Source organism: Homo sapiens, chromosome 21 (genome assembly GCF_000001405.40).
Source record: "Homo sapiens chromosome 21, GRCh38.p14 Primary Assembly".
Taxonomy (NCBI): Eukaryota; Metazoa; Chordata; class Mammalia; order Primates; family Hominidae; genus Homo; species Homo sapiens.
The window spans coordinates 17,738,717-18,892,149 of NC_000021.9; the positions used below are offsets into that span (position 1 = coordinate 17,738,717).

General features: G+C 36.5%; 3 protein-coding genes, 5 long non-coding RNA genes, 1 other non-coding gene and 2 pseudogenes across 28 annotated transcripts, besides 19 other annotated features; 3 read left to right on the forward strand and 8 right to left on the reverse strand.

Annotated features, from left to right (window-relative positions):
• The first annotated feature begins 6,578 nt into the window (after positions 1-6,578).
• LOC124900465 (uncharacterized) lies at positions 6,579-152,408 on the forward strand. 2 transcript variants are annotated; one of them, XR_007067823.1, is made up of 3 exons: positions 6,579-6,652; positions 16,543-18,073; positions 150,535-152,408. It is a non-coding gene; the product is annotated as an uncharacterized LOC124900465 (long non-coding RNA). The 2 variants fall into 2 exon arrangements; XR_007067822.1 differs by lacking the exon at positions 150,535-152,408 and adding an exon at positions 42,659-45,869.
• Positions 36,966-37,015: an enhancer, noted in NCBI's record as "active region_18294". NCBI's record gives its function as "activates an Ori minimal core promoter by ATAC-STARR-seq in GM12878 lymphoblastoid cells {active_cell/tissue: GM12878}" and the evidence as "EXISTENCE:reporter gene assay evidence [ECO:0000049][PMID:35858748]".
• On the reverse strand, positions 38,688-53,793 carry C21orf91-OT1 (C21orf91 overlapping transcript 1). Of its 2 annotated transcripts, NR_038871.1 has the most exons (4): positions 53,761-53,793; positions 48,312-48,494; positions 46,832-46,896; positions 38,688-38,903 (listed from the first exon to the last, which is right to left on the reverse strand). It is a non-coding gene; the product is annotated as a C21orf91 overlapping transcript 1 (long non-coding RNA). The 2 variants fall into 2 exon arrangements; NR_038870.1 differs by lacking the exon at positions 46,832-46,896.
• Positions 41,751-41,970: an enhancer, noted in NCBI's record as "active region_18295". NCBI's record gives its function as "activates an Ori minimal core promoter by ATAC-STARR-seq in GM12878 lymphoblastoid cells {active_cell/tissue: GM12878}" and the evidence as "EXISTENCE:reporter gene assay evidence [ECO:0000049][PMID:35858748]".
• Positions 43,825-43,874: an enhancer, noted in NCBI's record as "active region_18296". NCBI's record gives its function as "activates an Ori minimal core promoter by ATAC-STARR-seq in GM12878 lymphoblastoid cells {active_cell/tissue: GM12878}" and the evidence as "EXISTENCE:reporter gene assay evidence [ECO:0000049][PMID:35858748]".
• Positions 45,843-45,912: an enhancer, noted in NCBI's record as "active region_18297". NCBI's record gives its function as "activates an Ori minimal core promoter by ATAC-STARR-seq in GM12878 lymphoblastoid cells {active_cell/tissue: GM12878}" and the evidence as "EXISTENCE:reporter gene assay evidence [ECO:0000049][PMID:35858748]".
• Positions 45,943-46,032: an enhancer, noted in NCBI's record as "active region_18298". NCBI's record gives its function as "activates an Ori minimal core promoter by ATAC-STARR-seq in GM12878 lymphoblastoid cells {active_cell/tissue: GM12878}" and the evidence as "EXISTENCE:reporter gene assay evidence [ECO:0000049][PMID:35858748]".
• Positions 46,443-46,502: an enhancer, noted in NCBI's record as "active region_18299". NCBI's record gives its function as "activates an Ori minimal core promoter by ATAC-STARR-seq in GM12878 lymphoblastoid cells {active_cell/tissue: GM12878}" and the evidence as "EXISTENCE:reporter gene assay evidence [ECO:0000049][PMID:35858748]".
• C21orf91 (chromosome 21 open reading frame 91) lies at positions 50,258-80,640 on the reverse strand. 3 transcript variants are annotated; one of them, NM_017447.4, is made up of 5 exons: positions 80,587-80,640; positions 79,476-79,609; positions 57,866-58,402; positions 56,492-56,554; positions 50,258-54,862 (listed from the first exon to the last, which is right to left on the reverse strand). In NM_017447.4, the coding sequence occupies exons 2-5, from the start codon at positions 79,600-79,602 to the stop codon at positions 54,699-54,701; spliced, it is 891 nt and encodes a 296-aa protein (NP_059143.3). In that variant the 5' UTR covers positions 79,603-79,609; positions 80,587-80,640; the 3' UTR covers positions 50,258-54,698. The 3 variants fall into 3 exon arrangements, with proteins under 3 accessions (NP_059143.3, NP_001093890.1, NP_001093891.1); NM_001100420.2 differs by having other exon boundaries at positions 50,258-54,865; NM_001100421.2 differs by lacking the exon at positions 56,492-56,554 and having other exon boundaries at positions 50,258-54,865.
• Positions 55,244-55,413: an enhancer, noted in NCBI's record as "active region_18300". NCBI's record gives its function as "activates an Ori minimal core promoter by ATAC-STARR-seq in GM12878 lymphoblastoid cells {active_cell/tissue: GM12878}" and the evidence as "EXISTENCE:reporter gene assay evidence [ECO:0000049][PMID:35858748]".
• Positions 80,255-81,034: a silencer, noted in NCBI's record as "silent region_13223". NCBI's record gives its function as "represses an Ori minimal core promoter by ATAC-STARR-seq in GM12878 lymphoblastoid cells {active_cell/tissue: GM12878}" and the evidence as "EXISTENCE:reporter gene assay evidence [ECO:0000049][PMID:35858748]".
• Positions 81,285-81,334: an enhancer, noted in NCBI's record as "active region_18301". NCBI's record gives its function as "activates an Ori minimal core promoter by ATAC-STARR-seq in GM12878 lymphoblastoid cells {active_cell/tissue: GM12878}" and the evidence as "EXISTENCE:reporter gene assay evidence [ECO:0000049][PMID:35858748]".
• LINC03147 (long intergenic non-protein coding RNA 3147) lies at positions 96,956-146,892 on the reverse strand. Its single transcript, NR_024354.1, has 3 exons — positions 146,746-146,892; positions 101,779-101,937; positions 96,956-97,110 (listed from the first exon to the last, which is right to left on the reverse strand). It is a non-coding gene; the product is annotated as a long intergenic non-protein coding RNA 3147 (long non-coding RNA).
• On the reverse strand, positions 155,432-155,803 carry RPL37P3 (ribosomal protein L37 pseudogene 3; annotated as a pseudogene).
• Positions 164,528-165,086: an enhancer, noted in NCBI's record as "OCT4-NANOG hESC enhancer chr21:19275561-19276119 (GRCh37/hg19 assembly coordinates)". NCBI's record gives its function as "activates a minimal SCP1, AML or CMV promoter by ChIP-STARR-seq in primed H9 embryonic stem cells {active_cell/tissue: H9 hESC(primed)}" and the evidence as "EXISTENCE:reporter gene assay evidence [ECO:0000049][PMID:30033119]".
• On the forward strand, positions 178,624-528,654 carry CHODL (chondrolectin). Of its 9 annotated transcripts, NM_001204176.2 has the most exons (7): positions 178,624-178,684; positions 289,156-289,255; positions 517,793-518,102; positions 518,254-518,411; positions 521,484-521,570; positions 524,075-524,177; positions 527,238-528,654. In NM_001204176.2, exons 3-7 carry the CDS (start codon positions 517,837-517,839, stop codon positions 527,320-527,322), a joined length of 699 nt encoding a protein of 232 aa, NP_001191105.1. In that variant the 5' UTR covers positions 178,624-178,684; positions 289,156-289,255; positions 517,793-517,836; the 3' UTR covers positions 527,323-528,654. The 9 variants fall into 9 exon arrangements, with proteins under 9 accessions (NP_001191105.1, NP_001191107.1, NP_001191104.1 ...); NM_001204178.2 differs by lacking the exon at positions 524,075-524,177; NM_001204175.2 differs by lacking the exon at positions 289,156-289,255.
• LOC124905000 (uncharacterized) lies at positions 190,373-192,492 on the reverse strand. Its single transcript, XR_007067824.1, has 2 exons — positions 192,067-192,492; positions 190,373-190,755 (listed from the first exon to the last, which is right to left on the reverse strand). It is a non-coding gene; the product is annotated as an uncharacterized LOC124905000 (long non-coding RNA).
• Positions 255,485-255,985: an enhancer, noted in NCBI's record as "H3K4me1 hESC enhancer chr21:19366518-19367018 (GRCh37/hg19 assembly coordinates)". NCBI's record gives its function as "activates a minimal SCP1, AML or CMV promoter by ChIP-STARR-seq in naive H9 embryonic stem cells {active_cell/tissue: H9 hESC(naive)}" and the evidence as "EXISTENCE:reporter gene assay evidence [ECO:0000049][PMID:30033119]".
• Positions 255,986-256,486: an enhancer, noted in NCBI's record as "H3K4me1 hESC enhancer chr21:19367019-19367519 (GRCh37/hg19 assembly coordinates)". NCBI's record gives its function as "activates a minimal SCP1, AML or CMV promoter by ChIP-STARR-seq in naive H9 embryonic stem cells {active_cell/tissue: H9 hESC(naive)}" and the evidence as "EXISTENCE:reporter gene assay evidence [ECO:0000049][PMID:30033119]".
• Positions 416,776-417,308: an enhancer, noted in NCBI's record as "OCT4-NANOG hESC enhancer chr21:19527809-19528341 (GRCh37/hg19 assembly coordinates)". NCBI's record gives its function as "activates a minimal SCP1, AML or CMV promoter by ChIP-STARR-seq in primed H9 embryonic stem cells {active_cell/tissue: H9 hESC(primed)}" and the evidence as "EXISTENCE:reporter gene assay evidence [ECO:0000049][PMID:30033119]".
• Positions 522,563-523,064: an enhancer, noted in NCBI's record as "NANOG hESC enhancer chr21:19633596-19634097 (GRCh37/hg19 assembly coordinates)". NCBI's record gives its function as "activates a minimal SCP1, AML or CMV promoter by ChIP-STARR-seq in naive H9 embryonic stem cells {active_cell/tissue: H9 hESC(naive)}" and the evidence as "EXISTENCE:reporter gene assay evidence [ECO:0000049][PMID:30033119]".
• On the reverse strand, positions 530,400-747,168 carry TMPRSS15 (transmembrane serine protease 15). Of its 8 annotated transcripts, none has more exons than NM_001428056.1 (29): positions 747,083-747,168; positions 667,350-667,490; positions 664,762-664,937; positions 659,483-659,613; positions 659,163-659,230; positions 655,880-655,969; positions 644,911-645,062; positions 641,824-641,868; positions 640,567-640,602; positions 633,477-633,608; positions 626,424-626,532; positions 621,041-621,147; positions 615,007-615,147; positions 614,187-614,336; positions 605,239-605,344; positions 604,790-604,940; positions 602,697-602,832; positions 593,368-593,457; positions 590,453-590,578; positions 587,716-587,856; positions 576,430-576,540; positions 574,229-574,361; positions 559,018-559,113; positions 555,887-555,936; positions 555,554-555,728; positions 542,324-542,505; positions 540,248-540,343; positions 536,481-536,620; positions 530,400-531,408 (listed from the first exon to the last, which is right to left on the reverse strand). In NM_001428056.1, the coding sequence occupies exons 3-29, from the start codon at positions 664,904-664,906 to the stop codon at positions 531,253-531,255; spliced, it is 3,195 nt and encodes a 1,064-aa protein (NP_001414985.1). In that variant the 5' UTR covers positions 664,907-664,937; positions 667,350-667,490; positions 747,083-747,168; the 3' UTR covers positions 530,400-531,252. The 8 variants fall into 8 exon arrangements, with proteins under 8 accessions (NP_001414985.1, XP_047296868.1, XP_011527957.1 ...); XM_047440912.1 differs by lacking the exon at positions 747,083-747,168 and adding an exon at positions 721,856-721,960; XM_011529655.2 differs by lacking the exons at positions 667,350-667,490; positions 747,083-747,168 and adding an exon at positions 665,034-665,069.
• Positions 559,503-560,330: an enhancer, noted in NCBI's record as "NANOG hESC enhancer chr21:19670536-19671363 (GRCh37/hg19 assembly coordinates)". NCBI's record gives its function as "activates a minimal SCP1, AML or CMV promoter by ChIP-STARR-seq in naive H9 embryonic stem cells {active_cell/tissue: H9 hESC(naive)}" and the evidence as "EXISTENCE:reporter gene assay evidence [ECO:0000049][PMID:30033119]".
• Positions 747,169-822,548: 75,380 nt separating the features above from the next.
• On the reverse strand, positions 822,549-1,021,096 carry MIR548XHG (MIR548X host gene). Its single transcript, NR_109925.1, has 4 exons — positions 1,021,058-1,021,096; positions 999,208-999,309; positions 850,811-850,904; positions 822,549-822,975 (listed from the first exon to the last, which is right to left on the reverse strand). It is a non-coding gene; the product is annotated as an MIR548X host gene (long non-coding RNA).
• Positions 829,561-830,280: an enhancer, noted in NCBI's record as "OCT4-NANOG-H3K27ac hESC enhancer chr21:19940595-19941314 (GRCh37/hg19 assembly coordinates)". NCBI's record gives its function as "activates a minimal SCP1, AML or CMV promoter by ChIP-STARR-seq in naive H9 embryonic stem cells {active_cell/tissue: H9 hESC(naive)}" and the evidence as "EXISTENCE:reporter gene assay evidence [ECO:0000049][PMID:30033119]".
• Positions 830,281-830,998: an enhancer, noted in NCBI's record as "OCT4-NANOG-H3K27ac hESC enhancer chr21:19941315-19942032 (GRCh37/hg19 assembly coordinates)". NCBI's record gives its function as "activates a minimal SCP1, AML or CMV promoter by ChIP-STARR-seq in naive H9 embryonic stem cells {active_cell/tissue: H9 hESC(naive)}" and the evidence as "EXISTENCE:reporter gene assay evidence [ECO:0000049][PMID:30033119]".
• MIR548X (microRNA 548x) lies at positions 947,374-947,448 on the reverse strand. Its single transcript, NR_036166.1, has one exon. It is a non-coding gene; the product is annotated as a microRNA 548x (primary transcript).
• Positions 1,006,022-1,006,222: a silencer, noted in NCBI's record as "peak4355 fragment used in MPRA reporter construct". NCBI's record gives its function as "represses an SCP1 promoter by STARR-seq MPRAs in K562 erythroleukemia cells {active_cell/tissue: K562}" and the evidence as "EXISTENCE:reporter gene assay evidence [ECO:0000049][PMID:32103011]".
• Positions 1,052,402-1,052,602: a silencer, noted in NCBI's record as "peak4356 fragment used in MPRA reporter construct". NCBI's record gives its function as "represses an SCP1 promoter by STARR-seq MPRAs in K562 erythroleukemia cells {active_cell/tissue: K562}" and the evidence as "EXISTENCE:reporter gene assay evidence [ECO:0000049][PMID:32103011]".
• On the forward strand, positions 1,119,021-1,119,760 carry PPIAP22 (peptidylprolyl isomerase A pseudogene 22; annotated as a pseudogene).
• The last annotated feature ends 33,673 nt before the right edge of the window (positions 1,119,761-1,153,433 follow it).

The window sequence follows — 1,153,433 nt, forward strand, 5'->3', positions numbered from 1 at the left end:
AGGGATACAGACGGCTCAGCCAGTTAAAGCTTGGTATTTGCCTGTTGAACCTGGTTTGAATAGCTGGCCACCTGTGATTGACTGAAGCTCTGCTGCCGTGATTGGCCGAGACTCAGCTATTTGTTACAAAGGCAAATTCCTAAGTCAGGTTTTCAGTTGGTTTCCCTATTAAGTTAAGTTGCAGGTTGTCATGTAGGGCTCATATGGAGACTTCTAAAGCTTAAATTTAGTTTGATTTAACATATCTCTTATGTGCACTTTCCTGTTGCTGCTGCCATGGTGCTCCCCTCCCTCCCTGGTGTTGGGGACTTTCTTATTCTGTTGGTCCAGCTGACAAAATCCTGTGGCTGTTCATACCCTTCACACATGCCTGCCACCTCCCCCTTTCCTAGTGCCACTGCTGGCGCTAATTGGTCTTGTCACCCCTCTTTTCTTGATGCTGGAGCAGAGTTGAGTTTCATAACTCTGGGCTTATGGACATTCCAGATAGAGCATGAACTGGAACTCTAAACGTGTTTTCCTTTGGGAATTCACATGGTAAACCACCTTATTCATTGTGGAGGGTTGAATGGGTTTTTTCCTCTGCCTTAGAACTAAATCGTCACATGATAATGGTTGTGTGGAAAGTGTGTTAAACACTGACTTAGGAAGGTTGGATAGTAATTTGTGAAAAACTGGAATTGCCTGGGCCTCCAGCACTATTCATATTTATGTAGTATCTATATTAATATAGTAACAAAATGGATTATGATTTTAAGAAATGTATCAGTTTTGAAACAAGCAAAACTACTATTGTATGAGTAGTGTAGGGGCAGAAAGATGTGATCCCTTTTTTTTTAAATCAATTATAAGGGTAACAATCAACAGTCCTATAACAAAAACAGGTTTACAAGAGAAAAGCATAACAAATTTATTTAACCCAAGTTTTATGTGACACAGGACACTTCAGAAATGATGACTCATTGAGCTGGGGAAAATGGCCTACTTTTATGCTTAGGTTTGATGAAGAATGGACAGCCACGTAGAAATGTGATTGAACAAAAAGAGTACATCTAGTGGTAATAGACTGAGAGAGGAAACATAGCAAGATCTGTCTGTTCAGATTCTTCTAGATGTCTCTGGGTAGCATTTCCCCTGAACCCCACTGTATGGGGCAGAACTCCTCTGGAATGAGGGTCTTCAAGGAAGAAAGGAGAAGGCAGAGAGTAACCTTTCTGGGTTTTATGGTTTGCTTTGAAGAGAGGTTCTAGTTTCTATGACACACCTTAAGTAAGAGAAAAATCCTGGGGTTGGTGTGATGGCTCATGCTTGTAATCCCAACACTTTGGGAGGCTAAGGCAGGAGGATCACTTGAGGCCAATAGTTTAGAACCAGCCGAGCAACATGGTGAGATCCTTTCTCTATTTAAGTATATTTTTTAAAATTAAAGATTAAAAAAAGGAAAGAGGAATTCTGGTTTCTATTACTTGCTTTGAAGCAGAAAGAGGGATGGGAGACAGGAGGTCAGAGAGATTTTTGGTTCTGCGCTGCTTCTGAGGTCTTTCCATTTTCTTTAGTTCAAAGTACTCAGCATACCACAATGCCATACTTTGGGGCATCATTGTCTGAGTTTGCGAAATAGTATAGCAATCAACTCAAAAGTAAAACACAAGGTTCGGTCGACTGGCATTTGAGTAGCCCTGTCCCATGTTTACAAAAGTGTTGGAATTCTAGAATTTTGCCAAAGGATACTCATGTGACAAATGCAGAATCAAGATGACTGGGAATAATTTTCAGTTTGACCTTTCCCTTTTACCACTCCCATCTCTAAAACACACACATTTGGAAAGCAGATTTAGAAATATTCAATGTTTTGTCAGGTTATCTATGCTTAAAAATTTATTTTTAAAGGAAATGTTGTCTATTGAGCCTGAATCACTATGCTCTTCAGGAATTTAGTAAGAAGTAATTGGATGTGAAACAGAAGGTACAGGTGGTTGGGGAGTTCCTGTGACTTCAGGAATGAAGATGAATTTCATTAATTAAAATGAAATACTCAAAGTGGAAATCACACAGGAAATAAATTGTTAGAGGAAATAGAAACTTCTTTGGTAAGAATTAAGTGATTAAGTGACTGAAAATGGTCTATCATATAACCATATAATTATATGGATATTTTTTCTTTGATGAAAGGAAAACTGGTGATTTGGGGACTAAAAATGGGGGAACAGAGTGGGGAGAACAAGCTAGGTATAGGAAGGATTTTTATTCTGCAGCCAAAATCTTCCAATTGATGCCTTATCCTTTTGAAAGAATTATGAGGATTACATTTTCTCTAAAAGATGAAGTTTCAGTACATGATTCATGTCTTTTACTATTCGACTTTTACACTCTAAATTTATTCACTTAATAAAAGCAGCTCTACAGAAGGGTACCTTCAAAAGTATCAGGAGAATTATAAGTAGCAAGAAGATGGGACAAACTGAGAAGAAGCAGGGCAGGGAGGGAACGAGAGGAGCTGAGTGCAGAAAAGAAATTACTTCTTAGTACAGAAACGTCTGTTCACAGAAGAGAAAAAAGCGGGAGGGGCACCAAGCTTACAGAAAGGAAATCAAAGTCAAAATACCATGCCAAGCTAAAGAGAAGGCATGATTCAGAATCCAGGAAACTAAGTCTGGATTTAATGAATTTAATTTTCAAAGATTCAAGTGTGTATCAAGAGACTCCCACAGAAAAAGGCCAGGAAGGGTAACCAGAATTCCAGGCTAGCAGAACTCAGTTCCAATTATGGAGTGCCTGAAAAACACACCATGGGCCAAAAACTCTTCTGGGTTCATAGTGCAGAAGACACAGTCAGAGAGGTAAGTTGGCATGTGTGGGTGTCTAAAGGTTTAAGTGACAGAAGGGACAAACAGGCTAAGGTGTGAGTAGGCGGAGGGGAAGAAAATATCTCTTTTTCTACTCATCTTAGGTTCATGGGTGAGGCCCCTATAAGGCCCTTGGCTCCAAAAAGTTTTGCTGAAAATTATCAACATAAGGCAAATTGATTAATAAAAGAAAAGGCATACAAATTTATTTAACATGTATACAAGAGAGCTTTCAGAATGAAGACCAAAAGATACAGAAGAAATTGTCCATTTTTACGCTTAGGTTTAACAAATTATGGACAGCCATACAGAAACAGGATGGAACAAAAAGAGTAGATTCTAATGTTAGTAGACAGAGCAGAAAACCCGGCAAGCCCTGTATAGATTCTTCTCAGCCTCTCTGAGCAAGCATTCCGTTCTTCTCAGTATGGGGAAGGGCCCTCTCTGGAATGGGATCTTATGACCTACAGTCAAACAAGGTAGGTCAGATAGTTTCTTTATGGCTAGTTTTACATAGAAAGGTGGAGGGAATATTAGAATAATAGTTTTAGGTTTTATGACTAATTTGGGGGAGAAGGGTTCTGGTTCTAAGACCCACCGGAAGGACGAAGGATTCTAGTTTCTATGGCTAGCCTTGGGAAAGAATGGGACTGAGAGATAGCAGGGCAGGAGAAGGTCAGAGAAAAACTTGCCTCTGAGGCTGCTGCTGAGGCCTTCATTTTGGGCTGTTGTTTTCTGATCCACAACATTCCCCATTGTGAAACTTTCCCAAGAAGTTTCATAGTTCAGAAATAGAGTTGCTGGATTGTCTTATAAGCTGTTAAACCAGTTTTTCAGCCCAGAGAATAGGCCAGTCCAGTTAAATAGTTAACAGTGAATCAGGCAGTGCTGTTGTTGATGGGCTTTCCCCAAAGTCAGTCCTCTATGTGATTTGAGCAATTGGATATTTAGTAAGAAGAACTTCTGTGCATATCAAAGAAAAACCAGAGTTAATGGTTAGAACAAACTATAAACTCAGTTTTTTAGTCCAGAGGTCAGCCAGTTGAGAGGATTTTTAGATGTTGAGCTTGAAGCATGTTCAGATGAAGTCAGAGAAGATAGTGGCAATCTAGTTTGCAGTTTACATCAGATATTCCAGGAAACTTTCTGTGCAGTCAATACATCAACAAGCATGAAGACTGTTCAGATATTTAGTTGCTATAGTGATTTCTCTTAAAATTTATATCAAGTTGTCTAGCTTCAGCTCGTGGGGCTTTAGGAAAAAGCAGTTTTAATTTCAGTGATTCCAAGTCAGACATATGGGGAAAAATGAGAAATATTAGGTATAGACTTGTAACTACAGGAGAGTTCAGGATTGAGTCCAAATTGTAGATAAACAATAAAAACTGAAAAGCAATAGATGAGGTTATAATCTAATAATAGCTGTACTATAGTTTTTTTCTGAAACATAATTTCTTTCTCTCTGGTTTCCCATTTTTACTAAGGATGAATCACAATACAACCAATTTATTTGTAAAACAAGTTTTACTCTTATTATACTTGGCCTGATGATTTGCATAAAGTGCAGCAAGAATAGTGATTGGTCATATAGGCTCCTTTAAATTGGCTTTGCTGAAACTTTTAAAATATGAAACCTCAAATTAGACTTTTAAAAGACCCTCTAGGTCAGCCAAGCTGATAATTTATTTGTGCCTGCAGATACCCGTATAAATTGGGTAAATTCTTCTCTTCTTGAGTTCCCAAAATAACTTGAGGTTCCTGGGCCGGTCAAGAAAGTGACATTCTTTACTTACCACAGGTCAGAAATTTTGTAAAGAAATTGCTTAGGCAAGGTAAGAGGCCAGTATTTTGAAGGGGTTTTTTATCAGTTCTATTAATTCACTTCAGTTCCTCAAAGCAGTCTGGTCATATGCCACTCCAGTCAAAGCCTTGGTAAAATAACCAGTGTTTCCAATTGTGTCCTGTTACAAAAGAAAACAGATTCTTATTGAATTTATGCAAATAACTATATTGCCTTAAATTAAGAATACTCACAAATCATTTCAAATTCTGGAGAAATCTGGTAGAGAGAAAGAAAAATGCTTTCATTTTGCTTGCAAAAGTATATTTTACCCAATTTGTTGTAAGTTATAAATAGCTTCAAAGAAAAAAAAGTTCTCTTTACCCTGGAAAACCAAACATTAATAGAATCAGCAATGTTTCTAACAAAAAAAGTCATTAAATTTATTTCAGACAATATGAATAATCATACCACAAAGTACCAAAAGGTATACCAGAGTCACTACACCAAGACCAGTCATATGCAAATGTTTTTCTTCCACTAATGAAAACTTTGCAGAGGAGACAAGTGGTCATTTTCATTGGCTGCCCAACCAGATTATACATAGAGAAAGGCTGGGAGTCTGACTGGTAGAAAAATTCTTATCTTTTTGCTGGCTTGTCAGGTTCTTGGGTTCTCATCTTTGTAGCTTCTAGAAGAGCAGAGCAGGTTTGATGATCCCGTTTGTAACACCAAACTACAGGAGCCAAGGCCGTTGGCCCCCTAAATTTTTGCTCGAAATCTCTGACGTGAGGCAGACTGATTAATAAAATAAAAATTTATTTATTTTTTAAGACAGTGTCTTGCTCTGTTGTCCAGGTTGGAGTGCAATGGCATGATCTTGGCTCACTGCAGCCTCAACCTCCTGGGCTTCAGTGATCCTCTCACCTCAGCCTCCCAAGTAGCTCAGGCCACAGGGACCATGCCTGACTAATTGTTTATATTTTTTCTAGATATGGGGTGTCCCTATGCTGCCCAGGCTAGTCTTGAACTTCTGGGCTCAAGGGATCCTCCTGCTTCGGCCTCCCAAAAGTGGTGGCAATACAGGTGTGACCCACTGTGCCCCGCTTCAAATTTACTTAATGGGTATAAATGAATCTTCAGAATGAAGAGCCAAAGATAGAGGAGAAATTGTCCATTTTTATGTTTAGATTTAACAGTTAGATAGCCATGTAGAAATGTGATTGGATGGCCAGGCGTGGTGGCTCACGCCTGTAATCCCAGAAATTTGGGAGGCCGAGGCGGGCGGATCACTTGAGGTCAGGAGTTCGGGGCCAGGCACTGTGGCTCATGCCTGTAATCCCAGCACTTTGGGAGGCCAAGGTGGGTGGATCACGAGGTCAGGGGATCAAGACCATCCTTGCTAACACGGTGAAACTCTGTCTCTACTAAAAATACAAAAAAAAAAAAATTAGCCGGGCGTGGCGGTGTGTACCTGCAGTAACAGCCGCTGGGGAGGCTGAGGCAGGAGAATGGTGTGAACCCGGGAGGTGGAGCTTGCAGTGAGCTGAGATCGCACCACTGCATTCCAGCCTGTGCGACAGAGTGAGACTCCGTCTCAAAGAAAAAAAAAAAAAAAAAAAAAAAGGAGTTCGGGACCAGGCTAGCCAAAATAGTGAAATCCCTACTAAAAATACAAAAATTAGCCGGGTGTGGTGGTGGGCACCTATAATCCCAGCTACTTGGGAGGCTGAGGCAGAAGGATTGCTTGAACCTGGGAGGTGGAGGTTGCAGTGAGCTGAGATTGTGCCACTGCACTCCAGCCTGGGTGACAGAGTGAGTTTGTCTCAAAAAAAAAAAAAAAAAAAAAAAGAAATGTGACTCGACAAAAAGGATAGAATCTAATGTAAATAGGCTGAGTGGGGAAACCCAGCCAGCCCCGTCTGTCTAGATTCTTCTCAGCCTGTCCGAGCACACATTCCTTTCTTCTGGATATGGGGCAGGATCCTTTCTGGAACGGGGATCTTATGACCTGTAGTCAAACAAGGTAGGTCGGATAATTTCTTTGTGGTCAGTTTTTACACAGAAAGGCAGAGGGAAAATTAGAATAATCGTTTGAGGCTTTGTAACTAACTCTGGGGAGAAGGGGTTCTGGTTTCTTTTTTTTTTTTTTTTTTTTGAGACGGAGTCTCGCTCTGTCACGCAGGCTGGAGTGCAGTGGCGTGATCTTGGCTCACTGCAAGCTCCGTCTCCCGGGTTCACGCCATTCTCCTGCCTCAGCCTCCTAAATAGCTGGGGCTACAGGTGCCCACCACCATACCCGGCTAATTATTTTGTATTTTTAGTAGAGACGGGGTTTCTCCGTGTTAGCCAGGATGGTCTCGATCTCCTGACCTCGTGATCTGCCCGCCTCGGCCTCCCAAAGTGCTGGGATTACAGGCGTGAGCCACCGCGCCTGGCCAGGGGTTCTGGTTTCTAAGACCCACCGTGGGGAAGAGGGATTCTAGTTTCTATGGCTAGTCTCCAGGGAAGATGGGACTGAGAGATAGTAGGGCAGAGAAAAACTTTTGCTTCTGAGGCTGCTGTTGAGGCCCTTATTTGGGGGTGTTGTATTCTGAGCCCTAACATTAATAAGAGAAAAGCCATACCAATTAAAGTTTTACATGACGTGGGAGCCTTCATAAGGAAATGAAGACCCGAAGAAACAAACCTGAAGCTTTTTACAGTAGGTTTGATCAAGAGTAGACAATCATGGAGAAATATGATAGGACAAAGATGGTTTAAACTAAATGTAATCAATGGAGGAAAACTTAGTAAAGTCTATTTGTTCAGATTCTTTTTTGTGTCTCTGTGTCTTCAGATATAAGGATGTTCCTTCCTGTGGGTATGGGGAGGGTGTTACGACCTGTTCCAGGGAAAAAGGGTAGGGCAAGATCAGAGTGACCTTTCTACTTCTGTGGTTTTCTTAAATTCCTTCAGCTTTGGGGTAACATGTGTTTAACCCCACCATGGGAAAGTGGACAACAGTATCAATGGCTTCTAATTCTTACAGTAAAAATGTCTCATAAATATTACATAAAATCTGGCTTTAAGGAAGGTAAAATTGGATTTATCCAACACTGTTACAGGGAAGCATTTCTAATGATTCAAGGGGACAGGAAACTGAACAAATGATATTGGCAATGTTGAATATGTGTCCAGGAGCTCACTGAGGAGGGAACTTGGCTTAGTCATCTCGGGGTCTTTAGGACCTAGAGCTTAGCCCTGACTTATAGCTTCATAAAGTGTTTACTGTTCCTTATAAGATCCTTTAAAATTCTTCCTTAGTGACCATGAGAAGGCAGTTTTTATCTTCCCAGAAACAGATTTGAATAATTTAAAACCAGTTGTAGCCACCGTGGGGTTGTAGAGTATCGAAGTTAACAGTTGAGGGGCTGAATTCAAGCTGCAGACAAATTAATTTTTTTGGTCTTTATCAGCTCAGATTGTAAAACATTAAATTTAGATTCCCTTGGAAGAGAAGTACACTCTCCAGTTTTAAACTTTCCCTGCACTCTCTTAAGGTTCAATAATTTGGATCCCTGGAACAAACTGATAGTAGGCAGATTCACAGAAGGAAAAGCATACAGTTCATTACTTGCAATTGAACAGAAGCCTCACAAAATATAAGAGTCAAAGAAAGACCAGATGACTAAAGTTGTTATGCCACACAGAAAGGAATTGAAGCTAGGGTGCCCTGGAGGGTGGTGGCAACAAGCTATGGGGGCAAGAGGAGGAACTGTACAGCGAGTAAAAGCTGTCTTATTATGCAGATCAAGTCTCTATGGCAGCAGCCCTCAGAAGAATAGATGATAGCCAGTGGTACAAGTTTCTCTGAAGGAGGTATCAGACTATTATTCTCTTTCTGTGAGTTAATCTTTCGTGGTTGCTATTTTTCTGGGGGAACTTCCCTGAGTCAGATAAGGCAAGATCAGAGAAAACCCTTACCTGCATTTGCTGCTTTCCAGGTGCTCTCAGTTTGAGTTTTAAAGCGGCATATTTGAGGGTATCATTTTCTGAGCTGCAACACAAGTGTTTCTTATTATATGACAATTGTTTTGCTAGCCTTATGCCTGAAGGCACTGGAGTTTGACCCTTTCTCAATACCTGAGAAACGAAGAAGCGCAGCTAGCTGAGTGAGCTGATGTAAAAAACCCAAAATCAGTGTTTTCAAGCTTGCATCGCTACATCAAGTGGCTTCCTAAACTAGGGGAAGATACTTGCATCTTCTTATTTGTTCAATTTGCCTCTCTGGTTTCCAGTTGCCCTATTAGCAGGCAATCTAGAACCTCCTTCTTAATGACCCGCTCCAGCCAGGTAGGTCCTATTTGCAAACACCAGATTTTCCAGGCACCGTTAGACACTGATGGCACCACTGGCTTACAAAATTCTTTTGGTGCACCTCCCAGGCTTAGGGATTATTTTCCAAACACAACTGCTGAGGCCAGATTCTGGGCCTGGCCTGTGTGTCTAGCATCAATTTCCCACTGTGCTCAAACCAGTGTTTCCCTCTCACCCAACAACAACTTCCTATACCTTTGTCTGGGGAGCTCAGACTTGGAGTATATCAGGAAGGGAACAGGCATATGATTTGGATACAGCACCACATTCTTTCTTGGACCCTGGTCCCCAGCTAGACTGACCTTGCCTCCAGGTGACTGTTTTTTGTTTTTTATTTTTTCTCTTTTTCTTTTCTTTTTTATTTTATTTATTTATTTATTATTATACTTTAAGTTTTAGGGTACATGTGCACATTGTGCAGGTTAGTTACATATGTATACATGTGCCATGCTGGTGTGCTGCACCCATTAACTCGTCATTTAACATTAGGTATATCTCCTAATGCTGTCCCTCCCCCCTCCCGCCACCCCACAACAGGCCCCGGTGTGTGATGTTCCCCTTCCTGTGTCCATGTGTTCTCATTGTTCAATTCTCACCTATGAGTGAGAACATGCAGTATTTGGTTTTTTGTCCTTGCGATAGTTTGCTGAGAATGATGGTTTCCAGCTTCATCCATGTCCCTACAAAGGACATGAACTCATCATTTTTTATGGCTGCATAGTATTCCATGGTGTATATGTGCCACATTTTCTTAATCCAGTCTATCATCGTTGGACATTTGGGTTGGTTCCAAGTCTTTGCTATTGTGAATAATGCCGCAATAAACCTACATGTGCATGTGTCTCTATAGCAGCATGATTTATAATCCTTTGGGTATATACCCAGTAATGGGATGGCTGGGTCAAGTGGTATTTCTAGTTCTAGATCCCTGAGGAATCGCCACACTGACTTCCACAATGGTTGAACTAGTTTACAGTCCCACCAACAGTGTAAGAATGTTCCTATTTCTCCACATCCTCTCCAGCACTTGTTGTTTCCTGACTTTTTAATGATCGCCATTCTAACTGGTGTGAGATGATATCTCATTGTGGTTTTGATTTGCATTTCTCTGATGGCCAGTGATGATGAGCATTTTTTCATGTGTCTTTTGGCTGCATAAATGTCTTCTTTTGAGAAGTGTCTGTTCATATCCTTCGCCCACTTTTTGATGGGGTTGATTTTTTTTTCTTGTAAATTTGTTGGAGTTCATTGTAGATTCTGGATATTAGCCCTTTGTCAGATGAGTAGATTGCAAAAATTTTCTCCCATTCTGTAGGTTGCCTGTTCACTCTGATGGTAGTTTCCTTTGCTGTGCAGAAGCTCTTTAGTTTAATTAGATCCCATTTGTCAATTTTGGCTTTTGTTCCCATTGCTTTTGGTGTTTTAGACCTGAAGTCCTTGCTGGTGCCTATGTCCTGAATGGTATTGCCTAGGTTTTCTTCTAGGGTTTTTATGATTTTAGGTCTAACATTTAAGTCTTTAATCCATCTTGAATTAATTTTTGTATAAGGCGTAAGGAAGGCATCCAGTTTCAGCTTTCTGCATATGGCTAGCCAGTTTTCCCAGAACCATTTATCAAATAGGGAATCCTTTCCCCATTTCTTGTTTTTGTCAGGTTTGTCAAAGATCAGATGGTTGCAGATATGCAGCATTACTTCTGAGGGCTCTGTTCTGTTTCATTGGTCTGTATCTCTGTTTTGGTACCAGTACCATGCTGTTTTGGTTACTGTAGCCTTGTAGTATAGTTTGAAGTCAGGTAGCGTGATGCCTCCAGCTTTGTTCTTTTGGCTTAGGATTGGCTTGGCAATGCGGGCTCTTTTTTTGGTTCCATATGAACTTTAAAGTAGTTTTTTCCAATTCTATGAAGAAAGTCATTGATAGCTTGATGGGGATGGCATTGAATCATCTATAAATTACCTTGGGCAATATGGCCATTTTCACAATATTGATTCTTCCTACCCATGAGCATGGAATGTTCTTCCATTTGTTTGTATCCCCTTTTGTTTCATTGAGCAGTGGTTTGTAGTTCTCCTTGAAGAGTTCCTTTGCCAACCTTGTAAGTTGGATTCCTAGGTATTTTATTCTCTTTGAAGCAGTTGTGAATGGGAGTTCACTCATGATTTGGCTTTCTGTTTGTCTGTTATTGGTGTATAAGAATGCTTGTGATTTTTGCACATTGATTTTATAACCTGAGACTTTGCTGAAGTTGCCTATCAGCTTAAGGAGATTTTGGGCTGAGACGATGGGGTTTTATAGATATACAATCATGTCATCTGCAAACAGGGACAATCTGACTTCCTCTTTTCCTAATTGAATACCCTTTATTTCCTTCTCCTGCCTGATTGCCCTGGCCAGAACTTCCAACACCATGTTGAATAGGAGTGGTGAGAGAGGGCATCCCTGTCTCGTGCCAGTTTTCAAAGGAAATGCTTCCAGTTTTTGCCCATGCAGTATGATGTTGGCTGTGGGTTGGTTCTAGATAGCTCTTATTATTTTGAGATACGTCCCATCAATACCTAATTCATTGAGAGTTTTTAGCATCAAGGGTTGTTGAATTTTGTCAAAGGCCTTTTCTGCATCTATTGAGATAATCATATGGTTTTTGTTGTTGGTTCTGTTTATATGCTGGATTATGTTTATTGATTTGCGTATGTTGAACCAGCCTTGCATCCCAGGGATGAAGCCCACTTGATCATGGTGGATAAGCTTTTTGATGTGCTGCTGGATTCGGTTTGCCAGTATTTTATTGAGGATTTTTGCATCGATGTTCATCAGGGATATTGGTCTGAAATTCTCTTTTTTTGTTGTGTCTCTGCCAGGCTTTGGTATCAGGATGATGCTGGCCTCATAAAATGAGTTAGGGAGGATTCCCTCTTTTTCTATTGATTGGAATAGTTTCAGAAGGAATGGTACCAGCTCCTCCTTGTACCTCTGGTAGAATTTGGCTGTGAATCCATCTGGTCCTGGACTTTTTTTGGTTGGTAAGCTATTAATTATTGCCTCAATTTCAGAGCCTGTTATTGGTCTATTCGGAGATTCAACTTCTTCCTGGTTTAGTCTTGGGAGGGTGTATGTGTCGAGGAATGTATCCATTTCTTCTAGATTTTCTAGTTTATTTGCGTAGAGGTGCTTATAGTATTCTCTGATGGTAGTTTGTATTTCTGTGGGATCGGTGGTGATACCCCCTTTATCATTTTTTATTGCGTCTATTTGATTCTTCTCTCTTTTCTTCTTCATTAGTCTTGCTAGTGGTCTATCAAATTTGTTGATCTTTTCAAAAAACCAGCCCCTGGATTCATTGATTTTTTTGAAGGGTTTTTTTGTGTCTCCATTTCCTTCAGTTCTGCTCTGATCTTAGTTATTTCTTGCCTTCTGCTAGCTTTTGAATGTGTTTGCTCTTGCTTCTCTAGTTCTTTTAATTGTGATGTTAGGGTGTCAATTTTAGATCTTTCCTGCTTTCTTTTGTGGGCATTTAGTGCTATAAATTTCCCTCTACACTCTGCTTTGAATGTGTCCCAGAGATTCTGGTATGTTGTGTCTTTGTTCTCGTTGGTTTCAAAGAACATCTTTATTTCTGCCTTCATTTCGTTATGTACCCAGTAGTCATTCAGGAGCAGGTTGTTCAGTTTCCATGTAGTTGAGCGGTTTGGAGTCAGTTTCTTAATCTTGAGTTCTAGTTTGATTGCACTGTGGTCTGAGAGATAGTTTGTTATAATTTCTGTTCTTTTACAATTGCTGAGGAGTGCTTTACTTCCAACTATGTGGTCAATTTTGGAATAAGTGAGGTGTGATGCTGAGAAGAAGGTATATTCTGTTGATTTGGGGTGGAGAGTTCTGTAGATGTCTATTAGGTCCGCTTGGTGCAGAGCTGAGTTCAATTCCTGGATATCCTTGTTAACTTTCTGTCTCGTTGATCTGTCTAATGTTGACAGTGGGGTGTTAAAGTCTCCCATTATCATTGTGTGGGAGTCTAAGTCTCTTTGTAGGTCTCTAAGGACTTGCTTTATGAATCTGGGTGCTCCTGTATTGGGTGCATATATATTTAGGATAGTTAGCTCTTCTTGTTGAATTGATCCCTTTACCATTATGTAATGACCTTCTCTCTTTTGATCTTTGTTGGTTTAAAGTCTGTTTTATCAGAGACTAGGATTGCAACCCCTACCTTTTTTTGTTTTCCATTTGCTTGGTAGATCTTCCTCCATCACTTTATTTTGAGCCTATGTGTGTCTGTGCACGTGAGATGGGTTTCCTGAATACAGCACACTGATGGGTCTTGACTCTTTATCCAATTTGCCAGTCTGTGTCTTTTAACTGGAGCATTTAGCCCATTGACATTTAAGGTTAATATTGTTATGTGTGAATTTGATCCTGTCATTATGATGTTAGCTGGTTATTTTGCTCGTTAGTTGATGCAGTTTCTTCCTAGCCTCGACGGTCTTTACAATTTGGCATGTTTTTGCAGTGGCTTGTACTGGTTGTTCCTTTCCATGTTTAGTGATTCCTTCAGGAGCTCTTGCAGGGCAGGCCTACCTCCAGGTGACTGTTGACCCTGACAGAATTTTCCTAACTTCAAGGTTCTGGGAACAGAGTGGGACTGTTGATATCTTCCTTCCCAGAAGGCTCTAGATTCTTTATGTAAGCCAATCCATTTCCTCCCAAGAGACAGCTTGGTTACCTTGTGTTTCCTTGAATCACTAGACCTTTGCTGGAATAACAAAAACTCTTTTTCATGCTCTGGAGCCCTGCACCCACGCCATCAGGCCTATTCTCTCCACATTTACTAATTAAGAAAGATCACTCAAATCCTTCCTGCAATGGAGAAGACTTGCTTGCTTCCTGGTGACTTTCCCTAATTTATTTTTAAACCACGTCAAGCATCCTGTTGGCTCCTGCACAGGGATCCTACTGCATTCACATTTTTCACATGGAACTTTGTGTGGACTTAGAAGACAGAAACTCGTACATAAATAATTCACAAAGAAAGACGATAGGATCTAGTAATGTGGGCAAATTCTGTGAAATGGTTACCTGAATTATAAATTATAAGGGTCTATAAAGTCTCAGTTTTCAGAAGGCTTTTACCAAATCCAATAATTAAGTGCATTGCCAGAACTTTCTAGATTCTGAGCTGCTTTCCAACAGGGTCCCATTTATGCTCCTTTCTATTTCATACATAATTTAAAAATCTCAAAGAATGTACCCTGGGAATATTCTAAATACGAGTGGCCAGATCCTGTCCAATAAAAAAAAATGATTTTAAGATCGGTTCTACCAATGTGACTCCATCTGATTGAATTGAGAAAGTGATCACATTTGGTAGTAGGGCAGCCCTTTTACTAAATTATAAATATGTTAACTAAATGGTACTGCATCCAAATACTGCATCCAAATCATATGCCTGTTCCCTTCCTGATATACTCCAAATCTGAGCTTCCCAGATAAATATTCAATGAAAAGGCTTTAAGCACAGAGCTTCTCCTACTGGCCATTTAAACAATGAGGTGTAGGAATGTTTCAGGAGAAATGTAGGCATTTATGATTTTAATTGACTGTTTTTCAATTTTAACTCATAGCAGACTTAATTGTGGCCTAAGTTGCATGTGCCCACTGGAGACACTTCCTGTTTTTTAAAATTTTTGTTACTTTAAAAATATTAATGAATCCACCTGGCTAGAAACACCTATACAATCTATCCAGTGAGCAGGCTCCTTTCCACCCCTGTCCTACGCTGCCTTAGTTGTCACCATCTTTCCAATAGGGTAACATTTATTCCATTAACTTAAGAGATTTTAAATTTATGTGTGTGTATATGCATGCATGTATGTATATATGTAGATTGTTGGGAGTTCAAAACACAATACCCCAAAGTATGGTGTTTTGGCATGCTCAATACTTTAAACTGAAGGACATTGGAAAGGCCTCAGAACCAAGGTCTCTCTGACCCTCTGCTGCTCTCCTGTCTTCCACCCCTCTTCCTCCCCCAAACTGAGTTATAGTAACCAGAATTTCTCTTGCCCAAGGTGGATCATAGAAACTAGAACCCCTCTCTTCCAAATCAAGCCATAAAACCTAGGAAGGTCACTTTATCCCTTTTCTCCTGAGACCCTCATTCCAGAAAGGTCCTGCCCCATACCCAGGAGGATGGATTGCTACGTGGAGAAGTCAAGAAGAATCTGGACAGACAGGCCGGGCTGGGTTTCCTTCCTCCATCTACTACCATTAAATCATACCCTTTTGTGCAATCACATTTCCACACTGCTGTCCACACTTCATCAAAACTAAGCATAAAAAGAAACAGTTTTCCCTGGGTCTTTGGGTTTTCATTTCTGAAGACTCTCATGTCATATAAAACTTTGATTAATGCACCTGTTATGCCTTTTCCTTGTTAACCTGTCTTTTGTTATAGAAATGTCAGCCTGATAATTGGTGAGAAAATGTATCATACCTTTCTGCTTCTACAACATACACATATGTGAACATATATACATGTGCCTTGTATGTATGTAGGTACATATGTTGTGTGTGTGTGTCTGGAGGAGGTGAGGGAGGGAGACAGGAATACAAATAGGGAGTGGGAGAGAAATAGAAATGAACTCGGTTAATATATAAGCAGATACTAATGTTACTTTTCTGCCCTTTTTACGCAAATGGCAGGCAGCATCCTATACCGATTATTCTACATCTTGTTTTATTTCATATTTATTACTATATCTTGAAGATAATTATATAACAGTACATAAATGGCCTCTGTATTCTTTTTATAGCTGCATAGAATTTTGAGTTGTTTCCAATTTTACATAATTACAAATAATGCTTTATATGACGTAATAACTGTGACATATATTATTTGACATATGCTCAAGTACTTCTGTAGAATAAAATTTTGAAATTGGAATTGCTAATTCCAAAGGTATATTATGAACGTTTTTATTCTTGTAGATGTCTAATTACATTCTATTAGTAAATATGCCAAGTTACAGCCCCACTAGCATTGTGGGAGTGTTGACTTTTTCCACAGTTTAATCAACACAATGTATGTTCAAACTTTTGAGTTTTTATCCATTTAGCAGGAAAAAGTGAGCAACCTAATGTAGTTTTAATCTGTATCACTTATGGGTGAGATTATACAAGTTTTTCATATAGTTAAGATCCTTTTATATTTCCTTTTTTGTGAATTATTCTTTATCGTTTATTTATCACTTTAAATAGCATTTTTCTTATTTGTTGAAACATACTTTATATTTTAGAGATATTGATTCTTTGTCTACAATATAAACTTGCAATATCCTTTCCAATTTGTCATTTAGTTTTCTTTTTGCTTATAGGTGTTTATTTTTTATTTTTTGGTTCGTTTTGGTTTTTACACAAAAGTTTTGATTATAGAGTTGAGTTTATCCATTTTGTATAGCTTCTCGATAATGGATTCACAGTTGGAAATGTCTGCCTATTTTTATTTTTATTTATTTATTTTTTTAGTACGTTGATGGCCTCCTTTTTTTTTTTTTTTTTTTGATACAGGATCTTGCTGCGTCACTCAGGCTGGAGTGCAGTGGCACAATCACGGCTCATTGCAACCTCGACTCCCCAGGTTCAAGCAATCCTCCCACTTCAACCTCCAAAGTAGCTAGGACTACAGGTGTGGCCATGCCTAGCTAACTTTTAAAATTTGTTCTAGAGATGGGGTCTCACTCTATTGCCCAGGCTGGTCTTGAACTCCTGAGCTCAAATGTCCCACCAACCTTGTGCTCCCAAAGTGCTGGGATTATGAGTGTGAGCCACTGCATCTGGTGGCTTCCTTTTTTTAATCCCAATTTTTTATTCCTTAAAAATTTTTCCAGGTGTACATTGTAAAATTTGTTTTCTATTTTACCATTTTTCCAAATGGCTACCCAGTTGTCCCAACAGCATATATTAAATATTCTATCTTCTCTATTGATGTGAATTGCCATCCTTAACATTTACTAAATTTGCTTATTATTGATTGATTTTGGAGAAGGGGTCTCACTTTGTCATACAGGCTGAAGTGCAGAGGTGTAATTACAACCCACTGCAGCCTCTACCTTCTGGGCTCAAGTGATCCTCCCCACTCAGCCTCCTGAGTAGCTGGGACCACAGGCATGTGCCACCATGACTGGCTAATTTTTAAATTTTTTGTAGTGATAAGGTCTCTCTATGTTGCTCCAGCTGGTCTCCAACTCCTGGGTTCAAGGAATGCTCCCACCTCTGCCTCCCAAAGTGCTGGGATTACAGACATGACCCACCGTGCCCAGGCTGCTTATTTTTATTTTTATTTTTTTGAGACAAGATTTTGCTCTGTCACCCAGCCTGGAGTGTGTAGTGGCATGATCTCAGCTCACTGCACCCTCGACTTCCTGAGCTCAGGTGATTCTCCCACCTCAGCCTTCTAAGTAGCTGGGACTACAGGCCCACATCACCACGCCAGGCTAACTTTTGTATTTTTAGTAGAGACAGGATTTCAGCGTGTTACCCACGCTGGTCTCAAACTCCTGGGCTCAAGCAATCCTCCCACCTCGGGCTCCAAAAATGCTAGGATTACAGGCGTGAGCCACCCAGCCTGGCCTGCTTATGAATTTTGGTCTAGTTTTAGACATCCTATTCTACAACTTGGCTAGTCTGTTTATTCATGTATCAGCTGTTTTAACTATTAAGGTGTTATATGTCCTATCTAGAAGGGCCAATCCTCCTGTGTTGCTCTTCATTGTTATAATTTTCCTGGTTGTTTTTGCTTATTTATCTTTTCAAATGAATGTCAGTGTTAACTTGCCTGGTTTAAAAAACCGTATTTTATTGAAGTTGTATTAAGAGAATAAAAAACTGTGGATAATTAAAATTTTTATGGTATCAATTTTTTTCTCATTCTAACAAAAAGTATGACTTTCCTTTTTTTTTTTTTTTGTCTTGCGATGGAGTCTCACTCTGTCGCCCAGGCTGGAGTGCAGTGGCTCGATCTCAGCTCGCTGCAGCTGTGTCCAGAACTGGTGGGTTCTTGGTCTCACTGACTTCAAGAATGAAGCCGCGGACCCTTGTGGTGAGTGTTACAGTTCTTAAAGGCGGCGTGTCTGGAGTTTGTTCCTTCTGATGTTCGGATGTGTTTGGAGTTTCTTCCTTCTGGTGGGTTCGTGGTCTCACTGGCTCAGGAGTGAAGCTGCAGACCTTTGCGGTGAGTGTTACAGCTCTTAAGGTGGCGTGTCTGGAGTTGTTCGTTCCTCCCTGTGGGTTCATGGTCTTGCTGGCTTCAGAAGTGAAGCTGCAGACCTTCACGATGAATGTTACAGCTCATAAAGGCAGTGTGGACCCAAAGATTGAGCAGTAGCAAGATTTATTGCAAAGAGCAAAAGAACAAAGCTTCCATGGTGTGGAAGGGGACCGGAGCCACTGCTAGCCTGGGCAGCCTGCTTTTATTCTCTTATCTGGCCCCACCCACATCCTGCTGATTGGTCCATTTTACAAAGAGCTGATTGGTCCGTTTTGACAAGGTGCTGATTGGTGCGTTTACAATCCCTGAGCTAGACACAAAAGTTCTCCACCACCCCACTAGATGATAATAGATACAGAGTGTTGATTGGTGTATTTACAAACCTTGAGCTAGATATAGAGTGCCAATTGGTGCATTCACAAACCCTGAGCTAGACACAGGGTGCTGATTGGTGTGTTTGCAAACCTTGAGCTAGATACGGAGTGCTGATTGGTGTATTTACAATCCCTTAGCTAGACATAAAGGTTCTCCAAGTCCCCATCAGACTCAGGAGCCCAGCTGGCTTCACCCAGTGGATCTGGCACTGGGGTCGCAGGTGGAGCTGCCTGCCAGTCCCGTGCCGTGTGCCTGCACTCCTCAGCTCTTGGGTGGTCGATGGGACTGGGCACTGTGGAGCAGGGGGTGGTGCTCCTAGGGGAGGCTCGGGCCCCACAGGAGCCCACTGAGAGAGGGGGAGGCTCAGGCATGGCGTGCTGCAGGTCCCGAGCCCTGCCCGGCAGGGTGGCAGCTAAGACCCGGCGAGAAATCCAGTGCAGCGCCGGTGGGCCAGCACTGCTGGGGGACCCAGCCCACCCTCCGCAGCCTCCTGGCCCAGGTGCTAAGCCCCTCATTGCCCGGGCTGGCCTGCCAGCCCGCTGCTCCAAGTGCAGGGCCCACGGAGCCCACGCCCACCCAGAACTCGCACTGGCCCGCAAGCATGGCATGCAGCCCTGGTTCCCTCCTGCGCCCCTCCCTCCACACCTCCCCGCAAGCTGAGGGAGTCGGCTCCGGCCTTGGCCAGCCCAGAAAGGGGCCCCCACAGTGCAGCGGCGGGCTGAAGGGCTCCTCAAGCACAGGCAGAGTGGGCGCCAAGGCCGAGGAGGCACCGAGAGCGAGTGAGGGCTGTGAGGGCTGCCAGCACGCTGTCACCTCTCACAGCCTCTGCCTCCCAGGTACAAGTGATTCTCCTGCCTCAGCCTCCTGAGTAGCTGGGATTACAGGTATGCACCACCATAACTGGTTTTGATCGATTCTTTTTTTGTGTCCTTGAGAGGGTTTTAAAATTGTCTACCTTTAGCTCTTGTTCATTTCTTATTAAGATAATTTCTAAGTATTCTATAATTTTTGTTGCTATTGCTGGGGCTTGGAATGCAATACCCCATAGTATGGCACCTTGGCAGGCTGAATACTTTGGACTGAAGGAAATTGGAAAGGCCTCAGAAGCAAGCTCTTTCTGACCTTCTCCCATCCTCCTGTTCCTCTGTCTCCCCTAAATCTAAGTGAGTCTTAAAAACCAGAATTCCTCTTCCCCAAGGTAGGTCATAAAAACTTGAACCCCTCTACCCCAAATCAAATCATAAAACCTATAAATGTCACACTCTCCCTTCTCCCTTAAGACCCTTATTAGATGCAGGTCCTCCCCTATATCTGGGAAAAAGGCATCCTTCACAGAGAAATCAAGAAGTATCTGAACAGAGAGGCCTGCTGGTGTCCCCCCTGCTGTGGTTTGGATATGGTTTGTTTGGCCCCACTGAGTCTTATGTTGAAATTTGATTCCAATGTTGCAAGTGGGGTGTGGTAAGAGATGTTTGGGCCATGAGGGTGGATCCCTCATGAGTGACTTGGTTCCATTCTCACAGGAGTGAGTTCTCACTCTTAGCTCCCAAAACAACTGTTTGTTGAAAAGAGCCTGATACCGCCTCCTGTCTCCCTCTTGCTTCCTGTCCTGGTGTGTGACCTCTGTACACTTCGGGTTCCCTTTGCCTTCTGCCGTGAGTAGAAGCAGCCTGACGCTCTTGCCAGAGCAGATGCTAGTGCTATGCTTCTGGCATGGCCAGCAGAACTGTGAGCCACATTTTCTTTATAAATTACCCAGCCTCAGGTATTTCTTTATTGCAACACAAATGAATTAAGGCACCCTCTCATTCTATTACCATTGGATCGTGTCCATTGTCTAATCACATTTCTCCACAGCTGTCCAATCTTCATTGGACCTAAGCCCTGGGTCTTTGGGTCTTCAATTCTGAAGTTTCCTGTGTTACCTAAAACTTCGGTTAAATACATTTGTTATGCTTTTCTCTTGTTAACCTGCCTTTTGTTAGAGGAGTGTCAGCTGTGACCCTTATGATGGGTGAGAAAATGTATCACATCTTTCTGACCCTACACTATTGTAAATGGGACGATCACTGGTTACTAATGTCAATAGAAGTGACTCCTATGTAGCACAGCAGTAAGAATGGCCTCTTACTGGGTCAGCTAATCCCACACAGTAGATTAAAACAAGTTCATTTCTAGGAAAACATTCTCTCCATCACATTAAAAAATTTATTTTTTAAAATTCGCAAACAAAATTGTATATATTTATCATGTATGACATGATGTCTTGAAATATATAATCCCAAAGGGCTGGGATTACAGATGTGAGCCGCCGTGCCTGGCCAAAGGGAAATTTTTATGTGAGGTTTCTAAAAATGTTCCTTAAAGGGAATTGACTCATCTTAGACAAATACAGACTAAAGAGTCTTAGCTTCTCCCTCTTAAAAGTAAGGGAAGATAACATCACTCTCCTCCTTTTCCTTAGAGTGTTTATTTTGGAAATTTATAACTGCAAGTACTTTCTGCTCTCTTAGAAATGTATGTAAATTGTTTTGAAAAGTAGATAGGCCCTTTGTCAACTTGACCCTAGAATGCCTTTCTCAAGAACTCAGGAAGGAACCATCTTCTTTGAATGTAAACATTCAAGGAAGATAGCTTCCTATCTCCTAGTTTCAGTAGGAGAGTAGGGGAGTAATTTTAGCCTGACTCCAAGTTGTAAAACTACCTCCTGTCCAAACAATATGAGAAGTTTATTTTTCCTTTGTATAAAGTCAGTTAACTTACGCAGATGGTCACCACAATTACCAGGTAAATTTAGGATAAACTTAAGTGTAATGAAATGGTGCTGTCAAGACCTCTCACTTGAAGACTAGTTATGATTTATCTTGAGAACGTGTATGCAACAGGTTGTATGTGCTTGGGTGTATGAAGGGTGAGAGTTCTCTCTGTGCAATCTCTTATCAAATTGCCTGTGATGTGCATTACCTTCTGGTTTCACGCTTATTCAAAAATAAAAGGGCTTTCTTCCTCTATCACTTTCGTGGAGAGGATTTCTGGATTGAGAGAATATTTGTTTTTTAAATTATAGTTCCCCAACACTCAGTTGAGAGTCGTGCCCACTTTCTTCTCCCCTCTTCATACTTGTGAAGCAGGTATGTTTGCAAAGGCCATGGCTGCCATCTTGGACCATGTAGGTGACCTTGAAGATGGAAACCAACCAGCACGTTCAGAAAAAGGGGAGGACGAACCTTAGTCCCTGATAATTATGGAGCCATTGCACCAGTCCTGAATGGCCTACCTTTAGACTTCTTTTATATAAGAGAGAGATAAAATTCTCTTGTTTCAGCCACTGTTATTTTGGTTCTTCTGTTAAATGAGGGTGAAGCTTATTCTAACTGATATATTGCCAGAAAGAATAACTTCAGCTAAAATATAGCCAAATCAGGTTTCTTATTTAAGCATCCACTAACATTTAACTGTTTTTTTGCTTACACCCATGTACTGCAAGTCAACTGATTTAGTTATCAAGACATACATTTTGTAACCAGTTTATTTTTACTCCTTCACCATAAAGTCATTTGCTCAAATCTAAATGTTCTCTGGGTGCTGTTCTGGCTTTGAAAAGGTGACTAAGGTGGACTTCTGATAACACTTGCTTGGCTTTATTTATTTCAGGCAAAAATATTAAACTTTGGTCAAATTTTGATCAATTTCTCATTTATGCATATGTTGAAATGAGCCTAAAATGTTCTTAAGGGAAAGCTTGGCCCTCTCATCAGTTCACTTTTATGCAGAAGTAGCTACATCTTCTATTCCCAGGTCAGACAGAAAGGCTCTTCAGCTTTTGTTAAAGGATGTTAATTCAGTGCTAACTTTGCTGATGATTAAAACCCATCATTCTGTCTGACAGCAGCACCTGATAATACCTCCAGGCACTTGTCGGGAAGTAGAACATTAATTCACAGCCACTCAGTATCATGCAAAAGTCTGCTGAGAAGAGTAATATTTATGGAGGACAGTTTAAAAGAATATGTAGTCCTTTATTTTCTCAGATGATCTGAAATCCATCCTTAAACAGATAATCACAGGGCTGCTCATTTGAATTCCTTTGTTTTGGTCCCTTGTACAGTGGCTTTTACTCAGTTATGTTCTGTTATTATGACCTCTGCCTACATTTAAACATATTCTAAGTAACCTCTCTGGGAACTTATAATCATTAGTGTGAAGATGTTGTTTATTCATTACAGGGCATGTGTCTTCTTTACAAGGTCACATGTGCTGACTTTCTCTTTGATTTCATTATAAAAATATTGTGTATCCACTTAGTGAATAATTTTTATTGAGCAACTGGTTTATTTTTAGAGACATTGCATTTTTGTGTTGCATATAATTTACTAAGTCCAATGACTATTTTTCTGAAACAAGGGAAATAAAAATAAATAACTGGGCTTAATGTACCCTTCCCTTTCACGCTTTTACATATTGTCCTCCTTTTTCGTGATCACTATGTCAGTGATTTTCTACCTTGACTGCTGTGGTCTAAAAGTTTGTGTCCCCCTAAAATTCATATGCCAATCTTAACCTCCAAGGTATCTGAAGGTGGGGAACTTTGGGAGGTGATTAGGTCATGGGGGTGGAGACCTCACAAATGGAATTGATACTCATATAAAAAGAGTCAGAGAGAGACTCTTCACCCCTTCCACCATGTGAGGATGTTGTGCAAAGATGCAGTTTCTGAACTAGGAAGCAGACCCCCATCAATACAAAATCTGCCAACATCTCGCTCTTGGACTGGCCAGCCTCCAGAAATACATTTCTGTAGTTTAAAAACCACAGAGTTTATTGTATTTTGTTGTAGCAGCCCAAATGAACTAAGGAACTGGCTTATGGCTTTGTCTCTTTGGGGTAAAGGTAAAGAAGGATATTTGGATCATCCCATTTTTCTTAGGATCATCCCATTTTTTTTTTTTTTTAGAATGTAAAAGTTATGCTGAGCTTTTAGGAAAAACAACTTCAAAACTGAAGTCCTTCAGAATGATTAAGAGAAATTAGAATTTCTAGTTTATATTTTAGGCAATTTATTTAGAGTTGGGGTCTTGTTCTGTTGCCCAGGTTATTTTAAAAAATCTGTTTAAACTTATCATTTTAATACACTTACTTTTTAATAGATAATACATTTATGCAGCTCTAAATCTAAAAGAATAAAAAAGGTATGCAATGTAGTCTTTCCGAACTCATGTCCTAGCCCCTTAGTTGTCTTCCTTGGAAGCTGCCAAGGTTATGTTTCTTTTGTAGCCATATATTTTGGTGTATTTTTTTGTAAATAAAAATACGTATAAACTCTTTTTTTTCTGATTTGTCTTCTTTTTGAGATAGGGTCTCACTCTGTCACCCAGGCTGGAGTGCAGCAGTGCAGTCATAGCTCATTGTAGCTTCGAACTCCTGGACTCAAGTGATCCTCCCACCTTGGCCTCCCAGAATACTGAGATTACAGACATTTTTTTCTGATTTTTTAATTGTAAAATACTGATCACATTGTGCTGTCATTTTCATTTGTCACAAACTGTATATTATGAAGCTTTCTCCATATCGAAGGGGATAAAGTCCTTCCTTATTCTTTGCTCTGATCACCAAGTACTCTATGGCTATACTTTACTTAACCAGTTCCCTATTCACATCATTCTTGTTGCTTCTAATTCTTTTTAAAAATTGTTATTACAAACAATACTTTATTGGCTAACCTTTTACAGAGCCAAGTTTCCAGTATGATAAAGCCCTATAAGTTTAACTTTTGGCTCACATTTTACTGGATTTTAGGTTTTGATGGGTATTGCCAACTTGCTGTCCATAGAAGTAGCACTATTTTACAATCTCCTGGCTATTTTTGTATTGCTTTTTAAATGAGGCCTTCAAAGCTTCAAATTACTTTATGTCATTTGAGTGCTGTACAGCATCATAGATGGTTTTGCCCTCAAGAACTAACATTCAAAAGAAATCAATTTTTTTCCAAGCACATACATATTTTTTAATGGGCTGTTTTGCTTATTGTAATCTATTTGTCCATATTTCTTTGCGAAAGAGTGAGTGTAATGAATCAGGCAGACATAGCTAGAAAGGTAGTTAACAAATGACATTCCTCCCTTGCCTCAGGGCCCATCGTGTTGTCATAGATGGCTCTTGTCCCTGGATTTAGACAGGCTGGCAGCTGCCTATTACCCCATCCATAACACCGTGCAGGAGATGAGGGTGGAGAGAGATGAGCTGGAAGTCTGGTGGCTAAAAGCAGAAGATTAAACACACCCTTGCTCAGGAAAACTTTCCAAACTACACATTACTCTTGACTTAAAAAAAAATGAACAAAATATATCACCCAAAAAATCCTGTCCTCAAGAAGGAGTCTGATGTGAAAGAATAAAACGTCGATTTATGAATAGCATGCTATGCATCACCTGGCAAAGGCCTGAAGAATCCTCTAGTCTCACGAGGTGGGCCAGCAACGTGGATCTGTCTCCAAATGACTGTAAACTTGTTTCTGCCTGTCTCACTTTACCTGTGAAATAAATGGACGAATACATTTTTCTCTTTGTCAGAATGGCATCACAGATTGCTCAGATGCTTTTCCCTGGAATCACACAGTCAAAATGTGGCCAAAACTGAACAGGAAGCTGAGACCCGCCCCCAAACAGGGCTCAGAACACAGCTCTCACTCTCATTCTGGGAAGTCCAAATTCTGCCTCACACTCAAGGCCCTTACTCCAGAAGCTGGCCCCACACTGTTATTCTGGTTTATTCCCAGATTAATCCTTCCCACAGAATCCACACTCCAAGGCAATGGAATTATATGCTTATCTGGAAACACGCTCTATTCTTTTCCACCTCATGCCTTTATGCTCTTTCTGTGCCTGTACGTTTCTCTTCACCATGTCTATTCATCAAAATCCTAGTTGTAGAATAACTAGAATTGTAGAATAATCAGTAGTTGTAGAAGAAAACTTTCCTTAAGTTTTCCCTAACTATGCTTCAACAAATTCTATGTAATCTCTTCCCTGGGTCAAACACATATTATATTTTCTGGTACTTCTCACCCAGAATTCCAGGCAGTTATTCATGTTTTTTATGAATTTGACTCTTTCATTCCCCTGCATTGGATTATAAACCCTTTTATGACACATACCATCAACCTTATATCCATTGCAGTGCCTGGCTCACTTCTGAGGCTTAAACACACACACACACACACACTCACACACACACTCCTACATGTGTTTAATATATGGATAAAAAGAATTTTGATGGAAGTAAATGACTGAATGAATCAATATGTGTTTCTTCAGTAGGTCAAATGGTGAAGGACATTAATCGTAATTGATACTACATATTTGCAGCTGGAAACTCTTGTTTGTTTCATGCATAAGCCAGTGGTTCTTAGTGACATCAGAATCACCTTGGTAGCTTGGTAAAATACAGGTCGTTAGGCCTCATCCCCAGAATTTGATTTGATAGATCTGAGATTGTACTTTTCTAACAAATTCCCAGGGGGTGTTGATGCTGCAGGTTCAGCCACCAGATTTTGAGAGCCGTTGTGATTGTATAGCAGTCTATTGTAATTGTGTGTGTGCTAACAGGATTGTTGCCAAGTCACTTTTGTTTAATTAGCTCTGATCTGTTTACCCAGGAGGATGTTTGATAGACCTCAGGAACAGATCCGACTCTGCCAATGTATCAATGGACTGTGATTGACAGGAAGACCAGCCTTCATGGCTGGCATTGTTTGGAAATTGTTGCTCCCTTGAACCTGTGATGGAATCCAAAAAAAATTCTTTCATCATGGTCCTTAACTCTCAGAGGAAGAAGAGTAGCACCTGCAGCTCAGCCGCTATTTGGACTTCAGTACTCTGCTGTGATAATGCCTGGGATAGCGAAAACCACATACAGCTCAGGCGCTGTGCTGATATAAAACCTGTGCAGTCCCGATGCCTAGATTTCAAAAGGCTGGGGTCATTAGAACATAATTTGTGGATCATCATGGAAAATAAAAATGAGGGGAAAATAATAGTTATAATTAAATTATAAATAATTAAAAAATATCTAATTTATAATTAATTTATAAAGAATATATTTATAAAATAAATACATTATAATTAAAATCATAATAAAAACATGATTAAGAATTTCAAGATGGCAACAGGAGAACGTTAAGCATGGGGCCTACTGAGCACAGGACTCTGTGTGGCTGCCCAGGTTGCGTTCCATGAATTTGCTCTGAACTTGGCTGTGTAGGGCTTTCAGCCATTCTGGAAGAGACAGTAGATGGCAGGGAAAGGGACTGGGCAAAGGCAGGAGGAGTTGGATGGTGCATGAGTAGAGAGAGAAGGAGGAAGATGGTGTTAAAGATGGCTTTCCTGGCTCTTCTTTCTCTCCACATTGTGAGAGTGTTGCTTTTTTGGGGTGGGGTAGGAGGGTGCCTCAACATCTGGTGTCTGAACCTGTAGCATCAGCATCAGCTGGGAATTTGGGAGTTTCCTGGAACACAAAGCAGGAAACACCCCCTGAAGTTTTGGCATGTCGCTCAGCACATGGGGGATATGATGGTTTAAGAAAGAATGACAAGGACAAGGACACTGACAACACCCCCATTTGTCCCAAAGCAATGAAGAGCACTTGACAAGCTCCAGGCTGCCCGAGAGCAGCAAGGCCCCCCTAGGTAGGGTACCAGAACTTGGAATCACTCTTGTTCTCTTCCTTTAGTGTGTCTTCTTCTTCAACTTCTCTTTAACTTTTCAAAAAATAAATTATATCGGCCGGGTGCGGTGGCCCACGCCTCTAATCCCAGCACTTTGGGAGGCCAAGGTGGGAGGATCACGAGGTCAGGAGATCAAGACCATCCTGGCTAACACGGTGAAACCCCATCTCTACTAAAAATACAAAAAATTTAGGCGGGCGTGGTGGCGGGTGCCTGTAGTCCCAGCTACTCAGGAGTCTGAGGCAGGAGAATGGTGTGAACCCGGGAGGCGGAGCTTGCAGTGAGCCGAGATCGCGCCACTGCACTCCAGCCTGGGCGACAGAGCGAGAGTCTGTCTCAAAAAAAAAAACAAAAAGAAAAGAAAAGAAAAAATAAATAAATTATATCTCTTATTTTTCTGTGGAAAATTTTTTTCTTGAAAAATTGTATTTATTTTAAAAAATAAAGGAATCCCTGGCTTCTGCATTAAGTGCTTAGTAGATGACAAGCTCCTCAGGGCCCAAGATCCACCTCATTCATCTTTGTGTCCTTGTTCACAGGACACAAAGTGGTACGCACATGTTGAAACACTGAATGGAATTGCTTTTTGCATTCGCTCAGAAGCTTCAAATTCTCTCCGCATTGTTGAGCACAGTGAGCGCAGGGTTATTGTTTAAATATTAAAAGAGAACACAGCTAATTTGAAGCACACATTTGGGTTCTGGACTATGGTTATGCCAGCTTCATTATGAAGTTTTTCATCACTTTTTGGCCTTTTGGCTAAGATTGAATGTATTATGTTGTTTTTCTTGTTAGGATAAAACCTTTTGCTGGATTATATATCCAGAAATTTTTTAAGGCTTTTGAGGAGATTTAATTTGATACACAGCTGCATGCTCTAGGTAAGTCAATTAACACGTCTGGATCTTATTTTCCTCATGCATTAATGTAACATCTAATTGAGCAATCCATGTACTGACACCCATTTACGAGTCAGGATCATAACACCCACTATTTTAGCTTGAACGGCTGTAACCAAGTACCATAGACTGGCGGGGCTTCTAAACAACAAATTTATGTCCCACGGTTCTGGAGGCTGGAAGTTGAGATCAGGGTGCCATCAAGGCGGCGTTCCAGCGAGGATGCTCTTCTGGGTTACAGACTGCCAACTTCTGGCTGTATCCTCACATGGCAGAAAGAGGAGAGAGCTCTCTGGGGTCATTTTTATAAGGGCACTATTCTTATTCATAAGGGCTCCACCCTCATGACCTAATCACCTCCCAAAGGCCCTACCTCCTAATACAACCATATCAAGGATTAGGATTTCAACATAAGAATTTTGGAGAGTGGGTCACAAACATTCAGTCCATTGCAATACATTGGCAAACGGTTCTTGTCGTCTTATCAACTAGTGCTCATGGACATGTAAAAAATAATAATGCAATTGCGGCACATAGCAAAAGAGCTCTGGGAAGAAGGGCTCTGGAACATAGAGGAGGAGCCCCTGCTCTCTGCCTGGGGAGCTGAGACAGATTCCACAAAGACGGTGCACCTGAAAAGCGAGTGTCTCCAGAAGTGGTGGATGGGCTCCCTGAAAACAGCTTCACACTGCTTCTTCTGAGCGTGTTGGTCAGAATGGAAGAATCTCTAATGTCCCCTCCAGACCTGGTGAATGAAAATACTGGGATTTAGGAGATGGCCTAAGAAATGTTTGGGAGCAGCACATGTTTCTATTTCTCTGCTTTTTTTTTTTTTCCTTACAGATGCTTGGTTGTCTCCCATTTCAAGACATGTCTGTTTTGACTGCATAGTTACATTTGTTGTGGTGAGCAGACTGCTCATTAATATTTTAATTAAGGAACACAATTTCTGTCCTCACTGTCCCCATATACTAGTTTCTGCTTTTTTTCCACTTTCTTTAAAGAAAAAATTCTTGGAAAAGCTTTGTTTTATAGAACTCTCTTGAGCAAGAGCAAATTTGTTTTCTCCGCAAAATTAAAGGTGAGCTATCTTGGAAACATATAGACCTTTCCATATCTCTGATTTCCTGAATTTCTAGTGAGATTCCCTTGTCTTCTGATGAAAATATTTGCTGGTAGTCATTTGTAATGCAAACAGCTTCCCTAACAATCTCTCTAGAGGGTGGAAGGGAATCTGTTTCTAAAGAAACCATGTGACATTGAGGACTTCTATGACTGTTACAATTTTAAGAAAATTTTAATTTGACCTTTTTTAAAGAAAAAAATTAGGTGTAAAGTTTAATCCTTCCAATTCTTCAGAGTCTGAGAACTTGTTAAAGAGGGAGGCTCCCTAAGATCTAGAATTCTTGAAATGAATGTCCATAACCTTGAACAACTTTTCTATGTTCTCAAAATCGCTACAACAGAACCCCTGAAGGACTTGAACTTCTGTGAACTTGAAAACAGCAAGTTCTTAGAACCTCAAGTTCTCTGTCTACCAAATTAAAACATTAATTCCCATCTCATGATGACATTGCTTCCATTTTATTCCCTCAATATTATTTTGAATATTAGGGAGTGGGTGGGTAGGTCTGGGAATATCACAGGGATGGGTTTATTGTTTGTTTCCGTAACATGACACATGCAATGGTGGAGAGCTTGTGTCATTATCAAAGAAAGCAAGAAAACTACTGAGTTCTGTACTTTCCTATTTGGTACAAAGATGCTGTGGACTTCGTCTGCCAAATTCTGCTCCCATTTTGGGAGAAGGAGTGGGTTGGAAAAACCATAGAAATAGGTTTGATGGGAGGCAAACACTCTCAGTGTCCCCAAGAACCATCATTGGTCACCCCCCAAATGGGGCAAAGACTGATTTTTGTCTATTTTATAGCATTGCTCTGCCTCCCTCCTTCCTCACTGCCTCCCCCTGAAAAATTTGAAGCACATGTTGCTGAAAAAATGATGCTGCCAACACTCCACAGTCTCAGGAACACTGAGAATGTTGAAATATTTGAGTTTGATTCTCTCCTCTGCATGTTTGTCCATGGATTTAAAAAAATCCGTAGTTACTGAAACAGGTTTCATTTGGCAACTCTTACAACTCCTAGGCTACTATTGTCCTGTCAACTTACTTTCCCCCATGTGGAAACTATTTCTTTCAAATACTCCTTTTATTGCTAAACTAAAGGCAAAACAAAAATGAACTAGGATGACAAATTCTTAAGAAATGTTTCACTATTTTATTTGCTTACTCAGAATAAGGTACAATCATTCACATAAAAAAAATCTTCCTACTCAGCAGAATTTGCTTTTGTTTTCCTCCCTGTAATTTACTGCCTGGTTAGGGTTTAATAGCACAATATACTCTCATTCACTGTCCCCATAAAATCTGCAGGCAGAGAAACAGCTACAGTCGGATATGTTCCCGCTCTGGGTTAAGAAATGGAATACTGAAGTTGAATCTTGGTGGAAGTGGAGCTATGAAATTATAAGGCAAATTGACTTTACAGGCATTTTTGCTGAGAATAGGGTGCTAGACACTCAAGCTCTGCAAACCTCCTGGGGCCTGTCTCATTCAGCACACTCCACTGCTTTCACTCGGTTTAATTTCTGAATATTATTTGTGTTGATTGTTAATGTCACGTGATACAATATTGCAAGAGTTATGATTGAGTTGAACAGTGTTTCTAGAGCTTACTCAAAGAAGAGAAAACACTCTTGGATACCAGTGGGGTTAAGTATACAGTGATTTCAGCATAGTTTTTTTTTTTAAATTATACTTTTAGTTCTGGAACACATGTGCAGAATGTACAGGTTTGTTACATAGGTATACACGTGCCATGGTGGTTTGCTGCACCCATCGACCTCATCATCTACATTAGCTATTTCTCCTAATGCTATCCCTCCCCTAGCTCCCCACCCTCTGACAGGCCCTGGTGTGTGATGTTCCCCTCCCTGTGTCTATGTGTTCTCATTGTTCAACTCCCACTTAGGAGTGAGAACATGCAGTGTTTGGTTTTCTGTTCCTGTGTTAGTTTGCTGAGAATGGTGGTTTCCAGCTTCATCAATGTCCCTGCAAAGGACATGAACTCATCCTTTTATACAGCTGCATAGTATTCACATATACACATAGTGTATATGTGCCACATTTTCTTTATCCAGTCTATTATTGATGGGCATTTGGGTTGGTTCCAAGTCCTTGCTATTGTGAATAGTGCCGCAGTAAACATACGTGTGCATGTGTCTTTATAGTAGAATGATTTATAATCCTTTCAGTATATACCCAGTAATGGGATTCCTGGGTCAAATGGTATTTCTGGTTCTAGATCCTTGAGGAGTCACCACTGTTTTCCACAATGGTTGAACTAATTTACACTCCCACCAACAATGTAAAAGTGTTCCTATTTCTCCACATCCTCTCCAGCATCTGTTGTTTCCTTTTTAAAGATCGCCATTCTAATTTGAGTGAGATGCTATCTCATTGTGGTTTTGATTTGCATTTCTCTAATGACCAGTGATGATGTGCTTTTTTTATATGTTTATTGGCCGCATAAATATGTTCTTTTGAGAAGCATCTGTTCATATCCTTCACCCATGTTTTGATGGGGTTGTTTGTTTTTTTCTTAAAATTTGTTTAAATTCTTTGTAGATTCTGGATATTAGCCCTTTGTCAGATGGATAGATTGCAAAAATTTTCTCCCATTCTGTGGGTTGCCTGTTCACTCTGATGATAGTTTCTTTTGCTATGCAGAAGCTCTTTAGTTTAATTAGATCCCATTTGTCAATTTTGGCTTTTGTTGCCATTGCTTTTGGTGTTTTAGTCATGAAGTCTTTCCCCATGCCTATGTCCTGAATGGTATTGCCTAGGTTTTCTTCTAGGGTTTTTATGGTTTTAGGTCTTATGTTTAAGTCTTTAATCCATCTTGAGTTAATTTTCGTATAAGGTGTAAGGAAGGGGTCCAGTTTCAGCTTTCTGCTTATGGCTAGCCAGTTTTCCCAACACCATTTATTAAATAGGGGATCCTTTCCCCATTGCTTGTTTTTATCAGCTTTGTCAAAGATCAGATGGTTGTAGATGTGTGGCATTACTTTTGAGGCCTCTGTTCTGTTCCGTTGGTCTACATCTCTGTTTTGGTACCAGTACCATGCTGTTTTGGTTATTGTAGCCTTGTAGTATAGTTTGAAGTCAGGTAGCGTGATGCCTCCAGCTTTGTTCTTTTTGCCTAGGATTGTCTAGGCTATGTGGGCTCTCTTTTGGTTCCGTATGGAATTTAAAGTAGCTTTTTCTAATTCTTTGAAGAAAGTCAATGGTAGCTTGATGGGGATGGCATTAAATCTGTAAATTACTTTGGGCAGTATGGCCATTTTCACGATATTGATTCTTCCTATCCATGAGCATGCAATGTTTTTCCATTTGTTTGTGTCCTCTCATTTCCTTGAGCAGTGGTTCATAGTTCTCCTGGAAGAGGTCCTTCACATCCCTTGTAAGCTGTATTCTCAGGTATTTTATTCACTTTGTAGCAATTGTGAATAGGAGTTCACTCATGATTTGGCTCTGTTTTTCTATTATTGGTGTATAGGAATGCTTGTGATTTTTTATTTTTGCACGTTGATTTTGTATCCTGAGACTTTGCTGAAGTTGCTTATCAGCTTCAGGAGATTTGGGCTGAGATGATGGGGTTTTCTAAATAGACAATCATGTCATCTGCAAACAGAGATAATTTGACTTCCTTTCTTCCTATTTGAATACCCTTTATTTCTTTCTCTTGCCTGATTGCCCTGGCCAGAACTTCCAATATTATGTTGAATAGGAGTGGTGAGAGAGGGCATCCTTGTCTTGTGCCAGTTTTCAGAGGGAATGCTTCCAGCTTTTGCCCATTCAGTATGATATTATCTGTGGGTTTGTCATAAATAGTTCTTATTATTTTGAGATTCTTTTCATCAATACCTAAGTTTTTAGCATGAACAGGTGTTGAATTTTATCAAAGGCCTTTTCTGCATCTATTGAGATAATCATGTGGTTTTTGTCATTGGTTCTGTTTATGTGATGGATTACATTGATTCATTTGCATATGTTGAACCAGCCTTGCATCCCAGGGATGAAGCCGATTCGATCATGGTGGATAAGCTTTTTGATCTGTTGCTGGATTCAGTTTGCCAGTATTTTATTGAGGATTTTCGTGTCGATGTTCATTAGGGATATTGGCGTGAAATTTTCTTTTTTTGTTGTGTCTCTGTCAGGTTTTGGTATCAGGATGACACTTACCTCATAAAATTAGTTAGGGAGGAGTCCTTCTTTTTCTATTGTTTGGAATAGTCTCAGAAGGAATGGTACTAGCTCCTCTTTGTACCTCTGGTAGAATTCAGCCGTGAATCCGTCTGGTTGGTCCTGGGCTTGTTTTGGTTGGTAGGCTATTAATTGCTGCCTCAATTTCAGAACTTGTTATTGGTCTATTCAGGGATTTGACTTCTTCCTGGTTTAGTCTTGGGAGGGTGTATGTGTCCAGGAATTTATCCATTTCTTCTAAATTTTCTAGTTTATTTGCATAGAGGTGTTTATCGTATTCTCTGATGGTAGTTTGTATTTCTGTGGGATCAGTGGTGATATCCCCTTTATCATTTCTTATTGTGTTTATTTGATTCTTCTCTCTTTTCTTTATTAGTCTGGCTAGCAGTCTATTTTGTTAATCTTTTCATAAAACCAGCTCCTGGATTCATTGATTTTTTTGAAGGGCTTTTCATGAATCTATCTCCTTCAGTTCTGCTCTGATCTTAGTTATTTCTTGTCTTCTGCTAGCTTTCGAATGTGTTTGCTCTTGCTTCTCTAGTTCTTTTAATTGCAATGTTAGGGTGTTGATTTTAGTTCTTTTCTGCTTTCTCTTGTGGGCATTTGGTGCTATAAATTCCCCTCTAAACAGTGCTTTAGCTGTGTCCCAGAGATTCTGGTACATTGTGTCTTTGTTCTCATTGGTTTCAAAGAACTTATTTATTTCTGCCTTAATTTTGTTATTTACCCAGTAGTCATTCAGGAGCTGGTGGTTCAGTGTCCATGTAGTTGTGTGGTTTTGAGTGAGTTTCTTAATCCTGAGTTCTAATTTGATTGCACTGTGGTCTGAGACACTATTTGTTATGATTTCCATTCTTCTGCATTTCCTGAGGAGGGTTTTACTTCCAATTATGTGGTCAATTTTAGAATAAGTGTGATGTGGTGCTGAGAAGAATGTATATTCTGTTGATTTGGGGTGGAGAGTTCTGTAGATGTCTATTAGGTCTGCTTGGTCCAGGGCTGAGTTCAAGTCCTGAATATCCTTGTTAATTTTCTGTCTCATTGATCTAATATTGACAGTGGGGTGTTGAAGTCTCCCACCATTATTATGTGGCAGTCTAAGTCTCTTTGTATTTCTTTAAGAAGCTGCTTTATGAACCTGAATGCTCCTGTATTGGGTGCCTATATATTTAGGATAGTTACTTCTTGTTGTTGCATTGATGCCTTTATCATTATGTAATGCCTTTCTTTGTCATTTTTTTAAATCTTTGTTGGTTTAAAGTCTGTTTTATCAGAGACTAGGATTGCAACCTCTGCTGTCTTTTTTTTCATTTGCTTGGTAAATATTCCTCCATCCCTTTATTTTGAGCCTATGTGCGTCTTTGCACATGAGATGGGTCTCCTGAATACACCACACTGATGGGTCTTGACTTTTTATCCAATTTGCCAGTCTGTGTCTTTTAATTGGGGCAGTTAGCCTGTTTATATTTAAGGTCAATATTGTTATGTATGAATTTGATCTTGTCATTATGATGCTAGCTGGTTATTTTGCCCGTTAGTTGATGCAGTTTCTTCATAGTGTCAATGGTCTTTACAATTTGGTATGTTTTTGCAGTAGCTGGTACCGGTTTTTCCTTTCCATATTTAGCGCTTCCTTTAGGAGCTCCTGTAAGGCAGGCCAGGTGGTGACAAAATATTTCAGCATTTGCTTGTCTGTAAAGGATTTTATTTCTCCTTCACTTATGAAGCTTAGTTTGGCTGGATATGAAATTCTGGGTTGAAAATTCTTTTCTTTAAGAATGTTGAATATTGGCCCCCACTCTCTTCTGGCTTGTAGGGTTTCTGCAGAGAAATCCGCTGTTAGTCTGATGGGCTTCCCTTTGTGGGCAACCTGACCTTTCTCTCTGGCTACCCTTAACATTTTTTCCTTCATCTCAACCTTGGTGAATCTGATAATTATGTGTCTTGGGGTTGCTCTTCTCGAGGAGTATCTTTGTGGTGTTCTCTGTATATCCTGAATTTGAATGTTGGCCTGCCTTGCTAGGTTGAGGAAGTTCTCCTGGATAATATCCTGAAGAGTGTTTTCCAACTTGGTTCCATTTTCCCCGTCACTTTCAGGTACACCAATCAAATGTAGGTTTGGTCTTTTCACATAGTCCCATATTTCTTGGAGTCTTTGTTCGTTCCTTTTCATTCCTTTTTCTCTAATCTTGTCTTCACACTTTATTTCATTAAGTTGATCTTCAGTCTCATATCTTTTCTTCTGCTTGATGGATTTGGCTATTGATACTTGTGTATGCTCACAAAGTTCTCGTGCTGTGTTTTTCAGGTCCATCACGTCATTTATGTTCTTCTCTTAACTGGTTATTCTAGTTAGCGATTCCTCTAACCTTTTTTCAAGGTTCTCAGCTTCCTTGCATTGGGTTAGAACATGCTCCTTTAGCTTGGAGGAGTTTGTTATTACCCACCTTCTGAAGCCTACTTCTGTCAATTCGTCAAACTCATTCTCTGTCCAGTTTTGTTCCTTTGCTAGAGAGGAGTTGTGATCCTTTGGAGGAGAAGAGGCGTTCTGGTTTTTGGAATTTTCAGCCTTTTTGCACTGGTTTTTCCTCATCTTCATGGATTTATCTACCTTTGGTCTTTAATGTTGGTGACCTTCAGATGGGGTTTCCGTGTGGATGTCCTTTTTGTTGATGCTATTCCTTTCTGTTTGTTAGTTTTCCTTTTAACAGTCAGCCCCTCTGCTGCAGGTCTGCTGGAGTTTGCTGGGGGTCCACTCCAGACCCTGTTTGCCTGGGTATCACCAGCAGAGGCTGCAGAAGAGCAAAGATTGCTGCCTGCTTCTTCCTCTGGAAGCACTGTCCCAGAGGGGCACCCGCCAGATACCAGCCGGAGCTCTCCTGTATGAGGTGTCTGTCTTCCCCTGCTGGGAGGTGTCTTCCAGTCAGGAGGCAAAGGGGTCAGGGACCCACTTGAGGAGGGCATCTGTTCCTTAGCAGAGCTCGAGCACTGTGCTGGGAGGTCCGCCGCTTTCTTGAGAGCCAGCAGGCAGTAACGTTTAAGTCTGCTGAAGCTGTGCCCACAGCCGCCCCTTCCCCCAGATGCTCTGTCCCAGGGAGATGGGAGTTTTATTTATAAGCTCCTGACTGGGGCTGCTGCCTTTCTTTCGAGATGCCCTGCTCAGAGAGGAGGAATCTAGAGAGGCAGGCTGGCAGTATCAGCTTTGCCGAGATGTGGTGGGCTCCGCCCAGTTTGAACTTCTGAGAGGCTTTGTTTACACTATGAGGGGAAAACCACCTACTGAACCCTCAGTAATGGCAGACGCCCCTCCCTCCACCAAGCTCTAGTGTCCCAGGTCGACTTCAGACTGCTGTGCTGGCAGCGAGAATTTCAAGCCAGTGGATCTTAGCTTGCTGGGCTCTGTGGGAGTGGGATCTGCTAACCTAGACCACTTGGCTTCCTGGTTTCAGCCCCCTTTCCAGGGGAGCGAATGGTTCTGCCTCGCTGGCATTCCAGATGCCACTGGGGTATGAAAAACTACTCCTGCAGCTAGCTTGGTGTCTGCCCAAACGGCCGCCCAGTTTTGTGCTTGAAACCCTGGGGCCTGGTGGTATAGGTACCAGAGGGAATCTCCTGGTCTTCAGGTTGCGAAGATCATGGGGAAAGCGTAGCATCTGGGCCAGAGTGCACCGTTACTCATGGTACAGTCCTTCATGACTTCCTGTGGCTAGGGGAGGGAGTTCCCCGACCCGTTGCACTTCCCAGCTGAGGTGATGCCCCACCCTGCTTCAGCTCGCCCTCCGTGGGCTGCACCCACTGTCTAACTAGTCTTAATGAGATGAGCCGTGTACCTCAGTTGGAAATGCAGAAATCACCTGCCTTCTGCACTGATCTCTCTGGGAGCTGCAGACCAGAGCTGTTCCTGTTTGGCCATCTTGCCAGCCACTCCTGTTGTCTGTTTTTTAAGAGGAGCATTTTACACTTTGTTGGTAATGAATAGAATGGGGTGCAGAATCATTGAATTATGGGAGGCATCTGTTTATGTGCCTGTTATAAAATAGGAGTTTTTATGACCCAGGGATAGATTGATGAATAGGCCTTTGAATGATAGCTGAAGAAACAGCACTTTTATAGTCTCCTACTTTTTAAACTAAAAGATCATCTATGAACAGCAAATTCGATCTATGATCTGGTTCATTTAATTAATATCACATGACTATTTGAATGTATAATTTCTCCTTTCATATAGATAACTCTTAAGCACAAGAGCAGCTTGCAAGGCAAATTTGCTGATGCTTAAAAACCCAAACAAATGGGGTAAGTCATAAGAGGCGATAAGAACAGTACATTTTGTCAATAGATACTAGACTTACTGAAAGTTGGAGCAAGACTCTGGTAGCCAGAAGGGCTGTCTCAAATCCCAGCTCCACCCCTTATAATAGAATAATTTCGTCAATGCAAATGTGTGCCTTCGTTTCCCATCTGTAAAGTAATAGTTCCCACTTTTTAGGTTTGTTAAGAGGATGAACTCATTTAATGATTGTAAAGTATTAGAACAACTCATGGCACTTGGTGGTTTTTGTATAGCATTTTATTATTATGTATTATTATTATTTATTCCCATGTCCTTTGGACTTTTAGTCTAGTTGCTCCTTCTTTTGTACTACTGCCACCCAGAAAAGCAAAAAAAGAACCTAATATGCTGGCTCAAATACATCATTTTGGCAAATGTATGTACGTATGTATGTATGTGTGTATGTCTACATATGGGCAGTCTCACTTCACAGAAATGTCTCTGCCTCCCTTCATTGAGGAGGGGCCATTTAGACCATTGTAGATGGCTCCCAAGTAATCTCTCCTTAGCGACCACTCTCACCACACTGTCCCAAAGTGACCTCTCATTGAAATGTTGAAGCCTCTACTAGTGAAAGTTTCAAGATCACTGGTGCTATAGTTAGCAGTTTAAAACCTTCTCAAAGAAATGTCTCTACAGGATAGCTTATTACAGGCTCTGTTTACACAAACCATCTGTGGGGGACTTTGGAATTTGGTAACTCATCAGTAGTTATAATGATCACAATCACCAGCCCCAAGACCAGGAAAACACCTCCAGAAGCTGTACATTTTTGCAAGTGACACAAGGTATTCATCATTGATCACAATCAGCATTGGATTTATTGTTTTAGTTTTCAAGAATCTTACTCTGTTCTGAAAACCATGAAGTTTCCTCACTTAAAAGCCAAAATGTAAATGTGTGACATGTATTTTTCCCCAAGGCAAGTGAGTCACTGCAGATGCAGTGACAAGCTATCCTTCAGTTTGATAGTTGATCAGTGAACTGGATGTAAAACTGCAGCAAGTCTGCAATATGAGGAAATTAGATAAGCAAGATTATCTCTAAAATAAACCTCTACTTTAAAAAATAATCTATTACTCCAGCCAAAGTACACAGGGACTGAGATGATTTGGGGGACAACATTAATAGATCATAGATGATTGATTCAATGTGAGAAGGAATAGAACTAAGGGTTAGAATTAAGGATTAAAACAGTCAGTGCAATGATTAAATACACAGGCATACGAGTTAAACTACCCGGGTTCACCCCTCTAATAGTATGACGGGCTAGGTTCTTAAATTCTCTGCACCTGTTTCCTCATCTGTAGAATGGAGATAATTGTACCTACCTCATAAAGAAATTGTGAAAACTAAATGTGATGATGTCTATAAAACTTAAGAACAATGCTTGCCTTTGAGTAAAACTCCACAAATGCTAGATAGTATTTTATCACTTATAATAACTAATGATTTCAAACTGCTAACATTTGAAACTTTGATGATCAAGGATCAAGAATTTGTGAATACTAATGATAGTATTTATTTTAGCAATTTAAAGTAGCTTCTTTCAACTTGCTAACATTTGAAACTCTAAGGATCAATGATTTGATGAAGGATCAAGGATTTCTCAATTTGGGAGCCATTATATGATTTTTTTTCTTAGTAAAAGCATTTCCATTTATATTTTGTTTCAAGCACTGTGTTATGATTGGATAGTCTTAATTGATAATATTTGTTATTTGTTTTCTTTCAATGAGTAAGCTTTCAATGAGTAAGACCTAAGAATAACAAAGATTTAAAAAAATTTTTCAATATTTTATATATATATATATAAATTACCACAGTTATACATTCATATTGTCTTTAAAGGTCAAATTGTATTTTCTTTTTTGTTGTTGTTTCTTTTTTTTTTGAGATGGAGTTTTGCTCTTGTCGCCCAGGCTGGAGTGCAATGGCTCAATCTTGGCTCACTACAACCTCCCTCTCCCGGGTTCAAGCGATTCTCCTGCCTCAGCCTTCCAAGTAGCTGGGATTACAGGCACCCACTACCACGCCCAGCTACTTTTGTATTTTTAGTAGAGACGAGGTTTCACCATGTTGGCCAGGCTGGTCTTGAACTTCTGACCTCAGGTGATCTGCCTGCCTTGGCCTCCCAAAGTGCTGGGATTACAGGCATGAGCCACCATGCCCAGCCCAAATTGTATTTTCTTAAGGAAAATATTCAGCAGTCTCACATCTTTTCTTACCCCCTCCTCATCCTCACTGCCTGACATCAACGTTGATCACTTGATTAGAGTCGAGTCTGTTAGGCTTCTCCACCAAAAAGTAATTCTTTCCCTTTTGTAATTAATAATTATTTGGAAGGATGTATTTTGAGATTATGTAAATAGTTCATCTCTTATGAAAAACTCAATTTATGTATTCATTTCATCACACAGATTTTCCTATTTCATTCAATGGATTCACTAAGTATTTGGGTGCTTACATTGCCTCTGATTTGGCTAGTGGGGACTCCTTCAATATAGTTCTCTGTTATTTTGTCATGTCCCCATCTTTTTTTAGTATTTCTGTACTTTCTGGAACAAAAATATATTCGACTTATCTTGTACCCTAAAGTCAATCATTTCTCCAAAAGGGGCCCGGATTTAGTGAACAGTTTTTAGAAAGCAGTATTTGGGTTCTAGTTGTTACTCATCGCTTTTGTTGGGGGTCACTCTCCCAGACCCCCTTCTCAATGGCCAAGCACAAAAGCACATTTACATCTGTGTGTATCTAGATTTGTATCTTATCTATCTATTGAAAATCATGCATTTACCCCATTATCTTCAATTGCAACCAGACTCACAGGGTTCATTCTGGTTCTCTTCTTTCATATTTGTAACTCTTTGAGGAATGAGAAACCGAACTGCTCAATTTCTTAATATATTTACTTATTTAAATTCCTTCCTATATAACCAACCCTGTGTTGCCACTTTGTCCCTGTAAAAGAAATCAGAATCTTGGGACCTCAAACTCACTACGCCAAAAGGAAAGTTAAGCCTGGGAACTGAGTCATGCAAATATTGCCTTCCTTCTTCCTGAAACAGATAGCTGTCATTTCACAATCCTATGTCATAACATTGTATGTAAGCCAGGTTCCCAACACGGCAAAAGGCCATATACATCCCCAGATGGCCCCCTTCACAGATTGCTCTCAAGGAAATTCCTTGTTAGCTCCAAAATCTTTCAGGATACATATTCCCCTATAAAAGCAACACATGCCAATTGTAACCTTGGTCCTGCCACCTAAGTTTAACTCCTAAAACCGAGTTCTGTTAAATCTCACCCTGACCATGTCAATTACGAGCTTATCTTCCAAGGTACAGAACAAGTACAAGACACGAACCACTCCTGCGCCTACTCTTGAGATGGATGCATAATTGTCTCTTTCCTTTCTCTTTTCAAGTGTTCACCTTCTTTTATGTAAAACATAGATTCCTTTAGTGCTAGTTACAGCCTCACAAGGATGTAACTATTTGTTTCACTGCCTACCCTCCTTCCCTTTCCCCCACTGCTTGCTTTTTCCCCTTAAGTAATGAGTTCCCCAAACCCTCTTCGGAAAGCCCAGGTTACAGATGCTCCTGTGACTTGTGTTTTTCCTGGGTCGTCCTCAAACTTTGGCTTAATAAACCTCTACTAATTGAGACATCTGCCTCATTTTTGTTTAATAACCTTTCCCCCTGCTGATGTTTCCTCTGCCCACTGAGGCTCTGGCACCCCACCCCCAATCTCCTGCTCCCCACTGCCCCCATGGGTGCCCTCCTCCTCCCACTCTAGATCTGATAGCCTGCATCAGACCTCCCCACCCACCCCATGCTAGGCCCTCCTGGTTTGCTCCAGCTCAAACACACCTCACTATGCCCCTGTGAATGAGGACTAACCCTAACCTTGCTTGTTGCACCTGATAGTTCTAGGATGGAATTGTTCCAAAGGAAAGAGGAAGGAATAGCATAAACTTCATTTTGGGGTTTTCTTAGGGGATTTTGCTGGTGCTATTTCTGGCATCTACCAGTAATGAGAGTTTACCTAAGTTGACTGATCAGAACAATTCGGCATACCCAGACATGTGGCTAAGCCGCTGGCTGCTCAGAGGCATGAATTCTTTCGTAGCGGTAGTCTGTTTTCCTGTTCATTAGCGCAACAGGAAACCAAGCACTGGTAATTGGATAAGTCCTCCTTTTACTTGTAATGAGCACCAAGTTAGTGGTAATGACTAAGAGGGCTACTTAACTGAGTTTCAGATCTTGTTCTAAAATTCTTTGTATCTAAGTGAGCTTCCATTTCAAATTCGTTCAGGTATGAGATTGGAATTTGGCTTCTTATGAGCTCATCTGCTATTCCATTTACCTTAGCCTTCTCTTTGGTTCCAGGATATGGTGCCAAAAAATATATTTCTGCACAAGAGATGCTAATATGATAAGGGACATCTGGGGGCTTTTGTACACATTGCTGTGATTTTCTTCTGTTGACCAGAAAATCCTAGCCACACAGTACCCACAGGCCCTTGAACATATGACTACAATATATAACTTGAGCTGCTTTAGTTTGAAGATCTAGTGAGGAGCAGCAGGGTAAGCGATTTCCCCCACCTCCAACCAGGTAATCACAATAGACGTGTGTAAGCTTTGAAATTTCCTATAAACAAATTTTGCTGAAACTGGCTTTTTGATGTAAAGCAGCATTTGTTATGCAAGTTCTACTGCTATTACTCTTCCCATAGTCTATTCTGGTTGACTTTCAGGATGAAGACATCTAAGCTACTTCTGGATTCCCTAGAAAACTTGTGCTGCCTATTCTTTTCCAACTGTGTAGTCCTCTCCTGGCTGTTTCTGTGGTCCAGCAGACTGTGGAGAAATAGCTTACTATTCCATTAGAAAGAAGATCTTGTGTAATAAAAATAAGAAGTGGTATCAGGTCATGGGAGCTTTGGAAATGGAATCGAGATTTGGTGCTTGTCTTTGCCTCTGTGGCTAACAAGGTATAGAACGTTTGGAAGTTTCTTAACTGACTTAGGCCACCTAAAGGTATTAGAGTAGACAAGCAGTTTGTAAAAGGTGCTTTGCAGGTAACCAGGGGCCTGCTGGTCTCTCATAGCTGCCTCAGAGGCTCATGATAGAAGGTTTGAGAAACTAGGGGATTGTCACTGAGAGGGATACAATGGGGACTTCGGTCGAATAATCTCCATTGTCTTTCGAGCAGAACAGCAGCAGCTCTATTTCCTATACATTTCACATTTTGTAATTCTTGAAGGATTTTTTTTAAAACAAAGACCTCTGCTAAAACCAAACCAAACCAAATCAAATCAAATAAAAGCTGCAAGACTCCTGAAGGTCCCTCTAGCTCTACATTTTTAGTACTTTCCTATGATATTTATATATCCCACATGCTGGTTCACTTTGTCATCTGAGATGAGACTAATCTGTGTCCATCTGGGATAGAAATTTCTTCCGTACTTTGATGAAAAGCAGTGTAGTCCTGCAAGATGTGAGTCTATTTCCCCATACTTTATTGACACAGGTATGAAGATGAGAAGAGATGGAGGCAGCAAAGGAAATGTGGTTTTGCATGTCACTAGCTCAACTCCCTCTGCATTTTCTTTTAAGCAAGGGAGGTGCTCCATTGTCTCTATAGGGCAACAGCAGTTCACTGGGTCCCCACATTTTTCTGGGGCTTTTGTGAGAAGCAGTAGGCAGGAACAGTGAAGAGAAACTTAGCAGGAGGCCCAGGTGCTGTCTTTTCTAGTTTCAGAGCTATCTGATCAGGACAAAAAGGAACAAGCTTGTCCACAGCAAGATGGCCAGCAACTTGGTTATTTACCCAGTTAGTCTTGGGGAACACTAGAGCTCTTCCAATAGCTGGGACTATTTAAATTTTTTCAAGGAAACATATGCTGTGGGTTGGTGGTAGATGGGATTCAGGAGGATCCTTCTCTTATACAAGATGACTTTCTGGATAGGTGTTTGTGGGGTACAGAGGGAGGGAGCAAGGAGAATAAGAGAGGAACAAACCAAATGTTCAACATTCTAACACTCTTTAATAATTTATCTAAAATTATTGGATATTGAATTATTAGAGGCATTGAATCTTTTACTTTTTGTATGACACTCACTCAGTCTTCAAATAATTTCTGATTGAACACTAGATTAAGAGGAAAAAATACCACAAATGAAATAACTTGTATTTTTGTTACGCAAAGGATTATTCTAAAAAATAATAAGCTGTTCCTCTAAGCCCTTTTAGAACACATGGAAAACTTCAGAATAGTGTGAGGGCGTCTTACATGCACTTCTTTCTTTGGAGATTGTGATAACCCAAGTAGAGGATTTAGGATTGTGCTGCTCAGAGACAACTGTTTGGATAAAATAATGCCAGATTCATCGTTTCCAGACTTGTTAAATTCATGGAGTATTAAAATAAAATTGAAATAAAATGGAAAATATGATGCCCAGTTGTTTTGTCAAAACCAGTCTAGGTGTTGCTTTGAAAGTAGTTTTTAGATATGATTAACATTTAAATCAGTAGGCTTTGAGTAAAGCAGATTACTCTCTGTAATGTGGGTGGGCCTTGTCCTATCAGTCGAAGGTCTGAAAAGAGTGAGGTCCCCTGAAGAGGAAGGAATTCTGCCTCTGACCTGCCTTCAGACTCAAGACTGCAGCATCAACTCTCGGAGTTTCCACCCATCCAGGCTGCCCTGCAGGTTTCAGACTTGCCAGCCCCCAGAGCTGGTTTAGGGAATTAAACCAATCTTTCTCTCTCCACATATATACATACTTTGTTTTGTTTCTCTGGAGAACCCTGACTAATAGACCAATACAAGATTGTGGTTTTAATTCCACCAAGTAAGGACTGAAAACTAAACAAATAAACAAAAATGAAAATCTACCATCTATTGTCATCACTTCATGAAAGAAAGAAAAATTTACTATTCCCATAGGAAAGACATACTCTCAGAACAAAGAACAATTTTATTGATGAATAAATTCTATCCTATTAACTAGCTTACCACATTGCCTTTACGTGTCTCATTTTCCACACACAGGAGCCAGCCTTTAGGAACTGTGCTGGAGGTGACCCAACTTCTGATTGTGTGGGAGAACTATCCCACTGTTACTCCTAAGAGAACATTCTCTCCCAATAGCTCCCCCGATATGGAATGTGACAGAGTAACAAGATGCCAAAATATATAGACCTCTTTTTCTTTCTACAACATAGGTGCTCTTAAACAGTATGCAGAGGATTGTGTAGCTGCTTATAATAGGAGCCAGGCTGACACAGCTCTCTTTTCTCTTTTGTCACAGGTGATCACAGAAATAGCTTGCTGTAACAGCACCTCACAGTTTCCTCTTAAAATGAAACCACATTTTCTTTGTGCCCTTTCAGCTCAGTTCTGCTGTTCATAGAGGGGCTTGGGAGATTTTCCACTGTAGGTTTCTTAAAATTCATTATACTTGTAGAATGTTAGAGCTAGAAGGTCCCCTAAAGATCATAAAGTTCAATTTCATTTTTTACAGATGAGAAAACAGAGGCTAAGAGAGGTAAAGAGGTGCTTAGTTGTGGCAGAAGATTAGAAGAGAAGTTCCTGCATGTCGGTTTAGCAATCATCTTGCTCATTACAACTTCCTCTTCTGCCTTAATCACTTTTCAGTTCAGTAGCCTCTTTCCTCTAGAATAGCCCTTCTGTATTCACACTGCCTTTTCTTTGCTTTGAAGTTACAGATCTGAAACTCTTGCGTTAGCTATGCTATGGTTTTCTTCCACATTCTGTACACTGTACTGACCATCCTCTTATAAACCTCTTCTCTTCTAGGTTAAAGATTTCTTGACTTCCCTCTGGTGAAGCTTGATACCAACTGACCTATAAGGGCTTGGTTTTCACAACAGAGTCTTAGTCCACCCTCGCCATCGCACCAAATACTGAGAGAACAAATAAAATTATTGCTTGAAGAAACGAAGTAAAGACTATAGTATTCATATTTTTCCCACATGCCATTTGCAGTAGCTTTTCATATTTCTCATCTATCCCACACTAGAAATTTCATCTATTGGCTTTTGTAAATTTTCTTTTTGAGCCACAAATTTATCTCAGTTTCAGATTCTAATCTATTTTCAGTAGTGCTTTCAGTTTAGTTTACTCCCATTTCAAAAATACTCCGTCTTGTTCTTTACAGCAATAAAATCCAAATGCAAATTCCGACAACCTCAGCCAATGGTGAGTCATGGTCCCTCATTTCCACCTCTTCTAAACGGTCATGGTTGCTCATTTTCACTCTTCTAAGCACCTCTTCTTTACAGCAACAAAATCAGAAAGCAAATTCAGGCAACCTTAACCAATGGTGAGTCATGGTTCCTCATTTCCACCTCTTCTAAACCCCTCCTCTGATGGTCAGGACCCTTCTCATTCCTCAAGTAGTAACTATTCAGCACTTTACCACTTCCCTTGAATCTCTGACCCATTATCTTTTTCGTCTTTCTCACAGAAAATAGAGGCAGCCATTTAAGTACTTTCTCAACTTACTCTCCAACAAATCTGATTCAAATACTTTCATCTGTAGTTTTACCTTCTCTCTAGTGTCAAAACCTGAGGTAATCCTAAACCTCTTCAAAGACAAGTCATTCTCGGTGTGCTACTCTGTTCTGTGTCTTCAAACTGGGCTCCTTTGATTATTGCTACCTCTCTATCGTTAGCCTTTCTACTGGCTCTGTCCTCTTAGTATTTATTCATGTTCAAGTACTTCCCAACCTTAAAAAAATAACCTTGACCCAACATCCTCTTTACCTCAACTTCACTTCATAAAATTTTAAAGACATCATACCTCAAATCCACTATCCTACCTGTCTTAGTCTATTTTATGTTGCTATCACAGAGTACTACAGAATGGATAATTAATAACAAACAGTTATTGATTTGGCTTACAATCCTGGAGGTTGGGAAGTCCAAGGGCATGGTGATAGCATCTGGCAAGGTAGCAAGACTTCATGCTGTGTGATAACATGGTGGAAAGAGCAAGAGGATGTGAGCAAGCAAACAAGAGGGGGCTGAACTTGCTTTTATAACAAAGGCACTCTCATGATAACTAACCCACTCCGTCCATAACATTAATTCATCCGTGAGGGTAGAGTCTTCATGACTTAATCACCTCTTAGTAGACTCCACCTCTCGATGCTGTTGCTTTTGGGATTAAGTTTCCAACACATGAACTTCAGGGAACACATTCAAATCATGGTACTACGTTGCATCCATATTACAATCTGTTGTGATCTACTTTTGCTCCCACAGGTCCATTAAAACTGTACTCCATGAATTTCTGGTTGCTAAATACAATGAACATTATTCAATCCTTATTCTTTCAATCTCTTGGCAGAATACTTTCCAGTTGACCAACAGAGTCTTGTTGGCTTTTATATCCCTTAGACCCAAAGACTTACAGGGCTTGGCAGAGTTTCTGGCAACATAACGAAATCTGAAAATTGACGAAAGATTTAGAATGGAAAATAAGTGGATGCCAAATGGTGAAGGCTTTAAATGCTAAACTGTGGGGACTGGCTTTTGTTTTGTAGGCAGTGATAATCTAGAAAGGTCTCTTAGCAGGAAAGTAGCATTACCACATCTTTTGGGAAGTAAATTCTGGGGCAGTTTATGGTTTGGAGCAGTGGTTTCCTTTTTCTCTTTTTTTTTTTTTTTTTTTTTTTGAGACAAAGTCTTGCTCTGTCACTCAGGCTAGACTGCAGTGGCACAATCACGGCTCACTGCAGCGTTGACCTCCTGGGCTCAAGCAATCCTCCCACCTCAGTCTCTGCCCCACCAAGTAGCCAGGACTACAGGCCTATGCCATCATGCCAGGCTAATTTTTATATTTTTTGTACATACAGAGTCTTGCTACATCGCTCAGGCTGGTCTTGAACTCCTGGACTTAAGCAATCTACCGGCCTTGGCCTCCCAAAGTGCTGGGATTATAGGCATGCGCCAACGTGCCCATCCTAAAGCACATTCTTAACAGGAAAACTGACATCTGCATTACCAAGAGGTTTAATTTCTCTTCAGAATCTTCCCAGCAGATTCAGTTGACTCAAAAGGCAGCCCATGTGGCTGAGGGTTAGTTTAGATATGCATTGGCTCTTAGCAGTTCACCTCTGGAAATGAATTTCATAAGATCTCAGAGTAGAACACAGGACATAGACCCAGTGGAAGAGGTTAGGTTTAACAAGAGTTCTGAGTTGCAAGCTAGAGAAAGCAACTAGTTGACTTAGGCTATAAAGGAATTTATTCAATGGGGAGAGATCACCCAGAAGGCTGGGAAACCACGCAGGAACAAAGGTGATGTAATCAACTACTAGGATCACAGTCTAATGTACACAAGGCAATGGCTATTCAAACACCAATGTCAGGAACTTACCTGTTGTACTCACTGGATATGGGATAATGGCTGTTGTCCCTGCTGACAGTTAGCCATTGATGCCCTCAACACAGGCCTTCTCCTATCCAGTTTCTTTGCTTTACCAGTCAGGGCGAGGTGCCTCAGATACACAGGAGGTTGAAGTTTTTGCTTCTAGAGGTGGTGACTTGTGCCATCCAAACACTAGAAAGGGATTCAGACGTGGAAGAACAGCAGAAAACCACAAAACCAAAATCAAAAATAGAAAATAAAACCCAAAGACATAAACTTGCAAGGATCCAATGCATCACTTTTATCAGATTCTAAAAGCAAAACCTTTCGAACAGGTTTTTATGAATTTAGAGTATCAATATATAAAACAGGCCTTGTTCTGCCTGCAGCTCCCCTTCCTATTCTATCCATCATCCACGTATGACTTGTCGGCCTCTAAGACACCTGCAAAGAATTTCTGGTCCTATGATACATTAAAAATTAGGGGAGAACAAACCATTTTACAAATAGTTTGAAAATTCCCAAGAAGGCTGGGAAACTGAGCATGAGCAAAGCCTAACAAATTCAGGCTTAGAAAAGTTAGTTTCTCTTAATGTCAGTTAGTTAAAGCTAAACAGGAGCACTTCATTTGTAGTCTGGTACTCTTTCCAAACCAGACTCTTGGTCTCCATTTCCTCTCCTGAAAAACAAAGCAGTATGACTATTAGACTTTGAAGAGACTTTCAAAAACGACAGATTCTTCTAGTACCCCACGAAATGTTTCAATTCTCCAGCAGTCCTTATTTTGTAATTTGCCTCTGAGCTTTTGTAAAATCATCTGTTTCCTAGTTTTAAACTGCTTGTTGCCATAAAAGCATCATATAAATGACTTTAAAAATCATTTGTGGAAAAAAAACTGGTAATGTAATATTCAGATTCGTAATGCTAACTAAAAGTGACCTTGAATATTTTGTTGTATTCCTATTTTAATATTTTTAAAGCCGATTTAAAAATATTCATATTCATATAAGCCCCAAACTAAAAACAACTCAAATGTCCATCAACAGGTGAATAATTAAATTATGATATATTCATACAAAGGAGCAGTACTCAGCCAAAAAAAGAAAAAAAAAAGGAAATGAACTATGAACTATTACTGATCTTTGAGCTAACATGGATGAATTTTAAGAACATCCAGTGGAATGAAAAAAGCCTGGAGCAAATGAGCATATGCTGTATCACTACATTTATGTAAAGTTTTTAATGCAGGCAAATGCAAAGTACAGTAATAAAGATCAGAACAATCAGGCCAGGCGCAGTGGCTCACACCTGTAATCCGAGCACTTTGGGAGGCTGAGGCGGGCAGATCACCTGAGGTCAGGAGTTCAAGACCAGCCTGGGCAACAAGGCAAAACCCCGTCTCTAGTAAAAATGCAAAAATTAGCCGGGCATGGTGGTGTGCACCTGTAATCCTAGCTACTCAGGAGGATGAGGCAGGAGAATCGCTTGAACCTGGAGGTGGAGGTTGCAGTGAGTTGAAATCGTGCCACTGCACTCCAGCCTGGACAACAGAGTGAGACTCCATCTCAAAAAAAAAAAGGATCAGAACAATCAGTGGAAGGGAAATAAAAAGTGAAGTGACTGTGAGGGGAACCAAAGGGAGTGATGGCTCTACAGTTGCATACATTTGTTAAAATTCAAACAATACAGTAAAATGTTTGTGCTTACTGTATATAAATTACACCCCAATTAAAAAAAATTGCATACACATCTAGTAAGTCACAGGCAACTTATTTCCTGCTTCTGTATTGTTGGGAAACAGAGAATATTAAGTATCAGAGATAAGGTAAGATTATTACAAGAAATTGTCAGATAAGATCATTTATAGACTCCCTAAACCTGCAAAGCAAAACCATATAGACCCACTATTTAAAAAAATATAGCTACTTTTCAAAGCATCCACTCAAGCTAGCAGATAACAAAATACTTATTTTATTGTTGTAAAATTAAAAATAGTAGACAAGCATATATACAGTTCCCAAGCAGAGCAATACAAATATATAAATTATTGCAGTTTTCAAAGAAAATATAACAGCCAAATAATTGCCTACTTTTTTGAAACAAACTTGGTTTTTACCACAGCAGTTTCATTTTCTTTTTCCAAAAGTCTTAACACAATTTTGTAAAGTAAATTTCTAACACCAGAGAGATTAAGTTCAATGACCATAGTATACGCTACTGTTTTAAAGCAAGGTTCACACACACACACACACACACACACACACACACAAAATGGAACTGAACAAAAGTCACTACTTAATACTTTCTAAATTGCCTCTTTTGGAGGTACGGTGAAAGAAAAACATTCTAGATGCGTCTGAAAGAAACAAGGTACACACACTTACTAAAATTCCCCTTTGCTTTAGGTGTAGTTGAGGGAAGTTCAACTAATCTTTAAACCTTTTTTGGGAGAGGGCAATACTCATCTTCATGAATTTTTGTTTACTTTGGTAAACTTAAAATTGTGAAATAATTAAATATTATTAAAATGTATTAGTAATGTGGACTCAAACTAAAAAGAACAGGGAAAGTGTATGTTAACAAACTAGATGTTTTGGAGACTTGATATAATATGGTTCATATCAATGTTACCATAGCCAGAAGTTGCTTAATAGGTTAGACTGCACCATAATCAAGGCAATTATGAAAGGATGAAGTGAAATGAAAATACTGAGATGCAAGCATTATAGCCCTCCTCCAAGTTACCTTTATTTTGTGTGAGGGCTCTAGTATTCTGGTAAATAAACTCTTCCCTGCCCCATGACCACAAAACTTTACTTGGTAAGAATAAACTGTTGGGGGTTTTATCTCTTACTAATTCTCACCACAAATTTCCTCAAATAGTTACTCCCACCAACGTAAAAGTTAAAAATACAATCATACACTGAAACGGCATCAATTATCTTTGCCTTACATCTGAACAAAAAGTATTAACTTTTTTATAGCGTATTACACTTCTTAATAAGCACTTAGTAACAACATTTGTCAGTAAATGAACTGGCATACATCAGAAAAAGTTGACAATAGAAGAATTTTACATGGTACCATTTCAAATTTTCATGTACAAGTAACCCACTTTATGGTCACTAACCTGAACCTCCTAATAAGCTACACAAATAATTTACTCTTTAAAAATTCCTACTTTAGAGCATTTACATTTTATAATTTAATAATGAAAGCAGATTCTTCCAAAACAAAACAAAACCCAAACTGGGAAACATTAAAACACAAATAGATCTAAAAGCTTACTTTAAAAAAACTACAAAAATGGACTAACAAGCCTTACCAGTGTAAACACTAAGGTAAAAAATATATAAACAACATAAAGAAAACACAAAACCATTTTCAGTCATAAATATAGTAAAATGAAAAACCAAATCTCAAGATGCCTGTCAAGATATATTTGACTATATATTTTGACTATATTTCTGAAATCACTAACATGAACTTGACATTGAAAAAATAATCCTTAAATGTATATAAAAATGGGCACTTTGTGGTAAAATGAACATGTGTTTTGAAAAACTAAGAATGTGTCTTTGCTCCACCATTGTGCATAGTCAACGACACAACAAAACACTATTCTGCTGCCTGAATCATCTATTACTGGAGTCTCAAGTGCATGCCTTTTAAAAAAGACTAATTTAGATATTAATATGAGGATCAAAGGATAAGATGATAATCTCAAAGTAAAACATAATTGATTTTTAGCTTCATTATAAGGCTGAACTTTAAAGAGAACAACCTGTGTGGTCAAAAACACTTTTCTAATTTTTAAAACTCAATTTAACGTGTCAAATTATAAAACTGAACGTGAAAAAGATTTGTCTTATCTCACTCCCCTTAATCATATAAGCTCTGAAAATTTAGTAATGGATGACTGGCAGTCTGTTTTGCCACTTTTTAAACAGTAGTACATGAGATATGCTTCAAAACATTCTCAAAAATTACTAACAACTGTAGAGAATAGCCAAGTGTGGAAAACAATATTTGTGATATTTCATGTTCTCTTGTTAGAACTCAACTCTGTACCTGATACTTATATTTGCATACACAGTAATTGCATATTTGATTAAGAAAACTAACATAGGACTAAATTATAAGTTTACCAAACATTTGGATAAACTGCTGTGCAAAATACTTCAACAAAAAGTTTTTTTTACTAGGAACTCATCCAAATAAAGTAGTGTGAGTACCAGCACCACAAAGTTTTTTTTAAGAGCACCTCTCCTTTTTAGAGCTTAAGTAGAAATATCTAAATGGAATAAATCAGAGTCCCACTTAAGACCTTAGCACATGCACACGTTCATCCACTTGTTCCGTACTCATTAGCAAAGCTATGTATATTTGTCAGAAAACTCCTTTCTTTGGATAACACTGTTGTATTCAGGACTGCAACTTATGGCTCATATTCTGGAAATATGCTACTATTGATATCAAATGCAACATATCCCCAACTTTTATGACTGTCCCTAACTCATCTAAACACAAACCCAAATGTGTGCAAACACACTGGCTGGTAACAATCTTACTGAATTACGCCAAAAAAGAGTAAAGTCAAATTTGAAAATGTGGGAACAATTAAGCACTAAGATATTAATCAGGAAATGTATTTACCCAGCTTGTAAGTTTGAATATTTTGATATTGCACACATTTAATTTAAAGCTCATCAAAACTAAGGCAATGCATCCATACTCCCTGGATTTTAAATTCATTTTGCATGACTTAAAGAATTGAGAGAAATCGAAAGCATCTTTCAAAAATTCCCTCCAAAAAGTAATGTTATACTTCAAAGAAAAACAAAATCAACAGATATCAATTAATACCCTCAGGCCAATTTAACACGTCAGCATTACAAAAAGTTGTTTTCAATTAAACTGAAGTGTTTCTTTGCTTAAATACTTTCTTGTGTTCAACAACAAAATCTGACCCAAGCCAGGGTAGGCTGCCAAATTTAAGGCAAATGTCATTTATATCTTTATGCATGAAGCTGCCACGTTACTGGGCTTTTCAGCAGATACTTTCAAGCAAGGATCTACCTCATAAGTACATTCTAAACATGAGTTAAAAACAGAATTTAGAGCCCATTTTAATTCTGCATTGGTTATAGCCTTTACTGTAATACATTATTAAAATTTATCTAGCTGTTTGGCACAATCTGTTAGATAAAAACTCTTTGGAAGCATCATAGGCAACTTACGAGAACATTCTCTTAATACATAGGTTTATTTTTTTTTAATTAGGAGTTTTGCTTTTCTTCTGTAGAACAATCCTATATTTCTCTATAGAGTCTAAAGTTTAGAAAAATACCTCACAATGCTTTCTTTGAGCACTAAGTTCAATGATGGTGATAATACAATTTGGACAGTTTAAGTATTCTTGAAACTTTACCCAAAGTGGCACACAAAATAATCTTACTTTTTTTTTTCAAAGACAGAACAATTTCACAGCACACTCAATTTGAAGATAGACATTATATTTGAATTGGAAGTGAGGCTTGACTTACTCTGTCCAAATTCTAATGCATCACAGTCACTGGTGTGAAGCTAATAATGAAAGAAGCAAGAGGAGGCTTTCATTTCTATGGAGACAAATTGACATAGAAGCCAGATTAGTCTTTTCTTCCTGAACTAAGAACTGCTTTTGTTAGAAAACAAAATAATGTATTGTATTTACCTGAATACTGCTTTAAAAAGTTATTAATTCTTCTTTTACAAGAGGTATTAGAAATTAAAACAACTCAGATTTCTAATCCAAAATATATTTATCTTTGGAAAGCAAGGTAACCGTTGTGAAAACATTGTATTAAGAGAATAAAATGCAGTGACCTGAAATATGGGTGAACATATTCACACATGATAATGTAAATAAATATACAGAACCACTCAAATACACATTTATAAAGAGAATGGCAAAGTACCTAAAATAGCATTTTCACATATAAAATTTTTATATTAAAATATTGCTCATAATAAATAAGAGGTGATATGAATTCCATTTCCCTCTTAAAAATTATCTCTAGTAGTTTACACTAAGGAGTTAATCTGTTGTTTTGACAGGTGAATTAAAATGTTTAATAAAATGACACTGTAACAGTATATTTAAGTAGTCACATGTGATAAAATTTGTTTAGTAATTCTGGGAAAAAAGAGTCCCCAAATGAGCCAAAATGATTAGCCCTAGAAGACTAGAGTATAATGATCTGCTTTATTTGACAAAGATGTTAAATACTGCCTTATGTTTGGCAAATTTAATGACCATAAAAAAACGGACCACAACTTTCTTCAAACTTCTTCAAAGTTTGCATGTCTGGGAGACCAATAAAGGGCAGGGCATACGAAGTAAGTCTGTTTAGGTCAGTTGTTTATGGGTAGGTGCGACTTCATTCCTGTTCGCCCTACTTGCAGACATGGTAACTTAGAACAGTTCTTCAGAAGCTGTTCGATGGCAACGTGGCGGACATGGAGCTGTGAGGCCAAAGAATCTTTTTCTTGCACTTGGTGAGTTAACTCTTCAAAAACTTCTGTAAAAGATTTAAAAACTTTCATTTTTAGTATGCAGAAAGCCGGTGCTATGATTTATATTTCAAGAACTCTAACTGAAATCTATGCATTGGGCAAAGTGTCACAATGAAACTGATTTGATACCAAGGAAACAGTTCTGTTCTCTACAAAGCATATCAGTTCTGATCATCCTAGGCATCTGTATACTTTACATAGCCAAATGGAATTTGGCTCTTCTCCATCAAGTGACTACAGAGATACACAGCAAAAATGGTGGTTGCTACTGTAGCTGAGCTACTTTTCTCAATTAGAATCTATAAACAGATTCAATTAGTACATAATGTGATTTATGGACAAGAAGTGCCTGTTAGTATTCAGGTCTGGAACCCCCTCTAAGAGGCTTTGGAATCAGACTACTAAGAGTTTTGAATCCTTGTTCCTACTCTTACGTGCCTCAGGCAAGCAACTTTTGGTTTCAATTTCCTTTTCTGTGTAACATTAATAATGATAGTAAGCACTTCACCAGGCTACTGTAAAAATTAAATGAGATCATATTTGTAAAGTACTCATAAATTTCTACTACAACTATTATTGTGATTATTTTTATTATTCTGAGAGGCTGTGTGGTTAAGCTTTGGAGTTTAAATCCTTGATCTGCTACTGATTGGATGCATGATCTCTGTAAGCAACTTAACATCTCTGAAGTACAATTTTCTCATCTAAAAGGAAATAAATTGAAAAGGAGACAACTGCGGAATCTGAACATTACTTGTTAGTGTTAGCATTATACTTGATGACGTTAAGGAATTATTAACTTTAAATGGTGTGATAATGAGACTGTGACTGTTTTTTAAAAAGTTATCTCTTTTAGAGGAAATCCTAAACTATTTATGGACAAAAAACAGTGTGTTAGCTAGGATTTGTTTGAAAATAATCCATGCTACTGGTAGTGCAATGGGAATGGATGCAAGTAGAGATACTGATTATTATGCCTTTGCTAACAGTTGAAGCTGGTGAAAATGGCTTAAAGGGTTCACTATACTAGTCTCACTACTTTTATATATGTTTGAAATTGTTTATAATTTAACAAAAAAGACTAATATCACATGCCTTAAAGAACTGTTTGGGAGGACTCCCACATAGTGCCTGGTGCAATAGTGGGTAGTCAATAAAATGTTAGTAAGAGGTGGTAGTTTCCATTTTCACTTAGAAAAGAAAAATGTGGCTGGGCGCAGTGGCTCACACCTGTAATGCCAGCTCTTTGGGAGGCTGAGGCAGGAGGACTGTTTGAGCCCAGGAGCTCGAGATCAGCCTGGGCAACATGATGAAACCCCCTCCCTATAAAAAATAGAAAATTAGCTGGGTGTAATGACAGTAAGTCCCAGCTACTCGGGAGGATCACCACTGCACTGCAGCTAGGGTGATGAAGCAAGATTCTGTCGCAAAAAAAAAAAAAAAAGGAAAAATGTATTTCCTCTGCAGTTGAAAGTTGTTTCTTTCTTATTCTTTTTGCTCTGGAAACTCTAACAGGTTTGAATATCTCATTTCCAAATTTAAATGTAGATAAAGCCAGTGGTGTCCTATCATAGATGATTTTCTATGTCAAAATTTGTCACACACAAAAAAGTACTGACAGTGATTCTTACCCTGGATTTGCTGTAGGAGCTTTGCATTCAGTTGCTCTACCTCACCAAGAGTCATCGAATTCACTGAAACATGAAAATGTATTCACTATTACCACAACAACCTAGGAAAACATGCTGCTTACATCACCAACACAATATCCTATTTTTAAAAATCAGCACTTAACTGCCAACACAACATTCAGCAGTACTCCAGTATTCAACCATTAACGCTCGTAAGTGTGGAGTAGAAGTTTTCAAACCCTGACCACAACCCATGGTAAGAAAATTTTATTTTTATTCTTTTTTGAGACAGGGTCTCACTTTGTCACCCAGGTGGCAGTGCAGTGGTGCGATCAATGGCTCACTGTTGCCTCAACCTCCTGGGCTCAAGTGATTCCTCCCACCTCAGCCTCCCTAGGAGCTGGAATCATAGGCGTGTGCCACCACACCTAATTTTTTTATTTTTTGTAGAGATGGGGTCTCCCTGTGTTGTCTAGGCTGGTCTTGAACTCCTGGGCTCCAGTGATCCTCCCACCTTGGCCTCCCAAAGTGCTGGGATTATAGGTGTGAGCCACTGTGCCTGGCCAGAAACATATTTTTTATCACTCCCAGTACATCACCACCCTCCAATGAAATAAAAGTTTCACCAAAAAATAGTAGTAGGTCCAATGAATTCTGGTATCTCCTATTCGGTTTCAGTTTTTAAAAAGTGTTAGTCACTACCCATTAAGCTTATTTTGATTAAGCATTAGATAGTTTATAACCTGCAGTTTGAAAAATAAATTTGTCTGTCTAGATGTAGAATCTTAAATAATTCACATTTAGAATCAAGAAGTTGTATAACAAGATAGCAGAGGTCCCTTCTGGCTCTGAAAACATGATTTCAAGACAATTAAAATCACCTCAGCTTCTGTAAATTTTTGTAGAAATAGATGTAGAGAGAATGAGTCACCCTTTCTAACTTTACAATAAGTGCACACATTACCTTTGGCCTTTAGTAAAATGTCACATTTTTGCTTCTGAAATGCCACCACCAGTCAATTAGTCTTACAGGGATCAGCAACATGACAATGTGTATTAGCCAACAGATGAAGCTGTACTTCTAAACTATACGAGTCCTAGATGTTCCAATTCACAGTTTGTTGATTCCATTTAGTGTAATCATTTTAAATGGCAAAACAAACATGGAAATTGCTTAACTTCAATGCTTAGAAGACAGAATCCCAGTGAATGAAAAATTTTAAGATGTCTCATTTTTGCTAAGGTGAACCTGTTAAATACAATGTTTCCCAAATCTATGATTCCACAGCAAAATTCTTGACCCATTACACATCTATACAAATGTACAAAAATCCCAAACCACCCAACTTTTACTTTTCTCCCCATTTTACTTACATTCCTCTCTGCTGTAATGTGGATGCTGGGTCTGGACATTAGCCTCTGGACTAGAGATTGTCTCTTCTTTTTTCTGTGCCTGGTTGTGACTATGAGGCCACAATACACTGTTACGACATAAAGTGGCACCTGAATCTTGTAACATAGAAAGTCCAAAGTCTGTATTTTCCCTCTGCTCCAAAATTCTTTGTGTACAGTTAGAGATGCCACCTGCACTTCCATCTATCCATTTTGCAGAATATTTTGGTACTTGGGAGTCAAACTGTGGGAGTAATTTTTCTTCTGGCTTATGCCTGAAATTAAACAGATGATGCTGGGGGTTTTTAGAACATTCAGAATCTGAATCCAGATCCTTATTTTGTGCATACTGCACAATCCAGTTTATCTTCTTACTCAAAATGGTTTTAACTTCTTCATAAGTACTTTTTGAAAGCTTAGATCGAGGACAACCCTGGTTTGCAATTAAATGGTATTTTTCAAAGCAGTCTTTATGGCCCCTTAATGATTTGGTGTGCAAGAGATCAGACTTTGGTACCCCTATGGAAAAAAAAGAGAAACAAAAGACTTGAGAAATTTTGTTTTCTATAAGTCACTTTAAGAACATACAAATCTTAGTAAAATCAGAGTCCCTGATAGTCTGTGAATTAGAGGAAAAATGCTAAAGAATATTAGTATTAATATACAATGTGGCCTAATAATTTCTGCTTCAATATTCAGTAATATTAAATTCTTATGGATAGCAAAATCTTTCTAAGAACTTAATTATTCAATTTTAATCCTAGTCTAGAGATGTTACTGCACGATATAAAAAAATACTACTGAACCCAGCAATTTACCTTTACAGATTCTTGGCCTTTACATTATAGTGCTTTCTTCATGAAACCTTCTGAAGTACACACTTGCAAAAATATCTATAATATTATGAGGTTCAATAACAGAAATACTGAACAAGTTTTCCTCCCTAAAACACAGTAAATCATGTTCTTAAATTATGTTTATTGAAAAAAAAAAAACCAGAACCAGAAAAATGCAAATAAAAGTCAAAAATTCAATAAACTATTTAGATTTATTTTTAAAGAAAATCAAAGCATCTAACATTTTTCACATTTCCATTTTATAGTTACTAAAACCTTATCAAGATAATTTTATTTTCTAGAAGAAATGCATTATACTCAATCATTTTCCATACAGCAGTAAATTCAATCTGCCAAGATCCAACAGCCAGTAATTCCTCAACTCACAAATGTTCATTATATACCATAAATAACAGAAATATTACTTTTATATCTCTCAACTTAGTAGAGTATAAGTATGCTACCTCAATTGTTTTTTAAAAATATAAAAATTATAAAAATATAAAACATTTTCAAATATCTAATACATTTCAAAATACAGAATATATTCACACATTTTTATAAGTTCAAGCCATGTTATTAAAGTTAAACAGCGCTACTTTTATGCTGAAGGTGAATTAGGAATGTGGACCTGAAAATTTATGTCTGCCAGAATTAACCAGTTTAAATCTGCTTAGCTTTTCAAATGGAGTAAGCGGAGAGCCACTCAGGAGCTAGTTTAAAAAAAAGTTTTAGCTGATTCATCAGAAAAAAATACATTTTGTAATTCCTCCTTTCCTTTAAAAATTGAACTCATAGTTATTTTATTTGAACTCCAAAGTCTGGCTAAAAGAAAGATAATGAAGCATTTGTACTTTAATGGTATGAAATAAAGTATTAGCATACTTGTGAATATTAATGTTTTTAAAAATATATATAGTATCAGCCAATGGTGGGACTTGATGAGACTGTCAAAACCAAGTGTTAAATTGGTTATCAGTTCCCTCAACAGTTACTGTAAGCTATGTGAACACACCTCTAAAACATTAATATTGTAAGCACATGTAAACAACTGCTCTCATGAGGTAAACTCAAATATCTGAGCCTTGTTTTTTCCAATGAGTACAAAAATTGCTGGAAACTTAAACAGAATTTAATATACATCTTATTTATCACTTTGCTCCTTGTACTGCAATTGTGAGCACGTATACATTTCTACCAGTTATTATCTGATTAGGTCAAATTTCCAGCAACATTAGAATATGTGAATTATAAATCTCAAAGCTTTATTTGATAATAGAGTATACATCTTTAAAAATGGGAAACTGACATAAAAAGGAAGCTCACGAGCTCTGCTTTATTAAGTTTTATTATTACGCATTTTAGATAATAAGACAAAACAGTAGTTATCACAAGTTATACACCAAAGGAAAAATGGTTCCATTCTGCTATCTGATTCCAATGCTTAGTTTTCTGGGAAACACTGGTATGCAGAGAGAACCTGAAGCTTGCCTATTACTAACTGAAACATTTATTAAAGAGCTCCCCTACCCTCTGCAAACTCTTTTAGGTCTTGTTGCCAACAGATGGTTAGCTAATCCCTCAAAACCGTAAATGGTCTCATTCTCAGTGCACTGCCTCAGCTCTATGTAGCAATGAAATTCTTTAGCATATAAAAAAGGTTGTGAACTAGGCTATGGAAAGTAATTAATATTTATTGTTATATTTTGTGGGTTTTTTAGTATTTATACAGAAACTCCGATAAAAAAGTACATTAAATAACTAATTTTCTGATGTACTCTAGAGCTTCAACAATAGGTCAATATAATAGATATCTATTTGAAGAATAATGAGGACTTGTAATGTTTATCTACTGTTTCTTCTTAATGATTCATATAATATAATTTCCACTTAGATGTACCTATTGGCTCCTCGAACTCACCTTACTGAACACTTAACTCCTTTATCTCTCTCACCACACAACTCCAAAACTGATCCCCTTACTGAATCTGGCATCACCAACTAACTGCTCAAGGAAGAAACCTGGGTGTCCTCCTTGAAAGCTCTTCACTCCCCGCAATCCCAGAGGTTTTGCTGACCGTCTTAACAGATTTCTCCCCCATAAAATCTAGCACCTACAACATCTGAAATCCTTCTGCTTCACTCAAGCACCACTCCCACTACAAATGTGGGTCATGATCATCATCACCTCCTGTCTAGTTCTCATTTCCCCTAAGAAGCCTTGTCTAACCCAAATGTCTGGGTTAGTTTATCACACTAGATTTTACAATTGCCTCTTTCGCGGCCTGTATCTCCTGACAAAATGTAGGTTCTGTGAAAAATATGGACCATGTCTATCTTACTCATATATTCTCAGTGTCAAAATGCCGGGCACATAGTGGGTACTCAAAAGTAGTTAAATGCATAAAAGAAAATTAAAAATATATTTTAAAACACCAAAAACAAATCAATTATCACTCAAGGTCCCTTGCAAGGTCCCTCCTAGCAAGGGAACTAGAATTTGCAGTTCTGCCAGGCTACTCAGCGGGTAATTAAAGGTGTCTTTCAGTGAAGTTACTCCTATATTTAGTCTAATGGGCTATTAGTCTAAAGAACATATCAGTGGCACTGATACAGAAATGGCATTCCTGTGGCATCATTCAATCTGTCAAAGAAAATAATGAATTTCTACTCAAATATATATTTTTAAATAGAAATTTACATACAGAAAATATACAAGAAGATGGTTTTATGTTAACTGTAGCTCATTCATCTAGATATATACCTCTAATTTCTTTAGTTACATCAGTCGTACTAAAATTTAAAAACCTGACTGAGTTTTAAAGTTCAATTAGAAACATTTGTTTTATAAACATATTTAAAAATATCCTGTGCAGCAGTAGCATAGGAAACAAAAACTTCTATAAAACACTGACTACTTCATATACTTGAAAAAAATTACTTTTTAATCTAGAAAATAATGTGAGTAGCTCACTTAATTTGCATCAGTAATACACATATCATTTTATAAATTCTTGAAGTGATTTGTTGTTTCTACCTCATCAGTTCAAATTATTATAGCAGAAACAACCATTGCTATTTCAAGAGATCCCAGTGAGTTTCCCAACTGACTTATCAATTTTAAATGCATTTACAAGCGTAAACAGCTCTGAGCACTAATTTGTTTCCTAAGCAGCTTTTGAAAGGGAATAAATCTAAATGCAACACAATCAGGTGATACTTTTGAGGAGCTGAGTTATAATAATTTCCAAACCAGTCCAACCAAGATTGTACTACAACTTGCTTGCTAATACAAGTTTTGAAGGCCAACGTAATTGACTTCCTATTATAAAAACATCTTTAAGATACTTCAAAGATATCCATGTCACTTTTTTTTAAATCATAAAGTCATTATTAGAGAACCAAGACCTTAATTGGCAACCAAAAGTCTTAATCTTATTTTTTTTTAAAGTATGGGTTTCTTAACAGATGCTGGAGAGGATGTGGAGAAATAGGAATGCTTTTACACTGTTGGTGGGATTGTAAATTAGTTTAACCATTGTGGAAGACAGTGTTGTGACTCCTCAAGGATCTAGAACCAGAAATACCATTTGACCCAGCAATCTCATTACTGGGTATATACCCAAAGGATTAAAAATCATTCTACTATAAAGACACATGCATATGTATGTTTACTGCAGCACTAGTCACAATAGCAAAGACATGGAACCAACACAAATGCCCATGAAAGATAGATTGGATAAAGAAAATGTGGCACATATACACCATGGAATATTATGCAGCCATAAAAAAGGATGAGTTCATGTCTAACACAGGAACAGAAAACCAAACACCGTATGTTTTTTTTTTTTTTTAGACGGAGTCTCGCTCTGTCACCCAGGCTGGAGTGCAGTGGTGCGATCTCGGCTTACTGCAAGCTCCGCCTCCCAGGTTCATGTCATTCTCCTGCCTCAGCCTCCCGAGTAGCTGGGACTACAGGTGCCCGCCACCACGCCTGGCTAAGTTTTTGTATTTTTAGTAGAGACGGGGTTTCACCGTGTTAGCCAGGATGGTCTCGATCTCCTGACCTTGTGATCCGCCCGCCTCGGCCTCCTAAAGTGCTGGGATTACAGGCTTGAGCCACCGTGCCCGGCCCGTATGTTCTTATTCATAAGTGGGAGTTGAACAATGAGAACACATGGACACATGGAAAGGAACATAACACACTGGGGCCTGTCAGGAAGTAGGGGGCTAGAAACATCACAAACTGGGGCCTGTTGGGGGTGGGGGGCTAGGGGAGGGATAACATTAGGAGAAATACCTAATGTAGGTGACGGGTTGATAGGTGCAGCAAACCACCACGGCATGTGTATACCTATGTAACAAACCTGCATGTTCTGCATGTATATCCCAGAACTTAAAGTATTAAAAAAAAAAAAGGGTTTCTTCTCACTAGAGGCTATTTAGAAATGTATATAGGCTGTATTTCTGTATGAATAGTAGTATTTTAAAAAGCTGTTCCTATTCAATAATTTTATTTTTCTTTTATCTTTTCCCATTTTATCTGAGTTTTTATACTATTATTCTGTACTTTGAAACCCTCCCTCTAACCCATCTGGCATGCTATCCCCATCTCTATCCTTTAAGTTCCTCTTTAAAATAAATTGCTTTAAGAAAACTTGGTTAAATCCATCCTAAAAGTGCAAAGACTACTCAAATGTTTAGATGTTTAGCTCTAGTTGCCATCATTACTCTTATTTTTTTGAGACGGAGTCTCGCCTTGTTGCCCGGGCTGAAGTGCAGTGGTACAATCTCAGCTCACTGCAACCTCTGCCTCCTGGGTTCAAGCTATCATCATACCCCAGCCCCCCAAGTAGCTGGGACTATAGGCACGCACCACCACACGTGGTTAATTTTTGTGTTTTTAGTAGAGATGGAGTTTCACCATGTCAGCCAGGCTGGTCTCAAACTCCCCACCTCAGGTGACCCACCTGCCTCAGCCTAGCAAAGTGCTGGGATTACATGTGGCGTGTAATCCTGGGATCACAGTGGCGTGAGCCACTGTGCCTGGCCCACTGTTACCCTTTTAAAAGAATGATTAGATTGTGTTTAATTCACCAATTGTAGGAACAATTTTTTTTCGTAACAAAAATAATACTCCAAATGGCACTAAAAAACCCCACGAATATCAAAATGCTTAAAGTTCTACCACATGTCCCATGATCCTCTGCTTTTACCCCTAGCCTCTTGAGGAAGACTTGATTTATAACTTGGTAGTAATAAGTAAGCTAGGCAATCTTTTCCTGATGATTCACCAGCTGGTCCTGTCAAATAGCACTGTCTCTCAGCTGTCTATGCTGATGCTGAATGCCTTTATACTTCACACATTCTTGAATCATGTCATCTGACTCCCTCACACTTTTTGTGGTCAATTAGACTATATGTTGAATTGGATTACATATTCCATTTCCCAACCAAAGGACTGGCTTTACATAACTTGGTGCTCCACAGGGAGAGCAAATATAATACAACCATCAGTGGATGTGAAGTTGTAATATGCATTATCACATCAGTAGGAGATTGGAAAGCACTAAGAAAGCAAGCACTCCAACCTTTACCTCAAACTTAGAGCAGAATTAGGGAACTGGGAGTATGGGTTTGCTAAATGGTGGGCTTATGTGTTCTTTCTTGATGTTTAAATAAGGCAAAAAAATTAAGTGTCCAGTTGTTAACATGCTGTGAAAAAATTTTAAGCACACTGCCTTAAAACATGATAAATGTATTTGTGCAACAATACATGCAGTATTGCTTCAAAATATTTTTTGGCCAGGTGTGGTGGCTCATGCCTATAATCCCAGCACTTTGGGAGGCCAAGCCAGGTGGACTGCCTGACCCCAGGAATTTGAGAGTCGTCTGGGCAACATTGTGAAACCTGGTCTCTAGAAAAAATACAAAAATTAGCCCAGCATGGTGCATGCACCTGTAGTCCCAGCTACTTAGGTGGGAGGATCGCTTGGGCCAGAGAGGCACAGGCTGCGATGAGCCACGACTGCGCCTCTACACTCTATCTAGCCTGGGCAACAGAGTGAGACCCTGTGTCTTAAAAAAAAGAAAAAAAAGTTTTTTATGGAGGCTCACATTTGGCACAGCCTAAGTAATTTTCCAAGAGTAAAGGTGTTTTTCTTTTTGTGATGATCTTATCTTGGATGCTAAGAAACGGGGTACAGGTACTTGAATATGTATGTGTTGTCCATATTAAGAAACAGTAATCTTGTGCTTCAAGCAAGTGTTCACTGTAAAAATGGGAGGGTAGCCAAATTCCATGTTATTAGGAAAGACAATGGATGAAAATGTTACTTGTTTCTGAGGCGCAGACAACCATTCCTGATAAAAGGAATAAAGGAAAAGCCCTGTGGGTAGAAGTGGCACTCCCACGGACTGAAAGCTGGATCCACACTACAGGTAAGTTTTGTTTAGCCCACAAATATTTTAAAGAGAAAAATTAAAAACAAAATGAGAGGATCTGACAGGAACTGGCTGCTGAACTGGGTATGTGCTCTTCAATTCCAAATAGTTCTTATTATTTCCTTAATGAAAGCACTTGTACCTGTGACCCTGCAGGCTCCAAATCCATGTCCGGTCACCTGTACTGTACTGAGACTAGGCTGGATTGCTGCAGTGTAAATACTACTTGCCCCAGTGATGATTTTGTGCTCAATTCGACTAGACTACCATGCATTTGATGAGCAAGCAGTAGCCAAGCCATAATTCAGGAAGTTATTACCATTATTATCTATTGCCAAGCACTGCCACTGAGTGGGAGGATGCTCAGTTTGTCTATCCTGTCATGTGACCAAGGCAGAAGATTAGACTAAAAGTGGGAAGGCAAGGATGAATAGTTGGAGTATCTACTTCCCACAAAAGGACAGGCTTCTGCCTCTTAAAATTTTTATCAGTTGTCCTAGGTGTCTTAGAAAGTACTGTGATAAAGAGTACCTCATTTCCTCACCCTCATGCCTTTAGCTAAATCAGGAGCCACTTAAATGACTAAATAGTCTGCCATATTCAAGTACCCAACATACCGTTTAAAAGTAAAAGGTAACTGCTTATCTCTGCCTTGGTAGCAGATAGAATATTGGCAACCACATGAAGCCAACATACAGATGGGTTCAGAAACTTGCTTCCGCACATTTTGAGAATTACTGCCCTAAAGAAAGATTTATCAACAGGTGGCCTTTAGATGGCAGATTTCAGCTTAGAGATGTGCATGCCATTTTAAAGTTCCTGTGTGTGCTAAGGATTAAAACAGTTAATCAAAGCAGCTTAATCTAATAAATGAATTGTAAAGGAAAATTTCAATGAGCTAAGAGTTCAGAGAGACAATGATAAACCTCACCCTCAACCTAGGAGGCCAGAGCAGAACTGAGATCTTTTACTGATAGATGTATACATTGCAAATGACTTGTCAAAAATAAAACCTCTCTCAGTGAATTCTACTTTTTCATTCTAACAGTTGGAAAGTTGGGGAAACACACCTACATAACAACTGTTTATTACTAAAAAGGCACAAAACTAATCCAAACTCAATTCTACTCCTTAATGTAGCTACCTGTTTTTTAACAGCAACGCCCAACAGAACTTTCTGTGATGATGGACAAGTTGTATGTATAACTGAGCTATGCAATAAGGTAGCCAGTAGCCACAAATGGCTATTTAGCATCTGAAATGTAGCTAGTCTGACTGAAGAACTAAAGTTTTAATTTTAATTTAAATGAATTCAATGTGGCTAGGCTACTGAATTGGACAAGGCAGCTTGTCCATAGGTAACTAAGCAAAAGGGTACTTGGAAAGAGAACATGGATAGAAGCTATCACCATTTCTTTTAAAACCGTAATGACTGACTGATTGATTGATTTTAGATGGAGTTTTGCTTTTGTCACCCAGGCTGGAGTACAATGGTGCAATCTTGGCTCACTGCAACCTCTGCCTCCCAGGTTCAAGCGATTCTCCTGCCTCAGCCTCCCGGGTAGCCAGGATTACAGGCGCCTACCACCACACCTGGGTAGTTTTTGTATTTTTAGTAAAGACAGGGTTTCACCATGTTGGCCAGGCTGGTCTCAAACTCCTGATATCAGGTGACCCACTCACCTCGGCCTCCCAAAGTGCTGGGATTACAGGCGTGAGCCACCACACCCAGCTAGCGTACTGATATATTAATATGGGATATTACACTCACAACAGTACGATATAGAAAGGTAAATTTGTTTTTCTGGTAAAGTAAATCAAATTTGGACTATAAGGTTTAATTAACATTATGTTACAAAAAATTTTAAGCCAATAATCCAATGGACCCAAGTAACCCTCTACTTGTTCCATATTCCCCTAAAGGATTTAAGTGAATGTACTGACATTTATTCTAAAAAAATTTTTCTGCATAAAATTGTCATAAGACATCTAAAAAGCTATTCAAATTAACTGTAATTGAATTACTAGTTTTAAATATCCACTTACATGGGGCATATGGAGACACCAACTTACAGCAAAACAAAAACACAACAAAGTTTCCTATGATAGACAAGGGTAAAAAGATGTTACTTAAACAAAAGATAGCCTTAAAAATGCCTTCATAATAATAACCAGATGAATGAGGGCACACTATTATGACAAAGCAAATTTAAGGTTTGAAAGCAAGAAATGTGATAACTCTGTCTCTCTGCCTTTCATCTCCTCAACTGCCGCCTGCTCCACTTAAGTTCTGAGAAAGTGATCTATGTTCTTACAAACAAGACATCAGACTTTGAAAATTACCATAACACGAACCTGCTTACTGCCTAGATAGCTAGGTGATCGCTGGTGAGAGCAAAAGAGGGTGGCAAATTAGAGGGCACGAAGAATAGTTGGGAGGAGAAATAAGAGACCCTAAATGAACTGCTCTTTAAAGAACTATGGCTTAAGGAAAAAAGGGAAAAGTTTTTTTCCTTGACTTTTTCTTTTAAAATGGGAGACATGAACATTTCTGATATGCTAATCATTCTTTTGGCCAATCTGCCAGGTTACATAGAAAATAACTGTAGGTTGCCAAGCTGATGAGTTAGTAAAAAAAAAATGGAGGAGAGGGTAAATAGATGAATTAAGAGGGGGAGGCTGGGCACAGTGGCTCATGCCTGTAATCCCAACACTTTGGGAGGCCAAGGCAGGTGGATCACCCTGAGGTCAGGAGTTTGAGTTCAGCCTGGCCAACATGGTGAAATCTCATCTCTACTAAAAATACAAAAATTAGCTGGGCATGGTGGCAGGTACCTGTAATCCCAGCTACTCGGGAGGCTGAGGCAGAAGAATCACTTGAACCTGGGAGGCAGAGGTTGCAGTGAGTCAAGATCCTGTCACTGCACTCCAGCCTGGGCAACAAAGCGACACTGCACTCCAGCCCAGGCAACAAAGCCTGGGCACTCCATCCAAAAAAAAAAGAAGAGTGGGAGGTAGAAAAGACAGAGGCTGTAAGAAGTGTGAAAGAAATTAAGCTGGTCTATATTCACTCTCAACTGAGAATTGAGATCTCCCAGAATATCTATGACTGATATTTATCCAATACACTTTGTTAATAAATAACCTGGTAATCTAAAACTGACTTTTCTGGAGAACTTTCTAATATGTAGGAATTATATTTTATCTATACTGTATTTATTCTACTGTGTAGTAGAAATAAAATTGATATGGTTTCGATTTGTGTTCCCACCCAAGTATCATGTCAAATTGTAATACGCAATGTTGGAGGAGGGCGCTGGTAGGAGGTAACTGGATCATGGGAGCAAACTTCCCCCCTTGCTGTTCTCATGATAGTGAATCTCACAAAATCTGGTTGTTTAAAAGTGTGTAACACCTCCCCCTTCTCTCACCATGTAAGATGTGCCTGCTCCCCCTTCACCTTCTGTCATGATTGTAAGTTTTCTGAGGCCTCCCCAGCTATGCTTCCTATACAGCCTGTGGAACTGTGACCCAATCTCAGGTAGTTCTTTATAGCAATGCAAGAACCAATACAGAAAATCAGTACTGGGAATGGGGCATTGCTATAAAGATACCTGAAAATGTGGAAGCGACTTTGTAACAGGATAATGCGCAGAGGTTGGAACAGTTTGGAGGGCTCAGAAGAAGATAGGATGATAAGGGAAACTTCGGAACTTCCTAGACACTTGTTAAATTGTTGTGCCTAAAATGCTGACAGTGATATGGACAATGAAGTCCAGTAGTAGGTAGTCTCAGATGGAGATGATAAATTTATTGGGAACTGGGGTAAAGGTCACTCTTGCTATGCTTTACCAAAGAGACTGGTGGCATTATACCCCGGTCAAGGGATCTGTGGACCTTTGAACTTGAGAGTGATGATTTAGGCTATCTGGTGGAAGAAATTTCTAAGCAGTAAAGTGTTCAAGATGTGGCCTGGCTGCTTCCAACAGAGTATGGTCATATATGTGAACAAAGAGATGATCTGAAACTGGAACTTATATTTAAAAGGGTATAAGACTTCAGAAAATTTGCAGCCTGACCGTGTGGTAGAAAAGAAAAGCTCATTTTCTGGGGAGGAATTCAAGCCAGCTGCAGTAAAGAGGAGCTAAATAGCCAAAACAATGGGGAAAATGCCTTGAAGGCATTTCAGAGACCTTTGTTGCAGCCCTTCCCATCACAGGCCCAGAGGCCTAGGAGGAAAGAATGGTTTCATGGCCTGGGCCCAGGGCCCTGCTGCCCTGCGCAACCTTGAGACACTGCTCATGTCCCAGCCACTTCAGCTCCAGCCATGGCTAAAAGGGCCCAGGATATGTCTCAGGCCTCTGCTCCAGAGAGTGCAAGCTGTAAGCCTTGGGGGCTTCCACGTGGTGTTAACCCTGCAGGTGTGCAGAGGGCAAGAGTTGAGGCTTGGGAGCCTCTACCTAGATTTCAGAGGATGTATGGAAATGCCTGGATGTCCAGGCAGAAGTCTGCTGCAGGGGTGGAGCCCTCATGGAGACCATCTACTAAGGCAGTGCAGATGGGAAATGTGGGGTTGGAGCCCCCACAAAGAGTCCCCATTGTGGCACTGCCTAGTGGAGCTGTGGGAAGAGGGTCACCGTCCTCCAGACTCCAGAATGCTAGGCTAGATTCACTGACAGCTTTCACTGTGCACCTGGAAAAGCTGCAGGCACATAACCCCAGTTTGTGATGTAACCTCACTGTATCTTGGAAGTAACTAACTTGTTTTTTAGAGGCTTATAGACAGAAAGGACTTGCTGTCTCTCAGATGAGACTTTGGACTGTGGACTTTTGAGTTAATGCTAAAATGAATTAAGTCTATGAGGGACTGTTCATAAGGGTGATTGTATTTTGCAATGTGAGGAGGACATGAGATTTGGGAGGGGCCAGGGACAGAATGATATGGTTTGGATTTGTGTCTCCACCCAAATCTCAGGTTAAATTGTAATCCCTAATATTGGAGGAGGGGCTTGGTGGGAGGTGATTAGATCACGGGGGCAGACATCTCCCTTGCAGTTCTCATGATAGTGACTTCTCACAAGATATGGTTGTTTAAAAGTATGTAGCACCTTCTTCTTCTCTCTCTCTTCCTCCTTCTTTGGCCATTAAGACATTCCTTCACCTTCTGGTATAATTGTTAAGTTTTCTGCGGCCTCCCCAGCCACGCTTCCTGTACAGCCTGCAGAGCTGTGAGAAGATTAAACCTCTTTCTTCATAAATTACCCAGTCTCAGGTAGTTCTTTATAGCAGTGTGAGAACTAACACAATAATGAAAATGTTGATTTATCAGGATAAATGGAAAATAATTTGTTCAGCCAAATTAACATGGTCAAAATTATGAAGGATATTAAGTAAAAGAAATGTTCTCAAAGTAAACAGTAATATAAAAACTTTAAAGTATTTTCTACTGTCTAAAATACTTAAAGATACTGAAGATCCTCTTTAATATTTGAAGATAGCAGTATAGAAGTATGAATGAAGGAGTATTCCATGTTAATCTTGAAACACTCCTCCCAAATAACACAACCAGATTTCCTCAATGTATGGGCTCTAATTTTCAAAACAGAGTAGCAATTATCATTCATTAAGTTCATGGTAGATATTATTCCACCAGTATACGTTTAGGACAGATATTAAAAATGTCATTAAGTATATTTGTATAGCACTTCAGAAACTGGAAGGTGCTTTTAGTGTCTATTATACTTCATAGTGGCAAATAATCCTTTATTACATTCCAATATGCTATATAATTTATTTATTCTATTGTCTTTTTCCTCCTCTCATGTAAGCCTCATGATTTTGGGGATTTGTTTATTTTTGCTAACTCCATTATCTCTAGCTACTAGAGAATTTCTGACACTTAGTAGTTGCTCAGTTAGTATTTATTGAAGGAATATGTTTAAAATTATGGTGAAATCAACCACAGCGCTTTCATTTTGAGATTCAGATTTATGGGTACACACAAATCATTATTTTGCCTTACTGTTGTACAACTCAGACAGTAACAGCAAAGAGCTACCAGAAATAAGATACATTAATTGAAAATTATTTATAAACAGCAGACACTGTCCCCTTGTTAAAACGATAAATCCAAAGCTCAGAGTTTAATGGGTTTATTCTCCTTATCAAATTCCTAACAGATGGTATGACAAATTGAATTAGAATAATGTAAATTCACTCCAACCAGAACTGTGGTTAACATTTTGATAACTCTGCAACTTTACTTAGCTACTTTGATTTCAATCACTCATACATTTTTCATGTCTTGCCTTATTTAAAATTCACATTTAATGCTCATTTCCCATAATATAGTGATTAAATGTAACAGCAAAATCACCTTCCAACCTCTAAGTGCTATACAAATATAATTATAGTTTTTAATTTATATTCGGTAATAAACATGGAAAAATTTTTCTTAAGTTTTAATTTTGAACTGTAAACAGAGGAACAGTATTTCTAAATATGTTCTAAATATTTCTAAAATGTTCTATTGACATAGTTAGTTTAATGCTCCTTATCTTCTAAAATTCAGAAACTAGGAAGTTCAACATTAATGAACACTTTCTTTTCTCTCAGGTTGTCCCAGCATCAGCTATTGAGGCTGATAAGCAAAAGGGAGCTGCTATGCAATTTCAGGATTGGTGCCGACATCTTCACCTGTGCTCACACTGTCTGCTTCCACTCACTCATAATCCTGTTCTCTCTCTTGAAAGAAAGGCTAATTAGGATAAATATGCTAGTCTGCCTTACTTGGATGGTGGAAGAACAGAGAGCAGTGTTAGAATCACTGTTTCATTACCAGCTGACATCTGCATGGTTCTTCTGGGTAAGGACCAGCAACAAGACTGTCTTGTGTGTGTCCTTTTTCTTCCTAGCTCCTCCCATCTCTCTGATTAACACCAATCCAATAAAAATTTCTCAAAACTATATTATGTTGGCATATTATTGTTTGTTTAGATTACAATCTATATGGAAATTGCATCACCCCACTCTCTTAGGTCATCAGAAATGAGTATTTTTGGCTATTCCACAGAATGTGTATTCATTAAATATCGTGAGTAGAAATTATTTAAAAATTAAGCATGTCTTAGGACCTAAACTTTAGTCCTTGCTTGAATATTCACATTTGTGTAATTCATTTCCAATCTTGCCTAAAAGTTACTTAATAGCTCCTAAATTCCTAAGAGTCCATGTCATTTTCTTTGGAAGCATAAATTTAGGCACCTGGACATTTTGGAATCAGAGACCCTTGGTCTCTAACCTTTGTGATTTTTGGAATAGTTACCCAGACTCTCTACTCACTTTCCTTATTCATCAAACTGGGATAACACAGAACCTACTTCATATAGTTGTATTAAGAATAAAATTAAAAACTGTATGTAAAGTGTACAATACCTGGTAAATAATATCCAACTATTATTTAGATAAGAGACTTACCTAAAAGTATAAATTCCCTAAATATTTACTGAGCATAAGGTGGACTAGTTTCTTCCAACTAGAGGGTGACACTTCACTTCCTCTAAAGTAGAGATAAATCTATCTTTGTCTTCTTTCTTCACAGGCCATTATTATTTGCATGTAATAAGAAAAATTACACTTTTAGCGTCTATTATACTTCATAAAGGCAAATAATCGTTTCTGGAGAGGTGATGTCTCTTTATCAGTTTTCCAGTAACAGTTACTGTAAGTTATTTCAACATAAAAACTGTATCTTTGAGAATATTTTTGATCCAAGTAGTAGAGACTTTCAATCTAGATTTAAGCTGTTTTCATATAGCTGATAAAACATTTCTTTTCATCTCTGTTAGACTATTGGGATAAATGAACTATGACTCTGAAACAGAAAGTCATTTCTATGTATTCTAATAAATCATTTTAATTTATAATTATGATATTCTTATTAACAGGATATTCTGGGTTATATACTCTGCTTGTTTTCAACTTTAAATCACTGATTTAAAAGAACACATTTTTATCAATGACTTAAAAAGCACTCAAGATCATCATTATGAACATATATATACTCCTCTGTTGCAGAGGAAATATCCTCACAACCAAAATTTATGTGTGATCTAAATTTTAAACGCACCCTAGACACCCTAATAAAGTTAGGCAGGAGGAAAAAAAAATGAGGCTACCATCAATAGGACAGGTATAAAAGTCTGGAAACCAGCTCCTCATATATGGGTTGTTAGTTAAATCACAAGTCTTTACCAGATATTGTTAGCCTAGTTTCAATGATTTTTCTTTAAAAATATTCTATTATTTAAACTTATCACCAATTAAGCCTACTTTCACTCTCACCCATCCCTACTCCTGTTCAAATAAAGTATTACTACCAGAGCCATTTTTAAAGTGTTCAAACTAAATGATATTAAAAGGAAGTTAAGAAAAAAAAATAACCTTGAGCTTTTATTTTCAAGTTGCTATGGTGTGAATGTGTCCCTCAAAGTTCATGTTTTGGAAACAATCCTTAAAGCAACAGTGTTGGGAGGTGGGGTCTAATAGGTGATTAGGTAATGAGGGCTCTGACCAAATGAATGAAGCAATGTCATTATTGTAGGAGTGGGTTAGTTATCTTCAGATAACTTTTGTAAGAAACCACTGTTGGCCGGGCGCGGTGGCTCACGCCTGTAATCCCAGCACTTCGGGAGGCCGAGGTGGGTGCATCACGAGCTCAGGAGATCGAGACCATCCTGGCTAACACGGTGAAACCCCGTCTCTACTAAAACTACAAAAAATTAGCCAGGCATGGTGGTGGGCGCCTGTAGTCCCAGCTACTCAGGAGGCTGAAGCAGGAGAATGGTGTGAACCTGGGAGGCGGAGCTTGCAGTGAGCCGAGACTGCACCACTGTACTCCAGCCTGGGTGACAGAGCGAGACTCCATCTTGGAAAAAAACAAAAAAAAACAAACAAAAAAAATCCACTTTTGTTATAAAAGTGAGTTTAGCTCTCTCTTGACTTCCTGCCTTCTGCCATGGGATGATGCAGCATGAAGACCCTTGCCCAAATGCAGGGCCCTCAACCGCCAGAACTAAGAAATAAATCTGTGTTCTTTATAAATTACCCAGTCTCAGCTATTCTGTTATAGCAGCTCAAAATAGACTAAGATAAGTATATTAAAGATCACCAAGCTAAAGTTCAGAATTCCCATTAGGCTTTATACTTCAAAGTGCAACTTTTAGTTAATACATGATGTTTGCCATTACAGGATGGGAAATGAGAAAGAGGCTAATGCCAGATTGAATTAGCTCTTTACAGCTTCCTGATCACAAGTGGTGGGGCCCCTTACTTAAGTGGAAAAAAGTTAGTGTCAGAAGCAGGACATAGAGGAACAGTTTATGTTCCCTTCGAGTAATAAACAACCAGTTCTAACTTCCAAACCAAATCAAGAATTTCATATTGAGATTCAAATTGGTCCCTGACTACTGACCACAAACAGTATATGGTAAAGACACGGAGAATCAAGGAACAGTAAGATTAAACATAGACACTAATTCATCTACGACTTAACCAAGATTACAGATTTTTCTTGTTGGAAAGATTGCTAAGGAGCTGACTTTGGGTCTCCTTCTAGAATGGTTCTAGAAAGAACTAACTGAAAGTAATCCAAGAGGCTCTACACAGAGAGCAGCCAGATACATACTTACTCATCAACTAGCAAGGTCAACTTACACTGAAAACTTTGTTTGGTACAGACTGAATGTCTCTTATCTGAAATACTTGAGACCAGAACTGTTTCAAATTTCAGATTTTGGAATATTTGTATTATACTTACTGGTTGAGCATTCCAAATAACAAAAATCTGAAATCTGAAATGCTCCAATGAGCATCTCCTTTGAGCATCATGTAGGTGTTCAAAAAGTTTTAGATTTTTGATTTTGAATGCTCAACCTGTGTAACAGGAATTGGTCCAATCTTATAAAAAAGTTTTAGCTAGGTGTAAGGTGATACACACCTGTAATCTCAGCTTCCTGGGAGACTGAGGTGGGAGAATTGCTCAAGGTCAGCCTAAGCAACATAGTGAAACCCTTATTTTAATAAAATGAAGAAAGGAAAAAAAGCTAAACAAAGCTAAGCTAGCTTAAAAAAAAAAGGTTTTTTTTCCTCTATGGAAAAGAAAGCAAGCCAATTATAGGAAGAGAGAAATGCTCTAAGAATTATTTGTACACTATTTTGGCACAAGATGAAAACTGATAGTATGAACCAACAGTATTGAAACCCTGGATCTCTTCCTGCTTAGGTCTCACTTTGGGCTTTGTTACCTTACAGTTGAGTTTCATTACTAGCTCCTGACCACCCTGGGCTGCCTTCCTCTTTGCCATTCCTTAGGGAATGGTAGTGAGTTGGTCATTAAATATCTTTAGAGATTTTAGCAGTTTGAACTATGATGCATATTAGAGTATTTGATCACTAATATGTATGAAAAAGTTCATAGTGTCTTAGGGTCAAGGCTGTAAGTATTTAGGAAGTTTATGCACCTGTCTTCTAATCTGAGAAGCAGACAATTTATTTTAATGGTGAATTAGTCCATTCTTGCACTGCTATAAAGAAATACCTGAGACAGGGTAATTTATAAAGAAAAGGGGTTTAACTGGCTCACAATTCCGCAGGCTGTACAAGAAGCATGGTAGCATCAGCCTCTGCGGAGGCCTCAGGGAACTCACAATCAGGGCAGAAGGCAAAGAGGGAGCCAGCACCTCAACTGACTAGAGTAGGAGGAAGAGAGTGAGGGGGGGAGGTGCTACACACTTTTAAACAACCAGATCTCATGATAACTCACTCACTGACTATCATGAGAACAGCACTGAGGGGATGGTGCTAACCCATTCATGTGAATTCCGCCTCCATGATCCGATCACCTAATACCAGTCTCTGCCTAGAACACTGGGGATTACATTTCAACATGAGATTTAGGTGGGGACACAGATCCAAACCATATCAAATGGTGAAGCATAGGTTAAAAAAAAATCAACCTTGTGAACATTAAAAAATATCTGAGTCCTCAAAGTGTGTTTCTCAGGTCCTTAAAGCATATCACCTGTGGCTTGGAAGTACATAAAATGTAGGCTCCTCTTTCTTTTTCATTATTGTAAAGTCAGAGAAAAAGCCAACTTAGAGCCATGCCCACAGTACAAAATCTGTTCAACAAGATTAGATTGTCTTTTGTTATTTCTTCCTTCCTTTGTCTTCATTTTATAAACGTATGCATGCACACAGCTTTTAAACAAGAGGCTAATTGATTAGGAAACCAGTGTTGATTTGATGTAAGCAACAATCCAAAAAGTAGAAAATATTATTATTGTTTACTACAAATGTATGGACTCAAAACTAGCTTAACTGTTATTATTCCTCAAGAGAATTTATTTTTACTCAGCCTCTTCTCGGAGAAGAGTGCTTTAGACCAAAGCTAGCAATTATAAAGCTAAGAAATCAGGCAACTGCAATACTACCAAACTACAAAAAATTTACACTAAACTAGTAAAGTTAAATGTCATTTTTAAAAAGCCCCTCTTACATTCTAGTCTATTGACAGGCATTGTGTTGGGAACTTGGTAGAGGAAAGAAAACTTCAAAAATATTTTAAAAGATTTACCGACAACAAATATACCTTGTTATTTTTCTAGTATGTAATTATTATTATGACTTTTTTCCCCCACTGATTTCTAAAGACCCGTATACTGATATAAAAACTAAAATTTTGTGCAATTCAAGATCCTCATTTCCCTCCTCTTTTCTAAAATAATTTTTTTTTTTTTGAGACAGAGTTTTGCTCTTGATGCCCAGGATGGAGTGCGATGGCACAATCTCAGCTCACTGCAACCTCCACCTCCTGGGTTCAAGCGATTCTCTTGCCTCAGCCTCCTGAGTAGCTGAGATTACAGGCATGTGCCACCATGCCTGGTTAATTTTGTATTTTTAGTAGAGACGGGGTTTCTCCATGTTGGTCAGGCTGGTACCGAACTCCCAACCTCAGGTGATCCGCCTGCCTTGGCCTCCCAAAATGTTGGGATTACAGGCATGAGCTACTGTGCCGGCCTACAAAAATCTTAAACAAAAAAGTTGTAATACACTAGCTGATCACTGTAGTGAAAATGAAAATGCGTATTTGTGAGAGCTGAGAAATGACACCAGATAGAGAAGAAATTATTTGACTCTAATTTTTCTTACAAAGATTAAATTGGGATTTTAATATATAAAACCTTGAATATACATAGAATATTAAACGAAATAGTTCTAATTCAAATTGAGAATTGTCTTTTACACTGAAGGGAACTATGATTTCAAAAACAAAGGACTTATTCCATGCTTACATGCTGAGATATTATCAGAGCTGAAATGTTAAGAGATGGTACCTAAGGTAATATTTGTATATTCTCTATATAATGACTGAGAACCAGTTAAAAGGCTTATTTTAAAAAGCTAGAAAAGCAATTACGAAAATTTAGGGTTCTGTGGAAAAATTCGATCATGGCATGAACTCCATTAATGATGATTTGCCAGCAAACACTGGTTAGAAAAAGCTGGCTGAGAGAATAGCAAGGATAACCAATTAGGATTAGAACATCAGCCCTATTGCTATAAAATAACTATTGACAGTAGATCAATGGTATTAAGATCACATATACTAGAACCAGACTGCCAGGCTTTAAAGTCCAGGACCAACAGTTATGAGCTGTGTGACTTCAAACTGTATTTCTTAGGTCGCCAAGGTTCAGTTCTATCACATTTAAAATAGAAAATGACAGTAGTCATTCCAAAGCTATCTTGAGTTAAATAAGATAATCCACATAAGGGGTTTAGCACAGTGCCTGGCACATAACAACAGCTTGCCATCACCACTACAGCAACCCTGGGCAGTCCAACTTTTTGGCTGTTTCCTTAAATGTAAAATACAGGGTTTGGACTAGATAATTTCTAATGTCTTTACTCATCTAAAATTAAAATTCTACAATGTATCAACAATATACAAGCCAACTCTATTTCCAAAGAACATAAATTTGGATTTTCACCCCAGCATGATTTAAGTACTGTAAAAGAAACTTATTTTTAAGATATCCTTTTATTTTTATTTAATTTTTTAGAGATGGGGTCTTGCTATGTTGCCCAAACTGGACTTGAACTCCTAGGCTCAAGCAATCCTCTCACCTTAACCTCTGGAGTAGCTGAGATTGTAGGAACACACCACTGTTCCTGTTATGTCATCTTTTGAAATTAGCTATAATCACTACATTTATTAAAGCTGAAGTTATAGATATTCTATGTAATCCACAAGAAATCCATAATCTTCCATCACATACTGTTTGGTGACCATAATAATTTCTGAATAACAAGTCCTAACAGGAATTTCAAGGTATATAATCCCCCACTATATTTTTTTAAACAATAAGAACATTTCATACCCCATACTTAGTAAACAGAAAATAAAGATCATGAAAAATTTCAAATATATAATACAGAAAAAAGGAAAGAACTATTTTGAAACTGTCCAAAATCTAGAGGTTTAATAAAGTCTCTCTACTGATATGTTACAACTCAAAACTCAAATTACAGGCCAAATTTTTTTTGCAGGAATATTAAGGTTTTTTTTAGTATGACTCATAAATATCTAAACCAAAAATCAATTGTAATATGACAACACTAACTGCACCAACCCAAATAAATCCTTCCAATAGGGCTTTTTTTTGGGGTTTCTTTTTGGATTTGGAGAATTTTTCTTCATATATCTTAGGGACATTATTAAAAAAATTTTAAAAACCTTTTCAGGTTTTAAAAATTACCAACAGTGTGTGTGATCACTGAAAAGAGGTTAATCTAAAAATTTTAAAGTATTTTTCCAGATAATAAGATCATACTGGTGAGAAAAGAGTTCGGGCTCATCTCACTCAAATACTTGCATAATAGGCTCGAAAGAATAAAAAAATTGTTATGTTACTTCTTAATATAAAAAACACACAGGTCTGTTAAAATCTGACAATTCAATAAGCTCTCAAACCAGAAAACACGTTTCCCAGTCAACACTCATACTTATTTCTGTATTAGGAAAAATGGGGTTGTTGCAGGGGTCTTTAAAAAAAAAAGATTTCTCTTAAATTCGTAACTCTGTTAACTGCACCTTCATTTCCAGAAACCTTATCTTTAACAAATCTCTACACTATTCATACTTAGCACAATTTCCAATCATTGAAGACATTTTAGTTTTACCTTACAATCAGTACAAAGCAGCTGTGTTAAATTCATTCCATAAGATCAAAACTATACTGTGTCCTTACCCTCAATATTTAGCTCAAAACAAATGTGGCAGAAGGAGAGTGTTTCTTTGTCTGTTCCCAGTTTACAAACACTGCAAATGTTGTCATCATTCAAATCAATGTTTACAAACTGCTCCTCTTCGTTCATAGTGCCCCTATTAAGAAACAGAAAAGGAAAGTTACACAATTTCATGAACCTGCCTTTGGGGTAGTTCCCTTTACTGGGAACTTCTAGGAAATAAGGATGCTGTTCAGCTCATTTAAAGCAAAAGCTCCATCAAACAAGCATCGCCATACTTGCACTCCAACATTGCACTTTTCCTGTGGAAAGACACAAAGCTAGTAAAACTTAAAGCCAGGCCATAGGTGACACTATGTCCGTGTCTTTTTTGTCCTATAGTTGATTGGGTTAGTGGCACCTGAAGGAAAGAGATTTGCCGGCATTCTAGTCCTCCTCCTTCGTCCCCCAACCTCGAATAATCAGAGGGCTTAGCAGCGAGGCCTTTTCAGCTACCAGGTTCTGTCAACCTAGTTAACGCTGTGAGAAACAGGAAAAACGACCTGCACGGGACACTGCTTTGCTAACTTCATTGGGGGAACCTCAGATGCGCCTCGCGAACTCGGAGTTGCGAAGCTTCGCATCGAACGGAGATCGGCGGCAGCAAAATGCACGTGGGTACCGAATACCCGGGGAGGGCGTCCCGCCGTGTCCGGGGCAACTACACCGAAGGCCGAGCGGCGGCTTCACGGTACCGGCCGGGCACCGCCGGAGGGGCCCAAGCCGGAGCTGGGAGAGCCGCGGCATCCTGGAGCCCGGCGGGCGGGAGAGCCTCGTCCCATCGCTCCGGGATTCCTCCCAGAGGGAAGAAAGCGTCCGAGGGCCACGGCGGCCGGTCCGCCCAGCCTCAGCGTCTCGGGGAGCCGGGTCCTGGCCCGGCCTTCGGCGTTGGGGGCGCGCGGCCGCCCCCAGGGAGTCGCGGACCCAAGTCCGTCTTTCCGTCGGTCTGTCCGTCGGGGCGCCTGGCGCGCAGCAGCGCGAGGGGCCACGGGGCTCGGAACTCGAAGGAGGCGGAACGATGGGACTGGGGGTCGGGGCTCAGGTGGGATGGGAGCAGGGCTGCGGGGTCTTTACCGTCCGGCTCCGCGGGCCACCACCGCCGTTCCGTGCGGCTCGGGTTCCTCCACTATTGTTTCCGGCCGCAGCAGAGGCGGCCGCCGCGCGCCTGGCCCCGCCCTCTCCCGCCGGCTCCATCCCGTAAAGGCTGCGGGGAGGGTGGCGCGGCCGCGGGCACACCTGCGCGCTCGCCGGGCTGCTGTGGGTCCGCCCCTCCGCTCCTGCACCGACGCCGCACCTTCGCCTCGAGTTCTCCTGTGATCCCGTGTTTCCTGGCCGGAGTTTCTTACCGTTCTCTGGAACGTAGCTCCTCACACACCCCTCCTCGAGGTGCGTAGATAGACGAATCCGTTCCACCTCTCCCTTCAGCCTAGTGCAAACTACTGCCCCGGGGCGGGGGCCGCAGGCGGCGGGGGTAGGAAAGCCGCGGGTGGATGGCAGAACGGGAGAGGTGCGTGGGTGGCACTTTGACTTCAGGAGAAAGAAGCAGAATACTGTCACTGAACTTATAGTTAAGTGCCAGTTGAAGTATCTAACGAAGGAAAAGTTCATATTCAGGTGTCATGATAGAGGCATAATTTCAAATACAGAATCTTTTCAAATACATTATTTGTTGTGGGGCGCCCCTGCCCCCAATATGGTACATCCCTCAACGCCCACGGGAAAAATCCCGAAGCCCCACCTCTTATTTTTAGGTCCTGCTTGGTTCTCAAATTCTTTGCTTGACTTTTGTTTAAGCTATTCTGTTTTTTTTAGGGTATGGTTCTTGCAGTACTTTCACTTACATTTTCCATTGTAGTCCTCACAGTAACCTACAGAGGAGAAACAGGAACTGTTCTCTCATGTTGCAGCCTACGAGTAATTGACCCAGGTTATCACAGTTGGTTAGAAAAAGGCTGGGACTTGAACCGAAGGCTACTGACCTAAGATCAATGTTATTTTCTACAGCATCATATGTATGTGTTCTGGTTGCACTCACATAGAAAGAGGGCTAGCCTGTCAATCTACATGTAGGCATTCTTGAACTGATGGTTAGGAATGGACTGTCTAGATCTTGGAAACTTCTGGGCCAAATTAGCACTCCAGTTATGGCATTTGTGCCTCGCAGGAGCGATCTGTGTCCTTGCCACCTAAATTGTAGTAGATGAACAAACAACATTGACATTACTTGGTTTCCTGTTAGAAATGTAGAATCTCAGGCCCCACTCGAGATTTCCTAAATCAATACTTGCACTTTAACAAGACCGCCAGGAGATTCCTATGTTCATCGAAGTTTGAGATGCACTAATTGAAATGAAAAGCCTGTGCTTTTTCTCTTCGAATTTCTCATTCTAGGTAACTACGACTAAGATACCTTGCATGTTGGATTCTACCCATCTTTTCAATAAAAAGCATTCTTTTAAAAAGGACTCTTTTAAAGTGATTCAATAAAAGTGTTCTAAAATCACTAAAATTTAAAAATTGAAACAAGTTATTTTCACTTCTCAGAATTGTCTTCCTTCCTATGGCATTTCACATTGTTTACTTGCTATTCTTAAAACTCTTCTCTCTTGTTGTTGGCTTTTTAAAAAAAATCAAGGAATAATTTACAGAAATAAAATGCTTCCATTTTAAAAGCATTATTTGATGAGTTTTGGCAAATACATACACTTGAGTAACCACCACCCCAGTGAGGATACAGAACATTTCCACAGCCCCGACATTTCTTTCTGTTCCTTTCTGGTCAAGCTCCTTCAACATGGGATCTAATTTATATGACGAAGTGTTTTAGTTTTGTCTGTTATAGGAATTCATATACATAGAATTAAGCAGTGTGTGTTCATTTGTGATTGGCTATTGTCATGCAGCATGTTTTTGAGATTCACGATGGTATTTTGTAACAGTGGTTTCTTTTCACTGCTCGTCTTAGTCAGTTTGTGTTCCTATAAAGGAATACCCAAGGCTGGATAATTTATATAGAAAACAGGTTTATTTGGCTCATGGTTCTGGAGGCTGTACAAGAAGCATGGTGCCAGCATCTGTTTCTGGTGATGGCCTCAGGCTGATTCCATTCATGATAGGAGGCAAAGGAGAGCCAGTATGTGCAGAGATCATGTGGCCTGAGAGTGAGCAAGAGAGAGAGGGGAGGAAATTCCAAGCTTGCTCTCTCTTTATTTATTTTTTATTTTTTATTTTATTTTATTTAAAAACGAGTTCCACTGGGAATTAAGAGTGGGAATTGATTCACACCCTAGAGAATGGCACCAAGCCATTCATCAGGGATCCATAACTAAGCTCCAACCCCTTGCTCTCCACTCCCCAACCAAGCTTCACCTCCAACGCTGGGGATCAGTGGGGCATGGGGGCTCATACCTGTAATCTTAGCACTTTGGGAGGCTGTGGTGGGCTGATCGTTTGTGTCTAGGTGTTCGAGACCAGCCTGGGCAACATCGTGAAACCCCATCTCTACCAAAAAACCCCACAAAAATTAGCCAGGCAGGGTGGTGCATGCCTGTAGTCCCATCTACTCAGAAGGCTGAGGTGGGAGACTGGCTTGAGTCCTAGAGGTGGATGTTGTGTGAGCTGAGATTGTGCCACTTCACTCCAGCCTGGGTGACAGAGTAAGACTCTGTCTCAAAAAAAAAAAAAAAGAGAAAAAGATGTCCACACGCTAATTCTTGGATATTTTGAATATGTATGTAACATAGCAAAAGAGACTTTGTAGATATAATTAAGGTTATAAACTTTAAAATAGGTTTTCCTGGATTATTGCGCTGAGCCCAATCTAATCACATGAACCCTTATAACCAGAGATCTTTCTCCAAGTAAGCTCAGAGAAATGTAGCAAAGAGAAAGTCAAAGTGATTAGAAGCATGAGAGGGACTTGACCCACCATTGCTCTAGGAGCAAACACTGGTCTCCAGCTGGTAGCCAGCAAGGAAATGGGAGCTACAGTCTTTAAACTGCAAGGAACAGAATTCAGCCAACAGCCTGCATAGATTGAGAAGCTCATTTGAACAATCTTCCAACACTTTGATTTCAGCCTTATGAGATTCTAAATAGAGGAGTCAACTGAATCATGCTGTACTGGAATTTTTACCTACAGAACTGTGAGATAATAAATGGGTGTTGTTTCAAGCCATTAAACTTGTGTTAGTTATGCCAGCATTACAAAGATTGAATGTCGAAATTTTTAAAGAAGGTTGAGATTTATTTTGGGAAGATGTTACTCTAGTGGCTGATCAGCTTGCTTCTTTAGAGACTTGTTTGTAAACCTTGTGAGGGTCTACACTATCATTTTGTAATATGGATATCTTAGTCCAGTCCTTGAAGAGTGGCTTCTTAGACCCTCTATTGTATGTCATGGGTATTTAATAAAGATTCTGCACTCTAGTTGATTAAAACTCAAATGACTCCTGTCCCTGTGAGTTCCAGCAGGTGTTCAGTTTGTAGTTCCCCAGTAATTGTTCTTTCGGTGATAGTTATTTTTTTGCCCTGGTATTTAAATTTTCTGTAAAGTCTCGCCCTATACATGCACAGCTTAGTATTCAGCCAAAGACTTAAAGAAAGAGTATTCTGAAACTCTATAGTTTTTCCTTTCTGCCAGTTTTTATTGCAAATTCCAGCCCGTCTTAGACTCCCCAAACTCAAATCTTTTTCTCCCCAGAGCAACTTTGCTTGGATTTCCTTATGTGGACCATGGTCTGAAAGTACTTCCATGCATAAAATCAGGGTAATTATAGGTCTCCTCTCATTTGTTTCTTTCCTATTATGGATCACATGTTTGTACTGTCTGTGTTTCAGTGTCCTAGAATTCATATTTTCTAGATTTTGGTTGTCTGCTGCCATGTGAGATGTGCTTTTCACCTTCCACCATGATTGTGAGGCCTCCCTGGCCAATTGGAACTGTAAGTCCATTAAACCTCTTTCTTTTGTAAATTGCCCAGTCTCAGGTATGTCTTTATCAGCAGTGTGAGAACAGATTAATACAGATTCCTAACTAAGCCTAAAGTCAAAGTAATGTCTGTTTTAGGCCAAGAGCTAATTACAAAACTAGTTATTGTATATCGCTTTATAGTTTATAACACATTTTTGCACACTTCACTGAGTTACTAAATTAGTAAGAATTGTAGTTAGTTAAAGGTAAAATCCTTGACTATTCAAAGACCTAGGCTTTGAACCTGTACAGCATATGACTGTACTGAATACTATAGGCAATTATAAGGCAATGTATTTGTGTATCTGGACATACTAAAGGTATAGTAAAAATACTGTATAAAAGAAAAAAATGGTATATCAGGCACTGATTGTGAATGGAGCCTGCAGGAGTAAAAGTTGCTCTGAGTGGGTCAGTGAGTAAATGGTGACTGAATGTGAAGGCCTAGGACATTACTAAAAATCACTGTAGACTTTATAAACACTGCACATGTATACTACACTGTTTATTTTATAAATTTTTCTTTCATCAATAATTAACCTTAGCTTACTATAAATTTTTTACTGAATAAACTTTAATTTTTTAAATATTTTGACTATTTTGTAATAACAGCTATATTAGTCCATTTTCACACTGCTCTAAAGAACTACCTGAGACTAGATAATTTATGAAGAAAAGAGGTTTAATTGACTCACAGTTCCACAGGCTGCACAGGAAGCATGGATAGAATAGGAGGCCGTAGGAAACTTACAACCATGGCAGAAGGCAAAGGGGAAGAAAGCATGTCTTATCATGGTGGAGAAGGGGAGAGAGACAGAGCAAGGGAGGAAGTGCCACCCACTTTCAAATAACCAGATCTCGTGAGAACTCACTCACTATAACGAGAACGGCAAGGGAAAAGTCTACCCTCATGATTCAATCACCTCCCACCAGGCCCCTCCCCCGACATGTGAGGATGACAATTCAAGATGAAATTTGTGTGAGCACACAGAGCCAAACCATATCATTCCACCCTGGCCCCTCCCAAATCTCACGTCCTTTTCACATCTAAAATCACAACCATGCCTTCCCAACAGTCCCCCAAAGTCTTAACTCATTCCAGCATTAATTCAAAAGCCCAAGTCCAAAGTTTCATCTGAGACAAGTCCCTTCTGCCTATGAGCCTGTAAAATCAAAAGCAAGTTAGTTGTTTCCAACATACAATGCGGATATAGACTTTGGATAAATACTTCCATTGCAAAAGGGAGAAATTGGCCAAAATAAAGGGGTTACAGGCCCCATGCAAGTCTGAAATCCAGTGGGGCAGCCATTAAATCTTAAAGTTCCAAAATAAACTCCTTTGACTCCATGTCTCACATCCAGGGCACACTGATGCAAGAGGTGGGCTCCCAAGGTCTTGGGCAGCTCTGCCTACATGGCTCTGCAAGGTACAGCCCCTGAGGCTGCTTTCATGAGCTGGCTTTGAGTGCCTACGGCTTTTCCAGGTGCAAGGTGAAAGCCGTCAGTGGATCTACCATTCTGGGGTCTGGAGGACAGTGGCCCTCTTATCACAACTCCACTAGGCAGTATCACAGAGGGGACTCTGTGTGGGTGCTCCAACCCCACGTTTCCCATCTGCACTGCCCTAGTAGGTCTCCATGAGGGAGACCAACAATATCTGTTAGAGAGATCGCATAATGTTTTTTTCTGAAAATCATTGCATTTCCTCTACAATGGTGAAAATTTTTCTCATCATTTAAAGTCCAATTCAAATGAATGTCTGCTACAAAAATATCTCTAGTCCTTTTACTTTCCTGAATTCCCACAATGCTTGCTCATAGCACTACTATTTTTAGTATGTTTTTCTGACATGGCCCCATTTTTAAAATAAAGGATTTAGTATATTCAATATATCCATCCACCCATCTCTCACCTATTTGTTTCTCCTCCTATGTTATCTAATTCTCTCCAATTAGAGAGGTGCTTTTTCCATTTAGCCAGGAAGATTGGCATATGTAGCCCCAGGCTCAAAGCCTTCTGGTACCATGATCCTGAAGGTACTGGAAATTCAAGATGGTGTGACTGATTGACTGAATTATTATTTCTACTTCTTCACCCCCTTTCACTTACATGTGACCTTATAGTTCACTGTAGTGAGCAGAATATATTTCCCCATCCCAATGAGATATTAATGAACATGACAGTGAGCAGAGACCTTAAATGTGCTTGTGTGCCTTAGCTTGGCTTCTTTATCTCTGTCATATGTCACAAGAAGACCTTCATCCAGGTATTTGCTGGTCCAAGAAAGATGAGAGAGATGTAGAGATCAAACAGATTGAAGGGTCCAACTTGCAGCCTAGCTCTGGGTTGCCCCAGCTGACCTATAGATCCATGATGTTGGTTATTAAAGTACTGATATGGTTTGTCTCTGTGTCCCCACCCAAATCTCATGTTGAATTCTAATCCCCAATGTTGGGGAAAGGACCTTGTGGGAGGTGATTAGATCATGGAGGTGGATTTCCCCCTTGCTATTCTGGTGATAGTGAGTTCTCATGATATATGGTTGAAAGTGTGTAGCATTTTCCCCTTTGCACTCTCTCTTTCCTGTCACTATGTGAAGATGTGCTTGCTTCCCCTTCACCTTCCACCATGATTGTAAGTTTCTTGTGGCCTCTCCAGCCATGCTTCCTGTACAGCCTGTGGTACTGAGTCAATTAAACATCTTTTCTTTATAAACTACCCAGTCTCAGGTAGTTTTTAATAGCAATGTGAGAACAGATTAATACAAGTACTGGGGGTTGTACAATTATGCAACATTTTGCAGTGATAGCTGATTAATACAGCGGGATTCTGAATGGCCAAATGTGATTCATATGCTTGTCTCTGAATCAAACACAATTGCTAGTACTTTAATTGGCCAGGCTCTATTACATTTCCAGCTCTTCCTCCATTCCCAAATGATTGAAGTTGGCTCAGGAGTGGGGGTGTAGGAATTAAAATTTGATCTCAAGATATGGAAGACAAGTTTCCCAAAAGGAAAGTGGTTGCTCTTACCAGAGGAAGGGAATTGGTTTGAAACCTATTAAGCAGGAAAAATCTATCTGTCATAATCTAGTCTGGTACTCTTTCTACATCATTATTTATTGCTAAATTTTAAGCTGATTTGTATGCAGAAACTCTGCCTTACTCATCTTGTGTTTAACACTTACAAATTATAATGTCTTATAATTTGTGTTTGAATCCAGTAGGATTAAGTTTCACTGCAAGTAATATAAAAATCCCCAAGTAACAGTGACATAAAAAGTTGGACATGGGCAGACATGCTGGCTCATGCCTGTAATCCCACCACTTTGGAAGCCTGAGGCAGGAGGGTCACTTGAGTCCAAGAATTCATGACCAGCCTGGGCAACATGGTGAAACCCCATCTCTACAAAAAAATACCAAAAAAATTAGCCGGGTGTGGTGGCGCAGGCCTGTAGTACCAACTACTCAGGAGGCTGAGGTGGGAGGATTGCTTGAGTATGGGAGGTCAAGGCTGCAATTAGCTGGGATTGTGCCACTGAACTCCAGCCTGGGCAACAGAGTGAGACCTTGTCTCAAAAAAAAAAAAAAAAAGTTGTACTTTATTTTTTTCTCTTATGTTGAAGACTAGAATTGAGCAGCCAGGGTGAGTGTGGTGACTCTGATTTTCAAAGTTCTTAAGCATGCATTTTGCTTTGTTTTTTTTTTCCATGAGACAGAGTTGCTCCGTCACCCAGGCTTGAGTTTAGTGGTGCAATCTTGATTTACTGCAATCTCCGTCTTCTAGACTCAAACTGAGGTGGGGGCTTGGGGACCACATCTTTATTCCAGATGACCATATGGCCAGCTAAAAGTCAGGGCTTCTAAAAGAGGGAGCATAGATATTGCAATTTCAGCAAGCAATCTCTACTGCAGTGCTCAATATTTATTAAATGAATGAATCACATTAAAAATTAAAACTGATTAATAAACACTAACAATTAAATTTTTAATCTTAGATGAAATGCTGGATTAAAGAATATATTTGAGGCTGGGCATGTTGGCTTACACCTGTAATCCTAGTACTTTGGGAGGCTGAGCCAGGTAGATCACCAGGTCAGGAGATGGAGACCATCTTGGCCAACATGGTGAAACCCCGTCTCTATTAAAATACAAAAAATTAGCTGGGTGTGGTGGCGCACACCTGTAGTCCTAGCTACTTGGGCGGCTGAAGCAGAGGAATCTATTAAACCTGGGAGGCAGAGGCTGCAGTGAGCCGAGATCATGCCACTGCACTCCAGCCTGGTGGCAGAGCAAGACTCTTTCTCAAAAATAATAATAATAATAATAATTTGCTTAAAAATTATTTTTGATTTCCACTGAAATTGAACAATTTGGCAGGCTTATTTCAGTTTTATTCATCCATTTTCTAAAAGTGTAATCCTTATAAGATTCTACACAGGGAGTCTAGCGCTGCTCTTTTGGAATCTTTAACCCTGAAGAAAATATCACTCTTAAAATTATGGCTCCTCTAAAGCTTAGACAAGCATCCCTCTGAAAGTTTGAGATACAGATATTTGCATTAAAGGGATTTATTACCTATAGTTTTAGTAATGCTGACATTATGGGTAAGCTGTCTGCTGATCCATTGTCTTGTTTTGCAAGCAGAACAAAGCAAACCTATTTCTAGTCTATGGATAAATTCTGTGTTGGCATTTCTGGGAGAAGATTGGGAGTTAACTACCAAGCTATTGATTTTTTTTGTGTCTGCTGTGAGCCAAATCCAGTCTTCAGTAATGTGCACAGTCCCCCCTGTTAAATTCAAGGTGATAAAAGGAAAGTTTAGTATTGATGTCTGAAGTTAGAAAAGTCTGTTTCATAATTTACCAGAGGTTTATTTTTATATTCCATTGTGTAAGTATCAGTCTTTGGGTATAGAATACTCAAGCTAGAAATTAAAATCCAGACGTGTTTCTGAGTTTACTATTGGTGTACCCATTGAATGAGATACAATTTTGAAGTTTGATGCTGAGAGAAATATAGCATTGTTAAAAGAAAAACCTTAGACAAATTAAATTTAACAGAGTTGAATTGAGCAAGAAGAAAATGATTCGCAAATCAGGCAGCCTCCAGAATCACAGCAGATTCATAGAGATTCCAGGGATGCCTCGTGGTCAGAGCAATTTATAGAAAAAAAAAAAAAGGAAAGAAAAGAAAGTGACATACAGAAAATGGAAGTGAGGTACAGAAACAGCTGGATTGGTTACAGCTTGGCATTTGCCTTATTTGAACACAGTTGGAACACTGAGCAGTGTGTGAGTGGCCAAAGTATGGCTCCTGGGATTGGCTGAGATTCAGTTATTGCCACAGAAGCATTCTCCTAAGTTAGGTTTTCAGTCTTGTCTACCTGCTACGTTAGGTTATGGTTTGTCCAATAGGACTCAAGTATGGAAATAGAGAGGCTTTCTCAGGCCATATTTAGTTCCATTTAACAGCATTAAGGGTAGTAAAAAAAAGTACAACTTTTTTGCTTTTCTGCTTTTTTAATTTCTACTAAACACTATTTTTTTCACAAAAGTTAAAACCAATGAAAAATGAAATTCCTTCATTCAATCAATCATTGATTTATTCATTCAATAATTATTTATTAAATGCACATTATATGTGAGATACTGTGCCGGGTATTAGTTACACAGTAGAGAGCAAAACAAAGTTCTTCCTCTTGAGAAATTTACTGCTTAGTATAAGCAAAAGGCATTAAGTAATTGCATTTGGAAAGGAGTTTTTAATGGCAATAGAATACGTTTGCATTTCAATTGCTGTAGCACCATGAAGATGTCTAAGTACCACATTGGCAAATAACTTTTATTTCTTGCTTTTTTCATTATTTTGCTAAATCTTATATGTTAAGCATATTAATAATTCATTATCTATAGTCTGTAATAAGGGATCCCACCATAGTATTTGTTTTCAAAATAACTGGAAAATGTAGGTTTCAAAACTGAAAACATTTTAGCTATTTTGAAAGAAAGGCTTCCAAAGTGTATTATATTCTTTTTTGCCATCTTAAAATATATAGGAGATAATTTATACATTAGCAAAATGTTTGTGTTAGCGGAGGGTAAATTGTTATAAACCCTGACTTAGAAATTCAGTGACTTAATAAACAAGAAAATGGTTTTTCCCTCATGTAATAACTGAAGGTAGGTACCCCAGGTTGGTAGTAGCTCTCCTTCACATGGTGATTTAAGGACCCAGGTTTCTTCCATCCTCTAGGACCTTGTCATCTGGTGCAAGGTCAGGATTGCATCCAGATTTCAGCCACTGGAAAGGGGGGTAGTGTGGAGGAAGCACACCTCTCTTAAAAGGCCCATTCCTGAAGAGGCAGGCACATACCACATCTACTCGTATTTCACATTTCATTACTGAGAATTTAGTCACATGGTTACATCAGTCTGTGAGGGAGATGGGGAAATGTAACCTATTTTTGTGCCTAGGAATAACGAGTGGATAATTTTTAGTAGATGACGAGCTGTCTCTCCCACAGCCTGAAACTCTGGCTGCCAAGTTTCTGTGTATATCCTTCTCATACTCATCCTCTCTCTGGGCAAGCCCCAAGGAGCACATTCACCCCTTCAGCCAGGGAGACAATTCAAGGTTATAGTCAGCTGCTGCATCCAGCTCAGCATCCATAGGTATGTTGATTGGTGATGATCAGTCCTCTCACTCACATCCATAGGTAGCTCCTAGTTATCTGGTGACCTATAAGTTGAAGGTAAAATACATCCTCTCTTTCTGTCACTCCTTCTTCCCACCAGAATAAATGGTGGACCAGAGACAGGATAACTGCAGTTAAAACTCCTATTCAGAAAAGGGAAGAAGGAGAAACACAGCAGTCACTGGTCCATAGCACTGATAGAAACCAGCTAGACACGGTGGGGGTCAAAGACCTCTGTCTTAGTAGTGAAGGAACTTCCTTGATTGGGCCTTATTTCTGCTTTATGGGAGTAAATTCTTGTCCATTGGTCTCTGGCCCCCTGCTGTGCTATCTGGAAGTAACTTCTTTGCCTATTATTCTTCTTGATCAGATCTAAGAGGGCTTTGGGGAATTTGTTCCTCTTGAAAGCTGCATATATTTTACAGCTTAGTTTGTAGGCCCATAGAGTCACAAGGCTATTTGGTTCTTAGGCTCATAGATTCTTTAGCAACACAGTTTCCTCAGTCTTAGTAAATTCTAAGTTTATTTGCTTCCAAGGTGCCTGTAAGCACAACCAAAACATTTTCTGGATGTATTCTAGATAGTACTTCAGCTTTTGCTTTTTTGCTCTTTCTCTGACATGTTCTTTCACGTTAATAGCAGCTATCTTGAGGCTATCTGAATAATTAGGCTTTACTGGGGAGGCAATAATCTGACCTTTTGCCATTTAGAATCCAGAATCAGTCAGCTTTTCAGGTGAGAGGGTGTTTTTGGCCCCTTCTCCTTGAAATTATTGTCACTTTTCAAGGAGGTCTTCTCTGATCACCCTATTTGAAACTTCCACCTGGACCCATCTTACTGTGATTTTTTTAAAACACTACTTGTCACTTTCATATATTTATATATATATACATATATATAAATATATGAAATGATATATAACATATAATTATTTATTATACTAATTGTTTATCATCTGTCTTCCTCCTTTGGCATGTAAACTCCATGAGGTTTAGAAGTTACATTATATTCTCTGATATCTGTCAGGTATAGAGAACAGTGCCTGCTGCATGGTAGGTGCTCAACAAATCTATGTTATGTGAGTGAATGAATAATTTGAGAGTATGTTGACTTTTCAGGATCTGCTATATATCATGCTATATGTCAGCTATGCAAATACTGCAGGTTACAGTTATTCTTTCCTATTGCACATAGATAGAATTTTTACTTTGCTCATTTCGCAGTGTAGGGCAGGATGAGTGCATCTGTTTTTTCTCTGTTCTCTCCATAGAGACCTAGTCTATGCCAATTATGGAAATTCCATTATTCTTGTTGGTGATCAATCTAACAATGGACAAGTGAAGCATGTTGGCCAGTGAGGGATAAGCAAAAATATGGTAGCATGAAGGATCTCTAGAAAAAATTTTGTTTTCCTTTCACTTCCTTCCTTTCTGCTGTGGGTTTTGTTTTTGTTTTTGTTTTTGGTAGAGACAGGGTCTCACTCTGTCACCCAGGCTGGAATGCAGAGGCACATCACTGTAGCTCACTGTAGCCCCAAAATCCTGGGCTAAAGTGATCCTCCTGCCTCAACCTCCCGAGTAGCTGGGACCACAGGTGTGCATCACCACACCAAGCTAATTTTTGTATTTTGTGTAGAGATGGGGTTTCGCCACATTGCCTAGGCTGGTCTCGAACTCCTGAGCTCAGGCAATTCACCCACCTCAGCCTCCCAAAGTGCTGGGATTCTGTGAGTATTTTTTATTCTCATGATGATACGATGTTGGAACTTCAGCACCTGTCTTATGATCATGAAGGCAGACATTGCTAACATTCCGAGATTTAATGACGGGAAAGACAGAAAGAATCTCAACCCATATGACATAATTGAATCCCTGTTCCGATGTTGGAATAATTTTCTTTTTAAATGAGATAATACGCTTCTACTTTATTTAACCCATTTGGGTCTACTGTACTGTCATTTGTTGATGTACCTGTAAACATCCTAACTGATACAGCAGCAGTATCTTCAGTAGCTACTGAGACTAATTTGCTACCACACTGCAACTCATTCAACCATTTGTCCATTCATTCATTTATTGAGTAAATTTTCTATATACTAGGCTCTATGCAAAACCTAGAGGTAAAAAGATAAAGATGCAGTTTGTGCATGTCCTCATGGAACTGACAATAGTGGAACAATTACAAATTCAGTAAAAAAGTAGTAGTTGTACAGGAGTTCCACTAGTTCTACTGAATTTGAATGATGGTAAGCATTTGCTCTGTGATAAGTGTCCTAGACAGATAATTTGTCTTCTAGACATATGAAGATGGATTTCACCTATCCATCCTTCACCATTTGAGGGAGGTTCTCTTCTGTTGCCACAGAAGAAGTGGCACCAATGTAGGCAATTGTGACCATATTATTTAGTTCCTATCTATTGAGACATAAACTCATAGGTGGAGAAGATTATATAGCGTTAAATGTGAGATAGCTTGCTAGTTTGCTTCTTTCTTCTCTATGCCCACTTATAGGTTTTTCTTAAATACTTAGAAAAGTAGAACTCTGACTGTGGTTAGAATGCATACATCAAATTGTAGCTGTTTAAATATGCTCCTATAGGCTCTTGGTCAATTTTGCGTGTATGCCTGGAAAATAAATTAGAATTGCAGATCGTTAAATATTTTAGTTTTATCCTCTGGGAAACTAGTTTTGTGTGTGTATGTCTTTTTTTTAAAAAAAAAAACCCTACAGCTCTATCAATCTAAGCCAGCTATCTAGTCATTGATATATTGAACAATTTTATTTGCAAAGCTGTTCAATATCTGCAAATGGTGTTAGTGGCCAAATGAGTATATGGGCTTTATAACTCAAACTCAGTAAGAGATGTTGTGTATTCCCCACTCCTTTTTGATAATTTGAATTCAAATGACAAATACATGTATGCTTAGGATGAAAAAGTATGTCATAAAATACTAGGTTCACTGGACTACTTTTCACATTAGGCTCATTGAAAGTTTATCTAGAGAAGTCTAGGCACAGTGGCTCACGCCTGTAATCCCAGCACTTTGGGAGGCTGAGGCAGGTAGATCATTTGGGGTCAGGAGTTTGAGACCAGCCTGGCCAACATGGTGAAACTCCGTCTCTACTCAAAATACAAAAATTATCTGGGCATGGTAGCACACACCTGTAGTCCTAGCTACTTGGGAGCCTGAGGCAGGAGAATCCCTTGAACTTGGGGGGTGGAGATGGCAGTGAGCTGAGATCGTGCCATATAATTGGCTATAATTTGTAAGAATGTTGTCATCGAGTGTGTCACTTAAGGTCTTAGACTGTGAATCTAACCATATTTAGTGAAATGGCTTACTGTACAAAAAGTCTAAACCAAAGGTTCTCAGGGAACAAAGCACATGTGCAGTTTTAAAACAAAGCAGTGTTTTGTCCCATTGCTGTGATTTGTAGTAATACTTTACCCACTCTGAAATCCAATTAACACTAAAGGATTAAGTGTGAGATTTTGGTTTATGCTATTTCTGTATCTCATACTACTCCCTCTTTTTTTTTTTTTTTTGAGATGGAGTCTCGCTCTGTCGCCCAGGCTGGAGTGCAGTGGCGCGATCTCGGCTCACTGCAAGCTCCGCCTCCCGGGTTCACGCCATTCTCCTGCCTCAGCCTCCCGAGTAGCTGGGACTATAGGCGCCCGCCATCATGCCCGGCTAATTTTTTGTATTTTTAGTAGAGATGGGGTTTCACAGTGTTTAGCCAGGATGGTCTCGATCTCGTGACCTCATGATCCGCCCTCTTCGGCCTCCCAAAGTGCTGGGATTACAGGCGTGAGCCACCACGCCCGGCCCCCATACTACTCCCTCTTAATAAACAGTTTCCACTGATAATATAAAGGGCTGGTATAAAAATGTCTTTAAATGAGTAAGCTTTCTTTGGTAAAATTAAATCATACAAATTATTTTTAAAACCTTCTGATATATACAATATTTAGCCCAGTTTTCTAATTTTCTGGATGTAAAACAAAAGGTTTAACATACATTCCTTGAGCTGTTAGTGCTATTGAAATCTTTTGTCCCATTTAAGTCCTAAACACTTTTGGTTGGTTGAGTAGCATGTGAGTTTTTTTGGGTCTCATAGCATGCTTTTTGGCTTAATTTCAGGTTTATATATATAAATAAAGGAATTAAGTAAAAATAAAATTTGAGTTACTTTTTGAAAGCACCTGAAATCTTGGATTGGAATACGTTGTCTATTTCAAGTCTAAAGCTGTGGTTTTCCCCTTCTGCTTTACCCTTCTTCAAATGTTGTTGTAATGTAATTCTTTCCTGAGCTTTCCCTGTTTCCTTAATAATGCATAGGATGGCAATAAAAATAGTTTTAAATCTCATCCCTCCATGAGAGGTTAGCTCCCCAAGTATAAGCTCCTTTTGTATTGTACTTGTAATTGCTCATTCAATGTTGGTATTGCCCGGTAGACTGTAAGTTTCCTGAGGGCCAAGAATGCTTTTGCCTCTTCCATTGCTGCTTCCCGAGTACCTTCTGTATATTTCATAACCAAATAATGAAAATGATATATTCCATTTAAAGGGTCAAAAAAAGTTTGGAAAGAAAGTTTATGTGGGAAGAAAAGGTAATATACTGTTTTCCCACAGACATAACAGGAGAATTAATTTATATGCATGTGGAAGCTGTTCAGGAGCTACTCTTAGTTTGCTTTATGTATTTAAAGTTTGTTTTAAGTATCTTTAAGTCTTAAGTATCCCTATTTTTTTCCTCTTTTCTAGAATGATTTTGGAATTTCCACTTTTTGTTCTTGTCTACTTTGTGATTACCAAGTTCTCTAATGGTATTTGACAGTTCCCTTTGTTTTGATTTGTGACATATGATGGATAAATATAGTTAACAGATATAGAGGGGAAATTGTCACATTTAATACATGTAAACCTGTGATTTTAAAAAGAGGAACTACTCATATATATGTCTGTGATGAAACAAAAAATAGATTATCTCATATCTAGAAATAAGAAAAGGTTATTAAAATTCAGAGGAAATAAAGCTAGCAACCCTGCCTATACCAAAGAATATTTTGATTTTCATAGTGCCTTTCGTCAACTAAAGAAAGAAACTGAGGCAAATTAACATAAGTCGAGAATTTATTTGGGCCAAATTTGGGGACTGCAACCAAGGAGACACAGATTCAAGTTGCCATGAATATATGCTTTGATTAGCAGTAGTTACAAGTTGGCTTTCAATACTCATGTCTCTCTGGATCTGATACATTTTGCATACCTCACATAGCTCAGACATCTCTGAGCTACTTTTCTTCTCATTTCCCCTTTTTGATTGAGATCTTCCTCTTCTGAAAGCATTGATAATCAACATTTTAAACGTAGCTTTTCCCCATATTGCTAGGAAGGCTCATTCCCGGGTAATCTCTCTCTACATTGGAGGGAAAGAGGAGAGGCACTACAGCTTAAGAATTTAGTGAAGTCTTAGGCTAAATTAACTGGCAACACAAAGGGGCAGAGGAATTGGGTCTCAGGATTTCATCCACTTACAAAGGAAGTATGGCGTGTTGAATAATTTCTATGCATCTAGCTATCATGAGTTTAGTTTCTGTCAACAAACACTTTAGATAGAGAAATGCAAAGCATAATTGATTTAAGAATCAAAAATATGACACAAATAAGGACAATTACTAATTAAACAATTTGAAATCCAAATGTGAGAAATATTCCAATACCTGAAGGTAACCAGTCAAATAAATCATATAAGGGGTCTGTCTTTCCAACCATGGGTCATCTTGTAGCCATTTAGCCTTTTGAGTGATCTTTTTAAACTGAGTTTCAATTTCTTGTCCTGGTCTGAAGAACCAGGTGACTGGCTGCAGGTCAGCTTCAGTTGGAGATCTCTGATGATGGAAGATGCCTACTCACGCAGGGCTACCTTTTTAAAATGAGAAATGTAAATCCATGAGTCAATGCCTTTGAGTTTAGCTGCACAAGTATTGATAAGTAATACTTGATATAGCTTCTTCCAACATGATTACAGGGAATCCAAAAATCTCAAAGTTGGAAGCCATGATATTTGATGTCATAAACTCCCAAGAGCTTGCTGTTAAAAGAATCCTCAATTAATTTAGAATTTTTAGTGAAATGCTTTTTAATGCCTTGGCAATAATGAAGACTATCATCTTTAAAGAGAGCTGGTTTATAGACTCCTTCATCCAGGCACATGGGGCTTCCTGGTATCATTTCAAAGGGAAAAAGCTGATGTTTTCCAATTGGGTAGAATGTAAGTTAAGCAATAACAATGGAAGAGCCTTAGGCCAGGGAAAGTTAAATGTTTCTATAAGCTTTGTCAATTTATTTTCTTATTATCCCATTTGTGTGTTCTACTAGTCTGGAAGATGGAGGGTAGTATGTCCAATGGAAATGCTGAAAAATTGACCATATGTTACAAATAGACTGAGTTATTTGTCTAGTGAAATGGGTTCCTTGGTCACTGGGAAGACTGGAAGGAACTTTCCAAGATAGAAAAAGACAAGTATTAAAATGGCCATGGTTAAAGATGCAATTGACAAGGAAATTTGTGCATTTTCTTTTTTTGTTGCCTACAATTCAACATACTAATCATAATTATGACTGATAACATATACCAAGATATATTAGATTTTTAGTAATCTCATACAATTTTGGGACACACACATTTATACATATATAACTCAAAGCTAAATGCCATTTCTTATTTGACAGTTTTTTCTGTATGATTTTTTACATACTGAATAAGCCCAGTATCTCTCTTTGGAACTTCCAGGGGTTCTTTTTGGGATGTCCAAAAGTTAGTTCCTGATGAAATGACTTAATTTAGAATTTGAAATTTGATTTTGAGAAGTTTATTAAATATTAAAGGTTTAAAACCCTGGAGCAAAATGGAATAATTTATTTAGCCAAAGTGATGATTAAAATATTTCAAAAAGCAAAAAAACAAAATGAAACAACAATTCCTTATCTTTGATAGAGAGATTCAGTTTTCTAAACATCAAGACTTAATAAAGACAGCATGAGACCAATAGAATCTCTCTCTCCTTCTCTCCCTATTTTTTTTTTTTTGCAGTTTACTCAAAAGATGAAATCCTTTTACTACTTCTTATTAATACTACACAAAAATCTTATTCACAAGAGAAAACCAAATTCTACCTTTGTATTATTAATGGTGAAAGTAATTTTAATAAAACCCTACAAACAGATCTATCCAATCTCAATCAGCTTTAACCACACAAGATAAGATTTCTATAAAACTTTTATAACCTCTTACAATTTAATTCCTTCTTTCCCAGACTTTCTATATCCATTTAGTTTTTTTATTCCTTTAATTTAAAATAACCTTCAAATAACCTGTAAGCAAAATTACTTTTCCTTTAACCAAAACCATATTCTCCTGCCTTTCTTATAACCTTCTTTACCAAAAAACACATCCTTCTTTTCTTATGTACTCTGTGTACAAAAGAATTCTTTTGTATCTAGTAGTTTTAGTTACATATTAACTATAATTTTACCTCTTAGTGACTCTAATTTTCATTGAACAACCTAGTAAGTAAGAAATTTTAATTATGTATCAGGTGCAGAAGCTAGGACAAAGGACATAGCTGTGAAGACAATACCTAGAGACTCTTACCCTGCTCCAGCATGGTTATAAGGCACAACTGGGCCAGGGAAGACACATTGGGTTTGGCTCTGACATGCAGCTGGTGGCCTAAGTGCTGTCAACATACACATGTTTTCAGGCATCACCATGGCCACCTGTCTAGATGTCAGAATCTAAAGGCTCAAAACCAAAGACATAGGCTCACAAACAATTAAGCAGGTATAAAAAAAAATCATGGAAGCAACCATTTTAGGATGTTTAAAACATCTAGCAAAGACAGTATAAATTTGTCTTACCTGTAGACCCAGGTAAAAATATCTAAAATTAAATTTAATTTCGTCAATCTTGAAGACATTTCTATTCTGTTTTGCCAACAATTTAAAGACTAGTTTTGTTTACAAAGATTACTAAAGTCTTACGAATTTGAAAAGTGTTTAGTCTTATTTACTTAATTTATGAACACTCATTTCTTTATAAGTCAGTTTGGTACCATGTGGACAACATGCAAACACAGACATGTGCACATGTACACATAAAAATACAGATACACACAAATAAAATCTCATAACTTTGATTTTAAAATTCCAGCCATGAGACTGGTAAAATTCTCTAGTTTAAAAGAACAGTTAGATTAAACTATACCTCTGTAAATGGAACAGTTAATCAGTCCCCAGGGTAGCAAGTTTACATCTCAAAGCACAGGGAAAGAATTTAAGCTTTATTATTATTATTTAAGGAGTTTGGATGTATTACTTAGAGGAAGATTAAAAATGGATACCAAGGTAACACAAAAGCATAAGCATTCACCACAGGACTTTATAAGAGAACAATTTCATTTAGATAGGTAGCTTCTAATTTAGTCTCCATTTTCTAACTGGACCACTGAGCTCCGGGAGGAGCCCATTAACAAACAGTCCTGACAAAAAATTAGCAGTTTGCAGGAGGCAGAGCATCAAGGTCTTTAAAAATCAAGGATCTCATCTTTACACGAAATCCTGGGTCCCCCTAAAGAGGGAAATGCCTTGGGACGGGGCTACACAATGTTTCCACAGTGCTACTCACTACAAAGACATTCTCCTGGGGCTGGGGCGGTGGGTGACCCAATGCCATCAGCCCCCTCTGTGATCAGCCCATTTCCCAAGAGAGTTTTATCCCTTGGTGATGAGGGTTGCTATATCCTCCAAATGTTCAAACTGCACCTTTCTTATCTAAAGACACAAAGAAATGAGTGGCCCTCTGCAGTAATAACCATTCATCGTAACTGCTGTCAGCCCCTTCCAAAACTTCAGTTCTCGCCAGTGACTTGCCAGCTACAAAGAGGTCACAGAAAGATCAAGTTTCAGCTGATAGTACAAGGTAATCCCTGTTACTCCAAAAGCCAAAAAAAAATCAGGTAACTCAATGCAGAAGAGAACAAAGCTTTAGACCTGAGAGGAGCCTTCGTATGACTCTCAGAACTCCACAAGGATGACAGAAAACCTCCAAGCGAGGGGTGTGCATGGCACCTTTTTCTGTGTTTCTCAAGGGGTATCGGGATGTTAGAAGGCTCTTCTAGACTTCTTCATGTGGCACTGAAGATGGTAAAGGGAAGGAGGAGCAGAGTAGAAGGAAATGGAAGAGCAAGTCTTAGAGGAGCCAATTTGGGGAGAACTTTCTAAAAGGCCAATGAAGTTTTATATTTTTCTCAGCAAAAATCATGCCAGCAAGAAAGGAAGCAAACAGAGGGAGCAAGCATCCAATTAAAAAGGAGTTTTAGGAGTTTTAGTTGACTGGAAAAATTCCTGGAAATGGATCTAAAAGGGAGCAGAAATGCCTTGCTTTTAAACCATAGATGTTTTAACAAACAAAAACCTTCAAATCCCTTATAATCAGATTTCAGCCAGGACAAACAAAAAGTAGGCCTCTCATTCAATTTGTTTGGTTCTAAAATGTGATTTATTTTTCAATTGTGTGTGCAAATATATTAATTTAGGAATTTTAAATCACCCTCATTTTTGCCATTGTGATGGCCATTTGGGGGTCATCTTGAGTCATGTGGGTCCATTTACATAGGTATTTGCCAGATGGAGCTTCATAGGTATTACATGAAAACCCAGCTAGTGTTTCCAAGGGGGATTGTCCCTTCAGGGAAAGCTCAGTTTTGATGAGCAGTTTCCCATAATTTTAGAAATTCCTTTTCAAATATGACCAAGGCCAGGACAGTGTATCAGGTTGAAGTGTGCTGTTTTGTGAGTGTCACTTCTCAAAGAGTCACCAGAGAGTCATGACTTGCTTTTCATGTGTCTTGTAATCTCTGATCACCTTATGGTGGCAGAGTGTTCAAGACGCCAGGCAACCAGCCCTCGCACGTACCTTCTGGCTGAGCTGAAAGTCATCACAGGTATTCTTGCAGACAGGACCTATGATACTATGATACATCTTGAACAGATGTTCTGTATCTTCATAAAGTCTTTAGTCACCTACAGCACCCAATTGAGTTTGGAGGTAGCAAGTTTCTCTCAAATTTCAGGGTGAGAGAGCTCAACCTCATGCACCTTTTGGCTTAAAACTAGCAGGAATTGGTCACAAATAAAATGACAATTGTGAATCACAAGCAGTAAGAAGCAGCTACAATTTTAAAAGAATGTAATTTATGTAATTTCAGGCCAAAAAAGGGAAACTGGCAGTGTTAGACTGCCAATGCCATAACCTGAACCTCTTGCCATGAGCGGAGGCAGAGAAGGCAGAAATTTTCTGCAGAGTGGTGTGCTGCACCATGACCTGAACCTCCTACCATGGGGCAGAGGTAGGGAAGGTATTTCTCTGCAGAGGTTTTCACCTGAAGCTCCCATTCAGAGACGGAGACCAAAGCCTTCAGTCTTTAAAAACAAAAACAAAAACAAAAAAAAAAACAACAAAAAAACCCCAGCCCAAATAAAGCCTAGACCTCAACTGAGAAGAAAGAGGTTCAGATTCAGTAGGACTCACCTTTTGTACTCAGGGAAAGATGTGGAGACAGAGAAACACAGTAGGTTTGTGCTGGTGCTGAGTGCTGAGTCCAGGAGGGATCACTAGGTGGTCCAGGGTGTGAGGAGGTTGCTCTGAATCCTGACAGCTACACCAGATATGTTGACCTAAAGAAAGAAACTGGGGCAAAATTAATATAAGTAGAGAATTTATTTGGGCCAAATTTGGGGACTGTAACCCAGGAGTCACAGATTCAAGCTGCCCTGATGGTATGCTTTCATTAGCAGCAGTTACAACTGGATTTTAAAAGAAAAAAGGAGTGGTTTTTACATTGGTTCATTAAAATAACATAAGCTAGTGATTGGCTATACATATTATTCTTTGTATCACAAATTCTAGAACCATAAAGATAATGAGTGAGGGTCACATTGTGCAACTTGTGATAACATTTTAGGTAATTTATCAACTAGTCTGGAAACTGCAGAGAAGCAAAGAAAGAACAAAATGCCTTTAAATAATTGCCCCTGGGAATGGGTGCACCAGGAGTGTGCTGAAGTTTCATACTCATGTCTCTCTGGGCCTGATTAATTTTACATACCTCACATAGCACAGACCGCTCTGAGCTACTTTTCTTTCTCACTTTCTTCTAAGGAGATCACAAGTATTTCATGTATTACCTTATGTTCATGACATTCTTACTATTGTATATCTGCTTTATATTGTGGCATTGAAGGTTCATCTCCATGGTGGCAGAGATGAACATGACTCTGAGAGCAATGACTTTCCCATCAATCATGAAAGACATATTTATTCACCACCATTCTGTATTAGGGATCCTATTGTGTACTGAGTTACTGCAGTACCCACAAGGGAGTCTCTGAAAATTCTGACCCCCAGGACCTCTATAGGGCACACTTGGCATCAGATTTAATTGGAAAAGCATAAGGCAAGCCATGCAGCATGCCAGAATGACAGCATCAGGCACCCCTTTTTAATAAGACTTCTTGCAGAAGTCCTCACACCAATCAAAAAGCAAATCTCTGGCTTTTAAGTTGACAGTTAAGGTGCAAGGAGATGAGACATGTACATATGGTCCATCTTGGCTTAGAAGCCTTGTGTCTCCAATAAGATCCTGTATTTCTTACAATGTTTGAGGCATCAATTCCAGAGTCCCTGCAGTGAGCCTGCCCAGCTGTGAGAGTCATCACACTTAGGGATCCCAAAGCTATGGTTTCCCACTAAGTATTTATAGTTTATATATAGTTTCTCTCCTGTCAGATGCAATTTGTCATTTTTTTAATCATAAGAAATATTGCCTAGTAGCAATATTTTCATCCTACCCTTTGCAGATCTCCAGGGAAACAGTGCTATAAAGTTAACCCAAGGTCAAGTTTGTTCATATAGGACAAAAGATTTTGTTAATGCTTTAACCACAGATAATGCAGTCTTTTTTATACTATTAGGACTAGGTCACAGGTTTAGCAGATCTTATTAGTTACTGATCAATTGACACATTTTCTTTGGTTCTTGATAAAATGAAGTCAGTTACGTTTAATTTACTAGCTAACAAAAATATTTTCCAACCTTTTTGTCTTATAAATAAAATCCTGTTGTACTGTATTTTGTATTTACGACTATAGGAAGAGATAGAATTAGCTCTTGGCATTTGTCTGATAGAACAGATCAAATGCAGGGCAGAATGCAGCCCCACTGTTAGGAATTCCTAGTGAGTTAAAATGTAATCCAGAGTGAAACAACCTCCAATGTATAATCTTGACTCTCCATTTACATCTAAAAAGGCGCAGATGACGACAGATCTTTCCAGGCATACAGAAAATACAGACATACCCCAACAGTATTTCTCTCAGTTTAACATTTTTCCATCAGAATGCCTTGTGACTTTTTATATCTGAACTTCATAAAGCGTACGCATCTCTTAGCCGATGCACGTTTAGGACAAATTTATATTTGTGCCTATAAAATGTGATATGGTATGTATTTTTTAATGTATAATTTTCATGTGATAAAATGTGTAGATTTTAAGTATATTGTTCAATAACAAAATGAATATACCATAACATTATAATAGCAACATAACCCTACACCATTGTCAATAACAATGTAAGCTACATCATTGTTGAGATATGAAACATTTCCAACACTTTATAGTAAATTCCCTTATGCCTCTTCCTGGGCTCTTTTCTCCTCATCCTGAGATAACAACTCTTAATTTCCATCAATATCAATTAGTTTTACCTATTCTGAGCTTCATGTAAATGGAATCAAAGTGTATGGTCTTTTCTGTGTCTGTCTTCTTTTGCTCAACATGTTTTTGTGATTGATCTATTGTATACATCAGTAGTTCATTCATCAATGTATGAATATACCACAATTTGTTAATCTCCTACCTATTGTTGGACCATTGTGCTATTTCCAGTTTTAAGCTATTATGAATATGGCTGTGATAAATATTTTTGTATGAGCTTTTTGTGGACATGTTTTCACTTCTCTTGAGTAAATACCTAGAGTGAAATTTCTGGGTCATAGAGTAGGTACATGATTAACATTGTAAGAACCTTCCAAACAATTTTCTGAAGTAATTTCCATTTACCTATATCATTTTGTGCACTAATACACACATCTTTGCTTGCATTAGGTGTTGTCAAACTTTATTTTTAGCCATTCTAGTATGTAAAGCTTCAGAAGAAAGAAACACGGCGATAACTTTGTGACCTTGAGGTAGGAAAATATTTCTTAAACAGGACATAGAAATCACTAACCATGAAAGAAACAATTGAATTATTGGATTATAAAATTCAAAACTTCTATTCCTTGAAACACATGGTTAAAATAATGAAAAGCAAATCACAAACTGAAGAAAAATGTTCACAATACATATGCTTGACAAAGGACTTGTATCCAGTGTCTAGAAAGAACTCATCTCTCAGTAATAAAAATACTTGCAATTGGGCTGGGCACAGTGGCTCACGCCTGTAATCCCAGCACTGTGGGAGGCCGAGGCAGGTGAATCACAAGGTCAGGAGATCGAGACCATCCTGGCTAACATAGTGAAACCCTGTCTCTACTAAAAATACAAAAAATTAGCTGGGCGTGGTGGCGGGCGCCTGTAGTCCCAGCTGCTCTGGAGGCTGAGGCAGGACAATGGCATGAACCCAGGAGGTGGAGCTTGCAGTGAGCCGAGATCGAGTCACTGCACTCCAGCCTGGGTGACAGAGGGAGACTCCGTCTCAGAAACAAACAAACAAAAAAAACCATGCAATTGAATTTAAAAAAAGTTCAAATTACTTGAATAGACATTTAACAAAAGAGGATATACAAATACATGACAGGCACATAAAAAGATGTGTGACATTATTATCAGTGAAGTTAACAATTAATAATAAAATAATTTCAGTGAAACAATGGGAGTTTTTAAGTAATTTCAGCCACAGCATCCAAGTCACATGTTGATATTTTGAAAAATTCTTGAGGCTTCAAAAAGAAGATGTTTAGTATTTTGTTATATACCACATAAGCGATTATGAGGTATATTAATTTATTGGTTATTAAGAAGTATGTTCCTCTTGAGCATTTTACCCCCTAACAAGATGTTTTATTGAGTTTTAGTTATGTTTGAGGAAATTGGCTGTCGGTTATGGTTGACATATTCTGCATTATAATTTTTCCCATGTAAAATCATGATAATTAGGCTCCCAGTTAGCATTTTTTCAATAGAACTAACCAAGAACAGATTACTGAAATTAAGACAGAGATGACGTATTGATTGATTGATTAATTGAATTGTACATTTTAAAGGAAGAAAGTATTTAAAGAATTCCAATGCTTTTTTTTAGGTGTTAAATATTTCTTAAAATAATCTAATAAACAATCTAAGTTTTGTCTAAGGCTTCTCCAGAAAAAAAAGAGCCTGTGTACACTAAATGTCTTCTATTAAATAAAAGTGGTTGGTCAACTTGAAGAGGCCGCCAGGATTCAGGAAATGGGTAGGCTTCTAATTTACCTCTAGAGTAGGTTTCTCAATCCTGGTATTAATGACATTTTGGCCCACATAATTCCTTGTTGTGGGGGTTGTCTGGCATCGAGTGATGTTTAGCAGCATCTTTGGCTTCTACCTACTAGTTGCTAGTTGTGACACCCTCACTTGTGACAACCAAAACTATCTCCAGACTTTGCTAACTGTCATATGGGGAGGAGACCCCCTATACCCAAACCCCATTGAGTAAAACTACTCTAGAGTTTATCTTAACTATAGGTCCATTTTGTATTAATCCATTCTCACACTGCTATAAAGAACTACCCGAGGCTGGATAATCCATAAAGAAAAGAGGTTTTATTGACTCACTGCCCTGCAGGCTGTACAGGAAGCATGACTGGGAGGCCTCAGGAAACTTACAATTTTAAACCATTAGAACTTGTGAGAACTCACTATCACAAGAAGAGCAAGGGGGAAATCTGCCCCCATGATCCAATTACCTCCTACCAGGTCCCTCCTTCAACACTGGGAATTACAATTCAACATGAGATTTGAGGGGGAACACAGAGCCAAACCATATCACACATCAATGGCTAATAAATCTGTTCTGAGTCCTCTAGACTTTGATTGACTCATGAGTGGACTAGAAATCTTTGGATTGTACTGAAGAATATTGACTGGAATCACCTTGGTGACCCAAACCAATTAGAATTAAATTTAATCTAATTTAATTAGAATTCAATTAGAATCAGAACATGCCTCAGAGGGAGGGCCAGGCATGGGGAAAGTAGCAATTCACTTTAATTTCAACTTAGAGTTGAAACATTTCAGCCAATAATTTGTTATTTTTTTAATGAAACCTGTTATAGTTCCACAAAAAGAACTCTCAATCCTCTTACAAATGGAGTAAACTCCTTTGTACCTATTGTAAGTGTAATTTTCATAGGCCTTAAAGTCATACATACAAACTAGGTAATATTTTATTTTTGGGTAATTGAACTTAGTTTCTATTATATGCCCTATTTCCCCTGATATTGTAATGCAAAATCTAGTCATTTCTAGATGGATTTAGCCTTTGTCATACTTTTGTCATGTCATCCTTTGTCTTGTAACTTCAAGTTTAAAATCATGTCATTTCTGGACTTTGCCTTTGCCTCCTGCTCTTCAGGGTGGTATTCCTGTTCCCTAGTTTATTCTAGACAGGATGGAGGTAGGGAGTCAGGGAAAAGGGACCTGTTCTTCCGTGGTCATGGTATTTGTCAGTCTTCCAGAAGGCCACCTCCTGAAATCTCTGCAACTGTGAGCGCCTCAGCTGCATAATGCCCACTTGCATTTGGGTTAAAAATTCTAGACCCTTGGGTCCTAAGCTGTCTCTTTCAAGTACCTTCTGAGCCCTGCTTGGGGAAGTGGGAGGTTTATTTGTCCACTTCTCACGGGTGACCTTAAGGTAGGATCAGAGCCGTCATCAGAGTCTCTTTGCCCCTCGATGTCACACCGAGCCACATCTAACTGTTGGCCCAATGTAACTGACCATTTTTGCTCTGATGCTGGGGTACTAAGTTGATGTGGTAGATCTAGAACACACTTTTTCCAACCTTCTCTCTCCTCAAACTATACACTAGGGAAGAGTAAGGTTTCAGTCTTCCCTCATGTGCATTTAACCCTTTTGCTGCTCCTCCATGAATTATTTTCATCCTATCAGGACGCTTTCACCTACTGGGCACCTAAACTTGCGTGGAGATGAAGGGTGTAACTTCTTTCTGTAAGTACTCTTCCAAAGTCTTTGCTGTTCTACAACATTGCTGTTTGAAGCTAAAAGCAAAAAACATGACATCCCTTTTATTCTGTTCTGCAGTAATTTTTCCTTTCCTGAGTTTGAAAATACCTTAGAATAAACAGGATGAAGGAAAGGTCTTTGGGAAACAAGAAAATTATCATAATTAAAAAAAACACATTTCAATTTTTTTGTCATGATATATGAACATACTCCTTCCTCTCCCTCCATCCCAGAACCAGTCAGATGCCAACATCTTCTTAATTTTATTTCATGCAGCTGGCTCTTCTCTTGCATTAGTGTGGCTAGCCCCTTCCACTCTCAACCTACTACATTTTGCAGTAGGTTGCTGGCTAGGCTCTGGCCTCACACTCTTATTTGCATCCTACACACTGAATATAGGTGAATCTTTCTAATAAATAGTACAAAAACCTTTAATGACATTATGTTGCCTCTGAGCTAGGTTGCATTTATATCCTGCATAATCTGACACCAACCTGTTTTATAAGAGTGACCTCTCATTTCATGAATCTCTAGTTTATTTATGTAGAAATAAACACTGAGGTCTTAATATGTTTCAGACACCATGCCAGGCACTGGGGAATGAATGAAAGATTTCAGTCACTCAGGTCGAAAGATTCTTGATGATAAGAACCAGTGAGGAACTGAGGAAACAATGGGAATCCTAATTACTTTGCTAGGTTTCATGCCTCTGTGCATTTTTCTAATATAACCAGGGCTGGGGAAGGCAGAAGTCAGAGAAAATTTCCCAGGGAAGATGAAGAGGAATTATTAAAATAGAGAAAGATAAGGAGTGTGTTCAGGCATGGTTCTCAGCAACAGTAAACAATGAAGGTATGAAATATTATAGTTTACATAATAGCATTTGTTTTTTGGTTTGATGACCCAGCATCTGAACATCCTTCCTGCATTGGATAATTCTCTATTTTATTAAAGGGAAACGATTTCCACTGTAGAAACCGAAGATACCAATGTGAAACTAGGGCATGAGCACACGACTTAGGTTCCATGAATTAGATGGAGACTCCCTAGACTTTGAATTGAGGGTAGTGATACCAAAAAAATCAAAACAAAACACAATCCATTCTGGTGAGCTTGGCAGCCGTGGTGGGAGGTACATGCCCTTTCCAGAGACCCTAGTAGTGGTGCCATGTTTGGTATCAGTAGGTCAGCCACGCAAGCTGCAGTTTCTGGGTCTAGCAGGAGGGGTGGTGGGGTTTCCAATGCACCAGTTCTGTGGTGTGATTTGAAAAATGATATTATTTAGATTTTGCTGCATAACTGATCATCCCATAACTAAGTGGTAAGTCGCAAAGACTCTCTTCTTGACTGAACTTTAGATAAGCTCTTCTGAGTTCTGTTTTTGACCATGCCCCAGTGTAGGCTTATAAAAACTGCAGACTCTCAGCATAAATGATTTTTGTCTATTTTCCATACTCCACTCCCACACTAAAATTTTTGAGCAAAAATTAATATAGTTTCTAGCAGCTCAAAGCTACATTCCTAGAATGACCCTAGCCCCTTAAACTGCTCACCTTGGAAAGCTCAAGACTGATCCAGTCCAAACCAGTAATAAACAGGCCCCTGAACCCTCCCCTCTTAGAGCAGTTGTAGTTTAGGAAGCTTGCAGTTGTAATTCCTTTCTCTTCCCCTTTGCGATGTAGATCTTCTACCACCCAAAATTAACATTCAGGGAAATAATTCCCCCTCTGGTGCCCAGCCCCGTGGCACCTTGCCTCTAATTTACACCACTGCCTTCTGCCATATAAATATAAGAAGTTTGCTTCTCCTTTAGATAAGCACCAATTAACAAGATCAGTTTCTGCTTAAGCCCCTGCTCATTCCCCCTTCCTTAGTCCCTCATTGTCCCTTTAACATGCCCAGTCACCTCTGCACAAATCAAAGTTCAGTTCATGTTGGAACCTCTTTCCCTTTGCAGTGATAATTACGGAATAAAGTTTATTCTTAGTGCTTTAACCAGTGTCTAACCAGTGTCTGGATTTATCTTTGACACAAGTCATCTCAGAACTTAGTAACTTATATTTAGCTTATTTATGATCTTGTGAAAACAGCAGTTTGAATTGGGTTTAACTGAACAGCTCTGGGCTCATTCATGTGTTTGGAGTTGGCTGCTGGTCGATGAGGCAGCTCTGTTTCTGTGGTTTGGCTGACTGTCAGCTGAGGCTATGGGGATGACTGGACCGCATGTCTCTATCACCGAACAGTCCAGCCCAGGGTTGTTCACATGACAGGTCAGCAGGGTTCCAAGAAGTAGAGCTCCTGTGAAGTCTACATTCAGAACTGATATAACCATCACTTCTGCCACATTCTTTTGGCCAAAGCAAGTCACAAGGCCAGCACCAAATCAAAGGGTAAAGAAACACCCTACCTCCTGATGGGAGGAACTTCAAAGTCACATTGTTAAGGGATGTGGATACAGGAAGAAAAATGATGGCAGGTATTTTGCAGACTATCTCTATACAATTGTACCCGCTGTGCAGCCTCCAAGCTTGATTCTTTGGGCCAGGTTTTGGAGCCTCCTTTAATCTTTAATGAAGTCTTTCTTACATCCGCCTAAATTGTTTCTGTGGCTTACAATTAAACATCTTGTTGAATATTCTGAGTCGCACATACATTCTCTCTCTCTCTTCACACCATGACTCTTTCCTATAATGTTTAGAGCAGCGCTGTCCAATAGATGTATACAAGCCTTAATATAACTTAAAAAATTTGGGTAGCCATATTTGAAAACATGAGAAGAAACAAGTGGAATTAATATTAATACTATATTTTATTTCACCCAATATATCCACAGTGTTATTTCAACTAATCAATCTACAAATTATTATATCATGAGATACTTTACTTTTTTTTATTCTAAGTTTTTGAAATCTCTTGTAAAGCTTACACTGTCAGCACCTCTCAATTTGAATTGGCTGCATTTCAAGTCCTCAGTGGCCTCTACAGGCTACCATATTTAGGACATTGTTTTTCCCCAGAGTGAGTCATTGCTTAGATCTGGATATCTGATTCACAAGTAAAGAATGACACTACTGAAGAGGCATAGGAAACGAAACCATCATATACTAACCATGAATTTTATACTGGACTCTTTTTTTTTTTTTGAGACAGAGTCTTGCTCTGTCGCCAGGCTGGAAGGCTGGAGTGCAGTGGCGCGACCTCAGCTCACTGCAACCTCTGCCTCCTGAGTTCAAGTGATTCTCCTGCCTCAGCCTCCCAAGTAGCTGGGACTACAGGCGTGCACCACCACGCCCAGCTAATTTTTGTATTTTTCTTAGAGATGGGGTTTGACCACGTTGGCCAAGATGGTCTCGATCTCTTGACCTCGTGATCCACCTGCCTTGGCCTCCCAAAGTGCTGGGATTACAGGCGTGAGCCACTACACCTGGCCACAGGGCGCTATTAAAAGCACTTTAACTAATATCTTAGTTTGGGTTCTACCCCTAGCAGAGCTTGAGACACGCATTTGGGTGAAAATAATTTATTTGAGGAATGATTCCAGGAAGCCAATTAAAGATATATTATTGAGCCAGTTATTGCTATGGAGAACTGGCTCAATTCCATGGACCCCTCAGGGAGCCATATAGAATGAATTTCAGAATTGTTCCTCTGAAGAACAGAAGACTGAGGCATTTATTTACTGACCCCCATTTCTCACTGGCTGAGGGTTGTGCCCATGGATGTTAGTGCCCCAACGTTTCTGGACTGTCCTATATAAGGCTGAGGAATCTTATAGCTTCAGAACGAGTCCTGAGGCAGAAAAGCTGAGCAATAAGGCAAACATCTGGCATAAGGTTTTTCCAGTATGTATGGGAATTGTCTGCCACCAGTTGGAACTGGAATCAGTGATGGGGCAGGCACATGGCAAAGCCTCTGCTATGCATACATTGTACAATTGTCTTCTTTTGTTCAGGCTGCTATAACAGAATCCCATAAATTGGGTGGTTTATAAACAACATGAATTCATTTTTTACAGTTCTAGAGGCTGGGAAGTCCAAGAGCAAGGCACCAGCATATTTGATATATGGTGAAGGTTCATTTCCTGGTTCATAGAATGGTACCTTCTTGCTGTTTTCTCACATGGTGGAAGGGAAGAACTCTGGTCTCTTCAGACCCTTAAAAGGGCATAATCCCCCTATGAGGGCTCCAACCTTATGACCTAATCACCTTCCAAAGGCCCCACATCCTAATGCCTTCACATTGGGAATTACTTTTTAACATATAAATTTGGGGGGAACCCAAACATATTTTTCAACAATACTTGTAAAACAGACATTATAATTTCCAATTTAAAGAGGAAACTGAGTATAATAAAAATTCCAATAGTATTCAAGATGATATACTCTTAAGTGACAGAGTGTGTTTCTTCACAAATATGACTTATTACAAGGTCCACAAAGAACATATTTTTTGGGATTTTTTTTTCCTTTTGGGGGAAATGTCCAGAGATTTTTTTTGGCTTGTGTATTTATTTATTATTTCAGAAATTTAGACAAATCTACAAAGTAGGCTTTGTTTGAGTTATCTTTAATCAGTTTTTTTTTGAAAGGGTACTGCCATAAAACAGGGTCTCATAAGAATGTGGTATATATATTTAAAAAAATACACATTTGCTATTGTGCTTGTTATATTTTCTGACCTTCAAAAAGAAATTTCCAATAAATTTTGTAAGCTCACTTATTTCCGTCATTCACTGCTGAATTTCTAGTGCGGAGCTCATTTTCAAGTCGATATTACGTACAGCAGATTCTCCCTAAATGAAAGGGACTGAACACACCACAGACTGGACAGCTCCCATTATCTGAAATAGCCATAAGCGGCTTTAATGCTGGAGATTTAGTTTAAAGGATTGTCCTCCTGGAAGACTGGCTGCAGTTGTTTGTGAGGCAGAACAAATTATAAAATGATTATGGCTTCAGAGATGTATGTTTCTAAATGATTGCTTCGCCAGTCCATAAAATGTCTGCTTTTAAAAAACAGGTGAAATCTGAGAGCCTTAAGAGATTGGATCTTTGGGATATTATTAAAAATGTCTTTATAGGGTCTGGATGCAACGCCACCGGAGTATATAACTTACCAAGAATGCTGACAGGAAGTCATCAGCATAAAGAAAGAAAAGCAAATTTAAAGATGAAAAAGAAAAGCCTTAAGAATGAACTTAGAATATAAACCTAAGCTAGAAAAACAGTTGGAAAAGTTCAGCCCAAACTGTTAACCATATTTTCCTCTGCAAAGTCTTTAGAATTGGGGATAGTCATGGGTGTTTGCTTCTGTATTTACTTGAATTTTTCAATACACAAACATGTATCGTGTACAATTTGTGCAATTAAAAATAATCTTAAAAGAAGATGCCAGCCAGGTGTGTGGCTCATGCCTGTAATCTCAGCATTTTGGGAGGCCAAGGTGGGCAGATCACTTGAGCTCAGGAGTTCAAGACCAGCCTGGGGCAACATGGTGAAACCCTGTCTCTACAAAAAATACAAAAATTAGCCAGGCATGGTGGTACACACCTGTAGTCCCAGCTACTTGGGAGGCCGAGGTAGGAGGATTGCTTGAGCCTGGGAGGCAGATGTTGCAGTGAGTCAAGATCATGCCACTGCACTCCAGCCTGGGTGACAAAGTGACACTCTGTCTTAATAAAAAAATAAGAAAATAAAAAAATAAATATAAAGAAAGAGCCATTAATAGACTGAGTTTTCAGTTTTATCATGTTATTTTGCCTCCAATCTAACTTACAAGTCTAATAACACATAGTAAGTATTCACTAGACATTCACTGAAGAGGGAATCCTCAGAATTTTTGATGTCATCAACAGTTTCATTTTGCAGTCAGGGATATATTTCAGCTTCTCAGTGTTTTCTAAAAATGTAAATTTTACTGTTAAATATGATTTTATGCCTGCCAGACTCCTTCTATGCAATGAAAGATACGGTGCCTTGTACTAACAGTCCCTTATCAGAAGCTTTCTAGAAATCACAATTATGAAAAGCTACCTGAAACAGAGAATAAATATTTGACCAGAGGAAACTAAGTTTTTAATATTTTGTTATCTCCCCTGATCTATTCATGTATTTAAAAATACTTGTTCTTATTATGAAAGTCATAATAAGACTTTTTTGGGGGTCTTGCTTGGCCTGTTTTATTGGAATTGCCTCTCTCTCCCCAATATTTGGCTGAAGTAATGGGGTTGGGTGGCCAGTGGCTGCCATATTTTGATTAGTTGACTTCCTACTCCTGTTTCCAGCTAATTGAACAAAACAGGGAATCTTGATCCAAGCTGAGCCAACTAGCTTGTCTCTTGTGGATTCTATCTAAGAAGAATAAAGATTCAGTCAGGCGATGGTGGTTTCTGGGAATATGGGCTAAGATAAGAGCAGCCATATTGGGGGCCATGCGTTGTTTGTCAAGCACAAGGACTCAAGGGAATGCAGATGCCCAGAAGGAAACATACACAGGAGACAACACACTCAGTGAGAGAAAAGATGAAGAGAATTGCCATGTTTTATTGCTTTCAGATTTAAATTTCTTGTGGGACCTGGCTCTACTACTTTCTCTTTAGTTATATGGGATGGTCCTGAATACTAATTGACTTAAGATAGGTTAATTTTGAGTTTTGCAAAAAAATTTAGAGAATATGGATATGGAAGAAAATAAAAACTGCCCATAAAAACATAGCCACCCATACATGTCTTTAGTGTGTTTTTATTCTATAGGAATGCTATAATATGCTTCTATGTAAAATTTCCTATCTTTTTAAAATAAAATTATGAACATGTTCATATTTTGTTAATTCCAATCTTGGTAAATCTCGCTCTTAGTTTATTAAGGTCTGTCTCTGTGTGGCTAAATGTGCCTGGGAAAAAATATTACCTTGCTGACTGGTTGAATTTTGAATTCATTGTTATTAATCACAAGTGGATGCCTGGCACCATACTGCAATTTCCTAGTCCTCCACTTGCCCATCGCCCAGAGACTATTTTCTTTTCTTTTCTTCTTATTTTTTTTGAGACAGAGTCACACTCTGTCACCCAGGCTGGCATGCAGTGGTGCGATCTCAGCTCACTGCAACTTTCCCTCCCAGGTCAAGCGATTCTGGGCCTCAGCCTCCCCAATAGTGTGACTACAGGCAAGTGCCATCATGCCTGGCTAATTTTTGTATTTTTAGTAGAGACAGGGTCTCACCATGTTGGCCAAGCTGGCCTCGATCTCTTGGTCTCAAGTGATCTGCCCACCTTGACCTTCCAAAGTGCTGGGATTGCAAGCGTGAGCCATTGCGCCCGGCTGGAGGCTATTTTCTTCTTGTTCCTCTTTCCTCAGTACCTCCTCCCTGTTCCTTATTCTTTGCTGTGACCTTGTTTCCCGTTTTACTGGGATAATAAAAGCCACTAGAAAACATGTCCTGCATTTTGCTGCCAGCATTGCTACCCACCCGCTTGCTCTGTGCCCACATACTCTGCTTTTCACTAGCAGCAAGCTCTCTACACTCCAGCCCTCTCCACTCCTTCACCAGTTTCTATTCTCTCTCATGTATTCGAGGACATCACATCAGCAGCAGGCATCTCTCTTCTTGTAACATCATGTTTTCTCTATTGCTTCATCATTTCCATGAGCTTATAAATGCTATTATTTTTCCTATCTTAAGAGAGAAGACAATTTTCCAGACTCTTTATTCCCCTGCAGTTACTGGATCACTTCTCTGCTCCTGTAAAAGGCAACTCTTCTCAATAGTTATATCTACTTGATATCTGCAATTTGCTTGTCTCTCATTTTCTAATCAGGCATTCATTCTCGTGCCTCTTACAAAACAGCTCTTGTCAAATTGCTATTGACTTTCACATAGCTAAAACCAGCGATGGTTGTTAGTTTTCATCTTACTTGAACTGTTGGCAGCATTTGACAGAGGTGATCTCTGTCAAGGTCTTGCTTTACTGGCCCCCTCCTTTTAAGGCTTATTTGCTTGTCCTTTTATCTATTTCTAACCTCTAACCATTGGTGTGCCCTGAACAATGTCTCAGGTCTCTTCTATTTATTTTCTACACTCACTTTCTAGGTGATGTCAGCTAGTACAATGGTTTTAAATACTATCCATATATTAAGGACTCTCAAATTGATTTCTTATGCCCAGACCTCTCTCCTGAACTTCAAATTTACATACTCAAACTCCTATTCAGAATTTCATCTTGGATGTTTAATAAGTATCACAAATCTCTAAATAGTCAATGGCCCTAGGACTCAAATCTTAGAACTTTCCTCTTTAAAATGATATTATTGAGATGTAATTCACATGGCATACAAATCAACCATTTGAATTGTACAATTCAAGGGCTTTTAGTGCATTTCAGAGTTATTCAACCATTACCATAATCAATTTTAGAACATTCTCATTATCCCCCTTAAACCCATCTTGGACATTTCATATATATGTAATCATATAATATGTGGTCTTTTGTGTAAAGACTTTAGAGTGTTCTAATTTGTTTTATGCAATTTTTTTTTTTTGCAAATTTGACTGCATGAAAGTGCATTATCACAATGTTGACCTTGTGTGTGAGACATTGCACATGTACATAAAAACATTGAAACTTCCTCAATAAATGAAGGGATGTCCTTTTTGTACATCTGCATTTGTGAAAGATAAAACTTCTTGAGATCTCAACTCTCTAGGCGATTACATATGTAGTGGTGACACATTGTGGTTTCTTATCGATCTCATCAAAAGACATAGGTCATCTGTCATGGTATTTCAGATGACCACAGTTATAAAACTGGATGCACACAATTACCAACCATAGTGATATGCGTTTATACATTTTCTTTTGGACCTATTTATGAATATGGTTCATCTGCTTATAACTGTTATACCCATGTTTCTGTTGTTAGTATATCTGAGTTCTTATGCTTATAAAAATGTTATTGTTGCCTATTTTATTGTATAAAGTGGCAACTTTATACAACTTTATCATGTATTTTATTGTATACTATGAAGTATTCTGTCATGTTTTTATATGTTGCTCAAATAAATCTTTTTTACAAGCATAAATAATTTTCTTTTAAAGAAAATTAAATTTTTTTCCAGAATTATATTTTTAGAATTTTCAATTTTTAAGATTGTGATTTCTGATATTATGGTGTTTAGAATTATGTCTTTTGGTATTATGGCCCAACTCTAGTTTTTGTGACTGGCTTCTTTTGTTTAACGTGTTTTCAAGGTTCATCCACATTGTAGTATGTACAAGTACTTCATTCCTTTTAATTACCAAATAATATTCTATTGAACAGCTATACCATACTTTATCCATTCACCAGTTGATGATAATTTGGATTGTTTCCATCTTTTAGCTACTGTGAATTCTTCTTCTGTAAACATTCATGCACAAGATTTTGTGTGGACACATGTTTTCACTTGTCCTGGATATATACCTAGGAGGGGAATTGCCAAATCATATGGTAACTCTGTGTATAGAGGAATTGCCAGACTATTTTCCAAAGTGGCTTGGAATTCTTCTATTGGTGCTCACTGCATTGGTGCATGGCATCTAGGCCATGGTTTTAAATATCATCTCTATACTGAAGTCTCACAAACTTGCCTCTGAACTCGAGATCCACATGACCCATTCATTGCCCACCCACATATCCATCACCTAACTCCTGACTTTCCCCTTCACCTCACACCCCTGACCTCAAGCCTGCTTCTCCTCTTATCTTCTTCTCAATTAATGGATTCCCTTCTTCCAGTTGCTCAGGACAAAAACCTCAGAGTTGCTCTTGACTCCTCTCATTCTATCCCATCCCATATCTAATCTGTCAGCAAATCCTGTTTGCTCTACTTTCAAAATACTGTCCCCACTCCCTGTCTGCAGTAGCTCCTCTGCTACCACCCTCATCCAAATCACTCTCACTTCTTTATCACATTGTTGCAACAGCCTCCTAACTTGCCTTCCAGCTCCAGCTTGATTACCCTTCAGTCTATTCTCAACAGAGTATTCTGGATGAACTTTAAATAACTCTAATTGCTTTCCATTTGAGACTATGGCATTGGGGATCGTGTCTTTCGGGATTATTATTGGCTCTGACATGCGCACGCAGGTTGAAAGTGCCAGGAAGTTAACATTCCCAGGATTAACCTTCCCTCTATTATCTTCATCCTCAGGGTAGCACAACACTGAAGTGTCTTGTAAACAGTGTCCCAAAGGTCCCAGAGGGACCAAACCCCAGTTGCTCTCTTCATTAATGCATCTTTGAATGGATTTTCTTTCCTGTTTTGCTTTCCACAACTCCCTACTGATGCTTCTGGGATAATCTCACAAATAAACTACCTATTTCTGTGTCTACTTTTGGAGGAATCCAGCTAAGATAAAAATCTTTATAAAGAAATCTTGCCTATATTTCTGTTTCTTAGAGTCGTGAAAAAGGAAATACTAGTTCAAAAAGTGATTTTTTTAAAAAACTGAGATTTGAGTTCTCTGTGTCAAAACCACCATCTGTATTTGGGGAATTCCACTTTATAAGTCTTGGTGGGAGGGAAGAGTTTGTCTCTTTCTTAGAAGATAGAAACACCATATATTCACTCTGTTAGCGTCTCGAAACTATATTATTAACATATGACTCAGGTTTGGCTAAGCAGATGGATCTTTCCTAGATTATGCTTGGGAGGTAGAAATGCAAAGAAGACAAGATAGGGAAGACTCTTCCCTGTTGGGGTTAGTTGTTTTAACAACTTCCAGTTTTTGGAGACCACATTGGTGGTGGTGACCATGGCAATTACTAGAATCCAGTGCCCACGGGGTGAGCAACACAAGCTGCGGCGTGAAGGGCAGCGCTGCCCAATAGAAATGTAATATAAGGCCAGGAGTGGTGGCTCAAGCCTGTAATCCCAGCACTTTGGGAGGCCGAGGCGGGTGGATCATGTGAGGTTAGGAGTTCAAGAGCAGCCTGGCCAATGTGGTGAAACCCCATCTGTACTAAAAATACAAAAATTAGCCAGGCGTGGTGGCTTATCCCTGTAATCCCAGCTACTGGGGAGGCTGAGGCAGGAGAATCACTTGAAGTCGGGAAGCAGAGGTTGTGGTGAGCCAGGATCGCACCACTGCACTCCAGCCTGGGTGACAAGAGTGAAACTCTGTCTCAATTAAAAAAATAAATAAATAAAAAAAAAGAAATGTAATATAAGCCACACATGCCATTGAAAACTTTCTAGTAGTATAATTTTTAAAAAAAAAAAGTAAAAAAAGAAACAAGTAGAATTAATTTTAAGAATGTATTTTTCTTAACCCAAATATCCCAAATGCTATCAGTTTAGCCTGTAATCCATTTAATAAATTATTGAGCTATTTTATAATTATTTCTTTTGCACTTTAGTAATCTGGTGTGTATTTTGCACTTAGAGTACATCTGAATTTGGATTAGCCATATTTCAAATGCTCAGTAGCTGGTTGTGGCTGGGGACTCCCATATCGGGCAGTGTAGGCCTAGAGCTGAGAGGCAGTGGGCAGCCATGTCTTCACACAAGACTAGATCTGTACTGTGCTGTGATTTATGCACTGTTACTTTTTGAGTCTCTAAGCCTAGTGTTTCAATTCCCTGGTTGCATTTGTTAGCAATTTAACATATTTTCATTTCTACCTAAATCAGCCTTAGTTAAGTTTCTGTTGTTTGCAACTAAGAACCGTATTGTTATAGAAATTTCAATGAGAAGCTTTGTAGGCACAGACATTCAAAGAAATGAGGAGATCTGGGATTGTGTATCTGGCCTTGTTAGAAATTATGATAGTTTAGATTACTGTTCAGCAAATATTCATTTTCTTTTTCCTCCTCCTGTGGGTAGAATATATTACCCTGCCTCATGATGTTGGAGTTGACCATGTGACTTGCTTTGGCTAGTAAGATGTCAGTGGATATAATGTGGGCAAAGTGCTGAGATGTGTTTGTGCAATGGTTTCCTGGCCTCTTGTACTTCTGCTGTCACCATGAGGAAAATATGCCCCTGTTAGCTGGTGGGTAAAGGAAAATGAAAGGTATGTGAAATAATTTGAAGACCTAGTTAAACTCAAGCTAGGTTAGCCAACTTCTGTCAATCTGAAGTTAAAAGAAAAAGCATAAGTGATTATATTAAGCCATCTAGTTATGTTATGTAGCATTATTGTTGGAATGACTGAAACAGAACTAAAGGTAGCAAAAGTTACAGCTAGTAAACAATGAGTCTCTAACATACGGTATGCAGAGGAGACACAGTATATTAATTTATTCACCCTGGAATGTAGTGCTAACGAAGCAAAGTTTTGAGGAAGGAATTAGCTTGTTAGAGTATAGTAAAATGACTTATATAAGACTTGTAGTAAATAGTATTTATTGTTAAAATTTCCAAATACTTTAAAGAAATAGATTTATAGTTGTACAATTTGCAGTTGTACTGTTTCCTGCTTAAGGCATTGATTGAAAATCAGTGACTTTTTTTTTTTTTTGGCTAAAGAAACATCACATTTCTTTCAGTCACTGGGTTGAGAGAGCCAAAATATACACACAGAAAAACTGAGTCTTTGGTTTGCCAAAATTCAATGTCAGTTGAATTTACAGCCTTGCCATGTGTCTGATACAAAGTTTGGGCATTGATGTTATCCTCAGCCAACTAACACAGGAACAGAAAACCAAATGCCTCATGTTCTGCCTTGTAAGTGGGAGCTGAACAATGAGAACACATGGACAGAGGGAGGGGAACAATGAACACTGGGGCCTGTGGGTCAGAGGAACAACGGGGACAGGGAGAGCATCAGGATAAATAGCTAATGCTTGTGGGGCTTAATAGCTAATGCATGTGGGTGCAGCAAATCACCATGGCACACGTTAACCTATGTAACAAACCTGCACGTCCTGCACATGTATCCTGGAACTCAAAATCAAATTAAATTAAAAAAAATCTATTACTTTGTCTTGTTTAAAAAAATGAGTTACAAGTTACATACAATAAAATATGCCCTTTTGAATGTGTAGTCCTATGAGTTTTGACAAGCACTCGTGGTTATGTAATGATCACTACTACCATGATCAAGATATAGAATATTTTTATCACCTCTCAAAAAAAAAAAAATAAAGTTTGGGCATTGATCCAGAAGAAATAGAATGCCGAGAATGAAAGTCTTATATGGGAGGAACTTCAACTCCTCCATGAGTTTTATTGGCAACTGAAGCCACCTTTCTCTTTCTGATGATGCTCTTTCCCCTTTGCTTGAAGACTCTTAACAAGCCCTCAAACAGGCTCATCTAAGAGATTTACCTGACCAGAGACCCTAATTTGTCTTTTGTTCCATCCATACCCTCTTCTTTGTCTCTAAGGCCTTAAATGTTGTCAGATCCCAACATGTTCTGGGAGCCAATTTAAAGGCAAATTTGCAAGATGACAGAATAGCCACAAAAAATGGCAAAACTTTGTTAATTTATATCAGACTTGTGGGTTTGTGTGTATGTGTGTGTATTTTGAATGAGTAGGCCAAAGAGGGAACTGATGAGTTTAGATTAGGCTGATTTTAGCATCATGGGGACAACTCACTGAGATTCTGGATTCAATGTGCCTCTTCGAGCTGAGAGTAATTCTAATTGTTTGTTTGGTTGACTTGTCTTGGAAACAAAGCCTTACTTTGTGTTTGAATCAGAAACAACCAGTGGCATTATTATTCTAAAAAACAACAGATGTTGGAAAAGAAGAGCAAATTGAACCAATTTCTCCTCACTCAAAAGTTTTTTGTAGTAGATATAGATTGGAAAGATATAGAAAAGTGGAGAAGAAAATAAATTGGGAATGTTCAACAGTGTAAGTGAATAAGATCAGGCATATAATTCATGAAGCAATATTGTTGGTTTTTCACGCAATGGAATACTCTTAAATCAAATTTAAAATCTGGTAGGATGTTGAAGAGAAAATTTCATTCGTTCATTCATTCATTCATTCAAATGTTCATTAAATGTCTAATATGTTCACACACAGTATTTTAGGTACTGGAGATATAGCAATAAACTAGGGAAATTAAAATTTTCTCATGTAACTTATATTCTAGTGGAGAAAGAGAATGAACAAATGCATTAAAATATACAGTATTTTAGAAGGTTATCTATGTAATATGAACCCCAAAGTATCTGAGACAGGTCTCGATTTAGCCAAAGTTAGGCATGCACTTGTGATACAGCCTCAGGAGATCCTGATGACATGTACTCAAGGTTATTGGGGGTACAGCTTGCTTTTATACATTTTAGGGAGAAATAGTACATCAATCAATACATGTATGATTTACATTGGTTCGACCTGGAAAGGTGGGAAAACTCGGAGCCATGGCTTCCAGGTCATAGGTAGATTTAAAAATTTTCTGATTGGCAATTGGTTGAAAGAGTTATTATCAATAAAAAGGAATGTCTGGTTTATGATAAGGGATTGTGGAGACCAAGGTTTTATCATGCAGCATGACATCTCCAGGTAGCAGGCTTCAGAGAGAGAATCAATTGTATATATTTCTTACCAGACTTAAGATCTGTGTGGATGTTAATTCTGGTTGGCTCTTCCTGAATTCCAAAAGGGAGGAAGAACTAATGAGGCATGTTCGAACCCTGCTTCCCGTCATGGCCTGAACTAGTTTTTCAGGTTAATTTTGGAATGCCCTTGGCCAAGAGGAGAGGTCTATTCAAATAGTTGGGGGTGGGTCTTAGAATTTTATTTTTGTTTACAGTAAGAAGAAAATAAATCTGCTTAAATCAGGATTGCCAGGGTGTAGAAGAGTACAATTTAAAAAATGGTTGTCAGGGATGATGTCAATGAGAATGTCACATTTGAGTAATAGCCTGAAAGGAGGCATTAAAGTAGCCTTGTGCATCTCCAAGGGAAGACTATTCTAGGCAGAAAGGACCAGGGGAAAGATTGGGACCTTAACTGGCCCCATGGAGTGGAGTGAACCAGGGTGATACTAGTAGGAGATGAAGTCAGAGGTATAGAGTGGAGCCTGATTGGATTATTTCCCACAAAGATGAAAGATAGAGAATTATAAGCAGTGGAAAATTAGAAACCAACATTGAAGTTAGACACGGTCAGAAGTCCTTCATCAGCAAGTGGAAGTGGATTCCACTAATATCCAGGATTAGGTCCACGTCAATTGTGAAGGCAGAAATAAGTTGCATAAATAACTTTATGAACACCCACCTTGCCTCCTCCTGCTGCCACTGTGCTCTTGTGGGGGAATTTCTTCATATCAGTTGACTGAAGAGGAAAACATTTGATTCTTTTAAAAGGATGGCTCTGCATATTTGTGTACCAACCAGAAATAGATTGCTGAGGCATTACTTTCACCCTCAGGAGTGGTCCTGAAGGACAGTCAAAATGGAAATTCTCCCAGTGAAAAGAAATGTAAACAATTTATCTTATTGTCCACTTTGTCAGTTAGTAGAAAGCCCCAGGTAGGTATCTGTACTGATTGATGGGCAGTGGTTAATGGTATAATCAGATTGTCAGGGAACTAAAAGAAGCAGAATTGTAAGATTGATCACAAAGTGTTTGGGGAAGACACTTACGTATGGACCCCTCTGAATGGGGTTTCTAAGTGTGACTAAATATAGCCTATGCAACTGACCAACAAAAGGCTACAGTGAATGAGGGTTTTAATTATCAGGTGGACAAGATGACTCACTATTTATGTCAGTCGGCTTTTTTCTGATTTCCTTAGTACTTGATTAAAGTGGATATGGTGACAGACATTAACACATGGACTTTTTCTAAAAAATCTGACCTTGTGTACTTTCCAGAAACAGCAATTAACCCTGAGCTTGTAATACAATACCATGCCCTAGGGAGGGCAGCGAGACTTCTATCAAGGAGGAGGCTATGACACTTTAGATTTTAATTTGCCTTTCTTCCTAATTTTGCTTCAGTACCACTATACATGGAATGACTATTTTATACACAGTTATGATATTCCACCCAGCCTTTCTCTGATCAAGGAAGTCTATTTTACAGTGAAAAAAAAAGTGAGGCAAAGGGTGATTGACAAGTCTAAGATACCCAAGGCTCAGAAACAGCTATGGCCGATCGGAGTCTCACATATAGGAGAGCTTAGACACAACACCTTGTGACTAGAGGACTGTCTCGTAATATCCTTTTAGCCAAGGATCAGTATACAGTATTATATCTCCCACAAACTGAATACATGCATTTGGAGACAATAGGCTGGAAGTGAGAGTAGAGTTTCTCCCTAAATAGGAGAAAGTGAAATCATTTAATAATCTATTTACAAATGTTTTACCTCCCATCCTCACTCTTTCAGACTTTGAAGATTTTAGTATTGAAGAGAAGAATGTTTCCTTCTGGGATATTTGGCAAATGATTCCTTTAAATTTGAAGCTTAGACTATAGCTTACCCATTCAGAGTTCTTCATGCCACTGAGTAAATGAGCAAAAGGAAGTTATGTTGTTAACTAATTAATCCTGTCAAGGGTTTTACTACACAGTGGGCACAGAGAGAGGCATGATAGTGCTAAAATAATAATCTGAATTTCCTCCTAGTACAGCCATGCCCAATAGTAAAATTTAACAAAAGCTAAAACATCACTTTATAAGCAGAATAATCTATGGCTCAGGTATTATACTTTAGGACTAAGATTCTGAGTCACCTATTGGTTGAAGGGCCACGACTATCTGGAGTGCTGGTTAAAGACAAAGGCACATGGAATAAGTAATGGAGAAGGGCAGTCATAAGTACCTTATTTTATCAACTGAAAGCTTTGGAGTTTATCAAAGCATCCAAGCCTCCCTTTCTTTGTGTGTGTGTGTGTGTGTGTGTGTGTGTGTGTGTGTGTGTTTTAAATTTTTTTATTTTTTATTTATTAATTTATTGTTTTTAGAGATCGTGGGTCACTGCATCCTCCACCTCCTAGGCTCAAGCGATCCTCCACCTCAGCCTCCTGAGTTCCTGGGACTACAGGCACTTGCCAACATGCCTGGCTAATTCTTGTTTTCTTTTTTTAATAGAGACTAGGTTTTGCCATATGGTCTAGTCTGGTCTCCAGCTCCTGGGCTCAAGGGATCCTCCCACCTTGGCCTCCCAAAATGTTGGGATTATAGGGGTGAGCCAGTGTGCCTAGCCACTTCATGAGTCTTTAACTTTTATTCCCCAGCTCTTATCACTCTATAGCAAGCTGTGCTCATCTTCTGAACTTACAACTAGAATTAGCAAATGCCCTAAGAGGAAAAGTCATCCTGACTGTCGGGTTCACCTCTCAGCAATATCCTCCTTTCTTGGATTTTGGCCCATCAAGAGCTCTCAATCTTGGTAGCTTTATGACACATTCAAACATTTTTTTTTTAAATCCTTTTTTTTTTTTTTTTAGTTTTCTCAGTAAGATGGTTAGTCTAAAACAATCTAGTCTGCATTTAGCAAACTCATAAAACCATATTTCTTTTTCTTCATAGCACTTGTCTCAGTTTGCAATTAGAAACTCATTTCTGTGATTATTTGCTAAATATCTGTCTCCCCCACAACACATAATTAGAAACTGTACCCATTTTTGCTCACTGGATTATCTATGGCCTAGCACAGTGCTAGGCACATAGTAGATACTTAATATTTACTGAGCCAATTAATGAATGAACCTTGGGCAAGTTGCTTATTATTAACAATAGCAAGCACCTGTTAAGTGCAAAACACTAGGGTCAAGTTATGGCACTTAGAGTCTAAAGACTTTTGCTCTTATATCCTACCATTTATCCTTATCAGTGAAACAACACAAAATGTTTTGCCTTCAGGATCAAGGCTTTTTCAGATATAGATTTTAAATGGCTCAGAAAGGAATGAATATTTGAAGAAAGAATTGTACATAGATTTAACTGGAAGGGAGGAGCCCAAGGAATTTAACACAGAAATGGTTAGTGGCACAGACCCTAAATCACAGTCACTCAGAGAATGGGCACTGATGATGTGAAAAAGTTAGGGTTGGCCAGGTGCGGTGGTTCACGCCTGTAATCCCAGCACTTTGAGAAGCCAAAGTGGGTGGATCGCTTGAGTTTAGGGGTTCAAGACCAGCCTGGGTAACATGGCAAAAACCTCTTCTCTACTAAAAATACAAAAAATTAGCCAGGTGTAGTGGCACACACCTGAAGTCCTAGCTACTTGGGTGGCTGAGGTGGGAGAATTGATTGAGCCTGGGGAAGTAAAGGCTGCACAAGTGCGCCATGATTGTACCACTGCACTCCAGCTTGGATTAGGGGACTGAGACCCTGTGTCCAAAAAAAGAAAAAGTTAGCGTTAAGTGCCTGGAAAAAGGCTACATGGTGTCAGCGTCTAAGTATCAACTGAATAGAGTTTAAACTGAGTCAATACAGTGGGAAAATGGCCTGTGATGGCCCTAAAGAGGGGATAAGGTGGCCAGGTGTGGTGGCTCATGCCTGTAATCCTAGCACTTTGGGAGGCCGAGGCGGGCGGATTGCCTGAGCTCAGGAGTTCAAGACCAGCCTAGGCAATACAGTGAAACCCTGTCTCTACTAAAATACAAAGAAAAAATCAGCCAATTGTGGCGGCATGCACCTGTAGTCCCAGCTACTCTGGAGGCTGAGACAGAAGAATTGCTTGAACCTGGAAGGCGGAGGTTGCAGTGAGCCGAGATTGTGCCACTGCACTCCAGCCTGGGCAACAGAGTGAGACTCCATCTCAAAAAAAAAAAAAAAAAAAAAAGAGGGGATAAGGTAAACAAGTCAATAGTTAGAAACACAAAATACGAAAACTGTTAAGTCACAGACCTGAAATCCTGTGTATTCTTGAAATTTGCGCATGTGTATTTTGTTTTTTATCATTTTATTTCATACTTTATAGACAGACTAACTTAATAATTTATGTTTGCTGTCTTCATAAGTATTTATATCTGTGCATACATATAGATACATGTAATTTAGAGTATATATAGGATGTTTTATTAATGCTTTCTTGGTTGTAAATCCTTGAAAGAATGCTAATTACTCTGTCTTTATTTCTTAATTAGGCACTATGCAGCCTCCATAATAACTACTAGCTGTGAACGAGAGCACTATAAAAGTTACTCAAGTAATTGCCTTACAAACTACAACTCTACTTAAGTGACAAGTCATATGAGTTAAATAAAAATTGTAAAAACAAAGTAGCCTCCTATCATATTAAAAGTCCTTCAGCATTTCAGTTCCTGGATGATGGTGAAAGGAGCTATACATTTAGAAATAGAAGAATATCCATCTTAGATGATCCCAAAGAAGCATCTTTTCATGCTTTTTTTTTTTTTTTTTTCTTAAGATACTGGATCTCACTGTGTTGGCCAGACTGGAGTGCAGTGGTGTGATCATAGCTCACTGCAGTCTCTGAACTCCTGGGCTAAAGTGATCCTCCTACCTCAGCTTCCGGAGTAGCTGGGACTACAGGCACGTGACACTATGCCTGACTAATTTTTCAAATTTCTTGTAGAGATAGAGTCTTGTTTTGTTGCCCAGGCTGGTCTCGAACTCCTGCCCTGAAGTGATCCTCCTGCCTCAGCCTTCCAAAGTGTTAGGATTAAAAGTGTGAGCCACCAAGCCCTGCCCATGATCAATTTTAACTTGCAATTGCATCATTTAAGAAAAAAGTTTTATTCAGAGCTAGTAGCTACAGCTAGCAGTACATTCAGTTGCTGGTAACAAAATCCAGACAGACTGAACAAAGTAGGGATCATATTCTCTCATGTAAGGACAAACTAAAATAAAGCTGTCCTGGGCTGGTATGAAAGCTCAAAGGTTAATAGAGAACCAGACTCCCATCTTTCTTTAGGGCATGGCTTTGCATCTTCAAGCACACATATGATGTTTCCTAGAACTCCAGACATTGTGAACATGTTTTAGGAAGAAAGGGGAAAAAATAATGACAAAATTTAGTCAGCCTCCTTTAAAGCAGTTTCCAAAAAGCCATCCGTGACTTCTTTTACCTCATTGGTTTTCAGTCCCGCAAGGGAGGATGGGAAATATAGTCATTGAGCTGGGCACATTATCACTGGAAAAAAATTTGAATTCTGTTAAGAAGAAAGGGCAAAACAGATTGAGTTGTGTCACAGAGATTCAAAATGTTCTAAAAAATTTCAGGGCAAGAAGCTATTTTTAGATACCTAATATATGCCAGGCTGTCTACTACATCCCAGGGGACAAAGACAAATATGAGATTGGGCCTTCTCTCAAGGAGCTGACTGTTTAGTGGGGGTGGCAGACTGTAAAAAACATATCTCAATTTATGTCTTGATAATGATATTCCAGGACTTTTCCTTAGTTCAGCTAAAGAGGGGGTCTTTTCCCCACAGCCACAAAAATTTAGGCTCGCAGACGATTTGAAGGGAGAGAATAATGGGATTTATAGGGCAAAAAGGAAAAAAGGGGGAACAGGGGCTCTCTGCAAGGTCAGAGTTCCTGCTAGTGTGCTCACCACCTCACAGCTTGAATTCCAGCCACCCAGGAAGCCTGGCTGTCTCAATGAGAGGTTTGATGGGGTGTTGTGGGAGAGCAGAGATAAATTCAATCAAACCTGGAAGTCTTGGCTTCTGGGAAGTGATATTCTTAGAATCTAATCTTGAAGGATGAATAAGAGCCAGATGACATTCCAGGCTTAGGAAACATCACAAAGAGAGCTAGGATAAGGAAAACTTCATTGTTTACCAAGAATTGCTAGCAGCTAGGGATTATTAGAAGGTAAAATAGAGGGTAGTTGCAGACGGCATGATTTTATATTTTAAAAAACCCATCATCTGAGCCCAAAAACTTCTTGAACTGATAAGCAACTTCAGCAAAATCTCAGGATATAACATCAATGTGTAAAAATCACAAGCATTCCTTTACACCAACAATTGGCAAGCAGAGAGCCAAATCACGAATGAACTCCCATTCATAATCTCTACAACGAAAAACAGTATCTAAGGAATACAGCTAACAAGGGATGTGAAGGACCTCTTCAAGAAGAACTACATACCACTGCTCAAGGAAATAAGAGAGGACAAAAACAAATGGGAAAACATTCCATCCTCATGGACAGGAAGAATCAATATCGTGAAAATGGTTATACTGCCCAAAGTAATTTATAGATTCAATGCCATTCCCATCAAACTATCATTGGCATTCTTCATAGAGTTAGAAAAAACTATTTAAAACTTCATATGGAATCAGAGAAGACCCCATATAGCCAAGAGAGTCCTAAGCAAAAAGAACAAAGCTGGAGGAATCATGCTACCTGACTTCAAACTATACTGCAGGGCTACAGTAACCAAAACAGCATGGTACTGGTACCAAAACAGACTTATAGACCAATGGAACAGAACAGAGACCTCAGAAATAACACTGCACATCTACAACCATCTGATCTTTGACAAACCTGACAAAAACAAGCAATGGGGAAAGGATCTCCTATTCAGTAAATGGTGCTGGGAAGACTGGCTAGCCATATGCAGAAAACTGAAACTGGACCCCTTCCTTACATATTATACAAAAATTAACTCAAGATGGATTAAAGACTTAAAATCCAAAATCATAAAACCCTAAAAGAAAACCCAGGCAATACCATTCAGGACATAGGCATGGGCAAAGACTTCATGACAAAAATGCCAAAAGCAATTGCGGCAAAAGCCAAAAATGACAAATGGACCTAATTAAACTAAAGAGCTTCTGTACAGCAAAAGAAACTATCATCAGAGTGAACAGGCTATCAACAGAGTGGGAGAAAATTTTTGCAATCTATCCATCTGACAAAGGGCTAATATCCAGAATTTACAAGGAACTTAAACATATTTATAAGAAAAAAACAACCCCATCAAAAAGTGGATAAAGGATACGAACAAACATTCTCAAAACAAGACATTTACGTGGCTGACAAACATATGAAAAAAGCTCAATATCATGATCATCAGAGAAATGAAAATCAAAACTACAATGGAATACTATCTCATGCCAGTCAGAATGGCGATTACTAAAGAGTCAGGAAACAATAGATGCTGGCGAGGCTGTGGAGAAATAGGAATGCTTTTACACTGTTGGTGGGAATGTAAATTAATTCAATCATTGTGGAAGACAGTATGGCAATTCCTCAAGGATCTAGAACCAGAAATACCATTTGACCCAGCAATCCCATTATTGGGTATATACCCAAAGGTGTATAAATCATTCTACTATAAAGATACATGCACAAGTATGTTTATTGCAGCACCATTTACAGTAGCAAAGACATGGAACCAACCCAAATGCCCATCAATGATAGACTGGATAAAGAAAATGTGGTACATATACATCATGGAATACTACGCAGCCATAAAAAGAAATGAGATCGTGTCCTTTGCAGGGACATGGATGAAGCTGGAAGCCGTCATCCTCAGCAGACTAACACAGGAACAGAAAACCAAACACCGCATGTTCTCACTCATAAGTGGGAGTCAAACATTGAGAACACATGTACACAGAGAGGGGAACAACATGCACTAGGGTCTACTGGGGGGGTGGGGGGTGAGGGAAGAGAACTCAGAGGATGGGTCAATAGGTGCAGCAAACCACCATGGCACACGTATACCTATGTAACAAACCTGCACATTCTGCGCATGTATCCTTTTTTTTTCTTTAGAAATTAAAAAAAAAGAAGGTAAAATGGAGCATAGAGGTGAAGAAGTAAATATGTTACAAAAGGCCCAGTTTTCTAGTTGAGTAACCAGGCTATGGAAAGCCTTGGAAGAGATTTCAACCTGGTAATTCCACCATCGAGCAGAATTTTAGATGTCTCATTGTGGATGTTCTGTGGAGGAAGCATCAAAGGAGGGAAAAGTTGAGAGACAGAGAGTCGTTAGGAGGCTATTTCAGTAGTCAAGGTAAGAAAGAATGGAATCCTAATTAGGCAGTAGTAGTAGGAATGGGGAGAAAAAAAGGATTACAGAACCATGTAGGAGGAATAATTAGTGAATGAAAAGATGTGGGTAGAAGGGGAGAAAGGAATTTAGAATGACTACAAGATTTCTGCTTTAGGAAACTAGGTGGATGATGGCACCATTAATTGTCATTATAAATGCAAGAGTGGGAGGAGCAGGTGGGATGGGGATGGAGGAGTGGGAGAAATATTAGCTCAGTTGGAACATGTTGAGTTTGAAGTGTCTCTGTAGAAATACTTAGTAGGCAATTAGATATAAAACTCTTAATCTTGTGATTAAGGTGTGTATTAATCAGGGTTTGCCAGAGAAACAGAATCAATAGGAGACATATATATGAGGAGATTTTTAATGGGAATTGGTTTAAGTGATTATGAAGGCCAAGGAGTCCCGCCATCTGCCATCCGCAAGCTGGGGGACCAGGAAAGCCAGTGGTGTAATTCAGACGGAGTCCAAAGGCATTAGAGCTAGGGGAGCCTACGATAGAAGTCTTGATCTGAGTCTGAAGACCTGAGAACAGTGGGGTTGGGGGCAATGGTGTAAGGTCAGTCTGAGTCCCAAGGCCTGAGAACCAGGAGCACTGATGTCCAAGGGCAGGAAAAGATGGCTATCCTGGCTCAAACAGAAGGAGTGAGTTTGCACTTCACCACTTTTTTGTTCTATTCTGGCTCTCAACAGATTGGATAATTCATATTCACATTGGGGAGGGTGGATCTTCTTCACTTAGTTTACTGGTTTAAATGTTAATCTCTTCCAGAAACACCCTCACAGACACACCCAGAAATAATGTTCACCAGCTATCTAGGCATCCCTCAGCCCAGTCAAGTTGACACATAAAATTAACCATCACAAGTCCACCCCTTGTCAACTTGGCACCAGTACCTATCTCCTTAAACCATACTTAACCTCCAGATAAAGGCAATAACAGGGTAATAAGCACCTAACATGACACAGATATTTTGTGTGTAACTCTCATCTCTTCCCCAGATGAGAAATAAAGTCTTTGAGTGATGTTTACTCATCTTCTCATATTCTATAACTTAAATATTATGATGTAAAATTAACAATATTAAAACACTAATACTGTTAACATATATGTTACATAATAAAGGAATAAGAGAGGAAATAAGACAATGATATTTACTTAATATATCTATGTCTACATACAAATGTATTTCTAACAAAATAAGGGGGGACATCTTCATAATAGTCTGTTTCTGTAACTGGTCTTGTGGTCATAGCAGGTATTTATAATGACCATATTTACTATTTATTCTTTTTTCTCTTTGCTTTCATTGAGCATCTTGACTGGTGCTTCTGCTTAGTAGTCCAGATCAATCACTCCAGCTAATACTATGACTCTGTTATAGACTCATAGGCATGAGAAGCTCAAAGTGGCCAGATGACAGTCTTAACTTCCAGTTCAATGGGATCATTGTTGTGCTTCTTGGTGGAAGCTGGAACTAAGATTTTTAGGCCAGCAGAGCATAAGGTTGTGGGAACAGGAAGAAAACATTTTGGGTAATATTGAGTAGTGCCACTCCCATTTCCACCCCTTGATTCCTGTAAACCCCGGCTATCAGAGAAACAGAACTGTATGTTGTACATGCTCAATTTTGTGGCTTAGCAGGTCAGATAACACCTGGTTTATGATGGAGGTCTCAGGTTGTGTGGTAACTTGATAGCCCATGGTCAAGTGTTTGGCTTCTCCTAACTCCCAGTAGCAGTCAAAGAGCTGTCTCTCAAAAGGAGAGTACTTATCTGCAGATGATGGCAGAGCTGTGCTCCAAAATCCTAAAGGTCTGTGCTGCAGTTCATCTATGGCAGCTTGCAAATGTCTCCAAATGGCATTCCTATCTGTCACTGAAACTGCAAGCACCACTGGATCTGCTAGATCCTATGTTCCAAGTGGCATAGCAGCCTAGACCTGTTATAGAGCTTTCTTTTATTCCAGAGCCCACCCACAACTAGCAGCTTTTTGGTCACCTGATAGATGAACTGGAGGAACACACCCAAATGAAGAGATGTTGCCTTTAAAATCCCAATAGGCTCTTTAGTTATTGTACCGCTTTCTTGATTGGGAGGGGTCAAATGCAACAACTTCTCCTCGACCTTAAAAGGGATATCTTGATAGGCCCCACACCACTGGACCCTTAGAAATTTCACTAAGATAGAAAGCCTCTGAATTTTAGTTGGCTTTATTTTTTATCCTCTAACGTACACTCTGTTAACAATATGTCTAGAATAGTTGTGACTTTTTGCTCACTAGATCCAATAAGCATAATGGCATCGATGTAATGAACCAGTTGATATCTTGTTGAAGGGAAAGGCAGTCAAGATGCCTGTTAACTAAATTATGACATAGGGCTGGGGAGTTGATATAATTTTGAGGACAGAGAAGGTATATTGCTGGCCTTGCCAGCTGAAGGAAAACTACTTCTGGTGGGCCCTATGGACAGATAGAGAAAAAGACGTGCCAGATCAATAGCTGAATACCAGCTATCAGAGGATGTGTTAATTTGCTCAGTGAATGAAACCAAATCTTGTACAGCAGCTATAATTGGAGTTGTTACATGGCTAAGCTTATGATAATCATACTGTCATTCTCCAAGATCAGTCTGTGTCTTTTGCACAGGCCAAATAAGAGTTTTGAATGGGGATGTGGTGAGAATCACCACCTCTGCATCTTTCAAGTCTTTGATGGTGGCATTAATCTCTGCAATCCCTCTAGGAATGTAGTATTGCTTTTGATTTACTATTTTCCTAGGTAGAGGCAGTTCTAATGGCTTCCATTTGGCCTTTCTTACCATTATAGCCATTATTTTACAGATCAGGGAACTAGTGTGGCAGTTCTGCCAGCTGCTAAGTATGTCTATTTCAATTATGCATTTGGAAGTGGGAAAATAACCACAGATTGGGCTCAGGAACCCACTGGACCCACCGTGAGACAGACCAGAGCTAAAACCCTATTGATCACCTGAACTTTATAAGCCACTACTCTGATAAAGGCCCACAGTGACATCTTGGGTCTCCTGTAATTACTGTCATTTCAGAGCCAGTGTCCAGTAGTCTCCTAAATGTCTGATTATTTTCTTTTATCCCAGTGCACAGTTACAATGATAAAAGGTCCTATGTCTCTTTAGGGAAGGTTAGGAGAAAGATTAACAGTATAAGTTTCAGGTAATGTACTGTGTTTTTCCTTGAGGGGAGGTTGCCTCCACTTCATTCAAGGAGTTCTAGGTCTGTAAACTGGCCCAAGTCTAGAAATTGATTGAAGGGCAATGTCTGTCTGTTTTTGAAATACACTTGACTTAGAACTTTTCTGCTTGTTCAGATCAAGTAAGAATTTGTAGGCTTTCTATTTCATTTGTAGGAACACTGTGATTAGCCAATGTCATTGCTCTGCAAGGGTCGGAATATTCTGACTGCTGCTTTGACTCTACTGACCGTTAGGGTAACTACATCCATCTTGCCTTTGGTGGTTGAGTGCCAGACTTGGCCCTGGCCACCCAAGATTGAATTACTCCCATTACGTTAGGTGTTGTCAAGGAGGCTGGGGCTTCCTTCACAAACTTATTTCTGAAAGTATTGGTGAAGGGTATGTTTTCTGGACCCTCCTAGTGTGGGTGAGTAGGTCTACTCTAATATACTTTAATATTTTGCTCTCCCTAAGCCTTTGAATACCTTCCTCTCCATTAAACCAAGGGCGGTCAAGCATCTCCAATTCACTTATGGTGGGCGGTGGGGCATGGGCCATCTTTTGGCTCATGTTTCAGTCAACCAGCCCAACAAACTGTTAAGCCCTTCTTTTTAAATTAAATTAAAATTTTTGATTGTGAATGGTGTAAAACAAAACTCTAAATTCATCACTCCCACCCGTATAAATAGCCAGGTATTCCTAGAACTCTTTACAGAGTAATCCATCTTTTCCTCACTATAGTCAGCATTGCAGTATTTGTCATACATCATATTCTACGTAGAGTCTGTTTGGGGGCTCTTTACTCTTCCGTTAGCCTGTTTGCCTGCACTGCACTACTACAATTGCTATAACAATTTTAATTACTGTTATAATGGCTACAATTTAAAAATATTTAAAATTTTTAAATATCTATTTTAAAATTGTAGCCATTATAACAGCTGTATAATTATAATGTAACAATTAAAATTATAGCGGTTATAGGACAAATCTGATATCCCATTTTTCTTCCTTAAAATTGCCTTAGCTATCTTGGATTTTCCTCTTCTTTAGTATGTATAATCTTTTAAACTCTGGGAAAAAAACCTGTCAAGACTGGGATTAATCGAAGTAAAATTATAATCTGGGTGAGAATTAATCTTTATGGAGTCTTCCTAACATGAAGATGGTATGTCTATTCATTTATTTAGGTTTTCTTTAATGTTTTCATTTTACATAAGTTTCATAATTTTCTACATAAAAGTTCACACAGATCTTTTATTACATTTGTTTTTAGGTACCATTTTTTATCTGTTTCGTTTGTATATATATTTTTAAAAGTAAATCTTCACTTATGGCTCCTATCTAGAAATAAAATTGATTTTTATATATTGATCTAATATCTAAAAAATTAAATCAAGCCTTTTATTAAAAGATTTTTTTTTGAAGTAGATCTCGCTCTGTCACCCAGGTTGGAGTGCAGTGGCATGGTCCTGGCTAACTGCAGCCTCTACTTCCCAAGGTCGACTGATCCTCCCACCTCACCCTCCTGAATAGCTGGGACTACATAGCATGCCACCAAGCCTGGCTAATTTAAATTTTTTTTTTTTGTAGAGACACTATCTATCTTGTTATGTTGCTTAGGCTGGTTTCAAGCTCCTGGGCTCAAGCAATTCTCCTGCCTTGGTCTCTCAAACTATTGGGATTACAGGTGTAAGCCATGACGTCAGGCCTAGAGTCCTTTCTATCACTCTTAGCTGCAACATTAACTGCAGAATTTCTGCCTAGTGAGCTTATATCAATAAATTTAGCCTGATTCAACATTTTGTTCCTTCCACCATTATCCCACATTCATAATAAGCGTTCCCACACATGTTCCCCAGATTTCTGCTTGTATAAATTAGAAAGCTCAAGCAGTGCTTTTAAAGTGTATTGCATCTCCTCTTGGCTCACACTTTGTATATCACCTTTAGGAATCTCCTGGGACTTCAGTCTAGTTAGAGGTCTAGAAGCAAAAAGTGGGGGTGGGTCCTGAGGAGAATCAGCATTGTCTTGCATGGCAACTGCCTCAGGGAAGGCCATTACCATTTCTTCAGTCAACAGAAGCTAGCTCCTCAGATGGAGTTGAGAAGGTCACTATCACTGTGGATGGGAAGGCCACTTTTGCTGCGATGAGGGAGGCTAATTCCACTAAGGATGAGAAGGCTGCTTCCAGTGACACTGGGAAGACCTCTTTCACTAGCAAAGAAGAATCATTAGAATGTAGGGACTTAATGTCTCCAGCTTCATCAGTCTTTCCACGCAGCCCCATCCCAATTCATAGAATCCCACTTTTTTCCCAAACGATGGCCTCACTTTAACAGTAGACATTCTGCGAGACTGCAAGTTCAACTTGTATTATAATTCAGCCAACTGAAGGATGAGGTCCTATGTTTGATTTTCAGCAATTTCAGCCCTGTGACTACAGGAGATAAGGAACTCCTTCTGAGCACACATAGAAGCTCTTAGGCCATTTATTCAGCACTTGAGTTGGGAACTGGAATCCCTGAGGTCATCCTTTAAAAAACAAGGCAAACAAAACAAAACACACTTCTAGACATTAGGAGCAAAGAACCAACATCCTTATATTCCTTAGTTTTCAAAAAATGTTGGATGTTATGATATACAGTCATTTAGCTCTTTGATTCTCATAAATGGTTGATTAGGACTATCCACTGCAGATATTTTGCATATCATAGCCATTTACTATTAGTGCTCTCTTTACTACTAGAAATAGAATTTAAAAACCTGATCAGATTAGTAATCCAATTCCATAAACCCCAGAACAAATTCACAACAGTTATTCATAAAATTATGTTCCTCTAGAACTACTCTTAGTACAAAAGTCTATGCTAGTCAGGGTTCTCCAGAGAAATAGAACCAATAGAACTCAAAATATATGAAGATATTTATTGTGGAAATTGGCTCAAGCAATTATGGAGACCAAGAAAGTCTTACAGTTTTCTGTTTGAGAGCTGGAGAACCAGGAAAGCAGGTGGTGTAAGTCCTGGTCTCACTCTGAAGACCTCAGAACTGAGGATAAAAAAGTGGAGAGGTTTAAGTCACTGTCCCCGTCCCAAGGCCCAAGAACCAGGGCCATGAATGTCTAAGGGGAAAGAAGGATGGATATCCAGGCTCAAACAAAAAGTGTAAGTTTATCCTTTCTCTGCCTTTTCATTCTATTCAGGCTTTCAGAAGATTGGATCATGTGTACCCACATTGGTGAGAGTCATCTCTACTCAGTCTACTTACTCAAATGTTACTCTCTTCCAGAAATACTCTCACTGACATACCCAGAAATAATGTTTCACCAGCTAGCTGGACATCCCTTAGCCCAGTCAAGATAACACATAAAATTAACCATCACAGGGTGAAGAAGTTGATTTTTAAGTTATAGCATATAGCTGGTAGTTGAATGCATGTGAATAGATGAGACTGCCTTTGGGTAGAGGGTATCCAGAGAAGACCATGAAGTTAAGGCAAAAACTCTGCTAACACCAACATTTAAGGAAGAAACGCCTGTTAAGGGCAATGAGAAATTATTAAACTGAGTGGTTATTAAGTTAATCAAAATAAAACAAAATAGATTTACTAAGGGCTTCCCATGGACCAGGCACTGTGCTGTGGCTTATAATTCTGCCATGAACAAGGCAGACTTAGTCCTTTTTCTTCCTGGAGCTTAGAGTATAGAGATGCATATATTTAAGAGAACTTTAATTGAGAATGGAACAAATGAAAATAATCGGTTTTTTGGAGCTCAAAAGGTAGTGAATAGAGCTAGTTTGGAAAAGCCTTCTCTACAGAAGTAATACTTAAGCTAATACCTAATAAGAAGATAATTTGGTGTGGGGAGGTGGTTAAGAATCAAGACAAAAGTATACAGGGTATGCAACAGTACCACATGACTAAACACTCTGAATTTGGTGAGAACTTGGTGCATTTGAATTGTGATATCAACATGGTAGAGTACAAAAAAGAGGAGAGAGAAGTATGTGACAAACCTAGAGAGATGGGGGTGGGGCTAGTTCACATGAGACCAAATAGTCCATGTTTATTCCATATTCCAAGGGAAATAGAGGCCATATGCAATGACCATTAAATTTTCTTTTTGTCGGGCTAGCTTCCCACTGCTTCATTTTTAAACATTTCCTCTTCTACCCCATGAGATCTTGGTTGAATTTCCAGTTACCTGGATCAGTTTGCCCCCCAGGATAGCTAATAAGAGGACTCCATCCCTTTGGAGACCAAAGATTAGGTTAGTGGAAATATATAATTTAAGCAGGGCTAATCATAGTCTAATTTATGTGGATCCTTGGATGAAAAATTTTATTTTCCTCTCCTTAGATTTGCCAGCAGACATCTTGATACAACATAAAGAAAGCTTGTTTGAGACAAAAGCCAAGTGGAGGCAAAGTAGCCAAGAGATGGGGAGACAGTAGTACAGATCCCAGTTATCTCATTTGATTCTTGAATTCATCCAGAGTACCTCTTGGACTTTTCATTTTCTAAATGCCATTGAATTTATTTTTGATTAATCTAATTTAAATTGGGTCTCTGCCATGTAAAGTTAAAACAACATAGATATCAAAGGATACAATGTAAATATATAGAAATAAATTTTATATCTTAAAAAGATCATTTATAATAACACCAAAAATAAAATACATAGAATAAATCTAATGAGAGATAGGCAGGAACTCAACAAAAAAACTATACATTTAAACCAAGAGAAATTAAAGACCTAAATAAATGGAGGACTCCAACAAGTTCAAGGGTTAGAAACATTATTATTCTAAATATTTCTGTTTTAAAAATTGATCTATAAAAGCCATGCAATCCCAATCAAAATTTCAATCTATGTATGTATGTGTATATTTATACAAAATATATAAAATATATATATACACACACACATGCACACACACATATACGCACATATATGTGTGTGTGTAGAGCTGATTCTACAATTTATAGATTTTTTTTTTTAAGCCAAGCATAGCCAAGACGATCTTGAAGAAAAAAGAAGAAGTCATGTTAAATAGCTACAGCAATTAAGGTAGTGTGGTATTGGCACAAGGATATACACATAAACTAATGGAACAAAATAGGGAGTTTAGAAATAGCCTCAGACATATAAGGTCACATGAAATTACAAAAGTGTCACACTGTTTTGCAGTGGGAAAAAATATTGTCCTTAAATAATGATTCTGGGTAAATTGGGTAAACATATGAAAAAAATGGAGGTTGACTACCAATGTACATGATACAGTACAATCAGTTTTAGGTGGATTGTATCTAAATGGAAATGGTAAAATAATAAAACTTTGAGAAAATAACACAGAATACTTCATGGCATTCTGGTAGGCAAGTTTTTTTTTCTTTTTTGAGAATATAAAAAGTATTAACCATAAAGGAAAAAATTGATAATTTAGACTACTTTAAAATTAGGAATTTCAATCATCAAAAGACCTCATTAAGAAGTGGAAAAGACAAGTCAAAGGATGGAAGGAAGGAGATAATTGAAATATATATGTTATATATATATAGGTTTGATAAAGGACTATTAGAAATCAAAAAGAAGGCAGAAACCTAATAGAAAAATGACAAATGACTTTAACAAACACTTCACAAAAAGTACATCCGAATAGCAAATAAGCACATGAAAAGGTATCTTATTCATCAGGGCAATGCAAATCAAAACACAGTAAGATGCCACTACACAATCATGAGAACAGCTATCATTAAAAAAACTGACATTATGGCCAGCGCGGTGGCTCACTTCTGTAATCCCAGCGCTTTGGGATACCAAGGCAGGTGGATCATGAGGTCAGGAGTTTGAGACCAGCCTGGCCAAAATACAAAAATTAGCTGAACATGGTGGCGGGCTCCTGTAGTCCCAACTACTCGGGAGGGTGAGGCAGAAGAATTGCTTGAACCTGAGAGGTGGAGGTTGCAGTGAGCCAAGATCGTGCCACTGTACTCTAGCCTGGGTGACAGAGCGAGACTCTGTCTCAAAAAACAAAGCAAAACAAAACAAAAACTGACAATATTAAGTGTTAATGCAAACAGGGAGTAATTGGAATTCTCAAACGTTAATGAGAGTTCAAATTGGTAAAACCACTTCAAAAAATTGTGTGGCAATATCTACTCTATAGCTAAACACATAATCCTATGATTTAGTAGTACTATTCCTAGGTGTATTACTAACAGAAATACAAACATATGCATACCAAAAGGCATGCATAAGAATGTTCTTAGTATCTTTGTTTACAATAGCCTTAAACTGGAAACAATTAAAATGTCCACCAGCAGTAGAATGGGTAAATACATTTTATACAGGGGAAATCCACAGAGCAATAAAAATGAATAAGCTATTGCCGTGTGCAACACTGAGGGATGAGTCTCGCATATGTAATTTGAGAGAAAAAACCCAGATCCAAAAAGCACAGTGTGTGATACCACTTACATGAAGTTAAAAAACTAGTAAAGTTGATGAATAATGATGGAAGTCAGCATAGTAAGTTCTTTTGGGGTGCGGCTGGGAGACTGTTCGCATTCTACTTCCTGACCTGTGGCAGTGACAAGGGTAGATTTCACACGGTGAACATTCATGAAGCTGTACATTCATAATCTGTGTGCTTTTCTGTTTGTACGTGATACATCGGTAAAAAGGTTACTTAAAGAGAAATAGAGTTTCAAGAGGGAATGCATGTATTGGACTGGGTACTTAATTATATTTGAATTTGTTTCCGAATAAAATTTCAAGATAATTAAAACTGAGATTTTTTCTTTTCCGCATTTTTTTCTTAATGTTGCATGGTCTTTACCCTTTCAGTCAGTGGCATCTGGTATTTAAGAGGAAAAACAGATTCAGCCAAGCAAAGAAGACAGTTTATTATTTGGAAATCATGGAAGTAATAAAGATCTTAAAAGCCTAAGTTTTGGCCGGGTGCAGTGGCTCACGCCTGTAATCCCAGCAATTTGGGAGGCCGAGGCGGGTGGATCACCTGAGGTCAGAAGTTCGAGACCAGCCTGGCCAACATTGTGAAACCCCCATCTCTACTAAAAATACAAAAATCAGCCAGGTGTGGTGGCACGTGCCTGTAATCTCAGCTACTCGGGAGGATAAGGCAGGAGAATCGCTTGAACCTGGGAGGCGGAGGTTGCAGTGAGTCAAGATCATGCCACTGCACTCCAGCCTCCTGGGCGACAGAGCAAGACTCCATCTCAAAAAAAAAAAAAAAAAAAAAGAAAGCCTAAATTTTGAATGAAGAGCCTAATTTTTGAGCCAGAAAAAGTTTTTATAAATCTCCCCAAAGCAAGATTTTTAGCATCAGTTTTCAAAGCTTGCAGAAAGAATACATCAAATTTATCCATAAACAACACAGCAGGGTGAGAATAGATTCAAAGCCAGTTTTTCTGACACACGGAGATTTTTTTTGTCTTTTTAATTTTTAAAATATTCTTGGCATGTGAGTGGAGCTTCAGAATTAGGAAAAGGAAGCGAGATAGTTAGCAGCTGGTGTGAGTTTCTAAAGCTGGTAGGGCACCATTTTGTCTCTTAAGATTTAGGTCTCGGTAGGGTTGGGGTTGGAGGAATTATAGGAATGTCTGACCCACTGGGTGAATCTGAGAGCAGAGTGGCCTATATCTTGCTCTGTTGGGAGTAGCCTGGGGAGACTACAATTATTGTAGAGAAGTCTTATGCCCGCTGTGGTCCTGGAGTGACAGAAGAGCAGTGGTTCAGTGAGATGTTGGGCTGACCGGGTTTATGGGCAGACTGACAGTTCAGCACACACATGCAGTGTGGTGTGGAAAAAACAACAACATGGAATACAAAAATTAGCCGGGCGTGGTGGCCTGCACTTGTAGTCCCAGCTACTCAGGAGGCTGAGGTGGTAGGGTTGCTTGAGGCTGGGAGGTTGAGGTTGCAGTGGGCTATGGTCATGCCACTGCAGTCCATTCTGGATGAAACTGTGTCTCAAAAAACAAAAAAAAAAAAAAAGGGAAAAGCAACATGGGCTCTGAACTCTGAATGTCCTAAGAGGGGGAAGAAAGGTGCGTGCAACTGCTAGGAGATGCCAGTCACATCCAAAGGGCTATGGAGGAAACGAACTGATACATGTAAAGGCCTTAGAATAAAAGCCAGTTGTTGTTGATGTAGTTTTTCACTTCTGAGTGCATATGGGGCTTTAGAACTAAGTTGTTAATAATAAAGAGCTGAAAACAAGTGCACTCATTAAGAATATGATGCCACTCACAGCTGCATACTTCACCCTCTCTCTGCCTCAGCAGGGCAAGGATTTTGAGAGACTAAAGGTCCATTTACAAAAATAAGACCAGAACTTTGGGACCCTTAACCTTTGTAAGGCAAGGACTGTGCTTTATTTGGTTTTGTACACCCTCTGCCCCAGTGACTGGGCATGGAAAGCTATTTGTGTTTGTTGAGATGAATAAATAGATGCAGTTTCCATTGGGAAAATTACACAAGCAATAATGTTACCCCTCCAACAATTTCTGCAAAATAGTTACACTACAAGGTATCACATGCAAGGGGCCCTTCAGATCAGCAGATAATTGTGCCTTTGGAAAATGAAAATCAAAATCAACACTCCTGGTATAGCTTCCCCATCTCTATAGATTCTAGTACTTACTCTCTGCCTGCTGGTTTCTCAGGCATGAGAAAAGGCTTTTTGACTCCAAGTCATAACACTAAAATACTCATAGTTCTGGCTACTATTGGATAATAAAGTTGGCAGTGCTATTCAGGAATCATATCTGAGTGTGGTTTCTATGATGGGACCAATCAACTGTATATTTACTACACGTTTTGGAGCCCTCTGTAAAACAAATGCTTGTCCTGCAATTTCTCCTTATTACAGAATGTATTCTGAATAGGTAATTTGGGGTTTCCCCTTCAAATTCACTCCTCCTTACCCAAACACATTCGCTGAGTATGTGTTTGTGTTTGGGTATGTGTGTGTGTATGTGTGTTTATCTACTCTCTGAGTCATGTCTCATCCTAACTTTGCCTTATTAGCAAATCTGTTGTTTTCAGCAGAATGGGTTAACAGACTCGTAGCCCTCTGCAGATCCGCAAAGGAGACAGTCTCTCTTAGATGTTACCTCCTAAGTTCTCTGGCCTGTCCCTGGTGTGTGCTCACTGACTGTTCTGAGGTTATTCCTCAGCCTATCTGCAATGGAATTCCTTCAACACAAGCAGTGATGAGAGCTGGCAGCCTTAACCTGTGCACAGTATCTTTGCCATACATTTTGATAAGAAGCATGTCTCCTTGGAGATCTTGATAAGGTAAATATTATCTTGAACTCATGGCCTGAGTATAGCTGCCTGATTATTAGGGATTGCAGGCATGAGCCACTGTGCCCAGCTATGAGGTAAATATTATCAAGAACACTTCTTCACTTAGAAATATTAAAAATTATTAGGTGTCTGCATGTTCTCATAAGTGGGAGTTGAACAATGAGAACACATGGACACCGGGAGAAGAGCATCACACACGGGGGGCCTGTTAGGGGGTCAGGAGCTAGGGGAGGGATAGCATTAGGGGAAATACCTAATGTAGATGACGGGTTGATGGGTGCAACAAACCACCATGGCATGTGTAGACCTGTATAACAAACCTGCACATTCTGCACATGTATCCCAGAACTTAAAGTATAATAAAAAAAAAATTATTAGGTGTCAACGATATACCAGGCCCCATGTAAGGTACTGGTGGTGTGTTACATACAGATACAGGAGCCAGTCATTTCTGTTTGTCTTTTTTTTTTTTTTTTCAGAGATGGAGTCTCGCTTTGTTGCCCAGGCTGGAGTGCAGTGGCACAATCTGGGCTCACTGCCAGCTCTACCTACCTGATTCATGCCATTCTCCTGCCTCAGCCTCCTGAGTAACTGGGACTACAGGTGCCTGCCACTATGCCTGGCTAATTTTTTTGTATTTTTAGTAGAGACAGGGTTTCACCATGTTAGCCAGGATGGTCTCGATCTCCTGACCTTGTGATCTGCCCGCCTTGGCCTCCCATAGCGCTGGGATTACAGGCGTGAGCCACCGCGCCTGGCCTCTGTTTGTCTTTTATAATCTTTCCATCTTCTCACCTATCCTCCCTCACCTTTCTGAATGGGATTGCAATGATTTATGACAAGCACACACAACAAACAAATGGAGACTGAGAAACTCAGTCATGACCAAAGGAGGCATTAATAAGAGTACGGAGTCAAGAAAAAACTTTTGGCCCAGCGTGGTGGCTCACACCTGTAATTCCAGCACTTTGGGAGGCCAAGGTGGGTGGATCACTTGAGCTCAGGAGTTCAAGACCAGCCTGGGCACTATGGAGAAACCCTGTCACTACAAAAATACAAAAATTAGCCAGATGTGGTGGTGCACACCTGTAGTCCCAGCTACTCGGGAGGCTAAGGTGGGGTGATTGCTTGAGTCCAACAGGTGAGGCTTCAGTGAGTCAAGATCGCTCCACTGCACTCCGGCTTGAGTGACAGAGGGAGATCTTTCTCAAAAAAAAAAAAAAAAAAAAAGCAAATAGCAAGAAAGAAAGAAAAAATCTTTCAGACCGTAAAGGCCTATGTGGTTATTATACTTGTGCTGACATTAGGCTTTGGGTTTCCTGGCAATCAAAGCAAGCAGAAAGACCTATTGCTCTTTTTCAGAAAGGAAAGAGGATTTCAGTTCCTCAGGGAAGGCAAAACTGTTTGTTTTTAGCACTAAGTTCTGAAAAGCATTTTCAATGTGGTGCTTTATATAAGGGGCACTGAACAAGATAATAGACAACATGCTTGACTTCTTCCAAATAGCAAGCACATGAATGGAATCTATATGACGACTTCTTGTGTTGTCTTTAGATAATAGTGATATAACCTTAAAATGCATCTCAATGGATGCGATTATGTGGGGACTTGGCTCTGACGAAACGAAGCTGCCTAGACAAGATGAATTTTATCCATAGATAAAATTCCAAGAACCAGTCCAAGAAAAAGAGTTGAACAAATCCAGTTTTTCCTTGGGAAACGTTCATCTTCACTATCAGCAGTTTCTTAGCCATTTGAGTGCCCCTTTCTGGCTCCAATACAGTTGGCGGTCTTTTGTTTAATTTTGGCATCTTGCTCTCAGCTAGCTGTTATTATAATTCTCATAGCAGTCATAAATGCCATTGGAGCCCTAAGAGTTAAGAGTTTTGGACTTGCTGAGTTTTGAAAAGTTTAAAATTCCTTTAAAAAATAATCGTTGAACTCTTCAGAGTTTTTTATATGCTAATATATATTGTGACTCTGTAAGAGAGAAAAATAATGTTCAGTATTTCTTCATCATATTTGATCATGGAACCCCTTAGTCATGTATCAGATACCTGTTGGGAAATGCTGTTGAAAGTTATTCTTTGTTAATGACTTTTAATGTAGACATTACAAGATCCCTTGCAGGGATATTGGCACTTTAGTATAGGATTAATGATGGTCAACAAATGTTTGAAATTGAAAGCTATGAATTTTTAGTAAAGCATCCTTGGTGCCCTGGCAAGTAGATGAAATATATTTGGGCAGGTGGAACTTTCTAGAATCCTCATGTCATACCACGTATTTATAAGACCAGCCCTCACAATCTTGGTCATGGCCTAAAAGTCTTTCTTCATCTATAAAATCAAGATTGTATTCTTCAGCTTAATCTTTGAATATCAACTGAATAAAATAATCAAAATACTGTTGAGACATTTGAAATGTAATCATTTTAAACTACCACTTAAAAAGAATAGAGCATAATAATAATCTTTGGGCAAAATTTATAAAGAATACGCTAGAGAATGGCTTTCTTTTTTTTTTTTTGAGACGGAGTCTCGCTCTGTCGCCCAGGCTGGAGTGCAGTGGCGTGATCTCGGCTCACTGCAACCTCCGCCTCCCGGGTTCAAAAGCGATTCTCCTGCCTCAGCCTTCCGAATAGCTGGAATTACAGGCACACGGACGCCACCACGCCCGGCTAATTTTTTTGTATTTTTAGTAGAGACGGGGTTTCACTGTGTTAGCCAGGATGGTCTCAATCTCCTGACCTTGTGATCTGCCTGCCTCGGCCTCCCAAAGTGCTGGGATTACAGGCGTGAGCCACCGCGCCTGGCCGATAATGGCTTTCAAAAATGCACGTTACTCTCACTATGACACAAAATAATGTGAATAAACATTTTAATAGCAAAGGCATTTTAAAACAAAACAGTTAATTAGGGGCATCACGCATGGTATAATTCTTTAAAGGTAGACATTGCTTAAGACCTTGAGACTGGATAGAGTGAAAAGATATCTCATCTTTTACATCTTAGAAATAAATATTTGTAACCATCTGGAGTCTATTTTCTGGATTAAAGAGAAGAGCAATAATCACACAAATTTATCTTTGAAATGTCACTTCTAACATTTGCTAGTTGAACAATACTATACCTTCCCCCCTCCATTACATGGTCAAATATATTCTCCCTAAAAATATAATTTTAACATCTTGAAACAAAAGCAGTTTCTATTCTCTAAGCTAAAACATTAGTCACCAGAGAATGGAATTCTGTCTGAAGATTAGGTTTCTCTATCATGCTCCAGTGAGACTAAACTGAACATTCTTAACTCTTCTACTCTTCTGTGCATTTGCCTGATTATTATGTTTACCTGCAGGGAATTCTTCCCAACACATGATGAACTCTTATTCATCCTCTAAAACCCAACATGCTTTCCTTTTCCAAGAACGCTTATCTTCCTCCCATTTTATCCATTTCTCCTGTATGCTACCTGCTGCATATACCTATTTCTATTTTTTCATTTATCATATGGAAAAAATTCCATAAGAACATTAAAATATGTTCTTAGAGTATGAGTTCAAGGGAGGCATGAACTACCTCTAATTTGTTTCTGTCTTTTGGGGTTAAAGTATACACTACAATACAGATCTGCACAAAATATGCTGCCTCTTTTATTTGCTATAGTTGATTGCATCTAGCTCTGCATACCCCAGTTCTGCTGCCGGTGGAAGCATGAACGTGGTAGAAAACACTTACCTTGTCTGTGAGAGGTAACAGCCTTTTCTGGTTTAACAAACATTTTCTTCTGATTGGTTTAACATTTGTGATTAATTAGCCTTTAGATGGGTGGTAGAATAAAATATTATTTCAAAGTTCAAACTTCCTATCAAGATTGTCTCCTCACTTCTCACAAGCTCTCTCTTCTCCTCTTTCCCCCAAGATGGCATGTTTGTTCCAAGAGAAGATTGGATTGTTTAATTCAGTGTGCAGGAGTCTTCTGGTGTGGGGCTGCCTTCTCGGCACTGAGGAATGATTAACCTGTTCAGTGCCTGGTTCCCTTGGGTTGGTGTTCACTAAGGCATAGATAATCCCACCAATCTATCTGGGCTTCTTGCTGGGACCACCTCTTGATGTGATAGTCCTTTCAGTTTGGGTTTTCTAGGGTCCTGTGTTTTATGGTCTCATTCTCCCAGTACCAGCTCCTTCAAATTTCTCAACATCAAGTCTCTCAAGTTCCTCATCTTGGGTCATGAGAACTCCAAGATCTCCTACATACCAAATGTTGCTCGTGGGGAATATGCTGCTCACTACTGTCTGTTTGTGTCTAATCTTTCACACCCACTTCATGATGGATTCAGTGGAGAAAGGGGGAACAACCCTGGACATTTTGATCCTCTCTCAAATAATCTAGAGTCTCTATCAAGGTCTCTATCTATCTCTGTCATTTTTGTTTTTCTTTATTGGAACTTGAGTTTGGGAAACCAAGTTCCTTCTCAAAGACCCAGGCTATATTCTCATCCTAGTGAAATTCCTTCCAGATATTTCTTTCTTTTTTACTGAATTAGATGAATGTCATTTACATTGAATCCTTACTCTATCCTAGAGCTTTTAGTAAAACTCTATGATTCAAGTCAAGTCATCTAGGTTTGGCTCCTGACATGAGAATGAAGCTTTTATAGTTTAGAGACCACCTTTCTTTATCACAATAGGCTGGCTTGCAAGACTAATGCTTCACTGTGGACTCAAGAGTTTCTTTGGGTTTTTTTGGTAGTCAAAAGCTGAATATTAGATATATCCTTCTTTTTTTGCATTCCTACTTTCATGTGTAAATTCACACAGCTGGCAAGAGGAAGGTTGATATTTTTTATCACCAGCACCTTAATGTTGACTTGGGTTTTTCTCATTTGTCAAACCTACTCCTTTTCTGCCTCTCCACAGACTTTGTGGTTCTGCTATATTTGGCCCTATGTGATTATGCTGTATTGACCCAGTTGCCCCTAATCATGCTGTCTGTGCTCAGTACCTGCAGAAAAGATAAGATATTTCTTTTTCCTCTTTTCTTCAGAGCTAAACAACAGTTTAGAGCTTCCTTGCAGATAGGTGGGACTCTATGTCTAAGTTCTGGCCAGGGAATATGTGTGGAAATGACACACCCTACTTCCAAGGCTGCCTTCTAACACTTCTTTTGCAGTCCTCCATAAACTTTTTTATAGTTTGTCAGTTGGCCAGAGGGAGAGGATTCACTGAAGGAAGGGCCCTGAGGTCCTAGGGGATGACAGGTCTACCCAATCAACTTTCCGGGTCTATTATTCACTGACCTCTAATTAAAATTTAAGATCTCTTTTAATTGTGAATATAGTCTTAATTTGAAGAGTATTTCCAGTATCTCTTACTTTGTCACTTATAGAATTATAGATATTTTTATATTGCTTTACAGATATCTCAAAATATTAATTACACTCATTTCTAGTTTGACATTGAACTAGTTATTATTAGACTTGCCACTGAATCTTGTTATTTAATATACTAAAAACAAGTACATAATTAGCTTATTTGAAGTTTAAAAGATATATTTAGGGCTGGCCACAATGGCTTACACCTGTAATCCCAGCATTTTGGGAGGCTGAGGGAGGAGGATTGCTTGAGACCAGGAGTTTGAGACTAGCCTGGGTAACATAGTGAGACACAGTCTTTACAAAAAATTTAAAACCTAGCTGGGCGTGGTGGCATGTGCCTGTAGTCTTAGCTACTCGGGAGGCTGAGGCAGGAGGATCACTTGAACCCAAGAGTTAGAGGCTGTGGAGAGCAATGATTATGCTACTGTGCCACAGAACAAGACCTTGTCTCTTAAAAAAAGTATATATAAAACTGTATTTAAATATACTTGCTTTCATTTTCATCTTATGTATTTTATCTGTGTTTTTTTTCGCTTGATTTTTGGCCCTCTGTGGTGTCTCTCACCATATCTGGTAATTTTTGATTAAGTGATGGATATTACCATGGTATTTTTGGTTAAATGCAGAAGGAAAGCCATTTAAGAAAGTCACTGGGCCAGGATGTGTATCTTAAATATATTATACTGTTTTACCCCCTTACTCTTATCAATGTTTCTCAATTTGGCTTTATTAAAAGGATTAAACCCTAGAGAAGATGAAATCATTGTGTGACCATTTTCCATAGGTGGTCTTTAGCTGGTATCATTTTAGATGCACAGGGACACAGTCAATTCATTATACCTATAGTAGTTGCCTCATGGCATTGAGTTTGATTCTCTCTCAGAACCCTGGTTGAGAAAGGCTGCTCTGGATGACAGGAAAATTTTAAGAGACAGGGCAGCTTCAATTCATCTGATCCCTGCAAAGGAGTGACCAGCAAGAAAATTATGGTCCTAAGACAGTTTAGGGGAATCAGCAAAAATGGAGTAGATTTTGCCATTCTTATTTGTGGAAAGAGGGCATTCAGTTAGCCTCTGTTGGGCTATGAAGCCTCTAGAAAACGGTGGTCTGATCAGCTCAGAGTGTTGATCTAGAATTACTGTAAAAGCAAAAATTAAAGAAAGATAATGTGCTTTCAGCTGTAGGCACTTTGATAACCTTGAGACTGTTTGGGATTGATGCCTTCAAGAAATATTAGGGAGATATTGTCAGACTTTTGCATAATAATTTCTATTATTAGTTCACAGTAAAAACTGCTATCAAGGTTGGCCAATGGGATTGCTTACACACCATTGCCTAATCCTTGGGGGAAGTAAATGAACGTGACATTCTTCTTTGTACCTCTTCCATTAAAACGCTATCTGTGAAAGAATAGAATCTGATGGGTAATGCGCAGAAACTAAAGCAGTGAATAATACTCATTACTCTCAGAGACTATTCAGCTTGGCATTATTTGCTTTTCCTCTTCTGATGAAAATCTCTAAAAATTTTTCAGAAGCTATGAATATAAAAATTATAACCTAAGGATTCCCAGCAGGTTGAATTATTTGCTGAAACACTTACGAACAGCAGGTGTTTAGAGAATATGTGGCATCAAAAGCCATTTTCTCTCAGCCAAAGCATTCTTTTCACATGGAGGCATAAAATGCTATCAAGATTCAGATTTAAAAATGCTGAGGCATCTGTTATTTTTTCTCTCCCATCTCTGTATTTGAGTTTTTTTTTCATTTTTAGGTTATTTTAGGCATTTTATCTTTTGTATCTTTTGGTAGTAAACAAAATATTATTTATTTATTATTTTTTCTGTAATTCTTTGGACTTAATCACTTGTAGACAAATTAAACATATTCATTATACAATTTTTAGTCAGTAGTTCTCTGAATACTCCCAATCTGAGGTTAATAGGAATTATAGGCATTATCATTTAATTTAGCACTAAATTATAGGATTTTGTCATTTTTTACTATTATTTGTTGTTTATCTTATTTCTTCCCTAAATAATTTTTTTAATGTGTATATATGGGTACGATGGTTAGTTTCATGTGTCACTTTGACTGGGTACAAGTGCCCTGACATTCAGCTAAACATTATTCTGGGTGTGTCTTTGCAGGTGTTTCTGGGTGAGATTAACCTGATTGGTAAAGTGAGTCAAGCAGATGGCCCTCTCTAATGTAGGTGTGACTCAACCAATCAGTTGAAAACCTGAACACAACAAAAGGCTGAGTAAGAGGGAAGTCCTCCTGCCTGACTGCTTTGAGCTGAAACATTGGCTCTCCCCACGTCTTGAGCCTGCCAGCCTTCAGACTGGAACCAGCACTATTGACTCTCCTGGGTCTCCAGCTTACTGACTGAAGAACTTGGGAACTTACTGACTGAAGCCTCCATAATGAAATGAGTCAATTTCTGAGAGAGAGAGTGTGAGAGGGAGACTTTCATCCTATTGGTTCTGTTTTTCTGCAGAACTCTGACTAATCCAGTGGATCATGTCTTTGATATTAATTTTGTATATCCATAGCACATAGTAGTACATCACGAGTATGTTAGAAACTTAAAATAGACGTTTAGAAGCAGAGTGTTCCTTGATCAAATGATTCATGAAACCTAAAGTCAGTTACTCTGACATAAAAATTGACTACACATTTGCTAAATCCTTGAGTGCAGGTACTGTTGCACTTGTTGGGTTTGATATAGGTGGAAATAAAGGCAGTGAGAAATGCAGTATTGATCTTGATTAGGTGGTATGCTGAGTCACTATATTTGAATGAGGAATTGTAATTATAGCACATAATACAGCATGATTTTCATAAAAAAAGGTATTATTTAAATGACAGGTTAAACTCATTTACCTTTGTCAAAAGCCCATGTATATCTTCTGAAAATTCATAATATTGTAAGTGACAGAAGAAGGGTTCTATTTATCAATGCTACCATAAGATTTGTAAACCAGTTAAAGCATGTCATCTTTCCTGCAGCGATTAGTGCTTTTGATCCAAGTCAGGGCATGCATTTAGAGTTGTTTTTCAAATTGTGGTGATGAATATCTTGTCTGATTTCACCTATAACCCTTGAAATGGATATGCAGGAAGACTAATCAAGATAAAAGTTTTAATGCGTTGTTATAAAACAGAGTGAAATTATGACTGGTTCATGCTCAATTTTAACTCCACAGCCTTAGCCTCATTGGGTTGTGTAGTAACCAAATTAATGGATTAAAGTTAGAAAATGTGCCAAACCATAAACCAGAGATAAGTAAGCAGAAAACTGCACTGTCATGAATGGACATCGTTCTAGTCACTTCTGAGTGTGATGGCATGAGTATTCTCACATGAAAGACTATTGTAAACTCTTACATTTGTTAAAACCAAACACTTACAGTCTTTACATGAACATTATAAACACAATTTATAAAAATATATAATGTTGCTTTTCTCTTGAGATGTTTCAGCTGAGAAATCTGAGAAGGTAGAAACATTGAACTGCAAAATGCAACTATCCTCTAAAATACCTGGTAGTCTAGATTTGCTACCGATGTAATTTTTATACACATTTCAGAAAGTAATTTTTTCCCCAATACTTTGCTGGATTGCCCATAGGAATATAAAAAAAAACACACATGCTAATGTTGCCCACCTGATATTGAGCAGCACGATAGAGTTAGACTCCTGAGCTGCAACTTCTGGGTCAAAAGTTGATGCTATTTCAGGGTAGTAAGCACAGCATCCCTGTTGCCAGGAGGAAATGTATTTTCAGCTCTGCTCTCATTAGGTGGTTTTTTGTCCTCTTCAAATATGAGGAAAATAAAATCCTCTTCATCACCTCAACACAGTGGGGACTCAAAGTGCATACTCCCCAAGGGACACAGAGGGCTCAGAATAGAGACAAATGGGGATGACATTTTGCAGGTATATTGGAGAACAGTGAAGACAACCACTTTAGCAGAGTAACTTTTTTTTTTTTTTTTGAGATGGAGTCTTGCTCTGTCACCCAGGCTGGAGTACAGCAGTGTGATCTCAGCTCACTGCAACCTCTGTCTCCTGGGTTCAAGCGAGACAGCCACCTGAGTAGCTGGAATTAAAGGACCGCTTAAGTTTTGCATTTTTATTAGAGACAGGGTTTCGCCATGTTGGACAGGCTGGTCTCGAACTCCTGGCCTCAAGTGATCCACTGGCCTCGGCCTCCCAAAGTGCTGGGATTACAGGCGTGAGCCACTGCGCCCAGCCCAGAGTAACTATTAAGAGTGGATATTAAATGGAACATTGCACAAGCTCATGAGCAGATAGTAAGAATGCCAACTCTGCTAGAAGGTAGTGACCTGTAAAACCTGTAAAACCATGAACAGTGTGTGGCTTTCAACAGAAGAGATGCCACAGTTGGATAAAGATAGAGACAGAGAAATTGTATCTGGATTAAACTGAAATAGTGATGATTTTCTGAATCATCCTTGATTAAGGATTTTCACCAAAGACTTATTGAGGAATACTGTAAATTAATATGATAATTTATCTGCATGTATGCCATTTATTGTTTGTATTCTGTATATAATTATGATTCATTAACTATATAGTAAAATGTATTAGGTGGATGCAAAAGTAATTGCGGTTTTTGCCATGACTTTCAATGGCAAAAACCCCAATTACTTTTGCACCAACCTATATGTAATTTTCATTTTCCAGTGCAGATCCATTCGGTCTAAATTAATCTTTTTATCGTCACAAAGTTCTTGAGTTTAAGAATATTTCACATGTTGTTGTAGGTGACTGGACTGGGAAGACACTACCTGAAAACAGCAGTCTACATCTGGGCCCAGAAGATCCAAATCTGGAAATCAGCCCATTGTCTAGAATGCTACCTTTGCCATACTCGTTTCAGTCTAGGATACTAGACATATCCATTTTTTTTTAGAGATCATCAGGATTTTTGTAAGAGGGCTTGTGGGGGCAGGGGTGGGGTGTGATGGGGAGGTGAACGGGATGACAAAGAATGCCTTTAGAACTTCATTCAAAACACTGTGCTCTATCACTTACTAAGCATGACTAGTCTTTGTTTGTGAGAGTATGCGGAGGAGAATTCAGACATTTATGATTCCCAACTAAGACCATGAATTTGAAGGAGGCATGCTTCCTATCCAACTTCAGAAATGGAAGCAAATCAAGTAACAAATATTTTTTTATCCCTTTTTATGGGCCCATCACTGAGCTAACTGCAAGGTATACTAAAGAGAGACTAACTGTACTCATTACCCTTAAATAATTACTGTAATTACATAAAAATACAAAAGAAAGAATTGTCACAGTCTAAAACATTTCATATTAGCTAGAGAGGCAATAGGAGACAAATTGTAAAAAATTAACTGGTTCTGGAACAAATAGGTTTTATAGAAGAAACATACTTAGTGACGTTCCTTGACGGAGTAGAAGGGCGGGGAGGGGAACAGGTAGGAGACAGGAGAAGCAAGTCCACAGCACTAACAAACCCATTCCTGGACTTGTGCACATCCTTGAGCTTCAGCCCAGCTTTTGCAGGCAGCAGTGACCCTGTATTTCAATTGTTAATGCCATGATACCCCTATATAGAAGAAATTCCATGACTGCTTTCTTAAAACTGTTTTTGATATTCAGTTCCTTCCTAATTTCATTTTAGTTTATCCTCTTGGCTATTTGTCCTCCTTGAGAAGAAAGAGTCCGAGAGAGAGAGACATGGTCTTTGGTATCAAGATTTGCATGTATAATTTTCTGAGCTAGCTTTTCTCAGGAGGAGTTATTCCTTCTGTCTGTAAGTGTCCCCAAATCTTTATGAAATAACATACTAATTGTGGCCAAGATGCTAGTGCTCACGAGCACCTGTATTCTCTTCTTTATCCTGAGCCCCCAGGTAGACCACACTTTCTAGGCTCCCTTGCAGATTGGTGTAGCTATGTGAGAGTTCTCGTAAATGGCAAGCAGAAATGATGGGACCATTTTCAGACTGACACACAGAGAACCTCCCACATGCAATTCTCTAAGCTCTTGGCTGATTAGAGAGGACTCTGGGACACCAAAAGAGAATGGAGCCTCTGGTGGGAAAGACCCTGGGCCCCTAAACTGTGGGTATAAGACAGAGCCTTCCCTTCCTCCCAGTGCCTCAGATTGGACTGTGATGTGATGTGAGCTACAAATAACAATGATTGCATTAGCTGAATCTCCAGTTGGTTGCTCATTGATTCATTTAACGTATATTATTGGACCACTTCTCATGTTCAATACCATAATCCTATTGATTTTCCAAAGCAATGTCACTATCAATTTAAAGCACATGAATAAATTTATTATAATAGAGCATAGCCATTTTGGACAAATGTTTAAAAAACTTTTTATTTAGAAGAATTTCAAGGTAACACTTGTGAGAACAGCACAAAGAACACTTGTATGCTCTTCACCCACATTCACCTACATTTTGTTCCATCGGCTTCATCTCTTGTTCTTTCTTCACGTATACACATATTTTTCATATTTTTCTGAACCTGATCACTGTATAAAAACAAGGACACTCACCTACACAACAGCAGTACAGTTGTCAAACTAAAGGAAATTTCTCACATCTATTCAATCGACTGTGTGTATTCCAGTTTATGAATTGACCCCAACCTGTCCTTCATAACATTTTTTTCTCACTTATAGAGTAGCCCAGTCTAGGAGCATGCACTGATTTTAATGGTTGTATCTTTTTAGTCTCCCTTAATCTTTGTCTTTACCTTTAATTTCTGTCTTTTGTGACATTGACATTTTAAAAGAATACAGTCCTATCTTTCTAATAGAATGTTTTTCATTTTGGCTTTGTCTCATTTGTCAGCATTGGAGTTGGGATATGGATTCTTTTTAAAAATCTTTTTATTGAAGTACAATAAGCAAACATTTTGAACCAAAACTTTGATAGCTCATTGAACAAGGGTGAGGGATTGAGGTATCCAATTGTAGTTGTTTCATTGCTAGGTTATGAGGTAGATGCCATTTCTTCTTCTTTTAAAAAAATTTTAAAAACCAGAACATTTATTGCGTGACTAATCATTGAAATTCTTAAGATGAACTGGATGCTGCAACAGTTGTCTTTCTGGATTTAGCTGTTGTTCCTTCACGGAATCTATGGCTGAATCTGCAGTACCCAATTTTTAGGTGCCTCACTTCACCAGTCCCAGTGGTATTTTGTCTTTTAGACTTGACACTCGAGTTATACTTCCTCTTGCACTTGGCAGAGTAGCCACATTTGCCACAGGTCACTTCTGAAGGTGGTAGGCCTTAGACCCACAGCAGGGACACAGTATGTGCATCTTATTGTGGGGCTTTCCAAACTATGACATTCCCTTTGTCATCTCGCTTCTGTGGCTAAGACCAAAGAGCAGTAGATGCAATTTCTTGTTTTCTTTTTAATTTTTCCATAAGTTATTGGGATGCAGGTGGTGTTTGGTTATATGAGTAAGTTCTTTAGTGAGATTTTGATGCACCCATTACCTGAGTAGTATACACTGCACCCAATTCATGGTCTTTTATCCCTCATCCCCTTCCCACTCTTTCCCCCTGAGTCCCCAAAGTCCATCGTGTCATTCTTATGCCTTTGGATCGTCAAAACTTAGCTCCCACATATCAGTGAGAACATACAATGTTTGGTTTTCCATTCCCGAGTTACTTCACTTAGAATAATAGTACTCGATCTCATCCAGGTCTCTGCAAATGCCATTAATTCATTCCTTTTTATGGCTGAGTAGTATTCCACTGTATAAATATACCAAAGTTTCTTTATCCGCTCGTTGATTGATAGGCATTTGGGTTGGTTCCATGATTTTGCAGTTGCAAATTGTGCTGCTATAAATATGCATGTGGAAGTATCTTTTTTGTATAATGACTTATTTTCCTCAGGGTAGATATCCAGTAGTACGATTGCTGGATCAAATGGTAGTTCTACTTTTAGTTCTTTAAGGAATCTCCACACTATTTTCCATAGTGGCTGTGGTATACTTTACATTCCCACTTGCAGTGTAGAAGTTCCCTGTTCACCACATCCATGCCAACATCTACTGTTTTTGTTTTTGTTTTTTTTAATGGCCATTCTTGCTGGAGTAAGGTGGTATCCCATTGTGGTTTTGATTTGCGTTTCTCTGATCATTAGTGATATTGAGCATTTTTTCATATATTTGTTGGCCATTCGATATCTTCTTCTTTTTTTTTTTTGAGACAGAGTCTTGCTCTGTCGCCCAGGCTGGAGTGCAGTGGCGCAATCTCGGCTCACTGTAAGCAACACCTGCCGGGTTCACACCATTCTCCTGTCTCAGCCTCCTGAGTACCTGGGACTACAGGTGCCCGCCACCACGCCCGGCTAAGGTTTTGTATTTTTAGTAGAGATGGGGTTTTACTGTGTTAGCCAGGATGGGCTCGATCTCCTGACCTCATGATCTGCCTGCCTCAGTCTCTCAAAGTGCTAGGATTACAGGCATGAGCCACCACGCCCAGCCTGTATATCTTCTTTTGAGAATTGTCTATTCATGTCCTTAGCCCACTTTTTGATGGGACTGTTTGTTTTTTTTCTTACTGATTTGTTTGAGTTTGTTGTAGATTCTGCGTATTAGTCCTTTGTCAGATGTATAGATTGTGAAGATCTTCTCCCACTCTGTGGGTTGTCTGTGTACTCTGTTGACTGTTCCTTTTGCTGTGCAAAAGCTCTTTAGTTTAATTAAGTTCCAACTATTTATCTTTGTTTTTATTGCATTTACTTTTGGGTTCTTGGTCATGAAATCCTTGCCTAAGCCAATGTCTAGAAGGGTTTTCCAATGTTATCTTGTAGAATTTTTACCATTTCATGTTTTAGATTTAAGTCCTTAATCCATCTTGAGTTGAGGATCCAGTTTCATTCTCCTACACATGGCTAGCCAATTATTCCAGCACCATTTGTTGAAAAGGGTGTCCTTTCCCCACTTTATGTTTTTGTTTGCTTTGTGGAAGGTCAGTTGGCTGTGTTTGAGTTTATTTCTGGGTTCTCTATTCTGTTCCATTGGTCTATGTGCCTATTTTTATACCAGTACTATGCTGTTTCGGTGACTATGGGCTTGTAGTATAGTTTGAAATCAGGTAGTGTGATGCCTCCAGATTTGTTCTTTTTGCCTAGTGTTGCTTTGGCTATGAGGGCCTTTTTTGGTTCCATATGAATTTTAGAATTGTTTTTTTCTAATTCTGTGAAGAATGATGGTGGTATTTTGATGAGGATTGTGTTGAATTTGTAAACTGCTTCTGGCAGTATGGTCATTTTCACAATATTGATTCTATCCATCTATGAGCATGGGATATATTTCCATTTGTTTGCATTGTCTATGATTTCTTTCAGCAGTGTTTTGAATTTTTCCTTGTAGAGGTCTTTCACCTCATTGGTTAGGTAGATTCCCAAGTATTTTTTTTTTTTCAGCTATTGTAAAAGGGGTTGAATTCTTCATTTGATTCTCCACTTGGTTTGTGTTGCTGTATAGAAGAGCTACTGATTTGTGTATGTTAATTTTGTATTCAGAAACTTTGCTGAATTATTTTATCAGTCCTAGGAACTTTCTGGAGGAGTCTTAATAATGTTTTCTAGGTAAATGATCATACTGTCAGCAAACAGTGACAGTTTGACTTCCTCTTTACTGATTTGGATGCCCTTTATTTCTTTCTCTTGTCTGATTGCTCTGGCTAGGATTTCCAGTACTGTGTTGAAGAGGAGTGGTGAGTGAGAGTGGACATCCTTGTCTTGTTCCAGTTCTCGGAGGGAATCCTTTCAACTTTTCCCCATTCAGTACTATGTTGGCTGTGGGTTTGTCATAGATGGCTTTTATTACATTTAGGTATGATGTCCCTTGTATGCTGATTTTGCTGAGAGTTTTAATCATAAAGTGATGCTGGATTTTGTACAATGCTTTTTCTGCATCTATTGAGATGAGTATGTGATTTTTGTTTTTAATTTTGTTTGTGTGGCGTATCACATTTATTGACTTGCGTATGTTAAACCATTCCTGTTTCTCTGGTATGAAACCCACTTGATCATGGTGGATTATCTTTCTGACATGTTGTTGGGTTCAGTTAGCTAGTATTTAGTTAAGGATTTTAACATCTAAGTTCATCAAGGATATTGGTCTGTAGTTTTCTTTTTGGTTATGTCCTTTCCTGGTTTTGGTATTAGGGTTATGCTGGCTTCATAGAATGAATTTGGGTGGGTTCCTTCTTTCTTTATCTTATGGAATAGTGTCAATAGGACTGGAACCAACTCTTCTTTGGTAGAATTCTGCTGTGAATCCGTCTGGTCCTGGACTTTTTTGTGTTGGTAATTTTTTAATTACCATTTCAGTCTCACTGCTTGTTATTGGTCTGTTCAGGGTATCTAATTCTTCCTGATTTAAGCTAGGGGGTTGTGTTTTTTTTAGGATTATCCATCTCTTCTAGGTTTGCTAGTTTATGTGTGTAAGGATGTTCATAGTAGCCTTGAATAATCTTTTGTATTTCTGTGGTGTCTGTTGTAATATCTCCTGTTTTGTTTCTTAATGAGGTTATTTGGATTTTCTTTCTTCTTTTCTTGGGTTAATCTTGTTAATGGTCTATCAATTTTATTTATCTTTTCAAGGAAGCAGCTTTTTGTTTCATTTATCTTTTGATATTCTTTCTGTTTGTTTCAATTTCAGTTAGCTCTGCTCTGATCTTGGTTGTTTCCTTTTCTGCTGGGTTTGGGTTTGGTTTGTTCTTGTTTCTCTTATTCCTTGAGGTATGGCCTTAGAGTGTCAGTTTGTACTCTTTCTTTTTGATGTAGGCATGTAGGCCTATTAACTTTCCTCTTAGCACTGCCTTTGCCATATCCCAGAGGTTTTGATAGGTTGTATCATTATTGTTGTTCAGTTTGAAGAATTTTTTAATTTCCATTTGGATTTTGTTTTTGACCCAAAGTTCATTCAGGAGCAGGTTATTTAATTTCCATGTATTTGCATGGTTTCAAAAGTTCCTTTTGGAGATGATTTCCAATTTTATTACACTGTGGTCTGAGAGTGATTGATATAATTTCAAGTTTCTTAATTTTACTGAGGCTCCTTTTTCGGCTTATCATACAGTCTATCTTGGAGAAAGTTCCATGCGCTATTGAATAGAATGTGTATTCTGCAGTTGTTGGATGAAATGTTCTGTATATATCTGTTAAGTCCATTTGTTCCAAGATATAGTTTAAATCCATTGTTTCTTTGTTGACTTTCTGGCTTGATGCCCTGTCTAGTGCTGTCACTGGAGTATTGATGTCCCCACTATTATTGTGTTGCTTTATATCTCATTTCCTAGGTCTATTAGTAATTGTTTTATAAATTTGGGAGCTCCAGTGTTAGGTGCATATATGTTTAGGCTTGTGATATTTTCCTGTTGGACAAGGCCTTTTACCATTATATAATGTCCCTCTTTGTCACTTTTAACTGCTGTTGCTTTAAAGTTTGTTTTGTCTGATATAAGAATAGCTACCCCTACTTGCTTTTGTTGTTCTTTTGCATGAAATGCCTTTTTCACCTCTTTAATTTAAGTTTATGTGAGTCCTTATGTGTCAGGTGAGTCTCTGGAAGGCAGCAGATGGCTGGTGAGTTCTTATCCATTCTGCAGTTCTGTATCTTTTAAGTGGAGCACTTAGGCCATTTACACTCAATGTTAGTATTGAGATGTGAGGTACCATTGCTTTCATCTTGCTATTTGTTGCCTTTGTACCTTGTTTTTTGTTTTCACTTTTCCACTTGTATTTTTGTTTTATAGGTCCTGTGTGATTTATGCTTTAAAGAGGTTCTATTTAATGTGTTTCCAGGATTCATTTCAAGATTTAGAGCTACTTTTAGCAGTTCTTGTAGTGGTGGCTTGGAAGTGGCAAATTCTCTCAGCATTTGTTTGTTTGAAAAAGACTGTATCTTTCCTTCATATATGATGCTTAGTTTTGCTGGATACAAGATTCTTGGCTGATAATTGTTTTGTTTGAGGAGGCTGAAGATAGGGCCCCAATCCCTTCTAGCTTTTAGGGTTTCTGCTGAGAAATCTGCTGTTAATCTGATAGGTTTTCCTTTATAGGTTACCTGGTGCTTCTGTCTCACAGCTCTTAAGATTCTTTCCTTTGTCTTAACTTTAGATAACCCGATGACAATGGGCCTAGGTGGTGATCTTTTTGTGATGAAGTTCCCAAGTGTTCTTTGTGCTTCTTGTATTTCGATGTCTAGATCTCTAGCAAGGCTGGGGAAGTTTTCCCTGATTATTCTGCAAAATATGTTTTCTAAACTTTTAGATTTCTTGTCTTCCTTAGGAACAGCAACTATTCTTAGGTTTAGTTGTTTAACATAATCCCAAACTTCCTGGAGGCTTTGTTCATATTTTCTTATTCTTTGTTCGTTGGATTTGGTTAATTCAAAGACCTTATTTTCGAGCTCTGAAGTTCAGAGCATTTTGCATTTCTATAAGTGTATCCAATGTTTTCTGAATTTTTTATTGTTTTTTCTTTATGCTATCTAGTTCCTTGGATATGTCTCCCTTCACTTCGTTCACTCGCGTCTGTGTGAAGAGACCACCAAACAGGCTTTGTGTGAGCAACAAGGCTGTTTATTGCACCTGGGTGCAGGCAGGCTGAGTCTGAAAAGAGAGTCAGCGAAGGGAGATAGGGGTAGGGCCATTTTATAAGATTTGGGTAGATAAAGGAAAATTACAGTCAAAGGGGGGTTGTTCTCTGGCGGGCAGGAGTGGGGGTCACAAGGTGCTCAGTGGGGGAGCTTTTGAGTCAGATGAGCCAGGAGAAGGAATTTCACAAGATAATGCCATCAGTTAAGGCAGGAACAGGCCATTTTCACTTCTTTTGTGGTGGAATGTCATCAGTTAAGGCAGGAACCGGCCATCTGGATGTGTACGTGCAGGTCAAAGGGGATATGATGGCTTAGCTTGGGCTCAGAGGCCTGACAACTTCTTTTATCAGTTTTTGGATTTCCTTGCATTGGTCTTTCCCTTTCTCTGGTGCCTCCCTGATTAGCTTAATAACTGATCTCCTGAATTCTTTTTCATGTAAATCAGGGATTTCTTCTTGGTTGGGATCCATTGCTGGTAAACTAATGTGATTTTTTAGGGGTGTTAAAGAGCCTTGTTTTGTCATATTACCAGAGTTGATTTTCTGGTTTCTTCTCTTTTGGGTAGCCTCTGTCAGAGGGAAGATCTAGGGCTGAAGGCTGTTGTTCAGATTCTTTTGTCCCACAAGGTGTTCCCTCGATGTAGTACTCTCCGCCTTTTCCTATGCATGTGGCTTCCTGTGAGCCAATCTGCAATGATTGCTGTCTTTCTTTTGTGTCTAGCCAGCCAGTGAGTCTACAGGGCTCCAGTCTGGTACAGGGGGTTGTCTGCACAGAGTCCTGCGATGTGAACTGTTTATGGGTCTCTCAGCCGTGGATCCCAGCACCTGTTTCCAGTGGAGGTGGCAGGGGTGTGAAATGGACTCTGTGAGGGTTCTTAGCCTTGGTGGTTTAATGGTCTATTTTTGTGCTGGTTGGCCTCCTGCCAGGAGGTGGCGCTTTCCAGAGAGCATCAGCTGTGGTAGTGTGGAGAGGAACCGGCAGTGGGTGCGGCCCCAGAACTCCCAAGATTATATCTCCTTTGTCTTCTGCTACCAGGGTGGGTAGGGAAGGGCCATCAGGTTGGGGTGGGGCTAGGGGGTGTCTGAGTTCAGACTCTCTTTGTGTGGGTCTTGCTGCAGCTGCTGTGGGGGATGGGCATGACATTCCCAAGTCAATGGGGTTGTGTACCTAGGAGGATTATGGCTGCCTCTGCTGAGTCATGCAGGTTGTCAGGGAAGTCGGGGAAAGCTGGCAGTCACAGGCCTCACCCACCTCCCATGCAAACTGAAGGGTCAGTCTCACTCCCACCATTGCCCCCCAAACAGCCTTGAGTCTGTTTCCAGGTGGTGGGTAAGCTGAGCTTGAGAACTTGCCCCAGGCTACCCACCTCCCAGCTGGGAACGAAAAGGGCTTGGTTCTTCCCCCACCTGTGGGAGTGTGCGCACGGGATTCATGCCCTCCCCCCAGTTCTGGCCAGGAGGCTTCTCACATGGTTCCAATTGTTAAAAAATTCAGCTGGAGATTTCCTTCTCCCTGTGGTGTTTTTCCCCCGCTCCTCTGGCTGCCTTCCTGATGGATCTCTGTGGTCCCAGGCAGGAATGGCCTGCTTGGGGACCCAGCGAGCTCCCAAGGCCTTTCCTGCTGCTTCCTCTATCCCTGTGTTTTGCTTGGCTCTCTAAATTGACTCAGCTCCAGGTAAGGTTGGAAACTTCTCCCACAAACAGACCTTCAGTTTCTCCAGTGGGGGTGTGTGTTTGGGAGAGGAGGGTCTCCCTTTCCCACTTTTGCAGTTGGGGCACTCACAGTATTTGAGGCATCTCCCAGGTCCTGCAGGAGCAGTCGGCTTCCTTCAGAGGGGCTGTGGGTCCTCTCGGTATTTCTGGTTTGTTCTTGTAGTCGATCTGGGGCTAAAATTCACAGTGCCAGCCTCAGCATGCTGCTCTGTCGGAGTCAAAGCTACAGCCTAGTCCTGCCTCCCTTCTGCCATGAGCTCCTCATTTTCTCAGTAGATGCAATTTCGAACAGCAATAACAACATTGTAGTTTTTTACAACAAGCATAAATGATTGTACTTTTGGGCAGCGGAATTTTATGTAAAATGAGGAAATGGGTGGTTTCCAGCCTGCTTGCCTCTTGGTGGTGACTCGCAGCTTTCAGCATTTAGAATCTCTTGCTACTCATTGCTTTCAGGATGCCACAGATTCTCTTTTGTCTGGAGAAATGTATGTGATAACCTGGCACTCACGCCTTGGTGTCTAGGTAGGTATATTAACCTACCAAGGATGTATGCATTTTAGAGACGTTATCTGGAAAGATCAATTCATGACTCAGAGCATGTTTTTCCAAGTGCGGCATTTCTAGGATACAGCATCTGGACAGGGAAAATGTTTCTGAGCAGTGGAGTAGTTAATTTTTTTTTGTTTTTTTTTTTTGTTTTTTTGTTTTGTTTTGTTTTGTTTTTTTTTTGAGGCGGAGTCTCGCTCTGTCTCCCAGGCTGGAGCGCAGTGGCGCGATCTCGGCTCACTGCAAGCTCCGCCTCCCGGGTTCACGCCATTCTCCTGCCTCAGCCTCCGGAGTAGCTGGGACTACAGGCGCCCGCCACCACGCCCGGCTAATTTTTTGTATTTTTAGTAGAGACGGGGTTTCACCGTGTCAGCCGGGATGGTCTCAATCTCCTGACCTCGTGATCCGCCCGCCTCGGCCTCCCAAAGTGCTGGGATTAAAGGCGTGAGCCACCGCGCCCAGCCTGGAGTGTTTAATTTTATGTGTCAACTTGTCTGGGCTGTAGTACTCAGTTACGTAACCAAACACCAATCCAGGTGTCACTGTGAAGGTATTTCGTAGATGCAATTAACATCTACGGTCGGTTGATTTTAAGTAAAAGATACTAACTTTCATAATGTGGGTGGGCCTCATCCCAACAGATGAAGTCCTTCAGAGCAAAAAACAGGTTTCACTGAAAAGAAAATCTGCCTGAAGACCATAGCATCCTCTCCTGACTGCATTTCCAGCCTGCTTGTCTGTCTCTACAAGTTTCAGACTTGCCAGCCCGCATAATTTCATGAGCCAATTCCTTAGAATAAATCTTTTAATGTACACACTCACACACACACATCCAAATGCTTCTATGTCTCTGGAGAATCCTGACTGATATATAAACAACTGCACAGGCAGGCAGTTGTTTTTGTATTCCTCGAATCATGCCTCACTGTGGTCATTACTAGCACAATGCTTTGAATATGAGAAGTGTTTAAATAATATATATTAAACGGATCAATGAGTAACTAACTGGAGATTAACCTAATATGAAAGTTAGTATTGAGGCTTTAAAGTAAAAAATAAATTTTAGCCTTGTGATCATATTTCTCCATAATATTGAAAGCCTTTATTGGGACTCGAATGGTTTCCTGTTTATCATCAAGTAATGATGGAGGTTTGCTCTTAATTCTGTATTGAGTAAATACATGTCCCATATAAAATTTTTTGCTGCCCTCTGGTGGATATAGTTCAATAAATAAACATTATACAATTATATATCAAATTCCATATATTAAGCAGTTTCTCATTTGTGTATGTTCCCAAAGTTGCTTTCTCAGTTTAGAAATTGGAATGCATTTTTCACATCAGAAGAGAGGTTAGTATCTCAGATCTGCTTGTAAATCCCTATTATAATAAATGGTACTTAAAATATGGCACAAAAAATAGTGTAGAGCCTAACAAGTAGGTAGTTGCAATGATTTCATGAGGAAATCCATTGAAAGTGATCACTTGGGAACACAGTTAGCCATCTTCCCTGCTGTGGCCTTGATTACTGAGGAAGGCGAAGTGGAATTTCCTGGATCCCATCCCTGGGGGTGCTTCTATGGCCTGCCATGGGGTGTGTGTATTGGGAGGTGGGGGTGGGAGGATGGTGAAGGACAGAATCGAAAGCTTTCCAGGAATGGGGTGAGGCTTGGGGGTGTAGTGAAAGGGAATGAGGCAGAGCATAGCCCGGAGGAACAGAAGTAGCTGAGTTCTAAAGAAATGAAAGATCTGGAAATAAAATACATATGGGACTGAAGGGACAAGAGTGACACTAAAGACAGGCAGAGAGGAGTGAAGAACAGTGGTAAAGAGTGTCCTGTGCCCGCTCACAAGAGCCAATTGTTAAATTTTCAAGAATTTTGTGAGCCACTTATTAAACACAGACATTATTAAAAACTAAGTCAAGGCCGGCCAAAGTGCCTCACACCTGTAATCCCAGAGCTTTGGAAGGCCAAAGTGGGATGATTGCCTGAGGTCAGGAGTTTGAGACCAGCCTGGACAACATAGTGAGGCCCCCGTCTCTACAAAAAATAAAACGAAAAATAAATTAGCTGGGCATGGTAGTGCACGCCTGCAGTCTCAGCTGCTTGGGAAGCTGAGGTGGGAGGATCACGTGAGCCCAGGAGTTCAGGCTGCAGTGAGCTATGATTGCACCACTACACTCCAGCCTGGGCAAAAGAGCAAGGCCCTGTCTCGAAAAAATTAGTCGTATAAACTTACAATGAAGTAAACTGTCTTTAAAACTAAACTAATATGTACTCAAGACTCACCGCTTCCTAAGTATTTTACTATTTAGTAAAGTCACCTTTTGAGATGATTTACGTTTTGCATTCATATGGTGGGAATATTCCACAATGATGTGTTGTCCAGCATCTCTCCCCAGCTCTGCATTCCGAGATATCAGTAACTTCTTGTTGGTTACAGTGTGAATACTTTTGCCAAGAAAACTGAAAAATGCTACAAATCAAATCAGCTCTCCTCTATCCCCAAGAGCTGAATGTTAAACAGTTGCCAGCATTCCACTGGGTAAGGACATCTCTTCAGTAACAAAAGAAGGTTTTCTTTCTTTTTTAAAAAATAGTTTCACTACCTGTGCTAGATTGGTGTTCTAGTTCATTTATTCATTAAATAAAAAATATTATTTTTTGATTCTCTACTTGTTAGGAGATAATTTTCCATGGGTTTCTTATGTTTCTGCATACCTTATAAGAAAGACACAGATTACCCTTTGTCCCAGAAAATCTTTTCAGTGATGTTCATACAGTGAATGGCCTTGGAAGCTAGGGATTGGGTCTCCCTTTGGAGCAAAGGGCAGACATGCTTGCTGCCCATTATAAAATTTTTGCATCCCCTAAACTCAGCATTCCTCTCCTGTATCACAACCCACTATGTATTCAGGTATCTTTCGGTTCTTTTGTGTCACCCTGTAGACTTGGGCCTCGAGATACTGTCCCCAAAATGCCAAAATCCTGGCTGTTGCTATTGTTGTGATTAATAAGCTGTTCTTCTTCTCTGACCCTGAGTCTCCTGTCTTCTACTGGCATCAATGAAACTGTAGCAGGCAAACTTATTGGCTTGTGAGTAGGGCAAAATTCAGTCCCTTCCCAGTTCTTTACAGTATTATGTGTCAGGCAGTGAGCAAGGAACTGAAATGCAGGGGTGAGTACGGCAAAAAGATCCTTGTGGAGCTCAATATGTCTTGTAGGATTATAAACAAAAAGCATTAAAAATAAATGATGAATATTTAAAATTTATATTAGGATAAGAATTAAGAAAGAGTAGAACAGTGGTGCGATAGAGTAATGGAGCTGTCTAGAGGGAAATCTGCATGAGTTGTTGGGGAAGGTCTCTCTGGTAGGTGGTTAAGCCAGGAGAAAGAAGTTACGGCTGAAGAGTGAAGAGAGGGAGTATGTAAAAATACCATAAAGGAGGCCAGCCAGGTGCGAAGGCTCTCGCCTGTAATCCCAGCACTTTGGGAGGCCAAAGGCAGGAGGATGGCTTGAGCCCAGGTGTTACAGACCAGCCTGGGTAACATAGTGAGACCCTCTCTCTACAAAAAAAAAAAGGAGTCATGAAGTAGCATTTTTTGGTTGATTAATAAAGGGGATTTTTTTTTATGGGAAAAGATATGTTTTCTTCCATTTTCCTCTTTTCATTAAGGTAAATACGTGGGAGGGGAGGTTTCCAGACAGTGTGATAGAAATGGCAGGAGATTGCACTTTTCCTGCATTGGAATCACATGAAATTCCAAATATTGTATAAAGACTTGTGATTTGAGGAAATCCCTGGAAATAACACTTGGGGGCTGAATAAGAGTAGTATTAGTACAGACGGTGGAAGGCAGCGAGGAGGACAGAAAACGTGGCTGTAGTGAGAGGAATGAAATGACTGTCTTTGTACCCTCCCTGAGCAGTGCTCCCAAGGTGAGAGCTGATGAACTGGGGATGGATTGCCTGGAGTTTTAATGTTTTCTGTCAACGTTAGGTAGCAAAATCCACGGAGTATGATTCCAACAAACAATTGAGAGTTAGAGTGAAGTGAAGCTACCTAAAGGACAGAGAAAAAGGGTTTGGAAACTCAGTTCCTGACTCTTGATTGCTCTATGACCTCTCTGATATCTTTATTAGGTATGGCACTTTCTTATAAGAGGTTGCTGTAACTACCCTACTGAAGATCTGAGATGGGAAAGCAAAGGCAGAACAGCAAACTATAAAAGTCCCCTTCTTACATCTTCCACCAATGTGGCGTTTGAATACTTCTGTGAATTTTTAGAAATATGGGTTAGAAGTTACACTCAAGGCAATTTAAAAGTAATATTTTTTACACTTCCTAGAAGTTACAGTCTAGTCAATTTACAAATAATATTTTTTAGGTCGGGTACGGTGGCTCATGCCCGTAATCCCAGCACTCTGGGAGGCCGAGGTGGGCAGATCACTTGAGTCAGGAGTTCGAGACCAGCCTGGCCAACACGGTGAAACCTTGTCTCTAGTAAAATACAAAAAAAAGAAAAAAAAAGAAAAAAAATACATATATGTATATATATTACTTGGGCGTGGTGGCAGGTGCCTGTAATCCCAGCTAATCCGGAGGCTGAGGCAGGAGAATTGCTTGAACCTGGGAGGGAGAGGTTGCAGTGAGCTGAGATTGTGCCACTGCACTCCAGCCTGGGTGACACAGCGAGACTCTGTCTCAAAAAAAAAAAATTTTTTTTTTATACTTCAATATCTTTATTGACATAAATGGATATTGTATAACGTCTGTTCTAGATGCAATCTGTAAGTTGGTTTTATTTGCTTTTTTCTTTTAGTACCAGGTATTAGATAACCTAAAGGTATGCACAAAGTTTTGTCCTTGGATAATAAAGTGCTGGCTGCTGGGTTTATCGGTTTTCACTGTAAAATGCCAAAAAAAAAAACAATCTAGAAAACATCCAAATTATTTTACTGTGAAATTTTGTTAAAATGAATATATTGCTGTAATCACATACCCTTACATTTTACCAAGCACTTAACGTAGTCCTATAAGAATGCCCAAAACTAGTTGTTGATATACTGGTTTTTTTTTTGCAGATGAAAAAGCAGGCTCAGAGTGGTGGCGTGAGCTGCTTCAAGTCACATAGTAACTAGCCAATGTCTTAAATGAGCCCTTGGAGCATCTACACGGTGTTCTGTGATCAAAGGCCTCAGGGAGTTTTTACAGATTTCCTTTCTGTTGCTTCCCTTTTTGTTTATGAGACTATCCTTGCTGCACGCCTCCGTTCTCAGTGTCAGTTTTTTTGCTGGCCCAGGCTTCTTCTATTCATAGCCAGAATGGAAGTCCCAGCACCAGTTCCTGCCCTGTGTGTAAAGCAGGGTCGTTTCTTGTCTGAATAAAATTTGCTGGTGGTTTTGCATATCTTAAAGTTTTGGAAAATGTATCCAAAGAGAATGCTCTTTTTTTTGAGATCGGGCCATCAGAAACACTGATCCCAGCATCATTTAATTTAACATCCTATTGGAGAGAAGAATAAAACACATCCATTCATATTCAAGGAAATCAGACCTAAATGTATCTACTTCTTAAAAAAATTCGAAGATATTGTCTTTAAAATAATAACCCGGCTGGGCACAGTGGCTCATGCCTCTGATCCCAGCACTTTGGGAGGTCGAGGTGGGCGGATCACGAGGTCAGGAGATCGAGCCCATCCTGGCTAACACCGTGAAATCCTGTCTCTACTAAAAGTACAAAAAATTAGCCGGGCGTGGTGGCGGGTGCCTGTAGTCCCAGCTACTCAGGAGGCTGAGGCAGGAGAATGGCGTGAACCCGGCAGGCGGAGCTTGCAGTGAGCCGAGATGGTGCCACTGCGCTCCAGCCTGGGCGACAGAGCAAGACTCCGTCTGAAAACAAACAAACAAAGAAACCAATAACCCTCAGGAATATTAAAAACCATCTCAACTTGCTGAGGAACCTAGAATAAGATATGTGTAGGGCTGAGAATATGAGCGATGAAAAAAAATTTCTTGACATAGTCAAATGGTGAAAACACTTATTTATTTATTTTTGCTCTATTTTTTATTTTTATTTTTATTATTATTATACTTTAAGCTTTAGGGTACATGTGCACAATGTGCAGGTTAGTTATATATGTATGCATGTGCCATGCTGGTGTGCTGCACCCATTAACTCATCATTTAGCATTAGGTATATCTCCTAATGCTATCCCTCCCCCCCCACCCGACTGCACAACAGTCCCCAGAGTGTGATGTTCCCCTTCCTGTGTCCATGTGTTCTCATTGTTCAGTTCCCACCTATGAGTGAGAACATGCGGTGTTTGGTTTTTTTGTCCTTGCGATAGTTTACTGAGAATGATGATTTCCAATTTCATCCATGTCCCTACAAAGGACATGAACTCATCATTTTTTATGGCTGCATAGGATTCCATGGTGTGTATGTGCCACATTTTCTTAATCCAGTCTGTCATTGTTGGACATTTGGGTTGGTTCCAAGTCTTTGCTATTGTGAATAGTGCTGCAGTAAACATACATGTGCGTGTGTCTTTATAGCAGCATGATTTATAATCCTTTGGGCACATACCCAGTAATGGGATGGCTGGGTCAAATGGTATTTCTAGTTCTAGATCCCTGAGGAATCGCCACACCTGCTTCCACAATGGTTGAACTAGTTTACAGTCCCACCAACAGTGTAAAAGTGTTCCTATTTCTCCACATCCTCTCCAGCACCTGTCGTTTCCTGATTTTTTAATGATTGCCATTCTAACTGGTGTGAGATGGTATCTCATTGTGGTTTTGATTTGCATTTCTCTGATGGCCAGTGATGATGAGCATTTTTTCATGTGTTTTTTGGCTGCATAAATGTCTTCTTTTGAGAAGTGTCTGTTCATATCCTTTGCCCACTTTTTGATGGGGTTGTTTGTTTTTTTCTTGTAAATTTGTTTGAGTTCATTGTAGATTCTGGATACTAGCCCTTTGTCAGATGAGCAGGTTGCGAAAATTTTCTCCCATTTTGTAGGTTGCCTGTTCACTCTGATGGTAGTTTCTTTTGCTGTGCAGAAGCTCTTTAGTTTAATTAGATCCCATTTGTCAATTTTGGCTTTTGTTCCCATTGCTTTTGTTGTTTTAGACATGAAGTCCTTGCCCATGCCTATGTCCTGAATGGTAATGCCTAGGTTTTCTTCTAGGGTTTTTATGGTTTTAGGTCTAACGTTTAAGTCTTTAATCCATCTTGAATTAATTTTTGTATAAGGTGTAAGGAAGGGATCCAGTTTCAGCTTTCTACATATGGCTAGCCAGTTTTCCCAGCACCATTTATTAAATAGGGAATCCTTTCCCCATTGCTTGTTTTTCTCAGGTTTGTCAAAGATCAGATAGGTGTAGATATGTGGCATTATTTCTGAGGGCTCTGTTCTGTTCCATTGATCTATATCTCTGTTATATATACCATGCTGTTTTGGTTACTGTAGCCTTGTATTTGAAGTCAGGTAGTGTGATGCCTCCAGCTTTGTTCTTTTGGCTTAGGATTGACTTGGCGACGTGGGCTCTTTTTTGGTTCCATATGAACTTTAAAGTAGTTTTTTCCAATTCTGTGAAGAAAGTCATTGGTAGCTTGATGAGGATGGCATTGAATCTATAAATTACCTTGGGCAGTATGGCCATTTTCACGATATTGATTCTTCCTACCCATGAGCATGGAATGTTCTTCCATTTGTTTGTATCCTCTTTTATTTCATTGAGCAGTGGTTTGTAGTTCTCCTTGAAGAGGTCCTTCACATCCCTTGTAAGTTGGATTCCTAGGTATTTTATTCTCTTTGAAGCAATTGTGAAGGGGAGTTCACTCATGATTTGGCTCTCTGTTTGTCTGTTATTGGTGTGTAAGAATGCTTGTGATTTTTGTACATTGATTTTGTATTCTGAGACTTTGCTGAAGTTGCTTATCAGCTTAAGGAGATTTTGGGCTGAGACAAGGGGGTTTTCTAGATATACAATCATGTCATCTGCAAACAGGGACAATTTGACTTCCTCTTTTCCTAATTGAATACCCTTTATTTCCTTCTCCTGCCTAATTGCCCTGGCCAGAACTTCCAACACTATGTTGAATAGGAGTGGTGAGAGGGGGCGTCCCTGTCTTGTGCCAGTTTTCAAAGGGAATGCTTCCAGTTTTTGCCCATTCAGTATGATATTGGCTGTGGGTTTGTCATAGATAGCTCTTATTATTTTGAGATATGTCCCATCAATACCTAATTTATTGAGATATTTTAGCATGAAGCGTTATTGAATTTTGTCAAAGGCCTTTTGTGCATCTATTGAGATAATCATGTGGTTTTTGTCTTTGGTTCTGTTTATATGCTGGATTACATTTATTGATTTGTGTATATTGAACCAGCCTTGCATCCCAGGGATGAAGCCCACTTGATCATGGTGGATAAGCTTTTCGATGTGCTGCTGGATTCGGAAACCACTTATTTTAAAATAAAACAATATGATAAGCATTATATTAAATCGACAATTAATATAATATGTTAAAAAATAATTAAAAGCATTATTTAAAATAGAATAATAAACTATTTCCTCCATAAGGTCAATTAGGTATTCTGCCTTCATTGCCTTAAGGAAGGGACAATACAGACAAATCTGATCACAAAAGTTAAATTCTTGGTTAATCTATTTCTACTTCTAGAATTTAGCAGTAAATGATAGATTTTGAAGATGAGATAAAGAGTTGTTTTTCCTGCTTCTGATTTACTGAACCTAGGAAGAAAGAAAGTGAGAAGGTGAACAAGAGGCTAGATATGGTGTTACTAAAAATTGGAGGCTGACACTTGATTTCTCTCCTTTGTTGACTGCCACTGCCATCTTAAAGGAAGACAGCAACCTCAGATACGTTGGAGTCTCAGATAATTAATTGAAGGGAACTATGCTGCTGTTTGCTGAACTTAATTTGTCCCATTGCTAGAGCCAATTGTTAAGTTTTTAGGAGTTTCGTGAACTTGCTAGTATCACATTGGTAACTTGAAATCAGCCATGGTGAGAGTTTTAATCTACAGAAATGGGCAGATGCTCAGCACTTTGGGAGGCCAAGGTGGGCAGATCACAAGGTCAGGAGATCGATACCATCCTGGCTAACACGGTGAAACCCCGTCTCTACTAAAAATACAAAAAATTAGCCGGGCGTGGTGGCGGGCGCCTGTAGTCCCAGCTGCTCGGGAGGCTGAGGCAGGAGAATGGAGTGAACCCGAGAGGTGGAGCTTGCAGTGAGCCGAGATTGCGCCACTGCACTCCAGCCTGGGCGACAGAGCAAGACTCCGTCTCAAAAAAAAAAAAAAAAAAAAAAAAGGAAAAGAAATGGGCAGATAGATGCTACAAGCCCGTCCCCCACCACATCCTGGAGAGCTGTTGTTAAACACTTACCAGCACCCCACTGGATCTGTGCCTCCCTTCCCAGGTGGAGCCTGGAGAAATAGACAGACTGCTGAGGACCCAGCGACTTCTTATATACCACATCAAGTGTAAAATTTGCAGTGTGATGCATCCAGGAGGATGGGCTTCTGTCATCCTTTTAGGGTTCCTGCTTGTCTCTTTGTACTCTGAGGAGGAGTAGAACAATTTCTCATGTATCTAAGAGCAGCACAGAGTGGGAAAGTATCTCAGACAATATTGATAATTGACCTGAAGCCTCAGAGTGGTATGGGAGAGCAGATCAGTTTTTGCGAGCTCCTTGAAATGGGCATAGCAGTGATTCAATATGACCAAGTTTGAAGATTCCTGAGGTTGAGGCCAAATGATGTGTCAGCAACCTGTGTGGTTTAGGGTTAGGATTTGGATAAAGCAAGTGAGTCACGAACCCTGGGTGCAACATTTAATGGTGTGCCAAAAAACTCAGTATTTTATTTATTTTGTTAGTTTTAAAAAATTTTATTTTTATTTCCGTAGTTTTTGGAATACATGTGGTTTTGGTTACATGGATAAGTTCTTTAGTGGTGATTTCTGAGACTTTAGTGCATCTGTCACCCGAGCAGCCTACACTGGACCCACTATGCAGTGCTTTATCCCTTATCCCCCTCCCAACCAGCCCCCACCCCAGTCTCCAGGGTCTGTTATATCACTCTTTTTTTTTTTTTTTTTTTTTTTGAGACGGAGGAGTCTTGCTCTGTCGCCCAGGCTGGAGTGCAGTGGCGCCATCTCAGCTCACTGCAAGCTCCACCTCCTGGCTTCACACCATTCTCCTGCCTCAGCCTCCCGAGTAGCTGGGACTACAGGCATCCGCCACCTCGCCCAGCTAATTTTTTGTATTTTTAGTAGAGACGGGGTTTCACCGTGTTAGCCAGGATGGTCTCGATCTCCTGACCTCGTGATCCGCCCACCTCGGCCTCCCAAAGTGCTGGGATTACAGGCGTGAGCCACCGTGCCCTGCCTGTTATATCATTCTTATGCCTTTGTGTTATCATATCTTAGCTTTCACTTATAAGTTAGAATATACCGTATTTGGTTCTCCATTCCTGAAAACTCAATATTTTAATGCCATATTTGAAATATCAAAATTAAGCAAAAGTACATTATGAATAAAATATTAATATATTAAGTAAAGCCAGTATCGATATCAGTGAGTTTTTCTTCTGCCTCAGGCTGTGATGGACTACAAGGGGTACTGTTACTGATCCTGCTTCACTTCTTGTTGATCCTGCTTCACTCCTCTCATCCTGGTCTAGGGGAGGGAGTCGGCTGGATCAGGGGTGGGAGGCAGGGTGCCTTGAATAGCTTGCAACTTAGTTCCTGAATGGGAGTTTGAAATGGACAGACAATGTATTGAATTTCAGAAAAATAAAGCTGTAATTCTTGCACATGTGACTTGTAGGCTCAGATTTGAACTTCCTGCACATGAGTTTGGCTGCAAGTTATTCTTGTATCTATAATGAAATAATTTATAAACATTGTTTTTTATCTTCATGTGGGATTAAATATTTCGTTACTTGTTGGTAACAGCTGTAGTCAGGTATGACTTATAGAAATCATGTTGCCATTTTCTTAGATGGTTTCAAATCTGTAGGGATATCTGTATGTATGTATATATATCTCTGTCTATATATATTCTGAACTTCATTACAGTGTGCCATCTTTTCTAGTGCTAATATTAGAGTCATTGGTATATAGTTCTCAAGATCCTTCCAGTGATTTATCAAAAATAACAGAAAAATATTTTGACCAACAATTTCAATAAATTCACCCTTGACTTATTTTCTAATATCTTGGTTAATGTCAGCTTTCATCTCATCTCCTAGTCTCTGCCATTTCCAATAAAAATAAAACAAAAATAGCTGACATTTTATCAGTCTGACTATGCACCAGAAACTTTGGAAATTGCATTACATGCATTATCTTATTTACTATGACAGCTCTGTAAGAGATGGACGATTAAAATGTCTATTTACAGATGAAGAAACTATACCTTAAGATAGTCACGGGACTGGCAAATGGCAAACTCAAACCCTTGTCTGCCTGGTTCCAAAGCTTGTTCATATACTCACTGTGCCAAACCACCAAATCCAATGTTCTTATACCTCAAGATGAGGTCCACTGATCCCCTTACCCCAAGTGGCAACGGTGTTTTCCTTTTTCTTAGAGCTAGAATATCGTGTAGCATCTCCAGTTTACAGGGGCTGTATTATCTCTTTTTATTCCTAGAACATAATGATTGATGAAGTATTAAGACTATGTTTCCTTATGAAAAATAACTGCGAAAATAATGTCAACAGATAGTACTGGTGATGGAATTGAATAGAAAATTTAGCACAAGATGGAAAATTTATAAAACAAATGACAGACCATGTTGATATTTGTGAATTGGATCAGTATTGTTTTATTTACAAATGACAGAAAACCTTCTCAAGCAAGATCGTGGGAGCTGGGCTGGTGGCTTTGTGAGGGTGGACTGGGATCTGGATTTGGAATGGAAGGAAGCACTCACGATGTGGGGATGTGAAGGCCACCTGAGCCAAGACCAGAACAGGGAATAGGGTAAAGGTTAGGGTTTTAGGGCAAGAGTGAGACTGCAGAAAGAAAACAAGACAGCGGTACAGTAATGGAGGTCAGTCCATTCAGGCTGCTGTAACAAAACACCAGAAACCAGGGGGTTTACAAAAGCTTGCATTTATTTCTCATGGTTCTGGAGACGGGAGAGTTCAAGATCAAGGTGCCAGCTGTGTTTGGTGAGGGCCCGCTTCTTTACTGATGGTATCTCTTCACCCTCCTCTCACATGGCAGAAGAGTAATGGGTCTCTCTAGGGCCTCTTTTATAAGGGCACTAATCCCAAACATGGGGGCTTCACTTCCATGGTCTAATCGCTTCTCAAATGCTTGAGTCACCAGAAACACCAAGGCATGATTAGAGGTCTGGAACTTTCACCCTAACACTCAACCTATAGGAAGAGGGGCTGAACTTGAGTTCAGTCACCAATGGTCAGTGATTTAATCAATCATGCCTACATAGTGAAACCTTCATAACAGACCCTAAACAATGGTATTAGAAGAACTTTCTGGCTGGTGTACACATTGAGGTGCTGGGACGGAGACTGGCCTGGAGGAAGCATGGAAACTCTGTGCTCCTCAGCCCTCTATACCTCACCCTATGCATAGGGCAAATAGACGTATCACAATATTACAGATGTGCAGAGTGGTTTCTGATTCCAGGTTGGAGCCTGACTTACACACTGTGCTGCTCATCTTTGATCTTCATAGGCCTATAATCTAATACTACTTTAGTAATACATATATGGGACCACAAGAACACTTAGCACAACCATTCTCTTTAAGTGCCATATTTTGGAGAGCTTCAATTCCAAAGCAAAAGATGTCTATCAAATTTTACAGTTAAAAAAAAAAAGAATGAGGTTTTGGTAAAGGCAGGAAGATAAATCGAGAATACACATGTGGGAGGGGTTGAAAGTAGGTGTAAGACAAGTGGCCTGCACATTTTGGCGTGAGGAGGGGAAGGAACTGGTAGAGATGGTGGGTGGGTCATTGACTGAATGGCCTAGTGGTGGCATCTTCAGGTGAGGCACATATATGAGGAGGAGAGGAGAGTTCTTCCTAAGGGGCAAGTAAAGAGAAGGTGAATAAAAGGAAGGCTGCTATTCGAGAATGGTGCAGTGGAGAGGAAACAGGAAAAAAAATTGAGGAAGATTTCTCCCATTTAATGAAGTACTTCAGTATGTCTAATTGGAAGTATACATTATTAGTGGAAGTCTTTGAAATGAATTCCTCAGCAAAGCCTAAGGTAGTTTAAGAATTTAATCTCTGTTTTTCCTCTTTCACTCATGGATATGCTTATGTATTATTATCAAGTGGACCAGTTGATTCTCTAGTTGGTTTTGTTGTGACATAAAATGTCTGTTTAAGTGATCTTTTTACGTGGTAAATATGGTACTTTATAGATTTTTGAAATCTCAACTTTTTCTGTCCTGATATTTGCCTTCATCCTTTTTCCCTTTCCTCTCTTCAAGAAGCTGTGCTGTTTGTGGTCATTTCCTATAGAGGAATGTGGAGCATGAAGGTTTGGTGAAAACATATATGTTTCCATTCTTTCTCAGGCTTTTCTTTTCCAGAATGCTAAGCCTCAAAGAGAATAAAAAGCCAGAGCTGAGGTTTTGAGGAGGTTAAAGCTTTTCCAGGCAGAGAGAAAAATTCAGATGAATTTGTGAAATTTGTGAGTAAAGTGATCTGTGCCTTGCTCCCTAGGAATAACACTGGAGAGATGAGAAGATCCCATCTGCCTCTGTCGCCTGGATGAATCTTGACTTACCCGCTGTGCTGCCTGTCTTTGAGCTTATAAGCCTATAACCTAACAATGCTTCAGTCATTAGAGATATACATTCCGGTATATAGGACTATTAAGAACGCTTAACCATTCTCCTTAAGTGTCATATTTGGCAATAAATGACCGCATGGCATGTCTAGGTACCTGGTACACCTTAGACAATCATACAGATGTTCTGTACCCCCAGCATGGTATGAATGTAGAGTGAGTCTTAATCGCCAGTAGTCTCCCAGAAGCAGCAGAGATTGTGTTGGACCTGAAGGAGCCATGCAGACAGGGATGAGGCATGTCTCCTTCAGAGGAGGCAATGGGTATACCAGTGTGTGTCCCCAGGCTCAGATTACACACAGAGCCAGATGGTCTCCTTCTGATGCTTGGATACCGCAAATAGCCCCAGAACTTAAATGCAACCTCAGAGGAAAGTGGCAAGGGAGCCCAGATTAACCGAGATTAAGAAAAAGAACCTTATTTTTTTCCAGTTTATATCCAGATTGTCTCCAAGTCATTTATTACAAATTCATCTTTTTTTCAACTGATTGAAAACAACATCACATGATATACTAAAAATTATTTTATATATTTAGGTCTATATTTGGGCTTTCTTTTCTATCCCAGTGAATTATTTATCTATTTTTGAACAGGCACTGTATTTTCTTAATGTTGTAGCTTTATAATATATTTTATGACTTGTAGAGCTACTTCCTCCTTGTTACTGTTTTTTTTTTAGATTTTTTAAAATTATTTTTGCTCATATTTTTATAGAAACTTTAAGATTAGCTTCAGTAGTTCAAATTATTGCTAGTATTTTTACTAGAATCAATTTAAAGTTATGAATTAATGGAGGTTTCCAGCTTTATCATGTTGATTTTTCCTATTCAGAAACATGGTATGCTTTTTTTATTCGTTCATACCTATTTTTGTTGTTGTTGTTCATTACTAGTGTTACATAGTTTCTTCACATACATTTTGCACATTTCTTATTAGGTTTCCTGTGTATAAGTCAGAGTCCCAGCAAGAAAGGTATAGCAAATATTCCAATGGGCTAATGGAGGGGAGTTTGATGAAGGGATTATTTTCAAAGGTGAGGAAAGGGTTAAGGAGACTCAACAAGGGACAGTGTAAAGGCTAATTTTAGGTGTACACTTGACTGCATTAAGTAATATCCAGAGAGCCGGTAAAGCATTATTTCTGGGTCTATGAGGGCGATTTTGGAAAAGATTGACATTTGAGCCAGCAGACTACGTAAGGAAGATCCACTCTCACTGAATGTGAGCGAGCACCATCCAATCAGCTGAGGGCCCAGATAGAACAAAAAGGCAGAAGAAAATCAGATTCACTCTCTCTCTTCTGGAGCTGAAACAACTTTCTTTTCCTGCCATAGGACATCAGGACCCCAGGTTCTCTGGTCTTGGGACTCTGAGACTTGCACCAGGAATCCTGCCCAGGCTCTCAGGCCTTTGGACTCAGACTGAGCTACTTCACTGGCTTTCCTGGTTCTCCAGCTTGAAGATGGCAGATCGTGGGACTTCTCAGCCTCCATAATTGAGTGAGCCAATTCCCTGGTAAGTCCCCTCTCACGTATTTATATCTATATCCTTATACTATTTGTTCTGTTTCTCTGAAAAACCCTGAAGAACACAGCAGTAAAATAACCTGGGGCTAGCGACCACAGAGAGTAACAAGAAGGTGGAAGGAGTGTACCAGACTCTGGAGGGGACACTTGGAAGAGATTCATGCCCTACCCAAGGTGGGGCCATCTGTAGAGGGATGCAGACAACCCAGGGAAGGACACACCCTGACCTCACTCTTCTCTTGCCATCTGATTACCTGGCAGTGCCTTCTATTGGCCAAACCCAACAGAAGCCAGAGAAGAAAGGTGACCATTGATGTGGTTCACAAATGTCTATCTGCTGGGACACAGAGAAGAGTAAAGAGTAGATCTACAGGAGGTAAATGAATGATATTTAGCACACTGCATGTTTTATCTTTTTGTTAACAGTGTAAAAATGAAGTCTTCTGTTGTCTCTCTCTGATATGCGTGTGTGTGTGTGTATGTGTGTGTGTGTGTAGTTCTGCCGTTCTTGAAGCTAAACTCTAAAGGAGGTGATGAACAATTAGACAAGTAGTTATAATAAATGTGCTACTATATGGGAAATAAAAGATCTCATGAAAGTTTTAGTAGGTAAACCTTGTGAAGTCTGTGGAGTCATAAATGGCTCCTGAAACAAGACAGGTTTAAATAGATATCCTGAGGATAAGGAAGGTGTTAGGCAGATGAAGAGGCTGATACTGGTGGGGTATGGCAAAGAGAAACTGGGGGTGAGGGGGGTTTTCAAGTTTGATGAGGGGTTGAAATATTTTATTTCATATATTTTATTTTTTACTGTTTACTTGCTCTCTGACCTTGGGTGAATTACCTAACTTTTCTGTGCCACAATTTTCCATCTGTAAAGTAGTTATTATACTGTATTAGTCCGTTTTCACACTGCTGATAAAGACATGTGTGAGACTGGCCAATTTACAAAAGAAAGAGATTTAATGGACTTACAGTTTCACATGGCGGGGGGTTGAGGGGCTCACAATCATGGTGGAAGGCAAGAAGGAGCAAGTCATGTCTTACATGGATGGCAGCAGGCAAAGAAAGAGCTTGTGTAGGGAAACTCCCATTTTTAAAAACATCAAATGTCTTGAGATTCAGAACTGCCCCCATAATTTAATCACTTCCCCCCGGGTTCCTCCTAGGACACATGGGAATTGTGGGAGTTGCAATTTAAGATGAGATATGGGTGGGGACACAGACAAAGCATATCATTCTACCCCAGCCCCTCCCAAATCTCATGTCCTCACATTTTAAAACCAATCATGCCTTCCCAACAGTCCCCCAAAGGCTTAACTCATTTCAGCATTAACTCAGAAGTCTACAGTCCTAAGTCTTATCTGCGGTAAGGCAAGTCACTTCTGCCTACGAGCCTGTAAAATCAAAAGCAGGTTAGTTACTTCCTAGATACAATGGCGGTACAGGAATTGGGTAAATGCAGCCATTCCAAATGGGTGAAATTGACCAAAACGAAGGGGCTACAGGCCCCGTGCAAATCAGAAATCCAGCAGGGCAGTCAAATCTTAAGGCCCCAAAATGATCTCCTTTAACTCCATGCCTCACACCCAGGTCATGCTGATGTGAGAGGTGGGCTCCCATCCCCTTGGGCAGCTCTGCCCCTGTGGCTTTGCAGGGTAAAGTCCCGCTCCTGGCTGCCTTCATGGGCTGGTGTTGAGTGTCTGCGGCTTTTACAGGTGCGCAGTGCAAGCTGTCAGTGGATCTACCATTCTGGGGTCTGGAGGATGATGGCCCTCTTCTCACAGCTGCACTAGGTGGTGCCCCCATAGGGACTCTGTGTTGGAGCTCTGACCCCACATTTCCCTTCTGTACTGCCCTAGCAGAGGTTCTCCATGAGCACTCTGCCCCTGCAGCAAACTTCTGCCCGGGCATCCAGGCATTTCCATACATCCTCTGACATCTAGGCAGAGGTTCTCAAACTTCAATTCTTGACCTCTGTGCACCTGCAGACTCAATACCACGTGGAAGCTACCAAGGTTTGGGATTCCACCCTCTGAAGCAACAGCCCAAGCTGTTACTTTTAGTCATGGCTGGAGCAGCTGGGACACAGGGCACCAAGTCCCTAAACTGTACACAGCAGAGGGACCCTAGGTCTGGCCCACGAAACCATTTTTTCCTCCTAAATCTCCAAGCCTATGATAAGAGGGGCTGCCACAAACCACAAAGGTCTCTGACATGCCCTGGAGACATTTTTCCCACTGTCTCGGGGATTAACATTTGGCTCCTTGTTACTTATGCAAATTTATGCAGCCAGCTTGAATTTCTCCTCAGAAAATGGGATTTTCTTTTCTATAGCATTGTTAGGCTGCAAATTTTTCAAACTTTTATGCTGTTTCCCTTATAAAACTGAATGATTTTAACAGCACCCAAGTCACCTCTTGAATGCTTTGCTGCTTATAAATTTCTTTTGCCAGATACCCTAAATCATCTTTCTCAAGTTCAGAGTCCTGCAAATCTCTAGGGCAGGGACAAAATGCTGCCAGCCTCTTTGCTAAAACATAACAAGAGTCACCTTTGCTCCAGTTTCCAGCAAGTTCCTCATCTCCATCTGAGATCACCTTAGCCTGGATTTCATTGTCCATATCATTATCAGCATTTTATTCAAAGCCATTCAACAAGTCTCTAGGGAGTTCCAAACTTTCCCACATTTTTCTGTTTTCTTCTGAACCCTCCAGACTGTTCCAACCTCTGTCTGTTACCCAGTTCCAAAGTTGCTTCCACATTTTCGGGTATCTTTTCAGCAGCACCCCACTTTACTGGTACCAATTTACTGTATTATTCAGTTTTCATGCTTCTGATAAAGACATACCCAAGACTGGGCAATTTACAAAAGAAAGAAGTTTAATGGACTTACAGTTTCACATAGCTGGGGAGGCCTCACAATTATGGCAGAAGGCAAGGAGGAGCAAGTCATGTCTTACATGGATGGCAGCAGGCAAAGAGAGAGCTTGTGCAGGGAAACTCTCATTTTTAAAACCATCAAATCTTGTGAGACTCATTCACTATCACAAGAACAGCCCAGAAAAGATCTGCCCCCATAATTTAATCACCTCCCACTGGGTTCCTCCCATGACATATGAGAATTATGGGAGTTACAATTCAAGATGGGATTTGGGTGGGGACACAGAACAACCATATCATATACTAAACTCACAAGTTGTTGTAAGGATTAAACAAGAAAATACATTTACATTTTTGAGACGGTGCTTGGCAGATAGCACATGCTCAATAAATGGTAGCTATTATTATTAACATTGTATGAGGATTAGCTGCAGTCAGTAGAGAGTGAGATCTATCGGAGTAAATACATCTGACTGTATACTGCTAGTGAGGTAGTCAGAGGCCCCACTGAAGACAAAGATAAGGATCTGAAGAACTGACAGCTTGAGAATAAGTTTTCATATTGTTCCAAGGACAATAAAAAGATGGATTTAATACAGGGAAGTTATATGATCACTTGCCTATTTTAGAAAGTTTTGCTGCCACTGTTCATGTCTTGCCTGTTCTTCTACAAGGTACATTTCCAAGCTCCCTTGCAGTTAGGGGCCATATACCTAACTTTTGGCCAAGGGTTTGTATTAGTCTGGACTCACAAGAGAAACAGGACCAATAGGATGGATGGATAGATAGATAGACAGAAACAGATTTATTATAAGAAATTGTTTCCTGTGATTATAGAGGCTGGGAAGTCCAAAATCTGCAGTGTGAACTGGCAGGCAGAGGCTCAGGAGAGTCTATGATGCCAATGAAATGTGAAGGTAGTTTGCTGAAGAATTCCCTCTTGCTTGAGGAGGCTGGTCTTTTTGTTCTATTCAGGCCTTCAACTGATCGGATGAGCCTCATCTATATTATGGAGGGCAATCTTCTTTATGCAAAGTTCACTGTTTTAAATGTTAATGCCATTCAGAAACATCATCTAAGTTAACACATAAAATTAACCACCAAGGGTGTGTTGGGCAGAAGTGATGTGTGCCCCTTATAGGCAGGGGGTCTAACCCTCTTGTGTACAATCTTCCATGCTTTCTTCCTTTGCTACTTGGCAGGTGAGAGGTACAGTATCTAGAATAGGATGTAAACTCTAGGGGGATGAAGGAGCCACTAGGAAGAAGGAAGCAAGTCCTTAAAAGATTAGGTGGAATAGACATTTATCCACCTTTGTCTCTCATTGAATTGAGACGTGTGAGAAATAGGCAGATGTTGTGTTAAGCTTTGGGACTTAGGGGTTGTTTATTACAGCAGTTAGTATATCCTGACTGATGAATCATTCTGGCAGCAGGGAGGGCAATGTGTTGACACAGGTTAAGGCTACAGTCAGGAAGGCCAGCTAGGAATTTTTGGTACAAGTCCAGGCAAGAGATAATGCTGAGCTGGACTAGGTTGATGCAGCATGTGGACAGCAGATGTTTAAATTAATCATACTGTGAGTAGTAATAAGCATTTAGTGCTTTACCAAATTATCTCAGTGAACACTCCAAATTTCTATTTTTTCCAAGAAAAAGAATAAATTGACAGATTGTCCAGATTTATTCCACAATAAAGGAAAGTTATGAAATATGATGCTATTTCTGGTTTCTTATTTACAGTTAAGTTCATGTTCAACTTAACCAAAAGAATCTTAGGGAAAGTTGAAGTGATAATGCTTAATTAGGAGGTACATGGCAGTACAGTTAGAGTGAAGAAAAGAAGAAGTGAGACAGAGAAGTCTAAGAAGCAAATTCAAGGTGATATACCAAGTGGGCCACTGCTTATGGCTCTAAAAAAAAAAAAACACTGTACCTCAGAACAACCCAACAGATGGAAAATTGTGGGGGAAATTTATCTGTGAGCTCACTCATGTCTCCTGTCTCCTGTTGGCTAAAGGTCATTCCAGAGAAAATTTACAACATTGTTCCACTGCTTTAGAGGTGGAGCGAGGCCCAGAGATTCTGGATGTCTGGACAGCCTAGTATGACTTGCTGTGGCTGCAATTACTACAGAGAAAGCAGCCAATGGCCCACAAAATAGATGAGGCTGAAGAATCAGAGGAGACACTCAAGATGGGTTGATAAATCTGGTTTGGAACTCATCAGTGGTAGCTCTGATAAGGTTGTTAGCACACTTATCTATGAAGTACTTTAATTAAATAAAGGGTTATTTAATTGCCCATGTAGTGTGATAGTATTACTGCTATTTATGTGGAAATTAAACACAATAACAACAGCAATGTTTTACATTAGATTTCAGGAATGTGGGGTGACATTCCTTATGAGGTCTTAGCTTTAAGTTTATTCTTTTACTGAATGCACTGAGATGTAGCTCCTAAAGGTTGCGAACTCTGAATATCTGAGACAGGTCTCAGTTAATTTAGAGAGTTTATTTTGCCAAGTTTGAGGACATGCAGCCGTGACAGCCTCAGGAGTCCTGAAGACACGTGCCCAAGGTGGTCAGAGCACAGCTTGCTTTTATTCATTTTAGGGAGACGGGAGACATCAGTCAACATATGAAAGATGAACATTGGTTCCTTCTGGAAAAGTGGGACAATTGGAAGCAAAGGTGGGACAACTTCAAGCAGGGAGGGGACTTCCAGCTCATAGGTAGATAAGAAACAAATGGTTACATTCTTTTGAGTTTCTGATTAGCCCCTCCAAAGAAGGCAATGAGATATGCATTTATCTCAGTGAGCAGGGGTGGGGGTTGGCTTTGAATAGAATGGGAGGCAGGTTTGCCCTAAGTAGTCCCAGCTTGACTTTTCCCTTTAGCTTAGTGATTTGGGGGCCTCAAGATTTATTTTCCTTTCACAAGCTTTTCCATTATTTACAGCAGACTTTGTCTTTTTCTGCCTCTTTTTTTTTTTCCTGCCAAAGTCTGCATTATCACCATAAATGCTGACAACTGCCCTATGAGGTAGGTGTAAGCATGGGCTCAATTTTACAGATTTGTAAAATAAATTAAAAAAAGTAAAAAGATGTTAACAACTTTCCCACAAGATCTCAGAGGACATTTTATATAACATTTTCCCTAATTCTTCAGTTTTTTTTTTTTTTTTTGAGACGAAGTCTCGCATTGTTGCCCAGGCTGGAGTGTGGGGTCACAATCTCGGCTCACTGCAACCTCCGCCTCCTGGGTTCAAGCAATTCTCCTGCCTCAGCCTCTGGAGTAGCTGGGACTACAGGTGCCCGCCACTATGTCCAGCTAATTTTTTGTATTTTTAGTAGAGACGGGGTTTCACCATGTTGGTCAGGCTGGTCTCAAACTCCTGACCTCGTGATTCGCCCACCTCAGCCTCCCAAAGTACTGGGATTACAGGCCTGAGCCACTGTGCCTGGCCAGTTCTTCAGTTTTATACAAGTCCCAAAGGCCAGGAACAAAATACTTGTTCTTAAGTAGCCCTATAATTTAGAAAAGGTGCCAAACTACTCATGTGGAACTAGAAAGATGGCAACACAAAGATAGCTTTAAACAATCACTTACTTGAGTTTTGAAACAGGTTGAAGTCAAAGAAGCTGAGAGTCAGGAATTCTTTGGAGAGTGTTGTTGACATGCTGTTCTTCCCCTCTCCCTTTCTTTGGAAGAGAAGGATGTTGAGGAACGTGAGGGTCTCTTGGAGTTTGAGGGATAGAGTGTCTGATATTTGGCTCATGCCTGAGGAAGCTAAAGGTGAGAGGCTGTGGCTGGAGGTGCCTCTGCCCGGTAGCACCATACAAAGTGCTAAACAGGGAGCAAAGGCATGTACACAAGGGGGAGAATAAAAGTAGCATTTCCTGTGAAAGCTGTGTGAATGCAGAAAAGAGAGCTGGTCAGCATCCTCCGCTGGAGTATAGCTGATGGTGAAGGGACTTGAGGAGAGAAATGGGCAGCCAGAAGCCCAAGGGCCAGCAGGAGGGAGCAGTAAGTAGCCTGTGGGAGGAGAGGCAGTTGGTGCACTCTAGTGCAAAGGTGTCCGAGGGCTGTCTCCAAAAACCCTTTATTGGAGAATCAGCCTTGGAGACCGGAGAGAAATGATGTGAGATCACAACTGTGTCACCATGGAGCAGCTGTGCACTTTCCTGCCAACTCCTCTTCCCTGGGCCTGACCTAGCAGGAGAGGAGGTGAACAAGGAAGAGAAAGGAAGCCAGCTTCATCCTATTTGCCCATTGCAGGCTTCCAAGTCTGAAGCTGGGAGAGAAGAGAAGTTTTAACTTGAAATGAGATTGTCATTATACAATTAGTCGGGACTGTTCTGACCTGGACTTTTTATTATCTGAAATCTCTAGACTGAAGGACTTTTTAGCTGAACATAACATAAAAATCAATAATACATGCTTGATATTGCATTCAGGGTAGAAATTAATAAGTCTACAGAAATAAGTTTTTCTTTTTTGTACATTGTCATCATATCCACCTTGTAAAACCAAATAGGTGCACTGCTAATCATTCTGTTATATTACCACAGAGCTTGTCCTTATCTGGCTCTGTTAAAAAAATGCTACATAAGAAGACAAAGACACCAATCAATGATCACTCATTAAGCCTGTGGTCTGAATTAGTTAATACAGTTGGGAATCAGGATTAAGACATTCTAAAGGCAAATATTATAAAAAGAATAGTCTGGAACATAAGTCACTGGAAGTTTAGGTTAAAGAGTGCATTAGTGAGCAATCTGGGCAGCCAAGCTCAAGGGAGGGGGCACTAGTGGCCGTGTGGGGTGGAAGAAAGGAAAGGACACACCCCTGAGGAGAATCCAATCTGCGTATGAGCAGCCTCTGTAAATTCCACCTGATGCGACCTCTAGTGGTCACTCTAGTACCATGCTACAGTGTGCATATCCAAAATTGTGACCAGTCCATAACATGAAAGTTGACTCTCAGTTTTCACAGGTTTAAAATTTTAGAACTGTGCAGGCAGAGAGCTCTTAATACATATTAATGGTTTGATTGCTCAGGTGGAGAATGGGTGAAGATGTATGCACCTGGGCCAGTTTCCTGATAGCTGACTTTCATGCTGAGTGTAAATTTGGCCACACATTTGAAGTGTCAGAGGGCAAATAGGAAAGAATTAAATAACTCATTGATTTCTCAACTGACCTTTGGCATTATTCATAAAGAGTACATAGAAGGCTTTGAATAAATGCTTGTTGAATAAATAAACAAGGAGCTACTCCTTATGGAGTTTGCTTTTTCATTGTCATGAATTGGGAGATTTAAATTATAGGAACTTAGTATGTTAACATCCACAAATTTTAAATTCGCCTGCGAGTAAAAGGATAAATTTATTTATAATAGATTTGGATGATTCCTATTTTTGTTATTTTATTCATTACATTTTATACAGGCAATCCAGGACTATAAGTGAGCCACACACTTTCTGAGTTCCTTTGAGTAAATGACTATTCCATGTTGGTTGTCCAGAAAGGTCAAATAGTGGACCCAATATCTTTTATTGGTTATTTTCAAAGTTTAGTAATGTAGTGATTATAAGTTTCTTTGAGATGTTTATTCTTTTTCTTTGTTTACTCATGAGGATATAATTTGAGATGTTTAATAGACAATTAGTATTTCAAAACTTATTTTAATTTGTGGTTTAATTAATAGTAATTTAATTAGTTCCAATAAGCATAATGAGAACATAAAAACTCTAAATTAGTAGGTGTAATGATTCTTGTCTTTCCTCAAGAGGGCAGCAAAACCGCACTGCTCAGTTCTCAAAGATCAGGATGAAAATCTTAAAAAGCTGATACACAGACAGCTTTCATATTAGTCCAACTAATTAAACATAACATGTGTTGATATTTGTATTGCCATTTTACAAAAGTTTAGCTTTTCCTTTATGAAATGAAAAAAAAATTTAATTCTTTGTTTTAGGTTAGACAACAGAATTATACTTGCCTAGGGTCTCAACACACATTGTTTACACAAGGACAAATGATTAAGTAAGCTACTGAGGGTAACAAATAAATAAGGTGGGTTTTTTTTTTTTTTTTCCTGAAGTGTATTAGTCCATTCTCATACTTCTATGAAGAAATACCTGAGATTGGATAGTTTATAAAGGAAAGAAGTTTAATTAACTCACAGTTCCTCATTGCTGGGGAGGCCTCAGGAAACTTATAATCATGGCAGAAGGCAAAGGAGAAGCAAACACCTTCTTCACAGGGCCTCAGCATGGAGAGATGCAAGCAGGGGAAATGCCAGATGGTGATAAAACTATCAGATCTTGTGATACTCACTCACTGTCACGAGAACAACATGACAGAAACCGCCCCCACGATTCATTTACCTCCACCTGGTCCCGCCCTTGACACGTGGATTATAGGGATTACAATTCAAGATGAGATTTTGGGTGGGGACACAGCCAAACCATATCACCAAGTTACTAAAGTGATCGTACTTGAATACAGTTGGGAATCAGGATTAAGACTTTCTAAAGGCAAATATTATAAAAAGAATACTCTGGAACATAAGTCACTGGGAAGTTTAGGATAAAGAGTGCATTAGTGGGCAATCTGGGCCATTTTGGAAATTGCCTTTCTATAATCTATCCTAGGTAGAAAGACCTTTTAAATACACAGACACACACACACACACGCACACACACACAGACATACACACATATGTGTATGCATATATGTATATGTATGCATATATGTGTATATGTATGTATATGTATATCTGTGTGTATGTATGTATATCTGTGTGTATGTATATATGTATATATGTATATATATGTATATATGTATATATGTATATATATGTATATATGTATATATGTATATATATGTATATGTATGTATGTGTGTGTGTATATATATATATCCCAGAGTTGAAGAAAACTTGAATATTGGCTCCAGAAAAATAGGGAAATGAGAGGGAGTTGAATATACCCCTGCCCACACGTATAGAATGGAATTTGGGCATTTCCTAGGCAGATTATAGATGAGGTTTGTCTTTAGCGCTTATAACATTGTCTTTGATATCCTCTCTGTTCCTGGCTTGCTACGTGCTGTTCTTATATTTAGAAGGTGGTCATATGGTCCTGACAGTTGTTGCCTAATAGTGGTTCAAAACATTTCTTTTCTGTGGTATATTTGCATTTAATAGAGGACAGGAGAAGGCTGGAAGATTTTCAAGGCATAAAGGAATGGACTATAATGGATCCTCAGAGGCCTGCATCCTGCCCTGGGGCTCCTGCTTTCATTTTAATAGCAGCAGCTGTAGGGTGGGAACAGGGAGACCAGCACCTACATGTGCCACAATGACCAAATCCACCACTGTTTCTGCCAGAGGGAGGTACGAGTGGGCCATTCACCTTATAGCTGCCTGCCTCCACTGCTCATGCTGATAGAATATTCTGATGGACCATAGAGTTGGAGCATTTGGTCCATAGTAGGTTTATCTTTTATATATAGTAGGCTTCCAATAAATAGTTGTTAAATGAATAAAGACCTCAAATGATAAATGAAAGATGTAGCTGCTCTTCCACCTACGCAACACACAGAATAAAAATCCTCTTCCTTTTTGTGAGGTTAACTAACTTTGATGGAGAAAAATTTATATTGTTACTGGAAAGGGTACAGGTATATTCAGCTGGAAGCATTTGATGATTCTTTGTTCCATTATATTGAATAGGTTCACTAGGGTTCAAAACAGGTTCAATGGCATGGTGGCCATCATAAACAAATTTAAAGTTCGAATTTAAGGGTTGTTCTCATCTTTCAAATATTTAAAGATCTTGTAAGAATTAATATTTATCAAGCACTTATTCTTTGCAAATCCCTATGCTAGTTTTGTTTTGACATTTACTGCACAGTATAAAAAGAATAAACTATACTCTTGTCTTCAATGAATTTATAGTCTCCCTGGAGTTCCAAGACTAGCACACATGAAAACATCACTAAAGAAGGTACAGTATAGATCATTAATGCAAATGAGTAAGTGCCATGTCCCGGGATTAAAAGGGTTCTGAAAAGGGAAAGTCAATAAGAGGTAGAGATGCTGGGGGAAGGCTACCCAAAGAAAAAGGACCTTGAGGTGACTCCTAAAGTACAGGTAGAGTTTGGATACAGAGACAAAGCGGGGTGTCCTAGGAATAACAGCTGTATAAAGATGTAAGAAGTGCTGAGCATGGTACGTTTTAGAAAACAGATTAGAAAATAACTGCAAATTGGGTAACAGTGGGGGCCAAAGTTGGAAAAGTGATTAGGTTTTTAGAATTGAATCTAAAAAAAAAGATGAATTCTATAACATTATTGAGTAGGAGAACAATGAAAGGATAGCCATGTTTCCAGATAATTAACCTCCTTACTTCCCCTGCTGTGGAAACCAAGTCTGTAGAATAATTGGAAGGGGAGAAATGTTTGGGGTGATTAGAGGATGGTGGGACCAGTTTACTTCTTAACTGTGAATACTGTACTTATTGAGCTGAATTATATTTTCAAACGTATACAATAACATTTTAATAATTTAGGCTTAGAAATAATAAATCTGTATTTCAATTTTTATTCTAGGATAGTATTAGTGATAGATTCCAATCCCTGAACTTCATGCAAGTATCATAGTCACTAGAAATCCACTTAAGAGCTGAGATCCATTGGTGGTACATTTTTATTTTTTAGTAAGGAGCTGTTTCTAATGTCAACACTGGTAAACTAATGGTTTGTTGGAAGAAAAGACAGCCAACATATTCAGTCAAGAACATTTTACTTGTTCCATGTGAAAATCCATTATAGAAACAATTTCTTTTTTTATCCTGAAATAAACATATATTGCAGAAACAGACACAGGATATTTTCATGCCTCAAAGTAATGTCTTTGGCTAGTTGCTATTGAGTACTTTCATGATGTGAATATCATCACTAACAATTCATCAATTCTAAACTAGATTTCACTTAAACTTGCAAATTTACCATTTTAATGACATATTTAAAAAGTTTTTTGAAAGAAAAAGTACAAATAAAAGTAAAATAAGGGCTTCTGGTTCAAGATGGCTGACTAGAAGCAGCTAGTGGGTTCCTCTTCCATGGAGATGAATCAAAATAGTAAATATTCACACTTTGAATAGATCATCTAAAAGAGAGAGCACAACGGAATTCATCAGAGAAGTGATGGGAATTATGGAAAGCAAAGAAAGGTGAAGCCATGCAGCCTGCTGAGCTGGGATTGGTATGGAGCCAGGAGTAGCTCCCTGACATGGGGAAGGGCTGAGTGAGCAACCCCTGGGGCCCCACTCCCAGTGTGGATTTTCACAATCCTAGCGATGGGAGAGCTCCCTGAACCCCCCGGGGCCTCCAGTCTAACACAGGGAACTTGCCCGGAGATTGCGCAGAGGCACTGCTTCGGCCCACATGGAATTCCACAGGCTTTTCATTCCTGAAACGCTGCAGCCTGGTACCAGCTGCTGTTGCAGTGCCAGGAGGGAGTGGGGAGGGAGTGGGGAGGCCAAGTACTTTTGCACACCCCAAAGATGTGTATCACGGCTGCTGCTGCTGCAGGGTAGAGGAGCAAGCACATTGAGCACCCTTGCTTTCACTGTTCCCGCTAAGGGGGACCTGCCTTCCCTAGGCTCACAGTACAGCCACCTTGCTTCTGCCTGAGCATTTTGGCTGTGGCCTGGCACCCTTCTGAGAGCCCAGCCCCCAGAGGCCTGCAGTCTGCCCTGGGGATCCTGCTGCTGTTGCTGCAACTGCCACCACCACTGCCAGGCCAAGGAGGGAGTGGGAAGACAGGACACCTTTGCACACCTCAGTGGTGGATACCACCACTGTTTCTGTGGGAGGAAGGTGTGAGTGGGCCAAAGGCCCCACAGCTGTTAGCTTTCACTGCTCTCACTGAGCAGGGCTACCCCTGCCTGTGCATTTTGCTGTTGCCTAGCACCCTTTTGAAAGCCTAGCCCTCAGAGGCCTGCATTCTGCCCTGGGGCTCCTGCTTTCATCTTATTAGCAGCAGTTGTAGGGAGGGAACAGGGAGACCAGCACCTGCATGTGCCACAATGACCAGATCCACCACTGTTTATGCCAGAGGGAGGTATGAGTGGGCCATGCACCTTGTAGCTGCCTGCCTCCACTGCTCATGCTGATGGAATATTCCGCAGCTGCCTGAGTGGTCTGCCTGCCCTTTCCAAAGCATTCTGCCAGCAGCCTGGGGGCCAGCCCACCCCTTCCTATCACAGCCAATACCTGAACTGTGGGAATTTGAAGACATGTTTGCTGGTCCGGTCCTGGTTTAGTCCCTCCAGGACTCATGCACATTGTCCAGAGAGCCATTTAGGAACCTGAGGATTAGGGGATTGCCTAGCCCAGTGATGGCACCTGTTCATTCCCTCTGGGGTCTGAGGTTGAACTAATCCAATCACCTGACACCACCACAGAGGACTCCCACCTGCATGTACTGTAAGGCAGAACCATTCCCCCTCTCTCTATGAAGCAGCAGTGTTCCTACACTGGAGAACAGGAGAGCCACAAAGTTGTCTGTATTGAGCTGAGGGAAGAGATTCCATGCTGAAGCCATTCCAGTGAAGAATCACGGGACAGGTGTTTTCCCTGGCTTTCGGTGACATTGTGGCCTGGCGTTAGATGACAGTGTCTGCCTGAACTGAGAGTCATCAGCCCTGGCACAAGGGTGTGATACAGAAAGAGACTGTGTTCCTGTCTGCCCAGGATGTGGAGCTGGTGGAGCCCCCTCTCCAACTGCAGCAACCTTGGCACATTTCACCAGGAGCTCCCTCAGTCACTCCCGTCAGAGCTGGTGCCTGTGCTCCTCATTGAAGTATTCATGGGTGAGCTTGGTGTTTCTGTTCCTCCCAATAAACCGAGATCAAGCAAATACCCATCTGCTTCTGTGACAGACAGCTTTTTCCCATAAGCACCACCTACTGGTCTGGAGGTTGAACTGCAAAGCCCGATACAAAACATGCTAACAAGAAGTACACAAGGCTAAAGAATAAAAGCTAAAGGACGCTACTCAACTTATACTATAGTCACACTGTCATGGGGAAAATAATCCCATCTAAATGAAAGTAAATAAAAAACAAGAAGTGACAGCTTCTCCAGATGAGAAGAAACCAGTATAAGAACTCTGGCACCATGAAGAAGCAGTGTTGAGACATCCCCAAAGGATCGTACTAGCTTGCTAGCAATGGATTCTAACCAGAATGAAAATTCTGAAATTACAGATAAATAATTAAAAATATGGATTATAAGGAAGCTCAATGAGGTCCAAGAGAAAGTTGAAAACCAATGAAACAAAATCAGGAAAACAATGTAGCATATGAAAGAAGAAATAGATATCTTAAAAAAAGACAGGCAGAACTTCTGGAAATGAAAAATTCACTGAAGGAATTACAAAATACAGGCATGAATGAAACTGGGCCTCTATCTCTCACCATATACAAAAATTAACTCAATGTGAGTTAAAGACTTAAATATAAGACATGAAACTATGAAAATCCTCGAAGAAAACATGGGGAAAACTGTTCAGAATATTGGCCTAGGCAAAACATTTATGACTAAGAACTCAAAAGTAAATGCAACAAGAACAAAAATAGACAAATGGGACTTAATTAAACTAAAAAGCATCTGCCAGCAAAAGAAGTAATCAGTGGAGTAAGCAGACAGCCTACAGAGTGGGAGAAAATATTTGCAGACTATGCATCTGACAAACAACTAATATCCAGAATCTACAAGGAACTCAAGCAACTCTACAACAACAACAATGACAAACAACCATATTAAAAAGTGGGTAAGGGATACAAATAGACACTGCTCAAAAGAATACAAGTGACCAACAAAGATATGAAAAAAAGGCTCAACATTACTGATCATCAGAAAAGTGCAAACTAAAACCATAGTGAGATACCATCTCACATCAGTCAGAATGGCCATTATTAAAAAACTGAAAAACAGCAGATGTTTGTGAGGATGAAGAGAAAAGGGAACACTTATACACTGTTTGTGGGAATGTAAATTAGTACAACCTCTGTGGAAGACAGGATGGGTATTTCTCAAAGAACTGAAAGTAGGATCTACCATTTGACCCAGCAATCCCACTGTTGAGTATCTACCCAAAGGAAAATAAATCATTTTATCAAAAAGACACCTGCACTTGTATGTTTATTGTGACACTATTCACAATAGCAAAGTCGTGAAATCAGCCTAAGTGTCCATCAATGAATGATTGGATAAAGAAAACGTGGTATATATACTCCCGTGAAATGCCACTCACTCATAAGAAAGAATAAAATCATGTCTTTGCAGCAGCATGGATGGATTTGGAGGCCATTATTCTAAGTGAAAAACTGCAATGGAAAATCAAATACTGAAGGGGTGCGTTGCCCCTCCACACCTGTGGGTGTTTCTCATTAGGTGGAATGAGAGACTTGGAAAAGAAAAAGACACAGAGACAAAGTATGGAGAAAGAAATAAGGGGGCCCAGGGGACCAGCGTTCAGCATACGGAGGATCCCGCTGGCCTCTTGAGTTCCCTTAGTATTTATTGATCATTCTTGGGTGTTTCTCGGAGAGGGGGATGTGGCAGGGTCATAGGATAATAGTGGAGAGAAGGTCAGCAGATAAACACGTGAGGGAAGGTCTCTGCATCATAGACAAGGTAAAGAATTAAGTGCTGTGCTTTAGATATGCATACACATAAACATCTCAATGCCTTAAAGAGCAGTATTGCTGCCCGCCTGTCCCACCTCCAGCCCTAAGGTGGTTTTCCCCTATCTCAGTAGATGGAACATACAATCGGGTTTTACACTGAGACATTCCATTGCCCAGGGACGGGCAGGAGACAGATGCCTTCCTCTTGTTTCAACTGCAAAGAGGTGTTCCTTCCTCTTATACTAATCCTCCTCAGCACAGACCATTTATGGGTGTCGGGCTGGGGGACGGTCAGGTCTTTCCCTTCCCACAAGGCCATATTTCAGACTATCATATGGGGAGAAACCTTGGACAATACCTGGCTTTCCTAGGCAGAGGTCCCTGCGGCCTTCCGCAGTGTTTGAGTCCCTGGGTACTTGAGATTAGGGAGTGGTGATGACTCTTAAAGAGCATGCTGACTTCAAGCATCTGTTTAACAAAGCACATCTTGCATAGCCCTTAATCCATTTAACCCTGAGTTGACACAGCACATGTTTCAGAGAGCACGGGGTTGGGGTAAGGTCATAGATTAACAGCATCTCAAGGCAGAAGAATTTTTCTTAGTACAGAACAAAATGGAGACTCCTATGTCTACTTCTTTCTACACAGACACAGTAACAATCCGATCTCTCTTTCTTTTCCCCACAAATACTACATGTTCTCACTTATAAGTGGGAGCTAAACAACAGGCCCACAAGAACATACAGAAAGAAATAGTAGGCCGGGCGTGGTGGCTCACACCTGTAACCCCAGCACTTTGGGAGGCCAAGGTGGGTGCATCATGAGGTCAAGAGATTGAGACCATCCTGGCCAACATGGTGAAATCCCATCTCTACTAAAAATACAAAAATTAGCTGGGCATGGTGGCATGCACCTGTAGTCCCAGCTACTCGGGAGGCTGAGACGAGAATCACTTGAACTGGGGAGGCAGAGGTTGCAGTGAGCCGAGATCGAGTCACTGCACTCCAGTCTAAGTAACAAGAGTGAAACTTTGTCTCAAAAAAGAAAAAAAAAAAAAGAAATAGTAGTCACTGGAGACTCCAAAAGTTGAGAGAGAGAGTGAGGGTCGAAAAATTACCTATTGGATACAATGTTCACTGATTAGGTAATGGGTACATCAGAAGCCCAAACCCCACCACTATGCAATATATCCATGTAGCAAACCTGCACATGTACCCCCTGAATCTATAAAAATAAAAAAAAAAAACACATTCTCAAAAAACAGTAAAATAAAGTAGAACACATGAAAGAAAATATATCACAAAGTGCTGAGAATAGAAAAAATAACATCCGAAAGCTCTAGAATTTGGGGTATTTCACCACTTAACACAATTTGGTAAATGACAATGGAGAGCTTTTTAATACTCAGTTCACATTTTGTCTGTCTTTCACTCTCTCTCTCTCTCTCCCTATTAGTATAGAGTGTTTTCATAAATGTTTTAAGCTTGGGCTTATCCTCAGTCAGGGTTCTTTCTTCCTTCTTTCCTCCATTGTTATTCAAGCCATTGTTATAATTTGATTTTGTTTTCTCTCTGTGTCTTAAAGTGTATTATTTTTGCTTTTCCAACTGCAAAACAATAGTTGCATATTTTTTGGTCCCTTTAAGTTTTTATTATAACGTTTTTCATCCCACCTCTTCCTTTTATAATGTTAAATGGCAAAATGTCTATAATATTTAAAAATTTGCTTCCTCCCATCATCCTAAATATCTTATTTTTTATTATAAATAGACAAATTTATGTGCATATGTTTTGTTTGATTTTGTTTTCTGAAACAAATTAAAATTTGTATGTTCAAAATAATGTTGTGATATGAATACTGCAGGTGTTATTTCTATTTTGGGACTGAGAAGTTAGGCCAATAGACACCTATTTATTGAACTTCTTGAAGGATTCCTGGGCAGCCCGCAGTGCTAAGGGGAACAAAAATATAATAAGTACTAGGGATATTTTAGGAATATTTCCTGGCACCTTTTTAAATTCTAGTATTTGCAAATATCATGAGAGAATATTAATTTCCTCATATACTTTATTCCTGGCAGCCAGGAGAGTTGAAAACAATAAAGCTCTATTGAGAGACTGGACTGTCCAAATTGTTAGATTTTGGACCTGGCAACACCCACACCACCACCTAGTATTTCTTGAGGGTTTCATATATGGCAGGTACTGTTATAAGGACTTTTCATTTATATACTTATTTATTCATTAAAATAGCTATATGATATACACAGATTATCATAATCATTGTCATTTTATAAATAATAGGTAATGTAGGAAAAAATGGTTAAGTAACTGCTAGTGGCCACTCAGTTGGTAAGTGGTAGAGCCATGAATTTGAATCCAGGTATTCTAGCTTGAGAACCCACAGTCTTAACCACATATACCTTCCATTACTCCGTATTTCTTTTCCACAGCTCACAAGCACACTCTGATTAGGGGATGACTCTCTTCTGGTGTGCGTTTAGACAAATTGTACATTGTTTCATGGCAGAGACATTTGGGATTGTTTTGAAATAAAAATGAATAATTTAAGTGACAAATGTCAAGAATTATCTTTTTTAACAAAATACATTCAATATAGTTGGATAAATTAGATATATAGATGACATAATTGATGCACAAAGTAGAAATATCTATACCAGCAGTGTATCCTGATATATTAAATCTCTAAAGAGTGTAGCATGGAGAATAATTAGGAAAGAAAGGATTGGAGAGAGATTTGGAATATATGCAGAGAAAGATTGTATCTTCTGAGGATGTTGAAGAGTGTGTAGGTTTTGAAGAAGTGATGGGTGCTGATTGAGGTGATGTAAGGGATAGAGAGAAGAGCACGAAGACAGGAGTGCATACACTATTTGAAAGCAATAAAAAGTGATGAGTGCCACATCTAAGCAAGGTGTTAAGCTCTGAATTGCAGTTTGCCATGCTTTCTTTTCCCCTTTCTGTGAGCCTGGCAATTTTTTAGACAGGGGCTGCTTTATCAGCTTGAATTGCAGGGTGAAGAAACATGAAGCAGAGTCTTCTGACAACTCATTATCATATCGTAGAAATAGAACTTTCTTATTGTTAGCCAGGAAGATTTTTGTGGAACTTATTAATGTAGCATTTTCTACCTTATAACACTGGTTGGCAGGCAATTTCAGTATCCCAGGCATAAAGGGCTAAGGATTCAGGCAATGAAGGACAGGAGCAAAATCTAAAAGTCATTGGGAAGGAAGGCTTGAAAGACCTTGGTGACTGATGGGTTACGAGGTACAAAGATTTAGAAGAAACTGTGACATAACCTTAATGATTTTGGTTTGAGAAAATAAATCATCAAAATGAGGAAGCAAGGGTGGAAACAAGTGTGGAAGGTAGATTTTTAATAGGTGGGAGAGAGACCCTTAAATCCTTTTTATGAAATTAAAGATAGTATAAGATGATGTTAAAAAAAAAAAAAAGAATCATCAGAAAGAGTCCATTTGGAAAATGTGGTAGTTTAGAGAAATTTCATAGTACTTAGAATGTGAAACAGATCCAATGGAAAGCTGTTGTTTCATTATGTTTTGTTTTAAAGTTTGGCTATACATTTGCATACTTAAAATAATAAAAACATATAGGAATCCAGCAGTGCAGGAAAGATGCCGTGGACATAAGTGGTAAAATATGAGTTCTAAGGTCCACAGAAATTAGGAAGGGATGTGACTGAGAACATACACGGAGGGGTAATCTTTGGAGAAAGGAGAGTAAATATCTATTAAAATTTTAGAAGGAAGGGCCGGGCGTGGTGGCTCACGCCTTTAATCTCGGCAACGTGGGAGGCTGAGGCGGGCAGATCATGAGGTCAGGAGTTTGAGACCAGCCTGGCCAACATGGTGAATCTCTTTCTCTACTAAAAATACAAAAATTAGCTGGGCGTGGTGGTGGGCTTCTGTAATCCCAGCTACTCAGGAGGCTGAGGCAGGAGAATCACTTGAACCCTGGAGGCAGAGGTTGCAGTGAGCCGAGATCCTGAGATTGTGCCATTGCACTCCAGCCTGGGTGACAGGGTGAGACTCCATCTCAAAAAAAAAAAAAAAAAAATTAGGAGGAAGAGGATAAATGTAGAAATGGATATGCACTGAGATGAAATCAGACACTGGTAAAGTTCAAGATCTTGATGATCCCAGAGCATCAGTTTTCCACTAAAGTCAGTGAAGTTATCTGCTAAGTGGGACAGAAGGAGAGGGGCAGGTGAGAGCAGAGAAAAGAGAAGTTTTGAAATTGCCACAGAGAGGAGAATACCTGGTTGTGATTACAGGATTGCCAAACACAGAGGGCCCGTTTGAAGTTAGACTGTATGAATTCATAATGCTCCAATTCTGAATAATCCTCTGTCTTCTCTCAGTAGTGTTCAGTGTCCTGGGAACAGGCAGATCAAGCTCACAGTGAACAGGCAGAGAAAGCTCACGTTGAGGGTGATCCAGGTTTGTGATTCTTACAGATTAGGTTATTTGCACAGGTCATACTTATAGTTCTCTTTAATCTGTTCTCATTGTTTCTTCATAAAAATACAGTGTCTTTTCACAGATACATTTTATATTCCTGTGGTTCTGATGATCTTCACACTAGCTTGAAATTCATCTCTTTAACCACTGGAGCCTAGATTTCTTTTTTACACTTGGCTCTTTATAAACTATGATATTAATTTTTGGATAATTTTTCTACCTTCTCATTTTTTTCACTTTGATAGGCTTTTTCAAATAACTTTTATTGGTGAAAAAGTTATCTATAGTTTTTAATAAAATTTTGTCATCTCATTTAATTCATCTGTCAGTTACTTAATCATTATTTCATGCTGAATATGTGCCAGGTGCTATGTTAAGGGCCAAGGATACAAAGATAAAGAAAACAAGGTACCTGTCTTTGATGTGTTTATAGAGATCAAAAGTCTACTGGGCAAGTTCCTAAACTTTGTATAACTTGTGTTACAATGGCTTCTGTTCTCATTTGGTATTGGGCAAGTTCCCCTCACCCCACATACTTTTCATTAAATTTGTAATATTTGCGAATTTGAAAAGTAAATTTTCATTACATTTGGTTTATTAATACGTAGTTCCCCACTGCTGGGGCTGATATTTATTGTTACGACCACCTTATCCCACTAGGCACCACAGTCCCCACTGGGTTTTGCCATGTTTGTGCAAAAACGCTGCCATTTCTACAGACTGTCCCAATTTCTGTTGCTGTACTAGAACGCTTAAATGTTAATGATGATTGCTGACCTATTTGGACACAAAGGCAAGGTTCTGTTTTCCTATTTCAAGTTACACTTATTGAGAGGACAAGAAATGCAGTAGATACAGTTGAATAAAAACAGCTACTGCATATATATAGATATATATATATCTGTATATAGTGCTTATGAACTCCGATTTTAAATAAAATTAGTGGAAACCCACATTCTTTTTTTTTTTTTTTTTTTTTTTTTTTTTTTAAGGAAAGGGAGTCTCGCTCCATCGCCCAGGCTGGAGTGCAGTGGCTCGATCTCGGCTCACTGCAAGCTCCGCCTCCCGGGTTCGCGCCATTCTCCTGCCTCAGCCTCCTGAGTAGCTGGGACTACAGGCGCCCGCCACCGCGCCTGGCTAATGTTTTGTATTTTTAGTAGAGACGGGGTTTCACGGTGTTAGCCAGGATGGTCTCGATCTCCTGACCTCGTGATCTACCTGCCTGTGCCTCCCAAAGTGCTGGGATTACAGGTGTGAGCCACGGCGCCCGGCCGAAACCCACATTCTTTGCTTTCTAAAGGTCCAAGCTCTTCTGCAAATTCCCAGGGGCATACAAACATGTGGGCACTTCTGATTTCAATTTACTGCCTCTGCTGGATTTTTTTTCGTTTCTATCCTGTCTAATCTTGTTTCCACATAGGTATTATTTAAATATTGCTCCTTATCAATATCTACAAATAAATTATCCCTACACTATTCTGAAAATCTATTGGTGGGAAATGGGGAGAAATGTTTATAATTTGAAAATGCAAACACATTAAAATTGAAGATTTAAAATTTTATCTTATTTTTTGGTGGTAAAAACACTTAACATGAGATCCACCCTCTTAACAAATTTCTAAGTGTATAATACATTATTTTGACTATAGGTACAATGTTGTACAGCAGATCTTTAGAGCTTATTTGTCTTGCTTCACTGAAGCTTTATGCCTGCTGATTAGTAACTCCTCATTTCTCCTCCCCCCACCTCAGTAACTGCCATTCCACTCTCTGATGATATGGATTTGACTATTTTAGACACTGAATATAAGAAGAATCATGCAGTATTTGTCTTTCTGTGGTTGGTTTATTTCATTCAGTATAATGCCCTTAAGTTTCATCCATGTTGTCACATATTGCTGAATTTCCTTCTTTTTAAAGCTAAACAGTATTGCATTATATGTACACAACACATTTTCTTTATCCATTTCATCTGTCAGTGAACATTAAAAACAATAAAGTAATTCACAATTAAATAATAATTAAACAATAAATATAAATGTTGATAAATAAAAAATTAAACATTACAAATCCTTATTCATAAAAGTCTGAGAATGGGCATTTCTCACTAACCAAACATCTACCATCCTCTCAATTCCTTTCCTTCTCTGCCTCTTCTCTCTTACCTCTTTTACTCCATTCCAAAGTATTTACACTCCTCACATTGTCCGTGAATAAAATCCAGTATTAATTTGGGTTGCTTTGGATCTTCCTTCAGAATCTTTCCCTTTCTTTACCCTATGAGCTTTATCAAACAAGGTAGTTTCTCATGCAGTTTTCTTCTGAAGTAGAATTCCGGAACCCACTCTTAAGGCAATAAAACGTTCAATTTTATTACGTGTCTTATAATTTCATGAATCCAAGTGAAAAAGTGGAGGGTGTACATTGATGCAACCACTTTGGCAAACAGTTTGGCAGGACTAGATTCATGGGTGTGTAACCTGTGCTGTCATAGAGGTTTGTGAACTTAGAAGGGCCCACACTTCTTTTAGTGTTTGCTGTTGCTGTCTTGAAATTTTAATAATTTTAAAACAAGGAGCCCTGTGTTTTCATATTTCATTGGCCCAGAAAGTTCTATATGTGGTTCCACGGTCTGGCATTATTTAACACAGCTGAGCAAACTCAATGTTTCAGGGATTTCACTTCTAGATAAAAACCCAACTGCAGCTCATATCTATATTCACCAAAAGATATTACAGAAATATTTATCTCAACATATTGTCTATTATTCATAACAGGCAAAAATCTGGAAACAATCCCATTTTCATCACCAATGAAGAAACAAATGAATTGAGCTATATTCATACAAAGAAATACTACACAGTGAAGAAAATTCATAGTCTAGTGCTATAAATTATAGTGAACTAATATCACCAACATAATATTAGAAAAAAAGACAAAAAGAACAGTTCAATTTACCATGAAGTCTGAGATGAAGCAATCTTATAAAGCTAGAGGAGATTATATAGTGGTAGACTTTATGGAAGAAAGGCTTATAAATAGTAACTGGGAGGAAACATGATGGAGGCCCCTGGGATTCTGCTAATAGCTTTTCTTGACCTGGAGGGGAGTTACAAGTATGTTAGTTTATAAAGCTATACATTTATATTTTATGCACTTAAAACGTTTCTTATATGCACAAAAATTTAAAAGAATGCGTAGCATGGTGTTGTTACCAAGAGAAATCAGGGTGTATCTATCTGTTGTGAGCAGGGTAGAAGCTCTTCTAAACAATCTCTGATTAAGAAACTCATTGTATTAATAGACGCTCTTCATCCCCTCTATGAGCACACTGTCAGATTCTTGAAACTCACTGAATGGTCGTATCTGTAAACTTCTCTCTTACATACCATTTCGATAAACCATCTGATTTCCACTTGGATAAGTGAACATCTATGGTAATAGAAATATATTCATGATACTTAATTTTAAAGTAAACTATTAATAAGAATTTAAGAGAATTTTCAAGGTCCAGAGTGAGACTATGCCTCAGTAGGAGTCTGGTATAAAGAAACAGAAAGCCAACATGAATTGCTTGCCATCTCTTATCTCTAAATCTTTATGTGCCCTGTTTCATTCTTGTCAGTCTTACTTTTCTAATACTCATCTACTTGGTAAAATATGGCCATGCCAAGGTTTTCAAACTCTTATGTTCCTTTAGTTCAAAAGACAAGGCAGATTGATATATTCTCAAACTGAATTCTAAATTTTGGGGAAGAAAATCCCAAAACTTAACTTGCCTCTTTTTTTTTTTTTTTTTTTTTTTCATCCCTGGGCCACTTTCCAAGGCTAGAAGAGAGTCACACAGCAATAATATATTTATTGCAGTCCACTCTGTATAACCCCCAAAGCTTGTTTCTTAGTGCTTAAAATACACATGCATGCATAAATTCAGGAGCTGGGCTTTTTTTTTTTTTTTTTCTGAATGTTCAAGTACAACCACCCTGGCTTTCTGGCCAATGAATTGGCCTTGATTTATAGCACAAAGGGAACATTGACTAGTATTTTATTGAAACATAAAAAACAGAGGGATAATGTTCTTATCAAATCTCCACTTATAAGAAACATGACATCAAATGAATGGATAAAATATTAATTTTTCAAAAAATTATTTTGTGATATTTGGCTATCTATTTTTGGGAAAAATTATTTTTCTACTACATACCTGTCTTAGTTCGCTCAGGCTACTATAACAAAATACCATAAACTGGGTAGCTTATAAACAACAGAAATTTATTTCTCACAGTTCTAGAGGCTGGGAAGTGAAATGAAAGATCAGGGTGCTGGCAGATTTGTTGTATGGTGAGGGCCCTCTTCTGGGTCATAGACTGCTGACTTCTAGCTGCACCTTTACATTGGTGGAAGGGTGATGCCACTCTCTGGGGCCACTTTTGTAATGGCACTAAACCCATTCATGACGCCTTCACTCTTATGACCTTATCTTCCAACAGCCCCATTTCCTAAAACCATCACCTTGGGGATTAAGACTTCAACATATACATTTTGGGGGGAATACAAACATTCAGATCATAACAACACTAGCCATTAAACAATGCAGATAGAAAAAGTATGTAATAGTAAAAAAGTGTAAAAAACAAGCAAAGAAACCCTCATGACCATAAAATATAAGATAATTTGTTTGGAAACATGGGCAAAAGAAGTGATGTTTAAACATAGTATAATATGGTTTGGCTGTGTCCCCACTCAAATCTCATCTTGAATTGTAACTCCCACAATTCCCACATGTTGTGGGAGGGACCCAGTGGGAGGTAATTGAATCATGGGGGTGGGTCTTTTCTGGGCTAAACTCATGATAGTGAATAAGTTTTATGAGATCTGATGGTTGTATAAAGGGGAGTTTCCCTGCACAAGCTCTCTTGTTTGCTGCCATGTGAGATGTGCCTTTCACCTTCCACCAGGATTGTGAGGCCTCCCTGGCCACATGGAACTGTGAGTCCATTAAACTTCTTTCTTTTGTAAATTGCCCAGTCTCAGGTATGTCTTTATCAGGAGTGTGAAAGTGGACTAATAATATATAGTACAAAAGAAAAAAAGTAATGGGAAAAATTAATACATTTGATTATATCAGAATTTAAAACTTAAAGATACCACAAAAATTTAAAGGTTAATGTGGTAGTCAGTTTTATATGTCCATGTGGGTAAGCAATGGTTTCGTATTAGTCAATAAAACCCAAATAGGTGTTACTGTGAAGATATTTGGAAGATGATGTGGTTTGGCTCCATGTCCCCACCCAAATCTCATGTTGAATTTTAATTCCCAGTGTTAGAGGAGGGACCCGGTAGAAGGTGATTGGATCATGGGGGTGGAATTCCCTCTTGCTGTTCTTCTTATAGTGAGTGAGTTCTCATGAGATCTGGTTATTTAAAAGTGCATAGCACTTCTACCTTCACTCTCTCTCATCCCCATGTGAAGATGTGCTTGCTTCCTCTTCACTTTTTGCCACGATTGTAAGTTTCCTGAGGCCTCCCCAGCCATGCCCCTGGTACAGCTTGCAGAACTGTGAGTCTATTAAACCTCTTTTCTTTATAAATTACCCAGTTTCATTTAGTTCTTTTTGGCAGTGTGAGAACAGACTAATATAGAAGATTTGATTAAAGTCCATAGTAAGTTGACTTTAGTAATGAAGATTATTCTAGGTAATATAAGTGAAGTGGGCCTGATTTAATCTGTTGAAAGGGCATAAAAGAATAATTTAGGTTTTCCTAGGGGGAAGAAATTCTGCTCTATGGATAGCAGCTTTAGTTTATGTCAAGAGCCCCAGCCTGCTCCTCCTCAAAGCCTGCCCTACAGATTTTGGACTTGCCTAAAAAGTTCCCACAGTTGCATAGGCCAATTAGTTGCAATAACTCTTTTAATATATATCTTCTGGAGGTTATTTTTCTCTTGATGAATATTGAGTGATACAACAAGTGATAGCTTGAAAGAAAATATTTTTGTGTGTTATCAAAAAGGAGTAGATTTCAGACCAGGATGGTGAAGTAAGAAGTCTTGGGCCCCAATTCCCCTTACAGAAAGTTCAACTACCAACTATTTGTGGACTAGAACATTCTTTCAAAAACCGGAACACCTGGAAACAAGTCTGAGACACCAGCGTGCTATGTAGAAATGAACAATATCTGAATTAGAAAGGTAAGAGGACTAGTCTCACTCTGACCATGCTCTCTGTCCCCCAAGTCAGCATAGTGTCAGACAGAGAGGATTTTCCTGGACTCAGTTTCTACAATGGGGAAAGAGGACTGGGGCAAGTCACTCAGCTTCCTTAGCATTCCAAGGTACTTCTAGGAAGCCAAGTCTGATCTCACTCCATGGGGAACACTAAGATAAATAGCATGGCTTACCTGTCCTTGGATTAAATAGAAACAAAGAAATGTGACCAGTGCACAAATCTTGGTGGTAGCTCGGTGTTCCTGCCAACTGAAGCACTCAGAGATATCAGCTAAACTTATAGTACACTGGCAAAGCTGAGCTGCTTGACTTTAGAAGGATGATGGAAATCATAATCTAGCGTGAGCCACTAGACTGTTATTCTTCCTAGCTTAAGAACCCACCCCAACTACCCTGCCCAATTAGGGAGACTCCCACTTCCATGGATCTCAGCAAAGCAAAGGGCTACATTGGCTTTATCCAGGAAGGTAGACAGCAACTCTGCATAGCCAAAAAGCCTGCCCTATAACCCTGCATAGACAGGGAGATTCTCGCCTCTGCAGATCTCAGAAAAGTTAAGTGGCTCTACACCAGCCTAACCCAGAAAGGCAAGCAGTGGCTCTGAGCAGTTAAAAAATCGACCCAACAATCCTGCCCAGGTAGAAAGATTCTCACCTCTGTATTTTTTGGAGAAATGTAACAGCTAGTCCTGCTTGATCTGAAATGTCAAACAGCCACTTATCTAAGCCAAAAGCTCACCCTACAGCTCCACCCAGACAGCGGGACAATCCCCAATTACACATTTCTAAGGAGCATAGCCTCAGGTCTCACCTGCCCAGATAAGTGTCTCCATCTAACTTTAGGGCCCAACCTGCAGCCATGCCCAACTGCAGATTCCAAATAGTGGAAATGCCCAAGCAGGGGGTATATCTTGTGGCCAGCCTGACCAGAAGCCATCACAATACCCAGTAGCTCCACTTGATATCAAAGCAATGGCAGTGGCCCAGCCAGCTAGAGATCGCATAACAAGCTCTGCTTCCCTGAGGTCATCAGCTGGCACTTCCAGAATCACAGCTAGACTAAACAGTAAAACATTATCCCTTCCAAAGAACTTGTAAGGACCAGGAGAAGGGGCTGTCTTTTCAGATGCACAGACAACAACATAAGGGAACAAATATTACAAAGAATTAGGAAATCATGACGCTTCAGAAAGAAACTAGGCCAGGCGCGGTGGCTTACGCCTGGAATCCCAGCACTTTGGAGGGCCAAGGCGGGTGGATCACAGGGTCCGGAGATCGAGACCATCCTGGCTAACAGGGTGAAACCCCGTCTCTACTAAAAATACAAAAAAAATTAGCCGGGCATGGTGGCAGGTGCCTATAGTCCCAGCTACTCGGGAGGCTGAGGTAGGAGAATGGCGTGAACCTGGGAGGCGGAGCTTGCAGTGAGCCGAGATCGCTCCACTGCACTCCAGCCTGGGCAATGGAGCGAGACTCTGTTAAAAAAAAAAAAAAAATTACTAAAGCTCCAATAATGGAACCCAAAGAAATGGGGATCTATAAAATGACTAAAAAAAATTTAGAATAATACTCATAAACAAGTTTATTGAATTACAAAAATACACAGATAGATTTCTAAAATTTCTAAAATTTGGAAAATAATACCCAAAAAGTGAGAATATTGACAAGAAAATAGAAACAGTAAAAAAGAACCACATAGAAATCTTAGAGATGAAGAATACAATGATTAAACAGAAATATTCAATAGAAAGTTTAAACAGCAGAATTAATCAGGTGGAAAAAAGGGTCAATGAGCTGGAAGATAGAACATTGAAATTTTTCAGTAAGAGGAGTTAAAGAATGAAAAAGAATGACAAAAGTCTATGGGAATTATGGAATTCAATCAAGAAACTAAACCTTTCAATCACAGGAATTCCAGAAGGAGAACAAAGAGAGAAAGGGCCAGAAAGCATATTTAATAAAATGATGGCTAAAATTTTCCTAATCTAGGAAAGATACCAACACCCAGGTGCAGAAAGCATGGAAGTCCTTGTCAAAATTAATTCAAAGAGGAGTATACTAAGACATCTAATAATCAAACTATCAAAAATTAAAGACTAATAACAAATTCTAAAAGCAGCAAGAGATGAGAAACATATCACACACAAAGGAAGGCTGATACAACTGTCAGTGGATTTCTTAGCAAACTCTACAAGCCTGGAGAGAGTAGAATGATATATTCAAAGTGCTGAATGAAAAAAAAGTCAACAAAGAGTACTTTATCCAGCAGAGCTGTTCTTTAGAAATGAAGAAGACAGAGAGTTAGCAAGGTTGTTGAATTCAAGTTCATCTTAAAAAAAAAACCTATTAGCATTCCTATACATCAGTAATAACAAATTAGAAAAGGTAATAGAAAAAGAGATTCTAGGTTGGGCGCGGTGGCTCACGCTTGTAATCCCAGCACTTTGGGAGGCCAAGGCGGGCGGATCACGAGGGCAGGAGATTGAGACCATCCTGGCTAACATGGTGAAACCCCGTCTCTACTAAAAATACATAAAAAATTAGCCAGGTGTGGTGGCGGGTGCCTGTGGTCCCAGCTACTCGGGAGGCTGAGGCAGGAGAATGGCGTGAACCCCCGGGGGCGGAGCCTGCAGTGAGCCGAGATGGCGCCACTGCACTCCAGCCTGGGCGACAAAGCGAGACAGAGATTTTCCCAGACAAAGAAAAGCTGAGAGGGTTCATTGCCAGATCTGACTTACAAGAAATGTTAAAAGGAGTTTTCAAGCTGAAAAGAGGTATTGAAGTCCCCTGCTATATTATATTTCAGTTAATTTATTCCTTTAGATTTATTAATATTTGCTTTGTATATGTAGGTTCTTTGATATTGAGTGAATGTGTATTTATGATGGTTATATTCTTTTACTGGATTGACTGCTTTATCATTATGTAATGATCTTCTTTGTTTCTTTTAATGGTGTTTAAAGTCTATTTTACCTGGTACAAGTAAAGCTACCCCTGCTTTCTTGATTTCCATTTGTATGAAATATTTTTCTATCCCTTTACTTTCAGTCTATGTGTGTCCTTACCAGTGAAGTGAGTCTCTTATACGCAGTATATAGTTGGGTCTGATTATTTTATCCATTCAGCCTTTCAATGTCTTTTAATTGGAGAATTTAATCCATTTATTTTCATTTGTTTTATTTCTATTGGTTTTATAGATCCTTTCTTCCTATCTTCCTATCTTCCTTTGTGGTGAAATTATTTTCTCTAGTAGTATGTTGATTTCTTGCTTTTTATTTTTGTATATATATTACAGATTTTTGCTATGTTGTAATTACAGATAAATTATTAATACTAGTAAGAGAGTTAGCAACATTCCAGGATACATCATCTATTAGACCACAAAATAAGTCTTAACAAATTTAAAATGTTTTAAATCATGTCTAGTACTTGTTCTGATCATAATGGTTTAAAACTAGATATCAGTAATAGGAGGAACTTCAGAAACTTTACAAATACCTTATAATTAAAGAACATGCTCCTTAACAACCAACAGGTCAATGAAGATATTAAAAAGAAAATTTTAAAAATTCCTGAGACAAATGAAATGGAAACACAGCATACCAAAACCCATGGAATACAGTAAAAGCAGCTCTAATAAGGAAGTTTATAGCAGTAAACACCTAATACAAAGCTCCCAAACAGCAAAAGAAATAATCAACAGAGTAAACAGACAACCTACAGAAGGGAGAAAATATTTGCAAACTGTGCATCTGACAAAGTGCTAATATCCAGAATCTACAAGAAATTCAACCTAATAAGAAACACACACACAGACACACACACACACACACACACATAACTTCATTAAAAAGTAGTCAAAGGAGACAGACATTTTTGAAAAGAAGACATACAGACGGCCAAAAAGCACATGAAAAATAAAAAATATAAAAACACAGATGTTGGCAAGGATTTGGGAAAAAGAGAAAGTTTATACACTCTGGGAATGTACCAGCTCTTTGGAAAACAGGATATGGATTGCTCAAAAAGTTAAAAATAGAACTACCATTTGACCCAGTAATCCCACTCCTAGATATCTGTCCAAAGGAAAAAAAATCATTACATAAAAACCGTGCCTCCACTCATATATTTTTGCAGCACTATTTATAATAGCAAAGTCCTGGAATCAATCTAAGTGTGCATCAGCAGATGATTGGATAAAGAAAATGTGGCATATATATACTATGGAATACTACTTAGCCATAACAAACAATGAAAATGTGTCTTTTACAGCAACATGGATGAAACTGGAAGCCATTATTTACGTGCAACAACTGAGAAACAGAAAGTCAAATATGCATCTTCTCACTTATAAGTAGTAGCTAAATAAGGGTAGACACAGACATACAGAGTGGAATAACAAACATTGGAAACTACAAAAGGTTGAAGTATGGGAGAGGGATGAGAACTGAGAAATTACCTATTCTGTACAGTTTACATTTTTAGGTAATGGTACTCGAAAAACCCAGACTTTACCTCTACATAATAATCCATGTAACAAAAATGCACTTGTTCCCCTAAATCTACAAAGATAAAAAGAAGAAAAAAGAAAAAAAAAGTTTATGTTAAAAGAAGAAAGATCTTAAATAAACAAGCTAACATTACACTTCAAGAAATAAAAAAAACAAGAACTAATTAAACCCACAATTAATAGAAGGGTGGAAATAATAAAGATCAGAGCAGAAATAAATGAAATAGACACTAAAAATCAACAAAATTAAGAGTTTGTTTTTTGAAAAGATAAATTGACATTTAGCTAGACTAAATAAGAAAAAAAGAGGAAATAAAATAGCAGGTAAAAAAGAAGACATTACAACTACAGAAATATAAAGGATCATAGGAGTCTATAACAAACAATTATATGCCAACAAATTGAATAACCCTAGAAGAAATGGATAAATTGCTGGACACATACAATCTATCAAGACTGAATCATGAAGAAATAGGAAGTCTGAATGGACCAATAATGAGTAATAAAATTGAATCAGTAATAAAAAATCTCCAATCAAAGAAAAGCCCCAAACTTGATTGCTTTACTGCTGAATTCTAATAAACATTTAAAGAGGAGCTAATACCAGTTCTAATCAAACTACTCCAAAAAAATCGAAGAGGTAGAAGTTCTTCGAGACTCATTCTACCAGGCCAGCATTATTCTGTTGTCAAACCCAGACAAGGATGCAACAAAAATCAAAATCAGGGCAGTCATGGGATACATGTAACTATGGAATGCAAAATTTGGATATGGAGTTAGAATACCTAACTATGCAACACTTTGATTACTTTCAGCTGACCTCTTTTGTTTACACCAGTTTTATGGGCCCCTGAGTGTGGTGTTAGTGGTGGTTACAATATTGACCTGCTAGCTACATGAAGCTGCTCAACAGCTACCCAGTCTTCATGTCCTTTTGTGAACTATTTCTAGAAAGAAATGGATTCCCAGCTCTCAGTTGTAATCTAACTGCAGAGTAATGTTGGATAATACATCAGCCTCAAGAAATTTTCCAGATTAAATTGTCTGAGTGAGAAGTATAAAAGTGTATCTACTGGAAATGCAAGCTAATTATGTCACATTCTTGGCTTTTCAGTTTTAAGTTACATGTTAAATGTGTATTTGAAGAAAGAGCTTCTAGTTAAAGACTGTGAAAAAAAAGACATTTTGTCTCCATTTCATTCACTCAGAAATTGTTAAAGAAATAAATTCAGTCAAAAGCTGTGTCTATGTGGGAGGGGGTAAAAAAGTGGGGAAGAGATGAAGTTCCTCTTCACTTTCAATGAAAGAGGAAATGGCTGTGTTCCCATATCCTGAATTTGTCATAAACCTGCCAAATATATGGAATGTGGCCTGGAATGAGAGAGACCATGCTCAGTACTGACCTATCTCCTCTGATCTTTAGCAGGAAATTGTAAAAGTAAATGTTATAGTCTTGAAAGGGCTAGCCAACTATTATTTGATTAAAGTGAAGTGAGCCAGAGAGATGGATGGGCAACCAGAGAATATAATAAAGATCTAAAGTAAAGGGGGTAAATATGATAGCAAATTGTTTCTTATATCTGAGATCTAGCTCCTAGTTAAGGGAAAATGCTTGGGGGAGGAGGAAAGTAAAGATGGAATATTTCCAGATAACAACCAAGAGAACTTGTGGATTGAGGAACATCTGCAATTTCTTAAACAGAGAAACTGCAGATACTTTTTCAGACCAAAAATAAAATAGAAAAAAATACCAAAAACCAAAATCAAAACAAAAGAATAGATTTTGTAAAAGAATGATTAAGACAATACCCTAATCAAAATTCAAAATTCTCAAGTGCTTCACTTCATTCTGTCTTTGCCACAATAATTTTAAACAACAATATTGAACTTATTAAAACAAAGCTATGAGAAGAAATAGACCAGTTTGAGATACATTTCTAAAAAGGGCACAAATGACATACATTATAAGAAGAAAAACCCAAGGAAAAGCAGACTTGTTAAGGGAAACGTTTTCTATATTAAAAAAATTACAAATAAAAGGAGCTTTTAAGAACTCAAAAAAGGTATATAATAATTCAAGGAAGAAATTGTACAAAATAGATGGAGATTAAGACCAAACTAGTAGTGCTTGAGAATAAAATGAGAGAGAGAGAAAAAAAATAGACATATTACAGAGATGATGCTACTGTCTCTGGTTAGAATGTAGAAAGAAGTAAAAAGCCTATGGTCCCATCATAACAAGAAATCCTAGATACACAACACACACACACACACACACACACACACACACACACACTTCTTTAAAGCCATCTAAGAACTGTGGATATAAAGTACAATAAAGGAGTCTATAGAAGTCTAAAGATTTTTATGTTCCAATGTCAGGTAGAACTAGAGGATACTTCCATACTTTGGAGCAATTGCAGAGATTGCGGGCTGGGTAGGCAGAGGAGCAAGTCTATCATTGGTTGGAGAGAAACCAATCAGCTTTTGACAAAGTATAAGGATAGCATGCCAGACATAAAACTGGAAGAGCCCCAATTGCCAAGTAAGTCCTCTCTGGACAGTCATTTTTTCACATGTAAATTTTGCCAAGTAAGTGCAGACTGGAAAAAAGTCTGAAAAAGAGAAACAGATTTACAGTCGTGAAATATCACAATTTTGAAGTCTCACTGTCTTGCTTCTTATGGTCTTGCAACCTCACAGTCACAAATTCCTGTGGTCTGAGGTCTTAAAGTATTTCATTGGTTGGAGAGAAACCAATCAAATTTTGATGAACTAAAACATACTTACGTATAACTATATACATATACATTAATAAGTGTATATATTCTTATATAAGAATATGTGTGTGTATATATTACTCTATACGTGTGTGTGTGTGTGTGTGTGTGTGTGTGTGTACAAATCAATGGTTAAGTTGTTTAGTGGCATGATTACTTTGGTGGGGCCTTAGAATTTAAGCACCAAAAGTCTAATAAGACTTCTATTTTCTTTCAGCCTAGGATCCAATTTCCTGTGTTGCCACAGGGCTGATATCTTTGATCTATTAAAATCTGCATTGGTATAGGTAGGTGGCAGGTATGGTTGGATTCTGTTCAACTGTGTCTTTAATCACTTTGAATATAAGGCAAGGCTTTCTCTCTAGGAGGGCGTAAGGACAGAGCGTCATCAAACTTCAATACTGAGAGTCTTTAAGACTAAGAGACCATGAGATCTCAATATTGCAAGACTGTGAGACTGTAAGGCAGCATGCTGCTATGATTTTGAATAACAAAAGACTGTATCCACACAAACAGACACACACACAATCCACATGTTAGATTTAGCAGGCAGACTTTAACTTATAGCTATATTAAAAAATTCATAGGGTAAAGAGTCAATTTCAAGAGATATTTGAATGTATAAAATAGAACAAAATTGAAATCTAATTTGGAACTGAAAAGTAAAATATACTTAAAATTAAAAAATTGATAGATTTGCATTAGCTTGGACATTGCAGAAGAAATTACAAGTAAATAACACATCAAAATAAACTATTCAACATAAAGCACAGAGAGAAATAAATTGATCAAATTGAACAGAGCCTCAATGAGCTGTGGGAAGTTACAAGTAGTCTCACATTCATATGATAGAAATATTGGATAGAAAAGAGAAAATGAGAGAATAATATTTAAAGAGATAATGATTATATGTCTTTAAAAATTTTAAGAAAGGCCAGGTACAGTGGCTTGTGCATGTAATCTCAGCACTTTGGGAGGCTGAGGCAGGAGGACTGCTTGAGCCTAGGAGTTTGAGACCAGCCTGGGCAACATAGGGAGACCCCATCTCTAGCCAGGCACATGGTGGTGCACACCTGTGGTCCCAGCTACTCAGAAGGCTGAGTTGGGAGGATCATTTGCACCTGGGAGGTCAGTGCTTCAGTGAGCCATGATTGTGCAGAGCAATACTATGTCTCAAAAAAAAAAAAAAAAAAAAAGAAATAAACCTACAAATCCAAGAACGATGACCAACACAGCAAGATAATTACAAGGAAAACTATTTTTAGGTACTTCATGATCAAAATGCTGACAACCACAGGTTTATAGAAAATTTTCAAAGTATTCAGAAAAATAAGACACTTTACATGTAGGGTTACCATGATAAGGATGATGGCTGTCTTTTCCTCTGCAATAATGAATGCCAGAAGATAATGGAAAAACATCTTTTAAGTGCTGAACGAAAAATTACTTACCGTTAACCAAAGAAAAAAAATCCTTAAAAATGAAGAAAATAGAGTTTAGGATAAATGAAACCCACGCTAATATATTGCCAATAGAACTGCCCTACAAAAAAATTCTAAAGGAATTTTTTCAGGTTGAGGAGAAATGATACCAGATATAAACTTGAACCTAGAGGAGAAGAGATTATGTGCATTTGAAAATAGTCAACATGTGGGGGACATAAATAATTATGTTTTTAAAATGTTCTTATTTTCTATTTAAGAAAATGGATTATTTAAAGCAAGGTATTTGTCCATTCTCTCACTGCTATAAAGACACTACCCAAGACTGGATAATTTATGAAGAAAAGAGGTTTAATCGCCTCTCAGTCCCGCATGGCTGGGGAGGCCTCAGAAAACTTACAATCATGGCGGAAGGCGAAAGGGAAGCAAGGGACATCTTACATGGCAGCAGGAGAGAAAGACAGTAGGAGTAACTGCCACTTTTAAACCATCAGATCTTGTGAGAACTCCCTCACTATCATGAGAACAGCTTGGAAAAAATTGCCCCCATGATCCAGTCACCTCCCACCAGGTCCCTCCCTTGACACATGGGGATTACAATTTGAGATGAGATTTGGGTGGGGACACAGAGCCAAAACATATCAAGCAATAATAAAATAATATAAGATTTACATACTGAAGTAAAATATTTGACCACAGTGCCCCAGATAATACCAAGTAAATAATGGAATTGTAAATAATATTCACTAAGTATATAATATTAACTCAAAGCAGACTGTAATAAGTTAAGGATGCATATTATAATCCCTAGAGCAAGAATTAGAACATACAAATTAGCATAGCTAGAAATTCAGTTGAAGCCTGGTATAATGTTGCATGCCTGTAGTCCTAGCTATTCAGGAGGCTGAGGCAAGAGTATTGCCCAAGTCCAGGAGTTAGAGACTACAGTGAGCCACGATTGTGCCACTGCACTCCCGCCTGGGTGACAGAATGAGATTCTGTCTCTAAAAAAATAAGAAAATAATAAAAATTCAATTGAGAAAATAAAATACTTTAAAAACTCAATACTCAAACCAAAAGAAGAGAGAAAATGAGTACAAAATGTAAGAAATACAATGAGCAAGAAAATCAAATTGCAAATGGTAGGCTAAAACCTGACTACATAAATAATTACATTAAAGTAATGGATTCAAATCTGAAATTATAATATAGAGATAGAGATTAAACAAAGTAAGACCATACTATAAACTATTTAAATATAAAGACTAGTCTGGGTGTGGTGGCTCACGCCTGTAATTCCAGCACTTTGGGAGCCTGAGGTGAAAGGATCATGAGGTCAGGAGTCCAAGACCAGCCTGACCAACATGGTGAAACCTTGTCTCTACTAAAAATACAAACATTAGCTGGGTGTGGTGGTGCGTGCCTGTAATCCTAGCTACTCAGGAGGCTGAGGCAGGACAATCACTTGAACCCGGGAGGTGGAGGTTGCATGAGCTGAGACTGTGCCACTGCACTCCAGCCTGGGCGACAGAGCGAGACTCTGTCTCAAAAAAAATTTTTTTAAATAAATAAATGTATAAATGTAAAGACTAAGAAGTTGAAATTAAGGATGAAAGCAGATTTAACATATAAACATTAAGCAAAAAGAAAAAAATTTGTGTTGTGGCCATAATATCAGAAAAAGTAGATTTTAAGACAAGGAGTATTACAAGAGATAATGAGTGATATTTTGCAATAAGTGGTTAATTTATTGGGAAGGCATAAAAGTCTTAAGTATATACAAGAAAACTTCAAAATACACGATGTAAAAGGTGTCAGAAATAAAGGAAAGAAGAGATAAACCCAAGAACATAGTTGCAAATTTTAACATCCTTGTGAAGGTTAATTTTATGTATAAGCTTGACTGGGCCACTAGATATTCAGATATCTAGTTAAACATTATTTCTGGGTGTGTCTGTGAGTGTTTCTGGAAGAGATCAGCATTTGAATCAGTGAACTGAGTAAAGAAGGTTGTCCTCTCCAATGTGGGTGGGCAACCAATCTGTTGATGGCCTAACTAGAACAAAGAGACAGAGGAAGGGAGAATTTGTTCTCTCTGCCTGACTGAGCTTGGACATCAGTCTTCTCCTGCATTGGACTGTGTTTATACCATCAGTGCAGCTGGTCCTCAGGCCTTTGGACTTGGATTGGAACTTGAAGTAAAGGTTCTGTTGTTTCTCAGGCTTCAGACTCAGGCTGGAAGTACACCACCAGCTTTCCTGAATCTCCAGCTTGCAGATACATATTGCAAGACACATGTTACAGCTCAGCCTCCATAATTCATAAGCCAATTCCTCCAATTATTCATAATTCTCTCTCTGTATATATTTATAAATATATATTTAAAATATAAATATATAATTCTTATATATTTATATTTTAAATTAAATCATATATTTTATATAATATCTATAATTTTATGTAATGTATAATTTTTAAAAAATATTTATAATCTGGGTCTGTTTAGGCTACTGTCATAAACTTTTACTACCATCAACTGGATAGCTTATAGACAAGAGGAATTTATTTCTCACAGTTCTGGAGGCTGGAAAGTCCAAGATGAAGGCACAGGCAGATTCAGTGTCTGGTGAGAGCATGTCCATTAAGGTGTTCTAAGCAAAAGAGCAGTTCTTTTCTAAGAAATTTTTACCTTCAATGTTGACCAACTGAATAAAAATTCAGCCACCTTAAAAATGATAATTTCTTTTTTCACTGAAATAATCTTACCTGCCTGAAGTCATGGGATTAAATATTATCCTGGAGATTCATCTCATGATTGCAGGTGGCATTAAGTGAATGATTAAATGGCTATTCTTAATCTCCTATTGTCCATTTCTGAAAAAGTTTTCCTGAGAAAAACCCTGACTTCTTTAGTAGGGGTTGTGCTATTATTGTCATAGATGTAAATACTGTACAATTGTTCTACTCCTTTCTCTTGAAATCTTACAACCTGACTTTAAGCTCCGCTGTTTTATTACTTTTTTTTCCTCTTGGAAACACCTTTAGTTTTCAGGAGAGTCCTAGGAATATTCAATTAAAATTCTGCATAATGACTCTTTAGACAGTCACCAGGGGAGTACTAATGCAGAAACCATGAGACCAGCTTATCTTAGAGTTGCCAAATATACCTGAAAATCATATAATGAGTGGATTGATATTGCACATAAGAGTCAGAGTAGTGGGAATTTTGATTTGCCCTCAGAAATGATGTGCTTTAGGGAAAAAAATTGCTTGCTTTTTTGGGAATAGACTTTTATAAAAACCTGAAGTGCTGTGAAGCAAGTCAGGGGATTTGGGTTCCAGGGCTTGCATGGTCACTTACTAATTCTGTGGTTAGATGTCTTCAATCCTTTATTTGTCAATAATTTGTGAGGCTGTTTTGAGGATTAAACAAGGATGTCTCAGAAAAGAGCTTCAGAAATATATTAAAGCCCATCTATCTGTTTGACTGAATGCCTTGATCCCGGAAGAAAAAGATTTTGAGGAGTTCATATAACTTTCAGGGAGTCTTTTCATATGTTCTATGGGGATTGCAGGCTAGGAGTATCGAGTCAAAAGAGAAGCATCTCCATCTGATATAGTTTGAATATTTGTCTGCATCCAAATCTCATGTTGAGATGTAATCCCCAGTGTTGGAGATGGGGCCCAGTGGGAGGTGTTGGAATCACGGGGGTGGGTCCTTCATGAATGATTTGGGTCATCTCCTTGATGACAAGTGAACTCTTGCACTGAATTCACATGAGATCTGGTCTTTTAAAAATGTGTGACACCTCCCCTCACTCTCTCTCTCATGCTTCTCCTGCCATGACACGCCTGCTCCACCTTTATCTTATGCCATAATTGAAAGCCTCCTGAGGCCCCCCCAGAAGCAGATGCTAGCACTATGCTTCCTGCACAGCCTCCAGAACTGTGAGCTAATTAAACCTCTTTTCTTATAAATTACCTAGTCTCAGATATTTCTTTATTGCAATGCAAGAACAACCTAAGATACCATCCTTCCAATCTTTATATCAGTTTCTTAGTCTGTTTGGGCTGGCATAACAAAAATATCAAAGACTAGATGGCTTATAAACAACATAAATTTATTTATCACAGTTCTGGAGGCTGAGAGGTCCAAGATCAAGGCACCAGCATATTCAGTGTCTGGTGAGGGCCCACTTCTGGTACCTTAGAGAGCTATCTTCTCACTGTGTTTTCATATGGCAGAAGGGGCCAGAAAATTATCTGGAGTTTTTTCTATGAGTGCACTAATCCCATTCATGAGAGCTGTGTCCTTATGACCTTAACCCCTCAAAGGAAAGAAGAGATAAACCCAAGAACATAGTTGCAAATTTTAACATCCTTGTGAAGGTTAATTTTATGTATAAGCTTGACTGGGCCACTAGATATTCAGATATCTAGTTAAACATTATTTCTGGGTGTGTCTGTGAGTGTTTCTGGAAGAGATCAGCATTTGAATCAGTGAACTGAGTAAAGAAGGTTGTCCTCTCCAATGTGGGTGGGCAACCAATCTGTTGATGGCCTAACTAGATGAGGCCCTCAAAGGCCTCATCCCAAATATATCACATTGGGGATTAGGTTTCAACATATGAATTAAATCAGATAGTTGATAATTGTCCTGGATTTTTCTCTCTTATTCACTAACTCTATCTAATCAATCATTATGCTTTATCAACTGTGCCTCTTAGATATCTCTGGAGTCTACTTGAAATGCTCCACCTTGACCACCACCAACATGTTTAGGCCACAACCGTGTCTCATATCTAGTTTCATGTCAGTCTATTCTTCGGTTGCAGAATGATTTTAATAAAATGAACATTGGATTATATAACTTTTTTACTTAAAATCTTTTACTGCTCCCTCCCTCCATCAAGATAGAGTTTAAACTTCGTACTCTTCCTACATGTTTCCTGATCTTGCTCTTGCTTCCTTTGTATCTTCACCTCTATTCTCCTCCATGTTTTGTTCATCAGGCACTAGGAAACCACACAGGGTAGGTTGTTGTAATGTTATGAAGAAAATCCACTGTGATGGGACCATGAATAGTGGAAATTGGAGGTCTTTTTGTACCTTTTTTATATAAGCCTTTTGTATTGCTCATATTCTATAAACCAGAATCTTTATCTTCTGTTCAATAACCACAAAGTGCTAAAGGATCCAAGATATTAAAAGAGATGATGGTTCAAGAAATAGAGACAAAGCCACATTATAAAAATAATAAAATATAAAATAAAATATAAAAATAATAAAAATAATCTCTTAGTGCAAATTAGTTCTCAAATCTAATCAAATAAAACAAGAGGTATCGGAGTCCTAAATATTGTTTATAAAGAAAATGTTTTGGACTTGGGAGTGTCTGTTTGACCTTACCTTTTAGGCAGCCTTTTTTTTTTCTTTATAAATACCCCTCAGAACTGGAACTTCAAAAAATATTGATTTAAACTTTTTCTTCAGAGGGAAATGTCTTCATCAATTAGTACAGATTGTTATTGATGTTTCCAAGAAATTTTACAACTTTTTGTTTGGCAGAATACTTCAGTCTCAACATCAAGGCCAAGAGTTTTTTTCTTACGCCTAACCAAGCCCTCCCTCCCTCTTTCTAATTTAGGCACATTTCCTGTCATTGTTTCCTTGGTCAAGATGAAGAATAATTTGGTTTATTTTTTTACTCACTGTAACATTTGTCATTAAATTTCCTCATGGGCTTTTCTTCTCCAGAGGAAATGATCCCAGTGCCTTTATTCTTTTCTCCAAATGATAGTTTTCTATTTTTCTCATTATATTTTATGTTTTTTGCCTTTCTGATCCCCTCTCAAATTTCTTCACATTCATGTAAACTGTAAAGACAAACACTGGGCACAGTATTCTATTAGGGTCAGACCATTGCCAAAAAAGAAGTGGAAGGTTGCTTCCTAGCTCTAGGCAAGTGACACTACTGTTAATATATCCTGGTATCATACTACTTCTCCCAACCCCCTTCTAATAACATTATCTTCAAAAGCATTTGTTCAATGTCTGTGTGCAAAGCCAGCTTTTAGAAGTATCAGAAGAAATTCAGATGCTCATCTGTTTCCATCAGACACTTGGTAGGAACAGGCATCCAGTGTTGGAAGCCAGAGGGATACAAAGAAGGAAGATTGTAAAACCAAAGTTAAGATTTTCTCAGTGGAAGTTAGTGAGAAAGTAGGAGTCTAAGATGGTAGTTTTGTCTAAAATTTCTGGAAATATCAGGAGAGAGCAGTACAACAAAGGCAGGTTTACTTTGCAGTAAGCCTTTGATAATAGAATTCCGTTCATTCTCTGTATGGAGGGGAAATGCACATGATATTTCAATGCAAACTTGATGGCCCTTTCTTGGTCCAGAGTGGTTCAGTGTATTCTTTCTGTTTTGTTGCAAGATTGGGGGACTCAGCCTGATTTCCTTGTCTTCTCTGGCTGACACTACACTGTCCCATGGATATTTTTCCTCTCCTTAGGTTTCTTCAGCTTGCTCTTTCTTTTTTGCCTCTAAAGACAAAACTACACAAGTTCCTTCTATGTTAAGGATATAATTACCCCCGCTAAAAGGAAATAAGGAAAAAGGGAGATTTTTTAGAAAGCAGGAGGAAGGTACATAGTTCACAAAAAGTGGCCACCAAGATGAACTATGTGCTACAAAATATTTCTGCCCCCAGCTTAAGTCCTGGGTGTCAAGTATTCTAAACCTATTGAATCTTTCTGACTGTGTTCTTAGAAGTGATCAAGGCCAGGTCATGAAGTAAAAATAACATGGTAATGAATCCATCCCTAATGTCTCTGAGGCTTTCCAATCAAGTTTACTCTGTCCACTACGTTTTTGGTGTTTAATTTCCTCAGTATTTCTCAATGTCTGTTGTGAGTATACAGTTTGATATTGTGAGGACATAGTTTAAAATTAAAACTCTAAATTAACAAGCCATTTGGGATCCAGAAAAGATCTGGAAATTCTATACTCTGACTTTTGATGAAAATCATGGATTCTGATCATCAATATTAACTTGAGAAAATTCTCATTTTCCAAATACATATGAAGTAAATAAAAAAGGAAACGGGCAGAGAGCGCTCATAGGCTATAACATTTATTACAAGTAAGAAAAACAACTGTTGTTATAAGGAATACATCTAGCTTGCTCCTAGGAAATTAATCTTATTTTTCTTTTTTACTTTCCAAAAGTTCACAGACTGAGTCAGTTGGCATTTATATTTGTAATTTAGAGAAAGTAGGTCTTATCATGAAAAAGAGAAAATTATTTTCCTGCATTTCCATACTTAGGACAGTTTGGATGTTACTTTAAAATGTTAAATTTAAAAAGTGATTCAATGTTCTAACAAATACACTCAGTGTAATTATATTTATAATTTTCAGGAAATTAAAATGTAATTACTGCCCTTTAGAAGATATTAGTTGCTGTGCTATGAAATATTATCTAACACTTCAGTGGTATCAGTATTGATATGGGCATTGGTGAACAGTGCGGGGGTGATAGAGGAGCAGATGATTATGAGATGAAGAGTTGACAGAGAAGCCTGTCTTGTGTTGGATGACGTAGCTGGGTATAATGTATGTATTTGCCCCTCAAGATGCCTCAGGGATACACTAGGCTTCTCCATGATACAGCAAATGAGGGGTTAATGCCTAGAAACAGGGTCTTCCTAAAACCCTGCACACACTTGGTATCCAAGCTTATTGGATTGAGAGTATTTTCGGCAAGTTGACAGAAACTCCATCTCTTATAGCTGGCCTGAATTTTCTTGTGTAAAAGTTGAGAATAATTATTAAATAAATATTCTAGTTTCTCAGCTAGTATGATTTATTAAATCCTTCAGTCAAGGGTATGTTAGATGATAGATTAAATGACTCCTCAAACACCAACATGCCTAGCATGCAGTGTTGCTTTCAAGGCTCTGTTGAGCACCCTGGCCAAATTCAATAACATGTCCCTAATTTTCAGATCCGAGGAAGATTTTTTTCAGTTCTCATCTTAACTTTCCAGAGACATTTGATACCATTGAGTGCTCCTTGTTTTGAAACCTTTCTTGGCATTCCAGAAGCCAAGTTTTGGTCTCTTTGCTCACCAACTGTCATTCCTGTCTCCTTCACCAGATTCTCTTATTCTGTTATCTCCTCAAATTTGGTGTTTTTCAGAATCTGTTCTTGATCTTTTCCTTTTCTTACAGGATAATGGACTATTATCTGTTTCCATGATTTTAACCCATTCCTACACATCGATGGCTCCCCGGTCATTCTCTCTTCTCCAGGACTCTCTTGATCAACATTCCTCCTCAATTCCCTATTCAGTCCCCCAAACCTGAAAGCTTTTCTCTACATGCCTCCCACATTCAATTAGTCTTCAAAAAATAATACTTGTTTTTATTTCTCAAGTTTGTACTCTCTGCTGTGTTTACTTCTCACTGGAGTTAGTTCAGGTCTTCATCTTTTTTTATGTTTTAGTTTCTTTATTTCAATAACATTCAAACTCAACTACATTATATTTGCTTCTTCGTCTCTCTCCTAAGACATACAAAGACGTGCCTTTGTCATCCCCTATATTCCGAGTGCCTAATAGTATCTGCTACATAGTAGGTGTTCTATAAATGCTTACTGACTGAACAGTACACTGTATCTGGATGTTCACCTTCTTTGGGGAACATTGTTTTACCTCTCTCCCTATGCGTAAGACTTCAGTGTTATTGTAGCATGTTCTCTTACCTCTTCTTTATGCCTGAGAATTAAGCTCATGACCATTGAAGTGTCAATTGTCCATATGCATATCAGTTCAGCTAGTGCTACCTAAAAGCAAGTTTGGCCCGCAGTGAGCATCTTGTTGTCAATGATCAGTTTTGAAAGGTTCCTCTGGGAATCTCATTAATCTCTGTTAGTAGGGACATCTTGCACTGCTGCTTTCCAAGAAGCTGCCAGATGGCTCAGAGAAAAGCTTCATTATTTAAAATCTTTTCAGAGGCATCCAGGGAAAATGTTGTGGGCAAATATTCAAACAAGATCAGTAAGTGAAGCAGTGGCTAGGGGAAGGATATCATTTAACTTACCTATCCCCAGCTGATGCTTACTTGCTTCTGAGCAGAGAGAAAAAGTCTGATTTACTGACTCATCACAGTTCCTGAATGGTGATTGTTAATCCTTAAGAGCCATCTCCAGTGAGCAGGCTGCAAACAAATCCTTTAACAAAACCTTTAAAAGATGTCTTAGAGATGGGATTAAATTGCTAATATGATTTTTGTTAAAGACTAATATACGGTAAAAAAGTGGCTCTCAAATATTAACAAGCTTTGGATGATAAATGCTCAGTACAAGAGAGGTCACAAAAAGAATGGACAACAGTGAATGGGCTCATTTGGAGAAGAAAGGGTCTAGTATTTGCTACCCTAAGGTTTTCATTGTTTCTTCTTCAGTCTTTAATGTGGCCACATCAAAAGGGCTTGAGATGTTAGAAAGAATTGGAAGCAAGACAAATTCAATTTCATGAAGAGAAGTTTCTAAGAATTTTCCTTGTCCTGGGTAGATCAGACTACACCAGTAAAATTCAAGTTCTTCCAAATATGCAGCTGGATTACACCAGAAGTCAGGGGCTAAATGTTTAGGGACCTATTTTCAGGGGTGTGGGAAAGCAGGAATACTTGCATTTCTTTATACTTTTCTCAAACATATGGAATCAAGACCATTTATCCTCTTAAAGATGTAACCTAAACTTATCCTAAAAGCTCTGGTTGATGCATTTTGGAGCATATAAATAGCTAAATAGCTTATTTTTAACCTTGATAAATAGGACCATTCTCTAATATGAAGCATTGAGGGTGTAATCAATGCTATTTCATTGTGCTAGATGAGAGGTCAGGTTTTAATGTATACACAGTTTTGGTCTGAAAGGCAGTTTTATCATGAGCTGAAGGTAGATTTGGGCAGTGATTCTGAAACAGATTCTCTTGAGTTCTCTTCCAGGAGTCTGATACAGATGGACAAGCTGACCCCGAGGATGTGTCTGTGCTGTCTGGGGTAGGGTGGCTCCGTGACCATCTGTGAGTAATTACACATAATATCCATACCTGGGAACAAGGAGTTATTTTATTACCAGATGTGACCATTAAAAAGATACTTTTAGAAAAACTGGTGGGAAGCCAGCTAGCTGATAAAGTGATATTCTTTTCCCTACAATATAAAAGGCTTTGAGAAAATAAATTACATTATCAAAAATATAGTGAATGGTTAATACATCTAGTGAGAATTATTAAGAAGTAATACTTCCAGGCCAGGCGCGGTGGCTCATGCCTGTAATCCCAGCACTTTGGGAGGCTGAGGCGGGTGGATCATGAGGTCAGGAGATCGAGACCATCCTGGCTAACACGGTGAAAACCTGTCTCTACTAAAAACACAAAAAAATTAGCCAGGCGTGGTGGCGGGCACCTGTAGTCCCAGCTACTCAGGAGGATGAGGCAGGAGAATGGCATGAACCCGGGAGGCGGAGCTTGCAGTGAGCTGAGATCGCACCACTGCACTCCAGCCTGAGTGAAAGAGCGAGACTATGTCTCAAAAAAAAAAAATAATAATAATAATAATAATAACTTCCTTCATGGAAAGATAGTCAAGTAATTCTTCCCAAAAAGGTTGACAGTGAAAAAAGTTTTCTTCATTCTCTTATTCCATTTGGATACACCAGAGATTCCATTCTAGCCATCCATGGGTGTTCACTTTGTAGAACATATCCCAAAATAGAGTTAGTTGAAACCCTTCTGTTTTGCCGGTAATTACGTAGAAAAATGTTAGATTGGAAAAATGATACTAGAAGAAGGCACCATCATAGTTGTATTGTCCATTTTCGTACTGCTCTGAAGAAATACCTGAGACTAGGTAATTTATAAAGAAAAAGAGGTTTAATAGACTCATAGTTCCACATGGCTAGGGTGGCCTTACAATCGTGGCTGAAGGTGAAGAGGGGCAAAGGCACATCTTACATGGTGGCAGGCAAGATAGCATATGCAGGGGAACTGCCCTTTATTAAACCATCAGATCTCATGAGACTTATTCACTATCATGAGAACAGCATGAGGGTAACTGTGCCCATGATTAAATTACCTCCCACTGGGTCCCTCCCATGACATGTAGGGATTATAGGAACTACAATTCAAGATGAGATTTGGATGGGGATGTAGCCAAACCATATCAATTATCATTTTTCTGACAAGAAAACAACCTTTTTTTTTTTCTGTGCCATTGGTTTCTGTATCTTTTTAAAGCTTCTCTCTATTATCTAGCTGAAGGCATGCCATGATTCTCCTCTGTCTCTCTTATATTCTTGGAATCATTTTAGCCATTTATAACCCTTTACATTAATGATCACAGAAAAGCACAAGAAAAACAAAAGGATTTGGCTAAAATGAAATCACCTTATATTTAATCTGTTAATGGCTTTTTTTTCTTCCATCAATAGAAACAACTTGCCAAAAAATCACAAATATACACAGTTATGGGAAAATGTATTCAGAGTACATAATCATACCCTATTATTTGTCTTTGACTGTGAAACTATTTAATCAAGAGACTTGTTAAATCAGAGATTATACAAGTTAACATAACATTCATGCTTTGAAATTTCTTCAAGAAAGAAAAGCTACCTTTGAAGCCGAAATGAAATAAAATAATTGTCTTTTATGTATCAAATCCATCTTATTTAATGATCGATACATGTGTTTCATATTTTACATGTGAATGACCCACAAAAAGCCATAAAACTTATGTAAGCAGAGTAAAAGGAAATTAAAAGTAGAGAAAGAATATTCATAGAATGAATTCATATACATAGAAACAAGCACACAGTCACACACACACACGCACACATGCGTGCACGTGCTGAACATGAAAATGCCAAAACGAAGGAGAATTCATTTATTTAAGTTTAAATAATAGAGAAGCCAATTTAATTTGGCAGAGGCTTCAGTGGATGTTACTGTGGCTATGCTGTAAAATACTTTTCTTTTTCAGAGTAAGTGGGTATATATATTTGTGGGTAGTGTTGCCTTTTACTTAAGAATTGGTTCCAGTATATTTCAGTATTTGTTTTAGAAAGGTTTGTTTTGAATCTTTGTTTCTAACAGGTTAAGGATTATTTCCCAGACAAATAATTCCTGGTTTAATGATTCCTGGTTTCCTGAGTGTCCATAAACATTGCCAAATTCTCACTTTACTTTGTGATCTAACATAATCAATGTTAACTGTCCATCTGGATGTCTTAGATTACTTTTGATTTGCTTGATTTATTTCTGGTTTGCTTGATCTATTTTGATCAAGTTAACCAGATAGCTGCCAATAGCCATTTTTAATATGTGTCACAGTGCCACAGATGTGTTGGGGCAGCAACTGCTGGTTTCCCCATGTCCTGTTTAGTACTTTCCTTTGTTGCATATAGACAAATAAAATAGAAGCCAAGAACATCTGGAAACCATCAGTAAATAACAGTTTGGAAATTTCTGCTTCATTTGGACTTGTCATACTTCAGAAAAGACTATTCATAATATAATTAAATTTACATTTTAATTTCTTCTGGAAAGTTCATCTACTTGATAATCTCTTAAACCATTTATTTTTAATTTTCATTGTCATCATCCCAATTTAGCAATAACTGCACTTAACCCTCTCTACCTCCTCAAATGTACACATCTGGTCTCCAGTTATAATAGGTTTCTTCCTAAAACTTAGAATGGAGAATCTTATTCCCTACATTATAAGCCTCTAAAGTCTTCCAATGGTGTATTGAAAAAATATTCAAGCTCATTAGTTATAAATTCAAAATTCACCATATGCTGGAAACTGTTTGTTCTTACCTCTATCTCATCTTTTCACAATATATAGTGCAGTCATATTTTTCTATTTCACCATTAGTGCTTTTCCTTTGCTTCCTTCATTCCTTCCATCCTCCTCCTCCTCCTCTTCCTCTTCCTCCTTCTTATTATTATTGTTTTAATTTTTATTGATGGAGTATTCAACTTTGAAATGCCACCTCTGCCACTCCCTGCTCCATTACAATAAATTGCTACTTCCGTGGGCTTCTGTAAGCACGTGTTTATACTCTTATAATGCATTTGTTTTAATTCTTGTCTTATAGATGATTTCACGTCACTTTCTTCTGCTAGATTGTGAGTTTCTTGAGCAGAGGGTCCACATTTCATTCACCATGGTATCTCACAGCACATATAATAATGGCCTTTTTACTAACACAATAAAAGTTAGTAAAGGGGAAAAAGAATGAATGCATAGATGACTCAGTGTCACCTTGCCATAAAAAGAAAAACTAGAGTTACATGACCAAGATATCTCAAATTTAAAATTACTTAATTGTTCTATTGAATGACAGCGTTATAAATACCTATCAAGAGAAGGTAATTTTTTTTTTTTTTTTAAACAGGGGACTTATTTTGGCAATAGAAAACTGAGCTGGATGGATTGTGGTTATGATACAACATGCAAATTCCTATGTTCTTGTATATATCACTATTGAAATATAATTTCTTAAATATTTTAATATTATATGTCTAACGGAATCCACCTCTGCATATGCAGAGGCATCTGTCAGGTTCAGATTTGATAAGAAATGATGGAGAGATGGCATTCATGTCATCAGCCAATATATTTAGGATTTGAGCTCAAGAGCCTAATCCTAAATTAAATCTAGGGAATCCCAATGAAGGTTTTGCTTAGTTCTGGCAGTTGTAAACACAGTTTAGAAAAATACAGTTTTTTCTTTCTAACAGATTGTGGATTATTTCCCAGATGAAGAATTCCTGGTTTAACGATCAGTTAAAACACAGTTCCACATTTGGGCGGCAGTAGGTATTACTAAGAAAACAGAAATTGAAGGGGCATGCAAGAAATGGGTTGTGAAAGATAGAAAGAAAAATTGTTTGCCTTGCAATCTTTCTTAGAGTTTAAACAGGCTTTTCAATTGGCCCACCTAGATGGAAATGGATTGAGTCCGCACTTGTCTAGTTCTTATTTCCCAGGTCAACTTAACTACAGGGAAACACACTAAAAGCATGGATTGTAATCAAGAAATACAAGGCAGGGTGTAAGCCTCTGCACTTGTTGCTTTGCTCAGTTGTTTTCATGTATCTGCAGCTACAGAATTGTCTTCCAGGATTTTCCCATCAAATTTTGTAGAGTTGGGGTCATTAACTTCATTGGGAGGAGAAAAGGGCTTAAAGTAGGGTGATTCCTTGGGTACTAGTCTCCCTTTTAGTAATTCCCTTGAATGACTTGCCTGGGCCTCTAGTTACTACTGATTTCCATTAGCTCCAGTGTTTGGTGATACAGAAAGCCTCAATGAAATCTTTGCTTTCAAGAGTGATATGATTATTTTCCTGAGCTTTTTTTTTTTTTGAGACGAGTCTTGCTCTGTTGCCCAGGTTGGAGTGCAGTGGCGCGATCTTGGCTCCCTGCAACCTCCGCATCCGGGTTCAAGTGATTCTTCTGCCTCAGCCTCCCAAGTAGCTGGGATTACAGGCACCCACCACCATGCCTGGCTAATTTTTGTATTTTTAGTAGAGATGGGGTTTCACCATGTTGACCATGCTAGTCTCGAACTCTTGACCTCTAGTGATGTGCCCACCTCGACCTCTCAAACTGCTGGGATTATAGGAATGAGTTATGCACCTGGCCCCTCTGAGCTTCTTTATGGCCATCAGATAATTGTATTTTATTTTAACAGTAGTTTTATTTCTCTGATTATTGAGGTATTTATGTCAAAAAATTGGACTTGGACACTACTAGTATGCTACACTTGTTGATGACACAAGTGAGTCTTTTTTCAGTGACTACAAATGTATCATCTAAAGGAGAATCATATCCTTTTACTTAAAAACACATTCTTTTTCTTTCTGGCATCCCTATGATATCCTCTTCTTTGTGAGAAGTCTTAATTCTAGCTTCAGAGTGTTTTTATTTTCAGTTTCTCCCTAAGAGCTTGGTTTTTCTTATGCAAATTGGGACTCTAGATTTACCTCAAGCTCTATGATTTCCTGAACTGAATGAGTCCAGTAGGTTCTACTGTGGTCTTCAAAATGCCTCCTATGTAGTAACATGTTACCTCAAAATGTCTTTACTGCTTTCTACTTGGCAATGTACATCTTCTTTCAACAGGAGATACATGGTTTGGATTTGAGGAAAGGAGGAGTGCAAAAAAGTGCAAGGAGAGTGTACATACTTTCCGTAACTAGGGTCTTTTTTCAAGCAGTCTCTGACATATTTCTATTGGTTCAGGGTCAATCGATTAATCAATCAACAGATTCATGAAATGTTTGTTGCATACCTACTATGTGCCCAACAATATCCCTTTCCTTAAAGGGCAGAATCATGTCAGGACCAATGCCTACCTTGTTGGTTGATACGTCGGATGGTCACTTAACTGTGTAGTTCAATCTTGGTCCCTTCAGAACCCATGAGTGGAACAATGGTCTCTATTAAAACAATGTTTATCTTGCATCATTGCGGAAGTTGTGCTGAAACACTCCAAATACTCCAGTGGTAAAGTTAAGCAGCATTCATGGCTAAATTCCTTCATCCTTAGGCCATCTGCCTTTTGCCTAGGTCTGTTGAGAACCTGCACATTTTCTCTCAAGCTTTGGCAACTGTGTGTCTTGGGTGGGAGAGAATGATAGGGCCTCCTCCTCCATAGTCATGCCAACTATCAGGAACCTCTCCATAGTTTTGTCCTGTCAGTTTCCTGTTACTAAAAGCCAGGGGCTTATCCATGTTTCAGGTCATGCTTGTTTGGTGTTACTAGCATGTCTTTTTCCGATTATTTACTGTTTTCCCTCTGTACCTTGAATGGCTTTGTGTAGAACTCAGAAATACAACACATAGTATTTTCTTGGCACCTGGTTTCCTCATCTTTTGCACGAAAGTGGCTGGAACTGATGTGCTTGTTTGGAGTTGGTCTCTGTTAAAATAAATTTCTCAGTCTCTGATAAATAAAAAATTATTTTACCTTATTTCCCCCTTTAATTAGATTCTGCCCTAATGGTTTCTTTTTTTTCAGAAACAATTTTACTTTTCTTTCACCAAAGAAAGTACAAACCTGATGAAGGAAAATTCATGCCTTGTTAGTCTTCCAATTCCCCTTCCCTCTCCCTAGTCTCTAGCACAGTGACAATCACATGGTGGACACCTGACAAACATTTACCAAATGCTAACCAATGGGATCAATGCAGAGTTCATCTGGAATTTCTCACCATGCAGGGTATTTCTCTTAGTTGGATGGAAGAATCTTTATTTTATTCTTACTGTTGATTCCCCTGTACTTGGAACATATGCCATTTCAGAACTCAGTGGTTGTATTACTGAATATCTTTTAACTGTAGAAATCAAAGGGCCCTTGGGAATAAGAATTTCTTTATGCAACAGAGTTAGGAGCTTGCTAGGAACCATCAATGGTTTTCTTGTAACTTTTAAGAAAATGATATATTTCAAGAATGTGGACACCTGGGGTAACTGCTTAAGTTCCTTTTAAGAATATCAATTTATTATTTTACTCAACATGACTAAATGAAGCTGTTGCTCACCTGAATTCTTCCAATTTATTAGTTGAGAGCATAAATAAGTTGCTTCAAATGCCAAAGTCCTGGGTAATTTTCTTCTCATATTCACTTTATATTAAATATTCATTGGTGAGTTTTTTAAGGGTCAAAAGCCAAAATAGTTCATTCTGTTGCACAAATTATAGCCATATGGCATTTTATGTTCATATAGAAATTAAATGGTAAAGATTCATATTGATATCTTGAATTTTGCAATTTGTTTTTGACACAAGGAGGGAATAAATATATAGAAGAAAAGAAAAGAGAAAGATGTAAGATATAGAGGAGAATAAATGCTAACATTGTATTATGAATGCCATTTTAAATAACAGGTATCCATATAAAAATGTTAAATGAAACAAATTTGTAAGCAGGTAACAGAACTAGTGGCTTTATAGCCTAAATGCTGAATTAAGTTTTCATTAGGAAATGAATATTGGGTTATATTACATTTTGAGAAAGTCATATTTTTCTGTTAGTGACAGTGTATACCATTTTTATGAGAAGGTAAAAGTTAGCTATTTAAAGAAAGCAATTATTTTGTGAGCAGTTTGGAATAAGTGTGAAAGTGGCTTGTCCTCTCTTCTTTCTGAATCCTGGAGATACAGTGTGGTATTTTAAACAACAGCATGTAGTATAATGCCTAAGAGAGTACTTTGAGGCATTACTATGATATTAAATATAGATTATAAGCTTCAATGTCCTAAAGGTGTATATGACTTTAAGGCTTCTTAATATTTTAATACATGAATAATTATTGGGCTCTTCTCTTTGGGCCTCAGATAATAATCTTACTGAATGGGGGAACCATCTTTCTATTTGCTTCATGTTTTAATGTAGAAGAATATCTGTTAGAGTAACACTCCTGGCCTCTTTCCCACCCATTACTCATTTCAAACCATGAGAAGAAGTATGTCCTGATTGACAGGTGACATCTGGGTGCAGCTTCTCTATTGGATCCTGGGTATTCACTCTCGTTTCTTTCTCACATTGCCCTGGACCGATATTAGTAACCAAAGTTGAATAAGTGCATCTATTCTGTGGTATCAAAATTTTCTTTGGTGGACTTCCTGAAGAATATAGTGTGTGTGTTTGGGGGTTGGGTGGTGGGAGTTTGGGAGCAGGGAAGGTAGTAAGCCCTTTGACCACAAAACTCTATTTACATTTCTTAATCAGCTTACAAAAATAAGGCCACTATTTTAATTTTTATCTTTCTGTCTTCGCCATCTTATTTCTCAATTTGTTCCAAAATTGACAGGCAAAGAAAGGAGTGTTATATCTCTAATTCTGCCAAACCTCAACACTTACTGTAATAAGGAAGGTGTTTGGGGTGTAACCATTCATTTCATGAATGATGTATGGAATAATGCCTTAACTAAAGAGAAGAAGGTTTTTTCTAGAATATTACTCCACCTAGACTGAGATGTATCTGCCCAATGGCATTATTGATACTTATTAGAAGCTTGAGACATCATTACTATGCATTTTTTGTTTTTTAATTTTTTTTTATTTTAATAGGTTTTTGGTGAACTAGTGGTATTTGGTTGCATGAATAAGTCCTTTAGTGGTGATTTCTGAGATTTTGCTACACCCATCACTTGAGCAGTGTACATTGTACCCAATGTGTAGTCTGTCTTTAATTTTTTTAAATTATACTTTAAGTTCTGGGATACATGTGCAGAACGTGTAGGTTTGTTACATAGGTATACACATGCCATGGTGGTTTGCTACATCCATCAACCGGTCATCTACATTAGGTTTTCTCCTAATGCTATCCCTCCCCTAGCCCCCACCCCCCAACAGGCCCTGGTGTGTGATGTTTCCCTCCATGTGTCCATGTGTTTTCATTGTTCAATTCCCACTTATGAGTGAGAAGATGTGCTGTTCGGTTTTCTGTTGGTGTGTTAGTTTGCTGAGAATGATGGTTTCCAGCTTCATCCATGTCCCTACAAAGGACATGAATGCATCATTTTTTATGGCTACATAGTATTCCATGATGTGTATGTGTCACATTTTCTTTATCCAGTCTATCACTGATGGGCATTTGGGTTGGTTCCAAGTCTTTGCTCTTATGAACAGTGCTGCAATAAACATACGTGTGCATATGTCTTTATAGTAGAATGATTTATAATCCTTTGCGTGTATACCCAGTAATGGGATTGCTGGGTCAAATGGTATTTCTAGTTATAGATGCTTGAGGAATCACCACACTGTCTTCCACAATAGTTGAACTAATTTACACTCCCACCAACAGTGTAAAAGTGTTTCTATTTCTCCACATCCTCTCCAGCATCTGTTGTTTCCTGACTTTTTAATGATCGCCATTCTAACTGGCATGAGACGTTATCTCATTGTGGTTTTGTATTGCATTTCTCTAATGACCAGTGATGATGACCTTTTTTTCATATGTTTGTTGGCCACATACATGTCTTCTTTTGAGAAGTGTCTGTTCATATCCTTTACCTACTTTTTGATGGGTTGTTTGTTTTTTTCTTGTAAATTTGTTTAAGATCTTTGTAGATTCTGGATATTAACAAGTTCTAAAATTGAGGCAGTAATTAATAGCCTACCAGCCAAAAAAAGCCCAGGACCAGACGGATTCACAGCCAAATTCTACCAGAGGTACAGAGAGGAGCTGGTACCATTCCTTCTGAAATGGTTCCAAACAATAGAAAAAGAGCAACTCCTCCCCAACACATTTTATGAGGCCAGCATCATCCTGATACCAAAACCTGGCAGAGACACAGCAACAACAACAAAAAAGAAAATTTCAGGCCAATATTTCTGATGAACATTGATGTGAAAATCCTCAATAAAATACTGGCAAACTGAATCCAGCAGCTCATCAAAAAGCTTATCTACCACGAACAAGTCGGCTTCATCCCTGGGATGCAAGGCTGGTTCAACACGTGCAAATCAAGAAACGTAATCCATCACATAAACTGAACCAGTGACAAAGACCACATGATTATCTCAATAGATGCAGAAAAATTCAACACCCCTTCATGCTAAAAACTCTCAATAAACTAGTTATTGATGGAATGTATCTCAAAATAATAAGAGCTATTTATGACAAACCCATATCATAATGAATGGGCAAAAGCTGGAAGCATTCCCTTTGAAAACTGGCACAAGACAAGAATGCCCTCTTTCACCACTTCTCTTCAATGTAGCATTGGAAATTCTGGCCAGGGCAATCAGGCAAGAGAAAGAAATAAAGGGTATTCAAATAGGAAAAGAGGAAGTCAAATTGTCTCTCTTTGCAGATGACATGATTGTATATTTAGAAAACCCCATTGTCTCAGCCCAAAATCTCCTTAAGCTGATAAGCAACTTCAGCAAAGTCTCAGGATACAAAATCAATGTGCAAAAATCACAAGCATTCCTATACACCAATAATAGACAAACTGAGAGCCAAATCATGAGTGAACTCCCATTCACAATTGCTACAAAGAGGATAAAACACCTAGGAATCCGACTTACAAGGGATGTGAAGGACCTCTTCAAGGAGAACTACAAACCACTGCTCAAGGAAATAACAGAGGTCACAAACAAATGGAAAAACATTTCATGCTCGTGGATAGGAAGAATCAATATCGTGAAAATGTCCATACTACCCAAAGTAATTTATAGATTCAATGCCATCCCCATCAAGCTACCATTGGCTGTTTTCACAGAATTAGAAAAAACTACTTCAAATTTCATATGGAACCAAAAAAGAGCCCATATAGCCAAGACAATTGTAAGCAAAAAGAACAAAGCTGGAGCCATCATACTACGTGACTTCAACTATACTACAATGTGACAGTAACCAAAACAACATGATACTGGTACCAAAACAGATATATAGATCAATGAAACAAAACAGAGGCCCCAGAAATAACACCACATATCTACCACCATCTGATCTTTGACAAACCTGACAAAAACAAGCAATGGGGAAAGAATTCCTTATTTAATAAATGGTGCTGGGAAAACTGGCTAGCCATATGTAGAAAACTGAAACTGGACCCCTTCCTTACCCCTTATACAAAAATTAACTCAAGATGGTTAAAGACTTAAATGTAAGACCTAAAACCATAAAAACCCTAGAAGAAAACCTAGGCAATACCATTCAGAACATAGGCATGGGGAAAGACTTCATGACTAAAACACCAAAAGCAATGGCAACAAAAGCCAAAATTGACAAATGGGATCTAATTAAACTAAAGAGCTCCTGCACAGCAAAAGAAACTATCATCAGAGTGAACAGGAAACCTACAGAGTGGGAGACAATTTTTGCAATCTACTATGCATTTTCTTTTCTTTTCTTTCTTTCTTTTTTTTTTTTTTTTTTGAGACAGTCTCACTCTTGTCACCCAGGCTGGAGTGCAATGGCTCAATCTCGGCTCACTGCGAGCTCTGCCTTCCGAGTTCACGCCATTCTCCTGCCTCAGCCTCCCAAGTAGCTGGGACTACAGGCGCCCACCACCATGCCCAGCTAATTTTTTGTATTTTTTTTTAGTAGAGACGGAGTTTCACCGTGTTAGCCGGGATGGTCTCGATCTCCTGACCTCGTGATCCGCCCACCTCAGCCTCCCAGCGTGCTGGGATCATAGGCGTGAGCCACCGCGCCCAGACTGCTATGCATTCTCTAAGGATTCTGTTCTAAGAAATCCACAGACTTCTTACTAAGTTGCCTTGTTAGGTTACTATCTTTCAGGAAAAAAAAAAAAAAAGGACCTCAGAAAAGGGACTACTTAGGAATTAGTAACACTATTCTTTTTATTTTTATGCTCTTCTCCTTCTCTTCCCCTTCCTCCTTGCTCAGCTTAAGCCATGGAGAGATCAAATAAATGTATGTACTGGGGAAATAGGTGTAGGGTAGATTAAGGTAAAATCCAGATTAAATTAATGTAGTGAAAAATGACAATGGCTTATCTACTTCTCTGTGCCAGAGTGAGATTCCTCCAGGAAGGGATGCCCCTTGTTTCTATTTTCACTTCTCATTCTGGTTGTCTTACAATGGGGATTTTGAATCCAACATGAAGTCTTTGGAAACTAAGCAACGTTTTGCAAAACCACACAGATATGATGAACCAAAATGACATTGATAATAAATAACCTGGTTAGTGGGGAATCAAGTTTGTTGGATATTAAATGCCTCTCCAATTTTTAGAATTTTTTGTTTGTTTATTTATTTATTTATTTTGAGATAGAGTCTCACTCTGTTGCCCGGGCTGGAGTGCAATGGTGCGGTCTTGGCTCACTGCAACCTCCGCCTCCTGGGTTCAAACAATTCTCCTGCCTCAGCCTCCCAAGTAGCTGGGATTACAGGCTCGTGCCACCACATGCTGCTGATTTTTGTATTTTTAGTGGAGATGGGTTTCACTATGTTGGCCAGGCTAGTCTTGAACTCCTGACCTCATGATCTGTCTGCCTTGGCCTCCTGAAGTGCTGCGAGTACAAGCGTGAACCACCATGCCCTGCCAGAATTTTTAGTTTAAATACAGTTTTATTCAAATAACCAATGTCTTTTAACTATTGAAAAACGAAGTAAAAGAAAAAATACTTTTTGATAAAGTTGTCTTTAAAATTGATTTTAAAGTCTTGAAATTTGGGTTATTTTATATTGTATAGTATAATTTGAAAATTATTTTAGTTAAACAGTACATCAAAGAGGATAATTCTTTGCAAAACAAAACATCTTTAATCACTAACAAAAGGCTCATTAATGAATCAATAAATATGGAAAATGAACTATGTCAGGAGAATAGAGATTGCCAAATGTCAAACAATTTTATAAAAAGACATTAATTCTGAGGCAGTCAAAATGTACTTTATATATATATATAAAATATATAAATTTAAAATAATATATATTATAGACATATATAAAATATATGTAAAACCTATTGTATTGTTCAAGATAGCTATTTGAAGTTGCGTTTAAAAAGACCAGTGACAGGCCTGGTGCAGTGGCTCATGCCTGTAATCCCAGCACTTTGGAAGGCCAAGCCAGGTGGAACACGAGGTCAGGAGTTCAAGACGAGCCTGGCCAAGATGGTGAAAGATTATGTCCTTTTCAGCAACATGGAGGAAGCTGGAGGCCATTGTCCTAAGCAAACTAACATAGGAACAGAAAACCTAATAATGCATGTTCTCACAAGTGGGAGCTAAACACTGAGTACATATGGACACGTGTACTTGAGAGTGAAGGGCGGGAGGAGGGAGAGGATTGAAAAACTACTTATCGAGTAGTATGTTTATTACCTGGGTGACAAAATAATCTACACACCAAATCCCTGTGACACAAATTTTCTATATAACAAACCTGCACATGTATCCCTGAGCCTAAAACAAAAATTTTTAAAAAAGAAGAAATCTAACTACTTTAAAATGTTTTATAAAGCCTTGCAATGGCTGATTCCTGCCTATTTTTCTACATCATACCATGTTATTTTCTTTCCTCACACACGCCACATTCCTGGTACACTAGCCACATTTCAGTTCCTCAAACCCACTCTTTTTCTTGACCTTGAGGCTTTTAATTCGATGTTTCTTAACAGTATTCTGCCAGAAGTATTCCTTCTGTACTATTTACTGGAAAACTCCCCTTCCTTCAAGGACTGCTGTCCTCTTAAATGTGGTTTCCTCAATAAGACCTTCCATGCCCATCCTCATGTCTCCCCACCCCTGCCCACTCTGCAACATCCCAGAATCTATGATACTTAAATTGCATTATTGTCAGTCATTAATAAATACAAGGACCACAAGGGCCCTCAAGATGTATGTTCCTTATTAGAACCCAAAACAACAAACCAACAGATATTTTAACTATGAAAGTCCAGTACAGATTTCAAAATAATTTTGAATAATCAAATTTAATATAAAGAGTTATAGTTTCACAAAGACTATATGCTATATTTTATCACCTTAAGTTTCTGTGAGAAATAGGCTTTGTTAATATGACGAAACTCTAAAATTAATGGATTAAAAGACACAATTTCTGTGAAACCCCATCTCTACCCAAAATCCTCAAATTAGCCAGGCATGGTGGCTCATGCATGTAGTCCTAGTTACTTGGGGGGCTAAGGCAGGAGGATTGCTTGAGCCCAGGAGGCGGATATTGCAGTGAGCCGAGATTGCACCATTGCACTCCAACCTGGGTGACACAGTGAGACCATCTCAGAAAAAAAAAAAAAAAAAAAAAAAAAAAAGACATTGTTTCTTATTGTTTTTCAAGTTTCTATTCTTTTAGTTGAATGTACAGACAAGGAGTGGGTAGATAATGGATTCTTTTCATTTGAATCATAATGTGTCATTCTAGGAATCTCAGAGCTAAATTTAAGGTCAAACATAATACTTATATTCACCATTCCTTCAAGAAATAGCTGTTGGGCATCTTTCATGTGACAATGAGAAGTTGGCTAAGTCTCTGAGAATCAATTAATCAATTCATTTAATAGTTCACCAAATTCAAAATCATTATTGGTAATTATTTTCTAACAGCCCTTTAACTATAAAATTGTCAGCGTACACTTGACACTGTAATCTTCTAAATTAGAATTGGGCAGATTATTGATATTTGTTCAGCTCTTACTACAGTGCCCTTTGTCCTTAATTATTTTTTGCTTTTTATATTTTGTTTTTTAAATATATTCTTTGTTTCTAATTTACTAAGATAATTTCAAATTTTATTTTTGTTATTCAGGCTGCAAGTAGGTCAGTATCAACCTGAAATAACAAGACACCCTCTTCTTTCATGTGAGTCATTGGTAAGCACAGTGGTGGTGTGACATCAGTCCTGATTTCTATGGGATGGTTCTTGGAAATGCTTTCCAGACAGATTTAAATAATTGTTGTCAGTTTCATCATATAAACCTTTATTGCTTTCTGCAGCCAACTAGCCACACTGTAGTAGAAACAGTGTTTCTCTGAACCTGGGGTTGCAAGCTCCATAACACTTTAAAGGAGGCCATGGCAGAAGGGATCAAGGTGGATTCAGCATTTCCTACGTGCTTTTATATTTATGGAACCATTCATGATTCATAACAATCTTGTCAGAAAGTTAATATTCTTCCCATTTATAGATGAGGAAATTAATGCCTGAAGAGATTAAGGAATTTCTCATGTTGTTTGCCCCTTTAGTTCTTTATACTCTGCCATCTTGCCACTGTCAGAAAAAGCAGGACATGTTTTTCAAGATTAGATGTCTGGTACTCTGTTCATTGCAGAAATAACATGCTTTGGGATTACATGTTAAGGTGTTGTTGGCTGTTTTACTTTTTTTTTTTTTTTTGAGATGGAGTCTCTCTCGCTCTGTCACCAGGCTGGAGTGCAGTGGCGTGATCTCGGCTCACTGCAACCTCCGCCTTCGGAGTTCAAGCGATTCTCCTGCCTCAGCCTCCCAAGTAGCTGGGAATATGCGCCACTGCGCCCAGCTAATTTTTTTGTATTTTTAGTAGAGAGGGGATTTCACCATGTTGGCCAGGATGGTCTCGATCTCTTGACCTCGTGATTCACCTGCCTCGGCCTCCCAAAGTGCTGGGATGACAGGTGTGAATCACCGTGCCAGGCCAGATTTCTTAAAAAGATAAATGGCTGAGGCAGGCGAATCCCGAGGTCAAGAGATCGAGACCATCCTGGCCAACATGGTGAAACTCTGTCTCTACTAAAAATACAAAAAAGTTAGCTGGGCATGGTGGCCGGCACCTGTATTCCCAGCTACTCAGGAGGCTGAGGCAGGAAAATCACTTGAACCTGGGAGGTGGAGGTTGCAGTGAGCCGAGATCGCGCCACTGCATTCCAGCTTGGCAACAGAGCAACACTCCCATCTCAAAAAAAAAAAAAAAAGAAAAAGATACATGGAAGGTAACAGGTGGAGGGAAAACAGGTTTTGGTAGGGGAATATATTTGTTTTCTATTGTTGGCATAATAAATTAGCCCAAACAGTGGCTTAAATCAAACCCATCTGTTATCCCACAGTTCTGTAGGTCAGAAATCCTAGTTGGTTTGTTTGGGGTCTCTTCACTGGGTATTACCAAGCCAAAAAAACACGTCGGCCAGGCGTGGTGGCTCACGCCTGTGATCCCAGCACTTTGGGAGGCTGAGGCAGGTGCATTACGAGGTCAGGAGTTTGAGACCAGCCTGGCCAGCATGGTGAAACCCTGTCTCTACTAAAAATACAAAAATTAGCTGGGTGTGGTGGCGCATGCCTGTAGTCCCAGCTACTTGGGAGGCTGAGGCAGGAGAATGGTGTGAACCTGGCAGGCGGAGCTTGCAATGAGCCAAGATGGCGCCACTGCACTCCAGCCTGGGGCACAGAGCGAGACTCCGTATCAAAAAAAAAAAAAAAGGCCGGGCGCGGTGGCGCACGCCTGTAATCCCAGCACTTTGGGAGGCCGAGGTGGGCGGATCATAAGGTCAGGAGATCGAGACGATCCTGGCTAACACGATGAAACCCCGTCTCTACTAAAAATACAAAAAATTAGCTGGGCGTGGTGGCGGGTGCCTGTAGTTCCAGCTACTCGGGAGGCGGAGGCAGGAGAATGGCGTGAACCCAGAAGGCGGAGCTTGCAGTGAGCCGAGATCATGCCACTGCCCTCCAGCCCGGGTGACTGATGAGACTCCATCTCAAAAAAGAAAAAAAAAGAAAAAAAAAAAAACAAACAAACAGAAAAAAGATGTCAACCTCTGGACTCTTAATGGGGGGCTCTGGGAAGATTCCACTTCCAGGCCCATTCATATTGTTGACAGAATTAAGTTCTTTGTGGTTGAAATGCTAAGGTTCTTTTTTTTCTTGTTGGCTGTCAGCGAAGGCCTGCCCTTAGTTGCAATAGGCCCCTCTCTGTCCATGCACATGAGTTCCTGCATCTCAGCAGCAGCAAGGGTGCATTGAATCCTTCTCATGCTTGAACTTTCCTTTGCTTTCCTCTTCTTTTTCCAGCTGGAGAACATTCTCTGCGTTTAAGGACTCATGAAATTGGATTGGGCCCATCTGGATAATTCAGAATATTCTTTCTTATTTAAGGTCCATAACCTTGATTACATCTGCAAAGTCCCTTTTGCCACGTAATGTAGCATATTCTTAAATTTCAGAGATTAGCCATGGACATCTTTGGGGGACCATTTTGCCTACCACAGACAGAAAAGAAGTGGAAGAAGGAAAAACTTTTCTCAATTTAGAAGTCTATTTGAGAGAGTTCTTGATAATTTTTGTTAGATCAAATTTGCTGTAAGTAAAAGATTCCCTCTTTAATAATTGTTTATCTGTTTTGTTGAAAATTGTGGGTAAATAAATATACAGAATCTTAGTTTAGGGTTTTTAAAAGCTTCCATTTGTGGTGTAGGCTGATTTTATTTTGAATTTTTGGTTCTAATTTATAACTTTTCAAGTATAATTAAATGTAAGTTTTGAAAAATTTTTTGCTTGTTCATTTGGAATGCATTTTCTTGATTACTGCTAATTTTTGGTTTATTGTAGCTTTATTTGGATTACTGTAGTGATTAACATTATGGCTGAGTAAAGAGCGTTGGAAATTCTAAGTATGATTTCTGAAGATCTCAAAATTGAAGGAGCAGACAGCAGTAATGAGTTACAAATGGAAACTTGTATTTTGTTTGGAAAATCGTTTCTTTCCTTGAGGAATTATGTTTTGTATTGGTTTCAGAGTGTTTGGTCTTTGGAGAGGTACTTGGGGTTTTAGGAAACACAGCAGTTGTATCTTCAAATTAAATGTCACTTAGGCCTTTATGCCATGTTTCCTAAGGTCTTTACATCTGGAATAACTTTATCTCTATTCCAAAGAATCCAAGTAGTTCAAGGTTAAACAGTGTGTCATCGTGATGTCAGGGGTGCCTCAGTTTCATTTCTTCAAAAATGTTCTATTCCATGAGGTTTCTTTTCCTACTTCAATAGAAAAATGTTGACATAAATTAAAAGTGAGCACTGAGTTGTTGTTTTGGGAATTGTCCCCTTCTTTTCTTCCTGTATTGACATTAAATTCATCCTTTTTTTTTTTTTTTTGGTCTGGAGACAAAAATCTGTTATATCAGTTTTCCATCTACATTTTGCCTGAGAAAAAATGTGGAAGACAGCTGTTTTAATGTTGAAATGGATCCAGTTTCTCCCTAAGCATGTCCTCAGAGCTTTTGGGCATTTATTTTTAACTCTGATAGAATTAATTTGGAATAAGACATAAATGACCATTATTTACCCTATCTAATTTCCTGAAACAAACAATGTGTGGTTACTTATGCCTTTGATTTAGCAGTAGAAATGTACGCTCTCCAGTAAATGAGAATAATAGGATCACTGGGTAAAATATTGCATTTCCTAAATTCCTGCTGTGGTCATTTGACTGGACTAATATTTTCATCAACTGATAAAGAATTTAAAATAAGTTATTCATCCATTTGAATCAGCAACCTGTGTAATTTTTCAGGCCTGTACTTGAAAACGTTGTAGTTTAAGTGCCAGGTTGTAGTTGGAGGAGAGAGAGTGAGATGTGAAGAGGAAAATGATGTTGCATTGAATTCCACTGAGGGACTGCCACCCTGGGAGACCAGCTTCTGTTCTTGGGTTTCACGGGTACCTGGACATTCTTTGTATGACTGGTCTGAGAAAGAACTTACAGTTAAATACTTCTGAGGAGTCTGCCTCCCTCACACCTCATCCACTCTATGAGTCTCTGAAATGCACCGTGTGTGCATGTGATCATGTGTGCACATGCCTGTGTTGGGATGAGGATAGGAGAAAATTGTTCTTTCTCTGTTCCACTCTTCACTTTGAAAAAGATGAGAGAAGAGTCTGGGCTCCAGTGTAGGCCAGAACTGGGTTTGAATCACAGCTCCATCCCTTGTTAATACCTGTGTGACCTTCAGTGAATCTCAGTTTCCATGAAATGCAGACAATAATGCCAAGGATTGGAGATAATTTATGTAAAGCTTACCCTGCACATTTTGGTCCCATTGTAACCAGTTAATAAATAGTGGTTACTGTCACTATACAAACCCTGATGTCACTATATTTAGCTAGTGTTATTCCATCTATGGAAAACATATGAATAGAAACAAAGTAGTTATTTTTTGTTATTGTTTAAAAAAACCTGTTTAGAGCCCCAGCTTCATGAGCACAGTAGGCTCTGACGTGTAGGTGCTGCTAGAAGGAACTTTCAGAGCTCAGCTCTATCTTTGTAGTTTATTAATCTGCTACCATGGAAACAGGTATTTAATCCTTATGAAACAGGAAAACAGCTTTAAACAAAGAACTGTTTCAAACAATGTGTTGTTCATGGGCAGCGTTTGTTTCTTTTTTTAAAAAAATATAATTTCTAAGTGACTAACCTCATTTTTGGCAATCTGATTTGAGTTTCCATGGAAACAGAAGTGACAGCTGAGGCCTCCAAACTCTTGTAACTGATGGGGCTCAGGTTAAGTCTTGCAAATGTCAGTTGTCCCAAGGTACCTAAAAGAGCCAACAGAAATAAGAGTCGGACAATGTCCAGGGAAAAAGAAGGAATAATACGTCAAACATTTACAAAATTCACAATGCTGTGGGTTTGTGAAAAAGCATGTGTAATGGATAGACAGAGAGAAACTCATGGATGTAATTCACAGTTAGGGGTTATGTGGCCTGGCCTCATATTAAACACCTTTTTCTGAGTGGCTAACTTACCTAGTTCCTATATATTTTTGTTACACTTAGTACAAGAATATAGGGAAAGGGTGAAAGCTTAGAGGATTAATAAAATATCACATAATGGGCCTATTAAATATTAGCATGAGAACTAAATGTAAAAGAAGACAAATGAAAATGTATGAAAGCCAAACTTTCAAAGATAGATGTGTTCAATTGGCATAGGCCCAAATATTTATTTGTAGGCCCCCACTATTGGTCTTTGTAGAGATTTTTCTAATTCCTAATATTTAACAATGATATTACTACATCCTAGGATTGTTGGTGTAAAAGTAGTTTTCACTGTTTTTAGAAAGACTTTCCAGTAATTCTACATCACATCAGAGGGAGAAAAATCAGAATATCACCTGAGTTTCTAACACGGATTTTAAAACAACAGGCCTCTCTTATCCCCAACTTAAGTATATTGTGAGTATGCACATGTTTCTTTGTCAGCTACATCCTTCTGAGAAGAGCTGTACCTTTCAATTGTTTTGTGATTGGTGAAATCATCCAGTCTAGGCCACTCTGACCAGCAGATCTTTGACTAAGTTTTACTTGGGTCCTGCAGGTGTTTACAAATTTTCTTTATAAATATCTAAAGGGGTTTTCATAAATGAAGATTTTATAAATAAAACAAAAAGGTTTAGTTGAGGACTGAGTTTGCTTTGGGCACGAACAATATACAGTTTCTCAACATAAGCATAATATTGAGAAGTGATACCCAGTTAAAAAAGTAACCTCATTTTTATCCCATGAAAAATTATTTTATTATAGGAACATTTCATTAATTATTTTCCTGATTATGAAAATATTGTGTACTCTTTTAAAAAAAATTTTATAAGCTAAGCAAATGAAAAATAAGTCACCCACAATTTCTCTATCTAGTTAGTATTTACAGATAAAGCATGCACTATAAAAATCCCCTTATATATATTCTTTTTTTTTTTTTTTTTTTTTTTTTGAGATGGAGTCTCCCTTACTCTGTCACCCAGGCTGGAGTGCAGTGGCAGGATCTTGGCTCACTGCAACCTCCGCCTCCCAGGTTCATGTGATTCTCCTGCCTCCTCAGCCTTCTGAGTACCTGGGATTACAGCCATGAACCACCCACTCCCTCCAACCCCCCCCAGCTAATTTTTGTATTTTTAGTAGAGATGGGGTTTCACCATGTTGGCCAGGCTGGCCTCGAACTCCTGACCTTAAGTGATCTGCCCACCTTGGCTTCCCAAACTTCTGGGATTATAGGTGTGAGCCACCGCATTCATCGCCTACATATGTAGTGTTACATAATTTTTGACTTAAATGTAATCATAATATCCTTTAACATACGCATTCCTAGGTGTAGACTTATGTAAATTTGTAACATTCATCACAATATGCATACTCTTTCTAATCTGCTTTATTTCTAACCTCAAATATGTCATAAATATCATTCCATGCCTATAGCCATAAAATCAATATTAAATTTAGTAATGGCTTTGCAATAATCCACTGTGTGGACATAGTATATGGCACTTAACAACGTCCCTATTTTTAGAGCATTTACATCATTTAAAAAATATTATTTGTAGATGTTTTGAAAAATATCCTCATACATACATCTTGTGACCTTGGTGATTTCTTCGGGATACAGTTCTAAAAATGGTATTTTTCTAATTAGGGGCTATGTATTTAAGTGTTAAGTAAAAATTGTATACTTTCCTCAAGAATTCTTGTAGCAGTTTTCATCACTTCCTCAGTACTTGAGACAGCTAAATTCCCCATATATTCACCCAAACTAAGTCTTGTCATTAGTTTTTCATCTTTGTTAATCAGGTAGTCAAAACATAGTATCTTAATTATTGCTTAATTTGTATTTCCTTTACTACAGATTGAATTTATTTCATATATTAAATGCAAATTTTTGTTTCATAATTTATGAAATACTAGCTTATTTTGTTTGCCTGTTTCTTTGGAATTCTTTGTTTTGTATATATTTGTGACATCTCTATTGAGGTATAATTGATATAATAACCGCACATATTTAATGGGTACAATTAGACGAGTTTGGACATAGGCATATGCCCATAATATCATCACCAAAATTAATAAAATAGACATGTGCAACACCTCCCAGTTTCCTTTATGTTCCTTTCCTGTGTGCAAGTGTGTGTGTGGGGGGGGTGGGGGCAAGAACACTTAACAGGAGTTTTACCGTCTTAACAAATTTTAAGTTGCACAAGTCTGGATTGTTAACTGTGGGTACTATGTTGTAGAGCAGATCTTTAGAATTTATTTATCTAGCATAAACTTAAGACTTTAATCCCACTGAACAATAATCCCCCATTTCTCCCTCTCCACAGCTCTTCTATGATTTTGACTATTTTAGATACCCGATGTAAGTGGAATCATGCAGTGGTTATCCTTCCGTGACTGGCTTATTTCATTTAGCATAGTGGTCTTCGGCGTCATCTATGTTGTCAGTTTTAAGGCTGAATAAAATTCCATTATATGGGTAGACCAAATTTCCTTTATCTATTTATCTGTCAATGGACACTATATCTTGGCTATTATAAATAATTGTACCGTGAACATGGGAGTGCAGAAATCTCTTTATGATTCTGATTTTAAATCCTTTGGATCCACACCCAGAATTGGGATTGCGGGATCATATGGCAGTTCTACTTCTAATTTTTTTGAGAACCTCCATTCCATTTTTTATAGCTGTTGCCTCATTCTCTTTATATAGGATAGATATTAACCCTTTATGAAAATATAATTAAAATACTTTCTAGTTTGGTGTTTGTCTTTTGTACATGACTTTTTTTAATTAAAATACTTTCTAGTTTGGTGTTTGTCTTTTGTACATGACTTTTTTTAATTTAAGACATTTATTTTTTAATATAGTCATACCAGTCTTTTTCTTTATGGATTTTGCCTTTCGTATCATGTGTGGAAAGGCTTTCCCCAGCATAAATTTGTATCAGTAGACTCAGATTTTCTTCTGGTCTTTTCATTTATACTTTAATTGATTTGTAATTTGTTTTGGCCTAAGATTGGAGGTTTGAATATAACTTTATTTTCAGGAAATTGAATTTATTTACTTTCACATTATTTTCTTCACTAATTTGAAGTACTTATATTGTCACTTATTGGATTTTTAAATTCTTATATATGGAATCTGTCCCTTCTATTGATAAATTGTGTAGTTTTGCAGGAATATCGCAATATTATAACTTCACAATACATCTTAATATCTCAATAAGGAAAGTTTCTGTTTATTAGTCTTCGTTGTCACAAATTTCCAGGTGAAATTGAGTCATTTAATGTAGTTCCAAAGAAAAATTCTTATTCAGATTTTGATTGGGATTGCATTAAGTTTATAGATTATTTTGGAGAAAACGGATGTATCTATAATATAGATACTTCCTGTCCAGAAACATGGATATTACTATATTTTTTCAACTCTTCTTTTATGTCCTTTAGTAAAACCTGTAGTTCTCGTCCCATAAACTTAGCTTTTTACTTTATTGCACTTTTATCAGACTTTCTTCATTGTATCAAGAGTATTAATTTATGGACAATTCCTGTAGCCAACATTGAGTTATCTGCTTCTCAACTCCACCTCTCGCATGTATCACTCTGGAATTTAGTATTTATTTACCTGTTTCAATTTCTGCAATTAGTAGTGAATCTGGTAATGTCTGCATTAATTGGAAGTTGTCATAGAGTCACAAGGTCATGGGATAATGACATTTATACAGCAAGAGAGGAAAAATTCTAGTTGGTTTTCCTTCTTTGTATGTCTACTTTTCAATTAGTTCCTGAGATAACTTGTTCTGGTTTGTGTATTTGCAATTTTATGGTGACTACAGAGTGTGAATTGAGGAACAAAAAGGAAGTCTCTTATGACCTAAAATATACTTTCCACTTGTCTCCCAGGAGAAGCTACATTCCACCATTACGGGTCAATTTTTTTGGGTTAAGGTGCTCTCTTCAACAAAATGAAAATAGCTCTTGGGGAAATAACCACTTAAACTAGCCACTTAGCTCTGGCTGCTATAACAAATGACCTTATTCTGGGTAGCTTAAATAGCAAATATTTATTTCTCATGGTTCTGGAGGCTGGGAGGTCCAAGATCAAGGTACCAGCAGATTCACTGTCTGATGAGGGCCTACTTTCTGGTTTGAAGATGGTGCTTTCTTGCTGTGTTTTCACATGACACAGCACAAGCCCTCCCACTCATGAGGGTTCTACCTTCATGACCTAATTATCTTCCAAAAGCCTCACCTTCTAATACCATCACATTGGAGGTTAGGATTTCAACATAGGAATTTTGGAAGGGCACAAGTATTTAGATCATAATGAGTATTGTACCCCAGTAGTACTTAATTTTTTTATTTTATTTTTTTCTCTGTTTTTATTTTATTTATTCATTTTTATTATACTTTAAGTTCTGGGTTACATGTGCAGAAACTGCAGTTTTGTTACATAGGTATACACATGCCATGGTGGTTTGCTGCACCCATCAACCCGTCACCTAAATTAGGTATTTCTCTTAATGCTATCCCTCCCCTAGCCCCCCACCCCTGACAGGCCCTGGTGTGTGATGTTCCCCTCCCTGTGTCCATGTGTTCTCATTGTTCAACTCCCACTTATGAGTGAGAACATGAGGTGTTTGGTTTTCGGATCTTGTGATGGTTTGCTGAGAATGATGGTTTGCAGCTTCATCCATGTCCCTGCAGAGGACATGAACTCATCCTTTTTTATGGGTGCATAGTATTCCACAGCATATACATGCCACCCTTTCTTAATCCAGTCTGTCATGGACGGACATTTGGGTTGGTTCCAAGTCTTTGCTATTGTGAATAGTGCCACAGTAAACATACGTGTGCATGTGTCTTTATCACAGAATGATTTATAATCGTTTGTGTATATACCCAGTAATGGGATTGCTGATCAAATGGTATTTCTAGTTCTAGGTCCTTGAGGAATCGCCACACTGTCTTCCACAATGGTTGAACTAATTTACACTTCCACCAACAGTGTAAAAGCGTTCCTATTTTTCCCAGCAGTACTTTAATTAATCAGATTATTTCCATCTAGATTGCTATGTAAGGGCAAGACCTTAGCATTATGATATAGATACATACGTTTTAATAGTGGGATGGTGCCGAAAATAGGTGCCTGGAAGAGTAGACCATGGTAGATGGCCATGGGTGGCGAGAGGACATCACAAAATGACAAAATTGGAGGAAAACATGTGTACTTTGAGAATAGAGAAGAAATTAACAAAAAGTTAGGAGAGCTCAGAAAAGAAAAGTTAATTTTTTCTGTGGTTTGTCCTGCCTGGTTCTATAGAAAAATTGCACAAGGAATAGAGAAATAGATGGGGAGGAGGTTATAGCTGCTTTCACAGTAAGATCTATTAATTTTTCTTCCCACTAGCCCAATCTCAGCCAACAGGAGGCAGGGTTATTATTCCTAAAAACTAAGCCAGGGACAGGGTTTCTACCACAGATAGAATTCTACTGACATCAGTATAATCATTTTTAGTGACATATAGAAACAAATATCCAGGCCAGAATTACTTCTTCAAAATATCTTTTTCTCAGCTGTAATCATCAGAATATTGAATACTTATTCAATACTGCATTTTCTAAAAAATATAGCCACTTATTCTACCTAGTAGTGTGTTTGGCATCATTAGTGATGTGGTAAATAAAAAGAATCACTTTCAAACTGCTACCTTTTATGTGCAGCACTCACAGCTGCCACTTGAAGCTCAGTTTGAAGCAATCAATTGGATAAGTCAATCAATTTTCATTTTGTCCTCATCTCCTAGGTAACCAGAGCATTTATACAGACCCTTGCCAAGGAAGAACATTTAAAAAGTAATATATATTCATGACCTGTTTTCTTTGAACACTGACTTAATAGAAAAGCAAAGAGCTACCCATGCAATATTTTAAATAACAGTAACACAAATTTTATTTGATTCTGGTGAGAAAGTATGAGGGGAAACATACTATAGAATATAACATCATTATATTTCAGTCTCTTATGATCTATCAGGAATGAAAACTGCACCACCTGCTATGTCTATTATGTATTTAATGTGAATAACAAGCATCCCACTGCTGGTTATTAAAACAAATCATAAGCCATCTGACATTATACTCATAACCCATTCCCTGCTTCATGGCTCTGAGAAAGGCACAAATTGAGGGTGGATGCATTGGAGCAGATTTTTTGATGTGAGTACAAGGCATTTGGCCTCAAAGTAAGTCATTTATCTACTTCAAAAAAATCCCATAAAAAAGTCATTATGAAAATATAATCATAAAACAGTATTATTGGCACAACATAGAGGATGAAAAATTCCAGCAGTTGCAAAACGCATTAAGTTTTGCCTTACCTGAATCTTCTTGGCATGTGAAGCCATGAGAAAAATGAAACATTTGGTGTTTGTAGAAATGACTCACATTGAGGAAGTCATAGATCTTGCTTGCCTTGTTGATACAATGTGGCATTCAAATCCCACTGATTGCACAGGCTTCAAGTTTAGCTGGGCCAACCTCATCTACCTGGACACAGCTAACTGGTTTATTGGTTATTGTTTCCTGTGGGAAGTTTTTTTTTTTTTTCCCTTTTTTCCTTTTTTTTTATTATTATTATACTTTAAGTTTTAGGGTACATGTGCACAATGTGCAGGTTAGTTACATATGTATACATGTGCCATGCTGGTGTGCTGCACCCATTAACTCGTCATTTAGCATTAGGTATATCTCCTAAAGCTATCCCTCCCCCCTCCCCCCACCCCACAACAGTCCCCAGAGTGTGATGTTCCCCTTCCTGTGTCCATGTGTTCTCATTGTTCAATTCCCACCTATGAGTGAGAATATGCAGTGTTTGGTTTTTTGTTCTTGCGATAGTTTACTGAGAATGATGATTTCCAATTTCATCCATGTCCCTACAAAGGACATGAACTCAACATTTTTTGTGGCTGCATAGTATTCCATGGTGTATATGTGCCACATTTTCTTAATCCAGTCTGTCATTGTTGGACATTTGGGTTGGTTCAAAGTCTTTGCTATTGTGAATAATGCCGCAATAAACATACATGTGCATGTGTCTTTATAGCAGCATGATTTATAATCCTTTGGGTATATACCCAGTAATGGGATGGCTGGGTCAAATGGTATTTCTAGTTCTAGATCCCTGAGGAATCGCCACACTGACTTCCACAATGGTTGAACTACCCTGTAAAGGTTCAATGCCAAATGTGTCTACACATTGGAGAAAAGTAATGTTTGCCAAATGCTTACTAGAATTGAGATAAGGAATAATTTGGAAATAAAATAGTGTAAATGGGATTCTTAGTCCATGATGTACTATGTTATAAATATTCTTTTGCTGGAAACTATATCCTGGTTCTGGATCCCTGAACAAGATATAGGCAAAGACTGGATGCAGAATACTGTTTGGGGGAAGATCACTTACCTGCAAATCATCCTGGCTCTCTTTGAGTCCTTCAGTGGGAACTTGAAGAGATCACTGATTTCAGTTTGGGTCTCATTTGTAAAATAAAAAGTGTTGATAAAGAGGACATTAAGTTTCTTTTAAATCCAAAATTTCATAGTTTTATCTAATAGGATATGAGCATCTTAGGAGATTCTTCCTATCCTCACATATATCCACATAGACTATATTCATTTAAAATGCCCCCAAACTCCAGGGAGCACAAAATTAGATATTACTGAAGAAGATTTATATTAGAGTTCTAAAATGTGATTTGACTGGCTGTCTGTAGCCTTTTCTTAATATCAGAATAACCAAAATGTAACAAAACAAAAATGAAGTAACACCATGTGTTTGTATTTAAATCTGCTCAAGACAATTTTATTTTATACCAACCTGCAATTAGAATCCAACCCCAGAGATTCTGGGACCTTTTCAGCTAATGATGAGCCGACCATGTTTCAATTAATGCAAGGCTTGTGAGGTTATTTACAATCCACGTAAACACATTCCGGTTTTCAAAAATAAATTGGTACTACGGACTAAACAGTATTTGTCAAACTCGTTGATTGAATGTCCCATTTCCGAGGAGTTAAACAAGAACTTGGATGTAAACAGTTAAACATTTTTGGAAACTTCTTGATTCTTATTGGTAAACATAACAAGAGACAGAGCTTCTTTGCTTAACATAACAAGAGACAGAGTGCAGATTTAAATTTCACAAGACCTTTGTCTCCTACAGAGCTGTTTGAGGCTCTCCTGTGGTCCCTGCTGAGAAGAATAATAATCAGTATATAGGACTTTGAAAAGTCCTTTGTCACAAGGATTCAGGTCTCCTAAAACTGCTCATGAGATGTCATTGTTACCTATAGTTGATTTTAATTTTAAATATAGCCAAACCAAAGTGTGTGTATAATATATTAAAATATAAAAACATTATAATATAAAATAATGTTCTATCTGTATATATATCTCCTCTCTTTGCTTTTCTCTCCTCTGAGTCTCTGTTTCTGTCTTTGACTCTCTGACTCTGTCTTCACACTGTACACACACTTCCCAACATTAGCTACAATGTTTGGGAAAAGGCACAGTGAGAACCACAGTAAGTTTCATTTCTTAAAAGCTGAAGATATTTTCCTGTCAATTCTGCCATATAAATCTTTTTTATATCGTTCTTTCCTGTATAGAAAATGAGAGAGTTGCCTTTAGCCAAAATACTGGGATGTTAGAATATTTGGTTACATTGTTATACTATATATACTAACATTTCCACTACGGTTTCAAGTAGTTTAGGCAATTTTCAGTGCTGAATTTAAGCATGTTAGAAATATCAATTAAATACAAAGTTGAGCATTAAAACTAACAATGTTAAATGTTCGTGTTCTTGAAGGAATAACATTTTTTCCATGTGTAAAATATTTTTATGTTTTATTAATACAAAATAATTGTACATATTTATAGGATACATGTAATATTTTGATATATACATACAATGTATAATAATCAAATCAGTAATTAGGATATCTGTTACCTAAAACATTTATTATTTGTGTTGGTTACAATTTAAAATGACTCTTCCAGCTATTTTGAAATATACAACAAATTATTATTAATTAAAGTCACCCTACTGTGCTATTGAATACTAGAACTTATTCCTTCTATCTAATGATATGTTTGGACCTAATAAATAACCTCTCTTCACCTTCCACCTTTTTTCCGAGGCTCAAGTAACCATTGTCTAACTCTCTCCCTTTATGAGATCAACTGTTTAAGCTCCCATCTGTGAGTGAGAACGTTTGATATTTGTCTGTGTGTAGTTTATTTCATTTAACATAATGACCCCCAGTTCTATCCATGTTGCTACAGTTGACAGAATTTCTTTCTTTTCCATGGCTGAGTACTATTCCATTGTGTATATATATCACATTTTCTTTATCCATTCATCATTGATGGACACTGGGATTGATTTCTTGTCTTGGCTTTTGTGAATAATGCAGCAATAAATGCTGGGGTGCAGGTATATCTTTGATATACTGATTTCCTTTTCTTTTGATAAATACCCAGTAGTGTGATTTCTGTATTATACAGTGGTCTTATTTTTAGCTTTTTGAGAAACTTTCATACCGTTTTCTATAATGGATGTATTAATTTACATTCCCACCAACAATGTATAAGAGTTCCCTTTTCTCCATATTCTCACTAGCATCTATTATTTTTTGTCTTTTTGATAGTAGCCATGCCAACTATGGTGAGATGGTATTTCATTGTGGCTTTTATTTGTATTCCTCTAATGATTAGTGATTTTGAGCATTTTTTAATATACCTATTGGCCATTTGTATGCATCCTTTTGGGAAATGCCTATTCATGTCTTTTGCTCACTTTTAAATGAGATTATTTGATTTTTTTTTTTTTTTTTTGGTGTGGGGAGGTGTTGAGTTGTTTGCATTTCTTATATATTCTGAATATCAATCTCTTGTCCAATAAACAGTTTGTGAATATTTGCTCCCATTTAACAGGTTGTCTCTTTATGCTGTTGTATCCTTTGCTGTACAGAGGCTTTATAGTTTAATATAGTACCATTTGTTTATTTGAAGTCATAGCCATTTGCTTTTGAAGTCATAGCCATAAAACCTTTGCCTTAATCAATGTCATGATGCATTTCCCCTATGTTTTCTTTTAGTAGTTTTATAGTTTCAGATCTTACATTTAAGCATTTAATCCATTTTCAGTTGATGTTTGTATATGGTGAGAGCTAGGGGCCTAGTTTCATTCCTCTGCATATTGATATCCAGTTTTCCCAGCACCAGTTATTGAAGAGACTGTCCTTTCTTCAGTGTATGTTCTTGGTGCCTTTGTTGAAAATAAGTTGGCTATGAATATATGGATTTATTTCTGGGTTCTCTATTATTTTCCATTGGCCTATATGTCTGTTTTTTATACCAATACCATGCTGTTTTGGTTACTATAGCTTTGTAATATATTTCAAAGTCAGGTAGTGTGATGCCTCTAGTTCTTTTTGTTTAGTATTGCTTTGGCTATTTGGCATCTTTTTGTGGTTCCATACAAATTTTCTATTTCTATGAAGACTATCATTGATATTTTGATAGTGATTACATTGAATCTGTAGATTGCTTTGGGCAGTGGTGGTCATTTTAACAATGTTAATTCTTCCAATCCATGAGCATGGGGTGTCTTTCCATTTGTTTGTGCTTTCAATTTCTTTCATCAGTGTTTTGCAGTTTTCACTGTAGAGATATTTCACCTCCTTGTTGAAACTTACCCTAGGTAATTTATTTATTTATTTTTGTACCTACTGTAAATGGGATTGCTTTCTTGATGTCTTTTTTTAGATAGTTTGCTATTGGTGTATAGAAATGCTTCTGATTTTTGAACATTGATTTTGTGTCCTACAACTTTCTTGAATTTGTTTATCAGTTCTCAGAGTTTCTGGTGGAGTTGTTTTTTTTTTTTTTTTTTTTTTTTTCCAGACAGAGTTTCACTTCTGTTGCTTCAGCCTCCCGAGTAGCCGGGATTACAGGCATGCACCACCACTCCCAACTAATTTTGTATTTTTAGTAGAGACGGGGTTTCTCCATGTTGGTCAGACTGGTCTGAAACTCCCGACCTCAGGTGATCGCTTGCCTCAGCCTCCGAAAGTCCTGGGACCACAGGTGTGAGCCACGGCGCCCGGCCGAGGGTTTTTATTTGTATATAAAATCATGTCATCTGCAAAGAGGGACAATTTTACTTCCTCTTTTGCAATTTGAACACCTTTAATTTCCTTCCATTTCCTCGTCTGGTTAGGACTTCTAGTACCATGTTGAATAAAAGTGGTGAAAGTGGGCATCCTTGTCTTGTTCCAGTTCTTAGTATTTTCATTTTTTTCCCATTCAGTATGATATTAGCTGCAGGTATTTCATACATGGCTTTTATTATTTTGAGGTATGTTCTTTCTTTTTTAAAATTTAAATTTTAAGTTCAGGGATACATGTGCAGGTTTGTTATATGGGTTAACCTTTGTCATGGGGGTTTGTTGTACAGATTATTTCATCACCCAGGCATTAAGCCTAGTACCCATTTGTTATTTTTCTTGATCTTCTCCCTCCTCTCACCCATCACCCTCTGATAGGCCCCAGTGTCTGTTGTTCTCCTCTGTGTGTCCCTGTGTTCTCATCAATTAGCTCTCACTTGTAAGTGAGGACATGTAATATTTGTTTTCTGTTCCTGTGCTAGTTTGCTAAGGATAATGGCCTCCAGTGCCATCATGTTCCTGCAAAGGACATGATCTCATTCTTTTTTATGGTTACATAATATTCCATGGCAAATATGTACCACATTTTCTTTATCCAGTCTATCATTGATGGGCATTTAGGTTCATTCTATGTCTTTGCTATTGAGAATAGTGCCACAATGAACATACGTGTGCATATGTCTTCAGGAAAGAATGATTAATATTCCTTTGGGAATATATCCAGTAATGGGATGGATAGGTAGAATAGTATTTCTGTTTTTATGTCTTTGAATAATCTCCACACTGTTTTCAACAATGATTGAACTAGCTTACACTCCCACCAACAGTGTATGATCATTCCTCTTTCTCCAGAACCTTTTTCTAGACTTTCCAATTTGTTAGCATATAGCTTTTCATAATAGTTTCTAGTGATCCTTTGCTTTTCTGTGGTATCAGTTATAATGTCTCCTTTTTCATTTCTGATTTTATTTTTTTGAGTCTTCTTTCTTTTTTTCTTGGTTAGTTCAGCTATTGCCTTATTGATTTTGATTATTTTTTCAGAACACTAGCTTTTCATTTTGTTAATCCTTTATATTGTGTTTTAGGTCTCTATTGAGTTCTGCTCTGATCTTTACTATTTGTTTTCTTCCTCTAATTTTGGGTTTTGTTCTTCTTGTTTATCTAGTTCCTTGAGGTGCTTTGTTAAATTGTTTATTTGAAATCTTGGGCTCTGGCAGTGTTAGTTCTGTGTGAACCAGTCCTCAGGCCTGCAGCAGCATGCTTGGGTACAGGTGGTGACAGCGATGGGCTGGGGTGGGCTGCTACTTAGGCCTTCTGGTGGTGTGTATGTCTTCAGTAATGGCAGTAGAGGGAGCAGGCCAATCCTCAAGTCCTCCAGCAGCATGTGTGGTCACCAGTGCAATGTCATGCTAGGAGGACCAATTCCCAGGCACTTGGGTGGGTCATGTGAGAGGGCACTGGTGGCAGTAGAGGCAGGCTTGGTGGGTTAGTCCTTGGGGCTCTGGGAGGCATGCATGTGTGCCCACAGGCCTGTGGATGGCCCACACGTGTCCTGATGGTAGTGGACTGAGAGGTCTAATTTCCAGGCCCGTGGAGGTTGTGTGTGTATGCACTGGCAACGGTAGTCAGGGCAGCTTGATTTCTAGGCTTCTGGATGATGTGCGTCAGTGACAGCAGTGGCAGTGGCAGGTGGGACAGACCTGTCCTCAGGCTTCCAGATGGTGTGTGTGGGTGCCGATGGCAGAAGGCAGGGTTCAACCCCCCAGGTAATGTGTGTGGTATGTGGGTGCCAGCAGTGGCAGTTAGTAGATTGAGCCTGTTTGTAGGTCCTGGGACAGCACATGTAGGTATGCGAGGACCCTGCCACTGGAGGGGGATGGGGTTACTGGAGTAGGTGGGTTTGCTGTCAGTGTCAGTGGACCCAGGCTCTGGGGAGCAAATACTTTGGCTTCCTTTGTTTGTGGGGCAACCTCGCTGGTGCACTGTACTGCCCATTCTCCAGGATGTAGGGCACTGCATGGGCCAGAGTGCTAGGGACCTGATCGCACCCCTTGATCCAGACAGCGTCATGATGCTGCAGCCCTCTGGGTAGCCACAGAGGGATGTCACCAAAGCTCCCAAGATTTGGAAATTCAGGGCCTGTTGGGACGCAGGGCAGGATATGGTCTGGTGGGGACTGGGCTCTCAAAATGGTGCCGTGCTGTAGCTGCTTGGGTCATGGCACAAACTTCCTCTGGAAAAATGTCTTCTCATGGATTCCAGGCAACTGTCTATATTAGTCTCAGGATATGTGAGGGCCATGGGGCTCTCCTGTGGCTAGGATTACAGGAGTCTGCCATGGGAATGTAGACTGCTGGGGCCTTTTTGCTTACATTTTCCCCAAAATGGGGAGTGCTTTCTCACTCTGAGCTTATGCCAGCCAGGCTGGCTATTTCACTTTCCTCTCCTTCTGTGCTTCAAGCACTCCCTGTCACTTCCCTGCTGAATTCCAGTGTTCTCTCTCAGGTGCTCTATTCAGCATGTGGTTATCTACTTGCTGTTTTGGTCCTTCTTTGTGGTGGAGGCAAGTGCCAGATGTCTCTTATCAGCCATCTTGAAGCTGGTCTCCATATTCTTAAATGATACTAAACAACAATCCCATCTCTTGTGCAGTTAGGTTCCTGCCTTTGCTGTCACCACCACCTTAATTATCTCTAACTGTACCTACATCTTTAGGTCACTTCCTTCATATTTAGAGTCTTGCTGAAGAACACTGGATCAGTCAGAACTGGGTTTAATGCCTGTGGCCTAACTGCTGGAGTATTGAGAGAAGGAATCAGTTCTTTCAACCTCTGGAGTAAAAAGTGTAGCCCCAAATCTCATTTACTTTTGCAGACCTCCAGGTGAGATGAAAGTATCTCCTACATCTGTATTTGATCCATTTTGTATTCTGGCTAAACCTACTTTTTCAATATGATCACTCAATTATCTCACCCATGTATCCTGGGCTTCTGTTGAACTGAATGACTTGCTATTTCTTGTATATGTTATGTGGCATCTGATTGAGTGACTTTTGACTCATCATTTATTTTTTTTTTTGCAAAGGCTCATTTTACCTATGGTCACATGCTTCCCATCCTTGAGCGTCTAACTCAAATGCAGTCAGTTATATTAAGGTTATCATGTTCCCCAAGACAGAACATTATTCTTTTTGATAAGATCAAATACCTCCTGTTGGTAAATTGAAGTTTCAATGTAAATTATAGTCTAAAGAATAGGGAAAACATGAGGCTACAGTGAAGGTACTCAACCAAGAGAGGAAGAAAAACTAAATAATAATGTTTCTCCTTCAGAAATCTGCACCTTTCTTAGGTACTTGTGAACATGCTGTATCCTTGCCTCTGGACTTATACAGCTTGAGGGCATGAACTGTGTCTGATTATCTTGGACTCCTCTGCAGGTCTCAGTAGAGTGGGTTAACAACTGCTCAGTCTAGTGAAGAAGGCAGCCAAATATATGAAGATGGAAAACAGTCTGCTAAGTGGCATCACATAAGTAAGAAACTCAGTGGGGATGCCAAAAAGGGGAATCAAATGGACTCTCCGGAAAATCATCTCAGAGGGATTTGACCTGGAAATTAAAGGATAAATGTATTTTTGCCAAGCTGCCAAGGTAGTAGAGGGGCTAAGTGTTTGGATTTTATCTTGAATATGAAAAGGAACTTTTTAATAATAAACACTCTTCAACAAAGACTGAAGTACTTCATGAATTTATAGACCTGAAGGTGTTTAATCAGAGGCTGGTTGACTATTTTTGCAGAATTTATGGAAGAAATTCATAAACTCTTTGGATGAAACCTATGAGAAACCTGAAAATTTTAAATTTATATGATTCCTATCATAAAATTCTATGAGGGTAAAGATTAAACATGATTAGAGAATTTTTATTAGCTAAATACATATTACTTTAAAAATTAAAACCATTTATTTAACTAGTAGAGAAACATACATTTTATTCTGATTTTAAAAAAAACATGAAAAATCACTTTTGTCACCAGAACATTGAACAAATAAGACTACCAATGATAATTATAAAGCAACTTTAATTTTATTTCCCACCTTTCTTTTAAGTTCATAATATGCGATTAGTTACTCTGCTTCTCCTGGAGAAATTCTCATGTTGCATTTGTCTTCCAAATAATCTCTTGAATAACTGGTATGTCTAGATATGTGGAATAATCAAAACTTTAATCTTAATATAAAGTCAAAGCTGCAATCCAAAACCTGTATGGAGGGAGACAGGGCATGGCCAGCTTTCCTTCCTCCTCACTTTGGCTTCTGCCTTTTCTCTGTCTTCTTGCTGTGTGTGTTTCTGATTCCTCCAGGGACTTGCCAAAGATGGGAGCAAGAAAGGCCATACTAGGCTAGTACTGCTACGAGCCAACATCAACATTCCCTGGGCTTGGCAGATATTGGAAAATGACTCTTTTGTTGTATTATATGGAGATGGGTAGTAGATTCTATGTAGACCTTGTGTATTAGTTCATTTTCATGCTGCTGATAAAGACATACCTGAAACTGAGAAGAAAAAAAGGTTTAGTTGAACTTACAGCTCTACATGGCTGGGGATGCCATGCCTCAGAATCATAGCGGGAGATGAAAGGCACTTCTTACATGGTGGTGGCAAGAGAAAAATGAGGAAAAAGTGAAAACGGAAACCCCTGATATGCCCATCGGATCTCCTGAGACTTTTTCACTATCATGAGAATAGCACAGGAAAGACCAGCCTCCATGATTCAATTATCTCCCCCACCCCTCCAGCCCCTCCCACAACACGTGGGAATTCTGGGAGATACAATTCAAGTTGAGATTTGGATGGGGACACAGCCAAGCCGTATAATTCCACCCCTGGCCCCTCCAAATCTCATGTCCTCACATTTCAAAACTAATTATGCCTTCCCAACAGTCCCCCAAAGTCTTAACTCATTTCAGCATTAACTTAAAAGTCCACAGTCCAAAGTCTCATCTGAGACAAGGCAAGTCCCTTCCACCTATGAGCCTATCAAATGAAAAGCAAGCTAGTTACTTCCTAGATACAATGGGAGTACAGGTATTGGGTAAATAGAGCTGTTCCAAATGGGAGAAATTGGCCAAAGCAAAGTGGTTACAGGGCCATGCAAGTCTGAAATCCAGTGGGACAGTCAAATTTTAAAGCTCCAAAATGATCTCCTTTGACTTCAGGTCTCACACCCAGGTCATGCTGATGCAAGAGGTGAGTTCTGATGGTCTTGGGCAGCTCCACCCCTGTGGCTTTTCAGGGTACAGTCTCTCTCCTGGCTGCTTTCATGGGCTGGCATTTAGTGTCTGTGGCTTTTCCAGGTGTATGGTGCAAGCTGTTGGTGGATCTATCATTTTAGGGTCTGGAGGACTGTGGCCCTCTTCTCACAGCTCCATTAGGTGGTGCCCCAGTAGGGAACCTGTGTGGGAGCTCTGACCCCACATTTCTCTTCTGGACTGCCCTAGCAGATGTTCTTCATGAGGGCTCTGCCCCTGCAGCAAACTTTTGCCTGGGCATCCAGGCATTTCCATACATCTTCTAAAATCTAGCCGGAGGTTCCTAAACCTCAATCCTTTACTTCTGTGCACCCACAGGCTCAACACTACATGGAAGCTGCCAAGGCTTGGGGCTTCCACCCTCTGAAGCCACAGCCCAAGCTCTACGTTGGCCCCTTTCAGCCATGGCTGGAGCCTTGAACATAGAGCACCATGTCTCTAGGCTGCATACAGCTTGGGGACCCCGGGCCCAGCCCACAAAACCACTTTTTCCTCCTAGGCCTCCAGGCCTGTAATGTGAGGGGCTGCGGTGAAGGTCTCTGACATGGGCTGGAGATGTTTTCCCCATGGTATTGGTGATTAACATTAGGCTCCTTGCTACTTATGCAAATTTCTGCAGCCGGCTTGAATTTCTCCTCAAAAAATGGGTTTTTCATTCCTACTGCATTGTCAGGCTGCAAATTTTCTGAACCTTTATGCTGTTTCCCTTTTAAAACAGAATGCTTTTGACAGCACCCAAGTCACCTTTGAATGTTTTGCTGCTTAGAAATTTATTCTGCTAGATAGCCTAAATCATCTCTCTCAAGTTCAAAGTTCCACAAATCTTCAGGGCAGGGCAAAATGCCACCAGTCTCTTTGCTAAAACATAACAAGAATCACCTTTGCTGCAGTTCCCAGCAAGTTCCTCATCTCCATCTGAGACCACCTCAGCCTGGACCTTATTGTTCATATCACTTTCCGCATTTTTGTCAAAGCCATTCAGCAAGTCTCTAGGAGGTTCCTAACTTTTCCACATTTTTCTGTCTGCTTCTCAGCTCTCCAAACTGTTCCAACCTCTGCCTGTTACCCAGTTCCAAAGTCACTTCCACAGTTTTGGGTATCTTTTCAGCAACACCCCACTTTACTGTTACCAATTTACTGTATTAGTTTGTCTTCACACTGCTAATAAACACATACGTGAAACTGTGGAAAAAAAAAGGTTTAATTGCATTTTCAGTTCCCCATGGCTGGCGATGCCTCACAATCATGGTGGGAGATGAAAGGCACTTCTTACGTGATGGCAGCAAGAGAAAAATGAGGAAGAAGCAAAAACAGAAACCCCTGATAAAAGCCATCAGATCTCATGAGACTTATTCACTATCACGAGAATAGCATGGGAAAGACCAGCCCCCATATTCAATTACCTCCCACTGGGTCCCTCCCACAACACATGGGAATTCTAGGAGATACAATTCAAGCTGAGATTTGGGTGGGGACACAGCCAAACCACATCACCTTCCTTCAGCCAGAAAATCTCTCATCTGCAGTTTCTTGACATGGTTTGTCAGTCTCCAGCTTGGTCGTGTGTGAAGATGTACACCAACCTCTCTGAGCCTTTTAAAGTTAATTTTTTTTAAATCATGCTCAAGATGAGGAGAGAAATACTCTTCTTTCTCCATAGTAAAGAAGAAATAAACAGCTGCAGCACTCCAACAATATTTTTCCAAAGAAATTCTCTCTCAAATATCTAGTTTCAACTTCTTAAACACTTAAAGCGATTGCTAAAATAAGAGTTGCAAAATTGGGCTTTCGCTGTCTGTTTTTCAAATATTGTTATATTTTGATGGTCTGGCAATTCACTTCAGAACATGACTGTAATCAATATTTCTGACTTAGGGCCTCAGTCATAACTGAGGCTGAGTTCTAATTTAATAGCTGTTTATGTTAGGACCATCCTAACTTTGTAGTGAAAGGATGATCCTTTCACTACAAAGGTGAGATTCCCTAGATGCTTGCTAAATGCAAAGAATAATGTCACAGGCTTGTTCCTTGCCTTGCATAAAATATGTAACTATGATAACACTTTAATGGTGTTATAATTGTAAGATATTTTGGAGTTGGGAGTGCTCTTCTGCCCATCTTCCTAGTTTCCTGAAGTCCTGTATGAGCTTTGATGACGATAAGTTGCTTAACTGGGCCAGATATCTAATTAGCTATTAATTGCCACTCCTGTTTGTGTCTCTTGTTCTAGTAAGTCACTTTTCTTCCCCCACCTATACTTTTACCATGACATTGTTTAAATAATGGAAACACATTAGTTCTTCGTCTCTTGTGAACTTTAAAAACTTCCTTGGGTCATAAGAAAAAAGGCTTACCTGATTTTCCAAAAAGTGTTTCTCCTTGTTCCATGCAGGAAGGGCTTCTTTAGCATCCCCACACTGGTAATAAATTATTAAAGGGGTCTCATATGGACCTGCTGACAGCACTGTGATAAATACTCATATTAATTATAAAAAATAACAGTGGTCAAAAATTCAAAGTTCAACATGACTTTCAGAACAGCTTTTTCTTTTTCTTTTTTTTTCCTGAGATAGGTTTCAAATTTCAACACTGAACTTTCCGAAAAACAGACTGCAACTTGATCCTAAAGATTAGTTTAGCACACTCTACTTTTTACCTTTGTTTTTAAGGAGAAAAAAATGGAAGAAGCTCATCATAATCATGATCATCTAGTGTGAGATATACTCAGAGTCCAGGATAGGCCAGGTAGGAAACCAGGGACTATTTCAAACACTGGGCATGGGCCATCCTATGTAACATGGGATGTGGGTGTGGAACCACAGGACTTGAGGCCAGAGACCACAGAACAACTGCAGGGTTAAGATAGGGCAGGGTCAAAAAAGAAAGCAAGAAAAAGAGCCAAATGACTTCTAGACTATAGCTGAATTGAAAACCAGAAGACATTTTCAGTTAATGAGGGCGGAGTGTATGAGAACAAGGGTCACCCATTTCAGGGAATTTTGAAAACAAGTTGATAACATGCCAGACTTTGGTCTTATTGGTCTTGCTGCTTCCATGGGGATGTTTCCTGTGAGTGTGTTTAAAGGGCCCACAGGGCTCTAGACAAATGGTCCATAAGGATGCCTTTCTTTTTGTTATAAATACAGTGTAATGGCATGCCTCATTTGCCAGTTAAAAGTCATAATGGCTTATTCAGATCCATCATGCTAAGGATTACTCAGGGACTGTTGAATAGACACATGTTTCTGCTGCCAGAAAATACATTTAGTCCCCGTTTACACTATATTACATTGTTATATGTTGCTTCTTCGTGAGTTTTTTTAAAAAGCCTAGGTAAGGAAGAGAGAGAATTCATGCATATTACATTGTTACATGTTGCTTCTTCACAAGTTGTTAAAAAGGCCTAGGTAAGGAAGAGAGAGAATTCATGCCATACGTTGGCCTCATCCTCTTTTTTTTTTTTTTTTTTTTTTTAATTTCCCACAATCCTGTTACCATAGTCCATGTCGTCACAAAAGAAAAGCCTAGGCAAAGTTAGTAAATATAAAATAGGTTACTTTTGAAGAAAATATCTGGATATAGTCTATTTTCCATGTGTAGAATAATAAATCAATGGGTACCAATTTTCACAGTAAAGCTATCTGAATAATTAAAGTTTAGCTTTTCTAAACTGGGCCACATATCTAATCAGCTGTTTATTGCTGCCCGTGTTTGTGTCTGTTCCAGTAACTCACTTTTTATTCACCTGTACTTTTGTCATGGTATTGTTCAAATAAGGGAAAATAAAACTTTAAAAACTTCCTTTGGGCATAAGAAAAAGGCTGGAAAACAATACATCATAAACATAATGCATCAGTTTATGATTCTATCCACTTGTTTTATGGACATGTCAAGTTATGTGAATTAAATGATTAAAACTTAATACTGACCCTAGCTATTTATTCTTCTTTAAAAATTATATTTGCAAGCTGCTACTGAAGCCAGTGTAGAAATGATTCCTAACAGATAGAATCCCAGTCTTAAAAGATGTCACAAAGAACTGGGTTCTAATTTCCTTCCATTTTCTCTTAGTTCTAACCTCATTATAATTTTTATATTTCAAACATACTTCTCTCTTTAATTTTTTAAAAACATTTACTTTTAATTTTAAACCTTTTTGTCACATGCTGGCTTTGAATGGATTCCAGTGAGATAGCTGCTCTGAGACATACGAAGTATATGATTCATCCTGATTTTGAAGCAGGATATCTCCAGGTGGTGTTGAGCTAGTTCTCTATGAGCATATCATGAGTAGTTTAGCCCTCAGGAGTACATATCTCCACCTTAGCCCTAGCCCTAGCAGACCTCATCAAGCCCCATAGCCTCATGGAGTGGAAGACGCCTCCTCACTTCCACTCTGAGCTGTTTACAGGGATCATGGAAATATGGTTTGATGGACAGAGAGGCCTTCTGGGAATTAATGACACTGGTGCTTGTAGGATGGATACACTCTTCACCTGGGGACAGAGTCCAAGAGCCCGGCCGGGCGCTGTGGCTCACGCCTGTAATCCCAGCACTTTGGGAGGCCGAGGCGGGCGGATCATAAGGTCAGGAGATCGAGACCATCCGGGCTAACACGGTGAAACCCCGTCTCTACTAAAAATACAAAAAATTAGCCGGGCGAGGTGGCGGGCGCCTGTAGTCCCAGCTACTCGGGAGGCTGAGGCAGGAGAATGGCGTGAACCCCGGGGGGCGGAGTGTGCAGTGAGCCGAGATCGCGCCACTGCACTCCAGCCTGGGCGACAGCGAGACTCCGTCTCAAAAAAAAAAAAAACAAAAAAAAAACCCAAGAGCCCTGGAGGCGTTCAACTTCACTAGCTTTATCTAGTTTCTCGTGCATTTCTCTTTTCTCCCTTAATGTTGTCAGGAGAATTGCTGCTCAGTACATGTCAAACTTTCCCCAAGTGATGGATCATATATAGTGACACACCTCTTAGTAAAAAACCTTTTCACTTAAATTAAGCATTTTTGATATCTTCCACACTGGCAGATTATAAGACTTCAGAAAAATAATAATATATTACATTATTTTATTTTATTAATTATAAAAATTAATATATTAATCTAAAATATAATATTAAAAATGAAAACCAATACTGACTGATTGCTTTCTAAGTGATAGGCAGACTGTTAAGCACTTCACATGTATTGTTTCACTGAATAATGCGTGTTCATTTAACAGTATATTGAAGGGATGTTAATTATTCTATAAATAACTCAAAATGCAGATGCACAATTTCTTTAATTCTGCCTTGTGGAAGTGCACACACATTAGTGGCTAAGAGAAACATTTTATTTGTGTCCTTTTTTTTCCTGTTTCTTTCTGTCTGTCTCTCTCTCTTTTTTAAAGAATTGAAGTTAGTTTTATTCAAAAGTCCTACTGAGGACTGAGACCTAGAACCCAAGAGCAGTTCTGTCAGATCGTTCCAGCACAGGGCTTCAGCTCACTGCTTAGCGACCTGTGTTAGGGGTTCAGTATGTACAAAATCACATCACACTTGCTCAGAAGTTATATTAAAGCAGAATCACATCTAGGTTTGGGCATAAGAATAATTCTCATTATATATTACAGAGGTATAATCACTAACCCCATCAGACATTATTTTATGTGTAGGAAAAGGCAAAAACAAGGGTCATTCGTCTTTCAAGGAATATAGTGACTCAGGCAAAAGACATGGAAGGTCATGTGCTCAGGCCTATTTTGTCTTCAAAGTGTTTGCCTTTTTCTTAGAAACAATAATTAATAAAGTAAAAATTTTTAGTAGCTAAACCTAAGCAAAACATTACTGGCCTTAAAAGAGTCAAATGGGTAAAAATTTTGTTTTCATTAGTTTGAGGAGACCTGTAATTATATATGTTCTTAATTACTTATTGTATTTATTGGATAATGTAATAGACAACACTCTGTTGCGATCAAGAATAATATGTAAATTGGTTTTTAGCACAAAGAAGGTTTTAGCCTCTATAAGTGGTGTCAAAGGTCTAAATCAATATGTATTAGCATACTGTACTTATACTACATTAAATCTTTCTCAAGGATTAATAAAGAAAGCACGTACACATCAGTTACAACAGAAATACTCTTGGGAAAATAAAGTGATGTGAATATTTTGCTTGTTGACATACCTGAAATACGTACCCGTGGCTTTTAGGAAATCGAGCATACAATCATCTGAATTAAATGGGAAGAGGTCAAATGAGGACAATTCAATTTTTACAGCTTATCTTTTTGTTTGTTTGCTTCAGCTCACTCACTCACACACACAGATGCAGCTATGTCCCTGCCCCATGGCTTATATTTTTTTCTCACAAAGCTCATGCAAACTCTTACATACCCATACACTACTTTATAGATATGAGGTCTCACACTTATTACTTGACTTTGATGTCTTATGTATTTTAAATATGTAAAACAGAAATGATATCTTCCTTGCAACATTGTTGCAAAGATTAAATGAGGTAAAAAATTGCAAAAAAAAAAAAACAACAACAGTTAAAGGTCTTAAACATAGTAGCTATTGTTATTTTTATGTGTGTGATGATATCCTGTTACCACTATTGCCAATGATGTGATAAAACTAGCAACAGCCAGTGTGGTATGCTTATTAGTTGCCAAATACTATGCTGAATGTAGCTTTATATACCTCAGCCCATTTAATTTGAGTAGACGATATTATCCCCATTTTACAGATAGAGAATATGGACTTAAATACAGGTGTGTACGCCATTTGTTAAAAAAAGATTCACTTCTGAGAGCTCATAACAGAGTAGTTAAGAGCCTGAACGCTGTGGCCAGATCCTCTGGGTTCTAACCCTGGGCTCTGCCACTTCCTTGCACCATGACTTGGGCCAGCTGCCAATTTACTCTGTTGTCTCAATTTCTTTATTTGTGAAGTAGGAATAATATTCTTACCTATAATTCATAAGGCTGTTACAACTATTAAAGGAGGAATGTTTATGAGGCACTCTAGAATTGTGTCTGGCACATAGTAAGTGCTATAAAAGTGTTTGCTTAATAAAATAAAGAGACTTTAAATTACATTTGACTGGTAGGACAATTTCAAAAGCAATTTTTAATCATCTTGTTTAGGAAATTTTTTTCTTCTTTTTAAAATCAACTCCCAAGCACTTGGAAGGAATTTCTGTGAGTTTGTTATAACCCACAGATCTAAAAAGGTTTGTGTTAAAGTTATTTGGAAGCAATATTAGGTTCAGAAGAGGGCAAATGACGTGACATTCTCAGATCATAAACATCTTTTGTGTAAGTCATGTCCACATAATTTACTTGCAAGTTATGTTCCATCCCACTGAGGTTCCTCCAAGAGCTTGACTATCACTGGTTCCAGTTTGAGGAGCTAGGCCCCTTTTGTAGTTAACCAGAATCCATATCCACCTAGAAAACATGTAGCTCCCGAACAATGAGCACACATGGACACATGGGGGGAAACAGCACACACTGGGGCCTGTGGGATGGAGGAAGGGAGAGCATCAGGCAGAATAGCTAATGGATGCTGGGTGATATGGTTTGGCTATGTCCCCACCCAAATCTCATCTTGAATTGTAACTCCCACAATTTCCACGTTTCATGGGGGGAACCCACGGGGAAGTGACTGAATTATGGGGGCGGGTCTTTCCTGTGCTGTTCTCAAGATAGTGAATGAGTCTCACAGGATCTGATGGTTTGATAAGGGGAAACCCATTTTGCTTGGCCGTCATTCTCTCTGCCTGCCGCCATCCACGCAAGATGTGACTTGCTCCTCCTTGCCTTCCACCGTGATTGCTGAGGCTTCCCCAGCCACGTTGAACTGTGAGTTCTCCATTACACCTCTTTCCTTTGTAAATTGCCCAGCCTAGTGTATGTCTTTATCAGCAGCATGAAAATGGACTGATACACTGGGCTTAATACCAAGATGATGGGTTGATAGGTGCAGCAAACCACCATTGCACACGTACCTATGTAAGAAACCTGCACATGCCTGGAACTTAAAATAAAAGAAAAAAAAAAAAGAAAAAAAAATGTAGCTCCTTTCCTGATCCTATCTTCCACCCCAGATGGAAACTAACAAAGATCTTCTCACCTATCTACATTACTGCCACTTCTGTTGCTTGTGTGTGATACCTTTCCTCCCTCACAGGAGCATTGAGGGACAAATAAACCAAAAGAAGAAAACACAATTATCTTTACACTGATATTTAGATTCCTTACAGGGACTTAGTGTTTATAAGTGATGTAAGTATTATTCTAATGCAAAACATTCTTTTCATTCTGATCTTGGAGTCAGAGCAAGTGGTATTTTGGTTTAAAGTGATGAGATTACCCCTAGACCATCTCACTAAGGGTTATCTTTCTATTGAGAAATATCTTTTGAAGAGATTTCATGCACATCCTTTGTAACTCTTCCCAGTACTTAAAACTTCACTACCAGGAAACTAGTGGCAGAATTATAATGTTGCCTCCGGTCCACTCTGCCACCCTTTTGCAATTTGGCAGCTTCTTGAAGCACTTAAGCAGCTTGGTGCCTTCAGTCTGACACTTCAGATGTGGCCATCAGCTAATGATTCTTGGCTTGATGTTGCAGATGCAACTGTGAGCCTATAAATGAGTAACAAAGGACTTTTCTTTTTTCTAATTTGGGGTTCAGTTGCATCATTAAACGTAAGTATATTGTGTTGATGAAATGAGATTGAAAAATCAAAACATTCAGATTTCTATAGCAAATGTGTACTTAGGAGAGGTTCAAAGAATACGTGTGGAATTGAATTTTAAAAAAAACTACTTCAAGAAAAAAAGAAAAAAACTAACTTATTATGCAGTTGTCTGAAGGGCCAAATGAAGGCAACCTGGTCAGGCACTGCAAAACCCAGAAGTGTCCTAAATGTAGAGGTGGGCACAGGATTTGTTGTACTCTTTTCAATAACTATTTTCTAAGAGCTGACAATGCAAATATGTGCATCTGTTATGAAAAATTGGCACATTTCCCAGTGAACTGTTTTCTGTGTTTATCCAATATGTATTTACTATACATTACTTATGAGCAGACAGAGGAATAAGTACTTGGGATATAAAACTCTCGTCAAACTGATAGTCTGGTATTTGCACTGTTTTTTTCTAAACACTTTGGGTTCAAATCTGCATCTATTACATCTTGAGGTTTTGATTAGGTGCATGCATTATGAGTAATGTTTTATAAATATAGTTGTGAAGAAATACAGGCATTTAATGATTGGACACACAGTCTAAGTTACATAAGGCATTCTGTAATCTCCTCAAAGAACCCCAGGAACTCCCTAAATCGAACTGCTATTTGTTTTCTTCAGACTAAAATACAGCAAATAAATGAACTATGTAACAGAGGTTATATTGAAAAAGAAACTTCCTGGAAGGTTTTTCACTATATGGAAAATATGTTATAGTAGCAAACATAGGACTGAACTAGAATTTTTAAGTCTGCAAAGTTTTTATATTTTTCATATAGAAATTGTCAGTAAACATACTTTGGGTCAATTATTGATTCAGGTAGAATCTTAATATGGAGTTTGGAACAGTTGAAAACTGAGTGAGAAAACAGAGGGATATTTTCTTGAATTTTCAAGGTCAAAATCCATGCATAAATCTATGATTATACTATGTAGCTTTGAATAAGTGCATTTGTTTTGAACAAAACAAAACAATCATGGGAGTTATTGTTTTAGTGAAAGATGCTTTGCTAGAAGTAAAATGTGTTAAGTTGAAAAACATTTACTTTTTTTTTACTGTGGTGAATTTATTTAAATATTTTTCTTCTTTTTTTTAAAAAAAAGCTTTATTGAAGTATATACTTGATATACAGAAAAGTGCACACGTTGAGTGTATATACATCTTGATGTATTTGTATGTATGCGTATACCCATGATACCGTCATCACAACCAAGACACTAAACGTTTTTATAATCTCCAAAAATTTCTTTGTTTGTGTGTGTGTGTGTGTGTGTGTTGTAACAATAGTTAACATTAAATCTACCCTCTTAACATATCATAAAGTGCACAATATTGTTAATTGTGGGTACTATACAGTAGATCTCTAGAACTCGTTCATTTTGCATAAAGAAATTCTATAGCTGAAGAACAACTCTCCATTTCCCCCTCCCCTCACAACTCTCCATTTCCCCTTCCCCTCAGCTTCTGGCAACCACCATTTTATTCTCTGCTTCTATGAGTTTCACTGTTTTAGAGATCTCATGTAAGTGGAATCCTGCAGTATTTGTCCTTTGTGGCTGACTTATTTTACTTAGCATAATATCCTCTAGGTTTATCCATATCTTTGCAAATGGCAGAATTTCCTTCTTTTTCAAGGCTGAATAATAAGGAAACATTTACTATTTAAGTATTGTAATTTCCCTTGTGTAAATTGTTCCAATTTTTGTAATGATAGGGACAGACAAATCATATTTAATTTTATGTTACTCCGTTGGCATATTGGTTCCAGATAAATGGCTCAGAATTAGCCTCGTCTAGTTGTTCTTTGAAAAACTTCATTCAAATAGATAAAATGTCCCAGAAATACACTCTGATTACTGATGTTTTAAAGTGGGTTTGTTTATTTCAAAAACAATATTGAGTTTCAGACATATTTATTTTAAGACAATACTGGGTTTCAGATATATTCACCACAAAGAATTCTGTGACAAGTAAAAGAGAAAAATATTGGCAAACTATATGGTACATTGATTTTCTAATTTTTAGTATATTGAAGCATTGCATTCTCATCATTCTTCCGTCATAGACAATTGAGTCCAAACTGTACTTATGATTTTTTTCATGAATACAATTCCGTTCAGTTGAATAGCTTAGATTCAGTAGTCATTTTTATTCATTCATATACTTTAGCCTATATAGCTAAAAATGTAGAAGTTGTATTATATGTGTGGTGATTGTTACTCTAATCACCTTAATTTTGAATTAGTACTCAACACATATTTTTTCATTTTTAAAGGAAACGAAAAATAAAACAAAGAAATACACTTTCTTTTCTGAAAGTACAAACCCAGGAGTTGAAGAATGGTTAATATATGCCTAGTGAGCACAGTTAATTGGGCTATAAAATAGAAGTTACACAAAGCACATTTTATTTAGATAATGTTATATATAATTTAATTATATAGTAAAGCATAAAATGAGGATAATGTTAAAAAGAATCTATAATTTAAGACTCCACATTTTCTCTTAATGCTATACAACCTAATTGAAATTAACAATACATTGAAATTGTTGACTGACTTGCTTTTCAAAAGAATAACATTTGGTTGGCAGGCCAAGGCGGGAGGATCACAAGGTCAGGAAATCGAGAACACCCTGGCTAACATGGTGAAACCCCGTCTCTAATAAAAATACAAAAAATTAGCCGGGCGTGGTGGTAGGTGCCTGTAGTCCCAGCTACTCGGGAGGCTGAGACAGGAGAATGGCGTGAACCTGGGAAGCGGAGCTTGCAGTGAGCTGAGATCGAGCCACTGCACTCCAGCCTGGGCGACAGAGCCAGACTCCGTCTCAAAAAAAAAAAAATAACATTTGGGTATCAATCAGGAAGGCTGGAGATATGGACACAGGGCAAATAAAGCCAAACAGACACAGAGATATGATTTACACTGTTTTGAAATCACTGCCATGTTCAAATTTTCATATGGCCAACTTCTGCTCATAATTAGAATTATTAAAAAGAAAACTGGTTCAATCGAGACCATCCTGGCTAACAGGGTGAAACCCCGTCTCTACTAAAATACAAAAAAAAAAAAAAAAAAAAAAAAAAAAAATTAGCCGGGCGTGGTGGCGGGCCCTGTAGTCCCAGCTACCCAGGAGGCTGAGACAGGAGAATGGCGGGAACCCGGGAGGTGGAGCTTGCAGTGAGCCGAGATCGCGCCACTGGACTCCAGCCTGGGCGACAGAGCAAGACTCCCGTCTCAAAAAAAAAAAAAAAAAAAAAAAAAGAAGAAAAAGGAAAAAAAAAGAAAACTGGTTCAACTCAGGAAAGTCTCCTGGTGGGTCAAATGTTAGCAAATGACTGGAGAAGTTTCACCTGGCTGTGAAGATCTGTAGCCAGAACTCTTGACAAATTATCACAGCAACTTACTTGCGGCTTTATCTGTGTCCCATGTTTAAACACTTCATAATAGTCTCATTGATCTTTTCACAAAATCCCAGCCTTCTACATCCTCTTTTACAAATTTGTTTTATTTAATCAGGGACCCACTTTTCCACAAGTGTGGTTTGCTTGTGCTGTTCTTTGTCTTCCTCATGTAAGGTTTTATAAAATAATGCAACTTATTCATGGGTTATAACTAGAAAAAAAATGTGGCATTCAAATCCCAGCTTTTGTGAGAGACAAAAACAAACCACTTAAAAACAAACTTGAGTTTTTAGGAAAGTCTGAAATTTCTGCAATTTTCCAATGATTCCATTTAAGCTTTTTAGCATTGCATTATGAAAGATCCATCAAGTTTTGACACAGCTTTGTTTGTTTAAGCAAGGTAAAATGTAAAACATAACAATTTTGTTAAGCTTTCAGGAAGGAAGTTTCTCCCTTGACAGTATAAGAAAAGTATTAACAAGGACCACTTTCTAATACTCTTAGAAGACATTCTTACTTCTGAATATTTACTCAAATGTTTCAACAATGGGGTTTTTTGAAGTTGGTTGAATTTTTTGTGTGGCAAATATTTAAATGGTCCCGATTCCCTATGTATGCTGTATGTAATACTACCATTTTCCTATTTACTCTGTACTGGGGCAAGTGTATGGTAGTAAGGATATGTAGATGGGTAGAAACACACTATTATATGTCTTTGTCCAAATATTTAATGTTTGTATTAAATATTAATAAAGTGTTAAATATCAGAGTTTTTGGCTAATAACTTAGCTGAGAAAAAAGTCGAACATTACTTTCAGTTGCCCCCATTTTTTTAAAGGAATAAGTACACATAAATAGTTTGTTGTAATCAGTGCTATGGTCTGAGTAGACAGCAAGGCAAGAAAAGATCAGTGCATGGGAGATAAATGAGTATTTTAAAGCAAAATCTGAAGCTTGGGTTTTGAAGATGCAGTGATAAAAAGGGATATTTTCTTCCTTTGTTTTTTAGGGGAAAGAATATAAAGTATAACTTGGCATAAATATTATTTTCTCTTATTGAAAATGTCATCCTCTCTATAACAAAAAGAGAGGAAATGTTTGTCTCAAATAGTTGTAAGTTCACTACAGCTCTTGCTGAAGGGCAATATTTTTATTTTTAAGGGCCCCACTGTTTTCATTCTCTCAAGCTGAAGTTTAGTCCTTAGCACTACAGTTTTGCTATGAATAAATCATCTACTTTCTTAGTGTGTGTCAGAAAGTTTTAAAGCTCAGGTAATAATAAAAGGTTATTTTTCTTCTTTCTTTTGAACTGTTGATAGTGGCCAAAGACAATGACACTTTGGTGAAGCAGATTTGCCAAGAGAGACTTTGCAGACTCCACAGATGTTGTGTACTGCAGAGTATTCTGTTCTGCAAAATCATTCTACAGGGCTTCTTAGGGATTTCCTGTTTCTTTTTCAGAGAAGACTACAAATCAACTTAGTTCATTCAACAAATACTGAGTGCCTACTATGTGCAGGACATTGTTCTATGTGCATCTTTAATATTCTGTTTTTAAGTGAAAGTGATGTCTTTTAATCTGACAAGCCCATTTAACTATTTGAAGTTTATGCATGTTGCATCCCCTCTGTTTTGACATGTGAAGACTTAAAGGACACTGACATGAATGAGGATTGGTGGATGGGCATTTGAAGGCTGATGGTGTGAGTGTTTGGGCATTCAGCCAGTGGCATTATGATCTTCCCAGACAACAAAACTAAATGACATGGTGATTTCTGCTCCCTTGCTCTCATTTGTCATCACAATCATTCTTCCTTTAATACATAATTGTCCTCTGTCTTTACTTTTAAGTTCTACTGACAATCTCTATGTCAGGCCTTTCTTTTGTCCTTAGATTATTGCAAGAGCCTCTGACTTTGTCTGAATGGTAATCTAGATTAATATTTCCAATGCATTCCTATGAGTCTGCCCGTTGCCAGCTGAAAAATGGTAAAGAATAATCTTAAAGCACTCCAAATTGCTACTATTAATGTATATAGAAGTATAAAATAACTGGAATCTTCCAGCAGATAGTTGGACATGTGAGTAAATGGAGGCCCAAGAAGCTTAAGTGATTAAGTTCGGGTTTATTAATTATTAGGAAGAAATATTGGAACGAAAACAGAGTTCTATTAAGTTTCAGGTCTGTGTACTCTCTCTTCTTACAAAATATCTTGCATTAAATTTAGTGTTTTCTTCCACCATGTAAGACCTCCCAAGATCAGGGATTATGAAGAAGAAGGATTATGTTTCCCAGAAGAAACAGAAGAGAATTCGTGAACATGGTCACCATGCTGAAATATATGGTGAAAATACAAATGTAAAAGAAAATAGTTCAATTATGCTGGTGTATCTGTTGTTTAATCTTAATTACATATAAAATATGGCTGGAGTGGTATTGCTGTCGTTCAGTAAATGGATAAATAAATGCGTAAAAAAATAGTATGTAGAACATGATATTTAGCATAAAATTTTAGTGTAAAATCTTGTTGGAAGTTCTGGTAATTATCTCAAGGATTAGAAACTATCTGGATCATAAACATACCAGTAACTACGTGGGAATCTGATTGGCTTTTAAAATTTTTGTTTTAAAATTTTATTATTTGTTTAATTTTTCCAATTACTTGCCCAGATAGGTAACTTGATTAATAATGCACTCTCTATTGACTCATTTTCATTTTGTATCTCATGTTCTCACTCTCTTACCAGTGTTTATTGGGGTCACCTCTCAAATAAACTTTTCACTCAAATCTGTGTTTCAGTTTCTTCTCTGGGAGAACCCAAAATAAGACAATTTTTTTTTTCTAGGATACAACTTTATCTCTAGTTGTCTGCCCGTGGTCATTCAAAAGGAGGTCTAATGCTCATCTCTAGGAATTTCCCAATTGTACAGTGCTGCCATTTGGTCATATATCCCTGTAACTGCTTCAACTTCTCTCTGTCTCAGGGACTTGGTCCTTCCATCTTAGGTTCTTGCCAAAATTAGGGGTAATCTCTGCCTACTTTGATGAAATTTTTAAGACAATAAGTTTTAGAGGCTGAAGGAGTATTATTTTGTTTTCTTTATTGTGTACCCAAGACAATGATAAGTGATAGACAAATATTACAGATCATTGATTTTCTGCTGCTGCTGCTTTTTTTTTTTTTTTTTGAGACAGAGTCTTGCTCTGTTGCCCAGGCTGGAGTGCAGTGGTGTGATCTCGGTTCACTGCAACCTCTGCCGCCTGGGTTCAAGCAATTCTCCTCTCTCAGCCTCCTGAGTAGCTGGGACTACAGGCGTGTGCCACCACACCTGGCTAATTTTTGTATTTTTAGTAGAGATGGGGTTTCACCATATTGGTCAGGCTGGTCTCGAACTCCTGACCTCAGGTGATCCACCCACCTCAGCCTCCCAAAGTGCTGGGATTACCGGCGTGAGCCACCGCGCCTGGCTATTTTCTGCTTCTTCTGATAAGACTGTTAGGACCACTTACTAGCACTGGATCTTCATTTAGTTGGCTTTTGGGGATGGATATGAAGGGATTTGTAGAAAACACACATCCAGGCTTTGTGGGCACAAGCTGATAGGTTACTACTTCAAGCTGGTAGGTTACTCCCTTCAAAGAAGGGAGGTATCAGTGTTGAGGGTGACAGAGTCATGTGGAAGAGAGCAAAGGAAACCACATGTAGGGAATGCTAATGGTTGGTTCAACAGGAGATTGTATATCAAAGACATGGAATTAACTTAGGTGCCCATCAATGGTGGAATGGATAAAGAAAATGTGGTACATATATACCATGGAATACTACACAGCCATTAAAAAGGATGAAATCATGTCCTTCACAGCAACATGGATGAAGCTGGAGGCCACAGTCCTAAGTGAATTAATGCAGGAACAGAAAATGAAATACCACACATTCTCACTTATAAGTGGTAGCTAAATATTGAGCACACATGCACATAAACTGGAAACAATAGATACTATGGACTACTACACAGAAGGGAGATGATATAGTTTGGATATTTGTCCCTACCCAAATCTCATGTTGAATTGTAATCCCCAGTGCTGGAAGTGGGGCCTGGTGGAGGTCTTTGGGTCATCAGGGTGGATCCTTCATGGCTTGGTGCTGTCCTTGCAATAGTGAGTAAGCTCTCACAAGATCTGGTCATTTTGAAGCAGTGGCACCTTCACCTCTACTCTCTCTCGTTCCTGCTCTTGCCATATGATGTGCTTACTCCTGCTTTGTCTTCTGCCATGAATAAAAGCTTCCTGAGGTCTCTTCAGAAGGCGAGCAGAGGCTAATTTCATGCCTCCTGTAAGTCCTGTAGAACTATGTGCCAATTAAACCACTTTTCTTTATAAATTGCCAAGGCTGAGGTATTTCTTTATAACAGTGCAAAAATGGCCTAATACAGAAAATTGGTACACAGAGTGGGATGTTGCTATAAAGATACCTGAAAATATGGAAACAACTTTGGAACTGGGTAATGGGCAGATGTTGGAAGAGTTCGGAAGGCTTAGAAGACAGGCATATGAGGAGAAGTTTGAAACTTCTTAGAGACTGGTTAAATCGTTGTATACAAAATGCTGATAGTGACATGGACAATGAAGTCCAGTCTGATGAGATCTCAGATGGTGATATGGTTTGGCTCTGTGTCCCCACCCAAATCTCCCATTGATTTATGATCTTTAGTGTTGGAGGAGGGGTCTGATGGGAGGTGATTGGATCATGGGGGTGGATTTCCCCCTTGCTGTTCCCATGATAGTGAGTGAGTTCTCAGGAGATCTGGTTGTTTAAAAGTGTGTAGCACTTCCCCCTTTGCCTTCTCTCTCTCCTGTCACTGTGTGAAGATGTGCTTGCTTCCTCTTTGCCTTCCACCATGATCGTAGGTTTTCTGAGGCCTCCCCAGCCATGCTTCCTATATAGCTTGTGGGACTGTGAGTCAATTAGACCTCTTGTCTTCATAAATTAGCCAGTCTCAGGTAGTTCTTTATAGCAGTGCAAGAATGGACTAATACCGAGAATTGGTACCAGAGAAGTGGGGCATTGCTATAAAGATCCCTGAAAATGGGGAAGTGACCTTGGAATTGGATAATGGGCAGAGGGTTGAACAACTTGAGGGCTCAGAAGAAGACAGGAAAATGAGGGAAAGTTTGGAATGTCCTGGAGACTCATTGAATGGTTGTGACCAAAATGATGATAGTGATATGGACAGTGAAGTTCCAGCTGAAAAGGACTCAGATGGAGATAAGGAAGTTACTGGGAACTGGAGCAAAGATCATGTTGCTATGCTTTAGCAAGGAGACTGGCAGCATTGTGCCCCTGGTCTAAGTATCTGTGGAGCTTTGAACTTGAGAGAGATGATTTAGGGTATCTTGTGGAAGAAATTTCTAAGCAGCAAAGCTTAGAAATGATGTGGCCCAGCTGCTTCTAAAACATATGCTCGTTTGCATAAACAAAGGAATGACCTGAAACTAGAACTCATATTTAAAAGGGAAGCAGAGCGTAGAAGTTTGGAAAATTTGCAGCCTGACTATGGTAGGAAAGAAAAACCCATCTTTCTGGGGAGGAATCAAGGCTGCAGAAATTTGCATAAGTAAAGAACAGCCGAATATTATTGGCCAAGACAATGGGGAAAATCCCTCCAGGGCATTTAAGAGACCTTCATGGCAGCCCATCCTGTAACAGGCCTGGAGGCCTAGGAGGGAAAAATAGTTTTGTGGGCCAGATCCAGGGCCTTGCTGCTCTGTGCAGCCCTGGGACATGGCACCCTGCATCCTAGCTGCTTCAGCTATGGCCATGGCTAAAAGGGGCCAAGGTGGAGCTCAGGCTGTTACTTTAGAGGATGCAAGCCGCAAGCCTTGGTGGCTTCCATGTGGTATTGGTCCTGTGGGTGCGAAGAAGGCAAGAGTTGAAGCTTGGAAGCCTCCACCTAGATTTCAGAGGATATATGAAAATGCCTTGATGTCCAGGCAGAAGAAAAAAAGAATGGTTTCATGGGCCAGGACCAGGCCCAAGCCCAGGCGCATGACCTTGCTACCCTACAAAGCCTCAGGACACTGCTACCTGCAGGGGTAGAGCCCTCATGGAGGACCTGTACTTGGGCAGTGCAGAGGGGAAATGTGAGGTTGTAGTCCCCACATAGAGTTTTCACTGGGACACTGCCTAGTGGACCTATGAAAAGAGGGCCACCATTCTTCAGAACCCAGGATGGTAGATCCACTGACAGCTTGCACTGTGCACTTCAAAAAGCTGCAGGTACTCTATGCCAGCCCATGAAAGCAGCCAAGGGATCTGTACCCTGCAGAGCCACAGAGGCAGAGCTGCCCAAGACCTTGGAAACCCACCACTTGCATCAGTGTGGCTTGGATGTGAGTCATGGAGGTCAAAGGAGATTATTTTGGAGCTTTAAGATTTAATGAGTGCCCTGGCAGATTTTGGACTTGCATGGGGCCTGCGGCCCCATTGTTTTGGCCAATTTATCCCATTTGGAAGAGGAGCATTTACTTAATGTCTGTATCCCCATTGTATCTTGGAAGTAACTAACTTGCTTTTGATTTTACAGGCTCGTAGTTGGAAGGGACTTGTCTTGTCTCAGATGAGACTTTGCAATTGGACTTTTGAGTTAATGCTGAAATGAGTTAAGACTTTGCGGGATTGTTGGAAAGGCATGATTGTGTTTTGAAATGTGAGAAGGCCATGAGATTTGGAAGGGGGCAGGGGTGGAGTGATATGGTTTGGCTCTGTGTCCCTACTCAAATCTCATGTTGAATTATGATCTTCTGTGTTGGAGGTGGGGCCTCGTGGGAGGTAAGTTGATCATGGGGGTGGATTTTCTCCTTGCTGTTCTTGTGATAGTGAGGGAGTTTTCACATTGGTTGTTTAAAAGTGTGTAGCACTTCCTTTGCTCTTTCTCCTTTCACCATGTGAAGATGTGCTTGCTTCCCCTTTGCCTTCCAGCCACTCTGGCTTCAGCCTTGGCTCAAAGAACCCCAGAGACATCTCAGGCTGACGCTTCAGAGGGCATGAGCCATAAGCCTTGGTGGCTTCTGTGTGGTGTTAAGCCTGTAAGCATGCAGATTGCAAGAGTGAGTGAGGCTTGGCAGTCTCATAGATTTCAGAGGACGTATGAAAAGCCTAGGTTTTCAGGCGGAAGCTTGTTGCAGAGGCAGAGCCCTCACAGAGAATCTTTACTAGGACAATGCAGAGGGGAAATGTGGGGTTGGAGGCCCCACACAGTGTGCCCACTGGGCCACTCCCTAGTGGAGCTGTGGGAAGGGGGCTGCCACCTTCCAGAACCCAGAATGATAGATCTACTCACAGCTTGCACCCTGCACCTAGAAAATTCACAGGCACTCAACAACCTATGGGAGAAGCTGTGGAGCCTGAACACTGCAACGCCAGAGCGGTATTGCTGCTCAAGGCCTTGGGAGCCTACCCCTTGCACCACTGTGCCCTGGATGTGGGACATGGAGTCAAAGGAGATTACCTTGGAGCTTTGTGATTTAATGGCTGCCCTGCTGGGTTTCAAGCTTGCACATAGGCCCCTTTCTGTTGGCTGATTTCTCCCTTTTGGAACAGCAATGTTTATGCAGTGCCTGTACCCACACTGTATCTTGGAAGTAACTAACTTGTTTTTTATTTTACAGGCTTATGGGTGGAAAGTACTTGCCTTGTCTCAGATGAGACTTGAGACTTTGGACTTTGAACTTTTGGGTTAATACTTGAATGAGTTAAGACTTTGGGGGACTATTGGGAAGGTATGATTATATTTTGCAGTGTGAGAAGGATATGATTTTTGGGAGAGGTCAAGGGTGGAATTATATAGTATGGATATTTGTCTCTGCTCAAATCTCATGTTGAATTGTAATCCCCAATGCTGGAGGTGGGGCCTAGTGGGAGGTATTTGGGTCATGGGGGTGAATCCCTCATGGCTTGGTGCTGTCTTTGCAACAGTGAGTGAGTTCTCACAAAATCTGGTCATTTAGAAGTGTGTGGCACCTTCACCCCCACTCTCTCTTGCTCCTGCTTTTGCCATATGACATGCTTACTCTTGCTTTGTCTTCTGCCGTGAGTAAAAGCTTCCTGAGGTCTCCCCATAAGCTGAGCAAATGCTGGAACTGAGTTTCCTGCACAGCCTGCAGAACTGTGAGCCAATTAAACCTATTTTCTTTATAAATTACCCAGTTTCAGGTGTTTCTTTATGGTAACAGGAGAATGGCCTAATACGGGAGTGTGGGAGAGGGTGTGGATTGAAAAACTGCCATTAAAAGTAATGGGAAAAGCCCCAATTATTTTTGCACCAGCCTACAGTCCTACACGTGTGCTCCTTGTATCTAAAATAAAAACTGAAGTTTATAAAGCGGGGAATTGCAGTTATGCCAAATACTCTCAGATTTCCTGGAAGAGTCAACGAATAGGCACACACCTTGCTTGGTTGATCTATTATTGCAACCTTCTAATACCCTCCATGACTTGATTATTATCTGCCTGTCCAGTCCTAATTACACCACTTGTTAAGTTCATGACTTAGAAAAATCTACTGAGCTATTTCACATGTTAGTAATCTTATGTAAACAATAAAGATAAAAATGATTATTTGTAGAGTTTTTGTGAGAATGATATAATCTGTGCTCAAGTTCTTAACCATGCTTGCTACATATTAAGATATCAAAAATGCTAGTTATTATCACTATTATTTTAAGCTATTTCTTTCTAGCTAATGTTCAAAACAAGAATAAAAGCAGGTATTCTTGGATGTTACTTGAAATTAGTATTGTGTGCTATGGAAAGACCTATATAGAGAATGCAAAGTTAATATTACAAAAATTTTAAATCTGTCTTTTAAGGATAGTGGGGAGGAAGTGAGGATGGTTAATGGATTTGAAAACATAGATAGAATGAATAAGATCTAATATTTGATAGCACAATAGAGAGATAATATTAAAAATAATTTATTTGTACATTTTAAAATAATTAAGAGTATAATTCAGTTGTTTGTAATACAAAGAAAGGATAAATGCTTAAGATGATGAGTACCTCCATTTACCCTGATGTGATTATTATACATTGTATGCCTGTATCAAAATATCTCATGTACCTCATAATTATATATAACTACTATATATCCACAAATTTAAAAAAAACTTTAAAATTTCCTTTTACATCTTTAAAATATCTTTGTTTTTTAAAAAATAATTTTAGTGATGTATTAACTAATTTTTCTCTAGTAACAAACAATCTCTGACTTACAAACAAGAGTTCATCTCTTACGCACATTACATGTATGGGGCAGCTGTAGCCTGTCCTCCATATGTCTCCTGCCATATCACACTGAGGAATCAGCCCGTATGTGGACCTACCCATTCTTGATCAGAAGAAAAGCAATAGAGCAGGGAGAAGCTCATAAGACTCTAAAAGCTTCTGCTTGGATACGGTGTGTGTCACATTTACCCACATTCTATTGACCAAAACATGTCACATGGCTAAGCCCAAACTCCGTGAGTCCAGGGACTCTTCTCTTTCTCTACTGGAAGGACTGGCAGGTCATATGGAAATAGATGGCATTGAATGATCCTTTTAAGGGAAGGATGATAGTGAATAATTACAAAGAATTACATGATATGAAGCAAATGGACTTCAAAGGTACTTTTTGGTTTTGCCCAAATTTTCTATTTTCCCCGAAGAACCAGTTTTGAAATTGTTTAGTTGGCTCAGACAATTACTCATTTGAAGTTTCACAGAGAATTTAAGAGAAAACTGTGGGTTGCTGGCCATCTAGGGCATCAATCTGCATCAGTTTAATTAAATTAATATGAAAAATTGTAGTCTAAGTCAAGGAAATTGAGGAGGTAAAAAGATACCTGTAAAATGACTGAAAGCTGCAAGCACATGTCAAATTATTTGTTTTGAAGTCATTTCAAATTGCAGTGGTACCTTCATATATTAAGCATAGTCTATTTGAACCACTATATTTAATTGCTATCCATCATTTACACCAAGTAATATGTGGTAAGGCTGAATTCCTCCTTTTTCTTTTGGCCTAATTTTGAGAGATGAAAACAATTTAATCTCTCAAAATAAATTTACACCTTTTATTCTTTAAACCCTTCAGTTCTTCTTCGCATAGAAAACACTGGTTTCCTCTTCAGTTTCAGTTGCCTCATTTTACTGCATTTGTTATAGACTGAATGTTTGGGTCTCTACAAAATATAGATGTTGAGGTCCTAACCCCTAGCTATATTTGGAGATGGGGCCTCTAAGGAAATAATTAATGTTTAAATAAGGTCATAAGGGTAAGGCCCTGATCTGAAAGAATCATGTCTTTATAAGATAAGATGGCTGGGCATGGTGGCACATACCTGTAATCCCAGCATTTTGGGAGGCTGAGATGGGAGGATCACTTGAGTCCAAGAGTTCAAGACCAGCCTGGCAAGATAGCAAGACCCCCTTCTCTCTATATTTATATGATGAGACACCAGAGAGCTTGCTTTCTCTTTCTTTTTGCATTAGGATGGAGAATTATAGAGAACTGTTTGGATCTGTCCGTTTTGAAATACTGACTTCTCCACTATAGACCCCTAGTTGAATATTAAGTGATTGGCTAGAGATATATATTTGGAAGTTGTCAGCATAAAAGAGCCTGTTAATACCATGGCCTTGGATGACATTGGTTAGGTCTGACTACTTAGGGAAGAGTTCTGAACCCAGAGATACTCTGAAATGTAGAAGTCAGCCACAGGAGGAAGTTCCAGTAAATGAGACCAAGAAGCAGCAGCCAGGGTAGTAAAGGGAAAATAAGCGTGTGTAATTCTTGAGGCTAAGTGACAATCAAGAGAGCTCTCATCCTGGTTTCAGTAACCCAGACATATGCATCGTAATTTGAGCTTTACTGCCCCCATACTCCTGATTATGTATTTTCTGATTCCAACTCTAGTCTACCTTGTCCAGCAAACAGTTTCCTTCCAGACTGAGAAAAGGTAACATGGGGCTTGTTCTTCTTTCCCCACTGGAGTGAAGTAGACTAGTTCACCTTAGCTCAAAGGACTTCAGATTCTGGATTGTATGTTAATAAATCATCTACATATTTCTTCACTTTGATCATCAGCGATATCAACTAAAAGTATCTTAATATATATTTTATATAGCTTAGCTGAGTGAGTAAATATGTAGATTTCAGAGTGACAGTATTAATAACCACAGTGATAATTAAAAATGTTTAGATGTTGTATAGTAAGTCTGTGTTTTTCCTACCACCTCATAGTGGAGAACATAAAAACAGCCCTTCATGAGTGGAAAAAGGGTAGGAGAATGTATGATATTGGAGGAAAAGAGAACCCAAGTCATTCCCCACAAAGGAATTTGTGTTCCTAAAACATCACTGCAAGAGTGTTATTATCTGAATATTTGTGTCCTCTCCACCTTAAATTCATATGTTGAAAAGGTAACTCCTAACATGATGTTACTTAGAGGTGAGGCCTTTGGGAGGCAATTAGGTTTAGGGGAGGTCATGAGGGTGAAGCCCCCGCCACCAATGCCCCAGGAAATTAGTGCTATTATAAGAAGTGATACCAGAGAGCTTGCTTCTCTCAGGATCACTGTATTATTTTCCTGGGACTGCTGTAACAAATCATCACAAACTTGAGGGTGTTAAACAGCAGACACTTATTCACTCACATTTTTACAGGCTAGAATCTAAAATCATGGTGTCAGCTGGGTTGTGCTTTCTTCAAAGGGTCCGGGAAAGATTTCCTCCCTTGAATCTTTCGGCTTCTGCTAGCTACAGGCTTTCCTTGGCCTGTGGTTGCATCACTCCAGTATCTGCCTCCATGGCCACATTGCCTCCTCTTCTGTCTCATATTTTCTTGTCTTTCTCATATAAGAATATTTTTCTTTGGATATAGGACACACTTGGATAATCCAGAATGATTTCATCTTGAGATTCTTGATTTAATTACATCTGCAAATGGGACAAGTTTTCAAATAAGATAACATTCACAGGCTCCAGGCATTTGATGTAAATATCTTTGAGGGGCTATTTTTTTGGTCTGCTACATTTCCTCTTTGAGATTTGGGTATCTCGAAATTAATCAATAGGAAGGTTTTAAGGAGAAAAATAGGCATTAGGGAGTCTAATTTTCCATTCCCCCAGCCACAAGTGTCTAGTTACTTTTGAGTAGTTAGATTGGTTGACTTTTCCAAGAAATCCTTCATGCCCATTATTTCACTCTTATTCCTTTATTCTTTTGTCATGGGAATGCTTTTCTAAACTCAATTCAACATGCAGTTAACTCATACAGAGAAACTCCTAGATGTTGTGTATTGTTCTAAACTCCAATGAGCATTATCTTGTTTAGTCTTCACAATAAACAGAGACACTTAGAGGTTACTTGCTCAAGTTCCTTTGGAACCCAATCTCTTGATTCCAACTTTAATGCTTTCTCCACTCCTCTTAAGAGATAAGCATGAAAGGGCAAGTTTTGGGAAGGAGAAAGGCAGGCACATGTTAAGCTGGTAACGGCTGTTGCCTAAATGCCTAATGAAAGATTTCATAGGAATGATCTCATAGTTATATGAGAGCAAGAATGGGTCATGGCCAGCACTGGAGTGTCTGTCTAAGAACACTTAAAGGAGAGATAACCCACCTACTTCACTAGTGTCCTTGGGTTTGGCCTATGTCAGGATACAGGTGGGTCTGATTGCTTAGCTGTAGCAACTGGCTGACACTAGCTGGGGATAAGGGGGTGGGGACTGGCTCACTACAAAGAGATTCCCCAGCTGGAGCTGCTCTCAAGGGGAGGTGGTGTGGGGGCTTAGCTGCTGTGAAAAACTGGGTGGCCAGTTGGTTGTGGTATGAGCCAGACTGAGAGGGATGTTATTTACGGGAGCCAGTTCCAGCTGGTAGTCATACAGGATGAGGCCACCCTGCAGAGATGGTAGCAGGCAGGGGTGGGAAAAGCGTGGGCCAGGGACCAGTGCTGAGCTTGGGTAACAAAAAGGATGTCGCGAACCCAATCAGGAATGAAGGGCAACTGAGTGTCAAATGTGTGGAGTTGTTGGCTGTGCATCTGGGTCCACTCTTGTTGGTAAAGAGGAGCCTGGCTGGGGCAGGCACGGTGCCTCATACTGTTCTGAGTTTGTCCCCTGGATTATCTTTGGCACAAATGCTTTAATTTGTTTTCTCCCCTTAACCAATTACATTGGTAGGAAAGTCATAGGCAGGTTTTATAGCAGTATTTACCCTTTACCCTGTATATGACCTTAATATTTTTGATCTACAAAATGTAAATATTTTTACATTCCACCTCTCTTTCTCATACAGAAAATGTGAGGATCAATAAAACAGTATACATATGGCTTTCCTGGAAAGAATTGCTATGGAATATAAACGCTTCTTGGAAAGGAGATGAAACGGCACAGAGTATCTGATTCTCAAAGCATGCAAAACTAGTGATTAGTTATGGTAAAAGAGAAGGCAAGAGACAGTCCCCCTATGAGAATAACTTTGGTTGACTTACACTGTTTTTACAATGTATTTGTTTACTGTGTTGAAATTATTGGCCAGAGATTCTGACATGAGTGTTTTTTATTTCCTGCATCTCCAACTAAAACTCCTCATTTCTTTTTCTTTTTTAAAAATTTTTTGCTGCAAGGACAAAAAAATGCTCCCCATTTCTTTTTTAATTAACTTAGTTGCTAACGAGGAGATTCAAAACCTAAATGTTTAGAATATATTTTGGAAATCCTTCTAACCATGATAATAAAGACGAGGTCTCACTTGTTTGCCTATACACTACTGGTATCCTATTCTTTCTTTGATTTTGAATGTTATATCCTGGTATAGATAGACCCGTGGGCATAACAGTGATGGAGAAAAGGTAGGGCAGGGCGCAAGTCCTGAACTTTGACCTAGAAATTCAGATGAAATAAAAATTCTAAACTGGTTTATTTAGGATCATATACATATGAAAACATAAAAAATGGGTATAATGAAATTTCTGCCTGATTCGTGAGCAAATCCAAGGATGTTCTCAAGTGGGAGCATTTTGCTTCTTTGCTTTCCTGCCTGACTGAAAAGAGGAAGTTCTGAAGATGGGAAGTCTATGGATGGCACTTTTCTGGAACTGGCAGGGTGTACCTGACATAGTGGGAAGGAGGGTAAAGAGTAGTGGCCAAATCCACTGAATCAATCCTTACCTCATTCTTTGATGATATCATGAAGCATTTCGCCAGTCTTTAGAAGTCCTGTTGTATTGAGTATCATCCTCCTAGAAAAGTCCACGCAGAACTGTAATGCCATGGGAGTTTATTTGGCTAATCCATAGAGGATGGTGGAGTTGCATTCTCTTATCAGAAATATACCTTCTGCACTCCCACCACTCATCGACCCAGAGAATTTTATATTATTAAATAGAATACAAGCCAGAACTATTTGCATTTACATTACTTAATTAATGTCGAGCAATCACAAGAACTGTGACTATATCTTGGGACTTATACCTGCTTGACCTAGCCTGCACACCAAAGTGATACCTTCCAGAACCAAAAGAACAAAATAATTTATGTTTCAATAGTTACAGAAAAAAGTGATTCTCAGTTTTTAAGGAGCTGTGTTGTTCTTGATTCTGCTAATCAGGTTCAGAAGTACTGAGTTTTAGATTCAAAACACCTAGCAATAAATTTAAAAAAACCAAAGATTTAAAAGTAGACATTTATGTTTCTTCTAAAAAATTATCAAATAAAATGCTAAAATATCAGACAGTCTGTGTCACTACTGGTCACTTGGCTAGCTTAACCTTATATATTAAACACATTAAACAATGTTAGTGGTATAAAACATATGCATACATTGTCATATTTTGCTCTATGATTATTAAGAAAAATAGAATGATAGAGGAAAATAATTGATGTGGTAGAGTCTTTATGAAAATATTTCTTTTTCTTCCAAAGCCCCTCTGGCTATCATCTTATTTTTATAGAAATGGCAGGTATCCATATTTTACAATAATTTTCTCAGAGATGGAAGTAAATCTATGTCCCTCTACTTCTTCGTTCGGTTTCAATACATATTTCATAGCATTCTTAATTTTCAAGATATGACATAATTTATTTTTTTATTTTTAGTTATTTTTGTTGCGTTAATTGGCATATTAGATTGCTAGGGCTGCCGTAACAAAATACCCCCAGACTGGATGTCTTTAACAACAGAAATTTAGTTTCTCACAGATCGGGGAGCTAGAAGGCTGCGATCAAAGTGTAGGCACGTTGATTTGATTCTGAGGCTTTAACTCTTTGACTCGAATATGGCTGCCTTCTCCCTTCATCTTCCACGGTCTTTCCTCAGTCTCAGTGTGTGTGTGTCTGTGTCCAAATTTCCTGTTCTTATAAGGACCCGAGTCATATTGGACTAGGGCCTACCCTACAGACCTCATTGTAACTTAAATACCTCTTTAAATACCTTATCTTCAAATGCTGTTACATTCTGACATACTGGGGATTGGGACTTCAACATATAAATTTTGGGTGACACGATTCAGCCCCTAACAATTGGTTTATTTCCAGCCACTGTAATATAGGTTTGGTGAGGTAAAGGATTTTTGTCTATTTTGATATACTAAGCACCTATATCAGTTCCTGGGACATAATAGACATGAAATTAGTATTTGCTGAATGAATAGATAAATGAATCGGTCAATGGATAAAACCAGTAAGTTGAGTGACAAATACGTCAACCTCAGAGCTCTCTACATCTAACAGATGCCACATTTGCTACTAAAGATCATTTGAACTTGAATTAGTAAGATTTGAACAGCCTTAGTTCTGCTTAGGCATATCAGTAACATTTGTGGGTAAAGCCTGTAATTAGAAATAAGTACCAAATAAAATGCATTAATAATTTCAAAATGAAGAATAAAAAGCACATCAACTGTGGAGGAGAAACAGAACAGTAGGGGTTCGACAAGCTTGGATCACTTTAAGGACAAAGATTTGTAATTAAAAATGAAGTGAATTTAATCTTTGCTGCTAATCACTCCTGCACTGTTAGCCTGTTTTCATCAAACTAATTGATGGCATATGGAACAGATGCATGGTGAGATTACAGCTCCACTTTATGGGAGAGTTATAACAAATGTGACTTTCCCTCTATTACATGCATTAACATTCAGAAAATGCACTCCTTTGCTTTCTTCACATGCCAAAATTGGTTCTTTTGTGCAAAGCTGATTAAAAGGAATCAAAAGATGTTTAATACACATGCAATCCATTTGATTATCCTAAGTCGTTTCTGGAATGCTATGTGCACTGTAATGTGGAGGGCGCACATTCTTAACTTCAACTCCACATGAAAGTTTGTAGACAAAGGTTAAACACAATCTTTACTTTTTTTTGACATATTTCAAAATTCATTTTTGAAGGATGTGATAGTTAAAGTTTTATAAAATTTGCGTCTTCTGTTTTTAGAAAGATAATTTAAGAAAGAAGCAAGTAATACCTTTAAATTTATCTGTCCAGGCTGGGCGCAGTGGCTCATGTCTGTGATCCTAGTGCTTTGGGAGGCAGAAGTGGGTCGATTGCTGAAAGCCAGGAGTTTGAAACCAGCCTGGACAACATAGTGAGACCCCTATTACTATGAAAAAAAAATTAGCTGAGTGTGGTGGCACATGCCTCTCATTCTAGCTACTTGGGAGGCTGAGGTGGAAGGATCACTTAAGGCCAGGAATTTGAGGCTGCAGTGAGCCATGATGGTGCCACTGTACGCCAGCCTCTGTGACAGAGTAAGACCCTGTCTCTAAAAAGCAATCGTAACAATAAATAAAAAAAACTCTCCAGAAATAACATGTCCTTTCATTAGTTTTTTAATAGCAATTATTAAACTAAATAGGTATGGATCTAAATAATTCTCTTCTAATTATAGATTTTGAAGTCATTGAAGGAAAGCAAAATACAAATTATTAATGATGATAATATTGCTCTGTAGTTACACAGAAGAATCACATGTGAATGACTTAAACTTTGGCATGATTCATGTATGTTAGATTTAACGTAGGTAATGAGCATTTCACCTTGAAATGAGTGCTAGGAAACAGGAACTTAGGTAAAGTGCGATGCCTTTTAATATTAAGCACTTCTCTGTTCTTTTTAGCTTGCTTCTCAATTTTGTACCTTGCTGTGACCCCCAGAGTGATTTCAGTTTGCTATAGACTGAATGCTTGTATCCCTTCTCAAATTCATATGTTGAAATTCTAACGCATAACGTGGTGGTACTAAGAGGTGGGGCTTTTGGGAGGTAATTAGATCATGAGAGGAGAGCCCTCATGAATGGGCTTAGTGCCCTGATAAAGCAATACAAGAGAGCTTGCTTCCTCTCTCTGTTCTCTACCAAAGGAGAATACAACAAGAAGATGCCCATCTGTAGACCAGGAGGTGGTCCCTCCCCAGAAACTGGATGGGCCAGCACGTTGATTCTGAACTTCTAGCCTCCAGAACTGTAAGAAATAAATTTCTATTGTTTAAGCCACCTGGTCATGACATACTGTTATAGGAGCTCAAACTGACTAAGACACAGTTCCTTTAAACAGTATCAATACAAATACAACAATGAAAGAAACCTCATATTTCAGTGTGAATTTAAATGTCATCTCTTTGTTGGGAATTTTTTTGAACAAGTAAATTAGCTATCTCTGTTATTCCTTATCACAGCACCTTATTATTTCCTTTAGCTCTTCCTCCCCTCCCCTCCCCTCCCCTCCCCTTCCCCTTCCCCTTTTCCTTTTCTTTTTCTTTTTCCTTTTCCCCTTCCTTCCTTCCTTCCTTCCTTCCTTCCTTCCTTCCTTCCTTCCTTCCTTCCTCTCTGTTTCTTTCTTCTATCTGTGTAACTTATTATCTATTTTTACAGGTAAGTTTCATAAGATCAAGAACTAGACTTGTTTTGGTTGGGCACGGTGGCTCACGCCTGTAATCCCAGCACTTTGGGAGGCCAAGGTGGGTAGATCACCTGAGGTCAGGAGTTCAAGACCAGCCTGACCAAACATGGTGAAACCCCATCTCTACTAAAAATACAAAAAATTAGCTGGGCGTGGTGGCAGGTGCTTGTAATCCCAGCTATTTGGGAGGCTGAGGCAGAAGAATCTGTTGAACCTGGGAGGCGGAGGTTGCAATGAACCAAGATCCTGTCACTGCACTCCAGCCTGGGCAACAAGAGCAAAACTCCATCTAAAAAAAAAAAAAAAAAAAAAAAAGAACTAGTCTTGTTAACTACTTTATCTCCAGTGGCTGGACAGTTACTACTGCATAATATACATCCAGCAAATATTTGTTGAATATTGTTGAATAAGTGATTTCAAAGTCACTTATTTAGCCCAGCCTGGTTCATAGACAGATATATGTTTTGTCAGTTAAGGTAAATAATAGCTGGCATACCTATTTTCAATGATAAAAATGAAAGTAGATTTTATAAATTCATTGTCTCTTTTTATTCCCTGAACATGGTCTGGTTTAGAATTGCACATGAAAAATTATGAAGTGAGCTTAGCATCTCATGTTACCCATTATGCTTTCTCTTTCTCACCTTCTTTAATTTCTTAGAGTTCTTATGGCCTCTTTAATTTTTTTCTAATCAAAGAAAATGAGGTGAGAAGTCACTTTCACTTGGGTGCGGATGAACCAATATCATCTCTCCTAAAGCAATAGATCTATTTATAGGAATCTCAGCTTTAAATAGCATGAGTGATAATAATTCATAAATCAGTCAGACTCTAGGCAATGTGTTAAACATATATATTGATGTGGGGGATGTACAAATTCCTACTTTAATTTATGGCATTAGAATCACACCTTGCTTGCAGGCAGACATTTTGGCCACATGTCTGACATTGTTTGAATATATTATGAAGCCAGATTAAACAATCCTTGTGTATATTTTAAATTTTTTAGAAACAGAAGAATGAAATGAGTTTCACTGAAGATAGATGTGTTATGAAAACATAAACATTTTGAAACTTTGATCAAAATAGTAATCTTTACTTGTTTTTATGTGCAAAAAGGCAACAATTTAGGAAACTTTGTATATATTTAACATGTATCAGGGATATTTTATCTATCTATAAATTTAGCTAAGTCTCTATCTGATTGTTTATTTCTAGTCATCTAGAATCTGGAACCTTCCTGTTTTGGGGGGAATCTCAGGGAGGCTCCACTTCCCACAAAGAGACAAAGGAGGTAGGCATTCCTGTCTCAATGCCCTAGCAGCTAGGGCTCAGGTAAGTGAGCCTCAAGCAAATGGATGTTCAAGCCCAGGACACTGAATCTTATAATTAATTAAAAGATTTTCAAGTTAGTGGGAACTATGGAGTAAAGTCCAGGCGTGCAGTAGTGCTAGTGAGAACAACAGGAAGTGTCCTGTGATAGCATTGCAGCCACATCATCTCTGGGACATGACCTGGCTGTGTTATTAGCTTTTATCCTCTCTTGGATCCTGGGGCTTTCTGAGAGGCTTCTCTAGCCCCCTTGTCAATTATGTAAGGTACTGGAGATCTGTGGCAGGCAGGCTCTAACATAGCCCCCAGTGATCCCTCCCCACTGATTCTTGTGCCCTCGAGTAATCTTCTCTCTTTGAGAGTGGGCTGGACCTAATGGCTAACTTCTAACTAATAGGATATGGCAAAAGTGATGGGATGTTACTCTTGAGATTAGGCTACAAAGAGACTGTGACTTCTGTCATCGGTGTACGCATTCTCTTGCCTACTCTAAGGAAAGCCAAATGACAATTTGGAAACGACCTTACAAAGAGACCTGCATGGCAAGGAACTACCTGGTTGCCAGTCCATGTCTGGACAACGAGCAGCATGGACCTGAGGTTTGTTAACTCATGTGAGTGAGCTTGGAAACAGATCCTCCTTCAGTTGAGCCAGTAGGCTGGCTAGACCTGCTAGGAGTCTTGTGAGAGACCTTTTGTCAGAAACACCCAGCTGAGCCATTACCCACAGAAACTGATGTCATTAACCACAGAAACTGTGACATACTATAACTGCTCGTCGTTTTCCATTGTTAAGCATTGGATAATCTGTTACATAGAAATACATAAGTAATTAAATGTCCTTCCAGAAAATCTCTCTTCTGTTTAAGTAAACTAGATTAGGTTTCTGTTGGTTGCAATGAAGAATGCAGAAATTGTTACTAGGAATAGAAATGGATGGGATCGGACTGAAGACAGTGGAAATCTCTTTAGGATTCTGGAAAAAAATCCTGAAATTTATTGTATTCAATAAGAAAACACTTATTTAAAATTTTAATCTGTGGTCAATTTATAATAAAGTACCCTTTGAAGGCAAAATTTGGGTAAATCCAGTGTTTGCTACCTTAGAAAAATAGTAGAGGTATGTGGAATTTAAAGTCATGTAGCAGGGTGGCTTTTTCTAATAATATTGGGCAGATCAGAGGAGAATAACCAAGGGTAAGTTTCTAGATTTTCAGCAAGGCATAGATGTTTTATGACTTTGCCAAAGATTCAACAACTGTTTGAAGCCATAGGGCTGAGTCAGTCAAGAACCAAATGAATAGTTTGATCTAATTAGTTACTAAATTAGAATGCAGTCAAAATTTTGGTTCATAATGGCTCTTATATGAAAACGGAAACTCAGAATTGGTCTGGCAATATCTAGGAAGATGTGAAGCCCCTGGTGAAGCTGAAACTGCCAACTCCACTGAACTTCTCATGGCAACCAATGCAGACCCACTTCCCCTATCTGGAAAAGTTGTTCTCTCTTTGCCTAAAGATGTCATAAGTCTTTAACCTGTGGGAGATTCCTTACTAGGGCAACTTGCCTCATTTTCACTCTGAAAATACTTTTAATTGTTTACTTAGTTAGCTGATTGGAACCTATATTTAACAGTGGCCCATATTTAATAAAAGAGATGTCAGAAATTCCTTGGTAATAATAGAGAAGAAGAAGCTAAAGAATTTCAGAAGGCTTAAGAAATTGGGGTAATTTTATCTAATATGACCCAGCTGGGGCAGGACAGACTTTATTTGCCAAAATTATGAAAAATAGATTTTTTTGGGGGGGAGAAAAATGCCATTACATTTGCCATTGGAAAGGGGCTTTGGAGATTGTTCTCTGTAGATCAGCATACTATTAAATGCTACAGGTATAACTGGTTCCTTGGTTGCAGTGGGGATGGTTGAATCCTGGAGAGGCAGAGGCCAGGCTTACTTGCATTTTGTATTAGGTAGAGGGGGATAAAATAGCTGTTGAGTCCACTAAGATTCTACTTGAGGCCCAATAAATTACACTATTAGAGAATCCATAGCCTTTTTCCTAATTACCAAAGGGATCGATCCAATGACTCAGCATCTATGAATGAAGAGAGTTCAAATTACCTTTGAGAAAAAACAAGTATATGCTGTGAACCTTCATCCTAGGATTCTCCAAATTATTCTATTTCTACTTGCCATCACAGTTGTATCATTTATATGATTTTTTGGCACTGCCTGTGAATAGACACTAATTTACAATGCTACTGCAGATTACCAGTCATAGTATGGGCTTATGGAGAGTCAGCTGATAAACAGAACTCAAACCAGGTAGGGGGAACTTGGGAAGATGTTAGCAAAGGATAAAACATTTAGTTAGAGAGGAGAAATAAGGTCAAGATATATATTGTACAACATGGCAACTGTGGTTAATAACAATGAATTGAATACTTGAAAATTGCTAGGAGAGTAGATCTTAGGTGTTCACACCAGAAAAATGATAAGTGTATGAAATAATGCATATTTTAATTAGCTGTATTTATCCGTTATTCAATATATACATGTTTCAAAATATGTATATCATAAATGTATACAATTTTTATGTATCATTTAAAAACATTTTTAAAAATAACATTAAGAAGTTAGGAAAATACAGAATGCATACAATAAAGTTCTGAAGGGGAGAAAATAGATTTTTGACCCAAACAATGCTGAATCACTAGGGAGTCATTGGAGATTAGTGCCACAATACAATATTTGAAAGATTCGGGGGAATTGATTCCTACCCCTTTCTCATTTATCTCTCCAATATGACTGGTGCTGAAGATAGATGACTTCAGGAAAATGACAGGTGGTTACCTGAAATGAAACTTCTGTTTCAAATGTGATCCCCTTACTGGAGCAAATCAATGTACCCTAACATCTGGTGTGCAATTACTTACTTGAAAATATTTTTCTCTTATTTCCTTTTTTTTCCCCACTGAACAGAAGATACCAGAACTTTTAAAAGCTAGCACTGTCTCTCCAAACTGTGGCCCAGAATTCCATCGACATGTAGTTTCACTCTATTGTTCACCTGGTGCTGATAGAACCTGGAAAGCAGTTCTCTTAAAGGTGACGGCATGACATTTGCATGGCATTCATTCACTTGAAAATAGCTATTGAGTGCTTATTTTGTGTTAGTTTCCTTTTTAGTATTTAAAACGTAGCAGTGAACAAAAGGGAACAAATTCTTGTTCTCATAAGCTTACATCATGGAAGGGAGAGAGTAAGTATAAACAAGCATGTGTATGCATCACATATTAAATTCTGATGAATGCTATGCAAAGAACAAAAACGGGAGTAAACGAGGTCAGAGGATGATACTTAATATTGGGGGTTAGGGAAGGCTGAACTGATAGGATGATATACCAATGGAGACCTGATGGAACAGAGAAAATGCAACACAAAATATTTTGGACAAGAAAGTTCAAAATTTAAGGAATAGGTAATGCAAAGACAATAAAAGCGGTGACCTGCATTTCACTGTGAACATAGCAGCTGGTACACTGAGTGAGGTAGGGATAAGGACAGAGGCAGGAGATCATATAGGTCATTGTAGTCTGTCTCTGAGTGAATTGGGAAATGGCTGGTTTTGTGCAGAAGTATGACATTATCTGACATATATTTAAAAAGAACCATTTATTTATTATTCTCTTCAGGTGGTATCAGAAACTGATTCCTCCCATAGCATCCTGCCACAAAATAATATTGCAACTTTAATTAATATCAATGTTTGGATTTATTTATGGTAAGATACCACTGGGTGACAGTCCTGTGACCTCTGACTGCAGGGACCAAATCATTATCACTTAGAGAATGAGTGGAACTTAATAGTTTACACCCAGCAGCAGAAATGTGGGAGTAACAGCCCATTGGCCTTTTTCAGTTGTCAAAGTTATGTTATGGGTATAGTAGGGTATAGCCTTGGATCTGTATAACTCTATGTTTCTGAAGAACTAGTGAGACAGAACCATTGAGAACATATTTACATGAGGGATCATTAAAATACCTGGGAAAGAACTCAACATAAGGGAAGAGAATCAAGACGCTCACACACAATGTGACTTCAGAGACCTCTCATTTAAAATAACATAGCTTAAGTTTGGCTGATATAGTCTGTACTATATTCTCACAAAAATACTTTAAAAATAGAAAAAAGAAAAAACCTTATAACATCTTAAGATAAGTTTGAGTATCAGCGTGATTTCAGAATCTGAAAGGAATTTCCACTGACTCTAAGGTATATGAAATTGAATTGAGAACCCTATGAGTGGCCCATCCAAACAATGACTTGGCAAGCTTGCCCACTGTTTCTCTTGTTCATATTATGACTGTGCTTTATTCTGGGAATGGCTATGCTTCTCAGTCATGTGTAGGAAATCATCTTATAAGATGATTTCTATAATATGTAATAATGGAAATGTTAGGAAACAAAATTTGTTGCATTATGTCATGCAAACTTTGCCTCCTTGGCACTTTGAAATCTGTTAGAAAACATAAGAGTTTCTCTTCTCTGTGCACCAGGTGACCTGAAATACATAGTAATTGATGTCGTCATCTTGAATATAAAAGACAAAGTGTGGTGCAAGTGTAGCCCTTCCAGGTCACCACCACCTGTCAGGCAGCAGGGCTTGGGAAGTCTTCCACAATCCACAGAATATGGACTAAGATTTATGGAATAGGATTTACTGGGGAAAGTCTACAAATTAAGAGCCAATAGGAAGGAAAGAAGCATACAGTACCTGCATTTTCTTCATGTCATGGAGTTAATGCCATGGCCTGGGTGGTCTAATAGAAGTGGAATATATTTGTATTAGCGTGGAGGGTCTCCATTCTCCTGTGATTCTTTCTTCTATTGGGTAAATGTGAGAACAACAATTGTCAGCGGGCATGCAATAGACTACTGGGTCAGCAGGCAATCTGAATTTAGAAGACAGCTTTCTATATAAATTGTCTGGGTAATCTTGAACCCCAGTACTTAGATAGTATGTGAGGTCTGTAGGAGACTGAAGTTCTTTCTCCAGGGAGGAAAAAGCCACCAGTAACATGAAAATTTGACTTTAGGTATATTCTCTTTGACTAGAGAAGGAGAGAAAGCCTCAGGCTCGCCACTTGTTAAGGGAGTTCAGAGAGACCTGGTTGCTGTACCACAGTAGGTCATCTCAGATGAGAGAAACAGTTATCAGACTCCCAGTGCATGACTCCAGACAGACCTCTTTTTGTCCACTCCCATTAAGATGGATTGCAGAGAACCTTAAGTTCTGTTTGGTCCTTTGCAACATTTCAGGGAGAGAGGTCTTACTAGCAGAAGATTGAAAAATCTGTTTTTAGATGAGCCTTTATATATGTCTGTATGTTTACTATTTTCTGTGTTCTTCGTTTCCTTGTGTAGACCCATTTCTCCATTTAGTATCGCTTTTCCTTCATTCTGAAGGACTTGCTTCATTTTGAAAGATAATTTGGCTGGGTATAGAACACCAGGTTGTGAGTTTTCTTTCTTTCAGTATTTTAAATACGTTTTATCACTTGCATTGTTTTTGATAAGAAAACTGTTTTCATTCTTACCTTTGTTTCCCTGCACATAGTGTTTTTTTCTCTGCTTTTAAGACTTCCTCTTTATAACTGGTTTTAAGCAATTCGAATATCATCTGCCTTGGTGTCTTGATATTTCTTGTGCTTGAAGTTTGTTGAACGTTTTGGATCAATAATTTGCAGTGTTCCTCGAATTTGGAATATTTTAGGCCACTATTTCTTCAAACAGTTTTTTCTTTTCCCTCACTTCTCCTTTGGATACTTCAATTTCATATATACTAGTCTACTTGAAGTTGTCCCACAGTTTGTTAATGTTGTATTACTTCTTCTTTTTCAGTCTTTGTTTACGTTGCAGATAGTCTCTAGTGCTATGTTTTCATATTCACTAATCTTTATTCTTCAAAACCTAATCTGCTATTAATTTTGTTCAGTGCATTTTTAATCTCAGATGTTAAAGTTTTATCTTGAAAATTCAATTTGGATCTTCTTCTTTCATGTCTCTGCCTAAAATGCTCAATCTTTTCTTTATTTTCTTGAATATATGAATTATGGTGTGTATTAATGTCCTTATGTACAAATCATAGCATCTGTGTCATTTTTGATCTGTTTCTATTGATTGATTTCTTTCTCTTCATCCCACATCATATTTTCCTCCTTTGCATATTTGGTAATTCTTACTTGGCTGACAGACATTATACATTTTATCTTGATTATTTTTATATTCCTATAAGTATTCTTGAACTTTATTCTGGGATGCAGTTAAGTTACTTGGAAACTGTTTTATCTATTAGAGTCTTGCTTTTGAGCTTTGTTAGGTGAGATCATAGAAGCCTGTAGTCTAGGGCCAATTATCCTTTATTACTAAGGCAATACCTTTCTGAGTACTCTACCTAATGACCTGTGAATTCTGAGATTTTTTTCAGTCTAGCTAGTAGGAACACAAACTATTCCTGGTTATGTGTCAGTTCTGGGGAATATTACCTGTAATCCTTTTGGCATTTTATCCTTGGCTTTGTGTAGTTTCCTCACACACATGCAAAGATTAACACTCTGCTGAAGGCTCAAGAGGTATCCTCTGCATATTTCAGGGGCTTGCTTTGTGTATAGGACTGTACGCTCTGGCACTCTGCCCTGTGAACTCTAGCTACCTTGGCCTCCTTGGAATCCTAACTCAGTTCAACTCAGGAAGACCACTGGGTTCTGCCTGAGCTTCCTTTCCCTGCACTGTGGCCTGGAAACTCTGCCTAGGCACTAGAGTGGGACAGCGATAGGTCTTCTTTTGTTTATTTTCTCTTTATCAGAAATCAGTCTTCTTTCCATCTTGATTGAAAACAGTTCTATTATATATATTATCATGAAGAAAAATTTAAGGCAGTATTGGAAAGCTTTTCTAATTTTTTTCTGTTACTTGATGTTATAATTGTTTCTTTTCCTTGTAAAATTAAACTTTTTTTTGATTTGGGCAGATATGAGTGACTTCAGTAAAATTCCCATAAAATAATTAGAACTCTAATATTAGCCAGGAAACTGGGTGGAGTTCTTTCTATTGTAAAGATTTTACTATTTATGGCAGCTTGAATAGCATTGCCCTGCCATATTCAATCATTAACCAATAATATTTTATCCATGCAGATTTTGTACCTATTTTAATATCTAAAACCACACCTGAAAACCAAAACAATTTTGAGGAGACTGATATCTAGAAGGTTAGTATGCCCAATAAAGGTATGAAGAATTCTGGTAGCATTACCTTCTGGAGATTTTAGATTTCCATATATAACATATTTTCACAATATCAGACAATGGGGATGAGTAAGAATTATATTTTAACTCCAACAGACCTACATTGAATTAAATCCTGCTAGTTCTGATACTAATAATTAGAAAACTTATACAGCAAGCGATCCTATGTCTTGGAAGGAGATTTAATTGGCATCCAAGTAAACAGAAAGTTGGGCTAAGTGAAATGTATATATTCTGACTTTTAAAAAATTTTAGGTGTGGAAAATTCTTATTTTGTTAGTAGGAGTAGACAATGTAAATGGAGGAACTCTCAAAAGTCTTCTAAAATGAAGATGGGATAGATCCTAAAATGGTAGAGTAAGAACAATCTTTTAAAATTATCCATAGCAGGAAACAGGAAAAATTATTAGACTCCTACCATCTTTTATAGCACTATGAAGTTCTGGCCTCTATGAAATAGAAGCAGAAAGTCATTAGGAAGACAGAGGTTGAGATGGAAAGGTAACATAATGATAGAAGTAGTAATGAGAAGTGTTAAGTGTGTAGTGAAGGGTAGAGCTGATACCATCAAAGAATTAAATCAGTGATGGAGGATCACTTGCAGAAGCTCTCCAAGATCAGAGAGAATAAAGAGAGACCAATAAAAAGAATAAGTGGGTAAATAATACATATAGAGGAAAAGAACTTGTAGAATGTTTGATGGTTTTAGGGTATCTGACATAAACATTAGAACACTTAGCAGCAATAACCAGTGTTAAGAGAGGGGAATATACAAACTTTAAAAAAAATCAGCATACAGATTTAACATTTTCCTCTCATTTATGCAGAATCAATTCTACAAGTCTTGCATTGTTTTTGATAAGAAAACTGTTTGCATTCTTACCTTTGTTTCCCTGCACATAATGTTTTTTTCCGTGCTTTTAAGACTTCCTCTTTATAACTGGTTTTAAGCAATTTGATTATCATCTGCCTTACAAATACAGCTTTACAATTTTTTTTAATCAGAAAAACATCTGGTACTTTCTCTTTTGGTGAAAAGTTTACTAAGTTGCTTCCAAAAGAATGATTTTTTTAGAAAAGACTAGCCTCAGACTTCTCTTTAGTACTAAATGTCATAATGAAATGACATTAAAATGGAGAATTTTGAGGGAAGAAATTTGAAATGCTAAATTGTGCATTTCCCCAAGGTGTCTTTTACGTTTCTGAGCAATAGAAAGACATTCCCAATGTATAAGGGCTCAGAAGATATATTCCACATGTAAATCAAACAAAAGTAGACAATAAATTAACCTCAGGCATTTGAATGATCATCAAAAATTATAAATTCAAGAGAAGTGGTAATTATGAAAGACATTGATTATGAATGATTTTTTACACAATTTGACACGAATTCAGGAATCCAGTTAAATATAGTTTTAGCTGGACTCTATGTCATGATAGTTAAAGTCGTTTCTGAGATAGTTTGCTGAATTTTTATTTTTTTGCTTTCACTGTATTTCCATTGACAGTGACAAGTGTTTCTTATGCTTTATTATTGAAACTAAGTTTAGATAGAAGCTCTTCCCATATTTGATGACCACTTAAAGTAAGTGGGAAAAATACTTGCCAACAATCACTAAATTACTTGCACTTGGAAAATTACTAAACACATACTTCAGAGTAGAGGTGCATAGAAAACTTAATGACCATGAGATATGAGTGGATAGTTTCTGTATCATTAAAAATCAAGTAAAATGACTTGATGTAAGATTTGGGGTATTTTAGATATTGGGAATGCCTGACAAATAATCTAGTGGCAAACATTAATTGTAAGTCCCTTTTCAATGTCATCTTACATGTAGAATTTTTGAATATTTCATCCATGGTACTTAAAAATAAGAATCTAAAATATGATCCCAGATATGTAAACAAAATATGCTTGGATAAAAAGAAGATAAAGACTTACCTAGATAAGTCCATGGGGATCGCAAGATGTCTTTCTTCTTATGAATTGATGGTCCAAACTGAAATTTTCATTCCATCCCATTTTGGGATGGAAGCTATTTAGTTTAGTGATAATTCTGAATCGAGGGATTCTTAATGGTCAGGATTTATGCTGCCTCAATGTCAAGTCTGTACTAACTCCTCTGTGTTAACACATTACAAATAAATCTGAGAGATATATATCTGTTATTTATCAACTCTTAGATATTCATTAAGTTTGCTATTCTAATATTTTAAGAAGAAATCTATTTTGATTGTTCATGATAATGTAATAGAAAGTGTTAAGTTTGTAGCTTTAGTAGTTAGGGGTAGGGATTGTGGTAGGGAGTAAAGGCCTTAAGGTCAAAGAGTCATATCCCATGCTGTTCTCTAAATCTTGTATGAAATCTTGGACATCATGGATAAAAACCTTAGACATCATGTGTGAAATGTGTTCCTTGCCTATTCCTACCTCTCTTCAATGGATCTTAGAATATTTGACCTGAATTTCTTATTTGGGAACACTTTTATATTGTTTTCTATATTCTAAATCTAGAAATATTGGCCAACTTTTCATTCGACATCTAAGGAACTCTAGAGCCTTGAACTTGCTTTGACAATATGGCTTCTGGTTCTAATTTGGGGCTCCTTAGAGATCCTGAATATAAATTACTCCCTATCCTCTATTACTTATTGGAAAAACCTAACCCCTAATCCTTATGTAACTCATCTTGATGCTACCAAAACCTCAACTCTGGCACCATGCCTTTTTTAAAAAAATTAAATAAAAGTTAAAATAACAATTAAAGCCTTTGCAAATTACCCTTTAAGAGATTTATGGATTGCTATTTTTTCTGCTTAACTCCAGTAAAAGGAATTTGACATTTATATAGATATTAGTTTTCATTTAACACATGTTGAGACTTTAATCCTTATTGGGTCTTGCTGAGCCTCCAAACATGGACTAAGTTCACAGGATAGTTTTTCACAGATGGATCACATCACATAAATAAGAATGTAACTTCACTCAGAACATTCTTTCAAAAGAAATATGTTATTTAACTATTCAAACCTCTTATCATAATTGAGTCTTATAATTTATTTGTTAAAGGCCCTATTTATCTTTGCTCATGAAATAAAATATTCAAAAACAGATTACAAAGTAGCATGGTCATGCAAACTTTGGTAAAAGACTCAGAACACTTTATGTCCACTACATGTGGACAATTCTTTCTGCATATGAACTGCCCTTTCCTGCATCCACAGCTCTTATCCCTTCACTCTGTATTATCTTTACAAAAGAGAAGGAGACGACATACAAAATTAATTTAAGTAAAGGTCTGCATTACAACTGAAAGCCATTAACTGGCAGTGGCTCACCAAAGTACAGGCAAAAATCAATTTTAATTAGTATTTTTGGCTTTAATGAAAAGTGATTACAAAATTGGCATTTTAGCTAATACTGTTGAGATTTATGGTGAGCTGATGCTAATTAATTTTCTGTTGAATTGCTGTAGGCCTTAGTGTCTTCAATAAAATGGTATATTTGCTGATACTAGGGCTGCATCAGCAGTTCAGTTTTGTAACAAAAAGCTTCTTAATGGTTTACAGGTGTATTTTACACTATTGCTCTAAGCTACAGTGCATTATTATTTTTTCCATAAAAAGACTGTTATAGGTAATCAAATTTCATACCATTTTATTAATTGGGACCATTTTATTTTAGTGTATCTTGAGTGTTATCCACAGAACTCTTTACTTCAAATATAGCTTTCTTTTGTCTACTCGCAGGTGGTAAAAAAATCAGATGATATACTTTAATTAGAGAACATTTCATGACTGATTTCTCTTTATTTCTTCATTTTTCCTCTTCCCTTGATTGTATTGGTAATAAATTGGCTTCTGAACCTAGTTACATGCTTTAGATCCATTTTAAGTCAGGAAATAAAAAAAGAATTAAGCTTTACAATTTACTCTTGTCATATGATTTGAGTTTTAAATGCTCTTTAGCTTGCTTTTATTGTGATTATTTCCTCCCTTTTTTAGAAAAGTGAAACAGTCCTTACTGAAGACTAAAAATTATATGATGATTTCTGTAAGCTGAAAATTTGTATCCTGGCATTGATTTGGTTGGACCTATGAAAGTCATTTTGTTCATTTGTTATCGGTGTTATTGGCCTGTCATAGACAGACACAAGGTGGCGTTATCCACACTCAAAAGGATGGCCTATGGAGAAAGAGAGATAGTGTTGGAGTCTTAACTGACCGTGATTGGCTTTGGGGACTTGGGTAAGTTACTTAACCTCTCTAAGCTTCTGTTTACTCAACTGTGTGATGAAAATAACTATGCCCATGTCAAAATATATTTTGAGCATTAAAATTAAAAATGACTTAAAGCAAAACATTCAACAAACAATAGCTATTTTTTTTTAAATGAAAGCCATTTTATTTTGAAACAATGTTTTGTTAAACATCATTTTATTACCTACTGAAATATATATAAAATTGGGTTACAGATTTTTATAATATTTAGGATTCACGTCATGCAGATGCATTTTGTGATCGAAAAAGTCTAAGCACAATATATGATTAAATCATTAATTAGTAAAACCAAAATGATAGAAAATTTAACTGAGAACTATAAGTCTTAGAATTTTGTAGTAGACTGAATGGAATAGGCTCAATTTAAAATAACTGAGATGTCTAGTTCAGTTCTTTTTCTTTTAAAATGAGTACATAGAGGCTCATATTACAAGTTAAATGACTTGATTAATAAATTACAGGTGAGTCTTAGGAAGGGCTTGATCAATTCTACTCTAGTGGCAAATTTTATGGCTTTTATATGTGCTAAAGGGAGCCAAATTCAAATTGATCCACTAGAGATTAGCAATAACTATATGAGAAAGCGTTTGTAGTCCAGATTTAGGATGATATGGGAAGCTGAATATATTTTTTTTAATTTTTAGGTAGAATTTGGAGAGGTGAAAAAATCTTGCTTCTTCTCATTGTTGCCTAAAACATTAAACAGCTTATCACATGAGCTGATGAACGGTGTCCTGTAGGCTTTTAGAAAGTATACTCTTCAATATCCCACTTAAAATTTGAAAAAAAATGTAAATGTTCCACTGAAAAGACTCTGGGAATATTTTCTGTTTAAAAATTTTTAATTTTAATATTTTAGAAGGGGAGACAATTTGTTTTCCAGGAGCACAGCACAGATTTAAATACACATTTGCTAGTCAGGTCTTGGATGAATGGACCCCCTTCTCCCCACCCCCTTCTGCAAACCTTCTTACAGCCTGATTGAGATGGCCCCATTTTGGGGCCCACAAATTGTATAAAATATATCCTCATACCTCAGAGCTATGGCAATAAGAGACATGCTTGGTTTTCATTTTCCAGGTACAATAGAATTATAGAATTATAAATCAGAAAGAAGCCTTAGGGAATATTTATTCTAAAATTCTCATTTTGTAGATAAGGAACTTAAAGCACAGAGGAGTTATAAAACTTGCTCTTGTCACCCAGCCAGTGTGAAGCAGATCTGGGAACTACAGTTCAGGTGCTCTAAACCATAGCTTAGTGACCTCTCCTTTATTCTATATATCCAGTGGTTTAGAAATAAGTTAACCATTTTGTTCAAAATGTGCTTCATTTTATGTTTCTCACATCACTTGATGTGCATAAACTTTCAGGTAAAATATTTTAAGAGAGAAATTCTCTTGCGCAGAAGGTGAAATAATAGAGATACATATCTGGGATAGTTGCTGGGACACGAATATGCAAAATTGTTGAATTTTCAATGTGTCAGCTTTGGTCATTACTTAGTCTTCACCTTTGTATGTCCAGAAAACTTGATTTTGGGGCTGTATTTAAGAATGGTCATGTTCTGGCCATTTTTTTTTTGTTAACTAATTCAAAATACCTTTATGCAAAATGACAATATTGAACTACAGTGAGAAATTTAACTTCTGAGTGAATGAATGAATTATTATTTGCTGTTCTGGAGAAAAGTCTACATTAGGAAGACAAATTATAACTGCAAGATTGCTAATGAATCATAGACACAGAGAAGGGAAATTGGTTGTATGCTCTTAATGATCCTGGTCAGCAAGATGATTGCTAAATGAGTCTATCTCTACTATAGGGGTGTATTGGCCTAGAATACCAGAAAACTCATTGCAGGGCTAGCCTCAAGGGTGTGCAACCTGTGCAGTCGCACTGGGCCAACACACAGAAGGAACCCACTCTTGGTTTAATGCTCTGCTGTTGTTGTCCTGATGTTTTTAATAACATTATCTTTGGACTTGTGGTTTGTAAGTGAAGTCTGTTGGGACAAAGGAGCATGCCTGTGAATGAATAGAGGATATATATGCAGTATGTGAATCTGTCATTTCTTGCTGCCTTATTTTCATTGAGCATCTCGAACACAATAAGATGTTCCATGAACACAGAATTCCAGTAGACCCAGGATGTGTGGGAGTTCAGAGAGACTCAAAGTGTGTTACTTGTACTAAGTAAGCACAGAGCTGACAGCCCAAGTGGCCATTCTTTCCATTCTCACTAGAACGTGCTTAGGTTCCAGAAGGATGACATGATGCTATGAGAAACACTTCTATTCTTTCATACTCATGCTACTTTCCTGTATTAGTTACCCACCTAGGCTGAAAATGATGACATGGGAGGAAAAAGAGAGCAACCTTGTATTAGTCCATTTTCACACTGCTGATAAAGGCATACCAGAGACTGTAATTTATAAAGAAAAAGAGGTTTAATGGACCCACAGTTCCACAGGGCTGGAGAGGCCTTACAATCTTGGCGGAAGGCGAAAGGCATGTCTTCCATGGATGGTGGCAGACAAGAGAACGAGGGCCAAGCAAAAGGGGAAACCCCTTATTAAACCATCAGATCTTGTGAGACTTATTCACTATCACAGAACAGTATGTGGAAACCATCTCCATGATTCAGTTATCTCCCCGCCACAACACATGGGGATTATGGGAGCTACAATTCAAGATGAGATTTGGGTAGGGACACAGCCAAACCATATCAGACCTATAGTTTCTTTTCCTTTCAGTCCTTTTGAATTCTTCAGTAAACTGAAGGTAGAAAGTATTGGTAAAATGTGCACGTAATCAAGAAGTGAAATAAAAACAGTTGATTTAGTTTTGTGCTGTGTTTCTCCTTTGCTGGTAAGAATGAAATATATATGCATGTATGAGCTACAAAATGTGAATTGTGTGATTTCAATAATTTCACATACAAATGCTCTTGTATTTACATTTAAAACTAACATTGAACAATATAAATAGTGAAGTTCATGCTAATAATTTAAAATATTAATTTTTCTTCAGTTAGGAAGAGATTAAATAGTGAATAAAAAACACCACATCGTTGAGACTGCAGAAAAAAGAAAAATCTTTATTTTTTTAACACTTTTACTGGCACATTTTCCTGCTGTTTTAACTAACAACATTGAATTTTCACTTTGCGCTGTAACCTACAAATTTTGGAGTCAGTACTGACTCATTGTGGTCCATAAGAGAGCATTCTATATCATTCTCCAGACACACTGCCATTTTCTGAATTTCAAGCAGATAATCTTCTCTCTTTTGGTAGAAGGAAAAAGAAATACCTTTTTTTTCCTTTAGATCGATTACAATATAGTTGATTATATACTCTTTTATGATATCAATAATAATTCAGTCATGCCTTCTTGAGATTGTATCCTGGTCCTCTTGATTAAATTTTGATTTGATTTGCAAGCTAGCCTAAATTTACTCCAAGTTTACTCTTCAGATGGCTAATTTCATCCTACTTCACAGAGTTGTAAGGGCTTAATTTATGTATTCAATAAATATGTACTGAGCAGCTATTTCCAGCAGGGCACTGTGCGAGGTGCTGGGACTCAGCAGTGAGTAAGATAGACAGGGTCTATGTCGTTATGCAGATGCATGTGGGTGAGGGAGACAGACAATAACAAGTACATAAAAAGGGCAAACTTCCCAGATTTAGATGAATCGGTGATAAGAAAAAAGCAGTGTGATGGAAAAAACAGTAACAAGGAAAGGCCATTTTAAATAGTGTAATCAAGGAAGGACTAAGAACAATGTATAATATCTGATCTGGGACCTGAATAATGAGTCAAAGTTCTAGAAAGAGAACGTTTCAAACAGAGGGAGCTAGAATTATCAAAGCCTAAAGATAAAATACCCTGAGTGTGGTGAGTTGAATGATGGCCTCCAAAAAGATATAAACATGCCCCAGACCTTGTGAATGTGAGCTTATTTGGAAAAAATTACATTTGCAGATGTAATTAAGGATCTCAAAATGAGATAATCCTTGATTAACCAGGTGAGCCCTAAATCCGGTGAAAACTGTCTTTACAACAGATAGAAGAGAACAAGACAGACACAAAGGAGGAGGCCATATGAAGGCAGAGGTACAGATTGGAGTTCAGTTGCCATAAGCCAAGGAATACCTGGAACTCCCAGAAGCTAGGAAGAGGCAAGGAAGAATTTTGCCTTAGAGTCTTTGGAGAAAGCATGGCCCTGTGACACCTTATTTCAAGTTTATGTCCTCTAAAACTGTGAGAGAATACATTTTTGATGTTTTAATTCACCTGCTATGGTTTTAATATTTGTGTACACTCCAAAGTTCATGTTGAAACTGAATCCCCAATGCATCAGTATTAAGAGGTGTGACCTTTGGGAGGTAATTAGGTCAAGAGCACTTATGAATGAACTAGTAATCTTACAATTGACTAGAAGGAACTAGCTAGGCCCCCATTTTTTGCCTTTCCCTCCCTTCTGCCATGTGAGGACACAGCATTTGTCTCCTCCAGCGGATGCAGTAACAAGGTGCCATCTGAGAAGCAGAGAGAAGGCCATCACCAGACACTGAACCTGCCAGTGCTTTCATCTTGAACTTCCCAATCTCCAGAACTATGAAAAATAAATTTCTGTTCTTTATAAATTATTCCATCTTAGGTATCTTGTTATAGAAGCACAAATGAACTAAGCCACCACCCAACTGGTGGTAATTTGTTGTGGCATCCTCAGAACACTAATACACCTGATATTTTTTAAAGAAATAAAAGGGGGTCAGTGTGAGTAAGATAAAGTGAGAAGGTGGAGGAGACCGAGAGGATATCAGAAAAGCAGGCCAACGCCAGATTCCAAAAGGCCACGTAGACATGGGAAAGAGCTGGGATTTTTATTATGAGTCATGGGAAGCGGTTAATGGATATTAAGCTAGAGAATTCTTTGGTGTACATTTAAGCTGCAGTGCAAAGAGTGGGCTGTCAGAAAGTCAGAGTGCAGCAATACTGTAGCAAAAAGTAGGAAAAATACTATGGTAGTTGACCAACTGAGAGATGATGGTGGCACACACCCGCCTTGTTGTCTCAGAAATACATTACGGGGACCAGATTGAGATATATTTTGAGATTAGAATGACAGGACCTGGCGAGATTGGATGTAAGGAATCAAAGATAACTTCTGACATTTGTAGAGCAAACAAGTAGGTAATGGTAATGTCATTTATTCAAATGGCAATGACTAGTAGAGGAACAGGTACCCACTGTTGATAGTGGAAATCAGAAGATTCTGTAGAACATAATTAAGGTTTAGAAATCCAAATGGAAATTTTAGATAGCATTACTTGAGATAATGTATGCTAAAAGCCTAATTAGTTACACATATGTAATTGCTCAAAAAATGAATATATCCTTTAACATTTTATGATGACTTGGTTTTCTTACTTTAGTTGTCACAAAATAGCTATTTTACTGTTTGGGGATATCACTCCATCAATTTATCACTGCGGTCGTTAGTTCTTGCCTTCATTTATTGTTAGACCAGACTAATGGCCTTTGTGGGCAAAGTTCCATAAGCCAAGCTAATTTTCACGTCTCCATATTTGCTATTTCTACACCAATCCACAGGTCATAGAGTGTAATGTCAGTTTAGGGCTAAAATTGCATCACAAATTAGCAAGTGATTCCTCCAAAGTAAGCAGTTCCCTGACACTGGTGATTTGCAAATATTAAATCCACCAAGTAGAAGAAATGCAAGAATCAACTTTTTGTCCAAACTCTACTTTAATCTTGGCTCAAAAAGCCTGAAAATCTGGACTTATGGATGCTCTTTCTAACCCTTCTCCATTTAATTATTATGACTCTGGCAGAAAGAGAAAGTATATATTTTTTCCCTAACAAAGGTAATTGAATATTGCCTAATTAGATTAACTGCACTGCTTTGAAGCCACAGTGATAGATGATATATAGGAGGCCTGGCATTGATAATTGTGAGAGAGAAATTATTTAATGTGAAATGAAGACTACAGAGTGCAGAGGCCACAGCTTTGACCTGGGTGTCCCCTTCCCCTCTCAAACTTTGGATATATATTTTTATATTAAAAATGGAATCTTTTCAACTATTAAAATACATTCAATTCCTTTTTATGGCTTGTAACTGTATATGCTAATTTAATAAGTTTAGATTGCCTGAATTATTTCTGGCTGAGCAGAGCACAGCAGTTTAGCCGTTTTCTGATTAGAGAAGGGAGGAACACACCATTGGCGCTCCCCACATTCACCGTTGCAATAAATATAAAAACAACAGTACTGGGAAACCCCAGAGTGCCACATACAGTGGTCCTTCTGATCTCATTTTCATTGGATTCAGCCTCAATGTAGTAAGAGTATAGATAGCTGTCTGCCTTTCAGGGTAAACAGATATGCATGTTATAGAGAATGACTTGGGAAAAAGCTACCATCTTAGATGTCATACCACCTGCTCTGACCTAAAGCACTTTGGCAGATATTGACTATGAGAAAAACTTGTGACGCTTCACAGTGTGGGTGGTGAGGACAAGAGGCCATTTTTTAATGTTCCATAACCAAAACTTTAACTAACCATCTTGGGAAAATGGCCACCAACTTTTTCTTTGTATTGCTTGTGCTGTATCTCTTCAGTCTACAGAACGTTATACATTTTCCACTTACCCATTCAGGACTTGTCGAGCACCTACTATGTCCTGTGCTTGTGAGAAGTATGTTGCTTTATTTGATGATATGGAAACTGTTAATGAAGGAAGGAGTTAACATTGGTAACTGACAAATAGTGAAAGAGGCCAAACTAAAAATCTCTTTCTTCCTGAGAAAAAGAGGAGGAATTGATTTGCTTTTCTCAAAAATGATGGCGTTCTCATTTGTTTCCCTAAAACTTAAAGTAGAAGAAGTTATGAAGGAATTTCAATGTTTCTTGGTGTCTCTTCAACTCTGAGACTTTTGTGAAAATAATATGGAGTCCCAGAAGTTTTAAAATATTTATTTCTTTGTGAAATGAGATAATTCCTGACTAAGCAATTTGGGTGGAATTAAAAAACAATGAGACATGGTTGGAGGAACTAGGTGTGGGTATATAAGACTTTTTATATTTGCATCTTGTTCGGTGCATAGTTTTTACATCCATGAATTTAGAAAATCATTGCATTTAATACTGGGAAATAATAAAGCTGAAAATATGTAGCAGCAAAAGAAAGAAAGAAAGAAAAATTCTGAAACCCATTAAACCCTATCAGCAAAAAAACTTGGCAAGATTTTGAAAATTTGTTTATGATCTTTGAACTTCAAAATGAATGGCATGCGAGGTAACTGAATAATGCTTTCAATTGAGGAATAATTATAAGCACTGGAACTGCCCAAACATATTGATAATACTATATGCTGAAAATTTTTTTTGGATCTATTTTGCATTTACAGTTGTTAGTACAACAAAACCATATGCAAGCCTCTGTCTGACATCCATCCTTCTGGGGGGCAGAAATGCAACCTACTCTCCAGCCACTTTAGACCTATCGAATATTATTGGTTATAGATTTGTTTTAATGTTCAGAACTTCACATTTTTTTAAAAAAAATAGAATTTTGGTTTACAATGATTTTCAGATGACACTAAAGAACACTTTAGTATTGATTAATCATTTTAAATTTGTAAATTGAGATGAACACAATTACAAAACAATACAAAATTAGTATTTTCTGTTTGGGAAATTATTTTTATCTCCTACATTGTTCTTGTACAGTGTATTCAATATAAACAGACACAGTGTTTAAGCTTCAGCTTCAATAATGGCTGATGGTGATACATTTGAGTAATTCTATTACCAGTTGAATGAGGGAAGCTGCTGTGAATGCGTTACTGAAGTAGGATATTAGCCAAAATTGTGACTTATGGTGATCAAAATAGATAGATGTTTGACAAATAATTGATAAACTTTTTAGAAGTTTGCCAAACTCATGGGAAAATTTTAGAATGTATCTGTCTTTACCAGATTAACTATATAATGAACAGATCTGGAATTTGCTCTACACTGTTTCATAATTATGAATTCAAGATCAAACATGACTCAGATGTATAACAATACTACTTAGGAAAGTAGTGGGATCTGTTTTTCTATTACATTTTAATTTCAATTATATTAGTTTGCTAGGGTTACCATAACAAAATACCAGAGACTGTGTAGTTTAAACAACAGAAATTTATCTTCTCACAGTTCTGGAGGCTGGTAAGTCTGAGGTCAAGTGAGATTTGGTTTCTGCTGAGGCCTCTCTCCTTGGCTGGCAGATGGCTGCCTCCTTACTGTGTCCTCACATGGCCTTTGCTCTGTGTGCTCTCATCCCTGGTGTCTAAATTTCCTCCTCTTATAAGAACATCAGTCGGATTGGATTAGGACCAACACTAACAGCCTCATTTTAACATAATCATCTCATTAAAGACCTTTTCTTCAAATACGGCTGCATTATGGGGTCCTGGGGGTTAGGACTTCAACACATGAATTTTTTGGGAAACGTAATTCAGCACATAACACCAATGTAATTTGTCCATCTGCCCGTGTTTGTTGAGCTTCTCTTAGTCATCAGCACTGAGCTAAGCACAGGTGATACCATGGAGGCAGGGTTTCTGCTTTCCTGGAGCTAACAGCCTAATGGAGTAGAAAGTCAGTTAAGAGTTATGCAGACAAAAAATGAGGTAATTGCAGATGGTGATAATTGCTGTGAAGGCAGTGAAAAGAGTATGTGGTGGAGATCAAAGGAGTGAGGGTGGGAGAAAAAGGGTGTGAAACCTGCTTCGTGTGATCCTTAGGAAACACTCCACAGAGGGACATTTTCCTCAAGGTGTGACAGGTGGCTGTGTTTAAAAAACTGGAAGAAAGGGAGGCTGAGGCACAACAGATAAGAAGTCAAATGAGATCCTTGAAGGGGGCATCAGGTGTTTGGATTTATATGGCCTTTTAGGCTTAGGGAAGAGTTGGGTATTATTTGAATTGCATTATAAAGTCCTTGAACACGTTTAAGCAAGAAAGGCATTTCTGTTTGACAACTCTTACTCTTACTGCTGTGCTGTAGCTTGGAAGGGACAGAGTAGATACAGGGATCCCATTTAAAGGGCTGTGGCTGTAGTGCAGGGCAGTAGCAACAGCAGATTGGACGAAGGTGGTAGCAGTACAGATGAGTGACATAGATAAACGTAAGATACATTTGAAGGGTAGGAATGACAAGACTTGAAGTTAGATGTGCAGAGCAAGGAGAGAATAGAACCAACGATGACTCCCAGGTTTGAACACCTGAGATGTTAGTGCTAGTGTGAAGGAGAAAACTGGGAGGGGACACACTTACGTAAGGATCATGATTAAGAAGGGGTGTTGAGATCCAAGAGTGTAGGTTGGGTCATGTTGACTTTGTGGTGCCTATTAGGTTATCCTAGAAGAATTGTAGACTTGTTGGTGTAGGAACATGTTATGAAGGTTAGAAAAGAAAAACTGAAGTTGGAGTAAAAATATATTCATTTACTAATGATTACTAGTGGTCCCCAGTTAAAACAGTATCTGTGAGCTTAAGTAACTTGCTTTTTTTTTTTTATTATTATACTTTAAGTTCTGGGGTACATGTGCAGAACGTGTAGGTTTGTTACATAGGTATACACGTGCCATGGTGGTTTGCTGCACTCATCAACCCGTCATTTACATTAGATATTTCTCCTAATGCTATCCCTTCCCTAGTCCCCCAGCCCCTGACAGGACCTGGTGTGTGATGTTCCCCTCCCTGTGTCCATGTGTTCTCATTGTTCAACTCCCACTTATGAGTGAGAACATGGCGGTGTTGGGTTTTCTGTTCCTGTGTTAGTTTGCTGAGCATGATGGTTTCCAGCTTCATCCATGTCCCTGCAAAGGACGTGAACTCATCCTTTTTTATGGATGCATATTATTCCATGGTGTATATGTGCCACATTTTCTTTATCCAGTCTGTCATTGATGGGCATTTGGGTTGGTTCCAAGTCTTGCTTTTAAATTAAGGTTTGACTAAAGGTTAGGTACAGCTTTGTCTTTTTTTTTTTTTTATTTTTTCCGTAGATGTTGGACATTTATATGTGACACATTCTGGGCTTATAGGGTTTCATATTTGTGTTCCTATCTCATTTGCTGATGCTACTAGTAAAGGCAGGTTAAGGGGGCAATGTGAAGTTATTTGAAACTGAAGACTGTCATGCTAGATTTTTAGAGTGTAATAAAAGAGCAGTTTAGAACTTAAATGAAAGTGCCAAACAAAATGCTTTTAGTGTGGCTTTGCAAATTGTAAATTTGGCAGGAATTTTAAGAAATGTTTGGTTCCTCTGGCTTTAGTAATTTAGTGAGTTTAGTGATTTAGTAAAGACTTCCCGTTAACTACTTCTTAAATATTTAATGATCTAGGCAGAATGGTAGGATGATAAAAAGTTTGCTGTTGATGAAGAAAATAAATCATTTGGCCCCAAACTATTGGAACCTGAAAAAGAATCTTGTTTTTATATAAGTTTTTCTTATTTTTAATGAAAGTAATTGTTAATGGAAAAGAGAGGTCAGGAAAATAAATTGTGCACATGAAAAGGCAAAACATATGACAGAGCATCTTATGTAAATTTGATAAAGAATTGAGTATGATTTTAAAGGTAGGAAAAAAATCAGATTAGCTGTTTTGTCATTATCCGCCTCTTTAGAAGTTTGTTTTGCGGGAAGGATTCTATTTTCAGTGTTTAAATTGCTCCCAAGAATAAAGAAAGATTTACCAGGAGAAGTTTATTACTAAATAGATCCGGAGAAATCTTGGTATTTACGTATACTAAAGGCTAATCTTCATTTACTCACATTAGGACAGTGATAAACAGCAGGGCATACATCTGAATTTTTTTTAAGTAGTGATTAATTTTATAGGGTGCTATGAACAAATCTTAGGCATTAATTTTTTCCAATGTCTTTATTTTACTGATGAGGAAGCTATGACCTATACAGGTGAAATGTGACTGGCCACAGCTTGTTATTGGAAAGCCTGGTTCTAACCCAGAGATTCTGACTTCTAGGCTAGTACCTTTCAACTCCATAAAGCTTCATTTTATAGCCTGGCATCTTCTTTTGTTAAATAACAAAACATTTTGATAGTTCCTTTGTTAAAAGTATAAGTCTGTACTTTGTTAGAAGAAAAGTATTAATTGGGTAGGAAATCAGTTACTTTTTGTTGGGTATTTTTACCATAGCTAGAAAAAGGTTTCCTAGCAAGGATATACTAGGTTTAAAGCAGATTGGGTTTCCATGTGCCTCTACTCAAACATATTGGCATCTTTTGAGTAGTACTGACACGTCTTTCCTGTTTAGCAAAGGCTTAGTTGTCCCTTATATCACACAGTTTTGCTACCACTCTCCAGAATGAGGGAAACATCTCTGACCAATATTTGGAAAGACACTTCCTGAAATATGTGAATTGAGTTTGTCACTTTTGATTTTGTTAACATGAGTTTCAGGCTAACTATTCTGGCTGACATGTTTAAGCGAAGGGGTAAATGTTTTAGATCCCCACAAATATATTTATTTTTCTCTAACCTGTGTCTAGATAGGTTTTCAAACATTGAGGAAATAGAAACATACTGTGGAGTATATTTAATTTCTCATTAGGTACACTGTGTGCATTTCAATAAGTTTAATATTTATTTTCATGTTTGATAGAGCAGTTTTCAAGCCCAAGCTCTTTATGGATTGTCTATGTGACATAGAAACTATACAGTATTATCAGCTGTGAATGCAGGAAGAGACCAATTCTGAAGGAGTTAAAGCAATTATGCCCAAAAATTTAAGAAAGAGAATAAAGACTATTATGGACAGCTAAAAATGTAAGAGGAAAGATGTAATACTGTAAAGCAAAATTTGGCAAATAAATATTTTTTCTCTTGCCAAAGAACCATAGGATCTTTACATCATTGTAATTGGCATTGCTAGCTTAAAGCACTATTTATTGAAATGCTGATGTAGCATTCTGCATTGACCTCAGAAGACATTTTGTTGCCTGCAGAATTGCCAATACCAGAGGTAGCCAAAACAGTTTTTGGTTTCCATTAAAATATGGAATTGGTCTAGCATGATTAATTTGTCATGGCTGAAAAGACTAAAATTTTACAGCGACTTCATTGCAAATGACATTAATATTTTAGAAATGGAACCTCCATTTGATCATTGATTCTATCAAACTTTCAAGTAGTCTTACAAAGGTAGATCAACAGGAGCATATTTTGGGAGAAAAACGGAAAATCTAGTTGTCTATATTTATTTCTTAATATTTATTTTGAAAAGTTTTTTCTGCTTCATTTGAAATCAGAGTTAGTGAGAAGTACAAAGAGTTGGTAATAAATTGTACAGGAGGCAATAGATTGCTTTTCAGTTATTGCAGTTCTGAGGACTGAAAAGAAGGCAGCCTCATGTAAGACTGTACCAGGATAACTGTACTAACCACTACACATTTTCAGCACTGATTATATCTATATTTATCTCTATTTATATAACATATATAGTATGTGTGATATGACATATGATATATGACATAAATGTGTATAATTTATATATATCACATATAAAATCACATATATCACACCTTATATGACATATATGACATGTATATATATCACATGTGAGAGTAAGATATATATCTGTGATGCAAATGTGTAGCTGTGAGTATGGTTTTCCTGGTACAGGCTAATATTAAGCTGTTTTCTTCTTTGTGATTTTCAGTTTTTCAGAATTGCAGTAATTCTGCTATGTTTATACATCCATATATCTTTATCCATATATCCATGTATATATCCATATATCCATATACATATACAGAGAGAGAGGGAGGAAGAGATCACAGAGGCAGAAAACTTAACTAACTGATGTGTGATAGAGAACCTGTTCTAATAAAATATCAAATTCAAGACCACATGCAAATTCTACAAACATTTTTTTCTCCAATTTTTTATATGGCTTATGACTGTCATACCAACTTGGCCTTAGTACATTATCCATGTTTAAAGCTGGATGATGTAGTAAGTTAGATATAACAAAATACTATACAGCCTTAAGAAAGAAGGAAATCTTGTCATGGATGAACCTGGAGGACATTTGCTAAGTAAAATAAGACAGGCACAGAAGGATAAATACTGTATGATTTCACCTATATGTGGAATCTACAAATGTTAAATTCATAGAAGTAGAGAGTAGAATGGTAGTTACCAGGGCATAGGGTGTAAGGATGGATAAAAAGATGTTGGTCAAAGGGTATGAAGTTTCAGTGAGACAGGAGGAATATGTTTTTGAGATCTGGAGAGTGGAATTTTAAATGTTCCCATCACAATGCTGAGTGTGTGAGATGCTGGATATATTAATTCATTTGATCTAATCATTCCACTATGTATATCAAGACATCACATTGTGCCCCACAAATATATATATAATTTTTGTATGTCAATTAAAAAGAGAAAAGAAAACCAGCCACTAATATCAAAACAATACTTGCTATGTCCCCGATTTCTTAACGAATTAGGCAACAAGCCTCTGTTTTTCCAGCTCATTTGTCCAGGGCTGTCACCATGACCATACTCCCAAGTAGGTGAGACTGGTCGTCCATTGATCACTCTTCTTTCACAGTTCATTGACCCTGTTTTAAATTTACTTTCTTCTCTATCCAGTTTAGATCCTAAAATCTATCCTTTTTATAACACTCAACAATAATAGACTGATTGTGGCATCTCTCCTCACTTTCCCTCCTTCCCATCCTTCCATTTTACTCACGGTGTTCCCTCCATTTCTTAATTTTGTTCTTGTTAGTTGGCAAATATGTAACTGGAACTGAAGAGCTTATATAGAGAATTTAAATAGTAACGAAGAATGAAGAATTATGACAAAATGAACCCACCCTTATGTCCCCCTACTGAGGTTAAGAAACACCAGTTCTCTTCCTCAATTGTGTTTCCACTCTACCCTCTCCTGAGATTATCAATATCCTGACTTCGTATAAGTTATTTCCTTGCCTTTTAGTTTTGAAAACTGAGTAGCAAATGTGAACCTGTATAAAGAAGGAGCAATCTTCCACTACTACAAAAAGCTTCCAAGTAAAAGATAGGTTGAACAGGGTTTGAGGTTCATAGTCTCATGCCTTTAGCTTCCTTGAGAACTACAGCAACCTCTCTTTGGAAAGTTAGCGACAGATCACGAGTAAAGTATGAGAAAAACAGGGCTCACCACAGTTAGCATATCCGGCAGGGCTAAAGTGTGGACTAGGTTCTATGTCTATGAAAAAAATGTGGTCAGAGAGAGTGGGGCATTGTGTTTTCTGCTTTTGAATTTCTGGTGTCATACCTGAAGCTCTCAGGGCTAAGTCAATACCAAGGTGGGGAAGAATGAACATCTTTATCTGGTCCACAGTGACAGAACATAGGGGGAGAGTAGAAATTTTATAGAATATGTTCATAAGAATTCAAGTACCAAAAGATTCTTGGTCATCGTTACCTGAACATTCTATCCTTAGGTTAAAAAGACAGTTTAATGGTGACATGATGATATCTCTCTCTTTCTGTCTCTTTTTGTCATAATGTTTCAATTAGAATGATTGCTTTTTCTGCTGGATGTAGGGCTGGCATCTTAGGACCTTCCTTCCCATCTTCCCCAGAACTCTGATTTCTTTCCTGTCTTGAAGCACTATCTTAGATTTTTTTGGTTGTTTCTTGATAAAGGATTCATGGGAAGTAAAATATTTGAGACTCCTCATGTCTGAAGTTGTTTTTATTCAATCTCATACTTTAATGATCATTTGGAGGGATGTAGAAATATCACTGGCAGACCATTAACCTTCAAGATTTTGAAGGCATTTCTCCAGTGTTTATTGTTTCTTGTGTTGCTGTTTATCAAGTCATTTCAAATCTTGTTTATGTAGGTCACTTGATTTATTTATCTTTTAATAAAAGAGAAATAATTTTTTATCTTAAAATAAATTTTTATCTTAAAAATAAAGAATTATTTATCTTTTAATATCTTTTTGAAATTTGTAGAATCTTTTCTTTGTCCTCTGTGTTCTGAAAATTTACAATGATGTGCATTGGCATGGGCCTATTTTCCTTCTTTTTTTTTTTTTGTGGTGAGTGGGGCATTCCCTAAGGTGTTATAATTCAAAAACTTCTGTTCTTCAATTCTGGAAATATTGCTTCAGCTATATCATTAATAAGTTTCTGTTCTTTCCTTGGAGATCGTTTTGTTCCAAATGTGAGACATCCTGCACTGTACTCTTTTTTAAATTCCTCCTATTTTTCATCTCTTTAACTTCTTGGTCTACTTCTGAGAGATTTCTTCAACTTTTATCTCACATATCTGTTGTTGTGTTTTTCCTTTCTGTTATTATGCTTTTAATCATGCTCCATGAATGTAATATCTTCTCTAATTTTTCTGAGGAGATTAATGGTAGGTATTTTATAGTTTGTTTTCTTTTCTCCTCCCCATGGTTTTTTCCTTCAAGTTGCAGGGAGTTGTTTTCCTGTTTGTTAGTTTTGTTTCTAGCTTTCATTTCAGAAGTCTTCCCCAATATCTGGTATTTCTGCTCATGATTTAGAAGAATGAAAAATCAGGTTTAGTGTTCTAAATGTATAGGTAGGGACTGCAATGTAGAGTTTTACTGTAGGATGATATGGGAGAGTCTTACACTGAGGAACTTCCATGTCATTATCTTCAGATATTTCCGCTTAAGCTAATTACAGTCTCCAGCAAATTGTGTTCCAATTTCATCCTTGAGGGTAAGATCCTGATTCCAGCATTCTGGGAGTGGAGTGGGGAAAGACGCTGAGATTTTCTGCCTTCAGCATCTAGCATTCATGTGGCTATTTATTTTCTTTTTTATAAAATACCATACCCACTTTCTCAGGTATATTTAATCTCTCTCTCCCTCCTCTCTGTCTCTATCTGAAGTGAATAGTTTTCATCTTTTTTTCTATATTTTATTTTTTAGAGCAGTTTTAGGTTCATAGCAAAATTGAGCAAAAATGTACATACAGAGAGTTCCCGTATACCTCTCGACCCCACACATTCACAGCCTCATTCCATATCAACATTCTGCCTTAGAGTGGTTTTTGTTACAATCAATGAACCTGACACATCATTATCACCCAGAGTTCATAGTTTACATAGGGTTCACTTTTGATGATGTACATTTTATGGGTTTTGTCAAATGTATAATGACAGGTATCCACTGTTATTATATCATGCACAATGGTTTTGCTGCCCTAAAAAACCCCCTGTGCCCTGCCTATTCCATAATCTTCAACACATATTTAAGCTTCCTCCATTAAAAAAAATCTTATATAACCCTGAAAGTCTGCCGCTGTATCTCTTGTCTCTTTCACAGGCAAACTTCTTCTTTTCCTTGCTTTCTTATCAACCTGCTTTAGTCTACCATTCAGCACTAGTTTTAATTTTTTTCTTTAAAAAAAACTTAAAAATTGACATATAATAATTGTACATATTCATGGAGTACAAAATGATATTTTGATATATGTATATAGTTAGCAATGATTAAATCAGGGTAATTATTACATTATCACCTCAAATATTTATTATTTCAATGTATTGAGAACTTCAAAATCCTCTTGTCTAGCTATTTGGAAAGATTCTATACATTATTGTTAACTATAGTCATCCTACAGTTCTGTAGAACACTAGAACTTATTCCTCCTATCCATCTGTAACTTTGTATTCATTACCCAACTTCTCATTTTCCTCCCCTATCCACTATCCTTCTCACAATGAGAGATCATCTCACCAGAGTTAGAATGGCTATTAAAAAAAGACAAAAAATAACAAATACTGGTGATGATAGGGAGAAAAGGGAACTCTTATACACTGTTGATGAGAATATACATTAGTACAGCCATATGGAAATCAGTATGGAGGTTCCTCAAAAAACCAGAAATAGAACTACCCTATGATCCAGCAATCCAACTATTAGGTGTTTAACCAAAGGAAAGAAAATCAGTGTATCAAAGAGATAGCTGCATCCCCATGCTTATTGCAGCACTATTCACATAGCCAAGATCTGGAATCAACCTGAGTTCATCAGCAGATGAATGGATAAAGAAAATGTGGCATATATACACAATGGCCATAAAAAATAATGAAATCCTGTCATTCATGGCAACACGGATGAGCTTGGAGGACATTATGTCAAGTGAAATAAGCCAGGCAGAGAAAGACAAATAAATACCACAAGTTCTCACTCATATGTGGGAGAAAAAAGTTGAACTATTTGTGAAATATCTCTAGCTAAGGCCATTTCTGTGTCACAAAATACAAAATGGACTTTTTTTGGTTATAATCTTTCTTGGCCTTTCATGAGCTCATGAGCATCTAACATTCTCTTTCTTTGATTTCAGCCTTATGGTTTTCATTATACCTGCTATACAACTCCCTTTTTGCCTCCTTTACAGGATAATTCTCCCATAATCATTCATTAACTCAGAATGGGCAAGATTCAGTGCCTGATTGTCTTTTTCCCCTTGTTTTGTACTCTCCCAAGGCAGTCTTATCAGTGCTCCTTGCTTTAATTAGCGCCTATATGAAGACAATTTATGAAGTTACATCCCTGACCTGGTGTTATGGACTAAATTTTGTGTCTCCCCCAAATTCATAGGTTAAAGCCCTTATACCCTAGTGTGGCTATATTTCCAGATAGAGCCTTTAGGAAATTAATTAAGGTTAAATGAGGTTTTAAGAGTGAGATCATGATCTGATAGGATTGGTGTTGTTATAAGAAGTGACACCGGAAAGCTGTCCCTCTCTCTCTCTGTACACACACAGAGAAAGGTCATGTGAGGACACATGAAAGCGGCCATCTACAGGCCAGAAAGGGAGACTTTATCAGAAACCAAATTTGCCATCAAACCTTGATTATGAACTCCTGGGCTCCAGAGGTTTGGGGAAAAATAATGTCTGTTTTTTTAAACTGTCCAGTCTGTGGTATTTTGTTATGGCAGCCTGAGCAGACCAGCAAACCTGGTCATCAAATGGGGCGAAGAGCCTTTATTCAGATGTCAGCTTTTTCATTTGTATCCTTAAAAGGTCCATCTAACTGCCTAAAACTCAAACTCATGATCTTTTTTTTTTTTTTTTCCAACTTTTATTAAGTTCTGGGGTTACATATGCAGGATGTGCAGGTTTGTTACATGGGTAAACGTGCTGCACAGATCAACCCATCACCTTGGTATTAAGCCCAGCATCCATTAGCTATTCTTCCTGATGCTCTCCCTCCCCAGCACCCCCAATAGGGCCCAGTGTGAGTTGTTCCCCCTGACGTGTCTGTGTATTCTCATCATTCAGCTCTGTTAGCCTCACCAAACTGACATAGGAACAGAAAACCAAACACGGCATGTTCTCACTTATAAGCGGGGAGTGAACAATGAGAACAAACTCAGATTTTACACTTTGCTGTTCATTCTCAATTTGCAGAACCTGGTTTCTTTCCAATATTCTTTTTCTCTGTTAATGACACTCCCTTCTGTAATCTGAGTCAGAGCCCTAGGAGTCATTCTTGACACCTCCCTCTTTTCTTCACCCCACATTCCGTTCATTATTCCACTGACCCATTATCTTTTACTTTCTTAAGATTTTTAAAATCTGTCCACATTTCTCCTTCCCCATTTCAAACACTTTCTTCCAAGGTGCCATCATTTATTTGATGTGGAAGTCCCCCCACTGATCGCTTCGTATCAATTTTTGCCTCCTTCTAACCAGTTCTCTCCTGAAGCCACGGGGACACCTTTAAAATGTCAAACTAGCCAGGCATGGTGGCTCATGCCTGTAATCCCAGAACTTTGGGAGACCAAAGCAGGCAGATCGCTTGAGTTCAGGAGTTTGAGACCAGCCTGGGCAACATGGCAAAACCTTGTCTCTACAAAAAATACAAAAATTGGCCTAGCATGGTGGTGCACGTCTGTGGTCCCAGCTACTTGGGAGGCTGATGCGGGAGGATCACTTGAAAAGGTCGAGGCTGCAGCGAGCCGTGTTTGCACCACTGCACTCCAGCCTGGGCCACAGAGTGAGACTCTGTCTCAAATAAATAAATAAATAAATAAATAAAATTATCAAACTCCTCAAATACCTTAATCTAGAGGTAGTGATGCTCCAGGAAACTGGAAGCCTGGATATAGTACCCATCAGGGCAGTCCACAGACCAAGGCATGGCAGCTGAATTCATGCTGAATCATCATAAATAGGAATATACATTAATCAAAAGCAGAAAAACTGGGAATTTGAAGACCTAGGTACCTCTGAAGCTCAGGCCATACAGTAGTAAATCTTACTCCTCGGACCAAAAAAAAAAAAAAGAAAGCAAGCAGAAAAGGGAGTTTGTTGTTACCAAGGTTGATTAAACTGTTTGTTGATGAAGAAACCTCTGAAATGGAGTCAACTTGTTTCTGTGTCTGTGCTTCAGAGACTCACCTGAGGGGTAAGTCTGTGAAAAGAGATAATAGCTTATTCACTACAGGGTCAAGCGACTAGGAAAGATAGTAAACAACTACCATAAATGAGTGTCATAGGGAAGAAATCTCCGAAGCTCGGTGTCAGGTTTCAGGTGTTCCAGCGTTGTATTTCCCACAGTAAGAACTATAATGACCAAAAGAAGTGAGGCCGAAGTTCTTTCAGGTACAAAATGAGACGCAAATAACATTTCTGTGGCTAAGTCAGTCATTTCTTCATTTTGGGTACTATAACTAGGAGAACAACTAAATTGGCAAAGGAAGCTGCAGGAATGGACTGAGAAGGTAGATACTAACACTATGCCAGAAAGCGAAAAGCAAATTCCTTTTCAGCAGCAACCATCTCAAAATGTGTATTTGTGGAAATCCATGGTTCAGACGCTTAGCAAATTTCTGAACTTCGGAAGTTCAGGATGACTTTGATGATAAGTCCTTCAATGGAAACTGACAGGAAATACTAGCTGTACAAATATATATAAGCAGTAATGTAAGGGAAAAAAACTAAATATTATGTCTCATAGGAAAATAACAAAGCACTTGAGTTTAGATGAAGAGGCTGAATAACTGATAGATGACAGAGATGAAATGAATGAAAATATTTCTCAAGGAACAGTCATTCTCAAGGGAAAGTCATTGTCAATTTCAGTACTGTATCCTTTACAAATAATGTCTCAAAGACAATCAAACTCAAAATAGCAAAATTATGGTAGAGCCCTTAAATATGGGTCTAGAGACTATAATGATATCTTTAGCCCAAACAATTGCACTTGTCAACATGGATGGGAGGAAAACAGAGGGAACACCAACAAAAGACTCTCCACAATTTCGTGGTGGTGGTGGCAATGATGATGATGAAGATGAATGCAAAAGTAGGCATCAGCAAAGATATTGCCATCTGAGAGATCGAGATTTTGAATGTGATACTCAACTATGCAAGTTTAAACTTGACACAACTTGGGATAAAGGTGATTCTGTTTTATTGGTTCTCAGCAGCTGTGTAAGTGAGTTATCTGAAACAATGAAAATGACAAAGATACAGTGTTTTGCAGAAAATAGTCATCAAAAAGTCCTTGAATATAGACTCATCGGATAAGATGCCATGTGACATTGTATTGTTTGCAATTGATGTAAGGCCTGGATTAAATCTGGTTAGGAGACATAGAAGACAAGGCAAGTGAAGTTGCCATAGAGCAACAGATAGGAGAATAGGAGGAAGAATATAAAAAGTAAAGAACCACCAGACAGTAAAAAGGGATAAAGTACGTGAGTTCAGTGACAAGACTAACCAAGAAGCACAAAGTTTAAACTTTTGAGAATGACAGGCAACAGCCCAGACCTTAATTTGAGTATTGCTGAGCTTTGAGGTTGGAATATTAATTTTTTTATACAGGCGCCATCTCAGCTCACTGCAACCTCTGCTTCCTGTGTTGAAGTGATTCTCCATGCCTCAGCTTCCTGAGTACCCGAGATTACAGGTACACACCACCACAGCCAGCTAATTTTTTTATTTTTTGTAGAGATGGGGTGTCACAAGGTTGGCCACGCTGGTCTCGAATTCCTGGGCTCAAGTGATCCTCCCACCCTGGCCTCTCTCAAAGTGTAGACATTGAGGGGCGTGGTGGCTCACGACTGTAATCCCAGCACTTTGGGAAGCCGAGGTGGGCTGATCACTTGAGGTCAGGAGTTTGAGACCAGCCTGGCCAACATGGTGAAACCCCATCTCTACTAAAAATATAAAAATTAGCCCGATGTGGTGGTGCCCACCTGTAGTCCCAGCTACTCGGGAGGCTGAGGCAGGAGAATTGCTTGAACCCAGGAGACGGAGGTTGCAGTGAGCCGAGATAGCACCACTTCTCTCCAGCCTGGGAAACAGAGCAAGACTTTGTCTCAAACAAAACAAAGTGTGGAGATTACAGACATGAGCCACCACACCTGGCCCTGGAATATTAATTCTGATGCGGGAAAACTACACTGTAAAAGAAAAATTTGTGTCTAGGTCAGAGAAAGAGAGAAAAGGAGAAAGAGAGGGAAAGGACAAAAATGAGCCTTTTTTAAAAAACCATCAATTCTTCTGATTTTAAAAAAGAATGCTATCCTATGATATATGAAAACTTCAGAAAAACTCAAAGAAACGTGAGAAAAAAGCAGAATATGGCTGGTTTGATGAGTGTTCCAAAAATGATGGCTGAGCTAAAACATCGTTTCAAATAACTGAAGATCAGAATTAGCATATATCCAACAAAGTTTACAAGAAAAGTGATAGAGATTGTTTTCATAATAGACTTTTGCTGATAATATCACTGTGTTTATCATTCATGAATCCCTGAGGAACAAAGGAACAGAACCAATGTAGAAGAACTGCTGGTTGACTTTAAGTTCAGAGAAAAGAATACAGAAAAAATGGCAGAAAATGCTGGAAGGTTGTGTCAATGAACACATTATAAAGAATGAACTTTGAACTTTGTAATTAAGATTCAGTAAGCATACTGCCACACTTTAGTGACTTCCTTTCATTTATTACTGAGGACATATTGAAGACGAACAGCATGACATTAATTAATTTAAAGTGGAATGTTCTCATTTGTGTACAGATTTTTCTCTAGGAAAAAAATTGATTGAAGAGAAAATCGGTCATGTGCCCTTGGGGTACAAATAGGTGTGTTTGCAAGAAACCCACCCAGGCTCATACTGTTTGAGAAAAAAGAAAAATAACTGCAACCATTTTCAAATAAATTAAAATTTTATGAAGATTTTAGTTCTTCATTGGTTAAAGAATGATGAATTAACAAATATTCAGGAGATTTACAATTTGTAAACATTCAAAGAATTCTTTTTTGTATGATTGAATAATTATGTAAAGAATACTATTTAAAAATACTTTAAGGAATTTTCATTGCTTTTAAGATAAAACCAAAAATGTTTAACATGGCCTCTAATGCCAAACTTAGCTGGTATCTACCTTCTTTCTCTGCATCCTTTCTCTCACTCACTCTCTCTTTTTCTCACATTTCTCACTCCTACTTTCTGCCTGCTTTCTACTCTGTTCCTCAGTGTGACTAGCTGCTTGTCACTAAAGTTCATTCTGTCTTCCTAGATGATGTCCCTGTTTCCTAACCAAACTTGCTTTCACCTCATACATCTATTCTTCCTTGATATTGTAGATAAATCTTCACTTCTAAGAATCCTTTATTCGCCTCCTCACTTGGGTCAGAGGTTCTTTTAAGAGCCTTTCTTTGTTAGCACTCATCACAATTACAATATATTTTAAATTGTGTCATATCCATAAGTCATACCCTTAAGTTATACCCATCTCTCCCATGTCATAGCCATTTCAATTGTGTCATACCCATTTCAATTGTGTCATACCCATGAGTCATACTCTTAAGTCATACCCATCTCTTCCATGTCAGCTCCAAGAAGACTGGGACTTTGTCAGTGTTTTTACTGAGCAATTTATTTTCAGTGCCTTATACTGTGCCCTACACAAACCTATGTACTTAATATTTTTTGCTAAATTAATAAAAATGAATCCAAATTAAACAGGTATACTAAGTGTCTGCCCCATTAATATTTCAGTAGTTGTTTATAGTTGTGTTGGTTAAAGGCTGTGTAAAAGGAATTCCTGCTGTCTGATTGCTTTGAACTGGGACATTGGTCTTTTCCTGCCTTTGTACTTGAACTGAAATATTGGCTTATGAGCCTGCCAGCTTTCAGACTGGAACTTGCACCATTGGTTCTCCAGTTTCTCAGGCCCTTGGACTTGGCCTGGAACCATACCATCCATGTGCTTGAGTTTCCATCTTGCCAACTACAGATTTTGTGAGTTCTCAGCTTCTATAATTGCATCAGCCAATTCCTTATACTCTCTCTCTCCGCACACACACATGCGCGCACACACACGTATGTAAATATATGTATGTATGCACCTCAGTTATATGTTTGTATCTCCTATAGGTTCTGTTTCTCTGGATAACTCTAATACAATAATTAGTTAAATTAAGTTAAAACAGAATAAACAAGAATATTGCTGTTAGCACAAATGGAATCATGGCTTCAAATGATTTGTGTCAGTGGGACTAGTAATTATTCTATCTTTGTGTGTAGTTTAAACGAAGGAAGGCTATTTGTGAATCAGACTCCAATCATGCTTCTGATAATGGTGGTTGCACTACCATCTGAAGGATAGCATTCATGGGTAGGCTCTGTGGAAAGGACTGGTGCTTGTACACACTAATAGTTATTTTGCCAGCACTTGCTCTTGAAACACAAATGGCACATACATACACAAATGTACTCACACACACAGAGATTCTCTTTTTGTAGCCAGTAATGCCTGCTTTTAAATTCAAGCAACAATTAGCAGTCCTGCATTGGAATAGGCATTATAAGGTACTATATGCCTTCTGTGGATGTAAACCATCTTTTTCATCTTTGTATCTCTAAACCCTAACAGACTGCTTGGACCATAACATGCACCAAAAAATATTGTATGATGAATGGATTTAATGCATAAATGAGTGCATAAAATACATGCTCGTCTGTGATTAACGGAATGCACATAGTTCACGCAAGGAGTTTTGAGCATTGAGAATACTACATGTGTTTGAATACTTGAAACTTGTGCCATTAGTGATATTTCTTCCCTGAAAAGTACAGTATTATTTAATAAGAAGGGAAGGATTTTACCCAAAACATTACAATCCTGGAGATTGCAATCAAGTTGCTGATGAAGCCTCAGAAAAGAACCAGACAGAGCATCATCATATTAAAATTTTGAAGAAGCTCCGGAGAAGAACATCAGTGTTTTAGCAAAGCAAGTGATCATTCATCATTCAGAGGCACTCATTAAGTGCAGTATTGGAAACAAATTTGATAGAATATGAAAGACTATGGCACTTTTGGTTTCCTTGGCAGGAAAAGCTCAAATGAAGTTTTGGTAAATTGTTCGAGGGTATTAGGAAATGCATCTAAAAAAATGCTTTTAACAGGAATGCTGTGATGGCACATTTGAGAAGGAGGAAGCCCACAGCTGATAGTGATGCATGGCTATTTAACATAAACAACCAAATCCAATTTAGCTGCTTCATCAGAAAATTTGAAAGGCAAGTATTTGTTAAGTTTCAATGACCTCCCAATATATAAATCTATAGCAAATTCTACCAGAGAGATTATGGAGGATTTTGGTACTGGTTGCTGATCTAAGATTGAGTTAAATTTACTGGAATTTCTTTTTCATGGCCCCAAATTATAATTTATGCTACTAAATTATGTTTTCTGTCAAATATAAGGCTATATATTTTACTATATGTTATTGAAAGCTAGGAAATTATGTACCTGATTTGCAATCTTGTTCCATAAATAAGGAACATTTCTTTTCCTGTAAACTGAGATTCTCAGGCTGGAAATTGCTCAATTTTAATGGATACTCTAGCAATTTATTTTCTCCTAATTACATAGTTTTATATCTGGTTTTTAAACCTCAATATGGGAATGTCTCATGATTGTTTAATTCATATTTGAATATTTTATTTCAGTGATGCTGCAGGTTTGAATGACCGTCTCTAGGAATAAATGGCTAGTGAGAGATCCCACTCCGTTTTCTGCATGAATAAGAGATCTTATCACAACTTTGTGGAACAAACCTTGGGACAGGGATAGAGAAAATCATGTAGGGAGAAAAGGAAACAAATCACTGCCATTACCCAAACAGAAATATGCTGGCTTCCTGCTACCACATTTTCTGGAAAGTATAACTTAGGGGGGTGTTATGGCCTGAATTCTCTTCCCCTCCCTCCAAATTCATATATTGGAAATCCTAATCCTTAGTACCTCCGAATGTGACTTTATTTAGAGATAGGGTCTTTAAAGGGGCAATTAAATTGAAATGAGGCTTTTATGGTGGGACCTAATCCAATCTAACTGGTATCCTTATAAGAAGACGAAATTTGGACACACAAATAGGTACCAGGAAAGAATGTGCACAGAGAAATGATTATGGGAAGTGACACAATAGGTTGGCCACCTACAAGCAAGGAGAGAGGCCTCAGAAGAAACCAGACCTGATGACACCTTGATCTTGACCCTCCTAAGCCTCCAGAACTATGAGAAAATAAACTTCTGTTATTTAAGTTACCCAGTCTGCGGTATTTTGTTCTGGCAGCTCTAGTGAACTAATACAGGGAGGTAGAAGAATCTTCATGGGTTATGTTTTATGCCAGATGGTGTGAGAGGCTCCTTGCAGGCATTCGCCTCAGCACATTTTCACAACACTTTTAAGCAGTATAGAAAGATGTCTGAGCTAGTGGGAAAGAGCTTATCTTTGGGAGATGAGTATAAACTTACAGGTTGAATTGTGTTCCTCCAAAAAGGTATGTTGAAATCCAAAAACCCAATGCCTCAGAATGTGATCTTATTTGACAATAGGATCATTGCAGATGTAGTCAAGTTAAGATGAAGTCATTAGTGTGAGTGTTCATCCAATATGACTGGTTTCCTCAAAAAACAAGTAGAAATTTGAATGTAGACATGTACAAAAGAATGTCATGTGAAGATAAAGGGAGAAACCGGGGTGATGTTTCCACCAGCCCAGGGATGTCAGAGATTGGCAGCAAACCACTGAAGCTTGGAGAGAGACATGGAACAGATTCTTCCTCGCAGCCCTTTGAAAGAACCAATCCTGAAACAGCCCTTTGAAAGAACACCTTGATTTTTGACTTCTAGTCGTTAGACTATGAAACAATCAGTTTCTTCTGTTTAAGCCACTCAGTTTGTGGTACTTAGTTACAGCAGTTCTAGGGAACCAATACTTGCCTTAGTTCCTTTTTCCTTCATATTTGAGAAATAAGGATGCCTGAATCCTAACTGGCAATCATAGAGTGTTTATAAGGTTCTCTGAGCATTACTTACCATTGCTATTCCAAACAATTTTTCTCCTCTCTTTTGTTCTACTTGTGATATTATCACGCAACAGTCTAGCCAGAAAGGTCATTTGTGATGGATTCCCCAGCTTGTATTTCTCCATGCCCAAAGAGTTGCTGGGCAGATTAAAAAATATATGTGCTCATTTCAGCATTTACTTAATTTTAATTGTTGCTCTGTTTTATTTTTCCTTCCTCCAAGTCTTCCATCTTTCTCTTTTCATCTAAATACTTTTTTTCTCTTATTGGTTTTTATTATTTTTCTCACTTATTTTTATAAATAAAATAAATGCACAACAATTTTTATTAATTTTGTTCTTCCTTCAAACTATGGCCCCAAATAATTTACTTCTCTTCAAACATAAACTTCTATTCAAGAGCAAACTTCTTTATTCATTTTTCTTTTTTTCTTTTTTTTTTGAGATGGAGTCTTGCTTTTGTAGCCCAGGCTGGAGTGCAGTGGTGCGGTCTCAGCTCACTGCAACCTCCACCTCCCAGGTTCAAGTGATTCTCCTGCCTCAGCCTACCAAGTAGCTGGGTTTACAGGCACCCGCCACTACGCCCTGCTAATTTTTGTATTTTTAGTAGGAACAGGGTTTCACCCTGTTGGCCAGGCAGGTCTCAAACTCCTGATCTCAGGTGATCCACCCGCCTTGGCCTCTCAAAGTGCTGGGATTACAGGTGTGAGCCACTGTGCCCCGCCAAGAGTAAACTTCTTTAAATCTCTAAAATTCTTCTCACCAAGTCCTTCCCTAAACTTTACCCCTTAATCCAACTGGGCCTCATTCTTGCACCCTATTCTCACCTGGAAAGTGCTCTCGTAGATGTTCCCAAGTTGAATCGACCTTTTGAAGTCCTCATCTTACTTGCATCTGTGCATTGTTGAAAATTTCCTTCTTACATATTCTGTCCGCTCTTGGTTATGTATGAAGCAACATTTCATTTTGCTTAATTGGCTAGCTCTACTCAATATTATAAGGAAATTTCTTTTTTTTTTTTTTAACCCTAAACCCTGAGGTTTTCCAGGTGTCAATCAATAACTGAAGGATCTGAGGTTTTACTTTATTCGCAAGTTAATCTGCTACAGTTTCTTATGACTCCTGGGTAAGAGACAAAGAATCATTTTACTCACAACAGTGGCAGCCAGAGAATTTAGCATTTGCATCATTTTCCAAGCTCCAGTTCCCAGAAGGTTACCTGAAGAGAGCCAGATGAGGCCAACACATTCAGTAAGTTGTGTTATTGAAGAGGAACCTTGAGGTTAGAGTAAGCAAATTTTTTTATCTCAATTTTATTAGTAAAAACATGCAGAGAAAAATTTCTAGAATAATTATAAGAAAATGTTAATATTAATTATCTTTCGGGGGAAACATAATGAAATTTCAGAATAATAATAAAAGGTTTCTAAGACCTACAGATGACAATTCCTTCTGAGCAATGTTGAATACAACACACTACCAGAAAGGAATTGGACAAACCACAGGAGTGTGCTGCCTAAAAGAGGACCTTTGCATTCAACTTGGTCATTCCTTTACTCGAAAATCCCATTTCGTATTCTATCATTTTATTGCTGTTTTTGCCTATAAATACCACCAAATACACTAGTGGATATCAGCTTTTAAAAATAATTTTCCAACAATGTCATTGGTAATTGTTATACTTTTATAGTCCATTGATTGAGAATATACATATATAAAGTCTGTATAGTGTCCAGGGATATAAGGGGATTATATATATATATGTGGAATATATATATATATATATGGATTATTTGATCCCTGGACACTGTACCTGCTCTATGACCCATGCGTCCAAGAGTGGTTTGGGAACTGCTATTCTATATCTTTTAGTGTTTGATACATAAAGTTGACTTAGTACATTGTGCAATGACAAAGATGGTGGTAAAATTACTTTTTCCTAAAACAGTGACTACTAAAATTTACAACTACAAAATATGTTCTACGGCTTAGAACATACTTTTTATTTTTAAATTTTTTGTAAAGACAGAGTCTTGCTGTGTTGCCCAGGCTGGTCTCAAACTCCTGGGCTCAAGTGATCGTCCCTCCTCAGCCTCCCAAAGTGCTGAGATTACAGACATGAGCCTCTGCACCAGCCCAAACTTTTCTTTTCCTCCCTCTCTCCCTCCCTCACTTCTTCCTCCCTTCCCTTCCTTTTCTTTCCCTCCTTTTCTTTCCCTTCCCTTCCCTTCCCTTCCCTTCCCTTCCCTTCCCTCCCCCCCCCCACCCATTTCCTTTGCTTTCCTGTTTGTTCTTTTTGTTCTTTTCTTTTCTTTCGTTCTCTGGCTAGTCTGGAACTCCTGGGCTACAAATTGGGTATACTGCTCAGGTGATGGGTGCACCAAAATCTCACACATCACCACTAAAGAACTTACTCATGTAACCAAACACCACCTGTTCCCCAGAAACCTATGGAAAAAAAACTTTTTTTAAAAAAGTTCTCCTTGTGTTAATTTTAAGTAGAAAAATAACATTAATGTATTGAGTCTACTTTGAGCTGCAACTTTGAAGACAAAAGAGCAAGTTCTAAAGCTAATTTCTTTTCTTCTGTATTCTCTAGATCCATGTTTCAAAAAGAGGGATTTCACAAAATTCACCAGCAGTCCTTAGGATTACATTGGTACTGAAGTATAGCTAGGGAAAAAAAAAAGTAAAATTGGAGATGAGATAAAACTGTACTAAGTTCGAGAGTAAGCAAATATTTCATAATGGGCATTAAGCCTGCCTGCCTTTTGCTCAGCAGGAAGGCATTATTTTAATTACACTGGGCAATAAACAAATCTTCTTATCTTCTCTAATCTCCAAGCTTGTTCACTATAAAAACATCATTGAAAAGATCAGAATAAACGCTGTTAGTGCTTCTATAGATATGCAGAAACCAAGACACCCATGTAGAACTGACTCCCAATCAAAGAAGTGCGTTACATACCCCGTCCTCCACATGTCCTTCCTGGATGACCTCAACTCCCCATAACTTCAACTACTGCTTGTACCCTAGTGACTTCTAAATCTGTCTCTCTCAACTCTAAGTAACTATGGAAACTTGGGTGCTATAACCAAAATAGTATTATAGTATCCTTTTTTTTTTTGTTTACTCCAATTATGTTCTCTTCCTGCATTACTCAGTTCAGTAAGTCTTGTCAATATTTATTTGTTATTCTAAACTAGTAAATCGCAGATATTATTTGAATATTTGTTTCTTATACTAAGTCATTAAAGCCCTGTTGATTTTCTTGAATATATATATTTTTTCAATTTTTACTCCTCTTGCCCATTTCTGTCTCAGTCCAGACCCTCAAAATCCTACTCTTCCTACTTTGGACTATAACTACAGCATTTTTTTTTTTTTTTTTTTGAGAGGTAGTCTCACCCTGTCCCCCAGGCTGGAGTACAATGGTGCAGTGCAGCTCACTGCAACCTCTGCTTTCCGGGTTCAAATGATTCTCCCGCCACAGCCTCCGGAGTAGCTAGGACTACAGGTGCATGCCACCACACCTGGCTAATTTTTGTATTTTTAGTAGAGATGGGTTTTCACTATGGTGGCCAGGCTGGTCTCGAACCCCTGACCTCATGATCCGCCCACCTCAGCCTCCCAAAGTGCTAGGATTACAGGCATGAGTCACCGCACCCGGCCAGCTACAGCTCTTTCAGTTGGTCTCCCTGTTTCTATGATCACCCCTTCAGTTCTACCCTCTACATGATTCCCTATGTGATTTTTCTAAGAGACAATTATTTCATTTCTACCCTCTACACAGCTCCCCACGTGATTTTTCTAAGAGACAATTATTTCATTTCAGGCTCAGAAAACTTAATTCTCCTATCAATAGTACTTAGAATTTCCCCTGAACTCCAAGGTGCAGATGGATTCCTAGCCAAGTAGAAAGTGATTATACATTTCTATTTCATTTCTATTTCTATTACATTTCTATTTCTATTACATTTCTATTTCATTCTATTTCCATAAATCATACATGCCTATATTTTATGTAATATTTAATATTCGAATTAAGTTTTACACTTACCAATACATACTACAAATATCACAACCGTCTTCAAATATCAGGCTTACTTTTGTCTTAATCTTTCCACTCTGCTGGTCTGTGCATTGTAAAAATTTTGTTATGGGCTTTATAAATAAAGTTCTTTCAGTTCTTTTATAGAATAGTGTAGTAACCTATTTAAATAAATCTTTTTTAAATAGTTTGCATTACAGAAGTATATGGCTGAGCTGCTAGCAGATCTTAACATTCTTAATTCTAAAACTATTAATAGTAAATGTAAAAAATATATAATTCTGATTAAAAACAACGTTCTTAATTCTAAAACTATTAATAGTAAACATAAAAATATATAATTCTGATTAAAAACAACGTTAATTCTAAAACTATTAATAGTAATCATAAAAATATATAATTCTGATTGAAAAACAATTTTAAACATCTCTCTTTAGTTGAAAGCTCTCCCTCCTTATGGCTTCAATGTGAATTCTGTCACAATGCACTTAGTGATGAGCATTAAAAAGCCCACTTATAATTTGTCATTAGAAATTATAGTGAGAAATATTTTTTAAGACACAATGCTAGTTACATGGATGAAGCCCTCTCCCATCCCTCCCCTTTGTTATAAAGGAGTTGACATTATCAAGTGCAAGGGCTTCAGATTTAAGACGGGAATTTAGGAGAAGACTCTAGTTAAAATAAGTATTTGAAGTTATATTGAATATAGGAATTTCAATAAAGAGAAATTTTGATGTTATTGCAATGAGAGTAAAATTAAACTGTAGGGTACAGTCCTAATTTTGTGTATGTGTAGTAACAATTCTGCAAGTATTAAGAGAAATAACTTGTTATTTAAGATAAAAAAAAAACCCATGGATGAGGTAATACAATCTTTACTGACCATCTAGACACAAGCTTGTTACAAGAACATAACCTTGGCAGATGGATCTCCAATTGCTGCATGTCAAAAAGTCAGTCTGCCACCTCACCTGAGGGTGGAGAACCTCTTATACCAAATATACCTATAAAAAAGTTTTCTTTTTTCTATATTCAATGGACTTTTAATTTCAAACTATTTTATATTAGAGTTCATTACAATGACATTTGAAAAATGTTAATATCTCCATGTATTTTGATGTCTCATTTATTATTAAAGTTTATATTTTGATACATAAAAGCTAAGCCTTTGGAAGGCTTCTTATCAATGTGTAACTTCTTCAGTAACAATAACATTTAGATAAGGAATATTTTGGAGATGGGAAATATTACAAACCATCTCAGTGAATCCTTGTGACATTTATCTCATTTATAATGACTTTAGTGGGTGTTGATAATGAAGTGTCTATTATTAATACTCCTACATAGGAAAACTTTTTGAAATAGACAAAACGTTAGCAACTTTAATCTGGAATACAAGGTTAGTACTAGCTTAAAAGTTTTTAAATTAAGGTGAAAATCTGAAAGTAATGCCAGGCAACAAGTTTTAAAAATGACATCCATAAGGTGAATAAAAAATTCAGCAGCAAGTGAAATTGGTTGCATTTTGAGTAGATTTCAGACTGTAGTTTTACCTTAATAAATACATCAATTGCAGTCTTTCTGAGTGATTAGCTTTAATCATCATCCATCTTTTGCATCAGTAATGTATGGCATGGCATGAAGCCTTTTTATACTTCTAATGATTACATTAAATTGACTTAAACTTTCAGGAAGATTCTATGAGTTTTTCTATTTTAAATTATTAACCTGAAAAAAATTTCCACCTTATCTTTTTACTGCATGAATTCTAATGATTATTCAACCGGCATTATTTATCTGAATTAAAAAGTGCAATATTCACATTGAGATTTCAGTTCATTTTTTTTCTAAATCTATCTTTCAGGAAGGAAAAAATAGCTAAGAATAAAAAGATTAGCTTTATATTTTACCTGGCTTACCTCCCAATCTCAGACACCTCAAAATATATAATGTGTTTATTAGTGATTAATTATTTTTATTAGGTATTCACAATCATTTATGTAACTTATTACATACTATGTTATTTTCAGACTATATGTAGATTATATTTATCTTGATGTAATTTAATAAAATAAACTTTATTTTTAAAAAACAGTTAAAAATAAATTTCATAACATTTAGCTTGGGATAGAAGGTCATTTTTTTTCTTATAATTCTGATTTTGCATCACTTAGACATGGAATTAAACAGATGTGTGAGCTGAAATGTCGAAAGAATACTTTGATTATTTTAGTGGCTGAGACATGAATCTAATGGATTACTGCTGAATAAATTGCTGAGCTATTGACATCATAATGGCTGATGGAATTGATTATATAGAAAATAGCCACTGTTTTTCTAGTGATTGAGTGATGGAAAAGATCTCATTTTGCCTGTCAGCCTTTATGAAATTATCCCTGGAAAGAACAGGCTATGTGCATGTCTGTTAGAACAATGAGAATTGCTAAATAACTTCTGACTTAGACACAAGTCACTTGTCACATGAGCAAAATTTAATAACAGACTTTAAGCAATAGTCTTGGATATGGGGCACTCTAAGAATTTCTAAATTAGACTGTTATTACTTGCTGGTGTTTGCTGTTCTGAAGAACATTACACAGGCTTTATGTAAGTTTCTTTTGAAGACAAAGTAGTAATGTATATGAGGTAATAACATACATATCGAGACATTGCTATAAAGAATAGATGATATAGAGAGGGATGGATGCATTGTATTTTCCCCTGTGCTTTTAAAAGTTTTCGCTTGACTAATTGATTCAAATACTTGAAGAGGAACTTGTGGTGGGCTGTCCTTTTTGATATGTTTAAAATTTCCCCTAAAATTTTTTCTTACTTTTTTCTTCCACATTCTGTTATTAGGTTTTCTAAGTTTATTTTCTATGGAAAAAGAATTAAGAGAAAAATTAATCCACTCCTGGGAAAGACTAGAATATGGAAGTCTTCAGGCTGAGTCAGAGAAAATTTCTTTTCAAAGTTTAGATTAAAAATGTTGCTGATTGTGGAGACTGAGAAGAAAAGGAGAGAGATTTGAGGAGCCCGTAGAAAGAATGGGGAGTTGATACATTTGCAGGGACAATGACTAAGGACCAGATGTAACGAAGGATGTCTGGGCAGGGGCCACAGTAGTTTGATAAAGAGATAGTTACTAATGGCCTATTTCCAAGCCAGCTTCTCAAACTTAAATGTAATCACAAAGAAAAGGGGGTAGTAAATTGATTGAGTTTGAAAAATTAAGATGTCTTTTTTGATATTTGAATTTTTGAATGTATATTCAGAGTCACTTCTATTTCAGAATGACAACTTCTATTATCCACTCAGAAAATGCAGGAAATTCATTCTTTAATTATAACTACATGGACTAAAGAATGCTCTCAGCCTCATGCCACCTTCTTTGGGTTGATGGAACTTCTGAGAAAATGGGTTATGAGTTATAGAGCGTCACGCTTTGCCAACCTCTGAAAATGCCAATATTCATGTCTGTGGTTTCAGGCAAAAATATTCTAGTACTGTAATTCTAGAAAGAGAACAAATTAGAAAGATTGCTCTGCAAATGTCAAAATAAATTCCAAGACATCTCTTTCCCCATGTTTACCATACAATTCCCTGTGACCGTAATTGAAACTATAAAGTCAGACACTCTTGGATTGACCCTTCATCACCACTCCTTACTACCTATGGGAACTTGGGCAAGATACTTAACCTCTCTTGGTCTCAGTTTCATTATATTTAAAATTAGGATTATTATTTGTATCTCACAGGTTGTAGTAAGAATATACGGAAAACTGGTACATGGTATTTAATCAATGGTAGCTATTTTTATAATGATAACTTCCACATTGCTCATTTCCATCATCTGCCTGCTAATAGGCACTGTTCTATTTTGTGTCCATCTGTACATGATCTCTATGTCTGCCTTTGCTATGGTCTAAATGTTATTGTACCCCCAAAATGCATACAACAAAATCCTGACCTATAAGATAATGGCGTTAGGAGGTGGATATTTGAAAGGTGATTAGGTAACAGGAGCAGGACTGTCGTGAGTAGGATTAGTGCCTTTATAAAAGAGTCTCTAGAGAGATCTCTCCTCTTTTCTACCACCCGAGGACACAGCAAAAAGACAGCTGTTTACAAGTCAGGACGTGAGCCCTTCCCAGACACTGAATCTGGAAGCATCTCGATCTTGGACTTCTCAGCTTCCAGAACTGAGAAAGATAAATTTCTGTTGTTTATATGCCACCTAGTTTATGGCATTTTGTTATAGTAGCCTGCATGGACTAAGACAGAGAACTGGTACCAAGAAGTGGGGGCACTGCCATAACAAATACCTAAAAATGTGGAAGTGGCTTTGGAATAGGATAATGGATAGAGATTGGAAGAGTTGTGAAGTGCATGCTAGAACAAACTTCTTAGAGAATACCTGAACAGATGTTGGTAGAAATATGGAAGGTAAAGGCCATGCTGATGAGATCTCAAATGGAAATGAGGAACATGTTATTGGAGGAAAGACCATCTTGTTGTGAAGTGGCAAAAAACTTTGTTCAAATTGTGTTCATGTCCAAGTATTTTGTAGAAGATAGAACTTGTGTAAGATGAAATTGGATATTTGAGAAAATATCTAAGCAAAATGTTGAAGGTATGGCTTGGCTTCTCTTGATGGCTTTTAGTAAAAGGCAAGAAGAGAAAAATGATTTAAAGATGAAGTTGTTTATTAAAAAAGAAGCAGAACTTGAAGATTTGGAATATTCTGAGCCTATTCATTCTGAAAAGAATGAGAGAGCCTATCTGGGAGAGAACACAAAGGATGTGGTCAAGATTAACTGATAGGGAGATTAGTTAGTTATTTAAACAGAAGCCAGGAACTATTGTCTAAGACAATAGAAGAATGATCCAGAGTCAATTTGCATTACAGGTCTAGGGTGCAAGAGCCCCAGCAAGGGTGGAGCCACTGGAGAGAGCCCTCATTAGGGCAATGCCTAGTGGATTCATGGGGCCAGGGCCACTTTTGTGATCTCAGACAGGTAGAGCCACCAAAGTGAAATTCCATCCCCAGGGAGCTGTGGTCTCCAGACAGAGGAACAGAGCTGCCACACAGATTGGGCCACTTCAGAGAACTGCTACAAGAATGGGACCACCTAAAGTTGTGGGATTAGGGTTGTTTGGAACCTTGGCGGCCTATTTACTGACCTGAAAAGCTGTTGGGGAGCCACCCCAGTGGGGCCAGAATGTGAGACTCCTGGCTCAGTGAGTCTGGAAGGCAGGATTCCCACCTCAGTGTGCATGGAGGGTAGAGCATTAAGTCAAAGAATACCTTCAAACCCTAAGGCTTTGGAGCTACTTGGGATCTGTCACTCATTTCTTCTTTCCTATTTTCCCTTTTGGAATGGGATTGTCTGTCCTGTGCCTGTCACACCATTGTTTCTTGGAAATGTATAACTTCTTTGATTTCATAAGTTTGCAGGTGAATGGGAATTTGCCTCCTGAGGCAAATCATACCTTAAGTCTCACCCATATCTGATTTAAGTAATATTTATATGAGACTTTGGACTTTAGACTTTTGAGTTAATGCTGGAGCAAGTTAAGATTTTGGAGCTATTGGGATGGGATGAATATATTTTGCAGGATTGAAGGATATAAATTTTGGGGGCCAAGGGACAGAGGGCTATGGTCCAAATGTTTGTGTCCCTCTAAAATTTATATGTAGAAATCCTTACCTCTAAGGTGATTGTATTAGGAGGTGGAATCTTTGGGAAGTAATTAGGTCATGGGGATGAAGCTTTCACGGATGAGATTAGTGCCCTTACAATAGAGACTCCAGAGAGCTCCTTTGCCCATTTTGCAATGTGAGGACACATTGAAAGAGTGTGAAAGAGTGCTGTTTAGGACGCAAACCCTCACCAAACGCTGAATCTGCCAACACCTTGATCTTGGACTTCCAAGCCTCCCGAATTGTGAGAAATAAATTTCTGTGTTTCTAAGCCACTAAGTCTATGATATTTTTGTAGCAGTCTGAATGGACTATTGGAATAAGACAACCTTATTACCATCATCAGTAATCAACTTTCTCCTTCTTTTCCCAACCCCTGCTAGGGATGGACTCTGCCATATGTTATGTACAATGGCCTTGAAGAAGAAGGGGAGATTTAAGAGTAATTTCAGTATAACGTGTGGTTAGAAGTATGGACTTGAGTCAAACTATTGGGTTTATAATTCAGGGTCTGCCATTTACACGATATCTCTTTCTCTGGATAAGTGGATTATTCTTTCTGTGCCTAGCCTTCTTCATTTGTAAAACGGTGTATTAGTCTGTTCTCATGCTGCTAATAAAGACATACCCAAGACTGGGTAATGAGACTGGGTAATTTATAAAGGAAAGAGGGTTGAGGGACTCACAGTTCCACATGGCTGGGGAGGGCTCACAATCATGGCAAAAGGCAAAGGAGAAGGAAAGGCACCTCCTATATGGCAGCAGGCAAGAAAGTGTGTGCAGGGGAACTCCCCTTTATAAAACCATCAGATCTTGTGAGACGTATTCACTATCACAAGAACATCATGGGAAAACCTGTCCCCATGATTAAATTATCTCTCACCAGGTCCCTCCCACGACATGTGGGGATTATGGGAGCTACAATTCAAGATGAAATTTGAGTGGGGACACAGCTAAACCATGTCAAATGGTTTAGAATATTAAATGTACTAAAAAGCAGTTAACAGATATTATTGCAGATACATCGACTTTTGAATTAATCTTTCTTTTCTCATACTTAGAACTTATTTCATTTCTGTTTATATTTTTATCAGTTAATATTCCCTATATGGCTATGAGTTTCTCAAAGATAAGAATGCCTTATTCATGTAACACAAATGACCATAGATTTCCACTCTTCTTTACTACATATTACTTGCTTAGTGGTGTTTTGTTGTCATTTATATTCTTTTTTACATATTAGGGAGTTTATGGATGTTGTCTCATTTAGTTCTCAAAGAGCTTTATGAGCTAGGTAATATTTTCCACAACTCAAGAAGAAATGGAGGCTCAGAAATGTAGGTAACTTGTCTAAGGTCCTACAGCTAACATGAATCAGACACAAGATTTGCACCCAGTTTGAATCACAGCCCATGTTCATATCCACTATGCTACATGGCTTCTTTTTATTTGTTTATTTGCATATATTTAGGAGGTATAAGTGCAGATTTCTTACTTGCATATATTGTATAGTGGTAAAGCCTGGGCTTTTAGTATACCCATCACCTAAATAGTGAATATTGTACCCAATAGGTATTTATTTTAACCCTCATTTCCCTCCAAACCTTTTGTGGACTCCAGTGTCTATTATTCTTCTCTGTATGTCCATGTGTACTGATTGTTTAGCTCCCATTTATAAGTGAGAACATGTGGTCTTTAACTTTCTGTCTGAGTTATTTCACTTAAGAGAATGACTTCTAGTTCCAACTTTGTTGCTGCAAAAACACATGATTTTATTTTTCTTATGCCATAAAACACATGATTTTACGGTATATATATACCATAGAATATTATATATATATCACAGATATATACCATAGAATATTATATATATATCACATATATATACCATAGAATATTATATATCACACATATACCATAGAATATTATATATATATCACATATATATACCATATTACCATAGAATATATGTATCACACATATATACCATAGAATATTATATATATACCATATGTATGTGATAAATATAAAACTTGTATATATACACACATATACCATAGAATATTATATATAATCACATATATATACCATATGTATATCACATTTTCTTTATACAATCATCTGTTAATGGACACTTTAGTTGATTCTGTGACTTTACTATTATGAATAGTGCTGTGACAAACCATACAAGGGCAGGTATCTTTCTGATGTAATAATACCTACTCGTGTATGCTTATCACAGTACTATTCACAATAGCAAAATAATAGAATTTGCTATAATCACAATAGCAAAATAATAGAATTTGCTATAATCCTACACAGTAGTGGGATTGCTAGATTGAATGGCAGTCCTATATTCAGTTCTTTAAGACATAGTCATACTGTTTTTCATAAATTTGCTACTAATTTACATTCTTACCAACAGTGTATAAGCATTCTCTTTTTCTCTGCATCCCTGCCAACATCTATTGTTTTCTGACTTTTTAATGACAGCCATTCTGACCGGTCTAAGATGGTATCTCTTGTGGTTTTGACTTGCATTTCTCTGTTGATTAGTTATGTTGAGCCCTTTTTCATGTTTGTTAGCTGCTTATATGTCTTCTTTTGAAAATTATTAGTTCATGTTCTTTGCTCCCTTTTTAATTGGGTTATTTGTTTATTTCTTGTTGAACTATTTGAGTTCTTTGTAGATTCTGAATATTAGCCCTTTGTTGGACGCATAGTTTGTAAATATCTTCTTCCATTCTGTAGCTTTTCTGTTTGTTCTGTTGATTGTTTTGCTTGTCAGAAGCTTTTAGGTTTAATTAAGTCTCATTTGTTTATCTTCATTTTTGTAGCATTTGTTTTTGAAGACTTGGTTATAAATATTTTGCCAAGGCCAATGTCCAGAAGAGTTCTTCCCAGATTTTCTTCAAGGATATTGATAGTTTCAAGTTCTATATTTAGGTCTTTAATTAATCTTGAGTTGATTTTTGTATATGGTGAGAGGTATGGGTTCAAGTTTATTCTTCTGCAGATGGTTATCCAACTTTCCCGGCATCATTTATTGAATAGAATGTTCTTTCCTGAGCATATATTTTTGTTGACTTCATCAAAGATCAGTTGGTTGTAGGTATGTGGCTCTATTTCTGGGTTCTCCATTGTGTTCCATTGATCTATGTGACTATTTTTATTTTTATACTAGTACCTTCTGTTTTAGTCACTATAGCTTAGTAGTATAATTTGAAGTCAGGTAATATAATGCCTCCAGCATTGTTCTTTTTGCTTAGGATTGCTTTGACTATTTAAGCTCTTTTTTGGTTCCATATTAATTTTATGATTTATTCCCCTAATTCTGTGAAAAATGACATTGGTAACTCGATAGGGATTGCCTTGAATCTATGAATTGCTTTGGGCAGTATGGTCATTTTAACTACATTTATCCTTGCAATCTATGAGCATGGGATGTTTTCCCATTTGTTTATGTCATCTGCAATTTATTTTACTAGTGTTTTATAGTTCTCCTTATAGAGATACTTTACCTCCTTTGTTAAATATATTCCTAGCTATTTTATTTGTTTTATAACTAGTGTAAATGGAATTGCCTTCGGATTTTGTCGTTGGCTGGATCATTATTAGTGTATAGAAATGCCACTGATTTCTGTACATAGTTTCATGTCCTGAAACTACTCAATTCATTTATCAAATCTAAGAGTTTTTTGGTGGAGTCTCCAGATGTTACTAGATATAAGATCATATATCATCAGTGAACAAGGATCATTTGACTTACTCTTTTCCAATTTGGATGCTTTTTACTTTTATTTTTTTCTTGCCTGATTACTCCAGTGAGAACTTACAGTACTATGTTGAATAAGAGTGGTGAAAGTGGGGCTGGGTGCGGTGGCTCACATCTGTAATCCCAGCAATTTGGGAGGCTGAGATGGGTGGATCACCTGAGGTCAGGAGTTCAAGACCAGCCTGGCCAACATGGTAAAACCCTGTCTCAACTAAAAGTACAAAAATTAGCCAGGCATGGTGATGCGTGCCTGTAATCCCAGCTGCTTGGGAGGCTGAGGCAAGAGAATCGCTTGAACCCAGGAGGCGGAGGTTGCAGTGAGCTGAGATTGTACCATTGCACTCCAGCCTGGGCAAGAAGAGAGAAACTCCATCTCAAAAAGAAAAAAAAAAAAAAGAGGGTGAAAGTGGGCATCTTCTCTTGTTCCAGTTCTTAGAGGGAATGCTTTTAACTTTTCTCGTTAAGTATGATGTTGGCTGTGGGTTTGTCATATATTGCCTTTTTTACATTGAGATATGTTTCTTCTGTGGCTAGTTTGTTGAGGAATTTTATCACAAAGCAATGCTGAATTTTATTTACTACTTTTTCTGCATCTATTGAGATGATCATTTGGTTTTTGTCCTCAACCCTGTTTATATAATGTATCACATTTATTGATTTGCATATGTTTAACCATCCGTACATCTCTGGAATAAATCCCACCTGATCCTGGTGATATGTTTTGACTCTGTGTCCCCACCCAAATCTCATCTGAATTTGTAATTCCCATGTGTCAGGGAAGGGCCCTGGTGGGAGATGATTGAATCGTGGGAGCAGACTTCTCCTTTGCTGTTCTTGTATTAGTGAGTTCTCACAAGATCTGGTTGTTTCAAAGTGTGTGGCACTTCCCCCTTCACTCCCTCTTTCTCTCCTGCTATGCCATGGTAAGACATGCTTACTTCCCCTTCACCTTCTCCCTTGATTGTAAATTTCCTGAGGCTTCCCAGTCATGCTTCCCATTAAGCCTGTGGAACTGTGAGTCAATTAAACCTCCTTTCTTCACAAATTACCCAGTCTCAGGTAGTTCTTTATAGAAGTGTGAAAATTGACTAATACAGAAAATTGGTGCCCAAGTGACCTATTGCTATAAAGATACTGAAAATGTGGAAGTGACTTTGGAAGTGGGTAATGGGTAGAGGTTGCAAGAGTTTAGAGGGTTAAGATAGGAAGATGGGGGAAAGTTTGGAAGTTCCTAAAGACTTGTTGAGTGGTTATGACCAAAATGCTGATAGTGATATGAACAGTGAAGTCCAGGCTGAAGTGGTCTCAAATGGAGATAAGAAACCTATTGAGAACTGTAGTAAAGGTCACTCTTGCTATGCTTTAGCAAAGAGACTGGTGGCATTTTGCTCCTGCTGTAGAAATCTATGGAACTTTGAACTTGAGAGAGAGAATTTAAGGTATCTGGCAGAAGAAATTTCGAAGTGGCAAAGCATTCAAGATGTGGCCTGGCTGCTCCTAACAGTGTACAGTCATATGTATTCACAAAGAGATGGTCTGAAATTGAAACTTACATTTCAAAAGGAAGCAGAGTATAAAAGTTTGAAAAATTTGCAGCCTGACCATGTAGGAGGAAAAAAAAAAAAAAACTTTTCTGAAGAGAAATTCAAGCCACTGGCTGCAAAAATTTGCGTTAGTAAAAATGAACCAAATGTTAATTGCCAAGACAATGGAGAAAATGTCTCCAGGGCATATCAGAGATCTTGACAGCAGTCCATCTTATCACAGGTCCAGAGGCCTAGGAGGAAAAAATTGTTTCATGGGCTGGGCCCAGGGCCTTGCTGCTCTTTGCAGTCTTGGGACATGGCACCCTGTATCCAAGCCACTCCAGCTCCAGCCATGGCTGTTGCTTCAGAGGGTGCAAGCCCCAAGCCTTGGCAGCTTCCATGTGGTGTTGGGCCTGTGGGTGCACAGAAGGCAAGAATTTGGGAACCTCTGCCTAGATTTTAGAGGATGTACGGAAAAGCCTGTATGTCCAGGCAGAAGTCTACTGCAGGGGTAGAACCTTCATGGAGAGCCTCTGCTAGGGCAGTCTGGAATGAAAATGTGGGGTTAAAGCCCCCACAGATTCCCCACTGGCACACTGCCTAGTGGAGCTGTGAGAAGAGGGCCACTGTCCTCCAGAACCCAGAATGGTAGATCCACCAACAGCTTGCACCATGGGCCTGGAAAAGCCTCAGTCACTCAACACCAACCCATGAAAGCAGCCAGGAGGGGGGCTGTACACTGAAAAGCCACATGCGCAGAGCTTCCCAAGACCATGAGAACCCATCTGTTACATCAGTGTGCCCTGGATGTGAGACATGGAGTCCAAGGAGATTATTCTGGAGCTTTAATATTTAATGACTGCCCTGCTGGGCTTTGGACTTGCATGGGGCATGTGGCCCTTTGTTTTGACCAGTTCCTCCTATTTGAAATGCAAGCATTTATCCAATGCCTGTATTCCCATTGTATCATGGAATTAACTAACTAGCTTTTGATTTTATAGGCTCATGGACAGAAGGGACTTGCCTTGCCTCAGGTTAGACTTTGGACTTGGACATTTAGGTTAATGCTGGAATGAGTTAAGACTTTGGGAGACTGCTGGAAAGACATGACTGCATTTTGAAATGTGAGAAGAACATGAGATTTGGGAGAGGCAATGTGGTTTCGCTCTGTGTCCCCACTCAAATCTCATCTTGAATTGTAATCCACATGTGTCAGGAAAGGGGCTTGGTGCTAGGTGATTAAATCATGGGGGTGGACTTTCCCCTTACTGTTCTTGTGATAATGAGTGAGTTGTCATGAGATATGGTTATTTGAAAGTGTGTGGCACAGCTCCTTTCTCTAACTTTCTCTTGCTCTCTCATGGTAAAATATGCTTCTTTCCCTTTCATCTTCTACCATGATTGTAAGTTACCTGAGGCTTCCCAGTCATGCTTCCTGTTAAACCTGTGAGTTATTTGTTATTTTTTTCCCTTCAAACTATAGGTTTAGTTCTTGTTTTTTGTAGTTCCTTGAAATGTGATGTTAGGTTTTTAATTACTGATCTTTCTACTTTTTTGACGTAGGTATTTAATGCTAAAAACGTCCCTTTTAGCACTGCTTTTGCTGTATCCCACAGGTGTTGGTATATTGTGTTGTCAATTTAACTCACAGAGAAAAATTTTAAAATTTGCAGCCTAATTTCTTCATTGACCCAGTGATCATTCAGGAAAATAATGCTTAATTTCTATGTATTTGTATAGTTTGTGAAGGTCTTCATTGTATTGATTTCTGGCTTTATTCCACTGTGGTCTGAGAAGATATTTGATACAATTTTGATTTTAAAAAAAAACTTTAAGACTTGTTTTATGGCCTAATACATGGTCTATCTTGGAGAATGTTCCATGTGCTGATGAGAAGAATGTGTATTCTGTAGTTGTTGGATATAATTTTCTGTAAATGTCTGTTAAGTTTATTTAGTCTAAAATCCAATCTAAGCCTAATGCTTACTTGCTTATTTTTTGTCTCGATGATCTGTCTAGTGCTATGAGAGAGGTGTTAAAGTCCCCCACTATTATTGTATTGCTATCTCTTTTGTTAGGTCTAGTAATAGTGTGTGTGTGTGTGTGTGTGTGTGTGTGTGTGTGTGTGTGAATCTGAGTGCTCCAATGTTGGGTGCATGTACACTTAGAATTATTAGAATCTGTTTTTGGATTGATCACTTTGTCATTATATAATGATCTTCTTTTTTATTTTTTTAATTTAAAATGTTCTATTTATTTAAATATAGGTAGTCCTGTTTGCTTTTGGTTTCCATTTGTGTGGAATATCTTTTTCCACCCCTTTACTTTTAGTTTATATGTGTCTTTACAGGTAAGGTAAATTTCTTGTAGGCAGCATATAGTTAGATCATGTTTTTTTGATTCATCTTCCAATCTGTATCTTTTAAGTGGAGAATTTAATCCATTTACATTCAAGGTTAATATTAACAGGTGAGGCTTTGTTTCTGTCATATTGCTAATTATTTTAAAGTTGTTTTATAAATTCATTTCTTTTTTCTGTCTTTTTGTCTTTGTGGTTTGATGAAATTCTATCTTATTGACATTTGATTCTTTTCCTTCTTTGTGTGATTGTATTATGAATATTGTGAGTTTTATATTTTCATGTGTTTTTATGATGGTGAATAGCAACCTTTCATTTCCATGTTTAAGACGCCTCTGAGCATTTCTTCTAGGTCTGGTCTAGTGCTGACAAATTCCTTCAGCATTTGTTGGTATGGGAAAGACTTTATTTCATTTATGAAGCTTTATTTGGCAAGATACGCAATTCTTGGTGGACAGTTTTTACTTCCAACAATTTGAAAATGTCATTCCATTCTCTTCTAGCCTGGAGGTTTTCTGCTAAAAAGTCCACTGTTAGTCTGATGGGATTTCCTTTATAGGTGACTATATGCTTTTCTCTTTTTAATTTTAAAAATCTTTTATTCACTTTGACTTTAGACATTTCAAATATAGTATGCTGTGGTGAATTCCTTTTAGAATATATTTGACTGGGGATTGGTGGGCCTTCTATGTCTGGATTTCTGACTCTCTTGCAAGACATGGGAAGTTTTCATTGATTATTTTCTTAAATAGATTTTCTGAGCTTTTTATTCTCTCTTTCCCCTAGGGAATATCAATAATTTGTAACTCTGATTGTTTTATGTGATTCCAGATGTCTTGAAGACTTTGTTCTTTTTTTTTTTTTTTTTTTTTTTTTTGCCTGCTTGGATTAGTTTTAAAAAAACTGTCTTTAAGTTCTGAGATTATTTCTTCTTCTTGCTCTGGTCTATAATTAAAGCTTTTGAATGTCTTTTGTATTTCTTTCAATGAATTTATTTCCAGAATTTCTGCTTTTGTTTTCCTAAAGTTATCTATCTTCTTGGTAAATTTCTTACTTATATTCTGAATTGATTTTCTGATTTCTTTGTATTGGTTTTCAGATTTCTCTTGCATCTGATTGAGCTCCTTTTAAATCAATATTTTAAATTTTTATCTGGCATTTCAAGGAATTCTTTTTAAACGGAATATGTTGCTAAATAATCATTGTAGTCCTTTGGTAGTGTCATATTTCTCTTTTTTTCATGTTTTCTGTATTCTTCCATTGATATCTGTGCATCTGGTATAGCAGTTACAAGTTTTAATTGTAGGGCAGAATTTTTTCCTGAAAATGTACATATGTTGTTGATTCAGTAGTATACTTTGGCTTTAATTTTGTGTGACTTATGATAGTATAATCTTTGTATGACTACTTTGGTTGTACACAGGGTCAGTGGTATCTGTAATTTCTTCAGTGGTTTAGGGTACAGTTATTAGATGAGGTTGTGGTGAAGTTTTTCTGGGAACTTTATCACCAACTGACCCAGTCTTTTGGCCCCAGTGGTGGAAGCAGTTGGGCAAATGTGTCTGTTTTTCGGCCCCAGAGCAGCAACCACTAACACACTGGCTCTGGTGTTAGTGGCTTCTGAAGGGCTGATTCTTGGGCCTCCAGATAGCTTGCTTATAAGCCAGTAGTGAAAGTGGTGAGCCAAGTGTGTGGGTGGGTTCTCAGACCCTTGGGCAGCTGGTGTCATGCAGGTGATTGCAGTGGCAGTGGTTAGAGCAATCCAGTGGGACCCAAGCAGTCCATGTGGGTGTTCCTGGTAGCTGTGATAGGTTGGGTGAGCTAGTCCCCAATCCTACAGTGGCCTATGGCAGAGCACTGGGTATTGTTCTAAGTGTGCTTATGAGAGCTTGGTCTTCCCTGTCGATCCCCCAGCTGGGTGGTGGCCTCAGCTGCATCACCTTGAACTTGGCCCATGTTAAAATGGTGCCAGTCATGGACTTGTGACCAGAGAGGGCCCCACACTCAGGTGAGCAGCCTGGGTAAGAAGCTGTATAAGCAGTGTGGTCTGCTCAAATATCAGTTTCACAGGAGCCCATAGCAGGGAAATGGATATTGTCTGAGGTACTCATAGGAGAGTCCACTTTCCTTGCCCCTCTTTGGCTGGGTGGTGGCTGCTGCTGCATCACCCTGAACTCAGTCTGAGGGTGAGGTGCAGCCCAGTGTTAAACTCTGAAAATGGCACCTTGGGCATGTGACAAGAGATGGAAAGGCCCCTCAAGCAAGCAGGGGGGCACGAAGCTGTGGGGAATGTAGTCCATTTGCATCTCAGTCTCACGGCAGCCCATTGCAGGGCAGTGAATATTGTCCTAGATATATGCATAGGAGAGCTGGGCCCCCTGTCCTTCCTTGGCTAAGTGGGAGCTGCAGACATGTCAGCTTAAACTCAGCCTGAGGGTAGAGGGCAGCCTGGAATTAAACTCTCAAAATGACACCTCGAGGGGCAGGGATCCTCCCAGGTAAGCAGTGTGGGAAGAAGTTTTGTGGAATGTGGCCTGCTCACAACTCAGTCTCACAGCAGCCTATTGCAGGGTATTATCCTAGATGTGTTTAGGAGGGCCTGTGTGTTAATCCATTCTCCTACTACTACAAAGACATACCTGAGACTGGGTAGTTTATGGAGAAAAGAGGTTTAATTGACTCATAGTTTTGCAGGCTGTACAGGAGGCTTGGCTGCAGAGGCCTCAGGAAACTTAGAATCATGGCAGAAGGGGAAGAGGAAGGAGGCACGATCTTCACATGATGGAGCAGGAGAGAGAGGACAAGCGAAGGGGGAAGTGCTATACACTTTAAACCAGATCTTATGAGAACTCACTCACTATCATGAGAACAGTAAGGGGTATGTTCACCCCCAGGATCCAGTCACCTACCAGGCCCCTCCTCCAACAGTGATGATTACAATTTATCATGAGATTTGGGCAGTGACACGAGCCAAACCATATCAGCCTGGTTTCCCTGAGGACCGGAGAGGGTGAGGTCTCTCCTAGGCATGTAGTATGGGCAAGAAGATGTGGGAAGTGCAGTCTTCTCATGTCTCAGTCTCAACAGCAGCTCATATCAGGGCAGCAGGGTCACTTCCAGGGGTGTGTGAGAGTCTCACTCTCCCTCGTTGGAGCAGTGCAGTGGTCACAGCCATGTCTGTAGATCCTGATATCTAGCCTTTCAAAATTGCACCCTGCTGAGGCTGCTCTAGGTCTGGGTGCCCATGGGATTCTCTGTGGGCTCCCTTTCTGGAGCAACATCTGTGTGCAATCTTTAGGCAACACCATGTGTCAGACCCAGTGGGTCAAGGGTTTTTCTTGTACCCAAGATCATAAAAGCCAAGCCCTGTGGTTTTCTCTCTTACTGTTTCCCTGCATCTAGGAATCTCTCCTGGCTATCTGTCAATTTCCAGATGGGCAAGCTGCCTCAAACCCTTCCCTTACTTCTGTTGATTTCCATCTCTTCTCTGGTGAATGTTAGCATTCTCTCATAGACAATCTGTTTGAAATGTGAGTATCTACTTACTATTCTGATTCTTCTCCATGGAGGAGGCACATACTACCTGCATCCAGTAAGCCACCTTGATCCAAAATCTGGCTTCTTTTTGCTATTGTACAGGAGCAGCAATGGATTTGTCAAAGTGACTAGATTGCCAGTGAGTTAAATACGCATGACTGAAAATCAGCACTCCTTACCTAGCCTGTTCTCAGTAAGGTCTCGGTTCTCAGTAAAGTCTGCCAAATGGGTTAATTTATATTAGAGGAGGCTGCACCTGCTCATCCCATCTCATGTGCATTCACCTCCTCCTGATGGGTACTCTCTTTTCCAACTTTCCATGGCCACCTTTGCCTGAAGATTCAGCTATAAATCCTTTTTCAAACTTGACAAGCACAGCCTTTCAAAACATAACCCTAACTTATTTTACCAATCTTGTTGCTCACATAACTCTGTATTATGTGCTTTAGCTAGTAAATAATTTGATGCTTCCTTTTCAAATCTTTTGTTTATCCTGTTCTTACAGTTAGCAGTTTCCTCTCTCTAGCTATCCTGCCTCTTCTCTCTTATCTTTCTTTTATTTTCTCGTTATTTTTGAATATATAGATATTATTTATTAATTTATCTGTTTTCTTCAGCTTCATAACATTTATGTGTCATTTATAAACTTTAGAACTTTGTTAGAAGTTTAATTTCTCTTCTGTTTTTATAGTGAGTAGAGAGAATTATTTTCACATTTATATTGCTCTAAATCATGCTAGCCAAGGAATAATTTATCTCATTAATTTATAACAAAATCTGTTTGTCACAGCATGTGAAATATGAAAACACCATATAGAATTACACAGTATATTCTGTTTTCTAAATAAACATATGGATGCATTTTATTTTACAACTTGAATTATATTATCTCTATTACTTATTCAAGGATATGGAATAATTTTTACTTTCTGCTTCAAGACTACAGATTGAGCTCATGAGGTGCATATCTTTTCTTTCTGAGACACCATTAAAATGACAATAAAGAAATAAAAAGCTTTTAAACTTACAACAAAGAAGAGGATAGGAGAATTCTACAGGAAACAGGATATTTCAACACACTTATTGCAAATAGAAATGAGATAGATGAGTTTATCTTGATAAGCCAAAGCACAGGAAGCTTCCACTGTAAATATTTATGAAAAGTTTTATAGCGGAAGAGGGTTACAGACTAAGAGATTGCAAGATAAATGAATAGCAAGAGTGAAAAATGAGTCCTAAAATAGTGGCATTAATTGGTGGTTTTCTGGGGTCATGATGAAAGTACTCAACAACTGATACAATAAACAATATTAATTAGTCAGCTGGATATTCACAAGAAACATCAAACAATAACCCTATCAGTGCATACTGACTAATTACAACTCTTGTATGCTTAGACATGTAACAGTTTACTTGAGCATAGAATGGCTAGAAGCTTAGTATTTTACCCTGGCCAAACAAACAGAAAGACAAAAACATAAAACATGGGCAAAACCCAAAACCAGTAGATATTTCTTCTTTACAGTAATGTTAGGAGCTGAATAGGGGTACCTAGAGTGGATAATATGTCTTTTGTCTATTTAGGAGACCCTGGTTCTGTGCCAAGGATGCCTATTTATAGTGGATCCAAGAGCCTGCTGGTCAAGAAGCCCTGCCAGGGTGCTAAAAACATTAGGCATTTGAGAAAGGCTTGAAACATAAAAGAGAAAGATGAAGATGATTGAACAGGATAACCATGTCCTAGGGGAAATAGAGATATTTCAGGTAATAGAAGATAACTTAAAAAATATTTCAGTTGAGAAGTTCAAAATAATTGAAATATATTACATCCCTAAAATAACAACAGTGTGCAAAGAAATTCAGAAAAGAATCTAAACTAAAGTGGAGGAAGTCTGCCACAGAGAGAATGAAAGAGGAATATAGAAAATATGAAAAGGAAAATAAAAAAATGTAGAGTATAACTTTAAGAGTTTCAGAAACTTGCTATTATAATTTCCAGAAAAAAAAAAAAAAAAAAAACTAAGGCAGGTTACAGTATATTAAAGCTATAGGGGCACAGCAAGATGGCAGAGTAGAAGCCTACATTGTATGTCTCCACTGATGGAACACCAAATTTTAACAACTATCTGCACACAGTAAAGCACCACCACAAGAACCCCAAATCAGGTGAGCAGTCACAGGACCTGGTTTTAACTTCATATCATTAAAAAAGACATTGAGGACAAAACAGGCATCTTGAATCACAGAAACCACCACTTCTCCATTTCCTGGCAGTGACCGTCTGGCCTGCAGAGAGACTCTGCTCACTTTGGGGAGGGAAAGCACAGCACCTGGGGGACTTTGCATTGATCTCAATGTTTCCCTGTCACAGCAGAGAATAAAGCCATGCTTGGCTTAGCCAGTCCCCACATACAGAGGGAACATTTGGACCAGCCCTAGCTAGAGGTAATTGCCCATCCCAGCAATTGGAACTTCAGTTTCTCAGCAAGCCTTGGCACCATGAGCTGAAGTGCTCTGGGATCCCAGGTAAACCTGAAAAGCAGTCGAGGACACGTAGGACACAAGGACTGCAATGACTAGGCAACTCAGTGCTAGGCTGGGCTTAGAGCCAGTGAACTAAGGTGGCACGTGACCTAGGGAGACTCCAGTAGGTATGGTTAAGGAAGGGCTTGCACCGTCTTTCCCTCAACCCCAGGCAGTACAGCTTATAGCAATGAAAGTGACTCCCTTGCTTCTGCTTAAGGAGAGGAGAGCAAAGTGTATGGAGGACTTTGTCTTGTCTCTTTAGGTACCAGTGCAGCCACAGTAGGATAGGGCACTGAGCAGACTCATGAGCCCCCCTCTCCAAACCCTAGCTCCCAGACAACGTGCATCTTAGATACCACCTCAACCACAGTGAGGTAGAGAAACAAGCTGGGCATTTGGGTCCTCAAATTCAGGCCTAGACTCGTGGACAACATTTCTGATCCTGTCCTGGGCAAGAAAGGAGCCCACTGCCCTGAAGAGTGAGTCCCAGGCAGCATTCACCACAAGCTGATGAAAGAGCCCTTGGGCTTTAAGCAAACATTGCCAGTAGCCTGGCAGAATGCCCCGTGGACCAGTAGTGGTGGTGATGGCCACAGGGAGAGGCTCCTCTGCCTGTGGAAAGGGGAAGGAAAAGTGGGAAGGACTTTGTATTGTGGTTTGAGTGCCAGCTTAGCTACAGTAGAATAGAGCAACTGGTAAATTGCGGATATTTTTGACTTCAATCTCTGGCTCCCAGGCAGCATCTCTGGACACATTCAGGCCCTGGGGGAAATTGCCATCCTGAAGAGAAGGGCCTTGGGCAAGGTCCAGTGCTGTGCTGGTTTCAGGTCTAAGCCAGAGCAGTTCCAATGTTGGTGGCCACGGAAATGCTTACATCATCACACCCCCAGTTCCAAGTGGCTCAGTAGATGGAGAATCTATATGTTTGTGAGAAAGTAAGGGGAAAAAAAAATCCCAAAGTCTCTGCCTGGTAATCCAGAGAATTCCTTTGAGTCTTATGCAAGACCACCAAGGTGGTACCTCTGTGAATGTGCAAAAACCACAGCATTATTAGGCTTGGGGCCTAAGTCCCCTTAAATACTTGGAAAGCCTTCCCAAGAAAGACAGGCACAAACAAGCCCCGACTGTGAAGACTACCATAAATAGCTAACTCTTCAATACCCAGACAATGAAGAATATATACAAGTATCAAAACCATCCAGGAAAACAAGACCTCACCAAATGATCTAAATAAGGCACCAGGGACTAATTCTGGTAAAACAGAGATATCTGGCCTTTCAGACAGAGAATTCAAAATAGCTGTGTTGAGGAAACTTGAAGATAACACAGAAAATGAATTCAGGATTCTATCAGATACAGTTAAAAAGATTGAAATAATTAAAAAGAATCAAGAAGGAATTCTAGAGTTAAAAAATGCAATTGACATTCCCAAGAAGGCATGCCTTTTAGTAGCAGAATAGATTATGCAGAAGAAAGAGAGTGAACTTGAAGACAGGCTATTTGAAAATACAAAGTCAGAGGAGACAAAGAAAAAAGAATACAAAACAGTAAAGCTCACCTGTAAGATCTAGAAAATAGCCTCAAAAGGTCAAACCATAGAGTTCTTGGCCTTAAGGCCTCTTCTTCTTTAAAGAAGAGGTAAAGAAAGAGATGGGGTGGGAAATTTATTCAAAGGGATAATAACAGAAAACTCCCCAAACCTAGAGAAAGATATCAACATTCAAGTACGAGAAGGTTATAGAACACCAAGCAGATTGATCCCAAAGAAGACTACATATAGGAATTTAATCAAACCCCAAAGGTCAAGTATCAAAAAGGGATCCTAAAAGCAGCAAGAGAAAAGAAACAAATAACATACAATGGTGCTTCAACGCATCTGGTAGCAGACTTTTCAATAGAAACCTTACAGGCCAGGAGAGAGTGGCATGACATATTTAAAGTTATGAAAGAAAAAACACTCTTACCCTAGAATAATGTATTAAGTGAAATATCCTTTAAGCATGAATGAGGTGTAAAGACCTTCCCAGGCAAACAAAAGCTGAAGGATTTTATCAACACCAGACCTGTCCTACAAGAAATCTAAAGGGAGTTCTTTAATCTGAAAGAAAAGAATGATAATGAGTAAGAAGAAATCATTTAAAGATACAAAAGTCCTGGTAATAATAAACACACAGAAAACCACAGAATAGTATAATACTGTAGTTGTGGTATGTAAATTTCTCTTAAGTAGAAAGAATAAATTATGAACCAATCAAAAAGAATAACTACAACACATTTTCAATAAGTAGACAGTACAATGAGATATAAAGATAAGCAATAACAAAATTAAAATGCAAGAAAATAAAGTTAGAGTTTTATTAGTTTTCTTTTTGCATGTTTGTTTATGCAATCAGTGTTAAGTTGTCATCAGTTTAAAATAATAGATTATATGACAGTATTTGGAAGTCTTGTAGTAACATCAAATTGAAAATCATACAATGGATACACAAAAAATAAAAAGCAAGAAATTAAAGCATACCACCAGAGAAAATCACCTTCACTAAAAGACAGGAAGGAAGGAAAGAAGAAAGAGACGACTGGGAAACAACCTGAAAACACATAACAAATGGCAGGAGTAATTCCCTACTTATCAATAATAACATTGCATGTAAATGGACTAAACTCTCCAATAAAAAGACATACACTTGCTGAATGGAAGATCCAATGATCTATGCTTACAGGAAACACACTTCACCTATAAAGATACACATAGACTGAAAATAAAGACATGGAAAAAAGATATTCTATTCCAATGGAAACAAAAAAAGCAATAGTGTTATACTTATTCAGACAAAACAGATTTCAAGACAAAAACTGTAAGAAGAGACAAAAAAGGTCACTATATAATGATAAAAGGATCAATTCAGCAACAGAATATAACAACTTTAAATATATATGCACCAAACACTGGAGCACCCAGATATATAAAACAAATATTATAGCTAAAGAGAGAGATATATCTCAATACAATAATAGCTAGAGACTTCAACACCTACATTCCACATTGGACAGATCTAGACAGAAAATAACAAAGAAGCTTTGGACTTAATCTGCACTATAGAACAAATTGGCCTAAGAGATATTTACAGAACATTTTATCCAATGGCTACAGAATACACATTCTTCTCCTCAGCACGTAGATTATTCTCAAGGATAAACCATATGTTAGGTCACAAAACAAGTGTCAAAACATTCAAAAATTGAAATAAGCATCTTCTCTAACGATAATGGAATAAAACTAGACACCAATAAAGAGGAATTTTGGAAATGATGAAAACACATGAAAATTAAACAATATGCTTCTGAATAACCAGGGGGTCAATGAATAAATTAAGAAGGAAATCGAAAACTTTCTGGTAACAAATTATAATGGAAACACAACATACCAAAACCTATGGGATACAGCAAAAGCAGTACTAAGAGAAATTTATAGCTATAAATGTCTACATCAAAAAAAAAAAAAAAGCTTAAATAACCTAATAGCACATCTTAATAAACTGGAAAAACAAGAGGGAACCAAACACAAAATTAGTAACAGAAAAAAATAATAACCAGGGGTGGTGTCTCACTCCTCTAATCCCAGCACTTTGAGAGGCTGAAGCAGGCAGATCTCCTGAGGTTAGGAGTTCAAGACCAGGCTGGCCAAAATGGTGAAACCCCATCTCTACTAAAAATAAAAAAATTAGCTGGGTGTGGTGATGCATGCCTGTAGCCCCAGCTACTCAGGAGGCTGAGGCAGGAGAATCACTTGAACCTGGGAAGCAGAGGTTGCAGTGAGTCAAGATCACACCACTGCACTCTAGCCTGGATGACAGATTGAGACTTTGTCTCAAAAAAAAAAAAGAAGGAAAGAAAAATAATAAAAGAGCATAAATAAATAAATTTGAAATGAAGAAAACAATACAAAAGATCAATGGACCAAAAATTTGGCTTTTTGAAAGTTAAACAAAATTGACAAACCTTTAGACAGACAAACTGAGAGAAAAGGAGAGAAGATCCAAATATATAAAATCAGAGATGAGAAAGGAGACATTACAGCTGATACCACAGAAATTCAAAGAATCATTAATGGCTACATTGAGCAACTATATGCCAGTATATTTAAAAAAACTAAAAGAAATGGGTAAATTCCCTGACAGCTATAACCTATTAAGATTGAACCATTAAGAAATCCAAAACCTGAACATACCAATAACAAGTAATGAGATTGAACCCATATTAAAATGTCTTTCAGTAAAGTAAGCCTAGGACCCAATGGCTTCACTGTGAATCCTATCAAACATTTAAAGAAAAGCTAATACCAGTCCTACTCAAACATTCTGAAAAATAGAGAAAGAGGGAGTATTTCCAAACTCATTCTACAAGGCCAGTATTATCCTAATACCAAAAGCAGACAAGACAGATTCAAAAAAGAAAACTGTAGGCCAATATCTCTGATGAATATTAATGCAATGATTCTCAAGAAAATACTAGCAAACTGAATCCAACAATACTTTGTAAAGATTATTTATCATGACCCAGTGGGATTTATCCCAGGGATGCAAGGATGGTTCAACATATGCGAAACAATGAATGTAATATATCATCTCAAGAGAATGAGGAACAAAAACCATATGATCGTTTCAGTTGATACTAAAACAGAATCTGATAAAGTTTAATACCCTTTCATGATAAATGTTTCGGGAAGTCAGGGACCCTGAATGGAGGGACTGGCTGAAGCTGCAGCAGAAGAACATAAATTGTGAAGATTTCATGGACATTAATTAGTTCCCCAAATTAATACTTTTATAATTTCTTACGACTGTCTTTACTGCAATCTCTGAACATAAATTGTGAAGATTTCATGGACATTGATCACTTCCCCAATCAATACTCTTGTAATTTCCTATCCCTGTCTTTAATCTCTTAATCCTGTCATCTTAAGCTAAGGATGTATGTCACCTCAGGACCCTGTGATGATTGTGTTATCTGTACAAATTGTTTGTAAAACGTGTGTTTGAACAATATGAAATCTGGGCATTCTAAAAAAGAACAGGATAATACGATTTTCAGGGAACAAGGGAGATAACCATGAGGTCTGACTGCCTGCGGGGCCGGGCAGAACAGAGTCATATTTCTCTTCTTGCAGAAAGCGAATAGGAGAAATATTGCTGAATTATTTTCCCAGCAAGGAATAACCCTGGGAAAGGAATGTATTCCCAGGGGAGGTCTATAAATGGCCACTCTGGGAGTGTCTGTCTTATGTGGTTGAAGATAAGGGATGAAATATGCCCTGGTCTCCTGCAGTGCCCTCAGGCTTGCTAGGATTAGGAAATTCCAGACTGGTGAATTCTAGTCAGACCGGTTGTCTGCTCTCAAACCCTGTTTCCTGTTAAGATGTTTATCAGTGACAATGCTTGCCCAGTGGGACATGAAACCTCATCAGTAATTCTAATTTTGCTCTGGCCTTGTGATCTTGCTCTGCCATTTGCCTTGTGATCTTTTATTGCCTTTTGAAGCATGTGATCTCTGTGACCCACTCTCTATTCGTTCACTCCCTCCCCTTCTAAAATCCCTAATAAAAACTCACTGGTTTTGCAGCTCCAGGTGGTCCTACCAATATGTGATGGCACCCTCGGAGGCCCAGCTATAAAATTTCTCTGTTTGTGCTCTTTCTCTTTATTTCTCAGACCTGCCGACACTTAGCGAAAATAGAAAAGAACCCACGTTGAAATATTGGGGGCTGGTTCCCCTGATAGATTAAAAACCCTAAAAAATTGGGTATAGAAGGAATATATCTCAACATAATCAAAGCTGTATATGACAGACCCAAAGCTAGTATCATATTGCAAGAGGAAAAATAAAAAGCCATTTCTTTCAAATCTAGAACATGACAAGGATGCCTTCTTTCATAACTGTTATTTAAGACAGTACTGGAAGTCTTAGCTAGAACAATCAGACAAGAGAAAGGAATACAGGGCACTCAAATTGAAAAGGAAAAAGTCAAATCATCCTTGTTTGCAGATGATATAATCTTATATTTGGAAAAACCTAAAGAATCCACAAGAAAACTATTAAAACTGGTAAAACAAATTGAGTAAAGTTGCAGGATATAAAATCAATACACAAAAATCATTAGCATTTCTACATGCCAACAGTGAACAAACTGAAAAACAGAAATAAAAAGGTAATCCCATTTACAATAGCCACAAATAAAATTAAATACCTAGGAATTAGCCATGAAAGTGAAAGATCTTTACAAATGAAACGTATAAAACACTGATGAAAGAAATTGAAGAGATACCAAAAATGAAAAGACATTTCATGTTCATGGATTGGAAGAATTAATATTATTAAAATATCCATACTACTCAAAGCAGTCTACAGAGTCAATGCAATCTCCATCAAAATACCAATGACATTCTTCACAGAAATAGGAAAAACCATCATAAAATTTATATGGAATCACAAAAGACCATAACAGCAAAAGATACCTTGAGCAAAAAGAACAAAACTAGTGGAATCACATTACTTGACTTAAAATTATGCTATAGAGCTATAAAGAGTAAAACAGCATGGTACTGACATAAAAACAGACACATAGACCAAAGGACCAGAATAGAGAACCCAGATACAAATTCACACACCTGCAGTAAATTAATTTTTGACAAACATGCCAAGAAAATTAACTGGGGAAAAGACAGTCACTTCAATAAGTGGTACTTGGAAAACTGGCTATGCAAAAAATTGAAACTAGACCCCTATGTCTCACCACATACAAAAATAAAATCTAAATGGATTAAAAACATAGAAATCTAAGACCTCAGACTATAAAAATACTACAAAAAATTGAGGACACTCTTAGGACTTTGGTCTGGGCAAAAAATTATTGAGTAATACCCCACAAGCACAGGCAACCAGAGCAAAAAGGAACAAATGGGATCATATCAAGTTAAAAAGCTTTTTTAGAGCAAATTAAATAATTAAGAAAGTGAAGAGACAACCCACAGAATGGGAGAAATATTTGCAGACTACCCATATGATAAGGAATTAATAACCAGAATATATAGGGGCCTCAATAACTCTATAGGAAAAAAAAATAATAATTCAATTAAAAATGGGCAAAAGAGTTAAATAGAAATTTTTCAAAAAAAGACATACAAATGGCAAACAGGCATGTAAAAAAGTGCTCAATTTCTTTTTAGAGAAAAGTGCTCACTTCTCATCAGAGAAATGTAAATCAAAACTACAATGAGACATCTTACTCGGCTAAAATAGCTTTTATTCAAAATTTAGGCAATAACAAATGCTGGTGAGAATGTGGAGAGAAGAGAACCCTCATATACTGTTGGTGGCAATGTAAATTATTACAACCATTATGGAAAACAGTTTGGAGGTCCCTCAAAAAACTAAAACTAGAAATAACATATAATCCAGCAATCCCACTGCTGGGTATATACCAAAAAGAAAGCAAATCAGTATATCAAAGAGATATTTGTATTCCCATGTTTGTTACAGCACTGCTCACAGTAGCCAAGACTTGGAACCAACCTTATTGTCCATCAAGAGATGAATGGAAAAGGAACACGTGGTACATACACCCAATGGAGTCCTATTCAGCCATAAAAATGAATGATATTCTGTTATTTGCAACAACATGGATGGAACTGGAGGTCATTATGTTATGTAAAACAAGTCAGGCATGGAAAGACAAACATCGTATATTCTCACATATTTGTGGGTTCTAAAAACTAAAACAATTGAACCCATGAAGATAGAGGGTACAAAGATGGTTACAGCTGCTTGGAAGGGTAGTGGGGTGGAAGGACTGTAGGGGTTGGGGTTGGTTAGTGGATAAAAAAAGATGGTTAGAAAGAATGAATAAGAACTAGTATGTGACAGCACAACCGGGAGACTATAGTCAATAATAATTTAATTGTACATTTTAAAATAACTAAGAGTATAATTGGATTGTTTGTAACACAAAGGATAAATGCTTGATGAGATGGATACTTAATTTTCCATGATGTGGTTATTCTGCATTGCATGCCTTTACCAAAACACCTCATGTACCCTGTAAATATGTATACCTACTGAGTACCCACAAAAATTAAAAGTAAAAAAATTTAAAAATAATAATATATATTACAATATAAATCTTGTAACTAAAAAGGAATATAGTTTATATTTTCCAAAGTCCAGCAAATACCTAATATGATTTAAAAAATAAAAAGAACTACCTCTGACTTATTCTTGTGAAGTTTCAGAAAATAAAGATAAAAAGATAGTCCTAAATCTTTCAAAAAGCCATCCAATAAAGAGATCAAAATCAGTTGGAATCAGAACTTTACCCATAATGCTGAATGCTGGAAGCCAAGCAACAATTTTTAAATTCTAACGGAAAACAGTTTCAAGCCAAAACCTCAATACCAATCAAATTATTCAATAAACATATGTATATTTTTATGCAACTCAGAAAACTACTTCTCCACACCATTTTTTGAAGTAGTTACTTTGGATGCGCTTAAATAAAGTGGGTGGGTTAACTAAGAAACGACACATGTATTCCAGGACACTAATTGAGATCCAACTCTGAAGAACAATGACATGAAGCCCCCAGACAATTTCATCGAAGCAGGATTAGAAAGCATTTTTACTTACTGGCACAGGTAGATGGAGGGGTCCAGATGTTATCCACATATAAAGGTGCATTGCACAATTGGAGTACTGTGCTAGACTGGATAAATCTAAGGATATGACAAAGCAAAGAAGGAAAGGAAAAATAAAGACAATTAAACAATCCACGACAAATAAAAATAAAAATAAATAAGTTACATAAGAGAAGAAAACAATAACACCCTAAGTAGACAAGTGAAAAATATTTACATAGTTTAAATAAAGTGAAGGTTGTTTTTAAAAAAATATCTAACATGTTGAATCAACCTACTGACAAACTGTGGAAAGATACATTGTCAATCTTAAAACTTAAAAATAGTAAAGGTCCTGATAATAGATGTTGAAGGTGGAAGGCAAACAGAAGTGAGCAGGTAGACAGGATGATAATGTCTTTATAAGGATAGAGCTAAGATTGACTACATGTGGTTGGTGGAGTAAATAACAGAGGAACTAAAAGTAGGAATATAACTAGACTGGGTGGTTAGCATGGGGAAGGGAAGAAAGGGGATGGTGACTGTTTGGTTTGTGAATGAGCTAAAACATTTTCTTGTGTAGTAAGAATTCCATATGCAATTCCTAATGTTCATAGATAAGTATTGGTTTAAGGATATTATTTAGAGACTCAAGGACACCTGAAGAACTACAAAAAGAAACAGTTTGAATTTGCTGCCTTTAGAGGAACAGAGGTGGATGGGTAGAAGTAGGGTAGAAATTATTTAACATTTTAATTTTGTGCATGTATTGATTTGATAGGCACAAAAAGGTAAAGTGGAAACAACTGAAAAGAGTCATTCAGGAATGATTTTATTAAGATTTTTGCTTAAGCTTGTTGAGTGTGTGTACATTCAAATGATCTGTGAGAGTATTTATATACTGTATGTGAAAAAATACTTTTGTGAATTCCATCTCATACAGAGATGCTGGTCTTAAGATTTTTTTCCCCCAGTTTGGTAACTTCAGGCAAGTCAATGAGTATTTCAAAATCTCTGTCTACTCAGCAGTAAATTGGGGGTATCAGATCAGAGATGGTTCTGTAAGTTTTGTGTGTGTTTGAAATAGTGATATGGTTTGGCTCTGTGTCCCCACCCAAATCTCATCTTGTAGCTCAATGATTCCCACGTGTTGTGGGAGGGACCCAGTGGGAGATGATTGAATAATGGGGGTGGGTCTTTCCTTTGCTGTTCTCATGATAGTGAATGGGTCTCACAAGATCTGATGGTTTTTAAAAACGGGAGTTTCTCTGCACTAGCTCTCTTTTTGCCTGCTGTCTTCCGTGTAAGACGTGACTTGCTCCTCTTTGTCTTCTGCCATGATTGTGAGACCTCCCTAGCCATGTGGAACTGTAAGTCCAATAAACGTCTTTCTTTTGTAAATTTCCTGGTCTCGAGTTTGTCTTTATCAGCAACGTGAAAATGGACCAATACAAATAGTAAATCTTTATTGCAGTTTTAAAGGTGTGCTTTATTTCTTAATTAGAATCCCTGTGGTGTCTTAATTTCTACCTTGTTTCTATTTTCTTATTCCTATCCTTAAGTCAGTTGTAGAAACTTTTTAATACAAAATGTGTAGAGATATTCATTTAATACTCAAAAAGGTATAAGATAAATTCTTGAATTTTTTTGAGACAGTCAAAAAAGATGTCTAACCTACATTTTAAATGTGTCATTATAACATAATTGAAAATATGACAATACTAGAAAAAAGAAAGGTAAGTGTTGAAGCCAGTAGCTGCATTTTCAGTATGACAATCTATTTCCATTTACAACATTTTTTTTTTTTTTTGCTGATGTCTGTACTTGTGAGTGTATAAGAAAGTTTCTCATCCATGGTAAAGAGCATTAATGAAATTACTGTGTGACACTCCTTGAAAAATGAGAGAAATATATATTTAGTTTCCATAATGAAATCCATATTTGCTTGGTCATGGCCCAAATTGGTTTTGAAAAGTATATATTTCACTGAGGCAGATGAAGTGTCCAAAATTAATAAGGATAAAAAATAAGAAAAATTTAAGGAGAAAATTTTCAATTAAAGATGAGTAACTGTTGATTACTCAGGTCCAAGAATCAATACTGATTAATGTTATGTAATGTAGCAGATCTTGCCAGGATGAAGATATTTGAGTGTAAGCTCAGAATCATAAGAAACAGCTTCTTTGTAACTTGCATTTTATAGCTGCCCACATCATCCTATTCTATATCCATAGGCTAGAACTTCAGTCAAACTGAGTTTGCCATTCTTGGGAGATCTCAGGAGATTATTCCTTACAACATCTTGGTTATCATTTTGTCAATCATCCAGGGAACGCCCAACACTTCCTTTTGTCATTTCAGGATTCCTACTTATGTCCTTTAACCTGAATACTTTCCAGATCTGCTGTTCCCAGTAAGTTACTACAGTCCACTGCTGACTGAATGTTAGTAAGTTTTGATTGGATTTTAATTGTACAAGGTGACTGAGCAAATTTGTTAGCTACATCAACATCATGAGGCAGGACTTAAGAGGGTAGTGAGCAAGGTCAATTCAATTATCTGTATAAAAATATGTCAGTGAAAGCCTGCTTTTATTCTGCTTAATTTAGAATTTATTCTTTCACTTATTTTTGAGGAAGTTTTAAAGCAATTAATGATAACTATAAAAGTGCTGTTTAACAAAAAATCACTGGTGAGTACAGTGTATATAATGCATAGCTCTAAAGAAATACCTATTGCTCTTTATAATTGTCTAACCCTTTAATTGATTTCATAAATCAAAGTTTTTAGGCAAGTATGGCCTATATTAAAAATGAACACTTGAGCCTAATGAATATTTTGTTGATAGAAATAATTTCTGAATTTCTCTGCTGAGTAGCAAGATAGCACTCTTTAGTACAGGAAGGGAAACTTTAGAAAAATGGGATGCTATAAAACTTAAAGTAAGAATTGGAACTGAAAGTAACACATTAATTTCCTTGGCATAAATTTCTGCTTTATCATCCTGAAGCTTTATTTTGGCACAAAGGTAGCAATAACACTAATCTCTCTTCTGGAATCCAAACCAAAGATAGATTATTTTGTCTCTAAAAATTTCATTATGAATGACTAAGTAGAGAATAGATGAAAAAGTATTTTAATTTAATGTTAAGAATATGCATTTTAGAGCAGGGAACCTAAAGTTGAGATACCATTTCATTTGTTTGTAGCCTCTTCTCTTATAAAATAGAAATAATAAGATTTAATTCAATGGATGGTTGTAAGAATGAAAGAAATGAGAAAATGTGAAATCTTTTTAAACTATGTTTTTCTACAAAAATGAGATGTTAAGATAATAAAGAAACTGACCCTTTGTCATTTAAAAAATAGTTTTAAATATAAACATCCTAGTCTCTCAGTAGAGGTACTAAGAAATAAGGAGAAGATTATAGGCCTTGATATTAAAACAATCAGAGTTTGACTCCTGATTTGAACACACATTACCTAAAGGAGCCAATCAATGTATTTCACATATTTTTGATTATATACTGCCAAATAAAGAATTGCCCTAAAACTCAGTGTCTTAAAACAACCATGATTTCGTTACATTTCATGATTTTTTGGGTCAGGAATTCAAATGGCATAGCTGGTGTTTCCTCAGCTGTATGTGGCATTGCCTGTCTCTCAGTGTATTCAGGCGATGGATGGGCTGCTATGGGCTGGCTAGGATGACTTCTCTCATGTGTCTGGAGCCATGGTGGAGATGGCTGGAAGGCTGGGCTCAGCTAGAGCTGTGGAATGACATGCCAATTCCTGACATCTCCAGCATGACTATCTCCTCTTCCATAGAAGCTGGCTTTTTTCAGAGTGAACATCCCACTGGACCCAGGCAGGAGTAGCAATGCTTTGTGTGACTTAGCCTTAGAAGTTCCAAACATCCTTTCTGTCACATTCTTTTTATCAAGAGAGATATACAGTCTAACCACTATTCCAGAGGAAGGGGATTAGACCTCACCTCTTAATCTATCACAATACCTCTGAGCTTCAGTTTTGCCCTTTTATAAAACCTACTCCAGTACAGTTGTTGTGAAGACACAATGAGACAATGTCTGTTAGGTTCCTCACATAGAGCCTCGCACAAAATATTTCTCTCCTCTTTTATTTTTCATGTATAAGGAAATCATATTTCCCAATGTCACTAAGACACTGGACAGGTGGGAAACACTGAAGTAAGCACAACTTCTCAGTCTCTGAGCATTCAAAATAGCAGTGAAGTGGGTTTATGCATGGTATGGTTAGGCTTTGTGTCCCTACCCAAATCTCATCTTGAATTGTAATCACCATACACGTGTCAAGGTAATTGAATCATGGGGGCAGTTTCCCCCATGTTGCTCTCATGATAGTGAGTTCTCATGAAAATCTGATGGTTTTATAAGGGGCCCTTCCCCCTTCGCTTGGCATTTCTCCTTCCTGCTGTCTTGTGAGGAAGATGCCTTGCTTCCCCTTCGCCTTCCGCCATGATTCTGAGTTTCCTGAGGCCTCCCCAGCCATGCTGAAGTGTGAGTCAATTAAACCTCACTTTCCTTTATAAATTTCCCAGTCTCAGGCACTTCTTTACAGTAGTATGAAAACAAACTAATAAAATATACCATAGTCATAGAAAATACCCAAGGCTCAAACCATATGGGATCTTCAACTTACTGTAGGCCAATATAGGACTGGACTACTAAAAAGTGACATACTTGAAGAACCTAGACACAAGATGCTAGTACTCTACCACTCTGAGCTTTTAAATGTGATAATAGGAGTGTATCAGCATCTCAGCAACTATTGTTTTACAGCCTATTTACCAATTGCTCTTCCTAATGATTCCAGCAACACATGTTTAAATTCTGTTTTGTGTGTCCTTTAAGTATAGAGGATGTAAAATCTATTTTAAAAGATTTCTAACCATAATGGTTACCATTAAGTGTGGTCTCATGTGAAGTAGTAAGTTTCAAGATTTTCTCCTTCCCTAATGGTGCTAATTGATGTGTTCTCTAGAATGCTATGACATGATTTGGAAAATATGTCATTGTTTGGCTGCCCAGCAGCTGACCTCTTGTTTTATGTTTGTGGAATTATTTATCTTGAATCCTGGTAAGACTAAGGGAATATCTTTCAATAGGAAGCTGGAAAGGGTAGATATTTTTTCTCCTTTTTGGCAACTAGAGTACACCCATGAGATAGGCTTAAATAGTCATGGCTATTTCATATGAGGAATCATGAAGTAGTGATATAAAGAATCAGAGCCTTGAAAAATACAGTCTGGAGACGGGAGGTCACAGCTGCATGCCAGTGTGCAAGAGTAGGGGGTGAGGCAGAGACTGGGACAGCAGTAGTCTGTAGCATTCAGGACCAGCTGTAGCAGAGCAAGCTGTGGTATTCATACTAGACTTGCTTTGTTGCAGGATTTTATCCCAATTGTGGCTGACACCTGACTTATGTGCCTTTTCAAAGCCAGGTCCTTCAGTCTTCCCTGCAACTCTGTGACTCATTTCATTTCATATCTTTGTCTGCTTAAGTCAGTCAAAGTTGGATTTTGTTGCTTGAAATTAAGGATCCTGATCATTATGGAGCTTACTATCAAGAGTGCTTATAGGCCATGGACCCACAGGGAAGTGGTAGCAGTGGTTCTCAATTTTGGCTGCACATTCGAGTACCCTAGAAGGTTTGAAAACTGCCAATGCCTCAAGCCAACCCATATCAATCACATTGAATGGCCATAGCTAGGAAACCAGGTACAGATACCTAAAAAGTTATTTAGGTGATTCTAATGTGAGAATTAATACAGAGAAAGAAATACAATGCTTTCTGAAGATGGGGATGTTGACGTGGATTAATAATATGTAACCTGCTCACCCATTCCCAAGTTATGTTCCCTGAGAGGGTCCAGAATGTACTTTTTTCACCAAGGTTTGGGTGATTCCAATAATCCTGGAAAATCACTTCTGTGTCTGTTCTCTTTAAGCCAGAGACAGTGAAACATTGCCCTTAAAACTGGCTTCTCAGATGCCAATGGAGACAACAGGATCTCAGGTAGCAGTGGCCAACCAGCCACACCTAAATTCTAGGAGCAAAGGAGGGCACACTTATTGCAATAGTGTTCAGGGCTTACCTGATAATCATGATGATTGGTCCAGTTGGGGTCTTTGGCATTCTGCAATTAACAATGGGTTGGTAGGACTAAAATGGATGAGAAACCCACAAAGTTCTTCCTTGATTTGTTTAACTGGAACATTTCCAAGTCTGGCAAATGGAAGTCTGACTTGGTTTAACTTTGGAGAGTCATAAATCCATATAAAATTTTCAGACCTAAGTCATTTCCAACACCCCAGAGCCCTTGAATAAAAAACAGACAGTACCCTTGAGGATGGAACCTGTGAAAACCTAAAATGTACTGACCGAGGCTGTGAGTCCTACCCTTCCTTGAAGGCCCTTGGTCGGTCACCAAATAGCTCAGTGGTCCTTCCTTCACTGGCACAGCATAAAGAGCAATATACATACTTTTGAAATATTTTTTGTTACTAGATCTTTCTTTTTTCTTTTTTCTTTTTCTTTTTCTTTTTTTTTTTTGAGATGGAGTCTTGCTCTGTCGCCCAGGCTGGAGTGCAGTGGCTTGATCTTGGCTCACTGCAAGCTCCGCCTCCTGGGTTCCCACCATTCTCCTGCCTCAGCCTCCAAATAGCTGGGACTACAGTTGCCCACCACCACACCTGGCCAATTTTTTCTATTTTTATGTAGAGACGCGGTTTCACCATGTTAGCCAGGATGGTCTCAATCTCCTGACCTTGTGATCCACCTGCCTTGGCCTCCCAAAGTGCTGGGATTACAGGCGTGAGCCACCACACCCAGCCTAGATCTTTCTTAATTCTAATTCCTGGGAACTCAGAACACCACTAGGAGTTAGAACACCAAAGGAGTCTTGGTTTATCTGCCATATACCAGGCCTTATGGGACCCTGACACCACCCTGTGGTTGTTGTCCCTGCACCCAAGTGTACAGAAGGAAAGAGTATGCTTGAAAACTGACAGAATCTGTCCTTTTATTTCCTGCCCTAGAGAGCCATAACTATTATGATAAGAAGGACTAAGTGGAGACCTCTGGAGAACCCTCTCCCTAATAAATAGTCCATCTAAGGGAAGTACGAATAGCAATGCCATTTTCAGACTTGAAAGAAATAGGGGTAATGAGTTCTTTATATTTCCTTTTAATCTGCCAGTTTGCCTATTGTTTACAGGGATCAGATATGAAGTTTGAGAATGATAATGAATTGCTGGAAGCTTAATCAGATGGTTGCTCTTATAGCAGCTGTAGTTTCCAGATGTGGTCTCTTCATGGGAGCAAATAAACAGAGCACCTAGTTCCTGGTACACAGATAGCAGTCTGGCTGAACTTTTTGTCTCTACTCAAACAGCAGAGAACATCAGAAGCATTCTGCTTTTCCCTTGGAAAGACAAATGCACAGCAGGGGGGAAAGGCAAATCTCACAAAAATACAGGGGCCTATCAACTCAGTGGCAACTATACCAGGCCATAGCAGGCCTTGAAAGCACTAGTTGTGCAAGAACTTAGTCGCATCTGTCCATTTTGCTATAGTGTCGTCCTACCTATGACTTACATCTTTAGCCTTGTGAAGAGTTTCCTGGAAGAAATGGGCCTAGTATGATCAGGAACATAACTGCTGCAGCATAATAACTAGCATCAGGGTTTGCTGTGTGGGAAATGAAGTTTCCTCCCACTGGGTAGAACCTTGAGCATGATACCCTATTGTCTATAAGACCTGGACAGAGAAATGGCCTGAGCTCAGTAGCTACATTGCTTCCTGAGCATGTAATAATGTGGTGGTGAAGTTAAAGAAATTAAAGGAAGAATTTTTTTAAAAAGTGAGAAGTACAATGACTATGTGTGTGGATGTAAGACTGTTTGATTCCCACATGACATCTCATCAGAAGGTTCCTAGTGGAGAAAACTTTCAATAAGCATGTGGAAAAGATGACCTTTGCATAGAAAGATAATTACAGGTTATGTTCGTACCATCTACAGTGTAGAATAGTTAATTATTCCAGGCTGGGATTTGCTTGCCCTGTCTTTCATGCATTTGGCAATCTGTGAACTTCCTGATTTCCATTTACACCATTGTGGGATTGTACACAATCTTGTTCTTGACCAAGAAACTCACTTTACAAGGCAGTTGCTCATCAGATTCACTTTTTTTTTTTTTTATCATTTACTGTATGATCTATTAGCTCTTGGCCTTTGGGAATACTAGTTATGTCTGCTGGAAGGTCACGGTTGCATATTTAGGATATGGTCCTTTAAATGCATAATATGCTCTGAACCAGCAACCAATTTAGGGTATTGGATCTCCCATGAATAGATGGAATTGGGAGTGACATGCCCTCAATGACGTCTTACTATATGCTAGAAATATTTTCTTTCTTATCCCTAAAACACTAGGCTCTACTAGAGAGAAATGTTTCCATCAGGGAATACAGCAAGTTCTATGTTGAATTAGAAGGTAAGATTTATTCTTAGCCATTTTGGGCTTCACAAACCACTGAATGATCAGCCCCAGATGAGGGTTAGTGTTGACTCTAATGACTGATCTGACAATACAGGTGCAACACATTACAGGATGGGAAGTATATGAAGGGAACACACCTGATACCTTGGCTGCCCCCCAGTACTGCCTTGTCAAGTGGTATACATAAATCCTATACAGATAGGATCCTTTATGAATTAAAATTTGGTCATTCCACTGGAAAAACCCTAGCCAGCTAGATAATAGAAAAAGAATTATGAGAATGGAGTGAGAGTAAGGGAGTCACACAAAGACGCCTTTATGAATAGCTATGGAGACGATTATAGTTTTTTCTCAGATTCTCTTCTTTGCAATGTTGTGTGTGTGTGTGTGTGTGTGTGTGTGTGTGTGTTTCTTCTAACTTTTTCTTTCTCGCACTATTTTGTATCATGTAGTGTGGTGGTGGTTAAATTTATAATGTAATTCACATATCACAGAATATTGAAATAGGATTATGACAGACTGACAGCTATAAGAGATCCAGAACTTATAGCAGAATGTTGACTAAAATTTGGGTCACCTTTTTGTAAGGAAGGATAAACGTATTTTCAGCATACAGCTTTTGCATTAATTATGTAGCAGCAGTTTTTTAAGCCTTAACAATTTAAATAAAGTTATATGTGAATCTTGTGCAGTTGTAGGGATGACTTATATTATTTATTTTTCTTTTTCATGAAAATCATCTCAATCTCCTTAATATTTGGGAATTGCCCACCTCAAAAGTTATGGTAGAGGGTAGAGCATCCCTTCATCTCGCCACAGAATCTGAAAATCAGATGCTTAGTAGCTTAGCTTTTCTCCCAGTGAGAATGAGAATATATGATGTAGGTTTGGACTATGGGATCTAATCACCATGGGGCTGCATGAATAATAAATGACTTGAACAAGCAGAGAGAATGGAGACTCTATTTTGAAGGTGATGAGCCATAGAAACAGTAGGACTACCAAGTTTCCAGAGGGCAGCTGTGGCAATGGCTCAGGAGTGGCCTCAGGTGTCCAAGGTTGGCATTATGTTTTGGGGGTACTTAATTTTGGTCAAGACTTCAGCTGTAGTCCTGTCTGCTGTTTTACCTCTTTCATTCTTGTCTTTTTTACATGCTTGTTTTTTTTCCCCTCATCTTTCTGGAGATTCAGCAAATCTTTATATATGTTCAGGGCTGCATTGTAAGTGTTAAATAAATAATTTTTTTAAGTCAGCAAGAGATTATTTCTCTTGCATGCAACAAAAATGGACAGAGAATGGATGAAAAGCAGGGAGGAGGAAGATAAAATAAGTATTCTTTTCCTAAGTAACCCAAGACAGAGTACCTGGAAAGAGCTCAAAATCTAAGCATAAAAAGGTTAGAGGAATAGAACACATTCAGTGTCTCAAGGTAGTGTTTTCTAGCAGTCAAGAAGACATGTGCTCTCTTACAGGTACAATATAAAAGGAGAAAGGAAAAAACTATAGTTATACCTACAAAGCCAACAAGGGGAAAAAATAATGTGCTTTGCTGACAAGTCCTGGGCTGGGAGTGTTGTGCTGAGGATGGGGACTGAGATGGGCACCGGGGATGCTGTGCAACTTTATGGCATGTTGGAAATAGCTTTGCTATTATTTGAATTTTCCTAGACTTTACTAGCTACAAACATATTTACAACAACAAGAGTATTACAGTTCCACTAACTTTTGCTTCCTCTTTCTAATGTATGGCATTGGCCTCATATCATGTGTTTTTATGAATTTCCAGGAGTCTCTTGGGTTTGTTCACATCATGGTGATGTAAAGAGGAATATGTGAATTTTTTGCCACACTTTTCATTGAGAGGTGATTCACTTTTCCTTCTCCTTGATTCTGAGTTGGCCCTGGGACTTATTGTCACCAACAGAATGCAGCAAAAGTGGTGTTGTCTAGCATATGAGGCTGGGCCTTAAGAGACTGCAATTTCTGCCTTTGCCTCTTGGAATGCTCCTTTTTGGGACCCAGTGGCTATGCTTAAAGGAAGCCATTTGGAGAGAGAAGAACCCAGCCATTCCACCCATACCTGCCAACACCTACAGCTGATACCTGCCAACACCTACAGCTGATGTCTGCCAGGCACCATCACAGAAGACTGGGGTCTTCATGACAAAAACCACAAAATAGGTTGTTATTTCATAACATACTTTAGAATGAGAGTGGGAAAAGCACTGCATTTGCTCAAAAGCATTTGGAAAAACTTAAAATTTCCCACTTTGTAAGTATAAATCACAAGTCACAATGCACTGGAACATGGGACAGTTCTAAGTAACAGACATGCAGTGTGCTCAAGATTCTCCCTGTCCAATCCACCAAGGATTTTCATTTTCATATTTTTCTTTATTGTGGTAAGCTCATTGTGCTTGACTTTTTTTTTCTTTGTTAGGGTTTATTCTTCCAAATAAGCCTCCTCAGTTACTCTGTAAATAGGGATCTCTTGTCTTGCCCTATATGTTCTCCAGACATGTGAAAGAAAGTGCTGTATCTTATGTAGATTCAAACTGGGACAGCTTCCACACTAGGGGAATATTAGAGTGTAATATTCTAGAATTAGAATGACAGACTTCTATTGAGTTTTCACTCACACTCTCCATGTATGAGAGAGATACCAGAAAGTGAATTTCTGCAACAGGACATACATGAGCTCCTGGAGATTCTTCAGAGTGACTAATAATATATTCCCGTTTGTGTAAGGAGACCATCACAACTCAGACAGATCTTTTCATGATAAAATCAAAACACCTGAAGATGGAGGCAGGCGAACTGATACACATTCAATTCACATTTCTTTTTTAATTTAGTGACTTCAACTAACCTCATATCATCATAGAGAAGTTACATATATTATTCAGGGGTTACCATTTGTTACTTACATGCCAAATCTCAATGATGAGATTGTCGGCTACGCCAGCATGGGGATGGGACTCTACTAGTATTTGATGGTACAGATTTTCCTTAGCGAAGAGCTAACTTCTCTTATTTTATGTCACCTGGACTCAGTCCAATTATTGCATCAGTTTTCTTAACCTTTACACAATGACAGGTTGGCTGTCATTTCCTTAAGCCATATAGTCTGGCTCAGACACTTTAATCACAAAGTGGGTATGCCATTTTCTCCCACTTTTGCTTTTAGGTAGTATGTTATAGTTCATAATACACTTTCTGTCCACTGGCAAATGTTTCTTTATCAATTACTTACTTATACTACAACTTCAGTCGATTTCAAACAACTTGATTTATATTCACAATTATAAAGAAATTTTACCATTGCTACCAATATATCTTAGCTTAGCCTATTCAGTATTTTTCAGATTCTTTGGCTGCAACCAAGGGATGTGATCTGTTCAACACTGTAGGGGAACTCAGGTGGAAATTCATGTTTACTCTAGGAGCAAAACTCACTCAGCAAAGGTCTCTCCTATCAGTGCTTCCGAAACCTAGAAAATGTGAAAGCCAACTATATAATCATATATTCCTTTATGCAAAAACATTTATTGAACATCACTATGATGCAAGCAAGTACTGTAATAGATAAATGCAATGTGAAAAATATGTCAGTGCCCTCAACAGATTGGTGAGGACATGTGGACTATAATAGTAATGATAATACATTGAAATAATTGCTAGTCGAGGTATGTGTAATGGATTGTGAAAGTGCAGAGGATTGGCATGAATAACAGTTGTGAAGAGTCAGTTAAGGCTTTATAAAAAAGTGATGTCTAACACTGATGAAGGAAATTGAAGGGGAAACCAAAAAATTAAAAAATATTCCATGTTCATGGGTTGGAAGAATCAATATTGTTAAAATATCTATACTACTCAAAGCAATATATATTTTTTAATGCAATCTCTATCAAAATACCAATGACATTCTTGACAAAAATTGAAAAAAAAATCCAAAAATTTATATGGAACCACAAAAGACCCAGAATAGCCAAAGCTATCCTGAGCAAGAAGAACAAAATTGGAGGAATCACATTATCTGACTTCAAATTATATTACAGAGCTATAGTAACCAAAACAGCATGCTGCTGGCATAAAAACAGACACATAGACCAATGGAACAGAATAGAGAACTCAGAAACAAATTCTCACATCTACAGTGAACTCATTTGCAACAAAAATGCCAAGAACATACATTGGGGAAAAAACACTGTCTTTGATAAATGGTGCTGGGAAAACTGGATATCCATAGGCAAAAGAATTAAACTAGACCCCTATCTCTCACCATATACAAAAATCAAATCTAAATGCACCAAAGACTTAAGTCTAAGACCTCAAAGTATGAAACTACTACAAGAAAACATTGGGGAAACTTTCTAGGACATTGGTCTGGGCAAAGGTTTCTTGAACAATACCCTAAGAGCACAGGCAACCAAAGCAAAAATGGACAAATGAGATCACATCAAGTCAAAAAGCCTCTATACAGCAAAGGAAGCAATCAACAAAGTGAAGAGACAACCCACAGAATGAGAGAAAATATTTGCAAACTATCCCCTCTGACAGGGTATAAATAACCAGAGTATATAAGGAGCTCAAACAACTCTATAGGAAAAAAATCTAATAATCTGATCAACCAATGGGCAAAAAATTTGAATGGACATTTCTCAAAAGAAGACATACAGATGGCAAATAGGCATATGAAAAGATGCTCAATAACATTCACCATCAGAGAAATGCAAATTAAAACTACAGTGAGATATCATCTCACCTCAGTTATAAAAGACAGGCAATAACAAATGCTGGCGAGGATGCGGAGAAAAGTGAATTCTTGCACACTGTTGGTGGGAATGTAAATTAGTACAACCACTATGGAGGACAGTCTGGGGGACCTCAAAAAACTAAAAATTGAGCTACTATATGTGTATTAGTTTGTTCTCACATTGCTAAAAATAACTACCTGAGATTGGGTGATTGATAAAATAAGTTTAATTGGCTCACAGTTCTGCAAGCTGTACAGGAAGCATGGCTGGAGAGGCTTCAAGAAACTTACAATCATGGCAAAAGGTGAAGGGGAAGCAGGCACATCCCGCATGGCTGGAGCAGGAGGAAGAGAGAGAGTGGGGAAGTGCTACTGCTATACACACTTTTAAACAACGAGATCTTGTGAGAACTTACTATCACCAGAATAGCAAGGGGGGAATCCACCCATGATCCAGTCACCTCTCACCAGGTCTCTCCTCCAACATTGGGAATTATAATTAAACACGAGATTTGGGTGGGGACACAAATCCAAGCTATATCCACATGATTCAGCAATTCCACTGCAGAGTATATACTCATAAGAAAGGAAAGCAGTATATTGAAGAGATATCTGTACTCCTGTGTTTGTTGCAGCACTGTTTACAATAGCTAAGACTTGGAAGCAACCTAAGTGTCCATCAACAGATGACTAGATAAACAAAATGTGGTCCATATACACAATAGAATACTGTTCAGCCATGAAAAGAATGAGATCCAGTTATTTACAACAACGTGGATGGAACTGGAGATCATTATGTTAAGTGAAATAAGCCAGGCAGAGAAATACAAACATCACATGTTCTCATTTATTTGTGGGATCTAAAAATCAAAGGAATTTAATGGACACAGAAAGTAGAAGGATGGTTACCAGATGCTGGGAAGAATAGTGGGGAGTTGGGGAGGAGGTAGGGATGGTTAACAGATACAAAAATAAAGAAAGAATGAATAAGACCTACTATTTGATAGCACAGTAGGGTGATTATCATCAATGATAACTTACTTGCATATTTTAAAATAAAGAATGTAATTGGATTGTTTGTAACTCAAAGAATAAATGCTTGAGGGGATGGATACCCCATTCTCCATAATGTGCTGATTTCATATTGCATATCTGTATCAAAATATCTCATGTACCCCAAAAATATATATACTATGTACCCACAACAGTTTAAAAAATAATTTAAAAAACTTATTTATTATTTTTTTTTGAGATGGAATTTCGCTCTTGTTGCCCAGGCTGGAGTGCAATGGTGCGATCTTGGCTCACTGCAACCTCTGTCTCCTCGGTTTAAGCAATTCTCCTGCCTCAGCCTCCCGAGTAGCTTAGCTGCCTGGCTAATTTTTTTGTATTTTTACTAGAGACACGGTTTCACCATGTTGGCCAAGCTGGTCTCGACCTCCTGACCTCAGGTGATCCACCTGCCTTGGCCTCCCAGAGTGCTGGGATTACAGGCATGGGCCACCACGGCCGGCATAAAAAACTTTTTAAACAAGTGATTTCTTACCTTGGTATTGAAGGTACGGCAGGATTTCATGAATTAAACCTGGAAGAAGAGGAACCCCAGTTGTTCCAGTCATACAGGCAAGGCCAACACAAAGCAGCCAGCTGCAGGCAATAGCCAGACAATTGCAGATGTGTGAGTGAGGCCACCAGTGTTCAGCAGACAGCAAATATCTGAGTGAGTTCAGCTGACACTAGCAGAAGAATTGCCAGACTTAACCCAGCCTAAACTGCTTCTTATGTATTCATGAGCTAAATAAATGCTGTTGCTTCAGGCACTAGGTTTCAGGGTTGTATGTTACATGGCAACATATTACTGATGTAATCATATTTACTTTTTAGAAAGATTAATAGAAAAGTTGTAGAGAACAGATTACAGGAGATGAGAGTGACTCAGTGAATTTAGGAAACAATTGCAAGATTGTGGGAAACGCCAGTTGCTGTAAATCAGGAGCCTATGTGCCGGAATCCTGGAACTCAGCTTCTTCCTGAGGACTTGTGAAAATAATCAGGATCCTGTCTGACTGATTCCAAAGTACAGCATCTCCTCTGCCATCAAAGGCTGCTTATTTTTGCAATGTTAAGTGACTGTGCAAAATAATCCTACTGCTAGCTTGCTTACCAGGACTTGCATCCTCTTAGAAGAACTTCCCACAAAGCTATGGCAGACTTATTCTGTAACTCCAGGGAATCTCTCTGCCCTCCCTTCTTTTTTCCACACCTCCATCCATTTGAATTTCCCTGTGAATTACTCCTTTGGAAAACTTGTAGACAGCCAAACACACAAAGTCTTTCTTATATGTCATTATTTTCTATTGCTCCAAATTTTAATCCCTGATTCACCTTCTCCCATAGTGCTGTTCTTCTGCCTTCCTCTCTAATGACTTACCTCTGCCCAAACGTTTTCACTGTGCACTTAATTATCCCGATCCATGGTAAAGGTAAGTCCTCTGTCTCTTTATTGAGTGTTTCTTCTGTTGTCCCAAACTTAAAGCTGATTTTATCATGTGGACACTCCTTATCCTGCGGATTTCTCAAATGTATCCTGCTTCATCTTCTACACCTGAGAAATCCTAGAATTTGGAGATGATCCCTGTGTCTTTTTTCCCACTCTGCTACAACTGCTCTTCAAAGGATCAATGACTTGCTAAATGATCAAATCCAGTGGACACGTTCAGTGGCATTGGATTTTTTTTTTTAATTACTGCCTTTTTTGTTGTTGTTGAACTGCTTTTTTACTTTAGATTTCTTAATACATTTCCTACTTTTCTCCTTGAGAATATTTTGTTTTTTCATCTTCTTCAATTTATTTCTTGAATTTTAGTGTTATTTAGGGGTACATGCAAAGTCCTCTTTTCTTTTTACATAATATACAAAACTTCCTTGAATGATCTAATCTTCTCATGGCTTCAGTGACCAACTCTATGTCAATACCTTAAGTTTTAAAGCAAAGTTTTCTCCTGAGATCTGACCCATATGGCCCCTTCTGTTGGAAATTCCAAATTTAAGTCAAGTCAATATGCCCTTTAAACTTATTTCTCTCTCTCTCTCTTTCTCTTTTCTCTTTTATCTCATTTAGAGGTTCCAATACCTAACAGTAACCTAAATGAAGACTTGGCTCCCATACCTCTACCTCCACCAGTCACCAGGTCTTACTGTTTCTAAATGTCTCTGTGATCTGTTCACTTATATTTGTCTGTTTGCATTGCTATTATTCTAGTTCAAATCAACGCCATCTCATTTCTATGTTAATTGAAGATTGGGTCCTTTCCTTTTATTTTCTTTTTTGTTTGAGCTTGAAAGGTAGAGAAATGCAGCTGATAGACTAAAGGATCCCTAACCAAGGCCAGATTTTCAGTAAAGGGAAATCGCAGAGAGGAGTCTGAGACTGAAGAGCAGGCCTGAGGCCACTAGAGGAAGTGATGATCCCAGCACCATCTAAGTGCCACCACGCAGTTGACATGGGTGCTTCTTATAGAGAAGGGTGTGGGTGAATCAGAAGACGTCACCTGCTAGGGAGTTGAAGCCTTTGGGGCTCAGACAGTTTTGCTCTGGGACATCTCTGAGTGAGTCACATTGAGAGAAAGATCATCCTTCTCTGCATGTTGGAATCACTGTGGCCCAGATGAATGAGCAAGGATGCTAACAAGTTGGAGCACCAAGGGAAGCCAGGCCAGGTTACTCCATTGCGCCCACATTTTTGTAGATAGCCAGAGCTTCAGCAAGTAGTGACACTGATAGAGCTTTCCAGAAGGGGTCAGCCAGCAAGGCATTAGCTGCCATTGGGAATGGAAACCTGATCAGGTTATAGCGGTGTTCCACTATCAATAGCAAAGCAGGATGTTAAACGGCAGAGTACAGTAGCTGATGCTATCTGGGTTACCTCATGAGCTGTCATAATAGTAGAAGCTTTAAGTCCAAACTTCCCAACCTGTGGCAAGCATTTATTGATGGGCTATTAATCCCCTCAGCCCTTGGGATGGCTGGGCAGAAACTTGGACAGCTGGAGCCCCCAGGCCTGTTGTGTTAGATCATTTATCCTAACAGGGTAAACAGTATAATTTTCCACAGTGGTATGACGAGATAAATATTGGGAAGTACTGTGGTTTAAGGATCTGCTAACCATCTGCTAGATGAAGTGACAGTTCTATTCCCTCTGTGTTGCAAACTGACTGAAAGTTCACAGTTCAGAGGCTTCTCCTGCCTCCTTGGTAGTTAGCTTAATGTGTACAATATACAGCTGTGTCTGCTTCAATTCTGTCCTAAGCCAGTATTTTACTCATTCATAAAAAAATTACTCCCTTCACCCCTAGGAAATAGATTAATGAACAAGACTGATTAATTTTGTGCCTTCGTGTAGCTTATATTTTAGTGGGGGAGAAATACAATAAAAAATGAGTTATTGTCATTGTGACTTTAATTAAATAAGAATAAATAAATAAGATAAAATAAATAAATAAATAAGAAGAAATAAATAAATAAAACAATGAAATAGACATTTTAAAAGGGAGGTAGTTGTTATTTTAAAATTGAATTGAATTTGGAAAGCTTGATAAAGGTGAATTGTTTAAACATTGCTATTAAATTAGCTTTAAGCAAGCATCCTTAAAAAGTTAAAGAAAAATTCTCATTCTATTTCCACATTTGGCTTGCTGTGCAGGGCTCTTTAAGTTTTCAGGTAACTCTAAAGAAACAGAAACCTGAAATCATAAACCATTTTTGTTATGGTGGTGTATACATAAAAGACAACAGGGAAAAATCCTGAGCAGATCTGTGATCAAGTAGACCTCAAGTTGAATTGGGAAATTAATGTACCTTTACATGTTTTCAATTAAAACACAATGTTTAAAGTACATTTTAATATTTTTCAGATTTAACTGGTTTTTTAAAATTAACAAACTGCATAAATTGCTTTGAATAGGAGAGCTTCTGTCTTAATTCGCTCAGTAAATGTTTATTGAGCCTCAATCATGCCATCAAAACTCTGTTTAGGTACTCTGAGAGATGCAAAAATGAGACAAGAATCTCATTCTTGACAGGCTAGCAGTTTGAATGAGATGAATGCAAAACACTCAAAGACAGTAGGTAATGAGACAGACAATGCATTCCAACCACTAGTCTCTCCTCAAAAATACTAATTAACATCCTCAAACACTTCTCAAAAGTCTTACTTTTAAGAACCTAAAAATTATGAACCTCTGTATATTGTCTGAATTAGCTTTATCCATCATTATCATCTAATCATAAATCACTCTTCCAATAAAAGTATAAAGCAGTAGCCAATACTGTAATGTTTCTAAGATGTTAACAAATGCATCTTAAATGGGTCCTATATTTCATGTAATTATCTTGACACTATGTCTGTATGGGACTGACAATTCTATTCTAAATAATTAACTAAGGAAGGAATGGGCCAGCTTCTAAGGCCACTCAACATCAAAACAACTCATTTTGAATTCCCCTAGCCCTTGTCTCTAATGACACTTCACTCTCCTTAATTATGTGCTTCCTTTCATAGCTCTTCTGTCTTGAAAGGGCAGTTACCATACTTTAAATACAAAAACTCATGACTACTATAGATTTCTTTTTTTGTTTGTTTTTTACAGTTTTCAAAATGCTTTCACATACATTTTTCACTTCAAACTTCTGTCTTCCTTCCATCTCCTAGTTCTCCAAGCCAGATGGAAGAGTCAGCCGGCCTTGCTCCACTCCCAGCAGTCAGTTTTAACTCATAAATCTCTTTCCCCTCTTTCCTTTTATATGATATATCCTTTTATTTTTTAAAAACCACGACTCTTTAAAAAGAAGCTTTAGTGAGGTGTAATTTGCATATGATAAACTGAGCATGTTTAATGAGTACAATTTGATAAGCTTCAGCTGAGGTATATGCTGGTGACAGCATCATCACTCTCAACATAAGGAACATACCCATCATTCTCAAAGTGTCTTTGTGCCCTTTCAACCCCTTCCTCACACTTCACATCCCCAGTCATCCGCTGATCTAGTATCTGTTCCAGATCCCAAAGTCAGGCTGAGAGGTAGTAGACAAAGAACTGTGGAATGTTCCATTAACTCCCCGTTTGCTTACCCTATGAGGTTATCTAACTAGTTGGGGGCTAAATCAGGGATCAGCTTCCTATTTTCTGTGCAAACCTCACAAGCTGCATGTACTGTAGTGTTCACAGTGCTAACCGTGGGAGAAAGAAACTCCAATAAAGGGGTTGCTTATCAAATGGTCCAGGAATGTGCCACAAAGGAAGAGGGTACAATTGGCTTAAGATCTACATGAAGGGACAATGAGGAGCATTTCTGAATGGGTAGGTCAAGCCAGAGGAACATATGTCTAAGCTTTGGGACTTGAAATAGAGTTCTTTTTCAATTAAGAAGTTGCCCTGTGAAAGCTGCCAATAACTCAGGGTAGGGGGTTTATGGAGATTATATAATAGCAGTGGAGGAAAGAGAACATAAAGTAGGGATGGAAATAAATAGAAATTTATTAGCTTGTAAAATTATATATGAGCATTGGAAGGAACCTCAAGAATCATCTAGTCAATGCTCTGATTTTTGTGTCATAAAAACAAAGTATGCAGGTCATCCAGTTCACTTGTGGCAGATCTAGAGCTAGGATCCAAGCCTCCGATTTTGATTTTGTAGGATTATTTTTCCTTGCAGAATTAATATTACTATAGATAATGCCTAAGAATATTAGGCTCTGCTAAAATTAGCTGCTCTGTTTGGTGGTGAGATGCAGAAATTTGTATCTTGGGATGGTGGTTGCAAGTCCTTGTGACTAGGCGAAAAATATTCCCCAGTAGCTCTTGATTAGTCCCCATATCACTGGAGCAAGGGGCTAAAGATATATATTTGTAGATCTTTGAGATAAGAATTGTTTCACATTGTGCTGATGATATTATTAGAAGTATAAATTATTGAGCTATGTCCAACATAAAGTTATTTTCTGACTTGTGCAGACACAGAGTTAAATCATAAACCATGTATGTTATAATGGTGTATGCATAAAAGACAACAGGGAAAACTGAACATACCTGGGACCAAGCAGACCTCGAGTTGAACTGGGAAATTAATGTGCATACCCTGTGTATGGGGTAGAAAATGGAGAAATAATATTGTCTAAGTTTATTTGTTTCCTATGGCTGTTTTTCTGTCCACATCCCTGTCATTTCTAATCTGACCTCAGGCCTGTGAGCTGAAATTCACAGTTTTATCGTGTTTTACCTTTCCCTTTTCAGCTTAATTTGTCTCCTTTCCTGACAATAGGTCACACTGATTCACACAAAACATTTATTGGAAACCAAGAGGAACCTGTTTATTGTTTATATCTTTTTGTTTTAAAAATGTGTGTGTACATATATACAAAATATGTGTCTCTATGTCTATCTATACATATACACATATTTAAATGTTTTCCTATGCTGTCCATAGCTAATTTTGTTGTTTACTTTGGTATGATACTTATTTGCAAAATACCTCTGTGAATATCCTGATAATGGACTTCTCTTGTAACCATTCATTTTAATCCTATCATATGTAGAAAACCAAAAATCCTGTGTTCAAATTGCCTGTGCCTTTCCATGTGTACTCACATCCCAATATAGTCACCACCAAGAATAATGAAATACAAATCCTACATTTTTTCAAGCTTAGGGAAGATGGCATGACAAATAGCTACTTTTCTTTCAGTTACCTCTAGTTATAAGGCTCGGATTGCATTTGTAAAGCATTAAAACATTTCCAAGTTTTCCAGATGCTCTCATTTTGTACCCTGGCTGTCTGTTTTCTGTGTTCTCTGGTGATTTTTCATCTCAAACTCATACTTTTCAAGTTCCTCAGGGCTTCTCTTCTTTCTACACATTCTCTTGTGATTTCATCTATTTCTGTGGTTCTAAATAAGATCTTTTAGACTCAGCAGGGGTGTCCAATCTTTTGACTTCCCTGGGCCACAGTGGAAGAAGAACTGTCTTGGGCCATACATAAAATACATTAACACTAATGATAGCTGATGAGCTAAAAAGAAAATCACGAAACAACCTCATAATGTTTCAAGAAAGTTTACAAATTTATGTTGGGCTGCATTCAAAGTCATTCTGGGCCGCAGGTTGGACAAGCATGTTTTAGAGGATAACTCCAGTACTGACTATGCCTACAATTCCAGACTTATAGAGCCAACTGGTCACTTGACATTTCTATTTAGATATCAAAGAGGCATCTCAAACTTAACATGGCCCAAACGCTTACTTTCTTGTTCTTCAAATCTCCTCACTCATCTTCATTTCAGTAAATACTATAGTGCATTACTTCCCCAAATAACTTAAACTAAAAATCAAGTTATTGTTTGTGTCTCTACTTTTATCATAATCACTTATCAGGTCCTTTGGACACAACCTCCTGAGTGAGGGGTGTTCGTTCTTTGATGCTTAAAGTTGTACAATCCTTTTTTCTTGTAGAGCCAGTATGATCATATCACACCTGTTTTTAACTCTCTAACCACTGCTAATCACAATTAGAATAAAATTCACTCCTTGCCCTGGTTTATCAAGCGCCTTTAGATCCAGGCTATCTTTACGTCATCAACTAATCTCATAGTGCTGGTCACTAGTTAATATTTTTCTTATTTATTGTCCCCTTTTCCCATTTTTCGAAGTGTAAATTCCATGAATGCAGATTTTTATTATCAGTGCCAGGCACTTTGTAAATGCTCTATTTATCTATCTATCCATATTAAATAAATGAATGGTGTGTTAAGCTAAGTGAATTATAGCCCCTAAAGAGCAACTATACTCTTAAATTTTCTAAAAATGATTACCTTGCTTTAATCTCTATTCATGAAGAATTTAGTTTTATGATGATAAAACAACTATAGGGTTCTAAAGGCCTAAGTGATTCCAGTTGAAATGATTATGCTTTTTCATTTTTTTATTGATTTATTAAACAACTCTGATCAAAATAATATACGTCAGATGGGATAAATTCAAAACTACCAATGGATGACATACATTCTTTTTAAAACCTTTTAATATCTTTTAATATTATATACTTTCTTACGGTCACTGGATGAGGTCCATAGACTGCATTAAATTCTTATAAAATATGGCTTTTCTACTGAAGGAGGATAATTAATTTGAGCAGTGTAAGGGGAAAGTTAGCATATTGTTGCGCCATTTTCTGGAAGAAATTATCTGTGTGCTCAAATGGCTGATTAAAAGCTGTGACAATGTCTGGCACCTAAAAAACAAGGAAAAATCCCTACCAACATATTTCTGCTCAATTTTTTTTTTTACTATTTTAATGGGCTCTTCCAATGCCAGAGAGCCCTACCACATCAATGTGGATACAGAAGTAACATCACCAAAGAATAGAACACATTTGAAAATAGACTTGCCTAGGAATGAAGGTGGTTTAGAAAAAAAGATAATACATGTAGATTACAAATAAAGCACTACTAAAGCTAATGGCTGGATATTTAAAAAATGCGTTCATCAAATAAATCCTGTAATCTTGAACAGTGATGTTTCCATTAGACGCTTATTTATCTACCTAGTTTGTCCGTCAGTTTAAAGTGATTTCATTAATCATTTTATGTTTATCGTTTGATGTAAAGCAACATATTCTCTCCCATCGTTATATGTTAATTTAATCATCAGTTTATGTTTGTGTACGTTTACACAATTCTATTTGGATGGTTATTTTACTTCCTATTTGAGATTATTGAGATAAACAAGCAGCTTTCGATGCTAAAGATTTAGGGCTTAACATCAAAACGTCTGACTGAGCAATACAGTAAGTAGCCGAAACTCTTTCATGCACAAGACTGCTTATGGGAGTATATCACAGGCAGCATGGACTTATGCAAAAGAGTGAATGAGAGGTCTCCCCGAGGAGCTTCTTCAGATGTTCCTATCCTCAGGCACATACCCTCACTGGATGCTGTGGTATAAGACCTAAAAGTAAAGCCCAATATTATGTGCTGCTTTGACGTTTGGTGAAATCAGGAATGATCATTTGGCTTAACCCCAAGTTCCACTTCCCACTCTGCTCCTGTAGATACGGTTCCCCAGACAAACAAACCTTCTTATTAAGGAGACTAGGTGCAATTTCTGCTTATTCCTAAGTAGTAGGTTTCAATTCTATACCAGTTGTCTTAGTCCATTTGCTGCTATAACAGAATAGTATAAATAGGCTAATTTATAAAGAAAATAAACATATTCCTCATTGTTTTGGAGGCTGGAAGTCTAAGAGCATGGCCCTAGAATCTAGTGAGGGTCATTCTGTGGCAGAAGGGCAGGCAGCAGAAATGAGCATGCATGGCAGAGAGAGGAAATGAGGGCTGAATTTCATTATTTTATCAGGAACTCATTCCCACAATAACTAACCTGCTCCGTAAATAATGGCATTAATTTATTTATAATGGAGGAGCCCTATGACCTAATAACTTCTTAAGGCCTCACCTCCCAATACTGTTACATAGGCAATTAAATTTTGGCATGAAATTTTTTTTGTGCGGGGCGGGTGGCATTCAAACCACAGCCCCAGCCCATGGAATTATTATTCAAGCAAGCCATTTCTGTCTTCCCAGCAAGAACGCAGGGTACCTCACCCTTTTGATACTATAAAGCCTGCAACCCGGCGCGGTGGCTCACGCCTGTAATCCCAGCATTTTGGGAGGCCGAGGCGGGCGGATCATCTGAGGTCAGGAGTTTGAGACCAGCCTGGCCAACGTGGTGAAATCCCGTCTCTACTAAAAAATACAAAAATTAGCTGGACTTGGTGGCAGGCGCCTTAATTCCAGCTACTTGGAAGGCAGAAAAAAAAATACTACAAAGTCTGCTTTCCATAGCCCTAGGCTGTTCACTCTATTCATGAATGACCTTGCGTGGCATGTGACGTTCTGTTCCTCTGGACTGTAAGTATTTGTGACTAATAAATGATTGTCAATATCGTAAGTCCAGTTTCAGTTATTGTATGTCTGGTCATCCCATTACCCTAAAGTGGGAATCGCTCCCTCATCAGTGGGTGAATAGGAGGTGATTAAAACAGACCCTCCCCTGCCACTCCCACCCACCATGTGCTTGGCCCTACACCAGTATATTGCTACTCAATGTCTTCGGACATTCTGATATGTCACTGCTGACCTTGTGCTTAGAAATATGTCTTCTTGTATCTGTGCTCTGAGGGTAAGACATGGCATTCAGAAAATAGCATAAATCATCTGGTTCCATATGCTCAAATATATTTTAACTGTGACAATCTATTTGACTATCTATAGAAAAGATAACTACCTTAGTTCTAAGACAATAGTAGGTTAAAATTTTAAGATTTAAAAAATTTTCGTGGTGAGAATGTTATACTATCAAACAAGTCATTGACAGAAGTCTGGATCATGTGAAACACATAAATGGCCTGCTTTGCACATAAATAAACCTCTGAAGAAGTTTAGGACGTTTGAACTGGTAGAAGAAAGGTAGAAAAAAGAAAGTGAATAGTGTTCTGAATAAATAACAATAGCTGGTATTTACTAAGCACTTACTATATCCGGTGATTTCCATGCATTTTCTCACTTAGTTCTCACAATAAACTTATGAAACTATTATCATAGATTACAAACAAAGCGAAAATAAAACTCCAAGATGTAGCAAGTTAAATAAGTTAGCCAGGGCTAGAAAGTGGGGAATATAAGGTAGGAGTCTACCAATCTGTCTAAATCCAGGTCTAGGATCTCAAAAAAACTTCCTACCTTTCAGTAAATATACATGCATCAGTAGTGAGTCACATAAATCAAGAATGGTACACTAATTTGCAGCTCCAACACTCGCTAGCTGTTTAGTCTTAAGCCAGGTGTGTCTGATCTCCTTAAAATTGTTTTCTCTTTTATGATAAACAAAAAGCTAGCAAACAAAAAGTACTTTAGAGCACTGCTATAAGGATTTACTGAAATAATGTAACTTAAAACACATGGAATGTTTGTTGTGCTTATTTCTAATCACTGTTTTATTCAGTCACCCATTCAGTAAATATTTTCTGATCTGCTAACATGTGCTAGCTACTGTTATGGATACTTGGATTATGTCAACAAAAAAAGCAAATAGTCCTACCTTCATTCACATCTTACTCCATTCATCAGATAAATTCCAAATGAATCAGAGTCAAATATAGAATATAAAATCATACAACAACTAGAAGAAAATATAAGTAAGTAGCTCTAAAACCTAAAAGTGAGGAAAACGTTTCTCACTGTGACTTAATATTCACAAGCAATATAGAAAATTGATTACATTATTTTTAAATTTAATTAATTGTATTAATTACATTTAATTAATTAATTAATTAATTTTTGAGATGGAGTCTCCCTCTGTCACCCAGGCTGGAGTGCAGTGGTACGATCTCAGCTCACTGCAACCTCCGCCTCACGGGTTCATGCGATTCTTCTGCCTCAGCCTCCCAAGTAGCTGGGATTACAGTCATGTGCTAATTTAAAGATTAAAAAAACCTGAAAACTTTTGTATGGAAAAAGGCACCAAAAACAGCATAAAAAGAAAAACAGCTCACAAAAATATTGGTGAGGAGAATATTATGTATTAAAATTGATAAAGCAGCAGCAGGTTTAGAGAGGATTCACTCCAATTTTGAAAGAATTTCCAATACAGGTAAAATGCTATCAAACAGTATCACATGCTACAGGGAAATCTTTCATGAAATGAAGAGTAAATTGATGCAACAAACTTCATTGTTGTCTTATTTTTAAAAAAATGCAACAGTCTATAGTCCCAGCTATGCAGGAGGCTAAGGCAGAAAGATCCCTTGAGCCCAAAAGCTTGAAGCTGCAGTGAGCTATAATTATGCCACTGCACAAGACATAGCAGGATTCTATCTCTTAAAAAAATTGCCACAGCTATTCCAACCTTCAGCAACCACCACTCTGATTAGTCACTAGCCATCTACATCGAGGAAAGATGCTTCACCAGCAAAAGGATTATGACTCTATGAAGGCTTAGATGATTATTAATGGGTTTTAGCAATAAAGTATTTTAAATTATGGCATGTACATTTTTTAAGAAACAATGCTGTTGCATACTTAATAGACTATAGTGTACTGTAAATATAACTTTTATATACACTGGGAAAACAAAAAAATTGTGCAACTTGCTTTATTGCTATATTCACTTTATTACGGTTGTCTACAACCAAACCCACAATATTTTTGAGATGTGCTTTCATTCTGATAGGGATTGCATTGACTCTATAGATTGCTTTGAATAGTAATGGTCATCTTGACAATATTTATTCTTCTAATCCATGAACACGGGATATCTTTTCATTTTTTTTTTTTTGCATCTTCTTCAGGGGCACTTCATTTTATCACACACAATGATATATTACTAGGGCTTAATATCCTCGTATGACAGCAGAAAACTCCAATTAGTTATCTCTTAAAGAGTTGAAAATGGCATTTAAAAAATCTTTCATAAATTAAGAGGATTATTAAATTTACAGATATTAATGCAAATCATTCTTCAACTCAATGCTAGTAAAAAATCCATGATGCTCCGGTGGGAAAATATCAGGTAAGAAAGAAGACTGACTCCTAACAGAAATGACAATAGATTAAGGAACTCTCACCAGACTCTACAGAAATCCTGGAATACTCAGCTCTTACACAACAATGCCCTGTGCAGATAAATTGATGGCCAAATGAACTCTCACAATGCCACTTCTACTCCAATAGACTTCTATACCATAAACATGTTATCCTTCGCGTCAGTCATCAAGTGACTGAGTCACATTTGCCAGGATTTAAATCAAAGATATGTACAGGATATTGAAGAGATACCAAGGGAACAGTTAATTTAAACACAAGTTAACTGGGGAAAGAGAGAATGAGGAATAATGATGATGGATATATGTTTTTTTTTAAGGAATAATGAAAATGTTCTAAAAATACAGTGTAATGATGATTGAACAACTCTGGATATACTAAACGCCACTGAATTGTGTGGCTTTTAATCACTTTAAAAGGATGATTCATATGGTATTTGTGGTGTCTATATACATATGAATAAATCTGTTATCAAAAAAGTAAAGCAGAGATCTATAGGAAAATGGTTGATTTTCTGTCTGGGGCAGAAAATGTGTGAGATGAGCCTGGATCCATTGGTCATGTCAGAAAGTGAGAAATCTATTAAAAATCTGTATGTTGTACCATCAATATTTAGAAACCAGCTTGAATATGCTCACAGTGATCAAAGATGGGGCAACTTACACATCAATAAGAAAGTAATTGACATAAAGTAAAACACATAAAACATGTCCAAGAATTGGCAAGGCAACTAAAAAAATTCCTCATCAATCATCGAATAAATCTTTTGTGGTTACATAACCAGTTGCGTTGCCATTGTTTTTTTTTTTTTTTTTTTTTTTTTTTTTAGCTTAAAACAGCAGTATTTACTACTGCACAGTCTCCATGAGTCAGAAGTTTGGGCACAGCTTATCTTTATCTTCTGCTCAGAGTCTCACAAAACTGCAGTTGAGGTGCCAGTCAGGCCTGGCTCTCATCTATCTTGGTCAGTGCTACTGTCATTTGAGACCTGTGGGACACCGTCAAACAGACCAACATAAACCTGATGGGAGTTCCTGAAGGAGAGGAGACAGAGAAAGTGGTGGAAAGGGTAACTGAAGAAATAATGGCTGAAAACTTTCCAAATTTTGTGAGAGATAAATCTACACATTCAAGAATCTAAACAGGCAGGGCGTATTGGCTCATGCTTGTAATCCCAGCATTTTGGGAGGCGGAGGTGGGCGGATCACGAGGTCAGGATATCGAGACCATCCTGGCTAACACGGTGAAACCCCGTCTCTACTAAAAATACAAAAAAATTAGCTGGGCGTGGTGGCGGGCGCCTGTAGTCCCGGCTACTAGGGAGGCCGAGGCAGGAGAATGGTGTGAACCTGGGAGGTGGAGCTTGCAGTGAGCCCAGATCGCGCCACTGCACTCCAGCCTGGGTGACAGAGCAAGAGTCTCAAAAAAAAAAAAAAAAAAAAAAAAAAAAAAAAAAAAAAAAAAAAAGAAGAAGAAGAAGAAGAACCTAAACAAACTACAAATAGAATAAACTTAAAGATTTCCACAGCTCAACACTATATGATCAAATTGTTGGAAGTCAAAGCAAAGGTAACCTCAAAAGCACAAGACAAAAATGACTCATTCCATTAAGGAAACTTCAATAAAATTAACAGTCTATGGTATATTTGTTATGAAAATCCAAAGAAAGTACAATTGTATACTTACAATTTTAGAAAGGATTAAATGTTATTGGAAAGTGGATGGTGTATGGTGAGGATGTGCAGTATTCAGTAAAATGATCAATAAAATGTGTAATTTACATATCAGAATACATTCTGGAGCAAGGAGCAAGGAGAAGGAATAGAGAGTAAGTTGATATCTATGTCTTAATCTGTTTTTTTTCTCCGTTTTGGTTTCTGTTCATGATGGTATATCATAATCTCTTATACGTGTGTCTACTTACATGCATATATTACATATTCATAAAACATTTATTTGTAAAATTAATAGTTTCATGTTTAGTAATGGCAATGCTATAGAATTTATTGTAGACGTATGAAACTGTATATAGTTCTTTTATCTCTCTAAAATCAAAGTGAAACCTTTTCTTTATCTAAATAATTATACCCCACTTTGTAGTTTTATGCCGTTTACTTTTTCTATGTGGAGCCAAATATAGCCATATAAGATGTATGTACTAAGATTTTTGAAATATATTTAATTTTTTAAAAACCTATTTTATATTTTATTGGATTTTTTTGTCACTTGCTGTATATTCTGTAGCAATAATTTCTATTAAAAAGAGTTTAATGATAAAAATGATGATGGGTTATTTTAATGAAGTTCTACCATATAAAACATACTCAGAATAATTTTTATTTTAATAAGACTAGATATCTTATTGAAATTCACCACAAACTTGACAAAGAAGAGATTTTTTTTTTTTAACCATTTACCATTACTTTGTGGGATTGCTTTTGGTTTATTGTCCTGTTATTCTAATACTGAATTGATATTTTGCATGACAAGCCTTATTAATTTGCCAGAATTATTCCTCCTGGCAACATCTATTCAGAATGCATTGTAGAAGCAGGTAGAGGGTTAGTGGGGAAGGATGGAAGTAAATAATTTAATGTATTAGAGAGGAAAATGTGATGCAAGAGCCGCAGAGGAAATTCTATCAATTTGAATAATAGACAGTGAGAGTTCTTGAGTTCTTCAAAACATTAGTATCTTTGTAGTAGGGCTTTGAGAATTAGGGTTGAGTGATCCTAACATCATCTGGCATTGGTTTACCTTCAACAGATCCTCAACTAAAGCAGTTTAGACAGAAGTAGAAATCCATTAAAAATTATTTGCAGGAGGATATTTATCAAATTCTCCCTGTGGACCACTTATCCGGGGGAAATCATATTTGGACAAGTTCTGATAATACAAAAATGGTGTGATGTTCCTGGAATGAGGCTGATAAATTGCTTGGCAGTTGCAGTGCAAAAAATATATGCATGGTGTTGGGTAATAAATACATCTTTAGTATTCTCTCTCTCTGTCTTTCTCTGTGTGTGTGTGTGTGTGTGTGTGTGTGTGTGTGTGTCTGTGTGTGTGTATGAGCAATTCTAAAAGAAACTATATCTGTATGACAGATAATTTTTTAAGCCAAACATATTTTGGAAGGCCAAGAAGCTTGTTTCTTTCCAGATTTTCACCGGAGCAAGGAGAAGGAATAGGGGGCAAGTTGATATCTATGTCTTAATCTGTTTTTTTCCCCCCAGTTTTGGTTTCTGGTTCATGTGGTCATGGCTATGATGATTAGTCAATAATGCAGATATTTACTTAATCTCTGTATATTACAGTTTCCTTACTTGTAAAGTGGTAATAATCGTATCTTTGTTATGGGGTTATTTTGAAGACAAAATTAGATAATTATTACAAAATGCTTAACGCCAGCCTGGCAAATAAGAAGTGCTCAATGAATGTTAGGTATTATTATTATTCCTAGTGCTCATTGTCATCCACATAGGTGGCTGGTAGAACTGACTCTATCTTCTCTCAGCCTTTGTGCATAGTTAAAACAATTCTTGGCCAGTGAAATGGATATTAAAATAGCTTGAGGTGTTTTAATACTTTAAATAGAGTATAGAGTGGGTCTGTGTCAATACAAATAGTTTTAGAAAGTCAGAGGGATAACAGGGCTGATTCCTGGGAATGAACAGTGCACCCTTAAATGACAACAAAGTCAAACATTCAGCACTCAGTGGAAATAGCATGAGTAGTCATAATAAATTGGCCATAGTAACAGGCATTAACCAATCTGCTTGAAAAAAATCTGTTCTTTAAATCAGCTGATGGAAGTGCAAAGTCAATAGGTAAAAAGATGTAGGATATTACCCCCAAATTTTAGTTTGGCAAATGCTTTTTTCCATTATTCGAAATCGATAGATATGTCATGGTTTCCACTAAAGAATGTTATTTATTCAATTACTTACATTCATATTGAATCCTTTCAAATACTGAAACATGTTGAAGTGGTCTTTTTGATATGCTACATCTGTACCCTTATTTATTTTGTTAAAGAATCTGAGTCAGCTTGGGCAACCATAAATATACTATAGACTGGGTGGCTTAAACAACAGAAATTTATTTATTGTCTTACAATTCTGGAGGCTGGAAGTCTGAGATCAAGGTGCCAGAATGGTCAGTTTCTGGTGAGGTCCCTTTTCTTGGCTTGCAAATGGCCGCCTGGCTTGCAAATGGCAGGGGAAAAGAGAGGAAGACAGAGAGAGAAAGAGAGAGCAGAGAGAGAGAGACAGAGAGAGCAGAGAGAGAGAGAGAGATTGAAAACAATCTCTCTGGTGTCTCATCTTATAAGTGCCTTTATAAGGGAATAGTAAAGGGCCCTGCCTTCATGACCTAATTCCTCTCAATGGCCCCAGCTTCCTACATACTGGGGGTTAGGGTCTCAACATATAAATCTGGGGGGGACACAAATATTCAGTCCATTCAATATCTTAATGAGGTAGAAAACGTTTCATAAATAAGCAATATCACAAATTATTTGAAACATTTCAATGTAAATCTATTCTCATCACTTTGGTATACATTTCAATTTACGAACATTTTGTTTAATGTAACAATAAATTAGAATGTTGAAAGTTGACTTTGGGTAAATATTTAATTTTTCTCACAAGGAAAATTTACTCCTGGCCCCATTTTCCCCAGTTATTTTCATCCTGTAATTTAAGTATGCAATATTTGATCTTCCCATTATCTTTGCTTTAAAACTTATTTTGGACACTGGTTTTTTAATAATGATGAAAGTCATAGCACCACAGTCCCTATATCATTCCTGGGTATGCCTCCTTGCAGTCACTCATTGCTTGTTGTATAGATGACAGAAAGAGCCTTGTAGCTGGTCTTTCTGTTTTCAGTCTGATCCATGTTAAAATTATTACCAACACAACAGTTAAATTCTCCTTCCCTTTTTCCTGCTCTTCTTTTTTTAAACCTTTTTTCTGCCCTTATTTCATTCTTCCATTATTTTTTAAAAGAATTATCTTTTTTAAAAAGTTACATGGGGTACAACTTATTTTTCCTAATTCTTTACCTTCCTATTCTGAAAATAAGTTATGTAACTGATTTTACTTGTGATCATAAGACTTGCTTTACATCAATACAGAAAGAGCATTTTTCATTTAAAAGGTTGATTAAAAATATAGCCATTGTTTAATATTTCTCTTTGTCAAAGTTCTTTTTTTATTATTATACTTTAAGTTTTAGGGTATATGTGCACAATATGCAGGTTTGTTACATATATATACATGTGCCGTGTGGGGTTTTGACCATTAATTTTAAATTTATGAGTTCATTTTATTATCTCTTTAGTTAACAAGAAAATAGAAAAAAAATGGCATGGGGAAAATTGTGAGGAAAATGTTTCTAAAAAGCTATTGTCAAAGTTCTCCTTACTAGAAAAAAGGATTGTGAATTCTTCCCACTTCTCACTTATCATCTGATTAAGCATTTTGCAGATATGACATCTAGATATGGGAAAACATAAGAAAAATATTCCAATTACTTAGGTGTCCTCCAATCCTTGGAAGGCACTCAGCCTGATAAAAGTGAGTTCTTTGACATAATATTTTGCATAACTAAAGTTCAAACTTTATTGTTTTAACATCTATACATCTATATGTAAGCAATACCGTATGCCAGGAACAAGTTTCTATTATAGATCTGAATTTGTCCTCCCTTAGCTAGAAAGATCATTTTATCTAGGCCAGAAGAGAATTGCTGTTACATTCTCAGCATAGGAGCACCTTACCTGATTCATGAATTATAAGTTGAATTCCATATCCAACTGTATTTGCGTTCTTATCTATTCAGATCTTTGTTGTTTTTGTATATTAACATGTTTTCTCTCACTGTACTAGAAATCTTTTTGTTCCCTTTTTTATTAAAGGCATTTGTTGCACTCTCCTTGGCTGGCCCTCCTCCCACCTCCATCCCGTCCAATTATGTTTGTAACTTCCTGACATATAAATGTTGATAGTAGTATGAAAAGAGATTATCTAGTATAATACACTGTCAAATATGAGTTTTTTTGCTACTGCTTTCTTACAACCTATGACTCTCGAGTCTTTGAAAGCCTAATGAAACTATTGGCAATTCTGTAATTCATTACTTTGTACTCTACAGTGCTTGTTTAACTCTTATGGGGTTTGTTCTATTAAATTACACTCCATAATAATAAAAAAAAAGACTTGCTTTGGCTATTGAAATGTTAGAAAAAGCGGTGTATGTCTATGCAGAAACTTTAAGGGCTTTCTGGCAGTTTTCTGATTGTCAAAACAAAATATAAAAGCCCTTTGTGTGCAATCCCTTCTGGATTCCTCTGTATTGGTAACCACTGCCAATTGTTCGATGTTCATTATTTCTTGTCTCTTTTCTATGCCTGCATGTACACCTAGATATATAATTATGTAACTTAAGTGGTCCAATTCTCTGTTTCATTTAGGATGCTTTTGCTATACCTAATAGAAAATTTCTTCTGAGACCTTACATATAAATAAAGTCCTTATGGATTAAAGAACTAACATGAAAAATTGTGAAATAATTAGAAGAAAATTCACATACCCATGCACACACACATACTATTTGCATGGGTTTCATGCATTTCTGCATATCTTGTATCCACTTTTATTCTGGACAATCTTTACAGGAAGTTTGTACAGCAAACAGAGTTCCCTTGTGGCAGAAAGCAAGTAAATTTACTGTCCAGGATAATAAAGATAATATCTGCTTACAGGAGAAAGGTTAGGCAGATTTGCGTATAGCCCCCTTTAGAAGGTTGCCATTTCTTAAGCTCAGGGCTCATCAACTCAAACATAAGCCAACTATATGTATAACATATATGTGTAAGCATCACTCTGTAGGGCACGGGGGTGATAGGAATCTTTATGAACATGAAGCTCACACTCATACTGCCTATTGTGTGGCTAATAAATTCTTTTGTCACTGAACTGGGAGTCCCATCTCTTCTGCCAGCATCTATAAAACTGTGTCAGAATAACTTAGTTTGCAAGTAGTTCAAAATCTCAGATATTTCTTAGTTCCTGAATATATCTGTGTCTACTATTATATCATCTGTATCAATTACCTATCTATCTCTCTATCATCTATCTATCTAGAGATATATCTGAGCAATTTGCTTTGGCAATAGTAATAATTTTTCTAAGCACGATATACACATTTACACAATGATGAACAAAAGTCTAGGCAGGGAGGCGGGTATAACTCTCTCATGCCCCTTTTTATATATTCACATCTATGTTCTACTTAAATCTTTCAGTGATTCTTCAGCACCTTCATGATGAGGTTACCACTCTTTTGTTATCTAGGTGTGCATATGCCTCTGCCTGATCTTGCCATTTTTATACTTGGATGATCTCTTTTGCCACTGTTAACTTGTGGATCTCTCTGATGCTATTGATAAACAGTGGTGACTTCACTTTTTAGTCCACTGAGTGAAAGGTGGAGGTGTTTTAAGTCAAGCTGGCATCTCACTCTTGTAGGTGGATCTCTAAGTTTGCTATCATTTCTGTGGCTCATCTTTCTTTGCTCCTTTCCTTCAGACTGAATACATTGAACTGTATACAATATAGGTAATATAGACCTGCAACCGAAGGGCCACAAGCTCTCAGAATGTTAGTACGTGGGCTGAGGAACAATGAAAGATGGTATGGGCTTAACGTATTATGCAAATGAAAGTCTTTTCAAACTGAGTTTAATAAATACTCCTTCTACCATTTCTTCCCTTTTCAGCTATCCATTTAAATCCATCATGCTGAGGCACTTCCTCCCTTCCTGAAGGTACTTTCACCTCTCTCACAAGAGGAGGAGATTGCAACTTAAGTTTTGCACATTTGGGTGACACTTTAAGATTCAGCCAAATACTAATAGATCTTTCCTTTGATCAAGCCATAAAGGATTTAGAATGAGAAGTGGCATTAATTCCAATCTATCTGTTACTAGAGAGAGCTATGTTAGTCTTTATTGGCTTACCTATGATGTAAATAAACCACACCAAGGTGAAAGTTCATATAAAAAATTAAGTTAACAAAGATGTGCTTTTTCTTATTAGCCTGACTTTGATCTTGCTCATTGGGAATAGTAAATTTTACCACTGATATGACTATGAAAAGTTTTGCTTTTTCTTGACTCACTTGAGCCATGTTTGCATTATAAGAAAAACTACACTTACCGTAAGTAAATGGCACTCTCTATCTCTCTTTCTCCTATTGAAGTGTAATGGTGCCAATCCTGATTACAGTCTTTTATTATTATATACGAGGAAAATTCTATTTCATCCTGTTACACTTGAGTTTTCATTTAATCAGTTTACAGGTTGCCCTTTGCCAATTCTGTTAATTTAATTTCCTAACATTTTCATTTATGCGCTCTCAGTTCCAACTGTTTCAAACTCTTCAGGTTCCCTACTATGAGTTATTGATTTTTTTTTTCATTTTCATGAAGCTTCATTCAAGCAAAATCTTACATGAAACTCAAAAATACAGAATACATAAGAACACAGTTGCTTCGATGGAAGCAATTGAGTAGCCTCAGCGTTCCATCCAATTATCTTTTTCCAGCTCCAATCCACAGACTGCCATATTTCTCACAACTTCTGTCCACTGTCTCCCACTCCTTCATCTGGTCAATCCCTTCTCCTATATCAATTTTTAATTCTTGGAAGTCTTTTCTACCCTGCCATTATCTCTGAGATGTCACAGCAGTCAAATCTACCTCTATCATAGTACATCACATCTATCTGTTAGAGTGGGGTATCTCTCACTGACAAAGGGTCAGATACTGTTTGAAACCAAATATGACTCTTGCATTTTGTGTTCCTAATGCCAATAATAGTACCCAAGCCATGGTAGTTGTTCAATATAAGTGTTTTCTGAGTGAATGTATGGATAAATAAGAATTTCTGGCCAGGCGCAGTGGCTCATGCCTGTAATTTCAGCACTTTGGGAGGCCAAGGCGGATGGATCATGAGGTCAGGAGATCAAGACAATCCCGGCCGACATGGTGAAACCCCGTCTCTACTAAAAACACAAAAATTACCTGGGCATGGTGGCACGTGCCTGTAGTCCCAGCTGCTTGGGAGGCTGAGACAGAAGAATCACTTGAACCTGGGAGACGGAGGTTGCAGCGAGCTGAGCTTGCGCCACTGAACTCCAGCCTAGCGACAGAGCAAGATTATGTCTCAAAAAAAAAAAAAGAAAAAGAAAAAAAAGAAAAAATGAATTTCTACAGTGACATCTCTGCCTTAAAGCATTTGTTTTTTGTATGTTCATTTTACTCAACAAATATAACCAACTGTTAGTTCTCCATCATCAAGGAAAAAGAGGAATGAAATGCACAATATTAAAATACTTCAGTTTGGGATTAGGATTACTTCTATTTTTAATGGATACTATTTCCTTTGATTTTCTGGGCAGTCTCATGTTTTTCTCAAAATCATTGAGCACCACGATAAAGTTGACTTAGACAGAAATTGAACAGTGCCTAAGTTTGACTGTTTCTATTCCCTTTTAAAATGCTTCCCATGTACCACACAGCCCAGGAATGGGGATCATCATCTCTCAGGTGAATGCAAATTGACATCCTAAAATGAGGCACCACTGAGTGTTTTATATACCTTGCCACTTCCCTAGGAGAAGTAATTATTTGGTACAAATTACATTTTTACTTAGTAGCTTATCCTGTGGGAGTGTGTGTGTGCGTGCGCACACACATATACACGTTGGGGCCAAAAGAATCTTAAGTGTAGACTATTTACAGAGTAGCAGATACTCTCAATGAAGAAGGTAAATCAAAGCATATATATATATATATATATATATATATATATATGTATACACATACATACACACACATATGCTCACATATATGATATACATCATATATCCATATATATATAAATATATAAATAGTTTTTGTTAGGAGCCATATTATATAATCTGCTTTGGTGTGATAATCCCATAAGATGTGCTTAATTTAAAGTCCAATGCCCTATACCATGACATACAGAAAAAAGATTACTTTCTGCTCATCTCATTTCACATTTGCAACACACTAAATTATCAGTTTTTACAATGCAGCAGTGGTTTGGGCTTGCCATCCCTAACTATTACTAAAGGTGAATGACAACAGATATTTTGGGCATCCTGAGTAGCCTGAAGTCTTCCTCTTCTATCCACTTAAAATGACTTAAATCCTTGGCCTGTGTGCAATGTAAAACCAACACCCTCTTCCTTATTTCTGAGGGTTTTAAAGGAATTGATGTTGTCCAGATACCTCCCATTCTGCATTCCTTCTCCTCCTGATTTCTGATTTACTCACCTTCCTATCATTGCTCCTGGGATTGTTTGCCCTCCTCCAATTTCTTTAAGTGTTAACAACTTTTTTTTATGATCCTTCTTCAAAGAAATCAACTAAACATAACTATCATAATTAGCATTTTTAATGGAAAGATTCAGGATAATGGACAAGAATTACAACACAGTCAACAACTTCAACTTGAATATGTTAAATATCAGGTATTTCCTCATTTACCTACTTAGAGCGTTTTTCAACAGGTGCCTTTCTCCCAGTTGCCAAGATCTTCCTAACTTCTCTTAAGTTACATCTTCCAAACCCCAGATTCTTTAGTCTGCAGAGCAATATCACTCTCAACCTTTATGCTATACCAGGCCATGGAACTAACTTTGAGAAGCTAAAATATTCATTAACAACTTTCTTAAACAAAATTGTCATTTACCTCTGAAGCAGATGCTGCCTTTGCCTGGAAAGTGAAAACACATTTTATTTTTTAAAAATAACAACGATGGTATATAGATGCATGCGTATGTGTATATATGCTTTCTTTTATACCTAGAGGTGCTGCCCTTACTGTGAGAAATTGTTCATTCAGGTAGCTGTGTCTTTACCATTATGATAGCTTATATGGATGTACATCTAACTGTATTATATACACATGTATAACACATGTATATACAGTGTATGTTTTGATGTTTACCCACAATAAGAACACTTTCTTGCTGAATACAATTTTAAAAACTCAATTTGTCTCTGGAAATTTAGGGACCAAAAAAAACCTCCAAAAATCAGTACTTTTGTCTGAAAATTACCCAGGAATTAAAATATGTATTGTCAGGTTCATTTTGCCCTTCCTATGAAACAGCATTTTGTTACACAACTTCATTATTAAAACATTATTTTTTATGTGTCCAACAACTTATATCCTGACTTATCTTTTTTTTTTTTATGTATAGTAGGTCCAGAGCCCCTTACTCTATTTTCCACTGTAAAATCTTTGTTGATTCCATTTATTTCATATCATTATATATTTTGGAATTTGATCATATTTAAGCCAAAATTGGGGAAAATTTCAATGCATCTTTAACTTAAAAATATGGAATCTTAAAAATATTTAAATGAACTTTAATGTAACACTCCAGTTTATTATTTTCATAGTGTTTACAACATTTTCCTAAAGTAAAAGTGGATGACCATGATAGAATTCCTACTCACCTCCTGTTTTCTGGTTTAAATAACTATCAATTAAAATGTGACAGCTTTTTCTGTTATCATATTTATAGTCATATTGATGGAGATTCCTTTTATTTACAGAATTTTATTGATTTTGCAAGTTCCTAAAAGGTACTTGGAAGGAACAGTAATGGAATGGATGGATGCATTGCCTTGTAGATCAATCAAAGAGAATTTCACGGATTGTAAAGTGAGAACACATTTACTGAGGTCAGCATTTTTGTTCCTGCTGCTCTTTCTGGAACTGCAGCCAGCGACTTATTAGTACTGGTTGCATACTTTCTGGAATAGCAAGCGAATAAGAGCACAATACAGCAGAGTTTCTTGGCAGGGAGTTGCATTTTCTTAACTGCTTTAATTCTCATGATTGCATTAGGTGCAGTTCATCTCTGATGAAATGCTCTCAGCCAAGACTTAGGAATATATCAAATAGGAGCTGATGTTTCATTTCTTGGAGCAGGGCACTCAGTTGTAGATACAGGCATGGATGAACTCAAGTGCAGTTGCAGTAGAAATGAAAAAGCTAACAAATAGTTTGGGTAATATTATATTTTATTTTCTTCTATGTCATTTCATAAAAGATAATGCTGCAATCAGGTTGGTGTGTGAATGTGCGCATGAGTATGTGTAAAAGCCTATGAGTATGTTTGTGAATTTGTGTATATATGTATGTTTATACTCCAATAAAAACCGTGTCTATTTGAGTCATGAATAGACTTTACATAAGCACAGTTGAATCTCACGTTCAGCAGTGTAGGTAGAAATTTTTACATTGTCTGGAAATTGCAAGCGGAAGACTGTGATTTAGGGATGGGATATAAAGAGGTTCAGCAATGAAGGACTACGTAGAGAGAAGGGCCACTGGAGAACCCATTGGAGGTAAAATTGACCTCATGTTTTGAAAAAGTGATAAAAATAAGTGAACAAATGGCAACCATCAACAAAAATGACACAATTCCTTCCTTTGGAGTGTCATTAGGGAGTTATGTGTTATAAAATTCATTATTGAAATTCGAGGCATGAAAGCTCATGGCCCAAGTAAAGTGGGGGCAGAGACTGAGTTAATGGAAGGGCTATGTAACCATTAATGGCTCATCCCAAGCATAGCTGACCATGACCTCCTAGCTGACCACGACCTCCACTGTGTGCAGTGGAATCCTGGGAAATTTAAGAGCTACTCTCTGATATGCTGAGACTTTGCAGGCCCATTCAGAGAGCTAAATAAAACAACATGGTTGCAGGTAATGGCAACAAGCTAAATAGCTAAAATCACCCACGACATTTAGATGTGTATTCCAGGCTGTTAGTTTAATGTTTGCTGTATGTACTATGTAGTCTTTTCTGTTAATTATATTTCTTAACTAATTTTTAGAAAGAGTACTCTACTTGAAGTTCATAACTGATAGGGAGAAAGGTGGGAATGGGAATGGGAAACTGTACAAATATTTAATGACTCTAAATATTTGAGAGAACTGAGGAAATATCACATGGATTATGGTGCTAAAAAGGACTGTTATCTAACTGAGTTTTTGTCCTGATCCACTTCCTGTTCCTTATCTTATTGTACTATTCCATCTTCTGCCACTTAAATTCACAGAAACAAAATGCAAGTAAATGCATCTCTTTTTCTTGCCTTCCCAGACTGATTTAATAAAAATGGCTAGATTTCTAGGAAGAGAACATCTTTTTGGAGTCCACTCCCTGAGCTGCGAATAAATGGAAAGCTTACACAGGAATTGAAGAATTTGAAAACGTGGATAATTTGCTCCTTGACCTTTGGACAATTTACTTAACCTCTTTAAATGTCAACAGCTTTCTTACAAAATGGGAGGCAAACTTGATAATCCCTAAAATTTAAAAATGTATAACATTATACAGAGAGGACAGTGGTAAACTTAGGACTGCTGCCCTTTCTATATGATGTAATTTTATATAAGACAAACCTATAACAGGTCTAATGGACCACTGTTTACAGTTTGAGTCACCAGTGCCTTACCCATATTTCCTTTTAACTATATCTCATAAATTCATATGAAAAACCCTTATAGACCTATTCCACATAAGGGGAAGGAAAACTAGGAAGCATGAAAAATGAATATTAATTTAATTAAACTTTTCTATAATGGCTCACTGTCTGTTCCAGAATCTGAAAAGTCCCAGGTACCAGAAAGCTGGAAAAAAATAGAGCCAGAAAATGGGACTAAGAAGGACTCTGCTTTCATAGTAAAATACTCAACATCCTTGCTGTTTTTAATAATGTGGAAAGTTGATAATGGTGGTGGTATGGCTGGTGGGTTTGTGTGTACGTGCATGTGGTGTATATAATTATATACATATAATTACTTTTAGAGCTCTTGCATCTTGAAAAACACCCATCTGTTTGGTAACATTTTATGTTGTGGCACTTTCCTCACATTTGAAAATGCGAATTTTGATACAAAGACGTGTATTGTTTTTTTTTCCACACTAAGATTCAGAATGTTCTGGCACAGATATTTCTCATTCATGTTAGATATCTACATTCAGTATAACATTAGCTATTTAGATATCAATAAGTAGAATTCTTTTTATATGGGAGTTACTGGGTGAGTCCAACTTGAAGTTGAGGATATTTTAGACAAAGACAAAAGCATAATGTAGATAAATGCATCAAGCATAAAAAGGAAAAGATCAAAGTGAAGAAAAGAAAAGTAATGGAGATAAACCCAGAAAGGTGGACTTGGAGTAATCATGGGGACCCTTGAGCTTTATTTGGCAAGTAAAGGCTAAACTTACTGAAGGTTTATATGCAGGAAGTTTGCATGATCATTGCTGAGCTTTATAAATAATTTAGTAGAAGTATATAAAATTAAATAAAATATATAAATACTAACAATGGGGAGTAAAATTAGGAAGACCATTTTCATAACCTTCTCAAACATGTGAAAAAAGAAAAAATGTGCCACTCCACACACTGGAGTGAAATGAATGGAATGAACAGCAGTAGAGAAAAGACATTCTGAGTGTCCAAATCTTAGTGTCTGAGACATAGTATTATCATTAGAAATGGGCAACACAGAAGATGATTGGATTTGCTTAGGTTTTTAAAGGAGGATGATGAAATTTTGCTGGAAACTGAGAATTGGAGTTGACAGCATGCTATACACATGACACTTCCCTAGCGGCATTTGGAAATGCCTAGAGAAGTTAAAGCTTGAAATAGAGATTTGTGTGGTGGCTTCGCAGGTGTGGTGGCTGTAACCCTGGAGGAGATCCCCTTGAGAAAGAACAGGAAAAAAAAAAAAAAAAGAAAATGATAATGTGTTGTTGGGAGAAACTCCTACATTTGTAGATCAGCAGGAGAAATAAGCCAGAGAAGCAAACAAGCTGAAGGTAAGAATCAGGAAGCGTGTCAAGAAACTACATTGACTCTGACTAGGCAATGTGAAAGTTTTGATGGTAGTCGCCCAGGTATTATTGATTACTGTGAACTGACCGGTGCTTCACTTAAAACTTGAATTCCTGTCCAAATTTAAATGTTGAACAGATCATACAATGGAGACTGTTTAATGAGTGTTATAAGGAGGTGCCCCCAAAGAATTCGGAAATTACAGAAATATGTTTGCTTTTTGTCAATAAAACAAAACAAAAATCAAACCTATTGAAAATCGAGATCATATTCTTTGACCTAGCTAGAAAATTGTAATTAAAGGGGAAATGGATTGGTTTGTACAGAAAAGGTCCTTTTAGAGAAGCAAGCTTTGGAATTTTAGTTCCAGCATTGTCCCGGGAGAGAGATGCAACACTTGAGGGACTCAGCTCATTCATGAGAAAAATGTTCTCTTCTGTGGGCGGAAATACTTCTTTAGGCTTCATCAGAACAAAATAACCCCCATTTAAATCCTTGAGCTTTGCTTTAATTCTGTGCCATCGATCAACCTACTTATCCAATTATTGGCTATGAATATTAAAGAAAGCATGGGAATTAGAAGTGGTATTTTCTACAGTGTTAGTTTTCTACAATGTTGGTATTCTTAATTATACAACTATTTTATGAGAATTAGTTAGAGTCATTTTATCACCTATTTCTGGGTGCAGTGTTAAGTCCCAGTTTCTGGTTTCAAGTTGAAGAGAAGACTGCAGATTACGGTAGACCAGCTTGGGTCACGTTACCCTGAGAGACCACTTCAGATCCATTTCCACTGGACTTACCTTTCTTCTCAACTTTTTACCATTCATTTTCTATTCCAAGAATTTTCAAATCTGCAGTTCCCTGGTGATCAAATGGTCTTTTCTTACAAAACTTGTATTCAGATCTGCCAGGAGAACCATCAGGTGTTATACTGTTTTCTGACAAATATATGCAGACAATAGCTGGCTGCATGCCTAGATTAGTGTGTGGTAAACACAGTTGACTGATTGACTGGGATCTACTTTGCATTTGATGGTTGCAGAGTACTTAAGTGCTTTGTGTATTTCTATCTTTGGGTTGCTTAGAGATAGAAAGCCCTAAGGTTTTAGAATCCCAGGATAATTATATTTCAGAATGAGAAGACATAATGAGCTATAGTTTAGATTCCACTAAAACCAGAGTATTCAGTAATTTTTATAGACCAGTTAATTTACTCATCTTCCTTACTATATTTGTTTTCTCTTTCAGTGACTGGAACTATTGTTTTCCAGTAAATCCTAGAGGGAAACACTCTGTAAATGAATTGATAGTTACATAAATATAATATTTGTCAAGGCACGAAGTGCTAGGAGCATATTTTCCAGGTTAAGCACCATAAATTAATCCATACATACTGAGAAATTAAGAAGTAGGAACACTATAACCATGTATATACACATATTCTGCTTAAACATTTGTGTCGATTGATTTGACTTTTCTTTAAATCCAATATTTCTCCAATATCTATTTTTCTAACATCTTTAACACCATAAATAATAAAATGTTTCATGATTTTAATTATTATGACAAGTATGCTTTTTATACAGAGAGATTAATTTCCTTGTCTATTTCTGTCAATGGGTACCGTTGAAAATAAATTGTGTTTAAAAAGTTTTTGTATGATTATAGGCATGAATTCTGTGGCAAGATGGTCTGAATTTGAACCCTAGCTTCCTCAAATATTAACTGTGTTACTTTCGGCAATTTACTTAAACTCTATGAGTCTCACTTTTCTCATCTATAAGACGGGAGAGTAATAGCTCCTAGTCCCTAGTGTTGTTTTGTGAATGATTTAAAATATATAAATCACTTAGCATAGTGTCCAGAACATATTAATGCTAGGTGATAGTTGGCCATTATTATAACTCAATGTGCATTTATTTAGGTATTCAGATATCTTACAGAGATTTTTCAGAATAATAACATCCTAATTTATGAAAAATTACTTCCTGCTACTGAAAATTAATTAGGCTATCCTTTTATAAAATTATATATTCGACATTTATTCAATATAATTGAATATTTCTTTCCCCAACCTTCTACATTGGGGTACTATAATTTCATTAACTTTTCTAACAAAACCAAGTGATTATATTGAGACAGTAACATAACCAACATTTTCAGAACTTGCAACATTGGTCTAGTAATTTACAGCTACCCAGATTAATTTGAAAGCTATTTACATGTAATTAGTAGGATTTCTTGTATTCGGTCAATAATATTATCTTTGATTGGATAATAGTAACCAAGGCTTGATATACATGTTTATACATAAAGCTTATTTTACTTTAAATTTCTGGGGTCATTTATTGTAAAGGGAATCATATCAGTTATTTGATACCTGAGAGGATAATTCTTTATATTTGAAAATTATTATATTTTATTGTGGCACTTATAGAACATTTTTTCTGTTAGCCTCTTAGCCTAAAGCACTGAAATATTATGTAGAATATTGTGTTAGGGTACAACAATAAGGGAATTTGATTTTACAATTAGGAGAATTTGTACAGCTTGTTCCAATTATCACTCTTCATTTTATATATACAACTAACCTTAAGGCCTCATTTACATGAAAGTTGGTTCACTTTCAACCGGTGTGCATGTCACTTGTGATGATTTCTAGTCTACTTCATGCAAAGCAATTTCAGTAAGTGCTTACCTTGAAGTGATTTATGTTCACACAAAGACCACGGGGATCCCACTTACTGATTCCATCATACGACAAGCTCTCATAACTCTCTATTTCTCTAGAAATAATATTTTATATAATTGCATCAGGTTATATTGTTTAAAATGTTGAATCTGTTTCTTACCTCTTCCCTGGAGGTTATAAAAAAAATCACTTTTTTTCCTCCATTGTAAGAAGATTTTAAAATTTTTCTTTCTATGGTATCATTGAATTCAGGAGGGCGGGGCAAGTGAGTTTAGGAAGAAGTAAATACTGATAAATTCTATAAGGTAAACATGAAAAGCCTTAAAGAAAGCAGGTTATATTCAGAATCACATTAACAAAGTAAAGGTTCAAAACAGTATTATTTTTATATAAGAATTACAACTTTGATGCTTTGAAAATAAATTATTTGTATGTCAATTATACATGACTAATTTCAATTTTAAGTTGTTATTCTTTGTAGTAACAAATCTAGAATATTAATCTTTACCTTGTTAAAAGCCTGCTTTTATTTACTACAAATACATTGTGTAGTAAACAAGATGTTCAAGTCAGTAAAGCAGAACACTTCAACATCTCTGCTCATTAGAAAGTGGCATTTGGGCCGGGCGCGGTGGCTCAGGCCTGTAATCCCAGCACTTTGGGAGGCCGAGACTGGCGGATCATGAGGTCAGGAGATCGAGACCATCCTGGCTAACAAGGTGAAACCCCCGTCTCTACTAAAAATACAAAAAATTAGCCGGGCGCGGTGGCGGGCGCCTGTAGTCCCAGCTACTCGGGAGGCTGAGGCAGGAGAATGGCGTGAACCCGGGAGGCGGAGCTGGCAGTGAGCCAAGATCGCGCCACTGCACTCCAGCCTAGGGGACGAGTGAGACTACCTTTCAAAAAAAAAAAAAAAAAAAAAAGCGGCATTCAATATGATATTGAATTCATCTTTAACCTATATGTGAAAAGATGACCTGATAGGCATTAAAAAGTTGTTTTTTCTGAATGCTTGCTTATATAGCATAGAATGGAGGGTGGGCTGTTAAAATGAGGCAATAACCTGTTTCATTCGGGGTCAATGTGTTCAAGAAAGAAAGCTTGATATCCTGTCAAGTGTTTATGAAATATATTACTGTGTTTCTAAGACTTCATAAAGAATCTCAGAAGCTTCCAGTTTGAAGCCTGAGAATATGGCTTGAGTTTGTTTAAGGGACAAAGAAACCAGATTATGGTTATTTTTCCTTTCACTTTGTGATGATTTCACTGATGACTGGGAAAGATTCAGATCTTTTACATAGATGCATGTATATACTCACACATGTGGAACAACTTTCTCATGCCTGTAGCTCAATACGGAGTTAAATTGTGCACATCAAGAAAGAATCCTCTGCACATCAGGAAAAGTTTATTTTTTGGTTTTGTTTTTTGTTGTTGTTGTTGTTGTTTTTTGAGACGGAGTCTCACTCTGTCACCCAGGCTGGAGTGCAGTGGAGCAATCTCGGATCATTGCAACCTCTGCCTCCCAGGTTCAAGCAATTCTCCTGCCCCAGCCTCCCGAGTAGCTGAGACTACATTGCCCGCCACCACGCCCGGTTAATTTTTTTTTTTTTTTTGTATTTTTAGTAGAGACGGGCTTTCACCGTGTTAGCCAGGATGGTCTCAATCTCCTGACATCGTTATCCGCCCACCTCGGCCTCCCAAAGTGCTGGGATTACAGGCGTGAGCCACACCTTGGCCTGGAAAAGTTTTAAAAATGAGTCTGAAATTTCATTACTGCACCGTACCTGATATGGTTTAGCTTGTGTTTCCACCCAAATCTCATCTTGAATTGTAATCTGAATTGTAATACCCACATAGTGGGGGCGGGACATTTTGGGAGGTGATTGGGTCATGGAGGTGGTTCCCCCATGCTGTTCTCATGAGAATGAGTGAGTTCTCATGAGACCTGATGGCTTCATAATGGCCTCTGACCCCTTTGCTCAGCACTTCTCTCTCCTGCTGCCTTGTGAAGAGGGACGTTGTTTGCTTCCCCTTCCATCATAATTGTAAGTTTCCTGAGGCCTCCCCAGCCATGTGGAACTGTGGGTCAATTAAACTTCTTCCCTTTATAAATTACCCAGTCTCAGCTATTTCTTTATAGCAGTGTGAAAACAAACTAATACAGTACTTACACATTTTTTACCGATATCTCTCATCTCTTTTATTTCAAGAGAAGTGGCTAATCTGAGCTCTTAGTATCCCCTTGTAACCAGTATTGTAAAGAAGAATATTTTGGCATCCACTCTTTTTTATTTAGCCCCATAAAAACTATTTCCAGCTTATTGGCTTTTCTAGTGTTTCTGACTAATGTTATTTTGATCAAACCTGAAATGTCTACCTTCTTCTCTCATTGCTACTGTGTTGAGATCTTGGAAGAGGGTGAAAAGTGACTCATTACTTTTTCCAATTCTCTTTTAATCCTTTTAGCTTTACCTTCTTGGCCTTATGTACTCTGCTTGGCAAAGAGAAAGGAGCTTCATGTTCTGACCATTGGAAAAGAGTCTTAATATTTTTTAAATGTGCTACTATTCTCTAGGGCTATTTTGCTAGAAAGGTTTTGACAGTTGTTTGAGTTGCTCCTCTTCCTCCTGTGTTTGGGCTTAAAAATCACATGGAAGAGTACACTTGGTTAGTAATGTTCTGGTTTGGTTATGTGTGTACAGAGAAGAGGAATGGCCTGCTCCGCAGACTCAGCAAACTATTCTCTGGAAGATTCCTGGTCATTGTGGAAGTAGCTAGAATCTACCACATTCGAAGTAGCACCCTTCCCCTCTCCAAGCGCTGGTGGTCCCCCTGCTGCTTCCTGTTCTTTGGTTCTTCCCTATTCTAGTTGTGTTCCCAAGCCTTGTCTCTGTCAAACAGCTGCCTAAAATGTGGCTAAATCTGCTAAATAAAAAGACAAGATCTTAGAGAAAGCAATTCTTTTCATGTGTGGCTTATAGACATAATTTCTATTATTTTCTTATAATCACAGGGAGTTCTCAACTTTGTCATATAAATTGTGGAAGATAATGTTGATTGTTTTATTTCAGGGATTGGCAGTCTTTTTCTGCAAAGGGCCAGGTAGCAAATATTTTAGGCTTTGTAGGCATCTGGTCTCTGTCACTTCTACTCAACTCTGCTGTTACAGTGTGGAAGGAGCCATAGACAGTATGTAAACAAATTAACAAGTGTGGCTGGAGTGTGTGCTAACACAGAACTTATCTAATAGTTTCTCCCTTCATTGTTTTGAAATCCAGTTTTGCTCAGCTAGTAAGTTGATGAACACATCGTCAGGGAAGTAGGTTCCTCCCTAAGCTCAAGGTGATGAATCATGACTGATTTAAACCAGTCACGCCAAGGGTCACCAGTTGCCAGTGATTGGTTTAGGGGTAATTGTACATCTTATTTCAGGCTGTTAAAACATAAAAGGAAATCCGATGGGTCCTTCTGGTTTATGTTATGTGGGAGAAGTCCACATAAGGAAAGCAGGTCTTTAGGCAGCTACATCAAGAGGATGTGACTATATCACATCTATTATCACAGGATGATAATAGCAATGATTTGTGTGAACTTCAAGTAACTCGTCATGACATCTCCCAAACTGCAGCACACATTAGTACCACCTTTATTTTTGGTAGAGATTTTTATATTGAAGAATGAATATTTTTTATTTTTTAAGCAATCACAACTCACAGCAAAGATAAACCTTATGTCTTTGGAAACTTAATTAAAAATGCCATAAAACCATAAATATTTTAAAATGCTATCTTTTGAAAAGATATCATTGCAAAATAACTAAACACTTCTTTCAAAATCTCTTGGGAGTACAGCACTTCCATTTAATGTAGTTTATATGTATGATTTTTTTAAGATTGAAGAGAAATGATAGAATACAATTTAATTAAAAAGTTGGGGACTTGGGGGAGAATTTGTAGGTTTTATAGAAGTTTAATGTACTTATGCACACACACACAATATTCTTTTTTTAGAAATGGATACAGTACAACCCATATTGAGTCATTTATGAGGTGTGAGGTCACATAAGCCAGCCTTCAAATATTCATATTTATGAAAATTATTTCCTTCTCCATGATTCCTTCCTTATATGAAAAGTGTTACTATACATTTTACACTGTATACATTTACACTGTACACATTTCATTGTGTCTTGAAACTCCATACAAGTAGGCAGTTTAGTTGCTGATATAAGAAATCTTTCTATTAACCCAGAAGTATATTTGTCTTTCCACTTATTATCAACATTCAAATGGAAATTTATTTCAAATATACCCCACATTTGAATCTTAATTCAAAATATTGGCTGTCAAAAAAAAAAAAAAAGGTCTGATGGAGCCCTTTTTTTAAACTTGTTTGCTAACCATGGGATAAAGATACCAGTTTGGCTGTTTTGCCTGGAGTAGCTTTGCCCTTAAGAACTGGCCTTCCTGCTTTCTAATTAGAGAACTTATTTTTTCCCTTGCTGAACATTCTGTTTGAATTTGTTTTCCTGTCCTGTTTAAATTCTTTCTGATTTGTAAAAGTAAAACATAACCATCAGAGGTAGGTTTTGGATTAGGCTTTAATGACATTTGAAGGGAAAAACAAAAGGAAAACTGTGCTTTTCAGATGAATCACTCTCTTGCCTTCTTTTAATACTATTCCATCTGACAATAATTGGCAGGCGTGAGCAGTCTCAGGAAAAGGGGGCTCACACTGAATGGACCATCCTCACACACACACTCCTGATGCCTAATCGCTGTTTCTCCATGAGATGAAAGCGACTGACTGTCCTTGAGAAATACACACAATTGCTCTTGTAGCACTGGTAGTCAGGGCAATGGATGTCATAGAGTCCTCATAACCGTATCTATCAAATATTTACAAGAAATTTGGGGGGGTTCTTTTTTAAAGGAAGGAACCTCATGGGTCTGTCTATGTGAACATCCTTCTTTTGCATGTAGAGAACACCCAAGGCATAGTCTTTCAACTTTCCAGAGCTGTTTTAACTCTCTGCAGTCTAAATAGGCAAGAGGAGTCTCAAACTTCTATATGTCAAGCTACATCTCAATGATAATATCAAATTAATTTCACATATCAAAACATTTAAAGTTCCTTGAGGAGAATTGCACCTGTCTTGTAAAAGTTAATTTGACTAAGTGGCCTATGTGGCTGTCCAATAAGTTAAGTTGTCCTTTGATAGGACACTGGCTAACTGGGATGAGTCAATGCCTTAGTCAGTTCAGGCTACTATAGCAAACTACCGTAGACTGGACGGCGCATAAACAATAGAAAGGTATTTTGTACTGTCAACAAAAAGAGTCAAACTCTGTAAAATATTTGAAGAGATTTATTCTGAGCCAAATATGAGTGACCATGGCCCATGACACAACCCTCAGGAGGTCGTGAGAACATGTGCCCAAGGTGGTTGAGATGCAGCTTGATTTTATACATTTTAGGGAGATATGAGATTTCAATCAAATACATTAAAGAAATATATTGGTTTGGTCCAGAAAGGTGGGACAACTTGAAGCAGGGGCTTCCAGGTTATAGGTAGATTTAAAAATTTTCTGGCTGACAATTGGTTGAGTTTATCTAATGACCTGGGATCAATAGAAAGGAAACGTCTGGGTTAAGATAAAAGATTGTGGAGACCAAAGTTCTTATTGTACATAGGAAGCCTTCAGGTAGCAGGCCTCAGAGAGGATGGATTGTAAATGCTTCTTAACAGGCTAAGGTCTGTGTTGCTGTTAATGCTGGAGAGGTATAGTGAGGCATGTCTGACCCCACTCCCCACTATGGCCTGAACCAGTCTCTCAGGTTAAATTGTAAGAGTGCCCTGGCCAAGGAGAAAGTCCATTCAGATAGTTGGGAAGCCTTAGAATTTCATTTTTGGTTTGCAGTACAGTTCCGGAGGCCGGTATCCCAAGATCACAATGCCATCACGATTGGGTTCTGCTGATGGGCCTTTTCCGGGTTGCAGATTGATGACAACTCATTGCACTTTCATGCGGGAAAAAGGGGGCCAGGGAGCTCTCTGATGTCCCTTGTATAAGGGCACTGCTCCCATTCAGGGGAACTCCACCTGCGTGACCTAATTACCTCCTATGATACGCATACACTGTTCCTGGCTCATAACTGCCACACCCTTATTATTTCTCCCCAAGACAGGCCATAGAAACTAAAAATGTATTCTAATCATTTTCACCTTTCTGTCTTGGGACTGGCCATAAAGAAATTCTCTGACCTGGCCGGCATGGTGGCTCACTTCTGTAATCCCAGCACTTTGGGAGGCCGAGGCGGGTGGATCATGAGGTCAGGAGTTCAAGACCAGCCTGGCCAAGATGGTGAAACCCCGTCTCTACCAAAAATTCAAAAATTAGCTGGGCATGATGGCAGGCACCTGTAATCCTAGCTACTCAGGAGGCTGAGGCAGCAAATTGCTTGAACCTGGGAGATGGAGCTTGCAGTGAGCCGAGATCGCACCACTGCACTCCAGACTGGGCGACAGAGCGAGACTCTGTGTCAAAAAAAAAAAAAAAAAAAAAAAGAAAGAAATTCTCTGACCTACCTTGTCTTATGGTAGGTCATAAGATTCCCCATTTCAGAAATTCTTCCTCATATCCAGGAGGAAGACATGCTGCACAGAGAGGCCAAGAAGAATCTGAACAGACAGGCCTTGCCGGGTTTCCCGCTTAGCCTAGTATTAGATCATACTCTTTTTATCCAGTCACGTTTGTACACAGTTGTCCATGCTGCAGTCATGCCTATCCAGCAAAGTTTCCCTAAAAGGCCCAAAAGATAGTGTTCAGAGGGCTTCTATATAGCTGGACACACAGAGGTTCCTAGAGCATGTCATGCCCAGGGAAGGCATGAAAGCTCTCCACCCCTTCCTCCATAACTCACCCTTACATCTCCTCATCTGTATCCTTTGTAATATTCTTTACAGTAAACTGGTAAATGTGTTTCCCTGAGTTATGTGAGACACTTTAGCAATTTAATCAAATCCAAAAAACGGGTCATGAGAACTCCAGTTTTAAAATGGTCGATCAGAAGTTCTGGAGGTCCCGAATTACAACTGATATCGGCAGACGGGGAATAGTCATGTGGGACTGAGCCCTCAGTCTGTGGGATTTGATGCTATTTCTAGGTAGATAGTATCAAAACTGAATTGGAGGACACCCAGCTGGGGTCCACTACAGAAGTGATTGCTTGCTTGGTATGTGGAGAAAATGCTCCATACATTTGGTCACTGAAGTCTTCTGTGTTGACTGTTGTGGTTGAGAGCAGAGGAAAAACAGTTTGAGGTTTTTTCTTCAGCTCACACCTCCAAATGCCTTACCTTCTAATACCATCACATTGAGGGTTAGGATTTTAACATGTGGTTTTGAGGGGATACATTCAGTCCATGTTAGGCAATATGTATATAACTCTGTGTGTGTGTGTGTGTGTGTGTGTGTGTGTGTGTGTTTGTGTGTGTGTGAATTTGTGTATAACCTATCAGTATTAGAGTATAGGAATTATTTCAGTCGAGTTTAGTAAAAGAGGTTGTGGAATAGTTTGGGAAATGTTAACAATTCATTGAACAGAGAAATGTTATATAATATGCAGAAGCACAAAGCCAAACCAGGGTTTTAGTCTGAACACCACAATTCACTGGTGGTTATGCATCTGAAGGGTGACTACTTTCTATAGTGTCATCTACAAAATAATAGACTTGGAAGAATTGAATAAATCGATATTTGTTTTATATTGTTGCATATCAAATTAACTATCACAAACTTCATGGTTTAAAACACATCTATTCATTTCCACATGGTTCTGAGGTAAGAAATCTGAGTACTGCTTAGCTGGGTCCTCAGGACCTCACGAGGCTCAACTCAAGGAGTTAGCCAGGGCTGGGTTCTCATCTGAAGCTCAGGGTCCTCTTTCAAGCTCATTGAAGTTGTTGGAATAATTTTTTCTTTGCATTTGTAAAACAGAAGTCTTTAGTCTTCCTGGCTACAGGCCAGGAGTTGTTCTCAGCTCTTAGAGGCCTTTTTCAGATCCTGGCCACATGGCTCTCTCAAAACATGGCAGTTACTTCTTCAAAGCCAACAGGAAAATCCAACTCCAGTTTGCTAAGATGAATCTTACATGATATAACATAACCAAGAGAGCAGCTATCCCACCATGTTCAGATCCCTCAAGAAGAAGGATCGTTCATGGTATATGCACCAGGGAGTGGGGATCTTCTGGACCATCTTAGAATTCTGCCCACTATATGAACATAGCTAGATTTGTGTTGCCAGCCTGTAACTATTAGACTCCAAATAAATCTTCTGACAGAAGTTAAGAGAAGGAATAGCCACCATCATCAGCAAAGATGTAAAGCCTTGATTTGGGACTATCTCATGGTCTTGACATGTCTTAGAGATTTCTATTATTTGTCTTGTTAAGTGTCCTCTTGAATGCAGCAGCCTAGACATAACTGGTTAATTATCATTATGATCAATACACTCTATATTAGTTTCTATCGCTGCCATAATAAATTATAACAAACTCCAACAGCTTGAAAAACCCCACCTGTTTATTGTCTAAGAGTTTAGTAGGCCAGAAATCCAGGCACAGCTTAGCTCAGCTGATTTTCTGCTCTGAGTTTCATGCAGCCAAAATCAAGGTGTCAGCAGAGCTGATTTCCTGTCTGGAGGCTCTGGGGATAAGTCCACCTCAGAGCTCATTCAGAATGTTGGCAGGATTCCGTTCCATGTGACTGTAGGACTGAGGGCCCCTTCTCCTTGTTGGCTATAGGCTGAGGGTTTATTTTTAGATCCCAGAAGCTGTCAAATTTCCTGGCTCATGGTCACTTTTCTCCATCTTCAAAACCTGAAATGACAGGATGAGTCATTCTTATGCTTCAAATATCTTTGACCTCCCTTTTTGCCTCGTAACTTCTCTGTCTCCCTCTCCTGCTGTATCTCTTTTAATGGCTCTTCTGCCTTTTTCCCTGCTTTTAAGGACTTACATGATTATATCGAGTTCATCTGGGTAAATCTATAATAATTTCTCTATTTTAAGGGCATCAAACTAAGCCACCCCCAAAATATGCCACTTTGGCATAAGGATTATTTTGAGCTGAAAGCAGTTGAAAATCAACTGATAGAGAAAGAGTTCTTTCTCACCCTCTTATCTGCCTAAAAGCAGGACTATGTTTTATATATATATACATATATATTTACCCTTTTCTATGAATAATATTAAGATACCATAACTACTAAAACAGATTTCCTCTAAAATATCAGTGGCTTAACATGATAGAATCTTATTTCTCTCTCAGGAGGGGATTGCCAGTGGTGGGATGGGGTTCAGGTGGGGCAGTGCAGTGACATTCTGCTTCACGTAGTCATTCAGTGCAGTGCCACTAACACCTCTTACTGGAGTTTCTTGGCCATCGACCTCCAGCCAGAAGGAAGAGAGAGAGGGATGGCAAGTGAGATGTTTATGTGTCTCAGACCACAAGATAGTGAATATAATTTCCCTTTATACTAGAAAATGTAATTTAGCTATGTGCCCAGCCTGGAGAGGAAACAGGTTTAATTGCACATAATTTTATTCGGTATAGGAAATATGTATGTAAAAAGGCTTATGTATTATACATATTTTGTAATATTGTTTATTTACTCAGCAATATATCTCAAAGTTTTACTTCTTATTTATATCGTTGTTATTTGACTACATCTTTTTTTTAGGAAGATGTCCCCACTCCTCACACCTGTAACAGGGACACAAGAACTCTTATCATCAAAGATGGGAGCTGACACCAGGATTAGTTTGCATGAACAGATCTTATCTTCCTCTAGTTCAAATTTAGTCCTTAGCTTTCATTAGTTTCCCCGTATGTTTCCTAGTTGCTTCTCCGCAATTTATCATTCATGTAAATATTAATAAAATGGTGTGCCTTTTCTTCTGTTAATCCATCTAATTTTAGTTTAATTCAAAAGCCCCCAGATACAGAATTCAGAGGATAGAGGAAAAATTTTTCTGTCTCAAAAAAAGGTTACCTGTTTAATTATCATAATTCCATCTGCCGTCCTAAATTCTAGAACTTCCCTTCATAGAAATACTCAGATTAACATTTGATTGAATAACTAAAGGAAGGAAATCTTGGGGAAGCAGCATCTTTAGAATTCTTCCTACCACAGCTTCCTAAAATTAATGAACAAATGTTTATGGTGTGTTCTGTAAGTGTATTTAATGTTATGCATTAAATATGGGTGACAACAAAATGAGAATGATGGGTTCACTGCTCTCTAACAGCTTAAAGTTGGTAGGAGAAAATTTCAAGTCTGTATAAGATGATGGAGATATGTAGAGATCGTATCTGGGAAGGCTGAGAGAAGCAGATGGAATAATAATAGTGGACAGGCACAAGGTCATCACCATGTAGGGCATAGCTTGGTTGTGACCTGAAAGACAAACTTGAATTAATGCCACAGGGAATTAGGGAATTGAGCGGGGCTTCTAGCAAATCTGTACTGTAAATTAGCTTATAATATAGGGTTAGACAGACATATTTATTCATCCTGTTAGTACTAGAGGTGACTATTTTTTCATATCTTTGTTTCCCATCATAATTGGGAAACAAATGAGAGATGTGTAAAAGTCAGGTTGAAGAAAGCAAAGTGTCACTGATATTCCTGATAAATCTGATATAAGAAAACAGGCTAACAGGTCAGCCTTACCCAATCCCAGTCCCCAACGTTGCCAAGCCCTCAGTTCTCCCTTGAAAGAACCTGTCCTTGCAAACTCAATGGCATGGAGGAACCCAGAATTCATGTGCCTTGTGGATTCATTGTTTCCCTCCAAAGTTTCTTACAAATTACCCTCTGGAGAGAAGGAAATGAATAGATGGTGCAACAGGCCTACAGTGAAATATGAGCTAGGAAAGAAGAGGTTCTTCCCTCTAATTCTGCAAACTTGTGGCTTCAAGTAGAGAGAACAGTATTCACTCTCAACACATCTTCCAAGAAGAATGTGAATTCAAATATGACAAAACAGAGGGCAGAATTTCGAGGTTGTTAGAGAAACCTTGTGGTAGAAATACAAGGCCATTGAGTTTAGCTAAATCATGTTATTTATATAACACTTTAGTCAGGAAGTGGTTTCTCTCACTGAGGTTATCAGCATTAGAAAGGCAGTCACGGAAACAATAACCCTGAATGGAATGTTGTTTTGAAAGGGAGGCTTTAGACAGCAGGTCCTTCAGTCTAGTGAGGAGGCTACTGATTTAATTCTAGTCTTTTGCAGTCTAGCATAAATTGCTAAGCAATGCTAGATAAAGGCCACTTACAGTAAATAGCTTTAAAGTCTCAGGGTCATCATTTTGCTAAAAGGAAATCCTGGAACCAAGCAATTTAAAGGCCCTGTGGACATGGAATACTTATACTCAAGTCAGAAGCCAAGTGCTACTGCTGTTTAACTGTCTGTAGTGTGAGATACTCAACAGCAATGGGAAATTCTCTGCTGAAGTATGACCTGACGTATTTCTTTTGACCTTGGACGTGGGTAGAAAGGAAAATCAAAGTGACTTGCCCTACCTGGGATAATTTTTTGATGAAAATTTTTCTGAAGAAATTTTGCACGGGTAAAAAGATACTCTTAAAGGCAACTTACGTTCAATCAATTGATCTTGGAAAGAAGAAAAGTAGCTACAGTTGAAAATTAGCATTGGCCTACAGATTCAGGATTTAAAAGTTTTATTTTATTTTTTCAGTGTGATTCAATCTCACTTGTTCATTTTCGTTTTTGTTGGCTGTTGACTTTTGGAGTCACATTCAAGGAATCTTTGCCCAGCCCAATGTCGTGAAGTATACATGAATACAAACATATATACACACATATATAGTTATCATTTGTCAATTAAAAATAAAATTTAAAAATTAACGTTTTAAAAAATAATTTTAAAAAATAAAAATGATCGTTCATATAACTGTCAATGCAAAATTTGGAGGAACCTGATTTTAAAGTCTACTTTCTGGGTCAATACGGTATCAATGAAGCTCAATATTGCTTATGGGTTTGTTGCTGTTATTCCTGTTAAATTTAATATGAACATCAAATTAAAATATGTTTGCTTATGGTGAGCCTGTTTCTTCCACGACGATTGCCATGAAACAAACCAACCCAAACTTGGGGGCATAAAAAGAGCTTTAATTGTGCTCATTGCTTCTGTGGGTCAGGAGTTTCTGAAACGGACAGTGGGCATGGCTCTTCTCTGCTCTACATGTCTGGGCCTTCAGTTAGAAGATTCGATAGCTAGGAGGGAAGTCTGGGTCCTAGTGTCAGCTGATACTTGTTCACTCTCATGTTGATCCTTGGCTGGCAAGACCCAGAGTCTAGGAGTGACAGCAAGTATGCCTATCCTTGCCCTCTCTGAGTGGCTTAAGTTCCTCACAACATGGCAGCTTACATGCAAGTTCAAAGTTCCAAGTTTAAGTGTTGCGGCGAAGAAGGCAGAAGTTACCTTAGAAGCTATGTGGTACCACTCCCTTCATTGTCACCCCTTCTGTTGATTACAGGCGAGTCACACACCTGCTTACATGCACAGGGACTGTGTTCATATACACCTCTCAGTTGGAGGAGTGCCAAGTTTAGCTTGCAGAAGCAAGGATCTGTGAGATGGAAGATACGTTGTGGGTATCTCTGGAAACACAATCTGTCATGATGTTTATGGTGTATTTATTTATTATCCAATTGAGAGTATCTTCCTAACTACCATCAATATTGCCATTATTACCGTTATGCACTTGGTAACTATACAGAAAAACATTTTTATTTGTGGTCAAAAAAGAAATGAGATTACATATTCTGATAACAGTGATGAGAAGAACAAATGTTAAATTGAAAAGTGCAATGACACTGTTGTTATTTAGTTCACTCGTAACATTATAGATATATTCCATTTGTACATATTCTCCATGAAGGCTTTATTTCTCTTCATTAAGGCAGGTTGTGTCAGCCAAACAGCAGATGGCCTAACCATAATGCCTTTAGGCAGATGTTCTCATTTGGGTCATAACATGTGAGCAAAAAATGCCATATTCCAAACTGTCTCATCATCTCTAGTAATTACTGGATAACATCCAATGTTTACACAAGTCTTTTATAGCTGTGTATTATATTGGCTAGACCTAAGTACTGAAGGCTTGGTTTATAGTAACACTATTTTGCTAAATTTTGGGATAGATTATACAACTCTATTCAATTTGACATATACCAAATGGTCATAATCTATATAATATAATCTAGGCATAGGATTAATACAATAATTATTAATTCTAACTTTCTGGGTTTACCATTTTTAAAGACGATATTGCCAAAATAGATAAAAAACTGAAAATAAATCTATTCCAGAAAAGAAGTAAAAAAAAAAGAGACAGAAAAGGAAAGGCAATAATAAATTGGGCAATAAGAAACATTAAGATGGTTTTATAGCGTGCTTTGAGGATTCATTTCAATCTTGCAAGATTCCAAAAGGTTTTTTTTTTTTTTTTAATTCAGGTGCTTGCCATTAGTGGAACTTCTAGGACACTAGAAGCAAGCTGTTTTGAGTAGTTGTAGTGAAAATGGAAGACAATTACTGCATTTCATGAACAAGAAAAATATTCAGAGCCTGGTATACAATAGGTTTTGTGCAGATCATTTTTTCTCTTTCAATCTTGAGTACTATTAAATCATTCATCCTTTCTTTAGTCAAACTTCAGTTTTATGAAGATGGCCCCTTTTAGCATCTGCCTGAAACTTTAAAAGTGGTAACAGAAGGTGCTTCACATAAAAAGTCATTATTGATGTTGCTTTGCGAGGTGTAACACAGAAGCATAGATTATTCAAAAGACTTAATTAGAAGACAGACCTTCATGTTAATTAGCACCTGCATCTTCCATTTACATTTTCTATTCATTTTACCTATATTCTTAAGAAATATTATTGCTGAGAAAAATGACATTTCAAGAAAAGCATGCGGCCTGGCACGGTGGCTCATGCCTGTAATCCCAGCACTTTGGGAGGCCGAGGCGGGTGGATCACCTGAGGTCAGGAGTTCAAGACCAGACTGGCCAACATGGCGAGATCTTGTCTCTACTAAAAATACAAAAATCAGCTGGGTGTGGTGGCAGGTGCCTGTAATCCCAGCTACTCGGGAGGCTGAGGCAGGAAAATCGCTTGAACCCGGGAGGCGGAAGTTGCGGTGAGCCGAGGTGCTGCCATTGTACTCCAGCCTGGGCAACGAGAGTGAAACTCCGTCTTAAAAAAAAAAAAAAAAAGAAGAAGAAAAGAAAGGCATGCATCAGAATGTATATTTACTCTTCAATTTTCTTAGTGTATTGTGCATGTAGGCAAATAAAAATGTGCCATATATCACAAGTAGATTCGGTTTTTACCAACATTTGACAGCACTTTCTGGTTTTTGTTTTCAGTGGAATTCCTTAAATGTGACTCCATTAACCAGACAGTTAATACATTTTAGTTTGGAGCAGTGGTTCTTAAATGCAGACACTTTTTACCCCGGGGATATTTGGCACTATCTGGAGACATTTTTGTCACCAGCTTGTGGGTAGAGGCCAGGGAGGCTGCCACACAATGCAATGCACAGGACAAGAAAGGCCTCCCGCCAACAAAGAATTATCCAGCACAAAATGTCAATATCATCAAGGTTGACAAACCCTGGCATAAGGTAAGAAAACTTTCAAAGTATGTTTAAACACAAACGTTTGGCAGAGATTTAACTGGTATATAAAGTTGCAAATAGTGATGATTTAATATGGGAACTATTTTGTTCCCCTCCACCACTATTAATTGAAAAGTTTTCTGCTGTTTGAGATTTTTTTTTCTAAAGATGCGGTATTAAATATTGAAACCCTCAGTTTTATAGGAGAACTTGAAATATTATTGGAGTGAATTTGTTATACGAACTCATGACTTAATTGTCAAAAAAGGAAAGAATTTAAAAACAAGCTGATGATTTTCGAGAACTTTCTACATTTGCGGATTGTGTTTAGTATTTTGGGAAGCAGAATCATTCCCCAACCTTGCCCATGCCCTAATCCTCAGAACCTGTGAATACTACTTTAAATGGCCAAAGGGGCTTTGCAGGTGTGATTGGTTTTAAGGACTTTGGGATACAAATGATCTATAAGTGGGCCAAATCTAACCATGTGAGTCCTTAAAAATGGAGCACTTTTCCCAGCTGTGGTCAGAGAATCAGATAGATGGCAGCATGAGAAGGATTCGACCTGCTGGTGCTGTTGGCTTTGAAGACAGAGGAAGAGGACCATGAGCCAAGGACTGTGGGCAGCCTCTAGAACACAGAAAAGGCAAGGAACTGGATTCTAAGAGTCTTCGGAAAGGAACACATTTTTGCTAACACTTTGCTTTTAACCTGAAAAGATCCTCATCAGAATGTAGATCTAGATAGCTGTAAGATATAAAAATGTTTGTGTTCTTTTAAACTATTAAATTTGTGATAATCTGTTATAGTAGCAACAGTAAACTCATACAAGTATTTATTGCATATCTCATTTAATCCTTTCAACAATCTTAGAAGAAAGGAACTATCATTTTCTTTAAATCACAGATGGGAAATTAATGTCTGGAGAGATAAAGTGATCTACACAGGGTTACATAACTGGTAAGTTAAGGGACAAGGTCTCAAAGGAAGAAGAATTTAAAAACCAGTGCTCTTAGAACTGATCCCTAAATTATTTTGGGGGTAAAAGAGTATTATTCCTTTTCTTTTTTCTCTTCTTTTTTTTAACTTTTATTTTAAGTTCAGGGGTACAAGTGCAGGTTTGTTACATAGGTAAACTTGTGTCATGGGGGTTTGTTGTACAGATTATTTCATCACCCAGGTATTAAACCTAGTACCCATTAGTTATTTTTCCTTCTCCTCCTCCTCCTCCCACCCTCCCCCTTCCAAAAGGCCCCAGGGTACAACCCTCTATGTGTCCAAGTGTTCTCAACATTTAGCGTCCACGTATAAGTAAGAACATTCAGTGTTTGGTTTTCTGTTCTTGTGTTAGTTTGCTAAGGATAATGGCTTCCAGCTCCATCCATGTCCCTGCAAGGACATAATCTTCTGTTTTTATGGATTCATAATATTCCATTGTGTATATATACTACATTTTCTTTATCCAGTCTATCATTGATGGACATTTATGTTGATTCCATGTCTTTCCTATTGTGGATAGTGCTGTAATGAACATACACATGCATGTGTCTTTATAACAGATGATTTATATTCATATGGGTAGATACTCAGTAATGGGATTGCTGGGTTGGATGGTATTTCTGTCTTTAGGTCTTTGAGAAATCGCCAAACTGTCTTCCACAATGACTGAACTAATTTACATTCCCACCAACTGTGTATAAGTGTTCCTTTTTCTCCACAACCTTGCCAGTATCTGCTATTTTTTGACTTTTTAATAATAGCCATTCTGATTGGTGTGAGATGGTATCTCATTGTGGTTTTGATTTACGTTTCTTAAGTGATGTTGAGCTTTTTTTCATATGCTTGTTGGCTGCATGTATGTTTTCTTTTGGAAAGTGTCTGTTCATGTCCTTTGCCCACTTTTTAATGGGGTAGTTTGTGGGATTTTTTTGGTAAATTTGTTTAAGTTCCTTATAGATGTAAAGGCATAAAACACATACCCTGTCTTTGGTACTGGTTTTTTGTAAAACGTGAACACTATGATTAGCTTGAACGAAGAATCTTTTCCTGATATTTGCAGAGTTTAATTCCATCTTGTAAAGGGAAAGACATGTTTTCATACATTTATACATGTTCTTTCATAAACACCTTAAGATATAATATTTGATTTCCAATTAAGTTGTAATCATGCCTACAATGCTTTCCAGCTTCTTTCTTTCAAAGCTCCCCATTTACTAGCTGTTGTCCATTTCTCCCGCTTTCTCTTTTCACACTTCACACCTTCCACTCTGAGAGTCAGCCAAATGGAACAACTTTTTGTTCCTTAAATGGGTCATGCTTTCTCTTACTTTTTACTTTTTATTTTTTTCCTTAGTCTTGTGCATGCTGTTTGCTCTGATAGAACACATTGTTCACTTCTCTGTTTCTACTCATTTTTCAAGTCTTAGATTTTTGTCATTAACTTTTTCGGGGAATTTTATTCTTCTAATCCTCCCTACACCCCAGCACAGGCTGCGAGTATTTCTATTGCATTTGTACTGAAACTTTCATCAGAATTTATTTCACTCTTGCCTTGTCTACATCTCTCTCTGGGCTGAAAGCTCCTAAGGGTAGGACTGTGTTCGTTCACTGGTAAATATTTCCTTTTTAAACAAATGCATGTATTCAAGTATAACCTACAAACTGAAAAGTATGTGAATCCTAAGTGTACAGCTGGTTGAGCTTTCACAAAATGACATACACATGTTATTACCACCCACAAGATATTGTCAGTTCCCTAGAAGCGCACTACCACCCTCCACCTGTAATTTATGCTCTCTGCAAGTCACTAACCACTAACCCCTCTTTCTCCTCCTGTATGTACCCAAAGATAGTCACTATCCTGACCTCTAATGCCATGAAATGATTTTGCCTGTTGTATTAGTTTGTTAAGGCTGTCATAACAAAGCACCACAAAATGGGTGGCATAAACAACAGAAATTTATTGTCTCATGGTTACGGAGGCTAAAAGCCCAACATCAAGGTGTTAGCAGAGACAGTTCCTTCTGAGGGCCGTGAGGAAGAATTTGTTTCATCCCTCTTCCCTAATTCTTGGTGGTTTGCTGACAATTTTGGTATTTGTTGGCTTGTAGAAGTATCAGCCTGATCTGTGCCTTCATATTCACGTGGTGTTTTCTCTCTCTCTCTCTCTCTCTCTCTTTCTCTTTCTCTCTCTCTCTCTGTGTATGTAAGTGTGTGTGTCTGTGTCTGTGTCCAAATTTACCCATTTAATAAGGACACTTGTCACGTTGGATTAGGGTCACACACTATTCCACTATAACTTCATATTACTTAATTACATCTGCAATGACCCTATTTCCAACAAAGGTCACATTTTGAGGTGCTGAAAGTGCGGTCTTCAACATTTGAATGTGAAGTAGAAGAGATAATTCCACCCATAATAACTATTTTTAAACTTCAATTAAATAGAATTATATACCATATATTCTTCTGTGTCATCTTCTTTGATTTGCTATTACATTAATGCAACTTGTACATATTGTGTTATTAGTCTTCCATTTCTTTCTTTATTTTTGTTTTTCTTTTCAAGATAGAGTCTCACTATGTTGCTTAGGCTAGACTGAAACTCCTGGGCTCAAGAGACCCTTCTGCCTCAGCCTCCTGAGCAGCTGGGACTGCAGGTGTACACCAACATGCTCAGTTCCATTCATTCATTTTGATTGCTATACTGTGTTCCACTGAATGTTTATGCCATATATATCTATGTGTCTATGTCTACATTTGTAGCTATCTATACCTATGTCTATATCATCTATATCTATATAGCCATTCTACTGGAAAGGATACTAGAGTGTTTACAGTTTGGGGCTATTAACATATAGTGCTACTATAAAAATTTTTGTACATGGATTTTGGTACATATATGTAAGTGAATATTTATTGAACAATTGAATTATGATAAGGCAGGAAAGTGATTTATTTATACTTTAATAGCATTCCTAAATGAACAAGTGTCAAAGTTTGGGTGGAGGAATCAAGTGTTTCTCTAAACTTGCTTCTTAGAATATTAGTTTTGTAGCATCTTAATGGGTGTCACTTTCTAAAAAAGTTACATGACTGAAAACATTTGGAAATATTGGACTGAACAAATTAAACCATTTTGTTTGTTCTTCTTATACTGCAGGATTTTTTCAATTGCCTTTTTTTTCCCCTAGAGAGTAAATGTGAAAGACAGTTCTCATATTTGACAGGGAAGCTCTTTTTGTTTTGAGGAAGATATAGCTAGGACCAAAATTCTAGTAGGTTCTATACTTTGTTACTAAATGGGTACTGGGTTATTATCTTTTTAAATTTTATATTACAAAATATTTGGTAAATTACTTAAACCTAAGAGTGTCAGGAGGATGAAAAGATGGTTTGCATTATAGTACATTTGCTAACTTAAGTTTTCACGTTTTTGCTTGTTTGGGGGCTATTTTAAGTTTCTTGAGGTATTGTTTATATTTCATTGATAATCTGCATTTTTAGAGGGGAATCTCTCATGTACAGGTTTTCTGTGTTAAAAAAAAGGCTTTCACTATAAAGAGAAGCCTCAAAACTTAGCAAGAGTACTGATCAATCAACCACAGCTAAACACATGTTATCATTTTACTGATCCCCAGTGTGATTAATGCTTAAAAAAAGAACAACCCCATTTAAATTCCCTTTGCAACTTCATTTGTTGTAGCACAATAGATTAAAGGCTTACAAAAGGAGTTGTTTCTATTGTCTATCTTAAAAGAATTTTAATTACCAAATGCATTAAACTTTTATATTAATTAAGTGGTTTTGGGTTGTAGTCATCCAGGCATCAGCACTATTCCTGATGTCTCATTTTGCTGACTGCAGGCTGAAGGAAAGCTTGCCCCAGACACAGCAACAGGACCCAGGCTGCCAAGCAGCACAGGGCCAAACAAAAGGGCTTGCACCTCAATTAAATTGAAAGTCTCTGAGCTGCTCTTGCAATCCAGATGGCAAGTAAATTCATATCTTCAGGAGGGATTTAATTAAGATATATTCATTGCAAGCATGAAGCCAGGAATTCAATCTCAAGAAAGCTTAAAAAATTGCAGTGGCACTTTAAAAATAACTACAATATAAGTAGGATCTAGACCACTCAAAAGTCAAGGGTTCTGTTCTAGACAACTTAGGAGTCTGGTGCTTTAGGCTAGTGTAGTCAACTTCAGTTTTTTTTATTGGTGGTTAAAAGCAAAGGCTTTGGAATTAGACAAATTTAGTTTCAAAGGTTAGCCTTGGCAATCACTAATTCTATGACTTAACTTTTCCTGTAGCTTCTGTTTCTTCAACTGTTGGATGAGTATAACACCTACATCATAAGATTTTTGTGAGGATTAAACGAGAAATATCCTAATGATTCTCAAGTTTGTGTCATTAGCCCTGGTCATTTCCTCATCTAGTCATTTCCTCATCTCCAAAACTGTCTAACCACTTATTTGACATCTCTACTTGGATTTATGATAGACATCTCAGACTTAAATTAGCTAAAACAAAACTGTCGATTACCCCAAACCCAGAACATGTGTGTCCCAGTTCTTCTCACTTGGAATGCTTCCGCTATCCAGCCAGCTGCTCAAGCCAAAAAGCCAGGAGTTACTGTTCTCTTTCCATGTTCTCCCTCAAACAATTCTGTTAACTCCACCTCTGATATATATCTTGAATATCTGGAACATGTCCTCTTTTTTTCTATCTCTATTGCCATCACATTGGTACAGTGTTTTCCAAGCTTAGTGGTACTGATATTTTGGAACGGATAGTTCTTTATCATGGGGCTTGTCTTGTGCATTGTGCGATGTTTAGCAGCATCTCTGACCTCTATTCACTAGATGTCAGTAGTGTTCCCCAAGTTGTGAAACAAAAACGCCTCCAGACATTGACAATCGTCATTTGGGAGAAACAAGTCTACTCTAGTTGAGAACTGCTGTACTCATACAAGCCATCATCCCCTCTTGACAGAAAAAATCACCATCACAAAACTCACTTGTGGTATTTTATATTTGTTTTTATTTCGTCGATCCACTTAAGTTTTTCTGTTTTATAATCATGTGATTCATCATTTTAAATAAAGATAATTTTGCCTCCTTTTAATCTTTAAAATGTTTTTCCTTTGACATTTATTATACATTCTGGTATCTATTGCTGCATATAGAAACTCAGACATATGGTTTGAAACAGCAATAATATTTATTTGGCTCACAAATCTGCAATTTGAGCAGCAGTTGGTAAGGACAGATCATCTCTGCTCTGCTCAGGGCAGCAGGGATGGCTAAAACTCTGGACAATGGGCTGCTTTGCAACATGGTAGCTAGCTTCCAAGACACAGTCCCTCAAAAAGGAGGGAGCCACGTGGAGCCAAATTGCTCCTCAGAACCTAACTTCAGAATTCAAACGGTGTCACTTCTGTTGTAGTTTTATTTATCAAGAGAGTCACAAAAATATTCTATCTTTCAGTGGCAGGGTAAATAATCTCCACCTTTTAATGAGAGAATGACAAAGTCCTAGACAAGTGTATTGAATCTAAATGACTCCTGTGGCCATTTTTAGAAAATACTACCTGCTACACTATTATTTTAAGATGAATTTTAAGTTGGAAGTTTTTGTTTTGTTCTTAACTTAGAATGTATACTGGCTTTCTGTTCTATATTACAAGTTATTACAGACTTGAGGCTTAAAACAGTAAAAATTTATTCTGTGGTTTCTGTAGATCAGAAATCTGGGCTCACCTTAGCTGAATTCTCTACTCAGGGTTTCGTAAAGCTGGAATTAAGCTGTCAGCCAGGCCGCACCCTTTCTGGAGATAGGAGTCCTTATTTAAGCTCTCATGATTAGTGGTAAAAATCAGTTCTGTGTGGCTCGGGGCTGAGGACCCTGTTCTCTTGCTGTTTGTCAGCTGGTGGATCTCCTAGTTCCTAGGATCTGCCTATAGCTCCTTGCCACATGTGCCCCACAAGCTCTCCATTAGACCCTCTTACGCTTCAAATGTATCTTCCAGGGAAGTTCCAGGTGCTCTTATGATTAGGACAGCCTCATTTGGAGGATCTTCCTTTTGATTAACTTAAAATCAACTGACTAGTAACCTTAATTATACATACAAAATCCCTTTTGCCATGTAACATGGTACAATCAAGGGAGTGATACCCCTTATCATTACAGGTTTTGACTACACTCAAAGGGAGGCAGTTGTATGAGGTATGAACATTAGGAAGTAGAAATCTTGGGGTCCGTCTTAAAATTCTGCCTTCCAGAGAATGTTTATAACATTTCTCCATTAAACAATGCTAATTCGGGGTTTGAGATGTATGTGAGTACGTCTGTCTGATATAAAGGGTATCTATTTCTATTTCACAATACATCTTTGTCTTGTGAATTATTATGTTAAATTATATTAATATATTTTCAAATTTTATCAACTTGATATTCTTGAAATTACCTTACTTGATATTACTGAATTCTTTTGTACTATAATTTTATTTAGGAGTTTAAATCATAATTTGTGGATATCCTTGATCCCATAGATTCCTTTTATTGTCCTGTCTTTTAGTTTGGGGACCAATGTCATGTGGAACTGTGAAGAATTTCCCATCTTATACTTTGAGTGTTTTAAACAGCAATGGAGTTTTCTGTTCCATGAATGCTTGCTAATATGTACCTATGAAAATATTTAAGCCTAGTAATTCTGTGGAATTTTTTGTAGGAATGGAAGTAGATTTCTTAATTTTTTTTAGATTCTCCTCTGGTAAAACAACTTGTTTTGTTTTTCTATTTCAGAGTCAGTTTGGTAATTCATGTTTTAAAAATATGTTTATTTAATCAGATTTTTAAATATAGTTGTATACAGGTGAGACAAATATCCAATTTTAGAATTGTTTAATCTTTTAAAATAAAAAGTTATTTCACCATTCCCATTTCTCTCTCTCTGTGTGTGTGTGTGTGTGTGTGTGTGTGTGTGTGTGTGTGTGTGTATTTTGGAAGAAGGGGCAGGAAAGAGTTTTTACTGAAGTGTTTTCTATTAAGATTTTTTTTTTTTTTTTTTGAGACGGAGTCTTGCTCTGTCACCCAGGCTGGAGTGCAGTGGTGTGATCTCAGCTCACTGCAAGCTCCGCCTCCCAGGTTCACCCCATTCTCCTGCCTCAGCCTCCAGAGTAGCTGGGACTACAGGCGACCACCACCACGCCCGGCTAATTTTTTGTATTTGTAGTACAGATGGGGTTTCACCGTGTTAGCCAAGATGGTCTCAATCTCCTGACCTCATGATCCACCCATCTTGGCCTCCCAAAATGCTGGGTTTACAGGCGTGAGCCACCGTGCCCGGCCTTTATTAAGATTTTTGAAGGATCAGCTCTTTGATTTATTTCTACCATTTTAAAATTCACCACTTTATCTTTGTATCTGTTTATTTTTTTCTTTTATTTTTGTTATTTAAACTAACATTAAAACAAGCCTATGATGTAAGTAGGCTATTTGTACCCTTTTGCAAATGAGAAACCTGAGACCTGGTGTGATGGTTGATATTGAGTGTCAACTTGATCAGATTGAAAAATGCAAAGTATTGTTCCTGGGTTTGTCTGTGTGGGTGTTTCCAAAAAAGATTAATATTTGAGTCAGTGGACTGGGAGAGGCAGACTCACCCTCAATCTGGGCAGGCACCATCTAATCAGCTGCCAGTGTGGCTAGGATAAAAGCAGGCAGAGGAACATGAAAAGACCAGACTGGCTGAGTCTTCTGGCCTCCATCTTTCTCCTGTGATGAATTCTTCCTGCCCTCAAATATCGGACTCCAAGTTCTTCAACTTTTGGACTCCTGGACCTATACCAGTGGTTTGCCAGGGTCTCTCAGACCTTCCCACCGCAAACTGAAGGCTGCCCTGTTGGCTTCACTACTTTTGAGGTTTTGGGACTCAGATTGGCTTCCTTGCTCCTCAGCTTGCAGATGGTGGGACTTCACCTTGTGATCGTGTGAGTCAATATGCCTTAATAAAGTCTCTTTTATGTGTACAACTATCCTATTAGGTCTGTCCCTCTAGAAAACCCTGACTAATACATCTGGGGAGGCTGACTAACGTGCCTATGGTCATAGTCAGTGGGTGGCAGAGCTTAAATTTAAATCCAAGCATTTTTGCTCCAGAACTTGAGTTGTCAACACTAATGTCTGTCTTTTTTGTTTTAGCCATTCTAGTGCATGTGAAGTGGAATCTCATTGTGGTTTTGATATGCATTTCCCTAATGATTAATGATATTAGACATCTTATCTTGTGCCTATTGGCCATTTGTATGTCTTCTATGGAGAAATATCTATATTCAAATAGTTTGCATATTTTAAAATGTGGTTGTCTTTTTATTGTTGAATTGTAAGAGTTCTTTATATATTCTGGATACCAGTTCCTTATCAAATGTATGCTTTGCAAATATTTTTTTCCATTACATGGGTTGTCTTTTGACTTTCTTGATGTCTTTTGAATCTATGCTTTAATATTGATGAAGTAAATGTCTTGCTTTTTTCTTTTGTTATTTGCACTTTTATGTAATGTCTAAGAAACATTGACTAATATAAGACCACAAATATTTATGTATGTATATTTTTCTAAGAATTCTATAGGTTTAGCTCTTACATGTAAATCTATGGTTTATTTTGAACCACTTCTTTTATATGATGTAAGATTGGGGTTCAACTTCTTTCTTTTACTTGTGGATATCTAGTTGTTCTAGTCTTTGGTGTTGGAATTCTGGTAATACAGGCCTTAGAGAGTAAGTTGGGAAGTGTTTCCTCTTCATCTTTTTTTGCAAGAGTTTGTGAAGAATTGGTCTTACTTCTTTAAATGTTTGACAGAATTCACCAGTAGAACCATCAAAGGCTGTGCTTTTCTTTGTAAAAAATTTTTTGATTACTAATTTAATCCTTACTTGTTGGAGGTTGATTCAGATGTTTTATTTTTTCTTGAGTCAGTTTTGGTACATTTTTGTGTCTTTCTAGAATATTGTCCATTTCATTTAATTCATTAATATATAATTGTGAATTATATTCTTTAATTCTCCTTATTTTTGTAAGGTAACTAGTAATGTTCCGTCTTTCATTACTGGTTTAGTAATTTGAGTCTTCTCTTTCTTGATTAATCTAGCTAAAGTTTTGCCATTTTCTTGATCTTTTTTTTTTATCTTGATCTATTTATCTATCTTTATGCCAAGACCACAGTATCTTGAGCACTGTAACTTTGTAGTAAGTTTTGAAGTCAGGAAATGTCAGTCTTTGGAACCACATGATTCAAAATACAACTTCTTTTTAAAAATTGTTTCTATTGTTTTTCTATTCTTCATTTATTTCTGCTGTAATCTTTACTTTCTTTTGCTTATTTTTGTTTATTTCCACTGATTTATCTAATTTTTTAAACGGATAAGTTTAGGTTTTTGATTTTAGGTTTTCTTTTAAAATACGATTAAAATATGATCATTTTTTAGATATCAGTTTCTCTCTAAGCACCACATTAGCTGTATTCCATAAATTTTGCTAGATTAGTTTTTATTTTCACCCATCTCAAAGTTTTTCTGAATTTTCTTGTGATTGATTCTTTGGCTGGTTTGTTATTTGGGAGTGTGTTAATTTTCACATAAATGTAAATTTTCCAAATTTCCTTCTGTTATTGATCTCTAGCTATTAAATCCAGTTATTTTATGGTGTTGTTCGATTCTCGCATTTCAGTTTTGAATTTTGTACTAGTTGTGCCCATTATTGAAAATGAGGCATTGGATTTTGCATTTTCTTTAATTGTCTATGTCTCTCTTCAATCCTATCAGTTTTAATTTCTTGCATTTTGGGGCTTTTTTGGTGCATGTATATTTTCATTTTTTTATGTCTTTCTGATGGAACGACTCCTTTACTGTCATAAAATATCTTTTTTTCTAGAAATAAGTTTTTGTTTTAAAGCCTATTTCGATATAAGTATACCCACTGCTGTTCTCCTTTGGTTGCTCTTTGTATAGTATATATTTTTTCATCTTTTATTTTCAATTAGTTTGTGTCTTTCAAACTAAACTTGTGGACAGAATATAGTTAGATGTCACTTTTTTCCTTCTGCTAGTCTGTGTGTTGATTGGCATATTTCAAGCATTTACATTTAATATAATTGCTGATTAAACAGAATCTACATCTGCCACTTTAATTTTTATTTTCTATAAGTTTTATGTCTCTTTTGTACTTCTCTATTACTGGCTTATTTGGGGTTAAACAGGTATTTTCTGTGTACTGTCTTAATTCCTTGTAATTTCCGTATTATTTTATCTTTTTATTGGTTGTCCTGGGGATTACAATTAACGTCTTAATTTATAACACTCTATTTCAGTTAATACCAACTTAATTTCAATTGTATATCAAAATTTCACTCTTACATAACCTCATTTTCTCTCTATCCTCTGAACTATTGTCATTCATGTGAGACTTTATACATTATAAATCCACCAAAATAGTTATCTATGATGTTTTATGCAGTTGTCTTTTAAATTAGTTAGAAGAAAATAATTACAAACAACAAATACATTTATATTGTCTTTAACTGAGACAGTTAACTTTACTAGTACACTTTATTTTCTTCATTTGGATTTGAGTTATTGTTTAGCATCCTTTTATTTTAGCTTGACACTCTTTCTTTAGTGTTTGTCGTAGGGCAGTTGTACTAGTGTTAATTCTGTTAATTTATGTTTACCTGGAGATATATAAATTTCTCCTTTGTTTTTGAAGGATAATTTTGCTGAGTGTGGTATTTTTCTTTGGCAGTCTTATTTTAGGATTATTATTTCAATTATTTTGGTAATTTATAACTCCAGAATTTGTTTTTTTTTTTAATTGATAGTCTGTTTTATGAGACATTGTTCTCATACTTTTTTTTTTTGTTCTTCAGACATGGTTTTCTTTAGTTTTTTTTTTTTTTTTTTTGAGACGGAGTCTCGCTCTGTCGCCCAGGCCAGACTGCGGACTGCAGCGGCGCAATCTCGGCTCACTGCAAGCTCCGCCTCCCGGGTTCACGCCATTCTCCTGCCTCAGCCTCCCGAGTAGCTGGGACTACAGGCGCCCGCCACCGCGCCCGGCTAATTTTTTGTATTTTTAGTAGAGACGGGGGTTTCACCTTGTTAGCCAGGATGGTCTCGATCTCCTGACCTCATGATCCACCCGCCTCGGCCTCCCAAAGTGCTGGGATTACAGGCGTGAGCCACCGCGCCCGGCCTTCTTTAGTTCTTTCAACATGTTTATAAGAGCCAATTTAAAATCTTTGTTTAGCAACTTCAGTGTTTGGATATCATTAGGGACAGTTTCTACTGATTCATTCTTTTTCCTGGTATTGGGCCATTCGTCCTATTTCTTTGCATGTCTTACAATTCTTTGGTGGAAAATTGGACATATTAGATAATATGGCATCTCTGAAAATTAGATACTTCTCCCCCATATTCTCTTCAGTTTTTTTTTTTTTCTTTTTTTTGCTCTTGTAGTTGCTGCTGCTGTTGCTGGTCTGTATTCTTTGTCATATGTGTCCACTAGGTCTCTTCTCAGTTAGCTTACTGGCCAGCTAATGATTGAATTGGACAGAGTTTTCCTTAAAAGCCTTGAAAGTATGTCTCCTTCCTTATTCCAAGGGACTCTTTAAGAGTGTTGGTGCATACCTTCAATGCTCCAGCAATTTACAACTGTGCCTTAATCTTCACTTTCTACCTGTACAGATCCTCAAGATTAGCCACATGTGAGAAGATAGGGACTTTCCATGTCTTTCCTAGGCAGGGGCACAGCCTTACATATTTTCATGACCATTTAAATTCCTAAGAATATGTCAGAGTTTTTCAAATTCCCCTATGAGCATCTCATCCCACAGCTTTTCCTTTTATTTTTTTTTCTTTTGAGCCTCTTATTTGCTCCAGTTATTATCCCTGCTTTAAGCAGGTGTTGTGTTAGACAGTTGCCACTGTTTTACTTTTCTGACAAACCTTAGGAAAATGTTATTCACAGTGAGTGAGCTCTGAACCAGGTTAAATAAAGACAAGTCCTGTGAGTGGAGGTTTCCGGAGAGCAGCCAGACAGGTCCAATAATGATATTTCTCTGGGAATAAGACTTTTGGGTTTAAAACAGTTCTAAACCTCTTTTGCCCCAATCAGTGGCTGCTAGGCTAGAGTTCTTATATCTAACTTTATTGTACACCTATTTATTTTTTCAGGGTCACTTCAGAGGTAGAGAGATAGCTATGGGATTAATTCACATTGAAATACAACAAAGACAGCTTTCCTTACCCAGATTCAGCCATTTTTTTTTTAATGGAATAAACATTCTTCAAATTGGTACTATTTTGGTTACTTACAGAGTTTTGAAAAAGTTGATTCTGACAATTTTTACTAGTGTTCTTATCATTTTTACAGAAGAGTGGATCTTCAGAAGTCCTTGTTCCCTCATTGCAGAAGTCCCATCTTCTATTTGGTTTTCTATGCTGTGTAACAACCAAAAATTTTGACTTAAAACAACACCCATTTATTGCCTCTCAGTTAATAAAGGTCAGAAATGTGAGTACTGCTCAGGAGGGTTCTTTGCTCAGAGTTTCTGAAAAGCTGAAATCAGGGTGTCATCTTGGGGTAGGTTCTCATCTGGAGCTGTGGTCCTCTCCCAAGCCCATTCAGTTTACTGGCAGAATTTAGTTTACTGGTGGAATTCAGTTCCTTGCAGTTTTAGATCTGAGGCTCTCAGCTCCTAGAGGCCACTCCACGCTATAGGCAGTTAAGAACATGGCTGCTTGCTTTTTTAAAACCAGAAATATAATATCCCTCTCACTTCTTACGTCTCTGACCTCTATACCCTTTGTTAAAAAGCTTATCTGCTTATGCAGCTTCATCCAGGATAATATCTCCATTAGTTAACCTAAATTCAATTGATTAGAGACTTTAATTACACCTTCTGAATCTCTTCATCTTTGTCACTTAACACGATATGATCACAGGAGGAATATTTCATCACCTTTGTCATATTCATTTTTCAGGAGCAAGTTATAGGTCCCATACATACTCATGAAGAAGGCATTATCCAAGGTCACGGGCCATTGAGATTGTCATAGCATCCTGTCTACCTCCTATAGTAAATTATAAGAAGTTTTTATTTTGTTAATCGGTTCAGTCATTTTAATTTATATTTTTGTATCTTCATAATGTAATAATCACATCAAGCATTACTATAGAGTAATAGCATACTGACTATATTCCAAATGACAAATGTAGTCAAAATCTAATGCTCAGTGTGACAAGAGCAAGTTCTTGTAAAGTATGGTCTTTTCAGGGCTTGCTTAGGTTGGGGATTTGCTATTGATTACACAAATATATTTTGCTGCTTTAATTCTGCTCTCAAGGCCTTAGTCAATAATCAAAAGTCTATGCTATCTACATTGGTCTTCTTCCAATGTAAATATATTTTCTTGCTACGGGATGAGAAAATATTTATATTGTTAATACCAAGTTTCCCATGAATGGGTTATTTTCTCAGAGTGTTTTATATGAGGAGCAATGTTGAGCTTCACAGGATAAAGGTATCCCTTTTAGATGTAAGTAAAGGCTAAATTAAAAAAAAATTATGCAACCAAATGAAAATTATAATGTACATGTTTGACCCAATCTTGACTTGTTTGTAAGGTACTTATAACACTACTATTTATCCCTGATAAAAATTTTAAAAACGAGTTTCTAAAATGAAATGCCAAAATACCTTCAAACAGAAAAAAATCTAAATAACCATCCGTACTGTTCATAAATAGTTTTTTGGCAGGGAGGTAGAAGGGGAAACAAATACAGGATATATATATATATATATCTTGGTGTATATATATATATATATATATATATATATATATATATAAAATCAAGTCTCTCAGAGTAGTGGTGTTTCAGTTATTTTCATTTACATTATCAAAGGAAATCCTGTGTTCAAAAACAAACTTAAAAAATAATGTAACGCTAGATATGGAGATTGTATTTGAAAATCATATATACATAGCACACAAAATAATTTTTTCTTGCAATTTTTTTATACTAGGTAAAGTGCTATTCCAAGAATTGGATTCGATATCTACTAGTTTTCTTTGAAATTTAATGCTAAAGTTTGAATTAAATGAAATTTTTATGACATCAATAATTCTAAAATTCTTTAAGGACTACATTGGATTATAAAACACAGTCACTCTTAGCCATTAACTTTCATACTTAAGGCCAAGTTTATAAGCTTTTCTTAATTTGTCATTTTTTGAAGATACAATTATTGCTGACAGGGCTTTTGGAGATAACTAATGGATGAATGTATGAGTGTGCAAAAAATATGTTAAAATGATTAAATTGATTTTTTTTAATCAGAAAGAACTGGACCAGAAAGTTCCACTTGAATCAATTAGGGAAACATACACTCACTTTCTAACCTGGCAGAGCTTGTTTGTCAGGCCTGGACAAGGATAAAATTGTACCTTATTTTGTGCCACAGATGTAGTTCTGAGGGTTTACTTGTGCTTTGTGGTTTTGCAGATCAAACCAAATTTAAAATAGTAAGATAGATGCCTAGATATAAAGGCATTTTAGCAAATTCTTAGAGTAAATCATTGTGGTTTAGCATGCAGACTCTGAAAAAGTATCTGTGCTCAAATCCTTGATTTTCCACTTTCAGCTATGTTTCTTTTAGCAAGACAAACTTCCCCCTTGTTTCTTTATTTGTGAAATGCATATAATACTAGTTGATATCCCATACATTTGTAGACAGGATTGAGTTAATTCTGTGAAGCACTTAGACTAATGTGAATATTGTATGAACTGGTTATTATCTTCTGTTAAAACATTTACTTTATAGTGTGATTTTTCTGCTTTTATGTATTGAGGCTCTCTAAATTGCAGTACAGATGCATTAATGATACCCAGTAAAGGAATCCTCATTTACCATGGTATCTTACATACCCATCCAGTGTCTTTTTGTCTTTTTCATCTATTCATTCATTTGGCAAATATTTTCAGAGATGCCACTGTGTACCAGGTAGTGGTGGCTCATGCCTGTAATCTCAGCACTTTGGGAGACCAAGGTGGATGGATCACGAGGTCAGGAGTTTGAGACCAGCCTGGCCAACATAGTGAAATCCCATATCTACTAAAAATACAAAAAATTAGCTGGGCGTGGTGGTGTGTGCCTATAATCCCAGCTACTCGGGAGGCTGAGGCAGGAGAATTGCGTGAACCTGGGAGGCGGAGGTTGCAGTGAGCCGAGATGGCGCCATTGCACTCCAGCCCGGGCGACAGTGCGAGACTGTCTGGAGAAAAAAAAAAAAAGAAAGATATTGTTCCTTCCCTCCTGGAATTTATAATCAGATAAAGGAGACAGATGAAAAAGTAACCAATAAATGGAATACAGCTTGTAACAAATTATATGGAACAAGCAAACGGTACTGAGATAGAGAGTATCAAAAGAGAGGCTGTTACTGGATAATCTGGAAAGTCCTCTTTGAGGAGATGACATTCAAACTAACCTTGAATTTTTAAGAGCCAGAGAGTGGCTGGCAAAGGATTCTAGACATGTGAAAGAAAGGCATGAAAGAAAGACCCTGGCTTGTGAAAAGAGCTAAAGACAACATCATTGTGGCAATGGAGAAAACAAACCTTTTCTTTTGGTGAAGGGATTAGAAGTTCAGTTTTACAAATACTAATTTTGTTAAGTGTTTTAGACATCCAAAGAGATTTATAGTAGTAATTAAATATATAGATCTAAAACTCAAAAGAGTCTGAGGATGGAGAAATAATTGGAAAATAAAGACATGCCGGTTATATTTAAATCCATATGACTGAATAAGATCACCTAAGGAACAAGTTTATAAAAAGAAGATCAAGGACTGAAAAAACAGGAACAAAAACATTTAGAGATAAGTTAGAAGAATTGGCAAAGAAATATGTGAAAAAGAAGCTTAATGAGATTAAGAAAATCTGGAGAGTGTGAGGTCAGCTACTCTAGGTCCATTATTAGGGATACAGTTAAGACCTTCATGTAGTCTGTTAGTTATATCTGTTTCATAAAATCAAAGGCTAGAGCCTCTTAAAACAGTATGGTAAGATTTCATGTTCATTGTGCATATCTATATACTATAGCTAAAGACATCAATAGTTACTATAAACAACAGATAAAAATGAACACATATAAATGAACTTCATGATTTACTCTTGTTCTAAGATATGCATAACAAAATGTACCATTGCCTCCCTTGTGTTGGCAAATACAATTAATTCCTTCAGAGTAGCGAAGTTTTGTTTGAGTTTTTTGAAGCTTGTTTATCTAATGCTATCTATTGTCCTTGAGTTCAAGCAAAATTAGTATTTTTTCCAAAGATTAAAAACTATTGCAGAAAAGTATGCTTGAACTAAATGTATTTTCAGCCCAAGGATAAGTAGATTCAACTTTAGTGGCAATTTGAAACCAAAAAGGGTTTATTGAAATGGAGGAATGTTATGATCAAAGATGTAATTTAGGAAAATTATTTTATAGATAGGATGAAGGAGGGGTAGGAGAAGAGAAATTGGAGGCAAGAGTACAAGGATGATCAAGAGGGGATGAACATGTGACCCATGAGACAGGCAACATAAGGAAGACAAAAAGGAAAATAAACACAACATTCATTGCAGAAAGAAGATAAAACTTAATTATAGGTTGTTGGGGTAAGGGATTAGAAGGAATCCATTATTTGCAGAGAGTCTTGAGCTATGAGGTTAATAACAAAATGTTATTAAAATTATATTAAAAAATAAAGAATTTAAATCAAGAATACACCACAATTTCTGACTTCTTCATCAAAAAAGTCCAAAGTGTGATAATAATTATACAAATAATAACACTAACAAGGGCAGAAATTGCTATAGTATTCAGTATATACTAAGTACCACATTAAGAGAATTAAATATATTATGGTAAATCCTACAAATGCAAGGCAGGCATTAGTAAACCTATTTTGTGGTTTAGTAAACAGGTTGAAAAAGTTTATGTAAATTGTTTAACATTCTTAAACAGCAAATAAACTGAATAACTGAGATTTAAATAATCCAGTTTCTTCTTACTCTAGAGTCTAGCTCTTTCCTTTATATAGATATTTATTGTTTGCTTCTTTTATATTTTTCTGTGTATGTAGCTTCAGCATAATTCATGGCACACAAAATTTACAAAATTATATTTTGACTTTATCTCAATGGAATCCATGATGATCTGACACATTGGGCAATTTAGTATCAATCTACTTCACAAACAAATTATCTTTTGACCCAAAATTGAAATGCACAGATACTTCATAGACAGAGGGATAATGCCAGAAAATGTGCCAACATTTGTGAACAAAATCGTACCAGTCTAGTCAATGAGTTAGGTTTCTTTAGGTTAAACTAATTATCAAAATTTTGTTCACTTTAAGATTTACTTAATGTTATATTATCTACTTGACAACATTAATGAATTATTTAAGATACACTTTGAAGAAAAATTAACTGAGTTTATTCCATTGGTTTAGAGTGGCACATCACTGGTAAATTATTTATAATACATTTTCAGGAATAAACTTGAGTTTATTCAACTGGTTTAGAATAAACAAATTTGTTAATCTTTGAGAAAGCTATTTACTTGGTCCAAATAAAAATATCTATTTTCATTGAGAGCACTGCTGTGATGTTTCTCAATATTTTCATTTCCTCTCCAATTTCCACAGTAGATCTAACCTTGAGAAATTCGCTTGGGATAAGTATTAGGCATCAGTCTCATGGTTGCTAATAATTAGCTTAGAGGTCTCCTAGTTGATTAAGTGTAAAGCCACCACTTTTACAATATAATTTTCTAATATAGTTCAAATTATACTTTGTGATATAAATTTCCTAACTATATACCAGACACAAGTTAATTATTTTCATGAGGCTGTTTGAAAAGTCCGTATTCTACAGTATTTCCTTAGATTTTATGAGTTTTAGTGACATGAGGTGACAGTGGTAACTACAGGTACTATTTTCTGCTTTGCAGTAGTTTGCTTTATCTTTTTCCTTTCCATGTCCAAAAGTAAGTTTTTATTTCAGATTATCACAATTCATATCACACTCATAACTACAGTTGACCACTGAACAATGTGGTATTCATTGCTGGCCCCCCTTCCAGTTAAAATTTATGTATAACTTTTGACTCCCCAAAAACTTAACTAATGAAAGTCTACTGTTGACTGGAAACCTTAGTGATAACATAAACTATTGATTAACACATATTTTATCTGTTACATGTATTATATACTGTATTCTTGCAATAAAGTACACTAGAGAAAAGAAAATGTTAAGAAAATCATAAGGAAGAGGAAATACATTAACTATTCATTAAGTGGAAGTGAGTCATCCTACAGGTCTTCATCCCCACCCTCTTCATGCTGAGTAGGCTGAGGAGGAAGAAGAGGAGAAGGGGTTGGTCTTGCTCTCTCAGGGGTGGCAGAGGTGGAAGAAAATCTGTATATAAATGGCCTGTGCAGTTCAAATCTGTGTTGTTTAAGCATCAACCATAGAGTTTAGTCATGTATGTTAGAAAGTGTTGTGGTTATCAATTGTTTTTGTTACTGTTGAGTTTCAGCTTTGATACACATACCCTATTTGTTTACTATGGGATTGCATCAGAGGATGGAGCCAATAGAGTAATGTCTTCTGGAAGTTTATCTTGTTTCTTGCCAGTTTTCCAAAACCCTTTCTTCTGTTGATAAGAATTAAATATTGTTAAAAAGAAAGCTAACCACCCCCAAGCACATAAACTTATCCTTGATATTGCTTTCAAACCTTTGAAACCTCAAGAAACTTGAGGCCTCAAGTTGAAAACCGCCATTTGTGGAGTTTTGAGGTGGTGCAGGACTTACCCATTTGCTTTGGAAAAAATCTCGGTCAGGTTTCTCCTTTGGTCTCTATTTGTTCCACTTGCCCTTTGACCCACTTGACCCATTTCTGTCTTTAGTCCAAACACTTGGGAGTCAGCCTCTGTTCGTCGATTCCTGTCTTAATTACTTTGTTTTTCAGAATACCACCTTGAAATCATTTCTGTCATTCTACTCACCATTTTGAATTGATTCTATGTGGTTTCTGGTTTCAGATTTGCTAGCACCAACCTAAGCCAGTTACGGCTCTTGCTTTAGTATTTCTCATCAGCCTACTCTCAATTGGTAGAAACTTTTGCAAGTCCTCTTATTTCTACCACTCTAGAGTTGTGGCAGTTTTACCCTTTAGTCAAAGAACAGCTTTTGGGGATAAGTAAATCAAGAGGCCTTCACTTTATCTTGATTCTCCTGTTCTTGTTGGTATGTAGGGACCAATTATGTCTGATAATGACCTTTCTTTTTCCTCCACTCTCCTTTTCCTTGTACTTCACAGAGGACTCATGAGATTTCTAAATGTAAACTCTTTACACAAGCAACATCAGGAATGTTTAGATATATATTTATGAATAAATTAAAATGTCTAAAATATTTCCATTTTTTGTCAACGTACCTGTCTTAACACTGTAATTTTTAATTTTTGTTGACAACATATGACCTTCTTATTTATGTATTTTAATTGTGACATTGTTTAATAATTTTTATTAACTGAAACAAATTTGAAGCATTTGGAGTGACTATAGGGTAGATATTAAGGGTATGGGCTCTAGTGATACCATAGCTCTGCTACTTTATTCTGCTTCATATTTCACATCTATAAGAAGATAATAATAGTACCTAGTTTATAGTATTGTTGTAGGGATTAAATGAGCTGACTCATGTAAAGCACCAATGCCTAGGTTATAGTTAGCATTTTGATGAATGTTAACTTCTATTATTAGTATTGGTAACATCCTTTTTGTTTGTTTGTTTTTGAGATGGGCTTTTGCTGTGTCACCAAGGCTGGAGTACAGTGGCATAATTACGGATCACTGCAGCCTTGACCTCCCAAGCTCAAGTGACCCTCTCACCTCAGCCTCCCAAGTAGCTGGGACCACAGGCACGCACCACCACATCCAACTAATTTTTATGTAGAGATGGGGTCCACTATGTTGCCCAGGATGGACTCAAACACGTGGGCTCAAGCAATCCTCCTGCTGGGCCTCCCAAAGTGCTGGGATTATAGGCATGAGCTACTGCTCCTGGTCAATTATTGGTAACATCTTAAGACAAAGCTGTACTTTGAGAAACTGCATGTTTCCTGTTACAGAAATTTTTTAAAATCCACAGCTCAAAGTAGAAGTAACCTTGTATCTTCTTACGGTACATTATTACGTAGTTATTAATTTGCCTACACAATATTATCTCAGAAGGACTCCTGCCAATGTGGATGAGGCATTGTGTGTTGCTCAAGATCCCAGTGTTCACCCAGTTGGTGCAAATAAATACTGGAGCAAATTCTAAACGTGTGATCAAACAGGGTGTTTTAAAACTAGTTACACATATTTATCAGGCTACTGCAGGGGAGGCCAAATATTGTTTAGGAGTTTCGCATATGGAATCAGCTAGAATTACCTTCATCTTTTCTGCTCTTTACTAGGCTTATAAATTGGGGCAATTAATCAAAACTTTTTGAACTTCAATTTCTCCATGTGTAAACATATTAATAACACTTATTTGTCAGAGGATTGTTAGGAGTATTAAATTAATTTGAATACAAAATGCTAAGCCTAGAACATAGTAAATGCTAAATAAATTATAATCAATAGCAACAGATTTTTATTAGTAGTGTCATTACTAGTCAATGTTACTAATATTATTTAGGCATTTAAATAGTACTTAGAGTACTTGTTATTATTTCTTTTATTCCTATTCCTATTTATTCTCAGGTAGGGTGAAGTGTTATGAATAGGAATGTGAAGGGAAGGGTGATATGTAATTTAACCTGGCACAAATGAATTGTGAACTGTTATGTATATGTTCATACATTATCACATTGTGAAAGTGTTGCACTGGAATATAACTCACATATAAAAATCACCCATTTGAAGTATATAATTTAATGGTTTTTAGTAGAGTTGTGCAACCATCACCACAATGTAGTTTTAGAGCATTACAGTGCATACAAAAGAAGCCCTGTAACTATTAATCACTTTTTTGTTTGTTTTTGTTTTTGTTTCTGTTTGAGACGGAGTCTCGCTCTGTCGCCTAGGCTGGAGTGCACTGGCGGGATCTCGGCTCACTGCAAGCTCCGCCTCCTGGGTTCCCGCCATTCTCCTGCCTCAGCCTCCCGAGTAGCTGGAACTACAGGCGCCCGCCACCACGCCCGGCTAATTTTTTGTATTTTTAGTAGAGACGGGGTTTCACCGTGGTCTGGATATCCTGACCTCGTGATCCGACTGCCTTGGCTTCCCAAAGTGCTAGGATTACAGGCGTGAGCCACCGCGCCCAGCCAAGAATCACATCTTATTCTCCCTCCTCCTAGGCAACCACTAATCTTCATTCTGCCTCTACACATTGACCATTCTGGACATTTTATATGAATGGAATCATATAGTAGATGGTCTCTTGTGACTGACTTCTTTCACTTAGGCTAATTCATTCCAAGGCTCCTCCATGTTGTAACATATATCAATACTTTATTTCAACACTTCATTTGTTTTTATTGCTAAATAATATTCCATTAATATTCCATCATGTGCATATATCACATTTTTTAATCCATTCTTCAGCTGATGGGAATATGAGTTATTTTCACTTTTTGAATATTATTAATAATGCTGCTATGAACATTTGTGTGTACATTTTTGTGTGGAAATATGTTTTCAATCCTTTTGAGCCTATACCCTAGGAACAGAATTGCTGGGTAATATGTTCATGCTGTTTATTTAACCTTTTGAGGAAGTGCTGATGGGAGAGTACTACTTTACCCTCCCATCAGCAACATACGGTATCAATTTGAATTGATATCAGCATTACTTTGAAGACTACTCTTGAAATTTAATATGAGTAAAAAATTTGAGGTTCAGACAATTTAAGATGATCATCCATGGCTGTATCAAAAGAATAAAGTGAAGGCAGAAGTCAGGGTTTGAGCCTGGCTCTAGCTGGCTCTAAGGCCTGTGCTCTTTCTCCACTGGCATAAAAAGTCTTCAAGAAACATTAGCCGGTAACTATGTCTGGTGATGAATGTGTTAACTGACTTGATTGTGGTAATCATTTCAGAATGCATGAGTGTGTAAAATCATCACACTATACATCTTAAATATGTACAATTTTGTCAGTTCTATCTCAATAAAGCTGGAAAAAAAGGATCTGTTGGTCCTTAATTTTCTGTTTAAAACACACTTTGCTTTTTATGATTTTATGTCCCATAGTTTAATAAAGCCTAATAAAAATACACTTATGGAAAGATGTAAAAATTCTATTTTAATAAATCCCATATCTCAGTGGGAAAAAAATTTATGCCCAATCAGTTTTATGTAAACTGACTCCAAAGTAAAAGTAAGTGCATTAGTCCTTCCTAGAACTACTTTATTCTTATTTTTTAAAAAAATACAAGGTGCAAAAAAAATCCCTGTTTATTCTGTCATTCTGTGGAACTTAGTCACAATGAAGTATTCTGGGTGCTGCTGCCTGCCACCCACTCTCTCCACATTTGTGCTACAAGAGTTAGTACAACCCAAAGTATATGGAGGTAGGCCAAGAGGGTAGCTTCCTGCCACTGTAATTCTGAGGTCATAAAGCCTATATCATACAAGGCTTATCATGCAGAAAAGAAGGAAATTCTCCCTTATTGATTAAATACAAAAGCCACTTTGAAAAGAGGACAACCACTAAAAACCTCATTCCTTTTAAAATACACTTTAAAAATGTATTTAGAATAGGTGCATTTGGGGATCCCTTTCTCCAAGAACACACTTCACTCTCCCCCACATCTGTCATCAGGTTTTTTGGGGGGTGGCCCCTAAAATACTTGTTTATATTATATGCCTATGTTTATATGATGCTATTATCTTCTAATAGGAGATTGAACCAGGGCTTGGCTCAACCTATGCCAAACTGTCCTGCTTTCCGGAAATTTAAAATCAGGTTTAAGGGATTCTAGCTGCCATTTGGGATAAATTGTGCAAATTAAGAATTGTGGCAAACTGTCTTCTACCATGTCATCTAAGTGCCTCTGCACCTTGTACATGAAGATGTACAAAGTAGAGGATTTGAAGAGATTCCAGTCCTCCTTGAGAAGCTGAATCTCAAAGCTGCCTTTGATGTTTGTGAGATGTCCTTGATTTTTCTTAATAATTTTCTCTTTTTTTCCCTGGGATACCTTGAATTTCTGTTACTTATAAGCAAAAAACATTGATTCAAGTTGCCTAGATCCAGAAAAAGAAGGAAGTAAGGCTTTTCCCCATTTTGTTGTGGATTTGCAGATAGATTTGTGCCACAAAATGTCATAATTTTATACACACTAATGTAACAAAGAGAAATCTTAACGAGATCGAGTGTTTTTCATGGTTCACTTAAGTAACTGGGGGAAGAGGCCACAGAGTAAGGTTGGAACTCTGTGTTCAATATTCGAATCTGAAGAAAAAGAAACGATCAGTTGAATGTTGTGGTGATCTGTATCATTTGAATGTGAACTTTCTTTTGCAACAGCGAAGTTCTAGCTTTTTGAAAGTCTGATTGTTTTTTAGCCTGAAAACACATTCCCCATGACTTTTTTCTTTTTTTAAAAAAACCTCATTAAAAGTGTAGTATTAAAGGTTTACTTTTCAAATGCTTATTTTTACTTTGGACTCAAAATGAGATTTAATTACATGAATTGTGATTTGAAATTAGTTTACTCTTTCTAATAATAGACTTACAGTTTCACGTACTTTTCTAATTTTGTATTGCTAAAAATAGCATACAAAGCATCCTAAGAAAATCAGTAATTTGATGATTTGGGGAAGAAAAGCGATTTTGAGTAAAGTAGGTAACTGGAAATGATATTTCTGCAGAGGTGACTAATTTCAGTGTTTGAAAGTTTCTTTTATATAAATACATATCTGTAATTTTGAAAATGTTTGAAAAATATTGACCTTATGTTTTGAAACACAGAATGTATGTAAATTCTTTCAGTATAATACTAAGTGAAATTTAGACTGATGAGGAATTTGAGAAAAATCAAGTTAAAATGCTTATATTATTAATATCATATTTTTGAAGAATTAAATGATGATAGGAATAAGCACATTTGGTTTCAGTTTTAGAGAGTCTGAAATAGGCATTGGTTTAAAAATATGTGTTTGATATAAAATTTCTACATAATCCCCAAGTATATAAAACAATAAAACAATGTGGTATTCTAAGTTGAAAGAAGTCTGACTCTTAAGTTCTAAGTCATCAGGGCTGGACAATGCCCAGTATTGAACACCATGGAGGGAGAAACTTCTGTAAAGTTTGCAAGTCCCCAGATTTGAAGGAATTTTTGGTTTTTAGTACATCAGGGGCAGAGGTGGGCCAACCTTCTTCTATGTCAACTGGAGACAGGGATTTTCACCAAGATTTCTAAAGCCCAGTAACTGGTATACAGATTCCCTAGGCACAGCTTGAAAACCATTCCTATCTGGAGAGCTGCAAACAAATGGGACCTAGTTCTTCGTTATTTATGGAAACTTTCAAACCTTTTTTATCACCCCAAGTTGCAAATACTACTCACAGCCTCTTTTCTTGGTTGAGTCACTTTTCTATTGTTCAGGGAACTGCCAGCAACAACTTGTCTCTCTCTTTTTTTGTTTTATTTTTATTTTTATTTTCTTTTTATACTTTAGGTTCTGGGATACATGTGCAGAACGTGCAGGTTTGTTACATAGGTATACACGTGCCATGGTGGTTTGCTGCACCCATCAACCTGTCATCTACATTAGGTATTTCTCCTAATGCTATCCCTCCCCTAGCCCCCTACCCCTGGCAGGCACTAGTGTGTGATGTTCCCCTCCCTGTGTCTATGTGTTCTCATTGTTCAACTCCCACTTATGAGTGACAACATGCAGTGTTTGCTTTTCTGTTCCTGTGTTAGTTTGCTGAGAATGATGGTTTCCAGCTTCGTTCATGTCCCTGAAAAGGACATGAACTCATTCTTTTTTATGGCTGCATAGTATCCCATGGTGTATATGTGCCACATTTTCTTTATCCAGCCTATCATTGATGAGCATCTGGGTTGGGTCCAAGTCTTTTCTACCTGTGAACACTGCTGCAATAAACATACGGGTGCTTGTGTCTTTATAGTAGAATGACTTACAATCCTTTGGGATCCCTCTTTTGTCAGTAGATCTCCACCTTCCAAATAATCCTGGTGGTGGCTTGTGTGAGTCAGGCTCCTTCAGTTGCACAGTACAAGATCAAAACTCAAACTTGTTTAGGCACATAAAGGGAGTTTAGGTGTTTCATCTGTTTGGGATCCTGTAATAAAATATCACAGACTGGATACCTTGTAAATAGCAATTTATTTCTCACAGTTTTGAAGGCTGGAAAGTCCAAGATCAAGGCACCAACAGATTTGGTGTCTGGTGAGGGCTTGCTTCCTGGTTTGTAGATGGCTGTCTTTTCACTAACCTTATATGGTAGAAAAAGACTAGCTAGCTGTCTAGGGTCTCTCATAAAATTACTAATCCCATTCATGAGTGTGTAACCCTAATGACTTAATCATCTCCCAAAGGTCCCACCTTCTAATACCATCGCCTTAGTGATTAGGTTTTAACATATGAATTTTGAGGGTGAGGAGGACAAGCACATTCAGACCATAGCAATTGCCTTAATAAAGTAGGAGCTCCCTAAGTACCCCTGGCTTTAGGCATGTTTGTAACTAAAGGTTGACACAACATCCATTTCTTTCTGCTCTTTGACCTCATTTTCTCTATGTGGGCTTTCTTCTCCAGCAGAACGACCCTACCGACTGCAGAGGTGGCTCTAGCAGCACTTAGCTCACTTTACTTTTAGTTTTTGCAAAAGTCTCAGAAAATGTTCTGATTGGTCTAGAATATAAGCTCATTCCTGAAGTGACCGCTGAGACCAGGGAGAAAAACGTTTGGATTGGCCAGGCCAGGAGACACGGCATAGGACAAATTCCATCAGAATGATCTGAATAAGGAAAGAAGTTGCTCCTTAGGGAAGAAAAGTTAAAAAAAAAAATTAAAAAAAAAAAGTCATGTTCACTGCTGCAGGGCTTTCTTTAGCAGGGTCCCAGAAATATAAATCATCTGCTTATGTCCCTTTGCTTAGACCAAAGGCTTTAAATTTAGAGCACAAGTGTTTTTGGCTGCTTGCATAGGATATGGAGGGGCAAAATACCACTGATTCTTTGTCTCTTTTAGTAGTAAAATCAAAACACATATTTACATTTCACTTGGTTACCTTGTAGTTTTAAAGTGAAGTGCATACTTTAGGAGTCTCAATAATACCAAACATTGAAAGCATTCGATTTGTTATCATTTTGCTTAGAGTCATATTAAATCCACACAATAATATTTCTAGGTTAGGTTAGAATCTTAATCTCCCCAAGACTTATGAAATCACCTTCTACCTGGTGGATATTTTTCTAGTGACTCATTTTTCAAATTGTGTTTGAATGGTTGCTGCTATTTTAGATAAGTCCTAATAATGTCCAGCTTTAATTGTGAATAAAATAAAATTTATCTTGCATTTATTATATTCCAAAAACATTCAATGCTCTAGGGCTATTGGTAGATGGTACCATGCTTTTGAAAAGTTTTCAATCTGTTGAAAACAATAGATTTATGATCATATAACTAACAGTAAAAGTTACTGTACTATAATACAGCAAAAGTCAGCAAGTACTGTAAGCAAGGTAAAAATGCAAAGTTTGGGCAGAATAGAGTGGAGGATTATCTGAGGGTTCTCATTTTCAATTAAATAGTATTCAGAATTTTTAAATGACATTTCTAGGCTTCATTCAAATCTTCATTTTGAGTTTGCCACTCCTTTGTATACACCCAGTGTTCTAGCCAGATAAGATAGCTGGCATTGAACTACCATCCTAAACTGTACTCCTCCTTGTTCATTCTTCTCTTCATTCTGTTCCTTCATCCTGGACTGTATGTCCCATGTCAAGCCCACTCTGATACCTTCCTTTAATATTCAGCTCAAGCACTTTCTCCTCCTTTAAGGTTTCCATTTTACATTTTGGATTTGATTTCTCTCTCTCATGACACCGTCACATTTTCTGCTATTTCCCATGGCATTTATCCTGTCATTTTTGCGTTATAATTATTGTGATATTATAGTTTACTGTTTCCTTCTTCTTCCATCCACTTAGACCTCTTACATGGTTCCTTCTTTAATAATAGCTCTCAAGGCTGCCTCTTTTTATTGAGAAAATAGAAGTTGATGGATGTTTTCTTATATTCCCAGAAGAAAATGGCCATCTATACTCCACCTTTCTTTCTATTACCTGAGATGAAATTATCTCTGTTCTATTGCAAATCTCATTCCTCTATGACTTAAGTGCTCTGAATATGAAATCATCTCTGCTGCCCTTTTATCATTGGTTCCTTCCTCTCTGTATTGTTTTATTTCCATTAGCATATAAACATTTTTGTTATTCTTATCTTGAATAAAAGATGCCTCCTTGACTTGAAGTCTCATTTAAGCTATCATCTTTTTTCTTTGTTTACCTTCAGGCAAAACTTCTTGAAAGGGTTCACCATAATCTTTTTCTGTACTTCCTCATTACCAAACTCAGATTAGTGAGTTTGGAATGACCCCAGCACTACACGAAGATTATGCTTGTCTAGGTTGCCTATGGTTCTAAATCCAACATACTTTTCCCTTTCCTTTTCTTGATATTTTAGCAGCCTTTATTAAAATTGATCATTTTTTTTTTCCTTTTGGAAGCATACTTTTCTCTTGGATTTCATCACAATACCCTAAACTTTCTTATTGGCTACCCCATGTAAGTCTACTTTGTTTCTTGCCCTCATTTCATCCCAAAAGTTACTGTAATCCCTTGATCTTAATTCTTGAACATTTTTTACCCTGTTTTATTTAATTCATTTTTATACTCATCTATATTCATCTCTGACTTACACTAGAACTCTAGGCTTGCAAATGCATATACCTATTTGATATTTCTACATGGATGTTCAATAGGCATTTCAAACTTAACAAGACCAAAATAAAACATTTAATTTCCCCCAGAATTACCACAAGTGACCAAATTATATTTGAGAGGAAAATAGATGGTTTATAATCTATATGATTCAAACAAAATAGAAATCTTTATTGATGATTAACGAAAGATAAAAGAAGGAAGTAGTGCTACATGCCACATTGCTGTCTGGGATGTTTCCCACCATCAGAAGCAACTTCCTGAATAGTGTTTTCAAATTGGGATATGTTGACGTTTTGGTCTTGGATCCCCAAAGAACACAATCTGAATGATTTACAAGTCACTGGGAAAAGCCATTGTGTTATGGACACCCAACTTTCATATTTGTTATTGTGTGTCAACCTAAATAATAGACAGAGAGAGGCTCTCTAAGAAAATGACATTTGTTTAGGAATGGGGCATTGCAAGGAATGGGGAATAGGCATGCCGTAGTAAACGATGTGCGTGTTCAGAGAGATAAAGAAAAGTAATGAGGATTACATAATTGTTTTGAGATAATTATGCTTGGCTACCAAGACCAATAACGAGGGTGATGCCAGTTCAAGATTGGACAGACATTGCTGGGCAGATGTCCTTGCAGTACTATTTTTTTGTATAAGGTTGCAATAGCCCTTGTGCGCAATAATGGTTTTTGCAAAGTCATATTTTATAGTTTGTTGTCAGGCATACAAGTGTGAGGACTTTCTCTTTATGGCTTTTCCTGGCTCTATTTATCAGAATTCTCTCTCTCTTTTTTGTTTAATTTAACACAAGTGACTCCATTTTGAGTTGCACAATTTTCACACATGACTAACTTTCATTTCTCAGTGTAGCGGAATCCCTTAAATCCAGAAATTTTACATTTATAAAGTTTTGTTCAAAATGATAGTCAATTTATATTTTAGCTTCTTAACCAGGGTCTCCAAGAAACTTAGAATTGTACAAGCAAGTGAGATTTAAAAAATCATTTTTTTGAATTGTGTATGCCATATGTTGTTTGTGCTCAAATTGCTGGACATGACAATTTCACTGGTGGCCTTTCAGTCCTATATCACAGCATGAAGACCATTTTCATTTAACTTAGTCTAGTCTCAACCTTTGATATAAGATTGGGGAGGACATTGATAATTGTTAAGAGCTGAATTGCATGGGAGGGAGTTTTATGAGATAATGTCAGCCTGTCACTCATTAATTACTTTGCACAACCTACCCTATGCACTTCAGATCAACTAATAGAAGTGGGCAATTTTTTTTTTTTTTTTTTTTTTTGAGATAGAGTCTCGCTCTGTCACCTCGGCTGGAGTGCAGTGGTGCGATCTCAGCTCACTGCAACCTCCGCCTCCCTGGTTCAAGCGATTCTCCTGTCTCAGCCTCCTGAATAGCTGGGATTACAGGTGCATGCCACCATGCCCGGCTAATTTTTGTATTTTTAGTAGAGACGGGGTTTCACTATGTTGGCCAGGCTGGTCTTGAACTTGTGACCTCAGAAGATCTGCCCACCTTGGCCTCCCAAAGTGCTGGGATTACAGGCATGAGCCACCACTCCTGGCTGAAGTGGACAAATTTTAAAGTGCAATAGAAAATAAGAAGGATATTTTCATTCCAATAATAATTTTTTTCTTCATGGCTGAGCTGCTCCCATACCACTGTTGTCAAAAACATTGCAAAATATGAATAAGTTAGAAATTATTTATGTCATGAAATTTTCATATAATTGGCATTTTTCTCATTTATGTATTTATTATGCCCTTCTATCTTACATTTTGTTAACTTCTGTATTTTATGTGTCTGGTAGTCCAAGGCAATGATTTTTAAAAATATGTGAGATGAGAGAGGAAGATTCTAGGCCTAGGTGTACACACAATCTTAGGAATAATTTTGCTGCACCAGTGCAACAAGGGAAACAACACAAATCCTTTTGAATGAAAGCTACTTATAGGTAGATTTTTTGTTGTCTAGAAATCCAGTTCCATTGAATTCCATTCCTATTCCATCATGCTCTGTTTGTGGGAAAAAAATTGATGAACGTAGCAATGGCTTCTGCACAATTAAAAAAGACACTTCACGGCAAATCCTAATCATCTGAAAAGTAAAAGTGCTGATTATTTTAAGTCATTGGGTTCTCAAGAGAGAGTAAAGATTTTGCTGAAAATGTCTTACTCAGTAAAAAGGCTCAGGAAGCACATTATTTAGTAGCAGAAGCAGAATTTATTTCTTAGAAAACTTTATGTTGGTGAGAACCCACTAATGGTAGTGTGTACAATTATGGGGAGTGAAATTCTAGGGAAAGTTGAGACATTTCCTCTCTGCAGTGGTTTGATATGTCATCATATCACGTAAGGCTGAAGAGATTTTGTATAGCAATCTGATAAAAACAATAAGAAGTTTTCTATTTAGGTTGTTGTGTCAACAGATTTCACCAATAATTGTCATATTGTAGTATTTGTAAGATTTGTAATATGATGGTGAAATCCAAGAAAAATATTTTGCTGGGAAGAGTTACTTGATATTCGTGAAGTCCAAGATAGATTTAATTTTCTTTCGTGTCTGGAAATAAAAGGCCTGTTTTGGAGGTTCCTTGCTTACATCAGTACAAATGGTAGGTCATCAATACTGGCTCCATGAGATATTTGTGTCAACCCAGTAATAACCCCCTGATTTCTTCAGAGAAGAGTTTGTATAAAAACTCTTAGAGATAAAAGTTTTTAAAAATTTTAGATGAATGTACAAAATTATCAACTTCATCAACCATCAAATGGTTGGCTTTATTAATTTGTATTAATTAATTTTATTATCATTCAAGGGTGATTTAAAAACTCTAGAAACCTGAACTCAGAGCACATAAATGTCCTCCTGGTGCTGTAGCAATTTGTTATCTTAGCAGAGGCAGAGGTCTGAAAAGTAAGTGTAGGAGTGCTTTCAAGAAAAGCATAGGCCAAATTTTGCTGAGTCAGTTGAAGATAAAAAAAATGGTTATAGAACATAACCTACTCAGCTAACACACTTTTCCTCATATGAAACAGTTGCCAGGGCTCTGCAAGGTTCTGGGGAAAATGTTTTGACCTCAAGTAGCAAGAATCTTGCACTTAAAGCTGATAATAGCCATCCTCATAGATGTGAGGTAATATGTCATTGTGATTTTAACTTGTCTTTCTCTGATGATTAATGTTGCTGCGTATCTTTTTGTAGAACCTATTGGTCATTTGTATGTCATCTTTGGAAAAATGTTTACTACAGTGTTTAGCCCAGGTTTTCATCACGTTGTTAGATTTTTGTGATTGAGGTGTAGAAGTACTTAAGTCAAAGAAGTCAGAGTCACAGAAGTATGAATGCTGCAAGATTTCGCTTATATATGAGGTATCTAAAATAGTCACACTCACAAAATCAGGGAGTAGCATTGTGATTTCCAGGAGGTTGGGGGCAGGGAGAAATAGGGAGTTGTTTTTCAAAAGGTATGAAGTTTCATTTGTGCTACGTTAGTAAGTTCTAGAGATCTGCTGTGTAACACTCTCCCTATAGTTAACAGTATTGTATTGTATACTTAAAATTTTGTTGAGTGTTTAAAAAAGGAAACTTGTGAAAATCATGTTGCAAATGAAAGTCTTTAGATGTTTCCTTGGCTGCTTGGGTTTGAGAAAGAGGAAGGCAAGTATTGAGAGAAGGCATGTGTTATGTGTAAGGTGTCATTGAAACCCTCTGGAAGAACTACATAACATTGAATACCCCTGTCCCTCCTTCTCAACACAAGCTTATGGCAAGGGAGGATCCTTTCTCTGCTTCTCCCACTCAGCCTTGGAACTTGACTTTAAGAGAAGGATGGTAATCTGATCATACAGTCAGTATGAGATATACTGATCTGACTCCAGACAAGTTCTGGATTTTTATGAAGGGTATCCAGACATTCACAGGACAGTAATGAACTTTTTTTTGCTGCAGTTTCCAACTTGTTAGATGCATGAGCAAGAGTTTTCTTCTTTTATAAGCATCATGAACAAGGAAGAAAATCACTTCATTTCTGTTGAAAAAGAAATGTGTATGCATCTCAAGTTTGGTTTCAAATGAGTATTTTTGCAGCAAAATAAACATAAGTTTCGCATGAAAGGCAAAAGTCCTATCTTTAGTTTAAAACACAATACTTGTTACGGTTATATAGCTTAATTCAAAAAGTCACAACATCAACACATTTACATAGGTTTACTAGTGCTATATTTTAACTTGGACATATCATTTTGAAAATGTATTTCCAAAGTCTTGTATAAAAAGAGACATTAGGCTATATTTTTGTTTGTATTGCTTTGGCTAAAGGTTTTAGTAGCTTTATTATTCAACATGGTCAATAAAATTTTATTTATGTAAATAAAATTATTTAAAACCCATTTTATATCTTTATTAAAATTAAATCTACTCACTTCATCTTTAGAACAAAGTAATCCCATTTTGGCTCAAGCTAGTTGTTATGTTGTCCTCATGAGCCTTTAAAATTTATGAAAAGAAAAGAAAGAGATTAATTTCAAGAATCATAAAATAAGCTCTACTACTTTTTTAAAAAGAGTAGGCATTAACTTTAAAGCTATTTAAGTTGGAAGAAAAATTACTTTTATACCACATAGCATTGCTCTTTAGCATCTTGTATAGTAGCAAATTGTGGTGAGACATTTAGGTCTACGTAGATACACTAAAAATATAGTCAAATGTGAACTAAATAAAGGAAAATATGAAGTTTTCTTTGGCTAAATACTGACTAGCATTAGAATTAATAGTATCTGTGAGAAGGGATAACCACAGAAAAACAGAAGGACAAGTTGGCTAAAGTCAATAAATGAAATTATTATTGAATTATTATACTCATTATGTAATTATACAAGATATTGAAATGACTATATTTATGTAGGGGTTCCCTGAGATCCACAATGTTTTTTAAGGGTTCTTCCAGTGTACAAATTTGAGAAAGGCTGATCTAGGCATATCAGGATTATTTTACTCAAAGCATTTCGTAGAAATCACTACACAGCAACCTTAACAAATCCTTTGGCTAGGTGCGGTGGCTCACACCTGTAATCCCAGCATTTTGGGAGGCTGAGGCGGGCGGATCACGAGGTCAGGAGTTTGAGACCATCCTGCCCAACATGGTGAAACCCAGTCTCTACTAAAAAAATACAAAAATTAGCCACACATGGTGGCCCATGCCTGTAATCCCAGCTACTTGAGAGGCTGAGGCAGGAGATTTGTTTGAACCCAGGAGGCAGAGGTTGCAGTGAGCTGAGATTATGCCACTGCACTCCAGCCTGGGCAACAGAGCAAGACTCTGTCTCAGAAAAAAAAAAAAATAAAATAAATAAATAAATAAATAAATAAATAAATAAAAAATAAACTTAAAAAAAAGTCCTTTGTTTATCCTCCAGCTAGTAAACTCATCATTCAAGATTTACAATGGTTCCAAACTTTCTCAGTTTTCTGAGAAGGGAATTCAGTATTCAGACCTACCGATAGTGATTTTCTTTCTCGCCCTAGAAACCTGCCCCCCCTTGGTAAATGACACCATTATCCATCGTCATTCAATTTTCAGTTTGAAATGTCTCCTTTCCTCACTCTCTCCTGCCATTTAGTAGAGCAAGTCCAATCCAATCTACCTTTGTAGCATATCCTGAATCCTCACACACCTCTTTCCATTGCCACTGCTACCCCCCTGTGAAAAACACAACGATCTTTTGCCCTGATTATCAAAATAGCTACCTAACTAGCCTCCCTCCGTTCACTGTTTCCTTCTGCCTGTCCAATCTTCTCTGTAAAGAAACTGTGAAAAATTATCAAAATCTCAAATCATCATATCCTTTCAGTTTCCCCATCCTTCTCCCCAAATTGAGATTCTTCAATGGTTTCCAATCGTGTTTAAAATAAAATAGATTTCCTATCCCCAAGGCCTGTAATCAGCCCCCTGCCCACATCTGTGGCTTCATCCTGTTTGATTCCCCTGACTCTAGGTCTCCATGCTTCAGCCCCCTTGCCCTTTCTGTTCTCTGAAGGAGCCAAGCTCATCCCCAGCTTTCTCCTTTGCACTAGCTGGTTCATTTTCCTCGAGATGTCTCGCTCCTGATTTTCTCACGGCTATTTATTTTATTTACGTAAATAAAACTTCTTGTGTTTCAAGTCATCTCTTAAAGTCATTTATCAGAGAGCCCTTCCCTGAGCCTCAATTTAAATTAGTCACTGAGTTACTCTTAAAAAAAAAAAAAAAACTAATGCGTATTTGACAAATAAAAATTGTATGCATGTATTTACAGTGTATAAGGTGACATTTTCACATAGGTATACATTGAAATAGTTAAATCAAGCTAATTGACATATCTATCACCTTACATACTTATCATTTTTCGTTGTGGGAAATTTAAGATCTATTCCTTAGGAATTTTCGAGTATTCAATACATTATTTTTTCTCTCTTTTTTTAAAATGACAAAAAATTGCACTTATTTGTTGTGTACAGCATGTTGTTTTGAAGTATGTATATATTGTGGAATGACTACACTGAGCTTAAGTTAACATATGCATTACTTCACATGCTTATCATTTTCTGTGGGGAGAAAACCTAAAATCTACTCATTTTGCAATTTTCAAGAATACAATACATTGTTATTAATACAATACATTATTTATTTATTTATTTATTTATTTATTTATTTATTTATTTTTGACATGGAGTCTCTCTCTGTCGCCCAGGCTGGAGTGCAGTGGTGTGATCTCCACTCACTGCAGGCTCTGCCTCCCAGGTTCACACCATTCTCCTGCCTCAGCCTCCTGAGTAGCTGGGACTACAGGTGCCTGCCACCACACCTGGCTAATTTTTTGTATTTTTAGTAGAGATGGGGATTCAATGTGTTAGCCAGGATGGTCTCGATCTCCTGACCTCGTGATCTGCCTGCCTCGGCCTCCCAAAGTGCTGGGATTACAGGCGTGAGCCACCGCACCCAGCCCAATGCATTATTATTAACTATAGTCACCATGCTATATAGTAGATCTCCTGAACTCATTTCTCCTTTCTAACTGAAACTTTGTACCCTTTGAACAACATCTCCTCATTTCCTCACCATCACCCGCAGTCCTCAGCAACCGCCATTCTACTCCCTGCTTCTATGAGTTCAGCTTTTTCTGATTTCACATGTAATTGGGATCATGTGGTATTTGTCTTTCTGTGCCTGGCTTATTCCACTTAGCATAATGTCCTCCACGTTTATCCATGTTTCATATGACAGAATTTCTGTATTATATCTGTTTCAATTATCTGCAGGGCACTTGGCATTTTTGCAGGTTTCTGATTTATGTATAATTTATTTACTTGTTTTGGGTTTCTTCCCAATAGAAAGCAAACTTAATGAAAGCAGGGAGGTTATATATTACCTGTATTGTTCACCACTGTATCCCCAGCCAGTAATACTACCTGGCACAGAAAAGTATTTAAATAATAAATAAATCAGTCTTTTTTTATGGCCACACTAATGAAAATACAGATTGTTAGTGACTGGCATATTATCTCCCTTCCAAGTGGGTTATGAGGAGAAGGTCAGAGGCATGTGACAACCCTTCTGACCATGGTGAACATCATGTGACATACACAAGTTATATGGATATCCTCATCACCTTAGTTTCCTCGTGTGTAATATAAGAGTGTTGGATCAGAATTATGTCCAAGGTGCTTTCCAGCTCTACATATGTACATTTCATAAATAAATGTGAACTGTACCTTAAGATTCCAGTAGCTGTAATTACTAAGTATCTGTATCAATCTCTATTTTGAACTGTAACAGCAAGAATATCATGCATATCAACACAGAGATCCTTCATGTGCCTGAGATATTCTAATAAGCTCTTATAACATGGTATGTTATACACTATATCTCAAACAACTCTTACTATTGCTATAAAATTTTCAACATGGAACTTTGATTAAGATAAAGTGAAGAGATAATAATGTTTCTAAATCTTAGGAAATTTTTTCCTGTTACTGAGGTGGGGGACTTTTCAAAAATGTATTTCTGTCTTTTGCTGGAAATATTTATTTCAGTTTCCTACAGCATTGCTATAGCATTGCTGTAGGAAATTAACAGTAATTGGTGACTGGCAGTTCAACTGACAGAAACACATTATTTTGCGGGGAGGCGGAGGAAAAGCATTCGCAAACTCAATATGAATCCATTTCGGAAAGTAGAGTTGTTTAGAGAAATACAAATATCTTCACTCAGTTTTTGCCCACTTACTGAAAACACAGTGTGAAACTAAAATTGAAAAAGCAATGTTCTTCTGAACATCTTTCCATTAAATATTGCATCATATAAAAATAGGATTTTATGGTTATTATTACACATATTTTCTTCCCTTTCATATGCAGAATCTAAAAAAGTCAAAGTTAATAGAAGCAGAGACTAGAATGGTGGTTGCTGGGGGTGGGAGCAATGGGGTGATGTTAGTGAAAGGTTACAAAGTTTCAGTTATGCCAATGAATTGTTCTGGAGACCTAATGTACAGCATAGTGATTGCAGTTAATAATAATGTATACTTGACATTTGCTAAGAAAATAGATCCTATATGTTCTCACGACACACACCCGTGCGTACACACAAGCACACACACAAATAGTAACAATGTGAGGTAATTAATATGTTAGGTAGCTTGATCATAGTAATAATTTCACAATGTATATGTACATCAAAATATTACATTTGACCCATGAATTATGTATAGTTTTATTTGTCAATTGCACCTCAATAAAGGTGAAAATATAAATGTGTGCTTTTATAAATATAACTAATATACTGAAGTAAATATAAATTTAAGTATATACTTTAATAAAATTTGAGAATGATGTGTTAAATAGCTGTAATATGAAGGATAATGTATGAAACCATTATTCTCAATTTAACATAGTGCCAATTAGCTTAAAAAATTTATCGTGGCTGAGCGCAGTGGCTCATGCCTCTAATCCCAGCTCTTTGGGAGGCCAAGGTGGACAAATCACTTGAGGTCAGGAGTTCGAGACCAACCTGGCCAACATGGTGAAACCCTGTCTCTACCAAAAAATACAAAAGATTAGCCGGGCGTGGTGGTGGTGCATGCCTGTAATCCCAACTAATCTGGAGGCTGCAGTGGGAGAATTGCTTGAACCCGGGATGCGGAGGTTGCGGTGAGCCAGGATTGCACCACTGCACTCAACCTGGGTGATAGAGCTAGACTCCATCTCAAAAAACCAAACAAAACAAAAATTTATTGTAACTCTTCAAGAAACTGTGAAGAGATGAAACAGACAGATGAGGTTTGAAGAGTAAAACCGAGGGAGAAAATAGCCAACTTGATAGCACACTGGGTGCCATTTTGAATTCCAAAACTGGGGTCCCAAGAAAGCCCAGGAAATGATATACAGGCAAAAGTCACCTGGGCAAAGGACCATCAAATGGGAGGAAGAAGAAGAAACTGTAAAAGCCAAAAGGAAAGCTTTGTCAACCTTACGATTACTCACATGAGCATATAATTTGCAAATGCAACCAAATAAATATTTCACGATAGTTTAAACTTACCTAAGCATTTCAAGTCATCATTAAAGAGAGAGACATACAGTTGAGTTGGCCATCACAAAGCATTTAGTTAATGAAAAGCCATTGTTATTAGTAGCTTTATTATTTATTTGAAAATAGCAAGCTGAAAATTATCTACAGGTCAGCAAATAGCACAGACAATTGAAAGCACATAGATTCCTTTAGCATCTACAGTTTTACCTAATTAGATTTTTCAATTAGATGCTATACAGTGCATTATACAAAGAACTTCCATATTCCCTAGGTAGATACAATAGTTTATGGATGCCTTACATTCTGTTAATCTTGATAAAATGGGAAATCAACAGCAAGATTATACTCTTTGTTCCCAAAGATCATGTAAATATTTTCAACCATATTAAAACAGACTGTATTTCCATCAACTATTTGTACTTTTTCCTCCTTTGTGTCTCAAATGGTAACATATAATTTATAAAGTTTTATTGTAAAACAGTGATTTTTTAACTAAAAATAGAAGGCAGCATTATAGTTATTCAAAATAAAGAATAATATAACATCCTATGATACCATAATAAATTTAACCCATATGATTCGACATTGTTATTTGGGATAATTTGTCTCTATACAAAACAAAATATAATCTCCAAACTCCCAAAGAGCAGAATTTCTCAATGTTTTGCAACTTTTAGATTTCTGGTGGTGTTTTGTGGTAGAATAGTAGAAGGGTAAAAGACATTCCTGAGATAGAATTAATTTTTCTCTGTGACTCCAGGATGTGCCCATTATATTAATATGTCATATTTTTACTACATAAACATGGAAAACTTCGAATAAAGGAAGTAATTACATCATTAAAAGGAAAAGTTACATTCTGTGGCTCTGGACAGCCATGTTGTATGACCACCCAAAGTAAGAGAGTGGAAATCAAAAATTAAGCATATATTAGAATTTCGATATTGTCATTTAACACAAACAATTGTTCTTAAATATACAATATTATAAAATTACTAGGAAACAGCATTTTGGTTTAAAAGTAAACTTTTCAGTCCCTGTCTACTACCATTTTAAATATATTGAAAGAGATACTACAGGCCAAGGAATTAAAATAAGTTGATTAAGTAATTTCCTGCTGGATAGAAAACTTAAAATGCTAATAAGTTTACATTCAGAGATTTAGTTCTCAAATAACAGATTTGATTTATTTGTCAGCTTTTAGATATCATAGTAACAGAACTCCAGAAAATATGCAAAAGAGGAAAATAAAGTGACTGCTCATAAACCAGGCAGCATGGTCTCAGGAGGATAATCCACAGTAACTTTTAAGGGCGGTATCGTTTCAATCAAACTTGATTTAGGATAAAAGAAACAAAACTTATTACTTTTTAATAGACTTATTTTTTAGAACAGTTTTAGATTTATGGAAAATTGAGCAGATAGCACAGAGAGAGTTTCCTTCCCATATACTCCCTCTGCCCAGACAGTTTCCTCTATTATTAACATCTTGATTAATGTGATAATTTTTTACAATTGACATATCAATACTGATACATTACTATGAACTAAAATCCATAGCTGATGTCAGGATTCACTCTGTATTGTGTAGTGTGTAGTTTTTGATGAATGTATAGTGTCATATATATCATATATCCACCATTACCTAAAAAATCCCCTTTGTTCCACCTATTTATCCATCCTCTCCTATCCTAAATCTCTGCCAATCACTGAACTTTTTCCTATAACTATGGTTTTGTCTATTACATAATGTCATATAGTTGGAATCCTACAATATATAGTCTTTTCAGGCTGGCTTCTTTATCCGTTTAAGTTTCTCCTACATCTCTTCATGGCTTAAGAGCTTGTTTCTTTTTATTACTGAATAATATTCCATCCTATGGATATACCAGTTTGTTTGTCCATTCACTGTTTGAAAGACATCTTGGTTGTTTCCAGATTGGGGCAGTCATGAACAAAGCCGCTGTAATCAATCATTCATACACAGATTTCTATGCAGATGTAAACCTTCAACTCATTTAGGTAAGTATACAGGAAGGAGATCTCTTGATCTTCTGGAAAGACTATGTTTAGCTTTGTAAGAAACTTTCAAACTCTTGAAAAGTGGCTGTACCATTTTTCATCCCCATCAGCAATGAATGATAGTTCTATTTGTTCTGCATTCTTGCAGCATTTGATATTGTAATTTTTTTTTTATTTCAGCCATTAGAGATTTGGGCTTAGTGTTGATTTGGGTATTTTTAAAAATCTGTTTTAATTTGCATAGTTATAATATCATGAAGGCAGTGAAATCTATTGACTCAAATACAAAAAGTAAAAATTGTAGACATAGTTATATCTAAAGAATTATACTGACAAAATGTATAAAATTTGCAATATAAATTCAATAATCTATTAAATTGAGCTTTCAAGTAAGTTGTTTACCTCAAGATAATAACCTTAAAGCTGAATATTTCCACCAGTTTTTTTGTTTCTTTCACAAGGAAAGTACTTTTATCTGTGGAAGTCTTTCTCTTTTTATCCCGTTAGAAATATAATTTATTTCAGAGGAAGTTATGTGAACATGAGAAGTAATTATAAACAAAGATAACTGGTTTTCCTCTTAATATCTCCTATCTCATTTCTCACAGATTGCATACATTTGATACATTTCACAAAACCTTAACAATTCTTAGAATGGAAAAAAAGATTGAAGCAGCTCAATTTTTTATTCCAATTACTTAATTGGAACCGGTAGTGAGTTGAATTGTGCATTCAAGTCCTAACCCCTGGAAACTATGAATGTGATCTTCGTTGGAAATAGTGTCTTTGAAATTTAATTAGTTAAGCATCTTGAGATGGCCTTAAATCCGATGACTTGTATACTTATAAGAGGAGGACAGGACAATCAAAAAGAGAGAGAAGGTCGTGTGAAGACAGAGGGAGAGATTGGAGTGATGCAGATACAAGTTAGGGAACTGGAAGGATTGCTGGGAGTCACCAAAAGCTAGGAAGAAACAGGAAGGAATTATTCCCCAGAACCGTCAGAAGGAACAGAGCCCTGCCAACTCCTTGATTGCAGACTTCTGGCCTTCAGAATCGTGAATAAATAAATTTCTGTTGTCTTAAGCCACCCAGTTTGTGGCAATATGTTATGCAGTCGTACTAAAAAAAATAGGTAATATTTAATATCTGAATAATATCTGGTTAACATCTTATTCTCAGGAACACAAAGATATGAACCAGGCTATCGGATTAATGAAGCTGAGTTTATTCCTTAACTATAAATGTTACTTATTTTTTGTTATTGGCAATTATTTTTTATTTCACTACTGTAAGCATGTTATTGCCTAAAAATTTTAGGGCTTAGATTTTATAAATGGGGAATTGTTAAAATGTTCATATAAATTTTTATTTTAATAAACTCTTATATGGTACAAAATCATTTACTTGCTTCAGAATAGGTAATCAAAATGTAGCCTCATTATATTTAAACTCAGTTCCCATAGGGTACTTTGCTTATTAATTTGGTGTTAATTTAATAACAAAAAAAAAAGACTTCTAGTTTGAAGGCCAGAAGATAAGTGAATTTCCTTGGCTAGGGAAAAGTACAACCAAACATTTCATAGAGACTTATTTTGAAGGTTTTTTTCTTTCCTTGGTATATTAAACTAGGACAGGAAACATTTCTAATAAAACAGTGAACAACTGACATAATGAATTGTTTGACTTAATCTGTAATCTAAAAGTAGACTTCTTTAAATGCAGAAAATATTTTGGATTTTAGAGGTTGTGTCCTGAAAGAATTTGAGTTACGTGTTGTGACTTATAGACCAGCAAAAGACAGAAGCACATTTGAATAAAGTTCATATTTTTAAAAACTTTTTTTTTTTTTTTTTTTTTTGAGAGGGAGTCTCACTCTGTCGCCCAGGCTGGAGTGCAGTGGCGCGATCTCGGCTCACTGGAAGCTCCGCCTCCCGGGTTCCCGCCATTCTCCTGCCTCAGCCTCCTGAGTAGTTGGGACTACAGGCGACCGCCACCACACTCGACTAATTTTTTGTATTTTTTAGTAGAGACGGGGCTTCACCATGTTAGCCAGGATGATCTCAATCTCCTGACCTCGTGATCTGCCTGCCTCGGTCTCCCAAAGTGCTGGGATTACAGGCATCAGCCACGGCGCCCGGCCTACAGACATTTTTTATTAAAGTCCACAAGGTTACCATGTAAGCTTCTTTCAATTGTTATAAAAAGAAAATTGTATTCAAATAATTTCTGAGAAAATGAAATGGATAGTTTCTGAAATTAATCATTTAATACATTTTAAGTTAGAATGTTTTATTGATAATGTGGATGAAAAAAGGAGAGCATATATTATGGACTGAATGCATGTGTTCCCCAAAATTGACTTCTAGTGTGCTGTATTTGGAGTAAGGAAATCACTAACATTAAATAAGTTCACAGGGTAGAACCCTAACTCAATAGAATTAGTTTCCTTATGAAAAGAGGCACCAGGAAGCTCTCACCCCTTCTCCACCCTTGGCACATGCATCAAGGAAAGGTCATGCCTTTCTTCATACATACGTCTTCAGACATAGAAAGAAGGTGGCTGTCTACAAGCAAGGAAGAGAGCCCTCACCAAAAATCAAATTAGTCTGCCCTTTTGTCGTGGGCTCCTAGCCTCTAGAACTGTGAGAAAATAAATTTCTGTTGTTTAAGCCATCCAGTCTGTGGTGTCTTGTTACAGCAGCCCAAACAGACTAAAACAGCATGTAACCACAAAATTAGTCCTTAACTGATCATGTTTCTTAGTGATTTTATATAAATTTCACTTTTAACCAAATGAACTGAAGACAATGGAAAAACCATTTGGTTTTTAATACAGTGACATCAAATTTTCATATTGGTGCATCTTTGACCTTAAAAGTGTAATATTCTGCACAGTTTAACATAGACAGTAAATATGCTGGCTACGTCTACATCTACCAAAGCCAGCTTATCGTTCAATGTCAGTTCTTAGCGTGAATAATTTAAAAGGAAGATCCATCTCGAAAAATCTTTGTTAGAGAATGCTGTCTGATATACATAAAAAATAGTAGTTTAGATGGTAAAGAATGATCCAATTATTAAATGAAACTCTGTTTAAAATTCAGTGTTTTTTTGTATTTGCAAACCAAACTAATTTTAAAATTGTCAAAATTATTCACTTACATTATTTAGTGTTTCTGGGTTTACAAGAACTTTGTTTTGCTTAAATCTGAGACGATTCTGGCTCAGATAAAGTTTTCATGATAAGGGAAATAGCTAAGAGACAAGCAAAGATCTGTAGGAACCATTTGAGTATTCACTAGCTTTTGACATATGAGGAAGATGTCAGCTTAGAGGGCTAATATATAACTTTTAAAATCAAGTTTTGAAAGAATTTCTGCAGTATTCATAAGTGATTAATAAAAAGCTTACATGTAAAAATGTGTGCATAAATAGGCATGCAGTTCGTTCTAAAACTTCAAACACTGTTTCTTCTAAGTTGCATTTAAATCTCCATCAAAACATTATTAATTTATAATTTTAAGTTTTGTTTCTAGCTACACATTCCATTTTCTTGTTACAATTGAAAGTATAAAGAAGCTTTCAGTTATATTAATTTGGGTCTGTAATTATACTTACAACACTGTCTGTCATTCCCAAGTTTTTCACCACAAGAGTATTTTTTTACTACTTTCTCTCATTTACCTCACACTTGGTAAGATTTTGTTCACCGAATATATAGTATTTAGAAAATAAAGCCTAACTAATTTGACATTAATCAAAGGAACATATTAATGTGCTTCTGATCAACATAAGATATTCAGTCTGGCCACTGGGCTGATATAATTTCAGTTAAAAGAAAAGCAGTCTGGTGTTTTAGATAACCTGGGAAGTTTGAACCAAAGCAAAGGTAAGCAAATACATGGCTGTGATTGATCATTATGAAATATTAATCTGTGGACTCCATTCTTATCTTAAGTGATTCCCTCAAGGAAAAATGCCACCTTGAAAACAACTGATACAAATCTTCAAATTCTATTTCTGTTCTTTATATGCTAAAATAACCTAACATAGTGTCTTTTATTACCTAACATCTCATTTTTACTCAAAAGCTGTTATAACATTTGGTATCTTGGAAATGAAGTAAAACACATTTCTATTAAAAGTAACAAATTAATTAAAGTCTATTGTTATACATTTTTAATACTGCTTAACGTGATAGCTAAGAGAACATATTTTGAAATGAAAGAACTCATAGCAATACTTTGAGCAAGGCATAATTATTTAGCGAGTCTGTGACTAAAAAAACCTTAAATACATCAGCTTATTGAAAATATCTTTTAAAAACCCTGCATCTTCTTTTTTGTGTTTTATTGACAAATTAATTTTTAAAACTTTAGGATAATATCTCGAAGCATCTCTGCAGCTTACCAATTAAGATGTTGTATATTTTAAGAAACTAGTATAACTATTGAAATGGAACAGAAACCCTTACCGGCAACTATTTAAGATGCCATGATGGATGCTTATCTCTAGGTCATACCATAGGTCATACCATAGACCTATAACCTTGTTTTCAAATGAGTACTGCAGTTATCCGGGAAATAGGTAAATAAATGTCAGTAATGATACTAATACTTCCACAAATGGATTGCAACTACATTAAATGTCAGATTCTGTCATTCTATGATACTTGGCATATTTTTGATATGAAACATAGCTCATGTTACCCACTGTAGTTTCTTACTTCCATCTGAGTTTCTGTATCTGGAAAATCACTTAACACCCCTGAGTATAACCCTGGAGTGAATTTCAAATGATGAAACACTAGAGTTTGGCCTACTTAATGTAATAACATAGATATTCAATTTTTCAAAATATATACCATATTAAATATTTTTCTTCTTCATTCATTTATGGGTACAAACAAAGGAACCCCTGAAAACTATTTTTCTGGGATCATAACGAGCCTGTAATTTTTAGAAAGAAAACTCTAGTGTCACGTATATTTTATACCTTCACAAAAGAATCCTGGCTATAAGTCCATTGAGAAAACCACATTGCTTAATTCTAGTGAGACTGAAACTTTGTAGAAAGGGTGTAGTTTACCTAACAGGTGCCACTAGGATGCCCTTTCTTTCTCTTGTGTGATTGCTCTAGCTAGGACTTCCAGTACTATGTTGAATAATAGCAATGAAAGTGGGCCTCCTTGTGGTGTTCCAGATATTGGGGAAAAGGCTTTCAGCTTTTCCCCATTCAGTATGATACTAGCTGTGGATCTGTTGTACATGGTTTGTATTATGATGAGGTATGTTCTTTCTATACCCAGTTTTTCAGTTTTTATCATGAAGGGATGTTGAATTTTATCAAATGCTTTTTCAGCATGAATTGAAATGATCATATGGTTTTTTGACCTTCATTCTGTTGATATGATGTATGACATTGACTGATTTGTATATGTTGAACCATCCTTGTATCCCTGGGATAATTCTCACTAGATCGTGATAATGATTTATTTATTTCTGCCTGATCTTTATTATTTCTTTTCTTCTACTAAGTTTGCATTTGGCTTGCTCTTCTTTTCCTAATTCTTTAAGATGCATTGTTAGGTTGTTTATTTGAAGTTTTTCTAGTCTTTTGATGTAGATGCTTATAGCAAAAACTTTCCTCTAAGTACTGATTTTACTATATCCCATCATTTTTGGTCCATTGTTTCCTTCATCATTTGTTTTAAGAATTTTTAAAATTTCTCTCTTAATTTCTTCATTGACCTACTAATCATTAAGGAGTATACTTTTTTTTTTTTTTTTTGAGATAGAGTCTCACTCTGTTGCCCAGGCTGGAGTGCAGTGGTGCGATCTCAGCTCACTGCAACCTCAGCCTCCCACGTTCAAGTGATTCTTCTGCCTCAACGTCCCATGTAGCTTGGATTACAGGAATGTGCCACCATGCCTGGCTAATTTAGGAGCATACTTTTAATTTCCATGTATTTGTATAGTTTTCAAAATTCCTCTTGTTACTGATTTTTAGTTTTATTCCACTCTGGTCAGATAAGATACTTGATATAATTTCAATTTTTAAAAGTTTAACACTAGTTTTGTGGCCTAACATGTAGTCTATCCTTGATAATAATACATGCGCTGAAGAGAAAAATGTGTAACCTGGAATCACTGGATAAAATGTTCCGTAAATATCTGATTGGTCTATTTTGGTCTGTAGTGCAGATTAAGTCCAATGTTTCTTTGTTGACTTTCTGTCTGGATGACTTGTTCAATGCTAAAAGTAGGGTGTTGAAATCTCTAACTATTATTGTATTGAAGTTGATCTCTCTCATTAGCTTTAATAATATTTGCTTTGTATATCAGAATACTGCAGTAGTAGGTACATATATATTTACAATTCTTGTGTCCTCTTGCTGAATTGACCCCTTTATCATTTTATAGTAACCTTTCTTGTCTCTTTTTATAGTTTTTATCTTGAAATCTATTTTGTCTGATTTAAGTATATCTACTTCTGCTCTTTTTTGGTTTCCACTTGTGTGAAATACCTTTTTCCATTTCTTTATTTTTAGTCTCTGTGTGTCTTCATAGGTGTTGTGTGTTTCTTTTAGGGAACAGATTGTTGGCTCTTGTGTTTTTTTCTTTGTATTTTTTTTTAATTCAGTCACTCTCTGTGTTTTGCTTGAGGAATCTAGTCCATTTACATTCATTGTTATTATTGATAAGTGAGAACTTACTCCTGCCATTTTGTTGTTTGTTTTCTGGTTGTTTTGTGGTCTCCTCTTCCTTCTTTACTTCTTTTTAGTAAAGGTGTTTTTCTCTGGTGGTGTTCTACTTTCTTACTTTTAATTTTTTGTCTATACATTGTATGTTTTTTGATTTGAGGTTGTCATAAGGCTTGCAAATAATATCTTATAACCCATTATTATTATTATTATTATTATTATTATTATTTTATTATACTTTGAGTTCTAGGGTACATGTGCACAAGGTGCAGGTTTGTTACATAGGTATACATGTGCCATGTTGGTTTGCTGCACCCATCAACTCGTCATTTACATTAGGTATTTCTCCTAACACTATCCCTCCTCCAGCCCCCAACCCCTGACAGGCCCTGGTGTGTGATGTTCCCCGCCCTGTGTCCAAGTGTTCTCATTGTTCAATTCCCACCTATGTGTGAGAACATGCCGTGTTTGGTTTTCTGTCCTTGTGATACTTTGCTGAGAATGATGGTTTCCAGCTTCATCTATGTCCCTGCAAAGGACATGAACTCATCCTTTTTTATGGCTGCATAGTATTTCATGGTGTATGTGTGCCACATTTTCTTAATCCAGTCTATCATATAACCCATTATTTTAAATTGATGACAACACTGATTGCATAAACAAAGATAAAACGAATAAAAACTCAACATTTTAATTTTATCTACCCACTTTTTAACCTTTTGCTGTTTGTGTCTTATTATACTGTGTTTCAAAAAGTGGTCATACTTCTTATTTTTGATTGGTTCAACTTTTAGTGTTTCTACTTAAGATATGATTAGTTTACATATAACAATTACAGTGCTATAATATTCTGTGTTTTCCTGTGTACTTACTGGTGAGTTTGATACCTTCAGATAATTTTTTATTGCTCATTAATGTCATTTTCTCTTGGACTGAAGAACTCCCTTCAGTATTGTAGGACAGGTCTGGTGGTGGTGATGAAATCTCTCAGCTTTTTTTTTTTTTTTTTTTTTGCGGGGAAAGTCTTTATTTATCTTTCATGTTTAAAGGATATTACCATGGGATATAGTATTATAGGATAAAATTTTTTTCCTCTAATACTTTAAATATCTCATGCCACTCTCTCCTGGCCTGTAAGGAAAAGTCTACTGCCAGATGTATTGCAGATATATTTTATTTTATTTGTTTCTTTTATCTTGCTGCTTTTAGGATTCTTTCTTGATCTTTAACTTTTAGAAGTTTGACTATTAAAACTTTGTTTATTGAGGGAGTCTTCTTCGGGTTATATCTGCTTAGTGTTCTATAACCTTCTTGTACTTGAACATTATCTTTCTCTAGGTTTGGGAAGTTCTGTGTTATTATCCTTTTGAATAAACTTTCTATCCCTATCTGTTTCTCTATCTCCTCTTTAAGGTGTATAACTTGAATTAGATTAAGATTTACTGTTTTGAGTTTATTTCTAGATTTTGCAGGTGTGTTTCATTCTTTTTAATTCTTCTTCTTCTTTTTTTTTTTTGGTCTGCTCTGACTGTGCAATTTCAAATAGCCTGTCTTCAAGCTTACCAATTCTTTCTTCTGCTTGATCAATTCTATTAAGACTCTGAAACATTCTTCAGTATGTCAATTGTATTTTTCGACTCCAGAATTTAGGCTTGAATCTTTTTGATTATTTTAATCTCTTTGTTAAAGTAATGTGATAGGATTCTGAATTCCTTCTCTGTGTTATCTTTAATTTCATTGAGTTTCCTTAAAAACAGCTACTTTGAATTCTGTATCTGAAAGATCACATATCTCTGTCTTTTCAGAATTGGTCCCTTATGTCTTATTTAGTTTGTTTGGTGAGGTCATGTTTTCATGGATGATCTTGATGCTTGTGAATGTTTGTCGGTGTCTTTCTGGGCATTGAATAGCTAAGCATTTATTGCAGTCTTCATACTCTGGGCTTGTGTGTATCCATTCATCTTGTGAAGGCTTTCCAGGCATTCAAAGGGACTTGGGTATTATAATCTATCTTTTTGGTCACTGCAGCCATATCTGCATTAGGAGACACCCCAAGCCCAGTAATGACATGGCTCTTGCAGACTCAGAGGTACAAATTTGGTTGTCTTTGGTAAGATACAGAAGAATTCTCTGAGACTCTTGTTCTCTTCCCTTACTTTCTCCCAAACAGAGTCATTCTCTCTCTTTCTCTCTCTCTGTCCCCCCCACCCCCGCCCCTCTGTGCTGAGCTGCCTGGAGCTGTGAAGGGGTTACACTAGCAGCTCTGTGGCCTCCACCACCGGAACTGTGCTGGATCATACCTGAAGCCAGTACAGTACTGGCTGTCACCTGAGGCCCATGGTAACCATTGCCTGTCTACTGCCTATGTTTGCTCAAGGCCCTAGGGCTCTACAATCAGCAGGTGTCAAAGTCAGCCAGGCTTGTATTCTTTTCTTCAGGATGGCAAGATCTCCCTGGCCCTGGGCAGATCCAGAGATGCTGTCCAGGAGCCAGGGCCAAGAGTTGGAAACCTTAGAAATCTCTGTGGTGCTCTATTCTACTGTGGCTCAGCTGGCACTCAAGCCACAAGACAAAAAGTTCTTCCTGCTCATTCTTCCCTTTTCTACAAGGAGGGGAGTCTCTTCTCGTGGCCACTACTGACCCAGGCCCACAGTGAGTACTTCCTGGCTACAGCTGATGTTCACTCAAGGTTCAAGGGCTCTTCAGCCAGCTTATGGTAAATTTTACCAGGCTTCTGACTCTCTCTTTGGGACAGTGGGCTCCCCTCTGGCCTAGGAGAGGTCCAGAAATGCTATCCCAGAGCCAAGGCCTAGAACTGGCAACCTCAAGAGGCTACTTTGTGCTTTACCCCACGTGGCTGAGCTTGTACCTAAGTTGTAAGACAAAGTTTCCTTTACTCTTTCCACTCCTTTTCTCAAGCTGAAGGACACTCTCCACATAACCATGACAGCTGGGACTGTGCTGGGTCACATCTGAAGCCAGCACAGCTCTGAGTCTCACTCAAGGCTGACAAGTACAACCTGGGTATTGCTGCTCATTATTCAGGGACCAGGGGCTCTTTAGTCAGCAGATGAGGAATCTTTCCAGGACTGGGTTCTTCCCTTCAAGGCAGTAGGTTCCCTTCTGGCCCAGTGTGTGTCTAGAAATGTTGTCCAGGAGCTAGGACCTGGAATGGGAGGACTTAGGACTCTGCCTGGTGCCCTATTCTACTGTGGCTGAGATAGTATCCAAGTTCCAAGTCCTCTTTATTCTTCTCTCTCCTTTTCTCAAGTGGAAGATAGAATTTTCTCCTGGAGCTGCAAGCTGCAAGCTGAACTGCCTTGGGTTGGGGTATAAGTGGTGCAAGGACTCCTAAGTCCACTGGCTCTGAGCCCCGCACAACACCAGGACTTGCCAGGAATTACAGTCCTTGTGAACTATACTGCCTTTCAAGTTTATTTAGCATCCCAGAGTACTTCATCCCAGGATGGTGAAGCTTGCCAGAACTCAGGTTCTGATTGCTGGAATGGGTCATTCTCCTCTGGCTAGGGCTGGTCTAAACACTCCCTTTGTGGTCTCTAGCTGAGTTATCCTCCATGTTGCTTTCTGCTGTGACAGAGCAGCACTGAGTTCCAGTGCAATGTCCCACAATCACGGCACTTCCCCTCCCCGATGTGCACAGATTCTCTCTCTGTGCGACATGGCCACTGCCTGGGGGATGGGATGCAGGTGGTGTTGGCAATTTAAGACTCTTTCCTACTCTCTTCAGTGACTCCTTCAGCGATATGAGGTCAAAACCAGGTATGTGATTGCTCACCTAGCTTGGTTCTTATGAAGGTGCTTTTTTGTGTGTATAGTTGTTCAGTGTGATGTTCTTGTGGGGAGGACAACTGGTGAAGTCTTGTATTCAATTATCTTGCTCTGCCTGCTCAGGTTAAAAACTCTGACTCCTCTTTTCGCATCTCCAGTAGACCCATCCAGTCCAATCCATTTATTGTACATAAAAACATCTAGAAATTTATTCCTCCTTATCACTTCCATAGCTACTACCTTGGTTAGGCTGCTATCATTTCTTACATGGTCTACTGCAAAGTCTCCTAATCATGAACTACTAAACAGAAGCAAAAGCAACTTTTGCTCTTGACCCCTCACAGTCTTATTTCAACACAGTAGCCAGAATGTCAGAGTAACTCTATCAAAACTCACATTACTTCTCCAAAGTTGTTCCATCACATTCAGAATAAAAGTTAAAGTCATTAAAATGGCCTTCAAAGTTTACACTGTTTGGCACTTGTTACCTCTCTGAACCACCTCCTACTATCATCCCTGATTGAATTTTGTTCCAGCTACACATTACTTTTGACTTGCCTCAAAATAACCAGGCATGCCTCTGCCTCAAAGACTCCCACCCAAGCCTCACCACTCCTGTTCATACACCTGCCTCTTTTCCTTTAAATATTTATATATTTTATTCCCTTGCATCCTACACATGGATACACACACACACACACACACACACACACTCACACTCACACCCTGGCCGCATTCCTGCTGTATTTTGTTCCATAGCACTTGTCATTCAGTAGCATAAAATGTGTTTTAATTACATAGTCTCTTCATTTACTGTATATTCCCCCTCTCTGGTTTTGAGCTCTAGAAGGCAGGGATTTTCTGTTTTGTTCAGATCTGTACCTGTATTTAGGACACTGAACAGCATATAGGTGATACTCAATAACTATTGAATGAATGAGTTACTTAAGCTAGAGGAAAGCATGTCAAATTAAAAACAATCAATGGCCCAGCAATGAGTCCAAAAGGAAAAAGTTAGCATCAGAATCTCAACAGGTCAGGAAGAGGTTTGGTGGTCTTGGGACATTGTGAGTTAGACTAGGACATTCTGGAAATTCTATGCCTGAGACCCACAGGTTTCAAGATGGATTGATAAGTCACTGCTTTTCAGTTGCCAACCATATTGGCCATTACTATCTTTCACATTTACTTTACTTTTTTTCCCCCACTTCTGGGGCTTACTAATTAATCATGATGGCAAAAGTCATCAATTTTGAAGAATTCATATATCAAGTGTGCAATAGTCACATATGGTTAGTGGTTCCTGTATTAGACAGAACCGACCTGGAACTTTTCAATCATTGCACAAAGTTTTATTGATCGTGCCTCTCTAGGCTTGTTTTTGCTAGTTGCATTTTTTTATTTGTTTGTCCACCATAAATTTATTCATTTGAAAACAGTTATTCCATGATGAATATATGAGAGTCTATCTATTAAGAGTGGTAGTGAAATTTAAAGAACTTAGAATCCATGCAGAAAAATAAATCATAATTGTTACACAATAAATGTTCCATTAGAAGCATATGCAGAGTACTAAATGGACAAAAATAAAGCAGTAATTAATTTTGCTTTGGGGATGGGAATGGTCATTTAATACATGCTTTGAGTCTTTCTTTTTGCTATGGTTATAACTGTCAGAAAGAAATAGCTGAACACTGATGTCTAATATGTTTATTGTTGAAAAAAATCCAATCGATATCAGTCTGAATGTTAACGAATAGCATGACTTTTCCACTGCCCAAACAATATCATAGTTAATAGCAATTTTGATGTCTGAAGCCACCATAATTGCTCTCAGAAATCAATAGATCAATAAGAGACTCTTTTTGGTTTTAGATACAAGTATTGAACCACACATCATAGTTTGAAAAGGTTACTTTTGATCATGACAACCCAGACAAATTTAGAATTAGTTTGAAAAACAAATAGAAACAAGTGAATTCTTATTTTTAAAGCCTATACCTTTAGACTTAAAGCAGTACAAACATGCATTTACAATTTTATTATATATTATTTAAATTTCATGAGGCTTTGGGTGTTTTCATTGGATGTACAAATTTATTAAACTACAATAATTAATAAAGCCACAGCTAAACAATTTTCTAAACACACTCAGAATTTATCTACATTATAGTTTAAAAAGTAAATTATAAAAAATTAACTGGGACAATATTTAATACCTGAAATTTAATCAGGAAAAGTTTTATAGAAAGCTTTCTGTAAATATTCACTTGAATTGAGAATTTCTAAATTCATCTCTTTCTTTGATTCTTTCTTCATCTATATAAAAATTGTGTGTTGATATTCTTCTATGACAATGTCATGTTTGAAACATTTCTCTCCAAGGGAAATAATCCCGCAATGAGATGTGTAAATACCATGCTTATCTTAGCTGGAACTACAAACAAAGATGAAAGCAAAAAGCCTATGTCCATCATGTTATTTGGAGGAAGTGATGGCATTATCATTTAAAGAGCAATTGCTTGTATTGATTGCATTCAGCATTTAGGAAACACTAATAGAGATGGAGATGTGATGGTTTGTTTGTTTTCGAAGAAGTTAGGTAATGTCAAACAAATGATCTGGGTCCAAATCTGACATATGAACAATTCTTCTTTCAGCATATGTTACTGGAATTGCAAGTAATGATTTGATCGAAGATACATCTTTTGAGACACTCTTATAATTTAGTCAGCTTTACTGGTTTAGATTGTTATTTGGACATTTTCAACCTTTAATAACTGTAAGGCTTGTACCAGTACAGATTACTTATTGCTTATAAAATGATTATTAGCAAGTTAAAATGCCTACATTTTCTAAGGAGGTAGAAAGAAATCTTTCCTGACCTAGAATCCAAACAAAATGTCCCAAAGGTACTGAACATTTTCTCTTATTTAGTATACACCAACTAAACAACCGAATGCTATTATTGCCCAGTTCTGTTTTGCCTGTGTTGGGACACAAAAAACACTTTTCAGTTATTGCAACTAACATTGTTTGAGTACAGTAGCATGCTTCTAGTCATTCACTGGGAATGAAATTGGGGTGGATGAAATTAATGGAAAGATAGAAGAAAAGAAAATACTCTGAGGTAGACTTGGGTGTAAAGGATGCCCAGCTGAGATTGGAGTATAAACTTGAACAAGGATGGAGAAAATAAGACTAGATACTAAGAACTTGGGGTCATCTGATTGAATTATGGCTGGGTATCTTCAAAGCCACCTAGCATAGTCAATGGAGATTTCAATTAGGACTGTATACAAGTATAGGGGTTTTTATCTATAAAATTGAGGCAGCAGGAAAAAGAGCTGAGACCAGCAAATAGGAAATGAGTCAAGTCAAAATGAGTTTATTTATCAAATGTTAGAGTTCAGGCAGTCACTATCCCCACCAGTTTTTTCCAGTGATCTGGATTGACAAGTGGGAAGGAGGGAAAGACCCTTAATAACTTTTTCATCTTAATAACTATTTCTTCTATACTGGGAAGGTGCAAGCCAGAAATTCTAAAATATGTGGGGAACAATGCCAAGTCTTTTCTCAAGAAGTTCAATGAGTCTAAAGTCACTTTTTTTCTATCCGTAGACTCTAATAAATTTGCAATGCCAACTTTGTCATCCACCTATTTCTTCCCTGTATCCAATTTCCTTATTACTGGTTTAAATTTTGACTTGTATTATTACATTAGCCTGATATTCTCCCCTCTTGACCTTCATAAGTCTTATTTATCCATTAAGAAATGTTGAAAGTCACCTCAGTTCTAAAGCTTTATCATGTCTGTTCATTATATTGGATCACACCTTCCTCTGACCTTTCTCGTTACTTTAAGTAGTAATTATTTTATAATATGGTTCAGTTTGTTCCATATTTTTCCTACTAGACTGCATGCTTAGAATGGATAAGACTAGTGTTTTAATTATCTTTCAATCGCTCTAGCACCTAGCGAAATTCTTCCCATACAGTACACGCCAATAAATGTCTATTCAATCAGATTATAACCTATCTACACATATTATAAGCCTGGTTCAATCACTTATTGTCTTCAGAGAGATTTTTTGCCTGTCTTGCCATTAGCTCTTCATTTGCAAATTGAGGAAGCAATCTACTTTCACTGAATATGTAAAATAATTTTAGACTTAAGGAATGCATATATGGAAGAACCAGGAACAGCAGTTATAGACTCATCACGTACGTCTCGAACATCTAAAATTTGACAAGCACTCTTCTAGGTACTGTTAATTACTAGAAGAGTCTTATCAGGGCCAACTTAGTACAGAGAACATTTGAACTGAGCCAGAATCACTTAGGCGATAGTCACCTTATGTCCCTAACTTACAGCGTAGACCAATCTCACACACAGCTGCATTGTTTGAAAGATTCTTTAAAAAATAGTATAGAAATAATAAGAGTGTAAAATTAACAACATACATACATACAGTTAGAGGAAAACATAGCATCCAAAAGGATAAAAATGGTAAACCAAAATGATATTTAACAAGAAAATATAAGCAAAGATATTCATGATAAAACAACTGTAATAAATCTAAGAAAAATTAAATAAATAATTTTCACAAAGAAGGTACTTTGTTCTGTGACTGTCCATGATTGGCAGCCGTCTTGCCTCATAATTGTCTCCCAGTTTGAACTCACTTTAGGTAATCCATAAAAGGAAGAGAGAACTCAGGCTTATTTGCTTTCTCAAACATGAAAAAAAAAAAAAGGTTTTATCAGAATCTCCTGCTTTGGGAACTCCTCTTCTTTCATTCTATGATAATCTTGTGCAGTCCAGGTAGGGCTAGTCCTCCTACCTACAAACTTCCACCTCAGGAGATAGGCAATTGATCTTCTCCAGCATGAAAGCAGGAGCAATCAGGTTTGCAGGAATTTATTTTATGTGGAAGGAATACGTCTAATAATAAGATCAAACATAGCAGAGAGATATATAAAGAGGCATGGTCTTGACGATATCTTTTGAATCCCTTCATTCAGCCTTCTTCAAATTTAGTTCAATTCCTTGACTCCCAGGTATGTTGGGCTACTGTATTGTCTTTGGCCTTAAGTTAGTTTGAGTTGAAATATATACTTACATCTGAACAGCAATCCAGATTAATGCTTTTTCTTTCAGTCTTATATTTAGCATATTTAGCTTGTCCTTAAGTCATCGATGATTCAGGGACCAAGTTAATTCTTGAATTTGCCATTTGATTTGGGTTTCCTCCTAATGGTTATTCTGAAGGATTTGGTTGGTTCTGGAATTTGGAGCCCTAACTATTATGAAACACTGGTTAATCCTGAAGAGGCATACATCTGGAGAACTCGCTACTTCTATCTATGAGTTTACTCTCAAACTTCTTGGGAAATCTTAACTAAATTGGTCTCTCTGCATGGGGAGGATACAGTGACATTTTTATCTGGGTGAAATTACCATTAAACTCCATTTAAGCAATTAACAAAGAGGTTTTTAATATTGTTTAGCTTTGGAGTCAAATAATTTTTTTCCTTTGGTATTATTTATCTTTTTCCTTTTTTTGCAATGCTAAGATATGCAAAATATACATTTACATTATTTCTTCTCTTATATGTTAATTTCTTACTTTATGTTCCCTTTTCTTATTTCCTTCCTTTCTTTCTTGTTTTTTTATGGTTTGTTGGATTGATTGATACATAACAATTGTACATATTTATGGGGTACGTGTAATATTTTGATATATGCATATGAAGTATAATGATTAAATCAGGGTGATTGGAATATCCATTACTTCAAATATTTATCATTTCTTTGTGATGAGAACATACCAAATCTTTTCTTCTAGCTATTTTAAAATAGACGATAAATTTTTGATAACTATAGTCCTCGCATTATGCTATAAACCACTACAACACATTTCTTCTATCTAACTGTGTTTTTGTACCCATTAACAAGCCTCTCTTCATTTATTCTTCCCCATTACACTTCCCACTCATAGGTAACAACAATTCTACTCTCTACTTCTAGGAGATTCATTTTTTTAGCTTCCAAATGTGAGTGAGAACATGCTGTATTTGTGTTTTTGTGCCTGGCTTGTTTCATTCACATAATGTCCTCCAAGCTCATTCATGTTGTTGCAAATGACAAGCGTATTAGTCAGTTTTCGCACTGCTATAAAAAATACCTGAGACTGGGTAATTTATAAAGGAAAGAGGTTTAATTGACTCACAGTTCCACATGGCTGGGGAGGAATCAGGAAACTTACAATTATGGTGGAAGGCAAAAAGGAAGCAAGCACCTTCTTCATGAGGTGGCAGGTGAGAGAAAAAGAGAAGCGGGGAAGTCCCAGACACTTATCACACAACCAGATCTCGTGAGAACTCCCTTAATATCATAAGAACAGCATGGGGGAAACCGCCCCCATGATCCCATCACCTCCCAACAGGTTCCTCCCATGACACGTGGAGATTACAATTCAAGATGAGATTTGGGTGGGGACACAGATCCAAACCATATCAGCAGGATTTCATCCTTTTTTATTGCTGAAAAATATTACAATATATACCACATTTTCTTTATTCGTTAGTCTGTTTATAGACAAGTAATTTAGTTCCATATCTTGGCTTTTGTTAACAGTGCTGGCATAAATGTGGAAGTGCATATATCTTTTTGATATACTGATTTTCTTTCTTTTGCATATATACTCAGCAATGGGGGTGCTGGATCACATGGTAGTTTTATTTTTAGTTTTCTAAGGAATCTTTGTGTTAGTCCATTCTCATGCTGCTATAAAGAACTGGCTGAGACTGAGTAATTCATATGGGAAAGAGGTTTAATTGGCTTACAGTTTTGCAGGGCTGGGGAGGCCTCAGGAAACTTACAATCATGTCAGAAGGGGAACCAAACAGATCCTTACCCACATGATGGCAGGAAGGAGAAGTGCCAAGCAAAAGGGGGAAAAGCCCCTTACAAAACCATCAGATCTCAGGAGAACTCACTTATTATGAGAACAGCAGCATGAGGGTAACTGCCCCCCCGACTCAATAACCTCCCATTGCGTCCTTCCCAGCAGAGGTGGGGATTATAGGAACTACGATTCAAGATGAGATTTGGGTGGGGACACAGCCAAACCATATCATGTCACCCTGGCCCCTCTCAAATATCATATCCTTACATTTCAAAACCAATTATGCCTTCCCAACAGTCCCCCAAAGTCTTAACTTATTCCAGCATTAACCCAAAAGTCCAAGTCCAAAGTCTCATCTGAGACAAGTCAAGTCCCTTTCACCTATGAGCCTGCAAGTTAGTTACTTCCTAGATACAATGGGGTACAGGCATTGGGTAAATACACCCATTTAAAATGGGGAAATATTGGCCAAAACAAAGGGGCTACAGACCCCATATAAGTACAAAATTCAGTGGGGCAGTCACATCATAAAGCTCCAAAATTATCTCCTTTGACTCCATGTCCCACATCCAAGTCACACTGATGCAAGAGGTGGGCTCCCAGGGCCTTGGGCAGCTTCACACATGTAGCTTTACTGTGTACAGTCCCACTCTGGGCTGCTTTCACAGGCTGGCATTGAGTGTGGCTTTTCCAGGTACACTGTGCAAGCTGTCAGTGGATCTACCATTTGAGGTCTGGAGGATGGTGGCCCTCTTCTCACAGCTCCACCAGGCAGCGCCCCAGTGGGGACTCTGTATGGGGGCTGTGATCCTACATTTCCCTTCCACACTGACCTAGCAGAGGTTCTCCATGAGGGTTCTGCCCTGCAGCAGACTTCTGTCTGGACATCCTCTGAAATCTAGGCAGAAGTTCCCAAACCTCAGTTCTTAACTTCTGTGTACCTGCAGGCTCAACAGCATGTGGAAGCTGCTAAGGCTTGGGGCTTGCACCCTCTGAAGCCATGGCCTGAACTGTACCTTGTCCACTTTCAGCCACAGCTTGAGTGGCTGGGATGTAGGACACCAAGTCCCTAGGCTGCACACAGTAGGGGGGATTTGGGCCTGGCCCACAAAACCATTTTTTCATCCTAGACCTCTAGGTTCATGATGAGAGAGGCTGCCACAAAGGTCCCTGACATACCCTGGAGACATCCCCATTGTCTTGGTGATTAACATTGGGCTCCTCATTACTTATGCAAATTTCTGCAGTCAGCTTGAATTTCTCCCCAGAGAATGGGTTTTTCTTTCCTATTTCGTTGCCAGGCTGCAAAAATTCCAAACTTTTGTGCTCTGTTTCCTCTTGAACACTTCACTGCTTAGAAATTTCTTCCACCGGTCAAGTTCAAAATTCCACAGATCTCTGGGGCAGGGACAAAATGCCACCAGTCTCTTTGCATAGCAAGAGCAACCTTTACTTCAGTTCCCGGCAAGTTTCTCATCTCCATCTGAGACCACCTCAGCCTGGACTTCATTGTCCATATTAGTATCAGCATTTTGGTCAAAGCTATTTAACAAGTCTCTAGGAAGTTTCAAACTTTCTCACATCTTCCTGTCTTCCTAGCCCTCAAAGTCTCTTAGAAGTTCCAAACTTTCCCACATTTTTGTCTTTTGAGCCCTCTAAACTGTTCCAACCTCTGCCTGTTACCCAGTTCCAAAGTCGCTTCCACATTTTTGGGTATCTTTATAGCAACACCCCACTCTGCAGTATCAATTTACTGTATTAGTCCAATCTCATGCTACTGTAAAGAACTGCCTGAGACTTGGTAATTTATAAGGGAAAGAAGTTTTATTGACTCACAGTTCCACAGGGCTGGGGAGTCCTCAGGAAACTTACAGTCATGGCAGAACTGAAAGCAAACATGTCTTTCACATGATGACAGGAAGGAGAAGTGCCAAATAAAAGGGAAAATGCCCCTTGTAAAACCATCAGATCTCAAGAGAGCTCACTCACTATCAGGAGAACAGCAACATGGGGGTAATTGCCCCCATGATTTAATTACCTCCCACAGGGTCCCTCCCAAGACACATGGATATTATGGGAACTACAATTAAAGGTGAGATTTGGGTGGGGACACAGCCAAACCATATCAACCTTCATACTGTTTTATATAGTGGCTATACAAATTTACATTCTCACCAACAGAGTATGAGAGTTCCCCTTTCTCCACATCCTCCCAAACTCTGTTATTTTTTGTCTTTTTGATAATAGACATTTTAATTGGGATAAGTTTATGTCTTATTGTGGTGTTGATTTGTATTTCCATGATTATTAGGGATATCCAGCATTTTTTATATACCTGTTGGCCATTTGTATGTCTTCTTTTGAGATATTTCTATTCAGTTCATTTGCCCATTTTTAATTGGTTAGTTGTATTTTTTTTTTTGCTGATGCATTATTTGAGTTCCTTATATATTAAAATTATTAGTCCCCTGTCAAATAGATAGTTTGCAAATATTTTCTCCCATTCTGTAAGTTGTCTCTTCACTCTGTTGATTGTTGCTGTACTGTGCTGAAGCATTTTAGCTTGATGTAATCCCATTTGTCTATTTTTACTTTTGTATCCTGTGTTTTTGACATCTTAGCCCCCAAAATATTTGTCCAGACTAATGTCCTGAAGTGCTGTCCCAATATTTTCATTTAGTAGTTACAGAGCTTCAGGTCTTACATTTAAGTTATTAATCATTTAAATTTGATTTTTGTATATGATAGTCCATTTCCTCTTATGTAAGCATAACTACTCTTGCATGCTTTTGGTTTCCACTTGCATGGAATATCTTTTTTTCATCCCTTCACTTGCAGTCTATGTGTGTCTTTACAAGTGAAGTCAGATTTTCGTAGGTAGCATATAGTTCAGTCACTTTTAAGTCCATTCAGCCAGTGTACATCTTCTAATTGAGGAATTTAAACTATTTACATTCAAACTTATTATTGATAGGTAAGGACTTACTCTTGTCATTTAAAAATTGTTTTCTTCTTGTTTTATATATTTTTGTTTGTTTCTTTCTTTCTCTCTTATTTCTTATCTTAATGATTTGGTGGCTTTCTGTACTAACAATGTTTGATTTCTTTTTCATTTATTTATCTGATCTTCCAATGATGTTTATACTTACATGTATTTTACAATGGTAGATATTGTTCTTTCATTTCCAGATATAGGACTCCCTTAAGCATTTCTTGTAGGCCTGATCTAGTCATGAATTCTCATAATTTTTGTTTGTTCATGGAAAACTTTATTTCTCTTTCATTTTTGAATAATAGCTTTGATGGATATAGTATTCTTGGCTCACAGTTTTTTTTTTTCTTTCAGCACTTTGACTATATCATCCCATTCTCTTTCTGCTGAGATATCTGTGATTAGTCTGATGATAATCCTTTTGTATGTGATTTGATGCTTTTCTTTTGCTGTTTTTAGAATTATCTTTGTCTTTGGTTTTTGACAGTTTGACTATAATGTGCCTTGGAGAGGATCTTTTTGGGTTCAATTCATTTGTGGTTCTTTGAGCTTCCTGTATCTGGATGTCAATATCTCTTGCAAGACTTATGAAGTTTTCAGCCATTATTTTGTTAAATAGGTTTTCTTTGCTTTTTTCCATCATTTCTCCTTCTGGAACTACCAAAATTGAAATATTTGTTCACTTGAGGGTGTCCCATGTGTCACATAGGTTTTCTTCATGCTTTTTAATTCTTTTTTTTAGTCTAATTGGATTATTCCAAAACGCTTGTCTTCAAGTTTAGAAATTCTTTCTTCTGCTTAATCTAGTCTTTTGTTGAAGCTCTCAATTGTATTTTTAAATTTTGTTTGTTGAATTCTACAGTTCTGTGATTTATGTTTGGTCCCTTTTTATATCTCTTTATTGAATTTCTCATTGAGATCATTGTTTTCCTGATTTTTAAATATTGTTTATCTGCATTCTCTTATATCTTGCTGAGTTTCTTTAACATCATGATTTTGAATTCCTTCTCAGGCATTTTATGGATTTCCTTTTCTTTAGGATTTCTTACTGAAAAACTATTGTGTTCTCTTGGAGATACCATGTTTCCTTAATTTTTAATGTTTCTTACTTCCTTATGTTGATATGTGCACATCTTGTGTAATTGTCACTTCTTTTAGTTTTATGGAGTGGGTTCTGTAGAGACTTCTCTCTTTCAATCATCTCAATTAGATAGAATGCTTTCATTTTCTTCCTGGTTAGGTACCATAGTATAGTCTTAGTATGATTTATTTGGCTATAAGCAACACACGTTATGTCTGTGAATTCTTTAGTGTCTCAGGCTGCGGTTGTTTGGATACTCTGGTAAGGCTTTGCTGTCAATGGGTGTGCCAAATGAGCTGGTCCTCAGGACCCTAGATGGCACTTACAGGTATCAGCATTAGTGGTGGCAGGCCCCTGTTGGTCTCATATTTGAGCCTCTGAGCAGGGTGCACAGACACCATTAGGGGCAGCAGGACAGTTGTGCCAGTCCTCAGGATCCAGAGTGATGTGCATGGGCACTGGTAGTGTCAATGAATGGTGGGTCTATCCTTGGGTTTATGAGAGGTACCCATAAGCACTGGTAGTATTGGCAGTGGGGGAGTGGGGTTGCTCTGTCAGCCTCTGTGTAGGGTGCATCAGCACCAATGGGATGGGTGGCAAGGTGGACAGACTGCTCCTCAAGACCCCAAGTGGGATGCATAAGCCTGCAGTGACTCCAGTGCTGGAGGGAGGTAGGTTTGCTTTTGGTGGTAGTGGCCTCAGGTTGGTGGCTTTCAGGCTTTGAGGAGCTCATGCTTCAGTTTAGTTATCTATGTTCTCAGGAGAGCCTCCCTGATGTGCTGGACTGTCTCTATCCTGGGTTATAGGGTACTGCGTGGGCTCAGGTGCTGGTGGTGTGGTTGCAATCCTGAGGCTCTCTGCACTAATGTGGGGGGATCTTTGTGGGTCCCTGAGGATTTGGAAATGCAAGAGCTATTTGGCTTCAGGGCAGGATGTAGTCTAGTATGGGCTTTACTCAGAAAATAGTGGTGTGCTACAGCAACTTGGACACTGAAAGGTGGGAACCTGCACTAATTCCTTCTCTGAAACAATGCAGTTGTGTGATGTCCTGGCAGCTCCTTATACTATCCTCAGGGCCTGTGAGAGCTGAGGGGCTTTTTTTGTGGCTTGGGCTGCAGCTGTCTGTGGTGGGAATGTGGACTGCTGAAGACCTCTTACTGACCTAATTCCTGCAAGGGGGAGTCTCTCCTGGCTTCGAGTTGATTTGGCCAGCTGCCTTGCTTCCCTCACTGTGCTGCAATCTTAAGCTTCTGAACTTCAGAGGGTCTCTGTTGCTACCCTGCTGGATTCTAGAATTTTCCCATAGAGGCTCTGTTTGACATTTAGTTATGTACTTGATGTTTAGGTCTTTTTTTGTGGAGGAGGCAAGTCTGCTGTGTGTCTCAAGTCAGTCATCTTGAGGATATCTCTCCCCAAATAATGAATTTTGAATGCAATAAGTCAAGATAAAATTTCTAAGACTACTATAAACACAAGGATGCAAGGAGATTCTCCGCCAGTACAGTCCCATATTAGAGATATGAAACTATTATAAATTTCACTTGAGGAATTAAGTAGAAAAAATATGAAAAAGTAAAAAGAGCCAATGACTGAAAGGTATATAATCACCTAAGTGGGAAAAACTGATCAGAAAATATTAAAAAGTAAAATGATCCAGTGACTAGGAGGTATGTAATAACATAAGTGGGAAAAACTGATCAGAAATTATGGAGTGGTAATCAGTAAAAGTCATGGAAATTTAGAACCAAAGCATTTTGTTGGAAGAATTCAATCAGTGTATTTTCCAGGCTACTGTATCTCCAACAGCTATAATATTTTATCACTGGCATCAGAAGAAAATGATGGAAAAGATGTTCCCAGCTCTCTGAATTATAAAATTAAATTAATTTAAATTACATTAAAGTGTAGCTTTTTTGCAGAAGGTCATGTCCATAGCATTCCCTACGAGAAATACAACTTGTATAAGAGCTCAGAGGCCTCCTAGGAGAAATGGTCCATGAAATTCGAGACTTACGATTTACCAACCAGAATGCTAAGATCAATACTCCAGAATAAGTAAGGGTAACAGGAATTTCCTTATCTTTTGAAGGGTCAGACTGCATGTGGTAGGCAGATACGATTTACTAAATATATGCCTCTATATTTCTCAGCTTAAACTGCAGTTAGGACTTAGAGCACAAGGTGATTTGCAGTAGGTGTGTTTCTCCCGTCGTTCTCTCATTCTTTCATGGTGACCTCAAACCCACCAGCACCAAATGGCATAATTAAAAAAAGGAGAAAGGCTACTTTACCCACATCTGATTCTATGATAATAAAATAAACTTCTGTTGTCTAAAGCCACTGAAATATAAGGGTTTGTTACTCGAACCAACGTTGACTAATACAAGAAGGCAGGGAATGATCTCCTCCAATAGGAAAGGGTATATTCATTAGTCAATTTAGAATAATACTTCAGTAGCAAGAATCATGAAAATAAATGGAGCCGATTATTACCAAGAGCCCAGTGTTAGCGATAGAGTAAGAGAATACTAGTTGCTGGAGGGAAATAGCTTCAATCAGGGAGACTCTCTGTATCTAAAACTACTTTAAAGGGAAATCACAATGGAATAAATGAGGAAGAGCCCAATACGGCTCTTGCTGAATCTTCTTGGGACTCTGAATACTGATTTGTACTCCAGTTCCCTGAACCCTTCAGTCTGGAGCTCTGTCATAAGCTGTTACCAAATTGACTGAGGTCTCTCATATATTCCACCACTTTTTGTAAGGCTGATTCTTGGAATTTTTAGACCCCCTTGACAGACACTTTCTGAGCCACTGATCGGCTAGAATAAGACTGATTGGTTTTGAATCCTGGCTTTTCCAAGCTGGATGACACACTTTTAATTGTTTTATATAACTAGCTCCTCTCTGCCTTACTTTCTTGTCTTTAAAATTTGAATAATAATTATTCTTACCTCAAAGAGTTGACACAAAGATTAAATAAGATTATCATGTAAAGTGCTTAAAACAGTTTGCATAAAACTACAATATTCAGTGTGGTTAAGTTCCCTCATTATTATTGTTATTTTTGCACAGGTGTCCAAAAGATGCTGAGGGATGGTACCCACCAGAAGCCTTGACACTATTCCTGGATCTCTATTTAGGGTATAGTCTCTGGGATTTAAATTCTGAGCACAAATTAGTATAGAGCTTATTCCTCTTGGGAATGGGAATATGGATTTATGTGTTCTTCCCATATATATTCCATTGTTGAAAATTGCAATTTCCTTGGTTTTAAACATAAATTGTTTTTATAGCATTTAGTATGAAAGCTGAGAAGGTAGTAGGGTATAGCCAGAGAATGAAGTATTAGAGTTAATATTTCAGGATTATAGTAGTTTTTTTTTTCCTTCAACTTCTTATAAGAAATATTTGTTCTGTTTTCAGTCAGTATAATACCACTGCTTGTTCTTTTCATCAGGGCGGCCTTAGGGAGGCTGGTATTATTCATTCATTTCTTTATTAGAATGCTGGTTATACAGATGTGTTCACTTTGTGACGGTAAATTTATAGACTAGACATTTATAGAGAAGGTGATTTTTCAATAGGTGTGTTTCCTGTGTGTACAGTATGTTATAATTCATAAGAAAGTTTGAATGGAATTGCAGGCTGGTGTTCCTTACATTGTAGTGCTGACTTTTCTTCTAGATTGGAAAGTTTAAGCACATCTACACATTATTTTATAACTTGTGTTATTACATAAAATAGCCGTTATCATGAATGTAGTAACCATAAGGATGCAATTGTTAAGAGGTGATATATTTAACTTGAATAAAACTTAGATTATCTTAGCTGAAAATGTAACCATTCTCAAAAAATAGCCATTATCTTTTGTTTACTTCTGAGTGTGTAACAAAAGTGTTTGGTCTTGCATTTAAGGACGATTGCTTTTCACTTATAGTTGTCACCTTATAGACTCAAATTTGCTCACCATTAGAAAAAAATCTGATAAAACTGTGTAACTTAATTATGTATTATTATTCTATTTGACATTTAAACTAATTTGGAGACATATCCACCTTTTATATTGTTAACATAAATAAAGTAAATATGTAGCAATTTAAAAGAAAAATCTATTATGTAGTTCATTGTAAAATATCCAAAGCATGTTGTGAACTTTTAAGAAAGACAACATAAAAAACTTTATATATGGTACTCTATTATTTTAGTAAAAAATAATGGGTAAGGAGAGAGAATACATATTTATTTTTTCTTACATATGCTTATAATATATCTAAAAGAAAACATAAGAGAGTAATAAAAATGAGCTTTTTTTGGTGGGATGGATGGGAACAGGAGAAATTGGGAACAAGGTAGAAACCAGACACATAACAGTAAATATCTTTATGATTCCCAGTTATTGAAAAATATAAATAGACTGCCTACTCCAAATTAAATAAAAAACATACAAGTCTATAATAAACCTCTTAAAATATGAATTCTCTAGGTCTGGGGGGCCTTTATGCTCAAGACTCATATCAAATCATAGACATACAGAGATAATATACACCTCCTGGAGGAATGACCCTGTAAGCAAAGGAATCTAGCCCGTTGGGGAGAAAAATTGAGGGGAGGAAGGAGGAATCTAAAAAAGATGTCAGACAGGAGCCAAAAGAGAATCTTGTTGCCTTGTAAGGTAGCTCTTGTTACAATAGCTGTGATGGCTACCAACTTTGAGAAAAAACTGAAGTGTATAATTTTCACAGACTTTTCCTTCACACTTGGGAGGATATATTATGTATTTCTCCCAGAGTTCCAAGGAATAGATTTATGATTTTAAGTTATAGATAAAATGAGTCATGATTGAAAAGGAAATGTTTTATTAGTATTTTTTCTTTTGAGACAGAGTCTTGCTTGCTCTCTCAGGCTGGAGTGTAGTGGCGTGATCTCAGCTCACTGCAACCTTCACCTCCCAGGTTCAAGGGATTCTCCTGCCTCAGCCTCCCAAGTAGCTGGCATTATAGGTGCATGCCACCATGCCCAGCCAATTTTTCTGTTCAGTAGAGACAGGGTTTCTTCATGTTGGCCAGGCTGGTCTTGAACTTGTGACCTCAATTGGTCTGCCCGCCTCGGCTTCCCAAAGTACTGGGATTACAGGTGTGAGCCACCACGTTTGGCCATGTTTTACATTTTATATACTAAGTAGAAAATACTCTTCCTGTCTCTTAGCAATACTCATTGAAGTATTATTATATTATCTTTTATTTTTATATAAATTGATCTTTTATAATCACAGCCCTCTAGAACATCATGTTTTCTGTCATTTTGAATAAAGTAAATATATGGATTAATATATTTAAACCAGTTGATTAAAGTAGTAGTAATTTTTTTCTCCAGAAGAGAGAGAGAGAAATGATGGTTACACAGAAAAAGCTTACATTTTCTGAAACATTGCTAAGCTATTCTGTTTTATTTATCTGCATCTTTCTGCCAAACAAATTTTAAGTGAAATAGCTGTCTTAGTCCATTCCGGCTGCGATAACAAAATATCATAAACTGAGTAGAAATAGACATTTCTCACAGTTTTGGAGGCTAGAAAGTCCATGACCAAGGCTCCTGCAGATTTGGTGTCTGGTTAGGGCCCATATTCTCACAGATGGCACCTTCTTACTGTGTCCTCACATAGTGGAAGGGGCAAGGCAACTTTTTGGGGCTTGTTTTGTAAGGACATTGATTCTATTCATGAGGGCTTTGGCCTCATGACCTAATCACCTCCAAAAAGGCCTCACCTCCTAATACCAAGATCTTGGGGGTTAGGATTTCAACATATGAATTTTGGGGAGACACAGACATTCAGACTGTAGCAATAATTGTCTTAAATACTATAGAATTTTCTAATTGCAATAAGTTTTAACATAAATAGCTCTGCTATGAAACCAAGATTCTAAACATAAAAACTGTCAAGATTTCCTTTGTCTGATATGTACATTTTAAAACATTGTTTAAACACCTCGTTTAAAACTTTACAACATATATGTTGTGTGTAGTGGGTATTTAATTTTGCCTTGTCTATGTAATACTCATATGAAGAAGACAAACATGATCATTAAACTAGTAAATAAAATCTTCTCTTCACATAGTGGAAAGTCAATTTGATTAGAAAATACATATATTCAAGTTTAGCCTCTTCCAGTTACCATCTATGCAATGACATGGGAGGACAGGGAAATTGATATGTCCAGGTCTTGGGTGCCTCATGGTTAAGTGCAGATGACATTATCTAATACACACAGGATAGTTAATGGAATTAAATAATAAAATTGTATAAAACATTTAATAAATTGTAATAATTTATAAAACATTCACTTGCTTATGGTATAGATAAAATAAATCTCTGCAATACTTTGTTGGGAATATTTTTCTGCAGGGAAAAATTATAGCAACAATATCTAAATGAAAATATTGCTTTGCAATAAATACAAATAAAATTCTAACTTTCTAGAAGAACAAGACTTTTGTTTTGAAATCACTATTATATAACTGACAACTAACAATAATAAGTTGGCTATGGTTGGACCACACTAATTTTTCAGTTTTTTATCTTTTGACTGGATGGGAACCAACCTAGCCATTTGTGTGATACTGCCATTTGTCCACTGTTTTTAAAAACTATTGACATTAATCTAAGATTGACTTCCCTGAAGTCCTCTTATGTACTGCATCAATATTTCACACTAAAAATTAATTAATTTGATAGCTTACTCATTGCTGCCAATGGTTTAATTTTTTAAGCTACTGGGGTCACACACACAAGAGTGTGGATGTTGCAACATGAGACAGCAGAGTGATAGAGAGTTTCAAATTTCTGGACAAGTAGTCATTAGGCCATGTCTACGTACTAATAAACTTCTCATGTAAATCGCTTTCTCTGTCATGTTTTTTTTCTTAATGTACATCTATAAGTGACAAAATGGTGAATAAATAAACCCACAGATGGTTTTATCTTAATGGCTGCATCATGGGATGCATCGTTAGTTTCATGTCTGTGCTACGCAAGGAACACTGGCTTTACTGCAGGCATCTGGCTGGCAGTTCCTCGGGGGTTTGTCACACACATAATCCAAGCATCCCAGCTGTGTTTTCAGTTCTCTGCTGTATAATTTGGCATGGAAAGATGCTCTTGGGCCAGCCTGATCCTTTAGGCAATTCTGTGAGCAGCTAGAAGAGAACTTGTACATCCCAAAACTCTATTATCTGCCCTGACTCCCTTCTTTCATTTAGATTGATTGATTTATCAACAATTTTCTCTTCTTAGTTTTGATTAGTGATATTTAGAATTATTGTAAAACAGAAGATGCTTCATCTTAACTAAAAGTGTTGACATAATGAGATAAAATATATAGTGGAATAATAATTAAATAACGAGAGCCCTACTAAATTCAATTACAAGTATTGTTGTTTTGTATTTTAGCTCACCAACTTAAAATAGCAGCTAGTGTGCAGTTTTTACCAATGCCTTCCTAATTTACCATACAAAGACAAATCCTCTCAGATTAAATGTCTATAAAGTATGTCTGGGAGAATTTCTAGGTTGAACTCATGAGGTCAATAATTTATTTATGAATCTTCTGTAGCTTCTTGGATGTTGTAGGGACATATAGTAAAAACAACAGACAATAGCAAAAGTATGCCTTTGCAATATATGATGGAGCATATAAAATATATAAAAATGGAAGAAAGTATAAAGAGGGCAGTATCAGATGAAATCAGGTGAAATATGACTTTTGCCTTCTTATATGTGCAGATTGCTGATTTGATGCTCATGAACTTGTGTATTCGTAAGATTTTCTGTGATAATTTTGAATAGCAAACAACCCACAATACTTCAATGGCTTACATCACAAAGTTTTTATTGCTTATTCACAGGTCTGTGGGATGGCAGAGGCATCTCTTCTCCAGGCCCTGAGTGCATTAGGTGTGTTCGATATATCTGGCATTCTGAGATCCAGGCTGAAGAAACACTGGTTAACAGGGTCATATTTTTCTCATGGTAGCAGGGAATAAATAAGAGACCAAACCAAAATGTGTAAGCATGTTTAAAGCTGCTGTGTGAAAAAAGTGTATGCCATGTCCTATCTCATTTCCTTGGTCAAAACAAATCACATAATCAAGCCAGTATCAATGGGATGGACGCTCATAATTCTTCAGTGTTAGGGTGGGGGAGAATGGATATTTGTGGAATAATAATACAAACTACCCACAATTTGTTTTCTGGGCAACAAATATTAACTTCTTTTTCTTCTGCCCACAGAATGTATTCACCCCTACTCCAAACAACACGTCCATCCCCTCAAAGTTGTACACTTTTACAGCATCAGACTTAAGTCTTAAATCTTGTGATAATCGCTACATCATGTTTTCTCTTCAGTCCCAGAATTCAATCATGGAACACGAAAGGATAATCTTCGCAAAGAAGAAGTTTCCTGGTCACCTACATTTGGCCCCAAAGCCAATACCATGAATTTTAGATTTTCTTTCAAGCAGCGACTTGACTGTCAAATCAATTAATTGGGGAATTATACTCCTCCCAAAGAAGGTGTGAGGAAAAAGTAAATTTTTTTGCGCAGTCATACAGTGTACCTCAAATGATTAAGTAGGTTGTAGTTGTGGAACTCAGGGGAAAAAAGTTTCTGTACTTACCCTGAGAAAACTGTTACCGTTAAAATGGTCTCGTTTCCTTTGATAATTTTCTCAGTGCCATTCAGGGTCCTCTTAGTCCTGGCTCCACATGAAGTTTGCTTTGCTAAAAAATTTCTTGCTGAAAAGAGCTGGGAAGACCTGAAACCACATGATATAAATCATTCAAATTTTAGGCCACAGACAGTTATTCTTTTATTACATGGAAGACATAGAAGAGATGATTTTCAATGAAGCAATCATGCAAGATTCAGGATTACATTCAGAATCACAAAATTAGCATTATTAGTTACTTGTTGTGAAATTGTGATTTTTAAATTAAATATTCTTACATTCCTGTGATTATTAAGAAGGGGAAAGAGGAATAAAAACTAAAAAGAATGTCAGCTATTGAGAGTTGTGATTACTTGGATTTTGTTATTTGAGATGCTTGTTGATACCATATAATATGGTTTCATAATTTTTTATGGAATATTAGAAACAAAGTGAAGGAAATACGAATGCAAAGAAGAACTTAACAGAAAATTTATGTCTAGTGGCATTTCATAAATATAAAGCTTGTTTAAAGAGGATTGTATGGAGTCAAAAGGTGGGCTAATATGTCTCTTAATAGCATCATTATGTGTTAAAATACCAATCAAAAGGTAAAATGTATGACTAAGAATCACTAAGCAATCATAGTTATAATGCTTTTGGCGTAATTTTTGTCATTATAGACTAAAATTATTTTTATGCTAATGACTTTCTCAAAAGATGATTATAAAAGAAGTAAATATAAACTGCTAGAAATACAAATGCTTTTCTATTTTATGATTTTTTTTCTTTCATTCGTACTTAGATGATTTTCATTTATCCCTGCACAGGTGTTTCAACCCTTATAATGAATTTGATTCAATTCAACCAATGTTTATGTAGCCCCGACCATGGGCGGAACACCTTAAGGACAAAAGTGGCCTTTTAATTTAGTGATACTATAGTCCATTGGGGAGAATATGGGCATTGTAGCTTGCTTTTGAAGAAACCATCTTACTCAGCTTTTAAGTTGAAGAAAGAACTAGTCAATGTTATAACAAAGTAGCGGTATTCCAATAAACATTTTGACAAGGTAAATTTCAGCTCCTTTCCCTGCCAGCCCACTAAAATGCTCAGGGTTTTGGATCCGACGTCATGAAATGACACTGCTCAGAGAGTGTCCTGCAGTCGCCTATTTATTTTATAACCTATTCAGCAGAAATTATTTCCATGATTGCCAGCCACTGTGCGTGTGCTATATCTGTGACTTGGCACAGCAGTGCTTCCATCTGACTTAATTTAAACATGCCTCTTTTCCAACTATAACTTCCATTAAAGCCTGAAGCCTTTCCAAAAATGGGGCTAGACAGAGCATTGAACTGGCCATTCAAATATCCAGGTTGTAGTTCAGGGTTCATGACTATGTGGCTTGCCTTGCATTGTTTTTTAACCTATTGAAAAGAGTATCTGATACATACCTTTTCAAGGTTCTTGCACCCTTTTTTCATCCACGCTGTATCACTTCCCTTCTTCAGTATCTACAGTAAAGTGCAAAAGTCATCCAGCTTCAGAGTCTTTTCATCTGTCCTTTCTTTTCCGTCTGTTTGCTCCTCAGGCCTTAACCAAAGGGCCTGGTTAGGTGTTCTGAGGATGGCAGAGACTAGTCCTACTGTGCTTTGTATGGGGTTATGGATAATGGCTTCCCAAGCCACGGCACAGTAATGGGGATAACTGTCTTGGTGGTCCTGGGTAGTTACCGCTGGAGAAACTTGTATATAGTTTTATATAATAAAATGATGGGGAGGGCCAGCCATACTATAACACAGATCTAGTGATCCTGCCCCAGTTTCACTGGAACACTCCAGGCCTGGTCTATGCGGAAATTTAGCTCAGAGAGAAGAGCACTGTTGAACTTGATGTTTGGCAAGCTTCCATCAGACACATGCTGTCTTCAACATTTCTACCATTAATTCTTAACTTAGCATTTGTTCAATTTGTTTACCATTAGTTCTATTATTTACTTAATAGTTTTTCTTTAAAATGATATAAATTATTCACTATTTTATTGTCTTATTCAAGCAGTAATATTTATAAAATCATCATTTTCGATGTGCTAATTATACTGATTTCTTAATACATATAAAATAAATATATAACTATTTGTCTTATTCCATTTGGCTGTTATAACAAAAATATCATAACCTGGGTCACTGAATGACAGAAATTTATTTCTCACAGTTCTGGAGGCAGGGAAGTCCAAGATCAAGAGGCTGAAAGATTTAGTGTCTAGTGAGGGCCTCTTCCTCATACATGGCACCTTCTGACTGTGTCTCCACATGGTGGAAGGAATGAACAAATGCCTCTTTAACGAGGGCACTAATCCCATTCATGAGAGGGGAGCTCCCTGACCTAATCATCTTCCAAAGTCCCCACCTCTTAGGTACCCACAATATTGTGGATTTGGTTTCAACATGTAAGTTTTGTGGGGAGCAAACATTCAGACGATAGCAGTATTAAATTTTTAAAAATCTATATCTAACCTTAAACCATCTCAGTCACCTTTGGGAAACATTGGTTTAGTCTTGGTGATATTTGGCTGTGTGATGGCTGAAGAATTAGGTGTCTGAAGGAGGAAATAAATAATGGTTAGTGGAGTCTCCAGTCTTACTAGTTCTGTAGCACAGCAGGATATATTATGTTTTTATGCTTTACATTGTTTTAAAAATGTTTTTGACAAATTATATAGTCAAAATAATTATGGGGTCCATATAATTATAATGGTCCATATAATTATGGGGTCCACATGATGTTATGATATATATATATATATATATATATATATATGTATATATATGACCTATCTATCCATCTATATATACACACACAGTGTGGAATGATTGAATCAAGCTAATTAACATATCAATAACCTTAAATACTTATAATTTATTCCTCCTGTCTAAGTGCAACTTTGTACCCTTTGACCAACATCTTCCCATTGTTCCCACTCTCCAGCCTCTGATAACCACTGTTCTACTTTCTGCTTCTATGAGATGGATTGCTTTAGATTCCACATAGAAGTGAGAACATATGGTTTTTGTCTTTCCGTGCCTGGCTTATTTCATTCATCATAAAGAAAGGCACATTCTTAAGAGGTGGTTTGACATTGTGTTTAAGAACACAGATGCTAGAGCCAGACTGCCTGGGTTGAAATACCAGCTGTCCACCCTTTTGCTGTGTGTATGACCTTGGGCAAGGTACTTAACATCCTTTTGCTGCAATTTCCTTATCTTTAAAACTGGGGATGGCTATAGTATCATAAGACATTCATGAGGATGAAACAAGTTAATATATTAAATGTTTCAAAACAGTGCCAGATACATGGTAACTATTAATTGTTGTTATTATTGTTATAGTTACTCTCCTAAGAGCAGGAAGGCCAAATTAAGTCCCAGAGTTTTCGATAACATTATCCAGTGTGAAGATCTAAGTTTAGCTTTAACAGTTCAGCTTTCATTTTGCTAAAACACCGGAGCCAATATTTGGGGCCTTTTTTTAAAAAAAATAAGATAATTTGGCCTTATTTCATAATGGTTAGGCTGCTTCTGGTAAGACTTTATGCATTCCCTTTTCTTCTCCTCTAAAGAGCCAATTAAAAGATTTCATATCTGAAATTTTATCATTTATTACTTTACAGTGTGACTTACAACAATAAATATAATCAAGGTTTAAAAGTTTAAGCCAATAAAATACTGTCTATATTCCAACCGTAACTTCTTAAAACATATAATGCAGAATGCATAATATTTTAATTTTTTGATGACATACTGAAGAATGATATTCCAGATTATATTATTCACACAATGAATCAATAGAGCATTAACTTCTTAAAATGCTGGAATAAAGAAAGAAATTTACCATGTCCAAGGCTTTTTGGTTAATTGTGCACATTAATATAAGTGCAATAAAACAAATCATACCTTATTATTTTAACCTTAAAGACAATAAATACTACTTGGCGTGAAAACAAATATGTTCTCTCGTTCGAATGCGCTACTTTTACTCTGTGACCGCCATCAGAGTCCCCTCTGTGAGCGGAAGTGATGTTTGCCGGATGAATGTAGCCTATTCCCTACAGAGCGTTACTTGCTGAGGTAGGCCCTCTCTTGGAAGGTTATCAGGTGACTTCCTTAGGTGTGCAGGAAATGGAAGCAGAGTGTGGACTATTTTCTTGCCCTCTACTGGCCGTGAAGCCTCAAAATGGCACAGCTGGCGTTTAAGCCAGAAAGAAACACCTGTTTCTCTCTGGTACATGTTTTTTTCCTACCTTTTCAGTCCTCTTCAAAGCTTTCATTATGCATATTTTGAGTGTATGTTAAGGTCTCTTATGGGTAACTCATGAAAGAAATGGTTCTTTGTAACATTTACGCAATATCTGGGGTAAAAGAGGATAATGCAACTAAAAGGGGAGGCAGGGAACAATCCACCCCTTTACCTTTGATTACCAGAAGTGGTCCCATGAGGCTGCTGATGTATGGGCACAAAGTGGGTTATCCACACATGTCACTGGAACATAAGAAGGGGGTAGAACAAAACTTCTGCACTGAAGGCTCTGCGAAGAAACTTTATTAAATAAAATAGACATCTTTGGCGTTGAGTCGGAAAATGATGTACCAGACATGGTTCTGGTTCTGGGTTAACTTACCTTCTTGTTGAGAAGGTAAAATAAGTACATGTAAGCAGCTAAGTAATTTGAAAAATTAAATAGTATGAAAAGTTCCAGAAGGTAGATTTTCTTCAAGTACTAAATGAATTAGTTTTATCCATCTGGAAAAGGAAAGAAATAAAGTGGCCTGATGTGGCTTATTTGAGAAAAGAAGAGACAATTTTAGGAGAATAATAACATAAGAGCCAGGCATTGCAAAGGCAGAGAAAATTATGGAGGTGCCCAGTGTGGTAAGATAACATAAGACAGTCACTTGGTGTTGCTGGCTGATTTGTGAAAGCAGAATGTGGACATGAAGTACAAAAGATAAAGAGGGTCAGAATTTGAAGGGCCACAAATGAGGGACAAAGAAGCCCAAAATTTGTTCTGTAGTCTAGAGTGTAATTAAAAGCTTTAGAGCAGATGAATATGTAAAAGCCTGTGCATGTTTTTTTAATAGGACCTTCTGATGGTAGCATTATGCATTTTTTTCTAATTTTGTACTAGATTTTCTGCAAGTATATTCATATTAACATTGGAAGAAAATTTAAAAAATTAAAATACTGAATATATGATTAATCTATATTTTAGACAAAACAATGTGTTGATTATTAAGATTGTCTGTACTGGGCTGGAGGAGACTAAACCTAAACCCCAGTTAACTCTTTGGATTGGCTACAGGCATATCTTCAGTGAAGTAATTCCTGTTATTGTCTATAAAATTTAAGGGTTATTTTTGTTATAAAAGAGTTAAGAAGTAGTAGTCACCAAGGATAATATGATCAAATAATTTCTTATAAAATAGAAGAATCTGTCACACATGCAGCCAACTGAATGCATTCCACTTATAATAAATTACGTGTTCCAAACAGGTTTTCTACTAAAACTTATTGAAAATAGCATTTGGTTGCTATGACAACCTGGAACAGCAATTGGAAACTAGAACATTAAAGGTGAGACAGAAAAGACAGACAAATAGTTCATATTTAGCTAAATTGTATTCCTTTTTAATTCTTATAAATCCAGGGAGGAAAGGAAATTCTTATCATGTTCAGAAATGAATAGTTTTCTACCTTAGCATCATATAGATTTAGAATGTCCAGTGTATTTACATCATCTGTTGGTTATTAAGTAAGATGAATCAATTGTCCTCCTTTTTGTTCTGAATCTCAGAAGTCTTCTCATCTATGAGTTTTGTATTAGTACATTATCACGCTGCTGTAAAGAACTGCCCAGGACTGGGTAATTTACAAGCGAAAGAGGTTTAATTGATTCACAGTTCCACGTGGCTGGGAAGGCCTCAGGAAACTTACTATCATGGCAAAAGGAGAAGCAAACACGTCCTTTTTCACAGGGCAGCAGAAAGAGAAGAATGAAAGCCAAGTGAAGTGGGAAGCCCCTTATAAAACCATTAGAGCTTGTGAGAACTTACTTACATCATGAGACTAGCATAAGGGAAAACCGCCTCCATGATTCAATTACGTCCTATAGGGTCCTTTCCATAGCACATGGGGATTATGGGAACTACAATTCAAGATGAGACTTCGGTGGGGACACAGCCAAACCATATCAAGCTTTGATTACTTTTTGTAGCTTTTGAGCATTTAGACCCTTATCTCAGGATATTATAGCTATTTATTGATTGAAACTCTGACTTTCAAAGTGTGTTCTATGAATCCTAAGAATTTCACAAATTATCTCTAAGGTTTCTTTGGAAGGAAGTACGGTCATATGGCCACTTGACTCCAGTATTTTCCATGTCTTTTAGGTTTTACCTCAACACCACACTAGAAATTATAATGATGCAGCTCAGAAAGTGAGCAGGCAGTTTCATAATTCAAAAAATTTTGCAAAATTTGATTAAAAATCTGTAAAATATTTTAAATCTCAATAATTTTGACATGAATTTCAGATAACCACTTGAACAATACATGACAAGTTTTCTACTTATATTTATAAGATATCCTCAATGAAAATGTGCTTTTATTAACAGATAGATAAAATTTTATTTTGTGTTGTAATTTGTAGTCTTTTTAAAAATCTTAAAAATCAAAAAGTCACTTATTGACTTCCTAGTGTGCAAGACACTGTTAGGCATGGAGGATACAGAATATGTTATAGTATAGTATTTTTCCTATAGGAGACTGGTGTGTCCACATAAAGAGGCATAATTTATACAGCTAACTATTGGAGAAGAAATATGCTGTGGTTTTAAAAAATCAGAGCAAGAAAATTATTTTTGTGGAAATTAAAAAGTAAGCTTCATGTAGGATGTGAAAATCAACCACATGTTAAATATCAGGGTATGAACTGCACTGTTCTGGGCAAATTAGTACTTTGTCAGGCAACACAAGATGTGTGGTTACCATATTCTTGGAAGATGTTACTGGTGGGAGCATATAGCAGTGTGGAAGTAGAAAAGCAAAATTTAGACTATCTATCTAGGAATATACATCTGAATTTTGCATTTATCTCCACTCTCAGAAGAAATTACGTATAGCGAAAGTAAGGGCTACTCAGTGACTTCTGCAGAATAGGAAGCAAACATTAACCTAAGATTCTAGAATGCAGGTTACATGGATTACTCTTGAAAACCTCCCCCTTTGCAAGCCTGACATCCTTGAGTGTTAGCAAAGGAAAGGAAGGTACTGGGGAGCTTTTCAGAATTGCCAAAGCCTTCTTTCATCTCCTTTACAGGAGTAAGGAAGTGTGGAAGAAAGGAGAATATCCTTCCTGTGTTGGTTGCAGTTCTTATTATACATCCCTCTTCTCTCCGACCCTTGTCACTCTAGAGAGTAGACAGGGGAAAAATCTTTAAAACCTGGATGCAGGTGAAGATTAAAAAACATTAATTCAGAGATTCAGTTTTGGATAAATATTTACCAAATACATAGCAAGTATTCTCCACCTACTGTTTGTTAATTAAAATTAACCCAAATTTCCCACCTACTGTTTATTTATTGAATAAACATAAAAATTTCCCATCTACTGTTTATTTACAGTAGGTGAAGAATAAAACCACCTACTGGTGGAGAATAAACTAGCTCAGAGCTTACAACCTAGTAGAGATGGACAAACATTAAATAAATACGCCCACAATTTTAACAGAATAAGTGCAATATGTGCTCAATAAATGTTTGTTAAATTATAGATGCAGTCATAGAAAAAACTGGGGGAGGATAAGCAGAGGTGGACTTAGATCATTAGTCAGGGAAAGCCTTTCTGTAGATGGAGGCAAGGACAGAAAGACAGTATCTTCACTTCCTTTATGATTGTCCTAAAGCTTCTCAGCACTCTGAACTATTAACTTGGGTTAGAGAAAACCAGTATAGAGTCTGGGAAGAGACACCAGAGTTCTAGTGGTCCTTAACATGTTAGAATAAGCCATGTAAACTGATGCGCATATTAGTCCATTTTCATGCTGCTGATAAAGACATACCCGAGACTGGGAAGAGAAAGAGGTTTCATTGGACTTACAGTTTCACAAGGCTGGGGATGCCTCAGAATCATGGTGGGAGGCAAAAGGCACTTCTTACATGGTGGTGGCAAGAGAAAATGAGAAAGATGCAAAACAGGAAACCCCAGATAAAACCATCAGATCTTGTGAGACTCATTCACTACCTTGAGGACAATATGGGGAAAGTGCTCCCATGATTCAAGTTATCTCCCAGTGGGTCCCTCCCACAACATGCGGGAATTATGGGAGTACAATTCAAGATGAGATTTGGGTGGGGACACAGAGCCAAACCATACCAATGTGGTTATGTGAAAGTTCAGGGAGGGGTTGCTGTGGATGGGTGGTGGAATTGATTAGAGTATTAAGATTGTGAGGTCTAGCTTTATGCTCCATTTTATTCCCAGTAAGTAATATTTTTTCCAGAAGTCTTTACAGTCACAAGTAAATGAGTCTCAGCACAGACGGGCCTGAGTCCACTATGATTATCCTAGTCTTGTATGAAGAACTTTATATACATATTTTTGTAATTGTTGTATTATTCAACATCATAAATATTTAAACATCAAAAACATTACTTCTGATTTTTTAGTGCCAGATTAAATGACTCTTACCTATTAGAGAAGACAGGAAGTACATGACTAAGACATTCATGATAATTTTGTAGCTCTCTGATGTTCTTTAACACTCTAGAAAATTAAGACTACCTTATGAATTTTTGTGTCCATTCTTTGGAGAGAAATATTATAGCACAAATTTCTTACTGTAACATGCTCCGTTAAATTTTTCTGCTGTAAAGGATCAAGCAATAGAAATACACTTACTTTTGTTGTTTTTCCCTTTCTGTTCATGTTTATTTTATAGGAGTTTCTTTGGAATGTAGAATATGTATACCTTATTGCAGATAAATAATAACTTTTCCTTTTTAAAAGGTAACCTAGAGGATAAAGAAAGGTTTACGGGTGCTGATATCTATGGCTTATCTGACAGAGTATTCCTTATTATTTCCAAAATTTCTATATTGCTGTCCTGCATTATACACATGTATTTGGCATGTGAGCTACTTACGCTTAGAAACGATGTATGAAAGAGCAGCAGAGTGACAGATGTACCTCCAGAAGGATATTTAAATTGATTTTTTTCTTAATACCTTTGGTTTTTTTCCGTTAAATTCCCTCTAACTTTATATGTCAGCTCACATAATACAGTTTATTGCTATTATGGCTGGCTTTGGCACTATTGTTTCCTAGTCATTTGATATATTTGGAGAAACATTTAATATTTATGAATGCCACAAAGGAATATTTTACATTTTTTTAGGTCTTTAGCTATTCCTTTTCTTTACACCCTTTCCCTTTTAGTAAAATAAAACACTTTTATAGAAAATATCTTGCTTTATCAAAAATTCATTTACAGTTTTATGGCCTCTTAGTTGGATTATCTTTTACTCAACTTGGCCCTCAATTTTATTTTGCTTTATTTGGATTTTTCATTTTTTGTGGCATCTGTGATATGTTGATTTATTAGTCAAAGGACCATAGAAAATTTTCAGAACTCCCATTTTCTGAACAATTTTGAAATTAAATGAGGATATAGCCATTTATTATAAATCAAACCATTGTCATTTTTATAGGAAAAAATAGAAGAGAAAGAAAGAGGGAGGGAGGAAGGGAAGAAAATAAAAAGAGATGGAAGATGTTAAGCTTTTTTTTCTTTAGTGAAATAAATTGTAAAGCTGAAAAGGACTCTAGAAATATCTAGCATAGCGATTTCCAACTTCTTTGAGTATGAAGCCCTATTTTTAACATACGTATTGTTTTTCAGACCCCGCATAATAGCAATTGTTATTTTGGTAAATATTGATCAGAATATATGGGAAAAGATTTATAAATTAAGTGACATTTTACAATTAAATTTACATTTCATTAGAAGCATAGCATCTATATATATTTGGAAAATTAGTGCATATATGCAAATAACATATGACATTCTGGCTGGGTAGAATAAAGATGAACATTAGGAAAGTTTATGAAATAACAGTATTTCTGCAGTAGAATCTCATTCAGTCAGGAAACACAGAACTTCTCCAATTCATTCTTTTTATATTTATAAAGTGAAAACCAAACAGAAGAGGAAAGTTGACCAAGATCAGATTAATGAAAAATTTAGATTAATGTTTCTGCTAGCCAAATAATCTTACCGTAGTACAATATCACCCCCAATAAGGAGTTAGTCAATTATGTATCTAATAACTCAGATCAGACCCTTGAGGCAAAGATGACTTTAGCTTACACATTTTTTGTTTGATTATCTCAATTTTGTTTGGTTGTATTAACATATATTAAGGCAAGATTTAGTAATTAAGCTGTGATTAGAATAAAAAGTATTGGTTTATACCAGATTACCAGCAATAGAAACAGATTTCATTACTTTAAATTAATAAAGAAGCATTAAAAAGAAATTTTAATTGAGTTGATAGTTAAACATGCACATATATTTATATGATTCTTTAGATCTGATAGGATATATTACTAGTAATGGAGTTCTATAAATATTTTTAACTGATCACCTGAATGATCAGAGCATGCAACAGACTGAACAGTTATGAAATTTTAACTTCAAGTTATAGAAAATCATGTGTATTAATGTGTATAATTCTTCATTATATTTCTGATATCGTTATGAACAATGAAATTCCCCTAGACAGCCCTGCAAAAACTGACTTCTGGGATTATGAGGAAGGTGGAACTGGCTCCTGAATGAGGTAGGTCATGTATTCTACAGCATAGACATGTTTTGAAAAGAGCAAGTAAATCTCAGGTGAATTTGGCCAACTGCTTATCCTTACATTTAAGCCAGTTACACACCCACACAGATGCCAAGGTGTCATCTCTAAAATATTGGGAGGGAAAACCTTGGATTCAATGCTGTCTTACTGGAAGTGATAACCAAGCATTACTCAGATAAAAAAAAAAAAACTTTTTGCCTATTGCTGAAGTGGTTATATAGTAATGATTTTACTTTTAAACTTTCAAATATTTATTTTTCTATATCCTGGCAATACTATTGATAGTGCTCAGGAGAATCATTAACTGTTATTAGATAAAGTATAATAGAATAAATAATATTGGTTAGTTAATGTTGGATTCTGAAAACATCTCAAATGTATTAATGTAAAGTTGTAATAATTTTAAACATTGTAACAAATCTCCTTTGAAGATCCTATTTGTCACTGTTCGATCTGGAGCGCAAATGAATGAAGCCTGCTGTGACTTAGGCTGAAGCCACTGTATGGAGTTGCCCATGTGAAGAGCCACTGAGTGCAGATCAGTGGCTGGAATTTAGGCTGTCCTTCCTTGAGACGTATTGATGGGCGCATGAAGCAGATGCTCACTGGGAATTGCAGACATTTGAAAGTGAATGGTGAGAGTGAAGGAGTTCGTGATATATTTGGGATATTATATAGATTCCATAGTATACCCTTAAGAGTCCTGATATCACTTTTGAAAACGTTGGATTCCAAATAGTGTTTCTCTATTGATGTTTCAGAGCCTCTGGAGATTCAGCGATCGACTTATTCCTGAAATTCCTTTGTGGCCACTTTTACTGAGATCATCCTTCTATTTGGGGGCTTGAAGAAAGTGATGCATTTTAGGTGTTGAATAGATGCTGAGCTCCTTAGCCTAATCAGTTTGAAGTTCTCATTTGAGTCTTTTTTTTTTTTAATGGACAAAGACCCTTAACTTGTGGGGGACCTCTCTCCTGACTGCCAGTCATATGGTCTTGTTTGGTATGAGCTGACCTGGAGCCCAGCTCCAGACATACACAATTCCTCACATAACCCTAAAGTCTCTTCTCGCTTGCCCTAGAAAGAGCCCTTAATTTCTGGATCAATTTGCAAACAATTCTTAAACTTCTAATTTTGTTTAGTTAATTTGGAACTAAAATGTGTCATCAGAAAACCATGTGTCTTCTATGACACCTTATGCATATCCACAAGAGGGAAAAATTAAAATCCTTTGTTAATAAAATTATTGAATATTTGTTGCTTTCCCCCAACTCCCAATAACCTTGTAACATTTTTCCAAAATACAATTTTGTTGAAAAATTTTAATTCATAGCCCCTACTTTTTTCCATATTGTATGGGAAAAAAAAGGAAGCCAAGAGAAGCTTCCATCAGGGCTCTCCAAAGAGCATGCCTAGTAACACTCAGATTTTATATTTAAGACAACTCAAACTGTGATCTCTGAACTCAGTGATGACCCATCCAGATGTTTTGAAGTGACGGAGACACAAACAAAAAAAGCTGTTCTTGTCAGCCAGTCACCTTAAAAAACATCATATCTAAAAAGAACCTGTAAGAATTTATTTTCCTGATAAGTCAAACAACATCCAGAATAACTGCTGAACAGCCTTAGTTAATGAATGTGGCCAACTTAAACTGATATAATTCTAGCCTAAAGATAAGAAACTGTATGTTAGGAAGTCTGTGCAAACATATTGAGGATACAGTTATTATTATAGTTTGGGCTTCCTGAATTACTAATACCATGAAGATCCTTCCTGACAAAAAATGCCTTCATTCTTGCTAGCTTTGTAGGCATGAGAGACATTTGGGCCTACTGATATATAGGAATATCTATCTAGTGCTTATGTTGTAATTTACTGGTATTCTTTCCCAAAGAAGGACCTGTTTACAGTAGCTCTGGGCATGAGTAACTGAGAGTAGGGTGGCATGAAAGGGGAAAGGAGATCCCCTTCAGAACCCTAGTTCTACAGGTATTTGGAGAAGCCATGGGTATCACCACCATCAACCTTGACTGCTGCTAAAGAATTCCTGCAAATATGCCTCCAAATGAATTTCTTATCTATGCTAGCCATGACACTTGATTCATCCTTCCATTACAGCATTTATACACAGAGTTATTATTTTATTTCTTTCTCTACACTGGACTCTGAGCCCCTGGAGGACAGCTCTCCTACCATGGCTATGCCCAGTGATGCTCTTTGACATGGTTTCCGGGGCTGAGCTATAGCTCTGTTGCCTGGAGGCGTATCAGTTTTCCATTTTTCATTCAGAATCCCAGCAGTGTCTGTTTCTCGTGAATAATTAGCTAGTGTGAAAGTCACAGAATCCATAGCCTCTACAAGGTGCAAATTTATTAACTGCCCATGATTCTGCAATGAATTAGTGTTTTTAAAGGGAATATAAGAAAAAGGAAGTGATAGAATAGACATTATTGTAGTTATTTTAGAATTCTATTTTTTTTTTTTTTGAGACAGGATTTTGCATGTCCCCAAAACTGGAATGCAGTGGCTGGATTGTAGCTCACTGCAGCGTCAAACTCCTACCTCAGCCTCTGGAATAGCTGGGACTCCAGACGGAGCTAGAATTCTACTGTCACGAGTAGGGTGCATTTAATAATCTTTAAGGTCTTTCCAAGTGCTAAAATTTCTGATTCTGGAAGATTTGTCCTTATTGTATCAGTATTTACTTCCTTTTTCCAATAAAACAGTCCAACAGATGCTTACAGTGTACCCGTGGCTTATGAAACCAAAGACAGGAGGAAGTTAGAGGAAAGTGTACTTCCTATAAGACAAGTAATGTTATTTAACAAATTCTCATGCATTTAAAGCAACATAATGAGAAAATACCAATTCTACTGAAGCTCATTATGAGAACATTTTCAGAGTTCATACTATGGACTTGATATACATTAAATTCTTAAGAACTTCTCTCCAGTATTCCTGGAAACTAGGTATCACAGTCCTTGGGTAGACTGTTTTAATAAAGAGAGCAGGTCAGGTTATGAAAAATGCAGGTTTTCCAATGAGCTTTACTTCTAATGTATATCGTAGATCACTGATAGATGATTGCAAAGAAATACATACATTTCATTTTACCTCCAGGAAATTCCCAAGAATTCAGAATGCCTACTTTGTGTTGACGGTTTTCTCTGGAGTTGCAAACACTGAGAGTGAAATCAGTTTCGAAAACCATGCTTCAAATATTCCTTTCAATTTGCTCTTGTGGCAGTTTTCGTCAAACAACCTGCTTGGAGATAATCTATTTGCAGAACCTAGGTGGGGACAAACCTGCCACATTATATAATTCACTGAGCAGGTTTTGGCTCTCACTTCACCAATCCATCTTAAATAGTGGCTAGTGCCCTGCATCTAGCAATACATATGATTAAGCAATTTAGCACAGAAAGAGAAAGGCCACACAACTTGGCAACCCCGTAGACATTTATCTTTGAGAAAACTAAACGGATCCAACTTTTTGCCAGAGTTTAATAGCAAAGCTGTCACATTTTACACAAAGAGTATCCAGTCCGCTAGCGAATGGAAAGAGGGGACAGGGAGGAGGGGACCAGAGGAGGCGGGCTGCTGACTGGACTGTTTTCAAAGGGGCTCCCGTGTTTAGGGGAGGTGCTGGGATGCTCCACATGGCTGGAGAGACGAAGTAGTTAAAAATTATTACTAGGGAGGGGGCCGGAACCTCGGGACGTGGGTATATAAGACGGTGCCTGAGCGCAGAGCGGCTGCTGCTGCTGTGATCCAGGACCAGGGCGCACCGGCTCAGCCTCTCACTTGTCAGAGGCCGGGGAAGAGAAGCAAAGCGCAACGGTGTGGTCCAAGCCGGGGCTTCTGCTTCGCCTCTAGGACATACACGGGACCCCCTAACTTCAGTCCCCCAAACGCGCACCCTCGAAGTCTTGAACTCCAGCCCCGCACATCCACGCGCGGCACAGGCGCGGCAGGCGGCAGGTCCCGGCCGAAGGCGATGCGCGCAGGGGGTCGGGCAGCTGGGCTCGGGCGGCGGGAGTAGGGCCCGGCAGGGAGGCAGGGAGGCTGCAGAGTCAGAGTCGCGGGCTGCGCCCTGGGCAGAGGCCGCCCTCGCTCCACGCAACACCTGCTGCTGCCACCGCGCCGCGATGAGCCGCGTGGTCTCGCTGCTGCTGGGCGCCGCGCTGCTCTGCGGCCACGGAGCCTTCTGCCGCCGCGTGGTCAGCGGTGAGTCAGGGGCCGTCTCCCCGAAGAACGAGCGGGGAGAGGGGACCACGGGGCGCGGCGGGCAGCCTGTTCTCGGGCGGAGGCTCTCCGGGGCGTTGGAAACCTGCATGGTGTAAGGACCCGGGAGGAGGCGGGGAGAAATTGATTGTGCTGTTCTCCTCCCTCTCTTCTCTAACACACACGCAGAAAAGTTTAAATTTTTGTGAAGCGCTTGCTTACGTAGCTGCGGAGCGAGCCTCTGCTTCATTACGAGCGGCATAGCCTTTTTCAGGAGTGATTTCCACTTTCTTTGTGAGAGAGTTGACCACACGGCCGGGCTCAGCACCTGCCAAAGGGGTGGGGTAGGGCGGAGGCAGAGGGAACCCAGAGACAGAAGAGCCACCGCAGAAATGCCACCCTCTGTCGCTCTGACTGGACTTTGGTCCCAGCACCGTGTTCACTCGGATGCTTTCTGTGACCAGATCAGTTCGCTGTGGGTCGCCTCCGGATGCCTGGGCATTCGGTCTTTGTTCTCAGCAGGACTACTGGCAAGGAACTGAAGTGTGGTCATTGCGTGTAGATGCCTTTCCTTTGCACACTGCGTTCCAAGTTGGGGACTTCCCAGAAAATGAAGTCAGCTGGAGTTGGGCCGAGGTATACTTGGTAATGACTGCAGGTTCGGCACACAGTAGGTGCACAATTAAGTCGGTCGAGTCAGTGCATGGGAAATCGATCAAAATTGGCAAGCTTCCCAGGTTGTCTTTGATTTTTCTTTTTTTGACTCTCACTGTCCTGTCGTTGAGCGATTTATATTGCAATTACTCTCCCTTACTTTTTGGGACGGTCTCTTCAAAAGGATACAGATTCTCGACAACCTAGGGTGAATGTGCTTAGGGCCTTACATAAAGGCTGATCATAGCTACACTTTATTGAAATCTCTTACTATGCTCATTGAAACATTGCAATAAGTATTTGTTGGATATATGTGTTTTGAGGGTGAAAAGTTTTTTTAAAACATAAAAAGCACAAATAGCCCTTTTCACTTTTGTACACCTATACAACAGGTGTCACTAGATGTAGAAATAGATGACAGATGACAGCAAGTAATTCAGCTGTGAAGCCAGACCTTTAGACATTGGCATATTAAGCTTAATTGTCACTGATCTTCCCCTTAGCAATTTGTGATGTTCTACAGCTTCAGAATATAGTTCTTACATGTGTAGTTACCGATCACTCTACACTTTTTTCAGAATTTTCAGAATCTGTGACATTAGATCCTTTTCCTCCCTAAGTTAGCTGCAAAGAAAAAATTCATTATATAGACTCATCTGATTTTGTGAATTACTTATCTGTCTTTGTATTTATCAGAATTATTCATGCAACTGAATGAAAAGCAGAGACCATGCTTTGAACATAAGATGTTTTTTACTCATTGACCTAAATAATATCCTTTAGATATGCTCTTGTTCCTAGGCCTCAACATTTTAAAGGGAGGAAAAATAATATCTAAAGTAAAAACAGAGCTTAAAAAATTGTTGAAGAGGTGTATTTTGCGTTCTATGAGTACATAATTTTTTCCAAATCTTTTGTTAGGTTTTCTTATTAAGCATTTATAGGCATCTTGTAGGTGACATCTGGAAAATTTCTAATTAACTGAACATGATCTATTTGATTTAGCATAAATGATGATGTTTATTTGATATTAAAATAATTAGTTATGTTTTCCTTATGAATAATTCAATTGTCTTTGGTCATAAAATTCACATTGAAATTTAACCATCTATAAATTGATTTGTGACTTTTATTATTTGAAGACTAATTTCTTAAAAAGATATATTTTGACCACAATGGCCAGAGAACAGAGCAGCCTGAAGCCTGACATTTTTGTAGCAATAGTTTCTAATGGATCTATTGTCTACCTGGTCAATGTAAGTTTTGAATTGGTGCATCAATTTTTCGTGCCACTTGGGACCATTCACCAAATCTTTATTGAAGAGTAAGAGCCTCTTTGGGGCTGTTATTAGGAACATACTTGCAACGTATGGAATATATTTCTATTTGTTAAATTTCAGTACAACAATTTATAATTTCTATGTAGGATACTCAAATAATCACTGACCGCAGAAAAATAGACACTCACAAAATAATTCTCCACATAAATTATATTTAATACCTTAAAATATTCAATAAGGTACTTTCCAATACTTTTAAATACATCACCTTTTCTAAAGTTTAGAGCATTACCTAAAAATAAAGTGGATATATTTTAGCAAGAAATGACATTTCAAACAACTTCGTCATCGTAATCTGACCCATGAGATTTAGTGGCATCTAGTAGTAATAAGAAAGTATTTTTTCTAGGTCAGTGGTCATGATTATTTTGATGTACGAATATGCAAAACAAGATGTGATATGATGATAGTAATCAAAGCCTATTTATTGAATTTATGATGCTAATTTGGAAACTACCTTTAGGAGCTTAGACCTGTACTGATTTCTTACTACACACAGATGTGTAGAGAATATCTATGGGAGCTGCAATCATTTAATTTTGTGAAGTGACTGGTGAGTAGTGATGTCTTCTTTAGGACAAAGGTAAAAGGATTTTACTTGTAGGCATAAGGATAAATATGAAGGATTCCAAATTCAGGTCTCTAAGTTGGGAGGATATGTTTGAAGAGCAAGTGATACTTTTAAACATTTGAAGTGTTTTGAAGTAATGTGTTTCTTTTTTTTTTTTCCTTTTTTCTTTCTAGTGTGCATAGCAGTGATCCCCAACCTATTTTTGCTGCAAAATGACATTAGGAATATTTCATGGTGCTTCCAGATTTCTCCAGGACACTTTAATATATATCAGTTTAACTTTATTAAAACTGGCACATGTTTTATTTAGGAGACTGGGTGATTTAGAGGCCTCTCTTCTTATCCTGTGGATACCATAGAATATTGCAAATTCATGGGTGGTGAACAGTAGCACATACATTAATACAATATGATATAATATATACCAAGGGAGATACAAGAAAAACTGCTGAGCCTTTCTCAGCCTATGGAACTAATCTATGACATCATCAAAAGCATAAAATGATGACAGTGCAGTTTTCAGAGATGCAATTACTTTAAGTATCTCTCGGGCATGAAAGGAACAAATTAATCTTATTACCAGTCATTTAATGAACTAACCATTTATCATAGCCATTATTCTTCAACTGCTGTTTGTCATCATTTTATGGTTTTGTTTTATAACTCTTTCCCAAAGATGGCAGTATCTGTTACATTACCTTTATAAAAGGTAATGTATTTTATATATATATATAAAATATATGTATAATACATATATAATATATATAATACATATATGTATATATTATATACATATATATGTATAATACATATATGTATATATTATATACATATATATGTATATAATATATACATATATATGTATATAATATATATGTATAATATATATGTATATATGTTATATATAATATATGTGTGTATATATGTATATGTGTGTATATATGTATGTATATTATATATGTATGTATATTGTATATGTATGTATATATACATTGTATATGTGTATATATATGTATTGTACCTATAATATAATACATATATATGTATAATACATATATATGTATACATATATATTATGTATACATATATATGTAATATATACATATATGTAAATATATATTATACATATATGTATTTATATATAATATATATTATACATAATATTAATATATATAATATTATATATATTATATATAATTTACTATATATAATATATATATAATAAAATATATATATATAATAATATATATATAATAAAATACATATATAATAATATATATATATATAAAGGAGTCCAAGGTTAAAATTCAGAAGATGCACTCACAAACAATTTTTACTATTTACAACAACTTTCTGTGTCAGGAATTCATATACAAGTAGATGGATGTGTGCGACTCTAGGATGAGAGTGTTTCTTTTACTATTTTAACATATTCCTCATGATATAACACAGGATGACAACTTGGCTAAAGTTATACTCTTTGTAATGTGGAATGCATTCAATTTGGATCTAGTTTGTTTTATTTGGAAAATAAAAAGACTAGATAAAAATTTATTAAAGGCATATATGGTTTGAAAATCTGAGACAGAGGCAACATTAATTCTTATTTAAATATTTGTAACAGAAAATCTAATTCTGTTTAGAAACAAGCTCTCAATGCACAAGCCTTGCTTATATTAGCCACCCAATAATCAATAACAGATTAATGCTTATGATTCTGACATAGATAACATGCACAGTGTTTGTGTTCATCAATCCCTTTTGTTCATGAAATATTTCACCTTTATATTAGGTTTGAGACATATGGAGACAGCATAGAAACCTGGTAAAAGCATGGAGTGTAGAGCCAGATGGCCTGGTTTCACAACCCAGCTTCAGCACTTGTGAGCTGTGTGAACTGCCCTCTTTGCCTCATTTTGAAAACAGATAAGAGCACCTATGTCATAGGATTGCTAGGAATATTAAAAAGGTTCAAACACAGTTATGCAGATTGTGCACTGTGTCGAGGTACAAGCCAAAGAGACAGGAGAAGGAGCTCAGCTTGGCAAGCCCAGTGCCTGTAGCTCAAGCTACCTAGAGGCAAAATCAACTTTTTCTAGTTGAACAGTCTATAAGAGGGACCTTTCTGCCATCTCTCACCAGGAGAGGTCGTCTTTTCCCAATTTATCCCAAAGCATGGATTGTGGTAGAAATGAGGTGCTACATTCTAAATTATTGCTAAATTTGAGGCTTTTATTATTAGAATCATTACTTCTATAAAACTCATAACTGGTCTCATTATTTAAGTAAGAAGACTGAGGCCAGGGGTGATTAAATAATCTCAAGTACCCAAAGTTCAAGTGTAGAGTTTGGTTTCAAAGCTAATTCATTTTGATTGGCTACATGAACTCTTAAGTCACAATGATACTTGGTTTACTACTTATTATTCTAATCTCCATTGTAAATATTCTGATTTTTTAAAAAAATAGTCTCATGCTCTTCTCAGAAAGCTTACGCATTTTCCAACTGGAAAAGTAGGGCTTGCTGCTGCTGCCACCATCCAGAAAATGACCACAACCTACATTTATAAACTTAATTTAAAATTATAAATAAAATTATAAATAAATTTGTTTATTAATGTAAGAAAATAGACTCCAGCTATAGTGCACTATGCAATTAAGTACATTATAAAATCTCTGTTGTAAAAATAAAAGTTTATTATAATAAAACTCTTTATAAGAAAAAATTTTAAGAAGTTGGTGTAACATTGAATGCTGAACGCAGAACACTTGAACACCAGTCATTTTCTTTTTAGTTCAAAAGTGTTGGCACTGGTATCACAGTCCTTGCTGCACTGTGTATGGTAGTATCAACATATTTATCAGTGTGATTGTGAGGGGGGTAAGAAGAAATTATGAAAAAGAAAAAAATATCTTGTGTGATTCTAATAAAACATTCTAAGTTAATTCAGTCTGGTTTGGGGAATATTTACCATGTGGATGCTCTTTTTTACTTTTTTTTGCAACTAATGGTAGATCATAATTGAACAGCAGGAATTTGTAATATGTCTTTTATATTTTTATTGAAAAAGTGATATAAATTCAATATTCATCTAATATTAATAATATATAATTATAGCGTGAGATATTAGAAAATATTTATTATTTTCATAACTAACTGAGCACTCAACTATCAGAAAATAAACAAATATAAGCAAAAAGAAAACCAAATTATAGATCCTTTCTGCTCAGAAAGAAAAAGCAAACTACCCTGACTTCATGAGTTTGGCCCCACTTTATATCATTGCCAAGAGCATTTAAACCTCTGCCAATAGTTAGCTCTATAGAAATTTTAATGGCTAAGGAAAAAGACAAAAATCATCTACTTATTCATGGAAAGAGTGATGAAATCTTTGTTGTGACAGTGATAGGAGTGTTAATAATAATAACTTTCTCTAAATAAAAGGGCCTGTTTATTTATGTAGCTGTGTGTGAAACTAATAAGGATGAATATTTCTTTTATATAAAATAAATGTATTTTATTTGTTTTAATATATAAAATATGTATTTTATTTATTTTATTTATTTATTTTAATATATAAAAATACATATTTATTTTATTTATTTTAATTATTTATTTTAATATATAAAATAAATATTTATTTTAATATATAAAATATTTATTTTATTTATTATTTTAATATATAAATATTTATTTTATTTATTTATTTTAATATATAAAATATTTATTTTATTTATTTATTTTAATATATAAAATATTTATTTTATTTATTTATTTTAATATATAAAATATTTATTTTATTTATTTATTTTAATATATAAAATAAATATTTTATTTATTTATTTTAATATATAAAATAAATATTTATTTTATTTATTTTATTTATTTATTTTAATATATAAAATAAATATTTATATACTTTATATAAAGAAGCCTCTTTTATATAAAAGAAATATTCTATAAAATATTTCTGTAAAAATTCAGTGCAATCTATACGACAAACCTCCATGACACACATTTACCTATGTAATAAACCTGCACATCCTACATATGTACCCATGAACTTAAAATAAATGCTTAAAAATCCAGTGCAGAAAAACTTACATATTTAAATACTTTTTAGATTTAAAAATTAATTAGCTCCTAGTGCACATCTAGCAAATAAATTATCTTGGATTTTATTTTCTCAATATGTTTGTAGAGAAATTATCTTGAATTTTATTTTCTCAATATGTTTGTAGAATCCTGGGCAGATCTTTTCTCTCTCTTGTAGATAAGCCCACAGTAAAAGGATGTCTTCAATTGCAGATGCTAGTTGACATTTAGTAATTTATAGTTCGACGGCATAAATGTAAGCTTAGTGTAATAGAACCCGTTATATGGTTCTCTGAATCCTTATCTATCCCATAAAATGTTGATGGAAGATTTTATCTGAACATAACATTTGAAAATAAGAGACAGAGAAATTCTCCACGTTATCTCACAGAATGAGACGAGAGGTAATTGTAATTGTTCTCTAGGAAAATTGGCTTTTACAGAAGTGGGAAAGTTGCTTCCAGAAGATCTGCATTAACAAAACTTTTCTGGGAATTAGGGCAACATTTGTTTCCCAGCTGTTGGAGTTTCACTGCATTAGTAGCCAAATGTGATCAGCTGAAAGAGTGGTGAGACGTTCAATAGCTGCTGCTTCTGATGATTTTGCTGCAACTTGGACCAAATTTGCACGATAAGGTGGAAGTCAGTAATAAAATAGAATTGAATGTAAAGAAATTCAGTGTCAGCTTTAACTGACTGTATATAAACCCATAAAAATTGTGCAATATATTTATAATTTCCTGAAAACTGCCTTGCTAGATCTGAACTGTTAGTGACTTTTCAGTTCAAACTCTGTAGACACAGCTGATGATCAAACTTTAGAGTTAATAGATCTGTTCCAGTTGACGGTGGGCTGCTGTCTTGATGCCCTGAGAGTCTCCCGACCGTGCAGCCATCACAAGCTCCACTCCCTCAAGCAGGACCGGAGGACTGCTCTATTATCCACAACCAGAGACACAGCCTGGCACAGAGAGTGTCAAGCTGTCTATCGTCCAGGGTCTGGACAGCACTGATTGTTAGTTATTTTAAATATAATCTCTCTCCCTAGGTTTTTTTCTTTCATTATTATTATATCTGTATGAACTAACATAATGGTGTTAGAAATTTCCACATGAAACCTAAAGCTCTCATGCATTTAATTAGAAGTACTATCTTAATTTTATGAGTTAATTTACATCACCATTTCTGTATGCTCATCATGAGTAAATCTGTGCTGCATTTATTTTTTAATATATCAGGGATAATGAACAGTGACTTTTAGCATATGCATCATACCCAGGAATTCCCTGAATGTTTGGGGCTTTGTTACATATAACAAACTTTTTACTCACTGAAAGGTCTGGCTATTCTGTTTTGTTTTTTTTTAATATGACATTTTTTGACATCTTGCAAAACAATCTTCTTAGGGAAATTTAATATTTCAAAAGTGCTGGGATAAAATCCAAGGCAGAAAGTTCTTGGAGTGAAAAATCGAACAAGTTAAAAACTCAAGGGAATGTAATTAAGATATATTTGGACACTTAGAACTATGTAAAGGATGTAGTAGATGAAAATGGAAACCGCATGCTTCTAAATACAGTCATGAAAATACAAGCTTAATGGCATTGTTAGGCTCTGACTGAGAACAACCATTTTAAATGATGAAATCATCACAAAACTTAGTAATATATTAGGAGAAATTTTAAAATAATACATTAATTTTCAGAGTCAACCATTGGGGCTTTCTGTTAATTTGGGACTTTCATGATCATCTCTCAAAGAATATTTATTTTCAGGCTGATTTGTCCTCCTGAAGTTTCTCTAACTTATTTCCCATGGTCATTCATACTAATATGTTCTTTTTCATTAACAATTTGGGCAGCCTGTTAATTTGTTCAGATTTTTTAGTGTGTTGCTGCTGGGTCCAGATCACGGTCACGAAACAGAGGGAACAACTCTTGGCTTGCTTGCATTGCCAGAACTACTATTTTATGATTGGTTGTTCTCAGTTTGTGTCAAGATATTGAATGCCTATCACTCAAACACTGTTGAGAAGTTAATGACCTTCCACTGATTTCTGTGCCTTTCTCCCTCTGAGTGTCATCATAGGTCATTAACTGCTGACTCCAGAAAGGAATGGATATGATACACTGGCTCAGTGTGATGTACTGTAATTAAAGTACAAAGTTTGAATGCTTTTTTTTTTTGCCAGTATTTAAATACAAGAATCTCCCCCACCCCCAGAAATCCCTGACTACTGACAACTTTTATTGATAGGCTACACAATTAAATACATAGTAGAAAAGGCCATAAATACCAACAGGAATAATGTTAATGGAGATGAATTGTAAGAAAGTAGAGAAACTATTTCCTAATTTCTTAGCATAAAGTAATTTGTCTAAATTTTACATAAAGTAATTGACAGTCTATTTTCCAGGTCCAAATCTAAGCTAAAATAGGGCAAGACTCAGAAAGTAGAAGAGGCTATGGACTATGGAAAGCAGTCTGGGCATAAGAAATAGTAACAGAGAGGGATCCTTGGCGGTTTTAAAAGTTGACAGCAGAGAGCAGAGGTGAACAAAAGCAGAAGCAGTGAAAATCAAAACAAGACAGAATGACCATTCTGGAGATTGTTTATAATCTTGCCATACATTCTTAGTGGTAAACAAGGGTGAGTGTAGACAATAGAACAATAGAAAGTCCATTGCTTATAGAACTAGCTAAATCCTATACACCGTAATATCCTTGACATCAATCTATTTATATCTGTTTATCGTCTGTCTATCTATCTATCTAATCTGGCATATATATGTAAATATAAATATATACGACTTTATTATGACCTGATATGCATATTTGCAGTTATTTCACTTGATAATTAGGAAAATTAGCACTGCTTAACATGTAGAGGTATGCGAAATTTAATTTTGAGATTTTTTTTTCAAACTCTTTTTGCCTATGTGTTTAAGACTTCACAGATGTTATTAGAGCAGAATTTCATTATGACGTCTCAAAAATTCTTTTAAGCTTGTTTGTGATTCTGGCCAATATCTTGAAATAAATTGATTTTCAGTATACTACAAATAATGACTTTATTGGGTATAGTATAGACTGTACATAATCAATAGATGTCAGGATAGGTGGTTAGGTGGTTAAATGGAATGCTGTAACATGAAAACCTTTAAGATACAGGTTTAAGATAAAAAATAGATTTTAAACTTCCCTTCCAAATTCAGAGTATTCTATGTATGTATTTATAGATTTTAGATATTTGGTTGGTCCTAATCTTTATTCCTGAAGAAATATGTAATAAAACCACCAGTAGTAAGATTAACTACAGAAAAAGGTGAATTTAAATGAATTTGTATTTAAGTTTAACAAAATTCTGAGTTAGGGAAGGTTTAAAAAATGTAATACTATTACTTTCAAACTCATAAACGAATGAATGGAACATTTCTAAGGTTAAATTAGAGGAAGACATTGTTATTTCATATGTGTTTAATATATAAGTAGAGCCTCTAAAGCTGAGAGAAATAATTTGTTTTCAAGTCTGCTAAATGTTTATTACCTTAATTGTTTTGAGCTAATAATTTAACTGTCTTTGAAAGACCAGTTTGGCCAAATTTCAGCCTACTCAGGTCTCCATCCAAATTGTAAGAAATTGACAACAACCATTGATAAGATTTTACTAGCTCTTTTATTTCATGATATATTCATTCCACTGTTCTCTAAGCCATCATTTTTTTCACATTTAAAGTATATTCCTTTTTTTAAAAAAGTACTTAATTCTTTAAGTTCATAGTTGGGAGATTTTAATTTGCAATTTATCACTTATCAGAGATGTCTCTGTAAAATGAGAGAAGACATTGGCCTAGGAATTGGAGTTTACACACAATATCTCCCCAAAGACCCCAGAAAATACTCAAAAAATTGGTAATGAGATTTTTTCAGAGATAGTGAGTACTTTAGAACTCTATCTTGTCACTTCCAATGTAATATTATATTAATTAATCGTTTATTACTACCAATTACCTTCATTCTGTCCCCTTTTAACTTTCAATTTTAATAGATTTGTTTCGGGTATAAAAAATGAAAGCAAATATTTATACCTTAAATCTGCCACTTTGTATCTTCTTCAGAACACCTTACATAAAATTGTTTCATTATATATTACTTGTTTTTGATAATTAATTTGCTTTATGAATTGTTATTCTTCTTTCATTAAGTTTTAGCTCACTTTACTATACACTCCTGAAATTCCTTTAGCTATTTTCATTTGCTTTGTTAATTGGTTTATAAAATCTAAGCCAGAAGAGTTATAACTTCCCTTACAAACCTTGCTTGAAGTACTGGGTTTAAAAGTTTATGTTGCAAGTTTACGAGGGAATAAATTTGCTTTTACAAATTGCAAGCAATAGGCTAGAAAATAAACTTTATGAAATAATTCAGTGGGAGAAGCATTTCTGGTAATGTATTTTCTGCTTTGACTGGTTCTTACATTTTGATTCTTAGTGTTGTTACAAATAGAGTTCCGATTATCAATATATGGGCATCTTTTTTTTTTTTTCAGGCCAAAAGGTGTGTTTTGCTGACTTCAAGCATCCCTGCTACAAAATGGCCTACTTCCATGAACTGTCCAGCCGAGTGAGCTTTCAGGAGGCACGCCTGGCTTGTGAGAGTGAGGGAGGAGTCCTCCTCAGCCTTGAGAATGAAGCAGAACAGAAGTTAATAGAGAGCATGTTGCAAAACCTGACAAAACCCGGGACAGGGATTTCTGATGGTGATTTCTGGATAGGGCTTTGGAGGAATGGAGATGGGCAAACATCTGGTGCCTGCCCAGATCTCTACCAGTGGTCTGATGGAAGCAATTCCCAGTACCGGTGAGTATGGATCTTGAGCAGTTGGCAGGTGCTCTGGGGAACTCCAAAGATAGAGGGAGGACTCTGTTACCTGTAGAGGATGTCAGAGTAGGACAGGCAGAATCATTTAGTAGGCATGTATCTGAGTGTTCCTATTACTCTCTGTTTGCAGAAACTGGTACACAGATGAACCTTCCTGCGGAAGTGAAAAGTGTGTTGTGATGTATCACCAACCAACTGCCAATCCTGGCCTTGGGGGTCCCTACCTTTACCAGTGGAATGATGACAGGTGTAACATGAAGCACAATTATATTTGCAAGTATGAACCAGGTAAGCAGTAGCAAAAGAAGGTATAGAAGATTTTGTGCATGTTTAATTGTATTAAGTTTTGTCTTTAATTTTGACTACCTGTGGCTCTTTTTGTTTTTCTGCTGTGAAATAGAAAATTACCTTGCAGTTTCTCATATCACTCGTGTAATGAAGCATATCATATGCTGTAGAGCAAACTGTCCAATGAGCTCAAAGAAGAGAGTAAATAAAAACAGCTGGAGAGATGTCTTTAAGAAAAAATAATCATTTCTTACAATAAAACCAAATATTTTTGTAAATAGATTTTATAAACAATAAATATTTTAAAATATTTTAAACATTACTATAATATGTGGGAAGTAGATGTAAGTTACCAAAGCACCTATAGACTTACACATGTGAGCAGCACTTCTTTATCTGACTTTAAGAGAACAAAGCACTTTCTCCTGGATCATTTGCTTATCATTTTATGGTATAATACTTGACATGTGGTACTCAGTAAAAAGAAGACTGTCATAGCTCATTGCCCCATAGTGGAAAAAAGTAGGAAGATGTGACTCGTTCTCCCTATGATTCCTATTCTTGAAATATGTCTCCTCAGTTAGCTTTCTTTTGAAATCTCCCACTACTTGTCATATGCAGCAAATGGGAATCTTACATTGACTTGAGCTATACTGGCATGGGTTCTGGATTTAAAAAATAGTCCATTTGAATTACTTTAACTAGGACGGATCGTCTGAATTCATATTTGACTGAAAGAGGGACTAATACAAACTCTGTGGACTCATTTTTTAAAATCATCTAGAAAGTCAAGTTAGATCCTTAGGCTTTGAGATTTTTTTTGCTGTTTTTCTCCTCCTCAGTGTTTGGAAGTGTCATTTTAACTCTTCTGAAGAGGTGTCTGCTTGAACTCATAATACGTGTTCACAGAAGGCAATTATAGTTGAGTACTGCTGCTTCCATTATTCTCCTGAAATTACATGATTCTTTTTCTCATAATACCAGAAAACACAAGGGATTATTTGGATTAGACTTACCCTTCTCTTACATTTATCCTGCTCTTGAGTGTATTAGCCACCTTTTTTTTTATCCCTGGTGAGTTTATTCTTTAACCATCTTGGTTGCTAAACCCGTCATTACCCTCCTGGAAGTCTTTGCAAAGCTGAATCTGTTATGCGCTTATGTCCTCTATTTTTCTCTTGGAGAAATATAAAGTTGAAATCCTCTGATATTTTAAATTTGTGACATTCTATGTACTTAAGACTACTGGATAATACAAGTACAATATTATGCATTATTCTTAATATTACATTATCGCCTTCTCCTTTCTTTTGAGTTCAAAGGTCAACTATTTGACCCTTCATTGTATTATATTTATTTTATTTTTGCATCAAAATTTATGCCATTATTTAGGACACTGTAAATCTTACAATCTTCTTTACTTGTTTATGTATTAGGTAATCTAGGTTTACATTACTCATGCAAGAGCATTTATGATATAAAATTATTCTTTCTTTATCTTCTCCATTCTACCCAAATCTTCAAATAATCTATATTTATTAAAATATTATTTTATGTAGTTTTTGTTTTGAAGCACATTCACGGGTTTACTGTTGGCCTTATTAATGTGCTCAGGATTTTTATTTTTTATTTCATGATTTAATCTTTTTTGTCTTTTTATTTATATTTAGTTAACCCTCCTTGAGCTTAGTGTCTGCTTAGTAAAGGATGTTGGTTTGATTAAATTCCTTGGTTATGTAATCAGTGCTTGATTTTTAGTGATATTTTGCATAATATTTATATTATTTGTTTAAAAATACCAGTTGACTAGGCATAGAGTGACTAAGTTCTCTAGAAGAGTAGGTATAGTCTAGGACTGAATCTGAAACCCAGAGGAGGCTATTAAAATGTCAGAGTTAAATCTGTGTACAAGAGTAACAAATATTTCTACAGAATGGATTATGATTAAACTTCCAACAAAGGGGGACTCTGTGACATTTTAAGGCAATGTAAGAATGGTAAACATTAAATTAAAATTCTTCTCTATCCTGAAGACTATATAAGAACATGGGTTCTTATTTCAATTGATAAAAGTAGAGAGTTACACTTTTGGAACAAATGGAAACAAATTTACAGGCTTTTTTTTAAATAATTCAATTTATTTTCATTGAATTATTGATTTAACAAATAGTTCCTTAAGGAAAAGAAAAATAGAAAATAGAGCAATACGAAATCATGACAATAAACTTCAACAATTTTAAAGTGTGTAGCAAGAGAAAAAAAAGCCAGGAATAATAGTTAATGGATGCTGGGCTTCATACTTAGGTGATGGAATGATCTGTGCAGCACCGCACCATGGCACACGTTTACCCACGTAACAAACCTGCACATTCTGCACATGTACCCCTGAACTTAAAAGTTAGAAGAACAATAAAAAATAAAGTGTGTGGAAATTGAAGAGACATCTATAAAACTAGGGAAAGAAACAACTTGCAAGCTTTAATTTAGTGTTATTATTATTATTTTTAAAAGTAGACACTATTGGAAAGCAAATCTAAGGATGGCATTGTATATGCAGAACAGAAATGTGGCTTAGAACGTTGTTACTTGAATCATCAATTCCAAATGCAATCCACATACAGTCATCTGCTGATTATTATTGCAAGGGGAAACCCAAATAATACACTGATATTAGTAAAGAAATTATCTTGCTTGTCTCTGAACTGCATTTAATATATCACACTCTTACGTTTGCCAATTCTTGGTTATCCTTGCTTAACTTTGTGACTGGTCCGCCATTATTGCCTGCAGCAGGCTATCATCAGCACAGACCCACTGTTGATTGCTAATTGCAATTTGGAGTTTTAAGGGAGAACATATCAACTCCATCTTTTATTCAAAGAGAATTAAATGTTGACTTTATAGTTAGATAATTTCATGTAAATTTAAATTCAGAATGTATTTTATTAGCTGTAAGCTGTTCAGAAATCAAAATTGTGATGTTTTTATTTTATAATATAATTTCATATTTATATATATTTTCAATTCTCTTGTTTAATCATTATATATGATGGTGGTTCTTATTATTTACAGAGATTAATCCAACAGCCCCTGTAGAAAAGCCTTATCTTACAAATCAACCAGGAGACACCCATCAGAATGTGGTTGTTACTGAAGCAGGTAATTACTTCATGTGTCTTTAACTTCATCAAGAACTGAACTGTACTTTCAAACGCTGCTTCATGTTGACCCCAGTGAAACTTGTCTTGCCTGGGGAAGTGGTTCACTAAGTATGGTCCTATGGACATTTACTTTTGAACTAGGTTAGAAAAAATTATGCTAAGCTAGTATTTGAATAGAAAAACCTGTTTTGTTTTCTTCAGAGTGGTACTAAACTAAGTGATCCACATTAAAATTTGGATCTGGCCAGGCACAGGGGCTCACACCTGTAATCCCAAGAATTTGGGAGGCTGAGGCAGGTGGATCACTTGAGCCCAGGAGTTTGAGACCATCCTGAGCAACCTGGTGAGACCCCATCTCTGCAAAAAATACAAAAAACTAGCCTGGCGTGGAGGTACACACCTGCAGTCCCAGCTACTGGGAAGCTGAGGTGGGAGAATCACCTGAGTCTGGGAAGTCGAGGCTGCAGTGAGCAGTGATCATGCACTACAGTCCAGTTTGGTCAACAAAGTGAGACCCTGTCTCAAAAAAGCAAACAACAACAACAACAACAACAACAACAAAAAAACACCACCAACAACAACAAAAGAACTTTGGATCTACAAGAAATTTCTCTAACAACATGTAGGCGTCATGATGCAAATTGGCACATTCAGTGGAGAGCAAACAGGGGTGGGCTGGTAAATGTTTAGGGATTGGTTGGATCCTTAAATTGCTTGAAGTCAAACAGGAGTGGGAGGAAACAGCAAATTATCGCTCAGATACCCTATTGCTCATGAGTTTGTCTTCTGTTAACAAATGAAGTGATGCGCAGTTAAATGTAGATAAAAGCTTTATCTACATCTGGTCCACTTTGACCAGAATTATTCAGATTAGTCATGATGATGACTTTTAATTTACAAGCTAAATGCATAGTTCTTGAATTTGCTTTTTTTGCATAGACATGATATTAAGGCTTAGTGCTTTTCACTTTTCAGGTGCCTGGTTTTAAAACCATTCAGAACATCTAAACCTAATTACATATGTAACTAACCTGCACAATGTGCACATGTACACTAAAACTTAAAGTATGATAAAAAAAAAAAAAAAGATCAGTAGGCTGGGCGCAGTGGCTCACACCTGTAATCCCAGCACTTTGGGAGGCTGAGGCAGGTGGGTCACCTGAGGTCAGGAGTTCGAGACCAGCTTGGCCAACATGGCAAAACCCTGTCTCTACTAAAAAATACAAAAATTAGCTGGGCGTGGTGGCAGGTCCCTGTAATTCCAGCTATTTGGGAGGCTGAGGCAGGAGAATCACTGGAAACTGGGAGGCAGAGGTTACAGTGAGCCAAGATTGCGCCATGCACTCTGGCCTGGGAGACAGAGCAAGACTCTGTCCCTCCACAAAAAAAAAATATTCAGTAATCACATTAGAAATACTTTTTTCTCTTTTGAAATTGAGCAGATGTTTATTAATTTTAAGTTGTATGGAATTACAGTGTCACGGTTTTTTAATTTTACTAAGAATACCTAGCATTATCAAATGTGATGGAACAGGATTAAAAAATGATTCATTTTAGAATTTAATTAAGATCAAGTCTTTGTGCCGCTGGAGTCTCGTGTCTCTGAGTCGTGACTGTATCATCAGTTAATATTTATATATTTCATTTTAATCCCAGTGACTTGTATGGAATCGTGACACTAAGCTTATTGGCTAGGTAATTACTTACCCAATATATTTACAATAATCTTAATAATTATTATTTTTAATAATAAGTACTTATTTTTGTAAGTAATGATTGAGAAGGAGTAATGAAATGAGTTAGCTAAGGTTCTTAATGAAAGCTAGTCCATGTCTGAATTGTAGATTTAATAATAGTTTTGGAAGTATGGATATCAAATTGGAACAGTTTGATATCACTACAGATCAGTACAATTCAATTTTCCGTTCAGTAAAATTTTGTTTTTAACTTTTACCAAAACATGAATACAGTCATGTGCCACTTAACAATGGGGACATGTTCTGAGAAATGCACCATTAGGCAATTTTGTCATTGTGCGAACATCATAGAGTGTACTTGAACCTAGGTCATATAGCTTACTACACATCTAGGCTGTTTGATATGGCCTATTACTTCTAGGCTACAAACCCCTGCACCATGTTACTATACTGAATGCTGTAGACAACTGTAACATAATGGAATTTGTATATCAAAACCTATCTAAACATAGAAATCTATAAAATAGGATATCAAATATAAAAGATGGTATACCTATGTAGGGCAGCTCCATTATAATCTTATGGGACCACTGTCACATATGTGATGCATCGTTGACTGAAATGTCACTATGTGGTGCATGACTGTATATTATTTCATTAGATTTTTCAATATTTTGAGAAGAACTTTGGGGTCAATTTATTGAAAATTCTATTTCACCTGAATTTTTTGAAACATTCTTACATATTTTTGCTTTAGAATTCTTCCTCAACTATCTTTTCACATGAAGACTGTTTTATTTTGTAGGTATAATTCCCAATCTAATTTATGTTGTTATACCAACAATACCCCTGCTCTTACTGATACTGGTTGCTTTTGGAACCTGTTGTTTCCAGATGCTGCATAAAAGGTAAATAACTCATATATGTAGAGACAATTTGAAAAACTTTAAATAGGTTTTCAGAAATGTTTTAAAACTATTAGCATAAAGTTAATTATATTTTAATTTTCCTTAAGAAATCCTATACATACAATCTAATAAGATATACATTGAGGATAGAATTAATGTAATATATTATTTAATCCTTACAGGACTTATTAAGCAGTTACCCTTCTGTTTGTATTTCTCAGTTGAGAAGATGGTGTCTTAGATGGGTTACCTAGTCTGCCTTGGGTACCATAGTTAGTGTCCACGGTGAATCTGAAATTTGGATGTTTGTAAACTTCCAACATATGCACTATATTATACTGTTTTTTGTTTATGAAGTATAAGAATTAATGCTAAACTTTTCAATCTAGACATCAAGCTATATGTAAGACTTGATATTTGTAGGTTCATTTTGTATTACTTTTCAAAATTCAAGTCACAGGTTTCTGTTTTATTTCAAAAAGATCTTTTAAGAACAGGAAATAAAATACAGCGGTTCAAACAGGCCACTTTTTGGCAGGTATCTTGAAATAAAATCCTATATTTTACCAGCAAGATTTCTGGGGGAATATTATGACTTTTTATCTGCTTTCCTGTACCCTTGGGTTAGAGAAGTTTTTCCATGTGTGCCAATTTTTTAATAAAAATGAAACAAAATTCAATATAATGAAAATGTATTTCATTGTCAAATAAAAAATGAAATATAAATATGTATCAAAAGGAAAAAAGGAAAAGCTATTCTGTTTATATAAGAGCATGTTTGCTAGAATAAACTAGACATCTTTGTCTGCATGGTTTAAATAAGAACTGATCAAGGGGATGCCTCCATCAGGAAGGACCTGCAAACAAATTCATTTTCCTCTTTTGACCTTACTTCATCTTCTTCTTTTTCTGAAATAAACCCTACCATTAAGCAACAAAAGACCCAGAAAAAAATTAAGTAATTCTGAAATGAAATACTAATTCTACACAAAAGCCACATTAATAACCTTTTTTTTTTTTTTTACCATTTAGACCACTTTTGTGCTTTTTATAAACTTTCTTGGCTTATTTTCCATACATGTTAGATGACTGTAGAATAAAGTTGTGCTGATCTTACTTATTTGGATGAAAATCTACAAACCATACAATTTGGACATAATATTTTATTAGTAACCAAAACAGCTAAATCTAAGTGAATTAAGTAATATTTTAAAAGGGTAATGGTCAGGTGTGTTTAGAAATAGTTCTTTTTTCTCTTTGAGGGAATTCTGCAATGTCTGGTAGATGGAGGAGGGGATGGGGAGACGCCTGTGAGGACTGAGGCAGATGCTGGGAACTGGGGCTGGGATGGTCAGGGAGCAAGTAAGTGCACAACACAGTGAACCGGGACAAACACTTTTGGTCCAGGCAGGAGATTATCTTGAGGAAACCAGCCCAAAGAAATCTACTTTTGACAGGGCATCCAGTAGAGAATGACTTGGGTGGATCATCTGAGGTCGGGAGTTTGATACCACCCTGACTAACATGGCAAAACCCCATCTCTACTAAAAATACAAAAAATAGCCAGGCGTGGTGGCGGGCGCCGATAATCCCAGCTACTTGGGAGGCTGAGGCAGGAGAATTGCTTGAACCGGGGAGGCGGAGGTTGCAGTGAGCCGAGATCAGGCCACTGTACTCCAGCCTGGGCGACAGAGTGAGGGTCTGTCTCAAAAAAAAAAAAAAAAAAAAAAAGAGAGAGAGAATGACTTGGATAAACTCAGGAACAGGGAACTTCTGCAGGTGCCTGAAAAGTTATCGTGTTGTGGAAAGACAGAAGATAGCAGAACCCTAGGCACAGGCTGGAAATGTGGGCCAGAATTCCAAATGTGACAAGGGTGAAGTTGTATCTCAAATCTGGAGGAACTCAGAAACTGTTATGTTACCAAAGCATGAATCTGCTATTGAACCACATTGGTTTCAGAGACTGAGGCACCAGTAAGCTTCCAGAAATCAAGTGACTTAGGTGCAGAGCCGGAGAAGCGATGGGAGGAGGGGAATAGGCACATCCATACACATAGTATAATAGCATTGTTTTGATGATTTGACATTAAATTCAGCATCCATTAGTGACAGGGGACTCAAGGAGCAAAATGATTTCCAAAATAATTGATCAAAGAAAATAAAGGTATTTATTGGTGAATAAAACGGAAATGTTTAATATAGTGTCAGGCACATGTTTGTAGGTGTGGAACCAACCCAAATGCCCATCAATCAATGCGTGGATAAAGAATCTGTGGTATATATATGTATATATATATATACACACACACACACATATATGTATGTGTATATATATATGTGTGTATATATATATGTGTATATATATGTGTATATATATATGTGTGTGTATATATATACACACACACACACACACACACATATATATATATGATGGAATACTACTCATCCATACAAAGGAGTGAATTAACGGCATTCACAGCGACCTGGGTAATACTGGAGACTGTTATTCTAAGTGAAGTAATACAGGAATGAAAAACTAAGCATCGTACATTCTCACTCACAAGTGGGAGCTAAGCTATGATGATGCAAAGGCATCAGAATGACACAGTGGACTTTGGGGACTCAGAGGGAAAGAGTAGGAAGGGGGTGAGGGATAAAAGAATACAAATTGGGTACAGTGTATACTACTCAAGTGATGGGTGCACCAAAATTTCACAAATCACCACTAAAGAACTTACTCATGTAACCAAACACCACCCGTTCCCCCATAACCTATGGAAATAAAAAATTAAAATAACAACAGCAACAACAAAAATGAACTCTAAATTAGGAAATGTCAAACAGGAAAAGATATGTTTTGTTTTCTCTATCATTCACAAGAACTGTTTGCCATCTTCACATATTTGAATAATCTAGAAGTTTTTGGAAGAATGGGAAAATATACTGCTGAGAGGGGGAGTCTTTCATAAATAACTGTCTGAGATATCTCCCTTTGGACGTAGACATGCTTAGTTTAATAAGAAATTTTAGGCACTAAACATTTTTTCTTATGTTTTTCAGTAAAGGAAGAACAAAAACTAGTCCAAACCAGTCTACACTGTGGATTTCAAAGAGTACCAGAAAAGAAAGTGGCATGGAAGTATAATAACTCATTGACTTGGTTCCAGAATTTTGTAATTCTGGATCTGTATAAGGAATGGCATCAGAACAATAGCTTGGAATGGCTTGAAATCACAAAGGATCTGCAAGATGAACTGTAAGCTCCCCCTTGAGGCAAATATTAAAGTAATTTTTATATGTCTATTATTTCATTTAAAGAATATGCTGTGCTAATAATGGAGTGAGACATGCTTATTTTGCTAAAGGATGCACCCAAACTTCAAACTTCAAGCAAATGAAATGGACAATGCAGATAAAGTTGTTATCAACACGTCGGGAGTATGTGTGTTAGAAGCAATTCCTTTTATTTCTTTCACCTTTCATAAGTTGTTATCTAGTCAATGTAATGTATATTGTATTGAAATTTACAGTGTGCAAAAGTATTTTACCTTTGCATAAGTGTTTGATAAAAATGAACTGTTCTAATATTTATTTTTATGGCATCTCATTTTTCAATACATGCTCTTTTGATTAAAGAAACTTATTACTGTTGTCAACTGAATTCACACACACACAAATATAGTACCATAGAAAAAGTTTGTTTTCTCGAAATAATTCATCTTTCAGCTTCTCTGCTTTTGGTCAATGTCTAGGAAATCTCTTCAGAAATAAGAAGCTATTTCATTAAGTGTGATATAAACCTCCTCAAACATTTTACTTAGAGGCAAGGATTGTCTAATTTCAATTGTGCAAGACATGTGCCTTATAATTATTTTTAGCTTAAAATTAAACAGATTTTGTAATAATGTAACTTTGTTAATAGGTGCATAAACACTAATGCAGTCAATTTGAACAAAAGAAGTGACATACACAATATAAATCATATGTCTTCACACGTTGCCTATATAATGAGAAGCAGCTCTCTGAGGGTTCTGAAATCAATGTGGTCCCTCTCTTGCCCACTAAACAAAGATGGTTGTTCGGGGTTTGGGATTGACACTGGAGGCAGATAGTTGCAAAGTTAGTCTAAGGTTTCCCTAGCTGTATTTAGCCTCTGACTATATTAGTATACAAAGAGGTCATGTGGTTGAGACCAGGTGAATAGTCACTATCAGTGTGGAGACAAGCACAGCACACAGACATTTTAGGAAGGAAAGGAACTACGAAATCGTGTGAAAATGGGTTGGAACCCATCAGTGATCGCATATTCATTGATGAGGGTTTGCTTGAGATAGAAAATGGTGGCTCCTTTCTGTCTTATCTCCTAGTTTCTTCAATGCTTACGCCTTGTTCTTCTCAAGAGAAAGTTGTAACTCTCTGGTCTTCATATGTCCCTGTGCTCCTTTTAACCAAATAAAGAGTTCTTGTTTCTGAAGAATGATGACTAGTCCTGTCTAAACCTCTTTTATGTGAAACAAGTACAGATATGTTTGCATCGACGTATAAAGTTGAAAACAAATTACTCTTTAAGTAAGTGTGGTAATAATGGAAGGCGTGATTATGTCTAATGTTTTTCCTGTCAATTCTTTTCAGTTAAATAATATTTTCCTCAACACAGTTCACAACTAGCATTGGTTGGCAAAGCTAGGAGGCAAAAGAGAAATCAATGGGCATTGCCCATTTTCAGCTGCTCAGAGACTGAGAGAATGAGCAGCTGCATTTGAAGCTGAGATCTGCCAACATGCAGCACTCCTCTTTCTTTTCTTGGCTACCTATATCATCTATCATCTTTCTGGGTAGAACTGGAGACCAGTTGCTGGGACGTAACCTTTTTCCTCCAAACTACTATCATGTAGTTCTGCCTCTAGTGTGAACATACTGGAGGAAAACTGGGTGTTCCCCCTTGTCTTTGCCACCATGGACTATAACAGCTGCAAGGCAAAAGCAGCAAATAATCAATGGAGAAATGCCTGGCTTTTGCCTTTGGTCTTTATCTAGGTCTGGGTAACTCTTCTGGTATCACCAACTAAACCTATAAGCTACTGGAGGTGGAAAATGAACTTCTCTTTTATTAGAAAATGGTAGTAATCCTAGCTTCTTAACAGTTTCCTAAAATTTTAGCTAACCTTTGGGAAATGAAAAATACATGGTGTATCTGTTGCGTTAGCATTTTTAGAATATATTTTTGCTATATGTTTTGAAATGCAGAAGAAATGTGGAACAATCTTCAGGTACTAAAAAACAAATAATACCCTGCTGGTCAGTCTATCTTTCCCAACTGTTGTTAGAATCAGACCATTGGAAAGGTATTAAAAGGAATCGTGTGTTTAGTGGTGATACGATTTGGCTGTTTCCCCACCCACATCTCACCTTGAATTGTAATAATCCCCATGTGTCAAGGGTGGGGCCAGGTGGAGATAATTGAATCATGGGGGTGGTTTCCCCCATACTGTTCTGATGGTAGTGGATAAGGAAAGTGGAAAGGAAATGGAAGAAGTTCTCCTGCATACGCTCTCTTGCCTGTCTCCATGTAAGACATGCCTTTGCTCCTCCTTTGCCTTCCACCATGATTGTGAGGCCTCTCCAGCTATGTGGAACTGTGAGTTCATTAAATGATGTCTTTCTTTCCTTTATAAATTACCCAGTCTTGGGTATGTCTTTATTAGCAGTAAGAAAATGGACTAAAACACGTGGCTCCTAATTTTTGTCCAAAGAATGAATTCTACAATTTCTTAACAGGAATTTGCATTCGTCCATCATCTGGCCACACCTTCTTCATATAAAACATTTTTTCCCCTTTATCTGACTGTTTCCCAGAGAGAGAGTCTTTTGGTATGACAACACATTATTCTCTATTTAACTGACCCCCACCTGCACAGTAGATCCTCAATATCCTCTTCAATGCCTCTGTAATAATTATTCTTTCCAGGTGTAGTTCAAATCTCCTTTATTCCATAAGGCCAAGCCATACAATTGGTCCCTTCCTTCAATTCCTTTTAACCTTACTCTCTCTCTCTTCTATTAAATAATTGTCCCATGCAAGCATGTGTGTGAAGGTGCGTATGTGTGTGTGTTTTTTATTAACTATGAATTTTTTCTCCCCAGATACATCAAAAGATTCTGTGTGGTGAGCTAAATTGAAGTCAGCACTTATTCTGGAAATGATCCAAGGGATTAAACAAGTGAAGCAAATTCATTTATTACACATATTTGACCTTCTCATGGGTGATTCAGCTGTGTCTAAATAAGTTTTCATATATTAGAAATATCCACTGTAACACACATAAACCAAGACCAGGATTTGCAATAGGTGCATTTCTTTGGTATGTCTGATTATTTTCTTGAGACTTAAAAATACTTGCTTGAAATAAATAGGTAAAATTTATCTAATATACAATGACTATATCAGTTAATTTATCTTTTATTTAATTAACTTATTTAAGAGGAACGTAAAATCAATTTAGTCCAGGCCTGTGACATAAGCTTACAATAAATAGTTTCTATTGGTTGGGAAAATACTAAGGTTATGCATATGTTGAAAATTTTGATAGAAAAGACAGAGAAACAATTGAGTTTCTGCTAATAGCAGCAAACTAAACTGGAACTAGAAAATTTATGGCAGTTTATTTCCAACAGTGACATACTTTGGGAAAAACAATTTATTTTCTTTCTTTTTTAAATTCTGCTCAAATTTCTTAAGTGTATGGTATATGCTTTAAAATAACATCCCTTTAAACAACAGTAAGTAATAAAAATAATCATTAAGAATTTTAAAAATGAGATCTGTGAAGAAATACCTGTTCACAATGAAATACAAATGTATTTAATGGTATTTTAAAGTTATTCTGTATTGCTATGGTGAATTTTATTATTTTTAAAATTTTGTTTCCCTGGCCCCCTAGCATTTCATTGACATAGGTAAGAATAAAAACCTTTGGTAACTTTTTAAAATTTTTGTACGAAACACTTAATTTCCATGCTTTCTAGAGTAGAATGGGAAAATAATGCGACTTTCCTGTTTAGTTTAAGAAATGCGCTAATGTAGAAAACTTTGTATCCATTCGGTAAACCTTGAGACCCTGGCATACACTCCGGGGCGATTAGGCAGGGCACACTTGTATCCAAATGAGGTCACACCAGCAAGGAACCACCTGTTGTTTTCTTGGCACATTAATGGTCCTCCTGAATCCCCCTAAAGAGTGAATTGCAAAACAAAATTGTAGATATGTGGTCAATTGATCGAAACATATAAAATTATTTGTATCAAATAAATTAAAAAATAAAAATTAATTAAAAAATATGATTTAATTGCAAGTCATCTGTATATATTCTCACTTTCACTCTAAGTCAGGAATGAGAACCTCAGTAAGGAGACAGAGAAACTATAACAACTAAGACATCATTTATAATTTTTACAGTGCACCTTTTTAGTAAAAGTTTCTCCACTTTAATTAGGCATTTTGGTGGCTACTAAGAAGTTCTTTAAAGCACAACTATGAAAAGCATCCCAAACAAAATATTTATTAACAGCCAATCACTTTATTTAAGGAGATCTGCTGTAAGTGCCACAAAGGACACTATGGAAAAGACAAATTATTTCACAATATACTTTTTGGAAAAATTAGGAACTCACACATAAAGTAGATTTTAGTTCTCTTGGGTAGTATTATCTTTTTGGGGCTCAACAAACACCATCCGATTTGAAAAACATTTCAACTGAAATAAGGAAGTCTGTGATATAATTTTTAGTGATAATTGCTCATGTTTTCATCTGAGATTTCAAACTAAGAAATATTTTTAATTTTTATGAATATTAATCACAGCAGATCCTAGTAAAGTAAATTTCATAGATTTTATTTGCACGTGATTCCTGTGTAATGCAATGATAATACAAACATATAATATCATTATTTAATGACATAAAATTGACAAGTATTTTTCCTGTATTAATTGGGCAAATCTTTTTGATTAATTTGTTTTTTATATTTATGAAGACATTTAAAGTTTTATGTGTTTTGAAATCACTGGTATAATAGAATATTTCAATCCCAGCTCGATGCTAGAAATTATCCTGAGAGACTTTTTGTCTGATCCTTTTTATCATCTTTGGGCCCTATATTTAAAGAAAAAAATGTAATCTATCAATGCACCCTTTTTTCCCCTCCATACACAGGAACATAAATTGCACTGGCGACCATAGGTTACCAACATTCTAGTGTAACAAATGTGTGCAAGGTGTTTGAAAGCAGGGACTGTGATTTCTATTTCTGCATCCCAAACCCTTAATCTGTAATTATAGGTTCTGAAATATTTATGGAACAGTTTATATTCAAGGATCAAAGTACATTTTATATGACTTGGAAATTATTAAAAATAAACTTCAGCTGTTTGGATATTTTTAAAAGGAGTAACTTGTTTTTTTACATATCTTCTAAAACAATTTAATTTTTTAATAGACAAGAGGATCCAGACAGAATAAGGATTTTACCCAGAACATACTGGGTCGGTTGCAGTTACTCAAGGATCCTGCGGCAGACTTGTTGCCTATCGGCTGGGTGGTCTACCTGATTGGGAGACCTCAGTCTGTTTCCATTACTTCTTGTCATCTAACTATAACACATCAGTTTAGTTATGTAACTTCTCCTTACCTTAATTTTCTTTTCTTTTCTTTTTTTTTTACATTTTACTTTAAGGTCTGGGATACACATCCAGAATGTGCAGGTTTGTTACATAGGTATACGTGTGCCATGGTGCTTTGCTGAACCTATTGACCCGCCCTCTAAGTTCCTTCCCCTCACCTCCTAGTCCCCAACAGGCCCTGGTGTGTGTTGTTCCCTGTCCTGTGTCCATGTGTTCTCATTGTTCAACTCCCACTCATGAGTGAGAACATGCAGTGTTTGGTTTTCTGTTCCTGTGTTAGTCTGCTGAGGATGATGGCTTCCAGCTTCATCCATGTCCCTGCAAATGACGTGATCTCATTCCCTTTTATGGCTGCATAGTATCCCATGGTGTATATGTGCCACATTTTCTTTATTCAGTCTATCATTGATGATGGGCATTTGGGTTGGTTCCAAGTCTTTGCTATTGTAAATAGTGCTGCAATAAATACACGTGTGCATATGTCTTTACAGTACAATGATTTAATCCCAGTAAAGGGATTGCTGGGTCAAATGGTATTTCTGGTTCTATATCCTTGAGGAATTGCCACGCTGTCTTCCACAATGGTTGAACTAATTTACATTCCCACCAACACTGTAAAAGTGTTCCTAGTTCTTCACAACCTTGCCAGCATCTATTGTTTCTTGACTTTTTAATAATCGCCATTCTGACTGGCATGAGATGGTATCTCATTGTGGTTTTGATTTGCATTTCTCTAATGATCAGTGATGTTGAGTTTTTTTTTCACATTTGTTGCCTTTCCTTAATTTTCTGATTTGTTCAGTGAAGATATTAATATTTCATTCTTCCACTGTCTTGGAGATATATGAGTACTTCAAAAATATGCATGGGACCCGGTGCGGTGGCTCACACCTGTGATCACAGCACTTTGGGAGGCCGAGACGGGTGGATCACCTGAGATCAGGAGTTCGAGATCAGCCTGGCCAACATGGTGAAACCCGGTCTCTACTAAAAATACAAAAAATTAGCCAGGTGTGGTGATGGGTGCCTGTAATCCCAGCTACTCGGGAGGCTGAGGCAGGAGAATCACTTGAATCCGGCAGGTGGAGGTTGCAGTGAGTGGAGATCATGCCACTGCACTCCAGCCTGGGCAATAAGAGCAAAACTCTGACTCAAAAATAAATAAATAAATAATAAATAAATACATACGTAAATAAATATTTTTAAAAATATGCATGAATTTACAGAACATAAAGTATTAACCTTAAATTTATGTTTCTAGTGAGATGCTATATTTATAAGTAAACATAAAAATCAGTACCTTCTTTGAGTGTCTGAGTGCAAGGGTTGGTGACCATTTTTGTTGAGAACATTACTTCTCATACTTTAGTGTGCATCAGAATCTCCTGGAAGATGTGACAAACACACATAGCTGGCCCCACCCTCATAGTTTCTGATTCAGCAGATATGTGATGAGCCCTGATAATTTGCATTTCTAGCAGGTTCTCAGGTGGTGCTGCTGGACTGGAGGCCACGCATTGAAAGCCATTGGAATAGAATATGGCTTGGAATGGTAGGTAGAGTGTCAGTCACTAAATTTTAGGTAGAGAAGATATTCTTCAGCCATTGGTGTTGCCTTGAAATCCAAACTACTACCACTAAAAGGCAAGCCTTTGGTAAGTCAGAAGTTGTGGATGACTAATAAGGCACATTCTTTGCCACTGTAAGGCTAAAAAATGATGCTTCAAAGAACTTAAATAATGTATCAGTAATAACGTGTTCACAATTTTAAAGAATGCATTCTTATTTAATCAGTTAATCCTGTTATAAAACATAGTATTAAAGTTGAACAAAGAAAATCATGTGACAGTCTAGTGTATTAATTACTCAATTATGATAACATTTTATTATACAAGGTATTACCTTATGTGGGAGACTTCTTGCTTACCAAGGAATAACATGCTTAGACTGTGTAGAATCAGAGCTAGCTATAAGATTTCAGAGACCTGGCATGAGTTAATGACTTAATGTAACCCTAAAATCAATAGCATCAGCCGTCATATTTTCTGCCTAGTGCGTGAGGTGTCTGCCACACAATCCCCATTAGCTGTAATTGAAGTTGTCCAGCTGATTTCCCTTCTGCGCAAGAATTCTATAGATCTCCTTCTAAGTGGCAATATATCTTACCTTTAGCACACTTTTCATTTTAAAAAAGAAGTATAAGACCCGAAGATAAATTTTAAACAAGAAAAAAGCCATCCTATTTGTCTTGAATTTGCAAGCATTTATCAAAGCAGAATAAATGTAAAACTAAGCTGGAAGTTTAACACAACTGAAGATATTGATTTAACTAGAGGACTTACATACAGATGATCTGAATAAGCGTCAATTTAGATGGCTCGTCATGTATTGATAGTATGACATATATGTGTTAATATATAAAATAAGTTGCTACACTTTAACACAGTGAAACCATTTTCCTATGACATAAACTGCTATTTCTTCATTTAGTAATTATTCGTTTGGTCAGTAATGCTAGCAGGTTTAATCCAGCAGACATTAAAGCATTGATATGTTATTAATTTTCAAATATAGAAAATATGCCAGAAAATTTATTTACTAAGCTTCATAATAAAAACTGTTAACATTTTTGAGTAATTGCTCGATGCCTTACATGGGTTATCTCATTTAAACCTCTCCATAAACCCTAAGTCACTTGCCCAAAGTCTCACCAATAAGTGTTAAAGCCAGGATCAAACAAGAGTAGTCTGAACATAGAATCCATGCTCTTCATGACTACCCCATGCTGTACCTAAAAATTAATTACAATTCTAAAATCTAGCAGAACTTCCCTTTTTATTTATTGTGTGTACTTGGATTTCATGGCGCTAATAGGAACATTACTCTTAGGTGGCAAGATATTTCAGTGAAGTTACTACGTGGGTAAGAGTTTTTTCCTAATGTCACACAGGTCAAGAGCCATTGACACTTCAAATTTATTGCAATATTGACATTAGCACTACAGCAAGTTCAAGTTACTACATTTCTAATATACAGTGTAAACGATAATATAAAAGCCAGAGCCAGGGTTATGCCAGTCTATTAAGTTATTTACTTCCCCTTTGGTTAGCTGTAAATTGACTCTAACGAGGCTATGCAGGTTTTCATCAAGAAATTACTTCAGGTTACTGCACGCCTGGATGATATTCTAAATTCAGGGTTGAAATTTAGAGGCCCACAGACTAAACTGGCCCTCAAGCCCTGTTTTTGTTTGTTTGTTTGTTTTAAGTTTGCATGGGGTTTAAAATAATTGGAAATTTGAAAAGAAACTGCTTTTAGATAAGGTGCACACTTTCTGGCTCAACCCAGGTCCACTGCTCATTTTAGCTGGCTGCCTCACACATTCAAGTATTATGTCTAGTCTCCAAAAGCATCGATTTGTAACCTATTTTCTTAAAAAATAATTTTTGTTTCCAGTGCTCAGGTCTACCCAAGAGGATTACGCAAATAGGCAAAAAGTAACAGTTTTGTAAAAGAGAAATGAAAGAAGCTTATTTCTTTACTCCCTAATTATTGTTAAGCAATGAAATAACTATAACACCAGTGCTTTCTGAAAAGGTACAGTGAGCAGTTTTACATCTTTACCTGACAAGAATCTATTCCTCCTTCTTCATAGCCTGCACATATCATATTTTCAGTAATGTTATATTCTGGCATCTGCTGTTGGCATCTCTCATTTGATAGAAGAGGAACATCAGCTTCTTGCAATATGTTTGCAGTAGTACCTGCTCAAAATGGAGAATGCAGCCAGCCAGTCAGAAGTGATCAACATGCATCCTTGAATGAACTACCATCAGTCCTATTTATTCCAACATTTCACTCTCATTATCAAGTACTGTGTATATATAATGGAACTAAATACTAAACCTTGCACACTAAAGCACATAATAAAGCCCATCTGTGGATTGTGCCAAATGGATAACAGGAAAGCTCTTCTTTTTTACCGAAGGGCTAGTAGGAGCGATGGATTAGACTAGATGGTCTTTGGGCATCTTCTGTGATTTTAAACAGTTACAGGATTGCTCATGGGGGAAAACGCTCCCCAACACAAAGTGTTTCATTCATGGAAATTAGCAACAGCTCAGAAATCCAGAAGTGCTTTTCATTTGGCACCTGAGGAGGTGCTCGCTTCTGTATAATAGCATTCAGCTTCTTTGTGGTGCTATGTGAGTGAGCAGGTGCACATCGAGCAGAGGACAAAGCTCAGATGAACTATGCCCTGGTCTAGGGGCAATCAGCTTGTCATGCATACCCAGGTGAAGAGAAAGGAGGCATTTAAAAAAATAAAGCAGAGTGTACTTACCTGCTTTTTACAAAATGATTCATCCACTAGAAGTACGAATCTCTGCTGAAATACTAATCCCAAGAGAGATGTGAAACAAGCAGGTGTCTAGTGCCCCAGAAAAGGTACATGATAAGCACTTTCTAATAATTAGCATTTCTATTTTGTTCCTCAAGAGAGGCAGAACGTTGAAGAGAAGTTAGTACATTTGACAGCCATTGATGCTGAAAAAATTTATGTGACCTCATTTCTAGCTAAATTTAATTCATGCACTAAAAAGATGAAGGAAGCAAAAAAAGTGTGTTCGTGCACACGTGCACGTGTGTGTGTAGTTAAATGCAAAACAGATATATATGACTCAGTAGTGCATTGGTAAATGTATATCAATTTTCTCTCCAGAAAAATGAAAGCCCCATGGGCCTTCCTCTCATTTTACTGATGTAAACACTTCCACAATGATCAATTTCAAGGTACCAGCATGGCAGTGAACATGGAGTAAACATTACTAGATAACTTTTCAAGTTTGACAATGGACTATAAGAAAATGAATTGCAGAGATTAAAATGGAGGAGAAAATTTGGCATCTCACTGTTATCCATTCTATGAGGATCAAGGATGGCTTGGCAGACTTTAATTTTACAATAAAAACCAAGGCCACTTCTGCTGCTTGTCAATGATTTAAAATTTGTTTGGTAGATGATAAAACTGTTTGGTAAAGGAACATTTGAGCAGTGTCTGTTTACTGATTGCCTTGATTTAACCAACTAGTATCACCTCATTTCTTCCTAGTGAACAATATGTTCATGGTTTTCCTAGCTAATCAATTAGTATAATATACTCAAAAGATTGAAAACTGGGATTCTTTTTTTTTTTTTTTTTTTTTGAGACGAAGCCTAGCTCTTGTCCTCCAGGCTGGAGTGCAATGGCGCAATCTCGGCTCACTGCAACCTCCGCCTCCTGGGTTCAAGTGATTCTCCTGCCTCAGCCTCCCGAGTAGCCTGGGATTACAGGTGTGTACCACCACGCCTGGCTAATTTTTTTTTTGTATTTTAAGTAGAGACGGGGTTTCACCATGTTGGCCAGGCTGGTCTCAAACTCCTGACCTCAGGTGATCTGCCCGGCTCAGCCTCCCAAAGTGTTGGGTTTACAGGCATGAGCCACCGCACCCGGCCAGAAAACTGGGATTTTATGAAATTAAGTAGATGGAAGTCATAAAGCAAAGTTCATAAACTACGTGAAACTTACCATCACTCAAGAAATATTTAAACATGATCTAGCTGTTTATTCCTAAATGAAATTGATCTCAGATACAGTTTATTTCCTGGCTCCATACCACTCTTAGAGACTTTCTTAAGTTAATCAGACATATATCTTTAGTAACAATAAGTAAACGTAAGTCACATTTACTCAGCTTTTAAAAAAAATCCAAAAACAAAAAAAACTTCCTATGAAATAAAGAGTTTCAAATTTTGTTATTGGTTAATTTGTTTTTGAAGAGCCTACACTGTGGTCATAAAATGTCTTTTAGCTTGAAGTCTGAAAAGAGAAAATATCTATCTAGGAATCATTTTTACTGTTTAAATTTGAAGTTTAATAAATCATAATATTTTTCAAGAGGGAGAAATATATGAATATACAGTCTTTGACTTCAATATACTTGATGGACAGCAGACATGAGGCATTTTCAGCAATACAGTGTCATTGCTGTGAAGAACTTTTGTAGGAGTTATCAGAAAAGCATTTGACTTAGAACTTTGTGCTTTCTCTTATAATAGGTAACGACATTTTAAATGTGAGTACTTTGATTCTGAGACCCTCTACCTTTCCACAAGATTTTCTGCATTTTCATCTTAAATACATTTAGGACTTTTAAACATCATGGCTATAATTTGTTGTGACTGCAGGGATCAGGTTCTCTTATCAGACTACAGAGCCTTTTCTGGTGCTTTATTATTTATGAGTGGTTAAAACTCTGTCCCAGCTAGGGCACTCCTATTAGAAATTCCACAGCCAATGAGCCTTGTGGTTACATTTAGAGGGTATGAAGTACGAGAATACTTTTCAAAAAAAAGTATGATTATTTTTAATATGTATGATTTCTGTGTTTGGAAAACATGCAGTTGATGCTGGGGGTGAATGGTGTATCAACTGATGGATACAATGTAAGATTCATGTCAAATCTGAGCCCTCTTGTCAGTAAGCAGAATTAGCATGTTCAAGTTACAAGAGATTCCATTCTCATTTTAAGAAAATGTTGAGTGTGAGGCCTTCACATTATAAATAAAGATAGTTTTATTAGTTTGGAAAATGTGACAGGTAATAATTTGGCTTTTGATGAGACTTTATCATGTGCTTTACAAAAATAAATTTTTGTAACCCTAGTTTATATTCATTTTAATGAGGCTTTTAAGTTTATCAGAGTGTTTATAATACTAAAACTAGATATTGAGGTTGGGGACACTTGAATTCCCCGTCAAAAGAATATAGTTTTATAATATCTTCTATGCAATCTGAAGAAATTTTTAAAAACTCTACAAATATATAGGCTGGGCGCGGTGGCTCACGACTATAATCCCAGCACTTTGGGAGGCTAAGGCAGGCGGATCACGAGGTCAGGAGATCGAGACCATCCTGACCAACATGGTGAAACCCCGTTTCTACTAAAAATACAAAAAAAATTAGCCAGGCATGGTGGCAGGCGCCTGTGGTCCCAGCTACTTTGGGAGGCTGAGACAGGAGAATGGCGTGAACCCGGGAGGTGGAGTTTGCAGTGTGTCAAGATGGCGCCACTGCACTCCAGCCCGGGCCACATTGCGAGACTCCGTCTCAAAAACAAACAAACAAAATCCTACAAATATAAAAACTCTGCAAGTATATCTTTGAAAGCTCTACAGATACACAACTCTAAATATATATATGTACATGCTTGACGGTACTTTTAGGAGATATTGAAAAAACTGTTATATAAGAATTGCAAAGATGTTGAAAGCATTCACAGGATATTATGACAGTCTGTTTTTCACCAGTAAGGTTTTTTTTTTTTTTTTTTTTTTTGAGTCTGATAATTTACCTTGATATACAACCGTCCCCCAACCAGCAATAGAACAATTTCTTCCTGGAGGAAAAACTTGATTTTCTTCCGGTAAACAAATAGGTTGTATGTAATCTGGAAAAACAAGCAAACAGCAAAACGAACAAACGAAGAAAAAGAAAGAACAGATTTACAAGCATTTCTAACAAGTTTTAAAAATCAATAACAGTTAATCTAAAAAACATGTATTTTTTTTTTTAATCCTACCTGTAAAAATTTTAGACATCGGTCTTAGGGGAAATAGGCATTTCAGAGCAGCACTTTTTGACAATAGATCGGCTACCACTGGTGGCCCTTTAGGGTCTTTTACTAGTCTCCTCGTTACTCTTTTTTTTTTTTTTTTTTTTTTTTTTTTTTTTGAGACGGAGTCTCACTCGGTCGCCCAGGCTGGAGTGCAGTGGTGCGATCTCAGCTCACTGCAAGCTCCACCTCCCAGGTTCACGCCATTCTCCTGCCTCAGCTTCCCGAGTAGCTGGGACTACAGGCGCCCGCCACCACGCCTGGCTAATTTTTTTGTATTTTTTTTTTTTTAGTAGAGATGGCGTTTCACTGTGTTAGCCAGGATGGTCTCGATTTCCTGACCTCGTGATCTGCCCACCTCGGCCTCCCAAAGTGCTGGGATTACAGGTGTGAGCCACCGCACCCGGCCCTCATTTCTCTTTTATAGTGTAAAAAATGTCTTAGTTCTGGAGGTAATCATTTATATTTTATTTTTAAATAAAATTATGGTGCTCAATAGAAAGTGGTGCCAGTTCTCTGAAAATTATGGTAAGGATGATTTTCAGCATCAATTAATAGAAATTTGGGCAAATGTTCTGAGACTTTTTTATTTTCCCCAATTATCACCATGTTAAAAAAGCTTTTAGGAGATTGTTTTACAGGGCAATTATGGAAGCATTGACATTGGTCACTGACTTTTAAAGCCCTTCTTGCATCAATTTACAAGCCAACTGGCACCCTTAAGCACCCACTGCATGTAAGACCTAGGGCAGACACAAAAATGAATAAGACACAGTGCTTATCCTTAAGGACAGGGATATACAACTAACCGTAGCAATAGTCTGCTTTTGATAAGTGCTGTAATGCATGTATAAATCAAACCCCATGAAAACACAGAGATGGCAGCACTTTCTCCTAACCGGGCACTGAAAAAGACTTAGGAATAAAAGTCAGAATTGAGCAGAGCCCTTCATGATAAAATTCACTTTATCAGGGGATTTCTTGCACATTTTCCAGGCATTTGGAGGAAGTCCTTCATTTGTCACTCAGATAATATTATCGAATCTCCATTAAAAACTTCATCCTATGAAGGCCGGGCACGGTGGCTCACGCCTGTAATCCCAGCACTTTGGGAGGGCAAGGTGGGTGGATCACAAGGTCAAGAGATCGAGATCATCCTGGCCAACATGGTGAAACCCCATCTCTACTAAAAATACAAGAAAAAAAATTAGCTGGGCATCATGGCATGCACCCGTAGTCTACCTGGGAGGCTGAGACAGGAGAATTGCTTGAACCTGGGAGGCAGAGGTTGCAGCGAGCCAAGACTGTGCCACTGCACTCCAGCCTGGGCAACAGAGCGAGACTCCGTCTCAAAAAAAAAAAAAAAAAAAACAACAAAACAACAAAAAACCAAACTTCCTTCTATGAATAACTTAATTCTTGCTCACTTTCCCCACAGAACATGTGTTCTTCTCTCAGTTTATGTCTTACTCTGCTTTTTGGTAGATGAACCTACCTTTCTTTTACATGAAAAATAGAGAGGGCATGCATAATAACATCATCTATTTATCTGAGCTTCTCCTTTGAGTTTACTGTTATACAGGGCTCAGAGAGTTTTATTCTACTGGTTCTTTCTGGAAAGTTGAATTTAAACATCCTGATGAAAGAAATTTAATATATTTCTCTCTACTCCCTAATCCCATTTAAGTTCCAATGATTTATGTAACAAATTATCTAGCTTTTATGAATTAATGCATTGACATTGATAATATTTGAAATCTAGTTTTGAATTAATTTTGGCAGATAAGATGACTAAGAGTGATTTTTTTTTTTTACCTGTGTAATTCACTTTAAATTCCAGATGCATCATGGCAATGTCGTTGTCCTTTCTTCGCCTATTGTAATGAGGGTTTATGACAATTTCATCTATTAATCGAGGGACTGTTTGAGGAGAGGTCAGATTTGATTTCATATGCAGGCCTAGGATTGCTGTCCACTTGGATGGCTCTAAGTTTCTCCTGAAAATTGTAATGAAGAAATATGAGACACTCTCCATCCAAAGCAGTTCCTTTCTAGAAGATCTTCATCATGACATTTCAGAATATGTTTCTATCCTGAAATGTTCTTTAATTTCTCTGAAGAATCATCCTTTAAAAATATTCTCAAATCTTTATTTTTCTGATCACAACATAAAGAAAACCCTAATTAGTGCTAATCTCTCTGTTTCACTCCTCTTAAGTTATATGCTGAGCTCTAGTTCTAGATTGTGGTTCTCAACTGTGGTTGTACATTGCAATCTCGTGAGGTGCTTTTAAATAATGCTGACACCTACTTCCCCTCCTCCCCCGATTCTAATGTACTGGGTCTGGAATAGTCCACCAGACAATTTAAAAAATACTTCTAAAATTAAATCTCCAAATTTGTGCTACTATATATAATATATGGCTAGGTTGGAGAACCTCTGCCTTAGGTCACATTTCACTGTGGAAATTGTGTCCCTGTTAAGGGCTTTTTCAGACAACTGTAGCTAGCAACTGTAGTATAATGGAAGGAAGTTCAGATGCATTTCCCATTTAGAGAGTCATTGAATTCACATATAGTTAAAGTAAACAAGCCAGGCGCGGTGGCTCACGCCTGTAATCCCAGCACTTTGGGAGGCCGAGGCGGGCGGATCACAAGGTCAGGGGATCGAGACCATCTTGGTTAACACGGTGAAACCCCGTCTCTACTAAAAATACAAAAAATCAGCCGGGCGTGGTGGTGGGCGCCTGTAGTCCCAGCTACTTCGGGGGGCAGAGGCAGGAGAATGGCGTGAACCCGGGGGGCGGAGCTTGCAGTGAGCCGAGATTGCGCCACTGCACTCCAGCCTGGGAGACAAAGCAAGACTCCGCCTCAAAAAAAAAAAAAAAAAAAAAAAAAAAAGTAAACAGTATGCCTTATTATAATTTTTATAATCTAACATATAAACTTGAATAATCTCCATATACAATGTTGGCCATCTATAATAATTGGTAAAGGATAACACTTGTGTTGTAGAACAGATTAAATTGGGTAGTATATTATAATTTGAAAGTGTGCAAGGACTTTTAAATGTGCTATTGGCCTGCGATTTCTTCACACAAAGGAATTATCAGCTGGAATTAAGCCAGTTAAGCCATATTCACAATGAAGGTAAAATTCAATGGTTGCAATCCTAGGCAGAGCTATTGATTCAATTCTTAACAGTCGCAAATGCCTCGTTTAATGTGGTATTTAAATATTAAAGTCCAAGTCACTTCCAGATGTATAAAGGGCATGAAGTTACTTACATCTATCTATCACTTTGTTTTATTTACCAAATTACTATGTTTGGTCAGGTAGCAGTCATCAGTAAAGCCAGTGAGCGTCCAAGCATTCAGTAAAGCATCCACTGACAACCACATTGCATTAGAACTTGAAGAAATACACCTAAGTGCTCTGTAGCAACAAAATACTACTTGGTGCCAAGTGCAATACCGAGAACTTTTGTATCTCTTCATTTAATCCTCATCATAATTTTACAATGGGAACAAACTAGGCGCTGATTATCTAAATGGTAGGAGGTGACTTTAATTGGAGCTGTCTGACTTTAGAGCCTGCACTTAACACCAGTGACTGGGGTGCCTCATACAGCTCTGAGTGGGGTGCCATGGGAGGGATTGAGAACTAGAAGGAAGGACTGGAGATGTGGGGGGCAAGAGGGAGAGATAAGCTCTGCTGTTGCTTTCCCTGCTCCCACATAGGGGAAGTTATCTCTGCTCCTAGTGGTTGGTGGCAGCTCCTTAAGTGGCTTAGAGACTGGGCCAGGAGGTCATTATGGTGCTGTACAGGCTTGACAAGAGGTCTTCGTGCTTTCTCTTCTCCAGGTCAGAGGAATCTGTACTTCAGCCATGCTTGGCATCTTGATAATTTCAGACAGCACCCCACTTCCACTGTACCCTGGGATTCCCGTGTCTACTTTAGCCTATGTAGGGAGAGTGAACAGAGCCAAATCTCTTCCCTGGTGTTCTGTTTCTGAACTTCTTTCTCTATCACATGTTAAGTATATTTCCTAAAGCTCAACTGGTCAGTTTTCACTTGAGTAGCCTGCCTGTTAAGACTGACAGGTAACAAGTAGTTACTTTATTTTAAAAATTGTATGATTTTTTTTTTACTCAACATTTACCTCACACATTCACTCAATATTTACAAAAAATTAATCTTACAATTACTATACCGTATGTTTTGTGTTTGGCATTTTATTAAATTTATTTATACATCATATTCTCTGTTATATTCATATAACCAATGTATTGTAATAGTATTTATAATTTATAGTGTATGTATATAAATTATCTATATAAATATTACCTATATTAATGAACTATTAATATTTGCTCACAGTGTATGAGATCATTATATATAAGTTGGAGTTAACAGAGGACATGTCATTATTAAAAATTATAGGATTGTCTCCTCAGGTGTTTTATACATATTTTATCTTCAGAATTTTTCATATAGAAGTTCAGAGAGGTGCATGCAGTTTATTTGATATAGATTTAAATAAATGTTAAATTAAGGTATTTCAGAGAAAGAGCATCTAAACTCCCAAATTCTTCTTTGTAAATACTATACTTTATCTGAGAACTAATCAACATAATCACTGATATGAGAGAGCTTGTAGGTAACATAGTTTAGTAATCATCACTTCCTTTCATTATTTTAAGGACTTGAGTAGAAAACCAATATATGAACCAGGAACGTGCAGATTAAATATACGTGCTTCAAGCTACTCATCTAATTTAATACAATTTACAACAATATTAATCTGACACATTCTTGATAATTTCCAAAATTGTTTATTGTGCCACATAGAAAATAGCCTCTCTTTCATGTTTTTATTACTTCAGTATCTATGAGCAGCACCATGGATAGGAAAAATTCCGCCGCCATGTATCATTTACATCTTTCCTTCAAAGAGAAAGGCTGCTCCACAAACCTTTCTGTCATGCACTTAACTTCCCCACCACAAAACCAACACTAGCACAAGCACCACCAGTACTACTCCATCTGGCAGTAATTTTAGAGCTTTTCCTCGGTGGAAAATGACTGGAGAATACAGAGCTTACAGCCAATAGTTCTTAAGTTCTAGAGCCACTTGAGGAAGTTTCTAAAACTTTAGATTTCTAGTTTCCATTTCCAGAAATTCTAATTTGGAAAGTTGGAGTGGCACTCAACAATCTGTACTTTGTAATCACTGTTGGGATACTGAGCAATGCAGAAAACTTCCTAGCTTTTTTATATACCCAAATCTGAGGGGCAGGTGAAGACAGCCTTCAGAAAAATCATTTTAGATGAAGAGATGGGACTTTTTATGTTTTTAAAATCTGGTCTCAAAGCATCTCTTTTCTAGTAAAGGAAGGAAGAGCTATAGCGCTGAAGATAGATGGGCATAGGAGAAGGTGAGAACCACCTGGAATAGGAAATCCCCAATCCGGTGGAGGATAAAGATCGCAAAGATAGGGCATCTTCAGATAGAAGTTGGCTGAATTTACTTTCGGAGGCCGAGGCAGGTGGATCACCTGAGGTCAGGAGTTCGAGACCGTCCTGGCCAACATGGTGAAACCCCGTCTCTACTAAAAATACAAAAATTAGCCAGGCGTGGTGGTGCACGCCTGTAATCCCAGCTACTCAGGAGGCTGGGGCAGGAGAATTGCTTGAACCCGGGAGGCAGAGGTTCCAGGGAGCTGAATTTGTGCCATTGCACTCCAGCCTGGGTGACAAGAGCAAAACTCTGCCCAAAAAAAAAAAAGAGAAAAAAAAGAAGTTGGCTGAATTTTTGCTGCATTTCACCATCTGTCCTGCACAAGCAAGACATTTATCATAGTAGCAAGAGAAAGAGAAGCACAGCAGGTTGGAGAGGGCAGAAAAACATACACTCCTGGTCTCTGTAACCCCAAAGATGCTTCTTTGAAAAAAAGATGCTTTTTTCCCATTTCCTGAGATGCAGAAGCAGCACCAGATAAGATGAACTAGTGGTACCTCAGATATATGTGGCAATGTGCTGATGTGAAAATAACTTCACCACTCTAGGCATCAGGATGTCCATTTGTAAGTGGGACTTTCAATGCAGTAGAAAGCAAATATGGTAAGACAGCTATGATAGAGCATCACAACAGGCTGAAGGGAAAATAAAATCAATGGGAATCCAAAACTGTAAATTAAAACCTTTTTCCTGTTTTACTATTACTAAAGGTGGCACAACAGCAACCTCAACAACTTTGCACCATGCCAACACTGATGTTTACACCCAGCACAGCATTTTTGGTCTCTATTTTTATTCTCCTCTGAATGTAATGAGGATTCCTAGATGGCTAGCCAATTCGAATATTTAAGGCAACTGAAAGTTAGAATGTTTCTGAAACATAGTGTTGTTGCCAGAGAGTACGAAAGTTTTCAAGAATATCGGGCAATTCTGAAAGTACAAAGAAGCCAGATTAAATGAAATAACACTGGCGAAGTTTTAGCAAGGTGACTCTCATATAATGATCATTATCATTACCACAGTTAAAAGAAAAGAGTTGTTTATGAAAGGCCATGTGTCTGCAATGAAACTCAAAAGAGAAAAGTTAACAGGTGCAAAAGGTAGTTTTATTATAAAAGGAGGGTAGGCAACAAGAATATGTTTAATTTTTCTTCCTTTTCATGAGTAAGGACAAGAGTTTCATATATGTGAATATTTTTATTTAATTTTAAGTAGAAATCTGTTTTTAAAATATGGGTATATGCTTATTTGTGTAAGTGTAAGAAACAGAAGTAAGTACAGCAAACCAGAAATAGGCCAAACACTCCTGAGCATAATTTTACTTGGTAGATTATTCCTGAAACTTAAGGAATCATCTTTGAACTCTTTTCCTCACTTGACTTCCAGGATTCACCATGCACTTGTGATTTTCCTTTCATTTCACTCTCCGTTCCTCCTCAGTCTTTTTTTCTCCCCCAGGTCTTTTTTGTTCATCTTAAACTCTAAATTTTAGAATATCCCAGGGGTCTGCCTTCGGCCTTCTCTTTTATATCTACACTGGCCTCATACATAATCTTAACCAAGTCATTATTTTAAATACCTACAATATACTGAAAACTTCTAAATTTGTATTTTAATTCTTGACTTCTTCCATACAGTCTAGATTTGTATGTCCATAGGCTGACATCATTGGCTGATACCAACTTGGATGTCTAATAGGCAGTCCCAAGCTTAATATATAAAAATCAGAACTCTCACTCTCTTTCCAATCTGATTTCTTCCTGTTTTCCTCATCTCAGTAAATGATATCAACACTCACTCCATTCTCTTTTCCTTACTCCATATCTGTGATCATTAATAAATGCAGATGACTCTAACCATCAGAACTTACTAAAAAGATCCAGCCACTTCCTCAGCTTCTTCAGCTATGGTCCTAACTGGTGTCCCTGATTTCACGTTTGCTCCTCCCAGCAGTCCCATCTTCACACATTAGCCTGATTGGATAAGGTCACTCTTTGGTCCTCCACATGGTCCCTCATCCTATTTACCTATTTAGCCTCCTGAGACCTCTCCAGGGCTCGATCCATAGTTCCAGTCTCGTCACTGCCGCTCTGCCAATCCCCTTCTGGGCAACAGCAGCAGGGCTTTTTGAGGTGTCTGGAGTAAGTCTACCTCACTTCTACCCCAGAGCATCAGAGTTTGCTGTTACCTTCAAAGAAATTTGTGTAACATTCTCCTTCATTTCTTTAGATTTTCCTTCCATTTTCAATTGGTCTGTGACACTTTCTCCAACCACTGTATCGAAAACAACCTTCTTGCTCTTATCATATTTTCTGTTCATACTACTTTTCTTTACTGCATGTATCACTGCTAAAGTATTTATTTAAATGTTTTTCAGCCTTAACATGTCATATAAACCTTATCAGAGGAAAGATTTTGTTGGTCTGTACAGCACTATCATCTCCAAACTTAGAAAACTACTTAGCACAGGATAAGTGCTCAGCAAATGTCATCTGATTGAATGGATATATAAAAAACAGTAAGCAATCCAAGAGCAGGAAGGAATGAATATTACCAGTGGTTCCTCATAACAGCCAGGTAACGGGCAGAGTTGCGTATCAATCCACATAATTTCACTCTCTGTTCTTCCTCAGTCTTCTCCCACCCCACCCAGCTCTTTTTTCTTTTTAATGTTTAGAGTCTCAAACTCTAAATATTAAAATATTCCTTCTTTGTGTAACAAGTGGTTATGCAAAATAACTAAGAAAAAAGGTGGCTCAACAATGTGATCCAAGATGATGAATTAATTATCAAAGTAGAGGTAACTTGAGAGATACGATAGAAACTTTTAGGAAATGAAATTTCTGAGTGCACTAATAATTATAATGAGATACATGCCAAAGAGACATATGTTATTAAATAGTGGTAATAGAATGGTGTCAAGGAAATGGATTGCACGATATAGGTCAAGAGAGACTTACAGGAAACACAATTTTACAGGGAAACACAAGGTTGGAAGTTGATATAACCTCTAATAAAGACATAAATCTAAAAAGTCTTAGTGATACAGTAAGATAGTATTAACTTTTAGGAAGATGACTAGCACTCAAACTTGAAATATTTTGGAAAAGGATCCAAGACCTAAGCTCTAACCAAAGTCAATATTACTAACCTACCCTTGAAATCTCTACTGTCTATGACTATTTATCAGAGAACTAAGAATAGAGCTACCATTTGATCTAGTACTCCCACTGCTAGGAATCAATCCAAAGGAAAAGAAATCAGTGTATCAAAAAGATACCTGCATTTGTGTGTTTATAACAGCACTATTCACAATAGAAAAGATACTGAATCAACATAAGTGTTCATCAACAGACGACTGGATAAAGAAATGTGGTATATATATGCAATGAAATACTATTCAGCCAGGAGAAAGAATAAAATCATGTCTTTTGCAGCAACATGGATGGAACTGGAGGCCATTATCTTAAGTGAAACAACTCACATGCAGAAAGACAAATTTCAAATATTCCCACTTATAAGTGGGAGCCAAATAATGTATAGTGGACATAAAGTGTGGAATGATAGATCAGAGAGAGTTAGAAGGATGGCGCTGTGGGAGGCGGGTGGATATTAAGAAATTAATGTGTAGAGTGTACATTATTCAGGTGATGGATACCCTAAAAGCCCTGACTTCCTCACTATGCAATCCACCCATGTAACAAAATTACACTTGTACCCCATACATTTACACAAATAGCATTTAAAAGAGAAGTCTCTATTGTCCTAAGAAAATGCTCTTCCTTTTTTTTTTTTTTTTTTTTTTTTTGAGATGGAGTGTTGTGTTGCTCTGTCTCCCAGGCTGGAGTGCAGTGGTGCGATCTCGGCTCACCACAACCTTCGCCTCCCGGGTTCAAGCAATTCTCTTGCCTCAGCCTCCCGAGTAGCTGGGACTACAGGCGCATGCTGCCACACCTGGCTAATTTCTTTTGTATTTTAGTAGAGACGGGGTTTCACTGTGTTGTCCAGGCTGGTCTCAAACTCCCGAGCTCAGGCCCGCCTCGGCCTCCCAAAGTGCTAGGATTACAGGCATGAGCCACCACACCCGGCCGCTCTTCCTCTTTTTTATCTGCAAATATTACCATAATCTTAAAATGATATTATAGTATTTCTTCAATCTGAAGAACATTATATATTACAAGCCTAACTCCCTAGAACAATAAGACTAGGTAGATAAACAGAAAAATAAAATTAAACTAATTATATGTATATTTTAGGATAAGTTTAAGAAGAAATTAAGTATTTAAAAATTATTGAATTGATATATGTCCTGTGTTCTGCTTAAAGCATGAGACATTCAAAAAAATCCAAATTTTAAGTGGTAATTATGGTATCAATTAAGTAATGTTATTTTATTATAAATGCTTAACTGTTTAAAAAGTTGATTTTCAAAGTTTTATTAGTTATATCAGTTTACTAAATGGAGTACTAAATAAATTATAAATAGGCCGGGCACAGTGACTCACACCTGTAATCCCAGCACTTTGAGAGGCTGAGGTGGGCGGATCACCTGAGGTTGGGCTTTCAAGACCAGCCTGACCAACATGGAGAAACCCCGTCTCTACTAAAAATGCAAAAGTAGCCGGGTGTGGTGGTGCATGCCTGTAATCCCAGCTACTCGGGAGGCTGAGGCAGGAAAATCGCTTGAACCCGGGAGGCGGAGGTTGCAGTGAGCCAAGATCGTGCCATTGCACTCCAGCCTGGGCAACAAGAGTGAAACTCTGTCTCAATAAATAAATAAATGAAGTATAAATAGTAGTCTGTATTTCTTACCATGCCCCAAATACCTCATATATGAAATTATTTATTTCAGGAGTGTTAACACATATTTTAAGGAATTGTTTCAATAAGAAATCAGGTAATCCCTGTGATGTCTCTGGTCTGCTCTGAAAAGCTAAATTAAAGAATGAGATCTTGGCAAGAGGCTCCCTGTCACTAATTTCATCTTTAATAGATGTCCGTTCAATGACTGTGATCCAGACTGTAAATCTATATATGATTGCCCACCCACGTGACTGCATATTTGCTTCTGGAAGCTGGGATGTGAGTGACTAGAAAGAGGTAATGGAGAAACTTTTTGGGTGATTGGAATGTTTTATATCTTCAGAGGAATGTCAGTTTAACAGGTGCATGCATTTAAAAAATGCATCGATTTGTATACTTAAGTTTATGCATTTTCCTATATGTCAGCAGGAAAAAAGAATGGAAAACAAATATGAAACCTTGGTTGATGCGTGTGCTTTATGCAGTAGTATGAGTCAGCAATTCTCAAACTCCTTTTTGTGTTCCAGGCTTTCCAGACTTCAGCAAATACATCAATAGCTTGTGGATAATAGGAACAATGTTTTTTGTTATTGGAATCAAGATGTAAAAATACAGAAGACAAGGTTAGGATTTATCCTGTAGTATTCTATTGGAGTTGGAGTCATTGTTTTGAGTATATATTTGTAGGTATATAATAGAGCTTTGTTCACTGTATAGTTTTAGGAACAGGACACAACATCAGTAGCCATAAGCACACAAGATCATGTTTACCAAAATACAGAAATAACTGAAATTAGTTAAATAGAAATAAGGTTTCTTACAGAAAAGTTGACTTCAGGACTAGGATAGAAAACACACAAGATTAACCTGGAACATCTTATTTTGACAGAAAATAAAAGAAGTTCTCAAAGAGTAGGACTATATTAAGGCTGATAAAGGAGCAAGCTTGAGGGTTTTTTTTTTTCAAATAGAAGAATTTTCCTACCTAATAACTGACCTGTATTCAAAAATATTAAAAACAAGAAATACAGAAAGGGGCTACTCTACACTAAAGGAGATGAAAAAAGTGTAGCATCCAGATGCAATACACTATCCTGAATTGGTTCTAACATGGCAAACATGCAAACAAAATAAAGAGCATATTTGTGAAATTAATTAGGATTGTATTTCATTAATGTTAAATTTCCATGATTTGCTGTGATTCTGTAGGAAGTGTCCTGTTTTTAGTAAAAATACTCTGAGTACTTAAGAGTATAAAAATACATCTAACCTACTACGAAATTGTTCAGAAAAAAAAGTCTCCTGACTTAGAAAGAGATGATAATAAAATATACAGAGGAAAATGTAAGCAATTGGTGAGTCTGAGTAAAGGTATAAAGAGCTCTGCACTATTTTTGCAATTTTTATGCATGTTTGAAATTATATCAATATAAAAATTTCATAAAATAAATATGTTGAATATCTATTGTGCAAGACTTGGCGTCTTCTTTCATAGAGCTTTCCTATGCAGGAACTGCAACACAATCAACATTTTATTGCACATTCTTGCATGAATCGCAGTAGGCAAAAGCATTGCAGCATCTTATTGTTGTCCTGACAAGCAAGATAGATATCCTTATGAGCTTCCTACAGATGAGGAAACGGAAACTTAGAGATACTAAGTTGCTTGTCCATAATCACACATGTGATTTGTTGGACATACAGGATTAAAATCCTCTCCTTTGGTTCAAAGTCAAACTTGCCCTTTAAGCCACAGGAAGGTTGGCCCACACTTCCAAATCCTTCTTTTAAGGTTGTGAAAGGACAATACCACGATAGAGAAACCGAACAGGCACAGGGTTATTTAGAATCACTCAGGAGAACTTAGCCTGAGGAATGCAAATGAAGTGTTGATGATAAGATTAAACAGAAGAGCTGTTCAATTAAACCATTTAACCACCTGCAGGTTAAAATACCTGGAACAGGTTTACACTGAGGGCAAGCCACTTGTGTGGCATGAGTTTAATAACTTGCTTGATCTGAGTTATTCTTTTTATTAGGAAATTAAGCTTTCCATAGCACAATTAGGCTTTTAAAGAGACAGATAAGAGCCAGTATTAACATACTGATAAAACAGTTTTTGATTAAACTATCTAAAACAATATCAGAAACTTTCTTTGTTAGAGACATGAAGTAGAAAGCAAGAAAACTCTTAGGCATTAGAGAAAAAAAAAATAATTCCATTGAATGCCTAAGGAGAGTAAAATGCGTGGTTGGTAAGGATAATTTTGAATTTATCAGAATTCTAGTACAACTTACCTTTGCTTGTGCTTAAGTTGAAACTGAAAAGACATTTTATTGTCCTATGTGATTGTGTGAGAGAAGCAGGAGCCTAGGAGAGCCAAAGTAACACCATTTTAAGTTCAGCCCCATCTTGAGACTAACAAGACACATTCCTTGCTGGTCATGACCCATAGTCATAAAATGTTTATTGTTGAGGAAGCAGCCTAAAGATACCTACGAGGACACATTCCTACAATGGAAAGTCCAAATGTATCAACACCCATAACAATATATGCTTTCAAGATAATTATGCTTTGATGTACTTACACACTGCAATGTCAAGGATTGTTTTCTCCAAATCAATGGAATAATAAATTTTGTCAAGGTTACTCTCATGTAGACACAGCCTAGTTTAGTATTTACATAGACAAGACCCCCATAGAAGAAAAACTTAAAGACAGGGCGTTCCTTCTCTTGCTTTCTAAGGATGCCCTACTTTGTGACTCAGGAGCTTTCAATAAACGATCTTTTTGCACTGCACTCTGCGACTGGCCTTGAATTCCTTCCTGTGTGAGATCCAAGAATCCTCTCTTGGCACCTGGATCTGGATTCCTTTTCTCTGGTAACAATTGGACATGTGTTTATACTAGGTAAAACTGCCTTTCTATTTTCTACACATATTTGTTGTTTGAAAAGCTATGAGATTGGTATCATTAACCTATTAGAAGTACATCTGTAAAATAGATAATTGAAAGACATCACTAATATTACTGCGAGCCTGATTGATGTTTAGACAGCATATGTTTGGCAAGAACATTAAACAGGAATTTGCCAAATTCAAGGTTGATATAGCAAGGTTGCTAACTTATTAAGATCTACCTATGTGCAACAGAAAACACTGACTTTTTAGCTAAAACTAGCTTTAATTTGCATCACAGTTAGGATACAGATGTTATGCTATCCGTGACATGTCCAACGCAAACAACATGTGTAAAGATTAAAGCCATGTTTAGAAGGGGATGGAAAAATTGCCTCTACAGACGCTTGTTATAGTATGAAAATAAATTACAATATGATTATTAGGAGGCAGCAAAGTCAAGAGGGTGCACTTTAGTTAAGGGAGAGGCTGCAATTTAGTCTCCAGGATGTAACACTCAATGGATAGAATCAGAGAGAGCTTTAGATGTAGATGGGATGGTGCTGTCGGTAGCTCCTTTGGAGACCAGCTATTTGGCAAACCTGAGAGCTAGTTGAGGGTCCTTTTTCTCCAAAGTCCTGGGATTATGCATTTGAGTCTACTTTCACTCTGATATAATGGGTATTTAGGCATAAGTGCAATCTTTTAATGTTCATTCTACCTGGCATTCCCCATCTCCTTTAAAATTTTCACAATCTCTGTGTCTGACAGTTGGTCTTCATTTACCCAAGGATCTTAAATATCTATGTGGGTAAGGAAAGTTGAGTCTTGTAACCTGATTAACTACGGCTGCCTCGTCCATGCCCGGTTCTTTCCTCGTCAATGCCTGGTTCTTTCTAACATGGTTCTTTCCTCTGAGGTTCTGGATCCTGGCTACAGAGAGGCTTACTCTAATCCTCATGGGTAAGGTCATTCACTGGACACCTCACTGACATAGGGACAGGAGATGAGTCCTAGATCAAGCTCATACGTATTATATGAGGAAGCTCCCTTTTCTCCTGACTGAATTCAGAACCATGTGACTATCTAGAGAGGTGGCATCTTTGATGTGGAAGAGGAGCATGAACATGTTCTTGGGTCCAGGATCATTTAGCTTTTCCTCCTTTACTCCCACCCCCTTCCATCCACTCTGTTCTCTCCTCTAGGACTGCAAAATAAATGTCAAAATTCAACATTATCTTGTCCTATTATAGTATAAAACAGAGTCAGATACGGTTGATATTAGTTCTAAATTTCAGTTAATAGGTAGCAATCAAAATAGATCTGACTTAAGAACTAAATACTTTTATCTTAATTCACAACAAAGTGCTTATCCATGAACTTCCAGAGCACAGTATAATTGTAATTTGAGGGCTACCTAAGAATACTGATACTGACAATTTGCTAGCAATAAATATTGGACAAATTGAATGGTAACCAGTACAATTTATACAATAAATACTAATTTCACGCTCTTAAAAATGCTTACCTTTTGAATTGGCAAAAGTTTCCATTTTTATGTATGTAAAAGTGTAAAAAGATCTAATGATGTAATATCTAATGTAGAAGAATTAATATTCATATCTAATGCAGGATAATTTTTTAAAATGTATCTCTATTTTCATACATGACATTAATGGGAAAATAATTGGAATGTTTATAATGTCATAAACAGCAGGATTTCCCTGGTGGGATGGTTTTGTGATGCTGCATGAAATGGGACGCTTGGCAGTGTCTGCTGTGGTGACCTAGTTTGGGAAGGGACACTTGACATCACACTCACCCATACACGCAGTGTGCGGCGGACACCAGCCAGTCACTGCTGACGAGAGATGCGCCGCAGAGCAGTCGGCCGCCATAATACAGACCCACAACCCAGGGCCAGGCCCCTTCTTTGGCATTACTTCCTCCAACAATCTTTGGGGTGATGTCTTGAGCTGCCAGTTTTTTTCCACAAGCTATTAAAATAATTGGAGAAAGAGCATCTATTTCATTTTTGGCATTTCTTCTGATGGTGAAAATTGAGTGGTAACAAAATAACTTCAGGTGACATAAAACTCTATTCAGAATTTTAAACAGAATGCTTGAAGTGGGATATGACAACATATTTACTTACATTTATGGTTACACTGTAACCGAATCAAGGAATCCTGTAAACACTGTTGACTGTAATAGAAGAACAATCATATTTTTAAAATTATGCATTTAATATTTTCAAGTCAAACATCATATAGGTTATCCTACTTTTGCTTTAGTAAAATGGACATCTTAATGTCTCATATATGAAATGTAGGGAGACTGAATTGTAAGCCGAAGAAGCCCCAGTTTAATGTCAAATAGAGGTGAGTTTGCATCCTTATTCTACCATTTCTATGTGACTTCAGGGAAGTTACTCAATATCCCTGAGACCCAGTTTCTTCTTCCATAAAATGGGGGTAATAATACTTTATTGGAGTGTTGTGAGAATAAAAAGCAATATTTGCAATAAAACTATTACAGGGCCTTATACACAATGAAATTCTATAAATGATAGATATTGTTATGTTACTTGAACCGACATTGGTTTTCATCATTCTATAACACAGAGTATGCCTCAGTATTGCCAATCTGACAACTATTCCGTGCCCAACACCGTGTATGAGGCTGTGTGCTTCATTCAGGGAATTGAATGATGAATGCGTCACAGGTGCTGCTTTCAAGGAAGGCAGACACGTAAGAAGCACATATAAAAGAAAGCACAGGCAAAAATTACTGAAAACTCATCACCTGCTTAGAAATTTAAATACCAACTTTTTTCAGTGTCAAGAATTCCATTTTAAACAAAAACTAAGCAAATTTGTTTTACAGTGCATTATACTTATCAGCCACTAGAGATCAGTATAACACAAGAAATTAGAGTACTTGCTCCCACTATTTCCAAATGCAACCACTGCAGATATCGGCTACATTAAAACACACACATTATACATGCAGATACACAAATAATTGTAATGACTTACTTACATTTATATACTTAGCTACAGCTAATTGTGCATGCTGTTTAGATCTTTAAAAATGCAACGTAAATAAGACCTAAGATCCACACGTCTAATCAAAGCAATTCAGTGTTTCAGGAAAATATATGATAAAGTTTATTTGAAATCATATGTATACGTATTGAATGACTGGCATATTCTTTACAACACAGAATGATTTTAGTTGAAATATAAGGAAGTCTATCTTTTTAGTAACTAGTGTGCATGCATGTATATCAATCTAGATATATTGACATGTATTTCTAACACCCCAAGGAAGTCTCAATTAACTCCCCTTTTTTTCACCCTGTGGTGGGAGGTGGTGGTCTGAGTCTGCATATATCTCACAATAGGTTACAGAATCAGAATAGGCCGGGCGCGGTGGCTCACGCCTGTAACTCCAGCACTTTGGGAGGCGGAGGCGGGCGGATCACGAGGTCAGGAGATCGAGACCATCCTGGCTAACACGGTGAAACCCCGTCTCTACTAAAAATACACAAAAATTAGCCAGGCGTGGTGGCGGGCACCTGTAGCCCCAGCTACTTGGGAGGCTGAGGCAGGAGAATGGTGGGAACTTGGGAGGTGGAGCTTGCAGTGAGCCGAGATCACGCCACTGCACTCCAGCCTGGGCAACAGAGCGAGACTCCGTCTCAAAAAAAGAAAAAAAATAAAGAATCAGCATATAGGTCAGTAGATTTTTATAGTTGGCTGAATCATTTTCCCTGACATCCTCTTCTTTTACCTATTTTTTATTACAACCACTAGCGCAAGGGCATTTTCAAAAACACCAGTTTTCATAGGGATACAAACATAATCATCTATGCAATAAATAATAAATGCATAAATAAATTAACCAAATAAATAAATGAACATATGTCTGATTTTCTGCCAACCCAATATAATGTGGCTAATTAAGGAAGGGATTAAGGACATTTAATTAACTGGCTTGTTGATGTGATGAAAGGTTAAAATATGTCTATAAATGATGTCTCTCTCAAATAGCACACACATACATTATAATAGTGACGTCAATGGAAAATGATACTGGCATTTCGTTGATAAGCATAGAATAAGCTAGTTTTGATCTCAAGCATGCATATAATTAACATAAATGATTTTAAATAATTTTTTCTTACAAATTTTTAAATGCCTCTAAGACGTGAAAAGAAGAAATTCTCAATGTTCAAACTGCTTCAGGATCTATATGGTAATATAAATTTAGACACGCCTTACAGGAAAGGAAATCTAGAAGCCTGCTTTCTCATTTGCAGATGCTTTGCTTCATATCCGATGAGACTCATAATATCAGTCAAGGCCCAGCAAACATTGATATAAAACATTCAACTGCAAAGTTCTTTTTTTGGTACTCAAAATACTCCTTTACCATTTTTATTTTTTTACTGGTTAAGCTCACAGAAATGTTAACTTTTCATGAAAAACTGAATAATTATCTAATTTCATTTTTTACCATGAAACAAAATATACCAGCAAAGCATCTTAAATCCTTGTTTGTAGTTATGGCTTCTTGCAGTTACATTCTTCCCACCCACAGCTGTTCTTTAATGGAACTGTAAAATTCAGAAGCCAATTTCAACAAAAATTACCATTAATACCCAAATAGGAGAAATGACTTAATTTAGCTAAAACAGATCTTTGAATACAGGAAAGATGCTGCTTTTTAATACCTTAGTAAAGGCTATAAAAGTAAACCTAATATCAAAAAGTAAAAGAGAATATGTAGACACGATGAAAGGTCTAGACTTCTTCATTTAATATTCATGATCTATTTGCCAAGGAAGAGAAAAGAATATCAAGATATTCCCCTCTTTCTTCTCTTTTAGTGGTAGCTAATTTGGTCTGCCTCCAGTCTGATCAACACTGGACCTGTTTTATCCCAGTTCTCACAATTTCTTTCCAAGTGATTTAATTATTTATTAATCTGAGGCTAATGATAAAAAAGGGTATAAAATTAAAACATGTCAAATCCCTATGAGTGTGCCAGAAATTTACATACAGAATATTTCTTTTGACCATCTTATATGTATTAGGGTTAGAAACTGTTATCAGATATTAAATAGATACTGTTTGAGATTACTTAAATAATAATATAAGTCAAATAACTTTCAAGATTATATGACCAGTATGTAATAGCATTCAAATCTGACTGGCTTCAACAATCTATCTTCTGCCATGTCTATGTACAACTAGTCTAAGAACAGATTTAGGGACCCACCTGGGTGTTAGTATTAAGTGGCCATCAGGTGCTGTGTTTAATTTGACAAATGGTCCACCATCGGTAGGGAAGATTGGCTTTGATGAGTTTCCACTCCTAGAGAAAAAAGAAAAAAGCATACAGACAAAACAAAAGCATAAAGAAAAGACCATAAGTTAGACTTTCAGTTCCTTAATGCTATGGACATTAAAACAAATTATGGGATACCAGCCAAAAAAATGAACGTTTTAATATAAAACTTCATGTGTTTTCCTATCTAAAGGATGATGCAAATGAGTAGAATTACCCATAATCCCATGAAATGTCATTTTAACTTTAATGTAATATCTTTAGTCTTTGTTTGCATTCTTATGTATTATTTTACAAAGTTAAATCATTACATATATCACTTAGTTACCTGTTTTATAAATGTGATTTTTTCTATGTTGTCAAATAGTTTCCATAAAAACCGCTTTGAATGACAATTTCCCAGCATTGCTGCACTGTAATTTATTAAGCTTTTCTCCTGTTGTATAGCTCATCTTTTTTTTGGCTCATCTTTTTAAAAGTGCATGTAGATAACAACATAGACAGAGACTATCTTCAGTGTTTAATTTTGCTTTGTTCTTGATATTTCATTCAATTCAAAGGCTAACAAGCCCTAATTTAAAGGAAGTCATGTGACTGCACTAAAGGAGAGACTATGCAGCTTTGGCCTGCAAGTGTCAATTGGCGAGGCACCACAGGGTGGAGAGAGACACCTCTGTGTGATCAAAGACATTGAGGCCCCAGGCTTTCTTTTCCCTGAAAACCTATAATTCCCATGCTCTCAACTGTGAGCTCTAATTGAAGATTTCTCTTAATTATCCTGACACTCTTTTTTAGACTTAGCTGGAGACTTTTAGCTTTTAATTCTTAATCTTGTTTCTTGCCTTTTATTTCAGATTTTAATCATCATATAAAAATATGCCTTTAGGCTGGAAACATCCTGATTTCTGCTCTCTTCTACCAGTGAGCAGGGAGATGATGTGGTTCTACCTTTTGGAGTACTGTGATGGACCCACCCATTGCCTCTTTAAAAGAAGCCCCAATGTCTTCCCCAGGCTATTGCCAACACTGACCCTTTTCTGTCTGTTTCCAGGGAACTTCCAAGTAACATTCAAAGCTTTTCTGATCAATTAGAAGATACGAACTATTTAGAAAGTGGTTCTTCTCTCTTTTAATGTTTTCATCAAGCTGAAAGAATGTTTAGTAACTTTCATCTACTGAACGTAGAGCTGGGACAATAGATGTCTATTTAATGTTCCAGAATTTAAATCTTGCACTTTTATTTTGTAAACAGATAAAAGTAACTGAAACACACAAAGCCATTACCATACTTTAATAAAGCCTGAAATGGATTTACCAAGGGAAAGATGAGCCTTGGAATTCCTATTGTTAAAGATTATGCTATTCCACCAAGTGGGCAGAAGGAAAATCTCATTTAAATATTTACATAAAATGTATTTGCTATGGCTTAGAAAACAAAACAGGTGTGAAGATGTCAAAGGGTAGCTGAGAATGTAGAAAGTCTGGAATGCTCCAGATCATGAAGAACTTCACAGATGCAGAACACTTGTATTTAAGGACTCACACATTTAGAGCAGACCGAATCTAGATAAACACAGATGTTAGAGGACCTTGAATTTCACCATTCTTGCAGGTTTTGGTAGAAATCCTCACAGTAATCTCAGCTTTCAAAAATATCAAGGGATGCCATTTCAAATTAAAGAGGTTTTAGTTGTGTTTTGCTGTCTGCAGGCTCCAGAAACGTCACTGGAATTCGTTGATTCGTGAACATCACTGCTGCCAGAGTAAAGTTGGTTGGTTGGGAGAGTCATTCTCCAGCCTGTCTTCTAGACATCTCTCTTCTTTTCTTGTGTTTGATCATTTCTAGTTTCCTCATTCAGCTGAATGCCTGCCCTGTGTTTAACATTCTTCTAGGTAGTTTTCCACGTTCTTGACTCCCCATGACACATTCTCAAAGTGATGCTCTTTCCAGACAAGCAGCACCAGCCTCAGGAGAGAACATAGGTCCAAAGGCAAATTCTCCACCCTCACTCGAGGCCGACTTAGCCAGTAGTCTTAGGCCTGCTCTAGGGTAGGGTCCGGCTATCTGTATTTCACCAAGCCCTCCAGGTGATCCTGGTGCCTGCTACAGTCAGGAAATCATGTTATAGCCAAATATAGCATCTTTTTCTGCTACTGGCATGAGGCTCTGCTTTTTGACATACAAAGTGACTTCTAGTTACCCAATAATCTGTTTTACGGCACTCATGTCTAAATGAGGAAACCTTTTGAAAGGTGTATCATTAAAAATAGATGTTAGAGAGGTGGATTTTAGACTCTTCACTTATCTATAGCTCGTCTCTTGGATATATCCCCCGTCTCTTGGATATCTCTTTTAAGACAGAGCCCGAAGGGATACATTCCTTTTTCTTTCTTTCTCTTTCTTTCTTTTTCTTTCTCTCTTTTTCTTTCTTTCTTTCTTTGTTTTTCTTCTTTCTCTCTTTCTTTCTCTCTTCTTTCTCTCTCTCTTTCTTTCTCTCTCTCTCTCTTTCTTTCTCCTTCCTTCCTTCTTGCCTTCCTGCCTTCTTTCTTTCTCTTTTTTTTTTTTGGATACTCTGTTGCCTAGGCTGGAGTGCAGTGGCTCAATCTCGACTCACTGCAACCTCTGCCTCCCAGGTTTAAGTGATTCTCCTGACTCAGCCTCCCGAGTATCTGGGACTATAGGCGTGTGCCACCACACCTGGCTAATTTTTTTTGTATTTTTAGTAGAGAGGGTGTTTCACTATGTTGGCCAGGCTAGTCGTGAACTCCTGACCTCAAGCAATCCACCTGCCTTGGCCTCCCAAAGTGCTGGGATTACAGGTGTGAGCCACCACACCTGGCCAGATACATTAATTTCTCTGGAAATTCACACCAAAATTTGGAGAAAAACTAAATTGAACAAGTATTTAAAAATTATTTGTAAATATTTTTTAAGCAAGCCTATTTATGACACATCTACTTCTGGCATGCATTTGGATAGGATTGACAGTGATTTTTTTTTAAACATATGCCTATTCTAGAAGGAAAGATGACTAGAGCCAAATTTTTAAGAATAATGGGTATTCAGTAAATGCCACTTGTTCCACCCCGAGATTTTCAAATGCTGCTCCAGGGTGGCACTTTCACTATCCAGCAGAGAAAATTGGAGATACATATACACATGGATAAAAGATGTGTAATCTTATTTTCTGAGATGATCTTTTCAACATTTTTAGTCTCAAATTTAACATGAGAAAACAAATATAAATATGTCGTCTTGGGTTATTTAGAGTAGTTGAACAAAATACTCCTTCAAAAATAGTTACAAAATTATCACATAATTACATTTTTGTACTAAATATTGTTACCAGTAACATAAGAGTAGGGTATAGGGCCCTCAGTTCATACCAATGTTTCTCCAGATGTCAGTTCTACATGTTAAATTTGGGATTTGTGATGGACTACCTGCATTTCAAATCCTGTCAAGTCAAACTCATTCTTTTTCTGACTAAACACAATTTATTTCTTTGTAAGCACAGTAAACAGATTAAAAAGCAGCAGAAGTTTACAACAAACTATTCCTTATTTTAAGAAATCACGAGGCAATAAATATACATTAAAAATCTTCTTCACAGAAGAAAAGATTACCCTATGTGAAGTCACCATTTACTTTTGAAAGACAAAAATCTCAGAACTACTAAAAAATTGAATTCAGAGGAAATGTATTATATTAAGTTCTGTAATATTTAAGCACGCACCTGAGGCTCTTACTGCCTCAGTTTTCTTTTCTTGCAAGGAAATTAGTTGTTGATTTTTAGAGAGGCACTCTGCGAAGATTAAAACTAGACTGTACATTTTCTAAATCTTTAAAATGTTCCATATTTGCAGATTTAGATAACTTCATTACACATTCACATAGCTGTTTGAAATCAGAAGTTTAGTATCACATAGAAACTCCATATAGCATTACCTTGTTGACATACTAATGCCTCCCGGAAACCTATTTCTAAGCTTTTATTGCCATTTTTATAGGTTATATAACCTCAAAGAGCTCTCCTTACTTTAGGAAAACTTTATTCCATGTGAGAAAAGAAGCATATAGATGCAACCATTATTATTTTTGAGGTCATAGATGGCGTATAAAAATATACTCATAGATGAATTCTAGGGAGTAAAAAAGGATATCTCAAGGATACTTGCATGGTATTAAATCTTCTGCTCTGTTCTTAGCCCCTGACTAGGTTTCTTCTCTTTTGTCTCACTTCTCAGGCTGAATTTGCTGTGATAAGAATTCTTCCCTGGAGCAGGAGCTTAGGCGGGGATGTTTTAAGGCCTTTGGACACACTAAAGCTAAAAAGAATAATAATGCATGCTGCAAATACTGCAACTAGGCACTGTAGCTCATTTCACACCCCAAAAGGTTTAAGTAATGAATAGAGCCAGGTGGGATTAGCCCGAAAAGGCTTTTGGAGAAGGACGGTTGTTTCTTTTCAGATTGGAGGGAAAGAAGGGGATTGATTTAGCAGGACAGAAGGCAGGGGGACCATTTTACAGGCAGAGGCTTGGTGGATAGAAGAGATTCGATGGCAAATCATCCCACTAGGAAAGTAAAGGCATGTGGGCAGGTAGGTAGAAATGCCATTTCTGAGCTGGACACATTTCCACTACAATTATTTAACCATGTATTGCATTTATAACAATACACCTAGCACACACCTAGCCCAGTGATAGCTCTTAGCAAACAGGTAAGTTTAATTAATTTTAGATTTTCTGACTTCCACCCTTAGGAGTTGATGGCATTTACTCAGAAGTAAAGAAATGTCAATAAAAACAATTATCTTAACCTAATCAATTTCTACTTTTGTGCAAGCTACTGTATTAAGAGCAAGAGGTAAATTGATGGGTTAGTCTGGTAGCTATTCTCTGTTATCTTACAGATGCAATGGTATTACAAAGGAAAGAAACTGCTGGTACCTCCTTCCTACCAAAAATACGTCTGAGAGAAGTGATACTTCTAGGAGATTGTCAAAGAGGCAGAATCTCTTCATGGGCAACATCTTGGAAACCTTGGGCAACGTGAACCACTTTAACATTATTTCCTTAGCTGCTGCTGCTGTTGGAGTTCCTTTTGTTTGTTTGTTTGTTTGTTTGGAGTAGAGGGCATATGACACACACCTCTACATTTCTTATTAAGTTTTCTCAGTGCATTATCACTTTCTAAGTACACATGAGTGAAATTTCCTTTAGAATTTAGTGTCCTTTAGAACTTGTCATCCCTTTGGAACTGTTAGCATTTATCTTATTTCGTCAGGAAAATTACATGGTTTTTTAATGTTTTCCTTTTTGCGTGGGTCTCCAGGAATCTCAGACATAAGTGTTAGTAATTACACCGACCTTTCATGTTTTGTAGATTTGCCTCTTTATTTCTTTGGATCTTATTTTTCTGTAGTATTCTATTAACTTTACTGCATATGTTCTTTGTTATATAGACCTCAGTTCCTTTTTGGAAAACAGATAATGGAAGAAAATCATGGGGGAAAAAAGAAAGAATAGAAGCATATGAGGAAAGAAGAAAGAAAATGAGGAAAGGAGAAAGAGGAAGGAAAAATTAAAGGGAGGGAGGAAAAAGGGGATATTATTTCATTGGATTTTATCGATTTTATTCAAAAATTGTTCTTCATCTCATAGAATATATAGCGTTAATTACAAGTTGAGCAGTTGGAAGCACTTTTTAGAATAAAAGCAGAATGAATAAGGAAGGTTTTGTTATAAGCTTCATAGGGCTGAGGTTTTCTGTCCTTACCTATTTCTGTTTTAGAATATAGAAACCTCCTCTTTTCCAAATAACAGGATCTAAGGAAATGATAAAGGACATTGTCTTGGGTGAAAACATACTCTCTTGTTTTTATATAACAAAATAAATACCTATACATTACAGATAATTTTTGGCAGATGATTTGTAATTGTGCCAAAACATAAAAGATGTTCTCCCTCTTTTGTGTGTGTAATTATATTCTTAGTAATTTCCTGACAACAAAGAATCTCTTTGGTGACAAAATACATATTAAAAAGTGTAAGCCAAAATACGAATGAAAGACAAAGAAGATTCTCCCTGAATGGTGGTGGTGCAAAGAAACGACATTTCACAAAAGTCTTGATTTCCAATAAAATATTTTCAAATGCTTAGTAGGAGAAAGGAGGAATAATGTTTTTCCAAGTAAGAAGTAATACCCGTCTGTGGGTGGTGAAAACCTTGCTATGGATATTTTTCACTCTGTTGATGATATCCTTCTCAGATTTCTGATGCAGGTTTTAAAAAATTCTCCATTTGATTTCATCTATGCCAGGGTTCGTGGGGGTCTGGGGTGGTTCTAACAAAGTCAAAGTACGCTAGGACAAACTAAGAAATGTCCTGGATTAAGTCAGATGATTCTCAATAGGGTGTTTAAACCTGGTACGGTAGAAAAAAGTTGTTTGATATGTGTGTGTGTGTGTATCTTTATTTTGTTTTTATTACCAGGTGAAATCAAACTGTCAAAGTTTGGGGATGCTTTGTATAACTTCTATGTTGTTTTCTACTGAAATGAGTATATGAAGGATCGTGCGTGTCTTGACTACTCTGTCAGAATGACCTCGGCCTTTTAAAGAACTAAGACCTCTGGGTCTCACTCCAGCCAGGGTCCTTCACCTCTTTGGAATCCATGGAAGTTCATGATAACATGTAGGAGGTTGGTAGTTGGCAAAGAAATAATTACATCTTTATTTTTACTAACTTTAATCTCTTCTTCTGATACAAATGTAGGTGATTAACCACAAAATTATTAGCAACATCTATAATATGGTCACCAAAATGAACTGCAGATATATTCATATCATATTGCAGTTGCTAGATACATATAAAATATCATTTATGTTCACCTTTGATATTACAGTGGTCATTAGAGCCACCAGTGTATCTTATTAAATATGTTAATAAAGAAATATATATTTCCATGGATTTAAAAATTTTTGATAATTATTTTTAATGTAATAAATTTCCTTTGTAGTTCTGTGTGTTTTAGTTTATATACTTAAAAATACTCTTTTTTGTGTGTAATTATATTCTTATTAATTTCCTGGCAACAAAGTCTCACTTGGGTGACAAAATACATATTAAAAAGTGTAAGCCGAAGTAGGAGCGACAGACAAAGAAGATTCTCCAAATTAAGTTTCCCCAGACTGACAAAAGTACCTATGACACATAAACAAAGGTTGAGAGCACTTACCCTAGGTGGTGGTTCTCAACTCTAGAATGCACCTGAATTACCTGAAGGACTTATTAAATCACAGACTGCTGGGCCTTACGCTAGACTTTTGGGTTCAATAGGCCAGAGGTAGGATTCCAGGATTTGAATTTCCGTACTTTTTTTTTTTTTTTTTTTTTTTGAGACGGAGTCTCCCTCTGTCGCCCAGGCTGGAGTGCAGTGGCGCGATCTCGGCTCACTGCAAGCTCCGCCTCCCGGGTTCACGCCATTCTCCTGCCTCAGCCTCCCGAGTAGCTGGGACTACAGGCGCCCGCCACCGCGCCCGGCTAATTTTTTGTATTTTTAGTAGAGACGGGGTTTCACCGGGTTAGCCAGGATGGTCTCCATCTCCTGACCTCGTGATCCGCCCTTCTCGGCCTCCCAAAGTGCTGGGATTACAGGCGTGAGCCACCACGCCCGGCCCCTTGAATTTCTATAAATTTATCCCAGGTGATTCCATGCTGGGATGGAATTTGGTCCTAAAACCACACATTGAGATCCACTGACCTAGACCATTCTGAATCTAAGAGTCTGAGGCTGAGACTAGGTGATTCTTATGTATAACCAGGCTGTACCTTCAAGAGCTGGTGTAGCTGCTGTATTACAAGTCAGTGGTACACCTATTGTCACTCCCTTGCCCAGAGCAGACATAATTATCTTATCACTGTGCCTTCCCCCACCCTGCTAGATATTAAACCTATTAAGTATTAATGTTAAAAAGTATCAAATTATGGTAGTTTGCTATTAATGATTTGCTCTTTAATTATTTTTAATTAATGCATTTCTAATTTTAAAATGGAGAAAACATCAGAGTTATAATTTGTGCTTCAAGTAAATGATGGACTTTGTAGTTAAGTCAATTAAACCAAATTAAAATAAGATTTCTTCCACAACCTTGCCCAAAGCTTTTCTCACCCACCCCACCACAGTAACATAGCTAAGAATAAAAGTACCTTCTGTGCTGAAGTTGCAAATCAAAAAATTTTAAAAATGTAAAATATTATTTATTTCTGTGTAAAGTTAGCGAATTAAGTAGAAATCATCTAAAGCCAAAGGTTACATTTTTTTTTTACTGTTCCCATATCTGTGTTGTTGTTTTGTGTCTGAGTTGTAATAAGTCAAGGTTTTCCCCACATACTTGAAAATTTTGGGACATTGGCAGAAAATATGAACAAGGGCAGAAGCACTATATGTCTACCACCTCCTTAAACTAGGATGAAACATAGGTTCTATTTCCAGTGTTCCGGAACTCAGTGCTAAGTTGTATAAACAAATTCATTGCGGTGGTTACATCAGAATTTAAATGATTATGCTCTATGTTTTTGAAAGGCTTATTGAAAAACATTTTAATCTCTTCCCCCAGTATTTTCAAAACACCGCTGCAATGGAAGAACCTTGGGGTAATTCTGTTTCTTATTAGCATTTGAGAATGTAAGGCTCAATTTGATGTTCCTGATATTTAGAAGTATCTTGGACAGGACTAATATGGGATTTAAAAATTAACACCAATTCCTCATAGGCCACCTTATTAGAACACAAATAACTAACTCCACTTTTGAGATATTAGTATTTCCTAAATTCTCTAAAGTTTTACAGAAATGATGTTTTTTTCTAGATTTTAATGATTTAGCAGGGTAAATCAGCTATATCATTTATATATTGGGTTAGTAACAGGGAAATGCTATTTGCTAGGAAATACCATTAAAAAAACACTACCCTAAGTTTTTTTAACCTTTATTGTTGCATCAGTATAAAATGTTTTCTTTCATACTTTGATCAAAGACATGAAAATGTTATTCAAGGTACTTTTTATTTATGCATGTAATGAATGATAGGAAATGAAAAGGTTTAATATAAAAAAAGGAAAGGCTAATGAAATAGGCCTCATAGGATTTACTAGAATCTGAGGGGAATTGCATTTTGTACCCTATCTGCATAAATAATCTTGAGAGACTACAGTGGCTTTTTAATAAATTGACTATCAAATTACTTTCTACTGCAGCAAACACACATCATTTTAAACTCACTAAGTTTTCTTTCAGTTACCATGCACCAGTCTAGACAAATTCTCATTAAGGATGTAACTTTCTTTCAATTACTAGAGCACTATGGAGACTATTTAATAAGCACAGGCTCAAAGATTAAAGTCTTTGCAGAGATTACCTAACTCATTTACGAAGAAAGCAAGCACCTGACCTTCATCAAAAATATTGTATCTAAGGCAGTGGGATGTACTACTTGTGTTACAGACACTAAAAAATCTGGTTATTTGTCTCTCTGTATCTGGTTAGAAGGACTACGATTCGTGGGAAATGGGATCAGTGAACTAGAGAGTAAAATCTGGCTGGGGAAACCACGTAAGTAAATGGAACAGAGCTGTGTGTCATCCACTCAGCTCAGGCCATTTTCTAGAAAGCCTTCCTTGACATGCCTTTATTGACTTAAGTTCTGCTACAGCACATTGCATTTATCACATTATATTGTAATGATCTATTATGTGTCTATCATCACCACATAAGCATGTAAAGCCATGTCTTATTTATTCATGGAACACATACAATATCATCACCTGTGCTTAGATTTCTGACCCAGGAATAATAATAATATATTTACATGATATACTGTTAAAATGTAATAAAGATGTATGTTTCCTTCCAATTCATTGGAAGGAACGTAAATGTAGGGATCCACATTTTGCTATCAGCCAACTAACAGGTTTCATTCAAATTAATTGAAAAAAACTTCTGTCAAAGTAAAGTGTTGATCATTTTGACCTTTGTGAATAACTCATCTTAACCCAATACATCCTCCAGGAAACAATGTAGTTAAAATTCACAAACCACAATAGAAAGAACTCCTCTTTTTATAATCACATGGTGATCTGCGAAAAGTGATGAATTGAGACACAAATCTGGGCAGGGAAAGCCCAGTCATCCGGGGCACTTGGGCGCATCAATTGTGGAAGCAAGGTCAAGTCCCCAGTCTCCTTAGCTTAATCTTTAGAAACTAAGTTCCTGAGTCTATACAGCAGCTCCTGAGCAATTGAAGCTAATGGCTTCCTAGGACCTCACCTCTTTGAATTCACTATTGAACTAAAATTAGTGTTTAAAGTAGGAACTTGGAATGAATGCCACTTACCCAGTTCTTTACTTGAAATGAAAATAAACAACTGTCACTTTCTGGGTTTTGTTGACTCTTTATCAACAAAAATTGTTTCTCCTACAACTTGCCCTCTTCCAAGACTTTATGTCTGAAAGCTCCCCATGTTTAAAGAGTTTTTGTTGAAGTTTATACTGTAGAATAAAAAGAATTACACACACACACACACACACACACACACATTTAAAGTACAGGAAGGCTCTGACTAATATGCATAAACCAAATCGATTTTTTTAACACATACTATTTATAAAAAATATGCTCAATAAAAGTAGGAATAGAAAGAAATCACAAAAGAATGTGGTTTGACCCCATTTTATAAAAAGTTTAAAAGTACATATATGAACAAAGATCTAGAAAACTATACACTGAGACTTTTTTTTTTTTTTTAAAGTTCTGGGACACATGTGCAGAACATGCAGTTTTGTTACATAGGTATACATGTGCCATGGTAGTTTGCTGCACCCATCAACCCATCATCTACATTAGATATTTCTCCTAATGCTATCCCTCCCCTAGTCCCCCACCCACTGACAGGCCCTGGTGTGTGATGTTCCCCTCCTTGTGTCCATGTGTTCTCATTGTTCAACTCCCACTTATGAGTGAGAATATGCAGTGTTTGGTTTTCTGTTCCTGTGTTAGTTTGCTGAGAATGATGGTTTTCCAGCTTCATCCATGTGCCTGCAAAGGACATGAACTTATCCTTTTTTATTGCTGCGTAGTATTCCATGGTGTATATGTGCTACATTTTCTTTATCCAGTCTATCACTGATGGACATTTGGGTTGGTTTCAAGTCTTTGCTGTTGTGAACAGTGCTGCAATAAACATACGTGTGCATGTGTCTTTATAGTAGAATGATTTATAATCCTTTGGGTATATACCCAGTAATGGGATTGCTGGGTCAAATGGTATTTCTGGTCTAGATCCTTGAGGAATTGCCACACTGTCTTCCACAATGTTGGGAAAACTGGCTAGCCATATGCAGAAAACTGAAACTGGACCCCTTTCTTACACCTTATACAAAAATTAACTCAAGATGGATTAAAGACTTAAACGTAAGACCTAAAACCACAAAAACCCTAGGAGAAAACCTAGGCGATATCATTCAGGACATAGGCATGGGCAAAGACTTCATGACTAAAACACTAAAAGCAATGGCAACAAAAGCCAAAATTGACAAATGGGATGTAATTAAACTAAAGATCTTCTGCACAGCAAAAGAAACTATCATTAGAGTGAACAGGCAACCTACAGAATGGGAGAAAATTTTTGCAATCTAGCCATCTGACAAAGGGCTAATATCCAGTATCTACAAAGAAGTAACAAATTTACAAGAAAAAAACAAACAAATTTACAAGAAAAAAACAAACAACCCCATCAAAAAGTGGGTGAAGGATGCGAACAGACAATTCTCAAAAGAAGACATTTATGCAGCCAACAAATATATGAAAAAAAGTTCATCATCACTGGTCATTGGAGAAATGCAAATCAAAATCACAATGAGATACCATCTCACGCCAGTTAGAACGGTGATCATCAAAAAGTCAGGAAACAACAGATGCTGGAGAGGATGTGGAGAAATAGGAACGCTTTTACACTGTTGGTGGGAGCGTAAATTAGTTCAACTAAACTGATTATTTATATAATGAATAATGAAATTCATTTCCTCTCTTTGCTCTTGATAGGAATTTCGTTCCTGATGAGGCTGACATCACTTGGATGAGGCTTGGAGCTGGGAAGTTTCCATTCTAAATGCACAGCTTTTGAGAATATAACAGGAACTGGAAGCTCTCAGTCCAACTGTAAGAAGCTAAGTTAGGTATAGAAGGAACGTACCTCAACACAATAAAGATTACATATGACAAAGCCATAGTTAACAATATATTAACAGGAAAAAGTTGAAATCTTTTCTTCTAAGAACTGGAACAAGACAAAGATACCTACTCTCACCACTCTTATTCAGTATAACACTGAAAGTCCTAGACAAAGCAATTAGAATAAAGAGAGAAATAAAGGGCATCCAAATTGGAAAGAAGGCAGTCAAATTGTCTCTTTTCATAGATGACATGATCTTATCTACAGAAAAACCTAAATACTCCACCAATAAAGAGAATTGATCATTGAATTTAGTAAAGTTTCAGGATACAAAATAAACAAAACAAAATCATTACAGTTTCTTTACATCAACAACCAACTAGCTGAAAAAGAAATCAAGAAAGTAATCCCATCTACAACAATCACAAAAAAAAACAAACACCTAGAAATAAATTTAACCAAGGAGTTGAAAGACCTCTTCAAGGAAAACTGTAAAACACTGATGAAAGAAATTGAAAAGGACACAAACAAATGAAAAGCATCCTATACTCACGGATTGGAAGACTTAATATTGTTAAAATAACAATACTACCCAATCCCTATTTAATGATAGGGATTTAATGCAATCCCTATCAAAACACCAAAGACATTCTTCACAGGAATAGAAAAAAAATCCTAAAATTTGTATGGAACCACAAAACACACCAAATAGCCAAAGCAATCCTGAGCAAAAAGAACAAAACTGGAGGCTTCACACTACCAGATTTCAAAATATTCTACAAAATTATAGTAACCAAGATAACTGGCATAAAAATGGACAACAGACCAATGGAACAGAATAGAGAACAAGATAGAGAACCCTGAAATAAATCTATGTTTACAGCCCACTGATTCTTTTTTTTTTTTTTTTTTTTTAACAAAGGCACCAAGAACATTCACTGGGGGGGAAGAACAATCGCTTCAGTAGATGATGCTGGGAAAACTGGATAACTATATGAAGTATGAAACTAGACCCTTATCTCTCACCATATAGAAAAATCATATCAAAATGGATTAAAGAGTTAAATCTAATACCTAAAATGTTGAAACCACTAGAATAAAACATTGGGGGAAACACTCCAGGACATCGGTCTGGACAAAGATGGCTTGAGTAAGCCCATAAAAGCACAGGCAACCAAAGCCAAAATGGACAAATGGGATCACATCACGCTAAAAAGCTTCTACACAGCAAAGGGAATAACCAACGAAGTGAAGAGCAAATCCACAGAATGGGAGAAAATATCTGCAAACTATCCATTTGACAAGCACATATTAACCAGAATATATAAAGAGCTCAAACAAATCGACAAGAAATAAAAACATATATTCCGACTTTAAAAATAGGCAAATTATCTGAATAGACATTTCTCAAAAAAAGACATACAAATAGCCAACAGAATATGAAAAAATGCTCAACATCACTAATTACTAGAGAAATGCAAATCAAAACCACAATGAGATATCTCTCACCCCTGTTATAATAGCTTTTATCAAAAGAGAGGCAGTAAGGGATACTGGTGAAGACATGGAGGAAGAAGAACACCCATAGACTGTTGGGGAAAATATAAATTAGTACAGCCACTATTCAGAACATTATGGAAGTTTCTTAAAAAACTAAAAATAGAACTACCATATAATCCAGCACTTCCACTGCTGGGCATATATTCAAAAGAAAGGAACTCAGTATATCAAAGAGGATATCTGCCCTCCCATGTTTATTGCAGCACTATTCACAATAGCCAACATTTGGAATCAACCTAAGAGAAAAGCATATGTTTTATAATTAGAAAACTTTGGGCATATGTTTTTATAGATTGGTATATGGATATTTACATATACATAGAGTGTATATATAATGTATTGCTTAAGTATTTGGCACTGCTTTTTAAAGACAAGGATTAGCCTAGAGTTTAGCATTACAATAATACAAAATAGACATGGTTCTTCCCTTTATAGACCTCATAGTTTAATATGACAAACAAACTTTAAATGATATAGTGTTATAAGTTATAAAGATAACCACATGTGAGCCAACATGGTTAGTAATCACTAAATCTTCAAAATCATTAAGGATCAGAATGGTGGGTTAGAGTTGCCAGGTTGTAAAATGCAAAATAAGTATGTTATTACTGCTCATTACTTTCATTTTCTACCTAATTACTTAATTACTTTTAAGACTTGATGGGAAGGTAAAAAACAAATATGGCGAAATTACATATTTGATGCAAGCTATTAATGCATTAGACTGGGAGGTATAATACATTTTTGATGAGTTATTAATTGGAATTTTTACTTGCATCATCCTTGCTGAGAATATCTTTCTTTATCCTTCTGTAATATAAAATTTATAGAAATACTGTAGCGGGAGAGGTTATGCAAAATTTTTAATTTTAAAGATATTTTACAAATTTTGCATAACCTCTCCCACTACAATTGTACTTCTATAAATTTTCCAAAAAAACTATTGTAAATGTGTTGCAAAGATATAGCAAAAGCATATTCTCTGTAGTACCCTTGTGATTATTTATCTATATTATGATATAGGATAAAATGAAATATTTCATTAAAAAATCATCAAAAAATATAAAATCATGAGAAATGCCCACACATAAGTATTTTGTATAACAGAGTATATTGTATTTTATATAATATTTACATGTACTTTATACAGTATTCATACAAAGGTTATTAACAGTGGTTATTACTTGAAAATGGGGTTAATCAAGATTTTTATTTTCTCCCTTTTGCTAATGTGTATTTTCTAAATTCATAACTTTATAAATTTTAAAGCTCTTATTAAACCTAATTTGATAGTAATAAAAAGGTTTGCAAATCTCTTAAAAAGGAACTCAGTAGAATTACTTACCCTAGTCCCAGCAGTTGACAAACATCATTTGAAATCTGGGTGGTCCAGTTCTCAGCACAAGCTGTATGCCATATGCTCTGGATTCTGAACCGCACTAAACCATTGTTGTTCGTTGTGCCATTGAAAAAACGCACTAAAGACACAGAGAGCATAATGGTAGTTACCAGAGACTGAAGGGTGCGGAGTATGGGAAGACATCGTTCAAAGAGTACAGAGCTTCATTTAGACAGGAGGAATAAGTTCATGAGATCTCTTGCACAGCACTGTGACTATAGTTAATAATAATGTATTGTATATTTCAAAATTTTGCAAAATTTCAAATTTTCTCATCATGAAATATGGTATTTAAGGTGATGGATAGGTTGATTAGCATAATTCAATCATTCCTCAATCTCTCTCTCTCTCTATATATATATACACACTTTTTAAATATGTATATACACATTCTCTGTATATACATTCTCTCTCCATACTTTCTATTAATATATATTATATATAATAACATCACATTGTAACCCATAAATATATAGAATTAAATTTTTCAAATATACAGCAAATTTTTTGGAAAAATTAACAAAAAAAGAGACATTAAAGAGATTAGATTACACATGTGGTCATTTTGACCTAAATTGATAGGAGTAAATTATGGCCTCTAAACTAAATGTGCAATGTTCTTAATATTTCGAGTTTAGAGATTGATTGTAGTTTTTCTTAAGAGCATGATGGAAGGTCTAATTTGAAAAATATAAATTTAGTAGACAATTTTGCTCTTTTATGTAACCATAAAAATGGAAAATGCAGAGATATGCAAGTTTATTACAAATCTATACAGCAAATAAACAGAAAATAAAGTTATCTGTGAAGAGTATATATAAGAGTATATATAAACTTAGTTTCTGAAAGAAGGAAACTCAAGTTTAGGGATTACTTTAGGAATTCCCTCCCCACCAAAAAAAAAAAAAAAACCACTTTCTTTGTACTTGCTTTTATACCATTTGATTTCTATCAACTTACTTATCATTTTACAACCATTTTGAACAGAATTTTAAGGCCATTAGTGGCCAGGTAGGGACTGGACCAAGCTAAGCGCGTTCATCAAGGGAGGAAAACATCAGTAATTGTAGTCTTACCTACAAACACTATGTTGTAATTCTATAAAATAATGCTACATTGTTTACCTTTTTTTTCCTATTATGACAAGAGCTAAGAGCAGTGACTACAGAATTATACAAACGTAGGTTCAAAAACAGCTATGGCCCTTACTGGGTGTGCAACCTTTGGCAGCCACTTATCATTTCCAAGCTGTAGTTTCCTCATGGGTAAACTATAGCCGATTATTTTTTTCTTTTTTGAGATGGAGTTTCGCTCTTGTAACAAAGGCTGGAGTGCAATGGCATGATCTGGGCTCACTGCAACCTCCGCCTCCCAGGTTCAAGCGATTCTCCTGCCTCAGCCTCCGGAGTAGCTGGGATTACAGGCACCCACCACCACGCCTGGCAAATTTCGTATTTTTAGTAGAGACAGGGTTTCACCATGTTGGTCAGGCTGGTCATGAACTCCTGACCTCAGATGATCTGCCCACCTCGGCCTCCCAAAGTGCTGGGATTATAGGCGTGAGCCACTGCGCCTGACCAGCTATACCTAATTCTTGTTGTGGATTTTTTTTTTAACTTAGTTACAGTGCATGGTACATAGTACGTAAGTGTTAAATATTTGCTTAGAAATAAAAAGACATAATAAAAGTATCCATTACTCATAATGTTATTGAGGTGTGGAAGGGGAGCTGGAATGAAAACTCAGCAGGGCAGGGGGAGAAAGTGAACTATAAGTAAGCACACAGGTGCCTCTGAATGTGGGCAACAAACAGAAAACAGTAGCCAATATGAGTGGTGCTAGCCTGCTTGGTTTGGAATATTGTCTCTGTGGTATTCTCGGCTTCCTATATGGATATTTGTTGCTCTAGAATTACAGTTAATAAGTGTGACCAAATTGAAACAAACAATAAACTGAGGCCTGCGTATTAACTTTTCTTCTATCCAGATGGGGACAGAGGTGCTAAAATCATCTCAGAGATGAGATGTTCTCGTTCCAAAGCATCAAAACAGGTCCTAATAGACACAGTTATAATCTTTCTTTGACACTGTAGAGTCCAAATGCAGAGGCTAAAGTCATAAAAGTATTTTCCTAAAAATAAGACATACCACAATCTGCTTCATCTGAGCCATCCTCACAGTGCAGATGACCGTCACAGAGATTCACCAGTGGAACACACTCTCCATTTTTACATTGAAAATGGTCTGCCTTGCATGGCTCTATGGGGAAAGAATGTTTATTGTATAGGATAAAGAAAACACAAATGGATGATTCTGGAGTACAAATCCCATTTGCTCCCCTTTAAACATGAGTCCTTTGCCACAGCTCAAGGTGGAACCAGCTTTGATACTGAGTAAATGAGAGTTAATGGGTGCAGCACACCAACATGGCACATGTATACACAATAACAAACCTGCACGTTGTGCACATGTACCGTAGAACTTAAAGTATAATAAAATATATATATATAAAATAATAAACATGAGTCCTTTGCCACAGCTCAAGGTGGAGCTAGCTTTGATACTGAGTAAATGACGAGTTAGTGGGTGCAGCACACCAACATGGCACATGTATACACATATAACAAACCTGCACGTTGTGCACATGTACCGTAGAACTTAAAGTATAATAAAATATATATATATAAAATAATAAACATGAGTCCTTTGCCACAGCTCAAGGTGGAGCTAGCTTTGATACTGAGTAAATGACGAGTTAGTGGGTGCAGCACACCAACATGGCACATGTATACACATGTAACAAACCTGCACGTTGTGCACGTGTACCCTAGAACTTAAAGTATAATAAAATATATATATATATAAAATAATAAACATGAGTCCTTTGCCACAGCTCAAGGTGGAGCTAGCTTTGATACTGAGCAAATGACGAGTTAATGGGTGCAGCACACCAGCATGGCACATGTATACACATGTAACAAACCTGCATGTTGTGTACGTGTACCCTAGAACTTAAAGTATAATAAAATATATATATATATATAAAATAATAAACATGAGTCCTTTGCCACAGCTCAAGGTGGAGCCAGTTTTGATACTGAGCAACACCATCTACTTGTTTGCTCAGAAAGCCTCAGAAATAGTTTCCAAGCTGATGTGTATGTAGCTTTAGAAGAGTGTGGATGAAACCTCAGACATCTCTTTTGCAGCAAAACTCAGGGAATTTCTAAGAGGTGGCTGAGAGGTTGTCAACTCACCTCTTCCTCGTAATTTCGTTAGTATCTCTTCAATAAACAAACTCCTCCACCCCAAACGAACATACAAGCAACAACCATTGAACTGTTACTCAAGCACAGAGAGGTCCCCTGGCCTCACCATCCAAATGATACTTCCAAAACTTTGTAAGAAAGAAATGTGGAAGTTGTCTGTTGGTGAGATCAAAGTTGGATTGGGTCGGAAACAGAAGGCTCAATTAAAGCTTGGTCAGGCAGGAAAGGGTAGTTACAAAGAAATGGAAACTTTGCCGTATCGGTAATGTGAAAAGAAGTTGAGGATAGAGCTCCAAACAAGTACAGCAGTGTTGGAGGCATGGGCATGTGCTTGGCACATGGAGACACAAAAGGAAAATGAAAAACCTGGGCAAAGAAGAAACTGGGTAGATCTGGAGGCCGTTGGTGGTGGTTTCCAGAGTTTGGGTTGTGCAAAAAGAGGCCTAGTGGAAACATTCCTTATTTAGAAGCAGCTACTGCTGTTTCCTGAGATTGTTCGGTCTTTAAAAGTTTTGTTCTGGGAGAGCCCTCATATCACTGGGAGAGAGGGGTTTGCTTCCCTCTTCCAGTGCTTTCTGATTATGGCTTAGGAGGTACAGTTATGTGCTGGAAGGAGAGTAGGAACTCCATGAGGGCCACTTGGAATTTGGTTCCCTAACAATGGTGATGGCTGTCAGGTGTGGAGAGGCTCAATGTCTTATCCCCTACATGGCACGTGAACAATCATATGGGGAAGCAAAAGCACTTGATAAAAATAAGAAACAGGGAAGCTTCTATTTTGAAAACTATTAGTGACTATTAGTCAATATAATAACATTACTATTACATTGCTTTCAAGGAGACTCAGTTCAGGTTAATATGATTTCAGAAACAAATTATAAAAATATCCATGGAGACTTTCTGAATTTATGATGACCAAACATAAAGCCACTTGAAAGGAATTATTCCTGTTGTTTTAGAATCTAAGTTGTAGACTCACATCTGAGAGTACTGAAAAATACCATTACACTTCTAAAGAGAGGGACTCAGTATAGCCATACTATACTTATTGAAAAAAATACCAAAAGTAGTCCAGCAACTATCAATATCCATCATCTATTTTCAGCTTTTTAATAAAAGGGCATTAGAGTATTTTTCTAAAAAATATATTGAATAGAGTATTTGAGGGGGGGTGTTTTTATGGGGGTAAGGGGAGGGTGGTGCTATCCAGCAAACCAAGTGTGGGATGCCCTAAGAGAATCAATTCCTAATTGAGTTGCCTGAAAGAAGCAAGGTCAGCATCTAACTCCCTGGCCAAAAGTTGACTACACTGCATAACCACAAGGACCAGGCTTTCATGGGACTAGTGTAAGGGCTTTCAGATTTTTTAAAACTCTGACATTAGTATGAAACAGATTTTAAGTAATAACTCTAGGATACACATCAATGTGTGTGTTTGTGTGTGTGTGTGTAACTAAATTAAAATTTGCTTTTACTCTGTTCTATTATTTCCCATCCCATCCCATCCCATCCCATCCCATCCCATCCCATCCCATCCCATCCCATCCCATTCTATCCTATCCCATCCTATTCCATCCCATCCCATCCCATCCCATCCCATCCCATCCCATCCCATCCCATCCCATCCCATCCCATCCCATCCTATCCCAACCCATTCTATTCCATAACAAGGCATAAAATTTGTTGGGTAGTGAAACCAAATAAATTCATTTCACTACCCTGGTTTTTGATAAATACCAGGATAAACTGAAGTATACTGAAAATATTAATGAGACAGTGACATTATTTTCCTGAAGTTTGTGGGCAGATAGCTGTGTAAATAAAGATTGGTATCAATTCCTATGAAATGAAATCAGAAGTTAGGAAGTTGGCAAGGTGGACACTGGAAAGATGATCAGATGACAACTGCCTGGCAGGGAAGCCCGGCTCTAGCACAAAAAGTGGAGGAATGGAACCTGGGGATTAGGGATTCGGAGCTGAACCAGTTTATAAGAGATTATTGTACTATAAGAGGTGTATTGTCTATAGTGCAATATTCCAGGGCTGGTGGAACAATGCTCTGAAGAGCTCACAAGTCTGTTTCACAACAGAGCTGGCATTTGGCCAGAAGCTGGTGTTTGCCAAATGAAAACTACAATGGTAAAAATAAATAAATAAATAAAAATAAAAACTTCCTATCTTCCAACATTGGAACGATGGGAAGATGGGGAAAAAAGGGAAGTGGAAACTAAAACAAAGACAATATTTCCACCCTCCTCTGCCTTAAGTTATTAAGCCAAGGTCTGTGCCTGAGTTGAGGGATAAAAGAAGCTTTGAATTAGATGATATAAAAGTGTTGATATTATACTTGACTGTTCATTTTAACACTTACAAGTGAGTGTAAGTTACTCAGATAAAATGATTTAACACCGGAAGTAACTGAAAAAGTGTAGAGATCTGCCTGAAATATTCAGAGCCGAAAAAGGAGATTTGAATTAAAATAGAGACAAATGAACCTTTTGTTTTGCTTATATGGTCATTGAGGTCAGTCATTCTGTAAACTGAATATACAATATGCCAGCTGTAATACCCATAAAGCCATGTTTTCTCATCTTTGTATGTCCAGGTCTTGGTGAAATGTCTTTCACAAAGCAGGGAATAAGTAGATATTTTTAAAACATAAAGTAAATTAATGTATGTTAAAAGATTGATATGCCTCAAAATAAGTATGAAGCTTAGTAATAGAGTCAACGTAATATAAAGCAATTTTTAAAACTATGATTTCAAATAAAGTTTAAAATTTAAGATAATTGGCTGACGGTAATTCTAGTGATTTGAAAAAAAGAAACAATTTTATGAATTATGAAGATATAATTTACTTAGTTAAATTTCAATAGTGGTTAAGACACAGGACTTAAAGTAATATGACCTTGGTTGAAGGTGCAATTTAGCCATTTCTTTTAATATTTCTTTGACCTTGGGCAAAGAAATTAGCCTGAGGCTCAGTTTCTTTGTCAATAGGAGTAAATACTACTTTTGTCTTTGGTGTGTCAGGAGAACAAATTTTATAAGATAATGAAGTGTATTTATCATACCAATACATATACAGAGAATACGCAGTAGATAATATTTTTAACAGTAAAAACAGTAACAGTAAAAAAAAATCTTCTTCACCGATTTTTTTTTTTTTTTTTTTTTTTGAGACAGAGTTTTGCTCTTGTTGCCCAGGCTGGAGTACAATGGCGCCATCTCGGCTCACTGAAACCTCCGCCTCCCGGGTTCAAGTGATTCTCCTGCCTCAGCCTCCCAAGTAGCTGGGATTGCAGGCATGTGCCACCACGCTGGGCTAATTTTGTATTTTTAGGTGAGACGGGGTTTTCTCAATGTTGGTCAGGCTGGTCTCAAACTCCCGACCTCAGGTGATCTGGCCGCCTCGGCCTCCCAAAGTGCTGGGATTACAGGCGTGAGCCACCGCGCCCGGCCTTTCACTATTTTTCAAGTTAACATTTTTACTCCATGTGCTAGTTGTGCTGTTTCTCCCTACGAATAACAAAATAAATAAGAAAACATACCTAATCCTTTCCTCTCAGTATCTTACAACAATAATTGGAGCTATTTGTATACTCTACTTTAAGCTTTGAAGAAATCTGTATTTTTTCATCTGAAATCTAAGTTACCTTAACAAGAAAATATTTTTAGAAAGCCATGGCTGGTTGTTTCTACAAACCTTTATACCATGAGAAAATCTGGTTACATATCTCAAAATATAATGCTATTACGGAGGTTCTTGAAAATGTAATTATCAATTTGTTTCACAAACATATTTTTAAACCAGATTAGTGAGATGACAAATGGGCAGAGATAATTACAGATTCTAAAGACAGCATTAATACTTTGACTATATATTTTATCTTTCTGGTATTAATTTTCCTTTAGAAAATTGGAAGTCTTAAATGTAGGTAGAAGTGTTTGTATTCATATATTCTGTCTTAAATATATATTTTAATATACTTTATTTAAAAAGTTGACAGCATGAATTACATGTCCATGATCAATTATATTGATATACTTACAGAATGTTAGTCACCACCCTTTATTTTTAAATTATCTTATTACTTTTTTCATAGCTTACTGAAATCACTATGTAAAAAATGAATTCTCAATGACAATAATTTAATCTTATATACATTTACTGATAATTTTACCCTTTTACTAATGTAGATAGGCAACATTTAATTTGAAAATCACATACGAGTTGAATGGAAACAGACAAATATCTGAATTAAAATTTAAATGATAACATAAAAATGTTTTAAAAATGTAATTCATTTTTGTGCTCTAGCTGAAGCTGTTAGGGTTATATTCTATGAATCCAGAAAAATAATAACTTGTTTCTATAAGCTGAATGAACTGGATGAAAAAATGCTGAATGGGGAAAACTGATCTATTGTTACTGAACTGAACAGAAATTTTAAAATCTGAGAAGTATAAATAAGCTCTTTCAAAATTTTCCTTACACGCATAAACTGGATTCTGATTTTTTGCAACATACAATAGTTCAGCTTCATTAAGCAGTCTTTAATCCAACAGTTTAACTCTCTCTGGACTCTTGAAATCTTATTTCTGATAGTTTTATGCCCATGGTGAGAGAAAGAAAAAGAAATATTGCTAAGAATTGAATTTCCCCATCTCCTTTTTATGAAGTCTCCAGTAGCGTTGCCTCATTTAGTAACATACGCTTGGTTTAAAATGGAACGAAATTGATCTCTAAGCACATGCCACACAATCTGGGGAGGGCTCAAACCCCCTAAATGTAATCAGCTGCTACTTCCACAGTTGCCTGATAAACACTGTTGAATTCCATCGTTAAGACTCTGAGTATCAGAAAAGAGGAATAAGGGGACATTTATAGGAGACAGATCTTAATAAATCTATATTACATATACTTTATTACAGTAGAAATGGAAATGTTAGGAACATAGTACAAAGAAAATAAGATACAAAAATACACTATACAATTGTGTTAAATTTCAACTGGATGCTTGGAAGGTGGCCCTAAAATAGCTCCAGAAGACAAGTGAAGCAAAAACGATTTTTTTCCTTCTTTTTTTTTTTTTTTTTTTTTGAGACGGAGTCTCACTCTGTCGCCCAGGCTGGAGTGCTGTGGCGCGATCTCGGCTCACCGCAAGCTCCACCTCCCGGGTTCACGCCATTCTCCTGCCTCAGCCTTCCCAGTAGCTGGGACTACAGGTGCCTGCCACCACGCCCAGCTAATATTTTGTATTATTAGTAGAGACGGGGTTTCACCGTGTTAGCCAGGATGGTCTCAATCTCCTGCCTCTCGATCCGCCCGCCTTGGCCTCCCAAAGTGCTGGGGTTACGGGCGTGAGCCACGTGCCCGGCCGCAAAAACGATTTTTGTTGCCCATTTATAATTTTTTCTAAAAGAACCACCAAAGTAAAGTGCCAGGATGTGTGTCCAATCTCGCTTTCCCTTACCAGCTTAATTAGCCTCCACAGCCAAGTCCCTGTTTCTGTAATTGCTTTTCAGTCTTTGGGTATAAAAAATCTCGACGGAAGCAGACGGTGCTGATGAAAACTCAATCATTCCATTACTCACTTCCCAGCAGCATCTGTCCTATGTCTAGGAGGAATGTGAAACCACACTCCCCATGTATTTATCATGCAGTGATGGGCATTGAAGACTCCATTCTAGCTTCAATCAGGGGGATTTTCCCTTAAAAATAACTTCATACATTACATACTAATTTAACAGTATAAATGAAATCTAGCTATAGGCAAAAGAAATCTAAAGAATCTATACACCATAAAATTGGTGTCTTTTGCGTTGAGAGAAATACATTGTACTCTGTTTTTGAGTTTGATCTTGAATCAAAGTTGCTGATATTGTTTTTCAAAATCTTTGACATTGTGTTAGTTTCATTATAAGAATCTGAGACAGGAAATAAATGCTGATGAGGATGCAGAGAAAGGGGAACATTTATACACCTTTGGTAGAAATGTAAAATAGTACAGCCATTATGAAAACCAATATGAGGCTCCTCAAAGAACTAAGAAATATAAAAACTAAAAATATAACTACCATATAATTCAGGAGCCCCTCTGCTGGATATTTATCCAAAAGAAAGAAAAGCAGTATATCAAAGAGATATCTGCTCATCTATGTTTACTGCAGCACTATTCTTAATAGCCAAGTTATGCAGTCAACGTAAGAGTCCATCAACAGATGAAAAGAGAGAGAGAAAATGGTATCTTTGCATAATGGAATATTATGCAGTCATAATAAATAATGAAATCCTGTCATTTGCAACAACATGGAGGAAACTGGAGGACATTATGTTAAGTGAAATTGCCAGGCACAGAAGGACAAATGTTGCATGTTCTCATTCATATGTGGGAGCTAAATTAATTGATTTCATGAAGATAGTAAATAGAATGGTGGTCACCAGAGGCTGAGAAGGGTAGTGGGGAGGGAGGATAAAGAAGGGTTTCAATGGGTACCAAAATAGAGTTACATAGAAGGAATAAGATCTAGTGTTTGGTAACACAATAAAATGACTATAGTTAACAATAATTTATGGTACATTTCAAAATAACTAGAGAAGACAATTTGGAATATTCCTAACACTTAGAAATAATAAATGTTTGAAGTGAAGAATATTTCGGTTTCCCAGATTCGATGATTATAAATTGTATGCTTGTATTAAAATATTACATATACTCCATAAACATGTGTAATTATTATGAGTCCATAAAACACAATTTAAACAAACTGTAACTGTAACTTTTGATGGAAGAGATTTGTCTCTGTCTTCCTTTTGACAATCCATTTTCCTCTTTTCAAGTCTTTTCTCCTTTCTCATTTTCAACTTAAAATAGGGGTTTAAAGACCTACTTTTTCTTAAAAATTTTGTTTCAAGATGCTTTAACTTTTGCAGATGGTGGAATGCCATGTGCTGTTAGTTTGTTCTCATGCTGCTAATAAAGACATACCTGAGACTAGGTAATTTATATGAAAAAGGAGAATTAATGGACTTGCTGTTCCACAGGGCTGGGAGAGCTTCATAATCATGGCAGGCAAAAGAGGAGAAAGGCACATCTTACATGGCAGCAGGCAAGAGAGAGCATGTGCAGGGAAACTCCTTTTTATAAAACCATCAGATCTCATGAGACTTACTCATTATCATGAGAACAGCACAGGAAAAACCCACCCCCATTACTCAATTACCTCCCACCAGGTCCCTCCCACAACACATGGGGATCATTACAATTCAAGGTGAGATCTGGGTGGGGACACAGCTAAACCAAATCACCTATAATTATTTCAATTGTTTGGATACCTCAATAAATCTAATCCCTTATCTGTTAGAGCACAGTATTTTTTTAAAAAATCTCAATTACTTCAGGTTTTACTATTTATCTCAGTTTCTTTAAAAGTATAATACTTCTTTCAAAAATCCTTTCCTTGACAGAATTCTTGAAAAAAATTTAGGATGGCCTCCAGTAGAATAGTATTAGGCATTAGGTATTTACTTGCTCTATTTTATGATATTTTGCAGAAGAGAGTACATAATTTTACTGCATTTAAACAAGCAGTTATTGAACCTTGTATATTTTTTAGTTGTGGGATTTTCTCCTTAAAACATGAGAAATATTACTTCATTGTTTTAATGTTCATAATTGAGAGAAATATAAAGCTGATCTTATTTTCAATACTTACAAAAATAATTTTACTTTTTCTGCTAAGAATTTTCAGAAAAATTTCCCTCTTGAAATTTAAAACTTCACACAGAAAATGTTATAACACTGATTCTTGCTCATTAATTTTTTTTTTATTGAACACACTAAGACTTCACGATTTTTCAGGTAATTTTATTCAGATCCAGAAAGCGTATAATTTTTCTTTCATTGTATCTTTCACTATTAGTTTTGATCTGCTTTTATGTTTTCAATTTCAGGAATGTTTATTGTTTTCAAATTTGGTTTGGTGTTTTTTCCTGCATGCCCATTACAGACTCTCATATGTTTCTGTCTCTCTTTACTTATCATTTTTTCATTCTTCATCATGCTTTCCTGCAGCAATTTTTGTGGAAATGTGTGTGTTCTGCACAAGAGGTTTTGAATTGTTGTGCATTAGACCAGAAAACTAGGTGGTTCACACTGCTAACAAAGGCCTCTAGTCAAATCAGAAAGATTTTATTATGGCAGAGTTTCACAGAAAATTGCTATGGCCAAAGACGGCCATCTTCTTCCAAATTTCTTGAAAGGAGACTTTATTGTAACGTCACTTGTGGGAGCTGGTACTGTGCAAAGACTATTCTATCAGGAGCCAAATATTATATAATAATTTAAAAAATTAGGGTCATAATTTTACATATAAAAGTATTGGTGGTAACATTTTGTGTTTTTCTGTCAACTAAAGTTTGCTATTAACTAATTTACTTTCTATATAACAGTAAGAAAGATTTAGCTTTTCTCCAACATTACATAACCAAAGTCTGCTGTATCTTAAATGTGCTCAGTATTAACTACCAAAATGTCCTCAGCTATGTCCATCACCCTTCTATACTTTAAAAGTGTAACTCAAATGTTGAATTAAATTAAAATAATAGGTACACCACAAACAGAAGGAAACTGAAATAGCAGATAAAATAATTGGCAAACAAACATGGTTATAGTATAATCATCAGCAACAAAATAATCAAGAAACAAAATCAGTGATTCAATTCAAGATGACATTTTCAAAATTATCTTGATTAACATTTTCCAAAGCAATGATCAAATTTTCTTCTAAGTTAAATTCTCGCCACACACACACACACACACGCTTATGTAAATACATATCTATTGATATTTGCATCTCAATGTATTTTGTTCTTTACCTAACAAAATCATGTCATTTTCTGTATTTCTTCTTTTTAGTGTACTCTAAGATAAATTATAATTTTGTGTAGATCTCAAAGTATTTACTCATTGTTTTTTATTGATCCATGTCACTGTTGCTTGTAAGTAAACAGATTGGCTTCTAAAATCAGTCACAAAATCCAGATTAATCGATTGAGCTACCACTTACTTCTACCTAAGTAGCATGCATAATATCAGTTGTGCTTCATTTTCAGGGCCAGATGGTAGACCTCTTTATCTGCCATAAAGATTAAGGCAGGCAGCTTTCTGGGATGGTGTCAAAAGCCCTGGTCAGTTGTGAGTGGAGGAACAAAGATAAACATAACCTAATAGTAACTGGATTTTGTATTAGATAATAGGCCAGATGAAGATGAACTATCCAACCCTACCTCTTTTCTAGATATTCAAGTGAAATACATCAATTCCATAAATATTTCTCTTCCTATGGAAGAGAAAGAGAGATGTAGGAAGTAGCATATATTCTGTTTTTCTGACATATTTGCACCTGGAAAGAACCACTGAGTTGCCGGGCAGTTCTATGAGACAATTCATAGTCCAAGTGAAGTATCAAGTTACAAAAAAATTCTCTGCAGATTGTTGAATGCAAATATATGCAAATACTAGATATATGAATATATATATCCATATTCACATATATCCATATATATACACACACATATATACATATATCCATGATGAACATGCCGCTATTTTGTTTGCTCCTGTTGATTATTTTATGGATATACTAAAACACCTAGTGTCGGAGGGTTGGGCACGTCAGCAAATAGCATTAAATTCCTACACTGTGGTGCTTTACTCTGGTTGTCTCCAATAAGTTAATGATGTTAATTATTTAATTGAATGTTGTTGGCATGCCAACAGCTCTCTTGCCTGTTTCCTTCTTTGCTCTCTGAAAATGTTCTTGATATGGGAAACATGACAGTCTTCTTTCCTTAGAGGGTCAAGTATCCTACTTTTAACATTTAACATGGCCCTCTTCAATGAACAAAATTCAACACTCCTTACACATCAGAGAAATCCAAGTAGGTCTGCTTAAAAACTTTTGTGGCTGCCTACTTTGAACGAACTCAGGTAACGGTACTACAGATGTAAAGGAGGAAAAATCATCTTCATTAAGATGAGGAAGAATAAGTGTCACAGAAGGAAAGCATTAAAATCATGATTTTGGCCTTGAAATTCTGTACACCTTTGCTGTTTTGCTCCAAAAGTTATGATGCAATGTGTGATTTATGGGCTCCTACCTGGAATCCCCAAGTGATAGCCAGTAGTAAAGTTTGCTTTAAACCCTCCTCTTGCCAACACATCGTTAGTGATGAGAAGCACAGTCATTCTGTTGGTGGTAGAGAACACATCCTTTACTGGGCCAGGCCCTGTGTACACAGCTGTTCCAAAGGAAAACGAGATAATCAGTGAGATGATCCTTTGGATCTAGAAGGAAATGTACCCCACATCTCAGTTCCCTCTGCCAGACGTAGGGCTACATGTTACATGGCTCGCTCATAGAGCAGCCACAAGTAAATGAACACACACATTCTCTTACATTTTGAACACTTCTCAACAAAGCAAACTTCTCTTTAAATTTTGATATTTCTTGAGGTTTGTGCAACTCTATAATGTAATGATGAATTACTTATAATATATCTGACTTAGTACCACTGCTATTCAAAGCTCATGTTATCCCAGACAAATGACTGACTACTTATAAAGACCTTTATAAAACAATGGAGTTTATAGTCACCTTTACTAAATTTTTGACCAAACATATTCAGTATTTTTTTGTATGTGGAATCATAAACCTAATCTGAAGGATGGATTATTTGGAGATTGGGAATATTAACTACATGGTGGCTTTTAAACCTTTTGCCCTTAATCCCTCAGCTTTGGGGATTTCATAAACAATAAAACATTCTTTACTATATTTCAGCTAATTAAAAAATACATTTATTAAGAAAGTTTTATATGTTGGAAGCCCTGAAAGTGATTCAGTTTCAAAAGACCTTCCTGCCTACAAATTTTAAAACAATAAATCAGAGATCTTTCTGGAATTCTTATTTACTTTTCAATGATTTGTTTAACTATTAACAGATGAAATGATACGTTTTAATTTTTTAGATGATGAGAACTCTGAAGTTTTTATTTGAAGAATAATTTGATCTAAAATAGAAAAACTATTTAAAATTTTTTATAGGTGTATAAAAGAACCAAATTTCAGATTCCTCAGTTCTTGCCACTCTTCTAGTCCCAACAAAATTTTCTTTATTTGTTCTATGTGTGGCTCCCAAAATCCTCTCCCAGGAAGCTCACACTCTAGAACTTTGTGAGATTTTGCTGTAGAATTCTACATAAGGGTTGACTGATGAAAAGGTTGGGGAACCCTCCCCACCACACTGTCCCTTGATGTGCTCTAGAAAATTTTCTCTGGAGTATTCATTGATTAGTTGCAGCATTCATGTGATTGTATCCTGACTGCATATCTATTAGATCAGATTTTACAATACATGATGAATACAAGTCCAAAGCACAGTTAGATAAAACACTTTTTTTGTGTGTGGGAGGGCGATAAAACACTTTTTAGTTGTGCCATGTCATTCATCAAAATTGATCATTTGAGCATCTTTATTTAATGTGTGACTTATCAAGAGACACCTTTTTCTTAAAAATGACCAGTGTGGCCAACATGGTGAAACCCCGTCTCTACTAAAAATACAAAAAATTAGCCGGGCGAGGTGGTGGGCGCCTGTAATCCAATCTACTCTGGAGGCTGAGGCAGGAGGATCGCTTAAACCAAGGAGATAGAGGTTTCAGTGAGCTGAGATCGCACCACTGCACTCCAGCCTGGGTGACAGAGCGAGGCTCCATCTCAACAACAACAGCAACAGCAAAAAATAGTGGTAGTTAGATAACATATTAGCTATTATGTTTGACTGATAGCTTTTTAGTGTGTCAGCATGTATTCTATTATCTATAGAATACACAAAATTTCCTCTATAATAGTACACTCTGTAATAGCACAAAAATTTCCTCTACAAGAGTACACTCTCCCTAGCCTTATTTTAAAATAATCAATAAATAAAAAAGAAAAATAAACTGGTCAATTTTTTGAAGCATTCTCAGGTACCTACACAGAAGCAGCTAGTACTAGAGACACAGCCAAAGTAATAATAAAATGTAAAGTAAAACTCATTAAAAATTTTGTATAACACAATTTGAATAGTTTGAAGTAAAATAAAAACTGATTTAAGAGCTATCTTTGGACATCCGATGTACACATAAAGAGAACTACATAATGGGTGTCCTTAGCTTCTAGTCTCCAATGGGTAGTGCTTGTGGTAGTCAATTAATACCAGCTGGTAGGAACTGATGACTCAAAAATATTGTCCAAAATAGTTAAACTCATGGAGATAGAGAGTAGAATGATGGTTACAAGTGGCTGGAAAGGCTACTGGGAGGGGTGGTGGAGTGAGGATGATCAATGGATACAAAAATATAGTTAGAATGAATAAGATCTAGTATTTGATAGCACAATAGGGTGACCACAGCCAATAATAAGTTACTGCATATTTAAAAATAACTAAAAGAATATAATTGGGTTGTAACACAAAGACAGGAAAAATGCTTGAGGTGATGGATACAGTATTCACACTGATGTGATTATTATGCATTGTAGGCCTGTATCAAAATATCTCATGTATCCCATAAATACACACACCTACTATGTACCCATGAAAATTAAGAACAAATTTAAAAAGTAAAAATAATTAGTCCTGCTTTGTGAAGAACGTTCAAGAAAAATATTCCGTTGTCACTATTTTAAATATACCCTATATTGTAAGTTCCACATAAACTCATGTCACTTTACTATTGTATTTTCATTTTGCAAGTTGTAAAAGAGTGATTACATTAATTAAGAAACGCTCTTTCCATCAGCACAACATCTTGAGCTTTACAACCTTTACAATATTCAGATTGCAGACTTACCTAAGAGCAAGGAATCAGCTTCTTCACCATCTCTTATTTCAACTACATCGTTAATATTTTCTAAGTCAAATTCTTGAAAATGAAGTTGTATATTCTTTCCTTTTTGTGCATTTAAAATCCAAACACCTAAAAAGTAAGAAGTAACATTTAATTTGGAACACACTTGGTGATTTCTCTTAAAAGCTTCACTCTCTTGAGAATTTCAAATAACTTAAAAAAAAATCAATTTTTTTTCCACTTCATGAAAATCAGTGTTTCAAGGTGTTTCTTTTTTCTTTTCATTATTTTTTTTTTGGTAAGAAAATATATTGGTTTAGTCAATTATATTTATAGTAACATTTCAATTAAATTTGAAATTAGTATAATTGATATTTTTATGAAATGGAATACTTTAATCAAAGTTTACAAATATTATTTTACCTCTACAATATAACATTTATGAATATCAAAGGATACTAAAATTATAGTTTCATTTATTTAATTTTCCATGATCAAATTTAGAAGAAAATTAGGTAATTAAAATCCACTTTATAGGACAAGTAAGCTTTAATATTTATTTTAAAATTTTTGCATTTATTTACATTTAGTTCATTAAAAAAACAAAATAAAACAAGACTACCAGCATCAATAAACACTTCTTGTTTTTATTGATTTTGTAAATAATTCAACCTTCAGATTTTTTTCTAGGCTATTCTTCTCTCATTCTGTATTAGTTTTCTCATTCACTCTTAAGAAATATAATTATATTTATATAGTAAAATTTCTGTCTTTATTTTCTGCTCTTTTCTCAGATGCAGGCAAATTTATTGACTTATTTACTGTATATGGCTGTACATATTTCAAATCCAACATGTTCTAAAGAAAAAGCAGAATTATCTCTTTTGCAAACTCATTTATCTTATTCTTCCTATCTCAGTGGCACTACTAATCATCCACTCATAGTTCTCTATGCTTGAAACCTCAGCACCTTCCTTGACCTCCTTTCTCCTACCACATCCGATCAATCACCTAAGCCTGTTATTACTACCTCCAACATCCTTTGAACCCCATTTACTTCTCAACGTCCCTTGCCACCACAACAGGAGTTCAAATCACTATAGTTTCTCATCTCCTAATTGGCGATGCTGATGATTCTCATCCCTTACCATCGATCTCTGATCTAAAATGCAAGCTCGTTTTTATCGCCATTTTCCTGTAAACCATTCAAAGACTCTCCAGTGCTCTCAGAATAAATTCAAACTTCATAACATGGTGTAAAATTCTTTCACACTTCTAATTTTACCCATTACCATTATTTAATTTTTCTTGGAGATTCAAGAAACAGTTGTCTCCTACTTTGGTATGTCAAGGACTCTCCACAGAGTCCTGCCTTTACCCTTATTATAACAGTATTTTGGACATTTTGTGCCTGACAACATATCTGAGTCACCATCTATACTGTGCTACATTTGTGTCTTCTTTACTTACTTCAGATTAAGGAAATAAAGTATTGAATACACATTCGTCAAATAAACAAACATTTTTAAATTTAATAAATTTCTCCAAATTGTTTAAATGTTCCACTTCTTGTTGGATTTTTCAGATTATCACTTTGTTCAAATGATGTTTAAAAGATGTCTTCAGGCCGGGCACGGTGGCTCAAGCCTGTAATCCCAGCACTTTGGGAGGCCGAGAAGGGCAGATCATGAAGTCAGCAGATCGAGACCATCCTGGCTAACACGGTGAAACCCCGTCTCTACTAAAAATACAAAAAAATTAGCGGGGCCTGGTGGCGGGCGCCTGTAGTCCCAGCTACTCGGGAGGCCAAGGCAGGAGAATGGCGTGAACCCGGGAGGCGGAGCTTGCAGTGAGCCGAGATCGCACCACTGCACTCCAGCCTGGGCGACAGAGCGAGACTCCATCTCAAAAAAAAAAAAAAAAAAAGATGTCTTCAGTGTGAAGCAGAGATAACTCTGTTTCCCCAAAGAAGTCAAATTAGATTAGTTGCTGTTTATTTTTTGGGGATGAGGTATTTGTCTACAATATTGGCCCTATATGCACCTATGAAAGTGATGCTCTCTTATCTCTTGATCATCTGAAGGAGCAAGGTTGGCTTTTTCTGAAGACACATTTTTCCCACCACTGAGGCATTTCTTTCATTGACAGAATTTTCCATTTAGCTTAGTGGCCTTAACAAGGCACGACCATGGAAAGATGTTTGTTACCCAGTCCAGACTCCTGAAGTGGAACCTTTGTAGGATGGGCTAGGGAATCTGCATCTCCAACACAATCTTTATGTATCTTTATATGAGTTTATCTATTTAGGAACATTGATGTAGAGGTAGTCTTTATGCAGTTTTAGCAAACTATTTTCTCTAGACAAATTTTTTAGTGATCTTTCTTATAATTTTATTTTTTATACTGGAAATAATTACATTACTGTAGCTATCTGCTTTATTGGCTCTAGTGTATATTTGCAAAAAGTGTGAATGCTACAACTGGTTCTTTACTTTTTAATACTTTCCATTGTCTTTGTCCTATGAAATTGCAAACTTGTTAAACACACTATAGACATTATATGCACAAACAAGGAGAGTGATTTAGAAAGCGGTGTCTGGAGTAACACTGGTTCTCTCACTGTTGTTATTCAACTTCTAAATTTGGAATTATAATAATGACACCTGCTTCAAGAAGTTCTTGTGGGAAATGAATGAAATAATGTATATTGGGCATTAACACAGTGCCTGGCATGAAACAAATGCTATATATATTTAGCAATTATTGTTATTTTTGTTGTTATATTAAGCAATCTTATAGGTAGACATGATAGGCGTACCCATGTTTGACAAATTTATAATCTACTTTGCTGCGTCAAGGGGAGATCTACATTTCATATGGACATTTGTTTCTGATGACCTGGAAAAGAAATGACTCACAGAAAGCCAGATTAGGGTAGCTGTTTGGAAAGTTCGTAGAACTGAATGTTGTATTTGGCTCCCACAGCTCAAAAGGTCCTCCACAGTCCGCTGAAAAGGAAAGCAATGGGAAATCATCAGTAATACAATGTTTATTTCAGAGAGATAATACCATATGCCAGCGAATTTTCAATTACATTTCTTAGAATACAAATTTTGGCAAGTAAATTTTAGAGTCATGTTAGGGTAAATGCTGCAGTTTAAGTAAAGGAAAAATACAGTTAAGTAGATAAGAGCTCTAATGATCAGTGATGTTGAGCTTTTTTTCATGTGATTGTTGGCCGCATGTATGTCACCTTTTGAAAAGTGTTCATGTCCTTTGCCCACTTTTTTGTGGGGTTGTTTATTCTTTTTCTTATAAATTTAAGTTCTTTATAGAAGCTGGATATTGGATCTTTGTCAGATGCATAATTTGCAAAAGGTACCATCTGACACCAGTCAGAATGGCTATTAGTAAAAAGTCAAAAAATAACAGATATTGGACAGTTTGTGGGAAAAAATGAACACTTATAGACTGTTGGTGGGAATGTAAATTAGTTAAACTATGTGGAAGACAGTGTGGTAATTTCTCAAAGACCTAAAGACAGAAATACAATTTGACCCAGCAATTCCGCTACTCGGTATATACCCAAAGGAATATAAATCATTCTATTATAAAGACACATGCACACGTTTTTTCATTGCAGCGCTATTCAAAATAGGAAAGACATTGAATCAACCTAAATGTCCATCAATGATAGACTGACTAAAGAAAAGGTGGTACATATATACCATAGAATACTATGCAGTAACAAAAAATAATAAGATCATGACATTTGCAGGGACATGGATGGAGCTGGAGACCATTAACCTTAGCAAACTAACACAAGAACAGAAAATCAAATTCTGTATGTTCTCACTTATAAGTGAAAGCTAAATGATGAGAGCACATGGACACACAGAGGGAAACAACACACACTGGGGCCTTTCGGAGGGTGGAGAGTGGTAGGAGGGAGGGGAATCAGGAAAAATCACTTGTGAGTACTAGGCTTAATAGCTGGGTGATAAAATAATCTGTACAACCAACCTCCATGACACGAGTTTACCTGTGTAACAAACCTGCACTTGTTCCCCTGAACGTAAAAGTAAAAAAGAAAATTGGAAAAAAAAATAGATAAGAACTTCTCAAAATTTCTTTAGCATTCTTATGGCCTTTGTGAATCTTCAAGAAAGCAAGATAGTGCACAGCACTTCCCTAAAATTATTTGTACAAAGGAAATTTTTTTGTCAAATATCTTTTATAAATAGGTTTCATAAACTAAGATATAAAATCCCTACTGTAGAAAATGTTTACTTAAAATAAAACAAATTCAATATTTACCACTCTCTAACAAGAAAGGCTAGTAAATCATTTAATTCTGCAATTCTTGATTTTCCTTTTTTTTTCATTTTATTTATTTATTTTTTGGTAGTCTTAAGGGGAAGCTTCACTATTCTGCACATGGATAGTAAGGAAAGGGAGACAAAATGAAACTTCATTTGCTTAATAAATGCTTAATCAATGCCCCGATCTGGTAGCCAACATTGCGCAGAAGCCAGGTTGAGACGGGTAATGATTAAGGCAAATTTATTAAAACAACAGAGCAGAGGTCTTCCAGCTCAGAGTCTGACACTTTAAGTAGGTAGATTAACTTTATAAAATTCTTAACATACTTTGTTGTTTCATTTATTAGAAACAAATTCTAAAGTAATGTAAAAAATCAACTATTTTAAGCATTCTAATTGTATCTAATTCTTGTTACCATTATTATGTTTTAAAACAAGACCAAAAGAAGAAAAGTAATCTCATTTGAAGAATGCAGAAAACTGGAATAAATATATTCTTTTCTATTATGAAAGGCATATAATACTGAGATTATTTACCCCCAATAAACTAGAAATCAGATTTTGGGAGGGATAATTAAGTGTCTCTACATCTATGACAGTGTTGATAGCCATACCCTCTTCCTTAATCTCTCTTTCATATATGTTCTGCCTTATTTATGTAAGTCACTTGAAATTCATGTGCATCTTCAAAGTTTATATGTAACACACTGCTTAGATTTGGGTTTCATGATGCATATGATGGGACAGGAAGGCAATTACTCTGACTCAGTGTTGGGATCTTTGCCAACCTGTCCTGTTCTGTAAAGAGATAGGGCATGGTCCTGTTCTTCATGCCTTTCAGGGCCAGGTTTGTCTAGACCCAGATGAACTTATCAAAATAATAAAATGTTTTACCAAATCTTGCAAAGTGCTTCCATGCATGTTATCTCATATGGGGAGAGAACGCAATGTATAAGAGGAGGATTTGTTGGAGCTGGTGGATGAAAATTGTGGCTCTGAGTTAGTTGTCTTGGAGACAACTAGATATATATTAAGGATTTTTTGGATTGTTGTAAAATTAGACATAATTTAAGAAATGTTCCTTTGCATTACCTGCCATACTTAGTACTGGTTTTCAAGGCAATCTTGTGGATTGGGTAATTACTATTATTACTTCAGTTTTACATGGAAAATCTGAGAATTACAGATATTCACTTGCTTTTTAATGCCATACACAGCCACCTAGTGTCAAAGTCAAGACCTCATCATGGTTAATCTCGAGCTCATCCCACAGTAATTTACTGTCTCCTATTGGGTTGATTAAACTTTGGATAATTTCCACCATCTGGTTCACACTGCCATAGGCAGGGTTTAAATTGAGTCTCTATAATTGGCACTTGATACGTACATAACAAAAAAAGGAGGGCAGTGGATGAAAGCACTGACAAGTAAGGTCAAGGATGGCTAAACCTAGAAGGAAGAAGAGAGTGTACATGGGGTGCCGAGGAAGGCATGTGAACCAAAGAAGGAACAACAATGGAGAACAAGGGCAAGTTCTCAACAGGAAATCATGACTAATTTACAAAGATTTCAGAAGAAGGGTCTACCACAATCCTATAACCTCTACATACACATGGCACATTTAATTTCAATAATTCTACATTGCTATGAAATACTTCTTTTAAACCTTAATGAGACCAGTGAAGGAGGGAATGTCTAACTAACTTCAGGGACAAATATTACACTCAGATATAAGACTGGGAAAAATTAACTTCCTATTTCACAAATTTAGCAGTGGCCAATACTGGGTTTTTAAAAAAATCTTTTTGTGTTTTTGTTTTTTACCATTATTCTTATTTTATCCTCAAGTAACAGGAAAAATGTAAAACCTTATATTCCTGATAGAGTAAATAGCTGAGATTTGGAAAATGCATTGGATTTTGACATAATTGAACACTTAGTGTGCTATACTTAAAGATGAGTATGTAGGATGTTAATGAGCACATAACAAGAACTCCAACGTTGTCAAGTGTAATAGTTAAGCCTGTCAAGGCAGGCAGTTTACTTAGGATTTCGCCACTAAACACAAGTCTTGGAAAATGCATCCCTTTAAAATACTTAAGTACTTTTTGAAATGCATTTAAATCATAATTATCAAATAACTGACCAATAAGACATCTCTGATCCCTGGCCTGATAAAATAGATCAGTTACTCTCTGCATATAAATGACTGTAAAGAATTGGTAAAAACACTTTAAGTCATTCTAAATATGACACAATTTATTTTAATGGTGATGTTGTTCTAGCAGAGATGTGGCATGTGCTTCTAATAGAGAAACAAAAGATTCATGAAATGTAATTCCAAATATCACAGTCATGCTGTGCCATTAGGTAAAACATCCTCAGCCAGGGAATGAGAGTAAAATAGCCTGTCTGGTATAGGGAATTATATTCATTTATAGTGTTAAATTCCTTTTTTTTTTTTTTTCTGGGAGCTGTTCTCTCAAACACTTGTGTTCTGATTAATTTCTTACTATGCCAATAGGGATTTCCACTGCATATACTATGTAAATAACATGCAGTATTTGGCAAAGTGGTTGCCAAGGATAGATATTTTCCTTGATGCATGTCATTTTTTACTCCATGCTTAAGCTTCTGATGTCCGTGAAATGTGTGTTAATGCAGAGGTGTTTACTGAGGGGTGGAAAAGAGAAGAGCCTAGCTTTCATCTACAATAAGAGGGTTTTAATTAAAGATATTTATGGCAAAACAAGAAATGAGAATATGGGAAAAATAGATTTTTGATTGATACTTTATGTGATAGAATTAATAGATGTAGCTTGAGAAATAATACCTCCTATTGATCGATGTTTGAATATATAAAAAGTGGCTAATTTTCAAAATTGGCTATTGTTTTTCATCATTATTGTAATAGATACACAAATCTTTTGGTATCACAAATAGCATTTTAAAAGTTTAGGTTGTAATTTAAAGTAAAATGTTCCATAAAATTTTGTGTTCATTTGATCAAAATTTATGTTTTCATTAACAAGTTATAGTGATCATTCCTGATATAAATATTTTTATTAAATGTGTAACAATAAAGTTCAGATTTTTATTCTCTGTACTCTAAATTTGGTTATCAATAAAAATCCAGACAATGAGAGCTCAAAAACGTAGGCTATTAGTTTGCTTTGTTTTGTCTTGTTTTGAGATTGAGTCTTACTCTGTTGCCCAGACTGGAGTGCTGTGGCTATTCACAAGCATGATCGTAGTGCACCCGAGCCTTGAACTCCTGGCTTCAAAGCATCATCCTGCCTCAGGCTTCCGAGTAGCTTGGACAACAGGTATGTGCCACTGTGCCTGGCTCAGGCTATTAGTTTTAGAGGTAAAATAATTAAATCAAAATAGAACAACCCAAAACACACTGATCAACTAAGCAAGCAGTTCTGCTGAATATGGCCATCAATTTCAAGAGAGGTAGAGAGGTAGACAGGTACTGATTGATTCATATCTACATGAAGAACTAAAGTTAGATTATTTAGCTCTAAGTATTAGGTCACATCTACAAAACTTTCCAAATTAACTTTTTTTTCTTTCTTTTCCCCAGAGAGACAGGGTTTCGCCATGTTGGCGAGGCTGGTCTTGAATTATTGGCCTCAAGTGACCTGCCCCCCTCAGCCTCCCAAAGTGCTGGGATTACAGGTGTGAGGTACTGCACCCGGCCATGCCAAATTACCTTTAATTTACATTTGGAAGTAGAAAATGGCTTTAAAAATGGTGAAATAAAGAAAAACTGTGGAAATAAAGAGTGAATATTGAAATATTTAATACTATAGCTAGGTGTTTTGTTTTTGTTTTTCTTTTTAATTAGTTTTAAAAGCCCCAGAAATAAGCCAGGGGCCTGAAATGTGGATTTTGTTTTGTATACACCTATTTCTATTCAGTAGGTATCTTGTCATGAATCATCAAAATTGTTTTAAATTGGCTTGATCATCACGTAATGGAATGTTTATTCTCTTAAAGTGTACTCAGCGCAATCCCCACATTTAAATTCATTTGTACCAACATCACAGAGCAACAATTGTAGAATCAATGCAGCAGAAAGTTATTAAAGTCATGAAATGGAATAATCTCTGTGGTTATGAAAGCCGAACTTACATTTCCTCAGACTAGGCACAATGTGGGTTCCCAGGAAAGAGGGAGGAAACTGAGCGTTATTACTCAGTCACTGATCTGGGACTGTTTTCTTCTTTAAGTGCTCTATACGAACCCAAAGAAAGGCTATTAGCCAGTCAGCCATGGTTTCCTTTTATTACTGCTTAAACAAGTCATTGATCTGGAACCAAAAAAGCTCTACTCAAATAAGAATTTCACTGAACCAATTGCAAATGGCATTAGAATGAAATTTTTCAGAATACATTTGATGGTAATTAATGTTTTCTGCTGTGAAAAATATTGTCTTGAAGTGAACCATTTGGAAACTGGAACAAATAGACTCCGGGCAGATTCTAAAGTTTATATTTTCAAATCAGATGGGTTATTCTTTCATTATAATTTCCCTATTGTTAAAATAGACAGGGACACCAAGCTTGACATAAAGGTGCTATCTTTTTCTCTTTCTGATTGGAATATAAATATGAAGACTATAAGGGTCATATAGATACATTTTTAACTTAAGAAATCATATTTAAAATTTTGTTTCTATGTATGATATGATGTAAAAAAGTTACCTCAAATTTTCTATTTTAGGTAATGGTGAGATGGTGCTACATTTTAAATATCAGGTCTAAGAAACTATATTACTTCCTCCTAGAAAATTTTTCTTCTTTATTATTTATGAATAAATAGGGGAACAAACTAGCAAAAAGAATTATCAAGAAAATCTATCATGTTAAATGATTGAAATATCAAAATAGCAAAATGTTGCTGATATTTGGTATCTGTAGGAATAATTACTATTTATCAAGCAAGCCATGATTTTAATGATGCTGAATGTTGTTCTTGCAAAAAAACTCTTCCATATAATAAATAGGTAGGGTGTGGGTCACCTACACAAAATGAAGTGAGACAATTATTTTTAAACAATGCCCCAAATCCAAAATTACTGCATTTATGTGGGTATTTTTTCCTACACCCATCCCTACCATCATTTCCAAACTTTAGTTTTGGTACCAAAATTTTGTTTAACAAAAGTTTCATGTCACCAAAATAAGAGTATATCCAAAAGAGAGAGAGACAGAGACAGACAGAGAGAGAGATAAAGAGAGAGAAAGAGAGAGAGAGGCTTAGTCTGTCTCTAATAGTATTTACTGATCACCAATTATTGTGATGTTAGGAATCAGTCATACACTGGTAAAGCAAAGGTAAATTTGACCTAGAGTTTGCTGTGAAGGAACTCACTTCTTGTCACAATTTTATGACCAATATTATTCCATGAGAATGTATGGTACTTTCCTGCTTTTGCATCCATTTTATGAGTATCATTCCGTCTTTTATCTGCACGCTTCCTTAAAGCCTTCTTCTGCTCACATTTTTTTTTTCTCCAAAGTCCTCTATCACTTACTTCTCTCATGTATTACTTTTAGGGGCATATAATTATACATTGCTTCAAATATTTATTTATATATTTTTTCATGTAGTAATGGTTATTGCTACATCTTACATTTCATCTGCAGTGTTTAGCAGATGGCAGATATTTATAAAATTTGAATGAATGATTAAATATTGAGTAACATATATATCTCATATAAGCATCTAAACATGTTAATACACAAGATAGTAAAAGCAAACCGATCTTTTGGAGGAATGTAAGTGCTCATTCAATATGGTGGCATGGGATCAATATGACAATATAACTACTGTCTTCAACCTAATGGTAGCTCATTTGTTACATGTTCTTAAATACCCATAATTAACCTTTAGATCCTTTTCATTGTTAAAGCCACTCATCTGAAAAGTCTGCTTTTTTTCCTTGAAGATTGGAAGCAGAAAAAGATATAGTTTTGGAAGTAAACCAAATTTGGATAGGCTCTCCAAACTGATTTGCTGATATAATTTGGTAAAAGTATTAAGTGTGCTTCAAAGAAAATGAGAAATGGAAAAAGTACTGCGTTTGTGGGATCAGATCCATGCAGAACAAAACACACATGAGGTTTAACCCAAGCAAAGCCGTAGAGCTAAGTCAGCTTCCAACCACCACAATCCAAAGAAAAAAGCATTGTTTTTTTTGCATAAAAACAAGTGTAGTGAAAAAATCCCTATAGAAAGTCAGTGGATGTTTGTAATTATTTATTATCATAGGCATTTTTCTTTTTCTTTGTTTATCTGTCAAACCCCTAATCTGAAAGTAGTATGAAGTGATTGTCTTCTTTGACATGGATAATTTGAATGGTAATGGGTTTTGTTCTGAAATGTCACGCTTCCAATTTGACTTAAGAGCACAAGTAGACACAGGCTCGATTTGGTTCTTTTGACTTAAAAGATCTTATAGGACATTGTGAACCTTGGTCACTTCTCAGGAGTAACACATGAGTGGATCCATGAAAGAAACATATGCCAAAGCCTTACAAAGGTACTGTGATAGTTAATATTGAATGCCAGCTTGATTGGATTGAAGGATGCAAAGTATTGTTCCTGGGTGTGTCTATGAGGGTGTTGCCAAAGAAGATTAACATTTGAGTCAGGGGACTGGGAAAGGCCGACCCACTCTCAGTCTGGGTAGGCACAATATAATCAGCTGCCAGCACAGCTAGAATAAAAGCAGGCAGAAGAACATGGAAGGATTAGACTGGCTGAATTTTCTGGCCTTCATCTTTCCCCCATGCTGGATGCTTCCTGCCCTCAAACATCAGACTCCAAGTTCTTCAGCTTTCAGACTCTTGGACCTACACCTGGTTGCCAGAGGCTCTCAGGCCTTTGGCCACAGACTGAAGGCTGCACAATCAGCTTTCCTACTTTTGAGGTTTGGGGACTTGGACTGGCTTTTTTGCTCTAAGCTTGCAGATGGCCTATTATGAAATTTCACCTTGTGATCATGTGAGTCAATACTCCTTAAAAACTCTGTTTCATATACACATCTATCCTATGAGTTCTGTCCCTCTAGAGAACGCTGACTAATACCGCCACTATTTAGGACAAAAATATTTTAGGTGATCTATGTCTGTATGTTCAAAGTCCAGGCTTGATTAGTCATTGTTATTAAATTATTTTAAAAATAGACACAGTAGGTTTCAGATTTAACTAAACTCTTAAAATTACTCCTTAAGAAGCCCACAAAAACCTCAAGGCACCCTCCCCAAAGACTACAGACCATGCCACGTGGCCAGTACAACATTTGTTTGTATTCCAGTGAAAACAAAATGGAAACCAGCTCCTTTATTACTTTCAAATATAAGAAAGATACTAAAATGATCATTAATATGCTCAATAACGAAGAGTGGTTTTCATTGTGGATTTATGTGTAACATGTAATATTTTGCTAGCCTCCATTTGGTTTATATTTTGAAGTCTTTGATTTTCAGGAAAAATAAATAACAGTAGGTTGAGATAATAAGCCAAAGGAAGATCTACCTGAAAATAATTATTGTTTTTTGTTTTGTTTTGATTTTCTAGAGACAGAGTCTTACTCTGTTGCCCAGGCTGGAGTGCAGTGACATGATTACAGCTCACAACAGCCTCAATCTCTCAGGCTCAAGAGTCCCTCCTGCCTCAGCCTCTCCGGTAGCTGGGACTACAGGTATGCACCACTGTGCCCAGCTAATTTGTGTTTGTTTGTTTTGTTTTGTAGAGACAGAGTCTCGCTGTAATCCTCAGGCTGGTCTCAAACTCCTGGCTTCAAGCAATCCTCCTGCTTCAGCCTCCCGAAGTGCTGGAATTATAGCTGTGAGCCTCCACACCTGACGTTAATGATTTAATAAGACAAAATACACATGAAGGTTACTTACTAGGAAGTTCTGGTGGAGGAGTTGGCACCAAAGTTGGTTCTGGATAAAGACTCCCATTGCAAATCCCATATGTTAGGCTAATGTCATCCAACGCAATATCACTCAGGATCTTGTTTTTAAAAGCATTAAAAGCAACCTGCAATTCAGAGAGGCATATGAAACGATTTGATTCCATTCTAATCTTCTCTGACTTGATTCTTCTTGTGAGCCCAAGAGATTCAATATTGTCTAGAGATTCAATATTGTCACCTTGAACTATATGGTGACCGTTACTACATAGTGAAATCTTGACAGATCATGCTTTTTAAATTCTTCTGCTGAACCCAACCCCCTTATTATGTGTTCACACTGGCTAAATTTCCAATGATGTCTTCCTTCTGAATTAGTCAATATTGTTACAGTTTCTATATCTCTGTCTGTGTCTCTCTTATGATATTGTCATATTCCATTGTACTCTGTCATGCATATATATCATCTGGCAGGAGAAAGCAATTTTCTCCCAAATTTCTTCTTTCAGCAATATTAAACATTCAGGTAGTTTTCTTCCTTCTTAGAGCATACAAAGCCTGAAGAGAAAACACACTGGGGGTGAAGGGGACGAGAGAGAGTATGAGTGTAAAACGATCATTCAGGGCCAGCTGTTACTGGTCACAGTTCACCCAGGGTGTTGATGTGGGATACTGTGCAAGGGTGGTGCCCGGAGGACACAGAACGAGATTTGGAAGAAAGGTCCAGTGGCCAGAGGTAACATATTAGGTTCTCAGGAACAGTGGGTATTTTAGCTGTACTTTCCTGGATCCTGTGCTATGTAGAAGAGGAAAGACATAAATTGAATGTCTGCTATATGCTATTTGCTATGCTAGGCACATGGTATACATTGATCTTATTTAATTTTCAACACTCATTCATTCACTCATTTGTTTATTCATTCCACCTACTTCATGCCAGACATTATTCCAGTAGGTATTATTTTCTTCCTTACACATATGACCTAATTAAATTTCAAGGAGACTATGGTGACTTGCTCATGATTTCACAACAAAATGGCAAAGCCAAAGTGCACGTATCTGTAGAACTTGACTCTCTCGCACCACCTCATGAGCTGTGAGAAACTGGATCCAATTATATTACTTTAGAAAAGACGCTCAATGAGTATAGCCACATCTGGCCACTGCAATACTGACTTCCCCTTCTGCTGTCTCTTTTCTCCCTGGCCTTTCCATTTTCCCTTACCCTTCTCTGAATTATCAGAAAACAAAATTGGAGAGGAAACGTCCCATAAAAGGATCAAAGAAGAAGAAAGAAGGAAAAAGGAAGAGAAGGAAAGAAAGAATGATGGGAGGAAAACGGTTGAGAGTCATTAATTATTGCCTTACACCAAGTCACGGGGAAAATCTGAAGCCTTTGATGATGGCAGTGTCTGTCCAAATATACATCTTCTGAAAGTGATACTCTTGTGTTTGAAATTACCCATTTAAAACATTATTAATTTGGTCAAACTAATAGCCTCTATTATGCCATATTTTAATTGCAAAGACCCTCAGGAAGAGAACACATTAAAGTGTTATTTGAAAAATTAATTCACCTTAATGTGAAATAAATGATCAGAGACTTCCCAATGCTACAGCTCATATAATTTGTTTCTAAAGGAAATACATGGAGATTAAATCAGAGTGGGGCAGGGTGGGTGGATGCCTATGGGCATAGGCATAGAAAAGGGCAGGGTTGACCTAGGTGGTATTTGTGAAAAGCTGAAAATTGTAGGTAGGCAGAGGGCTTAGAGATAAATGGTTGGCCTATGCTAGAAAGTTGCTGAAGGAAGCTGAAATATTCTAAAAGACTTCGATGTATTTTATGGACCATTATAAGCTGTATTTTCATTAGTACATTGTTCCTCAATGATGGTTTTTAATAGGCTATTGAATAAATAAAAATAAAATACTCCAAGGTAAAATGTGAGGTAGATTGGGCAAGTAGAGAAAGTGACTTGATTATCTTCAGAAAATACATTAATTTTTTCACTGTATCATTCTAAATATAATTGTTCCACCACAAAAAGGATACAAATATAAATAATAAAGTATTTTGCAAACCTTAAATTTAACTGTTTCATTTAGGGTTACTTGTCCATAATTCCAATTGTCTCCATAATTTCCTTCCTTTTGGAAAACTGTCTTCTCCATATTTTGGTCATTGCTGATATTAATGCTTAATTTATGGACATTTTCACCATACATATGATACCTAGTTTGGAAAGAAGCAAAAATGTTTGGATTCCTACAACATTAGAATAAGTCCTTTTCAGAGCTTTTCTACATTTTTTACTTTCTTTGAAATAATCTTTTTTTCCTTCTGGGTTTTGGAGTTGCTGGGGATGGGGAGAGGTGTCTATCAATGTTTTATTGCTTATCAGTTGGGAAAAGTAATAGTATATGCATTAAAACTTTAGCCAACATCTTAGTGAAATATGAGCCTGGTGGCCTGAGCAAGGCAATGTTACCCATTAAAAAAGACAGCGTTTAAACAGGTGTCTACAACATACCAGAAACTAAGGCAAGCTGGCTCCAAAGTGGGGTCCAAAGGGAGGCTTAAAAGCCCCACTCGTTCTTGTCTCCCTCCTGGTCCAGTTGGGGTAGAAATGTAAAATCCTGTAAAAATATCAAAAAAAATTTATTTCACTTAAATATTGCATTTTCATTGTGTGACAAGTAGACTTTGTAAGCAGGAAAGAAAAACTTTAAGAAGAAAGGTTAAGGAAATATATTTTAATATAGTGGACAGGACACTAGACTCGAGCTCAGAAAGCAGTATTTTTGCCATAACAGATTGTTATTGACAAAAATAGCTTAACACTGGGCCTCCCACTTTATTAAACAAGAGTCTTGAAGTGGAGTACCACCAAGGATATATAAAATTCTGACTTATTATGAGTCACTAAATTATCCAGTCCAATTCCTGACTTAATTCTAGTTTACTAGATATTTTGATTAATTCACATGAGGATATCTAGAGATGCTGGTGGACTAACTCAGAATATACACATATATTTAAATACAAATTTGAAGGCAAATTTAAGAGTTTCTAAGATTTTCAGTTTTATATTTCACTGAACACTTCATATCTCTAAATAAGAACCTGCCTTATTTTAAAACAGTCTTATCTTTCTTTATTCCTATGAACGATAAGTAATCAGATCACTGAGAAGCAGAAAGCATGCTAATCCGTATAAAACTTTCAAAATAGCACAAGCCACTGCATAAAGTGCTTGCTGGTCTGAAATTCATTATTCCAACCAATGATTTCAGTCATTTGAAGTTTGTGAAGGGTTGTTGGGATAACATTTTGAACATTTTCTTAGGGGAATTTATTTTATTCTTAGTTTCCTGCTCACATATTATGACAGGAAGCGAGAATCATGTAACTAAATATTATATAAAGCAAATGTGATGTTGGATTAATCTAATTTGATTGGAATGCAATTTTTTATGAGATGATGAAATTTAGTGTTTACTTGAAATCAAGCATCTTCTCTCTTGTGCTTTGCAACAGAAAAATATAGGCAATGTTGCATATAAACTTTAAACTCATTCATTTATGAGATGCAAAGTAAGAACAAGGCATAAAGAAAAGAAGCTAGTAGAACTGCCTATAGGTATATCAATGCATATTTAGACCAGTGAGGCAAAAATTATTCAGAATAAATGAGTGTTTTATCAAGGTGAAATTATGGTCAAGTGGCTTAATAAATGTAATATGTACACATTCATTTGCTTTGTATGACAAACTGTTAATAATGTGTTTAAAATTTTATATTATTAACACATTACTCCTATTTTATATAATGCTGTAATATTTCATGAGTACATATCTTAGCTATTTTGTTAGTGTTCTAATTATATGACTGCATGGAGAAGAGTGGCCTAGATACAGAAGAGAGGTCCCAGAATCTACTCTTTAAATGCACAACTCCAAATCGCTTTTGAATTTACCTTACTTTTGATTACTTAGAACATAACTGGGGAAGAAATAATTAAAATACCACTGAATGGCTGGGAGCGGTGGCTCACTCCTGTAATCCCAGCACTTTGGGAGGCCGAGGCGGGCGGATCACGAGGTCAGGAGATCCAGACCATCCTGGCTAACACGGCGAAACCCCGTCTCTACAAAAAATACAAAAAATTAGCTGGGCGTGGTGGCGGGCGCCTGTAGTCCCAGCTACTCGGGACACTGAGGCAGGAGAATGACGTGAACCCGGGAGGTGGAGCTTGCAGTGAGCCGAGGTCGTGCCACTGCACTCCAGCCTAGGCGACAGAGTGAGACTCCGTCTCAAAAAAAAAAAAAAAAAAAAAATCCACTGAATATCATGAATAAATACTCAAATGGTTAGCCTATTCAGAAAAATTTCTAATTAGCTACAATTATATAAACACACATCATGCTCCTATTTATGTTTGGCCATGTTCACAGTCAATAGTTATAATTAATTTGAAATAGTTTGAATCTGTTTTTCACTTAGTAAGCAGTGATATATTTGGAGTTTTCAGTATGATCAAAATATGATGCTATGATTTCTTTTGTCAGTGATCAAGTAAAACATAATTAATTATGTAGACTATAGTACCTTATAAATCTTGCCTAGAGTAAATATCATATAGAATTGCATATTATTGAATATAGTAAAATAATATATAACATTAAATTGCTATTTTTGTGATATCAGCTACATTCTTTAGTTAACAAATTAGAAGATGAATAAAAGCCTTCATAAAATGCTAAAGTTTAAGAGTAGAGATTTGCAGTTTACATAAAACTGTACTTAGTCTAACCACTAATTGTCCTTAAATTTCATCTATAACATTTTGCCCTAAGGGATCACTTGATCTCTGGTTAACAGATGCCAGATGCAGAAGAAATTATTCTATTCCAAGGCATCCCATTCCGTTTCAACATGATTAGAAAATTATTTTCTTTTTTAAAAAAATAAGCTTATACGCACCTATTATAACTAATTTTGCCTTGTGGGACTATTTACAATATAACATATTTGTTAGCTCTACAGAAGTTTAAAGGCCACTATTACATCTCTCCTAAGTCTTCTCAAGATTATCCATCACTTTTTTTTCCTTAAATAATTTTATTAAGGCAGTTTCAGTTTGCTTCTTTAATTTGAGAAGCCGTCAATTAGCTGTACATTCAGTTGCTTCCACTTAAAGTATGGAAACTCACATTCACACAACATGTCTGTTGCGCTATCTCACCAGGGAGCAGAGTAGAAACATCCCAACGCATGGAACTATTACTGAAGACAGACCATCATTGTCACTATTTCCAAGTGCATCTCACTTCTAGCTCTCTGAGTCTTCTTGGGAATCATCTCTTACACCATTGCTCAATAATACTTTCTTATGCACAATCAAATTAGCCCCTTATTCAAGATCTTTTATTATCTCTTTATTTCTTATTAAACCAAATACAAATACAGTCTGATATTTGAGGCCCCTGTGTTATGACCTCAATGTCATTTTCCGGCTATTGCACCTATACTTCATCTATTTCCATAGAGCACTTCTGCAAAATTAGATAATTTTAATATTTCCAAACACCTAGAAATTTTTTGACACTTTGTGTCTTCTTTTTTCTCTTTTACCTCCTTCCACTTCCCCTTCCAATTGTACCTTGTTAAAATCGTATCAATTTTTTGAGGTCATTTAAATCAAACTGTCATCTCCTTCAGAAAGCCTCCCAATTAAAAGTAACCACTTTTTCTTTTGAATTCTCGGTGGCACTTTGTACTTCTCTGATGTCATTCGGCATATTCTGTCATGTATATATTTTTTTTCTTGAGATGATGTTTCACTCCATCATTCAGGCTGGAGTGCGGTAGCCAATCTTGGTTCATTGCAACCTCTGCCTCCGGTGGTTCAAGTGAATCTCCTGCCTCAGCCTCCAGAGTAGCTGGGACTACAGGCTCACGCCACCATGGCTGGCTAATTTTTGTATTTTTAGTAGAGATGGAGTTTCGCCATGTTAGCCAGGCTGCTTTCAAACTCCTGATCTCAGGTGATCCGCCTGCCTTGGATGTGTTGGGATTACAGGCATCAGCCACTGCACCTGGCCTGTTGTATATTTTATTTATGTTTATATGTGACTTTTTAAACTTGCTAGAACTTTTGGAAACAAGAAAGACACTTTGTTCATTTTTTTTCTGTCTTGATATGAATTAGCTGTCTGTTGTTTAACATATTTTTGTTACAGATTTGCTTTGCTTTTAAATTTATTAAATTTCTACATAAAAGGAACAACTGAAGAGATTTTTTCATAACCACATGGGAATTTATATGGTCAAAAATAATTTCTTCTAAAACCCTTTGACTTCCTTGAAATGTTTTCTAGAGCTCTTAGAATCAATCTCAGTCAACTTAAAACCCAGGATATTGGCCAGCCATAGTGGCTCCCATCTGTAATCCCAGCAATTTGGGAGTCCAAGGCAGGAAGATCTCTTAATTTAAAAAAAGAGGCCACCTTATACTAATAATAATGATAGCTGTGGCTGTTTTTACAAAAAAGAGAAGGGGGAGTTTGACAACATAATGAGGCCCCATCTCTATAAAAAATTTAAAAAAATTGCTGGGTGTGGTAGAATGCACCTGTGATCCCAGCTACTCAGGAGGCTGAGGTGGGAGTATCTCTTGAGCCCAGGAGTTTGAGGCTGCAGTGAGTTATGATTATGCCACTGTACTCCAGTCTGGGAGACAGAGTGATCCTGTCTCTAAACAAATAAATAAGCCCCAGAAAATTGAATACACTTTGTTTACTTAAGCTTGTAATGATCTCTTTTTTGAACTATTAGGTTTTTCTTAAAACTCCTTTCCATCACTTTTTCCTGCTTATCTCTTCATGAATTGAACCTAGTCTCTCTCCACCCAACATCCTAATTAAAAAGCAAAACTTCTGAGCATGTGCTGATCTGATATAGAGATAGCAGAAACTGGAGAGATAGTAGAACTTCCTGAGATCCTAGAAATCCCTCTCAAGAAGGAAATAGGCTGATGCAAATTGTTTCATGATTTGTAAATACATATGTAAAATTAGCTGAACCTAGTAGATAAATATTATTAAAAGCTTAAACTGATGCATGGCCTAAATTCAGTCAGATTTTATCAATTTTAGAAAGTAATATTATTTTCTAAAATTCAACATCACAGGAAAGATAGGAAAATAAAAATGTTACTTTTAAAACATTAAAGTTACACTTATTTTAGAAAAAGTTTATATGCTAAGTTAAATGAAGATATCTGAAAGAACTAATATGATTTTGAAAATTGAGCAGAGTGACTATTTTCCTCCCCAACATATGACTTAGAACAGTACCACAGCCAATGTATGTTTCTCGAATACTTTTGCAGTATGAAAAGAAAGTAGTTATAATACCTAACATTTATATAGCACTTCCTATGTGTCAGCCATTTTTCAGAGTTTTTTTCTAAACATAGCAATCAATTTAATGTTTATTACATGCCTTTAATGGCAGGTCCTATTGTCCTCAACCTCACTTTCCAGATAAGGGAATTGGGACAGAAATAGAAGATAGGAAACTTGCCTAAATGGCAGGGCTAAGATTTAAACCTGGCTAAGACTCCAGGGTCTGTATTTCAATGGTTTTTACTACTAAACTATACTACCTCCCACAGTATTACAAACAATTGCAATTTCACTGGTAAAGGAAACGAAAGAAACATTTTATTTGAGCTATGTAGTCCTCTGCGATCCCTATATTTCTGAAGTTTCCACATATTATGAACCTCATTTGTCCTGAGCCTTCTAAATGAATGGGCCACTTCTGAGCACCTCAAGATGCTGTCCTGCCTCAACACCACCTTCTTGACCAATTCCTTTTGCTTCTAAGAGGTACAGAGAAACCCTGACTGCTGACAATACAGAGATTTAGAAGCCATTGCTTCACCAGAAGAGAGTTCTTCAGAAGGACTAGAAAAATTAAGAGGCTTAGGTGTTCTTACCTAAAGCAGTATTAATTCAAAGTTTATCTGTTTCATTTAGTCTTTTCTGTCACTTAAGGTAAAGGCAAAGAACAAAACAACAATACAAACAACAAACCTGCCTGGATAAGAGGAACATCCAGAAATATTTAATTCTCTTTCATTTCAGAGATAGGATGTTCTGACACATAAAAAAGCAGGCTAGAAGAAAAACGCCCTTTGGAGAGGAATGACTGGTTGATTATGAAATCACAGGTATGGGAGTTGGAGAGGACCTATTAAATCCTATCATCTGTCCTCATTATATGACTTGTCTAATTTTAAAAAACTCCTGCTACTACGCTTTCTCCTGAGACTTCATTTCAGACCCGACTATTTAAAACCTCCACTTGACATTCAACCCGTTTCACTTTGGTCAGTTTCATCTTATTTCCTTAGTTATTTAATCTGTTGGCAAGCCGAAAACATTTTCCCCTTTAATGTACTTATGCTCTTCAAATATCAGTGGAGTTACTTTATCTCTTATTAGGATGACATAAGAGCAGAAAAATGATAATTTGAACATCAGAGATTTCAACCACATAAAAGGTATCTGTCATAGTCAATAGATATAAATGCTTTTTGCACTTTCCTCTAACTACTCTTGTCCAAGTGTGGTAGAAACTTTTTTTTAATTACAGTAAAGAGAAAAAAAAAGATCAGATTATTTGACTGTTTTAGGCCAGACCCCTTCAGAGAGTTGGGGTGATTATCATGTAGGGGTTAGTTTTCAGCTGTGTAATTAGTGATTTTTCCATGGAGAATCAGGCACTGGGAAATAACTTATTCAAAGAAGATTAATTATGTATGAGAGTATTCATGTCATCATTTTCAACACTAAACTTTTTTTGTCTTACGGGGTTGGCAATTTACATAAAGAACATTTTTTATGTGAAGGCCCACACTGGTGACTCATTTAGCTGGATCCTGTTGGCTTCAGTTAAAAACTATATTCAGAATCTGACCTTTTCTCACCACATCTGCTCCCACTGATCTGAGTCTCATGACCTCTTCTCTAGTTAGGCAATGGCCTTCCACCAGTCTCTTTTCAACACTCTTGCCCTCGCACAAACTATCTTTCAACAGATCAGTCATGTTCCCTCTGCCTGGAATAATCTGTGTGGCTAATTCTTTCAATTCCTTACAGTTTTGATTCAAATGTCACTTTTTCAATGAGACTTACTGCTCATCTTCTTCTAATTTGTAACAGCATCTTAGCCCCACCCTCCCCATCCTCTTACAAAGCTTCATATTTTCCCAAAGTACCTATTCACATTTAACACACCAAGGAACAATTAATTATATATATACATATATATATAATTTCCTATTCTCTGTTTTTTCTTGCTAGAATTTGTGTTTCATGAGAGCAGAAAATTTGGTTTATTTTGTTCACAGATATATTCTGAATGACTTGAATAAGGCCTGGAGCTCAATAAATGCTTCTTAAATAAAAGAACAAAATAATACATTTGAAGGGGCTTTTACTGATGACTCTGAAATATATTAAAGTAGTCACTTTTTACTAAAATCTATTTTTATTAAGTTGAAATAGTGTGATGAACCATATTTTGATATTCTAGGGATATCATTCTCTAAAGAAGTAGGATTAGTCAGATATATTTCTATCTTGAAAAAAATTAACTCTTTAAAGTCCTTTAACTAAATGTCACTCACAATTTATGTTAAATCAACCACTTAATTTTCAGGTCTTAAAATCAGGAATATTAATCTTCGTAATTGGTCATTAATACCAAATTGCAATGCCAATTTGCTTAGAATTTTTGTTAACTTTAGAAACTATTTTATTCAGTCAATAACTTATTCAGAAATTACTTGAGTCAAAGTTGTAGATATTTATTTACATATTCAAAAATAATTTTGCATGTTAATTACATTCATGCACTGAGAATACCTGATATGGTTTGGCTCTGTGTCCCCACCCAAATCTCATCTCCAATTGTAATCTACATAGTCCCCATGTGCTGAGGGCAGGACCTGGTGGGAGTGATGGGATCACGGGGGCAATTTTTTCAATGCCGTTCTCATAATGGTGAGTTCCCACAAGATCTGGTGGTTTTATATGTGTTTGACATTTCTTCCTAAACACACTCACTGTCTCTTGCCTGCAGCCACGTAAGACGTGTCTGCTTTGCCTTCTGCCATGATTATAAGTGTCCTGAGACCTCCCCAGCCATGCAGAACTATGAGTCAATGAAACCTCTTTCCTTTATAAATTACCCAGTCTCAGGTATTTCTTTATGGCAGTGTGAAAATGGACTAATACATGCCCTATTAATTCAAAGTTAAAAGAGACTAGGTTTTTGTTCCTGAAAAGAATACTGTGGTAAAAAGAAACAAATAAGTGAGTAAATATAATGCTATATAATAGGAAAAATGGAAGAGGTGCTTAGAATATTTAAGGGAAAAAAAATTTCAACTTGGAAGTTTTGGACAGACTTTGTGGAAGTTACTGTATATGACCTGTATCCTTAATGCCTAGAACCATAGCTGGTTAGAGGTGGCTTTTAACGTTTGTTTGAATGAGATAGTATTCTTATCAGCAAGTCATATTATAAGATGAATTTTGACTAAGAAAATTATATAAATTCACAACTTTTCACTGTTTTTTTGTAATTTTCCTTATACATTCCTTCTAAGATTTGTAACTCTCACTTCAGTGATTATATTTGGTATTATGAATATGTGTTCCAAGACTTTCATGATTGATCTTCCCACTACAAGTTCCTTAGCTTCTAATATTTCACCACGATTTCTGGTTTCTCAGCAAAATATTATTGTCTCTAATATTTCCACCTGGCATCAATTCTAATATCTCATTCAGATGAAAAATGTACTTAGAAATCACAACCTTGCCCTATTAGCATGCTTTAGAATCAGACTTCCATAGGGCTTCTCAGAAGAAGCAAGTCTATCTTTGTTTCAAGATTATGCAATCTTGTATGTTGAAAATGCTAAGGAATTCTTTAAAGGAACATCGGAGATAACAAACAAATTCAGCAGGACTGCTGTTGGGTCTAAGATCAATATGCAAAAATCCATTTTATTTCTGTGCATTAGCAATGTACAATCAGAAAACGAAATTAAGACAAATAGACCAAACTTCAGAAAAGCTAATTGCCTCACTCAAATCTACTTAGTTAATAATAAGTGGCAAGTCTAGGATGACAACCTAGTCTTGTCTCTAATGACCTCTGTGTACTTTTCAACATTTTGCAAATATATAGGGTAAACCAATATATTTCTTGAAACACACTCACTTTTACTTGCCTGTTTGATTACCATTTTTCATTTAATTAATTGAATTTTTAAAAAACCCAAAAAGACTTTTGCATTTAATACTGCTCACTTTACACTGCAGTACAACACATACCTCTTTCCTTTTGATTTATGAATTAAAATCCTTTTGACTTCTGAATTAAATGAATTATACCTGAAGCATTGCCAAAAGTGTGGTCAAAATTGGGTCCAGTAAAAGGAGAAAAGGTGCTTCCCTGAATCCTTTCCCATTCATTATCATCATTTAGATCCTGGACCCAGAAACAAAAGCCATCCTCAAAGTTACAATTAATTTTCTCATAATCTGTGAATGAAAAAAAAGAAGGAATAAAAAAAATTTAGTCCATAATGTGAGTAGTTATATTAGATTGTATTGAAAATAATCTAACCTTATACAGCTTATACTTCAGTGGTATGTACAAAATCATTATTTTTTATTGATCTTAACTCTGTTGCATTCTATTTATTTTTTTTAAAGCAGCTTTTTGTTGCCAACTGTGTTAAATTAATACATTTCCTATACTCTGTCAGGGTATTAGCAAATATAAGTTTCTCATTTTTTAAGTTTTACATCTTGTTTCCATTGGTTCACCCACAGAAACTTTGTTCCATATTTTTCTCTCTCCTGTTACTAAATTTAATACCTTGATCCAAATTAAGTTTATGTAGAATTTTCTCTGAATTAGTTTTATGCTAGTATTTTCTAACTTGCAATGCTTGCAGCAAATAAAATTTTAATTTGATTTTATAGTGATTTATAAGTTTTCTCAAATTGGTTATTTGATTCCTTTGAAAAATGTAAACCATTGTCCAATTTCTCATTTCTTTTTAAGTTCTAAGAAGAGAAAGATGCACATACAAGATACTCATTATAAAATTACATCATGAAAATTTTAGATTCTGCTACCTTTAAAATTCCATCATAACATTAAAGCATCTAAAAATTAAAAAGCCAAAAAATAAATAATACTTACTATTAAGCTCACTGCTGTTAAATGCAGTATATGTTGCATTAAAGCCAACATAATCACTTTCATCAGATTCTATAAGAAAGGTGGCAGTAACTTGGTTGGAAAAAATTCTTATTGTGCCAGGATTAGTTTCCCAAATAGAAGCTACAAAATAAAATAAACAACTGTTATATGTATATATCTATCTGTTCATCTCTCTATCCATCCATCAGTCCATCTACTGAACTATCAGTTTGTCAGTTGATCTATACAAATATCTATCTGATACCACTTAGTTAACTAAAAGCATTAGTCTTACATTTGTTTTAATTAAAATATCTCTTCTCTCAAACATTAGAAAGCCTCAAATTATTATACATATTTATGGTTTGATAAAAAAGGTATTTTTAATTTTTAATTGTTAGCTCTATGCACTATATATACATAGAAAAGATGCATTCATTTACTGGCAAAGTTCATCTAAGAAACATTAGTTAAGCAGTTTTGAAAATTAAAGTCAACTTAGCTTTATCAGGTATTTACTGTGTCCCACTCACAGGGGCTTAATCTGGGTAAAATAACAGAAACAAAAGAGTATTCTTTGGCTCTTTACGCTTGTAACTATACGACCTCAAAATAATACCAGGTGACTTAAGATTGTTTCTACAGCATTTTATATTGATGTAACATTTGTCTGTCTTGAGTATAAACTGCTTAGAGGATTTTTTTTTTCATTTTTGATTGTCAAGAGTTAGTATAATACTAGGATTATAAAAAGCTTCCATATGATGCTTTACAAAATCATTGTTACATAAAATTTGCTTTTATGAAAATGTACAGCACATACATTTTCAAAGGGGGTGGTCTTGCCTTTAGCGGAGTGAAAATTGGTTTTGAGGGAGAAAAACAGTTTTAATTTTTAAATGTGTAAAGCTCAGATATACCCACAGTCCACGAACAGATACACAGAATATAGTGCATATGAAATATTAGACTTTCACGAGGAGCTGTTAGAAAAAAACAAGGCCTGAAATGGTCTCTTAGTGGAGGTGATAATGAAAAAAAGTGTTAACAAACAATGCATTAGCATTTTAGTTTGACAATCTGAGCATGGCATTAGATTCAGGCCTATAAAAAATACCATACTTGCAGATAGGAGACAATGAACCACTGTGAAATAACAGTGAGTTATTTAACATTGAGTTCTGAAAAGAGATACTTTTATGAACTATTAGATATCTTGTGATTATGTAGTAATTAGGAAACAATGTGATACATACAATGGAATTTCAACATAATCTAATAGAAAGGACATCATGAACAAGCATTGATTCACATCTTAATGTTTTTCCCCAAAATGTGTGTCATGCATTCAATGTTTTTTATGAAGAACTATTATTTAGACTGTTGCTACGGCAGCATGCATACCTGTGTAATTTTAATACTTCTCATACTGAAAACCTTTGGAGTTCATAAGTGTTAGTCACTTAAGGGATGTGAACATTCTAGAAACTTTAAACCTATCTGCCTCTTTTTTCCTTTTTATTCCATGGCAATGGAATTCTCTTGGACAATGGCCTCTGGCTGGCTTTGAATGTGGTTGGTGGTTCAACCACACCCTTAGTGTGTTGGATTTCATAGTGTGTTGGATTCTCACGATATCTAATAGAACTGTGCTAGTCTAAAAAGTCCAGGAGCTTACCTTGAATTCCATTAACCTGCTTCAGAGATACATGAAAATCTCCTAAAATGGTGTAGAATATGTGTCTGTAGAGATTTTACAAAACTTTCATAAGATAGTCTTAAAGTCTCCTTGCCTAATAAGAGTCCCAGGACTACAGATCTAGTGAAAGCCATGTATTTCACAAATCCAGGGAGTAGTGGAGGGTAGTGGTTAAGAGCAGGGGCTCCAGCATCAGTATTTGATTGAGTCTTGGTTCCATGTCTTACTAGACTACTCTGTGCCTTTCTTCTGTAGTGTTACAACTTTTTCCCATAAAGATTTGTGATAAGGAGTAAAAGTAATTCTCATGTAAGACAGTGACTGGTATATACTAAATGCTTAGTGAATTCTGTCTTTTGCTTCTCTATCTCACCAACTAGGTTGTAAACCTTGAAAAGGATGAGATCATGACTTAATGCTTTCTGTGCCTCTGTCATTGTACCAAAGCATAGGAGATTTTTAATCAATATTTGAGGGCATATATCATGATGTGAGTAAACAGAGTAATAGAATTTGCCTACATAAACGAGACAGGGTTTGTGTTGAAAGAAAAAGAAAACAATTACCTAATATCTTTTAAAGGATGACTTTTTTCCTATATCACAACTGATAAATTTTTAGACATTCCTTAAGAAAATCCAATGTCTTCTACTAAAAATCCAAAACTTTTATGGATGTTAATTTGCATAGACTGATCAAGCAGTCACTCTTAAATGTGAATTAACTCATCATTTGTCTACTAACAGCAAAGGCTCTGGTGAATAGGTTTTGTGAAAGAAGAAAGAAGTATGATACAGATGTGGGGAATTTGGAAAGACGGCAATGGACGGGGAAGACCAACTTTCTACAGAATAGGATTCAACAGATCTAGTTCAAACTACTTATATTATCCAATTTATAAGAGTGAAAATGCGGCAACTAGAGTACCATCTTTATTATAAAATAATTTCTAATATATTCAACACGTCTTAGTGAGTGCCCACTATGAATTTAGTCTGGGGCCAAGTGCTGATGACATAGAAAAGAAGTAACCAGTTTCCTCTATTAGAAGAATTTATATTGGTGAGTTATTAAAAATAACCATAAAATTATTATATAAGGGAAAAATGCTATGGGGGTACCAAAGAAGGAATCTTTAATTTTGCCAGGCACTATGATTGGCGAATCTTTGAGAATTTCTGGAAGGGATGACTTAAGCAAACTTAGTGCTTGCTAAAATAAACTTTTCCACATAACATACCCCTATCAACAGAAGTGAATTAATGGGTACTTCTGAGTATACATAAAAGTGTCCTAATAAAAGCACAAAATGTGTTGAAAATGCTTTACTTTGAATAATATTTGCCTATATTGTTTAATTCCATAATGCAGTGTGATTATTTTTGTTGTAGGATAAGTTGACAATTCAGGAATATACACTATGTTTATTGCATAGCTTTGGCTATAGCTATGCACACTTCTGTGTGCCTCAGGATAAGCATGGCCTTACACAATGTTAAGCTACAGTATTAGAAATATATTGTCAGCAGTCCTGTGGGAATGGAATACCAGCTAAGCACTTGAGATATAAAGAATGGCATAACAACTATGCACTCAGAGACACAATTCCTGGGCTAAGCATTTTGAAACCGTTTTCAGTGTGCTAACCTAGGCATTTTTGTTGTCTTTCTTTGAAGATGCATAAAAACATTTATAGATTTTTGTGACCACTAAATTAAGTAAGCTCACTCACCGTCTTCTACCCCTTTCATATGAAGTATTAATAATTATTACAACCATTGAATTCAATATTATACCTTCATCATTGCAACTTAAAGAAAACACTTTTGAAATAACTTTCCCAGCACTCTATTTTGATTTACTTCAATTTTCATAATTATTTGAAGACTGCACTATCACTTTACACAATGTCTGTATTTCTCTGATGCTTTTTAGCAGTTAGAGAACTTTTGCATCACAATTGTAGATTAAAATGATGGAAAAAAATGCCTTTAGGATTTGTTTATGCTGATTTCCCCCTAATCAGGTATATAACAACTATTTTATGATGATAATTCCTTACATTGTCTCTATATAATCCCACTTACCCTAAGTAAAAAATTTATATATTTCCAATATTGTACAAATAATAACTATTTGAGATTGTATATTTTGAATTGGAATTTAATGAAAGCAAACCTTGTAAGCATCTTTCACATAAAGAAATTGCTAAAACATTTAGGGAAAGATGAGCTTGTGACTTGAGAATGAAAGTATCTGCATTATTACCATACAAATTAACTTTACACTTATGGGAAATACTGCTTGTTTCCATTGATTATACACTATAATACCATATGATAGAAATATATCCCAGTTGGTGTAAATTCAAATAAACAAACCTTGAGTTTCTACAATACACCAGACTTTGTGCTAGATGCCAGTTGTAAGATAATATTAGTTTTCTTAGAAAAAATTAGAATTTTTAATTGTAAAATTTAACACCCAATACACTTTCTCACATTTTTAGATTATAATTAAAATATTTAATTTTCAAAACTTTAAAATAAATGATTATTCTGAATATCTTAAAATTAAGCAACTACCTATTATAATATAACTACATATTCATTGATGTTTTCTGCTTGGATATTCAGTTTCTTATTATATTTTTATGGCAATTAATTGCATATTAGTCACATCTCTATGGCTAAACATTTTAAAATTTATTCACAAATTGCTGATACCCTAACCATGTGAAAATAATATTTAGACAGACCATGGTATTTGAAGAGTTAAGAAACATGAGAATATCTTATGCCTACCACTTATTCAGCCCTCAACCTCTACCAATTTAGATTTTATCTTCTGTATAATAGGGATGATAATATCACCTACATAATTGGTTTGGAAGAGCATTTAGTCAGTCAACTCAAAGTGCTGACAACACTCCTTTACACAGTGTAGGTGAAAATATATGGTAAAGTTTATTAATGTCACATTAGTCTTTGGAAATATTTATATGAAGTAACCTATTTGTCCACCTATGTAAATATTTATGTTGATCATAATTTTAAAAAACTGCATCTATCAGCTATAGAAATAGATTATGAAATGGTTGGCCCATTTTTTTTTAAGAGCAAATGTGACTTACCATGAGTTCACATGTTTTATATATACTCATTATGATATTTTTACTTGGGCTTTTAAGGCACAAAGAATAATGGTATTATGTTTCAAGTCAGAGAGTTTGGGCTTTGATTTCTGCCTCCAACACTGTGAACTTATGGTAATTTAATATATTATACCTCATTTTACTGTTCTGTAAAACATATTTTGCAGGTTTGTTGAAAATATTAAAGAAGAAAATGCACATTGATTATTCAGTAGAGTATCACACAACAATACCTAATAAAAATGAGATATTATTAGCATATGCTTAAATATTTCTCAAATCATTAAATCTGTAAAAAATTATTCAATAGGATTCACTTTTCATTACGTATAAATACAATTTGAGAGGCAAGGTTCTTAAAATAAAGTTATTATATAAAATTTAATCACAGGTGTCACCAACCTTATCTTAGCTCTAGAACAGTTAACTATTTCTCCAACATGCGAGGAAAACTAGTTATTCCCTTGGCTTCGTTTCCACATTCTCTACCTCATCCTCACTTTATTTCCCCGTGGAATTTTGCCCCTAATTTCACTGGTTACTGTGAATAGATCTGTGCATTTTGGGGCCCGGTGGAATAAAGGGGCATGAATAGAAACATATTACTAGGGCATTCCCTGCCCTCTTTTCAGCTTCCAGCCCCGTCCATGTGTAACGATAAATGGTTATATAGTAACAATACCATCCATCCACATCTATCATTTACTTAGCCTACCTCCTTGGCTAGACAGTGTTTTAGCCACTTTATTAGTAATAGCCTGCAGGAGACCGAGGAGCAGGATGAACATAAAAAATGACAGAACCTCTGTGAGTTTATAACCTACGCAATGCAGAGAAAACAGAATAGTAATTTTCAGGGATTGTGTGAATTTGGTTAATAGGGACTAACATTTAAACAATGTATGGTAACCAAATATATAATTATAATCCTTTGACAAATTTCACATAATTTTTAAGATATTAATTAGGAGAGGACAATGTTAAAACGTAACTGCTTTATTATGAAGACCACATAGAGCACTAATTTTCTAATTTTTATAATGAGAAGCAATTGTTTTTTTTTTAGTTTTATAAGTTTCAAGTCCATATTCACTTCAAAATCAAAGGGAAAACATACCACTCCAAAAATTTACCCACATATTTTCATTTTCATAAGTAATTGTATATTTGTTTCAACTTACCTCTTAAAATCTTGCTTGATCCTACACCTTCATAAATATCTAATATATCTGTATAATATGTATTAAAATCATCGAAGCTCAGTTTAATGGAAAGTCCTTGGTTTACACTAAATTAAAAGCAAAAAATAGATTACCAAATTTTTAACAGTTGTCATATTTCTTAATGCATTCTAGAATTTGTATGTGTTTTCTTGTGGTGAACACCACATAATATGATATCTACTCTCTTAAATTTTTAAGTGTACAGTGCAGTATTGCCGGTTATGAACACAATGATGTACAGCAGATCTCTAGAACTCTTTCAGGACTGAAACTCTGTATCACTGAATGACAACTTCCCATTGCTTAGTCCTCCCAGCCCCTGGCAATCACCATTCTCCTTTCATTTCCATGAGTTTAACTACTTTCTATGCTTCATGTAAATGAATTCATGCAGTATTTATCTCTCTGTGACTGGCTTATTTCACTTAGCATAATGTTCTCAAGGTTCTTCTATGTTGTATGATATACAAGATTTCCTTCTTTATGACTGAGTAATATTCATATATATATCACATTTCCTTTGTTCAATCATCGGATTATGGACACTCACGTTCTTTTTACCTTTTGTTTATTGTAACTAATGCTGAAATGAACATGGGAGTGCAGATATTTCATTCAGATAAATATTCAGAATTGGGAATGCTGGATCAGGTGGGAATTCTATTTTTAATTTTTTGAGGAACCTGCACACTGTTCTCCATAGCAGCTGCACCATTTCAGGTCTTCTCGATATCATTTGTGGAAAAAGACTATCCTTTCCCCTTTGTGTTGTCTTAGCACCCTCGTGGAAGATCATTTGATCATATATGTGAGGCTTTATAGTGGGCTTTCTATTCTGTCTATGTGTTTGTCTTTTTGCCAGTACGTTACAGTTTTGATTACTATAGCTCTGTAATATATTTTGAAATCAGGAAGTGTGAGACCCCAGGTTTGTTATTTTTTCAGTTTGTTCTGGCTATTCAGGTTTTGTTGTGATTCCATATACATTTTTGGATTTTTTTTCTATTTCTGTAAAAAACCTCCATTGGTATTTTACAGGGCTTGCATTTGATCTGTACATCACTTTCGGTAGTATGAACATTTTAATTATGTTAAATTGTCCAATTCATGTATATTGTTCATACCATCAAGATGACAGCTATCATATTCTATAATTGTTATTTACATACTTAAATGTCTTTCCTAACAGAATTTATATGACTCAAGGACAGGGATTAATTCATTCATTCCTGTATTATCTAATACTTTGTAGAAACTAGTGCATGCTATTGATATAAAAAAATAATGTATCTAGCTGCTGGTATAAGAGCATAGAAGGAAAAGTGTGACAGGTTCATCAGAAAATTTAAATTAGATATTTAAACTATTTTCATTTTCAGATAATAGTTTCAGAGAGGGGAGACTTAGTGGAACCTCTATTTACAACTCCACTGTCTCATTAAAGTGTTATAATCAGAAATGTAAATAACTCCTCCAAGTGCTTTGTAAGTACCAAGTTTCTCTGAACTCCTTGGAAGGGAGATGGCTAAAAGAAATAAAAGTGTGTACGGGAGAAAACATCTAAGGCTCCTTGGGCATGAGTTTGGCTAGATCATCTGCAAATGGACCCAGGAAAGGATTAAAAAGGCTAGTAATACTTAAGAGATTTAGTTTCCAAGGCCAAGCAGGAGCCCTGAGAAGTGGTCTGGCCTCTGACTCTGGCCATGGAGGATACTGAGTGAACAAGGCCTACAGGCAGGGACATGGCAAGATTGGCTTTTAGGTTCACCACCAGCAGTAATGTGGCCAATAAGGCAATCAAGGACATTCTTCACAGAGTTAGTTAATTTTTGAAAGTCTAAAAGTCATTGTTGAGAACTGTTCATTTGTGGCAAGACCTCAGGTTGATCAAACACCATACTATAATTATGGCCAGTGGGGTGGAGTTCAGGGCTGAAGTTTAGTCTTCAAGTAGTGGGGTTGGTGTTAGTGCAATGGCAGCTACTAGCAGGGCAGCATTAAAAGACAACTAAGCAGAAACTCAGATTTTTGGACCTACTGGTGTTTGCTGTAAGGGAGATAAAGTTAGAGTGGTGGTAGGTTATTAAAAAAAAAACAAACCCAAAGCATAAACCTATAGACTTCAGCCCTGAGTATCAGATTCAGCAGTTCCAGAGTGTATTTTGGAATGTATATTTTGAGAAGCTCCAAGGGCGATTATGATGAGCTCTTAGGTTTGAGGGCCCTTGAAGTATGATAGGTAAATGCAGGAGATGCTACACTCATGGCTACTCTAAGACATGTCTGGTAACCACCGGCAGAGGTAAGGGGATCAAGGTGAGAGAGCAGAAGATCATCCCAGAGTAGACAGAGAAGGAAAGTAAAGCTAAGTTTGAAGCTGTTTAAATTCTGCCTCTGTTATGTCAGTTCAAGGACTGGGGGAGTGAGCCTGCTGGTGAGACCTTTAGAGAATCTGGAGTCAAGCTGGAATAGACAGAGATGGAAGAAAGAGGCAGACTTGAGAGATGATTTCTTAACTAAAGTTCTGGTGTGCCTGGGCAAGAATATGGTGAGTGTTTTTTCATCTGATGTTTTCAAGCTGTCAATCTAAGGAACGCAAGCATGAGGAGCCCCCTAGGACGCTTTGCTTTCAGAGGACCTCTGCTTTTCCAAAATAGATATTTGGAGGTAGAAGAGACAAAAAAGTGCAGACGATTTTCCACCTCCTTCTGATTCAGAAAATTCAACTCACTTCCAATAAAACCACAGGGATTTATAAAAGTAAGATTAATTGGAGAACATAATCAGATTTTGTTATAATATTAGATATTTCAGTTACCTTCTGATTTTTTGAAGGGATTAAATTAAATTTCTTTAAATTTAATTTATACACTTTGTATTATTGTGTCAGTAGTTAATATTTTTATAGACCACTTTTATTGAGCATTTAATATGTGGCTAAGCACTTTACATTCATTATCATATTTAATAATGACTTCTTTGAACATAGTATTTAGAGATGTGGAATTCTACAGACACAGAAATTTGGAGTCAAAGAGGTTTACTCATTTGCCTGAGATCACACATCTTGATCTGATGATGTGTGAAGATCTTGATCTGAAGATCTTAATCTGAAGAAGTTAGATTTGAACCCACACAAACTGTCTCCAATAACTATATTCTTAACTATTGGCTGTATGCTAACTGTGGTCTTAATGTAATTCAAAGGATGAGCTGGTCCTGCTCAAAATATAGTTTAATTGCATCTTAAACATTTCTCCTATATTTAATTGATCTTAAACCTTATAGAAAAATTATTGTCTTTAGTCTCATCTGATCACTATTGGGAAAGAAAACAACTATTTGATACAATGCATCACTAATATAATAATCAACTTTGAGAAAAAATAGATTATTTGTGTGATTAATTAAATCATCATTTTAGCATAAAGTACACTGTTTTGGGGTAACATCTTAGGTTCTTCAGGTTTTTAAAATAATCCATTTATCAATCATAGATTTCTTAAAATAGTTTCAAAAATTAAGTAATGGAAAGAAACTAAAAACAATAGGGCCATAACATTTTTAATTAATATAGGATAATTTTTGCGTAAAGGACATTATCATTACAGCAGAAGTTTATTGTGTGTTCTGCTCATAAACCCTCTAAATGTGACCTGTCTTTATTAAGAAGTGAACTTAGCAATTAAATTATTTTTATTTGGTATTAATAAAATTTCAAAGATTGCATAAAAAATAGTTGTGTACCCAATTATGCAGATTAGTTACAGTCTTTCCATTTTCAGTGAAAGATATTTAAGATTTTCTACAGCTTTCTATTGACATTTTAAATAAGTGCTAGAGTTAATATTTTATTTTCCTAATGACCAATGCTAATAGACATTTATAAATGCTTCTTTTAAGTTTGAAGTGATTATGTGTGTGTGTGTGTTTCTGCATCAGAAAAATGCTTTATATAGATATATAAACACATACAAATGTAGGTTGAAAACAATATTCTCCAACTTGGTTAATTTTTCAATTGGCAAGAATTACTTAGAACTGCCATTTTTAATTCATAGTCTTATTTTTGACACACCAATAGCATGTTATCTAGAGCAGGAAACAAAGGAAATTGTGTTTTTAGTTGTATTACATATCTCTCAAGGGGCTGCACTCCAAATCGAAATAAAAAATAAAGGGATACTCTTCTTTCCTTGAACAATGCCAAGTAAGTGTGTATAGAACAATCTTTTTCTCACATCTCCTCTCTGGGATATGTCTACCTGGGTGATTAGTTATTGGGCCATTTCATACTGTTTGGCAAGAACCTGAGGCTCTGACTTTTAACTTTCTTTAATCAGCTATTATATGTCAATATAATGTATCATAAATATAATCATCAATATCAATCATCATCAATATAATATAATCACAATGATTAAAATTATACTATAGGTCAGACTGGTAAACCATAATCCCATCTAGCTATTAATAGAAATGAACTAATTAGAATATAATTTTTCATAGTGAATTCTATGGAGCACTTATTCTGCATGCTCTGTTGGGGAAATATTCAGTATTTTAACAAGAAAGTTTTCATTGGAGACTTACATCGCATGTTAACATATTTAAGGCTATAAGAAGTCCTACTTTTAAGAGTTTTAATAAGTTTATTTCAGGATCTCTTATATTTATGTGAGTACAAATTCTTTTTATCCTTGGAATATCCGGAAGGAACTTAAGGTGTTCCTTGTCTATGAAAATGCTTAGGTAAACTTTAAGGTAGATCAGCTATCAGCAGCCTAATTATTTTGATTATCTTCATGATTGGGTTGGTTAATTGAATTAAGAATGTGGAGGTGAAATACATATTGACTGATCCAAATGTCTTTCAAGATATAGTAAGAAAGACATGTATAGAGGCTGTTCCCTGCTCTTAATCTGCTGTAACTGAATCACACCTTTAGAGATTTCCACATGGTAAGCAGCAAAATGAGAAAGAAAATATTTTATAGACAAATGCAGAAGATGCGAAATTCTACTTCTCACGATACACAGACATACATGTATGTTGTTTGCCTGGCCGCACATGAATAATGTCCACCACAGAAAAATAAACTTGCTTCAGAACCCAATGAGATGACCCCACTTATTAGACAGTATTGTTCATAGCACAGAATAGCTTTTTAAAAGGTTAAAAATGATAGTATAGTTTTTTGTACAGTTTTTCAGTTGGGAGGTTTTTGCTTCATAGTTAATGAAAACAATGATTCTTTAAAAAACTACTGAAAGCAATAAGACGTTGCATCAGAAAAACGCTTTATGACTTAAGAACAGAAAATATAAGATCTTGTATTACCGTATGATCCACTGGCAGACAACACTTGTTTCAGAAGGTTTTGGATAATGAGTAGCCTGGAAAGACCCAGATGATCCAGTTAACAAAAATCTTCCATCACAAACTGTGGCTGCAAAACGATGCCAATTAATGTTAGACAAAAACAATCTTGGGATTCAAATTGGCTGCAAAACATTTCACAGAATATTCATGGCAAAACCTGTACAAGGTTATTTTATGAAACTGAAATGATAGTAAGATTTCATGTTTGAAACCTATTAGCCATGTTCAAATACTCATACACATCCTATCGTGAAATATTTTGGAAAAATTCTTTCTTTCTCTCTCTCTCTTTCTCTCTTTCTTTCTCCTTCCTTTTCCCTTGCTTCCTTCCTTCCTTCCCTCCCTCCCTCCCTTCCTTCTTTCCTTCCTTTTCTCTCTTTCTTTCTCTCTCTTTCTCTCTTTTTCCTTCCTTCCTTCCTTCTTTCCTTCCTTTTCTCTCTTTCTTTCTCTTTCTCTCTCTTTTTCCTCCCTTCCTTCCTTCCTTCCTTCCTTCCTTCCTTCCTTCCTTCCTTCCTTCCTACCTTCTCTCTCTCTCTTTCTTTCTCTTCTTTCTCTTTTTTCCTTTTTTTTTTTTTTTTTGAGACAGAGTTTCGCTCTTGTTGCGTGTGCTGGAATGCAACGGCGCGATCTCGGCTCACTGCCTCCTGTGTTCAAGTGATTCTCCTGCCTCAGCCTCCGGAGTAGCTGGGATTACAGGCGGCGGTCACCACGCCCGGATAATTTTTGTATTTTTAGTAGAGACGGGGTTTCACCATGTTGGCCAGGCTGGTCTCGATCTCCTGACCATAGGTGATCTGCACTCCTAGGACTCCCAAAATGCTGGGATTACAGGCGTGAGCCACTGCGCCATGCCCAAAAGCATTGTCTTTCTAAACACCCTTCCCTAAGCTGCACTTTAAGTGTATTCTTCCATATTTGCAAGGAAATAAATATATCTGAATTGAAAACTGCCAGTTCAGACAAATAACCAGTCATTTTTTGTCTTATTTTTATAATTAAATTGGAGCTAGGTGAATTTCAAATATATGTACAAAGTGCTATGTTTTCTTGAAAAAGATTAGAATAAGGCCAGGAAAATGTTAGTACTAGTGGCCTATACAGAATTCCATCCAACAAATCTGTTAGTCCATCTTTTAAAGCTCATTACTCTTGCTCCTTTGGGAGATAACTAGTTCAATGTTTTCTATATTTTCATTCAATACTCCTGATTAAGCCTTTTGCTTTCCATAATTACTCATTTTCCTCTTTTGGTTTTCATAGTAGATTTATTTCATGAATCTCTCCTTAATGTCATGCATTATTAGTTGCCTTTAATTTATATCTGAATAGATTCCAACTAGATTAAAATCTTCTTGAAGGCATGAACCAGGAGCCATAACTTAGAGATTTTTGTTTTTTTCATACACTTGCTATGTATAGTATATGCAAAAATCCACCTTGATTTTCACAACTTTTAGTCTTTCTTACATTATTTTCCTTCTAGTTAGTTACTTGGTTATGTTGACACAATATTCTAAAATTATGACCCTTACAATGTGTCTTTTTCTCTGCATAGATTAAAAATTCTTCATACGGAGAAACATTAATGGAGGTTAGAAAAATCAAAGTAATATGTCAAAATTAATTTGCTGTGTTTGGAATCTGAGTGTTTAGAATAAGCTAATTCTAAACTGAGCTATGAAAAAGCTCATCGTAAAATTATAAAGTGATTCTATCAAATTACATAATACAAGCTATTTTATGACAAAATATTTTATGTATATAAAATAAATACATTAAAAATTAGATAGCAAATAGAAATCTTGATTAAAATATCATGTGTTTATTGGGTTTTTGCTTTTTTTTGGTATATATATATTTTCAGGTGCATAAAAATTTACTTTGGTAACTTAAGTTTATTATTCAAAGTCTGCTTAAAAACAATGGCCTAGGAATTAATTCATTAGCTTATGATTTGGTAACCTGATTTCCAGAAGAAAAAAAGAACGAAAATAAGAAAAGAAAAGATAACAAGTCAAGAAGCAAGGATTAAATTCTGAACAATCCGGCACAGATCACAGGAAAGAAAGAAAAATAGTGGTTTGTTAACTGAATTGCCTTATGCATAATGATTACTGCAACAAACAAAGAAAATTAAGGCTAATTTGTCATGATTTGAAGATAGATAGTAAAATATGTGACTTTTTAATGACTTGCTAAATAATTTTCCAGTTGTAAAAGCAAATCTCTTTTCTCACCTTCAACGCTCTTTTCCACTGTAAACCATGCCAAACAAGCAGGGCAATTAATGCCTTACATTCAAAGACCATAAAAACAAAAATGGCATTTGCTTGCATTTTATGTGGTATATAAAGCTTTTAAATCACAGTTTGTCGAGAAATAACATGGACTCAAAGATTGTAGACAGTGTAGTAAAGTCTACTGCTATTGTAAAGTTTATATTTGAGTTACAATACTTAGGAAGCAATGAGGTAGGGTGCTCAATCTTATCAGTGCTAAAATATAACTGCCAACATTTATAGAGTGTTTACTATGTGCCGGTCATTTTCTAAAGTTATTATATATGTATGAATGTAATTTGCATAACAACTCTATGATGTTATGGGGGAAACTGAGGCACATATGGGTTAAATAACAACCATAAGGCCTCCTAGCTTACAAGCAACAATTTAAAGCAAGGCAGCCTTATTCTAGAGCATACTGTGGTATATTGCCTAATATCACAATATATATATACATCTATCACTATCGCAATGACATCACCCACTCTTTGAACTGAAAAGCAGGGGGGAAAGCATAAATAAAAGAAGAAACAGAAAATTTTTTAAAGATTTCCATCTTTTTCAATGTTCTTAAAGTTAGAATACAGATCACATTTGCAATAATATTCCAGAACAAATAGGAGGATGCAAAAGAGACACACACAGAGAGAGAAAGGGAACAAAACAAGATCCCTTTAAGCATCTGTAAAAACCTGTTTGTAAAGCTGATAAAATTTTAGTCATTTTTCCCACCTGTTCACTACGCATTTTTTTGGGAAAGGTATCAACAGCTTTGCGCTGCACAATGTGATTCATGATTTCCAGAAAGCCATGTTACGTCTCTAGTTTCAAAGATGGTTCTATGTTTGACAAACCCTCTTTCAGTTCTTTCCTGAGCACATGACTAAACTACACTTCCCCAAATCCCTTGGAGTCAGATAAGGTCATGTGACTGAGTTGGCCGATGAACGATTGTAAAAGTCACTGTGTCTATTTCCAAATATGGTTTCTGAACATATCTGTAACATTCTTCCTTTGTCAGTCAGCTGGTTGTGAAGGATCCAGTAGAGGACTCTGGGGGCAGAGAGAGTGGCAAGTAAGGAGCAGGCATCCTGAATGCCTAGAGCACAACCCTTTGCCATCTTTCTTGCACCGTGATATAGGTGATAAATAAACTGTTATTGTTAAGATTGTTTATCATAGTATTTAGCCTGTCCTAAAGAATATGATCAATTTTCCTGTCCAGTATTCTATCATGTTACTAAGTTTTAGTGGGAATGGATACTCCACAGGTCAAATTCTGCTCTAACGAGGCTCTAGTCAATTCCTGCATTCAAGCAAATATAGAGAATATTCCTAAATGTATTTAAAATAAAATTACAGGAGTATTGAAGTATTTCTAATAGCAACGCTCAGAATGCCAAAATATTATCTTCTCAAGACAGAGGCTTGTGTAAGGCACTTTCTTATACATTTTTTTCATTTAATTTCAGGATGTTTCTGGAGAACCTGATAGTGCAAATGACCATGAATGAAGCAGGATAGGTTTTCAGGAAAAAATATATGACCCAGTTGTGGATGAGTAGGATGACTGGGTGTTTAGGATTGTGACTTATTAGACTGTGCAGTGCTTTCTAGTGCAGCATCAGAAAAAAAAATCTAAGTAGAACATAAATGAGCCTGTCAAATTATAGCAGCCATTCGATTGCACTATCAGAAATGTTGCCTGTAATAGGATGGAACACATAAGGGTAAGCACTTAGGACCCACGAAGAACTCCCTCTGCTGGCTGAATATTCACTAATTGTGTCTTTGCTCATGGCATTCAAATCTCCAGGATATATAAATCAAACATGATCTATGCTCACCCACCAAGCTGTATTATGCATATACACGTGAGGCATACAAACTATGAGAACACTTGCCAACTTCCAAAGAGTTAAGCATTGGCTTAAAGGCTGTGAATCAGCATCTTTCCTTTTCATAGGTCAGCTAAAAAGTGAACTTTCCTGCTGATGTAATTCTAATCAGAAGACGAAAACAATTTAAAGAAATCTTGTTTCAGCTATAGTCAGCTGTAAGTGTGCAAACCTAAATAACTAAAGAGTAAAAGAGGAAGTTGCATGAGGAAGACAATGTTAGTATGACTATCAATAACACAAACCAGAATTAGAGCTCACAGCTGGAGCAAAAAAATAAATAAATCAATAAGAGAGAGAGAGAGAGTAAAGGTAAACTTCATATTGGAAAAATTCTCTTAAATTAGTTTTATAAATTTTTCCATGAATATAGATTGATGGACAGTGGCTTTCAGGTGGAAATAATGCTGCTGGAAGTTTGAGCTGGTGCTGAAAGTCATTAGGCTTGTGGGCTCACCATAATCAATGAATGAAGCAACTTAAAATGAATAAAGCAACTTGTACTCTTAAATTCTCTCTGGATAAAAATAGATTCATTGATTGATTTAAACAATATTATCCCACAAATAATTCGAATTTATTTACCAAAATAGATATAATACTTACTTAAACGAAAAAAAAAAAAAAGAAAATCAAGAAAATGGAAAGTGACGGTGTGTAAGCTTGAGAGAGTTAGTGACATGAAAGGCTGGTCACTACTAAGGTTCAATTAACAAAAAATCTTCATGTTACTAAAAAGTAACAACGCAGTTTGACTATATTTTTAAAGCAAATTAAGATAATTACTTCCATTCTAATACTGAGGCTCATCTCCTGAGTTTAGAGTGGCTCATAAAAATGATTCATAGCATTAAAACTTATTTTAGGACAAATTATCACACTTACATGATATTCCTATGGTTCATTTTTATATGCACTGATATTAGTTCATCATGAAAATTATGAACTCCATGAGCATAATAACAAAATAATAGGTACAGTACATTTTTCAATTATTTGATTCATATATTTTGGTAGTTATGCCTTTTCCTCTATTTAAGGATATTGATCATCATTATATTGGCTTAAAGCCATGTGTCTAAGTTGACATACACTATTGTTTTTGAAACAGAAATCAGCATCACCTTTGTTACCTCATGATGGCACACTTGCATCATATTCTCCCTGAAAAGATTTTGGAAAATGCCTGAAAGCCACAGCAAAGCAAGAACATTGCTTTCTTCTTCTTTGAGTAACTTAGTTATATAAAATAGATTAAAAATATTCCGCAGCCTGCACTTTCTTCCAATATGTTCTGAGTGTACTTCAAAGTCTGTAGTTAAACTTTAAAGGTCTGAATTTTATCCAAGAACATTTGCATCGGGATTGCTTAGTGGAAATCTCTGTAGTAGAGTTGCCTTTCATTGAGTTGGTACCGGGAAACAGACCAAATGCCTGGCTTTTAAAATGTGTACTAAGTGGATAGGTAGCTTTTAAAACTTTGGTCGTTATTAGAATATTCATCTTTAATTACTATCAAGCAAGATGAGAAAAGTGTAACAAATAATAGAAAAGTGTAGCAAATAGTAACTATGGTCTTTAACACACTTTGGGCACTAACTGTATTTATAGTCAGTTTTAAAACTGATTATAAGCCATACCAAAAAATGTGCAGTTAATACTGTTAAATAAAACAAAATATCAGTTAGACTTATCCAAAGTCAGCAGTCTCCCCTTATCCACAGGGGATATTTTCTAAGACCTCCAGTGGATGCCTGAACCATGGATAGTACTGACCCCTATATCTACTATGTTTTTTCCTATACATACACACCTACCATAGGAGATTAACAGCAATAATCACTAATAAAATAGAACAATTATAACAATACTCAGAATGATGTGCAATTTTATACTTATACATTGTTTATTTCTGGAATTTTCCATTTACTGTGTGTCCTGTGGTTGACAGCAGGTAGTTGAAACTGTGGAAACCACTAATAAGGGAGAACTACTGTAGTTCTATGTGGAAATCTTCTTAAATGTGTTACACACAGAAACAAATTACCTACTTAGATGCTGCTTTCTAGTAAACTTTTCTAAGTGGAATCCAGCTATGAAATGAAGAAATAAGTAAAAGAGTAAATACGTTTAAATCAACTAGAGCCATGCTTGGTATATGGTAACTGCTACTTAAGTGTCAAATAGTAATAATAATGGTAAAATAATGTTATTGTCATTAACACTCAAAAAATGCCAAAATATACAAATGAAACACAGAAGTTTTACTTATGAGGCATTAAGTTCTTATTCATATCTTATTTCTACTATTTATAGAACTACAAGAGGCAAATAAAAGGAACAGTCAAAATTTTAATATGGTGCTCAGTGAGTTAGGTACTGTTAAAATGTTGAAAGAAAAAGACTGATATGATAGTGAAAAAACATGAAAACCATTAGTAAGAAGTGAGAATGTCTATCACAGAAGTCAAATTAATAATAGTTTGGATTAGTTTAATATAGAGAAGAGATGAAAATGTAGCAACACCCATCCCCACATTTATGACAGACATTGTTAATCACATCTTCCTTTCTGTAGTGATCAAATGGAATTCTGTTTAATTAATTAATATCTTTAATATTATTTATAAAGTTTAGGAAAATATTAATAAAATTATTTTAAGATTTTGTATTATATTTTAAAAATAGCTATTTAAATAGCTCATTCTTCAGTAGTTTCAGGTATTTGAGATTAGAATGTGTGTGTGTGTGTGTGTGTGTGTGTGTGTGTGTGTGTGTCTACAGTGAGGGAGGATAAAACAGAAGGGGAGAGAGTAGGGGGGAGAACTTACCACACATTTTATTGTCTTCGTCAGAACCATCTGGACAGTTTACTTCTCCATCACAAAATAAATCAGCTTTTATACACGTTAGAGCATCAGTACAAGGACTTGAACCAGGCAGGCACTCTATTGAGACATTTCCTTTAAAAAATAACTGAAATTAATTTCCAATTGATGAGATATGTACAATGTTTAAATATTTAATAGGCCTTTTTGCCACTGGGGTTCTTACTTATAAGTATGTTCTTCAACTGCCATAGGAATATTTATTTCATTTGCAAATCAATCATTTGTAAAATTAGAGCATTTTAAATTTTGAAATTTCATGTGGGGCAATTTTGGAAAGCTTATCACATCATCTGCAACATCTAGCAGCCACTTCATTTACTCATAAGCTTATTATTTGAAAATATAGTGGCTTAAGTCAAGGTTTCCATTCTGTAGAGTACATTTACCAACCAAAGTCATTTTAAAGTAAGATAAGCACTTAAAATTCCCAGTGCATTGTGACATTGAACAATGAAGAAACCTAATAGCTATTTCTGTTCAGTATCTCTTTGTTCCTTGGGTCAGAGATTCTTAGGGGGTACACTGTAAACACACCCCTGCGGGGTTTCATGCCATCTTCTGGAGGGTATCCGAAAAACTTGCACCTCTCAGCCTGACTTGTCCTTCACTTGCCCCACTTTCATAAACTTAAGTCTAGAGATGCACCAAGAAACACATTTTACTTCTAGAAATTAACTTGGGAAGTTTAAGAGCAATTCTGAAAATAAGCCATATTCTTATATGCCTACAAGATAAAGACTTTTAAAAAAAATTTTTAGGCCAGTGTGGAAATTTGAATACTTCTGCCTCTGAATATAACAACAATGATGGTGAAAAGTTTTGGAACTCTTTAACTCATCAGCATTTTTTTTTCTTTTTGGTTGTTGTTCTTAATCTTAAAGCCAGAACTGTATTGCCATCTGCTGGGTTTTCAAAATATGAAAATCTGAAATTTCTCCTTCTGCTCTATAAAATTAATTGGAAAATAAAAATGCCCATGTCAATGAATCTACTAAGTTACTTCTTAATTAAAAACTTTTATAGATTTTTGCTGAGTCTACATACAACTAAATTAGACATTTGTAACTGGCTGTAATTAAAATGAATATAAACCAATGGGAAATTCATGGAACGCCCAACATCTAAAATTATAGGACAGAGTAAAGATCAAAGCCATTCTCAAATGATAGAGTACTCCCATGTAGGAGAATAATAAATAATAATAAAAATATTATTTAATAAACTCAAATGCATATATTTGTTGATATTTAAGAGCTATTCATCAAAAGTCCTTAACCATTGAGTTATTAATCCAGAAAACACATATTTCATAGAATCTCATACATGCTTTATAAATAAATAAACCAAATAAAGCACTATACTTAAAACTGTGTCTTATTTTACAAGTAGCTAATAGAATTCCAAGTATTCAGCATTTCAAAGATGAATTTGGGATACAGCTAGGAACATATATCACTTTGGCTGTCCTAATGCTTCTCATGGGAGCTCCACTTCCTGATGTATCACATCTCTGTTCAGTATCTGTTGAACTCTTGATTAGACCCCAAAACCACACCAGCAAGTCATACCACTTGGACTTGACTGATCTCATGATTAATCATTTATTGACCCCACAAGTATTTATTTTGTACACATTTTTGTCATGGAATTTTAAGAGACAGAGATAAAAGAATGAGTAAGGCAGAGCCTCTCTCTTTTTATGAAGCTTCAAGTTAAGTGGGGGGAAATTGTTTATGTACAAATTATATTTTAAAGAGAGATTTAAAAAGTGCTATGGGGGCATCAAAGTTTAAGCAATTAGTTTCCTTCTAAGGCAAGAATTAAAGACATTTTTACAGAAATGGTCATATTTCAATTAGTTTTTGATGTACACCTAGAAAGGCACCAGGAGGAGAGAGATATGGAATGTATTTAGTGATGTGTGAAGAGTACATCAATAGGCCGGGCGCGGTGGCTCACGCCTGTAATCCCAGCACTTTGGGAGGCCGAGGCGGGTGGATCATGAGGTCAGGAGATCGAGACCATCCTGGCTAACAAGGTGAAACCCCGTCTCTACTAAAAATACAAAAAATTAGCCGGGCGCGGTGGCGGGCGCCTGTAGTCCCAGCTACTCGGGAGGCTGAGGCAGGAGAATGGCGTGAACCCGGGAAGCGGAGCTTGCAGTGAGCCGAGATTGCGCCACTGCAGTCCGCAGTCCGGCCTGGGCGACAGAGCGAGACTCCGTCTCAAAAAAAAAAAAAAAAAAAAAAAAAGAGTACATCAATATATGAGAAACAGATGAGTCTCACTAACATAGATGGTGGGATGTTTATGGAAGGCATAGTAGGAAGGCAGTTTGGTACCAGATTCTAGGAAACCTTTTTATCTTTGTTAAGTGTTAGAAATACTTTTCAATAGGTGATGGCATTGGAAGATTTTACATATATCTGCAATATGACCAGTCCATGTTTCATAAAGGCAATTGTTGGACCATGTGAAACACCACTTGAATAAGACCACTCGAGAAGCAGTTTCAATGGTCCACATGAAAGATGAGGGCTAGAACTCTCACAATGGCAGAGGAGATGGGACATGGACTCAATTACTACTTTACAGGTAAAATTGATGAGCTTCAGTGACTACGTTTGCTTCTGAACAAGATTAGTGGAGGTGAAGAATGGGATGCTAAGGAATTGGCAGTTGAATTACTGAAAAGGCCATTTGGGTTACTAATGGCCATTAGTCGCAATAGTGATTATGAGATGAACAAATTGTGGGGTTAGAAACTTGAGTCTAGTTGGAAGTATTTTGAATTTAAGTTGGAATATTAGGTATTGTTTTAAGTTGCACTCTGTCTCTCTCCAAACTATTTCATAAACATTCTTCAACTGACTTGGTCCATGAGGAAACAGAAGTTTTCTGTATTAAAACTAGTATGAAAAATATGAATGTGATTCTTATGCAATGGTAGTGAGTTTTAAAATTTTTGTCAAATTGTATTTTTACTGAGTCTTCTCTCACTCTTTCATTTCCTACATGAATATATATTATTACAATTTCTAAGAAAAATCATCAATTAAAACATTAGCTGTTATACCCAGCCAGATGCCAGTTTAATTTAAATGGTTTTGCACTCTCAAACTAGAATTATTGACTTCAGTATTACTTGGTTTGTATTTCATTACTTAATTTTTGTTCTAATATTTCTTTTTTTCTAAGAAGTCTGTACCAAATTGTGTTCCCAACAGAAAATTTTTAGGAAAGGAGTTTATCAATTCTAGTTAAAGAAAAGTAAATGAAGAGAATAATAATTGGTTTCATTTATTAAAAGCTAATCAAATTTCCTTCATATTAGGCATTATTAACTCAGTGGGAAAAAGTGCACTTGTTTTCTGTAATCTATGTGGTATTTTACCTTCAGGACACTAACTTTTGACATATTATGAAAACACACCAGTAGATTAGTATTACTTGGAATTCTGCAAATAGGCTTTAATTATTCATTTGTATTGTAACATGAAGAATTCGGTATACACTCAAAGATGATTATTTCAGAGTGATCCAATGTCCAAAAAATTTCCAGTGATTTGACATTAGGAACCTCCTGTGCCTACGGAGAGCAGGCTCTGTGCTAGGCATCATGGAGAGTAAAAAGACTAAAATCCATTATTTTTCGCCTTCCAAATAATTTGTAAGAGATGTTACATACAACATGAGTAAATTGAAACCATGGTTTGGAAATCATAGATTTTTATTGTCCCTACAATTTGAAAAGGGATAATAGTACTTGGTGGCCAAAACTGGTTAAGACAAATTAAGCTCAAGATCCTGATAGCTTACTCAATAGGAAAAGCAGAATCTTCATCCATGAATGTTTGCCTTTAGAGGCCAGTGTTATTTCACTATGTTATATTGGAAAATAGATATCACCTTACAGAAATTCTCATTTACTGTGTAGAACAAATCTAGTTTTTTTTTTTTAAATTTTATTGTAAGCAAGACTATGTCTTTTCAATCCAAATGAAATTATTGGTAGAAAGATTCTTTAGTAGTCTTGATACCATGTGAGTAGGAACGTCTTAAATTAGAGGAGAGTGCTTAGCAATATATAAATATTCTTTTCTCAAATGCAGAAAAAGAACGATTCCTAAAGTCACAATACCTTTGGTATCAGGTAAAATCTCTGCATCTCAGTCTTGAAGTAATTAAATCGAGGAAAATAATTCTACCTTGAGTTGTTTTGGCCCAATTTCATGTTTTTCACTAAATCAACCAGTTATTCTTTTCCTCCAATTCTCAAACTCTTTCACATAGTGGAATGGTAGCAAGATTACATTTTTTATGAGATTGAGAAAGCCCATGACAGTGAAACTTTTGTTTTCTGCGGCTATTGCTGTAAGTAACAGTAAAGGACTAGAACAAGCTGTAGTGTAGAAATCCCTCAAACACGGGAGCAATTGCCAAAACACCCCCTCTAGGCACGCTGTAGCACTCCAGAAATTAATCCGTGTAATGTCACCTCAGTTCCAGTCCTTCTCCTCTAGTGTTCTAAGTGGGTTAGTAAAGCTTAAAAGTAATTGGCAACAAAAGCAGCTGAATGATAGAGCATAATCCTCATGGACTTTGTACCGTTATCACAAAAAATTCTCTTTGGCAGAATTTATAACGGCACTAATATCAGGTATATGATGCATGCATCTGTTGATTTTTCTCAAACTCTGTCTTCCAGGCATATAAAAATGAGAATAAACTTAACATCCCTGAAAGGCATATTCATAGTAAATTACTGCTTGGAAAATGCAGTTTTCATGTTTAATTGCCTCGTTCCCTTCTATAAATACATAGTATCTTGCCGTATGAGAGGAATAAACGGCAAGGATGACTGGGCATTTATGTAGTACATGGATTCACTAATAAGAAAAAGAATATGATATTTCACCACCTACTTACCTTATAATAATAGTTTGAGAATTGATTAAGGTAATCCAATACAGTCTCTGATAACGGAGAATGTTTAGAAACAAAGTTTTTTTGGAGAAATAAAAGTTCAGATCAAAATGAGCATTACCCAGTATAATAATCGTGTTTTAAATTTAGGGTTTTTTATGAATCTTTTAAAGAAAGTATCCAAATAGTTGTTTTGTTCAATTCTGTTTCATCAAACTCAGAAGGGGGAAGGAGTAGGGATCTAATATTGGCATTGTTCCTCCTGCTCCTTCTCAGTGGGAGTCACCATGTTGACGATGGTACAGTGGTATCTGTATTATCTCTCTTTCAATTCTCATGATCATCCCCTAAGAAATATATTTTAATCTCCTTTTCAGATAATAAATATAAAGTTCAAATAGGCTAGATAGCTTGCCAAATACATATAGACTGATTGTTGAAATTAGGTAATGCGTGAATTCACCCACGTCTTTTTAGTGATTGAGAATGTATGTTACTTGTTGATCTTTATTTTCACTATCAATTATACATAATGTGAAAGACAGGGCTAAGTGTACACTGCCCCCCATTTCTGTAGTTTACGTGTAGAAGAGAAGATTTCTGCTCCACTCATCAGGAGAGAAAAATATGGGTGGCATACTTTCCCATGCTCTCTGACCCCTCATTCATCATTTCCTTCTTTGTCCAGAGAAAATTGGGCAGATGTTTCAGCCAATTCTTTATACTTTTAACAGGTATGTCTTCAGAATAGTAAAGGAGAAAACCTTCTTTTAAGTCCAGTGCTTTCTGGCTTTATTTGAAACACTGTTTCTACCTAATTCATTGTACATATTACTATTAGGACATTTTATACAACTAAGAGGGCCTTAATGACTTTGAATTAGATTAATCATTTGATGAACCAATAAACAAATAGAAAAATGGCATTAATTTGGATACTTGTTACTGGCTTTCAAGGTTTTAGGAGCACATTTTTCAAAATATATTTAGCTTACTTATTCAGTTTATTTTTAAACCAAAAGAATTAACCATTATCAATCCCAAAAGCATTTGTTCAAAAGTGTGTTGGAAGGGGATTTGAGAGGCTGTAAATAATTTTCCATGTTAGAGACAGGAATGTGGGCTCAGTGGCAGGCTTTCTTTTGTTTTTTGTCAATATGTTGTGGTGCTGTTTGGATATAACCTAAATACAACTGCAGAAAGGCTTATTCTATCATAACAGACCTTTGTGGGTTTTAGAATTGTGATGGCTTGTTTCCTAAAGCATTTTGATTGATTCATGTATTGCTTTGCTTTTCAAATATTACACCAACAATTTTTATGCAAGAATCCTTTATCCTTGCCAAGAATGGCTTTTATAATTTTACAAATGTTTTCCCTCTATGTACATAATATTTGATGTAAATTTTAATAATATAACATGGTAGTGATATTGTTGGGAGCTGACTGAAGATCTACAATATTGCCTTTATTGAATTTACTTAAAGGGATTAGTGACACACCCAGGACATTTTATATGAAGATTAAGTTATGACCAGAGAAGGTATTTTAGCTGATTGACAGAAGCACAGCAGACAATTCCTAGAAATACAGAGAAATTGGCACACCAAAGATACATACTGAGAGTTGGCACAAAGTAGATACTTAAAAAAAATTCCTGAATGAATGAATGAATCCAAGGCTACTTTGGTTCTGCTTTGGCCACAAGTGCTGTGTTAACAGGAGAAAGCAAGCATGTCTAACTTGTATGCAGAGATAATAATCAAAGGAAAAAAAATCCCTAATATCTGATAAAATCTGCTTCCTTAGTTGAAACCTTTTGATACTACTGGTGATATTCTTATCAACAGGTAATCACAGTTCTGTTAATAATAGACAGAGGATAAAAGTGAAATCTGAGAACTCAGGCATTAGCCCTAAATATGTTGTTTACTGTGGTGAAATCCAGGGCTAAAACTGCAGACTTTTATGCTCTTGATTTCTTGTCTATAAAATAGGCACAATATTTATTGCTAAGGCACCAGAGACTTCTCAGGGGCCTAAAATAAAATGTATAAGAGAAAACTTTCTTTCAAAAAATAATAATAATATTATTAAAACTGACCTGGAGTTGCCAGATGACTGGTGGTTGTTAGCTTGTCTGAAAAATAAATTATATTAAAATAATTATTACCTATTTTAAACTAATTACCAGGAATTTATTGTATATTCATTCTGTATAATAATTAACCTAAGAATTTTAAAAGTTATTACGCATTATTAGTGTCCATTTAGAAGTATGTCATTTGTATTTGGATTTAAAAATAAATCTTTTATGTTTTTGATGATTTTTAGAGTTGTAGCACAGAGGTTTTTAGATTTTTAACTCCTCTTTTATTTTCTAACTAAAGAAGACAAGGTTATTCAATGATCAATAACTAAATGCGAGGATTCATTAATCTCATAATGACCATAGACGTAAATGTTCCAGGTTAATTTGATGTTATATGAAAGAGAAGCGTGGGATATGCTTAGACCATGGGCTTTGGAATCAGGAGGAATTGCTTTTGATTTCTGAGTTTGACACTTAGTACCTGTGTGACCCTGGGCATGTTACTTATTATTTAATTTATTCTTTCAAATAGAAAAGTATTACGACCTCTCTACAAAATCATTCTGATAATTGAAATAGGTCATGTTTGTAAAATATAGTACCTGGCTAAAGAGGATGCCTTAAAAAATAAGACTTCAAGTCTTATAAAAATTGTCATGATTACTATACCAAAAGTAATATCTTCATAGTTTCATAATTATGAAGTTTGAAATTGTAGCTTGAAAGATGGGATGAAGAAAATGCTGGAATAGAGTAGTTAACATAAAGTCTGAATTCTCCTTTCCAAAGTGAAATATATTCTGAAAGTGGTCTTTCTTTATCTCACCCTTAGTGACCTCCCAAGTGCCATAGCTTCATCACCAAGGCACCATGATTTGGAGCCGTTTATGGAGATGTCACACACACACACACACACACACACACACACACACACACTCATATATCTCTCATATGTAACACACACACTCATATATCTCTCATATGTAACACACACACACTCATATATCTCTCATATATATTTGTATATAAAGTTTAAAATATGAAAGGAACATTGAAATTGGAAATGTATATCCTTGGCATAAGTGATGAGGCATTAGGAACATTGTAATATTACGAATTATGTTATTCCTAACCAATATAAGCTTCTTACAACTTGATATGAAGACTGAATGCCTCAGAAATAGCTGCAAGAAAAAAATGTATATTTTCCTAGGTGATAGAGTTTGATGATCACTAAGTTGTATTTTTAAAAGTGCCATAAACACTGACCTGAAGTTGTTGCAGGGCTTACTGTAGAAAAATTCTCCAAAGATGCTGGAATAACGTAAAGTTGATTTAACACATGAGTTTATGATATAAATACATTACAAAACATTGAGTACACCTTGAATATTCATTCAAAGGGCATCTGATCCTTTGGAGTTCCTATTTTATCCTCTGCCATGCTAAGCCTTCCTATTCATTATTTGGTTGTAATACATTTGATAAATTTCCAGAGTCTGCATATTCTCTCTATGCAGTTTACTTATGCAAAAAGTTTGCTTTATTTTATATCTATTTAAGAAAGATATCCGTTTATTAATCATAGTTCTATAGAATAATTTACATTTGAGCCAACTAATATAACATGATACGCCACATCTTGGCATACCTAGAACCACTTGTTTTACACTAAAACATATGAAGGTAACAATTGCAAAACAATCTTTCACATAATGAATATTTCCTTGGAACTAAGTGGTATATAAGTAAAAAGTGCTTTGCACATAGAAGACAAAAGCTGGCAATTTTCTTCAAACTTTAACATGTTTGATAGTTTTAAAAGGATAGACTCACCTATGCAAGATATAAAGGAAATCAAAGCATATCTCATGAAAAGTCATGTGGTGAATTTGTTTTTATTCAAGACTATATTGATGATAAGTGGGCTAAGAAGTATATTCGTTTCTACTAACTAGGTGGTTTATTTCAGCATTTCATCATTTTTGAATTGTGTTGGTTCTATAAAACCTATTGAAGTTTTGTAAATGATACATGGTAGAGTGTTGACACTGAAGATAAAATAAAATTTATGTGACTTTTCATAAATAATATGGTTAAATTTTTTATGTTTGACAGTGTATTATACACAACTTCAAGATATCTATGTAATTCTTAACTAAATTTAAAACTATAAATTTGAAAATTCACATGATACAAATGGATATTAAACTGAAATACCTACAATTAACTTGGTACCGTGTTTATAAATGTGTTTTAACACAATTCAACAAGTTAAATGTAACTTCTACTTGTTGAGAATATTCTTGGGCTGATGTTGTAAAACAGTTTATTACATTTGTGATACTAATTCTAAATTAACTCAAAGGATATGGTTTCATTGAATAAACATTTAATTTTAAAAATCACAAACTCTCTTCCCCCAGATGATCCAAATATAGGAAATCGTGAAAAAAAGTTTCAGCATATCTGTCAATTTGCTTGCCAGAACAGACCATCAGAAACCAATGCACATTCAAATAGAGATAGTAAGATGACAACTTTGGGGCCTGTTGGAGGATGGGCGGTGGGAGGAGGCAGAGAATGAGGAGAAATAACTAACAGGTGCTAGGCTTAATAACTGGGTGATAAAATAATCTATACAACAAACTCCCATGACACAAGTTTACCTATATAACAAACCTGTATATGTACCCTGAAAAGTTAAAAAATAAAAAATGAAAATATTCATTTTTCCATGCCAAAAAAGAAAAATGACTATGAAAAAAATCAACTAAAATTGTTCAAAGATAAAAACATTACAAACAAACTAGTATAAAGGTTAAGAGGGCAGACATTAGGATCAGACCACAGAGGTCAGAATGCCTAAGTCTAAATGACTGTGTGAAAAAGGCCATTTACCAAAAGTATCTGTGTTTTGGTCTTCTCCCTGATTGGGGGATAGTAATGACATCACATAAGAGGATTAATGTAGAGAGTAAAAATGTTGATAGATAAACCACCTGTTCTAGCTAATAATAGCCAGTAGTAGTTTTCAGCTCATCTGAATCAAAGATTTAAAATAGACAGTCTCTGCTCAAACAGCTGTGACATGCGTCCAAACCATCAGTAGAGGAAGGACTAAGAATTTATCTTCTTGCTGAACAGCAGCTGCAACATGTTGCAGGAGACTCAATCAAAGAGGAAACTATGCTTGATGAAACAATGCTCTGAAGAGAAGCAACTAGAGATCTACAATCTCATATCTACTATTAGAAAATAAACAAAGAAAACTCCTGGATGTTTTTATGTATTTGATTTAGAGGCAAACATACCGATTGATCTCATTTTGTAGCAAAAATTAGTTGAACTAATTAAATAGTTAGGCTATTTAGAGTTTCTCTTTATTCCCCTCGGTGTAGATATTTATGTATTGGCTAACTTTCTAACATCCAAAAATTTCTGAATTCCAAAATGTATTTGGTCCCAAGGTTTATGGGTAAGGGATTGAATCTGGATGACCTTGGCAAATTACTACTGTTCTCAACAATACTCAATAAGGACACTGTGTTTGTTGAATTGAATTGAATGAAGGATAATTAGAATGGAAAATTTGGAACAATCTAAGCATTTACAATCGTATTTTTTATTATTTTTGATGTTCCATATTTCTTCTTTTTTGGTTTATTCTTATGTTAAAATTATTTATCATTTTAAAAATTAATACTTAATTTTTATAAATAGGTAACTGGAAGGGATCAAACTCATTGACTCTACTTTTTTCTTCTTTTTTTAGCTCCTCAATTAGAAATCGGACCTTGCCACTGGATTTTACAATCTAACAATGTCTAGAGAGAGTTCCTGAAGTCAGGGTGTGCTTGAACGGTGCAAAGAATGCGTAAGACCCACAAACTTCTGTGCATGCCAACACTCTCAGAATCTCCTTGGAATGCATAAGACCCACAAACTTCTGTGCATGCCAACACTCTCAGAATCTCCTTGGAATGCATAAGACCCACAAACTTCTGTGCATGCCAACACTCTCAGAATCTCCTTGGAATGCATAAGACCCACAAACTTCTGTGCATGCCAACACTCTCAGAATCTCCTTGGAATGCATAATACCCACAAACTTCTGTGCATGCCAACACTCTCAGAATCTCCTTGATATTTGGTATTTTATAAACTTTTTCTCATTGATAAGTTTCTTCAAATGCGGTTTCTTCAGATTTCACTTTTCTCATGTAAATGTGTCACCTCAGGCAATAAGACATGTTCCTAAGGTCAAGCATGATTCCACTTCCTCCCTGGTATATTGCTAGAATTTTAATTTCATAGCTTAATGATTCAAAGAAATCAAATAATGTTCACACATACCTAGGATATCAACGCTGTTCAAATCAATATGGAAAGTGACCAGTTGGCTGGATTTATTTGCTTCAAGGCCTTGAATCAGTTCTTCTTTTACATTTTCATCTGACACCCACTGGGCAAAGAAAAGGTCAAATACGACTATAATGCTGCCATTTCTGCAAAGCAAAAGAGGATATAAGAGGAAAAAGTCAGCCATCTTCCACTGATTTGTGTTCAATTCATGTTAAATGTCTTTGAAATTCTCTATAGTTATCATCTTGCTAATTCTCATTATACCTGTGTAAGGTAGTCACTTCAAATCTTATCTTTATTTCATGAGGGAAAGAAAAAGTGAATTGAAAGACTAAATGCTTTTTTGAGAAGAGAAACTCCAAAGTAGATGCAAAATTGAAATCTGAGTTTTCTGAGTTCCACGTTCAAGTACTCATCCCCAGGCCAGGATGTTCCTGAGACCCTTGTGTTAAAATCACGTGGTCTCTTTGCACTTACTCTGATTTTACTGTTTGGAGAAAAGAAGGGTATGGATTTGTAGTTTTTCATGGATAATTTCTAAGTTGGGGGAAATCTAAGGTAGTTTCACTGGTTTCAAAGAAAATTTTTCTACATAGTTTTAAAAGGCCTGATAGCAAGCTTATGGCAACTAATCTATATCTCCCTCTTCTTCTCTATTTTGCTTAATATAAAATATCAAAATATGCCCTGATTTCAAGGGATAGAAAGAAAACAAGGGTATCTGGGTCTATTAGGGATTCACAAGAAATTCAATCTCAGGTCCATGAGTCGGGATTGTCTTGCCTGCATGATCTCCAAACATAGCATTAGAGTTCAGCCATATAGCCCTAATCATCTTCCCCCTTGATTTTATCCCCTGCTCTGTACCATGCATTTTAAAAGGTAACTTTTTTTCAGTGTAAAGAAAGAGAAAAATGAATAAATTTTTGGTGAATAGGGATACTTGGGAGATTTTTGCCCTCCTGCTTACATTTCTATTTGCCATATGCTATCATTTTAGGGTATGACCACTTGGGAGACAAACTATAGCTCTGATATTTATTCTATACCCCTCAATAAACTCTAGGCACTCACGGTATACTTGGCTGCTTAAGACACAGACTAGGGCAAACTAAATTTTGCATGATATGTTTGCTGGTTTTGAATTATGGGAGTTATATATTCTTGTGATATATGTAAGTTTATGAGCTTGTTGAAGGATTTTCTCAAGTCCAGTAGAATTCTTTATTTATCTCTCCATCTATCTATCTTGATAGAACCTACAGTAAATGTTATTTTTTCTTCCATGACTGGATATAGAACTAGAATATTCCTGAAAGATCACAGTAGATCAGCATCTCCACTAGGGGGAGTATATTCCTTCTTCGTGTCCATGGCACTATTCAGTTTCACAGTAATTCATTTCCAGGAAGCTGGTCTTTCATTTTTAAAATGAACAAGATGATATAATATTTTTGATATAATATTTTTATAATTCACATGTATTAAATAAATTATATAAAATGATAGAAGGTTTAACTTTCTAATCATTTGCTTAAATTATAGTAGCCAAATCTTGTAAATGAGAAGGTTCCCTAGTAACTGTTTAGTTCAGGGTTTCCCAAACTTACCCATACATGAAATCACTGTTGTCCTTGGTAATGATACATTTCGTCACAGACACTACCTTTCATCTACTTTTCCACACTTGTGCTGGCTGGCTAACCCCTAATTTTACTGGAGAATAAGCCTCCATTTTTTTTAGGAAAGGTGGCATCTTCTTTAACCATTCTTTATACCAAACATGGTTTTATTCGTGGGTGTATTACCTGGCCTTGGTCAACAGAATCTGAAGGGAAGACTAATGGAAACTTCTGGAAAACTTTTTTATATCTAATAAAAGAACAGCTCACAGTAGATTACCACCCTTCGTTGTTGAACATTATTAGGTCTACATAATTTGCTGAAACTGCCACATCTACCTTGAGACCATGAGTGAGGCCATGGTTGATAAGCCAAAGATAGCGTAGCAGAAGAAGGAAAGTACCCAAAGCCCTGACTATGTCATTGTCATTGTACTACTGAATTAACTTCCTTTAAAACCTCTAGATTTCTTGTGATGTCAGATAATAAACACTTTTTTTTTTTGAGATGGAGTCTCTCTCTGGGGCCAGGCTGGAGTGCAGCGGCACGATCTCCGCTCACTGCAACCTTCGCCTCCCGGGTTCAAGCAATTCTCCTGCCTTAGCCTCCTGAGTAGCTGGGACTACAGGTGCCCGACACCATGCCCACCTAATTTTTTGTATTTTTAATAGAGATGGGGTTTCACCATGTTGGCCAGGATGGTCTCGATCTCCTGACCTCATGATCCTCCTGCCTTGGCCTCCCAAAGTGCTGGGATTACAGGCATGAGCCACCATGCCTGGCCAATAAACACTTATTTTTAAGGCACTTTTAGTCATGCATTCTGTTAATGGGAATTTTGAAAATTCTAACAAGCATACAACTGTCAGCCCCTATTCCATGTTTATATGAACAGAAGGTAATTACTCTATTTTTGAAGCTGAATATTGGCCAATATTTTCATTTTAGCAATGAGGACACTGAGGCTTAGAGTAATGTAGGTAACTTTGCCTAGGGTTATACAGCTTATTAGTGTCAGAGATAGAAAAGAAACCTAGGGAATCTGTTTCCCTAATGTGTTTTTATATAATTCCCATCCCCCCACACTCAACAACACTTTTATCAATTCTATTCTGAACTATTTATCAGCAGGAAAGAGGCTACAGCACATTTACCCTAAAGGCATGTCCAGGTATTTTATTCTGTTGCATAGTTAGCAGAATTTTATATACAAATAGATGAAAAAAACAGCTGGTTGGATATTTTTGGGGAGAAGGGAAAGATATTTATTTCTGCAATACTTCCAAAAGATAGAGCACTGCCTTTTTTCCTCCTCCTCTTCTTCCTTCTTCTTTTCCTCCTACTCCTTTTTCTTTTTTACATTATGTCTTCCTAATCAACCTCACTTTCCAAGATAGTTAAATGGACAGGATTGATTGTGGTTAAAATGAAGTGAGAGTGAACAATATTAATTATTTTCTCTCTCTCCAATCCCCCATCTTCATTTTATCTTTGGTTGCAGACCAGAAAACTTAAATTCTGATTAAATCTGTTTTATTTCTATGTAATTTCACCGGTTCAATTTGACTGAACACTTGCTTTCATTTTATTTGAGTTACGGAGTAAAAGAGGTAAGGTATTTTGGGCAAAGAAAATACAAATCTGGAATTTTGCTTCACTGAGTTGAAAGTAACTGGATTAGTTCATCCTCAGGCATAAAACATTTTTCTTTGAAAGGTGTGTTCTCTTAGTTGTGAATTATGCATTACATTTAATAATTTATACTTTGCAAGGATAGGAGTTGCATATCCTATATCCACATAAAGTTGTAGCCTTTAAAATTTATTTTCTTATTTAGTGGAAATGTTGAGATGAGAGAGATAAAGCAGAAATAAAAAAAGTTGTAATAATCATTTGTGATTCACCTCATAAGAAAGCTGAAGCTGTTTAGTTGTTTAGTAATGAAATGAGAATTCTTCCTTTAGGTTAAAAAAAATGACCATTTTCATTTCAAAGTACTAGTCCTTGTAAAATAACAGTTTTTCTCTAAGGCAGAGAAATCCTACTATGGTACAGAAAGCTTGAGTATAATAGAGCAAAATATTAGTTATCTCATATATTCCTTAATGATATTGGTAACCTTTAGGGCTGCTGAGTAAACAAGTCTTTCCTTTCCTAACTTTGTGGCTTATCTGTGCTCAAAGGGCAAAAGAAACTGCATGTTGCCACAAAGGGTAAATAGTTCTTTATTAAAATAATCAAATGCTAAATGTTCTGGTGAAAGCACTTTCCACAAAGCAGAATGAATGAAAGTATTCCCCAAATAGACCAAACCATTGGCTTACCCTGAAGAGTAGCTACACACACACACACATACACACACACACACACACACACACACACACACACACACGCACACACACCCCAAAATCATACAAGTTAGTAAGTGGCAGAGATTGGCATTAAATATTGTGAAAGTAAGAGAAAATAGTTCAATGACTAAATCTAGTATTGGAGTGCTAGAATTTGATCATATACACATACATGGTGTGAGTTTAATTAAAATCTATAACAAAAATGTAAATAGGTATTTTAAAGGATTTATAGATATACAGTTGACGTAGGTACTGTTAGGTGAGAACTCAGTTATTTCTGTTTCTGATTTTATCAATTGGATTTTTAAATTAAAATAATTTATAAAGTTAATAATGAGTCTTCTACTGTTTCCTATGAGTGGAATACGTATATTTGTAGGTGATTATTTAAGGTAAAGTAATCCTAAGTGTTTCATTGTTACTCTCTCTCCTGCTCCTGATTTCCTTTTTCTATCCTCCTCTTCTAGGTCTCCCAAAAGAGCAACAATGTGATTTATCTAACAGACGTTTTTATGAAATTCCTTTGCATTGCACTTTTCAAAAACTCACTTCTGATTTAATGGCAGCTCAGCTACCACCAGAGGGAAGTATCTCTACACTGATGAAGTACATTATTTGACAGTCATTATAAAATATTTGTCAAGGTCTGGGCACGGTACTGGCCTCCTAGGTAGCTATAAAGGAGGGGAAACAAACAATCCCTAAGCTCAAATAATTTACAGTTTCATATGTGGTGATTTTGTCATCTAGAGAAATAAAAGATTACTTACTAAATATCAGAAAAATTTGGGATTTTGGTAGCCCACCAGGCCTATATATAAAAGTCTATATTCATCAAATTTTCCCAACCTAATGTAAGTGAAGTTATCCAGCATGTTGTAGACATGTAAACATAAAGGGTTCCATTAGCAAAACTATTCTGATAAACTCTGCAATGGACACTGTGCTTTCTGTATGGATTTCACTAGGCAAAGCCCAATTCAAGAGAGGCAGGCACCTAGAATACCTCTCCTTAAAGGAGGTTAAAGCCTTTTGGAAATAAATCTGAATTGATGCTTTACTGCAGCTCTCCAGACTCAATCCTCTACAAAACTAGAAAAGAGAAATTCGTTTCATTCACCACAACGTAGACAAATAGCTTAAAGTGAACCAACAAAAAATAAAACTTTCCCGTGTAATGTTACACTCACAAAATAAAGACTAAGTACGCATTTTTATTAGCATTTTGAAAAAGTTAAAATAATTAACCTTTCCTGCATGTCTGTGTTTCTCCTTTTAGTTCTGATATTGGACCAATGAAAGAGGCTAAGAGATTATACACTCTGGAAACAGAGGGAAGGGACTATGTACTGTAGGTAGGAAGGAAGACAGCAGATGGGTGTAGGGGCAGCTCCTGGGATTAAGATGTCAGAAATATGCAATAGAGTAAAGAATGATATGATAGATAAGGAAATAAAGAAAATAAAGACAAGAGAAAGAAAGAAAGAAGAAAAAAAGAGAAAGAGAAAGAAAGAAAGATGGAAGGAAGGAAAGAAAGACAAGAGAAAGAAAAGAAAAAGAAAGAAAGGAAAGAAGGAAGGAAGGAAAGAAAGAAAAGAAAAAAAGAAAGGAGGGAGGGAGGCAGGGAGGGAAGGAAGAAGTAAATTAAGGAAGGAAGGAAGGAAGGGAGGAAGATTAAACCTTTTTGCATAAAAAGATAAAGCTTTCATTGTGTCTGTATTTGATAAGATTAAAAATTCACCTCTGATTTAATAGTAGCACAGCTACCACCAGGGGAAACCATCTCTACACTGATGAAGTATATTATTTGAGAATCATTATAAAATATTTATCAAGGTTTGAGCACTGTACTGGCCTCCTTGGTAGTTATAAAGAGGGGAAAGAAATAATTCCTAAACTCAAATAATTTACAATTTTAAATATAGTGAATTTGCCACTTAGAGAAATAAAAGATTATTTACTAAATATCAAAGAAAAATTCTGCGATTTTCATAGCCTACCAGGCCTATATATAAAAGTCTATGTTCATCAGGTTTTGTTCCAACAGGAGATGGGAAGGCACTGAGGTTTCTTTTGACCATTAAATAAGCTTCATTTGACCTTCTGCCATTGTTTTTCTAAGCATAATCTCTTTTACCTTTGATTTGACTTTCCTACCTCTTTTTGGTCACTAAAACTAAGGATTCTGTTACTGATGTCAGAACTTTTGTGATGATCCGATACCAATTATTTTGTCCTTAGGATCTTTGATTCAGTTGTTCCTTACCTGAGATGTGAGACTAACCTTTCTATAAAGTCAGGCTCACTGTGTATCTCCAATGTCCTACCAGTCCCCTATGACTTTAATTTGGCACGAGTTCATTGTCACACTCTTAGGTTTATATTTAGCACATTCATGATGTCTCAACATCTTCTTAGTAGCCCTCAATGCCAGCTCTATTATATCCTCAACATGCTACGTTATTTTTTATCTTTATCCGAAATGGCTTTCCTTGTCTTCTCCACTCAAGTAGTCCCTATCTATGCCTTTCAGACACTGTCCCACATTTTTCATAAAACTTTCCATGACCCACCCTTTCAAGTCAAGGGACTCCTTCACACAGTAACATGCCTGTGCTTTTGGAGAACTATTTAAGAATTCTCAAGTTAGTTTATTTCTTGTAACAAAAAGTTAAAGCCATGGTAACTGTATAATTATTTTTATAGCCATAGGATGAAGATTAAATGAAAAGATGCTAATCTCTAACATAATATTAATAGGATGAAGATTAAATGAAAAAATGATAACCTCTAACATAATATTCATTATGTTAATAACAGCTGCTAAATAATTTTTCATTCATTTGCTAAGACTTTATAGAATACATATGCTGTGGTGGGCATTAGTTAGGTTCTGAAAATACAGGTATCAAAGATACATTCTCTGCCCTAAGAGAGCTCCTAGCCTAGTAAGGAGATAGACAAATCAACAATTATGCTATAGTGTGAGAATTGTACTTTAAATGTAGATACATGGTGCTAAATGCACAGGGGGAAGAAGTACCTAAACCAGACTAGAGTGTCAGTTAAGTGTCCCAGGGAAGGCGACATGGACTGGTTCTTAATGGGTTGTGAGGATGGAATATAAGAAAGGATGCAATAATAAGGAGAGAAAATGAGAGTGCCAGTATATTAATCCATTTTTACACTACTATAAAGAAATACCTGAGACTGGGTAATTTATAAAATAAAGAAGTTTAATTGGCTTACAGTTCCACATGGCTGGGGAGGCCTCAGAAACTTACAATCAGGTTGGAAGCCTAAGGGGAAGCAAGGACCTTCTTCACGTGGTGGCAGAAGAGAGAAGAGTGTGAAGGGGGAAGAAGCCCTTATGAAACCATCAGATCTCATAAGAACTCACACACTGTCATGAGAACAGCATGTGGGAAACTGCCTTCATGACCCAATCACCTCACACCAGGTACCTCTCTCAACATGTAGGGATTACAATTGGAGATGAGATTTGTGTGGGGACACAGAGCCAAACCATATCATTCTGCTTCAGGCCCCTCCCAAATCTCATGCCCTCACATTTCAGAACACAATCATGCCTTCCCAACAGTCCCTCAAAGTTTTAACTCATTTCAGCATTAATTCAAAAGTCCAAAGTCCAAAGTCTCATCTGAGACTAGACAAGGCTCTTCTGCCTATGAGTATGTAAAATCAAAAACAAGTTCATTACTTCCAAGATACAAAGGGGTTACAAGCACTGAATAAATGCTACCATTCCAAATGGAAAAAAATTTGGACAAAACAAAGGGGCTACAGGCCCCATGCAACTCCAAAATCCAGCAGGGCAGTCATTAAATCTTAAAGCTCCAAAATAATCTCCTTTGACTCCATGTCTCACATCCACGGCATGCTAATGCAAGGGGTGGGCTCTGACGGTCTTGGGCAGCTCCACCCTAGTGGCTTTGAAGCATACAGCTCCCCTACCCCCACTGGCTGCTTTCACAGCTGGCATTGAGTGTCTGCAGTTTTTCCAGGCACACGGTGTGAGATGTCAGTGGATCTACCATTCTGTGGTCTGGAGGACGGTGGCTGTCTTCTCCAGAGTCAGCCCAGGGGGGACTCTGTGTGGGGGCTCTAGCCACACATTTTCCTTCTGCACTGCTCTAGCAGAAGTTCTCCATGAGAGTTCTGCCCCTGCAGCAGACTTCTGCCTACATATCCAGATGTTTCCATACATCCTCTGAAATCTAGGCAGAGGTTCCCAAACTTTAATTCTTGACTTCTGTGTACCTGCGGGCCCACGTGGAAGTTGCCAAAGTGTAGAGCTTGCACCCTCTTAAGCAATGGCCTGACCTGTACACTGGGCCCTTTTAGCCATGGCTGGAGCTGGAGTGGCTGGGACGCAGGGCACCAAGCCCCAAGGCTGTACACAGCAGTGGGGTCCTGGGCCCCATCCACAAACCATTTTTCCTCCTAGGCCTCCAGGCCTGTGATGGGAGGTCCTGCTATGAAGAACTCTGACATGCCACGGAGACATGTTCACCATTGTCTTGGCGAATAACATTTGACTCCTCATTACTTATGCAAATTTCTGTAGCTGGCTTCAATTTGTCCCCAGGAAATGGGTTTTTCTTTCTGCCACATAGTTAGCCTGCAAATTTTCCAAACTTTTATACTCTGTCACCTGTTGAAAATTTTGCTGTTTAGAAATTTCTCCTGCCAGATACCTTAAATCATCACTCTCAAGTTCAAAATTCCACAGATCTCTAGGGCAGGGGCAAAATGCTGCCAATCTCTTTGTTAAAGGATAGTAAGAATAACCTTTGGTCCCTTTTCCAATAAGTTCCTGATCTCCATCTGAGATCACCTCAACCTGGACTTCATCGTCCATATCACTCTTAGCATTTTGGTCAAATCCATTCAACAAGTCTCTGAGAAGACTCCTTCCCGTCTTCTTCTGAGTTCTCCAAACTACTCCAACCTCTGCCTGTTACCCAGTTCCAATGTCACTTCCACATTTTCGGTTATCTTTATGGCAGTACCCCATTCCTGGTGCCAATTAGTCTTTTTTCACACTGCTATAAAGATACTACTCAAAACTGGGTAATTTATAAAGGAAGGAAGTTTAATTGACTCACAGTTCTGCATGACTGGGGAGGCCTCAGGAAACTTAAAATCATGGCAGAAGGTGAAGAAGCAGCAAGTACTTTCTTCACAAGGTGGCAGGAAAGAGAGAGAGTGGGGGAAACTGCCACTTATAAAACCATCAGATCTCATGAGAACTCATCCACTATCATAAGAACAGCATGGGAGAAACTGCCCCCATTCCAATCACCTCCCACCAGGTCCCTCCCTCAACATGTCGGGATTACAACTTGAGATGAGATTTGAGTGGGGACACAGAGCCATATCACCCAGTAACGAAAACATAGATAAAAGAGAGAAAGCAGGATGGTTTTGAGGGTGTACAGATGATGTGGCAGGACTGAGGCAGAACGCTGTGTCGAGTTGGGGAGGAGAAACAGAAGGCCAGAGTGTGTTTTGGTGACAGAGCCATGCAGTACACCTGCATTTAGTATGATAGCACTAGAAAAAGTCTTTAGGTATTTAAGGAGTGAGATATGAAGATGGAGAGACATTTATTCTCTAAAAAACTAGTAACTACAAGCAGGATCAGTGGATGAAAATCAAAGAAAGAAATAATTTGGTGATAATAATAAAGCATGTTCTAGTACCTAAAGTTATAAATAATAAACAAAATATACTAATAATCATGATTATTTAATAGGCTGTTTGTAGGATGTCCACAGCAATATTGAAAAAAGATTCCTAATTTTTGTTAGTCACATTACATGAGAAAATTAAATTTAAGCAGTATGAATCTCTTTCTTTTGTTGGACTAGAATGAATTTTCTTTAGTCTGTGAGCATTCCAGCTCAAAGCAGTCAAGCAAAGGCTAGACTACACAAGAAAAGAAAAAAATTTTTCTTGCACTATCACACAAACTGTATATACAACCTGACATGTAATGCCTAATAACGTTAGTAAAAATTTCTTGACTCTGTCATATCTCCCCAACAATATTTTAAATTCCTCACAGCAGAGATTTTATACCTTAATCATCACATAAATTACTCATGCCTAATTTATTATTAATGTCTGTTATAAATTAGTCACTTAACCCAAAGGTGCCCTTTGTAAGTAGGCAATTAAAAACCAAATAGCCTATCAAAACAGAGAGAGAGAAAACCAGTTCTAAATATACCAATACAAATTAAAATGTCTTAATGATAGTGGTTGAATGAGCTCTTTAATAAAAGACTTTCTCTTAATATCTGTATTCTCAGAACCTAGTTAAATGTCTGTTTCTAAGTAAGCCCTATATGTGTGTTAAGTACATAAGCGAGCAAATGAATGGATGACTACCTGAACATTTATTTAACTCTATGTTGACAGGATAAAAATATTTGCTTCAGTTTTCCAGTATCTCTTTAATATATGTTTTGCCTATTTTTTGAAGTACTCTTTTTAGTGATTCTACCCTCCCCTTGTGCAAAGCACAGAACAATATTTTATATTTTCATCTTTATCTTTATTCTACTATAGGGGGATTTTAAGTTAGCAATTTATGTTGTATTTCAAAGCATGCTGTATCTCTCATAGAATTTTAGGGATATTAACCCTGAATAAACTGAAGATTATTTTGGGAAGATAAGGAAAATTCTGCTTTCTAAAGATTACAGAAACTACAAGGTAACTTAGTTTCTATCATATCACATTTGAAGAACTGATTTTAAAAGCCTCAGATGAAACAAAAAAAATGTGTCATTTTTCAGGAGGAGGTAAAGAAAAAGTAAATAATGATAATTTTCATTCTAACCAAACAGATGTTTAAATCTTCATGTATGGCATTCTCTCTCTCTCTCTCTGTCTCTCTCTCTCTCTCTCTGTCTCTCTCTCTTTCTCTCACATACACACAAACACACACTTACTTTTGATACTTTTGATGTATCCATGAACCATATAAACTGTACAGAGATACTGTAGACTCTACCTCATTTTCAGCTTGCCTCCAGTTTTTACTAAAACAACAATGAGGTCATTATGAAAAAAAAACACATTCCTACTAAATTATAACAGTATTACAATCTAAATGATAAAAAAGCCCCTTATAGACTTCTGGATAGATCAGTACACCTTTAAATCCAGTGACGGATTCTTATAAAGGCTATTTCTCCACTCGTTTAACTCATTCCACTCTGACTTTCTGAGTATTTTTCTATATGCTAACTCCAGCAACTAGCATTGTCAATTCATAGAAGAGTAACACATGCATAACCATTAAAAAGGAAAAAAATAAGAGAATAAAAAGATTGTAAACTTAGGTACTGTTTACCCTAGTCTGAGTATAGATTATCCCATCAGTTTTCCCATAAAGTTAACGAACACTTTAACCTACACAACTTTAAAAATCAGAGTGGAGAACAAGGAAAACTAAAGGTGGAAGCACAGGGCTTGCGTGGAAAAAGGTCTATGGCCATTTAGCAAATGAACAAAATAAGGCACCCAGAGGGAGAGTAGCCACTGAGAAACATACAGCAAACACTGCTTGGACAATTCCTGAATATGTGACTCTTTAGCCTTAACTTTCATTGCTTCACTCTGTCTTGAGTACTTTTTTAATATAAAAATTAGTAGTAGAGGACAGCATGAATGTTTTAGACAGACAGACTAATGGCAGCTTGACATTGGAAAAGTAACCTAGCCTCTCTGAACCACACATTAATAATTCACGACAGACTGATAATCTAAAACTTCACAAACCCCTAGTGAGGAAAGCATTAGGTGACATACACAAGTACATGGTAGTAATGGTACACAGAAGAACAAATTGACAAGCTTGTGGTGATCTTCTGATTAGTACTGAGTATTTAGTTTGCTAAATGAATTGGTACACCAGGAACACCATCAGTCCATATATACTTGCCATTTTTCTTTTTAAAAACAGGGCTAAAGTATCTTAACCTTTTCAAAAATAATGTAATTTTTAGGGAGCAAAATGTAAAACATCTGAATTTTTTTAGTGTTATTATGATGCCTTATTATTTATCTAATTGAAGACATAAACCTTAAATATCAATGGACAATGTAGACAAGAAAACTGTAATAATTTCTATCAGACTGTCAGCTGCACAAAAGCACAAAAAATATGTAATTTTAAGGCCCTGGAATATAATAAATAATACATGAATAAAAGTAAAATTAATATTCAGGTTTTATAGGTCGCAGTGTCTTGAAAACCCATAGGGAGGCTGTTGTCCTCTGCTATTGAGCTTGTACATTGTGCTTTCATTTCAAATTGTGGGCTTGGAGCTTTCAGCTACCTTCAACTGCAGTGCAGCAGCTGCTTAAAAACTAAGACTTACTTACTCTCACGGTAAAGGAGTATGGAAGATGGCCAGCTGTAACTAAAGAATATTGCCATCAGTCTAGCTTACTTAGATGTTTTTCTCCATGCTCATCTTGGCTTTCATTGTTCTCCTTCCTGTTCCAGATTTACTGTCATCCTTCTTATTTCTGTAGAAAAAGAGAAGTTTCCTTTTCCATTGCATCTTGAGCCCACCCATCTATGGTGAAAAGCAAACCCACCCTCCCTAGAAGTTGTTATATTCTGTGGGCTCTGCTACTCTAACATTCTCATATGAAAGGAGAGCACATGCTGAATCAGAACAACAAAACTCCATTCAAACACATTCCCCAACACCTACTAGCTGTGTGATTTGAGGCAAGTTATTTTTCCAAGCCTCGGTGTCGTAGTTATTTAAGGCGGAATAATTGCATCTCCCTCACAGTCATTTGGTGAGGAGTGAATAAGAAAATACATCTTACAGCTGGGCGCTGTGGCTCATGCCTGTAATCCCAGCACTTTGGGAGGCCGAGGTGGGCGGATCACGAGGTCAGGAGATCGAGACGATCTTGGCTAACATGGTGAAACAGCATCTCTACTAAAAATACAAAAAATTAGCCGGGTATGGTGGCGGGCACCTGTAGTCTCAGCTACTCGGGAGGCTGAGGCAGGAGAATGGCGTGAACCTGGGAGGTGGAGCTTGCAGTGAGCTGAGATCACGCCAGTGCACTCCAGCCTGGGCGACAGAATGAGACTCTGTCTCAAAAAAAAAAAAAAAAAAATCTGTCTGTCTGTCTGTCTATCTATCTATCTATCTATCTATCTATCTATCTATCTATCTTAAGTCACAAAAGGCTTGGCCTGAAATAGAGATTCAACCAGTGAGTTTCCTTTTTGCCAGCTTGTCATAGGATCTCTGTTTTACCTAACCTTCTGGAATATTGTCTTTCTTTCTGTGCTTTTTAAATGTGAATTATTGTGAAGGCTTTGCTCTCTTCCCTTTTTCAGCTACCCCAGGTCTTGATCAGTCTTTAACTTTTTTTTCTTGGAATCCTCTCCCTTTGTCTTTTTCATTTTTAACTTAATTTTATAAATTTACATTTTTCTTTCTTTTATATTACATGTATTTTTAACTTTCCAGTTGACTTGTATCTCTATTCCAAAAGCCCTTTGGTAGTTTGTAGTTTAGAAAACTTTAGGTTCAGAGAGATGTCAGCAAGATTGTCAAACTCTCCTTCATGATACAACAGCAACAACAACACACAGGTCAATTTTTTTTGTGACAAATACAAAAGCTAATTGTTTAGAAAATAGATCTTACAATAGAAATAAGAAAATAGTTCTTACAAAATTTCCATAATTTCCATATGTTACAGATTCAAACATTCATAGTGTGGAATTACATCATTACATTATTAATCTAAGATTCGTTAGTTTATTGAGCACCTACTTTACTTTAAGCAATCTTATGCCCTCTGGGTACACAGTGGACAAGTACCTTCTCTCTAGGTATTTATAGTATAAATGAAGCAGGGTGATACAATATTATTTTATTAAATGACAAGCAAGCTTTTTCCAAATGTTCGTAGCAAGTCAAATACTATATCTGCATCTGTACCCTCTCCATGTGTCTCTGCAAGATTTTATTGTCAGTAGAGAGAAACATATTAACATAAGATCAATTATCAAAAGTTATTATTATTCGCTACTAAAATGAAAGTTTATGCTGTGCCACTTTGCTTAATCCTCAAAAAATGTTGAAAAATTTAAATATTCCTCTTTTCCTATATATAGTGATGCTATTTTACAAATATTAGCAAAAAAATCACTAATTTTCCATCAGTAGAAAATTTTTGAGCTATACTCACTCAAATTGTAAAACTCTTGAGTTCTTATATTCATTCTTCAGATTGCTTGATAGAAAGATCTCATCTATCTAGAAAAATATAAAAGATTGAATGAGTATACTAAATTTAGGATTTTAACTTTTGTTGAAAAATTTATACAAAGCAATCTTTATGTTCTGCTTAGAGTTGGGGCAATTTTCTCCATAGTAATGGGGCTCATACATTTGAGTATCTTGGGCATATTACATTTATTCTCTAGTTGTTTCACAGTGAGAAAATGGTGTTTTCAGCAAGTAGTTAAACTGTGTTATAAAATTTGAAACCAGCTGTCAGTCTCCTACCATTTGCTGAAGGTCAAAAGCAAGAACTTTGAAATCCACTGAGAGTTTGTCTTGCAAATTAGGATTATATGTAACTCCGGATGTTATTTTAAATGTCGCTCTGGCTTCATGACTCTGTCCAAGTGCTGCACCTAGATAAATTAATAAGGAAAAAACACTAAGATTTTGGATTATGAGTAGGAGAAAATATGCACATTCTGTTAAGACATAGAAGTAAAGCTCTCGCCTGATGTGTTAGCTCTGTAGTTCTTGCTTTTTCTTTGTAGTCTCATGTTTCAAAATCAGCTGCTTTCTTTCACCAGCTGTCTGATTGTTTTAAAAGATTGGAAACTAAACCTTTTCTCCATTCTTTCAACATTTTTTTTCTTTTCTTTGAAGTCTAACCCACACTCCAAGCTTCCAAATTTTCATTATTATTGTTATTGAGATTCCTGTTGGAAGATACACGGACTGATGAACTCCCACCAATCATGGGAAGTGACTCAGGGAAACATGGTGAGAAGTGAACCATTAAAAGTTTTGTAGTTGCTTTCAGATACTTCTTGAACACCTAGCATCCAGGGACACCACTGGGTTTTGACATATGAATTCCTGTGAAGATTTCAGTGTTTTGGTTACTTTGAAACATGACTTTGAGGCTACTTCTTTCATTCTAATAATTATAAAAATGGCATGCATGACCTTGTGCCATTAGCTGGTGACTGTCTTTGTTGAAGACGTTATTTAGAATGCTGTAGAAAATAGATAACCTCACTAGGAAAAAAAAATGTAAAAAAAGAAGGTTAACGAATTAAATATAAACATGGATAATAAAATGTGTCATTAAGTCCTACATAATCCCTTTATCAGCATATTTTCATTGACACTGATTTATGTTTAAAATGAATTGCTTCAACTGAAACTCACAATAATGAACTCATTAGTAAATATAATAATAATGACATATAATTCTCACAATAATCTGGTGCGAGAAGACGTAGTTTCTTCTTTTCTGAGATAGGGTAATTGGAGTTTAGAACGATTAAGAAAATTTCTCAAGGTAGTAAAGGTCTTAGGCAACAGATCTGGAATTTGGTCATTGAAATGACTGACTCTACAACCCAGGATCTCTATATAATACATTGACACCAAACTATCCCATTAAGAGGATAATTAGAAATAATAATTCAGGCAGTATGTGTGCATATAGTCTAAATAGCTTTAATTGCATAATTGATGTAACATATTATTTATACTATTTCATTTGTATTTTAAATACTCAAAATTACATTGAAGTTTGCATGTTTAAATGTAGAATACAAAGAAGGACTGAGGAACTACAACAGATTAAAGGAGACTAAGGAAGCGTAATAACTAAATCTTATATAGGAATCTGCATTGGATCTTAAGCTGGTAAAGGGCATTAGTGGAAAAACTGGTGAAATTTGAATAAAGTATGTGGTTCAGTTAACAATACTGTAGAAATGTTAATTTTTTGATTGTGACAATTGTACTGTGGATAAACGAAATATTAACATCCAAGGAAGCTGGGTTATATGAGAACTCTGTACAATTTTTGCAACTTTTAATAAGTCTAAAGTGAAGTCAAAAAAAGTATAAAAAATGTTAAAAGTAGTATGTGCTTTGAAAGCCCTAAAGACTCTGCAAAAAGGCTCCTGAAACTGATAAATGACTTCAGCAAAGTTTCAGGATACAAAATAAATGTACAATGTCAGTTGCATTTCTATACGCTAAATACATTCAAGCTGAGAGCCAAATCAAGAATTTAATCCCATTGTCAATAGCCATACAAAAGATAAAATACTTAGGAATATCTCTCACCAAGGATATAAAAGAGACCTACAAGGATAACTACAAAACACTGCTATAAAAATCAGATAACACAAACAAATGGAAATAATTCCATGCTAATGGATTGGAAGAATCAATGTTGTTAAAATGACCATACTGCCCAAAGCAACCTACAGATTCAATGCTATTCCTATTAAACTATCAAACTCATTTTTCATAAAATCATAAAAAATGATTCAAAAATTCATATGGAACTAGGAAAGAGCCAGAATAGTCAAAGCAATCCTAAGCTAAAAGAACAAAGTCAGAGGCATCACATTACGCAACTTCATGCTATACTATAAAGCTATAGTAACTAAAACAGCATGGTAGTAGTACAAATACAGATACATAGTCCAATGAAACAGAATAGAGAACCCACAGTAAAGTAAAGCTACACATCTACAGCCATCTAATCTTTAACAAAGTTGACAGAAAATAAACAATGAGGAAAGGACTTGCTAGTTAATAAACAGTGCTGGTATATCTGGCTAGCCATATGCAGAAGAATGAAACTGGATCCCTACCTTTCACCATATACAAAAATTAACGCAAGATAAATTAAAGATTTAAATTAAGACCTCAAACTATAACAATCCTAGAGGAAAAAAGGAAAACATCATTCTGGAAATTATGCTTGGCAGAGAATTTAGGACTAAATCCTCAAAAGCAGTTGCAACGAAACCAAAAATTGGCAAGTGGGGCCTAATTAAACTAAAGATCTTCTGCACTGCAAAATAAACTATCAAGAAAGTCAACATACAACCTATGGAATGGGAGGAAATACTTGCAAACGATGCATCTGACAAGGTCTAATATCCCGAATCTATAAGGATCTTAAATAATTGCACAAACAAAAAACAAATAAACCCATTAAAAACTGGGCAAAAAACATGAACAAGCACTTGTCAAAAAAAGACATACAAGTGGCTAACAAATATTTTAAAAAATACTCATCACCACTAATCACCAGAGAAATGTAAATCAAAACCACAATGAGATACCATCTCATGCTGGTCGGAATGGCTATTACCAAAGAATCGAAAAACAACAGATGTTGACAAGGCTGCAGAGAAACAGGAATACTTATACACCGTTGATAGAAATGTAAATTAGTTCAGCCACTGTGCAAAGCAGTTTGGCTATTTCTCAAAGAACCTAAAACAGAAATACCATTTGACCCAGCAATCCCATTACTGGGTATATATCAAAAAGAAAATAAGTCATTCTACCAAACAGACACACGCACTCACATGTTCATCACAGCACAGTTTACAATAGCAAAGTTATGGACTCAACCTAGGTGCCCATCAACGGTGTACTGGATAAAGAAAATGTGGTACATATGCATTGTGGAATAAGATGCAGCCATAAAAAAGAATGAACTCATGTCCTTTGCAGCAACATGGATGCAGCTAGAGGCCATTATACTAAGCAAATTAATGCAGGAACAGAAAAAACAAATACCACATGTTCTCAAGCATAAGTGGGAGCTAAACAGCAGGCACTCGTGGACATAAAGATGGCAACAATAGACACTGGGGACTACCAGAAGGGGAAAGTGGGAGAGGGGCAAGGGTTGACAAACTAACTTCTGGGTACTATGCTCAGTACCTGGGTGATGGGATCATTCATACCCCAAACCTCAATATATGCAATATACCCAGGTAACAAGCCTGCACATGTGCCCCCTGAATCTAAAATAATAGTTTAAAAAGAAAAAAATAGCAGTATGCATTATGATCTCTGATGTATTGGTAAAGCATTAACTCGAATCCCTTTTTATATTTAGCTGTTCACTGTTAAACAGTATTATCACTTATAAATATTTATTTTCTCTTTCACTTGTAAAATAACTAACCTTTGTATGTTTATTGAACAACAGGGATTCCAATGGACTTTCAAATGCTTATAGATCCTTCAAGTTATTCACAGCAATTAAATAAGACCAAAACAGCCATTTTTCTAAAAGTTTAATTCAATCTGTATTGTATTTTAGTACTTTGTATAATTTTATAAAATATCCACACTTTCTTTCCCTTTAAAATATAGCCCGTGTGTATGTCTATAGTTTTTAAATAGACCAGGAATTATACTAAAATTATTTAATAAAACTATGGCATGTGCATTACATTCTAATTTAAACTTACTTATTTACTAGAATAAAATAGCTAACCCAACAATTGTGAATTTAATAGGTAAAACTAAAATCACTCACAATGGAAAGATACGGTGGCTCATGCCTGTAATCCCAGCATTTGGGGAGGCCGAGGTGGGCAGATACGAGGTCAAGAGACTGAGACCATCCTGGCCAACATGGTGAAACCCCACCGCTACTAAAAATACAAAAATTAGCTGGGCGTGATGGCGCGCACCTGTAGTCCCAGCTACTAGCAAGGCTGAGGCAGGAGAATCACTTGAACCCAGGAGGTGGAGGTTGCAGTGAGCCGAGATCGTGCCACTGCACTCCAGCCTGGCGACAGAGCGAGACTCTATCTCAAAAAAAAAAAAAAAAAAGAGAGAATTTATATGCACATATATATATATAAAGTTCATCATTTTAAAAATGTAAAAAATTGTTTTTAAGAGAAAATAAACTGTTAATACGTAGGTTATTGCTATGCTTTCAATTTTTTAAATTTACCCTATAAATGAATAAGTGGTAAGATGGACTATAAGTTCCAGAGCGGGATTGTCTAGTTTGGAATCTTACTTCTGCTACCCACTAATAATGTGAACTTAAGCAAGTTACTTCTAGTCTCTGTCTCAGATCCCTCATCTGTAAAACGAGCATACCAATAAGCTTTCATATGTTGTAGCTACACAATACATTTGAAGGTATTTTAAAAGCTGTTGGTACAAAGTTAGCTCTAACTAAGAGTTATCATTTCTTATGCTTTTTCTGTTTATCGGAGTTGCTACTCAGTTTGTGACCTTTTTAAGTCTACATTTATATCCAAGTTATTTTATATTAGTAGAATTAAAATGGTTAGACTGATAAGAGAATGAAGATAGAAATAAACAATATTTTCTGTTAACTTTGCATGTTTATCTACTTACATATTCAACAACATGTTAATATGTTTGTGATTTAAATTATATCAAAACAAAATCAGGGGCCATGAAATCTACTTGATTATATGTTGAAACCAAGATACTTATTTAACATTATTTATTTTAAAAACTACTCAGTCTCATGCTTAAATTCTGCATTAAGTTTCAAATTACATACCAATTAATTTTCCTAATATTCTCTGAAGGGAACTACAGAGAAGTACATGAAGGCAACATAAATATTTTGTCATGAAGATTAATTTGAAATATTAGATTGAAAGCCCAAAATAATGCATTTAGTTGGCAATGAATAAAATAGACTTACAGAATAACTGACACTAAAGTGTGTACATTCAGCTGAGAGCACCTTCACGAGCCAACTCCATGTGACTTACCTCGTTGGGATTCCTTGATTGTCAGGCAGGATACTGCAATTAATCCAGCACAGAGCACTACCAATATGGCAAAGAGAGCTGCAAACATGATTTCATAGGAGCTGAGAGAATGATGCCTAGAAGATATGCCTCTTTTCGACCCCATTTTTGGTTTTGAAGGCTTGCTAATTTAAGAACTGAAAGAGAATATAAATAATTCTACCAACTGAAGAGAAAAATCTCTCAAATTTTTAAAGATGTGTAAAGCAACAACCACCTGTCTACATGCATACCAGTCAGTGTAAGTGAGTTGTGTATGTCTCTTTGGCAAAATTATGTCTCTATACATTAAGTATCATTAAAAGGGTAGTTAATCTTTAAGAAGATATAAATGAGTAAAGATGCCTAGAGTTGTAAATGTTAACTACCTGAACAGGCCATTTGCCAAGGTGAATCAAATTAAATTCATGTTGTAAACAAAAGACATTTTATCATTTTGAGAACTATTAAGAAAAATGTGAAATTCATGACAGACAAATTAGTCACTAGGCACATGCATCTGATATTCATAGAGAGAGTTCCTAACAGATCAACCTTCTACCCTCTGACTCAGATGATTCTTAAGACACTTCTCTTATATGTTGATATAGACCTTCTAAAAATAACTTTTAGGTGCAGATGTATATAAAGCCTAACATATATATACTCTCTCTGTGTACATATACATATACATGTATTCCTTATGGAAACAATCAAAAGTGTTGCAAACTTTGTTATGTCACCCAGGTGAAGTTATGCAATGTAAGGCAGTATTACATAAGGGAAAGTACACTTAAACAAGGCGTTCTATGGCTACTCTTTATGGCCTTGTGCAGTTATTAATGAATGGTAGTACCTGTCATAAGAGGAATAAAATATGTGTTTCTATTCTAAGAAAATAGTCTGGGTGGGGAAGACATTGCTCACTTGCCCTGGACTTTATCTCTTTAAATATGCCAATTAGAACAAGAGAACAGGTTAAGATAATCATAGTTATAGTTGTAGATATATGCTTTATGGAAAAATCAAAGTCATTTTCTGATAATTAAATTACGGTTTAGCATTGGGATTATTCACACCATGAATAATGATGAGTTCAGGAACTTTAAAACACAAAAATTAAAACTAAATAAAACCGAATCTATTCTGAAGTAAACCAATGTGACTTTTATTCTGGTAAATAAAACTGGCAGGAGGTAAGAAAGTTTTAGATTGGAAACCCCTAACACACTGAAATTGTGGCATATTATAATGGGCTAAGATGAACAGTAGCTGCTTTTCTTCTTCTTTACCCATGAAAGAAGAGAATTGCCTGTTGCCCCCAAACTCAAGAATTTTTGCTGATAAAAATAGAATTATGAGTAAACAAATGTATTTCATTGAAAATATTTATATTTTTAGCTAATTGACTTAAATATATATATGAAATATATATATGAAATCAGAGACACCACTTATGGACTTGGGAGAAGTTTATTTTATTTATATTCTAGGGGACAATTACAATAGGCCAGACCCTCTGATAAAATTGGAACCTACAAAAAGCGCCTCTTGAATTTGGAAAGCCAAAGTGAAAGCACAATGACTGTTTTCTTTGTATGGCTAGTGCAGAAGCAAACCCTTTTTAGAATATCATATAGCGCTTTAAGTTACATTTCTTTTGACTTTATAGAAGGAAAGCAGAAGACAGTGAGTTCACATGTCTGCTTCAAGCATAGCATGGATTAATGGATAAAATATTAGATTGAAAGCCCAAAATAATGCATTTAGTTTCAGAAACAAAACTTTCACTTTCGATCACAAATTCTCCTCAAATAATGTTTTAAATAATTATATTTAGTATCAAGCAAATGAGTGAAAGAATAGCTTTTTTAAAGAAGGCAATAATTTATGGAGGACAGACTGAAATTAAACAAACAGATGAATGTGAAAAATCAAATCACATATCTTGAAATTTTTTGAAAAGTTATTAAAATAAAACAGGACTTGCCCTATCAGGTAACAAAACTCGTTACAAAGCTGTGATATAAAGAGAGTGTTGTATCAGTCCCAGCAAAGAAAACTGTCTCAGCGGAATTAAGTGCCCATAAGTGTGATTTGCATATGGAAACTTCATATATGAAAAACGTAGGGCATTAATAATAGGTTAGAAAAGAGTGGCTCTTCAATACATAGCGCCGCATTGATTTGTTCTCCATCTTCACATGAAGAACTTCAGATCTTCATCTCACACCGTGAAGAGACATAAATTCCAGGTGGATTAAGCATATATAAAAAGCACGGAAAAATTTTAGAAGAAAATATAGAAGAATGTCTTTCTAATGATAAGGTATTGAAGGAATTTTTAGAAAAGGATTCAAAAATAAAAGGAAAAATCATGAAGAACATTGATAAATTTAGCCAATAGTAACACTGACTTTTCTTTTTTTAAAACAAAGTGTATCTAAAAAATAAAACCCTAAGCCACAGACTTGTGTTTTTTTCTTTATAATTTTTTTCAAACTGCATATGTTTTCATTCAGCTATGACAGAATTGAACTGAGGCAAAAATTTTGGTATGAGGTACTTACATTTATTTTAAAGGCAGTCCAGAAAACCTCCATGAGAAGGGCTGGGAAGTGAAGAGATGGAGGGTGATAAAGCCAGTGAAGACTGGGTGTGATCAAGCCAGTTACCATCATAGGCATCTGGAACATAAGTCTGCTTGGGACCTGCGTGAGACAGTGGGAACGCGTGTCAGAGCTATCCCACTTAGGGGGAAATAGAGTGGAATATTCATTTGCCAAAAAGCCATGCTCATTGGTTGAGGTTAGCTTCTGGGACGTCAAGTCTGGCACTTCGAGTTACTCTGTGTGAGTAGAACATCCAGGGAAGCTGACTTCAGTGTGCAGAGATGAATGAGAGGGCCTGTGAGTATAGAATCCTTACAATAGCTGCTATGGCTTACAAATAAAAAACACTCTTCAGAGATTAAAGAGATTTTCTATTGACTAACAGATAAAAGACAAGTAGCAGGCAATTGACAAAAAGGGCAAAACCAAACAAAAAAGAAAGAAAACAGGAGCACACAAATGTCTATAGGTGGTCAATGTTAGTAGTAGTTATGGAATTCTAATAAAAATAAAAAACTGACCTTAGACATATAAGCAAAAATTAAAAGCCTTAGCAATACTTAGTAGTGTCATTCATCGCTTGTCTGAGTGAAGATTCAAATAATCAAGTTGAATAGCAATTTGGTTAATATCTAGAAAAACTAAATGCACACATACAATCTGACCTCCAAATTCTCTTTCCAGTTAAATCTGGGACAAGTAGACAATGAGATAACATTCATTATAATACAATTATAATAAAATTGTAAGCCCTACAAAATATAGGGAAAACTTAAGTGTTCATCAATAGGAAAATGAAAAAGTGAAGTGTATTATGTTTATAGAATAAAATGTTATACACAAGTTTAAAGTACATGAACTAAAGTTGTATGTACTAAACTAGAAATAATAAAACAAAATTATATGCAAAGAAACAAGTTTAGAGGGTTATATGTGATGTTGCACAGCCTAAAGTAGAAAAGAAAATCATTTGTTTAGTGATGCAATTCTGTGGATAAGAGTGTACCCGGAAACGATAAATAGAAAATCCGTATGATGGTTACTTCTGAGCAGAAAAGGGGTTGGTTAATATAGAAATAGAACAACAAGGTGTATTTGTATTGCATTACTTCTGTTAAAATATTTGAAATACATTAATGAACCACATAAACTTTGACACAGTTAGAGGAGTAGGACATGTGAGTTAATATTCTGCATTTTTAAAAAAATAGATCAAAAGTTAAAGGGGAGACATAAGATTGAAGTCTCTGTGGTATTATTAATAATTTTCATCTTACCAAATAATTATTAAAATTGAAAGAAACTTTATGTGCTAAACTTTCTTTTTCTTTTTTTCTTTTCTTTTTTTTTTTTTTTTTTGAGACAGTCTCATTCTGTCACCCAGGGTGGAGTGCAGTGACATGATCTTGGTTTACTACTAACTCTGCTTCCTGGGCTCAAGCAATCCTCCCACCTCAGCCTCCTGAGTATATGGGGCTAAAGGTGTGTGCCATCATGCCCAGATAATTTTCTCTTCCCCCGCTTTTTTCTTTTTGTAGAAATGAGGTCTCACTTCGTTGTCCAGGCTGGACTTGAAGGAGCTTTTCTATTGTGAAAAGTGTAGAAGTTACAAAAATGTCCCCATTAGCCAAGTCACTGAATGCCCATAGGAGAATAAGATAATTATTTTAAACATATACTTGAGACATTTAACCGTATAAGATAAAACGCTTTATGTGAAGTGGAAACAAATGAATACATATTTGGGATGGCAAATAAAGAGAATATACAGCTCTAGATAGGGAAGATCACTAACTTAAAGAAAATTTCAGTGAGTAAATTGTTGTGTACCATTTTGGTAATAGGAATGACATATTCTGGTTAGGTGAATAATGAAGTAGAAAGAGACTTGAGGATAGTTGGGTATGGAGTGGGTGTAGCCAATGCTTTAGTTTTTGAGACTCCTAAAGGTGGATTATAATTATTTTTGCCTAGGGCAAATAAAAGGGTAAGAATAGAACAGAGAAGAAAATTAAGAGTCTGATAAGCTCTTGATAATGTTATAGAAGCAAACAGACCATGTGCACAACATATAGTGTTCATTTGTTCACAAATAAGTGGTTTTATACTCTGACTGTATGAAGTAGCAGTAGAAATTGCAGAGTTCCTAAAGATTAAAGCCATGAACACTTCTGTGAAATTTCATTCACTGTTCAACACAAGATGAGAAAACCCAAACAGCTTTCACCTTTAAATAATTTTGTGTGGCTGGGTTGTAATCAGATAAATATCTCTAATACAGTTACATTTTTAGAAACTAATATAAAATAAGAAAATATGTATTCTTCGTCAAAAATACTTCTGGACATTTCAGAGACTTCTTTTTTCTCCAAAAATACCAGTGCCATAGTCAATGAACACTCCTAGGATTGATGGTTCCAAGTTGATATGAGCTTAAGAAATACACATTTGCTTTTCTCCAAGACTGGTAATTATTTCTTTGACTTTCTATATAATTTTAACATGTTATTCTGAGATCTAATTGGCAAATTCTTTGTATTTTAGGTTTTTAAAGGGGTGGTCATCTTTATTCACACACAGTCTGAGGACTATTTAATAAACATCTTAACTAGGCACAAAGGAGAAGGTGGACCTTTAAATATTATTAAATGTCTTTATCATTGAGGATTCTTAAGTACTGCAATCTAAGAGATTTGCTTACTGGATATTTTTGTTTATTTTTTTGATCCTTGAAAAATTTGGCTGGATATAAAAATTTGGTGCTATTCTCTGGTACTGAATATTGAACTAGTCCTCCTTTATTGTTATAAAATAAAAGAGTTATAGTTGTAACGATCAATTCAATTTTAATTGAGTATGTATCATCATCAGTCAGCTTGTTTTAAAAAAAGAAGTGTGTTTAGAAGAGCTGCTGGATTCCATATTCCATGAGTTCATTCATATGTGAGAAATCTTCCTCTTTCTTTTATACTTGACTGATAATATATTGATGCATGGGTAAGTGACAAGTTTTTTTTCCTTGGAATTCTGAAGATTTTTTTAATAGTGTGTTTTTTTTTCTGCCACTGAACATAATTGTGCCAATGTATGATGCTAACCCTTTTTCTTACTTTTGTATGTGACATGTTTTATATCTGCCTGAATGCTTACAGAATTATGTTTTCATACTTGAAGTTCAAAAGAGAGTAAATTGGCATTGATTATTCTGAATTAATCTTTCTTAGAATGTGATGTACCTTTTTCAGTTTCCCTTTTATCTCAGGAAAAAAATCCTTTATTAAAGCTTCAAATCTTTTTTTGTGTTTTTGTTGTTCAATTTACTAGAATTCATAATGGGGTTAGGGTCCAATTTTCCTTAGGATGAATTATCTTAGTCATTTATCTATATCTCTACTTTTCTTGTAATTATTTCATTATATCTGTATCTCTCTCATACATTTCAATTATATGCAATGTTCAACTGTGTATTTCTGTTCTCTGCCATCCCTAATTTACAAATTTGTGTAATGCTGTTGCTTTGTTGTAATTGATTTTCATAATTATAATCTTTCTATTTTATTCAAATTCTGGATTTTGTTACTGGGTTCTTATTGTCTTCAACTCATTTATTAAGTTTTAAAAGTAATAAATAGTACTGTTGAAAATTTTTCTTTGATTGAGTTTGCTTCCAAAATCAGTTTTTGGAAATATTTTCTATACAATCTCCCCCCCTTCCCCCCTTCACCCCTCCCTCCTTTCCCCCTTCCTTCCTTCCCTCCCTCCCTCCCTTCCCTCCCTCCCTCCCTTCCTTCCTTCTTCCCTCCCTCCCTCCCTTCCTTCCTTCCTTTCTTCCTTCCTTCCGTCTTTCCTTCTTAGGTATATTCACATGTCTTCCACACTGTTTCTTTCCATCTGGTTCATGCTTGTCGTAGTCCTACCTGTGTTATTTTTCATTGTTTTCCCATAGAGTAGGTTAATGTCCTTACATTTTTATGAGCTACAGTTTTGAAGAAATTAACCTGGATATGCATTTTTTTTTTTTTTGCAATTTAAGTGGTTAGAGAAAGGTTTTGAGGCAGGAGTATAAATTCACATGAGGCTGTATACAGCCTTCTTTTGATGGCCCATATTTCCTTCTCTTTTCTGCAATTTTGTTAAAAATCCTGTACAAAGGTTCCTTTGTACTAATGTGAGGTTTATTCTATCTGTGAATGTGTGTGGGATGCCACTGGGATGCCACTGTGCTACATACTATTCTCTACAATTTAATGAGTAGCATTAAGAATTGACAAACTCCTAATGGCTCCTCCCATCTCCACTGGGATCCTGTAGCAGTCACTGATCCCTAGGGTTTGCTAGTCCTCAGATATTTTCCCTATCTTTATTTCAGGTTGCCTGCTTACCAGTCACCTGTTTTTCTACAGACTGCAAAATATTAATGAAAATTAGAACTTTTTTGAGTTTCTTTTCAGCAAAATGATGGGGAGGGGAGAGTTTGTAGATGAATAATAGAAAAAAAAAAAGAGCCATGTTGAATTCCCTACTATTTTTGTTATTGGATGGAGTGTATGCCTCAACTTTATTTTTCTATTTGTTTTTTGTTTTCCTGTTGATGAGTTTTTGTGATTTTTTGACTGGTTTGAAACCAGTTTATAAAATCGAATTATATTCTGGAGAAGGAGGTTTTAAGCTTCAGCTCCACTCAAATTTTATTCAAAAGTCCATGTAACTTCTGACCTAAAGAACTAAAGACTATGCCAATTTTATTCAACTTAAGGATATATCAACTTTATTCAGCCAGAATAATACCTAAATATTAATATAGATGTTATAAAACCTCACTGGCTCTAAGATTGTATGCATGGACAATATCATTAGTTATTTTATCTACACTATTAAAAATACTACCAAATCTAGTATTTAGCTGATTACTACTTTACAGAAGGATACAAGAAAACTGAAAATTCACAAACTAAAAATGCTTTAAATTAATAATAATCTCTTGCATTGTTTACAATCCCATTAAACAGCAGTTACATTCCTCTGCTACTTCTAGGTTAATCATAAAGGAAGTCCTTAAGTATGATACATGCTAGAATATTCTTTTTGAAATATTTTAATTACTAAAAAGTGTATTTGCCATTCAAAAGGATGGTGTGTTGTGAAAAATATCACTAGACATGTTGACAGAAGACCCAGCTGTATATATAAGGATTGACACTTACTAGGTATTCTTAGGCATTTTGTTAAAACTTTTTTTTTTTTGAGCTTCAGTTTTCTACTTTAGAGAACAAAGTTATTGATCTTAAAATCACTTTCCTTTCTACAATTTTATGACTTCATGATTTTTATGGTTCCTTCCAAAGGAAAGTATATGATTTATGTCTCTTTACATTAAAAAGTCTTTTTTTCCCTGAGATTTGTTTCAGATATTCACCTAAAAATCACCTATGTGAGACTATCTTTTAAAACATTTTCTGAAGATCTTCTCCTTCATATCTCCCACTGACCTTTCATTCTCTTTGCAATTCCTTTTTATCCTCCTCTTGTCTGACTACAGTGAAACCATATTTACTTTCCCTTTGCTAATGCAAATTCTTGCTTCCTCGCCCTTCATCCTTTGTTCCCACTCCACATGTGGTTTTTTACCTTGCCATATGAAAGTCACTCTCACCAAGCATATTTCCCTAATCTACTTTTGTCTGTAAAGTGGATTATGAAACTTTTGAATGAAAGGCATTATACCAGAACATGCTGAACCGCATAGCACTTAACTCTTCTGAAGGGAAGAACTCTATTCATGGCAGTATTCAAAAATAGACCTGTATTTCGGGGAAGAAACACGAACCAGGCTGGGAAAGATTGCTTTTTCCTCGTAGGGGTTACCACACTTTTTACAGCATCCTACTTGGTTAGTAGGAAGCTTTGAAAAAAATATCAGCATGTTCTTCCCAATCAGCTGCTAGTTTAGATCATTTTCAAAGAAATCCCCTGTGTATCCAGAATCCTAACCAATTCACAATTCTATGATTTCAGATTGTTGTGCCAGCCACATCTGTAGCTCAGGCAAGATTTATCTTCTCACCATGTTACTTTTTAACTTTAATAATCCCAGTGCCCAGAGGTCAAAAGATTATTTGATATTGAAAGAGAGTGAGCCTACTTGTCAGATTTTCTCAATGCTCTTTTATCTAATTTCCCTGCTATCATCACCAAAGTGTTATACCAACATTTACTTTGTCCACAGAATCAGTTTTCCACATCCGCTTGCTAAGTTCTGTCTTAACACAATTCCAGGAAGCTTGTTCTGTTTTCTTTTCTAAGCGAAAGAATAAAAATAAAATCCAATTAGGAGATCACCGAATTAAAGAACTAAAAGTTCCTGACATGGTTTGGACCTCTAAATTCCCAAGTAAAAATTTGCATTTCATGTTTCTGACTATGTCTTTTTAGCCACTATCCAAATAAATTCATTGGGTAATATTTCGTACTAGGTAAATACATAGCTTCTTTGCTGCTGTTTTATTTTTAACGATGTCAGTTTCGAGAACAAAGTGGCCAGGTATGTAGTGTGATTTTGCTTAAATAATTTGTACTGTACCTAGAATTATGTGTTTGATTAATGTGTCTAGTAACCCTGCTGCTGCTGCTGCTGCTGCTGAGTTGGGTCCATTAACATTAAAAATAAAATAACTCACAAAAACCAGGAAGGCTGCATTATTAAGTCATTTTTTTACGACAGGGAAGTCAATGACAGAAGCATGACCCTGGTAAAATTGGTTAGGTGTAGGGAATTAAACGGCATAATAACATGTTCAGTTAAATTCCTTACATTAGATCCTTGGAAACGTTGTGTAAAAATAAGATAAATTTTAAATAAATATAATTGTGGTGGTGATCATTCTCTATCTGTATTCATTCTTCCCTTTCGCCTTTTAGAGACGAAACTAACTGAATTTTACCTGTGCACCACAAGCTACCTGCCCTAGTTTTCAATCTTTCTTCAGTTTAGATGTGGTCATGTGTAGGTTGCTTTTTCAATAAAATTGTAACTATGAGTTTGAATTAGAAATTTAAGTGTAATTCATAATGCATTTTCCCCTTCCTGCCTTCCCTCCCTCCCTCCCTTCCTCTTCCTTCCTTCCTTTTCTCTCTCTTTCTTCCTTCCTTTCTTTCTTTCTCTTTCTTTTTCTTTTTCTTTCTTTCTTTTCTTTCTTTTCTTTCTTTTCCTTCCTTCCTTCCTTCCTTCCTTCCTTCCTTCCTTCCTTCCTTCCTTTCCTTCCTTCCTTCCTTTCTTTCTATCTTTCTTCTTTCTTTCTTTCAGATGCATTATGTGTCTAATTTTTTTTGAGACAGAGTCTCACTCTGTCACCCAGGCTGGAGTGCAGTGGCTTGGTCTCGGGTCACTGCTACCTCCACCTTCCAGGTTCAAGCAATTCTCTGCCTCAGCCTCCCGAGTAGCTGGGATTACAGGCGCCCGCCACCACACCTGGCTAACTTTTTTTTTTTTTTTTTCTATTTTTAATAGAGACGGAGTTTCACCATCCTGGCCAGGCTGGTCTTGAACTCCTGACCTCTTGATCCAGCTGCTTTGGCCTCCCAAAGTGCTGAGATTACAGGCGTGAGCCACCGCGTCCTGAACTCTTTATTTCTTGCTTTAGGACAGGGTCTTGCTCTGTCGCCCAGACTGGAGTGCAGTGGTATGATCATAGCTCACTGCAGCCTCAAATTACTGGGCCCAAGCGATCCTCCCACCTCAGCCTCCTGAGTAGTTGGGACCACAGGCGCATGCCACCAGTCCTGGCCACCTTTTTTATTTTTTGTAGAGACAGGCTCATAATGCACTTAAAAAAATAATTAAAATAATTTGTTTACAAAGTGCTTACTTGTTTATGTGATAGTAGTAATTATTTAGCTATAATATTTTAATGACATGCTTTTTCTTCCAGTAACTATTTCAGCATAGAAATATTATAGACTTAAGGAATGCATAGAAACTTAATAGACTGTCATTAGAATGTTAAGATATTATTTCTCCTTTTTATTTCCTTTAATTTTTTAAAATTCTTACAATTTAAGGTGTTTATACTCCATTTTTAACAGTTTTTTTTAAGATACACACCACTGCACATATTTAATGTATACAATTTGATGAGTTCAGACAAATGCCAACAATGTAAAATCATCACCATAATCAAGGAATAGACATGTCCTAACAGCTCCCATTTTCTTTGTGTCCCTTTACTTCTTGTGTGTGTGTGAGTGTGTGATTTTTGAACATAACGTGAGCTTTCAACTCTTTCTTACCAAATTTTGAAATGCACAATATCATATTGTTAACTCTAGGCACTATGTTATACAGCAAATTTCTATAACCAGTTTATCTTGCATAATTACAATTTTATACATATCGAATTCTTCATTTGCCCAACTCTGCAGCCCTTGGCAATCATTATTGTATTGTCTGCTTCTATGAGTTTGACTATTGTAGATACCTCATATAATTAGAATCATGAATTATTTTTTCCTGTGTGAGTGGCTTATTTCACTTAGCATAATGCCTTCCAGGTTCATCCACGTTGTTGCAAAAAGCAGAATTTCCTTCCCTTTTAAGGCTGAATAATAATCCATTTTATGCATATATCACATGCTTCTTTATCCATTTATCTGTCAAAGGACACTTAAGTTGTTTCCATATCTTGGCTACCGTGAATAATGTTGTAATAAACGTGGGACAGAGATGCAGATATCTCTTTGTGACCCTGATTTCAATTTCTTGGGATATATACCCAGAAGTGGGATTTCTAGATCATATGGTAGCTCTATTTAAAAATTTTTAAGGACCTCCGTACTGTTTTCCATAGCTGTTGCATCATGTTACATTCCTACAAACACTGTATAAGTGTTTCAATTTTTCTACCTTCTTGCTAGCCCTTATCTGTTTTTTTTTGACAGTAGACACCCTAAAGGTGTGAGGTAATATCATTCATTGTAGTTTCGATTTGTATTTCCCTGATGATTAGACATTTTGAGCACTTTTTTACACACCTGCTGGCCATTTCTGTGTCTTCTTTGGAGAAATGTCTATCAGGGTGCATGCCCATTTTTAAATTCAGGTTACTTGTCTTTTTGCTATTGATTTGTGAGTTCCTTATATAGTTTTGAAATGTATCCCTTATCAGATGTTCGTTTTGCAAATGTTTTCTCCTATTCTATAGGTTGCCTTTCAATCTGTTGCTTCCTTTCCTGCACAGGAGCTTTTTAGTTTGACATAGTCCCACTTCTCTAGTTTTGCTTTTATGTTCTATGATTTTAGTGCCATAGTCAAGAAATCTTTGCCAAGACCAATGCCAAGAAGGTATTCCCCTATGTTTTCTTCTAGAAGTTTGACAGTTCAGATCTTATGTTTAAGTCTTTAGTCCATTTTTGTTTGATTTTTGTGAGTGGTGTTAGGCAGAGATCTATTTTTGTTTTTTTGAAGGTAGTGTCTAGTTTTCCCAGTTCTACTTTTTGAAGAAATTATACTTCCTTACCCATTGTGTATCCTTAGCACTGTTGCTAAAGATGGGTTGACCATATATGTATGAGTTTACATCTGGTCTCTTTATTTTGGTCCACTTAATATATCTGTCTTTATGCTAGTACCATACTGTTTTAATTACTATGGTTTCTACCACTTCTATTCTGTAAAGTCCTGGAAGTCTTAGCCAGAACCATTAGGTAAGAGAAAGAAATAGAAGGAATCAAAATTGTAAAGGAACAGAATAAAATGTTCTCTGTTTGTAGATGACATCATCTTGTGTGTAGAGAACCCTAAAACTCCACCTACACAAAATGTTAGAACTAATAAACAAATTGAGTAAATATGCAGGATACAAAATCAACGTACAAAAAATCAGTTGTATTTCAAAACATTAACAAGGAACCATTCTAAAAATAAGCTAAAAAACAATTCCATTTACAATAGCATAAAAATCATACAATATTTAGAAATAAGCGTGGGGGTGAAATACTTATACAATGAAAACTGCAAAACATTGATGACGGAAATTAAAGGAGACACAGATAAATGAAAAAAAACATGGCTTTCTATGGATTGGACGACTTAATATTGTTGAAATATAAATATTAGCCAAATTGATCTACAGGTGAAATGCTATATTCATCAAAATCCTAATGGTGTTTTTTACAGAAATAGAGAAAAGAATCCTAAATTTCATTTGGAACCACAAAAGACCCAGAGTAGCCGAAGAGATCTTGAGAAAGAAGAGCAAAGCTGGAGACATCACACTTCTTGACTTTATACTCCATTTTAAACTTTACTTTTTCAGAATATCCTAGAGCAAAATTCATATTATCCTTATATATCTTTTGAACAGTAGAAATTTGTAGACTTACTATTATCATAAGGCATTTGTTTTTACAGCCCAGTGTTCCATCTCCTTGGTTAGTAATATTCTCTTGAAGACATTGGCCCCTTGTACCTTATCCATATCATTACAGAGTGGGGATGATACTGGTTAATTTTTGAAATTCTAATACTTAGCCAAAATGTGAAACTCTTTGATAAATTCACAAACTATTTGCAGCATATTGTAAAGAACTTTAAATTTAGTTATCTTGTTTATGAGTTTAAATTATCTAGATGACTTTTGACTTTCTTTATCTTTTGCTATTGGACATGATAAACTCATTCATTCAAGAGTACATACATTTCATGCCCTACTAACACCTTAGATGTACTTATCTATTGATGACACATTTTCTATGCTCTTTACTTTGTATTAACGAGATTACAAATCATTGATTCTCAAGTAAAGCTGATACATACCAGATTTTGAGATACACCATGGCAGTCAACGTCAACTGTCTTCATAAAGATAGTGGTAAATTAAGCACGTCAACTTACATTTTGACTAATAATACAATTAATTTTTATGTATAAGATAGTAATTTTAACTGTGCTTGAATATCAAACCAACTATAATAAGAAAAAAATCATGTCAATTGTAACATTTCAGCCAATTTTTACATAAAAGGCCTTAGAAAGGTAATTTCAAGATTTTGGAGTATGTATAACCTAATCATTATTTATTTGGCACTTCTATTTTAAATTGTCTATTACCTTTTCTCACATAAAAAGAGCCATGTTTTTACAAGTTGAATCAGAAGTCTCTACTCTGTGAGGGTAAGAAAGCAACAATTAACCATTCCAGAACTTTACATAATCCTATGATTGTCTCCCTCTCTTATATAAAACATTCTGCCACAGCAAACAAGCAGGTGCAATTACAGCCAGACTGAGATTTCTGGAGATAAAGAATAAACAAAGATGGCATGAATATGTCCTAAAACACAGTAATCTAATTAAAATATGCAATTAAAATAGTTAATGCAATTTTCTATGTCAAGATACTACAGAAAAAAGAAGATACGTTTTGAAACATTTTAAGACTCCTACTACATAAGTTAGTATCTATGCTGAACAAGATTTGGTGTGCTCACAATTTAATTAACTTCAGGCTCTCAATAACCGTGTGATAAAAATAGAGCCTAAACCCCTCAGAAGTCTGTATCTGCTAGATGTTTCTGATCTAGAAAATAAAATTAACTCTTCAGTGAAATGATCCAAATAGATTGCCAAGAGCTAATCTTGCTCAATGTGAATCGATCCATATTAAGAAAATAATTAGGAGAATGCTGTTATCAGAGGCAGCAATGTGTCAGTCAAAAGGGTAGCCTACACACATATAAACACGTATACACACAATCACACACATACACACATACACATTCATGCACAAACATACATATATTCACACACATACACCTACTTGGAATATAATTGCCAGAAATGCTATATCTGTTTCACAAGGAATTTGTTCAAAAAAATGTAAAAAGCTATGCTATTGGGAGAAGTTGAGCTTGGCTAGCAATTTAAGAAAAGCAATCACTTGGATCCTGGTCTCTTTCTTCAGCTAAAAGGTAATGAAATGTATTGCTCATTTGTTCTTTCTGTCATGTCCAATTAAAACAAAAGAAATGAAACTTCTCTGTCTCTTCCAAACAGGCTCTCTCCTATGGTTTCATTTCACCCATTAGATACTTTAATGCTTGCTACTAGCTGGAAGACGATACCCAAAATACAGTGTCTAAGGGATACCTTACTTCTGTGGATTAGAGGTGAGAGAGTTAAGAACCTTATTTTAAAAAGTGTTCTGTGGTCTTTCTGCATCTCTTATCATTTTTATCTGTTGTAGCGATGGCTAAGTGGAAAGAGAATGTCATTCTGCGGCCAGTACTGTGGAATACTAACAATTTTACAGCCACATACGTAGAAGCGACAGTGGCCATATCTGTGTGCGAATGGTGTTATCTGCCTCTCTACATCAGCTGGATGGGCTACAACCTTAAACTTGGGTCAACCTTTCTGCCCTTAGGGATTGATCTATACGTGGCCTCTTGCTGAAATAGGGAAAATGTTACCCCCCCAATCATCTTTTACCCTGTAGCCCTGCCCATTCATCTCTTTGATTTGGTCTACGTATTCTTTTGCTCTATAATCTATTAACTATTAAACGTTATAGCTGCTACTTATAGCTGTGTTTTTAGTTCACAGAAGACAATATTGTGATTTAAATATTTAAAAATAATATTGACCAATCTCTGCTAGAAAACATTGTTAAAATTGGAATCTCCAGAGAAAAGAAATGGGCACCTCTTTGTGACAATGGCTGTTGATTCAGCGTATGCTATACATGGTAGATCAATGCAAAAACAACGGAGTTCATACTATTTGCAATTATGGGATTGCCTCATTAAAAAATGCTATCATACTGCTCTGAAAGCCGACCATACAAGTTAGATCATTCTTGTCATACCCAACTAAATCAGCGTTGAGCCAGGGGGAAAAATCACTCAGTGAATGTGCAATTGTTCCAAGAATGTAATTCTCTGCAAGCCTGGTAGAAACAGCCAACTTTAACCTGAAACCAGTTTTATCTAATAGTTGCTGAAGCAACTCCAAAAACAGTCTTACTCATTGTTGTCACTTACCGATTAAAACTTACCAGCTCCCCAAAACTTTCCTAGTGCCAGTGAACTTTCTTGATAAGCAATATGTGACATTTCCTCTTTTTTTTTTTTTTTTTTTTTTTGAGACGGAGTCTCGCTCTGTTACCCAGGCTGGAGTGCAGTGGTGCTATCTCTGCTCACTGCAAGCTCGGCCTCCCGGGTTCACGCCATTCTCCTGCCTCAGCCTCCTGAGTAGCTGGGACTACAGGCGCCCGCCACCACGCCCAGCTAATTTTTTGTATTTTTAGTAGAGATGGGGTTTCACCGTGTTAGACCGGATGGTCTCGATCTCCTGACATCGTGATCCACCTGCCTCAGCCTCCCAAAGTGCTGGGATTACAGATGTGAGCCAGTGTACCCGGCCGACATTTCCTCTTTTTCTAAAAACTCTAACCTTCTCTTTCTTCTTTGGACATACCAAAGACCACCTGGTGTGTGTGTATGTCCCAAATTGCAATTCTTGCTTTCCTCCCCGAAATTTTAACTATGGAGATCCACCTCTACGTTTTATTTGACTTTGACACCAGCCTGGTAGAAAAGTATCCTTCTCTGCTTCACTGACATGAAACTTAGCCATGCATCTGTAGTCGTTCCTGTAGGTGGAAAATACATCCTGCCCTGGTATGTGACTGTTTTTGGATAAAGAAATGGGAATACAAGCAAATCAGAATGTGATTGGTTATGTCTTTTTTCCCCCTTCTACCATGAGAAAAGTAATTTCCCAGATACAATTGTTCTGTCAACATGGGTTGCAAAGTGAAGATATGTGAAGGAGAGTAACAGCTAATCAACAACGGACACACAATGTGAACAAGAAATTGACATTTGTTTTTGTTTGCTACTGGGACCTGAAAGTCATTTTTTTAAATGTAGCATACCGTAGCCTAGCCTGAGTGATATGGTAATTTTAAAAATATGTATAGGAAAAGGAGGGCTGTAATTTCCTCAGCACTAGACTAGACATGAAAAATTTGAAGTTTTCTTCACATTTTTCTAACAGTGTTACCTGAAATGGTTATTGAATTCCTCCAATGCTAGCTTCTGCGTCTATGCAATGAATGGTTTGGATGAGGCAATGTTAGCCACCTTTAACATCCTTTGAGTCTGTGATTCGAGTAAACCTCAAAGCATGGCTGAAGTCACCATTATTTAGATTTGCTGAAATCTCCTTCTTTTTATTACTTCCTTATTAAGTAGCTAGGTGGCAGTTTGTGGTTGAATAGAACACAAAGTCTATTGAATTTTCTATTTCTATGTGGCTAGGGAAAGATCTTCAATATTTGGAAGTATAATAAAAATTCTCAAGTTGTAGCGAAGGTTAAATTAACCACTAGCCATACCTTGGATTTAGTAAAACCTGCATGTTACCTAAAACAATTAGTAATTTGCCTTTGACTTAGTGATATTTGTCATTGTTAAAGCTGTCACACTAGGTCAATAGATGCAACAGGTAACAAAAGCACTTGATCTTACTGCTGTATAAAATAAGCTTTTTATCTTGGACTTTCTGTTAAGTTCCGTTAAGAGAGTTTTTCAAATAGCATGGCCAGGCTTTGGCACTGAGGATGATACTGCCTGCGAGATTCACAATGTAGATGTCACTTTGGCTCTACTCAGATAAGAGGTATCACTGCACTGAGTCACAGCAATATAGAGTCAGATGGTTTTCTGCTATGTAGGCTTTCTCCGTTCAACCCCAAGAAGTATCTAGGGAGGATTTCAAAAGTGTATGGCTTTAACACTTAAAACATCATTCCTAAATATCATCCTGAAGCTTGTTAGAAATGTTGAATCACTCTAGATTTATTAAATAAGGATGTGCATTTTAAGATCTCCAGGTGACTTATATGTACACTACATTTCTAAAAAGGGAGAGCTTGGAGAAACTAAGATATTCTCTTTTGTAGCTGTTATTTTACATATATGACACGGAGGACTATATCACTAAACACTATACCACTAATATTGGAAAATATCATAGCACTAATATAGGATCAATGTAACTTGCAATGATGTAAAAATATGCAGCATATTTCAAATGGATTCTCAATCTTCAAATATTATGGAAGAATCTTGATTTGGTGTTTCAAGATCTTGGTCACAGTTTTCAGTACTCCACTCTGATTGTAAAGGGAAGGCAGTTTGCATAGAGGTTGAAAGTATTGGTTCTGGGTCTAATTTTTTGAGCTAAAACCTTGGCGTCTTGTTACTGTGTATAAAACTGTGGATAGTTTTTACTTAATTTTCCTGAATTTTATTTTCTCATCAACATTATAGGGATAATAGTTACCTAATAGTTAAGGAAAATCTTTAGAAAAGTTATTTGAGACCAGATGTTTCTATCCCTGGTCAGTTAACAATTTTTTCTTTCTTAGGGTTCATTAATGAAGTTGTAACCAGTGTTTTAATTTAGGAATGCCAAAGGTCAGTATATATTTTTGTAAGATAACTATATGGTTTCATTAAAGAAAAATATTTGACATATGCAATTTCTATTCCTTTGTTTGAGGATTGTACTCTGTCTTTTGAATGCTCTTCTCCTTAATCTATTTATGGAATGGTTTGCTCCTTTATGTAAGACATGAATAAGATTTTTCTGATACAAAAGTTTCCCCAGGAAGATAATGGATTAAGCCTTATGGAGACTTTAAGTAAATTTTATTATCTTCTATAACTTCAACATTCACTGCTCTGAGAAAAATGATTATCGATACACCCCTTCGGTTATGTCCACTGAAAATTACAATGACAGCTTTGGGCATGGGACAGCTAAAACTACGAGAGTTTCTGTCTTCAGGCAGAGGGCTGAAAGCAAGTATTACTCTTTTTTTTTTTTTTTTTCAGACTACGTCTGGCTCTGTCACCCAGGCTGGAGTGCAGTGGCATGACCTAGGCTCACTGCAACCTCTGCCTCCCAGGTTCAAACGATTCTTCTGCCTCAGCCTCCTGAGTAGCTGGGATTACAGGTGTGCACCATCATGCTTAAGATAATTTTTTGTATTGTTAATAGAGACTGGGTTTCACCATGTTGGCGAGATTGGTCTTGAACTCCTGACCTCAGGCGAGCCACCCTCCTCAGCTTCCCAAAGTGCTGGGATTACAGGTGTGTGCCACCACCCCCAGCCCTGAAGGCAAGTATTACTCTTAATGAAAAATAAATGGAAGGTGAAACCTTTGGTGACTTGATAATTTACCTTCTTATGTTTATTTAAAAAAAAAAATCACAATGTGGTTTACCTCTGATTGAAGATGCATGTAACTTGAGCAACAGATCCCAAAACATCACTTCATGATGTTATTTTGAAAACAGGATAAAATGATATGAATCATATAATGATAATTACTTACAGTTAATGATCATTGACTATGTACTATGTGTAATTCTAGGAATTTTACATGCATTTAGTTATTCTCACGATAACCCTATGATGTTAAACAGTAGTAGCGTGGCAGGTGCTACAATTATTCCCATTTATGAGATGTGGAAACTGAGGCACAAAGCATTTAAATAAATAGCCTACGGTATCAAAGCCGATGACTAACATTTTCAGAAAATAAATTCAGATAGTCTGGATCTTAACACTAAATTCAATAGTTTTGCATGTGTCAATTTAGCTGAATTCTGATTTCATTCTTCAAATACCCTTTTCTGTATAGCTCTGGGCTAGGTTGGGCAAATAAGAGAAACTTGTGAGGGTTAGCAGGTGGATGGGAAATAGCAGTCAGGAAATTAGGAAGTTGGTGCCAGGGCTCCCGAATTACTGTAGGTCTCAAATGCTGATGCTGATCTGCTAGCTCGTCTCATTTGCATGGGGCTCAGCTAGCGCAGATTTCCTTCAGGTTCTTTAAATCTTAGGTCAGGCTCATATGCAGTGCCTGTGTGGAGGGTCTTAGCTTCCTCTGCAGTTCACCAAAGGCAGGTTACTCAAGGCTAGATGTGGATTTACGAATGATAAGAAAAGCAGAGACTGGCAAATATGACTTATAGTTTACTCTTGTGGCGTCTCCTCTGAGGTTTTGCTTTGGATTTCTCTTTCTTTAGGTCCAGATTTTATTCACAATTGCCTCCTCCCCCAACTGCCTGCCCACTCCCAAATGCAGAGGCAGCAGCCTGCTATAGATTTCGCTGTCTCTTGTCCTTGATTCCTTGTTAGTGACCTTTCTCTGATCCTCTGACCATACCCTTTTTGTTCTTTGCTTCTGTGTATTCACTCATAATTGTGGAGAGTTCAGTCTGTAAAATAAATTCTTTTTTTTTTTTTTTTTGAGACAGAGTCTCGCTCTGTCGCCCAGGCTGGAGTGCAGTGGCGCGATCTCGGCTCACTGCAAGCTCCGCCTCCCGGGTTCAGGCCATTCTCCTGCCTCAGCCTCCTGAGTAGCTGGGACTACAGGCGCCCGCCACCACACCCGGCTAATTTTTTGTATTTTTTTTTTTTTTAGTAGAGACGGGGTTTCACCGTGTTGGCCAGATGGTCTCGATCTCCTGACCTCGTGATCCGCCCACCTCAGCCTCCCAAAGTGCTGGGATGACAGGCCTGAGCCACCGCGCCCGGCCTAAAATAAATTCCTCATTTGTATTGCTCAGTGGTTCCGCTTCCCTAGTGATACACTCAATTCATATGCATCTCTATGAAACTGAGAAAATACTGATTCTCTAAAAAATAAAATATTCCCTGATATTAACAGATTATAGCTCAAAGTGATTAGCATAATGGCAGGGAGATTATAATCATTTAGTAATGTTCAGTATCATCCTTATCTTCATCTTCTTTTTTTTCTTCTTGAAAAATTAACTGAAGTATGATCACAAAGCAAAACATAAAGGAGACATTCAAGAGTGCTTTATTTAAAGAAAGAGAAGTTTCAGCCTGGCATCAATAATTTGCCTAAATATTTTAACTGAAAGAGAATGCTTTCACACGGTCTCAAAAGAAAAGCCATTTTCTTTTCATCTGAAAACAAGTGTTTTAAATTTTTTTTATCAGTAGATTCATAGTGTTATCTGAGGTCCTACATTTATTCTTTAAGCTTACATTTACCTCAACAATAATTTCCAAAAATCATCACCTCTGCTAACTTGAGAGAAGATTCTATTTTCCAGTTACTGAATGGTCCTTTTTCATGCTATTCAAATCTGAATATCTTGCTTAAACTCCAGTGCCCAGACTGCTCCCAATTGTCTAGTAAAGCTCTCAGCCCAGCCAAACGTTGTGGAGAAACTATACAGCAATTCCTTTTTGCAACACTCTTGTTTTGACATCTCAGTGAGTCTATTTACATGTAGTAATTTCTCAGTGCCAGTTAAAGTCAGAAAAAGTGATTCACTGTGGCATTCTTGCAAAATATGACAGATGGGCTCATTAGTCGTTTGATTCATAAAAGCCATCATGTTGTTTTGCTTAAAATAAGAAGCAAAAAATAAGCAAGTCCTTGATAGGTTTAATTCAGATCAGAGCAAAGTAATGCCAACTCTGCAGATTCATGTAAAGAACCGACAAAAGGAGCCGGGGGAAAAAGGACTGTGCAAATGAATGCATTATTCTTTGTAAAAAAGTTATGAGCCATAAAGTAATGGTTAAAAAAGAGCTAGGCATCTGCAACTAGGCAAAGAGATTAGAAGAAAGCAAGAACAACTAGTAAGTTATATGCTATTTGTTGTGTTTTCTTGATGTAAATATAGCAGTAGAAAGAATGAAGACATTAAATGAGAATTAAGAGAATATATGTATTCATATATATTAATTCATATATATTATATTATATATGAATATTATATATTCATACATGTGTGAATTCATATGTATGAATACATATGATATAATAATTTTATGAATATATGAATACATATGAATTAATATGCATATATATTAATTCAAGATGCCAGAGACATTAAGAAAAGAGTAATCCCTATCAATGGATAAATAATATGATACAGAATAGTATTTGTTAGTAAAGAAGTGAAAATTTAAAAGAATATATATTTGGTGTGTCAACACCAAAATGTCTTCCAGAAAACTCTGGTAGAGTAGTTGCATGCCAACAGAAAACTATTCTTATGGAAATTTTCATTTACATTGATTAGCTATTAATGTTTTGTTGCAATCAGCAAACCTGACTACTATAAGGACTCCACAGTCAAATTTGAATTTAAAATTATGGATGGTAGATTGTCAAATCTTATTTGTTGTCTTGCCTTTAAACAATTCTAAAAGAAAGGCTTCATATCTTGCAGAATTTTTAATTGTTAAGTAATATCAATAATTAATAATAACCCAGGAGATTAGTGAAAAGAAGTTTCCCATTGTAACTCTTCATTGAGCAAAAGACTTCTGTCGGTCAATTAAAAACATCTCTATTGCTGGAGAAATAATGGTTCTTTCACTTTCTTATGAGTTGTGTCCATTTCTGTGATGGTCTTACATGATATGTGAATGAATCATAAGTTATTCCTCAAACTCTTAACAAGTATTTATGTATCTGTGTAGATCAATAATTTAATTACCTGTGTAGAAATAAGAACTTATGAAAGCTTCAAATGTTGTGAATAATAACGTAGTGGAAAATTCTTTTGCCTCATCCACATTTGGGAGAAAATGCTTAAAAAAATCTCCCAAATATATCTCTACACATTTTTCATGGATATTTTGATAATTCAGATGCATCAGTATTCTGGGCTTCAAGCACTCTTGCTGTAAAAAACCCTTAATAACCTAAATGCGATACAAGAAAAATACATTATTTGGTGGCAAAAGATAAATAGAAAAACATTAACATTGATTTTATGCTCTGTGCCAGGCTCTGTGCTATGAGTATTAACAAAATATTAATAAAATATCTTTTTATTCACCTATTTATTTGCTTCCTAAATATTTGTAAGAACTCTTTTATAGCCTGCATACCTTTCTCTGTAATGATGTCTTCCTTTTCTTTTCCAGCTTCAAGGGCCCACAATTACTTTATTTTACGAACCCTTATTTAGCAACTATACACAACACACACTCACAGTGACAAACAACGTAAGTAGTTGTACTGTGCAGATAATAACTCACTTAATCCTCATGTGTTCTATGAAGTAGGAATTATTATTATCTACTTTTTATGCAAAATACCAAGGAGTAGTATAGTTAATTAACTTATCTATTGTCACTTAGCAAATAAGTGGCAGATTCAGAATTCCAGCTCAGGCACATGATCTGGCTACAAAATGAAGCTCTCACGTAAAATACTGTGATATGTAAGAGAAGAAATTTTATAAGGGGCTTAACTCAATTACCTCCACTTTCTGACTTGAAAACTATTTGATTTTATTAAAACTTCATGATATGTCAACAAAATATAAACAAAAGTCAATATGCTAAAGATGAAGAAAGAAAATCCTTACCTGTTTTCATCTTTAAACAGCTCTTCTGAAGCATGCAAACCCTCTTTTTGGTCTACGCTATGTGATAAAAAGCTATTTGTTTTAGCCACAGTTAATAGAGGACTTTAGTAATGTCAACAAAATTGGTTCCATTTTGAAAGTCTGTTGAACTTCACCTATGATATTTCATGCATTGTCAAAGATTTGTTTTATTTCAAAATTATGCATTTTCATTGATAACATTTGAAAAATAAGAATGTGGAAAAAATGTGTTGCCAAACGGTTTGTCAATTAATAGTTTAGTGATCACATATTTCATTTCTTCCTAGATGACGCACATGCCATAATCTAACTGTCTTCTTTTTGCCACAGGCATTAAAAAGAACAAAAAATGTCTCAGTTGGATTTTATGAAACAAACACATAAAGGAAGTGTTCGCCTCTGCATTTCTCCCCTCCGCCATGCCTGGTTTAGAGTGATTAATCCCTTTTGGTGTTTGTTAAAAAACATGTTATTGATGTTATTAGAAGCCCATTTCATTGTAATTAATATCACTGGTTATTAGCTGTTCTTACAAAGGAAATGATTGGCTCTAGGCATCAACTTATGTAAGTTGTATAAGGCAGCAGCCCTCTGAGAACAGATTCACTTCTCTCTCCTTCGCTAGCTCATTTGTGTCTGTCTGAAGCATGCAGTGTTAATTGCGTAGCCCAAAATCTACCCGCTCCTTGCTCTTTGCCAACAGAGCCCCAGTTTTTATCAGATTGTGAAAGTGTACAGCTTTTTTAGAATTATAGTCAGTCTAACCCTCTAAGCCACACACACTTATTTTCCATTCTCCTTGCCTTACTTAACTATTACATTTAAGGGAATAAAAGTCAACATGCTGAAGATGGATAAATAAAATTCTTAACTGTTTATTTCTTTTAACAACTGTTCTGATGCATGTAAACTCTCCTTTTGGTCTATGCTTTGTGAATAAAAAGCTATTTATTTTAGCCACAGTTAATAGGGGACTTTAGTTGCAGGCAAAAACATTCATTACTACTTCACCATCTGAAATAGACCTGCTCAGGACCGACCTACTTCCACAAAGGCTGACCGATCAAAACATGACTGAGCATTTATATTTTATCATTGTTTACCTAAGAAATATACTTATTCAAATCATTCTTCTAACCAGGAAAGTGTTTCTCTACCTTTTAGAGAAAAAAACACCTCAGTGTTTCAAATCTGAATTTGGGAGTTTTTTAAAACATTTTTTTCCCAAATGTGGATAAGGCAAAAGAATTTTCCACTATGTTATTATTCACAACATTTGAAGCTTTGATAAGTCTTATTTCTACACAGGTAGTTAAATTATTGATCTACACAGCTAAGAGTTTGAGGAATAACTTATGATTCATTCACATATCATGTAAGGCAGTCACAGAAATGGACACAACTCATAAGAAAGTGAAAGAACCATTATTTCTCCAGCAATAGAGATGTTTTTAATTGACCGACAGAAGTCTTTTGCTCAATGAAGAGTTACAATGGGAAACTTCTTTTCACTAATCTCCTGGGTTATTATTAATTATTGATATTACTTAACAATTAAAAATTCTGCAAGATATGAAGCCTTTCTTTTAGAATTGTTTAAAGGCAAGACAACAAATAAGATTTGACAATCTACTATGCATAATTTTAAATTCAAATTTGACTGTGGAGTCCTTACAGTAGTCAGGTGACTTGGGTGCGTTAAAGGTATTCAGTTTCATAAGGGAAGCTGAGCATAAAAGTTTGGAAAATTTGCAGGCTGACAATTTGATAGAAAGGAAAAACCCATCTTCCGAGGAGAAATTCAAGCAGGCTGCAGAAATTTGCATAAGTAACAAGGAGCCAAATGTTAATCACCAAGACAATGGGAAAATGTCTCCAGGGCATGTCAGAGGTCTTCATGACAGCCCCTCCCACCATAGGTCTGGAGGCCTAGGAGAAAATGATTTTGTGGGCCGGTCCCAGGGCCCCCTTGCTATCTGCAGCTTATGGACTTGGTGCTCTGCATTCCAACTTTGGCTGAAAGGGGCCAATGTAGAGTGCAGGCCATGGCTTCAGAGAGTGGAAGCCCCAAGCCTTTTCAGCTTCCACATGGTGTTGAGCCTGTGAGTGCACAGAAGTCAAGAATTGAGGTTTGGGAACCTCTGCCTAGATTTCAGAATATGTATGGAAATACCTGGATGTCCAGGCAGAAGTTTGCTGCAGGGTGGGGCGCTCATGGAGAACCTCTGCTAGGGCAGTGCAGAAGGAAAATGTGGGGTTGGAGCACACAGAGGCCCTACTGGGGCACCACCTAGTGGAGCTGTGAGAAGAGAGTCACTTTCCTCCAGACCCCAGAATGGTATATCCACCAACAGCTTGCACTGTTCACCTGGAAAAGTTGCAAACCCTGAATGCCAACTCATGAAAGCAGCTGGGAGGGAGGCTCTACCCTGCAAAGCCACAGGACAGAGCTGCCCAAGACCATGGGAACCCACCTCTTGCATCAGCATCAGTGTGACCTGGATGTGAGACCTGGAGTCAAAGGAGATCATTTTGGAGCTATAAAATTTGACTGTCCTGCTGGATTTCAGACTAGCATGGGCCCCCTAACCACTTTGTTTTGGCCAATTTCTCCCATTTGGAATGGCTGTGTTAACTCAATACCTGTACCCCCAGTGTATCTAGGCTTTTGATTTTACAGGCTTATAGGCAGAAGGGACTTGCCTTGTGTCAGATGAGACTTTGAACTGTGGACTTTTGAGTTAATGCTGTAATGAGCTAAGACTTTGGGGGACTGTTGGGAAGGCATGATTGGTTTTGAAATGTGGGGACATGAGATTTGGAGGGGCCAGGGTGGAATGATATGGTTTGGTTCTGTGTCCCCACCCAAATCTCATCTTGAATTATACTCCCATAATTCCCATGTGCTGTGGGAGGGAACCAGTGGGAGATAATTTGAATCAAGAAGGCAGTTTCTCCCATACTGTTCTTATGGTAGTGAATAAATTTCATGAGATCTGATGGTTTTATCAGGGGTTTCCACTTTTGTGTCTTCATCATTTTCTCTTTCTGCTGCCACGTAGGAAGTGCCTTTCAACTTCTGCCATGATTCTGAGGTTTCCTCAGCCATGTAGAACTGTAAGTCCAATTAAACCTCTTTTTCTTCCCAGTCTTGGGTATGTCTTTAGCAGCATGAAGACAAATTAACATGCCTACGTAGATGTATGAACAAAGTTTCTAGTTCTAGTGTTTGTAATTTGAGATTACTTATACTATACTTGCAGCTTTGCCTAGTTTTCTTCCTAAAATGTTCAACTACATGTTACTCTCATTGAGTACCTTAATATATTTCACATCCATTAAGAATTTTAAAGAGAGATATGTATTTTTGCTCAAATAATTTCTTAATTTAAATATAGTTTTAATTCACCAGAGCATGAATCCAAGTAGTTAAAAATATGTATGTTGTATGTTCAGCTCATGAATCTTCCCATTATATTTACTATTACTGATTGATGCATGTTAGCACTTATCACCTTTTCACAATGTTAGCATCAGTCTTTGTGAAAGCTGTACCTCTTAGTAAATATCTGAAAATATTGCATTAAAATTAAAATTTGGGGTCACAAAAAAGTCACTGTTAGATGTGTATCAATGCTGGTGAATAATCATATTTCACAATTAGTGACACCTTTTTCTATCTGCTTGAAGAAGGTTATATAGCATTCTGTTTTTGATAGTTTAAATGGTTTCTCTCAAAAGATGTGTAGTATCTGTCCAAAACATTTGGTCCCATAAAAAAGAAACTATGTTTTGCCTTGGGTAATTTTATGTTGCTTGATCAAAGATCTAGTTACTTATTTTGGCAGCAGAAAATATATTGGTGAAGGTGTTCACCTAGAATGAAGCTTCAATTCTATGGGGATAGATTCATTCTTTATCTTGGTGGTGGTTGCTCAACCAAAACTGGGCATTTTTCAGCTTGTCCAACTAGTGTGGCAATTGTTATTAGGAAACTTCTTTGACGAAATCATCACTTATGCCATACATATCCAATAAAAGAAGAGCAGAATTACTACAATCTGCTGCTCTGTATGCTGGTGCAATAACACCAAATATTAGCTTGTCAAATTCATCTTATGCAAGTTTGTGATCAAGGTTTTCCAATCATTTCCGGATACAAGTAATCATGAGACACAGGGAAAACAAGGAGAGGTCTGGGCCCACCAATGTAGCTCTGATATTCCCTTCTTGCAGCAGTGGAATGCACTCTGGTCCACAATATATCAAATGTGTAATAATGTATGCAGCTAGATTATTTACATAGAAGAGAGTTCTTTTGGTCTTAAAAGACATTCTTTTTATTCTTATAAATTATACAGCTTTTGTGACATTTTCCAGGCAAATGTGCTCCAAAACTCTACACATGTTAGTTTGCTTAGCATGTACAGTCTTAGAACAGATATATCTGACTAAAAGCAATCCATAGGAAGGAACTCTCCAGCTAGCAAGACCATTAGTTCATTTGTTATTAGCAAATTAGCAAATTGTCCAGATCACCATTTTTCTTTGCTGTAAAGTCTCCCAGTAAAAAGAGAAAAAGAATTTTATACTTGCTGTGTTAGTTTATAGAATAAAAATTTGTGCTCCATCAAGGCTACAAATGTCTTAAGAACCAGCCTAGCCCAAGGATGTTATTGCTTTTATCCTGAAATGTTTTATATTATAATAAATATCCTGTGTACTTACTTTCCAGCCAGGTTTTTCCTTTGTAATTGCTGTATTTTATGCAGGTTGACATACTTCTTAATATGGTCTCACATTGACCATATTATGTAAAGTTTTATCATGGCCCTATCCCTTGATTCTGGGTCTCTTGGTCCATTCTTTCTGTTTTCCATTGAAACTTCGGAATTTCTCCCCTGTTTCTTTTCTTTCTTTGTCTTTTCAAAGATGATATTCAAGGAGAGTAGTTAAATATGTTGATTCAAACAATAGCTTGTATGGCAATTTAAATTTCATTTTAAATTATTGTATATATTTTTCCTTCTTTTCTCCAATAAGAACTTTTTTCCAAAGCATAGTTGTGTTCAAACTATGAGTCCACTAAAGCAATTATAATTAAATAACTTGAATAGTTTAATTTAAAATGATTTCTCATATGCATAAAATTTTTCTTACTAAAATTTCCATTTACTTTTACAAGTTTTTCCACTTTAGAAAATATAGGATTTATCTATGCGATCAAAAATGCCTACTAGAGCCTTTTAGCTTTTCTCTTTCTGAAATGAAAATGAAATGTACCAAATTACCTTTGGTAAATGCACTTTCTAATTCTTCTATGCTACTTCCACATATTGATTTCTATAACAGAAAAAGTATATATGTTTACTAAAGTGTGTCAATGACTTTCTTTTACTTTTAAGAAAATAAGTAAAATTATTGGGTGAATATTCAAGGAATTTTAATAAAGTTTTCTTACATTTATCTTCATCTTCAGATCCTTGCACTGAACTGAAAACTTTAATTCTGAATAATTTGTAGCTTCCTGAATACATTTTGCTTTGTCATGAACTCATCCCTTCATATAAAGTATTCTCTTACACTTGGGTTTCTGGATTATCATTTCCTCCATTCCTCTTTCCTACTTGGAGGCCTCTTATTTATCCTTTAAGCCATATTCCAAGAGTTTTCTCCTCTGATAATACTTCTCTGAACTCTTCTATTATTTGTAGTTTGAGACACTATGTCTTCATCAATTTCCTGAGCTATTTATGTAATATTTAGTAACATTATGAAAATAATAGAATCTTACTTTTGTGTCATGTTAAGGGTTGAATTGTGCCTTGCCAAAATACACATGTTGAAGTCCTAAATCTCAGTACCTCAGATTGCCACCTTGTTAGGAAACAGGGTCATTGCAGATGTAACTAGTGAAATTAAGTGGAGGACATAATGGAGTAGGGTGGGCTCCTAATCAAATCTGAAAGGTATCCTTATAGGAAAGAAGGTTATGTGAAGACACAGAAATACAGGAAGAATGAACCGTGAAATGGGAGACAGAGATTGGAGTTATGCTTCCATACGCTAAAGAAAGCATCAGGCTACCAGGAGTCGGGAGAGTCAAGGTAGCATCCTTCCCTAGGGGCTTCAGAGAGACCACAGCCCGGCCCACGTAGATTTTGGATTTCCAGCCTCAAGGACAAGGAGATAAGAAATTTCTGTTGTTTAAAGCCACCAGCTTGTGGCACTTTGTTTAGGCAACCCTAGGAAACTGATTGATGTCATGAAATTTTAGATGTCTTGGGAAACAGTAAAATTCTTCTCTAGTTTTTATACTCATCAATCATGATGTGATTTTTTTTCTTCTCCGAAAAAGTGGGGACTAATTATTTGTGAGAGTTAACTATTTTTGTCAAGTAAGTAATGCAAAGATTCCCGTGTACCTTTCTCGGAAAGATAACTTTGTATCATGGCAAAAAATTGAACATTTAATAAGTAACATGGTGAAAAATCCCAATTTAGAAAGTGTATGAGTTTACTTTTTTCATGTTAATACTAACTAGCAGCCAATATGCTGACACTGAACATACCTTAAATGGGGGAAATGGAGTCATTGTTGCACCTGACCACTGCTAGCAATGTTTGTCCTGGTAAGTATTTAAAACATTTTAGTGTCTCAAAAGATGGAAAAGAATGGCCTAATCCACGCTGACTGATGAGAATAACTCAGGAACAGCAAATTAAAACCAAATTGGTGTTATCCACATCTTGTGCAACTCTTGTGTTGAAAATAAAGGAGCAGGAAAAACTTTTTGATTAAATTTCTGGAACTTCTGCCTCATTTATCTTAAAAATAACAGAGTTTAGGCCTGGCATGGTGGCTTATGCCTGTAATTGTAACACTTTGGGAGGCAGACGAGGGCAGATTGCTTGAGCCCAGGAGTTTGAGACCAGACTGGGTAACATGGAGAAACCCTGTCTCTAGAAAAAATACAAAAGAATTAGACAGGCATGGTGGCTGAGGTGGGAGAATCACCTGAGCTTGAGAGGTCAAGGCTGCAGTGATCCATGATTGTGCTACTGCACTCCAGCCTGGGTGAGAAAGTAAGACCTTGTCTCAAAAAAAAAAAAAAAAAAAAAAAGAAAATAACATAGTTTGAGGATATAAAGAATACTCATTTCAGATTTTGGTAAGGGCCGAGTATGTTCAGATATACCTTCTAGCTGTTATTATTAACTTTATACATTTTCCTAAAATGTTATGATGAGTAGTTTGTTTTGGAGTTTTGCAGATAAACTGTAATTAACATTTTTCTTATTTTGAAAAGTTGAAAAATATCTGTCCTTCAGTTTCTGGAATTTGTCCAGTTTGTTTTTAAAAAAATAAATGATCTGGCAATTGGATACTCACTACTTACTCTGAAAAGCCATTGTTGCCAATTTGGCAGGTCCAATACAGGGGTAAGGAGCTCTTTCACATGGATCCATTTGTTATACTACTGCTCTGCGGTGCAAGATTAAATTAATCTCTCCTTTGTTTTTTCTTTCATGTGAAATGGCTTCAAATATTTTATTTTGGCTAGTATCAACCTTCTAAAAAGATAGCATATACGTGTTCGTACATCCAGCTACTTCAATAAAAGGAAGACTCACCATAATCTATACCTGCAGCTACATCTACATTGCACGTATACTCATATCTATAGCTAATCTCTATCTCTACACACAGAGATACATGCACATATATACACACATTTATATATGTACACACATAAGTATAAACATGCATAAATATTTTTATATTATTGTTACTGTTCAATTACATATATATGTATTATATATCTTAGAATCAGAGAGCTAAATATTCCATTTTTTGTGTCTTTTTCTATCTTCAGTTTTAAGATGCTCTTTTCCTAGGTAATTTAATATCCATTTCTCTTAAAGAAGATAACAGAAGCAGACACATATCCAGAATAGTGATTTTTAAAAATATCTATGTAAACAGTCATAAATCTGGTGTATTTACACAACTATTTGCAGAACAATTATTATAGTTTGGATTACTACCCTACAGGAACATAACTGCTTTGTAAGCTTTCTAAAATATTTTTTTCTAATAATCTCTTACTTCTTCTGAATAGGAGGTATATATTAGCTATATCATTTGATAAACATCTTAATCCATCCAATGTTTTAGAAATATTTGAAATAGAAATTACATATTTGGAAGAAAGATTATTAAAAGGCACTATTAGTTACTTCTAAATAAATACATTTAAAAACTCATAAATTAAACATCATGCATAAGTTATCTAGCCTTATATAATTATAATTTGATTGGACAAATTGAGTCTTTCATCTGTACTTAGAATTTATTTGTAAGTACTTTAAAAATAGATATTATCTTTTCTAAATTTTTTTCATCCTTGATGTTCCTTGAGGAAAGAAGTCCTTGGAGGAAGCAATAACCTCTACCTTGTATTTATATCCATCCTTTTATTTCACTTACTTGAGATAAAAATATAAAAAACACCAATTTTTTTTACAAAAGATAAACATTACTTGAATACCCTTTATTTCCTTCTCCTGCCTAATTGCCCTGGCCAGAACTACCAACACTATGTTGAATAGGAGTGGTGAGAGAGGGCATCCCTGTCTTGTGCCAGTTTTCAAAGGGAATGCTTCCAGTTTTTGCCCATTCAGTATGATATTGGCTGTGGGTTTTTCATAGATAGCTCTTATTATTTTGAGATACGTCCCATCAATACCTAATTCATTGAGAGTTTTTAGCATGAATGGTTGTTGAATTTTGTCAAAGGCCTTTTCTGCATCTATGGAGATAATCATGTGGCTTTTGTCTTTGGTTCTGTTTATATGCTGGATTACATTTATTGATTTGCGTATATTGAACCAGTCTTGCATCCCAGGGATGAAGCCCACTTGTTCATGGGGGATAAGCTTTTTGATGTGCTGCTAGATTCGGTTTTCCAGTATTTTATTGAGGATTTTTGCATCAATGTTCATCAAGGATATTGGTCTAAAATTCTCTTTTTTGGTTGTGTCTCTGCCTGGCTTTGGTATCAGGATGATGCTGGCCTCATAAAATGAGTTAGGGAGGATCCCCTCTTTTTCTATTGATTGGAATAGTTTCAGAAGGAATGGTACCAGTTCCTCCTTGTACCTCTGGTAGAATTCGGCTGTGAATCCATCTGGTCCTGGACTCTTTTTAGTTGGTAAGCTATTGATTATTGTCACAATTTCATATCCTGTTATTGGTCTATTCAGAGATTCGACTTCTTCCTGGTTTAGTCTTGGGAGAGTGTATGTGTCGAGGAATTTATCCATTTCTTCTATATTTTCTAGTTTATTTGCGTAGAGGTGTTTGTAGTATTCTCTGATGGTAGTTTGTATTTCTGTGGGATCGGTGGTGATATCCCCTTTATCATTTTTTATTGCATCTATTTGATTCTTCTCTCTTTTTTTCTTTATTAGTCTTGCTAGCGGTCTATCAATTTTGTTGATCCTTTCAAAAAACCAGCTCCTGGATTCATTAATTTTTTGAAGGGTTTTTTGTGTCTCTATTTCCTTTAGTTCTGCTCTGATTTTAGTTATTTCTTGCCTTCTGCTAGCTTTTGAATGTGTTTGCTCTTGCTTTTCTAGTTCTTTTAATTATGATGTTAGGGTGTCAATTTTGGATCTTTCCTGCTTTCTCTTGTGGGCATTTAGTGCTATAAATTTCCCTCTACACACTGCTTTGAATGTGTCCCAGAGATTCTGGTATGTTGTGTTTTTGTTCTCATTGGTTTCAAAGAACATCTTTATTTCTGCCTTCATTTCGTTATGTACCCAGTAGTCATTCAGGAGCAGGTTGTTCAGTTTCCATGTAGTTGAGTGGTTTTGAGTGAGTTTCTTAATCTTGAGTTCTAGTTTGATTGCACTGTGGTCTAGTCAAATTGTCCCTGTTTGCAGATGACATGATTGTATATCTAGAAAACCCCATTGTCTCAGCCCAAAATCTCCTTAAGCTGATAAGCAACTTCAGCAAAGTCTCAGGATACAAAATCAATGTACAAAAATCACAAGCATTCTTACACACCAATAACAGACAAACAGAGAGCCAAATCATGAGTGAACTCCCATTCACAATTGCTTCAAAGAGAATAAAATACCTAGGAATCCACCTTACAAGGGACGTGAAGGACCTCTTCAAGGAGAACTACAAACCACTGCTCAATGAAATAAAAGAGGATACAAACAAATGGAAGAACATTCCATGCTCATGGGTAGGAAGAATCAATATCGTGAAAATGGCCATACTGCGGAAGAATCAATATCGTGAAAATGGCCATACTGCCCAAGGTAATTTATAGATTCAATGCCATCCCCATCAAGCTACCAACGACTTTCTTCACAGAATTGGAAAAAACTACTTTAAAGTTCATATGGAACCAAAAAAGAGCCCGCATCGCCAAGTCAATCCTAAGCCAAAAGAACAAAGCTGAAGGCATCATGCTACCTGACTTCAAACTATACTACAAGGCTACAGTAACCAAAACAGCATGGTACTGGTACCAAAACAGAGATATAGATCAATGGAACAGAACAGAGCCCTCAGAGATAACGCCGCATATCTACAACTATCTGATCTTTGACAAACCTGAGAAAAACAAGCAATGGGGAAAGGATTCCCTATTTAATAAATGGTGCTGGGAAAACTGGCTAGCCATATGTAGAAAGCTGAAACTGGATCCCTTCCTTACATCTTATACAAAAATTAATTCAAGATGGATTAAAGACTTAAACGTTAGACCTAAAACCATAAAAGCCCTAGAAGAAAACCTAGGCATTACCATTCAGGACATAGGCATGGGCAAGGACTTCATGTCTAAAACACAAAAAGCAATGGTAACAAAAGCCAAAATTGACAAATGGGATCTAATTAAACTAAAGAGCTTCTGCACAGCGAAAAAAACTACCGTCAGAGTGAACAGGCAACCTACAAAATGGGAGAAAATTTTCGCAACTTACTCATCTGACAAAGGGCTAATATCCAGAATCTACAATGAACTCAAACAAATTTACAAGAAAAAAACAAACAACCCCATCAAAAAGTGGGCAAAGGATATGAGCGGACACTTCTCAAAAGAAGACATTTATGCAGCCAAAAGACACATGAAAAAATGCTCATCATCACTGGCCATCAGAGAAATGCGAATCAAAACCACAATGAGATACCATCTCACACCAGTTAGAATGGCAATCACTAAAAAGTCAGGAAACAACAGGTGCTGGAGAGGATGTGGAGAAATAGGAACACTTTTACACTGTTGGTGGGACTGTAAACTAGTTCAACCATTATGGAAGTCAGTGTGGCGATTCCTCAGGGATCTAGAACTAGAAATACCATTTGACCCAGCCATCCCATTACTGTGTATATACCCAAAGGACTATAAATCATGCTGCTATAAAGACACATACACACGTATGTTTACTGAGGCACTATTCACAATAGCAAAGACTTGGAACCAACCCAAATGTCCAACAACGATAGACTGGATTAAGAAAATGTGGCACATATACACCATGGAATACTATGCAGCCATAAAAAATGATGAGTTCATGTCCTTTGTAGGGACATGGATGAAATTGGAAATCATCATTCTCAGTAAACTATCGCAAGGACAAAAAACCAAACACCGCATATTCTCACTCATAGATGGGAACTGAACAATGAGAACACATGGACACAGGAAGGGGAACATCACACTCTGGGGACTGTTGTGGGGTGGGGGGAGGGGGGAGGGATAGCATTGGGAGATATACCTAATGTTAAATGTCGAGTTAATGGGTGCAGCACACCAGCATGGCACATGTATACATATGTAACTAACCTGCACGTTGTGCACATGTCCCCTAAAACTTAAAGTATAATAATAAAAAAAACAAAAAACATTATTAATTTCTTTCTAGATCATCTCTTATACCAGAAAATGGTAAAATTAAAAGACATCTTTTTTAAAAATGTTAAGGAACAGTAATTAATATTGTTTCATATTTGTATGGTGCTTTATACTCTCTATCACAAATACCGTCTCATCATTTCACAGTAAGAATAACTGCCAGCACCATAAGCTATACCTGGCCCTGAGTCACAGTAGGAAAATCAGCAGCAACAAATACCTGATAACAAACAATAATCTATTTTAATTATATGCAAAGTGTATATGCTTGTATGTACTTATTTATTGTGAAAATTATGAATCAGAAAACTTTTCTGTTAGACATGACTGTATATCAATTTATGTAGATTTAATTAATGACTTCAAATAATTATAAAATAATGCTTTAATGCTAAACGTTGTAGAACATTCTTTTGTTTTCCATAAAATCATGAAGCCCAGTAGTCTACATGATTTTCTTCGAAATCTTTTAATTAATCAGGGCTCTGAATTCTTTCTTATAAATCTTCTTTCTTATAGTTAAAAATGTTGAAAACAATCAACTCTAAAAGTCAATTCTCTCTTTATAGTCAGTTCCTGATAATGTCTCCCAAATGATCCTCAGAAATTACTGCTGGCCATTTGAGGTTTACACATATTCATCTCTGTATTTGCTTTTACAAACTTACCCATGGAAAATGATCTTTTTGTTATAATGCTTTGCATTGAAGTAGTTCATTATATTTAAAAATTTCAATTAATTTTGCTAATACCTCATGTTGAAGGAGCAAGAATTTCTATGATCATATAATTGATGGAAAAACTGTAGCACAGAGAGTTTAAAAGATTTACCCAGAGATATTCATCAAGATAACAGTTTAGTTGATGATAACAATGCAGAATAACCTATTTTTAAGCAGTTTTTATTCTTTACTCAAAGTAGTCTTTTCTAAGTATATAAAGAAGTTTTGAATGAATTATAAAAGTAATGAATTTTTTAAACATAGAACATTTAAGTATTATGGTCATCAGAATATAAAATATATAGCACAGAACTTTTATACTAACTGCATTATTTTTCCAATTCAAATAGCATTGGTCATCGTGTTTTATAGAAATAGGGTTTTGAATGTGGGAGTGTTATCTCTTGACACTAGACAGTAGAATTTACAAAAGCATTGTGATGAAAGTGACAAGAATCAATAATGGGAAGGAGAGGTATAAATTAAATTGGATTTATGGATGGAAAAAAAAGAGACTAGTTAGATTTAGAGGCAGAAAATTACAGCACAAAGAGAGACTAGATACCATCTTTAAAGCTCTTATTGAAATGTAAAATATTTTTAGTAGATAGCAGTGTAACCCAGTTCAGAGAGATTTATCGAAAGCTAGAAATCACTTGAGAACAGAAAGCAGAGATCTTAGATAATGACTTCAAAGGCACAAAATGTTTTCATGAGGGAAACTTGTAAAGGTTGTGGGGTTGTTGTGGATAAGTTTTATAATTACACAGTACCATGGGACCATAGATGACTAGGCAAAATTCTCAAGGAAAGTTGTAGACACATTTTACCTATGTGGAACTCACACAGAAGAAAACTGTAGTGATGGCCGGGCGCGGTGGCTCACGCCTGTAATCCCAGCACTTTGGGAGGCCGAGACGGGCGGATCACGAGGTCAGGAGATTGAGACCATCCTGGCTAACACGGTGAAACCTCGTCTCTACTAAAAATACAAAAATTAGCCGGGCATGGTGGCGCGCGCCTGTAGTCCCAGCTACACGGGAGGCTGAGGCAGGAGAATGGCGTGAACCCGGGAGGCGGAGCTTGCAGTGAGTCGAGATCGCGCCACTGCACTCCAGCCTGGGCGACAGAGCGAAACTCCGTCTCAAAAAAAAAAAAAAAAAGAAAACTGTAGTGATGTGTATTTTCATTGGCATCAATATAAAGAGTCTATGTAACAAGAAATAAGAAAGCTTTGAGATCATAAATCTTAGAACCTCCATTTCCCTAACTATTTCATAAATCGATGTGTATCAGAATCTTAGTCATATGTGATGATCAGGATGAATTGTAGGATCATATGGCTTATTTTTCATATTTATTATCCCATGCTATAAGTAGCACCTATTTTCAAGGTTTGAAATTCTTATAAGCTACTCAATTTAAAAAAAATCAGAAAATATTCATTGATTTTGTGTACTTTTGAATAATTGTGTATTTAACAAATGGTTTGCTAAATTCTTGTCATGACCTGTTCATGTAAATAAATTCTTATCATGACCTATTTATATAATTGACATTCATTGTAGTATCTTTTATAACATTCTTTAAAGGTCTGATTTAAAAGAAAATTAGTGTAATATAGTGATTGTTAATAATATAGTTGTTGGACTTTTTCTGCTTAAAGTATAATTACTTCGATGTTACAGAATGATCAACCTACTAACAGCAATTGTTTAGATGAGCTATTTGAACAATTGAACAATCAAGAAATTCTTGTAAAAAAAATAGGATTATGAAAGTTGTGCCAGGTGTGGTGGCTCACACCTGTAATCCCAGCACTTTGGGAGACCAAAGCAGGAGGATCACCTGAGGTCAGGAGTTCGAGACCAGCCTGACCAATATGATGAAATCCTGTTTCTACTAAAAATACAAAAATGAGCCAGGTGTGGTGGCATGCACCTGTAATCCCAGCTACTCAGGAGGCTGAGACAGGAGAATCGCTTGAACCTGGGAGGTGGAGGTTGCAGTGAGCCCTGCACTCCAGCCTAGGCAACAAGAGTGAAACTCCGTCTCAAACAAAACAAAACAAAACAAAACAAAACCAAAAAAACAAAGAGACCGGGCGTGGTGGCTCACACCTGTAATCCCAGCACTTTGGGAGGCCGAGGCAGGCAGATCATGAGGTCAGGAGATCAAGACCTTCCTGGCTAACATGGTGAAACCCCATCTCTACTAAAAATACAGAAAATTCGCTGGGTGTGGTGGTGTGCACCTTGTAATCCCAGCTACTCGGGAGGCTGAGGCAGAAGAATCACTTGAACCTAGGAGGCAGATGTTGCAGTGAGCTGAGATCGTGCCACTGCACCCCAGCCTGGGTGACAGAGCAAGACTCCATCTCAAAAAAAAAAAAAAAAAAGAAAGAAAAGAAAAGAAGATTGTCAACTTTAGGACACATTATTATTATTATTATTATTATTATTATTATTATTATTATTATTTTGAGTCAGAGTCTCACTCTGTTGCCCAGACTGGAGTGCAGTGGCAGGATCTCGGCTCACTGCAACCTCTGGCTCCCAGGTTCAAGAGATTCTCCTGCCTCAGCCTCCTGAGTAGCTGGGACTGTAGGCACACGCCACCGATCTCAGCTAAGTTTTGTACTGTTAGTAGAGACAGGCTTTCACCATGTCGGCCAGGCTAGTCTTGAACTCCTGACCTCAAGTGATTTGCCTGCCTAGGCCTCCCAAAGTGCTGGGATTACAGGCGTGAGCCACCACACCCGGCCCAGGACACATTATTTTAAAGAATCTCTGATGATCAAAGTTGTTCCTTAGTTTAACGTAATCTCCTACTCATTCCTCCTCTTCTTTCATTGCTACTTTACTATAACTGTCCTTTGTGTTGTTAAAATTCCTATCTTTCCAATAATACTGTTTTACTTTAACATCAATGAATTGTTTTTTCTTAGTTACCTTGAGTCTTATTTTGATTAATTTTATTTAAAAATATCCTGTATTTCATCTGCTCTCTCCATCAGATATGGCTGTTTCCTAAGAACGATGTTTATCCTACTTTGCTCATTATTAGCTTTTGGCATGGATGGGCTTGACGTATTTGCTAGCAGATTATCTACTATAAGTAATAAAACATTCTGGCACCACATTGCTATTTGTGTAAACCAGACAAATGTTTTCTGTACTTTTTTCTCCTTACATATATTTTTCATTCACTCTTGCAAACTTTTGCTCCAAATATAAGTTAAGCTATAAAGTAGTTATTTATATTTTTAAATAAATTATTCAAAGTAATCAATGCTAGGTTTTCCTTAATGATACACAACTTCCTAGATGTTCTTAGGAGAAAAAACTCCCTTGCATCACACAAAGCCAAAATATTGCTACCTTGAATATCACATTTCTTATCCCGGTAAGTTTGGGACAGTTTATCTGGCTCTCTCAAGGACATCCAGCTAGTTGATCAGAGTTCAAATACTGCTCTGTTTATTTTGTTATACAGATATTCCATGGTAATTTCTCCCAAGCTTAGATAAAATATTTCCTCAAACTTTTATTATGATGATTTCATTCTAGGGTTAATGCAGTGTTCTGAAAGAATAAAATCAGTTTTGAAATGAAGTATATTTTAATACGATTCTGACGTATCAATTCTATTTCGCCTGAAAAAATCAGTTCGGGGTACCATACATAGAGTTAATCACCAAAGGTATTAGGAAGTGATTACTGGATAGATTAAGAACAGGTGATGGGATGTAGGTTAATTAGAATTAAGTTCAAATATACCTTGAATTAAGTTCAAATATACTGACCCATCTTCCTCCCCAACCTCCAACTATCCATGGACACTTTGCATGTGTATATTTACAAATTACAAAGAAATTGGCAAACTAGCCCCGATTAAATAGTGCAGAGAAACAAGAGATGAGGAAAAACGGCAGGGAAGCTACGAAAAGAAAAAATAAAATAAATAAAAGATGGCAGGATAGAAGCAGCTCAGGTGTGCTGCTCTCGTAGAGAACAGAGGGGCTGGTGAACACTGACTCTGCAGGCCGATCGGCTGAGAAACCATGCTGGGATCAATTAAGGCAGCAGGGGACACAGAAAGCAGGGAAGAGTGAAGCTGGCACCAGCCTGTCTGGGTTCAGCATGGAGCCAGGAGAACCTCTCCAACACAGGAAACTGAATGAGTGACAGCCCCTTGGGACACTCACGCTCTCCACAGGGACCTGTGTAAAACTGAATGAGAGAATCCTCCTGGCATCCCCGGTCTCCCCACTGCACTTCTAGACTGAGGCAGAAAGTCAACTGGACATATTGCCGGGACAACTCTTGATTCCAAGGGAACCTCTACAAGCCTTGTGCCCTGGAGCAGACCAGCACTGGTGCCATAGCCCCAGTGGAGGCCACAGTTGTGGTGCCAACAATAAGATTGCTCCACCTCACCTTGCTAGACAAGGCTCAGTGCCAGCTACTGGCCCAATAGTCCCACTTCTGTCCGAACTCAGCCAGTGGCTGCAGCCTCCTCTTGTTCCAGGAAACACCTGAATGGCAGAGCTGGCAACCTCACCCTCTGACACCGGTAGACAAGCAGGCAATGCTTTCTAGAGCTTCCAGCTAGCAGTACCGCTTTTGTGTGAACTCAGCCAGAGGGTGCAGCTTCCTGTTGTGGCGGGAAGCACCTGCACAGCAAAGCAGGCAACTGAACCCACTCCTGCCACTGGTAGCCAGGTGGGCAATTCCTGCTAGAGCTTCTGGCCAAGTGGTCCTGCTTCTGTTTGAACTTGGCTGGCAGGCACAGCCTCCTCTTATTGCTAGAAACATCCGGATGGCAGGGTGGGTGAATCCACTCACAGCACACTCCCCGCCCCTTGTAACCAGGCAAGTCACACCTGCTAGGGCTTCCAGCCTCGTAGTCCTACTTCAGCCTGAATTTGCCAAGGGTTGCAGCAGCCTGTTGCCCCAGAAACACCCAGCAGCACTATTCACAATAGCAAAGATACGGAATCAACCTAAATGCCCATTAACGGAAGACTGGATAAAGAAAATGTTGTATATGTACATCACGGAATACTACATAACCATAAAAAAGGATTATTTCGTGTCCTTTACAGGGACATGGTTGAAGCTGGAAACCATCATTCTCTGCAAACTGTCACAAGGACAGAAAACCAAACACCGCATGTTCTCACTCATAAGTGGGAGTTGGACAATTAGAACACATGGACACAGGGAGGGGAACATCCCACACTGGGGCCTGTTGGGGGATGGGGGTGCTGGGGGAGGGATAGCATTAAGAGAAATTCCTAATGTAGATGACGGGTTGATGGGTGCAGCAAACCACCATGGCACATGTATACCTATGTAAGAAATCTGCACGTTGTGCACATGTACCCTAGAACTTAAAGTATAAAAATTAAAAAAAAATCAGGATAGTGAGCATTCCCATCACCTCAAACATGTGTCATTTCTTTTTGGTGAGAACATTCAAAACTTTCTCTTTTAGTTATTTTGAAATACTATACAATATATTATTATTAACTATAATCACCCTACTGTGCAATGGAATGCCAGAACATTTTCCTCCTATTTAACTGTAACTTTGTTGACCAACTTCTCCCAGTCTCCCCCTTACCTCCTCTCCTTCCAAACCTCTGATAATCACTATTCTACTCTCTCCCTCCATGAGATAAACTTTCTGAAATTCCACATGAGTGAGACAACAAAATTAGCTTGGTGCAAAGTAGTTGCGGTTTTTGCCATTAAGAGTGGCAAAACTTTTAGTGGCAAAAATGGTAAATAGTTTTGCAACAAGCTAATGTTTCTCTTTCTGTGGTAGGCTTACTTCACTTAACATAATGTCTTCTAGGTTCATCCATGTGTTCAGAAATGACCAAATTTCATTTTATTTGGCTGGCTAGTACTCCATTGTATATATATATATACCCCATTTAAAAAAATCCATTCTTGCATTGGTATATACCACATTTTTTTTTTTTTTTTGAGACAGAGTTGAGCTTTGTTGCCCAGACTGGAGTGCAACTTTTGCCTCCTGGGTTCAAGTGATTACCCTGCCTCAGCCTCCCGAATAGCTGAGATTACAGTCATGCACCACCACTCCTGGCTAATTTTTGTATTTTTAATAGAGATGGGGTTTCACCAAGCTGGCCAGGCTGGTCTCAAACTCCTGACTTCAAGTGATCCACCCACCTCGGCCTCCCAAAGTGCTCGAATTGTAGGCATGAGCTGCCATGCCCAGCCTATACTACATTTTTAAAAATCCATTAACACATTGATGGATGCTTAGATTGATTCCATATCTTCACTATCATGAATATTGCTGCAAAATACTAGCAAACTGAGGGCAATAGCACATCAAAAAGATCATTCACCATGATCTAGTGGGATTCACCTAAGGGATGCCACAATGTTTCAACAGACACAAATAAAACAATTAGATACATCACATTAACAAAATGTAGAAAATAAGTGGGATCATTTTATTAGATGCTAAAAAAGCGTTTGGTAAAACCCAACATTCTTTTATGATAAAACCTGCCAACAAACTGGAGGTAGAAGACTATGCCTCAAAATCATAAAGGGCATATATATCAAACCCATAGCTAGCATAATACTGGACAAGGAACTATTGAAAGCCTTTTCTCTAAAATATGCAACAAGACAAGGATGCCCACTTTCTCCACTTGTATTCAAAATAATACTGGAATTACTGGCCAGAGCCATCAGGCAAGAGAAAGAAATAAAGGGCATCCAAATTGGAAAGGAAAAAGTCAAATTAGCCCTGTTTTCAAACCACATGATCTTATACTTAGGAAAACCTCAAGACTCAACCAAACCACTGTTAGAAGTGATAAGCAAATTCAATAAAGTTGTAGAATACAAAATCAACATACAAAAATCAGTAGCATTTATATATGCCAGCAGCAAACGATCTGAAAAAAATTAAGAAGATAATCCCATTTATAATAGCCACAAGTAATATAAAATACCTAGGAATCAATTTAACCAAAGAAGCAAAAGCAATATACAAGGAAAACTATAAAACACTAATGAAAGAAATTGAAGAGGACACAAATCAAAAGATAGTCCATGTTCATGAATTGGAATAATTAATTCTGTAAAAATAACAATACTACTCAAAGCAATACACAGATTCAATGCAATCCCTATCAAAATACCAAGAAAGTTCTTCAAAGAAATAGAAAAAAATGCTAAATTTATACGGAACCACAAAAGACCTCAAATAGCCAAAGCAATTCCAAGCAAAAAGAACAAAGCTAGAAGCAACATACTACCTGACTTTAAAATATACTACAAAGCTATAGTAACCAAATAAGCATGGTACTTGCATAAAAACAGATACATAGATCAATAGAACAGAATACGGAACCCCAAAATGCATTTACAGCCCACTGATTTTCAACAGGCACGGAAAACACACATTAAGGAAAAAGACAGTCTCTTCAATAAAGTTGCTCTGGAAAAGCTGAATATCCACATGTCGAAGAATAAAACTAAACTTCTATCTCTCATCAGTTGCAAAATCAGCTGAAAATGAATTGAAGACCTCAAAGTAGGACCAAAACTGCTAGAGAAAAACAGGGGGAAAGCTCCATGACATTGGTTTAGGCAATGTTTGTTTGTTTGTTTTTTATATAACCCCAAAAAACATAGGCAACAAATATAGACAAATGAGATTACTTCAAACTACAAAGCTTCTGGACAGTAAAGGAAATAAGCAAGAGTGAAGACACAACTTACAGAACAGGATAAACTATTTGCAATCTGTACAACTCTCTAGGGGTTAATATACAGCATATATAAGCAACTCAAATAACATAATAGCAAAATAACAAATAATTAATAATTAAAATATGGGCAGAATATCTGAATAGACATTTCTCAAAAGAAGACATACAAATGGGCCAGGTGTAGTGGTTCACGCCTGTAACCCCAGCACTTTGGGAGGCTGAGGCAGGTGGATCATGAGGTCAGGAGTTTGAGACCAGCCTGGCCAATATGGTGAAACCCCATCTCTACTAAAAATTAAAAAGCCAGGCGTGGTGGTGGGTGCCTATAACCTCAGCTACTTGGGAGGCTGAGACAGGAGAATTGCTTGAACCCGGGAGGCAGAGGTAGCAGTGAGCCCAGATCATGCCATTGCATTTCAGCCTGGGCGACAGAGTAAGACTTCAACTCAAAAAAAAAAAAAAAAAAAGACATACAAATGACAAACAAGTATATTAAAAATGGTCAACATAACTAAATGATATGGTTTGGCTGTGTCCCCACCCAAATTTCATCTTGAACTGTAGTTCTGATAATCCCCACATGTTTGGGAGGGACTTGGTGGGAAGTAATTGAGTCATGAAGGCAGTTACCTCCATGCTCTTCTGTTGACAGTGAGTGAGTTCTTATGAGATCTCATAGTTTTATAGGGGCTTTTTCCCTCCTTCATTCTGCACTTGTCTCTTGCTTGTTGCCATGTAAGATGTGGCTTTGCTCTTCCTTTGTCTTCTGCAATGATCGTGAGGCCTCCCTAGCCTTGTTAAAGTGTGAGTTCGTTAAGCCTCTTTTTTTCATAAATTAGCTAATGTAGAGTAGGTCTTTAGTAGCAGCATGAGAACAGACTAGTACACTAATCATCAGAGATATGTAAATCAAAACCACAATGAGATATCACTTCACCCCTGTTAGAATGTCTGTTTTCAAAAAGATAAAAAGGAAATGCTGGTGAGGATGTGGAGAATGAGAATTCTTATACACTCTTGGTGAGAATGTAAATTAGTACAGCCATTATAAACAGTAGTATAAAGGTTCTTCAAAAAATTAAAAATATAAATACCATATGATCCAGTAATACCAATAAACGTATATCCAAAGGAAATTAAATCAGTATGTTGAAGAGGTATCTACATTTCTATGTTTATTGAAACTGTTTTATTAATAAAGTCACCACAGTGATCTACATACATTTGGTTTTCTGAGAATGTGTTGAGAATACTGGTTATGCATCAAACAAATGGATTATGACATTGTGTCTAATTGATGTTACAAATCAATACAATTTACTAAAGAAGAGTCACTAAGAATGCAGACTCTGGAGTGAGATTTCTTTAGTTTATAGCTAAATATATTTAATATCCATGAGCTTTGGGAACATGGGCTAACTAAGGAAACTTTCTTCACATTTCTTCTACCTTTAAAGTGGAAATAATTATAAGATATTCCTCATGGGGCTGTTATAATGACCGAATCTGACAATAGATGAAACACACTATAAAGATGCATACCATATTTTGAAAAATCAGTAAATTTTAATCATTTCCTTTTATTTAGTTGGATTTTTTAAAATAGAAATATTCTAAGCACAGAGTGTATGAAACTTGAATTTATTACTCTATGGCCTATCATGGAAACAGTGTTGTTATATGATACATTTATATAATTTTAAATATCATATCATACTGTGGTCCTACTCTAATATTCAAATCTCATAAACTATCATTTTTGTAGTTGTTTCACATTTTTAATTTAGAAACATCAAGGACTATTGCTTTGATGAGCTATTATATATTGCTTTTCTGTTAGGCTTAGTAAGCAAATATAATACTTCAGTAAAAATAATGATAAACTATTTCTTTCAATGATTTGAAAGTTGCCTGATATTTTGAGATAAAGTCTAGTATATCTTTTTTTGAAACAGACAAACTGGGTCTTAAAATAAATCAGAACAATTATGCTGTTTATATTGGTGAGTTACATGAATCCACTTAGTAAATAATGAACAGATGTTCTACTAATCAAACTATACAGACACAATTTGCTTTTCTGACCTAAAGGCCATACCCAAGAAAAGCTGTTGCTCATTTTGTTCTTTCACTTGGGAAAAGGAAGGGAGAAATTTAATATTTCTCAAATGAATTGTGATCTTATTCCAGGAGCTTTTGAAAATGTAGCATTATATACAATATAGAATTTCTATATAAAATACAGAATATGACAATTCACAAAAACCCACCTTGCACATATTCAATCGTATCTAATGCATATAGTATGCTGTGAGATGGTGATCTTAAGTTTATTTCATAGATAGAGAGGAACCCAGAGTTGAAGTTACATGTCAAGGTGGTACATGTGTCTTCTGACTTCAGAACCACTAGTGTGTGTTCTCCCAACAAGCAGGAAAACAGAAAGTGCCTTCCTATTCTCTTTTTTAAATTGTGTAACTTAAGGATTAACATTCCTGAGTTTAATATCCAATGCTATTACTTACTGGTTATGTAACTTTGGTTAGAATATTGAACTTTTATGTTCCTCTGTAAGATGGGATACTAATTGAACCTCCTTCTGTAGGCATTTGTGACTGCCTATGAGCTAAATCATGTACAGTGTTTAGACGAGACCCCAGTACAATTAGCAGTCAGTACCTACCACATCTTATTATTATCATTTCCTTTTTGAAACCAAACTGTCAAAATTGTGAGTATCTTGGCAATGGAAAATTTTCAGCTCTTCACAGTCATCCTTGAATCACTCTCAGACCATTTCACTAGGGCCTAATGGGAAATGTTCTTTTTCTGAGGTGACTCAGTAAACTCATGAATCTTTCCCTCAAACACACACACACACACACGCACACACACACACACACACACACCTATATAAAATGGAAGAATAGCCTTTCAATTAGAAAACACATAAAAAAGAAGATACAAAGAAAATATATGTAGCACTTATGAGATTAAGCCCAGTTTTTCATTAAAACATCTGCTCTTCAAGTTTCCATCCCTTGGCTCTCACTTAAGTATTTTATTTTCAACTTATGGAAGCAATTACTTGAATGCAAACTCCAGGGAAGTAAATGGCCGCAGCATATAGCTCATTCAATGTACATTTTTGCATTATCTTATATACAAGGCAAATTAGTTTTCAGGTTAGTAAAAATAATCTTAACTTCATATTTTTATTGCTTGTGGGAATTATTCCAGATGAAGTAGCATGCAAATTTCATTGTTTTACATGTTTTTTTTTTCTAGCATATATTTCATCTGGGGTTGCATAATGGAAAGATCTATTTTTTTCTAAAACCTTTTGTCGTAGTTTGAAAGGATCAACGGCTCCTCCCTGTGATTCAGTTTCACATGGCGATTTCCTATGAGCCCTGAAAACGTGGAACCTCAATGCATTTGTTTCTGCTTAAGAATTATAAATCTTCTTACTCTATTCTGTGATTATACCATCCCTTGACAATGGTTTTGCTAAAAGATTTTCAAAAGCCGAGTTCTGGGAGTAGAAGGAGGTTCAACTTTGAATGCTATTTTCTGATCAATTGGAGCTTCTTAATCCTCTTCCTTTACTGGACTGTGCTCTGGTAAATAGCTGTCAGCAAGGGAAGGAGTTCAATACCTGTGGGCCATGACCCACTTAAAGGCTTCTTCTTTTGGGAAAAAAATCCAAGACAGCCTTAAATGTCAGTATTCTTCTGGAATGCCCTTGTGTCAGCTTCAGGGGTTCAATTGCCATGCGTATCTATAAATTCCAGCCTTTTCAAATAAAATACTGGAAGTTATTACATCTGTCAGGTGAAGCAGAGGTAAATGCAAGCCTTGAATATAAAGATTTGATTCATATATACACCGTCAACAATAAGAAAGCCAGAGAGGCCTTCTAGTATTTGGACATACATGATACATTCTTCAGTTGTGTATGATATTCATTAAAAATTCGCTGATTATTCTTATCCTACCCATTTTAAGATAATCCACAATTAATCACTGGCCAAGCATTACAATGCAATGTTCTATCAAATTTATGCAAAAGATTCTCTTTTTTTTTTAAAATACACTGAATCCTCCTTTTTTATTTCAGATGTGGTGTTTTGTTAAGGATTTTATTGTAATACAGTTCTTCAGTTCCCTGAAAGTTTAGATATATGTAAAAACTCATTTCTTAATAAAAAGCCCATCATAAACATGAAAAGGGTAAAATGACATAATGTGACAAATGTTGCTATTAGCTTATCTGTTGTTATGGAATTATTTTTACTGTACACAGTTCACCAAAAAATAAAAAACTGTCAAAAAGCTACTGAACTAAATGTCTGTTTTTATTTTAGTGAATTGATCATAGATTTGTCTGCCCTTTTTTTTTTGAGTTGTTAATCAAATATAAAAACCAGTCACGATTTTGTGCAAAACTACAAATACATGCAGTTTTAAAATGTAGAGACACTGAAAATAAAAGCCAATTTACTTCTCAGGAGGGATAAATCTTGGTTTCAGCAACAAGAAGCATTGAGGTGTTTAAGCTGCTTTGGGGACAGCATTATAGAAGGGCAGAAGAGCCCTGTGTGCTTACATGAGCTCTGGTTTGTCTTTCTCTCTACAATTTTCTGCAATTACAAAATATATTTTGAGAAGAGCTTATGCTTTTTTGGACAGCTAACATGTTTCACTTGTTATTAAATTTACTTTTTCTCTCTTCTACTCTGTTTTCTATACTTTCCTGGTGGAAAAGGTTCAGTTTTTGTATGACTGTCCAAGATGAAAACAGAAGATACTACACATTTTTGACTCAGTGAGTTTAGAGCCAAAGATGATTGTCAATCAATGTCAAAGTTCACAGTCATGGCATGCATAAGACATGCATGACATGCATGCATAATTTTATGCATGCATAATTTTATGTATGCAAATGCAAACTTATGCATGCATAATTTTATTTTCTCATTGTGATTCTTGCTTCCAGTTGATGTGGTTCAATTCAAAAAAAGATTCATTATGATTTTACTCGAGATCAATAGCTACATCCGAATTTTTTGGAAATCAATGCAGGACTGAGAAACTACTTTCCACATTGTGTTCTTGGGGAGATATTAGCTAGTGGCAGGTGAGCTTATGTTTATGTGATGGCACCTGCGAGTACATAGAGGTTGGATATGTTAGTAACATATTTAAGGCATACTCAAAACTTAGGGATTCCTTGAGTCTATAATTTCATAAGCATGGTTTGTTAAAATTAGCACCACAAAGGTTTAAGGAATAAAAACAACTTTCTCAAGTTATTTTTTACTTATAACTCAATGTATACACACACATAAGCAAACACACAAAGCAAACATAATGTAATATTAAAATTAGGCTGGGTATGGCAGCTCACGCCTGTAATCCCAGCACTTTGGGAGGCCGAGGTGGGCTGACATATTCAGCCCAACAGCTCTAGACCAGCCTACGCAACATGGCGAAACCATGTCTCTACAAAAAATAAAAAAATAATATCCGGGCATGGTGGTGGGCACCTGTGGTCCCAGCTACTTGAGAGGCTGAGGTGGGAGAATCACCGGAGCCCTGGATGGGATGTTGAGGCTGAAGTGAGCTGTGACAGCATCAGTACACTCCAGCCTGTCTCAAGAAAAACAAAGAGATTCAATACAATATTTTGAACTGGAATGTTACAAACTGAATAGGAATATGGATAAAGATGAACTAATCGATGACAATTTCAATATGAGCCAATAGAAATCATTTATTTAACAGCTTTATTGAGTTACAATTAATATAGAAAAACTGCACATATTTAATGTGTGCAATTTGATGAGTTTGGACGAAGGTAAATATCTGTGGTAACATTATCAAAACCAAGGTAATAGGCATATCCAACATCTCTCAAAATTTCCTTGTGTCCCTTTTATTGTTTTTGTAGTATGAACGTGCAACATAAGATCTACCATCTTAACAAAGTTTGAAGTGCACAATACTGCATTTTAACTATAAGGACTGTTATACAGCATATTTCTAGAGCTTACTCATCTAGCACAACTGAAACTTTATATCTTTTGAACAACTGCCACAGTTTATAAACAACCCCACATTTTTAATTTTGCAATGTCACATGTCAATCCCTTTAAAAGATTTTTTTGTATTGATGTGTCAGTTTTGTTGTCTTCCCTCTAAGTTGAAAACTACCAGCCTCTAATTTAAATCCAGGCATCTGGATCTCTCAAAAATCTCACAAAATAAATCTGATTATATTTCCATGAAGGCCCTCCAGATACTCATAAACACGTGTCATGCTCTCCACCCCATATCTCTGCTTTTCTAATGTATTAGTCAGTGTTCTCCAGAGAAACAGAACCAATAGAATGTGTGTATGTGTGCACATGCATGCACATGTGCATATACGCACATATATACAGAAACATATTTATTTTAAGGCTTGCCTGATTATGGAAGCTGGCAAATACAAAATCTGCAGGGTACACTGGCAGCCTGGAGAGTCAATGATGCAGTTCACATCTAAAGGCCATCAAGACTGGAGATTTAGAGACGAGCTTATTTTGCAGTTTATGCAGCTCCCTCAAAAAATTAAAAATAGAACTACTGTATGATTCAGCAATCCCACTTTTAGGTAAATACCCAAAAGAATTGGAATTCAGATCTCTAAGAGATATCTGCACTCCTATATTCATTGCAACATTATTCACAATGGCTAAGATATGGAAACAATCCAAGGGTCCATCACAGTGAATGAATAAAGAAAATCTGGTATATATGTGTATAATATGAGTAAGACTCAAAAGAGAAGGAAATCCTGCCATTTGAGACAACATGGATTAACTTGAAGGACATAATGCTAAATGAAATTAGCCAATCACAGAAGGACAAATTCTGCAATATTCCACCTGTATGAAGTATCTGTAAGAGTTAAACTCATGGGAGCAAAGCATATGATATTTGCCAGGGGCTAAGGGTAACAAGCAAATTCATAGTTATTTTTACTTTGATTTATTGAGATCTAGTTGTCAAAGGACAATATGTGAGTATTGGAAATTAAATACTAGAAAATTTAAACTTTAATTTTACAACAATGGAGACAATATCATATAAGAAACTCAATTTATAAAGCTCCACAGAGGATACTCATGCTTGTAATATAACCTCTAATTTGAAATGTAGACATTTTGAAAATGCTTTTGTAGAAAAATTGCCTAGATGTTGAATGCATCATTTCTTCCTTGCTAATGTGATATTCTTTTGTACACTGATGCGATGTTTCCTTCCATAAGGATTCCAACTAAGTTCTTCAAATAGAAAGAAGTATTTTCTTTTGCCCCGAAGCCATTTTAATATGTGTATTAGTTAGGGTTCTGCAGAGAAGCAGAACCAATAGGATATATATAGAGATATATAAAAGGAGATTCATTATGAAATTGGTTCAAGCAAATACAAAGGCTGAGAAGTCCCGTGATATGCCAGTGAGCAAACTGGAGAACCAGGAAAGCCAGTGGTATAATTCATTCTGAGTACAAAGGCTCAGAACAGGAGGAGCCAACGGTGTAACTCTTAGTCCCAGTACAAAGCCAAGAGTCTGAGAGGGGAGGGGCTGCTGGTATAAGTGCCAGAGTCTAAAGGCTGGAGGATCACAAGCTCCAACGTCCAAGAGCAGAAGATGGAGAAAATGAATTTGCCCTTCCTCTGCCTTTTTGTGCTATCTTGGGCCTCACAGATTGGATAATGCCTGTTCTCATTGGTAAGGGCAGATCTTCTTTACTCAATCTACTGATTCAAAAGCTAATCTATTCCAGAAACATCCTCACAGACACATCCCAAAATAATATTGTATTAGCTATCTGGTGTTCCTTAGCCAAGTCAAGTTGACACACAAATTTAACTATCACAGTATGTGATATAGCTTGGCTGTGTCCCCACCCAAATCTCATCTTGAATTGTGGGTCCCATAATCCCCATGTGTCATGGGTGGGACCCAGTGGGAAGTAACTGAATCATGGGGGCAGTTACCCTCATGCTATTCTTGTGATAGTGAGTGAGTTCACACGAGATCTGATGGTTTTATAAGGGTTTTTTTCCTTCCTTCACTCCTGCCACCATGTGAAGAAGGACCTGTTTGCTTCCCCTTCCACCATGATTGTAAGTTTCATGAGGCTTCCCCAGCCATGTGGGACTATTAGTCAATTAAACCTCTTTCCTTTATAAACTACCCTGTCTTGGGTATGTTTTTATTAGTAGCATGAGAATGGACTAATACAGTGTGAAAATACATAGCTTTTCTTAGGGGCATAGGAGATAGACAAATTTTAATGTTCTGATAAAGCTCTGTTATTGTCAATGAAATGACATAATCATAGTCCTTTATGGAAAGCCATTACACAGGTTCTAGGTATTTTTTCATCAACATTAGAGTTACATGAAAAACATATCTGCAGTTAGGAAATATTTAGGCTGATGAAGTTAGGACCTGTACTTGCAAGAAATATCAGGGCTTCAGTTTCTAAATTCCTATTAATAAGCTCTCTAGATGTGGGAATTATATATTTATCAAATTTTACTTTTGAACATTAGCTCTTTGCAGAGGTTTTGAACTTTGCTCTTTGCAAGGAAAATGTCTACTTACCCTTCATTCCTGTTGTCAGGGAGGAGAAGACCCCCTTGAGTTCCTCAGCAAAGAAATCTAGTTTTAGGTTAGCTATCAACAGTGACAATCAGTGAGTTTGGGGGAAATATGTGTAATAATTAACTCCCTAAAACTATTTTAGAAGAGAAGGGATAAAAAGTAATTGTAACTAATTTTAACAATTGCGAGGATGAAACCAAATCCAAAAGGAAATAGGAGTGAAAATGTCCCTCCTTGCATAGTATTGTATAGCAATCTAGATAACATTTGATTTGGTTTCCTCAGAATAATTAAATTCTGGCACCTTGTAGGTTACTAAGATGACTAAACCAATGCTCTTGCAAATGATTTAAAGTAAAATAAATTCCGTGAGTAAAATTATATGAATCTAATTAACATGGGAAGTAAATCCTTTAATTAGAAAAGTCAAATAATTATTTTTCTTCAAAGAAATGAAATTACTGCAATTACTTTTTGAACAGATAATACAGAATTATTTAATAGATAATTTTAAGGTGCCCACAAGGCAGGAATTTAAGTAGTGAGTAAAATATTTACAGGGGATTCAGGGATTAACTTTCTCCTTTAGGAGATTCCTTAGAACTTCAGCCTTCATTTACAAATCCTAAAATAGAATGATTGTCTAATGTCAGCGTTTCACTGAACAACTACATAGGCAAATTTATTTTTATCTAAGAAGTGAAATAATTACTCGCATAGGTTCTTAAGTTACTGATTAAAATGATGTTATTTATAATTCATGTTAATTAAACACATACACACAAAGCCCACTTATTTTGCCAGTTACATTTCTCAATATTCAGGACATTTCAATTGAACTACAAGTTTTAGAGGGAATTTGAGACTAGACCTGAAGAGGGCTACCTAGTTTCCTAAATTCCAGTAAGATACTTAAACCACTAAATTAAGATAATCTAAAAATAGCACAAGGAAACAGTACAAATGTTAAGCAAGACTCTTACTATGAAGCTAGTTAGAATTGTTAATTAGAGCTGTATATTATTCATTAATGTAAATCACATATAAATAATTTAATACATACGTAGTGCTACTACTGATTATAAAAGTAATCAAAGCATACACTTGGAATAAATGTATTATCCTTGATACATATGTTCAAACTCAATAAAGATTTTCAGAAATTTATATCTTCCTTTTACAAAGTTATGAGTAATTATTTCAAATGACAGGTAACTTTCTTTTTAGGTAAGATACACTGTTCTAGAAAATAAGATGTAGAAAGAGCCTGAATGCAGCAGTCAATACCCAAATTTAAATTTTCAATAGTGAATTCCAAAACATTTAGGCAATAGAATGTTAGGTTTAAAAAAGTGGACTCTGTTATTAGACAGAGAGACATTTGAATTTGTTCTTTGCCCCTTACTATGTGACCTTCAGTAAAGTACTTGACCTATCTAAGCCTCAATTTCCTATTGTGAAATGCATAGTAATTGTAACAATTTGGTAGATTGTTGAAATAATTGAAATAATTATATGTAACTTGCTCAGCATAGTGCTTACCGAGTATCTTAACATATGTGGTCTGTTATTATCATAGTAATTTTTCATACAGAGTTAGACACGAAAAATGAAAGACAGCATGTGAATGGTGTCAGTCTTAAAATATTTGAGGCTTTCATATTTAATTAGGCCAGAAAAAATATTGGAGACACGTACGTTTCTCACCTACCCCAACTTCCTTGGGAGAAATGAAGTTGTGCTAAACCTCTTTATAAAGGAAAAGCAACTTATTACGTTGGAATGGGTGCTGATGGGGACTTGTCATTAAAAACCCTAGATAGTATGCTATGTACAGGAGATCACTTAAGTTTCAATGTGTGATTATCTTTCCAGGAAGTTTAGGAATGCAAAGCGATGTATAATGTTTGATTTGTGAAAGTAACAATCTTATAGTAGTTATTAATAATGCAATAGAGTTTAAAATCCTGTAGCAAAAAATTTTGTTTCTGCAAGAAGATAAAGCAGTTGGGCTAATAAGAAATGGGCTCCCACTTCTAATAGGAAGTCCTTGATTTCAGCAAGAAGGCAACAACCTAAGCCTTCTACTTCTAGGGGATATTTGTTGGTAAGAAGGAGGTGACGATTTCTAAAAACCACTAAAAATGGCCGAATCCTTATCAATAGATGGACACATAATTGACATAATCTACTTTTGTTGTTTAAATTCTGTGGCCTGAGCACTTAGATAACTTTTGAATAACCAACTGATTTTGGGAGCCCAGAAACTTTTGAGTATAATTCTAGAAAAATGAACATCATCTCCATCCGTTGTTATACCCTTTAGTAAGAAAGATCCTTATTCAGACTGAGCGTATACTGCATTGAGACGAAGCCCAGGAGGTTAGTGTAAGTGTGCTTGGTGCTACCATTTCCTTCTTTGTCCACTAATCAGAAATAAAATGACATAATTTTTGATAGCCTTATATTAAGGTATAAGGAGGATTGAGGTTAAGGCGTTCTTCACATTTATTTTGTCATTTAGCTAACTCAGACGCCATCTGGAAGGAGCTGTTGGAACCTTGTGCATGAATGAAAAAAATAATTGGGGAATTAGGGAGCTCAAGCATTCTTTGGTAAGTCACAAAGTGGTATATTTGGGAAGGCATGACAAAGCTTACTTTTGGCATCTATCTTCAGGGTGGGAAATTTTCGTTCTTTTAGACTATATTCAGTCAGTTTAGTCAATTTACTCATATTGAATGCACACTATGCCAGAACTGTGTTAGGTCTTTGAGGTTTCAAGAATCTCAAGTGGTTCTCAAATAGATGAAATTCAGCAATGGTTGCTGGATATCTTTTAATCAAAGGCAGAAGTAGAACTCCAGAGGAGTTACGGTTGTTTTCACAAAGTGGTCGGACAAAGTGTTTCCATTCATGAAATTTCTGACACGGGGTAGCTGCTAGACTTGTGAGAGATGAGCCTGTCACTAACAATAGAAAATATTAGAATTAACATTTTACTGCAAAAACTATGTATTTCACAGCCACAGAATGGATTAAGCGTTAGTTCTAACAATGTCTCCATAACACCCATAGAAGAGAATCTCAACCCTAACAGACCCATGGTACTTTTCCCAAAATAAAATTCCTGGTTGGAGAACACATGCAGACTGCTATACAGCTGCCAAAAATACCATGAGCAACTATTTCTTTTGATCATGTGAGTTTTCTAAAGTGAAAAATATATCTTATGATGATTATATCATTTTAATTTTCATGAAATAAAATTTATCTTTTTTATTTTGTTGTTATTTATTATTTGTCTTGTTTCTTTGATAGTAAAGATACTCTCGTTAGCTTTCTTCTAGGACCTTCATAGTCTAGCATTTACGTTTAAGTCAATGATGTGTCTTTGATTGTGCTTTTGTATATGTATATGGTGTGCATAGGTATATAAAGTGTACAAGGTCAAGTTTAGTTTTATTCCATGTGGATATTCATTTACTCCAGCATTATGGTTGCAATAAATTTTCCCCCAGTTAATTTGATGCATTTATAAAAATCAACTTATCTTATAAGGGTGCATCCATTTCTGAACTCTTTAATCTGTTCCAGTTATCAACAGGTCTACTCTTTTTTTTTTTTCTTTTTCTTTTGAGACAGAGTCTTGCTCTGTCGCCCAGTCTGGAGTGCAGTGGCACTATCTTGGCTCATTGCAACCTCTGCCTCCCAAGTTCAAGCGATTCTCATGACTCAGCCTCTCGAGTAGCTGGGACTGCAGAGGCGCACCATCATGCCTGGCTAATTTTTGTATTTTTAGTAGAGAGAGGGTTTCACCATGTTGGCCAGGCTAGTCTCGAACTCCTGGCCTCAAGTGATCCACCTGCCTCATCCTCCCAAAGTGCTGGGATTACAGGCAAATGTGTCTACTCTTAAGTCAATATCTCATGTCCTGGTTACTGTTTCTTTAAAGCAAATGCATATGTCTAATAATTAAAATGCTGCAAATGTGTTGATTTATTTTCATAATTTTTGGTCTTATTCTAGAATGTTTACCTTTCATATAAATTTTACAATTGACTTGTCAAAGTATGCTGGTATTTTCATGGGAATTGTTTTAAATATATCAATAAATCTAAGAAGAACTATTGATTCTTCAGACTTGTTACTTCTCTGCGAACATGATACATCTCTCCATTTATTTTGATTATCTAAAATTGGCTCAGAGAAGTTTTGTAATTTTCAGTGTAAAGGTCTCACACATAATTAATTAAATTTATTTCTAGGAATGTTGTTTGATGCTATAATACATGAATTTTTAAAAACCAGTAGTTTATTAATAGCTTATAATAATACTATCGATTTTTATATTTTGATATTTTATTCTGTGATGTTTAAATATTACTCATTATGTAGGTAGTTTCTTGGTAATTTCTTTTTTATATGTAGATTATCATGTTCTCTGAGAGAGATATAATTTTGCCACTTTCCTGTATTTATGGCTTATATACATTTTTCTGCCTCATTGCATTGGATTGAACCTCTAGAGCAATATGGAAAATGAGTTGTCAGAGAAAATATTCTCAGTGTTAATGAGAATGAGTTCAATATTTCACCATTAAATGTAGTCTTAGCAGTAGGTTTTTTTTTGGATACCATTTTCTTCTATTCTATCTGTTGCTCATAAGTTTTATTCTGAATTATTAAATTTAGTCATTTTTTCTTTCTCGAGTGGAACACAAGACTTTTCTTTCTCTTTCTATGTAGTACATTCAGCAGTTCATTGAATAAACTCCTATGATAGTACCCTTAATATTTTACCTAAGTTATTCAATTATTTATCTGTACTGTGCAGTAATCAGAGTTCTGCAAATAAACAGAAACAATAGAGTGTTTGTGTCTGTAGAAAGAGATTTGTTTTAAAGAATTGGCTCACCCGATTGTGGAGGCTAGCAAATGCAAACTCTGCAGGGTGGGCTGGCAGGTGGGAGACCCAGAGGAGAGTTCATGCTGCAGTTCAAAGGCAAAGACTACCTGCTGTAGAATTCCTCTCACTCATGTGAGATCTATCTATTGTTCTATTCAGTCACCTTCAACTGATTGGATGAGACTCATCCACATAATGAAGGACCCAATGCTTTACTCAAAGTTCACTGAGTAAATGTTAATCTCATCTAAAAACACAGAAACATCCATGATAATCTTTGACCACACATCTGGGCACTGTTGACACCTAAAATTAACCATCACATGTTATTGCTATTTCCTTCAATGGCTGTGCATTCACCATGTTTTACACTTTAATTATATACTATTTTTATTTGATAGTTCACCTTGAAATCAGCCTGATTTCCCCATAGAACTGATGTTTATGGTTTTCCTTGAATGAACATAGAAATTTACCTTCCTTGTCTTAGAGCTTGAAAAAATTACATTTGTCTTATCTTAGTTCCTTTCTCAGCAAATCGACCATCAGGTTTCCTGACAGTATCAAGGAACTGAAACTTACCAGATCAGTGCATCTGGCCAATGAGACGTAAGATCTCCATCCATCACGATTGCCTAACAGACCACCTGCTACCCATTGACCAACTCCTCTTTCGTACACTTCCTTAATTTCTGTTTTTCTACATGTAGTTACATTTCTTCCCTGCTCTATAAACCCTTAATTTTAGTCACTTGAAGAAATGGATTTGAGATTAATCTTCCATTCTCCTTGACTGTAGCACTCACATAAAGCCTTCTTTCCTGGAAATACTCATTGTCTCAGTGATTGGCTTTCTGTGTGGTGAGCAAAATCCCTAGTGTTTCAGTAACAACTTAATAAAGCAGGATTTAAAAAAAAAATAAATGCACTGTATGAATCTTGTAGCATGAATAGCAAGGAATTAAGAAAAACTAAACTCCCCACGCATATCCTTTTTCAGGAAGGGAAAATCAATATCTTACAGTACAGTTTTCATTCTAAGAAATACTACACATTTTATGTTATAAGCAAAATTTTATGGAATAGTTTATGAAATAAAATTGAACCTCACAGTTTTAAATTTCTTTGTACAATAATGTTTCCTTTAGACACTTCCCCATCCTCCTTTTAATTATATAGTAAAACTATATAATTTTTGTCATAACTTAAAGTCGATTTATTTTCAGTGCCTTTTAAAAGTTATCAACGATCTTTGGATACTATAGTTGCCCTGAGTTCAACTTCATGTTTTATAAAATAGGCACAATCTTCCTTTATGGGAGGAGGAGTTTCTTTCTATGTCTTTGGTTATCAGAATTAGAAAAACTGCCTTGATCAGCATATATTAAATTTTTTAAAGTTAAGTTTTTCATCACTTGTGAGACTAATTTTATTGTATTCTTCACGTGATGATGATTATGATGTGACTTCAATTTACCCTTCCTAATGTGATTGTAAATTTTCATGTAATGAAAGAAGAGGCACAACCAAGATTACTGCACAGCATTGGTAACATGTAGAAAATATATTTCATATTTTGAGAAGAGACAAACTCTTAGCTCTCAAGGTCACAGAATGCTGACAGTTAATTGGTCTTTTGAGAAATAAAATCTTGAAAGAAGACTAAAAATTGCATTCAAGTATTACTCAAGATTGTGTATAATAGCAATATGAAAACACAATGTGGTAAATTATAATTAATTATAATTGTTTGTTTCTACAAATCGTTGCTACATACAAGAAAGTGTGATGTAGACTAGTAATTTATGCTTGGAATTGCTGTTTTTTTAACTACCTGTCCAATAAAGGTTTACTTCAGGAGGGTATATTACACCTAGAAGAAAATTTATTTAATTAGATAAATCACTATTAGACATAATCAAGCAAATATTGAGTTTGTAAATGGCCATATATAAGGAAAGAACACCATTATATTTGAATAACATTGTTAAAATAAAATAAAATAAAACTTTTGAAACATTTAAGCAGACTTTATTAAAAGTATTTTTAAGATATTGAGAATTTGAACATGGCCTATGAAAAATAAAAAGCAGAAGTGCAAGCAAGAAAAACAGTTGTACAAGTGGCTTTCAAAAAAAAATTGCTTGCCTAAAGAGTTTGGTTTGTAGAGCATCAAGAAAATCACGCATTTAAGATTCACCAAGGTTGAAATGAAGGAAAAAAAAATTTTAAGGGCAGCCAGAGAGAAAGGTCAGGTTACCCACAAAGGGAAGCCCATCAGACTAACAATGGATCTCTCAGCAGAAACTCTATAAGCCAGAGAGAGTGAGGGCCAATATTCAACATTCTGAAAGAAAAGAATTTTCAATCCAGAATTTCATATCCACCCAAACTGAGCTTCATAAGAGAAGGAGAAATAAAATCCTTTACAGACAAGCAAATGCTGAGAGACTTTGTCAAATCTCTCACATAATTTTTTAACATATTTAGCATAATTAATTTAACAATATTAAACTTACATGTAAATGGGCTAATTGCCTCAATTAAAAGACACAGACGGGCAATTTGGACAAAGAGTCAAGACCCATCGGGGTGCTGTATTCAGGAGACCCATTTCACGTGCAAAAACACGCATAGGCTCAAAATAAAGGGATGGAGGAATATTTACCAAGCAAATGGAAAGCAAAAAAAAAAAAAAAAAAAAAAAAAAAAAAAGCCGGGGGTGGGGAGGGTTGCAATCCTAGTCTCTGATAAAACAGATTTTAAACTAACAAAGATCAAAAAAGACAAAGAAGGGCATTACCTCATGGTAAAGGGATCAATGCATCAAGTAGAGCTAACTATCCTAACTATATATACACCCAATATAGGAGCACCCAGATTCATAAAGCAAGTTCTCAGAGACCTACAAGAGACCTAGACTCCCACACAATAATAGTGGGAGACTTTAACACCCCACTGTCGCTATTAGAGAGATCGAGACAGAAAATTAACAAGGATATTCAGGACTTGAACTCAGCTCAGGACCTAGCAGACCTAATAGACATCTACAGAACTCTCCACCCCAAATCAACAAAATATACATTCCTCTCAGCACCACATCACACTTATTCTAAAATCAACCACATAATTGGAAGTAAAACACTCCTCAGCAAATGCAAAAGAATGGAAGTCATGACAAATTGTCTCTCATACTACAGTGCAATCAAATTAGAACTCAGGATTAAGAAACTCATTCAAAACCACACAACTACATGAAAACTGAACAACCTGCTCCTGAATGACTACTGCATAAATAACGAAAATAAGGCAGAAATAAAGAAGTTCTTTGGCCAGGCGTGGTGGCTCACGGCTGTAATCCCAGCACTTGGGGAAGCCGAGGTGGGTGGATCACGAGGTCAGGAGATGGAGACCATCCTGGCAAACACAGTGAAACCCTGTCACTACTAAAAATACAAAAAATTAGCTGGGCATGTGGTGGGCGCCTGTAGTCCCAGCTACTTGGGAGGCTGAGACAGGAGAATGGCATGAACCCGGGAGGCAGAGCTTGCAGTGAGCTGAGATCGTGCCACTGAACTCCAGCCTGGGTGACAGAGTGAGACTCCGTCTCAAAAAAAAAAAAAAAAAAAAAAAAAGTTCTTTGAAACCCATGAGAACAAAGACACAATGTACCAGAATCTCTGGGACACAGCTATACCAGTGTTTAGAGAGAAATTTATAGCACTAAATGCCCAGAGGAGAAAGTGGGAAAGATCTAAAATCGACACCCTAACATCACAATTAAAAGAACTAGAGAAGCAAGAGCAAACGTATTTAAAAGCTAGCAGAAGACAAAAAATAACTAAGATCAGAGCAGAATTGAAGGAGATAGAGACACGAGAAACCCTTCAAAAAAATCAATGAATCCAGGAGCTGGTTTTTTGAAAAGTTTAACAAAATAGATAGACTGCTAGTCAGATTAATAAAGAAGAGAGAGAAGAATCAAATAAACACAATAAAATATGATAAAGGGGATATCACCACCAACCCCATAGAAATACAAACTACCATCAGAGAATAGTATAAACATCTCTATGCAAATAAACTAGAAAATCTGGAAAAAATGGATAAATTCCTGGACACATACACCCCTGCAAGACTAAACCAGGAAGAAGTCAAATCCCTGAATAGACCAATAACAATTTCTGAAATTGAGGCAGTAATTAATAGCCTACCAACCAAAAAAAGCCCAGGACCAGATGGATTCACAGCCAATTTCTACCAGAGGTACAAAGAGGAGCTGGTACCATTCCTTCTGAAACTCTTACAAACAATAGAAAAAGAGGCACTCCTCCCTAACTCATTTCTTGAGGCCAGCATCATCCTTTTACCAAAACCTGGCAGAGACACAAGAAAAGAAGAAAATTTTAGGCCAATATCCCTGATGAACATCGATGTGAAAATCCTCAATAAAATACAGGCAAAACGAATACAGCAGCACATCAAAAAGCTTATCCACCATGATCAATTCGGCTTCATCCCTGGGATGCAAGGCTGGTTCAACATACACAAATCAATAAATGTAATCCATCACATAAACAGAACCAATGACAAAAACCACATGATTATCTCAATAGATGCAGAAAAGGCCTTGAATAAAATTCAACACCCCTTCATGCAAAAAACTCTCAATAAACTAGATACTGATGGAACGTATCTCAAAATAATAAGAGCTATTTATGACAAACCCACAGCCAATATCATACAGAGTGGGAAAAAGCTGGAAGTATTCCCTTTGAAAACCGGCACAAGACAGGGATGCCCTCTCTCACCACTCCTATTCAACACAGTGTTAGAAGTTCTTGCCAGGGAAATCAGGCAAGAGAAAGGAATAAAGGGTATTCAAATAGGAAGAGAGGAAGTCAAATTGTCTCTGTTTGCAGATGAAATCATTGTGTATTTAGAAAACCCCATTGTCTCGGCCTAAAATCTCCTTAAGCTGATAAGCAACTTCAGCAAAGTCTCAGGATACAAAATCTATGTGCAAAAATCACAGGCATTCCTATAAACAAATAACAGACAAACAGAGAGCCAAATCATGAGTGAACTCCCATTCACAATTGTTACAAAGAAAATAAAGTACCTAGGAATACAACTTAAAAGGGATGTGAAGAACGTCTTCAAGGAGAACTACAAACCACTGCTTAAGGAAATAAGAGAGGACACAAACAAATGGAAAAGCCTTCTATGCTCATGGATAGGAAGAATCAATATGGTGAAAATGGCCATACTGCCCAAAGTAATTTATACATGCAATGCTATTCCCATCAAGACACCCTTCACTTTCTTCACAGAATTAGAAAAAACTATTTTAAATTTCATATGGAACCAAAAAAGAGCACATATAGCCAAGACAATCCTAAGCGAAAAGAACAAAGCTGGAGGCATCACACTAACTGACTTCAAACTATACTACAAGGCTACAGTAACCAAAATAGCATGGTACTGGTACCAAAACAGATATATAGACCAATGGAACAGGAAATAAGCCTCAGAAATAACGTCACATATCTACAACCATCTGATCTTTGAAAAATCTGACAAAAACAAGCAACGAGGAAAGGATTCCCTATTTAATAAATGGTGTTGGGAAAACTGGCTAGCCATATGCAGAAAAGTGAAACTGGATCCCTTCCTTACACCTTATACAAAAATTAACTCAAGATGGATTAAAGACTTAAATGTAAGACCTAAAGCCAAAAAACCCCTAGAAGAAAACCTAGGCATTACCATTCAGGACATAGGCATGGGCAAACACTTCATGACTAAAACACCAAAAGCAATGGAAACAAAAGCCAAAATGGACAAATGGGATCTAATTAAACTAAACAGCTTCTGCACAGCAAAAAAAAAACTACCGTCAGACTAAACAGGCAACCTACAGAATGGGAGAAAATTTTTGCAATCTATCCATCTAACAAAGGGCTAATATCTAGAATCTACAAGGAACTTTAACAAATATACAAGAAAAAAACAACCCCATCAAAAAGTGGGCAAAGGATATGAACAGACACTTCTCAAAAGAAGACATTTATGTGGCTCACAAACATATGAAAAAAAGCTCAACAACACTGGTCACTAGAGAAATGCAAATCAAAACCACAATGAGATATCATCTCACACCAGTTAGAATGGTGATCATTAAAGTCAGGAAACAACAGATGCTGGAGAGGATGTGGAGAAACAGGAATGCTTGTACACAGTTGGTGAGAGTGTAAATTAGTTCAACCATTGTGGAAGACAGTCTGGAGATTCCTCTAGGATCTAGAACCAGAAATACCATTTGACCCAGCAATCACATTACTGGGTATATACCCAAAGGATTATAAATCATTCTACTATAAAGACACATGCACATGTATGTTTATTGCAGCACTGTTCACAATAGCAAAGACTTGGAACCAACCCAAATGCCCATCAATGATAGACTGGATAAAGAAAATGTGGCACATATACACCATGGAATACTATGCAGCCATAAAAAAGGATGCGTTCATGTCCTTTGCAGGGACATGGATGAAGCTGGAAACCATCATTCTCAGCAAACTAACACAGGAACAGAAAACCAAACACTGCATGTTCTCACTCATAAGTGGGAGCTGAACAATAAGAACACTTGGACATGGAGGGGAACATCACACGCCAGGGCCTGTCGATGGGTAGGAGGCTGGGGGAGGGATAGCATTAGGAGAAATACCTAATGTAGATGATGGGTTGATGGTGCAGCAAACCACCATGGCATGTGTATACCTATGTAACAAACCTGCACGTTCTGCACATGTATCCCAGAATGAAAAGTATAATAATAATAATAATAATAATAAACTAAGTTCCTACTTGCCTATCATGGAGCTATAATTTGAGGACAAGAATGCATTCTTTTGAGTAATAAGTCTTGATAAATCCAATACTGAGAAGAAAATAGCAGATAGAGTGGTTTACCTTTGATTATTTTGTTACAAAATACCTAACATACCAGAGTTTAAAAAATTGTCTGACTTGGAAAAATGTTTTAGGGAAGAGATGAAAAGGGAAGAAATAAAGTAGAATTCCTAAATCTAAAATATACAGATTCAATCAGTGGGGGAAAATTGTGTGTCTGTGTAAAGAGGAAGGTGGGGCCCAATCAGGAGCTAGAACCAGGGACCTAAGACTTTTGTTGTGGGAATGATAATATGATAAAGATATTTTATAATATTGTCCTATGGATGCTACCAATAAACGAATCTAAGAAGTTAGTGGAGTGAAAATAAACGGGAGATTATGGTTGCATGACCTGAGAGAAACTGAAAGTATGTCAAAAAGTGTATTTGTGTAGTTTTAGTTTTAGTTTTTTAAAACAGAAGAGAAAAAGAAAGACAAGAGAGGAGAGACAGAGAGACAGTGGAGGTAAAGAGAAAGAGAACTTTTGAAAGTTCCACAAAAAGTTGAAAAGACCATATTTACATAAAAATTACAAAATTATAGGATATATAGTTGGTTATTTAAACTCTACAGATTTCTATATTCAAAAGGATTACAACTTTTGAGGTCTTATGTTTGTTTTTAGATCCTTAGAGATTTGGAAGGCTTACAATGACTATTGACCATCCCTATTTCAACCCACTCATTTTTGGACAAGAAACAGAGAGGCTCCTTTTGTGATATCAGTGAATGATTTAACCTCAGTGCTATAGCTTTTCCTCTGTTCTCCCACTACAGCATCACACTGGCAAAATAGACAACTGCTTTATTTCAATTATGGTGACACAGCCAATTCAGGTTGGTATAATATTGATATACAATTGCAGGTTACTGAAGAAGATACTTCTCTTGTTTATTCATTATCTATAATGTCTTTCACTGGCTCAGCCTCCTTAGACCTCTCTGGAGACTAATTTCTGGTGCATAAACAGAAGAGAGAAATCCAGGAAAGCATTCAGTTTTTCAAACAAAAAAAAAATCAACAAAAAGTTTTGCCTTTTTTTATTTGCTTCATCAATTATTTCTACAAACTTTTATTATATACATTTAGAAGTCTCATATTTGATTTACAAATTGAGAAATGAACCACAGCTTCAAAAACATAATACAAGAAAAGCTTCAAAGGAGAATAATTGTTTTCTTTACCCACACCCAATGTTTCATTTATTTCATTTAGCAATAAACGAGTAATTGTACTTTGGGTATACACTTTGTCCCCTGCCTTTTAATTTACCCTCTATCATACCTCCAGGTGGTACCATATGTAATTCTACTTTGACGGTGCAAGCTGCACCCTGTTAGGTTTCAAAAATATGTTCTGGTAATAACTTTCAGTTTAGAAAAGCAAAACAAAATGTGGAGTACGCAGGCGTAGTCATAAGTTACGACTTCCTCTGAATGAAAGAAATCATTCTGGTGCTAATAAAATTTGCATGTATATAAAGTAGAAAATCACATGCTTTAACATAAATACCGGAGGAAAAAGCAATTGCAGCTGGCTGTTGAAAGCCTTGGCTCTTATGTCCACCCGGCTAATATATGCAGCCCTAACTACAGCTGCACTGCCAGCAGTTTTCCTTTATTTTTCAATTACAGTTTGGAGGCAGGAAGAGGGCATGTATATTATAGAATTCTTTTGGATGTAAATAAATGTTTGTAATAAAAGAAGGAGATCACTTCCTTCTTAAGTGCTTGAATGCCTAAATTTAGGCTTTGGGCTTTACAAAGTTATGGTTTATAGTTCCTTATCTAAATTTAATTATGCAATCTGATGTGTTCCATTTTAGAATTTTCCTGAGGTTCTGTTTATTGCCCTTGGCCTTCAGGCAACATTTTTTTGTCACAAAAGAATTACCTAAATTATTAATATGCTCTGTTTTTTAGGATATAAAAATATTAAATTTTACATTTAGCTTTTGAAAATGATTGGGACAATTCTAGAAGCTTTGTAGTAAATCATCAGATAATTCCCCTCTGGTTTATATTGCCTTGCTCCTCATATAAGCTATTATTATAATATTCATTACAATTGTTCAAACTTTGATTTAAATCAGGAAGAAAGTATACAATACAAGAGCCACATATCATGATAGATTTTAGTGGGGAGTTAATATAATTAAGGAGCAAAGTTATTTTGGGGATCCTCCTGTAAACTGATTTGTAATTTTGTGGGGAAGACAAACAAATATGCAGTAAGTAATTCACCCTATTTCTGTTGGCCATAAAAATAACTGTCTCGTTATTGTAGCCTATCTCTGCAAATAGTCTTGTGTCTTTATTAAATAGTTTTGTACCTATATTAAAGTTAAAAATAGCTCTATCTTTTTCCATGTTTCCAATAAGTAAATGATTCTGAATTTTCTCAATTACCTTGAAAGCAGAAATAGTAATAGAATCATTGTTAACCTTTGGTAAATTTCATAAATTGTCCTAAATATATTTTGCATTGTTATTTACTTGGGTCTAAAACAAAGGAAAGATAGCCTAGTTTTTTTGGTAAATTTTCTGGTGAACAAATCTACTAGAGTCATGAATACTATAGAGTCAGGAATACTGGAGCAAGTCAGGATTACTTTGAGAATAGCCTTTGCTCTCTTTTAATGAAGGTGTTACTAAGGCCTTGACATCAAGAAATCTCTGTCATCTCTCTCCAACTTTTCTTTGGGCCTTCACATCTTCCTTAGTTAACTTTTTTCTTGCATACTATTCCATTCCATGTACTTGACCCTCCTATATTCCTTATCAATACAGAAAACAAAAAAAAAAGTATGCTTTTTAGGAGCCTCCCTGTCCTTGCAAACTGTCAAGAATATTGCACAAAGTGTCTATGAACTACAAATTTCTATACAATTATACTGTATACCTAGGTCTAGATGACACGAAGAACTCTTACCCCAACCGAAAATAAATGAATTCTAAGCAAATGCTGAGTTATTTCTCCCTCTGATACTCTGGGTGATGGTTAAGTGTGTATAAAAGAAGCAGTATATCTGAAAGTTTTAAAATTTATTTTTCAAAATTATGTTGTCAAGGTCTGCCCAGAGATTTCATGTATATCTCAGTTGAGTTGCACAGACTCTTTATTCTCCTTTGTTGTTTTCTTTCCTCTGTTGTTGCAATTATCAATAGATAAACTTCATTTTACTTTGCCATTAGAACGAGAGGAAAGGAAATATGAAAAAATGGGAGATAGAGAAGGCATATGATCTTATTCTGAATATTCCACATTTCAGAAAACAAGAGAGCCTCAAAATATAGTATAAAAAACTTTAAATTTATACAATGAAGGTTTTCCATGGAGATATTTTCCTCTTTGTGGAAAAAAGTATCCATAGAATGATTCTCTGGGGAACCGATTTTTGTATCTTTAAAAAGATTAGTCTAGAAATAGAAAAATCACAAGATACGTAAAAATTAGGATAATTTTTTTCAATACTTCTTACATCTCTATTACCCATGATAGTTGATATATGAAAGATGTCACTGAAACACCATTTTATACTGTGAAACAAAACTCCAAAGTGAACTGTCAGAGATAGGACTCATTTTTTCTTGCCAAAGGCAGAAATTTGGGGTTTCAACAGAACTGTATTAAGGTTGCAAGATGTCTCTAAAAGGAAATTAAGCTGGTTTTGATAATAACAACAACAACAAAAACAAAAAGAATGTCCTATTTGCAGATTTGTAATTTCATATCTATGATTTTTTCTATCAATAGTATGTATATATGTTGCTATAGTGTTAGATGCATTATTGTTCCCCTACTTAGCCATCACTCTCTTGGTTATCTTAGCTGTTGTGTTTAGTATATAGAACTTTTTACAGCCAAATACAAGTTAATGGTCTAAATCTGTAACTATTTATTGTTGTAATTCCTGGAGGGATTGCTGTCTTCTTAATCTTTCAGTTTTGAAAAAAAAAAACAGCATAATATGGTGTTTTTCCTGGTTCCTAAAGCCTAAGTAATGTTTGCTCAAGCTGACAAACCTGCAGTGCAGAAATAAGGATACCTCAAAGAATAAGTATGTGGGATAGACACGGTGTCTTACACAATCCTATAAATAATCCATATTTTTGAAAACTTAATGATAATTTTTATAGAAACCTTTGCAACCAGCCACTCAAATGGCAAAATCACTTGGAGTGTGAAAATTCTGCATGCCCATACCATAGGCAAAATCAATGCAAAAAGTTGTCTGCTCCTGTAGATCTTTGCTTCCTTTCTCTGCCAGTTAGAAACTAAGAAATGGTTTTATAGCTTGGCCACAGATGAGGGCAAAAAAAAGGCAGGAGAATTCACCACAGCCAATAACATGAAGGGAATCAGCGAATCAGCACTCACTGTGGTTGGCCTGATGAGGTGAGGGTGAAGAGCAAGAGAGTGTGGACATGCCTTTTTGTGTAACAGTTGGCTGAAGCAAACTGATTAAATGGAAAGTAAAAGGAAAATCATAGGGAGAGACAGAATAATCCATTTTTTTCTCAAGATGAAATGGCTTCAGTCAGAAGTTGCTTTAGAAGAAGATCTCATTACGTAAATAACAAAATCAAGATGGAAAGTTTAGGTTATATAAACATTAAGAAATAATTGTTGCATCAGAAAAACATACACCTTTAAGAAGGATTACCTGTGATTTTATTTTCATATCACTAAAAAGAAATTTTTTTTTGTTCTATGAGAAAAGAGGCTGGAGGTAGAAGTAATAAATAAGTCTCATAGTGTGCATGTCATACCTTAACCAAACTAGCCTGAAATTAAATAAACGTATGTTCTAAAAATGAACTTCTCCCTTTTAGCCTATGGGGTTCAATTCAGGTAGCCAATTATTTGAGTGATATTTCTAAAAATACAGGATACATAGTAAGGGTGCAAATTTAAAGCTAAAAGAATTATATATATATATATATATATATATACACACACACACACATACACACACATATATAATCATTTAATTGGCTAGGTTTGTATTAACTTCATGATATTCAAAGAACTAGCTTAAAATAATTTTACAAATCACTACAATAAATAAACTGCTTGATGAGTCTAAATTATTGGTACAGGTTCAAAGAAAGCAAAAAATGAGGCTATGACAGAGAGCAGAATTAGAAAGGAAATATTTGCCCGGTGATGCAATTAAAATAATACATTAAAATTTTAAGTACAGCAAATCAGTGGGAAAAGAAAAAGAAACTGAGTAGCTACTAAAATCAATGAATGGACATATTTGAAGTTAGGGCTATAAGAAAAACTGCAGTATAATTATTTAATGTATCAATGACCTTGTTGAAAATGTGAACAGTAGGTAGTTATTCCAATAAGAAGGCACAATAATAGCACGTAAGATTGATAAGATTCATTTAATAAGGCATGTGATTATAGTGATAACTACTACAAGATGGATGTTATTGTTTGTATCCAGATGAATTCCATTAGAATCACTTTAAAGGACTAGGATAAGAAATCTGTTCAAGCTGTTGTCCTAGCTCAATGTTTGAAATCCCAAGGGAGAGAGGTAATAAATAAGTTAAATGCAATAACAAAGCACCCTTATCTAAAGCTGAGTTCCTGGAGTAGCATAAAAATCAGAAGCTCTTTATGCTGGGATGGATTTTTCAAAGTACAAGTTTCTCCTTGCCTTTTAATAAGTATCTGGATAAAAGACAAGGGAGGTCATTGGCCAAAGGGAAAAATAGTATGATTTATTTTAAAATTTAGTTAGTAGAATGTTATTTTATAAAATCTGCATTTGGTTATTAGAACCCTGAAATTTTTCCTTACATTTATTAATGAAATCTGCAGGTTATATCCATAACCATGACCAAGGCCAGTCAGTTGTATCGATTATAATCAGGAAAAGCATGCTAAATAGATCAAAAAAGAACCTCATAATATATGAATGAACAGGCAACAGGTCCAACTTTGACCTTTCTTAGAACAATCCTATAATATTTTACTTTACTACCTTTCTTTTTATTTTACCCATTATAAGTTGATGTGTGTTATTTTAATCATTCACAGGGTTACCTGTTTTCACATAAATATTTGGAATAAAATATTTAAGAAGGATTCTTATAGCAGCTCTAGGGAATTGGACCTGAGAAGTATTTTTTTCTAAAAGAGAAGGTAAAATTGGTTGTGCAACTGATAATACCACCCATTCACATCCTAAGAATATCAACTTCTAATTTTTCTTTTTTATGTTTTTGCCTGCATATTGTAATTCATTATTAAGTAAGGAGATTTTTTAAAAATACATTCTTATAATCTCCTTGTTAATGCAGTTTTTCTCATTAATGAACAGGAAAATTCACTTTATTGATATAATTTACTATTCACTTTTTCTTAACTGTTTCAACTAGTTTGCCATCAAGGGTTTGTCCTGTCTTGGTCAGTCTCATTCATATGTGATTGACTACAGATGGTATTAAATAGACAGATGGTATTAAACAAAGACTAGAAGCTAGTGATCATTAAGTTATTCAATGCTCCTACTTTCAAAGGGGCAGTTTTTCACTACACTGTCATCCTTTTTATAATATAAAGTTGCATATATATCCATATATGTTATATATATATACCCATATATCTCTGTATGTGGGTATTCCTATATCCATATCTCATATCTCCATCTATATGTATATGTGTATTTCTATACACCCAATAGCCAGAGAGATACATATAGGTAGATAAGTAGGCAGAGATATTAAAAAAGATATACATTTTGCTATTTTTTTTTTTTGAGATGGAGTTTCACTCTTATTGCCCAGGCTGGAGTGCTATGGCTCAATCTTTGCTCACTGCAACCTTCGCCTCTTGGGTTCAAGTGATTCTCCTGCCTCAGTCTCCCAAGTAGCTGGGATTACAGACATGCATCACCATGCCCAGCTAATTTTGTATTTTTAGTAGAGATGGGGTTTCACTATGTTGGTCAGGCTGGTCTCAAACTCCTGACCTCAGGTGATCCATACACCTCGGCCTCCCAAAGTGCTGAGATTACAGGTGTGAGCCACCGCACCTGGCCTAAATTTTGCCATGTTTATATATGAATAAAGTGCATGAAGTGCAAGGTGGCTGTTATGATCAACAAAGAGAATTCTTCAAAGAAGCTAGTAAGAGCTAAATAGCCAAAAGCTGAGAAGATCAGAACAAACAAAAGATGTTACTGGGTTCTAGTACTCTTAAGATCTATGTTTCTCCCTTCCAATTATTTACTTCATAGAAAAGGCGGTCAGATTATCCTAGTCTGACTGAGGCTACACAAACCTGTCTTAATTTTCTGTGTAGTGGGGCAATGTTCATGGAGCTCAGACACAGGTACAAGAGCTCAATCTCAGATTATTAGAATCATGACGAATTTATCAGCCTCCCCACAGACATTTACTTCATGTGAGTTAGATGAGATTATACAGCTACGTGGTCTAGGAAGATGTGAGACCATAATATAGAGTGCCCCCACTTCAGTATTCTCCCTCATAACGACACTTTTAACATTATTTCTAGGACAGCTGGGACCTAAGCCCATTGTTTTGTTTTTTTCCAATAGAGGCTGTAAATTAATATGCAGTAATGTATCAATCCAATAGAGATTCGATTTTTTATTTGACTTCAGTCATGTATAAATGCCAATCCCAAACTACTCCTTTTCAGAGTTGATTCCTATTCTATTAGCTTTTAAAACTGATATAAAGATTGAGCTAAAAAAAGTCTATCATTAGAATGTCAGATGTAATGAAACATAAAGAAATAAAAAACAAGTCAGGCAACAGTGGCTCGCAATTTGGGAGGCCAAGGTGGGAGGATTGCTTGAGGCCACACACGTTAGAGACCAGCCTGGGCAACATGGCAAAACCTCATCTCTACTAAAAATACGAAAATTAGCCAGGTGTGGTGTCGCGGGCCTGTAGTCCCAGCTACTCAGTAGTCCGAGGTGGGAGGATCACTTGAACCCAGGTGGTTGAGGCTGCAGTGAGCCATGATAGTGCCACTGCACTCCAGCCTGGATGACAGAGCAAGACTCTGTCTCAAAAAATTTTCTTCTTTGATTGAAAGTTTTTCCTCCCAGTCATTTCAAAAAGAGGGAGAAATAAAAGGAGATTTCAATAAAAATGCTGATTATTTCCTGTTAATTTTGAGTAAATGATATAGGTTGTTTGGCTGAAAACTGCCCTTTAAGCTCGCTTCATTAGTCACGACTAGCATGTGCTATAATTTAAGACAAAGCCCACATAGTACAAACAAGGGAGCAATTACTTTGGCTTAAAGCTTGTAGTGCTTTGAACTTTATTTTTTCTTTAACAAGATCACTTTTGGACTTTGTACAGATTTTATTTTCTCACATAAAATTATGTCCTTATCTACATTTATTAAATGTAAGATTTAATTTTATTGACAGAAATATAGAAATGCTACATTAATTGCCACAGGCTGGGTGATGCAGAATATGGTAAGTTAAGTATTAATGAGAATTGTATTTTACTGTGTTCCAAGAGCCAAAGAAGTGTTTGACATAATATTTACGAGTCTGAATTATAGGGACATTCTAACAGCATTAAGAAATCATATATGAAAAAAATTATATGCCATAAAACTATTTTATCTGAATCATATTTCTTAGTATTCTTCTCTATTAAACAGCTGACTTAGGGCTTTAGAATATCCTGAGAAATGATGTCCTTCTAAGTGGGATTTATAAATACTTCTTGACAAGAAAAGATACATTTACTCCAATTTTTAGCATGTGTTATTTTATGACCTCAAATTGCAACCCTAGATTTTTTCCCTTATTGAAATATTTTTAGATTTCTGGTAGAAAAATGTATTTCAAATCATTGTGCAAGAGAAATATTTCTTTAAAGGGAAAATGAACTATAATATTAAAAAGAGACAAGCTTTTGGGGGGTTTTTGCAATCTGTTTAACAGGAGAAATAAAAAATACATGAAAACATTTTTGTGCTTGAAACAAACTATTTTATGCTAAAGTGAAACTGTCAAAATCAGCAAATATTTATTGGGCATCTCTGTGTTTAAGAAACTCTTCATATATCCATACATGTCATATATATCCATGTAGATAGATGGATTTCCATATACCCATGTCATCACAGCCCCGTGCTGTGGGTTTACAGGACCTAAAGAAAAACATTGCTGCATTAAAAATAACTTACAAGAAAAGGCTTTCATACCAATTATAGTAGACCACTTATAAGGATTTCTAGGCACAGTAAAGTAGCATAGTACTTGACTAATGGTTAGATAATAATAATGCCATTAATTTGCAGAAGTCAGTCTCAGGGCTGGTCAGTGCAGTGAGTGGGTACTTCTGCAATTCTCTCTCTCTTTTTTTTTTTATTCCAATAAGGCTGTGCTAACTCCAAATGCCACATTCTCCCATTACAATGCATAACACTGGAAGAAAAAAGAGTAGAAAAGGGAAACTCTATTACCCTATATTTTTCTTTAAACAGTGAAAAGTGTTTCTGAAAAGCGCTTATCTGACTTGCAGAGTAATGAGGGCAAAAGTTAATATGATACGCCTTGACCAGTGGCTCTTAAAGTGTCATCTATGGCAAGTTGTTAGAAATCCAAATTTTCAGGTTCCAAACCAATCTTACCGAGTTAGAAACTGGCAGTGGAGCCTGCAGATGATTAACAAGCTCCTCAGAACATTTTGAAGTACTCTAATGTTTGAGAATTACTGCGTTACACCAATTGTGACTCACTTCCAGCGGCTGGATATGAATTGGAGTAAGGTCTCTAATCATACATTTCAGAATTCTCACCGAACTCTAGGCTGTTCTGCATTTTTTCGTGTGACTTGAAATAACAATTAGAAGTCATCAAAGGCCATCACATTTATAGATAGAAAGTTCATACAAATGATAGAGTCCATTATTATAAGATATCATTTCTCCTTTAGGGCTTTTAGTTGCAAGTAACAAACATGGAAATTTAACTGAAACTGGCTTGAACAGAAAAGGAGTAGAGAAGGGACTCATGTAATTCAGGTCATGTAGGGTCTTATTAAGAAACTCAAGTGACAGACACAGTCATAGCTGGGCTTAGATCTTTTCTCTTCCAGGCTGGCTTTACTCATGGCACTGGTTTCTAGGAGCTCCAGGATGGCATTCATCAAAGTGCAAATCTAGAGAAAATATAAAGTTTACTTTCACTTACTGAAGAGTCTGATTGAAGATTATATACTATATGTTGTTCATAATTCCTTCCTGAATAATCACCCTTACTGTAGCAATGTTTTAGGCTGTTTATCTCAGATCCAATTATATGCCCATTTTCAGACATGGGAATAGATTTAGACTCCAATCCTGTGTTTAAAAATGTGGTTATCACCCACAATTAGGAAAGGTTCCTTAATCCCAAGAGTGAAGGGACTTGAGGTGGCAAAAGTAAATAATGGCCATTTAAATCTATAAAGTCATCTGTGAGGAATGGAATACATAAAAGTCAATAACTAATCCTACCTTGGGTCCGTAAATGCCCCTGTGTATATACAAGATGTTGAAATCTCTTAATCATGATTATGGAAAGGCAAATGATGTTTTTTTCCAGAGTAAAGTCAATATACATTGACTACATGATGCAGTAACTAGAAACGTTAAAGCAGCCTTTGGAAATTATTTTTAAGTCATGTTTCCTTTTTAGTACTTAAATCTCAAATGAATCATTTTCATGTCTCCATCTACACCGTCCCTACCCAGTTTGATTATCTCCCATCTTGGTTATGCTGTTCGTCCCTTGCTTTAATTTTAATCCTTCTCTATTCTAGCCTCTAGGATATCAGATTGTTTAAGACAACTTTTCATTTTGGAATTAATTTATACTTACAGAAATAAATAGGGTAATACAGAAAGTTCTGTTGTACCCCTCTTCCAGTTTCACCCTTTATTACCACCTCACAGTACCCTGGTATATTCATCGAAACTAAGATTTCAACATCATTTTATGTGAACTCCAGACATTAATTGGATTTCACCAGTCTTTCCACAAACATCCTCTGTTTCAGAACCTGATACAGAGTACCACATGGCATTTACTTGTCATGTCTCTCCAGTCTCCTCTAATCTGTGAGAGTTTCTCAGTCTTCGCTTGTTTCCTTGTCATCAGACTTGGAATTGTCTGATGTTTTCCTCATGGTTAGATTGAGGTTATAGATTCTTGGAAAGAACATGTCAGAGGTGAAGCAATCTTCTCACATTTTATGAGGGAACACACAATGTCAACATAAAATTATTGGTGAGATTAACCTTTACAATTTGATTAAGATAGTTTTGACCATGTTTCTCTATTTCTCTACTATAAAATTCCTATTTCCCCTTTCAACACCCTCCAGACTCTCACAGATATACATGTGGAATATTCCTTATTCCAAATACTTGAGAACAGAACTCTTTCATATGTCAGATTTCTTTTGGATTTTGGATATTTGCATTATACTTACTGGTTGAGCATCCCACATCTGAAAATCTGAAATTGGAAATGCTCCAGTGAGCATTCATTTGATGGTTATATTCCCACTCAAAAAGTTTCAGATGTTTGATTTTTGGATTTGGAATGCTCAATCTGTATATATCAGGTTTAAAAAAATGCTAAGATTTCTTTCTGCATAATACTTTCATATGTCCATGGCCCTTAAAGTTGGAAGTTCCTATATGATTGGAATCTACACATACATGCATACAAATACATACATTCATAAACAAATGCATATACACTAATTTTAATGTCAAATGTGGCATATTCAGAATTCACCAAAACTTAGGAAATGATAGTATTAATAATCAAGCCAAACTTTTCTCTGTGAAAGACTGTCAGGCCATTGGTGATTAAAATTTGTTTACTACCTAACTGGGCATCATAGTCAATAGGATAGTTCTGAGTCACAAATGCATCATGGCAATTTTCTTTCATAGTCAATTCCAGCCTTTAGGGACTAAAGAAAAATATGTTATTTACAAGAAAACAAACAAACAACCCCATCAGAAAGTGGGCAAAAGATATGAACAGACACTTCTCAAAAGAAGACATTTATGTGGCCCACAAACATGAAAAAAAGCTCATCATCACTGGTCACTAGAGAAATGCAAATCAAAACCACAATGAGATACCATCTTATACCAGTTAGAATGGCGATCATTAAAAAGTCAGGAAACAACAGATGCTGGAGAGGATGTGGAGAAATAGGAATGCTTTTAAAATATTGGTGGGATGGTAAATTAGTTCAGCCATTGTGGAAGACAGTGTGGCAATTCCTCAAGGATCTAGAACTAGAAATACCATTTGACCCAGCAATCACATTACTGGGTATATACCCAAAGGATGATAAATCATTCTACTACAAAGAAACAGGCACGTGTATGTTTATTGCAGCACTGTTCACAATAGCAAAGACTTGGAACCAACCCAAATGCCCATCAATGATAGACTGGATAAAGAAAATGTGGCACATGTACACCATGGAATACTATGCAGCCATGAAAAAGGATGAGTTCATGTCCTTTGCAGGGACATGGAGGAAGCTAGAAACCATCATTCTCAGCAAACCAACACAGGAACAGAAAACCAAACACCACGTATTCTCACTCATAAGTGGGAGCTGAATATTTCTTTCAAATATCTGATCTAATAATATGATGGCCAGTCATCACAGTTTGCACAGTATTATGCTGGTTTTAGTATCTGAATTCTCTCACCCTGGGAAAACTTTTAGTCTTGTTCATGTATGGATTTTTAAACAACTAGCTCACGTTCTCTTAGGTGGTGCTGTAGGTTGACAAAGACTCTCTTACAATATAGTCTCCAGGAGATTTTAGTAGACTTTCTATAATCTACCCAGGCCATGGTTTAGTGAGATTATGTCATGTTAACTGTATATGCACCAATATTTGAAGGCATGTACAAACATATTTTTTATTTAAACCAGCATCAAATTCTACCAAAACCGGCAAGTTTAGTTTGTAAGTAAAGATGAAATGACTGGACATTCTAAATGGATGGACTTTGAGTTCTTTTGTCAGGGTGCTCAAGATGATGCAGACTTACCTATATGCTCTCACCTTGCCTCCCTGGTGACCTGCATGATTTATTTGTCAGAGAAAATGACTACCTTAAATCTAAGCAATGGGTAGTTATCAAATCTAAAAAAAATCTATGTGACTCAAAGGGAATTTAAATTCATGACTCTGCTTCATTAATACTAATCTCAAAGCAAGTCAACAAGATAAAAGATATTAACTCTTGTCCCATCTTCATGTGGCTCTTGTTGTATTACTAAGGGTCATTGGAGGCTGCCTAGCTAGTCACTATTCTGAAAATGAGACTGACATTAATCAAAAAGATAGCATAATGAAAGAGCAAAAGGGAACAACTTGTTCTAATCAACATTGAGTCATTGATAACTCCACTAATCGAACTCAAACAAGTCTGAAATACTGTGGTCTTGGAATCAAACTTGAAACCAGAGGCAGAGTAATGCCTGATACAATGAAATCCAAGCTCAGATTACTAGGATTTGTATCCTGACTCTACCATTTGGCAACTGTGTCCTCTGGAAAGTTATTTAACTTTTCTGGAACTTCGTTTCCCAATTTATAAAGTACTATTCCTAAGAGTCCCTCCCTTATTTCATCACAGGTACACCGACTTCATCTATTTTCTTAACTCTTCTGAGCTTCTATTGACTTACTTGCAAATTACTGGCTTTGACTGCCTCAATTGAGTGTTGTCAGGATAAAATAGAATAACGTATGCAAAGACTCCAACCCACAGCATTATTATTATTCAGTAGGTTATAGAGGTGTTATACATAATTTGTTTTTCCCTAATAAATAAAAATGGGAACATGTGATTTATTATGTTACACATAATTTTCAGTTGTAAAACAATTTATGTTGCTATGTGATGTATCTTTTTGCTGATGCATGCTTGATGTCAGGGGCACGGGGCATTGCACGTTAAACTTTGTACACAAATTATTAATGTCAAAAATAAAACCTACAGAAGACGGATTAGAAAATAAATATTTTTATCTTGAGATAAACAAAAAATCCAAGTCCTAATCACCTACATATTTTCAGCCACATGTGCAGTTCTATTAGTAAAACTCTCTCTCTTACTAAGGAGTAAAATTAAATTTTACTCCTTTCTCCTATTTTAACCTAAAATGATCTCTCCTAATCTTTGCATAGCAATAATAGGTAGGTAATACATTAAAAACATCCTTTAATCAAAAGTCTATTTCAAAGTTTTACAACCACAAGTCAAATTTATTTTCTGAGGGAATTAATCTTAATTTATATAATCAAAAACAATAGATGCAGGAGGAAAACATGAAAGCAAATTCTGAGGAAATATTTGTTTCATAGATTCAGGAAAACATTTTTCTTCAGATATGACTGAATAGTAATAATTTTTGTCTTACAGTTCTTTCACTTGCTTTACTTCAGCATTTACATTAGCATTAATATAATTTTATCTACGATATATTATTTCAATTATTTTATATACATCTTCACTTCTAATTTTTCTAAATATACTTATTGTATTGCTTCATTTTTTTCATTTTCTTCTCATCATATTAACCAACTTAAATTATAATATAAATAATTTTGATAGAGAGAATAGGAACATTATCCAATATGAACACCAATTTTGATGAAATTCCTGAGAATTAAATCTTCCAAAAACTTTATACATTTAAATCAGAATTTTTACACTTCTAAAAATAGTATCTTAAAATATATTCAAATAAGCATGTAATCTTAAAATTATTAGTTTTCTTTAGACAATAGGGTATGGCGACTATATTTAGCAACAATATATTATATATTTTAAAGTTGCTAGAAGAGAAGACTTGAATTTTTCACAAATACACAAATGATAAACACTCAAAGTGATGGATGCCTCAAATACCCTGACTGATCATTACACGTCTATGCATGTAACAAAATACCACATGCACCCCATAAATAAGTAAAATATTATGTACCAATAAAATTAGTTTTCTCCTAATTTTATTTATTTAATTTTATATTCCTTCAATTTTTTTTGTAATTGCTATATTGGTTAGGGTATACATAGAAGAAATGATATGATTTTACCTATTGAGGAAAATATTTTGTGTGATTTTTTAAAATTCCAAATGAAGCTTATTTAAATTGTCTGTGCCTTGGTGTGCTTTTTTCCTTATATTAGTCTAGGAAATCTCAATTCAACTGAAACACCTTCTTTCTAACTTATTTTATCTTATCTAACTTATCTAGCTTACTTTCTCTTTCTAACTTACTTTATCCTAGTGCTCTTGAATCTATTAATATGTAACTATTTCCTTACTGAGAGTCAGTTAAACAAGACTTCTTTATAACCTCTTTGTCTCTTTGCTTCCATTCTTTTAGATTATTGTTAAATTACTGGGTCCCAGGTGCAAGGCTTATTCTTTCCAAACAGCTGTGATTAGTGGAATACTATTAGTATCTATATTATTCATATGTGATTTAATCATAGAAATTCCAGTTTTACCTCACTAGAATTGTTAGATGAAATTTCTACATTCCCTATCATTTTACTTGTAACAATTTCCTTTTCAATTCTCAAAAATAATTTCTAATGTATATTTTCCTTTGCTTCTTTTAGTTTTGATCAAAGCGCACTGAGTTCAGATAAAATGTGAGTTTCCGGCAGGGAAAAGGCATCGGTATCCTTTCCTTGCCATTGCTATTTATTATTTTTCCAAACAGCAGTTCGCTTCTCTACACCCTGGGCTATTTCTCAACTGAAATAGATTGTACTCTGAAGTTCAGCAACTGCTTGTGATTCAGCCCTTTGGTTCTAACATTAGAGTTTCGGTTTTAACATTTGCTACTCCATGATATTTTTGAGACCCAGGGCAAATCTGTAAAGGTGTTTGCTGTAATTTCTTCCTTTGTAGTTTACATAGCGTAACATTTTTATTGGCAAACCTGTAAAATTCCTTTAGAAAATTATAAATACAAGCCTCGATTAGAGATTTGGGTATTTGTCTAATATGTCTGTGTGCATTATTCATAGCTGTATACATAATAAGAATACTAGAAATATATCTGGATATTATTTCAACATTTTTCCTTGAAGTAATTGTGTGATAATTGACAACTCATCTCACTTTTCTAGACTTTTAAATATATTTTTAAGGTATAGCATTTATACAAAAAATGCACAAATCATCATGCATATCTTTATGAATTTTCACAAGGTTACTACACCAATGTAACCAGAATCAAACAGAGAGAATATACCAGCATCACAGAAACTTCTCGTGTCCACTTCCAGTAACTGAGAATTATGGATAACCAATATGCCAACACCTAAACAACAGATTAACTGATCTTGTTTAGTAATCCTTATTTTTTATTTTATATGACTGGAATCACACAGAATACATTACTAGGTGCCCTCTTTTCTTTTCCTCAAAAAGTTACCTTTGTAATATTTATCCATGTTGTTGCATAGTTGTAGTTTACTTATTTTCATTCTTTACAGTATTCCATTGTGTAATCATACCACAATCTATTTAGTTATTCTTAGAATGTATTTGCTTTCTGGTGAACTAGGAAATCGTTTCCTAAAATAAATGTCAAGTCAGACGATGTATGTACATTTTTAATTCTAGTACTGAATTTACTCACAATTCACAGGATACGATAGCAAAACAAAAGCTTAGTCTTTAAGGAGGTCCATGATTGTCAATGCTACTCCCACAGTGCCTTTTATCTCTTGTATTAGGCCATGTTCTGGTTTAAGTTTAACATAAAAAGTTTAAGCAATATTTTTGCTAGGGTATTTGTTTAGTAGCATAATTGTAGAAGGATTTAATCAGACTATTTCCTTTTCAAGTATCCACATTAAAGGGAGAAAAATAGGCTACAAGTCTCCTTCTAACCTTGATCTTTTCCTTCTCTCTAAAAAAAAAATTTTTATTCATTCATTCATTCATTCATCTGTTCTTTTTTATACCTTCTATTTATATATGCAGACTAGCATACTTTTATATATGTAGTGATCAGGACATTATGTTTTTCTAGTTGGATTTCCAGTTGCCACAGTACCATTTATTAAAAAGAATTATCTTTTAATAAAGAATTCATTGTCATAAATAAGGTGATTATATATGGGTGAATCTGTTTCTGTGCTCTATATTCTGTTCCCACTCTCTATTTTCTTCCATAATTACCTAGCATCATTGGTAAATTGTCTTAATTACTACAGGTTTATCCAATATCTGCCACTGTATTTTTTCTGTTTTTATCTTTCTTCTGTAAGGTTGCCTTAACTGTCCTTAGCTCCTTGCATTAATTCATAAATTTTATAATCAAATTTTCATTTTCCTCATGAATAAGAGATTTAAAAAAATCAGATTGGGTAGAACTGTCACCTTTCTGATACTGATTGTTTTAATTCATTGAGTTAAGTCCTTTATTTTTGTTATTTGTGTTTTAATGTTTTAATATAGTTCTTATACATATTTTGTTAAAACCATGATCTTTTTGGTGTTTGTTGCTATTATAAAGATTATCTTTTAAAATTTTACTCTAATGTCTTTGTAATTGGTAAACAAAATGAATACCATTTACTTTTACATATTTGCTTGTATCCAATAAATTGTTAAATTAATAGATATCCTATGTACACAAATAATTTCATCTGTGAATAATGATAATTTTTTCCTCTTTATTTCAATCTTTATGTATTTTTTCTTGCCTTATTATATTAGCTAAGACCCTCAGTTCAATGTAGAAAAGACGAGGTGATAGTAAATATTTTTTTCATCCTTGATGTCATCGGGAAATACTCTTAATACTTAATATTTAGTGTAATATTAACTATTGGCCTTTTGTAGATAGCTTTTTATCAGGTTAGAGAAATTTCACACTATTCATTTTTTGCTAAGTAATCTTTTTTGTTTGTTTTGGTTGTTTCTAATCATGTATAGTTACAAAATTTTTTTCAGATGACTTTTCAGCATCTGTCAAAATAATTACATAGTTTCTCTTCTTTATTCTTTTGACATGGTGAATAATATTGACTTATGAATCTTAACTTCCCTTGAATTCCTGAAACAAGCCATATTTTGTCATAATTTACTGTAATTCTTTATTGTGTTAGTCTGTTCTCACACTGCTAATAAAGACATACCCCAAGACTCGATAATTTATAAAGGAAAGAGGTTTAATTGACTCACAGTTCCACATGGCTGGAGAGGCCTCACAATCATGGCAGAAGGCGAACGAGGAGCAAATTCACTTCTTACATGGTGACAGGCAAGAGAGCTTGTGCAGGAGAACTCACATTTATAAAACCATCAGATCTCGTGAGAGTTATTCACTACCACGAGAACAGTATGGGGGAAACTGCTCCCATGATTCAATTATCTCCACCTGGGCCCGTACTTGACATGTGGAGATTATTACAATTCTGGATGAGATTTGTGTGGGAACACAGCCAAATCCTATCATTTATATATATTCTTAGGCCTAATTGAGTAATATTTTGTTTCTAAGACAGATCTGTAACTGTCCTTTTGTCTCACAACTTTTCAGATATTAATCTCAAGATGATAGCTTCATGAACTTTTGTAACTCTGGAAGATCATTCAAAAACATTTGGAAATTCTGTATATCTGTGTTATTTCCATTTTAAGTATTTTAAAGAAATTCCTGGGGAAGCCATTTGATTCTAGGATTGGACTCAAGTTTTTAAAGTATTGCTAGTAGTATTATAGTGTTAAATGTTATAGGCTAACATATAATGAACTCTTATTTTGTTCCAGGAAAAATACTGACATAGGTTATCTTATTTTTTCTGCATAGAAACTCTGTGAGGTATTATTATTATTTTGAAAACTTGAGAATTGAAGTTTAAGGGGGATAAGCACCTTGCCCAAAGTGACACAGGTAGTTATTAAAAGAAGTTACTACATGTCTTCTGAGATCCCTCCTTGTTCCACAGTTCGTAGAAGAACATGTTTCCATTTTCTTGCTCTCTGGTAACAAACAAAATGCAAGCAAGTCACCAATGGCCTCGGCTGAATGTTACTTTAAAATGCACTTCATTCTCTACAACACTTATCCTTCCATTGTTAACATCCTTCCCGATCATTCCTATTATACTCCCTGGAAGCACATTTTCTGATAAATATAAAAATGAAAGTCAATATAAAAACAAAATACTTCAATTTCTTCCACATTTTCATAGAGTACTTTCTGAACCATTGTGTATTAGTTGAACTCCAAATGTATCCCGAAAATGGCATTTCCCTTAAACCTTTTTATTGTGGCTACTCATTTTCCTGTCCCATCTTCAATGAAGGGACTAAATCATTTCAGCATTTTTTTTTTTTTGCGGGTCTCCTATTTCTACTTTCAAACACTTCGGTGCAACATTTTGCACAATCTCTTGGAAGTTCATGCTCAGTAATAATACCACCAGCTGTGGGTATTTGTTGTCATAATATAGTGATCATTTCTCCAAAGAGATTGAGGAATATCACACTTGGATAACAGTCATTTGATTCTTCCATTTCTTCTTTTCTAAATTCGTATTGGATTACTTCAATATACATAAATAGGATCTACCAAATACTCTATTAGCATAACTTTTGAAATCATCAACTTTCACTTCAGTTTCACTCTGCTTCTAAAATGATCCTAGGTTGGGCCATGCTCCTTTATCTAGGGCTCTTATACTTATTATCTCAAATTTCAACACCTTGTTTTCGAAATATAACCTATTTGCCTTTCTGGCTATCATTTGTCCCTTAATCTAGGGCATATTTCCTTTGACAACAGTGTGATCTTCTGTGTCATTTCAACCATTTTCATTAGAGCATCTGCATCCTTTGATTTTCACAACATGAAAAAATCAGAGCTCTGAGTATTGGTTAATAAAAACTGTCTCCTTTTCCACTACAACAGCAGAATGCCCACTTTCATAAGGGAAAATACAGAAGAGTCCTTTGAACTGGTACAGTCTACATATAACTTCTGCAGTCTCCTCAGTGGTTCTGAGAAAGAATTTGCTAACTGGTGAACTTTTTTTTTTTTCTATTTCCCCAGTGGCAATTTTAATTATTCACTGTGTCTTCACAGTTGTTTTCCATGATCTTTCAACTTTCATTTTTAGCTGATGTTCTTGCCCAACTACTTCACTTGGAATAAAACAAGATTAGGTTAAAAAGATCTATCAATTTCTTATATTAAAATATGAAGACTCCCATCTGTAGCCACAACGACACTATATTTATTTTTCCATTGTTATCGGTAAAAATGTCTTTCCACTTATGTGCCTGAAATTATTCCCTCCCTTACTTGCCTAGGGGACTTTTTCTATCAATTCTCTCCTTCATTATTTATCCAGAATATAATTATTTAATTCTTACTGTGTAATTAACACATCACTAGATGTTTTGGATATATTGGTGAACAAAATAGAAAAACAATGTTTTATCTTGATAGGTAAATTATAATGGGAAGGAGAGGATAAATACTAAACAATAAATAATAAATAAATACAGATAATAGAATATTAGAAGCTGGCAGTTTTGGAAATAGAGTAAATCACAGTAAAGAAAATCAGGGGTATTTGAAGAGGGCTGAGAAGGTTACAGTATTTAATAGGGTATTATAATTGACTACATTGAGAATGTAAATCTTAAGCAAAAAGATGATTTGATAAAGAATTTATGAAATTATACAGGGATGCATTTCTGGCAGAGGTAACAGCTGGAGAAAAGACACTAAGTTGAAAGCATGCCTGATGAGTTTAAGTAATAGCAAGGGGACTGGGAGTTGCTGGTGTGGGCCAGTTAAAGAGAGAATAATAGGAGTTGATGACAGAGAACATTAGCTTGACAGATTATATAAGACCTTGAGGTCCATCGTAAGGACCTAGGACATTCAAAATTGATAGATTGAGACAAAGAGGAGGAAACAAAAAGATACTAAGGAATAGCAATCAGTGAGACAGGAGAAAAATGAAGAGAATCTTGTATCTTACAAATCAAGAGAAAAAACTATGCCTATGAAGGCTCAGCTGAGTGAAATCCTGATGATCAGTCAAGTAGAATAGGAAACACAAATGTACCATTGCTTTTGGCAATATGAAAGTTGTTAGGGATAGTATCAAAGGCAGTTTCAGTGAAATCATGGGCACAGTCTCAGTTAAATTTAAGAGAGATTGTGAGAAGAGGACTTAAAAACAGTGAGAGGAGACAATGTTTTTGCAGAGTTTTGCTGCAAAGGATAGCAAATAAGTCAGGTAATAGTGGGGAAAGTTTCAAATCAGAGACATATGATCAGCATGTTTGTATCTGAATCAGAATAATTAGAGTGTGAAATATTGAGTATGTAGGAGAAAGCAGAAGGAAAAAATTCTGGTGTTATATCCCTAAGTTGGCAAGAGAAGATGAGACCTGACTCTAAGAAGTGGGAAGGCAGGGAAGTGAATGCAGACTTATGGGTGAATAGGTGTTGTGATTGGTTATGTGGAAGCTCTTTTCAGATTGCTTCAGTTTTCTCAGTGAAACAGCAAGCACAATCAGCAACTGGGACAAAGGTAGGGGTGTGATACTGGAAGCTCGAGGAGAGAGAGCGTGTCAAATACTATTGAGAATGTGGAGGCATGAACATACCAACAATATGTGATGTGACGTCTGCCAGCATTAAAGGTTTGCTTAAAGTCTATTGCTATTAATTTATAGTGACAGCAGTCAGTGTATTTTTTTATTCACCTTTACTTTGCTAGATAGATGCAGATATGAAGTAGACACAGAAGTTGCTGTATTGTTGAATTTAACCATCATTATGGTTTTGCCAAAGAGTTCTGTTTTCATGCTGCTAATAAGACATACCTGAGACTGGGTAATTTAGAAAGGGAAGAGCTTTAATTGACTCACACTTCCACATGGCTGGAGAGCCCTCACAATCATGGCGAAAGGCAATTGAGGAACAAAGTCGCGTCTTACATGGTGGCAGGTGAGAGAGCTTGTGTAGGGGAACTCCCATTTATAAAACCATCAGATCTCCTAAAATTTATTCACTACCACGAGAACAGTATGGAGGAAACTACCCCCATGATTCAATTAACTCCACCTGGCCCTGCCCTTGACACGTGGGAATTATTACAATTCAAGGTGAGTTTTGGTTGGAGACACAGCCAAACCATATCAAGTCCAGTAAAGCAAGAACAGAAAGGAATCAGGGGTACTTCAGGGATTATGATGACTGGCCATGTAATTTGAGAGGGGACATTTTGGGGACAGAAGACCACAAAAAGGAAGAATCTCTGAACCAGAGACTTTAAGGTAGTGGTCGACATTTTTGGCACCAGGGACAGGTTTCGTGGAAGACATTTTTTCTGTGAAGTGGGTAGAGGTGGGGGATGATTTGGGGATGCAATAGTTCCACCTCAGATCATTAGGCATTAGTTAAATTCTCAGAGGGATGCACAACCTAGATCCCTTGCTTGCACAGTTCACAATAGAGTTCATTCTCCTATGAGAATCTAATGCTGCCACTGCTCTGACAGGAGGCAGAGCTTAGGTGGGAATGCTCTCTTGCCTGCTGCTCACCTCCTGCTCTGCAGCCCAGTTCCTAACAGGCATGCACAAATACTGACCCATGGCCAGGGTTAGGGACTCCTACTCTAGTTGACTCAAAGGATGGCTAAGATGGAATTACAAGAGGGAGTGATTGCAAAGTTAGCTGTGTCTGTTCTTACTTCTGTGCCATAGTGAAGTGTTTCCTGGCCATTGCCATATCCTTCATAAGCTTCCACTGATGCCTAGCCCTGTAAGAAAAAAAGTGGATACACATATCCTTCTGTCCTCTGTGTGGTACACTAGGCTTTGATGTCTTACAGCACTTTTAGTGACTCCTTTCAGTTTTTACTTGCTGCTTTCCCATCTTCTTCTCCTGTGATAAATCCAGGAAAGACACGTCTAAATGATAGCCCTCTACCAAAGGCCAAGCTTTCTGTCTTTGTATACTCAGGGTACGTCGTCTTTGAAATACTCAGTATTTGACATACTCAGGGTATGTTGTCTTCCAGGAGGCCTCTTATTTCTATCTGACAATTCACCGTCAGTGTTTTGTTGAATCAGTATAAATCAATCTTACTCATCTCATGTATATGCTTGTCTATCTCTACTTTGATGAATTTCTCAAAATCAGGGCCTGTCTCTTAGTCACTGTATCTATGTACAAGACCTAGCCAATGGCTAGCATAAAATAACGTATCCTAATTAATCAAAAGATCTGTTATCACCTGAAATTCAGCTCCATATCTAATTACATACTTGATCTATCATGACTATTTCCCATTCACCACACGTTTGGAAAATATAACATTGAGCTAATTCATTACTTACCTATCCAGAGAGGCTCACTGCTCTGATGTCCTTCTCCACCACCCCGCTCCCTGCAAGTATTCACAACATTTTCTAAACCACCTATGTTTGGAACTCTGGGTCTTTCTTTCATCTCACTTCTGCATTTTTCAGATCCCTTTACCAAACCTTATAAGTAATTTATATTTCTTTCATCTGGCTTTTGCTGTTTCCAGATCCCTTTACCAAGCCCTATAAACAAATATTTTAAAATGTCTTATTCACTAATTTCTTTATTTTTATTTCTATTGCAGTCACTCTTTTTCTTAGATTCAGAGTCATTTACTCATTCTATAAATTATTTTTAAGCACCTACTAAGAGCCAGAGACCTACTAAGTGCTAGGTGCTGGAGAGAGAGTTTTAAACAAACCACGCAAAGTCTATTCTTTCATGGAGCTTGCATTCTAAATGCCTTAGCAAGAAAGTATAAAATAGTGCTTCTGTGCTATTTAAGAATTTAAAACCGAGTTTGGGATAGAAAGTGACCTGGAGTCTACTTTACATTGAGTGATGGAAGGTTCCCTGAGAAAGTGACATGAAAACTGACCTAAATTAATGACATTCACTGACACCTTTGCTGACTGTTCCACATCTCTTGTATCTCACTCTGTCCTACAGATCTTTCTGCCCTCGCACTTATTTAGTGTATTACATAAGGTAGCCATTGAAAATATGTAACTTGGTATTTTTATCATAATTGTCTCAGGTATATCAACTATGAACTTAGAGTATAAAGTCTCTGAGAGTGAGACTATCACCATCTATACCAACATGCAAAGGAAGGAGCCTCTGAAATGGGAGGTAAAATGTTAGCTTTCCTGTTTTTATACTCAGAATTTTAGTTTTATATTTGTTAATAGAAATTTTAAGATTAATTTAAAAATAGATTCACTTATTCCTAAAACTCTTCATATTTATCACCTGAATATGAATTCCTCCAGCAGTGTTTTTTTTCCACTAATATCACCTACACATTGCTGCTCTCCTTCTATGACTTTTTGAATGCACATAAACTTATTGTTTCATTTCTGAAACGCACTTAAGTCTTCCTGAGGCTATATTCAATAGCAATTAAATTTAACTTGTGTCATACCAATAATACACATAACTCAGTTAAAATGACAATGAACAGCTTTGAATGGGTTCACAGGTCCACAGCAATAGCATGCTTACCACCTGAGTGACTGTGATTGACAGGCACCATACCCAGATTGTAGGATGTGCTCTAATTTTACAGATCTTACATTGAAAGGTTAAAAAAAAATTTATCTTAGAAATGCTAAAATGAAGTAATCTATCCTCAGCTGATGTTCCATGGAAGAGCCCTCTGTAGGAGATTGACAGGTATGCTGAAAAGAGTTTGGGAATGCTGAGTTAAATACAGTTAAATTGGAGTCTCAGGACCTTCCAGAATCTTCAGTATGCAATAGGAACTATGTATTCCAAAAGGATTTATTTTTCAGTGTTTAACTAAGAACCCTTGTTTTCACTGTTCTCAGCCTTTGGAGTTAGTGTTCTATGGGATAAAATTTGGGCACTGATCTGGACAGCAGAAATAATATCCAAAGAAATATAGGTTATTACTTGATCCATAGATAAGAAAATGCAGGATTTTAGTGAGCTGTAAAAGCCTGAAGATCAAGATGTGGACCTGAAGGCCCATCTATTTGAGACATCCACTGGCTGTGGGCCTCTTCCTCTTAAGCTGGCTATAAAATCAATATAGCTCATACCATCTTCCTATTAACATTTCCCCCTGTAGTTAGCTGCATGTCCTAGATTTTCAACATGGTCCAAGTATAAAATACTTTGTCCCATTATCAACTAAGTATCTCATGTGATTTCTTGCAAAGTCAGGTTATTAGAATATAATGTGGGCACGACACACAGAGGCAGAGCCCAACCTCAGCAACCTTTTTCCCCTTGAAATGTTTATTTTCAAAATTATCATACAAAAATTCGAAAGAAAGAACAATAAACATTTGCATAGCTTTCTATTCTCACTTTTACGCTAATGTACTTTGAGTCTAGAGGTAAGGCATTTCAGTGCTCTCATGAATGAAATGATGTAGTTGTGTGATCTTCAGGGATTCATTTGCCTTTAACATTTTGTAAGACCATGTAAGTCATAAGTAATTATAATAATAAAAAATTTAGAAAATATTATCTTTCATTTCTAGCACCATTATTCAAATCTTAGTAACACCACAATGTTTATCTGTGCCTGGCATTTTTCATTTCACATAATTTCTAGTAGCACGAATAAACATTTAACAAGAGATTCCTAGGAGGAAAACTGACCTTCTAAGACTAAAGCCCAAGGGAGTCACAATTAAGGATTTGAAATAATTAGTCTGGTTCTGTAATGTTGTACCTCCTTTTATTCTTACCATTTAGTCTCATTCCGAAAGTTTAACTAACCCTAAGTACATTTATCATTCCAGGAGCGTTATTATACTCTGCGTCTAGCAACATCTTAGGTATCAAATAATTCATCTTGCAAAGTAGAAGCACCTTTTATTTTTCTTCTCTTCCTATATCTCAGTATCTTAATTGCAATGACTCATGAGCTGACTTTTTTTGTTTTTTTCCCGGTTTGCTCACGGTCGTGCTGATGTGTCACAGAACAGTGACTACAACTTCTGCTGTAATTGATGGGAACGAATTCTTCTGGGATGTGTTAATACAGCTGCAGGCAGTAAGGCAAGCAGCGAATGGAAACTAAATGGGTTCAGGAGCTCTAGAGACAATGATGTTGCTGGAGGCGGAGAGGTAGGCAGCCACTAATAACTACAGCTAAACAGTGGGACAAAATCATGCACTAGGTTTGTTTCACCAATCAGTATATATCATATGCATTTGGCAGTTCGGAGTAATTCTTTCTTTCCCAAACCAATTAGCCCTTCACTGTGGTGCTAACTAGTGCATATGTAGCTGCTAGTTAGAATAATCACTAGCATTAGGAGATATACGTAATGTAAATGACGAGTTAATGGGTGCAGCACACCAACATGGCACATGTATACATATGTAACAAACCTGCACGTTGTGGACATGTACCCTAGTACTTAAAGTATAAAAAAAAATGTAAAAAAAAAAAAAAGAATAATCACTAGGCCTTTGATTTTATGTGCCCATGTTAAAGATATAGATTTTCTTTGGTGTTTTGAAGACAAACTATGTCTTTCTTAATCTTGAATACTTTTTCCAAAGACCATGATTCTATTTAGCTTGAAATTAAGATTATTCCTGGCCGGGCGCGGTGGCTCACGCCTGTAATCCCAGCACTTTGGGAGGCAGAAGCGGGTGGATCATGAGGTCAGGAGATCGAGACCATCCTGGCTAACACAGTGAAACCCCGTCTCTACTAAAAATACAAAAATTATCGGGGCTTGGTGGTGGGCGCCTGTAGTCCCAACTACTCGGGAGGCTGAGGCAGAATGGCGTGAACCCTGGAGGCGGAGCTTGCAGTGAGCCGAGATTGCGCCACTGCGCTCCAACCTGGGAGACAGAGTGAGACTCCGTCTCAAAAAACAAAACAAAAAAAAAAGATTATTCTTTACATATTCGTTTGGTGTTCTAAACTTTCTAAACTTGGAACCATATAATTATAGTTTTGGTTCAAACATTTAATTTTGCTGGTTGGGTGTGGTTAATCCCAGCATTTTGGAAGGCCAAGGCAGGAGGATTGCTTGAGACCAGGAGTTTGAGACCAGCCTGGGCAACATAGTAAGACTATGTCTGCAAAATCAATCAATCAATCATTCATCATCATCATAATTTTGCTGATCAGGAGTTTGGTCTAAAAAGAATGAGTTAGTTGCCCAAGATCTCAGCACTGCTTATGGGCAGTCTTCAGGTAAAAGAAAATGATAAGGTTCATCATGGTTAGATTTACCAGCAATTCGGTAAAATATACTGAGAGCTTATAGTGTGTTACGCATAGGACAGGGGTGCAAAGATGAATTTAATTGACACTTGGAAATATACAAACACAAATTATTTCCAGGTATATATTCTTTACCAGTGACATGTACAAAGTGCTGCATGGGAGAAAAAAAATCTTAATTTGGATTGGAGAGTTGGAAGACAATGAAACACATACAGTCAGTGGCAGATATTATTGGTGGAAAAGCAGAAGTCCTGTTGCAGAGTCCTTGCAGACTGTAGTGGCATTTTGTGAACGTATTTATAATCTGAGTTTCACAAATATGTAAAACTACAATTTTCCTACCTGTAATTTGTATTTGTTTCATAGCACAATGAAGAGAAGCCAGAATGTATTTAGATTTTATGTGGAATCTTTAGATATTAAAATCACCTTATTTTCATTTCTCCAAATAGAAATAAATGTTCCATGCTCTTGTCATGGCCAATTTCGCTTACTAAATAACAAAAAACAAAGGCATATTGTTTTTCACAGCCTTGGCTTGACGTTATGTGGGTGACTTCCATGGCTATCTACATATCCTTGGTTTTGATACTAAACATCGTATCGATTACTGTTATTACAAAGATAACTGTATATAAAGGTCCTAGAGTCGTCAAGTCATTATTCATAATTCCTTTAACAGGCATATTTCTTTGTAAATAAAGAATTGGGCATGAAGTTAACTTACATGTCCAGTTGGGAAGAATTTAATGACTCTACCACCATATGGTGTCTGGCATCTTCCTAGAGAGCCACAAGTCACAACATAAAAAATCACTGCACTACAGTGTCAGACATGGATTTCAGCCTCCTGCTGAAATACTCAAGGAGTGTTCAATATTTGTGTCAGCTTTCAGCAGGCATTTTGATGAATATGAATGTAATAGAAATGTCTGAATCTGTGTATGAATCAAATATAAGCCAAATATTAACTGCCTCCTAAGAGAAAATGCTTTGATTATTTTTTCACTTGTTTTTCTGTCTGCCTGGTCATTTCTTGAGGCATCAGACTTCATACTGGTTTAGTGTTGGAGTCTCATTCTTCCGGGGAGGAAGGACAAATTAAGGGGACATATAAAAAATTTTTTTTAAAAGTATCTTAAATCTGTTACTTTTTGAAAGGACAACTATAAAGTTTACTATCTTCCAAAGAGGTCTTAAAATTCATAAAGGAGAGTTTAATTGCAGGATTTATGTTATAATTATGCATAGCCAGAAAGTCATGAAGCAATACTAAACATTCCTCACATGCTGTCAAGTCCACTGTCTTCAAAATAATTGTAATGTAAACGGTTATGTCTGACCAAAAGGTAAAGCGTCCTCACATCTCATGTAAATTAAATGTTTCAGAGGTTAGAGAATGACAAACCTGCTCTTCACCCCCTATTTAGAGAAATAAGGGTAGTTTAAGTTGGGCATAATAATGTAGATAAAGTAATACAAATAAAACAACAAAGTTATCCAGTTATTTTGTTGTGGACATTGTGGCTCCAGAACTTTTATTAACTGCTCACTGGTATACAATGGCTTCATTAAGTGCTATTATCAGGTTTTAAAAGAGTGTCTTTACAACCTTATGTTATTCAAAAACTTGGGAGAACTTCTTTAGACTGTAAGTCTTCAGGGAGAAATGATTTTTTCAAAAGAAAAATACATGAAAAGTACCTAGGTTTATATTTCTCTGGCCATAATTGACCAGCTACGGTTTTAGAGATCAATTTGTGGCTTGTGTGTTTATATCTGTCCCTTTAGACATTGTAAATTTTTATACAAAAGAGTAGCTGCAAATGTTCTCCTTCCCAACTGACAAAAGAAGAAGAAGAAATAAATAAATAATACCGTTAACATGAAAGAGTTCATAGGTGGTGTGGAATTTCAATAGGAAACCTAAGCCTGGATTAAAGGGCTTGATACATATACACTTGGATTTCTCATATGTAAAATAAAGGATTACATTAAATAACCTTCTAATTTTAACTTTCGTTACTTCATGATTCATAATATTGATTCTTAAGAATCATTTCTCTTTGTTTTTTTTTTTGGATAAATAAATGCCTTGCATGTAAGTATAAAAAATACTCTGAATCAGTCACCAATTGTTCTTCTTCAGTAACTATGGTTTCCTATATACTTGTTAAAATGTTCTATCCTCTTACTATTGCCAATTTCACTTACTAAATAATATAAAAAAGAAAAAAACACTGTTTTTTATACCTTTGTCAATAAATTATGGACGTCCATGGTTGTCTACGTATGTGGCTGTCCACATATAGTAAATACATATTTTATGTATTCTAATTAATGTAGTTCACATTTTTATATGCCCCAAGCACTCACGTGCCTTATGTTCAGTTGGGAAGGCAAGTCATGTAGAATCATACTACCAAACTCTACTTCTGTATTAAATAGGACCCTATACATTCTAATTATGATACTTTTACTATCGATGGAGAGAGAGAGAGAGAGAGGGAGAGAGAGAGAGATTCTACGTTGAATAGAAGACATCATCAGGCAAGATGATATTAAATCCCTTTGAAGATTATTTTTCTATCGGTAGTGGGTTGAGTGGTAGTCCTCCAAGAGATATTTTCACGTGGAACATGCAAATGTGACTTTTTTTTAGAATAAGGATCTTTGCAGATGTGATTAAATAAATATATTGAAAGAGAAAATCCTGATTAATTAGAGTGAGCCCTCAATCCAATGTAAAATATCCTTAGAAAAGAAGAGAAGGGGAGAAGATACATGAGAAAGGACGTCTGACAATGGAAGCAGAAACTTGGGTAATGCAGCCCCAGGAACATCTGGAGCCATCAGAATTTGCAAGAGGCAAGGAAGGATTCTTTCCTAGAGCCCTCAGGGGGAGTAAGGGGCCTCTTGACATCTGGGTTTAGGAGCTCTGGTCACCGAATCTATGAGAAGAGACATTTAGGTTGTTTTAAGCTATCAGTTTGTTATGGCAGCCCCAGTAAACTAATACACTATCATTGTCATAAACTTTATAAAACCAGGACTAATACATACATGGAAAGCTGAATCCATTTAGGAACTATATAGCACATTCAAACTGAGAAATTCAAGAGAAGGTAACAAAGTGACTCTTTACAAATGTGAGGTCAGGATACAGGACAGCGAAAGTGGTAGTGTGGTAAGGGTGCTTGCTAGGGCTGTCATAACCAAACATCACAGGCTATGTAGCTTAAACAACAGGAATTTATTTTCTCACAGTTCTGGAAGCTGGAAGTCCAAGACCAAGGTGCTGGCAGGGTTGGTGTCTCCCAAGGCCTCCTCCTGGGTTGCAGATGGCCACCTGCTCACTGTGACCTCATATAGCCTATTCTCTTTGCACTGCATACGTGGTCTCTCATACATGTCCTAATCTTCTCTTCTTGTTAGGTGGGTGCAAAAGTAATTGCGTTTTTTGCCATTGTATAGAGACACCAGTCAGACTGGATTAGGGCCCATAATAAGAGCCTCCTTTTCACGTAATTACCTCTTTGAGGGCCCTATCTCCATATACAGCCACATTCTAATGCACTGGGGGAATAGAGCTTTAACATATGAATTTAGAGGAGTTACAATTTAGTTCATAACATTGCTCTTAGCAAGGCCCCAAAGGGTGAGAACAGGATGAAATTATTTGAACCCAAAGACACAGAAGGCTTTGTGGAGAGGGTTGCCTTCTAGGAGCTGCCAGCTTTGATGGAGAGATAACAGCAAAGCCACAGAGGAAGGCAAGCTAGAGAGTCAATTCTTCTCTTCCTTAATTCATCTCAGGGCAAGAAACACCACCTCGATAAGACATACACAGCAGGCTTCCAGTGCCCAGAGCAAGGCTGAGAAGGATGGAGAGAGAGTCTGAGGTGGCCAATGGAAGACACTTAGCAAAACTGAACATTGAAAATCATTTCATGGAGACCACTTTAGCCAACTCTGCAGCCTGAATGTGTTAGCAAAATGGGTCTGGAGTAACAAAATACATCTTACCAACTCTTACTATAACTGAGGAGTTCATGAAAATGGTCTAGAAGAATAAAGTACATGTTGACAACTCATTATAACTGAGGAGTTAATAAAAACAACATAAATTTGTATAATATGATCTCAAAATTATAGGCATGCCCTGGAAGTTCTAAAAATCTTAATTCTTACTAAATTATGTTTTGTATTTTCAATTGAAGTGTATGTATTTATGTCTTCATAAACACTATGTGGTTTAGAACATCACAGATGTTGACAGGCATTCTAAGATTTAAGCGCTGAATGCTTAGCAGGGCTGTACTCCTGATATTCAAAATGCACTTACTCACATTTTAACTTACCTATACTCTAGGTATCTTCTTTGTTATGTGGAAAGATTATTAATATCCAAGAATATTACAAACTTATGGGATATGATTTTAATAAAACAATTGCTAGAGAAATGATTTTTGCGTGTAGCATAGTTCTTACTGTATCTTCACTACCCAGCACTAATTGATATTTGATAAACATTTACTTAACTGAATTAAACTGCAAATAGACTTGGCTCATTTTCCTACATATATAAATAAGCCCCTAGTACATAATTATTATTTGAACATCTTTATGTATTAGAAACTAAGTAATAGGTGGTAAATATTGGGATTTATTACCAGGCTGTTCTTATTGCCCATAGACTCCTTAGTCATTTTATATTAAGCCGTTTAATAAATAAAATAAATAAAAATGATTATTTTTAACAAATCGTCTCATATATTGATATGTATATTGTTTTTCTAATCATATTTGGCAGGGAAATGAAATTGCTTTGGGTGGAAAGCTGTCAGGAATATTCTTGAGACTTAACTCCTACATGAAAATACTGATTGTTAAATCCCTAAAAATAATTAAATTAATGCTTCTATATGTGTTGATATATTTTCCTGAGAATAGATGATGTGGGGAAAAGAATTGTATCTCATTATAATTTGTGATCAATTTCACTAGAAAATATTTCAGAACAACAGTCAAAATTGTGAAACTAATTAAAATGTATACAGCAGCTGAGAAAAAGTTGCCACCAGAGGGCACTACTGCTCTTTACAAACCAAGTTTTAGCAATAACAAATACTGAAGATTTAATGGCTAGGGGGTCGACGTGGCAAATTTGGATATGCATATGAAATGCTCCAAAAATAATAAATTCATTAAAGTTAATATTATTTATCAGACAGTTTACGAACTGAGCACTGAAACTGCCATTCCCATCAACCCAATTTGACTAGTCTTTGATATGTACATGCGGGACAAAAAATACACATAAAGGAAAATATATTTATGGCATTTCAGTTACTTTACTCAGATAAATTATCTCATATATTCATTGTAAAGAAGGATTCTGCACCTCTTAATATAAAATAATAATGTGAATAATAAGCTGGGTACATAGATTAACATCTCTTTGAAGTGCTGTGATGTATTTACACATATGCAATTTATATTCATAACACAGTATAAATTCATGCATACACATCCACAGCGAGAAGGGAGACAAGTAGTATAATCACCAATTTAAAAAGGAAGAAATTGAGGTGCAGAATGTCATAGCTTACCTAAATCACAGAGCAGCTAGGGTGTAATACGTATTTGTGTATGTGCACACATAGGGGCAAAAATGGGGACAAAATATTATTTCTCTACAATGGAATTATTCACCATTAAATAATGTATAATATACACATATAACATACACATTTTGGAGAGAGAAAATAAACCTTAATTATTATGTTTTGTTAATAGTAATTATTATGTTTGTTAATAGTAACTAATTATTATGTTTTGTCAATAGTTATCATTAAAAAAATCCTTGCTGTACTTACTATGAACTGAAAATCAAATAACTAACAGAAATGTAAGCCATATCCTTTGATGTAAAACAAGAAAAATAGAATTAAGTGAATATGATGCATATGCCAAAACAACACACATAGCATCGTTTTATGTGAAAAATATGCTGTTATACAGAATTTAGGAGATCACTGTGAGTTGCAGTAAACTAAAAGTGTTCTATGCAGAAGATGGAACTGTAATGTGATCTTTACATTTTAGCAAAATTCAGATAGGTGGTGAGGGCATTATAGCATGAGAAAAGGCTCGGAGATCCTGATGTTCCAGACACATATGGTGGCAGTTCATATTTAAATCTGGCTGGAGAAGGGGTAAGGAGAAATAATTGGAGGAATCTAGAAAGATATATCAGAAACAGCTTGTGTGTGATTTTGAACTCCAGTCTTGGTTGCCTTGGTGTGATGAAAACTATTTATATCAGCTGTGTGACATGATCAATGAGCAGCGTTTAGGGTGATTAACCTATTTGCAAGACAAGCAGAAACTTTAGTGAGAGACGACCTGTGAAGAATCTGTTCCACAGAACGAACTTGAGAGGTATGAGCCTTCATTAGGATAATGGTGACAGATGTGGAAAGGGAAGGACTAAAATAGACATCATTTAGAAATATGAAACAGGATGGATTTTAATCACAGAAAAGGGGGGAAGATAAGAAATGGTCATGAGAATTTAAGCCTAGAGAACATGAAGAGAAAGCAGATTTGCACCAAAAAGACACAAAAAATTCAGTTCAGTTTTAGATATTTTAAGATGTCTTTCATTTGTTTAAATATAATGATTCTCCTTAGAGATGCAAAGCAGAAAAAAGTTAGATTGTCAGTATAGATTTAAAAACTTATATTTAAAAATGTTAATTTAACCAGAAGGAGGAGATTAATTTCTGAGCGAAGAGAAAATGGGAAATAAGGGATTAAGGGCCAAAAATGTGAGTTAATCCACATTTTATGTTAGAGAAAGAATAGTCACCACTGAAATATTTAAAATAATTATCTTAGATGTGTATGGGAGATGAAATATGAATTCACCAGAGCCAAAGAATAAGGGATTCCCTGAAGTAAAATTCCAAAAACAGGACAAGGGGGTAGGAAAGATATCATGGAATGAATTAAGAACAGGTCAAGGCCATATTGGAAATTGTCATTTTATCAAAGTTTTGGGGAAATAAGTCAAGTGTTGGTGGGTTTGCAGTGGAGAAACAGGCAAACAACTGCTTGAGAATCGAGGCAGTAAAATGAAATCAAATAGGAAATTAGGATTAAAGTGTTCACTGTTAGGGTTAAATCTTGTGTTATAATATTTAGAAAACACAGGATGATAGTATTTAGGATACAGCATGGAATGCTTTTAACCAAACAAGAAAAAGAAAGAAGAGAAATGAAATATCCAAAATAAAGAGAATAATTGAAAGACAAAATGTCAGAGGAGATAGAGGGATGGAGGACGTAGGGCTGAAGGGACAGCCATGGAAAGCTGTGATAATATAATTTGATAGCCCTGAAGAGAAGTGTTATACTAAGGCTTAGACGGGGATGTTCTCAGCTATCTGAAATCTATTGTGAAATTACATGTGGAACAAGCCAATTAAGAAAAAACCAAGATAGTTTTCATCATATAAACAGAACCAGTGTCAAAACCCACATGATTATCTCAATAGATGCAGAAAGGGCCTTGAATAAAATTCAACACTCCATCATGCAAAAAACTCTCATTAAACTAGGTATTGATGGAACATATCTCAAAATAATAAGAGCTATTTACGACAAACCCACAGCCAATATCATACTGAATGGGCAAAAGCTGGAAGCATTCCCTTTGAAAACCGGCACAAGACAAGGATGCCCCCTCTCACCACTCCTATTCAACATAGTATTGGAAGTTCCGCCCAGGGAAATCAGGCAAGAGAAAGGAATAAAGGGTATTCAAATAGGAAGAGATGAAGTCAAATTGTCCCTCTTTGCAGATGACATGATTGTGTATTTAGAAAATCCCATCATCTCAGCCCCAAATCTCCTTAAGCTGATAAGCAACTTCAGCAATGTCTCAGGATACAAAATCAATGTGCAAAAACCACAAGCATTCCTATACACCAATAATAGACAGAGAGCCAAATCATGAGTGAACTCCCATTCACAATTGCTACAAAAAGAATAAAATACCTAGGAATACAACTTAAAGGGATGTGAAGGACCTCTTCATGGAGAACTACAAACCACCGCTCAAGGAAATAAAAGAGGACACAAACAAACGGAAAAACATTCCACGCTCATGGATAAGAAGAATCAATATCGTGAAAATGGTCATACTGCCCGAAGTGATTTATAGATTTAATGCTATCCCTATCAAGCGATCATTGATTTTCTTCACAGAATTAGAAAAAACTACTTTAAATTTCATATGGAACCAAAGGAGAGGCAGCATAGCCAAGAAAATCCTAAGCAAAAGGAACAAAGCTAGAGACATCAGCTACTGGACTTCAAACTATGCTACAAGGCTACAGTAACCAAAACAGCATGGTACTGGTACCAAAACAGATATATAGACCAATGGAACAGAACAGAGGCTTCAGAAATAATGCCCCACCTCTATAACCATCTGATCTTTGACAAACCTGACAAAAACAGGCAATGGGGAAAGGATTTCCTATTTAATAAATAGTGTTGGGAAAACTGGCTAGCCATATGCTGAAACTGGCTAGCCAAAGTGAAACTGGACCCCTTCCTTACACCTTATACAAAAATTAACTCATGATGAATTAAAGAGTTAAACGTAAGGCCTAAAACCATAAAAACTCTAGAAGAAAACCTAGGCAATACCATTCAGGACATAGGCATGGGCAAACACTTCATGACTGAAACACCAAAAACAATGGAAACAAAAGCCAAAATGGACAAATGGGATCTGTTTAAACTAAAGAGCTTCTGCACAGCAAAAGAAACTGTCATCAGAGTGAACAGGCAACCTGCAGAATGGGAGAAAATTTTTGCAATCTATCCATCTGACTAAGGGCTAATATCTAGAATCTACAAGGAACTTAAATATATTTACAAGAAAAAAACAACCCCATCAAAAAGTGGGCAAAGGATATGAACAGACACTTCTCAAAAGAAGACATTTATGTGGCCAACAAACATGAAAAAAAGCATATCATCACTAGTCGTTAGAGAAATGCAAATTAAAACCACAATGAGATACCATCTCATGCCAGTTAGAATGGCAGTCTTTAAAAAGTCAGAAAACAACAGATGCTGGAGAGGATGTGGAGAAATAGGAATGCTTTTACACTGTTGGTGGGATTGTAAGTCAGTTCAACCATTGTGGAAGACAGTGTGGTGATTCCTCAAGGATCTAGAACCAGAAATACCATTTGACCCAGCAATCCCATTACTGCATATATACCCAAAAGATTATGAATCATTCTACTATAAAGACACATGCACACATATGTTCACTGCAGCTCTATTCACAATAGCAAAGACTTGGAACCAACCCAAATGTCCATCAATGATAGACTGGATAAAGAAAATGTAGCACATATACACCATGGAATACTATGCAGCCATGAAAAAGGTGAATTTATGTCCTTTGCAGGGACATGGATGAAGCTGGAAACCATCATTCTCAGCAAACTATCACAGGAACAGAAAAACCAAACACCACATGTTCTCACTCATAAGTGGGAGTTGAACAATGAGAACACATGCACGCAGGGAGGGGAACATCACACACTGGGGCCTGTCAGAGGGTGGGTGGCTAGGTGAGGGATAGCATTAGGAGAAATATCTAATGTAGATGATGGGTTGATGGGTGCAGCAAACCACCATGGCATGCGTATACCTATGTAACAAACCTGCAAGTTCTGCACATGTATCCCAGAACTTAAAGTATAATAAAATATACATATTTTATATATATATATATATATATATATATATATATATATATATATATGATTTAGATGGAAACATGGATTAGTAAACAAATTTATATCTTTTATAGTTTCGTCATACTACAAACAAAAACTATTTCCAGAATTTTGACTAATTAAAGGTACTGAGAATAAAATTTCATTTTACTGCAAGAAAAAAAAAGAACAGCTACTAACCATGGTGCCAAGGATTTCAATCCAAGGTTTTCAATGATGATATTAAAAGCATAGGAAACAGTGAAGCAGAGAAGCAGCTTGGTTGTGGACTTATTTTGTTTAAGGTTATAATACATATATTAGCCATTTTATATTGGATGCTTACAAGATTTAAGATATATTTACTACTACTTCACTGAATTTTCAGGAAGAAAAACTGATGCCTCATCTTATAAGGTATTGACTGTTATCTAGGTCTAAATATAATTAAATTCTATTTTATAATGTTTAAGGTTCAAGTAGTAGAATATTATCATGGATTTCTTCTGGTAGTTAAAACAACGCAACTCTTTTAAGACAGAGCCATTTTATACATAATTACGGTTTTAAAAATCTTAATTTTGATCTACCACAGACATGTATTTTTACTAGTATGAGTTCAATAACGCAGGAAGTACCACCAATGTTTCTTTTTTAAAAAACAATGATTGACATGTAATAATTATACATATTTATGGGGCACAGCATGATGTTTTGGTACATTTATACTTTGTGTACTCATAAAACAGGGTAATTAGCATTTCTATCATCTTAAACATTTATCATTTCTTTGTGATGAGAACATTCAAAATGTCTATTCTCATTATTTTGAAATAGGCAATACACTGTTGTTAGCACTAACCATCTTACTATACAATGGAGCACCAGAGCTTCCTCCTCCTATGCAACTGTAATTTGGTATCCATTGACCAATCTCTCTCTAGCCCTCTGGTAACTACTGTTCTAGTCTTTACTTACATGAGAACTACATTTCAGATGCCTCATATGAGTGAGATCATATGATATTTGTCTTTCTGTGCCTGTGTTATTTCACTTAATATAGTGTCCTTCCAGTTAATCCATGTTTACCACAAATGACAGAATTTCATTTTTTTTTTCTATGGCTGAATAGTATTCTATTGTGTATACATACCACATTTTCCTTATTCATTTTTCAGTTGAGGGACATATTGGTTGATTCCATATCTTGGCTATTACGAACAGTGCTGAAATAAACATAGGAGTGCAGATATCTTTTTGACATACTCATTTCATTTCATTTGGATATATACCCAGTAGTGGGATTGCTGGATTACATGGTAGTTTTATTTTTAATTTCTTGAGGGAAATTTAATCTGTTTTCCATAATGGCTGTACTAATTTCCACTCCCACCAGCAGTGTGTAAAAGTTGTCTTTTCTTAGCAACTTCATCCATACTTATCTTTTAATGTTTTAATGGTAGCCATTCTAACTTGAGTGAGGTGATATCTCATTATAGTTTTCACTTAAATTTTTCAGATGATTAGTGATGTTGAGTATGTTTTTTTCATATACCTGTTGGCCATTTGTATGTCTTCTTTCAAGAAATGTCTGTTCAGGTCTCTTGATTATTTCTTAATCAAGTTATTTGTTTATTTGTTGTTGAGTTGTTTAAATTCCTTATATATTTTGGATATTAACCCCTTACTAGATGTATGTTTTGCAAATGTTTTCTTCCATTCTGTAGGTTGTCTCTTTGTTCTGTTGATTGTTTCCTTTGTTGTGCAAACACTTTATAAGTTGATGTAATCTCATTTGTCTATATTTGCTTTAGTTGCTCGTGCTTTTGAGGTTTTCTCCAAAAAGTCCTGTCCTAGACTAATGTCATTAAGATTTTTCGTTTTTTTTTTTCTTTTTTTGCTTTTAGGTGTTTTATTTAGCTCTTTAATGTATTTTGAGTTAATTTTTATATATGGTGAGAGATAAACAACTAATTTCATTCTTTTGCCTATGGATATCCAGTTTTCACAGCACCATTTATTGAGGAAGCTCTCCTGTCCCCATTGTATGTACTTGGCACCTTTGATAAAAAATCAATTGGCTGTAGATGTGTGGATTTATTTCTGGGATCTCTATTCTGTTTCATTGGTCCATATGCCTGTTTTTATGCCAGTACCATTTTGTTTTGGTTATTATAGTTTTGCAGTATTTTTTTTTTTTTTGAAGTCAGGTAGTGTGATGCCTCCAGCTTTGTTTTTTTTTTTTTTGGTTTGTTTTTGCTCAATATTGCTTTGACTATTTGGGTATTTTGTGGTTCTATACAAATATTATGAATTGAAAATAATTCCTATGAAGAATGTATGTCACTGGCATTTTGATATGAATTGTATTAAATCTATAGATAACTTTGGATAGTATGGACATTTTAACAATATTAATTCTTTCAATACATGAAAATGAGATATTGTACCATTCTTGTGTGGTCTTCAATTTCTTGCCTCCATATTTTATAGTTTTCATTGGAGAGACATGTCACCTCCTTGGTTAAATGTATTCCTAGTTTTTTCTTTTGAGGGGTTTTGGTAGCTATTATAAGTGGGATTGCTTTCTTGATTCCATTTTTAGGTAATTTGCCATTGGTATGTAGAGATGCTGTTGATTTTTCTTTTTGGAAAGATTGATTGTGGCATGATATTTGGGAAAGTGGTAATTGTTTTATTTATTGTGTCTAAATTTTCCATGAAGTTTCTTCTTAAACTTTTTCCATGCCACACCATTCATAGAAAGTGAAAATGCAAGGCAGATCAGAAGAAATGTAGCAGGCATTTCAAGACCAGTGGTGACCTATTGAGGGGTTCATTCACCCCAGTTACCATCTTGAGAGTTTAGGGTTTTCTAATGTATGCTTCATTTTAACTAATTGCCACACTGGGTTGTAAGCTGTGCTTGGAATTACCATTGGTCAATGAAACCAGACACATGGGAATTATCCTTAATTCCTCCTCCTTTCTCACTGTCATTCTTAGCAAACCACCTAGACCTATTTTGAATCTCTTTCCTTCTATACTCTTATCTCTTGTCCTGGTTCATTGTATCCCCAAATACTAATGATATATAATATAATTAATATGCTATATGATTACTATAATACAATTAATATAATAAATATGATTATATAATAAAATATGATTAATATAATGTAATATGATACATTGGAAATCTCTCTTTGAATGGGGAGATATTTATCAGGAGCTAGGTATGAAGTGGAAAAGTGATTGATAGGTTGCTTCTGTACCTTGTGCCAACCTTTGCTATTCCAGGAATTCAGGACTCAATATAATTGAGAAAATGGGCAGATGGGATTATTTCCATTTAATTTAACATTTGACTCAAATTTTTTGCTCATTGCTATAATTGCACTGTTGTATGGTTTAAAATGCTTCATGTGCTTCCCACCTCCCTAGAACTATGAGTTTCTGATCTCCAATTCTGTAACTTATTCACATTTATATATCAAGCACATGCCATAATTTCTAAGTCAGAGTAAGAGCTTACTTTTTAAGTCATTAAATGAATAAATTTTTTGGATCAATAATGTATAAGTCACCTTTAAAATAAACAGTTCCAGGCATGCAAGTATGAGTAAGACACATATTTTTACTCTAACAGTGGAGGACATGAAAAGGGGATAGGTAGGATGTGTATTACATACACACAAAAAAAAACTTGATAAGTGATATGAAAGAAATACATTAAGTAGTATGAGAGGGATCATGGCCATATTTGCAGCTTAATTTAGAATGCCTGTTCACGCTGACAGACAAAGCCCTAAAGTTAACACCAAATGAGCTTCTTTCAGGACACCATGGTGCTCCGGACTCTAGATCTTTCATTCATCATCAAGTTCTAAAAAATATTTTGACAGGTTGGATCTATAATAAGGTGAATTTAGTAAGGCAGAATTTAATAACGATAAATGAAAACCTGCATGCACTCAAGTGCAAAAATCAAAGGAGTAAGAAAGCTTTACATGTTTTTTGACTCTTAGCTCAATACAAATCAACAGTGGTTCAGTTTTTAAAAAACTTTATAAATATAAACTTCATTATTTCCAGAGTATCTACAATAAGACAGATAAAATTTCCCTCTCTACCTTGTACATGTAGGAATTCACCAAATGCATGAGTACTTTATTGATTTATTATTTGTTTAATTTATATCCTGCCCAATTTCCAAAATGATTTGAAGCAACTACCTTGGCCTCATTTTGTATAAAGCTTTCAGACAAAACAAAACTTGTAGAAAAGTATAGAAAAACTAGAAAAAAATCTAATTTGATGTTTTAAAGGATCTAAAACACTATTTTCACAGCTGTGTAACATTAGCAGCAATTAATAATTTAGCAATACATTTTATTTTTCACTGAATAAATTCATTAAGCATTTGTTAAATGCCTACTATGTACCAGATACACTATTAGATTTTGGGGATTCAATGGGAAAAGATAAAATGATAAGAAAAAAATCTTCCTTTTGTTTATAACACTCATGATCTAGCTGAGAAAAAGACAATCCAATGATCTCAGGAATAAACGTGTAATTGCAGACACTTATTAATTGCTATTATATGTCCTGAGAAGGACAACTATAACTCTGGAATTGTGCTCTGAAGGCATAACCAATGAGAAGTATTAGATTAAGCAAAGGTGTGATGTGGTTTGGCTCTGTGTCCCCACGCAAAACTCGCCTTGAACTGTCATAATCCCCACATGTCAAGGGCAGAACCAGGAGGAGGTAATCGGATCATGGGGGCAGTTTCTCCTATGCTGTTCTCATGATAATGAGTGAGTCTCACAAGATCTGCTGGTTTTATAAGTGTCTGGCATTTCCCTGCTTGCACTCATTCTCTCTCCTGCCACTCTGTGAAGAAGTGCCTCCTGCCATGACTGTATGTTTCCTGAGGCCTTCCCAGCCATGGGAAACTGTGAGTCAATTAAAACTCTTTTCTTTATAAATTACCCGGTCACAGGTGTTTCTTCATAGCAGTGTGAGAATGGAGTAATAGGAGTGAACTGGTACCACAGGGAATGGGGTGCTGCTATAATGGTACCTGAAAATGTGGAAGCGACTCTGAAACTGGGTAACAGGCAGAGTTTGGAACAGTTTGGAGGGCTCAGTGGAAGATAGGAAGATGTGGGAAAGTTTGGAACTTCCTAGGGACTATTGAATGGTTTTGATCAATATGTTGACAGTGAAATGGGTAATGAAGTCTAGGCTGAAGAGGTCTCTGATGGAGATTAGAAACTTATTGGGAACTGGAGCAAAGGTGATTCTTGCTATGTTTTAACAAAGAGACTGGCAGTGTTTTGACCCTGCACTAGAGATTTGTGGAACTTTGAACTTGAGAGATGATTTAGGGTACCTAGCAGAATACATTTCTAAGCAGCAAGGTGTTCAAAGGGGGACTTCAGTGGTCTTAAAAGCATTAAGTTTTATTCATTCATAAAGATATGGTTTGGAATTGGAACTTATGTTTAAAAGGGAAGCACAGCAAAAAAGTTCAGAAAATTTGCAGCCTGATGATGCGATGGAAAAGAAAACCCCAATTTCTGAGGTGAAATTCAAGCCAGCTGCAGACATTTGCATAAGTAATGAGGAGCCAAATGTTAATTTTCCAAGACAATGGGGAAAATGTCTCTACTGCATGTCAGAGGTCTTTACAGCAGCCCCTCCCATTACAGGCCTGGAGGTCTAGAAGGAAAAAATGGTTTCCTAGGCTATGTCCATGGCCTCTCTGCTGTGTGCAGACTTGAGACTTAGTGCTCTGTGTCCCAGCTACTCCAGCCATGGCTAAAAGGGACCAATGTAGAGCTCAGGTCTTTGCTTCAGAGGGTGCAAGGCCCAAGCCTTGGCAGCTTACACGTGGTATTGGGCCTATGGGTGCACAGAAGTCAAGAATTGAGGTTTGGGAACCTCTGCCTAGATTTCAAAGGATGTATGGAAATGCCTGGATGTCCAGGCAGAAGTTTGCTGTGGCAGTGGAGCCCTCATGGAGAACCTCTCCTAGGGCAGTGTGGAAGGGAAATGTGGGGTCAAAGCCCCCATACATAGCTTTTGTTTCTCTTTTTTATATTTATAACTAAAGTTTACACAGTCTATTTTATCAATGATGTCTAGTAAGACAATGAATGAATACTCTTTCAGGATAAGTACTAACTCCCTACTGGGGCACTACCTAGTGGAGCTGTGAGAAGAGGGTCGTCCTCCAGACCCCAGAATGGTCTATTAACCAACAGCTTGCACCGTGTGCTTAGAAAAGCCACTGACACTCAACACCAGCCTGTGAAAGCAGCCTGGAGGGTCTGTACCCTGGAAAGCCACACTGGCAGAGCTTCCTAAGGCCTTAGGGGCCGTCTCTTGCATCAGCGTGCCCTGTAGGTGAGATATGGAGTCAAAGGAGATCATTTTGGAATCAGATTCTTTAGGCTCACTCCTGATACACATTGTGTTAGCATGATGCTAATAAAATTTTATTCTGTTATGATATAATTTATGTCCTATGGAGCAGTGTATTTGAAATAGTTCTAAACTAGAACTGAAAATGTCTGGTTTTTAGTCTTGCTTCTGCCATTAAAGAGTAAATGTATCTTGGTACTCATTTTACTACCTCCAGAGATTTTAAAATTAGGTTAATGTTCCATTCATTTTTAATATTCCTCTAAGCCATACCTCTCATATTTTAACCCCCTAAGTAAATGGTATGGGGAAAGAAAACTTATGTAATCCACGTTTCAGTTAGGAAATACATTTTCTAATATTAGATTAAATATAATTAAAACAATAATAAAATATTTGAAAACAATAAAATGATTCAATAGTAGAATAAGCAAAAATCAGATATAGAATGATAAGGCAACCCCAAAACAGGTTGAATAAAATCAACCTGAACAAAAGCAACAGTGACTTATATACTAACTTGAAAAATTATAATCAGCTACAGAAATCTGAATAAATTGAATTATAGTAATTAACTTGACAGTATAATCTCAAGAAAATAGAAAAAAACCCATGAGTATAATCAAGTCTAGATGTCAGATAAACAAGTAGCAAAATATTTTTTTAAAAGCTATGTATTTTTCCCTACCGATATTCCCAAATTAATGTCTAAATGAATGCAAATGTTTATATTCCTTGTTGAAGGATTTTTGCTTATCACTGAAATGTAGTCACTTCTACAATGAAACCAAACTTCATTATTCAAAGACACAAATGTAAATGAACTAATTACCAAACATCAAATCCAAATTGTATATTTTACAAGAGGTTTAGCAATCAACTGAATTCAGTTGGTAGTCAACAGGAGTTAGTACTTATCCTGAAAGAGTATTCATTCACTGTCTTATTAGACATCATTGATAAAATAGACTATGTAAACTTTAGCTATAAATATAAAAGAGAGAAACAAAAGCTATTTAATACTTTCAGCATTTAAGAGTGAAGTCAGGCTTTGCTGCAAAGTAGAAACTTGGTCTGGAAAAAGAAACATTGTTCTTGAGTTGAATTGCTAGACATCAAAAAGTACTTACATGTCATGGCTGACCTTGCTGGTTTAGAATAAGAAACATCTCTTGAAGATATTTCCCAAGCATTTCTCCTCCTCCAGTTACTTACTTGACTCCTCCCTCAATCACTCCTGCTGCCCACGAACTTCATTAATAAGAGTAGGAACCACGAACTTTCTACCTTGCAACTTCTTCAGAGACAGTATCAAAACAACAACCCATTTACACCTCCAACCAACTTGTGTATCACCACAGAATAGTCTCAGGAATTAAGAGTGTCCACTGTCAGCTACTTGAAGAGTTAAAAATGACTACTGTTGGCTGGGCACAGTGGCTCACACCTGTAATCCCAACACTTTGGGAGGGTGAGGCAGGCAGATCACTTGAGGTCAGGAGTTCAACAACAGCCTGGCCAACATGTTGAAACCCTCTCTCTAATAAAAAATACAAAAAGTAGCTGGGCGTGGTGGTGCACACCTATAATCCCAGCTACTTGGGAGGCTGAGGTGGGAGAATCACTTGAACCCGGAGGGCAGAGGTTGTAGTGAGCTGAGATCGTGCCACTCCACTCCAGCCTGAGTGACAGAGTGAGACTCCGTCTCAAACAACAACAACAACAACAACAACAACAACAAAAAAAAAACAAAAACAAAGACTACTGTTCTTTCAGCATTCATTAATAAGAGTAGGAACTATTATTTGGATGAAAATTAACTTAGAATTTGCTGAAAATGAGTATGGGACACCTATTCTCTGGCAACACTTTGCTATAATTGTGTCTGAGTTAGTGAATGAGGTGGATATGGGCCCCGACCTTAGGAAGTTTTAGTCTACTTGGGGAGAGTCACATAGCCTAGGATGTAACCTGTTAAAGGGATGCTTTGTCCCCACTCTTGATGTTTCCATTCCGGTGGAGGGAAGTCCAAAGATATAATGCTTTTAGTTTCATTTTGCCTTTAAGAAATGGAGTGCTTTTTTTTTCAAGTAGGTAAATTAACAACAATAAAAACAAAACAACTGGGCATGCTTGACTTAAAGTACATCTCCTTTATAGAAAGAAACTTACATTCTTGACTTTTCTGCAGTACCAAGTTGCCTGCCAGGGATACCCACCCCTGCCTAAAGTCAGGTGGCTAAATTTACTCAATCCTGTAGTCTGCTGGTCTCTCATACAATGCTAATACGTCAAACTAGTACTACTGATGATGAAGGTAATACTTTCCCTCTTTTATTATCATTTTGCTTTTTAAATGTTCTCAATTAGTTCAGTGCCTGGTCAAGAGAGAAAAAAATCATACATTGAGATCCCTCAGAAACCCACAACACAGCCAAAATGTGAGAATGGGTAAGTGGAAAGAATATGCATTATCCTAACTCTTTTAATACTTACTACTTCAGTGCACATTGTTCTGATAAGAGGATAAAGTAAACACAGATAAGGTTAAAAATCACAATTTCCCTGAAAAACATTAACTGCATTACCAAAAATCCTATAATCCCTAGAAATTATCATGTCCATTTATGATTCTGGCTTAATTTTGAAAAGGGGAGAATGAATAATAGGCTATTCCTACTATAGGATCTTTGCCAATCAACCTATGATAAACTGATAAATAAATAAATAAATAAATAAATAATATTTAAATGAGACAGGTTACTGTCATTTAGGTCAAGAGCCAGAAGAAGACATGTGGTTATACATGCTTGAGAAATCTAGACAAAATGGCTCTAAGGAATAGTTGATTAAAAACTTAAAATACAAAACCATTCTAGTATTCAGTTTTCGATCAGTTTTAAACTTCAACTCTATTACAAGGAAGTAACTTATAAAGCAGATCTTTCTTTTTTGTTTTTGCTGCCACCAAAAAAAATGTGGATGTGTGGATATTAAACTCACCTGACTTCATCATCTCTCTATAATCCAGGATACACATAATATACTGAGCTATTAGCAAGATCACAATACATGTTTTTGAACTTCATCCACCTATATCATAATAAAAACTTGTAGAGTAGGTGGGGAGATTGGAATCGAAATGCCATAGCTAATTTGGTAAAGAAATGATACACGGTTCTAGTATCTGTTAACAGTAAAAGTTTTCCCATACCAAAAACGCCATGTTATGTAAATATGCACATTGTACTTTTCATTATGCAGTCCTTCAAAGGGTAATAATTTGCTAATGTTATTTCAACTTTCTGCAGGCCTTTTGGTATGAAAAGACTAAAAATTACAGGACACAAGCATTCATTAAATGGATATATTTTACTCTAGAAAGTAATAAAAGGAATTACAAACATTTAATTTTTCTCCTTTTCACTTGAAGCTATTTTTTTAAAGAAATTTAGAACAATATTTTTATTCTATAATTCTTGAAGAAATTGTTTTTTGAAAACAAATCCACTGTAATACAGAACTAAAGCAAATTTTAGTTGATAAAATAATGTGGGCTCTAGTCCAGATATACATTTTTTTAAAAGTGAAAACTAAGTTAATCTATAAACTTGTTAAGCAAGAAGATCAAGAAGCGCAAGAGCCCGAAATTGAAATGCCTTAACAATCAGTGAGGTGACTTAAATCACTGAACTGGGAATTATATTGGACAACTGGTAACCATGGGGATTTTGTTACATCAAAGTAAAGGTCCTGTCTGGAGATATTGCAGGCTGTGTTGCTACAGCTTCTTGAGTTACTTCAAAATAGTTGAAAACTCAGCTTTTATATCAAGTTTCTTAATTTTTAAAACTGGCTTTGTTTGCTGAATCCAAGAGCACACAAATGAGTCTGTGGTTTAGTTTAGCCTTTGGATCCACCACTTAGAAACTGTTATGGTAATTGAAGTCAGGAAGGACCCAGCCTCTGAGATCCCTGAGTTGGGGGATGAAGAGAAAGGAACCAGGCTACTAGGTAAACTAGGTATCCTGGTAAACTCTAGACCAAGCTTGTCCAACCCACAGCCGGAGGGCTGCATGAGGCCCAAAACGGCTTTGAATGTGGCCCAACACGGCTTTGAATGTGGCCCAACACAAATTTGTAAACTTTCTTAAAACATTATGAGAATTTCTTGCGATTTTTTTTTTTTTTTTTTTTTTTTAGTTCATCAGCTATCGCTAGTGTTACTGTATTTCATGGGTGACTCAAGACAATTCTTCTTCCAATGTGGCCCAGGGAAGCCAAAATACTGGACACCCCTTGAGAGGGAAGGAAAGCCATCCAGACACAGCCGTGATGGTGTTCCAGCTGAAAAGGCTGCAGAGAAGGCTTTCACAACTATTGGCAATTTCTGATCTTTGGGGATATTTCTGCTACAGTGTAGTAAGTTACTTGTTTGATTCCACCAGGATAGGAGTATTATCAAAATCCACAGCCACCCTCAGTTCTTAGAAACTCAGATGCCCTTGAATGCAGGCATTTACAGAAAAGAGAATGAGTCATTTGTATAGATGGAGCTATTTACTGGATGTTATCATTTTTAATGCCATAGTACTCTCTATTTTCTTTCCTCTTACGTTCTCATTATCAAGTTTTCCTTTGGCACCTATTTCTCCAGATGCTAACAGTGAATACAATTTTCCTACCCAAAAATTTCTTTCAATTTTTGGGTAGGAACAAACAGACATGAATATAAATAACAGCAGGGGTAGTTTGCTCTTAAAGATGTTCCCCGGGTGTTTCTTTCTTGGAGGACGCTATAATTGTCCAATTTAACTCTGTTAGCATTTTGGAGAATAACAGATACATAGAACAGATATCCTTATGGTAGAATTATCTGAGTGCAAATTTGTTTAACGGCAAACATTTAGTCAGTAATTCATATGGAAGCTAATATTTTCCATGGCACTCAGACACAGACAGCCAGTGAACGGAGGGCACCTGCCATTACATTCATTCACTCAAATACATTCTATTTGACCACACTGTCTTCCTTTTGGTGAGGATTTGACTAAGAATAACATTTCTGGTTCCTTTGGAGCACTCAGTAGAGACACATTATTTTTTTGTTTACTTATTTTCCTTTTGGGCAGTTGGATCAATAGGCACATGATCGATTTCTCCCAAGACTGTGCACTCTTGGGTGGAAATGAAATTATATAGAAAGAAAAGATTCAAATAAAAAGCAAGGAAAAGATCCCCTAAGGGTACAGGGGAGGGGAAAACAAATTTTCTGTCTAGAAGCTTAAGCATGTTTGACACACACACACACAAAAATAGAGAAAACAGTGATATGCAGAGAAAAGATGACATCTGTTGCTCATAGTCTACTGAAAAATGTGTGACAAATATCTGTACAACAGTCCTCATGGAGGTCAAATTCCCTGTCTCTTCAAAATTCCGTTTCTATGTATCCTTTATCTTATACACTTAGGGAAACAGTAGTGAGTTCTTATATGGTTTTCCTCAGAAGGAACTTCACTTCCGGACATGAGCTTTAATTCTTCTAAAAGCCGTCAGGGATTCAGCCATCATGAAAAGGTCTTCAATCATGCACCTCATTGGGCTTCTTTATATCCTGTTTTTAGGAGAAAGACTTGTAATGTCTTCCTAAATGTGACACTAGCAATGGAAGGAACATAAACTTTGGAAGAGGAGAAGCAAGAATACCACTCATTGGAATATTTTTTCCTCTCTCCACAAATGATTGCTTTTTGTTGCCTTCACGAGATCTTTTTTTAACTATAATTTAGGGATTCTCATTTCATTCAACTTCTAGCCTTTCAGATATATTCCTGTCTACTTCCATTTCTATTAGCTACCATCTGGCTCTGCTGCTACCAGGATTATAGTCAGTTATATTGGAAATAAATATATTTGTCATTATAATTTTACTATGGCAGCTTTCTGCACCTAAACATTCTGCACACAATTGTGCAGGTGCACACACACATAGACACACACAGAAACCCCACGTTATCTCCCACCCACCCTTTACGATTTTCTATTATGTAATATACTCTGCTTCCTCCTTCAAGATTTCCTTAAGAAGTGAATCAGTTCTGGAAGGCTGAATGATCTAAGTGTCATCACCACTTTCTCTTAATTGAATAGTATCAGCCATAGCCAACTACATGACACATTCTTCTGTAAGAGACAATAAGTTCAGTTAGCGGAATCCTAACATATATGTAAATGAGGGGACAATTCATAGGATGCCAATTGTTCCACCTGCTGTAAGTTTAGTGAGTGGTGCACAGTGCTTCCTCTATTAGGGTGTTGTTAGTTAAAATTCTATTGCCCTTTCCTTACGTTATTTTGAAATTTACTTGCAAATGGATTATAACAGTTCCCAAAATATGAATCCAGGAACATATGCTCATTCACTAATTTGCTCCAGTCTCAGTGGAATTTATCTAATTGTCCTCAGAATCTGGCCTTCTCAGCCTAACTTACATGTGGCTCTGCTTGGCAGTGATGAACTCAGCGTGTGACCCATTGAACGGAGGGCACCTGCCATTACATTCATGGCAGTGGCCGACTAATGAATATTGCCAGAGCAAAAATCATCTTTAATGATGGATCTCAAAATACATTTTCATGTTTCCAGTAGCTTCTGTTAAAATTCTTCATTGTCAATTGCAGATTGAGAACAAGGGAACACAAGCCTCAGAAGAGGGTACACTAAGTGGAACTGCAATTAGGAACAAGCACAGCAGACAAAAAGGAGAGTCACGGCCACCTGCAGACAGCATGTCAGGAAGAAGCTGCCACTGAAAAAGTTAGGAAGCAAATGCTTGGCTGACATTGCAGTACCAGCAAATGTACACGGATTTTTCCCTGTAACTATCCATCCTTTATTGTAACTATCAAATTAGCAAGTGTGTTAGAGAGAGTGCCATGCTCCCGGAAAGGGGCAATCATTTCTTCTTCTCTCACTCATATTCCTGGTTGACAGTTCCCTAGGGGGACAGTGGAAGTAAATTTAGACCTGCCCTGATGGAGGCGAGTCAGCTCATTAGCCGCTGCCATCACAGCACTTTCCCTTCAGCTCACAGATGGAGACAAGGGCTCTTTGAAGGCGATTCTGAGGCAACTTCGCATGGAACGGCATAAGTGGGGATCCTGTAAAGTGTCGTTTCCCTGGAAACCAAGTGTAACAAATACGCTGTTTTCATCAGTTCAGGATGCGTGTAGTTCACACTTAAATGCTGGGTTTGTGCAGAAATTTGCACAGTGGATGCCTGTGTTATGATACATGTAAGCGAGAGTTCTTAAGGACTGTCAGTCGGCTCCTTCATGGAGTCATAAACCCCCTTTGAAAGAGCAGCATGTTAAAAGATGAGATATGAATCATTCCAATGGGATGTAAGTGTGATGCAGAGTTTCTGTACAAAATGCAGTATTCCCTTATGCAATTTAGAAAAAAGTATCAATTTTAATTGAATTAGATCTTGTTTTAACATAAAGACTTATCATGTTAATTTCAATCCCCAGATTCTTACTTGTGGGAGCACCAGTAATGGAATTTTATCTTATTAATAGCCTAAGTAACAACACCATCCCAATTTCATCCATACACATTTGATTCAAAAACACAAGTGGTATTTCCAATCAAATTAAGATATCAGGACATTTTTTTTAAGAGGACTGGCATGGTTGCTTATGGTTGTAATCCCAGCGCTTTGGGATACCAAGGTGGGAAGGTTGCTTGAGCTCAAGAGTTTGAGACCATCCTGGGCAGCATTGTGAGACTCTGTCTCTACTAACAATAAAACTTAAAAATTTAGCCAGCATGGTGGCACATGCCTGCAGTCCTAGCTACTTGGAAGGCTGAGGCCAAGGGATTGCTTGGGCCAAGGTATCTGAGGCTGCAGTAAGCCATGATTGCACCACTGCACTTCAGCCTAGGCAGCACAGTGAGACCATCTCTCAAAAAAAAGGAAACAAAAACAAACAAACAAACAAAGAAAACACCAACCAACCAAACAACAACAACAACAACAACAAAGACAAATGATATCAGGGGAAATTCCTTAGAAAGGAATTAAAATTCAAAGGGTGATTATTCAAGTACAAAATTTCATAAAAATAAGTTCCTAAACAAAATATAGACTAGTAACATTTTTACAACAGCAACTTAAATATCCATTTGAGAAATTCTCCATTCATACAACACCTCCACTGTATGAATGCTGAGCCAGAAAGTAGCCTACCATTACAGCTTAGCTCTTAATTGCTTACCATGTCATTAATAATAATTCATTGTTGCTAAGTTTATATTTTGGTATTTATGGAAAATATCAGTGACACCATGGACAAGCAGCCTTTACACTGTTTGCGCAGTTAGTACTGATTTTTTCCATATTTCCTACTTGAACCTTCATCCATTTTGAGTGGCATAGTCTTTATTAAAATTGTCCTAAAACTCTCAGGTCCAAGGTTGGTATCATACAGAAGTTAAACATAGAGAGATAGAGGTATTAAGAACCTCAGTCACTTATCTGTGTTCACATGACGAGTTATTAATAGAGCCAGTTCTTCAGATTTTCCTTCTTACCATTTAATCACCAGTTTACGATAGACTGAAATTCAACTCTACCTAATTAGTCTGTACAATCATAATGGTTGATGAGTTAATGCAGACACATGTACTTACTTAACTGCAATTTGATCTACTTAGGTTTGAAATATAGTTTTGTACAGTCTAGACTGTCAGGAGAATGAAATTCTTTTTGTCTCTGGTATATCAAATGTCCCCTTGACTCTGGTGTTACTGGATCGTGGCAGAATCTGGTCTATGGATTCTCCATGCAAGTAAGCTCAAGTTTTTGTTTTTCAGCCATTAGTCACATAGTTTTAAATGTATTAGAAAAATATGCTGAAGTTGAGTGTTTTTTACTCCACTGTGTATTACTAATGGGATTTTACCAAAGAGCATGACCTCTAATCATATTAATATTTAATCAAGCAATAAATATGCCTTGCTGCAAAGCTCAAAGCCAACAGAGTTCTCTCTGGTGATGATTTTTCTATTAAGCTAACAAGGATTTCTTTTGCTTTATCTCATTACTATAAAATTGGGATAAATGTCTGAGTATTCAATTCTCAGTAAGTGTCTTAAAGGGCTTTTGACTCTCCTGTCCAAATAAGCAAAATATCCCACATTGAACTTTAATATGTTTTCTCAAAGCTTTGTTTCTTTGGAAATGGCCTCTAAAACGTGGCCTATGAGATAAAGGTTTTGAAATAAAAGGAAGAAGAAAAGATGGTCAATTGTAAAATATAAGTGCTAACATCACAAAATATTGAGAAAAAATTGTTAAATGAGTGTTTTAAAAAGGAAGCAATGATGATTTATATGATACTAGGGAAAGTGGCCCAAAGTAAATGCAATGTGCTTAGATTGTACTTAGATATTTATACTGTAGAGGAAAATAGGACAGGGAACATGTTACACAGTCACCATATTGTTTCTTCCTCCTGGGCACACAAAAATAAGTAAGAAATTTACCAGCTCACTCCCTAACCTCCTGCAGTCATGATGGGGTAGGTACATCTGGCTGAGTTTTAGTCAATAGTTGGTGGGCAGAGGTGATGTGAAGCAACCTCCAGTCCTAATTCTTACAGATCATCCTGCAATATCCTCCAGAATTCTCTTCCCCATCTACAGTATCCTTGACAGACACCTGTTTCAGATGGTGTAGTTGCAGAACAGAAATATTCCCTAATAGCTTAGAAATGTGCAGTCTTACACTACAAATACTTATGGGACACAGATAACCTCCTCAAATTTCTTAAAATCAGTTTATAGACTGATTCCAGCAGCCATTGTGAAATCAACTAAAACATACAATTCTTAAGTCATCTTTTTGAAGATGCTTCTAATGGCATACATATTATTCATGGCTGACTTCAGTTTTTTTTCCCATTGATCAGCTTTCTTACTGTTTTTGACTTGTTTCTTTTTATAGTTAGGAAATTATATTTATGGATAATTAATATGCTTCAATATCAAGTAGATTGTGTGTGTGTGTGTTTTAGCCAATGGGGGTAAAGTAGAACAAGTGTTCCTCTTCCTCCAGGCCCTAGTGTGTCATTTGTGGCTTCAGTTATAAAAAAGTAGACTTCATCAAGGACTCAGGGAGCAATGCTGGGCGTCAGGATACTCTGCATTGCTGGTTCTCAGGCGTGTCCAGGCTTAACCATTGAGAGCAGAGCTCTACTGGCCTGCCTTGTGTTTCAATAGCATGTCAACCCCAGCTGGCCTGCCTTGTGTTTTACATGGCATGTCAGCCCAGCATTTCTGTTGCTAGAAAGCTTTCCTTTTCTTTCATATTTAGAGGGATAAGGTTTTAACTGTTCAGCATCTGTTCTTAAAATGGCAATATACTCTCTGTGATTATTTTGAGAAAGCCATTTTGATCGAAATATTGGGTTCTCTTTGCTTTCATTTCCCTGATAGATCTCTCAGCTCACTCTCCCCAGAACTGACTCTGAAGAGCTGACAAAGCAATAACTAGTTGTTACAGAGGAATTTTTCTCTATTGTGGGTGTTATTTATTTATTTTGTTTATTCTAGTAATGATTTCTTGTCCACTTCAATTTATTAGTTTCAAAACGAGTGAATATAGACATAGTGGAATCTTTGCTATCCCTTGGTTAAATTCTATCCCGTGATATCCCTTGAAAGAGTAAGGAGGAGGTCTCTCTGTTTCATGAGGAATTTAAGCAAGGTGCTCAGAATGAATCACCTAGAAGAGTATAAAGATTGCTGTAGATTTCTTAAGTACTAGTTTCAAACAAATACCATCAAAAAAAAGAGTAATTGCCAACATGTGTGCCCTTAACTCAATTTCCTACAGAAAGAACAGCTGAAAAAAACTATTAAAAATCCATTACCTGTTGTTTAAGAACCAAATAGCATTTTTCAGAAGTTTCTTATCAAGCAATTGAATGCAGCAGGATGATGTACAGTGGGAGTGAGGATTAGGCTGGTATTGACGTTTTGCTTCCTAACTTAAATGATTCACTAAATTCACTAAATTAGATCAAGGAATTTAATTTCTTTTCAAGCCTTTATGAATTTTCTCTAATATAGAAATGATCCAAGACAGAACACTCAAGAAAATTAAACAGAGACAACAATTTAGAGAAAAAATTCTGCATAGTACCCTGTGGAGGGCACTCATAGACCATCAAACAGATGAGTGAGAATTTCTTGGCCAAATCTCTCAGTACCTTTTTCAAGGCAAACTCAGATTTGTTCGCTATATATCTACAATATATTCAGGAAGCAAGACTTGAATGGCAGAGCTAAGACTAAACTGAAGGCAACCACTCTTTATTAAGGTCTTGTAAGCACTTTTATATACTTAGAATCTAGTCTTGGTGTTAGTTATTCGGTACGTTCAGTACCTATAAATTTTTAAATCTACATCTGACATGAACAGAACTAAATCCTAAAGGAGAAGATCAATATTAAACCTGCCACATTTTAACAGGGGTCATGTTGCATATGACAGAGATAAAAAGGGCTCAGGGCAATGCAGTGTCTTTCAGAACAGTGAGAGACGGGCTGTCCCTGGAGTAATCAAGGTCAGAAAACTGCCAGGTCTTTCCCTTCAAGGCCAGGGCAGAAAGATTTTCTCTAGCTGCTGAAAGGCAAATGAGTGGGACTCACAGGTCAGCACAATCACTGCCAGCCCACAATCCGAACCCTTTTATGACTAAGCAGTAGAGATGCTGAGGGGTGGCTTCAGAGGAGGTTTTAGAGCTACCTTCGAAAGAACAATAAACGAACATTCAGTTTGTGTCTGAATGTTGTTTTAAGCTATTTAAATAAATGCACAATCTAAATAAAAATTAAAGTGCATTCTAGTAATAATAACTTTAAGACACTCAACAAGTTGAGTGCTCTCAAGCTTCACCCCATTTCCAAGCAAACTGTACACATTTAAATCCCTCCTCTAAGCAACTGCCACACGTAGGCGTAATATGATTAAAGTGAAGAAATCTATTTTTTTCAGGAAAGAAAAGGAACAAAAATAGGCAGACCAAAGATCTTATCCTTTTAGACTACTCTAAAGACAAACAAAAACACACCACAGAGATAAGAGCATTGAGGAACATACACGTATACACATAGATGTAAAAATTTAAGGACGATTTCATCTGTAAGGATTATGAGAGAGTTGGTGTTTCTGGGTGGAGTGTCGTGGAGGAAGGAAAGTAGCAATTATAAAGTTATTTTTAACATATGGAAAATTAGCAAAAATTTCATGATCACTTACTGAAATGCCACCGAATTGATAAAATAAGGAAAAAGCAAACTGAAAACCATCTGATGCCTAGAACATTATCTACAAGTGTTTGAAAATTTCAGAAGCCAGTATGTTTTTTTTCAGCAATACTCATGAGTACTCTTGTAACTTGCTGGGTGCTATAACTTGAGAAAATATTAAGAAGAATATTCTTGAAATTTTTATTTCCACATTCTTCTAGTTCTAAAAATTAATAAAAAATTTGGTATTTTAAAAATTGCTAAAGAAAAGCTTACTTAGAGATTTTTATCAAACTATCAGCATCTAAAACTAACTTGTGACAAATGGAGTTGCTTACAGTGAACAAAATGGCCAGTCTCTTGTAGTTATTTTTATATCTGAGTTGTAGATTTTAATCTACCAAATATATTGTTTCTCTCTCTCTCTTTCTCTATCTAAAGAACATGTAAATCAATGAAATAATAGATAGCCTATATTGTTATTTATTTCATTAAAATATTATGGCAGGGTGAATTGTTGAAGAATGAATGGGAAAGCCTCATCGCTCTCAGGAGTGACACTAAAGAGTTTGATAATTAGTACTTCAAGGTCAAGTGGTAAGTAATTGATGAAGCACTGCTTGTTATAATGTTTTTGACGAGAGGATTAAACTGAAGTGCACTTAATTTTCTTGGCTGTTTAAGTGTAGTTACCACAAAATAGACAAAATAAGGTTTCATTATGCTTTTTTTTAAAAAATGATATGAGATTGTAAAGTGTGATAATGCATTAAGCTTTTATCTTCCATCATTAGTGTGACAGTCAAAGTAAAGGCAAAAAGATGATGCTGAGAGCCAATGTTATCCTTATGGGACACAGTGATGCACTTTAGTGTACATTAAAACATACCTGAAACACTTGTCATAGTTGTCAGACCCTATTTATTGGAGCGCTGAAATCTGAATCGAAGCTGCAAAATTGAATGAAAAACAACTGGCTACATCAGTTTATCACTGAAAAACAAATGGCTGTATTTGCTTCTTTGCAGTTCCAAACATGAGCTCAATACAGGAGACTCTAGAGCACCAGAACCCTGTAAATCATGACATATATGTCTGTGCCAGCCGCTGATAAACTGTGCCTAGCTCTCCCAATGAAAGTAACAGATAGACCTCTGAAAAGCACCGAGATGAAAAATCAGACAGGAAAGCCACTTCTTCTAATGCTAAACTTTGCCAGGACAGGGAGGTGCCTCTAGCACTGTTGTACCGTTTCCTCCAAGAGAAAGTATTTGCAAAGCTTACATTTTCAAACAATCCTAGGAATGTATCACTTCATATTTTCAAAAGTTTCTTGGAGAAAGATATTTTGCAGTGTCCTACATGAACTTGAGTGTTTGTCTCTGGAACTTTTAAGTTTGATTTCACTTAGCGCTGCTTGCACTTCAGTTGAGGCCATTTTTACTTGAAGCTTAATTAAAGCCATTGTCCTCAGGGACTAATACGCATCAATACTCTTTTCCCCAAGGTCCCCAAGTCATATAAGGACACCTTGAATCATTCTCAGTTAATGATACCTGCCACAAGAATATTTTCTCAAGATAGAAAAATTCATATTAGTTAATGTATCATCTTAGGCACACTACCAAATCGGTTATAATGTTGCCTTTCCTATTTTTACTAATACCTTTTTTCCATAGTTTCTGGATATAGAAGCTAAGTGGAAAATATTTTAAAATATGGTTTACTTTTATTTAGAAATTAGCCAATGATTTATTTAGAAATTAGTCACTATTATATAAATTCTGTCATTAAGAATATTATCAAAACATTTAAAACTGTTTTTCAATTTTCTCAAGATAATATAGATTTAAACAGTTAACAGGTCAATGAAAAGGTTTGAAACTTTGTGCTTAAAAATTAAAAGGATAAAGGAAAATGATGCATAATATTTATTTGCAGCTCAGCCAATAAAATCTGATGAATCACGAAATTGCCATAACAAGTTTATTTCTATGTTGTTTTGTAGCTGCTTTTTTATGCAGTTTTAACCTAGATGAATCAAATGCCATATCACTTGTTATTCTTTTAAAAAGAACCTTTTCAAATTATTGCATATATATTTAAAAATTCCTTCACTTGATATATGGTTATTGTGGAATATACTTTTACATGTATCAGTTACTGTGTTTCTAGTCACAAATAATAGAAATTCTAATCGAAACTTTACTTAAACAATAGCATGGATTTATTATTCTAGGTAATTACAAAGCCTTTTCTTTTCTGTCTTCAGTGATGGTGTCAGCTTTATCCAAAGCCTGGACTTAAAGGGAAAATGGTAACAGTGTTTCCAGATTTTATGTCTGTGTGCCACACAGTTCAGTAGAATTTGTCCCCCAGAAGCCTCCAGCACTAGCCTTGCTTAGGCTGATTAGCTGAATTAAATCCCATGCTTATCGATATATATGGCTCCGATTATGAAATTCAGCTAATTATTTTAGGTCTCAGCCACATGCCCCACTCCTTGCACCAAACGGGGTCAGTTTCTTAAAAAATTAGAGGTTCAATAAGGAAGGCTTCAAGACCTAAGTGAAAACTAGGGTAGTTGGTAGTCACCTAAGTAACTATTGAGGTAGTCTCTTTGAGGTAGAGACTGCATTTAGGTGAAGCAGCCAAAAAATAAAATGAAATAAAATAAAATAGCCCAATTAGACTTACCCACCTCTTTATCTCTCTCTCTCTTTCTCTCTCTCCCTCTGTGTATGTGTTTGTGTGTGTGTCCAGAACTCTCTTTTAATGAGAAAAAAAAATGACTAGAAAATTACATGGAAATCTGCTTCTCCTAATCTCGCAATTGCTTAACCATAGCAATCCTTCCTGCTTTTTCTGGCAATAAACTTTTTATTTGACAATTGTTTAGATGTATAGAGAAGTTGTGAAGATATTTTAATTATTTGATGTATCTCACATCTAGATTTCCTTACTGTTTATCTGTTAAATTACTGCAGTATATTTATCAGGATTAATGAACAATTATAGATACATTATTAATAATTAAAGCCCAGATTTATTCAGATTTCTTTAGTTTTCACTAAATGTTCTTTTTGTTTTTTAATGCAGTCATTGTGTCTACTTAAGTTCCACGTGGCTCTGATAGTTTCTCGGACTTTCCCTTCTTTGGGTAAACTTGATAGCTTTGAGGAATCAAATGTTTTTAGAATGTCCCTCAATTAGCACTTGTCTGATTTTTCCCTCATGATTAGATTAGGGATTTTAAGAGAAAGAACACAGAGGTAAGGTCCCATTGTCATCACATTATATCAAGGTTAAACACTGTATAACATAACGTTTGATGTTAAAGTTGATCATCCAGCAGAGGTAACATTTGTTAGTTTTCTCCACTGTAAATTGACGTTTTCCCTCCTATTTTTCACACTGCATTCTTCGGAAAGAAGTCACTATGTGCAATCCATATTTAAGGAGTGGGGTTATGCTTCATCTCCTCAAGGATAGAGTATCTACATAAATTATTTGGGATACTGCAGAGATTTGTCTATTTTCCTCCAATCATTTGCTTATTTAATCATTCATATAATTATGGATTCATTAATATTTACTTTAAACTTTGGGTTATAATCCAACACTACTTTATTTATTTTATTGTATAAATTGTTCTACCTTTGGCCAGCGGCAGCTGGTTCAGTTGACTCCTGTTTCTCATTGCCATTTCCCTGGCCCGCTGTTTTCTTTTTTAATTTCTAGTCTACCTGGAATTGTAATCATTGCCTTAGAGTGATGATTCTCAAATGTGGTCCCCTGACATTTGACATCTGAGGACTTGTTAGACATACAGGCCTCATCCCAAATCATCCTGCTGAATCAGAATCTCTGGGTATGGTACCTAGAAATCTGTCCTTTAATAAACCCTGACAGTGATCCTTATGCAAGGAAAAGTTCCAAGACCAGTGCCCTAAAGCATCATGAGAAGAAAAGAAGAAAATTTTTAAAAGCGTAAAAATTGGACACATAATAATTGTACGTATTCATGGGGTACATAGTGATTTTTTTTTTTTTTTTTGAGGCAGAGTCTCGCTTAGTCACCCAGGCTGAAGTGCAGTGGTGAGATCTCAGCTCACTGCAGCCACCGTCTCCCAGGTTCAGCAATTCTCCCATCTCAGCCTCCCGAGTAGCTGGGATTACAGGCACCTGCCATCATGCATGGCTAATTTTTGTATTTTTAGTAGAGACGGGTTTCACCATGTTGGCCAGGCTGGTCTTGAACTCCTGACCTCAGGAGATCCGCCCGCCTCGGCCTCCCAAAGAGCTAGGATTACAGGTGTGAGCCACTGTACCTGGCCTACATAGTGATATTTTGATATATACAATGTATAGTGATCAAATCAGGGTTATTAACATATCCATCACCTCAAATGTTTATCATTTTTTTGTGTGTTGGGAACATTCAAAATCCTCTCGTAGCTATTTAAAAATATAAATTATATTGTTGTCTATAGTCACCCTACAGTGCTAGAAAATACTAGAACTTATTTCTCCTATCTAGCTGTAACTTTGTAACCTTTAACCAACCTCTCCCTATTCCTCTGCCCCTCCTCCCCTTTCCAGCCTTTAACTCATTCCACAGCAAATAATTGAAAAATAAAGTAAATAATTCACTCATATGCACTCAGCAAATACATTATATTCTGGATTTAATGTGCTGATTTCTAGTCTGAAGCCATTTATATGATCAATAATCTTTTTTCTTTTCTTTGAAGGACTTTCTTCAGTTTTAAATTAATTATCTGGTTACTTTTTTAGAAGTGGCATTTTAAATCCATTTATGTTTATTCAAAATTCTCTTAACTTTGAACATCATTCTAAAATCTCTAACAATTCTAAATTCTCTCAATCTTGGATATTCAAAATTCAAACATTCAAACATTTTTTTATCATGGGTTGTATTTCAATTTCATATAATTATTTGTGAGAACGAAGTCAGTAAAATATATCTGAGACCCCATTGAATAAACCAAGTGATCAGACAGCTTCTCTGAAAATGAATATTAAACTACTATCTTTGTTAACCTTGAACTTACTGGCTCTGTGTGTGTGTGTGTGTGTGTGTGTGTGTGCATATATATGTGTGTGTGTCGTTGGTCCCTCACCAAAGCAAATTAATATCACAAGAAAAATGTGGAGTTGCATTCAGTTTTGGAATAGTGTTGAAAAGAATATCAACTTATAGGAAAACTTTTCTATTCTGAGTCAGATGAAACTCATGGTCTTGTATATTCTAAGATTCTTTAAAATACTCATTTCAGTTACGTATAATATTTGATTTGGAATCACTATATATTTTCAATTTAAGAGATATTTTTAGTGGTTTCTTCATAAACTTTTTCAGTTTTTAAAATATTAATATATAGATATGACAGAAATAATTTACAATGACATTTACTTTAAACTGAAAATATTTCTCCCATCTCTAAAAAAAGCTTCAAATATGTGTCACCTGCTCCATCTGCAAAGGCCATTGCTAACTTACCACAGTACCAAGATACAATTTACAAAATTATATAAGTACACACACACAGACACACACAAAACTGTAATTTTCCAAAACACTGAACCTGTCCTTTAGCCTGTCATTTTTATACTACTATTTTCATATTTCATATGCTAGTTGTAAAGTACAACGTAATGGCTTCATGAGGGATTTATATTTCTACGAAGGACAAAATTGGTGGCATTAGGTTAAGTCTTTTCTGTTACCAATATGTGCTTTGACTAGTTTTTTATGTACACATGTTTAAACAAGTGGAATAATACACACTTCAAAAATGCATCTTTGAGTTGAGCTTCATTCTACAAAATCTGTAAGCCTTATGTCATGAAGAAGAGGATCCTAGCATTTATTAGGTCTGTTTCCTATTGTGTGAATCACACCTCCCAACCTCAAAGTATTCCATATGAAAACACAGCTGTCACTGCCAAGGACTTCAGTGCTTCCAGTTTTAGGCTGGATAATGTCTGTCTGCCAAAGCAATACATCAGTCATTACACAAGATGACTCACACCATCCGTGTCTTGGCAAGAATATACATATTGCTAACAATTGCATTTATCTGGAAAGCTTTAAGCATTAATGCATCCTTATTTTTATTTTAACCCCAAATTCTCAACCATAGGAATATTGTCAACTTTTCTCACAGCTTTACAATAAATCCTGGGTAGCTTTTTTAAAAACTACAACCAGAGGATAAATGTTATTCTTTAATAATGTTTGTATGATTTGTCCCTCAATATCTAAAATCTAACATTACTGCCAAAGTGTAATTCTCATCATAGTGTGTCTGTAGTTGCATCTCCTTTCGTGTCTATTTGTGGTTCAAAACATGTAGAATCCATTATTAGAGTACACATTTTAATTTTAAAAACATGAACAAAAAAAAAGCTTGCATGTAAATAATAAATCTGACACACCATGGTAGGCATTATTTTAAAACTAATAAATTTACAACTTACAAAATTACATAACAATATATATACTGAGCATAATAGATATATTGTGTACTACATTTCAAATATTATATCATTTAAAAGATATATAACATATAAATGATCCCTGCAGTAGTTTAAAATAATACTTAGTTTAAAATGGCAATGAATGATTTCAGAACATAAATTATTCATCAAAGGACATTTAATAGTTTAGTTCATCTGGTATAAAATTGACAAGGTAGTCATTAATGAGCTCAAATTATTCAGTAAATGTTAATACCCAGAACCAAATAATGGCATTTATTTCTTAGGAATTACTGCCTAATCTACTGGATAATATTTTTAAAGGTGAACTATGTCCTGCTCTTTTCCATGCACACACACTCACACATGCACACATACACAAACACATATGGCTTGAAATTGCTAGAAAAATATGAGCTTAATTATATGTTTTAAATTTTTAAATATGTATTAAATTATTTAGAATAATCACTGTGAGAGGACATGTATGTTGAAGTCTCAAACCAATAAACTCTACCAGTAAAATCTGTAATGAGGACATAAACTGTTAATTTTTGGGGAAAGAATAAAAAATAAAATAGGAATAAGAAAAAACATTGAAGATTGCCATATACATGAATGTACTAAGAGCACTAACAAACATTAAAGGCTCTCTGTTTAGTGGCCAAGAGATACTGGTTTTATAGAAAGGACAAAACAATACAGAATGGTCAGATATATGCCGATATATGTGGTTCAAATATAAAAACTATTTACTAGTTTTCAAATTTTACAAGTAAGTTATACGTTAGAAAAATGATAATTTTATAACAGAAGGGAAGTGATTATCTCCAGGAAAAACCTGAAGATATAATTTAAAATGTTTTAGAGTGGAAGTGGTGAGAGAAAGTGGTTACATACTCTTCTTTCAAAATGAAAAAAGTTAAGAATGTATTGAGAGTTGATGGAACAAAAATAGAGGATGCACATATAACATATCAATGCTATCTCAATAAAAATAACAATGTAAGAATTAATATTACATGGAAAGTAAGGATTTTAAAAGTGAGCCAATTCCCATTTTGCTAGGAGGTCACAGCATATTTGAGGTGGAGAACAATATGGAGGTTCCACAAAGAAAAATAAAAATAGAACTACTATAGATCCAGCAATCCCACTGTTGGGTATACATTTTAAAAAACAAACAAACAAAGAAACAACAACAAAACAGTGTATCGGCGGGTGCGGTGGCTCATGCCTGTAATCCCAGCACTTTGGGAGGCCAAGGCGGGTGTATCACCTGAGGTTGAGAGTATGAGACCAGCCTGGCTAATATGGTGAAACCCCATCTCTACTAAAAATACAAAAAATTAGCCGGGCATGGTTGTGGGTGCCTGTAATCTCAGCTACTTGGGAGGCTGAGGCAGGAGAATTGCTTGAACCTGGGAGGCAGAGGTTGCAGTGAGCCAAGATCGTGCCACTGCACTCCAGCCTGGACAACAAGAGTGAAACTTTGTCTAAAAAAAAAAAAAAACAGAGAGAGAGAGAGATACCTGCATTCCCATGTTTACTGCAGCACTATTCACAATAGCCAAGATACAGAATCAACCTGAGTGTCTATCAAGAAATTAATGGATAAAGAAAATGTGGCGTATATAGACACATTTTATACAATGGAATATTATTTCACCACAAAAAAGAATGAAATTCTGTCCATTTGGCACAACCTGAATGAAACTGGAGGACATGACATTAGGTGAAATAAACCAGACACAGAAACACAAATATTGCAGATTCTCCCTCATATGTGAGAACTAAAACAACAACAAAATGAACTCATGGAGATAGATAGTGGAATAATGGTTGACAGAGGCTGGGAAGGGAAGTAGGGAGTGGGGTGATAAACTGGAGATAGTTAATAGGTACAAAAATACAGTCGGATGAGATGAACAAGATCTAGCATTCAGTGATGTAATAGAGTGACTACAGTTAGCAATAATTTATTGTATATTTTTAAATAACTACAAGAGTTGAATTGAAATGTTTCTAACATAAAAAAAATAACAAAGCCTTAAGGTGATGGATACCCCGGTTTCCCTGATCTGATCATTACACATTGTAGGTCCTTAAAACATTACATATCCTTCATAAATATATAAAATTACTGTGTTATCATAGTTAAAAACTAAAAAATTAAAAAAATAAAGTGCTGAACAACAAAAACAAAAAGAATGTATGTAACCACCAGAAGAAACAGAAAATAAACTATGATAATAGTTGCCCCCTAAGTGTAGGCCTAATGGTTAGAGCATGGGGCCAACCACAGATACTTTTCATCATGAGCTATTTTGAACTTCTCAATTCTTTCATCCATGGGCATGAATAATTGTCTTCACATTTTTAAATGAAACCAAAAATCATTGCAAAACAAAAATAACATGGTACACATATAATTATTCATAATGGCTGAAACATTGAGAAAAATTAACAACAAAAAAATTAAACTAAAAATAATTAGCAGGGGAGATGGCATTAAAGACAAAGTAATGGATAATAATTAAAAGCTTGGGCTTTGGACTCAATCTTACCTACCTTCAAGTAATTATTTTCTATCAGCTATTGAGAAATAAAAATGAAATCCTAAGCCCTGCAAAGACACAGACTCTCTCTTTGCCAAGGAAACCCCAGAGACACCTTCAAAACTGAGTTGTTGGCCATGACAGGATGGGGGATGTCCGACACAGCTGATTTTAGCTCCTCCCTCGCTACCCACTATTGGCTTTCTTCCCTAAAGGCTAAAAAGAAACCAGCGCTTTGCAGAGACTGGCTCCACTTCTGATATCAACCAAACACCTGATGGTACCCCTTCTTTTTGTGGTTATAATAAAACAACCAACCAGCCTTCCTTCCTTATAAGACAGCACTGACCATGAAGGATGCATGGCAAGAGTGTTTGGGTCCTCTTCTTAAACTTTTGATAACAGTGGGTCAAAGACTCCACCCTTGGATAATGCTAACACTGCCAGTTTTTGAACTTGGGATCCGTGGAGAGAGGCATGAAACTCAACTGCGCATGCACGTTTCTCCTTTCATAAATATTCATAACTCCTCCTATAGCTTAATGAGTATGTATATTTGGTCACCCCATTCAGCATAAATTCTTGTCTTATTCTTTTCACACTTGAAGTGACTGTGTTCAGATTCCGGCTGGCCCTGTGCTTCCCAGCCTGTTTGCCACCCTGCAGGCTGCAAACCCTTGATGGGAAATAAAGCTTTCCTTTCCAAACGTATGAACCTCATCATTCTTTAGTTGACACTGTGTAACCTTGGGAAAGTTACTTAACCTATGGAGACGAGGGTTCTGATTTGTAAAATCGTAATAATAATACTCCATTCTCATGAAGCTGTTCATGGCACGATGGGATAATACATACATAGGCTCTTAATAATGTCGTAAACAGTACTAAAGAAACTATGAAATAGTAAGTCAAATATAGACTTAATAAGACTTATAACCAGTAATTAAAAAAATTACAACAGAAAAACATCTCTGTTTTCATTAAATAAGCAAATGCAGAAATCCCAAGAATGCACCTTTGTTAATGAGAGCTGAATGTCCTCAGTTACAGATGTAATTTTAAAATCTGGGACAAAACTATGTACCATGTATTGTTCTTTAAATCAGATAGATAGATGAAAATAACATATTTGAAATTTATATTGCAAAAGTTAACTGAAAAAGAGATAGAAACTTGATATAATTATAGCCATAGGAAAAACCATGATCTTTAAGACTTGGCTGCAAAAAAGACACAAGAACAGATAGTTCGCCAGTCAGTTTTACCAAATTTCCAGAGAAGAGTTTATCCCTATGCTATTGAGCATGGAGAATGTTTCAAAAAGAGGCCCATTTATTTTTACAAAAGACTCAAAAATATTTTGTATCTTTATTCACAAGTAAGAATAACAGTTCTCATATCTTTTCATTTCTTTCTTCTTTTTCTAATCTTTCACCTCTCTCCCGTCTTCATGTCCTCCTCCTTCTATTGATTCTTTTCATTTAAATATGTTTCGCAGATTTTTAGAGGATTAATAAAACTTAAAAAAAAATTAACACTGTTTTTTTAACTTGGTGAACCTTTCCATTTCTTATTTGGTGAATGGCCTGAACTTCTACTTTGATAGCATGCATACCTTTTTTTTAACTTGATGTTTAATAAAAGTTTTGTTTTTCTTTTTTCTTTAGCTATGCAGAGTATTAAGTTCAGTTCTCAAGAGAGCTGTAATCAAACACAACCTGATGTTTTACTTAATTTTTCTTTCCTCTTTTCCTGATAAAATGTTTAATTTCTATATGGTAATTATTTTTATGGTTACTATGTTCCATGTTATGTGTTATGTCTTCCCTAAGAATGTGAATAATATGTGATATATTTCCTATTACTTTACTTTTTTATATTTAAAATTTTATTATCTGAAATGTTTTACATATAAAATGAGTTAAGAAACTTTTTTTTAAATAGATAGTCATTGTCCTAATGACAATTTCTTTTTTTCTTTTTTTTTTTTCTTTTGAGTCAGTGTCTCGCTCTCTTGCCTACACTGGAGTGCAGCAGCGTGATTTGTCTCAGCTCACTGTAACCTCAACCTTCCAGGCTCAAGTGATCCTTCTACTTCAGCTTCTTGAGTACCTGGGACTTACAGGCATGTACCACCAAGTCCAGCTAATTTTTATTTTTATAGAAATGAGTTCTTGCCGTATTTTCCAGGCTGGTCTCGAACTCCTGGGCTCAAGCGATTCTCCCACATAAGCCTCCCAAAGTGCTAGGATTACAGGCATAAGCCAGGGTGCCTGGTCCCTGATGGCAATTTCTGAAGCAAATAATCCCTTTAGAATGGATTTTAAGTAAGATCCTCATGGCACTCCTGATTCCCATACATGCCTACATTAGGACCTTAGCTCTCTCATCTGGTTTCTGTTAGTGTAGTAATGTGTATTATCACAGCTTTATCTTCTGCTAAGCTTTCCCTTATTACTTTTCTTTTACAGCATTTAATTAATTTTACAGGTTTTATTCCACATAATTTTTAAATAAGTAGTCAAAGTATTTGAAAGCTCCAGTGAATTTTTGATTAAAATATTTTAGAATTATATTATTTTGGGAAAACTTTTAAATTTATAACATACAATCATGTAACCAAAGAACATGACATATCTCTGCATTAAGGTCTTCTTTGATACTGGAGTCACTGTATTTATAGAGTTATAGGTATTGATTGTATCCTGAATGATAGATGCAACAGAGGCGTCTTTGGAGAAACAGCAAGGAGAAAAAGCAAGTGAAACACTATTAGGACATATTCATACCATACATATAATGGAAAGCACCCTAGACTGTTACATGTCATGCCATGAAATTTCCTTTTTCAAAATTCTTTCTGGATGAATAAGGCAGACTAAGGGTCAAGTTATTCTGTTAGTAGATGATGCCTTAAGTATTATATACCTTTGGTGGGAAAAGTAATAGAGACGCTTAAAACTTGGGTCTATACTAGAGCAGTAGGTACTTCCTTACATCTACTGTACCTTAAGTCATTTTATAGTTTAATAAGCTATGAAAAATTTAGTAACAGATATTCTAGAAACACACTTATCTGTGCTTCTGCTATCATCAAATGATACTTATGCAATAGGCAACGATGATGCCTTCAAGTTATCCCTATAAATTATATTTACATTTTGATATCATCCTAATTGGTAGGAGGTAATTCATATATCTGTGCACCATGATATAAAAATAAAATGTGGTTTTCCCTACTGAACAAAAGCAAGTTTTTCAAATGTGTTTTATAGAATTAATGCATTACAGACAGAAAGGAAAAAATGGATTGGGTAGGTCAGTTATTGTAAAACTAAAGTAGTTAAGTTTCATATTTCTTGACAAAGAAACTTTGCTGGGTGCTGGTGGAACAAGGACAGAAATAATTTAATTCAGCTGGCACATTCTGCGTCTGCAAATAAACCAAAACATACGCACAGCGCTCCACATTGTTGCCTGTCATCCTATTATATGTCTTTATCATCTCTTTCTTGAACTACAATAATCTAGCTGGGTCCTTTGCTTCCACTTGTCCCTTTATAATTCTTCAGACAGTGACCTTTTTTAAAACAAATCAGACCATGTTATTTTTTTGTTTAAAGTTTTCTATGTCCTTTCAATAAAAACCAACCTCTGATCATGGCCCCAGTTTTCTGCACAAATGTTCTAGTCCACTTGATAATAGTCTTTCTTAACTTCTTTTATCATTCTTGGCTTAAGGATCTTTTTGTATGTTTTTTTTTATTCCAACTTGACTTTTTCCTCTAGATCTTTGTTAAGCTGATTTCTTCTAATTATTTAGATTCCTGCTTAAAATATCACCTTCTCAGAGAAATGTTTCTTGTCAGCTATCTAAGTTGCTTCCCCCTTTTTACTGTCATTCGGAAGTAGAACACAGTATTTTAGTTTCTTGGTAGCATTTCCTAGGTCATAATTTTTTTATTTACTAATATTTTTATTCTCACTGGAAATATTCACCATGATACTAGAAACCTTGCCTATATTTTTACCTTCTTACTCTCAGTCTATAGGATGAAATCTAGTATGTCATACAATCTTTGCTTATTAAATATTTGAAAGAATAAATGCAGAAATCCTCTGTCATCAGAGGTGATCAGTTTTTCTACGTAATCTAAAAGGTGTAAAAAGATCAACAAATTTATTCAATTAACTATTATGTTTTGAACTCTAATGGAATAAACACATTCTTAATCATTCCTTGAACTTTATACTAATGTATATTAAAGTTTTAGTAGTCAATGTGTATTTTGGTAGCTTATATTAATATTTAGCATATTACCAATATTTTCTAATTTATCTGGTTCTGTCATCATTTATTCCTGAAAAGCAGCTAATACTTCTCAAGCTGGCTATGAGCCAATGCATTTAAAAGAGGAGACTCTCACATCTCTTTATTCCTGATTTCAAATGTATATACACACATATATATTTTTAAAAATTATATTATATTAAAAAATTCAAAGGAAATAATTGTTCATTTGAATTTTTTAATATTGTTGATCTTTTTTCAAAATGTTTTTCTTTCCAAATCACTTTTTACTTAGGCTCCACTTATAGTCCCTAATATCCACCCAGACTCCTTTTATAGCTATGAACCAAAGTCTTCAGAATATCTCAATAATTTTACCATGTTTTTTATTGTAGTCTCTCTTCTTCCTATTTCTCAATCTGTTCTAAATCACAACCTATTTGTACCAATTTCTTATTCAATCACATTTATGTCTTCCTTTGCTTACAGGGACAATTTTCTATACATAAGGATGATATTCAAAATCTCTTCACCTAATTGGTCTTCTCTACCAAACTAAACATCACTATTTTTCAAACGATTCTCTCCTATTGACCACCGAACACATCATATCTAGAATTACTACAAAACAATCCTAATAAATTGGTCTTCCTTCTTTGAATAGCAATAATCCCAATTACTGGATTGGAAAATTTAAATTATATGTTACAATGCCTTATTATCTCACTCTTTATATGTTTTCTTCCCCAGCTACATGAAAAGCTATTACACAGCTATTATTTTGACTTATACTTGTTTTGCTGCTTTTTTTTTTTTTTTTTGAGACGGTGTCTCGCTCTGTCGCTCAGGCTGGAGTGCAGTGGCGTGATCTTAGCTCACTCTTGTTTTGCATTTTTTATGTGACTAGCACACAATGCTTACAACTCTAGCCACTTAATTCATTTTGCTTCAAAGTGTGAATGAATACAATTTATTACCATGTAAACTGGCTAAATAATCACTCATAATTTTTGTCCTCATAAGGGACAAACAGCTATAATATAAAGTTACGATATTTCCCATATGTCCTTGAAGTGAAGGTGGCCATGTGACTCAACTTGGCCCAAAGGAGCAATATGGAGAGATAGTGGAAATAATATGTCCCGCCTCAAGGCAAGGCTCACATAAACGTATGCATGATTTTCAAACTCTTTTCCTTCCTAGCAAGCTTGATGTTAATGATAATGATAAATTTTTGGAAGCCATACATTAAAGATGAAGAAAAATATGGAAATAGCTCAAGTTACCTCCCCAACATTAAAACAAACAACCCTCAGAGAAAATTCACCAGTTAACGAGGAACTAGAATTTTGAACGCACTGTGAAAAAAACTAAAACAAAAGCAAACAAACAAATAAAACTTCTACCAAGTTTGAGCCATTATATGTATTTTTTTGTTGTTGCAACAGGGAACATTATCATAACTAATATACTACATTCCTAACCAGGTTAACCTGTAGCTACCAGTACTTATAAAATTATTTCTATTTTACTACTGAATGTTTGAAGGCATTTGCCAAAAGGTGACACTTCCAAGCCTGAATATGTAAATTTTACCTGACTATTGCATTTCTCCATTCACCAAAATTAATTAATATTTAGTATGTGGACAACCAATATCTAAAACGATTTGCATTTAATAAATAAAGTGACATCATTTTAATGTATGAATTCCTTTATAAGTAGTACAAAACATGTGCTCATAATGCAAACTTAAGAAAATTAATAATTTTTGTACTATAAAAAAATGTTGAACCATGTTTTCCAAAATGAATGACTCCTAAAATTCCCAAAAACAGGGATATATTTTTTCTCACATCTTTTATACATTGTCTTTTTTATGTTTTAAACATTGCAAACAAAGAGAATGATCAGGAAAATTTATTTGGGAGTCTTAGTAACTGACATAATTTAATGTGGATTGAAAAACAATGTATGAAGTCACCAGTGAATGGAGGATTTATCTATGTGGATATACATGGAATCCTTACAGTCCTTAATGTTTTAAGTGTTATGCAGTAATCTCAAAGAGAGAAACTCATTTATTTTTTGGTGTAATGGAATAATTATTTAAATTTCCTCAGCTACTGCTGAAATTTTGATTAAAATTCACCTTTTCCACACATTTTAATATAGAAAACATAGATATTATTTAAATAGAAAGGACTGGACTCCTGTCACGGACTTTTCCTAAAAACAATCTTTAACCTCCTTTCTACCCTTCTCCCTGCCTCCTGATACCAAGTTTACATAACGAAAGTCAACTAAATAGTTCCAGTATTCAACATCTGCTTTTTTCCATTTGTTTCTTACTATGCATACTTTGCCCACAAGTGTTTCAGACAAACTGTACTCTATTCTTTTCTTGTTTCTGGTCATTTGTTCACAAAGTCCACTTTACCTAGTATGCCCTCTGTAATTTCTCCTATTTAAAATCCACCAACCCCTTTAAATACAACTAAAATGCAAAAATGCATGAAAAGGCTTTTTCCTTTATATCTAAAGATATCTTATTCTACCCTGTGCTCCCAATGTCCTTTGGGTTTCCATTACAGTCTTTAATTCATATTGCCTCATGTGATACACATTTGTGTACACGCATTTCTTAGAATGGCAATCATGAAGGGCTCGCCATTTATGTTCTGTAGCATGTGACATATATTCTATTGATAATTATTAGTTTTATATTAGTTTTTTTCCTTTAATTTATTCCTTAACCAAAGATTAATGTTGTTGTTTTTTTCTTCTGCACGTCTTCCTAGCAAGTTATAATTTCCAAACTGGACATGGTGATGGACACTTGTGGTCCCAGCTACTCAAGAGGCTGAGACAGGAAGATGGCTTGAGCCCAGGAGTTCCAGCCTACTGTGAGCTATGACTGCTACACTGCATTCCAGCATGGGTGACAGAGCTAGACCCCATCTTTTAAAAAAAGAGTTATAATTTTCAAATAAATCTACCTTTATGATTTCACTTACCCCAAACTAAAAGAGTATGTATTGAAGTTTCTTAGAGATGAAACACTTATCATGCTATTTCTTATGATCTCATTCTGGTATGTTTTCATAATACATGCAATATCTATTTTTCAAAAGATGATATCTGTATAATCTCAAAATTCTATGATTTTAGTAATCTGGTAATACTATAAAAAATTTATCCCATTCCTACTCAATTGTACAGTAGGAAAAATAAAAATCAGTCTCATTTTATATAACAAGTATTACATTAGTTTTTGAAGACATAGATAACTAATGAAAGATACTTTAAGATTATATAATTTGTTATAAAGAAGTAAGTATTTGTTTTATTTTAAAAGCAACCCATACTTAGGGAAGTCAGAGACGAGAAGCTCCTACTATAGAAGGTGGAATTGTATTAAATTTTTTTGCTGAAGAATCAAATATATACAGAAAAGCTAACAAATCAGTAGTTACATTTTGGTAAAATTTCAGAAAGTGAAGATGCTTTTGGAGCACTGCTCAGATCCAAAGATTTTTACTGACACCCAACTCCAATGACTGATTACTACCTACCCCCTTCCTTAATAGTAACCATGCTCCTGAACGATCACCACAGACTAGTTTTTTTTCAAATAACTTTATATAAATGAGATGAAATAATACAGATTATTCATCTCTGGTTTGTTTAGCATTACATTTTGTTTGTGCAATTTGCCTATATTTGCATAGAGCGGTAATTGGTTCATTGTGATTGCCACATTAACAGTTGATGAATGTTTAACTTGTTTTCAGTTTGAAGCTGTTATGAATAAAGTGCAATAAACATGTTTTATACGTGTTTTGTAACTATAAGCAAGCATTTATGTTGGGTGCAACTTTGAGAGCTTAAGTTTTAGCTCTTCTTTTGTGCATACATCGGTATTCAATTGTATTTTTAATTCACATGTGATCTCTAATGAGTGAGACTGCATACCTTTTCATGTGTTCAGGTAAATACCTTAGACAGTCCGAGGTTGACCGTACTAATCACTGAGATCGTTTCTTCTACCTGAAGAATTTGCTTTAGTATTTTGTTTACTGTGGGGATTCTGCTGACTACTTATTTCAGTTATTACTTGCCAAATATAACTGTCTTTGGTCTGTATTATTTTCATTAGACATGTAACTCTAGGGCATCAACATTTTTTTCATCTAAGCACTTTGAAGATAATTTTCAATGATCATGTGGCTTCTTTTTTTTCTTCTTTAAAATTGTTTAAATTTAAAAATTGTTTTCTGTCTTTAGTTAAGTTTTGTTTTTTTGATAACTTAGTGGTCAATTTAACTTTAACCTACAATTTTAAATTTTAGGTGTTATAATATCCATTTTGGCTCTGAAAACTTTTAATGTTTTCTCCGTCTTTCATTTCCAGCAATAATGTTATGTTATGCTATGTATGTTATGTTCATTTGAGGCTTTTTTCATAGTTATTTGCTTTGTATTGTAATTGCTTGTGAAAACTGTGACTTAACATTTTTCACCAGTTTTGAGAGTCGTTGCCATTTTCTCCTTATAGTGCTTCAGCTCCATTTATTCTTTTTTCTTTTTGCAATTTCAATTACTTATATTTTAAACCCTTCACTATCTTCCGTGTATCTTGTATATTTTTTTCTTCTATTTCTATCCTTTATCTGGAGATTTTCACTCACTCTATTGCCAAGTTTATAACTCTTTTTAATTCTGTCAAATATGTTGAAACCAGCTCACTTGTTTTATTTTTCAATGGATAATTTCCATTATGTTCTCTTTAAAGCTTTTATTTCTCTTTCAAAACTCACCATGTTCATATTACTTTCTTGCACACACATATAGTTATTTAAAGGCCTATAAAAATAATTTCAATATATGAATTCTCTATAGATATGTTTATATTGCCAAAATTTTTGCATTGTTTTTGATCAATTCTTATCTTCTTTTATTTAATTTTAAAAACCAAATGGCAGATATTTTGTATGAAAAACTATTAATATAGATTTATTCCCTAAATAGTAATATTTTATTCCACAACTTGTTGTTTTGTTTGAGTCTACCATTTAGTTGGAGGGTATATCACCAGATTTTAATCTTGCCTTTACTTCTTGTATTTATTGATCTATACCCAGTTCAGCTGGCCCCTAGGGTTCATACCGTCATGCACAATTGAAAGTATATGTTAATTACCAGAGACCATCATCCTTGGTGGATCCTTACCTTCAGTTTTTATTTGTCAAGCACTATAAACTTTTCAGTATATCTGTTCAGCTTCCCATCCTTTCCTCCATAGCTTTGGGATTGACAAATACTGTAATGTGGAGAACCTAGAACACTGGTTTGACATCCATGGGCTTTTCTTCTCTCTGGGAATGTGCTTCCCTTCCCCTTCAAGGCCATGTAGCTTTCATAACTCTCCAATGCGTTGAAACAGATTTTACAGATGTATGTGCTTTTTTTTTTCTTTTTGTACAGATTTTATAGCTCCCACGTGGGAATGTGGTTTTTGAAACATAACATCTGCACCATCACTTTGTACAATTTCCTATACACATTAAATACCTGTAAATAAAATAAAAGATAGCACCATTTTTAGAAATAGATAACAAATGAAAAGAGCAGTAATATATTATAATAGATTGATCCTGATTAGGATGTGTTTTATTTATACTGTCCATTAATAATTTTGAATTAGATATGCAAAACAATTACCAAAATTATATACAACATTAGAGAGCACTTTTACTTAATATATCTATCTATTTCTTGGTCACTGATCTTAGCATAATAACTTATTATTGATTTTTATTACTACTCACATAAATTTTATTTCATTAATGTGTTAAGTATTGATTTTGCCTAAATAGTTTTTAAGGTAAAGCATTCAGTAAGCAATCTGCTGATACAAAAGAATATTAAATTTTTTATACTCTACTTAATGTTCTTTATGTACTATTTTCATACATATTGTAGTTTTTAACCTTAATTATATTCTTTGAGCATTAAAATCTCATATGATAATAATTAAAAAAAATTTCTGTCTCTGATTAATTTATCTACTTTGTCATAAAAGTTACTAGATGATTATACAATTGTTTTGAGACTTTTGGAATTAGTCCCAAAGGATATATTCTTTTTCACCTCAAAACATGCCCAAAGTATAAAAAGGAGATCTTTTCTTTTTAAATTCAGATTGCTGCTCTCCTTAGTACATCATCTAAATCATTACAGATTTAACAAATTGTTCTGAGAACAAAATCTATTGAACACCACATAATAAATTTCTGACCATAAATTGTTGATGTAGAGAAAAAAGATGCTTAGCAGACCTTAGTTTAGTATAGTATTTGTGCCAGGAATTGTACTAAGGTTTTGAAATTGCACTGGTGAAAATACATGATTCTTCTAAGCAAGGAACTCGCTGTCTGGCAGATGTAAATACATGTAAACCAATATGTAACATTGCCTTGTGGAGGCTAAAGCAACTCCATCTTGGATGTTAATCGGCCATGTTGACTGTTTATTAACCCCAGTTCTGGGGAGCCCTCTAAGATCTCCAGTTTATCCATTGTTCCTTGTGTAAGAGCAGGTGTTACAATAATTCTTGGCCTTAAGTCAAACAACCTTGATGTTATTGTACTTTAGTTGTCATACACATCCCTTCTGAATCATGTATACATTTACATATGGTAGATAAGCCCTGAGTTTTGGGGGCAGGGGATAATGGCATGGAGATCCACCATCTTGTCTCACCTGCTGCCAGACACAGACATAACTTCTGTTCATAAGTCCCTGTTAAATGTTTTTTTTTTTTCTCCTGAGAAACTGGCTATGTCAGCCTTTTTTTCTTGCATTTTTATCTTCCTCGGACTTTGGGGTAAGATCTGCCCATTGATGAACAATAATTAAGAAAGTATTATATGTTACATGGCACCTGTACATTGAATAGTGAATTCTCAGTATTTTGAGTTCACTAAAAGAGAAAACTCTTGACACTTGTAGAAGAAATTATGCTGGAAGGGTAAGTCTGCTGATGTCAGATGATAAAGAGTCTTAAATGGCACAAAACACAGTATTTTCTTCTACATTTATACCCTTTTCCCTAATGCATGGCTTTAAATATCATTTATATGTTTATAACAACCAAGTATAGACTCGAAACCTTGATTTTTTATTGATCTTTAATAAGCTATATGTCAAGGGAGAGAGTCGATAGTATTTTATGAGACATTGGTTATGATAAGATATTGGAAGAGTCCATGAGAACCTGACATTTCTGCTAATATATATGAGTGGATTTGGGAATCTGCTCATAATAATAACAGTATTAATACTATTAATATTAACATTAACTAACATTTATTGAATCTGAATTTTGATTTATTCAAAACGTGGTCACAGATTTAAACAATACTATAAGATAGGCATTATCTTCCCAGTAGTATAGATAAAAATTTGGTAGCACAGAGAAATCCATAGTAAATGAGATTTAAGACTATGAATAGCAGAATTGTTACTGGAAAGGTGGTCTCAGTCCAGATTTCAAGAGAGGGTTCTTGGATCGCATGCAGGAAGGAATTCAAGGTGAATCACAGAGAGCAGTGAGAAGAGATTTTATAGAAAGCAACTCTGTCACAGAGTATGGCATCCTCAGAAAGCGAGTGGAGGAACACATTGTCTTTTTTTGTTGTTGTTGTTTGTTTTTTTGTTTTTCTGATGTTGGGTCTTGTCTATGCAAAAACTAAACTAAACTGTAACTATACAAGGATGAGTAGACAGCATGACAAAATGTATTATTCTATTGATTTAAAGAAAACTATCCTTGACATTTTAGTGTGTAAGTACATCAAACATAACTGTCATTATTTTGCAAGCATATATTGTTATGGGTATTGGGACATCTGGACTTTTCTTTTGTTGTAGGTGTCTGTTCTTGTAGGTATCTTTGGACTGTTTCCTCAGCTATAAAAATCTTATGACCATGAGTTGTCATAAGAATGTGGCAAGGAATTTAACTTGCTAGTTTTAAGATGAAGTTGATTTTAAAATGGTGTCACTCTGGTTCGCCTTGGCTTCTGCTTCCCTAATGGAGTCAGAATTCAAACTTCAGAAACGTCTTTCTGAAGTAGGAGCATGTATTGTGAAATGTGGAGAAAATGTAATGAATTGACTTTCGAACATTTTGATTTTAAGAAGGATTTCGTACACCCAAATGAGGTAAAGAGGCTATTTTCTGAAGCTCTTTAAAATGATCCAACATAGACATTTGTCCTTAAATTTCACATGAAGGTCAGGTGGAATGCTCTGTGTTTGAGATGGCTGAGGTTAATAGTGTGTGAAGGATAATAAAGAGGGCAAGTATAGAACCTTGGAAAACAAACGTTTTATAAGCAGTTATAGGAAAACAAGCAAATGAAGGAGAAGGAAAGAGTTTAAAATGTAGGAGGAAAATTAAAATCTGCTTTGACATGGAAATCAAGAAAAGTGTTCCAAATAATTGGAGATAGTCAATAATGTTAATGCCATAGAAAGGTTAAGGGAGATTTTTAATGTGGGCTATAAAATTCAATGTTATTGGATTCTGCCTTCTCTACACCCTCAGCCAAAGAAAACATCTCTCTCTGGTGCTAAAAAACTTTCACAATTTTCATCCAACCTCATCTCGCTTGGATTACGGCAAGAATAATCTATAATACTGTCATAAATTATTAATAATGTCTCATCTGATTATTACCATTTGGAACTAAATTGGTGAAGTTACAAAATATTTCCAGATATAATTTTACTTTGTTAAGGAAATTTCTAAAAACATTTAGTTATAGACTAACTTTACTCTTCTCAGTCAAAACTTACTAAAGGTACAACAATAGTGAAAATATTAATATAAACACTCATAGAAATGTATTTTGATGGAATCAGAGGTAACATTTTAACTCTTACTTATCCTGAACCCATATTCCCCTACCTTCTTAAAGATTCTCTGTGTCCTCTTGGAAGCCATAGTCCTCATTAATTACCAATGAATATTTGAAGTCACTCTAACACATATTTATTTTGACAATGTTCCGATATAAATGGGATTGAGGAACTTCCAGAAAGCATTTGAAATTTTTTCATACTGAGTTTCACACATCCACAAATGTGTCTGATAGACTGGAAAAGTTCTAATAGAATCAACTCTGCAGGAAGGAAAGCTGGGATACTGAAATGTAAATTATTCAGAAAGAGGCAGGAAACTGACTGAGTCATCCATAGTCAGAAACCAAGGGGCAATGATTCCAGGAGCAATGTGAGTCCATGTGAAAATTGTTTTGTTACCATGTCACAACCATATCAAAACACATAGACTGCGAAGATCTGGGAAAACTTATACTTCCATTTAGAGTAGAAAAAAATTTTCCATGTGTTTTCTAATGTTTTCAAGCCATGTAAATATGCCCAGTCTTTTTGTTTCCTAGAAAGAATAGATTATCTTTAGAGGAGAATAGTTTCCATACAGCACTGAACTCTGTCGATTAATGCAATCATACATTGTTATTACTAAAACCTACACCAATCTATCTGAAAACATTGTGGTTTAATTTTATTCTTTTGAATGCAGTACATGAGCTTCTTCAGATATCGATTTCAATAACAGGTAGATTATACATTGTAAATGAAAATGAAATATCTGATCCACACTCTAATGTAGGTACCCGGTTAGGGTACCTTAGATAGGGTATCTAGAATTTTCCTCAGAAGTATTTCTAGAGCTCCTAAACCTCAGGAAAATTGGCTGAACCATTTCTCATCCCCAATCAAACACAAGTTCTAGAATGACCCAAGCTTTTCTGAATTAAGTAGACTGTAATATTTTTTTCTATGTTTGGTTGTTGACTACTGACTTCTATTATCAGAGTGCTGCTGGATTGGCCATTTACAATTTCTACTGCTCTTGTTCTTTTGGTCTTCACATTTCTTTTTTAATTCTTTCGTCTTCTGGCACTTTGGACTGAAGAAAAAAAAGTAAAAGAAGAATATAGGCAACTTTCATTGTCTACAAATTTGGGCAGCCAAATTTTTACTGCCTATGTACTGAAAAGAATCTTTCCTTTTACCTGTGGCACAATGAGAATTTCTGCATTATGCTAAAACATTGCAAACTGCCAGCAGCTCAATTATATATACTTTTATAGTTCATTACCCAAACCATCTCTCTCCCTGAGAAATCCTGAAATTTAGCTATGCCTCATTGATTCACAGTAGATATGCCACTCTGGATGTAGTTTTTTCAAAAGGAAAAAAAAGTGTACAGAATTAAAAACAACTGCACTCATTTACATATATGCTACTCTGTGATCTTGTCTGTTACTTTATTGCACTGAAGTTTCTGTTAGCCCATTGAGTGCTGTCATATTTGTTTGAAGAGCTTTCTAAAATCAAGTTCAGAATCTGATCTCTGTGTGGAACAACTGGCCTTCTTCTAAGCCTACCCTATTCATATCTGCAATTTGTTGAGCAGACAGAAGCTCTAACCCCACAGGAAAGTTTCCTGAATTTTATGATCATCATATTTATAACTATGTGCCCTTGTGCTTGATAGAAGCATGGGGATGTATCAGAACATAATGGTTATCACTAGAGGATACTATCACATTACCCCAATAATGAAGGTTTCTCTTGTATCTTGAATGCATGTAAGGACAAACATTATCATTCATGTTACTATGATTATTATAGTAGGAATTTTACTCAACTGCAACCTGGAGGAGTGATTCACCTATTCTTCATCTTCTTTTGTATTTTACACAGTTGTGTCTGTCATGGCTCCTTTTAAAGGACATACATATAATTCAAAAAATTTTATATCACACATAATCCCGGATGTTTGACTTACCATCCACCAGTGGACACCTGGGGCATCCAATATCCACCTATAATTTTGCTGTAGGAATCATTAATCATCTTCTATCACACAGAATATTCCAACTGGTTTAATGAAAAGTTTATCATTGATTATTACCCACAACTAGTCACAGAAGTTATCTTTGTTAATATCTCTGTAGCACAGATGAACATATCTCAATGGAGGTATCAGGCATGCAGGAGGAAGCATGTACATAGAAAATCATTCAATGACCACTAAGTTGGTTTTAATTTAATGGAAACTATTTTAAGAAAAATAATTTTGCAAAAATCCCAGTTATCTTTGATATAGCTTTCTGACAGACTATTTTTGTTTCTTAGTATACCCTCTAAAAAATACTGGAAAAAAACTGTCAAAATAATTTCAGGGCTTTTTTTTTTTTTTGCACAAAATGAGCAAAGCAGTAGTGTAGATTTCTGATAAATATATTTAAATTGTGTTAAAGTCTTCAGTTCAATGAAGATTCATGTTATTAAAATTGGCTTAACATTTGCTAACAGAACCATAATAAAGAAATGGAATTTTTCTTTATTTTATTAACAAAAGCTAAACAATTTGACCAAAGGATTCATTTAAAATGAATAGTGCTCAAATTCCTACTCATACTCTGTGGATCAAAATAGTATATTATGTTCTTCATTACATCAAGTTGAAAGTGTGTACTTTAAAAATATTTAAACCAGTACATTTTAAATAATGAAATATTAATTTCCAAATATTGGGCAGATGATGCAATAGTTTTTATGCCATATACTTTTCTTTCTATCTGAAACTCTTGAATATTTACATGTTGCTTAAACTGTTTCTTTTCTTATTAAAAGTTAAGTGTTGTTTTGAATAATTATAAATAATTTTAGGTGTGAACAATTATGCTTTGCTTGTTTTATTTAAGTCTATTTAATTCAATTTAAAATGTATTAAATTAAAATCCATTAAAATTAGTTGCATTAAAATTTAAATTTAGTAAAATTAAACCTATTCAATATAATATCATAGGAATATGAAACATCAATATGCAAAAACAAACAAACAAAAAACAAGCAATAAACCTGTTTCTCTTGAAATACATGAGTATACAATCTGGGGGCTAGATAATCAAGAAAGCTCACTAATTAAGAAATTGAAATAGGATTTCTTGTAGAACTAAAAGTGCCATTTAACTCAACCAGGATCCCAGTAAAAGATCCAAAAAGTACTCTGTTGTAGGCTAATTATCTTTCTCAATATGAGATGGCACAGGTCTCACTGGAAACAATTAGGCTAAAAAATGTTCATTTGTAAGTTCCTGTTTCTACTCACATATATTTGATATATTTGAATGTACAATTTTTGAAATTTTAGAAAAACTACTACATTTAGGAAAATACACATTTTTAATGGGAAACTGAAACAAAATATTAAACATCATCATAATGTATTTTAATATCATAAAAACTTTAAGCTTTCGTGAGGGAGTTTCTGTAGGGAGAAAATTAATCTGCCTTTCTTTTACCTTCCACTTTGTAAACTTCATTACAAGGCTTGTTAATTCAAGGAAAAATGTTCATTATTTTTAGCCTTTAAAGCTTAAAAGTACAATTGAGAATCATTCACTACAGGCACATCATTTTCCACTGACTGATCGCTGTCTGCTTTCAAAGAACAATCATTTGTAATCTTATGATATGATGGTGAGTAATCACCATCTTAAAGCGATTTCTTTCCTATTAACCTTTCTGTTAACTCCACAATTTGTTTACAACAAAAACAAATCAGTCAACACTTTTGTAATTTTCATTAGCAGCACAGCTTTTCTCTCTGATTCAAAAACAAAATCCTTGGTTGATGTGTTCATGAAATTCTGACTTTCTTTCCTGGAGTCTCTTTGCAGTATTAAAAACAGCATGGGTGAGTCTTTTTAAAAAGATTTGGAATCTGAGACAAATCAAAACGAGAGTTCTATTATCCCTAATATGCTCTTGAGAACAGTGATCAGATTCCTTAGCTGAGTCAGTTTCAGCACTCAAGTTTTACATGTGTGTGGCTGCTCTGAAAACCACAGAGATATTCTGTGAAACCTTTTCTACTTTGAGAAAAAAACAGGAGTCATATGCAACGGCTCCAGAAATTAATAGGTCTTGAACCCATTTTGTTTTAGATAAAAATTGAGTAAATACAGAATAATTTTTCTTTCTTTTTTATCTTTTCTTTGTTGTTGTTGTTGTTTTTGTTGTTGCTCCTTATCCTTGGCATAAGGAGTTGGTACATTAATATTGTTTTAACACAAAGATATACAGGTTTATTGTCTGGAAATTATGTATGCAGCTTCAATTTATTTTATAAAACATCTGTGTATGTGTGATATACAAAGAATTACAGTTAGCCCTAGTTCACCCAATGCAAACCACATAACATTATTTTTTCCTCTCACTGCATAACCTACCATTAATTTTATTAATGAGTTAAATCTTCAAATAACAGAAAGTCCTTGGATAATGACAAAGGTCAACTCCTCTGTGAGCTGGGCATTTAAAAATATTTTTAAAAGGTCAAACTAATTTAAAACACTAGTCTATACCCTTCAGCTACGTTGATCCACAACTATTTGTACCATTGTTTGTTGAAGTGCAGAGTACACTCTCTAATAAAAAGATGGAAAACAAAACAATGACAGTCACAGCCAGAGGTCAATACTGAAAAGATTTTTAAAAATTCTATTAATAAAGCTAACAGTATATGATTTGAGTAAATGGTGACAGGCAGTACTTTGTCAGCTGCTCTTGGAATACCTACCACTTTCATATGACAATTTTCCTTGCTGTGATAATTTGAATTTCCACCATAAAATAGCACTGCTGAGAGTCCGGCATTATATACTGTCACATGTAGTATTATATCTCAAACAGGATGACATGGTTCCCGCTCTCTAAGTACATCAGGAGTGAATGAGGAATACCCGAAGAAAACAAATACAACAATATCCTAACATTATGGCACAGGTAATGGCAAATTTTATCATTTCAATTAAAAATATTAAGTCAAGTAGAATTTATCAAACAAGTAAACTGTGGAAGATAACTCATTGTCAAGTATTTTTCTTAAGATTCCCTATAAAAATAAGGTGGCTCATGCCTGTAATCCCAGCACTTGTGGGAGGCCGAGGCGGGTGGATCACGAGGTCAGGAGATCGAGACCATGGTGAAACCCCATCTCTACTAAAAATACAAAAAATTAGCCGGCCGTGGTGGCGGGCGCCTGTAGTCCCAGCTGCACGGGAGGCTGAGGCAGGAGAATGGCGTGAACCCAGGAGGCGGAGCTTGCAGTGAGCCGAGATTGCGCCACTGCACTCCAGCCTGGGTAACAGAGCGAGACTCCATCTCAAAAAAATAAATAAATAAAAAAAATAAGGCTTATTATAGCACTCCAAATGCAGGTGAATTTATGTAAGTACAATCAAAACATACGTCTTTATTAATGCCTTTACTACTTAACGTTTTGAACAATATGTGTATAAAAATAAAGTCAAATCCATACGAAATCTTAATTTTTAAAAATTCTCGATGGAGCTGGTCATGGCAGAATCTAGGAAGAAGAGCAAGAGTTTTAAAAATCTTTATTTTTTTTAGAGCTACTTTAGTGACAGTTTATTTTTCCACCCAAACTTTTCTTTTAATCAAATTTATACTTGCAGCTCTTACCTTCTTTATAAATCACTGTAGAATAATCGCATAATTTGAAGTAGAAGGGAAAAAAATGTACTCTTAAAATTGCTCCCTCTTGTTTCCATCCCCAGTCAACCCAGGTTACATTTGCAGTCCTTAAAAATGTGATGAATAGGAAATAGAGTCATTTAAATTTATATGTCACCTAGGAAATGTATAGAAAGGAATCTAAAAGCTAAGGGACTTTTTAGTGATAATACACTCAGGATTTCATCAGACTTTTACAACAGTTAATAGGGTGAGAGATGGCATAGCTTCACAGTGCTAGAGATAATGCTCCATTCCCATAAGTAGTTATATAATACCAATCACAGCAGCACTTAGTCTTTAACAAAAGATCAAATGAGTTCTTTCTGGGAGTTACTTAATCCATAGATCAGGACAATAAAGAGACAGAGTATCACTGTACATTATTCAGAGGAAAGGACAGAGGGCAGTGGGTGTTGGGCAAAGGGTGGCTGTATGTGAGAAAGTCTTGCTACCAGGCTACTTTGACACAGTATTTGTACTTACAGGCTTCAGCATGGTCCCAATTCCTGCTCAATAAATCTCTAAGATTTAAAGATTTCTGAGATCAAAGAAAGTTTGAGGGATTTATTCCACTAGTCACTTGCCACAGTTCACATTTATAGTTAGAGGGTATAATTCCTTGCATTTGCAAAAGTAACTAGGGGTATTCACAAATACATATCTGAGCCTACTATAGTTATATAAACTATTGCATTTTGATACATTCATATAATTAAGTTAAACCCTTTAACCTGTAAGAGGATGGCCACTGAATCTGTATCCTTATCTCAGCACATTGAGCTTATTTGACTTAATATCTTAGCAGTTCTTGCCTGAAGTTTACAAAAGCATTGATGAACAAACTGGAATGATTTTTTAAAAAATGTTTAAACATTAACTATTAGTCCCCTTTGTATTAGTGAGGCTTCTGCAAAGAAATAGAACCAATAGTTAATCTCTCAGGATTATTCTAAGAAATTGGCTCATGCAATCATAGAGGCTGACAAGCACCAAGATCTACAATCAATCTGAAAACCCAAGAGAGCTGATAGTATAGCTCCAGTCCATGTCCAAGGCTTAAGAACCAGGAGAGTGAAAGTGTAGTTCCAGTCTGAGACCATGTAGGATTGAGACCCACGAAGACCCAATGTTTCAGTTTGAGTCTGAATGCAGGAGAAAACCAATGTCCCCACTTGAAGGCACTCAGGCAGGAGAAATTCCCTTTACTCCCAGGAGGGTCATCTTTTTTGCTCTATTCAGACATTCAACTCACTGAATAAGCCCCACTCACCTTGAAAAAGGCAATCTGTTTTATTTGGTCTACCAATTAAAATGTAAATCTCATCCAGAAACACCGTCACCCCCACACCTAGCACAATGCTTGAACAAATATTTGGGCACTCTGGATCCCGGTAATGTTGACAGATGAAATAATCATCACATTCTGCAAATGCATTTCTCTGTAGTTTCAGTATTTTACTCACTCAAACTGTAGTTGTTTTTGAGATAAGAGTCAATAAAGGTCATGCAAGGGCATTTAATCAGATATCTTAATTTTAAATAGTGGAAAGCCAAAAGAATCAGTTCCAATATTTTTTCCCTAGAGATCCACCAATAGTTCTCCATTGTTTTTATAGAGGACTTAAAGGTGATTCACTCAATTATCTTCCCAAAAGAACAATGACAGACTTAGTAGCGCCATCTAAATTATACCCCCCATATATATATTTTAGTGAGATATTTGTGGAACATCTTATAACAGATGCAGGTTATCAACTAAATTTCTCTTTTGATGTGGTTTTGTTTGGTCTTCTAAACAGTATTTTATAAAACAATTAAGAGTAAAATACTCAATCCAACAAATTTCTTTTGTCCACATGTCTAGGAAGGAATGTGCTTTATTGGTGGGTGGTTGACAATAATTGGAACATGGAGAATGAGTGTTTCTAGATGAACAGTGAACTACAGAGGGTGGAAAATATTATCATGCTACTCCCAATCACCAGCAAATGATTGACATTAATTTGTCAGTCTGGATTGCAATAAACCAAAATACAGTGTTTTATGGTAGAGTTATAAATATTATCTTCTTTAGTAATAAAAAAAATATAAAACAACACTATTGCCTGGAGGAGGTATTAAATAATTGTTATATTAATTGTAGGAAACCATAATGTCTCTCTTATTTAAGAGAAGCCATTACACACTCAATGTTAAAATGTGGAAAGGTGCAGAATAAGCAAATACATAAATTTTTAATAGGATTTGTGAATTATTCAGTTTATTTCTGTCTTAGTTACTTTGGACTACTATGGCACATTAGCATAGACTGGGTGGCTTAACCAAAATTTATGTCTCATTTCTAGTGTCTGGGAAGTCTGAGATCAAGATGCTGGAAGATCCAGTGTCTGATGAGGGCTTACTTCTTTGTTTGCAGAAAACTGACTTCTTGTTGTATCATCATATGGCAGAAGGAGAGCTAATAAGCTCTCTAGCCTCTTATAAAAAGTACTAATCCCATTTATGAGGCCTCCACTCTCATGACTTAATCACCGCCCAAGGGCCCCACCTTCAAATACCTTCACATTGGGATTAGAGTTTTAACATATGAATTTCGAGGAAACAGATTCTGTCTATTGCAGTCCCTTATTTTAGCTATCAGCAAGTTTGGCCAAACCAGTATTTTTCTCTTAAATTTAATTTTAGCAGCCAGATTATGATATCACTGACTTTCATCATGCTGCACATATTAAAATGTACAAGTTGACAAGTTATGACCTGTGTATACAACTGCAAAACCATCACCACAACCAAGATAACCAGCATATCCATCATCCCAGAAAGTTTGCTTAGGCCTCTTCCTAATTATTTCTCATTGCTTTTCTCTACTCACTCTCACACAGTTTCCAGAAAACTACTAATCTAATTTTGTTCACTCTACATTAGTTTGCATTTTTGAAAAATGACATAAAGGGAATTACATATTATAGCACACATAATTTTGTCTGGGTTCTGTCATTCAGCATAATTATTGTGAGTTTCATCTGTATCATGTGTCAGTAGCTCATTCCATTTGATTGCTCAGTAGCATTTCATTGTATTCATATACCACAATTGTTCATCTATTGACCTGTTGACAGACATTAGAGTTGCTTACCAATAAAACTGTAGAAACATCTGTTTATAAATAATCATACAGATAAATGCTTTTATTTCTCTTGAGTAAATTCCCAGTAACTAAAGAGATGGCTCATAAGTGTAGGTGTCTATTTAACTTTTCAAGAAACTGCCACTCTGTTCCCAAAATGGCATTATCATTTCATTTTCTCCACAGCAGTATATGAGAGTTCCAGTTTTTCTGTATTCTCACAAACACTTGGTATGATTGGCCATTTTTGTTTAAAGCCATTCTGATTGGTATATAGTAGTATTTTTATGACAGTTTTAATTTGCAGTTTCCTTATGGACAATGATGTTGAGCATATTTTTCCTGTGCTTATTTACCATCTCTCTATACCTTATGGTAGGGTGTCTGTTAAAATATTTTGCCTATTTTTAATTGATAAAATTCAACACCCATTATTATTAAAAAGTTTCAGCCAACCAGGAATAGAAGGAATCTTTCTCAATCTGATATAACATCTTGAAACATCTATAGCTAACATCAAACTTAATGGTGAAAGGCTGAATTTTTTCTTTTTACTAATATCAGGAACAAGACAAAAATGTCCAGTCTTACTATTTCTCTTTAGCATTGTAGTGGAGCTTTGGCTAGTGCAGTTGGGCAAGAAAAATAAATTAGAAAGAAGTAGAACTTGTTTTTACATAGATGACATGATTATGTACAAATTCTGACCAAACCTATGAAAAAGCTACTGGAACTAATAAACGAGATCAGTAATTAAAGTTACATATACTAGTAATAATATTTAAATATTTTGTTAATTTTAAAACTATCATGTATAATAGCATAAAAGTATGAAATATTTAGGAATGAATCTGATAAAACATGTGAAATATCTGTATTCTCTACTCTGAGAACTGAAACCTTTATAATGTTGCTGAGAGAAATTAAAGAAGACCTAAATAAATGGAAGAGATAAATCATGTTCATACCTCTGGGTACTTAATATTTTTAAGATGTACATTCACCTTAATTTGCTAAAAATTCAATAATATCCCAATCAAAATCCTAGGGAGCTTTTGTTTGGTGGAATTAACAAATCGGTTCTAAAATTTATATGGGAATCCACAGTATCTACAAGAGCCGAAATACTAGTGAAAGTGAATAACAGAGTTGGAGAACTAACATAACTAAGAACTTAACATAATTTCAAGACATACTACAAAGCCATTATAATCAAGACTGTGTTATGGTTTTTAAGATAGATACATAGATCCATAGAACAGGGTAGAAAATGAAGCAAAAAAATATATATATATATACAGACATATATGAACAACTGATTTTCAAAAGAGTAAAAGTTTTTCTTCTAGGGTTTTTATGGTTTTGAGTTTTACATTTAATTCTTTAATCCATCTTGAGATAATTTTTGTATAAGGTGTAAGGAAGGGGTCCAGTTTTAGTTTTCTGCATATGGCTAGCCAGTGTGCCCAGCTATTTATTGAATAGGAGATCCTTTCCCCATTGCTATTGCTTGTTTTTGTTTTTTTGAAAATCAGATGGTTGTAGATGTGTGGTGTTATTTCTGAAGTCTCTGTTCCATTCCATTAGTCTATATGTCTGTTTTGATACCAGTAGGTTACTGTAGCCTTGTAGTACAGTTTGAAGCCAGGTAGCGTGATGCCTCCAGCTTTGCTCTTTTTGCTTAGCATTGTCTTGGCTGTATGGGGTCTTCTTTGATTCCATATGAAATTTAAAGTAGTTTTTTCTAATTATGTGAAGAATGTAAATAGTAGTTTGATGGGAATGGCATTGAATCTAGAAATTACTTTGGGCAGTATGGCCACTTACACAATATTGATTCTTCCTATCCATGAGGATGGAATTTTTTTTATTTGTTTGTGTCCTCTCTTATTTCCTTGAGCAATGGATTGTAGTTCTCCTTGAAGAGGTCCTTCATGTCCCTTGTTAGCTGTATTCCTAGGTATTTTATTCTCTTTGTATCAATTGTGAATGGGAGTTCATTCATGATTTGGCTCTCTGCTTGTCTATTGTTTGTGTAAAGGAATGCTTGTGATTTTTGCACATTGATTTTGTATCTTGAGACTTTGCTGAAGTTGCTTATAAGTTTAAGAAGTTTTGGGGCTGAGGTGATGGGGTTTTTCTAAATATAAAATCATGTCTTCTGCAAACAAAGAAAATTTGATTTCCTCTCATCCTATTTGAGTACGCTTTATTTCTTTCTCTTGCCTGATTGTCTTGGCTGGAACTTCCAACACTAAGTTGAATAGGAGTGGCATCATTCAGGACATAGGCATGGGCAAAGACTTCATGATGAAAATGCCAACGAAAACCAAAATTGACAAATGGGATCTAATTAAACTAAAGAGCTTCTGCATAGAAAAAGAAACTATCAGCAGAGTGAACAGGCGACATACAGAATGGGAGAACATTTTAGCAATCTACCCATCCGACAAAGGTCTAATATTCAGAATCTACAAGGAATTTAAACAAATTTACAAGAAAAAAACAAACAACCCCATCAAAAAGCAGGCAAACAATATGAACAGACACTTCTCAAAAGAAGGCATTTACATGGCCAACAAACGTGAAAGAAAGCTCAACATCACTAATTATCAGAGAAACGCAAATCAAAACCACAATGAGATACCATCTTATGCCAGTCAGAATGGCGATTATTAAAAAGTCAAGAAACAATAGATGTTGGCAAGGTTGTGGACAAATAAGAATGCTTTTACACTGTTGATGGGAATGTAAATTAGTTCAACCATTGTGGAAGAGAGTATGGCGATTCCTCGAGGATCTAGAACCAGATATACCATTTGACTCAACAATCCCATGTCTGGGTATATACCCAAAGGAATAGAGATCATTCTACTATAAAGACACATGCACACATATGTTTATTGCAGCACTATTTACAATGGCAAAGACCTGGAACCAACCCAAATGCCCATCAATGATAGACTGGCTAGAGAAAATGTGGTAGGTATACACCATGGAATACTAAGCAGCCAAAAAAAGGAATGATTGCATTTCCTTTGCAGGGATATAGATGAAGCTGGAAGCCATCATCCTCATCAAACTAACACAGGAACAGAAAACCAAACACCACGTGTCCTCACTCATAAGTGGGAGTTGAACAATGAGAACACATGGAAATTGAGAGAAGGGATCAATACATACCAAGGCCCGTTGTGGGTTGCGGGGGTGAGAGGAAGGAACTTAGAGGACAGGTCAATAGGTGCAGCAAACCACCATGGCACACGCATACTTATGTAACAAACCTGCACGCTCTGCACATGTATCCTGTTGTTTGTTGTTGTTATTGTTCTTGTTTTGTAGAAGTAAAGAAAAAAATAAAAAAAAGAAGAAAATTAATTCAATGGAAATAGGAGACTCATTACAACAATGGTGGTATAGCAATTTAATGAACTTTGGCCTGTACCTCACATCATACACAAAGTGAACTAAAAAAAGAATAAGCATAAATGCTAAAACTTAATAAAAATGATTTTATAAGTTAGTTTTAAGACACACAGAGAAGGTTCTCCACATGTAATAAAGTAATGAGAGGTAAGGCAGGAATCATGAAGAACTATGATTTATTTCTTAAATCTGTAAATATTCATAATCAATGAGAGAGGATGTAGGGGTACACAGTAATATTGATGAGGTAAACAAGTGAATTCTTAATCAATAGTGGTCATTGTCCTACTTCTTCCTAAAAGGAATTAATTTCCAACCAAACCTGGATAATATTTCTTCTGTTTTTATTCTTCACATGAATAGATAGAGTTACCTCTAAGAGTTATAGAGTTGGGAATTTTGTCCAGCCCTGACATTTATTGAAACAAATGTTATCTATCAACTCAGTGATATAAATTTTAATTTTCAATAAATGAGAATCTCTTAAAGAAATAATGGTAGTAATAATGATGAAATATCTTTGCAAAAGATATCAAAGTTTCAGATTGTATAATAGTTTGAACATCAAGTTGATCATTTGAAAAATTTCGTTAAGTATTCAACTTTGTCCAAAGGATGTAGACCTGTATTAGGAGACATAATAAAATATTATCAATAATAAATGTGCCTTATTTGAATAAATTAATATTTGAGAGCCTTTCTGACTGACAATGTCAGCAGGAAAAATGGAAATGAAACATTTGCATTAGCAGATTCAGAAGTGCTAGAAAAGGTACAAATACGGAAGCTGGGGAATTTCACGGTTCTAACTACTAACAATAGAAAAGAATTTTTATACATGCCTTTGGGAGTTAAAATAAGAATTAAACATTGTTTTATATCCTTACATTTATTTTCAGAAATAATTTCACCTATGTTACTGTATTTTGGGAATAGCCTCTATGACTATTCAGAAAATATTTATAATCTCAAAATAAGAGTGATTGAAACACACATAAAAAAATCCAGAGGCAGAAGTTATAGGGCTTCCTTCCTATCGAAGGGTCCAACATTCTTCTGTTTTCTACTCCATCATTATTGATTCCTGTATCTATTATCAAGTCAAGTCATACATACTCCAAGATGGCTACTGAAGCCTGGACCAAATCTGCTCTTTCAATTCAACAGATGGGGAAAGACATCAAAAGGGTACATTGTCAACTGAATAGACTTTCTTTAAGGAACCTTCCTGAAAGTTGAATACATCCATTCTCTTTACCTCTCTTTAATTAGAATCTAGATTATATGGCAACAACAAGATACATGGGTTATATCATTTTGTAGCTTGGTTTACCTTATAAATTGTATATGACTTTATATGGGAAGAACATGAGGATAAATGTTGGGTAGGCAACTAGCAAGCTCTGTTGAAGTCTCTATTGTTATTAGGCCACACTAAATTTTCACATTTTTTCTCTATTTTGGGGGTACAGAATATTATCAGTTAGGAACAATCATTCTTAAATGTATAGCTATACACATGACAAGTATGCAGTACAATCATTCTTAAATGCATACATATACACATGACAAGTATGCAATTACAATGCTGGAGACAGTCTGAGTTTGCATTTCCACATGTGTGCTCAGAAAGTACTTTTTAAATACTTGCCTTAGTGTCATAATCAAATAGTATTGTATAAATAATTGTACCACTTCAACATTATTCACTGGAAGGCACAAACTGTACTTAATGCATCTGTATCAGTCAACTGTTGCTATATTATAAACAATTAACACAATCTCAGTGACATTAAAAATAAACATTTCCTCTCAAGCATCTGTTAATCAGAGAGGGCAGCTCTTCTGACCTCAGTTGGACAGACTCAGTAATCCACTTATTAAGCTCAGCAACTTGATTCTTCTTCAGGTACCTAGCAGTGAATAAAGAAACAAGCCTAATGCTGTAAGCCCTTGGTTGTGTCAATTGCACAAACCAAGTCACTTAGTTCAAAGTCGAGAGTCAGGGAAGTAGATTCCTTTGTAAGAATTGTACAACTACATGAAAAGGAGCAATGATATAGGAAAGAATGGAGAATGGGCTGGCAATTAAACCTACCACAGTAAAAATCCTCCCATATAAAGTCATATTGAAACCTCCTGAATTTAGGGCCTGACATAGTTGACCTCATTAAACAGATTATAAAATGAGGACGGAAATACATTTTAAACCACCACTTTGTTCAGGCTTCTTTGCCCATACCTTCTTAAAAACATTTCCTTAAAAACATTTCCTATATATAGCTTCACATTATTTCTTAAAAATGATCATTGAAGTTTAATATATACCAGTTTTCTACTACTTTAATAAGTTCTTTAATATTAAGAACTTATTCATGAGCTGGGTCTAATGGCTCCCACCTGTAATCACAACACTTTGGGAGGCCAAAGCAGGAGGATTGCTTGAGCCCAGGAGTTCAGGACCAGCCTGAGCAACACGGCAAGACCTTGTCTCTACAAAAAATATTAAAAAAAAATAGCCAAGTCTGGTGATGCATGCCTGTGGTCCCAGCTACTTGGGAGGCTGAGGTGGGAGGATCATCTGAGCCCGGGAAGTAGAGGATGCAGTGAACTGTGTTCGCACCACTGCACTCCAGCCTGGGCAACAAAGAGAGACTTTGTCTCAAAATAAGTAAGTAAATAAATAACTTATTCATAATTTCTCATCTGAATGCCTCCTACTACTGGTTGCACAATTGGTTCATCATTGTGTCAAGTCTTCCACTGTGCCAGAACAACTGTAAATATAAATAAAACCTAAGGAATGTAACATAAATGAGGATTCATTAAAGTCTAAGGATTAAACAAATCTATATATAAAGTATTGAAAATAAATTCCTGGCAATAAATAACACTCATTTTATAGTATGTTGTTATTAAAGACATTTTACTGAACATGAATTCTTTGCAAGATAATGTTATAATAAGTTAATATTTAATTTTTTTAAATTGGACATTTTATTTTTTAAAAAGACCATGAAAAGTCGTGCTTTTCCACTTACAGGCTGCATGACTTGGGCAAATAATTCAGCTGCTATGATTCTCAGATGTATTCTTTTTACATAATACATATGAGATTTAAAATAAAATATATATCTGAAATACTTAGCAAAGTGCTTGGCATATATTATGCTGTAAATAAGTATTATCTTTTTTGTTGTCTATTTCCCTCTATCAGTCAGAGTCAATTCAGAAAACAAAATCACATCAGTTACTTTACCAATAGAATTTAATGTAAACAATTGTTAACCATGTACAAATTTGTTAATTAGCTTATAAGAAAGTCCTGGTGATGACTCTTAAGGAGCATGCTGCCTTCAAGCATCTGTTTAACAAAGCACATCTTGCACTGCCCTTAATCCATTCAACTCTGAGTTGACACAGCACATGTTTCAGAGAGCACGGGGTTGGAGGTAAGGTCATAGATTAACAGAATCTCAAGGCAGAAGAATTTCTCCTAGTACATAAGAAAATGGAGTCTCCTATGTCTACTTCTTTCTACACAGACACAGTAACAATCTGATCTCTCTTGCTTTTCCCCACATTTCCCCCTTCTCTTTTCGACAAAACTGCCATCGTCATCTTGGCCTGTTCTTGATGGTCGCTGTCTCTTCGGAGCTGTTGGGTACACCTGCAGACTAACAACAGACAAAACAGGCACACAAGGATTAATATGAGATTTATAATCGTAGTACTTCCAATGGTCTTAACTCAAGTGACAGGGTTAAGATTTGCGAGGCCATCAGCAACTTCTGCAGTTGCCTGAGTTCCTGGCACCAAATTTAAATGGGCTTTTGATGCTTCGAAAATTTGTTCTTTTAACTTGGAAATGTCTAAAGTGAGAGTATCTTCTTTTCCTTGTAGATGGCGTCTAACCATGTCCTAGTGATGCTTAGACTCATTATAAATTTGGGTTGTAATACAAAAATCTGACGTATTCTAGTCACACTGTAACTGGAAACGATGTTCTAAGCTCATGAGTCTGTCTTCCATCTAAATGACAGTTTAAGATCATTAATTTGATTTACCAATTTTTGATCAATACTAGATTGTGAATTCCACAATCTTGTAGAATTTTTTTGCCAATCATTAACAAAGTTCACTGACTGAACAGAAGAGTGCAATGCAACTCTTGCTACAGCAGCCGTAGCTGTGACTGCAATTAATCCTATAATCACTGCAATTAAAGTAAAAATGAATCTTTTGGATCTATTTAAAACACCTTTTAATACTTCAGTCAAAATATGGACGGATGGCGAGGCCTCCTACGGTCGGTCCATGGACACAGGGATCCACACGCCTTCTCTTGCTCTCACCAGCAGAATACGGTGTTGCCAATTAAAAGTTGAATCAATGCAAGTAAGCAATCTACAATTTTCACAGGTTATAGTCTGGGAGTCTGGTTTAATAACTATATTTCTTACAACTAGCATATAAGGGGGCTTTACGCAACTTTGTAAAGGAACCGTTAGACTGGAATTTAGGTCGATAGTATAAAATGGCTTATGATCTCTTGTTTCTAAAGTTTGATTTCCAGACCAAATTCTAATGTGGTGTGAGGCCACAGTAATCCTCCATAATTCTGGATGTTCAGGACCAGAAACAGGACTTATTATTTTTGGTCTTGGGGTAGAGATTCCTTTTTCTTCCCATTCCTAAGGGTAGAAAGACTGCAATTTTTTATGCTTATGTTTGTCTAAACTTTCTGTTAAGTCGCTATCAACAGCTGGACTCACTTGTGCACTTGGACACGACTGAGTTTGTCCTGAGCAATTGTGGTAGAATTGACCTCGAGGTGCCCAATCTATAATAGTTCCGAATTCATTGTTTTGTAATATCACTGCACTATTGGCCACACATTCTTCCTAAACTAAAACTTCTGTATTTTTTGATTCTTTGGGAATTTCCTTGGGGCAAGGTTTCTCTTTAGGTCTAAATTTTAATGATCTTTGATAAGAAAAGTCTTGTAAATAATTTACCTGTGGCCTGAGTGACATCCTGCTTACCATGTGATAAGTGAATCTACTGATGGGACTGACAGTAGGTACTTCTACCAACCAATTTTGGACTGCAGGCATTAAACATCTTGGTGCTCTCCCTAGGCAAATAGGAAGATAACGATACCTAATGGAAATATTTATCATCATCCTTTCTTCCTCAGGTTTGGCAGGGCAGCGATTATCTATGGGGCCAGGTACCTATACACTATCATTAACATATACTTCTATAGGATTATCCATCCATGTGACTGGTGTTACTACCTCCGTGGAGGCCCTTTTCTTTGCATCTCCGACGGGTTCATTGTAGAACTTCAAATGTCTAGTGGGTATCCAAACAGGAAGCTGATTTTCTCCTGGTGAAACACAAGCAAAACCTCTCCCCCACGTTATCACCTTCCTTATTTCCTATGTCTTATTTTTATTATCTTTCTACTAAATTAGGTTTCCTTCATGTGGGCTGTTCTTTTTACCAGTAAGATGTTGTTCTGCAGAAGTAGTAGCCTGATTTCTGTAAATGTTTAAAAAATTTAAAGTATAGAGTGCTAGATTAAGTTGCATCTGAGGAGTGGTACACTCCTTACTGTCTCCCCCTTCTTTTTGTTTAACTAATTGAGTTTTGAGTGTTCTATTAGTTCTTTCAACTATGGCTTGTCCTTGGGAATTATAAGGAATTCTTGTTGTATGTGAAATTTTCTACTGACTTAAGAATTTTTGGAAAGCTTTACTACAATATCTTGGTTCATTGTCAGTTTTGATTTTTTCTGGAACTTCTATTACAGCAAAACAAGACAATAAATGTTTTTTAACATGGGAAGTACTTTCTCCTGTTTGGCAAGTTGCCTATATGAAATGTGAATAAGTATCAACTGTTACATGAACATATGATAATCTTCTAAATGAAGGTACATGCGTGACATCCATTTGCCATAATGCATTAGGACGCAGACCTCTGGGATTAACTTCTGCCTCTTGAGTGGGCAGGTGTAAGACTTGACACTGGGTGCAATGTTGTACAATATCTTTTGCCTGTTTCCATGTGACATCAAATTTGTTTTTTAATCTTGCTGCATTTACATGAGTCAAAGCATGAAGTTCTTGTGCTTTTATGAATGCAGATGATACTAGTAAGTCAGCTTGTTCATTTGCTTTAGTCAAAGGCCTTGGTAAATTAGTGTGTGCTCGAATATGAGTAACATAAAATGGGAAATTTCCTTTTTTTACAGTTTGTTGTAATAAATTGAATAGCTGGTTTAACTGATCATCCATGCTATATTTAATTAGAGCTGTCTTAACATCTTTTGTAGCCTGTACTACATATGCAGAATCTGATATAATATTGATAGGTTGGTCAAAATCTTGTAACACTGTAATGACTGCAACTAACTCTGCTCTTTGAGCTGATTGATATGGAGTTTTGATTACTCGTTCTTTCAGCCTTGTGTAAGCTGCTTTTCTATTGCTGGAACTATCAGTAAATACTGTTAGAGCATTTTCTAAAGGTTCACGTCTGGTAATTTTAGGTAGAATCTAAGTAGTCAATTTTAAGAACTGGAAGATCTTTGTTTTTGGGTAATGATTATCAATAATTCCTACAAAATTAGCAAGACTAATCTGCCATGCACTAGAATTGATAAAGGCTTGTCTAACTTGTTCTTTGGTTAAAGGGACAAGTATTTTGTCTGGGTCATTTCCACATAATTTTATTATTCGTAATCTTGTCTGACCAATTAATGTAGCTATTTGATCCAAGTACAATGTAAAAGTCTTAATTGTACTGTGAGGAAGGAAGGACTACTTCACAAGATCAGTATTTTGAATAATGATGCCTGTTGGAGAATGTGCAGTGGCAAAAATCAAAAGTTGGAGTGGGGCTAAGGGATCTATTCTATTTATTTGCGCTGACAGAATTTTTTCTTCTACTAATTTAATTTCTTTTGTTGCCTTTGGGGTTAACATTCTTTTACTATTTAAGTCTGAGTCTTTTCTTAAGATAGAGAACAAATTTGACATGGCATAAGTAGGAATGCCTAGAGTTGGCTGAATCTAATTAATATCTCCTAGCAATTTTTGAAAATTATTTAGTGTTTTTAATGTGTCTTTTCTTATTTCTATTTTTTGTGGCTTAATTTTTCTATTTTCTATCTGCATCCTTAAATAATGAAAAGGAGTAGAGGTTTGGATCTTATCAGATGCTATTGCCAGTCCTGCATTGGCAACCTCTGCTTGCAGAAATGTATAACAGTCAATTAATTTATCTTTCGTTTCTGTAGCACATAAAATATCATCAATATAATGAATAATATAACAGTCTGAAAACTTGTCTTTAACTGGTTGAAGAGCTTGACCTACAAAAGTCTGACAAATAGTTGGACTATTAAGCATTCCTTGAGGTAACACTTTCTACTGAAACTTGGTGGCTGGTTCTTTATTATTTATGGCTGGTATAGTAAAGGCAAATTTTTCACAATCCTGCTCCGCCAGAGGGATGGTAAAAAAGCAATCCTTTAGATCAATTATAATTAAAGGCCAATCTTTTGGGATCATGGCTGGAGAGGGCAACTCGGGTTGGAGAGGCCTTATGGGTTGAATTACGGCGTTTACGGCCTTTAAGTCAGTTAACATATGCCATTTGCCTGATTTCTTCTGAATTACAAACACAGGAGAATTCTAAGGTGAGAATGAAGGCTCAATATGACTTTTTTCTAACTGTTCATTTGTTAATAAATGTAAAGCCTCTAGTTTTTGTTTTGGTAGCGGCCACTGATTTACCCACACCGGTTTTTCTGTTTTCTAAGTTAATGGTATGTGTTTAGGAGGCTCCACAGTGGCCGCCTCTAAAAAGGATACCTTATTCCTTCTTTTTCTTGATTTATTTTAGCCTCAACTGGAACTTTAATGCCATCTTCATTTTTCTTTAGTCCTTTTCCTGGTATATATCTTATCTTGGTCATGATTTTTTGACTCGTGGGGCTATATAATGGAGTGGGCATGGTGATTTCCCCACCTCATTGTTATAATAAATCTTGACTTCACAGATTAAGAGGAATTGAAGTAATCATTGGCTGAACAGTACTTTCTTGATTATCTGGCCTTAAGCAATGTAAAATCTTAGTACTTTGATACACTTCTGAGGCTGTGCCTATGCCGACAAGTCTTGTAACAGCCTTTTGTTTAGGCCAATTTTTTGGCCACTGATTTAAAGCAATGATAGAGACATCTGCTTTAGTGTCTACTAACTTTTCAAACTGTTTTCCTTGAATAATGGCCTTACACACAGGTCTGTTCTTTGAGACTTGACTTGCCTAATATGCAGCCTTTCTTGTTGGATCAGTGCTTCCAAGCCCTCCTATTCTTTTTATTTCACTATTTCCACCTTTAATATATGGCAGGAGTAATAATTGAGCAATCTTGTCTCTTGGACTGGCACTTCAAGGAATTGAAGAGCTAATAACTAACTGAATTTCGCCTTTATAGTCTGAATCAACTACACCAGTATGAATTTGAACTCCTTTTAGATTTAGACTTGATCTTCCTAAGATTAGTCCTACAGTCCTCTCAGGCAGTGGGCCATATACCTTTGTGGGGATTTTTTGTGGGGGCTCCTTTGGAAGCAGAGAGACTGCTTGTATAGTACATAAATCTACTGCTACACTGCTGCTTGTGGCGGGGGACAATTGTTGTATTGTGGTAACTGGCTTATTCCTTGAAACACTTGGGACAGTGGGGGTTGTTGTCTTTGAAAACCTTGAGGAACAAATGGCTGAATTGGGAATGCCTTAGTTTGTTGTGGGGCCTGAGGCTGGCCTCTTTGCTTGTTTCCTGACAATGCTTGCCTATTTTTATCAAATTTAGAATGACATTGACTAGCCTAATGTTTTCTTTTTTTACATCTTGGACATAAGTCAGGTGGTTCTCTACTTGTTGTGGTAGTAGCTTGAATAGTTATATTCTGTTTATTTAAGACTGGGCAATTCTTTTTTAAGTGACTAATTTGACTACAATTATAACATTTTCTTCCAAATGTTCTAACTTGTCCTCCTAAAACAACTCCTGTTATTGCTTGAGCCATAAGCATAGCTTTATGCATAGCTCCTCCGATTCCATCACAGGCTTTTACATATTCTGAGATTACATCTGATCCTGCAGGAACTTTTCCTTTTAATGGCTTAATGGCTGATTGACACTCAGGATTGGCGTTTTCATATGCCATCAACTTCACTATGACCTTACGGGCTTTTTCATCGGCAATTGACTTTTGAGCAACATCTTGGAGCCTTGCTACAAAATCAGGGTAGGGCTCTTTCGAACCTTGTCTTACTGTATTAAATGAGGGGCAGGCGCTTCCTAGGTCTTGGATTTTTTCTTAGGCTCTAAGGCAGATAGTTCTAACTTGCTCAATGGCCTCATTTTGCATTAATGCTTGTTGACTAATAGTACTCTAATTTTGACCTGTTCTTAATAGTTGATCTGCATCTATGTTAACTGGAGGATTGGCAGCCTTATTTCTTCGGACCCGTTCTTGTACCTCATCAATCTACTAAGTCTTAAATTGTAAAAATTGAGAGGGTGAGAGAGACGATTTTGCCAGAATCTCCTAATCATAAGGAATGAGTCTATGTCCATGAGCAATGGAATCTAATAATGTCCTCATATAAGGGGAGTTGGGTCCATACTGTTTTACTCCTTCTTTCATATCTTTTAGCATTTTTATCGAAAAAGACTTGTATCTGGCCTCAACTGTGAGAGGCTCTCCCTCTTGGGCTCCTTCTCCAGGTGGCATCGGTTCTAACATTACTGGGAATTGCCATGCCTCAGTATCTCCTTCCTTTCTTGATTTATCAATAATTTCATGTAATTCACTACCTTGTCTACTAGGTGGTGCCGTAGGATTAAGTCTCCTAGTGGGCGGCTGAGGGTATGGCGCCCTGCCCTGTGGTGCTGGGGGCATTCTTGGATATCCATACTGACTTTCTGGGGGTGGCCGATACTGAAGTTCAGCCGGCGGCTAGTATTGATAAGCTACTGGCGGTTGGGTCTTATTTTCTTTAACCTGCGTTTGAGGTTGTAATGTTACAGGCACCTGACTTGCTGGAAGAGGACTTGGCCTTCGTGGTTTAGACTCTGGTGGCCTCACTAATTCGGGACCTTTTCCTTCTAATTTTAACGTTTCAGGATATATCACCTCCTGTAATTGATTATAGTCAACATTTTGCGTTGACTGAGCCATTACTGGCTCTGCTACATATTCGCAATGTAAACTTCCCGTTTCTTTCTGGGATTTTTTCTTTGTCTTTTCATTACAATCTATTAAACAGCTTCTAGGGGCATCAGAAACTGAAACGCTATCTTCTTCTGTTTGAAATGGTTCTAAAGCTGCTTTAATAATGGCCTAATCATTCCATACTGTAAGTGGAATGATATTACTTTTCCTACCTGCTTGTTTTAGTTCCTTACTAATTCTTTTTTAATCTTTTAGATCTAAAGTTCCTTGTTCTGGAAACTATGGGCAAAATTGTTCTATTATTTGAAATAGCTTGATTAGATTTTTTGTAGATACTTTAACTCCCCCTCTTTTTAAAAGAATTTTAATAAAGCTGAGATAAGAGGCATATTTACTTCTAATTTTAGGGGTGGGTTGCCCCTCCACAACTGTGGGTGTTTCTCGTAAGGTGGAACGAGAGACTTAGGAAAGAAAAAGACACAGAGACAAAATATAGAGAAAGAAATAAGGGGACCCGGGGAACCAGCGTTCAGCATATGGAGGATCCCCCCAGCCTCTGAGTTCCCTTAGTATTTATTGATCATTTGTGGGTGTTTCTCGAAGAGGGGGATGTGTCAGGGTCACAAGACAATTGTGGGGAGAGGGTCAGCAGACAAACACGTGAACAAAGGTCTTTGCATCATAGACAATGTAAAGGATTAAGTGCTGTGCTTTTAGATATGCATACACATAAACATCTCAATGCTTTACAAAGCAGTATTGCTGCCCGCAGGTCCCACCTCCAGCCCTAAGGCGGTTTTTCCCTATCTCAGTAGATGGAGCATACAATTGGGTTTTATACCGAGACATTGCATTGCCCAGGGACAGGCAGGAGACAGATGCCTTCCTCTTGTCTCAACTGCAAGAGGCATTCCTTCCTCTTATACTAATCCTCCTCAGCACAGACCCTTTACGGGTGTTGGGCTGGGGGACGGTCAGGTCTTTCCCTTCCCACGAGGCCATATTTCAGACTATCACATGGGGAGAAACCTTGGACAATACCTGGCTTTCCTAGGCAGAGGTCCCTGCGGCCTTCCGCAGTGTTTGTGTCCCTGGGCACTTGAGATTAGGGAGTGGTGATGACTCTTAAGGAGCATGCTGCCTTCAAGCATCTGTTTAACAAAGCACATCTTGCACCGCCCTTAATCCATTCAACTCTGAGTTGACACAGCACATGTTTCAGAGAGCACGGGGTTGGGGGTAAGGTCATAGATTAACAGAATCTCAAGGCAGAAGAATTTCTCCTAGTACATAACAAAATGGAGTCTCCTATGTCTACTTCTTTCTACACAGACACAGTAACAATCTGATCTCTCTTGCTTTTCCCCACACCTGGCAATAAATAACACTCATTTTATAGTATGTTGTTATTAAAGACATTTTACTGAACATGAATTCTTTGCAAGATAATGTTATAATAAGTTAATATTTAATTTTTTTAAATTGGACATTTTATTTTTTAAAAAGACCATGAAAAGTCGTGCTTTTCCACTTACAGGCTGCATGACTTGGGCAAATAATTCAGCTGCTATGATTCTCAGATGTATTCTTTTTACATAATACATATGAGATTTAAAATAAAATATATATCTGAAATACTTAGCAAAGTGCTTGGCATATATTATGCTGTAAATAAGTATTATCTTTTTTGTTGTCTATTTCCCTCTATCAGTCAGAGTCAATTCAGAAAACAAAATCACATCAGTTACTTTACCAATAGAATTTAATGTAAACAATTGTTAACCATGTACAAATTTGTTAATTAGCTTATAAGAAAGTCCAGACTAAAACTATAGGGTATCATGGAGGCAACAATTGAAATAATCTACCATTGTTCCCTATGGCTAGAAGAACAAAAGGAAGATGTTAGAATTACTGAAATTTAGAAGCATGGAGGAGGGGCCCGAGAAAATGAAACACAAACCTTGGAGAAGAGGGTGCTGGTGTGAGTGGTGATGAGGCTGGTAAGGCTGGTATAGTAAATGTTGGAAAAACTGCAACCTGGATTTAGTTGCAACCGCAGGGAGGAACTGCTGCTGCCAGGGTGAAGAAACACTGCTATAGTGGAAGCTGCGGGAGCGAGAGAATGTAAGCAAGCCTAGAGGAAGAAAACAGGAAGGAGGAAGTCACTTCCTCCCCCAGCCTCAGTCTCTCAGTACCACTTTATCCTGGCAGAGTAGAAAGTGGTTTTTCAGATGCTAGTCCTAGCATCACAAAGCAAAGGTGAAGTTAGAGTGGAGAGAGAATAGCTTCATAAATAGCCTACTTTTTCACTCCTCTAACTCCATTCATTTTTACCTCTAATTTTTCCTTCTTACTTTCTATCATTTCTTTTTTCTTCTTTTTGAGGTTTTTTTTTTTCTTAGACGGAATCTTGCTCTGTCGCCCAGGCTGGAGTGCAATGGCGCAGTCTAGGCTCACTGCTACCTCTTCCTACTGGGTTCAAGTGATTCTCCTGCCTCAGCCTCCTGAGTAGCTGGGACTACAGGTACGTGCCACCGCACCTGGCTAATTATTTTTAGTAGAGATGGGGTTTCACCGTGTTGGCCAGGCTGGTCCCAAGCTCCTGACCTCATGATCTGCCCGCCTCGGCCTCCCAAAGTGCTGGGATTACAGGCATGAGCCACCACACCCAGCCCTCTTTTTGCCTTTCTTTATTTTCCTCCTGGCTGGCCTTCCATCCTTCCTTCCTTCCTTTTTTGGCGGACAACAATTCTATGGGCTTGAAAAGACATGTTTTTAAATGTAAGCTATTGTCTTTTATGTAATAAACAGATATCGAAAATTATACATCAGTTCAGGGAATCTATATAATCATTTAAAAAAATCTATGGTGCCAGGCACTTTACATCATCTTAATTCAAATTATTAAATTTTCACAATCACAGGGATAATAGCAGACCTAAGATTTGAACCCAACATTTTCAGCCTCCAATTATGATGTTTAATTTTTTTTTCTATATCACAGATTCCAGTTCATTTGGATAAGTAGAGATGAATAATTCAGTCATCACTGTCATTTGAACTAGGTAGGCCTCAAAAGAATATGAAAATTTTGATACATTGAGAAAGTATATGATACATTATGACCACTGAAAAATTTATAAGCGAATTTGGGATAAGGCAAGACATTCTCCATAAACAATATTCAATAAATCTAATAAACTAAAAAGTTGTAAAATTTCCAATATAAATTTATGTAATTTGGGAGGAATAAATGTTTCTTTTTCTTATTATATATGTACTAAAACTTTTAAGAGAAAATATTTGAAAGTATCATCTTTTACATACAAAAATACAGTTTGGAAGTTAATTAATTGTACTGGGCAATAAAAAAAAATTAAGGTAACTTTCTTAAAAAGTCCACTAACTGTTATGCTGATGGCAATTTCAAAAGCACATCTTATTATCTAATACGAGAAGATTAATACCAACTAATGTATTTCCTGGTAAAGATATAACATGAATTTAGACCTATAAAGATAAAATTATAACTAATCACCAGAGATGAAAAATAATCTTACTTTTTTTTGAAATTACATTTGAAAATTTTAGAAAAATATATGTATTAAAACAAGTTTACTCTGTATGTAACTAAATCATCTAAAATATGCAAACATATTTAAAATGATTAAAGCTGCATTTTGATGATAATTTACAACTATATGTATAACTACACAGAAGTCTTCAAATGAAAGTTAAAATATCCAAAAACTCATGTTTCATTCTATATTTACCTGTCACTAGGGAACCATGATCTTCAGTTGGACTGTTTTTATTTGAGATTAGAGGAGGTTTAGAAAATTAGGAAAATTATAGGTTCCAAATAGAATATACAAATATAGTTGCCAAAGTACAGAGATAGAGAGAGGAGAGAGAGAATGACAGAAAGAGAGAGAGAGAGAGAAGCAGGAAGAGAAGGAGGATGGGAATGGGAAGGAGGAGGAGGAGAAGGAGAAAGGGGAGGAGGAAGTTGGTGGAAGGGGAAGGGGAGGGGAGACAGAAATAGGAAAATCACCTTGATTGTGCTGGATATAGGCAGAAAGGAATATGTCATAAGCATACAAATCTAACCCCTTAGTCTAATTTTTACATTTTAATTATAAATTCCACTTCTACATTTTCTTGTTAACAATTTCCAATAGACAATAAATTTGAATTGTTAGAATTAGGTGTTTCAAATCCAGTTCATTGTCTAATAGAGATTATGTTCAAGTTACTAATGGAAAAAATTATACCTTAATAGACCTCAAGTGTATTATGGACTCAGGTAATTACTACCAAAAACTAAGGTTCTAATGGGCTACTCATCCTTTTTTTAAATTTTTATTTCCATAATTTTGGGGATACAGGTAGTTTTTTGTTACATGGATAAGTTCATTAGTGTTGATTACTGAGATTTTGGTGCACCTGCGATTTTGCTGCACCTGTCACTGGAGTAGTGTACACTATACCTAGTATGTCATCTTTTATTCCTTACTCCCCTTTCACTCTTCTGTCCTGAGTTCCCAAAATTCATTATATCGTTCTTATGCTTTTGCATCCTCATAACTTAGCTCCTACTTATAAGTCAGAACATACAGTATTTGGTTTTCCATTCCTGAGTTACTTTACTTAGAATAATGGCTTCCTGCTTCATCCAAGTTGCTGCAAAAGACACTATTTCATTCCTTTTTATGACAGAGTAGTATTCCATAAGGTGAATATACCACATTTTTTTACCCACTCATTGGTTGATAGGCACTTAGATTGATTCCACGTCTTTGCAATTGTGAATTGTGCTGCTATCAACATGTGTGTGCATGTGTATTTTTCATGTAATGAATTCTTTTTCTTTGGGTAGATACTCAGTAGTGAGAAAAAAATCAACAAAGTAAACAGATAACCCACAGATCGGGAGAAAATATTTGCAAACTATGCATCCAACAAAGGGCTAATAGCCAGAATCTACAAGCGACTCAAACAAATCAGCAAGAAAAAAATTAAATAGGATGTTGGCTGTGGGTTTGTCATACATGGCTTCGAGGTTTATTTTATTACTTTCAGGTAAATTCCTTCTGTTCCTATTTTGTTGAGGGTTTTTATCATAAAATGATGCTGGATTTTATCTAATGCCTTTGTTGTGTTTATTGAGATAATCATATGGTTTTTGTTTCTGTTTATGTGATGTTTTACATTTATTGACTTGCATATGTTAAACCATCCCTGCATCCCAGATCTGAAACCCACTTGATCATGTTGTGTTATCTTTTAGATACACTGTTGGATTCGGTTAGCTAGTATTTCGTTGAGGACTTTTGCATCTGTGTTCATCAAGCATATTGCTCTGTAGTTTTCTTTTCTCTATTATGTCCTTTCCCGGTTTTCTATCATGGTGGTACTGGCTTTAACAAATGATTTAGGGAGAATTTTCTCTTTCTCTTTTTTTTGTTTTGTTTTGTTTTTGTTTTTCTTTTAATAGTTTCTGTAGAATTCGTACCAATTCTTCTTTGAATGTCTGGTATAATTCAGCTGTGAATCCACCTGGTTCTGGACATTTATTTTTGTTGGGAATTTTTTAAATTACTGATTCAATCTCACTGTTTGTTACTGGTTTGTTCGAGATTTCTATTTCTTCTTGATTTAATCTAAGAGGGTTGTATACGGCCAGAAATTTATCCAATTCCTTTAGATTTTCTAGTTTGTGTATGTAAAGATTTTCATAGTAGCACTGAATGATCTTTTGTATTTTTGTGGCATTGTAACATCTCCATTTTCGTTTAACATTGAGCTTTTTAAATCTTCTCTCTTCTTTACATGGTTAATCTCACTATTAGTCTATCAATTTTGTTTATCTTATCAAAGAACCACCTTTTGTTTCATTTAGCTTTTGTATATATTTTTTTCAATTTCATTTAGTTCTGCTCTGATCTCTGTCATTTCTTTTCTTCTGCTGGTTTGGGTTTCGGTTTGTTCTTGTTTCTCCAGTTCCCTGAGGTGTGACATTAGGTTGTCTATTTGTGCTCTTTCAGACTTTTCGATGTAGGAATCTAATGCTATGAACTTTCCTCTTAGCATCACTTTTGCTGTATGCCAGAGGTTTTGATGAGTTTTGTCATTAATATCATTCAATTCAAATAATTTTTTAAAATTTCCATCCTGATTTCATTGTTAATCCCAAAATTTTTCAAGAGCCGACTATTTAATTTCCATGTATTTGTATAATTTTGAAGATTCCTTTTGGTGTTAATTTCCAGTTTTATTCCACTGTAGTCTGAGAAGATACTTGATATGATTTTGATTTTCATAAATTTATTGAGATTTGTTTTGTGGCCTGGCATCTAGTAGAGCTTGGAGAATGTTCCATGCACTGATGAGAAGAATGTCTCCTCTGCAGTTGTTGTGAAGAACGTTTGGTAAATATCTGTTAAGTTCATTTGTCCAGGGTATAGTTTAAGTTCACTGTTTCTTTGTTGATTTTGTGTCTTGATGATCTGTCTAGTGCTGTTAGCAGAGTATTGAAGTCCCCCATTATTATTGTGTTGCTATCTGTCTCATTTCTTAGGTCTAATAGTAATTGTTTATATATTTGGCAGCTCCTGTATTAGGTGCACATAAATTTAGGATTATAATATCTTCTTGTTGTGCTAATCCTTTTATCATGATTTGATGCCCTTCTTTGTCTTTTTTGTTTTAACTATTGTTGCTTTATAGTCTGTTTTGTTTGATATATGAATAGCTACTCCTTCTCGCTTTTGGTTTTCACTTGTGTAAAATATATTTTTCTACCCCTTAGACTTAAGTTTATGTGAGTCCTTATGTGTTAGGTGAGTCTCTTGAAGACAGCAGATATTTTGTTGTCAGTTTTTAATTCAATTTGTCATTCTGTATCTTTTTTTTTTTTTTCTTAAAATGGAGTCTCACTCTGTCACCCAGGCTGGAGTGCAGTGTGCTATCTCAGCTCACTGCAACCTCCGCCTCCCGGGTTCAAGCAATTCTCCTGCCTCAGCCTCCCGAGTAGCTGGGATTACAGACATGTGCCACCACGCCTGGCTAATTCTTTTGAGTTTTTAGTAGAGACTGGGCTTCACTGTGTTAGCCAGGATAGTCTCGATCTCCTAACCTCGTGATCCGCCCACCTCGGCATCCCAAAGTGCTGGGATTACAGGTGTGAGCCCCTGCACCCAGCCAATTCTGTATCTTTTTAGTGCAGCATTTAGGCCGCTTACATTCAATGTTAATATTGAGATGTGAGATATTGTTCTATTCATCATGTTAGTTGTTGCCTAGATACTTTCTTTTTATCATTCTGTTACTGTTTTATAGGCCTTGTGAGTTTTATGCTTTAAGGAGATTCTATTTTGGCATGTACCGAGCTTTTGTTTCAAGATTTAGAACTCCTTTTAACATTTCTTATAGTTCTGGTTTGGTAGTGGAAAATTCCCTTAGCATTTGATTCTCTGAAAACACAAGCAAAACCAAGTTTGTCATTCATTTATGAAGCTTGGTTTTTCTAGATATAAAATTACTGACTGACAGTTATTTTGTTTGTGGTGGCTAAAGATAGGACCCCAATTCCTTCTGGCTTGTAAGGTTTCTGCTAATAAATCTGTTGTTAGTCTGATAGGTTTTCCTTTATAGGTTACCTGATGCTTTTGTCTCACAGCTCTGAAGATTCTTTACTTCATCTTGACTTCAGATAGCTTGACGACTATGTGCCTTGGTGATAATCTCTTTGCAATGAATTTCCCAGGAGTTCTTTGTGCTTCTGGTATTTGGATGTCTAGATCTCTAGCAAGGCCAAGGAAGTTTTTCTCCATTATTCCCTCAAATTGGTTTTCCAAATTTTCAGACTTCACTTCTCTCTCAGGAACACCAATTATTTTTAGGTTTGGCTGTTTTATGTATTCCTTTATTTCTTGGAGACTTTGTTTATTTTATTATTTCTTTTTTCTTTGCCTTTGACTGATTGGGTTAATAAAAGCCTTGTGTTTAAGTTCTGAAATACTTTCTTCTACTTGTTCTAGTCTATTGTTGAAATTTTCCACTGCATTTTTTTTTTTCTTAAGTGTGTATTTCATTTCCAGAAATTCCTATTACTTTTTTCTTTATGATATCTATTTCTCTGGAGAAAAATTTATTCATATCCTGAATTTTTTTCTTAATTTCTTTAAGTTGCTTTTCACTTTTCTACAGTATCTCCTTGAGTAGCTTAATAATTAACTTTCTGAATTCTTTGGCATTTCAGAGATTTCTTCTTGATTTGAATCCATTGCTGGGGGGCTAGTGTGATCTTTTGGAGGTGTTATAGAGCTCTGTTTTGTCATATTACCAGACTTAACATTCTGGTTCTTTCTTATTTGGGTAGACTATTTCTTCACATTGTTCTTGAATTTATTTTTGATTGGACTTTTTTTTATTGCTTTTTTTCCCCTCTGAAGGATCTGACTTTAGTGTTTGTAGTTTATTTTAGCCTAATTTGATTCTTGGTGCTTTTAGGGTTGAAGACTCAGTATGAGTTCCTTAGTTATAGAGCATCTTTGTACACTGGGTTTCCCAGATCCTAGTTGTAGTAGTTGTATACTTGGTGTGTGAGAAGGTTCACTGTATCCTATGGGATTGGAATCACAGGGATCTCTTGAAGCTTATCTTGTTCTCTTGTGGTGTACACTTTATTTATTTATTTATTTTATTTTTCCCAAGTAGTTTATTTACTCAGTTGATGATTCAGGCTCCAAGCCAATAGGGGAGGTATTTCTGGGTAGGCATCAGTTGTAGCTAAAGCAGGTGGGTAAATGTAATAACCAATGTTGGGCAGAGGTCTTAGCCTTGATGAAGGTGACTCCTGGAGCTCTTAATTAGATGGCTTTATCAGGGTGAAGGATGGGAGCTACGTCAGCTCCCATGCCAGACCAGCAGGAAAGCTATCCACCTCACAGCCTCACTCTTGTCCCAGTAGTCTGACTATTCAGATCACACAGGAACTTCTTTTCATCTGTAGGAATGTGAATGTTCCAAATAGGGAGGAATTGTTACTCTCAATTTTGATATTGCCTTCCTTTCTGGATATGGAATGTATATACGCATATGAAAGCTTCAAATGTTTTTAATTTATGATTATCATATTGTTACTAAATGACCATAGAACAGTAAATTGCACAATTAAAATGAATTTTAGCCAGTTTGTGTGACAAAGAAGGAGGAGGTAATAAAGAATCAAGTGAAATGCGTTCAAAACTGTTTTACCTCTCTGCACCAAAGCATTGACCTAGAATCACATTCTAAAGAAGATCTTTCTAATCAACTTCTCTAGAAATAAACAAAAACAACTTCATTGAATTCTCAACACAAGAATCCCTGCCTCACAAGGGAACCTGTACCAATTGCAGCATGTCTGAACTCAGTGATAGAGTGGGATGTTTGGCTAGCACCAATGTGGAGTTACAGAATTCTCCTGCCCATTTTCTTTCTTAGTACTCCTCTCTCTACACTGAGATCCATAAACTTCTGTTCTGGATGTCCCAGCTTGGTTTACTATTCTCTTTATCAAACTTTATTACCATTTTATAAATTCTTCAGTCACCATTACAATAATATCATATACTTTATTTGCCAAGGGACATATAAACCATGCATGCATGTCAGGTTTACTCTTGATATTATGTTGGTGCAAAAGTAATGGTATTTTTGCCATTCGTGTAGTTGGTGTGTGAGAAGGTTCACTGTATCCTATGGGAATGGAATCGCACGGATCTCTTGAAGCTTATCTTGTTCTCTTATGGTGTACACTTTATTTATTTATTTATTTATTTTATTTTTCCATTTTTGCCATTACTTTTGCACCAACCTAATAGTTTAGCTATCAATGTACTGCAGTCAGTACTCACCTCTTTTCCTTTGGCCACACCAGAGGTTACCTACATCTTTGGGGGACAGCTACTACACATGCTAATAACTTTCTACGTCATGAAAATTTGTCTTTTCCTGAGGGCTTTCTCTAGCTACAAGAGCAAGATCAACTTGTGCCCAGGATACAGTGGAAGTGCCACAATGTAGGAATTTAGTGTATTATACTTTAGCTTCCTGTACCTTCAGACTGACAGTTGAGGTGTGTTCTACACAGTCTCTCAGAGAGTCTCTAGCAGGGTTGAGCTCAATTTGTCCCCAGCATTAATGTCCTATTTATTGGATTTCCTTCTTTATTATCCCCACTCTTTTGAGGTACTTCTTGGGATCACTTCCCAAATACACTCTTTTAGAATCTTAAAAGTGGCAGAATATTTATCATTTTATAGGCCCATGTCTTCAATATCTAGACTACAAGTCTCTTAGAACCAAAATATGAAAGGAACAGCCAATCTCACCATCACTCCCAGTGAGTCACTTGAATAGTTAGTGTGTTTCTCTCTGCAACCAGAGGCATATTTGGATTTAAGGCTCTGGTTCTTGAAAGAATATGGTGGTTCTATAAGAGAACATTGTAAGATTTCCATTTAGCATATAACAGTGGCTGCCTGTAAGAGATTTAGACAATAATTACTATTATCATGTCTGGAATTTTTATATTAATTATTACAGAGAGCTAGAGGCACTATTATACAATGAAAATAGGAAAAGAGTATGTTGATCACTCAAGGCATTCACCTGGGTGCCTAATGATGTCTCCATGCCCAATAATAACATTAAGCAGGAAATTACAGCAACCAGGACCTGGCAAGGGCATGGTAACTAAGGACTCATTTAATTCTTTTGCACTCTGTTGAAGGTCTATGTTATCTGACTAGGCTTGCAGTCTAGACCAGCACATGTGTTGCCCAAATATGAAGGGACCTTAAAAGAAGTGGTAGAAGAAAGAGGTAATAAATATCAGTTTTATCACGAGATTAACTGTACCACATTCAACTTCAGTTTGACTAATTCTTTTGTTATAGTTCTTATCTTCTTAAGAATCATAGCTGTCTATCATATTGGTGAATCAGTGAAGGGCAGAGTGGATTGAATGTTGGCCATGAGATCTAAATGATACAAGGTGTAGACTTCAGGTGATACACTTAATGCTTCACTGAAATCTCCTTAGCCCACTACAGAGAATAATGGCAACTTTGGGGAAGTCCTCCTATATGCCAGTGGTTTTCTACTGTGTATTTCTATATCTCTGTCGCGCAGCTTTCTCTGTCTGTATGATCAAGATCAATCTGCCTGCAGGACAGTTTGGAAGTGCCAAGGGCTTAATGATTGCAGTAGCAAACCTCAACCAATGAGGATGAATGTGAGTGAATAAAAACCACACTTACCTGTCCCTCAGGACCATAGTTCTGAGATATTTTCCACATAGGTTCTCACTGGCATTGAACCCGAGTGATCTGCAGTGGTTCCTGGCTCAGTAATATACCTTTTGTTGCTGATCCTCCTTTACCTGTCTCCTAGTCTCTCACCAGGCTTCCATATTACTTACAAAATAAACTCTTAGCAAAAGACTATTTGCTGTACGAACTACATTTTGGGAAATACAATTTCAGACACCATCATCATACAACTAATTCTTGGACTATTTTTCTACTAAAAATTTAACTTATAGCAATATGTGGTTTTGAATAAATTGTATTTTCTATAATGAAAGTAATATGTCTACAATTTAAAGATCTAAGTACTTAATGAATAAAGAAAAACCACCCATGAATGACAACAGAGTGAGTATCAGGGCCAGAAATGAAAAGAGGTCAAATCATTAAAATCATGTACTGACATGAACAAGAATCTTGATAAAGAAAATGAGCATTTTAAATTAACCCAGAAATGGAAACTTTCCAAAAAATGTCTCCCTTTACAGGCATTGAAAAGACTTTGAGGTCACACTGCCAACTTTACATGAAGAGGAGATGTTCTTTGAATTATATTTTCAATGAATTTGTAACATTTACATTGTGTATGAAGATAGTTCTCTGCAGTGAACGTAAAAGTCCGTTTGCTATAAGTAGAAAGGAAAACTTTTTCCCAGGGAGACCAGGGTCACAAATTAAATTATTTGGCTTTTGCTCCTGGTATGTCTGCTTTTATCACTTGACCCTTGCTGATACGCTCAGCTCTGCCCGCAGTACAGGATCAAACATGCTTCTCATCTGGACAAATTTAGAAAACCTTAATACACTTGCACAGGATGGTCAGTTCAAACATACACTTGCTGCAAGCCTTTTGTCCCAGAATAGCTTAATTCTACCTCACTGCCATGACTGACCTGGGCCAGTGCACTATGGCTGCTCTCCTGGTTTACTAATGACTCCTAAGATAAAACCCCATGCTTGCCTCTCAGTTCTCATTCATGGATATCCCTGCAGTATTTGTTCACCCTGCTTTTTGAAACTTGCCTTTTCCTGTCTTGATCTAATTCTAGTTCTTTTACCGTATCAGTCAATGGCTATTTCCATTTTCTCTATATTTGTTTTATTTATTATCCTACTTTATTGCAGAGTGATAGGAGATGGTGAACAGTAATAAATACATATACATATAATAGTAGTCAGTAACAATGAATAAAAGGAAAGAAACATGTATAAAGAGGTAAGAGCACAGTGCAAAAATATCAGATACTGATGCCTATTACAATCAAGCCCATATAGAGGTCTGAGCATACAGCTGGTCCTAGACTTTATTTTCTGCTATAATTTTACCCAACACTTTTGTCTCATCGAACCACTATGCAGATGGATCCCAGGATATTCTGCAAATATCAATCTCTGTTACTAACCTCCCACCAAGATTAGATCTGCATTTCCTTATTGGCTATGAAACACGTCCAAATTGATAACTTGACTCATTTCAAACTCAGCTCATTGCATAATTAACTTATAATTTTTATTTTGTTCTTACTCAGCTTCAAATTCTACCATTTACTTACCCCCTATTTAACACTAATGATCATCATTGCATTGTTCTGGGCCCTGGTGATACAATGGTAAACATACTTTTTCTGCTTTCAGGGAATTTAATGTTTAATGTGGCAAGTTGCCTTTATGGATCCACCCAACAGAGTTTCCAGGGAAACTGCAGACACAGCCTTGTCACGCTCAAAGACCTAGATCAGGATGAGCCTTCATATCCTCAACATGTTCTCCAGCCAGATAAAGAAGGCAGCTCAACCATCAAAAACTGGAAATGAGGAAATTCTATTCAAAACCAAAGGGTCAGAGATGAATGAGGTTTGTTTACAGATGTATTGAAAATGTAGCTAGTGGAGAAGAATATGCAGAACTTGGGCAAACAAACCAGGAATAATAAAAACTTGACCAAGAAAGGAATGCACATTTGCTATCCAGTAAAAATTAAAAGGTGATAGTTTATTATTGGTAAAATAACAGCAAGTGCATCCACATAAATTAATATCACTGTTATTTCTAAGCAGCAGAATGTGGATATGATGCTGGAGGGTACTGGAAGGACTCAAAGGAACAAATGACATAGGGATTAGGGCTATGAAAGTACCTGGACAAAGATAACATTTATGATCTGCAGCCAGTGGGTCAAAAGGTGTCTCCAAATGATATTGAGGCAACTGGCTGCCTATGGATGCTGGTGGAATCATGGTGGTGACATCCTCTCCAGGAAGGATTACTGCATGGAGAAATGCTCCACAGACCAACCCTCTGGGTGGCAAGTCCCTGGTGAAAGTCAGGCTGTACCATATGACACTTTTCCAGGGATCTGTCCAAAGACAGAGAGTGAGCCACTGGAAGTGCTGAATGGCAAATTTGGCCTTGTGACTAGATTTATTGTCAGGTAGTTATACTGGAAGAAGTCCACATACTAGAAGGCGGTATGCTATGACTGTTTTAGGAAATGTGAATTTCCATGAGAAGTTTCTAAGTAGCTTGTGTTTTGTGATAGGTGGGAACCAGATTTGGCTTGCATTGAGGACCTGTGCTATCTCCAGAGTCCTTATGCCCCACACTACACCCTAACTCCAAATTCCATGTCTCCAGCTCTCGGAAACACAGGCAGCTGAAAGCATTTCTGGAGTCTGCTCTTCCCAGTCCCAGCCACCATCACTTCCCTCTGTAGAGTCAAGACTCTTAGCTTATATTGTTTTCATTATGAATTGTAAGATACAGGTGGCTTCCTGGTGCTGGGAGGTAGATGCTCTTGTAAAGATGGCCCTGATAACTCCCTGCTCCTCACAAAAGAGACACAGAATTACAGGAGAAGCAATGCCTCTCGGGAGGGAATCTCTTTTCTCATCTTTGCCCACAGCCTGAGCTCTGAGTCCCTCTGTTTATTTTCTCTCAGTTTGTGCTTAAACTTGAATGTCCTACAGATCTTGGGTCTCTTTAAATCCTCTCCTGGTATCTGAGAGCCCTTGGCCTGGAAAGGTTGTGTTTCTCCTAGGGCTGGCTTCACAGTGTGTGCTCAGTGAGGTTGCACAGGGCCCAACACTTCAAAGGGCTCAGCATTTGAGGTTTAATGCTCTGGAGTGGCTGTCTTGAAATTCTTAATAAATTTATCTCTGAATTCTGTAAGTCAGTCAAATGGGACAATGGAGCATGCACTTGATCCAGTGGGGGCCTGGAGCCACAGCTCGCGATGCAGTCCTGTATACTGCCACCTTTCTGCCTTCCCAGGACAGGTTCTCAGCCATCCATTCCCCATTTCCAGGTGCCCCAGGTCTACCTGGCCTTCCTTACCCTATCCACTGCTGTGGCTGCTGTGGCTGTCCACCTAGGGCAGTGACAGGATTGTGTCTATGAGGAACACCTATGTTCCACCACTGGCAAGGGGTCTTATGTATGGGAAGGTTCAGAGTTAGAAAAGAGCTGTTCATGGCCTAAGCTGGTTGTGTCAGGACATAATTGGTTAGGTGAATTGGTGAGAGCTCTCGCCTACCCCTAATTTTTGGGTTGGGAAGGTGGGCATTTGGTTAGGAGAGGATGACTTCCCCATGCCTGGCAAAGGACCTGTATTCTAATTTTGTCCTAGGACCCACAATTTATGTGTCTTTCCTGGTCTCGTCTAGTATGCTATAGACAGTCCCTCTTAGTTGTGACTTTGACAAATCCTGTCCCTGAGACATCTTCTAACAGAGAGAGGAGAGGAATACTGACAAATGTATCTTGAGCTCTTAAAATTTGTGACATCCTGTGCCTAACACTTGCTATTAACAATCTCATTTCATTCTTACACAACCATAGCATAGAAATTCTCCAGTTAGTACCATTTTATAGATGATGAAACTGAAGCATGAACATTCCAGAAATTTCACAAAGTCTTATAGCCCAGAGGCTTCATATCTAAAATTCAAACCAAGAATCCTTTTATCAGAAATCCGTAAAGTTCTGCGTCATGTCAGATGTGAGCTGGACCAACACCAAAACAGAAAAGAAGTTTCACATTTCAGTTTGAAATGAAGATGTGGCTTTTTCAGTAAAGAGACTAGTATTTCCGTGGCTAACTGAATTAACCTGTGGGCTCTAGGTAAGTCCTAAGCACATCTGGGAAAGAATAAAAGGAATATTTAATTGACCTCAGGAGTGCTTTAGAAGATCATCCAGACCTATCAGGACATCTTCTCAGGGAGGTGGGATGAGATTTAGGAACCAACAAGCAGCCATATAATCTCGCCAAACCCATTAGTGGTCCTGACATGGCTGGAGACCCTGGGATCCTTTCTCCTGGCATGGTAGACTAAACCACTTGTTGGCTCTGTTCCCCACCCTGTGCCGCCTGGAGCAGGGGAAGCAGATGGTTTCAATACAGGCAGAAACAGCTGTTCCTCATATGGGGTGAGCTGAATCTTGATTGTTTTAGGTTCTGCTCTTTACATTGACCCCTCAATGGTCCTAGTTCTGAAGTATATAAGCGGGCCCTTTAAAAGACTTTCCTAAGGCCTGAATGTCAAATGAATCATAATCTAGGTAGCAAGATTGCTCCTAAATGGACATCACAGTGGCTGAAAACAATCAAGGGATGGCTGATTTAGTAGGGCCATGCTCAAATAGGGCAAGTCTCTCCCCAAGGTAACCAGAGACATCCTCAATGCATCAGCAATCTTGGAAGCTGTACTCATCTGAAAGTTCAGGCTTTGTTGGACAACACTCCTGTCCACTGGCACACTCACACACTCACTGCCATACAACCCTTTCTCAGACTGAGTCCATTAGTAGTATCTACCTGCCGTAAGCCCCTAGAATCAAAGATGCTATGTGGAAGGCTTGGACCCAAAGACAGCATTGGAGACTTGGTCTTAGGTGAGCAAGGGTTTAATCTGACTAGGACAGCCATGTCAGAGGCCACATCTGATAAGTGAATGAATTGCATTCCAGGCTCTCAACTTAGCATAGACCTCTTCACCTCATTATGCCTTGCATGGACATCAAACTGAACAGGTTCCCAACATTCTCTCCTGGGGAGAGCTTTTCTCTCCTTTGCCACAATGCTTAGGGTATTAAAGCTGTAGAGATGACCTCACTTTTAGCAATGAATCCCCCAAATGTGTACTTCCCAGCCAACCAGTTTATCACTTATCTATATGGTGATACACCCTTCTGTTATTTTCACCAAAGATCCTTGGCACAAACACTGAAGCCAAATTTCCCATACAATCCTAGAGTTTAAGTAGGATGCAAAGTCCTGTGTGGTTTCTCCATAGTGCAGTCTGTGATCATGGAAGGCTCAAGTTCCCTTCAGCACAGGGACCCAGGTTTGGGTATGCAGGTAGCTGAGTTTTTCCAGCTCAGACCATAATTGAACTGTGAATTCAGTCAGAACCTATTTGTAATTCACAGATTTATATACTACCCTCAGGGAATCAAGATGTTATTATTGTCACATGTGTAGAAATGTATTTATATGAAATCGTCTTCCTCTTCTCCGAGTTATTTTCCAGACTATTAGCAAAATTTACTCAGAAGTAAAAGGCACATCAATTAGCTGGGCGTGGCTGTGTACACCTGTAATCCCAGCTACTTAGGAGGCCAAGGCAGGAGAATCGCTTGAACCCAGGAGGTGGAGGCAGAGTGAGACTCTGTCTCAATTAAAATAAAGAAAAAAAGGAATATCAATTAACTTCTGAGCAGTGTTCCTGTCCATATAGAAAGGAAACCTAATCCTGAGATATAAGGGCAATTACTCAAGAGGAAGTTCCATCAAAGTTGAAGTTTGAATGGAATGAATGAGTTAGGTAAATAAAGGGTGAGAAGAAGCTAGCATGTGAAAAGGAGAAAGGTTTTTGGCAGAGAAAATGGCTAATGAGAAAGCCTAGAGGAGGGGAAGCATGGTGCATTTGGAAAATGGTAAAAAAGTCATGCTAATAAAAATGTAGGGCATGTCTTCAATTGTAACTGCATTAAGTGGAAGACAGATTGGTCATTTCAATCTCCCAATAGTTTTTATCCAAGAAGTTGTTTTGGTCATTGAGGTCAGGTTTCATTTTAGTTGAAATAATATTCCCAAGTTATAAGGATCCCCAAAACACAGAGCACTGGATTAAGAAATCAGGAAAAAGTCTGTAAGGGTAAAGGTGTACAGAATGGGATTGAGGATTGAGGGAAAGATTTAAATTTTGGGAAGGAATCCAACATAACAATAGATGAGGCATGTTGAGACTTAGCAATTTTTAAAATAGTTAGGTCTAGGAGTTAAGCTCTTAGCAGAGTCAGGTTCTGGACTGGCTGTACTACTAACGAAGTGCTGGTCCAGTTCTGGTTGCAATAGATCTGTCAATTTCTAGGACTTTCATTAGATTTAGATGCAGTTACATGCAGCCTCAGGTGAAAGGGTGACCTCTGGAAATTGAACCTGGAAATTTGGTTCAGATGTTACACTAATGTTCTCTAACACTCAGACTAAAAACTTTGTATGCACTTCTTCTTGTCACCTGTGGAATGCAATTACCAAGGTATGTTTCACTTCTTCATTGTCTCTTGGCTTTCTTCCATTACTTATTTTTTTTTGAGACGGAGTCTTGCTCTGTCGCCCAGGCTGGAGTGCAGTGGTGCGATCTCGGCTCACTGCAAGCTCCGCCTCCCGGGTTCAAGCGATTCTCCTGCCTCAGCCTCCCGAGTAGCTGGGACTACAGGTGCCCGCCACTGTGCCCTGCTGATTTTTTTGTATTTTTTAGTAGAGACGGGGTTTCACCGTGTTAGCCAGGATGGTCTCGATCTCCTGACCTCGTGATCCGCCCACCTCGGCCTCCCAAAGTGCTGGGATTACAGTCGTGAGCCACCGCGCCCGGCCTCTTCCATTACTTTTTATCCTGATTACCATAATTATCATTACAGGAAGTTTGTTATTTGTGGTCTATTGACCTTAAAATATTGTAGATAAAAGTACAATAAAGCTGTTATTTTATTAAAATTACAGAAAATTAAAACAAAACGGAGATGAATAGATTTGAAATTCAGTTATCTCATGTAACTCCTATTTATAATTACTGTTTTTTTTCTCTAAAATTTCGTTTCATACACCAGTTAAGGCAAGCTAATTTTGTTTTCTCGGTTTTCCTGCTTATTTGCCCCTTATTGCCTTTTCTCATACTATCTACTTAATAAGAAATTCTCTCTGTGATATGCACCCATTGTATTCATGCCTGTTATTCAATGTGCACGAAGCCTTTCTTAATATTTCCATTCATACATTATTTTTCTTTTCATTGATTCTCCATTACACTTTGCATATCTGTTAACATGCTAAAAACATGACGAACCCATGATATAAATGATTCACTTGTGTGAGATCCTATGAGGCGCCATCTGGAGTCCCAGGAAGGAATAAAATAGCCCTCATGTCATTCAAATTTAAGCCCTGCTTCATCTGAAAGCAAAGCCTTGCCTAGGGCACGCCCATTCCGTTACCTGCATCAGTGACTGATCAGAATGGGGTAAGGCACGCCATTCCCTGTTACCTGCATCAGTGACTGATCAGAATGGGGTAAGGCACGCCATTCCCTGTTACCTGCATCAGTGACTGATCAGAATGGGGTAAGGCACAAGCCATTCCCTGTTTCCTGCATCAGTGACTGATCAGAATGGGGTAAGGCACGCCATTCCCTGTTTCCTGCATCAGTGACCGATCAGAATGGGGTAAGGCACAAGCCATTCCCTGTTTCCTGCATCAGTGACTGATCAGAATGGGGTAAGGCACGCCATTCCCTGTTTCCTGCATCAGTGACTGATCAGAATGGGGTAAGGCACGCCCATTCCCTGTTACCTGCATCAGTCAGTGACAGATCAGAATGGGGTAAGGCACGCCCATTCCCTGTTTCCTGCATCAGTGACTGATCAGAATGGGGATATGAACATCCAACCTCCTTACTCCAAATGCAGACAACTTTGAAGTGTCATCTGAGCACAAGAGCTCCTTGTAGAGGAATGTCTGAGCACTTCATTGAAATTGTATCACAGCACAACTCTTCCCCCCACGTAATCCTGCCTCCTTTTTTCTTCTGCAGGTGTTAATCCTAAACATTTCTCCAATAAATGCTCTATGTGTTATCTTTCTCTCATAATGTGCTTCTTGGAGAATCCAAACTGTATTGCCATTCCTTCATTCAAATATATACGGAACTATTTGTAGGGCAAATAATAACTGTTTTGTACCCAAGACATAGTTCTCAATGTGGTTGAATAAACCAAGTGAAAACAAAAATTATCCTGCTCACAGGGATCTAGGATGAGAGATTAGTTAAATCCGTGTAAAGAAGGCACCAAGTGATTTACATGTATACAGATGACTGACAATGGAGGCTCGGATGTGGAAATCTCCTTTATATGTTTCCTATCTCTAAGATAAGAAGCTCTTTTAAGGCATGAGTATGTGCTGCATCTAGTGACCTGAAAAAAACTGACACTCAACACGTAATTGTTAAATTGATCTCATGTTGGTTTGCTCAGCAAAAAAAAAAAAAAAAAAAAGAAAGAAAGGAAAAAAAAATCCAAAAGAGGCTCCCACAAGAGAGGCTCCCTCTCGCAATGACTGAGAATAACCACCAATTAATTTGAATGACATTTTATCTGTGGGTTTATTTATTAAATACATTGCCTAGATTTATTGAAACAATAATTATAGCTAAATAACTGTGAGGCAAAAATGTCAGTGCTAAAACCTGAAAAAAGTGCTGAGGTTCACACTGAAAGGAACAACATTCATAATTTCAAAGACTCTCAGATTGATTGGTTCAGCTCCCAAGACAGGCAGGCACTGCCCTCCATTTATAATCACGCAGCAGCTATTATATTCTGTATTTTTTCAATTCTAATTTGCTTCATCTCTAACATAACCTCTCTGCAAGGCTATTGCACAAGACATTTATTTATCTAGTTTTACAGCAAGTTGTTTAAGAAATTTTGAGATGGTTATATGGGTCACTTAGCACTTAGTCTAAAGGAAAGAGAGTTGTGTGTCAGTGTCCTGCAGTATCATTTTATTTAAAGAAAAAAATACCTGTTTTTAAGAGAAGCAAATAGTAGTGTGGTTCAATAATCTGTATATGAAGATAAATAATTAAATTGTTAAATGTATTGCTAAACAACTATTATTTAAGTTTTGCTAGACGAATATAAGATAGCCAAAGTAATTTACAAAGAACTCGATTTCACTGAATGTTGGGATTTATTAAATACATTATTCTTTCTTTTAACACCATTCATCAATGTGACAAAGAGGTCGTAGAGAGATGTTTGTTTCAAGGAAGTAAATGTATGCATTGAAAACTAGAGAAAGAGAGTAATGGTGATTACTATTGATTTTCAGGAAACTGTATTCAGTGGTAGAATCAAAACTGAGCAATTACATGATTAAAATACATTTTGAATCCCCCAACATGAAAGCATGATAATCATAAGTTTGCATCCAGAGCCAATATGTCATAAACATTTGAATTTTATTCCTACACCTACCACCCCCTGCAAATGACTGAGGAAGGATGTGAGGTTTTATTTCTATTCTCTGCTGTTTGTTCAATTCCTTTTTGAATCTCTTAATTAAAGACAGTTGATTAATGACTCACAAGCACTTCATATATCAAAAATGTCAAAGCACATTATTACAAAGAGATGTTTTTATATGGTTAGATATGGACACCTACGTTTCTCTTTCATTCTGATAGGTCTGGCATCTACTTTGTTAAAATAGTTTTTCTTTCCTTATGAAATGCAAAAACAATCTGAAATGAAGACATCATTCCAAAGGCTCAGTGTTTCAAAAATAAAAATAATAATCACATGCACATTACATTAAGTACCTACTTACCCTTTTGTTCTAAGTGAATCTTGGCTCTGCTGAGAATGCTTCTCTTTCAATCCTCTCAAATGCTAATGTTTTTTTCTATCTTACATTCTTCATACTGTAGGACTCAGAGAGGAAGAAAAAGTTATTGCTCTTTATTGTATGTCAGACCTTTCTCTTTTCCTCGTGTTTTGAATCTCAGGTCACCTGACAATTCCAGCCAAAAATCTTTCCTTTTGCAGTCATTTTCCCAATAACCCCCTTTTTCCGACTCAAAAACACATTCCAAGGCTTTCTTGAAGATTTTTGTACCTGAGTCACTGCCATCTCCTCAATACCACTGCTGTTACAATTTATGTCTTATATGTCCATAACAATGATCCTTCCAATCAAATGGACTCTTACTATCTTGACTTTTTTTCTCCAGTAATCTTGATCTCAATTCTAATCAGTCTTTCAGGCTATTCCCATTTCTTACACAGATATAGGCCTTGCTGTCAGCAATAATGACAACTTTTTCCCCACCCCAGGATCATTTATACATTATACATTATACATTAACTCTCTAAACATCACCCTTTATCTTTCCAGAACATTTCCCAAAATACCCAGCCTTTCACACCTCGACGGAATCTTACATGCAATTTCCCTGGTACATTTTCATTGAGAGTTTGCTTCCCATGGTCTCACGCTCTTCTCAAAAAAGTTAAATCCCATGGTTCATCCTTAAACACCATAGCTGAATCGTTTAACTGTCTTTGGATCCCTTCTTTTATTTTGCTTCTTTGGCAATAATCTGACACTTTATTTATCTCTATATAGTTGAATGTGGCTGGAGAAAAACACTAAACAAGGTAGTCTGGTACCCCATTACTTTCATGCCATTTACCTAAAGTGGACTACAGTGACTCCCAGCCACAGTCCAGCATTTCCCTGGTCCAGTCATTCTCCCAGTCTACTAGACGGCTGCTTCATTACCTTGCCCACTGTCTTCAAACCTCCAACCCTACACGAAATACTCACATCTGATGATTTTGCTTCCCTTCATACTGAAGAAAGAAAAATACAAAGAAGATTCAAAAATACACAAGCTTTCACTACTACTTTGACCCAATGAACTGGATCAGTGCATTACATTGTTTTACTCTCTTGTCTCTTTAGATAAAATATCTCAGCTCCTATAAAAAAAATAAACATTTACCTCCATTTTGAACTGATTCCATTCTCATCTTCTCAATGACATTATCCTGGAAACTCTCTATATAGCTCTACATTTTCATGCTCAGGGAAGTATACCCAGTGAGGCATAAAAAATACTTTCAATATCTACAACCTGAATCAGTCAAATCAGCTATAATGGAAAATACTTCACTCACAGGAAGAAAGTAACCACTCGATGCCCATTATTTTCACTGATCCAATCAGTTCTCCGGCTGCACTAGTCGAATAGGATAACCTTAATCTTAGACTGGTGAGCAATTTATGGTACTTTGATATCTTCCTTTTAGGAGCTTTGGGCATTTTAAATTGATCATATAGTGCATGGCATGCAGCATTAGAACAAAATTAGAATAGATTTGAATATTAAGCAAAGGGACTGGAGCAGAGGCCCAGATATCACCACTGGAGGCATCAAAGGGATAAAACTGTACTTCATCTCCTCCACAGGAGCATGCAAGCGTTTGTGGTTGTAGGTGGGTGCCTCTGTACTCTCTCCCAAACAGCAATCCTTTCTGCTGTTACAAAATGCAACTATTCCTTTTGGGGACTTCCAAGTCCTTTATGGTCAGTCCATATGTTGTGATTGCACTGACCACAAAGGTGATCATAGGAAAGCGTATAACTGAGGATAGACCAAATAAATTCAGTCTTATGATTTTATCTGGTATAATCAGAAGAGAGGAAGACTTTTTCACTGGAGATGGCAAGATAGTGGAGTACATATATGGTGTTTCCAGCGACTATTTTTTACTACTATATGTAAAGAGACATCTGTTAATGAAATCAGTAGATCTAAAAGATAATGAAAGACATTGCTGAGGATATTATTTGAGCATCTGGACTTGGTGCTTTCTAAGTCATTCTTCCCTGAATTTTCAGTTGATTGTGACAAGAGTTCAAATTTGAGTTAAGTTTCCATCGTTTAATCAAGAAAGAGTCTTGATTAATCCAGATATAAAGATAAAATAGAAGAGAAATGGACGGTATCCAAACAGGCTAAAGTGATAGAATAGTGGCTTCATGGCATTGTTTCTGTAAGTAACAGCTGACCAACAATTGTTATGGTTCTACATTATTTGTGGTTATACACAAGATAGTTTGAGTTTGGCATTTGGAAAAAGTTTTCCCTTTTACAATTTGAAAAAAGAAAGTATTTATTTAAACAGCAAATAGTAGACTTTATTAAACCATATGACCAACTCACTCATCAACCTCTTTACCTGACCTTTTTAGATAACTTCTCCCTCCCTAATTTTCAGAGCACCCACATTACTTAAATTGCTGTTGCAAGAACTGATAATTGTGGAGGTTATTGGTTATTGGTTTAGGAAGAGAAACTGAATAAATCTGAGCTGATTATTTCTCCTTCTGCAAAGTACGTCCTTCTGGTCAATCCTATTTATTCAATAATTGGCTCCCAGCTGAAGTTGAAGATCCTTTCAAAGGAATTTAAAACTTGGAATTAGGGAGAGAAAATTATTTGGGGGGTATAGTTGCACTGAAATATCTACATCTTATGTGTTTTTGGTTGCCTTATTCTAATGTGTAGAGAGATAGGTTGAGAAGAATGGAACAAATTGCAGAGACATCCCAAAGAAAGGCTATGATGACCTCCTTGTTTCCCCACAAGATCTAGGTCTCCAGTTGTATTCCTGAGGCCCTGAATGGGATTTCCTAAAACACTTCACCATCCTTTTAATAAATTTATTTTTCTGCTTAAGTTTTAGTGAAGTTTATTTTATTTCAACCAAAAATAGTCCTAATCGTAGGACAATTTACCATGTGTCAGTAAAGCATAAGATGCAGTAAGCTGATAGATATAAATAGTGGCATAAAAACTCTGTCTCAATAAAAGCATTTGATCAGATTTGTCATGATGTTTTTATAAACAAGAGGAGAAATTGGGATGATTTAAATCAGGGACTGTTCTTACCATTTCTGTGACAGTGAGTAAACGATGCTGGTTAATGATGCCAACTTTTTGATAGTTTACAGCCTTATGTTACTGGGTTGCACTCTCAACTTTGTCTCAACAGTTTTTAGCTTAATAACTTGAGTGAGGATATTGATAGCACGTTCATCGAAATCAAACATAACAACAAATGGGAGGTTAGTAGAATTTTTATTTTTTTTAAAAAAATAGCATACTGAACAGTATATTAAAATTTGAGATAATTATAAACCCTTTAATTATAACAAAAAAATCCCCAAGACAAATACAAGATAGGAATAGATGAATCTAAATAGCAGAATATGTAAAATAGTATTGATCATTTTGAATAAAATTAAGCTCACTTACTTCAGCAATATGATAAAACTATTAGAAATGCTCAAGCAGTGTTCAGCACTATTGATAAATGTATTGTGCCCAGGATAATGTCATAGTTAGAAGATAAATGAAAAGAGTCTTTAAGTAATAGCCTAATATAGTGGAATATATGTTGAGAATAATCATCTGGTTTATGAATTTGTAGTAAATATTGCATGTTTAGAACCAACCATTGAAATATTAGGATTGGTTATTGCGATAGTACAAATACTAAAAGAAAGTTGTAGAAGGAAGACCTAAATGTGGGTAAACTTCGTTAGCTGAATTTTTTTTATTATACTTTAAGTTCTGGGGTACATATGCAGAACGTGCAGGTTTGTTACATAGGTATACGCGTGCCATAGTGGTTTGCTGCACCCATCAACCTGTTCATGTACAAAATGTATAATTACATATCTGGCCTATTTACTCACTTACACCATTGAGCCCTACTATAATGATTGCAAGTTCATTTTAAAAAACCTAATCTAAAATGACAAAGGGAGAAGATATCAGTAAAATAACATAATACAGCTTTGAAAGATGGGGACATTTAATAGAGGGAGTAGTTAAAATCTAAGACCTACAAGAAGGATCTACAGGAAGAGGCTACACATGGTACCTACCCAATTTTCCCCCTAAATCCCTAAGAGGCTCCAGACTTCAACTGTCAGGTGGACCAGTGAGGTGAAATGGAATTAGAATGGAAGACAGACAGGAAATAAGTGTCAAATTTATGTTAAAAAACAAACCAGTGCATGCCTACGCCTAGCCACCTTTTCCTCACAGTTGGATGATAATCTTTTCATCTAACCTGAAGATTTTTGCTGTTTTCAATTAATGATTAATGAATTAGTTAATTTAATGCATTTGTCAAGCTATGGAGAAGGTGACAGCAGAATGAAAATATAAATCTTGCTGCTATGGGTCTGGACACAAGGCAATTAAATTCAAGTTTACAAACAAAACTTTGGAAGCTTTTGCCACCTTCTCTGCAAGAGAGATTGATACATACTATCTCCATTACACAAACTGGAAAAAGGTCTCTCACCTTTTTCTCATTAATGTACTATCATTAATGTATTATCATTAATGTACTATCTCTCATTACACAAGCTGGAAAAAGAAACCAGAAGAAGCATTCTTGGAAAATAAAGTTATAACATGGAAAAAAAGGAACCATGGTGGTGTGCTACGTGCGTATAAACAATATGTGCATAGTCATGATATTCTAAACGTTAATTCAACCATTGATTATGATATTGGTATAAAAGAACAATGAAAGTTGGGAAATTGAATTGAAAGTACTTTAAGTTTTAGCTTTTTTTACATCTCCACCTTACCACATACAAATATTTTCTCTTCCCCATACTCCTAGTATAAACATACTATAAGGTTTGTCCAATACTTATTGTTTAAATAATTATGGCTACCTAAATATGTTTATTACCAAGTTGCTAATGTACTTCCATTCTTATTTATTGCTTTTGTTTTACTGGTGTTATCAATTTTGCTTATTTGTTTGGTTAATTTCTATTTTCTTATTACTAAATCACTTTCAAACTTTCTAATGGAATTCTAAAATGGCTAGCTTTTTCTTAGTACAGTTCAAAAATTCATATAGTACATAAATCTATAAGGTATCATTGGTTCCATTTTGTCTTCTTTCCTTGATGGTTTTCTTCTTGAAGTTTTTCATTATCATGTTCCAGACTGAGCTGGCTGATCTCCAGCTGGCCATACTGCTGTTATTCTGGGACTTCTCTTTCCCATTTATTGTGGAATTCTTTTTGTGTTTCTTCTCTGTTGGCTAACCATTTCTTGGCTATCATGTATTTGTCTTTCTTGGGTTTGTCTCTAAATTTGGTGGAGCATAACCTTCAGAATCTTCCTGAGAAAGAGTGCTTAAGAAGTAAACATTCTCAGGACTTACCTGCCTAAAAATGTCTGTACTTTGCCCTTTCCCTTAATTGACTTTTTGGATGTGTAAACAGTTCTAGATTGAAAATCATGTAAGCCATTATTTTATTGTCAGCTTCTAGTATTGTTAAAAAACAATCATCCCAGTTTACATATTCTTGCTTTTTTCTTTATAGAGGTTCCAGTTTTATTTTTTTCCCATTGATTTTGTTAATTTGATAATTTTTTTTCCATTAAACATAAATTTTCTTAGTTCTGGAAAAAGTTATTTTATTATTCCCTTGCTATCTTTCTCTTCTTAATGTATTCAGTTTCCCTTCCTTTGGTATATCTATAGATACATCTCTTGATTTCTCTTCTGTTTTTTTCTTTTATTTTCTCTTCAATTTTCAATTTCTATTTTCGGTGAGAGATTATTTTCTTGAGCTATGCCCCAGATGAAAATATCACCCTGTAGTTGTAAATCTTTGCTTTTCTCTCCATATCCTAACTCTGTTGTTTTTGTTGTTTCTTATCTGATTTCATAAAGTCAGGGGCTTTGTCTCCTTTGTACTATGCCTGTTATATAATATAACTTCAAGAGCCTCAAGAGCCTTTTTTTAAGTAACATTATCTCTTAAATGTATTTCTAAATTTTTTTGGTTAAAAATTCCCATTGTCACATTTTTAATTTCCAGTGGCTTTTTCTTTATTCTTTGAATGTTCCTTTTATAGCAACCTGTTGTTTTCCTATGGATAGAATAATACCTCTTCTCTTTTAAGGATATTATTAGGTTTTATAAGTTTCCCTTTGCTCACTTTACAGTCTAATTCTTTTCCACTGAGTTTATTTTGCTGCCTATTTGATTGAATTCAATCTTCGTGTTGTGTCCTTTCTCAATATTTGGTGATCTTGGCTTTCTGTTTATATTTAAGAGAAGGGTGAAAAAAAATACATATCTGACATGAGACCAGTATGAATGGGCTGGGATTATGGGCTGATAAGCCTAAGGATCACCTGTTGGTAAATGGGCACTCCACTTAGATTCCCTTAAACGTCAGTATCATATGTAATTTCTCTCGTACTAGATGTCCATATTTTTCCTGGGTTCTGAAAGCCTTATTTGGAGTTTTCTGAGGGTTCATTTGGGGAAAAAATAAAAACAAAAAAATGATAAAAAAATAAAACCTTAGATTTTCCCTAGTATATATGTAGACATTCTTAAAGTTCCCTTATCTTTAGTAGATACTTCACCCCTGCAGTTACGGGGACCTGGTAGCTCTGAGTTTAAGTCTTTATGACTAAATCTTACCAGAGAGTAAATTTCCTGCCTCAGAATAGACTGACTCAATGAGTTGGCTGAAAGTTTCCAATATTCTATTTGCTGTTTTTGCAGGCTTTTAATCATTAATCTTATTTTTTTTTTCAACCTTACCAGCACCCATTTCTGCAGAAATACTAGTTCTTTTAGTTCTGAGTTTCTTCTGGGTTTAGAGGTGCATCACTTGGCTTTTTATTGGCAGTAATGTTTCAGATTTGCCTACTCTGATAAGTCAGTATCTTCTCATCTTCCTAGTTTTCAGCTTCAAAACATTGTTGCTGTTGTTTATTTATTATTATCACTCTATATCCAATTTGCTCAGTCTTCTTTAATGGCTTACCGGAGCTTTTAGGGGTTTAGTTAAAATGAAATCATGTGTTCTTTTTGCCATTTTTTTATTGTCAGTCTAAGCCTAGAAATACCATTTGACCCAGCCATCCCATTACTGGGTATATACCCAAAGGATTACACATCATGCTACTATAAAGACACATGCACACGTATGTTTATTGCAGCACTACTCACAGTAGCAAAGACTTGGAACCAACCCAAATGTCCAACAATGATAGACTGGATTAAGAAAATGTGGCACATATACACCATTGAATACTATGCAGCCATAAAAATGATGAGTTCATGTCCTTTGTAGGGACATGGATGAAGCCGGAAACCATCATTCTCAGCAAGCTATCGCAAGGACAAAAAACCAAACACTGCATGTTCTCGCTCATAGGTGGGAACTGAACAAAGAGAACACTTGGACACACACCGGGGCCTGTTGTGGGGTCGGGGGAGAGGGGAGGGATAGCATTAGGAGATATACCTAATGTAAATGACGAGTTAATGGGTGCAGCACACCAACATGGCACATGTATACATATGTAACAAACCTGCACGTTGTGCACATGTACCCTAGAACTTAAAGTATAATTTTAAAAAAAGAATCAATAAATACCAAAAATTTGAAAAAAAAAAGAAATTAGAAATTAGGCTTAGGAAAAAACAGCTAAAATGCTTCAAAGTAGCTGTTTCTATAGCTAGAGACTGTGGTTATAATATTGTCCTTGATTTTATAGAAGTCTTTTAGTAAAATGTGACATCTATTTTCAAATAATATGAACATATTATTTTGATAGAAAAATTAATGATTTAATTAAAAAACTGGTAAAAATTGTATTTTTTGAACTTTGCAAGTTGTTTTTTCATTGCAATTTTCAGACATGGTTGGACCAAAAAAAAAAAACTTTTTTAAAAACAATTTGCTGGTTACATAAAAATCATTCCCTAATATCAATTTTTGAATAATCACATAAAAAATGAATTAGTTGCAAGGTGGTTCTAACAGAGGCAGGGATTTAAGCTTGTCAATCCTTCTTCTTCTCGGAATTATATATAGAATTTAGCAAAGAAAATTTTAATAGAATCAAGTATTTTTATTAATTATTGTGAAGTTTACACCTAGAAAGCTTAGATAATAGGAGCTCAAATCAAGCTTTCCTTGAAGTGTCTGCAGAGATATTGATACTGCATGCTTATAGTCTAATCTGAGTGTTCCAAAGAATGAAGTAACTGACCAGACTTTGGTTTCTGCATTTGAAAATTAGCAACTCACTGTAGGTTCAATACGTTTTGACAGATTGGCTTTTGTATTTTTCCCAAATATTAAAACATAGCTTGAAAAATATTGAATGATTGATTCTACTTTTAAAAGCTCAGTTAGTATGAAATGCCAGAGATTGCTGAATGTCTAAAGACATTCAAATACATTGGGGGATGGAAGAAGCCTTACCTGCTTATAAGAGAGTATGCCTCTGGCCAGGCGCAGTGGCTCACTCCTGTAATCCCAGCACTTTGGGAGTCCGAGGCAGGTGGATCACTTGAGGCCAGGAGTTTGAAACCAGCCTGGCCAACATGACAAAACCCCGACTCTACTAAAAATACAAAAATTAGCTGGGCATGTTGCCATGTGCCTGTAATCCCAGCTACTCAGGAGGCTGAGGTGGGAGAATTGCTTGAAAATGGGAGGCAGAGGTAGCAGAATTGCTTGAACATGGGAGGCAGAGGTGGCGGTTGCAGTGAGCAGTGATCTCGCCACTGCACTCTAGCCTGGGTGACAGAGCGAGACTCTGTCTCGGGAAAAAAAAAATAGTAATGTGTGCCCAAAGACTTTTTCATGAGCAAACTAATAAACTAGACAACCAACCAACCAGACAGTCAAAAGACATACGTGTGTTTTATTATTATTATTATTATTATACTTCAAGGTCTGGGGTACATGTGCAGAATGTGCAGGTTTGTTACATAGGTATACATGTGTCATGGTGGTTTGCTGCACCCATCAACCTGTTACCTACATTAGGTATTTCTCCTAATGCTATCCCTCCCCTAGCCCCCGACACCCCAACAGGCCCTGATATGTGATGTTCCCCTCCCTGTGTCCATGTGTTGTCATTGTTCAATTCCCACCTATGATTGAGAACATGTGGTGTTTGGTTTTCTGTTCTTGTGATAGTTTGCTGAGAATGATGCTTTCCAGCTTCATCCATGTCCCTGCAAAGGACATGAATTCATCCTTTTTTTATGGCTGCATAGTATTCCATTTTCTTTATCCAGTCTATCATTGATGGACATTTGCATTGGTTCCAAATCTTTGCTATTGTGAATAGTGCCACAATAAACATATGTGTGCATGTGTCTTTATAGTAGAATGATTTATAATCCTTTGGGTATATACCCAGTAATGAGATTACTGGGTCAAATGGTATTTCTAGTTCTACATCCTTGAGGAATCGCCACACTGTCTTCCACAATGGTTGAATTAATTTACCCTCCCACCAACAGTGTAAATTGTTCCTATTACTCCACATCCTCTCCAGCATCTGTTGTTTCCTGACTTTTTAATGATCACCATTCTGACATGAGATGGTATCTCATTGTGGTTTTGATTTGCATTTCTTTAACGACCAGTGATAATGAGCATTTTTTCATATGTTTGTTGGCTGCATAAATATCTTATTTTGAGAAGTGTCTGTTCATATCCTTCGCCCACTTTTTGATGGGGTTGTTATTTTCTTGTATACTTGTTTAAGTTCTATATAGATTCTGGATATTAGCCCTTTGTCAGATGGATAGATTGCAAAAATTTTCTCCCATTCTTTAGGTTGCCTGTTCACTCTGATGATAGCTTCTTTTGCTGTGCAGAAGCTCTTTAGTTTAATTAGATCCCATTTATCAATTTTGGCTTTTGTTTCCATTGCTTTTGGTGTTTTAGTCATGAAGTCTTTGCCCATGCCTATGTCCTAAATGGTATTGCCTAAGTTTTCTTCTAGTATTTTTATGGTTTTAGGACTTATGTTTAAGTCTTTAACCCATGTTGAGTTGATTTTTGTAGAAGATGTAAGGAAGGGGTCCAGTTTCAGTTTTGTGTATATGGCTAGCCAGTTTTTCCAACACCATTTATTAAACATGTTCTTTTTATTTATAATTTTATTCCTATCTCAGGAAACTGTGCTTCACATTGGCCACACGTTTTTCAGTGCAATGTGTTATGTGACTTGGTCAATATTGCCTGGTCATTAGTGAGGTCTGCATTTTCTTTTCTTCCTACTCTTCCTACTCTTCCTTCCTTCCTCTTTCTATCCTACTTCCTGCTCTTTCTGAACATTGATTCCTTCACTTCCCATCTCTAATATTTAATGGCACAGCAGAAACAGTGAGGCTTTTATTTATATTCTTTTCAGTGAGGAGAGAAAAAACAATTCCTAACTGAAAACTTAGTAAAGTAGGAGGCCCATATAATAAGTCAAGTCTTCAAGGAATCAGAGAGAACCTAACTAATAATCTGGCCTTTCCCTTTGTTGGCGGGACCTTGCAATTTGGAAAATGGTGGCCTATTCATTCACTCAGCAAGGGTGAATACAGCACATATATAAGGTAGTGATTATTTTAGCATTCATAGCAAATGAATATCTTGATTCCCAATAAATGCCTGGCATCTCATTTTGTATCAGTGAAATATATGTAAGACTACTTCTGAATGATACATGATTGACTTTTTATATTTGAAAGAGTGTGGACAAGGGATTTTCTGAACACTTTGTGACATGGTTACTTTTTTAAATGGTAAATTTATGGTAATTTTCAAAATTGTGAAGAAGTCTAGAAAAAAGTAGCATTGAAATATAAAAGGATGTTCTCATTAAAACTTTGAGAAGCATATCACCTTGATTTAAAATTTAAAATGAATTATTTAAAGTATTTCTTCAGACTCACAGACCCTATCCTCTTGCCTAATCTTATTTTAGAATTTCCTGACTTAAGTAGAAAAAGGCTGTATTTTGAACTCTGTTCAAAGGTTAGGTTTTGAAGACCTATGGTTCTTCAGGTTAAATATGATGATTATACATAATATCTATCAACATTAATTTTAGAATTTGACTTATTTTTTAAAATCTACATGGATAGATTTACTTTTGTATTGGTAAACAAAGAACCTAATTACATGTGCTTTCCCAAGTCTATGGTTTCCATATTTGATTGTTTCATGTGAAAATGCATATTTTAAGATTCATTCTTACATTCACAGATGTATGTAAAACTATCTTGCTTGAAAATAGTGGGAGTGTCTCAAGGCATAAATGCACGTTTGATCATCATATTTGGTCTCCATTTTAAAGATGGCATTGCTTTGTATTTACTAAGAAAACACTGTAAATGTTCAGATTATGAAAGAGACAATTTTAGTTATTTAATTAAATTAACTTCTTTAAAGAGGAAGTGAAGGGTAGATATTTTTAAAATTATTCTTTAAAAATTCTAAAACAGATTTAGCATTTGTTTAGCATTTGTTTAAAAATTTCTAATTTTCTCAAAATATATATGAACTGAACATTTTATTAAGAAATTGTTTTAATTACTTAGAATCAGAACAGAATGCTAATAAACAATTTACAACCTTAGAATAATATATTTAACATAATTGAGTCTTTTGTTTGTTTGTTGATTTGGTAGCTGTTAACTTTAAGGTGCAGATGGTGAAATAGACTCTAACAGTGCTTTATTGCTCACACTGTCTCTAGAGTTTTAAGTTCCAATTGCACCTATAAAAAGGGGTAATTAGTCCTTTCTGTTTTATTGCTGTTAAGGGAAAAAAAGCTGTTTCAGTTAACTGCCAACTGGATACTATTCTAGATTAAAATCCTGGTATCAGTAACTTCTTCTCCTTTTCAAATTCCAAGTCAAGAGTTCAAAACATGTGAGAAATGTCACCTTCTTAAATATTACGGTCTATTAATTATGTCCTTGTAGTGAAGTTTATTGGTGCAATTAGTCGACAGGTAGGAATATCAGTCTTTATAAAATTATATGTGGTGGGGACAAGGTTAATACTAATTTCATAGGCATTAAGGATATATTTGAGTGTATTCAGAGATAAGCGAACCATGATATTAGTAAAATGACATCTTTTGATTTGTTTAAAAGTTTGAAAATAAGAACATACTCAAAGACTATTTTTCTTCACAAATCCAGTAGTGTTGGCAGATTGAAAATGTGTAATTATAATTATTTTCCATTTAGACATGTATTATTTTGATAGCAATTTCTCAGTAATATCAAATATAATTACCCAACTCTAGAAAGTAATTTCATTTCTCCCTACCTAGACATGTGGCTATAATATAAAAAGAATGATAAACATTTTGTTTTAATCAAAAGTACAAATTAGGTATTCTAGCTTCCAAAATAATTTTCAAGCATGTCAAAAAAATTCATGTCAAGTATTAGCTTAATTATTTTTAACTTTAGTGTTTAGTGCCTTATAGGTAAAGTGGCTTAATTCACAGAGGCTTTGAGATATTTCTGCATAACTTTTACTATTTCAAGATGTGAAAACAAAGAATCCCAAGGAAGATATATAAATTGAAAGGATCAACATGCCACATAACCAGTGATGGCATTAGCATTTGTTTGTGAATTATATTAATGGTTATAATTAGGATAATTTGAGCTTTTACATTAGTATAATGACAGTTTACTTGTAATGTTTTAGTCTATGTTTTAATTCCACCAACTGTGAAATGGAAGAAAATGTCAATACAAAGAACAAAGCAGAATTTGCATAGGAATGGAAACAACTACATCAAGACAAATGAATCTTGAATTAGCTCATGAGCTGAATAATGTCATGAGTTTTTGTACTTGTAAATTTATTTTTTAAATCCATATGTAACACGAAAGATTGATAAAGACAGCTGCAATTTTAATTCAAATAAGATCAGCTATTTGGCAGAAGAGGCAGAGGAAAGAAAAATAGATACAATGATTTAAGTGAAGTGAGAAAATCAAAGACAAAGTGAAGCACAATGAAATCATCATGTAAAATACACATTAAATGTAACTTCATTCATTTTAGAAAAAAAGTTTGCTTAGTTTGCTTTTCAATGTGTCTAGCATAGTTTATATGTATTAAAAAGTTTTCTTAGCTATCCTTCAATGTGGACATAAGAACATTAGAGGTAAAAACAATTTTTGCTTAATTTCCTGTTTAAGGAAACTTAGTCCTGTTTTTGTGTTGGTCAGCATTATGCTATCAGCACAATCTATTTTAGGCTATGTGCTATTTTGCCTTTTTTTTAAGAGACAGAGTCTTACTCTGTCACCCGGGCCAGAGAGCAGTGGTGTGATTATAGCTTACTGCAGCCTGAAACTCCTGGGCTCAAATCATCCTCTCACCTCCGCTTTCTTTCTGAGTAGCTAGGACTACAGGTGCATGCCACCACACCTGGCTAATTTTTATTTATTGATTGATTTTTGGTAGAGACTAGCTCTCGCCATGTGGCCCAGGGAAGTCTCAAACTTCTGGCCTCAAGTAATTGTACCTCAGCCTCCCAAAATGCCGGGATTACAAACATGAGACACCATGCCCAGAGTATTTTACCTTTTATGACAAAATCTCCCCCTGGCATACTAATTCCTACTTGGTTTCTCTAGTCCTCATTCCCTGTTGTGCTATACCTAACCCAGCAACCACAGCTCAACTGATCACATATCTACACTAATTATTAATAGGGGCCATCTACAAGTTGCCTGGATCTTACCTACTATCTATTGACAGATGCCTACAATACCAGCTCATTCACCTACCAGTGTTTCAGCTGGATTGTTTTCACTGAATCTGCTTGTTGTTGTCTTGTGTGAAAGGTCCGCTACAGTTAAGGGCTGCCTGCCAAGCTGTTCCTGTAGCCACTGCTGTTAGGCTCATAAATTGCCTTCTCTGTCTTAGTGGGGGGTTTCCCACTCTATTGTTAAAAGCATGCCCCACTCCGTTGCTTGATGAAATTCAATTTTATGGACAATATTCACTGATTCAAAAATAGTTATTGATCTCCTTTCTAAGCAGTTATAGGTGCTAATTATATAATGATGAACAAATAGACATAGTACCTGCTTACCTGAACCTTCATTTTAGTGAGCTGTATTATACACACATAAACAGATAAGTACATATGTAATTAAGATCTTAATGTCATAAAAAGATAACAACCTGGATGTTGTAATAAAGAGTATGAGAAATAACTGAATTTGAGAGGGCAGTCTCTGTAATTTAGACTTTTTGAAGAATTATCTATTATTATAATTAATACAATTAACAATCATAATTATTATATTATTACTATTATTATTATTACAATATAATAGTTGTGGACATTTTATTGAAGTAAAACTCTAACAAGTGACCTTTATTGGGAGCTTAAAATATGCTACATACTCTTCTAAATGTCTTATATACATTAAATCATTTAATACAGCAAACACATCTATGAGAATGGTGATAATACCTCTGTTTTTACAAGTGAAGAAACTGCAATACAAAGATGATGTCACCTGCCTAAGGCCACACTGCTAGTGAAAGTTTGAGAGGGAATAGAGCGAAGGTCATCCAGTGCCAGTGCCCGTATTTTTACCACAATGCTATACCACCTGTCAAGAAGCTGAGACCCAAACCTCACCTGAGTTGAAATTTGCAAAATAATAAGAATTCTGCCAGTGTACTGTAAATAGAAGGAAAAGCACAGGAAATGACAATCACATGGATTAGATCTGGAACGTAGTGACTATGGGTGTGGGCAGAGTAGCTCAAAGTAAGGACTAAGGCATGTTCACAGGTAGCAAGGTACTCTTAGCAGGCCATTCACTTGATCCACTTTATGTCTTCCTATTTGATTTGCTTTGCTTTATTTAGCTTTGCTTAATCATTCCAAGGTTTTGCAGAGAATATTAATTGGGAGGAAGCAAGGACAAATTGTTCAAGAAGAATTAGTGTAGTTTAAGAAAAAAACAGTGATGATCTCCACTAGGGTTGTAGCAGCAGAAATGCAGAAAGTTACGCAGAACAGAATTACATTTGAAAGAACAATATATATGTGGGACTATGTGGGAAGCTCTTATCTAATAGGTACAGATACATTAAAACTAAAATAGAAATCCTTTAGGAACATTAAATATTCTGGATTTTAAGAAAATGGGCCAATACTTTTGCTAACTGGATGAGTGTGATAGCTAACTAATACAGTTATTAATAGAGGTAACTTCTGAACCTGTTGAGAAAAAAATAAGCAAAATAATAAAAAAGTAAAGACTTATAAACATATAGATTAAGGAAAACAATAGTATAAAAATATTTTTGTAAATTTTTCTGCATGCTTATATTATAAAATAAACGTTAAAAATATTAAGAACTTACAGACGTAATTAATAGCAAGAGGTTTAAATAATTAATCATTCCAGATTCACTTGACAGATTTAAATATAATCACAGAATTAGTGGGGGAAAGAAATGGAGTAGCTGTCACATACTTGAACACTGAGAAAGCATTTTATACAAACTTTAGAAGTTTTACTTGCACAATTAATGCAATAGACTGAATGTGTACCCCTCATCCCCAATATTCATATGTTGAGCCCTATCCCCCATTGTGATGGTATTTGGAGATAGGGTCTTTGGGAGAATATTAGATTTAGATGAGGTCATGAAAATGGGCCCTCACAATAATAAAGAATGGGTGCCCTTATAAGGGATAAGCACACTTATGAGAGGAGGAAGAAACAATATGGCTGGCTGTCTCTGCCATTTGAGGACACAGTGAGAAGGATGTCATCTCCAAGCTGGAAAGGGAGCACTAACCAGAACCCAACCATAATGGCCACCTGATCTCTGACTTCCAGCCTTCAGAATTGTGAGAAAATAAATCTCTGTTGCTAAAGTCACCCAGTCTACAGTATTTTGTTATGACAGCCCAAGCTAATTGAAACCGTCAATTTTTTAGAAAGATAAAAATAAAGTGAGTAACTTTAGATAGAGACAAATGGCCAATACCAATCCAATGAAGATTATTTTTGGTAGTTTTAGATCTAAGATTATTTGAATCTAAATTAAACTAATAATAAAAAAATCAATTCAACTTGGAATACTCTAGGCATTATGCTTAAAGGCTTCAAGAAGTGACCCATACCAATGTATCTGAGAGGTCAAACATTTTACTTGTATGAATAGACTAGGTGTCTCTAAGGGAAAGTGAAAGTTGGAATTAATTTGAGAAAATTGCTAGTTTCCAGAGAACAGCAACAATACTTTCAACATAAATATTAATGAGTAGCATAAGTATGGGAAACAACCCTACTGAGTATGGGAATGGATTGAGAATCTTTCTAAATAGTAAAACAATTAGTAGTAGTCAGATTGATGAGAACAGTATATGTACAGATGTCTGTTTTCCAAGGTATTAGACTGATATTAGCAAAATATCCATTCTTAAGAACAGCTTACTCCTTTGAAACATGGCATTTTGAGGACTGTCATCCTATACTTGGAAGATGCTAATGTTTTAGCATCTTGGCAATGCTTGACATTCTTGAGGAAATTTTAAATTATATTATTTTCCAGTATTGGAAATTAAAGGTAGATCCGTGTGCTTTGATAATTAATTTAAGAGAGGTTAGGACTGGCAATTTCTAATGAAATTTTAAATCTTCAATTAGGGCAGAACCAAATAAAATGTGATAACACAGAAATGTGTCTTAAAATGATCCACAGGGTAGGTCAAAATTTTTCTCAGGAAACAGTGTTCCATTGCAGAGAAATGTGTGTGAAAATTTTTAAATATTATGTGATTCCTTAGAGCATAGCTTCTCTTATATTAGCCAAATTGGTCATAAGGGGGCTGAAATCAATTACAAACCATAGTGATTTTATTTTGAGGTCATTTTAATCCTGTTAGAGTAAAACTTTGTTACCTGAATAGAGATGTATATTCACATAGTATTTATTATCTATACAGAGAGCTGGAGTGAGAAGTAATGAATCTCATTTATATAGAAACACATCAAATTGCACATATTCACAATAAATTCTTGATTTATCTGATTTAAGATTTTTATAGAATCTGTCAACATAGTACTCATTACTTCCTTATTTCTTATAATATTTTATAGCCATTAATCTTTTTTTAGAAAAAAATATTAAGGTAAACTTACCTCTTTGCCCATAATAGGTGCTATCCATCTCACCATCCTAAATTAATGTATATTAATAGTTTATATTATTTCTAACTCTTTTATAATTATAATATTTAAAATGAAGTTAATTTTTTAAGAATATTGCTCTTAGGCTAAGTTGAAAATTATTTTATGTACTACACATAAATGGCACTGAAAAATCAATTTTTTGAAGGGAGAGAGATAAAGAAATTCAACTAAATTTAAACTATCTTCAACATTTTCCATATTTGTATTCAATCGCAAGTAGGTTAATCACTTGCTTAGGCTGTGAATGACTTGCCTTCTACTTTCTCAGGTTCTTAGAATGTGAAAATAATACGGTATTTGTTTCTTCTATGGTAGACAAGCATATATACTTAATGATTTGTTTTGTTTACTTTATTTTAGACAGAAAGTTTTAAAAATGTATAATTGGTATTAAAGTGAGTAAATTCTACTTTTACTGAAAGTTTATTTCTCATTCTAACATTTTACCTATGTATATAATACATTGAAATTTGGTTTAAAATGTCACTATGAAGTCCAGTCATAAAATTATAAATAGGCACCTAATTAAATACGATTCTAAACTCAATGAATAACCTTTTATCTAGAAAAGATATCATGAAATGAACTTTGAATTAATAACAAAGTATAGCAAAAATAAAATCAACTTATTCTAATTATGGGTGGCCTTTGGTTTACTTAACTAAGCATATGCATCAAATACAGTATCAATATACTTAGCCTTTGGTGACAGTGGCAGGTTCAAAGTATTTGGGGGCAATTCTTCCTTCTAATGTGTTATTGGTCATGACGGTGCAGCCATGTATCTGTAATAAGGATTGACAGAGTAGGAAGGGAACAAACTTATAATAAAAGAAGAATTGGATAAAGTTAACTGTGAAAATATGCTAACAGAATAAGCATCAATTAGTGTAGAGAAGTAAAACCTTGGGGGAGATGAATTATATTTTATGACCACTGATAATGGATTCTGAGTAAATAGGTTTACATTTCACTGGGGAAGGTTATTGTAAATTGAAAAGATGCAGCAGAAATGCAGTTATATAGGAAGAAGAGGGAAAATCATTTAATCCGATGAGTGTTTTTATGAGAAATTTTGACTCATATAATAATTATTCAGTATAAGTGGTGAAATATTATAATACATATTTGGAATTTGAAAACTGGTAACAAGTGTATCAGGATAAAATTGAAAATTATGATATATGGCCTTTTTGCATCTAAACTTTCAGTAGTAATTGATTTAATTTTGTTATTTAGAGCATTAGAGAAAAAAATTATTTCCTAAGGTCTACCAATATATACACAAACTCCTTCTTTTCATTGATATAACAAATATATATGCATAACCTGTCATATTAAATTTCATTCCTGCTTTATGATGGGCATTATAAAATGAGTTAACTGATTAGCAATTTCCTTTCTTATAATGCTTTCAGAAAACATAAACCTGATACTGCAATTGACAAACTCACCAAATCCCACTCTTCCTCTTCCCTTAGAAGAAAAACGCCAGAGCAGGTGCTACATTATGATCATCAGAAAGCCATTCTGTTTAACATGAATAATGTCATTCAGAGGGTTAGCCATCTGTTTGCTGAGTGTTTTTCAGACTTACACCCACAGCAGCACAAAAGCAATGCATGTGGGTGCCATAATCATGGATCTTCCAAAAAGCTTTTGTCTCTTGTAAAAATGAAGTGAGATTATTTTAAGAACTAAGTTATATTAGAAATGCAGGCACTTAAATGCTGTCTTTTTTGTTGCTTTGTGAAAGATTCCAGATATGTAAATTAAATACTGTTTGGGTTTCTGTGTGTAATTTATGAGCTTAAAAAGGAGATCTGAGCAAATTAATTATAGTTGAAAAATGTGCATCACTGAGACAAATGCAGTTGGTTGTGCTTATATTTCTTGGACTTTATATCCCATTTTAAAGTGTAATTTTTTTCAGAATATTTATATTGTATTTTTACTTTGTATTCCATGTAAGAAAACTAAGCAAAGAATTTCCTTTCCAAATACAGTAAGCAAACATTGTTCATTAAATATTTTCCCAGAAAATAAAGCATAAGGGAAACTGAACGAAGAGTTAAGTGAAATCAAGATTTTCTTTGATGTTTCTCACTCTATTGCCATTCAAATGTTAATTATAGAATTATCTTTAGTTACAGTCCACTATTTTATCACTACAGCATAGTGATGTTCCCTCCAGGATTAATTCAGGAAACTCCTAAAAAACGAATTAACATAAAATAATATTTGAAAAAAAAACCTGTATAACTTCAGTAAGCACATCATTAAAAACCTTAAATGTGTGTGTATATATATATATAAATGTATGCATGTATGTATATCTATATATAGACATATATAGCATAATTCTTCATGTTACTTTAGCCACAATCATTATATATTTCTGAAGAAAAAAACTCTCTTCCTCAAACATGATTGCCATTGTATTTAGGAAATGAGTGATAAAAATGTTCAATCTATTTTGATGAAATCCAAACTTATATTAGGCATTGAAATATTTGACAATTAGTTTTGAATATATTTGAAAGTTTAGAAAGTGTTTTGAGCAATTTGAATCTATCCAATGCATTTTTAAAATATTTTTAAAACAATATGATACAATATCAAGGAAATTTCCTTGTAAATTAATAAATCATATACATTAAATTCAGTAACTGTTGGACAGATAAGCATAAAAATATACAGAATTTCCTGATACTATGATCTACTAGAACCTCATTTTAATACATAAATTTTAAAAAAAACTATTTAAAATCACTTTATATCTACCTGCCTAGATCTAGTAAAAGAGTAACTTCAGGAAGTTCAAGTGCTTGCTTAGGACATTTGGAACCCCAGCATCACAGCAATCATTGAATATGTATGAGTTAGTGTTTACCGGTGTTAGCGACACTCTGCTTATGGGAAATGTAGAGATGCATCAAGGGAAATGTACATAGAAAAGACACGGTCGTGTTTCGAGACTCTTAAAGGACTACAGGCAAGGAGGAGAAACCCATTCTACAGGCATTTCAAAGTATGCTAATACATAGAGAGTTTTTGAATGAATCTAATCTACGTGAGTCCAATCCACTATTTCTAGTCTGCAAAACCTAATTTGACCTTGATTAGTGGAAATGAAGGCTTAAAAATGACAGAAAATCAGCACCTGTTAAGTGATGATGTACATAGAAATTTTAACTTCCAAGAAGGATATTGATGGGTTTTTATTCTATACCATAAGCTGAGTGAAAAGAAGAGAAAAAGTGGGTCAGAACTAGAGGTTTGAAGGTCACTGGAAACATGATGAAGGCTTGTATATATTTACAGGCATGGAAGAAAAAAATCAAAACAAAATTTGTGTTTTCTGTTTTTGGAAAATGATCACTTTATATGGTGAGAGCATAGGAGGTTACCACTTTCAGTTACCCAAGACTGAGATGTTCTTTCTGAATGCAATGATCTGTTCACTTAGGGGACTAGTATGATGCTGATAAAGGGAGCAATTAATATTATTTTAAAATTATAGAATATATGTAAAACAAAGTTTTAGGAAATGATAAGTCTCAAATTTTGATAACAGCTTTCTTGATTACCCCATGTAAAGTTATTCCTTCAATGTTCTTGTATAGACCTTTATTATAATAGTAACCATGTTGATTCCCATTTATTTATATTTTACATTTCTGATTTCTCTTATTAGGTTATCTGTTCTCTGAAATCAGAACATATTTTATTTCTTCTTCATATTCCCAGCACCTAGCACACAATCTACTATATAATATGCACAATAATATTTATTAAATAGATGAGTAACAATAAAACTATTCTAAGTTACATATATTGATACTGTGCATATTGATTTTGATTAATTTAGAAGTCATCTAAAAGTTATGTTATTTCCCTTACTCTGAGAAACAAACATCATTTCAAATAAAATAGTGTTGTACTGATCTTGAGAAGAAAGTCCATGACTAAATAAATAGATGTGGTAATTGGTTTCTTAAAACATATATTTTGTCAAAATTCAAAGTCAAGTGAATGAGAAATCTGAAGTTTACAATATATGTGTGTCTTATAAATACATAACTCAATAATCAAAATAACTCATTAGGGGATTGCTACATTTGAACTGGTGGCACAAGGCTATTATTCTCCTAATGATTCTATGAAGTTTAGTAGAAAAATTGAATTTCCTTAATTATATTTATGATCTCCATCTTACATGTTAATTTTATCATTACAATAGCAAACATTCCTTTCAATTTTAGCCAGAGTAATTTTAACCCGAATCAACTATGCCCTATTAGATTTCTGATTCTGAAGATGGAGAATGAGCTAGGTTGTTTACAGGGACTCAAAAGGAAGGAATTTTAATACAGAATAACTATAGAAAAGAGAAAATGTGGATGTACAATTGGAAGTATTGGTCATAAGGATGAATTATAGTGGTTGCCTATTTTACAGAGATTTTAACATACATTACCACTTTATATAGACAACGTTTGTGTCCCCCTAAAATTCATATGTTGAAATTCTAACCCCAAATCTGTCTGTTTTATAAGGTAGGGACTTTTGCAGGGGATTAGGTCATGGACTCAGAGTCCTCATGAATAGAATGAGTACCCTCATAAAAGGAATGATAAATTACCTAACTGGTATAATGAACATTACTCAGGAGATGGTTATACTGAAAGCCCAGGTTTCACCAGTATGCAACATACCCATATAGCAAAATGTCATGTGTATCCCTTAAAATTATACAAATACAAAATAAAGATAAGTAAAAACAAAAATAAAAGAGACCCCAGAGATTGAGCCTCAGCACTTTTTCTAAGTGCTCTGTATATGTTAAGTCATCTGCTTCTTACACCTACCCTGAGAGTCCAGTTTACAATTTTATCTCCATTTTGCGAATTAGGAGTAGAAGCAAAGATACACACTGACTAATAGGTAAGAATGGGAATTAGGACATATAATTTCTGGTTGTAAAATATTCCCTTTAATCATTATTCTAAATTGTCCCTCAATAGCAAGGGGAAGCATCAAAGTTAGCATGTAAAATAAAATAAAAGGAACCAGTAGAGTCAGTTGAAAATGTACAGGTCTGTTTGACCTTGTAGAGAGAGAAACAAGGAGAAAAGATTACCAGAGATGTGCAATAGTTTGAAATCTTATAAACAGTGGGATTTCCAGAACAAAAAAGGCAGATGCTGGCTTACTTAGTGCTCATTCATTCACAGCTATGAGGTGTCCTCTGGGAGATAGGCCTTAGATTGGACCTATGTCTTAGTCCATTTTGTGCTGCCATAACAGAATAGCACAAACTGGGTAATCCTCAAAGAACGGAGATTTATTTCTTATAGTTCTGAAGCCTGGGTAGTCCAAGATCAAAGGACTGGTATCTGGTGAGGGCCTTCTTGCTGCATCATCCTATAATGGAAGGTGAAAGGGAAAAAGTCCCTGCAAGAGACAGCAAAAAGGTCAAATTCACTTTCGTAGCAAACCCACTCTCATGATAAGAATCCCACTGCCCAGCCTGGCCAATACGGTGAAACCCTGTCTCTACTATAAATACAAAAATTAGCCAGGCATGGTGGTGCGTGCCTGTAGCCCCAGCTACTTGGGAGGCTGAGGCAGAATAATCACTTGAACCCAGTAGTCGGAGGTCACAGTGAGCCGAGATTGTGCCACTGCACTCCAGCCTGGGTAACAGAGCGAGATCCTGTCAAAAAAAAAAAAAAAAAAAAAAAAAAAAAAAAAGAATGACTACCCTGTTAATGGCATTAATCCTCAAATAAGAGCAAGAGAAATCACAGAGACTTGGATTTGTCTGGTGCCATAACTTAATTGCACTTTGAGTGTCTTCCCTGTAGAATGCGTGAGCATACTTGCACACAGAACAGTGTGCATCGAAAATTTCTGACAAGCAGAGTTGGCTGTATAAGACTGAATTATCATTTGAAAATACCTGCCCCCTTTCCTGAAGAAGTATTCCATCTTGACTCTGCTCACATAGGACTTGTCCTGTAGCTTGCTTTGGCCAGCAAATAGAGAGCAGGAATACTACATATCACCTCTGCACAAAAGCTTTATAAGCAAGTACATTGTTTGACATTATTTATTTTCTTCTGCCACGGTGAGTGGCAAGGTCCAATTAAAGGTGGCTCCATCCAGCTGAGTTTAGGATAAAGCACTATATGGGACAAAGCTACCCTAGAGTCACTATGAACACATGATTTTCATAAGAAATAAACCCTGGTTTATTAAGCCTCTGAGGTTTGGGAGGGATTATCACAGAGTAGCATAGCCTATCCTTTTGCAGTAACTTTATACTGTGTCAACTTAACAATGCTGGAAATAGACACACACACACACACACACACACACACACACACACACACATATTTTTTGAGACAGGGTCTCACTCTGTTACCCAGGCGGGAGTATAGTAGTGTGATCTCAGCTTAATGCAGCCTCCATACCCTGGGCTCAAGAGGTCCTCCCACCTCCACCTCCTGAGTAGCTGAGACTACAGCCATGTGGCACCGTGTCTGGCTAATTTTTGTATTTTTGTTAGAGATGGGTTTTCACCATGTTGCCCAGGCTGGTCTTGAAATCCTGAACTCAAGTGTTCTGCTCATCTAGGCCTCCCACAGTGCTGGGATTACAGGGGTGCGCCACTGCACCCTGCTGAACTATATTTATTAGTACACTTTTTCATACATGATTCTGAGTTAGAATTGGACAAAAGAGAAACTTGCATGAGTTGTGGAGACAGAAGGAAAGTAGCAGCTGGCATTGTCTAATGGCAAGAGGGAGGCACTAGGCACTGTTGCTACCTGCATTAGAGAGCTTCAGGGTAAACATAGAGTAGTTAAAAGTCTGACTTGCCCTTGTGAATTCTAATTTGTGCTCATGTGTTTCAGTTTTTCCTTTCTGTCTCTCACTATATACCTGGTGTTCCCAACCTTAGGTTCATAACTAGAATTGCATAGACTTTTTCACTAGTTATCACAATTGTTGAGTCTAATCACCATAATAAATCCATTATTCTATACTACTCTATACAGATTTATTGTCTTTCTGATTGAACCCTAATTTATAAACCAGTTAGAGCCTCTTTAGTCGTAACTACCATATGTTATTTGTAAAAGGCTTTGCATTCATTATTTATAAACCTTACAATAATTCTTCAGGACAGGCATTACTATTTGTAATTTAGAGATGATAAATCTGGAAAAAGAAACATTGCTTTCCAAAGGTAAAAGAGCTAGTGAGCTGTAGAGCTTGCATTTGAACCCATGTTTTGATGATGTTTTTTACCTATGTCACCATTCTCATTACAAAAACCTTATTCATTATATATGTGATACTTTGCCGATATACAGCATTTCCATTTGGAAGAAGTCATTTTGCACATTTTTACTGCCAACTTAAAACCATTTTTTGAAGTATGGAATGTAGAAGTGAGCTTGTAGGAGCAAAACTGTGCACCCATTTTAGAGGCCAAATAATGACAGGAGAGAATATGACCCAAAGAATATTACTTTGCATGCTGCAGTGCACTTACACACAGTAATGAAGGCTTTAATATCAGCAGGAGAGAGGAAAGTGACAATGAACATTAAAGCTGAACTCCTGCATTCTCTCTCAATGGAGCATGAAATAAGGCATGTCATCATGTCAGCGTATGCTAGGAAGGATTTGCTTAGACCCCGGTCCTTTTAGTATGGTAAGTCAGCTTCATGGTGAGTCAGATTCTCCAACATTGTGACTTTTTCAGACCTTCTCATTTCTTCCCCTATTCAATCTTCTGCCTTCGCAGATTGACTGTGATACTAAATTGCTATCTTGTCAGGAGTATGTAGAAGACTTTCAAGTTTCTAATATAGTGGTGAAGTTTCATGAAAGGCAGATTATTATAGTGTTGCAAAAATATCATTTTGTAAGAGAGAAAAGATATTAAACCATGTTAAAAATGCATCTTCATCTGCGCTGCTCTTCTCTAACCACGCCATATTAAATAGCATTATTATGTTAATATTCATCCTAAATTTGACTTCATATTGTGGTAACAACACTGATTAAAAACTGCTAAAAATGATCATTTCCAAAGTACCTGATGTATATTTTATTTGTAGTAAGATTGTTACCAAGTCAGGTTAAGATACTTGAGCTTTCTAGGCCTCACTAGAAAGTGAGATTATCTAGATTATCTAGATCTGGATAATTTCAGATCTACATTCCAAGATTTACATTTTATGACCTTATTTTTCCAGCCTTTGTCTTAGTCCTTGCATAATTATTTAGCCCCTAAAAGGTCTTATGCTATGTTAATAATAGAGAAAGTATCATTTTATTTTCATTGTTTTAAGATTTCACAAATGTTGTATCTGAACAAATTAGCATAAATTCTAAGAAAGCTTATTGCAGATGAAGTTCTATTAAAAAGCATTCATCATCAAAGAAATACAATGTTTGAAGTTGAAGTATTAAAGGATTCCATGTTATTCTTTTATATTCAGCTGTCTAAATTGTTATTTCTATTCCACAGGTCTTTAAAAAACATTTTAAGGCATATTTTAATATTAAGACTTTATGCCAATTTCAGCCAACTTGGAATGTAGTCTAAATATAGGTAGAACAAGTAAAGACAGGAGAAGAGTATAAATAGGGTCTTAGAGTCTAAAATGTATATGGTTATGTTCAAGAGACAATGAAGAGATAGTTTCTCATATACAGTAGACTTCAGAACCTAATATTCTTCTTCACAAAACATCAAAATCACATGATGTTAATAAGGTGTCTTGATGGGAAGAAAAATGTTCTATGTAAGCTTATGAAATGTCCTTATTCGCATATCTATCTCACAGGTTTACAACAAACTTCAATAAAATTTCTAAGGGTATCCGCTCTAAAGAAATTTGCCTAATTTGTTTAATTACTATGATTTGCATTTGGAACCAGATTATATTGTTGACCATATAATGCCATTTTATACCAAAAAATTAAATATACTTGGTGTCAATGGATTCATCACTATGTATAAAGCTTATTTGTGTAATAAGTCAAATAAGTAAAGAATTATTTGAATTGTGTTTGTGTAACATTCTTATGTTAAATGCATTTTGTTTCTTTAAAAGTTCCATCCTTGAACTGCACTTTGCTTTCTTATCTAATCTATAAATAATTAAGTTAAATAACCTAAATGATTCTCCCATTTAAGCATAGCTATTTGACAGATTTTCTTAAAAAACATCAAATATATATTACGTTTGAGGCATATAATCCCGTAAGTGGTGGAAATATCAAGCATTTACTAAAATTAAATACCAATGGCAATTATTTTTAAACTTCTCTAAGGACCAACAAAACAAAACCTAACAAAAAAATCTACAAACTTAATTTTGAGCCTCAGTTCAAGGTATACATTGGCGGTAGTGAGATGAACATTGATTTAGGGTATGCTGTAGAGATGGTGTTTAGTGTTTTACTGCTCACCAATTATGACAAACGCATTCTTCTTTTCTGATTTCTGAAAAAGTACATTGCTAGATATTGAATGCCTGTTTTTTTGCCTTTCAACCATACTGGAAAATGAAGTATAAAAGAACCAGAAAAGCCTGTTTCTCTTGATACTGCTTTTAAAATTTTATTTTATTTTGAGAATTCAGTGAGTACCCCAAATAGATAGAACACATCAGAAATGTAATAAATATGTCTTTGTTGAGAACAGCTTCACTGACTAGATATTTCCCCTTTTTTTAAAAAAAGTCTATTTTATGCTACTGAATCTTTAAAATTAATAAAATACATTTCTTCATTAAGTTAGAACATTGAACATTGTCACTGAACTCATAATTCTGCATGAAATTAAATAAAAGCATGGACGTATAGAAACGCATTTCTCTGAACCCAGCTGTTTACTTGAAAGAAAGAAAATGGATCATATAACTTTCTTATCTAGTACTTACAAGGATTAATTCTCTTTTAAAGGTATCCCAATATTTATATTTATAACAGACTCAAACATCCTGAAATAGAGCTATTCAAACAATCATGAATTCATGATTACTTAGTACAAACAAATAATTGAAGGATAATATGTATTGAAGGATATATGACATTTTTCCATACTTTTTTCCCCCACAGTTGAGTATCCAATGCTTAAGAAATATATATTTTCTGAAAGTGACCTGAATGTTTGTGTTTAGACTTGATCATTTCTAGTTTTACTTTGATTTGTTTGTTGGAGTTCAAATATGCACTATTCTAGATTTACAGTAAGTAGATCTTTCCTTTTTAATGAAATGAAAAATAATTCCCGTTCATATTACTATTTGTTTTTAGATATGGTCAAAACTCTTTGACACTTTTAAAATATTGCCTTAAAATAAAAGAAAGAGACTTAAAAGCTGTGTTTCAAAGTATCCAAACTTCAGATAGTAGCTTACTAAATTTTGTTTCACCATAAGAGTTATAATTGAATAGCTAATGTGATTTTTTATAACCAGATTGCAGATATACAGCATTGGAGTGATAAGGGCCAGATGCTATCTGAACAGCAGGTCTTCAGTGAGAAAAATTAGCTCAGCTTCTGTGGTCTTTGTTTTTCAGTCAGAACACATTCACATCACAGCTGGGATTCATACTGGTCTGCTTGTTTCTGGTAGTCTTCCTGCCCTTTCTACTTTAAAGAGAGAAACATATTGACCAGAAACCAACATGCTTACAGGGGTTTGACCTTTAAAAGAGAATGAAACCTTGTAAGCACTGGATAAGAAAGTTATATGATCCGTTTTCGTTCTTTCAAGTAAACAGCTGGGTTCAGAGAAATGTATTTCTATACGTCAAGCAGCACTTAGGACTCATTTTGGACCTCAAAAGTAAATCATAACATTTTGATATGTTGAAGGACCTTGGACAATTACCTAAAACTTAAAATAAATTACTAACTCTTTTATTAGGAAAAATACTTAACAATCTTTGGATTCGCCGTTTAAGACAAACTTTCTCCTCTACTTTTCAATTTAAGAATATAAAGACTTGATTGCAGTAACAAAGTTAGGAAAATGTGAATACATATTATACCTCCAAGTATGAAAACTCAAGTGAAATCAGTGAACAAAATAGTTTGGTCCATGCTTTTACTTAATTTCGTACAGAATTATGAGTTCAGTGACAATGTTCAATGTTCTAACTTAATGAAGAAATGTATTTTATTAATTTTAAAGATTCAGTAGCATAAAATAGACTTTTTAAAAACTAAAGAGGAAATTACTTATCTAGTCAGTGAAGCTGTTCTATATGATCATTGGATATATTTGCTATATAGACTCAAATTAAATTTCTTTGGAAATATTTGAATATAGTCTTCCCATATCAGAACATAAAAGTGCTAAATTCATTCTAATAACTGTGTATTATTATGTAAAGAGATTATTGTAAATCCTTTTTTCACTTACAGTAAATGTCTGGAAATGTCTGTCTTCTTTTCTGTTTCAGTGCTTATTATCATCTTCAAATACCAGTAACTTTCAACGAAGGACATATATCCCCTCCGTGTTGAAGCATGATTCCCAATGTTGGAAGACATTCTTGGGATTTTAACACAAAACTGTATTTTAAACCCATACCTAAGTGGAATCTACTTTTGCCTTTGTCCTGTTGTGCTACAATTTGTTACTTCCAATTCCTTCCTCTACAACAGCTAGAATGACATTTTAATGAGGGTGATTTTGATCACATCACATTTTTGTTACTATCTTCTATTTTTTTTTTTAAATATCCAAAATCTGTAAGCGGCTCTACTATGTCCCGAAGAAAACTATCTTTGCACACCATCCTCCTTTACTCCCAGAATAACAATCATGCCAGAATGTCATTTTTTTTCCTTAAAATTTTTCATAGTCCCATTTGGCTTATGGCTTTTTCACATGATTTTTTTCCTCCCTGAAACTCTGTTAAAAAAACATTTTATTTGCCCAAGAGCTACTTGATTTCCCTCAGTTTAAATGCTATTTCCTCCAAAAAGGCTTTGATCCTCACTTCAGTGACTATATGAAAGCATGAATATTTCTTCAAAACCATTTCAGTTTTCTTGTATTTGGGGCACATGGTGAGATTATAGTATTCTGTCTTAAAGAGTATAGGCATCATCATGAAGCTTACTGAGATTTTAGACTTTTACTTCTTACCTGGAATTATTATTTAATTTTATTCAGTTTCACAAGCAAAGATTTGATCACCACTAGATTCACCTCCCTAATAAGTTTTACTATCATATTATGGCACAATAATTTTTATTATGGCATGATAATTTTTACTTATTGGGTAATTGCTTGTGATATTTGCAGAATGCTGATGTCCAAAATCATCATGTTTTGCAGAGTCCAATAAAATATGGTAGATTGGGTATAAGAGGACACAAAATTGTACAGATTCTGAAAGTTGGGTATCTGTCCAATGAAACGGAGTTACTACCGGATAGAATCTAGCTTCCTAGTATACCAGCCTCTCTACCAACAACTGGTCAAAAATATACAAATGTTTAGAGGCTTACATTTGAATTAATCACTAGCATTAGAAAACCGATGATTGCCTGTAATAATAAATTAACCTGTAAAAGCATCTCTAAGGAAAGCGTAGTCAGTGAAGAGAGTAAGAGAAATAAATAAGCATCTATGTCTACTGAGATAGCTAATTATTATACTTATGGGAGAAAGACATTAAAGCAGCTGGCCTATAATCTATTAGCATCCTTGAAATTAGCATCCCTGAAATTACTGGTAAAGATCTCTGTTTAGTGTAATTTTGATTTACTGATCTGATTCATTGTGTCAGCTGAGCTCTCATGAAGGAATAAAAGGTTTATAAAATGAGAAAAAGATTTTAATGGTAATTTACACCATGATGACTTAAAATAATGAAAAATTTGGAGGATAAAATTGTTAAAATCTCTAAGAAAATAGAAAAACATAAAAATAAGAGATAACAAGTAAAATTAGAGGATTAATACAAGAAGTGTAAAACCTTCCTGGAGATACTTTCTGTACTTCTACTTCCAGTAGAAGTAGATAAGGAGAAACAACAGACAAAAGAGAAGGAATTATCAAAGAAATACTGTATTAAAATTTCAGAACAGAACACATGTATCATCAAATTAAAAGGAGCCCTGATTTTTTTTATTTTTTTATTACGAGCACAAAATTTTACTATTTATTTATTATTAGCACATTTTTTAAGTCTGTATGTTATCCTGTTTTTTTTTAAGTTTCTCATCACAGAGAAAGATAGTATGCTACTGCTGAAATACATCAGTAGTGACCTCAAACCATCTCTCCAGGCACATAAAACAAAAAATTGAAGGCAGTACTCAAACTTGTGCTACCTAGAAGCATCATGGATTTTTGTCTGCTGCTGTATATTCAATTTTGATTAGATAGGCATTAGCATATAACATTCATAGCATCAAAAAATTCATGAAAATGAGTTAAAATGTCAGCCACACAACTATCTAAATGTTAGAACTATAACATCTAGCATGGTTATCTTGGAATGTCAGCATGAATTTTTTACTCTAAAAAGTACTCCAAAAAACTTTCACAATGTTAAATTCAACATTTAATGTAAAAGATTTATGTGTGCAGCAATGCATTGGAATCATCCTGTCGAAAGGGCTCTCTTTCAACCCTTCTGAAGGTGAGAAAGTGAATGGGGCTCACTTTTGGCTACAGCTGGTGCTGCGCTCAGCTCTCTGATATTATTTTGCTCTGTGGTCAAAAAGCAGAAGCATGAAGCATGCCCAAGCCAGCAAACTGAAGTGCAGTATGAACTGTTTAAATTTCTCTCTTCAGATATGTCTATTCAACCACCACTTGGATGTCTAGGCTATCAGATACTTTTCCGCGGCTGCCTGTTTGGTTTTGTTGTAAACATTTAGTAGTTCCTGGTAGGTATGGTAGTTTCTGTTGAGCACACTTGCTTTGTTGAGTCCTGGAGAGGATACTGATAGTTCAGTTTGTCCTGATATGTTGTTTTTAGTGATCCACACATGTTTACGGATGTCTCAGGCAGTTGTCAGAGTTCTACTTTATGCAGCAATATAATCCTAAAGACAGAGAGCCATCTATCTAACAAGTTATAAGATCTTCTGAAGTTTTAGATTTCAGTTTGTCCTAAAATGATTTAAAAAATTAGTTCATGGCTCATTCTACATCTCTGCATCCTGACCTGCTAGATTGGAAATGATAGCCTTGTTGGAAATTATTAAAAAGAAAAAAGTGACACAATCATTTGCCTCTCCAGTGGGAAGCATGAAATCTTCATATTTTTCATGTCCTTTTAATTTTGCCCCAAATCACCTTAGACATTGTGATATTTATATCTAATAGAAAATTCCAATACTGATGCCAATCTGAGCTAACACATAGGATTATAATGCCCTATCAGACTTATGCAAATCAGAGATCTGTTCCAGTCTGAATTAAGCTTCACTAAATATCAAAGAAGTAGGCAATTAAGAAGCTGAGGAAAAGCAAAGAGATGTGTAGATATTGAAAAAAAATCTCTACATCTTGCTTCTCATGTTGGGCATATCCCTCTGGTGCAGAATAATTAAGGTGTCTAATGAAGTCTGCAGAATTCCATGCACCCTCAGGTATGTTGAAACTATGAAACCTTTCTATGTGTCAGCCAAGAGACTTGTATAGCTTAGGATACATTTTCCAGGGGGCCACAGCTCACAGATCCTTGGATCTATTTATTATATGTATTCTAAATTGGGACCATTCTTCCAAGGGGTTTTGTGGAAGAGCCATGTATGCAAAGAGATCTCCAACACAGAAGGAACCAAGAAACCAAAAGCAAGGCAGACAAATCCAGTTTGTTGGTAAAAAGCAATTTATTTGGGAAATTGTGAACAGAAGTGTGGTCTTGGAGAGCAAGGCCAGTAGATATCTGCACCATTACTTCCCAGACCCAGGGCTTTTTTCCACTGGGAAAAGGTATACGTGATCTATAGACATAATTGAAGGCAACTTCCTGAACAGGCAAGAATGCTATGTGCATCATGGTCTACAATTTGTGTGATAACATCAAGATTGCTCTGACCTGAGGACAGGATTTTATAGTTAGTACATGTTTAGACTAAGGACAGTAAACAAAGTTGGAAGCAGAGGGCATTCCCAGGGCTGATGTTATTCAGAAGTCAACATGGTGGATTATCATCCAAGATGGAGTCACTTTAGCCACCACATAAGGACTTTGCAGAAATAAGTTTAAAATGTCTTCTGAAGTGATACTGTGTTCCCATACTACTAGCAGGAATTTTTCTGTACCAATATGGTAATAATTCCAAGATATGTGAACTAAATATAAGTACAAAGAGAATTACTAGTGAAGTCTCAAAAGGAATATTCTGGCTGGTTTTGTAGTCTAGGGAGCAACCTATAGAAATATATATTTTTACTTGCCCTCTAAGTCAATATGTTTATTAAAAATGGTGTAATATAAAAAAGTTATAATCCTTCCTTTGAAATGTCTCAAATTTATTCAGTCAAACTCTATGTTAAGTGCAGATAAATCTGTGATCAGGTATTCACTTGTTTGCCTGTCAGATTCTTCTTCACTATCTTGTTTTTATGTTCTATGTCTTACATAAGAAAAAGAGGAATGATAAGTCATACTAGGAAGCAGTGGCTTTTCCTAGTGTTTATACAAATTGCTCAAGATTCTGGTTTCAGATGCTCTATCAAGTTCACCATGGGGAACCTGATAAGATGGTTATGTCAATGAGAGCAGCCTTTGGCCTCTTCTAATGAGATTCATTCCATCTCCCAGAGCAAATTGACATGAATATTTTCAAATGCTTATATGTTATTTCCTGTTGTAGAATTGCCTATAGGAGCTGGTATTTATAGGAACAAAGGATTTTTTTAAGTGATTTAATTTTTCATTGGAAGTTGTCTGCTCCCATTACCAGTAAGAGACAGAACCATCTCTTAGGTCTCAGGGAGGACTGCAAAATAAAGCAGTAATTTTTAAAAACAAGTTACATAACTGTTTTCATACCTTTCAAAGTATGAAAGCAAAGTTCAAAGGAATTTAAAGCAGGTAAGAAAATCACAACATATAAATTTTCCTGAATCTTTATTTTTCACCGTAATGGCTATGAGAACCACACAGAAATGAACAAAAGACATGGAGCATGTTTAGATATTTAATGAAACAAGAATAGGAAAACCCTGGAGATTACTTGCTTCTGAATCATTGCCTTAAGCAACATAAAGTTACAGAAAATTAAAAAAAAATCTTTAAGCAACATAAAGTTACAGAAAATAAAAAAAAATCTTTAAGCAACATAAAGTTACAGAAAATAAAAAAAAAATCTAACCACCAATTGTCCTCTTTAGTTATCTTCTCTCTGTTAATTAAGGTCTCTAATGAAGTCTCATAAACAAATCAAGTTGGCCTTCTTAGACAGTTCCTATAAGGCGATCCCCAACTCTAACCTCATGTCTGGATTCTGGAAAGCAACACCTATCACATGAATACTAATGTAATACTGGTGCATCCGTTCAGTGGTATTCTTAAACTTCATACTATTATATTGTGCTAAGCCCCAAGAACTTTCATATACATATCCTACAGAGTAGCCAGTTCCTTCACCAGCAACAATCAACAAAATAAAACACTTCCCTTTAATCATCAAAAAGATGTAATATCTCAGCAACAAAAGAGTGCATGCAGCGCCTTTATATAAGACCACAAGTTGAAGATTCACAAAAAGCATTAGCATCTTTACATAAAAACCATCTCTGTCTTAGTTTGTGTTCTACACAAACAGTCCCTAAGACAAGAGTTTAAGAGCAATTAAATTTTTGGGAGGTAATCTTAGGAAACATTGCTACAGTAAGACCAATTGAGAAGGGAAAAATAAGGAAGACAATAAATAATATATTGTCAAGGAAGTTACCCACTCTGGGCAACTGAAGGTTAATCCTATTGGGAAAACTTGAGAGATATTGTAGAACACAGGAGTCAGAGATTTTTTTTTTTTGCCTTGGGGACACATTTGCTATTTATTTACCGCCTTCCATGGACCTTCTTTGAGGGCTGCTGTTGAGAGGTGCTAATTGTGTAACATATTCAGCTTGCCCTATACACAGGCATGGCAGGCTCTGGTGCCTGAAGTAATAACTCAGTGAGAATTTAAAGTAGGGCTGAGATGATCCGAAATGGTAAGAATTGAGGAGTATCAGGTTGGCACAACAGCGTCTTCTAAATCACCTCTTGGGAATCTAAGATTTAAAGCGTGTATGGCCTAGCGTAAGATTTATAATGTTAATATATGCTTGTTTTCTTTGGACCAAACTGGCACATGAGGATAGAGAATTTATTTATAACTGAATACAAAATTGACATCCATCCCGCCACCGCCAAAAGAGGAGGAAGATGTGGCAGCTCAAAAACATTATGTGTCTGAGACAGACAGGAGGTGGCCAAGTTGATTTGCTGACAGAAATTTTAATACCCTTTGTTATATTGAACTCTGTTTCAGTATGCTAGCTTAGATCATCATATTTCCCCTTTCCCGAATCTATTTCATCTGCCATAAAATCTCCCTCAATGGCTTTAACCAAGAGGAATTTAGATGACTGTAATCAGCCCTAATTTTCAAATATAATGCTAGGCCACTTGTTGGCCAAGAATGAATTTGTCCAAAATAAACATTGCTGTAAACATCATAAGTCCAGTTTTAGCAGTACTGTCAAACAGCTTACCACTGTGGAGGTACAGGATGCGCTATTGCCAACATTGCATGCAAAATTTTAGGGCCCTACTTCATCAGTAGCTTATACCATTTTAAGTCTTAAGTTTTAAATATTCTGCAGATAAGTTGCAACATCTTACTTTGGTTTTAATTTATATTTCTCAGCTTAATAAGGAGTTTGAACCCTTTTTATATGTCTGAGTGTTTGTATTAATCTTTTAATAAAGTGTCTATCTAAATTTCTTGTTCATATTTTTTAATTGGGTTTTCTGCCACAATTATTATTAATTGACAATAATTTATTTATACAAATATAATTAAATGTATTAGAAGTGATCACTTCCATTCCTTAGATTACAGTTTCTCTCAATTATGCCATTTTTAAATTACAAATCCTTATTTCTTTATTTTAATACCGTTTAGTTATTTTTATCATTTATTTTATGGTCAGTACATCTGGATCCTGTTTAAGAAATAGTTCCCAACCAATAACAGAAAGCTAACGTCCTACAAAATTATTTAGAAACTATGATGTTTTACCTTTATATTATTTGTCTAGGATTGATTTTGTGTATTGCATAAGGTGGCAGAGGTCGCTGGTGCCTGTTTCCAAACTTGCTGCATCACTGTCATCCTAGGACTGATATTGATGGCTGATGTTTATCCTTTCATCAATCTCAGGTTTTCTTTCTTAGCTTAAGCCCTTAGTAGATAGCTTTAAGCCTCTTCCCAAGAAATAATTCATGGGAAATAAATTTAATGAACTGCTGCCTGGATTAAGTACCTAGATTTATTTTTTAAAAACCTGTCCCTTTAGAATATTAAAGTTATTAATCTATGTCTTCTAGAAAGTGATTTAGATATTGGAAAAAATAATTCCATTGAATTTTGTTTCTGTTTGGTTGATATGATTTTAACCCTTTCTAGAAATATACTTATATTCCAAAATTTTACTATTATGAGCTTTATATTTGTTTGTTTTTTTTTTTTTTTTTTGCTGGATCTTTTTTTTTTAAGTTTTTTTTTCTTTTATTATTATACTTTAAGTTTTAGGGTACATGTGCACATTGTGCAGGTTAGTTACATATGTATACATGTGCCATGCTGGTGCGCTGCACCCACTAACTCATCGTCTAGCATTAGGTATATCTCCCAATGCTATCCCTCCCCCCTGCCCCCACCCCACAACAGTCCCCAGAGTGTGGTGTTCCCTAATTTTCCAGGAAGCTTGGAATGATTTGAAAATTCTGCCCTTTAGCTCTAAGGATTTTATTTATTTATATAGTTTATAATTTATTGTTATTTATTTTCTCTTTCAGTGATCTATAATTGAATAACAAATTTCCATTTTTTTCTGAATTTGGGGAATTAAGAGTTCATTCTTCTGATAAAGCAAAATAAATTACAATATACTCATTTTTCTTTTAAGATTCAGACGATGCAAATAAAAGTTAGATGAAATTTACAGCAAAATAAAATAGAAAAAATTAACGTGTTTATACTGTTGTTCAACTGTTCAGATTTCTAGTTTCGTACTATGTATTCTTTATTATCAACATACTAGAATATGATGTAATTCAAGAACATTTCATACATAATCACTTTGATAAAAAAGGAGATTGGCAAGAGCATAAAAATATTTAAAACACTAGATTAATGAATCCAAAGCTACATAAAGATCTTATAATAACAGTAGTAAACATTTTGAGAAATGTGTAGAAACTCCTAACTGCAGGGTTTTATAACCAATATGTTATAACTAATATAAAAGCAATATGTTGCTAATAGACAGCCATACTTCACACTAAGTTCTCTAATGGGATAACTTGCAGGATTCATAATTTAACAACAGATTGAAAAAGGAAAATTTTTAGATTCAGTAGCAAACATTTTGGATTTCTCAACAACACTTTCTCCCTAAATTGCTGTGAAATACATTATTCATCAATACCTAGATCCAGAAATATTCACTGAGGGCCTGTAGTGGCAGGTAGTGAATTCATTGAGGCAACCCATGCAAAGTGCACCCGCAGAGCCTGTGATGTGAGGGGGATTTAAACATAAGTTGCCCTCACTCTACTTCTTAAAAATATTTTCAAATGATTCATTAACATTCTTATTTTATATGATCCTTGAATTAGTTAGATGTATATTCCTCAATCTCCAAGTATTTTGAAATTTTTCTATCATTTTGCTATTAATTTTTAGTTAAAGTCCTCATGTTTGAGAACTTATTTTGTATGATTACTGTTATTTTAATTTCACACATGTATGTCCAATGGCCAAGAATGTTCTCTATCTTGCAGAGCATTCCCTGTGAGGTTGAGAAGATGTATATTTTGCTATTGGAACGATAATTCTATAAATGTCAGTTGGATCAAGTTACTGAAATAGGGGCTGAAATCTCTATCTATAATAATAAATGTGTATGTTTCTCCTTGCGGTTATCAGTTTTTGTCACATATTTTGACACTTGATTTTTAAGTGAATGCTTCAAGGTTTGCTAATGTCTTTTTGGAGAATTAAACCTTTTATCATTATCATTAGGTAATGTCCCTCTTTATCTGTAATAATTTTCCTTCTGCTCTGTTTTGTCTGAAATGAATAAAGCTGCTCCAGCTTTCTTTTGATTAGTGATAGCATCCATGTCTTTCTTTATCTCCTTTACTTTTAGCCTATCTATGTCTTTATAGTTAAAATTGGTTTCTTGTAGGGAACAGATAGAGTTTTTCCCCCTGCACTCAAAATTTGTCTGTTAACTGATATATTTAGATCATTCACATTTAAAGTGACTATTAATATATTTCAATCAGTATCGATTATGTTTGTAGCTTTTAAAATTTTCTTGAACATTATTTGTTTCTTTTTTATCTCTTCTCTTTTTATATCTTCTCTGGTTTTCATTGAAGTTTGAATGATTTCATTTTACTTCCTCTCTTAACCTATCAATTATACTTTTTAAAAAATGGTTATTTTAGAGTTTACCACATACATTTATAATGAATTTAAGTTCATTTTTAAATAACACTATGCCTCCTTACTGGTTTTTCAGGTAACTTATAGAGTATTTCCACTTCCCTTCTCCTATCCCTTGAAAAATTGTCATTTATTTCTCTTATCCATATGGCATAATCAAAGAATAAATTGGTGATATTTGTTCAAAAATCCATGCCTATTAGATTCATTTAGAATATAAAAAAATTTTATTTTATTTTCACTTATTTCTTCTCCACTGATTTTTCTATTTTTATGTAGAGATGAGTTTCTGACATATATTTCTTCTTCCTGAAGAAAATATTTTAACATTTCCTGCATGGGTGGTCTCTGGTCATAAATTCCCTTAGTTTTTGTTTGAGCAAGTATTTATCTGTTGATGACTTTTCAAGGATAGTTTTGTGGGATACAGAATTCTAGATCAGCGTTTTTTTTTTTTTTCCCTTTCTACTCTTGATATAGTTCATCCCACACTCTTCTTGCTGACAGGACTTCTGCCAAGGACAACTTTCCTGTAATGTTTATCTTTCCTTATTCCTCCATAGGTAAGGTTGTTTTTTTGTTTTTGTTTTTTTCTCAGAATTTCCTTTTTTTTTTCTTTTTCTTTCTGCAGTTTGACTTTGCCATGCATAGGTGTCATTTTTTGTTATTTATCCTATGTCCTGTTTTTACATTTTTTTTAATTATAAAAAGGGAGGGTGCTTATTGGCTTCCTGGATCTATGGTTTCTTAATTGTCACCAATTTTATAATGTTCTCCACCACTCTTGCTTCAAATATTTTTTCTTTTCTTTTTCTCCTCTTGGCATTCCAATTGTGCATATGTTACAACTTTTGAATTTGCCCAGAAGTTCTTGGATATTACGTTTTTCTCTTTTTTTCTATAAATTTCTGCTTGAAAAGTTTCTACTGATTTATCTTCTGAATCACCAGTTCTTTCCTCAGTCAGTTTATTGATGTGTACATCCAAACCATTCTTAATTTTCGTTAGTGTTTTTTAATTTTACGAATTTCTATTGATACTTTCATAGAGTTTTTATTTGTCTGCTTTTATTACACATATGTTATTGCATGTTGTCTACTTTTTTCATTAGAGCTCTCAGCATATTAATCATAGTTATTTTAAAGCCACTGTAAAACTTCTGATATCTGCTTGTGATCTGGCTTTGAAACTTGTTTCTTCTTTCCAGACTGTTTTCCTGCCTTCACATGACTTACCATTTGTTTTGTTGTTATTGTTGAAAGCCTAGCATGCTATATCAAGTTATAGAAAATGAGGTAGATAGGCCGTTAGTGTGTTTAATCAAGTTTAGCCTAAAACTGCCTCCTTACATATTTTAAGTTCCACCTAAAGTCTTCTCTATACGTTGTGAACTGTAAAAAGTGGAGGTGTAAACAGACCATAGCTTACACTTGTGCCAGTCACCAAGTTATGGTCAATCAAATGTAGCCAACTCTTCAAATAAGTCAAACTCCCAGCTGTAACCAATCCATCTATTTCTGTATCTTACTTCCTTTTTTCTGTACCTCACTTTCCTTTTTCTGTCCATAAATCACGTGGCTGTGCCGGAGTCTCAAAGAGCCTAGTCTCGTTCAGGAGGTTGCCTGATTCACATATCTTTCATTGTTCAGTTAAACTGTTTTAAATTAAATTTGGCAGAAGTTTCTCTTTTATCAAGTGTGAAGTTTTATGTAAATCTTTCTAGGACTTGAACTGTATTTAATTTTCGCTGTAGCCATGGGTGCCAAGGCCTTCAAATTCCTCTAGTATTCTTACTTGTCTCTCTTCTTTGTTTTTTGTTTCTTTAAAAATTCCTTTTTTAATAGAGCCTGAAGCTCTGTCATTGTGAAAATAAGGAACAGGGTAGGAGAGGCATTTTATAATCTTATACAATCTCAGTCTTTTGGTGGTTCTGCATCCCTGGGTTGTGTCCTTTACAAGCATCTCTTACCTCTCTCCCCTCCTTCAACTTTAGGTGAGATAAGAAAGCACGAGAGTGCTGGAACTAGATAATTGCTTTTCTGCCTATGGAAGATAAATCACCGGCAAGTTCATTTTCAGTGGAAAATAATCCATTTTTCTGGGGTATGCATAGTTGTATTTCAAAGTGGTCACTTTTGTCCTCTCCCTGGCCAAAGACATGAGCTGAGTTTTCTTGGATCTCCACCATGAGAACCTGGTAGCCCATAAAGTTGTAGGGGGTCTCTCTAAGATTACAGTCCCCAGAAGTTTTTTATTCTCAAGCTAGTCTACACTGAGCCTCCAACAATTTATTGACTACTGTTGAAATGTCCCAGTTTATAGTTCTATCAGGGCCTCTTCTAAGTAACCTGATCTGAGGTTTGTTTCTTTGTATTCAGTTTGTTTTTTTCAGATCCAAAGCAACGCAATACTCTGATGCATGCAAGAAAACTCACTGATTTTTCAATTGCTCATCTTTTTTTTTTTTTTTTAAGATGGGAATGATAACTTTCAAACCCTTTTCTTGTTAGAGGTGAAACTATATACCCTGGTTTTTCACAAATTCAGATTATTGGCCTTGGAGCAAAAAACAAACAAACAAACAAACAACAAATCAGAACCTCATGGAAGTTGATATGGAATGCACATAGGAGCCCCCTTAATACACATTTACAACCTCTTAAGACACAGATGTTATGAAATCTAATTTTCTTTAGTTTCTGTACAGAAGAACTTCATATTTCTCTAAAGCAGTAATAGGTTTTCTCATAAATCTTGCAAATTCACTCCAAACACATATACAAGTAGAAAAGGCATAACAATGAAATGGCCTTGGATATAGAACCAATATTCTATGAATATCTAACAGATGTATGAAACATTACAGGCATTCAGTATGCACAAGGATTTCATTACTGCCCTGGGGTCTGCAACATTATTTTGCTGAAAATAACCTTAAACAGCTAAGCAATGACAGCCTTTCTTCTTATTACCTGGCATCCTCACTTTAAGTGGTAACTTCAACAGTTCATCTAGGCTCTGCCTTCTTTCCACCGTCATTAATGATTTGCAGTGAGTCAGTTTTCATGGATTACCCACATTGCATTTTGATACTGATGACTAATTCTCTAGCGGTTTTCTATACTTAGATGAAATGGAGAAATCTTTCCTTTTTTCACATATGAAGAACCACTTCAAGTTACTAATATGAAGGTAACCAAACAGGGCTTCTCCTTTAAACTATGCTAATTTTTCTGTCTTCTTGTTTTGTGATACTTGTGTCATTTAGTGATCAGGTGTGATCTCATACTCTATGAATCATGCTATCAACCAAAATGACTCTATTTTAATGAACTGAGCCACAATTAAAACAAACAAACAGGCTATTTCATACCAAAATGCTGATTTAACAATTCTTTTAAACTTGGAAAATTGGCAACCTTATGTATGTATCTCTACATGGAAATAATTAACTAGTTTGGGATATATGTAATTATTTTTGGATATTTATTACCATTTTTACCATTCCTTTTATTGCATATGCTGAGTGTGTGTGTATGTATGTGCATATATGTAGCTCATTGAAAACTAAAGCAATAGGCTCTTTCATTAAATACTACGTATTTCATTGCATGCTATTTTTTCAAATATGCAAGTAAAATTGAGAAAACATTATAAATGATCCAAAATACATAATTTTGGTATATATTAAAGCAATTTTTAGTGCTCATCACAAAAATAAATGACTTTACTTTGCCAAATAAATTATTGTCTAGATAAAATGTCTAGGCCATACTATACAAAATAAACTTGCAAATCCTTCCCTCACTATTTCAGGCATTTTTCCTTTTTATTTTTTTTCATTCTGTGACTCTAGTCAATGACATTTTTTTCTTTTTAAGTAAGAAAAAAATTATATTACATTATATTAACATATATTTATCTAGCTTAAAAGAGCAGATATTTCAATTTTATGTCTCTGGGATAGGAAAAATCATTCCTTGAATGAAGCTAACTGAGAAAAAAAGTGTTTTCCATCTAAAGGGTAATTTTATTCTCCCTCATATTCAGTTTTTAAATTTTCAATATTATTTCAAAATTGCCCTTTTCAAACAATTTAAATTTGTGAACTTTCCACTGAGAGCTGGTTGTTATCATGAATTCATACAAATAGTCACTGGCAAAGAGTAATTATCACACTATGATGCTGTTAAAATTGTGTTGACTCATCTGAAAATAGTTGGAGTTGAGTGACAGACTCTCATGGCTGATTTTCAAATATAATTATAATCATTCATTCATTTTTTGTTTACTCATTTTAGTAACTGTTGCCACATATCAGAATATTCCAATACTAAGTAGCTTAAAACAACCTTCATTTAGTCATCAATTCCAAGGTCAATAATCAGTACAATGAAAATGACTAGTCCCTGCTCTACAGTGGCTGGGAATTTAGTTGAGGAGACTTAAAGCCTGCATAAGCTTGGCTGCTTGGAGCTAGAATTATCTGAAGGGACATTTGCTCACATGTATTGTGGGTATTGCTTACCCTTAGCCTCAGTCTCAGCCAGACTTGAGGTTTGAACCCTTACATGTGATCTCTCCACATGACCTGAACTTGCTGTCATCACTGTGGCCCTAGGGCCATTGGATTCCTATGTGACAATTCAGGACTCCAGTGTTAGTGTTCTAGTCACAAGGTAGAAACTGATCACTTTTATGATCCAGGCTTGAAAGTGGCTGATTGCCACTTCGGCCACTCATTCTTTTGATTAAGAGCAAGCCACAAATACAATTTAAGGGAAATGGAAGTAGCTATGTCTGTTAATAGGGTTGTGGCAATGTTCTAAAAAGTTCTAAGTCGTCTTACTGAATGGGAAGTATTGAAGTGATCTTTAGAAAATATGACCTGCCAACAATTGCTTAAAGCAAAACTGAATTAGACTCTTCTCAAGTGTGAGTGTGTGTGTGTGTGTGTGTGTGTGTAATCCCTTGTCATCTTTGTTACACAGAGATTTTAACGTTTGAAAATCCTTTGCATTTTAGCTATTTCCTATCTTTCATGTTTTTCTATATAATCCTGTTGCCTTTGGTTCTAAAATCCTATAGTGCTTATTTCTCTAAGGGTATTTAACTGCAGGATTTCCAAATGAGAGTAATTGATCTGTGAATACACTGCTATTTCAAACACAAAGAACTTGAATGAAAGTGTTGAGATTTAGAAATATGAGGATTCCAGTGGCATTTGATATTTCTTATCAGAAGTAATAGAAATGTACACTTTATTCCACTGAACATATATTTTAAGATGTAAACCTATGCTTTAGGACAAATACTTAAAAGCCAAGTCAATGATTACAAAGACTTCATGAAGAAGATATTATATATTATTAATAATTGAAATCTATTTAATAATTGCTAGTACCTGCTATCAAATATGTATTTAGTTTTATACCAAAGACTACATTGGGTTCAAGTTCTAACAAGCAATTATGATCGTAATTATGACTTTATTCATAATCTCATATTCATGAGAAAAATTTAAGGATTCAAAATTAGATAATATGCAAGAGTGTATACTTTGATTAAAATTTGCTTTTCATTTTTTGAATAATCATTAACATAGCCCTTGAAAATAATGGAATAAAAATAGGGTATAGTTTTGCTATATGCCAATATTATACTAGGGGATGGTACAGAATTGTGAAAAAAATAAGCATTATATTTGTTCTGTGAAGTCAGATCTTTACTTTTTTAACATTTGCAAGTTTTCCAATACCATTTAATTTATTATTGCTTTCTTAGCCGTTTTGCTTTCGGCCTCCAAAATATCTGTCCTTGTTTGACTTAATATTCATACTTTTGTCTACATAACTATAATTCTTTCTCATAACTCATATTTTTATTCTGCTTCTTATTTAGATAAATAATCTCAAAATAGACTTTAGCACAAATGATTTTATTTAATAATTATATATTTATAGCAGTACATAAATACATACTACTCAAAAAATTAGGAAAAAGTAAAATATAAATGTTATTTCAGGATATTATCCATGAAAACTTCCCAACCTTGTGAGAAAGGCCAAAAGTCAAACTGAGGAAATGCAAAGAACGCCTGCAAGAGTCTGCACAAGAATATTATCCCAAAGACATATAATAATCAGATTTTTCAAGATTGAAATGAAAAAAAGAATGTTAAAGGCAGCTAGACAGAAAGGGCAGGTCACCTACGAAGGGAACCCCATTAGTCTAACAGTGGACCCCTCAGCTGAACCCCTACATCTCAGAAGAGATTGGGGACCTAGATTAAATATTCTTAAAGAAAAATATTTTCAACCAAGAATTTCAAATCCAGCCAAAGTAAGTTTTTTAAGCCAGGAGAAATAAGATCCTTTTCAGATAAGCAAATGCTCAGGAAGTTTCTACCACCAGAACTGTTTTATAAGAGTTCTTGACAGGAGAACTAAGTATAGAAAGGAAAGACTGCTCGTGGCTAACTCAAAAACAGACTTAACTACACAGACCAGTGACACTATAAAGCAACCACATAAACAAGGCACCATAATTACCAGCTAATAACACAATGACACATATCAATACTAACCTTGAATGTAAATAGGCTAAATGACCCCACATAAAAGGCACAGAGTGGCAAGCTGGATAAAAAAGCAAGATCCAATGGTAAGCTGTCTTCAAGAAATCCATCTCAAATGTAATGACATCCATTGGCTCAAAATAAAGGGATGGAGAAAAATCCACCAAGCAAATGGAAAACAGAAAAAAAAAGCAGGGGTTGCAATCCTAATTTCAAACAAAACAGAGTTTAAACCAACAAAAATAAAAAAGACAAAGGAGGACATTACATATGGTAAAGGATTCAATTCAACAAAATGACCTAACTATCTTAAATATACAGGCACCCAACACAGGAACACCCAGTTTCATAAAGGAAGTTCTTAGAGACCTACAAGAGACATAGATTCTCACACTATAACAGTGGGAGATATTCAGGATCTAAACTCAACATTGGACCAAATGGTTCTGATCGACATCTACAGATCCCTCCACCCAAAACAACAGAATATACATTCTTCTAATTGCCACATGACACATACTCTAAAATCATTCACATAACTGGACATAAAACAAATCTCAGCAAATGCTAAATAACTGAAATCATACCAAACACACTCTTGTATCACAGCTTGATAAAAATAGAAGTCCAGTTATATTGTTTGGCTGTGTCCCCACCCAGATCTCATCTTGAATTGTAATAGCCATAATCCCCACATGTCTAGGGAGAACCCTGGTGAGTGGTGATTGGATCATAGGGAGTGGTTTCCCCCATGCTGTTCTCATGACAGTGAGTGAGTTCCCATGAGATCTGATGGTTTTATAAGGGACTCTTCTCCCTTCCCTCTTTCCTCTCTCTCACCTACCATCATGTAAGACATGCTCCTTCCCCTTCCACCATGATTGTAAGTTTCCTGAGGCCTCTTCAGCCATGTGGAACTATGAGTCAATTAAACCTCTTTCCTTTATAAATTACCCATTCTCCGGAATTTATAATGAACATCAAGAATAAGTAAATTGCTCAAAACTATGCAATTACATGGAAATTAAGCAACATGCTCCTGAATAACTTTTGGGTAAACAATGAAATCAAGGCAGAAATCAAGAAGTTATCTGAAACTAAGGAGAACAAGGATATAACATACCAGAATCTCTCGACACAGCTAAGGCAGTGTTAAGAAGGAAATGGTTAGCAGTAAATGCCCACACCAAAAAGTTAGAGAGGTCTCAAATTAACTACCTAACATCACAGTGAAAGAATTAGAGAAGCAGGAACAAATCAACTCTAAAGCTATCAGAAGACAAGAAATAACCAAAATCAGAGCTGAACTGAAGGAAATCAAAACACATACACACACACACACACACACACACACACACACACACACACACACAGAAATTCAAAAGATCAACAAATCCAGGAGTTTTACTTTTTGTTTTGAAACAAATAATAAGATTTATAGGCCATTAGCTAGAATAATAGAGAAGAAAAGAGAAAATATGCAAATAAACACAATTAGAAATGTTGAAGGGAATGTTTCCACTGAAATAAAAACAGCCATCAGACACTACTACAAAAACCTCTATGCATACAAATTAGAAAACCAAGACGAGATGGATAAATTCCTGGACCCGTACACCCTTCCAAGAATGAACCAGTAAGAAACTGATTCTCTCAAAAGACCGAGATTGGGCTTCAAAATGGAATCAGTAATGAATAGCCTACCAATCAAAAAAGGGCCTAGGATCTAAAGGATTCAAAGCTGAATTCTACCAGATGACAAAGAAGAGCTGATACCATAACTACTGAAACTATTCCAAAAAATTGAGGAGGAGAGACTCTTCCATAACTCGTTATATGAGGCCAACATCATCCTGATACCAAAACTTTGCAGAGATGCACACAATAAAGAAACCTTTAGGCCAATATCCTTGATGAACATAGATGCAAAAATCCTCAATGAAATACTTGATAACCAAATCCAGCAGGATATGAAAAAGCCTATGCACCATGATTAAGTAGGCTTTATCCCTGGGATGCAAGTTCGATTCAACATATGCAGATCAATAAATGTGATTCATCACATAAATGGAAGTAAAGACAAAAACCACATGATTATTTCAATAGATGCAGAAAAGGCTTTTGATAAAATTCGACACAGCTTCATATTAAAAACTTTCAATAAACTAGCTATTAAAGAAATACACTTCAAAATAATAGGAGCCATCTATGATGAACCCACAGTCAATATCATACTAAAAGGGCAAAATCTGGAATCATTCCCTTTGAAAACTCGCACAAGACAAGGATGCCCTCTCTCACCACTCCTATCCAACATAGTATTGGAAGTCCTGGCCAGAGCAATCAGGCAAGAGAAAGAAATAAAGGGCATCCAAATAGGAAGTGAGGAAGTTAAACTATCCCTGTTTGAAGATCACATGATCTTATATTAAGAAAACCCCATAATCTCAGCCCAAAAGCTCCTTCAGCTGAAAAAGAACTTCAACAAAGTTTCAGGATACAAAATCAATGTACAAAAATTACTGTCATTCCTATACACAAACAACAGCCAAGCCAAGAGCCAAATCAGAAGGCGATCTCGTTCACAATTGCCAAAAAATGAATAAAATACCTAGGAATACAGCTAATCATGTAGGGGAAAAGTCTCTACAATGGGAATTATAGAAATTATAGAAAACTGCTCAAAGAAATCAGAGAAGACACAAACAAATTGAAAAACCTTCCATGCTCATGGATAGGAAGAAACAATATTGTGAAAATAGCCAATTTCCCAAAGCAATGTATAGATTCAATACTATTCCCATTAAACTACCATTGACATCCTTCACACAACTAGAAAAAAACTATTTTAAAAATCATATGGAACCAAAAAAGAGTCTGAATAGCCAAGACAATTCTAAGCAAAAAGGACAAAGCTAGAGGCATCATGTTACGCAACTTTAAACTATGCTACAGGGCTACAGTAACCAAAACAACATAGTACTGGTACAAAAACAGGTACATAGACCAATGGAACAGAATGCAGAGACCAAAAGAAGGCTGCACATGTACAACCATCTGATCTTCGGCAAAGCTGACAAAAACAAACAATGAGGAAAATATTATCTATTCAATAAATGGTGCTGGGATAACTGGCTAGCCATATACAGAAAATTGAATCTGGACCCCTTCCTTACATCTTGTACAAAAATTATCTCAAGATGGATTAAAGATTTAAATGTGAAACCCAAACAAAAACCCTGGAAGACAACCTAGGCAATGCTATTAAGGACTCAGAAGCAGGCTAAGATTTCATGACAAAAATTAAAAAACCAAGTGCAACAAAAGCAAAAAGTGACAACTGAGGTCTAATGAAACTAAAGAGCTTCTGCACAGCAAAGCTAAACTTAGTGAAAACCTACGGAAGGGAGAAAAATTTTGCCTTTGTGCATCTGAAAAAGGTCTAATATCCAGCATCTATAAGGAGCTTAAACAAATCCACAAGAAGAAACAAACAAACCAATTAAAAACTCGAAAATGGGCATGAATAGACACTTTTCAGAAGAACACATACATGCAGCCAACAATCACATGAAAAAAAGCTCACCAGACGTACAGATCAAAACCACAATGAGATACCATCTCACACCAGTCAGAATGGCTATTAATAAAAAGACAAAAAGTGACAGATGCTGGTGAAGTTGTGGAGAGAAGAGAACACTGGTACAATGTCAGTGGGAGTGTAAATGAGCTCAACCATTGTGAAAAGCAGTATGGCAATTCCTCAAAGAGCTAAAAGCCGAACTACCATTTGACCCAGCAATCCCATTACTGGGCATATACCCAGAGGAATACAAATTTTTCTACCATAGAGACACATGCACGCATATGTTCATTGCAGCAATATTCATATTAGGAAAGGCATGAAATCAACCTAGATGTCCATCAATGAGAGATTAAAAGAAGAAAATGTGGACATGGAATACTGTGAAGTCATAAGAAAGAATGAGATCATGTCTTTTGCAGAAATGTAGATGGAGATGGAGGCTATTATCCTTAGCAAACTAATGCAGGAACAGAAAACCAAATACTGCATGTTCTTACTTATAACTGCGAGCTAAATGATGAGAACTCATGACCACAACACAGGAATAAATAGACAGTGGGGTCTACCTGAGGATTGAAGGTGGGAGGAGGTTTAGGAGCAGAAAAGGTAACTGTTGCGTACTGAGCTTAATATCTGGGTGATGAAATAATGTGTACAACAAACCCCCATGACATGAGTTTACCTACCAAACAAACCTTCTCATGTATCCCTGAACCAAAAATAAACTTTTTTAAAAAAATAAAATATCAAAGTTACCCTTAAGAAAGTTCCAGAAATGCAACATTATTAGCATCCCTGATTTCTATTCCTCTTCTTTCCTGACAATCGTATCAACTCCATGATACACATAGCCATTAACACCAAAGGACAGTTTTATTTCCTTTTAAAAGTAGTGTAATTAGGCTGATACAACATGTATTCTTTTGTATCCAGCTTCTTTTGATCAATGTTTTATGATATAAGATTCATCCATATTTTTGGTGTTCATTTTAATTGTTTTGTTCCACTGTTTAATATATCAGATACAAGCACACACACCATACACACACACACACACTCATACACAACTATGTACACATAATCTACTTTATGCTTGATAGATGCATGCCTTTCATTGTGTATAGAGATGGTTAGACAGGAAAAGAGGGAAGGAGAGAGGAAGGGAGAAGAGAAGAGAGAAAAGGAGAAGGGGAGAGAAAATAAATTTGTTGGGTTATAGGATATGCATAAGCTCAATTTTAATATGTAATAAACATTGAAATGTTTCCAAATTGGTTCTAAAATTATGTGTGCTCAGAATAGTAGATACATTTTCTAGTTGCACTGCATCCTTGAGAAAATTTAGCCTTGCCAATAATTTTATTTGAGTCATTTGGTGAGTATGTAATGTTATCTCTCTTCTTTTAACTTATATTTTCTTGATTATTAAAGATATTTAGAACATTTTTGATGTTTATCTGTCGTCCATTTGGATATTATATTATGTGAAGTGCTATTCAAGGCTATTACCTGCTTTTTTATTGTGTGGTATTTTTTAACTATATTAAAGAACGTGTTATGTATTCTGGGTATAGTTTCTTTTTTCTCATTTTATGTGCCACAAACATATTCTCATTCTCTGTTTTTTTTTTCTTTTCACTTATTTTATGTTTAACGTTGGTCTTTATTTTAACAGCAAATTTATCACCATTTACTTTTGTTACTAGAGCTTCTTTCCCTACCATAAGACTATGAAAGTATGTTTTTATATTATGGTCTAGAAATTTTACTGGTTTACCTTTCATCTTACTTTTTACAAAATGTATGAATTAATGTTTTCTTATGGTGTGAGAGAGGGGTCAATATATATCTTTTCCCATTTGAATAACTGGATTACCAAACTTAATATATTTAGAATACTTCTTTTCTCTTTTTTGCATCTTCATTTTTGTTATGTCAGGTGCCCTATGTGCAAGTGTGTTTTTGAGAATCCTTTTCTGAGCCATTATTCTAGTTTTCATCATTGTGGAAATATCATACAGTTTCAATTGATTTAGGCTTCTCATACATTTTGTTCATATGACTATCTTCTCTTGTGAAGTGTCTACTAAATTTGTCATGTTTTATATTAAACGGTTTTAAAGTTTCTTACTGATTTGTTGTGCTACATTATATAATCAGAATAGGAGTCTGTTGAATACATGAAGTACAGATACCTTCTACCTCTTTACATTCCTTTTCTCTTTCATCATATTATGTTGATGAAAAGCAATTCTTCATTGAATGTATTCAAGTTTATAAATGTTTCACACCTAGTCAATGGTTTTCTTCCTGTTTCCTATCTCTAGCCTGAAGGTAAACTCCTATATTTTAGTCTAAAGTCTTTACTGTTTGTCTTTTTTATTTAGATCTCCTATCCATCTGAAAATATATGTTTTAAAATATATTTAAAATATATTGTGAAGCAGAGTTCAATATTTAATTTTTTTATATGTACACATCATTGACCTATGACCACTAATTAAAAAGAATATCCTTTCCTCACACTTACGGGTCACACATATCAGGTATATGTTTATTTCTTAGTGTATTTATCTATCCTTGTGCATATAATCTTTGTATCAAATACTATATATTTCTGATAATTATTAATTTTGGTAACATCAGTTCTTCAGCTTTTAATATTTCACTTCATTTATTGAATAGTTAAGGAAATATTCATATTTTCTATTGCTTTTCATGTCAATTTAGTATTTTCAATGTATTGGTGCAAAGGTGTTTATAATATCTTGTGTTTTAACATCTATATACTCTCAAATTATGTCCTTTTTAATTTTTAGTCATGGTAATTTGTGGTCCTCCCTTTCTTCTTGGTGAAGCTTATAAGTTCATTGATGTTTTGAATTGTTTTGGGTGCCTCTTGTGGCTCATCTCACATCCTATTGTCCTTACCTCTATTTCTAGATGCAGCTATGACATTCAGTCTTCAACTCACTTTGTGCTGATGGTGTCCAACTCAAGCCCACACATGATACTTTTCCTTATTCTCCCAGAAGTCTCTACACTGCTGAAGTATGGGGTTAAAATAGAAGATTGTTGACAGATAGCATACTGGGTATGTACTGCCCCTAGGGAACTCTTCAGTATAGATAAATGGAAGCCTATAATTAAATACTTATTTTCAATCTTCTAGTCAACAATTTTCAGAAGCATTGATAAGCACAAATAAAATATATTGGTGATCAACTTAATAGTACACCCTTAACATTAATATTCCTACTTGCCTTTTATAATTTTTGATCCCTCATCCCTGCTCCCTGGGATAACCTCCCCAATACACCATCTTTCAAGTTTATTTTCAGAGGAATACAGATTAGGATATTAGTTTTTTCAAATAATCAACTTTCAAACTTCATACATTTAATCTTCTGTATTTTTAAATTTTTCCATAAATTTTTATAACTATATTAGTAGCTTCCTAAATTTTTTTTCCTATCAAGTTAGCTGTTTTTATTTCATTTTTTTAGATAAATGCTTAGGTCACTGATTGTCAACTTTTATTCTTTTCTAATACATGAATTTAGAGCTGCAATGTTCCTAGCAAATTTTAATTAAACTGCATGGTACAAGTTGTGCTTTGCGTTATTTTCTCATTATTTAAATACAAACATTTTATAGTGTCCATTCAGATATTTTCTTTGACCTTAGAGAAATTTAGAAGTATGCTATTTAACTTCAAAATAATTTTTATTTTCTAGTTATTATTTGGTTATTTATTTTATCTTAATTCTACTATAGTCAGACACCATACATTGTATTATTTGAGTCATATAAAATATGTTTTTATTTACCTTATTACCTCTCATTCATTTCTTGATGTAATATTTCCTTTGCAATTAAATAAGTGTGCATTTTGCCAGTTGTCTGCTTTGTTATATGCATGTCAATTAGTAGCATTTTGTCAGGCATACTGTTTCAAGTATTCTGTAACATTACCAATTGTCTGACTTTTCCTTCAGTTACAGAGGTAATTTTTTCAGTCTATAAGATCATAGATTTGTCCATTTCTTATTTTAATTCTATTAGCTTTTGATGATCTATTTTAATACCTTTGTTGAGGTACCATTCACATACAATTAACTGCCCATATTAACAGTGTAAATTTAGGTTGCTTCTGACAAAGGTACATGCCCATGAATTCATCACTACAATCAAGATAAAGAACATATCTATCAACTCGAAAGATTCCTATTGCTTCTTTGTAATCCATTTTTTTCATCCCATTTTTTCAAATTTTATATCATTCTCAGGCACATGGTGATATATTTTCTGTCAAAATAAATCAATTTCAATTCCCTATATAGATGACCCCACACTTATAATGAGAGTACATCTCAATCAACCCATGGTGAGTTGAAAATATCATAAGTCAAAAATGCATTTAATAAATCTAACCTACTAAACATCATGGCTTAGTCTAATCTACAGTAAACATGTTCCGAACACTTACATTAGCCAAGAGCTGGGAAAAATTATCTGGCAACACAGTATACTGTAGAGTATCAGTTGTTTACCCTCAACATTGTGAAGCTAACTGGGAGCTGCTTCTTGCTGCCACTGCCAAGCATCAGAGAAGTGTCATATAGTATATTGCCAGCCCAGGAGAAAATCAAAATTCAAAATTTGAAGTATAGTCTCTACTGAAGGCATATCACTTTCTCACCATTGTAGAGTCAAAAAATTGGAGGTCAAAATCATATTGTAAGTTGGGGATGGTCTGTAATTTTACATAAATGAAAACATACACCATTTAAGTTTTTTTTCTGACTTCATTGACTTAGTATGTTTATTTTAAGACGTATCCATGTGAACAGATAGATAATTCCTTTTTATTGCTAAGTAGTATTCCATGGCATGAACATTCCACAATTTGTTTATCCATTCACCTGTTGAAGGCCATTACAAATAGATCCACTGCAAATCTTTGTGCAGAGGTTTTGGTCTTCTCGTATGCTCTTATTTCTCTTAGATAAATACTAAGGAGATGAATGGATAGATCATATTGTAGGTGTAGGTTTAATTTTTTAAGAAATTGTTGACCGTTTGAGAAAGTGGTTGTAGCATTTTACAATCCCCATCAATGGTGTATGAGAGTTATAGTACGTCCACATCCTCACCTTACAGCAAATGTGCATTTAATGTTAGATTATGCTTGCTTAGAAGAAAAATGTGCTGGTGTTCAAATGTATCTATTCTATTTCTTATCTGGCTTTGGAATTCTCTGTGCCTTAAATATCTGCCCTTGCTTTGTCTGTCTACTAATTCCTACTTATCTCTCAAGATCAATCTCTGATCTACCCCAGAATGTGTTTTGCTCCCTACCTTGTACAACGACTTTGTCCTTCAAGTTCTGAAGTCCCTATGCCATAGTAACATTCTTATAGTTTAGGCAACCTTATTTGATTAAGGGTTTCTTGCAGGAAGAATCATATATTATTTATCCTTTAACCTGCCTCAGAGCTTGACACATACTAAGAGCTCCATATATTTTGTGTTATTAAATGAAATAGTAAACGTAATTTTATAATTCTCTATCTTATTGATTATCTGTAAAAGCTTGTAAATGAACATTTCTTGCTAAATGTAAAGACACACGGAATTGCACTGATTACTTCTAAGACTTGAACCATTCAGAGTGCAATTAACAAATAAAACAAGATATCAAGATACTTCTGAGAACATGATTCCATTTAAAATTTAATCATTGCTCACTAATGGCTGCGATTGGAGTTTAACTTATTAGACACCATCTGCTGCCTAAACATCTAGGGAATATTTTTAAGGAATATCTTTCTAGAGCAAATGATAATCTTGTGCCAACTTGTTTATCACTTATCTGGTTGCTGGCATTTAAACCTTGTAACAACAAAAATTATAGGTGAGTGCATAAGGCAATAAATGAAAACTAAATATGATAAGAGCACAATGAAAATGTAAATGACTTTTTTCCCCAGATTCATTACTTCTGGTATCATAATGAGCTATGTAAATGTTAGACTAGGTTACACGGCAAGAGTGGAGTGATTCAGAAAGCAAGCTTTATTCAGACAAGTGCTAGTTTGAGTATCGGCTATACCTTTAAATACCATTGTGACCTTGAATAATTAAGAAACCCTTGTAACCTTAGTTTTTCCATCACAACTAGTGACTAATAATAATGATCTTATAAATTGTGGTAGCAAGTGTGTGTATATTTATATACTTGCTTATTTTATTCATGGTCCACATAATCTGGGCAAGATGATCATTTAGGACTGAAGGAGTCCAAAATAGGCCACCCACTTCACAATATTCCACTTTGGCATAAGGGTTTCTTTGAGCCAAAGGCAGTTCAAAATCAGCAGGGGAAGAAAGATTTATGTGGCCTCCCATATTCTGCCTAAATGGAGAGCAAAATTTCCTTTTGTGAGGGCGTTGAAAATTTTCCTTGTTAAGGCATCCCTTTTTCCCATACTGGGAATGGGAGAGCAACTCTTGTCACCAGAGATGCAGAGTTGACAGTAAGATTGGGCTGCATAAACAAACCTTACTAAAGTGGTCCTTATCTTGCATTAGCTTTCCCCCCACAAATGTCCTCATCCCTTCCTGACAATCTATTGTCTCTTAAAGCCCAAACAACATTTCCTTTGTTAAAATGGTACAGAAACCCAAATCTAACCACTTCTTTGAGTTTCACTTCTTTTCTGTAAAAACCCATGCATGTAAATATTAATAAAAGTGTATACCTTTTCTCCTGTTAATCTGTATCTGTTAGTTTAATTTTAAGCCTCCCAGTCATAAAATCAAAAGGGTAGAGGAAAAGCTTTTCTCTCCTGTAGTACCCTTAGATATTAGACATTTTTACTTTAATGCATATGTATTATAAAAATGAAATACCTTGTAAAAATTGAAAAAAAAGACAAACTGAAAAAGCTAATTCTTCAATAGTTACTTGGTTCAAAAATGCTTCTAATTCCTAAGAGTTTTTATCTTTGCATGTCATGTAAATCCTAACAGTTTTGATACACTCTGCTCAATTAATGTATATTTGCAATGTCCCTCTGTTACCACTTAACTATTCTTTTTTAAGCAATTGTATTAATTTCCTAAATCTGCCATACAAATTAACACAAATTTGGTGTCTTAAAACAACAGAAATTTATTATCTGACAGTTCTGGAAGCCAGAGTCCAAATCAAGGTGTTGATAAGCATGCACTCCCACTGGAGGCTCTAGGGAGAATTGCTTTCCCAGAGCTTTGTGCTTCAAATGGCTCCAGACTTTGACCCCAAAAGTATCTGTGACAGGTCTCAATCAATTTAGAAAATTCATTTTGCCAAGGTTAAGGACACACCTGTGACACAGCCTCAGGAGGTCCTGATGACATGTGCCCAAGGTGGTAGGGGTACAGCATGGCTTTATACATTCTAGGGAGACATGAGGAACCAATCAGTAGGTGTAAGATTAACATTGATTTGGTCTGGAAATTTGGGACAACTCAAAGCAGGGGGCTTTCATGTCATAGGTAGATAAGCACAGAAAGTTGCGTTATTTTGGGTCTTTGATCAATCTTTCACTGAATACAGAATTTACATCTGAGAGAGGGGTAGAGGAATACTCATTTATGCTTTACTCTGGCTCAGTGAATCTGCATTTTTACATAAACAATAGGGCAGAGGAATCAATCAAAAATACATTTTTCGCACGTGACCAGAGGGATGACTTTGAGTTCTGTCCTTTGTCCTGCCCTTTGGCTTAGTGATTTGTGGGTTCCAATATTTATTTTCCTTTCACAAGATGTTTTTTGGCTTCTAGCTGCAAAACTCCACTCTCCACCTCTGTCTTCACATGGTCTTGTTCTTTTCTCTCAGTGTGTCTCTGTGTCTTTCTTTTTGTATATTTTATAGGGATACTTGGATTTAGTGTATGATCTGTCTGGTCATCCAGAGATGCTTAATTTAATTGCATTTACAAAACCCTCTTTTTTCCCAAATTTGGTCACATTCACAGGTTCTGGGGATTAGGAAATGAACATATCTTTCAGGGCTTTATTTTATCATTTACTTTAATGGATGGGCTCACGCAACCTCTATAATTTTTGCTTTGAGATCTGGTGTTCAAATGAACACATGCATTTACTAAATTGCCACCTGTGTCTTTGTTCCATTTGACCACCTTTGTTACTCTAAAACAGTAGCTGCATTGCCTAATCTGATCTCATTTCAGCACTGACCTCAGCCTGACTGTATTATTTTCTATCATTTGAATATCAAAACCTTTTTGATGTTTGCCTATGCTCTACAATAGAGGAGGTTTTATATCTGTATCTCCCCTCTCTACTACTGGGAACATTAACCAATTTTCAGAATACAGTTACAAAAATATTCTCCACTTCCCAAACCTATAAGAAACAAAAGCTTCTGTTAAGTTCTTTTTTTCAAAGCATTTTTTTAAAGGTTACAGAATAAGAGTTGAAACTAATGTTTAACATGAAGCTACAGAAGCTCATTATCACTCAGCAGCTGACAGAAAAAAGCTTTTTAGCCATATTATGTAACATTTCTAGGTCCCTTGGCACATAAGGACCACATCCTGTTGCCTCTTTGTGGGTAACTCATGTGAACTCACACCAAATGGAAGCTTCTGTTTTAACTAATTCCCTCTGGAAGTTTTGTTTGAATCTCTGCTTTAGATGAAAGCGTTTCTAACTTGTTCTTTAACATTGATTTGGTAAAAAATATGACCCTCTGCAAATTGTTTAGGGCTAATCCTAATACTGAATCAAGTAAGCACAGACTATTAAAGGTGGAGAGAAGTCACTTTTCAGTAGCTATTGACCTTACCAAATCCTGTCATCCATATTACATACAGAAATCGTTAGATCTTTCTGTATTAACATTTGCAATGATTGTGGTGGAACTGGAAGTGATTATCTTAATGATTTTGATGGTAGTATTTTTGGAACCTATGCAAATAAGATGCCTCTCTGAACCATTTCCAGATCATCTATGTATTCATATTTCAATATGGTAATTTTTTAAAAGTGTGAACAAAATCTTTAAAACAAGTTCATTGTTAGTGTATGGTAAATTTTCATGCATTTTTAAATTTGTTACCATTAAAATCTCTGTTCTTTCTTACTATTGGTTTACAGTAATCAGGGGCCCAACTGTGGAAATCATTTCTTCTTCCAATTCTCCCACGCTCTGGACTCTCTAAAATATTTCACAATGTGATGTAGACATTTTGGTGATTTCCTTTTTTTTTTTATTGAGACGGACTCTTGCTCTATCGATAGGCTGGAGTGCAGTGGCACAATCTTGGCTCACTGAAATCTCCGTCTCCCAGGTTCAAGTGATTCTCCTGCCTCAGCCTCCTGAATAGCTGGAATTACAGGTGTGTGCCACCATGCCCGGCTAATTTTTGTATTTTTAGTAGAGACAGGGTTTCACCATCTTGCCAGGCTGGTCTTTAACTCCTGACCTTGTGATCCACCCACCTCGGCCTCCCAAAGTGCTGGGATTACAGGCGTGAGCCACTTAGACCACGTAACACATTTATCAGTTGCAAGCAAAATATTCTTAAAAATAAGTTTACGTGTTTGGAGTCATGAGATCTGGGCTTTAGTCCTAACTGTGATATTCACCAGCTACCAGAGGAAAGATATGTTGCTTTTTTCTTCAGTATCTCTTTTTCTTTATTGGTAAAACAATGGTTTTGACTGTTCAATAGACATCAGGTTCTTTTTATCTTTGTTCATCTATGCCGAAGTAAGAAAGTCCTAGGTCATATACCTTTCTTCAGAAATAGATATATATCTATTATTACAGATGATTTGAAATTGAATAACTGTACGTATCTGGCCAGAAGAGTGTTTTATGAGATAGATACAAGCCCATCAAACTGTCCCTTTATATTTTATGCTACATGAATTGATCTGCCTATACAATTATTCATAGAAATATGATTTATTTATACCAAATCAACTACAGACTTGAACATATTTTTTCCCACTTCTTGAATTTAAGATTACTGTATCACACACTTCTTGGTTTGTATATTTTGGCATCACTGAATAAACATCATTTATGCTTTTTTCTTGAGGAGTTTATATCAAAATTTTTATATGCCAAGTTTCTTGACAGGATTCCTAACATTTCATAATTCAATGGTAGATATAGTCAGTGACACAGCTCAGTATTACATTAAACACAACATGATAATTCCTGTGACTGCTTTGTTTTCCTTTTACTTATAACCGATTTAAATATTTTCATAAAGAGTTATGGTTTTCCAGACATAAGTAAGATTTCAAGAACTACAGAATACATATTAACATTGTCAGTCACAAAGTTAACTTTGCCAACTACTTATATCTACCATCACAACTATGGTATTTTTCAGAAAACTATCTATCTAGCTATCATATCTATCTATCTATCTATCTATCTATCTATCTATCTATCTATCTATCATCTATCACCTTGTAATAACAAGAACTTGAGGCAGCTCCTTTTTTAGCTTTAATTAATCAGAATGACTTAAAAGAGGTTTTATAAAATTTAATTATTTTGGCTCTACATTAAGTGTTAATGGGAAATAAATATTTAATAATACACCCTTTGGAAGTATTATTATGGTCTCATTTAATTGAATAATAAACATTCAAGTTCTCCCCATTTTTTCCCAACCAGAGCAAATATATTTCTACTTTTTCCTGTCTGAAATGAATTTACTAAATATAGGAGTTTTCTGTACAATGAGAATCATATCTCAAGATAAACCAAAACAAACTGTATTTTTCTGGAGTATATTTAAGCCAAAAATATTTTGTATTTTATCAAAACTAAATATTTCATTAAGAGCGAGCGAAACTCAAAAACTCATTCTCAATAAGGAATGAAGGGAAGTGTTGATATGTCCTTTATTTTTTTTTTTAACATTAATCCTGTCACCTAAATGAGTGATGAAAGACATTTAATTCTAAACAAGTTTGTTGTAATCTTCTGGAAAAAAAATTTGAGTAATAGCAAGTGTTTAAAAATCTAATATCTATTTTTTTATTATGTGCCAGGCACTCTTCTAAGCAAAACGATGTATTACTGATATACTGAATGCTCACAGAACCCTAGGAGATAGCTTGTTGTTATGACACAGCTGAAGGAAATTGAGACTTGAGGTATTACATGGCAAGCCCTAGGTCATCAAGAATAGCAAAACTTACGATGAATCCTTCAAGACTCATGCACTTGAACATACATGCAAAACTGCCTCATAAACTAAAGACTGAAAATTCTTTAAGCCACTTTCTAGCTTTAAAATTCAAGATAAAAAGAAGAGCTCAAACACATATAAGAATGTGTTGCTTAGCTGACTTTAAACCTTTGTGTGTTAACAATTTTGATCTATAGCAGGAATCATTGAACTATGGCCCACAGGTGAAATCTCAGCTGCCACTTTTTTGTATTACCTGCCACTGTTTTTGTATATACCAAGAATGTTTTATACGTTTTTCTATGGTTGGAAAAAATCAAAATAAGAATAGTATTTCTTTTCTTTTTTCTTTAATCTGTATTTGTCAAACCTTTTAAAGCCAAATGTGATTCAGGCACTATATTTCCATTTACGAGCCTCTCTCTGAGTTATTTTTCAAGAGCTTTACAATATGCCTAGGTAAGCTTATAATTTTGCTCCTCTAATAATACTTTTCTTTGGTAATTAAGCCCTGTGGAGAGTTTAATGCTCCAGTTTAACGTATTTCTAGAGGACTAGTACGTGCAGAGTTGGCAACTATAGCGGATGCAAAGTTGAAAAAGTAGATCCCAGAAGATGTAAAAAATAATTTTTTTGTAAACATCAAGGTATATCTCAGAGGAAGATCCTCTGAGACCACCACCTCTTTAATGAAGTTCTGATATTCAGGTATTAGTTTCTCACAGTTTTCCATGACGAAAACTCTGTACATAAAACTTAATGTTGTTATTTTTCTTTCTGATTTTAAATAGATGTAAAGGAGCACATCTTGGGACAAAAAGAAGAGCTCTGAAGAATAATATTTCTTGACAGATAAAAATTATCTGAAATGCAAGTTTCTGTGTCCATAAATAATGTTTTATTGAAACACAGTCATGCCTCTTCATGTCTATATTGTCTGTGGTTCCCTCTACACTACAACATCAAGTCCAGCAGTTGCAATGGAGATATCTGGCCTGCAAAGTTCAAAGTATTTACTATTTTGTCATGTAAGAAAAAGTTCACTGATTCCTTGCCTACAATGCTCACCAGGAAAGCATTGTTTATATTGAGTTGGGCATATAAAATTAACACGTTTTTATTTTGCACATAGATAACAATTATTGTCAAAGAATCCTGAGGGATATAAAATATAGGACAGAAATCTGGGCCTTGAATTACACCTCAAAACTAGCAATCATTAACAAATGAGAACAGCTAACAACTAAAATATGAGTATTGATTTTATATGCAATAGCGTTTAAAATAAAGGATCAGATCAATGTTGAAATATACGAGGAAAATTTCATGCAGAGGAAATGGTTGTGCTTTTAAGGCTGGGATCTTTTGGTTAGATGTAGGAAGGGATAGGTGTGATTTCATTGTGTAGCAGGAAACTCAAGGAAAGGCAAAGAGGCTGGGTGCAGTTTCTCACACCTGCAGTCCAGGCCTTTTGGGAGGCTGAAGCTGGAGGATCGTTTAAGGACAGAAGTTTGAGGTTACAGTGAACTATGATTATGCCGCTGCAACCCAGCACAGGCAATAGAGCAAGACCTTGTCTCAAAAAAAAAAAAAAAAAAAAAAAAAAAAAAAAAAGAAAGGCAAAGTGGTGATGAGTAGTATATGAGATGACATAAATACATAAATGTAGACTCAGACTCTGGTGAAGAGAAGAAAATGATTTACATGGCCAAATACAGCTGTCTTGCCCATGTAGTTCTGGTCCCTCTGTCTCAAAAATAAAATTCTTTTAAACTTTAAGACTACTTCCTCATGTGCCTTAAGACCTTACCAATTTGGTTTTATTTTTGTGGTTCAAGAAACACTTTCTTAAATGTACACTACCCACCCACCCCGCCACACACACAGTCTGTTTTCTGTAATCTCACAGCCAAATAGCTAAATGCTATTTGAGACAGCTCTGTCATCATGGATATATGATATATGAGGATTTTGACCTTCCCTAAGCCTTCAACATTTCTGGGTCATCGTGTTATATGTTTCTGGAAAGTTTCCTATCCCTTTAGCCTCACCAAATATTTCATGACTCCTGTGTTCCTAAAGCTTATAATTTCAATTTTTTCTTCACATTTACCAAATTATTCTGCTCTTCTATTTACAGGAAAATCAAATCTATAAGGCAAAAATTCAGTTGAATTCCTTTTCCTCCATTGATACATATATGTACACCAACAGCTTAGCATGCCTCCTTCCTGCAAATGTCAAAAAAATAAAAAGAAAAAATCCCTGTTTTCCAAATCCAACCCACTTACCTGACTTGGGATTTTGCCCTTGCCCTCCCTCTGGGAATTTGGCTCAATTTCATGTCCTTCAGTCTACCTACTGGCATCTTCCCCTCTGCATGCAAACACATGCATCAAAACATCCTGTGATTACTGACATCTCACAAGGCTCAGACTTAGGTCTTTCCTTATTATGCATATCCTATCTGGGCAATTTTATTAATATTTGTGTCTGAGACTCCCATTTATTAGTAGTTTTCTCAAAGTCTCTCTCATTCTCACATTTCCTCACTTGGGCTTCCAGCAATTTAAAATCTATTAATTTAAAAGATAGTAATCTTTTTAATCTGTTTAAATTTAAAACAATTTAAAATCTATTAATCTGAATCTAACAATTGCCAACTTCTTCCAGTTTTTATGTACCTTCTGCTGTGGTCTGAATATGTTCCCCAGCATTCCTGTGTTTTTTTCTTCACATTTACCAAATTATGTTGCTTCTATTTTTACAAGAAAATCAAATCTATAAGGCAAAAATTTAGTTGAATTCCTTTTCCTCCATTGATACATTTGTCTGTACCAACACCTTAGCATGCCTCCTTCCATACCTCCAGCATTCCTCCATTCATGTGTTGGATTAATCACCAATGCAATAGTGTTAGGAGGTGGGGCCTAATGGGAGGTATTTAAGTCTTGAGGGCTCTGCTCTCATGAATGAATCAACGCTGCGATAAAAAAGGCTAGTGGCCAGGCGCGGTAGCTCACGCCTGTAATCCCAGTACTTTGGGAGGCCAAGGTGGGCAGATTGCCTGAGGTCGGGAATTGGAGACTAGCCTGGCCAAAATGGTGAAACCCTGTCTCTACTAAAAATACAAAAATCAGCCAGGCATGGTGGTGGGCGCCTGTATCCCAGCTACTTGGGAGGCTGAGGCAGGAGAATCACTGGAACCCAGAAGGCAGAGGGTGACATGAGCTGAGATTGTGTCACTGCACTCCAGCCTGGGCAACAGAGCAAGACCCCCTCTCCAAAAAAAAAGAAAAAAAGAAAAAGGCTAGCAAGCCTGAGTTCTTCTCTAGCTACCTTCCACCATATGAAGATGCAGCAAGAAGGCCCTCATCAGATGCTAATGCCCTGATCTTGAACTTCCCAGCCTCCAGAATTGTGAGAAATGAAGGTGTACTTTACTTCTTTATACATTACCCAATCTGTGGTATTCTGCTATAACAGCACAAAACAGACTAAGACAACCTTTTTCATTCCCTATTTCAGAAAATTGAACATCCATTGTGGTTCAAAAACAAGAAACCTCAATTTTGCCTTAAATCCCTGTTTCTAAGATTCCATGTTAACATTCCAAAAATATTTTGTTGCTTAGTATCCCCCATAACTATCTGTTCTTTACATGCTAATTACTACTATTCTGCATGATATTCTCATTTTTCCCCACTGAATTGTTCCTCTTCTTTCTTATAGTTTTCCCTCCCCACAGGCACATGCTTGCCCAATCACTCCTGTTCTGTTCTTGTCATACTAGCCTCTCAAACCTAAGAATATGATCATGCCATTAACATGGTTTTGGAATTGCCCTGCTTTTACCAATAATTTCCTTTTATATGCAGGAAAAAAATTTGAAACCTGTAGACAGCTCAAAGCCCTTCATGGACTCTCTCTGTTGAGTCCCCTCCCCTCCCCTCCTTCCCTCACAGATTATGCTGCACTCTTCCTCATCTCTGGCAATGCCACACTTTCTCATAGTTTTGTACAGTTATAGTTGTCTTCCCAGGACAGTAAAGATCCCAGGACCTTTGATTTTCTGTTTTGCCTGAAACTGATTCATCTTCTGGCTTGACTTCAAATCCTGTATTCTCTGTTGAGCCCACTCTGATTTCTCCAAGTAAACCCAAATACAACTGCATCAATGTTTCACACTTATTAAAAATACGCATTGTATAGAGGTTTCATGTTAATTTCTAATCTGCTTATTTTGTTTGTCTATTTTTCACCAGATGTAAGCTCTTGAAACTTGTTTGAAAGGTGTATTCTTCCCTCTGTTATGACAATATAGATTGTAGTGCTGCAATTCAGCTTTTAACATGGTAAAAAGAACGTTAGATGATGAGTGTGAGATACTTGGATCCACCAAACTTCATCATTGCCATTATCTTCACCAGGGATATCATCTATCTTAGTGCTTACTATGCCAGTCATTATGCAAAAAACATTTATAAAATAATGTCTTTTAATACTTGTACCATTTTTCAAGTTAGATAATAACATATTCTCTTTTTATAGATGATAAAGTTGAATCAAGAGATTCATCAGGTTGCCTCCAGAGTCTATAGTCTTAATATTGAACTACTTTTCTGAATCCAAGGATTAATTCACAAATCAATTTTATGTGCATAACTTCCCCAGTTTTGTTACTGACTAATCTCCATGAATAACAAAACTATTTGCTGGTTTCATTGAAGTTTTAATGCCAATCACACAGTTTCATGATACAAGAATATGGGCTTTGGTCATCATACGTGAAAGACACATAAGGGTTTTATTGGACAGCATAGTTGGTCCGATTCAACTATGTTGAATTGACAAATTACAATGTGCAATTGTAATTGCAATTCAGCACATTACATAGGCTGAATGTGATCTTATTCTGTGATAACAGAAGCAGCATGACATTCATATTATGAGAGGTGATCGTCTACCTCTAGTTGCTGTGGGTTAGACTCCACATAGAGAACTACTCTCAGCAATGATGTAATAGGTTTAAAGACATCTGGACTGGCCAGGACTGGTGGCTCATGCTTGTAATCCTAGCACTTTGGGAGGCGGAGGCGGGTGGATCACGAGGTCAGGAGTTCAAGACCAGCCTGGCCAACACGGTGAAACCCCGTCTCTACTAAAAATACAAAAATTAGCTAGGCATGCTGGTGCATGCCTGTAATCCCAGCTACTCGAGAGGCTGAAGCAGGAGAATTGCTTGAACCAGGACCCAGGAAGTGGAGGTTGCAGTGAGCTGACATCTCACCACTGCACTCCAGCCTGGGCTACAGAGCAAGACTCTGTCTCAAAAAACAAAACAAACAAACAAACAAAAAGACATAGTCTAATTGGGTTAAGTTCAAAGGAAAAGGAAGCTTAATGGAAGAGAGTTTCAAATATACTAAATTTATAATAAAAACAAAAGATGCTGCAACATTTCACTAGAGAGAACAAAGAGTTGCTTTCCAAGTATTTTAAGAACACTTATGTGGAAGAGAAAGTGAATTTTGATTTGATTTTTATGTCCCTATAAATTAGAACTAGGCTTAGTGGTTGAAGCAAGGGTGTCCTGAGATGAAGTGATAGCCTGAAGACTCATGGACTTCACCATAGCTAGAAGTGACCAGGCATATCTCAGATGGAGGTTTAGTGGGGATGGTATAGAGTTTAGATATTAGAAGAATGTTTGGACTACAAATTTAAGATCAACCCAGTCCTATTTTTCTGTGATGTTGAGATTGTAATGCTATTGACTTAGTAAACTTTCACATTTATTAAGCATTATATGTATATTTCATTTGTAACTACGTACTTCAAAACAGGAATCAAGGCAGTTTACTGCTTAAAGAAAAGTGAAGTGTGTCTTCCAATGTAGAGACTTTGATAAGTGCAATGCATTGCCATGTCTTGTGAGAGCCCTTCCACATTTTAATGTCAAAACTTGATCTATTGCAAAGCCAAGTGAATTGTTATTCAGAGATATGGAAAATGTATCTAAAAGTGTCCCCATAAATCTGTTGCCAGATTGTGGTTTACATCAGACTTTAAACATTTAGAATGATGGAAAGTAAACATCATAGAATGATCTAAAATTATACCAAATCTATCAGAAGAATCCTTCATAGTATAACGTGAAATGGACATCCTTTTATAGCACTATCAATTTTGTGCTGAGTTTAAACATAAAAAATACTTTTTTGGCAATATTTTCATATTAATAAATTATTTTCAGGAGGAACATTTTAAAATGAAAAGAAAATGACAAAATAATTTCCAATATCAGAAGATAATTTGATAAATAAAAATAAAATAAAAATAAGAAAGCCATAAAATGAAATATATATGGTCATATAATATGCAAGTTGCCAGAAAAAATAGTTTACTTTTAAAAATTATCCCCAGATAAAAATTTCAATCTGAACTAATTTCATTAAAATTGAACCTGATTAAAATTCATTTGAGCCCTTGGATGGGGCAATTACTGTTAGCAAGACTATGTGGAATTCTATACTTCAAATTCTTCTCACCTGACTCAGTGAATAGAATTTCAAATGAAAATTACATTGTATATAACAGGAGAGGATTTTACGCTTTAAAATGCTACTATATGGGAACTAGAGAATGTTTTTACATTAACCAAATAAAATATTTAATTTATACCCAGTAGTAAAGTTTAAAAATACTAAAACATTTGCCTCATTCACATTTACTAAATTGCAACTTCCAAGTAGACATCCCTGCCTCCTCTGTGTCCTGAGAATTTTACTCCATTTTTTAAAATGTGCATATGGGTTGATAAGTGTTGTCTACTACCTTGTAAAAAGTTGTGGCTACCCTTGAGAATTAGTTATTCTTTGCTTAGTGACTGAATCCCCATGAGGTCTCTGACTTTCTAGTTGTCTGTACTCACACAGTGCCTTCCACTGTTTCACACTGAATACTAAACTCGTAATATTCCAGAGACTGGGATACATTTCTAGATGGTAGAACTGTGGTATACAATTTTTAGGTTATATCAATAAAGAAACTGAAACCCCATTAACCAGACGCATGATCATCCCTTACATAGAGTATAAACCAAGTGTAGGGCTTGTCAGTAGCTCTTACATAGAGAATTTAGTATCACATAAACAGTCACTTCCTCTCCACAGACACAAAAGTCACTGTGGCTACAGTATCCGTCTCAAGATGCTTTACTGGTAATCTCTATTCATCTACTGTAGTTACTTGAAAAAAATGAAATCTATTACCTATCCCAGCCCTAAAACTTGAAGGTTCAATGAAGCCTAAAAAGAATAGACAACAAAACTTGGAAATAGATTTAAGAATTCATAGTGCATAGAAAGTACTATTGTTAAACTTTTATATAGCTTTAATATTGATTACCTTCTTTTTTTGTAAATTACAGTAGACTTTAGTTAAGGAACAAACACTGGGAAGGAGAAATCAGAAAGTCTCTTACTTTTCAGTGAAGGCGATTTGCTGATTATAAAAAATTGTGGTGATGAACGTATCTTTTTAGCATGATGATCTATTTTCCTTTAGGTATACACCCTGTAATGGAAGTGCTGGGTTGAATGGTAACAGTCTTTAAGTTCTTTGAGAAATCTCCAAACTGCTTTCCACAGTGCTACACTACGCACAATAGCAAAGACATGGAATCAACCTAAGTGCCCATCAATGGGTTGGATATGATACACTGTGGAATACTATGCAGCCATAAAAAAGGATGAAATCATGTCTTTTGCAGCAACATGGATGGAACTGGAGGCTGTAATCCTAACTGAACTGACACAGGAGCAAAAAACCAAGTACTACATGTTGTCACAAATAGGTGCAAACATTAAGCACACATGGACATAAACATGGAAACAATGGATACTATGCACTACTAGAGCGGGGAGGGAAAGGTGGGATTAGGTTGAAAAAATACCTATTGGGCACAATGCTCGCTACCCACGTGCAATACACTCATGCAACAAACCTGCACATGACCCCATCTCTAAAATAATAGTTTAAATAAAAAAAAAAAAAACTTCTTAAGTAGTAATGTTATGTAATTGTAATTAATATTTATTTATTTATTTATTTATCTTTTTTTTTTTTTTTTTGAGACGGAGTCTCACTCTGTCGCCCAGGCTGGAGTGCAGTGGCACGATCTCAGCTCACTACAAACTCCGCCTCCTGGGTTCACGCCATTCTCCTGCCTCAGCCTCCCAAGTAGCTGGGACTACAGGCGCCCGCCACCATGCTTGACTAATTTTTTTGTATTTTCAATAGAGACAGGGTTTCACTGTGTTAGCTAGGATGGTCTGGATCTACTGACCTCATGATCCGCCCGCCTTGGCCTCCCAAAGTGCTGGGATTACAGGCGTGAGCCACCGCACCTGGCCCTGTTGATATTTATTTAGGGTTTTCATGAGTATGGAGTGAAGGAAGTGGAAGGTTATAATTACAAAAAAAAATTGATGAAAAAGAGAAAAAAAATTTTATGAACACAGTGAAGAGCTCACTCATAACTCAATGAGTGGAGTAATAGAGCATTATGGAGAGTCCCCACATCATATTAATATCATCATAACAGACATATAAGAAAAATTTAGACTTAGAAGAAGACATACATTAGGCAACAAAAAGTCCCCTAAATGGTGGATATTTATTTCATGTAAATAAAATACTCAATTAGAGAAACAATTTTTTGTAACTGGAGCTTAGGTCCACTTCAGAAAATAGTTTTAAAATAAACAATATTTATTTCTTCCTTCAAAAATAGTTTTGAGTATAATAGAATTTATAAAGAATTAGAGTAAACTTTATATATATATCTATTAAAATATTTCATGTTATAAATTGAAAGAAAAATATACTTATGTATAGATGCTAGAAACCTTAAGGGGACTCAAATATGCTACTTTGTGTTTACTTTTTTTCCTATTCCTCCTAAGAGCAGTGAACATCTAAATATATGTAGTCTGTGCTTCTACCCTAATGTTTATGGTAATTTGTAACTGAGAAGCTGACATTTTTAGTGCTAATAATTGTCAACACGACTTTATAAAAATTAAGCCTTGGAAATGCAATACTTTAGAGAAATCCCTTTGATCTTAAAATAATGTTTTTGAGCTCTAAGTTATTTTACATTATACACAGGTACTTATATTTCATTATATGAAACAAACTAGGCACTTGTGTGTTTTTTAAAATTGGGAATTAAAAGAATCTATACAAACGTTTTTTATTAGAATGTCAGAAATACTTTCTAAAATGATATAGTTAGTTAATTCTCTCTGTGAACTCTAAAAACCCAGGAATTTTCAAGTTATGTCCAGTTATATGGAAATGACCAATTCCCAATGTCTCCTTGGCATAATAAATTTAATTCATTATATGGAAACTCTAAACTAAAATAATACTATAGGGCACTATAGACTCTCTAAAGGTGCCCCTTACTCAACACTAAAATAAAACTGCCTTTAGAATAAAGCACTTTAATATACTTTGCTGCCATCACCATTCACTAGAGAATTACAGCCATGGAAATGAGGGCGTGTTTTAAGTGTTTCTTACTCATAGTCCACCAACAATTTAAAAATTTTGTGTAGCACCATAAAACAGTCAATGGATAATCAAAACATCATATACCCAAAGCTTATTTGCCTACAGTAAAAAAAAAAAAAAAGTGCTTTTACTATAGACAACAAATACTTTCACAGCTAGCATTTCATTCAAAATTATATGGAAGCATCTTGCTTACTAAGTGAGACATCTAGCTATCTTTCACTGTCATATTTTTTATTGGCTTGATTGGGGTGCAATTGACATACAATTAACTGTGCATACTTAAAGTGTTAACAAGAAGATATTTGACAGATGTCAGTCCTATGATAATAAATATATCATATATGTCACTTGCAAAGATTCTTTGTGCCACTAAGTAATCCCATTTTCCTATCCCCATTCCACTCCACCCTTAATCCCAAGCAATTATTGATCAGTTTTCTATAACTATAGATTAGCTTAAATTTTCTAGAATAATTGAAATAAAACGGCATGTACTCTTTGTCTATCTTCCTTCACTCACAGTAATTATTTGAGATCCATGTATAGTAATATAGTAATGTGTTATACTAGTTCATTATTTTTTATTAATATGTAGCATTTCATTGCATAAATATATCACAGTATATTTATTTGTTCACCTGTTTATAGGCACATCATTGCTTCCGCTTTGGGTTATTACAAATGATATTGCTATAAATATCTATGTACATGGGTTTGTATGGCGTCTGTTTTCATATATTTTGGGCAAATATTGAAGAGTGGATTAGCTGGATCATATGGTACATATATATTTAACTTTTAAAAAATGTGCCAAAATATTTTCCAAAATGGTTTTGCCATTTTGCATTCCATCAGCAGTGTAAAAAAGTTACAGTTTCTCTACATCCTCAACACTTGGTAGGGTCAGCTATTTTAATTTTCACCATTCTAATTTCTGTGCTTTTGTAACTCGTTGTGGCACAAATTGGAATTTCCCTTTAAAAATGTTGTCTTTTGTATTTTGTCCATATGTGTGGTTGTTTCAGTCAGGAAGATATTTCTTGTCCAGTTCCCTCCATCTTGGCCAGAAATAGATGTCCCCATTAGTAGAAAATTTTAAAGGCAAATAAATAAATAAATAATGAATGAAAAAGTAAACAACAGATAACATGATAACATGAGATGATAATATGCTTGAACATTAGATGATAAAAGCATTGAATTAAAAAAATCACAAAAGACTAAGAACATAAACCCAATGTATCATCATAGCTCCATAAGCTATTGACTTTTGTTTTACTAGAGAGATGTATGCATTGTAATTATTACACTTTCCTGAATCTAGGGATTTTATGACATAAGTGTAGTTTATTCAACCTTGACTGAATTTTCTTCTCTACCATCTCAATGATATCCTTCTTTGAGTCATTACAATTATAATGTAATCAGACTTTGTGCTTGGAGGCAATGAAAATTAATCCTTAAGTTCCAAGAAAGCAGACACTGTTCTGTTCACTGTCATATCTCTTACTCAGAACATTTTCTGTGACAGAGTATCTACAAACACTACATGAATGATTAAATTATAGTGAAAGAATACATTAAATAGATGTTCTAATTGTATTTATAAACTTAATTATAATTAATGTATAATTAGTGGCATTTAAAAAATTATAAGGCATATTATTGTATTGAACATATGTACTACCTATGTTCAATGAGGTATGTCTGCATTATTGAAGATACATTTTATCATAAAAAGGATTAGATTGTATATAATAATATAGTAATACTATGATATACAATGCTTTGGGTAGTCACAATGACTCCAAGCTTCTTTTTAAATAACTGCAGAGTTCACTGTAATAACAGGCTTTAGGAGCACAGAGCTTGCATTCACTGAGTCATCATTTAACACTTTTTTTTTTATTTTTAACTTCTTTCATAAATACAATTATTAATAAAAATTCTTTTGGAGTTAAACGATCTTCATTCAATTTTAAGCATCCTGATAAATTTGAAATACAGAAACTATTTTGTGTTATCATTTTAATATAGAGTCAGAATACATACAAGGCAATGCCTATTCCATTGGAAGTAGTAGTTACATCAAATTAATTATATCCAATCATTGTCTAAAGAAGAAAATGGAACACCATTCTGATCTACAATTATTTTCAAATATAAATTGGTGGTTTTAAGCCACAAGGAGTGGGATAGTTTCTGCTTTTCTTTTTAATGAATTTTTTAGAAGTACTTAGTGTAAAGTAATTTATAAATGGAGAATGTTGTTAGGAACTCCACCAAAACATTGCATCTGTGTCACTTAAGCATTTTTTGTTCTTCTACAAATTACATTACACATAGTATGTCAATGAAGAAAAAATATACTTGACCTCAGTGTTAATTATGATCAGCAGTAATTTCCAGAAAATATTCCAGAAAGAAAGAAAATATTAAACATTACTGAGATCAAGATTACCTCACAGTGGAATCTTTATTTCATACACACGCATACTGAAATTGTTTTCTGTTTTCTGTAGAGACAGAGAAAAACAAAAGTTGTTTTCCTGAATTCTTTACTGTGCACCTTCAACAATGCCAATCAATGCATAGAATAGAATGGAGGCCAGGAACAATGGGACAATACAGGAGAGTATAGGTACTCACCAGCCTTCCTGAATGCATAAAGTAAAAAGAGATATGCAAAAGTCATTGGAAAGATATTTCTATTTGTGTGTGTGTGCACACACACATACCTAAACAATAGTGCAGACACCCAAAAACAATGAGGAAAAAATACCAATCAGTTTCAATTTCTTGCAGCCTAAAAGGCTGTTTAACTATGGAATAAAAATTTATGTCCTGATGGGGAATCTGTTTTCACTTAGATTCCTCAGTGCAACAGAGAAAACTGAGCAGAACACACAGGGCCATAAACAGTAGAAGTTTTGGTTTCTGAAAGAAACAGGTCTGTGGGGCTTTGTACATAGAAGTAGAAATCATTCCAGAAATTATTGGTAAAGGTATTACATATAAGATAAGGCATATTATTTCAGCAACATTTTTCAAAGGTTTTCTAGTCTGCAAAGCCTCCTAATGAACATTATCAATAAAGATTGTATATATGTAAACCAAAAATAAAATTCTAAGCATCCCCCCCCACCACCCAACCATCTGAATGGACTTCCTCCTCAGCCAGGGCCCTCTTTTGTTTGTTTGTTTGTTTTTTAAAGAAAATATTTTAATGTTCATGGAAAGTGAATTTTCTTTTTTCCTTTTCTTTTGCAGCATACTTTATTTATTTATTTATTTACTTTTAAAGTTTTTTCCTGGTCAGCAAGGGGCACTCTTAAAATGCAACTGAAGAGACAGTTTCAGGCCATGACGGGAAGTGGGTATTGGACCTACCTCATTACGTGTCTCCAGCATTAACATCAACACAGACTTTAAGTCTGATAAGAAACATTTTACAACCTATTCTCTCTGAAGCCTGCTATCTGAAGGCTTCCTCTGCAAATAAGAACTTTGTTCCCCAGCAACCTCTTGTCTTAACCCAGACATTCCTTGCTATTGATCCCAGGTCTTTAGAGAAACTCAACCCATTTTCAACTGGAACATTCTTAAGTCTACCTATAGGCTGGAAGTCCCCGCTTTGAGCTGTCCCACCTTTCTGGATCAAACCAATGTATTTCTTAAATGTATTTGATTGATATCTCATGCCTCCCTAAAATGTATAAAACCAAGCTGCGCCCCGACCACCTTGGGCACGTGTTCTCAGGATCTCCTGAGGGCTGTCATGGGCCATGGTCACTCATATTTGGCTCTGAATAAATCTCTTCAAATATTTTAGAGTTTGACTATTTTCATCAACATATAAAAGGAGCTTTGTTTAATTAATAAACTGATGGTGAAATAAGAAGACTAAATACATGAAAACAGTATGTTGGCACAGACTAAAATGATGTAGTCAATGTGGGGGTTACAACACGGCTATGGTGATATAAGAATATGAATCAGAACAGACTTTTAGGCATCTATTGCAAAGGACTCTCACTTTTTCTTTGGAGAAAAAAATAGGAAAATGTATTAGCTTGTCTTGAATGCACAATAATTTTATATGTTTATTGTATAAAGTGGAATAAGTCATGCCCTCAGAACTTTTGCATTCTATGCACCTGCAAAAGTAGCACTGCATAGACCCCATCAAGGTTTCCAGCTTGCACCATCCACAGCAGTGGGTTGAGCTGCACCTGTTCCTGCCTGGGCTTCTGGTGAGGCAGCCGAGGAGCACTGCATAGAAATGCATGAAGCAGACACTGGATGCAGTGCAACACAGCAAATGCTGAGGTTCCCTGGGTCACCCTAGGCCTCTCTTTTGACATATTTTCTTCCCCCAGGCCTTGGCACTCTGGGCCTGTGATTGGAGGGGCAGTACAGAGGCTCTTCCAAGTGCCTTTGGGATCATTCTTTTATTATCCTGATGAGTAGCCTCTGGTTTCATTTAATTCATCCCAATCTCCTTATCAAATGGTCACTTGGCCACACCCTTGATTTTCCCTCTTGAAAATGCTTCTTCAATCTCTATCACATAGCCAGACCGAAAATATTTCACAACCCTAAATTCTGTTTTTCTTCTAGTTAAAATTCTGTCTTTAAATCATTTTTTTCACACAGTACTATATGCAATTAAAAGCCACACAGCATCCTGAATGCTTTGCTGCTTAGCTATTTCTTCTGCCAAATATCTTACTTTATCACACTTAAATGCTGTCTTTCATAAAGCCCTAGGACACTGATACAATTCAGCCCAGCTCTTTGCCAACATAAAACAAGGATGGTATTTTCTCCAGTTTGTAATATCTTCTTCCTCATTTACATCTGAGCCCTCTTCAAAATGGTCTTTACTGTCTATATTTCTACCAATATTTTGGTCATGACCACTTAAATCATGTCTAAGAAGGTCCAGACTTTCCCTACAGTTCTTCTCTTCTGAGTCCTCACCAGAATTGCCCTTAGTGCTTCTTCTGTGACAATATGGGCTTTTTCTAGTGTGCCCTTCTAAATTCTTTCAGTCTCATCCCATTACCCACATCCAAAGGTGCTTCCACATTTGCAGGGATTTGTTACAGCAACACTCACTCTCCGGCCCCAATTTTCTGTCTCAGTCCATTTTGGGTTGCTCTAATAGAATACTACAGATTGGGTAATTTAACAGAAATTCATTTTAACAGAAATTCATTGGCTCACCATTCTGGAGGCTGTGACATCCAAGATCAAGGGGCCAGCATCTGGTGAGGGCCGGCTTGTTGCATCGTCTGATTGCAGGAGGGCAAGTAGAGGGCAACAAAGGGAGGGCAAGTGGGGCCACACTCCCCCTTCTATAAGAAACCCACAACCATGATAAGGGACACTGCTGCAATAAAAGCATTAATCTTTTTATAAAGCTGGGGCCCCTCAACCCAGACTTCTCTTAAAGATCCCCTCTTTCAACACTGTTGCATTGAGTATTAAGTTTTGAATACACATCTTATGGGGGAAAACATTCAAACCATAGCACCCACCTTTTCCCATCTTCAAAGTCAGCAATGGAAGATCAGTCCCCTCTCATGCTTTGAATCATTCCTGCTTTCTTCATCATCATATCTCTCTGACTGACTTGCTGCCCAAAACGCAGCCAAGTGACTTAAACGGTGCCAACTCAGACTGTTAAAACTAGAAAAGCTAAAGATGCAAACTTTGCCTTTCTAAATATTTTATTATTCCTATCGAAGAACCTCACATATTGTTCCATGATACTTTCTGACTATGAACAAGGTGATAAAATATAAGCCTATTCGTTGCTATGTTTGAAATGGAAATAGAAAAATAGAAAAGAATAACATGTGGCAGATATTTGTGAGATAGCAACGTGCAGTTTTCATTAAAGGTCAGAGATTATATAACACTAGAAAAGGAAAATCCATAATAGCAATAGATGTTGAAAAATAGTTGTCACTATTCATTTAGGAAAATTCTGACAAGTACACAAATTTACAATTGAGTATATTTGTTTATAAACTAACATAAAATTGAAGTTGTCAAGTTTAAAATAAGGACAGAAAAATACAGTGATACTTGTTCATAAAAGCAACTTAAATAAAAACCATTTTGCCTATTAGTCTGGCTATTTTCTGTCTCTGGTTGCTATAAACTGTAGGAAAACTCATTTTGGATATTTCTGGTTTTTTTTTTTTTTTTTTTTGAGACGGAGTCTTGCTCAGTTGCCTAGGCTGAAGTGCAGTGGCACAATCTCCTCTCACTGCAAGCTCCGCCTCCCAGGTTCACGCCATTCTCCTGCCTCAGCCTCCCCAGTAGCTGGGACTACAGGCGCCCACCACCACGCCCGGCTAATTTTTTGTATTTTTAGTAGAGACGAGGTTTCACCGTGTTAGCCAGGATGGTCTCTATCTCCTGACCTCATGATCCGCCTGCCTCGGCCTCCCAAAGTGCTGGGATTACAGGCGTGAGCCACCGCGCCCTGACGATAATGCTGGTTTTTTAAATTATTCTGATAATATTGAAATGAATATTTTTTCCAAGAGGCAGCATTTCCAAAATGACAGGACACCTATTTGTATAAATGTGTGATGTTTATTTATTCATATTGTACACAAGAGAATTCCTGGATCACAATAAATTCAAAATCACCTTCCACTTGGCATACCTCTTAGAGCGATCTTAACATGCTTTCCAGAGCAATATGCACTCAAAGTAATCACTCAATGGGAGCACTTGTCTTTATGTTCTCATTCAATTCTAGTGTTTGTTGCTGGTGTAAGGATGACCTTGTAACAGTCCACTTGTGAAGGAGGTTTAACTCTGGGTTGGCTGGTGACCTATATAGGGTTACTATGCAATGCAAAACAACTGTATGTATTTTGAATAGCCATTTTTTTTTTCTCAAGGATGCAGTGAAAGTTGCATTTAGAGAACACACATTTGGGCTAGACAGAAATGTAATAAATCATTAAGACAGTCCTCACCATATTAAACCCTAAATAGTTGTGGCAGGTGGTGACGTGCTGTTGCAAAAATGCATCGTTTGTGCTTCAATAGGAAAATGATGAGATTGAGTTTGGGGATAATAGATATTTTTTTCAAAATGACCCATACATTTTTTAAAACATTCTGCAAGGGCAGACATATGGTCACTGGGTCCATGACTTTTAGAGAGTCTATGAAACTCGGGTCAATGACTCAGGGAACAGACATTCCAGAAGGTAAGTGAAATGGCAAGTTAAAAAGAAAATTCAAGTGCGACACTAGTTACTGAGTGGCCTGTGGAAATAATTTCACAGTTGGATGGGTGGTCCCTCCAATTATTAAAAATGCTAACCAGAAAATTTTCTAGCATGATTAAATAAGATTCTGTTGTAAATGTTTTTCTCATATAGAAGGTCTGCCATCATATATGGGCAACTATGGGGGCACTTATTAATTACTTTTTCAATGAAAGTTAGTTGAGACAGAAACTGTGTGTTCTAGCTTCCAGCAACACAGATTGAACAAATGGCCATGAAGATTGCAAAATAATGCTGTCCATCAGGATGTAAGTTTGTAATTGTAGAAAAGAGGGTCACTTCAGATTATGGGAAGAGTTTGCTTTTTCATGAAGTTGATATCAGGGTATATAGTCTCAGAGAAGATTTCCAAGGTTCATCAAAATTTGTAAGAGCATGAGCATGAGAAAATAAAGCTGGAAATAAAGAGAGTATGTTCACAATTTGGAGTAGCCCCTCAGTGGCTACAAAATCATTTGCTTAATCATTATCAAATGATAATTTACTGATATGTCAAAAACCAATCAAATCATATTATTCATGATTAATGTTATTAATCATTAATATCTCTTAATGGATATTAATTATTATTGATTGATTGATAATAATATCTCTTAATTGATGATAATATCTCTTAATGGATATTAATTTGATATATTAATATCTATCAAATCATATTATTAATGATTAATATCTCTTCATGTTCATATCACTTAAGATTTACCACCCTTCAAGGGACTTGTTCCATTGTCTATTTTTCTAATAAGGGATTTTGATATTTGATTCATGGGTTAAACCATACCTTTATTGGGGATAGAAACTGGATAATCTGTGGTGCTACTTGAGGTTTTTTGTTGTTTTTTTTCTCTCAGGCAAGAAAACAATCTTACAGCAATCTGGAACAACAATGCTAGAAAGATTGAGATTTTCACGTAAAATGGGCAAGTATTTAAAGAGCAGGGCTCTGTGGCAGTATAATTCAGAGAGCTAGGACTTTGGTCTATGACACACTAATCTCATCTGTCAAATGTGGCACCCTTCATATTGGATTGCTTTCTCTAGTCACAGGATTACATTTCCCATCCATAGATCACTCAGTGCTATAAACTAATTCAAGCTCTTCCATTTAGCAGCCTGGAAATAAGTATGGTTTGACATAACTGAACAAAGCAGAAATGAAATCCTGGAGTCTATTTTAAATGAAAAGAGTCTAAGATCAGGTGTCAAGCTTTGACTAAGATTCTGGAAAGAGCATCAAGAACAGACATTGTGTTTGGTAATACTACTTCCCTCCAGAGAAACTGAAAATACTTTGAGCAGCACAGAAAATAATGTCCCAGAACAAAGATAAATCGCAACTACAGAAGGTAACCAGGGGTCAGAGATGCAAGCAGAGAATTGAGCACAGAAAAAATTTTAAAGATCTACCAACAGATCTGCTTACTACTCAATTCAACTTTTGATAGAACAAACCTTTTGCACTTTGGCACAAGGGCATCTTAAGGGCACAATGCATCCTCTAATGCTCTCCCATTTGTAGTTTCTAAATATATATATTTAGCTGTATCTTTTTGGAAAAATTGATATTTGCCTTACTTAATATAGGATATTTCTTTCTCATTTTATTTAAAGTAATGCAAAGTCTTTCAACTGCAACTAGTTTTATTCCATAATGTTACTCCCAGGTGTATTGTATTCCAAGTGAGTTTTTCTTCTTATTTATAAATGTACTGGCTTTTAGTTTGACCACTGAAATAGTGGGGAAGGCAGTCAATCAAAATGTACTTGTGTGAATTCAAATGAAACTTTTGAAAACATTAACAAGATTGAAATATTTAAAAGGTCCTAGTATGCTCACTAAGTGCAAAAGTGATTAATCTTTTTACCTTAATGTTGGCAGCAATCATAAAATACATGCAATTAAAGTCTATAATGGCTTGTATTTCTATGGTATGTACTGTGAAGTTATCCAAGAAATAATGGGATAGAAAAAATAGAATATATATACCACGCTCTGCAAATAATATCTCCTAATAAATGTGTTTAGCACAATGCAGTTTGGAAACATTCAACTGTCAAATATTTGTCTGTAATAACTGTTTTTCTGCATAGGGACTGTGTTAACTTCTAGAATAATGGGAGGCAATACTTCTTTTTAATGATCTTACTGATTTCTAGCTTAAGTGAATAAACATCTTAAACAAGATTTTAAATGTGAAGAAGAGTGATGATGAAGACACCATCAGTGACAAATTTTTATTATTTTATGCAAAGAAAGGGCTATTATATACCATTTTAAATTATAAATATTTTCATATTTCAAAACATTATGAAAATTATGCACAACATAAAGGTTCTTATTCGGGTAGGTTACAGAAATTTTAATCTATGTATTCATTTAATATTTTTACTGAGGCAACCAGTCATTTTACAACATCCATTCTACTTTAATAAACATCCGTAATGCCCATAAAAGTGCTTATCTGAATAGACTGCACTTCTTCGTTTCCTTTATATATAGCTGTGGGCCTGTAATTTCTGGCCAATTGGTTACAAACAAATGTGGTGCAAGCAATTGCTATGAAGACGTAATCTTTTTTTTTTTCTCATTTCTCCCTTCCTGAAAGCTGGAATGCTATTGTCATGACTAGCATCAGAACAGTCACTTGGAATCACAAAGTGGAATCTAGGGACTAAGGATGACCTTCTGCATTAAAAACTAAAACACTGTTGAGAAAAAGTGGACAAGAAAAATAGAGATATGTGTCATGGTCTTAGAAGACTAGATATTATGAAAATGTCAATATTTCCTAATTTGATCTTTAGAATCAATGAAATCTCAAATTAAAACACTGCAGGATTTTTTTTTTGGGGGGGGCAGGCAAATGTGTGGTGGAAAGGCAAAAATGGACAAACTTAGTTTAAAAACTATACAGTGATGTAAAGAAACTACAATAGAAAAAACAGGCTTGAAATACAATAAGAGTAATCAAGATGGAGTAGCACTGGCAAAAAGATAGGCAAATTAATGAAACAGTATACAGTTATATTCTCTCTTCTTCTCTTTTACATCATAAGAATGAAATATCTAGGCCGGGTGCGGTGGCTCAAGCCTGTAATCCCAGCACTTTGGGAGGCCGAGGCGGGCGGATCACAAAGTCAGGAGATCAAAGACCAACCTGGCTAACATGGTGAAACCCTGTCTCTACTAAAACATACAAAAAATTAGCCGGGCGTAGTGGCGGGCGCCTGTAGTCCCGGCTACTTGGGAGGCTGAGGCAGGAGAATGGTGTGAATCTGGGAGGCGGAGCTTGCAGTGAGCCGAGATCACGCCACTGCACTCCAGCCTGGGCGACTGAGGGAGACTCCGTCTCAAGAAAAAAAAAAAAAAAAAAAAAAAGAAATGTCTAAATAGCCTGGTAGAGAGGAGCTAAGAAAATCTGGCCGTTAATCCATTTCCTCTCTTTTTTGTACGGGGGAGGAAGTATTTGACACCACAAGGAAAGAGGAAAATGTCAGGTGATCTAGTATAATCTCTGTTAATGGGACCGCTGGGTAACTAGCTTGATGATATTTGCAAAGAGACTGTATCTACACAGTCTTTAGCAGGCTATTTCTGGCCAAAAGAGTATTAATAGTAACTAAACTCTGAATCTGTGGACCTATGAGATATGCCTTTTTAGAGAATGATTTGTAAGCTATACAACTCTTATGGTACAAAATAGAGCTGGTTCATTACTTAAACACAATTGACTCCTTTTTGTGGAGAGATATAAACGTTACTCAGAGACTCCAAATAATACTTAGGTCTAGGAAATCTATCACTGCAGGAAGAAAGGTTTGGGAAAGCTGAAACCAGAGGTTAATCTGATTAGGTCCACCAAACTTAACCTGTCCTACTTGCTTTTTGTTATTATTATTATTATTATTATTATTATTATTATTATTATTATTGTTATTTCTCATATAGCTAAAAGCCACACCACTAAATGTTATAATTTAAACTTCCCTGGCTTCCTTATAGATAATATTTCTGACATAGGTGTCACTGTGGTAACAGTGGCTTAAGTTGCTTTTTCAGGAGCTGGGGGCAGCTTAAAGCATTTGAGACCACCAGTCATTCAACTGCGCCTGCACAAATGCCCAAGAGTTGGTCTTTTGACCTCAGAGGGCCAAAAACTCCACCTCAGTTTATGCTAATGCTGCCATTTTCTGAATATGTGTCCTATGATGAGTCACGAACCCTTATGGCATTTGTGTAGATCACCAATTACTTCACTTTTTCACACTGCCAATCACCTTTCCCCATGCATTAGGCAACCGCTCTTCTATAACCCATAAATATCCCTAAGGCTTATCTTCAAAAAAATAGATTTGAGAGCTGTTCTTCCATCTGCTCGTTGAGGTACACTGTGAATAAACCTTTTCTCTTTTGCAAAACCTGTCATCACAGTGATTGGTTTACTGTGTACAGGAAGAACAAACCTGATTAGTTTCATGCAGAAATTCAAGGATCGTTAGAGAATACTGTGAGCAACTATATGTCAAAAAAATGCGAAAATCTAGAAGAAATGGATAAATTTCTAGACACATAAAACCTACCAAGATTGAACCATGAAGAAGTAAAAAATCTGAACAGTAACAACATCAAAGTGATCATAAAAAGTTTCCCAGCAAAGAGAATTCCATGACCTGACTTCATCACTGCTGAGTTTTATCAAACATTTAAAGAACTAATACCAATCCTACTCAAACTACTCCAAAAAATGGAGGAGGGAATACTTCTAAACAAATTCCACAAGGCCAGTATTATCCTGATACTAAAACCAGACAAAGACACATTTTAAAAAAATGAATACTGATGCAAAAATTCTCAACAAAAATACTACTAAACAGAATTCATCATACCTGGCTTATTTTTTATTTTCAGTAGAGATGGGGTTTCCCCATGTTGGCCAGGCTGGTCTTGAACTCCTGACCTCAGGTGATCTGCCTGCCTCAGCCTCCCAAAGTGCTGGGATTACAGGTGTGAGCCACTGCACCTGGCCAGTAGCATTTCTTTATGTAAACAATGAACAATCGGAAAAACAAATCAAGAAAGTAATCCCACTTACAATAGCTACAAATAAAATTAAATACCTAGAACTTAACTAAATAAGTGAAAGATTTCTGGAATGAAAACTATATAACATTTATTCCAGAGATTGAAGAGGACACCAAAAATTAAAACATATTCCATGTTATGAATTGGAAGAATCAATATTGTTATAATGTCCACACTACTCAAAACAATCTGCAGATTCAATGCAATCCCTATCAAAATGTCCATGACATTCTTCACAGAAATAAAAAAAAAATTCTAGAAGTAATATGGAACCACAAAAGACCCAGAATAATCAAAGCCATCCTAAGTGAAACAAAAACAGAAACAAAAACAAAACTGGAGGAATCACATACCTGACTTTGAATTATACTACAGAGCTATAGTAACAAAAACAGCATGGTACTGACATGGAAACAGACAGAGAGACCAATGGGACAGAACAGAGAAACCAGAAATAAATTTTTACATCTACAGTGAGCTCCTTTTCAACAAAGGTGCCAAGAATATTCATTGGGGAAAGGACAGCCTCTTCCAAAAAATAGTGCTGGGAAAACTGTACATTCATATGAAAAAGAATAAAACTAGATGCCTATCTCTCAGCATATACAAAAAATCAAATCTAAATGGATTAAAGACTTAAATCTAAGACTTCAAACTATAAAACATCTACAAGAAAACACTGGAGAAACTGTCCAGAACATTGGGCAAAGATTTGTTGAGTAATACCCCACAAGCACAGGCAACCAAAGCAAACCTCAACAAATGAGATCACTTCAAGTGAAAAACCTGTGCAGCAAAAAGAAGCAATCAACAAAGTGAAGAGGCAACAGAATGGGAGAAAACATTTGTAAACTACAACTTGACAAGGTATTAATAGCCAGAAACTATAAGAAGCTCAAACAACTCAATAGGAAAAAGCTAATAATCTGATTTTAAAATGAGCAAAAGATCTGAGTAGATATTTCTGAAAAGAAAATGTGCAAATGGCAAACAGGCATATGAAAAGGTGCTTGACATGATTGATCCTGAGAGAAATGCAAATGAAAACTATAATGAGATATCATCTCACCCCAGTTAAAATGACCTTTATCCAGAAGACAGGCAATAACAAATGCTGGCGAGGCTGTGGAGAAAAGGAAACTCTTACACTGCTGGTGGGAATGTAAATTAATTAGTACAATGACTATGGAGAACAGTATGGAGGTTCCTTAAAAAAGTAAAAATAGAACTAGGATGTGATCCAGCAATCCTACTTCTAGGTATATACCCCAAATAAAGAAAAGATGTATATCGACAAGATACCTGCACGCCTATGTTTATTGCAAGACTATTCACAATAGGCAAGGTTTGAAAGCAACCTAAGTGTCCATCCGCAGGTGAATGGTTAAATAAAAGGTAGTATATGTTCAGAATGGTATTATTCTGCCATAAAAATGAATGAGATCCTGTCATTTGCAACAACGTGGATAGAACTGGAGGTCATTATATTAAGTGAAATAAGCCGGAACAGAAAGACAAACTTCACATGTTCCCACTCACCTGTGAAAGCTAAAAATTAAAGCAGTTGAATCCAGGGAGATAGAGAGTAGAATGATGGTTATCAGAGGCTGGGAATCATTGTTGCAGAGGGGACAGTGGGGATGGTTACATACAAAAATATAGTTAGATAAAATGAGTAAGATCTAGTATTTCATAGCAGAACAGGGTGACTGCAGTCAACAATAATTTATTGTACCTTTTTAAATAATTAAAATAATATAATTTGAATGCTTGTAACACAAATGATAAATGCTTCAGGTGATGGATACCCCATTTATCCTAATGTGATTATTACACATTGCTTGCATGTATCAGAATATCTCATGTACCCCATAAATATATACACCTACTATGTACCCATAATTGTTTTTTAAAAAACCCTAATTGGTATTAAAGCCACTGCCTATGTCCTATTTCCTGATTCCCCTCTATTCATTTGAGTAACATGATTGTCTGTAACCTAAGACTGTTGGTCAAATTTGATGCTTACTAAGATCACTCAGTTTTTTTATGAGTCCTGTTTGACAATTATTCCCTTTGTTTTAGCTCCTAGGAGCTGCCTCTATAGCTTTTGTCCCAGAATAAGAAGTTAAATGAAACAGACCCACAGTTGACACTTAGCCTGAAGGACAGAAAAAACTAGCCAGAAATTTGTATGTAACATAACAAATAAATAAATATTTATTATTAGAGACTGAGATTTAGGATTTCATTTATTACCCCAATGAAGGTGACTAGTATGGCAGGATATGTTTGAAGAGGATCCTCTTTTTAAGCAATTTATACTCAGGGTTGCATTTGTAGTTTAAAAGCTCAAAAGGCGCCATTTTGTCTGAAAAAGTAGAACCTGAGAAGGATAATGACAGAATCTATAGAATCACAAAGATTATGTAACAAAAATTGCTAAGGGGTGGCATGATGGTCATTCCTTTCATAAAAGTATTCCTGAATTATCTAATAGCATTTTTTTTACATTTTAATTTGTTAAACTTTGTGAGTACATAATAGGTGTATATATTTATGGGGTACATGAGATGTTTTGAGATAGTCATGCAATGTGACAATTTAATAACTTCTTGATAACTATGGATTCTGTGGTTCAGAAAACTCTCTAATCTTTTCTACATAGTTCCATGTTCTTTCTTTATCATTATGTTTCAATTAGCCATAATATTTCCCACAGCCATAATATAGATATTAAAATGCGGCAGAGGTATGGTAAAGAATAGCAAAACCTCAGTACCCCCGCAACACACACATTAAAGCTTTATCAGCAATTATTACTATCTAGGAGTGGGATTTAGGCTTATTTTTAAAATAAATATTCTGTCAGTTTCCTTTAAAGAAATACAAATATGTTCTGCAAGTGAATAATAAAACTGCTTTACTTTTAGGCAAAATTTATTTTTCTTCTGATGAACTGGTTTTGATGGATAAGTTGCAGTATTAAAAAATGGAGTTGACATGTGAAAAGAAAGTATTGCACAATTCATTACAGGAGTCAATTTCTAGTCTTTCTGTGTCAATTCAGATATCAGAAGTCATGTTCTTAACCTAGACTATCTCTAAGGAAGTTATAAAAACTGAGATTATGATAAATAACACTAGAATACGCTACTGAAAAATGATTTCTAAGTAGTGCAATCAATATCCATTTATAGACACACAAAACTGTAGCCCATAGGATTCAAAAATGTACTGCAAGCAATTTAAAATAAAGCAATTTCATTACTGGAAGACAGCAGAAAGCTTCTTAGGGAAAATTCTAAGATTTTGTTGGTTTATTTAAATTTTAGATTTTAGTAAAACCACTAATATATCACAATCTCCTGCCCATTTTGTTTTTAAGGACTCAAAGCAGGTAATTCACAAAGATTGCAATAAAGCACAAACCCAGAGCCATTAAAATGGAAAGTGTCTATTTATGCTAATCTTTTCCTCCAATATTCACCAAAAATGCAGGTTGCTGTATATTCTTTATTAAGGCTATATAATGAAACTTTTTCTACATCTAAATGACACTTTTCTAGGAATATATATATGTGTATATATATACATATATATATTCTAGGAATATATATATACACATATATATTCTAGGAATATATATATACACATATATATTCTAGGAATATATATATACACATATATATTCTAGGAATATATGTATATAGAAAGTTATTTAAGTGACAATAGTTCAGAGGTACTTGTCAGACATACTTTCATCAGATAAATTCTACATGGAAAGGCAGGGGATTGAATGGGAATTTTAATGTACATATCCTTTCTGGGTAACATTAAATTTATCTCCTCTACTGACTTTCTTAATAAGATGATTTACATATCTGTTGCTTTTCTGTTGGTACTTTCTGGATATTTGTCATTGCAAGTCTGTTAAATCACTTGCAATGGCCTCTGACTGAATGTGGTGCATGAATCCTAGATGCTATTTTCGCAACTTAATTTATTGCTCTCTTTTCTTTGTCTGGTTTCTTTCTAAATACCCTTCAAAATCTAGCTAAAGCATCACAATTTTCAGGTAGCCTTTCCAGAATGATTAGTGTGACCAAAAAAATGCTCCTTCATATTCTAATAGTAACCTATTCTTAACATATAACACAGCTAACTAGTGATAATCAGAAGTCTACTGGTGATTTTTCTTCATTAAACTTTAATTAGAAAAAAACTCCGAGATATTTAAATTATCATTTTTTCAGGGAAAAATAAACTATGATATTTGAAAATAGTCACCAAATTAAATATTACAGTAATAAAGCTAATCTCTGTGAAGAGATAATGGCATTCTGCTTCTATCCAAGAAAGAGTAACAGGAAATGGATTTATGCTCCTGCCCTAAATCAATATAAAAAATATATCATAAGAGTTTTCAAGACATTAGTTACCAGCAAACTTAGCATAGTGATCTTGAGAGACAGGAAACAAATGAATGGAACCTTATGATTATTCTGTGTTCCTGCCTTGATAGTTTCCAGGGTATTGTGAAGAATGAAAATCTAAGACAGAACTTAGAGGATGTCTTGAGTTTGGGACACAGAGCTAAAATACCAGACAGACTGTAACCCCTACAGTTCATAGTGCTGAGTACTGTAGAGAACAGAGAGAGAGAAAAGGAGAAGGAGAATGAATACTGGAGATCTGAAGAGAGTCACCCTATATTATTCAGGAAAGTACGATAATGAGAAAAATACTCAACTCAAGGCTAGGATCAGGGAGGGAGAGAAAATATCTGACAGGTTACAGAGAATAGTACTCAGAACTCACGCAGAACAGGGAATAGTATGTTTCCATCAACCACATTGAACGCATAATTCACGGATCACTGGATAGAACATTCAGTATTCATTAGTGAAAAAACTGGTGACATTTGAGTAAAGTCTGTGGTTTTGTCAACATCATTGTATCAATAGTATTTTTTTAATTTTAATAAATGTACCATGATTGTATAAGATGTTAATATTAGTGAAAGTTGAGGGAAAGGTACTTGGAAAGACCCTGTTCTATTGTGTTTTTGAGTTTTTTTATAAAGTTAAAATTATTTCAAAATAATTTGAAAACAAGAGTCACATCACTATATATGATATTCAAATGGCTAATAAACGTGCTCATGTACTTATTTTTATTAGTAATTATGGAAACGGAATCTAGTACTACTACATCTTCAGTGGAATAGCTAAAATAGAAATAAATAATAATAATGGAAATCCAAAAAAAAGAAAATGGGCAATACCAAATGGAGGCTAGAATGTAGAACAACTAGAACTCTTGTAACACGATTATTTGGAGTACAAACTGGCACAATTGTTTTGGAAAAGTTGCCTGTAATTATCTACCAAATTTGAACGCATTCACATACTATAAATTATTAAATCAAGTTGTAGGTGTACACACAACTTAATATATAGCATACATATTGTTTACAATAATGTTCACATATGCACCAAAATTATAAGAAAGTATACTCATGTTGCACTCATACTCAAGCAAATACATAATTTTATATTCAATTTTGATAAACAGGCAAGTCAACTCTATCAGGATAGAGTTGACAAATCAACACAAGTCAGGATAGTAACTACTGTGGGCAAGAGAGTAAGGGTAAATTGAAAAGGAGAAGGAAGGGGCATCTAGCAGATGGTAATGTTCCAATCTGCAAACTGTGTGGTAGTTACATGGATGTGTTAACCTCATGACAAGTTAACAGGCTATTCACTTTTCTGCACTTCTCTCTATAGACAAAAAGTTAAAAGGTACTTAATAAAAAACAAGTTTCTAAATTAGTCTCATCTTCAGTTCTTTCTTTCTTGGCTTGTTTTTTTACACCCCAGAACATCAATGTACTACTTAAAAATGAATGAATATATTTGAATCATTATAAGAGTAAATATTAGTACCTGCTAAGAAATCATTTCTAAAACTTACTGGTCAGAATGATTCTATCTGGTTTTATATAGATATCTCATCTTGTTAATTCCCTCCTGTACCTTAAAAAATGCTAACCTATACTTTAAATACACTTGCCCATCAAACTGTATCCACAAAAATTAATGCTAATGAGTAAAATCAAAGTGGAAGCAGAGGGTATCCATTCAGGATTCATCAGAATTATGCTTTTGTTTACAAATCTAATGTCTGATTTCTGTAAGACCGTATCTCTGACTTGTTATTGACAAAGATTTTAGCACTAACATTTTTATACCTGCAGCAAAAAACAATTTGTCTTGTAGGCAAATGATACCTCTATTTCAGTTTTCTTCGAATTCTTCCATGAAAACATCTTGTCTTTAATTTATAAGATTTAGCAAAGACTACCTCCCTGGGAATTAAAAAACAAGCAAGAAACAAGCTGTCAGAGAAATTTTACTCCATTCTGCTGATGACTGTGTTTGGAATGTAATTATCACACAGTCAGTGGTGGGTCCAGGTTCCGTGAAGACTGAAGCTTACATAGTTTTTTGGGACGTCTTCAAGAAAAAAAAAGGGAGAGTGCAAATACATCTTATGAATGAAAATTTTATTGAAACATAGGATGATGTGAATACATTGTTAGGGCCCCTTCTTTGGGATCAGTATAAGTGAAAGAAAAATTGTTTCTTTTTCTTCATGGTAAGTCCAGTCCTTAATGGTATCTCTGGTTCTATGGATAGAACCAGGAGATAATCACATAAAGCAGATGTCAAAAAGAAGAGACACCTCTAGGGGAAGAGCAAGCAATGTAAATAAATGAAATGGGGTGTGTTTAAAGAAATTATAGTGCAAGGGTTATTACAAATGGCAACTTGCAACCTCATTCTCATGGAAGAGATAATAGGGGATGATGTAACTATGCCACTCTGCCTTGCATGATGGAAAACAGCCAAATTTCAAATCCACTCAACTTCTTACACATAGTTGACTGTTGTTCACTCTTCCCTTATTGAACAAATCAAAAGAAATCTGTATTTTCATTATAAATATCCCATTTTAAAAAATTAGCATTGAATTTAAACTATTGAGTATCTCCCTTTGAATATAGAACCTGGGATTTTCCCCAAGCCTTATATACACAAATGTAAATAGAACTAGTGAAACATGGCCCTAAAACTAACCCCGGCCATAGGTTGAGGCTAAAGATAAGTAGTGAGCTGGCCCTGAACGTTTTACCTTGTTTGTAATGATTTAAATTAGAAGATACTCCTTTCCCCACCAAAATAGGGGACTTGTTGAGACTTGGATACATATCTTAGATTTAGGGAATTCTGATGAGATGGAAAAAATTCAGTGGATTGACAAAACAATTAGGTCTGTAGTATGTTTGGCCTAAGCTCTCCTCATCTTTGTTAGTTTTCCCGGAAATGGATTCAAAGATACTAAGTGGGTTATAAATGCCACTGTCTTTATCAGAAGATTGCTTGAATGACTAGGAATCCATGGAAAGACCACCTGAGGAGCCTAATGCTGTGCCTCATGTTTAATGGGCCAAGCTGTATCTGTACCGTCATTTTAAATGGAAATATACAAAGTTAAGAAAGAAAAGCAGCAACAGTGTTTACGACATACTTCACAGGTGATGTTTGTTCAGGGGTAAAAAATAGGGTAAGTGTAGGCAGATGGATTCCAAAGAAATCAAAAGCTTGTTTAAATGCAAATGTTCCCAGGAAGAAGAAGCATTTAGAGAAGAAATGATATATAAATAAAGTTCCTCTCAGCAGAATGTTTTCTTGCTCACGTTTACAAGAGGCAACCTCAGGTGTCTAATGGAGATATAAGGAAGAACTAAAAGTGGATACCTTTGTGAAAGGAGTTTTGGTGCCTCTAAAAGCCTGCTGTCTGAGATACTTTATTTAGCTACGGAACTGAATGTGCAACCAAATTACAATCTTTCTTCTCTTTCAATTTTGTACACTGATCTTGACTTCAGGATTAGTTGACACTTCAAGAAATAAAAGTGCAATTTAGCCTTCCTTTTAATCTCCACTTAACTTCTGTGATAACAAGCAACTGCTTAGCAAGGTAATTAATGGGAAATTATGCTTTTTTATTGGCAACTTGGGATGTACTTCTGAAGAGCAAGACAGGAAGCACTGAATCATAATGTGGTACTAATTATTTTCTATCTCAGCTATTTTGGTCATAGCACCAATATGAGTCGGTAATCTGAAAGATGGGGAAGAGAATATCTCTTGGCCCACCAAGAGGACTTATTTGAGGGGGGAGAAGAATAAGTTAAATGTCTCCTATGTTTGAAGATACATGATCAAACACAAATCTCTTATTTTTTACATGTGGCATCATTATTACACACGACATACATTTGTTAGATCATTTAATCCCACAGAATACAGTGTGACAATTGCTTAAGAAAAAAAAGAGATGAAATCTTCATACCTCACTCAGACTTTTCAGCAGTGGATTAAATGAATATTTAGCAAAGCAAGTTAGCAGTTTGCAAATGTGCAATTAAAATCCTGGCTCTTCTCTAATTATGTAACACAAGTTAAATGGTCTTAATAGACATATAATGATAGCTTTATAAACCTATAGTTACTTATAATCAAATGTAATTTCTATTTCGGTTTTAAAGCACCCATTAAATGTCTATTATGATTTTTAAGTAATTTGGCAGACATTTAATGAATACTTTACAAACCTAAATAGTAATTATTTCAAGAGACAACTGTTAACATATAGGAGTAACAGCTATTCATTTGAACACATGGTTTAAAACTAATTACTGAGCTATTTATGCAATACCCAGTGGATTTACAACAAAAAGAAAATCATAATTTTATTGTAATCTTATCTCTTAAAATAGAAACAATTTTTTTCTAATTTTGTGCTGGGTTCTGTGACATAACCTGTCATCTTCCAAAAATGTAACACTGGTAAGTCAAATCTTTTCAGAATACCATGAATACTCCAGAAAATTAATTTTGTTCTGGGCAGAGAAAAAATGTATTTTATGCATTAATTTACTGTTATATTTTGGGTATGTTGCTAGGAGACTTAAATGAATAAAATTCAATGTAGACAGGTTCTTTCTTATTGCAAGTTGTAGGTGATGAACCTGTTTTCAATCTCTCAGCATAATGCTACAAATATTATCAAAAGACCACTATTTCTCACTATTTATAAAACAGGTATAGGTTGGCAACATCTTTTCACACCTAAAATGCTTAAAATTCTTTAACATGACAGAATTTTATGTTACAGTACAGCCACTAAACTTTTCTCATGAAACAGAAATTATTATTTTTGGCCCATGCAGCAGTTTTGAGCATTATAGGAGGACTTTACTGCCTATTTCATGGGTGATTCACATTAATTTGTAAAATTAAAATTGCTTTATTGTTTCTGTGAGATATAGGTATTTTAAGTCTGAATTTCCAACTCTGGTTGACGTAATTACACAAATTAGATAATTATTTGAAGGTGAGAAAGAAGTTTTCATACCAATGTGTATTAATATGTATTATATTTAAATTATCATTATAGTATTATGGAGAGTTAATTTCATAATTTAGTTTTTTTCATATACACTCTGTCTCAGCATTGTGGTCATTTGTGATTTTTCATATCCTAACCTGTCTTTCCTTTTTTGACAAGAAAAAATAATGCAATCATTCTCTCTCTCTACTAGCTTTACTTATTTATCATATAGGTATATGTAGCATCCATAAAATAATACATGTGTGAGTCTATTATATATAAACAAAATAATTCATACAGAATTCTCATTACATAAATATGTGTTTGATTTACTAACACCATTAATAACAGAACAGGCAACGTGCTTTCCTGAGTCTTTTCTTGAGACTCGACTGTTGGTCTTTTTCCATGTTCACGCACTAACATGGCCAAGCTCAGTTCTCTACTCAGTCAGAATGGCTAATGAAAGATGACTCTGTTTCTCTCTAAGATCCAGTCTAGATATAGCCATATTTAAAGAGGGTTCTCACTCCTGATTTATTCTAGTTCATCTTGGACAACAATTTAGTCTTAGAGAAGAGGGAAAAAATGCATCTCTATCTCAAGAACATGTATATCTTCTTATTCTTATGAAATATACTAGATAGAAAAAAAAGAGAAATACAAAATAAAAACAGGAGTCCTAAAATTTGGATAGCCCAACCCCCTTTCGCAAATTCAATGGTATCTATAAAATTCATGCTGGGTTACAAATAAAATATAGTTAAATGAGTTATAACTTTATTTAAATCCATATACAAATAATATTATAAACTAGAACATTTATATCTTCTTATTCTTATGAAATGTACTAGATAATAAAAAAGATAAATAAGAAATACAAATAGGAGTCCTAAAATCCTAAAATTTGGATAGCACAACCTCTACTCACAAACTCAATGACATCTATAAAATTCATGCTGGGTTACATATAAAACATAGTTAAATGAGTTATAACTTTGTGTAAATCCATATACAAATAATGTTATAAACTAATACAGTGTGATGTTTAGAAAAAGCTAACCATTAAGTCTCTATTTATACTGCCTATGCCTTATGATGTTATACATTAATACAATTTTTAAAATAACAAGTAGTCATTTGTATACATGTGCTAGAAACTCAGCAGAGAGGTCTGTACTACATACACTGTGCATCAGTCTGCCAAGGATTGGCATGTAGATAGTGATGCCATATAGTGATGTGAGATCAAAAAGAGGTTGCATAGCTAAAGAAAAGAAGAATATCAAAGATAGAGTTCTATAATATCCAACACCAAAAGTTCAGGAAATTAGGACAAGCAAGCATATGAGACTGGACAGATGTCAGAGGGGTAGGGAAAAACCAGGCAAAAATAGATGACTGGAATCCAAATAAAGCCATTCTTCCAAAAAGCAGGAGATATTTAAACATGTTATATCCTATTGGTAGATCAGCTTAAAGATTAAGTATTAATCATTAGATTTAACACTGGGAAATTAATTGGTAAACTGATAAAAGGAATACCAAAGTGCTACAATGAAAGATTGATGAAGTGGGCTGAAGAGACAAAAAAAAATAAAAAGAGTAAAAAATTAGTATAAGCTACTTTTAGTATTCCAAGGCATGCTCTTGTAAAGGGAAGTTAACAAAACCCAATCAATCAAACAAGCAGACAAAAACGGGGCTGTAGATGAAGACAGAATTGAAATTAAGAGAGCTTTTATTATAGGATGCAGATACAATGACACATTTATGTACTGATGGTAAGATCCAGGAGAGAGGGAAAATTTGAAGATGCTTTAGAAAGAGGAATAAAACATCAAAGCCAAATTTTTATAGGTAAAGCAAAGGGATGTAGTGCACAAAAATGAAAGTGAGTTGGTAGCTAGGAGTTTCATAGCTTATCCGCATGAACAAGCAAGCAAGGAGTTGGGCATGGTCTCAGGCGCTGGGTACATGTGGTAGTGGATCCTAAAGTTCTCTTGTGATTGATCCAATTTTCTTAGCAACATGGGAAGTGAGATCATTGGGTGATGTAAAGATAACTGTGGTAGTTCTGAATATTTGTGGAAAAAGGAAGTTTAAAATAGCTTTCTAGGAGAGTGGAATGAAAAATTCATTGAAATGTGTAATTTAATTTCTTTTCTTTCTTTCGTTCTTTTTTTTTTTGAGGCAGAGTCTTGCTCTGTCGCCCAGGCTGGAGTGCAGTGGCGCGACCTCTGCTCACTGCAAGTTCCACCTCCCAGGTTCCCGCCATTCTCCTGCCTCAGCCTCCCGAGTAGCTGGGACTACAGGTGACCACCACCACGCCAGGCTAATTTTTTTTTTTTGTATTTTTAGTAGAGACGGGGTTTCACCGTGTTATCCAGGATGGTCTTGATCTCCTGACCTCGTGATCCACCTGCCTCGGCCTCCCAAAGTGCTGGGATTACAGGCGTGAGCCACTGTGCCCGGCCGTGTAATTTAATTTCTAAGTAATAATGATGACCAACTGTTCTGAAATTAACAATCACACATTTAAATTGAGAGCAATCAGCATGTGGTGTTTTGCTCCAATAACATTTAGTTGCACATGCACATGAAAAAAGTAGTCAAAGAGTTGAATATTAAAGTGAGAAACTTATCAGATTTCTAAGGTAATGCCCAAAGTTTTCTGTGTGTATGCACATGTGCACGGGCAGGCATGTGTTTTGGTTGGCCTTCATCCACTGTAAAGCTTTATGTTGTGAAAATTTTCATATATTTTATAATAAGATATTCTGGAAGAAAAATGATGGTAGCTTAGTTTTGAATTTTCCTGCTTCTCTTCTAAAATTTATAGGGGGATGTATTAGTGTCCTAAGACTATCGTAACACGGTATCACAACCTGAATAGTTTAAGCAACAGAAATTCACTGTCTCACTGTTCAGGATGTTAGATGTCTAAGATCAGGTCTCAGCAGTGTTGATTTCTTCTGAGGGCTCTGAGGGAAGAATCTGTTTCAGGCCTTATGCCTGGGCTTTTAGATGGCCATCTTCACCGTGTACTCCTTCACATGGAGATGTGTGTATGTGTGTGTGTGTGTGTGTTTCTCCAAGTTTCCCCCTTTTCAGTCATATTAAATCAGGGCAGAACTTATGATCTCATTTTAACTTGATTACCTCTGTAAGACCCTATCTCCAAATAAGGTCAGTTTCTGAGGTACTGAGGATTATGACTCCAACATATGAATTTCGCCGATGGCACACAATTCAATCCATAACAGGCAAAGTGTTGCATTGCTATGACACAAAGAGACAAGGAGGGAAGAGAACTTAGAAATCACCTAATAAAATGCGCTCCCAGGAAGAAGATGGCATCATATAGCGTAGGAACCAACGTGCTCAAAGCTGAGCTGGAACAATGCATCAGTCAAAGAGTAGACAAACAGAAATGCAGGGTGTGGAAGAGGGAGGAGGAGAAGACAAAAATTTAAAAAAACAGAACTCTAAAATGCCACCATAGTAAGTGTATTAAAATAAAAATTTAAAGCCTCTAACTATGGTAGAATAACCAGATGTGAACTTGTCTGTTTGCCTTACAAAAATAGGAAACAGGATAAAACGTAGAACTAATAAATTGTCAGATATTTTACCATAAGCAGCACAGAACTATGAACTCTAAGAGAAGAGAGAAAATTGATGTAAGTTCGGTTATTACTCTGACTTTCTGTCTGAAGGGATTTTCTTGAACTTGATGCAGAGAGGTATCCAAAGCACAGCATGACAATCTCCTTGATATGAGGAGATAGAGATAGAATTTCAGACAGGTGGGTTTGGCTGGAAAATTGCAGAGCATGTATTAGAAAGAAGTATGATGTACAGACAATGGCTTTTATCTGCTTCAATCTGTTGCACAATGTAAACCACACATGCCGTGGATGAACATCTAGTAATAGTGTATAGAAAATCAAAGATAACTATGTTCACAGATTTCTCATTAGAAAGTATGCCAGGACGGGGCATGGTGGCTCATGCCTGAAATCCCAGCACTTTGGGAGGCCAAGACAGGAGGAATGCTTGACCCCAGGTGTTTGCGACCAGCCTGGCCAATATAGTGAGTCCCAGTCTCTAAAAAAAAAAAAAAAAAAAAAAAAAATTATATATATAGCCAGGCATTGTGGTTTGCGCCTGTAGTCTTGGTTGCTCAGGAGGCTGAGGTGGGAGGATGGCTTGAGTGTGAGAGGTCAAGCAGTGAGCTGTGTTCATGATGCTGCCCTTCAGCCTGTCTGAGATTGAGACTCTGTCTCAAAAAAAAAAAAAAAGAAAGAAAGAAGAGAAAAGAAAAGAAAGCAAAAAGAAAGAAAAAAAAGGAAACTATGCCAGGCAGTAGACAATAAAATATCTTTGAAGTAGGAAGGAAAAATAACCATCAATCTAGAATTTTATATAGAGTAAAATATCTACAACAAATCAAGGTAAAACTGATACTTTTCCCAACAACAAAAGTTAGAGGAATTTATCACTAACTAAATTGAACTAGATGAACTATTACAGTTTTTAAGCAAGGAAGCTGTTATTTGATGGAAGCTAAGGTATACATAATCAAACAATGATTACCAATGTAGAAGTTTCCTTTCATTTTCTGAAACCGTTTTTGGGACATAACACGCTGCTTATACTGTGTGTTTATATGGTACAGTATTATGTTAAAATAAACTAATAACATAAGGATATATATTGTGAACACAAAACAACCATAAAAATAGTTATAGTTGATTAACAGTATTTAAAATGAAATACAAAAATAATAAAAGACTGACAAAGAGCAAGTAAAAAGCAACAACAAAAATAGATGGAATAAGTAATAAGCAAGGACAAAAAAAAAGAACTATTGTTCCTTCTTTCTTTTCCTTTCCTTCTGTGTCACTTTCAGCATAGGTAGTTAAATAATGCAGTAAAGTAACAGAGAAAATAAATTATGTAATAGGGTTCCATGGTTGTTTGTGTTTATTGGAAAGTCACTGCTTGTTTGCAATTGAATTGAGTTCTGGTTTTGAATGGAAAGTGTAGCCTCTTGGAGTTGTCAACCTTGCTCACTCATTTATAGACATAAAATGCTTATCTTGTACTCAGAGTCTTGCTGAACTTTCAAGCACTGTGGGTCCACAAGAATTCTGCGTTCACGTGGCATCACAAACGCTGTATGTGAATAGAACAGTAAGAAACTGAACATGTATATCACAGACATCTCTGCTCACACTTGTACTCAAGTGTCCCATCATACTGCACTTTTAAAACACAGAGGTAAAATTATTTAAAAATTTAAGGCAGTAATAAGAGAGTGTTAAATCAAAAACAGGGCACTTCTGAGCATGAAATCTTGTATGACTGTACAAGGTACAGTGCATGAAGCTGGCCCTACATGAACAAAACGAATTATTTCCTTCTAAGTTCTAGAACAAAGTAGAGATATCCAGTCTAACCACTGAAATTCAATATTGCATCAACATTCTTGCCAATGCAATATGAGAAAGATAAAAATTAATACAACACATGCCATTAGTAACAACGTTAAAAACATGAACACAGGAATAAACTTAGCATAATGTATGCCATACCTGTTTACTGAAATCTTCAAAACTTTGCTGAGAAAAATAAAACAAGATCGAAATATTAAGATTGGTGTGAAAGTAATTGCAGTTTTTACGATTGAAAGTAACGCAAAAACTGCAATTACTTTTGCACTAACCTAATATATTGCAATGTATAATGTGATTACAGATTGGAAGGCTTAATGTTGTTATGATAGTATCTCTCCCCAAATTGATCTATATGTTCAATGCATATTTAAAAAACAATTGTAGCAAAGTTCTTTGTAGAAATTGTTAAGCTAATTCTAAATTTTATATGGAAATCCAAAGGACATATTATATACAAAATGATTTCTAGGAAGAAGAACAAAATTAGATGAGCAGCACCTTTTTCTTCCAAGACTCCCTATATACTCCTTTTAGGCACCAGTCATAGAGGTAGTATGGCTGAGGTTTACAACTGGATGTATAGATAATGGAACAGAATAGAAAATCCAGAAACATGTCATTTTTTATGTGCTTAAATTTTTGAAAGTATTTCCATGGTTATTCAATGAGAAAAATTATAGTCTTTTAAACAATTTTATCCCAGAGGGAATGTAAGTATATTTAAAGACAAAAAAGAAACCTTAACTTATAACATGTCTGCACATGCTCATATACAAGAGGTATACAAGAATAGATGGAAGAGGAGTAAGATAAAAATACCAATTAAGGCCTTTGGACTAACAAGTGATGGAGTCTTTTTTTCCTGCCACTAACACTTTTCGTATAACTTTTTCCCCTAGAAATTGTAACTAGCCACAATTTGAAAATTAGAGATTGACAGTGAAGTGTATTAGTCAGTTTTCATACTGCTGATAAAGACATACCCAAGACTGTGTACTTTATAAAAAAGAAGAGGTTTAATGGACTCACAGTTCCAGGTGGCTAGGGAGGACTCACGAACATGGAGAAGGCTAAAGGCACGTCTTACATGGTGGCAGACAAGAGAGAATGTAGACAGACAAGTCTACATTGTCTTGGCAGACAAGTGAAAGAGGAAATAAATCTTCAGATCTCGTGAGACTTATTCACTAACAGGAGAACAGTATAGGAGAAACCATCTCCATGATTCAATTATCTGCCATGAGTCCCTCCCACAACACGTGAGAATTATGGGAGCTACAATTCAAGATGAGATTTGGGTGGGGATGCAGTCAAACCATATTAGTAAGTCTCCCCTGCATTATGGTGTACTGTTAGTGTGTCACTCATATCATATCAGATTCCTTAAACATTTGTTTGCATAAAGTCCCCATGTAATTCTATTCCCCATAGTAAGTACCTGCTTCTCTAGCACCATGTACTATGTACTATGCACAAGTAGCCAGAATCAGATTTGTCTACAGAATTGGAGAACTATTATCTCCGAACTTTTGTTCTCCTGCTAACAGCTCTTAAACATTGAGAGATGTGTGTAGAGGCTTAAATACTCCAAGCGCTTTTTCTCTAATCAGGAATAGACTATTTTTGAAGGATTGAGTAAAAGCTGTTCTTTGCAGGACTTTTCTATTATCATACTCATTTTTGGACTCCTCTCATGTCCTGTCTCATTTCCCCATGTGGTTATCAACTTGTCTAGGGATAATGTAAAATAACACATATCATGCTGGTCTCAGGACAAAACTCCATTTATTACAGTTGGTGCAAAACAGTCAGATTTTATGCCTATGATGCTGGTATAATTATTATACCATGATATTGACCCATTTCACTCCAAAACCCCTTCTAGTTTGTATAATAATTTATACAGTCATCATTTTATAATGTGAAATAGTCACAACCACAACCACATTCTACCCAGGAGAGAGAGTGTAGAAAAATCTATGATAATTTAGGAAAGAAAGAGTCAGACAAAGCAGGTGCTCTTGAAGTTTAAAAACAAAACACATTTTGAACATGCAAGAAACTTTGTGAATACTGTTTGCGGAAGCCTCCTTGACAACATTATGAGGGGATGAACTCCAGGTGGAAAGGAGTAATTGCTATTTAACAAATAAATGAAAGAAAGGCTAAAGTTGACAGAATAGATTATATATTGTATATGCTCTGATAATGTGGAAATAATTCATCTAACACAAAACGGAACAGATGGCTTTGATAAGAAGATAAAAAATAAAGTTAGTTTTCTGATTACATCATCGTAATTGCTAGATGTCAAAGGGTATTATTTAAAGCTACAAATCAAATAGTAAAAGATCAAGTCTATTTAAGGAAACAATGAAAAACACTCGAAAGTTATTGATATCTATTAAATGTGGGTGATGGTATCCTGGAAAGGGGAAAGGAAAACTATACAACTTCATGTTCATGGTGTTTAAAAGAATTGAAGAAAAAGGATATTTTACAAACGTAAAATCATTCATGCAATTTCTAGAGCAAAATTATAAACTTCCCTAAATATTAAAAATACACCAAAAGAAAAAATAAAAATAGACACCCATACTGAATATTTCATACATTGTGATGGTTAGTTTTTGTGTGTCAACTTGCCTAGGCTATGGTATCCACTTCTGTTAAACACTAATCTAAATACACCAGTCTGGATGTTGCTGTCTGATGAGGTTAACATTGATGATCAGTAGACCTTAAATGAAACAGATATCCTCCATAACGTGGGTGAGTCTCACCCAATCTGTTGAAGATCTTAAGAGTAAGGATTAAGGAAGAAATGGGATCCTCAAAATTTGAATGGGTCATCTGAAAATACTATAAATGAAGAAAAGGGAATTGTACTCTTAAATTTTACTGAATTTTAGAAGTGTCCCTTTCACCATCATTTAGAGATTAAACCTGCATTGACTGAGGAAACTGTAATGCCCCGTCCCCAGGTAGTTTCCTTGCAAGATGCTGTTAATCCTCCTCAGCGCCCCCCTCCCACGACTCTTTTATTCTAGACTTGTACCTAGACTCAAGTTCTAGCAGAAAGCTGAGGTCGAAGTGTACCCCATGAGTAGATATGCCAGAAGCCAAAAGAACTACATAATTTTTTCAATTTATACACACAGAAACCCTGGGAATATGTGAGAAATAAGTATTAAGGTTGTGGGATAGTAGGAACATAACGTTGGATCTGGCTAAATTTATTGATACAGGCCAGCTAAGCAGAGATCCTTCATTTAATAGTGCAGCATGAGGGGTTAGAAAAAGATCTAACAGTTTAGTTGATTGGTTCAAACAAAAGCTGGTCTACACTACAAATGAAATTGAAAATTTCCGATTATTTATTCCTGACCTAGAACTCTTTCTTTAGCTTATACAGATCAGGTAAGAATTTAGCACACTCTCCATCTATTCTACCCCTAGGGACACCAAGATCAATTAGCCAATTCCATAAGTTATCTGTGAGTCGGACTATTTGTCTAATTGATCTAGGTCAAGAAATAGGAGTCTAAATTGAATCATAAAAGCAGAAAGCGCACCTCTATCAATTCCCAGAATGGAGCCAATTACTGATCCAGAACTCCTTGAATGAAAGGGAGGCCAGGTTCCCTTGAGGAAGGACTTCGCTATACTGCCAAAAAAATTTATATCATTAATCTTTCCCCATCCTTTCCAAAAGGGATGTATAGCCTTTTGTCAGGGTGACTTTGCATTAGGAGAAAAACAAGTAATCAATACTGAACATTGGATCCAAACTGATTCCAGGAGACCTAAAACATTGCTGCAATATATCAGAGTAGGGGCTTATAGGTCAGTTGAATAATGGAGTTATAGCCAAGGTGCATTTTGCAGTTGGTCCAGTGGATCCCTGATCCCATCCTATGGTTATTTTCCCAACTCAGAATGTAGGGGTGCTGATATCCACCACATGCCCATTTAACTTGCCTATTTGCTTGTGCAGAAAACAGATGGATCTTGGAGAATGACAATGAATTATCATAAGCTTTACCCACGTGGTAACACCAATTACAGCTGTTGTACCAGATGTAGTTGCATTGCTTGAGTGCATTAACGCATGCCCTGGTATCCGGTATGCAGCTATTGATATAATACGTGCTTTTTCCTTTTCACCTGTTAGTAGAGTCCACTAAAGCTGTTTACGTTCAGCTTGCAAAACCACAATATGCCTTTATTTTCATACCTCAGGAGAATATTAACTCTTCAGCCCTATGCTAAAGTTTAGTCCACACCACAATACACATTTATTTTCATACCTTAGGAGAATATCAACTCTTCAGCCCTATTCTATAGTTTAGTCCACACCACAGTACACCTTTATTTTCATACCTTAGGAGAATATTAACTCTTCAGCCCTATGCTGTAGTTTAGTCCATACCACAGGACACCTTTATTTTCATACCTTATGAGAATATTAACTCTTCAGCCCTATGCTATAGTTTAGTCCACACCATAGTACACCTTTATTTTCATATCTTAGGAGAATATTAACTCTTCAGCCCTATGCTATAGTTTAGTCTACACCACAATACACCTTTATTTTCATACCTTAGGAGAATATTAACTCTTCAGCCATATGCTATAGTTTAGTCCACACCACAGTACACCTTTATTTTCATACCTTATGGGAATATTAACTCTTCAGCCCTATGCTGTAGTTTAGTTCACACCACAGTACACCTTTATTTTCATACCTTAGGAGAATATTAACTCTTCAGCCCTATGCTATAGTTTAGTCCACACCATAGTACACCTTTATTTTCATATCTTAGGAGAATATTAACTCTTCAGCCCTATGCTATAGTTTAGTCCACACCACAATACACCTTTATTTTCATACCTTAGGAGAATATCAACTCTTCAGCCCTATGCTATAGTTTAGTCCACACCACAGTACACCTTTATGACTTGGCGATGCGGGCTCTTTTTTGGTTCCATATGAACTTTAAAGTAGTTTTTTCCAATTCTGTGAAGAAAGTCATTGGTAGCTTGATGGGGATGGCATTGAATCTATAAATTACCTTGGGCAGTATGGCCATTTTCATGATATTGATTCTTCCTATCCATGAGCATGGAAGGCTTTTCCATTTGTTTGTGTCCTCTCTTATTTCCTTGAGCAGTGGTTTGTAGTTCTCCTTGAAGAGGTTCTTCAATCCCTTTTAAGTTGTATTCCTAGGTACTTTATTTTCTTTGTAACAATTGTGAATGGGAGTTCACTCATGATTTGGCTCTCTGTCTGTTATTTGTGTATAGGAATGCTTGTGATTTTGCACATTGAAGAAGTTGCTTGTCAGCTTAAGAAAAACCTCCTGAGACGATGGGGTTTTCTAAATATACAATCATGTAATTGACTTTATTTCTTGGTCTTTAAAGATACTGGACACAGCCACTGCATAGAAATTCCAAAAAAAAAGCGTATGCTTCTCCTCATATATAGCCTATCAATTTCAAGTAGCAAAGAAAATGGAAGACATTTTTATTCTTCACTTTTCTCAGTTGATCAGGATTAATAACTAGAAAATGAGTATTCTGCTTCCCTTCACACATGATATGCATTTGATGGGATAATTAGATCAACATCACTCTTACTTTCTACAGTCATTGTGACTGCATTTGGGAAGAGAAAATGTGCCAGTACAAAACCATATTGCAGTATATAAATACAATTGTTTTATTTATTTCCTAGTTACAGAACTGTGAAACATATTCACTGTCAACTAAATACTAATGATTATGACAGTTTTTCCCTGACACAATATTTTCCCAGATACATATGATCGTTTATTGTCATTTTTAACATTTTCTTAGAACGATTGTTGATTGTAGCCTGTATTAGTTTGTACTCACACTGCTGATAAAGACATACCCAAGGCCAGGTGCAGTGGCTCATGCTTGTAATCCCAGCACTTTGGGGGGCTGAAGCAGGTGGATCATGAGGTCAGGCATTCAAGACCAGCCTGGCCAAAATGGGGAAACCCTGTCTCTACTAAAAACACAAAAATTAATGGGGCTTGGTGTAATCCAGCTACTCAGAAGGCTGTGATCCCAGCTACTCAGGAGGCTGAGGCAGGAGAATTTGCTTGAACCTGGGAGGTGGAGGTTTCAGTGAACTGAGATCGCACCACTGCACTCCAGCCTGGGCAAGAGTGAGATTTCATGTCAAAAAAAAAAAAAAAAAAAAAAAAAAAAAGACATGTCTGGAACTAAGAAGAAAATGAGATTTCATGGACTTACAGTTCCACATGGCTGGAGAGGCCTCATAATCATGGCAGAAGGGAAGGAGGAGCAAATCACGTCTTACATGGATGGTGGCAGGCAAAGAGAGAGAGCTTATGCCTGGAAACTTCCATTTTTAAAACAGTCAGATCTCATGAGACTTATTCACTAGCACACGAACAGCATGAGAAAGACCATGATTCAATTATCTCCCAACGGGTCCCTCCCACCATGTGGGAATTATGGGGGCTACAAGATAAGATTTGGGTGGGGACACAAAGCCAATCCATATCATTCTGTCTCTGGCCCCTCCCAAATCTCATGTTTTCACATTTCAAAACCAATCATGCCTTTCCAACAGTCTCCCAAAGTCTTAACTCATTTCAGGATTAACTGAAAAGTTCACAGTCCAAAGTCCTATCTAAGACAAGGCAAGTCCCTTCTGCCTATGAGCCTATCAAATCAAAAGCAAGTTAGTTACTTCTTAGGTGCAATGGGGGTACAGCCAATGGGTAAATACAGCCATTCCAAATGAGAGAAATTGGCCAAAACAAAGGGGCTACAGGTTCCATGCAAGCTCAAAATCCAGTGGGACAGGTCAAATCTTAAAGCTCCAAAATGATCTTCTTTGACTCCATGTCTCACATCCAAGTCATACTGATGCAAGAGGTGAGTTTCCTTGGTCTTCAGTAGCTCCACCCTTAAGGCTTTGCAGGGTACATCCTCTCTCCCAGCTGCTTTTACCAGCTGGCATGGAGTGTCTGTGGCTTTTTCAGGCACACACACAGTGCAAGCTGTCAGTGGATCTACCATTCTGGGATTTGGAGGGCCCTCTTTTCACAGCTCCACTAGATGGTACCCCAGTAGGGACTCTGTGTGGGGGCTCCAACCCTACATTTTCCTTCTGAGCTGCCTTAGCAAAGGTTCTCCATGAGAGCCCTGCCCCTGCAGTGAACTTCTGCCTGGGCATCCAGGCATTTCTATACATCCTCTGAAATCTAGCAGGAGGTTCCCAAACCTCAATTCTTGACTTCTGTGTCTGTGTATCCACAGGCTCAACACCATGTGGAAGCTACCAAGGCTTGAGGCTTGCACCCTCTGAAGCCACAGCTCAATCTGTACCTTGGACCCTTTTAGTAACAGCTGGAACAGCTGGGGCACAGAGCACCAAGACCCTAGACTGCACACAGCATGGAGACCCTGGACCTGCCCCACAAAACTATTTTTTCTTCCTAAGCCTCTGGGCCTGTGATCGGAGGAGCTTCTGTGAAGACCTCTGACATGCCCTGGAGACATTTTCCCCACTGTCTTGGAGATTAATATTTGGCTCCTCATTATTTATGCAAATTTCTGCAGGCAGCTTCAATTTTTACTCAGAAATGATATTTTCTCTTCTATCGCAGTGTCAGGCTGTACATTTTCTAACTTTTATGCTCTGTTTCCCTTTTAAAACTGAATGCCTTTACCACCACCCAAGTCACATCTTGGATGCTTTGTTGCTTAGAAATTTCTTGCACCAGATACCCTAAATTATCTCCCTCAAGTTCAAAGTTCCAGAAATCTCTAGGGAAGGGGCAAAATGCTGCCAGTCTCTTTGCTAAAACATAACAAGAGTCGCCTTTGCTCCAGTTCCCAACAAGTTCCTCATCTCTATTTGAAACCACCTCAGCCTGGATTTCTTTGTCTATCATTATCAGCATTTTGGTCAAAGCCATTCAACAAGTCTCTAGAAAGTTCCAAACTTTCCCACATTTTCCTGTCTTCTTCTGAACCCTCCAAACTCTTCCAACCTCTGCCTGTTACCCAGCTCCAAAGTCACTTCCACATGTTCAGGTATCTTTTCAGTAACACCTGACTCTACTGGTACCAATTTACTGTATTAGTCCAATTTCATGCTGCTGATAAAGACATATCTGAGACTGGGAGGAAAAATAGGTTTAAGGGACTTACAGTTCCACATGGCTGGGGAGGAGTCACAATCATGGTGGAAGGCAAGGAGGAGCAAGTCACATCTTACATGGATGGTGTCAGGCAAAGAGAGAAAGCTTGTGCAGGGAAATTCCCTTTTTCAAAACCATCAGATCTTGTGAGACTTATACACAATTATGCGAACACTCCCATGATTCAGTTATCTCCCACTGGGTCCCTCCCACTGCACGTGGGAATTATGGAAGCTACAATAGGAGATTTGGGTGAGGACCCAGAGCCAAACCATATCATAGCCTTTCTATAAAATGTATTTTCTGTTGATGCAATTTATCTTTAATTAAAATTAACTTTAATATGTATTGTCAAAATCGTGGTCTCTAAAATAGTTATATATATATGAAGATACATGTATACAATAATAAGAGTTTTGTTATATATCCACTCCACCTTAAAATAAACACAAACAGTACAGTTGAAACTTCCTGATTACTTATTTCCAGTTGAAGAATATCATAATTTTTAATTTCATGCATACTTATATATTTTTAAATGATATAATGTGGTTTTATTTTTTAAGTTTTGCAAATGAAATTCTATGCAAATTCTTTGGCAACTTTATTTTTCTGAAAACCTAATTGTAATTTTCATACTTGGAGACTACATTAGTTTTCACAGCAGTTTGATATTATATTATGTGAAAATGTCATAATTTCTGTGGATTCTCAGTTCATAAAATTCTACATTATATCCAGCACTGAGCTGTCACAAACAATGTTGGTTTACAGAGTTTTATATATGTATCTCAGAGGATTAAACAATAACTTTTTCTATGATCAATCTGGAATTGCTAAGACTTAGGGCTAGAACACCTTTTTCATTACCAGATTTTGTGGGCTTCTGTTCTTCTGAGTACCTGGACCAATTTTTATTATATCAGCAATAATAGGGAGTATTCTGTTACTCTAAATTCTTGACATCACAATATTCTTAGTAGTCATTTTAATGCATTGTATTTTAAATAATTTTCTTGAAGGTACTATATTTAAAGCCAAATAGAGAAATCAGGTTTAATATTTATATATTTGTATTTATGTATGTGTGGTACACAAGATATTATAACTCAAGATCTTGTATCTCAAGATGAGGATGCTAAACATTTCCGAAGTCACAGAAAGACTTGCTGACTCACCCCACCTCTCAGCCCTTAACTGCTACACTGTTGATGGGAATGTAAATTGGTACAGCCATTATGGAAAACAGTAGGCAGGTTCTTAAAGATATTAAAAATATAACTATTATATAATCCTACTTCTAGATATATACTCAAAGGAAATGAAATAATTATCTTGATATTTGCAATCTCATGTTCACTACTGCATTATTCACAATAGCGAAGATATGAAAACGTGTTGACAGATGAATGAATAAAGAAAATGCCACACACACACACACACACACACACACACACAGAGGAATATTTTTCAGACTTAAAAAAGAAAATCCTGCCATTTGCAACTCTGTGTATGAACCTGTAGCATGTTAGGCTAAGTGAAATCAGATGCAGAAATACAAATACTGCATGATCTCTCTAATTGTGGAATCTAAAAAAGTTGAACTCACACAAACAGAGAGTAGAATGGGGGTTGCCAGAGGCTGTGGGGTAGGAAAAACAGGGAGCTGTTGATCAAAGGGTACAAAGTTTCAGTTACTTAGGATGAATAAGTTCTGGAAAGCTAATGTAGAACATGGCTACTATAGTTGATAATATAGTATTGCATGCCTCAAGTTTGATAAGGGAAAAGATATTAAGTGTTCTCACTACATGTACACACACACAATTGATGACTTTGTGAGGTGATAAATATGTTAATTAGCTTGACTGTGGTAATCACTTCACAGTGTATATGTACATTAAAACATCACATTTAATACCTTAAATATATACATTTTTTGTTAATTATACTGCAATAAATCTGGGGATGGGGAGAGATACTAGAGGTATAGAAGGCTGTGAAGGTCATGAAGTTAGAAATAAATAGATTGACTTGAAACATGCTTTTTTTTGCTTTTACTTTTAATTTAATTTAATTTAATTTTTTGAGTCAGGGTCTCACTCTATCACCCAGGCTGGAGTGCAATGGTGCAATCATGGCTCACTACAGCCTTAAAATCCTGGGCTCAGGTGATCCTCCCACCTCAGCCTCCCAAGTAACTGGGAGTACAGGCTCACAGCATGCCCAGCTAATTTTTTTGTGCAGTTTTTGTAGAGATGGGGTTTCCCCATATTGCTCAGGCTGGTTGAAACATGTTTAGAAGGTGATGTAACAGATCTTTATAACTGACAGATGGTGAGAAGAGAATTACTAGATAAAATTGACATAAACAAAAGTAGAACTAATAAGTGAATTTAATGAGGTCCAGACAAAAAGCAAACATTTCCAAAAAATCAAATGATATACTATACACTGGAAATAAATAAATTTTAAAAAAGAGAAGAACTGGAAATGTGGAATACGTACTTAGAAAAACTTTAAAAAGAAGATGTGATTAATCTGTACACTGAAATTTATAAAATATTCTTTGAGAAACTAACTTAAAATATATAAATAGGCAACACATAAATAAAAAATAAAAGTATAAAATAGGGTGTAAAAATAGAAACTAACTTATGATAAAGTCATTCTCCAATAAATTTAATGAGAAGAAAAATCTTCTGAGCAAATACTAATAAGACAATTAAAAATATATGTAATAATTATACATATGCATATGTATCTATGTATCTGTGTGTATATGCATTAAATATAATAAAAATTTTATATGTGTATATGAAGATAGTTTCTGACTAACAATGGTTCAACTTACAGTTTTTCAACTTGCAATGGCTTTATCAGGGTGTAACCTCCATTGTAAGTCAAGGAACACCTGTATATACATATATATATGGTGATGAAATTAAGCTAGATTGTAGAACTAAATGAAAAAGTAAAATATGTTACCCTTCTAGAATAAAATTTAGCAGGATCCCTTCAACATCATGATGCCTTAAATTTTTCTTAGAGAGCAAACTGAATGCAGTAGGCATGACAGGAAAATTGCTAAACTATACTTTACTAGACTTAAAATTTCTCCTCATTGAAAACCTAAATTGGTAAGCCACAGACTAAAAGATATTCACAAAATATACATCTAAAAAGAAGACTTATATCCAAAATCTCTGAAGAATTTTAACTCAATAATAAAAATATTTAAAAATCCAGTGAAAAGTGGATAAAATAATCTAATAAACATTTGCAAAGGACACAAATAAATGGCAGAGAATAACAACAAAAGCAAAACAAATTAAAAAATGCAGCATCACTAGTTATCACAAAACTGCAAATTAAAACCATAATGAGATACCATTACACACCTAGTAGAATGGCTAAAATTTAGAAGTCTAACAGTATCAGCTGTTAGCACAGATTTTAAGCAATGAGTCTCTTAAATATTGCTTGTAGAAATGTTAAATAGTCCAGCCATTTCAAAAAAGAGTTTTTCAATTTCTTTAAAAGTTATGCCTACCTTATGACCCAGCAATTTTACTCCAAAACAATTAAATCCTATGTTTATAAATGATTGTATAGGCATGTTAATAACATCTTTATTTTTTATAGACAATAGTGGAAAAAATTCAAAAGTCCATCAGCAGATCTGTTGAACAAATTTTGGTTTATTTGTAGAATTGAAAACAACTCGGTAAAAACAAAATAAATAAATAAATAAATGATTGCTCTGTCAACAGTATGGCTCAATACCAAAAACATTATGTTGAAGGAAATTAGCCAGGCACAAAAGAGTACATTCTGTATGATCCCATTTGGTGAGATTCAAAGACTGACTAAATCAATCTATGCTAGAAATCATAAAAGAGGTGGCCTAAGCCAGGAGTTGGTAAAAAACTAGAAAATGCCATGTGGGAAATTTCTACAGTGAAGGAATTTATACCATAATTTGGGTATTGCTTACAATAGTATATACATTTGTCAATAGTTAATATATTTTGCAGTTGAGTTCTATGCATTTTTCTGCATTCAAATTTTATTTAATAAAAATGAACATAAAAAACAAAACTCTTTAGAAGAGAAAATGAGATTTCAGAGAGAGTAAATAAAACATGTGGAATTTTTTCTAGAGCACAGGTCTCTATTCTACAAATTGAAGTCCATTTCCCTTAATTTGAAAAATTGAGAAATAAGGCTAATAATGTTCTTACTTTAAAGCTTAGGGAAAAGTCAAAAATTTTTAAGTAAATGGAAATAAAGAGTTGATCTTGAAAGCTTAACTCTGAAAGCTGAACTCTATTGAAACTGTATGTATTTGGTAGAAACTGCATTTTGAGTACTCATAACCATTTCGTGTTTCTCTTTCAAAATAGTATTCAAAGATTACATGAGATATTCAACATTTTATTATAAATAGGCTTTGGATTAGATGTTTTTGCCCACCTTGAGGCTAATGTAAAGCTGAACTCTGAATTAATGTAAATTTTGTTTGCTAGAAAGGTATAACATATTAGTATAAATAAGATGGAAGTTCTTTTTTTTGTATTTGTACGATATTTTTATTTAATATTTTAATGCATTTGTTCTGTTTCCCACTTTTATCTACATGTCTCTCATTTTTAAATAACTTTGGTAGTGTTTGGAGAAAAGTATAAACTTTATCAATTTAAAAAAAAACTTGAGACATTTTAAACCTAAAAAATCTTCACTTGAATTGTTTGTATCTAATATGTTTATAGAAGAACAATAACCTTACTTGGTATCATCTTTTTGCACTTCAATATTCAAAATAATTTGCTGAAATATTTTAATCAAATGTCTGGCTTTTCAAAAAAAAGTCATAAACTCTTTGTGGGACAAATTTTAAAATAATACTTAGCATATGAATACATAGTTTGTGATATATATTACCCTAAAATTAAAATGTAGTTACACTTTAATATATGGTTTAATTAATTGATTTTACTCTATGCTGTGTGAAAGCTAAAAAACACAGAAATGTGTTCAGGATCCTGAAAACAATTCTGCATCAGAAGAAAACTAATGTTTATCTTCTACCAGACATTTATGTTTATTCAATAAATCATTTAATCTACTTCAAATTATTTTGGACAATAATGCCTAACTAATGTGGCTATAAGGTTAAGTCTTGTATTGACTAGTAGTAAGTCTTGTCATTAAACTTAATCCATTATACTGTAAATGTCACTCCCTCAAGCTCTACTTCTAATCAATATACTCTACTATCTTTTCCATCAGATGAGCTACAGTCAGCCCATGGACTAGTATTGACTCCATTCCTATTAAGAGATAATAACATGCACATAGAACTTTTTCCAGTCTTTTAACACAAACAGAAGTCTGTATGATACAATTATTTCATAATCTGAAATTTTCAAGTTTTTAAAATATAAGGGAGGTTCTTTTTGGTCTTTTTAATATACCAATCCTTTTCTATGAAGGTATCAGAGCATCCTCTCTATATATGTATACACACAGAGACAGAGCAAGATAGTCTCCAAATTATGATTCGACTTATTTCAACTTTGTCATGTGCAAAAGCAATAAGCTTTCAGTAGAAACTGTATTTTAAATACCCATATAACAATTTTGTGTTTCACTTTCAATACAGTATTCAATAAATTGCATGAGATATTCAACATTTTATTATAAAATAGGCTTTGGGTGAGATGATTTTGCCCAACTTACTTACATTAATGTAAGTTTTCTGAGCATGTTTAAGGTAGGCCAGGCTAAACTATGATGTTCAGTAGGTTATGTATATCAAACACATTTTTTCCTTATGATAATTTCAGTTTATAATGGATTACGCAAAATGGTAGATCCACCAACAGCTTGCACCATGCACCTGGAAAAGACACAGGTATTCAATGCCAGCTGGTGAAAGCACCCAAAGGGGCTGCACCCTGCAGAGCCACAGGGGCAGAGTTGCCCATGGCTGTAGGAGCCCATCCATTGCATCGGTGTTATCTGGATGTGAGACATGTAGTCAAAGGAGATTATTTTGGAGCTTTAAGATTTAATGACTGCCCTGCTGGGTTTGGACTTGCACAGGGTTTGTAGCCCCCTTGTTTGGCTGATTTCTCCCCCTTGGAATGGGAGTATTTAGACAATGCTTGTACTCCTATTATATCTTGGAAGTAATTAACTTATTTATTTTACAGGCTCATGGGCAGAAAGTACTTGCTTTGTCTCAGATGAGATTTTTGGGCTGCAGACTTTTCAGTTAATGCTGAAATGAGTTAAGGCATTGGGGGACTGTTGAAAAGGGTTGATTGTATTTTGCAATGTGAAAATAACATAAAATTTGAGTGGAGCTAGAGTGAAATGATATGGTTTGGATTTGTGTCCCCAACCACATCTTATATTGAGCTATAATCCCCAATGTTGGAAGAGGGTCCTGGTTGAAGGTGATTGGCTCACGGGGCACACTTCCCCTTTGTTGTTCTCATGATAGTGAGTGAGTTCTAATGAGATACGGTTGTTTAAAAGTGTGTGTCATCTCTCCCCTGCACTTCCTCCTGCTCCAGCCGTATAAGATGTGACTCCTTCCTCTTCACCTTCCATCATGATTGTAAGTTTCCTGAGGTCTCCTCAGCAATGCTTCCTGTACAGCCTGTGGAACTTTGAGTCAATTAAACCTCTTTTCTTTATAAATTACCCAGCCTCAGATAGTTCTTTATAGCAATGTGAGAATGGACTAATACACCATCCCTTGCCAAAAGCCCCCTGGGGAGCAAAATCACCACTAAGTGAGAACCCCTGGAGCAAGAGAACTGAGAAATATGTTTTACAGAAAGATTTTATAAGTACTATGGAACAGTGACTATTGTATGTGGTTTTTTTTCTTCTCTTTCCATACAGGATATTTATTGCAGTTATTTTCTTCTTGTTGCCCTACTGCATGTGAGGAATTGAAGAAGCAGATGAGCTGTCTTTATTTCATATATTTCTGTATCAAGAGCTTGATATAATGACTGAACTAAACTTTGAAGGTGCTGGGATAAGGATGATTATAGTTTGTATGTGGGAGGGAACTGTGACTGTGAGGAAGACTCAAGCAAATTTCATTAAGAATTCCAGCTTATTTTGTCTGCTGCTTATCTTTTGCTAGGTGACTGCAGTTTTTCCTAGTATGGATGTGATATATATTTCCCACTCTTTAAATTTGAGCCCTCAATTGTCATAGTCCATTTTGTGCTGCTATAACAGAATACCTGAGACATGGTAATATATAATGAATGGAAATTTATTTCTCACAATTTTGGAGGCTGTTAAATTTAAGACTGAAGAGTAGGCATCTTTTGGTGGCCTTCTTGTGATGTCATCTCATGGGTGAAGTTGGAAAGGCAAGAGACAACCCTCTCCCAAAAGCCCTTTTTGAAAGATATTAAACCCATCCATGAGGACAGAATCCTTGTTGCTTAATCATCTCGAAATAGGCCCACCTGCTAATACTATTACAGTGGAAATTAAATTTAAACATAAATTTTGGAGGGAACAAATATTTAAACCATAATATCAACTTTGGTCTGTTTGAGTCAACAAAGTAAGGCCAAAAAGACAATGTGCCAGTTTCAATTTATGTTATTAAGGGGCTTTTATATTTTCTCTTTGGCCTTTTTATGCCCTTGATATAAGAAGCACATAAGCTTCTACTCCAGTAGCTCCACAATAAGGATAATAGACATTTGCAGAAGAGTCACCCCAGCTGAGTCACCAGAGCCAAAACTAACTTATATCAGCCAACTTGTAAATGTATTACTGATAACAATCATGATCAGCAAAACTGTCCCAGGAAAAGAAGTCAGCTTCAGTCTTCCTTCTCACCCACCTCAAACAATCTATACTATTTGGAATCAAATTTAAATAAAGTTCAAGGGAAGACAAAATAATGTTATCTATGATTATGGATGATGGGGATTGACTGAAAGAGGGAAAAAGGAAACTCTTTGGGGTGATTGAAGTTTTTTCTGTATCTTGATAGGAGTTTTGGTTACATGGTGGTTTCTTAAATTCATTAAACTTCAATCTCAAGACTTATTTATTTTGTCTTGATTTATCTTTAATATAATAATAAAAATATATGTAAAATATTTTTACATATTTTTATTACTTTTTTATATACAGTTAGTCAACCACAGAAAAGGATAATCAGAGATAATTATTCAGAAAGGAACATTGTTTAGTCTTTTAAGCATCTGCTATTCCTTTCTCCCTTGAAAATGATGTGTAGTGATTAGTTTTCATCCGAACAGGCATTTTCTCCTTCTTAAAAATGAAAACATGCCCTATTTTGAAGGTGCTGGGATAAGGATGATTATATTTTTATATTACATATATGTTACATATAATAAAAATAGTATATGTAATGTTTCAAACACACAGAAAGAATCTGGAAAAACTGATTAGGATAATATTAAGAAGGAAATAGAGGTTAAACATGTTAACCTGAAAAATCATAGTAAATTAAAACATGATGGAAAAAATTCCAAATACATGTGTAATTTCAATCCATGTAAACGAATTAAATATCAACTACAAAAAAAAGTCTCATATTTTAGAAAAGTGCAATCCACTTCTTATTTTCTTCCTTTTGTTTTCCTGAACAATTCAGTTCTACAGTACTTAGTTGAAGCAAAGCATGGAAAGAGTGTCTTGGCATGAGATGTCAGAAGCAAAGCATGATAAAGAGGGCATCCACAGTAGGTGTCACAGCCTGAGTGAGATGAAGAGGGCATCAAGTGATGTCTGCCCTCAGCCATGGGATGTCAGTAACAAAACAGGACAAAAGGGCTCCAAAAGTGTGGGGAAGCTCTTCATGTACTGCAGAAGCCCTGCAGGTTGAGGAAGATATTAACCTCAGACATATGGCCATGTATGCCATTTGGGAGCCTAAGCAGGATGATGTAGGGCTATACTGGGGGACCTGGATAAGATATTAGAACCCAGAGTGCAGAGCGGTGTATAATACGGCTGGAGGTCTTCACATGGGTTTTCAGAATCTGAGCAGAATGAGGGCTGCAGCTTATGTGGATGTTGAAGCCTAGTCAGAAAGAAGTGTAGAAGACATAAGCTTAATCAAGTGATCACATTGAATGTTATCAGCAATGGTTGGGAGTAGGGGCGTTGGGAGACAGTATATAATTTCATAGAAAGCAGAAAAATAGAACATTGCTTAAATTCCTGCTGAAGATACATAACTTGAATCTAATTATATGGAAACATGAGACAACCCCAAAATTAAAGTATGTTTTACAAAATCTATGGGAAAAGCTGTTTCAGACTGATCAAGGCATGATTCATAATTTGATCATTTTACTATAAATTATATTATTTAAACACTTGTCAAAGCTTGAATATAGTCTGGGATCAATGGTGGTAATGTATTAATATTAATTTCTTGATTTTGACAGTTGTGATTATGTAGGAGCATTTAGAAAGAGACAGCAATTTAGTGTTCAGAGATAATAGGAATCAGATCAGTAACAATCTTAAATGGCTGAGAAAACCAATGATTTTTGCACTATACTTGCCACATTATAAATTTGAATTTGTGATTTATGTATATATACACATAAATATTGTGTATGTATACCTACAAAGATATACCAGAATGTAACTTATACTGTAAACATTAAAACTCATAGTAAAATATTCATATATAGTCATCTCTGAGCATCCATGTGGAATTCATTTCAGGATCCCCCATGAATACCAAAATCCATGGATGCTCAAGTCCCTTATATAAAGTGGTATATTATTTGTATATAACCTATGCACATCCTCTTGTATACTGTAAATTATTTCTAGATTACTTATAATACCAAAACAATATAAATACCATGTAAATACTTACCATACTGTATTGTTTAGGGAATAATGACAAGAAAAAGTCTGTACGTGTTCACTATTCGTGCAACCATTATTTTTTCAACTATTTTTGATCTGCAGTTGGTTGAATCTATGAATGAAGAACCCATGGATAGAGAGGGCCAACTGTATAAAGAGTCAGGAATAAGAGAAGAATTCTCATTATTATATCTTCGATTCATCATCGTATGGAAGTACTATCCAATTTCCTATAAGAAGAAAACATGAAACAAAAAAGAAAACAGTGTTCTTCTTTTCATGCAATAGGCTTATCTTCATAGAAAAGGTATAGGAGAGTCTGCAAACCACTGGAAATATTTAGAAAATTCAGCAAGTTTGCTATAAGGTTGACGCAAAAGTAACTGCAGTTTTTACCATTAAGTCATGGCAAAACCGCAATTACTTTTTTGCCATCCTAATAATTTATTACATTCTATGTATTTCTGAGTATATTAGCAATTTCCATACAAAACAAGCAAAGCATTTTAAAAGAACATTTTAATTTTGATTTTAATTAAAATATTATATTTTAAAATTTCAAATATATTAAATACATTTAAGTATGTAAAATAGAACACATTTAAAATGTATTGATATATTAAATATTATACTATTCGCTGTAATGGTTAATTTTAAGTGTCAACTTGGAAGATGTTTTGAATGAGTTTAATATTTAAATCAGTGAACTTCGATTAAAGCAGATTGCTCCCCATAATGTGAGTGGGCTTCATCCAATCAGTTAAAGACTTGAATAGAACAGAAACCAGCCTTTCTGAGTAAGAGAACAATTTTTCAGACGTCAACTGCACTGTCGGCTCTCCTGGGTCTCCAGGCTGCCAGCCCACACTGTAAATTTTAAACTTCCTAGCTTCCATAATTGCATGAGGAAATTTCTTATTGTAAATCTCTCTCCCTCTCTCTTTTTTTCTCTGTCTCTCCCATTGCCTATCGGTTCTGTTTCTGTGAAGAATCCCGACTCATATATTCTCACAGTAGCACAAAATTATAAGATATGTAGGAATATATCATATTTTAAAATATCTTTGTGAAAAAATAATAAAACATTTAAAAAATAACAGTACACTTGAATAAGTGATGGATGTTAGAACATGTTTATGGATGAAGTTATTATGGTGAACATGAAAATTCTTCCCAAATTAATCAATAAATTTAGTGCAATTCCAATAAAAATACCATTATACAATAATATTTCATGAAATATGTGAGGTCAATAAACACATATAAAGATTGTCAGCCAAAAGAAGCTGACAATTTCGAAGTAAAATGTATGGCTAGTTTTACCTCATAATATTGAAGGTTTATTGAGGGTTATTATAAAATGTGAGTAATTTGGTCAATTTGGTATTTGTGTCAAATTAGACAAATAGATCAATAAATTGGAATGAACAACACAGAAATAGCTCAGGTGTAATTGGTACCTGTATACATGTTGCCCGTATGAAGAAGGATTCATCTAGATTCATGTTTCACATGATGCAACATAGCATTTTGTCTGAATTTGAAATCTAAATATAAAAAATAATACCTTAACACATCTAGATGTTGATGAAAATGTATTTTGGGTATAGATGAATTTCTTAAATAAGGCAAAAGCACAAACTATGTGAGATTAATAAATATGACTATATTATTTTTAAATGGCACAGGAAGATGTAATAAAATTAAAAAGTAAGCCAAAAACTGGGAAAATATATTTTTAAAACAAACAATGAAGAAACAAAACTAATGAGAATACATAAAGAATGACTATATATTAGTACGGAAAAAAAAAAACAGAATAACTAGTAAAAATAATAAAGTATCAATCTAAGCAGTAATAGGGAAGATTCAAGTCAAAACAATGAAACTATTTTATAGTTGTCAAAGGGATAAAAATTAAGAGGTCTGAAAACACTGAATCCTGTGTACTGGGGAAACTGGAACTCTTAGATACTGGTGTTGGGAATGGAAATTGTTAGTCAATTTGGAGAACAATTTGACATTTACTAGTAGAGCTGAGAATAATATACAATGACACACTGATTCAACTTCTAGGTTAACAGGATATGTGCAAATGTTGCTAAGGATGTTTATGATAGCATTGATTGTAATAAGTAAAGAATAGTGATATGGTTTGGCTGTGTGCCAATCCAAATCTCATCTGGAATTCCCACGTGTTATGTGGGGGACCCGGTGGGAGGTAATTGAATCATGGGAACAGTTCTTTCCTGTTTTGTTCTCATGATAGTTTGTCTCGGGAGATCTGATGGTTTTACAAGGGAGAGTTGCCCTGCTCAAATTCCTTCTTCTGTTGTCTGCCACCATGTGAGACATGCTTTTCATCTACTGCCATAATTGTGAGGCCTTCCCAGCCACGTGGAACTGTAAGTCTAATAAACCTCTTTCTTTTGTAAATTGCCCAGTCTCAGGTATGTCTTTATCAGCAGCATGAAAATGGATTAATAAAGTCACCCTTGATTTTGCCATTATTAAAATAAAGAATATATATTAGTTTGCTCATAAAATAAAATACTATATGAGAGTTAAATGTATTTATATGTCCAACATAAGTAACATTTAAAAATGTAGTATTGGATGATGTAAGCAAGTCTTAAAATATATATATTGTAATGATAAGATACAATTGGCCATTGAACACCACACGTTTGAATAGCACAGGTTCACTTTTTTGCAGACTTTATTCTGCTTCTGCCACCCCTGAGACAGCAAGACCAACCCCTCCTTTTCCCCTCTCCTCAGCCTACTCAACATGAACATGATGAGGATGAAGACCTTTATGATAATCTACTTCCACTTAACAAGTAGTAAATATTCTTGTTCCTCCTTCCCCTCCCCGTCCTCGTCTTCTTCCTCCTGCCCCTCTTCCCCCTGTTCACCCTCTTCTCCGTCTTCCCCCTCTTCCCCCTTTTCCCCTTTTCCCTCTCCCTCTCCTTCTCCTTTTTCTTCTTCTATTTTTTTTTTGACAGAGTCTCACTCTGTTGCCCAGGCTTGAGTGCAGTGGCACAATCATGGCTCTCTGCAACCTCCGCCTCCTGGGTTCAAGCGATTTTTCTGCCTCAGCCTCCCAAATAGCTGGGATTGCAGGAACATCGTGCTAATTTTTAAATTTTTAGTAGAGACTGGGTTTCACCATGTTGCCCAGGCTGGTCTCAAACTCCTGAGCTCAGGCATACCACCTGCCTCAGCCTCCTAAAGTGCTGGGATTACAGGCATGAGCCACTGCACCTGGCCATATTTTCGCTTCCTTATAATTTTCTTAATAATATTTTTTCTCTAGTTTGTTTTATTGTAACAATAGAGTATATAAAACATATAACATACAAAATATGTGTTACTCAATTGTTACGTTTTCTGTAAGGCTTCTGGTCAACAGTAGGCTGTTAGTAGACTGCACAGGGGTTGGTGTCCCCAACCCCCACATTGTTCAAGGATCAACTATACAATCGATTTTATCAATAATAAAGCCAAATATTTTACTTCTAATTATACACATATAGAATAAAAACATAAAGTTATGCACATTTATTTATTTAATGCTATTTGACATTTTAATGTATTTTTCTACAAAATGCCTGCTCATATGTTCTACCCACATTCCTATCGTATTTTTTCTTATTACTACTTGTTATTCTAAGGTATTATAAAACAATATTTTAGAACTATTTTTGTCAAGTCAATTGATTTGTGCTGTTCTTTGTTCATTATTTGTGCAAATATTACTTCAATTATTTTTATTATTTTATGCAGTTATATCTATTAATCTTTTCCTGATTCTTTTATATATATTCATTTAACATGTTATAGCTTTCTATAGTCACACATCTACCATGTTGAAATGAATTGAAATCATGAAATCATGTTAAATATTTTAACATTAGTTTTTATGAAAAATTTGCCTCTGATTTTCAGAAAATATTATATAGTGTCCAACATTGGAAGATTTTAGTTTCTGTATTTGTTTTTAAACAAAATTGGTGTTATATTTTATCACATGACTTTTTAGCATCTGTCAAGATTATGGAGACCATGGGAAACAATGAATTTAGAGAACAAGAAGATTCCTGGTAGCAGCAATAAAAAAGACATGAGAGCACAAGGTTTCCCTAGTTTACTTCAAATCAATTGTATATGCTTCAAAAATAAAGTTATTAGGTTATTTTCATCCTTACTAGAATGAGGAAGGTATACAGAAAAGTTATTTAACAACTGGTATAATGCAACTAATTCGAATTAAAGTTAGGGCAGAGTCCTGAAGGTGCCCTGATGGACCAGGGATTAATTTTTCAGTTCATGGACTGTGTACAAATCTCAGAAATTAGAGATTCAGCAGGGGCATCTTGGGTGGGAAGGGCAACCAGGATGCAAGAACTAACCAATGTATCTTTAAACAGACAAAAAATATTACTAAATTGATATTAATATTGATAATAATATCAGTATGTCGATTGAATATCAACACACTATAAATACTAGTTAAAATAATATTTGTCATTATTGGCCTTTCAAGTTATTAATTATTCAAATTGCATATTCTTTCAATGATGCAATGCCATTTAATTTTGAATGTATCATCACATAAATTTTCTTCCTAGATATCTAAAATAATTTTAAATTTATTGTGTCATTGAAATTTTGTTATATAGTCACACATGCGCAGGTTGAGCGCAATTTTATACTTATTAATTTTTATGCTTTATTAATTACATTTAATAAATATATTGAATACTAAAAATATTTCTGGCACTAAAATATTAGTACAAACTTCAAAGGTTATCAATTTAAGATCAGTACAGTCACAAATGGGGTATTTAACAATGGGTGGGGACCTATATGATTGTTAGAGTAACTGGAAGATGCTACTGACATTTATTGAGTGTGGGCTAGGAATGGTCAACCTCTTAGAATACATAGTCCATACAAAGAGTTATTGTGTAAATCCAAATACAAAGAATGTTCTCATTGATATATACTGATCCATTTTTTTAGGGGCTATGCAGATTCAAATGAAATGCAACACAATGAAAATATGTAGTTCATTGTCAATGAATGCATGGTATTTGCATGTGGGTTTGTATATTGTTAAATTTGAGCAATTAATCTGTGGAATTATATTTATGATCTCTGAAGATGGCTGTATGTAGTATTTATTTCTTAAATTACCAATAATTTAAATAAGTATATAACACAGCTTAATAAAAAATATGTGTATATATGGATGTGTGTATCTATCGCTCTCTATATATGAAACATACAGAGTTTTATATTTCATTCTATCATTGTAACTATAGTAAGTGAAGGCAACCATACTGCCTTGGTTTTCCCATTGCATGCTACTATTTGTTTTGATCAAATTCTTGCCTAAATCAGAATGCTAAAGCACTTCAGAGCTCAATCCTTCAACCTCTTTTGTATTTACATCCACTTCCTAATTGAAAGTTCAGGTTCCTTGACTTTAAATGTCATTTATGAAGTTGTAACTCTTACATTTCTATCTCCACCCCGATCGTTGCCCTGAAATTCAGATTGTAAATTCAACTGTCAGTTGCAATACACATTTTCACACAAAAAAACGATGTCTGCTTCCAAATCTTGATAAAGACCTCATGAGAAACCCTGAGACAACCAACTTGAATGTAGAATGGTTATTTCGAACTAAACAATTTGTAAGCCAAGCCTTTTACTTTCCTCCTCAGACACCCTCCTTGTCCAGTTTTTCTTCTGCAATCTCAATAAATGCTACTGTTCTTTTAAGTTCAATGACCAAAAATCTCTGCCACAAATATCAAAATTGTAAGCAAGTGCTTCAAGTTCTATTTAGCATGACTACCATCAGTTAGAAAAAGCAGAATTCTATTTATGAGAGACTACCATAAAAGGCACATATTGACCAATCTTATTTATGAGCATTTATTTATGAGCACTTATTGTATTGTATATTTCAAAATATCTAGAAGAGAGGATTTCAAATGTTATCATCACAATGACATAATAAATGATTGAAATGATGGAGAAGCTAAATGCTCTGATTTGATCATTTCAAGAATGTATTACATGTATCCAAACATCACACAGTAATAAATAAATATGTATAATTATTACATGTCAATTAGAAATAAAATGCTACTTAAAAAATAAAAAAATTAAATCTAAAGCAAAATATTGACAAGAAGAATCTAACAATCATTCTCAAAATTATTTGGCCAAGTAGAGATATTCTTCAGTAATATGAAGCTGATTTTATACCAACATATTTATGAATATAATATGTAAGTAAAGTAGAAAATCAAATGATTATATTCATTGATGCTAAAAGACATTTAATAAAATATAGAAGCCACTTTCAAAAAAATTATAAATAGAAGAAAACTTTAAATGAATACACAATAATTTGGTAAAACCAATAGCAGTGTTTATTCTAAATGGTAAACCTCAAAATTTATTTTTATAAATTCCTAAAGAAAGAATCTTTTTGTCTGATGTCAACTTAACTATTCTACACCTTTGAGGTCAAAGGAAATATAGAGAAAAATAAAATACTTTTCAATATTTTGTAATACAAAAAGGAATAAAATTGTCTCATGTTGTCATGTAATTACACACCTACATGGAAGAAATTCTAGTAAATGTCTACAACACGGAAGAGACCCTAGTAAATTAATAATGAAATTATTAATAATGAATAATGAAATGTATGCTTTCATAAAAGGCAGAAAAAATCAATAACTTATCTCCCTACCAACCTGAAACACTTTTAATTGGAAATGGGAAAGTATACCATTCACAAAAATATAGACACTGGGAAATGTTTCAAAAGATAAAAGACTCATAGGATGTCCTGAATACATAGAAAGGTATTCCCATGTTCTTGGATAGGAAGAGTTCGAGTAATGAAAATGCCAATTCTTTAACAAATAAATATATAAGTGAACTAAAATTCCAATAAGAATTTGAGTTTATAGGATAAAATGACCTAAAGTTAGATATAAAAAATAAATATTCAATAGTTAAGAGAGTTTTGAAAAATAACAAATTGAGAAATCATTAGCATATATTAGAATGCACTACAAAGTTACTAGGATCAGCACAGCATGCTTAAATAATATAATTAGATAAGTAAATAACTACAAGGGAGTCATGAACTCAGGAAAATATATATTTTCCTGAGTATAAATAAGAAAATAGGTGCTTCTATTCTGTTTAGAAAAGAGTCTATTTAATCAATTGTGATGGCATAATTGACCAAATATGTAGAAAAAAATAAATCTGAGCCGTTAAGTTGCAGTATAAGCACAAATAAACTCTATATGCATTACAGTTGCTGATTACTGGGATATCATCAATTCAGGCCTCACACCCATGGACAATGAATGATGTATTTCCTAATTATTGCAAACGTCTTTTTTCCTAATTTCTATACTTTGAAGGTGATATGGTTTGGCTGTGTCCCCACCCAAATCTTATCTTGAATTGTAATCCCCATGTTTCTAGGGAAAGACCCAGCGGGAGTTACTGAATAATGGGGTTGGTTTCTCTCATGCTGTTCTCATGATAGTGAATGAGTTCTTATGAGATCTGATGGTTTCATAAGCATATGGCATTTCCCCTGCTGGCACTCATTCTCTCTCCTGCCACCCTGTGAAGAGTTGCCTTCTGCCATGATTGTAAGTTTCCTGGGGCCTCCCCACACCTGCAGAACTAGGCATCAATTAAATTTCTTTTTTTATAAATTACCTAGTCTCAAATATTTCTTCATAATAGCATGAGAATGGACTAATACAGTAAATTGGTACCAGGAGTGAGGTGTGTATGCTGCTGTAAAGATACCCAAAAGTGTGGAATTGACTTTGGAACTGAATTACAGGCAGAAGTTGGAACAATTTGGAGGAATCAGAAGAAGACGACAGAAAAATGTGCAAAAGTTTGGAACTTCCTAGAGACTTGAAGGGTTCAGAAGATTGAAAGATGTGGGGAAAGTTTCAAACTTCCTAGGGACTTGTTGAATGGCTTTGAACAAAATGCTTAGAATAATATGGACAATGAATTCCAGGCTGAGGTGGTCTCAGATGGAGGTGAGGGACTTGTTGGGAACTTGAATAGAAGTGATTCTTGCTATGCTTTAGCAAAGAGACTAGTGGCATACTGCAACTCTCCTAGAGATCTGTGGAACTGTGAACTTGAGAAAGATGATTTATGGTATCTGGTGGACAGAAATTTCTAAGTGGCAAAGTGTTCAAGAGGAAGCAGAGCATAAAAGTTTGGAAAATTTGCAGGCTGGTGATGTGATAGAAAAGAAAATCTCATTTTCTGGGGAGAAATTCAAGCCAGCTACAGAAATGTGCATAAGCAATGAGGAGCCCAACGTTATTCACCAAGATAATGGGGAAAATGTCTCCAAGACATTTCAGAGACCTTCACTGCAGCCCCTCACATCACAGGCCCAGAGGCCTGTGGTTTCATGGACTGGCCAGGGCCCCCTGCTCTGTGCAGCCTTGGGACATGATGGCCTGAATCCCAGCTGCTTCAGCGCTAGCTGTAGCTAAAAGGGGTCAACGTACAGCTTGAGCCATTGCTTCAGAGGGTGCCAGCTCCAAGCCTTGATGGCTTCCAAGTGGTGTTGAGCCTATGGGTAGACAGAAGTCAACAACTGAGGTTTGGGAACCTCCGCCTAGATTTCAGAGGATGTATGGAAATGCCTGGAGATTCAGACAGAAGTTTGCTGCAGGGGTGGGGACTTCATGGAGAACCTCTGCTAGGGAAGTGCAGAAAAGAAATGTAGGGTTGGTGCTCCCACACAGAGTCCCCTCTGGGGCACTGCCTAATGGAGTTGTGAGAAGACAGCCACCATTCTCCAGACCCCAAAATGGTAGATCCACCAACAGCTTGCACCGTGTGCCTGGAAAAATCTGACAGTCAATGTCAGCCTATGAAAGCAGCCAGGAGCTGGGCTATACCCTGCAGAGCCACAGGGGCAGAGATGCCCAAGACCACGGGAACCTAACTGTTTCATCAGCGTGACCTGGATGTAAGATATGGAATCAAAAGAGATCATTTTGGAGCTTTAAGATTTGACTGCCCCACTGGATTTCAGACTTTCATAGGGCCTGCAGCCCCTTGGTTTTGGCCAATTTGTCTCTCCTTTGGAACAGCTGTATTTACCCAATGCCTGTACCCCCACTGTATCTAGGAAGTAACTAACTTGCTTTTGATTTTACAGGCTTATAGGCAGAAGGGACTTGCCTTGTCTCAGATGAGACTTTGGACCGTGTTCTTTTGGGTTAATGCTGAAATGAGTTAAGACTTTCCATGACTGTTGAGAAGGCATGATTGGTTTTGAAATTTGAGGACATGAGATTTGGGAGGTGCCAGAGGCAGAATGATGTGGTTTGGTTGTGTCCTAACCCAAATCCCATCTTGAATTTTAATCCCCATGTGTCATTGGAGGGACCTGGTAGGAGGTAATTGAATCATGGGAGTAGTTTCCCCAGTGCTGTTCTCGTGATAGTGAGTGAGTTATCATGAGATCTGATGGTTTTATAAGCATCCAGCATTTCCCCTGCAGGCCCTCATTCTCTCTCCCACCACCCTCTGAAGAGGTGCCTTCTGCCTTAGTTGTAAGTTTCTTGAGGCCTCCCCAGCCATGCTAAACTGTGAGTCAATTAAGCCTCTTTCCTTTCTAAATTACCCAGTCACAAGTATGTCTTCATAGCAGCATGAGAATGGACTAATACAGAGGGATTGATCACAAATATGTTTGCTGTTCCCCTAAAATGATCTGAGGAGGATTTTTCTTGCCTTTAGTGACTCCCTGCTATTTGAGGAGCTTAGTTTCATTTCCAAGTACTAGAGACCAGGCTCTTCCTCACACACTTTCATCTGCATACTCCAGGTTTTAAGCATAAACTTGTATCTGCATCTCTGCTTCCTTTATGACTCTTTAGACCTCAAGTCTTCTTGAATTTTATCATTTTGAATTTATTCTTTGTTTCCTGAACCAGGGTGTTTTCTTTGTTAGGTATACCTTTGATTTAATGTTAAAATGTGTTCACAGGGGCTGGATGCAGTAGCTCATGCCTGTAATCCCAGCACTTTGTGACGCCAAGGCAGGAGGATCACAAGGTCAAGAGATCAAGACATTCCTGCCCAACATGGTGAAACCCCTTCTCTACTAAAAGTACAAAAAAATTAGCTGTGTGAGGTGGCATGCACCTGTAGTCCCAACTACTCGGGAGGCTGAGGCAGGAGAATCGCTTGAACCTGGGAGGTGGAGATTGCAGTGAACTGAGATCATGCCGCTGCACTCCAGCCTGGTGACAGAGTGAGACTCTGTCTCTAAAAAAAATTTGTGTAAGGGTATGTGTCTGTGTCTGAAGCAAGTGGGAGCATCCTGCATCGTTGATACAAAATCAAGTTATGTGTTAAACAGTTTTTTATATGGTTTCTATAATTTCTGTCATTTGAAACAGGAAAGGAGGGGTTGCAATTATGTTCTGAGACTGTCAATTTCAAAATATTCTATTAGTTTTTAGAAATTTATTTGCATAGAGGTAGTAACTGTTAATTGTATTAAAAGATGATTTGAAAGCTTAAAATGGAAAACATATCCACTGATTATTTCTGAGAATTATAAAGATATTATCCTTAGGTTAGGCTATTTTTGTGAGAAAACAACTCACTCACCTCAGCTCATGGTATTCTTGTATTTTCTGGAAACAGTAGTTGAAAATTGCTGCATAGCAATTTATACTTAATAAACTACATATATGTGTGTGTGTGTGTATATATGTATATATATACACAGATATATATATGTATTTTTTTAACAATCTGTTGACATCGGTATTATTCCTTCAGTTTCCTACTGTAATAGAATGTGGCCAAAAAGAAATGGCTTATCACAGATTGTCTTCCCCCAAAGTAGTAAAGAAATCAATCACTCAGACTTGGGAGGTTGCTTCTATGATCTTTTCACTAATACTTACTACTTCCCAGCATAAATTACACTTTAGGCTTCTTTCTTCCTTCTTTTCTTTTTCTTTCTTGCTTCTTTTTTTCTTTCCTTCCTTTGTTTATATTTTCTTTCCTTTTTTAAAAAACAAAATTCTTAATTTGGGTAACTTTCCTTTTAAGGAAGTTGAATCACTTTCTAAAGCAAACAGAACACCAGTAGATTACTAAGCTGACTGTAAATTAAAATCAAGCTTTACTTCCCTGAGACCCAACTAGGTATTAATGAGTACAAAGTAGGTTCATTCAATAGAACATTGAAAAGGGACCATATTTTCACTCCTGCTCTGTCAATATATATATAACACAAAAATATTATCTGCCAGTAAGAATGGCCTTAGTCTATTTATATTCTGTTTAATAAGCACCCTTTCAGCATTGTACAGACAAAAGCTGTATCTTTCTTCTTGATTTCTGCTCTTCAAAATAGGGCATGCTTTAATTTTTAAGAAGGAGAAAATGCCTGTTCGGATGAAAACTAATCACTACACATCATTTTCAAGGGAGAAAGGAACAGCAGATGCTTAAAAGACTAAACAGTGTTCCTTTCCAAATAAATATCTCTGATTATTCTTTCCTGTGGTTGACTAACTGTATAAAACATGATTAGGTCTAACGCTCTATTGATGTATCACAGTCTTAGGCAGAGTTAACAGTATACTTAGCTTGGGCCTGCCTTTCTTTCTTTTCCCATTTTCCTAGCTGCAGTGTGGCATAGCCCTTAGTCGATACAGCAACTCCCTCCTAAGCAAGCATTAAATTGAACACATGAATGGCAGCATTTTAAAGGAGATCTGATAACCCAGACATGCTTGCGGCTTTTAAAGAGGCCACATCAGATAAAAAGAACTACTGGACACTTGAGAGCTGACATATTCTTCTAAAAAAGAAAAGATCTTGAGAAATCAATTGGGCCATAGAGAATATTCTCCAAAAGATCAAATAGGGCAAAAGAATGTTTCTATTTCTCTAGAGCAGCATACAATATTTAGAGAAAATGCTCTTTCAAATAGTCAAATGAATTTATTCATACAGTATTTTTATATAAAGAGTTGAGCCTAATACTTCTGAGAATGACTTTAAAATCTCCCACATTTTGTCAACAATCTTAGACTTTAATCCTAAAAAAAAATCTTGAAAATGTTTTCCATCATCACAGATGCCCAAAGGAAAAATACACTCTTCAAAAAGTGAGTTCATAAATCATTTAGTTTTTCAATACTTAAAGAATGAAATAGAATTTCCTGAAGGCCTTCTGTGTATGTATGGGTGTGTATGTTTGTGTGTGTATGTGTGTGTGTGGGATAGAGAGAGAGAGAAAAAAAAATTAGCAGAATACTGTATATCCAAAGTTCAGCATAATATTAATGATAATCTAATTTCAGAAGAAAATTTAAAAAATATTTCTAATGATACTGATCTTTGAAATCTAGAACTTTATGTAAAAAACCACTCCAAATTGGAAACATATTTGTCATTTTCTAAAGGAACTATGCCTATCAATCAATGGACTACATCTGGTTAGCCATTTGTGTGATTCTTTTCATCATTACAGACCTACATTGATTTTACTAAACAACTGAATGGAATAAGCCTTTAAAAAATAAAAACAAGAACAGAAGAAGGAAGGAAGGAAGGAAGAAACTAAGAAAGAAAGGAAGAAAGAACCTAACCTAAGAAATAAGCAACATGTACCCTCAGACGTTTGGCTCATTGCCAAGCTAAACAAACCTTCACAATTTGCAGAAAGTAAACTTAAATATCGTTGTTGTCAACTTAAAATCAGTGAGTTGGGTGAAAACAATCAAGTACCAAAGTCAGAAGTGTACAACGACTGTCACATTAGTGCCATGAGACATGGCCTCATTTGGTGAAACTGTGTGTATTTTTTAAAGCAGCTGTAGGCAAGCAAATACTTCATGACGTTAAATCAACCACATAAGGAAACTGAAATAAGTAATTACTCTAGGGAAGTGAGCAATTAACAACTGAGCACACATACGGATTTCTTTGAATGTAAGTCAATAAGACTTTATGTTTCCAGAGAAGAATTCTCTCCCAATTATATTTCTCCCTAACAGTAAGAACAGTAGGGTGGGAAGAGTCAATAATACATGCTCAATAAACATGATTTGAATGAATAAATTGGTATTTGTTAAAGAACTATAAAAACTACAGTAATAATGGAGAAAATTTTCTCATACTCCTTTAGATATTTTTGATTATTTTTTCTTCCCCCATGCACTTGCTAATAGTTTCTCTCATGTCTTAGTCCAGTCAGGTTGGTATAACAAATTACCATAGACTGAGTGGCATATAAACAATAAGAATTTATTTCTCGTAGTTCTGGAAACTGGAAGTCTCAGATGAGAGTGCCATTATGGTTTAATTCTAAAGGCTCTCTTCTGAGTTGCAGATGGCAACTTCTTGTTGTGCCCTCTCATGGTGACTGGGGCAAGGCAGCTCTATGGCATGTCTTTCATAAGGGCACTAAAATCCTGTTCAAAAAGGCTCTGCTCTTATGACCTAATCACTCACCAAAGGGCCCACCTCCTAATAGCATCACCTTCAGGGTTAAGACTTTAACGTATGAATTTTTTAGGAACATAAACATTCAGTCTATTGTTCCCTGCATCCAGCCCTCCTAGTACTCTGTGAACCTCTTCCTTTTTTGCTTTCTTCATCCTGTCTCTGGCCTGCTGTTAGTAAAAGACTGTCTATACCACTTACGTTTCCTTAAGCACCTATTCAGTATGTCACATTATACCAACTCCCCCCCTATAAACCACATAATACAGAGAATTCTGAAACCCAATTACCAACTCAAAGATGTATTATGGAATTCTGCCAATCTTTCTTCTTGTTGACTTTCTGGTGGGTTATTTATCTGGAATTGATTTTTCATCTAGATAAATCACTCATGTGTGTCATTGTAACTCTTGGACTAAATTATTGCCTCTTTAATATGTTGTTTGTTGGGCCTAACTTCTGGACTATATTTCTTAGTTTAGAAATATAGAGAAATAAGAGACTGGGGTTTATCCCACAGCCATTAGGAAGAGGAGTCAATACTTGCTTCCTCTACAGTCACTTAAGCGGACCTAACCTCTGCCAGCCAGGAGACCTGTAATCCATATTTTAGTTATTATAAATTAATTGGTATCATAATTTTGTTCAGAAGTAAAAGATCATCATTTGTCTTCCATAAAAAGATGACCAATACTCAGGAAATATTGATTGAAAGTATTCACTGATAAGTATATAAAAAGCAAGGGTTAAAACATACTTGATATGGTCAATATTTTATTTGTACTTTGCTTAAAAAACAAAGATGAGTTGAATGGAAAGAAACAAAAGATTGTACACAATGATTATAGTTTAAATATGATGCTAATTAATGATGCTATTCCTTTTTCATTTCCTTTTCATGAAGATTATTCCAAAATTACTTTAACAATCAGCAGATATGGTGAGTTATTTATATGAATGATTATCATAAAAAGGAAACCAAAGAGAAGGAAAAGCTCAGAGAAAAATATTGATGAAAACATTAGGTACATCAAAAATCACTCTGGGTATATTGATCTGATTCATTCTTCTATGCTTGACAGAGAACATTCAATACTCAGAATTATCCATCTAGCATTTTGACATTGCCCTTTGGAGAGTAATTATCAGTACTAATTTATGTAATTTTTTTAGTCCGGCAGAAGGTTTCAGAACTCACATATGCCTGTGTATTTTAACTTTATACCTTGAATGTACTCTATTTACAATTTAGGCAATATAATATGACTAGCATAATATTACATGAAATTATATTTTCAAAATGGAAATTATTTCTCAGGGATTTTTTTTAAAAGAAGGTTTCAAAAAGTATTTTCAGTTTTAAAGAAAACCAATGTTTTTCCTTTTTTCTGAGATAGTACGTGTATAGCTATCACTTGCAAGGAATAAAACCACAGAAATTAATAGGACATGTGCCTGAAAAAAAATATTTGGAAGATATAGGGCAGTGCCATCAAATATACATAAAATGTTATCCACATATGGAATTTTAAGTCATCTAGCAGTCACATCAAAAATAAGAAGAACCCGGTAAAATTATTTTTATAATTGCGGTACCATAAAAACGTATTTGGTCTTCTCTTCTGGTTTCTGGCACAGCACTCCACTGGAAGCTGAGTCTCCAGAAAGACCAACCCTTTGTTAGAAGTTTGGAACTTTCAGCTGCACCCCCTCAACCTCAGAGAAGGGAGAAAGGCTGGATTGAGTTCAAGCACCAGTGGCCAATGATTTAATCAATCATGTCTACATAGTGGAAGCTCATAAAAATCCCTAAATGATGGGGATTGGAGAGTTTCCAGGTGGGTGAACACACTGAGGTACTGGGAAGGCAGCATGGAAACTCGGCACCTCTTCACCTCCCACTACCTCGCCCTACACATTTCTTCCATTTGGCTGTTCCTGAGTTGTATCCCTTATAATAAACCATTAATAGTAAGTAAAATCATTTCCTGAGTTCCGTGAGTCATTCTAGCAAATTATCAAACATGAAGGGTTGGGGGGAGGTTGTGGGAACCCCTGATTTGTAGTAAAGTTAGAGAGAAGTGTGGGTAACCTGGAGACCAATATTTGAAATTGGAGTCTTGCCATTGACTCTTGATAGACCTCCAGGTAACCCACAATTCTCTCTAACTTTGCTACATACTGGGCTGTGAAATCAAACCCTAACTGCCTGGAGGCTGCTTTCATTCTGGCTAGGTAGCGTCAGAGGTAAATTGAATTGTAGGGCACCCAGTTGGGGTACCATCATTTTTCTTCTGAATGCTGAGTCTTTCCTTTGCTTCTCTGTGGAGATCAATCCATTCTAGCGTGGCATGAAAGGCCTATTGAATCTCTATGTAAACTAAAGCCCAGGACAGGTCTAGGTTTTGAAAAGGGATGGAAACCTTTTTGAGTTATTTAATACTTATGTCCAACCCCACTAAACAAAATACACAGCATGTGTTACACAAATCAAATGTGTAACACCCATATTTCTAGATATTCACTCTTGAATTTTCAGAATGTCAGCAGGACACTGCCCATGCCTGACCATCCTCAAATATTATGTAACTCTGGTTAGTGCGTCAGCATTAGTGAATGTAAGGAGGGAGTGACAAACTGGAAAAGGGATAAAATAAGGGGGAGATCCAATATCAGTTAAGTACATCTAAGAAGTGTTATGTCAAAATCAACATTGAGAAGGCCATTCCGAATTTGGTTGTGTTCAGTTTCATAATTACATAATTTACTTGTCAAATATCCATGAAGTCCTGTGATTTGCTTTAAAGACAGATACCCTGTGAAGGCTGACACGTTAGACTTTAGATATCAGTCACTTAGCAGTCATTTCATACCAGGGAATCATTTAATTTGCCTGGTCTTTAGAGAATAATAGAATAATACCTCTCTTATACGACTGCTTTCAATTAATCTCACACACACACACACACAATATGAAAATACTTTGAACACTGCATGACACCTGCTAATGATTTATTACATGACAACAGCACATTTCTGACCTAGCGAATACGAAGATGGCACTATTAGCAAACCAAAGTCTCTCTTTGCTTAATATAATTTTAACAAATATATTTATAGGAAAAATTTAGCTACTGATAAACGTTCTTAACAATTCTTCTGACGGTTTGTGGTAAAGTAATTATGAACTTGATTAAATCAAACTTATTCTTCATTTAATATGATAATTTTTTTCTTAAAAAATTATTCAAACACTCTGTTTGGTATTTGGGATGTTCTGTTTCTTCATGTTGCCAAACTAGATAGACAGGAAAAAATAGGATAAATTAATCATTACTAGAAATAATTTGAAAGACTGTTTAACTTTATCTTGACATCAATATGGTATAGAAACAAATTTGAATTAGTTTGACAGTGCACATAAATAAATCCTGTAATATGTAATTTCTGGATCATAGTGAAATCCAATTCTCAATTTAATTTTAACCTAATGCTATGCTCGTAGATATTAAAATGGGCATTTTCATAACTTTTTATTTACAAAGAAGAGTAAAGTTTAAATTATATCGGTAATATTCACATAGTATAGAGAAATAGAGCTAGCATCTATGTTTTATGTAAAATTCCAGCTCCTTTCAGTTGCGATTTTTTTTGGGGTTTCAATGAAATTATGTATTTACCAACATAAACAGATTTTAAAATTTACTATTTTCAATTAGCTACTGCTTGTGAATGTGTGCAAAAATTAAAGTCTTTATAATCACTAGACTGGGATCTTTATGCCATCAGTTTTCTTTAAATTAGTATAAGGCACAGTCATGTGGGTGAAATATGTTAAATTTGAGCCAGGTGTGTTGAAGACAAAGTCCTTGTTTAACTCTTTTACTTAATACATAAGTGAGAAAGGTAACTTTTAAACTGCCCTTGCAAAAATTATAATAGTAAGAAAATTATGGCAGTGAAAGAGATCAGACCTAACCAACTCCATCTTTTCTTTAACCTTCAAACTACCCTTAGCTGTTCCTGAGCATGGACCAAGTTAAGTTTGGAAGAAATTTAGTTTATAGTTTAAGAGATAATAGCTCTTTCAAAAACTAAACCACCTTTGTAAAACCAATGAAAAGAAACCAGGTTGGGAGAATGAGAGGGGCCTAAATTCTGCTAAGATGTAGGCATAGTTAAGTAATTACCAGCCATTATTCCAGAGGTCACAAGATTTGCAACTTCCCCAATTACTCCTGTAACAAACATTCCTATTGTAGAACCTAAAATTGGCTGTTTGAGATGTCTTCTTAGGCTTTTGCATTTCTGAAGACCGATGGCCACACCTAGACCAAAGACTCCTTTGTGGCCCCCACCCAGAAGCAGATTCAGTGCACTAGGACTATTTTCCACAACCCTACTTTTGCATCCCCAACCAGTCAGCCTCCATTACCTAGGCTCCTGCCCACCAAACTATCCTTGAAAAGCTCTAGCCTCCAAATTTTTTGGGAGGTGGATTTCAGTAGTAATAAAACTGTGGTCTCTAGTTTAGCTGGCTCTACTCATATTAATATAACTCTTTCCCTTTGCAATTCCCCATCTTGATAAATTGGCTCTGTCTGGGCAGTGGGCAAAAAGAACCCATTAGGTGGTTATACTTTTAGCTCATTAAGAGTAGAAATCCACTCTGAATGTGTACTCAGTAAGATATCCTGCATCAAGTAACTTGCCCCTCCAAATGGGAGGACTACAGTGTCTCCTGCTCAGTGCAGTGATGCTTTTCTTTAAGTGCATATAGAAATGTTCATATTTTACCTGAGTGGGCTGACAGTTCAACACATTGCCATCTTGTGTTGACAATGCATACTTCAATTTGGTATTAGAGACACATTTCCTTATACTTCTGGGTTTAAATTATGCAGTTTTTCTCAGTGCCACTGTTTTCTTGTGGGTATAACAATAATACTTACTTTACAAGGCTGGTGCAAATATTAATTGAACAAATAGATGCCTAGTAAACGGAATTGTGAAAGGCACATTGTAAGGATTCTATAATTGCTTTTATTATTATCAATATTATTATTATTAATCTATCCATGAAAATTATCCAGCTTATTACTACCAGAAAGGAAATGTTGAAAGACAATAAAGTTAAATGCAAACTGCATAAAATGACTTTATAATATTAAGAGATACAGACTTGTATTTGAATATATTAGCAAAAACAATGGAATTATAAATATGTATTTTCCATTTTTTCTAGCAAACAATAATTTATTTATATGAAAAATGTATAGTTAGAAAAGCCAGTGTGGTTCATAATTGCTGATGTACAAATTCCTTGATTTAAAGCAAAAATCCACTTTAATATGGCAGCATATATTACCATATTCTTATTTGAAAAATGTTATTTCAACTCCTCCAAAGATACAGTGACAGAAAGTGTTATTTTAATTTATTTGCCATATGCAATCCTGTTTCCTCTCCTTAAATTAAGAAAAATGCATAGAGTGTTTCCCATCAGGTAGCTCCTATTTGGATGAAAACTCTTAAAACTCAATGAAGAGCACTCTGTTTTCAGTAACTCCTGTTAAAAACACAAACACAGGTTACGGCCAGGTGGAAGTGAAAATTTTGACTTTTTTTCTGGATAGAAATGTGGAATTACAAATATGTCACCTCTGAACTAGGTACATATCCAGCTAATCTAGCACAGCTAGATAATCACAACTCTACCGGAGTACTGTGTAGATTTTGCAGTGTGGGGAACAAAGTCTATGCTTGCTGGTAGGAAGATCACCTGAAGAGTGAAGAAAGAAGGGGCTGATTTGCTCAGACTGTAATTTGCTCCCTAGTAATCAGGGAAGTCATACCTCATCCCATAGGGAAGAATGACAAGTAACAGAAAAAGGGTAAGGATATGGCTCTTTGGAGGGTTCTGGACAGAAAAGTTGAAGCAGAGAAAAATTACATATTCAGATAGAAAAACAAATTTATTGAACAACGATCCAATAGATTATTAAAATAGGTACCATTTTTGTTTAGGTTTATGTTTTGTGAAATTGATTTATGTTTTGTGAAATTTATGATTTCACAATTTTTTGTTTTGTGAAATTGTACATAATTTATGTTCTGTGAAATTGTTGATCTATGTTTTGTGAAATTGTACATAATCTATTATTTCTTTCAATAGATATTTTAATTTAAAGTATGAAATAATTAACACTGCTAGTCATTAATTTTTACCCTGAAACACAATCTTGCCTCAAATTTTCAGAACATTATTTTTTATTTAGTATATCACTTCATAAATAGCCACAACCCTCAAAGATGTAAATTAAGGACAGCAAGGTTTAAAATCAATAATTCCTTTAAGCCTTTACAATATTTTTTAAAGTAGTGCCAGGAAATAAGACATGCTGGCTTTCACTTTCAGTAACCTGAAAATAATAGCATAAATTATGTAAGTAACCTCTTATTTAACAGAGTTGTATCATATTTTTTACTCTAAGTTCCTTGTTTAGTATGACAAAGCTCTACTTTCTAGATCAGTGGTTCTCAAAGACAATGATTTTCTCCCAGGAAGATTTCTTAGGAGGCATTTGGCAATGTCTGGAGAGAGTTTGGGTTGTGATAAAACAAGGAAGACACTACTATTGGCAACTAGTGAACAGAGATCACAGATGCTGCTGAACATCCTAAAATTCAAGTGGCAGCTTTTACAACATAGAAGTGGCCAAAAATGTCAGTTGTGCTGAGGTTCAGAATCTTTGTTTTAGATGCATGTTATTTGACTTAAGATTTGTATTAATATCAAAGGGACAACTTTGGGGCTTGAAGATGGCTGACTAGAGGGACCTGACACTTGCCTTCTCCACAAAGAAGGACCAAAACAGCAAATAAATAATCACACGTTGAATAGAGTGTCTGAGAGAGAACAGTAGAATTCAGCAGAGAAATCACAGGAAAGCTCTGAGATACACACAGAAGAGAGAAGCAAAGCAGTTCACTGGTCAGGATTGGCTGGGAGCCTCAGGAGAGAGAAACTTCCCAGCGTAGGAAAAAGGTAAATGAGAGATCACCTGCGGTCCTCATTTCCACCATGAACGTCTGCTATCTGCAAGCGGAGAAGCCCCTTGGCCCTTGCAGGCCCTGAGACCAGTATAGGAAGCCGTATAGAGTCCATATGATTGTATTGTTCCAAAGTGGGAGTTCATGCTGGATCATATCAACCTCCTTGCCACCCCATGCTAGACTCAAGCAGCTACAGGAGGGTACCATTTTGAGAGCCCATCAGCTACCAGACTATATCCTTCCCTGGGACCCAATAGCCACTGTTTTTCCCCTTCCCTTGAGACCCCTGCTGACATCTCCCTAGATCCACTCAGAGATCTGCAGTATCAGGACACAGACTGAACCTGTCACTGTTGCCAGGTCCCCAGGACTCTAGACTTCGCAGTGTCCTACAGCCTGGGAAAAGTGCATGCATCACACCAGGGAGTCTGCCCGTGGAACAAGACAAAGGAAGCCAAAGCATTTGATGCCCAGAGTCTGAGAGACCCTGCCCAGGGCCACTGTCACAGACACTAACCTCCCACTCCAAGCAGCAGGACCACTGCTCATCTGCATGTGCCTTCAGGGGGCCCAGGGGCCAACCTGCCCAGAAACCATCTGGGGTTTAAGAATATTCCAATTCTTGCGATAGTTTGCTGAGAATGATGGTTTCCAGCTTTATCCATGCAAACTGTCGCAAGGACAAAAAACCAAACACCACATGTTCTCACTCATAGGTGGGAATTGAACAATGAGAACACATGGACACAGGAAGGGGAACATCACACACCGGGGCCTGTTGTGGGGTGGGGGGAGGGGGGAGGGATAGCATTAGGAGATATACCTAATGTTAAATGACGAGTTAATGGGTGCAGCACACCAACATGGCACATGTATACATATGTAACTAACCTGCACATTGTGCACATGTACTCTAAAATTTAAAGTATAATAAAGAAACAAATAAAAAATAAAAAATTGAAAAAAAAAAGAAAAAAGAATATTCCAATCTTGCCTAGTGACCCTAGCACCGTGCATGCCATTTGGGAGCCTGAGGACAACTCAACCTACCACCATTGGCACCCTTGCATGCTGTCTGGGGGCGTGAAAATTCAAGTATACTGTCCTGCTGCTGCCAGTGCCAGCTCACACAATCAGGAGACTGGAGGACTGGCCTGCCCCACCCTCACCTTCCTGCAGCAGTGCACATGAATACCACCGGGGGGCCTGAAAACAGTTCTGCCCTGCCCATTGCCATCTCCATTAGCACCCAAGCATGCTGTCTAGGGGCCGAAAAATGAATCTTCATAAATTTAAATAAATTAAAATCATATCAAACATCTTCCCACATCATAATAGAGTAAAATTAGAAATCAATACCAAGTAGAACTTTGGAAACTGTACAAATACATGGAAATTAAGCAACATGCTCCTGAGTGACCACTGGTTCAATAAAGAAATTAAAAATAAATTAAAACATTTTTTGAAACAAATGAAAATAGAAACACAAATACCAAAACCTAGGGGGTAGAGCAAAGGCAGTGGTAAGATGGAAGTTTGTAGTTATAAATACCTACCTCACAAAGAGTAGAAATATTTCAAATAAACAACCTGATTACTTGCCACCTCAAAAAGCTAGGAAAACAAACAAAAAAAGCAAATAATCAAACTCAAAATTATTAATTTTTTAAATTTAAATTTTTATTTAATTTAGTTATTTTTTAGAGACTGGGTCTCCCTCTGTTGTCCAGGCTGGCCCTCAAGTGATCCTCCCGTTTTGGCCTCCCAAAGCACTGTGATTATAGGTGACAGCCACTGCACTCAACCCAAACTCAAAATTAGTAGAAGAAAATAAATCATAAAAATCAGAGCAGAACTGGATAAAATAGAGACTAAAAATTTACAAAGTATCCATGAAACAAAAAGTGTTTTTTTGAAAAAAGATAAACAAGATCAATAAACTGATAGTTTGACTAACCAAGAAAAAGAGAGAGAAGACATAAAAAAGTAAAAGTAAAAATTAAAAAGGAGACATTAAACTGGTATCAGAAAAATAAAAAATATCATTAAAAACTGTTATGAAGCACTATATGCTAACAAATTGGAAAATCTAAAGAAAATGGATAAATTCCTAGATACACATAACCTACCAGGATTGCATAAAGAAATTAAAAATTTGAACAGATCAATAAGAAGTAACAAAATTGAAGCAGTAATAAGTCTCCCATCAAAGAAAAGCCCAGAACCTGATGGCTTAACTGCTGAATTTTATCAAATTTATCAAGAAGAACTAAAATGAATTTCTCTGAAACTATTCAAAAAAAATTTAAGATGAGCCCTCTATGAGGCCAGCATTGCCCTGATACCAAATCCAGGAAAGGCATAACAAAAATAGAAAACCACAGGCCAATACTCCTGAATAACATAGATGCAAAATTCCTCAACAAAATACTAGTAAAACAAATCAAACAACATAGCAAAATACACCATGATCTAGTGGGATTTATCAAAGGGACACAAGTATGGTTCCACATATGTAAATGGATAAATGTAATACATCACATGAACAGAATGAAGGACAAAAATTGTAATATCACCTCAATAAATACATAAAAAGCACCTGATAAAATTCCGAATCCTTTATGATAAAAACTCTCAAGATATTAGGCACGGAAGGAACATAGCTCAACATAGTAAAGAAAATATATTGCTGACCCATAGCTAACATCATATTGGATGGGGAAAAGCTGAAATCTTTTCCCCTAAAAACTAGAGAAAGATAAGAATGCCCACTTTCACCGCTGTTATTCAACATAGTATTAGAAGTTCTGGCCAGAACAGGCAGGCAAGGGGAAGAAATAAAAGGAATTCAAACTGGAAAAAAGAAGTCAAAATGTATCTCTTTGCAGATAAGATGATCTTATATATTTAAAAACAAACAAAACACTAAGACTCCACCAAAAAAAAAAAAACCATTTAGAACTAATAAATGAATTCAGTAAAGTTGCAGGATACAATTTCAATATATAAAAATCACTAACATTTCCACACACCAAAAACAAATTAGCTGAAAAAGAAATTTAAAAGGCAATCCCTTTTATAAAAGCTAGAAAAAAAAATATCTAGAAATAAATTTAACCAAGAAGTCAAAAGACCTCTGCAAGGAAAACTACAAAACACTGATGAAAGAAATTGAGGAGGATACAGATAAATAGCAAAAATCTTCTGCTCATGGAATGGAAGCATTAATATTGCTTAAATGTCTATACCACCCAAAGTGATCTACAGATTCAATGTAATCTTGATCAAAGTAACAATGGCATTCTTTGCAGAAATAGAAACAAAAATTCTAAAATTTGTATGACACTATAAAAGACCTGAATAACCAAAGCAATCTGAACCAAAGAACCAAACTGGAAGCCATCACACTACTTGACTTCAAAATATACTCCAAAGCTGTAATAACCAAAACATCAAGGTACTAACATGAAAACAAACAAGACCAATGGTACAGAATACAAAACCCAGAAATAAATCCAAATATTTACAGCCAACTGATTTTTTGATAAAGAGCCCAAAAATATACATTGGTGAAAGGACACCCTCTTCAATAAATGGTTCTAGGAAACCTGAATATCTATTATGCAAAAAGAATGAAACTATATTCCTATCTCTTGCTGTATAAAAAATTAACTCAAAATGAATTAAATACTTCACTATAAGACCTGAAACTATAAAAATACTAGAAGAAAACCTAGGCAATACTCACATGGACATTGATTTAGGCAAAGAGAATTTATGACAAAGACCTCATAAGCTCAGGCAACAAAAGCAAAAATAGATAAATGGGACTATTAAATTAAAAAGCTCTGCATAGCAAAGGAAAAAGTCAGCAGAGTGAGAGACAACCTGTACAATGGGAGAAAATATTTGCAAACTAATCATCCAAGAAGGGACTAATATCCAGAATATATCAGGAACCCAAACAATTGAACTGCAAAATAATAATAGAATCCCATTAAAAAGTGAAAAAAGAACATTTTTCAAAAGAAGACCAGTATAAATAGCCAACAGATACATGAAAATAAGTTCAACATTACTAATGATCAAGAAAATGCAGATCAAAACTACAATAAGCTATCACCTCATCCCAGTTAGAATGGCTACTCTCAAAAACACAAAATATAGCAAATGCTGGCAAGGATGCAGAGAACAGGGAACTCTTATAGACTATTGGTGGAATGTAAATTAGTATAGCCATTATGAAATACAGTGTGGAGAGTTCTCAAAAACTGAAAATAGAATTACAATATAATCTAGCAATTTCAATACTATGTATTTATCCAAAGGAAAATAAATCAGTATATCAGAGTAATACCCGCACCCCAATGTTTTGTGGAGCACTACTCACAATAACAAAGATAGGAAACAACCTCAGTATCCATCAATGAACAAATAAATAAAAAAAGTTATAACTTTATGGTATAAAATAAAACATAGTATATATAACATTTATAGAAAGCGCTCTCTCTCTCTGTGCATGTATATGGTTGAATAGTATTTAGCTATAAAAAAGAATGGAATCCTGTCATTTGCAGTAACGTGGATAGAACTGGAGGTCATTATGTATAAAGTAAAATAAGCCAGGCTCAGAGAGATATCACACATTCTAGCTCATATGTGGGAGCTAAAGAAGTGTATCTTGTGGAGGTAGAGATTAGAATGATAGTCACAAGTGTGTAGAAAGGGTGGGGAAGTGGAAGAAGCAAGGTTGGTTAATGGGTACAAACATACATATCGATAGCACAGAAGGCTAATTATCTATAATTGTTATCTATAACAACAAAGTAATTTTGGAATATAATAATTTTTCTCACTGTTTAAAACATAAGATATGTCTGTGGATCTAAGGAAAGTTGTCTAAGATTCATATGATTTAATAACATCCAGATACTTAACCAGGTACACTTAGGAATTTATGTTGAATTGTACAATATTTTGAGAAAAAATGATTATTTGCTAAATAGTGTGAGAATAACTTTCTAGAATACATGATCAGCAAGTGCAAGGATTATTTTCTATTTTGGTCAATGCTATGTCTTCAGGGCCTAGCATATATCGACAATAAATAATTGTGAGATGAATAAGTAAATCCTAAAATTCCAAACCATTTCAATTTAGTGATATAAGTTTTTAAGCTTTCACTGCAACTAGCTTTTGCCCCTTGCAAATATCTGAGATATATCCTATAATGGGTAAATACTTACAAGTTTAAAATGTTTTTATATACATAGGGAATTAAGACTTTTTGCTTAAACAATTCTCATATCCTTGTAATGAGTCAGAAATTTGTATCCCTAATTGACAGTAGAAGATTATGGATAAGGCAGACTCTGAATGGTGCTCAACTAATAGTCATTCTCTTCTTCCTTAGAGCAACCTCATTTGGATGGAGCAGCAAAGTGCCAACTGGAAGACGTGGAATCCCAGCTTCTCTTACAGTGTGTGGTGGCCCCTGACAAGAAGGTTCTTACCTGTCAGATATGGGTAGATAAATTTGGGGTTTTTGTCTTTTCAAAGATATAATGTTTATCCTTGTCTTGAACTTATCCTTTTACCAGCCCTTCTTCCCCACTGGAACCCAGCCACAGTGCTTGAAATGCACGCCTCTATACATTTTAAGAAAAACAATCCTTCATTTTGTTTAACCCATTTTATTGTTTTGATGATATATTTGTAGTATGTAGCTGAACTTACGCTTAACATAGGCATGGTGGCTTAGAAAGTTATATATCTAGCATGGCCAAATCTAAATTGTCAAGTCCATGTTTAAAAACTCAACTTATCCATCTCCACAATTCATGTACTTTTCATAATGCTGCACTTTCTTTTGAAAGTCCTAGATGCTCAATCCAGTGCTCATCATTAGTATGTCCATTATATACCTTCCATATTTTATATTCTTTCAAATACAACTCCAGGGAAAATAATATACAAAATAGGATTTCAAATAGAAGAATGACTAAAAATGAACAGATCTCAGTGCTCATTTATAAGTTTGTCCTTTAAGATGTCTTCATTGAGTTAAGAAACACCTGGGGCTATTTTAAATGAAAATTGTTTTTTCAAGATTTTTTTTATCATTTAGACCAAGATAAACGCTATGATTTTTTTCTAGCAATAGCAACTTCTTTTGTTATAAAATATGGTCTTACTTTAAAAAGAAAAATCATTAAAATAAAAATATATTGGCAGAATCCTATCAAAAATGGTTCCTATTAATGACAGATGGACATGTTAAAAAATCCTCGAAGTTTTATTTTCAAATTCTATAAGTTATTTCGTTTCTGAAATAAATCATAACTTTATTAAACATGGATGATAGAGTAAAATTCATTTTCTGCTTCCAGGCAATACATGTTGGGAGGAGACATAAAATGTATTCATAAAGATAAAAACTTGAAAGTATAGGATGTCATAGGAAGTTCACTGCATTTATACTTAGAGATGTACTATAAACCAAGTTCAAACATTAATTGAATGAGCAAGAACAAATATTTTAACTTCCTTAAACTTTGTTCTATCATTTAGAAAATGAGATCTTGTTATATTTGCCAAATGCTTTGATTTTTAAAAGGTTAAAAAAATTATGCAATTTCTTTGAAAACTGGTAGACCTAAAAAACATATTAGCTATGTTTGAATACAAAAAATAAATTAGAAAAATAATTTAGTTTTATATTTATTATGACAGTCTTGAGGTTGAGACGATTAAGACATGATACTAAATAATTAACTAAAACAAAAACCGAATAATTACAAGATATCTCTAAAAGTTTAATGTTGCATCAAACACCGTGTGTTAATTTGGATCTATACATTCATACTTTTAAAAATGTATAGGTTTTGTTTTTTAATTTTTAATTTTTGAGAGTACATAGTAGGTGTATATATTTATGGGGTATGTGAGATGTTTGGATACAGGTATGCAATGTGTAATAAGCACATCATGAAAAATGAGGTGTCCGCCGCTCAAGCATTTATCCTTTGTGTTACCAACATTCCAATTATACTTTCAGTTATTTTAATATGTACAATTAAATTATTTACTATAGTCACTCTGTTGTGCAATCCAAAACTAACTCTTATTCTATTTTTTGTGTGTACCCATTAACCATCCCCATCTCCCCTCTACCTGCCCCCAATACCCTTCCAAGCCTCTGATAACCATCTTACTCTCTGTCTCCATGAGTCCAACTGTTTTGACTTTTAGATTCCACAAATAAGTGAGCACATGCAGTGTTTGTATTTCTGTGTCTGGCTTATTTAACATGACATAATGACCTGCAGTTCCATTCATGCTGTTGCAAATGACAGGATCCCATTCTTTTTATAACCAAATAGTATTCCATTGTGTATAATGATAATATTTTCTTTATCTATTTATCTGTTTCTGATATGGTTTGGCTCTGTTCCCACCCAAATTTCACCTTGAATTGTAGCTCCCATAATTCCCACGTTGTGGGAGGGACTCAGGGGGAGATAATTGAATCATGGGGGCAGTTCCCCCATGCTGTTCTCAAGGTAGTGAATAAGTCTCACAAGATCTGATGGTTTTTATAAGGGGAAACCCCTTTCACTTGGCTCTCTTTACTCCCACCACCATATAGGAAGAGCCTTTCACCTTCTGCCATGATTGTGAGGCCTCCCCCACCACATGGAACTGTGAGTCCATTAAACCTCTTTTTCTTTACAAATTACCAGTCTTGGGTTTGTCTTTATCAGCAAGATGAAAACGGACTAATACAGTAAGTTTGGAGGGCTCAGAAGAAGACAAGAAAATGTAGCAAAGTTTAAAACTTACTAGAGACTTGTTGAATGGCTTTGACCAAAATGCTGATAATTATATGGACAATGAAATTCAAGCTGAGGTGGTCTCAGATGAAGAGGAGAAACTTGTTGGGAACTGGAGTAAAGGTGACTCTTGCTATGTTTTAGCAAATAGACAAGTGACATTTTGCCCCTGCACTAGAGATTTGTGGAACTTTGAACTCGAGGGAGATGATTTAGGGCATCTGGTGGAAGAAATTTCTAAGGAGCAAAGCATTCAAGACGTGACTTGGATGCTGTTAAAAGCATTCAGTTTTAAAAAGCAAACAGGGCATAAAAGTTTAGAAAATTTGCAGCCTGGTGATGGGATAGAAAAGAAAATTCCATTTTCTGAGGAGAAATTCAAGCCAACTGTAGAAATTTGCACAAGTAACCAGGAGCCAAATGTTAATTCCAAAGACAATGAGAAAAATGTCTCCAGGGCATGTCAGAGACCTTTGCAGAAGCCCCTCCCATCAGATGCCCAGAGGCCTAAAAGGAAAAAATGGTTCTCTGGGCTGGGCACAGGATCCCACTGCTGTGTGCAGCCTAGGGACTTGGTGCCCTGCATCCCAGATGCTCTAGCCATGGCTAAAAGGGGCCAAGGTACAGCTCCAGTCAGGGCTTTAGAGGGTGCAACCCCCAAGTCTTGGCAGCTTCCATGTGGCATTGAGTCTGTGGGGGCACAGAAGTCAAGAACTGAGGTTTGGGAACCTCCATCTAGATTTCAGAGGATATATGGCAACATCTGGATGTCCAGGCAGAAGTTTGTTGCAGGGGAAGAGCCCTCATGGAGAACCTCTGCTAGGGCAGTGTGGAAGGGAAATATGGAGGGGAAGCCCCTAACACAGAGTCCCTACTGTGGCACTGCCTAGTGGAGCTGTGAGAAGAGGGCCACCATCCTCCAGACCCCAGAATCATAGATCCACCAACAGCTTGCAAGGTGCCCCTGGAAAAGCTGCAGACACTCAACCCCAGCCCGTGAGAGCAGCTGGGAGGGAGGCTGTACCCTGCAAAGCCACAGGGGTGGAGCTGCCCAAGATCATGAGAACCCACCTCTCGCATCAGTGTGACTGTAAGACAGGGAGTCAAAGGAGATCATTTTGGAGCTTTAAAATTTGACTACCCTACTGGATTTTGGAATTGCATGGGGCCTGTAGTGCTGTCATTTTGGTCAATTTTTTCCTTTTGGAATGGGTTATTTACCCAATGCCTGCACCCCCATTTTATCTAGGAAGTAAATAACTTGCTTTTGATTTTACAGGCTTGTAGGCAGAAGGGACTTGCCTTATCTCAGACGAGACTTTGGACGGTGGACTTTTGAGTTAATGCTGAAATGAGTTAAGCCTTTGGGAGATTGTTGGGAAGGCATGATTGTGTATTGAAATGAGAGCACATGAGATTTGGGAGGGGCCAGGGGTGGAATAATATGGTTTGCCTGTATCTTCACCCAAATTTCATCTTGATTTGTAGCTCCCATAATTCCCACGTGTTGTAGGAGGGGCCCGGGGGCAGATAATTGAATCATGGGGGTGGTTTTCCCAATACTGTCCTTGTGGTAGTGAATAAGTCTCATAAAATCTGATGGTTTTATAAAGGGAAACCTCTTTTGCTTGGCTCTTTCTCTCTCTTGCCAAGTAGTGCCTTTCATCTCTGCCGTAATTGTAAGGCCTCCCCCACCAGATAGAACTGTGAGTCCACTAAACCTGTTTTTCTTTATAAATTACCCAATCTCTGATATGTCCTTATCAGCAGTGTGAAAATGGACTAATACAGTTTCCAAATCTTGGCTATTATAAACAGTGCTGCAACAAACATAGGGGTGAAGATGTATCTTCCATATACTGATTTCCTTTCTTTTGAATGTATAATCCAGGTACCGCTGGATTATATGGTATCTCTATTTTTAGTTTTTTTGTGGAACCTCAAAACTGTTCTTCAGAATGATTGTACTAATTTATATTCCCACCACAAGTGTACAAGGGTTCCCTTTTTACATCTTCACTGGTATTTGCTATTGCCTGTCTTTTGGATAAAAGCCATGTTAACTAGGGTGAGATGATATTTCATTGTAGTTTTGATTTGCATTTCTCTGATGATCAATAATGTTGAGCATATTTTATATACCTATTTACCATTTATATAACTTCTTTTCAGAAATGTCTGTTTATTACCCACTTTTAAATCAGATTATTTGATTTTTTTTCTTATAAAGTTGCTTGAGCTCCTTATATATACTGGTTACTAAATTGCCAGATGGGTAGTTTACAAACATTTTCTACCATTCTATGGGTTGTCTCTTTACTTTGTTGATTGTGTCCTTTGCTATGCAGAAGGTTTTTAACTTGAGGTGAACCCATTTGTCCATGTTTGCTTTGGTGCCCTGTGCTTATGGAGTAGTATTCAATAAAGTTTTTGCCCAGACCAATGCCTGGAGAGTTTCCTCGGTGATTGCTTGGGGTAGTTTCATAGTTTGAAGTCTTAGATATAAGCTTTTAATCCATTTTGACTTGATTTTTGTATATGGTGATAATCTAGTTTCATTCTTCTGTATATGGATTATCAGTTTTCCCAGCACCATTTATCGAAGAGACTCTCTTCCCCAGTGTGTGTTCTTGGCACCTTTCTTGAAAATGAGTTCACTGTACAGGTGTGGATTTGTTTTCGGTTTCTCTATTCCATTCCACTGGTCTGTCTGTTTCTATGCCAGTACCGTGTTCTTTGGGTTACTATAACTGCAGTGTGATTTGAAGTCAGGTAATGCAGTTTCTTCTGTTTTGTTCTGTTTTTTTCACTTAGAATAGCTTTAGCCATTCTTGGTCTTTTTTGGTTTCATATAAATTTTAGGTTTTTTTTTTCTATTTCTCTGAAAAGTGCCATTGGTATTTTGATAGATATTACATTGAATCTGTAGATTATTTTGGGTAATGTGGATGTTTTAACAATATTGACTCTTCTAATCCATGAACGTGGGGTATCTTTCCCTTTTTTGGTGTCCTCTTCAATTTCCTTCAACAGTGTTTTATGGTTTTTATTAGAGAGATCTTTGACTTCTTTGGTTAATTCCTAGGTATTTCATTTTATTTATAGCTATTGTAAATGGATTACTTTTCTGATTTATTTTTCAGATTGTTTACTTTTGGCACATAAAAATACTCCTGATTTTTGTATGTTGTTTTGTGTCCTGCAACTTTACTGAATTTGTTTATCAGTTCTAATAGTATTTTGGTGGTGACTTTAGGTTTTTCCAAATATAGTATCATATCATCTGCAAACAATGATAATTTTATTTTTCATTTTCCATTTGGATGCCTTTGATTTCCTTCATTGTTATTCAACATAGGACTTCACAGTACTTGTTGAATATCAGATCAATGCCCCAGAGAATAAAAATGGGCAACCTTATCATCCAGACCTTAGAGGAAAGGCTTTCAGTTAAGATGTGTATTTTTTGTATTTCATCTACAATTATTAAAATAAGCATAGCTTTTAAGCATTATTAGCATTAAGAAGAATATCTAAAAAGATAACATATTGATATGTTTATTTCTATAGTATCAAGAATTTAGGAAAAAAATAAGGAAATATGCTTTTTAAAAGAAGGATAGCCCATACATGGTGTCTCACACCTGTAATGCTAGCAATTTGGGAAGAGGGCAGTTTGCTTGAGCCCAGGAGTTGGGGACCAGCCTGGGAAACATGGCAAAACCCACTTTCTACTGAAAAAAAACAAAAAACAAAAAAATTAGCCAGGCATGGTGGTACATGCCTGTAGTCCCAGCACCTTGGAAGGCTGAGTTGGAAGGATCAACTGAACCCAGAAAGCCAAGGCTGCAGTGAGCTGAAATTGCACCACTGCACCCCAGCCTGGGCAACAGGAATGAGACCCTGTCTCAAAAAAACAAATAACGAAAAGAAAAGAAAAAGGCTAAAACTATGATTCACTTAATCATACGTAAAATGTTTTACCTTCTAAATAGAGAAGCTACAAAACCTCACAAAAGAACATAATAGGAAATCTGAACAATAGAAAGAAGTACCATAATATTGGGCAAGAAGATATATGTTTAAAAGTACCTATTCTTTCAGAATCAATGCATGATTTTAAAATTCTAACTAATATTCTCTTTTTATAAGGGGAATAATATAAACTATTTTAGAACAGTGAAGAAATAATGGAAAATAAAGTGATACAATAGGAATCATCTCAGTAATTATTCCATTAGTAACATATTCTAATGCCATCATAATCAAATTAGTATTGTAGTAACAAGCTCAGGTGGCTAGATCAGTGCGCAACACAGATAATTCAGAAATAGGTCTAAGTGTATATGAGAATGTAACATATAAAACAGGTAATATTTTAATTCATAGGAAAGGACAGTTAATTTTTATAAATTGTGTGGGCATATGTGGCCACATCTCTGGAGTAAAACTGTGTCACATCTGTAACACATACATTCTGTTTGACTTCAAGTCTCTCTATTGATGAAAATGTGAATAGTTTCAAACTTTGGCAAAGCATTTAAAAATAAATATTAAAATTAAAACTGCACACACACTTTTTTTGCCTGTCCGTTGCATTCAATTACTCTATCTCTTGGAGCTGAATTTATTTCTGTGAGGCTTTATGTATAATTATATTTATTACTGCATTTCTCATAATAGCCAAAAAAAGGAATAAAAGCATACAAATACAGTATATGTCCAAACATGCAATATCAAGGACTACGTAAATAAATTACATTTAAAATCTGCATCATGGAATAATATCTAAATGTGCAAATTATCATTAATGCATTTCATTTTCTTCTTCTCCACCTTGAAAATTTTGTGTTTTCCATATATTTTCATCTCAGAAAAAATGCAGACTAAACTTTAAATTTCCCAGGTCCACTTCTTAATTCCATACTCCACAATCCCCCTTCACAATTGGTATCAATGCTGTTTTCCTCCTCACCATCAATGCTTTCTCAACTATGACTACTTATCATAAATCCAACTATTTATAAGTTTCATATATTCTAAAAAATAAAAAAAGGAAACAGCATATACAAAGATAAAACTCCCTTCTAAAGTTCTACTGCATCAAGCTGAACTTTCTCTGCTTTTATCGCCTTAGAATCCTGTCACTTCTGTTAAAGTCTTCACCAGCCATTTGTTAATAAGGCTCAAGGCACTGGACTAGCCTTTCATAGATCCGCAGAGGCCTCCATAACACCAAAACCAAGACTCTGCCAGTATTCATGATCTTTGACCTCTATGCATATGACACAATTGACCATAAAGCCTTCTGGAAGCAATGACGCATGAAAAACCACTTGGGTAGCAGAAAGAGAAAGGACAAAACACATTTTAGAAATATTTAAGTGGCAAAATCAAATCAATTGATGATTGACTGATTGATTACCTAGATGAAGGAATTCAGTGACTCACCGGATATCAGATAATGAAGACAGGAGTTATGTGAACCTGCTTTTGGGACTTGGGTAGAGTGTGATACCAGCTGCTTTTCTCCTCACCATAAATGCTTTCTCCCTGTGAATCAAAACAGATTTATACCTTATAAAAGAAGGCTAGGATTTACATGGAAGTGATGAAGCATCTGTAAACCTGTGAGATTATCAAACACAACATTTTTAATCAGATGTCTATGAGTCCGAAGATCATAGCAAAATATCATAATGTCTATGAAATGGCTAAATTATTCTAGGAGAGATATAGAGTGTGGTAAAATGTTGGTCAGGAATAGATTTTTGGAAATATCGAAGTTTTATAAATATATATATTAAAAGAAACTCATGGGGAAATAAAAGATAAATGGGAATTTGAACTGAATATTTTCTATCTGATCCTTTAGATCCTCTTTCCACCCAACTCCACACTGCCCCATGCTTCAGGATCAAAGTCTGGTGACAAGTTTATGCCTGCTGTCCCAGTTTAATTATGAATGACACACTTTCTTATTATAAAAATAGTCCTTATTTTAACTGTAGATTATATGGCTATCCAAACCAGGACTCTCTGGTTTCTCTTTGGCTTCAGCCACTAGAGATCAGATGGAGGAAGGAGAAGGAAGTCAGAAAATTTGTTTCTGTGGCATCCTTTTTGACTTGTTACATTTGGTTGGTGGTTGTTCTTATTGGCCCCAGCTGATGGAATGAGCAAGTTTCCAGATGATCCCATTGGAAGGGGATATGTGTCTCTTCCAAGATCTTGATTGATGCAGGGGTATGGGCAGATCCAAGACAGTGTAGTGTCAAGGAAGTCAAGAAAGAATTTTCCAAGACTTGTGTAATACATGGGGGTGGACAAAGCAAATGCAACAGGTAGTCCAGCAAGACGAAGAAAAGATAGTCAAAATTATGAACAGTCATAAAAAGTATGGAAATTATAAATTTTGTTTCAGGTAGAGACAACAGATAAACATACATTAGGCATAAAATATTTAAAAAGAAAATAGCCAAAAAAACAAAAACTTTTCTGTTTAGTTCAACAATTATTAATGACCTCCTATTCTGATTTTAGGGGCCATTGTCTGAAGTACACGTAGGGAAGAAATTATAGAAAGGCGAAACTAAGGAAGTCACTATATATATTGATATAATAATTTATTTGAGTTTGAACCTATTTATACTTACTCATGTTTGGAAAAATGCAAGCAGATAGAGAATTTTTGTGGACACAATATTCCAAACAAACATACTTTTGCCCAGCTTATGAAGACTTACTTTCACCAAAGTTATAGAAATACTTTGGGATCAATATTTGGCATCATTCAGCAGATATGGAAGGTAATAAGTTGTTTAGCTATGTTTTAATCCTCTTCTTGGTGTGCTCACTGACTATTATAAGCTGAAAATATGAATGGCCAAAATAAAATAAACTATATGATTATTAGAAACAATACTAATAACTCCTAGAAAACAAAGACATACACAAATATCTAAAAACATGGCAAATTGCTGGAGAATGATTGTGGAGAAAAGTTAAATTAGCAGAATGTAAGAAGTTTGGCATTTTCGGGAATTTAGAAGCCAGAGTAATTAACCAGTAAAGAAAGAGTTAGGTCCTGCCACTTCTTCCCAAGTTCTCATCATTTTTCAAGGATTTGGTACATCTGGGGATTCTGATAGCTAAGCCCTGTATCCAATTTAGAAAGAGCATCCCTAATGTTAGCTGAAGGCAGTGGAGTAGAAATTTATCACTAAGGAACGAAATGCATTCCTTTTGGCAGAAAGCTGCTTAGAGGAATGTATTTTATGTGGTATAAAAGTGCATGGAAATTTTAGTTGTATTTTTCTTTAAATCTATGAAAAACTTTATGTCTTTGAGGGATAAACCCTATGCAGCTATTGGGAAAATAGGAAACATCTTAAAGAAGAACAAACTTATCCAACATTGCACACTATTCTGTTTCCTATTTCATAGGCTGGGCCACCTGAAATTTTATAACCCAACCAAACTTTAGATTCCTTGCATTTTCATACAGGTCTCCAGAAATGGGAATGATACTCTTGCTAAAATATCTGCTATTCGGAGTCTATTCTGCTTAGAAAATTAGCAGAATCAAGGACCATAAATAGATAGCATGTCATCTTCCAGCTTACTTTTGAAGAGATCTCTATACCATTGAATCTTCTGGGTTTGAATTAGAGTAAATGGTCAATGAATAAAGACAGGAAGAATGGAGAGAGAACAGTATCTGATAACTAAAACCCCCCAACAAGCACCAGAACATTTTTCTTTTTTAATAAAATGAGTTCTTCTATTTTCGTTTCTTCTTCAAATTAGTAAAAGAGTTTGAAAGGTACAATTTCAATGTGCCAAAGTGAAAATTTTCTCCCCTGATTAACAAATACTGTTACTGGCTGTGAGGCAGAAAGTTGTATATAAGCAGTGATTAAATATATAATGGGGTAATAGTGAAACTCTGGTAAACCCTCACACATTTTAGAGAATGACAGAGCTTTCTAGTTGTCTATGAAGTTACAGATGTGAAGAGCAAACTTTTTTCTTCTCTTAGAGGGGCTGAGCATGCCATTGTCACCTACTTTTCAGGAGGGAAAGATACTAGAAGAATATTGCTATCCTCTGATCACAAGTCACCCACTGGGTCAGTCACTCTTTCCTTAAGGACTTTTGGAAAATTGCACAATTACGGGTTGTCCTTTGCAAACAGCTGTGCTCACGACTTAAACACCGTTTTCTTTTATTGCAATGTCGGGGTCCTTAAGGAGTCCAGATTATCTTGTTGCTCAGAGAATTAATAAAATTTAGGTAGAGGGGAAGGAAAGTTCATTTTGAAGCCCAATAGGCCTCACGTTTAAGTCATGTTCTATATTATTTTATTAGTAAAGAAGCTGGTATTTAATCTCCATCTGTTTGATTTCCAAATTTTATCTGTCGGCACGTTTTGAATTTGTAATAGGCTTGACTGTCAGAACAATATTCACTCCTAAAAATTCAACCACTTTCCACTTATTATCAATTGTGCCTTTTCCTATAATTTCCATTAAAAATTCATGGTTTTTGCCTAATTTAATTAATAATTACCAACAATAGAAATGCCAAGTCCATAAAATTGATAGAAATTGGGGTGTTTTGTGGAGTTAATAATTTGGTTTACTTTTCTCATCTTTCATAGAACTTTCTTAACCATGTAGAATGTTCTGCCACAAGCAGAAGCTCAATAAGTTCTGCTGATTTGTTTTAACAAGTATAAGATTTGTTTTCTTTTGCCATGCAAATCTGGCTTACTAGAAAAAGCATTGACACAAGAAGGAAGTCAATATTTATGGTCTGAGCATTTCCAGTGTTAATAGGCTTAAGAGTGTACAAAATGCAGACGACTAGGCTATAAAATGACTTTGTCTTTCCCTAATCAGGAAAAACTACCAAAAATGTAATGTACAAAAATATATAAACTGAGTAAGCGTGTGCCCTATTGTCACTTATACTTCTGTTTTTCTATGTAAGTCAAAATGTAGCTTATATAGGAACCAGCTAGAAGAATGATGTATGGATATTTATAGGGGAAAATCTCATGGTTCTCCAAGGAATGCCTTTCTGTATGTAAACAACTCTTTAAGTTACAAGGCTCTTCGAAAAATGGCATGTTCTATTCAATGTAGATTCAATGAAAGAATATAGATTGCCAAAATCATTTTATGAAAAACGATAGCATTATGGTCCCACACCTTCAGGTCTTCAAACACACACACACACACACACACACACACGCACACACACACACCATATTATGGAAAGATAATGTTCTCTTGTTCTAAATCACAAACCAATAAAATATTCGTATTCTATTTCAAGCCATACTCATACTTTAACCTAGTCCTTGCACAAGTACAAATACTCCCTCCTTTTTTTTTTTTTTTTACAGAAATTCACATTTCAGTCTGTCACTGAAATGGTCTGTCAAAAGGCTAGCCCATTTTCTTAATCTAGTTCCTATACAATATACAAATACTGTTTTTTGCCTGAATGCGCATTTCAGTCAGCTGAGCCTATTTCATTGATATAAATAATTAGGTAGCGGAAACATCTTTTTGAGATGTTTATACATCAACAGAAGTCTCCATTATCCTTTATTTATGACCTAAGGGGATAAAAATATGAATCCAAAATTCGTAGGAATACAAAATGGCTGACTCATGCTTCTTGCAAAATGTATGCTTTCCATATGACCATTAAGAAATAGTGGCTCTACCCCTAGGTCTCTACCGCTATTTCTCTCCTCTCTATCTCTTCAAGCTTACTTACCCTTGTACTCATTCTTCCTTAAAATTCCTTTTCGTATGCTAGATGTTGATTCATCTCTTGTCATTTTCTACTTAATTCTTGCCTCCCAATAGATGTTACATTCAGAAAAAACATATTTCAGTTACAGAAACATGCAACTCTTTCTTACCTAAACATTTTTTTCACTTCAACCACCCTATTCCTTTTTATTTTCCTTTAAAGATTAACATATTTGAGAAACCATCTCTTAAACTGTCTCATTTTGGGTTAGGTGGAGGATTTCTAGATAAAACTCAAGACACATAGTAAAATTTGAATTTCAGATAAACAATAATTTTTTAGTATATTACAAACAGTGCATGGGTGTGTTTTTTGTGGATATTCAGGGGAGGGGGGTGGAGAGAGGAAAATTTCCCACAATGAATGTAAACTTGTGAGCAGGATAGACCCTATGAAGTATAAAATTAGCTCAATGTGAATTAACTTGTATTGCAATACAATGGCATTTCCAAATACAACTTGTATCTACAAAGTGATTTGATATTTTCTGACCATGAAAGTTTGGGCACTTAAGCCATAATTTTGAGAAAAAATGTATTATATCCTTTCCATTCTGTGAAGTCTGTTTTGAATTTTATTTATGAATGATCTGACCAAGTCATACCATTTTCTAGTACAGAAAACTGCTTTCTTGTAGGTTTACTAATAACTAAAAACAGGGCATTTTACTGCTACTGCTAAGTATGATATCTCACTCTTGCTATGTATTCAGAATGAGTACAGAATCATTTAATCAAAGAGTAAGGTAATATCCACTGAGAAGTTGATGAAACCCTCACATTGTTTGAGGAACAGTTTTAATTCACTCAAATTGACATCTGTAACTGATAATCACAGGGCATAATAAAACATTAAAAAAAAATTAACCCTGGTGTTTGCCATTCAGTAATATAACAGCATCTAGTTCCCTATCAGTATCATTAAATTCAAATAAAATACAAACTAATATTCACTTCAACCTATTTTCTACAGTGAATATTTGAAATATTTTCTTTAAAAAGCTAAATGTAGTGATAAATCAGATTACAACACTGTAAATTCTTTATGTTATCTTTAAAAAGCTTGCATATGTTTCACAGATATTTATTACACATATATACACATAAGAAAGATGTTTTAATGGAGGAAAAAGTTTAAATAATTTGATGTCAACCTAATAAAATATCATTAATTGTATGGGTGTTCACCTCTGGCTGGGGGCATAAGGCTCCAGATGATTTTAATGTTCTTCCTTGCTGAGCAACATTTTCTAGATAGTCTGTAATCAACACATTTTTAGCCAGTAATAAGAAACATATTTCTTAAAATAGTTTAAAAAATATTTTACCTTTTATTACTCATATCATTTGCCAGAGGCCCAAATACATATAGATCCTATTGAGCTGTCTGTGCTTAGGAAACCGAGAATGTGAAACCTGCTGGATGATGAAATAGCAGGGAAAGCAATAATTTATTTCCTAACAAGCTATATATAAGTCACTTCTTGAGTGAAGAATAGGTCAATTGTACTTTGTTTGGAATTGTTATTTATGTTTTCAAGTGAATATGTTTAACATTTCCCCAGAGTCCCTTTCTGTAGTTCTTAATGATTTCAGCTATTTATTAGCATATGCTCCCAGGCTAAAACAAAATATTCCAGGGGATGAATTTCTCAGTTTTGTAAAAAAAGTGGATTTGTGCAAGAAAACACTGCCCTCAAGCCTCTGTGCTGAGAAATTAATCTCTACAAACATAGAGAAATCCCCATTGTTCAAACAAGTTCTTAGGGCACAAAACATGGAAAATAACCTGAACTTCGTCATCACCACTAGAATATTTTTCTATGTTTATCTGTTGAAAATTACATAGCATGTCTAATAGGACACTTTCTAAATCTGTGAAATACTATGCAACTTTAAATGAAGCCACTTTTACTCTGATGAACTGCCACATGGCAAAGCAAGGACATAAAAATCCATTCAAATAGGTGTTATAAAACAGATTTATTAAAGAATGTATTACTAAAAAATGTAATACCAAGGGACAAACAGGCATACACAGATATTGAAATATAATTAAAATTATTACTGTATAGTCCTATTAAATATATGACAATTGCAAAATACTCAACAAATACAATATTCATAGGCACATTTTTTGTAACGATTATATACATTTTAGTACTCTCTCATATTTCACTGTGATTATAAATAGAACTACTCAAATATATTTGTTTCTTCCAAACCAGTTGTTAAGACTAAAATGAGACACAAAATAAATGATCGGAATAAAAATATCAAAGTCCCTTTTATATTCATTAGAAATTGTTTTCCTTGCTGTCACCCAAAGTTTCACACATATCTCAGAAGTGGAATAATGGGTTTGTTAGAATTCTGTCCTCTAAATAAGAGTCCTCTACCTTTACTTACATACAATGCAAGGTAGGTCAAAAATCTCTCTTCTTTAGAACACAATCATATTGAACAAAAGTTCTATATACTCTGTTACTATTTGCTTATCTTCCACTTACTTTCAGTTTATTTTAACCACTCACATCCCACGACTACACTGAGACCCCTTCTTTTATGATCATGGATTAATTTCTTGTTAAAAAAACTCTCTGAGCCTTGCTTAATTGCTGGAAACATCTGAAACTTCCTCCCCTTTGATCTATTTGACATTCTTAATTACCATCAGGACTGTTTAACTAGGCCTTTCTCATTCCTCAGTCAAGATTTCCCTTACCTTAAGTGCTGGGCTTCTCAGACGTCTGACTTCATGCTGTGTTCTTCCCACTCCACACATGCATCCTTGGCAATTATACTAATGGCTTCACTATTTATAGTATTTGGAGGTAGGTCCATATTTAGGTCACTACTTTGAATCATCCTCTCCATTTCTGAAGGTTTATTTTCTGGATAGTTCCACAAAGAATTTTCATCAGGCAGCTTATACTCCGTATGTTGAAAGTGGTCTGTCTCCTCTTCAATTCACAAACTAACGCAGTCAGTGACTCGATTTCAGCCGGTTGCAGAAACCAGTATTCTGAAGGAATCTTTGACTCTTCGATCTCTCCAGACACAGTGAACTACCAAGTCCTCTCAAGTTAACTTTCCGAATATTTCTTGAGTTTGCACTCTTCTCTAGTCCACTGATGCCATCTCAGTCAAGGCAAACATTATTTCTTGTCTAGATGATGGCTAACAAAACTCCCTCCAACTTATCCTTCACATAGCATCGAAATGCATAGTTGATCATGAGATGCCATGGCTTGAAACTTTTAAAGAAACTTCTCATTGTGCTTTAAAAAAATCTACTTGATATTATGTAAAAGCTATCTATGATATGGTTCATTGCTCATGCCTTTACCTAAAGAATCCCTTAATTAAATTCCTTGCAGAAATTATGTATATTATATGTATATATATAAAATGTATGTGTGTCTATATACATTTATATGTAATGTGTGTGTAAACATATACACACATTATATATAAATACGTATGTGTATCTACAGACATATATATTAAATTCCTTGCAGTAAATATATAATGCATTATATATCAATTAATTATAATAATATATACATTACACATTTAATTTACATATGTATTACGTATATGTAATGTAATTATATATAATTTTATATATATTACATATAATTATAATTATATATAGATCTTATATATAATCATATATTATATAATGCATATAATTATATAATGTAATATACAGTATATATAATTATATATTATATGTAATATATTATGCATATAATTGCTATAATGCAGCTCCAATATTTTCCAATAGGATAAGGCCAAATTGTGTATAATTCTGGTTTTAATTTTTATTTTCCTATTAATGAAGTTAAGCATTTTCACATAAATCTTTATGACACATATATAATATGTGTATATATATGTGTATATATTATATATAAATTTATATATACACATATATGCACATATATACACATATATACATATATACACACATATAAACATATATACACATATATACATATATACACGTAAATTTATATATATACACATACATATTTTAAATCTGAAGTTGAAATATATGTGTATATATATTTAAATTTATATATGTGTATATATATTTAAATTTATATATATATACACATATACATATTTTAAATCGAAGTTGCAAACTTATCTCAGTTCTCATATATTAAAGTACCAATCAGCTTAGTACCAGAGGCATATGGGTCTAGTTATATTACTATTATCATCACCATCATCATCATTTTTTTTTCCATGATGAGCCTTAAGCCATGTGAAACTCATGGGCACAAAAGGTAAAACTTTAATTGACTATTACCATGCTCACCACTTTTAAAACTTTATCTAGACTTTTTAAAAAATATGTCCTAAATTTGCAAAGTGTTTGAAGGATTTTCTTTTTCAGTTTGAGCCAGAACCTTATAAAAGACTGGTTATAATCTAGCTACAGCTAGGAGAGATACATTTCACTGACACTGCCAGCATCTTCTATGCGATGATTCATTTCCACAACTGAAGAAAACACTAACCTATGAATCTTGGGTTTTTTTCTTAATAAATCAGTTCCTAATTATCCCTCTCATCTTTGATCTTCTATGTAAAGCACTATGTTCTCCTTTCTTTTACATTTTGATCAAAATAGTTATTTTTCTGAATTGCTTGTAATTTTAAAAGTATAACACATGTGTAGCTGATTTTTCTTTTATCCTACTGTGGTATTAAAATCTCATTCATATATACACAACATGGATAATGAGTAGGGGGCTTTTAGAAAAAAGCAAAAATAAACACTATATATTACCACCTAGTTTAAAATATCAAACATTAATGATAACTTTGAAACCTTTTCATGATCACATTTTGTATCTAACACCCAGAGCTATCCATATTTTTGAATGTCTATTTCATGTTACCTTGCTTTCTACTGAGTTTTACAAATGGACTTATTTGCCTGTTTTTGTACATTATACAAATGGTATCACACTGTATGAATCCTAACATGGTTTATATTTTGTTGACTAATATTATGTTGTAGAAGTTACCTATGTTTCTGTGTGTGGCTATAGTCCAGTTTCACGGCTATACAGTATTCAGTTTAATGAATAGCCAAATTTATTCATCCATTCTCCTCTTGGTTGAAAATTTACTTGTTTATATATGTTTGCATTTACAAATGATTCTGCTAGGAAACCTCTTCTGTCTCATGTTGAACTTCTAATTGATTAATATATAGGGTACTTCCTCAGAAAAAAAATTTGCTGTAGAAGGGGGTATGCATGTGTTATAGAAAATACCAATTTTCTGGCCAAATTATTCCATATTCTGTTGAACCCTCCCATGAGCAGAATATGATCTCCTGAGACTCCAGATCCTCATCAAATCTTGCTACAATGCAGCTACAATATTTTCTCACCAATGTGCTAAAGCCAAATTGTGTATAATTCTGGTTTTAATTTTTATTTTCCTGTTAAGTAATGAAGTTAAGCATCTTTACATAAACCTTCATGACTCATATAAGGGATTTCTTTGTAAAATGTTTGATATCTTTTATTCATTTTGTATTACATTGTCTAATTTCTACTAATTGTTAACAATTAATCATATGTTTTGGATACCAAGGGTTTGTGGGTTAAAAATGTTCAAACTATCCTTCCCATTTTGTAGCATTTTACTTTATTTATTGGATTTTAGAAGAACAGAAATTTTGAATTTGATTGTAATCAAACAGTTTTATTTTTATTTTTATTTTTTTGAGACAGAATCTCATTCTGTCACCCAGGCTGGAGTGCAATGGCACGATCTCGGCTCACTGCAACCTCTACCTCCTGGGTTCAAGCAATTCTCCTGCCTCAGCCTCCCGAGTAACTGGGATTACTGTCACATGCCACCACGCTCGGTTAATGTTTTGTATTTTTAGTAGAGATGGAGTTTCACCATGTTGGACAGGCTGGTCTCAAACTCCTGATCTCAGGTGATCCACCCGCCTTAGTCTCCCAAAGTGCTGGGATTACAGGCATAAGCCACCGAGCCCAGCCAAAAAGTTTTATTTTTAATAAATGTTTAAGGCAAAATTATTTATTAAAAATTTTTAGTAAATTTTTAATAAAGTCAGGCAGTGGAGGCAGATACTTCTGAGCCTGTGGGGGCAGGGAGTGTCCTCCTGGGCCCCTGAGAGTACAGAGATACCCAGTTCCACAGCCACAGCTTCGGTGGCTGCAGCTGTGCCTAGGAGGGTGGGGGTCCTGTCTTCTCCTGGACCCCAAGAGCACAGGGATGCCTGGGTCCACAGCCATGGCTGGGTGGCTGTGGCTGCATGCAGGTAGCACGAGGCTCCTGCTCTGCCAGCTTAGAAGGGGCTAGGCTTCTGCCTGTTCCTGGATCCCACTGGCTCAGTGGAGCACACAGCCCTGGCTGCGCCTCCCCAACTTTAGCTGGCATCATGGCAACAGTTGCTCCAGATAGGTCACCGCTGCCAGCAGAAGGATACTTCACCTATGTTATTATTCTCTAAAAGTATAATTGTGAGATTTGTCCTCAGACTAATTTTAAGAAAATAAGCAGTCCACAGATGAATTTTAAGAAAACATCAGAGCAACTCAAATTGAGAAACACTTTACAGAATACCTGACCAGTACTCCTCAAAACTGTGAAGGGTATAAAAACAAAAAAGACTAAGAAATAGTCACAGACCAGATAAGATTAAGGGGGCATCACAGTAAAATGAAATGTGGCATCCTGAACTCAGTTCTGGGATAGTGAAAGAACATTAGTGGAAAAACTTGTGAAATCAAAGAATAGGAGTTCAGTTAATGGTAATGTACTAATGATGGTGTCAACCTAAAAGTGCCTGAGACAGGTCTCAATCAATTTAGAGGTTTATTTTTCCAAGATTGAGGATGTGACCAGGGAAAAAGAGACAAAATTTACAGTGGGATCTGTGGGATGCACTTTTTCCAAAAAGAGTTTTAAGGAGCTCAATATTTAAATGGGAAAGAGCAGCAGGAAGGCAAAGAGGGAAGAAAAATGGAGAGAAGGGTAGGTAGTGAGGTCAGCAAATACATTCTTGAGAGGCTTTGATTAATGCTCACTGAATCCACATTTTACATGTTTCTCAATTTAAGTTTCTCTGATGTTTTTCTTAAAATTGGTCTGAAGAATTATGATTTTTGTAAAATTTAGTCTGGGGACTAATTCTTATAATTATTATTTTGGGGAAGAATAATGTGTAATTTCACATGTGAAAAGAAAGAAGTGGGGGAATAAATTAATTATGCATTCATCTAGCACTCGATAGGTCTACATTTTACATAAGATAAAATAAGTATGTGTAATTACAGCTATCTGTTGAAAAAAGGAACTCAGTTTTTTTTCGATGACTCAGTCCCTTAGCTTAACTTTTACCTTTGGAATGGTGACTTTGGGGTCCTGAGATTTTATTTTTTTTCACAATGGTTTCTTAGTTGTGACAATTTTAATATAGTTATTATTTTAGAAACACGGAAAAATCTTGCCTTCAGGAGCTGACAAGCACAGGAGGGAGGCCAAGGAGGGCTGAGGGCCACTCAGTGCTTGCCTGAAGGCACCTCTTGGCATGACCAGCCTGGGTGCCACGAACTGCAGCAGGAGGCAGACAGGCTCCTGGGTGGGAAGGGGTGGGTCCCCAATGAAGCCCCATCTTCAAGCAACGGAAGGCCTGAATTCTGGGGACTGGGCTGCCAGCTCGGTGGACCAGAGTGGGAACTTATAGTGCTTTATCTGAGCCCACCCATGGCCACTCATGGACCAATCAGCATGCACTTCCTCTCCTCTGAAGCATATAAAAATCCCCAGACTTAGCCAGGCTCAAAAAGAGAAAGGATGACCAACTGTTGAGAGGAGCTATCCACTCCAGGGTCTCCTCTCTGCTCAAAGCTGAGAGGATGACAGGACAACCTGCCTGCAGAGAGGAGCTACCCACTCCAGTGTCTCCTCTCTAATGAGAGCGGGACACTCATCAGGACACCCTGGCTGCAGAGAAAAATCTACCTACTGTGGGTCTCCTCTGAGCTGTTCTATCACTCAATAAATCTCCTTTTTACCTTGCTCACCCTCCTTTTGTCCATGTGCCTCATTCTTCCTAGGCACAGGACAAGAACTCAGGACTCACTGAATGGGGGCGCTAAAAGAGCGCAACACAAACAGGGTTGAAATATGCCCCTTGGTCACCATGTTGCAGATGACAAGAAGGAGAGAAGAGCTATGGCCCTTTGAGGAGCCCAGACTTACGAGTTCCCTGAGCCAGGGCTGTGATACCCTCTTGGGGCTCCAAGGCATCTCCAAGCTTCTGGGTGTCTCCAAGCTTCCAGGTGCCACCGCCTTCCCCAGTGCCAGCTGTGGAAGCTGCTTGCTCTATTCCTGGTCCAGCTGAAGCCTCACAGGGAGCTGGTGCCCATGCCACTGCAGCCAGCACGCTTGGCTGTGCACAGTGGCCAGACCCACGCTTGCTTGCTCACACATGCTTGCTTGCCCTTACCGCTGTGCTCACCCTTGGATGCATAGGATCCAGGCCAGTAACGTGAGCTGAGCACAGCCTTCCAGGCCAAGTGAGCCCAGTGGGCCTGAGCAAAACTTGGGCACAGGTGCCACTGGCCACAGAGGTTTCTGGCTGGTGAAGTTGACATCCCAAGGATCCTGTAACACTTCCTATTACATTATATTAGTAGGTATATGGTATTAGCCATATTAAATCAATGTGATGTAGGCATCTTGCCAGAAAGTATTTACTATCTTAATGGCATGCTACAAACACATCACAATTCACTAATTAATTGAAATGTGAACCTCAAATATCTGAGACAGGTCTTAGTCAATTTGGGAACTTTATTTTGCCAAAGTTAAGGGTGCGTCCCTGTGACACAGCTTCAGGAGCTTCTCACAAGTGTCCAAGGTGGCTGGGGCACACCTGGTTTATACATTTTAGGGAAGCATAAGACATCGATCAATACATGCAAGATGTACATTGGTTCAGTCCAGAAAGGTCAGACAACTTGAAGTGGGGAGGGGGCTTCCAGGTCATAGGTAGATAAGAGGCAAATAATTTCATTCTTCTGAGTTTTTGATGAGCCTTTCCAAAGGAAGCAATCAGATATACATTTATCTCAGTGTGCAGAAGGATGACTTTGAACAGAATGGGAGGCAGGTTTGCCCTAAGCAGTTCTCAGCTTTACTTTTCCCTTTAGCTTAGTGACTTTGGGGTCCCAAGAGTTATTTTTCTTTCACAGATATCTGCTTTTTTTTTTTTTTTTTTTTTTTTTGAGACGGAGTCTCACTCTTTCGCCCAAGCTGGACTGCAGTGGCGCTATCCCGGCTCACTGCAAGCTCCGCCTCTTGGGTTCATGCCATTCTCCTGCCTCAGCCTCCCGAGTAGCTGGGATTACAGGCGCCCACCACCACGCCCGGCTAATTTTTTGTATTTTTAGTAGAGACGGGGTTTCACCGTGTTAGCCAGGATGGTCTCGATGTCCTGACCTCGTGATCCCCCCGCCTCCGCCTCCCAAAGTGCTGGGATTACAGGCGTGAGCCACCGCGCCCGGCCAGATATCTGCTTTTTGAAAATATCCTTTACTTGGATAATGATGCTTGAAATTGCTGACTGCTGAAAATTAATTAGCTTTTGGGCCATCAGAGCAAGTGGGAATGTAATTGAGTTCTGTATAGACCAGGGTGTTTCTAAAAGTGTCTTCTTAGGAGAGTTCTAAGGAGACATTTTTTTTTCTCCTCTTTCCATCGAGCACAATAGGTAAAACACACAAGTTTCTCTGCCGTTTCTCTTTGTATGAAGAGCTTATTTACCCTGAAGTTTCAACACTCAAGGGCCTCCGCTTGATGCAAAGACCCGAGGCTCTGTTTCCTTTCCCCACATGGCCACTGAAACAATGCCTCCAATGACTGGGTGAGGCTCACACCCTCAGGGCAGCCCCTGGCACCAGTAACTTCCTATCTCTCTGGAGTCCTTTGTCTCATGCTGGCCGGATATTACTAGGTCATCCATATGTTTAAAAATTCATTAAAATATATTTTATTCAGCACTTAAATTTTTTTTCTGTGTTAGAATTATTTTAGGATCTGCTGTTTGCTATGCTTTCTGTTTTTACACGTAATTTCTTCTCAATATTTTCTTTACACCTTCCATGATCCATCTCTTTCAAAAGATGGTTTAATAATTTATTTTTAGTATCTATTTTGACATGTTACCTTGCTCATGTTTAAGGTTTTCCATTAATTACTCAAAGAAAGATAAAGTAGGGTAAACAGTGAATAAGAACAGAGAAAATGGGATTGATACCAGCTACAGGTTGAGCATTACCAATCTGGAAATTCATAATTTGAAATATTCCTAATTCTGAAATTTTCTGAGCACCAACATGATACCACGGGTGGAAAATTCTACCCCTAACTCTTACCGGGGGTCCTTGCTCACAGAGCTCCTCAGATGGTGGCGAGCCACTTCCAAGATGGTGGTAGGCCACTTCCAAGATGGTGGCTAGCCTCGTGTTCTCTGACCTGGGGTTCTTGGCCTCACAGATTCCAAGGAATGGAATCTTGGGCCGTGCGGTGAGTGTTATAGCTCTATTAGAAGCCATGGGTCATGGAAGAGAACCGTGGAACCCAGTGACTAGTGTTCAGCTCAATTAGGATGAACCTGGGCACTTAGCCGTGCAGGAACAACGGCAAGCCTTTAGCCCAATCAGGATTGGCAATGGGTGCCTCGCTGGTTCAGGAGCACAGCGGACAGCCTGCCGGATCCGGAGGGATGGGAGTCAGTGGCAGGTCTGCGACAGCGGCAAACAGCAGTGGTGGAAAGCGAGCGAAAGCTCAGCTCGAGCCGTAACAAACATGGACCAGAAGAATGCAGTTGCAAGATTTAGTAGAGTGAAATAGAGTGAAAACAGAGCTCCCATACAAAGGCAGGGGACCCAAAGGGGGTTGCCGTTGCCAGCTTGAATGCCTGGGTTTACATCCTGATCCTTGTCCCTCCTGCTGTGCTCTCAGGCAATAGATGATTGGCTATTTCTTTACCTCCTGTTTTTGCCTAATTAGCATTTTAGTGAGCTCTCTGACTGGTTGGGTGTGAGCTAAGTTGCGAGCCCCATGTTTAAAAGTGGATGCGGTCACCTTCCCAGCTAGGCTTAGGGATTCTTAGTCAGCCTAGGAAATCCAGCTAGTCCTGTCTCTCAGTACCCGCCCTCAACAGGAAAACCCAAGTGCTGTTGGGGAGGTTGGCCAATGACAGCTCTAACTGCTTCCTGCTGAATTGGGGCATAGTAGGGGTTGGGCAGTTGTGATTTCCTTGGGAGGGGTGCCTTCGATGTCATTAATATCGGAGCATGGGCTAGCAGGCCAGTCTAGGGGCCCGCGGTGGATCTTAGTCATGGACTGCATCTGGGGCCCCATTTGAAGAACTATTTGTAGTTTTACAGTTTTGATTCTGGAAGAGACAAACTTAACAAGGAGGTTAAAGATACAGGGATTGAAATGTATGGCCTGCAGTGCAGGGGATTATTTCTTTGGCATACTTCACAGGCCCTGACTATCTGCTTGATAGTTTTGAAAAGGCCTGGTCCAGTAAATAATAATTTGGCCATCTGATGGGTGCTATCAATGCCTAAGTGGAAGGTTTGGTGATAAGTAATTTCTATTGGTTAGCTGCAGACAAAAGTATTTCTCCTTCTTCAGTGGCTAGCCATCTGGAGGGGAGGAAAGTATGTCCTTGTGAGGTTCCCTATTCTATTTTTCCTGCTGAATGCTGGGGCTTGGTTTCCTGGAGGGGATTACCCTATACTAGGGGTCCTTCTATAAGCATTTCTAATGGAGGGTCCTGCCTTGCGGCTCTTTTGACTTGAGTATCCGCTTGGTGGTTCCTTTCTATTTTCCTTTCTTTTCCTTTCTGATGACCTTGGCAGTGTAAGATTGTTACCTCTTTAGGTTTCTGTACAGCCAATAATAATCTCCTAATGGCTTCCTGATGTTTGATACGTGTTCCTTCGGAAGTTAGGAATTCCTTTTCTCTCTACATTGTTGCATGGGCATGGAGGAGTAGGTAAGCATGCTTAGAGGCTGTATATATATTTACCTTTTTTCTTTCTCCTAATTCTAGTGCCCAAGTGAGGGCTATTAGTTCTGCCAGCTGAGCACTAGTTCTTGGAGTGAGGGGATTACTTTTAAGTATTCCATTATCACTGACCACTGCATAGCTCACTTTTAGAAGTTTCCTTGTAGAAAAAGGACTTCAATCAGTATACAAGTTGAGGTCAGGATCAGTCAAGGGAAACTAAAAGGTCCCCTCTAGTGGCATAGGTTTGAGCAATTACTTGTTGACAGTTATGTTCTAACTTTTCTTCATTGTCTGAAAGAAATGTGGCTGGGTTAAGAGTTGCACAAGTGCGCAGTCGCAGCACTGGCCCTTTAAGTAATAGAGCCTGATATTTAAGTAAATGGTTGTCTGACAGCCACGAGTCTCCTTTAGCAGTGAGTATGCCATTCACATCATGAGATGTTCACACAGTAAGATCCCTTCCCTGTATTATTTTAACTGCTTCAGACACTAAGACTGCTACTGCTGCCACTACCCGTAAACAATGAGGCCAACCCTTTGCCACTACATCTATTTCCTTACTTAGCTATGCCACAGGTTGCAAGCTCATCCTTTGGACCCGTGTAAGGACTCCTAGAGCTATTCCTGTTTTTTCTGTGACATATAAAGAAAAGTCTTGCCCGGTTGGCAAGCTCAACACTGGGGCTTGGGTTAGGGCCTTCTTTAGGGCCTGGAAAGCCGCTTCTGCTTCAGGTGTCCATCTTACTAAATGGGTATTGGCTTTCTGAGTTTCCTTAATTAGTGTATATAATGGTCTGGCTATTTCGCAGTACTTAGGAATCCATATTCGGCAGAAAACTGTTATGCCAAGGAACCCTCTTAGTTGCTTTAGGGTTTTGGGATGAGGATAAGCCAGTATAGGCTGGATACGTTCCTCACTGAGGGCCCTGGTGCCTTTGGATAATTTTAGCCCTAAATATTTAACCTGCTGTGAGCAGAGCTGAGCCTTTCATTTGGAAACCTTGTAGCCACAGGTAGCGAGGAAATTAAAGAGTGCTTGGGTGGCTTGATGGCACAAGGTTTCTGAACGGGTGGCTAAAATTAAATCATCCCTGTACCAAAGGAAGAGTGTCCAGGTGTGAGAATTGGCTCAAGTCATGGGCTAATGCCTGGCCAAATAGATGGGGGCTATCCTTGAACTTTTGGGGTAAAACAGTCCAGGTGAATTGAGACGTTGGGTTCGAAGAATCCTCAAAGGCAAACAAGAATTGAGAGTTAGGATGTACAGGGATGCAGAAAAAGGCATCTTTAAGGTCCAGAACTGTAAACCACTCTGCTTCCTCTAGTATTTGGGAAAGCAGAGTATAAGGGTGAGGTACAGCTGGGTATAGAGGGACAACGGCCTCATTGATAACCCTGAGATCTTGCACTAACCTCCACTGTCCGTTGGGTTTCTGTACTCATAAAATTGGAGTATTGCAGGTGCTACTGCATGCTTTTACTAGGCCTTGGGCTTTTAGGTCCTTAACAATCTTTTGGAGTCCTTGTTGGGCCTTGGGTCTAAGGGGTACTGCCTTTGGTAGGGAAAGGAGGTGGAATCCTTTAGTTTAACTTGAACAGGATGGGCATTCTTTGCTCATCTATATTGTCCCTCCGTTGCCTAGACTTCAGGATTAATTCCTTCCTCAAGCAGGGGACAACAAATGGGTGTTCCTTCTCCTATGTTCAGGTGTATAATGGCCCTTGCTTTTGCTAGAATGTCTCTCCTTAATAAGGGAGTGGGGCTTTCAGGCATAATTAGAAAAGCATGTGAAAAGAGTAAAGCTCCACAGTCACAGCTTAGTGGCTGGGAGAAGTATCTAGTGACTGGCTGTCCTAGGACTCCTCAGATAGTGACAGATCTGGAGGACAGTTGTCTGGGACAGGAGAGTAAGACTGAGAAGGCCGTGCCAGTGTCCAGGAGACAGTTAACCTCCTGGCCCTCAATGGTCAAGCATATCTGGGGCCCTGTGAGGGTGACAGCATGGGCTGGCACTTGCCCCAGGCACCCTCAGTCCTGCTGCTGAATCATCTAGTTAGTGGCTTCTGACTCAGAGGAGCTTCATCCCCTGGGGCAGTGGACCTTCCAGTGATTCCTTTGACAGAAGGGGCATGGACGAGGGGGGAGCTTACTTCTACTTGGACAATCTTTTTTTAAAGTGTCCTTGTACACCGCACTGGAAGCAAGCCCTATTAGGCATTCGATTTGCCCAGCTTTTCCCTTTTCCAGAGCCTCCAAAGTCCACTTGCCTGAGGACCATGACTAAAGCGGTGGTCTTTTTTTTTATCCCATTTGTCCCGTTCCGCCTACTCCTCCTGATCTCTATTATAAAAAACAGAGGTTGCCAAGATCAATAGGGTTTCTAAGTTTTGCTCCAGGCCTAAGGTGGACTTTTGAAGCTTTTTTTCTGATGTCTGAAGCTGACTGAGTGATAAACTTATCCTTTAAGATTAATTGGCCTTCAATAGAGTCAGGTGACAGAGAGGTATGCTTCCTCAATGCCCCCCTTAGTGTCTCCAGAAAGGCAGTAGGATTTTCTTCCTTTCCCTGTGTTATAGTGGACATCATTGAATAATTCATAGGCTTCTTCCTAGTTTTCCTTAGTCCTTCTAGCACGTAAGTTAGCTAATGTCTGCAGTACCATGTTCTGATTCTGTGTCCCAGTGAGGATCTACACTGGGAACTGCCTGCTGGCCTGTGGGGAATCGTTCTCTTTCCTCTGTTGTCATCCTATCATTGACCTGACTGAGATACCAGAGATCGTCAAACTCTCGGGCTGCAGTTATGGTGGCACTTCTCTCATTTGGGGTTAGTGTCTGATTTAGCAGTAACATTATATCTCTCCATTGCAGATCAAAGGATTGTCCTAACCCTTGTAAAACATCAATATAGCCATCAGGATTATCTGAGAATTTACCTAGGTCTATTTTAATTTGCTTTAAGTCTGAGAGAGAAAAAGGTACATGCACTCTGGCTGGGCTGAATTCTCTTCCTACCACTGCTTGGAGGGGACATAATCAGGGAATATTGGCACTGTTTGGTTCATTGTTCATCCCTTTGTCTATCTCCTTTGGACCACTTGGGTAACAGGGGGTCCTTATTGGTTGGGGAAGGAGTCGGGGGCATGCTGGGATAGGCAGGTAGACTCTGAGGGCTTCCTGTAGGGCATAAACCACACTTTTTACATAATTGCGAGTTGTCTCTTAATGAAAATAAAGTTTGCACCTATGGCACTTCACTACATTTGCCCTCCTTTCTACAGAAGAGATCTAGCAGTAAGATGTTGTTATAATTTATACTTCTCTCAGGAGGCCAGGTTTCTCCCCCTTGAAGAGGGTATCGTGGCCAGGCGGTACTGCAGAAGAATATAAGTCATTTCTTTCTTAGCGTCTGAGGGTCAAATTGGTCCTAATTCTCCAGAATACATCTTAGGGGCGTTTTTGCCTTGGGGTGGGGGGAACGTTTCCCATCTGAAAAAAGAACATAGGGATGCCAGCACCCCTAGTCATTTTCCGATGAGCATTAGCCCTAGAGCGTCCTCTAAGGGCCTAATGCTTATTCTTTTCCAGGGTGAGTAACCACCCATGGACCTCTGCTTATCGGATTAGTTATGCTCACCGATGTAGCAGTCCTGCACCTGTTTTCCCGCCTCCCTTGACCACAAAGAAAGGGGTCCGGGCTGCTGGATTCTAGTGGTCCTTTACCAGCATGCCCAACATTGCCTTTGCGACCAGGGGTGAGTCCTAGAGCTTGGCTGGGTTCCTGAGCATTTCATAACCACCTAGCTGCCCCATTAAGATGCATTCCTATAAAAGCAGTTCTTATGAAAATTTATTTCAAAGAGGGCATAGGTAACCTTTTGAGTAAGGATTGAGAAGTCTTTTTGATTCTGTAAGTATTTTAAGGCTTGTCTGAGTGGAAACAGCTGGCATGTTTAAGGAGACAAATTTTTAGGCAATTTTTCTAACTGCTTCCACAAGAGTCTCTGTATCAATTACTGAATACCCATTGTGGTTTTTTTCCTCAGTCACCTGGGAGGAACCATCTATCGTCCTGTCCTGAAGGGAGTTCCTCCTAGGTCTGGTCGGACCTTTGTGTGGTAATTAAGATTTAAATCCTCTGTTAGGAAATCTGCTGGGTTAAGGGAATTATCAGTGGTTGGAGTTACATTACCCTTTTCTAACAGGATAGCCCCATACTTTAAGATTTTTGAGTTAGTAAGCTATCCTTTTTGCTTTTTCGACTTAGAAAACTGGCGAGGTGTTCTCACAATGAGGTTTCCTCTAAAAGTTATTTTTCTACTTTTAGCAAAGCAGTTGCTGCTACAGATCGAATGCATCTGCGGGTTACTGGGTTAAGGATTTTTGATAGGAAAGCTACGGGTTGTCAGTGGTCTCAGTGATTTCAGGCTACGCCCTTGTTTACACTGACAACAAGGTAGTATTGCAGTGTTATAGGGTCACGCAGAAGACCTTCAATTACCAATTATAGATTTTAAATTTACCCTGGCTTTTAAAGGAATAGGGCACACTGGTTTTTTTTTTTTCTTTACTTTTTTTTTTTTTTTTTTTACTATTTCTATCTTTTTCTTTCTTTTTCTCTTTGACTCCTTCTTTATCTCTCTCTCTCTCCGTCTCTCTTTCTGTCTCTCTGTCTCTCTCTCTCTCCGTCTCTCTCTCTCTCTCTTAGCCATTACAAACTTGGGGCCCTGGCAAGGATGGTGTGGAACGGGTCCCACGTAACTGCCCATGTTGAGAGCTGTATACCTAAATCAGAAGGGACACCAGGGATAAGACTCCCTCGGTTATAGCCTAGGTGCTTAAGGACGCAGAGTAGAGCTTCCTTAGATCCCTTTGGAGATACAACTTGCTAGAGGAATTAAAAGTCTGAACCATCAGTACCTAGGAGGCAGGGATCAGAGGACGTAGATTCAGAGGTAAGGAGAATATTGGGGCTACACTTTCAAGAAAGTCGTGGTTGGGACCCAGGAGGTATGGGTCAGAAGGAAAGGTAAGAGGCACATGCATGGGAGACTGTTAAAGAGACTTCTGGCTGCACCATGATCTCAACCGGCTACCGCCGGGAGCTCGGGACTACAGCTTTCTGCCTCTAGTTGGCCCTCGACTTCCCCAAGAAAATTGAAAGTGGAAGCTACCTCCAGATTGTCCAATGTCCCCAACCCAGAAGGGTTGGGGGTTGTTAGAAAGCCCTTCCCCAGATAGCCTCACACCTGGGTCTTAACTCTGGCGGCCACGCTAATCATTTTTAACTGGCTGACAAGTGCCCGGTATTTTCCTTCAATTCTAAGGAAGGATAGGACAGAAGAGCAAGTGAAAGTGGTCCAGTATTACTCACCGCTTTGGAGGTCCCTTCCTGGTTGCCAAAATGGTGGCGAGCCACTTCCAAGATGGTGGCAAGCCGCTTCTAAGATGGTGGCAAGCCTCAGGTTCTCTAACCTGGGGTTCTTGGCCTCACAGATTCCAAGGAATGGAATCTTGGGCCATGTGGTGAGTGTTATAGCTCTGTCAGAAGCCGTGGGTCACGGAAGAGAACCGTGGAACCCAGTGACTACTGTTTAGCTTGATTAGGACGAACCCGGGCACTTAGCCGTGCAGGAACAACGGCAAGCCTTTAGCCCAATCAGGAGCAGCAATGGGCGCCTCGCTGGATCAGAAGCACAGTGGACACCCTGCCGGATCCGGAGGGATGGGAGTCAGCGGCAGGTCTGCGACGGCAGCAAACAGCAGTGGTGGACGGTGAGTGAAAGCTCAGCTCGAGCTGTAACAAACATGGACCAGAAGAGTGCAGTTGCAAGATTTAATAGAGTGAAATAGAGTGAAAACAGAGCTCCCATACAAAGGGAGGAGACCCAAAGGGGGTTGCCGTTGCAGGCTTGAATGCCTGGGTTTATATCCTGATCCTTGTCCCTCATGCTGTGCTCTCAGGCAATAGATGATTGGCTATTTCTTTACCTCCTGTTTTTGCCTAATTAGCATTTTAGTGAGCTGTCTAACTGGTTAGATGTGAGCTAAGTTGCAAGTGCCGTGTTTAAAAGTGGATGCGGTCACCTTCCCAGCTAGGCTTAAGGATTCTTAGTCGGCCTATGAAAGCCAGCTAGTCCTGTCTCTCATAACCTCATGTGACTAGGCACAGTGAAAAAGCAGTCGAAGCTTCATTTGCACAAAGTTATTGAAGACATTATATAAAATTACCTTTAAGCTATATGTATCAATATATATGAAATATAAATGAATTTTGTGTTTAGACTTGGGTTTCATTCTTAAGATATCTCATCCTGTATATGTAAATCTTCCCAAATTCCAAACATTTCTGGTCCCAAACATTTCAAATAAGGAATATTCAACCCATATGATAGGAGTGCAAAAAGAGAAAAGGATTTGAAAATGAAGAGGGTTAAATGCAAATGTTACTCAGAATAAAATAGATGATATTTTTAGCATTAGCAATCTTACATCCTAGCTTCAATATCATTTATAATTTTCAGACTAACAAAGTATCATCACGTTTTTCTCACTGTTAAATAAATGAAATATCTTGTATTATTTAAAATATATAGCACTAGTTTTTTTATTTTATTATCCGTGTGTGTGTGTATTTGACCACAGAATGTGTAAGATTATAGTTCTTAGAAATAAAAGTCAAGACAAGTTATTAAAATAATTAAATATAATATGCAAACTTAAATGTAATTTTATGTAGACCTTTTCTTATTCTGAGACTGCTAAATTTCAGCTATGTGCAATTTTACAATAACTCCCGGAAGACCATATCTTATTACGGACATCATTATGTTGAAAGTGATACAAATTTAGAACCCCAAATGAAAAAATTAAAAAAAAAATGTTTATTAGCCTTACTCACTTAGGCTTTCTTGTAGAGGAAATAAGAAATGCTAAAGATTTTGCATAGCAAAGTTGAAGTCTGTTATAACAGTAGGAGAGAAGTAATATACAAATTCACTTGTTGATATTTTTGAAAGAAAATTCTAAAAGTGTCCTCTTTCAAAATATCAGTACTTTAGAAATGAGGTTCTTTTGTTAAGGTAACAAAATTGCCCTGGTTATATTAATTGTGAAATGACTATCTAAAGATTGCAAATAATAATTCAATTGAAAACTTAATTATCAAAAAAAGTTAAATAACAAAAGTAAACTCCTCAACATCATCTCTCTCTTAAAACCAGTGACTCTTCTTATATTTCTACTCTCAAATTAAAAATGTCATCAACAGGCTTAGTGGCTCATGCCTGTAATCTCAGCACTGTGGGAGGCCCAAGAAGGAAGATCACTTAAGGCCAGAGTTTGAGATCAGCATGGGTAACTCAGTGAGATCCCAGCGCTACAAATTTTTTTTTAAATTAGCTGAGTATGGTGTCACTTGCCTGTAGTCCTAGCTATTCTGGAGGCTGAGGTGGGAGGATTGCTTGAGCCCAGAAATTCAAGGCTGCAGTGAGTAATAATCCCAACACTGCACTCCAGCCTAGGTGACAGAGCAAGACTCTGTCTCAAAAAATAATATAATAAAATATGTCATCCCCTCAGGCACTCCAGGCAGAAATATATTATTGTAAATTATTTTTTATTTCAACCATTTCATCCAAAGCAGTAATGAAATCCAGCCTATTTAAAATCCCAAGCATTTCTAGACTATTTGTTTTTCTCATCTTTCCTATCACCAATGCCTGAATTTAAATTCCCCTTATGTCTTGTCAAGACTGTTAAAATTTTTTTCACCTAGTTTCCTTAACTTCAGTATAAATTTCCTCTCACATTTAATTTACTGCATACTGTCTTAGTTCATTTTGTGCTGCTATAACAGAATACCTGAGACTGGGTAATTTATAACAGAAATGTATTGGCTGACAGCTCTGGAGCCTGGGAAGTCCTACATCAAGCGACTGGCACCTTGTGAGGTTTTCTTGTTGTGTCATCTCATGGTGGAGGGTGGAAGGGCACACAGAGGGCCAAACTTGCCTTTTTATAATGACACCAATCCTACCCATGAGGGCAGGTGGAACCCTCATGACCTCATCATCACTCAAAACTCCCACCTTGTAATACTGTTATAATAGCAATTAAATTTTAACAAGAGTTTCTGATGGGACAAATATTCAAGCCATATCATTCTGCCCTGGCTCACAAAAACTAATGTTCTTCTCACATACAAAAATACATTCATTCCATTTCTATAGCCCCAAGTGTTCCAGTATCAACTCAAAATTTCAATGTCTGGAGTCTCATCTAAATTATATATGGGTGAGACCCAAGGGTTGATTCATCCTGAGGCAAGTTTCTTTTTAGCTATGAGTTTGTGAAATTAATCAAGTTATGTGCTTCCAAAACACGATGGTAGAACAGGCATAAATAGACATTTCCATTCCAAAAGGGAGAAATAAGAAAGAAAAAAGGAAAAACAGGTCCCAAGCAAGTGCAAAACCCAACAAAGTAAACAATACTAAACCCTAAATCTTGAGAATACCCTTTTTAGACTATATCCTGCTTTAGGGACACATTGAGGTGGTGCTGGGTCCCTTTAGGACCCAGGCGGTTCTGCCCCTATGGGTTTGCAGGTATTAGCTCATACAACAGCTCCCACAGGTTAGAGTCTTATATCTGCATCTCTCCCAGGCTGACGTTGCATGCTGGTAGCTCTACAGTTCCAGGGTCTTAGGGGTGGCTGTGCTCCCATGGCTGTAATAGGTGCAGCCCTAGTGGGGACTCTGTAGCAGCTCTGCCCCTGACACAAATCTCTGCCTGAACCTCCACACTGTCCACAGCATCCTTTGAAATCTAGGTAGAGAAAGCCATGCTCTCACAACTTTTGCATTTTTTTGCACCTGGAGAATTAGCACCCTGTGGATGCTGCCACGGTTTACAGATTGAACTTTCTAGAGCAGCAGTTATAGCCACACCTGAGTCTGCTGGAGTCATATCTTGGGCAGCTGAGGGTTGCATCAGAACACACAGAATGCTGGAAACAAACATTGAGGCAGCCCTGTGTAGCCCTCATGGTCCTGAGGACACCCTAGGCCTCTCTTTTGATATATTTCCTTCCCTCAGGCCTTGGCACTATGGGTCTGTGATGGGAGTTGTGACACAAGTAATCTCGAGAGTGCCTTTGTGGTCATTCTCCCATTGTTCTGGTAATCTTCTCTGGCTTTGTTCTTTTTATACTAATTTTCTTATCAAATGTTCCCTTCACCACACTCATTTTCCTGTCCTGGAAAATGCTCTTTCATTTTCCACGAAATGGCCAGGTTGAGAATTCTCCAAATCTCTAAACTCTGTTCCCATTTTAATTATCAGTGATGATTTTAAATGATGTCTCCGTTTTCACGTTTTACTGTATGCTGTTAAAAGAAGCCACATAGCACCTTGAATGCTTTGCTGCTTAGACATTTCTTCTGCCAGATATCCTAGTTCATCACTTAAATTCTGCCTTTCATAAAGCCTTTGGGCATAGACATTATTCCGCAAGATTCTTTCTCCCCTTACAACAGGGTTGGCCTTTTCTACAGTTTACAATACCTAATTCATTTCTTCCATCTAAGATGTCATCAGGGTGGCCTTTACCGTCCATATTTTTAACAACATTCTGATTATGACAATGTAGATAATCTCTAAGAAGTACCAGACTTTCCTTACAATGGAACGTCCTCTTCTGAGCCCTCACTAGGTTTGTCCTTAATGCTCCTTTAATAGTAATTTAGGTTTTTGTAGCTTGCTCTTCCAAATTCTTCCAGCCTCAACCCACTACCCAGTTCCAAAACCACTTGCAAGTATTCAGGTATTTGTTACAGCAACACCCTTTGTCCAGTAGTAATTTTCTGTCTCAATCCATTTCATGATGCTGTAACAGAATACTGCAGACTGGGCAATTCACAACAAACAGAAATGTATTGGCTCGCAGTTCTGGAGGTTAGGAAGTACGAGATCGAGGTTCAGGCATCTCAGAAGGGTCTTCTTTTGGTGCCATCCTATGAAAGAAGGTGGAAGGGCAAAGAGAGGGCCAACTTTGTCCTTTATAATGGCACCAGTCCCACCTTTGAGGACAGAACTCTCGTGGTTTAATCACTTTTTAAGTATCTCATTTTCTGATAATGTTACAATGGCAATGAAATTTTGACATAGGTTTTGGAAGTGACAAACATTCAAACAACAGCCTAAACTATAGTTAGAAGTATTTCTCTAATACACCCTGACCATACTGATATGGGAGGAGGGCAGAGAAGTGCTGGGAGGAGAAGAGTGGGTCCCTGATGAGCGCTCTACCCTCCAGCCTGTGCCCATGGACCTAGGTGAGGACAGGCACTCCTGCCTTCATGGCCAAATGTTGCATTTCCCAAACCACCCTGGCCCGCCATGCCCCCATCCTGTGCCTATAAAAACCCCAAGATCCTAGCAGGCCGACTGGACATCGAGAGGAACACGTCAGCGGAAGAAGACACAAGTGGCTGGATGTTGAGGGGAGCATGCCGCTGTAAGAGCACACCGATAGAGCTGGCAGGCGGCAGGCCATCAACCGGTGGAATGACGCGGAATTTGGCCAGGGAGGTTGGAGGAGAGCCCGGGCCTCTGAGCGGCAGGACTCCACGGGAAAACCATCTTCCTTCTGGCTCCCCCACCTGCTGAGAACTACTTCCACTCACACTGAGCAGCCCGACTCCAAGGGAAAACCATCTCTCTTCTGGCTCCCCCATCTCCTGAGAGCTACTTCCACTCTAAAACTTGCACACATTCTCCAAGCCCATGTGTGATCTGATTCTTCTGGTATACCAAGGCAAGAAACCCGGGGATACAGAAATCCCTCTGTCCTTGTGATAAGGAAGGAGGGCTAACTGAGCTAACACAAGCCACCTATGGATGGCTAAACTAAAAGAGCACCCTGTAACACACGCCCACTGGGGCTTCTGGAGCTGTAAACATTCACACCTAGACACTGCCGTGGGGTCGGAGCCCCACAGCCTGCCCATCCACATGCTCTCCTCAGAGGTTTGAGCAGGGAAGAAACGAGCCACATCCCCATCACACACCCTGCGAGGGGGACAAGGGAACCTTTCCGGTTTCAATACCACTTCATTACCTAACACCTTCGCCTGAATCTCTGTGGTGTACAGTACATCAAGCAGAGCCAATGACTGTGACAGTGTTTTACGCGGCCTTCCTCTATCTGTTCCCAACTATGACCATTTCCTGGCATTCACCAAATAATCTAGAAGATGTCTGCACACACCATCCCTGTGCTCACATTATTGTTTTTATTGACCCCATAGTAACTCTCCTAGAAAAGTCCCACCTCTTGCTTAAGTGTTAATTGGGTGCTATTTTCTCTTTTGGGCATTACCCTTGCCCTCTTCCCTTCATCCCTTCCAAGGAGCATGCTCCTTCCTGGACACTGCTATTCTGTATGCCCACCAATCCCTCACTCTCCCTAAGGCCTTCGCAATTGTTGTTGCTTCTTTGATTTTCAGTCTAGGTATCATTTCTTCAGGGGAGATTTCCCAGATGACCCTTTTATTCACTCTTATGGTATGCCTCACTTCTCCTTTTTAGCACTTAGAAAAATTTCAAGTAAGTATTTTTGAGTGCATTTAAAAAGTTTTCTCAGTGTTTTCTAATCTCCCTAAGAATTGAACTATTATTTCATTCACTGTTATAAAGTCAATGTTGAGAAATTCATGTGTGTGTAAAGATAGTATCTTTAGACAAGTTAAAATGTGCTTCCAAATTTGCTTTATATTAGTACATAATTTCTCACACTTCCCTTTTTCTATTCCTCTAGACTTATTTACTTGCTTCAGGATAGTTTGGGTAAGAATTCAAAAAGAAATAAGTGCTTAGTCAATCTTGAATACATACATTAATTTTTTTTTCTTTTGGTCTGTGTCATCATCAACAACAAAAATAATCCTTAAAGTCAGGTTTTTTTTTTTTTATGGCAGAAAAGTAGTATGTTTTAGTAAAAATTATTTTAGCTCTCATCAAAAAAAGGCCTGAAAGACAGAGTCATAAAATTTTACTGTAAGCCATAACATAAAAATAGTATAGGGCTGCTTCAGGCGCATAGAAAGAATTGCAAAATCTTGCCCTTCCTGCTTAGGATAAGTGACAAGGACACAAGAGAAGAAGATAAAAGGGGAGATACACAACCGTGTCTTACTCTAGCCCAACAATAAGTAAAAACTCAGAGGTATAGGTGTGCTAGAAACTGCTATATTTGCAAGAAGAAACATAAGGAAATCAGAACTGGTAACCAGATTCCCTAAGAGTAGACCACACCTCTTGAAAAATATGGCCCAGAAGCAATACAACAGGGTTAGAGAACAGGTGATTTGAAACAGTAGCCTGGAGCAGCAGGTATGACTCAACCAAATCTAGGATCTGGAAGTTCCCACATATCATGATCAGGAGACCTGGAGGTACAGACAACACTGAAGACAGTGAAATTTTGGACAATTAGCCACATCCCCAAATGAGGACAGGCAGCTACTGAACCTCAGCAGTCTGCCTCAGCAGGCAAGAAATGGATTCAACAGACCACTCAAAGTCAAAGCCAGATAGATAGCAGGTCATGAGTCCCCATCATTTTCTTGTAGGAAACAAATTGTGTAAGTTTCTATTTCTCATTTCCCAGTATGTGAGATCACCTTTTGGAAAATAAATGGGGAAATGTAAGACATATTAAATATGGAATATTTATCAGAAATATGGAATATTTATCAGAAAGGACCTAAGTCACTTGTATTCATCTTCTAAGGATGCCATAACAGAATACTTTAGACTGAGTAACTTACACAAATGTATTGCCTCACAGTTCTGGAGGTTGGAAGTCCAAGGTCAAGGTGATGGCAAGGTTGGATTCTAGGTGAGGGCTTCCTTCCTGACTTGCAGGTGGCCACCTTCTCACTGTGTCCTCACTTGGTCTTTCTCTGTGTATGTGCTCCTGATGTCTGTTTTATATTTTTATTTTTCTGATAAGGACACTAGTCCTATTGGATGAGGGTCCACCCCTTATGACCTCATTTAAACTTGATTAATTCCTTAAAGTCCCTATTTCCAAAAACAGTCACATTGTGGGTTAGGACTTCAACCTATGAATTTTGGGAAGGATACAACTTAGTTCATAACAATCCTAAAAGGATATAATCTGAACTAAAAGAGCTGAAGAAATCATCACATAGTAGTTATTCATGAGAAATATTAGTTATAGAACATACCGCAATCACATTTTGAAGTATTTAATAAAAATGGATGCTAGAATTGCAACCCTGGAAAAGCTGTGTGGCTTATAAATGAATCCACAAGTGCATAAATATATATGTATGTAGTCTTTTTAAATAAATAAACATCATGTATAAAAGGCAAAAGATCAAAAACAGCCTAAATACTCATCTATGGGATTTAATTTAAATCAATTATTGGGCCTTCATACATTATTGGAATTTTTATATGCTCAGTGAAATGATAAGCTTTGACTTCACGTATTGAAATAGATATATCAATCTGTAATATTGCTATCATATTTTGTCTAGATTGACAAAGCACATGCCTATCTTCTTTATTAATATGTTAATTTGTGACAATATATAAATTATAAATGATGAAATGATATATAACAGGCTTAACAAAGGGTTACAGGTGTCATCTCTGTGGCAATATTGTGATGGGCTTAAGATCACTGCTAAGAGAAGTAGTTAACTGCAGAATTAAATAGCCTGGCTCAGTAGTCACACCAGAGGTATCTTTGGCAAGTTATTTAATCTTAGGTTTTATAAGCCTCACTTTTTTCATCTATAAATGGGTCTAATAATTGTATCTATCTTACAGGATCATTGGTAGACCTAAATGTTAATACAAGTAAAACACTTAGGAATGTGTGGGATATTGTGTGCACTTAATAAATGTCACATATTGTATCCTTTTATTATTTTTATTCCTATTATTATTAGATACAGTCCCAAATAATTTTATTTCTGGTTTTACAAAAGACATCTGGTGCTTTTCAATCACTGAAATCAATAAAGCCGATACATATACAAAAATTTTCAAAAAAAATTAGGTAATCACAATTTTTCTCTCTGCAATTTTACTAACATTATTTAGAAATGATGCTATTAAAGGGCATTACTTCTACTCATATAGACACATGCATAGCCAATTATTTCGTCTCTTTACTCTTCATCTTTAAGCTTGCCCACTGACTGTCCTAAGTGTAACAGACTTAAACAACAATTATTTGCATGTGCCAATAGCAGCTAGGGGCTAAGGAGTAGATAAGAGAGTCATTGCTTATGTGACTGAAGGAGACAAATAATACGTGGATGAGGCTTTTTAATTTTTGCCCTTGAGAGAGTAATGTTCTCATATCTTAAAAGAAAATCGATACCTGATATTAGATGCACATAAACTAATGATCAATACATCATGACAGTAGATTTGTGAATTCTCATCTAAGTCAACTAAACAAAGAAACCTATTTTATATTGTGCTATGTTTTGAATTTGTTCCCCAAAGTTCCTGTGTTATAAATTGGTACCCAGTGCAGCAGTGCTGAGAGATGGAACTTTTAGGAGGCAATGAGTTTTGAGGGCTCTGCTCTCTTAAATGGGTTAATCCATTCATGGATTACTGGGTACTGAGGGAGTGGGTTAGTTATCATGAAAATGGGTAAGCAAGTTTGGCCATCTCTTGTGAGCTGTTCTTGCCATGTAATCAATGCCTTACACCACCAAGGGACTCTGCAGAGTCACCATTCGCAAGAAGGTTCTCATCAGATACAACCCCTCGATCATGGACTTCCCAGCATCCAGAACTGTAAGAAATGTATTTATTTTCTTTATAAGTTACTCAGCCATGAGTATTCAGTTATACCAATAGAAAACAAATTAACACATAGTAGTTTTCAATTAGATATAATTAATATAAAAAGAATACCAAAATCCATAAGGCAATCAGTGTGTAAACCCCACTCATTCTGATTTCTTCATTATGCATTCCTTCACTTAGATTTAAGTTGGAGGAATTTTAAGTGTTGTAAACATTACCATTTTAATAACATGATATATAAACCTAGAAGGTAATACATTAACATATTTTACAGTTGTTTATGACTTTGTAAAGAAAAAACAAATAGAATGAACCTGCCATTCATAATCTGTAGTTTTATTTCGAGAGCTGGGAATTCATGGGAAGTTTGTAACTGCAATTTGATCACCTCCCCTTTGAACCTATCTCAGTCATGAGTACCATAATGTGCACTTCTTTACTTCAGCAGAAGCTGCTTAGAGACAAATTACTTTGGTGCTAGATTAAATGCACCTCAGCAGCTAGACTGGATGGCATTTCACTCCCATGCAGAATCCTTGCAAGCTGCACTCTGACCTTCTGGATGACATCTTCTGCCTGACAGTCATTATTTTCTACCTCCAGCTCCCTAGGACACCTAAGTGGAGCAGTTATTAGAGTTCCACAGGCAGCATAAATGGCCATATATATATATATGTTTCTGTGGTCAGAAATTGGAGGGGAGGAGATGAAAGGAAAAAAAGGGCTCCGAAGTTGCTTTTATTCATGACTGCACCTCTCCCTCACTGACTCTGAAGCTCACTGTTGTTGATTTCCCTGTGATCCTTGATTTCCTTGTGATATTTCAAACCACTCCAGTCTCTAGATGGAAGGTTTATGTTGGCCTTGTTGTGGTACTATCCGATAGAATTTTGGATGATGTTTCTGTCCTACAATTCTGAAAATTGCCATTAAACAAAGGTTATAATGTAGTTAAATAAGGCATGTAGGAATAAAGCAAAATCAAGTCTGGAGGATGATACAACTCTTCTGCATGGTTAAGTATGTTGTAACAATGATTCTAGAGGGAGAGATCAGTGTCGAGTGGGTATTGATATAATGGTAAGTAACCCATTTCTCCAAATCTCTTGACACTGTTCACTCCTGCTTTCTTGTGCCTTATCTACTCTCCTCCCACTTCAACTCCTCTCTTAAAATTCTCTCCTCTTCCTCCCCTTCCCTTCATTATATTCTTAATGTTTATTTTCATTTTTTTTCCTGGTGAAGACATTTAACAAATCAAGAATGGATTCCAAGAATGCTGAAAGCTTCCTAGTTTTTTCCTATATGAAAATTATGCTTCATTCTTTCAATAAAAACATGCCAGAAAATGTAAATTATTCTGTAACTGCATTTTTTGTCTAGTTCTCTGGATTTCACCATCACATTCCATAGATGGCTATTGTCTTTTATTTGCAAGGGAATATACTACTTGTTAGAGAAATAAGTAAATATTAGCTTAGATTTCTGCACCGGAAGTATGCAGAGCTTTGATCTGGGGATGAAATAAAATATGAAGTATATAATTGGGAATATGTTGGCATAAAATAAGGGACTAATAAATGGTACCAAATATTGAATAAAGTGACAGTTTCATCAGCAGTATCAATGTTCAAGGCATGTAAAGAAATTAGAAGGCTTACAAAGAAAGTCTATCTCTCTTTTCCCAGGTGTGTGTAACAAAAGTTCTTGAATAAACTTGGATTTTGCTGATCTGGAGTTCAAGCAAGTTCATGCACAGCTGCTAAGTTAATGGGGCAGTTGCATTATCTTGCTGTCACGTTTATTTAATGCTGAAACCCACTGATGGTAAATTATACCATAAAATTTTAAATTATATTTTACAATATAGAAATGTGCATAAATAAAACACACTGTGTAAAAAAAAATAATCTACACACTGAGAGACAGACTCATACTCAAGCAATTCTCTGCTCCTGCTCCTAGTAACTATCAAATTCAGCAACTCAACCTTTTGTTATCACAATATCTTTAATAGAATTGCTTCAGATTAACTTTTTTTGTGTATTTTCTTTGAATAATATATTCTAGCTGCCTGTTGGGAAATATCAGAGACTAAATTAAACTACACATCTTCTCCATATTCTTTTCTCCAGACTATATGCAAATATATTTATTTTTTATTTTCTGCATAATATTACAACTTTTAATTTTGTTAGATAAGCAAATTTTGGCTCCTATTCTCATGTTCTTTCTACCAGCTGCCGTCCATTTTCCATCATTTATGCCATTATTTTACATTTAAAAGTAATTAATACCTATTTTCCATGTTAATTTTAAATCTTTGTGCTTTGTGAGATAGTGTTTGAGAATAAAATAAAAATCATCATTTAACTTATTAGGATTGTGAAAATGCAATTCCTTTCTGAAGCCATAGAGTCCTGAAGGTTCTTTCTACTTTCTCATTCTATATATTGGCAGTTACAAAATATCTCAGTTAGTTAGCTTTATATTTGTCATTTCTTAAATGAATTTTTGTTTTCCTAAGAATTTTTCCTGGCACTTGCTTTGTTTCCCACGCCCTCTTTCTCTATCTGCTAAAGTCAAACATAAAGTTCTTCTAGTGCTCTACTACTAAGAGTAATCCTCACCTTTCCAGCATTAGATATTGACAGTGATGGGCATTACCAGCTTTGATGCAAAGCAGCTTTGCCTGAGATGGTAGATGTGACACTATGGGACAGATATTGCATCCTCTACAAGACTACGGGAAGTTTTGCAATAATGTTAAAAGACTTTAGTAGCTACATTCATTCTTCTAGCAGACAGGGAGGCTTTTGGCAGGAAATGATGCCATAACTACTGCTTTGGATAGGGGCGATATCATCAAAGATAACTTAAAAAGTAAAGGAAGATATTGTGGGTTTTATTTGAACACTGAGCAAACTAGTTCATGGAGTGCACGTAAGTTATACCTTGGAATTTCAAAAAACTATTAAGGTATTATTTTAAGATGATAAGATCTTTGAAAAAGCAGGTCGTAATAAACCCAGAGAAATGTTTGGTGTGTGACAGCCTGTGTCAACATAATTTTGCCCAAGTCTCTGAAACATTAGAAAAATATAGAAGCAGTAAATATCTATTCTAATGGCTTCAAGACATTTTTCCCCCTCTTCTCTGCAATGGCCTCTAATTCAAATTAATGGACCCCCAATGCTACTGCCTCTGAGAAAAGCTCATTGAAACATAAGTAAGTGTGTCTCTTACTCCATGATCCAACCGAGGCTAATGAGAGAATATCATATCACACTTGATTAATTTGAAAGTGGGCACTGGCCAAATTACCTGAGTCAGAGTTCTTGCCTGAGGTTTTTCAAATGCTACCCTAGAAGAAAAGCAATTTCTTTATGGTGACGAAAGTTATAAGTCATAAAAACACTGGCATGTTCACTGGTTATGTTTCCTGCTATTTAGAGAAAACAGCTTTAAAGTGAAAGACAGTAAAGCCAGCATATTGAAAGAAAAATAAATTAGTACCAAGAGAGTTCTGATTGCATTTTTGTCCCTGGTCCAGTTGTTCATAAATTTGTTCCATCTCTGCCATCTGTATTTTGGTTGTTACATTTTCATTGAATTCTCTGAAGAAATGTTCTTCATTTTTCTCCCCAAATTAGTTTGAGTTAGGTTTATGTCAGTTGGCATTTAAGAATCTTAAGTAATTTGAAAAAGTTGAATGCCCGTTTATACTCACTAATGACTCTTTATTGAATTTTCTCAGAGTAAAGTTGACAAGTATTGCCATAGCAGCTGAAGTTCACTTCAGATTAAACACAATGTCTTTGACTGTGCCAAGAATATAATTTTATGTTTTGTCAATTATTAGGTAATAAGTAATTCTGGGATTCTGAGGTTGGCTTACTCATCAGTAATATTTATAATATTAGAAATTTACTTCTAAAGAGAAAATTCACCACTTCCGTAATTTTATAGACCTTGATTTTTACATGGAATTTGATGTGTTTTTGATGTTTTATGCTAGTATTTATTTAAAATAAATATTTAAATAACTTAAATAAATATGTTATCACTATATTATACAACTTAAATAAATATGTTATCACTATATTAATGTTTTAAGGTGTGTATATGACTTTAATGACTGAATTTTTATCCATGAAATGCAGGCATTAAAAAATGGCATTTAGAACAGAGAAATGTTAGTTGCTCCTTACTGGCTATTTCACTTTCTGAAGTTTCAGTTACTTTGTGTTAACCGTAATTCAAAAATATTAAACAGAAAATTCCAGGACTAAACAATGTATAAAATTTTAAATTGCTGCTGTTACAAGTAGTGTGATGAAGTCTTGTATTTTCCTGTTCTGTCTTGCTGGGGAGGCGAGTCATTCCTATGTCCAGCATGTCCACACTGTTTATGCTACCCACTCATTATTCTCTTGGAAGCCATCTTGGTGATCAGATCAACTGATATGCCAGTGCTTGTGTTCAAGTCACCCTTATTTTACTTACTAATGCCCCTGAACACAAGAGTAGTGAGGCCAGCATCTGGATATGTCAAAGAGAAGCCCTAAAGTGCTTTCTTTAAGTGAAAAGGTGGAAGTTCTTAACTTAATAAGAAAAGAAAAAAATTGTATGCAGAGGTTGCTAGCACCTGTGGTAAGAACAAATCTTTTATCCCTGAAACTGTGAAGAAGGAAAAATAAATGAGTGCATAGTATATATATGGTTCAGTACTATCCTTAGTTTCAGGCATCCACTGGAGGTCTTGGAACATATATAAATAAGGGGGCACTACTATCTATGTATGTACTGGTGTGCACACACAGTCAGCAATTGTTTTAAGGGTTGTTTACTTTAAATTGTAATAATAATCTGTTGTAATAACGTTACATGATCCACTAAATCATGTTACACAGAAATTAGCAAAAAACATTTTGAACTGCTTACTATATTAGTTTTTAATTATTATTCCAAAGATACAATATTTAAGATGACAGTTTTATTGAATAATGATAGAAATGCTAATGGCATTCCATAAAGTTTATATTAGAGCAGTATATTTTAATTTATTGATCTTTCTTATTTCTAGCAATCTACTCCCTCCCAATTCTTTTAATTTTATACATCAATCAAGATGACAAGATTGGTAGGCATATAGACAAAATATCTATAGGCACTTTCTAAGGTACTGGAAGTTATAGCACATCATGTGTTAACAAAAACAACTTTTTAAAAACTCTTCTATAGCTTCACATATAATCGCAAGGCATGTGAACTTTAAGAAATCTTATGATGTGATGATAGTGACAGGAGGCACACAAATTCCTAGGCATATAGGGACAGGCCCCCAGTGAAACCCAACTTTCAAGGCAAAAACAGTGGAAAACCTAAAAACCAAGCTACAAGTCTAGAAAAAAATCCATGGACTGAACTGAGAACCTCTCTTCCCATTTGGTGCATTTTCCTCTGATTGATCCCCTCCCTTCACCGATTTTACATATACCTACCCTTCCCTAATTGATTTTCTACATTGCCATGCCCATCTTTGAGTGGTACATTTTTTTAGCCATTTTTGCTTACTCACAAACCAATCACCATGCACTCCCCCATTCAGAGCCCGTAAAAACCCTGGACTCAGCCACACTTAGGGGACTACCTGCCTTCAGGTGGAGGACCACCTGTCTTCAGCTAGGGTACTGCCACTTTAGCTCCCCTCTCTACTGAGAGCTGTTCTGTGGCTCAATAAAACTCTTTGCCTTGCTGACCCTCCAGTTGTCCACGTAAATTCATTCTTCTTGGATACAGGACAAAAACTCAGGACCCACAGGTGTGAAAAGGGCTATAACACTATAACCCTCCCTCCTGCTCCTGGAGCAATGGGAGGCCTGAGCAGGGGCACTGCTGGCAGCAGAGGTCTCCAGCTGGTGAAGCAGCCCCCCAAAAATCCTCCATTACTGATGTTTCTTAAAAGAGATTATTTGTGATCCTGACACTCCAAAAATTACCCGGGTCTGTCCATATTTATTGATGCAATTTTATGCACAAATAACTTTCAGCCATTTGGACTTAAAAAGTAAAACTAGGCTTTGTGAAAGCCTTGTTTCCAGGGATAGAAAAATACTTAACTCCTATGGTTAGAATTGCCTTGAGCTACAAGTATTAATTAATCATAATCAACAGTGTTTCAGTGATGATGTATCACCAGTTATTTCTAAAAATAACAAAAAAATACACCAATAATATTTACCAGATGGGAACTAACTTTAATGATTGACTGGATTGGGGGTCCAAGCTCAAGAGCAATAAGTAGTATAGTCAGTCATACATAACCATTTTGTTCAAACTTCCTGCTTACCCTTGCAATGATAATTTACCTAATATAATTATAAAAGTTGATGACTGATGGCTGTAATAAAAAATCAATCTTTGAAGTAGAGAATAATGACAAAGTTTCCAAGTTCTGTGATGAAAGTACTTAGAAAGAATGTACAGTGACTCCATACATTCTGTTATCCATTAATAGCTCCTTGTTTTGACCTTAAACATGTCTCTCTTTGTCACATAACAATGCTGATGAAATCCACTTCATCACACAGACTCACAAACTTGGCCTTGTTCAACTTTTCCCTTTTCTTCTACTCAGACATTTATTCAGTTATCTAGGTTGGTTATTTTTAACTATGGAATGTTCTAAATCAGTTTTTCTTTCCTAGCTTATTATGATTCCCTAATTTAAATTCCTCTTTGTCACCATTGGGAATATTGTAATAATCCCTTAACTTCCCTTCCAGATACCAGTATTTCTAGTCTTTGTTACCAATAATTCCCATCTTTTTGGTCTCAGGACTCATTTATAATCTTATAAGCTATTAAAGACCTCAAAGAGCTTTTTAAATGTAGATTCCACCCACTGATATATGCTGCATTAGAGAGAATAACTAAGAAATATCTATTTATATTAATTTATCTTAAAATAGACATTAAAATTCCATTACATATAAACATGATATCATATTTTTATAAAATAACTATATGTTTAATACAAAACATGAGGAGAAGAGAGGTATTACTTAAACATTTTTACTTAGAGGAAAAATGGATTCTCATATATGCTTCTGTGTTCCACTTAAGGATATCATGTATGGCTCTACACAAATACCTAGTTTGAAAAGCTGTTTTTCCTTTTTAATATCCTTTTCAGATTACTGTCAATATTCTTCTTTGATATAACATCAAAACTCAATAAGTGGTAGTTTGCTAATAATTATTTGCAATGTGGAATTAGAAAGCAGATCAACAAACATTTACCCTCTTACATTAGGATCTGTTGATACATCTGTGCTTTGACTCTTACCTGCCTGTGAATTTGCTGCATTATACACGGGTATTTAGAAAATGCTGGTTCCCTGAGTTGTGTAGATATCCCAAATATTGAAATGTTTTATTATACAATATCAAAATCAGGTTCATTTTTATTAAGTTCAATAACAATATGATCAGAAAAGTATTAAGTATGAGAAATGTCACGTTCTTGGTGGTGAATACTAATTTTCCAATTTTTTTCACTTGAAAGCTCAAATGTTATTATTAGCAACAAATACTTTAAGTTGTTTACTTCAAAGTTACAGTATCACTTATTTTTGAGAAAGTGTTCTTCAGAATGGCCATATTTGAACTATCATAGTTTGTCAGTCGTTCTTTCTAGTAAAGGGTATTTTATAAAAACAGTAAAGTGTCAGGAGTCCCCAAGATTACCCCTAAGTTTGTGATTTACAGAAATTAGCATATAGTCATATTCAATGCTAAGATGCATTCCAGCAAAAGGAAACAAAGCAAAGTCAGCCAAGGGGGAAGGCTCAAGAAGCAAAATCTGGAGGAGACCAGGCAAAAGCTGCCAGGATGTACTTAAGTCCTCCAGTAATGAGCTGTGACATGTGGGAAGTGTTGTCTACCAGAAAAGCTCATTCAGTCTCAACACCCGAGGTTTTTATTGGGAGCTGGTTATGTAGGCAACTTCTGCCTAGCACGTATCAAAATTCCGGATGCCCAGAGTGAAATCAAGAGTACAGCATAAATCACATTGTTTGTACAAAGATTTGGGGAATGGTGGGAACATAGACTAAATTCAAGTTCCCAGATGGCATCCAAGGGCCAGCATTGCAAGCAGACCTTTCTAAGGAAAAGTAGTCAGATCTGCCGTATGTATTATTGCTTTCCTGCACAAGCAGCTAATCCATCTTACAACTAAAAAGTTATATACAGGTGCTTTTTCTCAATACAACAGTGATATATTGGTCTGCACCCTGTACTTTACACATACTTCTCATTTTGTGACACGTAACATTCAAAGATGTGTACCCAAAGTTGAGATTAAATAAAATTAATAATTTATTTCTGCTGCTTTTAGGAACTTTTCAGGTAAAATGGCAGCTTTTGTTTCTGTTTTTTCCTACTAAGCATTTATAATGAGGAAGAATATAATGGCTACTCATATAATTTAGTGCAACCGCTTTGATTCATGTTAAGGCACAAGCAGTTTTATTCATCATTGCTTTTGCAACATTACTGCAAATATTAACACAGTGAAAAAGGCAAGAAACATCTTACAGTAATTTTGACCTTGCAGATCCTTTGAAAGTTTTCAGATACTCACAAGTCTACAGTCCACAATTTGGGAACTGTTGTTCTACACTACAGGTACAATTATCTCTGTGAAATACTAATCTGATATTTTTCCTTCCATTGTTTAACAAACATTATGACTCTAGTCTCTATGGAATAATAACCAGGCATTGTATTGAATTCTTAACAAATGCTGACTTTAACTGGCCCTTTCAAGATAAATTGTCCCCTATTTCTGCAAAGCCGTTTCTGCTAATCATTCCATAAGCATAGTGGTCTCTCTTCTTAGAATGGTATCCACTATTTATAGATTCTTATTTATCAGTATTCACATTGATTTATTTAATGTTATCTCCATCTAGGCCCAATGGAAATGTAATCAAAATTATCCGTAAAGAACTATTTCCCTAGCTTATTAATAGCATTTTATTTTTTTTGAGACAGCATCTTGCTCTGTCTCCCAGGCAGGAGGGCAGTGGTGCAATCTCAGCTCACTGCAACCTCCACCTCCCAGGTTCAAGTGATTCTCCTGCCTCAGCCACCTGAATAGCTGGGATTACAGGTGCCTGCCACCACACCTGGCTAATTTTTGTATTTTTAGTAGAGATGAGGTTTCACCATGTTGGCCAGGCTGTTCTTGAACTCCTAGCCTCAAGTGATCTGCCCGCCTCAGTCTCCCAGTATTTTGTTTTATTTCTTTATTCCCCTATTTCCAAAGATAGCTTGGCACCCTTAAATTTCTCAAGATTTTCTCAAATGTAAGATGACAGAAATCACAACCATTATATTACCTTCTAAGCTTTACCTTCCTCTTGGTGGTCCCAAACTTCATGTGTAATGCCATGACCATTTAAGCAGTCATATAAATCAGACAACTGAAATCCACTTTACCCCACAATTCTTTGCAAATCTCCACCTGTTTGACCTTCTTACCATGTCTTGGATCTACCCACTTTTCTCTTTTCACCACCATTCTGTTCTATACATTGTCATAATCTCCCATTTGAACTACTACAGTAACCTCTTAGTTCTTTCCAAACATCTCTCCTTGCCCTCACCTTCAAGCACTCCTTTGAAAGCTTATATCATAGAGATATATTTAAAATGAACAATATGTTCAAATTCACCTCATCCCCGTACCCACACCTTGCTTAAAACTTCAAAGTAGCTTACCATTGATCCTTAGTGTAAATATAAAAAGCTTTCAATATAAATATAAAAGTCCTTAACATGAATATAAAGTTCTCTTGCTCTGATCACTGTCTACTTACAACAAGATTTTGTGTTCAGTTTTACCTTGCCCTCTGTATCCCATTGTCCCATTGGCTTGCCCAGGTTTTCGATTTGTTCCTCAATTACATCATGTTTCCTCCTACACAAAGCCTGAACATGTGCTGTCTAGAAATTATTTCTAATTTTATCCACATCATTCTCCTATACATTGTTAAAAATATTCTTCATTTTGATCTCTGGTTAATAATAACTAACTCAAATATTTGAATAATGCAATTTTCCCCTTCCCCGCTCTCACAATTTTTGGTAGCACTTCTTCAATGTGAGTTTTTTTACTTCACTTGTAAGATTTGTTGATTAATATCTATTTTCCCAACTGAATTTTTATATCCATGAGTTCAAAGTGCTTGTCTGATTTTGCCTCCAGTGTTACCAAAAACTCATATTATAATACCTGTCTCACAGTAAGTGCTGAAAAATATTTGTCAAAATTATAAGTAATGATAAAGCTACAGTAAAGAAGACAATGTGTTATTGGTGGAAGAATAGACAAAAGTTTATTGGAACAAAATGGAGAATCCAAGAATAAACTCACATAAATTGAGTCAACTAATCTTAGAAAAAGAGAAGAGGTAAAATTGTCAGAAATGTTGGAATCAGAGTGACTCCATATTGAGTGAGGGCTAGGAAAATGAGGCTGAGACTCGCTGGGCTGCATTCCCAGAAACTTAGATATTTCTAGCCTCTAGATGTTTACGGTTCAGGGAGAAGATTGATAACGTTTACTAAACAGAGTGTCCAGATATCCCGATATCTTGAGAACAGAAGCATTCCTAATTTTGCTTTAGAGATAATAACATCAATTCTTGCAAAATACAGTAATTAAGAAAATTGGCTGGGTGCCTTGGCTCGCACCTGTAATCCCAGCACTTTGGGAGGCCAAGGTGGGTGGATCACTTGAGGTCAGGAGTTCAAGACCAGCCTGGCCAACATGGTGAAACCCCATCTCTACACAAAATACAAAAATTAGCCAGGCATGGTGGTGCTTGCCTGTAATCCCAGCTACTTGGGAAACTGAGGCAGGAGAATCACTTAAACTCAGGAGGCAGAGGTTGCAGTGAGCCAAGATCGTGCCACTGCTCTCCGGCCTGGGTGACAGAGGTTGCAGTGAGCCGAGATCGCGCCACTGCGCTCCAGCCTGGGTGACAGAGTGAGACTTCATCTCAAAAAAAGAAAAGAAAAGAAAATGAATCCTTTATTACAAACCCTTGTAGCAAAGCACATCTCCCCATGATCTTTTTTTGTTTGATATATAATCTAGTATTGTACTTAAGGTGGATGCGTTCCTCCTCTGACTTTGGGAATGCCCTACTCTGTCTATGGAGTAGCTGTACTTTCACGACTTGATGTTCTTAATAAACTTGCTTTTGCTTTGCACTGTGGACTCACCTGAATTCTTTCTTGCACGAGATACAAGAACCCTCTCTTGGGTTCTGGGTCAAGATGACTTTCCTGTAATCTTTCACCTTCCTCACAATCATGACGGAAGGTGAAAGGCACATCTTACATGGCAGCAGGCAAGAAACAGAATTAAAACCAAGCAAAACTTCAACACATATTAGCAACAGTGCATCAAAATGAAACTTTCTTAAAGTTCATTTACTGTTACGTAGCATGCAATTATACAATATTTCCTATGTATCCAAAATGTCACTGGCTTCTGCTCCCACTGGATTGATTAAATATATTTAACATATATATAAAATATGTATAGTTTACATACATATAAATATATAGTAGATGCTTGAAGAACACAGGTTTGAATTGCACAGGTACCATTATGTGTGATTTTTTTTCTCTGCCATCCCTGAGTCACCAAGATAAATCCTTCCTTTTCCTCCTCCTCTTCAGACTAATCACAATGAGGATGAATACCTTTAGGGTGATTCCCTTTAATTTAGTGAACAGTAAGTATATTTTCTCTTGCTTATGATTGTCTTAATAACATTTTCTTTTCTCTAGCTTACTTTATTATAAGAATACAGTATACAATACATATAACATATAAAATATTTGTTAATATGCTGTTTATAGTATAGGTTAGGCTTCTGGTCAATGATAGGCTATTAATAGTGAAGTTTGGGAGGACTTAAAAGTTATATGCATATTTTTGATGGTGTGGAGGTCAGCATGTTCACCCATGTTGTTCAAGGGTCAACTACAAACCTGATAGCCCTTTGTGGATACTTGCTTCTACTTAGCCCATTGTATCATGTCCTTGTGGTGATTGTGCTCATTCATTATGAGAATTTCTTCAGCTTGAAGAACACCTGTTTCTGAATCTTCTCTGAGCTTTAGAAATATTAGCAAGGGAGGGAACTTAGATGGTTCTGTCCCTGATCTAACTTTCATTACGAAGTTCTGGATCAGAGAGTTCCTCTCTGGAGGATTACGCGTCACTTAACCGATCATTGCTTCCGCAATCACAGACTCACCAAGGACAGTCATTATACTTCCTTCTGGAGTAATATCCCTTCTCCATTAAGATTCGACTTCTGCCCTGGAGACTGAGGAACTAGTAATCCTGTCTCAAGATTGGGCGATTAACTTCAAATTGCTTTTCAACACTAGGTTGAAATAGTCTTCCCTGAGAACCTTCTCTTTATTTGCTCAGAGGTTGATAAGACATTCTAGCTGTTCCCTAATATATTTTCATAAAGCAAGCATAAGTGATATCAAATCATTATCTCAGGGTCACATACTGGTTAATGTCCTCCATATCCTGTTAATTTAAGGTGAAAGTGAATTTTATGTCTGGAAACTGTTGTATGTCTTTGGTATCTTCCTTCTGCAGTGTGTCTGAATTGTAAGGTCAGAACTTAGGTCATTGAACTTGTTATATAAGGCCACCAAAGAATAGTAATTAAAAAAAACTAGCAGTTATCTTATTTGTAAAAGAAGACAGCTTGGTTGATGATATTTTTGTACCATTGACATCTAGAGTTTGAATATATGTGTTAAATTTGCTGCTACTGCAGCACTTGACCCTATTCACTAGGTGATGTCAATTTTCTGATTCTAATACTATTGCTGACTTGAGGGGGAAGGTTGACTATTTCCATACAGTTTGACCTGTGATGATTTTAAATTGGAAACAGTGAGTAAGACTAAAATCATGGGGGAATACTTTTTTTCTAATATTCTCTAGTAGTCATACGTAAATATAATAGTTCTAATGATTTAGTCAAAACCTAATTAATGTCAGTAATGGAGAACAAATGTAACTAATAATGCAATCTTATAGACAGTATTATTTTAAGCTTCACTGTACATATGGATTTCTCTTTATGTGCCTATAGTCATATGTTTAAAAGCTTTATATTTATAAAAAAGTGATGACTTAATGTCAAGTTAAAACATAATATTTGAGCAATACTTCACTATTCCCATCTCATCAAACATGTACTTTTTCCTCTGGCTCTCCACATCCATTATGGCTCTCTTGACTTTTTTTCCTTTGTCAAATTCATTGTTATTATACTAATTATTATTATGACATAGCTTCCTTGATATGTTCTTGTCTGTTACCTCTCATCTAATTTGATCTATATATTTACCAAATTAATGCTTGGTACTTCTTAGTATTATAACCTTTATCAAGCCTCTTCACCACTCAGCATAGATATATATGTACACATAAAAACACACATACAGTGGCTTTTCATTTCTTGTTAATTTCAAATTCTTCATACTCTTACTAACTCTCTGATATAAACATTCCCTTCACATTCCTTATGTGATAAACACACACCCACTGTGATAAACGAGCAAAGTTTAAAGACCTCTTATCTTTGTTTTTCTGGTACACAAACCTCTGTTTTAATTTATTACTTTGTCCTGGAATGCTTTTCCCTGAATTTTGAAGGGCAAATTCAATACAGGTATTACCTTGGGAAAGACCCCAAGAGCTATTGTTCCTTTTTGAGACATTCATAGAACTTTTAGTTCTATGCTTTAATGCCATTTATATTCTATTTTGTAATTTAATTATTATTTTGTGTATTAAAATCATCTTTTTTACTTGATTACCATTGTAGAAAAGTTTTTATTTTCTTATAATTTTGTAGTACTGTGCACAGTCTTCTATAATAAATAAGACTTATTTGTTAAAAGTCCCTTGAACAATGAGTGAAATAATTCTCTTTAGTTAAAAGGCAGACTATATTTCTTTATTTTGTAAGAAAATGGAATCCTCTTACAAAGAGAATGTCTGAAGGAGGCCACTGATTTTTATTTCTTTGAGATATTATTTTACCCAAAATTTCAGTACAGTTTTGCCAACAGTAACTCTAAAAGCATCTTCTAATGTTGGTCTCTTTATTATCTCCAGTTCCAAAATGGTATCATTCTTTGATAAACACAGATTTTGAGAAACAAAACATTTGAATGTGGAGATGGAGAAAGACAGAGTGTTCAAGGAATATATATTAATCCGTTCTCACACTGCTAATGAAGACATACCCAAGACTGGGTAATATAAAGGAAAGAGGTTTAATTGACTCACAGTTCTGCATGGCTGTGGAGGCCTCAGGAAACTTACAATCATGGTGGAAGGGAAAGTAAACATGTCCTTCGTCAGAAGGTGGCAGGAGATAGAAGTGCCAAGCAAAAGGTGGAAAGTCCTTTATAAAACCATCAGATCTCGTGAGAACTCACTATCATGAGAACAACATGGGGGGAACCACCCCCATGATTCAACTACCACCCATGGGGACCATCCCGTGACATGTGGGGATTATGGGAACCACAATTGAAGATGATAATTTGGTTAGGGACAAAGCCAAACCATATCACAATGTTCTTGGCTCAATGAAGTATAAACCAAATTTATTTATTGTGATTTAGGATGTAGGGTTATATCCTAGGAAAAGAATACATAAACAATGTTTAATGTTTTATCCAGTTGTCATTGTTGGTATGAAAAAGAAACCTATCTTTTTTAAGTATTAAGGAGAGCAAGAAACTAATAATATTTTGCAGCTAGTAGCTCTGATTATCTGTGGAGACCTCAAAAATGGCAAAATGGCCTCTTAAAAAATTGATATTTATTAAGACTATATATTTGGTTGGTACAAAAGTCATTGTGATTTTTGCTAAACATCTGTTGTCACAGATCTCAAATTGCTTACTAGAAGTTATAAACAACATGAAATTATGCTATTTATTTATTATGCCAGGCTTCTCCAGAACATGCTAAGTAAAACTGGTATAACTTTGATAATTTTAAGCTGGAATTTCTCAAATCTACTTAAGATTGCAATGATTCCTAAAACCATCTTTTTTTTTTCAAGAAGAGTGCAGCCAGCCTCTGGGTTTATTTTATCAGATACAGATTCAGAATCAGCCTTCTTAGAGGCTGAATTGCCACATGCTACTGAATTAATTAAGACACTGACTTCAGTCTAAGAGCGTTGGATTCAGTGGAAGCACAAATGGCCCTGCGGCAGCTTTTCCCTGTGGCTATCATAGTTCTCCACTACGTTTCTATCTTTTGCATCGTATCAATATTCCCATCCCTCTCAGAAGTGGATTAAAACTATCTCTTTGCAATAATGAAATTAAATCACCTAAGAAGTTTGCATCATTTTTGCTGAGAAGTGAAGGAGAAGCATTTGTTAGCACTAATCTGAAAGTTTCTAGTGATTTATTAACATTTTCTTTCTTTGAAAGTACGACTGAAAACTGAATGACAAATGATTTCTGAAGATTGGAAATTCAGGCACAAGGCTTTTTCAGGGCTATTCCCAATAATACAAGGTAAAAAAAAAAATCAAATTTCTTAACTTTTTAAAACCAATATCACATTTTCCAACATGATGCTACCATCTATTTTTTAAGACATCTTCCTACTCCAGGGCAGAAATATAATTGGAATAAATCTGCAAACATTCCAAGACTGCTGTATCAAGTCTGCAAGAATTCACCTCAAATTAGATAAAATACATGTAATTTGTGATGCCTCTGTTGCAAAAGCAAAAAGAAATATTCCGTGTCCCTAGGGTTGTCAATTGTTACTGAATTTTGATTTATACAAATATAACCATAGCAGAACCACTTTGTCACCTAGTGGAAAATGGCTTTCCATGGTGTGAAATTCACTTAAATTTGGATACTTTTGTAACATCTAGCAATTATTGACTTTTCCAGTTTTTGCAAGTGTATTTCTTTAAACACAAGTGGTCTTTTCTATCTTTCCTTGCCACTTAGAATGGGAAAGGTGTTCAGCTTCAGATTTTCTGGTTATACTTTTTAAATATTTATTTTTTTAATTGAAAAAGGAAATTTTATATAGTTATGATATATACATAAATATGTATGTTTTGATACATGTTTATATTATGGATGGTGAAATCAAGCTAGTTAGCATATTTAGTACCTGACAACTATCATTTTATTTTTGTAATGAGAACATTTGAGATCTACTATGAGCAATCTTTAAATACACAATACATTTCTATTAACTATAGTTATCATGTTGCACAATAGATCTCGTGAACTTACTCCTCCTCTCTAATTTAAATTTTATGTCTTTTGGCCAGGCACGGTGGCTCATGCCTACAATCCCAGCACTTTGGAAGGCCAAGGCAGGATCACATGAGGCCAAGAATTCAAGACCAGCCTGGACAATATAGCAAAACTCTATCTCTACTAAAAATACAAAAATTAGCTGGGCATGGTGGTGCACACCTGTAATCCCTGCTACTCGGGAGGCTATGGCACGAGAATTGCTTGATCCCGAGAGGTGGAGGCTGCAGTGAGCCAAGATCATGCCACAGCACTCCAGCCTGTGTCACAGAGTGAGACTTTGTATCAAAATAAATAAATGAATAAATTTCGTATCCTTTAACCAAAATCTTCTGCATTTCCCATTCTCCACTCCCCCAGTCCCTGATAACCACTTTTCTACCCTCCACTTCTGTGAGTTCTACTTTCACATATAAGTGAGATTATTATGCACTGTTTGTCTGATGATACTTAAACTGCATTTATCTACTGAGTAACAATTTCATCAATAAACTGAAATGAAAAAGAAATTTAAAGCTGTGGCTGATAGTTCAGGAGTCATGACATTCCTTACTATCTTTATCACTGTGAATTTATCACTTTTACTCATTAAAATTCTCTTAGACAAAGAAACACATATATATATGCATGCAAATCAAAGGAACTAAGTATGAAGAGCAAGGAAAAAACACTGCAGACTGGTTGGCTAGGCTTGAATTCTGGTAGCAGTCACATGCTTTTGGAAGACTTTGTAATTTCATTATGTCTTAGTTACTTCATGTATCAAATGGAGAAGATAATAGTACTTACCTAGTAGGGATGTGTAGAGAATTAAATATGTTAATGGATGTAAAGAGATTAGAATAGTTTATGGCACACAATAAGGGCATAATATGTGCTACCTATTTCAATTTATATCACAGGGAATGAAACTCTAGAATATTTGGGTCTGCTCTCATTGACAGCACATTAGTCTAAATACCTGCAAGGCCGGTAACATGCTGATAACTTTAATAATGTGTTTCTGTGAATCACAGAATATGCTGCATCGATTTGGCTGTAAGTTGTAATTCTCCTATTCTATCAAATTGTATACTTCACTGAGTGAACTCCTGTGTATTGGACCATGTATTAAATTGAGTGGGACAGGGTTAGGGGAAATATGTTTAACTTTCTTAACAAGTAAGTCACAAACCTGAAATCATCCTTCACTTTATATTGTCTCTTTCCCCATATTAAAAATTTTACTAGATCTTATTGATTTTGCCTTCAAAATTTATTTTAAAATGTGTTTATTTCCATCTTTTTCTGAAGACCACATTATTTCTTGCTGGGAACAGCTGTAAATATTTTCTCCATCTTAGAGTCTTCCTAAGTACAAACTGGATATCCATATTGCTGACAGAGTCATCTCTTTAATATCATAATCAAATCATTTTCTCTCCTTACATAGATGTATTCAGGAATTTCACATTGCTTTCCAAATAAACGTAAAAGCCTGTAACATTTCAAACAAAACCTTTATATTTTGGTCCTATAATTTTAGGCTTATCATCTGTCATGTTCCCAAATGTTTCCCCCTTTCTCTTAATGACCCATTCCTGGCTACTTTTTCTTCTACCTTCTTGTCCTTTGTGGATACTCTTAGCAGTAGCAGTAATAATTTTCATGTCTTACCTGTGGACACCATTATACTTGTACTTCGAGGCTCATATTTTTATTTTTAACCCTCTAGCTCAGAATGAGTTAGAGCTTTGATTTATATTTTTAAATCACTCTGCATATTAGTTCTTATTAGTTCTATTAGTTTCTATATTGTGAATGGGGGAAATTATTTACCAAAAAAAATCCATCATTCTTTTGAGGGCAAAGTTTGAATTTTGTCCTTAGAATCCCTAAGTTTAACATAATCCATTGCACTAGGAGACAATCACTAAATGATTGTTGATCAAGGGACTCATTCAATTTTATATTATTAATACTTGATATCAGATTTAACCCCCTGTCTTATAGCTATCTGGGTTTTTCCTGAGTCAAGTGCCTAGGGTTTAAGAATATTAATTTTTCTACAGTCTTAACTTGCTGAGATTTTATGCTTTAAAATACTTTCCCTAGATCAGTTTTCTATCTTAAGGTTTTAGAAATTGAATTTTCAGGTTTGAGCTGCTGTTCAGTTTCCCTCCTTCACGGATCTTGACCATTTCTTTTTTTTTTCTAGGCTGAAATGTTTCTTCAGTCCTTAGGTTATAGCCATGAATGATTTCTTTGGGTAAGTACCCTATAGATACATCTAAGTGGTATTAATAAGAATTCAATATCCTAAGTTTGTGAGCACAAAAGTCATTGTTTAAAGCCTTTGAGAGGCTTTAATATTGAAAACATTGTAAAGCACAGAAGAACATACTGGAGAAATAAACATAATTATTAGAACTACATAGTTTTCTATGGGAAAAGAGTGACAACTTTGAATTTCTTATTTGTTATGCACTCCTAAGAATGACTTAAATGTTTTTTGAATTGCTTACTAATTTTACTTTTGAATTAAAAATAGTTACTTTCATTGTGGTTTTTATTTGCATTTCTCTGATGGCCAGTGATGATGAGCATTTTTTCATGTGTTTTTTGGCTGCATAAATGTCTTCTTTTGAGAAGTGCCTGTTCATATCCTTCGCCCAATTGTTGATGGGGTTGTTTGTTTTTTTCTTGTAAATTTGTTTGAGTTCATTGTAGATTCTGGATATTAGCCCTTTGTCAGATGAGTAGGTTGCGAAAATTTTCTCCCATTTTGTAGGTTGCCTGTTCACTCTGATGATAGTTTCTTTTGCTGTGCAGAAGCTCTTTAGTTTAATTAGATCCCATTTGTCAATTTTGGCTTTTGTTGCCATTGCTTTTGGTGTTTTAGACATGAAGTCCTTGCCCATGCCTATGTCCTGAATGGTATTGCCTAGGTTTTCTTCTAGGGTTTTTATGGTTTTAGGTCTAACATGTAAGTCTTTAATCCATCTTGAATTAATTTTTGTATAAGGTTTAAGGAAGGGATCCAGTTTCAGCTTTCTACATATGGCTAAACAGTTTTCCCAGCACCATTTGTTAAATAGGGAATCCTTTCCCCATTGCTTGTATCTCACACCAGTTAGAATGGTGATCATTAAAAAGCCAGGAAACAACAGGTGCTGGAGAGGATGTGGAGAAATAGGAACACTTTTACACTGTTGGTGGGACTGTAAACTAGTTCAACCATTGTGGAAGTCAGTGTGGTGATTCCTCAGGGATCTAGAACTAGAAATACCATTTGACCCAGCCATCCCATTACTGGGTGTATACCCAAAGGATTATAAATCATGCTGCTATAAAGACACATGCACACGTATGTTTATTGCGGCACTATTCACAATAGCAAAGACTTGGAACCAACCCAAATGTCTAACAACGATAGACTGGATTAAGAAAATGTAGCACATATACACCATGGAATACTATGCAGCCATAAAAAATGAAGAGTTCATGTCCTTTTTAGGGACATGGATGAAACTGGAAACCATCATTCTCGCAAACTATCGCAAGGACTAAAAACCAAACACCGCATGTTCTCACTCATAGGTGGGAACTGAACAATGAGAACACATGGACACAGGAAGGGGAACATCACACTCCAGGGACTGTTGTGGGGTGGGGGGAGTGGGGAGGGATAGCATTAGGGGATATACCTAATGCTAAATGATGAGTTAATGGGTGCAGCACAGCAACATGGCACATGTATACATATGTACCAAACCTGCACATTGTGCACATGCATCCTAAAACTTAAAGTATAATAATAATAATAAAAGTAGCTACTTTCTGTGTTCAATTGCCTCAACAATTGAATATTTTTGTTGAATATTAAATTACAAGATGCTTTTCTTTTGTGTTTGGAATACAATATGTCTCAAATATATCTCAAATGTATCCAAAATACCATTTGAGATATAATGAGATATATAAAATGGTATTTTAGATACATTTGAGATATATTATATTCTTTTAATATTTGATGATTTGGGGGCTAGAGCTTGGAAATGAAAATTACAATCTAAAATGTCCATTTTTACTTTCCTCCAATGCCAGTGGTCTTCATTAAGGTATAGGCAACTGACTGCTGGACTTTAATCAGATCATAAGTCCTTAGTAGTATGAGAGATGCATTGGGTACTTTAAAATTGGAGAATACTTTTATTTTTTCCTTATTTGAGGAATTATTAATTATTGAGTAATTTTATCAATATTTGAGTATTTACTAACTCAATTACTCAAATATTTATTTTTCACACAGAATGTGTTAAATCCTTTTGAAATCTTAGCAAAAATAAGCCTCGTCTCTTGAACGAGAAATTGATTTTCTCTACTAACAAATGGAACTTGAACCTCGATATGCGTGAGTTCAATTTTAAACTCCAAATCTATGATATTTGAGTAAGTGTTACGTTTGCCAAATTGTGTTCTTCCATCCCTAAAGCTATTAGTTCCAAGTCCTGCCAATAGGAAGATCAAAGAAATACAAAGAAAAAAATCAATATATGATTGAGCTTCTTCACCCCATCTTCATTAAGAGAATACATAGTATAATTTAATTCTGCAGCATATATTTGAAAATGGACAACCAAAGGTGCTACTAAAATTGAGCATTGTCTGATTCTAACTCTTTTGGAAAGCGGTCTTTTTAACTTGGCCAAGTCTATAATGATGGTAAACACACTAAACACACACACACACACACACACACACACACACAGCTATATAAAACCTAGTGTTGTTAATAAGAATAAAATGAACACCAAGGAATTCCTCATCCAAATTAAGAGATCCCTTATGTTGATGTCAGTCCCTTTCTCTGATAATATATTCTTCCTCCTCACCAGGGTTAAACACTATCCTTCTTTTTCCTTTAATCATTCTGATTTTTTTCAGTTTTTCACTCATGCATTTTTTTCTGAGGCATTCATTGTTAGGTATGGCATGGCTTTAAATTTTGTGTAAGTTCAATCATACTTTATGTATTCTGTTATTTTCACCTTGTTGCTCTGTATAGTTTTATATAGTTCATTTTCAGTTCTGAATACTACTCTACTGTATCAATATAGCCAAAATGTCTTCTCATTCTAGTCTTGATGGATATTGGGATATCCTCAGTATGTTACTAAGATAAACAATGGCACTATGAATTATATTGTGCTTTCAACAGAATACACATGCATAAATTTATCTCAACCAAATACTTATAAATGGAATTGCTCCACTTTACTAAGAGTTGTTAAAGTATTATTCCAAGAACATTTCCTAGCCTACTCTTTACATAGCTGTGTATAAAAGCTCTCCTTGCTGTGCTTACTTGTGAATATTAGGTTGGTGCAAAAGTAATTGTGGTTTTTGCTGTTATCTGCAATGGCAAAAAATGCATTACTTTTGCACCAACCTGAAATTTAATATTGTAGATTGATATGGTTTGGCTGCGTTCCCAGCCAAATCTCATCTTGAATTGTAGTTCCCATAATCCGCAAATGTAGTGGGAGGGACGCAGTGTGAGGTGATTGAATCATGAGGTCCGTTACTCCCATGCTGCTGTTCTGGTGATAGTGAGTTCTCAGGAGATCTGATGGTTTTATAGCAGGCTTTTCCCCCTTTTGCTCTGCACTTCTCTTTGTTGCTGCCATGTGAAGGACATGGTTGCTTCCTTTTCCACCATGATTGTAAGTTTCCTGAGGCCTCCCCCACCATGCTGAACTGTGAGTCAATTAAACCTGTTTCCTTTGTAAATTACACAGTCTCAAGTATGTCCTTATTAGCAGCATGAGAACAAATACCTAGATCTTTAAAACGTGTTGAATAACATAATAAAATTGTATCTCAGAATTTTAAAATGAATCTCTCAATTTAATTGAACAGAAATTCATTTTTATCACATCATTTTATGATTTAATACATGTATGATACTTTTAAAAATTTTATTTTTTAAAGCTGAGTTTTCTTTCTTATTAATCATAGCAATACTTTACATATTCTTGGTGTAAGTACATTGTGATGTAGATCAAAAACATCTTCTCCTAATTTAATATTTTTAAAGTATTCCATTGTAAAGCTTTTTTTTTTTTTTTTGGAGACAGTCTCGCTCTGCCGCCAGGCTGGAATGCAGTGGCGCGATCTTCGCTCACTGCTAACTCCGCCTCCCGGGTTCACGCTATTCTCCTCCCTCAGCCTCCCTAGAGACGGGGTTTCACCGTGTTAGCCAGCATGGTCTCGATCTCCTGATCTCGTGTTCTGCCCGCCTCAGCCTCCCAAAGTGCTGGGATTACAGGCACGAGCCACCGTGCCCGGCCTGTAATGAATTTTATTTAAAAAAAAATTGTAACTTTATGCTCAAATCAATTTTACTTTAAATTTTAATGGTACTATTGAAGCATTTGCCTAGGAAACATTTGTGCAATATGTAGATTTCTGTAATTATTTATTCACTTTTCCTTTATAATTTGCATTTTCAGAGTCACATTTAAGATATTATTTCCTACACTAAAGATTTGAAAATATTTTCTTGTGTTTTTAAAAAATGTTCTTAATGTGGTATTTTGCATTAGTGTATTGAATATCCCTTTAATTGATTTTTGACTATGGTATAAAGTATGAATCGAAATTAATTTATTTCCATATTAGCCCATTTTCCCAAGACTAAGAAAAATCTGCCCTTTCACTACAAATATAAAATATTCCTGTGTTATTGATCAAGTACACGTATGTTTCTGGACTTCTTATTGTGTTCCATTAGTCTATTTATACTTATATACAGTATATTACTGTGTAGTATACTATATAGTATACTATTTATATAGTATAAATACCATATATACTATTTATAGCTGCATATAGCTTTACAATGAGTTTTGATAACTGACATTGAAATAACTTACAAAGACTTATTGTCTTCTTTTTCTTCTTGAAGTATGTTTCAGATATAGCTTGTCAAAGGCACTTCCACATCAATTTTAGAATTATCTTATTAAGAAACTCTCTCACACACAGACACACACACACACTGTCAGTATTAAGTTGAAATTCAGTTGAAATCTCACTGAGTCTACATGTCAGTTTGGAGAAAACTTTCATATAGTAATACAGTACATGAAGATGTATATCCTTCTATTTAATTACATCTTCTAAAGTAGAAAAATTTTATATGTTTTTCTAATTGTTTTTAAAATATTTCGTGATAAATTAATACCTGTCTTGTGCTGCATAACTGCATATATGATGGTGGTTCCATAAGATTATAACCAAGCTGAGAAATTCTCATTGCCTACTAATGTCGTAGCTCTCATAGTGTCTTAGCACAAAGCATTGTGTTTATGTTAATCCTGGTGGATACAAACCTACTGTGCTGCCAGTTACATAAAAGTTTAGCACATATAATTATGTTCAGTACATAATACTTGAAAACCAACAACTATGTTACTGGTTTATGTATTTACCATGGTATACTTTTTATTGTTAGTTTTAGAGTGTTCCCTTACTTATTAAAAAAAAAGTTGACTGTAAAACAGCATCAGGTAGATCCTTCAGGAGGTATTCCAGAAGAAGGCATTATCACAGGAGATGACAGTTTCATGCCTGTTATTATCTGTGAAGAGCTTCCAGTGGGACAATTTGTGGAGGTAGAAGACAGTAGTATTGATGATTCTCACCCTCTCACTCTGGGTAGGCCTAAGTTATTGTATTTGTATTTGTCTTCTTTTTAAACAAGAAAGTTTTAAAAGTAAAACAAAGATTAAAAATATAAAAAATAGAATTTGCATATAAAGAAATAAAATATTTTTGTACAGCTGTACAATGTGTTTATTTTATTTTATTTTTTTTTTTTTGAGATGGATTCTTGCTCTGTCACCAGGCTGGAGTGCAGTGGCCTGATCTCGGCTCACTGCAACCTCCACCTCCCGAGTTCAAGTGATTCTCCTGCCTCAGCCTCCCAAGTAGCTACAATTACAGGCACGTGCCACCACACCCAGCTAAGTTTTGTATTCTTAGTAGAAACGGGATTTTCACTATGTTGGCCAGGCTGGTCTCGATCTCTTGACCTCGTGATCCTCCTGTCTCGGCCTCCCAAAGTGCTGGGATTACAGGCGTGAGCCACCACACCCGACTGTGTTTTTGTTTTAAGCTGTTATTGTAATAGAGTCGAAAAGTTAAAAAAAAGTAAAAGGTTCGTAAGTAAAAATGTTACAGTAAGCTAAGGTTAATTTATTATTGAAGAAAGAAGTTTTTAAAATAAATTTTGGGTAGCCCAAGTGTACAGTGATTACAGAGTCTACCACGGTGTACGGTAATGTCCTAAGCCTTCACAGTCACTCACCACTCACTGACTTATTCAGGTCAATTTCCAGTTCTGCAAGCTACATTTATGGTAAGTGCCTTACACAGGTGTACTGTTTTTTATTTTATATACCATATTTTTAGTGTACTTTTTTGTTTAACTATATTTAGATACACAAATACTTACCATTGTGTTAAAATTTCCTCCAATATTCAGTACAGTAACATGCTGTTCAAGTTTGTAGCCTAGGTGCAATAGGCTATGCCATGTAGCCTAGGTGTATAGTACACGAAAGCATTTAGGTTTGCTTATGTACATTCCACAATGTTTGCACAATAGCAATGCATTTCTCAGGACATATCCCCATTGTTAGGTAATGCTTGACTATAATTACATTTTTCTATTTTAATAATAGTTTTATTTTTCATCTGTGACAGGTACATATAAATGCAACAAATTTGCTTGTTAGATCTTATTACTCAGACTCCTTTCCAGATTCCTAATTGTTTCTAATTATTTACTTATAGATTATTTTTAATTTTTATGTGAATGATTATAACATCTATGAAATATGTATAAGTATCAGGTATTCCTTTTCACTCATTTCATAACTTTTTCATGTCTTGTGCTTGCAGTGGTATCCCAGAAAATGTTCCATAGATGTGAAAATGACAAACACACTTACATATATAGGCAGTATCAACAGAATTCCTGCAATATTTCACCATTAAATGTGATGTTTTTGTCATTATTGCTTTTGTTATTGTTGTTTTTTGTAGCCACAACTTATGATATTGACTGAATTCCTTTCTAATTCTAGTTTCTAAAAATTTTACCATAATTAAGATATTTTACTTTTACATGACTTTTTGGCATCTATTGAGGTAATCATTAGATTTTTCTCCATTAACTTATAAATATTATGAATCATACTACTTTTTTTAATGTACAAACCTTGCATTTCTGGAACTATCCCATTTGGTCATAATATTATCTTTTGAAATACATTTTTAGATTTTATTAGCTAATATATTCAGAGGCATTAATTTTGTGGCATTAATTTTGATGAGTATGTACAAAGTGCTTTTAATTTTTTCTCAAGTTCTGTTTTTCTTGTATAGAGTTAAAAGTTATGCTAACATAAAATGAGTTGGAGAATTTTATTTCTTTTTTTTGGGGGGGGTTAATTTTGTGAATTTAGAGCTACTTAAGTCTTTAATGCTTAACAGAACTGCATGGTAAGATTATCTGGCTATGGAATTGTTCCTTATGGGTGATTTGTGATTGCTGATACAAAGTATTTAATCTTATAAGATAATTAAGAGTTTTTATGTCGTCTTTGTTTAGAAAAAGTTGTGATTTTTACATACATAAACAACAGTCAAATCTACTGACATAAACGTATTATTTCTTTTTATTTACCTTTTAAATATCTACACCATTTATAATTATGACATACATAAGCTCTCAGTATTTTCTATTTCTAATATTGTTTATTTATGTTGTCTTTTTAGTGTGATTTAAATCATTTTTAAAATGTTTTTTCATTTCTTTTTTGGTTTTCCAAGATCCAACTTTTGTTTCTTGATCTCTTCTACTGTATTTTTAATATCTTTTGTTTTAATTCTAGGGTATAACTTTAATATTTACATATTTATATTTATTCCAAAGATCATTTTATTGTTATTTGTCTAACTAGTACAGTGGATCTTTTGATCATTAATTTTTAGTTTTCCTTTCTTCCTACCATAAGTAATTAGGATTAAAAATGTACTTTACTGTTATAAGTAGAGAAAGCTAGAAGCAAGTTCAATTGGATTTTTTAAATTTAGCCAAAAGCTGCTTCCTTATATATGTTTGGCCTAAAGATTTCTCCATACATAGTGAACTGTAACTCAACCTAATGTATAAAAAGACTGTAACCTACTGTTGTGTCAGTCACAGAGTTTCAGGCAATCAAAGGTGGCCAACTGTTCTAACTGCCAAGCTGTAACCAATCCAGCTGTTTCTGCACCTCACTTCCATTTTCTGTGCATCACTTTCCTTTTTCTGTCCATAAATCAACCCTGCAGCAGGGTTGCAGCCTCTCTGAACCTGTTCTGGTTCAGGGGCTGCCCAATTTGTAAATCATATTTTGTTCAATTAAACTCTGCTAAATTAGTTTGTCTAAGGTTTTTCTTTTTACAGATTGGAGGAACAAGGTAGCAGAGGCCTGATAATAAAGGGCTTTGTGGTCATTAAAAATTCATAATTTACCCAAGATGGTGACAAGTCAGGAAAAGGTTCATCAGAGAAATTATATGAGCAGATCTGTGTTTTTGAAAGATCATTATGGTTTAATATTGAGAGAAGAATGAAGGATCTAAACTGGAAGTAAAAAATTCAATGTTTCAGAAGATAGTAACCTAGAATATTGAGCGTGTCTGGAAGGTGGAAAAAACTACATGTTGGACATTAAAAAAAAAAAAAAAAAAAAAGGCCAGGAGCAGTGGCCCATGCCTGTAATCCCAGCACTTTGAGATGCTAAGGCAGGTGGATCATCTAAGGTCAGGAGTTCAAGACCAGCCTGACCAATATAGTGAAACTCTGTCTCTACTAAAAATACAAAACTTAGCTGGGCGTAATGGTGGGCACCTGTAGTCCCAGCTACTCGGGAGGCTGAGACAGGAGAATTGCTTGAAACTGGGAGGTGGAGGTTGCAGTGAGCTGAGATCGCACCACTGCACTACAGCCTGCGTGACAGAGCACACACACACACACACACACACATACACACACACACACACAGACACAAAAGTCTCACCAAATTAAAAAAAATGGACTATAATTTAGTGATTGGCTGGAAGTTGGTCTGAGAATGAGAAAAGAAAATTGCTAACTCCCATAATCCTGACTGGACAACTATTTGTATTGCATTGTGAGGCCATGCACTGAAGGCATAGAAACACAGGAAAAATGTGAAAAATGTTGTGGTGAAAAGATGGTGCATCCTGTGTAGGAAGATGTTTGAGTTTTAGGTTACTGTAAATTATGGAAATGCAATAAGCATTTGGCAATGTTGGCAGAGAGGTAGGAAAGTAACCACTGGCTATACATTTAGATTCTAAAGTAATGAAAGTGGAAATCTTCAGAATAATAAGAAGAGATTAGCATTAAGCTCTGAGGGATATCAATGAAGGTAAGAGCTGAAGAAGAGAGTTTGCAGAGGGCAGTGAAATAGAGTTACTCAATACAAGATAAAGACCAGGACAGTGTGGAGCCATGAGAACAAAGGTAGTGATATGGTTTGGCTCTGTGTCCTCACACAAATCTCATCCTGTAGCTCCCATAATTCCCATGTGTTGTGGGAGAGACCAGTGGGAGATGATTGAATCATGAAGAGGAGTCTTTCCCATTCTGTTCTCATGATAGTGAATGGATTTTACGAGATCTTATGGTTTTAAAAACGGTAGTTTCCCTGCACAAGCTCTCTTTTTGCCTGCCACAATCCATTCAAGATATGACTTGCTCCTCCTTCCCTTCTGCCATGATTGTGAGGCTTCCCCAGCCACGTGGAGCTGGGAGTTCCCCATTAAACCCCTTTCCTTTGTAAATTGTCCAGTCTTGAGTATGTCTTTATTGGCAGTATGAAAATGAACTAATACAGTAAATTGGTACCAGTAGAATGGGGCACTATTGAAAAGATACCTGAAAATGTGGAAGTGACTTTGGAACTGAGTAACAGGCAGAGGCTGGAACAGTTTGGAGGGCTCAGAAGAAGACAGAAAAATGTGGGAAAGTTTGGGACTTCCTAGAGACTTGTAGAATGGCTTTGCCCAAAATGCTGATAGTGATACGGACAATAAAGTCCAGGATGAGGTGGTCTCAAATGAAGATGAGAAACGTGTTGGGAACTGGAGTAAAAGTGACTCTTGTGATGTTGTAGCAAAGAGACTGGCAGCATTTTGCCCCAGCCCTAAAGATTTGTGGAACTTTGAACTTGAGAGAGATGATTTAGGGAATCTGGGGGAAGAAATTTCTAAGCAGCAAAGCATTCAAGAGGTGACTTGGGTGCTGCCAAAGGCATTCGGTTTTATAAGGGAAGCAGAACATAAAGTTCAGAAAATTGGCAACCTGACAATGCAATAGAAAGGAAAATTCTATTTTCTGAGAAGAAATTCAAGCTGGCTGCAGAGGAGCGGAATGTTAATCTCCAAGACAATGGGAAAAATGTCTCCAGGGCATGTCAGAGGTCTTCATGGCACCCCATCCTATCAAAGGTCTGGAGGCCTAGGAGGAAAAAGTGATTTCAGAGGCCAGGCCCTGGGTCCCCATGCTGTGTTCAGCCTAGGGACTTGGTGCTCTCCATCCCAGCTGCTCCAGCTGTGGCTGAAAGGGGCCAACCTAGAGCTCAGGCCATGGCTTCAGAGGGTGGAGGCCCCAAGCCTTGGCAGCTTCCACGTGGTGTTGAGCCTGCCAGTACACAGAAGTCAAGAATTGGGTTTGGGAACCTCTGCCTAGATTTCAGATGTATGGAAATGCCTGGATACCCAGGCAGAGGTTTGCTGCAGGGATGAGGCCCTCATGGAGAATCTCTGCTATGGCAGTGAGAAAGGGAAATGTGGGATTGGAGCCCCCACACAGAGTCCCTAATGGGGCACCACCTAGTGGATCTGTGAGAAGAGCGCCACCCTCCTCCAGACCACAGGATGATAGATCCACCGACAGCTTGCATCGTGCATGTGCCTGAAAAAGCCGCGGACATTCAATGCCAGCCCATGAAAGCAGCTTGAAGGGAGGCTGTACCCTGCAAAGCCACAGGGGCAGAGCTGCCCAAGACTATGGAAACCCACCTCTTGCATCAGCATGACCTGAATGTGAGACATGGAGTCAGAGGAGATTACTTTGGAGCTTTAAAATTTGACTGCCCCACTGGATTTCAGACTTGCGTGGGGACTGTAGCCCCTTTGTTTTGGCCAATTTCTCCCATTTGGAATGGCTGTGTTTATCCAATGCCTGTACCTCCATTGTATCTAGGAAGTAACTAACTTGCTTTTGATTTTACAGGCTCATAGGTGGAAGCGGCTTGTCTTGTCTCAGATGAGACTTTGCACTTTTGAGTTAATGCTGAAATAAGTTGAGACTTTTGGGGACTGTTGGGAAGGCACAATTGGTTTTGAAATGTGAAGATATGAGATTTGGAAAGGGTTAGGAGCAGAATGATATGGTTTGGCTCTGTGTCCCCAACCAAATCTCATCTTGTAGCACCCATACTTCCCACATGCTGTGAGAGGGACCCAGTGGGAGATGATTGAATCATGGGGGCGGGTCTTTCCTGTGCTGCTCTCATGATAGTGAATGTGTCTCATGAATCCAGTGGTTTTTACAAAGGGGTTTTCTCTGCACAGGCTTTCTGTTTTTCCTGCCGCTATCCAAGTCAGATGCAACTTGCTCCTCCTTCCCTTCTGCCATAATTGTGAGGCTTCCCCAGCCATGTGGAACTGTGAGTTCTCCATTAAACCTCTTTCCTTTTTAAATTGCCCAGTCTCAGGTATGTCTTCATCAGCAGTGTGAAAACAGACTAATACAGGCATCTGTGTTTTCAGAAAGATAAAGTGGCAAATAGTATTAACTACTGCAATAATTTGAACAATATTCAGTATATAATGTTTATAAAACACAGTGACATTGGCATTCTATTTGAATATTTTGAAAGTAATTTCAGTGGAATAAGTAAGAATCTTCATGGGAATTGGATAAGAAGTGAATAAAGCTAAGAAAATGGAAATAACTACTATGAGCATCATTTTCAAAGACGTAGGCTTTGAGGAAAATGGGAGACCCATGGCAATCGACGGAAGAGAGTTTGGTGGTAAGAGAGGGCAGTTTCAGAGATATTTGAAAATTTTTGAATACTCATGGAAATAAGTTTTAGAAATGGGAAATACTGAAGACACTGGAAAGGAGAAAAATAATGAATTGAGTCGCTTTTGAGATGGCAGTAGATCAGATATAGAAACTGAGTGGAGGAAAAACCTTGTACATGATGTAAGTTCATTCATCAGGTATTGGTTTTGTTTATGTGAAGAGAAGAGCATTTCTTCCCAGTTATTTAAGCCCTTTCTGGTGAAGGCAAAGTCATCTCCCAATAGTATTGAAGAAGTTTGAAAATTTTGAATCATACGGTGAGTGTAGAATAAAGAGTTATTGAGAACTAGAGAGTACTGATTGGAAAAAATACAGTAGGGTTGATGAGAAATACTGAGGGTCTGCTTGAAGTTGGTGACAATGAATTTAATCTAAATGACTTAGTGTTTGTCTCTAGCACCACTCAACATCTTAAGTGTGTCCACAAAGATAAAAATAATTGGATTAATCCTGTATGAGAAAAATTATTCTATTTGGAAGGACATGCTACCTATATTTAGAAAAATAAATATGGGATTTGTCAACGATAGGGATACATAGAAGGACGGTATGTATTGGGGGTGGAAAACTTGGATCTTGAGTACAATTAACCACATAAATTGTAAGAAATGATGTTATGGTCCGTCAGTTTCTATTAATTTGTCATTTAAAAAGTGGATCTGTTGAAGACAAGAAGCTTCATGTTGAGCTAAAGGTGTAGAAGTATAAAAGAAAATAGAAAATATTGCCATTGCAAACATTAAATCAAAGCATTGAAATTTAGTGAATTAGAACCATTTCTAAGTACATTAACATTAAATTCACTGGAGGTTTTAGACCAGCTTTGAATACTGAGTAATCTGGTTAGGCAAGTACCATAGTCTTCAATACATACATGGGGATGCCAAAAAGATGAGTAGCCAGAAACAGAGAAGTTGTCAATATTAGTACACCAAATAGAGTTTACTTTTTTTTTTTTTTTTTTTTTGAGACGGAGTCTCGCTCTGTCACCAGGCTGGAGTGCAGCGGCGCTATCTCGGCTCACTGCAAGCTCCGCCTCCCGGGTTCGTGATTCTCCTGCCTCATCCTCCCGAGTAGCTGGGACTACAGGCACCCGCCACCATGCCCGGCTAATTTTTGTATTTTTAGTAGAGACGGGGTTTCACCATGTTGGCCAGGATGGTCTCCATCTCTTGACTTCGTGATCCACCCGCCTCGGCCTCCCAAAGTGCTGGGATTATAGGCGTGAGGAGTTTACTTTTAAAAAATGGAGTGTGACACGAAATGGTGAAATTTGGAAGCAACCGTTCAGAGTGAGGCAGATAACTTTGAGGTTGATGAGATATGGAAAAATGAACAACCTTTATTTTGATACTCTGGTAGGATTAGAAAGAACTGAAGAAAAATAATACATATTTTAAAGAAGTTCATATTTATAAGAGATAACTGCTAAATATTTTACTGATATTAGGGAATGTATTAGTTATGATGTGAGAATTCCACAGGAAACAAACATAGATTTAGTAATGAGAGGAAGAGTAAATGTGTTCCGGATAGATCAACACAGAGCAAAGTTGAGATGTGAGTATGAGAGATGTATGAGGTACTGAGATGTTAAAGAAGACCAAACCAAGAGGTTCCAGGCAGAGTAAGAATGGAGATCCTGAGGTTATTCAGATAAGCATACTTGGTATTACTACTTCCCACTATTAAATAGTTGAGGTAAGTGGGTTAATAGGACTGTTAGTGCCAGCCCCTAGGTGGCATAGGAGTACCTTGGAATAGAAAGGGTTGCTGTAGTTAAAGCTTTGGTTATATGGTGGCTGAATAATTAATTACATATTTAGCATATTTCTTTTTCTTTTTCTTTTTTTTTTTTTTTTCCAAGACAGAGTCTCACTTTGTCGCCCAGGCTGGAGTGCAGTGGCACAATCTCAGCTCACTGCAACCTCTGCCTCCCAGGTTCAAGCAATTCTCTTGTCTCAGCCTCCCGAGTAGCTGGGGTTACAGGCACTTGTCACCATGCCTGGCTAATTTTTTGTATTTTTTTAGTAGAGACAGGGTTTTACCATGTTGGCCAGGCTGGTCTCAAACTCCTGAACTTAGGTGATCTGCCCGCTTCGGCCTCCCAAAGCACTGGGATTAGAGGCGCTAGCCACTGTGCCTGGCCTACCATACTTTCAAATAAAGGAAAAATATTAAAAGTGAACCATTATATATTTTTGGTGCTGCTTAAAAATTTTTGTTGTCTAACAGTGTGTTCTGTGATTAGACCTTAAAATTCCTGATTGTTCACTGATAACAGGTTACTAAAAAGTTAGTTTCATTCTATGATTGGTTTGATGGTTTGACTCTTTCCAGGGAGCAATGATTTTGTTGAACACTCTTTGTCAGGTAGCTGCAATTGAAATAAATGCTTTTTAGGCATGAAGGTAATTTGAAAAGGCAAAGACATAATTTGAATACACATGTTAGATGATTAAGCATGATTTTCATTGATGCAGTTGGTGGTATGAGCAGGATAAATAAATAGCAGATATAATATTATAAGGCCAAGACTTCTATAGGGAGGAGGCAGTCTCCTAGAATAAGAAGGTGAGGAACAACTTCTGACAGCATATGACTTTAGCTTGTCATTGAAATATTTGAGAAATGGATAGAAAGAGTCCCAAAAGGCAGACCTTTCATAAAGGACATAATATAAGGAAAGACATTTTAATATCAGATAAATATGTAATCACAAATCAAGTGTTCCTTTAAATTGCAAAATCTTCATCATTCTTTTACTTGTCATTATATTAAGGACTTTAACTTTGAATTACTAACCCTAACTCATCCAAATATTCCTATATACACAGGTAAACTTATTTCATTCTATTTCAATATGCCTAAAAGTAAATATTCAAACAAGTGAGCCAAAAAAAGAACAGAAAAAAAAAAAGCTTTGATAATGATAGTTGAGCATTTTTCAATATAGGATATTATGTGGTATCTGGGGAAGAAAATAAATTGTTGAAGTTTATAACATGTATTCTTAGCTAGTGGGAAAAATAAAATATATTAATATGTAATTTGCCTCTGTTTCTACAATATATTTTTGTGTCAAAAGGTTGCTTTTTCAAATTATAATTATTGTTTTACCAATGTCCAAAATTGCCCACAGAGTAAGATACATTTATTTACAAAGCCAACTTCTACATGAGAAATTGGTATTTATTTGAGCAACCCAGTGCATTAAGTGGAAAAAGTGTGCTTAAAGCTGGAGACTGTTATATGTTATTTAATGGAACAAACACAGAGAAGTTATTATCATAGCAATTTACTTCCTTCAGGGCTTAGTAATTTGAAAGAAGATAAATGCATTTAGTAGTAGTGAAGGGGCTTAGAGAATAATGAAAAAAGATTATTAAAAGGTCAAAGAGCAACAATGTTAGAAACATTATAATGATGAAGTAAATGAAAGAGTGAACAAACATACATATTTATTATATAAAAATAAAACTTATTTTGAAGAATGTCAAGGTCATAAATTTTATAAGGACAGCTTTATTTCTCATAAATGGCTGCAGCCTGCAGGGTGGCCATTCAGACAGGCTGGAAAGCACAGCCTTGGCTGGAAGCCAGTAACAGACACTTTGAGGGAGGGGCAAAGAGAATAGTAATTTATACTGAGCAAGTTTGCCAAATATACTTATTCAATAAGCTACAGGAGGAATTGTGAATATTTATGAAAAGAGATCTCTGCCCATGTGCAGTTCAGCTTCATACTCCTTCATGGTTCCCATGTACAAAAAACGGTGGCATTGGCATGATCTGTGGGTAGAGGTGTTGGATGTTTTGATATCAAAAGGTGAAGCAGAGGACACAAAAACCCTTACTGTGCATTCTCTCTAGACTGGCCAGAACCACTCTGTGGTTGGTAGTCTCTTATTAGACAAAAATAGAGGGGTGTCAGGTGGTTGATTGACGTTAGTGGTAGAGTCTTTTGAAAGGCCTGGTTTTTGTCAAGCACATAGGGAGAAAAACCTACTCATGGTTAGCAAGGGAAGGGGTTTAATGAAGTATGACTGACACCCATCCTATTGTAGCCAAGAATTCAGTTTTCAGGGTTACTCTGGGTTCCTCTTTGCAATGAGATAATCTGTTCAGTCAGTTGGGAGGCTTGGAATTTAATTTTTAGTTTACATTCTACGGTCAAATATGTGGACCCTTAGATTTTCAAGGTATGTCCTCATTTGAATGATGCACATTAATAGAACTGTGGGATATGATGAGGTTTCTCTTCAAATAACCCAATCAATCTTTTATTCTTTAATTCATAGTCCCTCCCACCGTTTTCCCTTTTTCTCCTTTTTTTCCTTTTTGCCTTTGTTAGATGCCCAGGCACGCCACAGTACCAGGCATTATCAGTACCAGCTCACGTTCCTTTCCTTATTTAGAAAGAAAACTAACTTTCTAGCTCATTACAGACATCCCTTCCCCTTTCCTCTCTGCTTTCATTTACGTGCCCAACTTATCTAAAAAAAATCAAATGTTTAGCCAACCAGAATTAGTTTAGATTGTATGACCTGACCCCAGCCAATGGGGAAAGGGTACAGGGGCAGGACTTGCATCAGGAATAAAGGCTCTCGTGCCCATTTCTTCAGGTATGCTGTCCTGGCAACTGGCCAAGGAGGCACCCCTCTGCGCAGAAGTAAAATTGCTTTGCTAAGAATCCTTTGTTCGAGTGTTCAGTTTCCTTAAGATTTTGAGCGTTATTCCTAACAGAACCATCAAAAGTACGTGGGAACTGAGGGCATTAATTTGGGAAAAGAACGAGAAGATAGGGAGGAGAACAGTCACACCATAGGAAAAAAAATATGATCCTAGGGAAGTGCTGAACTTGACATAGTGATGGTCATACTGTTTCTGGATCACTATAGATTCTCCTTGACCTGAAAAAGATCTTTTTAGAGGCTACTTTCTTGGTCCCATGTTTGATTTGATATAGTTTCAGCTCAACGCATGCTCCAAGAAAGAAGTCAAAAGCAAATATTTGAGAAAAAATAGCTATTTTTAATAAAATTTGAAGATAGCTATACCAATATCAATTGATTGAATACCAATAACATAGAATAATAACTAACATTGCAGATTAAAGTCAAACCTTTATACCCACAAAGAGGTGATTCACAGAATGCAAGTTAAGTTTCCTCAATAAAATTTCAAGCACATTGTCATAAACTTTAACAATACTTGAGATAAAGATGGAGTTTTAAAGACAGAGAAAGAGAGGGAAAACATGAATTATGTAAGTTTTGGAATAAAATTGGCATCAGACTTCTCAATAGCAGCTGGGAGGCAATGGAGCAATGGCTACTGCCATTATGAGGAGAAAATGTCCAACCTGAGTTTGATAAACAGTTAAAATATAACACCGTTGTGGAAGAGAAGATAAAGACATTTTCAAATGTGATGTTTAAAATAATTTTCTCCCAATGCACTCAAACTGAGAAAAATAGAAAAGGGTGTGTTTAACCAAAAGAAGGACCAAATTTAAAAAGAAAAAAGAACAAGATGGAGGACACAGGGTATCTCACACAGGAAGGGAATGACAGAAAATCACAAAAGTAAAGAAAAATCCCAGGGTGGCAGTTATCAAGAAAGCAGTGACTTCTTGAGCTGGGAAATGGAGGGAACAAAACAGTGTATATGCATATGTCTATAGTAGCACAACTCACAAATGCAAAGATTTGGAACCATCCTAAATGCCTATCAACTAATGAGTGGATAAAGAACATGTGGTAGACATACACCATGGAATACTACTCAGCCATTAAAAGGAATGAAATGTCTTTTGCAACAACTTGAATGGAGCTGGGGGCCATTATTCTAATTGAAGTAACACAGGAGTGGAAAACCAAAACCCATAAGTTCTCACTTATACATGGGGACTAAGTTATGAGTACAGAAAGGCATGCAGAGTGATATAATGGACTTTCGAGTCTCAGAATGGGGAGGGTGAGAGAGGTACTAGTAATAAAAAACTACACGGTGTGTACAAGGTATACCACTTGGGTGATGGGTGCACTGAAACCTCAGAATTCACCATTATGTAATTCATCTATGTAACCAAAAACCACTTGTACCCCAAAAGCTATGGAAATTTTTTTAAAGGCAGTATATATGAAAGAATTGGCTCCTGAAAAACTGTATTGAGATGCTTGAGGATACATGGTAAAATATTTATTTACAAAGATAAAGGCAATCAAGTAGATGAAAAACATGGGTCTACTATCAGTGCTAGGAAGAAAAGTTGTACGAAGAAATAATAAAATGACATGGCCAGGGCAATGGCCAAAGTTTCACACTTACAAAAATGACACCTTGTATTGGAGAAGCAAATCTCATGATGTATAACCACTTCATCCATCTGTTTAGTTTATCTGTAATAATTTCCATAAATTTGTTCTTTGGGAGAAGTTCTTCCCCGACTTCAAAGTGAAAAGTTAACGAATCCCAGAATTGTTCAGGTCATGGTAAAAATAATAATAATAATAATTCTTATAATTCCAAAATCCTTCCTCCACCTTGATTCTCTTGATTTCTGTGCAATCTACTTGTGGGTTTTAGATCATTCTAGCAACTTCTGACACACCAACTTTTACATTTTTGCATTAATTTTTGTCAGCTCACTATAACATTTCATGTTAATATTATGCTGGTTTCTTAATAAGTATTTCCAACTTAACATCGTGCTACAAATATAAATGCAGGTTTTTAATTAAACAACAGTTTTTACTGTGATATCACTACATTAAAGAGACCCCTTGCCCCACAGTTGCCTTCTTTTTTATATAAAAAAAATAGATATCTATGACATGACTGCTGGTTCTTCTATTCTTGCTATCCTCTGTTGCCTATACCTACCTTCCTTTGACCTGGAAATTGCCTTTCTTTCCATACAACATTATTTCTCCTACATACAAGTGTCCCACTCACACCTCCCAAATATAAAGACATGTGGCAATACCCTCCATCTTAAAACAATAAAAATAAAAGAAATTTTTCCTCAAACTACGTTCTTCTCCATCGACTGTCTTATTTCTTCTTTTCACTGAAAACTTCATAAAAATCGATGGTCTCCACTCCTCTCATTCTATCCTCTCACTATTAACCCACTAGAGTAAAGCCTTTATCTCCATCACTCATGAGAAATTGTCTTATCAATGCTTCAGATGTCTTTCACATTGCCAGGTTAAATTCTTTGTATCTTCGCTGATCTATAAGTAACTTATGACATAGTACATCTCTCTCTTCTTGCCTTGATCCTCCCGATATCACTGTTACTCAGATTTTCTACTAATACAATGGTCATTCTGTTCACTCTTTTGCTGGATTATTATCATCTGTCATAACACAATTTTTTAGAATGTCTCAGAGATTAGCTCTGAGCCCTTCCTCTCTTTATTTCACTTGTTAGGTGGTGATATCTAACAGTACACACACACATGCATGCACACACACACACACACACAATCTCTTATAACTTCCCTCTTCTGAATATTGGACCTAAAAAATCCAACTGCGTACTTGAACGTCTATGATTATATGAAAATTAACATGTCTAAAATAAAATTACCCTTCCCCCAGTAGCTCTTCCCATTTATGTCAATTTCAGTATCTGAAGAACATTTACTCTAAGTATTAAGGGGATCTTTTTATGCTCTCTTCTTAAGCATTTTCCAAATATGACGTAGTGACCCCGTCCTTCACTAATGCCACCCTGGGTCAACCTCCGAGCATCTCTCAACTAAAAAAATTTAGTGGCCTCTTAACTGGTCTTTCTGCCATCCCCTTTAAGACAAAATGAATAGTAAATATATTAAATAAGTACATTACACACTTGGTTACAACCCAATTGTTGCTACAGAAAAAGAAAAAGAAAAAATGAATAAAGAAAGTAAAAAGGATTGTGAATGCCAGATTGTGTATGGGCGTATTTTAGTAAAGTGGCAATAGAAAGTGGTCAAGATAGGCATTGACAAGAGAAAGAAGAGTCTTCCAGGCAGTAGCTAGTCCAAGCGGAATAGAGTAAATGAGGAGGAAATTACTAGAGGAGAATGTCCAAGGTAAAAGAGGACTCCATTATTTACTGAATTCACTTGTGTGTTAGGCTGTTCTTACATTGCTATAAAGAATTACCTGAGACTGGGTAATTTATAAAGAAGAGAGGTTTAATTGGCTTATGGTTCTGCAAGTTCCACAGAGAGCATGGTGCTTCCATCTGCTCAGCTTCTAGGAAGACTTCAGGAAACTTACAATCATGGCAGAAAGCAAAAAAAAGAGCAGGTAGGTCACATGGAGAAAACAGGAGCAAGAGAATGGGGGTGTAGGTGCTACACCCTTCTAAACCACCAGATTTCATTAGAACTCATTCACTATCACAAAAACAGCACGAAAGTGATAATGCTAAACCATTCATGAGAAATCTGACCCCATAATCCAAACACCTCCCACCAGGCCCCACTTTCAACGTTGGGGATTATAATTACCCCTAGTGACCCACTAGCAAAATTTTTGCTTTCTGTTCCTGTGACATTACGTCCTGCTGGCCTAGAGGTCTTAGTTCCAGAGGGAGGAACTCTGCCACCAGGAGACACAACAACAATTCCATTAAACTGGAAGTTCAGATTACCACCTGGACACTTTGGTCTCCTTTTACTTTTACGTCAACAGGCTAGGAAGGGAGTAAAGTGTTGGCTGGGGTAAGTGACCTGGACTGTCAAGATAAAATCAATCTACTACTCCACAATGGAGGTAAGGAAGAGCATGCATGGAATAAAGGAGATCCATTAGGGCGTCTCTTAATATTACCATGCCCTGTGATTAAGGTCAATGGGAAACTACAACAGCTCAATCCAGGGAGGACTACAAATGGCCCAGACCCTTCAGAAATGAAGGTTTGTGTGGCTCCACCGGGAAAAAACCCACGACCTGCCAAGGTGCTTGCTGAAGACAAAGGAAATACAGAATGAGTAGTAGAAGAAGGTAGTCACAAATATGAGCCATGACCATGTGACCAGCTGCAGAAACAAGGACTGTAATTGTCATGAGTGTTTCCTCCTTTTTTGCTGTTAAAAACATGTTTGTGCATGTATACACTTGTACTAAGAAAATATCTTTATTCTATTTCATTTTTTAATCATGTGACATAATATTTATTGACTTCATATCGGCATTTAAGTATTCTTAACTTTATGTAATAGCATTTGGGTTGGGGATTGATGCATTTCCGATTGTACAAAAGATACTCATATTATGTTAAGTGTAATTATGACCTTATTATTGTCTTTATTTGGAGATTATGTATAATCTCAGGAGATGTATATGGGTTCAAGTTGACCATGGGTGGACTTGTAATGGTTAATACTGAGTGTCAACTTGATTGGATTGAATAATACAAAGTATTGATCCTGGGTGTGTTTGTGAGGTTGTTGTCAAAGGAGATTAACATTTGAGTCAGTGGGCTGGGAAAGGAAGACCCACTCTTAATCTGGGTTGGCATGATCTAATCATCTGTCAGCACGACCTGAATATAAAGCAGGCAGAAAAATGTGAAAAGGCTAGACTGGCTTAGCCTCCCAGCCTACATCTTTCTCCCATGCTGGATGCTTCCTGCCCTCAAACATCAGGCTCCATGTTTTTCAGCTTTGGGACTCACAGTGGCTTCCTTGCTCCTCAGTTTACAGACAGCCTATTGTGGGACCTTGTGATTGTGTGAGTTAATACTACTTAATAAACTCCCATATGTAGGTGTGTGTATATGTCTTATTAGTTCTATCCCTCTAGAGAACCCTGACTGATACACCTGCTCTAACAGGCTGTTGAATGCCCATGGCTTTTCCAGGTGCAGGGCATAAGCTGCCAGTGGATATACTATTATTGGGTCTACAAGGTGATGGCCCACTTCTCACAGCTCCATTAGGCAGTGTTCCGGTGAAGGCTCTGTGTGGGGACTTGAACCCTTCATTTTCCCTTGATACTACCCTAGAAGTTATCTGTGGGGGTTCTGTTTCTGAAGTAGGCTTCTGCCTGGACACCCAGGCTTTTCATACATCCTTGGAAATCTACGCAGAAGGTGCCAAGACTTATTCATTCTTACACTCTGTGCACTTGCAGGCTTAACAGTACATAGAAGACACCAAGGCTTATGGCAGTTTGTACTTTCCTGAGCAGCAACATGAAGAGTATGTGGGAGGTTTTGAGCCAAGGCTGGAGCCGGAGTTGCCTAGACGTGGGGAACAGTATTTCAAGACTACACAGGGCAGCAAAGCCCTGGGCCTGGCCATGGAAACCATTGTTTCCTACTAGGCCTCAGGACTTGTCATGGAAGGGGCTGCCATGAAGTCTCTGAAATGCTTTCCAAGCATCCTCCTCATTGTCTTGGCTATCAGCACTTGGCTCCCTTTTTAGTCATGCATACTTCTCTAGCAAGTCGTTTCTTCACAGCCTGCCTGAATTCCTCTCCCCAGAAAGGTTTTTTTCTTCCTCTGCCACATGGCCAGGCTGCAAATTTTGAAAACTTTTGTTGTCTGCTTCCCTTTTAAATATAGGTTCTAACTTTAAGTCATTCCTTTGTTCCTAAATCTGAGCATAGGTTGTTAGAAGCTGCCAGGCCACATTTTGAATGCTTTTCTGCTTAGAAATTTCCTCCACCAGGTACCCTAAATCATCCCCATGAAGTTCAAACTTCCAAAGATCCTCAGGGCATGAACAGAATGCATCCAGGGTTTTTACTAAGGTATAACACACATGACTTTTGCTCCAGCTCTCAATAAGTTATTTCTATCTGAGACCTCAGCAGCCTGGAATTCGGTCTCCGTATCACTATAAGTATTTTGATCACAACCATTTAACCAGTCTCTAAGACATTTCTAACTTTTCCTCATCTTCCTGTCTTCTTCAAAGCTCTCCAAACTCTTTCAAACATAGCTCATTACCCAGTTCCAAAGCTGCTTCCACATTTTCAGATATCTTTATAGCAAAGGCTCGATCCTCAATACCAATTTTCTTTACTAGACTGCTCTTGTATTTCTATGAAGAAATATCTGAGAGAGGGTAATTTATAAAGAAAAGAGGTTTAATTGGCTCCCAGTACTGCAGGATTTACAGAAATAATGATACTGGCATCTGCCTGGCTTCTTGGGAGGTCTCAGGCAACTTACAATCACGGTAGAAGGTGAAGAGAGAGCAGGCATGCCACTTGGTGAAAGCAGGAGCGTGAGAGAGACAGTGGGTGCGGTGCAGGGCAGGGCTAGGGAGAAGTGCCACAAACACTTTTAAATCAGCAGATCTCATGATAACCCACTCAGTATTTTGAGAATAGCACCAGGGCGGTGGTGCTAAAACATTCATGAGAAACTCACCCCCATGATCCAATCACTTCTACCAGGCCCCACCTCCAACACTGAGGATTATAATTCATCATGAGACCTTAGGTGGGGACAAATATACAAATTGTATCAATATGTTATGCCACAATTATCATATAATTATTTCCATGATTTATGCCACATTAAGATATTTGATTTTTACTCTGAGTGAAATGGGGAGACCTTGAAGAATTATGAGCATAGACTGGCCCATTTTAAATTTAGTTTCAAATCAGTCATTCTAGATGATCTGATGAGAATTGTCTAACAACATGGGAAAGCTAAATAAAGAAAGACGACTTGGGAGTGTGTTCACAGCAGTTCAAGATGACTAGTAACTCAAAAAAGGTGCCAACTGAGGAAGTGAGGAGGGGTTAGCCATTGGGTACATGTCCTGACATACTGGATACTGGACGTGAGAGAAATGATAGGTCAAGTTATGATTCCAAAGATCTTGCTCAGCAACTTGAAGAGTAAGCTGCTATCCATGGATAGTGGCAGGCTGCAGGTGAAGCAGGTTTATGAGGGGATATCAGAATTCAATTTTGGTTGTGTCTGAAATGTCTATCTGACATCTAAATTTGAGAAGACAGTTGGATATGTGAGTTTAAGATTTCTGTTACACATTCAAATTGAGGAGGCAGTTGGACATGTGGAAATCAAGAGAGAGTTCTGACTTAGAGAGATTAATTCAGTAGTCTTCAGCATATGGCCTGTATTCAAAATCATGAGGATGGAATACATTATCAAGGGAATAAGTATTAATTCAAAAGGAAAGAGAAAGTGGACCAAATAATTGAAGAGTACTGAAAAAGAATTGACAAAAATAAATGGGCAGGACTTGGGGAAGTGACAGAGAAATCAGCAGTGGAGGCTAAGAAGTGACCAGTGATCTTGGGAGAAAATCAAGACATTGTGGTACTCTACAAGCCTAGTGGAAAAAAAAATAGTAACAAAGAGAAGAGAGCAACGGAATGTGTTACTTAATCTTAACATATCAGGTAAAATATCTACTAAATGAATGTTTCAAAGATAGGTTACAAACGGAAGAATTGGAAACCGGATGCAAAAATAGATCGATGTGGTTTAATCTCACCTCAAATTGTAATCCCCATGTGTCAAGGGAGGGACTTGTAATCTCCACATGTCAAGGGAAGGAGGGGGCTGCATCATGTGGGCGGTTTCCCCCACGCTTTTCTTGTGATGGTGAGTGAGTTCTCATGAGATATGATGGTTTCATAAGTGTTTGACAGTTCCTTTTTCACATGCTTTCTCTCCTGCTGCCTTATGAAGAAGGTGCCTGCTTCCTTTTCTACCATGATTGTTAAGTTTCCTGAGGTCTCCCAGCCATGCAGAACTATCAGTCAATTAAAACTCTTTCCTTGATAAATTATCCAGTCTTGGCTATTTCTTTTTTCTTTCTTTCTTTTTTTCTAAGACAGAGTCTCTCTTTGCATTCCAGGCTGGAGTGCAGTCTGTCTCCCTGTCTCCCGAAATCAAGTGATTCTCCTGCCTCAGCCTCCCAAGTACCTGGGATTACAGTTGTCCACTACCTGGCCTGGCCAATTTTTGTATTTTTATAGAGACAGAGTTTCACCATTTTGGTCAGGCTGGTCGCAAAGTCCTGACCTTAAGTGATCCACCCACCTTGGCCTCCCAGAGTGCTGGAATTACAGACTTGAGCCTGTATTGGGCCTCGGGTATTTCTTAATAGCAGTGTGAAAATGTACTAATACACAGATATTCCAAAGAGTTTTACTACAAAGAAAGCAAGGACTGGGGCAGTAGCTAGAAGAAGAAATAGAATCAGCAGAAGTGTTATTATTGTAGTTGGTATTCTATTCATTTTTAAAATTGAAGAAATAACAGTTTATTTGGATGTTTATAGGAATAATTCAATAGACAGCAAAATTTATGATGTATGACAGAAAAAGAAGAGTTGCCAGGGAAGTGCCCTGAGCAAGTAAGAAGTAATAAGTTAGTACTTAAGTGGAAGGATGTACTTTGTGTAAGAGCAAGGAAATGTCATCTGCTACAGCAAGTGGGAAAAAAGAGTATGTGAAAGACACTGCTGATTAATTTCAATTTTCTAGTAAAGCAGGAAACAAGTAGGAAGCAAGGTCATATGGTATGACTGTTAGAGGAAGGGCTGGGAGTCACTGGGAGGATAAATAGTCTGCCTCTTGCCTGGCAGTACCGAGAGCCCTCCAAAGCCCGAAGTGATCTGGTCCCTAATATCTCTCTAACATTGTGCTCTATGACTTGCCTTCTCAATATGTAGGCCTGGCTGTCTTGGTTCCTTAGCCATTTCTAGGAAATGCCAAGCACACTCCTGCCTTAAAAAATGTCAAACTTTTGCTCCTTCTGCCTAGTATACTTTCTCCTGATCTCCACATAGACTCTTCCTCACTTCATAAAGCCTCTGTTCAAATGCAAGTCTTTGCCTAAACAACCACCTTGTTATTCTGTATTCTCTTATCCTACTTTATTTTTCTTTTAGCACATATCAATACTTGACTCATTTATTTGATTATTTATTGCCTGCCTTTTCCCGATAGAATTGTATTTCCATGACACTAATCTTAGGTCCTAGAAAATGACTGGTAGATAGTAGGTGGTCAATAATGAACTCTGTTGAATAGATGAATAAATGTATGAAACAGTGAATGAGTAAATGGTTACTAGGGAAAGAGAACAGAGAAAAGTGGGGTGTGTAGCAGAGCTAAATTTCTATATACTGTAATGGAAAGTGCACAATCGGTAGTATCTGAGTCACTTATTTAAGAGACATGGTCTTTAAACAATTGAAGTTAAATCACAGTAGGAACAGATAAAGTATCAAAAATATTTGCCTTTGGGGAGGTGTTGGCATGAGAAAGGGCACATACTTATCTTTGGTTATAGCCTTTTAACATTGTTTGATTTTTTCAAACTTTGAGTTCATAACATTGATAAGCACTAAAAACATATTATTGTAAAAGGCCACTTTGAATGCAATGATGCATTTTACAGCCATTTCTGCCATCTAAAGTTGTATGATCTAAGCTTTTTGCTGCCCCCACAGAAGCAACCATCTGAACAAACTGAAGCTTGAACGCCCCATAGTTCAACAGAATTAATGGTAGATTCCTTTCAACTTTGCTCTCTTTTTCCATATTACAGTCACCTTCACTAGCAGGTTGCAAATAGTCATGCAATAATGTCTATTTTATTTCATTTCAAAGAGCTCTGTTTAATGCATTTGTTGTACTTTTGAATATGACTAAATCCCAATTCATTCTTCCACAGGCAGGAGATGTGAAGGCAGATTGTCTGAATATCAAGATGCTGTCCTAAATTATATGAGGTATAGATGCATAGTGGCATGCAAATTATTTTACATCTCTGTACTTTAGTTTCTTTCTTCATTGTTAAAATGAGAATATCTATACTTTAGGCCTCTGTGGGTGAAAGAAATTGAATATGTACAATATTTACAATATTACCTGGTACATAGTACACAGTAAATACGAAACACATCATAGTAATTATTATTATTATAAATACTATTTCAAGCTGTATCCAAATGGCTAGATGCGCTTGCATTCTGCTCTTCAGATATATAATCAGTAAGACAATGATGAAAGTGGATGCAAGAACACCATGTATTCAGCAGACAGATTAGAGTTTAATCAAGAGTGTTTCTTAAGTTCATCATATAAAACAAAATGAAAATCTGTGGATTCTACTGAAAATGAAAACTGAATATTAAAATTATCTCTAAACTGAGTTTAAAATGTTAACTTTGAAAATAGTGAGCTGAAAATGCTAAGAAATCATCATTAAAAACTAAGGGCTTTTTTGTTTCATTTATTCGAATTCTTTCTACCTGCATTTGTGAGTGTGTGTATGTGTGTGCACGTGTGTGTATGTGTATGTTGTGCATGTGTGTATATATGTGTGTGTATGTGCAGTTGGAGCCAAGACAGGCAGATGTATATAAGAATTCCTGCCTTTCAAATTATCTGAATATCCATGCTTTTTCAGGGACTATTAACATACATCAGAAAATAATTCCTCTAAATAAAATATCCCTAGCATAAATACTCGGCCAGCGCACAGCTGTATAAGGGCCCTGACATATCAGAGGTGGAGGAAGTCTATAGCATCTTCAGCTCTAGCCCTATACTCTCTATTTTATACAGAGAAGCAAGAGATCTGGAAAAGGGGCAGAACCTACTCAGATCCTGATCTCTAGACCCATGGTTCAGAACTATTTTAACTGTGCCATACAGCTTCAAATAATCCAAAACGAAAAATGTAACAGACAAGAGAGCAATGAAATGTGTTACCTGATCTTAACATATCAGGTAAAATATCTACTAAATGGAGTAGCATGAAGATAGGTTACAAAGAGAGGAATGGAAACAGGATGCAAAAATAGATTGAATGGTTTGGCTCTGTGTCCCCACCCAAATCTCATCTCAAATTGTAATCTCCACGTGTCATTTATCCTTATGGTTGGTTATTGATTGAACTTTATCTCTGTGATCTTATTATGAACGATTTTGCTCTCTCTGGATGGCAGTAGTCTTAAATAGACATATATTTTATGAAAAAAATGTTATTTTTTAACCTACTCCTTCATAAAGAAGTGGAGAAAATGCCACTATTTATAGGAAGATAAAGTAAGTGGACATTTTATGAAGGCATACGTTTAAATTAGATGAACACATAAATCTGTTGCTGAAATTACCTGCAAATATACAGAAAATACTCCAGCTCAAGACAATACAACACAAATCAGGTAGAAAATTACTTGCCTATAAATCTTAATCTACTGCAATTTTATTTTCCCTCATCTATTTGCCATGTGGCGCTCCTGAATTTTAGGTGCTAGGTCTATTACTTGGAAATAGGCTTGTCCTAATAAAACTGACGTTTCTAAAGGGCTGTTTTCATAGAATCATGCCCCCATTTCTGAGATCCCTAATTCAACACCTTTGACAGTCTCAATTCTTTGCAGGGTACAATACCGGGAACAAAGGGGAAAATACAAATAAAAGCGAAGAAGAAATGGGAGCAGGGATAAGCTCTTCAAGTTGTTTTAGTCCTCATAATTCAAAAAGTTATAAAGTTCTCTTACACCGAAACTAAATGTCTCAATTTTAACTCTACTTTTGGTCTTCTATCACTGACAGGCAAACTCAGGCAGTCTTTTTTTTTTTTTTTTAAGCAAAGCAAATTTTATTACACATAAAATTAATATATCAATATACAATAAGTTACACTGTTTTATCTTACTGTACATTAATTCAGGAGGCGATTTTTACTTTTTCTTTAATCCCACTTCTTAATCCCAGCAAAACTTTCTCAGGCAGTCTTTTAAATGATTTTTGGATAAGTTCTCTCTACCTAAACTTTGATTAATTTTTTTAATTCAACCCCAGATTTTATCTCCAGTAATTGATTGATTATATGTTACACGCACTCAGTTTTCATGGAAGTAGTGAAAATCCACCGGTGTTTTTAAGTTAAAGTTTTCATGTAAGAGCATAACATCGAATACCAATGAGCAATCTGAAAGCAGGATGGGATTTCTTATTCAACTCTTATGAAATTCACACTAGCCAATGAATTCTGTTCCATTTAATCACATCATTTCAATATTTCCTGTGGAAGGCAGCATTTCAGTCGAGCCAAATCGGGAGACTTCATCTTCATGAAGTACTTCATCTTTGAAAGAGGCTGCTTGTAGTCATGATTTTTCAAGCCTTTTAGGCATCTTTAAGCAGTATACTTCAAGATTCCCAGGAACATGTGATATTAAAATAATTTTGTATATTAACATTTGAAACCAGTCAGAAAAAATAGCTTTGCTTTTTATTTAATTATAGATGCCACAAGCTAACATTTGCTTTCATTATTATAGGAGAAATATGAATTGCTATGTAGAAAATGTCAATCGTGCAAAATATGGTATATCAGGCTTTATAAATAAATATTTCATAAACTAGTTTATGTAATATCAGGAATATTTAAAAACAAGGTTTTGTTTCAAATAAAATTGCATGTCACTGGGTTAAGCACAAGTAGTTTTCTTTGGTATAAGACTTAACTTTCTTTAAAACACAGAAATGCTCCCTAAGTATTCACTAAGAAATACATTATGTGGTATAGCCCAAACTTATTTGACTATGGGACCTATATTTCTTGGAGCATCTTTCCAGAAGTGAATTCCAAGGAAAAAGATTTTAAAGCATAGTATGAATAAAAGCAGTAATAGCATACTTCATTAACTTTAATACTTGTAGATGTTTTATTTCCTGTCTTTCCTTCTCAAATAGGAGTACATCTTTTAGAAAAAAATGGGTAATTTGAAATATGTCTTTGTACATTATCACAAAACGTAATACCTGAAGATGGCAATTGTTAGTAGTAAAGCCTTTGTTTTTTCTGTTTTGTTTTTTCAGTTTAGCAGTGATATACTGAACTGATAGTAATGTTCAACTGCACACTAGTCATTTGCTTATAAATCCAAGATAGCTCTAAAATACTCACCAAAATATTTTCTGTTAACTGCTTGGTCAAAATTTTATCCTTGCAACTAATTTTTCTCCCACCTTCTTATTTGATAAAAAAAATTGCAATGTACTAGCAAGATTGGGTCAGTTAGAAAAATTCAAATATCTCTGTTACATGGTTAAATTTTTTTTAAAGTCAGGCTACTTAATAATTTTCATCTCATAGGTATTTCTTTACCAGCCTGTCAATGTCATAAGAAAATAGTTATTTTCAGACAATGAAAGTGTAAAGTGAGGAATTTTCACAAAAGTATTTATTAAAATGTGAGAAAGTATTCGAAGCTGTGAATAGGATATACCTTCAGGATGATTATTTTTGCAGGTCAAAATAAAATGGCAGTGGCGGATTTCTTGAAAAAGAAACAAATGCTGATGAGTTGAGGAAGTGAGAGGACAAACTAAAACCTACAATTTTTTTTAGAAATAGCTACTTTAAAGTTTTAAACGACTCACATAAAATGAATTCTATTAACCCATTTATATATGATATAATTTTGGAGTGCTTTATAAGTTCTCACTGATTTTACCGCTGACACTAAGTAGTAAGCCTTTTTGTTGTTGTAGCTCCATCTTAGAATATCTCCATCCCAAGAATCTTTAAACAATTTGAATTTACAAAAGAAGTCAATTTTTGTTGTTGTTGAGGTGAAATCGTGTCATCAATATACATAGGTACCTCTTTAATTTTTAGGAATGTTCATATATATGTAAGACAACATTATTTCAGTTGGCTTAGGAAAATAATTTTTTCTGGTGAATTTATATTTTTGTTATTTTGATCCTAAGTTTAAAAATATATTCAGATGACCAACAAATACACCCAAATTGAAGATTTTAAAAATTGTTTTTCTTGTTTGTTTATGTGCTCATTAGTTTATGTTCTTTTAGAGGGACAGAAAAAAATGTTGTTCTTAACACTTTCGAGATAATTAAAGGAGACAAAAAATATGTGGAATATTCATTTCAGCTATAGAACTAATACTGTTTTGGTTTTATATGAGCACTCACTGAGTCCTGTCCTCCAGACCTTAAAAATACCCTTGTGGTGTCAAACATTATAGAGGTTATAAACAGAAGTATTGATTTTTTAAATAATATTAAATCATTGAAAACTGATGATAGAAAAATTGGAAGATTTTTGAGATTAAATAAACCAGGCTGCTAATATGTGGACCTGCTTCAAGCAAGCTTAGTAATTAATATTGCATCCTGTTCAACTTTTTCAAGTTTCAGAATCAGAGGAGAACCAAATAATTTTCAACCGTTTTTATTGTTGCCGTTGTTTTGTTTTATTTAGTTTTGATTTTATTGGAGTATAAATTGTTAACCCTACTTAGCAGTCTTCGGACTGGCTCAAATATTTTTCTCTCTTCTTTGGTTGTATATGCTCACTCTGCCTCCTTTGTTTATAGTTTTCATATAATAGTTACATGTTCCTCTCCCCACTTAGGGCTACCAGAAATAATACAAATGAAGAGCCTCTCATCTCTTCAAAAATAGGAGATACAAAATCCCATCAAGTTTCATATCTGTGTCTTCATATTAACCTCTTTGGTGGGTATAGACCATGGTTTGTTTGGCTTGTTATTTACACTAAATTCAAATGTAAAGCACAACCTCATTCAAAACAGTAATGAAAGATGAAATAGATAGTACATAAATACCTGACTAATAAATATCAATAAATGAATGAATATATAGATGAAAGTTGTAGTAAGAAGCTTCCCAGAATATCTGATGGACTCTAAGCATCGTCTTCCCTTCTGCTTCACTTGCTACAAATGATTTGTGTTCCATCAGGGTACAATTTCCCAGGGAGCTTCTTAAATATGCAGACTCAAGGTCACACTATTTCTCTTCTATCCTAACTCCCTGCCTCCTCTGCCCCTGACACACACAAACAAAGATTTGAGAGGGTCTAGGAATTAGAACTTAATGCAGGTTGTTCATGAATTTTATACCAAACACTCTAATCACTGGAGTCAGAATAGTCAAGAAAAAGATATATATTTGAATGTGGTTTGCCACTTATTTTAAATCAGTCTCATGAATAGAACAAAAAATAAAATAAAAAAGTGTTTCCTTTTAAACACAAGCCATGGTTTTGAGTTAAATAAATCTATTTTTCTCCCAAGAACATAAAGAACCATCTTGTCTCTATTTTGCTAATTGAAGGCCATGGATTTGAAGTCTCCTAATCACTTCTCAACTCTTATTTTGCAAATTGTGTTTCCTGAAAATAGACTGGAATTGCGTATTCAAATGAATGTAGTTTCATGGAGTATGATCCTGGGATTGATTCCTTTGGAATGAAAGGAAAGGAAGCAGGATTGGGAAAGAGAAAAGGTGGGCTGTGAAGAAAACTCAGCAAAGTCTTCAGCCAGCCCCTTGAGTACAGTGAAGCTTGCACATTGTGGCCAAGGGGCTGGGCCTTCACACTCCCACTATATCCATTCATCATTAAATATGGGCTGCCCCAAAAAAGGGAATCTGGCCTTAGGCCAGGCAACACTTTCCAGAGCTTTCTCACATTGGAGGCTGTCAGCTGCTAGCATCCCTAATAGCCAAAGGCAAGTCTTTCAGTCCTGAGGCAGACCCAGGCAGTGCATTATAGAATCAACCATATCTTACTTGTTTTTAAATTTTATATTTTCTTTTTTTTTCTTTTTTTTTTTTTGAGACGGAGTCTTGCTCTTTTGCCCAGGCCGGAGTGCAGTGGCGCTATCTCGGCTCACTGCAAGCTCCGCCTCCTGGTCTCACGCCATTCTCCTGCCTCAGCCTCCCGAGTAGCTGGGACTACAGGTGCCCACCACCACGCCTGGCTAATTTTTTGTATTTTTAGTAGAGATGGGGTTTCACCGGGTTAGCCAGGATGGTCTCGATCTCCTGACCCTGTGATCCGCCCACCTCGGCCTCCCAAAGTGCTGGGATTACAGGCGTGAGCCACCGAGCCTGGCCAATTTTATATTTTCTTTAAATATGTCCCCCTATATCCCTTTCATTCTTTTTTTAAAAATTAATATTATGTTTTTATTATACTTTAAGTTCTGGGATACATGTGCAGAAAGTGCAGGTTTGTTACATAGGTATGCATGTGCCATGGTGGTTTGCCACACCCATCAACCCATCACCTAGCTTTTAAGCCCCACATGCATTAGGTATTTGTCCTAATGCTCTCCTTCCCCTTGTTCCTCACCCCTCAACAGATCCCGGTGTGTGATGTTCCCCTCCCTGTGTCCATGTGTTCTCATTGTTCAACTCCCACTTATGAGAGAGAACATGTGGTGTTTGGTTTTCTGTTCCTGTGTTAGTTTGCTGAGAATGATGGTTTGCAGCTTCATCCATGTCCCTGTAAAGGACATAATCTCATCCTTTTTATGGCTGCATAGTATTCCATGGTATACATGTGCCACATTTTCTTTATCCAGTTTATCATTGATAAGCATTTGGGTTGATTCCAAGTCTTTGCTATTGTGAATAGTGCTTCAGTAAACATACATGTGCATGTGTCTTTATAGTAGAATGATTTATATTCCTTTGTGTCTATACCCAGTAATGGGATTGCTAGGTCAAAAGGTATTTCCGGTTCTAGATCCTTGAGGAATAAACTTACTGTCTTCCACAATGGCTGAACTAATTTACACTCCCAACAGTGTAAAAGCATTCCTATTTCTCCACATCCTCTCCAACATCTGTTGTTTCCTGACTTTTTAATGGTTGCCATTCTAACTGGCATGAGATGGTGTCTCATTGTGGTTTTGATTTGCATTTCTCAAATGACCAGTGATGATGAGCTTTTTTTTTATATATGTTTGTTGGCTGCATAAATGTCTTCTTTTGAGAACCATCTGTTCATATTCTTTGCCCACTTTTTGTTGGGGTTGTTTGTTTTTTCTTGTACATTTGTTTAAATTCCTTGTAGATTTCTGGATATTAGCCCTTCATCAGATGGATAGATTGCCAAAATTTTCTCCTATTCTGTAGGTTGCCTGTTCACTCTGATGATAGTTTCTTTTGCTGTGCAGATGCTCTTTACTTTAATTAGATCCCATTTGTCAATTTTGGCTTTTGTTGCAATTGCTTTTGCCATTTTTCATCAGGAAGTCTTTGCCCATGGCTATGTCCTGAATGGTATTGCCTAGGTTTTCTTCTAGGGTTTTCATGGTCTTAGGTTTTACATTTAAGTCTTTAATCCATCTTGAGTTAATTTTTGTATAAGGTGTAAGGAAGGGGTCCAGTTTCAGTTTTCTGCATATGGCTAGCCAGATTTCCCAGTACCATTTATTAAATAGGGAACTCTTTCCCCATTGTTTATTTTTGTCAGGTTTGTTGAAAATCAGATGTTTGTAAATGTGTGGTGTTATTTCTGAGGCCTCTGTTCTGTTCCATTGGTGTATATAACTGTTTTGGTACCAATGCCATGCTGTTTCAGTTACTGTAGCCTTGTGTTATAGTCTGAAGTTGGGTAGCATGATGTCTCCACCTTTTTCTTTTTGCTTAGGATTGTCGTGGCTATACAGGCTCTTTTTTGGTTCCATATGAAATTTAAAGTAGTTTTTTCTAGTTTTGTGAAGAAAGTCATTAGTAGCTTGATGGGAGTAGCACTGAATCTATAAATTACTTTGGGCAGTATGGCCATTTTCACAATATTGATTTTTCTATCCATGAGCATGGAATGTTTTTCCAGTTGTTTGTGTCCTCTCTTATTTACCAATTGCTACAAAGAAAATAAAATACCTAGGGATACAACTTACAAAGGATGTGAAGGACCTCTTCAGGGAGGAGAACTATATCCCCTTCATTGTTTATGTGTATTTTCTGGTCTATATATACTCATTTGAGGCCTTCTAATGACTTTCTCATATAGTGACTTAAACATATATACAGATAGAGAAATGTAGAATAACATGTACATAAATATACATATATCAGTTCTCCACAGAGAAACCACTTGCCCTTGAGACAGGAATAGTAACAAATAGTTACTTGAATATGCAAACAGTTAACACTAAATTTATGTTTATTAGGGATTATTGTATTTATTTTTCATATACAGGGATCATAAAAATTGTTACTCAAGTGCATTTTGGTTTATTTCTTAAACGTTAAATATTTCTTAAATGTATGTGATGCAACAAAACATTAAGATATTGGTAATTGTGATTGCTACTCAGCCTTTTGGCTAATATCAAGTGAAGATATTGGTAATGGTTGAAACAGAGTGTTGAGTATGTGGGATCACTGTAATATTTTATATATTTTGCATATGTTTGAAGATAATCTTAATAAAATGCTTAAAATATTTTATCTAAAAGAAAGTACATGTAAAATGACACCGCTGGCGATTTTTTTACTGTCATGGTGTAACAAAAAAGATGATGGCAGAAGACAATTCGGTTCACATTAAAATAAAATTTTTGCAACGTGTAAGTGAGAAAAAACCTGGTAAAATTTTGAGAGAAATAAGACACTGGAGTATTTATACTGAAGATTGAATGAACAATTAAAATATTCTAAAGTAGATTTATGAAGAAAGTTAAATATATAGAGACCATGAAAACATTAAAAGTTAATGTTACAAAGCAACAAGATACTGTCAAATTAAATTATAGGAATCCTTTCTAATCCACTAAGAGATAAATATTTGAAAATATTCACATGTATCTACAGTCACATAACCAAATTTAAATTAGCTTGCGTCTTCTACTTTCTCATTTTGGCCCACTGGTCCATGGTTATTACACACCAGCAGCATTAATTTTGCAGGTAAAATCTCTTAAATTTTCTTTTCAACTTTACTTTCCATTTCCAGGCCTGTACCCACAGAGACACATGACACAACACTCCTAGTGCTATAGGAACAATGAATACTAAATAGCTGCTATAAATACAGGCATCATAACATCAAATTTAGTGCCACGTGATTTCAGTTGGTTTTCATATTCTTATGCAACTCACCTCTCTATATATGGCTTCCAGTTTTTAATAAATCCATTACTATATTTTATGTTTGCAAAGGGTTATTACAGGTTACCTAACACAGTAGACTGGACTGGAAGGTTAATAACGGATTTGCTTTGCAAAATGTCACACAAATTGATGCAATCAGACAAGACAGGCCATGGTCCAAAGGTAATTCATTTATAAAGGTACTAATACTCTAATCAATTCTAATCCAAAAATATCTGAAAATGACATTTGTCCTGTAATCTTGTGAACATTATGTAGAGTGGAAAAGCCAGCATGGAATGAACAGAGAATTTGTTTAGCAAACACTGTAATCACTGGAGTCGGAATAGTCAAAGAAAAAGATATATATTTGAGTGTGGTTTACCACTTATTTAAATCAATCTCATGAATGGAACAAAAAATAACACATTTTATGATGAATTTCTTATCTTAGGTATAGGGTTAGCTCTTCCAATAGAGGCTGATTATTTGTGAAATGTTTACATTTCCTAGGGAGAAGAGATAGATTTTCCAATAATTTTATGAACTATTCTGAGTAGTTGGGTGAGGAAAATCCACCAACAATACATCTTATAGCTCACTGATATTCAAAATTTGTTTTCACTGGGTTTCTCTGTCTCTGCAAGGAATTAAGAAAACCTGCTGTAATTGCGTTAGACATAAAGGGCAGATGTAATTAGGTTCATGGTAACTTGCAGATCAAAATGACTCCAGTCATTATGGTTCGCAAACCAATCCCTCTTTTTTGTTCACTATTTTGTTCACTGGATCAGGAAAACACAGGTGTCAATAGTATCCAGAATGAGATACATAAAGGTACAAAGGTTTTGTTCACCAGATATTCTTACATAGGAATGAAAGGAACACTTCCCAAGGAAATGCATGTGGCAAGTCATCTGAAGTGCCTGCTCTAAAACTGTTCTAGAACACCTGGGGTAGGTAGCACATGCTCCACGAAAAGGCAACCACCTGACTGAGGGAGTTGGGAAATTTCTAATAGTGGCTCAAGTGTGAATCTTTGGGGAGAATAAATAATGTCTAGGTTATATTTATGGGAAGAATTGTTTGTGACGTGCAAAGTGAAATTCCTGATCATAGATTCTTAGGGATAACTTACCATATAAATCAACACCGCTCTATTTATTTGTGATTCCTTGCTGATGCAAAGGCTGGTGACTGCTCTACCCAGAATTTAAAAGATTGTATTTAAAGACAGAACTTACTCTAGTGGGATATTGTTTTTTCCTCTAAGCCTGTAGTGAGACAAAAACATTATAAAACAGTTATCTAAGGAAAAAAGGACTTTGTAACATTGTTTGTGCATTATAGACAAAAGTCATCATATATTCTTGAGTCTTATTTCTAAGAATAACTACTGAAGTATGTAGTGTCTGGATTCTTAGTTAGATGCAACAGGAATCAATTGTATGTTATTCAAAAAGGAAAAAGTGTGCTGAAATAACCTGAGTATGTCACCTGTAGCTAGATGAGCCAGAGAGCTGGACATGAAGAAAATCCAGTGGAGAATTATGACAAAAAGTTTACTACAGAACTGGTAGATACAGGATAGATCTGCTGCTAACATTGAATGTTACACCCTCCAGCTTCCTCCCCAGTAGAATTGGTCCTAGCCACTACTCATCAGGAAATACAGTTTGCTATAGTGACCGTTGATGCGAATGAGAAATCTTTATTTTCCAGTTTCTTTAAATCACTGAGTACTGTTATAAAATCTATCAATACATCCGATGAATGAAGCCTAGCATCTGTGCAGGTTCCTTAGCTATAAGAAAGTCTGGAAAGGGAAACTTCTAATATTTTTTATTTCTAAAGTGGCAAAATTGCTTACTTCCCACTCCCCAAGTCTCAGAAGTTGGAAATTACCCAAATAAAATATAAGATGTCAGAAGCTTCAGTGACAAATATAATAAATGTGCTGAAGTCCATCTGTTTGACTATCCAATATTACATAAATACTTCTACATATACATATATGGAACTCTCATTTGAATAACAAGAAATGTTTTTAACTCAAACATAGAACAACTAAAATTCTCATCCATCTGTTTAGGGATTATCCCAGGTTGCAGAATAACTGAGTGACATCAATTCTCATTTCAATATTCTCTAACCAATGGGTTGTATAAAAAAATGAATCTCTACAAAGACAGTGTCTACCTAGATGAAACAGTGAACAAAAAATATGGCAAAAGAGGAAATTGAATTAAAAAATGTATGCACAATAAAGTAGTTCATAAGGCAATATACAGAAATACATGAAGAAGGTAAAGATATTTGTCTGCACCTGACTGAAAGGCAGACTTTAGCCAAAGTTTCTATTTCTCTGTTTCACTACTAGGATGACTATACACTCTGCATAGCTCAGAACAATTATGGTTTACACCTGTCATCCTGGTCGCCTTCTGACACATTTATTTCCAATTTAAAAAATAGTATTGTTATTAAATGTTATATAACCTGACAAAATAACTCGATAGCAATAAGCTTCAATGTGCTTATTTAATGAAACATTCAGAACATTAGTAGGTTATTGAGGTTCCATTGTATCCAACATGAGTTATGGTTTTGACCAGTGCTGTGTGGAACACTTTACTAACAGGATGATAAATTTGAATTGTCTCCAGTAATAACTTCCCAGATGCAAAGTAACTAACACCAACCTTTCAAGAATAGCATGAAGGGCATAATTGATAAAATAAATTATGCTTATAGTTAAAAACAAAAAACAAAAACAAAAACAAAACAAAACAAAAAACAGAAAATGAGACCTTTTTGGTACTTGGGTGGTCTGGGAGGTTTATTTGATATTGCTGCCCCTGTCAGCCACGTGGTGCTCCAGCCTGCTGTATCATGGCTTAGTTACAAGCCACAAGTCTTCCCATAAGCAGGATCAGCAGGACATATGGGAAATCTCCAATGTATGTATCAGCAGAGAAGAGTGTCTGCGCAGTGTTGCAGAACAACTTACAGAAAGTAATGTGAGTGATCTTGCTACAACGGATTTATTATTTATTACAGAGTGGAAATCTGCAGGTATTTATTTTATCGTTATAGATACATTTTTATTTTGCAATGAAATAACTTGATAGCAAGATGCTTAATGTCGTATTTAAGAAAACATTAAGTATTGATTTTTCTACTTCTCAGGACAACAAGAATAAACATAGGCCTTGCATACAATATTCACCAGTAGGCTATAGTCATGTCATTTAAGCAAATGACAGTAGGGAGACATAAATCTGCAGAAAAAGCATCAGCATCTACTTGAAAATCTGTAGTTAAGCATTAAAATCTGTGACCTCCCCAGCATCTAATATGCTTTTTGTCATACAGCACACGTGTGCTAAAACTTCTAAAATATAAGAAATATTCAGTACAAAGGAGCTAGAAAATAAGTAAATAAATTCTAAATTAAAAAAAGGAACCATTCTAATAACTGAATATAAACATGTATGAATTATAAAATTTAATAATAAATGTTATCCAGACTTTTTCTGAATGAGATGAGAAATATAGATTATATTTTGGAAAACTTTTTAAAGAGAGAAAGAGAAATAGAAAAAGAGAGAGAGAGAGAATGGGAAAAAGAGAGCAAGAAAGGAATGGACAGGGAGGAAGGAAGGAAAAATAACAATGGTACAATGACGGTGTCATTAATGAGAAAGAGGAATTACCTACAGATTAGGAAATTTAAAAAATTATATTTCAACATATTTGAAGATACATAGCTGAGAATACTTACAAGTCTAGGAAGAATGAATTATTTTTAAGGGAAGACAATTGATCAAATGCGAACTTACATATTTATATTTGCTTATATCTTACACACTTGATAATCTAACAAATTTAGTTCAAGATTCTATTAAAATCCTGAATAGTCCAAGAAACAACAAAAAAGAAGAAGAAAATAGAAAAGAAGGAAAAAGAAAGGAAATAAAATTTATACCCAGAAAGATAATTTGAAACAAATAGTTGCTAAAAATGCTTTTACATATTGTATTAGAAGAATAAGTTTTACCTAGTTTTCTAATTTTCAATTATTTTTGATGCAAAGTTTTTTAAATTATGTTTTATTTATTTAGTTTTCAATTTTTATTTTATTTTATTTATATTTTATTTTATTTATATTTTGAGAGGGAGTCTCACTCTATCCCCCCGGCTAGAGTGCAGTGCTGTGATCTCAACTCACTGCAACCTCTGCCTCCCGGGTTCAAGCAATTCTCCTGCCTCAACCTCACGAGTAGCTAAGATTACAGGCACGTGCCACCATACCCAGCTAATTTTTTGTATTTTTAGTAGAGACGGGGTTTCACCTTTTTGGCCAGGCTGGTCTTGAACTCCTGACCTCAAGTGATCCACCTGCCTCGGCCTCCCAAAGAGCTGGGATTACAGGCATGCGCCACCGCTCCCAGCCTGCAAAGTTTTTCTTAAGCATATATAAACATTAATAAATATTGGTTAATGTGTTGGCTTCATTACGTTCAAAAGAAGCATTTACAAATAGTTAAATGATATTATGTTTTAAGCAGTGTCATCAGATGCTTAAAATAGGAAATCAGTTTTGTTAGTTAAAATAAAACAGCCAATTCATGGAATCACAGTAAATTTAGAAAGTTCATAAAGTCAACAGTACAACCTTTAATATTTCGTAAATGATACTGTAAGTCTAATACAATACTAAAAATTGAATTGAATTGTTCCTGGATTTATAGTACAAAAACAAAATTTAGTGTTTGTAAAGATGAGATCATCTATACTGGATTAAGAATCAAATAATTCAAATAATACACTTAATTATTTGAAACTGATTTTCTACAAAAATCACTCATTCATGGGTATGTATACACATGCTTACATACATGATGAAACTAAACAAATTACAGTATTTTTGTGATGAAGTTGATAATTTATTAAAAAAAGCCTTTAGCATCGCAATATAGACTCTTAGATTATGTTTGAGAATGTGAAGGATACTCTACATATAATAATAATAAAAATATATTATATTATTGAACATACTTCTAGATAAATTCATTCTTATTTATCATTATTTTTAAACATTACTTGGAAATCTGTAAATGAATTAGAAAATTCAATAGAATACCTCAAACATTGAGCTTTTGAAACTTATAGGAAATAAATACCAATTATTGAAAACAAAGATTGCAAACAAGGAGACACTGAAAAATTTCCCCTTATAAAAGCATGAGAGAATTTGGATAATTTATACAAAGGGAGCTCAAACTGTGTAAAAGATTTATTCTGAAGTCCTATAATTGGCTTTGTAATATATTGTCTTGTGAGAGGGTTTTTGTTTTGAAAGAGCCCTCATTTTTAATAGGACAAATTTATATTCTGTAACAGACTGAAATGAAATTGTGAAAGCCCTATGAGTTTGCAGCATCTAAATTAGGCATTACGTTCATATTTGCTGAAGAAAGTTTATCTGAAGAAAGGCAAAAAATAGCAACTATGAAAAATATTTAGGTTGATATATCCATCCATTTCGATGCAAAAAGAAAGAAAGAATTGAAAATATCTTCCATTTAATAAACTTTGCCCTGCATTCACCACATCTCAGCGCCTGAAGAGTGAATATTTCTTGGTTGAAAATAATAAGATGTGGAAATAATTTGTCAACCATATACTGCAACTTTCCAGAATATGCCATTGGTTATTCTATAAAAACATTAAAGTAAAAACATTGAAAAAACTTCTAGAAATAAAACCAGTAGCATATTATGAAAAAAAAAAATATATATATATATATATAAATTAAAGCACACAATAGAAACCATGAGGCCGGCCGTGGTGGCTCATGCCTGTAATCCCAGCACTTTGGGAGGCCCAGGCGGGCGGATCACGAGGTCTGACACCGAGACCATCCTGGCTAACATGGTGAAAACCCGTCTGTACTAAAAATAAAAAAATTAGCCAGGCGTGGTGGCGGGCGCTTGTAATCCCAGATACTCGGGAGGCTGAGGCAGGAGAATGGCGTGAAACCAGGAGGCGGAGCTTGCAGTGAGCCGAGATCGCGGCACTACACTCCAGCCTGGGTGACAGAGCAAGACTCGGTCTCAAAAAAAAAAAAAAAAAGAAAGAAAAAAAGAAATCATAAGCAGGTACCAACACAGCCATTTTTAATGTTTACATACTAGATAGAAATAAGCAGCTAATGTTATTTTACTGAGGGTGCTTATGTGTGGATATGCATGCATGTATTGTTTATAGATAGAATTTTATACCTAAGATAATTTTGAACATTGTTCTATAGGTCCACTATAGAAGTAAAATTTGAACTAACAAATAGGTATTTAGAAATGAAATCATTTGAAGTACCTGGGGTGTCTTCGATACTCTTGGAAGTGTTTTAGTTTGAAGGATAAATTGTCTCATTTCCCTTTCCATGACTCAGTTCATGTTTCCATCACCTGCACCGAGCTCCTCATTTGGAGGGTGGTTTTATTCCAGTGGTGGAGCAAACAACAATCCAATGGGAGCTGCGAGAAGATTTGGAAGAGAATTGACGTGGGTCACACAAATTCTTACATTCTGGCTGCTCTTTGAAAAACAAAAAACAAAAGACCTCAATCTGTACTTGTGAAATTACTAAGGATTGTTAAAGAAAACGAGGGACAGCCTTCTTAGACTAAGAGAATAGACTACTTCATCTGGCAAGATATGCTCACTGCAGGTGGTGGGTTCCATGATCGGTGCATCTTTTTGTTATTTTTAGACACACATATTCCATTATTCTCTGTTTCCTGAATCAATAGCCTTGATTTACAAGAGATTTGAGGAAGCTGTGAATTCAGCTGATGCTAAAACCTGACATTCTAAAAGCTGGTTTGGTTTTCAGCTCGTCTAAGCCTAAGTAGAATGAAAACTATGAGCACATTTATGGACTGCCCCTGTTTTCACCTTGGAGCACAGCTCCGAGGTACTTGTCATATTAGGAGCAAATATCTCACACCAGGGAACTTGAATTTCTTAACCTCTTTGTCTTTCTCAAGATTCCCTAAAAAACAGATCCTGAAGCAAAGCTTATGTGTTAAAACTTTATTAGGGAGCATAATCCTAGGAAGAAAGCAATGTAAGAAAGTAAGGAGGGAAAATATGGCTGGGAGTGTTACTGTGCCCACTGAAGATTGACAGCAAGCATAACTGCTTGCTCTGAGTGGGATGAGTCTTAATAGGGGCATCCGAATGACTGTATTTCAGAACAATCAATCTGAAGGGAATAAAGAAGAAGAATTCATCCTTGGGTTCCCTCCAGCCCCACATGGAGTGATCTTGCCTCCCCACAAGTCCAGATCACCTCATTTAGCCTCTCCAGAGTAAATGCAATCCAGAAGAGCTGGGCCAGAGGCATGCAGGCTCGTCACCAGTCAGTGCCATCTGCAGGGATCTGTGATATGTGGCTGTAGTGATAGTAGAAATTAATAACCTGTTTCTATTGTCTCAGGTACGAGGCAACCTTTGCTATGATTACTCTGTCGAGAAAGCAAAGCAAGGGAACAGATGCGTAGTGCAAAAGCTGAGGTTGATATACTTTTCATAGGTTTTCATGGTAGTAGCCACTTAGTCTCTCAAAGTATTGTCCTCCTTGACCATTGCATTTTATGTGGCCACAGGTGATACTTTCATAAATGGTACTATCACCAATTATTGAAATTAGTGATTTTTTTTTTAACCCAAGCAAGTCAGATAACCAATCCAAACTTCCTCCCAGTTCCCCAAGTCATTGTTGCTCACAATCACTCTGGTAAAGAAATAAAGTTTCCTAAATTTTCAAAAATTGAATTCTGAAGAATTACATAATCTTGGTGTAATATCGTCTTACACTTCACTAGTAGATATTGTTAAAATAATTTCAGGTGACTTACAAAATTTAAATTTCAGAATGAGTTCATTGAAAATGCTTACTGTGGATTTTATTTATTTATTTATTTATTTGTGTTAAATATACACATTGGAATAAGAAGAAAGACCCAAACAGAAAAGGGTTTTTGAAAAAGGTAGCATTACAGATATGTATTTTATTGCCTAATTCAAATACTTTCTAGCTCCATTTAAAATAAACCATGTGGATTTGAAAGTAAATGACAATTCTTCCTTATTAGTCTTCTCTTTCATGGCAGTTTTTGTGCTTTGAATTTACTGCCTATTCATATTCTTTGATGAGAAATGCAGACTCCAGCAATGTGTCTAATGTGTTGACTAAAAATAACCCTCAACTATATTCTAGACAGCTTTAAAGGCTAGACTGTATTATCTTTTGAAAGATCAGAACAAAGACCCTTTCAGTTCATGAAGAATGGATGAAAAATTGCTCTAATTAGTTTATTTTAATCTCTAGAGAGGAATATAAGTTGTCTACACATTATAAATGGCTAATTTTTAGTGATTAGTTTTTATTTCTAGGCATTATAACCAACCACCTGGCTTGCCCTGGTCAAATTTACTCTTTTCATCTTTCTCTTGAATTAGATCATACAAAAAATGAATTACTGTGATTTAAATATAAATGACACTGAGCTCATAATGTGTCATAAAACCTTTTTCTCTTAGTTATTTTTATGAGAACAACTTTCTCTTCAGTTACTCAATACAGAGTAACAAATTCTTCACTATTTCTCACCTCCCTTATATAAATATTCACCACGTTTTTCTATTCAGTCTAGTAAATATCTCTCTCCTTTGCTCCTCCATCAACCCTAATTCAGTTTCTTGTTGCTTTTTCCTCGAACTAAAGCAATGCTTTTAACTGTCATCCAACTTCCTTCTGGCCTCTGGCCTTCATTGTTACTACCAATAAGACTTTTCTAAAATGCAAATCTTAACACCTGCTTGTTTGCAAAAACCAACCAATTACTCTCAAAATAAAGTACAAATAATTATATTAACATACTTTATCAGTGGGATGGTTAATTTGATGTATCAACTTGTCCAGGCCATGGCTCCCAGATTTGTAAACAAATATTTGTCTTGGTGTTTCTATGAAGGTTTTCAGATGTGATAAACATTTAAACTTGTGGGCTTTGAGTAAAGCAGATTGTCCTTCATGATGTGGTAAGGACTCATCCAATGAGCTAAAGACCTGTAATAAATAGAACATAAGACTGACTTCTCCCAAATAGGAGGGAATTCTGCAGCAGACTGCCTTTTGACTTGAACTGCAGCACTGGCTCTTCTCTGGTTCTCTAGCCTGCTGACACACCCTGCATATTTTGGATTTTCCAGTCTTCATAATCACATGAGTCATTTCCTTAAAATAACTCTCTTATCTATATATACATTTTCTACTGGTACTGCTGCTCTGGACAATCCTAAGTAATACAAATGGGCACTTGTATCCTTCCCTACCTCCAGCCTTGACTCCACGTACAACATTCTTTGCAACCACATGACATTGAAGTTCTGTATATAAAAACCAGCATCTTCTTGAAGACACAGTCTCTTAAAATGTTAGCTGCTCGGATGTCTTTCAGTTATTATTTGGTCCAGTAATTAAACATCAAAAAATGTTCCTTTCAAAAGCTTTTTAGTTGTTACTCTTAAGTTATTGAGATTTCTGTTGGTTTTTCTTTTGAAACCAATAGAAGTTAGAATATAATACATTAAGAAAAAAAAGCAAGAGGAAATAAAAGTTGAGTTGAAATACTCTTCAGGGGAAAAAAAAACAAACTTATGCAAGTTAATTAGGTTCAATGGTGATTTCTAATTCCTAATTGTCAACAACTTCCCTCACTTAGCAGGAGTTCCATTTATACACCAACTGTTTATGGAGCATTTACTATATTTGGATAATATGTCTGCACTGAAAATCTTTTTTTTTAAATTTCAACTTTTATTTCAGATACAGGTGGCACATGTGCTTGTTTCTTTTTTATTATTTATTTATTTTTTATTTATTTTATTTTTTATTTTACAGGATACATATGCAGAACGTGCAGGTTTGTTACATAGGTATACATGTGCCATGGTGGTTTGCTGCACCTATTGACCCATCCTCTAAGTTCCCTCTGTTCACCCCCCAACCCCAAACAGGCCCTGTTGTGTGTTGTTTCCCCCCATGTGTCCATGTATTCTCAACTCCCACTTATGAGTGAGAACATGCAGTGTTTGGTTTTCTGCTTCTTGTTAGTTTGCTGAGGATAATGGCTTCCAGCTTCATCTATGTCCTTGCAAAGGACATGATCTCATTCCTTTTTATGGCTGCATAGTATTATGGTATATATGTATCACATTTTCCTTATCTAGTCTATCGTTGATGGGCATTTGGGTTGGTTCCATATCTTTGCTATTGTAAATAGTGCTGCAGTAAACATGCATGTGCATGTGTCTTTATAGCAGAATGATTTATATTCCTTTGAGTATATACTCTGTAATGGAATTGATGGGTCAAATGGTATTGCTGGTTCTAATCCTTGGGGAATTGCCACACCGTCTTCCACATGGGTGAAATAATTTACATTCCCATCAACTGTGTAAAAGCATTCCTATTTCTCCACAGCCTCACCAGCATCTACTATTTCTTGCCTTTTTAATAATCACCATTCTGACTGGCATGAGATGGTATCTCATTGTGGTTTTGATTTGGATTTCTTTAATGATTAGTGATGTTGAGCTTTTTTTCATATTTCTGTTGGTGATGTAAATGTCTTATTTTGAGAAGTGTCTGTTCATATGATTTGCCCACTTTTTGATGGAGTTGTTTGGTTTTTTTTCTTGTAAATTTGTTAGTTTCTTGTAGATTCCGGATATTAGAGCAAAGCTGGAGGCATCATGCTACCTGACTTCAAAGTATACTACAAGGCAACAGTAACCAAAACAGCATGGTACTGGTACCAAAACAGATGTATAGACCAATGGAACAGAAGAGAGACCTCAGAAATAACACCAGACATCTACAACCATCTGATCTTCAACAAACCTGACAGAAATAAGCAATGGGAAAAGGATTTCCTGTTCAATAAATGGTGTTGGGAAAACTGGCTAGCCATATGAAGAAAACTGAAACTGGACCCTTTCCTTACACCTTATACAAAAATTAACTCAAGATGGATTAAAGACTTAAATGTAAAACCCAAAACCATAAAAACCCTAGAAGAAAACCTAGGCAATACCACTCAGGACATAGGCATGGGTAAAGACTTCCTGATGAAAATGCCAAAAGCAATCGCAACAAAAGTCAAAATTGACAAATGGGATCTAATTAAAGAGTTTCTGCATAGCAAAAGAAACTAAAATCAGAGTGAACAGGCAACCTACAGAATGAGGGAAAATTTTTGCAGTCTACCTATCTGACAGTTTTCTTATAAGAGCACATTATGTGATATTGAGGTTTAAGGTAAAAATCCCATCACTCAGCTAGTGAGCACAGTACCCAATAGTAATTTTCAACCCATGTCGCTCTCCCTTCACTCTCTAGTAGTCTTTAGTGTCTATTGTCCCAATGTTTATGTCCATATGTGCTCAAAGTTTAGCTCCCTCTTGTAAGTGAGAACATAAAGTATTTTGTTTCCTGTTTCTGTGTTAATTCACTTAGGATTATGGCCTCTAGCTCCATCCATGTTTCTAAAAAAGACATGATTTCATTCTTTTTTATGGCTACATATTATAGTATTCTATGGTGAATATGTACCACATTTTTCTTCATCCAATACATCATTGATGGGCACCTAAGTTGATTCCATGTCTTTACTATTGTGAACAGCACGATGATGAACATGTGAGTACATGTGTCTTTTTGGTATAATGATTAGTTTTCCTTTGGGTTGAATCCTGGGTTAAACAGTAGCTGTGTTTTAAGTTCTCTGAGAAATCTCCAAATGGCTTTCCTGTGTGAACTAATTTACATTTCCACCAACAGCATATAAGCATTCCCTTTGCTCTGCAGCCTTGCTTGCATCAGAATTTTTTTTGAGTTTTTAATAATAACCATTCTGACTGCTGCTAAATGGTATCTTACTGTTGTTTCGGTTTGCATTTCTCTGATGATTAGTGAGCATGACCACTTTTTCACATGTTCATTGGCAATCTGTATGTCTTATGTGGAGAAATTTCTGCTCAAAAGTCCTTTGCCCATTTTTTAAAAGGGTTATTTTTTGCTTGTTGCTTTTTAAAGTTTGTATAGATTTTGGGTATTAGACTTTTGTTGAATGTACAGTTGGCAAATATGTTCTTCCATTCTGTAGGTTGTCTGTTCTGTTTATAGTTTCTTTTGGTGTGAAGAAGTTCTTTAGTTTAATAGGCCCCACTTGTCAACTTTTGTTTTTGTTGCAATTGCTTCTGGGGACTTTGCCAAAAATTATTAGCCAAGGTTGATGTTGCGAAGGATATTTACTAAGATTTCTTCTAGGATTTTTATAGCTTGCGGTCTTACATTTAAATCTTTAACTCATCTTTAGTTAATTTTTGTGTATGGTGAAGGGTAGAGGTCCAGTTTCATTCTTCTGAATATGGCTAGCCAGTTATTCCAGCACCATTTATTAAATACAGACTCCATTCCCCATTGCTTTTATTTGTCATCCATTTTGAGGATTATGTGGCTGTGGGTATGTAGCTTTATAGCTGAGTTTTCTGTTTTGTTCTACTGGCTTATTTGTTTATTTTTGTACCAGTACCATGCTGTTTTGGTTACAGTAGCATAATAACGTAGTTTGAATTCAGGTAATGTGATGCCTCTGGCTTTGTTTTTAAAGATTTCTTTGGCTATTTGGGTTCCTTTTTGGTTCTATATGGATTTTGGTAGTTTTGTCTAATTCTGTGAAAAAGGATTGAGGTAGTTTGATAGGAATAGCATTGAATCTGTACATTGTTTTGAGCAGGATGGCTATTTTTACAATATTGATGTTTTCAATCCATGAGCATGGAATGTTTTGGCATTTATTTGCATTGTCTCTGATTTCTTTCAGCAGTGTTTTGTATAGTCCTCCTGGTAGAGATCTTTCACCTCCTTGGTTAGCTGTATTCCTAGGTATTTCATTTTCTTTGTGGCTAGTGTAAATGGGTTCATACTGTTGATTTGACTTTCAGCCTGGACATTATTGGTGGATAGAAATGCTACTCAGTTTTGTACATTGATTTTGTATTCTGAAACTTTGCTAAAGGTGTTTGTCAGTTCTAGGAGCCTTTTGGTGGACTCTTCAGTGTTTGAGATACAGAGTCATCTCATCAGCAAAGAAAATTTGATTTCTTCTTTTCATATTTAGATGCCTTTTATTTTTTCTCTTGCTTGATTTCTCTGACTAGGACATTTAGTACTATGTTAAATAGTTGTGAGAATGGTCATCCTTGTCTTGTTCCAGTTCTTAGGGGTAATGATTCCAGCCTTTGCTTGTTCAGTGTAATGTTGGCTATGGATTTGTTATAAATGGCTCTTATTATTTTGAGATATGTTCCTTTGATATTTAATGTGTTGAGAGTTTTTATTATAAAGGGGTGTTGGATTTTATCAAAAGCTTTTTCTGTGTCTACTGAGACAATTCTATGTTTTTTGCTTTTAATCCTGTTTATGAGGTTAATTACATGTATTGATTTATGTGTGTTGAGCCAACCTTGAATTTCAGGAATAACACCTACTTGATCATGGTGAGTTAACTTTTCGATGTGCTTCTGGCTATAGTTTGCTAGTATTTTGTGAAGGATTTTCATATCTATGTTCATCATGGATATTGCCCTGAAGGTTTCTTTTTTCATTGCAGTGCTGCAGATTTTGTTGTCAGGCTAACACTGGCTTCACAAAATGCATTAAGGAGGAGCCTGTCCTTGATTTTTTGGGATAGTTTCAGTAGGATTAGTACCGGTTCTTTTTCATACATCTGGTAGAATTTGGCTGTGAATCCGTTTCATCCAGGCTTTCTTTTGGTTGGCAGGTATTATGTTACTTATTCAATTTCAGAACTTGATATTGGTCTATTTAGGGTTTCAATCACTTTCTGATACAATCACGAGAGACCGTGTGTTTCCTGGAATTTGTCCATTTTTTCTAGATTTTCTAATTCATGTGCATAGTGGTCTCTGAGGACCTTTTGCATTTCTGTTGAATCAGTTATAATGTTATCTTTGTCATTTCTGATTGTACTTATTTGGATCTTCTTTTTTTGTTAATCTAGCTAGTAGTCCATCAATCTTATTTGTTCTTTTGAAAAAACATTTCGATTTTATTGGTTCTTTATATGGATTTTTGCACCTGAATTTCATTTAGTTCTTCTCCCATTTAAGTTATTCCTTTTCTTTTGCTTGCTTTGGGGTTGGTCTGTTCTTTTTTTTTTCTCTCTAGTTTCTTGAGATGCAAGTTAGATTGTTACTTTGAGATCTTTCTAACTTCTTGATGATGGCATTTAGTCTTTTAAACTTTCCTCCTCACATCACTTTAGCTGTATCCCAGCGATTTTGGTAAGCTGTCTTGCGTTTGTTAGTATTTTCACTAATTTCACAAAGTTTTTTTAAAATTTCTGCTTTAATTTTTATGTACACCCAGAAGTTATTCAGTAGCAAGTTGTTTAATTTCCATATGTAGTTTTGAAAGATCTTCTTGATATTGATTTCTGTTTTTATTGCACTGTGGTCCAAGAGTTTGATTGGTACAATTACAAAATTTGAATTTATTGACACTTGCTTTATGATTGGGCATGTGGTCAGTCTCAGAATTTGTTCCATATGCAAACAAAAATAATTCAAACTCTATAGTTGTTGGGTGGAATGTTCTGTAGATGTGTATTAGAAAGTGCCAAGTTTAAGTCCAGAGCTTCTTTGTTACTTTTCTGCCTCAATGATATGTCTAATGCTGTAAGTGGAGTGTTGAAGTTTCCCACTATTGTTGTTGGCTGTCTAAGCCTTTTCATACATCAAAAAAATTGCTTTATGTATCTGAGTGCTCCAATATTCGGTGTGTATAGATTTAGGATAGTTAAGTATTCTTGTTAATTGTACACTTTATCATTTTGTAATATCCTTCCTTTTCCTTCTAAAGTGTTATTCATTTTTAGTCTGTTTATCTTATATAAAAATAGCAATTCCTGCTTTTTTCTGTTTTTCATTTGCATAATAGATCTTTTTTCATCCCTTTATTTTGAGCCTGCGGGTATCAATACATGTGAAATATGTCTCTTGAAGACGGCAGATGGTGAGGTCTTGTCTTTTGATTCAGCTTGCTATTTTGTCTTTGAAGGGGGGCATTTAGCCCATTTGCATTCAGCGTTAGTATTGATATGTGAGATTTTGATTCTGTCATGTTGTTAGCTGGTTGTTATGTAGGCTTGATCATGTAGTTGCTTTGTTTGTGTGCTATGTGCTTAAGTATGATTTTGTGGTAGCAGGTATCCTTCTATCAATTCCATATTTAAGACTTCTTTAAAAACTTCTGGTAAGGATGGTCTAGTTGAAGTAAATTCCCTCAGAATTTGTTTGTCTTAAAACAATTTTATTTATCTTTCACTTCCAAAGCTTAGCTTGGCAGGATATGACATTCTTGACTGAATTTCTTTTCTTCAAGGACAACTGAAAATAGGCCCCCAATCTCTTCTGGCTTATAAGGTTTCTGCTGAGAGGTCTTCTACTAGCCTGATGGAGTTCCCTCTGTAAGTAACCTGCTCCTTCCTTCTAGCTGCCTTTAATTTTTTTTTCCACTGACCTTAGTGAATCTGATGACTATGTGCCTTTGTTATAGTAATCTTGTATAACATCTAGTTGTGGTTTTCTGTATTTCCTGAATTTTCATGTCATTCTCTCTAGAGAGATTAGAAAAGTTTTATGGACTATCTCCTCAAATATATTTTCCAAATTGCTTATTCTCTTTCCTTCTCTGTCAATAATGTCAATGAGTCATAGATTATTCTCTTTACAAAATTTCGTATTTTCAGAGGTTTTATTCATTTTTTTAAATTCTTTTTTCTTTATTTTGTCAGAATGAGTTGATTCCAGGAACTAGTCTTCAAGCTCCTGAGATTCTTTTCTCAGATTGTCTCTTCTGCCATTAATACTTCTGATTGAATTATAAAATGATTGTATTGAATTTTTCAGCTGTATAAGTTCAGTTTGCTTCTTTCTTGAAATGGCTATTTCAGCTCTTGGATCATTTTACTGAATTTCTTGATTTCTTTGGATTGGGTTTCAACTTTCTCCTGAATCTCCATTAAATTTTTTGCCCTCCAGATTCTGTATTCTGTCTGCCATTTTAGACTACTTACAGACCATTGATGATGTTCTGGTAAACTTGGATTAAGGGAACACTCTGGCCTTTTGAACCGCCTAAGTTCTTGTGCTAATTCTTTCTCATCTTGGAGGGTTGTTGTTCCTTTAATTGTGGTGTAATTTAATTACAGTCAGTTGGCTTTGTTTATGGATGTTTCTAGAGGGCTAAAGCTCTGTATGTGGTCTTTATTTATGGCTGAATTCTTACCCTTGGTTTCATGGGTCAGTATATTAGCAAAATATTTTTGGTGTTGTAGTTTGGGCAACTATCCAGCAGATGGCTATCTAGGGTAACTGCCAATAGTTAAGTTCTTACTCAACCATGTGGCTCCTTTGTAATTCCTGGGTTTGCAGCTGTTCTCTGCAGTGAGGTGGGGGAGAGAGGTTACACTCTCACCAGGTATGCTCCTGGGCATTGGGGAAGTACCCTCGGATCACTGGCACTGTGCTTGGGAATTTATTTTGCTCCAAAAGTGGATATTCTGGGGTGTATTTCCTTGAGCAGAGGCTGGGGCAGGAAGATAGGCCACACCATTTCTGGACAGGCTCTCCTCCCCAGGAACCATTCAGGGCTGGGAACTAGCATTAGCATTTGGGTATGTTGCACAGTGTTCCCAGCTTCCTCCTTCTTCAGACTCAGTGTCTGTGTCATGGTTCCATATATTCTTGGTGTTTTCTCTCTGAAGATCCATCCAAATTATGTTGGTTTACCTTTTGATCTCTCTTGATGGGAGCAGCATTTTCTGGCTGCATCTAGTTGTTGGCCATCTTGTCCCTCTAGCACTGGGAATTTGATTGTGAGCTAGATTTAGTCCCTCACAACAAGCTGCATGGAGTCTAGAGGGGAAAATAAACTGGAATGCCAAGAGTTATGATAAAGCATGAGTTCAAGAAAAGGTGTTTCATTATTTTGTCTAAGGCAGGATTCCTAATTATTTTTGCATGGGGTTTGGATAAGAATCTGTCAAGGAAACAACTCCAAGCTGTGATGAAGTCAGGGTCAGTCAGCCTTTTTATTATAAGTGATCAGAAATATCAAGATGAGGATACGAAGCAGAGCATGGAGTACTGAAATACTTGTTTTCTAGAAACTTAAGGGACTCTTCAAATCATACATCATATTTATGTATCATTTTTAAAGGGATATTTTATTGCTATTTGAAGGAATAATATTTTCACATATATTAAGTCAGTATGCCTTGAATGAGCTTATTGAATGTACTTTATTCTTCCCCACTACTTTCCCTCAAACTGGAGGAGACAGCGAAGGATGGAATCATGAATAAGAAGTGGTTGGAAAAACATAATCCCACTTTTTATTCCTGGATACTGCACAGTCTTTTGTTATTAAGTTTAGCAAAAAGTTCTGAAACACAGTTCTAGATTTCTCTCATTGAACAATAGACTTAATTATCTTAATTTTATTTATCCAAAGTTTGAGAGTTAATTTAGAAACACGATGAATTATTAATAAGTTTGTATCAAAAAGCACTCAAATACATAAACTTGAGTTTCTTAGTATAATACTTATCTTTTAATGTCTATGCATTAATATCTATTAATGCATGATAATAATATAATAACAACCACAAGACAAGACAAATTTACTGCCTATAAAAAGTTCATTGCTTAATAAAATGTCATTTTGTATTACTCATTCTTATTTAAATCTTGGTCTAGACAATTAAATATCAAACCCTACAAATTTATTGAGAATACTGACTAATTAACGACCAACACAAAACCTTCAGTATAAATAGTACTTGTCTTTCATCTCCTCACCTAGATGATTAGTTATTGTTAACTGGTGAAAAAATCAGGAGCACATACATTAGTATGCATGGTGTCATAAGCGAATACAACATATACATTCTGTTTCCTCTCTTTCCACTCCTGGTATTTCCTTATATGGACTGCCTCATATCCAACCTAGAAGACATGAGACAAAAAAACCAACCTCAATTGATCAGAAAAATTTCAAATAGGATCATTATTTATCTTATAGAGAAAGATCTAAAATGAATATGGAGAAGAATATTTGATTTGATTAGAACATTACATTTTGTCATTATTTGTGCTAATTTCAATATGGTAAAATGAAGCCCCTGGATTCTCAGTCTGAAGTAAACTGGAGACCACTATTTCAGTACCATTTTAGCACAAATATTTCACTTTTCCCTTGATATTAAAAAATAGCAGAAATGTATTTTCTTGCAATTGTTTTCTTAAGAGTGTTTCATGGGTAGCTCATTTTCCAAAGAAATATAAAGTCTAGTATGATCATCACATTCCAATATTTTTCAGGCAATTTTTTGGCATGCTTATTTATCTTATTATATTATTATATATAACTGGATAACAATATGATAATTAAGCATTTTTTCAGATATATCAAGGAGAAATTAAATGATGAAAGAGATTTGATACAGCTATAGATTAATATTTTGAGGTCTAGATTTCAAAACTTCTGATTTTAAAATTTAGACTTTGTATAGCATTTTGATAGTATTGTTGGCTTGATATCAAATGTTTAGAGCTTGTGGATTATTCTTTTAATTTCAATATGAAGAATATTCAATCATTATTCTTACAATATATTGATTCAAATTTTCAATTTTTAAAATAAAGTTACATTGGGTAAATTCAAGTGTCATTGAAGTAAATTACACTACAGTGAAGAGTAGAAGGGAACAGAAAAAATATGTGTTCTCATAGTGTAGAACATTTATCATAAGAAGTAAATATTTTATGGGTGAGAAACCAGCACTTCTACTTTTATTTAAAATCACTGTATCTAGCAAATATGCCTTTGTTATTTGATTTTATTTAAAACAGAGTGACATCTAGGTGACCATCAATAGTACTTGAGTCAAAATTTAAAAATTGACATGAAATTAATCATAATACAAAAGGTTGCTATTATAAATTATAGTGAAACTAAAATAAGAATAAATTTTTGAAATGTGCTAGTAGAGATATACAAAATGAAAGTTGCTCTAAAACATGATGTCCCTCTTTGAGTTAGCTGTTGTCACAAAAATGCTGCATGATAATAATATAATAACAACCATAATAACAACTACAAGATCTCAGTGGAATGTACTAACAAGCATTTATTTAGCTCATAATTCTACAGAATGGCTGGCAGGGAGACTAACCTAGACAGAGTTCTCTTGAGTATGGTTCTGTTCCACTTGTCTTTCATCTATTTCTTCGGACAGCAGGCTAGCCCAGGTGTATTCTCATTGTGTTGGCAAAGACAAAAAAAAGTTCAGGTGTAAAACTCACAACATATTTCAAGAATATATTATATAATATCTGCTAAAATACTATTGGTTGAAATAAATTATATGGCTGAGCCCAGCTTTAAAGGGTAGAAAGAATGTACCTCCCAATCTGATCTTAAAGCAAGTTCGTGATCAAGCTCAACTACAAAGAAGTCAAAATCTATATTCCTTCACTTGAAAGTGGAGGAGAGTGGTGAATATTTCTGACAAAATAATTTACCCAATAACTATATTAGTAAGACTATGTGTTATAATCTATAATTGGCTATAGTATAATGAAAGTAATCTTACAATTTACACAAGTGGCTACTAAAATGGTTCACTTAAAAATACTTTTGGTAAGCCCATTTAAAAGGTATCATTTAAGTAAAGAAGATAATAAAATTAATCTCAAAATGTATCTTCAGCGGGACTTGAGTAGGAAGTCTTTAACTCTTTTTTGTTTTTTGGTAGAAGAATTGCTACTGAAAACATGCCAGTTTTGTAACAACTTCTATGTATCAAAGTGGATATATTGAGTAAAAAAGGAACCAGTCTTTGCCTGGCAGGACATCATTTGACGTTAGAAATGGATATGTTTCTTTTTTTTTACCCTGGGGTAGAAAAGAATACTGGGTGATTCTTAATCTTGAAAGAGAGGGGGCTTTCCTTGGCTAGTTGTAATGCAGTATTACTTTTTAAAATCTATGACAAATAGACTTTAGAAAGTTTCAGTGGGAAAGCTTAAATGTTTCTTTTCATAAATGATCATTTATGTATGTTATGAAAATAAAGGAAAGAAACACACGATTTTTCTTTAATCCTTTACATCTCACACTGTTATGAGAATATGTGCATGTTTCATAATATTTCTGACAAAGATGAATTTTCACCCTTAATTCCTCTCAATTATAAAGTAAAATGTTTAATGAACATATTTTTTGAAGATATCTTGTGTGTAAACAACACATGTAGGACTCCCAAAATGAGAACCACATTATGCACTAGGAACTTGCCCACAGATGAATATCTTCTTGTTTGTCTTTAAAAGTGAGGTGGAAGGAGATAACAGGAAAAATGTCCTCTCTTTTGTCAGACACCAGGAAGAGCTCTTTATCTAGAAGGTATTTATCTTTGCATCAGAGGACAAAAAACATAACATTTCATGTGAAGAACCAATGACCACAATATTTAGGGATAACAACAGAAGTCATTTCCTGCATCCTTCAATTCATTGACATGATAATATAAATTCTCATTCTCCTCCTCTTAGTTGGCATGAGAAACCAAAGCTTTTTTCAGCTTCAGAGTAAGTTCAGCTGAGGCCTCCTTTGTGACTGTGTCACGGCTCAATTTCTTTCTGCTCAATTTCTGTCCCTTCCCTCACTGGTGTTGATCCCAAGAGCAATTCCTAATGAACCCATTACACACTAATCTTCACCTCAGAGTTAGTTTCCCAGAATATCCAAGGACTAACGGGAGTCTTCTAATAAACATTCATGGGCTAGCTCATCCACGAGATTGTAGGCTTCTCAAGCAAATTTAACTTAGATGAATGTTATAGAAGTACTTTAAATAGAAAAGTGAAGTGATCATCTGATAAAAATTGATTTGAAATGGCAGAGTATTAACAGGTAAGAATATGAGGCTATTTTACTCATCAGAGCAAGAAAGAACAGGGCTAATAGCTGATAGCTAACGTACATATGACACTGTTCTAAATAAATTCATATAATATGTTATTAATATTCATAAAAATGCTATGATGTAGGTAATACATTTATTTATCTCTATTACCCCATATTATATGATAAAAATGGACCACAGAAAGGTTTAGTACATTGTCTAAAGTCATGCGACTGGTAAGTGGTGAAGCCAGGACTTGAGCCAGTAGTGTGGCTTCGGAGTTCTTTCTCTTTCTCTCTATAGCCATGATGTACAGTTGACCCTTGAACAATTTGGGGGTCAGGGGCATTGATGCTCTGCCAGTCAATATCCACGTATCATTTTTGACTCAGCCAAATTTAACTACTAATAGCTTACTGCTGATCAGAAGATTTACTGATAATATAAACAGTCATGTAATGCATAGTTTGTATGTTGTATGTGCTATATACTGTATTTTTATAATAAAGCAAGCTAGAGAAAAAAGTTATTAAGACAATCACACAGAAGAGAAAATTTATTTACTCTTCATTAAGTAAAAGTGGATCATCATAAAGGTCTTCATCTTTGTCATCTTCACAGTATGTAGGCTGATGAGGAGGAGGAAAAGGAGGGATAGGTCTTGCTGTCTCAGGGTGGCAGAGGCAGAAGAAAATCCATACATATGTAGACCCACACAGTTCAAACCTGTGTTGTTCAAGAGTCTACTGTGTATCTGGTGATTGCTAAGACAGTAGGAACAGCAAGACAGTTATGTGAGCAGAATAATATTATATTAATGAGGGGAAGTGAATAGGCATTTTAAATGTGATTATTGTATTTGGACAAAAGTTTGATGTACCTATGGAATCCAAGAGGAAGTCTCTTGTAGCTAGCTGAAAGTGCAGCTCTGAGCCTATGAGAAATCTATGAAGGCGCTAAAGAGCTGGAAGCCAGAGGACATTAATGATAGCTGGAGCCATGGCTAGTGATATGACGATTCATGGAGACTGGGTGGAAGGAAAGAGAAATGATAAGGTCAAGAATAGAATCTGGGTTGTCATGATGGTATTATGTGCCTGTAGTGACAGCTACTAGGGAGGCTGAGGAAGAAGGATCACTTGAGCCCAGATGTTCAGGACCAACCTGGGCAACATAGCAAGACCCCATCTCTAAAAAATTAATTAATTAATTAATTTTATTAAAGGTAAAATAAAAAGAATAGAAACTGGGTAGGGTGCCTGCACTTAAACATTCTCTATGCCGAAAATAATGACACAGAAACAAATGAAAATATCCACAGGTTTTAGTAATAATAGAAATAGCTAAGATTCATATGCTTATTTTATATATACATAAGATTATAAGATGTAAGTTACTCAAAATCTATGCCTTGTATCTTGAAGCATCAAATTATTTTTTTCAATTAATAGAAATAAACCTATAAATACTCATGCTTATTTCAATCAGTGACTCCTATAACCCATATTTCAGAAGAATTTTCTGAAGTGTTAGTAACCTTCTAAATGTCTTCAATTTCATGGTTTGTTAACTTTTAGAGACATCAATATTTTTGAATAAGTAAAAGCATTAGAATGATTAATTACATGGTTTAGCTAAAATTCAAATGAAATATGTACCTTTTCTCTCACTAACTCAAATTTGTTTCAAAAGAATTGTGAGTTTTGAAGGAAAAACACCGAAGAGTCAGAGTTTTATGATAATGAACAAAAACTAAGATTAAAACATATATAACAAATAATTTTATTAAAAATTTTCCTTGTTTGTATTAATTATAACATAAAATTATATAAAGTAAAATGTTTTTCCATAAATAGTGTCTGAAAAAATGTCTTTTATTATGCCATTTTTTCACAAATATTTACATCTTGTAATAAACTTTGTAGTTAGGTGCTTCAAAGAAAAAGTATTTCTAATTTCTTTTGTCCATACTACTCCTAAAAAGAAATCAGTACTGCATCAGTATTCAGAAACCAAAATTCAAACTTTCTGTAAGTTCTGTCTCCCTTCAATGGACTGTTAAAATAATGATGACTTTTTTCCTCCTTGCTATTTCAGTTTTCATTATTGTTAATATAAATGATGAATGTGGCACAACCATAATTGAATTATCCCAGTTTATCACCCCTATTTGTCTTAAAAACTATTTTCCTTATATGTTTCAGTTTACAAGATGTTTGGTCATTTATTTAAAAAACTCTCTAGCATTTATCTGAGGAAAAAAAAACACTCAATGGCCTAAGTTGATATAAAATTAATTTATAACTGTGCTCTGATTTATTGGTTATTAGTTTTATTTCTGTGAAGAAATAAGTTTAAAAGTACATCAGATATATGTACATCAGATACAAAGAAAGAAAGCTTTTACTTTAATTCTATATCCTGAGGGACTTGAAATGCCTAAATGACTAAGAATATGATTGATAATCCAAATGTTTCTTTTTATTAAAAAAAAGATAAATATTTTCACATACTGCTTATGGACTTGAAAGGTTAAAAATGTTCCAAGTTTGTTTCCCCTTAAGATATATGGATGTAACTACTTCTTTCTAGCTGTCCAAAATCATTGATATCTGGGTTATGAACCTAGAATGTCTACATATAGATTATCATTTTAAACTACTCTTTCTTTTTCTTTTAGAGGTTTTAATTCAATCCAGAAATGGAATTTATCTCAGGCCCCTTTCCATTTGTTTCACAATATTATCTGAATGACAATTATTTTATATCATTATGTCATACCTTATAATTCATTTTGGCCGGGTGCGGTGGCTAACGCCGGTAATCCCACCACTTTGGGAGGCCAAAGCAGGTGGATCACGAGGTTAGGATATTGAGACCATCCTGGCCAACATGGGGAAACCCCGTCTCTACTAAAAGACAAAAAAATTAGCCGGGCGTGGTGGCGCGTGCCTGTAGTCCCAGTTACTCAGGAGGCTGAGACAGGGGGATCGCTTGAACCCAGGCAGCTAAGGTTGGAGAGCTGAGATCGCGCCACTGCACTCCAGACTGGTGACAGAGCAAGACTCCGTCTCAAAAAAAAAAAAAATCATTTCACATGACATTAATGCATACATTGCATTTGATAACTAATTGAAGGCAGTGCCATTTTAATAGTATGCTATATAAAACTATTCATACTCTCCAGGAGATATTTTTGATATGATATCATGAAAGAGAAATCTGCTTCATTGTCTTTCTTACAATTGTCATCAATCGTAAGGTTTGTTGAATTGTTTTGGCCAAAATGCTGTATGAACAATGTAGCCCAAGCTGAAGTTGTCTCAGGTGGAGATGAAGAACTTATTGGGAACTGGAGCACAGGTCACTCTTGCTATGCTTTAGCAAAGAGACTTATCACTTTAACTAAAAGTGATAGCACTATCCATTTCAAAGACAAATTTTATTACATCATGAAAGTAAAGTAAAAAATTAATTGGAATTGTGCCTTATGAAAATGGAGTCAAAGTATTTTTCCCTATTTCTACTTCTAAGACCAACTAAAAATCCTGGCTATTACATGTCAAACAAACAGAATCCTGTAAAAGATTTAAAAAAAAAACCAGAAAAAGTAAAAAAATACAAGTAATGACACAGAAGTAAGATCTCTGGATTTTATTTTGCCATGTATATCTCATAATTGGTGTGGGTAAACTGGACTGGTAACCCACCCAGCATGGCCAAGGGGTTCAGAACAAAAACAGAAAGCTTCAAGAAAAATTGATCTGTTTAGCCAAAAGGCCAAGAAAGGGACATCCTAGCAAGTCAGAACATTTTCATACAATAATCACTCTACCTACCCATGCACCACAATGTTTGAGGGAGGAAGTAGCCCCTATTCCCAATGCACCAGTGAATACCTACTGGGTAACCAAAGCTTACACCCTTACCAGGCAGAAATTAGGCACCCCCACCTGTCCTTTTGGGATGGTGACATAACAGGTTGAATAGGAAGTCACAACTTAGCAGTGTCAGAACAGTCTATGTGGTAAGCCTGGACTTCTACTCCTTCCTTGCAGTAAAAGTCAGTGATATGGTTTGCCAAATCACATTTTAATCTCAGACATTTTAATCTCAGTGATTAACATTCACTCAATGCCAAAATGTCATCTTCCATTGTAATCCCCACAATACCCAGGTGTCAATGGTGGGATCAGGTGGAGGTAATTGGATCATGGGGGTGGTTTCCCCTGGTGCTGTATTTGTGATAATGAGTGATTCTTATGAGATCTGATGGTTTTATAAGAATCTGGCATTTCACCTGCAAGCACTCACTCTGTTCTGCTGCCCTGTGAAGAAGGTGCCTGCTTCTCCTTTGCCTTCTGCCTTGATTGTAAGATTCCTGAGGCTTCCCCAGCAATGTGGAACTGTGAGTCAATTAAACTTCTTTCCTTTATAAATTACCCAGTCTTGGGAATTTCTTCATAGCCATGTGAAAATGGACTAATACAACAAATTGGCACCACATGCTTTATAGTGGCACCAGAGAGTGGGATGCCACTGTAAAGATACCCAAAAATGTGGAAGTGACTTTGGAACTGGGTAACAGGCAGGGATTGGAACAGTTTGGAGGGCTCAGAAGAAGATAGGAAAATGTAGGAAAGTTTGGAACTTCATACATGTTTGTTGAATTGTTTTGGTCAAAATGCTGTATGAACAATGTAGCCCAGGCTGAAGTTGTCTTAGATGGAGATGAAGAACTTATTGGGAACTGGAGCAAAGGTCACTCTTGCTATGCTTTAGCAAAGAGACTTATGGCATTTTGCCCCTGCCCTCGAGATCTATGGAACTTTGAACTTGAGAGAAATGATTTAGGGTATCTGAAATGATTTAGGGTATCTGAGGGAAGAAATTTCTAAGTGGCAAAGCATTTAAGAAATGATCTGAGTGCTCTTAAAAGCATTCAGTTCCATGAATTCTCAAAAAAAGATGGTTTGGAATTGGAACTTAGGTTTAAAGGAGAAGCAGAGCATACAAGTTTGGAAAATTTGCAGGCTGATAATGAAATAGAAAAGAAAAATCCATTTTCTGGGGATAAATTCAAGCCAGCTGAATGAATTTGCATATATAATAAGGAGGCAAATGTTAATCGCTGAGATAATAGGAAAAATGTCTCCAGGACATGACAGAGACTTTTGTGGCAGCACCTCCAATTACAGGCTTGAAGACCTAGGAGAAAAAAAATTGGTTTTGTGGACTAAGCCCAGGTCCTTGCTGCTTTATGTAGTCTTGGGACTTGGTGCTCTGCATCCCAGCCATGGCCAAAAGGGGTCAACTTACAGTTCAGGCTGTTGTTTCAGAGGGTGCAAGCCCCAAGCCTTGGACACTCACACAAGGTATTGAGCCTTTGGGTGCACAGAAGTCAAGAACTGAGATTTGGGAACATCTGCCTACGTTTCAGAGAATGCATGGAAATGCCTAGATGTCCAGGCAGAAGTTTGCTGAGGGTTGGGGCCCTCATGGAGAACATCTGCTAGGGCAGTGAGGAAGGGATATGTGGGATTGGAGCCCCAACACAGAGTCCCCATTGGGTCACTGCCTAGTGGAGCTTTGAGAAGATGGCCACTGTCCTCCAAACCACAGGATGGTAGATCCACCAACCGCTTGCATCATGCACTTGGAAAAGCCACAGACACTCAATACCAGCCCACAAAAGCAGCTGGGAGGGGGGCCATACCCTGCAAAGCCACAGGAGCAGAGCTGCCCAAGACCATAGGAACACTCCTGTTGCATCAGCGTGACCTGGATGTGAGACACTGAGTCAAAGGAGATCATTTTGGAACTTTAGTGTTTAATGGTTGCCCTATTGGATTTTGGACTTGCATGAGGCCTGCAGCTCCTTTGTTTTGGCCAGTATTTCCCATTTGGAACAGGCATGTTTACCCAATGCCTGCACCCCCATTGTATCTAGGAAGTAACCTAACTTGCTTTTGGTTTTACAGGCTCATAAGTGGAAGGGACTTGCCTTGTCTCAGATGAAACTTTGGACTTGGATTTTTGGGTTAATGCTAGAATGAGTTAAGACATTGTTAGACTGTTTGGAAGGCATGATTGTGTTTTGAAATGTGAGGACATGAGATTTGGGAGGGGTCGGGGTGGCATGATATGGTTTGGCTGTGTCCTCACCCAAAATGTCATCTTGAGTTGTAAGTCCCATAATCCCCACATGTCAAGGGTGGGACCAGGTGGTGGTAATTGGATCATGGGAATGGTTCCCTACATGTTTTTTTCATGATAGTGAGTCTCAGGACATCTGAAGTTTTTATGAGTGTCTGGCATTTCCCCTGCTTGCACTCCCTTCATCCTGCCACACTGTGAAGAAGGTTCCTACTTCTTTTTTTGCCTTCCACCATAATTGTAAGTTTCCCGAGGCCTCATCAGCCATGTGTAACTGTGAATCAATTAAAATTCTTTCTTTTGTAAATTACTCAGTCTTGGGTATTCCTTCATAGCAGTGTGAGAACAGACTAATATAGGCAGCATACACTGTTCTGGTACCAAAGTGGTATCAGAGAAGGCCAGCTAAAATAGTGTGTTTAAATAAGGTCCACAGTACTTAAAATATCCAGATTTTATTCAAAAAGTCATTAATCATACCAGAACCAGGAATATCTTAAGTGAGAAAGAAAACAAAATGACCGAGGTGTGTTGACAAAAAGATACTAATTCTGTAAAATATTTGAAGAGATTTATTCTGAGCCAAATAGGAGTGACCATGGCCCGTGACACAGACTTAGGAGGTCCTGAGAACATATGCCCAAGGTGGTTGGGGTGCAGCTTGGTTTTATAAATTTTAGGGAGGCTTGAGACATCAATCAAATAAATTTAAGAAATACATTGGTTTGGTCCAGAAAGGCAGGACAAGTCAAAGAGGGGGCTTCCAGACTGTAGGTAAATTTAAACATTTTCTCGTTGACCATCAGCTGAGTTTGTCCATACACCTGTGGTCATAGAAAGGAAATGTTCAGGTTAAGATAAAGGATTGTGAAGACCAAGGTTTTTTTGAAGTCTTATAGTGCTTCCCTTAGTGACAATAGATGGTAAATGTTTCCTCCCTTAGTGACAATAGATGACAAATGTTTCCTACTCAGATTCTTAGAAGTTACTAGGCTTTTATTTCATCTCTTTAAGATTAGGAGGGCCCGAAGAAAAATATCTAGCTATGTTAATAGGGATTATTTTCAAATGAAAATTCACCCCCCCCCAACAAAGGACAACTTTGCATGGCCATTTCAAGATATGGCAAAGGAACATGTTTTAGGGTAAAATATTTTGACTTTCTTATTTGTCACATAATGTTATGCCAGAGTCAGATTAGAAATTAAGTCATAATATGCAGGGTTAAATAAAACCCATCTGATGAGAATTAATGGTTTTTAGGGCATGACACCCCGGACCTCTTACATAGGAATTTGGGAAAGAAAAAATATCAGAGCTTAGTGCTCAGGTGTTAGAATCATCTGACAAAGATTTTAAAGCAGTAACAAAAAATGATTTAAATAGTGTATCAGTCCATTTTCATACTGCTATGAAAAATTACCCGAGACTTGGTAATTTATAAAGGAAAGAGGTTTAATGGACTCACAGTTTCACATTGCTGGGGAGGCCTCATAATCATGGTGGAAGGTGAAGGAGGAGCAAAGTCATGTCTTACATGGCACCAGGCAAGAGAAAATTGCAGGGAAACTGCCCTGTATAAAACCATCAGATCTCCTGAGACTTATTCACTATAATTAGATCAGCATGGGAAAAACTTACCCCCATGATTCAGATTCAATTATCTCCCACCAGGTCCTTCCCATGAAAAGGGGGGATTATGGGAGCTACAATTAAAGATGAGATCTGGGTGGGGACACAGCGAAACCATATCAAAGAGCAATTATATACATAATTAAAACAAATGAAAACATACAAAGTCTCAGCAAAGAAATAGAAGATATAATAGGGCTGGGCATGGTGGCTTATGCCTGTAATCCCACCACTTTGGGAGGCCAAGGCAGGAGGATTACACATGGTCAAGAGTTTGAGACCAGCCTGGCCAATATGGTAAAACCCTGTCACTACTAAAATTACAAAAATTATCCAGGTGTGGTTGTGGGCACCTGTAATCCCAGCTACTTGGGAAGCTGAGGCAGGAGAATCACTTGAACCTGGGAGGCAGAGGGTGCAGTGAGCCAAGATTGTGCCATTGCACTCCAGCCTGGATGACAGAGCAAGACTCCATCTCAAAAAAAAAATAAATAAATAAAAATAAAAAATAGAAGATATAATAGAAGAAACCATACATATGAAGCCAAAATTGATTCAACTAAAAAGTAAAATAGACATATCCACAACTACAGTTGGAGATTTCAATATCCCTTTCTCAACATTTGAGTAAATGAGACAAAAAATTGGAAGGCTGTAGAAAAACTCAATAGTATCATTAAGAAACAGGATCTGATAGATATTTATCAAACCTTCAACACAAAACAACAGAATACATATTCTTTCTAAATGCCTGTAAATATGTACCAACATAGACCATATTCTGAGCAACTAAACCATTCTATGCTCAAACAAAAAGATCCAACAAAATTGTTAAACCATTTAAAAGAATTATAGAGTGTTATAGAGTAAAAGTATAGAGTGTTATATGACCACTGGAATCAAAATAGAAACCAATCACAGAAAGAAAACAGGAAAATATCTAAACCCTTGGAGATTAAAAAAATATATACTTCTAAATAATCCATGGGTCAGAGAGGAATGCCTCAAGGGAAATTTTTAAAAAATTGAACTGAATTAAAAAATAAAAGTACAACATAGGAAATTTACATGATGCAGCTAAAGCAGTACTAATATGTACATGTATAGCACTAAATGTTATGTTAGAAATGTCATCAGCCCACATCAGGAGTGCTTTTCAGGATACCTAGCCAGCTTCCTGGAAACAAAGTCTTCACTATTAGCTTTTTTATAAGTTCACTTTGTTGTTATACTTTTTCTTCTTCACAGTATGAAATTACTTTCTTTTCTTATATTTCCATTCACATTATTTTTTAAATTTATTTTTTGGTTAACTGAAACTTTAAAAAACTTATCTGGTACAAATTCCAATTTAAACTTTTTGTGGATAGATATTTAGGATAGTAAAAATAGAGCCTGGTGGTGAATAGAAATCCCTCCAGAGCAGCCTAATGCAGGATAGCTGGCACACTTACACCTTCCTGTGACTATGTTGATGGCCTCTACTGATCCATGGCACTGTTTGTGTTCTAAGTGGCTACACACTAAAGATATGCCCAACTGGGAAGTCTGCCCTGATTAATGTCCTTCACACATAAGGTACAGATGGCATGGCACTTCTTGCCTTAATTAATTTATTAGGGACGCCATATGGGAAAAACAGCTTTCCTTTCAACTGGAATTACTTGGGGAAATAAAACGACAACCCATTGCCGTGGGACTACATTAAATTATCAAACTAGCTGAAGATAAAAGAAATCAATGAATTGCTTGGACAGAAGCTGTGTGCACTGGCATCTTTCCATTACTCCTATTTTTGAAAACCAGATAGAATGCAGTTTTTCAGGTGATGCAACATTTTAAGTGCAGAACTGTTTATTAGAGTTGACATCAAGTAAAAATATTCAAGACTGAGTTAATAAGACTGTTCAGCTGACCATTAGGATGCCATTGTTTAAAATTTTGTGTAATAACAATGTGTTGGAATGACACTGGGGCAAAAGCGTGGGTACACAATTAAGTTTTAAATCTGTGCATTTATTAATGTTTTGCTCTAAATGTTACATTCGTGCACTAGGAGAAATATACAATCTGTGCAATTGCTTAGGGAGCAAATAATCAACATTTCTTATGTAGGTGTAAGTAACTATGGGTATTAGACTTTTCCTCAAACCTGTGTTTTTCAATCTCGAGTAATTATACAAGGAAGATGCTCAATAAGTATTTGAAGAGTTAAATAATCTTCCAATTAGTTTCAAATTTGGTGGCAAATTTTCATTGCCATTTCATAGTTCACTAAAGGATCATGGGGTTCCTTTTAATGCACTCTACAAGATATTATCTGACTACTGCTCTAAGAGAGTTAGCAGCTTAACTTGCATGTTAATATTCATAGCAACAAGTCCTTTACACTATTTTTGTTTTACAGTGAATTAAAACATCAGAAAATCTAGGCCATTTCCTGAATAAGTTATACAGGCACAAAGATATATATTTGCTGGAAAGCATTTATATTTATTTTTCTTTTCTCTTATACAAACTATCAGGTACAAAAGCATTATATTTAGAGGTGCAGAATACACAGTAAAATATCTTAATTTTTAAAATTGCATTATCTAACTTTCTACACTAATATTAAAACGCTAAAATCTGTTGTTTGGGTATCTTTTTAGGAAGATAAATCTATGAGGATGTCTATGCAATGCAAACAAATCATATTTCACTGCATAACTGAACATATGGAGATTAGGAACCTCATAAATTGAATTTTAAATGAACTGACCTTATTGGATCCTTGACAAAAGGGAAAAAGAATGTACCAACAAGAATGGAAATATATTAATGGATTAGATTTATCACGAGTATCAAATAAAATAAAATATACTCTCAGATAAAAAATATGATAATATACAGTAATTCATATTCTACTGGTTAGTTTACCATTGACCTCTTCCCTCTCATACTTCCCATTATAAAAATAGTGTGCAGTTATTCAAGAGGTGTTGTTCAGTGTCAGGCACTGTGCTAGGTACTGGATATCGTAAGTATGATGAAGAAAAAAGACAAAGGTGCTGTTCTAAAGGCACTTGCTGTAAAATGGAACTGCCAGCAAATAAGACATTAAAATCAGGTGCAACCATCATAGTGATAGCCAATATATAGAAACTATGGGAACAAAGGAATAACATTTAACTTCTGCTGCCGAAGAGAAATTGTATTAGGCAGAGACTTGATGGAAGCGTAATCACATGAAGAAAAGGCAGTGTTCAAGGCAGAAGAAACAGCATAAACAAAAGCCTAAAGGGAAAATAGAGCTGTGGATACTTCTGGAACTGCAAATAGATTTACATGATAGGGAAATCCCCAGGCTAAGGATGATAAGATGAGATAGAAATAATCTGCAGGTGGATGAGACGATAAAAGGCTATTTGAACCATATATAATTGTATTGTGTATGCGTGTGTGTGTGTGTGTGTGTGTGTGTGATTTACTTTAGATCTGCACTCAATGCATTTAGTATTTTGCCCCGTGGTGATATTCATTATTACTTACTAAAAGATGAATTAAAACTGAATAATATTGCCAACACATTAGGCAAGTATTGTAAAATTGGACTACTTTTGCCAACCATGTATGAAATAGGCCACAAGCATTCACAATACAAAGTTGCAGATTTTCTAAATGTTTTATAATAAATCACCAAAGAGGCACTCGGGGTGGCCATTTACAAATATTAAGAACAAAATGGTTTTATAGGCAAACATGAACAATGAAGAATGAATTCAAAATTAGAAACCAGAAATTTCACCATCTGCTAGTCTGGAACTACTGGTCAGTTCTGGAACTGCTTAGTCTGAAACTGACCTTGGCAAATATTTAAGCTTTCTTCCACTGACTCCATTTCTAATGTAGAGAAGCAGATAATTGGAGGCATAAAGTTATCATGCACAGAAAGACTTGTAACTATCTTCTGCTATTTCAAGGACCACTACATAAGACCCTATAGTGATTTTAAATTGTTTCCTTTATAAATAAGAATGAAGATCTGAGGGTCTCAGAATAGATAATTTCATTGCATGAACTTTTTTCTGCATCTAAAGAATCTCTTAGAAAAGTATTGGGAAGAAAGGATTTGAAGAGAATACTGTTCATTTTTTTTCCCATAACAAATTAATCTCCATTAGATGGTGAGGTTAGTTAGGAAGTTATTCAATAGTCCAGGCAAGACGTGATGCATGAGGGTGGTGACTGTGAGTATTGAGATAGACATAATTAACAGGCGGAATCAATCAGGTGTAGCAGCCAAATGGATTTAAGGATAAGAAAAAAGAAACACTTCAGGTTGACGCTGGGATATTAACTCTGGTAACGGGTGATGCTTTGATTGGAGTTAGGGAACGTGAGAGAAGGATTAATGAATTTTGCAGCAAAGTTACTTCATTTATTCAATCCAGTACAGCTGGCTTTTAGGTGTCTGCAGAATAGATCACTGAATATGTCCAATAGGAAGCTGGAAAACTGACTATAGAGAAATAAGATGGAGGAGAGAAAGTGAAGGAAATAATTGTACATTTTTTTTCAAGTATTTTGAAGATACAATTGGGCAAAAAATGATACGGCCATGGCTGTAAGATGTATATCCAAGGTAGGTTATATTTGTAAGTATGTGAGAACCATAAACATATTTCAGTATAGATGGAAAGAAAACAGTATGAAGCGGACAATTCAGGAAAAGTAATCGAATTGTATTATGAGATCTTTTGCAAAGGTAAAAGGCAATGCTGCCCAGGAGGCACCTGTGGAACTTGGCTTCTGACAGAAGGAGAGAATTCTTCTCATTGTTACAAGAAATAAAAAAGCAGTATCAGAAGGGTGTATATTAGGTCCAGTTAAGATCTGCATAAAAAAACAAGGTATTTTTATTTGATGGCAGTAATTTTCTCTGTGACTAGAAGGCAAGACTGAAGGTGTGCTGGTAGGATGGCGTCTTAAGAAGCAATTACTTGGCTTTGCAGACGCCGCCGCCGAGGAAAACCGTGTACTATTAGCCATGGTCAACCCCACCGTGTTCTTCGACATTGCCGTCGACGGCGAGCCCTTGGGCCGCGTCTCCTTTGAGCTGTTTGCAGACAAGGTCCCAAAGACAGCAGAAAATTTTCGTGCTCTGAGCACTGGAGAGAAAGGATTTGGTTATAAGGGTTCCTGCTTTCACAGAATTATTCCAGGGTTTATGTGTCAGGGTGGTGACTTCACACGCCATAATGGCACTGGTGGCAAGTCCATCTATGGGGAGAAATTTGAAGATGAGAACTTCATCCTAAAGCATACAGGTCCTGGCATCTTGTCCATGGCAAATGCTGGACCCAACACAAATGGATCCCAGTTTTTCATCTGCACTGCCAAGACTGAGTGGTTGGATGGCAAGCATGTGGTGTTTGGCAAAGTGAAAGAAGGCATGAATATTGTGGAGGCCATGGAGCGCTTTGGGTCCAGGAATGGCAAGACCAGCAAGAAGATCACCATTGCTGACTGTGGACAACTCGAATAAGTTTGACTTGTGTTTTATCTTAACCACCAGGTCATTCCTTCTGTAGCTCAGGAGAGCACCCCTCCACCCCATTTGCTCGCAGTATCCTAGAATCTTTGTGCTCTCGCTGCAGTTCCCTTTGGGTTCCATGTTTTCCTTGTTCCCTCCCATGCCTAGCTGGATTGCAGAGTTAAGTTTATGATTATGAAATAAAAACTAAATAACAAACAAAAAAAAAGAAGCAATTACTTAGAAAATGTTGCTGAAAAGAGAGCATACAAAGTAGACTAAGAGAAGGACTTGTTGGGCAATTTTAAGACCCCATAATTAGTGAGATTTGAGTCTCCAATACGTTTTGTTAGATTTTCTTCATCAGAAGGCTGTAGCCCACATAAAGATTTTTTTTTAAAAAGGAATATAATTCACCAATAAGGTTTTGATTTAACCTCAGAATTCTCTGTGATTTCCCCCCATAAATTACTATTGTGAATTCTGTTTTAAAGTAATATTTAATTATCACATACAAAGCTGACCTTAACATTATTTGCTAAAATATAATTTCTAGAATTACCTTCATATCACATATGTGATGGTTAATTTTACATGTCAACTTGGCTGGATCACAGTGTGTAGATATGCGATCAGATATTATTCTGGATATTTTGCGCGGATGTTTTTGATGAGATTAGCATCTAAGTTGGTAGACTTTGAGTAAAGAAGATTGCCCTCCATAATGCATGTGGGGCCTCACCCAATCAATTGAAGGTCTGCATAGAAAACAAGGCTAACCCACGTTGAACAAGAAGTAGTTCTGCCAGGAGACAGCTTTCAGATGTGAATGGTAACATGGGCTCTTCCCAGAAACTCCAGCCTGTCAGCCTATCCTGCAGATTTTAGACTTGCCAACTTCCACAACTGCATGAACCATTTCCTTAAGATACGTTTCTATATATATATATATATATATATATGTATATATATATATATATATATATATATATATGTATATATATATATATATATATATATATATACACACATATCCCATTGATTCTGTTTCTCTGGAGAACTCCAGGTAACATAAAATATTTACAATTTGCTTACACATCTGTTTCTTCATTTTTGGATTTATTTCACTTGCTTCATTTTGCTAATTTTTCTTTTGTGTGTGGAAGAATATAAATTTCCTTGAGAGGCTGAGGTGGAAGAACTGTTTGAGCCCAGGAGTTTGAGATTATATTGAGCTGTGATCATGCTACTGCACTCCAGCCCGGGCAAGAGAGCCACAGCCTGTCTCTTAAACAAAAGTGAATTTCCATTTAGAAACATTTTACTAATTAGTGAAAGAAATGTTAATTGTCTATTATTCTCCTTAATATTATCCTTAAGCAGAAGATCTCCACCAAATTGCTGTAACATTTTTAAAGTGTTGTTTTCATTCAAGACAGAAAATCTTTCCAGATTTCTCTCTGTGTTTTCTTTACGTTATTTAAAAATGCTCAATTTTATAATTTATTTCAAATTATATTCGACAAAATTTAGCTCCTACTTTTAAAGACCAAATAGGTCAACAGTGTTGATTTTGCAGTATTCTTTGAATGAATTACTAAAATATTTAGCATATGCCAAAGACATCTGGCAAAGAGATTGTATAAAAATAAATGTTCAGAGACGGAAACCAATGTTATAAAACTGGGCCATTCACTGGGCATGTATAAGCATAAGCACATTTTCATATATTTTCTGTTTCCATAATTTTATGAAAGTAATTAATAATTTCTCCAGTAACAACTAATAATGAGCAATGGTACAGAGACCAATGAATTATTGATAAGAAAAATAATTTATGAGAATGCATTTCCTATTTTGTCTACTTAATTTTGCTTTGAAAATTCTCAATCTTATAGAAGCATACAAAATTCAGCAGAATAATTTATTTCAGTCACAAAATTTCTCAAAATTAATTTAAAAAATAAATGTGTCTGAGTTAAATTAATTTTCATCAGCATTAAACCTGATAAACAACATGGCATGTTTAATTTATGCTTTGATTTTTTATATAGCATCAAGTTTTTAGACCAAATAATCTGTTAATTATTGTAAATTATATAGCACTTTGCATATTACTCTTTTGTGTAAAATCATTCACAAGCTATTTTTTTGAAGTATTCAACTTTTTTCCATTAGACACCTTCCAAAAACAGCCATTTTTATATGGCCTCTTAAGTTTTCCCATTATTCATTATTTAATTAGCTTCTTCTTTTTACTTTGAATCTATTCATTAATTTATGATTCATAAGTTTGAAGGCAGAAATATTGCTCCACTTATCTTTTGTCCTGGTTTCTAACGATTAAAAATTTGTCCTTATTCATAGTAGTCATAGCCTTACAACAACTTAAGGCCTAAGTTATTATTACCTTAATTTAAAGATACAACTTTATTGTTTAAATCATAAAACATTCTTATAAATGCATGTGGGGTATATTTTCCCCAGGTTTTCTCAAGAAGTAGATAATACTTTGTTAGCAACATTGGTATACGAATATTGACATCCACTAACTTACCAAGAGAACTTGAACCTCTACTTAGAAAAGATTATTTCCAAACAATTTGATAGTATTTCTCTAATCTGGTTTACTTTATCTTTCTTCTACTTCTGCCATCTTCATGAGGACATTAGCATTATTGTTCCCTCAGCTATTAAAAAAAGTAAAATTTTAAATTAACAATCAAAAGAAATATGCCATTTGTGGGAAAAACTATTTATTTCTATTCTTGTCACATAACACTTTAAAAAACACAATGGTTTCAAATCATGAAACCACCTGGTATCTCTTGCACGTAGCTCAATCACTCACATCTAATAAGAACCAAATGGCATGGTGGCAGGTGCCTGTAGTCCCAGCTACTTGGGAGGCTGAGGCAGGAGAATTGCTTGAACCCGGGAGGTAGAGGTTGCAGTGAGCCGAGATGGTGCCACTGCACTCCAGCCCGGGCGACACAGGGAGATTCCGTCTCAAAAAATAAAAAGAACCAAATGAATACTTTTTGTATAAACTAAGTTTATAGAATTTTAGAGAAAATATGTGTAAACATCTTTGTTTTTTTCCACAGAGGTAGTCAATAGTATAAAAAGTGCATTAAAGATATTCGTTATTATATTAGAGAGTAAAAATGTAAAACATTGAAATCCATTTTAAAGAAATATTAAGGGCTTTTATCTACAAAATAACTTGTATTATTTTCTTTGAAATAAATTAAAATTAGCAGGACTTTTTATTAGCTTTTATTTACTTAAAAGTTAGTGGGCACTTTTTAATTCAAACCACAATTTAAAACCAGCATCTAAAACAGATGAGGAGTTTGGGGAAAGTATATTAATGTACCCTTCATTCCAATGAAAAGTATGTTTCCACAATTTATTTTACCTATTCTTTTCTTTTGTTAGTAGGCTCAAATATGTCAATAGATATAATTAAAGTTTATATCACAGTAATAGCACTGCTATAGAGTCTTTGTATAGGAGAGTCAAAAGAGACACTTTGATGAGGATATGAAAGGGTTGAAAAAGCTCTAAATAGCTTTGTTTACAAAGGAACAGACTAAATAAAAAGGAGACATTAGCTTGTGAAGAACATGGTTGGAACCATTTGAAGTACATTATTTATTTAAGAGAAAAGAATAGTCTTTTAAAATTTATTTTTAACCCAGGTTAAGTGTCTTAAAAAAGAAAACAAAATAACTTCATCTGCTAAATAGGTGAAAATTTCCTATAATATTATTTTTGGCATTCTAGAATTTTTTTCCACTTTCTACTGTATCACAACTTATTTTACTTTACAGTGATCAATTCCAATAGCATGCAATGTAAGGACGATTATTTTTCTGTCTTAAAAAAGTCTTTTCTCTTACCTTGCTTTTCTCACCATGCATTTCTTGTTTGCTCCCCTTAGCAGCAAAACTTCTTGTAAAATATGCATTCTCTTCAATTATTTCATTCTCTCTTGAATCTGTTCAACTTGCTCTCACCTCCACCCGTACATGGTAACTGCTACACCTTCATTTTACTAAATTAGCTCTTCCTTTCCCTTCTCAGTTCCACATCAATATACATTCAGCAGCACTCACTCCACCCTGCTTGAATGAATTTCCTTCGCTTGGCTTGCAAGACTCCAACATGCTCTCTCAGCTTCCCTGCTGCCTTGCTGTTACTCTAGCTCTCTCTTACTGGTTCACCCTCTTCCTCCAATCTCTAAACATTCAGTAGTTAGCGGTAGGGCTAGCATTAAGGTTAGGGTTAGGATTCTGCCTTTGTGCTTTCTCTCTTCTAGGTAGCCTCATACACTTAATGATCCCATCCAGTTTTACAGCTTTACATACAATCTCTGCCAACAATTCCCAAATATATACATCCAGTATGTCTCCCTTCTGAATTCCAGCCCCACGTGTGCCAGTTCAATATCCATGCTTTGACGATTAGCAGGCATCTCAGAGAGAACCAATTAACCCATGAAAAATTAAACCATGATCTTCCATTCCCCTAAATCTGCTTTCCCCCTTGGTGATTTCATTGCTCAAGGCAGAAGTTCAGTCTTCTTTTCCTGCCATATGCCACATCACATTCCCCAGGAATTAAACCTTGGCTCTTCCTTCAGAATACATTCCAAACTGGACCAACTCTTACTCTATTCAAGTAGCATTTCTTACCTGGAAGACTTCAATAACCTTCAAAAAAGTCTTCATTTGTTTCCCTTCACCTCTTTCAGTCTATTCTTAACAATATGGAAAAATGATCCTTAAAAAATAAAGATAAATAAGATAAACTGACTTGAAACCATAGTGTCAAGATAAAATTCCAATACAACAGAATAGATATGATCTCACCCAGATCCTATGACTTTGAGAAGATGTCTGGATAAGATCTCCACACACTGAAAGCCATAACCATTTATTGGATTCTGTAGTCAGATATCAAAAGTGTTAGCATCAGCTTATATTTTTCAAAAAGCAGAAACATAAAAATTAGAGAGTTAATTTACATTAGCTGCAAAGGTAAACAATGCAAATTAAACTGTCTTCATTATAAATTTATTATTTTTATTTTAATTGGTCACTGAGAAAACTGACCTGATGGAGCTAAAAGCATGTCTTTGGCCAGTTTCTCATTAAGTTCAAGTCTGTATGACATTCTGACCTTCCTTTTTCTTGACAAAGTTAGAATTCAAGGAAAATACTAGAAATTCTGCTTTCTGATTCATCCATGAAAAAATGTGTCTCAATTATTGTGCCAAACATCAGCACATAAACTTAAACAAATCTTTGACATATAGAATGTAACCTACACTATGACATCAGTATTGTGTTAAGAAATGAACCCAGTTTTAAGAAAATATTGTATCATTATTATAGTGCTAACTAAACTTTAATAGACAAAAGTTGATATAAATTTAAAAACAAGATTCAATGTCTTGTTGACATTACATGAGAGAAGCAGTAAGCTCTAGAGCGAGGATAAGTTTGTAGTCAGAAGATCTGGAATTGTATACTAGTTTTCTACTCTAGGAGAAAGAAAATATAATATGATATAACTTTTCTTATCTGTTTTACATAACTCATAGGATTGAGAGGAGCAATTTACCATTAATTTTGGAAAAATAATACAGTTGTAACAGTTTATTATGTAAGTGAATATTATATCTAAGCTTTCTTTAACTTTTGTTTTAGGCTTAGGGTACATGTGCAGTTTTGTAATATAGGTAGATTTATATTATGGGGGTTTGTTGTACAGATTATTTAGTTACCTAGGTACGAAGCCTAATACCCAATAGTAATTTTTTATGATCCTTTCCCTCTTCCCACCCTACACCCTCAAGTAGGCCCCAGTCCCTGTTTTTCCCCTCTTTGTGTCTATGTGTTCTCATCATTTAGCTCCCACTTATAAGGGAGAACATGCAATATTTGATTTTCTGTTCCTGTGTTGGTTTGCTAAGGATAATGGCCTCCAGCTTTATCCTTGTTACTATAAAGGACATGATCTCATTCTTTTTTATGTCTGCATAGTATTCCATGGATGTATATGTACCCCATTTTCTTTATGTAATCTGCCATTGATGGATATTTCATTTGATTCCACATCTTTGCTACTATAAATAGTGCTGCAATGAACATATGTGTGCATATATCTTCATAATAGAACAATTTATATTCCTGTGAGTGTATACCCAATAATGAGATTCCTGAGTCAAATGGTAATTCTGTTTTTAGCTCTTTGAGGAATCATCAAACTGCTTCTCACAATGGCTGAACTAATATACACTCCCACCAACAGTGTATAAAAATTCCCTTTCTGCACAACCTGTCCCACATCTGTTAATTTTTTTACTTTTTAATAATAGCCATTCTGACTGGTATGAGATGGTATTTCACTGTAGTTTTGATTTGCATTTCTCTAATGATCAATGATGTTGAACTGTTTTTCATATTATTTTTGGCTACATGTATGTCTTTTTTTGAAAAATTGTCTGGTCATGTCTTTGCACACTTTTTAATTTTTTTTTGTAAATTTGTGTAAGTTCTTTATAGATGCTGGATATTAGACCTACGTCAGATCCATAGCTTGCAAATATTTTCTCCCATTCTGTAGGTTGCCTCTTTACTCTGTTGATAGTTTATTTTGCTGTGTAGAAGCTCTTTAGTTTAATTAGATCCTATTTGTCAATTTTTGCTTTTGTTGCGATTGCTTTTGGAGTCTTCATCATAAACTCTTTGTTCCTATGTACAAAATGATATTGCCTAGGTAGTCTTACAGGGTTTTCATAGTTTTGAGTTTTACATTTACATCTTTAATCCATTTTTAGTTGATTTATGCATATAGTGTAAGAAAGGGGTCCAGTTTCAATCCTCTGCATATGATTAGCCAGTTTTACCAGCACCATTTATTGCATAGGAAGTCTTTTCCCCATTGCCTATTTTTGTCAGCTTTATCAAAGCTGATTGTTATAGGTGTGCAGCCTTATTTCTGCCTTCTCTATTCTGTTCCATTGGTCTATATGTTTGTTTTAGTTCCAGTACTTATATGGCTTGGCTATGCCCTGCCCAAAATCTCATCTTGAATTGTCATCTCCATAATCCCCACGTATCAAGGATGGGACCAGTTGGAGATGATTGGATCATGGGGGTGGTTTGCCCCATGCTCTTCTGGTGGTAGCGAGTGAGTCTCATAGAATCTGATGGTTTTTAAGGGTCTTGCATTTCCCCTGCTTTCACTCACTCTGTCCTGCTGCACTGTGAAGAAGGTGCCTGCTTCTCCTTTGCCTTCCTCCATAATTCCAAGTTTCCTGAGGCCTCCCAAGCAATGTGAAACTGTGAGTCAATTGAAACTCTTTCCTTTACAAGTTACCCAGTCTTGGGTATTTTCTTCATAGCAGTTTGAGATTGGACTAATACAAGTAGCATGCTGTTTTGGCTACTGTAGCCCTTTAGTATACTTTGAAGTCAGGTACTATGATGCATCCAGCTTTGTTCCTTTTACTTGGAATTGCCTTAGCTATTTGGGTTCTTTCATGGTTGCATATCAATTTTAAAATATTTTTTTCTAGTACTGTGAAGAATGTCATTGGTAGTTTGATAGGAGTAGCACTGAATCTGTACATTGCTTTGAGCAGAATGGTTTAATGTTACTGATTTTTCCTATCCATGAGTATGGAACATTTTGCCGTTTTTGGTGTATCTCTGATTTCTTTGAACAGTGTTTGTAATTCTCATCATAGAGATGTTTCACTTACCTGGTTAGCTATATTCCTAGGTATTTTATTCTTTTTATGGAATTTGTGAATGGGATTGCATTCCTGATTTGGTTCTTGGCTTGCCTGTTGTTGGTATATAGGAATGCTAGTATCTTTTTGTTTTTGTTTTTGTTTTTGTTTTTTGACAGAGTTTTGCTCTGTCACCCAGGCTGGAGTGCAGTGGCATGATCTTGGCTCACTGCTATCTCTGCCTCAGGGTTCAAGTGACTTTCCTACCTCAGCCTCCCAAGTAGCTAAGATTACAGGCATGTGCTACTACAATCACACCCAGATATAAATATATATTAGTATTTTTACTAGAGATGGGATTTCACCATGTTGGCCAGGCTAATGTCGAACTCCTGGCCTAAAGTGATCCACCCACCTCGGCCTCCCAAATTGCTGGGATTACAGGCATGAGCCACCGTGCCCAGCCTAATGCTAGTGATTTTTGTACTTTGATTTTGTATCCTGAAACTGCTGAAGTTATTTAACAGCTGAAGGGGCTTTTGGGTTGAGACTATGTGGTTTTCTAGATACAGAATCATGTCATCTGCAAGCAGGGTTAGTTTGACTTCAACTTTTCTTATTTGGTTGTTCCTTATTTCTTACTGTTGCCTGATAGTTCTGGCCAGGAATTCCAATACCATGTTGAATAGGAGTGGTGAGAGACAGTACCCTTGTCTTTTGCCAGTTGTTAAGGGGAATGCTTCCAGCTTTTGCCCATTCAGTATGATGTTGGCTGTGGATCTGTCATAGATGACTCTTAATATTTTGAGTTATGTTCCTTCAATACCTAGTTTATTGAGAGTATTTAATATGAATGAATAATGAATTTTATCAAAAGCCTTTTCTGCATCTATTGAGATAATCATGTGATTGTCTTTAGTTTTGTTTATGTGATGAATCACATTTATTGATTTTTATACGTTGAACCAAGCTTGCATCCTGGGGATGAAGCCTGCTTGATCATGGTGGACTAGCTTTTTAATGTGCTGCTGGATTTGGTTTACAAGTATTTTATTGAGGATTTTTGCGTGGATGCTCATCAAGGATGTTGGCCTGAAGTTTTCTTTTTTTCCTTTGTCTCTGCCAGATTTTAATATTATGACAACGCTGGCCTCATAGAATGAGTTGAGGAGGGTTCCTCCTCCTCAATATTTTAGAATAGTTTCAATAGAAATGGCATCAACTTTTCTTAGTACATCTAGAAGAATTTGGCTGTGAATCTATCTGGTCTTGGGCTTTTTTTTTTTTTTTTTTTTTTTTTGATGGTAGGCTGTTTATTACTGGTTCAATGTCAGAGTTCATGATTGTTCTGTTCAGAGAATCAAGTGCTTTGTTGTTCAGCCTTGGGATAGCGTGTGTCTAGGAATTTATTCATCTGTCTTCTAGGTTTTCTAGTTTGTTTTCACAGAGGTATTCCTCTGTGGTCAGTGGTAACATCGCCTTTGTCATTTCTAATTATATTTATTTGGATCTTCTCTCATTTCTTCTTTATTAGTCTAGCTAGTGGCCTATTTTAATTTTTTCAAAAAAAATCAACTGGATTCATTGAGCTTTTGAATGGATTTGTGTCTTAATCTTCTAGTTTGGCTCTTTTTTTTTTTCTTGTCTTCTGCTAGCTTTGGGATTGGTTTGCTCTTGATTCTCTACTTCTTCTAGTTGTGATGTTAGGTTGTTAATCTGAGATCTTTCTACATTTTTTATGTGGGGAATTAGTGCTATAAATTTCCCTCTTAACACTCACTGCCTTAGCTGTGTCCTTGGTATTCTGGTGTGTTGCATCTTTGTTCTCATGTACTTCCTGATTTCTTCATTTCATGCTTTACCAAAAAGTCATTCAGGAGCAGGTTGTTTAATTTCCATATAATTTCATGGTTTTGAGTGATTTTTTTTGTCTTGATTTCTATTTTTATTGTGCTGTGGTCCAAGAGTGAGTTATTTGCTGAGGGTTGTTTTATATCCAATTGTGTGGTCACTTTTAGACTAGGTGTCATGTGGTGGTAAGAAGAATATATATTCCATTGTTTTGGGGTAGAGAGTTCTGTACGGGTCTATCAAATCCATTTGAGTTCAGGTCTTAAATATCTATATTAATTTTTTTCCTCAATGATATGTTTAATACTGTCAGCAGAGTGTTAATGCCCTTCACTATTATTGTGAGTGAGTGTAAGTTTCTTTGTAGGTTCTAAAAACTTGCTTTATGAATCTGAGTGCTCCTGTGTTGGATGCATTTATATTTAGAATAGTTAAGTCTTGTAGAATTTCAACAACCCTTTATGATTATGTAATTCCCTTCTTTGTCCTTTTTTAATTTTTGTTTATTTAAAGGCTATTTTGTCTGAAATTAGCATTGCAACCCTTGCTTGTTTCTGATTTTCATTTACTTATAGATTTTTCTCTATTCCTTTATTTTGAGCCCATGAATGTCATTATGTGTGAGATGGGTTTCTTGAAGACAGCTTACTATTGGGTCTTGTTATTTTATCCAGCTTGCCACTCTGTCTTTTAAATGGGGGTATGTACAAACAACTCCACCAACTGGACGAAACTATAACTTGTTGACAGCTTTCTCTCTCTGGTTCTCAGATGAGGAATGATGATAAAACAAAACCAAAAGGCATCTTATTGAGGAAGGTCAGCTCCAGTGGATTTCTTTGAGACAACCCAAGTTAGATGGAGCTAGCGGGAAAAAATACAGTAATTCTTTAAACTATCATTCAAGCAAAACCTGTGACCTAAGTGTTCCTTTTAAAGTAGCTAGACTTGTTAGAGATTTTATTGAGTGGATATAAGCACTTTATACAGAAACTTTTTTTTAAAAAATGTACACCGTCTTTTCATAGAACAGAGGAACAGCTGTCACATCAGTTCCCGATGCCAAGCACAGCAATATAAAGTATATACCCTACGAGTTAGATGAAGCAGAGGAAAGGGATCAAGAGATTAATATACCTCTTTGAGAAAAGCACCCAAAATAAATCATTTTATTATTTTTTGCAAAAATAAATAAATAAATAAATAAATGGGGGCATTTAGCCCATTTACATTCATGGTTAGTATTGACATGTGTAATTCTGATCTTGTCATTGTGTTATTAGCTGGATATTATGCCAGCTTGTTTGTATGGTTGCTTTATAGTGACACTGGTCTTTGTACTTCAGTGTGTTTTTGTATTGGCTGATAATGGTCTTTCCTTTCCATATTGAAAACTCTTTTTAATATCTCTTCTAAGATGCATCTGGTGCTAATGACCTTACTCAGCATTTATTTATCTAAAAATGATCGTATTTTTCCTTCACTGAATAAGTGTAGTTTGCCTGGATATGAAATTCTTGGTTGAGAATACATTTTTTTCTGTAAGAATGCTGAATATAGGCCCCCAATTTTTTCTGGCTTGTAAGGTTTCTGCTGAAAGGTCTGCTGTTAGCCTAATGGGGTTCCCTTTGTAGGGGACCTACCCTTTCTTTCTAGCTGCCTTTAACATTTTTTTTCATTTCAGCTTTTAAAAATAAGAAGATTATGTGTCCTGGGAATGATCTTCTCATGTAGGATATTTCAGGGGTTTCCTGAGGCCAGATGTGGTGGCTCACACCTGTAATCCCTGAACTTTGGGAGGGCAAGGTGGGCAGACCACTTGAAGTCAGGAGTTTGAGACCAGCCTGGTCAACATGGCAAAACCTTGTCTCCACTAAAAATACAACCAAAAAAAAATTAACTGGGCATGTTGGTGCACACTTGTAATCCCGGCTACTTGGGAGGCTGAGGCATGAGAATCACTTGAACCCGGGAGGTGAAGGTTGCAGTGAGCCAAGATTGTGCCACTACACTCCAGCCTGAGTGACAGAGCAAGGCTCTGTTTCTAAATAATTATAACCATAATCATAATCACAATCAATCACAAATGAGACTATTACAGGGGTTATCTGTATTTTCTGAATTTGACTGTTGAACTCTCTAGGGAAACTGGGCATATTTTCAGGGAAAATACCTTGAAATGTGTTTTCTTTTTTTTTTTTAATTTTTAAATTTATTTTATTATTATTATACTTTACGTTTTAGGGTACATGTGCACAATGTGCAGGTTAGTTACATATGTATACATGTGCCATGCTGGTGCACTGCACCCACTAACTCGTCATCTAGCATTAGGTATATCTCCCAATGCCATCCCTCCCCGCTCCCCCCACCCCACAACAGTCCCCAGAGTGTGATGTTCCCCTTCCTGTGTCCATGTGTTCTCATTGTTCAATTCCCACCTATGAGTGAGAATATGCGGTGTTTGGATTTTTGTTCTTGCGATAGTTTACTGAGAATGATGATTTCCAATTTCATCCATGTCCCTACAAAGGACATGAACTCTTCATTTTTTATGGCTGCATAGTATTCCATGGTGTATATGTGCCACATTTTCTTAATCCAGTCTATCATTGTTGGACATTTGGGTTGGTTCCAAGTCTTTGCTATTGTGAATAATGCCGCAATAAACATACGTGTGCATGTGTCTTTATAGCAGCACGATTTATAGTCCTTTGGGTATATACCCAGTAATGGGATGGCTGGGTCAAATGGTATTTCTAGTTCTAGATCCCTGAGGAATTGCCACACTGACTTCCACAGTGGTTGAACTAGTTTACAGTCCCACCAACAGTGTAAAAGTGTTCCTATTTCTCCACATCCTCTCCAGCACCTGTTGTTTCCTGACTTTTTAATGATTGCCATTCTAACTGGTGTAAAATGGTATCTCATTGTGGTTTTGATTTGCATTTCTCTGATGGCCAGTGATGATGAGCATTTTTTCATGTGTTTTTTGGCTGCGTAAATGTCTTCTTTTGAGAAGTGTCTGTTCATGTCATTTGCCCACTTTTTGATGGGGTTGTTTGTTTTTTTCTTGTAAATTTGTTTGAGTTCATTGTAGATTCTGGATATTAGCCCTTTATCAGATGAGTAAGTTGCGAAAATTTTCTCCCATTTTGTAGGTTGCCTGTTCACTCTGTTGGTAGTTTCTTTTGCTGTGCAGAAGCTCTTTAGTTTAATTAGATCCCATTTGTCAATTTTGGCTTTTGTTGCCATTGCTTTTGGTGTTTTAGACATGAAGTCCTTGCCCATGCCTATGTCCTGAATGGTAATGCCTAGGTTTTCTTCTAGGGCTTTTATGGTTTTAGGTCTAACGTTTAAGTCTTTAATCCATCTTGAATTGATTTTTGTATAAGGTGTAAGGAAGGGATCCAGTTTCAGCTTTCTACATATGGTTAGCCAGCTTTCCCAGCACCATTTATTAAATAGGGAATCCTTTCCCCATTGCTTGTTTTTCTCAGGTTTGTCAAAGATCAGATAGTTGTAGATATGTGGTGTTATTTCTGAGGGCTCTGTTCTGTTCCATTGATCTATATCTCTGTTTTGGTACCAGTACCATGCTGTTTTGGTTATTGTAGCCTTGTAGTATAGTTTGAAGTCAGGTAGTGTGATGCCTCCAGCTTTGTTCTTTTGGCTCAGGATTGACTTGGCAATGTGGGCTCTTTTTTGGTTCCATATGAACTTTAAAGTAGTTTTTTCCAATTCTGTGAAGAAAGTCATTGGTAGCTTGATGGGGATGGCATTGAATCTATAAATTACCTTGGGCAGTATGGCCATTTTCATGATATTGATTCTTCCTACCCATGAGCATGGAATGTTCTTCCATTTGTTTGTATCCTCTTTTATTTCATTGAGCAGTGGTTTGTAGTTCTCCTTGAAGAGGTCCTTCACATCCCTTGTAAGTTGGGTTCCTAGGTATTTTATTCTCTTTGAAGCAATTGTGAATGGGAGTTTCCTCATGATTTGGCTCTCTGTTTGTCTGTTGTTGGTGTATAGGAATGCTTGTGATTTTTGTACATTGATTTTGTATCCTGAGACTTTGCTGAAGTTGCTTATCAGCTTAAGGAGATTTTGGGCTGAGACAATGGGGTTTTCTAGATATACAATCATGTCATCTGCAAACAGGGACAATTTGACTTCCTCTTTTCCTAGTTGAATACCCTTTATTTCCTTCTCCTGCCTAATTGCCCTGGCCAGAACTTCCAACACTATGTTGAAAAGGAGTGGTGAGAGAGGGCATCCCTGTCTTGTGCCAGTTTTCAAAGGGAATGCTTCCAGTTTTTGCCCATTCAGTATGATATTGGCTGTGGGTTTGTCATAGATAGCTCTTATTATTTTGAGATATGTCCCATCAATACCTAATTTATTGAGAGTTTTTAGCATGAAGGTTGTTGAATTTTGTCAAAGGCCTTTTCTGCATCTATGGAGATAATCATGTGGTTTTTGTCTTTGGTTCTGTTTATATGCTGGATTACATTTATTGATTTGTGTATATTGAACCAGCCTTGCATCCCAGGGATGAAGCCCACTTGATCATGGTGGATAAGCTTTTTGATGTGCTGCTGGATTCGGTTTGCCAGTATTTTATTGAGGATTTTTGCATCAATGTTCATCAAGGATATTGGTCTAAAATTCTCTTTTTTGGTTGTGTCTCTGCCTGGCTTTGGTATCAGGATGATGCTGGCCTCATAAAATGAGTTAGGGAGGATTCCCTCTTTTTCTATTGATTGGAATAGTTTCAGAAGGAATGGTACCAGTTCCTCCTTGTACCTCTGGTAGAATTTGGCTGTGAATCCATCTGGTCCTGGAATCTTTTTGTTAGTAAGCTATTGATTATTGCCACAATTTCAGATCCTGTTATTGGTCTATTCAGAGATTCAACTGCTTCCTGGTTTAGTCTTGGGAGAGTGTATGTGTCGAGGAATTTATCCATTTCTTCTAGATTTTCTAGTTTATTTGTGTAGAGGTGTTTGTAGTATTCTCTGATGGTAGTTTGTATTTCTGTGGGATCGGTGGTGATATCCCCTTTATCATTTTTTATTGCGTCTATTTGATTCTTCTCTGTTTTTTTCTTTATTAGTCTTGCTAGTGGTCTATCAGTTTTGTTGATGCTTTCAGAAAACCAGCTCCTGGATTCGTTAATTTTTTGAAGGGTTTTTTGTGTCTCTATTTCCTTCAGTTCTGCTCTGATTTTAGTTATTTCTTGCCTTCTGCTAGCTTTTGAATGTGTTTGCTCTTGCTTTTCTAGTTCTTTTAATTGTGATGTTAGGGTGTCAATTTTGGATCTTTCCTGCTTTCTCTTGTGGGCATTTAGTGCTATAAATTTCCCTCTACACACTGCTTTGAATGTGTCCCAGAGATTCTGGTATGTTGTGTCTTTGTTCTCGTTGGCTTCAAAGAACATTTTTATTTCTGCCTTCATTTCGTTATGTACCCAGTAGTCATTCAGGAGCAGGTTGTTCAGTTTCCATGTAGTTGAGCGGTTTTGTGTGAGATTCTTAATCCTGAGTTCTAGTTTGATTGCACTGTGGTCTGAGAGATAGTTTGTTATAATTTCTGTTCTTTTACATTTGCTGAGGAGAGCTTTACTTCGAACTATGCGGTCAATTTTGGAATAGGTGTGCTGTGGTGCTGAAAAAAATGTATATTCTGTTGATTTGGGGTGGAGAGTTCTGTAGATGTCTATTAGGTCCACTTGGTGCAGAGCTGAGTTCAATTCCTGGGTATTCTTGTTGACTTTCTGTCTCATTGATCTGTCTAATGTTGACAGTGGGTTGTTAAAGTCTCCCATTATTAATGTGTGGGAGTCTAAGTCTCTTTGTAGGTCACTCAGGACTTGCTTTATGAATCTGGGTGCTCCTGTATTGGGTGCATATATATTTAGGATAGTTAGCTCTTCTTGTTGAATTGATCCCTTTACCATTAAGTAATGGCCTTCTTTGTCTCTTTTGATCTTTGTTGGTTTAAAGTCTGTTTTGTCAGAGACTAGGATTGCAACCCCTGCCTTTTTTTGTTTTCCATTGGCTTGGTAGATCTTCCTCCATCCTTTTATTTTGAGCCTATGTGTGTCTCTGCACGTGAGATGGGTTTCCTGAATACAGCACACTGATGGGTCTTGACTCTTTATCCAATTTGCCAGTCTGTGTCTTTTAATTGGAGCATTTAGTCCATTTACATTTAAAGTTAATATTGTTATGTGTGAATCTGATCCTGTCATTATGATGTTAGCTGGTTATTTTGCTCATTAGTTGATGCAGTTTCTTCCTAGTCTCGATGGTCTTTACATTTTGGCATGATTTTGCAGCGGCTGGTACCAGTTGTTCCTTTCCATGTTTAGTGCTTCCTTCAGGAGCTCTTTTAGGGCAGGCCTGGTGGTGACAAAATCTCTCAGCAGTTGCTTGTCTGTAAAGTATTTTATTTCTCCTTCACTTATGAAGCTTAGTTTGGCTGGATATGAAATTCTGGGTTGAAAATTCTTTTCTTTAAGAATGTTGAATATTGGCCCCCACTCTCTTCTGGCTTGTAGAGTTTCTGCCGAGATATCTGCTGTTAGTCTGATGGGCTTCCCTTTGAGGGTAACCCAACCTTTCTCTCTGGCTGCCCTTAACATTTTTTCCTTTGTTTCAACTTTGGTGAATCTGACAATTATGTGTCTTGGAGTTGCTCTTCTCGAGGAGTATCTTTGTGGTGTTCTCTGTATTTCCTGAATCTGAATGTTGGCTTGCCTTGCTAGATTGGGGAAGTTCTCCTGGATAATATCCTGCAGAGTGTTTTCCAACTTGGTTCCATTCTCCCCGTCACTTTCAGGTACACCAATCAGATGTAGATTTGGTCTTTTCACATAGTCCCATATTTCTTGGAGGCTTTGCTCGTTTCTTTTTATTCTTTTTTCTCTAAACTTCTCTTCTCGCTTCATTTCATTCATTTCATCTTCCATTGCTCATACCCTTTCTTCCAGTTGATCGCATTGGCTCCTGAGGCTTCTGCATTCTTCACGTAGTTCTCGAGCCTTGGTTTTCAGCTCCATCAGCTCCTTTAAGCACTTCTCTGTATTGGTTATTCTAGTTATACATTCTTCTAAATTTTTTTCAAAGTTTTCAACTTCTTTGCCTTTGGTTTGAATGTCCTCCCGTAGCTCAGAGTAATTTGATCGTCTGAAGCCTTCTTCTCTCAGCTCGTCAAAGTCATTCTCCGTCCAGCTTTGTTCCGTTGCTGGTGAGGAACTGCATTCCTTTGGAGGAGGAGAGGCGCTCTGCTTTTTAGAGTTTCCAGTTTTTCTGCTCTGTTTTTTCCCCATCTTTGTGGTTTTATCTACTTTTGGTCTTTGATGATGGTGATGTACAGATGGGTTTTTGGTGTGGATGTCCTTTCTGTTTGTTAGTTTTCCTTCTAACATACAGGACCCTCAGCTGCAGGTCTGTTGGAGTACCCAGCCGTTTGAGGTGTCAGTCTGCCCCTGCTGGGGGGTGCCTTCCAGTTAGGCTGCTCGGGGGTCAGGGGTCAGGGACCCACTTGAGGAGGCAGTCTGCCCGTTCTCAGATCTCTAGCTGCGTGCTGGGAGAACCACTGCTCTCTTCAAAGCTGTCAGACAGGGACATTTAAGTCTGCAGAGGTTACTGCTATCTTTTGGTTTGTCTGTGCCCTGCCTCCAGAGGTGGAGCCTACAGAGGCAGGCAGGCCTCCTTGAGCTGTGGTGGGCTTTACCCAGTTCCAGCTTCCCCGCTGCTTTGTTTACTTAAGCAAGCCTGGGCAATGGCGGGTGCCCCTCCCCCAGCCTCGCTGCTGCCTTGCAGTTTGATCTCAGACTGCTGTGCTAGCAATCAGCCAGACTCCGTGGGCGTAGGACCCTCCGAGCCATGTGCGGGATATAATCTCCTGGTGTGCCGTTTTTTAAGCCCGTCGGAAAAGCGCAGTATTCGGGTGGGAGTGACCTGATTTTCCAGGTGCCCTCTGTCACCACTTTCTTTGACTAGGAAAGGGAACTCCCTGACCCCTTGCGCTTCCCAAGCGAGGCAATGCCTCGCCCTGCTTCGGCTCGCGAACAGTGCACGCATCCACTGACCTACGCCCACTGTCTGGCACTCCCTAGTGAGATGAACCCAGTACCTCAGATGGAAATGCAGAAATCATCCATCTTCTGTGTCGCTCACGCTGGGAGCTGTAGACCGGAGCTGTTCCTATTCAGCCATCTTGGCTCCTCCGCTCTGAAATGTGTTTTCTAACTTGTATGTTTCTCCCTGTCCCTTTCAGGGATTGCAATGATTTATAGATTTCCCTCTTTACATAATCCCATATTTCTCAGAGGTTTTGTTTGTTCCTTTTTATTCTTTTTTATTTGATTTTGTCTGACTGTCTTATTTCAGAGAGCCAATCTTCAAGTTCTGAGGTTCCTTCCTCAGCTTGGCTTATTCTGCTGTTAATATTTGTGATTGCATTGTAAAATTCTTGTAGAGTGGTTTTCAGCTCTATCAGATTACTTAGCTTCTTTTTTATATTGGCTAATTTTTCTGTCCTATATTGTTTTATTGTGATTCTTATTTTGCTTGAATTGGGTTTTGCCATACTCTTGAATATTGATAATCTTAATTTCTATCCATATTCTGAATTATATTTCTGACATTTCAGCCAACTCGGCCTGGTTAAGAATCCTCTTTGGGGAACCAGTGTGATCATTTGGAGGACATAAGACACCCTGGCCATTTGAGTTGCTGGAGTTCTTGTGTTGGTTCTTTCTCATGTCTACGTGTGGGTATTTCTTTGACTGCTGGGTTGCCTCTAATTAAAGTGGTCAGGCAGAGGAAGAGTGGTTGTGTTGGAGTCCCAGGCTCAGCAGCCCTGCTCAGTGAGAAGTGAGGACCAGGACCTATGTGGAGCACAGTCTGGCCACTTTTCCATGAGGTGGGTGCTTTGTGCTGGGAGTCCAGATCAGCCCCTGGTCCCCATGGCTCTCTGGAACCTGAAGACAGCAAGGGCAAGGGCTGTGAGACGGAAAACATGGTAACCCATCTATATTAGTTCATTCTTGCACTGCTTTAAAAAAGTACCTGAAACTGTGTAATTTATAAAGAAAACACATGTAATTGGCTCACGGTTCTGCAAGCTGTGCAGGTAGGATGGCTGGGCAGGCCTCAGGAAACTTTCAATCATGGCAGAAGGTGAAGCGGAAGCAGGCATGTCTTACATGGCTGGAGAAGAAGGAATAGAGAGAAAGGGGAGGTGCTACACAGTTTTAAATAAGTAGATCTTATGAGAACTCACTCACTATTACAAAAACAGCAAGGGGGAAGTCTGCCTCCATGATTCATTCTCCTCCCACCAGGCACCTCCTCCAACACTGGGGATAACAGTTAGACACAAGAATTGGACAGGAACACAAATCCAAACTGTATCACCATCCCTCCCTCTGGGAGCTCTGTCTCAGGGAGTTGCAGAGCTGATACTGGCTCTATAGCCCCAGCTGGGGAGTGGCAGGAAAGCCAAGCAGAGAGGACTTGCCCAGTGAGGAGACACAAAACTGGGGACCCATGTTACAAATAGTCTGGCTGCTGCAATATCCTGGGGGGCCTCTCCAGTCCTTAGTCACCTCATATTTTCTAGCACCTGAAGGTATCCACAGTGAAGGCTGTAAAGCCACAAAGATGGTGGCCTTCCCCTCCCTCTGGGGGCTCCATCCCAGAGAGGTACATACCTGCTGTACCCCAAATGCACCTGCAGGAGCTAGTTAGAGACCCCATGAGGGAGATCCCACCCAGTGAGGAAAAATGGGATCCGGGACCCAGGTGAAAAAGCAGTCTGTCTGCCTCTCTGTAGAGCTGCTGTGCTGGGGGACTGCTCCAGTCTCTAGCTGCCTTGGACTCCCTAGAGCCCAAAGGCAACAATGGCTCTAGCTAAGGCTGTGAAACAGCAAATATGGCAGCCTGCCCCTTCCCCTGGGAGCCCCATCTCAGGGAGGTGTAATGCTGCTACCACCAGTGGCTGGCTGGAGTTAGAAGCCACTGGGTCTTATCCTGTGAGGGGCCTTGTAAGGGGGGCCTGCAGACCATAGCTGCTCAGCCCCCTGGATTCAGTTTGTTTCCTAGGAGTATGCGCAGGAGTCTAACTTCTCACTTTGCTGGAGTTGCAGCTGCTTTTTCTGGGAAGCCGAGATATTTAAAGCTCCTGGGGCTCCACGTGTGCCTGAACAGCTGCTCTGCCAAGACTCCACACAGCACTGCGTGTCAGACTGCAGACCCTGGTGGAGTGTGTTCATAACGGAATCTCCTGACCTGAGGGTTGCAGAGAACCGTAGGAGAAGTGCGGGCCCCCAGGGTTGCTTACTCACTCACCATTTCCCTGGGCAGGCGAGGCTCCCCTGGCTCCGTGTGACTGTCAGGTGGGCAGTTGTCCTGTCTTCCCTCCATTCTCTGTGGGTTATTTTCTTGATGAATCCCATGTGTTTACAAGGATGTTGAAGGTGCTGTATTCACTTCCTCTTTCTATTTTTCTCCATGAGAGAAAGGCATACTAGCTGCTTCTAGCTGGCCACCTTGGCAAGTCTCTTTTCTAAGTATTTTTACAGTATATATAATCTTTGTTTACTTTTAAAAGAGGACTCATATCTCAAATGCAGCTTCCTTTGATTATTGTGGAATAAAGTAGAAAAAAAATGGAATGGAAAGGAGAAAAGGAGGAATAAATATATCTAAACATATAAGATATTTCTAAGCATTTTCTGATATATGCTATTATACGTGTAACAATAGTTTCCCTACTTAAAAATAATTTTAAAAATTGGCTTTGATAAAAAGCACAGTAAAGTAATACTAGTAGTCACTTCAAGAAATCTTCTTGGTCTTTTGTTTCCAATTTCTGATGTATGTGCATTTAATCCTCCAATATATACATAGAAATAAAGTGAATGAATGGATAAACTAATTATAATAAACAGGCATGGGCATAGCCAAACATAATACTCTATCACTTCTCATTAAAAATATTCTAAGAGAAAACTTGAGATTTAAATATGTAAATAGTCACACTGATTGTTTTTTATTTTTAGGAAGTAAGCAAATCATATAGGCTACAAGAGTAATAATGTTTAATTTAGGAGACAATGGCAGAGTTCCTCAAAAAGAACTGTAAAATATCACACAAAAACTATTTTTGGAAATTAATAAAAGATTATAATTTATGTGTAATAATCATAAATTCTTTTCCCCACATAGAATGCAGCACTGAAGATTTAAAGCATGTAAACACCTTATCAGTAAATTCTTTATAATCAATATGAAGAGATATATTATACATAGAAAATAACCTAAAATTTAAGAATTGTTGAATTCTGTGGAGAACTATAAAAATATAATGTGTTAATGTTAATAATAATTACCAAATTGTAGGTGCTTTTAAGATTCAGTGGAAGTAATGAACTGAACATGGTGCTAGATAGTTTTACACCAAAATGTTACATTAGTTAAGAGGAGAGAAGGATGTAAAAAATAATAATAATAAACAAAGGGCTGGGCACAGTGGCTCACGCCTGTAATCCCAGCATTTTGGGAGGTCGAGGCGGGCAGACCACTTTAGGTCAGGACTTTGAGACCAGCCTGGCCAACATGACAAAACCCATCTCTACTAAAAATGCAAAAATTAGCTGGTGGTGGTGGTGCATGCCTCTAATCCCAGCTACTCGGGAGGTGGGGTCAGTAGATTTGCTTTACCCAGGGGGCAGAGGTTGCAGTGTGCTGAGACCATGCCATTGCATTCCAGCCTGGGCGACAGGGTGAGACTCCGTCTCAAAAATAAGTAAATAAAATAAAATAAAAATAAACATATTTTTGTGTCAGACAGCTTTATATATGATGAAGAGAATATTTTTGCCTAAACAAATTGTATATGGCAGTCATAAGAGACACATATAAAGATTTAGCCTAGGGAGTATTTGAAAAGGACCTGGGACAAAAATCTTAAAATCAGGGAAGTAAATGAAAAGTTAATAAATTACTCTTGGATAAAAAAAATTATGTATTTTTATAAGTCTGAGCCTAAAGCTCTACTTTCCTAAAAAGCTGGGAATTAAAATCATCCACTGAACAGACTCAGTCTTCCTGTTTACGAATGAAAGTGAGTGATATAACCTGAATGGCACTTTGTTGGACAATCTTAAATAAGTTATTACCTGTTCTGGGATTTTAAAAGTCCAATTAAGCTGTTTCTTTCCAGCAAGCAACCAAGCTTTAAGCTAAAGCCTAGTATTTTCTCAGTAGGGTTAATGAAGAAGCTCTTAAATAAAACAAGCTCCTCAATAATCCCTGCTGGCTTTTAATGCTTCATCTTGATGCTAAATTAGTTGCAGTAGCATAATTCTTTTAGCTCTTGGTCCTTTGGCTCACATCAAGCCTCTTGCCATAAACTCTTGAAAACATAGGATTTTATTTAAACAATTCTTCAAATTTTCTGAGTTGATATTGGCCTAATTTGAAATCCATAGCCCATTAGACTAACATCTGAATGGCAGTGTTGTTATAAATTCGTATACCCCCTATTTTGAGAGCCATAGTATAAGATAAATTTCTAAATATTAAAAAAGAAGCCTTATAGTCTAAATTGTCAGGTTATGTTTAATATGTAAATATTAGGAGCTGTTTATGTACAACTGTGGGTTTCCAATTTTAGTATATATCAGCATTATCTGGTGGGTTGTTAAACACAGGTTGCTAAGCCTCAAACACAAAGCTTGTGATTTAGTGAGTTTGGAATAGAGTTCCAAAAGTTACATCACTAGAAAGTTCTCAGGCAAAACTAATGCTAGTGGTGTGGAGAATACACTTTGAGAACCACTACTTTAAAATATTTTGACTCTATTAGTGTTGGGATGTTAAGACAGACACTTGATATCTCTGAGACTCAGTTTCCACTTATTGAGGTATTAAAAGTATTAAAAGTAATGAGGTATCAAAACATTGCTTTGATAAGTATGAGACAATATGTAAATGATTCAGCAGGGATTCTGCACATAGTTGATAATTTGCCAATATTAACTGCCACTCTTTCCCTCTCTAAAGTTCACCGTTACATAGTGCCTAGCCAAACTTGTAAAACCAACAGAAGCAATGCATTTTAAATAGTCTTAAATGTTCCTTCTGGAGGAATGGGAAGAAAGATGTCTTCAATCAATGCAGAGGTAGAGATTGGCCTGAGAAGGAAACAGATAAAGCTTAGTACTTTCTAACTGTGGGGATGATCAACCCATGTCAGTGTCATCTTGTTCCTCATCAGTCCTGATACTAAGACATGTCCAAAAGCAAAAACAAACAATAAAAAAAAAAACACTGGGAAGAAGAACAGTCTACGTCAGTTACTACTGTCTATTGCAAATTCCAGAAAGCACAACAAAAAACCAGCTTAAACAGATTAAATTTTACTCATCATACATAACATGGCCAGGCATATACTATTTTCTCTAGTTCTCTCACTTGGCATTCTGCATAGCAGTGGTCTCCAACATTTGTGGTACTAGGAACTGATTTTGTAGAATGCAATTTTTCCGCAGACTGCAGTGGGGTGGGATCGGATGGTTTCAGGATGATTCAAGCACATAAGATTTATCATGCACTTTATTTCTATTATTATTACATTGTAATATAGAAAGAAAGAATAATACAACTCACCATAATGTAGCATCAGTGGAAGCCCTGAGCTTGTTTTCCTGCAACTAGATGGTTCCATCTGGGGATGATCAGAGACAGTGACACTGGAAGTGTGTTGCTTATGTCCAATCTACTTCATAATCTCCTTTTGGTTGCTGTCACTAAAGAAAACCATGATTCACATAGATAGGATATTGGAAATGGAAGCAGAATTTTCAGTGATTTTTGTGGCAGTCTCAGGATATTCTACACTGACTTTAATTCAGAACGTATGGAGATTTGAAGTTGTCTCAAACATACTTTTAAGGCCACTGTTATTTGTGATTTCAAGCAGTTGCTCTTCTCCTACGACGAACAAAGATAATTGACCTGGCTTATTTAAAAATGGGTAGCAGATCAATTCCTTCCCAGTTCAGAGGCCTTTTTTGCTGGGAAGTAATGCTCAAACTCTTATGAAAGCTGAGAGTGGTGATCATGTACCAGCTAAGAGAAAGAGCCCCTGGCTCAGTCTCTTTCAAAATGGCTGCTGTTTGAATCATGTCAAAAACCCCAATGTCCTGTCATAGCCCCCATAATTCCAATTTGGTTTTGAATGCAACTATTTTTATCTGGCGACTTGAACACAGTTGTTGTTCCGCCCTGAAGTGACATAATGAGTTCTTTGAGCAGGTCAAACAAGTAAGCAAGTTTTGCAACCCATTCTGTGTCACTGAAATGTTCTGCCAATTGTAACTGTTTTTCTAAAAGAAATCTCTAGAGCACCTCTCAAGACTCAAAAACTCTGACCAGTGATCTACATTTAGAAAGGCATCTCACTACTATGTATAAGAGAAGATGTTTGTGCTCTGTGTCCATCTCACAGAGCTGTGCAAACAGACATGAGTTAAGGACATGTACTTTAATGTGGTTGACAACTGAAAAGCACTGTTAAGTTCAGGTGAATTGTTTTGGCTAGCCAGCATTTCTCTATGGATGACACAGTGCATAGACTCGCATTCAAAAGTGACCGCTTTGACCTGAGTATTGAAATCAGAAAGCTGTCCAGTCATGGCAGCTGCTCCGTGTGTGGGCACATACTGACACAAAATGACCAGTTCAGTTTTTCTGAGATGTAATCATTAAAAGACTTGAATAGTTTTGCAACTGTGGTGTTGGTTGGCAACAAAAGTGGTTGTAACATATCCTCATGCACATCCTCCTGAAAAATATATCCCAGAAAACAAGCACTGTTGCTTTGTAGTTGACATTAGTAGACTCATCAACCTGGATTGCATACGACGGTAACACATTAATCCTAACAATTGTGCCCAATATCCTCTGCTATTTCATCAATTTGTCTAGTTATGGTGCTAGCCAAAAGAGAAACATGTGCTGCCCTTTGAACTGCAGCCTCTCCTAAAAGTTCATGACAAATGTCCTAAGCATCAGGCAGGGTCAATTCTTCATCTTACAAAAGAGCTTCTTAGCTTTAGCAATGTGGTTAGCCACTTACAATAATGTTCTCAATGCAGACACATTCGATGAAGTGGTAGCCTTCAATAATTGGTTCTTTTCATGTTCACGTTTTTTTTTTCTTTTGAAAAAACTTCAAAGGCTTGTCTTTTAATGTGGGGTGCTTTGTCTCCACGTAGTGAAGCAATTTTGAAGGTTTCATTACTTCGTTAGATAACCGGTGGCCACATGTTATACAAAGCAGACTTGGAGAATGTGAATCACTTGTTACAATGAACTCATAATTTAAGTATGATTCTTGGTATTTTCTTTTAAAGGAAGCTTTCTTTTTGTTTTCAGTCTTAGAGTATTCTGCTTTCTCATCACTGGGTCTTTCCCCCTTTTCATAAAAGCTCTCCAGTGAAATTGTTTTTTACTCATTTTGGCTAGGATTAGCTTCTGGGCTTAATCAAAACTGTGACTGAGACAAGTGTGCAGTGTAGGAAAGAGTCAAGAATGGAAGTAGTAAATAAAATAATGGGTAGGCCACATGTGGACTAAAATAAGTGTCAGATTCGGACTTAAAGCCTGCCATCAGATACAGCTATACAAATGAAGTACATCAACTCACTTGCCACTATAAAGCCTGCCACCAGATGCAGCTTAATTGTCGCTTGCCTCTCAATAAGATTTTAATATGAGACTGCAAGTAATTGATTTATTATGGTCTATGTGCAGTCAAACCTCTCTGATAATGTTAATCTGTATTTGTAGCCACTCCCCAGTGCTAGCATCACCGTCTCAGATCATCAGGCATTAGATTTTCATAAGAAACATGCAACCTGGATCCCTTGCATGGGCTTAACCAAAATTCACAATAGGGTTCGTGCTCCTACGAGAATCTAATGTTGCCACTGATCTAACAAGAGGCAGAGCTCAGGTGGTAATGCAAGCAATGGGGAGCAGCTGTAAATACACATGAAATTTCACTTGCTCCTCTGCTGCTCACCTCCTGCTGTGTGGCCAGTTCCTACTCACCTTCTGGCAGGCAGCCCAGTCCTTGGCCTGGGGTTAGGGACTCCTACAATATAGTTCTCTCCCCCGGCTTCAAAATAACTGCCACATCTCAGGTAGCATGTCCGTGCATCATGCAGAAAGAAGGCAGGAGAGAAAGGGTGAGCAATTTTCTCTTAATTTATCTATGCTTTTTGTTTTTAATTTCAATGGGCTTTTGGGGAACAGGTAGTGTTTTGTTACATGAGTAAGTTCTTCAGTGATGATTTCTGAGATTTTGGTGCACATATGACCTGAGCAGTGTACACTGTTCCAAATGTGTAGTCTTTTATCCCTCTCCTCTATCCTTCCCCTAAAGTCCCCAAAGTCCATTGTATCATTCTTATGCCTTTGCATCCTTGTAGCTTAGCTCCCACTTATAAGTGAGAACATACAATGTTTCATTTACCATTCCTGAGTTACTTCACTTAGAATGATGGTCTTCGGATCCATCCAGGTTGCTGCAAATGCCATTATTTCATTCCTTTTTATGGCTGAGTAGTATTCCATGGTGTGTGTGTGTGTGTGTGTGTGTGTGTGTGTGTGTGTATTCTTTCTTTCTTTTCTCATTGATTGATGGGCATTTAGGCTGATTCCATATTTTTGCAATTGCAAATTGTGCTGCTAGGAAAATGCATGTGCAAGTGTCTTTTTCATACAAGGACTTCTTTTCCTCTAGGTAGATACCCAGTAGTGGGATTGCTGGATCAAATAGTAGATCTACTTTAGTTCTTTAAGGAGTCTGAATACTGTTTTCCATAGTAGTTGTACTAGTTTATATTCCAACTAGCAGTGTAAAAGTGTTCCCTTTTTACCACATCCATACCAACATCTATATATTTTTTGGTTTGTTAATTATGGCTATTCTTGCTTTTGAATTGAGGAAGGAAGGGATGGTTGTGTAGGTGAATTGCATAGCTAATTCACAGTGCACAGCACAGGAATTTTCAAGGACAAAAACAATTTTCTGGGAAAACTTCAGAAAATATTTTTTCTTTTAAGCACTGGATGCTGACAGAGAATGACTGGGTTAAGTGTTGGATGTCAATGTCTAATCAGATGTGATGTTTAATAGTAGAAAAGAGCATGAAAAAGACTGTCAATTTCTATCTCATTAAAAAAACCAAATAATGGGCACTTTAAAACATAAAATATCCAATGGAAATCAGATGTAGAATGCCTTTAAAATCCAAAAGCTAAAGTCACTTGACTTTCAAAGGCAGCCATAACATTAAAAAAATGCCTAAAATACAGGCCAAGTGTGTGTGTGTGTGTGTGTGTGTGTGTGTGTGTGTGTCCATGTTTAACATCTATATATGCTAAATTGAAACAAAGATAGATAAATAACAATAAATTATTACATTAATAAATGGGATTTTTAAAGAAGGTTTAGAGATATTCCTTTAAATGTTACATTACACTATACATTTTTAGACTTAAATGACTTGTACAGGAAAATGTTTATAGTCAGCCTGATATTCAAAAGTAATAATAATTTGCTATATTTTTTATAAACAAAATACATACTTTAGGATAATTTTATTGGAAAAAGAATTTTATTAATTTTCTTTCCTATGATACTGCCATATCTTCTTATTTTAATGTCCATTAATATTAAAAATTAACTCCTTATTTTGTGACACCCAGAAAATTACTGCAATGAAAAATAAAATACAGCTTGCATTGCAGCAAATGAGTATCTCATTATGTCCATTGGTAGACCAATTAATAACAATTTTAAATGAATAATGTTATTATCTAATCATGAGTTTTATTACAGAATTCTTTTAGAATAGATACATGTCTTCTGGGCTTGGTTATGTGAAGATAGAAGTATGCACATTTATTATTGTTGTAAGTCTTTTAAAACAACATTTTTGTGATATTAGCTATATTAAACAGTTATACAGAGGATATCATAATGACGCTAAGTTTAAACTAAACTATTGCAAATAAATATTATTCACAACAGCTCTAATAATTAACTGTCAGCCCCTTATAAACAGTCATAAATTTTCTTTTCTATTTAAGGATTTACTTATCTTACATAAATAGGGTTTACTTGTCTTACATATCCATTTAAAAGTTAGAATATCAAAGCGAGTTTCCTGGAAGTCTTATCATATGAATAATTGCATAGTCTCTTAAATGTTATGAATATCCATCTACAAATACTGTAGACTATATAGATCATGATTTTCTCTAAGTATTTTTATGGTAAAATAGAAATGAAAAGGAATTCTCTGTCAAAATGAACATAAAAGCAGTTAATTAAGGAGTAGGTGATAATGATTCACCTTATAATTCTATTTTATATTAGATTTCTTCATATGATTAATTATCTTCTTTATATGTAAGTCTATATTCTAGAAGCTACAAAGCCATGTTAATGTAAACATAATTAAAATTTTATTTCTATAATTCAACACAGGCTTCATAAATAATTTTGTAATGTGAAGAAAATTAATGCCATGTAAGTTAATAATTACCTAAATCTGTTCTTCACTAGAGCTCTTGAGCTAATTTTTTCACTAAACTTCTTCTCCCCTCTGGCCTCTAGAAAACTAAGGCCAAATTCCTAACAACAACAGAAACTAAATCAGTTTCCTTTGGATGAAGAACTCCGTTATCCAGTGCTTTTAATGATCAGTGTTGAGGTTTGCTGCAGAGATTCTGTGCTTTGGTCCCATGTTGAGAACATTCTCCTTGTCACAATATTTGTCTTTCTGTTCTGGTCTCCTATTTTAGTCCTGTAGTCAGCTAAGACTTGCAGACTCCAGACTCTTAACCTTTACATGTAACATTTATTTTCTGGGTGTTTCTTGCTTTGTTTATTTTTCTTTCATTTGTTTTTGTTGTTGAATCATAATTACTACTCACGTGACAGACATAGACTTTTCTTCTTACTTATCCAGGGTTAATGTTGGATTCAATGTGATATATCTTCATAATTTACTTGCCCACCTAAAGAACATCTTTCACAAACATTTCTATTAAAAAAACAATTCTTCGTCTCTTCCTGTATGATCACTGCTGTTCTGTACGTTCCCATTACTTAAAACTTAGCAGCAATTTGCCTTTAAAAAAATTTTTTTAACTAGGCTTTCCTCTAAATCTAGCACTTCAGATACCTTCTTTACCAGGAAGAGAGCTCACTCAGAGCACTAGTGCTAACTGCTCAGCTGTCAATACAGCCCATTCATGGGAACCAGCTATATTCATGCTTTCATCATGTCCTGTGTATGTTTCAACACAATCTATTCATTTAATAATGTGTGTATATGTGCATGTGTGTGCATAAACACACCAACTGTATGTCAGAAACTGTTCTGGGGACCAGCAGCACAAAGATAAAATGGGAAAATCTCTTCTTTTGTGGACTTCACAGCACAGTGTGGGTGAGAAACTCACAAGCAGGTAACAAATCAGGTTAAATAATGAGATAGTTCAAGTCTGAAAAGGGGATGTATACTTAGTAGAGTGGTAAAAGAAGACCCCCTTGGAAAGGTGCATTAGAGCAGCTAACTGAGATTAGAGAATAAGCATTGTTGATATCTACAGCAAGAACATTCTGAGTAAATAAAGAACAACTTGGCCTGGCATGGTGGCTCGTGTGTGTAATCCCAGCACTTAGGGAGGCTGAGGTGAGCAGATTCCTTGAGCTCAGGAGTTTGAGACCAGCCTAAGCGACATGGTAAAATCTCATCTCTATGAAAAAATAAAATAAAATAACACCACCAACAACAAAAAACAAATATAAAATAAAAAATTAGGTGAGCATGGTGGTGCACAACAATAGTCCCAGCTACTGGGCAGGCTGAGGTGAGAGGATTGCTTGAGCTCTGTAGGTTGAGGCTACAGTGAGCTACAATCATGCCACTGCACTCCAGACCTAGTGACAGAGCAAGACCCTATCACTAAAAATAAATTAATAAATACAATTTAAACATAAAGTATTTTTATGGGAGGATCAGTTTTCATATCAATTAGAAAAACTCAGGGTACCAATGGCTCAAAACAAAACAGAACCCAGAAACTCTCAGTAGCTCAAAGCAGTACAGTGTATTTTTTGCTCACATCACATGCCCATTGTGGGTTAGCACAGGGTGTTACTCGTTGTTATGGCTTTGGAACTCAGGCTACCAAAGCTTTATCCCAACACTGGCTTCCACCATCACAGAAGCTGAGAAAAAAGTAAATGGGAATTCCTACACTGATCGATAAAGCACCTTTTGATCACTTGGGGTGACATTTCATTGCTTATTCCACAGAGCAGTTTTGAGTGCAGGACTGGACACAACATAGTCAATAGAGGTGAATAATAATAGTTTAATGCTTATGTGTTCAGAAGTTAAACATGTCATTACAGCTTGTCACATATTTATGCTAACCTAACAAAGTCCGAATGTAATTTACAAATGGGAAGGATATAAAGAAAATCATAAAGCCATAAACTCATAAAGCCAAGGTGGAAGGAACAATTTTGAGTTTTATTCACCAGGAAAGAAAATGCAATATTGCGAATTGTAACTTACATCAATAGATCAACATAACAAACTTTTCAATCATGTAATTTATATTTTACCTTTGTCAGTCCCTTATTTGTTTATATAAAATTAGTTTTAATATGTAAGGCATTTTTCAATTTTCTCATAATTGCAACTTTCAGGCAAAGTTGTGTTTACATCAGCAGCTATGGAATTGCTATACGTTGAAGAGAACTAAGTGTTTTTCAGCAAGCTATTGGATTTGTGTACGGGAGCTCAGATTTTATTTTAAAAGATGATGTGGTCTTTTTTTCCAGTTTGTAATAGAATTTCATTAAGCTACTTTTATTGTTGTTTCTTTTTGCTTCTATATAATTCCCTTCAGTCTCAATAAGCCTTACCTATGAGTGTGCTTGAGAGAGCAGGTGGTGTTTCAAGAGAGACTGGGGCTGGGTTTGCTAATCATGAGAAAAGAGATGGATTTAGATATTTCATTTTTCTTCTCTGATGCAATCCATTTTAATAGAAAGACATGATTTTATAAAGCTGAGTTTGGGTTGTATTTATATAAACACACCTGTCACAATTAGCCACATACATAATTTCCCTGTTTTGTATTATTCAGAAAAATACTACATGTAGTTAATTCTGCTTTAAATTTTTTTAAAAAGAAAAAAATACTATTATTATCCTGCTAAGAGATGAACTGAAAGTAGATGCACAGTGTATTTGACAGTCTCTGCTCTAGAAAAATCAGTTTTAATGCAAAAAAGCATGATCTCCCTCTGACATTTGGAAAAAAACTGGTTATTCAATCTGGTTACTAATAAAATGTGTGTTTCTTTCATTTGTATTAGGCTTATCAGTATAAATAAAATAAAAGCTACATGGTTAAATGTGATTTCAAATTGTGATAACTAAGACTATATATACATATATTTGTGTTGGTATGTGAACATATGTATATGTTCACCATATATATGTGAACATACACATATATTCATACATATGTATATGTTCACCATATAAGTATGTGAACATATACATATATTCACGTATTCCTCTCAAACTTACCTGGAACATTCACAAAGACAGACCAGATAATGAGTCACAAAATACACCTTAACAAATTTAATAGAAGAGAAATTACATAAAGTTTGCCTTCAGGCAACAATAGAATTTGAAAATAAATTAATTATGGAAAGAGACCTAGATAATTCCAAAACATTTGAAGATTAAACGTCCACTTGGAAATAACACATAGATCAAAGAAGAGGTCTCAAAATAAATTTCAAAAACTTTGAACTAAATACAAATAAGAATACAATTTATCAAAATGTATAAGATTCAGTGAAAACAGTGCAGACACAGAAACTGATAGCCTTGAATGTGTATATTAGAAAGGAAGAAAGTTATAAAATTAATAATCCAAGCTTCCACCTCAGAAAATGAGAAGAAAAAAAAAGCAATGAAAGCCTAAAGAAAACAAAAAAATGAAATATTTAGAATTAGAGGAGAAAATATTAAAATTATAAACAGAAAATCAATAGAAAAAAATCCTTAAAAACTGGCTCTTGGAAAAGATCAATAAAATTGATAACCATCTTGCCATGTTAACCAAGAACAAAAGAGAAAAGAGAAAAATTGCTAATATATCAAATAAAAAAGGTTTGTTACCAATGGACGCAGACTGCCAAAACTCACACAAATAGAAAAATAAAATCTAAATTGGCCTCTATATCCTATAGAATTTGAACCAATAATTAATAACATTCCAAATAGAAAATAATAGGTTCAGACTGTTTCGCTGGTAAATTCTACCAAATACTAAGGAAGAATTGATAACAATTCTCTACCACGTTTTTCAGAAAATACAATCCGAGGGAACACATCTTAACTCTTTGTCAGTTAGCTTGAGCTGTTACAACAAAATACCTGAGATTGGGCAACTCAAACAACAGACATTTATTTCCTACAGTTGTGAAGGCTGGGTAGTCTGAGATTAGGGTGCCAGCACGGTCAGGTTCGGGTGAAGACCTGATTATTGCCGAGAAGATGGCTGCCTTCTTACTTTATCCTCACAAAATAAAGAGTGGTAGCTTTGGTGTCTCTTTCCCTTCTTATAATGGCACTAATTAACCTCATCTAAACCTAATTACCTCCCAAAGCGCCACCTCATAATTTCATCACAATGCAAGTTAAGGCTTCAATATATGAATTTTGAGGGAAACAAACATTCAGCGTAACACTCTTTCTACAAAGCCACCGTCACCCTACTACCAAACCAGGTAATGTCATTGTAATAAAGGAAAACTACAGACCAGTATTTTTCATAAGCGTACATATGAAAATCGTCAACAAAACATTAGCAGACCAAATTCAGCAGTATATAGAAAAGAACTATACACCAAGACCTAGTGGGATTTGTTTCATGTATCTGGTTCAACATTTAAAAATCCATTAATGTAATCCATTATATCCAGCAGGATACAGAATAAAAATTATATGATCATATATAGATGTAGAAAAAGCATTTGACTAAATTTAACATTCATGGTAAAAACTGCAAATTCAAAATAGAGGAAAACTTTATCAACATGGTAAAGAACATCTACAAAAAAAAATACAACTAAACAAAAAATAAGAAAGAAGAAACAAAATGCTTTCCCCCCAAGAAAGAGAACAAAAGAAGGATGTCCCCCTCACATCTCCTCTTCAACAAAGTGCTGGAAGTTGTAGCTAATGAACCAAGGCAATAATAAAGTTAAAAAAATAGAAGTATACAGAATAGAAGGGAAAAAATAAATCTTTGTTGATGGAAGACAGGATTGTTGATGTAGAAAATCTCAAAAAAAATCAAAAAATTTTCTTGGAAGAAAAAAGCTTTTTTCATAACTTCTGAAAGCAGAAGCAACCAAGATGTCCTTCAATAGGTGAATGGACAAACAAAATTTCATATCTGTACAATGGAGTACAGTATTATTCATCAATAATAAGCAATGAACTATGAAGCCATTGAAAGACATGGAGGAATCTTACTGAGCGAAATAAACCAGTCTGAAAAGTTACTGTATTATTCCAACTACATGCCATTCTGGAAAAGGCGAAAAATAGAGTTGGTAGAAAGATTAATCCATTCTAGGGGATTGAGGGGGAAGAGAGGAGGGAATTGATAGGCGATTGACAGGGGATTTTTAGATTGACAGAATATTCTGTAAGATACTGAAATGGTGAATACATGACAATACACATTGATCAAAACCCATAGAATGTACAACATAAAGAGGCAATCTTATATAAACTATGGACTTTAGTTAATATTGTATCAATGTTACTTCATTCATTATAGCAAATGTAATGCAAGATGTCAGAGATAAGGCAAGACAAATTCAGGGAAGGGACATGTATGGGAACTCTCTGTAATTTCCATTCACCTGTTTACTCGTTTTTTTTTTTTTTTTTTTTTTTGGCAAATCTGAAACAGTTCCAAAAAATAAAGTCTAACAAATATTCTAGGTCAGTGTTTTGCTAAAAAAAAAAAAAAAAAAGAGAATAGTCTGAGCTCCATTTTCTTTCTTTTCTACATTTATTGATTGATTGCTTTAATAATTCTATGAAAAATATTTTCTTACATTATTATAAGAAGGTC

Bases quoted from the DNA above. Each gene is read 5' to 3' on its own strand.
- TMPRSS15 (NM_001428056.1), bottom strand. From the start codon at position 664,906: ATGGGGTCGAAAAGAGGCATATCTTCTAGGCATCATTCTCTCAGCTCC. The intron at 615,148-621,040 runs GTAAGTTGAAAC...TTTATTTTGTAG, and splicing joins ATCAAGCAAGATTTTAAGAG to CTTCTATTTGGGAAACTAAT. The intron at 576,541-587,715 runs GTAGGAGCCCAT...CTTTCCCCATAG, and splicing joins CTATCACTTGGGGATTCCAG to AGCCATGCAAGGCAGACCAT.
- CHODL (XM_011529453.3), top strand. From the start codon at position 506,508: ATGAGCCGCGTGGTCTCGCTGCTGCTGGGCGCCGCGCTGCTCTGCGGC. The intron at 506,587-517,792 runs GTGAGTCAGGGG...TTTTTTTTTCAG, and splicing joins CTGCCGCCGCGTGGTCAGCG to GCCAAAAGGTGTGTTTTGCT. The intron at 518,103-518,253 runs GTGAGTATGGAT...CTCTGTTTGCAG, and splicing joins GGAAGCAATTCCCAGTACCG to AAACTGGTACACAGATGAAC.
- C21orf91 (NM_001100420.2), bottom strand. From the start codon at position 79,602: ATGAACGAAGAGGAGCAGTTTGTAAACATTGATTTGAATGATGACAAC. The intron at 58,403-79,475 runs GTAAGGACACAG...TTTTTTCCATAG, and splicing joins TTTTGAGCTAAATATTGAGG to GGGTACCAAAGTCTGATCTC. The intron at 54,866-56,491 runs GTAAGAATCACT...AATCTTTTACAG, and splicing joins GCTCCTACAGCAAATCCAGG to AAGTTTTTGAAGAGTTAACT.